Here is a 1,153,433-nt window from a genome sequence, read left to right as displayed (position 1 = left end):
AAACCACAGATAAACTGTGTGTGTGTGTGTGGGGGGGGGGGGAACCTGCTGTCCATGCCTAAGACCAGCTAAGGCTGAGAAAGATCCTTGAGCTCCTCATGTCATCAATGGGAATCGAACGTAGGACACTCCTTCCCCAGGCATATGGTTGCAAAGCGCATAGCCACTAGGCTAACCGTGTGGACAATAAAATAATAGAACAGATAAATCCTTTTAATTATCTTGGATGTGAAATAACATATGAAGGAGAAAAGGACATTACATTAAAAACTTCAAAATTTTTACAGGTTATAGGCCTGATAGAACTTTCATTCCTAATCTTGCACAAATACTCTAGCAGTATCTACATTATTATATATCAGTGAAATCTGGAAAATAAATAAACACGATAAACAAAGAATAAAAACAAGTGAAATGAGATTCATGAGAAGAAAGACAAAATACCCTTTATTAGACCAAAAAAAAATGGAATGACAATATTTTATAAGAACTTAAAATAAGATCAATAGATGAAAAACTAAACAAATATGAACAAAATTAGATAGATCATATAAACTGAATGTCCAGCACCTGATATCCTAAACAGTTAATAAATCATAAATCAACTTCGAAGAGAGGGCCAGGTGGTCCTCAACAGAGGCTATTAGATTAAAAATAAGACTGGAACAAATCATAAGGTCTATATCCATATTTAGCATTATAATAATGATGAGAAATTACTGATAAATTAGCAATATATATATATGTATATGAATTTTTTTACTGAATTACTGGATTGGAAAAGTCAGTAAGTTTTACATGGTACAGTAGGATATCATTTACTTTGGTCATCTATATAAGAGTTGGAGGAAAACAACACTGGTGCCAAGTGGTCTGCCTTATCTATATATGATGTTGCTCTGGTATCTAAGGATCTGTGAGAGAGGTGGAAACAAGGAAGGACAGAAGTTATGATGGCATCCTTAGTAAGGAACAAGAAAGTTTGATTGTTTATTGGAGCAGGCTGTTTGCATTTGTCCCTTGAGCCATTGAACATATGCGGAATTTTTATCTTGGACACCAAAGATACAATTTTTAGAGAATCATGGTGATGGTGTGGACAGAGCAAGAAATAATCCTTAATGGAATGAAAGCACTCTTTCCATCAAGAATTATTTCAATTATTTGGTTATAAGTTTTAAAAGAGGTATACCGTGAGTAGACATATCGATACAAAATTAATAACAGAAAACTCACGTACAAAGATTATTTAATAGTATAATTTTTGCCCGCATAACAGGCATCTTCAGTACATTTCAAGGGGTTAAATTAAACAATAACTGACAATTCCAAAAAGCGCCACCTAAGTAGCTGGTGTAAGATAACTAAAAAGGTCAATAAATTTCCTAACAAAAAAAAAATGTATACAATAAAAAGTTAGGAAAGATTAGCTGATTTATAAAGTACTATCTCCCATAAAGGGGATAGACGTAAGCCGTCAGATCTGTTTAAGTTAGGAGAATGAAGTAAAGTTTCACATGTTTCTTTATAAAGGTGTTCCATGAGGAATTGACTTTTGTGAAGGACTCTTGTCTTTCTCCAATGAACTCTATGTCTAGTGAAGATGGCATGTTCTGCAAGTCCAGACTTTTCAGGTTTAAAGTATTCAGTATAAGATTGGTGTTCTTCTAGCCGAATAGAAAGAACAAAGAGCGCCACCATCTACTTAGGTGGCACTTTTTGGAATTTTCAGTTATTGTTTAACTTGAGCTTAAATGTACTGAAGATGCCTGTGACATGTGGGCAAAAATTATACTATTAAATAATCTTTGTACGTGAGTTTTCCGTTATTAATTTTGTATCAATTATTTAGTTGGAGCAGGTGTTTGGATTGAGAAAGCAGAAACATTAATCAGACTATGGAAAAGAAGCATAGAAATTCCACAGCTTATCCAAAGCACCATCGTAGTGCTATAAGGCACAAGACTGTGATTAGCTGGGAGGAGGTCAATCTGTAGAAAGGGAAACATGTATAAGTTTATAGTTAGAGTTGCCAAGAGGTGATCAAACATTAGCAGTATATTTGGAAGGTGATCTAGTTAAGAAATGTTGAGAATTATGGAATTAGGAATATCTGGTATTTTGGTTGGCAAGTTAACAATTTGTTTACTATAAGTCATGATATAACACAAATTGTTAACTTGCAAACCAGAATACTGTTATTATTATTATTATCCAGACCTCCATCGAGTCAAAAGACTCATTGTGGGAGGTCGTTTTTAGGAAACACAAAGTTTATCATACCACTCCTTCAACCCATTGACCGTTCCTGCTCTAACCACTCTCTCAGGCAATGCATTCCACGGTTCAACCATCCTCCATGCAAAGAAACCACTCCTCGCCCTCTTGCTTTCGTAACTTCCTGGGGGGTGGCCCCTTATCAACACTCCTTCCTGCTGTTCGACCAAGCGAAAGAACTCCCCAATGTCTATCCTGTAACTGCTTCTCAACAGTTTAAAAGTCTCGGTCATATCACCTCTCTTTCTTCTATCCACCAAACTCTGTAGTCCACATTCTCTCAGTTGATCCTCGTAACTGACATTGTACAGTCCTGAAACCATCTTTGTTATCCGCCTCTGTACTCTTTCCACAGCTAATTTATCCCCTTCAAATCCTGGGGGACTAAACCTGAGAACAATAGTCTGAGTATGGTCTGATCAGGGTCTTATACAATGGAATGATAACTGTTTTATCTCTGTAGGTCAGCATCCTTCTCAGTATTGCAGCAATCCTCTGGGTTACCTTCACTACCTGTGCAATATGCTCCCTGAATTTCAGTTTTCTATCAGTCATCACCCCCAGATCTCTTGTCTCCCCTACTTCCTCCAGTATAACTCCTCCCATAGAGTATGCAGTGTCCCATTGATGTTTCCCTAACCTCAAGACCTTACATTTTGCTGCATTAAACCGAGACCCCCATTCATTTGCCCATCTGTCTAGTTTATTCAAATCCTCTTGCAGGGCTGCCACATCTGCACTATTACTGATAACCCTTCCCAGCTTCACATCATCCACAAACAACTGAATATCCCCTTGCAATCTTTAACTTAGTTAAAGATTTAGTTTTTTTCAAATGTTTTCAATATGCTGTTTAATTTGTTCATTAACGATATAGGGAAGGATCTGAGAGGAAGGGTTCATTTGGTCACTGATGATGCAAAGTTGGGCAGGGCAATAGTGAATGCAGAAGATGTCAAAATTTTGCAGGATGATTTGGATAGTTTTAGATGTCTGGGCTAAGGAGAATGGATGTCAATTTAATGTGGCAAAATGTAAGGTTATGCATTTTGGGGTGAAAAGATTAGCAGCAGTATATCACATTGGTGGAACTGTACTCCAGGAGATTGATAAGGCCAGGGACTTGGGAGTGTTGGTGGATAGGAAGTTGAAGTTTAGGGGGCACATTGCAAAAGTGGCTAAATCAGCTCATCAAATCACTTGGATGCTGAAGAATACTTTAACAAGCAGAGATAAGAAAGTTATTGTTCCTCTGTATCGAGCCTTGATGAAACCCCAACTCGACTACTGTGCCCAGATTTGGTCACCTAGGTTTCTTCTTTATGGGGAGGAGGTTGAGAAGATCCAGAGGCGAATGACCAAGATGATAGCAGGTCTATGGAATGAACGTTATGAAAACAGGTTGAAGATTTCTGAGTTGCAGAAATTGATTGATAGGCGGAAAAGGGGAAATATGATTGTGACATTCAAATTGCTGAAGGGTTTCTATAGGATTAATTCAGAGGATGTTTTTGAGAACAGGACTGGTGGTGGGAGGACTAGGGGACATCCACAGAAGCTGGGCAAGAGTGTGGTTAGTAAGGATGTTAGAGCTGGGTTTTTTACTTTTAGAGTAGTGAATGAGTGGAATAAGCTGCCAGAGTCTGTTGTGGGTGCTATGGTGGTGAGTGAGTTCAAGGCAGGGTATGATAGATACTGTGTGAATGTCGAATAGTTGTGATGGACAGGATGTTTAGGGCCTCCCTCGATGAGTCTAAGGATTCCTTGGAGTCACCGGTAATAATAATAATAATATGTTAGGTCCTGATATGTCTATTTCAATATGTTAGGTCCAGCATCAGGTACCTGATGCTGGACCATGCCTTACTTCATATAATATACATCTGTTATATTATCTGTAGATTTCTTTCTTTGCTTCTTTCTCCTCTTCTTGCTCCTTCCCCCTAATGCTATTAGAGTATTCGAGGGCTAGAGGTGAATCTTTCCTATCTTGCTAAGTCATTTCATCTTATGCAGCCACGAAGGAGGCAAGCTAGCCTCAATAGGTACCGGTCTAAAGCCTGATTAAATGGTGAGGGTTGACGTCAAGAAGGGCATCCGGTCGTAAAACTTCACTGCTAGCTCTAGCTATGATCTAATGAGTCAAAGAGAAAGTGATATAAGGGCTAGGGCATACCCCTTAAGCGACACGCAGCCACATCTCCCTACAGCTGCGAGGAGTGGACGATGGCTTACCATATCAAGGGCAGATGCGGTTAAAAAAGCAAGCCCAGCGGGTGGAGAGGATGTTGCGAGTGAGTAGACTGAATGTTGGAAGCATGACTGGAAGGGGGGAGAGAGGTGGCAGACATGATGAGGAAGAGAATGTTGGATATTTTATGCGTGCAGGAGACAAGGTGGAAGGAGGAAAAGGTGAAGGAACTGGGAGATGGATATAAATTGTTCTACTCTGGAGCGAATAAAGAGGGAAGAAATGGTGTCGGAATTGTGGTGTGTGGCAGAATGAAGGGTGAAGTACTGGAAGTGAGTAGAAGGAATGACAGGATCATGTGAGGAAATTGGGTCTTGGAGAAGAGCAAGTGGTCGTCTTATGTGTATATGCCCGCAAGTTGGCTGTACAGCAGAGGAGAAAGATGAGTTCTGGAACATGTTAGATGAAGAAATGAGGGAACCGGAAGAAAATGAGATGGTGATTATCGGAGGAGACTTGAACAGACATATAGGGAGACAAAATAGAGACTGGGAAAGGGTGCATGGTGGCCATGGAGTTGGAATGATGAACCAGGAAGGAAAGAAGATTGTGGACTTTGCAGTAGCATTTGATCTGGCAATTGTGAACTCATTTTTCTACAAGAGGTAAGAACATTTGATAACATTTAGAAGTGATAACAACAGTTCACATTTTGACTAGAAGAAAACATCTTAAGCTTGTTACAAATTGTAAGGTAATTCTAACAGATCAAGTGGCACAGCAACACCGACTGCTGTGCACAGACTTTAAAATAAGATCGAAGATAAGAACCTCTGGAAGCCATGGTATGAAGACAGTTAAGTGGTTTCACTTAAAAGAAGAGAGTGTGAGGAATCGTTTTAGGGAGAGGGTGTTAGAGAGGATTTCGGATGGACCAGAAAGTGTACAAGATTGGTGGAAACATAATTCAAAAGTAATCCTGAGCTGTGCAATCGAGGTGCTTGGTGAGACATCTGGAAAGATTAGAGAGCAGAGGGAGGGTTGGTAGTAGAATAATAATGTACAAGAAACAGTGACTGCTAAGAGGAAGGCTAAGCAGAAGTGGAATGAATCAAGAGTGGAAGAGGACAGAGAAATGTATAGAGAGAGAAAGCAAGAAGCCAAGAGAGTTGTGGCACAGGCGAAGGCCATGGCATATCAAGATTTGTATGATCAATTAGAAACAAAGGAAGGACAGAGAAAAATTTACCAACTAGCAAAATGTAGAAATAAAGCAGCAAAGGACATCTTACATGTGAGGCAGATCAATGACACTGAATGAAGAGTATTATGGAGGTATGTGGACATAAGAAACAGATGGAGAATATACTTTGAGGGACTTTTGAATGAGGAAAATGCGAGGACTCACAGAGAAGATGGGCAGCCTTCTGAGGGGATGGTGCAGAACATCAGTAGAGTGGAAGTGAAGGAGGCTATGAAAAGGATGAAGAATGGAAAATCGGTGGGCCCAGACAGGATTCCAGTGGAGGCATGGAAGGCACTTAGGGAAGAGAGAATTGACCTGCTGTGGGACCTGTTTATGAAAGTTTGCCAACAGGAAAATATACCCGAGGAATGGAGGGAAAGCACTATTGTCCCCATCTACAAGGGTAAAGGGAATACACAAGACTAAAAATTACAGAGGAATAAAGTTGATGTTCCACACAATGAAAATCCAAGAAAGGGTTCTTGATAGAAGATTGAGGAAGGAGGTGGAGATTTCAAAGGAAGAATTTGGCTTCGTGCCTGGTAGATCAACGACAGATGCTATCTTTGGGTTACGGCAGATGATGAAAAAGTTTCGAGAGAAACAACGAGAGCTACATCTGGTGTTTATTGATCTGGAGAAAGCATACGATAGAGTGCCAAGGCAAGAAGTCTGGAGGTGTCTGAGGGAGAAGAAGGTACCAGACAAATATGCCAGGTTGGTGCAGGAGATGTACAGAAATGTGAAGACAAGAATTCAGACCTGTCTGGAACAGACAGAAAGTTTTCAAGTAACAGTTGGCTTGCATCAGGGATCAGCATTAAGTCCGTTTCTGTTTAATATTGTGAAGGAGGTGGTGATGGAGGAGGTGAGAGAAGACATGCCTTGCACAATGATGTATGCAGATGTCATCTTGTTGTGTGTAGATTCAAGAGAAGAAGTGGCAGCTAAACTGGAAAGTTGGAGAAAAGTACTGGAAGAGAGAGGTATGAGACTGAGCAGAAGTAAGACAGAGTATATGTATTGCAAAGTGGACGGCGACCAGGAGACAGATCTGGAGCTGGAAGGAAATGTCACATCAGGAAGGTGAGGGACTTTAGATAGTTAGGTTCAACAGTGGAAGAAGATGGAGGAGCTGAGAAGGAAGTGGGATGCAGGATACAAGCGAGTTGGAGGAACTGGAGAGAGATGGCTGGAGTGCTATGCGATAAGAGGGTGCCGATCAATCTGAAAGCCAAAATCTATAGGATAGTAGTGAGGCCAGCTATGATGTATGCTATGGCCCTGAGGAAAAATAACATCAGCAGGATGGAGGTAGCAGAGATGAGAATGCTTAGATTGATGTGTGGTGTGATCAGAAAGGATCGTCTGAGAAATGACTATGTGAGGGGAACAGTGAAAGTTACGAACTTAGGAGCGAAAATACAGGAGTCAAGTTTGAGATGGTTTGGTCATGTGATGAGGAGGGAGGACGAGTATGTGGGAAGAAAGGTCATGCAGATGGATGTGCAAGGAAGGAGGAAGCGTGGGCGGCTAAAGAAGAGATGGAGGGGGGTGGGGCTGGTAGAAGAGGACTTGAGGATGAGGATCTTGAATGTGGTGACAGCCCAAGACAGGAGGATGTGGAGGAGACTCATCATTAACAGCGACTCCACTTAAGTGGGACAAGTTGGAGAAGAAGAAGAAGAAGAAGATGGCCCCATTCAAGTGTGACACCAAGATATCAAGGATTACTTTCATGGATTAAAGTCCTGTTGCAGAAGCTTATTTTAGTTTTAGTTTTCTATGTGCTTCATGAATAAATAAAATCACAAATAACATCAACCTAGGATGGTTGATGTTATTTCTGATTTTATTTATTTTTTTAATAGCAGCTTCTTCTCCTCCGAAGCATGGAGGAGTGAAATGGGAAAGAACAGGCAAACATGAGAGAAGAGTTGACTTAGGTACTAGAGATGATTCTCATTGTTATGTTGAGCTATGTGTTCACAAAGTAATGGGATGATTTTGGCTCCAAACTGGAGTACAGTACTCTGCCACTTGGAAGACTAAAGCCAGGGCTACTGTTCTAAGAGTCAAAGCATGACAATCCAAGTTGTGTCTGTGAGCTTATGACATTTCTGGCAGATATCTTTAACTTAGTTTTTTTCAAATGTTTTCAATATGTTAGGCCTCCTTCAAGTGTGACACCAAGATATCAAGGATTACTTTCATGGATTAAAGTCCTGTTGCAGAAGTTTATTTTAGTTTTAGTTTTCTATGTGCATCATGGTAATCTAGATTTCAAAGTAGTTTTTCAGTGAACTCAGATTTTTCCTCAGTGTTTTCTTAAAGCCATGAAAGGTATTGTCATGGGTAGCTGTTGGTATGTTGTCAGCATAGGTAAACTTTCGACTTACTGTTAGAGGGATGTCATGTACAGGCTGAATAGAACTGGAACAAGGATAGATCTTTGTGGCAATTCATATGTTCTGCTTAAAAAACTTCATGCACTGCTTAGGATCGTGTATGCCATAGTAGCAAATTATACCAAGGGCAGTGCAATTCCCAATGCAAGCAAGCAATATTTCTTCTCTTGATTGGATAAAAGCATGTAAAAACATGGATTAAATTACATCTTTAAAAGATTTATATGTACAATGGTATCTGCTGGTAAATTTTTAACAATCAGCAGACTAAAAACAAATAAGCCAAATAAAAATAAAAGACCAAGAATATGTGTGTACTTATATAGTTATTGTAAGTTTTACTGATTTACAATAATTTGAAAAAAAAAAAAAAAAATTGGGGCAATAATATATTATGTATATTTTTTTATTGTAATTTCCATGTAGCCAGTTGTGCCCCTGTGTCAATAGTCAGTGGTTGTGATCCAACCATGATTTGACAAATGGAATTGCATTCCAATTCATTAACTCTTTTCTCAATAAATTTATCACCAATGAGTGTAAAAATATGATCTGTTGTTAAAGTATCCTCATACATGTTACATTCATTGAACTGCAAACTCTTCCACTTTCAGCTACTGAACGAGTAAAAAGGCTTATATGTTGGCAGTACATACTAGTTTATTTAATAGTATTGATTCACAACACAGAATAATAAGAAAATAATTACTATTTATTATCTTATTAGCTGATATGTCATTGGCATTATATCTAGCATCTTCAGAGTACATGAAATGACAACAGTGGGACTCATTTTAAAAAAAAATTGTAGCAGACAACACAAGGAACTAAAGTTCTAATTGGTGCCATTATTATTGGATAAAGAGAGAGAAAACAAGTATTAATTTGATCTTAAAATGTTTCCCAGATTTTTGATAAATTGATATAACCATACCTGTTGAGGTTTGGAATATATTTTAAAGCTGCTACTGATTCCAAAAACAGTCTCTCTGACTAAGTGCCAAATGTATTATGTTCTCCAAGGCAGATGTCAGCAGTTCTTCCTCTCTGTACATAGTAAGCCAGGTCACAAAAACAGGGCACTTCATATACTCTTGGATGTTATAAAGAAGAGAGTTTATCCTTAGGTAAATGGATGAGAATTGCCAATTTGACATATGGTTTAAATGAGGTGCATAGCGGATATTTATTAAGCACTCTAGATATCTTTTTGGATGTGCCTGGAATATATGAGATGGTAAATTTTTGCTGTAGTCTTGTGTAATAGGGTCATGGAGGGAGTTTTCTGCAAGCATTTCGTGTTTTTTCTATTCTATGGGGATTGTAGTCATTGTCTAAGAAAGTGTGTGAATCAAGTGAGTTCAGAGGTAAGATTATTGTCATTGGAACAGATAGCTCTGGCTCTCTGAGTTAGTGTTTTTGGCATACCATATTATTGAGCTGGATGATGGTGTGAATATTTGTAGATATTTTCCTGTATATGTAGGTTTTCTATAAACAGAAAAAGATAATGAACCATCAGGAAGCTATGTGATTAGTGTATCTAGGAAGGGCAGACAGTCATTTGTTTCCTGTTACATTGTGAAATGGATTTTAGGGTGATAGCTATTTAACTGCATTAAAAATGTATCTAATGTGTGGACATGTGGCCAAATAGTAAACACATCATCAACAGCCAAACCACTGGTTTGAGAGTGGCTGTATTCAAAGCTGGTTTTCTAAGTGTTCTATGTAGAAATTTGCTAAAGGAGGAGAAAGGGGGGGGGACCTCATTGCTGTCCCATCTAGTTATTGGTATATCTTCCCTTTCCATGCAAAATAACCTAAATGTATTATAATTTAAATAATTTAGATATATCTGGAGAGGAAAATGTGACTTTAGCAAATCAAGGGTTTCAGTTAATGGTACATTGGTAAATAGTGAAGTAACATCAAAACTAATCATTATGTCTGAACTACTTAGCATACAGTTTTCTAATATACTTTTTAGGTGAACAGAATTTTTAACGAAGGAGGAAGAATTATTGGTGAGGGGGGGGGCAAGAAATTTAGCTAAATGTTTAGCTAGGTTGTATGTGGGACTGTTTATACTACTGACAGTTGGGTGCAGGGGGGGGGGTACTTGTTTGTGAATATTTGGTGCTCAATATATTCTGGTTGTTTTAACATGTAAAGGCTTAAGTTTAACTCTCAGTAAGGATGTAAATTCCTGCATTGAATTATATTTTCTAGTAACATATTTCTAGGAAGAACACTGAATTTGTTATTTTTATTAAATGGAATATCTTTCAACATTTATTAGACACATTTATTATTAGAATAAATAATTTTTTATCATTAATTTTTATTATTGCAAATATATTGACCAGAAACTGACAGGTCATCAGCACTGCATCAGCATAATCACAACGTGAAGCTAGAATAAAGAATGTTAATCCTGTTTGCAGAGCTGAGCTACCTGCCACCTTGGGGGAGAGGGGTTTACAAAATAAAATAGGATTTAAATTAAAGCCAAGATTAAAATTATGTGATTTGAAATAAAATTAGATATTATAAGGGGGACCAGAAAGTAATAAATTTTTTGAACTACATTTTTAACATAAATTTTATTAAAGAACAAATTAATATTATTCAATTCTGTAATCACCATCGTTAATTATAACCTTATTCCAATGATCTACTAAGTTTAGAATTCCTTTTTTTGAAAAATATTTTTTCTTTGGAGGCAAAAAATGATATCAAACTCCTTTGGACATCATCTTGCGAACGGAAGGTTTTATTTCTTATGCTGTGTTCTAAGGACCTGAATAAGTGATAGTCACTAGGACAATAATATCCAGCGAATATGGAGGATGTGGTAGAAGTTCCCATCCTAACTGCCTAATTTTTTCTTAAGTCATTCTAGCAGAATGTGGTTTTGCATTATCTTGCTGCAAAATTACCCCTTTTCGATTGACAAGCGCAGGACGTTTGATTAACAATGCTTGATGTAGTCGCTCTAATTGTTCACAGTAGATGGCTGCTGTGATAGTCTTACCTTGTTCCATGAGTTCATAATGAATAATTCCACGAATCCCACCAAACGCAAAATAGAACCTTTTGTGGATGAAGTCCATCTTTAGGTGTTGGAATTGGAGTTTGATTTGGAGAAAGCCACTGTTTTTTGTGTTTATTATTCTTATACAGCACCCATTTTTCGTCACCAGTTAAGACTCGTTTTCATTTTGTTGGCTGGTCAACAATGAATTGCAAAGCACCCGTCTCTGTGCTTTATTGTTTTCTGACAGTTCATGCGGTACCCATACACCCTGTTTATGAACCTTGCCACTCTTATGTAAGTGCTCTTGGACAGTTCACCATGATGAATTAAGTTTCTCTGCTAATTCTTGTATGGTTTGTTTTGGATCTGATTCAACGAGAGTCTTAAGAGCATTGTCATCTAGAGAAAGAGGTCTTGTCTTCCAGATCGAGGACGATCAGAGAGATCAAAATTTTTTTCTGCAAATCTCCTAAACCATCACTGACATTTTTTAACCTTCAATATGTCTCCATAAGTTGAGCAAATGATTTTGGTAGCCTCGGTAACATTCTTTCCTTAGTGAAACAGAAACAGCATACAATGACGTAAATGGTGCTCTTCAACTTTAAAGTTCGCCATATTAAAAAAAATAATCTAAAATTTAAAAAAAAAACAGATTTTTTAAATAGAAAAGTAATGCTAATATTTAAATAAAAATCAAATTTAATAATTTATGTGTTATTTAAGAAAAAACAATCGGCTAAAAATGACCTATTAAAAATAATTGATTACTTTCCGGATCCCGTGGAGTTAGAGACTCGTCTAGGAGGTCCTTTTGTTATACACACAGTTCATCACACTCAAATTCCCTGCATACACTACACTCTCAGGCAAGGCATTCCAATAATTCATAACTCTGCATACAAAAAACCTACTTCTCACTCCCTTGTTCACACCCTCCTTATACAGCTTCCAGGGATGACCTCTTTTCTCCATGATCTCCCACCATTTTATGTAAAACTTCTTCAACATTGATCCTATAACAACCCCTTACTAACTTGTAGGCCTCTCTATCATATCACCCGCTCTTCCTCCTAGACTCTGTAGATTGCATCTTCTCAACCTTTCCTCATATTTGACATTTCAGAGATCAGAAACTGCCTTAGTCAGTTGCCTCTAGAACCTTTCCAACATCTCTTCATCCTTTTGAAAACCAGGTGACCAAATCTGTGTGGCCTAATCAAAGCCCTATACAATGGAACAAGAATCTCCTTACTTTTACAAGTCAGTGTCCTCTGCATCATTCCCAGAATTCTTTGTGTTGTCCTCAATTTTTGCAATGTGTCCCCTAAATTTCAGATCCTTATCCTGTCACCCCAAGATCTTTTATTTCCTCCACCTCCAACAATATATCCCCACCAAGCGCAAATTCTACATCCCATCTTTGTTTCCCAAAATTTAAAACCTTATATTTTGCAACATTGAACTCACATCCCCACTCCAGTGCCCATCCATTCACCCAGTCTATTCAAATCTTCTCCACAAACTGCTCTATTCTTCATAGTTCGTTTCTACTTTGCATCATCTGCAAACAGCTGAATATCCCCATCCAAATCCTCACCAATATCATTAACATACATGTTAAACACCAATGGCCCTAAAACACACCCTTGAGGTACATCATGTTGGAGGCTCCTCACAGCACTTAAGCCTCTACACACGTACCCTTGAGGTACGCCACTATTGACTTTCCTCTTCCAGAATATTGACTTTCCTCTTCCAGAATATTGCTTCCTCATACACAACTTGCTGATACCTATCAAATATCCAACCTCTGATCCAATGCAATAATCTAATATCCAACTGCATCTGCTTTAGTTTAATTACAACTTATCATGCGGTAAGCTGTCAAAAGCCTTTGCAAAATCTAAGTATGCTATTGTGTATCCCTTTCCTCTGTCCAATGAAGCTGTCACCTTTTGTAATAAGTAAATAAATTACTAATGCATGATCTCACTTTATCAAATCCATGCTTTCCATCAAATATAATACCATTGTTGTCAACCAAGTTCTAGTTCTCACTAGCCTCTCCAATATTGTAACTACAAAATTAACCACAACTCACAATGATATGAATTTGATGCTTGAGGTCTATCCCTTATGAAGTGACACAATCTTGTCCTCCTTCCACTCCTTTGGAACTTGACCTACTGCAAGACCCATAATTAACAAATGTCAAGGCAGATGCCAACTCCCTGGCATATTCCTTCAAAATACATGGTGATATATTATCAAGTCCCACAGCCTTATTAACATTAAGTTTGCTCAATTCCCCATCAGTCTCCTCCTCATCAACTGCTCTTAAACTCTTCATGTTGTCACATTCACAAGAATCAAAGACCTTTATGAACTGCTCATTAAGTATATCAACTATATCCTCTGCAGCAGTTGTTCTTATACCATTTTCTCTAATCATTGTCATCGTTCCATAATCATTCTTTTTTTAGCTGGCTACATATATCGAAAGAATTCCCTAGGATTCTTTTTGGCTTCATTAGGTAACTGCTGCTTATACTTTACTTTTGCTATCCTTACCAACCAAGTCACCCTCCTTACCTGTACTTTGTAATACTCATGGAACTGATTTTTACCACTCTTCTTATGCTGCCTCCATAATGCCTTTTTCCTCTGTATCTCATACTTAATCTCTTTGTTCATCCATTTCATACCTACCTTATTTAACTTTCTGACCCTTGGAATACATTTAGACATTGCTTCTACTAGACAGTTCTTGAATATCCCCCAAGCTACATTGATCTCCTTCCCAGCTAACTCCTCATTCCATGCTACACCTGCAAACTGTCTCTTGAGCTCCTCATAATCACCAGCCTTGTAGGTCCATATATATGCTTTTGTCACAGAGGTCCTCGCACTGCTGGCAACCACCCAGGTAGTCACTTCATGGTCACTCTCACCTACTGGAGGGTGATTTGACACCTCATTTATAATTACATACTCTGATGAGATGATCAAATCCAAGACCCCTCAATCTCTGTGCATCCTCTGTTACATACTGCCTGAGGTAGTTGTCCCTCAAAAACTCAACACACTCATTTTCTTTACTTCCAGTTGCTATCTCATAATCCCATTCTATGTTGCCATAATTTAAATCTCCAATAACGATCACTCTTTTCTTATTTGCTTGGCTAATTTGATTATACATTTCATGGTCACTACCATCAGCTACAATCCATTTAAAAAAAAAAAAAAAGGGAAAGGAAATGCACTATCACTTGTAATTTGAAGATGAGACTCTCATAAATGGCAAGCAATAGTGCATCTCGCTCTCTTCTTCTTCTTCTTTTTTTTAATACAATGCTATATCATTCAATTCATTATCTAAATTTAACTTTATTTTACATCACTTAAGTTTAATTTTCGCTTCAATTGTAATTTTATTTTATTTTGTAACCACCTGCAAGGTGGCATTCCAGCACATACCTCAGCCCTGCAAATAGGATTATCATTCTTTGTTCTAGCTTCACCTTGTGGTGATTATGCTAAAGCAATGATGATAACCAGTTGTTTCTGGTCGAAATATTTACAATAATAATTTTTTTTTTCTTGTACAGTGTGTGTGTGTGTGTGTGTGTAATAAACTTTATTATGTCATAAGAGCCATTAGAAACTCATCTTTAAATGTACCTTATTTAATGAAATCTTCAAATTGAGACTCATGCTTTTTTTATTATTATCAGCTTTTAAATTTTCCACAGCTCTTATTATGAATTTGATTAATTTTTTCAGAATGTTAGTTTATCTTGACTGGAGTGCATTTGAAAGTAATGATAATTCTTTCAAATGTCTATCATTAATGGAGTGGATCGAATGCAAGTTAAGGATGAGATGGGTTTGAATGGAAATCACAGTCAGGATCAGAGAAATAGGAGTGGTCAGAATGGTCTCAAAGACAAAGGGATGGTTATGTTTGAAATTTGAAATACAAAATCTGAGTTTGTTGCATTAATTGAGTATCAGTAAGCCCAGAGATAATTGATATAAGTGAAAGTTGGTTGTATGAGGAGGATGTGATGTCAGGAATAGAAATAGTAGGATATATGAAGGTGAAAAGAGAAGATGTGGGGAATGCTATTATTCTGTGTGGTGTGAAGTTGAAATTAACTAGTTAGTATATCTGATAGGATGATGTTATAAGCCATGGAATGTAGAGAATACTGATTGTGAAATGTATAAGGATAAGAAGGTGAAAAGAGAAGGAGGGGGGGGGGATCTATTAATCTGTGTAGTGTGAAGTTGAAATTAACTAGTTAGTATATCTGATAGGATGATGTTATAGGCCATGGAATGCAGAGAATACTGATTGTGAAATGTTTAGGCAAATAGGTTTGGCATGTTAAAAGTAGGTGATCCTGATGGGAGACTTTAATTATATAGAATGGAAGGAGGAGATAGCATGTGTAAACATGGAGAGTGAGTTGTTGAATTTCTGAGAGATAAATATCTTAAGCAATATGCGACTGAAGCAACTAGGGGTTTTAATGTTTTGAATTTGGTGATAACTTCCCAAGATGTAGCTGTTAGTGAGTTATTAATACTGCCACCAGTTGGCGAGAGTGCTCATGAAGTACTTGTTTGGAAAGTGGTGAAACAAGAAAAGGTTACTGCCAAAAACGAATATATGTGGAAGTATAAAGCAAGTGATAATGGGAAGCACTGTAGTCAATTAGCATCAATAGGTTAGGTAGATAAGCTGTGCAGAAAAGATGTTGACAGCGCATGGAAATTCATAAGGAAGTATCTGACACAAATAATGTATAACTTCATACCAAGGGTTAAGCAAGTAAATAAAGTAGGAGTGAAATGTATGAACAGTGAAATCGATCAAGCTGTGTTGGAAAAGAAAAAGCTGTGCAGGAGGTACAAGAGAGTTGGTGTTGATTGGATCCATGAAGTTCAGGCTAAGAAAGTGACAAGCATGGTAAAGAAAGAAAAGGTGCAGTGTAAGAGGGGGATTGGGTGGTCAGGCCAAAGTTAAGGCAAGCAAGAGAAAGAATAATTATGGCATTTTGACACTGATGGATAGTCATGGCGGCAGAATAACAGTTGCAAGGGATATAGTGGAATTATTGAACTTGTACTTTATCAGTGTATATCATACTGGTGTAAATGATATGGTGCAATATATAGAATGAAGGCAAGTATTAGGAGAATTGAAAGTGAAAGAATCAGAGGTGTATCAGCTGTTGATTGGGTTAGCTGTTAATAAGGCTGTGGGAATTGATAACATATCACCTTCTTAAGGAATATGCACAACAGTTAGCTATACCCTTAACCTGGTTATTTAATGCAAGTCTTGTAGTGGCTAGGGTTTCTAAGGAGTGGAAAGAAGACAAAATGGTACCACTCCACAAACATGGTTCTAGTACACAAGTTTCCAATTATAGACCTCTCAATAACTGCAGTTTTAGTCAAGGTGTTTGGAGAGATTGGTTAGGAATATAATACAGGATTGGGTTGATGGACATAACATTCTTTATGATGGTCAGCATGGATTTCTAAAGGATTTCTCCTGCTTTAGCAATTTACTTGCATTTTATAATAAGGTAACAAGTGTGTTAGATAATGGAATATCATATACAGTGATATTCTTGGACTTTTGCAAAGTTGGTGTACAAGCTGCAGAGGATGGGAATAGATAGTATATTGGTTAGATGGTTTAGAGATTGGCTCTCTGCATAATACCAGCAAGTGGTGTATGATGGAGTAGTGTCTCAGAGGGTAACCAGTGGCATATCCCAGGGTTCTGTTCTTCTTACAACTTGTTTGTAAATGATATATTATGTGGATTGACTGGGATCTTCAGTTGTTTGCTGATGATGCAGAGTTGGGAGAATTATAAGTAGCACTGCTGATGTTAATTCCCTTCAGGAAGATTTGAATAGGCTTTTGACTTGGACAAAGGAATGGTACAGTAGTTTTAATATTAGTAAGTGCAAGGTGTTACATTTTGGAGTGTAGAAATATAAGCCTATGTACTATATTGATGGTGCTGTACGTGGATGAGATTTGTGATTTGTAATTATGATGGTTGATAGGACCGAAGTTTAGAGGGTACATTGCAAGTGTAGCAAAGACTGCACGTTGTAATGTTGCTACGATAAGAAGTACTGTAACATGTAGAGATAGGAGGTGGTCGTGACACTGTATAAAGCAGTGGTCAGACCACACTTGGACTATTATGGTTAGATTTGGTTACCTGTTTTTCAGTGCGATGTGGAAACATTCGAGAGGTTCCAGAGACGAGTGACTAAGACAATATCAGGACTATGGAATGTTGGCTATGGTGAAAGATCGCAGAGTTTGGTGGATAGGAGGAAAAGAGGTGGAATGATAGAGATGTTTACATTAGTGAGAGGATTTTATCAGATTATTCCAGAGGGGATTTAAAAAGAGTAAAAGATGAGAGGAGAAGAACCAGAGGCCATCCCTGGAAGTTATGTAAGAGTGTGGCAAAGAAGGGTGTGAGGAGTATATATTTTACATGGAGAATTGTCAGTGAATGGAACACATTACCAGAATATGTTGTTAATGCAAGGAGTGTTCAGGATTTTAAGGTTAGGCCTGATAAATATATTGTCAGTTGAAAGACCCTCCCACAATGAGTCTGCAACTCCTTGGAGGGTGTAATAATAATATTAAAGCAGGGTCTTGCAAAAATTTGATGTTAGCCAACCTCTTTGCCAGATCAGTGTGCTGCTTGCCCTTGTGGATTGAAGTGTGTTCTGCTGTACAGTTTATGCAATTGTCAGTTTAACAAATGGTTTTCAAAATTCTCGAAAATTTAACACTTGGCATGAAAGCCAGGTTTGTAAATTTGTAAATTTACAAATTTATAAATTTTTAATATTCGTAAATTTTTGAGTTCTTTGTAAGGTTTCTATATACATTTGGCAGTTCAAAATTTATTATTATTATTATTATTATAGAGGTATTTCCATGGAGTCAAAAAACTCATCGTGAGAATCCATTATTAACACACTAGCAGTTATTCACACTATAACTACAGTATCATAACACTCCTTAAACTCATTCACTGAGAATTTCACTGAAAGCAGTCACAACCATCTCTGACAGTCATTCCATGAAACCTCATTTTTCAGGTTTCATCCAGTTAGCCATACATATATCATACTAAACCTTAAATATAATCACATCACATTCTGGTAATGCCTCCACTCACCCACCACTCTGGATAAAAAAAAAATTTACAATCCTTCATTTACCTCCTCTTTTCTTTTATTTCATATCACTCCTACACATAAGAGGCTGCAAATCTATAGCAACTCAGTAGCATGTATGAATGGTTGTCAAGAGAAAAGTAATTTGTTGGTGTTTTTGTGAATTGCTGGTGACTGTAGTGTTTGGAAAATATTTAATGAGAAAAGTTGTTCCACATAACTGAGGTAAATTAAGATGAATTAATCCCATCATCCTTTTAAAGGTTGTTGAGCAGCTATTGTTCATGTTATTGTAAGTTTAACAGAAATAGTTGTTCCTGAGCATTCCTCATAATTGACATTAGATATAGCTGATCAGGATTTTAAGATTAGGCATGATAAATATGTTGTCAGTTGAAAGACTCTCCCACAATGAATCTGCAACTCCATGGAGGGTGTAATAATAATAAAGCTGGGTCTTGCAAAAAATTGATGTTAGCCAATCTCTTTGCCAGATCAGTGCTGCTAGCCATTGTGGATTGAAGTGTGTACTGTTGTACAGTTTATGCAATTGCCAGTTTAACAAATGGTTCTCAAAATTCTCAAAAATTTAATACTGGGCATGCAAGACAAGTGTGCCCCTATATGCATATTTGTAAATTTTTAAAATTTACAAATATGCATTAATACAAATTTAAGGTTTATATGTACATTTGGCAGTTCAAATTTTTTTATAGATAGGTTGGCTAGCTGTCACATGTGCTACTATTGTAATATTACTTACTACAATATTAGTAAGAAATTTGTAGATATTGTTCTTCCTTCCTCCTCTTTACAAAAGGTGAGGGTTGCAACTGTCACATTATAAGAACCGTGGACTTAATGGTAATTTTTTTTTTTCTCTTCATGAAGGCCGATCATTCAATAAATAAGAATAATAAAAATATGGACTACCTTGTTTGTAGACTCATCAGTTTTTTTTAGTATTTGAAGACTTAACATCTTTCATTTCTGACCTACCAAATATTTCTTTAAAAAATTTTAGTATTTATTTTAGTGAATTTAAATTTTCTGTGCTTTGTGTACTCTGTATAAAACATTTATAATACATACATTCTATGTTATAAGTAATCACTCGTGTACAAGTCCCTTAGTCATTACTCATCAGATAAAGGTCTTTTTTAGTTACTCATAATCAAAATACATATTCATATCTATCTCTCTTTAAATGCATTAATCAAGCATATATTCACAACATCTAATGGTATCACCTGCCACACCCACATGCCATGCAAAGAACTAGCCAGCACACATAAAGATAACCTTGAGTTCTACTTCCCACCCACCTGTCATAAGCAGCAAAATCTCATTTGTATCTTCTATTGCATGATGATCCCTCCCTCCTTTTACTGACTTGTATTGCTGTCACATATCTCCTGTATCTATGTTTCAAACTTTTAAGACCACATCACTCTGATCTTGTGTATACAATTCCATTGTTTATTCATATCCATAGGTCATTTATTATATTGGCCAACTGCTGGATCTTTTCAACTGTCCCCATCTTCAGACCACATCTGTGCTGTCCACAGCAGTCCAGTTATGGTGGGATTTAACAAGCCGTTTAAAGTAGGAGAATAACTTTGCTTTTCTCCTTTATTTTTCTTTCAAGTTAGGGTTCTTTTCAAGCATTACGAATGTTTTATCAGACCGCATGGATGAGGTCCCAAGACCTGTGACATAACAGTGCTATGTGTGGGTTAGTCTTAACAATGTGGCTCCAAACTTTAATTTTCTGTCCACTGTATCCCCCCCCCCTCCTTCCCAAGTGTCTAGCCTCATTCAGTATTCACTACCTACAGCAAATTCCTGTTAATACAAAGGGGTACCCAAAAATAACTGGAATTATTATTTTTATAATACCATATTTTAGTCTACTTCAAAATACTCTTCATGTCCCAATGTTTTTTCCACAGCTGGGAACAGTTCTGGAATTGTGGAATTCCAGAATTGTGAAATTTAACTGGAATACTGTTTATGGCCTGAAGTGACTTTTCTTTCACTTTTTCCACAGGAATGAATCACTGCCCTTTCTTTGTTTTCTTTATCAGTGGACATTTTTAAAAAAAAGTCACATAGAGGGTGGGGAACAACTGCCATGTTGTTTTTCGTCAAGAACTGTTACTGCACATTGTCATGGTGCAGTAACAGTCTCTGTTACTTCATATTTTTGGCCATTTTCATTGTACACTATCACACAGTCCTCTCAAGATTTTGAAAGGTTTTCATCATTTCTGCTTGTCAAAGGTTGGCCAGATCGTGGTTGGTCTTCAACTGACTTGTCCCCATTTTTGAAATGGGAAAACCACTCATAGGCCTGTGTTTTATCTAAAGCATCATCTTTAAAGGCCTGCCAAAACATAACAGTAGTTTCAGCTGTAGTTTTATCCAAAAGAAAACAAAATTTCATGCACACTCTCTATTCCTTGTGGTTAGCCATCACAAAATTGCCAAACTTGCTTGTAAACACTAACAAAAAAGCAGCCAGAACAATGAACCAGTTCACACAGGATAATGTCACTTGCAAGACCAGCACGGAAAACTGCACATTCACAATGCCTAGTAGCATCATTCACCCGTAACTAGAAAATGCACACACATGCCAAGTTCAGATTCCAGTTGTTATTTTTGGGTATCCCCCCTCTCTCTTGTATAATACTTTGCTGTCATATCCTCAATCCAGAATGCATAGCTTTGCTACTGGAAATGTGAAACTAGCATTCATTAACATTTGCCCATAGGATTAGTCTATTAAAGCGAGCTTGCAGAAATTCTTATCAGACAAATCTGGTTTGAGGCTATCTCAAATATAGATATTACAAAGTCTCCTGTAAGACTGGTGATTTTTTCATTTACTGAATGTTTTCTTAGATTAAATGGTGTATCTTTAGTATATTATTGTAGTTTTTTTTTAGTGGATTTATTGTATTTAGTAGTTTAGCAGTATGATTATAGAAATATTGCTAGTTTTAAGATAGTCGTAAAAATGGCATCAAAAACTCATAACAGTGTCCAAAGTACAATGTAACATAGCTGCCAGTGAAGAGAACCCTTGCCTTTTGATAAGAAGCTTTGTAGCATTGATGTTGAAAATATAAACAAGGATAACCTGACATTTGAGGTATTACAGTTAAAGAATATTACTACACAATCAACCAGAGAATTAGAAAAAAAAATCAAGAAACATTGGATAAGAAAAATAATCAGAAGAAGAAGAAAATGAAGGAAAGCACTAATAATAATAATAACAACAAGGTAAGTCAAGTATAATATAAGAAAAAAGAAGTCATATGGCAAGCAATTTGATTGTGAAATTCACTTCCCAGCAGAGTCACTACTTTAAGCTTCTTGTTTGTTTGTGTGTGGGGGGGGATTAATGATGTGACAAATTTAATAGTGAAACGGAACAGAAAAGAGATGGGAGTACTTGTTGAAACTAAGGAGTTAAGTAGTGATAAATATATGAGAGAGGATATGAAAAACTGTTTGAAGAAGTGAGAAAGAAAAGTTAACAAGTGAAAATTGTTGCTTTATTACTGAGATATTACAGTATTGATGTTGAAAGTTTCTACTCGGTTATACTATAAATTAAAGATGCCAAGTAATTTTCTTGGTTTAATCCTTTATCCAAGTGTAAGCAAACAAAGTTTGCCTGTCAAGTAACTTCATGACTGGGCAACTCATAAGGCTAATAGAGAGGCTAATGACTTCACATCACTTGCCTTAGTATTCCATAATGCAAAGCACATATCCTTACTGACACGTACAATGCTATGTTTTATGGGAAGGGTCACTACCCAAACAGTTTCGACCTTTGTTGAAGTCTCATTAGTGGGAGCCAGACCCAGAAGTGTTACCAAGGTTTAAGCAATGCAGAATGATCTGGATGATTCACAAATTTGTGCACTACTACTGTGCACAGATTTGGTCTCCTAGGTTTCTTCTGGAGGTGTTGGAGAGGATTCAGAGATGAGCAACCAAACTGATGACATGTTTGTGGAATTCTTTGAGGGTAGATCGAGGGTGTGTGGGTTGGATAGTTTGGTTGACAGACAAAGGAGAGGGGATATTATAGAGACTTATAAGTTACCAAATGGATTCCAAATAAATTTTTCAATACATGAGTAGTGGGTGAGCACAAGGGAAGTTGTGTAAAAGTAGTTAGTAAGGGTGTGCAGACTATGTTCCTTGGCTGAAGAATTTTGAATGAGTGGAATGGGTTGTTTGAGGTAGTTGTGAGTAACCAACAGTGAACAAGTTTAAGGAAGGGTATGATAAGTATTGTGTAAATAAATAATAGTTAGTATGGTCTCATATGATGAGTCTTTTGACTTAACGGAGATACCTGTATAATAATAATACTAATAAAGGCTTATTCATTCATTTACCTCCCATTCAATTGATTTTCTTAACTCTAAGGATGCTTTCAGAAATAACTTCTTTCAGAAATACTTTAATCACTTCCCATGCACTACTCATTCTTCTGTCATGTGGTTTTCCTCTAAGTAATTCTATAAATTTTGTTTCCCTCATCTTGCATGTTCTTTCCTCCCTCCAGTCTATATCCATAATAGTTGAAATCATCCATAATGATAGCCTTCCTTATATCTATAACATTTCTCTCTCTATGCATTTCACAGTCCTCTTTAGATGACCCCCCCCCCCTTGATCTATAGCAGTATGCAGTTATGTATTTTGTCCTATTAACCTCTATCTCACACCGAACAGCTTGTATTGTTTATGCTATCATCACCATCACCAAAATTTCTACTCTCATTGGATTTAACTCCTCTGCAATTATTAGTAATACTCTCATGCCCATCATATCTTGTCTGTCCTCCTTGATAATACTGAACCTATTCCATTGTATTCCTGTAACAATCCTTACCTGTCATCCAGGTCTCACGAATACCAGTAATCTTTTGCTTCCATTACATCTGACAGTGCTTTGAACTCTTTCTCTTTATTCCTGATGCTTCTGGGATTAGTGCATACACATTATGGCAAACCACCAGCCTGATGAATATTCTGATAACTCTTAAAACATCTCACCTGAAAGAGGCAACTCAACTCCTTGATTCCAAATTTTCACTATATTTCTAGAGTTTTCACTTCTTTCTCAACAAATTATTCTTGTCAGTTCTTGGGTCATCCCAAAATTATTATAATTTTTGGTCTCATTGTTTGTATGTCCTTACACTCATAATTACTACCTCTTAATTTAATACATATGTCCACATTTTCATGCAGTTATCAAGACATGTTTAGAAAATATGAAAATATTTTCCCATACATGAAAATATTGCACACCATTTCTTCTATACATTCTATGCAATGAATTCTATTAATTGAATATTTATTCTCATGATGCTAATATGGGTAATGAAACAAGGAAGGTATTTTAACTTGATAAATTAAAAATATGTTTTCCATTGTGTTATTACTTGGGCCACAGTTCTTATAAATATTTACTTTTATTTTTCTTAATAAAGAGCAATTAATAAGTAAAATGGCATTGAAATTTATTTCAATTTCTTGGAGGTAATTTTTTACTATTTTTTTTTTCTAGTGCCGGGCCTATTGCTAATGCTTTGGATAAAGGCGCCGATGTGGTTATTGTAGGACGATGTGTTGACAGTGCTCTTGCATTAGGACCTTTGTTGCACACTGTAAGATTTTTTTTTTTTTTTATGATAATGCTGTATTTACAATATTAGATAAAACATTGTTTACTGTGCAAAGATTTTTTGAATGATAATGATGATGTAAAAATTTTTGTTGAAATATGATAATATCATGTTCAATACTGTAATGAAAAAAAAAATTTTTTTTTCTCTTTCCTAATACGTTTCATGAAAAATATCATCTACATTTTCAGATCAAAAGTGGCGCTTACATTTAAACAAATATAATTTTACAAGTTATATGATAGACCTAAAAGGTAGCTTAGGACTATACCATGGATGGAGAACTTTTAAAAAAGAAATATCAGTAGTGCATAACAGTTGATTAAGAAATATTTGATAATAGTGGTGACAAATTATATATCTAGAATGAGACAAGAAATAGGCTTGGAATGAAATCAAGGATTAAGGAGATCAAATAGGTATTGCCATGGAAAAGGGGATGATATAAAGCAGTGGGAAAGTAAATACATTAGGAGTATAAGAAAGGTAAGAAACTGACCACTGTAGTAAGTAAGGAAGGAGAATTGGAGTACCAGAATGATGAGCACTGCAGAAAAAAAAATCCCAAGGAAATTTTTTATTATATAGCTAGTTAGAGTAAAAATGATTACTGAAGAATCATCTTTGCTGAATGGAGAAAGGTGGGCAAGTCCTATGGCATTATAGGATTGCTTAATGATCACATTATCAGCATATTTCATTCTGATGGAACTGGTTTTATTCTCAGAAGGAGGAAGTTTAGTTGCAATTACAGTCAAAGCATCTAAGGCTCATGATGGTTATTATTATTATTACGTAACACCTCCAGGGAGTCCAAAGACTCATCAAGGGAGGGCACCTACTCTACAACTCTCTGTCTCCCACTCAATCCACCAACTACAACGAACTGCAACTACCATCATCATCTACATCAGCGGCATCTACTGCCCATCATCACCACTAGTATTTTCACAGACAATCACAAACACCAATGCCCACAGCAGGATTCGAACCCACAGCCTTTTGGCTGGAGAGCTGATACACTGACCACTCAGCCAACCAGGGCTGAGTGGTCAGCATATAACACATTTTTTGTATAATGTAATTTATTGCTAGAAGTGGAGAAAATGGAAACAGTAGGAGAGAGGGAATGAGAGAGATGTATGGGAGTGCTAGAAGAGGAGAGAATGGAAACAGTAGAAGAGAGAGGTATGGGAATGAAAGAAGAAGAGAGAATGGAAACAATAGGAGCGAGGGAATGGTAAGAGGTATAATGTATAGCGACTCAATGATCCGTGGTGTTCAAGATAGGATGCATGAGGAGTGTTTGCCAGGAGGAACAATAGAAAGGGTGGCTATGGCAATTAAGAGAGGTGAAAGGGTGGATGAGATGATTGTGATGGTAGGAACGAATGACTTCAGTGGTAATGTAAGTCGGGCAGCGAGAGATATGAGATTTTTGCTTGAGACTGTACGGAAGAAGACAGAGAGAGGAAAAATAGTGTGCGTGTTGCCTAGGTATGATAATGATCAGCTGAGCAGAAGAGCGGTGATATTGAATGGCATAATAGCGAGAATGTGTGACAAGAGAGGACTGGTATATGTGGATGCTTGGAGTGTGTTTGAGGAAAGAGAGGAATTGTATGCGAGAGACCGTTTACATTTGAATGAGGAAGGACGTAGGCATCTGGAGAGATTGCTGTTCTGAACGAGTCTGTGTGTCCCAGGGAGGATGATAGCAGGGGTGGCCTCTTGTGGGAATGGATACTTGGGAGAAGGGAGACAATGTCAGGTAACACTGAGCCCAGTGGAGTCTAGAAGGGATAATGCTGGGTATAGAAACAATGGCATTTATATGCTTTATACTAATGCCAGGAGTATCCGGAATAAGGGAGAGGAATTGGTGGCGCAGATAGCATCAGCCTGGCCAAAAATTATTGGGATCACTGAGACGTGGTTGACAGAAGGGGATATAACAACAGGAATAGAAGTCGCTGGGTATAGCATTTTTCGTCAGGATAGGAGGGGAAAGCGTGGTGGTGGAGTACTGCTTATGATAAGTGATGACCTATGTACTCTAAGAGTGGAGAATTTGGAAGGAAGTTAGACAAATGATTTTGAGAGCGTATGGTGTGAGGTAGAGGTAGGCAAGACAGGATATTTAGTGGGGTGTTGCTACAGACCCAGGAGCACAGAGGATGGGGACCAGGAGATGTTTAGACAGCTAAGTTTGGCAAGTGCAAGAAGAATGATTGTTATGGGAGATTTTAACTTCAGTAGTATAAATTGGAGAGAGGAAGATGCATGTAGCAATAGGGGAATGGAATTTCTAAAATTCTTGAGGGACAAATGTCTTAGGCAACATGTAACAGAGGGAACAAGAGGTTCAAAAGTTTTGGATTTGGTTATAGCATCAGAAGAGTTGATAATAACTGAGTTGATGTCTCTCCCACCAGTTGGAGAGAGTGACCATATGGTGTTGACTTGGAAAATGAATAGACATGCAGGAGTATTAAAGAGACAGGAACTTATGTGGAATTATAAGGCAGGTGATTATAATAGTCTTAGATGTCGACTTCGGGAAGTTTCATGGAGGCAGGAATTGGAAGGCCGGGATATCACCAGTGCGTGGGAAATTGTGAAAGAATATTTGTTATCAGCAATGGTAAGTTGTATACCACGAGTGAAGAAGAGGACGCAATTTAGAGTAAAGTGGATGACAAACAATATTAAACAGGAATTGCATGCGAAAAAGAGGCTATGGAAGAGATATAAGGAGATAGGTGAAGAGATGCATGAGGAATATAAGACACAGGCCAGAAGAGTGACTAGTGTGGTAAGGAAAGCGAAACTGGAATATGAGAGGAGATTGGCCCTAAGATCCAAAGAAAATCCTAGGGAATTTTTTAGCTATGTGGCCAGTAGGAGGAGAAATGACTGTGGAAGAATGATATTGTGGGATAAAAATGGGAATAGAGTGACTGATGCAGAGGACATAGTGGAATTGTTCAATGAACACTTTATTGGAGTATTTCATCCTAGAGGAGTCAGTTTTAATGCTAGAGGGATAGGACTGGTTCGAGGTCTGGAGGTACAGGAGGAGCGTGTGTTTCAGATACTGAGTACTCTGGATGTCAGTAAAGCTGTGGGACTGGATGGTATTTCACCACGAGTTTTGAGAGAATGTGGTAGGGAACTGACAGTGCCTTTGACCCGGCTTTTCAATGAAAGTCTGGCTTTGGCAAAGGTGCCCAGGGAATGGAAGGAAGGTAAGATAGTGCCATTGCATAAGGGTGGTAACAGACTGGAAGTGTCTAATTATAGGCCAGTCTGTGTGTCATCAGTAGTTGTTAAGATCTTGGAGAAAGTAGTGAGGGACCGTATACAGCATTGGGCAGATGAGGGTAATGTTATCTGTGGGAATCAACATGGATTTGTGAAACGACGCTCTTGTTTTAGCAATATGCTAGCCTTTTATAATAAAGTTTTAAGAACATTAGATGAGGGAAAGGCATATACTGCAATTTTCTTAGACTTGGCGAAGGTATTTGACAGGGTGCCACATGATAAGCTGATATTTAAGTTGCAGCACATGGGTCTGGATGTCAGATTGGTCAACTGGATTCAGGATTGACTGTCTGATAGGTATCAGAGAGTTGTATATGGTGGAGCAGTTTCCAGGAGGCAGAGGGTTACAAGTGGGGTCCCACAGGGCTCAGTACTAGGACCTATATTGTTTAACCTTTATATCAATGACATAGCCAGTGGATTGCAGGGGGATATTCAGTTGTTTGCAGATGATGCGAAGCTGGGAAGGATTATTAGTAATAGTGCAGATATGGTAGCCCTGCAAGAGTATTTAAATAAGCTAGATAGATGGGCAAATGAATGGGGGTGTCAGTTTAATGCAGCAAAATGTAAGGTCTTGAGGTTTGGGAAACATCGATAGGATGCTGCATACTCTATGGGAGGTGTTTATACTGGAGGAAGTAGGGGAGACAAGAGATCTGGGGTTGATGATTGATAGAAACCTGAAGTTTAGGGGACATATTGCAAAGGTGGTGAAGGTAACACACAGGATTGCTGCTATTATGAGAAGGACACTGACCTTCAGAGATAAGAGGGTTATCATTCTGTTGTATAAGTCTCTGATCAGACCACACTTGGACTATTGTTCTCAGAGAGAATGTGGTAGGGAACTGACAGTGCCTTTGACCCGGCTTTTCAATGAAAGTCTGGCTTTGGCAAAGGTGCCCAGGGAATGGAAGGAAGGTAAGATAGTGCCATTGCATAAGGGTGGTAACAGACTGGAAGTGTCTAATTATAGGCCCGTCTGTGTGTCATCAGTAGTTGTTAAGATCTTGGAGAAAGTATTGAGGCACCGTATACAGCATTGGGCAGATGAGGGTAATGATGTCTGTGAGAATCAACATGGATTTGTGAAACGACGCTCTTGTTTTAGCAATATGCTAGCCTTTTATAATAAAGTTTCAAGAACATTAGATGAGAATACCCTGCAAGAGTATTTAAATAAGCTAGATAGATGGGCAAATGAATGGGGGTGTCAGTTTAATGCAGCAAAATGTAAGGTCTTGAGGTTTGGGAAACATCGATAGGATGCTGCATACTCTATGGGAGGAGTTATACTGGAGGAAGTAGGGGAGACAAGAGATCTGGGGTTGATGATTGATAGATACCTGAAGTTTAGGGGACATATTGCAAAGGTGGTGAAGGTAACACACAGGATTGCTGCTATTATGAGAAGGACACTGACCTTCAGAGATAAGAGGGTTATCATTCTGTTGTATAAGTCTCTGATCAGACCACACTTGGACTATTGTTCTCAGATTTGGTCCCCAGGATTTGAAGGGGATAAATTAACTGTGGAAAGGATACAAAGACGGATGACAAAGATGGTTTCAGGACTGTACAAGGATAGTTATGATGATCGGCTGAGAGAATATGGACTGCAGAGTTTGGTGGATAGAAGAAGGAAAGGTGATATGATTGAGACTTTTAAACTGTTGAGAGGTGTTACAGGGTTGACACCGGGGAGTTCTTTCGCTTGGTTGAACAGCGGGAAGGAGTGATGACAAGAGGCCATCCCTGGAAGTTACGAAAGGAAACTGTGAGCAAGAGGGTAAGGAGTGGTTTCTTTGTGTGGATGGTGGTTGAGCCGTGGAATGCATTGCCTGATGGAGTGGTGGGAGCGAGAACGGTCAGTGAGTTTAAGGAGTGGTATGATAGACTTTGCGTTTCTCAGGGGGGACCTCTCCTCGATGAGTCTTGACAGACTTTATGTCTTAGGAAGGACCTCCCTCGATGAGTCTTTTGACTCCTTGGAGGCCTGAATAATAATAATAATAATTATTATTATGCTAGCAATAAATTTATATCCACGTTTGGCAGTAGTCATGAAAATATTTTCATATACAGGTAAAAATGTAGTTTGTCTTTTGTATGTGCCTTCTACATTGATTTAACCTTGATATCTTCCTAGTTCTAGTACCACTGAGGAAATCTCAATAAAGGTCAAAATCAGTATGGACAGTGACCCTTCTCATAATGCATATCAATATGCATGTCCCAAAGGAAGTGTGCTTTCTATTATGGGATATTAAGGCAACTGATGAGAGGGTCAACAGCCTCTGTATACTAGTTGCATAGTTGTGAAGATACTTCTTGGAATGTCAAAACCAGTCTGGGTAGTTGCCCTTCCCAGTGGTGCACCCAGAGGGGGAACCAAGTCCCCACCCCCCAAAGAAAAAGGGAAAAAACACTAGAAAAATTTCCAAAAATCTTTTCGTAATTAATAAAGGGCGCTAGTGGGTCAAGCGCTACGGACGTGTTTTGAAGCGCTCCTGATTCAGATAAGTTTCACTAGGAATAATTAAGTATATATGCGTAATTGTTTAAGTAAGAGCGGCTGTAAACGTTGTACGCTACTGATATTATTAGTGTGGGGTTTTTTTTCTTGCTTAAACTAAATACGAAAACGTTAATATTAGACCTAGTGACCTGCAGAGAAAAAATAAAATGGCGGCGGCATTGTCATTCCATGATTTTAATTTGGATTTCAGTCGGTTCGTTAAGTGTGAGGTCTGTTATATGTATTCCTTCGATTACATAAATGATTTGTGGATGTTTAGTGCGGATGGAAGAAGGGTGTGTGCGAAATGTGACCTGAACGAGGAATTGATGAATGCGAATATGAAGTTGATGACAGAAAGTGCCAGTACCGATTGTGTCGCGAGTGCACGTTTGAAAGAGAAGGACAGTGAGAAAGACAGGCGAAAAAATGTTAAAAAATCAGGAAAAAAGAAAAAGAGCGATTTGACAACCGTAACGGATGTTAAAAGGGACGAAAGTGAGGCAGAAAGAAACGAAATTGAGAGAACGAATGAAAGTAGAAATGGCATTATGCAGAAATCGCAAGTAAAAAAAAATTGAAAGAATGAATGATAGCGAAAAAAGAATGACTGATGGCGAAAGTTGGATGCATGTTGGAACGAAAGTACTGAACCAAAGATGAATGACAGTAAAAGTGAGAAGAATGATAGCGAAAGTTGGACGCATGTTAGTCCGAAAGTACGGAAACAAAGAAAGATATGGGAGAGTGAAAGTGAGAAGAATGATAGTGAAAGTTGGACGTATGTTGGACCGAAAGTACGGAAACAAAGAAGGATGAATGAGAGGGAAAGTGAGAAGAGGGGGTCGAGAGTTAGAAAGTTAGAAAGATTTAATGATAGAGTGAATGTGTCGTGAGGTTCGGAAGGTAAATTGGATTGGATGAAGCAAGAAATGAAATGGATGCGGAATGAAATTAAGAGAATTCAGGTCAAAACTATTAAAATAAATCATGATGGCATGAAAGAGTTAACAAAAGATGAGCGAGTGGCGTTGTATGGCGACTCCATTATTAAAGGTGTGCTAGAGGATAAAATGCACAAGGTATGTTTTCCAGGCGGTAAAAGGAGTAGAGTGATTGAGGCATTGAATATGAGGCGGGAACGAGCAAAAGAGTTAATTGTATTAATTGGTACAAATGATTTGAGAGAGAACAAAGAGCATGTCAAAATGAATGTCAGGAGACTGCTTGGAAAGATAAAGGAGAATAGTGTGACAGGAAGGGTGGTCAGTGTGTTGCCTAGGTATGATTGTGGTGAAATGAGGCAGAGAGCAAGGATTATGAATGATATTCTGGCTGAAATGTGTGAGGAGATGGGAGTACAGTTTGTTAATGTGTGGAATGAGTTTGAGGGACGAAGTGAGCTGTATGGGAGCGATGGACTGCATTTGAGTGGTTATGGTGTGAGTCGCTTGGAGAGACTGCTGCTGGAAAGTGGAGAAGTGAATAGAGAGAATGAATCAGATCGAGAGGGGAGTGATGTGGAAGAGCAGGAGAGTAAGACAGGAGAGATTGAAGGAGCGGAAATGAATGGGGAAGTGAGTGGTATGAGTATAGAAAATGAGAGAATGGGTGTGCAAGAGGAGCAGGGAAACGGGGAGGCTCAGGGTGGACAGGGATACACAGCATGAGAAAGGTGGATGATCCAAGAGGAGGTGAGAGCATGTGTAGGCAGGAAAGTAATGGGATGATCAGGGATCAAAAGGAAACAGATGGAATTGCAAAGGGTTCTAAAATGAAGAAGCAGAAAGGGAAATGGCCCCAGTCCAGCATGGAGAGATCACATCGAGTGAGTGGTATCAGTGGAACTAGCTGTAGATCCAGAAATGAGTTGTTGTGTTTGTATACCAATGCTAGAAGTATAAGAAACAAGGTGGATGAAATGGTTGCACTAATTGCGTCTGTGCACCCAGAGATTGTCGGAATAAGTGAGACATGGTTAGATGAGGATGACATCCTGACAGGAATAGAGATGGAAAGGTATGATGTGTTTCGTGAGGATAGAAGGGGTAAAAAGGGAGGGTTAGTGCTATTGATGATAGAGAAAGAGTTATGTCCATACAAGGTACAGATGCAAGAGGGAAATGGGGCCAGTGGTTTTGAGGCAGTATGGTGTGAGATAGAGGTGAATAGAATCAAATACTTGGTGGGATGTTGTTATAGACCTGGTAATGTGGATGGTGGTGATAGTGAAATGTATAGTCAAATAAGCCAAGCAAATAAGAAAAGGGTGATCATTATGGGTGATTTTAATTATGGCAATATAGACTGGAATGAAGAGATAGCAACTGGAAGTAAAGAAAATGAGTTTCTTGAGTTTTTGAGGGATAACTACCTCAGACAGTATGTAACAGAGGACACAAGAGGATTAAGGGTCTTGGATTTGGTCATCTCATCGGAGGATGTAATTATCAATGAGGTATCAAATCATCCATCAATTGGTGAAAGTGACCATGAGGTGATTACTTGGGTGGTTGCCAGCAGTGCAAGGACCCCTGTGAAAAAAGGGTATATGTGGAACTACAAGGGGGGGGGGGTGATTATGAAGAGCTTAGGAGACAGCTTGCAGGTGTAGCATGGAATGAGGAGTTAGCTGGAAAAGAGATCAATGCAGCTTGGGGGATTTTCAAAAAATATTTAGCGCATGCAATGTCTAAATGTATACCACGGGTGAGAAGGTTAAATAAGGTAGGTGTGAGATGGATGAATAAAGAGATTAAGCATGCAATACAGAGAAAATGGGCATTGTGGAGGCAGCATAAGAGAAGTGGAAGTAACCAATTCCATGAGGTCTACAAAGACCAGGCAAGGAGGATGACTTGGTGGGTGAGGGTAGCTAAAGAGAGGTATGAACAGCAGTTAACTAATGAAAATGAAAAGAATCCTAAGGAGTTCTTTCGATATGTAGCCAGCAAAAGAAAGAATGATTATGGAAGGATGACATTGATTGGAGGAAATGGTATAAAGACAGCTGTTGCAGAATGTGTGGTGGAGATACTTAATGAGCAGTTCATAAAGATCTTTCAATCTTGTGAATGTGACTTCATGGAGAGATTAAGAGCAGTTGATGATGGGGAGGAGAGACTGACTGTAAGTGAGCAAGAGGTGTTTGGGGAGTTGAGTAAACTAGATGTAAATAAGGCTGTGGGACTTGATAATATATCACCGCGTATTCTGAAGGAATGTGCCAGAGAGTTGACACCTGCCTTGACATATTTTTTTAATACGAGTCTTGCACTTGGTCAAGTCCCTAACGAGTGGAAGGAGGGCAAGATTGTGCCACTTCATAAAGGAGGTGATCGAACTCAAGCATCAAACTATGGGCCTATCTGTGTGTGTCAGGTGTTGTGGTTAAGTTGTTGGAGAAGCTTGTGAGAACTAGGATCCAGAGTTGGGTTGACAACAATGGTATAATCTTTGATGGACAGCATGGATTTGCTAAAGGGAGGTCGTGTTTTAGTAATCTACTTACTTATTACAATAAAGTGACTGCTTCCTTGGACAGAGGAGAAGGATACACAGTAATATACTTGGATTTCACAAAAGCTTTTGATAGAGTACCTTATGATAAGTTGACAGTCAAACTAGAGCAGATGGGGTTGGATATTAGATTAGTGCATTGGATTGGAGACTGGCTATCTGATAGGTATCAACAAGTTGTGTATGGGGGTGCAATATCCAGGAAAAGGAAAGTCACTAGTGGAGTGCCTCAGGGATCTGTTTTAGGGCCATTACTATTTAACTTGTATATTAATGATATTGGCGAAGATTTGGATGGAGATATTCAGTTGTTTGCAGATGATGCAAAGTTGGGACGAGCCATAAAGAGTAGCGAAGATGTTGCGGCCTTGCAAGAAGACTTGAATAAATTGAGTGATTGGGCAAGCAAATGGGGATGTGAGTTCAATGTTGCAAAATGAAGGTTTTAAAATTTGGAAAACAAAGATGGGATGCAGAATTTATGCTTGGTGAGAATATATTGTTGGAAGTAGAGGAAATAAGAGATCTGGGAGTGATAGTGGGTAAGAATCTAAAATTTAGGGGACACATCGCCAAAATTGTGAAGACAACACAAAGACTTCTGGGAATGATGAGGAGGACACTGACGTGTAGAAGTAGGGAGATTCTTGTTCCATTGTATAAGGCTTTGATTAGGCCACACCTGGACTATTGTGCCCAGATTTGGTCACCTGGTTTTCAGAAGGATGAAGAGATGTTGGAAAGGGTCCAAAGGCGACTGACTAAGGTAGTTTCTGACCTCTGGAATGTCGAGTATGAGGAAAGATTGAAAAGATGTAATTTGCAGAGTCTAGTGGAGAGAAGGAAGAGGGGAGATATGATAGAGACTTACAAGTTGGTAAGGGGTTGTTATAGGATCAATGGTGGAGAAGTTCTACAGAGAATAGTGGGAGATCAGGGGAGAACCAGAGGTCATCCCTGGAAACTGTATAAAGAGGGTGTGAGTAGGGGAGTGAGAGGCAGGTTTTTTTCGTGCAGAATTGTGAATGATTGGAATGCCTTGCCTGAGAGTGTGGTGCCTGCAAGGAGTTTGAATGTGTTTAAGACCCAGTATGATGAGATGTGTGTGAGATAAAAGGACCTCCTAGATGAGTCTTTGACTCCATGAGGTCTTGTTTAATAATAATAAAATAATAATAATAATAAAATTAATTATTTTTATTTATGTGTGTTGTGTCTTCTATTTCTATACTAAACTGACTGAGCTGCAGAGGCTCTTGTTTCATTTATAGAACATTAATCACACATATGGATTATTGTGCAATATGGAGAATGATCTGAAATTAAAGAAAGTATGTCAATATATATAAATATTCCAGTCATAAAAAAAAGGACATTGGGAGAAATACTTTACCAAATTATGCTTTTGCAGGTGAAGAGGAAACAGCAAAATCAGAAATAATATTTTTTTTTTTTTGTGGAGATTTCCATGAAATCTGAAGACTTGTTGTAGGAGGCCCACACTTACTATTATTCACACAATGCCTATCACTCCTCTCCTTAACTTCATTCACAGACAGAGCACTCACAATCACCTCTGGCAGCCCATTCCACTCGTTTATAATTCTCTGAACAAAAAATCTAGTCTCTCATATCCTTGCTAATCACATTTTTGGAGGGGTGGTATTTTGTTCTCTTTCATGTATTGAAAAACATCATTATCATCTTCTTTATAAAACCCCTTTCATAACTTATATGTTTCTATCATATATCCTCTTTTCTGCCTATCATCGAAACTTTATAACTCATGAACTTTCATCTATCCTCAGAGGAAGCTTTACAGACCAGTCACCATTTTGCCAACTTACCTATACATCCTCTCCACTTTCCTCATCCTCAAAAAAGTCATCCAGCCTTTACAATTGGGTAAAGAATTAAATCATCATCATCATCATCATATCTGTCAAGAATTTAGGCCTAGAATGGCCTGTTCCAGCCTTAGAAGTCATTGTTGAATCTCTTAAGAGGACATCCTGGTTTTCTTTTTCCTAATGGTTTGTAATTTAGGGCTTGTTTTGGTAATCTTTCTGTTTTCATTCTTTCAACGTGTTCCATCCATTTATGTTTATATTTTAAAATTTTTTCTGTTACTGATTCCTGGTTTAATTCTTTCATAATTTGTTCATTTCTTTTATGATCGAATAGAGTATATGTTGCAGTTTTTCTCATAAACTTCATTTCAGCTGTTATTAATCTTTGCTTTTTTGTTTTATTGTCCAAATTTCACTTCCATGCAATAGGACAGTTAGGGTTAATGTATTGTATACTTTTAGTCTGGTTTGTTTTTGTACTAGGGTTAGTTTAAATATAAAGTTAATTACACCTGTTATTTTTAAATATTTTGCAGTTTTTAGGTTTATATTTTTTTCATTTTCATATGTAAAGAATTAAATAAGAATATAATTTCTTGGCTAGTATAATTTACTACTAGGCTACTGAATGGCCCACAGTAGTACAGATGGTTGTATCAAAGTTATATGAAGAGGAATGACTTCCATATTTCTTCTTTTTAGCATCCATAATCCTTTGAGCTATTTTTCTCACTTTTGCAATATGCTGTCTGAACTTTAAATCCTTGCTACCATCATCTTCCAAATCCCAGGCCTTATCAGTTTCTTGCAGTCACCATCAGGTTCATGCTTTGCCACATTGAAATGACAAGCATTCTTTATCTAGACTGTCAGATCACCTTTATTAACCATTACTCTCTCCAATATCATCATCAAATAACTGAATATACAGGGTGTTCGGGATAAATTTGACAGTTTCGTAAGGAAAAAGAAAATCTTCTTTGTATCTATTAAATTTAATGAATTGACAAAAAAACATTACAGGCAGAGTTAATTACAATACTATCAACAAGATTTACTCAAAATAACCACCATTAGCATCGATCACAGCTTCAATTCTGCTTCGGAACCTCGAACAAGCTGATGCTACAGTCTCCCTGGGAAGGGCCGCAAAAACTGTTTTAATTTTATCCATTAACTGGGCTTTTGTATTACTGGAAGTGCGATTGGTGTCTTTTTCAACTGCGCCCCATACAAAATAATCCATGGGGTTAAGGTCTGGGGAGTTTGGAGGCCAAACATTTGGACTGGTGAAGTCGTAGAAATTTTCAGACAACCATTTTTGACTTTTCCCAGAGGTGTGGCAAGGGGCCGAATCCTGCTGCCATACATACGGCCTACCATTGGCTACCCTTGTTATCCAGGGCTTGACTACAGTTAGCAACTCCACGAACAAAGCCCGAATTCCAATGCCAGGGTTCTTCAACACCTGTTCCTGCAGATTTGCGAGGAATTCTGCTGTACGAACGCAATCAGATCGTCTGCTAGGGATCTTTCTTCTTGCTATATCCTCGTAGTCACCATTGCAAGTCTCTAGTTCATGCCTGATTGTTTTTACTGTATTCAGGGAGCATTGGGCAGCAGTCGTAATATCCTTATTTTGATGGCGGGCACGAATCATCATGATACAAGTTATTCTCTTCCATGATTCAGGTGGGTTCCAGCTATCCATCCTTTCTGACATCTTGTATATGAATGAAGAAGGGTCCAAACTTTTAAATGAAGAGAAGTGTGTGTTAATACATGTAACTTACGGAAAAATATAATTAATTATAAATATGTCAAATTTATCCCGAACACCCTGTACTTATTTAAATCATTCCCAATATCATTAATATAGAAATTAAACAGTAGTTGTCCAAGTACATAGGCAAATACACCACTTGTCTTCTTCACCATATACTGTTCTCCAGAGTCTGTTCATCAACTATCCTCTTATCCATGTCAACTAGCCATCATGTCCATTTTCCATTAGCATCGTTTTACTTTGTTATTATTAACATCAGACTCCTGTGGAGGCAAAGACTCATTGTGGGAAGTCCATGCTGTCATGCAAAATGATCATTGACCTGTGCATTAAATCTATTCACATTGTCTGTACACTGACCACAATTTCAGGCAATGCATTTCGTTCACCTGCCACTCTCCCTGAACATGCTCCTTGCTTCCCTGATCACACCCACCTTATGCAGCTTCCAGGGATGGTCTATTGTTTTTACTTTGTGTCTTCCTCTATTCTATGAAAAATCCTCCATGTTAATCTGGTACCCCCCCCCCCCCCCACACACACACCAACGTCTACATCTCAATCATATTCTCTCTCCTTCTCCTTCTTTTTATTCACAAGGCTTTGCAAGTTGCATTCAATTAGTCTGTTCTGATATCAGACATTCCATAGACCTGACACTGACTTAGTAAACCTTCTCTGGATCCTCCACAATGCTTTCTCATCCTCTTGAAAACAGGTGACCATATCTGTACACAGTAGCACATATGTGGTGTGATCAAACCCTTACTTACAAGGAAACTATAACCTCTTTGCTTCCATATGTCAATATCCTCCTCATCATTGCCATAATCCATTGTGATGTTCTTGTGACCTATGAACTTCAAATCTCTGTCCACATCACTCCTAGATCTCTTATCTCTTCCACCTCCTTCAAAATTTCTCTATTAATTGTGTATTCTGCAACAGCTGTATACCTCCAGTTAAACCAGTCCCAATATCATTAACATACAAGTTAAACAATAATGCTGAAGACCAATCCACTGGTACTCTAGTAGTGACCTTCCTCTTTTGCGATACCACCCCACCATACACAAGCAGCTAATACCTATCTGACAGCCAATTATCTATCCAACTCATTAATCTCTTATCCAATTCTATCCATTTCAATTTAGTTACCAGCTTGTCATGTGCAGTCTATGAAATAAATATGCATTTGAAAAATCAAAGTAATAAGTTTCTGTGTAATTTCCAGTCAAATGACTTTTCATAGTCTAATATCATGATATGGCCATTTCAGCCACCATTTATTTACATTGTGAGCTAGCATATCTCCTAAACTAGGAGATATATAATGACTTTTCATAGTATAATATCATGGTATGGCCATTTCTCTTCTCCAGTTAAGCTATTATTTTATTGTAGAATGTGAGCTAGCATATTAGGGACTTCTGTAATTTTTAGGTAAGACATTGATGAGGCATGCTCTGAGCTGCTTTCAGAAGAGTTGTCTTGTGCCACTGGGCATATGTCAAAATTTTATCTTAAACTACCTTGCTTGTCAGAGGCTTAGATAGTTTTTATTTTTATTTTTGGCAGGGTGTGGGATTGAGTAAATGCCCTGAATACTCTACATAGAATTGACCGGAAAGGCACTTGGTTATTACATTGCAGCAAAACATGGTATGAGGCACAAATTTAAAGAGTTCTGAGAAATTCTAATCAACCATGCTAATCTTAACAATAAAGATGGTTTAAAACTTCCTAAGGATATGGATGGTACATATTCTACCCACATAACCTTCTAAGAGTTCATTATAAATTATAATTAGGGCTAGTACTCCAGGATCTTAGCCTTAATATGACAAACACTTATGTTAAATTATTGATTTGAAATGTAATATAGCTTGTCTCTCTGTGTATGTATGTATGTATATACTCCAGATGACGACCTTAATATGAAGGTCAAAACATTGGGAAATTTAAGTAATTATTCTTGACACTGTAGTAGTAGTCTCCAAATTTATCAAAATGAATCATTTACCTAAACATTGCCTGCTCATCACCATTTGTTTTTCCTAGTCAACAACAACAGATTCCACTGAACTTCTTGTCCTTTCTACTTCAACATCACACCATATACTTTCAAAACAATTAGCATCATTTCCCTTCTGATTCTGTATGCTGAGAAGACACAGTTCATCTCTTATCGAGATAGCACTCCACTAACCCGTTAACCTTCTATATCCTGTTGAAATATGCTATACTCTTCAATTTTTATTCCTTTTCAGAACATTCTCCTTAGTTAACCAAGATTCCCCTGATACCAATAATCTTCACAGAGGCTGAGTCAATCAATGCCCCAAATCATTCAATTTATTGTGAATGCTCTTGACATTTGCTGACGGAAAAACCAGTGCACTGTCAGTTTCACATGGCTCTTATTACTCTCTTGAAATTCCAATTGACTGCAATATAGTATACAACCCATTAATTTCTTAAATCACTACCACATGAGGCTATCCTGCATCTCTAGTTTCCCTGTTCTGACACTCATTTTCCTAAGAAAGCAACAGTCTCCAATTGCTTGTATCCTACCATGTTCACATGTAATCCATGTTTTGTATATAGCTCCCTTCTACCTTCAAATGTCCTCCCACGTATATATATTCCACACCTCTCTTCCTACACGTTCATGCAATCATCTCATTGATCATCACTGCTCCTTTCCTTCACTCTCTGCATTATCATACCAAGGCAACAAACACTCGTCTCTCTAACCCAAATCTCTCGCTATGTGATTCATGCTACCTCTCAGGTTATTCATACCAACCACCACTTTCATCTCTTGTATGTTTTCAATTCACTTTATTATCATCACAACCCTTTATTATTATTCCTCCAGGCAGGTGCCCTTACACATTACAACATACACCCCATATCATTGCATCTTGCCACATAGTCACAGCTTCATTCATTCTTCTCTCATTAGCATGTCTGACTCTTTCTGCTTCCACTCTCTCTCTCTCTCTCTCTCCCAACTTTCTCCTGCTTCTTTCTTCCCTGCCTCTCCAATACTTTTGTCCTCATCTCTATCTATATCTCATATGTCCTCATCTCTATCTATATCTCATATGTCCTTCTCTCACTCCTACTCTGTTTCTCCTCACACTAGCTAATCTCTTTAGTCTCTTAATCAGTGGTGAGCTATGGAAATTTTAACAAAGGGCTTGCATAGTCGAGCAAAAAAAAAAAAAAAAGGCCTAACTTAGCCCTTATAATACTTATATTGTGACTTTGTAGAGCTTCTGACAGATATGATAATTCCTGTAGGATATCAATCATTAATGCTAGATCTTTTAAAAATTCCAAATTGAGAAGTCGGTTTAAAAAGCCCTTATATTTATCATTCAATGTAAAATGCTTGCATAAAGCTGGGTAATTTCTCCACAAAGCAAGAGCCGCTTGTAAATTGCAAGCTGCCCATCGTGGTCCAAGCATACGGCCGATCTTTAAAATTTCGATACTAAGGTCTTTTGAAATCGTATTTAATTCTCGTTGATTTTTTGGTGATTGATGATAAAAAGCATATAATTTATCCATAAATATGTTTAAATGATGCTAAGTGTAAACGATGAGCGCAATGCCAAATCACAACGTTGTGAAATTTTTGTAGAAGTTTGATTGCAACACCTAACATTACACTAGCTTCCATCAGAACAAAATGCAATGAAATGATTTTTTATATAGTTGTCAGAAAATCCATATGAATTTAAAGTAGCATGTATATATATTCCACGGTGGTATTTTCTAGTTCTACAAGATTATTAAACAAGAAAAACAAGGAGCTCACAAATTTGAGAAAAATTTAACAAAGGGCTCGCGCAAGCCCCTTATAGCTCACCACTGCTCTTAATATTTTCATTCACTATCCTCAACTCATCTTCATGCTTTCCATCTTCTTTCTCGGCAGCTTTGTTTCTCTTTCCTCACATTCTGCTTTCACCCAAGATTTACTCACACAATCATGGGCATCATTCAAAATATCTCCCTCTGCCATACTAACCAAAGTCAAATCCATACACATCTCTTTCATTCCCTTCACCCTGTGATGTACTACTGGTATCGAAATTGGAGCTCATCTATTTCTGAAGAACTATCCCTATTGTTGGTAAAGCCTGATTGACATAACACTTAACTCGCCCCACCACTTCTTGCTGCCTGCTTTTTAGATGGCATATATCCATTCCTCACTTGCCACTTTTCACATTTTTAATCCTTGGAATCCTTACATTGTATATGTGTGTACGTTCCATATGTAGCACGTTACAAATTCCTCAAGTATGCTCTGTATAATGTAGTATTTAAATGGTGGTGGGCTGGGTGTGTGTATTAGATCTGGTGGCCACTGTGGTGAATAGAAGCATAGTTAGATATGACAGAGGCAATAAATCCATACTAAAAATTCACACCAATCATTAAAAAAAAAAAAAAAAACTCAATAGCACAAATTTAAAAACTGGTATTAGACTTAAAAACTTAAAAATTGGCATACATAAAAAAACTCCTCTCATAGTACTAATATTATCTTCTTTTATCACCTCACATTCAGATGACTTGAATCCAGTTAGAGTTGAGACCTATGATTGTAGTACTACTACTAACTGTATTTCATGTGGCAGTGAGTTTGAAGCCATCTGGTGTGAGATGGAATCTAACAAGATCAATTACATAGTGGGGTGTTGTTACAGACATGATGGATCGGTTGCTAGTGATGAAGAAATGCATCACCAAATAGAAAAGATGAGTTCAAAAAGAGTCATAATGGGAGACTTTAATTATCCAAATATTGATTGCGTAGCAGTAGCATCTCGTGAGAATTTTGAGCTGTTGCAGGACACTTCCTCAAGCAACATGCGACAGAAGGAACTCAAGGTCAAAGAATGTTAGATTTGATTATAGTGTCAGTTAAAGATGTAACTGTTCTGTCTCTGTTTTGACTAAGTTTATGAATGTTCCATTCAGAAAAGGTTACATGCTGAACTAAAAGCAGGAAATTATGACCAACTGAGTTCAGTGGAATGGGATCCGTTACTGGATGGGAAAAATATCGACAGTGAATGGGAAGCATTTAAACAATACTTAAATGATGTGATATCAGAATGTGTCCCAAGAGTTTGAAGAATAAATAGGGTAGGAATCAGATGGATGTGTAATCTTATTAAAAAAGAGATTCATAAAAAAAGGATGATGTGGAAGGAATACCATGTGCATAAGGATGATGTCCATTATGAAAATTATAAGCAGCAGGTTAGAATAGTCACAGCTATTGTATGGAAACAAAGTCTGACTATGAAAAGAAACTGACTCTGCATGCTAAAGACAACCCACAAGAATTCTATCGATATGCTGCAAGTAAAAGAAAAAATGAATATGAAAGAATAACTTTACTGAACGCAGATGATGTGAAGGTAATAGATGCAGAATAGGTTGTTCATCTAATGAGTGCCCATTTTGCCCATGTTGCATATTGAGCAATGTTGCTCAATATGCAACATTGAGCTCACTGCTACCTCTTCACTGGATGAAGAAACTCAGGTGTATGAGGACGAGGTATTAGAGCTGTTGTACAAACTGAATAAGAATTCAGCAATAGGGACTAATGGGATATCAGCATGTGTGCTAAAAGAGTGTTCAGCTGAACTGGCTATTCCTTTGACCAGGCTGTTTAATATGAGTCTGAGAACAGTGAAGATTCTGCAGGAATGGAAAGAATGTATGGTCATTCCTTTGCACAAGACTGGTGCAAAGACCGATGTATCCAACTATCGACCAATTAGTATCTCAATAGTGGTGGTGAAGATTTTGGACATATTGGTTAGTGCTTGCATTCAGAAATGAGTTGACAGTGAATCTCTACTTTGCAATGCACAACATGGGTTTACACAGGGATGTTTTAGCAACTTGTTCACATTCTATTACAATGTTGCCATTGAATTAGACAAGGGAAATGGATACACTTTTGGATTTTGTAAGGCTTTTGACAGAATACAGCATGGTAGACTGTTGCATAAATTGGGGAAAATGGGTTTGGGTTAGAGAATATCATCATCATCATCATCATCAAATTCCTGCCATGTACCCTCAAGGGGTGTACAGGATATGGTAGTACTACATGAAAAATTTACATCATTATTAACTTCCTATCTACAATTTTCCTCCAAATCAGTCTGTTACTTGTCAAGACTTCAACATTATCAGATCTTATATTTCTATCGTCTAAGGCACTTTGTACCGTATCAATCCACCTATATCTTGGTCTTCCTCTGGGTCGTTTTGCAGCCAACCTGGCAGAGAACACTTGTTTTCCTAATCTTTCTTCGCCCATTCTGTTTAAGTGACCATACCACCTGAGATTAGCTCTGCTAACGCATTCCTGGATGTTGACAATGTCAAGTTCTTTCCTAATATCCTCATTTTTAATATGATATTGCCATTGATGCCATCTGTTCATGCCTATAATCTTTCTCAGGACTCTCATATCTGCGGTCTCTAGTCTTTGGTCAAGTGTTTTATTTCTGACCCAGCTCTCAGATCCATAAGTTAAAACTGGTTTGAACACTGTCTTATATACAGCTAATTTAGTGTTCCGACTAATTTCTCTCTTATTCCATATGAATTTATTCAGTTGACTTCCCACCATACCAGCTTTGCTGATTCTATTGGCTATTTCTATATTTAATTTACCATCTTCACTAAAAATCATGCCTAAGTAGCTGAAATGTTTTACTTGTTCCACAGGTTCTCCATTCACAACATAGTTGACATTTTCAATGATTGGGCCTGTTTTCATTGTCTTTGTCTTTTTATTGCTGACCTTCATACCATATCTATTACAACAGTTATTCAATTTAGTCAGAGAATCTTGCAGACCTTGTAGCGGATTTATTTAGGAGTATAACATCATCCGCATAAAGCAAAGAGCTGACATTAACATCTCCAATTTTGATATCATGTTTAATACCACTTTCCTTCATAATGTGATCCATATAGATAATGAATAACAGAGGGGATAATGTACATCCTTGTCTCACACCAGATCTAACATTAAACCATCTTCCTGTACTTCCTTCAATTCTAACTGCTGCCTTAAAACTCAAATAAAGACTAAGTATTGCTTGATATAATGCCCCATTGACACCATATAACTGTAGCGTATTGAATAGCTTCTCTCTCTTGGCACCTTGTCATATGCCTTTTCCAAATCGACAAAACTTAAATACAGATCTTTGTTATATTCCCATGCTTTCTCGACTATTTGTCGTATAGTGAAGATCTGATTCTGACAGCCTCTATTTGGCCTGAATCCAGCTTGTTCTTCACCAAGCTTTTCTTCCACAATTCTTCTCAACCGTTTCTCAAGTATACTTGCATAGATCTTGCCAGGAACACTCAGTAGGGAAATACCTCTGTAATTCTCACATTCAGTTTTATTTCCCTTTTTATATGTGGGTACTATGAGAGCTCTACTCCAATCATCGGGAATTCATCCCTCTTTCCAGGCTTTCTGAACTATGCATTGCAGCCACTGTAAGACTCTTATACCACCATACTTCAGCATTTCTTGTCGAATATCATCTATTCCTGCTGCCTTTCCACATTTCAAGTCTTTGATTGCTTTTTCTACTTCAAGTATAAATATATATTCCTGATTGCATGCCTGATCAGTGTTTTTTACCACTATGCTGTCATCACTGCTTGTTTCATTTAGCAGTTTTTCAAAGTAATTACTCCATACTTCAAGGATATCTTTTTCTCCCGTTTTCATGTCACCTTTATCATCTCTGACTCCTTTTACAGCACTTTTTCCTCCATTCATGAGCTTCTTCAACAACCTCCAGAATATTTTGCCACCTTCTTGATATTTATTTTCTATATTCTTGCCAAAGTCTTTCTATGACTTTTGTTTAGCTAGTTTTACACAGTGTTTAGCATTCTTGCATTTGTCTCTGTATTCTCTAAGAGCACAAGCTGACTTATTTGCCAGGAACTTTTGATATGCTTTCTTCTTTTCTTTCACTGTCTCTTTAACTTCCTGTGTCCACCATGGAGTTCTAATTTTTCTATCCTTGCAGACAACTTCACCACATGCCTCTCTAGCTGAATCAATCAGGGCTTTTTTCAAGTCTTGCCACTGAATCTCCAATGCTTGATTCCTGTTCTCAAACTCTTTCATTTTTTTTTTCTTCAATAATCTTTGTGTATTTTAGTCTACAGTTCACATATGAGAGCTGCTCAACTTTTATTCAATTTAAAACTTTCTTACATGTTATTCTTTTCAATATGAAATTCAATTTTATCCTGCTCAAGACTAAATAGTGATCACTTCCAATTTCAAATCTTCTGTACACTCTGGTGTCCTGCACCAGGGAGAAAACATCAATATCAACAATAACATAGTCAATGAGACTTTTCTTATTCCTTGCCTCTTCTCTCCATGTGAATTTGTGCACATTTTTATGTTGGAACATAGTGTTAGTAATAACCAATCCATGTCCTGAGCAGAATCCAACAGATATTTGCCATTATTATTAGCTTTGCTCTTTTCTCCAAATTTTCCCAAAATATTTTCTATGTCTCACAATCATTTCCTACTCTCCTATTTAGATCCCCAACAAGGACCAACTTTTCCTTTTTCATTGTGTCAGTTGCTTTTTCTAAAGCCTCAAAAAATTCCTCCACTTCTACCTTAGTAGAACCTTCTGTGGGACCGTAGGCACAAATAAGTGTCATTGTCCAGTTCCCCATTCTCATTTTTGCCCACATTACTCTACTTGAGACTGACTGCCATTGAAGAAGATTAGCCTCGTATTTTGTGTTGTATACTATGGCTTCTCCTTCTTTTCCTTGATTGTCATTGCCTGAATATAACATTTTGTATTTATTGCTCAAGAAGATCTCACCAGTTTTTGTCTTTTTTGTTTCAGCATCCCTATTATGCCGATCTGGTACTTATCTAATTCCTCAGCTAACTCCATTTCTTTGCCATTCAGGCTTCTTATGTTGATAGTACTGATCTTTAACTCTGGTGATGTTGAGTTGGGGTGTGTTTTCAGATTTGTTTCAGTAGCTGACTTTTCGTTGTTCGCCCTGGTTCCCTGGCGAAAATAACGGGGGCCTTGTTTAACTGGGCGACGCCCAAGCCAGCATGAAATTTTGTCATGCTGTACCAATTTTTATTTTGGCTTAACCAATAAGAATACAATTTGGTTGGCTAATTCCCAAGTTGCTAGCCCATGCTCGTTCGTTCAGTATCCAAGTAAATTCCCAACAGGGTGCATCACGATTGGACATCATGAGGATTGGACATTACGTCAGAAGCATGGTCAGTTCTCCGCATTCCTTTAAAGGCTATGTGGAAGTCTCCTCTCAGTTATACAGCTTTGACCCTTAAGCATTCCATTATTGAATATTAGTATGAATAAGAGGATGGCTGACTGACAGATATCAAAATGTGGTATATGGGGGATATGAGTCTGCACGATTTAAGGTAACCAGTGATGTGCCACAAGGATAAGTGCTTGGTCCACTGTTATTCAATCTGTACATTAATGAGATTGGGAAGATTTAACAAGTGACATTCAGCTCTTTGTTGATGATGCAAAGATAGGTAGGGTAATCAGGAATGCTGCTGATATGCAGTTTACTTGCAGAATGATTTGAATAGGCTGTAATTATGGGCATGGGAAAATGGGTGTCAGTTCATTGTCAGTAAATGTAAAGTTATTCACTTCGGCGTGATTAGATATCCAATGTTGTATTATATTGGTGGGATTGTGCTAGAACAAACTGATGAGGCTAGGGATCTTGGAGTGTTAGTAGATAGGAAGTTGAAGTTCAGGGGCCGTGTGGCAAAGACTGCAAATACAACTCAAAAAATAATTGCAATGCTGAAACAAACATTTACATGTGAAGATAAGAATGTCATTTTGCCTCTTTACAAGGCCTTGATAAGACCTCACTTGGACTATTGTACACAGGTCTGGTCTCCTTGTTTCCAGTGTGATTCTGATATATTGGAGAAAGTACAAAGGGGAGTGTTAAAAATGATATCAGGATTGTGGAATACTGATTATGATGACAGATTGAGAATTTGTAGACTGCAGACACTAGCAAACAGGAGAAAGAAGGATGTATGATTGAGACTTGCAAACTTCTGAAAAGATCATACAGGATTTCAATTGATGGAAGTTTTCAGTTTATGGAGGGTGGGGAAAGGACTTGAAGGCATTCTTGGAAGCTGAGAATAAATGCTGCTAAGAAGGGAGTGAGGGCTAGATTTTTCCCTCATTGGGTGGTGCATGATTGGAATGAATTGATTGCCATTGGATGTTGTGAGTGCAAGTAGTGTGAATGAATTCAAGAATAAGTATGATAGCTGGTGTGTGTGTGTGTGTGTGTGTAGAGTTTGTGGCTAGAGAGATCTATTATTAAGAGAGATCTCCAGGGAGATGTCTCTTAATAATAATAATAATTATTATGTCGACGGAACACTTTATTTTTGTGGGCTAGCACCATTATTTGACTTATCACATTCTGTTTTTATCTATCGCACTTCATTTATATTATATAAACTCCCATTTTATATAAATCCCATATAAAAATTTTAAATGAAGACTCTGGGTTATCCTTGATAACTATACAGATATATATTGATTATCTCAGTTATCTATGCTTACATTGATATATTTTTTGGTGTTTAACTGAACAAAATGTAATGGTATTTCATTTAGGAAGGATTCTGAATATGAATTATAAATCTAAACCAAACCAGATTTTAAAATTCACTATGATTTCCATGCAGAATAATGTTGAAATAGTATCTCATCTTTGTACTCCGTTCAAGATGCATTCGTTCTGGAGTGAGACTAAATCTCTTCTTGCAGTATTGCTTGGAATGACATCTCTGTTTAAGGAACATCTCTGAAATCATCTCTGTTTACTTATAAAAAAATCTTGAATCAGTCTCATCACATCTCTTTCAGCACTGGGAAGCTTAAAACTTGATTTTTTCATTCCATCATCTTCAATCATGGAATAAAAAATCAAGATTCCATCTTGATTTTTTATTCCATCATTCTAAAACTTGATTTTGTGATTTGCTTTTATTGATATATTATCAACAATAGCCAGTTCAGAAGCAATTTGCTCTAAACTTTTTTTCACACAGTAGCTGTCAGTGGTTTTGATTTTTTAAGAAAAGTTGTCTTCTTGTATTTCTCTATTGTGCTGCAAATTAATATCATGTTTAGTTGTTAAAATGTGTTATCATCATTGAAGTGTTTCCATCTTTATTTGATACTTTTATTTTGGACTTCTGAGTTTGCTACCTTGAAAAATTCCCAAACTTTTGATTACTTTGTCATATTTAAATTTTTGATCCTTTGAACTTTATAAATTAGAAACAATTTCAGACTTAAAATAAAAATAGAAACCTGCTTCTTAATAAAATTAACATGTTCAACCATGTGACATGCTATGCTTGGTTTCTACAGTGTGTGGAATGGAAGAATAAGCATTGTAGCCAGAAACTGTTGTAACACACACACACACACACACACACACACACACACACACACACACACACACACACACACACACACACACACACACACACACACACACACACAGGAAGATCTCATTTGACATTTCCTTTATTTATGAAGATTCAAACAAACATTTCAAAATCAGCAGCAAAAAATCCATAATATAAACAACAAACCAAACAAAAGCTTAAATGCACCATGTCGGCAGCATTTGCAATTGTCTTTTGCTTTTTATTCTATAGCATTGTGGGTGAAGATTGCAAAATAGTTTGTTTATATTTCAGTACACCATTAACCACATTGTAAGGACTTGTAAAAAGTAAAAGTTTTACTAATATTAGTATTTAATTTAAATAATAAATTAAAAACATAGAGCTGATTTGATGTTTTCCTCAGCTAAAAAATAAACAGAAAATCGCTTACCATTTAAGTAAAAATGAAAGTGATTTGACATATCGAATTAGGAAAAGTCATTCTGATGTGTGTAAAGCATTAAAGTTAATGCCTTGTATAGTTTCAACAATAGTAACTAATGTAGAGAAGATAAAACATTTAAATGCAGGAATTGGTAATGCAAAAGTGTCAAGAACATCATAGTCACAGAGTGAAGTAATGAAAAATATGGAAAAATTATTAGTGCTTGTGTATTGAAGATATGAATCAAAACAACATTTCTGTAACTCAAGCAGTAATCATGTTGGTTAATGAAATAAAGAAGCTGGTGGAAGAAAAGAGTCATTTGTACAAGTCATTCATACTGAAGCAACTAATCTCATTTAAATACATTATAATTTTACCTCAATTTATGAATGATTCACTTTATGAACAGTGGGCTGGGAACTCCTTCATAAAATGAGGCTTTTCTGTATATGCATATATATATATATATATATATATATATATACATATATACACACACACACACACACATACAGGAATACCTTGTACAGCACAGTTTTGAACAACGCGAGTTTTGGTCTAACGCGTTTTTATTATTACACTTATCATTATTACACTAACATTGTCAACACTGACCAGTGACTTCTGGGTGCCGCAAATGACAGTCGAGAGTCACGTTTATGCAGTAGTTATTCGATTGGCTCTCACGTAGACATGTTCTTTCCCTGCGGCATTTTATTATTTACGCTAATATTAGTATTTCATATTTTTTTATTATTTAAGTATGAGTGAAAAGAGACAAAACAAAGAAAACACTTTTGGAGTAACAAAAAAACTCAAGTGGTTGACATTAGAGAAGAAACTTGAAATTATAAAATGTCACGAGAATGGTGCTTCGTTTGCTAAAATAGCACGTGAGAATTCAATGAATGAGTCATCTGTATGAAATTATTCAGAGCAAAGAAAAAGATTAAATAACATAAAATGAGCACCGCTTCTTATATGTCAAAAGTGATCATGAGAAATCAATCTTTTATGATGAAAAATATGGAATGCCTTCTAATGATCTGGATTGAAGATTGTAATCAGAAAAAGATTCCTTTGAGTCAAATGATAATCCAGGCAAAAGCAACAAGTCTATATGACAAAATAAAAGAAAATGAAAGCGAAAATGAGGGCGATACAGCCAGTGATAATTTTGTAGCAAGTCGCTAGTGGTTCTACAATTTCAAAAAAGCATATGGGACTCCATAACGTAAGAATCCAAGGTGAAAGCGCAAGTGCTGACACTAAAACTGCAGAATTATTTCCCAATGAATTGAAGGAGCTTATTGAGAAGGAAGGCTACACAGATGATCAAATTTTTAACGCTGACAAGACGGGCTTGTTCTGGAAAAGAATGCCATCGCGCACATTTCTAGCAAAGAAGAAAAAAACACAAGCTGGGTATAAAGTGTCAAAAGACCGATTGACACTTTGACTAGGAGGTAATGCATCATGTGATTTAAAATTGAAGCCACTGTTAGTGTACAGAGTGGAAAACCCAAGAGCTCTTAAGGGCTTTACAAAGAACAATTTACCTGTTCATTGGCGTTCGAATAAAAAAGTGTGGGTGACTCGTTCAATTTTCGAAGACTGGTTTAAAACTTGTTTTTGCCCTGAAGTTAAAAGCTATTGTAAAAAGAATGATATTCCTTTCAAAATTTTGCTTTTATTAGACAATGCGCCAGGCCATCCAACTCTATTGACTGACTTAGATGAAAATGTCAAGATTCATTTTTCCCTCCAAACACAACATCAATTCTGCAGCCGATAGATCAAGGCATTATCTCCACTTTCAAGGCTTACTATTTAAGACGAACTTTTGCCCAAGCTATTAAAGCTGCAGCAGAAGAAGATTCTTGGACTTTGAGTAAATTTTGGAAGAAATTTAACATAAAAGATGCGATTCAAAATATTTATGAATCTTGGCAAGAGGTGACTCAAAGCAACATGAGAACCGTATGGCATAATATCTTGCCGCATTGCTCAAAAGACTTTGTTTCCTTTGCAACACAGAAAGAGGAAATCTCAACAGAAATTGTGCAGATGGGCAAAGATCTTGGTTTTACAAGTTTAGATTGTAACAATGTGAACGAATGTATTGATTCTCATTCGAATGATCTGGATGATGAAACCCTTTTGGAGTTGGAACAACAACAAGCCTATGAAGCAGACGAAGATGACCCCCAACTGATGTCATGGTTGAAGAATTTTCCTTTGCTGACCTTTCAACTTTTGTGAGAAAAATCGACAAAGCTTCCGACTTTCTCATAAATGCCGATCCGAATTTGGAAAGAAGCATCAAAGTGAGACAAAGTCTCAATAATGCCATCAAATGCTACAGAGATCTAGTACTTGAAAAGACAAAGAAGACAAGGATGGGTCAACGAACACTAAAAGACTACTTTAGTAAAAAGTAAATTACTGTATGCTAAAATTGAAGCAATATTTGTTTTGTTTTCTACAACTTTTATATCAGTTTAAAAGGATTTTATTTATTATTTAATTAATAAAAATAACAATATTTTTTCATTTTTAAACATTTTTATTATCCTAAATTTTTGTAATAAACAAATGAAATTGAAAACCTTTATAAATAGACCTTGAACAATGCGGTTTTGCATAGCGCTGATGCTTCTTGGAACCAATTAACCACGCTATACAAGGTATTCCTGTATATAATATATATATATATGTGTGTGCTGATATTTACCTCCGGCCTCTCATTGCATAAACACATGAATAGCTTTCTTAGACATTAAAATAACACAATAACCATATTAATAAACTTCAATGAAAAGTAACAGATATTTCATACTTAAACTAACAGTACATTATCAGTGTGCGTGTGTGTGTGCGAGTGCGTGTATGCATGTGTGTGTAAACCAAAAGCAATTCAAAGAACAAACTAGACATTCTTTTCCATTCAAGATGCTATTTTTTATCTATCCAGCTACTAACACTGCACAAATCCCATCTCCTGCTGTCCATAGAAAACTGTTCACATGTTTGGGGTGGTGTACTTCCCTAAAATTTCTTAGTATCCAGAGAAGAGCAATTCAGTTGATAGATACGCCCTCCTTCACTGACTCACTTCAACTACTATCTTACTGATGCATTGTTTCAGCTCTGAGTCTTTTTTCGATCCATCTGCTAAGCCTCTGAACATACTTCTTCTCTTCCTCTTTTATTCTGTCTACCTGTGTCCTCTGGAACAGACTTCTTCATGACGTGTTCCCCAGCAGCTACAACCCTCAACCTTTCAAGAAATATGTCAATAATTTTCGTACAAGATTCTCAGTGGAGGGTCACAAAGCTCTGTACTCAGGATACTGCTATTTATTTTGTACATTATTGTCATAGAAATATTAATTTGTACATTATTGATCTGAGGGAAAATATTAATTTGTTTGCTGATGATGCAAAACTGGGTAGAGCAATAATTAATAAAGCAGATGTAGAGAGAACCTGCAGGAGAACATGCTTTGCATTATGGGATACTAAGGCAAGTGATGTGAAGCTTTGTCCACCTTTGCTACAAGTTGGCCCAGTCCTGAAGATACTTCAGGTGCAAACTTTGTTTGCTTACACTTGGATAAAGGATTAAACTAAATATATAATTTATAAGTAAGAGTGTGGTTGACAAGGACATAAGATCAGATTTTTCACTTGGAGTGTGGTAAATGTATGGAATGTGTTACCAGAATCAGTTGTGAGTGCTGTTTTGGTGAATGAATTCAAAGCAAAGTATGATATGTATTATACAAATGATAGTGTTTGGTGAAATGTTTAATTAGCTTCCTACAGTGATCTATATACTCCATCCATGGAGATGACTGTATAATAATGCCTAGATAATTTTCTGCCATTTGCATCTATGTAATGCAAAGCATGTCATCTCTTCATCCAAGTGCATAACTCACACCATGCCACATTGAACTGGCAACCATTATTCTTTGCCTTTTAAAATTTAAAAAGGGCAGAGAATAATGTGGAATCCTGCAGGATCTCTATATCACTTTAATTACCTATTATTACCTCCCCCCCCCTCACATACACAAAATCTGTTTACCCTCTTTAGTATCACTTTGTTTTGCTTAGAAATTTACTCACTTTTTACAATAATGTAATGCTCAAGTTGGATAACAGAGATGGTTACACCATGATACTGTTGGATTTTACAAAAGCATTTGACAGAATATTCACTAAATGGATGAAGTAGTTGGTAGATAAGAGAATGGCTATTGAAAATTTTTTCACTTGGTTACAAAGTAAACTATATTTAACAAGAAATTTTATTCTTGTTAAATATGGGAAAGATAATATGTCATACATGTATTACATTTACATGAGTCATTTCAACAACAGAAATTTGAATGTAGAAATGGCTTTAATCAATGAATTACATGTATTAACCATTATTAAATTAATTATTAATTTTGCTAAGTTCTTGTTATAGATTTACTTTTATTCAATTTCAGTGTACATTATTTTAATTTTCAGTTTAAGTGGCATACAGATGACTGGGATAGTTTAGCAATGGGAAGGTAAAGATTTTTATTTTTTTAAAATTTGTTTCTCATTTCTCATTTTTAATTCCTTCAAATTAACCTTGTATTTGAAGTTTAAATAGTTCTTTGTGTTATTAGTATTGTTTTAGGCCTCGGTAGTGTCAAGAGACTCATTGCAGGAAGTCTATGGATTCTTGAAGCTAGAATTTTTCTCTCTCCTTAATGGCTTTACTCGAGGAAGTTACAACTAGCAATATATATTAATTAGAATAACTTAAAATTAGAACTAATTAAGATTAATATTTCCAATATTTCAGCAGAGTCAAACTGCCATCTTCAGGGAACGATGAACAAATTGATATTATTATTATTATTTCCCAAGACCTCATGGAGTCAAAGACTCATCCGGGAGGTCCTTTTATCACACACACATCTCATCATACCGTGTCTTAAACACACTCAAACTCCTTGCAGACACCACACCCTCAGGCAAGGCATTCCAATCATTCACAACTCTGCACGAAAAAAACCTGCCTCTCACTCCCCTACTTTATACAGTTTCCAGGGATGACCTCTGGTTCTCCTCTGATCTCCCACTATTCTCTGTAGAACTTCTCCACCATTGATCTTATAACAACCCCTTACCAACTTGTAGGTCTCTATCATATCTCCCATCTTCCTTCTCTCCACCAGACTCTGCAAATTACATCTTCTCAATCTTTCCTCATACTCAACATTCCAGAGGTCAGAAACTACCTTAGTTAGTCACCTTTGGACCCTTTCCAACATTTCTTCATCCTTCTGAAAACCCGGTGACCAAATCTGGGCACAATAGTCCATGTGTGGCCTAATCAAAGCCTTATACAATGGAACAAGAATCTCCCTACTTCTACACGTCAGTGTCCTCCGCATCATTCCCAGAAGTCTTTGTGTTGTCTTCACAATTTTGGCGATGTGTCCCCTAAATTTTAGATCCTTATCCACTATCACCCCCAGATCTCTTATTTCCTCTACTTCCAACAATATATTCTCACCAAGCATAAATTCTGCATCCCATCTTTGTTTTCCAAATTTTAAAACCTTACATTTTGCAACATTGAACTCTATATGTGTATGCAAACACTACATCATGTAAGTATGACTGAAGAAGAACAACAAAGGCAAGTGCAAGTGTAGTTCTAAACGCTGTCCTCTAGTTGGCTGGGATGGGTATTCTTGGCTGTTGGGCTGAAGTTCTAAGGTCAAGCACTTCCCACATTTGTTAGTTTCATACAACCATATTTGTTTAGGTTTGGGAAAGCTGAGGCAGATTCTAAGAAAAGTCTTTCATATTTAAATTTGCTCCTGGGGAGTAAGATGGTCTTTATCCATCGTTTCTTATAGTGGGTGTCCAAGGCATGGTCAGGAAACCCTGAGTTGCTGTAATGGTGGAATTGGATGTAGCCTTTCTGTTTGGCAATTCCTAGGTTGGCTGTCCTGTCTGTTTGGCCACAGTGGGACCTGACATACTGCTGGCAGGTCTAGAGATTGTGGCTGGACTTTAGAAGAGTAGATAAGGGATGCCATTTATATAGTCTATAAGTGGTTACAACTTTGTATTTTTTGAGGATTTTTTTAGTTTTTCTGGATATATGAGATGGGTAATAGATTTGGTATAGTGTCTTAATATTTTTTTGGATTTGGTGGGGATTGTAGCCATTGGCTAAGAAGATATTGTGAATGTGTTCAAGTTCAGTGGCAAGGGCGTTCTTATTGGAGCTGATCAATTTTGCCCTGTTGAACAAGGTTTTAATAATTCCCTACTGTTGGGAGGGGATGGGGTGTGACAGTTGTTGAATATATCTGACTGTGTGTATGGGTTTTCTGTAAACAGAATGCCAAGAATCCATCAGTTTGATGTGTAATCAAAGTGCCTAGAAGGAGACTTTATTTTTTTATTTTATTATTATTTTCAAGATGAACTAGTTCCTAGGGTGTTAGTTATTAAGTTGTGTTAGGAAGGTGTTAAGAGCCTCGGAGCCATGTGGGCCAAATGGAAAATACATAATCTACATAATGAAGCCAAACTGTAGGTCTTTGTGGGGCAGAGATTGGAAATATTAAGAAAAAGATTTATTCTTCACAGGTCTCCATGAAGTAGTAGAGACCCCCATGGCTCTTCTCTTTATTTGTTCATAGAATTTTCCTTGCCAAACAAAATAGTTTGAGTTCAGGGCAAACTTAAACAAAGCTTAGATATCGGGAAGAAATTGTATTTGAATTGTGTATTTGAAATAAGAGTAACTTTGGTGAATAGGAAGGTGACTTCAAAACTGGTTATTATGTCAGTGTGTTGAAGCATTGAGATTTGTTATACTGGTCTTAAAGCAGACAGAGTTTTAATGTGTGAAGAGGTGTTGCCAGTATATTGGGTGAGCTCTTAGCTAGTTTATATGTGGGTGAATCAATATCAACAATTGGAATGATGATGGCAGTTTGACTCTGTTGAAATATTGGAAATATTAATTAAAAGTTATTATAATTAATATATAATGTACATTGTAACTTTCTTAAATAATATTATGAATAAGCAGTGTATAATCCTTGTTACCAGACTTAGTATAATCCATGGAGAGTCAACAGCACGCAAAGCCCATCAGTACAGTGTAAACTAAAACTGAAACTTTCTAGACAAAGGAACAGGCATGCCTTTCTAAAATGCTTCTCGGATGACAACATCATCCCTAATTGTGTTAAATTAAAACACTGTTTTAAATCACCAAAGATGCTCTACACATATAAGCACTCTAGTTTAGCCCTTTTACAGGAAGATCGGCAGCATGCACTTTCTACTCACTGACACCAACCAAGCTGTTTTTTGCACTTGAAGACGTGTGCGCAGGTAGACTGTGGATGGCCAGCACATCATTAAATTTGCAAATCTAATTAAAATGATTCTTCCAAGTCTCAACAATTACCAGAAAAAACCATAACAAACCTGTCATCCTTCCTGCTCAAGCAAAAGCTAGCTAAGTATTTAGCCAAAGAGCTCACCCAATATACTGACAACACTTCTCTACACATTAAAAACTCTATCCATTTTAAGGCCAGTATAGTTAACCTCACACTGACATAATGGCGAGTTTTAACCAACCTCTCTATTCACCAGTGTTCCTCTTAAGGATACTTTAGGTCTCATCCAAGCACAATTTCCTTCTGGTATGTCATTCTCATTTATGTTCACCCTGAACTTGGAACATTTTATTTGGCAAGAGAGCCATGGGATCTCTTCACTTTCTCCCTCCCTAGCACACTACTTCATAGAGACATTTGAAGAAAAGCTTTGATAAAAGCTTTGATCTCTCTCTGCCCTACAAGGCCTACAGTTTGGCTTCACTATGTAGAGTTCTCCATTTGACCACTTGGCTCTGAAGCTATTAACACCTTCCTAACACATCTTAATAACCTGAACATTAAGATCTAGTTCACTTTGGAAAAAGAAGAAAACTACAGTCTTCTCTAGGAAGGGGAGACTGTATAATAGTAAAACCATAGTATTGTATAAGATATAATAAAATGTACAGTAAACAAAGGAATTGAATTAGTGGGAACAATACATTGAGGAAAATAACCAGCTGCATTGGTAGAAAAACTGTACATTGAGGAGAGAACAAAAGAAATTGGCCTAGAAGCATTTGAAATTATAAAAATGAAAATCCAGAAAAATCAAGTTTAAGTATTAATTTGAAGAAAGAGTTTGAGAACAGGAATCAAACCTTGGAGATTCAGTGGCAAACTCTGAAGGAAACATTGATTGATTCTGCCAGAGAGGCATGTGGTGAGGTTGTGTGCAAAGATAAAAAAATCAGAACTCCCTGGTGGACACGGGAAGTTAAAGAGGCAGTGAAGGAAAAGAAGAAAGCATATCAAAAGTTCCTGGCAAATAAGTCAGCTTTTACTCTTACAGAATACAGAGACAAATGTAAGAAAGCTAAACAGTGTGTAAAACTAGCTAAACAAAAGTCATGGGAGGACTTTGGCAAGAATATGGAAAATAAATATCAAGAAGGTGGCAAAATATTCTGGAGGTTGTTGAAGAAGCTTAGGAATGGAGGAAAGAGTGCTGTAAAAGGAATTAGAGATGATAAAGGTGAAATGAAAACAGGAGAAAAAGATATCCTTGAAGTATGGAGTAATTACTTTGAAAAACTGCTAAATGAAACAAGTAGTGATGACAGCACAGTGATAAAAAACACTGACCAGGCATGCAGTCAGGAATACATATCCATACTTGAAGTAGAAAAAGCCATCAAAGGCTTGAAATGTGGAAAGGCAGCAGGAGTAGATGATATTCGACCAGAAATGCTGAAGTATGGTGGTATAAGAGTCTTACAGTGGCTGCACTGCATAGTTCAGAAAGCCTGGACAGAGGGACGAATTCCCGATGATTGGAGTAGAGCTCTCATAGTACCCATATATAAAAAGGGAAATAAAACTGAATGTGAGAATTACAGAGGTATTTCCCTACTGAGTGTTCCTGGCAAGATCTATGCAAGTATACTTGAGAAACGGTTGAGAAGAATTGTGGAAGAAAAGCTTGGTGAAGAACAAGCTGGATTCAGGCCAAATAGAGGCTGTCAGGATCAGATCTTCACTTTACGACAAATAGTCGAGAAAGCATGGGAATATAACAAAGATCTGTATTTAAGTTTTGTCGATTTGGAAAAGGCATATGACAAGGTGCCAAGAGAGAAGCTATTCAATACGCTGCAGTTATATGGTGTCAATGGGGCATTATATCAAGCAATACTTAGTCTTTATTTGAGTTGTGAGTCAGCAGTTAGAATTGAAGGAAGTACAGGAAGATGGTTTAATGTTAAATCTGGTGTGAGACAAGGATGTACATTATCCCCTCTGTTATTCATTATCTATATGGATCACATTATGAAGGAATGTGGTATTAAAACTGATATCAAAATTGGAGATGTTAATGTCAGCTCTTTGCTTTATGCGGATGATGTTATACTTCTAAATAAATCCGCTACAAGTCTGCAAGATTCTCTGACTAAATTGAATAGCTGTTGTAATAGATATGGTATGAAGGTCAGCAATAAAAAGACAAAGACAATGAAAATAGGCAGAATCATTGAAAATGTCAACTGTGTTGTGAATGGAGAACCTGTGGAACAAGTAAAACATTTCAGCTACTTAGGCACAATTTTTACTGAAGATGGTAAACTAAATATAGAAAAAGACAACAGAATCAGCAAAGCTGGTATCGTGGGAAGTCAATTGAATAAATTCATATGGAATAAGAAAGAAAATAGTCGGAACACTAAATTAACTGTATACAAGACTGTGTTCAAACCAATTTTAACTTATGGATCTGAGAGCTGGGTCAGAAGTAAAACACTTGACCAAAGACTAGAGACCGCAGATATGAGAGTCCTGAGAAAGATTAGAGGCGTGAACAGATGACATCAATGGCAATATCATATTAAAAATGAGGATATTAGGAAAGAACTTGACATTGTCAGCATCCAGGAATGCGTTAGCAGAGCTAATCTCAGATGGTATGGTCACTTAAATAGAATGGGAGAGGAAAGATTAGCAAAACAAGTGTTCTCTGCCAGGTTGGCAGGAAAACGACCCAGAGGAAGACCAAGATATAGGTGGATTGATACGGTACAAAGTGCCTTAGACGATAGAAATATAAGATCTGATAATGTTGGAGTCTTGACAAGTAACAGACTGATTTGGAGGAAAATTGTAGATAGGAAGTTAGTAATGATGTAATTTTTTCATGTAGTACTGTCATATCCTGTACACCCCTTGAGGGTACATGGCAGGAATTTGATGATGATGAAGTATTAATTTGTCTTTCACTTGTACACACATGATCCTGGTACAGTTTCTAGGGAGAACTTATCATCCTTCCAGCACTTTATGCAGTATTTTCCCAATATCTAACAGATAGACTCTCTCACCAACCTGTATGTCTCAATCATGTTATCTTCTCTTTGTCCCAAAGTCTTTAGAGCACATTTCCTCGATTAGTTGTCCTTTCAACATTCCAGACACTTGGGACAGTATTAGTCACTCTTCTCTGTATTTGCTAATGCTTTTTATCACCCAGATAATCACATGATGAGATCTGTGCACAGCAATACACTTTTGCTATCCTTTCCAAGCAAGTTACTTTTCTGATTGTTGTTCTCCTCAAGCAACAGATTATTACTACTTATGCTACTTATCATATTCTGCCTTCATAATGTCTTCTGCTTTCAGATTGCTTGAACATCTTCATTCATACATTTCATACCTCTAACTATTTAACTTCCTTACCATTGGAATACATTCAGACATTTGTGTTGTTAAATTGTTTTGACTAGTACCCTAACAGCGTTGAATTTCTTTGTGCCCAACTCCTCATTTTATTTTATTGACTAGTGTCTAAATACCCCCGTTGTTTTCGCCAGGGAACCAGGGCGAACAGCGAAAAGTCAGCTACTGGAACAAATCTGAAAACAAACCCCAACTCAACATCACCAGAGTTAAAGATCGGTACTATCAACGTAAGAAGCCTGAATGGCAAAGAAATGGAGCTAGCTGAGGAATTAGATAAGTACCAGATCGACATAATAGGGGTGACTGAAACAAAAAAGACCAAAACTGGTGAGATCTTTCTGAGCAATAAATACAAAATGTTATATTCAGGCAATGACAATCAAGGAAAAGAAGGAGTAGCCATAGTATTCAACACAAAATACGAGGCTAATCTTCTTGAATGGCAGTCAGTCTCAAGTAGAGTAATGTGGGCAAATATGAGAATGGGGAACTGGACAATGAGACTTATTTGTGCCTATGGTCCCACAGAAGGTTCTACTAAGGTAGAAGTGGAGGAATTTTTTGAGGCTTTAGAAAAAGCAACTGACACAATGAAAAAGGAAAAGTTGGTCCTTGTTGGGGATCTAAATAGCAGAGTAGGAAATGATTGTGAGACATACAAAAATATTTTGGGAAAATTTGGAGAAAAGAGCAAAGCTAATAATAATGGCAAATATCTGTTGGATTTCTGCTCAGGACATGGACTGGTTATTACTAACACCATGTTCCAACATAAAAATGTGCACAAATTCACATGGAGAGAAGAGGCAAGGAATAAGAAAAGTCTCATTGACTATGTTATTGTTGATAGTCATGTTTTCTCCTTGGTACAGGACACCAGAGTGTACAGAGGATTTGAAATTGGAAGTGATCACTATTTAGTCTTGAGCAGGATAAAATTGAATTTCATATTGAAAAGAATAACATGTAAGAAAGTTTTAAAGCGAATAAAAGTTGAGCAGCTCTCAGATGTGAACTGTAGACTAAAATACAGAAAGATTATTGAAAAGAAAATGAAAGAGTTTGAGAACAGGAATCAAACCTTGGAGATTCAGTGGCAAACTCTGAAGGAAACATTGATTGATTCTGCCAGAGAGGCTTGTGGTGAGGTTGTGTGCAAGGATAAAAAAAATCAGAACTCCCTGGTGGACACAGGAAGTTAAAGAGGCAGTGAAGGAAAAGAAGAAAGCATATCAAAAGTTCCTGGCAAATATGTCAGCTTTTACTCTTACAGAATACAGAGACAAATGTAAGAAAGCTAAACAGTGTGTAAAACTTGCTAAACAAAAGTCATGGGAGGACTTTGGCAAGAATATAGAAAATAAATATCAAGAAGGTGGCAAAATATTCTGGAGGTTGTTGAAGAAGCTTAGGAATGGAAGAAAGAGTGCTGTAAAAGGAATTAGAGATGATAAAGGTGAAATGAAAACAGGAGAAAAAGATATCCTTGAAGTATGGAGTAATTACTTTGAAAAACTGCTAAATGAAACAAGCAGTGATGACAGCACAGTGATAAAAAATGCTGACCAGGCATGCAGTCAGGAATACATATCCATACTTGAAGTAGAAAAAGCCATCAAAGGCTTGAAATGTGGAAAGGCAGCAGGAGTAGATGATATTCGACCAGAAATGCTGAAGTATGGTGGTATAAGAGTCTTACAGTGGCTGCACTGCATAGTTCAGAAAGCCTGGACAGAGGGACGAATTCCCAATGATTGGAGTAGAGCTCTCATAGTACTCATATATAAAAAGGGAAATAAAACTGAATGTGAGAATTACAGAGGTATTTCCCTACTGAGTGTTCCTGGCAAGATCTATGCAAGTATACTTGAGAAACGGTTGAGAAGAATTGTGGAAGAAAAGCTTGGTGAAGAACAAGCTGGATTCAGGCCAAATAGAGGCTGTCAGGATCAGATCTTCACTTTACGACAAATAGTCGAGAAAGCATGGGAATATAACAAAGATCTGTATTTAAGTTTTGTCGATTTGGAAAAGGCATATGACAAGGTGCCAAGAGAGAAGCTATTCAATACGCTGCAGTTATATGGTGTCAATGGGGCATTATATCAAGCAATACTTAGTCTTTATTTGAGTTGTAAGTCAGCAGTTAGAATTGAAGGAAGTACAGGAAGATGGTTTAATGTTAAATCTGGTGTGAGACAAGGATGTACATTATCCCCTCTGTTATTCATTATCTATATGGATCACATTATGAAAGAATGTGGTATTAAACCTGATATCAAAATTGGAGATGTTAATGTCAGCTCTTTGCTTTATGCGGATGATGTTATACTTCTAAATAAATCCGCTACAAGTCTGCAAGATTCTCTGACTAAATTGAATAGCTGTTGTAATAGATATGGTATGAAGGTCAGCAATAAAAAGACAAAGACAATGAAAATAGGCAGAATCATTGAAAATGTCAACTGTGTTGTGAATGGAGAACCTGTGGAACAAGTAAAACATTTCAGCTACTTAGGCACAATTTTTACTGAAGATGGTAAACTAAATATAGAAATAGACAACAGAATCAGCAAAGCTGGTATCGTGGGAAGTCAATTGAATAAATTCATATGGAATAAGAAAGAAATTAGTCTGAACACTAAATTAGCTCTATACAAGACAGTGTTCAAACCAATTTTAACTTATGGATCTGAGAGCTGGGTCAGAAGTAAAACACTTGACCAAAGACTAGAGACCGCAGATATGAGAGTCCTAAGAAAGATTAGAGGCGTGAACAGATGGCATCAATGGCAATATCATATTAAAAATGAGGATATTAGGAAAGAACTTGACATTGTCAGCATCCCGGAATGCGTTAGCAGAGCTAATCTCAGATGGTATGGTCACTTAAATAGAATGAGAGAGGAAAGATTAGCAAAACAAGTGTTTTCTGCCAGGTTGGCAGGAAAACGACCCAGAGGAAGACCAAGATATAGGTGGATCGATACGGTACAAAGTGCCTTAGACGATAGAAATATAAGATCTGATAATGTTGGAGTCTTGACAAGTAACAGACTGATTTGGAGGATAATTGTAGATAGGAAGTTAGTAATGATGTAATTTTTTCATGTAGTACTGTCATATCCTGTACACCCCTTGAGGGTACATGGCAGGAATTTGATGATGATGATGATGATGATGTGTCTAAATACCATTGAACTTTCTGCCCAGCTCCTCATTTTAAGGCTCAGCAGATGGATTTGCAATCTGATTCCTGAGCCTTGTAGTTTTGCATGTATCCTTTTTCTCACAGAAGTCCTAATATCATTAGAAACCATCTAGATTATAATCTCATGATCACTCTTACCTACTGGAAGGAGATTTGACACTCCATTTACAATATATATATAATTTATAACTTAACTATATATTTTATGTTGTCCACCTCACAGTATTGCCTCAAAACCACTCAAAATCGAGGATATGTGCAGGCATAACTCCCATGCTATCTTAAACAGCAGTTCCCTTCTTGTCCTTGTGAAAAACACCATCATACTTTAACTATGTTCCTGTTAGGATATCATTTAGGCACAGCTCTTTAATTCCAGCAATTTTCAGATGAATGAAATTCCTCAGAGTAACACTCTCCTCCCCCCCCTCTTATTTTCTGATATATCCCTGGCATTTCAAAAGTTCTGTCCACTCTACCTGTTACATGCAACTCCTTTTGGCTGTTTCTCTCTATCAGCACCTATCCCATAAGTTTTTCTACATTCACCCCCTTGTATTCCAGGCCATCACACTCTTGCTACATGTTTGCATTGTAGAAATTTGTGTCATGTTAGATTCTGTTCTGAGTGATGTACAGTACTGATTTCAGTTGTGTTCATGTTTTGTGAAGTTTTTTAATTGTATTTGATTTTTCATTCCTATCATGACAGCCCTCATAAGTCTATACTATCATTAATTATTTTGTGTTAACTACACAAATATCAACATTTATTAATTTCACCATAGCATATCCTGTCATTTAAAAATATAAGAAAGAGGAGTGGAAAGAATTTGTGTCCAAAATGTAGGCATTAGGAAGTGGAAGACTTCATGGTTAGTATTTCCAGCTTTAGATAATGGGAGTATGTGTGTTTGAAATGAGTAAGTACCAGCAGAGATACAGGTAGCCAAACCAAAGATATGAGTAAACTGATTAAGGATGAGGAGAATGTGCAAATGGTACATTGATGGATACTGTAACAGTGGATGAAATTGGGCAAGTGTCTTTGGCTGGATGAATGTTGGGTAAGAGCAGGATGCTTGAAGAGAGAGAGAGAAAACAACAGAGAATGGGGAAGAAAGTCTAAGGTGCTTGAGCAGTGAGTTGAGGAGGGTAAATGAAGAGATTAAGAAGCTTGAGAAAAACCTAATTGATGCAAAGAAAACAAGAATAAAGGTGACAGAAAGTTAAAAGAATAAGAGAGAGAGGGAGAAAAGGAGATAGTGTAAGTGAAAAGAAGAAGATAAGAGAATGGGAGACACCAAGGAAAATAAGAGAGAGAGAGAAAAATTCAAAAGAGTATAGGAGTAGAGGAAAGAGAGATGAGAGGAAGAGCAAAGAGTAAGGAATTTCAGTATAAGAAATGAATTTGGCTGAGGAATATGATGCATGAATATATAAGGAATATAACAATTTGATAATTGATTTTATGTGACATATGGGTATGTCACATAAAATGCTAAAGGAGTGCTTGCCTAGAGATTCAATCAAGAGTGTGAATTTTGCAAGAAATGATAGTGGTGTTTGGTATGAATTACCTGAGAGGCAGCGTAAATTTAATATTCCTCTTAAATCAAAAGATTTAAGAGGAATGTTAGAGACCATGCAACAGAAACATGCAAAGGAAGGACAGGTATGATATTGCAGAGTTGAGGAGGTGATTGGTAATAATGATTGGCATATCAGTGAAAATGTTCATGAGGAAAGGTTTAAAAAATGTGAATGTTTGGAGTGCTTTTGATAACAGAAAAGACTTGTATATAAGAGATGATTTGTATCTCTTATAAGGTGTGTTGGAATAGTTCATCTATCATTACCAGAGCAGAAGGTAGCAGGAATGGTCTCATTATAGGGATGATCATTTTACCCTCGAGGGATGATGGGGGCAGATTATGAGTATATATATAACTAGAAACCATTTGCTCTGTCATAGACCAAATAGCATCAAAAACAAAACTTATTTAGTTTTGTTTTTGATGCCTATAACATTTCACCTAAATGTTATAGGCATCTTCAGTACAGGATTATAGAATGACAATTAAACAAATAATTATTATTGTCTCGCATACTGTGACAAACTGTTTTTGTTCTCTGAAGGTACTGGATAGAATACCAGCGAAATTATCAGCATTAAGTTAATAAACAGTTATTTTCTTATCAGTCTGTGTTCTCATCTATACCGTTAAAATTAATCAACATAATCAACAAATAATTATTATTGTTTGTGTACCTCATCACTTTAGTGAGTACTGGCATGACATACCCGAGGTACCAGATGCTGGACCATGTCTTACTTCATGTAATATACATCTGTTATATTATTCTGTAGACTGGTTCCTCCCCTTCTTTCTTTGCTTCTTTCTCCTCTCCTTGCTCCTTCCCCCTGATGCTATTAGAGTATTCGAGGGCTAGGGGTGAATCTTTCCTATCTTGCTAAGTCATTTTGTCTTTTGCAGCCACCGAAGGAGGCAGGCTAGCCTCAATAGGTGCCAGTCCCAAGCCCGGATAAATGGCAAGGGTTGATGTCAAGAAGGGCATCCGGTCGTAAAACTTCACTGCCAACTCTAGCTATGATATGGGTCAAAGAGAAAATGATATAAGGGCTAGGGCGTACCCCTTAAGCGATGTGCAGCCACATCGTCCTACAGCTGCGAGAAGTGGACGAGGACTACCGCATCAAGGATGGGTGTGGTTAAAGAAACGAGCCCAGCAGATGGAGAGGATGTTGTGAGTGGGAACACTGAATGTTGGAAGCATGACTGGAAGGGGAAGAGAGAGGTGGCAGACATGATGAGGAAGAGGAAGTTGGACATTTTGTGTGTGCAGGAGACAAGGTGGAAGGGGGGTGGGAAAGGCAAGGGAACTGGGAGATGGATATAAATTGTTCCACTCTGGAGTGAATAACGAGGGAAGAAATGGTGTAGGAATTGTGGTGTGTGGCAGAATGAAGGGTGAAGTACTGGAAGTGAGTAGAAGGAACGACAGGATCATGCGAATGAAATTGGTTCTTGGAGAAGAGCGGGTGGTCATATTATGTGTATATGCCTGCAAGTTGGCTGTATAGCAGAGGAGAAAGATGAATTCTGGAACGTGGTAGATGAAGAAATGAGGGAACTGGAAGAAAACGAGATGGTGATTGTCGGAGGAGACTTGAACGGACACATAGGGAGACAAAATAGAGACTGTGAAAGGGTGCATGGTGGCCACGGAGTGGGAATGATGAACCAGGAAGAAGAGAGGGTTGTGGACTTTGCAGTAGCGTTTGATCTGGCAATTGTGAATGCGTTTTTCTACAAGAGGGAAGAACATTTGATAACATTTAGGAGTGGTAACAACAGTTCACAAATTGATTACATTTTGACTAGAAGAAAGCATCTTAAGGTTGTGACAAATTGAAAAGTAATTCCAACAGATCAAGTGGCACAGCAACACCGACTGCTGTGCACAGACTTTAAAATAAGATCGAAGATAACAGCCTCTGGAAGCCATGGGATGAAGACAATTAAGTGGTTTCGCTTAAAAGAAGAGAGTGTGAGGAATCATTTTAGGGAGAGGGTGTTAGAGAAGATTTTGGATGGACTGGAAAGTGTACAAGATTTGTGGAAACATAATTCAAAAGTAATCCTGATCTGTGCAATTGAGGTGCTTGGTGAGACATCTGGAAAGATTAGAGAGCAGAAGGAGGGTTGGTGTTGGAATAATAATGTATAAGTGGCAGTGACAGCTGAGAGGAAGTCAAAGCAGAAGTGGGATGTGTCAAGATTGGAAGAGGACAGAGAGGTGTACAGAGAGAGAAAGCAAGAAGCCAAGAGCGTTGTGGCACAGGCAAAGGCCATGGCATATCAAGAACTGTATGATCATTTAGAAACAAAGGAAGGACAGAGAAAAATTTACCAATTAGCGAAATGTAGAAATAAAGCAGCAAAGGACATCTTACATGTGAGGCAGATAAAAGATGCTGAAGGAAGACTATTATGGAGGTATGTGGACATAAGAAACAGATGGAGAATATACTTTGAGGGACTTTTGAATGAAGAAAATGCGAGGACTCACAGAGAAGATGGGCAGCCTTCTGAGGGGATGGTGCAGAACATCAGTAGAGTGGAAGTGAAGGAGGCTATGAAAAGGATGAGGAATGGAAAATCGGTGGGCCCCGACAGGATTCCAGTGGAAGCATGGAAGGCACTGGGGGGAGAGGGAATTGACCTGCTGTGGGACCTGTTTATGAAAGTTTGCCAACAGGAAAATATACCTGAGGAATGGAGGGAAAGTACTATTGTCCCCATCTACAAGGGTAAAGGGAATGCACAAGACTAAGAATTACAGAGGAATAAAGTTGATGTCCCACACAATGAAAATCCTAGAAAGGGTTCTTGATGGAAGATTGAGGAAGGAGGTGGAGATTGCAAAGGAACAATTTGGCTTCATGCCTGGTAGATCAACAACAGATGCTCTCTTTGGATTATGGCAGATGATGAAAAAGTTTTGAGAGAAACAATGGGAGCTACATCTGGCATTTATTGATCTGGAGAAAGCATACGATAGAGTGCCAAGGCAAGAAGTCTGGAGGTGTCTGAGGGAGAAGAAGGTGCCGGAGAAATATGTCAGGTTGGTGCGGGAAATGTACAGAAAAATGAAGACAAGTGTTCGTACCTGTCTGGGACAGACAGAAAGTTTTCAAGTAACAGTTGGCTTGCATCAAGGGTCAGCATTAAATCCGTTTCTGTTTAATATTGTGATGGAGGTGGTGACGGAGGAGGTGAGAGAAGATGCGCCTTAGACAATGTTGTATGCAGATGACATCTTGCTGTGTGCAGATTCAAGAGAAGAAGTGGGAACTAAACTGGAAAGATGGAGAAAAGTAATGGAAGAGAGAATTATGAGACTGAGCAGAAGTAAGACAGAGTATAATTGTTGCACAGCAGGCGGCAGCCAGGAGACAGATCTGGAGCTGGAAGGAAATGTCATCAGGAAGGTGAGGGACTTTAGATACTTAGGTTCAACAGTGGAAGAAGATGGAGGAGCTGAGAAGGAAGTGCGATGCAGGATACAAGCGGGTTGGAGTAACTGGAGGGAAATGGCTGGAGTGTTATGCGATAAGAGGGTGCCGATCAATCTGAAAGGCAAATCTATAGGACAGTAGTGAGGCCAGCTATGATGTATGCTATAGAAACTGTGGCCCTGAGGAAAAATAACATCAGCAGGATGGAAGTAGCAGAGATGAGAATGCTTAGGTGGATGTGCAGTGTGACCAGAAAGGATCGTCTGAGAAATGACTATTTGATGGGAACAGTGAAAGTTACGAACCTAGGAGTAAAGATATAGGAGGCACGGTTGAGATGGTTTGGTCATGTGATGAGGAGGGAGGACGAATATGTGGGAAGAAGGGTCATGCAGATGGATGTGCAAGGAAGGAGGAAGCTTGGGCAGCCAAAGAAGAGATGAAGGGAGCTAGTAGAAGAGGACTTGAGGATGAAGAACTTGGATGTGGTGACAGCACAAGACAGGATTATGTGGAGGAGACTCATCATCAACAGTGATCCCACTTAAGTGGGAGAAGCTGCAGAAGAAGAAGTTTGTGTTGGTGTATATATTGTTTGTATTACAGTTGGTGATTAGAGACACAATCAGCTCTGGGAAATGCTTTAACATTTTTTCATCATAGACCTCCATCTTTTTTAATAAGGATGTAATCAGTTTGGTTCGTTGTTCTGTCTCCAGGCAACCTCCATGTGTATAGTCTCCGTTTGTGTTGCTCACAGAAGGAATTAGTAACCATAAGTTCTTCTATACAAAAGTCGATCAGTCTTTCATTTTGGGTGCCCAGTCCATGAGATCAGTCTTGTTGTGGTTTTCCATCCTTTTTCAAACTTTTGCATTGGAATTACTGTTGTCCACTCCAGAGTATCTTGCTTAGTTTGGTTCCTATCGAAATTAGATCTGACTGGATCAGAGCACCAAGCCCCCTCACTATGTCAAGGTGGAGATACCTTCGGGGGGGGGGGGGGGGATTGAGCAAATAGTGTCCTTGAAATGGCTCTAATTCTAAGACTTTCAGAATTATTGACTGTTTTTCCTCCTCTTATCTTTCAAATCAAGATGAAATATGTAGAATTCCTATTCCTTATGTTAAAGGTGCTCATAATTGTCTGGCCAGGCTTCTCAAGGGGCTCCTGATGACCCCCATCTTTAAACCTGTATTTCAAATCCTGTCCCAAAAAAATCGACTACCTATTTCCATGCCTTAAAGAAAAACTCCCCCTTATTCCTACTGGGTGTTTATCGAGTTCCATGCTCTTGCCATGTATCCTACTTCAGCCAAACTCACTATTCAGCTAGGAAGCAGATCTAAACATTCAAAGCTGTATAAAATGATACAAGTGTGTGACTCAACATGAGGTTGATGCAAGCTATAGGATTCTTGGGGATAATTTCAAATTAATGCACTGAAGCATCTTCACATATGAATGTTTATTCAAAGAATCTAATTGTGACATTTCTTACTGACATTGGCGGGTATAATAGATGCATGATTAGCAGTAGCTGATTTGCTCTTACCATTCTTGATATGAGTTTCAGTTGTTGAATTAAAACCATAATTCTCCACACTAATAGTCTGTAACTAATTTTAACTACTTGGAGTGCAAATATGTGAATTATGTAAAAACTGTGGTAAGGTATGTAATACTTCTTCTTTAACGATCTTTTTCGATCCACTACTGGATAAAGGCCTCCCCATTAACTTTCCAATTCTCTCTCTCTCTCTCTCTCTCTCTCTGTCTGTCTGTCTGTCTGTCTTTAACCAGAGTCCACCACCTTATGTCAAACTTTTGTAGATCATCCCTCCATCTTGTTCTTTGGAAACCTTTCTTTCACATTCTTTCTCTTAGTATCCACTTAGTGCTTAATTTTGTCCACCTTTCATCTGGCAATCTACTAAAATGGCCAGTCCATCTCTTCACATGCTTTACAATACTTCACAATATCTTCTGTTCCAGTCATTATTATTATTATTATTATTATTATTCCTGACACCTCCAAGGAGTCCAAAGACTCATCGTGGGAGGATACCTACAACTGTCTCAACGACTACATCGAACATCATCTTTCTTATTCTAGTATGCAACAATGATCATCCCTTAATTTTTTTGTGGCATATTCTCAATATATTCTTGTATGAACGTGGTAAATATCACATAAGTTCTGTATTCACATTTGGTTTAAATGCCAAAAAATAAAATAACATTAAGTATTCTAAGTTCATTTTATTTTTCTTCAAAATATTTGGTGCTGCAAACTTTTAAAAGTAGAAAAAAAAAGTTATAAATAAATCTTAGGGTCTTAAATAAATTTGATGAAATTGCAGTTTGGCAGGTCATCTTATAGAATGTGGTGCCCAGTCAGTGGGAGGAATCTTTACAGATTGGCATCAAGTGCCTAACTGGTAGGTATATGCTTTCATTATGAACATTTTATGTTTTAATTATTTATTTTTTTATTTCTAAGTTTATTTTTCACTCTGAGTAAAATTATCATCATTAAATTCCTGATATGTACAGGATTGTGAGTAAAATTATTGTGATTATTATTATACAGGTATCTTCATGGAGTCAGAAGACTCATTGTGAGGGACCCATACTCCTTTATTGATACAATACTGATCATACTTCTCCTTCACTGTCTGGACACTCATAGCTAATTCTGTCAATCCATTCCACTCATTCACCACTCTTCAAGCAAAAATCTAGTTTGTGCATCCTTGCTAACCATGCTCTTACACAATTTTCAGGAGTGGCCCCTGGTTTTCTCTCTCTATTTGTCATATTTTGAAGAACTGCCTTTGTGTCAGTCTTATAGAACCCCTTTAATAACTTATAAGTTTCTCTCATGTCCCTCTTTTCCTATCTATCAATTAAATTTTGCAACAACCTACCGACCTTCAATCTGTCCTATAAGGAGCATTCCTATTACCAGCTTCATCACTTGACTCTGAATCCTGTCTGCCACCTATTGATCTCCAAGAAACCCAGGTGAACCAAATCTGTGTACAGTAGTCAAGATGTGGCAGAATAGCCTTATAAAGAGGGATAATAACCTCATTGCATTTACTTGTTAGTGTGTTTTTCAACATCCAAATAATCCTTTGAGTTATTTTACCAACTTTTGCAATATGCCATCTGAAATTCAACTCTCTGTCCACAATTACCCCCAAGTTCCAAGCCTCATCAATTTCCTACAATCCATTACCATCAATGTGATACACAGTATGTAACCATTTCAACCTGAAGTACCTTACATCCTAGGACAGGTTGAGTCCCCTCCTAATGAGGGGTTACTGGCGTATTAATTCAGCTGGTTCACCACTCCTCTGCTGCATCCCCTAATGGCGATATTTATAATTGTAATCGTGTGTGTGTGTTCATGGGGCCGGTTTGCCTGCTTGCAGGATGAAAAAACCCCAGATAAACTGGGGGGGGGGGACCCTGTTGTCCACTCCCAAGACCGGCTAACTTGGCTATAGCTGAGGAAGATCCTTGAGTTTCTCACGTCGTCGATGGAAATTGAACCTAGGACACTCCTTCCCCCAGGCATATGGTTGCGAACCACTAGGCTAACCACGTGGATGTACCTTACATAACCTTATATTTTGCAACATTAATTTCATAACCAATTTCCTTCACTCACAATATCATTTTATTTAAATCATATTGCAGGATATCTACATCACCTTTATCAATTATTGCCCTCCCTAGTTTTGCATCACCAGCAAACAACTGAATATTGATCAATAAATTTTTCACTTTAATATGCAAATTAAAGAGTAGTGTTCCTAGGTACAGAACCCTCAGGTACTCCACTATGTGATATACCAGGGTGATTTATTAACTTTTTTACCTTTCAGTTAATAGCATAGATTTGGATCTAGGATATTATTATAATAAGTAAACTTAAGAATTAAAGAGATTAAGTGGGAGACAAAATAAATTCAAATTTAATATCTTTAATTGCAAACTAATAATATTAGTGTAAAGTATGGTATTCCATGGGTGTAACAGTTTATGTAAATTACTTATGTTTTGCAAGCATTATACTATGTAGCATTATAGCTAAAACTTATATTCTGAAAATAAAAGGCCTACAAATAACAGCAGACAAAGAACAAACATTACACAAGATTTCTTATTTCTTCCCTTCAAGATCACAGGATTTGATGAGAACACAAAAACAAAAGCTACTAGCTTCAAACTTATCAAGCACAGTTCCTTCCTCTCCCTCAACAATGGCCATTGAAATATAATTAATAAACTCATACCTGTTTTTCTTTGGGAAAAATTGTGCACAACCTACCATGGGTAAGATAATATGTGCTCTTTATTAACATATCAATTCCTTTTCTCTTTCTTTAGAATATAAAGTTAATTAAGTTAAGGGGATAAAAAATCCTTCATTATTTCAATCAAAGCCGAATAAGAACCACGAAGATCGAAATCTAAGCGTTTCATGCCGAAGAACTTCCGGTGAATCCAAACGTAAGTCAACACCTGGTAGTACAACACTAAGGCAACTCAGAGCAAAGGTGGAGCAAGTTCTGATCACTGTCCTTAATATTTTCTCATAATGTAAAACGCAGCTCCTAGGAGATGTTTTACGTTATGAGGGAAGGTACCAAGGTACCAATAATACCAAGGTTTAAGTAAACCGAACTTACATACTTTACGAATTGCCAGAAAGGTGTACCCGTATATTATAATATATGTGTAGTAATAACATAATAATTATTATGTTATTACTACACTAAAGAGCCAAGAGGCTATTCTTTTCAGTGACGTAAATTAAGTTAAGGGGATAAAAAATCCTTCATTATTTCAATCAAAGCCGAAAAAGAACCGCGATGATCAAAATCTAAGCGTTTCATGCCTCATACTTCACGTAAAGTAAAGTATGTAAGTTCGGTTCACTTAAACCTTGGTATTATCCAGGTCTACCTACTCACTGATGAGACCTCAATAGAGGTCGAAACCAGTCTGGGTAGTGACCTTCCCTCATAACGTAAAACAGTAATACATTTCCTAGGAGCTGCATTTTACATTATGAGAAAATATTAAGGACAGTGATCAGAACTTGCTCCACCTTTGCTCTGAGTTGCCCTAGTGTTGTACTACCAGGTGTTGACATGCTTGGACTCGCTGGAAGTTCTTCGGCATGAAATGCTTAGATTTCGATCTTCGCAGTTCTTATTCGACTTTGATTGAAATAATGAAGGATTTTTTATCCCCCTTAACTTAATTTACATTGCCAAAAAAAATAGCCTCTTGGCTCTTTAGTTAGTATTAGTATATAAAGTTAATTTTAAAGTTCCCTTTTTTCCTTCTGGAAACTTCTTTCTTATCCTTGAGCCAAAAAATTCCACCACTTTCAAGTTCACAATAAGTTAATTTTCAACTTAATATATCGGAAGGAACTTAGCTGTCTTTGAAATAAATTCATCCATTAATTTTGGGAGAACTATTTGTTTCCTTCAAAGAACACTTTTTTCCATTTTTGACTTAAGAAACATCCTTTTGTTTATACTATATTTCTTCCATAAATCTCCCACTTTCAGAACCTCTTCTGTTCTAATCAACAGCTTTCCTTTTTTTTTTCTCTCTCACTATATCAACTTTCTATTTGAAAATACAAAGTACGTGTAAACACACTAATGCCTGGCTCAGAACATAACATGGCAGTAAGACAAAAACAAAATCATTGCTTGTTGTGTAAACAAGAATGCAGTTCTCTACTGACATGAAATATCATTGCTGGAAAGTTCATCAGTGAGAGCCAGACCCAGAGGTGATACTGTTAACTTCTGTGGCAGATGGAATGAGCCCTTGGCTCTTTATCTCTATTTTACTTGAGTTTGGGGTTGTTGTTGTGTGGGTATTACACCTGCTCTTTGTGAGCGTTTGTGTTGATTTTTACTTTAAGATGGCTTTTGGTCTTCTGTGTTAGAAGTGGTCTGTAGTTTGATACCCGTCTTAGTAATTGGTTCTGGTGGTTTTCTGTTATTGCGAAGAATTTTTCTGCAATGTTTTTCATGAGTGTCTTGATGCTTGGTAGTTTAGTATCGCGATGAAGTTCAGAGGTGATACTAAAGAAGTAATGCAGAAGTCATATTTACATATATGAGTAACCAAAAGGTGTTACATTACACCTTATTATTAAAATACTCTAGATTAGAGATAGTTGTTGGTAGATTTTCCACTTGGTTATACTATAAATTAAAGATACCAAGAAATTATATTCTTGGTTTAATCCTTTATTCAAGTGTAAGCAAACAAAGTTTGTGCCTGAAGTATTTTCAGGACTGGGGAAACCTGTATATATAGAAGCTAATGACCTCACAGCCTTTGCTTACACTTGGATAAAGGATTAAACCAAGAATATAATTTCTTGGTACCTTTAATTTATAGTATAACCAAGTGGGAAAAACTTCCAACAACTATCTATATCTAATCCAGAGTATTATAATAATAAGGTGTGTTACTTTTTGGCAACTCGTATATAAAAATATGACTTCTGCATTACTTCAACCTTGGTATCACCTCTTGGTCTGGCTCCCTCTGATGAGACCTCAATAACGATCAAAACCAGTCTGGGTAGTGACCCTTCCTATTATGAATAGCATTATACATGTCTGTAAGGATATATGCTTTGCATTATGAGATACCAAGGTAAGTGATGTGAAGTAATTAGCTTTTATATATGAATTACCCCAGTCCTGAAAATACTTCAGGTACAAACTTTGTTTGCTTACACTTGAATAAAGGATTAAACCAAGAATATGATTTCTTGGTATCTTTAATTTATAGTATAACCTAGTGGAAAAACTTCCAACAACTGCGAGTTCTATTGCACATTCTTGTAGCATTTGAGTTGAAATACCATCTAATCCCACTGCTGCATTTACATTGATTTTTTCAATACATTTGTATTTCAATACAAATTAAATTTTCTCTTTCCAAGTGAAGTAACCAGACATAATAACAAATTTGAATAATTCAACAATATCAGATGGAAATTTTTGAGTTAACAAAAATTTACAAGCAAGAAGAAGGAACAGTAATGGGGTCTCCCTTATCACCAAACTTAGCCAATCTGTTTCTAGAATACCTGGAGGAAAAAATTTCACATTTAAACCAAAACCAAAATTTGGCTATGATATGTTGATGACGTCTTTGCTGTCTGGGGTCATTCCAAACAAGCTGTTTCTAGATAAAATAAACCTTCTTCATCCTCGCATCAAATTCACACTAGAAAAAGAATCTCCACAGGGTATATCTCCTTTCTGGATTTACACATCCAAAGAAAAGAAGATGGTTCCATCTCCACTTCTGTCTATTGCAAGCCGACATTTTCAGGTCGCTACATTCACAATTCTTCTGCTCATCATCCATCTCAAAAATTTGGCATCATTAAATCATTAGTAACCAGAGCGCACGGATTCTGCTCCTTTGAAGAATTTCTAAACCAAGAATTGAAAATAATCAAAAATGCAGCCATTCTAAATGGATACAATTTTAAAACAACTCAAAAAATTTTCAGTCACTTCCCCACACATCAACCTAGACAAGAACAAGCCCGCAGGGTTCCCATACTTTATGTCAAAGGCATCTCCGAATGTCTTTCAAAAATTATGAAGAAATACAAACTTGCTACTACCTACAAACCAATCAACCAGATCTATAACTTGTTACCTTCTCCTAAAGACAAACTCTCACCTCTGATGCTACCTGGTATGTACGAGGTTTCATGCTCCTGTAAATTGTCTTACTATGGACAGACAGATAGATCTGTTCATAAACGCATTTCGGAACATCAAGACCATATCTGTCTAATCAAACCGCAGAAATCTGGCCTCGCACAAGTTGAAAACCCAAGCCATAGGATCCATTGGAAAAAGACCAAAGTTCTACATAGATCTTTATATAAACATGAATGTTTATATAAAGAAAGTGCTGAAGCCCTACTTCACAGACCAAATCTAAACCATAATGATGTTCTTGCTATTCCTGAAGTATGGGAAATTGTCATACAAAATTGTGTAAAATAATTTTTATATATGTTATCTTATTTTAATTATCTATTTTTTTTCCCTCCAGTTATATTTTAAATTAATTCTATAACACGCTGCTGCACGCATATTGAGATTCCATTGTAATAATGCACCCTAACTGTATGTTATTCCTGGTATTGTTTGAATTAACTGTACTGACAATGTCCTATGATACTTAGGATGTAATATTTACTTATTAAAACTTATAACGTGTGTTTGTTTAGTCATGAATTCTCCACAGGTTTCATTGCACAATAAATTCTTGATCACTTCCCATGTACTACTGATTCTAATAAATGTTGACCTAAAGACATTCTTTCTTTGTGGCTTTTTAAGTCATGCCACTGCTTCGAGCTTCCTGCTAAGTCTGTCATAATTATCAGCTTTGTAGTTCAACACGAGCTCTTTCTTGATAGGGAATTTTGCATGTGTATCAACCTCAGAGAAAAAGACTGCATGGTCACTTTTCCAATTGGAGTCTACCTTGGTTATAGGTGCCTCTTCTGATTCTGTTACCAGATCCAGCACTCTCATACCCCTGATCTTATCCATGATTTGCTGTTTCAAGTAATTATCCCTTAGCAACTGTATAAATTCCATTTCCATCTTTCCATGCCACCTTTCGTTCCTCTAATCTAGGTCCCCTATAATAATTGTGCATACTGCACTCATGTTAATCTGCCAATGCATGGCATCCATATCTTCCTTTTGGTCTGGAGCAGTGATCAAGAATATATTTTGTACTATTGGTCTCTATCTCACACCAGATAGCCTAAAATGGACATTTTCCCCAGTCCTAAAATCTTTTAACCCAAATCTTTAACTTCTAATTTTATTGGTTGTAGTTCTTCAGCTATCACAGCTATACCTGACCTTGTATGCTATTCCCTCTATCTTCCTAGAAAATACAGTACCTTCTACATTCTATCCCTGTAACAATATCATTTTCTGTCAACCAGGTCTCACTGATGCCTATAATTTTTTGGCCAAGTGGAGCAGACCAATGCTGATAACTCTTCTTTATTTCTGATACTTCTGGCATTACCTCACATTCATTTGCATCTCCAAATATCTAACTCCAAAACTACTCAAATGCAGTCCATCAGGCATATACAAGTCATTTCATTTATCATATTCACATTTTAAACCTGTGAAACTGCATTCAGCATTGCATAATCATTCATTTCTGTATACATGCTCATTTATCTCAGCAGTTGCAGAACTCACACTTGACTGCATTTCCTCACCTAATAGTGCTAGTTTTCCTGATATTGTACTTCCAGTGTCTCATTGAATGATACACTCTCTCTCTCTCTCTCCAAATATCTAATTCCAAAACCATTCAAATGCAGTCCATCAGTCATATACAAGTCATATCGTTTATCATAATCACTGGGTACATCTGTAAACTGCACACCATTCCTGCTGCATAATCTTCTCATTGACTCATTAACAATCATGGCCCTGCTTCTCTGTTCAGTCCTGTCATACTGAGGGAGCAACCACCTCTATTTACTATTTCGAAGAGAAAGCCTTAAACAATGCTTCACATAAACCCACTATTTGGCTATGTTATGTAGATAATGTGTTCTCCATTTGACCACATGGCTGATTGTTTACATACATGTAAACAATCAGCATTCAGGATCCAGTTCACCTTAGAAAAGGAAAATAACAACATTCTCCCCTTCCTAAACATTCTGATTGCACACCAGCCCAATGATCCCTGGCATTCTCCGTTAACAGAAAACCCTGCATGTGGTTGATATATTCACCAAGAGTCACTCCCCCTTCCAACAGTATGGTATTATAAAAACCATGTTCAGTATTGAACAAATTAATCCAAACACTCACATTTAAAAAAAAAATTTAATTTTGCAAGTCTCTTTTTTCAATGTGGCCCACAAATTTTCTATTGGATTAATATCAGTATAGTTACCTGGCCACTGAAGCACTTGGATGTCGTGATTTTTTACGAATGCTTTCACTTTTTTTGAAGTGTGGCATGAAGTGTGATCCTGTTGGAAGATGAATTCTTTGTCTTTCTGGATCTGTGGGACCACTTTTTTCATCAATATTTTTATGTATCGATCACTTTTCATCATACTGTCAACAGGCACAAATGATCCTGGACTGCAGTGTGTATCAGGACATCTTTTTAGCTGGGTGTTTAGGAGCTTGTTGAAGGTGGACGGGAGAAGTCTTCTCAGCTTCTTATTTGCGAACATAGGGTATTCACTCTCCTTGGACAAAGAAATGGTTCACATCTGAGAATATGACCTTCTTCCACTTCTCCATAGTATAATCTTTGTACACTTTCCCACTGGAGTCTCTTTTTCTGCATAGCCTTTGCCATTTGTTGAAGTCCTTCCTACTTCCAACAATCTTCAGTGGACTGTAATGTCAGAAATATTAATCCTGCTAGCTGCCAAGTCTCTGTTTAAGTCTACAGTAGACAATGTTGGATTCATTTTGCTTTTCCTAACTAGTAAATGATTGTAAGTAAGTGTAGTTTACCTTTTTTGCCCACATTTTCCTTTTCTGTCAGGTGAATAGATACCTGTCCCCCAAACCTCTTTAAAATTGCATTAACAGTACCCAAACTAACACCACACTCACTGGCAATTTGTCTTTGAGTCATGGATGTATGCTGAGAAAGAGTACATATTTTTGAATGTTTCTTGGAGGTGTATCCATTTGATAGTTACACAAAATGAATAAAACACTACAAATGTCAACTTCTTTACACTATTAAAAATGCATGACACTATTAATAAACATAGTAGAGAAGACAGTTAAAACATGCAGTGCTCAACCAAAATGGTAAACTAAAACCAAATTATTGTGAACTGAAACAAAAACCAGAAGCTTGACAAACATTTGGCTTGTTTCAATTAATTCACTGCTATATAATGGGGCAAAATTAATCAGTTCTGATAATAGTGCCTTAACTTGATGACATTCTTAACACTTTTTCAATCATTTGCCATAATTCCCACTAAATCCAAAAAAGTATTTAAAAAACTCCATAATCCACCTCCCCCCCCATCCTCTAAAACAGAGACTACACAAAATTTATCACCATTATATCTGGGACACATCAGAAAAATTAACAAAAATCCTAAAGAAATACAGAATACAATATTTTATGATAATTTGATATTTTAGAAGAAGAATTGTCTTAAATTTAGGAAATCTGTAGGAAATGTGCTTTTGTTATTTCTGTTCTCAGTATACAAGATATTTGTTTGGGAAGTTTCATTCTTCACTGTTTGCTTATATCAGGGTAAATTATGGGTAAACAAAGTTTGTAATTTTTTATTAACACAAATTATGTAAGGTGAGAATTTTATATTTTAACAGAATGTAAGGAACCTTTAGTGATAAAGGTTAAATAGTGGAAATCACTTGTGTAAGGAGGTTTAATTGCTATCCATTTTTTGAACTAGTATGTATGTCATTATCGAGTGAAATATACAAGGAAACTGGTTAGCTCTCCTAAAGTAAAACAGTCATCTACTGTATATACAATAGGATTACAATACTGGGTCAGAATATAGTTGCTACTAACCCATCTGCAAGTAATTTGTGTTGTTCAGTCTTTGTCAAAGTAAATTATAGTTAACTGAATGCTGAAGCAGTATAATGACAATACACAATTGGTACCAAAATGGTTGTAATGCTGGTGCCATTATCTAACTAAAGTGCCTCTCTAATGCAGTCATGAGGACCATCACAAAATTTGGCCTGTAATTAGTTGGAAATATCTGGGTTTGAATTATGCCTAGTGATACAAAGATCTTTTATAAGGAGCTTTCATCACAGCTAGAGGTGAATTAACTTGTCCTTTATAGTGATGACAAAGTTTTTCATCCCATAACACCAGCTAGAAAAAGAATAAACATGTGCACACACACACACACACACACACACACACACACACACACACACACACACACACACACACACACACACACACACACACACACACACACACACACAATAAAAACACTAGCCGTATAGCTTCAGTTGCTTGGCCACAATTCAAAACAACTTAACTCATTATTTTATCACTGTATAACATAAAGAAAAGGAATTGTTTTGAGAACACACACACACTGAATGAAATGCAACTTTTGGTAAAATCTTCCTGTTAATTTTTCTCATTTTTATTGCCTTTTCCTTTTTTTTTTTGCCATACCTTTAAGAGCAACTATTCCTTTTAATGATGCAACAAGAAGTTTCATATGTGAGATGTTACAGAAAGCTTTTATAATTTTATTGTAATATTTTGCAAGGTTCTAATTATTTTCAGATGATAGTAATTGAAAAAATAAATTGATACTCTGCTTTTTCAGGGATTATATTGGTTTTCCTATTGTTGAGTGTTCACAAGATGGAAAGTTTATTATTACTAAACCTGCCAAAACAGGTGGTCTTGTTTCATTTGGAACAGTTGCTGAACAGCTTATATATGAGATTGATGACCCTCAGAATTACAGATTGCCTGATGTCACTTGTGATTTCTCAGAAGTTAAACTTACTGAGATTGGAGGTGAGATAGATAGTTATTAAGCTGCTTTATTATTATTATTATTACAGGTATCTTCATGAACTCAGTAGACTCATCACGGGAGACCCAAACTATCAAAACAATATCTATCATATCTCTTCTTGAATTCATTTACAGACGAAGAACTCACAACTGAGTCAGGCAATGCATTCCACTCATTCACAACCCTCCAGGTGAAAAATCTAGTTCTCACACCCTTGTTAACCACACTTTTCCTTAATTTCCAGGGATGACCTCTTGTTCTTCCATCACTATCACACAGCTGAAATATTTACCCTACATCAATCTTATAAAAACCTTTTAGTAATTTAAATGTTTCTATCATATCCCCTCTTCTCCACCTATCAACCAACCTCTGCAATCCACAAGCTCTCAATCTATCAATATAGGGAGCATTTTTTACATCACTCACCAACTTAGTCACTCTCCTCTGAACCCTCTCCACAGCCTCCTCATCTCCAAGGAATCCAGGTGACCAGACTTGAGCACAGTAATTCAAATGTGGAAATATCAATGCCTTATAGAAAGGATTAATAACCTCTTTATCTCCTGATGTTAGTGTGTTCTTCAATAACCAAGTAATCCTATGTGAAATCTTGGGCACCTTAGCAATGTGTCCTCTGAACTTCATCTCCCTATCCACCAACACCCCCAAGTCCCTAGCCTCATCAATCTCTTGGAGTACCGTTCCATCAGTGTAGTACACAGCTAGTAATCTTTTAATCCCACAATGCATAACTTTACATTTTTCCAAATTGAACTGACATCCATTAACTTTTGCCTATTTTGCCAGCTTATTTAAATCATCCTGCAAACTCTCAATATCAGCTTGATTTTTTATTGCACTACCCAACTTTGCATCATCAGTAAACAACTGAATATCTCCCTTTAAGCCATTTCCTATATCATTTATGTACAAATTAAACAATAATGGCCCAAGCACAGAGCCCTGAGGCACACCACTGGTCACCTGCCTCATCCTGGAATCTGCTCCTCCATAAACCACTTTCTGGTATCTCTCCCAGAGCCATTCTCTTATCCATATCACCAGTTTAGTATCCATCCCCCATCTGCTCTAATTTGTGCAACAGTATTCCATAGGGTATTCTGTCAAAAGCCTTAGCAAAATCCAGAAGTACCACTGTGTAGCCATTTCCTTTGTCCAACTCAGATGTCATTCTATTATAAAAAGTTAATAAATTGCTAAGGCAGGATTGACCTTTAACAAAACCATGTTGGTCCCTAAAGAGTATCATATCCGGATCCACCCATTCTTGAATTATATCTTTAACCAACTTTTCCAATACTTCTATCACCACTCCCAAGATGGTGATTGGTCTGTAATTAACTACCACAGTTTTAGAGCCACCTTTATGCAAAGGCGCTACTTTGCCTTCCTTCCACTCCCTAGGGATCATACAAGAGTTCAAACTTAAGTTAAATAACCAAGTAAAAGGCATTGACAATTCCTTCGCACATTCACGCAACACCTGAGCTGATATTCCATCTAAACCTACAGCAGTGTTTGCATTTAAATTTTGCGATATTCTAAGTACCTCTGATTTATTAACTTCAATTCTCACATTAGTTATTGTAACAGGTACAGAGATATCCTCACTTGGGTGATAGACTTTTGAAAAGTGATCACTCAGTAACTCCACTATTACATCTGAATTGGTTACCTCAATACCATCAGCACCCACTAAAGTTATCCTTCCGAAGTCATTCTTCCTTTTACTTGCCACATAGCGGAAGAACTCTTTAATGCTAATATTGCTATATTTAATATTAGATTATACAATTTTTAAAGGTAATTGCATGTACCAAGTATTTAGTCATTAAAAATGATATCTTATTATTGTTGTAAGGTTTCATTATGATAGAGCTTGGTAATAATCAATAAAAGACCATTTGAGGAAACCATGAAACATTCACTAAACTGGCTTATCTACTTCTGTATTATTCATGCAGTCCTAAAGAATAATGAATACTTGAATAATGTTTGATTTACAGATGAAGTTATTCCCTATTACCTAAATGAAAAATAATTTTCTCCCTCTCTCTCTCTCTCTCTCTCCCCCTTTAATTTACTACAAAAATTCCATACAATTCCCCTGAACGGCTCACTTTAGTGAGTATGGGAGTGACGAATCCGAGGTACCTGATGCTAGACCATGCCATATTTCATTTAATATACATCTGTTATATTATCTGTAGACTGATCTCTACTCTTCTTTCTTTCTTTCATTCTTACTCCCCCCCCCCAATCTTTTCTATTTTACTTTTCTTCATCTTTTGCAGTTTGTTTAGTCTTACCTAGTAGGCTAAACAAACACAGAAGAAGGCAATGGCAAACACTTCTGTATATATTTTGCCAAGAAAATCTTATGAACAGAGGCTTAAGTTATTGTGATATAGTGCTGGAAGATGGGACACCTAGGTCATAAGGCACTGAAATGGCTATTGGGGAAGAGCAGAGAGGAACTTCCAATGTTAACAAGGTTGATGAAGCTGGATCAGAGCATTCTGGAAGTTCAGCTTTTGATAGAGTTAATCCCAGAAGATCTGCCATTTTACTGATTTACATAAAATAGGAACATGAATTGTAAGAAGCATGTATCAAGGAAAACTGGAACTGGTGAAGAAAGAACTCAAGTTGAGATGTTAGAAATCACTGAACTGAGATGGACAGGAATGGGTCACTTTGATACCGATGGTTTCATGATGTATTACTTGGACATGAAAGCCTTCAAAGAAATGGAGTAGCACATTCATAGTTAGAAGAGAATACAGAAAATACATTTTGGATTCCAACTCAGTGTCCAATAGAATAATTCTAATCAGAATAAAGACATACCCAGTGAATTTTGCACTCATACAGGTGTATGTACCTGCTACAGATTCAAGTGAAGAATGGGAAGAAGAATTTTACAGCAGCTTGCAACAAGTAGTATACAGTATTGATAAAACAGATTTTCTCTTGGTATTAGGTGATTGGAATGCAAAAGTGGATGAAAAGAACAATGAGGCATCACTGGAAAATTTGGTTAAGAACTGAGGAATTAAAAGAAGATTGTATACATGGACTTCACCTAATGGAGAATACAGAAATCAGATAGATTATATTGTTGTCAGCAGAAGTTGGATAAGTGCTAGTAGTAGACTGTGTTACAGTAGTAGACTGTGTTACAGATCATCAATTATTAATAGCTGAAGTTAAATTGAAATTAAGTGCTAAGAAGAAATAAAAGGACAGTATCAAATTTGATTTAAATCCTATAAATGAAGCATTTAAAGTAGAAGTTGGAAAGAAATTAAAAAGTTTGGAGAAGACAGGAAAAGAATTAGAAGAGCCAGAAAAAGAAACAAAATGTACAGTCATGGAAGCAGCAAAGAAGACTTTAAGTAAATCAACACGAAAGAAAGATTGTAAACGGTTGTCAGAAGAAGCTATTCAGATAGCAGAGGAAAGAAGAAAAATGAAACTTCAGAGAAACAAAGAAAGGGTTGGATAACTGAGTGCAGATTTCCAAAGATAGGATAGGAAAGATAAGGAAAAATATCTAAACAAATGGTGCAAGGAAATTGAAGAAAGCAATATTATGGGTAGAACAAGAGATCTGTTTAGAAAAATAAATGATGTTACAGGAACATTTATTCCTAGATTAGAAGTTGTGAAAAAGTAATTCAGGAAAATGTCTGATGGAAGAAGCAGCAGCAGTGAAAAAAAAGATGGAAAGAGTACGTAGAGGACTTGTACAAGAAAGATAATAATATTGAAGGAGAATTTAAATGGAGAGAATCTGTTAAGGACCCCATGATAATGAAAAGTAAAGTGATATCAGCAATGAAAGCTGCCAAAAGCTTCTTGAACTGATGGTGTGTCAGTGGAATTATTGAGAGCAGCTGGGAATGAAGTAGTGAATGTTTTGACTGAAATTTGTCAACAGGTTTGGAAGAAAATATACTGGCCTAGAGATCGGAAAACATCAGTATTCATCCCAATTAAAAAAAAAAAATTTTTTTTAAAAATCGAATCCCAGAGATTGTGAGAATTATAGAACCACCACTTTAATTTCACATGCAAGTAAAATTATGCTGAACGCGATCTAACAAAGGGTGGAGCCATATGTGAATAGAGAAATGCCACAAGAATATGCAGGCTTTAGAAGAGGTATTGGACCAAGAGACCAAATAGCAAACATGAGATGGATTATGGAAAGAACAAGAGAATTCAAAAGAAGCAGACTAAGGTAGTTGCTGACCTACCTCTGGAATGTCGTATATGAGGAAAGATTGAGAAGATGTACTTTGCAGAGTCTGGTAGACAGGAGGAAGAGGGGAACTATGATAGAGACCCACAAGGTAAGGGGTTGTTATAGGATCAGTGCTGGAGAAGTTCTACAGAAAATAGTGGGAGATCGAGGGAGAACCAGAGGTCATCCCTGGAAACTGTATAAGGAGGGGTGTGAGTAGGGGAGTGAAAGGCAGGTTTTTTTTCGTGCAGAGTTGTAAATGATTGGAATGCCTTGCCTGAGAGTGTGGTGTCTGCAACGAGTTTGAATGTGTTCAAGGCATGGTATGATGAGCTGTGTGTGTGTGATAAAAGGACCTCCCAGATGAGCCTTTGACTCCATGAGGTCTTGGGATAATAATAATAATAATAATCTGTTTTCTTGATTATAAGAAAGCTTTTGATTGTGTGGATCACAACAGACTGTGGATTGTAATGAGATCAATGGGAGTACCTGAACATCTAATTCTCTTGATAAGAGAGCTGCAGGACAATCAAGAAGCTTCAGTAAAAACAGTCTTTGGAGAAGCAGATAGTGTTCGAGTGAAAAGGGCGCAGCAGGGTTGTATACTGTTGGCCTACCTTTTTAATAATTATAGCGAATATATTATGAGAATGGCTGATTTAGATAAAAATCCAGCTGGAATTAAGATTTGGGACAGAAAAAAATAATTTAAGATATGCAGATGACACAACCCTCATAGCAGAAACTAAGGAAGATCTGGAGCAGTTGATTCTATTGGTTAAAACAGAAAGTAACAAAGCCATGAAGCTAGGCTTAATTTAAACATCAGCAAAACAAAAGTGATGGCTTCTGGCAGTATAAATGAATTTCTAATAGATGGAGATAAAATTGAAATGATTGAAAGTTATGATTTACTGAGGTCCAGAATCAGAAATGATGGTAAATGTAAAAATGAAATTAGAAGAAGGATAGTCATATATAAAAAAGTGTTGTTAAACCTGACAAAAAGTATGAAAGATAGAGGTGTGAGTAAGGCCACCAAAGTTTGAATTTCAAAGCAGTGGTATTTCCAGTAGTGATGTGTGGATGTTAAATCTGGACTATTAAGAAGACAGAAAGCAAATTGATTCATTTGAGTTATGAGTATGTGGAGGAGACTATTAAGAATCCCATGCACTACAAGAATGACAATAAGAAGGTTTTAGAGAATATAAAGACAGAATGCTCCTTGGATGTGATGATCACTAAGTAGAAGTTAATGTACTTTGGTCATATTATGTGAGATGATGAATCATTCGAAAAGCAGTTATGTTTGGAAAGATTGAAGGAATGAGAAGAGGGAAAACCACAAAAGAGTTGAATAGATAGCATAAAATAACTTATCGACTTGAACTTACTGAAAGAAAGGATGAATGGGATGGAGAGCTTTTATTCATAGGATCACCAAGAATCGAAATCAACTGGATGGCACATTACAACAACAACAGTATTAGTATTATTTCATGGTTTCCTCCATGAAGCGTCATAAGACTAATAACAGAAGGAAACACTTTCTATCATGCCTTGAGCACATTCAGCATTGGTGCATTTAACACCCATTCCATGCAAAAAAAATATATTTTTCACTTCTTTAGATGCTGGCAACTTTTTGGGAGAGAATATCTACATGGAGGGGAAGAGTGACAGATGCTATACCTAGTCTTTTGATCTAGAGCCATTGATGTTTAATTATTGCATAGATGATAATCAGGATTGGAGAGTCTAAACTGAAGAGAATAATGGTAAATATAAAAAATAAACAAAAGAGTAAGAAAGTCAAGATTATATATCTGTAATTCATTACTCCTATCATACCACAGTATAATAAGAATTGTGAATTATAGTGAACTGATCAGATGGGACATGACGTAAATGAATCAGTGTGCAAATCTGTAAGCTATGCAAATATGAGTGTTTAGCATATCTGCTCTCCAACCAGCAGGCTATCTCACCATGGACATGAAGGTTTGTGATTATCATTAGGTGGGAAAGGAATTTTATCACCTGGTGTGAGACCATCTTTCTGCTTATCGGAGGCCTGAAGTGGCTTAAAAAAATTCTGTTTGTTCTCTAGATGCAGGGCTTCCAGACAAAGTAAAAAATTGAATAAAAATACAAAACAAATTACGGAAATTAATAAAAGTACAAAACAAACTTGCCAACATTATTAATGTGCTATAGGTTTACCTTTCGTGGGCAGGAGTCACATTAAAAAATAAAATTAAACACACACACACAAATTTTTAAAAAATGATTCTTTACAATTAATAATCCTTTTACCAATTTTTATTGAAGGAGCATATTCATTCTATTTCAAGTTTAAGCAATGTTATACTAGTGCTTTGGTACTCTCTTAAGAGTCCTGTCGTTAAAATTAGTTGAAAGATTTCAGCAGGTGTATGGAATTGTAATTCTATGTAGGAGTTCTTAGAAACAAGCTTGTATGCATTAATGATACAATGGATTTTTTTTTTTTTTTTTTGTACTGAAGCCATTATGCCACATAATTCCTTGTATTGTGTGAAGTTCCAGTTTAAGGTCATAGGGGTTGGAATAGATGACCTATGCTCTATTAAGAGGCATTTTGATTATGCATATTTTTGAGATGGATGATGATGTGCAGAATATTGTTGTATATATTAGCCTGAAGTGGTTATTATGCCATTTGGAGAGTAGGAAAGTAAGATATTCAGAAACAATAATTTCTGTTCCTTTATATATATATATATATACAGGGTGTTCGGGATAAATTTGACAGTTTCGTAAGGAAAAAGAAAATCTTCTTTGTATCTATTAAATTTAATGAATTGACAAAAAAAACATTACAGGCAGAGTTAATTACAATACTATCAACAAGATTTACTAAAATAACCACCATTAGCATCGATCACAGCTTCAATTCTGCTTCGGAACCTCGAACAAGCTGATGCTACAGTCTCCCTGGGAAGGGCCGCAAAAACTGTTTTAATTTTATCCATTAACTGGGCTTTTGTATTACTGGAAGTGCGATTGGTGTCTTTTTCAACTGCGCCCCATACAAAATAATCCATGGGGTTAAGGTCTGGGGAGTTTGGAGGCCAAACATTTGGACTGGTGAAGTCGTAGAAATTTTCAGACAACCATTTTTGACTTTTCCCAGAGGTGTGGCAAGGGGCCGAATCCTGCTGCCATACATACGGCCTACCATTGGCTACCCTTGTTATCCAGGGCTTGACTACAGTTAGCAACTCCACGAACAAAGCCCGAATTCCAATGCCAGGGTTCTTCAACACCTGTTCCTGCAGATTTGCGAGGAATTCTGCTGTACGAACGCAATCAGATCGTCTGCTAGGGATCTTTCTTCTTGCTACATCCTCGTAGTCACCATTGCAAGTCTCTAGTTCATGCCTGATTGTTTTTACTGTATTCAGGGAGCATTGGGCAGCAGTCGTAATATCCTTATTTTGATGGCGGGCACGAATCATCATGATACAAGTTATTCTCTTCCATGATTCAGGTGGGTTCCAGCTATCCATCCTTTCTGACATCTTGTATATGAATGAAGAAGGGTCCAAACTTTTAAATGAAGAGAAGTGTGTGTTAATACATGTAACTTACGGAAAAATATAATTAATTATAAATATGTCAAATTTATCCCGAACACCCTGTATATATACGTGGTGAATTTGTATGAGAATATATGCTGTTGATTTTAGTAAGGAATGAAGGTAGAGTGGCTTCAGGATGTGGCCAAATAGTGAAGACGTTATCCACATAGCATACCCACCATGATGGCTGAGGTTATATGGAAGCAAATAATAAGTATTCTAGATGTTGAAGGTAATAATTTTCTTCCGCTATTCAATATATATTTGCATGTAAATTTTGTTTTTATGCAGCAGAATAGCTTCAGCCCAAATAAAAATATCATAAATATATACAAGTCTGCTCTTAAGAACTCTGGCCCTGCATTTAGAATCCCTATTTAGTGTACACTGCCAGAATCTCTGAACCTGTTTCAAATATCCTAAAAAAATATAACTTGGTAGCTGCTCCTACTCTTTCTTTCTTTCCTTTGAATAAGCTATTATCAGCTACAATATAGATGATCTGTAGTTGTAAGTTGAAATATTTGCAGGGAGATATTCATTTGTTGACAGATGATATGACACTGGGAAGAGTTATTACAAATGATGCTACTGGATGCTGATTTGTATCTAAGGCATTGAACTTTAGGAATAGGCAAGGAATTTGGAATGATGGAACATTGAAGTTTAGGGTGAAGTTAAGAATATGATTTAAACTGCATAAAGCCCTGATTAAACAAAATCTGTACGTATGTACACAGATCTGGTCACCTGGATTTAGGGGGGATTAGAAAACTTTGGAGAGGTTACAGTATAGAGGTGGGTAACCAAGATGTTACTGACATTGCAAAATGGCTATGAGAATAGATCAATAGCATGTGATTTGCAATGTTTGGTGGATAGAAGAAGTTGAGATGATGTGATCGAGACATATAAGTTGTAATGGAGTGATTAGTAAATGTTTTCCAGTTTAAGGAAATATGTGTCAGACATTTTTTATGAAGTGTGAATAGCATTACATGCATGAAATAAAATATGTAAAAATAGATTTATTGTCCTCAATATTTCATCCTTATCACAAGGACATTGTCAAGGATAAAAAGGAACAGTAAAACAACATTTGAAACTGATAACTATCACAGAGCAGACATTTATTACTTTAGTCTTGATCTCAGCTATGTAAGCAAAAAGGACATGTTATTAGAGGTCAGAGGAAACACTAGCATTCTGATGTCTGCCAGCCAAGATCTTCTTCATCTTCCTTGTCCTCCTCTTCCATTTATCTTCCCCTTTATAATCATTGAAGTATCTTATATTTTTCATTATGAAGTAAGTGACCAAGATATGCAGTTTTCTTCTTTTTATGGTATCTAAGAGTTTACATGGTTTCCCATTTGTTCCAGTCCTTCTTCTTCATCTGTATAACCACATATCAAAGGCTTCAAGTTTTTTTTTATTGATATTGTCTTCAAGATCCAATGCTATGTATGGTCTGTTCAGCAGTACAGACCATACATAGCATTGGACAACAAAATGAGTATTTCAGTTTTTTGGGAGTATTTTCTTTCTGACTGACAAATCCAACCATTAGAGAATTCAACTGGTTTGAATTCTCTACTGGTAGAATTTTTCAGATGGAAAAAAAATACTCCCAAAAAACTGAAATACTCATTTTGTTAGAACCCCCTTGTTTTCAAGAGTGTGAAAAAAATCCATAAAAATTGTGTTCCTCTTAGATCCAATAGACTGTATTGATCCTCCTACTATCTAGCAAAATTCTTATCTCAACTCATAAGCACTTTGATCCTATTTCAGTTCTACCTTTTAACCAGCATCTGAGATATTTAAATTTTGTCTCTCTTTCTATTTGTTTCCCATTTAAAGAAAGTGCTGCATTAAGAATTGGTTTCTTGCTTATAACCACAAATTTAGTTTTGGTGATATTTATTCTTAATTCCATTTGTTCTCTCTTCGTTCACTAGCTCGAGAAGATTTTGAAGATCCTGAATATTGTCTGCCAGGAGAAGTGTGTCATCAGCATATTGGATATTATTGATGATTTTACCATTTATATTAATCCCTTCCTCTCTTCCTTTTAAGATTTTTTGAAATATGGCTTTCGAGTGTATGTTAAAAAGGAGAGGTGACAGCACACATTCCTGTCTTACTCCTCTTTTAATGTTAATGGGGGGGGGGTGTCTGTAATAATGTCATCAACTTGAACAGATGCCTTTTGATTCCGATATGTTTTCAATGATCCTGATGTCTTTAACATCTAATCCAATTCTTTGTAATAATTCAATCATTTTAGTGTGTTGGACTTTGTCAAATGCTTTCTTGAAGTTGATGAAGCAAATGATAGTATCTTCATATATTCTGTATATTCTTTTTTGAATTATTTTCAGAAACATTTTAAGAACATGGCTCAGTAGCCTGATCATACTGTAGTAATTGCAAGTTTTGGCATTTGCTGTTTTAGGTAGCACGATAAAGATTGACTTTAACCAGTCTTGAGAGATTATGCTGGTATTGTAGATCTTATTAAATAGTTTTATTAATATAATAATGTTTTCACCTTCTAATTACTTTACTATTTCTGCATGTATTCTATCAGGGCCTAAGGCTTTATCATTTTTAGCTGAGTTCAGCCTAAATTCTAATCTTTGAATGCATAGATCTTCCATCTGTTCATAAGTATTTTCTGTGTTTTGTCTGTTATCAGTAGAGTTCTTCAACATATTTCATCCATTCTTGTATTTTATCATCCTTTTCAGATATTATTTCTCCCTTTTTGTTTTGAAGGATAACATAGTTATTTTTTCTTAAATATACCTGAGATTTGGAGATAGTTTTCGGTATTGAGACCACATGTTTATTAAACAGTAAAAATAAAAGAATAAAAAATATTTTATCATCCTTTTCAGATATTATTTCTCCCTTTTTGTTTTGAAGGATAACATAGTTATTTTTTCTTAAATATACCTGAGATTTGGAGATAGTTTTCGGTATTGAGACCACATGTTTATTAAACAGTAAAAATAAAAGAATAAAAAATCCCGACAAGTTTCGTTCATCGTAAGACTCGCATCATCAGGGGTAATGGTGTATAAAAGTTTAACACAACAACCAAAGATAATTGATAACTAATAGTCAGTTGGATGTTTTTCAACTTCACAAACTGTTGATTAATTGAGAACCTGAATACAAAATGAAAGATTTGTTCTTGTATGCTTATTGGAACAATGTTACTCTATCAGGACACATAATTCATTCTTGATGAGTCATTTCTTGATAAGTGCTATCTCTTGATTCAGATCTTGACTCAGTTTTTTCTTATCTCTGGGTTTTTTTAACTTTCCTAGATCAAATCTTTTTTGTTGTTGTTTCTTAAGTATAGCTTTCAGTCTAAGTTTTAACTCTGTCAACAGTGGATTATGATCAGAAGCAATATCCACACCAGGATAAGTTTTTGTGTAAAATCAAGCCCTGATTTTTATTGCATTGTGTAGGGATCCTAAGCATTTTTGCAGCTTCTTTAAATTTTCTTGTGAAACTGTTCTTATCAACATATGACATGTTTGTCTGTTTCACAAGAAAATTTAAAGAAGAGAAGCTGCAAAAATGCTTAGGATCCCTACACAATGCAATAAAAATCAAGGCTTGATTTTACATCAAGTGTGGTCTGCATTCATAAAAAAATCTAACTGCCTCAGACCTTGGATACAACACGTGTGAGCCACAGAACGTGACAACAACTAACATTGTTCCAACAAGCATACAATAACGAATGTCTCATTTTGTATTCAGGTTCTCAATTAATCAACAGTTTGTGAAGTCAAAAAACAAACTTTTATACACAATCACCCCTGATGATGTAACTCTTACGACGAACGAAACTTGTCGAGATTTTTTATTCTTTTATTTTTATTGTTTAATAAACATGTGGTCTCAATACTGAAAACTATCTCCAGAACTGCTTACCCACAGAAACCTTCGCTTACATACCTGAGATTTCTTTCAGCTTTTTGTGAAGATTAAAACTGTCATGCTTTTCCTGCTTCTGAAGGATAGAAATTCAATTTCTTTACATTTTTCATCTATCCAGATTTCTTTTGCTTCTTTGATCTTGTCTTTAATAATTTTATGAACCACTTTATATTTTGTTGGACTCTGATTTTTATATGATTTACATTGCTCCATGAGAGAAAGAATTTCATCAGTGATCCAATCTTTCTTTTTTTTACTCTATCAGGACACATAATTCATTCTTTATGAGAATGATGACTCATCAAGATAAAAATAAAAGAATAAAAAATCTTGACAAGTTTCGTTCATCGTAAGACTTGCATCATCAGAGGTGATTGTGTATAAAAGTTTGTTTTTTGACTTCACAAACTGTTGATTAATTAAGAACCCGAATACAAAATGAGACATTCGTTATTGTATGCTTGTTGGAATAATGTTAGTTCTTGTCACGTTCTGTGGCTCACGCATGTTGTATCCAAGGTCTGAGGCAGTTAGATTTTTTTCTCATCTCTGGGTTTTTTTAACTTTCCTAGATCAAATCTTTTTTGTTGATGTTTCTTAAGTATAGCTTTAAGTCTAAGTTTTAACTCTATCAAGAGTGGATTATAATCAGAAGCAATATCCACACTAGGATAGGTTTTTGTTTTCTTTATGGAACTTCAAAAATATTGAATTAGCAAGTAATCAGTTTGGTTTCTGACTGTACTTGAATTATTATCCTGTGGTAATCACTAAGTGTATAGTCTTCGGGATGGTAGCTTAAACCATGTGTTTGTGATTATTAGTTCCTCTTCTTGGCAGAACGGAATAAGATGATCTCCTTTCTCGTTTCTAGTTCCCAGTCCATGTTTGCCATCTATATCTCTATGTCTACCTTTCCTCACTTTAGCATTGAAATCACCCACAGCAATGTTAATATCATGTTTCTTTGTATTTTTCATTAGTTCTTTTAATTGATCATAAAATTCTTTGATCTCAGTATCATTCTTGTCAGCAGTAGGGACATAGACCTGTATAAGATTGATATGTAATGGTCGACCTTTCAGTTTTAATCTGAGTAGGGGATGAAGGCCAACAGTGATTTGCTGGCATCTTTGTTTAATATGATTCCAACTCCATTTTGGTGGTTGTTTTCACTGCTTCCAAAGTGATACATTGTCATGTCATCAATTTGAGTTTTGCCTGATCTTGACCACTTAAGTTTACTCATTCCTAAAATCCCCATTCAAACTCTTTTCATTTCTTAGATGGCATTTCATAGCTTACCTGCTTCATACAGGGTTCTGACATTCCAGGTTCCTAGTTTTAGTGGACACACTGTTTTGAACCATTTAAGGAATGCTGGGAACTTGGGGCTATTTGTGTAGATTTGCTCACTATGGTGGTTAGTCTGTACAGAATAGAGTAGTAGTTTCTCCATTTGCTTTCTGTTCCTCACTATTACAGGCATACACAATAAACTGTATTGCCATCTGCAATTTTCTAATTACAAGCTTTACCATCATCATGAGACTTCAATCTTGTGTCATTACTGGCAAAGCTGCTTCCCTTTGTCAGAGGATTGAATCCTTTAATTTTCCTTGTAATCCTAGCTTGGGGCCCTAACCAGGTACTGATAGTCAGAGCCAGCTGAGCCCAGGTTGTTTATACAGGTCTGCTCCTCTGAAGATTCTTCTGTGCATTTCACCATTGGAAGAGACAGTTCAACTTAAATCTACTTGCATGTAGTTTGTAATTCAGAAAATTCTCTGGCTAGTATTAGAGGCATAGAAATCAAGGCTAATTTATCAGATTCCAGTATTTGATATAATCTTGATATTCTCAGATTCTCATCTTGGCAGAACACCCATCTGTTCAAAAATAATGTAGTTAACAAGAACTATACTTGATTCACTCAGGGCAAGGAAAAGGGAGGTAATTTTCTTAATGGAAGGTGGAAAAGATTTTTTTCCAGAATACTTTGTAGTTAGTACATAGATTGAAGTTGTGAAGAACTTGTTATTCATTCTAATGTCTCTTTAAGGTAAAGTATGACACTCTTTTAATGTCTGATTGCTTTAGTATTGCAAATAGACTTAGTCATATCTAAGTCTACCTGCAGTTGAGGCATACTGAGAAACTGAATTACTGCTATTTCTAAACGAAATAAACTCCATGCACAGTTGTTAAAGTATATGATTGAATGTGGATCAAACGTCAACTTGCACGTTCTGGACTTTAATAGCTGTCGCTTGTATAATATTCATGTTATTTACTTTCTAACCAAAGATTGCCATTTTTGTTAATGTAATATTTCCTTATTTTCGTGTTCTGTTCTTCTTTTAATTTATTTATTCTAAGTTTGCTTTTACCTTGGGTTATTTTAGCTTCATTTCATCCCTAACTTCTCAATCCCTTAGTTACAGCTATCTATCAAAGTTCCTAACCTTTCTGTGGCCTCACTCTTAATCGAACTCGTGTGCAAATCTTTCAGACAAAGAGATTGCCCCAAGGTAGAGCCAAATTCTCCCTGGCTGAAAATCTGAAGTCAACTCTTTTACGGAACTAAGAAAATGTATTTGTTTAGCTGCTCCATCTTAATTCCTATACAATAGAATTAATATTGTCAGAGACTCAGCCCACAGACTATTACACGATTTTGTAATCTAATACAAACAAACTTTTATGATACTTATTTTAATATTGCAGTCTAACCATTCCTGCACTTTAACTTATACAGGTTCTATTCATAGCAAGTGGTGCAGTGGCTTGAAAGATCAGACACGTATTTTGGGTAAAGAAAACATGAAAATTTATTCATTCTAAGTAATGGTACATATTAAACAAAAAAACTAATTTGAATGAAAGGTCTCTATAAGTAATGCTATACTAACAGACAAGATCTATAATACAATCGGCATTTTACATTAAGGGACATTAGCAGAGCCAGGCTGTCTTAATCCCACTCACTTATTACAGTCACGTATATGAATATCTTACTCTCTCCTCAAATATTAAGATATAACACATCAAATTAATCTAATAACAATGCTTAAAAGAATACACTTCTAGAGCTACAAAGTTCTGTTAGAGGATTAAGTATTAGAGTCCTTAATTCTATCAACAAGTTCGATCACAAGAAATTTAACACTTTCGCTCCCCCCGGCCTTAAAATACAATACAATAGACATAAAACTCTACATTACTGACCAGTTCAATCTTTCAGGATACACTTCTCATCAGATCTTCTTGAAGGCTTCCTTCAGGTGGTTACTTTGTTCTGGGGTCTGTTGTTCCCCATCTCGACCTTCCAGTGATTTCAGTCACGAATCACTTCTTTGCCTCATACTCAAAACTCCTCTGATGGAAAGGTACGGCTGGAGCTGCACGAAATTTCAGTGTTTGCTGGTTGTCTCGTTGCATCGATGACAATGCCAGGACTCATACGCTACTTAACTGTATCATCGCCGCTTGACCATCCTCTGTTCACCCGATCGACTTCTCCTCGACTCTGACGCCTCGAGAAAAGGACCAAAAAAAGAGAGAGAGCGAGAGCTTGCGCGCCACCAAACCTTTTATGTTCCTCCACGTCTGCTCTCTCCCTACTATGTCATCGATTGCATATGCCACCCAAGCCCTTTTGCACACTGTACTTTCTCCTCTCCATTGCGTCTTCACGTGAGCATCTCGCATGTGCCTCGGACCTCATATAGCTACTGCATGGGGTCATGTTTATAATCCGATTATACAAGTCTGCACTTTGCTCTGACTTTCCTGTTACAATATTACTTTTGCAATATCTTGTTTCTTGTCTATTATTTACAGGACCATTTAAAAAAATAATACATAGTAAAATACATAAGAGAACCATTATTACTCTATTTACAACTTCAATTTTTTTTAACTTATTTACAAGTATTTCTTTTGGGAAACTTTGCATCTCAGTTAAATCACTAATGAAATGCTCAAGGACAAATTAAGCCTTTCATTCCAGATTTAACACTAATGATATATGGAAAAGATGACTTCTGTATTGATATAACTCTTAGCATTTGCCATGGATCTAGCTTTCACTGATTTAGAGCTCAATAAAAGTCAAAACTGGTCTGATTAGTTACCCTTCTTATAATGGATAGCACATACACATCTGAAAAGGGGTATACTGTGCATTATGGGATGCCGAGGCTTGATGAAAAGACAATAGCTTCTGTATATAAGTAACATATTCATGAATATACTTCATATGCAAAGTGCTGTTTCTCTCACACTTGAACAAGAATAACATTTTTTGTCAAGTATAATTTACATAGCTCGTAATCATTCATCCCAAAGTTCATAACTTTATACACTGCTAGATTAAACTGACAAAACTATTTTGCAGGATATTTACATCACTATTATTATTAACTGTTATTTCCTAAATTTTGTATCATCAACAACAGCTGTACAGTCTCCCTTAAATCCTTCCCTGTATCATTAATGCACAAATTAAATAATTTCTTTTACAGAACCCTATGGCACACTACTTGTCATATCCTTTCTTATGAATTCTACTCCATATATACTATTTAATGACTGTCCATCAGCATTCTCTTATCCATGTCACAAGCTTCATGTCCATTTCCATTTACTCTAATTTACATAACAGAGTTCTAGTTGATTGTGTGTGGCAGAAGTCTTTGCAAATTCCACAGTGTCACGCTGTAGACCACTGGTGGCGAACCTTTTTGTGTGCGCATGCCAAATTTTTACACATAATATTTATCAAGTTGCTGACATGCTGGGCAGTTTTTAATAGGGGAAAAATTAATAGAAAATTAATTGCAGAATTTTATTGAGACAAGTTTAAAAATTAACATAGAATTTCATAAAAATGAACTCATAATTTGACATACACATTGTCGTGTATAAATCAATATCAGTCTATTATCAATTTATTAATTTATCAATATCAATCTATCAATTAGATTTTTGCTGTTGTACATTAAATGCCAAATGCTTTATATCAGGTTCATATTCAACTTATTCATCAGGTGAAAGGTCTGTAGCCTGCAAATCCTTGAATTCAATTTTATAAAAATTAAGACAAATTATATGTAACACTTTCTATGCATTAGTTAACACAAGCAATATACAAACTTATACCATTCATTTATGCACATACAGACTAACACTCGGCTCTCTAACTTCTTTGCTATGCACTACAATTGATTAAACAGGGCTAGCATCGATTATCTACACAAACAATCTTGGACATTAACATAGAGCAATCTACTTACTAGGTCTCAGTATCTTGTAAAATCCTTGGATTTTTGAGTGGTATGAGTGAGTTCTGCTGGTTCCTTCCACATTCTTGAGAAACGGCTGTGATCGGGTACTATTTGACAGTTGTCATCTTGCAAGTTCCCTCCCTTGGAAAAATAATATAGTTCTTCAGTGATGTTAGGAACTGTTCCGGTTTCAGCATATCAGCATACACATGGGTCGGTAATTTCATCAAAGAACATCTCAGAAGGTTCCTTTGAATACAGCCTCTCTTCATTCTCTCCCTTGCACTGGGGTTACCTACCAGCGAACTTCCCAAGATCTCCCCAACGACTCCTCGAGGGACTGCCTACTCTTCTCCTCCCAAGACTCCAGAAAAATTTAACAAAAAAAGCCCTCTTGCCCACCAATCACAGCCTTTTATATCATTCAACGTCCCTTGTCTTACAATCCAAACTTCCCAGATTTTCCAGAAGCACCCTGACATCACCTACACTTACTTTAGGTCTTGGCAGCAAAACTCCTATACTTCAGTGACCTGAGAAATTATTATTCACCTCCAGCTCACTAATGTAATCCTGTCTAATCCTTTTTGTTATATATACTTGCAGTTCTACATTCAGTTATTTTCACAATATAATACAAAGTTTAATACATTAAAGCAGGTTATATACACTTCCAATTTTATATATTTTATGACCTATGTAAAATTGATATAGGTGGAAAAAAAAATGTATTTATTTCACCATAAGAGATTTTACAATACCTATTAAGTATAGATATGCTGAAATAAATATTTCTCCCTTTGAGTATGTGTATTGTAGTCTCTTACTAGTTAAAATAAAATGTTATGTTTCAATAACTTTGCCTGATCAATTGCCAGTGGACTATCTCTAAAAAAATTTAGCGAACCTGTGTGCCAAATTAGATAGAGAACTACCACAATTAGCTGAATAAAAATATGTAATTTAGTTGAGATCTTGTCTGTGTTCCTTCGCGAAATTCTCCGACTATAACAAATTCAATTAGAATGGCGCAGTCGTAAAATCAAATAAATTTTTCTGATTGAGAAATGTGAGAAATGAGGTGACCTGTTTTCGTAGATAGGCTGAAGGCTTAAGATCTGTTTACTTGCAGTAGGAATGGAGGATAAGAATCAGAAGGGTTAACCGAGAGACATCTGTTAAGTAGAATAAAGTTAAGTAAGGCATAAGGAGCTGGACTAGTAACACATATAAATTAACAAAGGTGCAGTTGAGTATGAATAAATGTTAATCAAAAAAATAAATATCATCATCATCAAATTCCTGATATATACCATCTAGGGGTGTACAGGATATAATAGTACTACATGAAAAATTTACATTATTACTAACTTTCTATTTACAATTTTTCTCCAAATCAGTCTATTACCTGTCAAGACTCTGTCTTCCAAGGCACTTTTTACTGCATCAATCGACCTATATCTTGGTCTTCCTCTTGCACAAGGAGAAAGAGACAGACACACACACACACACACAGAGAAAATAAAAAAATATTACATAGCACATTAAGTGGCTGTAATGTTCAAAATTGAATGCCGTGCTGTGATAAAGTTTTTCTCTAAAGAAGGGCAGGGCTTTCTCCAAGTGCTATCAAACAGCAATTGGATGGTGTTTATGGGTAAGCTTCTTCGTCATATTCCACCATGAAGGAATGGGCTAAATAGTTTTGCCTAGGAAGAGAGAGTATCAAAGATGATGATGGTGATGATTGAGGAAAATGTCTCTTTTTTCTTTCTTTTAGGCTTACACGGTGATCCGAATGCATTTTTGAAAATTATGGAGACAACTACTGTGTTTGAATAAAAACTTTAGTTTAATATAACTAAAATCTACATTCGACGTTTCAACCTTTATGTCAAGGTTATCTTCTGGAGCATACAACTATACACAGGAAACAAGCTACACCACAATCAAACTGGTTTGTTAAAGACACTGACCAACTGCTACAACAATTGTTGGCCTGACCTCTGGTGGAAAAAAAAAAAAAAATAAAATAAAAAATAAATAAAAAATAAAAAATTATACATCAACGCTAGAGTCCTATTATTATTTGTTGGTTGTAGAAATACATTGGGCACAACAAGTATCTATCTATATACATATATTAACATTATGTACACATTCCAGCCAGTTGGTATGGAATAGTTTCTAATATTAGCTGAGGATTGGCTAGAGTCCTGACTTATGCTGGATCTTACATATTAGGTAGGCTGAATGTGTGCCATCCAAATCCTTGGAATTTTCTTGCCATCTTTGTTGTTGATATTTGGGTGGTTTATCAGGATTTCGCAGGCTTCCTTAAATTTCCTTTCATACCAGGTTTTTGTGCAGTGTAAAGAGCAGGTGCTTTTCCAGTTGATTTGGTGTAAGGTGTTGAGTGCGTGGTCTGAGAGGCCTGCTTCACCATAATGGTTATATTTAATGTGTCTAATGTGTTTTTTCTTGCGTATAGGGATTGTCCGTCCTGTTTCACCAATGTACGGTAAGTTACAGGTGCAGCGGATGCAATAGACTCCAGGATGTGCTAATGGGAGGAGAGGATCCTTAGAGGAGTTGAATATGGTTTTAAGTTTAGTGGGTGGTTTAAAGGTGGCATTGAGGTTATAATGTTGTAGGATTCTGTTGATTTTTTCCGATAACCCTTTAATGTATGGGATGGCTATGGTTTTACAGTAATCTAGATTCGTTTTTGTTGTAGTTTTATGGAGTATTTTATTAACAGTATTTTTGTTATAGCCATTATTTATGAATGTGTCGCTGATGATTTTTAGTTCTTGTTTCAGGGCTTGCTGGTTAGAGCAAATTGTTGTAGCTCTGTTTTTAAGGGTGTTAACGACTCCATATTTTTGTGATGGGTGGTGGTATGAATTAGCATGTATGTATTGGCCAGTGTGTGTCAGTTTTCGGTAGACCGTGAAGGATAGACTGCCTGAAGGAAGATGTGCGACTAGTATGTCTAAGAACGGGAGCGAATTTTGGTTTTCGATTTCGATGGTAAATTGTATGCATTCGTGTTGTTTGTTCTGGTGGCTAAGGAATGTGTTTAGCGTTTGTCGCTCGTGTGGCCAGATCGCAAACACGTCGTCAACATATCTAAGCCAGACTGTCGGTCTTAGTGTGGCGGAATCAAGAGCCCTTTGCTCAAAGGTTTCCATGTAGAAGTTAGAAAATGTCTCTCTTGTTGAGGTGGAGCTGCTCAGTGACATGGCTAAAGCTCAGAAAATCTCAGCAAGGTTGGGGCTTTCTATAACAACCATCTTTCTCATAATTCACAAGAAGCTTCACATAACAGAGGTCAGTGCAAGGTGGGTGCCTCGACTTCTCTCTTTAATTAAAAGAGCATTGTGTGACCTGTTCCCACAAGTTTTTAGAGCTTTTCCAAGGGAATCAGAGAGAAGCGTTGGAATCCATTGTCACCAGGGATGAAATCATGGTCCTTTATTATGATCCTCTTTCCAAAAAGAAATCCATGGAGTGGAGCACCACTGAAAAAAGCCAAGGTCACTCAGTCCACCAAGAAGATTATGGCAGTAATCTTCTTGGTGAATGGAAGGGATGAAATCATGGTCCTTTATTATGATCCTCTTTCCAATAAGGAATCCATGGAGTGGAGCACACCAAGCAAAGCACTGCTGAAAAAGCCAAGGTCACTCAGTCCACCAAGAAGATTATGGCAATAATCTTTTGGGATTGCTGGGGAATTCTCTACATTGACTTCAAGGAAAGGAATACCACTGTGAATGTAGAACATCATGCTTCACTCCTGCACAAGCTGCACAATGCCATAAGGGAGAAGAGATGAGGAATTCTGAGTCATGGTGTTTGCCTTCTTTACAACAATGCTCCAGTCCATACGGCTATTGTTGTGACAGCTGCAGTGAAGGACTGTAGCTTCCAGGAGATTGAACACTCTACAGCCCAGATCTAGCACTCACTGACTACTACCTCTTCTTGACACTGAAATAGACTTCCTTGACCTTCAAGGAAGAAAATTTGCAGATGACAATGAGGGGAAAGATGCAGGTTTAGGCCATTTTGCAGACAAAAGTACAGACTATTTTTTCAAGGGCATAGAAATGTTAATTCAAAGATGTGAAAAGTGTGTTGAAGTAAAGGGAGATTATGCTGAAAAGTGACATGGTTGCTTTCTTTCTATCACCTATAAAAGTTAATCAGGCCAGAAACTTATGGAACTACCCTCGTATAGACAATATTTATATGTTAAAACAAATATTTTAAAAAGAGAAGAATTTAATTTAGAGATTCATATGGCATTTATAGATTATGAGAAAGCCTTTGATGAAATAGAAGATTGCAGAGAAACTATAGAATATATTGAAAAAACAAGGATATCCACTATATTTGGTACAAACTATACAAAATTTATATAAAGATACAAAAATACAGTTACAATTAGGTAATAAATTAACAGAAGAGATTGAAATAAATCAGGGTTTCAGACAGGAATGTAGCTTATCTCCAACTCTATTCAATAAATATCAGGTTATTAAAATATTGAAAACAACAATAAAACAAGGTATCCAGTTAACCAGAAGAACTGTTATCAATACAATGCTGTGTGCAGATGATCAGATTATATCACAAGACATTGAAGATGAAATCAAAAATCTGTTTATGAATTAAACAAAATAGAAGCCAACAATACAATTTACAAATTTCACAGAAGAAAACAAAAGTCATGGCATTTAAAGGTCGAAATCATATTAGATCAAAAATAGCTATACTAAATAAAATAATAGAACAGATGACACAGTTTAATTTTAACATAGAATTGGCTGCATAATACTATATCTAAAATATATGGTATTATGCAGCCACCAAATTGTTCCACAGAAAATCTGTGGAACAATTAAAAGGACACTGAATAAAAAACAAGATGAGAAACTCAACTAAAATTTTATATAGTAATAGACATTCCCACTCCATTATACGGTTCAGAAACATGGACTGTTAAAAAGAAAGATGAAATTAAAATACAAGCTGTACAGATGTGATTTTTAAGAGCAATTAAAGTACAAAATTAGACCATATAAGAAATGAAGACATCAGAAAAGAACTAGATATTTGCAATGTAAATGAACGATCAAGGAATATAGAGAGAAGTGGAAAGAACATCTATTTAGGTTGGAAAATATCGGCAACCAAAAGAGGTGGATAGATATAGACTAAAGGAGGAGAGAGAGAGAGAGAGAGAGAGAGAGTGAAGAAGAAGACCGACCAGCTGCAAGATGGAAAGACCAGTGAAGCTGAAACAGTCAAATGTCTTAAGAAAAAGAAGAAAATCTACTTCTTACTCCATTCTTTACTACACCCTTATGTAGCTTCTAGGAATGGTCTCTTCTTTTTAATAATAAAAATTAGCAGTGGAATGACACTTACATAAGGAAAAATAATATTTTTTACTTACAGAATTTTTGGGTAGATTTCCTAAGCTATTGTCAGTAGATACAGATGACAAGAGATAAACAAAACAGAACAACACTTAAAATGTAAGCATATATGACAGTATATACTATTAATTGAAGGAGAATAGATAGCTCCAGCCTGTTTCGTAATTATTAATTATTTATTCTTTGAATTCAAATAGCTGTAGATGGAACTGTCCTCCTGCAATTAATAGCATATATTGTCACAGGTGCATACTTAAATGTTGTTCTATTTTGTTTATCTGTTGTCATCTGTATGCACTGACAATGGCTAGGAAACTTAGCCAAAAATTCTGCAAGCGATAAATATTATTTTTCTTACATGCTATTTCATTGCAAATTTTTATTACGTCTTCTACTTATGTCTCTATATTTAGTTTATTCCAGGTATCTTCTTCTCCTTCCTCTCTCTCTCTCTCTTTCTCTGTATATATAATCGCCTATATATTAATCTCATAAAATCCTCTTATTATGTCAAATCTCCCTATCATATCACCTCTTTTCCTGCCTATCCACTAGATTCTGCAATTTACATTTCTTCAACCTTTCCACTTAGCCAGCAGAGCCCTGTTATTGCCATAGTTCACTCATCAATTCATTGTTTATTTATTTAAGTGAATTTGAGTAATCTCTTAAGGTCTATGCTTAGTTATTATACTTGTTAATAACCAAGAATGAATTTCAGTACTAAAATGAGCTCCTTATGTGATTACAAAAATTGCCATAAATGCTATTACAAAATGTAATCTCCAATCAATGGTTTGGAGATTACATGATCAAAAATTATTATTGTAAAATTTCATTTATTTATTTCTTTTTAGAAAATGCTGTGCTTGTGGAAGGAGCAAAAGGGAAGCAGCCATCTGACAAATACAAAGTATTATTATTTGCTTTGGATTCTTTAGAGATACCTGTAGGCCAGACATTATTTTAAATTTCTGCTTGAAACAGCTGTTACTTACTGAAAATAAGATAACTTGCTTGGTAAGAATTAGGCAACTTTTATTAGTTTGGCATAATATGCTAGAGCAGTTAATCAGAAGTGACTACTTTCACAAAAACCACGAAAACTTATGGAAGAAATGAAGAAAGCAGTTGTTGTTAAACAACTAACTAAATGGTTTGAAGAACATAATTCAATGCAAATAAAACATGATTACAATGGTACATATGAGCTGTCTGTTGATAGAGTTTGTAGGTAATTATTAGAGAAGTTATAGTCTGATATTTCAAGAGATCTGAATAGTTTTTGTGGGATAATGTTCTAGTCGGATGTAGGTAGCGTGATCTCGGTGGATAATCTCCATTTTACAATTATACGAGGGTTGTTTGAAAAGTTTGGTAAATTTCCAATAGACAGCGACACAATTCATTCATTCATTCATACCAGTGTTGGCACGTATCATCTTTTTCATGACACCTGGCAAAATTTTAGCCACATGTGATGCATAGTTCTTGTTTGGCAAACATTTAAAATGACTGTGTTTGCATTTTTCATAAAAATAGAGAAAAACAAGCTTCATTCAGTAATAAAACACTTTTATTTGAAGAAATGGACAGCCACACAGATCAAAGCCGAGTTAGATACAGTTCATGGGGACTCTGCACCAGCATTTAAAGACTGTTAGTTTTTGGATAAATGAGTTTAAACGTAGTCGTAAGTCCATTGAAGATAAAGCATGCTCTGGATGCCCAACTGAGGTCATTACAAAGGAAATGATTGATAAAATCCATAGTATCGTTATGGAAGACTGCTGAGTGAAAGTGCCTGAGATTGCTGAGATTGTAGGCATCTCAACTGAACAGGTGTATATTATCGTTCACTTGCACATGAAAAACCTGTGTGTGTGTGTGTGTGTGTGTGTGTGTGTGTGTGTGCGTGCGATGGGTGCTGCGATTATTGACTGTCAATCAAAAACGCATGTGAAAAGACATTTCAATGCAGTGTGTTTGGTGATGTTTAATCGCAATTCACAGGATTTTTTGAGTCAATTCGTGACATGGATGAAACTTGGATCCACCACTAAACGCCTGAGTCCAAGCAGCAGTCAAAACAGTGGACAATGCCCAGTGAAAGAGCATTAAAAAAGCAAAGACCATTTTGTCAGCTTGGAAGGTGATGGCCACTGTTTTTTGGAATTCCCAAGGAATTATTATCATGGACTATTTGGAAAAGGGTAAGACAATAACAGGAGTCTATTATGTGTCATTGTTGGACCGTTTAAAAGAAGAACTGAAGAAAAAATGGCCAAGATTGGTGCACAATAAAGTACTCTTTCATCAAGACAATGCACCGTCCCACACATTGGCCATCGCAATGCCAAAATTGCACAAATTGAGGTTCAAATTGTTTCCACATCCACTATATTATCTCCGGACTTGGCCCTGTGTGACTTCTTCTTGTTCCCAAACTTAAAAAGTTGGCTCGGTGGGAAAAAATTTTCTTCGAACGAGGATGTCATCAAGGCTGTCAATGACTATTTTGCACAATTTGACAAATCCCACTTTTTAGATGGGATGAAAAAATTGGAAACTCACTGGACCAAATGTGTAGACCTCAATGGATATTATGTTGAGAAATAAAGGTGATTTTTTCCAAAAAAATGTGTGTAACTTATTTTTTTAACCAGACTTTTCAAACAACCCTCGTATTCCATTTCATTAATCATAAATATTGATAATCGTAAAATGGAGATTATCCTCCGAGATCGCACCACCTACATCTCACTAGAACACGATCCCATAAAAACTCAAGTTAAAATATTAAAAAACTTACTTAAAAAATTATCATCCTGGTTGCCAGACATTACAAAAAACTCACTCTTCCGTTCTCATCCCCCCCTCCCCCCGAATATACAGTTTATCAAAAATCCACAAACCTAGTCCCCCCCCCCAAGAACTATAATAGATGCCACTGATGCACCTTGCTACAAACTGTCAAAGCAACTGGCTAACTCTCTGACCCCCTCCCCACCCTGACCTTACCACATCCTATATAAAAACTCTATCCATTTTAAAACCCTGATTGAAAATTTAACTTTAAATAATACAGACATATTGGTAAGCTTTCACATCACCTCACTGCTTACCAATATTCCCTTAAATTACACCTTAACACTCTTAAAAAACGTTTTTCCTTCTGATATCTTAGATTTCTTTTCCTTTGCATCAATTCTGGTTATTTTTCTTGGAAGAACAAAATTTACAAACAGATAGAGAGAACCACTATGGGTTCCCCTCCCCCCCCCCCCACACCCTCTTGCCAATTTTTATGTGGAAAATTTTGAAAAATGTGCCATAGACTCAGCCACTCTCAAACCTTCTATCTAGCTAAGATGTGTAGATGATGTGTTCTCTATTTGGCCCATGGCCCAGACACATTAGCCTCCTTCCTCAGTCACCCGAACAGCCTACATTCAAGAATCCAGTTTATGATGGACAAGGAAAATAACAATAGTTTACCCTTAATAGACACCTTAGTAACTTGCCTTCCTAATGGTAACCTTTCCTTCATGGTATATAGAAAACCTACTCACACAGGCAGATACATTCCCAAACTCTCCCACCACCACCCCTCACAACAATATGGCATTATTAAAACTCTAACAAAGTGAGTCCACAATCTTTGTTCCAGTGGAACCACCCTTTCAACCGAACTCAACGTATACACAACACCTTCCTCCAATGGCTACAACGATTACAGAATTAAAAAAATAATCAGTTCCTCCCCTCATTCCCTGGCCATCTCTTCAGAAGGATTTCAGATATGCCATCACCATACACTACGTCCATGGCACATCATCAAAAATAGCCAGGTCCTTAAAAAAGTACAACCTCCACACAGCATTTAAGCCCCACCGTAAACTTGCTACCCTTATCCATTCTACCAAAGATCAGCATCCTTCTCTCTCAATTCCTGGAGTTTATAAAGTACCCTGTCTTGCAAGCTGGCTTACTTTGGAACAGACAGGCAGGTCAACCATCATCTTAGAAGAACACAAATCATACATCTGCTATCACAGATATGGTCAATCTGGCCTTGCAGACCATGTTTTGGATACAACCCACAAGATCTCCTGGAAAAAAACTACCATGCTCCACCATAGTAGATTCAAAAAAAGAAAGACTATTTTTGGAATCTGTGGCAGCACTCACAAATCAATTGAATTTAAATAAATATGGTTGCATAAAACTTCCCAAAATTTGGGAAGCATCATTAGAGATCCCACCTTACATCCTAGGCCACTAACAAATGTCCATAGAAGGCACATCACCTAAATAGAACTTTAGAGTCACTCACATGTTTCACTTAGTATTGTGTTGCATTTAAGTGTGTGTGTGAAACAATAGTTTTTTGTAATCCCTGAAGATATCTCAATGACTGAGATGAAATATTGGAAGCATTAAAATCAGTTTTAATCCTTTCTGAGTGCTGTATATATTCCATTAAGCCTCCAACATGATGTCTTCACACTTAAGCCTCAACACACAAGCCATATGAGTGAATTAATTGCTCTAGATTCATTGATTTGTCTAGGGAAAAAAAAGTTTTCATTTAAATAGGGCATTGTGGCCATATTCTAGTCAGCAGTGTAATTTATAGTTAAAGTATAATGAGCTAGCCCAGATTTTTCTTTCCTTTTGTGCACTACATCTCTGACATGTTCTTTCTTTCTCACCAGAAAACTTTGGCTTGTCTGGCCTATGTAAGCAAGATCACAGGAACATGGTATCCTATAAACACATCTCTTCTGGATGTTCATAGAAGGAATGCTTTTCATTAGAGATCTGAGGAGGCTATGCATGGCTTGAAAGCTACTCAAATGTTGTATTATTTTAAAAAGTGCAGCAATCTAGATGGACAGATTGCCATTGTACTGAACATTCTGCTTTTGGAGAGGAAAATTATCCCAAAATATACCTTGTTGACTGTATTTTTGGATCATCCATTAAGAACAACAAAAAAAAAATAATGGAGTTGAAAGTTCCTCCATAAATTTGGTTTTATGATATGATAGATGTTTTCCTGGTTCTTAAAGGGTGTAGATTATTCCAAGTTTTTGAGAATGATGATGAAGGGACAAAGAATGAGATAGCATCAGTATGAGTAGGCTTGCAGAAAACATCTAAAGAACCACTATCATCTGGTTTCTTTGTGATTGTAACATCCATAAAGGGAAGTTTACCTTCTTTTTCCAATTCTGATGTGAAATTTATATTATTATTAATATTATTTCTCAACCATCTCCATGGAGTCAAAGACTCATTGTGAGAGACCCACTCTTACAGTTGTTCACACAAGATTTATCATATCTCTCCTTGAATTCATTCACCAGTGAAGCACTCACAGCCACCCACCCTGGCAATCCATTCCACCTATTCACTATCCTCCAAGCAAAATATGTAGTCATAACATCTTTGCTAACCACACTCTTATACAATTTCCAGAGTGATCCTTTGTTCTATCCCTTCCTGACATATGCTGAAAAACCTCTTCCTATAAAACTCCTTTAATAGCCAGCCTGGTTGGCCGAGTGATAAGCGTATCTGCTCTTCTGCCAAAAGGCTGCGGATTCGAATCCTGCTGTGGGCATGGATGTTTATGATTGTCTGTTTATGTTTATGAGACACCTCCAGGGAGTCTTTGGACTCTCTGGAGGTGTCAAATAATAATAAATAACAAGAAGGCACTTGCTAGAAGAACTTATATTCTTCTAGCAAGTGCCTTCTTATCCTATCTGTTAGTTTTTTGAAGCCCACAGACATTCAGTCTATTCTCATAAGGAGCATTGTTCCTTATTCTTCTTTTCTCCAAATGGAAGCCATGCCTTCTGGTCATTCACAAAAGACATTGGACATAACATCTTCTCACCTCTCTCTCATCTAGTTGACACCACTGTTACAGCACTCAAAGATAAAGTTGACCTCCTGGCATGACTCTTGTCCTCTAACTCTTGCATCAATGATGGAGGCAAATGCTTCCTGTGGTCTTTTGGCAAAAAGACATAAGAAGAATGCTAGTTAACCTGGACACTAAAAAGTCTTCTGGTCCAATGGCATCTCTCCTTTTGTATTCACTCATTGTGCTCCATAGCACACCTGTCCTCTATCATCTCTTCAATCTTCTGCTCAGCTGGCACCTATCCCATCACATGAAAGCAAGCATGTATCCAGTGAAAGGTAATATGCTTTGCAAACTGTTTTCCTTCAGTCTACCCTCTCCACCCTTTAACTGGATAGCCATTCTGTCTAATCATTCACTATGTATTATAGTAGACAGCACCCTCTCTTCAAGCTTTGCCACTAATGCAGAAGTGTCGCAGGGCTCTTTTCTATCACCTACCCTATTCTCTTATACATAAATGACCTACTTTCAATCACCATCCATTCTATCCACAGCTTTGCTGACAATAGCACACTTCATTCATTCTACTCCCGTGACAAACCATAGCTCACAGGCCTCCCAAGCATCAAGATCATGTGTAACCAGTGCCCTGAACACTAATCTTCATATGATCCTTCATTGGGACAAGGATAACTTGGTCACCTTCAATGCCATCAAAACAAAGTGCCGCCTTTCCTTTCACAAAAGAGATCTTATGTCCCTTATCCTCAGTAATACACAAATCACCAGAAAAGCACCAGATACCTCCAGCCTTTCCTCGCACAAACACATCACAACAGTAGCTTCCTCAGCCTCTAAAAAACTAATTATTATTTTCTGCTCAGAAACTGTTACAACCAACTACTAAGCCTATATAAATTCCTCATCTGACCATCCTTAAAATACTGTTCACACATTTGGGGTGGTGCACCTGAAACCTCCCAAAAAATTCTTGATGCTATCTAGAGGAAAGCAATTCAGCTCATAGGTGACCTTTCCTTCATAGTCACCTTTCAACCTCTATCTCATAGATGCAATGTTTCAGCTCTGTGTCTCTTCTACAGATTCTTCAATGATTATATTCCAGTGAATTGGCAGACATCATTTCTTCACTTACTGTTGGGCCTGTAAAGCAAGAGTAGCAGCTGCTCAACATCCCTTTTCAGTACAACTGGAAATACATCACACTTCCTCTTCCTCATTTATTCCATCTACTTCTGCCACCTGAAACGGCCTTCCCCATAGTATGTTTCCTAACAACATTTACCTCCAGCTGTTTAAAAAAATGTCAATAGATTTCTTCTATCACATTCCTCACCAGCTACCCACACATGGCACTGATGTGCTATATGTTCTTGTACCTCTAGTGTGTGTGATAAAATGTATATATATATATATATATATTCCCCCCTCCCTTTTTTTTTTTGCAAGTTCTGTATATATTATTATTATATAGGCACCTCCATGGAGTCCAAAGACTCATTGTAGGAAACCCAACCTATCCACACAATCTATCATACCTCTCCTTGAACCCATTAACAGATAAAGCACTCACAACTGACTCTGGCAACTCATTCCACTCATTCACAATTCTCCAAGCAAAATATCTAGTCCTCACACCCTTACTAACTGCACATTTATTCAACTTCCAGGAATGACTCCTTGTTCTGGTTCCTCTAGACAAGTGCTGAAACATTTCCCCTGCATCTATCCTATAAAACTCTTTAAGCAACTTAAAATGTTTATGTCGTATCCCATCTTTTTTCTCCTATCAACCAACTTCTGCAATCCACACATCCTCAATCTATCCTCATAGGAACATTCCACAGGCCACTCACCTCTGAATCCTCTCCACTGCTTTCTCATCCCCAAGAAACCAAGGGGACCAGACTTGAGCACAATAATCCAGATGTAGACATATCGATACACCTCAACTCAACATCACCAGAGTTCGTGATTGGTACTATCAACATAAGAAGCCTGAATGACAAAGAAATGGAGTTAGTTGAGGAATTGGATAAGTACCAGATCGACATAACAGGGGTGACTGAAACAAAAAAAAAACAAAAACTGGTGAGATCTTTCTGAGCAATAAATACAAAATGTTATATTCAGGCAATGACAATCAAGGAAAAGGAGGAGTAACCATAGTATTCAACACTAAATACAAGGCTAATCTTCTTGAATGGTAGGCAGTCTCAAGTAGAGTGATGTGGGCAAATATCAGAATGTAGAACTTGACAATGAGACTTATTTGTGCCTATGGTCTCACAGAAGGTTCTACTAAGATAGAAGTGGAGGAATTTTTTGAGGCTTTTAGAGAAAGTAACTGACACAATGAAAAAGGAAAAGTTGGTCTTTGTTGGGGATTTAAATTTCAGAGTAGGAAATGATTGCAGACATACAAAAATGTTTTGGGAAAATTTGGCGAAAAGAGCAAAGCTAATAATATGGCAAATACCTGTTGGATTTCTGCTCAGGACATGGACTGGTTATTACTAATACAATGTTCCAACATAAAAATGTGCACAAATTCACATGGAGAGAAGAGGCAAGGAATAAGAAAAGTCTCATTGACTGTTATTGATAGTGATGTTTTCTCCCTGGTGCAGGACACCAGAGTGTACAGAGGATTTGAAATTGGAAGTGATCACTATTTAGTCTTGAGCAGGATAAAATTGAATTTCATATTGAAAAGAAGAAGATGTAAGAAAGTTTTGAAGCGAATAAAAGTTGAGCAGCTCTCAGATGTGAACTGTAGACTAAAATACACAAAGATTATTGAAGAAAAAATGAAAGAGTTTGAGAACAGGAATCAAACCTTGGAGATTCAGTGGCAAGCCTTGAAGAAAGCCCTAATTGATTCAGCTAGAGAGGCATGTGGTGAAGTTGTCTGCAAGGACAAAAAATTAGAACTCCATGGTGGACACAGGAAGTTAAAGAGGCAGTGAAAGAAAAGAAGAAAGCATATCAAAAGTTCCTGGCAAATAAGTCAGCTTGTGCTCTTAGAGAATACAGAGACAAATGCAAGAATGCTAAACACTGCGTAAAACTAGCTAAACAAAAGTCATGGGAGTACTTTGGTAAGATATCAAGAAGTGTAAAAAATAAATATCAAGAAGGTGGCAAGATATTCTGGATGTTATCGATGAAGCTCAGAAATGGAGGAAAGAGTGCTGTGAAAGGAATTAGAGATGATAAAGGTGACATGAAAAGTGGAGAAAAAGATATCCTTGAAATATGGAGTAATTAGAAAAATTGTTAAATGAAACAATCATTGACAGCAGAGTGATAAAAAAAACATTGACCAGGCATGCAGTCAGGAATTCATATCCATACTTGAAGTAGAAAAAGCCATAAAAAGACTGATATCAGGAAAGGCAGCTTGAGTAGATGATATTCGGAGGTATAAAAGTCTTACAGGATAGAAAATGCACAGTTCAGAGGGATGAATTCCAGATGATTGGAGTAGAACTCTCATAGTACTCATATATAAAAAAGGGAAATAAAACTGAATGTGAGAATTACAGAGGCATTTCTCTACTGAGTGTTCCTGGTAAGATTTACGCAAGTATACTTGAAAAACGGTTGTGAAGGATTGTGGAAGAAAAGCTTGGTGAAGAACAAACTGGATTCAGGCCAATTAGAGGCTGTCAGGATCAGATTTTCACTTTATGACAAATAGTTGAGAAATCATGGAAATATAACAAAGATCTTTATTTAAGTATTGTAGATCTGTAAAAGGCATATGACAAGGTGCCAAGAGAGAGAGAGATAGAGAGAGAAGCTATTCAAAACACTACAGTTATATGGTGTCAATGGGGCATTATATCAAGCAATACTTAGTCTTTATTTGAGTTGTAAGTCAGCAGTTAGAACTGAAGGAAGTACAGGACGATGGTTTAATGTTAAATCTGGTGTGAGATAAGGATGTACATTATCCCCTCTGTTATTCATTATCTATATGGATCACATTATGAAGGAAAGTGGTATTAGATCTGATGTCAAAACTGGAGATGTTAATGTCACTCTTTGCTTTATGCAGATGATGTTATACTTCTAAATAAATCTGCTAGAAGTCTGCAATTTTCCCTGACTAAATTGAATAATAGTTGTAATAAATATGGTATGAAGGTCAGCCATAACAAGACCAATGAAAATAGGCAGAAGCATTGAAAATATCAACTGCATTGTGAATGGAGAACCTGTGGAACAAGTAAAACATTTCAGCTACTTAAGTACGATTTTTAGGAAAATTGTAAATTAAATATGGAAATAGATAACAGAATCAACAAAACTGATATGGTAGGAAGTCAATTGGATAAATTTGTATGGAATAAGAGAGAAATTAGTCAAAATACTAAATTAGTTGTATACAAGACAGTGTTCAAACCAATTTTAATTTATTGATCTGAGAGCTATGTCAGAAATAAAACACTTGACCAAAGACTAGAGACCGCAGATATGAGTGTGCTGAGAAAGATTAGGGGCATGAAATTCAGCTTTCAACAGTGCTATGGCATGAGAATTTGAAGGGGAGAGATGTTGATGGTGTGTGGGAGATTGTCAAGGATTATTTAAAGAATGCTGTATCAGATTGTATTCCCAGAGTCAGAAGGAGAAATCAAGTAGGAGTAAGATGGATGAATAATATTATTAAGCAGGAGTTGCAGATAAAGAAAAGGTTGTGGAGGAAGTATAAAGAAAAAGGTGAATACCGTTCCCATGAGCAGTACAAGGTACAGGCAAAGAGCTCTATGGTAAGGAATGCCAAAGCTAATTATGAGAGGAAGCTAGCTGATGAATCCAAAAGAAACCCTAAGGAGTTCTTTTGTTATGTGGCAAGTAAAAGGAAGAATAACCATGGAAAGATTACTTTAAAAAGTGTTGATGGTAGGGAAATTACAGAAGCAAATCAAATAGTTTCTTAGTGATCATTTTGCAAAAGTGTACCATCTTGGTTGTGATAGTGCTGTGTGAAATTTGTCATTGACTGATGAGAGTCGAGAGTCTAGAGATAGATGAAATAGAGGTGCTTAATATATTACAGAACCTTAATGCTAACCATTGGGTTAGATGGCATATCGGCCCATGTGTTACGAGAATGTGCAAGAGAATTAGCACCTCTTCTAAACAGGCTGTTTAATTTAAGCTTCAGTTTTGGTAAAGTACCAATAGAGTGGAAAGAGGGGGAAAATAATTCCACTGCACAAGAGAGGCTCCAAGACTGAGGTTGCAAATTATAGACCAATCAGTATATCTGGAATGGTGGTTAAGGTTTTGGAGAAATTGGTAAAAATTAGAATTCAGGTCTGGGTGGACAGCAAAATGATACTTTATAAGGGGCAACATGGTTTTGTGAAAGGTAGGTCTTGCCTCAGTAATTTGCTTACTTTCTATATTGAAGTAACAATGGAGTTGGATAAAGGAAATCCTTTTTTCCGTGATCCTGTTGGACTTTGCAAAGGCATTTGACAAGATTCCGCATGGAACTCTGTTGCATAAATTGGAGCAAATGGATATGGATCTGAGGCTAGTGATTTGGATCAGAGGGTAGCTAGTGGATAGATATCAAAGAGTGGTTTATGGTGGAGTGAAGTCCAGTAGATGGCAGATGACTAATGGTGTACCTCAGAGCTCAGTGCTTGGTCCTCTCTTATTTAATTTGTACGGCAATGATATTGGGAATACTTTGAAAGGAAATATCCACTTGTTTGCTGATGATGCAAAATTAGGAAGAGCGATAGTCAATTCAGATGATGATGTAGATATCTTGCAGGATGACTTAAATAGGCTGCCGGTATGGACTAAGGTAAATGGCTGTCAGTTTAACGTGGCTAAGTGTAAGGTGATGCACTGCAAGAAGTTGACGAGGCAAGGGACTTGGGAGTTATTGTAGATAGAGAACTTAAGTTTAAAGGGCATATTGCAAAGATTGCCAAAACATCACATCAAATTAATGGTTGTTGAAGAACACACTAACAAGCAGGGATAAAGAAGTTATTGTTCCACTTTATAAGGCATTAATAAGACTGTATTTGGACTATTGTGCACAGATCTGGTCCTGGATTTCTTGGTGATGAAGAAATGGTTGAGAGGATTCAAAGGCGAGTTACAAAGATTGTTGCAGATCTGTGGGATGTTCCCTACGAGGATAAATTGAAGATCTGTGGGCTCCAGAAACTAGCTGATAGATGTAGGAGAAAAGATATGATAGAAGCATATAAATTATTAAAGGGATTTTACAGGATTGTTACTGATGACATTTTTAAGACCAGTGCAGGAAGGGAGAGAATGAGGGGACATCCCTGGAGATTATGTAAGAGTGTGGTTAACAAAGGTGTTAGGACTAAATTTTTTACTTGCAGGGTTGTGATGGGGTGGAATGCATTGCCAGAGGTGGTTGTGAATGCTTCGTCTGTGAATGAATTTAAGGACAAGTATGATAGGTATTGTGTAAATAATGGTTAGTGTGTCAATGTGGGGTCTCCTGCGATGAGTCTTTTGACTCCATGGAGACACTGTTATAATAATAATAATAATGAACAGATGGCATCAATGGCAATATCATATAAGATATTAGGAAAGAACTTGACATTGTCAGCATCCAGAAATGCATTAGCAGAGCTAATTTCAGGTGGTATGGTCACTTAAACAGAATGGCAGAGGAAAGATTAGCAAAACAAGTATTCTCTACTAGGTTGGCAGGAAAAAGATCCAGAGGATGACCAAAATATAGGTGGATTGATACAGTAAAAAGTGCCTTAGAAGACAGAAATATAAGATGTGATAATATTGGAGTCTTGACAGGTAACAGACTGATCTGGAGGAAAATTGTAGATAGGAAGTTAGTCATCATCATCATCATCATCATGCATATCAAGGATTTTAGGCCTAGCATGGCCTGTTCCGGCCTTAGAAGTCATCATTGAATCGTTTAAGAGGACGTCCTGGTTTTCTTTTTCCTAATGGCTTGTACTTTAAGGCTTGTTTTGGTAATCTTTCTGTTTTCATTCTTTGAATGTGTTCCATCCATTTATGTTTATATTTTTTAATTTTTTCTATTACTGGTTCTTGGTTTAATTCTTTCATAATTTCTTCATTTCTTTTGTGATCAAATAGAGTATACTTTGCAGTTTTTCTCATAAACTTCATTTCTGCTGTTATTAATCTTTGTTTGTCTTTTTGTTTTATTGTCCAGATTTCGCTTCCATACATTAAGACTGGTAGGGCTAATGTATTGTATACTTTTACTCTGATTTGTTTTTGAACTAGGTTTGGTTTAAATATAGAGTTAATTACACCTGTTATTTTTAAATATTTTGCAATTTTTATGTTTATATCTTTTTCATTTTCATATGTGATCATACATCCTAGGTAGTTAAATGAATTCACCTGTTCTAAGATCTTGTTATCTATTACTATTTTAGTTCTTGCTTGATCTTGTTCTTTAAAGGCCATAGTTTTTGATTTTTCTGTTGATATTATCATACCAAAATCTTTGGCTATCTCATTTTCTCTCTTCAGAAAGCAAATATAAATAATAATACAAAATATAGGAAGTTAGGAAGAAAATTTAGGATATATAGGAAGCTATAAATGTAGGAAAATATAGGAAGAAAATAGGAAATTAGTAATGATGTACATTTTTCATGTAGTACTATCATATCCTGTACACTCCTTGGGGATACATGGCAGGAATTTGATGATGATGATGAAGCAACTTAAATGTTTCTATCATATTCTGTCTTTTTTCTCCTATCAACCAACTTCTGCAATCCACACATCCTCAATCTCTCCTCATAGGGAACAATCCACAGGCCACTCACCTCTGAATCATTTCCACTGCTTTCTCATCCCCAAGAAATCAAGGGGACCAGACTTGAGTACAGTAATCCAGATGTGGGCATATCAAGGCCTTATAAAGAGGAATAACAACTTTCTTATCTCTAAATTAAAGCTACCAAAAATTATATACTTAGTTTAATCCTTCATCCAAGTGTAAGCAAACAAGTTTGCACCTGAACTTTTTTTCTTGTCTTCTTATCTCTACTTGTTAATGTGTTCTTCAATAGCCAAATAATCTTATGCACTACCTTAGCAATATGTCCTCTAAACTTTACCTATCTACCATCACCACCCCTAAATCTCTAGCTTCATCTATTTCCTGGAGTACAGTGCCATAAATGTGATACACAGCTTGTAATCTGTTTATCCCAAAATGCATAACTTTACATTTCTCAACATTAAACTGAAATCATTATCTTTTACCCACACTGACAGCCTATTTAAATCATCCTGCAAGCTAGCTATTCACATCGCCTTGATTAACTACTACTTTATCTAATTTCGCATTATCAGCAAACAACTGAATATTTTTTTCAGGTTATTTCCTATATCATTTATGTACAAATTAAACAACAACAACAAGTTCAAAGACACTTGCCCCCAATCGTGCATATACGTGTTCGACCAGACCTAACATTTGCTCAGAAGGAACAAAGATGCCATCTTCAAAGAGAACTTGAAGAAAAACGTCAAAATGGCGACACCAGTTGGATCATTGACTATAAGCAAGTTAATTTGGTGCAAAATTCAAGTGACGCCACTAGTAGCCTCCATGGAAACCAGTATGCAGGCACTGCATAGGAAATATGCAAGACCCTTGCAGTCAAATATATGCATCAGAGAACCTTGCTTATCCACTTCACCAACATCCGTGGCCTAAACTCAAACCTTAATAGTACCTTCTACCACCTTCAGTCTATCAAACCCCACCTACTCTTCCTGGCAAAAACTCAGATCTCACCTCCCCACAACACTACACAACACTATTTATCTCAACTTTCCAAACTACACACTCTTTAACTCCTTTTGACCCAAGTGTGGTGTCTGCACATACATCCACTCTGACATACCTTGCCAAAGAGCACCCAACCTAGAATCGCCCAACTCTGACCTTTGGTTGAAAATATCCCTTCCTCCACTCATTCAAATTCATTTGACTCTTTCAGAGTCAAATTCATTTGACATTTGTCTCTATCGCTTCCCCAATGCAACCAATCACTCTGAGCTCTTTAATTTCCTCTCCTTAAAAATTGATTTTCTCCAGTCCCACTTTCCCCACAGCGAAATTATCCTCCTAGGAGATTTTAATGTCCACAACACAAGCTGGCTTTCCTACTCCAGTTGAACAGATCTTGCAAGCAGAGATGCCGAAACATTTGCTATCACTAGTGACCTTACACAACTTGTTCAGATGCCAACAAGAATTTCAGATAACCCGAACCACTCCCCAAACACCCTAGATCTCTTCCTCACAATGACCCTTCCAAATACACAGTGAAAGTAGGCGGGCCCCCTAGGTAATTCTGACCACAATCTAGTGCTCATCTCCTCTCCCATGCAACAACGCTTACACAGCCACTCCCATACAAGAGTAGTTTGGCATTATAACAGTGCCAAGAACAGCCTCTACAACTTCTATACCACATTCCCATGACACAAAGGCTTACTAAGCAAACTATCATTTTGGTCTGTCTCAGGACTTCTTTTGGACTATTGCTTCCAACCTTCCAACCCAAACATATGCACCGAACTTATCACCAAAGTAATCCTCACCCACATGGAAACATACATTCTCCACACTACTCTGAACTGCCATTTCCTAACTAAACCCTGGTTCTTCAAAAGATGTGCCAAGGCTGTACAAATGAAAAAACCAAACATACCGTAACTAGCTCAAATCAAAAACCCCATCCTCCTTTAGAGGATAGGGTTCTTGATTTGAATTATACTGAAGCCTAAAACAGATGTAAAAAAACAATCAATGCTTCCAAAACAGATTTCGAAAGAGCAAAAGCAGGAAACTAGCAGCCTGTCCAAACGGCAGCTGAGCCTTTTGGTCTCTCTCCAAAGCAATTGACTGTAACTTCACAGTGCACCTTGAAACAAACAGTTTCAAGATGCTTTCTTTTCCTCTTCTTTCATCCCTGCAACTGCTGTATTGTGGAACAATCTTCCCTTTGTTATGTTTACCAAGGAATACAATATACAGACTTTCAAATCAAATGTAAACAAGTTCCTCCTTTCCCAACACACCACCCAGATATGGTACTAATGTACTATAGGTGATCAACCAACCTCTCATGTATGGGCTCAACATTAAAAAAATAAAAAAATAAATAAATAAAAAAACACCACTAGTCACCTGTTTTTGCCTTAATTTTGACCCTCCATATACCACTCTTTGATATCTGTCCAGCACCCACGATCTTATCCACTTAACCGATGACATATCCATCCCCAATTTGTTCTAATTTGCATACCAGAGTTCCATGTGGTATTCTGTCAAATCATCATGTAGCCATTTCCTTTATCCAACTCATCTGTTACTCTTTTATAAAAAGTTAGTAAATTACTAATGCATGACCGACCCTTCATGAAGCCATGTTGACCCACATACAGTATTATGTTTTTATCTACCCATTCTTGAATTCTCTCTTTTACCAATTTTTCTAGTACTTTTTCCGCCACACTTGAAATACTGATTGGTCTATAATTTGCTACTGCAGTCTTAGAACCTCCCTTATGCATGAGAATTATTTTGTCCTCTTTCCACTCCCTTGGAACTCTACCAGAGCTGAGGCTTAAATTAAAGAGCCTGGTCCCACAGCTGTATTTGCATTGAGATTCTACAATATCATAAGGACCTTCAATTCATCCACTCTGTTCCCATATTAGTGTCTTCCTCATATTAAAGCACTAATCTCACTAGGAAGATAGGAAGATATATGCTTGCGAAGTGGTCACTCAGTAACTCAACTATTTTATCCACTTCCGTCAACTCATGACCATCATCACTCATTAAGGTTAATCTTCCATAGTCATTCTTCTTCTTACTTGCCACATAGCAAAAGAACTCTGGGATTTCCTTTGGCCTGCTCAGCTAAATTCTTCTCATAATCTGATTTTGCCTTCCTTGCCATGCTGGTTACCTTTCTTGCCTGAGCCTTGTGCTGTTCATGAGTTTGCAGGTCACTTTTCTCTTTATATACATTCCACATCATTTTCTTCTTCTTCAGTTCGTGCTTAATTGTATTACTCATCCATCTAACTCCTACCCGATTATCTCTCTTTACCCTAAGTATACAATTTTATACAAGAGGATCCTTTACTATAGCCCATGCACTACTATCATCCTTATCCAAAAGTGTTTTATGCCATTACACAGATTTAAGATTCTTCCTCAGCTTGTCATAATCACCTGCATTGTAGTTCCCCATATACTCCCTTCTTGACAGAATATTCCTCATGTTGTACAATCTCCCAGGTCACTTTCACCAATTGAAGACAATGTGGGCACCTTGGTTATGGATAGCTCTTCTGATTCTGTGACCAGGTCCAGTATGCTCCCACCCCTAGTTCCTGCCATCACAATAAGAGATAATTGCTGCCTTAAGCAATTATCTCTTATTAGGTGTATAAATTCTTTTTCCTTCCTGCCATGTGATGTTTCTTCTTTCCAGTCTATATTTCCATAGTTGAAGTACACCATAATAATCACTCGACCTGTACACATTGTGCTAATTTGGTGATGTATGTCTTCCAGATCATCTGTGGAACTCCCTGGCCTATAACAACACTCAACTGTATATTTGTCTTACTGGCCTTAATCTCACACCATATTGCTTCAAATTAACAGCCACCTTCCCACCTGACTGCTATTCTTTTTGGCTTCAATTCAGCTGCTATCATCAGCAGTACTCTTCTCCCCATCCTATCTTTCCTGAAAATACTAAACCCCTTCATATTCAATTCCTGTAACTATATCATCTGCTGTTAGCTAAATCTCACTAATTCCTATAACTTTTGATGGGGATGCACTAACCAATGCTGAAAACTCCTCCCTCTTGTTCCTGATACTTCTGGCATTAGTATATATAGAAACTGCAGCATTCCTTTAGTCCCCCATCCACCTTTATTTCCCGAATTCAATATTTTTGCTTGCGAGACTAGGTTCCACTCTTGGTCATTCTCACACGCCCTTGCCTCATAGGTGCCTTCACACAAACTTACATGCTTCCTCTGTAATTTCTTAAGTTTTCCTGAATTTGCACTTCAGCATGCTCGGTGAAGAACTCTCTCTCCAGACACCTAACACCAAAACCATTTAGATGCAGTCTATCAGTGTACAAATCCTTTCTGTCAAACACAGACCACAGATCAAGAAATCCTACATCATTCCTTCTGCACAATCTACATATTGGCTCATTGGCTATCAGTGCCCTCCTCCTCAGTTCGCCTATATCACAGCATGATAGGAAATCTCTTCTAACAACTCCTTTATATCCTCCGTCATAGAATCCTTCTTACCTCTCAAATAATTTGTACCAACGAAGGCAATAATTTCCTTCGACTTACCTTTTTGCATCCAGATGACGTTGCTAATATTGTGAATTTTTTCACCCAGGAAACAGGAGATTGTCACACTGTTGTTAAGTACTCCCCTGATCATTGAGTCTCTATACATAATTTTCTCCTTAACTTGTTTTTCCTTGTTTGTTCGGTTGGTCTTTATTATTCCATTGTACCACCTGCTTCTTTTTCTTTTCAGCCCTGCTAATCTCTTGCTGCTTGTGCAGTTTTTCAATTTCACACTTTGTCCTATGAAGGATAATATTTAAGTGCGCTCTTTCTTTATTAATGTCCATTTCATTCTCCTCTGTTTCTATGGCTACACATTCAACATTAATAACATCATTTTCCATCTTACTGTTGGTATTTGCTGCATTCTTTTCAACTAACAGATGGACGCTTTTGAAACACTTAATACACACACTCTCTCCCTCTCTTTCAATTTCTTTTCACATATTCTTTAATTTTCTCAATGAATACATTTCATACATAATGCACTGAATAAAATCCTGAAATTCAAATCGCCAGGCAGCATGTTATTTTCTGTCATTGTTCATTGCATTGGTGCCATGTCTCTAAAAACATGAAAATTTAACTAATACACTATAATACACTAATTTTCTAATTTAAAAAAATAATAAAACAGATAAAAATCATCAATATTACATGAGTGCTAAGTCACACAAATATGTTAATATATATGTATATATACAGAACTGACACAATCATAGTTATTCACCTCTGGATCCTCTCTCCCACTACTTCTTCATCCCCATGGATTCCATATGACCAGATCTTCATGCAATAGTCCAGATATGGCCTTATAAGGAAATAATAACTTCTTTATCCTTGCTTGTTAGCATGTTCTTCAATAGTCACAATATTCGATGTGATGAATATTCAATATAATATTCATATAATATTCACAATGACCCCAACATCCCTATCCTCATCAATTTCCTGCAGTTTGATTCTATTGATTTAGTACACATCTTGTATCTTTTCATCTGAAAGTGTACAACTTTACATTTAGCCACATTAAGCTGCAGGAATTTACCTTTATGTTAAGCTTCAGCCATTTACTTTTGCCCATACTGCCAGTCTCTTTGAGTCATCCTACAAGATCATTATATCATCTTTGTTGACCTACACTCTTTTGTATGGAAATGAAGGGTGCTGATGAAGAAATATATAAGCAACCTAGTTAGTGAAGAAAGGAAGGTGATTATGGCTGATTTTAATTGTGGCAGTATAGACTGGACCAGCATTTGGGAATAAGGGAAATGAATTTCTTGAGGGACAACTGTCTCAGCAGGATGTAATTGTGAGTGGGATTTCACTCTTTTCTCCAGTTGGTGAGTGTGATCATGAAGTGATCACCTGGGTAGTGACTAGCCACATGAAGACTTCTGTACGGAAAAGAAAATATAGGTTGAAGTATGAGGCTGGTGATCATGACAAACTTAGAAGACAGCTTGGAGCTATAAAATGGAATGAGGAGTTGAGCAGGAAGGAAATAAATGCAGCTTGGGCATAACAGCATTAATGTGTGAATATAATCTGAAGGTCAAAAGGCTGAATAAGGTAAGTGTAAAATGGATGAGGGGATTAAGCATGAAATCTGGAAGAAGAAGGCACTATGGAAGCAATATGAGCAGAAATTAGCAAATCAAGAGTTTTTTCAATATGTGACAAATAGAAAGAAAAACAATAATCATAAGATGATGTTAATAGATGAAAGTTGTAGATTTTTAACTGCTGCAGAGTACATAGTCAAGGCATTCAGTAAGCATTTCATCAGGGTGTTTCATCCTCAGTGTGTAATCTGAAGCTCAAGTATAGAGAATGAAATGAGAGATGATTTAATGGTAAGTGTGCAAGATGTATATAAGGAGTTAAGTAAGCTGGATATCAATAAGGCTTGATGGCATATCACCATATGTCCTAAGGGAATGTTCCAAGAGGTTAGCATTTGCCTTCTGGAAGGAAGGCAAAATTGTTCCACTTCACAAAGGTGGTGATAAATCTACGGCAACAAATTATATGCTGATCTGTATATCTGGCATTGTAGTTAAGGTATTGGAGAGGTTGGTGAGGCATTGGATGCAAAAGTTGGTTGAAAACAGTAGTATTCTGTGTGCTTTAACACGAGTTTGTTAAAGGGAGGTCGTGTTTTACCAGCTTGCTTATATACTATAACAAGGTGACGAGTGCATTAGACAAGGGAGATGCATATACTTCGATTTTGCAAAGGCAATTGACAGGTTGCATACCACAAGTTAGTTGCTAACCACAGCTGATGGATTGGGTAACAGATTAGTGAGATAGATAGGCGACTGACTAATCAGATAGGCAGCAAGTTGTGTATGGGGGCACTGACTTGAAAGTGGAAGTCACTGTGATGTGCCACAGGTCCTGTTTTTGGACCATTGTTATTTAATTTGTATACTAATGATATTGGGATAGGTTTAAATGGTGATATACAACTGTTTGCAGATAATGCAAAACTGGGGAGAGTGATGAAGATTCAAACAGATGTAGCTTTACTGAAGGACTTCAGTAGATTATATGAGTGGGCAACAGTATGGAAGTGTCAGTTCAATGTTGCAAAGTGTAAGGGGCTGAGATTTGGTAGGCAACAAACAGATGCAAAGTATACACTTGGCAGGGAAATTTTGACAGAAGTTGAGGAGATCAGAGACCTTAGAGTGGTGGTGTACAAGAATCTGAAGTTCAGAGGTAACGTTACTTGGTTTCATTGTATAAGGCCTTGTATGGATTACTATGCACAGATTTGGTCCCCTGGTTTTTGTGCTGATGAGGATATATTGTAAAGGGTCCAGAGATGACTGACTAAGGTCAAAACTGGTCTTTGGGATATGAGGACAGATTGAGAGAATGCAATTTGCAAAGCTTTATGAATAGGAGGATAAGAGAGGATATGATTGAGACATTTAAGTTGGTGTAAAGGGCTGGTAACAGCCCTTTACCAACTTAAATTTTTTTTAACTTGGAAGAAATTTACATGGAAGAAATTTTTCATAGAATGGGAGAAAGGGGGGTAAAACAAGGGGCCATACCTGAATGCTATATAAGGAGAGTGTAAGCAGGGGCATAAGGAGCAGGTTCTTGCATGGATAGTAGTCGGTCATTGGACTGCATTGCCTGACATTGTAGTGAATGTAGATACATCGAATGAGTTTAAAGCACAGTTTGATGGGTTTTTTGTGTAACCGTGTTTGCTGTTTGTTGTTTGTAACTGTCCAATTTTTATGGATACAACACCACTGAAAACATACTCTACGATGAGGTGTGGATAAAGGGACATGGACTACAAACCACCATCAGGCCTACTTGTCGCAGACGTCTTGCCACAGTTTGTTGAGATATCCATGTACCTGTGCTTCAGTGGAGCCAACTTACAAGCTGACTTGCTGTGGTGCATCGATTACATTTTGCTGTTATAACCAAAAATCTGTCTTCATGCTCCATGGTAGAGCTAGGGCTTAGCAAACATCTGGAACAGATTCCATTGGTTTGAAATGCCCAGAGCCTGGATACAATGCTGTGTAAAATTCCAAATTGTCTGGTAATATCAGTAATTCTGCAGCCTTCAAGCTTTCCAATAATTTTTTCATCAAGATGATTTCACATGGGGTGAGACATTACAAGACATCCAAGTTTGCAACTTTATTCCTTCATAAAAGAGCTTCCTTCAAGCACAACTTTTTGCCTTTTATCATGTTGAGTGCTACCACATGATCCCTTTGTGTGCAATTTGATTATGTACTTGCTTTTTTAACTGAAATCATCAGTTATACAAATTGCTACAAGCTGATTTGTCTAAATTTTTGGGTGTAATCTTCAGAAATAGTGTTCGTCTGGACACCACTCTATGTGGAATTACCAGACTGGTAATTATGAAAACTTTGGAAACTGGGAGCTATAGTATGGAAAGAGAAGTTGAGTGGAAAGGAAACAGATTGATCAAGAGCTATTGAAGAGCAGCAGTATGAGAATGTATTCCAAAGGTGTGAAGGCTGAATAAGGTAGGAATACGAATGGTGTTCAAAAAAAGACCAAATGTTTTAAATAGCGTGTCAACTGGCACAGAGAGCATGCTGTGGCTACTGAGCACACCTAGGCAGGTTTTGACAACAAACTGCCATTTGCCTTGTTCTGATATGAGCATTAGTTGTCGAGTTACATATGCTGAAGTGAGCATGTGCACAAGCTGTTCATCGGATTAGTGACAAAGTGACAATGAAAGAACTTGAAGAACAATGTGTGTGTGTGTGTGTGTGTGCGTGCGCGTGTGTGTGTGTGTGTGTGAAATTTTGCTGCAAACTTGGTAAAAATTTTACAGAGACATTCGATTGCTTAACCAAGCATATGGAGAGGACTGTACGAGTCGAACACAGTGCTTATGAGTGGTTTAAGCATCGATGGATGAGTCGGTTAAAGATCAAGGTGATGTTGGTTGTGTTTTTTGATTGGAAATGCATTGTCCATTATGAATTTGTATCACATGGTCAGATGATAAACAAAGAGTTGTACCAGGAAGTTTTATCACATTTGAGGGATGCTGTGCACTGGAAGAGGCCTGAATTGTGGGAAAAACCAGACTTGGATGTTGCATCACAGCAATGTGTTGCTCCTCATCCACAGTTATATGGCAAAACATCAGACATCTGTTGTCCCATCCACCTTATTCTTCAGACTAAGCCATAGGCTTTTCCTGTTTTCCAAATTAAAACCACTTTGAAAGGATGTTGTTTTGTTTTCAAACCATAGAGGAGATTCAGGAAAATACAATAAGAGAACTGCACACCATCACAGAAAGTGCATTCCAACAATGGAAGAAATGTTGGGAACTATGTATCACCAGTAGAAGGGGACAGTGCTTAAAATGTTGTAAAATGAGCAATAAAGTCTTTATAGCAAAAGTTCGGTCTTTTTTTGAACACACCTTGTAAAATGGATTAATGGAGAGATAAAGCATGAAATCTGTAAGAAGGCACTGTGAAGGCAACTCAAGATGAATGTCGGTAATAATCAGTTGCATAAAGAGTACAAAAGAGCAGAGCAGGAAGGTGGCTCAGCTGGTGAAGGCAGCAACAGTGCAGTATAAGAAGAAATTAGCTAATCCAGCTAAGAAAAATTCTAGTGAGTGTTTTCGATATGTCGCAAGTAGAAGAAAAAGTGACTATAGGAGAATGATTCTAGTCGATAACACTGACAGATTGGTAACCAATTCAGAGGATATAGCTGAAGTATTCAAAGAGCAGTTTATCAGTGTATTCATCTTCATCAAGGCAATTTTATGAAAGCTGGAGTATTTAGGATATGGTAGAAGAGGGACTGATGGCAAATGAATAGGAGGAATATGAGGAATTAAGTATGATCTTGATGTTAATAAGGCATTAAAACTTGACATTATATCATTGTGTCTTGAAGGGAATACTCTAGGAAATTAATTCCAGCTGTGGAACACTTGTTTAACACGAGTCTTGCAACAGGGTGAGTCCCAAAGGAATAGAAGGGACTTGCCCTGTTTGATTTTGCAAAGGTATCTGACAGAATACCACATGGAACTCTGTTATGTAAATTAGTTCAAATAAAGATGGATATGACACTGGTTGCATAGTAACTAAGAGGTTGGCTGCTGTACAGATATGAAAAAGTGGTATATGGACCAGCAGAATCCAAGAGAAAGCAGGTGACTAGTGGTGTGATGCAAGGTTTGTGCTAGGACCATTACTGTTTAATTTATAAATAAATGATGTAAGAAATACCTTGAAAGCAAATATTCAGTTGTTTGCTGCTGATGATGATGCAAAATTAGGTAGAGTAATAATTAATCAAGATGATGCGGAGAGCTTGCAGGATGATTTAAATAGGCTGTCAGTATGGGTAAAAGATACTAGGTGTCAGTTTAATATGGAGAAATGTAAGGTTATGCATTTTGGGATTCATTTATTTCCTGAAGTACATTTCCATCAATAGATTACAAGCTGTGTATCACATTGATGCAACTGTACTCCAGGAAATAAATGATGCTAGGAATTTGGGATGGTGGCAGACAGAGAGTTGAAATTTAGAGGGCATATTGCTAAGGCATCTCATAAGATTACTTGGCTATTGAAGAACATACTAACAAGTTAAGACAAAGAAGTTATTCCTCTTTATAAGGCTTTGATACATCCACATCTGTACTGATGGTGCTCAGGTCTAGTCTCCTCGGTTTCTTGGAGGATGAAGAAATGGTGGAGAGGATTCAGGAGCAAGCAACCAAAATCTTGAGTGGTCTGTGGAATGTTCTCTATATAAGGATAGATTGAGGGTGTGTGAATTGCAGAAGTTGGTTGATGTACAAAAAAAGAGCAGATATGATAGAAATATTTAAGTTACTTGAAAGATTTTATAGGATGGATGCAAGGGAAATGTTTCAGCACTTGACTAGAGGGTGCAGAACAAGAGAACATCCTCTGAAGTTGAGTAAAGGAGTGGTTAGTAGGGGTGTGAGGACTAGATTTTTCACTTGGAGTGTGGTGAATAAATGGAATGGGTTGCCAATTTCAGTTGTGAGTCTTTATCTGTTAATGGATTCATGGAGAGATATGATAAATTGTTGGATAGTTTGTTTGTAGTGTGATGAGTTTTTGGGCTCCATTGAGATGCCTATACAATAATAATAATAAATTAGTAATAAAAGACTACTTAAAAGAAAAATGATCTATGCAAAACCTGCATCAGATTTATTCTAAATGAAATTCAACATAAAGTCCTTCACTATAACAACATTTTCCTTTTATCCTGAGAGTTTACATAATTACTGTTATCAGAATGAAAGTTAAAAGAATTTTGGAAGTTTATTTTGCACTTGGTTAGACTATAATAAATTTAGTTTAATCCTTTATCCAAGTGTAAGCAAACAAAGTTTGCACCTGAAACCTTACCTCAGTCCTGAAGATATTTTCAGGCGCAAACTTTGTTTGCTTATACTTAGATAAAGGATTAAACTAAATTTATTATAGTCTAACCAAGTGCAGAATAAACTTCCAACATCTTTCTCTAAATCCAGAGTAATTCAATAATAAGGTGGTACACTTGTTGGCAACTCCTATAGGTAAATATGACCTCTCCTATTGCTTCTGCCCTAGTATCTCCACGTCTCGGTCTGCCTCCCACTGACAAGACCTCAATAAAGGTTGAAACTGGTCTGGGTAGTGGCCCTTCCCTTAATGAATAGCAGTATACATGTCCACAAGGAGATGTGCTTTGCATTATGGGAGATACTGAGACAAGGAGTGATGAGAGCTTGGGCCACCTTTGCTCGGAGTTACCTGGTGTTGCACTACCTTACCTCAGTCCTGAAGATATTTTCAGGTGCAAACTTTGTTTGCTTACACTTGGATAAAGGATTAAACTAAATTTATTTAAGTTAAACGAATGATATGTATTGCTTTATTTTTTTATATGTTTTGAAATAATTCTAAGTTGTTTTTTTTCTTAAAAATCTGCATTGATTGAAGTTGTTTATCTGCTATAAACAAAATCTGAATCAAATATTTTAAAATTCTCAGGTGTGTGCTACATATGCTGATGGATTTCGGGCAACTACTGTATGCCCAGTTTTAGGACCCAGAGCAGTGGAAAAAGCTCAAAAAAGTGCTCAAGCAGTTTTGAAAAGGTAAATAAACCATTCTTTTGGATTTAAGGTTTGGGCTTTGGTTTTTTAGTAAAAGAATAAATAGTATCTGCTATACACACATACACACACACATAGTGAGATACCAAAAAGAAACAGAAACTAACAGAACTACTATCAGTAGGAACATGAAATGTATGAATACTTTGGATGTCAGGAAAACTAGAATGACTTCGCGAGGAAATGAAGAGACATCGGTGTGATATAAGGACTGGCAGAGAGCAATGGTCATCAGGGGAGATAAATGGATGTGAAGTCATATGGTCAGGGCATGACACGAAGCAGGAGTTGGCTTCCTTCTTAACAAAACAGCTAGAGAGGCACTGTTAGGATACAAACTAGTCAATGAATGAATCATAGCAGCAAGATTTCAAGCAAAACCATTTAATATATCAATAGTCCAGATATATGCACCCACCTCTGACAGTATAGATGAGGATATTGACTTCTTTTACAAAGATCTGACAGAGACAATAGAAACAATACCAAATCATGATGTACTAATTATTGAAGGAGATTGGAATGCCAAAGTCAGAATAGATAATGATGGTTCGGAAAGCATCATGGAAAAATATGGTTTCAGAGAAAGAAATGAACGAGGTGGAAAAATGTTAGAATTTGCTGTGGACCACAAGATGATTATCTGTAATGCATTGTTCCACCAAAAGGACTGTAGAAAATGGGCATGGTGATCAAAAGATGGGAAAACCAAGAACATGATCGATATGATTACGATTAAAAGAAGATGGATAACATCAGAACAGCAGTGTTGAACTTTTTAAGGAGCAGATATAGACTCGGATCATAGTTTAGTGTTTGCAAACATTAAGTTGAAATTAAAAAGAAAATATAAACCTCATCATCAAAAACAAACAGATACAGTAAGAATAAGTGAAGCAGAAATAGGAAGAAGGTTCAGAACAGTGTTAGAAGAGAAACTTAAAAGTGTGGACAAAGAAAAAAATTTGAATCTAAGAGTGAAAGGAGTAATGAAGAAAATAGACGATGCAGTTGAAGAAACAGTACCAGAAGAACAGAAAATCAAGAAGTGGATTAGACAAGAAACACTGAAGTTAGTACAGGAGAAAAGAATGTTGAAGATAAGAAGGGATACATCAGAACAAATAGAGGAACAACACAGAAAAAAGTGTAATGAGGTGAAAAAATAAATCAGAATGGATAAGATGAAATGCAATAATATAGAACAGCACTATGGAGAGCATAAAACTAGGGAGGTGTACAAAATTATTAGAACCATTGATAGAAGGTGGCAACCAAAACAGACCAAAATTAAAGATAAGAAAGGCAAAATATTGATGAGTAAAGATAAAATTGTACAGCAGTGGACAAGATACTGTAGTGAGTTATATGAAGAAAAACTAGATTTAGATAGCCTTGGGAAACTGACTGAAGAATTGAAGCAGATATTACCACCATGTAATGAGTATGATATGGACATTTTAAGAGGAGAGGTAGAAAACGCAATAGGACGGCTAAAACACAACAAGAGTCCTGGTAATGATAAATTCACTGGAGATTCACTATAAATGATTAAATATGGTGGCAAAAGTATGGTTACAGAAATGCACCAACTATTTAATATGGTATGGAAAGAAGGGAAAATGCCAGAGGAGTGAGTGAAATCAATATTAGTGACATTATACAAGAACAGAAATAAGCTAGAATGTAAAAATTATAGAACAATTGCCTTGACAAGTCATCTTGGTAAGGTGATGATGATATTGACAGAAAGATTGAGAACACAATTGGAAGCATACCTTGCAGAGGAGCAAGCAGGATTTAGGAAAGATAGAACTACAATTCAACAGATTTTGACAATGAGGTTAATAGCAGAGAAAGCTAGGAGAGAAAACAAAAACATATATACTTGCTTTGTTGATTTTCAGAAGGCATTTGACAATATCGACCAGAAAGTGACATTAGCAGTGCTAGAATCCTATGGAATTGACAGAAAACTAATAGCTATATTAAAAGATGTTTATATGAAACAAAAAAGACCAAAACTGGTGAGATCTTTCTGAGCAATAAATACAAAATGTTATATTCAGGCAATGACAATCAAGGAAAAGAAGGAGTAGCCATAGTATTCAACACAAAATACGAGGCTAATCTTCTTGAATGGCAGTCAGTCTCAAGTAGAGTAATGTGGGCAAATATGAGAATGGGGAACTGGACAATGAGACTTATTTGTGCCTATGGTCCCACAGAAGGTTCTACTAAGGTAGAAGTGGAGGAATTTTTTGAGGCTTTAGAAAAAGCAACTGACACAATGAAAAAGGAAAAGTTGGTCCTTGTTGGGGATCTAAATAGCAGAGTAGGAAATGATTGTGAGACATACAAAAATATTTTGGGAAAATTTGGAGAAAAGAGCAAAGCTAATAATAATGGCAAATATCTGTTGGATTTCTGCTCAGGACATGGACTGGTTATTACTAACACCATGTTCCAACTTAAAAATGTGCACAAATTCACATGGAGAGAAGAGGCTAGGAATAAGAAAAGTCTCATTGACTATGTTATTGTTGATAGTGATGTTTTCTCCCTGGTGCAGGACACCAGAGTGTACAGAGGATTTGAAATTGGAAGTGATCACTATTTAGTCTTGAGCAGGATAAAATTGAATTTCATATTGAAAAGAATAACATGTAAGAAAGTTTTAAAGCGAATAAAAGTTGAGCAGCTCTCAGATGTGAACTGTAGACTAAAATACAGAAAGATTATTGAAGAAAAAATGAAAGAGTTTGAGAACAGGGATCAAACCTTGGAGATTCAGTGGCAAACTCTGAAGAAAACATTGATTGATTCTGCCAGAGAGGCATGTGGTGAGGTTGTGAGCAAGGATAAAAAAATCAGAACTCCCTGGTGGGCACAGGAAGTTAAAGAGGCAGTGAAGGAAAAGAAGAAAGCATATCAAAAGTTCCTGGCAAATAAGTCAGCTTTTACTCTTACAGAATACAGAGACAAATGTAAGAAAGCTAAACAGTGTGTAAAACTAGCTAAACAAAAGTCATGGGAGGACTTTGGCAAGAATATAGAAAATAAATATCAAGAAGGTGGCAAAATATTCTGGAGGTTGTTGAAGAAGCTTAGGAATGGAGGAAAGAGTGCTGTAAAAGGAGTTAGAGATGATAAAGGTGACATGAAAACAGGAGAAAAAGATATCTTTGAAGTATGGAGTAATTACTTTGAAAAACTGCTAAATGAAACAAGCAGTGATGACAGCACAGTGATAAAAAACACTGACCAGGCATGCAGTCAGGAATACATATCCATACTTGAAGTAGAAAAAGCCATCAAAGGCTTGAAATGTGGAAAGGCAGCAGGAGTAGATGATATTCGACCAGAAATGCTGAAGTATGGTGGTATAAAAATCTTACAGTGGCTGCACTGCATAGTTCAGAAAGCCTGGACAGAGGGACGAATTCCCGATGATTGGAGTAGAGCTCTCATAGTACCCATATATAAAAAGGGAAATAAAACTGAATGTGAGAATTACAGAGGTATTTCTCTACTGAGTGTTCCTGGCAAGATCTATGCAAGTATACTTGAGAAACGGTTGAGAAGAATTGTGGAAGAAAAGCTTGGTGAAGAACAAGCTGGATTCAGGCCAAATAGAGGCTGTCAGGATCAGATCTTCACTTTACGACAAATAGTCGAGAAAGCATGGGATTACAACAAAGATCTGTATTTAAGTTCTGTCGATTTGGAAAAGGCATATGACAAGGTGCCAAGAGAGAAGCTATTCAATACGCTGCAGTTATATGGCGTCAATGGGGCATTATATCAAGCAATACTTAGTCTTTATTTGAGTTGTAAGTCAGCAGTTAGAATTAAAGGAAGTACAGGAAGATGGTTTAATGTTAAATCTGGTGTGAGACAAGGATGTACATTATCCCCTCTGTTATTCATTACCTATATGGATCACATTATGAAGGAATGTGGTATTAAACCTGATATCAAAATTGGAGATGTTAATGTCAGCTCTTTGCTTTATGCGGATGATGTTATACTTCTAAATAAATCCACTACAAGTCTGCAAGATTCTCTGACTAAATTGAATAGCTGTTGTAATAGATATGGTATGAAGGTCAGCAATAAAAAGACAAAGACAATGAAAATAGGCAGAATCATTGAAAATGTCAACTGTGTTGTGAATGGAGAACCTGCGGAACAAGTAAAACATTTCAGCTATTTAGGCACGATTTTTACTGAAGATGGTAAATTAAATATAGAAATAGACAACAGAATCAGCAAAGCTGGTATGGTGGGAAGTCAATTGAATAAATTCATATGGAATAAGAAAGAAATTAGTCGGAACACTAAATTAGCTGTATACAAGTGTTCAAACCAGTTTTAACTTATGGATCTGAGAGCTGTGTCAGAAGTAAAACACTTGACCAACGACTAGAGACCGCAGATATGAGAGTCCTGAGAAAGATTAGAGGTGTGAACAGATGGCATCAATGGCAATATCATATTAAAAATGAGGATATTAGGAAAGAACTTGACATTGTCAGCATCCAGGAATGCGTTAGCAGAGCTAATCTCAGGTGGTATGGTCACTTAAATAGAATGGGAGAGGAAAGATTAGCAAAACAAGTGTTCTCTGCCAGGTTGGCAGGAAAACGACCCAGAGGAAGACCAAGATATAGGTGGATTGATACGGTACAATGTGCCTTAGACGATAGAAATATAAGATCTGATAATGTTGGAGTCTTGACAAGTAACAGACTTATTTGGAGGAAAATTGTAGATAGGAAGTTAGTAATGATGTAATTTTTTCATGTAGTACTGTCATATCCTGTACACCCCTTGAGGGTACATGGCAGGAATTTGATGATGATGATGATGAAAGATGTTTATAAGAATGCATTTGCAGCAGTAGAATAGGTGATGATTTGAGGAAATGGTTTAAAACAAGCAGAGGTACTAGACAAGGGACCAATATCACCAAGCATTTTTATCGCACATTTAGAAAGAGCAATGGATAAAATAAAGGGAGATGCAAAAGGAACATCAGTACATGGGATGAGAATTAACAATCTGAGATTTGTAGATGACATTGTTATTATTGAAGAAGATGAAAGAGAACTACAAAAATCATTGAAACTGTTAAATGATGAAGGGAAAAGATTTAGACTTGTTATGTACTTTGAAAAAACAAAGACAGTGGTATTTGGCGAGAACATGAAACAAAAGATACACGTGGATGGAATTGATATAGAAAATGTAGAATAATTCACATATTTGGGAAGTTAAATGACATATGATTTGGACTATGAAAAAAGATATAAAGATCAGGATTGAAAAGGGAAGAAGAAATCTGAAAGCCATGGATAACATCTGGAAAAGTAAAGTGATCAGCCTGCAAACAAAACTAAGAGTACTGGAAACATGCATCTTTAACAGTGTACTGTATGGATCTGAAATGTGGGTAATAAATAATGAATCAAGGAAAAAGAATTTTGGCATTTGAAAGAACTTGTTACAGGAAGATTTTAAGAATAGGATGGATACAGAAACTCACAAATGAAGAGCTCTATCGGAAGATACAACCAAAGGAGAATCTAATACAGAAGATTATAAAATGGAAGCTGCAATTATTTGGACACATCTGCAGAATGAGTGAGGACCAGAAGATTAAGACATTCATGTTTGATATTATGGATGGTGTAAACAGAAGAGGTAGACCATACAGAGAATGAATAGGCGACATAAAGGAGTGGTGTGGAATGGGTGTACAGAAACTGTGCACTGGACAAAGAAAGGTGAAAGAAGATGTGAAGGAAGCATCGGACACCAACGGGCAGTGAGCCCATGGTTCGTGATGATGATATATATATATATATATTTAATGTGATTCTCTGTTATGAAAGGTGTAAAGCTATTATATATGTACTGTTATGAGCATGAGCTGTGAGTTAGATAATCTTGAAATCTGTTCCAGAGACCAGACAGTGGACGTTTTCAAGCCATTTCGGTCTTCAAATAAGCAGAATTGCAGTTGCACACCACTAGCTCATGAAAGTTATCTACCACAGTGCACAGAATGAATCTGATCAAGTGAGAAGCAATGTGGAAGAACAGGAGAGTAAGACAGGAGAGATTGAAGAGGTGGTTATGAATGAAGAAGTGAGTAGCATATGGCTCAAGTTAAGCATAGAGAAGTCACATCAAATAATTGGTATCAGTGGACTAGCTATAGATCCAGGAATAAGTTGTTGTGTTTGTATACAAATGCTAGAGGTGTAAGAAACAAGGCAAATGAAATGGTTGCATTAATTGAGTCTATTCACCCAAAAATTGATGGAATAAGTGAGACATGGTTGGATGAGGATGACATCCTAATAGGAATGGAAGGGTATAATGTGTTTCATGAGGATAGAAAGGGTAAAAAGGAAGGGGGGGATAATATTGATGATAGAGAAAGAGTTATGTCCATACAAAGTAGAGATGCAAGAGGGAAATAGTGCCAGTGGTTTTGAGGCAGTATGGTGTGAGATAGAGGTGAATAGAATGAAATACTTAGTTGGATGCTGTTATAGAGCTGGTAATGTGGATGGTAGTGACTATGAAATGTATAATCAAATTAGCCAAGCAAATAAGAAAAGGGTGATCATTATGGGTGATTTTAATTACGGCAATATAGGCTGGATGATGAGATAGCAACTGGAAGTAAAGAAAATGAAGTAAGTATAATTTCTGGGAAATTCCCATGCTACTCCTCTAAAACACTATTAATATAATTAACGGCTATTTTAGCCTGTTTTTGTTTAGGAGTGTCCCTTATATTTAATACATTGGCTAACATTACTCAAAAGGGGTATATATATATAATTTAAGACATTACGGGCGAGTGTAGAAGGCAATTATGGCAGAATAAAAAATGTTGAAAAATTATGTACATACCTTGATTTTGGTTTAAAGATGCCTTCTAAATCCAAGCTCTTGTGGAAGGGGGGGGGGGAAGAGAGGGAAAGAACATGGGGATGTACTTGGGACACGGGAAATAGCAGCCCGGGTTCCCAAACTTATTTCCCGTGTCCCAAGTACATCCCCATGTTCTTTCCCTCTCTTCCCCCCCCCCCTTCCACAAGAGCTTGGATTTAGAAGGCATCTTTAAACCAAAATCAAGGTATGTACATAATTTTTCAACATTTTTTATTCTGCCATAATTGCCTTCTACACTCGCCTGTAATGTCCTAAATTATATATATATATACCCCTTTTGAGTTATGTTAGCCAATGTATTAAATATAAGGGACATTCCTAAACAAAAACAGGCTAAAATAGCCGTTAATTATATTAATTAGTAAAGAAAATGAGTTTCTTGAGTTTTTGAGGGACAATTACCTCAGACAATATGTAACAGAGGGCACACAAGGATTGAGGGGTCTTGAATTTGATTCATTTCATCAGAGGATGTAATTATAAATGAGGTATCAAATCACCCTCCAGTTGGTGAGAGTGACCATGAAGTGATTACCTGGGTGGTTGCCAGCAGTGTGAGGACCTCTGTGAGACAAGGGTATATATGGAACTACAAGGCTGGTGATTATGAGGAGCATGAGACAGATTGCAGGTGTATCATGGAATGAGGAGTTAGCTGGAAAAAATCGATCAATGCAGCTTGGGAAATATTCAAGAACTATCTAGTAGAAGCAATGTCTATATGTATTCCATGGGTCAGAAATTTAAATAAGGTAGGTGTGAAATGGATGAAAAAGGATTTCCAATTCCATAAGGATTACAAAGACCAAGCAAGGAGGGTGACTTGGTTGTTAAGGGTAGCAAAAGTGAGGTATGAGCAGCAGTTAGCTAATGAAGCCGAAAAAATCCTAGGAAGTTCTTTCAATATGTTGCCAGCAAAAAAAAGAAAAGAAAAAAAAGAATGATTATGGAAGGATGACATTGATTTGAGAAAATGGTATAATGATAACTGCTCTGGAAGATATAGTGGAGATACTTAATGAGCAGTTCATAAAGGTCTTTTATTCTTGTGAATGTGACATCATGGAGAGATTGAGAGTAGTTGATGATAGGGAGGAGAGACTGACTGTAAGTGAGCAAAAGGTGTATGGGGAATTAAGCAAACTTTATGTTAATATGGCTGCAGGACTTGATAATATATCACCAGGTATTCTAAAGGAATGTGTCAGGGAGTGACATCTTCCTCAACGTATTTTTTTAATATGAGTCTTGAACTGGGTTGAGTTTCAAAGGAGTGGAAGGAAGGCAAGATTGTGCCACTTCATAAGGGAGGTGATAGAACTCAAGCATCAAATGTGTTAAGTGTTGTGGTTAAGTTGTTGGAGAAGCTGGTGAGAACTATGATTCAGAATTGTGTTGCAACAATGGTGTTATCTTAGATGGACAGCATGGATTTGCTAAAGGGAGGTCATGTTTTAGTAATCTACTTACTCATTACAATAAGGTGATGGCTTCCTCAGATAGAGGATAGGGATCCACAGTAGTATACTTAGATTTTGCAAAGGCTTTTGATGGATTGCAGCATGATAAGTTGATATTCAAACTAGAGCAGTTGGGTTGAATATTAGATTAGTGCATTGGATCGGAGACTGGCTATCTGCTAGGTATCAGCAAGTTGTGTATGGGTGAGCAATATCCCGGAAGAGGAAAATCACTAGTGGTGTGCCTCAGGGGACTCTTTTAGGGCCATTGTTGTTTAACCTGTATGTTAATGACATTGGCAAAGATTTGGATGGGGGGATATTCAGTTTTTTGCAGATGATGCAAAGTAGGGACGAAAGAAGATGTTGTGGCCTTACAAGAAGACTTGAATAAATTGAGTGAATGGAAATGGGACTGCGAGTTCAATGTTGCAAAATGTAAGGTTTTAAAATTTGGGAAACAAAGATGGGATGTAGAATTTATGCTTGTTGGGGTATATTGTTGGAAGTGGAGGAAATAAGATATCTTGGGGTGACAGTGGATAAGGATCTGAAATTTAGGGGGCACATTGCAAAAATTGAGGACAACACAAAGAATTCTGGGATTGATGCAGAGGACACTGACTTGTAAAAGTAAGGAGATTCTTGTTCTATTGTATAGGGCTTTGATTAGGCCACACAGATTTAGTCACCTGGTTTTCAAAAGAATGACAAGATGTTGGAAAGGTTCTAGAGGCAACTGACTAAGGCAGTTTCTGATCTCCAAAATGTGGAATATGAGGAAAGGTTGAGAAGGTGGAATCTATAGTCTAGGAAGATAGGAGGAAGAGGGGGTGATATGATAGAGACCTACAAGTTAGGTAAAGGGTTGTTATAGGATCAGTGTTGGAGAGGTTTTACAGAAAACATAGGAGATCAGGGTAGAAAGGTCATCCCTGGAAGCTGTATAAGGAGGGTATGAGCAGGGGAGTGAGAAGCAGGTTTTTTGCATGCAGAGTTGTGAATGATTGGAATGCCTTGCCTGAGAGTGGTGTCTACAGAGAATTTGAGTGTGTTTAAGGCATGGTATGATGAGCTGTTTGCATGACAAAAGGACCTCCTAGATGAGTCTTTGACTCTATGGGCTCTTGAGATAATAATAATAATATTCACACCAGTAATGGCGTGAGTTGTTGTTGTACTTAATCATAACACCTGTGGTCCTTTTTCTCTAATTTGCTATCTCCCCTGAATTAAACTTGAATTACTTCAGTTAAACTAAACATTATTTGAATTTAAATTAAATTTGGACCATTAATTGGTTGGCAATTTGTAATATATGGCCTGGTTTCACAAACTGGAGCTCTGACACGGTGATTGTTGACACCTTACAAGCATATCTTCCCTAGAAGGAGGAAGTGACAACTAGACCTCTAGGTGATAGTCGACGTTTATTGCCTGGTGAAACATGACTTCACCAGAAACTGAGGGATGTGTGAGTTGGTCCTTAGTGTAGCTTAGTTTCAAGTAGAGCTCGAAAGCCATGCAGAGGCTGTATTTCTTTACATTGGCTATATTTTTCCTGATGTCCCTCAGACATTAGGAATGGCGATACCATTGCTAAAATGCTTCTGAAGATTGAGGATTGGGGAAAGGATTGACTTTTTTTTTTCTTTCTTTTTTTTGATATTTGTGCAAACTGTAGCTATTAGATAAGGTGTGGTGTGTACATAGGTGTGTGCGTGCGTGTGTGCGTGCGTGTGTGCGTGCGCACGCGCGTGTGTGTGTGTGTGTGTGTGTGTGTGTGTGTGTGTGTGTGTGTGTTAGGGGATGATGGGAAAATTTGTGAATTGATCTGCTTGTGTGAGGGTTTTCTATATACTAAAAAAAGACAGGTTACCATTAGGTAACCTTATTACCAAGGTGTCTAGAAAGAAAGGCCAAACTATTATTAGTTTCTGTTTACATTGTAGATTAGATTCTAGAATGAAGACTGTTGAGATAAGAGAGTAAAGAATCTAATGTGCATGTGCCATGAGGCCGAATAGAGAACACATTGTCCACATATCTGAATCAGATAGAAGGTTTTAGATGGGCAGAGTCAAGATCTTGCTTTTCAATGTTCCATGAAAAAATTGGCAAGGAAGGTGAGAGGGGAGACTCATAGAGGTACTCTCTCTCTATATATATATATAAATTTTGTTCTTCCAAGAGAAATATCCAGAATGGATAGCAGTGGAACAATGGAAAAAAAGATCTGTTATATCAGGAGGGAAATTTTTTTTATAAGTGATAATCTGACAATGACCTCAAAAAAACCAATTAGGTTAATAAACAGCAGTTTGTATTGTTTTAGTGCAGTAAATTCAGCACAACTCTTAATATTAATTCACACCCCCAAAAACTCTAGAGGTAAGTTAGTTATACCATTCTTATAGGATTTGTTGGAAAGAGTTCTCCTTCAATATTCTTAAAAAAGATGTAGATTTTTTTTTATGTAAATCCTGCCTATGAAAAGTTGTCTGTAGTACATTAACATGGGTGGGCTGTTTATTTTTTAAGTTCTTTGTTATTATTATTATTATTATTGTTTTATTTATTACTTTCTTTATTATTATTTTATTGACATCTGACTTCAAGAATATAAGAACTTTAATAAGTTTAGTTTAATCCTTTATCCAAGTGTAGGCAAACAAAGTTTGCACCTGAAAATATCTTCAGGACTGAGGCAAGGTGGTACATCTGTTGGCAACTCATAGCAAAGGTGGACCAACACTTTGCCTACACTTGGATAAAGGATTAAACTAAACTTATTATAGTCTAACCAAGTGCAAAATAAACTTCCAATATAAGAACTTTCTTTTACAGTTTTTGCAGTGAGGAAATATGATATAACAGATAATGCCATTTAAACCAACAATAGGATTTTAAAAAAATAATTATCACATACATGAGAGGCAGGCAAATTTGAGGTTTGTACAGTCTAAACAGTGTGTGAAAATTAGCATTTTGAGCAGAAGTGAATACCTAGTTTCTTAGAGACATAGGAAACTATGTCTCTAAGATGTGATGCTTTTATGCCAGAAGAAAAAGATTGATTCTATTGGGATATTTGTGTATTATTGAGGATAAGGAAATGTAAGCTGAGGTCCCTTTTTCAAGAAATAAAGGCAAGACTGCATTTTGGATGACATTGAAGTTTGCCAGGTTATCCTTGCCCCTTGGAGGATGGTATGGAGAACAGTGTTTAAAGCATTAGTGATCTTAAAACTTGGGATTTCTGAGCCTTGTGAAATACCACCACCTGGCTTATTGGAGGCCTGAAGTGGCAAATGGCATGTTTAGTCTTGATTCCAATTTCTGTTCCCCTCCCTCTTCACTGTTCACTGTGAGTGATATGCTTCAAGGTCATGCCAAACATACCTAAAGACCCACAACCTCCTCCATTTCTAGGATACATCAGTTAAAACGGTGGTGCCATTTATTTGTGTATTATTATTGAGGATAAGGAAATGTAAGCTGAGGTCCCTTTTGCAAGAAATAAAGGCAAGACTGCATTTTGGATGGCATTGAAGTTTGCCAGGTTATCCTTGCCCCTTGGAGGATGGTATGGAGAACAGTGTTTAAAGCATTAGTGATCTTAAAACTTGGGATTTCTGAGCCTTGTGAAATACCACCACCTGGCTTATTGGAGGCCTGAAGTAGCAAATGGCATGTTTGGTCTTGATTCCAGTTTCTGTTCCCCTCCCCCCTTTCACTGTTTACTGTTAGTGATATGCTTCAAGGTCATGCCAAACATACCTAAAGACCCACAACCTCCTCCATTTCTAGGATACATCAGTTAAAACGGTGGTGCCATATGCTGGCAACCAGTTAATGTATGTGTCCTGAACCTGTCAGTAATGAGTCAGGTGGCTTCCCAGTCAACTAGCACATAATCACATTGCCACATACTTTTCCCTGGTCATGCCTGGAGAAAGAGTCTGAGTGGTGAATATGTGTGTGGAATACTGAATAAACGATGTCATAGCATCGTCAAAACCATAATTATCCTTTGTATCACAATTTAATTTTCAAAGTATCTCTTTCATTATGGTCCACAAATTTTCTATTGAGTAAATAACCGGAGAGGCCATTGAAGCAATTGGATGTTGTGATTTTTGAAGAACTCTTTCACTTTTTTGAAGTGTGACATGGAGATCCTGTTGGAAGATAAGTTCTTTGTCCTTGTGGATCTGTGGCACCACTCTTTTCTCCAATATTTTTATGTATTGGTCACTTTTCATCATACCTCAACAGGCACAAGTGTCCTGGACTGTAATGTGTAAACCAACTCCAGGACATCTTTTCAGGTAAATGTTTAGGAGCTTTGTTGAAAGTGGCAGGAGAAGTTTTCAACTGCTTTATAATAAATTTAGTTTAATCCTTTATCCAAGTGTGAGCAAACAAAGTTTGCACCTGAAAGTATCTTCAGGACTGGGGTAAGGTGGTACACCAGGGCACTCCTTGCAAAGGTGGAGCAAGCCACCAACACTCATATCTCAGTATCTCCCATAATGCAAAACACATCTCCTTGCGGATATGTCTAATGTTATGCATTAAGGGAAGGGCCACAACCCAGACTAGTTTCGACCTTTATTGAGGTCTCTTCAGTGGGAGCCAGGCCCAAGTGGGGATACCAGGCAGAAGCATTAGCAGGTCATCTCTACCTATAGAAGTTGCCAAATGGTGTGCCACCCTTTTTTAATAAATTACTCTGGATTTAGAGAAAGATGTTGAAAATTTATTTTTCACTTGGTTAGAGTATAATAAATTTAGTTTAATCCTTTATCCAAGTGTGAGCAAACAAAGTTTGCACCTGAAAGTATCTTCAGGACTGGGGTAAGGTGGTACAACACCAGGGCACTCCTTGCAAAGGTGGAGCAAGCTACCAACAGTCCTATCTCAGTATCTCCCATAATGCAAAACACATCTCCTTGTAGATATGTCTAATGTTATGCATTAAGGGAAGGGCCACAACCCAGACTAGTTTCGACCTTTAGCTTGTTGGTAGCTTGATCCACCTTTGCAAGGAGTGCCCTGGTGTTGTACCACCTTACCCCAGTCCTGAAGATACTTTCAGGCGCAAACTTTGTTTGCTCACACTTGGATAAAGGATTAAACTAAATTTATTATACTTTAACCAAGTGAAAAATAAACTTTCAACATCTTTCTCTAAATCCAGAGTAATTTATTAAAAAAAGGGTGGCACATCATTTGGCAACTTCTATAGGTAGAGATGACCTGCTAATGCTTCTGCCTGGTATCTCCACTTGGGCCTGGCTCCCACTGAAGAGACCTCAATAAAGGTCGAAACTAGTCTGGGTTGTGGCCCTTCCCTTAATGCATAACATTAGACATATCCGCAAGGAGATGTGTTTTGCATTATGGGAGATACTGAGATAGGAGTGTTGGTAGCTTGCTCCACCTTTGCAAGGAGTTTCCTGGTGTTGTACTACCTTACCCCAGTCCTGAAGATACTTTCAGGCGCAAACTTTGTTTGCTTATGCTTGGATAAAGGATTAAACTAAATTTATTATACTCTAACCAAGTGAAAAATAAACTTTCAATATTTTCAACTTCTTATTTGTGAACATAGGGCACTCACTCTCCTTGGACAAAGAAATGGCTCACATCTGAGAACATGGCCTTCTTCCACTTCTCCATAGTATCTTTGTACACTTTTGCCACAATGGAACCTCATTTTTTTGCAAAGCTTTCATCAACAGTTGTTTTGGCCTGTAAGCAGTCCTTCCTGCTTCCAGCAATCTTCAACTGACTGTCACTTCAGAAGCATTAATCCCACTAGTTGCCAAGTGTCTATTTAAGTGTACAGCAGACAATGTTGGATTCATTTTGCTTTTTCTAACTAGAAAACGATCTTGATTAAGTGTAGTTTTCCTTTTTTGCCCACATTTGCGTTTTCTTTCAAGAAAAGAGGTATCTCTCTCTCTCTCTCTCTCTCTGCCTAAACCTCTTTAAAATTGCATTAACAATACTGAAATCAACACCATTCTCATTGACAATTTGTCTTTGAGTCATGGATGTGTGCTGAGAAAGAGTACATATTTCTGAATGCTTTCTTGGAGATGCATCCGTTTGATAGCTACACAAAATTAATAAAACATTACGAATGTCAACTTGTTTTCACTATTAAAGATGCACAACAGTATTAATAAGCATCATAAGACAATTGAAACATGCAGCACTCAGTCAAAATAGTGAACTAACGAAAACTGAAAATAGTAAACTGAAACCAAAACTAAAATTATTGTGAACAAAAAAAAAACCAAAACCAAAAACATGATGAAAATTCAGCTTGTTCAGATTAATTTGTTCGCTACTTTACAAAGACTCTTACAAACAGTGACACTGCAACAAAAATTAATCTCTTCATAAACTAATCCCAACAAAAAAAACATGTCACAACCACTCACAACGTACAAACCAAGCCAGAATCTCCACACTAAAAATTCACTCTCACATCCTTTACTGATATCTGTGGCATTAAAGCAAACATAAATGACATTCACCATCACTTGCAGTCTTCCAGACCAGACATCTTACTCCTGACAGAAACCCAGATTGTATATGCATCTGTCCACCTCCAATGCACAAACTACACACTTCCCAATTCTTTTCACCATAAGGATAGCACCTATGCCTTTATGAGATCTGACAGCCAGAGAATATCTAATTTAGAATTGTTTGTTTTCACTTTCTCTGGCTCGATGTTTCCTTGCCCTGTTTAGCAGCTCGATGTTTCCTTGCCGTAACGAGGGCGTGGTGAAAGAGGTGCCCACCACGGGCACATCTGGGTTTGGGACAAAAAACGTATAACATTTTTGTCATTTTTGGGTTGGGGGGGGGGTGTACAAGTTAGACACTTGCCACAGGCGCTTCATACCCTCGTTACGTCGCTGCTATTTAGTAACATTCATTTGCTGGATTTACTGGTCTCCAAATGCTGATAACTATTCCGACCTCTTCACATTCCTTTGCATGAAACTCACCCACTTGCATTCTTGCTATCCAAATAGTGAGGTCATCTTCCTGTGCAACCTCAATGTTCACAATTCCAAATGGCCTCCTTATTACAACGCTGCTGACCAAGTTGGATGAGAAGCAGAAGTCTTTGCTAAGACTTCTGTTTCTCAGCATCTAAGTACTATATGCCTGCAGTAATTTTTTGATAAAAAGACATTAAAATAACTTGGACAAAAATAAGTCTTCTGGTCCTGATGACATCTCTCCAATTATTCTCAGACATTGTTTTCCAGAGCTAACACCATCCTGTGTCATCTATACAATCTTTTATACATAACTGGTACTTATCCCAATGTGTGGAAACAATTTCATATCCATCCTGTTCCCAAAAAGGGAGATAAAAGTCTACTAACCAGTTGTCATTATTCTCCGTCATCTTCAGAATAATGCAGAAAGTCATCAGTTGCCAACCTCCACTGCTTAAAGGCCCACCAATTAATCATTGATGACCAGTGTGGATTCCGACATTCAAGATTCACAGCTGACTTTGTAGCCTACATCACCCACCACTGGACATGTGCCATGGAAAGGCTTGGAGAAACTTGTGCTGTTGCTCTTGATAATTCCAGAGCTTCAGATCATGTCTGGCATCAAGGCCTGCTAAACAAATTGCCATCCTTTGGTTTTGTTGCCACCCTTTGGATAGCCAGCTTTCTCCCTGGTAGTTTTCTGCAGTCATGGTAGATGACTTCCTCTCTTTCAGCTTCACCACCAATGCTGGAGTGCCTCCAGACTATGTCCTACCACCTACTCTCTTTCTTTTGTACATAAACAACTCCTCACAATTACCAATTACCAATAATCTACCAATAATTACCAATAACCAATAAACCTACTCACACCAATAATCCAATCTACAGCTTTACAGATGACAGTATTCTTTATATATCCTGTTCATTTGACAAACCATGCAGTACTCTAATATCCCAGGCTACAAGATCAACTAGTGACAAACATTGATCTACATACTATCCTTCAATGGAGTGAGGACAGTCATCACATTCAATGCTACCATTTCCTTGCAAATGAGATCTCATCTCCCCTATCCCTTACCGTTAGTAATACATAAATCATCAGACAATGTCAGGTCTCTCTGCTTGGACTAACATTTACACATTCTCTACTGGCATAAACACTTCACATGAATATCTTCCTCAGAATCCAAAAAAACTAGATGTTCTCTTTTGTTCAAGATGCTATTGTATTTACACCCCACCAAATTTTAATTATATACAAATCTGCCTACACTTAGAATACTGCTCATATGTTTAGTGTGGTGTACCTAAAACATCATTAAAAATCCTTGATGCTGTCCAGAGGATAACAATTCAGCTCATAGATGATCCCTGTCTTACAGATTCACTTCACCCTCTATCTCACAGATGCAGTGTTCCAGCACTGTGTCTATTCTGCTGCTACTTCTATGGTCATTGCTCTGCTGAAAGGCAACCATCATTCCTCCAATTTCTGTTTCACCTGTAAATACAAAAGCAGCAGCTACTCAGCATTCCTTTGCTGTGCAGCTGCAAACACACAAACCTTCTTCCTCTTTTATTCCATTCTCTGGAATAGACATTCTCGTGAAGTATTCCCAAACAACTACAATCTGCACCCCACACATGGCATTGCTGTACTTTTAGTTCCTTTGATCTCTTCTGTATTAACAAAATAAAAAAAAAATAAAAACTACATGGTTTATTGAAAGAGCAGGATAAATGCACTGTACTATTATCTGCAGAACTATGGATAGGATTAGTAGTGATTGAGATTATATCATTTTATGAATAGGAGAAGGAGGGTATGCATTAGAATAGAGCTTTTGAGGTACTTCTGCATCGGTGGCAGAACTAGGGGAGAGAGAGAGAGAGAGAGTGTGCCTTCCATCATGACACGTAGCGAACAACCACAGAGAGAAAGCTGGCTACCCAGTTATAGAGGGTAGTAGGTAGACCAAAGGAAGGCAATTTGTTTAACTTTACTCATGCCCAACATGATCACAAGCCCTGGAAATGTCAAGAACAACATATTTTTCTACCAACCTTTCAACACCAGTATAGATCCACAGCTGTCCTCTGATGTAGACTAAGAGGTCAGCTGTGGATCTATACTGGTAGTAGCATAATTCCACTGATATAACATGACATTGGATATCTCAATTACGCCACAGTGTATGATTCAGTACTTGCAGAATGAATATCAGCCACATTCCTGATTACCCAATGTGTCTTTTCATCATCAGCAAACGGCTATATGCCACCTGCAAATCCTTCCCAATGTCATTAATGTAAAGATCGAATAACAGTGGACCAGATTAAATTTTTCTGACTCACATTCCCCATATACCACATTTTTGATATCTCTCAGTCAGCTCCTGTTCTCCATGCTAATATTTTATAATACAATCTCATATTCTCCAATTTATACAACAGTCTTCCATGCTGTATCCTGTCAAACGCCTTAGCAAAGTCCAAAAGTATCATTTCGTGTCCATTCCCTTGTATAGCTCAATGGTAACATTATTATAAAATGTGAGAAAGTTGCGCAACAAAATTCATGCTGTTCTTCATTGCAAATTATAGATTCTCTGTCCATTCTTTTCTATATTTGAGCTGATACTAACTTTTTCATAATCTTAACCTCATGCCTTGAGATACCGATATGTTGATAGACACATTAACATTTGCACCATCCTTATGCATTGGTATTGAAATTATTGTACATTTTTTCCACTCCTGTGGAATCTTCCCTATTCTGAGGCTCAAATTATATAACCTGATCAGAGGAACAGCCATTTCAGCTGAGCACTCTTTTAGCATTCATTCTGATATCCCATCAGTTCCATTGCCGAATTCTCTTCAGTTTGTTCAACAGCTCTGGTACCTTCCCCTCATATACCTGAGTTTTTATCCAATGAAAAGGTAGCAGTGAGTTCAATGTTGCCAACTTTGGTTGGTAGCATTTATCAAAATGAGCACTCATTAATTGAACAATCTCATCTGACACATCTACAATCTGCATTCAGTAGTGTTATTCTTTCATGCTCATTCTTCTTTTACTTACATTGTAATGAAAGAATTCTTTTGGGTTGCCTTTAGCTTGCAAGGCCAGTTTCTTTTCATACGCAGACTTAGTTTTCTGTATGATAGTTGTAACTTTTCTGGCCTGCTCCTTATAATTTTTATAATTGATATAACTAATTTTCATAATCCTTATGCACACCAGATTTCTTTTACATCATCTTTTTCTTAAGAATCTCTTAATAAGGTTCCACATCCATTTTACTCCGATCCTATTTATTCTCTGAACTCTCATGACACATTATGACATTGCATTATTTAAGTACTTATTAAATGCTATGCTGATATCCTTCCATCTAGCAAATAATGCTATGCGATAGAACCTAGCACACACCTCAGTTGGTCATAATTTCCTACTTTGTAGTTCAACGTGTAACCTTCTGAATGGAACATCCAAAACTTAGCCACTTCTCAAGTCAGTGCAGCATGATATCTGATACTATAATTGGATCTAACAATCTTTTACCTTAAGTTCCTTCTGCCACATGCTGCTTGAGAAAGTGTTCTCATAACAGCTCAATATGTTTGGTTTCATTCCTCTCATGAGATTTCACTGCTGCCCAATGAATGTTCAGATAATTACAGTCACCCATGATAGAACTTGAAAAATGTACTCATCTGCTCATGATGTGTGAAAAGCTCAGAAGAGGAGGAGTTTGTTTAATCATCAGTTTTTATGATGCTACATCTTTTCAATATTTGTTTATAATGGTAGAGAAGAAAATGTTTGATTTTTTTTCCCTAAGTATTAGAAGCAAAAATATGGCATCATTAATAAAAACATAATAAATGGTCTTATATCACTTATCCAAATGGATGAATCTTTCTTCGAATGATAAACACATTAATATATATGTAGTTAACATATATATATGCTGCAACACTGTTAGTTATATAGAGTTAAAATTAACCATAGCATTAACTTCTCTTCTCCTAGAGTATTAGACATTTGCCTGTTTTGGCTGCCCCAGTCTTTCTATCTTTTAGCTTGTCTTCCTCTCTTTCCCTTTGGTTTATTTTATATGCTTCTTTTGCTAGGCAGTATCTTTCAATCCTAAATAAATGCTCCTTCCCTTTCTCTTCTTATTCCTTGATCTTTTCATTTACATTGTAAATATCTAGATCTCTTTTGATGTCTTTATTTCTTATATCATCCAATTTTGTGCATCCTCACTCTTAAAAACCTCATTTCTGCAGCTTGTATTTCATGACATTTTACATTTTAACAGTTCATATTTCTGAACCATAAAATAGAGTGTGAGTTGCCATTACTTTATAAAATTTAAGTTGAGTTTCCTGTCTTTTATTATTATTATTTAGTGTCCTTTTAATTGTTCCACAGATTTTATGAAATTTCTTTATTTTTTCATCTATGTCTTTATCTTTTAGATATGTTATTATATAGCCTAAATAATTAAACTGTGTCACTTGCTCTATTATTTTATTTTCTATGAATATTTTTGATCTAACATGATCTTTACCTTTAAATACCATAACTGCTGTTTTCATTCATCAAATCTTCAAATTGTATTGTTTGCTTATTTTTGTTTAATTCATAAACTGATTTTGAAGCTCATTTGCATACAGTATTGTATTAATAAAAAATTTTCTGGTTAATTGGATAGCTTGTTTTATTATTGTTTTCCATATTTTAATAATTTATTCAATATATATATTGAATAGAGTTGGAGAGAAGCTATATCCCTGTCTAAGAGCATGATTAATTTCAGTCTCTTCTGTTAATTTATTACCTAACTATAACTGTATTTTTATATCTTTATATAAATTTGTATAGGTTGTACCAGATGTAATGGATATCCTTGTTTTTTCATTATACTCCATAATTTTTCTCTGTATATTTTATCAAAAGCTTTCTCATAATCTATAAAGGCCAAATGAGTTTCCAAAATAATTTTTTTTTTTTCTATAATTTATTTTAAAATAGAAATATGGTCTCTAACACCATCTTTCATGTCTGAATCCATTTTGTAATTCAGAGGATGGATTGTTTACAATATTTCTGTCTTTTATTATAATTTTATTGTACATTTTGTAACCTGTATTTAATAAACTTATTCCTTTATAATTTCCCCAACATCTTTGTTAAGTATAGATATAACCTTAGCTTCCAACCAATCTGATGGAACCTCATATTTGCTCCAACATTATTTATTAACTTTAAGAATCTTTGATATAAATATTCTCTGCCAGATTTCCAAAGCTCTGCATTTATGCTTCCTAATCCAGTTGATTTTCTATTTTTTGATTAGACTACTTTATTGCTTCTTTTAGTTCTTCTAGTTTCATTGGTTCTATATCAGTGCTGAGTTCTTCATTGTTATTTTCATTGTTATTTAATAAATTTGGATCATGCTATAAATTCTTATAATGTTCTATCCGTTGCTTCATTTATACTGTATATCTTTCTTCATTGTTTAATTTCCTTAATGTGTTGTAGGCTATGTCTTGTCCTCCAGGTATATCTTCAATTTTATTGATAAATCTATCCCAGGAATCACGATGAGCTTTCTGTACTATGGTTTTAATTATGTTTTGAAGGAATGATTTGTATACTGCTTGTTTTTATTTTATTGCATTTTCTACATATTGTGTTCCAAATTTTTGATATTTTTCTTTTAATATTTTATTTTTCTTTCCAAGTACTTAATCTTCATAGGCTGCTTTATGAATTATCTTCATTAAAGTTTTCCATTCTTCTTCTATATCTTTGTTAATTTTGACTTCTTTTAGATAATCTGTTAATCATGATTGATATAGAATTCAGATGTTATCTTCTTTTAATAAATATACTTGCATACTTGTTCTATTTCTTGTTTTTTCTTATTTACTTATTTTCCCCAAAATCGTTAGTATCTCTATTTTAAAAACTACTAAATAATGATCTGAAACATTTCATCTACTCTGTAAAAATATATAACTCACATATACGGTGTTAGTCTGATTAGTAATGATATATTCAATTATAGATCTTGTTTCTCTACCATTCCAAGTATATTTATATATATTAGTTTTTTAAAATTATCAAAAATACAGAAGTCTGAATAGTTCTTGACCATTATTATTTATGCAGATTTCTCTATATTTGTCTATCACATATGGAATTGAATTATTTCCAACTCTATCATTACGATCTCCTGCTATTAATATATAGTCATTTTTATTACATTTATGTAAATGTTTTTGTAGTTCCTCATAAAACTGTTCAGCATCCCTTTTTCTGCATTCTTCAGGAGCATATGCTCCTATAATATGTAAGTAGCTTCTATTTGTTTTTAAACTGTTATAATTCAATCATTTACAAAATTATACTTTTGTATTCTATTTTTTCCATTTATTAATGATTAAAATGGTCACTCCACTAGAAGCTGTGATATGTTGGTCCATTCCACTAGATAACATATTAAAACCATCTTTTGTTCCCTTTAATTCTTTTTTTTTTTTTTTGTTATCACGGCTATATTAATATCTTTAGTTTTTGGTTGTTTTATTAATTCCATTTCTTTTGTTGATATACTTCTTACATTCCATGTGGCCTTTAAAAAGGTCCAAGATTCCTAATTTTTTACCTTTATCCTTTCTTGGTCATAATCCATTGTTTTTGTCCAATGAATTTTCCACTTGAAGCATCTGAGTTATAGAGATTTTTTCCTTGGTAAGGTAACCAGCCTTACACAAAATCCTAACCTAGAGAATCAGGGTGTCTCTCTTAACCTGGTACCTGGCTCTCGACATGTCCTGCTAGGGAGGCCATACCAGTAGCTTAGCTACTCAAAGGGGAGATACCATTTAGGAGGCATAATCATTAACTAACTCTTATAAATTAACTAGGTGGGGGATTAAACATGGGACTATGATATATTAGGCAATCATGGTAGAGTATATCCATGCTGATATCTGACTAGTGAGATATTGCCTGACTGGTGAGCCAGTACAAAATTTTTCAAGCCTTGCCCATGATGATTAATCATTTTGCACCCACTATGTTTTTTGGTAATAGACAGCAAAAATCCTGATTTATAAATTTTGGTTGACTATTTCTTGTAGTTGCAGTAATGTGATTCCTTCCCAAAATATAATGGGAAGGAATCACATGTAACTATTCTACTAGCATCCTTTTACCATCTTGTGGTTTCTGAATCTGGAGTCATAGTAGGACAGTTTGGACTTGGGATAAGAAATTATAGAGGTGATTGCTTAATACAATTTTGTCAAGAAGAAAACCTAATAATTACAAATATGTGGCTTGAGCTACCAAACAGAAGACTACATGTGGAAATTTCCACAAGACAATAGCAACAGTATAGTCAGAAACCAAATTGATCACATGTTAGTCAATCGACATTTTAGAAGTAGTGTAAGGAGTGTAAAGACCTGTCCTAGTGCTGATATTGGTTCAGACCATAATCCACTAGTAGCAGAACTCAGATTGAGACTAAAGAAAATTCAGCAAACAAAACAGATGAAAAAACTAAATTTAAAAAATGTGAAAATAGAAAAAGAACTTAAATTAGAACTTAATATCAAAGTTACTTGGAACTCCAATGATGACGAACTAGAAGTGGATGAATTATGGAAGAAACTAAAAGAAGAATTATTAAAAATAAGTACAGAAATACTGGATTATAGTACATCTCACAAGCAGAAGGATTAGATGACTGCTGAGATTTGTCCCTTATGGACCAAAACAGACTGCATAAAGATACTATAAAATATAAAAATATACAGGTCAAGATAAAATCTAAAATAAAAGAAGCCAAAGATAACTGGATGAAAAAAATGTAATGAAATTGAGGATCTAAAAAAAAAAAAAAAAACACGATGACTTCAATCTTCACAAAAAAATTAAAGAATTCTCAGGATCGATGATAAACGACATCCTATGATACTTAGGATTAATGAGGGAGAGATTATCCTAGAAACATCTAAAAAAAGAACAAGTTTGGACAATACATTAAAGCACTATTTTCTGATAATAGACAAGACTTAACAATTCAGGGAATATAGTCACAGGCCCACCTATCTTGAAGTCTGAAGTAGTAAAGATGATCAGCTTATCAAGAAATGGTAAAGCATGAGGACCCAATGAATTCTGTTGGTAGTTCTGATGAACTACCTACAGAAATTATTAAACTAGTCAATGACAGTAATATTGATACAATTGTAAAATTATGCAACAGAATTTATGACACTGGTAAACTACCTATGCAAGTATAAGTCATGTGAAGACTTTCACAAGAACATAGAAAATAAATATCAGGAAGGTGGCAAAATATACTGGAGGCTGTTGAAAAAGCTCAGAAATGGAGGAAACAGTGCTGTAAAAGGAATTAGAGATGGTAAAGGTCCCATGAAAACCAGAGAAAAAGATATCCTTGATACATTGAGCAATCACTTCGAAAAATTGCTAAATGTCAGAAATTTGATGGTGATGATGGTAAACTACCCTCTGACTGAATGAACTCAATTTTCATTACATTGCCTAAAAAACTTAATACAAACACTTGTGATGATTTTAATGATCCAGACCCAAAATATTCCTAAAAATTATTCATAACAGAATATATTAAAAACGTGATGATCTCATTAGTGAAACTCAGTTTGGTTTCAGAAATGGCCTAGGAGCAAGAGAAGCACTTTTCTGCTCATGTTTCTTGTCTCAAAGATGAAGAGACAACAAACTGACCTTTATATTTGTTTTATTGATTTTGAAAAGGCTTTTGATATGGCCAGCATAATTACTATTATTATTATTACTATTATTACGGGCAACTCCAGGGAGTCATTAGACTCATCGAGGGAGGCCCCAAATCATATTCATCACAACTATTTGACATTCATACAGTATCTATCATACCTCGCCTTAAACTCATTCACTGTCACAGCATCCACCACAGACTCAGGGAGCGCATTCCACTCATTCACTACTCTAAAAGTAAAGAACCCAGCTCTAACACCTTTACTAACCACACTTTTGCCCAGTTTCCATGGATGTCCCCTAGTCCTCCCACAACCAGCCCTGTTCTCAAAAATATCTTCTGAATTAATTTTATAGAAACCCTTCAGTAATTTGAATGTCTCAATCATATCTCCCCTCCTCCGCCTATCAACCAATTTTTGCAACCCACAAATCCTCAACCTGTTCTCATACGGTTCATTCCACAGACCTGCTATCATCTTGGTCACTCGCCTCTGGATCCTCTCCACCTCCTCCCCATCAAGAAGAAACCTAGGTGACCAAATCTGAGCACAGTAGTCTAGATGGGGTCTTATCAAGGCTCGATACAGAGGAACAATAACCTGCTTGTCTCTGCTTGTCAACATATTCTTCAGCAACCAAGTGATTTGATGAGCTGTTTTGGTCACTTTTGCAATGTGTCCCCTAAATTTCAATTCCTTATCTACCAACACTCCTAAATCTCGTGCCTCATCAATTTCCTGGAGCAGGGTTCCACCAATGCAGTAAACTGCCGCCAATCTTTTCACCCCAAAATGCATAACCTTACATTTTGCTACATTAAACTGACATCCATTCTCCTTAGCCCAGACCTCCAATCTATCCAAATCATCCTGCAAAATTTTGACGTCATCTGCATTCACTATTGCCCTACCCAACTTCGCATCATCCGCAAACAAATGAACTGTTCCTCTCAGATCATTTCCTATATCATTTATGAACAAATTAAACAGCAGTGGTCCAAGAACAGATCCTTGTGGCACACCACTAGTCACAGGCCGTCTTGTGGACTCTACTCCCGAGTAAACCACTCTCTGATATCTCTCCGTCAACCACCCTCCTATCCATCTCACCAACCCTATGTCCATTCCCATATGCTGCAATTTACTGATTAGAATTCCATGTGGAATCCTGTCAAAGGCCTTGGCAAGGTCCAGTAGAATCACCGTAAACCCATTACCCTTATCCAGTTCAGTCGTCAGTGTGTTATAATACGTGAGCAAGTTACTGAGGCATGACCTACCCTTCACAAAACCATGCTGTCCCCGATACAGTATCCCATTTTCTTCTATCCAATCTTGTATTTTCCTCTTGACTATTTTCTCTAAGACCTTGACAATGATTCCTGATATGCTAATCGGTCGGTAATTTACAACAGCAGTCTTGGAACCACCTTTATGCAGTGGAACTATTTTCAATTTATTAATTATTAATAAATTAATAAATATCTTAGAACAACTAGGCCTATTTGATAAGGATGCTAGAATCATTAAAAACCTCTATTGGGGCCAGACTGTTCCTAACAGACAACATCGGGACAAGCAATATCAAAATTGAAAGAGATGTGAGACAAGGATATATACTATCTCCATTTCCGTTTAACATCTACTCAGAAATCTTATTTTTCAAGGTGTTAGAAGGAAGAAAGGAAGAAGTAATCATAAATGGCCAACTAATAAATAAATGATGCTATACAGATGATACTGCTTTAATTACACCAAATTAAAGCAGTATCATCTTCAACTACTCCTAGAATGTGTCAACAAAGAAAGTACAGAGGACCTAAAAATTAATACCAAAAAAACAAAACTTATGATAATAAGCAACAACCCTTCAATAACAACTGACTTAATTCTAAATGGAAATAAAATAAATAAGTGAATAAATTCAAATACCTGGGATCCTGGCTAAATGAAAATGTGAACTGTGAAATGGAGATATGATCAAGAATTGAAATTGCATGACAGTCCTTTATTAACATGAAACCCATTTTATGTAATGAAGACTTAAACATTGAAATTTGAGTATGAATGATGAAGTACTATGCATGGTTAAGGTTACTATATGGAGTTGAAGCATGGATATTAAAGACAAATACAATAAAAAAAACTGGAAGCCTTTGAAATGTGGATATTTAGAAGGATGCTCAAGATTCCATGGACAGAAAAGGTAAAGAATGAAGAGGTACTGGAATGAATAAATAAAAATCAAGAATTAATCAAGATTGTGAAAAGAAGAAAAACTACCTGCTTAGGACATCTAATGAGAAACCATAAATATGACCTTCTCCAGGTAATACTAGAAGGTAAAAGCAATGGAAAAAGAAAACCTGGAAGAAGAAAAATATCATGGCTAGACAACATAAAAAACTGGACTAAATACAGAGCTCTTAATCAGAGCACTAAAGACAGAAGTAAATTTGTAAAGATTGCTGAACTCCATTAGGAAATAGCACTTAAAGAAGAAGTTTCTGAACAGGAATGTTTTTTACTGTACTCCTACACTGCCTCAGTCATTCAGTGAACTATAAGAACGGTTCAGGTTAATGAATAATATTCAACTGTTTATTTTTCTATATGAATATCTGGTCACCCAAATTTTGAGAGGATGAAGAAACTTTAGTGAAGAATAACAAAGTAGATAAATATTGTATTGGAAGATGAAAAGCCAAACGGCTATTTTTTTCTGGCGAGGTTGATAAGTTAAGGAGATAAAAATCCCTTATTGTTTTTCAGCCAGTAAGCAAAACTAAGATCGAAAACTACGATCTTAGTTTCACTTACTGGCTGAAAAACAATAAGGGATTTTTATCCCCTTAACTTATTGTATTGGAACTTAGAATGTTGGTTATGAAAGCACATTAAGGGAATATAATCTACAATCAACTAGAAAGAAATCAGAATGGACTTACCAAATAGATACTGTAGAGAACTTCTGAAATGTAGAATAAAGGGAAGGGACAATGACAAGCAGTCTTCTCTTTAGTTTGCATCAAAGAGAGAGAGAGAGAGAGAGGGGGGGGGGGTCAGCAAGGGAGTAAGAAGTACATTATTATTTATATGGTAGGTGCATGAAATGAATGATTTTAAACTGTGGTATGTTAGTTTTTGTGATGCCTAGTGCAGACTTTCTCTGATGACTCACTTTAGTCCGTGAAGGTCCCATAATAATTATAATATTCTTCTAGTCACCAATTCATAATAGTTTTGTCTGTGCTTTTTACAGCTGATTTGTTTCAGGATTTTTCCAAATGAAACTTGGGCTTTTAATACTACAACTCATCAAAACTGACTGAAGAACACATCTGAGTCCATTTGCTAGTTAATATTAGGAATAGTGCTTTTGATCTTGCAGACCACAGAAATACTCCTGAAATTAGCTGGCCTGGCAGACTAAGTGGTTAGCGTATCCACTCTCCAGCTAAAAGGCTGTGGGTTAGAATCCCGCTGTAGGCATGGGTGTTTGTGAGTGTCTGTGGAAATATTAGTGGTGGTGGTTGGCAGTAGATGCCGTTGGTGTAGTTGCAGTCAGTTGGTGGATTGAGTAATGGAGACAGAGTTGTAGAGCAGGTGCCCTCCCCTGATGAGTCCTTGGACTCCCTGGAGGTGTCAAATAATAATAATAATAATAATAATAAAATGTAGTAGTGATGAAAGGAGGGGCATAGGATTTTCAAAACGTTTGGCAGAAACTACTACAATGAAAATGAGTAGATTTATTCACTTATTTGTGCAATAATTTATGGTTTAATTTCTTGGAAAATCTTATATGATTAATGCTCAACATGTCAATATGTTGCGGTACTACAACATATTTAGATATCTCATTATGCTGTCATATATTAAAATTTCAGATGCAGCCGTCTTCTGAATGAGTTGGGAATGGAAGACTTCATCAGAGTTAACATTGAAGTACTTGGTTCAGAGCAGTGCTATGGAGAAAATTGTAAAATTAAAGATATGGTATAATTTTTTCTTGTCTTATATTTAACTTAATACACCTTAGCAGATGTATTTTAGTAATAATACATCTAACAATTCAGAAAGTGTCTAGAAGTGATAGTGAGGAAAATAATTCAATTAAGGATAAAACGTGATAATGCTGTTGAAAAACACAGTTCATTTAATCGTAAGATGGTCAGTGGAGTTGACGGCAAACAAGCTTGTGTAACTAATGATAAAGTAGTGAGAGTGAATGATAGTGATGGAATGATGCAAGATTTGAAAGTTGAATTGATGAAGATGAGGCAGGAGATGAAGTGAATGCAGAGTGAAATAAAGAGATTTGTAGATGCGTATGGAAGAGTGAAGAAGACAGGGACAAATGAAGTTGGTATGAAAGAGATAACAAAAGACTCACCAGTGGCATTGTTTGGGAATTTGATTATTAGAGGTGTGGTAAACAAGAAGATACACAAGGTTTGTTTTCTGTGAGGGAAATTAATAGAGTGAATGAGGCAATTGATAGGAAGTGTAAGCGAGCAAAAGAGTTATAGCGATAGTAGGAAAAAATGACTTTGCTGGTAACAAGGAGAATGTAAGATGTTGTTGAGAAGGACATAAGGTAATAGTATGATAGGAAAGGTAGATAGAGAGCAAGTATTATGAATGATATGTTAGCAAATATGTGTGAAGAGAAAGGAGTGCACTTTGTTAATGTGTGGAATGAGATTGAAGGACAAATTGAACTTACAAGTGGCAGACTGCATTTGAATGGTTTTGGTGTGAGTCATTTGGAGAGACTTCTGCTGGAAGAGAGAGAGAGAGTAAAGAAGGAGAGATTTAAGTGGTGCTTATGAATGGAGATGTGGGTAGCATGAGGGTGGAGAATGAGAGAACAAGTGTGTAATACAAAGAGAAAAGCTGGTAGACTCAGGATGGACAGGAGAACATAGCATGAAAAAGGTTGATGCTCAAAGTGGAAGTGAATATGTAGACAAGAAGGGAATGGGATGGCCTGGGGTGTATGGAGAATTTGGATTTCAATTTAAAGAAAGTTCTGGGATTACTAAGGAGAGAAAGAAAATGCTCAAGGGAGGTATGGATAAATCATATCTAATGAGTGGTAGCAGTGAAACTTGTTGTAGATCTAGGAATGTGCTATTATGTTTATATACAAATGCTAGAAGTATCAGAAAAAAGAGGAAATAAAATAGTTACATTGATTGAATTCATTTATCCAAAAATTGTTTAAATAAGAAAAAGTGAGACATGATTGGATAACGATAACATCCTGACAGGAATAGAAATGGAAGAGTATGATGTTTTTCCTGAAAATAGAAAGGGGACAGGGTGGAGTACTATTGAGGATAGAGTTATGTCCATATAAAGTAGACATGCAAGGGAAAAATAGTGCCAGTGGTTTTGAGGCAATACGTTATGACATAGAGGTGAATAGAATGAAATATTTAGTATTGCTATAGAGCTGTTAATGTGGAGAGTAGCAACCATGAAATGTATAAGCAAATGGGAGGTTTGATTATTATGGGTGATTTTCATTATGGCAATATATATATTGGGATGACTAGATAGCAACCAGAAGTAAAGAAAATTAATTTCTAAAGTTTTTGAAGGATAATTACCTTGGGTACTATGTAACAGAGAGCATGTGAGGATTGAGGATATTGGATTTGATTCTCATCCAGTTTGTGAGAATGATCATGAAGGGATTACATGGGTGGTTGCCAGCCATGTGAGCACTTCTGTGAGGAAAGGGTATATGTCAGTATTTCTTAACGTGGGGCGTACGTCCCACAGGGCGGCAATTAGCAAATATGTTTCATTCATCACCTTATCACTGATATACTCAACTCAGTGTTCAGATGGGGCATCAAAATCTTTAAGGCGTTGAGATGGGGCATGATCCAAAAAACGTTGGGAAACACTGGTATATGTGGAACTACAAGGCTGGTGATTATGAAAAGTTCAGGAGACAGTTTGGAGCTGTAGCACGGAATGAGGAGTTGGGTGGAAAGGAAATCTGTGCTGCTTGGGTGATATTCAAGAATTGTCTAGTAGAAGCAATGTCTAAATGCATTTCAAAGGTCAGAAGGTTAAATAAGATGGGTGTGAAATAGATGAAGAGATTAAGCATACAATACTGATAAAAATGCATCATTAAACTGTTCAAATTAAACATATTTGGTTGTTTGAAAGTTAAGCATAAAAAACTTATTGTTTAATACTGACCATATACAAATATTTTAACATTCTTTGCCTACCAGTTTTGCTAGCAAGCTGTCTAGCCTTTTCAAGGCAGCATTGACAGAAAAATAAAAAAAAATAGTAAATGCAAATTGAAAGGAACATTAAAAATGTTGTAAACACTCTAGTAGCTAAGGTTGCACGTTCGCGGGACAGAGACTGAGTGGACTTATTGTTCTTAATCATTATCACGCATGCGTGTTTGTTGTAAACGCATAATGTGAATACTAGCTAGCTGTAGTTCAGATGGATTTAGAGAGAGAGAGGATGAGGTTTTTCCACGAACTGTTAAGAATAGTATCCTGGTTTCTGTTGAGGTTTCCGCCAGTTTTTAACACTACTACGGCTTCCTTGAATAAACGATGTCTATAATCGTCATCTAAATATGGCATGGGGCTATTTTGCCACGCTATCGTGTGGTTAGACATACATGTGCTAAGCCAGAAGAAATACTTCTGTTGTGGTTCACATCACCAACGTACTCTCTCTGTCTGATCTCCAAACTCCGTGAAGTTTGTCCGATGTAGGTGAGACCACACGAGCAAGAAATGTAATATACACCTGGATATTTGGTAGTATACAGGGTGTTCGGGATAAATTTGACATATTTATAATTAATTATATTTTTCCGTAAGTTACATGTATTAACACACACTTCTCTTCATTTAAAAGTTTGGACCCTTCTTCATTCATATACAAGATGTCAGAAAGGATGGATAGCTGGAACCCACCTGAATCATGGAAGAGAATAACTTGTATCATGATGATTCGTGCCCGCCATCAAAATAAGGATATTACGACTGCTGCCCAATGCTCCCTGAATACAGTAAAAACAATCAGGCATGAACTAGAGACTTGCAATGGTGACTACGAGGATGTAGCAAGAAGAAAGATCCCTAGCAGACGATCTCATTGCATTCGTACAGCAGAATTCCTCGCAAATCTGCAGGAACAGGTGTTGAAGAACCCTGGCATTGGAATTCGGGCTTTGTTCGTGGAGTTGCTAACTGTTGTCAAGCCCTGGATAACAAGGGTAGCCAATGGTAGGCCATATGTATGGCAGCAGGATTCGGCCCCTTGCCACACCTCTGGGAAAAGTCAAAAATGGTTGTCTGAAAATTTCTACGACTTCACCAGTCCAAATGTTTGGCCTCCAAACTCCCCAGACCTTAACCCCATGGATTATTTTGTATGGGGCGCAGTTGAAAAAGACACCAATCGCACTTCCAGTAATACAAAAGCCCAGTTAATGGATAAAATTAAAACAGTTTTTGCGGCCCTTCCCAGGGAGACTGTAGCATCAGCTTGTTCGAGGTTCCGAAGCAGAATTGAAGCTGTGATCGATGCTAATGGTGGTTATTTTGAGTAAATCTTGTTGATAGTATTGTAATTAACTCTGCCTGTAATGTTTTTTTGTCAATTCATTAAATTTAATAGATACAAAGAAGATTTTCTTTTTCCTTACGAAACTGTCAAATTTATCCCGAACACCCTGTGTACTCTTTGGCAAAGGATATACTCTTTGGCAGTGTTTAAACATCACACAGATGTTTAAACACTGCCTTCAGTCTAATTTCTTGAAGGTTAATAACACCATATACCAACAATTAGAAAGCCTAGCAATGAGAAGTCCGCTATCACCATCTTGTGCAGACCTTTTCATAGAAAAATTTGAAAAAGAAATTCTCTCAACAATCTCCCCTAGACCATCTATATGGTGGAGATATGTTGACGATATTTTCATTATATGGCAAGATAGCTTAGAAAACCTAAAATCGTTTGTGAATAAAATCAACTCCATACATAACAAGATAAAATTTACTCTGGAAGTTGAAAACAACAACCATCTGCATTTTCTAGACATTTTGATAAAAAGACAATCAAATAGTGTCAATTTATCTATTTACAGAAAGCCGACAGACACTGGAAGATACCTTCATTATACTTCTAACCATCACAAGACACACAAACTAAGCATTATCCATATGTTGAAAAATAGAGCACGTAAGTTTATATCAGAAGAGGTGGATACACAGACTGAAATCTCACTAATAGCCAAAACATTATCACAAAATGGATACCCTCCGAATATCATCAAAAAATATCTATACGGTGACAGCCCCAGACAAGAAGAACCAAACTCCCAGCACATTTCTACTGTAGTGATTTCCTTCATCAAGTCAATTTCTTATCAAATAGCCAGAATACTAAAAGCCTACAACATCAGAGTGATCTTCAAACCAACCACCAGCATCAGACATGTTTTAGGATCACCAAAAGACAAGGTGCCATTCTACAAATATCCAGGAGTATATTCTGTGGTCTCACCTACATCGGACAAACTTCACGGAGTTTGGCGATCAGACAGAGAGAGCACGGTGGTGATGTAAACCACAACAGAAGTATTTCTTCCGGCTTAGCACATCATTTCTGTACATCTAACGACACGATAGAGTGGCAAAATAACTCCATGCCATATTTAGACGACGATTATAGACATCGTTTATTCAAGGAAGCCGCAGTAGTGTTAAAAACTGGCAGAAACCTCAACAGAAACCAGGGTACTATTCTTAACAGTTTGTGGAAAAACCTCATCCTCTCTCTCTCTCTCTCTAAATCCATCTGAACTACAGCTAGCTAGTAATCACGTTATGCGTTTACAACAAACATGCATGCATGATAATGATTAAGCACAATAAGTCCACTCAGTCTCTGTCATGCGAACGTGCAACCTTACTACTAGAGTGTTTACAACGTTTTTAATGTTCCTTTCAATTTGCATTTACTAGTATTTTTTATACTTTTCCATCAATGCCTTGAAAAAGCTAGACAGTTTGCTAGCGAAACTGGTAGGCAAAGAATGTTAAAATATTTGTATATGGTCGGTATTAAACAATAAGTTTATTATGCTTAAAATGCATCATTGATATATTTGTTTAATATGAGCCTTACATTGGGTCAAGTTCCAAAGCAGTGGAAGAAAGGAAAGATTGTACTGCTTCATAAAGGAGGTGAAAGAACTGAAGCATCAAATTATAGGCCAATCTGTGTGTCATGTGTTGTAGTTAAAGTGTTGGAGGCTAGTGAGAATCATGGATCCAGAATTGGATTGACAACAGTGGTATTATCTGTATTATCTTTGGTGAACAGCACGGATTTGTTAAAGGGAGGTCATGTTTTAGTAATCTGCTTACTTATTACAGTAAGATGACAGCTGCATTTCATGAGGGGGAGATGGATACACAGTGGTATACTTTTGCAAAAGATTTTGATAGATTACCACATGATAAGATCGCACTGATTAGATCGTCGGCTTGTCGGGAGCTCCTGAAAAGATTAGTAGTATTTTGTGTTAACATTAGATATTTTACTAGAATTTTAAGTAGTATTGTTTGCTTTTTGTTTCTTGCTGTGTCTGTGCAATTTTTGCGTGTTTTCTGTTATTTTAATTATTATTTTTAAGAAAAGATAGCGTACTCATGGCACCGATAAAGAAAAAAATGGCGGCCAGGTCGCCATGTTTGTTTAAGAGTTTTGATGTAAACGAATTTATGCAACGTGCTGTCTGTGAGATGTATGCCTTGCGAAGAGCAGTAGGAGTCTGGTTAGAAAGTGATAGTGGAGTTAATATGTGTAGAAAGTGTAAAGAGAATGAGGACTTCAAGCGTGTTTCGAGTGTCGAGAGCGATATCGTTAACGATAGTCAGAATGTAGAAAATGGCGGTGTGCTAGAGAATTGCGTGGTAGTGCCAGATAGGTGTGAGAGCGTCGCTGAAAGTGTAAATGAAGGTAGAAACACAGAAAGAATGGATGATTTGATCGATAATGAAAATTGTGAGATAAATGCGAGTAGAGAAATTGCCCGTTTGAATGGTTCGATACACAGAGCTAAAAGACAGCTGGAGCGTATGGAAAAATGTGTGTTGAACGTACTGACAAATAACCGGCGGAAGTCTGTGACGGCAAATAATAGAATGTTCGTAAACATCAATAAAATGAAGGAGCGAGTGCTGTATGGGGATTCGCTATTAAGAGGCGTAATAATTGAGAGTTTAACGAAGTCGTACCAGCTGGGTGCGAACATAAAGGACGTCAGCGAATCTATTCGACTGCAAAAACAGAAGGTGAAAGAGATGATAATCGTGGCAGGAATGAATGATTTGAAAGAGGACAAAATGGAAATGATAGAGGATGTGAGGGAGTTGTTTGAGGTAGCAAAAGAGAAGTGAGAGAGTTAGGATAGTGAGTATCTTACCGCGGTATGACAGCGAAGTGTTTAGAAGGAGGGCCATAATTGCCAATGACTTTATGCGTGGGTTATGCATGGAGAGTGGTGTGGAATTTGTGGATGTGTGGAATGAGTTCGATGGGCGAAAGGACTTATATAAGATGGATGGGTTACATTTGAATGGAGTTGGTGTATGGAGACTTGAAAGAGTGTTGATGAATGATGTGGAAGTGGATGTACAGACTCAGGGAAACTAGATTTATTAAGAGGGGGGGAGTAGATATGCAGACTTTAGGGGGGCAGTTAAGTGTATGAATGAGTATATTATGCCCGAGCGAGTACGACGGACAACAAATCAGAATAGGATAGTTAGTATAAGGCATCAAAGTAGGGATGGGACAAATGGGCTTCTGCAATTCATGTACACTAATGCCAGGAGTATTAGGAACAAGAAGGAAGAGTTTTTGGCCATGGTTGGCACTTCCAGGCCACAGGTTGTCGGTATTAGTGAAACATGGCTGACAGAGGATGATAAAGCTAGTGGGATTGAATGCGACGGGTATAGCATGTTCAGGAGTGACAGGGTGAATAAAAAGGGGGGAGGAGTGTTATTGATGATAGCTGATGAGCTTCAGCCAAGGAGTATAGAAGTTGAACTGCAGGATGAGGAAAAAAGCACATTTGAGGCTGTTTGGTGTGAGATAGAATCTAGCAGAACAAAATATACAATTGGGTGCTGCTATAGACCGGGTGATGGAGTGGATGGTGGGGATAGTATGCATAAGCAAATAGAAGAAATGAGTGGAAGGAGGGTAATTATTATGGGTGATTTCAATTATGGTAACATTGACTGGAAAGAGGAGAGGGCACATGGGAGGAAGGAATTGGATTTTATGCGGTTATTAAGGGACAACTATCTACAGCAACATGTATTGGAAAATACCAGGGGGCAGAGAGTGCTGGACCTAGTAATTGCAACTGAGAATGTGGCTGTAACGAACATGACCATGTTGCCACCAATTGGTGAGAGTGACCATAAGGTCATGACTTGGGAGGTGGCTAAAGGAGTCGAATTTACAATTAAGACAGGGTACATGTGGAATTACCGGGCTGGTAAGTATGACAAGCTTAGGTGTGTGCTTGGCTCAATGCCATGGCATGTAAAACTGCAAGGGCTGGATGTTGATAGTGCATGGGAGGTGGTTAAGAACTGTTTGCAGGAGGCAATGGTTGACTGTATACCAAGAGTCCGAATAATAAATCAAGTAGGGGTTAAATGGATGAATAACACTATTAAGCTTGAGCTGCAAAAAAAGAAACAATTGTGGAGGGAATTTAAGGAGAAGGGTGACCATCAGGCGCAGGAACAGTATAAAGCTCAGTCCAGGATGGTAACAAGGGTGGTAAGAAAAGCAAAAGCAGATTACGAAAGGAAATTGGCCACGCAGGCTAAAGAAAATCCCAAACAGTTTTTTCAATATGTTGCAAGTAAAAGAAAAAATGCTCATGGTAGAATGATCTTAAAAAATGCTGAGGGTAGGGAGGTAACCGAATCAGTCGATATTGTGGAATTACTGAGCGAGCACTTTGCAAGAGTGTATCATCCAGGTGGTGACTTTGCAGGAATGGAAGAACCAACAGCTTATACTGGAATTGTGATGAATGAAGTAGAGGTAACTAGTCTATTACAGAACCTCAATGTCAATACATCTGTGGGATTGGATGGTATACCAGCTCGTGTCGTATGTGAACCAGCCAAAGAATTGTCAGTGCCCTTGACCATTTTGTTTAATTTGAGCCTCAGGACTGGGTCAGTCCCAAGGGGGTGGAAAGAGGGGAAAATAGTTCCACTGCACAAAGGTGGTTCCAAGGCTGATGTTGAAAATTACCGGCCAATCAGCATAACAGGAATCATTATCAAGGTTTTAGAGAAAATAGTCAAGAGGAAAATACAAGATTGGATAGAAGAAAATGGGATACTGTATCGGGGACAGCATGGTTTTGTGAAGGGTAGGTCATGCCTCAGTAACTTGCTCACGTATTATAACACACTGACGACTGAACTGGATAAGGGTAATGGGTTTACAGTGATTCTACTGGACCTTGCTAAGGCCTTTGACAGGATACCACATGGAATTCTAATCAGTAAATTGCAGCATATGGGAATGGACATAGGGTTGGTGAGATGGATAGGAGGGTGGTTGACGGAGAGAAATCAGAGAGTGGTTTACTCAGGAGTAGAGTCCACAAGACGGCCTGTGACTAGTGGTGTGCCACAAGGATCTGTTCTTGGACCACTGCTGTTTAATTTGTTCATAAATGATATAGGAAAGGATCTGAGAGGAACAGTTCATTTGTTTGCGGATGATGCGAAGTTGGGTAGGGCAATAGTGAATGCAGATGACGTCAAAATTTTGCAGGATGATTTGGATAGATTGGAGGTCTGGGATAAGGAGAATGGATGTCAATTTAATGTGGCAAAATGTAAGGTTATGCATTTTGGGGTGAAAAGATTTGCAGCAGTTTACTGCATTGGTGGAACCGTGCTCCAGGAAATTGATGAGGCACGAGATTTAGGAGTGTTAGTGGATAAGGAATTGAAATTTAGGGGACACATTGCAAAAGTGGCCAAATCAGCTCAACAAATTACTTGGTTGCTGAAGAATACGTTGACAAGCAGGTTATTGTTCCTCTGTATCGAGCCTTGATAAGACCCCCATCTCGACTACTGTGCTCAGATTTGGTCACCTAGGTTTCTTCTTGATGGGGAGGAGGTGGAGAGGATCCAGAGGCGAGTGACCAAGATGATAGCAGGTCTGTGGAATGAACCTTATGAGAACAGGTTGAGGATTTGTTGGTTGCAAAAATTGGTTGATAGGCAGAGGAGGGAGATATGATTGAGACATTAAAATTACTGAAGGGTTTCTATAAAATTAATTCAGAAGATATTTTTGAGAACAGGGCTGGTTGTGGGAGGACTAGGGGACATCCATGGAAACTGGGCAAAAGTGTGGTTAGTAAAGGTGTTAGAGCTGGGTTCTTTACTTTTAGAGTAGTGAATGAGTGGAATGCGCTCCCTGAGTCTGTGGTGGATTCTGTGACAGTGAATGAGTTTAAGGCGAGGTATGATAGATACTGTATGAATGTCGAATAGTTGTGATGAATATGATTTGGGGCCTCCCTCGATGAGTCTAATGACTCCCTGGAGTTGCCCGTAATAATAGTAATAGTAATAATACGTTTGTAGTGAAACTAGAGCAGATGTGGTTGGATATTGAGTAGTGTGCATTGGATTGGAGATGGGCTATCTCTTAGTTATCAGCAAGTTGTGTATGGGGAAGCATCCCAGAAGAGAGGAGTCACTAGTGGTGCCTGACGGGTATGCTTTTAGGGCCATTCCTGTTTTACCTATATTTTAATGATATTGGAGAGGATTTGAATGGGGATATTTAATTGTTTATAGATGATTCAAAGTTGGGAAGAACTGAGGATTAGAGCAGATGTTGTGGCCTTACAATAAGACTTCAGTAATCTGAATGAATGGGTACAGAAGTAGGGATGCAAGTGCAATGTTGCAAAATGTGCGGTTATAAAATTTGGAAAACAAACATTGGATGTAGAATTTGCGCTTGGTGGGGATAGATTGTTGGAAGTGGAGATAATCAGAGATCTGGAGTGATGAATAGGATCTAAAATTTAGAACACACATTACTAAAATTGTGAAGATAACATAGCGAATTCTGGCAAAGATGCAAAGGGCAGTGACTTGTAGAAGTAAAGAGATTCTGGTTCCATTGCTTAAAGACTCGATTAGCCCACATATGGACTACCATGCTCAGATTTGTTCACCTGGTTTTCAAAAGAATGAAGAGCTATTGAAAAAGGGTCCAGAGACAATTGACTCTGGTCTCTGGAATGCTGGGTATGAAGAAAGATTGAAGAAATGAAAATTACAGAGTCTAGTGGATAAGAGGAATAGAGATGGTATGATAGAGACATACAAGTTAGTAAGGATTTGTTATAGGATTACCATTGAAGTGGTTTTTCATAAAATAGTGAGAGATGGGATGAGAACAAGAGGTCATCCCTGTAAGCTGTATAAGGAGGGAGTGAGAAGCAGGTTTTTTGCATGCAGAGTTGCGAATGATTTGAATAAATTGCCTGAGAGTGTGGTGTCTGCAGAGAATTAGAATGTGTTTAAGACATAGTATAATGAGCTGTGTGTATGACAAAGGGACCTCCTGCAATGAGTCTTTGACTTCATGGGGATCCTGTGTTAATAATAATAAAAATAATCCAGCAACATTTTCAACTTTACAAATGTGTAATGTAGTGTGTTCAAGTAACTACTAGATAAAGCGTATAACTTTTAATTAACCCTTATCTTTCTCATTGTACTATTGTATGATAGATTTCCAAACTTTTTGCAGTGTATGCACTGCATAATTCAGAGGGCTTGTTTAGAAGGTTAAATTCCCAATGATTGGAGTAGGGCTCATAGTACCCATCTATAGAAAAGGGAATAGGGAATAAAACTGAATGTGATAATTACAGAAGAATTTCTCTACTAAGTGTCCCAGGCAAGCATATTTGAAAAGAAGTTGAGAAAGATTGTGGAAGAGAAACTTGGAGAAGAACAAGCTGGGTTCAGGCCAAATAGAAGTTGTCAAGATCAGAATTTCCCTTTAAGACAAATAGTTGATATATCCAGGGGATATGACATGGATCTGTACTTAAGTTTTATAGATCTGGAAAAGGCATATGACATGGTGTTGGTGCTCAGACAAAAGTTTTTTAAAACACTACAATTATATGGGGTGAATGGAACATTATACAGAGCAATACATAGACTATATTTAAGTTGTCAATTAGCAGTTAGAATTGAAGGAAATGCAGGAAGATAGTTTGATGTGTAATCAGAGGTAAGACAAGAATGCATATTATCTCCACTCTTATTCATCATCTGTATGGATCATATTATGAAAGAAAGTGGCATCAATCCTGATATTAGAATTGGAGATGTTCAAACTTAGTTCTTTGCTTTATGCAGATGATGTTGTACATCTTCTGCATCTAGTGCAAGTCTCCAGGATTTGCTAACTAAATTGAATAACAGCTGTAACAAATTTGGTATGAAAATCAGCAATAAAAAGACCAAAACTATGAAAATAGGCAGGATTATAAGAAATTTCATCTGCATTCTGAATGGAGAGCCTATAGAACAAATAAAATATTTCAGCTATTTAAGTACAGTTTTTAGTGAAGATGGCAGGTTTAATCTTGAAATAGACAACAGAATAAGCAAAGATAGTATGGTCGGTAGGCAGCTGAATAAATTTATATGGAATAAGAAAGACATTACCGTATTTGCTGACATATAACACGCACCCCCTTTTTTTGTACACATTTTTTAGGAAAAAACTTTATCGCTGAATATTATAATGAATTTACAATATTTCAAATATAAAGTAATAAGTAGGTCTACTTTCAACAAATACCTAATCTAACTAGGAAAGAGTACCCACCTGTTAATCTTCTTTGTCAAAAAACCCAGAAATTCATCTCCAGAGCTAAATGAAGAGACACTTGAAACCTCTTCTAAATCAGAATCTGAGTCCTCATACAACAAATTGTCCTCTGTACCATCCAGTGCCTTACTGATGCCACACTTCTTAAACGATTTAACCACTGTCTCACTTTTCACAGCATCCCATGAAGCTTTGACCCACTCACAAATTTGCGAAATGCTAGGCCTCTTCCTTCTTCGTGATGACATAACCTCAAAATCTGAAGACTGCATCCAGCTGTTCCATTTCTTCTTCATAAATCATACAGACATCTAAAAGTTGAAGCTGACTAGTTAGACCTCCTGGAATTAGAATTACAGCTAACTGAGTTTTCAATTCCTTGAGTTTATTTTTTTAACATCTTCTGTTCTGTGAGAACGAAACTGATCCAATACTAGCAGGGCAGGCTTTTTCAACAATTCGCCAGGGTGCTTAGACCACAGTTTAGCTATCTATAACTTCAGTCCTCCTCCATCCATCCAGCCTTTTGTGTGAACATGTATAAACACTCCTTTAAGCAGTTTTAAGCGCATCCACTGAACTCTACGTAACTGGAATGCTCTCACACACCGCAAGGAAGCAAGAAAGAAATCGCATAACTTGGAACAGAGAAATTTCCAGAAATGAAAGTAATAAAAAACTGAGTATCGGCGTATAAGATGCACCCTGTTTTTCAGACCTATTTTCAAAGAAAAAAGTGCGTCTTATATGCCGGCAAATACGGTAGCCAAAACACCAAACTAGTATGCAAGACAGTGTTTAAACCAGTTTTAAATTATGAATCTGAGAGTTGGATTAGAAATAAAAGCCCTTGATCAAAGACTAGAGACCACAGATGTGAGGGTTCTGAGAAAAATTAGGGGAGTGAACCAATGGCATCAGTGACAGAATCATATTAAAAATGAAGATATTAAAAGAACTTAACATTATTAGCATTCAAAAATATGTAAACAGAACTAATCTAAGGTGGTATTGCCACTTAAATAGAATGGATGAAGAAAGGTTACCAAAACAGGCGTTTGATGCCAAGATGGTATGAAAGAGACCCAGAGGAAGACCAAGGGCTAGGTGGATTGATTCAGTTAGAAGTGCCTTAGAAGCATGAAATGTTAGATATGACGATATTGGAGTGCTCATAAGTAATAGATTGATTTAGAGGAAAATTGTTGATAGGAGATTAATAATAATGTAAACTAATATTGCAATATAATAATGTAAACTAATAATGTAAAATAATAATGTAATCATGTAGTGCTGTCATAGTAATCTGGACACCCCTTGAGGGTACATGTCAGGAAATTGATGATGATAGTGATTTCCAATTTTTCTTGGTGGGAACTATATATATATATATATATAAAAATATTACAATTTGTTTTGTCACATGTAGTACCACAGCAGTCTCTTTGGAGAACTTGAACACAATTTCACAATATAATGACTAATTGAATTTGTTTCCACTCATTGAATCATTATATTTGTATTTTACCCTGCTTTTAATATGTGTGATGTTTGTGCTGATATTTCTCATGTGGATATTTTTCTGTTTTATGTGCTGTTGATTCTTATGAATCTTGAGTGGAACCTGGATTGGCTTTAAAAAAGTACTGTGCTTTCTCTATAGAGAATCACTTCCTGATTATCAAATCCTTAGTACAGATGCACTTTATAAAAAGAAGTATCTTTTCATCCAGTCCAAGTCATATTGCTACAATTTTTTTTTTGTGTTGTGTGTGAAATGTTTGCATTCTTTTAATCTTTAGTTCATATACCGGTCGGAAAACTTCAGTGCCAACTCAAACTATGATTTTGAGTCGAAGAGAAAATGATATAAGGGCTAGGGCGTACCCCTTAAGCGACGCGCAGCCACATCGCCCTACAGCTGTGAGAAGTGGACGAGGGCTACCGCATCAAGGGCGGGTGCGGTTAAAGAAGCGAGCCCAGCAGGTGGAGAGGATGTTGCGAGTGGGAACACTGAATGTTGGAAGCATGACTGGAAGGGGAAGAGAGGTGGCAGACATGATGAGGAAGAGGAAGTTGGACATTTTATGTGTGCAGGAGACAAGGTGGAAAGGGGGAAAGGCAAAGGAACTGGGAGATGGATATAAATTGTTCTACTCTGGAGCGAATAACGAGGGAAGAAATGGTGTAAGAATTGTGGCGGGTGGCAGAATGAAGGGTAAAGTACTGGACGTGGGTAGAAGGAATGACAGGATCATGCGAATGAAATTGAGTCTTGGAGAAGAGCGGGTGATCGTATTATGTGTAAATGCCCCGCAAGTTGGTTGTACAGCAGAGGAAAAAGATGAGTTCTGGAACATGGTAGATGAAGAAATGAGGGAATTGGAAGAAAATGAGATGGTGATTGTAGGAGGAGACTTGAACGGGCACATAGGAAGACAGAATAGAGACTGTGAAAGGGTGCATGGTGGCCACGGAGTGGGAATGATGAACCAGGAAGGAGAGAGGGTTGTGGACTTTGCAGTAGCGTTTGATCTGGCAATTGTGAACTCGTTTTTCTTCAAGAGGGAAGAACATTTGATAACATTTAGAAGTGGTAACAACAGCTCACAAATTGACTACATTTTGACTAGAAGAAAACATCTTAAGGTTGTGACAAATTGTAAAGTAATTCCAACAGATCAAGTAGCACAACAACACCGACTGCTGTGCGCAGACTTTAAAATAAGATCAAAAATAAGAACTTCTGGTTGCCATGGGATGAAGACAATTAAGTGGTTTTGCTTAAAAGAGGAGAGCGTGAGGAATCGTTTTAGGGAGAGAGTGTTAAAGAGGATTTCGGATGGACTGGAAAGTGTACAAGATTGGTGGAAACATAATTCAAAAGTAATCCTGAGCTGTGCAATCGAGGTGCTTGGTGAGACATCTGGAAAGAATGGAGAGCAGAAGGAGGGTTGGTGGTGGAATAATGATGTACAAGTGGCAGTGACAGCTAAGAGGAAGGCAAAGCAGAAGTGGGATGAGTCAAGAGTGGAAGAGGACAGAGAGGTGTACAAAGAGAGAAAGCAAAAAGCCAAGAGAGTTGTGGCACAGGCGAAGGCCATGGCATATCAAGATCTGTATGATCAATTAGAAACAAAGGAAGGACAGAGAAAAATTTACCAACTAGCGAAATGTAGAAATAAAGCAGCTAAGGACATCTTACATGTGAGGCAGATCAAAGACACTGAAGGAAGAGTATTATGGAGAGATGTGGACATAAGAAACAGATGGAAAATATACTTTGAGGGACTTTTGAATGAGGAAAATGCAAGGACTCACAGAGGAGATGGGCAGCCTTCTGAGGGGATGGTGCAGAACATCAGTAGAATGGAAGTGACGGAGGCCATGAAGAGGATGAGGAATGGAAAAGCAGTGGGCCCCGACAGAATTCCAGTGGAGGCATGGAAGGTACTGGGGGAAGAGGGAATTGACCTGCTGTGGGACCTGTTCATGAAAGTTGGCCAACAGGAAAATATACCCGAGGAATGGAGGGAGAGTACTCTTGTTCCCATCTACAAAGGTAAAGGGGATGCACAAGACTAAGAATTACAGAGGAATAAAGTTGATGTCCCACACAATGAAAATCCTAGAAAGGGTTCTTGATGGAAGATTGAGGAAGGAGGTGGAGATTGCAAAGGAACAATTTGGCTTCATGCCTGGTAGATCAACAACAGATGCTCTCTTTGGATTATGGCGGATGATGAAAAAGTTTCGAGAGAAACTATGGGAGCTACATCTGGTATTTATTGATCTGGAGAAAGCATACGATAGAGTGCCAAGGCAAGAAGTCTGGAGGTGTCTGAGGGAGAAGAAGGTGCCGGAGAAATATGTCAGGTTGGTGTGGGAAATGTACAGAAATGTGAAGACAAGTGTTCGGACCTGTTTGGGACAGACAGAAAGTCTTCAAGTAACAGTTGGTTTGCATCAAGAGTCAGCATTAAGTCCATTTCTGTTTAATATTGTGATGGAGGTGGTAACAGAGGAGGTGAGAGAAGATGCACCTTGGACAATGTTGTATGCAGATGACATCTTGCTGTGTGTAGATTCAAGAGAAGAAGCGGAAACTAAACTGGAAAGATGGAGAAAAGTACTGGAAGAGGGAGGTATGAGACTGAGCAGAAGTAAGACAGAGTATATGTGTTGCGCAGTGGGCGGTGGCCAGGAGACAGATCTGGAGCTGGAAGGAAATGTCATCAGGAAGGTGAGAGACTTTAGATACTTAGGTTCAACAGTGGAAGAAGATGGAGGAGCTGAGAAGGAAGTGGGATGCAGGATACAAGCGGGTTGGAGGAACTGGAGGGAGATGGCTGGAGTGTTATGCGATAAGATAGTGCCAATCAATCTGAAAGGCAAAATTTATAGGACAGTAGTGAGGCCAGCTATGACATATGCTATAGAAACTGTGGCCCTGAGGAAAAATAACATCAGCAGGATGGAAGTAGCAGAGATGAGAATGCTTAGGTGGATGTGCGGTGTGACCAGAAGGGATCATCTGAGAAATAACTATGTCAGGGGAACAGTGAAAGTTACGAACTTAGGAGCGAAAATACAGGAGGCAAGGTTGAGATGGTTTGGTCATGTGATGAGGAGGGAGGACGAATATGTGGGAAGAAGGGTCATGCAGATGGATGTGCAAGGAAGGCGGAAGCGTGGGCAGCCAAAGAAGAGATGGAGGGAGCTGGTAGAAGAGGACTTGAAGATGAAGAACTTGGATGTGGTGACAGCCCAAGACAGGAAGGTGTGGAGGAGACTCATACCAAACAGTGACTCCACTTAAGTGGGAGAAGTTGTAGAAGAAGAAGAAGAAGAAGACTGAGTGATGAAGCATGACATGATGACTTCAGTTGGCATCTTAAAAAGTTTCTCATATCGATTGTTTATACATGATCTGGTGTTTTTTCTTTCATTATCTGGGATGAATGAATCCCTCATTCACTTAGCTTTTATTTCTGTCTCTGTGCTCTTCCTTTCTAATCTCATTTGAACTTTCTTTTTCTTTTTTTTTTTTTATGCATATTCCACTCATTAAAGGTTGTAAACCTATAGTGCATTGGATTGTGAGTGGCTTAGGATTTTTTCTATTTTTTAAATTAATTTTATAATTAAAAAATATATATATTTTTGAATTTTTATATAGTCCAGAAACCCTGCTCTAGAAATCAAACATGAACTTTTTTAAGCCACTTCAAGCCTCCAATAATCAGGGCAGTGGTCTCACATCAGGCAATTAAATTTATCTCCCACCTAAAGACAATCATGACAATCACCCATACATGCCCAATGCAGGATTTGAACCCACAGCTTGTAAGCGTGATGTGCTAACCAGAGTGGCTAGCCAGTGTACTGTTTCTGACACTATATCATAATTATAAATGCTTGAGAACTGTTGAAAATCCTTCATAAGAGATAAGAAGAAGAAACAGATCCTCCACTAATCCTACCTGTATTTCATCATGGTATGGAGGTTATAGGATTTTCTACAAAAATTACTAAATACATTCGGTAATGCAACAGAAAAATAAAAATATGAAGATATCAACAGAAAAAACTAAAACCATGAAGTTGCTAGAGAACCCATAAGATGTAAATTAGAAATAAAAAGGAAAATAATTGAACAAGTTAGTAAGATAAAATATTTAGGAATAGAAATAAATAATGAAGGTACTACATAAAATGAAGTATGAGAACATGCAATGAAAGATAGTAGAATATCTAGATGTCTCAATACCCTCATCTGTAGAATAAGAACATACGTAAAGGGGGGGGGGGGGAATCTACAAAGGTTTTGTCACACAAGGACATGTGCTGGTTCTACAATGATTCCACAAATTGATGAAACCATTGAGATGAAACATTAAGAAAAATTGAAGGTGTAACAAGTAAACAAAATCAGGAATTCAGAAATCACAGAAATAAGAGAAAATTGGAAAATGCAGCCAATAAATGAGTAAATCCAAAAATAGAAAGAAGAATGGAAAAATCTTATAAAATGAACTCAGAATGACAGATAAACAAAGAAAGTAAAGAACTGAATACCAAAGGGGAGAGAAAAAAGCAGAGAAAGACAGAGAAGATGGTCTTATAAATAGCAGGAATATAAGCAATTAGGCTAGACAGTAAAAGAAGAAGAAAGAAAGTTCAGATTTGGATTAAGTGAAAAGAAATGTTTATGATGATCAGCAAGGGTTCAGGGAGAAGGAACTTTGATATTTTTCTGTTAAAAAGCTGGAAGCTTTATTTGGTATTAAATACTTCACAAGAAAGGCTATTCCAGATAATAGATATAAATGCAATGAAAGATGTGTATGCATTTATAGCTTTGCTGTATTTACTGATTTATTGTATTTATAACTAGACTATAAATGGATGTTGGCCATCTGGTGCTCATGTTTTTAATAAGCCTAGTGGAAATCACATGGATGATAAATGCCAGTTCATCAGATCAGCACCCATGGAAGGACTAGTTGAAATCATTCAGTGAAAGAGAGAGAGAGAGAGCGGGGGGGATCATTAATTATCCAAATTTCCCTCCTCTGAACATCATGAGAGATTTTTAGCGAGTTTTTTGGCTTACATTCCAAAACATAAGAACAATATTCTAGGATAGGATATGGTGGGTTTGAGATTTCTACATTAGGGCCTGGATGGGTGAAAAGTACCATCATGAGGGTGTCTTGGGATATATATATTTAACAAGGAAAGCAGAGCCAAAAATGGCTCTGCTTTCCTTGTTAAATATCTAATCAGAAGGGAAATGTGGCTTAATAACATCAAGGGTTTCTGTCATATTTGAATTACTCAGATTCACCATTTATTCTGGTTATTTTTCTTGGAAAGGAAAAATATTACAAACAGCTGGATGGTATTGCAATGAATTTCCCTCCCCCTCCCCCAGTCATTTTCTTATGGAATATTTTGAAAACCAGACACACTGAACCTAGTCATACATTAACTTGTATGTAGATTATGTGTTTGCTATTTGGCCTCATGTCCTAGACACATTCAATACATTTAGTCATTTAGCTACTCTCCATGCCAATTTCAAGACTCATTCAGCTAGCTACTTTCATCCATTCTCTTAAGGATCAGCTTCATCCTCTTGCACATCCCAGAGCATATGAAGTTCCCTGTGCCTACAGACTGGTAGATTGGTTAGCATCTGCCTTGAGGAAAACAAAAATTACATCTACAATCATCCATATGTCAAGTCAGGTCCAGCAGACCACGCTGTGGATATTCCCTCACACAGCATCAAATGGAAGACAAGTTGAATAGAACATTTCAGAAGGTAGGCTTCTGGAGGTTTCCTGATCAACTGTCAAATAATCCTGCTATTGCTGCTGCTTACTCTGCCAGATTGTGCCTGGAGGGTGTCCAAGAATCCAAGTATAGCAGGTGTAGAGGACACTGTCCAAGGCCATTCTTGGAATTGGAATGTCCCTGTGGGAGTTTTGACCCTGAGTCCTTCATTTCTGCTCCATACCTCTACTTTATAAATTTTTTTAATGTTCTATTCATAAACAGCAGAAATCTAACAAAATAACAAAATTCCATGTAAAAAAAAAAACCCTTTCTGATACTTGATCACCTTCCAGGCATTCAGTTCTAACATAAATAACATGCACCAACTTACTGGCATACTATGCAATTATATCCCATCTAAACTTTCCACATTACATCATGCATAATGCCTTTTGCAAAAGATGGGCAGGAGCTGTGCATTTGTTATATCTGATATATATATATATCCCATGCCAAAGGTTACTAGACTTGAAATCTCCTTTATATGATTTGCTTTGACTCAAGATTTCCTTGCGTCACTTTAGTGCCTTTTGTTTTCTGCCTTTACTGCTCTCCTAACTCTGATGAATTAACTGACCTGACTATTTATCAATGACCGTTGATCACATACAGTCTAATTACCCTTAAAGGAAGATAATTCTCCTTGGCAACTTTAACATCCATAATTCAGACTGGATTCTTTTCTGCTTCACAGATCTGGCTGGAAGAGAAGCTGAATTGATTGCTGTCAGTACAACCCTTCTGGATAAAATACTGCATGCAACTCCACATCTCTCCTGCAACCTGTCCATAATGTTTAATTTATATTATTTTTACTGTCCGTAATGATTTAACACAAGAGCCTGCGTAGCTCAGTCAGTGTAGACAAGTGCTTCCCACACTGTGGGCCATGGCCCCCTTGGGGCCGTAGGTTTTGTTGAGGGGGGGGGGGGCGTGAAATAATGAAAACAAATTTAAAATGTTTTAAGACTAAGTAATTTTTTTTATCTTAAAAGAAACGTATTTAATTTTTATTATTTATAATTTTTTTTTGTTATTTTTTATATTTTAATGGAAAAAATCACACATTGGTGTTGGTTCACAAATTTTGCTTCCTGCATATTTCGACATTTAATGAATATTAGTAAATATATGCTTATTTATCTAAGTTTCATTTCAAAGCAGAAATCTAAGAATTGAAGTTTCAAATATTTCACCTGATATTGACCTTTTGTGTAGCAGTCTTGAATCACAATCACATTAAATTGTTATTAAACTTCTTTTATGTTTTTCATTCTTTCTTTATTACTAATCATTTTATGTGCTTGTACTGCAAATGTACAATAACAATATATCTATCTATATAAAAATATGAGATAATGTGCCATGTCAAATGTGTATGTAAGATGCTAAAATACTGGATAAAATACTGCATGCAACCCCACATCTCTCTCTCTCCTGCAACCTATCGATAATGTTTAATTTATATTATTTTTACTGTCCATAATGATTTAACACAAGAGCCTGCGTAGCGCAGTCGGTATAGACCAACGCTTACCAAACTTGTAATATTTGCATTTGATTTTTGCAATATTTGCTGTGTATATTTTGTATTGAATATAAATACAATAAATGTTATAATAATATGTCTATATTACGATTTTTTTTCGAGGGGGGGGCCGTGAAATATTTTAATTTTTCCAAAGGGTGGGGCCCTGACATCCAGAAGGTTGGGAAGCACTGGTATAGACGAAGCCCATTGGCCAGAAAGTCCTGGGTTTGATTCCCGTTCATGATGTGAGGAACCTTTATCTGGTCTCTTTTGACTAAAGGTGAGTTAGCCAGTCTCATATGGAGTTAGAGGGTTTTTTTCTCCCGGAAACTTGGGTTTTTCATCCCTCAGAACAGGCAAACCGGCCAGTAGAATACATGCAAATTACAGACAAGAATACTTAGAGGTATGGGGGGTAACCGCCTTATCCTCATATTATGGTTAGGAAATTCAAGGATGCTTTGAAGGTTATGGGTGCTTAAGTGCCTATTAGTGCCACTGAAAGAAGAATGATTTAACACAAATTGTTCACCAGAATTCCAGATAATCCTCATCATTCTTCAACATCCTGAACCTTTTCTTAACCAACTCTTCCTCCATACACATTGCTGATGTTGGTCCTCCTCTTGGAAACTCTGATGATAACCTTGTCCACGTTTAGTTGTCTACAGATCATCCTTTTCCTAGCCAATCTCAGTCATGTATCTTATGGCATTAAATGATGCTAGTTGGGATAACTTTTGTGATTTTTGTGCCTCTTTTCCATGATATTACAAAGAACAATTCAGCTATATACTTATTGAACCAACTTCTCATCCTCCTCCTTCTTCATTCCATATGCCTCTGCTGTTTCAAACAGTCTTCTGCATAATGTTTTCCCCCAAAGATTACAACCCTTAGTTTTTCAACACACACACACACACACACACACACACACACACATCAACGAATTCCTTCCTTCCCTTTAACCACTTGTCCACAGACACTATTGCATCATGAGACTTGGGTACTCTTGTGTATGTGCTTATATATATATATATATAAATAATCAGAAAGGTGCAATAACAACAATGGATTTCACAAGTGAGATACAAGATGTTGGCTAGATATTAATTTGGCATATAACAACACACACACACACACACACACAAAAGAAATCCTTATTAATTTATCCTTATTAATTGTTGTTTACAATTAATAAGAATAAAACTTTCACAAATTTCTGGTTAGGAAGCATAGTCATTGCATTTCAAGTTTGAATGAGGTAGTAATGCTTTGGTACTTTTTGGTAAGTTCTGTTGTTGTTGTTGTTATTATATGATATCTTTATGTAGCCCAGGGGCTCATTGCTGAAATGTACTCTACACCACACAACTGTTTACACTACTTAATCTACTATCTCATCATCTTGTGTTGTCTCCATCTAGGAGGTTGACTACCATGGTTGACTATGGGCATAAAGAGAATGTGGCAAGGACCCTATCTCTTCCACATTGTTGTAAGTATTCTTGGCTGTAGATCTGTATGTGTTCACGGGGTCGGTTTGCCTGTTCTGAGGGACAAAAAAACCCAAGTTTCCAGGTGAAAAAAACTCCCTATCTTGTTATGAGACCAGCTAACTCACCTTTAGTCAAAAGGGACCAGAATATCATGGACAAGAATCGAACCCAGGTCTTTCCAACCAAAGGGTTTCATTTATATCGACTTAGCTATGGAGGCTCAATCTACACATATGTAATCTACCAGGCATCTCTGTGCTATGTAATGTCACTAACAGTATTTTTTTCTGTTAATTGCATGTGTTCTCTGGCTTATTTACCTGTCTGCAGGATGAAACCCAAGTTTATTGGAGAAAATGCCCTGCTATCTCTGTACACTGTACAAGATAAGCCAACTTAATCCTCGTTTACAAAAGTCCATATAAAGACTTTTCTCATCATGAGGAGATTTAAATTCAAGTCTTTTCCAATTGAAGGACTAATTGCTTTTTTCATTCTTCCAACTACACTACAGAGGTGATCTATGTAAAAGACAGGTCTTTGATAACATTAGATTCTGTGGTCTGTGTTAACTCCATTCTGAGCTAGGCCAGACTTATGGGTGTTTCTTCTCAGCTGACCATTCTGTTTGTTAAACATATGAGAGAAGGCAATTATAAGGAACCTAGTAACTTGGTTTTTATTAAAGGGACTCTGGCAGCAAGTATTCCTGCTTCAAAGAAAATACCTTCCTAGTTGGAAGGTATTTGTAAATGCCAACTAGACCTAGGTGGTGGAAAACTTCCATCGCCCAATGAAATACCAACACCTCGCTTGTTGGGGGTTAGAAACATGGGACCTCCAACCTTCAACATGTAGTGTTAGTAATACCCATCGAGGGCATGCTAAAACTGCAGTAATTCAGTACCATCCCCATCTTTGAGGGCACAGCAAGCTGGTCTACCGCTCTTAAGTTCGCATTTTTTTTAGGAACAGTGCATTGTAAAATAAACAATCAGGCAGCACTCTATGGACATATAATTAAAACACATTTTATTTACAATAAAAAAAATTAAGTACGTTAAATAAGTGATAGGGAGGTTACTCTCCCTCTCTCTCTCTCTCTCTCTCTCTACCTATCCTTATACTTTTGGTATAAAGAAACAAACTTTCCCTTTTCAATATTAAATGACTATACAATATAATTACTCTGTTACTTCTCTGCTAAAAAAAATCAAATTGCCGAGACGAATTTACTCATGAAGAGATTAGCTAGCTATGGCAAGTTATCTTACAATTTATATTCCAGTTAACAACAAATCAGAGGATTCTCTTATAGATATTTCTTATTACTATTTCTTATCGGTTCATCTATGACATATCTCCTAGATTACAAAAGAATGTACATTAAAGGATGTAATACATTTACAGAGGCTCTTTGTCACGACACCTTCCAAAGGACCTGCATCAAAGTCTCTATGGTTTTTCTTTCATCTCAGACCTTATGTTTCCGCCTGGAGAGTCTTGATTCAGGGGGCTTTTCATCAGAATATCAGCGGGTCTTTGACTGCAATCTTCCCGGTACTCAAAAGCTCAGGCAAGAAGTTTCAGCATACAGGTTTGAAGATCACTCTGCGGCTTTTGGTTTTGGTTGACTTCCCGCAACACTAGTACATCTGACCTGCACTTGGCATCGGCTGTTCTTCCAATTTTTCCTATGGCATGGGTTCGGCGTAAGGTCTGTTCCTCTGGGTTGGACTGCTTCTGGTTCTCTGCTGACTGCCTCTGGCTCTCTTCGGTAACAGTGCTTCGCCTCTGCTCTCTCAGCAACTGGACCTCGACTCTTCTCTCTCGGCAACTGGACCTGGAATCTCCTTACGATATTCGGCTCAGTCCCCTTTTATTTTTGCATTCTTGGGACCTTGCACAGAGGGTTGTAAACCCCGAAGAAATTGGCAGTTCTCCTTGATCTTTTTCTTAAGGCTGCCCCATTCTTTCTTTTCCTCCGTGTACTCTCTTTTTTTTGTCTTGTCGGGCAGTGGAAACTTCTCTGAAACTAGCGGATCTCTTTGATACTAACTTAGAAGGTGTTCATGTGCAGAGCCCACAAACAATTTTCTCACACACTTAATTTAAACAACTTTCTTGTGCTCTATTATACAAAGCTCCAATGGCAAAGCATTTCCTTTGTTTTTGTGAAACATTCTAGAAACTTTAGTTAAAAACAGTAAATACAATCAATTCCCATAAGGTTATTTACATTAATCTTTAACATAAATACATAGAGACAAACAAGGTTATTTTTGTAACAGTTCTCATGAGACTTGACCTCTGTAAAAATCTATGTAAAGCGTTTTAATATTTTTAAGCTACATCGAGTTTTACACCTCCATTGCTTAGAACATTGCATCTTATGCCTCCTGAGATCTTCTGCCAGAAGGACATCAGAAGATTCTTGGATAACTTGGATACTACTGAGGCAGCTGGTCCTAATGGAATCACACCCCTTGTGTTCAGATGAGCTAATGAACTAACTGTTCAAGAGCACATCTGAACTGCTCCTGAACTGAACTGTTCTTTGCCATCTGTTCAATAAACTGCACTATACTGCATCCACCATACAGCATGGAACAAAAAAACCCATATACAACCAGTTCCCAAAAAGGGTTATAAATGTCTACCATCAACCTATTGCTCTCACCACAGTTTTATCTAAAGTTGGATAAGATTGGAGAACTGCCATCTAATTAGTGACCACCAGTATGGATTTCTCCAGTCTAGATCCATAATCATGGCCTACATCACACACCTCTCGACCCATTCCATGGAAAGGTTTGGAGAAATCTGTGCCATTGCTTTTGACATCTCCAAGGCTTTTGATGGTCTGGCATCAACCGCTTCTCAACAAGTTACCATCATTTGAACTGCCTTCATACTTGTGTAATTGGATTTTCAGTTTTCTCTTAGAATGATCTTTACATGTAATGGTGGATGGCGTTCTCTCTTCAGACATTCCTGTTAATACCATTGTCCTCAGGTCGCTGTCATTTGACATATCCTCTTCCTGATTTATATAAACAACCTGCTTCATTTACTGCAACTTTATAAATTGTTTTGTTGATTATAGCATACTCAGTTCGTCCTACTCATATGACAAGCCTTGGAGAACTCAAACATCTCATGCTTCAAGATCATCTGTAATAAGTGTCCTGTATACTGATCTCAGCATACAGGACACTTATGTCCCTCAGGTTGCTGTATTTGACATATCCTCTTCCTGATTTATATAAACAACCTGCTTCATTTACTGCAAACCTTATCAATTGTTTTGTTGATTATAGCAAACTCAGTTCCTCCAACTCATATGACAGAATCCTTGATTGAAGCAAAAACAACCTAGTCAACTTCAATGCTTCCCAAAGGCAGTTTTGCTTGTTTTTTCTTGCAAAAGAAAAAAAAAACATCGATTTTCTCCACTTATTTTTGATAATGCTCAGCTCAACAGCCTAGACCAAATCTCTTCTCAGACTAACTCTTATGCCAAACCTTTCATAGCAGAATCAAATGACTTCTATAGCAATGTCAGCTTCCATAGAACTTGGCATCCTTTTCCGTTCAAGATGGTACTTCTTTGCTGAACAGATTCTTATTCTGTATAAGTCCCAAATCTGACCGATCTTGGAATACTGTTTTTATGTTTGGGGTTGTGTACCTACAACCTCCCTAAAAATTCACACAGATTCCCTAAAGATTAAACACAATAATAAACAATAGAGGACTTATATGAGGAATTTTCTATTTTATAGAAGTTTTGCTCAAGTATCAAGCTCATCATCAGTATAAAATTTAAATTATATATTTTTTTTTGCATTTTATTTTTACATGGTTTGGAACCCCCACTCTAGAGACCAAACATGGAACTTTTCAAACCACTTCAGGTTTCCAATAAGTGGGGTGGGGTCTCACACTGGGTGATGAAATTCATCTTCCATCTAAAGACAATCACAAACATCCATACTCACAGCAGGAGGCAGGAGTTGAATCCATGACCTGTTGATTGGAGAGCAGGTACGCTAACCATTCGGCCATCCAGGCTGGCAAAATAGCAAAAAAAAAATCCTTAGCTCACCTACAGTGCATAATGTATCATACTATAGGTTTACAATAACCTTTCATGGGTGAGAACCACACATAAAAAAAAATAAATAAATAAATTTAAATTAAAGAAGCATAAGTAACAAGACAAATATTCAACAATGAGAATATGAGCCACTACACATAAATGACATAAACACCATCTCAGTTACTTTTTATTAGGTCTGAATTCCAGTTGTTTAAGCAAATTATATAATACATATAAAACTTGTCTAAGGGCAGTATGTATGTATGAAAAAGAACAGTTTCCTATAAGTGAACAACTTTATTTCATTGTTTCTTTTCAAATTGGAAGTTTGGAATAAGGCTTTCTTTATAATATAAATATAAAACTATTGTCTAAGGACAGTATGTATCAAAAAGAACAAAGGGAACTAACTTTATTATGGATGGAGCAATGAAGTAAGGCTACACAGCATTATTTATATAATTCTAAAAGAAAGTGGCTTGCATGAAAGACCTTAATCTTCTTCCAGAGGATCTGATGTTTAACATTGTTCAGTAAGTCTAGATTGTTCTGGCTTATGGAATTTAATGCAAATTACTTGAAACAGCACGTAACTGAAGGGACACGTGGTGTGAGAGTGTTGGACCTGGTTATTGGTTCAGAGGTTATATGCATAAGTAAGGTGTCCTCGTTACCTCCAGTTGGTGAAAGCGATCATGTGGTATTGACATGGGAGGTTGCAAAATCTGTGGATTTTTCTATTAAGAAGGGGTATGTACGGAACTACAGGTTAGGCAATTATAACAAGCTTCGGAGTGAGCTTGCAGCCATCCCATGGCAGAACATATTGCAAGGGAAAGATGTTAGCAGTGCTTGGGATAAAATCAGCTGGTATCTGAGGAAAGCAATATCAGATTGTGTCCCCATGGTCAGAAGGTCAAACAAGGCAGGCATTAGATGGATGAGCAGTAGTATCAAGCTTGAACTGCAAAAAAAGAAAATGTTATGGAGAATTTACAAGGAGAAAGGCGATCAGGACAACCATGAGCAGTACAAGGCTCAAGCTAGGAAGGTTACCAGCATAGTAAGAAAAGCTAAATCAGATTATGAGAAGACCTTAGCCAAAGAGATCAAGGGTAATCCCAAAGAGTTCTTCCGCTATGTGGCAAGTAAGAGGAAGAATGACTTCGGAAGGATAACCTTAGTGGGTGCTGATGGTATTGAGGTGACAAAATCAGAGGTAATAGTCGAGTTACTGAGTGATCACTTTTCAAAAGTCTATCACCCAAGTGAGGATATCTCTATACCTATAGCAATACCTAATGTGAGAATTGAAGCTAAAAAATCAGAGGTATTAAATATATTGCAAAACTTAAATGCAAACACTGCGGTAGGCTTAGATGGAATATCAGCTCGGGTGTTGCGTGAATGTGCAAATGAATTGTCAACCCCTCTTACCTGGATATTTAATTTAAGTTTGAACTCTGGTATGGTCCCTAGGGAGTGGAAGTTAGGCAAAGTGGTTCCTTTGCATAAGGGTGGCTCTAAAACAGCGGTATTGAATTACAGACCAATCACCATCTCAGGAGTAGTGGTAAAAGTATTGGAAAATTTGGTTAAAGACAAAATTCAAGAATGGGTGGATCAGGATATGATACTCTATAGAGGCCAACATGGTTTTGTTAAAGGTAGATCCTGCCTTAGCAATCTATTAACTATTCATAATAGAATAACATCTGAGTTGGACAAAGGAACTGGCTACACAGTGGTACTTCTGGATTTTGCTAAGGCTTTTGACAGGATACCCCATAGAACACTGTTACGCAAATTGGAGCAGATGGGAATGGATATTAAATTGGTGATATGGATAGGAGAATGGCTCAGGGAGAGATACCATAAGGTGGTGTATGGAGGAGCCGAGTCCAGAATGAGGCAGGTGACCAGTGGTGTGCCTCAGGGCTCTGTGCTTGGGCCAATGTTGTTTAATTTGTATATAAATGATATAGGAAACTGCTTAAAGGGAGATATTCAGTTGTTTGCTGATGATGCAAAGTTGTGTAGTGCAATAAAAAATCAAGCTGATGTTGAAAGTTTGCAGGAGGATTTAAATAAGCTGGTAAAATGGGCAAAAGAAAATGGATGTCAGTTCAATGTGGAAAAGTGTAAAGTCATGCATTTTGGAATTAAAAGATTAGCAGCTGTGTACTACATCGATGGAAAGGTACTCCAAGAGATTGATGAGGCTAGGGACTTAGGGGTATTGGTAGATAGGGAGATGAAGTTCAGAGGACACATTGCTAAGGTGTCCAAGATTGCACATAGGATTACTTGGTTGTTGAAGAACACACTGACATCCAGAGATAAAGAGGTTATTATTCCCCTTTATAAAGCATTGATACTTCCACATTTGGATTACTGTGCTCAGGTCTGGTCACCTGGATTCCTTGGAGATGAGGAGGCTGTGGAGAGGGTTCAGAGAAGAGTGACCAAGTTGGTGAGTGATATAAAAAAATGCTCCCTACATTGATAGATTGAGAGCTTGTGGATTGCAGAGATTGGTTGATAGGCGAAGAAGAGGGGATATGATAGAAACATTCAAATTACTAAAAGGTTTTTATAGGATTGATGCAGGGGAAATGTTTCAGCTGTGTGATAGTGATGGAAGAACAAGAGGTCATCTCTGGAAATTAAAGAAGAGTGTGGTTAACAAAGGTGTCAGAACAAGGTTTTTTGCCTGGAGGGTGGTGAATGAGTGGAATTCATTGCCTGACTTAGTTATGAGCTCTTCGTCTGTAAATGAATTCAAGAAGAGATATGACAGATATTGTTTTGCTAGTTTGGGTCTCCCGCGATGAGTCTACTGACTCCATGGAGATACCCGTAATAATAATAATAATAATAATAATAAAATTGGAAGTTTGGAATAAGGCTTTCTTTATAATATAAATATAAAACTATTGTCTAAGGACAGTATGTATCAAAAAGAACAAAGGGAACTAACTTTATTATGGATGGAGCAATGAAGTAAGGCTACACAGCATTATTTATATAATTGTTCTAAAAGAAAGTGGCTTGCATGAAAGACCTTAATCTTCTTCCATAGGATCTGATGTTTAACATTGTTCAGTAAGTCTAGATTGTTCTGGCTTATGGAATTTAATGCAGTCAAAATGTTCTTCATGGCAAACAGCCAAAGATCTTCTAGTAAAAAAAATTACAATTATTATTTCAATAAAAAAAATAACAGTAAGTATTTAAATTGGAATTTACTTAGGAGTAAAATTAGCTCAGGATATGCAATTTACGTTAAATCATGAATGAAGTATTAATAATCATAAAATTCTTCATTCACAATTTAACATGTGTTTGAGTTTTGTAGATCTGGAAAAGGCATATGACAAGGTGCCAAGAGAGAGAAGCTATTCAAAATGCTACAGTTATATGGTGTCAATGGGGCATTATATCAAGCAATACTTAGTCTTTATTTGAGTTGTAGGTCGGCAGTTAGAATTGAAGGAAGTACAGGAAGGTGGTTTAATGTTAAATCTGGTGTCAGACAAGGATGTACATTATCCCATCTGTTATTCATTATCTCTATGGATCACATTATGAAGGAAAGTGGTATTAAACCTGATATCAAAATTGGAGATTAATCTCAGCTCTTTGCTTTATGCAGATGATGTTATACTTCTAAATAAATCTGCTACAAGTCTGCAAGATCCCCTGACTAAATTGAATAACTGTCGTAATATTTATGGTATGATGGTCAGCATTGAAAAGACAAAGACAATGAAAATATGCAGAAACATTGAAAATATCAACTACACTGTGAATGCAGAACCTATAGAACAAGTAAAACATTTCAGCTACTTAGGCAAATTTTTAGTGAAGATTGTAAATTAAATATGGAAATAGATAACAGAATCAACAAAGCTGGTATTGTAGGAAGTCAGCTGAATAAATTCATATGGAATAAGAGAAATTAGTCAAAACACTAAATTAGCTGTATACAAGACAGTGTTCAAACCAATTTTAATTTATGGATCTGAGAGTTGGGTCAGAAGTAAAACACTTGACTAAAGACTAGAGACTGCAGTTATGAGAGTCCTGAGAAAGATTAGGGGCATGAACAGATGGCATCAATGGCAATATCATATTAAAAACGACGATATTAGAAAAGAACTTGACATTGTAGCATCCAGGAATGCATTAGCAGAGCTAATCTCAGCTGGTATGGTCACTTAAACAGAATGGCAGAGGAAAGATTAGCAAAACAAGTCTTGTCTATAGGTTGGCAGGAAAAAGACCCAGAAGAAGACAGAAATATAAGATATGATAATATTGGAGTCTTGACAGGTAACAGACTGATTTGGAGGAAAATTGTAGATAGAAAGTTAGTAATGATGTAAATTCCTCATGTAGTACTATCATATCCTGTACAACCCCTTGAGAGTATATACCAGGAATTTGATGATGATGAAGGATAAGCTCCACCTCTTGCCTATCTTGGTGTTTACTGTAAATTGTTCATCATGGCAAACAGCCAAAGTTCTTATTTCAGCCGTACTAGAAGATCTTTGGCTGTTTGCCATGAAGAACATTTTGACTGCATTAAATTCCATAAGCCAGAGCAATCTAGACTTATTGAACAATGCTAAACATCAGCTCCTCTGGAAGAAGATTAAGGTCCTTCATACAAGCCACTTTCTTTTAGAACAATTATATAAATAATGTTGTGTAGCCTTACTTCATTGCTCCATCCATAATAAAGTTAGTTCCCTTTGTTCTTTTTCATACATACTGTCCTTACACAATAGTTTTATATTTATATTATAAAGAAAGCCTTATTTCAACCTTCCAATTTGAAAAGAAACAATGAAATAAAGTTGTTCACTTATAGGCAACTGTTCTTTTTCATACATACTGCCTTTAGACAATAGTTTTATATGTATTATATAATTTGCTTAAACAACTGGCATTTAGACCTAAAAAGTAACCGAGATGATGTTTATGTCATTTATGTGTTGTAGCTCATATTCTCATTGTTGAATATTTGTCTTGTTACTTATGCCTCTTTAATTTAAATTTATTTATTTATTTATTTTTATGTGTGGTTCTCACCCATGAAAGGTTATTGTAAACCTATAGTGTGATACATTATGCACTGTAGGTGAGCTGAGGATTTTTTTTTTTTGCTATTTTGCCAGCCTGGATGGCCGAATGGTTAGCTTACCTGCTCTCCAACCAACAGGTCATGATTCAACTCCTGCCTCCTGATGTGAGTATGGATGTTTGTGATTGTCTTTAGATGGGAGATGAATGTCATCAACCGGTGTGAGACCCCACCCCACTTATTGGAAGCCTGAAGTGGTTTGAAAAGTTCCATGTTTTGTCTCTAGAGTAGGGTTCCGAACCATGTAAAATTAAAATGCAAAAAAATGTATATACAGGAATACGTCGATTATCGCAGTTATTGTAGCCATGAAAAATACCGCAATAATCGAATCCGTGATTATCGGGATAAATAATGTGTGTAAAATGGGTGATCATTGCCAAGGATTTTCAAATTTATTAATTAAATTTTATGTATGAAGTAAAAAAGAAATGTGTTAAGTAAAAAATGAAGGTTCATTTAGAAAAACAAGATCTTTATTTATATGTATAAGGAGTACATACAGTACATACAATTATTCTTTCTTAGATAAAAATTGGTGTAGAGTTGTCTGGTTGAATTTTTTCTTTCTTTTTTCTTCGTATAAAACTCGGTAGCAAAGGATGGAATTTTCAATTTCCTGATGAACTTTCATTGATCGCTCGAGATTAGGATCACCATTCAAGATTTTTTTTTCTTTTAAATTTTCAGCAATTCTAAACATTTTGTCCATTTCTTTGAGGGTAAATTCCATCTGTGCCATGTCAGTCGATTTTGAGCATCATAAGCACATTCTCTCTCGAGATTAATTAGGATTTCGTCATCCAGCCCCTTATCATGTGATTGAAGCAGGTCCTGAACATCTCCTTTTTCAATTTCTTTTAGTCCTAGATCAAAGCGAAACTTAGTTATGTCATTGATAACACGGTTACTTCATTTTCAAATCTTTTAAAATCATTTGCACAATGAGGAATAATATTTTGCCATGCCGCTCTCAGGTTGCTAGACGTTACTTCACTCCATGCTTCCGTGACATTCTCAATGTATGTTTTGACATTGAATGCCTTCCAGAATTCTGTCAAAGTGATAGCTTCATCTCCTGTAGTCTTTTCTATTGCTTGTGAAAAAGTTCTTCGTTGGTAATATGCCTTAAAGGATGCGATTACACCTTGATCCATTGGCTGGATGATGGAAGTGGTATTAGTTGGTAAATAAATAACTTTTACATTTTTGCACAAATCATTCAGTGCTGTTGGATGATTAGGTGCATTATCTAATATCAACAAGATTTTCAAATCAAGACTTAATGACTTGCAGTACCTTTCAGCTTCAGGACAAAAACAGTTTTTAAACCAATCATCAAAAATAATTTTTGTCATCCAAGCTTTTCTATTGAATCTCCAATGAACAGGGAGAAAATTTTTATCTAAACTTCTAAGTGGGCAAAGATTTTGTGAATGATAAATAAAGACAGGCTTCATCTTGTAATCTCCAGAAGCATTGCCACATTGTAAAAGTGTTACACACTCCTTCAAAACCTTGTAGCCAGGCTGTGATTTTTCAATTTTTGCTAAAAATGTTTTAGTGGGCATTTTTTTCCATAATAAGCCTGTTTCATCTTCATTAAATATCTGATCATCCTTCTTCTCTGAATTTCCTTCTTCAATGTTCTGTTGCAATTCACCAGGAAAACTAGCTGCTGGTTTTTCATCGGCACTTGGAATTTCACCTTGTACACAAACACTATGAATGCTTGATCGCTTTTTGAACCGATCAAACCACCCTGAACTTGCAGAGAAAGTTTCTTCCACTACTGATGCCGAATCATTTTCGCCTTCTAATTGTTTTCTTTTTAAAGTTTCAAACAAATTCAATGCTTTTGTTTTTATAATCATTTGACTAAGAGGAATTCTCTTTTGGTTACAATCTTCTATCCACACTGACAATAGCATTTCCATTTCAATCATAAGATGGCTTCTGTTTCTCATAGTTTGGGACCCAGACGAGGTCGATGCACTTTGTCCTAGTTGCTTATAGTTTGCAGCGTGGTCTAAAATATGACGAACAGTTGATTCATTTAGACCATACTCTCTTGCAATTTTGGCTTGGTTATGCCTGCTTCATGCTTATTTATCATATGCAACCTATCTTCTAAGCTGATCACTCTACGTTTCTTCTTGATAGCTGTAGACTTGATATCATCCCTGTTTCTTTTAGCATTCATTGTAAGGTTAAATAAGAAGAGGAATAAATATCCACATGTACTTCAGGCAAAGGTGGACAGTTACTGGTGAGTGGTGAGCAGGTGCTCTCAGATAAAAACGAAGTGCTACAAGAAAGCGATACCTGGAGAGTGGCAACTCGAACTGGTTGCATATGTAGTGGGCTAAATCTCGAATTTGGAGTGCAATAATTGGAATTTTGGTATCAAATTATAAACTGCGATAAATCGAGAATCGCGATAATCGAAACCTGGATAATTGAGGTATTCCTGTAATTCAAATTTTATACTGATGATGATGACCTTGATACTTGAGCAAAACTTCTATGAAATAGAAAATTCCTCATATAAGTCCTCTATTGTTTATTATTGTCTTTAGGGAATTTGTTTGAATTTTTAGGGAGGTTGTAGGTGCACAACCCCAAACATAAGGACAGTATTCTAAGATCGGTCAGATTTGGGACTTATACAGAATAAGAATCTGTTCAGCAAAGAAGTACCATCTTGAACGGAAAAGGATGCCAAGTTTTATGGAAGCTGACGTTGCTATAGGAGTCATTTGATTATGCCATGAAAGGTTTGGCATAAGAGTCAGTCTGAGAAGAGAGATTTGGTCTAGACTGTTGAGCTGAGCATTATCAAAAATAAGTGGAGAAAACCTGAGGTTTTTTTTTCTTTTGCAAGAAAACAAGCAAAACTGCCTTTGGGAAGCATTGAAGTTGACTAGGTTCCTTTTGTTCAAATCAAGGATTCTGTCATATGAGTTGGACGAACTGAGTTTGCTATAATCAACAAAACAATTGATAAGGTTTGCAGTAAATGAAGCAGGTTGTTTATATAAATCAGGAAGAGGATATGTCAAATACAGCAACCTGAGGGACAAAGGTATTAGCAGGAATGTCTGAAGAGAGAACACCATCCACCATTACATGTAAAGATCATTCTAAGAGAAAACTGAAAATCCAATTACACAAGTATGAAGGCAGTTCAAATGATGGTAACTTGTTGAGAAGCGGTTGATGCCAGACCATCAAAAGCCTTGGAGATGTCAAAAGCAATGGCACAGATTTCTCCAAACCTTTCCATGGAAATGGGTCGAGAGCTGTGTGATGTAGGCCAGTATTATGGATCTAGATTGCAGAAATCCACACTGGAGGTCACTAATTAGATGGCAGTCTCCAATCTTCTCCAACTTTAGATAAAACTGAGGTGAGAGCAATAGGTTGATGATAGACATTTATAACCTTTTTGAGAACTGGTTGTATATGGGTTTTTTTTGTTCCATGCTGTATGGTGGATGCAGCATAGTACAGTTTATTGAACAGATGGCAAAGAACAGGTGTTAGTTCAGGAGCATATCTGTACACAATGGGTGTGATTCCATCAGGACTTGCTGCCTCAGTAGTATCCAAGTTATTCAACATTTTTTTCTGATATCGTTCTGGCAGAAGGTCACAGGAAGCATAAGATGCAATGTTCTAGGCAGTGGAGGTGTAAAACTCGTTGTAGCTTAAGTCTCATGATAACTGTTACAAAATTAACCTTGTTTGTCTCTATGTATTTTATGTTAAAGATTAATGTAAATAACCTGATGGGAATTGATTGTGTTTACTGTTTTTAACTAAAGTTTCTAGAATGTCAAAAACAAAGTCAGTGCTTTGCCATCGGAACTTTGTATAATGGCTATGTATAAGAGCGCAAGAAAGTTGTTTACGATTAAGTGTGTGAGAAAATTGTTTGTGGGCTCTGTGCATGAACACCTTCTAAGTTAGTATCAAAGAGATCAGCTAGTTTCAGAGAAGTTTCCACTGCCCGACAAGACAAAAAAAGAGAGTATACGGAGGAAAAGAAAGAATGAGGCAGCCTTAAGAAAAAGATCAAGGAGAACTGCTGATTTCTTCTGGATTTACAATCCTCGGTGCAAGGTCCCGAGAAGGCGAAAATAAAAGGGGACTGAGCCGAACATCGTAAGGTGAGTCCAGGTTTAGTTGCCAAGAGAGAAGAGGCGAAGTCCAGTTGCTGATAGAGGGGAGGCGAGATCCAGTTGCCGAGAGATCAGAGGTGAGGTCCAGTTACTGAAGCAAGAGAGGTGAAGCGCTGTTACCGAAGAGAGCCACAGGCATTCGGCAGAGAATCAAAAGTAGTCAGACCCAGAGGAACAGACTTTACGGTGAACCCATGTCAGAGGAAAAATTGGAAGAACAACCGATGCCTAGTGCTGCGGGAAGTCAACTGAAACCAGAAGCTTCAGAGTGATCTTCAAGCCAGTATGCTGAAACTTCTTGCCTGAGCTTTTGAGTACTGGGACGATTGCAGTCCAAGACCCTCTGATATTCTGATGAAAAGCCCCCTGAAGCAAGACTCTCCAGACAGAAACATAAGGCCTTAGATGAAAGAAAAACCACAGAGACTTTGATGCAGGTCCTTTGGAAGGTGTCGTGACAAAGAGCCTCTGTAAGTGTATTACATCCTTTAATGTACATTCTTTTGTAATCTAGGAGATATGTCATAGATGAACTGATAAGAAATAGTAATAAGAAATATCTATAAGAGAATCCTCTGATTTGTTGTTAACTGGAATATAAATTGTAAGATAACTTGCCATAGCTAGCTAATCTCTTCATCAGTAAATTTGTCTCGTCAATTTGATTTTTTTTAGCAGAGAAGTAACAGAGTAATTATATTGTATAGTCATTTAATATTGAAAAGGGAAAGTTTGTTTCTTTATACCAAAAGTATAAGGATAGGTAGAGAGACAGAGTAACCTCCCTATCACTTATTTAATGTACTTCATTTTTTTTTTATTCTAAATAAAACATGTTTTAATTATATGTCCATAGAGTGCCGCCTGATTGTTTATTTTACAATGCACTTTTCCTAAAAAAAAAGGCGAACTTAAGAGTAGGAGACCAAGTAATATAGTTAAGTGCAAAATAGACCACGACTGTTTGTGTAAAGTTTTACTGAAGGAATTTGTGTTAGAGAGAGAGAGAAATCAACTGGCTATATTACTGAGTTTTATGCCAGTTAAAAGATACTGGTGGCGTAGTCTTATCAAATAAATTTTCTAGTATCCATAGGCATGAAACTTGTAGTGCGAAAGGTAGATAAGTTAAGTACGCAGTAGTTAGGTGGAATAGTGAGAATAAGAAAGATATAAATAACAAGTAATAGCACACCATATTACATGTTTGACATTTTGTTGGAATCTTCAGCTATGACCAAGAGTTATGTCATACAACATTGGTTAAATCTCCTTATGTGATTTATCAAGATGGTGAAGAGCCAATTACTGTTTAAATACTAATGACTTTTGACATTTTTGGTGCTGTTTCAAGTGTCTTCTGACTGCTGATGCAGCAATGAGTATCTTTCAGCTGAAGAAGCATGGATCTGGGCTAGTATCCATTTATATCTGATGAATGAAATTTGTTCTGAGGTGATCATAATATTACTTCAGAAGAACTGCCATTCTTACAAGATAACAGACCTTGAATAGTGAGTGACTGTTTTAGCTTGATTAATTGATTCTATTATACTGGAAATTAAAAGTCAAAGTACAGTTCTTGTTCCTTTTCCAGCTTTTACCACGGGTTGTTTTTATTTTGGTGAAACTATCACTACTTCTGCTTCTTAATGTTATCTAAAATGCTTCCTTGGTAGTAATGTTTTGCTATCTGTCTCTATAGGAATCTTTCTTCAATCAAGTAAGTGCCTGAAGCATAAGAAAATTTTATTTTGTAATTTTAAATTACATAATCGATAGAAATGTATGTTTAGCAGGAACTTTCCATAGAAGAATGGTAAAGTTTTACCTAGAATTTAGATGGTATTATTATTTGTTCCCTAGAAGTTTTGAAATATTTATGTTGATTTAGCATTAGTTCATCAGTGGAAGTCTGCAAGTTTGCTTTCCATACAAGAATAGTGAAGAATTTGTATTTTAGAATGAACCACCAGAGGAAGCCTCTCTGGTATATATAGGAGTTTATAAGAACCTTCTGAGAAGCAGCTTAGTTTGAAGTATATCTGAGATAAATGTTTAAATTTCATTTTTAACTGAAGGCGATTTTGGGTTCTTATTAAATTCATTTTTGTGTTCTAAGATTCCCTTGTTCACTGTTCCCTTCTAGATGATGAAATGTCCAGAATTTTTTTTTGGTATTTTCATATATTTTTTCTCATTATTCTACTTTTTTTTGTTGTTGTTGTTGTTGACAGCAACATACTTATTATTGGAATTTTGAAGTGTATATAGGAAATCACATATTTAGATGGTTAATAAATCTGCACTCTCATAAACAACCATTGAGAGGATAGGATCACTGCTGAAAGAATATATAATTTTCTTCTGCATCCAAAAATAATGAAAAAGATAAAAGAAGAGGATAGCATAGACAGAAATAAAATGTGATAACTACAGAATATTTCAGAGATCAGTAAGAACAAAAGTGAATAGCCAAGTGGAGAAAGAAAATCGTAATAATATTTAAAGAAAAGGGACTGTCAAGGATGACCAGCAGGGCGATTTTTTTTTTATTTATGTGAATCCCATCGATCAATGGGTGTAAACCTATTGGATTAATGGTTATATAATCCAGAAACCCTGAACTAAAAACTAAACAGAAATTTTTAAATTTACTTCAGGTCTCCTCTAATATTTATTAGGATCCAATTATAGGACTAATAATGTTGAGATAAATGAGAAAATTATTATTATTATTATTATTGCCTGACACTTTCAAGAAGTCCAAGGACTCATCACAGCAGGGAACTCCACTATACACATCTCTCTGTTTTGGAAAATTGACTTTAAAGTATAAATGAGGTGGTCATTAAATCTGATTCCTGTATACATCATAAATCACAGAAAAATGCCTATCGATGTAAGCTATAGTGGAATTAGTAAAAAAATAAAAAAAACTGAATTGTGCATTATTATGTTATTGATAAACTGTTAATATCATTATTAACATTCGACCTCCACGGAGTCAGAGACTCATCATGGGAGGTACATACTACTGCACACAATGCTCATCCAACCGTGCTTTAAACTGATTCAATGTGTCTACACCCACAACACACTCAGCGTTCCACTCACCAACCACTCTCCATGCATAAAACGTACACCTCACTCCTCTGCTAACACCCTCCTTAAACAGTTTCCAGCAATGGCCTCTTGTTATATCCCCCTTCTCCCATTCTATGAAAAATCTCGTCCATATCGACCTGATAACAACCACTGACTAGCTTATATGTCTCAATCATTTCCCCTCCCCTCCTCTTCCCTTCATGGAGCTCTGCAACTTACATTCTCTCAATTTGTCCTCATACGCCACATTCCAAAGACCACTGACCAACTTTGTGAATCTTCTCTGGACCCTTTCCAACATATCCGTGTCACCACAAAAACCTGGCGACCAAATCTGTGCACAATAATTCATATGAGGCCTGATCAAGGCATTATACAATGGCATCATAACTTCTCTATTTCTGCATGTCAGGTACCTCTGCATCATTGCCATTATCTAATGTGACATCTTCACAGCTTCTGCATTGTGTGCCCCTGAATTTCAGGTCCTTGTCCACCATCACTCCTAGATTTCTCATCTCCTCTACTTTCGTTAAAGTTTCCCCACCAAATGTATACTTTTGCATCCCATTGTTGCTTACCAAATCTCAAAACCTTACACTTTGCAACATTGAACTGATAGTTCCACTTCCCTGCCTATTCATGCAAACTATTCAAGTCCTCTTGTAAGGCCATAACATCTGCTTTACTTTGTATTACTCTCCCCAGTTTTGCATCATCTGCAAACAGCTGCATATCACTAGTTAAATCCATCCCAATATCATTAACATACAAAATGAACAACAATGGCCCCAAAACTGACCCTTGTGACACACAACTAGTACCCTTTCTCTTTCAGAATACCTCATCCCCCATATACAACTTTCTGATACCTATCCGACAGCCAGTCACTGATCCAACCCAGAAGTCTGTTATCCAATCCCATCTGTTTCAATTTATTTAAGAGTTTGTTGTGTGGCAGTCCATCAAAAGCACCTTTGCAAAATCTAAGTACACCACTGTATATGCATCTCCCCTGTCCAAGATATTTGTCACCTTCTTATAATACATAAGTAAGTTAGTGAAACACGATCTCCCCTTAACAAATCTATACCACAGAGAATACTGCTGTAATCAATCCATTTCTGTATCCTACTTCTCACCAATCTCTCCAGTAGTACCTTCACCATAACTCCCAAAATACAGCTTATCACCACCTTTATGCAGTGGAAAAATTTTACCCTCCTTCCACTCCCTTGGAACCTGTGCTGTTGCAAGACTTTTATTAAACAGGCATGCAATGCTACTGCCCATTCCCTGGAACATTTCCTTAAGATGCTTGGTGATATGTCATCCAATCCTATCGTCTTATTGACATCAAGGTTATTTATTTCTTCAAATACCTCCTGCTCGTTCACAATTAAACTAACCTCTCTTATGTCCTCTACACTTGATTTCCTCATTATTCACCAGGATCAGGATGAAACATCCTTATAAATTGATCACTGAATACCACAACAATGTCTTTTGCAGCAATTACCATTCTACCACTTTCATCCATTAACTTCATCTTACCATGATCATTCATCCTTCTACTTGCCACATATCTAAAAAAAAAAACTCTCTAGGGTTTTTCTTTGCCTGATTTACCAATTTCTGCTCATACTCTACTTTTGTTTTTCTTACTAACTGAGTCACTCTCCTGGCTTGTTCTTTATACTCTTCATGTGACTGATTATTGCCACTATTCATCTTGTACTTTCTCCAAAGTACTTTCTTTTTTCCAGATGTCATGCTTAAGCTTCACATTCATCTATTTTACACTTACCTTATTCAACCTTTTGACCTTTGGAATACATTCACACATTGATGCTGTTATGTGTTTCTTTGTCAGTTCCCATGCAGCATTTATATCTTACTGCTCAACTCCTCATTCCATGTTATAGTTCCAAGCTGTCTTCTAAGAGACAGCTTGGAACTATAACATTATGTTCAAAATTTGATTGTATTCAATTTACACAGTGATGCGTGACTCTAACCTGTCTGTAGCCATATTTTCTATTCTGGCTACAGACAGGTTAGAGTTAAGCATCAGCAAAAATGTATTAGACTGAGCACTGTCAGTATTGACAGTGCTCAGTCTTATACATTTTGAAACTTCATCTCCCTGTGAACGTTGTACAACATCTAACTTCAGCACAAAGGCTAGTCCTTCTCTGTTACAGTGCATTTGTCTTCCTTCTGTTTGGCTAACTCTTATTTCCCTGTTCATTTCACAGTCACTCTAATTTATTAACATTGCCCACAAATGCCTAGTATTTAAACAATTTGGATGAAGGCTATCAGCTAGGTTGTAACCAAAACTGTGATCATTAATCATTGTGAATATTTCACTTTAGTTTCCTGAAAAATAGAAAAAGAATACTTTTCATTAATTGTCTAGATCATTGTGAAATCCCTGATGATAATTACTTTTATGTCATTCTTACTAGGAACCTAGCGAAGTTGTATTGTGGTTGGCAGTTCATCATAACAAGAAGCAAGCAATTGAAATTTTTTCCAGAGAAATTGCTGCTTCTGCAACTGGTGCTGGTATGTATTTGTTATTTAATGAATAATTAATAACTAAAGATTAATATACATAGATCCTACATAAATAAGTGAAAGCATCTAGTTGATTTAAAATTCCATAAATTTATCATATGCAATTATTTAAGTTGCACTTTGTCAGTGTATATCATACTGGCATCAATGATGCTGTGTGCCACCTAGAAGGAAGGGACTAGAAAGTGAAAGAACCAGAGGAACTACTGCTACTATAGAAAGTGAAAGAAAACCAGATGTTTATGAAGGGTTGAATGAGCTACAGGTTAATAAAGCTATGGGAATGGATGACATATCACCATGTATTTGTAGTAACATGCAGAAAACTTGGCTGTGCATTTGACTTGGTTATTGAGAGTCTTGCAATAAGGAAAATCTCCAAGAAGTGGAGAGAGAAGGCAGACTCATGCCTTCTCTCTTATGACATGGTACCCAGAGAAAAGCTTTTCAAAACACTATATTTAAGTTGTCAGTCAGCAGTTAGAATTGAAGGAAATACAGGAAGATGGTTTGATGTATAATTAGGGGCAGTGGCACACCCAGAGGGGGGGGGGGGGCAAGGGGCCCGGGCACCCCCCAAAGAAAAGGAAAAAACACTAGAAAAATTTCCAAAAATCTTTTCCTAATTAAAATTCATTTTTTTTATTTATGTTGTGTGCTACTTATGAATTAGCGATCACTGCAGATGCTCAGTTATAGGTCGTATGCGATGTGTAGTGTGTATTCGCAAAACGTCTACTCAACTCGCCCCCCCCCCAAAGGTTAAATCCTGAGCGCTCGGCCCCCTCCAAGATTAAATCCTGAGTGTGCCACTGATTAGGGATAAGACAAGGATGCACATAATGTCCACTCTTATCTTGTATGGATCACATTATAAAAGATCACTTGTGATCTTGTATGGATTGCATTAGGCCTGATATTAAAATAAGAGATATGAAATTTAGCTCTTTGCTTTATGCAGTTGACGTAGTACTCCTAAACACATCCAGTATAAGTCTCCATGATTCTCTAACTAACTTTCATTACAGCTATAACAAATTTGGCTTGAAAATCAGTGATAATAAGACCAAGACTATGAAAACAGGCAGAAACAGAAAACTTCAGCTGTGTTCTCAATGGAGAATATATAGAACAAGTAAAATATATCAGCTATTTAGGCACAGTTTTTAGTGAAAATGATAAATTAAATTGGGAAATAAACAACCAAATAAGCAAAGCTAGTGTGGTGGGGAGCCGATTAAATAAATTTATATGGAATAAGAGAGAAATTAGCCAATATACCAAACCAACAGTATACAAGGAAGTGTTAAAACCAGTTTTAAGTTATGGATTTGACAGTTGGATTAGAAATAAAGCACTCGATCAAAGATTAGAGACCACATATATAAGTCTGAGAAAACTTAGGACAGAACAGATGGCATCAATGGAAGAATCATATTAGAAATGAAGATATTAGAAAGAAACTTGACACTGTTAGCATTCAAGTATGTTTAAAGCAGATTAGAATGGGTGAGGAAGAGTTAGCAAAACAGGTGTTTGATGCCAAGATGCCATGAAAGAGACCCAGAGGAAGACCAAGTGTAGGTTGATTCATTCAGAAGTGCCTTGGAAGAATGAAATGTTAGATATGACAATATTGGCATGCTCACAAGTAATAGATTAATGTGGAGGAAAATTGTGGATATGAGATTAATAATAATGTTAATTTAATCATGTAGTGCTGTCTTAGTAACCTGAACACCCCTTGGGGGTCCATATCAAGAAATTGATGATGAACTTGAAACTATTATTTTTTGCCAACATTGTCAGTATCAAGAATGTGTAAGCAGATTAGAATGAATGAGGAAATGTCAGAAAATCCTGTGTTTGATGCCAAGATGCCATGTAAGAGACCCAGAGGAAGACCAAGGTCTAGGTAGATTGATTCAGTCAGAAGTGCCTTAGAAGAATGAAATGACTATATTGGCATGCCCATCTATGCATCATGTTTATTAACTATCGTCCTTTACAGTTTTACATTATCAGCAAGCAACTGTATATTTCCCTCAGATCATTCTCTATTACCCTTCAGATATAAATTAAATACTAGTAGTCCGTTTGCTTTCTAATGGGTTCTGCTTCACCATTACTCTTTGACATCTGTCATCCACCATCTTATCCACATAACCAGCTTCATCCCTGTTTTTAGCTAGTTTGCATGAAAAGTTCCATTTCATGTACTGTCAAATGTCTCCACAAAGTCCAGCAACATCAGGGTGCTGCTAGATTTACTTATCACAAAAACTGCTACCCCCCCCCAGCAGAGTAAGTATTATATTGTTATACACCCATTTTCCTGAATTTTGCATTTACCAACTTTTCTTATACCTTAATTAGCACTTTGAATTACTGATTAGTCTGTAATTTGCTGCCTATGTCTTGGAGCCTCCTTTATATGATAGAACTTTTTTGTCTTCTTTCTACTCCCTTGGGATTCTGCCACAGCTGGGACTTATAGCAAACAGCCTCATCAGAGTTATGCCAGTTCTTTTACACTATCTAATGGATTGATATTCTGAGTCCCATTGCAGCAGTATTCACACTGAGTTTCATATACTTCTATTCTCACATCATTTTGCATGTTGGTGTTAATACAGTGTCTCTTTTACTTTCTGAAGGCGTATTATCCACCTGATTCACCTTCACAACTATTCCTGCTTTTGTGTCACCTCCCTATATTAGCATTGATTAGTTATCCTACTATAATAATTTTTCTTTTTATTTCACACATAGTGGAAGAATTCTTTAGAATTTCTTATTCTGCCTTCCTTGCTATGCTTGTTTCCTTTCTTGTTTGTGTTTTTCACTGATTACCTTTCTTTTCATAATCTCTAGACATAATGTTTTTTTTTTTTTTGTTTTTTTTGCAGTTTCTATGTAATGATGCTACCCATTCCTTTATCTCCCATCATATTTATCCTTCTAACCCCAGATATACATTCTGATATTACTTTTTTTCAACATCTCGTCACATTCTCTATTCCCTACTGATCCTTGCACATTATATCTCTTCTTAACTGAAAATTTCTCATGTTTAGCCACCTCCCAGGCCATACTGTATTATCACCAGTGGTGCGCTATGGAAATTTTAACAAAGAGCTCGCATCGTCGAGCAAAAAAAAAAAAAAAAAAAAAGCGGTATTTCACACAAAACTTTTATTAATACAGCTTGTGTACAAATTCCAATCAAAAATTATGAGAGGACAATCAATCTCTAAAGGCTATAATTTTTAAACAAATATTTCATGATTTAAACATGAAATATTTGCACACAATCAACTGTGTTAATTTATCTTACATAAGAAAAACATTTTTTTGCTCTCAAATTATAATAATGAAATATTTTATAATCTTTTATAAAACATTTGATTGGCTATCAGAAGGTAGAAGGGTAAAGATAGCGCATGTGCTTATTTGATTTTCAAACTTGGGTGTATTCGTTATAGAGGAGTTGAAACAATAATTCCAAATAATTTATACACTGACAAATAGACTACCGTATATTATCGCGTATAATGTGAACTAGAAATTTTGTTTGAAAACTAGTCCTAAAATGCCATGTCCACATATAATGCGATCTGTTAATCTTGTTCCATAACATTATAAATAATACAATACGAATTAACAAAAGAAATATTTATTTAAAAACAAAATGTCAAAATACAAGACGAATTAACGAAAGAAATATTTATTTTAAAACAAAATGTCAAAATCCTTTAAATTCTTCATCTTTTGAGTCGTCAAACATTTTTTATAAATTCATCTGTAGGGATTGCGCCATCAGTGTAGCAGTTGTCATCATCGTCTTCATGCTCTCCAATTTGTTGTGCATCATCCTCGCTTTCGTATATGACATGATCTTCGGATCCATCCATTGAATTACTTATTCCACATTTAAGAAATTAGCATTGAATCATTTCAGATGGTATCGAATCCCATGCTTCTTTAACCCAGCTGGTGACTCGGGTGATCTCAGGCTTCTGAAAATTCCCATCCTTTGTCATCTTCACCAAACCAGATGACATCCATTCTCTCCATTTTTCATGTAAGTGATCTTTAAATGGCTTATTCAAGCTGACATCAAGCGGCTACAAAACGGAAGTTAGACCACCTGGTATGACTGCTAGGTCTGTACGTAGCTCACGTGCTTTCTCTTTGCTTGCCTCTGTTAAATCTGCCCAGAACATATCCCAGACTAGCATGCTTTGTTGATGTAACAAGCTACCTGGACGTATGTTCCATACTTGATCCAGCCACAATTGTACACCTTCTTCATCCATCCAACCTTTCTGATTGGCGTGAACAATTACACATAGTGGAAATTTCATATGCTTCGGAATTTTCTTCCTTTTAAATATCACTGTTGGCTTTAATTTGGTTCCGTCTGCCATGCATGCTAGAACAACGGCAAAATGCATTTTTTCATGTCTTGTTGTTTTTATGAAGACACCCTTTTCACCAACTGAGTTTACTGTTTGATTCCCAGGCATATCAAAGTACATGGGCGTCTCATCCATATTGCCAATTTGGGAAAGTTCATATCCGCGATACTTCCATAATTTTATGATAAATTTATGGAAGGACTGCACTTTTTCTTCAAGCTGCTTTGGTAACTTCTGCGCAATTTTTGTTTGATGTCGTAATGCTATTGCTTTGTGTTCCATAAATCTGTTGCACCATCCAGGTGAAGCAAGAAAAGATGAAATACCTGGTGTGTCCTTGAATTTACCATTCTTGAGTTGTAGAGCTCGAAAACGAATTGCATTTCTTGTTACTATAATGCCATCTTGTCGTTGTGTCAAAATCCATTCATTTAGCTCTTCTTCGAGTTCTGGAAAGGATGCTACATCTCCACGATGGGTACGTTTCGTTTTGGGGATTTTTTCAAGACTGTCTTTTTGCTTACGCCAAAGTCTAATATTACTCTCTGATACACCAAATTCTCTCATAGCAACACTGTTATTATGTTCTTCTGCAAACTGCACGACATGCAATTTAAATCCTGCTTCAAAAGATGAACGTTTATGTTTCTGTTGGCTCATTTTCAGGCTAGGTTTGTTTAACGAATAATATTTAAAATGAACTGTGGTTAAACCGATATACTTAACTGTGCTCTATCTATCTCACTGTGCTCTATCATTCGTTGATGGAGAGTGCATGCGCAGATACGATGCGCGCTCGGTTGCCGAATGCGAGTGGGTCAAGTAGATTTGGTTGCATAGGCATTAGGTAGTATATATTGTGTGTGCAAGTCTAATAAGATGTTATATTTTTTTAGGATCACATATAATGCGAACCACTAACTTTAAGTAGTATTTTTTACCATAAATTTTTTGCATTATACACGATAATATATGGTAATTTTTGTTAGGTTACCGTATGAGTTTGTCGCTTAATATATTTCAAAAAAAAATTTTTTTTTGAAAAAAAAAAAAAAAGTAAACAAGAAAAACAAGGGGCTCACAAATTTGAGAAAAATTTAACAAAAGGCTCACGCGAGCCCCTTATAGCTTACCACTGATTATCACCCTTGCTAACTGGAGGAAAAGTGATTCCAAACTTTGGTTTCAGTCAGTTCATTGATGCTATTACTAGATCCAGCACACTCAAATCCCAGCTCTGAGATGTTGTTTCAGATAATTATCCTTTATTAACTGCATAAGTTCCATTTTCTTTCTGTCATATGCTCATTCTCCTCTTCTCATTCATTCATTCATTCACCCACTACAATCGTATCCTCTCATTCTACTATTTTACATATTGTTAAAGACATCATATCTTTGTGCTTCAGAATCATACTTTCTTTGCTTGCTCATCCAGTATATACCTTGTCATGGAATCACCATATTTTGCATACTCAGTCATATCTTTCACACTTTTCACAGTTTGCACTCTAACACCTACATTTCTTGCCCACATCTCACCTAGTACATGTCACTATTTGCCACAGCATCTCATTTGTTCCCTCATTTGAGAGTTTACTCTTATTCAACATACATTGCACTATTCCACTTTTCTAATTTATTCCACCCTTCTAAGTGTGTGTGTGTATACATGTGCTGAATTAGCATGCATGCACGCACGCTCACGCGCGCGCACACACACACACACACACACACACACTTGGCATGTTATTTTCACCATCATCATTACCATTTGCCAATACTTGCATGCATGCTACATTATATAAAATTTTTCATATCAGATTCCAACGAAGCACTTGTGCGAAAATGAAGGACTTAGTATATATATAAAGTATAAAACAGCAATCAGTTATGCATATAATTAACTAAAATATGCACTTATATTAATTAGTAATTTAAAATAATTGCTTATAAAAAAGACAACTTATTAAAAATATTAAAACAATATTTAAAGAAATACCACTTATCTTTAAAGCAGCTACTATGAATGTGACTTTTAATGAACAATGCTAACAGTGCCCTTCATTTATCAATTATCATACAGTAGTCTAAAAAATAGAACAAATCTGAAAACAAACCCCAACTCAACATCACCAGAGTTAAAGATCGGTACTATCAATGTAAGAAGCCTGAATGGCAAAGAAATGGAGCTAGCTGAGGAATTAGATAAGTACCAGATCGACATAATAGGGGTGACTGAAACAAAAAAGACCAAAACTGGTGAGATCTTTCTGAGCAATAAATACAAAATGTTATATTCAGGCAATGACAATCAAGGAAAAGAAGGAGTAGCCATAGTATTCAACACAAAATACGAGGCTAATCTTCTTGAATGGCAGTCAGTCTCAAGTAGAGTAATGTGGGCAAATATGAGAATGGGGAACTGGACAATGAGACTTATTTGTGCCTATGGTCCCACAGAAGGTTCTACTAAGGTAGAAGTGGAGGAATTTTTTGAGGCTTTAGAAAAAGCAACTGACACAATGAAAAAGGAAAAGTTGGTCCTTGTTGGGGATCTAAATAGTAGAGTAGGAAATGATTGTGAGACATACAAAAATATTTTGGGAAAATTTGGAGAAAAGAGCAAAGCTAATAATAATGGCAAATATCTGTTGGATTTCTGCTCAGGACATGGACTGGTTATTACTAACACCATGTTCCAACATAAAAATGTGCACAAATTCACATGGAGAGAAGAGGCTAGGAATAAGAAAAGTCTCATTGACTATGTTATTGTTGATAGTGATGTTTTCTCCCTGGTGCAGGACACCAGAGTGTACAGAGGATTTGAAATTGGAAGTGATCACTATTTAGTCTTGAGCAGGATAAAATTGAATTTCATATTGAAAAGAATAACATGTAAGAAAGTTTTAAAGCGAATAAAAGTTGAGCAGCTCTCAGATGTGAACTGTAGACTAAAATACAGAAAGATTATTGAAAAGAAAATGAAAGACTTTGAGAACAGGAATCAAGCCTTGGAGATTCAGTGGCAAACTCTGAAGGAAACATTGATTGATTCTGCCAGAGAGGCATGTGGTGAGGTTGTGTGCAAGGATAAAAAAATCAGAACTCCCTGGTGGACACAGGAAGTTAAAGAGGCAGTGAAGGAAAAGAAGAAAGCATATCAAAAGTTCCTGGCAAATAAGTCAGCTTTTACTCTTACAGAATACAGAGACAAATGCAAGAATGCTAAACACTGTGTAAAACTAGCTAAACAAAAGTCATGGGAGGACTTTGGCAAGAATATAGAAAATAAATATCAAGAAGGTGGCAAAATATTCTGGAGGTTGTTGAAGAAGCTTAGGAATGGAGGAAAGAGTGCTGTAAAAGGAATTAGAGATGATAAAGGTGAAATGAAAACAGGAGAAAAAGATATCCTTGAAGTATGGAGTAATTACTTTGAAAAACTGCTAAATGAAACAAGTAGTGATGACAGCACAGTGATAAAAAACACTGACCAGGCATGCAGTCAGGAATACATATCCATACTTGAAGTAGAAAAAGCCATCAAAGGCTTGAAATGTGGAAAGGCAGCAGGAGTAGATGATATTCGACCAGAAATGCTGAAGTATGGTGGTATAAGAGTCTTACAGTGGCTGCACTGCATAGTTCAGAAAGCCTGGACAGAGGGACGAATTCCCGATGATTGGAGTAGAGCTCTCATAGTACCCATATATAAAAAGGGAAATAAAACTGAATGTGAGAATTACAGAGGTATTTCCCTACTGAGTGTTCCTGGCAAGATCTATGCAAGTATACTTGAGAAACGGTTGAGAAGAATTGTGGAAGAAAAGCTTGGTGAAGAACAAGCTGGATTCAGGCCAAATAGAGGCTGTCAGGATCAGATCTTCACTTTACGACAAATAGTCGAGAAAGCATGGGAATATAACAAAGATCTGTATTTAAGTTTTGTCGATTTGGAAAAGGCATATGACAAGGTGCCAAGAGAGAAGCTATTCAATACGCTGCAGTTATATGGTGTCAATGGGGCATTATATCAAGCAATACTTAGTCTTTATTTGAGTTGTGAGTCAGCAGTTAGAATTGAAGGAAGTACAGGAAGATGGTTTAATGTTAAATCTGGTGTGAGACAAGGATGTACATTATCCCCTCTGTTATTCATTATCTATATGGATCACATTATGAAGGAATGTGGTATTAAACCTGATATCAAAATTGGAGATGTTAATGTCAGCTCTTTGCTTTATGCGGATGATGTTATACTTCTAAATAAATCCGCTACAAGTCTGCAAGATTCTCTGACTAAATTGAATAGCTGTTGTAATAGATATGGTATGAAGGTCAGCAATAAAAAGACATAAACAATGAAAATAGGCAGAATCATTGAAAATGTCAACTGTGTTGTGAATGGAGAACCGGTGGAACAAGTAAAACATTTCAGCTACTTAGGCACAATTTTTACTGAAGATGGTAAACTAAATATAGAAATAGACAACAGAATCAGCAAAGCTGGTATCATGGGAAGTCAATTGAATAAATTCATATGGAATAAGAAAGAAATTAGTCGGAACACTAAATTAGCTGTATACAAGACTGTGTTCAAACCAATTTTAACTTATGGATCTGAGAGCTGGGTCAGAAGTAAAACACTTGACCAAAGACTAGAGACCGCAGATATGAGAGTCCTGAGAAAGATTAGAGGCGTGAACAGATGGCATCAATGGCAATATCATATTAAAAATGAGGATATTAGGAAAGAACTTGACATTGTCAGCATCCAGGAATGCGTTAGCAGAGCTAATCTCAGATGGTATGGTCACTTAAATAGAATGGGAGAGGAAAGATTAGCAAAACAAGTGTTCTCTGCCAGGTTGGCTGGAAAACGACCCAGAGGAAGACCACGATATAGGTGGATTGATACGGTACAAAGTGCCTTAGACGATAGAAATATAAGATCTGATAATGTTGGAGTCTTGACAAGTAACAGACTGATTTGGAGGAAAATTGTAGATAGGAAGTTAGTGATGATGTAATTTTTTCATGTAGTACTGTCATATCCTGTACACCCCTTGAGGGTACATGACAGGAATTTGATGATGATGATGATACAATATTTTTTTTTTTTTAATAAAATGGGCATAGTTTTTGGAGCACTTGTAGCAACTATTCTCTTCCATGTCACCTGACAGCCAAACTTACTTTCTTCTCCATCAGCCAATACATGTAGTTTTGGCCATGAATCAAGCTAACCCATGCTTGAAACTCTCTAACCCTCGTTCCTAATCTTTCTGGCATTAGTATACATGAATTGCAGCAGTACCACATTGCAGTATTACTTGGCTGTTCTTGCCTCATGTTTTAAAACATTACTATTCTCACACTCACTTGCATTAGGCAATCCTGCACACAGGTTCATTTGATTGCTTATTTTTAAAGTTGTTTAAAAATAAACATGAAATAAACATGCAAAAGGTGTCACCACTAGGCTATTTTAGGTGCTGTACTCAAATGAGTACTTTAATTAATAAAGAAACACGTAAAAAACTACAGTAATATCTTTAATTAGTAAAAGGACAAATATTTCGTACTAAAATTAATAGTACATCTTCAGTGTCTGTTACAGTAATAGGAATGGAATACAAGCAAAACGTTCAGTGAATCACCTATTAAAATATAATTGTTACCGCATGCTAGGAAATAATAGAAAAATAAAAAATTTAACCTATTAAGATAAATTGTTTTTTACATAAGATAAAAGTCTCCCACATCTTTGAGAGAGACAGACAGTCATTTCTATTTAAATTCGGTCGGTGTAAGTTAGTTTCACAACTTTCTTTGAATAAGCGTTCATATTTGAATCTGCATCTATGGAGGAGAACTGCTTTATCCCACTGGACACTATGAGTAGAGTCAGTAATGTGCTGCCTTCAGAGTTTTGTTATAATCAATATAATGTTGATGTTCTTTTATTCATTTTTTCCAAAGAACGGCCAGTTTGTCCAAAATAAGAGACATCTCATTCGCAAGCTATTTGGTAAATGCCAGCCAAAGATAGAGAAGACAGTTTATCCTTTGTAGAAGGTAATAAAGAAGAAATTTTGTTGATAGGAATATATGTTGGAATCAATTGATACTTTTTCAGAATTCTACCTATAGGTTCTGAGATTCCTGGAATGTACGGAATAGGAACTCTGTGGACTGTTGAAGATGCTCTAGGTATTGGAACATAAGAGTCAAGTATCTGTTGGATTCGATTGCAGTTGTAATCATTTGCTTCCATTAACTTTTTAATGATGGAAAGTTCTTGTTGTAAGATTATTGGGGAAGAGCAAACTTTATGTGCTCTATGAATTAGAGATTTAAGAATGCCAAATTTTTGAGACATAGTCTTTTGAGAGTATCCAGCCTATCAGAAGACACCACAACCTACCAAGAGATCACACGTAATCCTACTAATTCACAAATTAAACAACTAAATAAGTTACTTGATGAGGTCATCTGTTGGGATCCTAACTATGTGGATAAAATACGCACCTACTTTGGAAGAATTCCTCATTTATATGGACTCTCTAAAATCCATAAAGAAGGCTGTCCTGTACGACCTATCATGAATTGCATTGATTCTCCAACTTATCGGACTGTAAAAGTATTATCACGTTCCTTAAGTGCTCTCACTGGTCATTCCAGATCCTATATAAAAAACTCAACAGATTTTCTTGAAAAAATCAAGGATATTAAAATTACAGATTCTGAATTGTTAGTCAGTTTTGACATCATTTCTCTGTTCACCAATATCCCTTTAACTGACACAGTCAATTCTTTATATGAAGATTACCCTCCAGATATCGCAAGGATATTCGAATATATATCATCCACTCAGGTTATTTCAGTTGGAAAAACAAATCTACAAACAAATTGAAGGTACTGCCATGGGTAGCCCTCTTTCTCCACCTTTGGCAAACTACTATTTGAAACAATTTGAAGATACTATGTTCTCATCCATTCATCCTCAACCATCTCTTTGGTACCGTTACGTCGATGATGTTTTTTACTGTTTGGCCACACACTGAAGATGAACTTTCCACTTTTCTACAATGGATAAATAACCTTCACTCACACATCCAATTCACTATGGAAAAAGAAAACTGGTACTTTACCATTTTTGGACATCCTCCTTACTAGAATGTCTTCTGGTACCTTATCTACAAGCGTCTTTCGAAAACCCACATTTACTGGCAGATACATTCACAAAATGTCTGCGCAAGACACGTCTCAAAAATTTGGCATTCTTAAATCTCTAATTCATAGAGCACAAAGTTTGCTCTTCCCCAATAATCTTACAACAAGAACTTTCCATCATTAAAAAGTTAATGGAAGCAATGATTACAACTGCAATCGAATCCAACAGATACTTGACTCTTATGTTCCAATCCCTACAGCATCTTCAACAGTTCGCAGAGTTTCTATTCTGTACATTCCAGGAATCTCAGAACCTATAGGTAGAATTCTGAATAAGTATCAATTGATTCCAATATATATTCCTATCAACAAAATTTCTTTTTTATTACCTTCTACAAAGGATAAACTGTCTTCTCTATCTTTGGCTGGCATTTACCAAATACCTTGCGAATGCGATGTCTCTTATTTTGGACAAACTGGCTGTTCTTTGGAAAAAAAGAATAAAAGAACATCAATATTATATTGATTATAACAAACCCCTGAAGTCTGGTCTGGCTCAGCACAGTATTGACTCTACTCATAGTGTCCAGTGGGATAAAGCAGTTCTCCTCCATAGATGCAGATTCAAATATGAACGCTTATTTAAAGAAAGTTGTGAAACTATCTTACACCGACCGAATTTAAATAGAATGACTAACTCTCTCTCTCAAAGATGTGGGAGACTTTTATCTTATGTAAAAAACCATTTATCTTAATAGATTAAATTTGTTATTTTTCTATTATTTCCTAGCACGCGGTAATAATTGTATTTTAATAGGTGATCCACTGAATGTTTTGCTTGTATTCCATTCCTATTACTGTAACAGACACTGAAGATGTACTATTAATTTTAGTATGAAATATTTGTCGTTTTACTAATTAAAGATGTTACTGTGGTTTTTTACGTGTTTCTTTATTAATTAATTTACTATGCTACAGGTTCCTCTTAAAATCAAATGAGTATGCTGGGATAAAATGGGTTAATAGCCTAAACAAGTAAAACAGAATTATTTATTCAGGTTTAACGTCACATGAGATTAGCATAAATTCTACATTTAAACTTTATTGCTCTTAAAAGTTATTTTATCTTTTATAAGTTATTAAAATCAAACTTACCATGAAATTATGTTCTTGTTTAATTCTTTATCCAAGATTACATAGACAAAGTGGATTCTAGATCCAACATTATTTCAAATGTTGGATCTAGTATGAAAGTTTCGTAAGTTGAACTGAGAACTTACGAGAATACAATCTTCAGCATCCCTCCTCACTCTTCACCTTTCTGGCATCACCTGCCACCTGACTATGCCTTTTAGTCACCATGATGCTACAGGATGGATACACTGTTCTAGATATATCTTCCATAACATCCTCTTTCTTAGAAGCTCCTGTATATTTCTGTGATTCAATCATTTCACTCCTACTTTATTTATCCCCACCCACGATCTGACATTGCCATAAGTAACTGATTTTGGACCAAGTCACAACTGACACCACCGACTTCTCTTCCCCTTCGATTGATCAAGCCATGATATGTTGGCAGTCTGTTTCCTTAATTTATTATCCCTTCTCTGTAATTCCATACATCTTTTTGTTCTTGAAGCTTGCACCTGCTGAGCCATGTGATTACTTTCCCCAGTTGGTGAAATCGTGGTAACATCTTCTCTTATCATTATATGTGATGATCACATTAAATCCAACATTCATGTACCACATGTTGCTTTAGATATATGCTGTATATATGCTATATACTGATTATTACTTCTGCTCATCCAATCCTAGCACCTGCTCTGAACTATTCACAGAAATTATCCTCACTGGTATGAAGGCCTTCATCCCTCATTCAACTCAAAATTCTTGTCGGCTTTCCAAGCCCTGGTTCAACAGAAAGTATATCAAAGCAGTCAAAGGAAAAAAAAAATCAGCTTGACACTGGGGGCTCACATCAAGAACTCCAGCTTCATACTTCACCAATATCAAGGCATGCAATATATGCAAAACAATCATTAGCAGATCCAAATCAAACTTTATAAAGACTAATAGCAGAAAATTTGCCTGACCAAATGGACAGGAGGCAAATTTTGGAAGCAAAAACGAAGCAAGTTTGCTTTCTGGTCCCTTGCTAAGGCCATTGGATGCAACTTCTACTTCCCTACCCTTCTGCCCCCCCCCCCCCCTCTCTCTCTCTTAAATCCTGATGGTACCACTGTTACTTCACCCAATGATAAAGCTAACTTCCTGGCATCACTCCTTTCCTTGGACTCCTGCATAGATGACCATGAGAAATCGCCTCCTACCATACCAGAATCCAAGCCTGTATACCTCCACTAGTTTTTCAACAAAACAACTAAATAAAAAAACTACTACATAATTTAGATACTAAAAGTCTTCTGGTCCTGATAGAATCTCTCCAATTGTTCTCAAACATTGTGCTCCAGAGCTAACACCTGTCCTGTATTCTCTCTACATAGCTCAAGTACCAGCTATGTATAACAGATACTTATCCCAATGTGTATAAGCAATCTCATGTCCATTCTATTCCAGCATAAGGGAGATAGAAGTCTACATTGAAACTGCTGACCAATTGCCATTACCTCTGTCCTCTCCAAAATAATGGAGAAAGTCACCAATAGCCAACTTCTCCACTATGTAGTGGTGGACCTCTAAGTAGAGGCCAACCAATTAATCATTGATTACCAGTATTGATTTCGCCATCTAAGATCCACAGCTGACCTCGTAGCTTATATCACCTCGAGCTTTTGGTCTGACATTGCAGCCTGCTAAACAAATTGCCATCCTTGGTCTCCCTGCCACCCTTTGTAATTGGGTAGCCAGCTTCTCTCTTGCCATTCCTTCCATACTCTCTCCAAGCTTCACCACCAATGCTGGAGGATCTCAAGGCTCTGTCCACTCACTTACTCTCCTTCTTTTGCACATAAATTACCCAACAGTTGCCACTAATTGTATTTACAGCTTTGCAGATGATAGTAATTTCCATTTATCCTACTCATTTGACAAACCATGAGTATTTTGCACTCCAGGCTATAAGATAATCTACAACTAGTGCCTTAAACATTGATCTTTGGGGCAAGGACAATCTTTTCACATTCAATGCTACCAAAACACAGTCTTGTCTTTTCTCTCACAAAAGAGTGTCATATTATCCAGCCTTATCCTCAGTAATACACAAATCACCAGACAAGATAATAATGCAAACACTGTTTGCATTCAAGAATGTGTGAGCAGAGCTAATCTAAGGTGGTATGGCCACTTAAATAGAATGGGTAAGGAAAGGTTAACAAAACAGGTCTTTGATGCCAAGATGGCAGGAAAGAGTCCCAGAGGAAGACCAAGGGCTAGGTGGATTGATTTAGTTAGAAGTGATTTAGCGTTACGAAATTTTAGATATGACAATATTGGAGTGCTGACAATTAACAGACTAATTTGGAGGAAAATTGAAAACTGAAAACCCCCTCAAGAATGCATATCAGGAAATTAATGATGATAATGATGGCAAGAGAAGAGCTCTCTTCTTGGACTAATGTTTACCTCCAGTCTCCCCTGGCATATATGCATCACATCAGTAACTTCCTCAGGATTTAAAAACCTAGACATTCTCTTTTGTTCAAGATGCTATTTGACACCCAACTAACTCTTAACTATATACAAATCACAGAGCCATCCATGCTTAGAATGCTGCTCACATGTTTGGGATGGCGCACCTAAAAATTTCCCTAAAAATCCTTCATGCTGTCCAGAGGAGAGCAATTAGACTCATAGATGATCCCTCTCCTACAGATTCACTTCGACCTCTATCTGACAGATGCAGTGTTTCAGCACTGTGTCCATTCTATAAGTACTTCAATGGTCATTTCATCATTCAATTCAATGGTCAATCATCATTCCTGCACTTTCTGTTGCATGTGTTATTACAAGAGCAGCAGCTGTCCATCATGATTTTTCTGTGCAGCTACAAACATACATGTAGAAAGGCTTATGTGTTCATTGTACATGTTGTTTAATTTTGACGGTATATATCAGAACACAGAATTATAAGTAAATAATTATTTATTGACTAATTGCTGATATTTCACTGGTGTTATAACCAGCATCTTCAGAGCACAAAAACACAGTTTGTCACAGTATGCGAGACTACAACAACATAAAGACTAAAGTCCTAATTAGGTGCCCTCTATCTAAAAAACAACACAAAGACTAAAGTCCTAAAAAAAAAAAAAACAGAGAGAGAAAGCAGGTACTAGTTCTTATAATAAATTTAGTTTAATCCTTTATCCAAGTGTGAGCAAACAAAGTTTGCGCCTGAAAGTATCTTCAGGACTGGGTTAAGGTGGTACAGCACCAGGGCAACTCATTGCAAAGGTGGTGCTGTACCACCTTAACCCAGTCCTGAAGATACTTTCAGGCGCAAACTTTGTTTGCTCACACTTGGATAAAGGATTAAACTAAATTTATTATACTCTAACCAAGTGGAAAATAAACTTTCAACAGGTACTAGTTCTGTCTTAAGATGACTGTCTCCCAAATCTTAGTCAAAATTATAGAGCCATATTTGTTGAGATTCAGAGTATGTTTCAAGGCTTCTTTTGCTTCTAAGAACAATCTCTCTCTCTGACTTTTAAAGGCTTCTGTGCCATACTTTTGTTTTCTTCCAGTTGATCCTGTGTGCAGGGGTATCCAAAGCATGGTCTGCTAGGCCTGACTTGCCATAGTGATAGTGCTGGATGTATCTTTTATGTTCACTGATGTGGATGTCCACAGTTCATCCTATTTGACCGTAGTAAGCTTGATCACACAAGCAGGGTACTTCATAGACTCCTGGATGTGATAAAGGAGGGATGCTGTCCTTGGGTGAATGGATGATAGTTTCTAATTTGACATACACGATCTGAATATAGTGCGTAGTTGATGTTTATTAAGAATTCTAGATATCTTTTCCGATGTGCCTTTAATGTATAGGATAGTGACTGTTTTGTTGTAGTTCTCCGTGGTTGATAGTGGTAGGGGTTTCTTAGGAGCATTTAGTATTTTGTTTATCTTATGGAGATTATAGCCATTGACCAAGAAGATGTGGTGTAAGTAAGCCAGTTCAGCAGCAAGAGCATTGTCATCGGAACAGATTGCTCTCGCTCTGTGGGTTGGCATTTTTAAGATGCCATACTGTTGAGAAGAGGATTTGTTTGTGTAAATATCTCCCTCTATGTGTGGATTTTCTAAAAAACTGAGAATGATAAGGGAACCATCTGGAAGATGTGTGATTAGTGTATCCAGGAAAGTGGATTTTTGGATGTTAGCTATTCAAATGTGCTAAGAATGTATCCAATGTGCCTAGGCCGTGTGGCCAAATAGCAAGCACGTCGTCAACATAGCATAGCCAAAGTGTTGGTTTGAGAGTGATTGTGTTGATAGCTAGTTTTTCCAGGTGTTCTATATAGAAGTTGGCTAAGGGAGTGAGAAAGTGGGGGAGCCCATAGCTGTCCCATCTAATTGTTTGTTTATTTTCTCTTTCCATGTGAAATATCCTGCATGTATTGTGAATTTAAATAGTTCAAATATATCAGGGGGAAGTGTGACTTTAGCAGATTAAGGGTTTCAATTAGTGATACATTTGTGAATAGTGAGGTGATATCAAAGCTCACCATTAAGTCTGATCTTTTTAAGGTATGGTGTTCTAAAATACTTTTTAGGTGGGCAGAATTTTTGACAAAGGAGGGAAAATTGTTTGTGAGAGCAGCTAGTAGCTTGGCTAAATGTCTAGCCAGTTTGTATGTGGAACTATTTTACTTTCTATAATAGGGCATAAGGGTGTACCTTGTTGTGAATTTTTGGTGCTCCATATATCCTGGGTGTTTTAACATGGAAGGGCTTGAGTTTGGTTACTGTTTCTTTGAACCAGGAAGTGACTTTTTTCAGTAATTTACGTACCTTATTCTTTTGTGTGTTGGTGGGATTGCAATCTATAATTTTGTATGTTGACTGATCTTGTAAAAGTGTGTGCATTTTGTTTTCATATTCTGTTAGGTTCATCACCACGGTTGCATTCCCTTTGTTTGCTTTTGTTATGATAATATGATATTATTATTATGTAACTCTTTTAGTGCAGTGATTTCCTTATGAGGGATATTATTTCTGGAAGGCTTAGGCTTGATTAGGATGTTGGCCACATCTAAATGTATTATTGGCAGAAGGTGGTATATTCCCCATTCAACGGACACCATTATTTCGGCTTTTGGAACGTTTGGGAGTAATGTTGCCCCCGACTTAAAGCACTAATAGCTTCTTTGGTTCTCAAAAACATCATGTTTCACACGGGGAAGAATTATTGGAAAGTTTGAAGAAGGCTGCAGAATTACTGATATAGCCACAAACTTTTGAATCTCACACAGCCTTGTATCCAGACTCTCTGCAGTGTTTCAAACCAATGTGTTCCAGACATATACTTAGAGGCTGCCCTCGCCCTGCCGCATGCCGCAGAACATGAAGACAAATTTTTAGTTATAACAGCAAAACATAATTGACACACCACAGCAAGTCAACTTGTAAGTCTGTTCCATTTAAGGACGGTACACAGATATCTTTAAAAACTCTGGAAGACATCTGCGGCAAGTAGGCATATATACCCAAAGGCCTGTAATCTATGTTCCTTTATCCACAGCTCATTGTAGAGCATGTTTGTAGCAGTGTTGTATCCATAAATATTGGACAAGACACCAATGAGCTAATGTACTCTTTATAGATGAGAGTCATTTAGTCTTTCCTATGATTCTAGATGACACTCGATTTGGCATGAAAGTGGTACTGCTTACCATCGTGAGAATGTTTTTGAAAGGGATAGATATGGTGTGCTGGTGTCATGGTGTAGGGAGGCATTATGCTTAATGGATGCACCAAGCTGCAGTTTCTGGAAAAAGGGACTATCACTGGTGAACGATATTGCAACAAAGTTCTTCAACATCATGTTCAATTGTTCTATGGTGCTGTAGGGGAAGTCATTTTTATGGATGACACATGCCACACCACATCATACACAAGTAGTGGAGATACTCTTGGAGACCAAGGGTATTAATCAAATCAAGTGGCCAGCACTCTTCCCAGATCTCAACCCCATAGAACATGTTTGGGGCACAACAGGGAGATTCTTTGCTGCTTGAAATTCTCCTACCGAAAACAAACAAGACTTTATCTTTGGTCTGAAGGAGGAGCAGGCCAGTTTGCCTCAAGAACTCCTGAATTGCATGGTATGACATTGTGCAACCTGCATCGCAGTTCAGGGTGGACATATTCCAGACTGAAATGTTTCTACACATAGTTTTCTGTAAGAAATGTACATTAATTGCTCAACTACGTCCTTAGGAAATTTTAGCTTTTGTCAATAATGTATTGCAATTTATTGTATGAAATTCATAAAATATTTTTTTGTGTAATATAATTTATTGGTATACTGGCAGTAAATTTATGTCCACATTTTGCTGTAGTCATCAAATTTTTTTTATATACAGGTAAAAATGTAGTTCGCCCTTAGCTCTTTTGGACACTAGTGTATATCCCTTCTTCACAGATGTTCCAATATAATTGGCCAACCCAAGTGATCACTTCATGGTAACTCTGAAACACCAAGGGAAGATTAGACACGCCATTGAAAACTCTTAACTCTCTTGTGCCTTCCATTATATACTGTCTAAGGTTTTTGCACTTAACAACTCAAAGGACTTATTAAGGGAAATAAATTTATGCCCACATTTGGCTGCAATCATGAAACTTTTTTCATATACAAGTAAAAATGCAGTTCATCCTTAGCTTTTGGACAACAGTGTATATTATCCAAAAAAAAAAAAAAAATCCTGGGGAATTCTTTTGATATGTAGCCAGCAAAAAAACAGAATGATTATGGAAGTATGACATTAATTGAAGAAAATGGTATAAGAACAAATGCTGCAGAGGATATAGTTAAGATATTTATTGAGCAGTTCATAAAGATCTTGCATTCTTGTGAGTATAATATCATGGAGAGTTTGAGAGGAGGACATGTTGAGAAGAAAAGACTGACTGTAAGCAAGCAGAAAGTGTATGGGAAATTGAGCAAACTTGATGATAATAAGGCTGTGGGACTTGATAATATATCACATGTATTTTAAAGGAATGTGCCATGGAATTGATATCGCCTTGACATATTTGTTTAATACAAGTCTTTCATTGAGAAAGTTCCAAAGCAGTGGAAAGAAGGCAAGATCGTGCTACTTTACACTTCATAAGAGAGGTGACAGAGCTTGATCATCAAATTATAATCCTATCTCAGGGGGTGAATTCTCCATGCTTGCTATGCAAGCTCATTACTTGAGAAAGAAGTAATATTTATTTGTTAATAAATGCATGCATTTATAAGCATTCCATTTAGGCTTTTATTTTTGTAGACAGAAAACGTCTTAAGCTTGCACGGCAATAATTGAGCTTTGTGTTGTGTGTTGAAGGCTGATGCTTGCTTGTCTAGTCAAAGCTAACTTGGCTTGCTCAGTTGTGGGAGCTTCCAGGTCCTTGCTGCGGCACTGTGATTTCATGTGCGCACATAGCCATTTCCGCTCCCTTCACGTCGTCTTAAACCCAGGCCATATGCAGTCAAAGTAGCTCTAGCCAGTGAGCTTCAGCCAGCCTTTAAAAGTGTGCATGTTGCTTGGGAAAATTAAGTTACAACCTACTTTTTATGATGATGTTATTGACCAGTTCATAAAGAAGAACTGTAGGGGTAGAATTTGTATTTCAATTTAGCTACTTTTTCAAGTAGCTAAATTGAAAAAGATAGAATATCATTTGTAAAATAAATGTTGTATTTGTATGATTAAATGTACATAAATTTCTAAATATATAGTTGTAAATGGTCAGTAATTCATTATTCCGCTAATCAGACTTCAATCACACCTCTCACTCCCTGAATGATAACAAGAGCAAGCTTAAATTTCAAGACCAGCATTCGCCCCTGGTGTGTTAGTTGTGGTTAAAGTGTTAGAGAGGCTGGTGAGAACCAGCATCCAGAAGTGGGTTTACAACAGTGGTATTATCTTTGATTGACAACATGGATTTGCTAAAGGGAAATCATGTTTCAGTAATCAATTTACTTATTATGATAAATGACAGCTTTATTGGACAAAGGAGATGGATACACAGTAGTATACTTAGATTTAGCAAAGGCTTTTGATAATTACCACATGATAAGTTGATAGTCAAACTAGAGCAGATGGGGGGGGTTGGATATTAGACTAGTGCATTGGATTGGAGATTGGCTATCTGATAGCTATCAGCAAGCTGTGTATAGGAGAGCAATATCCCAGAACAGGAAAATCACATCTGTATGTTAATGATAATGGAGAAGATCTGTATGTGGGATATTCAGTTGTTTGCATATGATGCAAAGTTGGGACGAATTATGAGGAGCAGAGTAGATGTTCTGGCATTACAAGAAGACTTGAATAGATTGAGTGAAATGGGCATGAGAGTGGGGATGCTAGTTCAGTGTTACGAAATGTAAAGTTTTAAAATTTTGGAAAAAAGATGGAATGTAGGATTTACACTTTGTGGGGATATATTATTTGGGGTGGAGGAAATAAGAGATCTTGGGATGATTGTGGATAAAGATCTAAAATTTAGAGGACACATTGCCAAAATTGTGAGGACAACACAAAGAATTCTGGGAATGATGCGAAGGACACTGACTTGTAGAAGTAAGGAGATTCTTGTTCCTCTGTATAAGGCCACATATGAGCTACTGTGCACAGATTTGGTTATGTTATATCCCCGTTTTTTTTGTGTTTTTTATCTTTCCTCTTTAATTTACTTTCTTTAACTTTACCCTTTGCAGTTAACATTAAACTTTTTGTTTCTCTTATTCTCAGACTTCGGTTGCTGACAAATTTGTATAGATTAAAGACTGCACCAGCCAGCAACTAAATTCTGATACACTATCTAAAATACTTAAAGAAAATTGTAGGGATCAAGATATATGCAGTCGTGGTTCCTATTCTCACATCACTATTGGTTTCCCCTTTAAATGCACGGTACGAAATTTTCCAAACGGTAATTCAAATCCGCAGAAGGTATAACAAACTCAATTGATTATGTAAAAGAAAACACATTATTATTTCACAAAGGCAAGTATACATGTTATTTAAATTCTGAATCTTAAGAGAGTCTGGGTCCCCTTTACTTAATTAAACACATTTAAACTTCTGCACTATGATCTCTTACTGGGCATAAATTCCTCACTTCTGTACATATATCTATCCACAGACTCTCACAATTAAGTTACCTGATAATATCATACATGAAACATTACATATAAACACTAGACAATTCAATAAATCTGACATATAATTCTCTAGGACAATAGTACTTATTTCTACTTAATTCTCTCCCCCAAAATATCTGTTAACACTTAACTACTTTCTGATCATATGACATTACTTTTCTTAAATCACTTAAACAGTCCGGAGCTCGGCCTCCTGTTCGGCTGGAGCCTAATATGTTTTCTTCTTAACAGTAGACACAAGTGTCCAAATTGCAGACTGTTCTTATGGCACAACACGTAAATAGCATGTGTTCGTAACTTCTGTTTCTTTACTCCATGGATACTTTAATCCTACATTAATATAAGAAAATCTTCACTTACCGTTCTTGTTTTGACAAGGTATTCTGATCTGTTCACTGTACCTCCTCTGATGGCGGGCTTTGTTCTACACGAACCGAAAACACTCATGCACAGATCTGTACGCTGACGTGGATTTCATCAGCGGCTCTTTCTCCTTATGTGTTGAACACATTGTAGTTGCAGCTTTGACCGATGTAACATGCATAGCAAGGGGAGATCCTTGCTGCACGTGGCAGCAAGCTCTACATAGCTCTCCTATAGGAAACTTGGTGCCGATGAACCTCGGAGACGAGACACCAGAAATCGGAGATAAGAGACAAGAGATAAGAGAGCGATTCGAACTCTCGCCGAAACTTTTATACTTCAGAACAGCTCCCTCACTGGGCGGTGTCGTCACGCATACGGCGGCAGCTGATTGGACGCCGTGGCTACGAACTGTCTTCACATGTCTTAAAACTTGTACTTAGCTTATACATATTTACTTGTTAATATTACATAACTTTCTACTTTAATTCATTTACAATTACTATCTCAATAAACATATGGGCTATCTTGACACTGTTTAGAATTTACACATCTGGTTATTTACATTTTCTTGGGACATTATTCGGTGCATTTCCCATCAGGAGGCATAAGCATGTCCTTATCCCTTCCTTCTGAGGTAACATAACATTGGGTGGGAAAAAGGGATGACTCATCGCTTTTTCCGACACAACAGTTACCTGGTTTTCAAAAGGATGTAGAAATGTTGGAACGGGTCCAGAGATGATTGACTAAAGTAGATTCTGATCTTTGGAATATTGAATATGAGGAAAGATTGAAAAGATGCAATTTACAGAGTCTAGTGAACAGCAGGAAGAGGGGTGATAAGATAGAGATGTACAAATGGGTAAGGAGTTGTTATAAAATCAAGCTTGAAGAACTTGCACATAGAAAAATTTTAAACAATTAAAATAAAACAAAAAAATAGTAAAGATTTTTATTGTTCATAACTGAACACAAGTTTTTATTTGGAAAAACTAATTTAAACAATGCAGTTTGTACAGGTTTTTTCTCTGTTTTTCTCTACATGCTGACCTTTAATGGTTCATTCAGTGTTAGGATTGGCAGCAATAAACAAATCAGAAGCAGTCAGAACAAAAACAAAAACTCATTTAATGAGAATTCTTTTATACGCCAGGTGCTACAGTTTCATTTAATTTATCATCCTTTTCTTCATATTTTGTTCAGTTTTTGTACTAGTATTAACCATTTATGTTTGTTAGATTCACAAGCTTCATTACATTTCCTCTTTCCTCATAATTGTACAAAAGGTTATTGATATAGCCGGGGGAGCAATATCCCCGAAGAGGAAAGTCACTAGTGGTGCACCTCAGGGATCTATTTTAGGGCCATTACTGTTTAACTTGTATGTTAATGATATTGGCAAAGATTTGAATGGATTTATTCAGTTGTTTGCAGATGATGCAAAGTTGTGATGAACTATGAAGAATAGAGAATATGTTGTGGCCTTACAAGAAGACTTAAATAAATTGAATGAATGAACATGAGAATGGGGATGCGAGTTCATGTTTGCAAAATGTAAGGTTTTAAAATTTGGCAGAGGGTGGAGGAATGGAATGATAGTCGATAAGGATCTGAAATTTAGGGGACACATTGCCAAAATTGTGAGGACAACACAAAGACTTCTGTGAATGATGCAAAGGACACTGACTTGTAGAAGTAGAGCGATTCTTGTTCAGTTGTATAAGGCTTTGATTAGGCCACACACACACACACACACATGGACTACTTTGCACAGATTTGGTTTTCAAAAGGACAAAGAGATGTTGGAAAGGGTCCAGAAGTGACTGACTAAGGTAGTTTCTGACCTGGAATGTTGAATATGAGGTAAGGTCGAGAAGATGCAATTTACAGAGTCTAGTGGATAGGAGGAGATATGATAGAGATCTACAAGTTAGTTAGGGGTTGTTATAGGATCAGTGTTGGAGAGGTTTTACAGCAAATGATGGGAGATCAGTGGAGAACCAGAGGTCATCCCTGGAAGCTGTGTAAGGAGGGTATGAGCAGGGAGTAAGAAGCAGGTGTTTTGCATGCTGATTTGTGAATGCTTGGAATGCCTTGCCCTAGAGTGTGGTGTCTTCAGAGAGTTTGAGTGTGTTAAAGGCATGATGAGCTGTGTGTATGACAAAAGGACCTCCTAGATGAGTCTTTAACTCCACGTAGTCTTGGTTAATAATAATAACATGCAATAAAAATTAAAAAATTTTGTAAAGTGACTACGACTTTGCACCAAAGTTGATCTAATATTAAAGGGTTTATTGATAGTGTCATCACTGCAATATGCTAAATCACTATGGTATTGTTTTAGTAGAGTCAGAATGTTAATGCAGTACAGTACTGTATTACTCTTAAATTTTTTTCAAATTTAACAAATAAATTATAAAATTATAAACAAAACCCATTGCTGTAATTGTTCTTCACTGTCTGTTAAAATTTAAATGTCCTTTACTATTCGATGGGTACAAAACATGCACTAATTGTGGTTCAATAACAGTGTTGCTATTTAAACAATTTGAGTAATGAGATTTGTCTAATATGTGCTTCATGTAAAACAGTAATCGTTGAAATTAAACACGTTTTAAAGAGTATTAAGGTATAATTTAATGGCATTTACAAATCAAAGTAAATCTCACTGATTTACATTTTTAGCGGAATGTTAAAGATTACATTGTAATTATATGTTCTTTTTCAAATGTGTTAATTAATTCACTTATTTGAGGGAAGAAGTTAGATGTTATAAATATAGTTATGGTTTATTTTTATTAATGTTTGCACTCTATTAAAAAAGTAAAAACAGAAAAATAAAGATGATACTTGGTTGAAATTTAATGACCCAACACATGAATTATAGTAATAAATTTAGTTGATCTGTTCGTCGAAATAAAAAAAAAAGTGTATGTAGAAATACTTGCAAGATTAAATCTAAATATTGAAAACTAAATGAGTATAATTATAATTATTTTACGCTGGAATTGGATATTTTGTATTTTTACGTGTGGCTAGCTTCCACAGAATAAATTATTTGAACATCAGAATCATCAGTTTGTTCTTATCATTTACAGAAGGCAGGGGGTCAACATATCATGGAACAGGATACAGTAAATTATCTCATACACTGGATTTCCAAACATCAGACACACACACACAGAGCATGACACAAATTGTAGCATATGCTTTCCTTTGAAATCAGAGCTCTGTATGGGGGGGGGGGGGAATTTGTTAATTTCAGAATATCCAAATAAACAACTTTCTATAGTTTTATTGTATTAAATAACTGAAAGCTATTTTCTGTAGAACTTCTCCAGCATTAATCCCATAACAACCCCTTACCAACTTATAGGTCTCTATCATATCTCCCCTCTTCCTCCTGTCCACCAGACTCTGCAAATTACATCTTCTCAATCTTTTTTCATACTCGTCATTCCAGAGGGCAGAAACTACCTTAGTCAGTCACCTTTGGACCCTTTCCAACATATCTTCATTCTTCTGAAAACCAGGTGACCAAATCTGGGCACAATAGTCCATATGTGGCCTAATCAAAGTCTTATATAATGGAACAAGAATCTCCCTACTTCTACACGTCAGTGACCGCATCATTCCCAGTAGCCTTTGTGTTGTTTTCACAATTTTGGCTATGTGTCCCCTAAATTTCAGATCCTTATCCACTATCACCCCCAGATCTCTTATTTCTTCCACCTCCAACAATATATCCTCACGAAGCATAAATTCTGCATCCCATCTTTGTTTTCCAAATTTTAAAACCTTACATTTTGCAACATTGAACTCACATCTCCATTTCCGTGCCCAATCACACAATTTATTTAAGTCTTCTTGTAAGGCCACAACATCTTCTCTACTCTTCATGGTTTGTCCCAACTTTGCATCATCTGCAAACAACTGAATATCTCCATCCAAATCTTCACATGTATTGTTAATATACAAGTTAAATAGTAATGACCCCTGAGGCACTCCACTAGTGACTTTCCTTTTCCTGGATATCGCTCCCCCCATACACAACTTGTTGATACCTATCAGATAGCCAGTCTCCAATCCAGTGCACTAATCTAATATCCAACTCCATCTGCTCTAGTTTGACTATCAATTCATGAGGTACTCTATCAAAAGCCTTTGCAAAATCTAAGTATATTACTGTGTCCAAGGAAGCAGTCACTTTATTGTAATCAGTAAGTAGATTACTAAAACATGATCTCCTTTTAGCAAATCCATGCTGTCCATCAAAGATAATACCATTGTTGTCAGCCCAACTTTGGATCCTAGTTCTCACAAACTTCTCCAACAACTTAACCACAACACCTGACACACAGATAGGCCTATAGTTTGATGCTTGAGTTCGATCACCTCCTTTATGAAGTGACACAATCTTGTCCTCCTTCCACTCCTTAGGGACTTGACCGAGTCCAAGACTCATATTAAAAAATATGTCAAGACAGGTGTCAACTCCCTGGCACATTCCTTCAGAATACATGGTGATATATTATCAAGTCCCACAGCCTTATTAACATCTAGTTTACTTAACTCCCCATACCCCCTCTTGCTCACTTACAGTCAGTCTCTCCTCCCAATCATCTCCTGCTCTCAATCTCTCCATCAAGTCACATTCACAAGATTGAAAGACCTTTATCAATTGCTCATTAAGTATCTCCACCACACATTCTGCAACAGCTGTCTTTATACCATTTTCTCCTATTAGTATCATCCATCCATAATCATTCTTTCTTTTGCTGGCTACATATTGAAAGAACTCCTTAGGATTATTTTTGGCTTCATTAGCTAACTGCTTTCATACCTCTCTTTAGCTACCCTCCTTGCCTGTCTTTGTAGAACTGAAGAAATTGGTTATTTCCACTTCTCTTATGCTGCCTCCACAATGCCCTCTTTCTCTTTATCACATGCTTAATCTCTTTATTCATTCATCTCACACCTACCTTATTTAACCTCCTTTCCCCTTGGAATACTTAGACATTGCATCTACCAGATAGTTTTTGAAAATCCCTTATTAACAGAAAGTAGTGGGAGACCAGAGGTCATCCCTGGAAGCTGTATAAAGAGGGAGTGAGGAGCAGGTTTTTTTCATGCAGAGTTGTGAATGATTGGAATGCCTTGCCTGAGAGTGTGGTGTCTGCAAGGAGTTTGAATGTGTTCGAGGCACGGTATGATGAGCTGTGTGTGTGTGTGTGTGTGTGTGTGTGTGTGTGTGTGTGTGTGTGTGTGTGTGTGTGTGTGTGTGTGTGATAAAAGGACCTCCCAGATTAGTCTTTGACATCATGAGGTCTTGGGGTAATAATAATAATAATAATAACCGAAAGCTGAGAATATGGCCTGTAGCAGATGAATAATGTGTATTTGTGGCCAGTAAGAAGTTAAAAAGGAATTTCTTGAACTATCAAAGAAGTATAGAGGCTTATGATTTCTAGTAGTAAAATTCTGCTGTTACAGTCTCAAACATTCATAAAATATTACAAACCAATCACACATGTGCAGACCTCTGGTATACTGTCTAGGTTTTTCATCTCTCACTATTTGGAATAAACTGTAAAACTCGATGTAGCTTGGAAGTACCAAAGCACTTTACATCGATTTTTACAGAAGTCAAGTGTCATGAGATTGTTACAAAAATAACCTTATATGTCTTTATGTATTTTATGCTAAATATTAATGTAAATAACTGTATGGGAAGGAATTGACTGTACTTACTGCGTTAACAAAAATTTCTAGACTGTAAAAAACAAAGGCAATGCTTTGCCACCGGAACTTTGTATAATAGCTATGTATAAGAGCACAAAAAAGTTGTTTACGATTTAAGTGTATGAGAAAGTTGTTTGCGAGCTCTGTGTATAAACACCTTCTAGGTCAGTGTCAAAGAGATCGGCAAGGTTCAGACAAGTTTCCGCTGCCCGAAAAGATAGGATTAAAAGAGTGCACGGAGGAGAAGAAAGAATGGGTCGGTCTTAACAGAAGATCAAGGAGTCATGATGAATTCTTTGGGGGTTACAACCCTTCGTGCACGGTCCCGGAGAATATGAAATAAAGAGGGACTGAGCCGAACATCGAGAGTTATCGGAGTTGGCAGTTAAAGGCAGAAATATCGGCAGTAGGATCCAGAGGACCAGACATTATGGCAAACCCACGCCAGAGGAGAAGAATGGGAATGACGAGAGAACAGCCGATGTAAATACCTGAGACATTGTCTGTCGGAAGTCTTTTGCCACAGGAGGGCCACCGAAACCAAAAACCGCAGAGCGATCTTCAAGCCCATATACTGAAACTTCTTGCTTGAGCATTTCAAGTACCGGAAAATTGCAGTCCAAAGCCCGCCAATATCCCGACAAAATGTCCCCTGAAGCAAGACTCTCCAAACAGAAGCCTAAGGCCCGAGATGAAAGGAAAAGCATAGGGACTTTAGTGCAAGACCTTTGGATGAGTGTGCGACGCAGAGCGTTATAGATGGACTGATAAGAAATAGTAATATGAAGTGTCTATAAAGAGAGTCCTCTAATTTGTTATTAATTGAAATATAATTTGTGAGATAACTTTACATAGCTAGCTAACCTCTTTGTGAGTAAATTAGAGTTTCAATAATTTAATTTAATAAGCGGAGAAGTAATTGAGTAATTATATTGTATAGTTATTTAGTATTGAAAACGGAAAGTTTGTTTCTTTATGCTAAAAAATCTAACGGATAGGTAGAGAGAGTAACCTCCCTATCATTTAATTAATGTATTTTGTTATTAATGTAAATAAATGTGTTTTAATTATATGTTAATAGAGTGCCACCTGATCTTTTATTTTATCCTAAATAAACTCGGATCTGTGAGCGGAAAACAACTAAGGCATTAAAAGTGTAGTTTAAGTACTTCGAACCACAACTGTTTATGTAAACTTTATTGAACAAATTTATGCTAGTAAGAGAGAGAGAGAGAGAGAGAGAGAGATCTACCGGACGTATTACCGAGTCTTATGCTGATATAGAAATACTGGTGGTGCAGTCTTAACAAATAAATTTTCCAGTGTTCATAGGCATACGACTAGTAAATGTGAAAGGTGGATAAACATAGCACACAATAAATAAGTGAGAAAGGTTATGAAAGCAAAAGGGCACTGCTAATTAGAATAAAGATATTACAATAGTGTGGTAACCAAAGAGGCTTACAATATAGGCAAATGGCCTTCTTTACAATAATGCATTAAACAGCATATTATTACAAAACAATTACAATCGCCCAAGACCTGAGAATTGTTCTCAGGTCTTGGGTGATTGCTGTAGTATTCAGACCTGAATACTATAGCATTCTGTACTTAACCCTCCAGCTGCTATATGATTCTGGCATCAAATTTTTATCCATTAATAACAGCTAACCCTCACAAGGAAAAGGTTAATATTTAACTTTTCCACCATGAAGTTCTACAGTTGGGTATTTCTAGTGACATTCTATTTAATAACTTAATGAAGTTTCAAGTATAATCCTAACAGTAGAAATCTTGCTTGGAGAAATGCATATGGTAGCTTTCCAGTAAATGCCATCAAGTACTTTGACATCAGAGATCCAGTCTGTTACATGTGGTTCTGATGGATATGCATCTGTGTGGGTGGGTGGGGGGAATAACTGAAAATAAATAACTTGTTCTTCTATGAGTAATAATGGAATGCCCAACAGTTAGCATTGGAAAAATAATTTTGATATTTATGGAAATATCATTGTTCAGTTTGTCAATTTTTATATCGAGAAAGAAGTATTCTAGGGGATACCAAATTTTTGCTAGGTTGTACTGAAAACACACACATTATGCAGTATCAGTGGGAATAAAATTCTGTCTATTCTTATTGTGAGAGGTTTTTCAGATTGTTCCATTCTCTTAGCTCCTTCTTGGTCTAGTTGGTCTTTTGGTTGTTCAGCTGCATAAAACTGGTGAAAAGATAGCCTTTGACTATCTCTGATATAAAGGAGCTGAGACCTTTTCTATATCTCTCCCTCAACCTGTCTTTTCTTTCTCTTAATACTATCAGGCTCTTTCTTTCTCTCTCTCTCTCTTGTGCCCCTGTACTACTCCAGGCCCACGAAAAACACTCTTAACTTTTTTTTCACCTCAATAAACATGGTAATAATTCTTCTTATAATGCAGAACAATGTATACATCTGAAAGTAAGCGCATTTTTCATTATAGAATACCGAGGCATTAGATGTGAAGTCAAACAGCGTCTCTATACAAGTAAACCAGTTGTGATAGTATACAAGTGCATTTTTCATTATAGGATACCGAGGCATTAGATGTGAAGTCAAACAGTGTCTCTATACAAGTAAACCAGCTGTGAAGTATCTTCAAGCTTGTGCTTGAGGATACTAAAAGCACAAGCTTTGTTTTGCATGCTTGGGTAAAAGATTAATTTATTATAATAAAGGTCTGTACATTCAACAGACTTATCATGGAAACTCTCATTCAGAGCGCAACATATCTCTTGTAATGAACTTTAAACTTATTCACACTTCTAGTATTCACAACATGTTCCAGCAATACATTCTACTTATCTACCTCTCCATGTAAAAAACATACTTCTCACTCTCACCTTTACACCTCTTCCAAGTATGACCTCTAGTTCTTCCTTTCTCACTTTCTACTCTGTATATAATCCCTTCTGTATTAATTCTGGAAAGATCTTCTCACTGGCTTCAATATCCCTATCACATCCCCCCTCTTTTCTTCTTGTCTTCTAAAATCTGCAGTTTATATTCTCTCAACTTCTCCCCATCAGTACTCCAGAACCTTAGTCACTTGAATCTAAATCCTCTGAATTCCCATATCATAATGGAACCTGATTAACCAAATTTGAGCACAATAATCCATTTTTGATGTGACCAATACTTTATACAGTAGCGCAACCACCTCTTTATCACTAGTTGTCAGTGTGCTTCTGGTCATAGAAGCAACGTATTGTGCAGTCTTTGCAACACTGTATCAAATTAATTCAGAACAGATTTTTCCATAGAATGTTGGATGAGATGAACATAACAAGAGACCGATCCTGAAAGGCGTATTATTACATGAAACCTCCAAGGATTCGTCACAGAATGACATTTCACCCACTGCACACACACACACACACTACCATCTCTACTATTTGATCCTCCATCTGCACACACTGTCACCTGCCACTCAATAGTACTTTTTGTATGTAAATTGCATTTGTTCTCTGGCCAATTGGCCTTGTATACCGGATGAAAAATTTGAGTTTTCAGAAGAAAAAATACTGCTGTCTCCATATATGATTTGCTAACTCATCTTCAGTTGAAAAGGTCCATATAAAGATTTCTTTTGTCACATGAGAATTGAACTAATTTCCTTTCCATCTTAAGGATACAATTTCCCATTGTTCTTCCAGTTGCACTCTAGAGGGGGTTGTATTTGGTGGGAATGAGAAATAAATTTTTGCTTTGAGAGTGCTGGGTGAGTAGAATTTTATTGCATAGTTTGATGAACATTATATATAATGGTGAAGGCATTCTATGATAAATGTTTTGATTCTGATCTAATGATGAGGATAATAATAAAATATTATTCTTTGAGATAGTGATTTTTTATTTATTTTCATTGAAAGACAAACAAGTGTTAAATATTTACATTGGGTTATATAATGGGTTAATTTTTTTTTTTTTCATGGCTGATTTAAGCTCCAGGATTAACTACGATGGTAGGAGGAAGACCAAAACCGTGAGTAATATATGCTATCTAAGTTAAATGAAAATAAATCTTAAAATATCATTTGAAACATACTTGTTTGACAAATAAATTTTGAAGAATAGTTCATGTTAGTATTCAGAAAGAGTTTACCAGAAGTATGGGTCATGTATAGGCATTAGTAAGACTTACCTAATAGCAGATGACATAGTTACAGGGATAGAATGTAATGGATTTAGCATTTTCAGGGAGAATAGAGTACAGGAAGTGGGGTACTGCTGATGATAGTAGATGAATTGCAGTTAACAAGATAAGGAGTAAGTAGGGCAGATTTCTTTTTGAGTCAATCAGGTGTGAGATCTAAGCTAATATGGCAAAATATAGAATTGGTTGCTGCTATAGGCCAGGGGTGCCAAGGATGATGTGGAAAATATGCATGAGCAGATTAGTTCAATGAATGCAGATATTCAGAGACATAGATTGGAAGAAGGAAGATGACATGGCAGAAAGGAAGGAGGGAAATGGAATTATACACATCTTCTTAGGTGGCATCTTCATATTGAAGGTTTGCAATTATGGATCCATCCATAATACTACACTGGAGCTAATACTGCACAGGAACCCCAAGATCCATGTGCAGGGGAAAGGTTCCCTATATATTTTTGACTGTTGCTCCGTGCGTGTGTGTACAGGGCCAGTTTGCTGTTCTGAGGGATAAAAAATCCAAGTTTCTGGGTGAAAAAAACTTCTACCTCTGTGTGAGACCAGCTTTCCCACCTTTAGCTGAAAGAGACCAGATAAAAGTTCCTCATGTCATGGATGGGAATCGAATCCAGGTATTTCTGACCTTTGTCTATTGAGCTACGGATACTCTATTATACACATACTGAGCGATAATTACCTGAAGAAGAATATGATGCAGGGAACTCGCGATAAGAGAGTATTGGATCTTATTATAGAGTCAGAAGATATATCCATAACTAAGGTGGCTGCATTGCCTCCAAATAAAGAAAGTGATCACGTGGTCTTGACTCGGGAGATAGCAAAGCATGTGGAAATTCCGGTTAAGAAGGGGTATATGTGGAACTATAAGGCAGGTGATTATGATACATTTAGGAGGCAGCTTGAAGCAATACTATGACTTAAAGATCTTCAAGGGAAGGCTGTTCACAGTGCATGGGGGATAGTCAAGGGATATCTGGAGAAAGCAATACCACACTGTATACCCAAGGTTAGGAGGATAAATCAGATAGGAATTAGAGAGACAGAGATGAGTAGTATCATTAATAACGAGTTGCAAAAAAAGAAAATGTTGTGGAGGGTGTATAAGGAGAATAGTAACCACCTAACTTATGAACAGTACAAGGATCAAACAAAAAAGGTGACCAGCATGGTAAGGAAGGCAAAATCAGATTATGAGAAGAAATTAGCCAAAGAGGTGAAAGGAAATTCCAAAGAGTTTTTTTCATTATGTGGCAAGTAGGAGGAAGAATAACTTTAATGAGTGTAGATGGTAGACAGGTAAGAGAGGCAGACGAAATTGTTGAGCTATTGAATGACTATTTTGCAAGAGTATATCATCCAAGTGAAGATATTGTTATTGCAGAGGTGACAGGGACTGGTGTGAGAACAGAAGTTAATGAATTAGAGGTACTTAGGATATTTGCAGTATCTGAATGCAAATACAGCTGGGGGATTAGACAGGATATTGGCTTACATTTTAAGAGGATGTGCAGGGATGATGCCTTTGACTAGGCTGTTTCATTTAAGTCTCAGCTCTGGCAAAGTTCCAAGAGGGTAGAAGGAGGGCAAAATAATTCCTCTGCATAAAGGATGATCTAAGTCTGTGATAGCAAATTATAGATCAATCAGTATTTCAGGAGTGGTGATAAAAATATTGGAAAAGTTGGTCAAAAAGAGAATTCAGGAATGGGTGGATATAAGAATATGATACTCTATGAGGGGCAGCATGGCTTTCTGAAGTGTAGGCATGCCTTAGTAATCTATTAACTTTTTATAATAGGGTGACAGCTGAGTTGGATAAAGGGAATGGCTACACGATGATGCTGCTAGATTTTGGAAAGCCATTTGACAGGATTCCATGGAACTCTATTACTCAAACTGCGACAAATGATAATGGATATGAAACTGGTGATATGGATAAAAGCATGGTTCCTGGACAGATACCAAAAAGTAGTATATGGAGGAGTAGAATCCAGGAGGAGACAGGTGTCTAGTAGTGTGTTGGGACAACTGCTTTTTAATTTGTACATAAATGATATAGGAAATAATATGAAGGCAGATATTCAGCTGTTTGCTGATTGATAGTTCAAAGTTGGATACAGTAATAGGTAATGAAGGTGATGAAGAGAGCCAGCAGGATGATTCGAATTGGCTGACAGTATGGGCAAAACAGAATGGAAGTTAATTTAATGTGAAAAAGTTATGCATTTTGGGATTCAAAGATTACAAGCTGTGTAGCACATTGAGGGAACTGTACTCCAGGAAACTGATGAAACCAGCGATTTGGGGGTAGTAGTAAATAGAGTTGAAGTTTAGAGGACACATTGCTAAAGTAGCCAGGGTAGCTCATGGGATTATTTGGTTATTGAAGAACACACTAACAAACAAAGATAAGGGAGTTATCATCCCTTGTTATAAAGTCTCGATACAACCACATCTGAATTAATGTGCTCAAATCTAGTCACTGGGTTTCTTGGGGGATGAGGAAGTGGTGGATAGGATCCATTTGCAGCGACCAAGATGGTGAGTGATCTGTGGAATCCTCATAGAGAGCATTCCACAGATCACCCATCTTGGTCACTGCAAATGGATCCTATCCACCACTTCCTCATCATTTGAGGTTAGTGAACTGCAAAAGTTGGTTGGTAGGGGGAAAAATAGGGGGCTATGATAGAAACATTTAAGTTAATGTATTTTATAGGATTGATGCAGTGGAAATGTTTCAACACTTGGCTAGAGGGAGAAGAACATGAAGTCATCCCTGGAGGTTGGGTAAGAGTGTGGTTAGTAAGGGTATCAGGACTAGATTTTTTGCTTGGAGAGTGGTGAATGAATGCAATGGGTTGCCTGAATCATTTGTAACTGCTTTGTCTGCTAATGGTTTCAAGAAGAGTTAGATATTGTGTTGATAGGTTAGGTCTCCCATGAAAAGTCTTAGGAATCATTTAGGTGCTGTGCAATAATAATAATGTTGAAAGCACGATAGCCAAGTGGCGAATAATATTGACAAAAGGTGTGAAAATCCAATGTCAAAAGCATCCAGGAAGAATGCAAGAGTCACTGAAGAAAACAAAATGCAAATGATAGTAAACCAAGTTGAAAGAAAATTAACATGAAAGAAGTGATGCATGAATAGGAGAATGATAAGTTGATAGTAACAAAATTATTGCATAATTGTATGACAGTGTTATTCAAAGTGTGGTATGCATATCCCCAGGGGTACGTGAAAGGTCTTCAGGGGGGGATACATGGCAATTTTCAGCTGTTCATCATTAATGCATGGGATCATTATTAAGAAAAAAAGAATTATTTTAACCTCCCCTACTGGCCAAGTGGATGAAATAGTGAGACTAAATTGCACTTCTTATCCATATTATTCAATCGATGTTACAGAATCATATCCACATTTAGCTGGCCATCTATAGACATCATGGTCGGTTGGCGGGGGGGGGGGGGGGGTTAAACGTATATATATTTCTCGATAAATTATAGATTATTTATGAATTCTCCTACTCAAATTGAGGAGAGATCCTCAAAGTAGGATGGAGGAAATTAGGACTTTTGTCTCGTTGATGGAGCGAGCCAACGACAGACACTACCACACGCATGGCCAAGGCAGCGATGAGCCTTTTGCCAGCCAAAAGGCTGTGGGTTCGAATCCCACCATTAGCATGGATGTTTGTGATTATCTGTGGAAATACTAGTGGTGGTGGGCGGTAGATGCTGTTGATGTGGTTGTTCTAGTTGATTGAGAGTTGTAGAGTAGGTGCCCATCCTCGTTGTTATGTAATAATAATAATAAAATTGTGATAACTGCTTCATTTGAATTGTTTGCAAATTCACAGGTGATCACTTGTGAATCTTCATTCAGCTTTGTATATGAACGTACATTGTGAGCCTACAACAACTCAAAGAGCATATGATAGTGACTGATAAAAAAAGTAATTATATGAATCATTAGTGGATGTAATTAAGAGAGTTAAGCAGATATTAATCAATGTGCTTCATTATTTGATCATATTACAAATTTGTTATTGGCTAAAATAATGATTAATAGGTTTGTACTACTTTTATAGTGATATAATTGCTTTAATAATGTATGGAAGTTATAATACCTAAAATAAATATAATTCTTTTAGCTTTCAAATTCTTAAGTATGGATCATTTAAAGACTAAATTTATAAAACGCATAAAAGAGAGCAATATAGCAGATACATGTTGCTGTAAGCAACAAGAAAATGTTGATATTGTCTCTGGATCAAATGAATTGATAAGGGTGTCGTCTGACATCTCTAAAGAACCAACCAGGAAGAAGATGAAAAAACTTTGTAAGTACGATATGAATTACTTGAAATGTGGATTTTCATGTAGGGGAAATGAAGAGAAACCTATTCCATTATGTGTCATTTGTGGTGAAACTTTAAAAAATGAAAGCTTGAAATCATCTAATTTAAATCGCCATTTTAAATCAAAACATAATGAATACAAGGACAAACCTGCAGAATTTATAAACTAAAAAATTTAAAAGAATCTCAAAAAATGATGTTGATCATGTCAGGAGGTGAAAATCAGAAGGAAGCTTCATATCATGTGTTGCTATCAATAGCAAAATGGGTGCAACAGAAACAATTGGTGAAACTTTGGTCAAGTCTGCAGCAAAAATAATAGCAGAAATTATGATCAGAGATAATGCAGAATAATGCTTTTGATAGGATTTGCCTTTCAGATAGTACTGTTCATCAAAGAATCACTGAAATGGCTGAAAACATAAAACAAACATTGTTATGCAATATATGTAAGAGTTATTATTATGCTTTGCAGGTCGATGAATCCACCGACAATACAAATTTTACAAATCTTCGGTGTTTATTAGGTATGAAAAAAATGAAAAATTTCATGACGACCTTTTATTTTGCCAACCCTTGCCAGAACATACTACGAGAGAAGAAATATTCAACAATATAAATACATTTATTAATCAAAACAAGCTTGATTGGAAAAGTTGTGTTGGAATAAGTACAGATGAAGTGAAATCGATGGTCGGATCTAAAAAAAGGCTTTTCAAGGATTCAAGCTGTTGCACCAGATGCAAAGTCGACACACTGCTGCATACACAGGGAGGCTTTTGCTACACATATGATATCTACAGACCTAAGAAAAGTTCTGGATGAAGCTGTAAAAATCATAAATTATATTAAAGGCCATCCTCTAAATATCAGACTTTTCTCTCAACTTTGCATACACAACTTCTTTTTCATACTGTTCGTTGGCTTTCTCATGGAAAAGTCCTTACTTGTTTATTTAAACTTTGGAATGAACTACAAGTTTTTCTTGATGAAAATTTTGAATTGAAAAAACATTTACATAATTGGAAATGGCTTTGTCAATTAGCGTACCCAGCAGATATATTTACTGTATTAAATAATCTTAATTTCTCTTTACAAGGCAAGGAAATTTCTATATTTAATGTCCAAGATAAAGTGAACGCCACATTGGCAAAGATGAAGTTATGATAAAAGTAGGTTGGTAATGGAGAATCTGACATGTTTCCATCTCTTTTATTATTATTATGACATCTCCAGGGAGTCCCAACACTCATCGAGGTAGGGTACCTACAATGAACCACAACTACACCTATGCCATCTACTGTCCATCACTACTAGATGCCTCTTCATGAATTACTCGCAAGTTTAAATGAACAAATTTGATGATGATAATGATGTAAAAATTACTATCATGCAGCATTTACAAAGCTTACAAATGAATCTAGAATAGTATTTCCCTAAATTGGACATCAATATTGAGTGGATAAGATACCCTTTTCAATATCAACAAATCTATGCAAAAGGATATATTGCCAATAGAAGAAGAAGAACCAACTTTTAGATCTAGCTTTCAGTTTCCTAAAAAATAAATACAATGAGAATACGTTATCATCATTTTGGCTACAAATACAGAATGAATTTCCTGAATTAACAGATAAAGCTCTAAGGTTCGTTTTTCCATTTTCCAAGTTCATTATTATTATTCCTGATACCTCCAAGGAGTCCGAAGACTCATCGCGGGAGGACATCTTCAACTATCTCTACACCTTACCTCTACTACGAATCAACGCCATCTACCGCCCACCTCCAACACCACCACAACTAGTAATTTTTGTCTGTAAATTGCGTGTGTTCTGAAGGGCCGATTTGTATGTATGCGGGATGAAAAACCCGAGTTTCCGGGAGAAAAAACCCTGCTACCTCCGTATGAGATCGGCTAACTCACCATCGATTGAAATCGACCAGATAAAGATTCCTCCCATCGCGACGAGAATCGAACTTAGGCCTATTCCAATCGAAGGGCGCAATGTACCGTCGTTCTTCCAATTGCGCTACGGAGGCGCTTAAAAAATTTCCTCTAGTCGCCGACTAGACTCGAAACTAAGTCTTCCTTCCTGCGGCCAAGCGCGGTGGTGTGCAAACGCCACATCCGCTGAGCTACACAGGCTCCTCTATCTGTGCAAAGTTGGATTTTGGGCTCTTGTAGATATTAAGACAAAGAAGAACTGCACACAAGCCTTGAACAGTTTAAGGCTTGTGTGCAAACTTTGTTTGCTTACACTTAGATATAGGATTAAACCACAAATATAATTTCTTGGCATCTGTAATTTGTAGTATGACCAAGTGAAAAAAATTTCAACATCTTTCTCTAATCCAGAGTAATTTAGTAACGAGTTGTGACACCTTTTGACTACTTGTATATGGAAATATGACTTCTGTATTACTTAAACTTTGGTATCACTGCTGGATCTGGCTCCTACTGATGAGACCTCAGTAAAGGTCAAAATCGATCTGGCTAGTAGCTCTTCCCGTAATGCATAGCATTATACATGAATGTAAGGATATGTTTGTTGTATTATGGGATGGATACTAAGGCAACTGATATGAATTCGTTAGACTCTATATACAAATAGCCCAGTCATGAAGTGACTTCATGTGCAAATTTTGTTTGCTCACACTTGGATAAAAGATTAAACCAAGAATACAATTTTTTGGCATCTGTACTTTATCGTATAACCAAATGAAAAAATTTTCAAAAAAAGATATAGAAAGTTTTTTTTGCTTGGTCTTTCCAAGAGTAAGCAAACAGAATTTGCATGTGAAGTATCTTCATGACTAGGCTACTTATATATAGAAGCTGATGATTTCACATCAATTGTTTTAGTATCCTATAATGCAAAGCACATTCCCTTTTGGGTATGCATAATGCATAGCATTATGGAAAGATCATTACCCCCGACTGACTTCAACCTTTATTGAGATCTCATCAGTGTGGATTAGATGCAGGAAGGTACCAAGGTTAACTTCTCTGGCACAGTGGATTGATTAGACCTGTTGGCCTTTATCCCTTTGTCAGATATGTAAAGAAATTTCTGGATTGGGGATGGTTATTGAACACTTGCCTTATCCGTTTTAGGCTGTTGACTACTGGTAAGTTTCTTTTTCTTTTTTTTTTTCAAAAAAATAATAAAACCTTGACCTGTTCAGTATGATTTTTTTTTTGTTGTTGATGTTTATCCAGGTTGTTTTAGTCTACTGCTAGGTGATAAACTGTAATGGAGTTTATTCCAGATCTTAGATTGCATTTTGAAGTTTTTGTTACTAATCTGGATCACAGGAAGTGTGCTTATTGCAGTATCATTTGTGTATAGGACCATTGTAGTAGAAACTGTGCATGTAATGTCACATAGTAGCTACATTGATGGCAAAGAGCAGAGGTGATAGCAGCAATCCCTGGGGGGGGGGGATTTCACGTGCTGTGATTCCCTGCAACTTCACTTGGAGTTTGCTATTGCTGATATATGATTCAGTAAGTTTGGCCATTCCTAGTGGGAATTTGGCCTACAGGAGTTTGAAAATAGGCCCATTGTGCCATATTTTTTGAATTCTTTGGTAACATCCAAGAAGACTGCCTCTGTATTCTGCTTCCATTTGAATCCTACACTGATGTTTTCCATGACTCTCAGAACTTGTTGATTTGGTGGAGTGGTTCTCCCAGAATCGAAATTTCTCGTCAGGAATAAAATTCCTGACAAGAAATTTCAATTTATAGTTCTGCTGTTCTGTGTTAGTACTGTATGCATAGTGTTCAATCTCCTGCTTGGTTTGTGTCTAGAATTTCAGTTAAGTCTACTTCCAGTAACTTTGTTTGGAGAGTTAGATACAGAGTACATTTTCAAGGAACACATTTGCGATTTGGACCTCCACTCCCATGACTTCTATGTTGGTAGCAGTGGGATACAGTTTTATATGTTCTGTATTGAGCGTTATAAGATTGCCGTGGCCCCCCCCCGCTTCCTGGCATTGTGCCTGTCATGTAGCATGGATCATAGTTGCTAAGCCTTGGATTGTTGGTTGGTGGGAGGTGCATTTCATTTACAAGGATTACCTCAACACTGTGACATGTCATAGATGCTTGTAGTTTACTCATTTTGTTTCTCAGCACATTGACATTCCAGAATATGGTCTGTAAAGAGTTTGGCCTTTTATGTTTGTTAAGCAGCATCGGCTAATGCAGTAAAGACTGTTTGTGTATATCTCGCAAACTTGTTTCTGAAGTTCTGGCTGTGGTTTGCTTTGCTGAACTTGATTAACATTTCACCCAGAGTGACCACAATTGCATCTTTGCTCTATTTGGTTGGGTGCTGTGGTTTGGGTTTTTCTGGCTGTTTTCCACATACTTAGGTGGTTTATTAAGCTACTGGGAGTGATCATCATTTGCTATGGGTGCCCATGCAGTTGTTGGTGGGATTATCTGATGCCAATTTTTGGGTTGAAGCATTTTTGCTTTGCGCTCACTGTAGTTGGCAAGATGTATTCTGCTGCATTTATTTGTATCTAACTGGCTCTATTTTTATTTTTATTATTATTATTTTTTTTTTTTTTTGCAGGAAGCCATTGCATGGTTTTCTCTGCATTTACACAGTGGAAGTCAGCCTTGCAGCAGTGTTGCAACTGAATTTTTGACAGCATTGACATTGTCCAGTTGAAGCCTTCCATCATTATGCTCTAGTTTTATAGCCAGTCACAGACAGTTTTCAGGCCATAGTTCTCTTAGTATTATTTATTGGTTTTCAGTAGGACAAGAGCCAGTGGCCATTTATCTGCTCAGAGCATATAGTTAACTTTAACACAGTTTAGTCTGTGATTCTGCTTTCTTGGTGGTTACAGATTTTGTTATACTGCACAGTATGGCTTTGAAATTTTTTTCGCTTTTTAAAGCAAATGTGTGCCACTGAGCGTTTTGATTGTCTAAACCCTAGGTGGGCAAACTGCAGCTCGCGAGCCACATGCAGCTCCCTAGACAACATTGGCTTTGACATCCTACCAGCCAGATTTTAAACTATTAACTGTATAAATGAAGACTCAATCAAAGCCTTCAATGAGTAGCAGGGGCGCGCCTGTGTGCAAAACTTTAGTTGGCGCCCCTATACCCAGTAGCATGCCGGTAGTGTCTGGCGTCTCTGTGCAAAACTTTAGTTGGCGCTCCTATCCCCCCCCCCAAATAAAAAAATCACTTTAAAAAAACGTTTTTTTTTTTAACTATTTCCTCCTCTTTGGCGCCTTTACTATCCTGGCGCTTGTGTGTGTCTCGCACATTGCACATATGGCCGGCGCGCCCCTGACGAGTAGAGATTAAACATGTTCTTCTTTGGTGAGTAGAACTACTATATAGTAGTCTACTCACTAAATAAAATATAGTTGTATTTTTTATTATTTATAAAAACTTTTAAAATAATATTTTCTGCAGCTCTTGAACATTCAAAAATGTATGAAAAGTATTATATGTGGCTCTTATTACTGAAAAACTTGCCCAATCCAGCATAAACGTTTAGTGAGTGCACAGTTGTCAGCTGCCATCTCTGTTTATATTCAGAATCACTTGTCCATGTTCCTGAATTTTGTAAAATTTAGTTTACTGTTTTTGAGAGTCATGACGACTGCAGTCCATTATTCCTTGGCTCACAGAATAATTGGTGAAGCTCTTATTATTATTATCTCAAGACTACATGGAGTCAAAGACTCATCTAAGAGGTCCTTTTGTCATACACACAGCTGATCATACGACGCCTTGAACACACTCAAATTCTCTGCATGCAAAAAAAACCTACTTCTCACTCGTCTGCTTACACCATCCTTATACAGCTTCCAGGGATGATCTCTGGTTCTCCCCTGATCTCCTATCATTTTCTGTAAAACCTCTTCAACATTGATCCTTTAACAACCCCCTTACTAACTTGTAAGTCTCTATCATCATCACTCTTCCTCCTATCCACTAGACTGTAAATTGCATCTTCTCAACCTTTCCTCATATTCGCAATTCCAGAGATCAGAAACTACCTTAGTCAGTCGCCTCTGGACCCTTTCCAACATCTTTTCGTATAATAAATCTAGTTTAACCCTTTATCCAAGTGTGAGCAAACAAAGTTTGCGCCTGAAAGTATCTTCAGGACTGGGTTAAGGTGGTACAACACCAGGGCAACTCGTTGCAAAGGTGGAGCAAGCTACCAATCCTTTATCCAAGCTCACACTTGGATAAAGGATTAAACTAAATTTATTATACTCTAACCAAGTGAAAAATAAACTTTCAACATCTTTCTCTAAATCCAGAGTAAATTATTAAAAAAGGGTGGCACACCAACTGGCAATTCCTATAGGTAGAGATGACCTGCTAATGCTTCTGCCTGATATCTCCACTTGGGCCTGGCTCCCACTGAAGAGACCTCAATAAAGGTCGAAACTAGTCTGGGTTGTGGCCCTTCCCTTAATGCATAACATTAGACATATCCGCAAGGAGATGTGTTTTGCATTATAGGAGATACTGAGATAGGGGTGTTGGTAGCTTGCTCCACCTTTGCAAAGAGTTGCCCTGGTGTTGTACCACCTTAACCCAGTCCTGAAGATACTTTCAGGCGCAAACTTTGTTTGCTCACACTTGGATAAAGGATTAAACTAAATTTATTATACTCTAACCAAGTGAAAAATAAACTTTCATTATCATGCTGTAATCTATCAAAAGCCTTTACAAAACCTAAGTGCTACTTTGTATTCCTCTCCTCTGTTCAAGGAATCCCTCACCCTATTGTAGTAAGTAAGTAGATTACTAAAACATGACCACCCTTTAGCAGATCGATGCTGTCCATCAAAGATAATACCATACAACCTTCTCCAACAACTTAACCACAAAGATAGGCCTATAATATGATGCTTGAGTTCTATCAACTTCCTTATGATGTGGCACAGCCTTGTCCTCCATCCACTCCTTTGGAACTCGACTGAGTGCGAGACTCATATTAAACAAATATGTCAAGGCAAATGCCAACTCCTTGTCACAATCCTTCAGAATACATGGTGATATATTATAAAGTCCCACAGGCTTATTAACATCAAGTTTAATTCCCCCATATACCTCTTGCTCGCTTATAGTCAGTCTCCCCCCCCCCATCATCAGCTGCTCTCAAACTCTTCATGATGTCCCATTCCAAGAATGAAAGACCTTTATGAACTGCTCATTAAGCATCTCCGCTATATATTCTGCAGCAGTTGTCCTTATACTATTTTCTTCAATCATTGTCATCCTTCCATAATCTTTCTTTTTTTTTTTTTTTTTTTTGCTTGCTACATATTGAAAGAACTCCCTAGGATTCTTTTTGGCTTCATTAGCTAACTGCTTCTCATATTTTTCTTTTGCTACCCTTACCAACCAAATCACCCTCCTTGCCTGGTCTTTGTAATCTTCATGAAATTGGTTATTATCACTTCTCTTATGCTGCCTCCATAATGCTTTTTTCTCTATATTGCTGGAGGGCGATTTGATATTTCATTTCTAATCACATCCTCTGATGAGATGATCAAATCCAAGACCCTCAATCCTCGTTTGCCCTCTGTTACATACTGTCTGAGATAGCTGTCCCTCAAAAACTCATTTTCTTTACTTCCAGTTGCTATCTCATCATCCCAGTCTATATTGCAATAATTAAAATTGCCCATAATGATCACCTTTTCTGATTTGCTTGGCTAATTTGATTATACATTTCATAGTCACTACCATCCGTATTACCAGGTCTATAACAGCATCCAACTAAGTATTTCATTCTATTCACCTCTATGTCACACCATACTGCCTCAAAACCTCTGGCATATTTCCCTCTTGCATCTCTACTTTGTATGGACATAACTCTTTCTCTATCATCAATATCACTCTCCCTCTCTTTAACCCTTTCTATCCTCATGAAACACATCATACCCTTCCATCTCTGTTCCTGTCAGGATGTTGTCCTCATCCAACTATGTCTCACTTATTCCAACAATTTTTGGGTGAACAGACTCAATTAATGCAACCATTTCATTTGCCTTGTTTCTTACACTTCTAGCATTTGTATGCAAACACAACAGCTTATTCCTGGATCTATAGCTAGTTCCACTGATATCACTTATTTGATGTGACTTCTCCATGATTAACTCGAGCCATTTCTTTTTCTCCTTATTCATCTTAGAACCTTCTTCAAATCCAACTGTTTTCCCTTGATCCCAGGTTATCCTCTTCCCTTTTTTGTGCACACATGCATTCATTTCACAGAACCCATCCTGTTCCTCAGCTGTTTCCTGGGATAAATGTGAGCCAGATTGTGAGTACAGAGTGTAGGGCTCTAGCCTATTTCAATGACTAGAGTGGTTGTTAGTCTCTCAAGCTCAACCTGCAACTGGTTGGGATAGTTGAACTCAAATCTTTCTGACTGGGGATCACCCATTCAAAGTTTTTAAAGCAGTTTTAAATTCTGAGTTAAGAAAAGAAAATGAACTTAAGAAAAAGAAATTAAGAAAAAAGAAAAGAAAAACAAGAAGAAAAGAGAAATACAGTAAATCTAGTAACTAGCAAGTACTTACCTCAGGAGCAGTTTCAAACCCAATATCACTCAAGATACAATGAGTCGCAATCTCAATGAGTCATGATTAGATCACAGATATCCAGATCAAGAACCAAACCAAAGGTTAAACTCAATTCAGATCTGAAAAAGACATCAAAGTTGATTTAATGCAGAAGTCATAAACTATACTTGCTAAAATTATATTCGTGTTAGTTCTTTATCCAAGAGTAAGCAGACAAACTTTGCTCATGAAGTATCATCAAACTCGACTGCTTGTATATAGAGGCTGATGACTTTACATCATTTGCTTTAGTATCCCATTCTTGGGATCTGATTCCATACCTCAGTAATAATTCAGTACACTTCTTGGTTAGCTGGCACATAATCCTGCTCTCACATATTCTACCTATCATGTCTGGAGAAGAAATGCAAGTAGTAGTATCTGAAAGGCACTGTCAAGGCCATGTTCTAGCATGTAAAATGGTCAATCTGCATGGGTATTATTATTGCATAAGCACCTCCATGGAGTTTTAAGACCCATCGTGGGATACCTAAACTATCAACGCAAAATTTATCATACTATTCCATGAAACCATTAACAGACAAAGTACTCACAGTTGATTCAGGCAACCTGTTCCATTCATTCACCATCCTCCAAGTGAAAAATCTGGTTCTCATACCCTTGCTAACCAATCTTGCCCAACTTCCAGGGATGAACTCTTGTTCTGTTACTAACCAAGTACTGAAATATTTCCTTTATATTAATCCTACAAAATCCTTTAAAGTAACTTAAATGTTTCTATCATATCCTCCCTTTTTTGCCTATCAGCCAACTTTTGCAACCCACAAACTCTCAGTCTATTCTCATAGCAAGCATTCCCCAGACCACTTACCATCTTGTCACTCACCTCTGGCTCCTCTGCACCACTTCCTCATTCCCAAGAAACCCAGTTCACCAGACCTGTGCACAGTAATCTAGATATGGTCGTGTCAAGGCTTATATTATAAAAAGGAATGATAAATCCCTTATCTTTGTTGTTAGTGTTTTTAAAAATAACCAAGTAATCCAGAAGCCACCCTGGCTTCTTTAGAAAGATGCCCACTAAACTTCAACTGTCTGTCTACTACTACTCATAAATCCATTGCTTCATCAATTTCCTGGACTACATTCTCCTCAATGTGGTACACAGCTTGTATTCCAACATAATTTTACACTTTTCCATGTTAAATTGAAATCCATTGTGTTTTCTCATACTGTCAGACTATTTAAATAATCCTGCAATCCTACATCACCTTGATTAATTATTACCTTACCCAGTTTTGCTCTATCATCAGCAAATAACTAAATATCTGTCTTCAAATTATTTTCTATATCATTTATATACAAATTAAATAGCAGTGGTCCAAGCAAAAGCCCTGCAGCACCCCACCAGTCACCTGCTTTCTCCTGGATTATTCTGCACTTCCATATACTACTTTTTTGGCATCTGTCCATCAGTCACCCTCCTTTCCATAGCACCATTTTCCTATCCATCTATCCATGTGGTATCCTGGCAAATGCATTGTATAGCTGTTCCCTATATCCAACTCTATTATAAAAAGTTAATCAATTATTAAGGCATGACCAACCCTTCACAAAGCCGTGCTGTCCCTCATCGAGTATCGTATTCTTATCTACCCATTCCTGAATTCACTTTTTGACTAATTTTTCCAGTACTTTTTTCCACCACTCCTGAGATGTTAATTGCTCTGTAATTTGATATCACTCACTGAGATCCTCCTTTATGGAAAGGAATTATTTTGCCCTCCTTCTCTCTTGGGACTTTGCCAGAGCTGAAACTTAAATTAAACAGCCTAATCAAAAGCATCACCAGTTCTCCTGAGCATTCTCTTAAAAGGTAAGCTGATATCCCATCTCATGTCTGTATTTGCATTCAGATTCTGCATTATCTGCAAAGTACCTCCTATTCATCAGCCTCTGTTCTCACATCAGTATCAGTCACCTCTGCAGCAACAGTATCTTAACTTGGATGATATACCCATTCAAAGTGGTCACTCAGTAGCTAAAACAGTTTCATCTACCTCTGTAACCTCTCTACCATCTGCGCTCATTAAAGTTATCCTTCCATAGTCATTCTTCCTCCTACTGCTAAATAATGAAAATACTCTTTAGGATTTCCTTTCATCTGCTTGGTTGATTTCTTCTCATAATCTTATTTTGCCTTCCTTACCATGCTTGTTACCTTTTTTTCCTGATCCTTGTACTATTCATGAGTTACCTGGTTACCATTCTCCTTATATACCCTCCACAACATTTTCTTTTTTTGCAACTCATTATTAATGATACTACTGATCTCTCTCTAATTCCTATCTGATTTACCCTCCTAACCTTGGGTATACAGTGTGATATTGCTTTCTCCAGATATCCCTTGATCATGCACTGTGAATATCCTTCCCTTGTAGATCTTTATGCCATTGTATTGCTCAAGCTGCCTCCTAAGTCTATCATAATCACCTGCCTTATAGTTCCACATATACCCCTTCTTAACTGGAGTTTCCACGTTTTGCTACCTCCCAAATCAAGATCACATGCTCACTTTTCTCCCAAACCTTAGCTTTGGATAGGTCTTCTTACCCTATAACAAGATTCAGCACTCTTTTACCCTGAGTCCCTTCCATCACATTCTGTTTCAAGTAATTATTTCTCATAAATGTATAAATTCCATTTCCTTCCTGTCATGTGATCTTTCCTCCTCCCAATCTATGTCTTTGAAGTTGAAGTCCTGCATAATAATTACTCGACTCATACTAATCTACTCGTGCATGGCTTCCACATAATCCCTGCCACTACTTGGCTTAATTTTATATATCTTGTCCTATTGGCCTCAATCTCACACCATATTGACTCAAAAGAATTGCCATCTGCCTGATTGATCCTACTCTTGTTGGCTGCAATTCATTTTCTATCATCAACAGTAGTCCTGTGTATTCTATCCTTCCTGAAAATACTAAATCCATCATATTCTATCTCTGTAACTAAGGCTGCTGTTAGCCTTGTCTCATTAATGCCCCTATATTTTGGGGAGATTGCACTAACGAATACCAAAAACTTCTCCTTATTCTTGGTGCATCTAGCATTAGTATATAGAAACTGTAGCATCCACTTAGGACCCGCTTTATATCTTGAATTGACTACCCATTCAATACCATTTCCAGAGAGAGAGAGAGAGACTTGATTCCACAATTTTCATTAATTCACACACTCATTCGCTTCATGGATGCCTTCACTCTCTCTCTCTCTCTCACCCACACACACACACCCACACCCACACATGCATCTGCTCTAATTTCTTGAGGTTTTCCTGACTTTTCACTTCCACACTCTCTCAGTAAACAAAGCTCTACGTCCAAACACCTAACTCCAAATCCATTTAAGTGCAGTCCATCAGCATTGTACAAATCTTTCTGTCCATCAAACTCAGGCCATAGGTCCACAAACCCTACATCTTTCCTTCTGCACAACGTGTATATTGATTCATTTGCTACCCTTGCCCTCCTAAATTTGTCTCTATCTTAGCATAGCAGCATGCTTACAAACTTCATCCTTTCATTCTTCTTTTTCATTTCTTCCAATAACTCTTTCACATCCTCTATCAATACAATACTTCTCACCTTTCAGGTGATTGGTTTCAGCCAAAGCAATCAATTCTTTGACTTTCCCTTTCTGTATTCTTATAGCATTACTAATATTATTAATTTTCGTAGCAGAGAAACAAGATTTTGTAGCACTGTTGTGAAGTACTCTCCATATCATATAATCACCGTAAAAAATTATCTGCTTTCACTCTTTTTGTTGTTTATTCTTATAATTTTCATTTTTACTTTGGTTTCTTGCTTTTTTATTTTTGCAGTTCAACTAATCTCTTACTATTTCTTTAGCATTTAAATCTCGCACTTTGTTCTGTGAAAGACTATGTGCAGGCATGATATTTCTTTATTCAGGTCTTTTATGTTTTCCTGAACTTCTGCCACCATACTTTCAGTATTATTACTGATATTTACAATTTAATCCTTTGTCAATACTCTCTACTCGACTGTCACATAATTTGTTCTCTTCACATTCCCTCTCAAAGCATTTATTACACACTCGGAATCCTTTCCTTTAGTGTTACGGTAATCAGCATTCATTTTACACAAATTATGGGCTTTACAACCATGTTATAAATAATTATTTTAATTTCCTAACATTTCGACCTTTATATTAAGGTTATCATCTGGAGTATACACATATATAGACAGAGACAAGCTAAATTACATTACATGTTTTTGCACAATCTTAAAGCCACTTTTAAACCTCCTGCAAAATTCAAGAACTTACTCAACTCATCCAAGGATCTGCTCCCTTCCCTGGCCCACCCTGGAGTATACTGTATTCATTGAACCTGTAATTTATTCTATATAGGGGAAACAGGATGCACAATTCCTATCAGAAAAAACACTTGACATAGAATTGACTGGAAAAGCACCTCTTGTTTAGATCACACGAAACCATGTTATGAATATAAATTTAAGGAGGCCAGTGAGATTCTTATCATCCATCCTTATCTAAAAATAATGATGGTCTAAAAATACCAAGAATATGGAAGGCACATATTCTACCCACTTACCTTTCTTCCTTAGAATTAATTATAAATAGGACCATAGGTAATCTAGGATCTTAAATCTAATAACAATTGTCATTATTATGTCCTAATTTAACAATTGTTAAATTAGGACATAATTTTTACTGCAACAAAACTATCTATACGAAAGAATGTTTCTCTGATATTGTCTTAAATAGAATATAGCTTTGATATAGTTATTTCATTTATTTATTGTAATTTTATTTTATTTTCACTAGAGGTCAGGCCATTAAAATAACTGTTGATCAATTCATTGTCTCTTCAGCATACTGTGTGAAATGTAATTTAGCTTGTCTCTGTGTGTGTATATATATATATATATATATGTGTGTGTGTGTGTGTGTGTGTGTGTGTGTGTGTGTGTGTGTGTGTGTGTACTCCAGATGATGACCTTAATATGAAGGTCGAAACATTGGGAAATTAAAATAATTATTTATAACATAGTTGTAGAGTTCACAATTTGTGTAAAATGATTACACACTCAATCACTCACTCACCAGTTTCTCTCTCCTTCCACAAATCATTCAGCTTTCACACCAAATACATGCTACAAGTTTTACAGTGGACAAAATCATACAAATTTAACTTGCCCAACAGTGGTGTCTTGGCCACCATTGTTTTATTTTACTATGCATAGGTGCCATCCTGATAGTATACAGTTTAAGGAAATATATACATTTTATTTTATCTTGCATGCTTATAAAACAGATAAATGCAATAATTTAACTCAGTGTTATTAGCAAAAATTTAAAAATATTACTTATCTTTCCACAGCATTGCGAATCAACGACATTCACCAAATATTAGAACCCCAAGTCTGTCTCCACTCTCCTTTCATCCAACAATGAACCAAAAATGAAACACTAAACAGTGACAGTGACCCTGCTATCAAAATAAATCTCCCATGAAAACTAATCCCATCAAACAAATCAAACCAAGAACAATTTTCAAAACACACTATTATCCCTATAAAAAATAATCACTTTCACACATTCACTTTAGAACCATCCATGGCATAAATGACACACATCACTGGGGTCTTGAATAAGCCCAAAGGTGCAATGAAAGTGAAGGTTGGCTTTCGCGTCAGCTTTGTTGGAATCTTGTGTCACAACCACAGCACTTGACCAACAACCCATCCTCCTCACATCGTGAGATCATACACACTGGGACCTGAAAGATGGTGAACTATGCTGGGAAGGATAAAGCCAGAGGAAATGCTAGTGGCGGTCTGCAGCAGTTCTGACATGCAAATCAATCATCAGATTAGGGGCAAAAGGTAGATCATCAGGTGTAAAGGGGTGAAAGACTAATCGAACCATCTAGTAGCTGGTTCTCTCTGAAGTTTCCCTCAGGATAGCTGGCACTTGAGGGAATCAGTCATTTGTTCTGTTTTACTTGCATCAGGTGTGCAGTCTAAAATTATGGAATAATATTTAGATTTTCGAATTGATAATAAAATTGTATCCCTGATTGCGTTACTTAAAGTTTCCAATATTTCATTTTGACTGTCTTTTCTCAAATAGTGTACTCTATTGTTTCCTTGTAGGGACCTTTCAACATGATTTTCCATAACAGGATCAAACTTTGCAAACAGTTTTAGTAATCTTAAAAAATTGCTGTTATTCCTTTCATATAATTTACCAGATGATCCACGAAAAGCTAAATTTTGGCTACCAAGGAATTTTATAATTTCAATCAAGCATTCTAAAACACTCGTCCAATGTTTCTTTTCCATTTCATACATGCTTTGAGTCTGACAATCATTAATAGTTTTGTTTTTTAAATTTTTATCAAGTTCCTGCCATTTTAAGAAATTTTTCATGTGAGTTAAACTAGTATCATTGATTCAGTATGTGCGAAAAGTTTGCAACAAAATTAAAAAACAGAATTTAAAGTTTCGGAATAAATGAGCCATGTTCTTGGCACGAACTCCCCTTTTCCATTTTTCTATTATAATACGTGTCGCCAAATTTACGACCATATGTATCTCTGGGATATATTATATTTTTCTTTTGAACTGGTCCCATTTCAATTAAAATAACTCGTAATTTTTCATCAAATTTCCCCATTTACCTGGATCTTCTAAATTTACAGAGATTAACAATGTGTTAGTTTCATGGTCAACTACAACTAAATCTTCTCCTAACTGTTTTTCACTGAAATCATGCATCTTGTTATCTTGTTCAATAGTTGCAATAGTACTTTCATGCAAACTGGATGATGTGCGCGGTTCTTCCACTCGGATTTCTGATGTATCCAGTTGGTTACAATCTGCATCAGAATATTTTAACAAATTTATTAAGAGCCTCAGTTTGTGTCTTAATATCTGCTTCTTTTGCAGCATGACGTGCACAGGATAACTTTTTTTAAATTTTTGATTTCATTTCTATTTTATACCCACAAGAAATTATTACACAACACACAGAGACGAAATAATAGTCCGCACTGTCAGTAGCCTACTGAGATGCGTACCATATCACTGGTTAACTAGCAACAAATGTTTTTGTATGAAAATTCGTTTCCGCGCATAAAAACCGTTCACTGTTTCACTTTAGATAAACTGCAGTAGACAATATTCTGCAGGCAAGCATTTAGCCTTCTCGCTGCAAAATTGTAAACAGCCATCTGATCAAAGAGGTGGCAATATACAATTTTTTTTCCATTTTTATTGGGTGTATCCAGCCTTATTTATTTTAATATTGATCATTCTAAGAATTCTTTGTTTTTATGATAAAAATTTTGTTTCTTAAAAATGAACTTATGAACCGTGCCCTGGAGGTGGCACCCCCTTCGTAGCAGCACCCGCATGCTCTGCATGTCTGCTTCTGCCGGCTCTGATTATTATTATTATTATTACCACCCCAAGACCTCATGGAGTCAAAGACTCATCTGGGAGGTCCTTTTATCACACACAGCTCATCATACCATGTTTTAAACACATTCAAACTCTTTGCAGACACCACATTCTCAGGCAAGGCATTCCAATCATTCACAACTCTGCACGAAAAAACCTACCTCTCACTCCCCTACTCACACCCTCTTTATACAGTTCCCAGGGATGACCTCTGGTTCTCCTCTGATCTCCCACTATTTTCTGTAGAACCTCTTCAGCATTGATCCTATAACAATCCCTTACCAACTTGTAGGTCTCTATCATATCTCCCCCTCTTCCTCCTGTCCACCAGACTCTGCAAATTACATCTTCTCAATCTTTCCTCATACTCAACATTCCAGAGGTCAGAAACTACCTTAGTCAGTCGCCTTTGGACCCTTTCCAACATCTCTTCATCCTTCTGAAAACCCGGTGACCAAATCTGGGCACAATAGTCCATGTGTGGCCTAATCAAAGCCTTATACAACGGAACAAGAATCTCCCTACTTCTACACGTCAGTGTCCTCTGCATCATCTCCACGTCTTCACAATTTTGGCGATATGTCCCCTAAATTTTAGATCCTTATCCATTATCACCCCCAGATCTCTTATTTCCTCTAATTACAACAATATATTCTCACCAAGCATAAATTCTGCATCCCATCTTTGTTTTTCAAATTTTAAAACCTTACATATTGCATCATTGAATTCACATCCCCATTTCCATGCCCAATCACGCAATCTATATAAGTCTTCCTGTAAGGCCACAACATCTTCACTACACTTCATGGATCGTCCCAACTTTGTATCATCTGCAAACAACTGAATGTCTCCATCCAAATCTTCACCTATATCGTTAATATACAAGTTAAACAGTAATGGACCAAAAGCAGACCCCTGAGGCACTCTGTTAAACTGTGAATGAAAATGTTTTTGTATGTTTTTATTCTTCATTCACAATTAACATTATCTACCATATACTAAGCAAGACTTGTTTAAATATTGTTTGTTAGTCCCTTGTTTAAGATTTATTATTCATGTATTATCCTTGAATTTTATCAATTATTTAATTATACAATTTCAATGTATATTATACTATTGAAAGGACTCTGTAGTAAATAACATTTATCTATTTACTTTATTCCTTCAATAATATTATGAGGAATTCTATGTATGTAACTTTATGTGCCTTATATAAACTGTAACATATATTTTATTATTATTATTTGTAAATGAAATGAAAGAGAAAATTAAGTAACTATAATATTTTTATTATTATTTTACATTACTCAGTGTAAAGGTATAACCTTATGTAAAGCTAATGCTTATGTTTACGTTCTGTTTTGATTGTTGCCATGGAGAGAGAAATAAAATAGAAAGCGCGAGCGTGAGCTTCGATAATGGGGAGAAGAGAAATTAATGAGTTGGATGGAGTGAACAAGTTTTAGGCGGGAATAAGGAAGGCATATAAGCGAGAGGTAAAAAGTAAACAAGAAGACTAAAGGGCAGGGAATTCAAGGGAGTAGCATTCAGAAGTGTACGAAGATGAGGAGAAAAGTTATAGATAGCTGAGAGTAAAGTCAACGGTGGCAGTAATAGAAATTTAGTGCCGTATTAGGATAACTAAAGGACCAGAAGATTAATAGAAGATTCAGAATAAATCCACTAAGCTTTATAATTACTACGTATTCCTATATTGCTTTAAAGAAGGATTGTACAAAGCTCAACTTGTTATACAGTAATATACAGTTATACATGGAATAATTATTCTGCCCTATAGTAAGCCGTCAAGAATTGTGTAGAGCGATAGATAATAATTCAGTTATCTCCTTGAAGAATTCTTTTAAATAGTGTTCAATTGGAGTGATAAGTGAATATAAGTTAAAAATGTGCTCACATTGAATCTGATGTGCTGAAGATTAATCCCGGTAAGAACAGTCCTATTTTATTTTATTTCAGTGTGAAGGTTTAAGTGATAATTCCATCTCGAATATCCTAACATTTACTGTGGCGTTTCACTGAATTTAACCGAAGTTAGAAATTGAAAATATTTCCCCTTGAAGCAATAACTGCCGCGATTAATAATGTTATAAGTGCTTGCTAAGTGTTAAATATAGAGTGTAACTGAGTGATACCAGCAAATTTATTTAGCAAGAAATTCTGTAGTATTGATCAGTGTGAACAATCTTTGAGATTGAGAGAACTGCAAATTTTGTATCTGAAGATTTGAAGTCTGATTTAATATGAACGTTTTGACCTGATGAACTAAGTTAATTGTATTGTCTTATTTTTGGAGTTAAATTTATGTATTTGTCATATAACCTTATATTAAATGTTTTGTTTTATATTGATTTCACATTGTGTGTGCCTGATTCTTTTTCATTGCACCGTTCATAAATAATTCGGGGGCGCTAGTGTCCTTGGTAAATGTGGCGGTCGAGTTTAGCTAGTCTAGAAAACGTGTTTTTAAAGTTAAATATAGTGTGGCTTTTTGTCACAAATTATGCTGCAATTGTGCATCGGTTAGAAACAAGTGTCCTTCAGTGGTATTATTGTTTAGAACTGTGTTGTATATATTGTGTTTTCACTGCCGTTTGTTTCACTATAACATCGTGTAAAGATGGCGTCCAACAAGAAACGTACGTCATCAGCGGCGCGCAGGACTTCTACTACTACACGAAAGGCTGGCTCAGCGTTAGATTTTTCGCAATGGATGCGTTGCGGAAACTGCTACATGTATGCACCGAAAAATGTGAAGGATCTGTGGTCGGTCTGGCAAAATGAGAAGAAAGAAAATGTCGACGTATGTGAGAAGTGTCGGGATAGGCTGGAGCGTTTAGGAATGGAAGCTGACATCGGGACCGTAGCGGAAGAACTTCGGCGGGAGTTTATGAAAATGAAAAATGACCTTCATCTTCTTCATGAGGAAGTGGAAGTGATCGGTAAGGAGATTCTGGAAGTTAAAGCTGAGTTTAATGTGTTAAACAGAGAAATTAGGACTATAGAGATTACTTTAGCCGAGGTAACTAGAACAGGATTACATATGGGTGAGTTTTTGGTGAATGATTCAGAAATAAATAGTATGGGAGTGATTGCGAGTCAACATAATAAAACCACAAGTGGCCTAGAAGAAATGAGATGTAGTGAGAGTGGGGGGGTAAGTAATAGAGAGTTGAGTAATGAAGCTGGGAGAGTCATGCTGAATAGTGTAGAGAATGAGTCCATGAGTGTGGACTTGAATGAAGTTAAGAGTGGTAAAATATATGGTGATTCTATGATTAAGGGTATGGAGAGTGGTATGCATGAGGAGTGCTGGGCTGATGGGACAATAGAAAGAGTGGCTTTAGCGATAAAGAGAGGGCATGAAATAGACAAGATGATAGTTATGGTGGGTACGAATGACCTGAGAGGTAGTATAAATCGTGTAGGAAAAGATTTAAGAACATTATTAGTTATTGTGAAGAGGAAAAGTGTCAATGGGAGAATAGTGTGCGTGCTGCCTCGTTTTGACAATTACGAGTTAAGTAGACGAGCAATGATAATGAATGATATGATTGCAAGAATGTGCAGAAAAAGAGGTCTGGAGTTTGTTGATGTTTGGAGTGTGTTTGAAGGAAAAAGGCAGTTGTATGCTAGAGATGGACTGCATCTTAACATGGAAGGACATAAGCGATTGAAGGAGTTATTGTTTTCTGAACAGGTTGAAGTTATTGGGCAGGGAAACTAATATTGAAAAGGTTGAGTGTAAGAGAGAGAAACTTTAGCACTGATTGTGTATTTATTGATCCTTATAGGCAGAATAAATTGCAGAAGAGAGGGGATAAAAATCGGCATAGGACTACGGTAGTTAGTGACTTATATATCAGTTCTAAAGCCGGTACAAGATCTAGAGGGAATCTGCAATTTTTGTATACCAATGCTAGAAGCATTCGAAATAAGAGAGAAGAATTTTTGGCATTAGTCAGTGAAATCTCACCAAAAGTTGTAGGCATTAGTGAAACTTGGCTGTCAGCAGAAGATGTGGTCACTGGAATTGAATGTGATGGGTACAGTATTTTCAGGGAGGATAGAGAAGATAGAACAGGAGGAGGAGTACTGTTGATGATAGCTGATGTGTTGCAGCCAAAGAAAGTAGTATATCATGATGATAGACACGTGAATGAGAGTTCATTTGAGGCAGTCTGGTGCGAAATAGTGACCAATGCAACCAAATATACAGTTGGATGCTGCTATAGGCCAGGGAGTACGGGGGAAGATATTGAATTCATGCATCAGCAACTTAGTGCAATGAATGAAGGCTTAGTGATTATTATGGGGGATTTTAATTATGGTGATATCAATTGGAAGGAGGAAATATCACGTAGCAAAAAGGAAATGGAGTTCATACATCTTCTACGAGATAATTACTTGAAACAGCACATAACTGAAGGGACACGTGGTGTGAGAGTGTTGGACCTGGTTATTGGTTCAGAGGTTATATGCATAAGTAAGGTGTCCTCGTTACCTCCAGTTGGTGAAAGCGATCATGTGGTATTGACTTGGGAGGTTGCAAAATCTGTGGACTTTTCTATTAAGAAGGGGTATGTACGGAACTACAGGTTAGGCAATTATAACAAGCTTCGGAGTGAGCTTGCAGCCATCCCATGGCAAAACATATTGCAAGGGAAAGATGTTAGCAGTGCTTGGGATAAAATCAGCGGGTATCTGAGGAAAGCAATATCAGATTGTGTCCCTATGGTCAGGAGGTCAAACAAGGCAGGCATTAGATGGATGAGCAGTAGTATCAAGCTTAAACTGCAAAAAAAGAAAATGTTATGGAGAATTTACAAGGAGAAGGGCGATCAGGACACCCATGAGCAGTACAAGGCTCAAGCTAGGAAGGTTACCAGCATAGTAAGAAAAGCTAAATCAGATTATGAGAAGACCTTAGCCAAAGAGATCAAGGGTAATCCCAAAGAGTTCTTCCGCTATGTGGCAAGTAAGAGGAAGAATGACTTCGGAAGGATAACCTTAGTGGGTGCTGATGGTATTGAGGTGACAAAATCAGATGTAATAGTCGAGTTACTGAGTGATCACTTCTCAAAAGTCTATCACCCAAGTGAGGATATCTCTATACCTATAGCAATACCTAATGTGAGAATTGAAGCTAAAGAATCAGAGGTATTAAATATATTGCAAAACTTAAATGCAAACACTGCAGTAGGCTTAGATGGAATATCAGCTCGGGTGTTGCGTGAATGTGCAAATGAATTGTCAACCCCTCTTACCTGGATATTTAATTTAAGTTTGAACTCTGGTATGGTCCCTAGGGAGTGGAAGTTAGGCAAAGTGGTTCCTTTGCATAAGGGTGGCTCTAAAACTGCGGTATTGAATTACAGACCAATCACCATCTCAGGAGTAGTGGTAAAAGTATTGGAAAAGTTGGTTAAAGACAAAATTCAAGAATGGGTGGATCAGGATATGATACTCTATAGAGGCCAACATGGTTTTGTTAAAGGTAGATCCTGCCTTAGCAATCTATTAACTATTCATAATAGAATAACATCCGAGTTGGACAAAGGAACTGGCTACACAGTGGTACTTCTGGATTTTGCTAAGGCTTTTGACAGGATACCCCATAGAACACTGTTACGCAAATTGGAGCAGATGGGAATGGATATTAAATTGGTGATATGAATAGGAGAATGGCTCAGGGAGAGATACCATAAGGTGGTGTATGGAGGAGCCGAGTCCAGAATGAGGCAGGTGACCAGTGGTGTACCTCAGGGCTCTGTGCTTGGGCCAATGTTGTTTAATTTGTATATAAATGATATAGGAAACGGCTTAAAGGGAGATATTCAGTTGTTTGCTGATGATGCAAAGTTGTGTAGTGCAATAAATAATCAAGCTGATGTTGAAAGTTTGCAGGAGGATTTAAATAAGCTGGTAAAATGGGCAAAAGAAAATGGATGTCAGTTCAATGTGGAAAAGTGTAAAGTCATGCATTTTGGGATTAAAAGATTACCAGCTGTGTACTACATCGATGGAAAGGTACTCCAAGAGATTGATGAGGCTAGGGACTTAGGGGTATTGGTAGATAGGGAGATGAAGTTCAGAGGACACATTGCTAAGGTGTCCAAGATTGCACATAGGATTACTTGGTTGTTGAGGAACACACTGACATCCAGAGATAAAGAGGTTATTATTCCCCTTTATAAAGCATTGATACTTCCACATTTGGATTACTGTGCTCAGGTCTGGTCACCTGGATTCCTTGGAGATGAGGAGGCTGTGGAGAGGGTTCAGAGAAGAGTGACCAAGTTGGTGAGTGATATAAAAAATGCTCCCTACATTGATAGATTGAGAGCTTGTGGATTGCAGAGATTGGTTGATAGGCGAAGAAGAGGGGACATGATAGAAACATTCAAATTACTAAAAGGTTTTTATAGGATTGATGCAGGGGAAATGTTTCAGCTGTGTGATAGTGATGGAAGAACAAGAGGTCATCTCTGGAAATTAAAGAAGAGTGTGGTTAACAAAGGTGTCAGAACAAGGTTTTTTGCCTGGAGGGTGGTGAATGAGTGGAATTCATTGCCTGACTTAGTTGTGAGCTCTTCGTCTGTAAATGAATTCAAGAAGAGATATGACAGATATTGTTTTGCTAGTTTGGGTCTCCCGCGATGAGTCTACTGACTCCATGGAGATACCCGTAATAATAATAATAATAATAATAATAATAATAATTCAAATCTTGCGGGAGCCCTAAGTGAAAAATATTAAATTCAGCCAGTATGAATAAGGAGACTGCTAAGTTAATTGAAGATTGATTCTAATATTTTACATAGACTAATCTAAATATAGGGTGGCGCAGTATGAATATAAATTTCCCTACATTTTGATTAGTAATCAGCCAGCAATTAATTGATTTTATTAAGAACAACATTACAACAAGATGGCGAACCATAGAGTTAAAGAAGGACGTTCCAACAACTCCACTAGTGACTTTCCTTTTCCTGGATATCGCTCCCCCCATACACAACTTGTTGATACCTATCAGATAGCCAGTCTCCAATCCAATGCACCAATCTAATATCCAACCCCATCTGCTCTAGTTTGACTGTCAACCTATCATGAGGTACTCTATCAAAAGCCTTTGCGAAATCCAAGTATATTACTGTGTGTCCTTTTCCTCTGTCCAAGGAAGCAGTCAGCTTTTTATTATTATTATTATTATGCAGGCCTCCATGGAGTCAAAAGACTCATCGTGGGAGGTCCTCCCTAAGAACATAAAGTCTGTCAAGACTCATCGAGGTGAGTGCCCCACTAAGAAACACAAAGTCTATCATACCACTCCGTAAACTCATTAACCGTTCTCGCTCTCACCACTCCAACAGGCAATGCATTCTACAGTTCAACCACCCTCCATGCAAAAGAAACCACTCCTCACCCTCTTGCTCACAGTTTCCTTTTGTAACTTCCAGGGATGGCCTCTTGTCATCACACCTTCCCACTGTTCAACCAAGCGAAAGAACTCCCCAGTGTCAACCCTGTAACCAACTCTCAACAGTTTAAAAGTCTCAATCATATCACCTCTCCTTCTTCTATCCACCAACCTCTATAGTCCACATTCCCTCAGCTGATCCTCATGACCAAAATTGTACAGTCCTGAAACCATCTTTGTATCCTTTCCACAGTTAATTTATCCCCTTCAAATCCTGGGACAAAATCTGAGAACAATAGTCTAAGTGTGGTCTGATCAGAGACTTATACAACGGAATAATAACCCTTTTATCTCTGCAGGGCAGTGTCCTTCTCATAATTGCAGCAATCCTCTGTGTTACCTTCACTACCTTTGCAATATGTCCCCTAAATTTCAGGTTTCTATCAATCATCAACCCCAGATCTCTTGTCTCCCCTACTTCCTCCAGTATAACTCCTCTCATAGAGTATGCAGCATTCCATCGATGTTTCCCAAACCTCAAGACCTTTTATTCTGCTGCATTAAACTGACACCCCCATTCATTTCCCATCTATCTAGCTTATTCAAATCCTCTTGCACGGCTACCACATCTGCACTATTACTAATAATCCTTCTCAGCTTCATATCATCCGCAAAGAACTGAATATCCCCCTTGCAATCCACTGGCAATGTCATTGATATAAAGGTTAAACAATATAGGTCCTAGTACCGAGCCCTGTGGGACCCCACTTGTAACCCTCTGCCTCCTTGAAACTGCTCCACCATACACAACTCTCTGATACCTATCAGACAGCCAATCCTGAATCCAGTTGACCAATCTGACATTCAGACCCATGTGCTGCAACTTAAATATCAGCTTATCATGTGGCACGCTGTCAAGCCTTCGCTAAGTCTAAGAAAATTGCAGTATATGCCTTTCCCTCATCTAATGTTCTTGTAACTTTATTATAAAAGGCTAGCATATTGCTAAAACAAGGGTGCCCTTTCACAAATCCATGTTGACTCTCACAGATAACATTACCCTCATCTGCCCAATGCTGTATATGGTCCCTCACTACTTTCTCCAAGATCTTAACAACTACTGATGACACATAGACTGGCCTATAATTAGACACTTCCAGTCTGTTACCACCCTTATGCAATGGCACTATCTTACCTTCCTTCCATTCCCTGGGCACCTTTCCCGCAGCCAGACTTTCATTGAAAAGCCAGGTTAAAGGCACTGTCAGTTCCCTAGCACATTCTCTCAAAACTCATGGTGAAATACCATCCAGTCCCAAAGCTTTACTGACATCCAGAGTACTCAGTATCTGAAACACACTCTCCTCCTGTACCTCTAAACCTCGAACCTGCCTTATCCCTCTAGAATTAAAACTGACTCCTCTAGGATGAAATACTCCAATAAAGTGTTCATTGAACAATTCCACTATGTCCTCTGCATCAGTCACTCTATTCCCATTTTTATCCCACAATATCATTCTTCCACAGTCATTTCTCTTCCCATTGCCCACATAGCTAATAAATTCCCTAGGATTTTCTTAGAATCTTAGGGCCAATTTCCTCTCATATTCCAGTTTCGCTTTCCTTACCACACTGGAATATGAGAGGAATATTGTTTGTCGTCCACTTTACTCCAAATTGTGTCTTCTTCTTCACTCGTAGTATACAACTTACCATTGCTGCTAACAAATATTCTTTCACAATTTCCCATGCAACATGACCTCCCTTTAGCAAATCCATGCTGTTCATCAAAGATAATATATTGTTATCAACCCAACTCTGGATCCTAGTTCTCACAAGCTTCTCCAACAACTTAACCACAACACCTGACACACAGATAGTCCTATAGTTTGATGCTTGAGTTCGATCACCTCCTTTATGAAGTGAAGTCATCTACCTTGGTAACCTTAACATCCACAATCCCAACTGGCTCTCCTTTTCTAACACTACCAATAAAGCTGGACGTGATGCTGAAGTTTTTGCTATATGCAGTGACTTAATGCATATCATACATCTACTTATTCATATTCCTGATAACTCTCTCTCTCTACTTTCCCATACCCTCTTTGAGCTTTACCACCAAGCCAGGAGTGCATCATCTCCATTCTGTTATCTTTCCTGTTTTGCCTGAACACAAATGACCTACTCTCTTTCACCACTAATCCTATTCACAGCTTTTGCTGATGGTAGCATTCTCCATTCATCCTATAATGACAATACTTATTCCAAGCTTCAAAATGATCTGCAACCAATGCCACAAAACACAGTTTTGCCTTTTCTATTACAAAAGAGATCTCAGCTTACTTTTCCTTACCCTCATTACTACACAAACTACCATGCAGGATTAGATTGCTCTCCCTGGTCTGACATTTAACTCCAGCCTCTCCTGGAATAAACATATTATTATTATTATTACATGACACCTCCAGGGAGTTCAAAGACTCATCAAGGGAAGGCACCTGCTCTACAACTCTCCATCTCCACTACTCCACTAACTGCAACTACCTTCATCATCTACACTGGTGCCATCTACCACTAATCACCACCACTATTTTCACAGACAATCGCAAACATCCATGCCCATGGCGGGATTCAAACCCTCAGCCTTTTGGCTGGAGAGCGGATACGCCAACCACTCGGCCAACCAGGCCAGATTCTTTAGCCTTTAAAAAACTAGGCATTCTTTTCCACTCAAGATGCTATTTTACATTCACTCAGCTGCTAATCCTATACAAACTTTAAATCCACCCATTCTTAGAGTACGGTTCTCATATCGGAATAGTGCACCTAAATCTCCCTAATAATTCTTGATACTCTTACAAGGAGAGCAATTCAGCTCATAAATGACCCTTCCCTCACAGACTCACTTCTACCTCACTCTCTCAGACAGATGCACTGTGTCAGCTCTGTGTCTCTTCCACAGGTACTTAGGTATTTTAATGACCACTGCTCCAGTGAACTAATAAACATCATTCTCCACTTCCTGTTCCACCTCTTAAAACAAGATCAACAGCTGCCTAACATCCCTTTTCAGTATAACTGCACACACATTGATCTGGTTCTCATCTTCCTCATTTATTCCATCTGCCTTTGTCCTCTGGAACAGCCTTCCTCATAATGTGTTTCCCACATATAAGAATAAGAATATATACAAGAACCTATAACACAGCAGTTCCAAAACTTTTTGCCATCATACCTCTTTTTTAATGTAATCTTAATGTACACACCTCTCCTAAAAATCGAAAAGCTAAAATGAACACAAATGAAGAATGAAAATAATACAACGAACTTTATTTTTGATAAAGTATGAAAAATAAAAATGTTCATATTAAGCAAAAATAACTAGTTATCCTAAACCATTATAAAATAATTATATAATTCTTCATAACCGCTTTAATGAGATGGATGTTGCTGCTCTCTCAACTAGTTAGTCCAGAAAATCAAGGAATAGTCTTACAGTGCTAGGCAAATATGTCGATTTCTAAACTTGTCTTCATACTGACTTATGTTGAAAATCCAGATTCACATGGATAAGTTGTTGCAAATAGGATTAAGACTAAAAGAACATTACTTGCCAAAACTGGGTATGCATCCATTTGGGAACACCAGAAATCATCAAGATTTTGATTAACAGAATCTTGCCTTAGCAGAGATTTGCTATGTACTTCGATGAGACTGGATTTATTGTAACAATGTACAACTAAAGGGTTCTTCACACTTCAGTTTGGGAAACCCTGCTATAAACACATCAGTGCTATAGGTTCTTGTACATCCCATGTGAGAATAAAAAACAAAAAAAAACTATATCTTGTAAAAGTGTGGAAGTTGTTAATTTGATATCTTTTTCATCTTCACATGATGATGTTTAAGGTAATTAAAAGGTTGTTTATCCTGTATTTTGTTTTGATTTTTGTATTTTTTTTTACCCTATTGTCAGTTTACATTTTTTTTTATTAATTTTATATTCATATGCACATTTTCATACAAAAATTATTAATAATATTAACTATAATTTCAAATTAATTTTCTGATTTTATTTTATTAGGTCTCCAGTTTTAAGGTTGTTTTCCTTTCTGTATCCTAAGAATAAAGTTAAGGTAATTTCATTTCATTTACAGTTTGAATTTATTGATAATTTTCATAATGCTATTTTATTTTTTTTAGAGTGAGAGAGAAAAAGAAACAAAAACAATATCAATTTGTTATATGGAATTCCTTCAAGTGTCTTTAACTTCATAAATGTTATGGCCTGTGCATTTCATTGATCTGGTGATGTAGCAATAGATTATGAAAATTTGTCATCATGACAAAAAAAATTATTGTTCATGTTGGTTAAAAGATTAAGTTGATTTAAGTTTTTAGAATTTTGGATTTAGTGGCAGTCTCAGGGGATGTAATTATGAATGAGATATCATGCTACTTACAAAACATGCACTTTTGCCCCTGACATAACCAGGGCTTTTGATTGTATTAGTAATGAGATTTATCACAAGCTACTCACTTGGGAGGGGAACCCCCTCCCTTTTGAGTCATCAGAATTCAAGGAGAACCAGCCTACCAGTCTGGGGGGGAGCATAGGTTCCAGGGGGGAATAGCCCCCCCTAGTATATTAGGTATATATATATATATAGAACTATAAGGTAGGCAGTGGAATTATTTATTATGACAAAATTATTAGAATAAATACCATGTGGGAATGGTAACTTTAATTTAAAATAAAATAATTACACTTATTACAATTTTAAACATTAAAATTTTAAATAAAATAATTACACTTATTAAAATAAAAACATGCACTTTTTCCCCTGACATATCCAGGGATTTTGATTGTATTAGTAATGAGATTTATCACAAGCTACTCACTTGGGAGGTAGCTTTTGCAAGGAAGGGTTGTAGTCAAAATGGGATATATATATAGAACTATAATGTAAGCAATTATGGAAAACTCAGAAGTCAGCTTATATCAATATCATGGAATTATTATTATTATTATTTGACACCTCCAGGGAGTCCAAAGACTCATCGAGGGAGGGCATCTGCTCTACAACTCTCTCTCTCCACCACTCAAATCCACTGAATGACCGCAAATACACCAATGCCATCCATCACCGACCACCACTACTATTTCCACTGACAATCACAAACATTCATGCCCACGTGGGATTCGAACCTACAGCCTTTTGGGTGGAGAAGAACCAATATGCTAACCACTCGGCCAACAAGGCTGGCAAAAGTATTAGAATAAATAACACGCTGGAGTGATAACTTTAATTTGAAATAAATTAATTATTCAGTGTTTTGACTTTTATATTAAGATCATCACCAGGAGTGGGCAAGTGGTTAGTGTATCTGCTCTCCATTCAAAAGGCTGCGGATTTAAATCCCGCTGTAGGCGTCAAATGGATGTTTGTGAAAATACTAGTGGTGGTGGTGGTGGGTGGTAGATGGTACTGATGTAGAAGATGGTAGTTGCAGTTCATTGTTGCTGGTGGATTGAGTGGTGGAGAAGACAGTTGGAAAGTAGGTATCCTCCCTTGATGAGTCTGGATTCCTTGCAGGTGTCACATAATAATAATTCACATATAGCATTAGGGTTAGGTATCACAAGATGGCAGCAATTATTTGCCATACTTTCTTCCTTGGATGCCTATTAAAATCATTAATGGCCTTGGACCAACTGTCTGTGATTCGCTAAGGGTAGAGATTGGCTGCCCTCCAGTCTTAAATTAAGTTAAATGAGAGCTAAACAACCTTGCCTACTCCCTTGAATAATAAAAGGTTTTAGTGGAAAAAGCAAAACAAGTTGCATTATGATTCACTACAATATGCTGAAGAAGAGGTGTTAATGCGATGTTCAGAATTTTCGCATTTCTGAAACACTAATCAGGGTTTGAGACACTGATTAGCAACATGTCCAATCTCCATGCAGTTGAAACATTTAAATTTTTGGCAGTTTATCACCCAAGTGATTGTATGAACAACAATACAGGAACTACCTTTGTACTCCAGGATAGTTGACCATAACTCGGGTTCTGTTGTTAACAAAATTTGTTACGGGCATCTTCATATCTATTGTAAAAGTGACATCACCAAATAACCAGTTTGGATCTTCACCTGATAAGCCCTTTTTTTATGCTACTAATCTTACCCCATTTCGAGAATGTCTGTATAAGAATTTCATTACTGTTCTTATATATTCCATTTGAATTTTTCGATTTTTACTGTTTTTACCTGACTCTCAACTGTTACAGGAATAACTACGCTACCTTCGAAAGGTCTCATCAGTGGGAGCCAGACCCAGAAGAGTTACCAAGGTTGAAGTAATGCAGAAGTCATATTTATTATTATTACTACCCCAAGACCTCATGGAGTCAAAGACTTATCTGGGAGGTCCTTTTATCACACACACACAGCTCATCATACCGTGCCTTGAACACATTCAAACTCCTTGCAGACACCACACTCTCAGGCAAGGCATTCCAATCATTTACAACTCTGCACAAAAAAAAAACCTACCTCTCACTCCCCTACTCACACCCTCTTTATCCAGTTTCGAGAGATGACCTCTGGTTCTTCCCCGATCTCCCATTATTTCTGTAGAACTTCTCCAGCATTGATCCTATAACAACCCCTTACCAACTTGTGGGTCTCTATCATATCTCCCCTCTTTCTCCTGTCCACCAGACTCTGCAAATTACATCTTCTCAATCTTTTTTCATACTCGTCATTCCAGAGGTCAGAAACTACCTTAATCAGTCACCTTTGGACCCTTTCCAACATATCTTCATTCTTCTGAAAACCAGGTGACCAAATCTGGGCACAATAGTCCATGTGTGGCCTAATCAAAGCCTTATATAATGGAACAAGAATCTCCCTACTTCTACATGTCAGTGTCCACCACATCATTTCCAGAAGCCTTTGTGTTGTCTTCACAATTTTGGCTATGTGTCCCCTAAATTTCAGATCCTTATCCACTATCACCCCCCCCCCCAGATCTCTTATTTCTTCCACCTCCAACAGTATATCCTCACGAAGCATAAATTCTGCATCCCATCTTTGTTTTCCAAATTTTAAAACCTTCCATTTTGCAACATTGAACTCGCATCCCCATTTCCGTGCCCAATCACTCAATTTATTCAAGTCTTCTTGTAAGGCCACAACATCTTCACTACTCTTCATGGTTCGTCCCAACTTTGCATCATCTGCAAACAACTGAATATCCCCATCCAAATCTTCATTAATATACAAGTTAAACAGTAATGGCTCTAAAACAGACCCCTGAGGCACTCCACTAGTGACAAGTAGTCAAAAGGTGTCACAACGTGTTACTAAATTACTCTGGATTAGAGATGTTGAAATTTTTTTCACTTGCTTATACTATAAATTAAAGATGCCAAGAAATTATATTCTTGGTTTCATCTTTTATCCAAGTATAAGCAAACAATGTTTGTGCATGAAGTAAAAAAAAATACATTGCCACCTGTTGGCTGTAGTTCTCTAAAGTCCTGTTATCTTGCTTGAAGAGCACTAGTTAAGCTAGCACATAGTGCCATTCTTTCTGGTTTTTATATTCAATATATTGGCTGGGATTATAATACATTGTGTTTCATGTCCTGGCATTAGAGATTGCTCATCTGCAGTTAATGTTATGTGTATCCTTTGCTGCTGAAATGGATGTTATGTGGATCTTATGGATCTTATGAACCATTCATAACCTCAAGATCTTTAGGCTATCATTCTTGTTATGATAAGGGTGATTAATTAACATCCCACAGGCTCCTTTGAATTTGAATTCATACCTGATTTTTGTATAATGTAAGGATTCATGCCAAAATATTGCTCTTCGAGCAAGATAATTGAACTCCAAAAACGTTTATGTGACTCCTATCCATGAAAAGTTGTTAACTTATACTACATTGGTACCATGGATGGGCCAAGGGATTTTTTAAATTAATTTTATATTTTGTTCGTTTTTTAAATTAATCTCTAAATCCTGCTCTAGAGACTAATTATTGAACTTTTTTTCAATCCACTTAAGGAGACCTTCCACCTAAAAATTTATAAACATATATCTGTGTTCAAGTGCAATTTGAATCTGTATTATGTTGCTTGTATCTCTTTGTGAACATACAAGGGGGGGTACTCAAAAATAACTGGAATCTGAACTTGGTGCGTGTGCATTTTTTAGCTATGGATGCTGCCACTAGACATTATGAGTGTTCAGTTTTCCGTGCCAGTCTGGCAAGTGGCATCATCCTGTGTGAACCGGTTCGTTGTTCTAGCTGCTTCATTGTTACTGCTTACAAGCAAGCTTGGTGATTTTGTGATGGCTGACCACAAGAAACAGTGTGTGCATGAAATTTTGTTTTCTTTTGGGTAAAACTGCAGAATAAACTATTGTTATGCTTTGTCAAGTCTTTAAAGATGATGCCTTTCAAAAATGGGGACATGTCAGTTGAAGACCAACCACGATCTGGCCAACCTTTGATGAGCAGAAATGATGAAAACATCTCAACATTTTGAGAAGACTGTGTGATAGTGTGCAATGAAAATAGCCACAAATGTGAAGTAGCAGAGATTGGTTGCTGTACCACAACAATATCCCAGCCTGCACGTCTGTCCAACAGTTCTCGATGAAAAACAACATTGCAGTTATTGCCACCCTCTCTACTTGCTTGATCTCTCTCTCTCTCTGTGGGACTTTTTTTTTTTTAAATTTCAGTAAAATGCTGTAGGTAAAACACAGGTCTACAAGTGGTTTTCCCATTTCAAAAATGGGAGCATGTCAGTTGAAGACCAACTTTTCTGAAGACACGAGTTTGTCATGGAGTTCATGCCAGTGAATTTTAACAGGAGATTTGCAAATGAAATATGTCTGCTAAACTTGTGCCTCATTTGATGCAATATGAGAGAGCAAGTTCTTAATAACCAGAACTTTCTTACAAAAGTTGTGACCAAGGATTAGTCTTGGTGCTATGTTATGATCCAGTAACAAAACAAGCATCAAGCAACAGTTCTTGATAAAAAAAAAAACAACATGGTGGTTTTCCCCTACCCATCCTACTTGCCCAATCTCTCTCTCCATGTGACTTTTTTTTTTTATTCTCACGGATATAGAAAACCATGAAAGGGTAGTGATTCGTTGATGTGGATGAAGTGAAAGAAAAATTGTGGATGAAGTGAAAGAGGCCAAAAACAGTACTTCAGTTGAACAGTTCCAGAACTCTTTTCCAGCAGTGGAAAAAACTTTGGAACAAGTGCATTGACTCAGATGGAGAGTACTTTGAAGGAGACTAGATTTTAAACTTGAATAAAATTAAAAAAATAATAATTCCTGTTGTTTTGGGATACCCCCTCATATATGTATGCCCCTAATGATGATCATATGGGGGGGGGGGGTGGGGGGGGGGGGGGGTGGGGGGGGGGGGGGGTGGGGGGGGGGGGGGGTGGGGGGGGGGGGGGGTGGGGGGGGGGGGGGGTGGGGGGGGGGGGGGGTGGGGGGGGGGGGGGGTGGGGGGGGGGGGGGGTGGGGGGGGGGGGGGGTGGGGGGGGGGGGGGGTGGGGGGGGGGGGGGGTGGGGGGGGGGGGGGGTGGGGGGGGGGGGGGGTGGGGGGGGGGGGGGGTGGGGGGGGGGGGGGGTGGGGGGGGGGGGGGGTGGGGGGGGGGGGGGGTGGGGGGGGGGGGGGGTGGGGGGGGGGGGGGGTGGGGGGGGGGGGGGGTGGGGGGGGGGGGGGGTGGGGGGGGGGGGGGGTGGGGGGGGGGGGGGGTGGGGGGGGGGGGGGGTGGGGGGGGGGGGGGGTGGGGGGGGGGGGGGGTGGGGGGGGGGGGGGGTGGGGGGGGGGGGGGGTGGGGGGGGGGGGGGGTGGGGGGGGGGGGGGGTGGGGGGATTTTCCTCTGTCCAAGGAAGCAGTCAGCTTTTTATTATTATTATTATTATGCAGGCCTCCATGGAGTCAAAAGACTCATCGTGGGAGGTCCTCCCTAAGAACATAAAGTCTGTCAAGACTCATCGAGGTGAGTGCCCCACTAAGAAACACAAAGTCTATCATACCACTCCGTAAACTCATTAACCGTTCTCGCTCTCACCACTCCAACAGGCAATGCATTCTACAGTTCAACCACCCTCCATGCAAAAGAAACCACTCCTCACCCTCTTGCTCACAGTTTCCTTTTGTAACTTCCAGGGATGGCCTCTTGTCATCACACCTTCCCACTGTTCAACCAAGCGAAAGATCTCCCCAGTGTCAACCCTGTAACCAACTCTCAACAGTTTAAAAGTCTCAATCATATCACCTCTCCTTCTTCTATCCACCAACCTCTATAGTCCACATTCCCTCAGCTGATCCTCATGACCAAAATTGTACAGTCCTGAAACCATCTTTGTATCCTTTCCACAGTTAATTTATCCCCTTCAAATCCTGGGACAAAATCTGAGAACAATAGTCTAAGTGTGGTCTGATCAGAGACTTATACAACGGAATAATAACCCTTTTATCTCTGCAGGGCAGTGTCCTTCTCATAATTGCAGCAATCCTCTGTGTTACCTTCACTACCTTTGCAATATGTCCCCTAAATTTCAGGTTTCTATCAATCATCAACCCCAGATCTCTTGTCTCCCCTACTTCCTCCAGTATAACTCCTCCCATAGAGTATGCAGCATTCCATCGATGTTTCCCAAACCTCAAGACCTTTTATTCTGCTGCATTAAACTGACACCCCCATTCATTTCCCATCTATCTAGCTTATTCAAATCCTCTTGCACGGCTACCACATCTGCACTATTACTAATAATCCTTCTCAGCTTCATATCATCCGCAAAGAACTGAATATCCCCCTTGCAATCCACTGGCAATGTCATTGATATAAAGGTTAAACAATATAGGTCCTAGTACCGAGCCCTGTGGGACCCCACTTGTAACCCTCTGCCTCCTTGAAACTGCTCCACCATACACAACTCTCTGATACCTATCAGACAGCCAATCCTGAATCCAGTTGACCAATCTGACATTCAGACCCATGTGCTGCAACTTAAATATCAGCTTATCATGTGGCACGCTGTCAAGCCTTCGCTAAGTCTAAGAAAATTGCAGTATATGCCTTTCCCTCATCTAATGTTCTTGTAACTTTATTATAAAAGGCTAGCATATTGCTAAAACAAGGGCGCCCTTTCACAAATCCATGTTGACTCTCACAGATAACATTACCCTCATCTGCCCAATGCTGTATATGGTCCCTCACTACTTTCTCCAAGATCTTAACAACTACTGATGACACATAGACTGGCCTATAATTAGACACTTCCAGTCTGTTACCACCCTTATGCAATGGCACTATCTTACCTTCCTTCCATTCCCTGGGCACCTTTCCCGCAGCCAGACTTTCATTGAAAAGCCAGGTTAAAGGCACTGTCAGTTCCCTAGCACATTCTCTCAAACCTCATGGTGAAATACCATCCAGTCCCAAAGCTTTACTGACATCCAGAGTACTCAGTATCTGAAACACACTCTCCTCCTGTACCTCTAAACCTCGAACCTGCCTTATCCCTCTAGAATTAAAACTGACTCCTCTAGGATGAAATACTCCAATAAAGTGTTCATTGAACAATTCCACTATGTCCTCTGCATCAGTCACTCTATTCCCATTTTTATCCCACAATATCATTCTTCCACAGTCATTTCTCTTCCCATTGGCCACATAGCTAATAAATTCCCTAGGATTTTCTTAGAATCTTAAGGCCAATTTCCTCTCATATTCCAGTTTCGCTTTCCTTACCACACTGGAATATGAGAGGAATATTGTTTGTCGTCCACTTTACTCCAAATTGTGTCTTCTTCTTCACTCGTAGTATACAACTTACCATTGCTGCTAACAAATATTCTTTCACAATTTCCCATGCAACGTGACCTCCCTTTAGCAAATCCATGCTGTTCATCAAAGATAATATATTGTTATCAACCCAACTCTGGATCCTAGTTCTCACAAGCTTCTCCAACAACTTAACCACAACACCTGACACACAGATAGTCCTATAGTTTGATGCTTGAGTTCGATCACCTCCTTTATGAAGTGAAGTCATCTACCTTGGTAACCTTAACATCCACAATCCCAACTGGCTCTCCTTTTCTAACACTACCAATAAAGCTGGACGTGATGCTGAAGTTTTTGCTATATGCAGTGACTTAATGCATATCATACATCTACTTATTCATATTCCTGATAACTCTCTCTCTCTACTTTCCCATACCCTCTTTGAGCTTTACCACCAAGCCAGGAGTGCATCATCTCCATTCTGTTATCTTTCCTGTTTTGCCTGAACACAAATGACCTAGTCTCTTTCACCACTAATCCTATTCACAGCTTTTGCCGATGGTAGCATTCTCCATTCATCCTATAATGACAATACTTATTCCAAGCTTCAAAATGATCTGCAACCAATGCCACAAAACACAGTTTTGCCTTTTCTATTACAAAAGAGATCTCAGCTTACTTTTCCTTACCCTCATTACTACACAAACTACCATGCAGGATTAGATTGCTCTCCCTGGTCTGACATTTAACTCCAGCCTCTCCTGGAATAAACATATTATTATTATTATTACATGACACCTCCAGGGAGTTCAAAGACTCATCAAGGGAAGGCACCTGCTCTACAACTCTCCATCTCCACTACTCCACTAACTGCAACTACCTTCATCATCTACACTGGTGCCATCTACCACTAATCACCACCACTATTTTCACAGACAATCGCAAACATCCATGCCCATGGCGGGATTCAAACCCTCAGCCTTTTGGCTGGAGAGCGGATACGCCAACCACTCGGCCAACCAGGCCAGATTCTTTAGCCTTTAAAAAACTAGGCATTCTTTTCCACTCAAGATGCTATTTTACATTCACTCAGCTGCTAATCCTATACAAACTTTAAATCCACCCATTCTTAGAGTACGGTTCTCATATCGGAATAGTGCACCTAAATCTCCCTAATAATTCTTGATACTCTTACAAGGAGAGCAATTCAGCTCATAAATGACCCTTCCCTCACAGACTCACTTCTACCTCACTCTCTCAGACAGATGCACTGTGTCAGCTCTGTGTCTCTTCCACAGGTACTTAGGTATTTTAATGACCACTGCTCCAGTGAACTAATAAACATCATTCTCCACTTCCTGTTCCACCTCTTAAAACAAGATCAACAGCTGCCTAACATCCCTTTTCAGTATAACTGCACACACATTGATCTGGTTCTCATCTTCCTCATTTATTCCATCTGCCTTTGTCCTCTGGAACAGCCTTCCTCATAATGTGTTTCCCACATATAAGAATAAGAATATATACAAGAACCTATAACACAGCAGTTCCAAAACTTTTTGCCATCATACCTCTTTTTTAATGTAATCTTAATGTACACACCTCTCCTAAAAATCGAAAAGCTAAAATGAACACAAATGAAGAATGAAAATAATACAACGAACTTTATTTTTGATAAAGTATGAAAAATAAAAATGTTCATATTAAGCAAAAATAACTAGTTATCCTAAACCATTATAAAATAATTATATGATTCTTCATAACCGCTTTAATGAGATGGATGTTGCTGCTCTCTCAACTAGTTAGTCCAGAAAATCAAGGAATAGTCTTGCAGTGCTAGGCAAATATGTCGATTTCTAAACTTGTCTTCATACTGACTTATGTTGAAAATCCAGATTCACATGGATAAGTTGTTGCAAATAGGATTAAGACTAAAAGAACATTACTTGCCAAAACTGGGTATGCATCCATTTGGGAACACCAGAAATCATCAAGATTTTGATTAACAGAATCTTGCCTTAGCAGAGATTTGCTATGTACTTCGATGAGACTGGATTTATTGTAACAATGTACAACTAAAGGGTTCTTCACACTTCAGTTTGGGAAACCCTGCTATAAACACATCAGTGCTATAGGTTCTTGTACATCCCATGTGAGAATAAAAAACAAAAAAAAACTATATCTTGTAAAAGTGTGGAAGTTGTTAATTTGATATCTTTTTCATCTTCACATGATGATGTTTAAGGTAATTAAAAGGTTGTTTATCCTGTATTTTGTTTTGATTTTTGTATTTTTTTTTACCCTATTGTCAGTTTACATTTTTTTTTATTAATTTTATATTCATATGCACATTTTCATACAAAAATTATTAATAATATTAACTATAATTTCAAATTAATTTTCTGATTTTATTTTATTAGGTCTCCAGTTTTAAGGTTGTTTTCCTTTCTGTATCCTAAGAATAAAGTTAAGGTAATTTCATTTCATTTACAGTTTGAATTTATTGATAATTTTCATAATGCTATTTTATTTTTTTTAGAGTGAGAGAGAAAAAGAAACAAAAACAATATCAATTTGTTATATGGAATTCCTTCAAGTGTCTTTAACTTCATAAATGTTATGGCCTGTGCATTTCATTGATCCGGTGATGTAGCAATAGATTATGAAAATTTGTCATCATGACAAAAAAAATTATTGTTCATGTTGGTTAAAAGATTAAGTTGATTTAAGTTTTTAGAATTTTGGATTTAGTGGCAGTCTCAGGGGATGTAATTATGAATGAGATATCATGCTACTTACAAAACATGCACTTTTGCCCCTGACATAACCAGGGCTTTTGATTGTATTAGTAATGAGATTTATCACAAGCTACTCACTTGGGAGGGGAACCCCCTCCCTTTTGAGTCATCAGAATTCAAGGAGAACCAGCCTACCAGTCTGGGGGGGAGCATAGGTTCCAGGGGGGAATAGCCCCCCCCTAGTATATTAGGTATATATATATATATATAGAACTATAAGGTAGGTAGTGGAATTATTTATTATGACAAAATTATTAGAATAAATACCATGTGGGAATGGTAACTTTAATTTAAAATAAAATAATTACACTTATTACAATTTTAAACATTAAAATTTTAAATAAAATAATTACACTTATTAAAATAAAAACATGCACTTTTTCCCCTGACATATCCAGGGATTTTGATTGTATTAGTAATGAGATTTATCACAAGCTACTCACTTGGGAGGTAGCTTTTGCAAGGAAGGGTTGTAGTCAAAATGGGATATATATATAGAACTATAATGTAAGCAATTATGGAAAACTCAGAAGTCAGCTTATATCAATATCATGGAATTATTATTATTATTATTTGACACCTCCAGGGAGTCCAAAGACTCATCGAGGGAGGGCATCTGCTCTACAACTCTCTCTCTCCACCACTCAAATCCACTGAATGACCGCAAATACACCAATGCCATCCATCACCGACCACCACTACTATTTCCACTGACAATCACAAACATTCATGCCCACGTGGGATTCGAACCTACAGCCTTTTGGGTGGAGAAGAACCAATATGCTAACCACTCGGCCAACAAGGCTGGCAAAAGTATTAGAATAAATAACACGCTGGAGTGATAACTTTAATTTGAAATAAATTAATTATTCAGTGTTTTGACTTTTATATTAAGATCATCACCAGGAGTGGGCAAGTGGTTAGTGTATCTGCTCTCCATTCAAAAGGCTGTGGATTTAAATCCCGCTGTAGGCGTCAAATGGATGTTTGTGAAAATACTAGTGGTGGTGGTGGTGGGTGGTAGATGGTACTGATGTAGAAGATGGTAGTTGCAGTTCATTGTTGCTGGTGGATTGAGTGGTGGAGAAGACAGTTGGAAAGTAGGTATCCTCCCTTGATGAGTCTGGATTCCTTGCAGGTGTCACATAATAATAATTCACATATAGCATTAGGGTTAGGTATCACAAGATGGCAGCAATTATCTGTCATACTTTCTTCCTTGGATGCCTATTAAAATCATTAATGGCCTTGGACCAACTGTCTGTGATTTGCTAAGGGTAGAGATTGGCTGCCCTCCAGTCTTAAATTAAGTTAAATGAGAGCTAAACAACCTTGCCTACTCCCTTGAATAATAAAAGGTTTTAGTGGAAAAAGCAAAACAAGTTGCATTATGATTCACTACAATATGCTGAAGAAGAGGTGTTAATGCGATGTTCAGAATTTTCGCATTTCTGAAACACTAATCAGGGTTTGAGACACTGATTAGCAACATGTCCAATCTCCATGCAGTTGAAACATTTAAATTTTTGGCAGTTTATCACCCAAGTGATTGTATGAACAACAATACAGGAACTACCTTTGTACTCCAGGATAGTTGACCATAACTCGGGTTCTGTTGTTAACAAAATTTGTTACGGGCATCTTCATATCTATTGTAAAAGTGACATCACCAAATAACCAGTTTGGATCTTCACCTGATAAGCCCTTTTTTTATGCTACTAATCTTACCCCATTTCGAGAATGTCTGTATAAGAATTTCATTACTATTCTTATATATTCCATTTGAATTTTTCGATTTTTACTGTTTTTACCTGACTCTCAACTGTTACAGGAATAACTACGCTACCTTCGAAAGGTCTCATCAGTGGGAGCCAGACCCAGAAGAGTTACCAAGGTTGAAGTAATGCAGAAGTCATATTTATTATTATTACTACCCCAAGACCTCATGGAGTCAAAGACTTATCTGGGAGGTCCTTTTATCACACACACACACAGCTCATCATACCGTGCCTTGAACACATTCAAACTCCTTGCAGACACCACACTCTCAGGCAAGGCATTCCAATCATTTACAACTCTGCACAAAAAAAAAACCTACCTCTCACTCCCCTACTCACACCCTCTTTATCCAGTTTCGAGAGATAACCTCTGGTTCTTCCCCGATCTCCCATTATTTCTGTAGAACTTCTCCAGCATTGATCCTATAACAACCCCTTACCAACTTGTGGGTCTCTATCATATCTCCCCTCTTTCTCCTGTCCACCAGACTCTGCAAATTACATCTTCTCAATCTTTTTTCATACTCGTCATTCCAGAGGTCAGAAACTACCTTAATCAGTCACCTTTGGACCCTTTCCAACATATCTTCATTCTTCTGAAAACCAGGTGACCAAATCTGGGCACAATAGTCCATGTGTGGCCTAATCAAAGCCTTATATAATGGAACAAGAATCTCCCTACTTCTACATGTCAGTGTCCACCACATCATTTCCAGAAGCCTTTGTGTTGTCTTCACAATTTTGGCTATGTGTCCCCTAAATTTCAGATCCTTATCCACTATCACCCCCCCCCCCAGATCTCTTATTTCTTCCACCTCCAACAGTATATCCTCACGAAGCATAAATTCTGCATCCCATCTTTGTTTTCCAAATTTTAAAACCTTACATTTTGCAACATTGAACTCGCATCCCCATTTCCGTGCCCAATCACTCAATTTATTCAAGTCTTCTTGTAAGGCCACAACATCTTCACTACTCTTCATGGTTCGTCTCAACTTTGCATCATCTGCAAACAACTGAATATCCCCATCCAAATCTTCATTAATATACAAGTTAAACAGTAATGGCTCTAAAACAGACCCCTGAGGCACTCCACTAGTGACAAGTAGTCAAAAGGTGTCACAACGTGTTACTAAATTACTCTGGATTAGAGATGTTGAAATTTTTTTCACTTGCTTATACTATAAATTAAAGATGCCAAGAAATTATATTCTTGGTTTCATCTTTTATCCAAGTATAAGCAAACAATGTTTGTGCATGAAGTAAAAAAAAATACATTGCCACCTGTTGGCTGTAGTTCTCTAAAGTCCTGTTATCTTGCTTGAAGAGCACTAGTTAAGCTAGCACATAGTGCCATTCTTTCTGGTTTTTATATTCAATATATTGGCTGGGATTATAATACATTGTGTTTCATGTCCTGGCATTAGAGATTGCTCATCTGCAGTTAATGTTATGTGTATCCTTTGCTGCTGAAATGGATGTTATGTGGATCTTATGGATCTTATGAACCATTCATAACCTCAAGATCTTTAGGCTATCATTCTTGTTATGATAAGGGTGATTAATTAACATCCCACAGGCTCCTTTGAATTTGAATTCATACCTGATTTTTGTATAATGTAAGGATTCATGCCAAAATATTGCTCTTCGAGCAAGATAATTGAACTCCAAAAACGTTTATGTGACTCCTATCCATGAAAAGTTGTTAACTTATACTACATTGGTACCATGGATGGGCCAAGGGATTTTTTAAATTAATTTTATATTTTGTTCGTTTTTTAAATTAATCTCTAAATCCTGCTCTAGAGACTAATTATTGAACTTTTTTTCAATCCACTTAAGGAGACCTTCCACCTAAAAATTTATAAACATATATCTGTGTTCAAGTGCAATTTGAATCTGTATTATGTTGCTTGTATCTCTTTGTGAACATACAAGGGGGGTACTCAAAAATAACTGGAATCTGAACTTGGTGCGTGTGCATTTTTTAGCTATGGATGCTGCCACTAGACATTATGAGTGTTCAGTTTTCCGTGCCAGTCTGGCAAGTGGCATCATCCTGTGTGAACCGGTTCGTTGTTCTAGCTGCTTCATTGTTACTGCTTACAAGCAAGCTTGGTGATTTTGTGATGGCTGACCACAAGAAACAGTGTGTGCATGAAATTTTGTTTTCTTTTGGGTAAAACTGCAGAATAAACTATTGTTATGCTTTGTCAAGTCTTTAAAGATGATGCCTTTCAAAAATGGGGACATGTCAGTTGAAGACCAACCACGATCTGGCCAACCTTTGATGAGCAGAAATGATGAAAACATCTCAACATTTTGAGAAGACTGTGTGATAGTGTGCAATGAAAATAGCCACAAATGTGAAGTAGCAGAGATTGGTTGCTGTACCACAACAATATCCCAGCCTGCACGTCTGTCCAACAGTTCTCGATGAAAAACAACATTGCAGTTATTGCCACCCTCTCTACTTGCTTGATCTCTCTCTCTCTCTGTGGGACTTTTTTTTTTTTAAATTTCAGTAAAATGCTGTAGGTAAAACACAGGTCTACAAGTGGTTTTCCCATTTCAAAAATGGGAGCATGTCAGTTGAAGACCAACTTTTCTGAAGACACGAGTTTGTCATGGAGTTCATGCCAGTGAATTTTAACAGGAGATTTGCAAATGAAATATGTCTGCTAAACTTGTGCCTCATTTGATGCAATATGAGAGAGCAAGTTCTTAATAACCAGAACTTTCTTACAAAAGTTGTGACCAAGGATTAGTCTTGGTGCTATGTTATGATCCAGTAACAAAACAAGCATCAAGCAACAGTTCTTGATAAAAAAAAAAAACAACATGGTGGTTTTCCCCTACCCATCCTACTTGCCCAATCTCTCTCTCCATGTGACTTTTTTTTTTTATTCTCACGGATATAGAAAACCATGAAAGGGTAGTGATTCGTTGATGTGGATGAAGTGAAAGAAAAATTGTGGATGAAGTGAAAGAGGCCAAAAACAGTACTTCAGTTGAACAGTTCCAGAACTCTTTTCCAGCAGTGGAAAAAACTTTGGAACAAGTGCATTGACTCAGATGGAGAGTACTTTGAAGGAGACTAGATTTTAAACTTGAATAAAATTAAAAAAATAATAATTCCTGTTGTTTTGGGATACCCCCTCATATATGTATGCCCCTAATGATGATCATAATATGATGGCTGAAATTATTATTATTATATGACACCTCCTTGTCATATAATTCCTGCACAGAATCCCAAGAATTCTATGCAGGAGGGCATTTATTAAATTAACATTACATATCCCACCATCTACACACACACCACATCATCTATTTCCCACATGCAATTAAGAGACAAAAATGGTATTTTTGTTTGTTAATTGCATGTGTCTTTGGCTAGTTTTCCCGAATGTGGAATGAAAAATCCAAGTTTCCCTGAGGAAAAAATCCTGCTGTCTCCAAATGTGTTTGGCTAACTCAGGTCTTTTCCAGTTAAAAGACTCATCTCTCATTGTTCTTCCAGCTGCACTACAGAAACACTAAAATATGAAGTAATTATTTTATTTTAAATTAAAACGATTACTTCAACATGGTAATTGTCTTCATAATTTTGCCCTAATGAACTGATCACCATGCAATATTGAAGGAAAGGAATATTATAGGATGCTTAACCACAAGAATAGAGACAGAACATGGAGATAGCTTAACCACGTTGCCATCAATATGGATCAAATACATCACTCCTCTACACTTTGTATCCATCACATATTTCAATGTAATATCAATGGTACAGATAACCCTCATATAACACGGTACTTTTACAACATGGTTTCGCTATACAGCAGTCCACAAATTGTTCAACGTAATTTGATAAAAACACGGTCTATACATTGTAATAACCCTTTATCTTTTCATATTTTTCACCGTGCAACTTATAAATCAAATTTTATCTTCGTTAAATTTGCATCTGCCCATATCATGATATAGATATAAGTAGCAAATTTATATTAGGGAAATGCCCTTTAGCACGCATTTATGTCAATTGTTAACCGTATAAAGTGTTTATTGTTGAAAATTGTCTTCGTTTTCTGCCAGGAAAGTGCATTAAAAATCATAAGTGTGCTAATGCTGAGCACTTTATTTTCTGGTGAGTTACATATATAATTAATATGTAATGCTTTTTTTTATGTAAAAAAAATTTTTATGGTAATGGCCACAAACTGCAATGAAAGGGAAAAACCAACAGTGAAGAGAAAATTTATTTCTCTCGAAGAAAAAATTAAAACCTTGGATTGGTTGAAAAATGGAGAAAAACCAGGAGCTGTTGCAAGTACTTTGAATTTAAACAAATCAACAATTCGAACAAACAAAATGAACGTAAAATCCGAGAAAGTGTTTATTGCTGGGTCAATGGTAAGTGCAAAGCACGTTGCTCGTGTACGTGATATTCTAATGATGAAAATGGAGAAATCTCTAATGATTTGGATAGAAGATTGCACTCGAAAGAAAATTCCTTTAGATGGAAATCTTATTAAACAAAAAGCTCTCACAGTTTATAAACATTTATGATGCAGACCAGGTGTTCAATGCGGATGAATAGTGCTTATATTGGAAAAAAATGCAAAAACGCACCTATATTTCGGTTGTTATGATACATTTTAATAAAAAGATTTAATGACTAAAACCGAGAATAATAGCATGCCTTTATTGAAATAAAAACACAACTAGTTTTGCTTTTGACAGCCTTCTTCAGGTATCTTCTCTAAGAATAGGAAACAGTAATAAAAACACTGAAGTTTAAAACTGTGAAGCACAGGAAAATTGCACTACATAATTAACATGAAAAAACATTGTATTTACATTTAAGTTGTTCTAACAAACGTGGCATTGTTTGTTTAGTGCATGCTTGCAGACTCAGGATTAATGTGGTCTTTATTAAAATCAAGTGGATTCTGCATTCTCTTAACATTCTCAAATTTTTTAATAAGGTTAATTTTGTTATTATATTGTATATGTGATGCCTGAGCCTCACTATTCATAAAAATCTCATGCAAACTACCATTATCCAGAACTTCTTCAAGCTTTTGAGCTAAACATCTTTCATCATTGAATAAAAAAAAGGTAGAGTATGTTTCTTATCAAAAATTCTTTCGCTGAGTAAATCTATCGGAAGACTTTGTCTTCCGATAGATTTTTTTGGCACATACAATTGTTATATTCTCCTTAAAACAGATGAAATTGGGAAAGATTGCATGAAATTTACATTTTAAGAATACTAACCTGTTCACATTCAGTCCTATCTTCTTCAGTGTTTTTTTAAAGCTTCTTTTTATATCATTAGAGATGCTTCGTCATGTAGGCTATAAATGCATTCAGGAACATTGATGTTGTTATGATACATTTTAATAAAAAGATTTAATGACTAAAACCGAGAATAATAGTAAGGCTTTATTGAAATAAATAAACAACTAGTTTCGGTTTTTGACGGCCTTCTTCAGGTGTCTTCTAAGAATAGGAAACAGTAATAAAAACACCGAAGTTTAAAACTGTGAAGCACAGGAAAATTGCACTACATAATTGACATCAAAAAACATTGTATTTACATTTAAGTTCTAACAAACGTGGCATTGTTTGTTGAGTGCGTGCTTGCATACTCTCATGAACGCCAGTACCGAACAACAGCAGAGTGGTTATCAGGGATATTGTAGCTGAAATTGTTATTTAAATTTTCACAATTAAGGATGATTTCTCTGGACTCCACAATTTTTCTTTCAAACTCATCATGGCAACGAAAGATGTTTTCGGATCTATCCCAGCAGACTGAATGACCCTGGTGTTCATCATCAGGATTGTTCGAGAAAAGAACATGACTAGACAAGGCACCTGGTGTGTTCTTTTGTAAGAGATGTCTCTCTTGTGTTCCTCCATACGTAATTCAATAGATTTATTTGTTTGACCAAAATAAGGGATATTATAATCACACCATATCTTATATACGCCAGGATACTTCAGATTATGATGACGAGGCTTTGGATGGCATACTAGCGAGTGGAGAATTTTTGGAAGTGTAGTGAATAAGGTCCTGATTTTATACTTTTTAAGAACTTTAGCTAATTTTTTGGAAACTGAACTGATGTATGGGATTGAGATGCTACCCTTAAAGTTAGTTATTTCTTCAGTGCGGTGGCTAGGAGGATTTAGAAGAAATTCTTTAATGGTTTTATCAGAATATCCATTTTGTCTAAAGACATGAGAGAGGTAATTAATTTCTTTTTGAAGTTTATCTGGGTCATTCAGAAGAGAGCGTGCTCTATGTCCCAAGGTAGAAATAGTTCCAAGTTTTTGTGGAGGAAAATGATGGGACTGACTGTGAAAATATCTATTAGTTTGCATAGGTTTTCTATACATGGAGATTCTAAATTTTCCATAGCAGCATGAAAGTTTTATATCCAGTAATGGTAGGGTATTGTCAAATTCAAGTTCGACTGTGAATTTTATATTAGGATGTTGATTACTGAGATGATTAAGAAAATCCATGAGAGAGTTAAGGCCATGACTCCAATTAATAAAAATGTCATCTACATAGCGTTTCGAAAGTTTAGGTTTAAATGAGAAGGATGATATAGCTTTAGTTTCAAAATTCTCCAAGTAAATGTTAGCAAGAATAGGAGATAAAGGGTTGCTCATCGCTAGACCTTGGTTCTGTTTGTAGATGGTGTCTTGATATCGGAAGTAACCAGACTTAACGCAGTGGGTAAGTAAAGCAAACATTTTTTTTGAAGAATTTTTTCTTTAGTAATATTAGCACTTCTTCTGTAGGGACATTTGTAAATAAGGAAACTATGTCAACATATGTTAGAATGACATAATAGCAATATTTTACATAGTTTCCTTATTTCCAAGTGAGCATCAAGTGAGGTCAAAGGACATCTGTCCCACAAAAGTTCAGTATCTCATTACATGCATAAAGGAAGAATGGTCCAGAATGCCCATTGATTGCTATTGCATACTTATGGAAAGGAGGTCCTATATCTTATAAAGGTGGGTGCCATACACTACCAATTAGTGTATATATTTTATATATTGTCAGTTGGCAACTATGTGTTGCAGAATAACGGCAGCCATGATGTCTTTGTTGGGTGAACTCAATTTGCATGGTTTGTGCCGGTGTTAATTTTGTGAGATGTATTCATTACGAAAGTTGAAAGATTTGTGAAAGGATATTGAAACTGATGAGTGAGTGTGTAGTAAATGTTTTGAGAGCAAATGCAGAAAGAACAAATTATATGATAATAGAATAGAGATATTGATAGAAGACAAAAAAAATGTAAATATCAGTGATAATACTGAAAGGCAGTGGTGGAAGTTTAGGAGAGCATAGAAGACCTGAATAAAAAAATAGTATTCTTGCATGTAATCCTTCACAGGACAAAATGTGAGATTGAAAGGCTGCAGAAACCACAAGAGATTAGTCGAACTGAGGACATAAAAAAGGCTAGAAACCAAAGTCAAAAAGAAAATTGTAAGAATAAATAAGAGAAAGAGCATAAGCAGATAATTTTTTATGGTGATTCTATGGAGAATACTTTATGAATGCGCTATAAAATCTTGTTTCCCTGGTGTAAAAATTAATATTAGTAATGCTGTAAGACTGCAGGAAGAGAAGGTGAAATAATTGATTGTTTTAGCTAAAACCAATAACCTGAAAGGTGAGTGGTATTGAATGAGTGAGGGTGTGAAAGGGTTATTAGAAGAAGCAAAAAAGAAGAGTGAGAGGGTGCAGTTTGTAACTCTGCTGCCACTCTATGATATATGCAAACTGAGAACGAGGGTGATGATAGCTAATGAATCGATATGCAAATTTTACAGAAGGAATAATGTCAAGTTTGTAGACCATATGCTTGAGTTTGATGGACAGAAAGATTTATATAATGCTGATGGACTGCACTTAAATGGATTCAGAGTAAGTAAGGAAAGAAATTAGTGCAGATGCAGGCGAGTATGTAGGCACCCATGAAGCAGATGAGTGTGTGAATGGACAAAAAATGCAGAATCTAGTCTCTCAGGGAACAATATCGAATGGGATAGTTCAAGATGTAAAGATAGATGGGGGGCATAAGGTGATGTTAGTTTCTATATCCTAATGCTAGAAGCATCAGGAATAACAGGGAGGGTTTGAAGAACCTAACCAAAACTTATAGGCATCAATGAGACTTGGCTAACAGCAGATAACATAGTTACACAGATAGAATGTGATGGATTTAGTATTTTCAGGGAGGATTGAGTAGACACAAGAAGGGTTGGAGTTCTGCTGATGATAGGAGATGAATTGCAGCAAAAAACAGTAGGAGTCAGTTGGTCAGATGGCAGTTCTTTCGAGTCAATTCGCTGTGATATTGAGGCAAATTGGACAAAATATAAAATTGGTTGCTGCTATAGGCCAGAGATGTTGTGGAAGCCATGCATTAGCAGAGCAGTACAATGAATGCAAATCAAGTAATTATTATGGGGGGGGGGGGACTTCAACTTTGGAGACATAGATTGGAAAGATGAAAGATTGCAGATCTCGTGGCAGAAAGGAAATAAAAGTTATACACTTAATGAGATTTAATTACCTGAAGCAAAATGTAATGGAGGGGACTCTAGATACACGAATGCTGGATCTGCTTACAGGATTAGAAGAGCTGTCCATAATAAAACTAAGGTGGCTACATTTCTTCCAGTCGGGGAAAGTAATCATGTGGTCTTAATTTGATCTGGATAAGCAGCAAAACATATGGAATTTCCAGTTAAGAAGGGATATATGGGGGAGTACAAAGCAGATAATTATGATATACTTAGGAGTCAGCTTGAAATAGTACCCTGACATAAAGATTTGCACAGAAAGGATGTTCATAGTACATGGAGGATAGTCAAGAAATATCTGGAAGAAGCAATATCACACTGTATTCATGAGGTTAGGAGGGTAAATCAGGTAGGAGTTAGATGCATGAGTAGTATCATTAAGGGTGAGCTGCAAAAAAAGAATATGTTGTGGAGGATATATGAGGGTTGTTTGAAAAGTTTGTTAAATTTCCAATAGACAACAACACAGTTCATTCATTCATACCAGTGTTGGCACATATCATCTTTTTCATGACCCCTGACAAAATTTTAGCCACGTGCAACATGTAGTTCTCATTTAGCAAACATTTAAAATGACTGTGTTCGCATTTTTCATATAAATGGAGAAAAACAAGTTTCGTACAGTGATAAAACACTTTCATTTGAAGCCGTGCAGATCAAAGCCAAGTTATATGCAGTTCATGGGGACTCTGCACCAGCATTAAAGACTATTTATTTTTGGATGAATGAGTTTAAACGTGGTAGTAAGTCCATCAAAGATGAAGCTCACTCTGGATGCCTGACTGAGGTCCCTACGAAGGAAATGATTGACAAAATCCATGGTATTGTTATGGAAGACTGCCAAGTGAGATTGTTGATATTGTAGGCATCGCAACTGAACAGGTGTATAATATCCTGCACGAAAAATTGCACATGAAAAAGCTGTGTGCACAAAGGGTGCCATGATTGTTGACTGTCGATCAAAAATGCATGTGAAAAAACATTTCAATGCAGTGTTTGGCAAGGTTTAATCGCAATTCGCAGGATTTTTTGTGTCGATTCATGACTGTAGACAAAACTTGGAGCCACCACTACACACTTGAGTCCAAGCAGCAGTCAAAACAGTGGACAATGCCCGGTGAATGAGCTCTGAAAAAAAGCAAAGACCGTTTTGTCAGCTGGGAAGGTGATGGCCACTGTTTTTTGGAATTCCCAAAGAATTATCAATATTGACTATTTGGAAAAGGGTAAGACAATAACAGGAGTCTATTATGCATCATTGTTGGGCTGTTTAAAAGAAGAACTGAAGAAAAAACGGCAAAGATTAGCTCAAAAAAGTGCTCTTTCATCAAGATGCACCATCCCACACAAAATTTCACGAATTTAGGTTCGAATTGGTTCCACATCCACTGTATTCTCTGGACTTGGTCCCGTTTGACTTCTTCTTGTTCCTAAACTTAAAAATTTGGCTCGTTGGGAAAAACTTTTCTTCGAACAAGGATGTCATCAAGGCTGCCAATGACTATTTTGCACAATTTGACAAATCCTACTTTTTAGATGTGATGAAATATTGGAAACTCACTGGACCAAATGTGTAGACCTCGATGGAGACTATGTTGAGAAATAAAGGTGATTTTTTCAAAAAAAAATGTGTTTAACTTATTTTTTTTTTACCAAACTTTTCAAATAACCCTCGTATAAGGAGAAAGGTAATCAGCAAGCTCATGAATAGTACAAGGATTGAACAAGAAAGGTGACCAGCATGGTAAGGAAGGAAAAATCAAATTACGAGAAAAAATTAACCAAGCAGGCCAAAGGAAATCCTGAAGAGTTCATTCCTCACATGGCAAACAAGAGGAAGATGTAACATAAGCAGACAAAATATTTGTGATAGCATGTGATCACTTTTCAAGGGTGTATTGAGCCTCCCTAGCTCAGTCATTATAGACAAAGCACTTTGGTCAGAAAGACCTGGGTTCGATTTCCATCTATGATGTGAGGAACCTTTATCTGGTCTCTTTTGACTAAAGATGAGTTAGCTGGTCCCATACAGAGGTAGAGGGTTTTTTCACCCTGAAACTCAGGTTTTTTTGTCCCTCAAAACAGTCAAACTATCCTTGTGAACACACACAGATTTTGGCTCATAAAATATATGTACCTAATTCCTCATTAGAAGGGCTCAACCTGCTCCCCCCAAAGGGATGGGGGAGAAAGGGAGGGAAACTCCATACGAATAAACAGTTGACATCCAAGTGGCAGAGGTGACAGGGACTGATGTTGAGAGTATTGGTTGATGAATTGGAGGTACTTAAGATATTGCAGAATCTGAATGCAAATACAGCTGTGGAATTGGATGTGATAGTAGCTTGCATTTTAAGAGAATGTGCAGAGGAACTGGTGATGCCTTTGACTAAGCTGTTTAATTTAAGGCTCAGCTCTGGCAAGTCCCAAGAGAGTGGAAGGAGGGCAAAATAATTCTTTTGTATAAAGGAGGATTTAAGTCTGTGGTAGCAAATTATACACTTAATCAGTATCTCAGGAGTGATGGTAAAAGTACTGGAAAAGTTAGTCAAAAAGAGAATTCAGAAATGGGTATATAAGAATATGATACTCTCTGAGAGGTGACAAGGCTTTGTGCAGGATCAATCATTCATTAATAATCTACTAACTTTTTATAATAGAGTGAGAACTCAGTTGGATAACAGGAATGGTTACACGGTGAGACTATGAATTTTTCAAAGGTGTTGGACAGGATATACACACGAACCTCTGTTATGCACCAAATGGGGATCGATATGAAACTGGTGATTCAGATAAAAGGGTGGCTGATGGTCATATACCAACAAGTAGTATATGGAGGAGCAGAATCCAGGGGAGACAGGTGACTAATGATGTACTGTTAAATTGTGAATGAAACTATGTTGTGTAATTTATTTTTTTTCATTCACATTTAACATTGCTTATTATGTATTAATCATGATTTGTATAAAAATTAATTATTATTCCTTAATTTAGGATTACTATTTAAATATTTATTCTAAACTTAACCTACTATTAATTTGTTAAGTAATAATATGTGCAGAATTTATAATAACTAAAATATATATATGATGTAACGAAAAGTATTATTATAATTAATTCTATACGTAATGAAAAAGCTGATTAAGTAGCTTAAATATTCTGTTTATTCTTATTTGTGAAAATTTAACGTTATGTAATCACTCATGTAGTAGTAGAGCATTGTATTACATTAGCGAAATGTTTGCGTTCATTTGTTGTCATGGAGACGCATGAAATAAACAAGCACGAGTCGAAGAGAGCGTGACCTTCGGACTGAAAGGAGAAGAAAAATAATAGAAGATTTTTAATTAGAGAGAAGAGAGGAAGTTTTTGCGGAGCGGGAAGGAAGGTAGGATACAAGCAAAGGAAGTGGAAGAAAATTATAAGTTCTCTAGGGCAGAAATTCATGAGAATAGTGTTTAGAAGTGAGCCAAAACATAGTGAATCATATACTTAGCTGCAAGAGAAATCAGCTGTGTTGTAAAGGAAAATTAATGCCGTAACCAGATAAATATAGAACTGGACATTCAATGGAAAATTCTGATTAGTTCCAGTTAGTCTAGGATTACGTCTTAATTCTATGTTGCCCTGAGAAGAATTATATTGAAATTAACTAGTTTGAGAAAAGTAAACAAGGAGAATTATCAGTGCCTTATTGATGTGTTTTTTTTTTTTTTTTGAGTAGTGAAGCGCGATTAACAGTAGTTCAGTTAAATCGTTGGAGAATCTTTATTAATGTGTTCCGCTAACGTAAATAAGTTAATTCATAAATGTGCTCACAATTAATTGATGTATTGAAGATTGTATCTGGTAAGAGTAGTCATACTTGTTTGTTTATTCTAACATTAACATATCTTCGAAGTTCAAAGTCCGAAATATGATTGCTTGGGATATTGTCTACCTTGATTAGTGCTTCCTGTGAATTTTAAACATTAAATACAGCTGATAGATATTTGGAGACTGTTTAAATAAGAAGTTTCGTTTTACTAACTTGAGTTAAGAAAGCTTGTGATTTTGAAACTGTGAATTGTATGTGAAAGTTTAGAACATTGAATTGGCATGAGTGACTTAGCAAGATGTATTAAGTTGATTGTATTGTTTCATTTTAAAGCAGAATTCTTGTATTTGTTATATATATCATATATTAAATGTTTTATTTTGTTAATCTAAATATTGTGTTTGCCTGAATTCCTTTTTATTGCACCGTTCATAAATATTCGAATCTTGCAGGAACCCCAAGTGGAATAGTAAATAATTCGGCCTAAATAAATGAGGAGACTGCTAACTTAATTAAAAATTGATCCTACTATTTTATATAGACTAATCTAAAAATAGGGTGGCGCAGTATAATTATAAATTTCCCTACTTTTGGATCGGTGATCAATTTGCAATTAGTTGTTATATTGATAAAAGTGACTTGAACCAAATGGCGGATTTAGAACATAACATGAAAATAGAACGTCACGACAGTATCCCAGGGCTATTACAAACAGTACTTAGACCAGTGCTGTTTAATTTGTATATAAATAATATAGGAAATAATTTGAAGGGAGATATTCATTTGTTTGCTGATGATGATGAAAAGTTGGGTAGGATAATAGTCAATCAAGGTGATGTAGAGAGCTTGCAGGATGATTTAAATAGACTGACAGTATGGGAAAGCATAACGGCTGTCAATTTAATGATGAAAAGTGTCAAGTTATGCATTTTGAACTGTACTCCAGGAAATTGATGAAGCAGTAGATTTGGGAGTAGCAGTAGAAAGAGAGCTAAAGAGTTTAGAGAGCATACTAAAGTAGCCAAGGTAGCTTACTGGATTTCCTGGTTATTGAAGAACACACTAGCAAGCAAAGATAAGGGAGTTATTTTCCTCTTTATAAAGCCTTGAGGTGACCACATCTGGTTTAATTTGCTCAGGTCTGGTCACCTAGGTTTCTTGGAGATAAGAAAGTGGTGGAGATAGGCAAGTAATGAAGATGGTGAGTGTTCTGTGGAATGCTCTCTATGAGGATTTGTGGGTTTCAAAATTTGGTTGATTGGCAAAACTGGGGGGAGGAATATTGATAGACACATTTAAGTTACTTAAAGGATTCTGTAGAATTAATTATTATTATTATTATTACGAGCAACTCCAAGGAGTCCTTAGACTCATTGAGGGAGGCCCTAACATCATGTCAAGAACAACTATTCAACATTCACACAGCATCTATCATACTTTGCCTTGAACTCATTCACAGTCATGGCACCCACAACAGACTCTGACAGCTTATTCCACTCATTTACCACTCTCCAAGTAAAAAACCTAGCTCTAACACCCTTGCTAATCACACTCTTGCCCACTTTCCATGGATGACCCCTAGTCCTCCCACCAAAAGTCCTGTTCTCAAAAATATCCTCTGAATTAATCTCATAGAAACCCTTCAGTAATTTGAATGTCTCAATCATATCACCCCTTTTCTGCCTATCAACCAATTTCTGCAACCCACATATCTTCAAACTGTTCTCATAAGGTTCATTCCATAGACCTGCTATCATCTTGGTCACTCGCCTCTGGATCTTCTCAACCTCCTCCCCATCAAGAAGAAACTCTGAGCCCAAATCTGGGCACAATAATGGGGTTTTATCACGGCTCGATACAGAGGAACAATAACTTGCTTGTCTCTGCTCATCAACATATTCTTCAGTAACCAAGTGATTTGATGAGCTGATTTAGCCACTTTTGCAATGTGCCCCTAAATTTAAACTCCCTATCCACTAACACTCCCAAATCCCTGGCTCGTCAATCTCCTGGAGTACAGTTCCACCAATGTGGTATAGTGCTGCTAATCTTTTCACCCCAAAATGCATAACCTTATGCTTTGTCACATTAAATTGACATCCATTCTCCTTAGCCTAGTCCTCCAATCTATCCAAATCATCCTGCAAAATTTTGACATCATGGGCATTCACTATTGCCCTACCCAACTTTGCATCATCAGTAAACAAATGAACAGTTCCTCTCAGATCCTTTTCTATATCGTTAATGAACAAATTAAATAGTAGTGGTCCAAGAACAGAACCCTGCTGCACACCACCAGTCACAGGCCATCTTTTGGACTCTACTCCTGAATAAACTACTCTCTGATATCTCTCCATCAACCACCCTCCTATCCATCTCACCAACCCTATATCCATCCCCATATGCTGCAGTTTACTGATTAGAATTCCATGTGGTATCCTGTCAAAGACCTTAGCAAGGGCCAGCAGTATCACTGTGAACCCATTACCCTTATCTAGTTCAGCCTTCACTGTGTTACAAAACGTGAGCAAGTTACTGAGGCATGATCTACCCTTCACAAAACCATGCTGTCCCCAATACAGTATCCCATTTTCATCTATCCATTCCTGTATTTTTCCCTTCACTACTTTCTCCAAGACCTTGACAATGACTCCTGATATGCTGATCGGTCGGTAATTTGCAACAGCAGTCTTGGAATCTCCTTTATACAGTGGAACTGTTTTCCCTTCTTTCCACCCTCTCGGGTCTAACCCCGACCCGAGACTCAAATTAAACAAAATGGTCAAGGGCACTGACAATTCTTTATCCACTTCACATATGACCCGAGCTGGTATACCATCCAATCCCACAGATGTATTCATATTGAGGTTTTGTAATAGACTATTCACCTCCACATCATTCACCACAATTCCTGTATAAACTATTGGTTCCTTCATTCCTGCAATATCACCACTTGGATGATATACTCCTGCAAAGTGCTCACTCAGTAATTCCACTATATCAACTGATTCAGTTACCTCCCTACCAGGGCTGGATTAACCATTAAGCAAAATACGCACGTGCTTAGGGCATCATGGAAAGGGAGGCACCACAGAATATCTGCTTTAGTTAGATGAGAAATTTAATTTAAATTAACTTTTAATTAGTTTTTCATTGTTTTTATCTTTTCTTACTGTTACCTACTTTGTTTCAATAAATAATAATGTGTAGAAGGCCTAATAAAACTCTAACCACGTGTATGACAGTTCGTTTACACCATATTATCACTCACGATGCTTTCTGGCACTACCATTACATCAAATGAGGTAATTTTTTATAATTAACATAACCATTTTATTTTTTATTTTCCTGTCTGTTTTAGGTCTTGTTTTAATAAATTATTTCTTATAAAAGGCTCCAGAAGCAAATATAAAACAAATCACGTGGTTGTCTCAGAAACGTACCTTCGGTAAAAGGCCTGGCTGTCGCAGAAATGCGACTCTGGTAAAATAAGAGTTAATTAAAGCACAAAAGCACAGGATTCAGCTGTAAGTCGAAAATGAAATTGTTCGTATGATTTTGCCTGTGATATGTGTAACTGTGTTGATTGCCACCTAATATTCAACAAAATAATATTTTTATTTCTGTATTTAACTGATCCCAAGAACCAAGATGAAACGTGTTCAGTTAAGTGGTGCACAAAAGTGAAAAATATCAAAAAAGAAACAAGAGGAGACTTTGGAATCAGATTCCAAGACTGCAAAGCTGACTGATTTCTTCACACAAGTTCCACAACATTATATACCAATTCCTGATCAGAGCTAATCTCCGTCATCAGAAGTGGACACAAATACCACTTTGATCATTTCAAAATCAAAATATGAGGATGTTGGAATCATCAAGGTGTCACAAGCAGGTTCATCTAGCACATGTGTCACTACTGACCTCACTTTGTCTGTAAATTCTCTTGATATCTCTACTGCAAATGTTGATGCAAGTTGCTTTACAAAACATTCTGAGGTTGAAATAATTATTATTATTATTATTATTATTATTCAGGCCTCCAAGGAGTCAAAAGACTCATCGAGGGAGGTCCTTCCTAAGACATAAAGTTTGTCAAGACTCATCGAGGGGAGGTCCCCCCTGAGAACACAAAGTCTATCATACCACTCTTTAAACTCACTGACCGTTCTCGCTCCCACCACTCCATCAGGCAATCCATTCCACGGCTCAACCACCCTCCACACAAAGAAACCACTCCTTACCCTCTTGCTCACAGTTTCCTTTCGTAACTTCCAGGGATGGCCTCTTGTCATCACTCCTTCCCGCTGTTCAACCAAGCGAAAGAACTCCCCAGTGTCAACCCTGTAACCACCTCTCAACAGTTTAAAAGTCTCAATCATATCACCTCTCCTTCTTCTATCCACCAAACTCTGCAGTCCACATTCTCTCAGCCGATCCTCATAACTATCCTTGTACAGTCCTGAAACCATCTTTGTCATCCGTCTTTGTATCCTTTCCACAGTTAATTTATCCCCTTCAAATCCTGGGGACCAAATCTGAGAACAATAGTCCAAGTGTGGTCTGATCAGAGACTTATACAACAGAATGATAATCCTCTTATCTCTGCAGTTCAGTGTCCTTCTCATAATAGCAGCAATCCTCTGTGTTACCTTCACCACCTTTGCAATATGTCCCCTAAACTTCAGGTTTCTATCAATCATCAACCCCAGATCTCTTGTCTCCCCTACTTCCTCCAGTATAACTCCTCCCATAGAGTATGCAGCATCCCATCGATGTTTCCCAAACCTCAAGACCTTACATTTTGCTGCATTAAACTGACACCCCCATTCATTTGCCCATCTATCTAGCTTATTTAAATCCTCTTGCAGGGCTACCACATCTGCACTATTACTAATAATCCTTCCCAGCTTCGCATCATCTGCAAACAACTGAATATCCCCCTGCAATCCACTGGCTATGTCATTGTTATAAAGGTTAAACAATATAGGTCCTAGTACTGAGCCCTGTGGTACCCCACTTGTAACCCTCTGCCTCTTGGAAACTGCTCCACCATACACAACTCTCTGATACCTATCAGACAGCCAATCCTGAATCCAGTTGACCAATCTGACATTCAGACCCATGTGCTGCAACTTAAATATGAGCTTATCATGTGGCACCCTGTCAAATGCCTTCGCCAAGTCTAAGAAAATTGCAGTATATGCCTTTCCCTCATCTAATGTTCTTGAAACTTTATTATAAAAGGCTAGCATATTGCTAAAACAAGAGCGTCCTTTCACAAATCCATGTTGATTCTCACAGATAACATTACCCTCATCTGCCCAATGCTGTATACGGTCCCTCACTACTTTCTCCAAGATCTTAACAACTACTGATGACACACAGACTGGCCTATAATTAGACACTTCCAGTCTGTTACCACCCTTATGCAATGGCACTATCTTACCTTCCTTCCATTCCCTGGGCACCTTTGCCAAAGCCAGACTTTCATTGAAAAGCCAGGTCAAAAGCCTGTCAATTCCCTAGCACATTCTCTCAAAACTCGTGGTGAAATACCATCCAGTCCCACAGCTTTACTGACATCCAGAGTACTCAGTATCTGAAACACACTCTCCTCCTGTACCTCCAGACCTCGAACCAGTCCTATCCCTCTAGCATTAAAACTGACTCCTCTAGGATGAAATACTCCAATATGAAAGTTTAGTGGGCCATGGTGGTGAAATGATTCAGTCTAGCAAAAGATCCAGGTTGTGGCTTGATTTCTCTGCTGATGATGTGGCTTATTGGACTGCTTGTGGACCCAGTGACTGTCAACACCACAATGGGCCATTTGACAAGGCTTACCAACATTCCAGTAGTGGCAAACCAGTAAGATACTGTTCGTAGAAACTTTATGTTGGGACAAAAGCCAATGGTGAGGAATACAAGAGAGAGTTATTATAATTACGGCTATTTTGCCTGCTTCAGTTTAGGAGTGCCCCTGTTTAAATGTCATTGGCTATTTACTCATGGATTCTTAGGGCATTGTGAGTGTAAATGTACCAAAAAGTATATGTAGCATAAGGAATAGAAATTTACACATACCTTTTTCTGGGTGTTACGGCTTTTCCTCTTTCTGCGATGCCGAAAAACTACTGTGGGGGGGTAGGCAGTTTGGTAGAATTAAGTTAGAAAAACCCGGGGTTTTTTTTTTCCGTAATATATATAAACATATATATTATATAGGGTGGGGAAAAGGTGAAAGGGTTGATTTTTTAAAATAGGGAGGGGGAAGGGGAAAGGTGGTTGACGGGGTGCGGTCCGTCAACCACCGTTAAACAGGGGCACTCCTAAACTGAAGCAGGCAAAATTGCCCTAATTATAATAGTTTATTAAGAGGAGTAACATGGGAGTTTTCCCAGAAATAATATACACAAGAGAGAGTGGTTAGTATTCACCATCAACGGGATCAGTTTATTGTTTTGTTTGTAAACTGTTTGCTCCTAAAAATTTCTCACATTTTGTTACAAGAGAAGGGTTCAGTGACTGGCAAAATACTATTGTAATTGATCAGCATGAAAAAAGCACTACTCACCGAGATTCTATGCTAACATACTTAACTCGCAGACAAGGTGCAGAGTTGGGACAACAGTTGGATAAACAAATTCAGGAAGAGTGTGATTACTGGGAACATGTCCTGAGGCGTGTCATAGCTGTTATTGGTATGTTAGCTGAACATGGCTTGGCTTTTCGAGGACCAGAAGAAAGATTTGGATCATTGCAAAATGGGAACTTTTTAGGGCTGCTTGAGCTCATAAGTCAGTTTGATCCATTTTTAGCAGGTCACATTGTGAAATATGGAAATTGTGGCAAAGGAAATCCTTCTTATCTGTCCAAAGCCACCTATGAGGAACTCGTTCAACTGATGGCTCTAAAGGTCCACGTTCTTATTATTGATGAAGTAAAATCTTCTGGTTATTTTAGTTTGTCAGTTGATTCAACACCAGATCTGTCACATATCGACCAGTTAAGTGTTGTGCTTAGGTACTTAAAAGATGGACAGCCTATTGAATGCTTTTTAACCTTTCTGGAAATGAAAAGCCATGCCAGTGAGGAAATGGCAAATCAAGTTTGCAGTGCTAACATAATGTTTGTCAGCTAAACTTTTCAGAATGTTGGGGTTAGTCTTATGACAATGCTGCTAACATGTCTGGGCATTATAAGGGGATTTTTTTCAGCCTCAACCAGCCGGTAGACATTTCTTAAAGGTTGCATTGGAAATGAAAATGTCTTAAAATCCCTCTTTGATACCAGATGGGAGGCACATGCTATGCCAACAGTAGCAATTTTGAAACCTTTCCTTCAAATTTTAGAAGTGTTAGACTGTATAGCCGAAGACCAGTCACAAAAGGTAGACACTAGAAGAAAAGCAGATAATATTACAAATAAGATGCAAGAGCTAGAATTCGTTTTTATGTTGAATTTTTGGGATGAGATTTTGCAAACTTTTCATAGAGTTAATTCTACAGAATGAGGATGTCAACTTAAAAACATGTGCAGATCTGTATGGATCATTAGCTGACCATTTGTGCACTTCACGAAATGAATTTAAAAGATATGAAGCAGCTACAAAGGAAGTGCTACTACCAGATGTTGATTACAAGGCAGCTCAAACTCGCAAACATATCAGAAAGAGGGTACCCAATGATGGAGATGCTCCAGAAGTATATCTGAATGCCAGAGATAAATTTCGTATCACCCCCTTTTACACAATTGTTGACAAACTTGAAACTGAAATGAGAAGAAGAAGAAGAGGAGAGATATACAAAGAAATATCAGAGAGATTTTCTTTTCTAAGTGATGTGCCACATAATGCTACTTCAGTGACTTCATCATCTACTGAAATTGAAAGGTATTCTCAGTGTTGTCAAAAGCTGATTGATGCTTACTGAGAGGACTTGAACACTAATTTCTCAGCTGAGCTTCACAGCAGTTTCACTCATATGTGCACCATACGTTCAGTGCAACAAAAAATGTAAAAACAAGATTCAGTCATGCTGAACTTTATAATATAATTGTAGAAGACAATATTGAGTGTGCCTTTCCAAATGTAGACATTGCCTTTCATATATTTTTAACATTAATGGCCACAAATTAATCATATCACTCAGTCTCAATCATATCACCTCCTTCCTCATAAGGAGAGGTGATATGATTGAGACTTTTAAACTGTTGAGAGGTGGTTACAGGGTTGACACTGGGGAGTTCTTTCACTTGGTTGAACAGCGGGAAGGAGTGATGACAAGAGGCCATCCCTGGAAGTTACGAAAGGAAACTGTGAGCAAGAGGGTAAGGAGTGGTTTCTTTGTGTGGAGGGTGGTTGAGCCGTGGAATACATTGCCTGATGGAGTGGTGGGAGCGAGAACGGTCAGTGAGTTTAAAGAGTGGTATGATAATATACAGGGTGTTCGGGATAAATTTGACAGTTTCGTAAGGAAAAAGAAAATCTTCTTTGTATCTATTAAATTTAATGAATTGACAAAAAAACATTACAGGCAGAGTTAATTACAATACTATCAACAAGATTTACTCAAAATAACCACCATTAGCATCGATTACAGCTTCAATTCTGCTTCGGAACCTCGAACAAGCTGATGCTACAGTCTCCCTGGGAAGGGCCGCAAAAACTGTTTTAATTTTATCCATTAACTGGGCTTTTGTATTACTGGAAGTGCGATTGGTGTCTTTTTCAACTGCGCCCCATACAAAATAATCCATGGGGTTAAGGTCTGGGGAGTTTGGAGGCCAAACATTTGGACTGGTGAAGTCGTAGAAATTTTCAGACAACCATTTTTGACTTTTCCCAGAGGTGTGGCAAGGGGCCGAATCCTGCTCCCATACATACGGCCTACCATTGGCTACCCTTGTTATCCAGGGCTTGACTACAGTTAGCAACTCCACGAACAAAGCCCGAATTCCAATGCCAGGGTTCTTCAACACCTGTTCCTGCAGATTTGCGAGGAATTCTGCTGTACGAACGCAATCAGATCGTCTGCTAGGGATCTTTCTTCTTGCTACATCCTCGTAGTCACCATTGCAAGTCTCTAGTTCATGCCTGATTGTTTTTACTGTATTCAGGGAGCATTGGGCAGCAGTCATAATATCCTTATTTTGATGGCGGGCACGAATCATCATGATACAAGTTATTCTCTTCCATGATTCAGGTGGGTTCCAGCTATCCATCCTTTCTGACATCTTGTATATGAATGAAGAAGGGTCCAAACTTTTAAATGAAGAGAAGTGTGTGTTAATACATGTAACTTACGGAAAAATATAATTAATTATAAATATGTCAAATTTATCCCGAACACCCTGTAAATGTCTTAGCTTAACTGGTCACAACACCTTACAGATTCAGTCTATGGGCTTTCTGCTATCAGACTTTTATTATTATTATTATTATTATTAAACAAGACCTCATGGAGTCAAAGACTCATCTAGGAGGTCCTTTTATCTCACACACATCTCATCATACCGAGTCTTAAACACATTCAAACTCCTTGCAGACACCACACTCTCAGGCAAGGCATTCCAATCATTCACAACTCTGCACGAAAAAAACCTGCCTCTCACTCCCCTACTCACACCCTCTTTATACAGTTTCCAGGGATGACCTCTGGTTCTCCCCTGATCTCCCACTATTCGCTGCAGAACTTCTCCACCATTGATCCTATAGCAACCCCTTACCAACTTGTAGGTCTCTATCATATCTCCCCTCTTCCTTCTCTCCACTAGTCTCTGCAAATTACATCTTTTCAATCTTTCCTCATACTCAAGACTTATAGCTTTCACAATATTAAAATAACTTATAATAGAGTTCATGTATAGACCCTGCCTTTTGCCTAAAATTAATAATAGAGAAAAGAAGAGAATACAATTTAGAAACACATATTGCATTTATTGACTTTGAAACAGAATTTGACAAAGTTAAAAGAAACATATTATTTAACATAATAAAAGAAAAACAAATACCAAATAATATCCTAAAAGCTACAAGTCATCACAAGTATATATGAAAATAATCAAATACAAATAAGATTAAATCACGAGCTATCATATACGAGAGAGATAAACCAAGGGGTCTGACAGGGATGTCCCCTCTCAGCAACTCTTTTTAATATCTACTTAAATGAAATAATAATAAAATGGAATAAAAATTTACATCAAGGAATTAAACTTTCTCCTACAGTAAACTTAAACACTCTCCTTTTTGCCGACGACCAAATAATAATTACAAATTCTGAAGATACAGAAAGCTATTTTAGATCTAAATGAGATATCCAAAGATTATGGTATGATAATATCAACAGAAAAATCAAAAACTATGGCCTTTAAAGGACAAGATCCAGCAAGAACTAAAATAGTATTAGATAACAAGATCTTAGAACAGGTGAATTCATCAACCTAGGATATATGATCACTTATGAAAATAAAAAGGTATAAACATAAAAACTGCAAAATATTTAAAAATAACAGGAGTAATTAACTCTATATTTAAACCAAACCTAGTTCAAAAACAAACCAGACTAAAAGTATACAATACATTAGCCCTACCAGTCTTAATGTATGGAAGCGAAATCTGGACAATAAAACAAAATGACAAACAAAGATTAACAACAGCAGAAATGAAGTTTATGAGAAAAACTGCAAAGTATACCCTATTTGATCACAAAAGAAATGAAGAAATTATGAAAGAATTAAACCAAGAACCAGTAATAGAAAAAATTAAAAAATATAAACATAAATGGATGGAACACGTTCAAAGAATGAAAACAGAAAGATTACCAAAACAAGCCTTAAAATACAAGCCATTAGGAAAAAGAAAACTAGGATGTCCTCTTAAACTATTCAACGATAACTTCTAAGGGAACAGGCCATGCTAGGCCTAAATCCTTGATATGCATGATGATGAACGATGATAATAGAGTTCAATATCACAAAATCTCTTAGTAACAAATTTTACTATTATCACTCAGTCAGTAAAGTCTCAATACATGGCAACAACTGCTTCATGATTATACACTTTCACACTTCATACTCCAGCTGATTTCAGCAAAAAATGTTATAGTTAATGTGGGGAATAACAGGAGGAATTACACATATATCTTTGCACTGAAGTAACATAAAATTGGACAGTTCTTATTGGATAAATCCTTTGCTCATCAATTTCACTATGGGCACACTTTATAACTATATTTACTTAGCACACTATGGCAACACTATTTAGAATAAATCTTCTCAATGATAACTGAACTATTAATGGTCGCACTTCACGTGTATAAACATACTTGGATAAAGGAAAATGCTCATTCCTTCTTTAACACTATTCGACTAATTCAGCTCTCTGTTAAAGTTCCATGAAACTAATGGAACACGTAGTAATTCTTTAACTTCAAGAATTATTTTCAGTTGCCTATTACTTTCCTGGTCCTCAAATAGTCCAACCACAGCACTAAAGTTCTAGACACAGCAATCCTTTGCATTCACTTTGCTGCCTCTAGTATTCTCCTCGTCTGTCTGTGCTATACTCTATGCTCTCATGTCCCAGCATGGTCAGTCCTGAAAAAGAGAAGAGCCACTGTTTTCTCTGCTCTCAGCTTATATACCTCCCCTCTTTTTCTTGCCCAAATTTGTTTCTCATGCTCTCTTATGTCAGTTCCTTCTCTGCAGTTGAATACTATATCTCACGATCCATGCATGCACTATCTATTTCTAGCCCGTCTCCATAGTAACAAACAAAATAAAATAAAAACGGAAATATTGCATAACATTATACCTTTACATACTGGTAGTGATAAATAAAAAATTAAAATATTATAATTCACATAAGGCATATTAAACTTATATATACAATTCCTCATAATATTAATTTAGGAATAATCAAAATAAACAGAATAATATTTCAATACGAGGTTCTATCATTGCTAACACATATTTTAGATTAATTAATAAAATTTAATAAATAAACTCAAGGCAATTACATGAATAATAATTTACAATCATGGGATTAATATCAAATAATTTTTACAAGTATAGCCTTTGGTATGGTGGATTAAGTTGGATTCTGTAAGGAATATTAATAACTTAAATTTCTCCTTATTCAGAATCCAACAATGTTACCATAGCTGAAATCTCCCATAATAATTACTCTCCTTCCACTCATTGCGTCTATTTGCTTATGCATACTATCTCCACCATCTATTCTATCACCTGGTCTATAGCAGCACCCAACTGTATATTTTGTTCTGCTGGTCTCAATCTCACACCAAATAGCCTAAAATGTGCTCTTTTCTCTATCCTGCAGTTCAATTTCTATTCTCCTTGGCTGCAGTTCATCAGTAACACTCCTCCCCCCCATTTTATTCTCTCTGTCCCTCCTGAACACACTATACTCTTCACATTCTGTGCCACTAACTATATCATCTTCTGTCAGCCATGTTTCACTAATGCCAATAACCTGTGTCCAGGAAGAGCCAACCACGGCCAAAAATTCTTCCTTCTTGTTCCTGATACTCCTGGCATTAGTATACATGAAATGCAGAAGCCCGTTCCACCCCTATCTTGATGCCTTATACTAACTATCCGACTCTGATTTGTTGTCCTTCGTACTAGCTCGAGCATATTATACACATTCTTACACTCAACTGCCTCCCTGATGTCTGCATATCCACTCCCCCCCCCTTAATAACTCTAGTTTCCCTGATTTTGCACATCCACTTTCACTTCATTCAACAACACTTTTTCCAGTCTCCGCACACCAAATCCATTCAGATGCAAACCATCCATCTTGTATAAATCCTTTCGCCCATCAAACTCACTCCACACATCCACAATCTCCATACCACTCCTCCTGCATAACCTCTGCATAGAGTCATTTGCAATTATGGCCCTCCTTCTCAACTCTTCTCTGTCATACCAGGCAGCATACTCACTATCTTAACTCTCTCACTCTTTTCTTTTGTTACCTCTAGTAATTCCTTCAAGTCCTCTCTCATGACAATTTTTTCTCCTTTAAAATCATTCATTCCCGCAATTACTATTATTTCTTTCACCCTCTGCTTTTGCGCTCTAATAGACTCATTTACATCCTTAATTTTCGCACCCTGTAAGTATGATTTTGTCAAACTCTCATCTATTACACCTTTCACTAATGTCGTACAACACTTGCTCTTTCATTTTTCTTACACTCTCGATCATACTCTTATTTTTCTTATCACACATTTGCTTTTTTTCCATTAGCTGATGCACTCGGTAAACAATTTTGCAATTGCTCTAGCTGCCGCTTCACCCTATGTATCACTCTGCGCAACTGTGTGATCTCCCTCATTACAACTAACTCTTCATTTTTTTAATCCATTAAACCATTCTCTAGCTCTGTATTTTTACTTTCACTCTCACTTTCAACACTGCTCTCAATGCTATCTGGTACTACATCGCAAATTCCTATCATATCACCATTATCTATCACATTCTGGCTTTCATCAATGACATCAATCTCACCACCTGAGACACACTTCAAGTCCTCATTTTCCTTACACTTTCGGCACACTTTCCCACCACTATCATTATCGAACCAAACTCCAGCTGCTCTTGGAAAAGCATACATCCTGCAAACGTTACACTGAACATACTCCCTTAAGTTAAAATTTTTAAACAAAAACGCCGATGATTTGGGTGCCATTGTCTTTCTTCTCATTGGTGCCATGTGCTTACGCTATCTATTGTATCTTATCAAAATACTAATTTAAATAATGCAGAAATCACACCAGTAATCACACAGACACACTAAGTTACCAAAAGTAAACAATACTATGTTAAGATTCAAGCAATATTGCCAGTTGTACTGAAAGTTGTTATTTGGTCCTTTTCATTAAAATTGAAACAAACTATTTCATTTTTAAGACCATGGATTTAATAAACATTTATACAGATCGTCTACTAGTTTCGCTAGCTGTAGCTGTCTAGCTTTGTCAAGACTAGGAAGGTAATGCTAGTATTAAATGCAAAAAAACAAAAGAATGAAGTAACGGTTTAAAAACAGTTAGACATATTGGAGTGCACGCGTGACATCACACGTATTAGGCTTGAAGACTTAGTTATTGTTATTAAGTCGCACTTTATAATTTTTTGCATAATTTAGTTCCGTTAAACTTAATGAATTTAACAGACTGCAGCTTCTTTAAAGGTTCTACATCTAAAATCTTCTTCGATATATGGCATGGAACTGTTATCCCAATCTATTGAATGGTTTGAAGTTGAGAAATGATGTGCTAACCCTGAAGTGTCTGTTCTATTATGATTGATATCTCTGACATGTTCCTTCTTTCGAATTTCTAGGCTTCTTGAAGTTTAGCCTATGTAGGTAAGTCCGCACGTATATGGTATGCTATAAACACCTGCATATTTGTAGAAAGCAACGCTATCCTTAGTGGATCTTAATAACTGTCTTATAGTTGTGGTAGGTTTAAAAACAACTCTGATGTTAAAAGGTTAAACTCTCATGATTCTTGCTATTTTGGTGGAGACAAGTTAAGATTCAAATAGTTTGTTTCATTACTCAAAATAACACTTATCTTTTCTGGAGTTCTCTACAAACACTAAGGAAATATTTCAATACTTGTGCAGAAAGGAAGAACAAGAGGTTGTCCCTGGAAGTTGGGATATTTTAAAAACTTGGAGGGTGGGGAATGAATGGAATGAGCTGTCTGAGTCAGTTTTGAGTGTTTGTCTGTTAATGGTTTCAAGGAGAGGTATGGTAGATACTGTGATGATAGAAACCCACAATGAGTCTTAGGACTTCATGGAGGTTTCCATGCAGTAATAATAATAGTTTATTTAAGGTAATCATGAAAGAAGTAATAACAGAAATTAAATGAAATAAAAGTTAAGAAGGAAAATTTTAATTTGGTCATGCATGCAGATGATGTAGCATTACTTGTAGAAAACGAAGATGATCTCTAAAAGCAACTTGTCAAACTTCGAGTATGCTGCAGTTTTAAAATGCAAATGTCAGTAGAGATATCAAAATCATCGGTAAGTGGGAAAGAACCAATCAAATGTAAATTAGAACTGAATGGAAATATACTGGAATAATCAATGGAATTAAATATCTTGGAAACTATGAATAGTGCAAATATCATATAGATGAAGCAAAAGAACAGTCATGAATCCTAATAGAATATCAGGATCCTTAAATTCAGCTATATGATAAAATAAAAGTCTAACAAAAGAGACAAAAGTAAGAATATAAATCAGCAGTCCGACCAATTTCAACACATGCATGTGAAACAAGAATAGAAACATCGAAAATACAACAAAATAAATGCAACGTGTGAAATGAAAACATTAAAAAAAGGTTAAAAAAACAAAATTTGATAAAGTAAAAAATGCAAAGATTTAAGAAGAATGTCAACTACAACCTATAAATGCATGGATAAAAAGAGATGATCGAAATCTAATCAGCATGTTGATAAAATGGACTCAGAAATAATAGTTAAACTAGCAGGAGACTGGAAACCAAATACAAAAAGACCAGTTTGTAGACCAAAAACATAATGGACAGACTGCCTGCATTGAAGTATTGGCACGGCAACAAACTGAACCTGAAAGCAAGAAAAAGAGGATTTTAAGGCAGATAACTATAATAATCTTAGGAATTAACTTGGGGCAATTCCATGGATGGAGGAATTGTGAAAGAGAAATATTTATCTGCAGCCATGGCAAATTGTATTCCTCAAATGAAAAAGATTTGGTGTAAAGTGGATGACCAGTGATATCAAACAGGGACTTCAGATGAAAAAGAGATCATGAAAAAAAGTATAAAGAGAAAGGCAGAGAGCAGTTACATGAGGAATATAAAACTCTGCCCAGGAAAGTGATTAGTGTCATAAGCAGGACCAAAATGGGATACAGGGAGAGATTAGTGCTCTAGTCCAAGGAAAATCCTAAGGAACTCTTTCATTGTGTGGCCAGTATGATGAGAATTATTGTGGTCGAATGACCTGTCAGCTATTTAATGATCATTTATTTAGGCATTTCATCCTGGAAAAGTAGTAATCCTCCTTATACAGTTTCTAGTTGAAGTGGCCCCTCGTTCTACTTCCTTCTCCCATTCTCAGAAAAATTTCTTCCATGTTGACCCGATAATAACCCCCTGACTTTCTTGTGTATCAATCATATCCCCCTCCCCTCTTCCTCCTATTCACGAGGCTCTGCAATTTACATTCTCTTAATCTGTTGCCGTATTCCACATTCCAAAGACCACTGACTATTATCTTTGTGAATCTTCTCTGGACTCTTTCCAACATATCCTCGTCACCATGAAAACCTGGCAACTAAATTGAGCACAATAATCCATATGAGGCCTGATCAAGGCTTATACAATGGAATCATAACCTCTCTATTTCTGCATGTTGTCAGGGTCCTCTGCATTATTGCCATTATCCGATGCGATGTCTTCACAACTTGCACAATGTGGCCCCTGAATTTCTGGTCCTCGTCCACCATCACTCCTAGATTTCTCATCTCCTCTACTTTCGTTAAAGTTTCTCCACCAAATGTATACTTTTGCATCCCGTTGTTGCTTACCAAATCTCAAACCTTATACTTTGCAACATTGAACTGATAGTTCCACTTGCCTGCCCAATTATGCAATCTATTCAAGTCCTCTTGTAAGGCAATAACATCCGCTTAACTCTGCATTGCTCTCCCCAGTTTTGCATCATCTGCAAACAGCTGGATATCACTAGTTAAACCCAACCCAATATCAGTAACGTATAAATTGAACAATAATGGCCTTCAAACTGACCTTCCCCCCCCCCACCTGCAGCACACTGCTATTTATCTTTCTTGTTCGGGATATTGCACCCCATATGCAACTTTCTGATACCTATCTGACAGCCAGTCACAGATCCAACTCAGAAGTCTTTTATCCAATCCCATCCGTTTCAATTTATTTAAGAGCTTATCTTGTGGCAGTCTATCAAAAGCCTTTGCAAAATCAAAGTACACCACTGTATATGCATTTCCCAAACAAGAAAGATGCGATGTATATAGTACATAAGTAAGTTAATGAAACATGATCTCATCTTTAAAAACCCATGCTGATAATCACAGAGATTACTGCTATTACCAACCCATTTCTGTATCCTACCTCTCACAAATATCTCCAGGACTTTCACCAGAACTCCAGATATACAGACTGGCCTATAATTTGAAGCTACATCCTTATCACCACCTTTATGCAGTGGAATAATTTTACCCTTCTTCCACTCCCTTGGAACTTATGGTGTTGTAAGACTCTTATTAAACAAGCATGCCAATGCCATTGCCAATTCCTTGAAACATTCCCTCAAGATGCATGGTGATAGGTCATCAAATCCTATTGTCTTATTGACATCAAGTTTATTTATTTCCTCAAATACCTCTTGCGCACTCATAATTAAGCCATCCTCTCCAGTGTCCTCTAGACTTAAATTCTTCATGATTCCACCCTGATCAGGATGAAATACCCTTATAAATTGATCACTGAATACCTCAACAATGCCTTTGCAGCAGTTACCATTCTACCACTTTCATCCTTTAACTTCATCTTACCATGATCATTCTTCCTTCTACTTGCCACATATCTAAAAAAACTCTCTAGGGTTTTTCTTTGCCTGAGTTGCCAATTTCTGCTCATACTCTACTTTTATTTTCCTTACTAACTGAGTCACTCTCCTGGCTTGTTCTTTATATTCTTCATGTGACTGATTACCATTATTCATCTTGTACTTCCTCCAAAGTACCTTCTTTTTCTAGATTTCATGTTTAATCTCAACATTCATTCATTTTACACCTACGTTATTCAGCCTTTTGGCCTTCAAAATACATTCACATATTGATGCTGTTATGTATTTCATTGTCAGTTCCCATGCAGCATTTATTTCCTTACTACTCAACTCCTCATTCCATGTTATAGCTCCAAGCTGTCTCCTAAGCTTGTCATAATCACAGCCTTATAATTCCTCATATATCTTTTCCTCACAAATGACTGCATATGACTAGCCACAACACACGTGATTACTTCATGATCATTTCCACCAACTGGAGGAAAATGTGAAACCCCCCTCTAACAATTACATCCTCTGATGAAATGATGAGATCTAGAATTCTTGATCCTCGCTGCCCTTCTTTACGAGATAGTTATCTCTCAAGAACTCGAGAAATTCATTTTCCTTATTCCCAGATGCTATCTCTTCATTCCAATCTGCACCACTATAATTAAAATCACCCATAATAATTACCTTTCCTTTGTTCACTAATCCAAGTTGTTTATACATTTCATCACCACATTCCCAAGCCTATAGCAACATCCAACTAAATAAATCTTCCTCTCAACCTCCATGTTACACCACACTGCCTCATAACCATTTCCACTATTTCCCCCTTTCATATCTACCTTATGTGGACTTAATTCCCCTTCTATTATCAGCAGCATTCTCCTCCCTCCCTCCCTTCCTGCCCGTTCTCTCCTCACGAAAAATACTGTACCCTTCCATTTCTATTCCTGTTACAATATCATTCTTCATTCAACTATGTTTCACATATTCCAATGATTTGAGGGCTAATAAACTCAATCACTGAAACCATTTCATCCCCTTTATTCCTGATACTTCTGACTTTTGTAAACAGACACAGTAGTTCATTCTTAGGTCTATAGCCAGTCCTGCCCAAGCCATGTGTTGGTTGTGATTTCCCCACTACATCTGCCCAATCACCTTTATCACCGCTTACCACATTACATCTGCTCAGTCTCAACTTCTCCACCCACATTGCAATATATTCCATCTTCATGCACACATTCACTCTCACTTACAACATTCACTCTCTCTCTCTCTCTCTCTCTCTCTATGCCATGACTCCCTGTCCACCCAAGCTCCCCCCGTTTCCCTCTTGTATTCCCATTCTCTCTTCCTCTCTCACACTACTGCTCTTTCCACTGCTGAGCACTTCTGTCTCTTCAGTACTATTCTCCTGATTTTTCCTTTCATCTCTTTCTTCTGATCTCTGGCATGCAATCACACACTGTACTTCCACACACACTATACTTCCATCCAGCAACACTTTCTCCAGCACACTCACTCCATAGCCATTTAAATGCAGCCTGCCATGCCTGTATAATTTCATTCTACCCTCAAACACATGCCATACATCCACAAACTCTATTCCCCTCTCCTCACAGCTCCACTAGCATACCATTCATTATTTTGGCTCTCCGTTGCAACTCATTATCATCATAATCTAGGTAACACACTGACAACCTTTCCTACTACACTGTTATCTTTCACTCTTCTCAATAGTCTCTTGATATTCATCCTCACATCCTTCTTATGTCCACTCAGATCATTCGTCTCTACAATCACAACTAACTCTCTTGCACATTTCTTCCTCACATCCAGTGCCTTAATTATCGTACTCATTCTCCCATCCAGATAGCAGACTTTATGGACTCTGTCAGTAACTGGCCCTCTAATTATGGAGTCTCCATATACTGCTATCCTGGAATCACACGTCACTTCTTTTACTCTCTTTTCGTTCATGGAAAGAAAAGAGAGTAAAAGTTCACTGTTCTCTTGCACACCTTCATTAGCTTCCACTAGACGTCTAACATCACTCCACATATCATTCATTTCATTTTTCATTTCCAATAATTGAGAATGTGGACAGCTCCATTAATTTGGAGTTCAGCGAAATTGTAGTTACTGGGAAAGTATCCAATGAGTGGAAGGAGGATAAGATATTGCTGTTACATAAGGGGGAGGGGGGGTAGACTGAGGCATCAAACTATAGACCAACATCAATATTTCTGTGGTTTAGCAAATCTTCATTTAATTTCTGGTATTGAGTCCACATGTTTCCAAACATAAAGCATATTTATTAAAATAAACAATATAACCAGAAGATTTTATAGGTCATTGTACTTACAAAGTTACTAGAAAACAGTATTGCATTTAATGTTTTTTTTTTTCTGGTCACTTTGTTTATATGGACTAGTTTTGAAGTTCTTATAACATCTGCTGTGTGTAATTTTTTTCTAGTCTTTTTATACAAGCCTTATACTTCTGATGATGTAACCCGATGACTTATGAAACCTGTCTGGTTACGTTGTTTACTTTAATGGACCTGTTTTATGTTTAGAAACATGTGGTCTAAGTACCAGAAATTCACTGAAAAATTGTAGACCAGTTTGTATTTCTTCTGTAGTTGTTAAGATTATGGGAAAATTAGTCAGAGGTCATATACAAAATCAGGTAGATGAGGGTAATATCTATGAAGGTCAGCATGGATTTGTTAAACGGCACTCTTGTTTCAATAATTTACCTTTTTTTTTTAAAAATAAAGTGACAATGCAGTTGAGTGAAAGGCATATACTGCTATTTTTGGGGATTTTTGCATCATTAAGGCATTTGATAGGGTGCCATATGATAAGTTAATATTTAAGTTACAACATATAGAGATCAGTGTATTGGATTGGAAATTGGCTATCTGATAGATATCAGAGTTGTGTATGAGGGAGAAGTGTCAAGAAAGAGGAAGATCACAAGTGGGGTTCTGTAGGAACAGTACTGTAACCTTTACTTTTTAACCTGTCAATAATATTATCGCGGGATTTACATGGGGATATTGGGAGAGGCAGGGGGATGTGAAGCCATTTCATCCTGGTAAAGCGGCTTTTGTTCTTGGAGGGAGGGAGCAAATAAATGGGATCCACCAATGGGAGGCTGCATACTCAGTGGGTAGATCTATACTAGAGGAAGTGGATGATCTTAGGGTGATAATAGATAAAAATTTAAAGTTTAGGACACCTATTGAAAGGTGGTGAAGTTAAAGGGAATTTCTGCAATACTAAGAAGACTGACTAATAGAGATAAGAATATTGATTCTATTGTATAAATCTCTGATCTAGTCTTGGAGAAGAAGATAACAATAATAATATCAGGGACTTCACAATATTAGCTTTGAGGAGATACTGATATGAGGGATTGCAAACTGCAGCTTGTTAATAGGAGATTGGGGGAGCATGATTGAGACATTTAATCTAGTGAGAGGTATTTACTGGAACTGGATTAGTAGAACAAGAGGAAGAACAAGGATAAGAGACCATATCTGGAAGTTGCTGAAGGAGGTGGTGGTGAATAGGAGAGGGTGAGAAGTGGCTTTTGTTGCATGGGTCATAGTTGGACCATGGATTCCATTGTCTGATGTAAATTGGAGTTATGATAGACTTTCTATTGTCCAAGATGGACTCCCATGATTAGTTGTATGACACCATGGGGATCCCGAAGCGTTAGCTAATGTTTTCTGGCAAGCTGTCAGGTGCATATGATCCACCTTTGTGCAAACTTTAAAAAGGTGGATCATATGCACCCAGCAGCATGCATATGATCCTTTTTTTTTTTAATTACTCCCCTTGAAAGTCAGTGTAAGTAATTAAAAAAACGAAACATTTTTATAATTATAATATATATTTATTACAGTAATAAGTACAAAAGTAATCACACAAAACAAGGAAATCACATATGAAAAGTAAAGTATGTAATTATATGTATAACAAAATAATTTTGAATCATATATACATAAGAAATACATAGACTTATAAATACATTCACATCATGAATGACATCGTGTAACTTATAAAATCACAAAATGTGTACCCTTCATGCTTTTAATGCCACAAAATTCTTAATTAATTTGCCTAAGTCTATCCATCATATTGTTTTCTACAGATATTACATACAAATCTGCTAAACATTCTTAGGTTATGGTTGATCATAAATAATGATTATGATCATTATTTATTTTAATTATTTTGAGTTTCGAGAAACTTCTTTCCCCTGAAGCCACTGCTACTGGTAGTATTAATAAATTCTTAAAACAACTGAAATATTCGGAAACGTGTCATGTAAATTGTTCTCATATATGAAGTTCAACAAATGAGGGGATATATCTTTTTTATGAAACATTGTAAAATTTTGAGTTCCTTGAAAAGGACATTGCCATCAATATCACGATCATTTGGATTTTTATCATTGCTTAATTTCAAGTATAAATCTTTGCAATGTTTTAAGATATCTTCCTCCTTCCATTGTTTCAATGCATTGACATTATGGATGATTTTAAATATTTCATCATTCTCCTTTAACAACACAAACCTTTCAGTTAGAGATTGATAGAGTACTATCTAATATCACAAAAAAAAAGTGTATTTTAAAATTCTCTTTTGCAATAGTTAGAGGTTAATTATTCACTTCATAACCAAACATTCTTTTCTTTTTTTCGAATATCTGGAAACACTGGCTCTACATTCAAAATATCTGCCATCTTCTTTCCTGAATTAATAACACTTTTAAAATTTTGATGTGTCCTATAATCTGTTAATTCTTTTATAATTTGTTCAACACATTGAATAACTGTTTGTATATTAAAAGGTTTTGCATAATTTTGTTGACGACATTAATTTTAGTTAAAATATCATACCATATAATAATTGAACAAAGAAATTTAAATGACATAATTTTTAAAGCAAGATTATTAGCTTGCACTCTTGATTCAATATCTTTAGTTTTGTCTTCAATTATTTCCAAGAGGGCTTGATAAATTTCATGTATGTTAATTTTAAGAGGCTTTATCGCTTCTATACAGCGTTCCCATCTCGTATTTGACAACGGTTTTCAAGTTAAATTTTGAATATGAGAATTCAGTATAGCCCATCACTTAGTAGAAGTGTTGAAAAATAATTGTACAATTCTTGGACAATACAAAAAAAAAAAAATCAACTCTTTTGGAAGATATTTTTGCCGCATCACGAACTACCAAATGTAATGAGTGTGTAGAACATGGAACAAAGAAAGCTCTACAATTTGTTTCAATAATTTTTTGTTGAAGCCTGTTAGGTTTACCACTCATATTCGTGCCATTGTCATCCTTGACCATGTAAATTAGAAATATTGAGATTCAGCGATTGTAAATGATTTAAACTAAATTCATATAATCCCTAACCAGTGGTGTCCTCAACAACACAGAATCCTAAAAAAGTTCGTGAATTTCTGCTATGTTTTTATTTGTGTTATGATATAGAAATCTAATAACAAGAGTTAATTGTTCCATAAGAATTATGTGTGGAGTTGTATTAAGAATTATCAAGTAATATTTTGCATTTTGAACCATGTCTAAAATTTGTTTCTGTATACCTTCAGAAATCATATGAATTATTTCATTCAGTATGTCATCTCCTAAATAATGCACAATATTCTTTTTCTCTGATGTTTGAATGGGACGTAAATGTTCAGGCATTATTGTATCAATTTTGCAATTGTTTCTACTAATTTTAAAAACTTCCCATTATCGTGGTCATATAATTTTTTAGATGATCCTCTAAAAGCTATATGCTGCCATGATAAATACTGGATTATGTATGTTAAGTATTTAGTAATGGATTTCAAATATTTTATTTCAGTATCATACAATTTCTTCTATTACGTCAATCTTACTTTTGTTACTTAAAGACATTTTAAGTGTGCTGTGTTTTGTACTATTTTTAATATGTATTGCACTTGTTTTTGAAACCGGCTTGTTCTTCTCTAAGTTTCTCTTCCTTTTTTCAAGTAGGCTTGCATAAGTTGGAAGAAAATTGTATAAGGAGGGTGTGAGCAAAGGAGCTAGGAAAAATTGTTTGCATTGGATGGTGGTTGGTGAGTAGAATGCATTGCCTGAGTGTGTTGTGAATGCAGATGCATTGAATCAATTTAAGGCAGGTTGCATGAGCTTTATGTGTGATTGTGTGTACTTCCCATAATGAGTCTCTGACTTCATGGAAGTCAGATGTTATTATTAATAATAATAAATCTTACCCTGGAAAACACTTAGTAGAGAAATTCCTCTATAATTCTCAAATTCTTTATTTCATTTTTTATACCTGGAAGCTTGACTTCAATCTTCTGGTATTTGACATTCTGAGCAGTCCCAAATTTCTGCTGGAAAATTCTCCAACCAGTTAATCCATTGGCAAACCATGAATTGCATTTTAAACAGAGATGTTAAAGAATTTATTTTTTTTTAATTTATAAAAAGAGAAATAAAAAGAGAAAAAAACTGCTACTGTGAGACCATCTTAGAAGATTCAGTAGTTTGTTATACTGTGCAAAATTTTTGCAAAGGTGTTTTCTGTAGTGAGAGGAGTTGGCTGTACAATAAATATTTTTGAGTTTTCAAAGAATTCCTGCATTTTCATCTGTATATGCATATTTTACTAATTTTTTATATGGGACATTTAAAAATATATATACTGAAATTATTTGTATAATAATAATAACAGTAATTTTTTTTAGGTTAGCATTAATAATGAGGAAGGATCAGAAAATTATATTTTACCAACATATCCACAGATCACAAATAATGAAAATGATGAAATAAGGAGTAAATATGATAACGATTATAAGCTTTTAACAGGATCTCACTGTTATCGTTTAGAAGAATTTGCTTATACTCGAAGTGGAGACAAAGGAAATGTTGCAAATATTGGTAAGCTTAGTATTATATTGTATTAGTGAAAAAAATTACAGCATAATTTTCAGTTACTTAAAATTAATAAACAGTTTTTGGTATTAGCAGTGGTATTGATATTGTGAGTGGTAGTTTCAGTAATTATATCAATGATATATTGAGAGCGTTTATTAAAATGTAGCCTCTCCTACTCGAATGCCAACCTCAACTTCTCATAGTCCACTCTGTTCTAAAAGTAGAGACAAGGCATTAGGAACTGAGCATGGGCAGTATAACCCCTAACCTCTCTAACAGAGTAGTGCCTGAAGAATATAAATAGTAGCCACACCACTGGACTTACCCAGTGACAGGCTATTAACCTATCCTGGAGCAATTGGAATTACTTTCACCTGTCAGTTCAAAAGCAAAGCCAGGCTAGTTGTCAGGAGAAATACCATGATTCTGGAAAAAGTAAACAAAACAATAAAGAGGAGCATATCATGAAAATTGCAACATGAAATGTAAGAACTATTGCACATAAAGAAGATGAACAAATGAACCAAGCCAGCATAAAGATATGTGTAATAACAGAAATAAAGAAAAGCAAGCAAAAAGGTATACTCAGGGCTGGCGGGTGCCACTACGATGGGGGCGCCGCCGCCAGGGAACGGTTTATAAGTTAATTTTTAAGAAACAAAATTTTTATCATAAAAACAAAAAATTCTTAGAATGGTCAATATTAAAATAAATAAGGCCGGATACACCAAATAAAAATTTTTAAAAAAATGTATATCGCTGCCTCTTTGATCAGCCGACTGTTTACAATTTTGCAGCGAGAGCAGACTAAATGCTAGCCTGCAGAATGTTGTGTCTACTGCAATCTATCTAAAGTGAAATGGTGAAAGGTTTTTATGCACAGAAACGAATTTTCGTACAAAACATTTGTTGCTAGTTAACCAGTCATATGGCACGCATCTGATTAGGCCACTGACAGTAGCGTAGAGCCGACTATTATTTCGTCTCTGTGTCGTGTTGTGTAATAATTTCTTGTGGGTATAAAATAGAAATGGAATCAAAAATTTATAAAAAAGTTATTTGGTGCACAAAATCGTAAGCGTCATGCTGCGAAAGAAGCAGATATTAAGAAACAAACTGGGGCTCTTAATAAATTTGTTAAAATATTAAAATATTCTGATGCAGATTTTAACCAACTCAATACATCAGAAATCAGAGTTGAAGAACCATGCACATCATCCAGTTTACATGAAAGTACTATTGCAACTATTGAACAAGATAATTGAACAATTTTAAGTGAAAAATAGTTAGGATTTAGTCAACTACAACAAGATTTAGTTATAGTTGACCACGAAACTAACACATTGTTAGTCTCTGTAAATTTAGAAGATCCAGGTGAATGGGGAAATATTCATGAAAAATTACGAGTTGTTTTAATTGAAATGGGGCCTGTTCAGAAGAAAAATATAATATATCCCAGAGATACATATGGTCGTAAATTTGCCAACACGTATTATAATAGAAAAATGGAAAATGGAGCTTGTTCCAAGAACACGGTTCATTTATTCCAAAACTTTAAATTCTGTTTTTTGTTTTTGTTGCAAACTTGTTACACCTACTGAATCAACTGAATCACCTACTGAGTCTTGTAGAAGGTTATAACGATTGGAGAAATGTAATTACAACTTTACATAGATATGAGACTAGTTTAACTCACATGAAAAATTTCTTTAAATGGAAGGAACTTGATAAAAATTTAAGAAAAGAAAACTACTATTTATTTCCAGACTTAAGGCATGTATGAAATTGAAAGGAAACATTGGACGAGTGCTTTAGAACGCTTGATTGAAATTATAAAATTCCTTGGTAGTCGAAATTTAGCTTTTCGTGAATCATCTGATAAATTATATGAAAGGAATAACAGCAATTTTTTAAGATTACTAAAACTGTTTGCGAAGTTTGATCCCGTTATGGAAAATCATGTTGAAAGGGCCCTACAAAGGAAACAATAGAGTACACTATTTGAGTAAAGACAGTCAAAATGAAATATTGGAAACTTTAAGTAACGCAATCAGGGATACAAGTTTATTATAAATTCGAAAATCTAAATATTATTCCATAATTTTAGACTGCACAACTGTTGCAAGTAAAACAGAACAAATGACCATTATTATTCACTTTGTTTCCTGTGACAATGGAATTGTCAAGATCAGAGAAAACCTTTTAGGTTTTGCAGATATATCAGATTCCACAGGACATGGTTTATGTGCAACAATAATGGAACAACTGGAAAAATGGAACATTCCCATTGAAGACATGCAAGGTCAAGGGTATGACAATGGGGCAAATACGAAAGGGAAAAAATATGGGCTCCAAAATTTGCTTTTGAACAAAAATCCTCGAGCGTTTTACGTGCCATATGCTGCTCATAGTCTAAATTTAATCATTAACGATGCAGCCAAAGTGAATGCAGATACAATGGAGGGTGATTGAACCGTGGAATGCATTGCCTGATGGAGTGGTGGGAGCGAGAACGGTCAGTGAGTTTAAAGAGTGGTATGATAGACTTTGTGTTTCTTAGGGGGGACCTCCCCTCGATGAGTCTTGACAGACTTTATGTTCTTAGGAAGGACCTCCTACGATGAGTCTTTTGACTCCATGGAGACCTGAATAATAATAATAATAATTAGTTTCTTTGCAATTATTCAAGAAATATAAAATTTCTTTTCATTCTTACAAACGTTGGGCAATCCTTTTAAAGTTCGTAAAAAAATAACATTGAAACAGCCATCAGAAACGTGATGGGAAAGTAAAATTAATGCAATTTGCCCTCTACGATATCAGTTAGGAGAAATTTATTATGCACTTTTTGAAATTTTAAATAATGCAAATTTTAATAAAGAAATTCAGCATGAAGCACAAACATTATGTGCTAAAATAAAGGACTACAAATTTATTTGCTCTTATAACTTGGCATGATTTACTTAAGACAATAAACCCTGTGAGTAAAATGCTTCAAGACAAAAATATGAACATTACACTTGCTTTAGAATCTATTGAAAGCTTAAAAATATTCTTACAAGAGTATCGATCAGATACAAATTTTAAAGAAGTTCTAAAAACGGCAAAAGAACTGAGTGAAGAGGTGAATGGAGACAAGAATTTAAAACTGGTATGGAAGTTCGACGACAAAAGAAGACACGATAATTTGACTATGAGCATCATGACGAAATGCCACAATCGCCAGAAGATGAATTTAGAATGAATGTGTTTTATACACTTCTAGACTTTGCAATGTGTTAATTAATAGAACGTTTTGAACAACTAAAAATATATTAGGATAATTTCAATTTCTTGTATAGATTACTACAAATTAATAACGAAGTTTTACAAAAAAAATTGTGACGATTTAGAGATTCTCTTGAAGGATTGCGACAATAAAGACGTAAATGCAATAGAACTATATGATGAGTTATGTGCTTTCCGGGATATTTTTCGGAAGGATAATTTAAATATTCAAAAGCCCTTTCAATATTCTTAATTTTATTGTGTCCAATAATTTATCTTTCCCTAACTTTTCAATTGCTTTAAGAATACTAATAAACTTAACTGTAGTGTAGCGAGCGGTGTACGTTCCTTTCCAAGTTGATTAAAACCTACTTAAGAACAAGTATGTCACAAAAAATGCTTGTTAGTTTGGCGTTAATAGCTATTTAAAATGATATGTGTGCGGAATTAGACGTTAAGACCATTATTTCTAATTTTGTGAATATGAAATCATAAACCCTAAAATTTAAATTAAAAAAATTTCAAGTATATTTATGTAATTTAATTTATTTTCTGTTATTCTCTAAAGATGTTATTTTTTGAATACTTATATTAAATGTTCTAATTATTTCTTGAATTCTTTTCTTATTTTCTCATCTATCTTGAGTTTCTTTTATTTTTCTAAAAGATAGTTCCACTTGTAAAATTTTTTAAATAATTTTTATAAGTTACAAAGAATTTAGTAACTTTTAAAATGCAAGAATTTTTTAAACTTTAGTTCAAATAAATTTTAACTTCAATTAAAATTCATTTTAATTTTGTTAGCGATTCGGGTCAGTGAGAAGGCTATAATCCCTGTATCGTTATATTCAACGATTAAAGTGAAGTGGCTTTATCAAAATTTGCTTTAACGTTTGAGAATTTTTTGAATATTCGTTTTTAACAATTATCCTGCCTAGTCAACACCCCCAGTTCATTACATTTTGCGAACCAACGTGTGGCTGTTCTGTCAAAATTTATTTAAGAAATTTCAAATAATTTAAATTTATATTATTGTAAAAGAACCACACACTCCCGGATCGTTACAGGGGCGCTTAAATAGAAATTGCATGCGAGCGACAAAGACCCTAGCACCGGCTCTGGGTATACTAAACAAAAACAAATCATTAAATACAAATCTAATGAACTTGATGAACAACTGAACCAAACCTGCATAAAGATATGTGTAATATCAGAAATAAAGAAAAGCAAGCAAAAAGGTATACTAAACAAAAACAAATCATTATATACAAATCTTTATTAAAACACTTAAAGAATTGAACAACGTAGTTAAGGATATAAATTAAACTATACTTTAATGAATATTTTCCGATATTTCGGCAACGTCATGTTGCCATCTTCTAAAGGAACTTACAAAAAAAGGCACGTGCACGTAAGCACTACAAACACAGTAACTGGGAATGAAGAGATGAAGCTATTGTTCTCCTAAAATTCCTGATGGTGCCCTCTAGCAGGCTAAGTAGGTGTTCTTGGCCATTGGGCTGAAGGTCTGCTGATGTAAGCCTCCCAAATTTGGGGCAGTTGCATACAACCAAATTTGTTGAGGTTTGGAGAATTTCTTATGGCTGAGGTTGATTCCATAAATAGTCTTTCGAATTTGTATTTGCTACGGTGTATTACTGTAGCTTTCTTCCACCATATTCTGTGGCGTGTATCCAGAGCATGGTCTGCAAGACCAGAATGGCTGTACTTGTGAAACCGGATATAGTCCTTGTGTTCAGAAATTCTGATATTCGCTGTCCTGCCTGTTTGGCCAAAGTAAGACAGTTTACAACTGCAAGGGACCTGGTATACACCAGGTAGGTCTAGGGGAAGTGGTTGGTCTTTAGTGGAGCGGATAAGGGATGACAATTTTCTGTAAGGTTTGTAACAGGAGGTCAGGTCATGCTTTTTTAAGATTTTGGTAATCTTTTCCGAGGTGCCTCGGATGTAGGGAATGGAGATGATTTAGAGTAATCCTTGTTGGGGAGGGGGGGGGGGGAATGGATCTGTGGTTTGTAGGTTCTAATATTTTTTGGACTTTTTTGGGGGGGGGTAGCCATTGGCTGAGAAAGTGTTGAGGATGTGATTTAGTTCAGTGTTTAGGGCCAAGTCGTTTGAACAGATTAGTTTAGCCCTGTTGTATAGTGTTTTCACTACTCCATATTGTTGTGAGGGGGGGACTGTTAGTGAATGTATCTGCCTGTATGGGTGGGTTTTCTGTAAACTGAGAAAACCAAGGTTCCATTAGGCTGGCGGGTGACTAGTGTGTCTAGGAAATGGAGGCTGTTTTTTTCCTCTTTTTCCAGGGTGAATTTGATTCTGGGGTGTTGGTTGTTTAAGTGTGTTAAGAAGGAGAGAAGTGTTTCAGAGCCATATGGCCAAATAGCGAACACATCATCAATGTAGTGAAGCCATATGGTTGGTTTTTGTGGGGAAAAGGCTAACGATTTTTCTTCAAAGGTCTCCATAAAGAAATTGGCCAAGGGTGGGGAGAGTGGTGAACCCATGGCAGTCCCCTCTATTTGTTTGTAGAATTTTCCCTGCCAAACGAAATAGCCTGAGTTCATTGTGAACTGAAATAAGGCTGAGATATTGGGAGAAAATTTAGCTGGGATTAGCTCTAAAGTTTCCTTGAGTGGGACATTTGTGAATAAAGAGGAGACGTCAAAGCTGACCATTATGTCAGTATGTTGGAGTGTAAGGTTTTCTATGCTAGCTTTGAAGTGGGCTGAGTTTTTTATGTGTTATGGTGTGTGCCAGTATAGTGTGTGAGCTCTTTTGCCAAATGTTTAGGTAATTTGTATGTGGGAGAATCAATGCCATCCACTATGGGACGTAATGGCACATTTTCTTTATGTATTTTTAGGAGTCCGTAAATATGGGGGGGGGGGGTATAGAATTAAACGGCTTTAATCTGTTGGTAACTCCTACAGGCCAAGAAGTGACTTTCTTAAGGAGCCTGTGAAGTTTTCTAATTTGTGAGTTGGTGGGATTGTATTCGATAGGGAGGTAAGTAGCCCGATCTAATAGAAGAACATTAAGCTTACCTTTGCAGTCCTTTTGGTTAAGTACTACAGTTGCATTTCCCTTATCCGTTTTGGTGATAACTAATTCTTTATTATTCCTCATTTCCTACAGAGCTTTATATTCCTTGTTGGATATGTTGGTTTTTGGTGGTCTTGCTTTGGAGAGGACACAAGCTACATCCAGTCTTACACTGTTGGCGATTTGATTTTGTAAATATTTTACCAAAACATATTTATTTAATAAGGTCAAAACACCTTATGGTAACTTGTTTTGGTAAAATATTTATAAGCTCTGTATTACTTAAAAACTTAGTATTTCTTAGCCTGCTTCCCACTGACGAGACCTCAATAAAGGTCGAAACCAGTCTGGGTAGTGGCCCCTTGCCTTTAATACATAGCATCATACATCTCCTCCAGGTGATGTGCTTTGCATTAAGGGTAAATATTAAGAATAGTGATCAGAGCTTATTCTACTTTACCACGAGTTGCTTTAACTTGCACTACCTGCAGGGTCAGCTAGACTTGCAACACTTGCAGGCGCAAACGTGACTGACTTGTCTGTTTGCTTACTTGGGAAATGGAGTAAAAAAACAGGTCTATATTTAAAATAGCTTGGTATCTTTAACATATGTTATACCCAAGGTAAAAAACTCCCTACATATATACACACACACATATATATATATATATATATATATTATCTACATTAAATAGGATATTGATATATTTCAACTAAATATTTTCTTTTAAAATAATTAATATGTACTTTTAGGTGTGATTGCTAGGCATCCAGCTTACTATCCCTACTTGAAGAATATATTGACAGCTGAGTCAGTATTTAGTTATTTCAGACATCTCTTTGATGCAGGTTCCACATTTAATCAAGTGAAGAGGTAAATGATGTACTTGATATTGTTAACATTCAAAGAATGCCTTTTTATAGCAGTTAAGCAGTATTCATTCTGCAGTCATCTGTGGACTAGTGATATATCTAGATTACAGTGCCATTTGTTTGAGTGCAGATGAGTTCAGTTTCATTACTTGTCATTTAATCATTGTTGTGTGTGTGTATATGCATGCGCACATGCTCGTTCTTATGCTGATATTAACATAGTCTACTCACAAAAGGCATATATCTTTCTTTTCGACTGTATTTTTTATGAGGAAGAAATTTCTTAATAAAACAGCATGAAACAGCATGGCTATCTTGCCATGCAACAATGTATAACAAGATAGTCATCTTAATTAATATATTATCTTAATTAATAATTAAGAGTTGTATTAATTAATAATCCAACCAATAATAATACTAATATTGATTTGGTTTATTGAAGTAAAAGTCCTGCATCACATGTTAATAATAATAATAATAATATTAATAATAATAACAACAGTTGCATGGTATATAGGAAACATTATTAAAATCTCTTCCTACCAAAACTTTTAACCTATTCATATGGACATCCATGCACACTGAGATATGCAACAGCTGATGCTTCATTCATTATAATTATTGTTACTTTTTCAGGCATCTCCATGGAATCAGAGAGACTGTGAAAGACCCATACTAACCATTCGTCACACAATTGTCATATTTCTCCTTGAACTTGTGAAGTATCCGCAACTACCTCTTGCAACCCTTTTCACACATTCACATCTCCCCAAGCAAAAATTCTAGTTCTTTCAACCTTGCTAACCCTTTAGACAATTTCCAGGAGTGACCCCTTGTTTTCTCTCTCTCTCTCTCTTCTTACCAGGTATTTAAAAAAAGTCTTCTGTGTTATTCCTATAAAAATTCTTTTAATAACTTATATGAGCCATTCACAAGCCAATTCGATTAACTCCACTTTTTGAATTTTTTTAAATTTTAGTGTCAAAGCACTTGATTGACTCCTAACTTTTTATATTCATAATAAATTTCCCTAATAATAAGGATTAACACCACTCTCTCTTCTTACCAGGTATTTAAAAAAAGTCTTCTGTGTTATTCCTATAAAAACTCTTTTAATAACTTATATGAGCCATTCACAAGCCAATTCGATTAACTCCACTTTTTGAATTTTTTTAAATTTTAGTGTCAAAGCACTTGATTGACTCCTAACTTTTTATATTCATAATAAATTTCCCTAATAATAAGGATTAACACCACTAAATGACAAAATTTTTGTTGGCCATTGAATAATAAATAATTTATTTCAGAAGCCAATCTAATTAACTCTACTCTAAATGTAAATCATTGCAATAATGCAATTCAAACGCAGAAGCAAGTCCTTGATAACGGTAAATTGTTTAGTGCTGTCTCATCACAAAAAAAGTAAAATAATTAATCAGTTACAGTCTAACTGCCACAGAAGTAAGTACTTGTGAATTTTAGTGTTAGTTGCTTTTAGAAAAAAGAAAAATTATACCGTTATAATATCAAGATGGATGAGACTAATAATTATTTGGATGTGGAAAATGATGAATCTGATGGTTCTTCAATACGATTTATTAGCAGAAAGCTCGGCTCAAGAAAACGTTTATGTATTTCTTCGGATTTGTCATCTGATTGTAGCACTGAAAACATTACAACAAATAATTCGATTGGGTGGAAAAGAAGTTGTAATCCTGATAAATGGGCTCGAAATGTCCAAAAGCATAGAAAAATAAAAGGTTTGGAATACAGAAATAGAAGGGGAAAGCAAAAACATTTGTAGATGCAGAACAAAGGAAAAGTAATTATTATGGGTGATTTTAATTATGGCAGTATAGATTACAATGAAGAGACAGCATTTGGGAATAAGGAAAATGAATTTCTCAAGTTCTTGAGAGATAACTATCTCAGGCAGCACGTAAAGAATGGCACGCGAGGATCAAGAGTTCTAGATCTCAACATTTCATCAGAGGATGTAATTGTTAGATAGGTTTCACACTTTCTTCCAGTTAGTGAAAGTGATCATGAAGTAATCACCTGTATTGTGGCTAGTCATATGCAGACTTTTGTGAGAAAAGGATATATGTGGAATTATAAGGCTAGCGATTATGACAAGCTTAGGAGACAGCTTGGAGCTATAACATGGAACAAGGAGTTGAGCAGTAAGGAAATAAATGCTGCATGGGAACTGACAAAGAAATACATAACAGCATCAGTATGTGCATGTATTCTGAAGGCCAAAAGGTTGAATAAGGTAGGTGTAAAATGGATCAATGTGGATCTTAAGCAGGAAATCTGGAAAAAGAAAGTACTTTGGAGGAAGTACAAGATGAATAACAGTAATAATCAGTCCCATGAAGATAATAAAGAACAAGCCAGAGGAGTGACTCAGTTAGTAAGGAAAACAAAGGTAGAATGTGAGCAGAAATTGGCAAATCAGGCAAAGAAAAATCCTAGAGAGCTTTTTAGATTTGTCACAAGTAGAAGGAAGAATAATCAAGGTAAGATGAAGTTAAGGGATGAAAGTGGTAGAATGGTAACTGCTGCTGAAGACATTGAGGTATTCAGTGATCAGTTTATAAAGGTGTTTCATCCTGATCTGGGTGAAATTGTGAGGAAATCAAGTGTAGTGGACATAGGAGGAGATGGCTTAATTGTGAGTGAGCAGGAGGTATTTCAGGAAATAAATAACCTTAATGCCAATAAGGCGATAGGATTTGATGACATATCACCATGCATCTTAAGGAAATGTTCCAGGGAATGGGCCGCAGCATTGGCATTCCTGTTTAATAAAAATCTTGCAACAACAACACAGGTTCCAAGGGAGTGGAAGGAGGGTAAAATTATTCCACTGCATAAAGGTGGTGATAAGGCTGTCTTCAAATTATTGGCCAGTCTGTATATCTGGAGTTGTCGTGAAGGTATTGGAGATATTTGTGAGAGGTAGGATACAGAAATGGGTTGGTAACAGCAGTATTCTCTGTGGTTATCAGCATAGGTTTGTTAAGGGGGAGATCATGTTTCACTAACTTACTTATATACTATAACTAGGTGAGAAATACCTTGGACAGGGAGATGCATATACAGTGGTGTACTTTGATTTTGCAAAGGCTTTTGATAGACTGCCACACAACAAGCTCTTAAATAAATTGAAACAGATGAATAACAGACTTCTGAGTTGCATCAGTGACTAGCTGTCGGATCGGATAGGTATCAGAAAGCTGTATATGGGGGGGGGGGTGCAGTATCCCGAAAGAGAAAGGTCACTAGTGTTAAGCTGTTGGGGTCAGTTTTGAGGCCATTGTTGTTCAATTTGTATGTTAGTGATATTTTGATGGGTTTAACTAGTGATATGCAGCTGTTTGCAGATGATGCAAAACGGAATCAAGCAGGTGTTATGGCCTTACAGGAGGAGTACTTGAATAGATTGCATGAATGGGCAGGTAAGTGGAACTCTCAGTTCAATGTTGCAAAGTGTAATGTTTTGAAATTTGGTAAGCGACAATGGGATGCAAATTACACACATGGTGGGGAAACTTTAAAGGAAGTAAAGGAGATGAGAGATCTAGGAGTGATGGTGGACAAGGACCTGAAATTCAGGGACCACATTCCACAAGTTGCAAAGATGTCACATTGTGTAAGACATATAAGCTGGTCAGGAGTTGTTATCGGGTTGACATGGAAGAGATTTTTAGTAGAATGGGAGAGAGGGGAGTAGGACAAGAGGCCATTGCTAGAAACTGTTTAATTAGGGCATGAGCAGAGGAGTAAGGATTAGGTTTTTTCCATGGAGAGTGGTTGGTGAGTGGAATGCATTGCCTGAATGTGCTGTGAATGTAGACACATTGAATCAGTTTAAAGCACTGTTGAATGAGCATTGTGCATAATAGTGTGAACCTCCCACAATGAGTCGACAACTGCATGGAGGTCAGATGTTAATAATAATAATAATAATGTTATAGTTGTGAAGTTATCTGGTTTATCAATTATATATATAACCAGAATCTGGTTTATTAATGATATGTTATGAAGTTGTCAAAAACATCTAATATGTGTAATTAATTGTTATTAGGCTTTTGTTGTGTAAACCTTTTATGTACCAGCACCACTGATGATGGAAGTCTTACAACTTATGAAACTTGTCAGGTTTTAATTGCTTATTTTCATTAAACTCTTTATTTGCATAATAATGTGGTCTCAATACCAAAAACTTCCCACAGAATTACGGTATCTATTCAAAATTTAGAATAAGCTTCATTTGTTAGATTGTAATTGGCTGTGAATATTTTGTTTTCAGGTTTTTGTTGTATAAAGTATATTTTTAGTGTATCTTGTCAGTGTCTTTGTATTGTGTTATGATAATGACAGCTGCCATTAATCTGTTTGCCATTACATTATTGCCTGGTCTGCGGCCTTTCAAGGACTGCATTTTACACCACATTGTACAGGGTTTTGTGGCATGTGGCGATTGTAGAATATTTCCATCTTGGCAGTTAGAAATGTGGTAGGTAAGAGACAGGGGGAGTGCATATCTGCATAAAATGTAGATCAGCAGAGATGGGTGAGATATCAGCTTAGATTTATGTGGCTTCAGTAATGATGTGTCAGAAATGAGGGAATACCGACAGAGAGAGAGAGAGAGTGGAAATGAATGAATTAGATTTAGTGAATTATAACAATTGGGTATGTGAACGTTGAGTAAGAGTGGGTTGCTTGGAGAGAGAGACAGACTGAGAGAAAAAGTAGATCATATGAAAAATGAGTTTAGAAGTGTGAAAGAAGAGGCTAACAAGGCTAACTGATGTGAAGCGAACAACAAGAGGAAGTTAAGAGAGTAGGTGTACCAGGGGATGAGAAGGATTGAGAGAAAGGAAAGATGATGCAGGAGCTAGGGATGGAGAGATGGCAGGAAGGCAGATAAGTGGAAATGCAAGGAGAGTGAACGAGGAACACAGATAAGCAAGAAATGAATGCAGCAGTGAGAGGTGTGATGTATGGACATTTAATGATTCATGGAGTGCAAAATAGAATGCTAGAAGAGTGCTTGCCTTCAGAAATGATAACGTGATCATGGTAATTAAGCAAAGTGAAAGAGTGCATGAGATGATTGTTATGTGAGTATTAATGACCTGAGAAGCAGTGTCAATTGGGTAGCTAGAGATTTGAGGCTGTACAGAAAAAGAAGAGTGTGAAAGAAAAGATAGTGTGTTACCTAGCTGAGCTGAGAAGAAGAGCATCAGTAATGAATGGCATGATAGCAAGAATGTGTTGAAAGAGAGGCTTGGATTATGTGGATGCATGGAGAATAGAATAGAGCTGTATTGAGAGATGCACTGTATTTGAATGAAGAAGGATATAGGCATTGACTACCCTGTCAGTGTGAGGCACTGACTCATTTGCAACCATAACCTGTCTTCTCAACTCATCTCTATCATACATGACAACAAACTCAAAATTTTCTCTCTCTCTCACTTTTCTTTTCCACTTTTTCCAGAAATTCTTTCATATCTTCTCTCATAGCATGTGCTTCCAAATCATTCATATCTTGAAATGTAGTCACCTCTTTTTTACTTTTGATCTGTGCATCCTAATAGCTGTACAATTTCTTACCTTTTGTCATTAATATTCTTCACTCTGATATCACACTTGTTACTCATCTCACATTTCTGGCACTCACTTTCAAAACATTTCTAACCAGTCGTTCGTTAGTTTTGCTTTCCTTTCACAGATCTTTCTTTCATTCTACACAAAGAATGCATATTAAATTAACTTGGTGTATTCTTAAATATTAATAATGTCAAGTTTTTTTGTGATGTTTTTGATTTTTTTAAAAAACTGTTCTGTCTTTGATGCCACCTGTTCATTCTGCCTTTCTTCCTCAGAACTCTGGTCTGTAGTCTTTTGTTGAAAGTGTTTTTTTGCTTGGTTATACTATAAATTAAAGATGCCAAGAAAAATTATATTCCTGGTTTCATCCTTTATCTGTAAGCAAACAAAGTTTGCACATGAAGTTGCTTCGTGACTAGGCTACTTGTGTATAGAGTCTAATGACTTCATTTCAGTTGCCTTAGTATTCCATAATGTAATGCACATATCCTTACCTTATATACTTATGGACATGTATAATGCTGTGCATTATGGGAAAGGAAGGCCACCATCCAGACCAATTTCGACCTTTGTTGAGGTGAAGAAGTAAAGGGGAGTGGTGTTCAACCGTTTTTACTACACGAGCTACTTTTCTATAAAAAGTTATTCTGCGATCTACTCTCTTATATATAAGTTATTCTGCGATCTACTCTCTTATATATAAGTTATTTGGCAATCTACTCTCTTATATAGATCACGTTCCCCCAACCTGATATCTGATTACGCACAAATAAACAACTAAAAAAAAATACACAACTAAAAACTTTATTTGTGTATTTAAAAATTTATTTATCACTTTTAATTATTTTAATACAACAAAAAAAAAAAAAACCAAATATATTGGAATAAAATATTTATTTCTCTATTTTGGAAAACCAAAGTTAGAAAAAACAACAGATTGATTACAAACTTGCAAGTTACAGGAAATGCTGGTTGATTAAAAAAAAAAAAAAGTTAATGTGAAATTTGGCATTGTTTGGACCTCGCAATATTTTCATAGTCAAGTTGATATGAAGAAGTGGCCAATCGCAGACAATCATCCAAATGATCATTTGTAATTTGGTTTCTTAATCGATTTCTTGTGACAGTCATATTTGAAAAAGCGGATTCTGACAAGTATGTCGATCCGAAACATGACAGAATTTTTCGCGCAATATCAGTTAATATTGGTAATTTTTCGTGTGCATACTTCCAAATGACTTCATTGTTTATTGATTTTTAAATGTAAAATCTTGAATTTATTTCTTCCTCAACTAATTCTATTTCATGAATAAATTCTTTTAAATCATAGCGAAGCATTTCTTGATTTTGTTCAAAAAATTTTAATAAATATGGGAGATGTCTAAATTTGTGGTCATTTATATTTTTCATTAATGAAAGTAAGTATTGTTGGAAAGTTTTTATTGAACTTAACATGTCAATTAAATTTTTATCTCTACCTTGTAACTCTAAATTTAAATTGCTTAATTTTGTATAGAAATCTACTAAAAATAATAAGTGTAATATTTTATCACTCATTTGTGGATAAATATCTCCTTTTTCATCAAGAAAAATTTTTATATCATTAATTAATACAAGAAATCTTTCTAAAAATTGACTTTTGCTGAGCCAGCGAACAGTATTGTACAATAGAAGTTCCCTATCATCATCTGCCTGTAATTTAAATAACCGCCATTGCAGGGCTTTTCCTCAAACAGAATTTACAATTTTAAATGTAATATCCAAAACATCTTTTATGTTTAATCTTTTACCACACAGTACTTGTTGGTGAATAATACAGTGGTACGTTAAAAAATCTGGATATTCGTCATCGTTTTTACATAATGAAATGAAGCCTGATTTATTAGCTATCATTGCAGGAGCACCATCAGTAGTAATAGACACAAGTTTAAAAAGCAGAAGTTTGTGTTGTTTCATAAATTCATCAAATGCCAAAAAAATGTCTTCTTCCCTAATCTAGTCCTTCCCAATAATGGTATAATTTTCAAAAGTTCTTCTTTACTTGAATAATCTTGAAATACCATACGAATGAATACCATTAACTGAGCAATATCAGTCAAGTCGTTTGATTCATAAAACTGTAATGAAAATGCAATACACTGGTGAATGTTTGACACTAACCTGGCCTGGAAACTTTTCTCTGGCAATTGAAACTCTTCCTTTTGGCAATTTGAAACTTGTCTGCAGCCTAGAAGTAGTCTCTCTCTAGCGACGTCTCGAACTGAGAAGCTTCTTTCTGGAAGCAGGAAACTCCTCTCTCAGGCAACGTGGATCTGGGCAGTCTCTCTGTCGGTGAATCTGGACCGGGCGGCCTCCTCTCTGACAGCAATTCTGGAACTGGGACCCCTTCTATTTGCTTCAGTCCTTTTTTATTAGGCCTCCTCTGAGACCTTGCATGAAGTTTGACAACCCCCAAAGAATCGGTATGAGTCTTTCATCTTAAGTTTCAAGTTCGGCATGCCTTTTGTTCTCCTCTGCTTTCTTTTGATTGTAAGTTGCCGGCCATCGGAAAGTTGTTTGAACTCTTTCTGACTGACTTTGAAGATGCTTACACTTAGAGCCTGCAAGCCTTTCTCATACATACAAGTTTCAATAACAATCTTTCTAATGCCGCCATGTACAGCTTCAGCGACAAAAACATTGCCTTTGTTTTTAACACTCTAACATATTCTTATTAAAGCAGTGTATACAGTTAGCTTCAAAAAAGTTATTTACAAAAACATCTAATACAAACTATACCGAGACAAACAAAGTTTATTTTTTTACAATATTCTCACGGGACTTAACCTAAGTAAAAAATCGATGTAATGTGCTTTGGAATATTTAATATTTAAGCTCCAATCTAGTTTTTACACTTTGCTTATAATCGTATTCACTCGGCTTGCTGTTTGACTTCCACTGATCCAAATTAATTCATTTACCCGGACTTATAAGAAAATTACTGATTTGACAATTTTAACAAAAAATAAACAAACAGTAGCAATACACTTAAAGTGAATTAAAAATAATACAAAATAATGATAAATAAAATATTATTTTTTTTTAGTTTTAATTAAATTTGTAAGTAAGGAGGAATACACAAGAGATCAACCAAAAATCGCTCCGCGATCGACGGGTTGAACACCCCTGGTATAGGGGGGGTGCAAGAGAGCCTGATAGACTAATGGTATTAGGAGAAAGAAAAGACAGATAGATAGTATAAGAGATAGAGAAACAGCATGTGTTGCAAATGCAAACTTAACGTATCTGAGTTAAGTACCTTGAGTTGGCCTTCTCTGCATGGGATTTCTCTTCAGTCATTCCTGCAATTGACCATAAAACCACATTGAACTAAGAAGATTGGACCATTTAAAAAACTCTCATAGTAAAAATAGACAGAATTTTACTACCTCTGGTGAATATTGCATAATGTGGGTGGTCTACATCACCTGGGGCCAAAAATTTGATATCTCCTAGAATGCTTCTTTCTAAATACAAAAATCATCTGACTGAACAATGCATGTCATATTGCTGGTTTTCAAATCCATGTTTTTTCTAACCTTCCATAAATGGTATTTTAATTCATTTATTATAAAAGTCAAAATTCTCTTCCCATTGCTGACAGGTGGTGGAAATTGCAAAAAAAGGAACCTGTTCTGTTGTAAGCAATGGAATGTCCAACACATTACATGATCTATTCCAAATACGTAGTGCAATATGTTAGATGTAGAATGCATGTTCTGCTGTTTCCAATTGGTAACTGATGTCACAGATTGGATTTCCGATGTTAAAATATCTCCATTTAATGGTATTAACTGGAAGGTGGCCATATGCAATTCTCTCAGTAAGATCTATCCTGTTAGGGTATCCTTGGAACTTCAGTAAGGTATGAAACAAAGTGTTGCTGCTAGTACCTAAATATGGAAGTTTGCGGAGGAAGAAATTAAAGATTACTTTATACTAATTTTTAATTTTTTTTTAATGGAAAGAATGTCAATGCCAGAATGTTGTAGCAATATTAGATTTAAGCACAGAGTGTTGTAGTATTCAGGAACAATCTCAGCTTTTGGATCTTTATAATCATTTACTCCATTCCAAACAGGGAAAGATGAAAACCCAGGTAGTAACAGAGAAGGTCTATACATGTATGATTTGGTCTTCAACATTTTATGGATTTTTGAAGCTGTATTGCTTAAACAGTAGAATTTTAAGACTGGAATCCCAAAGCCTCCATGCTTTTTTGATAGTTGAAGAAATTCCTTTCAACTTATTGGTATCAGCTGGATTTGCACAGGCTTAATATATAATTGCTTTTCTTCAGCTTCTGTGATGTCTGTAATATTTATTATGTATAACTGAGCAAGGAAGATTACATTTTAGTACTATTTCTTTAGAAGAAAGGAAAATGGCCCAATTTTCAAGTCTTTTAAGGTTTCAATGTTCTTGTACATAAGTTCTTGAACTAGTAATATTGGGTATGTAGGGAAAGGAATTACAAGTATAATGAGGGATTCTCTCTTAGTCCAAAAGGAATGCCTCCAAGATCACACTTTTGAAAAAGTTTTAATTTTTCTTTTAATTTTAATTTTTGTTTTGTTTTTAATCTATATTAGCAGTTAATCCACTGTTATCGCTTAATTTTTCCAAAATACCAAAAAAGATGTATATGGAATCATTATCCTTCAATGCTAATACCTTATTTTCTTTTATAATTGAAGGAACTGTTATTCCTTGCCCAGCACTTGTATTGTCAACTTCTTGTAAGAAAGGTCCAAGAACCAATGCAGAAAGCAATGGACTAAGAGAAAAACCTTGCTTGATACCTTTTTGAATTTTGACTGGGTCTGATAGGAACCTATTAACTAGCAGGCAGGTAATTGAATTGGCATAGGCTCCTTTAATAACAGATAGCAGCTTTTCACCCACATCAGTTTGCTGGAGGATGTAGAACAGAAAGGGATGCCAGACATCAAATGCATGAGTAAGGTCTACTGATAGCTCTGTCATTGACTCCTTTTTTCATATTAACTATGTGGAGTTTTTCATGTAGTAGAAACAGCGTGCTTTTAATTATATATCTCATTCCTACTTTTGAGCTGTTATTGATAATGCACAAAAATATCTTGTAGTCAGTATTAGATACAGAAATAGTTCTCCAGCTGCTGATTAAACTGTGATCTCTATCAGGTTTTTTGGAATGAGGATGGTATGGCTTGCTACAAATTCACTTGGAATGTGTCATGATGAGAGAAAAGAATTAAACAGCATAATTGGAATGGGAAGAATAAAATTCCAGGCCTCACTATACAGTTCTATCCTATGATCATCAGGTCCTAGAGATTTTCTTGTTTGGCAATCTTTATAGGCTGTGGTACACTTTATATGCTGTAATGAGTCTGTCAAGCCTATTGTGAATATGGACAAGAAAGCCATTAATGTTCCAAAAGTTATAATTTCCCACAGTACTATTATTGTCTTCAAACAGATTTTTGTACTGTTTTTGAAAGGAATCAAGGATGTCTTGAGTGGTGGACATGTCTTCGCCATCAATGAAGCTTTGAATGATAGTCCTTTCTTTGCTGAATTTAGTGAATTTTCTATTGAAGAATGCAGCTGAAGGGCAAACTGCTAAGTGCTGTTGTATTCTTATTTTAAAATTTCTTTCTTCTACTTGTTTCTGTCTTTCCACTTCTGTCTCTATGTTAATGTTTCTAATGATGTGCTACATTCTATACCATCGTGTTGTGATACAAACTAGCTTCTCTCTTTATTCCTACTTTCAACTTTTTTTCTTTAGACGAAAGCCTGTTCTTTTCCCCATTCAATCTTATTTCATTTTACTGCTTGTTTCAATTTTAGCCACATATCCTAGTTCCAGGTAACATTGTTGCAATTTGAACAAAGGATCTGTAATTTAGTTGAAAAGATCAGCAAAAATTTGATGGAAGTCTCATGGTCCAGAACTGATCTCTGCTTGTTTCCATGCAGCGGAATTTAATTAGAACTGGATTATGATCTGATATGTTGATGCCAATATGTTTTATCTTAATTATCCTATTTATAAGAGAAGAAGAGATATAAATTTGATCAAGATTTTTACCAATACCTTGATTAATGTATATGTAAGCCTGGTGATTAGGATTGTCAATCCTCCATATATCTACTAGTTGAGCATTGTTGAGACATGTTTTAACTGTGCACATCCCACTTTTCTACTCCTAGTGTGTCTTCCTATTTTGTTTAATCGGGGGGGGGGGGGGATAATACAATTCCAGTCTCCAGCTGCTATGATGTTGTGGGCACGATATAAATACACCTGCAATTCCTGGAAGAATTTTCATCCAACTGTTCAAATGGATGGATCTTAACATTTATAAACCTTATTACACATCCACAGTATTTTCAGTCTATTGTCAAGATTCTCCCTCCTTCATCCCTTTGGATTTTACAGAATGCCCAAGGAGGGGGGGGGGGGGGGGCAGGAATAAGAACTCCTACTCCAGCCCAGTTAAAATCTTCCACAGCTCCAATAAGAAAGAAGTGGATATCTATCTGTTAAAGTTTTTATACCTTTATATCTGCAGATGTTTGTTTCCTCAAGAAACAAAAATGTGAAATCCTCATACAATTAATGAGGCAATGCAGAAAGGAGAAAGGAGATGCTAAGATTAGTGAAGTGTCACTGGTGTCTTTAACTTCTAGATTTTGGATGAACCTGATGAGGTCTTCAGTCTGTGAAGGAGCAATTGTATAGCCTGCTTCTTGTAAACTGTTCTCCAGTTTTTTACAGTTGCTTTCTATTATTTGAATTTTATGCGTATTGTTCTTGATATGGAAGCTAGTTATTTTCTTTTCATGTAGATGATAATCGTACTGAGCAAAAGAAAACTTTGAATTAGTAAAGTTTATTATTTTTTTCTTTAATTGTATCTCTTGCTTCCCTTTATTAGCATGAGATGGTTCTTTATAGTTCATAAACTCTTCTGAGCCTGAAGAGTCTTCATTTGATGATCAGCAACCTTCTCCATCTTTACAGTTTTTTATTATTTCTTCTTCTTTTAGATTTAGTTCCTTTTTTTAATACATCTTTTAATTTTTTTTTTGCTTATTTTCAAATTTTTTTATTAATTCATCTTTTCTTTTGGATGATCTTTTCTACATATTAAGTTCTTTTAGTTGTCTTACTTGTTTTTCTGTTTCTTTTCCAGTTTCTCCTCATAGAACAGTTTCATTCATTCATTCATTCTTTCTTTCTTTCTTAATCCTGCTCTTCTACCTTTTACAATGTTGAGATTTCTTATTCTTGCAACCACAACCATCTCAAGGATAAGGTGATTGACCCTATGCTTCCCAGTATGTCCCATTTCTGTAGATGCGTGTGTTCACGGGGTCAGTTTGCCTGTTCTGAGGGACGAAAAACCCTAGTTTTCAGTTGAAAGAATCCTCTACTTCCGTATGAGACCAGCTAACTTACCTTTCATTGAAAGAGACAGTCCAGATAAAGGTTTCTCACATCACTGACTATAACTAGTAATTAGATTACGGAATTAACAATACATATAAAGTATGACTATTACACTTTTTTATAAAATCTTTATCAAGTAGCTTTATTTTTATCCTCCTACATGTTTCGCCAATCTGTTTCTATTGGCATCCTCAGGGAATACAAATCAGTAAGCACAAAATGAAGGTTACAGACTAGGTTATAACCGATGGTTCTAAATCATACAAAAATTGGTATTGTGCATGACAATGTGCGTGTCTCGTTAACGTGATTTATTCGTGATGACTCATGACGTAATTGTTATGAAAGTTCATTTCTTTGATATTTAATGATCTGATAAAAGTTTTCCAAATTTCTGGTAAAATTAGACCTTGATTCTTGTTTAGGTTTTCAGTTTTACGGACAACTGTAGCTGCTTCTTTAAAGGTTCTTGAATGGTAGTTATCTTCTATGTATGGCATAAGGCTCTTATCCCACTCAATGTGATGGTTAGTAGAGACAAAGTGGCATGAAAGGCCTGAAATGTCTTGTCTGTTATTTCTGACATATCCTATGTGTTCTTTCTTTCTCGTTTCAAAGCTTCTAGATGTCTGACCTACGTAACTAATACCACATGAGCAAGGAATATTATATACTCCAGAGTATTTGTAGAATGGGTGAGGATCTTTCGGTGATCTTAAAAATTTCCGAATAGTATTGATTGGTTTGAATGCCACTCTGATCTTGTATGGTTTTAAAAGGTTAGCTAATTTTTTGGAAAGGTTGTTGACAAAAGGAATTGTAATTGTACTGATGTATTGGACGTCATCACGTTGTCAATGTGGTATATCAGTAAATAGAATCTTGTTATAGAGTCTTTTAGGGTAACCATTTAAAGAAAGTTCTCTGGATATTGTGGTTAATTCCGTTAGTAGGTCATCCTTGTCTGTCGTATACTGTATAGCTCTTTTCTTGAGACTCTGGATAATGCTAAGTTTCTGAGCTATGTGATGAGCTGAGTTGAAATGGAGGTAACATCCAGTATTTGTAGGTTTTCTGTATATTGATACTATTATTGGATTGTTTCTTTATTAAAATGTCAAGGAATGGCAGTTTTTTTATCTTTTTCCATTTCTAATGTGAATTTGATGGTATTGTGGAAACTATTGATTTGGTTGAGGTAATTCATTAGTTCTTCTTTTGTATGATCCCAAATGATAAAGATGTCATCTACTTATCTGTACCAAATTTTCTGTTTTGGAAAGATCTGGGTTAAGATTTTTTTCTCTAGATCTTCCATGAATAAGTCAGCACAAGGAGGTGAGAGGGCGCTACCCATAGCTAATCCAGTGAGTTGTTTGTAGATCGTTTCTTGCCAAATGAAATAGTTAGAAGTTAAACAGTGATTGAACAAAGTAGTGATGTTTCTTGGGAACAATTTGTCTAAGATGTTGATGACTTCAACCACTGGAATGTTAGTAAACAGAGATGTGATGTCCAGGCTTGCTAGTATATCCTCTTCAAAAATAGGGATGTTTTTTATTTTATCTATAAAATGTTTTGAGTTTTTAATATAAGTATCCGAGACGTGAATGTGTTGTAAAATCGTCGCAAGATACTTGGATAGTTGGTAAGTGGGAGAATAGAATAGATATATCTATTCTCCCACTTACCAACTATCCAAGTATCTTGCGAAGATTTTACAACGTCTCGGATACTTATATTAAAAACTCAAAACATTTTATAGATAAAATAAAAAACATCCCTATTTTTGAAGAGGATATACTAGCAAGCCTAGACATCACATCTCTGTTTACTAACATTCCAGTGGTTGAAGTCATCAACATCTTAGACAAATTGTTCCCAAGAAACATCACTACTTTGTTCAATCACTGTTTAACTTCTATTTCATTTGGCAAGAAACGATCTACAAACAACTCACTGGATTAGCTATGGGTAGTGCCCTCTCACCTCCTTGTGCTGACTTATTCATGGAAGATCTAGAGAAAAAAATCTTAACCCAGATCTTTCCAAAACAGAAAATTTGGTACAGATAAGTAGATGACATCTTTATCATTTGGGATCATACAAAAGAAGAACTAATGAATTACCTCAACCAAATCAATAGTTTCCACAATACCATCAAATTCACATTAGAAATGGAAAAAGATAAAAAAACTGCCATTCCTTGACATTTTAATAAAGAAACAATCCAATAATAGTATCAATATACAGAAAACCTACAAATACTGGATGTTACCTCCATTTCAACTCAGCTCATCACATAGCTCAGAAACTTAGCATTATCCATAGTCTCAAGAAAAGAGCTATACAGTATACGACAGACAAGGATGACCTACTAACGGAATTAACCACAATATCCAGAGAACTTTCTTTAAATGGTTACCCTAAAAGACTCTATAACAAGATTCTATTTACTGATATACCACATCGACAACGTGATGACGTCCAATACATCAGTACAATTACAATTCCTTTTGTCAACAACCTTTCCAAAAAATTAGCTAACCTTTTAAAACCATACAAGATCAGAGTGGCATTCAAACCAATCAATACTATTCGGAAATTTTTAAGATCACCGAAAGATCCTCACCCATTCTACAAATACTCTGGAGTATATAATATTCCTTGCTCATGTGGTATTAGTTACGTAGGTCAGACATCTAGAAGCTTTGAAACGAGAAAGAAAGAACACATAGGGTATGTCAGAAATAACAGACAAGACATTTCAGGCCTTTCATGCCACTTTGCCTCTACTAACCATCACATTGAGTGGGATAAGAGCCTTATGCCATACATAGAAGATAACTACCATTCAAGAACCTTTAAAGAAGCAGCTACAGTCGTCCGTAAAACTGAAAACCTAAACAAGAATCAAGGTCTAATTTTACCAGAAATTTGGAAAACTTTTATCAGATCATTAAATATCAAAGAAATGAACTTTCATAACAATTACGTCATGAGTCATCACGAATAAATCACGTTAACGAGACACGCACATTGTCACGCACAATACCAATTTTTGTATGATTTAGAACCATCGGTTATAACCTAGTCTGTAACCTTCATTTTGTGCTTACTGATTTGTATTCCCTGAGGATCCCAATAGAAACAGATTGGCGAAACATGTAGGAGGATAAAAATAAAGCTACTTGATAAAGATTTTATAAAAAAGTGTAATAGTCTTATGAATAATTGTCAAGAAAAAATTCAACATAACATATAAAGTATATTAATTAAAGGTAACTTTAATAAATAACTTCTATATTTCGGCAACATCACGTTGCCATCTTCAGGAACATAAAGATATGGTATGTGCATGCAGGCACTAACAAAAGCAAATGAGGAAGAAAGCAAGAAACTAATATTGTTCCTAAAGTCCTAATGGTGCCCTCTGGTGGACTAATTTGGTTGACTTGGCAGTTGGGCTGAAGTTCTCAAAATGTAAGTCTCCCAAATTTGGGGTAGTTTCATGCACCCAAATTTGTTGAGGTTAGAAACGTTTTTTAGAGCTGCTGAAGATTCCTTGAATAATTTTTCGTATTTAAACTGGCTGCAGTGTATTATTTTTGTTTTCTTCCAACGAATTCTATGGTGGGTATCTAAGGCATGGTGTGCCAGCCCAGAGTGGCTGTACTGGTGAAACCGGATGTAGTCTTTGTGTTCTGAAATCCTGATATTTGTTGTTCTGCCTGTTTGGCCAAAGTAGGACAGTTTGCAGCTGCAAAGGACCTGGTATACACCAGGTAGGTCTAGGGGAAGTGGTTGGTCTTTGGTAGAGCGGATAAGGGATGCCAACTTTTTATATGGTCTGTAACAAGAAGTAAGGTCATATTTTCTGAGGATATTGGTTATTTTCACAGAGGTGCCCTGGATGTAGGGGATGGTGATAGATTTGGTGTAATCTTTATTGTGGAGGGGGGGGAGGATTTACTGGTTTGAGTATTTTTTGGATTTTTTGGGGGGTTATAGCCATTGGCTGAGAAAGTGTTGTGGATGTGGTTTAGTTCAGTAGTTGGGCCTTGTCATCTGAGCAGATTAATTTTGCCCTGTTATATAGTGTTTTTTATCACACCATATTGTTGTGAGGGGGGGTGGTGGGATTGCTGGTGAATGTATCTGCCAGTGTGGGTGGGTTTTCTGTAAACAGAGAAAACCAAAGATCCATCAAGCTTGCGGGTGTTTAAAGTATCTAGGAAGGGGAGGGTGTTGTTTTCCTCTTTTTCTAAGGTGAACTGGACTCTGGGGTGTTGGTTGTTTAAATGTGTTAGGAAGGAGTGGAGTGAGTCTGAGCCATGTGGCCAAATAGCGAACATATCATCCAGGTAATGAAGCCAAATAGTGGGTTTTTGTGGAGCGAAGTTTAAGGCTTTCTCTTCAAAGGTCTCCATAAAGAAATTGGCCAAGGGTGGGGAAAGTGGTGAACCCATGGCTGTCCCCTCTATCTGTTTGTAGAACTTTCCTTGCCAAACAAAATAGCCTGAGTTCATTGTGAACTGAAATAGGGCTGAGATATCGCGAAGAAACTTGGCTTGGATGAGCTCTAGGGTTTCTTTGAGTGGGACATTAGTGAATAGGGAGGAGACGTCAAAACTGACCATTATATCAGTGTGTTGGAGTGAGAGGTTTTCTACACTGGCTTTAAAGTGGGCTGAGTTTTTTATGTGTGATGGTGTGTTGCCAGTATAGTGTGTGAGCATTTTGGCTAAATGTTTGGCTAATTTATATGTGGGGGAATCAATGCCATCCACTATGGGACGTAATGGCACATTTTGTTTATGTATTTTTGGGAGTCCATATAATCGGGGGTGGGGGGTAGAGTTATAAGGTTTTAGTTTGTTAGTGACTTCCACAGGCCAAGAAGTGACTTTCTTAAGGAGTCTGTGGAGAGTTCTAATCTGAGAGCTGGTAGGATTATATTCAGTAGGGAGGTAAGTAGTACGGTCTAGTACTAAAGCATTAAGCTTACCTTTGTAGTCCTTTTGATTTAGCACCACAGTGGCGTTTACCTTATCTGCTTTGGTGATTACTATTTTTTTGTTATTCTTCATTTCTTGTAGGGCTGCATATTCATCTTTGGATAAGTTGGTTTTTGGAGGTTTGGCTTTAGTGAGAACACCGACTACATCCAGTCTGACGTTATTGGCGATATGGTTAGGCAGGTTGTGAATCCCACGTTCTATTTGGATCATGATTTCTTCAGCAGGTATTCTTTTAGGAGCTAGGGCGAAATTGTGACCACGTGCAAGTGCGGTGAGTGCCTCAGGCTTTAAAACTACAGACGACAGGTTGACTACTGTGTTGAGTAGCGGCTGTGGTAAGGAAGTAGAATTCTTTGTCAGGTTTTCGTATTTTTTCGAACTCTTTTCTTGCCGATGCGCATGAGACGTCATAAAGTATCGTCAAAAGATCATGGCCGAGTGTATTCGAAAGCTCTTCCTCTAGCGCCCGTACGGTTTTGTTTACGTCGGCAAGGAGAACACGCCCTATTTCAGTTCACAATGAACTCAGGCTATTTCGTTTGGCAAGGAAAGTTCTACAAACAGATAGAGGGGACAGCCATGGGTTCACCACCTTCCCCACCCTTGGCCAATTTCTTTATGGAGACCTTTGAAAAGAAAGCCTTAAACTCCGCCCCACAAAAACCCACTATTTGGCTTCATTACGTGGATGATGTGTTCGCTATTTGGCGACATGGCTCAGACTCACTCCACTCCTTCCTTTCTTAACACACTTAAACAACCAACACCCCAGAGTCCAGTTCACCTTAGAAAAAGAGGAAAACAACGCCCTCCCCTTCCTAGACACTTTAATCACCCGCCAGCTTGATGGATCTTTGGTTTTCTCTGTTTACAGAAAACCCACCCATACTGACAGATACATTCACCAGCAATCCCCCCCCTCACAACAATATGGGGTTATAAAAACACTATATAACAGGGCAAAATTAATCTGCTCAGATGACAAGGCCCTGACTACTGAACTAAACCTCATCCACAACACTTTCTTAGCCAATTGCTATAACCCCAAAAAAATCCAAAAAATACTCAAACCAGTAAACCACAACTCCCCCCTCCACAATAAAGATTACACGAAATCTATCACCATCCCCTACATCCAGGGCACCTCTGAGAAAATAACCAATATCCTCAGAAAATATGACCTTCTTGTTACAGACCATATAAAAAGTTGGCATCCCTTATCCGCTCTACCAAAGACCAACCACTTCCCCTAGACCTACCTGGTGTATACCAGGTCCCTTGCAGCTGCAGATTGTCCTACTTTGGCCAAACAGGCAGAACAACAAATATCACGATTTCAGAACACAAATACTACATCTGGTTTCACCAGTACAGCTGCTCTGGGCTGGCAGACCATGCCTTAGATACCCACCATAGAATTCGTTGGAAGAAAACAAAAATAATACACCACAGCAAGTTTAAATACGAACGATTATTCAAGGAATCTTCAGCAGCTCTAAAAAACGTTCCTAACCTCAACAAATTTGGGTGCATGAAACTACCCCAAATTTGGGAGACTTACATTTTGAGAACTTCAGCCCAACTGCCAAGTCAACCAAATTAGCCAAACAGAGGGCACCATTAGGACTTTAGGAACAATATTAGTTTCTTGCTTTTGTTAGTGCCTGCGTGCACATACCATATCTTTATGTTCCTGAAGATGGCAACGTGACGTTGCCAAAATATAGAAGTTATTTATTAAAGTTACCTGTAATTAATATACTTTATATGCGTTGTTAATTCCGTAAACTAATTACCAGTTATGTATGACCAATGTATAAGCCTTGCTACTAGAACATCACTGACTGGAATTGAACCCAGGTCTTTCCGACCAAAGGGGTTTGTCAGTGACTACTGATCTATGGAGGCTCTAGAACATTTTGTCTTATATCTGTTCAGTTGTTATACTAGATTCATTATTGGTAATTCTAACTGATGTTGTTCCATTCGTATTTGACTGGGAAAGTGGCTCCTGCAGTTCTGAAATTTCAGGGCTAATTTCTGGCTGATTTGGTCGGGCACTTTTTGTGATTTTACAATGTATCGTTTGTTTAAAAGTGCTGTCTTTAATAGACTGAATTGGAAGATCCAGGAACTCTTCTTTATGCCTGTATGATATATACACTGTTCTAATTGACTCTTATGGTGCTTCCACTCTTTCAGCGAGAGTTCTGCAAGGGCAAGTGTTAATGCAATGTTCAGAACTTTTGCATTTCTGACAGAGTTTGAGACACTGATTAGCGATATATCCGATCTCTGTGCAATTAAAACATTTACATTTGGGGCAATTGCTAACCAAGTGATGGTATGAACCGCAATGCAGCCATTGCTGCTGTACTCTGAAATAGTTCACCATAGTACAAATACAATTATTAACTGTATTTGTACCAATGTTGACAGAATTTGGTATGGGCATCATCATTGTGATTGTGATCTCACCAGAAAACCAGTTTGGATCTTCACCTGATTAAATCCTTTTGTATGTTACTGATTTTACTCCATTTTGCAAATATCTGTATAAGAATTTCATTACTGTTCACTATATATTGCATTGGAAATCTTTCGATTTTCACTGTTTTAACCTGGCTTCCCACCATTACAGGAATTACTGTGCTACCTTTGATTATAAAACCCTGTAATAGTTTGTCCCTTGTTTCCACATGTTTAACTACAATTAGACAATTAACTACAATTTCCGTCTGCCGTACGGTTGAAAGAATAAATCTTACTATTACCAACTATCTCTTTTAAAACCTTAGTCACCTGTCTTGCTTCTTCTCATCCTGAAATTTCAATTTCTAGCGTTTGCACCCTTGGAGGAATTGATATTATTATTTCAGGTGGGAGAAAGACTAAAACTTCTGTATTTGATTGTAAGAGAAAAAACCTTTCAGTCATAAGACTGAGAATTAAATAATTCCATGATATAGAAACAGTTGTACACCACCAATAAAATGCTATATTTGAGCTACTCTAAAATGGCAGCCATGATATGGTCAAAAGTAATCCTTTGACTGCAATTATTAACTGCATTACCAGCAATCTTAATATTTACTTAAAAAAAGCCAGTGGTAGTGGGGGCAAAACCACCAGTAGCACCAGTAAAATAAAATCAAAGTGAAAAACAAATAAAAGAAAACCTAAGTACCTATCTTGCTGAAATACAAGATGTCATTAGTGGGAGCCCAACCAGGGTGACCATCCAGCAAAAATATTTAGTACTAACTTATGCAAGGAAAAAGGTACTAAATCTGAAAAAAAAAAATTAAATTTTTATTTGCTGTCATGTTACTCTATTTAGGGCTTTTTACGATATTACTATCATATTTTACTAAATTAATTAATCAGAATTAGTAAAATCTGTAGCTGATGAATGTTTCAATTTTTCTTTTGTCAAAAGGAGTCCATTCATCAAGGGAAGTTGTAGTTGATTTTATTCGTATATTTATTGTCACTGCTGAAAATATTATTTCAGTTCTTTTTTTTTCCCTGAGATTTAAAATCAAATTTAAATTTAGAAAGTTTTTCTTGCCACCTGTCCATGTTTAAAAAGAAAATCTAAATAATAATATTTTTGATGAAGAACTGAACAGACACCTAATTCAAATCAAACTCGGACTGCGACCAATGAATTGAAATTTGTACAACATCAATTATATCTCATTTTGGAAGTTTGAAATTTTTTAAACATTTGACTGTTAAAATATCCTGACAATTCCATTATTGTGTGCTAAGTTAAATGTGGAGCAAAATTTTTACATAATGGGGTCCAAATTACACTGTGCATCAATAAAAGATGGTTACTCATATTAAAATATTTCATTTTTCCACATGTTTTCATTGTTGTAATGATCATATAACGTGCAAGAAGTGTTTGAATAGCGATGAATATATTTTCATTGGCTAACGCCAGTCGGATTGCGTGAGCATGGGATCAATGGGGAAGAGAAGGTTAGCAAACAGCGAGAGGGGAGGGGAAAAAAATCATGCTTGTGTCACTGACTGTGACATATGGGGAGGCAGGAGAAGAGAAAAATATTAAACGCATATGTCTTACTCTCATGTTGTTATTATTATTATTATTTGGAAGGAAGAAAGTACTAGATCTGTTGGTGAAAGTACTAGAACACTAAAAATTTATAAAAAGTACTAGTGGTGGTCACACTGAGTCAACCCAGAACTTATAGGTTGAATTAATGTAGAAGTCATATATCCATATACAAGTAGTCAAAAGGTGTCATAACTTATTACTAAAATACTCTGGATTAGAGATAGATGTTGAAAGTTTTTTCACTTGGTTATACTATAAATTAAACATGCCAAGAAATTATATTCTTGGTTTCATCCTTTATATATTATTATTATTATTATTATTATTATTATTATTATTTGTGACACCTCCAAGGAGTCCAAAGACTCATTGCAGGAGGACACTCACTGTACAACTCTGCGTCTCCACTACTACCAATCACCACATCAACACCATCTACTGCCCACAACCACCACAGCTAGTATTTTTTGTCTGTAAATTGCGTGTGTTCTGAAGGGCCGATTTGTCTGTATGCGGGATGAACAACCCGAGTTTCCGGGAGAAAAAACCCTGCTACCTCCGTATGAGATCGGCTAACTCACCTTCAAATGAAAAAGTCCACATAAAGATTCCTCCCGTCATGACGAGAATCGAACTTAGGCCTTTTCTAATCAAAGGGCGCAACGAACCATCGTTCTTCCAATTGAGCTACGGAGGCGCTATGCAAACAAACTTTGAGAGTGAAGTCACTTCATGACTGGGCAACTCATATATAGAGGCTAATGACTTAATATCATTTGCCTTAGTATCCTATAATGTAATGCAATCCTTTTGGACATGTATAATGCTATCATTATGGGAAGGGCCATCACCCAGACTGGTTTTTCGACCGTTATTGATGTCTTAATTTATTGATGTGAAGTCATTAGCCTCTATATAGAAGTAGCCCTATCATGAAGTGACTTCACACGTAAACATTGTTTGCTTACACTTGGATTAAGGATGAAACCAAGAATATCACTTCTTGGCATCTTTAATTTATAGTCTGTAGTCTTTGATCAACTGTTTTTAATATTAACTGTTTTAATATCAGATCTCCGTGGAGTCAAAGAATAATCGTGGGCGGTCCCTGCTTTCCCTCAAAAAAGATCATCAGATCATGTCTTTACCCTTTCACAGTAATCATGCCCTCCACATCACCATACTTACCAGCAATGCATTTCAGTAACCCGTTAGCAGTTACTCTCCATGAAAAAAATCTACTTTTCAATCCTCTGCTCACACCCTCCTTATACAGCTTCTAGGGATTAGCTCTTGTTCTACCCTTGCCTCGTCCTACTCTATTAAAAATCTCCTCCACATTAATCTGTTAACAATCCTCCACCAACTTGTATATGTCTCAATAATATCTCCTCTTCTATTCACAAGACTCTTTAAGTTTCATTACCTCAACATTTTATCATATCTGACATTCCACAGTACTCTTAGTAAATCTTTTCTGGACTCTCTACAATACATCCTCTTCCAACTTCTAAAATCCATGCAACCATATTTGCACACAATAGTCCATATTTGACCTGATCAAACCCTTATACAAAGAAATCATAACCTTTTGGCTTCTGTGTGTCATTGTCCTCCTCATTATTGCCATAATCCATTGTGATGATCTTACAGCTTTTGCAAGGTGATTTCTCAACCTCATTGCACTCCCATATCTTTTATTTCCTCCATTAATTGTATATTCTGCATTCCAGTTTTGCCTACCAAATTTCAAGACCTTGCACTTTGGTATTAAACTGATAGCTGCACTCATTTGCCCACTCACAGAGTCTATTGAAATCCTCCTGTAAATCTGTTGCCTGCTCTACTTCTCATAACTCTTTCCAACTTTGCATCATTGGCAAACAGCTGCACATATCTAGTTAAGCCAGTCCCAATGTCATTAACATAAAAGTTAAACAGTAAAGATCCCAAAACAGATCCCTGTGGCTCCACTGTGACCTTCCTCTTTTTGTATACCGCTCCTCTAAACACAGCCTGCAGATACTTATCCGAACAGCTAATCCCAAACTGAAACAGATGGGATTAGATAAAAAGACTAATCCCAACTGTTTCAGTTTGGCTACCAGCTCTTGTCATGTGGCAGTCTATCAAGGGCCTTTGAAAAATACAGGTACACCACCATATATGTATCTTTATTGAATGAATTATCATCATGTTGTAATATGTATACAGCTATCTAATGCATGACTTCTCCCTAAAAACCCATACTGGCCATCATAAAGGATACTGCTATTATTCACTAATTTCTGAATCCTAATCCTCACCAACTTCTCTAACACCTTAAAAGCACTCCCAACACACTGAACAGCCTATAATTTGTAATTTCAGTCTTATCTCCTCCTCTTTGTGAAGTGAAACAAGTTTTTCATACCTATTATTTTGGGACTTGCCCTTTTGCAAGATTCATGTCAAAGAGATGTGTCATGACTGAATCCTAGTCCTCACCAACTTTTCTAACACCATAATAACAACTACAGATGCTTGGATAGGCCTATGGTTTGTTGCTGATGTCTTATCACCCCCCCCCATCCTCTATAAAGTTTAACAATTTTCCCCATCATCTATTCCTTTGGAATGCACTCTGTTCCAAAACTTAAGATAAACAGGTGTGCCAAAGGTGCCATTAATCCCATAGAGCATTCCTTCAAGACACACATCAATATATTTTGAATTCCTACTGCCAGATTAACATCAAGTTTCCTTAATTCCTCATATACCTTTTGCTCATTCACCATCAGTCCCTCCTCCACTATTCCTTCTACACTCCAACTTCTAATGATATCACCTTCACAAGGATGAAATACACTAATAAACTAATCATTGAATATCCTTTCCTTTAGTGTTACATGCTGATCAGTATTCATTTCAGTAAAATTATGTCAAGTACAACATAGAACAGAGACTTATATAGAATTGACTGGAAAGGCACCTTTCTGCAGACCTTCATCCTCTCACTTGTTTTGTTTAACCTCTCAACAGACACATCTGCCATATTCTCTCTGCATGCATATTACACTCACAACAATGAACCATCTGAGTAAAATCAACACTGCTCAACACGCTCAATTTACATGGCATGTATACATGGTTGTTCTTACTACCATTTTTACCTTTGTTAACTGTTATACACAAAATTCTCTACAAAACCTACAAACAATCTCGATCATTAATACACATTGTCTCATTATTGTTAATTAAATAAATTTTTGGTGAAATGTATATAATTCTTGAAAAGTATTCCAAAATATATCTTTTCTTTATCTTTTCTCCAGTGATACTACTGAATCTCATTGTTAAGGAACAGAGCACCCAACTTGATAATTTTTCTTTAAATTTATGATGAACAGCTGATGGAGAAAGAGAGAATTTTGGAACTTGATAACAGATAATTTTCTTTGAAGTATTTCATATAGAAAGAAATACTTTTAAAAGTTATCAACTGTTGAGTTACCAACTAACTAGAATAAAGCTGAGAAGAGACAGTAAATTGAATTTCCAATGATTGTTAGTTTTTTTGTAGTAATTTTCATAGAGAGAGACCAATAATCTAGTTGTGAACTTGAATAGAGATAAAAGGCAGGAAGTGAAAATGATTGTTTTGTTATGACTCTTAGAGAAAACTGGCAACTAGAATTGTTTTTTCCTTCTCCTTTAAAAACGAATGTGCCAGAATTTTGAATTTAGGATTTCTAATCCAGGGTTAAACTTTTCATCATCTTGATGAATCTTGCAAGTTCCTTCCCTTCCCCCTGGAGTTTTATAGAAGATGCCTTTCTTCAGCAGGAAGCTTCTGAACCATTGAACTGGTTATCAGAAAACTTTGTGATTATTCAAACTGTGAAGTTAGTTTTATTGTTTTGAAGGTTGCGACATAAATGAAGGATGAATTTAATAAGAAAAAATAGATCAGGTATGAGAACTTGCTGCTTTCACTGACAGCTTTTAGAGAATTTACTATAAAAACAATAAGAACAAGAGGCCTTTTATGAGCAGCATGAAGATGATTTTATTTCTAAAGAAAAATGTTTTCTTAAAGATTTATTAAAAGTACTGATGCAGTCAGATAAACTACATTTGTTTTTTATGATAAGAACATTATTATTATTATTCTTATTATTCAGGCCTCCATGGAGTCAAAAGACTCACTGTGGTAGTCCCATTGTAGAAAATACAGTCTATCATTCCACTCCTTGAACTTATTGACCATTCGTTCTCCCTGTCCTCGCTCCTTCCTCCCTTTTCCACCAATCAAAAGAACTCTTCAGTGTCAACCCTGTAACTACCTCTCAACCCAAGACCTCATGGAGTCAAAGACTCATCTGAGAGGTCCTTTTATCACACACACTCATCATACTATGTTTTAAACACATTCAAACTCTTTGCAGACACCACATTCTCAGGCAAGGCATTCCAATCATTCCCAACTCTGCACGTAAAAACCTACCTCTCACTCCCCTACTCACACCCTCTTTATACAGTTCCCAGGGATGACCTCTGGTTCTCCTCTGATCTCCCACTATTTTCTGTAGAACCTCTTCAGCATTGATCCTATAACAATCCCTTACCAACTTGTAGGTCTCTATCATATCTCCCCCTCTTCCTCCTGTCCACCAGACTCTGCAAATTACATCTTCTCAATCTTTCCTCATACTTGACATTCCAGAGGTCAGAAACTACCTTAGTCAGTCTCCTTTGGATCCTTTCCAACATCTCTTCATCCTTCTGAAAACCCGGTGACCAAATCTGGGCACAATAGTCCATGTTTGGCCTAATCAAAGCCTTATACAATGGAACAAGAATCTCCCTACTTCTACACGTCAGTGTCCTCTGCAGCATTCCCAGAAGCCTTTGTGTTGTCTTCACAATTTTGGCGATGTGTCCCCTAAGTTTTAGATCCTTATCCACTATCACCCCCCCAGATCTCTTATTTCTTCTACTCCCAACAATATATTCTCACTAAATATAAATTCTGCATCCCAGCTTTCAATCTATTCAAGTCTTCCTGTAAGGCCACAACATCTTGACTACACTTCATAGTTCGTCCCAACTTTGCATCATCTGCAAACAACTGAATATCTCCATCCAAATCTTCACCAATATCATTAATATACAAGTTAAACAGTAATGGACCTAAAACAGACCCCCGAGGCACTCCACTAGTGACTTTCCTTTTCCTGGATATCGCTTCCCCATATACAACTTGTTGATACCTATCAGATAGCCAGTCTCCAATCCAATGCACCAATCTAATATCCAACCCCATCTGCTCTAGTTTGACTGTCAACCTATCATGAGGTACTCTATCAAAAGCCTTTGTGAAATCCAAGTATATTACTGTGTGTCCTTTTCCTCTGTCCAAGGAAGCAGTCACTTTATTGTAATAAGTAAGTAGATTACTAAAATTCAACCCAACTCTGGATCCTAGTTCTCACAAGCTTCTCCAACAACTTAACCACAACACCTGACACAGAGATAGGCCTATAGTTTGATGCTTGAGTTTGATCACCTCCTTTATGAAGTGGCACAATCTTGCCCTCCTTCTACTCCTTAGGAACTTGACGAGTGCAAGACTCATATTAAAAAAAAAATATGTCAAGGCAGGTGTCAACTCCCTGGCACATTCTTTCAGAATATGTGGTGATATATTATCAAGTCCCACAGCCTTATCTAGTTTACTCAACTCCCCATACACCTCTTGCTCACCTACAGTCAGTCTCTCTTCCCCATCATCAACTGCCCTCAATCCCTCCATGAAGTCACATTCACAAGATTGAAAGATCTTTATGAACTGTTCATTAAGTATCTCGACCACACATTCTGCATCAGCTGTGTTTTTACCATTTTCTCCAATCAATGTCATCATTCCATAATTATTCTTTCTACATATCGAAAGAATTCCTTTGGATTTTTTTGGTTTCATTAGCCAACTGCTGTTCATACCTCTCTTTAGCTACCCTCACCAACCAAGAATTCCTTTGGATTTTTTTGGTTTCATTAGCCAACTGCTGTTCATACCTCTCTTTAGCTACCCTCACCAACCAAGTCACCCTCCTTGCTCGTCTTTGTAGACCTCATGGAATTGGTTATTTCCACTTCTCTTATGCTGCCTCCACAATGCCCATTTTCTCTTTATTGCATGCTTAATCTCTTTATTCATCCATCTCACACCCACCTTATTTAACCTTCTCACCCTTGGAATTCATTTAGACATTGCTTCTACTAGATAGTTCTTGAATATTCCCCAAGCTGCATCAATCAATTTTTTCCAGCTATCTCCTCATTCCATGATACACCTGCAATCTGTCTCATGAGCTCCTCATAATCACCAGCCTTGTAGTTCCATATATACTCTTGTCTCACAGAGGTCCTCACACTGCTGGCAACCACCCAAGTAATCACTTCATGGTCACTCTCACTAACTGGAGGATGATTTGATACCTCATTTATAATTACATCCTCTGATGAGATGAATCAAATTCAAGACCACTCAATCCTCGTGTGCCCTCTGTTACATACTGTCTGAGGTAATTGTCCCTCAAAAACTCAAGAAATTCATTTTCTTTACTTCCAGTTGCTATCTCATCATTCCTGTCTATATTGCCATAATTAAAATCACCCATAATGATCACCCTTTTCTTATTTACTTGGCTAATTTGATTGTACATTTCATTATCACCGCCATCCCCATTACCTGGTCTATAACAACATCCCACCAAGTATTTGATTCCATTCATCTCTATCTCACACCATACTGCCTCAAAATCACTGACCCTATTTCCTTCTTGCATCTCTACCTTGTATGGACATAACTCTTTCTCTATTATCAATAGCACTCTCCCTCCCTTTTTACCCCTTCTGCCCTCACGAAACACATCATACCCTTCCATCTCTATTCCTGTCAGGATGTCATCCTCTTCCAACCATGTCTCACTTATTCTGACAATTTTTGGGTGAACAGACGCAACTGGTGCAACCATTTCATCTGCCTTGTTTCTTATATTTCTAGCATTTGTATACAAGCACAACAGCTCATTTCTGGATCTACAGCTAGTTCCACTGATACCACTCACTCGATGTGATCTCTCCATGCTCAACTGGGGCCATTTCCCTTTCTGCTTCTTCATTTTAAAACCCTTTTCAATTCCAACTGTTTCCTCTTGATCCCTGGTCATCCCATTCCTTTCCTGCCTAAACATGCTCACCTCCTCTTGGAGCATCCACCTTTCTCATGCTGTGTATCCCTGTCCACCTTGAGCCTCCCCGTTTCCCTGCTCCTCTTGCACACGCATTCTCTCATTTTCTATACTCATACCACTCACTTCCCCCATTCATAACCACCTCTTCAATCTCTCCTTTCTTACTGTCCCGGACTTCTACATCACTTCCCACTCGATCTGATTCATTCTCTCTGTTCACTTCTCTACCTTCCACCGGCAGTCTCTCCAAGCGACTCACACCATAACCACTCAAATGCAGTCCATCACTCCCATACAGCTCACTTCGTCCCTCAAACTCATGCCACACATTAACAAACTGTACTGCCGTCTCCTCACACATTTCAGCCAGCATATCATTCATAATCCTTGCTCTCCGCCTCATTTCACGACAGTCATACCTAGGCAACACGCTAACTCCCCTTCCTGTCACACTATTCTCTTTTATCCTTCTAAGCAGCCTCCTGATATCCATTCTGATACACTCTTTGTCCTCTCTCAAATCATTCGTACCTATTAATACTTAACTCTTTTGTTTGCTCCTGCCTCATATCCAATGCCTCAATCACTCTACTCATTTTAGCACCTGGAAAACATACCTTGTGCATTTTATCCTCCAGCACACCTTAAATAATGGAGTCGCCATACAACGCCACTCGCTCATCTTTCGTTAACTCTTTCATGCCATCATTATTTATTTTAATAGTTTTTACCCGAATTTTCTTAATTTCATTCCACATCCATTTCATTTGTTGCCTCATCCAATCCATTTCAACTTCCGAATCTCGCGACACATTCTCTCTATCATTCAATCTTTCTAACTCTCGACCCCCCCCCCTTCTCACTTTCACTCTCATTCATCCTTCTTTGTTTCCGTACTTTCGGTCCAACATGCGTCCAACTTTCGCTATCATTCTTCCCATTTTCACACTCATTCATCTTTCTTTGTTTCTGTACTTTCAGTCCAACATGCATCGAACTTTCGCTATCATCCATTCTTTCGATTTCTGCATCATGCTATTTCTAGTTTCATTCGTTCTCTCAATTTCATTTCCTTCTGCCACTCTCACCTCACTTTCGTCCCTTTTAACATCCGTTATGGTTTTCAAATTGCTCTTTTTCTTTTTTACTGATTTTTTAACATTTTTTCACCTCTCTTTCAAACGTGCACTCATTTTCCCCATGACAATTTCGCTACTAACACTTCTTGTCATCAATTTCATATTTGCATTCATCAATTCCTCGTTCAGGTCACACTTCGCACACACCCTCCTTCCATCCTCACCATTTAAATCATTTATGTAATCGAAAGAATACATATAACAGACCTCACACTTAACGAAACAACTGAAATCTAAATTAAAGTCATGGAATGATAATGCCGGCGCCATTTTTTGCAGGTTACTAAGTCTAATAATAACGATTTCGTAATTAATTTTTGGCAAAAAAAATCCCCCACACTAATAAAACCAGTAGCGCACAAGGTTTACTGCCTCTCTTACTCAAACAATTACGCATATATATTTAATTATTCCTAGAAAACTTATCCCAATCAAGAGCTCTTCTTATACATGTTACTGCGCTTGACTCACGAGTGCCCTCTTATATCACCTCTCCTTCTATCTACCAAACTCTGCAGTCCACATTTCCTCAGCCTATCTCCATAACTAAGATTGTACAATCCTTATAACTATCTTTGTTATCTGCCTCTGCAACCTTTCCACAGTTAATTTATCCCCTTTAAATCTTGGGGACCAAATTTAAGAACGATAGCCCAAGTGGTCTGATCAGGGCTTTATACAATGAAATGGCAACTCTTTTATCTCTGCAGGTCAGTATCCTTCTCAGTATTGCAGCAATCCTCTGGGTTACCTTCACCACTTTTGCAATATGTTCCCTGAGGTTTCTATCAATCATCAACCTCAGATCCGTTGCCTCCCCTACTTTCTCCAGTACAGTTCCTCCAAGAGAGTATGCGGCCTCCCATCAGTATATCCCAAACTTCAAGACTTTACATTTTGCTGCATTAAACTGACACCCCCACAAGTTGCCCAAGTCCTGAAGATACTTGAGGTACAAACTTTGTTTGCTTACACTTGGATAAAGGATTAAACTAAATATATATTTTATAATGATACCCCCATTCATTTGTCCATCTGTCCAGTTTATTCAAATCCTCCTGAAGGGCTACCACATCTACACTATTACTAAAACCCTAATTAGTAATTACTAATAGTCACTCTCCTGACCTGAGTCTTATATTCTTCATGCATCTGCTCTCCATTCCTATCCACTCCATTCCATAACCTATTTTTTGCCTGCAGTTCTTGTTTGATATTGTTTGTCATCCACTTTACACCAAATTCTGTTCTTGTCTTCATTCGTGGAATACAGCTTACTATTGCTGCTAACAAATATTCCTTCACAATTTCCCAAGCACTTATGATATCTTGGCCTTCCAATTCTGTCCTCCATGGAACTGACCCTAGTTGATACCTAAGACTATTATAATCGCCTGCCTTATAATTCCACATACGTTCTCTTTTCTTTGATACACCTGCATGTCTATTCATCTTCCAAGTCAAAACCACATGGTCACTCTCTCTCCAACTGGTGGTAGAGATGTCATCTCAGTTATTATCAACTCTTCTGATGCTAGGACCAAATCCAAATCCAAAACTCTTGAATCTCGTGTTCCTTCTATTACATGTTGCCTAAGACATTTGTCCCTCAAGAATTCTAGAAATTCCATTCCCTTATTGCTACATGCGTCTTCCTCTTCCTCTTCCCAATTTATACTGCTGTAGTTAAAATCTCCCATAACAATCATTCTTCTTGCAAAGCTCAACTACCTAAACATCTCCTGCTCCTCACCCGTTATGCTCTGAGAGAACATAACTCATCAATTATCATAAGCAGTACTGCACCACCACGTTTTCCCTTCCTTCCCTGTCGAAAAATGCTGTTCTCTGCTACTTCTATTCCTGTTAGTGTAGCATCTTCTGTCAATCATGTCTCAAAGATCCCAATAATCTTTGGATAGGCTGATGCTATCACTGCCACCAATTCACCTCCTTTATTCCCAATACTTCTGGCATTAGTATTAAAGAATAAAAATGTCACTGTTTCTATACCTATCATTATCCCCCCCTCTCTTCCTCCAGACTCCACTGGATTTAGCATTTCCCAATGTATTCCCCCTTCTCCCAAGCACCTGTTCCAAAAGAGGCCACCCCTGCTACTATTCACCCCGATAATTCTATTTTCCTGCATTGACACACTGACTCATTCAGAGAACAGCATTCTCTCCAAATGCCTACTTCCTCATTCAAATACAAACTATCTCTCGTTACAGTTCCTTTCTGTCCTCAAATGCCCTCCAAGCATCCATGTATTCCAAGCCCTCTCTTTTGACACATTCTGGCTCTCATACTATTCATTACTAATGATCTTCTCCTCACCTCTGCATTATCATACCTGGGCAAACACACACACACACACACACACACACACACACACACACACACACACACACACACACACTATCTTCCCTCTCTGACTCTTCTTCCATAAAACCTCAAGTATGAACCTCAGATCTCTTGCTACCCAATTCACACTGCCTCTGAAGTTATTCAAGGTGGATGAGATGATTTTGATGGTTGGCACGAATAATTTCAGAGGCAGTGTGAATTGGGTAGCAAGAGATCTGCTACCCTCCAGGCAAACACTCCTTGGGCATTCTATCTTGCACACCGTGGATCATCAAGTACATCACACCTCTTACCACTCTGTTTCTTCTTTACTCACCTGCAGCCTGCACGCTCTCTCTCTTCACACTTTCTTTCTTTGTTTCCCTACTTAGCCTGTTGTCCTGGCATTTCTCCATCTCTGGTTTCAGCACTCCCTCACATTTTCCTCATTTTCTCTCTTCTATTGTTTCTATTCTCTCCTCTTCTATCATTCCCATAACTCTCTCTCTCTCTCTCTCTCACACTCCTAATCTGATTCACTTTGTATGCATCGTTTTCAGTCACATAATCTCTTCTTTCATGCTTCTCAACTCATTCCCGAGAGACATTCCTCCTCCTCTTTTAGCACATCTATCCCTCTCTGCAAGCTACCCACTCTTGCTCATCATTCATCCTCCCAACTAAGACCATCTTTGAAAATTTCACAATGATTTAAACTTACCACACTCCTCACTTTTGTTTTTTTTCATTTACATTTTGCTCATTATCATCACCCTCTATCACGCTACTTGTTTCTCTGGGTCAGTATGCAATGCTGCCGAAGTCTGTTATACTAATCTCCAACTCACAAAGTTCTTCCCATTTCCTACATTTTCTGCATATATGCACTCTCCGATCTCTCACTTGCCACATATCCAACTTCTGGGATGCCATAAGCACTGCATACCACAAAATCCTCTAGTATACTATGCAAAATGTATTCCTTAAATTTGAATTTGAATAATAGAAACAGTAAAGCACATGCATTACATTAGAATCTGTATGTATACACACACAGTCAAGTATTCATTGGTTAAAAACTGTTGGGCTGAAAGAAAAAAAAATTATAATTTGAGAATGAACTGAGAATACAAATTTATTTAATATATATATATATATATATATATAAAATAAAATGTACACACACACAGTCATGTTCGTTGGTTTAAAACTGTTGGACTGAAAATAAAATTAAACTTAGATAATTTGAGTTTTAAAAAAAATTGAGAATACCATTTCATTTAATACTGTTTCAGGAGTGGAAAATTGTCATCCTTAACTGTAATAAATAAATTTATATTCTCAATTTTTTTTTTAATTCAAATGATCTAATTTCTAATTTTATTTTTCAGCTCATAGTTTTTAACTAATTAATATGTGACTGCATATATTGAGGGATTCCAATGTAATGCATATGCTCTACTGTTTCTTTTATTCAAATTCCTTATTGCTGTTGTTCTCTACTCAGCTTATCATAATCATATGCCTTGTAGGTCCATATGTACTCCTTCTTAAAGCTCTCACGTGATTATTATTATTATTGCCTCCTCCATGGAGTCGGCAGACTCATCATGGGAGGTTCATTCAACTGAATGAACTCGCCAACTTAAATGTCTCTATCATATCACCTCTTTTCCTCCTATCCACCAAACTCTGCAATCCACATTTCTTCAACTTCTCTCATAACAAGCATTCCAAAGACCTGCTATTGTCTTAGTCACTTGACTCTGGACCCTTTCCAATGTTTCCACATCACACTGAAAACCAGGTGACCAAATTGGAGCACAATAGTCCGAGTGTGGTCTGACCAGTGCTTTATACAGTGGCACAATCACTTCTTTATCCCTACATATTAGAGTACTTCTTATCATAGCAGCACTGCAATTTGCAGTCTTTGCAACAACACTTGCAATATGTCCTCTAAACTTCAGTCTACTGTCAATATAGTACACAGCTTTATATTTCTGCACTTGAAAGTCTATTCAAATCTTCTTGAAGGGAATTAACACCAGCAATGTTACTTATAATTCTCTCCAACTTTGCCATCAGCAAACAACTGAAGAATTCCTACTTGGTCCACATGATATATCATTTACAAACAAGTTAAACTGCAGGGACCCAAGAACAGTATCCTGGGGCATGCCACTGGTTACCCTCCTTTTTTGAGACACATGATCATGAATCACATCTTTATGAATTTTTACCTCCCCAGTCTAATCTGCATAATCACCCTCACCAGTTATAGGCATTTCAAAGCATTTGTATAGATTCTCAAAAACTATTGCTAGATCTGGCATTCTTGCACCACCTAGAGTCCATTCCACATGCAGCTTCAGGCAGTTATCTCTCACTAACTCTAAATTCTCTTTCTCTTGCATACTTCCTCCTCCATCTAGTCTATATTCCCATTGTTAAAATCACCTATAATGCTGAGTATCTATATCCACAAAGTTTATCTGTTTGTGCAGTTTAGTCCTCTTCAGATGACCCAGTTCTGTTGCAGCCCCTATGTATTTTGTCATGTTAACCTCTATCTCTCTCTCACACACACACACACATACCAAGCAGCTTCAAACCCATTGCTTATTATTACTCTTCTCTCACCATCTGAGATTTCTACAATATTTGAATTTCTACACTGCTTGGATTTAATTCATCTGAATTCATTAACAATACTGTCCTATCTTTTCTATGCTGTCTATCCTCCCTGAATACTCTACACCAATCACATTTAATTCCTCTAATGATTTTTCTTGTCATCCAGATTTCACTAATGCCAATCACTTTTGTTTCCTTTACACTTATCAATGTAAACTTATCGTCATTATTCTTGATGCGTCGAGCATTAGTAAATATGCATGATCCACCAGGCTGATAGGTATTCAAGCACAGCTTTAACCTGACCAGTTCAAATAGGCAGAAAGTTGATTCCTCAACTTTTTCTTCTTTTTTTTCCACCACTAATCCTTCAATTCTTGGGAGTGATTCCTATCATTCTTATTCTCTCTCTCTCTCTCACACACACACAAATTTGTCATTAAGTCACAATTTAGATTACTTAACTTAATATGCATATTCAGTTTCTCCTGACTATTTATATTGATTCTTACACTAAACAGTGATCTGTCTATGTGCCTAACTCCTAATCCATGTAATTGCAGTCATCCTGCAAATACAAATACTTTCAATTATCAGAATCATTCTGAACATCAATACACAACATTTGTCTTGACCCGTCTGTGCATTGAATCACACCTTACCATCTCAGCTTACTTCTGTCATACCTCAACAGCAAACTCACATTCTTGATTCGTTTTGTTCCTTTTCATCTGATTTGCTTTCATATCTTCCCTCATACCATACTTATCCTCTCCTTACCACTCATTCATTCCAACCATTTCTTCCACTTGATCTACCTGCTCATTTTGCTTATAGCCTTGGTGACATAGTGAAATCTTTGCATCTGGAAAACATCCTTTCATTGTTTATTCTTCTCTTACACTTCTAATCATGGAATTCCCACATCCTTATTTGCTTATTTATGCATCTTTGCACCTATTTCTGCTTCCTTCCCCCCCCCCCCCTGCTACTTATCAAGTGTTTTTTAGTCTCTTCAATTCCTGTTCAGTTGTGAAGTACTTATCACAGCCTCAAAATTTCTACTATTGTGATGAACTCAGTACTTTTTTTTTTTTGCCTTTATTATTTGTTTACCTGCATTCTCGCATTTGCTCATTCTTCTCTCAGATTGCCATCACCACCACAAAGCATGTTTTCCAGACTAAAACTCTAGGCCTGAACATCAGTCAAGACTATGTTAATTTTTTAAGAATAATATTATAATATTAAACTCAGTTTTCTTCTTTTGTTTATTATGGATTTTTTCTCCTCCATTAAGAAGCAGGCTATGACTAGTGAACAGAATTACCACAATTAATTGGTTTCTTTGTTATATATTTGTGTTTTTGTATATACCATATATATACAAAATAAAAAATACTCTTGAACACAAAGTCATCTTCTAGCTGAACCAGGGGCACGCCGACCATATGTGCAATGTGTGTGATGCACACATAGGCGCCAGGATAGTAAAGGCACCAAAGAGGAGGAAATACTTAAAAAAAAAAAACGTTTTTTTAAAGTGATTTTTTTTTTATTGGAGGAGGGGGGGGATAAGGGCGCTAACTTAAGTTTTGCACACAGGCACCGGACACTACTGGCATGCTACTGGGTATAGGGGCGCCAACTAAAGTTTTGCACACAGGTGCTGGACACTACTGGCGTGCCCCTGAGCTGAACCACTGAGTATAATAATTTATTTTTAATTATGTTAATAAATTTTTACTCTCTCTAATTTATTCTATAAATAAATGAAGGGGAACAGCCATGGCTGTCCCCCTCTATTTATTTATAGAATTTTCCTTGCCAAACAAAAGAATCAGAGTTCATGGTAAATTTAAACAGGGGTGAAATATGAGGTCCAACACAAAAAAAAAAAAAGAAAAAATAAGGAGACTAACCCTATAGTTGGGAATGGAGAGTGGGAGGAGAAAGACAAAAAGATGGTTATAGAGCATGTTCTAACCTGTCACTTTGAGACAAGGCTTAACTCCATCGCTGTACTCAGTATGAGTGGGTGCATGTTCAAATATAGATGTTTTCTTACCCTCAGTTGGAAAATGTTGGAGTGCAGGAGTGAACAGCAAGTTAACATCAAGTTTCTTGTGAAACTGAAGAAATTTGTGAGAGAAACTTTTCAATTATTGACTGAGGCTTACGGTGAAGAGTGCATATCTCGTGCATGCATTTTTGAATGGCACAAACGATTTTTGGAAGGCAGAGAAAGCGTGAAAGATGATTGCCCATGCCACCCACGCACAGCAGTTACCGATGACAACATTAAAAAAAGTGCGAGATGTGATTCGAAAAGACAGAAGGTTGGATGTTTCAGCTGTAGCTGAGAAAGTTCATTTAGACAGGGAAAATGTTCGACGCATTTTAATGGAAGAATTGAACATGAAAAAAGTTTGTGCAAAAATGGTTCCAAAAATGTTGTCAGATGAACAAAAAGAATGTCACAAGGAACTGTGTTTGGTCCTTTTGCAATGCATTAAGGATGAACCAGATTTGTTGAATCCATTAATTACTTATGATGAAACTTGGATATTTACATATGAAACCAAGCGACAATCAATGCAGTGGAAGTCAGCAACATCTCCAAGACCAAAAAAAAAGCATGCATGAGTTGTTCGAAGTTCAAAACCATGTTGATTGTTTTCTTTGATATCCAGGGGTGTCGTAATGGCAGAGTGGGTTCCCAGCAGCCAGACAGTAAATCAGCAGTATTACCTTGAAGGCTTGATGAAATTGCACAAATGCGTGAGAAGGAAACGACCAGAATTGTGGAGAAATGGTTGGATTTTGCACCAAGACAATGCACCAGCCCATAATGCTTTGTCTGTGAAGCAGTTTTTAGCTAATCACAACATCACTCTGCTTGAGCACCCACACTATTCACCAGACCTGGCTTCCTGTGACTTCTACTTCTTCCCAAAGATCAAGTTGGTGCTCAAAGGAATCCATTTTTTTGTCGATAGAACATGTGAAAGCAAAAACCACAGAGATCTTCAACAGCCTTTCAGAAAATGATCTGCAGAATTGCTTTGAACGTTGGCAGCATTGTATGCAGCTGTGTGTCAACTCAGAAGGGAACCATTTTGAAGGAGATCTTAGTTGATTTTCTCAGTTTGTTAAATAAATAGAGATACAGGCATAGTCTCATTTTTTTTTCTGTGTCAGACCTCGCATTAAGAGGAAATTCAGTTTGGATGAGGTCTAAAGTGTCTTTAAGTGGAATATTGGTGAGCAAGGAGAAGACATGAAAATTGACTATCATGTCAGCATGTTGGAGTGCTAGGTTTTCTGTTATAATTATAGTTACTTTATGTTACAGATAATTATTCAGTTCATAAATTGATTGTGATCAGGAATAAATTCTTCATTTAGATACGAATTGCCAGGAATACGAGCATTAAACTTTGTAATGAATGAAGCACTAGGAGGTGGTGGTGTTGCATCTCTGAGAAGTGATCCTCAGGTATGTAAAATATAATAGACTTCACATGTACATATACACTGTACTATCTGTTGAGGATAACTATATTTTTCCCTTTAAGTATTAATGTTTTAGAGGAAGATAATTCACATAGTTCATACACACAGCAAACACAGATAAATACACACAATTCAAATACACAAGCATATTATAAACAATATAAAATCTTTTTATTTGTAACTATGACAATGTTTAAAAATATTTTTAACAAATGGCATTAATAAATGGCTTACTGTATAACACAAATTAATAATTTAAAAAAAAAAAAAAAAAAAGGAGTGAATCTGTTGCATTATTACATGCCAGGGCCGCATTTACCATAAGGCATATTAGGTGCAAGCTGGGGCCTCACTCACTTTATGGGGCCACATTTTAAAACCTCACATTTGAATAAACATTTAAAAATTCGCAAAAAAAAATTCTTCTATGTTGTCAGTAAAATGAAAGAACATAAAGTTGTCTTGTTTCGTTGCACTGATTTAAAGAATAAAAGACAGCAAATCTACTATTACTAAATAGATTCATTGCAAAGGCTGTCTCTATTCATTTCAGGTTGATTATTTTCGCACATGTGAAATTCGTTTTTATTTTGGGAAAGACACAATAAATAAATTGTGCAGCAAAAAAGGGTCAAATATCATAGGGCAGTAAAGGAAATTCCAAGTAACACAGTACACGTAAAGACAAGTGACACAAAGGTCCGTCCATCACAGTTAATCCCTTAAGGGTTCTAAAATCCATTCAGGGATTAGCGGCAGAGGGAGGTAATTGCATGATTAACAGTAGAATGCTGGTGAAGTTTTGATCCATGAAATATGCTGGGTGGTCTGGCTATGTCATCCATCTCAGCCGGTAGGGAGGTAGGTTAAGTGTCGTTTGTACGCATGCATAACAATTGATAGCTTAGTTACTGTTATTTGGGTAGTATTTGTAAAGCAGTATAAAGTGTATATACCTAATCATATGGTTAAAGTAGTTGTCGCAGTGTAAAATATTCTTATTTTACTGTTATTCGTTTATTTTAACAAAACCAAGATGCTACTGTTTTTATTTTTGTATTTTTTATTTTTTTTTTGCTTTTAATGTAATCATTTATTTTATTTATTTATGTGTTTATTTCGGATTTAATAAATATTTATTTCGTTTTTGATAGTATAATACACATTATGATGCCAAGAAAGTTTGAATCCAGAGCTAGTAAAATAAAATGACTCAGAGAAAAGAAAAAACAGCTAAATAAATAGTCAAAAGGGGACAATTTTGTCTTTCTTACGTTCTTCTGAATATGAAGGAAGTGAAGAATTTCATAGAACTGAAGTTATACCTCAAACTTCTCGGAATGAAAGTGAAACATTGGTATCAGTATCAGGAGAAGATGAAAGTGAAATGAAGAACATCAAAATAATGTGGAAAACATAGAAGGGGAGAAAGAAGTAAATGAAACAAATCAAGAGGGTTTTGAAGAAAATTTGAAATCGGAGTCTGTACTTATCATCAAGCAAGCTATCTCTTATCCTACTGATATAGCAGTGTGGTCAATTAGTATTAATGAACATATTTTTTCGAGCATATTTTAATAATTATGCCTCAGAATGTTGGAAAATTTAAAATAAAAAAAAAATACACAGAATGCAATAGAATATATGTCAGAAATGTAAATGAATCACATTTTTACTGTAAAAAGGGGAATAGAACAAAGGAGAAATGAGAGTGGTAATTTTTTCAGAAACCAGCAAAGCAATTTACTGCTTTGTTTGTAAATTGTTTTCTAAGTCAGATAATAGTTTAATGACTGGGAAAATATAACACAAACCTAATGTCTCATGAGCATTCTAGTGAGCATATAAGAGCGATGTGCACATATCGCAAAATAAAATCAAGTACTGTAAATCATCGAATTGATGAAACAAATACAGTCTGAAGAAAATTATTGGAGAGAGAGGTTTTAAAAAGAATAATAGTCACCATTAAGTTACTGAATAAACTATGGCTAGCATTTAGAGGAAATACAAATGATATTTTTTCTGACTCTTGTGGAAATTATTTATCGTGTTTACATTATTCAAGTGAATTTGATGATTTTTTAAAACATCAGATGAAAATGTAAGCCAACTGTGGTTATGGCAGATCAAATTATCTTTCTTACCATGCTTGTGATTTCATAGCGTTAATAGCTAATAAAACGAGAAATATTAATATCAGAAATTAAGGAATCTGCTTATTTTGCAATAATACTCGATTCAACGTCAGACGTTGCCCATAATGACTAATATTATTATTATTATACGGGTACCCATGGAGTCCAAAGACTCATTGAGGAAGACCCAATCTATCCACACAATTTATCATACCTCTCCTTTAACCCATTAACAGGAAAAGCACTCACAACTGACTCTGGCAACCCATTCCACTCATTCACCACTCTCCAAGCAAAAAATCTGGGCCTCGCATCCATACTTACCATGCCTTTATTCAACTTCCAGGGATGACCCCTTGTTCTGGTCCTTCTAGCCAAATGCTAAAACATTTTCTCTGCATGAATCCTATAAAATCCTTTAAGCAACTTAAATGTTACTATCATATCCCCTCTTTTTCTCCTATCAACCAACTTCTGCAATCCACACACCTTCAATCTGTCCTCATGGGAACATTCCACAGGCCAATCACCATCTTGGTTACTAGCCAATGAATCCTCTTCACTGCTTCCACATCCTCAAGAAACCCAGGGGACCAGACTTGAGCACAGTGATCCAGATGCGGGCGTATCAAGGCCTTATAAAGAGGAATTACAACTTCCCTATCTCTACTAGTTAATATGTTCTTCACTAGCCAAGTAATCTTATGTGGTACCTTAGCAATATGTCCTCTAAACTTTCACTCTTTGTCCACTACCACCCCTAAATCTGTAGTTTCATCTATTTCCCTGGAGTACAGTGCCGTCAATGTGATAAACAGCTTGTAATCTATTTATCCCAAAGTGCATAACTTTACTTTTCTTGACATTAAACTGACACCCATTAACTTTTACCCATATCCACAACCTATTTAAATCCTCCTGCAAGCTCTCCACATCACTTTGATTAACTATTACTCTATCTTATTTGACATCAGCATACAACTGAATATTTCCTTTCAGGTTATTTCCTATATTATTCACGTATAAATTAAACACCAATGGTCCTACCACTGAACTTTGTGGCATGCCACCAGTCACCTGCTTTTGCCTTGATTCTGCCCCCTCCATATACCACTTTTTGATATCTGTCCAACAGCCACCCTCTTATCCACCAAACCAGTCACATCCATTCCCATTTGTTCTAATTTGCATAACAGAGTTCCATGTGGTATTCCCTGGGTTGTGGCTGCTGGTAATTGTACTCCATATAATGGCAAAATCAAAGAACCACACAAATCATAATCAGAGTAAGTATATTTTTTATGGTGTGTGTGTGTGTGTGTGTGTGTGTGTGTGTGTGTATGTGTGTGTGTGTGTGTGTGTGTGTGTGTGTATCTTTTCCATAATCTATACTTGAGCAGAAACATTGCTTTCTCTTCAAATGCCTTCATATAATGTTAGCCAGAAATTTCATGTGAATCCTGCCCATGAAAGTGCTGTATAAAAGAAAAAATAAAGTACTATAGAAAAACATATAGTTACAATGGGTAGATTCATTTTGTTAACCCACCCATTAAAAAATATTTTGTACATGATCCAAAAATTGCTGAAACAAGACCTTTCCTTAACACTTCAAATAAAATATATAACAATGGTAAGTAAACATTAGTCATTGAGTTACATTACAGAATATACTGATTGGTTTCACAAAACTATTCAGAACTATAATAGGAGAAATGAAGAAAGCAACTGTCATTAAAATGCATCATTGTAACAATGAAAATGACTATAGTGATGTGTGCCACTTATTAGACTCTGGTTTTTGATTTTCTCACTACATCAGAATTTAACTTCAACAATCATGTTTTAACTAAAAAGAGGCTGCTAATAGCTTCCTAAGCTCCACATTAATAAACTGTTTATAATCACTACAGTTTTTACTATATAAAAGAATGACTTATCTCCTCTCTCCAGGTCTAGTTCCCTGCAGTTGTGAAGTCTTTGTAAATGTTGAACTTTTGTATGGAAGGTGCATTAATGTGTCTTTATTTTGCCAACAGTATTTCTGCACCAAGCAAGATATTTTGAAATCTCTGAACTATCATAGCAAGATATTTTGAAATCTCTGAATTATCATGTTATCAAGCATGAATTTAAGCATAATGGACTTTAATTCCATTCTGTGGGCTTGGACACTGAGGGAAGCAATCAAACTTTGGATTGTTCACTTGTTTCACTACCCAAAGCAAATCAGAATTCCTTCTTGAAAATTAACGCATTTAAAATTGGTAATGTAATATTTTTTTAACACGAGTCTTGCACTGGGTAAAGTTCCTAAGGAGTGGAAGGAGGGCAAGATTGTGCCACTTCATAAAGGAGGTGATAGAACTCAAGCATCAAACTATAGGCTTATCTGTGTGTCAGGTGTTGTGGTTATGTTGCTGGAGAAGCTTGTGAGAACTAGGATCAAGAATTGGGTTGACAACAATGGTATTATCTTTGATGGACAGCATGGATTTGCTAAAGGGAGGTCATGTTTTAGTAATCTATTTACTTATTACAATAAGGTGACTGCTTCCTTGGACAGAGAAGAAGGATACACAGTAATATACTTAGATTTCACAAAGGCTTTTGATAGATTACCACATGATAAGTTGATAGTCAAACTAGAGCAGGTAGGGTTGGATATTAGATTAGTGCATTGGATTGGAGACTGGCTATCTGATAGGTATCACCAAGTTGTGTATGGGAGAGTGATATCCAGGAAAAGGAAAGTCACTAGTGGTGTGCCTCAGGGGTCTGTTTTAGGGCCATTACTGTTTAACTTGTATATTAACAATACATGTGAAGATTTGGATGAAGATATTCAGTTGTTTGCAGATGATGCAAAGTTGGGACGAACCATGAAGAGCAGAGAAGAAGACTTGAATAAATTGAGTGATTGGGCACGGGAATGGGGATGTGAGTTCAATGTTGCAAAATGTAAGGTTTTAAAATTTGGAAAGCAAAGATGTGATGCAGAATTTATGCTTGGTGAGGATGTATTGTTGGAGATGGAGGAAATAATAGATCTCGTGGTGATAGTGGATAAGGATCTGAAATTTAGGGGACACATAGCCAAAATTGTGAAGACTACACAAAGGCTTCTGGGAATGATGCGGAAGACACTGACTTGTAGAAGTAGGGAGATTCTTGTTCCATTGTATAAGGCTTTGATTAGGCCACACATCAAATCTGGGGACTATTGTGCCCACAGATTTGGCCACCTGGTTTTCAGAAGGATGAAGAGATGCTGGAAAGGATCCAGAGGTAACTGACTGAGGTAGTTTCTAACCTGGAATGTCGAGTATGGGGAAAGATTGAGAAGATGCAGAATCTGGTGGACAGGAGGAAGATGGGAGATATGATATAGACCTACAAGTCAGTAAGAGGTTGTTATAGGATCAATGCTGAAGAGGTTCTACAGAAAATAGTGGGAGATCAGAGGAGAACCAGAGGTCATCCCTGGGAACTGCATAAAGAGGGTGTGAGAAGCAGGTTTTTTTCATGCAGAGTTGTGAATGATTGGAATGCCTTGCCTGAGAGTGTGGTGTCTGCAGAGAATTTGAGTGTGTTTAAAGCATGGTATGATGAGCTGTGTGTGTGTGTGTGTGTGTGTGTGTGTGTGTGATAAAAGGACCTGCCAGATGAGTCTTTGACTCCATGGGATCTTGGGTAATAATAATAATAATAATAAAAATGAAATCCAGCAAAATCATGGTGTGCCATTTCCTTTATCCAACTCAGCTGTTACTCTGTTATAAAAAGTTAATAAATTACTAAGGTGACCGACCTTTTACAAAGCCTGTTGACCCTCATACAGTATCATATTTTTATCTACCCATTCTTGAATTCTCTTTTTTTACTAATTTTTCTAGTACTTTTACCACCACACCTGAGATACTGATTGGTCTATAATTTCCAAATGTAGTCTTAGAACCTTCCTTATGCAAAGGAATAATTTTACCCTCTTTCCACTCCCTTGGAACTCTACCAGAGCTGAGACTTAAACAGCTTAGTCAAAGGCATTGCCAGTTCTCTTGCACATTCTCACAAAACCCTAGGTGATATCCCTTCTAATCCCACAGCTGTATTTACAGTGAGATTCTGCAATATCATAAGGACCTTCAATTCATCCACCTCTGTTCCCACATTAGTATCTGTCACATATGTTAAACCAATGACCTCACTAGGAAGATATATACCCTTGCAAAGTGGTCACTCAGTAACTCAACTATTTCATCTGCTTCTGTCACCTAGTGACCATCATCACTCATTAAGGTTAATCATCAATAGTCATTCTTCCTCTTACTTGCCACATAATGAAAGAACTATTTGGGATTTCCTTTGGCCTGTTCATCTAAATTCTTTTCATAATCTGACTTTGCCTTCCTTGCCATGCTGGTCACTGTTCTTGCCTGAGCCTTGTACTGTTCATTAGTTTCATGGTCACCTCTCTCTTTATATACCTTCTACAGCTTTTTTTTTCTGAAGCTTGTGCTTAATGATATTACTCATCCATCTAACTCCTACCTGATTAACCCTCCTTACCAGAGGTATACAATTTAATACTACTTCCTCTAGATGATCCTTAACTATATCCCATGCACTACTAACATCCTTACCCTGCAGTGTTTTATGCCATGATACAGATTTAAGCTTCTTCCTAAGCATGTCATAATCACCTGCCTTGTAGTTCCATAAATACCCCTTCTTGATAGAATATTCCTCATGTTTTACAATTTCCCAAGTCAAGACCACATGGTCACTTTCACCAGTTGGAGGCAATGTTGTCAACTTGGTTATGGATAGCTCTTCTGATCCTATGACCAGGTCCAATACTCTCCCATCCCTAGTCTCCTCCATCACATGCTACCTTAAGTAATTATCTCTTAGCAGGTATATAAATTGTATTTCCTTCCTGCCATGTGATCTTTTTTCCTTCCAGTCTATATTTCCATAGTTGAAGTCCCTCATAATAATCACTCGACCTGTACTCATACTAATTTGGCGATGCATGTCTTCCAGATCATCTGTGGAACTCCCTAACCTATAGCACTAACCAATTGTATATTTTGTCTTACTGGTCTTAATCTCACACCAGATTGCTTCAAATGAACAGCCACCCTCCTGCCTAACTCCTATTTTTTTTTGGTTGCATTTCATCTACTATCATCACCAATACTCCTCTCTACCCCTCCCCATCCTATCTTCCCTGAAAATACTAAACCCTTCACATTCAATCCCTGTAACTACATCATCTGCTGTTAGCCAAGTCTCACTAATGAGTAACTTTTGGTGAGTTGCACTAATCGATTCCAAAACTTGTCCCTCTTGTTCCTGATACTGCTGGCATTAGTATATAAAAACAGCTTCACCTCTTTATCCCCCCCCCCCACCTTTACTTTCTGAATTGACTACCCTATTCAATATTTTTGCTTGAGAGACTATATTCCTCACTTGGTCATTCTCACACTCACTCGCTTCATGGGTGCCTCCACACAAACTAACTTGCTTCCACCCTAATTGCTTAAGTTTTTCCTGAATTTGCATGTTAGCATGCTCATGAACAAAGTTCTCTCCAGACATCTAACAGCAAACCGTTCAGATGTAGTCCATCCGCATTGTACAAATCCTTCTTTCAGTCAAACAGAGACCACAGATCCAAAAATTTTAAATCATTTCTTTTGCACAATCTGTGTATACACTCATTGGCTATCAATGCCCTCTTCCTCAGTTCACCTATATCATAGCTTGGTAGGAGACTTACAATCTTCACCTTCTCGCTCTTCAGTTTTGCCTCCTCTAACAACTCCTTTACATCCTCCCTCATAGAGTATTTCTTGCCTCTCAAATCATTGGTACCAACCAAGACAATCATTTTCTTTGACTTACCTTTTTACATCCGGATGGCATGGCTAATATCGTGAATTTTTACACCCGAGAAACAGTTGCGTGGGACAAAATTTTACAACAAGTAAATGCAACTAGTAAATCTTTACAAGATCCTGATATGGATTTGTTGTTATCTAATAATTTTTTACAGTCTTTAGTTTGTTTTATTTTAGATATAAGAAATAGTTTTGCTGCTTTGAATGAAGAAGCGAATTTATTAACTGATGAGATAAAATTTAAAGATGAGAAGGAAAAAGAGTGAAAAAAAAAGTGTAACAAAGTTTCACAATCTAACGATGAGATTATATTACACGTGAAAGAAAATTTCAATGTTAATACTTTTAATGTCATTTGCGATAAGCTAATTTTGGAAATAAATTAATTTCCTGATTTAAATTAAGGGGATATTAAATCCCAAATTGTTTTAAAACCGAATAAGAAACTCAAAGATTGGAATCAGAGAGTTTCATGCTGAATATAGTAAACTATAAAAGTATCGACGATTACTAGCATGAGCAAGTAGTCCTAGTACGTAGTACAATCTCGGGCAACTCGCAGCAAAGGTGGTAAAGTTCTGATCACTATTCTTGGTATTTTAATTTCTTGAGCTCTTGAAGTGACTGCTATTTCAGGCAGTATGTAAAGGAAAGCTCATGAGGATTGAGAGTTTTAGATCTGATCATTTCATCATAGGATGTGATTATCATTGGGGTTTTATACTTCCCTCCAGTTGGTGAGAGTGTTTCAGGAAGTGATCACCTCAGTTCTGCCTAGACTAATTTACAAAGACTAATGTGATGAAAGGATTAATGTCAAATTACAATGCTGGTGATTATGAAAAGCTTTGGAGACCCCTTGAAGCTATACATCAGAATAAAATGTTAAGCTGGAAGGAGATAAATGCTACATCGGAGCTGACCAAAAGATATTTAACAACATCGATGTGGAAATGTATTCTTAAGATCAAAACACTGAATAAAGCAGATGTCAAATTAATGAATAAAGTGACTAAGCATGAAATTTTGAAGAAGAGGATACTATTCAGAGAGCACAAGATGAATAAAGGTAGTAATCAATTGCATGAAGCATATAAAGACAAGCCAGAGAGAGAGAGGTGACTCTGTTGGTAAGAACTGCAAAACTGATCTGCAAGTATGAGTAGCAATTAGCAAATCAGGCCAAAAACAGCCCTAGAGGTTTTTCAGATATGTGCCAACTGGAAGGAAGAATGATTATGGTAAGATGCTATTAATGGATGAAAATGGTAGAATGGTAATTGCTGCAGAAAACATCGTTTGGGTAGTCAGTGAACAGTAGCTCAGTTGGTATAGACGAAGCCCTTTGATTGAAAAGACCTGGGTTCGATTCCCATCCAAGACATGAGGAACCTTTATCTGTTAAAGATACCAAGAAATTTTATACTTGGTTTTAATACTTTTCCCAAGTAAGCAAAACAAAGTTTTGCATGTGAAATATATTCATATCTAAGCTACTTGAATATAGAGGCTAATGACTTCATATCACTTGCCTTAGTGTATATATATATATATATATATTCAATAATGCAAAGCACATCCCCTTTCAGGCATGTATAATGCAATGCATAATGGGAAGGATCACTACCCAGACTAGTTTTGACCTTTATTAAGGTTTCATCAGTGGGAGCCAGACACAGGAGAGATACCAAGGTTGAAGTAATGCAGAAGTAGCTCAGACGTGAATATATTTCACACGCAAAACTTTGTTTTGCTTACTTTGGAAAAAGATTAAAACCAAGTCTAAAATTTCTTGGTATCTTTAATGTATAATAAACCCAAGGTAAAAATTTTTCTACATCTTTCTCTCATCCAGAGATTTTTATTAATAAGGTCAAACACCTTTTGTATATGAGATATATATGACTTCTGCATTACTTCAACCTTGGTATCTCTCCTGGGTCTGGCTCCCACTGATGAGACCTCAATAAAGGTCAAAACCGGTCTGGGTTGTGATCATTCCCATCATGCATTGCATTATGAAATACATACTAAACTAAAGTAAGTGATATGAAGTCATTAGCCTCTATATATCTCTCCCGGGTCTGGCTCCCACTGATGAGACCTCAATAAAGGTTGAAACCAGTCTGAGTAGTGACCCTTCCCATTATGCATTGCATTATACACATCCAAAAGGGGGGGGGGGGTGCTTTGCATTATGTGATACATACTAAGGCAAGTGATATGAAGTCATTAGCCTCTATATACAAGTAGCTCAGATGTCAATATATTTCACGTGCAAAATTTTATTTTGCTTACTTGGGAAAAGGATTAAAACCAAATATAAAATTTCTTGGTATCTTTAACGTGTAATAAACCCAAGGTAAAAGACTTTCTGAACCTTTATCTGGTCTCTTTCAATTAAAGGTGAGTTAGCTGGTCTCACACAGAAGTAGAGTTTTTTTCACCCCCCTCATAAAATACATACTTAATTTCTCATTAGGAAGGCTCAACCTATCCTAAGGGATTGGGGAGGAAAGGGATAAACCTCATACAAAATAAATAAATAAGTGTCTTCCATCCTCATCAGGGTGAAATTATGAAAAACTCAAGTTTAGAGTACATAGGAGAGGATAGCTTAATTTTGATTAAGCAGGAGGTATATGAATAAATAAGCTTGATGTCAGTATTGTGATAGGATTTGATAACATATCACCATGTGTCTTAAGGAAATGTTCCAGGGAATTGGCATGCCTGTTTAATAAGAGTGTTGGAATAGCAGAGGTTCCAAGAGAGTACAAAGAATGTAAAATTGTTCTGCTGCATTAAAGGTGGTATTATGACTATAGCTACAAATTATAGTCCAATCTGTATATATGGAGTTCTGGTTGAGGTATACAGATTGGACTAAAATTTGTAGCCAAATTATAGTCCAATCTGTATATATGGAGTTCTGGTTGAGGTATACAGATTGGACTAAAATTTGTAGCCACAGCCTTATCACCACCTTTGTCCTGAGAACTAGACAGAAATGGGTAGATAGCAGTATTCTCTGTGCTTATCAGCATGAGATTGCTAAAGGGAGATCATGTTTTGCTAACTTATTTATTATTATTATTATTATTATTATTATTATTCCTGAATCCCATGAAGTCACAGACTCGTCTAGGAATCTGTAATCTTACTTATGTATTATGCCAAGGTTACAAATATCTTGGACAGGGAGATGCATATGGAGTGGTATAGTTAGATTTTGCAAATGTTTGGGTAGATTGTCACACTACAAGCTGTTAATTAAACTGAAATGGATGAGATTGGATAACAGACTAGTGAGTTGGTTTGTGACTAGCTGTCAGATAGATATCAGAAAGTTGTATATGGGGTACAGTATCTTGAAAGAGGAAAATCACTAGAATGTGCCTCATGGATCTGTATTGGAGGCCATTGTTGTGAAATTTGTATATCACTGATATTGAGATGGATTTAATTGGTGATATGCAGCTATTTGATGCAAAATTCTGGAGAGTCAAGCAGATGTTATGGTCTTACAAAAGAACTTGAATTGATTGTATGAATGGACAGGCAAGTGGATCTGTTAGTTCAGTGTTTCAAAGTGTGATGTTTTGAAATTTGGTAACAATGGGATGCAAAGTATACACTTGTTGGAGAACCTTTAAAGGAGGTAAAAAGAAATGAGGATTATGGGGGGGGGAGGGGAACGACTTGAAATTCAGGGACCACATTGCACAAGTTGTGAAGTCTTCACATCAGATGATGGCAATGATGCAGAGGACCATGATGTGCAGAAATAAAGATGTTATGATTCCATTGTATAAAACCTTGATCAGGCCTCATATAGATTATTGTGCACAGGTTTGATCACCAGGGTTTCATGGTGACAAGGATATGTTAGAAAGGGTCATGAGAAGTTTCACAAAAGTGATCAGTGGTTTTTTAGAATGTGGAGTATGAAGACAGATTGAAAGAATGTAAATTGCAAAGCCTCGTGAATATGATGAGGATGGTATGATTGAGGTAATAACTTAGTCAGGGGTTGTTATCAGGTTGACATGAAAGAAATTTTTCATAGAATGGGATAAGGATTAGAACAAGAGGCCATCCCTGGTAGTAGAGGAGTGACATCCAGATTCTTTACATGGAGTGTGGGTTTGTTAGCAGAATGCATTGCCTGAGTGTGCTGTGAATGTAGAAACATTAAATCAGTTTAAGGGATAGTTGGATGAGGTTTGTGTGTGATAGTATGTTGTATCTCCCACGATGAGTCTCTGACTCCATAGATATCACATCTTCTAATTCATCCAGGAGAGTATAACATGCACCTATGCTTTGTCTGTTATGCAACAGATAGGAAGATCTGTGATACTGAGATTGAATGTGTATTAATTATGAAGGTTATTAGTATTTTTTGTAGCGAAGTTTGTGTATAACAATTAGCCAAGGTAAAAATGGCAGTATAACTATATCAATCAGGCACATGCTGCAAAAATTGAGTGTGTTGAGTGGTGTAGATTTTACTAAGATGTTTCATTGTCAGGAGCAGATATATTATTATTATTACGTGACACCTCCAGGGAGTCCAAAGACTCATCGAAGGAGGGCATCTACTCTACAACTCTCTGTCTCCACCACTCAAACCACCAACTACAACGAACTGCATCTACGATCATGATCTACACTAATGCCATCTACTGCCCACTACCACCACTAGTATTATCGCAGACAATCACAATATATATGATGATGATGATGATTTATCCCTTCAGACTTTTCCGACTCTAGATGACTTTGTAGGCTTGCCCACAAAATGTTCCTGGTGAGATTTTTACAGGGCAGTTTGGCATTGCTTCCCCCCCCCCCCACATTTTATCCAGGCTCGGGACTGGCACATGGCTGGGACGTGTTCATGACTATAATCCATGTGTGTTCATAGGGCTGGTTTGCCCATTCTGGGGGACAAAAAACTTGAGTTTCTGGGTGAAAAAACTCCCTACCTCTGTATGAGACTGGTTAATCACCTTTCATCGAAAGAGACCACATAAAGGTTCCTCACTTCACTGACAGGAATCGAACCCAGGTCTTTCCGACAAAGGGCTTCATCTAAACTGACTGAGCTACAGAGGTGCCAGTGATATATATGTATGGGTGAATGTGGCAGATGTGTTTGTTTAGAGATTAAGCAAGAGAAGTAAGAGAGTGATCATCTGTAGAAATTGTGATATGTTAATGGATTGCAGTGATTTGAATGAAAGCCAGGAAGTGGAAGTGAAGAATGCAGACAAAATTTAAAAGTCAGTGACAGATGTAAGACTAAGGATGATAGCCAGAAGAGTAACGATGAGAATATGAGTGTGGAGAATGTGATTGTAAATATGAAAATGATTAAAAGGGAAAACTGGGTGTAATTACAGAAGTGGAAGTATGCCTAACTGATGAAGCATGAGCTGCATGACTGGGAATAGCAGAAAGTTTGACTGATGAAGCAATTGAAAGAACTATTGTTAGAATGCAAGAATTGAAGAATGAAATGATTAAGATGAGGAATGAGATGAGACACATACAGAATGAAATTAGATGTATGGTGGATACAAATGGAAGAATGTGAAAGAATAAAATGAACGATAGCAGAGAGAAAGAAGTGGCAAATGACTCAAGAATACTACATGGAGAGCTATATGGAAATAGCTTTTTAAGATTATTAAGTTGGTAGGATCTTTAATTCTAAGATTAATAAAGATCCTACCAAAGCCAACTTAATAAGTATAACAAGCTATTGGACAAAACAACATCCATAGACCAAGAAATTGTTATGAAACTCAGAACTTACTTGCCATGTAAGACTCCCAGAATATATGGAGCACCAAAGCTACATAAAAGTAATTGGCTATTGTTGATTGCATAGGCAGTCCAAACTACAAGGTCTCCACATTGTTTTCAATCCTTCTCCATCTAGTCATTGTCCACTCAACTTCTGCAATAAAAAATTCAACAGAATTTTGCATAAGAATACAAGACATTAAACTGACATCTTCAGATATGATGGTTAGTTTTGACATCACGTTCCTCATCATGAACAAAACAACAGACGTTCTAGTCCAAGAATTTCCAGAAGACATAGTAGATCTATTTAAATTCACAATCATATCAGGATACTTCACATGGAAAGAACAGCTATACCAACAAGAGGAGGTAACTACTATGGGTTCACCACTATTACCTAACCTAGCAACTTTTTATCTGGAACATTTAGAAATAAGAATCTTGCTCTTGACCCAAAACCATCTGTTCGGTTATTGTACATACATGGATGACATATTTGCAATATGGAATCACACAGAGCAAGAACCTCAATTTATTTTTACAAAAAAAAATCAACAATCTACATCCTAGAATTAAATTCACATTAGAATAAAGGAACATAAAGTGAAATTTCCTTTCTTGACATTCACATCCAAAGAAACCCTTGTGGATCTCTTTCTTCTACCATCTACAGAAAACCAACCTTTACAGGATGCTATATTCACAATACATCAGAACATCACCTATCTCAGAAATATTGCATCATATTTCGTGATGTCAAAAATACCAGTTTAGTGACTAGAGCACATAGAATTTGTTTTTGTAAAGGACTACTCAAACAGAAATTGGGGACCATTAAACCAATAGCACTACTAAATGTTTTCAACCAAAGAACAACACAAAAAATAATTAACACCACCCCAAGAGAAGAAGTAGAACTATGCAAGACTCCCATACCTTCCGTCGAAGGCACCTCTGAACAAGTTGCAAATATTGTAAAAAAAAATACCAACTCATTGGTTCCTTCAAACCTATTAACTAAATTCATAATCTGTTACCCTCTCCAAAAGACAAACTTTCAACAATGATGCTAACTGGAGTATATCAAGTCCTGTGTTCATGCAATCTGTCATACTACAGACAAACAGGAAGATTAGTGTACAACTGAACACCAAGACCACATCTGGCTCATCAAACCACAGAAATTGGGCTTGGCTCAACATGGAATTAAAAATGCTTAACCATAGGATCCAATGGGAAAACGCAAAACTTTTGTACAGATCTATGTACACATATGAAAGGTTATTCAAAGAAGGCACTGAAGCTCAACTTCATAAATCAAACCTTGTAACAATTGTCTTATAATCCCAAAAGTTTGGAAAATTGTTATACTCAATTGTGTAACATAGATTGGATCATAATAATTAATTTAATTTATCCTTTCAACCCAATAGTTTAACAAAAGCATAACTACTTGTATGAAATTTGGCACATGCACTGTACTGTTTTATTGTTCAGACTCCTTATCTTCTTTGCTCTCACTGATGATGTCTTACAATATGTAAGATGAAATATTTGTAAAATAAATACTATGTTTTACTGTAATAAATTTAGTTTAATCCTTTATCCAAGTGTGAGCAAACAAAGTTTGCGCCTGAAAGTATCTCCAGGACTGAGGTAAGGTAGTACAACACCGGGCAACTCATTGCAAAGGTGGAGCAAGAAAACATCACTCCTATCTCAGTATCTCCCATAATGCAAAACACATCTCCTTGCAGATATGTATAATGTTATGCATTAAGGGAAGGGCCGGCCACTACCCAGACTAGTTTCGACCTTTATTGAGGTCTCTTCAGTAGGAGCCAGGCCCAAGTGGAGATACCAGCCAGAAGCATTAGCAAGGTCATCTCTACCTATAGGAGTTGCCAAACGGTGTGCCACCTTTTTATTAAATTATTCTGGATTTAGAGAAAGATGTTGAAAGTTTATTTTTCACTTGGTTAGACTATAATAAATTTAGTTTAATCCTTTATCAGGATCTATAGTAGTTTGGCAAGTCCTATAGGTAGAGATGACCTTGCTAATGCTTCTGCCTGGTATCTCCACTTGGGCCTGGCTCCCACTGAAGAGACCTCGATAAAGGTCGAAACTAGTCTGGATAGTGGCTCTTCTCTTAATGCATATCTCATTATACATATCTGCAAGGAGATGTGTTTTGCATTATGGGAGATACTGAGATAGGAGTGATGTTAGCTTGCTCCACCTTTGCAACGAGTTGACCGGTGTTGTACTACTGGACCCCCCAGTCCTGAAGATACCTTCAGGTGCAAACTTTGTTTGCTCACACTTTGATAAAGGATTAAACTAAATTTATTATAGTCTAACCAAGTGAAAAATAAACTTTCAGTATGTTTTACTGTAACACACACACACATGTGAATGTTTAATTATTTCGAAAGGGTGCTGGAAGGTAGGTGTAATGAGCCATGCAAAAAAGGTATCGATGGAGGTCAGAGATGTGAAGGAGAAGAAGAGTGGACCAGGTGAGAGTAATGTGGTTGTGAATGGAGAGAAGAATGTGAAAACAGGAATGCAAGTTGGACAGGGAAACACAGTGGACCAGAGTGACACAGAGTAAAGACAGTGGATTCTGAAAGTAGTAATGAATGCATATATGTGGATGGTCGGCATAATAAGAACAGCCTGGAATATATGGGGTGTGGAAGGTTTATATGGGACAGAATATGAGCAGACAGGATTAAATGAGAAGTCATAGCTTGTTGGCAGCATGAGTAGAACTTGATTATACACCAAGAATATTTATGAATGTGAGGAGTATCAGAAAAAAAGTGAGATGGAATTTTTGCATTGATTGAGGTTATATGACTAGTCTATAATTTGTAACATTTATATGTTACAAATTATAGACTAGTCTGTGTGTCTGGGGTTGTTAAGGTGTTAGAGAAGTTGGTGAGGACTAGGATTCAGTAATGGGTTGATAATAGGAGTATTCTTTATGATGGTTAGTATGGGTTTGTTAGAACAAGTTTTGCTTTAGCAATCTGTTTACCTAAGTATTACAACAAGATGACAAATTCACTTAATAAAGGAAATGCATATACAGTGGTGTGTTCTTGGATTGTTCAAAAGTCTTTGATAGTCTCTGCTACATGACAAGCTAGCAGCTAAATTGAACCAGATTGGATTCGACAACAAACTAGTGAGATGAATAGCTGATTGGCTGTCAGACAGATATCAGCAGGTTGTGTATGGAGGAATGTATCTCAAAAATGAAAGGTTACCATTGAGTGCCACAGGAATCTGATTTGGGATCTTAACTGTTTTAACTTTTCTGTTAATGACATTGGGACTAGATTAACTAGAGATGTGCAACTGTTTGCTCATGATGCAAAGTTGGGAAGTGCTTTCAGAAGTACAGAGAATGTTGTAGTCTTACAGGAGGAGCCGACTAGACTATGTGAGTGGGGAAATGAGTGGAGATATCAGTTTAATGTTGCAAAATGCAAGGTCTTGAAATTTAGTAGGCAAAGTTGAGATGCAGAGTATGCAATTAATGGAAAAATTTTGAAGGAGGTGGAGTAGATAAGAGATATGCAAGTGATGGTGGACAGAGACTTGAAGTTTTGGGATCACATTACTAAAATTATATATCACAACAGCTATGGCAATAAATTAGAAGATATCGACATGCAGATGGAAAGAGGTTATGAAGAGGTCTTGTTGAAGATTATGCATTTTATAACATTATCTTTTTATCTGCTTCAGTTATAACAATGTCAGTGTTCTTGTTGCTGTATATAGCTCTTTTAAGGCTGTATTTTTTTATATGGAATATTGCTTTTGGGAAGCTTGGATTTGGTCAGAATATTTAGAGGGTGGTCTGAAAAGTTCTTAGCCTAACAATGAAAAAACGAATTTATAATTTCAAAATTAGTTTTATTTTTCAACATAATCTCCCTTAAGACTAATACATTTATTCCAGCGATGCACCAGAGAATTCAAATATAAAATGATATTTGAAATCTCCAATTATAATATTAGAATTAATACCACTTTCTTTCATGATATAGTCCATATAAATGACAAATAAGATTTGTAATAGTGTTCACCCTTGTCTTATACCTGGTATAATTTATATTTTACATTAAACCATCTTTCTGTATTTCCTTCAAATCTAACTGCTGACTAACAACTTAAATAAGACTAAATAAATATTTAAATATATATTACGTATTGCTCTGTATGATGTTTCATTTACCTCATATTTGAGATGTGATCAAAAAGTATGGTGAATGTTAGAATTTAAGAAAGTTCATTAATCTAAATATAAATTAATCGCCTTCAAAGGGCTCTCCCTGGCTTGCCACACACACACACACACACTTTCAATAAGTGGCTAGAACATGACCCAACTTTCCAGCTACTTTTTAAAACAATTCTAGAAGTCACCCCTTCTTTAGTTCTTTTAGGTACATTGTCATGGCCACTTCAATTTCTTGCATTAATGCAAAACGCTTTCCCTTTATCATTGATTTCAACTTTGAAAAGTGATACAGGGTGTTAAATCAAATGAATATAGCAGATGCAGGCACACAATTAATTTTTGTCCAACAAGAACTGTCAAATAGGAAGAGGTGTGTGGCACAGTTCATTGTCATGATGTAACATGAAACCATTTGCCCACCTCTGCACTCTTTTTCAATGCACATCGATCACAAACATTCCACTACTCCTTTATAATATTCAGAGTTGACTAGTGCTTCTAGGAATGAATTTTGAATGCACAATTCCCTCCAGTTCAAAAAAGACAATGAACAGGACTTTGACATTGAATAATTGACTATATCTTTGGCTGAAGGGAGTTGTGTGCAGGGGCGAATTCTCCATGCTTGCTATGCTTGCTGCACAAGCTCATTACTTCAGAAAGAAGTAATATTTATTTGTTAATAAATGCATGCATTTATAAGCATTCCATTTAGGCTTTTATTTTTGTAGACAGAAGACGTTTTAAGCTTGTGTGCAACAATAATTGAGCTTTGCGTTGTGTAGCGAAGGCCGATGCATGCTCGTCTAGTCAAAGCTACCTTGGCTTGCTCGGTTGTGGGAGCTTCCAGGTCCTTGCTGCAGCACCGTGATTTCATGCACGCACATAGCCATTTCCGCTCCCTTCACAACGTCTTAAACACAGGCCATAGACAAAGTAGCTCTAGCCAGCGAGCTTCAGCCAGCCTTTACAAGTGTGTGTGTTGCTTAGGAAAATTAAGTTACAACCAACTTTTTATGACGATGTTATTGACCAGTTCATAAAGAAGAACGGTAGGGTAGAATTTGCATTCAAGTAGCTAAATTGAAAAAGATAGAATATCATTTGTAAAATAAATGTTGTATTTGTATGATTAAATGTACATAAATTTCTAAATATATAGTTTTAAATGGTTAGTAAGTCATTATTCTGCTAATCAGACTTCAATCATACCTCTCACTGCCTGAATGATAACAAGAGCAAGCGTGAATTTCAAGACCAGCATTCGCCCCTGGTTGTGTGTTTTCCATTGTGAACTTTGAATCTTGGTCTTAGGATCATACACCCAAGATTTCTCTCTTACTATGACAATTTGGAAAAAGTTCAAATCTGAACTTATACAATTACACAATCCAATCATTGCTTTCCATTTTCGCAGTAATGATACAAAAGGCAGGTACACAAAAACTATATTTACAGCTTAGTGAGAAAACTGATAATCTTGAAACTCATGATGTGAATTACAGGCGGATATGAGATCGCAAGATTGCTCTCAGCTTCTTTCTCCCTTCGATAGATCAAGTGATGTGGCTACATTCATCATACTTTTTGATCACTCTTTGTCATTGTAGTGTTTTGAAAATCTTTTTAGTCTCCTTGCCATATGCTCCTTTCAGATCTCCAAAACTGAAGTGTAGATCCTCGTTATATTCCCATGATTTCTCAACTATCTATTGTAATGTGAAAATCTGATCTTGACAACCTCTATTTGACTTGAACCCAGCTTGTTCTTCTCCAAGTTTCTCTTCCACAATTTTTCTCAGCCTCTTCTCAAGTATGCTTACATAAATCTTACCTGGGACGCTTAATAGTGAAATTCCTCTGTAATTTTCACTTTTGACTTTATTCCCCTTTTTATAGATGGTAACTATGAGAGCTCTACTCCAGTTATCTGGAATTTCACCTTCTGACCAGGCCCTCTGAATGATGCAGTATAGCCACTTTAAAACCATTATATTATTATTATTATTATGGGCTACTCCATGGAGTTCTTAGACTCATCGAGGGAGGTTCTAAACATCATGCCAAGTGCAATCCAACATTTGTGCAGTATCTATCATACTTTGCTTTTGAACTTATTCAGTCACGGCACACCCACAATAGACTCTGGTAACCTATTCCACTCATTCACCACTCTTCAAGCCAAAAACCTATTTCTAACACCCTTGCTAACTACACTCTTGTTCAGTTTCCAAGGGTAGTCCCTACTTCTAACACTAGCAGACCTGTTCTGAAAAATTTCCTCTGAATTAATCTTGTAAAAACCCTTAAGTGACCAAGATGGTATCAGGACTATGGAATGAACCTTACGATAACAGGTTGAAGATTTGTGGGTTAAAGAAACTGGTTGACAGGCAGAAAAGGGGTGTTATAATTGAGACATACAAATTAATGAAGGGTTTTACAAGATTAATGGATCCTCTCCACCTGCTCCTCATCACCAAGAAACCCAAATGACCACATCTGCATGCAGTAGTCAAGATGGGGGTGTTATCAATGCTTGATAAAGAGAAATAAAACTTGCTTATCTCTGCTCATCAAAATATTCTTCAGTAACCAAGTAATCTGATGAGCTACTTTAGCCGTGTTTGCTTGTGCCTTCTAATTTTTAACTGATAATTTACTAACACTCCCAAATCTTGGGCTTTGTCAAGTTCCTGGAGTATAGTTCCATCAGTGTGGTATACAGAAGTTCAGAGGAAATTTTTCAGAACAGATCTGGTGGTTAGAGAACTAGGGCCCATTGTTGGAAACTGATCAAGAGTGTAGTGTCTGCTGGTCACCTTTCTCCCTGAATTCTCTCCACAATTTTTTCTTGTTTTGAAGTTCCAGCTTAATGATAATATTCATCCATTTAACTCCGACATTTATTTTTCTGACTCTAGGCATGCAGTCTGTTAGAGATATTACAGATGAGCAGAGATATTAGAACATATCAGGTGTTAGAACTAGGTTTTTTGCTTGTACGTTACACTTTACCACATTAAACAGATATCCATTCTCCTTCGCCCAGACTGCCCGTGTATCCAAATTATCCTGCAAAATTTTAACATCATCTGTATTAACTATTGCTCTATCCAACTATGCATCACTGGCAAACAACTGACCAGTTCCTCTCAGATCCTTTTCTATATCATTAATGTACAAATTAAATATTAGCAGCCCAAGAACAGAGTCCTGTGACATGCCATTAGTCACAGGCCTTCTTCTGGACTCTACTGTTGAATAAACTACTTTGTGATATCTCTCCATCAGCTACCTTCTTATTCACCCCACCAACCCTGTATCCATCCCCATGTGCTGCTGTTTATTGATTAGAATTCCATGTGGTATCCTGTCACAGGCTTTCGCAAAGTCTAGCATTATCACTATAAATCCATTACCTTTATCCAACTCAGCTGTCACTGTATTATAAAACATGAGCAAGTTACTGGGGGAATGACCTACCTTCACAAAACCATGTTGCCCCCATACAGTATCCCATTTCCATCTATCCATTCCTGTATTTTGCTTTGCCCAACTTCTCCAGTACCATGACAACAACTCCTGATATGCTGATCAGTCGGTAATTTGCTTTTGCTACATCAGTGTTGGAGCCTCCTTTATACAATGGAACCATTTTTCTTTCTTTTCACTGCCCCTTCACATAAAATTTCAGCTGGTTACCATCTAATCCCATAGCTGTATTCGCATTAAGGTTCTTTAATATGCCATGCACCTCCACTTCATTTATGTCAGTTCCCATATAAATCTTTGCCTCTATCGTTACTGTAATATCTCCATCTAGATGATATATTCTTGCAAACTGTTCACTTAGTAATTCTACTATTTCGGTTGATTCAGTTACCTCCCTGCCATTGGCATTCATTAAAATCAGTCTCCCATAAAACGTTTTTCCTTTTACTTGCAGCGTATCAAAAGAACTGTTTGGGATTATCTTTGGCCTGCACTGTTAACTTCCTTTCATACTTGGCTTTTGCCATTCTTACCACACTGGTTACCCTTCTGGACTGTTCTATGTACTGCTCATGTGCCTGCTGGTCACCTTTCTGCCTGAATTCCCTCCACAATTTTCTTTTTTTGAAGTTCCAGCTTAATGATGATATTCATCCATTTAACTCCCACTTTATTTACTTTCCTGACTCTAGGCATGCAGTCTGCCATTACTTTCTTCAAAAATTCCTTTACCACTTCCCATGCACTATCAACATCCAGCCCTTGCAGTTTCATGGTGACATCTTCTATCATCACTTTATGAGATGATGTTATTAGACACAATCCTCGTATCCTATATGTTTCTTCAACTGCATGCTACATATGGTAGCTCAAGGAATTCAATCTTCTTACCAACACATTATTTCCTGCTTCCATAGTTAGACCCCTAATTATTATAATTATTGCCCTCCTGTCACTCATTAGTTTCATCAGTCTAAACATTTCAGAATCATCTTCCTCTGCATTTCCTGACCTTTATCCAAAACCCCACCAAATATCTAAAATTAGCACTTATCTCAGTCTCACACTAAATGGTCCCAACGTATCACTACTGAATATTTTGCATTTCATCCATGAAATAAGCATGAAAAATCCTTTGAAATGATAACTTGAATGTTGCACATCTAAAGAAATTTTTGCTTCCTTTCCATTGTCTTCATAGAGTTCAGGTTTCATTCAGTCCATACATCTGTGTTGAGCAGTTCTCTAAGACTGATAACATAGAGTAAAAATTGTATCATAATATAATTCATTTATAATATTAATTATAAATTATAATTATGGTCAGACTGTTTTTTTGCCCCACACATCAAAGGTTAAAAACTGATCTTGTAGTAAATAGATCTCGTTGCTAATTGTAGCAAAATAGCTATATGGATTTGTGTTTTGGGGTAGTGTTTTTTATTTTTCAGAGATTAAAGTAATTGATTGATTGTGGAGATTTGTGTGTGTTTGAAACACTTTTATTTTTATTTTTAAAGTTTGCAGTGAATGATGACAAAAATGGTGATATGAACAAGGTTAGCTCATCACGCACATGAAAATCAAACATAATTAATGCCTTGGACTTTTCGAGAATGGTACGTTGTCACAAATGTAACATGTATATGTGGAGAGTGTGTTTGTGGAGAAACTGAACAGGAGACAAGAGAGGATACAGATATGTCAAAAGTCTGATTTTATGTTAGACTATAAGTTATCGGTAATGCAAAACTGGCAGATGGAATGAAAGAATATGTGATTGTGGGTCAAATGACCATATGAATCATGAAACTGAAGCAATGGCAGGAGCAAACAATCCTATAAATCATGGAACAAAAGTGAGTCATACTGTAGAAACTAAGCAAAGTTTGGAATGAGGAAACAAAAGAAATGAATGATAGACTGACAGATAATCAGTCTATCATTCATAGTCCTGCAATTGCCAAGATGCAACACTTGAAAAATAAGTTTGATCAAAATGAGAAGCAAAATGAAAAATATGTGTGGGAGAAAAGAAGTTTGGTGAATAAGAATGAACAAGTATAAAAAGGTTAGGATGAAGAAAAGCAGAGAAAAGAGATGATGAATGAGTCTAGAATAGCAATGTATGGAGATTCTATTATTAGAATATTGGTAAATGAGAAATTCTATAAGGTGTGTTTTCCAGTAGGGAGAATTAGCAGGAAAATTGAAATGCATTAGATAAGAGAAGCAGACATGAAAGCGAGCCGGTGGGGGGTTGTTGGAACAAATGATTTATTTGGACATAAAGAGCATGTAAAAATGGATATCAGAAAATCGTTGAGGAGAGTGAAAGATAACAGTTTAGTTGGAAAGGTGGTCAGTGTGTTATCTAGGTATGATAATAGTAAGTTGAGACGAGGGGTATGGATCATGAATGTTATGTTGCAGAGCTGCGTGAGGAGAAGGGAGTGGAGTTTGTGAATGTGTGGGATGCATTTGAAGGAAAGATGGAAATGTACAAAAGTGATGGATTACATATGAAGGAATGATGAAAATGTACAAAAGTAATGGGCTACATTTGAACGGATATGGTGTTAGTCAGTTAGAGAAACTATTGCTGCAAGTAGGAATGAGCACTTTGAGAAAGAGAGCAGAGGAAGTAAGAGGTTAGCAGAATATCAAGAGAAAGAAACAGGTGAAACTGAAGTGATTGTAAATGAGAATAGTAGTACTTTGAGTGATAATGATAGAATGAGAGTGCAAGATGGACAAGCTGACATGGTATAAGGATAGTGGATATTGGAAGTAGGTAATGAACGTGTGAATAGAGATGGTCAGTATGAGAATGAGATGTACAGTATGTACTTGAGTCTGAAGAGATTGGGTGAGTGGTGATAAAGACAATTTGAAATGGTTAGTTATGGGTAAATAACAACCTACATGTGGCATGGGCAGAACTGGTTATATACTTAAAAGTAAATTGCAGTGTTTATTTGCAAATATCAGAAACATCAAGAAGAAGAGAGATGAAATAGATTCGTTGATTGAGTTTACTTTTACTTACCCAAAAATTGTTTGAATAAGGGAAACATGGTTGTATAAGAATGATATCCTAACAAGAATAGAAATGTAATATGTCGTGGAGGGAGGAATTGGAAGGCCGGAATATCATTCATTAGTGCTTGGGAAATTGTGAAGGAATAATTGTTAGCAGCAATGGTAAGCTGTATTCCACGAGTGAAGAAGAGGACACAATTTGGAGTAAAGTGGATGACAAACAATATTAAACAGGAGCTACATGCGAAAAAGAGGCTATGGAAGAGATATAAGGAGACAGGTGAAGAGAAGATGCATGAAGAATATAAGACACAGGCCAGCAGAGTGACTAGTATGGTAAGGAAGACGAAACTGGATTCAGAAAAGAGAAAAGATTGGCCCTTAGATCAAAGGAAAATCCTAGGGAATTTTTTAGCTATGTGGCCAGTAGGAGGAGAAATGACTGTTTAAGATTGTGGGATAAAAATGGGAATAGAGTGACTGATGCAGAGGACATAGTGGAATTGTTCAATGAACACTTTATTGAAGTATTTCATCCTGGAGGAGTCAATTTGAATACTAGAGGGATAGAGTAGGTTCGAGGTTTAGAGGTGCAGGAGGAGAGTGTGTTTCAAATACTGAGTACTCTGGATGTCAATAAAGCTGTGAGACTGGATTGTATTTCACCATGAGTTTTGAGAGAATGTGCTAGGGAACTGACAGAGCCTTTGACCTGACTTTTCAGTGAAAGTCTGGCTGCAGGAAAGTTGCCGATGGAATGGAAGGAAGGTAAGATAGTGCCATTGCATAAGGGCGGTAGCAGACTGGAAGTGTCTAATTATAGGCCAGTTTGTGTGTCATCAGCAGTTAGTAAGATCTTGGAGAAAGTAGTGAGGGACCATATACAGCATTGGGCAGATGAGGGTAATGTTATCAGTGAGAGTCAACATGGATTTGTGAAGGGGCGCTCTTGTTTTAGCAATATGCTAGTCTTTTATGATAAAGTTACAAGAGCATTAGATGAGGGAAAGGCATATACTGCCATTTTCCTAGACTTAGCAAAGGCATTTGACAGGGTGTCACATGATAAGCTGTTATTCATGTTGCAGCACATGGGTCTGGATGTCAGATTGGTCAACTGGATTCAGGATTGGCTGTCCGATAGGTATCAGAGAGTTGTGTATGGTGGAACAATATCAAAGAGGCAGAAGATTACAAGTGGGGGTTCCACAGGGCTCAGTACTGGGACCTATATTGTTTAACCTTTATATCAATGACATTGTCCATGGATTTCAAGGGGATATTCGGTTGTTTGTGAATGATGCGAAGCTGGGAAGGGTTATTAGTAATAGTGCAGATGTGGTAGCCCTGCAAGAGGATTTGAATAAGCTAGATAGATGGGCAAATGAATGGGAGTGTCAGTTTAATGCAGCAAAATGTAAGGTCTTGAGATATGGGACACATCGATGGGACACTGTATACTCTATGGGAGGAGTTAAACTGGAGGAAGTAGGAGAGACAAGAGATCTGGGTTTGATGATTGATAGAAACCTGAAATTTAGGGAACATATTGCAAAAGTAGTGAAGGTAACGCAGAGGATTGCTGCAATAATGAGAAGGACACTGACCTGCAGAGATAAAAATGGTTATCATTCTGTTGTAGAAGACTCTGATCAGACCACACTTAGACTATTGTTCTCAGATCTGATCCCCAGGATTTGAAGGGGATAAATTAACTGTGGAAAGGGTACAAAGGCGGATAACAAAGATGGTGTCAGGACTGTACAATGTTAGTTATGAGGATCGGCTGAGGGAGTGTGGACTGCAGAGTTTGGTGGATAGAAGAAGGAGGGATGATATGATTGAGACTTTTAAACTGTTTGGAGGTGGTTACAGGGTTGACACTGGGGAGTTCTTTCGCTTGGTTGAACAGCAGGAAGGAGTCATGACAAGGGCCATCCCTGGAAGTTATGAAAGGAAACTATGAGAAAGAGGGTGAGGAGTGGTTACTTTGCATGGAGGGTGGTTGAACCATGAATGCATGCCTGATGGAGTGGTGAGAGCAAGAACGGTCAATGCATTTAAGGAGTGATATGATAGACTTTGTGTTTCCTAGGAGGGGACCTCCCTCGATGAGTCTTGATAGACTTGTGTTTCTTAGAAAGGACCTCCTACAATGAGTCTTTTGACTCCATGGAGGCCTGAATAATAATAATAATAATGATGATTTCCATGAGAATAGAAAGAAAATGAAAGGGGGGGGGGGGGGTTGCTGTTGATGATAGCAGGTGAAATTATGTCCACACAAAGTAAAGTTGTAAGATGTAAATAGTGGCAATGGTTAGTTAGGGGGGAAATAACAACATACATGTGGCATGGGCAGAACTGGTTATAGACCTAAATGTAAATTGCTGTGTTTTGCAAATGTCAGAAACATCAGAAAGAAGGAAGATGAAATGGTTTTGTTGATTGAGTTTACTCATCCAAAAATTGTTTGCATAAGTGAAACATGGTTGTATAAGAATGATATCCTGACAAGAATAGAAATGTAATGGCATGATGATTTCCATGAGAATAGAAGAAAAAAAAGAGGGGGGCTGTTGATGATAGCAGGCAAATTATGTCCCACAAAGTGGAGTTGTGAGATGTAAACAGTGACAATGGTTTTGAGTCATTATGGTATGAGGTGGAGGTTGACAGAAAGAGATATTTAGTCAGATTCCTCTATAGGCCAGGAAATATGGAGGGTGGTAATGAAGAAATGTATAAGCAACTTTGGTTAGTGAAGAAGCGAATGGGGGGGGGATTATTATGGTTGATTTTAATTATGGCAGTATAGGTTGGAATGAAGACATAGCATTTGGGATAAGGAAAATTAACTTCTAATTTCTTTAGTTCTTGAGAGAGGCATCTATTTTGGGAAGTATTTAAAGGAGGACACATGAGGATCGAGAGTTTTTTGATCTGATCATTTCATCAGAGGATGTGATTGTGAGTCAGGTTTTGGTCTTATCTCTAGTTGGTGAGAGTGATCATGAAGTGATCACCTTGATTGTGGCTAGACATGTGAAGACTTCTCTGAAGAAAGGATATATGTAGAATTACAAAGCCAGTGAGTATCAAAAGCTAAGGAGACAGTTTGGAGCTATATCCTGGAATGAGGTGTAAGCAGGAGGGAAATAAATGCTGCATGAGAACTGACCAAAAGATATTTAACAACATTGATGTGGGAATGTATTCCAAAGATCAAAAGACTGAATAAAGTGATTAAGAATAAAATTTGGAAGACGAGGATACTATGCAGACAGCACAAGATGAATAAAGGTAGTAATCAATTACATGACGCATATAAAGACCAAGCTAGAAAGGTGACTCAGTTGGTAAGAACTGCAAAACTGATCTACAAGTATGAGTAGCAGTACTTTGGCCAAGAACAACCCTAGAGATTTTTCAGATATGTGTCAACTGGAAGGAAGAATGATTACACAGTCCAACACAATTTTTGCTGACTTTTATATGAGACTTGTTTTTTACTAATTTGGGTGCGCTGATTTCAAATATCAAACCCATTTTTCTCTATCACGTCAGGTTTTTCCTCTATGGCATTTTCTTTTTGCTAATTTTGTAAGTTTTTGATAGTTTTAAGGAGGCAGTACTATTTAGAGGATCAAAAAAATCGATTTTTTAATATCATTTTCTGAAAGTATGTACTTTTAAAAATCTGTTCCTAACTTTTTATCAAGAAATTCGAAAAATTCCCAAAGGTATAGCCTATTATTCAAAGCGGTGCGCAGATCAGAATTGGAGTGCTCACCGCTCTCGCTTGTTAGTAAACGAATAAATGCATAAGAACCTGCAACGGCACGTACTGAGACTTTGAATGCGAGAGAGGCCGATAATTAGATACATAACTACTTAACAATATTCATTAAAAATTACAAGAATATTTATAAAAAAATAACAATTTTACTTACACATGAGTTTCAGAGAATAAATTTTTGTTTGTAGCAATTTCTGCTGTGTGTTCTGTTTTGGCAATCCTTTTGAATACTCCAACAGTAGTCGGCCATCATGTGAGAGTCCCATCTTCCTTGGTACCGATCTTCCATAGTTTTTAAGTCTTGACGAAATCTTTCACCTTGTTCATTGCTTACAGCACCTAAATTCTCGGGAAATCTATCAAGATGACTGTATAGGAAATAAAGCTTTATGTTCATGTTGCAACCTAGGCGCTGGAAATTTTCAAGCATTGTTTCCACTAGATCTTTGTAATTGCACGCTTTTTTGTTTCCAAGAAAATTATTCGCAACCATCGTAAGTCCAGGCCTCTTTCTCAATTTCGTTCATAGAGTTGATGAAATTTGAGTCTCTCATTAAAGTTCTAATTTGCAGTCCATCAAATACACTGGCTTTAATTTTTTCATAATTAAGTCGTGGAAATTTTTCACATATGTATTGGAAACAGTCACCTTGTAAATCTAAAGCTTTAACATACTGCTTCATAAGACCTAGTTTGATGTGTAGAGTGGAAAAATGATTTTTTTCTCTGTCGATTAAAGGTTGATTTATAACATTCTGTTCTCCAACATTTAAGGATATTCTAAAGAGGCCAATGTTTCTGACTCCAGTATTGGTTTCTAGCTTGACTATCCCAGAAGCATAGAAAACACGGAAACTTTGTATATTCTCTTTGAAAGCCAAGTAAAAAGTTCACCATTTTAAGATCTACACAGATGATCCAGTTATGGTCTGTATATTTTAATAACTTCAGAACCTTTTTAATGTCCTCATATGTTTCCTTTAAGTGGACTGAATAGCCAATAGGAATTGAGCCATATACATTCCCATTGTGTAGTAAGACACACTTGAGACTTCTGCTTGAACTGTCGATAAATAAACGCCACTCATTTGGATGATATTGTACAACACTCATTTCAGTTAGTAAACCTGACACATTGTTGCAGTAAACAAACCCACACTCGTGTTTAAAATCTTGTACAAGATTACTTTCCCTGCTACGATAAAAAGTTATCTTCATATCTTGCTCCAGTAAGTTTTTTTCATTTAATCTTGAAGCTAACAATTCCGATGATTCCTTTGATAGGAATCATCGGAATTGTAATCGGAATCACCGCTTGAGTAAAACGTTGCGGTCCAGAACTAGAAATTAAATTTTCATTGTCTAAATCAACATCCGGGTCTTGCTCCTCAAGAACATCTGGCATATCCCGATCATGCTCGTTCTCAAGTAAAGAAAGTCCTTTATAAATTGGCACGGCTATTTCATTGGAATGAGCAACTGGCCGAATTGCTGAGTCGAGATTTGGATACACAATTTTTTTCTTATTCTTCTTATTATAACCAGAAGTCTGAACTAAACAAAAATAGCAATCATCTACGTGATTTTTCGGTTCACGCCAAATCATTGGAATGCCAAAAGCTAATTTTTTGGCGTTTTCCCTTGCTCCACTGTCGTAAATTTTCTACACATGACTTACACACTTTATTTGGAGCCCATGAATTGTCCTGATCTGCAAGTTTTACGTCAAAGTATGCAAAGTACACTTTCTTAACGAAATCAGTGATATTTGTCCTTTGACTGGGAACAGTAAAGCTGCCACAAATGTAGCAGAAGGAATCTACACTATTGACACAATTTCGAGTAGTAGACATGATGTATTTTCTTCACTGCCGACTAACATGCAATTAACAAGACAAAAAAACCCAGAGACTTTATTGAAACGTTATAAGCGCTCATCATACTTTCACGATCGATTAACGATTGACTGATTTCGATCGTTCTTTGTCCGCTATGATGCATATAGCATTCATTTGTTTTAGGCAGTTGTAATCGCCTACTTTTCATCACCTAAATGTATTAGGTCGGTTATCGGCCTCTCTCGCATTCAAAGCGCCAGTACGTGCCGTTGCAGGTTCTTACGCATTTATTCGTTTACTAACAAGCGAGAGTGGTGAGCGCTCCGATTCTGATCTGCACACCCCTTTGAATAACAGGCCAGGCTATATCTTCGGGAATTTTTCGAATTTCTTGATAAAAAGTTAGGAACAGATTTCTAAAAGTACATACTTTCAGAAAATAATATTAAAAAATCGATTTTTTTGATCCTCTAAATAGTATTGCCTCCTTAAAACTATCAAAAACTTACAAATTAGCAAAAAGAAAATGCCACAGAGGAAAAACCTGACGTGATAGAGAAAAATGGGTTTGATATTTGAAATCAGTGCACCCAAAATAGTAAAAAGCAAGTGTCAGATCATAATCAGCAGAAAAAAATTTTTTTTTTTGTTGACCAGTGTAATCGCATAGAATTTTCGAGGTTTTCATCCGTTATTCTTGTCCAAATTTTTGATTTATTGTATTTCATCCTCGAAAAAAACTGTTCACACACATATATGTGCTTCCGAAAAGACAAATGATTTTTCTTGAAAAGGCGCATAAATTTGTATATTTTTCTGCACCAAATAAAATTTATTAAAATCCGTCAAAGCAATGTTGTTAAATTGTGCTTTTAGCACTAAATCTGCCTGAAACTCAATAAGTTCCATCTGTAAGTTTTCTGGCACATTATTTACATCAGCATCCATCGGACGAGCAAATATAGCGAATGTGGAGTCTTTGTTTTTGAAGTCGGCAAACCTTGTATCAAATTGCGCTATTAGTGCCTTCAGTTCATCTCCATAACAATTATAAGGGATATTTTTATGAGTTGCTAGAGTAGGAAAATGATAACAATTTTTAGCTCTGATCTGACTTACCAACAATCTTAGTTTATTACAAAAAAAGCTTTGACATGTCCATGCAGTTCATGAACCAATTGTCCTTGTTTTTGCAATTTAAGATTCAGTTCGTTTAGGTATCCGGTGACATCTACAAAAAATGTTAAATGACACACCCACTCATCATCTTTTACTTGGTTAATAGTGTTTCTTTTTATGTCCATAAAATCTGCAATGTCTTGTCTCAGATCATAAAATCGTTTTAACATTTTACCTTTACTCAACCACCTCACTTCACAATAATAAGACACATCTTCATAATCCAAAAATAGGTCTGCCAAATACTCCTTAAATTGGTGGTGATTAAGTGCACGTGACTTAATAAAGTTAATACTGGCTACTACAACTTCCATAACATTTGTGAATTTAATCGATTTTGCACACAGATTTTGTTGGTGGATAATGCAGTGAAAATTTGTTAAATTTTCCGGATGGATCTGTAGTTCTATTGCTCTTTCATGAATTATTCCAGTAAATCCCTTCTGTGCACCAACCATTGCAGGGACTCCATCAGTGCATATGCCAGATAGTGAGTTCCATTTAAGCCCAAATCTCTCAAAGACTGTGTTGACTGTTTCAAATATATCTTCACCGGTAGTTGTTCCTTTTAACGGCTGAAGCGCAAATAATTCTGTAATGTTGAAATCCGCATCAACTCCTCGAATAAATATTGCTAGTTGTGCTGTATCGGAGGCATCGGTGCTGTCATCCAAAGCAATTGAAAATGCTTTCCAATCTAGCAATCTTCTCTTTTAAACTTTTTTTGATATCATCAGCCATAATTTCTATCCGTCAGACAACAGTACGTCTCGACAAACGAATATTCTCGAAGTCTTTTTTCTTTTCACAACATATTATACTTGCAATATCCAGCAGACATTCTTTGATAAATTCTCCTTCACCAAATGACTTAGAATGCTTAGAGATTTTTTTGCTTACCACAAAGCTGGCTTTGACAATGCTGTGGTGCTGCGTTCTTTGCTTGTTGAACATTTGCTGCTGGGTATCCAAGTTCTACTTCAACTTCTGTATTTCATCTTTTTGTAGTTGTCCATCAATTTTTGGGTGATCCGCATGTCTCGAAGTAAAGTGTCTCTTCAAGTTGTATTCTTTGTTGACGGATATGGATTCGTTGCAGAGCAAACATGCAGGCAAACCCTTATTCAGAATAAAATAATAATCCTCCGTCCAGTTGTCTTGAAATTGATGATTCTCTGCATCTACTTTTCTTTTTTTGAAATAACCCCTGACATTGTCCCAAATTTATAAGTGATATTCAGAACTGTCAAACAAAACTGTTTTCTACACCTCAGGCATTGAACAGAACACAACATCAATGCAGGCACCGAACAGAACATAACATCAATGCAGGCACTGAACAAAGCACAACACCAACGCAAGTACTGAACGGACACGTTCACACACGCCGCCTAGTCAAAGTGAGAAAGAGACCTTGGTTGGAAAAAACATAGTGTGTTTTGTGCAAGTCATATGACGTCAGCTTAATGTGAGTTAGTAGAACACACCATGTTTTCTCCCACAATGAATCAGACAAACTTCACTGAAATAGATTAGGGCTGGATCAAAAGAAGTAGAGGACTGGATCCGGCCCGTGGGCTGGGGGTTGCCCATATGTGGTATAGAGCATAGTAGTTTTCCCCATTTGACTCTGCATGTAGTATCCAAAGCATGGTCTCCTAGACCTGACTTGCAGATTACAGATGTATATTTTATGTTCTTTTTGAAATTTACTATGAAAGAATTGGCAAGGGATAAAAAGAGGGAACCCTCAAAACTAAAGTGCATTAAATATAAAAAATATATATCTGGGAAACCATTCTTATGATGCTGGAAATTTGTGGATTGCAGATTTGGATTGAACTGTTCAAAATATAAAATATAGTGTGTGGTTTTTTTGTAATTAATTTGTTACAAAAAAAAAAAGGTTTCAATTTATTGACTAGTGTAACATGAAATAAATAAATTCTAAATTTTCTCCAGTTCATTTGTTCATAAATAAAAAAATATTTTCCTATGGCCATTTTTTTTTAGCTTATATAGTTTTCTTATTCTCTTTATTTCTGCTATACTAAACTTTTATGTTTTCAGGGAAAAGCTTTGGGTCAGATATTGCTGGATTTTCCCATGACACATATGCCTATGAAAGAAGACATAATTAAACCCCATGGTTAATAATCACTACTTTTATAAAATACATAATTTTGAAAAGTGATAAATATATGAAATAAAACTTCAACTTTAATACTGTATTGTTATTTTTAAAATTTTGTGCACTGAATCTATCAATTTATATACTATTATATACTGTATGTATATATATATATATATATTATTATTATTATCCAAGACCTCATGGAGTCAAAGACTCATCTGGGAGGTCCTTTTATCACACACACACACAGCTCATCATACCGTCTTTTGAACACATTCAGACTCCCTGCAGACACCACACTCTCAGACAGGGCATTCCAATCATTTACAACTCTGCATGAAAAAACCTGCCTCTCACTCCCTTACTCACACCTTCTTTATACAGTTTCCAGGGATGACCTCTGGTTCTCCCCCGATCTCCCACTATTTTCTGTAGAACTTCTCCAGCATTGATCCTATAACAACCCCTTACCAACATGTAGGTCTCTATCATATCTCTCCTCTTCCTCCTGTTCGCCAGACTCTGCAAATTGCATCTCCTCACTATTTTCTCATACTCGACATTCCAGAGGTCAGAAACTACCTTAGTCAGTCACCTTTGGACCCTTTCCAACATCTCTTCATCCTTCTGAAAACCAGGTGACCAAATCTGAGCACAGTAGTGAATCTCCCTACTTCTACATGTCAGTGTCCTCTGCATCATTCCCAGAAGCCTTTGTGTTGTCTTCACACTTTTGGCGATGTGTCCCCTAAATTTCAGATCCTTATCCACTATCACCCCTAGATCTTTTATTTCTTCCACCTCCAACAATGTATCCTCACCAAGCATAAATTCTGCATCCCACCTTTGTTTTCCAAATTTTAAAACTTTACATTTTGCAACATTGAACTCACATCACTCAATTTATTCAAGTCTTCCTGCAAGGTCACAACATCCTCACTACTCTTCATGGTTCGTCCCAACTTTGCATCATCTGCAAACAACTGAATATCTCAATCCAAATCTTCACCTATATCATTAATATACAAGTTAAACAGTAATGGCCCTAAAACAGATCCCTGAGGCACTTCGCTAGTGACTTTCCTTTTCCTCGACATCGCTCCTCCCCATACACAACTTGTTGATACCTCTCAGACAGCCAATCTCCAATCCAATGCACCAATCTAATATCCAACCCCATCCGCTCCAGTTTGACTATCAATTTATCATGAGGTAATTTTTAAAAGCCTTTGCGAAATCCAAGTATATCACTGTGTATCCTTCTCTCTGTCCAAGGAAGCAGTCACTTTATTGTAATAACTAAGTAGATTACTAAAACATGACCTCCCTTTAGAAAATTCATGCTGTCCATTAAAGATGATACCATTGTTGTCAACCCAACTCTGAATCATAGTTCTCACAAGCTTCTCCAACAACTTAACCACAACACTTGACACACAGATAGGCCTATAGTTTAATGCTTGAGTTCGATCACCTCCTTTATGAAGTGGCATAATCTTTCCCTCCTTTCACTCCTTAGGGACATGACCGAGTGCAAGACTCGTATTAAAAAAAATATGTCAAGACAGGTGTCAACTCCCTGGCACATTCCTTCAGAATACGTGGCGATATATTATCAAGTCCCACAACCTTATTAACATCTAGTTTACTCAATTACACCTCTTGCTCACTTACAGTCAGTATCTCTTCCCCATATCTACTGCTCTCAATCTCTCCATCAAGTCACATTCACAAAATTGAAAGACCTGTATGAACTGCTCATTAAGTATCTCCACCACACACTCTATAACAGCTGTCTTTATACCATTTTCTCCAATCAATGTCATCCTTCCATAATCATTCTTTCTTTTGCTGGCTACACATCGAAAGAACTCCTTAGGATTCTTTTCATTTTCATTAGTTAACTGCTGTTCATACCTCTCTTTAGCTACCCTCACCCACCAAGTCATCCTCCTTGCCTGGTCTTTGTAGACCTCATGGAATTGGTTATTTCCACTTTGCTTATGCTGCCTTTACAATGCCCTATTTCTCTGTATTGCATGCTTAATCTCTTTATTCATCCATCTCACACCTACTTTATTTAACCTTCTCACCCTTGGAATATATATAAACATTGCATCTACTAGATAGTTTTTGAAAATCCCCCAAGCTGCATTGATCTCTTTTCCAGCTAACTCCTCATTCCATGCTACACCTGCAAGCCATCTCCCCTTGTAGTTCCACGTATACACTTTACTCACACAGGTCCTCACACTGCTGGCAACCACCAGGTAATCACCTCATGGTCACTCTCACCAATTGGTGGATGATTTGACACCTCATTTATAATTACATCCTCTGATGAGATGACCAAATCCAAGACCCTCAATCCTCACGTGCCCTCTGTTACATACTGTCTGAGGTAGTTATCCCTCAAAAACTCAAGAAACTCATTTTCTTTATTTCCAGTTTCTACCTCATCATTCCAGTCTATATTGCCATAATTAAAATCACCTATAATGATCACCCTCTTCTTATTTGCTTGGCTAATTTGATTATACATTTCATTATCACCACCACCCACATTTCCTTGTCTATAACAACATCCCACCAAGTATTTGATTCCATTCACCTCTCTCTCACACCATTCTGCCTCAAAAACCACTGGCACTGTTTCCCTCTTGCATCTCTACTTTGTATGGACATAACTCTTTCTCTATCATGAATAGCACTCTCCCCTCCCTTTTTACCCTTTCTATCCTCACGAAACACATCATACCCTTCCATCTGTATTCCTGTCAGGATGTCGTCCTCTTCCAACCATGTCTCACTTATTCTGACAATCTTTGGGTGAACAGATGCAATTAATGCAACCATTTCATCTGCCTTGTTTCTTATACTTCTTGCATCTGTATACAAACACAACAGCTCATTTCTGGATCTACAGATAGTTCCACTGATACCACCCACTTGATGTGATCTCTTGATGCTCGACTGGGGCCATTTTCCTTTCTGCTTATTCATTTTAAAACCCTTTTCAATTCCAACTGTTTCCACTTGATCCCAGGTCATCCCATTCCTTTCTACACATGCTCTCATCTCCTCTCGGAGCATCCACTTTTCTCATGCTGTGTACCCCTGTCCACCCTGATCCTCCTCGTTTTCCTGTTCCTCTTCCACACCCATTCTCTCATTTTCTATACTCATACCACTCACTTTCTTATTCATATCCACCTCTTCAATCTCTCCTATCGTACTCTCCTGCTCTTCCACATCGCTTCCCACTGGATCTGATTTATTCTCTATCACTCTACTCACTTTTCTACCTTCCAGCAGCAGTCTCTCCAAGCGACTCACACCATAACCACTCAAATGCAGCCCATCGCTCCCATACAGCTCACTTCATCCCTCAAACTCATTCCACACATTAACAAACTGCACTCCCGTCTCCTCACACATTTCAGCCAGCATATCATTCATAATCCTTGCTCTCCGCCTCATCTCACCACAGTCGTACCTAGGCTACACGCTGTCCACCCTTCCTGCCACACTCTTCTCTTTTATCCTTCTAAGCAGCCTCCTGATATCCATTCTGACGCTCTCTTTATCCTCTGTCAAATCATTCATACTGATTAAAACCATTAACTCCTTTGCTTGCTCCCTTCTTGTATCCAATGCCTCAATCACTCTACTCATTTTACCACCTGGAAAACATACCTTATGCATCTTATCATCCAGCACACCTTTAATAATGGAGTCGCCATACAACGCCACTCGCTTTCGTTAACTCTTTCGTGCCATCATGATTTGTTTTAATATTTTTTACTCGAATTTTCTTAATTTCATTTCGCATCCATTTCATCTCTTTCATCATCCATTCAAATTCAACTTCCGAATCTTGCGTCACATTCTCTCTATCATTCAGTCTTCATAATTTTCTAACTCTCGATCCCCTCTTCTCACTTTCACTCTCATTCATTCCGTACTTTCGGTCCAACTTTTGCTGTCATTCATTCTTTTGATTTTTTCCACTTTCGATTCCTTCATCTTGCCATTTCCAGTTTCATTCGTTCTCTCAATATTGTTTCCTTCCGCCACTCCCGCCTCTTTCGATTCCTGCATTACGCCATTTCCAGTTTCATTCGTTCTATCAATTTCGTTTCCTTCCACCACTCTCGCCATTTTTAACATCCTTTTTAACATCCGTTACTGATTTTATATTACTCATTTTCTTTTGCACTGATTTTTTAACATTCTTTCGCCTCTCTTTCACACCATCCTCTTTCGATGCACTCATTTTTTCCCCGCGACATTCTCGCTACTAACACTTTCTGTCATCAAATTCATATTTGCATTCATCAATTCCTCATTCAGGTCGCACTTCGCACACACCCTCCTTCCATCTGTCCTAAACATCCACAAATCATTTATGTAATCGAAAGAATACATATAGCACACCTCACACTTAACGAAACGACTGAAGTCTAAATTAAAATCATGGAATGACAAAGCCACCACCCTGTTTTCTGCTGGTACTGCTCTAAGGTCCAATAATAACGAATTCGTATTTAATTCGTAATTATTTCTGTAATTATGCTATAAAACTCTGTAGTACAACAATCACACCAAAAACACAATAATGCACCATCAAATCAAAGAAAACAATCAACAAAAATCACAGATCTATCAGAATCTTTCTAACAGCACGTTATTTTACCAGATAGCCTCGAACCCAAATATCCAATATATATCCAATAAATATCCAATATATATATGTCATCACCATCAAATTCCTGACATGTACCCTCAAGTGGTATACAGGATATTATTTTTAACATCCTTTTTAACATCTGTTACTGATTTTATATTACTCATTTTCTTTTGTACTGATTTTTTAACATTCTTTCGCCTCTCTTTCACACCATCCTCTTTCAAACATGCACTCATTTTCCCCGCGACATGATAGTACTACATGAAGAACTTATATCATTACTAACTTTATATTAACAATTTTCCTGCAAATTAATCTGTTATCTGTCAAGACTCTAATATTGTCAGATCTTATATTTCTGTCTTCTAGGGCAATTTTTACCATATCGATCCACCTATATCTTGGTCTTCATCTGGGTCTTTTTCCTGCCAACCTGGCACAGAATACTGTTTTGCTAATCTTTCCTCGTCCATTCTGTTTAAGTGACCATAACACCTGAGATTAGCTCTGCTAACACTTCCTGGAACCTTACAATATGAAGTTCTTTCCTAATATCCTCATTTTTAATATGATATTGCCATCAATACCATCTGTTCATGCCCCTAATCATTCTCAGGACTCTCATTTCTGTGGTCTCTAGTCTTTGGTCAAGTGTTTTATTTCAAACCCAGCTTTCAGATCTATAAGTTAAAATTAGTTTGAACACTGTGTTGTATACAGCTAATTTAGTGTTTTGACTAATTTCTCTCCTATTCCATATAAATTTATTCAGTTGACTTCCTACTATACCACTTTGTTGATTCTGTTGTCTATTTACATATTTAATTTACCATCTTGCCGGCCTGGATGGCCGAGTGGTTAGCATATCCACTCTCCAGCAAAAGGCTGTGGGCATGAATGTTTGTGATTGTCTGTGAAAACACGAGTAGCGGTGGTGGTGGTAGTGGGCGGTAGATGGTGATGGTATAGTTGCAGTTTGTTGGTGGATTGAGTGGTGGAGAGTTGTAGAGTAGGTGCCCTCCCTCGATGAGTCTTTGGACTCCCTGGAGGTGTCAGGTAATAATAATAATAATAATAATAATCTTCACTAAAAAATTGTGCCAAAGTAGCTGAAATGTTTTACTTGTTCTATAGGTGCTCCATTCACGATGCAGTTGATATTTTCAATGTTTCTGCCTATTTGCATTGTCTTTGTCTTTGTCTTTTTATTGCTGCTTTTCATACCAAATCTATTACAAGAGTTATTTAATTTAGTCAGGGAATCTTGCAGACTTGTAGCAGATTTATTTAGAAGTATAACATCATCTGCACAGAGAAAAGAGCTGAGATTAACATCTCCAGTTTTGATATCAGGTTTAATACCACTTTCCTTCATAATGTGAAGGAAAGTGGTATTATTAGTACCTTATCCCCTGTGTTATTTATTATCCATATAGATAATAAATAACAGAGGGGATAATGTACATCCTTGTCTGACACCAGATTTAACATAAAACCGTCTTCCTCTACTTCCTTCAATTCTAACTGCTGACTTAAAACTCAGATAAAGAGTAGGTATTACTTGATATAAAGTTATATGGTCTCCATTGAATGCCATATAACTGTAGCATTTTGAATAGCTTTTCTCTTGGCACCTTCTCATATGCCTTTTCCAGATCTACAAAACTTAAATACAGATATTTATATTCCTACGATTTCTCAACTATTTGTTGCAAAGTGAAAATCTGATCCTGACAGCCTCCATTTGGCCTGAATCCAGCTTGTCCTTCACCAAGCTTTTCTTCCACAATCCTTCTCAACTGTTTCTCAAGTATACTTGCATAAATCTTACCAGGAACACTCAGTAGGAAAAAATATATGTATTTCTCACATTCTGTTTTATTTTACTTTTTGTATATGGGTACTATGAAAGCTCTACTCCAATCATCTGGAATTCGTCCCTCTGTCCAGGCCTTCCGAACTATGCAGTGCAGCCACTGTAAGACTTTTATACCTCCATACTTGAGCATTTCTGGTCGAATATTTGAGCGGAGCGATACACAGAGCAAAAAGGCACCTGGAGCGTATGGAAAAATGTGTGCTGAACGTACCGACTAATAAACGACGAAAGTCTATTACGAAAAATAATAGAATGTTCATAAACGTCAATAAAATGAAGGAGCGAGTGCTGTATGGGGATTCACTATTAAGAGGTGTGATCGTTGAGAGTTTGATGAAATCGTACCAGCCAGGCGTGAACATAAAGGACGTCAGCGATTCTATTCGAGTGCAAAAACAGAGATTGAAAGAGATGATAATTGTGGCAGGAACAAATGATTTGAAAGAAGACAAAATAGAAATGATAGAGGATGTGAGGGAATTACTTGAGGTAGCAAAAGAGAAGAGTGAGAGAGTTAGGATGGTGAGTATTTTACCGCGGTATGACAGTGAAGTGTTTAGAAGGAGAGCCATAATTGCCAATGACTTTATGCGTGGGTTATGCATGGTGAGTAGAGTGGAATTTGTGGATGTGTGGAGTGAGTTCGATGGGTGAAAGGACTTATATAACATGGATGGGTTACATTTGAATGGAGTTGGTGTACGGAGGCTTGAAAAAGTGTTGATGAATGATGTGGAAGTGGATGTACAGACTCAGGGAAACTAGATTTATTAAAGGGGGGTGAGTTGATATGCAGACTTTAGGGAAGCAGTTGAGTGTATCAATGAGTATAATATGCCCAAGCGAGTACGAAGGACAACAAATCAGAATGGGATAGTTAGTATAAGGCATCAAAATAGGGATGGGACTAATGGACTTCTGCAATTCATGTACACTAATGCCAGGAGTATTAGGAACAAGAAGGAACAGTTTTTGGTCTTGGTTGGCACTTCCAGGCCACAGGTTGTTGGTATTAGTGAAACATGGCTGACAGAAGATGATAAAGCTAGTGGGATTGAATGTGACAGGTATAGCATGTTCAGGAGTGACAGGGAGAATAAAAAGGGGAGGGGGAGTGTTATTGATGATAGCTGATGAGTTGCAGCCAAGGAGTATAGAAGTTGAACTGCAGGATAGAGAAAAGAGTACATTTGAGGCTGTTTGGTGTAAGATAGAATCTAGCAGAACGAAATATACAATTGGGTGCTGCTATAGACCAGGTGATGGAATAGATGGTGGGGATAGTATGCATAGGCAAATAGAAGAAATGAGTGGAAGGAAGGTAATTATTATGGGTGATTTCAATTATGGTAACATTGACTGGAAAGGAGAGAGGGCACATGGGAGGAAGGAATTGGATTTTATGCGGTTATTAAGGGACAACTATCTGCAACAGCATGTAGTATGAAAATACCGGGGAGGGCAGAGAGTGCTTGACCTAGTAATTGCAACTGAGAATGTGACTGTAACGAACATGGCCATGTTGCCACCAATTGGTGAGAGTGACCATAAGGTCATGACTTGGGAGGTGGCTAAAGGAGTGGAATTTACAATTAAGACAGGGTACATGTGGAATTACTGGGCTGGTAAGTATGACAAGCTTAGGAGTGTGCTTGGCTCAGTGCCATGGCATGTAAAACTGCAAGGGCTGGATGTTGATAGTGCATGGGAGGTGGTTAAGAAGTGTTTGCAGGAGGCACTATGTATCAAGAGTCCGAATAATAAATCAAGTAGGGGTTAAATGGATGAATAACACTATTAAGCTTGAGCTGCAAAAAAAGAAACAATTGTGGAAGGAAAATAAGGAGAAAGGTGACCAGCAGGAGCAGGAACAGTATAGAGCTCAGGCCAGGATGGTAACAAGGGTGGTAAGAAAAGCAAAAGCGGATTACGAAAGAAAATTGGCCTTGCAGGCTAAGGAGAATCCCAAACAGTTTTTTCAAAATGTTGCAAGTAAAAGGAAAAATACTCATGGCAGAATGATTTTTAAAAAAAATGCTGAGGGTAGGGAGGTAACCAAATCAGTCAATATAGTGGAATTACTGAGCGATCACTTTGCAAGAGTATATCATCCAGGTGGTGACATTGCAGGAATGGAAGAACCAACAACTTATACTGGAATTGTGATGAATGAAGTAGAGGTAACTAGTCTATTACAGAACCTCAATGTCAATACATCTGTGGGATTGGATGGTATACCAGCTCGTGTCGTATGTGGAGCGGCTAAAGAATTGTCAGTGCCCTTGACCATTTTGTTTAATTTGAGCCTCGCGTCTGGGTCAGTCCCAAAGGGGTGGGAAGAGGGGAAAATAGTTCCGCTGCATAAAGGTGGTTCCAAGGCTGCTGTTGAAAATTACACCGACCAATCAGCATAACAGGAATCATTATCAAGGTCTTGTAGAAAATAGTCAAGAGGAAAATACAAGATTGGATAGATGAAAATGGGATACTGTGTCAGGGACAGCATGATTTTGTGAAAGGTAGGTCATGCCTCAGTAACTTGCTCACATATTATAACAGTGACAGCTGAACTGGATAAGGGTAATGGGTTTACAGTGATTCTACTGGACCTTGCTAAGGCCTTTGACAGGATACCACATGGAATTCTAATCAGTAAATTGCAGCATATGGGAATGGATATAGGGTTGATGAGATGGATAGGAGGGTGGTTGACGGAGAGATATCAGAGAGTGGTTTATTCAGGAGTAGAGTCAACAAGACAGCCTGTGACTAGTGGTGTGCCACAAGGAACTGTTCTTGGACCACTGCTGTTTAATTTGTTCATTAATGATATAGGAAAGGATCTGAGAAGAACAGTTCATTTGAATACAGATGATGTTAATATTTTGCAAGATGATTTGAATAGATTGGAGGTCTGGGCTAAGGAAAATGGATGTCAATTTAATGTGGCAAAATGTAAGGTTATGCATTTTGGGGTGAAAAGATTAGCAGCAGTTTACTACATTGGTGGAACTCTACTCCAGGAAATTGATGAGGCCCGAGATTTAGGTATGTTGGTGGATAAGGAGTTGAAGTTTAGGTGCACATTGCAAAAGTGGTCAAATCAGCTCATCAAATCACTTGGTTGCTGAAGAATACGTTGACAAGCAGGTTATTGTTCCTCTGTATCGAGCCTTGATAAGACCCCATCTCGACTACTGTGCCCAGATTTGGTCACCTAGGTTTCTTCTTGATGGGGAGGAGGTTGAGAGGATCCAAAGGCGGGTGACCAAGATGATAACAAGTCTGTGGAATGAACTTTATGAGAACAGGTTGAGGATTTGTGGGTTGCAAAAATTGGTTGATAGGCGGAGGAGGGGAGATATGATTGAGACATTCAAATTACTGAAGGGTTTCTATAAAATTAATTCAGAAGATATTTTTGAGAACAGGGCTGGTTGTGGGAGGACTAGGGGACATCCATGGAAACTGCAAAAGTGTGGTTAGTAAGGGTGTTAGAACTGGGTTCTTTACTTTTAGAGTGGTGAATAAGTGGAATGGGCTGCCAGAGTCTGTGGTGGATGCTGTGACAGTGAATGAGTTTAAGGCAAGGTATGATAGATACTGTATGAATGTCGAATAGTTGTGATGAATATGATTTGGGGCCTCCCTCGATGAGTCTAAGGACTCCCTGGAGTTGCCTGTAATAATAATAATAATATTATCATCTACTCCTGCTGCCTTTCCACTTTTCGGGCTTGTGAGGGCTTTTTTTCTACTTCAAGTATGGATATGTATTCCTGATTGCCTGTTTGTTGAGTGTTTTTTACCACTGTGCTGTCCCTGCTTGTTTCATTTAGCAACTTTTTGAATAATTGCCCCATACGTCAATGATATTATTATTATTATTCAGGCCTCCATGGAGTCAAATGACTCATCGTGGGAGGACCTTCCTAGGAAACACAAAGTCTATCATACCACTCCTTGAAGTCATTGACCGTTCTTACTCTCACCACTCTATCAGGCAATGCATTCCACGGTTCAAACACCCTCCACACCAAGAAACTACTCCTCGCCCTCTTGCTCACAGCTTCCTTTTGTAACTTAAAGGGATGGCCCCTTGTCATCGCTGTTTCGCCAAGTGAAAGAACTCCCCAGTGTCAACCCTGTGACTGCCTCTCAACAGTTTAAAGTCTCAATCATATCACTTCTCCTTTTTATATCTACCAAACTCTGCAGTCCATATTCCTTCAGCTGATCCTCATAACTAGCATTGTACAGTCCTGAAACCATTTTTGTTATCCACCTCTGTACCCTTTCCATAGTTAATTTAACCCCTTCAAATCCTGGGGACCAAATTTGAGAACAATAGTCTAAGTGTGGTCTGATCAGAGTCTTATACAACAGAATGATAACTCTTTTATCTTCTGCAGGTCAGCATCCTTCTCACTATTGCAGCAATCCTCTGGGTTACCTTCACCACCTTTGCAATATGCTCCTTGAATTTCAGTTTTCTATCAGTCATCACCCCCTCAGAACGCTTGTCTCTCCCTACTTCTCCAGTACAGCTCCTCATATTGAGTATGCAGCTTCTCATCGATGCGTCCCAAACCTCAAGACCTTACATTTTGCTGCATTAAACTGATATCCCCCATTCATTTGCCCATCTGTCTAGTTTATTCAAATCCTCTTGTAGGGTTGCTACATCTGTACTATTACTAATAACCCTGTCCAGCTTCACATCATCTGCAAACAACTGAATATCCCCTTGCAATCCATTGACAATGTCATTGATGTAAAGATTAAACAATACAGGTCCCTGTGCTGAGTGCTGTGGAACATCCACTTGTAACCTTTTGCTTCCTTGATATTGCCCAACCATGCACAACTCTCTGATACCTATCGGACAGCCAATCCTGAATCCAGTTGATTAACCTGACATCTAAACCCATGTGCCGCAACTTAAGTATCAGCTTATCATGTGGTATCCTATCAAATGCCTTTGCAAAATCCAAAAAAGTGGCAGTATATGTCTTTCCCTCATCAACTGCTCTTGTCACTTTATTATAAAAGGCAATGATATTACTAAAGCAAGAGCGCCCCTTAACAAATCCATGTTGATTCTCACAGATAACATTACCTTCATCTGCCCAACGCTGTATATGGTCCCTCACTAATTTCTCCAAGACATACAACTACTGATGACACACAAACTGGCCTATAATTAGGCACTTCCAGTCTGCTACTGTCCTTATGCAATGGCACTATCTTACCTTCCTTCCATTCCCTGGGTACCTTTCCTGTAGCCAGACTTTCATTGAAAAGTCATGTCAACAGAGCGGTCAGTTCTTTAGCACATTCTATCAAAACCTGTAGTGAAAGACCATCCAGTTCCACAACTTTGACATCCGGAGCAATCAGTATTTGGAACACTCTCCTCTTGCACCTCTAAACTTCAAACCTGCCCTATCCCTCTAGTATTAAAACCTCTTTCTCCAGGATGAATACTCCAATAAAATGTCCATTGAACAACTCCGCTATGTCCTCTGCATCATTCACTCTATTCCCATTTTTATCCCACAATGTCATTCTTCCACAATCATTTTTCCTCCTACTGGCCACATAGGTAAAAAATTCCCTATAATTTTCTTTGGATCTTAATGCCAATCCCTTCTCGTATTCCAGTTTGCCTTCCTAACCATACTAATCACTCTCCTGGCCCTTATAATTATTCATGCATCTGCTCTCCACCCCCTCATGTCTCTTCCATAATCTCTTTTTCACCTGCAGTTTCTGTTTGATATTGTTTGTCATCCACTTTACACCAAATTGTATTCTCTTCTTCTTCACTCATGGAATACAGCTTACTATTGCTGCTAACAAATAAAAAAAAGTGTAGTTTATTAGCATCTTCGCTTGAAAGTCCTTATGGACTGTGTTCAATGGTATGCAAAAAATCAAGATATGGGATGCATTTAGGTACCAAAGCAAAATCAAGCCAATACACTGGTTTCAGAAATAAAAGAGTTGATTGTTTGTAATTGGTTTGAAAGACAAAAATCAGGATATTCACTAGGTTATTTCATCTTAGTGCAAAGTCATGAAAAGCTGAAGTGAATGCTAATTTTGTAAATGAGTGCCAAGGCTGCATTGACACTGTGAAATAGGTAACCTAAGGCTCATTTACAAAATGAGCCTTAGGTTACCTATTTCACAAGAGTCTTGCAACAGCACAAGTCGAAAAGGAGTGAAATGAAGGTAAAAATTGTTCCACTTCACAATAGTCATGATAGGAAAATTCAATGGTGTGCTGGAGCCAGCTTACACTAGCATGCATGGGCTGATTGTTAAATTTTAAACAATTGTTTGAGTCAGTTGTTAAACCAACAATAGCTATAAACTGTATAGGTATGCAGCTCAATCCACAATGACCAGTGGTCATTGATCTGGTAAAGATGTTGGCTAAATTTATTTTTTTTTAGAAGAATCTGCTTTAATGATAGATATTCTTGAAGGATTTTCAATACTTTCAACTGCACTTCAGTCAAGAACAGTTGACATTCAGAAATTGCAAAAATTATTCAAAGTCTGGTACTAGAAATCATGAATCTCAAGTTGAAGATTTGATTAAATTGGATTTAAAGTTATTCCATTTAATAAAAATTGCAAATTCATTGCTTTCATAGGAATATGTTAGTAAAGTATATAATCCACCATATGAATTTACATTTTTTATCAGATGAAGCATTTTAGAACTATCCACTTTGCCATGGATAGCTGGTAAATAAATAAAATTGTATCATTTCACCATCCAAATGGCCACATGAATAAAATATATCAAAAATATAGCTTCATATCCATATTATTTCTATAATATCCAAAGGCTGTATTGACTTCAGTGGACACTTCACATCCATGTCATTATGGATGTATATGTCCAGGCCAGTATGGTGGTTAAGGGAAATTTAAAATATGAAATTGATTTCAGTTATATGTGGGATTTTGTCATAATAATGTAGAATCAAAAAATGTTTCAATTCCTGCAAGTATTCAAAAAGAGAAAAAAAAAAGATAGCACTACTGCAATGAATAGTGCTGAAGCTAAATAATAAATATAGTTTAATCCTTTATCCAAGTGTGAGCAAACAAAGTTTGCGCCTGAAAGTATCTTCAAGATTGGGATAAGGTGGTACAACACCAGGAAACTTGTTGCAAAGGTGGAGCAAGCTAACATCACTCCTATCTCAGTATCTCCCATAATGCAAAACACATCTCCTTGCAGATATGTATAATGTTATGCATTATGGGGAGGGCCATTACCCAGACTACTTTTGACCTTTATTGAGGTCTCTTCTGTGGGAGCCTGGCCCAAGTGGAGTTACCAGGCAGAAGCATTAGCAAGGTCATCTCTACCTATAGGAGTTGCCAAACGGTGTGCTTGGATAAAGGATGTGAAAAACCAAGTGAAAAATAAACTTTCAACATCTTTCTCTAAATCCAGAGTAATTTAATAAAAAGGTGGCACACCGTTTGGCAACTCCTATACGTAGAGATGACCTTGCTAATGCTTCTGCCTGGTATCTCCACTTGGGCCTGGCTCCCACTGAAGAGACCTCAATAAAGGTCGAAACTAGTCTGGGTAGTGGCCCTTCCCTTAATAACATTATACATATCCGCAAGGAGATGTGTTTTGCATTATGGGAGATACTGAGATAGGAGTGATGTTACTTGCTCCACCTTTGCAACGAGTTTCCCAGTGTTGTACCACCTTACCCCAGTCCTGAAGATACTTTCAGGCGCAAACTTTGTTTGCTCACACTTGGATAAAGGATTAAACTAAATTTATTATAGTCTAACCAAGTGAAAAATAAACTTTCAAGTGCTGAAGCTGATAGTGGTTTCAGTTTAATGAACACACTTTGTAGGAGAGTGAGAAATAGTTTAACAATAGATCACATATTGGATTAAATGGTAAATTTATTGGGGAAAGAGCTAGACGATTGGGTTGCAACTCCATTTGTTAAATCATAGTTGAATCACAACCATAAATTGGCTACAAATAAAAGAGCTCAGTTAACTATATGGAATATGGAAATTACAATAAAGAAATGAATATTTTATTATGGTTTGAAATTTTTGTATTCTAAATGTCGTAAAGCAGTGAAACGTACAACACACACACACACTTTTGAGACACTAGTTAAAAATTTACCAGCTAATTCACTGGCTAATAAGGCTATAAATGATAGGGTAATCTCTATATCTGAAGTTATGGTTGGTTAAGGTGTTGGAAAGTTTGGCAAAAGCTAGGATACAGAATTAGGTTAATAGCAGTATTCTTGTTAGCATGGGTTTGTTCAAGTTACTTATGTACCATAACAAAGTGATGAATGCATATATAATGGTATACTTAAAGTTTACAAAGGCTTTTGATAAATTGCCACATAACAAACTGGTAACTAAATTAAAGCAGATAGTATTGGCTGCTAGACTTGTGAGTTGGGTAGGACTGACTGTCAGATAAGTATAAGCAAGTTGTGTGTTCAGGTGTAGTATCCTGAAAGAGGAAAATCAATAGTGGTGTGTCGCAAGGGTTTTGAGACCACTGTGGTGTTACTTGTATATTAATGATATATTGGGTGGGTTTAACTGGAGATATACAACTGTTAGCAGACAACGCAAAATTTGGGAGAACAGTGAGAAATCAAGCTGATATTGTAGCCTTACAGGAAGTCTTGAATAGATTGCATTAGTGGGCAAGTGAGTGGAACTATCAGTTCTGTGTTGCAAAATGTAAAGTTCTGAAATTTGGTAGAAAAAGATGGAATTCAAAGTACACACATTGTGGTGAATTTTAAATTTGGTAGAGGAGATTAGAGATCTGGCAGTGGTGGTAGACAAGGACCTGAAGCTCAGGATTCACATTGGACAAGTTGTGAAGTCATCACATCATTGTATGGCACTGATGCAGAGACCCTAGACGTAGAAATAAAGACGTTATTGTGACATTGTGTAAGGCCTTAATTGGACCTCATGGATTATTGGGCACAGATTTAGTTACCTGATTTTTCATGGTGATGAGGAAGGGAAGATTGACTAAGGTGGTAACAGGTCTTTAGAATGTGGGGAATGAACAGACTGAGGAAATGCAGTTTGTAAAGCCTCATGAACAGGAAGAGAAGAGGGGATATGATTGAGGTGTTTAAGCTGGTAAAGGATTGTTACTGTGTTAATGTAGTAGAAATTTTTCATAGAATGGTAGAGGAGGTTAGAACAAAGGCAATCTCTAGAAACCATATAAGGAGAACTAAACAAGTAGCAAATTCTTTGAATGGAGAGTGGTTGGCGAGTGGAATGCATTGCCTGGCAACATGATCAATGTATTTAGTTAATGCAACATTGAATGCATTTCGAACACAGTTCGATGAGGTTTGTGTGTGTTAAGTACATGCTCTTAACTCATTACTTATGGTAATGAGTCTTTTGACTATGTGGAAGTCTGGTTTTAAAATATGAAATGAGCGGTGATATGAAAAGTTTCTGAAGTCTTTATCTCTCTGTAGTATGATACAAGTGAATGGGAAGAAGGGCTAAGATTGCAAAGAGTTCAGTGGCAAATTCTCCATGCTTGCTGCGCAAGCTCATTAATTGAGAAAGAAGTACTATTTATTTGTTAATAAATGCATGCATTTATAAGCATTCCATTTAGGCTTTTATTTTTGTAGACAGAAGACGTCTTAAGCTTGAGCGGCAATAATTGAGCTTTGTGTTGTGTATCGAAGGGCGATGCTTGCTCATCTAGTCAAAGCTGCCCTTGGCTTGCTCGGTTGTAGGAGCTTACAGGTCCTCGCAGCAGCACTGTGATTTCATGCATGCGCATAGCCATTTCATGTCATCTCACTCTGTTGCTTAAACCACAGGCCATACACAGTCAACGTAGCTCTAGCCAGTGAGCTTCAGCAACCTTTACAAGTGTGCATGTTGCTTGGGAAAATTAAGTTACAACGAACTTTTTATGACGATGTTATTGACCAGTTCATAAAGAAGAACGGTAGGGTAGAATTTGTATTCAAGTAGCTAAATTAAAAAATATAGAATATCATTTGTAAATTAAATGTTGTATTTGTACGATTAAATGTACATAAATTTCTAAATATATAGTTTTAAATGGTCAGTACAGGTAACTCTCGTATAACGCGGTACTTATACAACGCGGTATACAAATTGTAGTAACCCTTTTGCAACACGGTACTTATACAACGCAGTTTTGACGAAAACACAGTCTAGAAATTGTAGTAACCTTTTATCTTTTCATATATTTTTCACCGCGCGACTTAAAAATCAAATTTTATCTTCGTTAAATTTGTGTCTGCCCGTATCGCACAGTTATAAGTAGCGAATTTATATTAGGGAAAACACCCTTTACCATACATGTACGTCAATTGTATACCGTATAAAGTGTTTATTGTAAAATTGTCTTTGTTTTCTGCGAAAGCATATTAAAAATCATAAGTGTGTTATCTCAAGCTGAGCACTTTATTTTCTGGTGAGTTACATAATTAATATGTAATGCTTTTTTATATAAAAAAATTATTTTTATAGTAATGGCTAGAAATTGCATTGAAAGGGGAAAAAATGAATATTGAAAAGAAAATTCGTTTCGAAGAAAAAAAATTAAAATCATGGATCGGTTGAAAAATGGAAAAAAACCAGTTGTTGTAATGTCATGTCATCTTCCTTATACCCTCTTTTACCTTGCGGTGTCGAGGGTTCATTGATCATCGGATCTCACTCCGTTTACAGGATAAGGTGGTCAGCCTTATACCCCTGTGTATCCTATGGCCTGTAGTGTTGAGTTCTCGAGGCCAGTTTGCCTGCTTTGCGGGATGAAAAACCCCAGAATAAACTGGGGAAAAACCCTGCTGTCCACACCCAAGACTGGCTAACTTGGCTGTGGCTGATCCTTCAAGCTCCTCAAGTCACCGACGGGAATCGAACCTAGGATACTCCTTCCCCAGGCATATGGTTGCGAAGCGCATAGCCACTAGGCTAACCGCGCGGATCCAGTTGTTGTAATGACTTTGAATTTAAATGAATCAACAATTCAAACAATAAAACACAATGAACATAAAATCCGAGAAAGTGTTTATTGCTGGGTCAACGGTAAATGTAAAGCTTGTTGCTCGTGTATGCAATTTTCTAAGAGAAAAATGAAGAAATCTCTAATGATTTGGAAAGAAGATGCACTCAAAAGAAAATTCCTTTGGATGGAAATCTTATTACACAAAAACTCTCAAAGTTTATAAACATTTATAATGCTGATGAATCCGGGTGATATTGGAAAAAATGCCAAAACACACCTATATTTCGAAAAATGAAAGATCAGTTCCTGGATTCAAAGTTTGCAACAACAGAATTACTCTATTGTTTTGTAGTAATGCATCAGGTGATGCATTAATTAGTTAATAAACTAATCGGTTATCATTTATGGAGTGAGAGGTGTGATTGAAATCTGATTATTGGAATAATGAATTACAGGTAACTCTCGTATAACGCAAATGTTAGGTTCCATAGAAATGCCGGTTTAAGCCTTATCTAACATTTGGAGACAGGTTGAAGTTCAATCTCCACCAAAGCCAATTGGAACTAGCTGGCCCAAAATTATCACTATTTATAAACTACATCCAGTGAAGAGCGATAGACAAGTTCTGACATTTTCTTTCAGACCTTAACATTCTGCCAAGATGGTGGAATTTTGGTCTGAAATAATGTATGTTATGCTGTCAGAGGCATAGCTAGAGAGGGGCGGCACTTTGAATCTTTTTGAACTTTTGCAGTTAATTCTAAAATACAGTCTCGAGAACTCAGTTCCAACTATTATAATACTACTGCGAATTTTCCTCACAATTGCTGTAGGTGCTGCTAGTTGTGAGAGGAGTTTTTCTAAATAAAATAGATTAAGAATTACCTACATTATGAAATAGACTTCGCCAATATCATCGACGATTTGCTAACAGAAAAGCAAGAAAAATAACATTTTAGAATGTTGAAATTAAAGTTTTGCTTCAAAAATAACATAGTGTTTTAATTTATTTCCTCTACGTCGTTTTGACTTTTTGTAGTATTTTTTGTTTTGTATTGAGAGGGGCGGCAAAAGTTCTAGCTACACCGCTGAATACGGTCGATTTTCTTGAGTTTGCAGGATGAAAAATTCAAGTTTCCTGAAGAAAATTCTGTTGTCCATGAAACCGAACCTTGGGAAACAGTTCATGAACAGCTTAGAAAGCTTTTTGTGAACTGGTTCTAGTCGGCAACTAGAATTGATCTTAGAACAATCCTTCTTTGGGTTGTACTATGAATTCAGACATCATTTCCAAAGTGCTGCACAGACCTCCAAAAAAGTATAATATCGCTAAAAAATTACTATTCAGATTCTAACTCTAGCAACAAGTGACAATGTTTCTCTAACAACAGCTAGCTCTGCTTAGGCTGACCATACGTTCCGTTTTAACGGTACAGTACTGTTTGTTTTTTCATATTTCCCGGCCGTCCCGTCGTTTTAATAAAAATTTCAATTTTGTCCTGTTTTTAATAAAAAATGTCAAATTTTTTATTAAATTCCGTTTTTAATAAAAACTATAAATATACCTTAATATTGGTCAATCATAAATTATTATTCATAACCTATAATCGTATATCAATATCATGGATATCAGTAATTTGTATAACGATGGAATCGCATTGTACGATACTAAATATCGATATCTGCAGTGATTTATTCAGAGAAAATAAAAAATACATGTTGGCAACACTTACCCGTCTCAGACGCGGCGTCTGTTCTGCCTGTATGTTAATCGGGGGACTTTGTTATTCAGTGCTCGTGGTTTAAATTTCATAAAGTCAGAGCCTGTGTAGCTCAGTAGAAGTGGCGTTTGCACTCTACGGCTTCTTGACTGTGCGAAGAAAGGATTTGGTGGTTCAAATCTAGTCGCCGACTAGAGGAAATTTTTCTAAGCCTTCTTTCGACCGGTTCCCGAGTTAGTTGATCTCTAGCACTGGCTAGCTGGTTTTTTCTCCTGGAAATTCTGATTTTTCGTCCAGTAAACTCAAGAAAATCGACGGTCGAACCCACACTATTTTCAGACATTAAAAATATTGTGTTAGGGACTACGATATGACGGCACTAGCTTGCCGCCTTCTTCACTGCGTACCGATGAATCAGTGATAGCCTTGGGCCAGCTATCTCTCTGATTGACTACCAGTGGAGATTGAACTGCCCACTCAGTCACCAAAAGTTAGATAGGGTAAACGGCCCCGCCTACTCCCTATACGGGAACAAATAGGCATTAGCTGATTTTTTTTATTTTTAATATTTTAAAGTTTTAAGTCTTTTTTAAACCTTTATGTCTATCCTTCCAATGTCAAAGAGGCGAACTACAGTTTAACTTTCCTACTGGCCGATGTGGATGAAATAGTGAGGCCAAATTGTACTTCTTATCCATGTTATTCAATAGGTGTTACAGAATCGTTTCCAGATTTAGACGTCCTGGCCGGTTGGGCTGTGACGATCTCCAGAAAGAATTCAAATTTATTAAAATGGACAAGCTGTGTAGTGATGGAACAAAAGTGGTATGCCAACATTGTAATGTCCATTTTTCCATTGCTCATGGAGGCAGAAGCGACATCAATCAACATCTACTCAGCCAGAAACATAAGGATGCTGAAAAGACTTTGGCTTCAATTAAAAACATCAGCTCGTTTATGACGTGGTGATAGTGAAAGCGATAAAATTGCAGCTAGTGAAGCTCTTGTTGATTATTATACTGTGCGTCACGGACAAAATTTTCACGCAAATGACTGCTTCTCGACATTGATAAATAAAATTTATGAACCAAAATTTTCTTCAGCACGTACCAAATCAGAAGCAGGAATTACCAACGTGTTATCACAACACATATTGGGAGGAGTAATAGAAGATTTGAACAGTCAGTTTAGATGTATCAAACAAAAAAGACATCAAACTTTTTCCAATCGTTGTGCGGTACTTTTTTTTTTTTTTTTTTTTGCCAAATTGTGGTGTTCAAGACAAAATTATAGACTTTATTTTCTTACCTGGTGAAACATCCGACGTGTGCTACGTTGAGTGACAAATTTGCCTTACAAAACAAAATTGTTGCTTTGTGTGCAGATAACACGAACACCAATTTTGGTGGTTCCAAAAACTTGGCAAAAATAACTGTTTATGTACTAAAACTTTTTTTTATCATCTTACTCTTTCATGAATACAGAATATTACGTAACCACCGTTCCGTTTTTGTCTCAAGGATTTATGGTTAGCCTAGTTATAGGTCTCTTAAAGCTCATCGGAATTATTTAAACGCAGGTAGGTCACTTTTAAATTATGATCTCTACACAGCTAAAAAATCTCTAGCACTCATAAATGGAGAAATCTTTCATATCAAGAACTCTTTAGAATCTGTATTAGTAGCTGAAATTTTTAACATTATTTTACGCATTTCATCAAATTCATACCTACATGTTTTTTAATGCTTCTCTTGATAGTTTAAAACTTAATGTGGCTTTGTAAGTCATCTGGAATTAGTAATCATAATCTCTGCGATATGGATAAACTAGTCATCAATGTTTTTGGCATCCACTAACAGAGAATGAACTTAAAATACAATTTTATTTAATGCTGACCATAAAAACAAACATATTATAGCCTACCAGTTTCGCCAGCAGACTGTCTGGCTTTTTCAAGGCGTTTATGAAAAGACATAAAAACTAGTAAATGAAAATTGAAAGGAACATAAAAAACGTAAACCAACTAGTAACTAAGGTTACACGTTCTCGTGACAGAGGACTTATTGTTCTTATTCATTATCACGCATGCGTGTTTGTTGTAAACGTGTAATGTGATTACTGGCTAACTGTAGTTCAGCTTGATTAAGAGAGAGGATAAGGTTTTTCCACGAACTGTTTAGAATTACACCCTTCTGTTGAGGTTTCCGCCGGTTATTGACACTATTGTGGCTTCCTTGAATAAACGATGTCTGTAGTCGTCATCGAGATATGGCATGGAGCTGTTTTGCCACTATCGTGTGGTTAGACGTACAGAAATGATGTGCTAAGCCAGAAGAGATACTTCTGTTGTGGTTTACATCACCAACATGTTCTTTTTGTCTGATTTCTAAACTCCGTGAAGTTTGTCCTATGTAGGCAAGACCAACAGGAGCAGTGAATGTAATATACTCCTGGATATTTGTAGAAAGGTACTTTATCTTTTGGAGATCCTAAAACTTGTCTGATGCTGGTAGTTGGTTTGAAGACCTCTCTGATGCAATAGGCTCATAGTATTCTTGCTATTTGGTAAGAAATTGACTTGATGAAAGGGATCACTACAGTAGAAATGTGCTGGGAGTGTGATTCTTCTTGTCTGGGGTTGTCACTGTATAGATATTTTTTTATGATGTTTTGAGGATATCCATTTTGTGATAATGTGTTGGCTATTAGTGAGAGTTCAGTCTGAGTATCATTCTCTTCTGATATAAACTTTCTGGCCCTATATTTCAACATGTGGATTATGCTCAGTTTGTGTGTCTTGTGATGGTTTGAAGTATAATGAAGATATCTTCCAGAATACGTGGGCTTTCTGTAAATAGATAATTTGACACTGTTTGATTGTTTCTTTATCAAGATGTCTAAAAAAATGCAGTTGGCTGTTGTTTTTTTTCTAAGCTGTCTTGCCATATAATGAAGATATCGTCAACATATCTCCACCATGTAGATGGTCTGGGGGAGAGATTGTGGAGAGAATTTCTTTTTCAAGTTTTTCCATGAAAAGGTTGCACAAGATGGTGATAGTTGTTGGTATATGGTATTGTTAACCTTGAAGAAATTAGATTGAAGGCAGTGTCTAAACATCTGTGTGATGTCTGGAGGAAAAAGATCTTGGATGATGTTTATTACTTCTTCTACTGGTACATCATTGGTGAAAAGGGATACAACATCTAGACTGTCTAGCATGTCTGTTGGTGCAATCTTAATGGCTTGGAGTTTATTTACAAAATGTTGACTTCTTGATATAGGATTCTGTTAATCTTATTTTATTATTTAATAAATTGGCGAGATGCTTTGTCAAAAGGTAGGTTGGTGATGATCTTCCATCAACGATTGGACGGAAAGGTATATCATGTTTATGTATTTTAGGTATCCCATATAGTCTTGGAGTGATAGGATGTGAGGATTTTAGTGTTCTCTTCACTTCTTCTGTCAAAAAGTTTTTATGGTCAGCATTAAATAAATTTGTATTTTAATTATGAACGACCAAATATGTTTAGTTTAAAGAGAATGAACATTTTTGCTTTATCATAAGCAGTGGAGTACCCGGGGGGGGCGGTCCGCCCCATGCACCAAGCTGAATGGGGCAAGAGCATGGAATATCATTACTGTTCACCATATATTTGTATAAAAATCTTTGTATCATTTTCAGTTCTTAAAAATTATTTAATATTATTGATATTCGTAAATGGCGGCACTTGTTGAGCCGTCTGTCTCTCTTCACTGTGTGCTGCTTAATTAGTGAGAGACTTGGGCAAGCTATCTCTGATTGGGTACCGGTGGAGATTGAGCTGCCCACTCCGTCTCCAAAAGTTAGATAGGGCTAAAATGGCCTCATCTACTCCCTATATACGGAAATATAAAGGCGTTAGCTTATTTGTTTTTTTTTTTAGCTGATATTCGTAAATAATTTTAGTTTTGATTTAAGTTTAGTTACTTTTGTACTATTGCAACGTCAAAGCTAGAGAAATTTGTTCCAGCTTATCCTGCTGGAACAAATAGTCCAGCAGGATAAGAAAAATATTGATGATGAAAAGAATATTGAACTCAATACGACAGAAGCAATAGAACAAGTAAAGAACGTCAATAGTAAGGAAATGGAATGGACAAATACAAATGAAATATTCTGCGATGTTGCTGCTTGGTCAATCCCAGTACCAGATGAAATTAAAATTGATATTAAGCAAGGAAGTGAAGTATTTCAAAATAAAGATGGAACTTTTGATGCAATAGACAGATCTGGAATAGGAATTAAAGGAGATCATTGCCAACTTACAATATCATGGTTTTATAAAGAACTACCAAATGGAGAAAATATTCGTAGAAGTTGAGTGGTTTATTCTCAGACAGCAAAAAAATTATACTGTTTTTGTTGCCGTTTATTTGCCTACAGCGATACAACTAGAGTATCGAGTTTTGTGAATGGTTTTAATAAATGGTGGAAATTAAATCCAAAGATTTCTCAACATGAAACTTTGGAACAACATCTTAATTGCTTAGAAATGTGGAAAACTTTAGCAACAAGGTTAAAATTGAATAAGACTATAGATCAAGTTACTCGAGATCAAATTATTAAGGAAAATATAAGAATGAAGGATGTTTTGAAGAGAGTTTTGGATGGAATTCTCTTTTTAGCTCTTCAAAATCTTCCTCTTCGAGGTCACAGAGAAGATTCGTCATCGACAAATAAAGGAAATTTTTTGGAGTTAATTCAGTTTCTATCTCATTATGACCCTGTTCTAAAAGAACATTTATTAAGAACTGAATTATTATGTAAAGCAGAATAGGAGATACAGCTCGTACTTATTTCCCAGAATCCAAAAGGAATTCATAAATTTACTAGGAAACCATGTAAAAGACAAAATATTGGTGGACTTAAAAAAGGCTAAATATTACGGGATCCTTTTCGATAGTACTCCTGATGTATCTCACATGGATAAAATGTGTAATGTTATCAGATACTTGCACATCTAAAATTGAAAAGTTGAAGTAAGGGAGTCATTCTTAGGGTTTTTTTTTTATCTCAGGAAAAAATGCAAAATATTACTTCTGACATTCTAAAGAAACTAGAAGAGAACACACTTGGCATCAACCTATTCCGTAGCCAGGGATATGATAATGCTGCAACTATGTCTGGAATTCATGGTGGAGTTCAATGTAAAATAAAAAGTATCAATTCTAAAGCGTTATTTATGTCATGTGCAAATCACTTACTTAATCTTTGTGGAGTTCATGCTTTTGGAAGTATTTCTACTTGTGTAACATTTTTTGCAGTTTTGGAAAAATTATGTTAATTTTTTTCAAGTTCAACTCACCGTTGGGAAGTATTGAAGGAAAATGTAGGACTAACATTAAAAAGATTATCAGACACAAGATGGATGGCTATGAAGCAGTTCATACTACAAGATATAACATCGAAAAGTTAATTTTAAGTTTAGAAGCACTATGTTGATAAAAGAAAATATTGACACACGTAGATCAGCTCAAAATACTTGGTGTAATGACATTCCTATAGAAAAAACAGGCAGAAAAAGCCTAAAGAGAAAAATGCTGGGAGAATTGTTGGGCGATGTTGGTCTTACACTTTAAGAGGAGGTGAGAAGATCAATGTTTGTGTGCCTCGATCGTTTTTTTTTTTCCTCTAGAATTATGTAGCCATAACAAAGCAATGGATTAAATAATGACGATTTTTAGGATTCTACAAACCAATATTTTAATACATGGCACAGAAAAATATTTCGAAAATTGCATTCGCAATTTGACAAATGTTTATGATGAATTTCAAAATGAAGATATAATTTCTGAAATAAAGACTTCAGCGACATCTAACAGCTGTTAATATCAGCAAAAAAAGAAGCCGAAAAATGGATAGCTCTTCAATTATTACAGTTCATCGTCGATTGGGATTTTGTGGAATCTCTTGCAAATATTTCACTGTGTTTAAGATTTTTTTTTTTAACTATTTGTGTATCAGTGGCTTCTTGTGAAAGAAATGTTTCTAAATTAAAATTAATAAAAAGTTACCTGAGGTCCTATATGACAGAAGAGAGACTAAGTAATTTATCCATGCTTTCTATAGAAAATAATTATGACAGCAAGATAAACTTTGACAAAGTTATTGAACATTATATAAATGTTAAGTGCCGCGGAATGTAAAATAAAATGTGTGTTGAAAGAACAGATGTGTTGTTTTTTTGGAGGGGGGGGAGAGGGGGACAAAAAATGTCGCCCCAGGTACCAAAGATTCTGGGTACCCCACAGATCATAAGGTCATGATTTCGCTGTCTTTCCCAATAAGGTACAGCATATAAGTTTAGGAAGAAGACGGAAGCTGTGCCATTCCATCAAACCCACAATGGAAGAATGTGAGCAGCGCACGTTAGTTCAAGGATTATCTGGCGGAAGCAGTATCATTATGCATATACAAGGTCAGGAGGATTAATCAGGTAGGAGTTGGGTGAGTGGTATCATTAAGCAGCAGCTACCAAAAAAGAACACCTTTCTCCTATGCTGTTCACCTTTCTCCTATAAGGAGAAAGGTGAACAGCATAGTCAGTGGCAGATTACCCATTAAGGCAATGAGGTACGTGCCTAGGGGCCTCAAGCTTTTTTTTTTTATGGGGGGGGGGCCCAAGCCAAGACATTTTCCTATAGTGTTTTAAAATAGATTAATGTTTTCAGTAAACATAATAAAAACCTTGATTATTTGAAGCGAAAATTTTTTCAAAACAATTATTACGTTTTAATACGTATTTTGAACAGCGTGCGCTATCTACGCTTTAAATTAAACCGCCTTACCAATATCGGCGCACGGCGCTGTTGACAGCTTCGAGGTCACGAAAACTGATTGCATTGCGAGATAGGAAGTTTCGCCTGGTTGCTCATTTGTTATTGAATCGTGTAAGAGTGAGGTGTTTGTTTCAAAAATAACTTTATAGTGTGACTTTTCGTGTTTTCATTATTTGAGTGTAGTGCAAGTAAAAGAAACTGTAAAATTGTAAAAAAACTGATAAAATAATAATAATAAATAAATAAAAAGTTTTATTATTTATCATCCTTTAACAGGCAGAAAAATCCAGAAGTTCAAAAAATTCAAAAGCACAAAATTTCACTTATTTGCCACCTAACTTTTATTCTTTTATTATTATTTTTTTGTGGGGCCCCAACTGTCCTTAATCCGCCACTGAGCATGGTAAGAAAAGCGATCCGATTACGAGAAGAAATTAGCCAAGTAGGTCAAAGGAAATTCCAAAGATTTTTTGTTATGTGGCAAGTAAGAGAAAGAATGACTATGGAAGGATAATTTTAACACGCGCTGACGGTAATGAGGTGACAAAAGCAGACAAAATAATTGAGTTACTGAGTGAGTGACCACTTTATAAGAATATATCATCCAAGTGAGGTTACTGCTACTGCTATGACGGGGACTAATGTGAGATCAGAACTTGATGAATTAAAGGTTCTTAGGATATTGGTATAGATATTATTTAGACCACCTTACTCCACTCTGTCAAATGTAAAAGAAAGAGCCTATCCCTGGAATCTGCTCTAGTGAAAGAAGAAGAAAAATAAGATAAAAAATAAACCCGATAATTTAATTTTTCAAATTGGTTTTACCTTATTTTTCATCATCATTAAACTCCTGATATATACCGTCATCGATTGTACAATCAAAAATACATGCAGAAAGATATAATAGCACTACATGAAAAAGTTACACCATTTCTAACTCCATTTTCTAACTGTTTTCTTTCAAATTAATCTGTCATCTTTCACGGCTGATCTTATATTTCTGTCTTCTAAGGCATTTTTTACTGTATCAATCCATCTACATCTTGATTTATCTCTGGGTATTTTTTCCTGTAATCCTGGCAAAGAACACTTGTTTGCTAACATTACTCTCCCATTCTGTTGACGTGCGCCTCTGTAGCTCAGTCAGTATAGACCAGAGGTCGGTAAAGTGGTCGATATCGATCCCTGGGAGGGTCTATGTGGCTATCCATGGGGGGGTCGATAAATGTCTAGGGTGAAAAGGGGGTTTAAATTTTTAATGTTCTTTATAAATTTTTTAATTATTTTATTTAAATTTCTTTAAATATTTCTTATCGAGAAGCAGTAATGAAGTAAAAGGGTGAAGGAATTATTTTTAAACTGAGAAATTTATTATCGATAACATTTATTCATTTGTTTAACATGATGGGGGTTGACGAGGGATCAAGGATTCCATAAAGGGGTCAGTGGTCTAAAAAGTTTGCGACACCTAGTATAGACGAGGCCCTTTGGTCGGAAAGACCTGGGTTCAAGTCTCGACGTCAGGAACCTTTATCTGCTCTCTTTCGTCGAAAGGTGAGTTAGCCGGTCTCATACGCAGATTGGGGGTTTTTTCACTCGGAAACTCGGGTTTTTCGTCTCCCAGAACACGCAAACAGGCTCCCTGAACACACGCAATTTACAGACAAGAACACTTGGAGGCATAGGGTCCGCCTTATCTTCCTATTACGGTCAGGAAATCCAGGATACTTGGAAGACTATGGGTGGTTAAGTGTCTGTTAAAGCCACTGATTGATGGATTCTGTTCAAGTGACCAACAACTTGAGGTTTTAATATTCTCATTTTAAATATGATACTGCATTTGGTGCCATCTGTTCTCCCTCTTACTCTTTCCTTGAACTCTCATATCTGTAGCCTTCCAGTCTTTGATCAAATGTTTTATTTCTGACCTATCATTATGATCTGTAAGTTAAAATTGGTTTGAACGCTGTGTTATATACAGTTAATTTAGTATTTTGACTAATTGGTTTCTTATTCCATATATATAAATTTTTTCAGGTGACTTCCTACTATATCAGCTTTGATAATTCTGTAGTATATTTCCATATTGTACTTCATGTAATATACATCTGTTATATTATCTGTAGACTGGTCCCTCCTCTTCCTCCCTTGATTCTTTCTTTCTTCTCTTCTTGCTCCTTCCCCCGAATGCTATTAGAGTATTCGAGGGGAATCTTTCCTATTTTTCTGTGTCATTTCGTCTTGTGCTAACAAGACATTATCAAACACTGTAACATGATCAGGCCATCAAAAAATGTTCATACCGCATCGTCCGTCGCGCAGGTTACCAAGGGACGCGTTCGGGTTTTAGGCAGAGGGACCCATTCGAAAAATATGTTACAGTCTCCCTTAGACACCACTCCTCAGCACTCTGCTAGAGGAAACTTCATCAATTGGCCCGCTACCCGTTTGGGGAGGTGTTTAGGGGCAGCGCAAAGAAATGGTTCTGCAAAAGGACGGAAATGGCAACGACAACGGCACCAGACTATGGCTTTAGGCAACTGGAACATCTCTCTGACAGGGAAGGAGTTGGAACTGGTTGAGAAAGCCAAGCGCTACCAGCTAGACTTAGTCGGGCTTTCTTCAACCAAGAGGAGAGGCTCTGGAACTGTCGACCTGGATAAGGGGTGGAAGCTATACTACTCTGGTGTGAGCCCAACAATGTCTGCTCAGGCTGGTGTGGGGATACTCACAAGCCCCCAGCTGTCAGACTGTGTTGCTGAGTGGATCCCATTGGGGGGACGGGTATGTGTGTTAAGGCTTCAGATGAAAAACCATGATTTGGCTCTGGAGTCAGAATACTCTGCCTTCCTAGAGGAAGTGGATGCTGCTTTTGACAGGGTGGCAGACATGGAATCAGTCCTGCTAATGGGTGACTTCAATGCACATGTTGGAACAGATGACCAGACATGGAGGGAGTGTGGTTGGGAGGAACGGTGCCCCTGACCTTAACGCGAATGGGTTGAAATTATTGGACTTCTGCTGTACTAACAGCTTGTCCATAATGAATACCTTCTTCCAGCACCGAGAAGTCCATAAGTATACCTGGTACAGGGATACACTAGAACAAAGGTCTCAGCAGACCTATTTTCCTCAGTGTTGGACGTTCGTGTGAGAAGAGGGGCAGAATTGTCAACTGACCACCACCTTGTTGTGTGCACTCTATGGCTTCAGAAACCAGATGCTACCATCAACGCTGGTAGGCCTGAGCAGCTATACCACGTGAAATGGGAGACATTGGAAAATGAGGCTGTGAGGAAGAATTTTGCAGATGACATTTCCTCCAGGTTCAAAGAGATTCCGAAGCATACTGCAGATGTTGAGGAGGAATGGAAGCTGTTCAGAACAGCTGTCACTGCCTCTGCACTCTCATGGTGTGGCAGAAAGCGGCTCGGCGTGGCAACGGGGAGTGAGAAAAGGACACCTTGGTGGAACCAAGAAGTCCGAAAAACTGTCCAAGCAAAAAAAGGGTCCTGCCTAACATGGCTTAGAGTCAGGTCACCTGAGATGCATTTGCGGTGTGCTGAGGCACAAAAAGCTGCTGCTAAGGCAGTAAAGACAGCAAAGCAGAAGGCTTGGGAATCCTTTGGAGAAAGATTAGACTCATCCTATGGAAATGCAAACAAAATATTCTGGCAGACCATCCGCTCCTTCGAGGGAGGAAATCGTGCACAGCAAGGGCAATTAAGGCCTCTGATGGTGCACTTTTAACAACCGAGAAGGATATCCTCCACAGATGGAGGGAATACTTTGAGAGCCTTCTTAACCCGGGTGGCCCAGCAGTTGTGGACATCCAAGAGGTGCAGATCGGGGCAATGACTAGTCTCACAGCAGAAGAGGTCCATTTAGCAATAAAATCGCTAAAATCGGGCAAGGCTGCTGGCGATGATGAAATTCGGCACGAAATGCTAAAAGCCTTAAATCGAGACGGTGTTCTCTGGCTGACTCGGGTGTGTCAGGCTGCTTGGATATCTGGGCGAGCACCAAAGCAATGGCAGACAGGCATAATAATACCAGTCTTTAAGAAGGGAGATCAGAAGGATTGCAGTAACTATCATGGCATCTCTCTGCTCAGCCTGCCTGGGAAAGTGTATGCTAAGTGAGTGCTTGGAAAGACGGTGCAGGAGCATAGTTGAGTCAAAGTTCCAGGAAGAACAATGTGGCTTTCGTCCTGGTAGAAGCACAACTGACCAAATCTTCACTTTAAGGCAAGTCTTTGAGAAATCTTGGGAATATGCCAAGAATATCTACACATGTTTTGTGGAACTTGGAGAAGGCATATGACAGGGTTACTCGGGATAAGCTTTGGCAAGTAGTACAGGAGTATGGAGTGGATGGTCGACTATTAGTTGCCATCAAGTCCCTGTATGAATGCCCAGAGTTTTGTGTCCGGGTAAATAGCACAAAGTCTGAACCTTTCACAGTTTCCATTGGCCTCTGCCAAGGGTGTGTTCTGTCACCCTTCCTTTTCATAATATTTATGGACTGGATTGATAGGCACAGCCGAGGCAGTGAGTGTGTGTCAGAATTCGAAAATGTAGCATTGGACATCTGCTTTTTGCAGATGACGTAGTTCTGCTTAGCTTTTCCACAGATGACCTCCAGCGGACCCTGGATAGGTTTGTAGCTGTTTGTGCAGACGCCGGAATGAAGATCAGTGTGGCCAAAACTGAAACATTTGTGGTCTGAAGACAACCATCCCAGTGCACTCTAAATGTAGGTGGAGTCCCAATGAGGCAGATGGAGAAGTTTAAATACCTTGGGTCCATATTCACGGATGATGGAAAATGGGACATAGAGCTAGATACTCGAATTGGCTTAGCAAGTTCAATATTGCGGGAGCTTGGCCATTCGGTAGTATTGAAGCGGGAGTTAAGCCAGAAGGCAAAGTTGGCTGTCTTCAATACAGTCTATGTCCCCATCCTCACCTATGGTCACGAGAGTTGGTTAATGACCGAAAGATTGCGGACACGAATCCAAGCGGCTGAAATGAGGTTCCTTCGAGGGGTTGCGGGGCTGACAAAACTCGACAGAGTTAGAAGCTCTGCAATTCGAGAAACCCTCAATACTCAACCGCTGCTTCTCCGTGTTGAGAGATCACAGTTACGCTGGTACGGGCACCTGGTCAGAATGCCACAAGAGAGGCTCCCTCAGCAGGCCCTCTTTGCCAAGCCAGAGGGTGGGAGGCCACGTGGAAGGCCAAGGACTCGCTGGATAGATTATATCCAAAACCTTGGGTGGACACGTTTGGGAATCCCACCAGAATACCTGAGCTTGGTGGCAGAGGATCGTGACCATTGGAAGTTCCTCTTGCAGCTGTTTCCCCCACAATCCAATTAGGAAGAGTGGGCCTTGAAGATGTATGTATGTATTTCCATATTGTATTCCAACTATCTGATGTGCCAACTCTTGCTGGGCCACTGATTCAGTGTCTTGCAGCTTTTTTTTTCTTCGAAACGGAGTACTTGAAAAGCTTTTTAATTTGAGTCTTCCAATAAACTTATTCTCAGCAATGAAGACACATCTTTCAAATAGGAAGATCCGTCATTATGAAATTCTTCGTATGGCTGAGTTAAAGCGTAATAATACTAAGAATTCCATAATAAAATTATTAAATTTATCAAGGGGAACATGTTTTATATTATTATTATTTGTCCTGTTAAATTTCAATAATTGCCTTCCTATTGCTGCGCAGTGCAAAGTTTATCATTTGCACGACTGTCCGATTAACATAGAAAGCAAAATTAATTTATAATACCTTTTTTTGGTGAGCAAACCTGTAATGCAGTAACATGCAAATCATTACAGAAGAATACTACACTGTTGCAATCTATTACCAACAAACCAGCATATTGTTTCGATAAAGATCTATTTCCTTTTAATTAATCATATTAGAAAATTTATTGCAGTATACAGAACAGTAAAAACGAAGAGTCCAAACATGAGGCTTGGAAAGTATTTTCCACTGAATTTTCTGATCAAGTCGAGATACTTAATGCTGTCCGCAGATAATTTTCGTCATCCAGTGTGACACGGCTCTCTTTAAGTACTTAAAATGTACTAATTAACTGGCTTGAAAAAATTATATTTGTTCTATATAATTTTTAGAACAAATATGAAAAATTATATTTGTTCTAAAAATTATATGTTTAAGTGTTCCAGATTATAACACTTAAACTTGCCCAACTAAAATGTTTAAAACTTTCGTGAAAGGGATTCACTTAAAAAAAAAAAAAGAAGAAAAAAAAAAAAGGATGATTAGGGCGAGTTCTAAAGGACTCAGTGCTTTAATCTTTTGACACGATTGTGTCAACAAATCTGTAAGCAAGAATGTTTATTGATGTAATCAGAAATTAAATCTAGCTTGATGTATTTTATTTTATTTTATTTTATTTTTTTTCACTAGAAATCATGCCAGTGAGTAGCATGTGATCAAATCTTTGTTTATCTAGCTTGCGGTTTGAAATGTACCACAGCTTGTCTTGTATATTTATGTATGCTCCAGATGATGATCTTGATATGAAGATCGAAACGTCGGGATAATAAAAAGAGTTACTTTAACACGGTTGTAGAATCCATAATTTCAAAAATGAATTCTGATCACCGTGTAACACTAAAAGAAAGGACAAAAATGAGAGTGAGAGAGAGAGTTAAGTTATTTACACAGTTCTAGGGAGAAGTGGTGCTGATGTAGTAGATCTTTAAGAGGATTTGAATAGGCTAACAGGATGGTTGAATGAATGGTGATACAGGTTTAATTCGATTAAATGTAAAGTCTTATACTTTTGGATTCAAAGCTGTTTATTCTATTGATGATTTTATACCAGAGGAGGTGGAGGAAGCATACGATGATAAGGTGATAATGGACGGATAAGCAGACACAGAGAGCGAGAGATGAGGTTTCGAGAATGCATTGCAATTTAGGATAACTGATCCAGTGATAAAGACATTGATCAGAAGAGATAAGGAAATGACAGTTATGTTACATGAACAGGACCATACTTACAGTTTTCCCGAGGTGTTAATGCTCCGATCCCTCCCTCATTGTTTGGGGCCCTTAAATTGGCCATATTTCCTAGCTAGAGCTTCGTGCGCCTGTACATAAGTATGGCCCTGTATATGAGGTCCTCATAAGACAATATCTCATCTACTGTGCACAGGTTTGCTTTATTGGAACTTGAATAGCAGGATGAGGAAATGCTTCATGAAATTAGCTATGAAGACTGATTGAAAGCATGGAAGCAGGAGATTTATAGATTGAAGGAGTGATGATGCAATTAAGTTCGTGAGGTTGCTGATTGAATTTACCATGTTGGGAGAATTAATTTTCAAAATGAAGGGACAAGGGCTTTTTTTTTTTTTTTTTTTGAGAAAGAGAGAGTTGCATGGAATGTATTGCCTGAAAAAGAGTTGTGAAAAGTATAGATGGTAAATAAATTTAAAGCAATAGTACAATACATTTTGTGCCACTCAGAGCAGACCGCCAACGATGAGTCTCATATTGTAGCGTTAAATTTTAACGCTGGTCTGGTTTGTTAACGAAAGTGAACACTGTGTGCAATTTTCATAATTTCAAAGGTGAAAAAATGCTTTTTGGCTTTCTAGCAAACAGGTGCATGCATTCCAAAATTTATCATGGTGATTAAAATGAACTGATATTTTATATGAATTCAAAAGCAACAGAGATAGGCTGACCATATATTTCCTTGAGACAAAAACTGGACATTAAAATTGGAAAAACGGGATGGGTGTTATGTAATATTCTGTATTCATGAAAAAGTAAGACGATATAAAAAGGGTTTTATGATATAAACATATTGAGCTTACCATTCTTCATCAGTGACAGAAAAAAATCACCTAATGCCTTTTATTCCCTAATAGGGAGTGGCCGAGGCCTTTATACCCTATCTAGCTTTTGGAGACTGAGTGGACAGTTCAATCTCTATCGGTAGTCAATCAGATATAGCTTCCCCATGTCTCTCACTAATTATAGCAGCCACCGATGAAGAGGCTGACAAACAAATGATGCCATCTCGTGGTACCTAACCCTAACAAGATATGTTACCATCTGAAATAATGTGGGTATTACGGTCGATTTTATTGAGTTTATGGGACGAAAAACCCGAGTTTCCAGGAGGAAAAACCCGCTTGCCCGTGCCAGAGATCGACTAACTCGGAAATCGGTTGAATATAGGCTTAGAAAAAGTTCCTCCAGTCAGCGACTAGACTAGAACCTAGGTCTAACTTCGAGCGGTCAAGCGCAGAGGATGCAAGCGCCACTTTCACTGAGTTACACAGGCCTTCTTCAGTGACAGAACCCATATAAAAATTTAGGTAGACGTGGATGGGGATTATATTTCACCACGATCGTACCATGAATATTTATCCGATAAAGTGATCTTATGCAGCAAATTTCGGTCTTTCAACACCTTATGACACAATATTGTCTTACAACTAACATATACTCCTCATTGTCTTAACACTTAATCTAGATTTCTCCTTTGACCACATACTGTTCATAACAGAAAATATTCTCTCAACAGGTGCTGAATTTCCTGGAAGACAAAGAATAAACTCAGAATATTATATTACAAAAATAGAATATTACAAGTCTTGAAAGTCTAGGCGTTTTTCGCTCATTTCAGAAAAAATCTGTACCCATCTATAAGATAAAGGAATGATTTCTTTATTCCATGTATCTAACTACTTCACAATTATAGATTTTATGATGGTCCACTGATCGATTACACGAGTTTCATCTGTTTCTGTGCATGTGATGAGTTCCTCAATCAGGCTGTCCTATATTTCATTTCATTTCATTTCATTCAGGTGTCTTCCTTAGTAGCACCCACTTGAACTTCTCATTGCTTCCTAAACGTTCACACATTCTAAGCTGGTTTCATAGAAATTCTCAACTAAAAATCTTAGCCTCATTCATTTCTCCTGAATCTACTAACATTTTCAGTTGTTTTTTGACATCGCTAGTTACAAACACTTCACTTTTATGGACTCAAAATTGTTTACAAGGGTTTCAATGTCCATGGTTACTTCTGTAGTTGAAATATTATCTTTTTCAATTAAGCTAATATATGTTTGGAACGTAGACACTTGATCTCTTGCAAATACCACAATTTCAAACGGGGATCTTCAAACAATTTTCGCAACATAACGGCATTTTTCTTGAGAAAAAAAATAACGAAGCCCATCAAACATGCTTAAAATTCTGTCAGTTGATGGATCCAAGGACAAAAATCTTGTATTTCAATGCTGTAACAATTTAGCGCAATTGTTTCCTGCAAAGTCACAAAAGTTTTTCAGTTCTTCAACTCTGACTGTGCATATATTTAAATATTTGTATACTTTCACTGCAAAACTTTCAATATCAATTGGTAAACAGTCCACAGCACACTGGAGACAATTGTGTATATTATGTGCACACAAAACAACAATTCTGTTTTGTAAGGCAAATTTTTCACTTCCTGCAACATACACTGTGGGTCGAATGTTTCATCAGGTAAGGAAATAAAGTTTATGATTTTGTCTTGAACACCACAATTTGACAAAAAGTACCGCGCAATGATTGGAAAAAGTTTGATATCTTTTTTGTTTGATGTATCTAAACTGACTAATGTTTTTTGTTTTATTCAATTCCTCTATTACTTCGCCCAATATGTATGGTGATAAAACGATGGTAATTATTGCTTCTGATGTGGTAGGGGCTGAAGAAAATTTTGGTTCATAAATTTTATTTATTGCTCGAAAACTTTGGCCTTGATGTACAGTATAATAGGAAACAAGAACTTCACTTGCTCCAATTTTATCGCTTTCACTATCACCATCACATCTCACCATAAACGAACTGATGTTTTTAACTGGAGCCAGAGTCTTTACAGCATCTTTAAGTTTTGGGCTACGTAGGTTTGGTTGATGCCGCTTCTGCATCCATGAGCAATGGAAAATGGACATTACAATAGTGGCATACCACTTTTCTTCCACAGCTTGTCCAGTTTAATAAATTTGAATTCTTTCTGGAGATCGTCATTAAAAGTGCAGTTTCGCCTCTTCGACATTGCAAAGATCTACTTAAAGCTTTAAAAAATATGAAATTTAAACCACCGGCATTGAATAACAAAGCCACCAGTTAGCCTGCAGGCAAAACAAAAACTAATGATATAGCAGAACAGACGCTCAAGTGTTACCAACATGTATTTTTTATTTTCTCTGAATAAATCACTGCAGATATTGATATTTAGTATTGAACAATGCGACTCCATGGTTATACAAATGATTGGCATCCATGATATTGATAGATTATAGCTTACGAATAATAATTTATGATTGACCAATATTAAGGTATATTTATAGTTCTTATTAAAAACGGGACAAAATTGACATTTTTATTAAAACAACAGGGCTGCCGGAAAATATGAAAAAACGGTACTGCCCCGTTCAAAACGGTACGTATGGTCACCCTAATAATGACTCTCCTTGAACCCAAAGTGCTCAAAAATGATTCTGATAACTCATTATGTTCTTTCATTACTTTCCAAGCATTAAAAGTAATCGTCACATCCCTATTAACACCCCTTACTCATCTGTCAAGGATGGCTTTTGTTCTTCCCCATTTTGCCAAAAGCAAAAACATTTCCCTTCCGTCATTCTTAAAAATCTATAAGTAATCTTAAGCGTTTCGATCATATTCACCCTTTTTCGCACATCAACCAACTTATGCATCCCAAACACTTCTAATCTATTCTCATAGGGAACTACGATCAACTCCATATCACTCGCCTCTGAATCTTCAGCTTTGTCCCAAAAAAACCCAGGTGATTAAACGTGAGTAGGGCAATCCTGAAGTGCTCAAATCAAGGTTTTATAACGAGAAATGATAACTTCTTTATCTCTGCTTATTCGTGTATTCTCGAATAACCAAGTAAGCTACATTGTCATGCTTAGCAATATGCCTTCTAAGCATCACCTTTCGGTCTAGTATCAGCTTCAAATATCCCACATCATCTATTTTCTGGGATACAGAACCATCAATGTGGTACACAGCTTGTAATCTATTTATTCCAAAATGTATAACTTAACATTTCCGCACATTAAACCGGGACTGTTTACAAATACTGGCAGCCTACAGTAGCGAATAAATGAATCCGAACACTCACAATCTAAAGAAAAATTTTAATTTCGCAAGAAAATAACTGTCCGCGCGGTTAGCCTAGTGGCTTTGCGCTTCGCAACCTAGGTTCGACTTCCGTCGCCGACATGAGGAGCTAAAGGATCTTCTTTGGCCATAGCCAAGTTGGCCGGTCTTGGGCATGGACAGCAGGGTTTTTACATCCAGTTTATCTGGGGTTTTTCATCCCGCAAGCAGGCAAACCGGCCCCATGAACATACAGGGATACAGTCAGGAATACTTAGAGGCATAGGAGTGACCTTCCTATCCTCGCTTGGGTTACGGGCTAAGGTTGTGGGCCTTAAAGGCCGGTTAAAGCCATAGGGATAGGATAAGAAAATAAGTGAAAATCTAAACTCAAGCTTTATCTGATAATTTATACTTACTCTTCTGTTCCTAATAAGTCCATTAATTCATGGACTCAACCAACATAGAACACATTTCTGTATCTCGAAACCTTACTTTTATAATAGCTTGTATTAAGTTATCCATCATATCACAATTTAATTTTCCAAGTCTCTTCTTCACTATGGCTCACAATTTTCTATAGGGTTAATGTCAGACATCCACTGAAATAATTGGATGTGATTTTTGAGGAAATCTTTCACTTTTTTGCTAGCAAAAGTTGGTCGATTGGTAGAGCCTCTGCTACGAATGGCTCAACAAAAAGTTAAGCAAGTTTGAGCGCGGTTAGTAGTTGGAGGGGAACATCGTTCGATACTGTTGGCATACTCTCCCTCGATGAGTCTTTGGACTCCCTGGAGGTGTCACATAATAATTTTAAGCGTGGCACGCAGCAAGATTCTGTTGAAAGATGAATTCTTTGTCTTTCTGGATCTGTGGGACCACTCTTTTCTCCAATATTTTCATGTATCGATCACTTTTCATTATACCGTCAACAGGTGTAAGTGGTCCTGGACTGTGGTGTAAAACAACCCCAGAATATCTTTTTAGCTGGGTGTTTAGTAGCTTGTTGAAGGTGGGTTGGAGGGAGTCTCCTTGGGTTTCTTTTTTGATCTTTGGGCAATTCTTTCCTGCTTCCAACAATCTTTGACGGTCATAGCAGAAAAAATTAATCCCACTAGCTGCCAAATCTCTATTTAAGTCTATAGCAGACAATCTTGGATTCATTTTGCTTTTCTTAACTAGTGAACGATCTTGGGTAAGTGTACTTTTCCTTTTGTCAGGAGAAAAGGCACCTGTCTCCTTAAATGTCTTTAATTTAAACTTGGAGATGTGTCCATTTTATAGCTACACAAAATGAATAAAACATAACGAACATCAACTTGTTTACACTATTAAGAAATATTGTACAAAGTTAAAACCGCAGCACGGAACCAAAACTGAAACAATTAATCCGAACAAGCCCAAAATTCGTCTTGTTCGAATTAATTTGTTTGCTACCACATTTAATTTACCCTGCAAGCTATTGACATCCTGTTGATGATCTATTACTCTATCGAATTTTGCATAATCAATAAACAACTGAATATTTCCCTTCAGATTTTTTCCCTTTGCATCATTTTATGTAAACAGTAGTGGTCCTAGGACAGAACCTTCCATCATATCACCTTTCTCCTGGATTCTGCTCCTCCATATAGGCAGTGTGGTATTCATCTCAATTTGTTCTAATCTGTATGGTAATCTGTATGCACAAAGGTATGTTACCCCTCATAGAGTATTATATTCTTATCCACCCATTTTTGAATTCTCTTTTTAGCAACTTTTCCAGCATTTAACAACACTTCTAAGATACTGATTATCTATAACTGGCTGCCAATGAATTCTTAGAACCTCTCTCATGCAAAGAATTATTTTCCCTCTTTTCACTTTCTTGGAACTCTACCAGAGCTGAAACTTAAAAAGGAGCCTAGTCAGAGGCATTACTATTTCCTTTGCTCATTTTCGTAAAATAAGAGCTATCCCATCTAAGCGCACTGCCGTATATACATCAAGATTCTGCAATATCCTAAGAACTCCAATTCATCCAATGGTTAAGCAATAACGTCACTTGGTAGTGACGTTATTGCTTAAAGTATTCTGTAACTTGAATATTTTATCTGCTTGTCCCGCCGTTTTCGTCTTACTTGCCATGTGTCGAAAGAACCCTTTGGCCTGCTTGGAAAAATTTCTGCTTGTAATCTGATTTTGCCTTCTTTGCTATGCTGGTTACCTTTGTTGCCTGATCCTTGTACTCTTTGTGAGACTGCTGGTCATCTTCTCCTTATATACCCTCCACGTTTTATTTTTGCAGCTCATACTTAATGTATTGCGCCATCTAATCCTACCTGATTAACCCTCCTGTGCACAATTTGATATCGTTTCCTTCAGATTCCCCTTAGCTCCTATGCACTGTTATCATCATTCCCTTGCCTTATAGTTCCGCATAATCAGGGGCACGCCGCCCATATGTGCAATGTGTGCGATGCACACTGGCGACAGGATACTAAAGGCACCAAAGAGGAGAAAATAGTTAAAAAAAAAAAAAAACGTTTTTTTAAATTGAGAAGGGGGGGCGGTATAGGGGCACCAACTAAAGTTTTGCACACAGGCGCCGGACATTACTGGCGTGTTACTGGGTATAGGGGCGCCAACTAGTTTTGCACACAGATGCCGGACACTACTGGCGCACCCCTGCACATAATACCCCTTTCGGATAGCTCTTCTGCTCCTATTATGAGGTGATGCTGAAGCTGACAATGCTATTTTCGGAGCAGCAAAATCTACCAAGAAAACACACGCAATTTACAGACAAAAAAATATTGCTATAGGCAGGGCCGACCTTCTCTATAAAGGGTGCAAGAAACCTTTGGGGCCCTAAAATATTTTTCAAAGATAAAAATTAAAAGGATTCGAAATAAACGTATTGTAAAACCTCTTACTTGCAAATGATTTTGACACAGGAAAACAAAACAAAAAAAAAAAACACATTCGAAATGTAACAGGTTAACATAACGTTTAATGAACACAAAACAAAAGTACTAAATAATTAAAATAAATAAATATTTAACACAAACAAAAGTAACCTGGCTCACCAACTAGCACACAAAAACTATTTACAATTAATTATTGTTTAAAGTAATAAAAAAAAAATAATTTAAGCACATAAAAAAATAAAGGTTTACTATTTAGGGGCTTAGTTTTACTAACACGTATATTGCTTAATATGTATTTATTTAAATATGCGATTTTTTTTGCTATGTCATTAATCATTTCCGAAATGTTACAATTTTTGGCAATTTCCTTTTCGATGCTTAATATAGCAAGAGCAAGTGCATTTAAGCGTTCTTTGCACATACTTGACCGAAGATAATTCTTTATCAATTTAATTTGCTAAAAGTACGCTCTGCACTTGCTATAGTAATTGGTAACGTAAAGAAAATTTTCAATACTGTTAGCACATTTGGAAATACTTCATTATAACTATTATTTAATATATATTGCAATATGTCTTGCGCGTTATTTACATTTTTTTGATCCAAGATCAATTCTCGTAACAAATCAATTTCCTGGATTGTCTTCATTTACATCTTTACTATAATATTTTACAAAATCCCTTGGGCGGTTTTCTAGTTTATTTTTTTCTAATGTTTTTATATCAGTGATTAATTTAAAATAAGAAATAACATTGGGTATATTTTTAAATCTCTCATCTATTTGTACAATAACAGTATCAATCACAATATTGAAAAAGTGACATCTAAATTCCTCTACCGGGTTTAGTAAAACTTCATCTTCTGCTAGTTCGGAAAATAATCATTTTCTTTTTCGAATTCTTTTTTCAGGGAAGTCTTCGGAAATATTCAAGTTTCGTGCTATCATTTTTGCATCGTTTAAAAATGTGTTAAATTTTGGATTTCATTTTTTATTTTATCCACTAAATTAAAAGCAGAGTCGAGAACAATTATTTCTTGAAATAGTTTGTTGATGCTATTAATATTTGACAATATTGTAAACCACACCGATAAGCTTAAAATAAATGGCATTTCTTGTAATGAACCTAGTAGACTTTTAGCTTCAGACTGCTGTTATCGTTAATTGCACCAATAAATTCTTCCATTGCATTATAAGTTTGTTCAAACTGTGTATACACTGCTTTGCTGCATCTATTTTGGCTTCCCATCGAGTATCACAATGGTTTAAGCGTAATATTTAAATGCTTTTGTATAATTTCCCATCTTTTTGTTAAAAAAAATCAGCTAACGCCTATGTTGTTCCCATATATGGAGTACGCAGGACTGTTTACCCTATCTAACTTTTGGAGACTGAGTGGGCAGTTCAATCTCCACTGGTAGCCAATCAGAGATAGCTGGGCCCAGGGCTATCAGATTCATCGGTACGCAGTGAAGGCGGCGGAAAGCTAGTGCCGCCATCTCGTGGTCTCTAACCCTAACACAATATTTTTAATGTCTGAAAATAGTGTGGGTTCGACGGTCGATTTTCTTGAGTTTACGGGACGAATACGGGCAATATTTACTCGCTTCCCGTGGCAAACCACGCACCCTCCATACTAGCCAATACGTCTGCAGATGCAAGTAAGAGCAGGTCGCTTTATTGTATCACTGAATAAGGTACAAACATTTGCAGTCTGTGTAATAAATTTCTCAACAAATAGTGCAATTAGAGACAGCTGGGATAAAAATAACACTAACTAATGAATCTCATGTCCCTTCCACCAAAAACTATGTTATTTAACCACAAACAAAACCATATGCTGCACTGGCAAACACTTAAACACTAGATGTGTGGGAGTCTGTCCCCCCAGCTCAAATGCAGAGCAACAATAAAAATCAACAGAATGTTAAAATTCGTAAACGTGTTAAGGCTAGGAAATATATATAGTGAATATTGTTATGGCACTTTCAGATATTGAATTTGGTTAAAGAGAATTAGGATTTCAATTCAAAAATGGTCTGCTGACTTTTATCTTTGACTCGCGCGATCTTTTGTTAATACCGCCAATCATAAGCACATATGTTTACTGGCCTAGTGCCATGGCTGTCTGTTCATTAGTCATTCGTGAAGGATTGTTCATTAAGTATCTCAAGTCTTGTAAATTACTACTAATTTTTGCTTGAAATAATGGGAAAGCAGATGGTGCTATTTGGGTAGGATGTACACAAGGAAACTGTTCTCTAGGCAGGAAATAGCAATTGCAATATATGCGGGATTTTACGAAAAAAACTGAAAACTTTAGTTTCCGAAAGTCGATGTATAGGAAATTTGCTTTTATATCTAATAAGTTAAACATATTAATTGACAACAAATACTTACAATCCTTATTTTAATGACTTACGATTTAATAAAATCCAAATACACTTTAGAAAACGGATACGCTCTTTACGAAACATGAAAAGATATATCAAATGACGGTAAAGGAGTCACGCTATGTCTGACGAATAATGCAACAACTGAACTGGACAAAACTTGTAGATCAGTATATCGCGGAGATATATCGATGGCTTGGAAATAGGATGTTTGTTTCTAATTTATAAAGAATATAATAAATATTTTTTTCAACGGTTTCGATAACGAGCCAAATGATATAAATGTGTAACAGATTAGGAAAAAACTAATGATGTATCAGGCATTTTAGGGTAAAAATGAAATCATGTTTGTTATTTTTTATACACTGCATAAACGCATCAAAAGGGTTAAGCAAAAATCCTAATATAATAAACACATATTATTACCGGGGACCTAAAATCCTGTCCTGCCCTTTAGTTATAAGCAAAATTAGAAGAAAAAAATAAAATAAAATAAAAAAATTCGTTTCCGCAAATGTGTACCGACTGTGCCCACTCAATCGTGGGCCCAGGTGCATTGCACCCTCGAGATGGCCGGCGCCCTGGTTATAGGTGATAGCAGAAAGTTGGTAGCTTTGTGTGTTGAGGATAGCATTGTTGAATTAAGCAGGGAAGATGGTAAGTTCTTTGTGTGGAGCACTGCTCCACACACGTGCCTTCCCACAATAAGTTCTTTTAGTAATTGGTGTCACAATAATAAATTGAACAAACATAATTTACAATTGTACAGAGTGGCCATAAATTAACTTTCCCTCTTTGGAGGTATCTGTAGCTAAAACTAATACACGGAATGAGACCACATTTTATATTGACTTTCGAAGGCATGGGGAGATGAATTCCGCGAAAAAGATTTAGTTCCAAAACTCGCCGATAAGGGAAATTTTGGTGCTGGCGGAGCCAAAAGCAGTCAAATATTTGCAGTAAACAGGTAAAAAGGATTATGCAAATTTTACTGTGCGTACTTTGTCAAGTACGCACAGTAAAATTTGGTGCCACTGCTTGACAGCAGCGGCACCAATTTCACTTAAAAGGGATTGGGAATGTTCAGGCAGTTATTCGAATGACTGACGAATTGTGCTCAGTATGCATCCTACCCTGCCTCAGCATGCTTTACTTGTTAAGTTACTTTACCTTAAACAGTGCAATGCCGTAGCGGCCCTTCGGGAATTTAGAAGGCTTCATAACCTGCGTACAGGTCCTATGTCAGCTGTAGCACCGAGAGCTCTGATTAAGAAGTTTGAAGAAACTGGATCACTAGTAGTTAGACCTGGCAGAGGACGGAAAGCAGTGCAAGATGCTTACACCGTGGAAATGTTATTCATTTTATCTGCCTTTAATGCAATTATCTGCCTGTTTTCGGCTCTGCTAGCGCCAAAATTTCCCCTATCGGCGACTTTGGTATTAAATCTATTTTTGCAGAAATCATCTCCCCCATGCCTTCAAAATTCTCAATATAAAATTTGGTCTCATTTCGTTTATTGGTTTTAGCTACAGATGCCTCCAAAGAGGGAAACTTATTTGATGGCCACCCTGTATATTGTTTGTTCCGTTTTGAATATTTTGCAGATGACTTAAATGCAAAGGCAAAATTTCTACAATTGAAATTAATTTGTTCATATAAATAAAAAAAAAATTTGACTTGAGGGGCAGCGTTAATCGGGTAGCAAAGGATTTGAAAGCAATGTTAGAGACTGTGTAGCAGACAAGTGCGAGAGGAGTAGGGTAGTGAGTGTGCTTTCTCGGTTTAACAATGCAGTTAGAAGAGCAGCGATAATGAATGATTGCAAGAATATGTAGGAAAAGACGTTTAAGATATATTAATATTTGGAGTGCATTTGAGTAGCAGAATGCTGTATGCAAGAGATGCATCTGAATAAGGAGGGACACCAGTTTTAGGAGAGATTGCTGTTCTCTGAGTAAGTGGAAGTGTTTGCACAGGGAGAATAGAATTGATAGGGCTGAGAGCAGAAAGTGCAGCCTCATATAGGGAAGATGTTTTAGGAGATAAGGTAACTTTGAGTGCATTGGAGATTATGGATAATAAAATGGAGCCAAGAAAATAACTTAGCTGGCATATACAACAGAGAAAGAGAGAGAGAAATGAGAAGTACCTTTTTCAATATACTAATGCCAGGAGCATTAAGAATAAAGGGAATGAGTTAGTAGCAATGATTGATTCAATCTCTCCTAAAATTATTGGTATTAGTGAAACATGGTTAACAGAGGATGATAAGAGATGTAGAATGATATACTATTTTGATATTACGATAGCTGAGATGCACCCTCTATGGATAGAGAGCTAAGAGGGATATAATGCACATGGCTTCGAGGGTGTATGGTGTGAATTAGAGGTTGACAGGACCATGCATATATATATATATATCGATTGAGGAATGTAGAGGGGAGGGAATGAATAGGAAATGTTCAGACAAATTGGCTTGGTAAGTGGAAAGCATGAAAAAAAAAATATATATATATATATATACACACACACACACACACACACACACACACACACACACACACACACACACACACACACACACACACACACACACTGTGGTATTAAGAAACTCAATTTTTGGAATTCTTGAGGTACATATCTTAAACAGCATGTCATGGAAGGAACCCGAGGATCAAGAGGTCTGGATTTGATTACACCATAGCATAAGAGAATTTGATAGTGACTGAAATGTCATATTTGCCTCTGCTTGGTGAAAGTGACCATGTGGTATTCATCTGGGGTGGGGGTGGGGCAGCACAGCCATGCAAAAGCCTTAGAGAAAGGGAATGATGTGGAATTATAAGGCAGGTGATTGTAATGGCCTTAGAAATCACCTTATGGGCAGTGCCATGGATGGAATTAGAGGGCAAAGAGATTAGTGGTGCATGGAAACTAGTTAAGGACCATTTGTTAAACAGCAGTAGCAAGTGTATATCACTCGTGAAAAAAAGTTTTTAAATTCTGGGTAAGATGGATGACCACCAAGATTAAGAAAGAATTGCTGATAAAAAAAGAAAAGTAAAATAAAAACGTTATGGAGAAAATATAGGATGAGAGTTAGTGAACAGTTGCATGCACAAACTTCAAGCAAAAGGTGATGACTAGTATAGCCAGAAAGGGAAAATTAGAATATAAGTGGGTGCTAGCACTACATTGAAGGAGTAACTCCAACGAATTTTTTTGTTATGTGATTAGCAAAAGAAGGAATGATTGTGGATGAGTGGAAGATGGAAAACGTAGTCAAATGATATTAGAGCTGTTTAATGATTACTTTATAGTGTTTCATTCTGGGGATGCGAGTCTTATGCCAAAGGGGATGGAGAGAGAGTTGACATGGATGTACTTACAATAATAAGTACTGTGGATGTCAGCAAGGACTGGATGAAATTTTGCCATAAGGTGTAAGCAAATGCACTAAAGAACTAACAGCTCCCTCGACTTAGTACTTAATGAAAACCTTGCAACTAGAAAAGTCCCTTGGGAGTGGAAGGAGGGTAAGATAGTGCCCACAGTATAAGGGTTGTGAGAGAATGGAGGCATCAAATTATAGACCAGTTTGTGTTACTTCTGTAGTAGTTAAGGTATTAGAAAAATATGTACGTGCTCGTATGCAAAACTGGGCAGATGAAAATATTATTGAAAGTCAGTACAGATTTGTTAAGGGGCATTCTTGTTTCCATAATTTCGTTAACTTTTATGATAAAGGAACAAGAATGATTGATGAGGGAAATGCATACACTAATTTTTCTAGATTTTGCAAAGGCATTTGATAGGGTACCACATGATAAACTGATAGTTAAGCTGCAATGTATATATTTACATTTTAAGTTGGAATAGACTGACAATAGTTTCCTGACAGATATCAAAGGGCTATGTGGGGAGGGGCAATATTGGGGAAAATGAAAGTTACTAGTGGAGTTCTACAGGGCTCTGAGCTGGGACCACTACTTTTCAACCTTTATATCAATGATGAAATGATATATTATTATTACGGGCAACTCCAGGGAGTCATTAGACTCATCAAGGGAGGCCCCAAATCATATTCATCACAACTATTCGACATTCATACTACCTATCATACCTCGCCTTAAACTCATTCACTGTCACAGCATCCACCACAGACTCTGGCAGCCCATTCCACTCATTCACCACTCTAAAAGTAAAGAACCCAGCTCTAACACCCTTACTAACCACACTTTTGCACAGTTTCCATGGATGTCCCTTAGTCTTCCCACAACCAGCCCTGTTCTCAAAATTATCTTCTGAATTAATTTTATAGAAACTCTTCAGTAATTTGAATGTTTCAATCATATCTCCCCTCCTCCGCCTATCAACCAATTTTTGCAACCCACAAATCCTCAACCTGTTCTCATAAGGTTCATTCCACAGACCTGCTATCATCTTGGTCACCCGCCTTTGGATCCTCTCAACCTCCTCCCCATCAAGAAGAAACCTAGGTGACCAAATCTGGGCACAGTAGTCGAGATGGGGTCTAATCAAGGCTCGATACAGAGGAACAATAACCTGCTTGTCAACGTATTCTTCAGCAACCAAGTGATTTGATGAGCTGATTTGGCCACTTTTGCCATGTGCCCCCTAAACTTCAGCTCCTTATCCACTGCTATCCAACTATCCTCTGTATGTAATCAGTAAACATTTGCCAGTAATGTGGAAACATGCCAAAGTAAGCCAATTTGACTGTGGGCAGATAGAGTTGGGGCCTGGAGGGCAGGTGCCAGTATTTCAGAAACAACCACACTTGTTGATCACTCCCATACTATTGTATCAAGCATGTACCAGGACTTGATTAACACTGAACAGACATACAGTAGGAAGGCTTACATTGGTCAGCTATGTGTGGTTGATCCTAGAGGTAAGCATCAGGTGTCACAACTGGTTCTCAGCAATGACATGCAAGTCACACAGTTCATCTACCAGTACAACAGCAGGGCATTTCAACCCATTTCCACATGCCTTGCTGTTGTACTGGAGTGATGAGTCCTGTTTCCTGCTGGCGGTTGAGTTTGCATTTGGCATTAACACCATGAATCCCCTATCCCCTGATTGCACAGCTGCAGTTGAACAGGCTGATGGAGGTGGTGTTATGGTCGGGGGGGGGATTTTTACTGGCATGCCCTAGGTCTGTTGGTTATCATCCCACAAATACTGAATGGTGAACTCTACAGGGACCTATTAGCTGACCATCTCCATCCATATCTGTAGGAGGTCCATCCCGCCCACAATGCCATTTTTCAACAGGACAACGCCTCTTGTCATCGAACTTGTACAACTATTGAGTGGTTGGAGGAGTACAACCAATTCGTCCCATTGACTTGACCTCCAAACTGTCCTGATTGTAACCTATGTTTATGTGTGGGATATGATAGAATGGTATGCGAGAACTGCTGATCCTCCTCCATGGAATGAGTGTGAGCAGACAAATTTTCTGCAGAGGACACTGGTCGAGTTACACATGGAGGACGTTCAACACCTTGTGGAATCTGTTCGTAGACATCTATGAGCCATGTTTGCAGAGGTGGACAAACGTGTTATAAGGTGGGTGTTCCTAATGCAAAGCTAACTTGGTGTATGTATACTTATTTCACATTGTAATGTAAGATAATGTATATTTTTTATATAATGCATGTAATTGTTAAAGGTATAATCTCTCTCTCCTCCCTCCCCCAATGAGTCTGACTCCAGGAGAGTTGATGCATTAATTTGTTAAATATAAAATAATAAATATATTACTTAAAGCAGTGCATCTAGCCTTCTAGCCTAGAGGATTTAGTGAATAGCATACCTTCACTTCAACCGACAGCTATGAGTTCGAATCCCACTGTGGGTATGGATCCCCCTAAATAATCTATTTAGTTAGAAGATGAAATTTATTGCCTTGTCTGAGATCATTTGTTTATTGGAGGCTGAAATTGGGTTTAAAAAGTATTTTTTATGTTTGATTTCTCTCTTTCTATATATATATATATATATATAAGGAGAGATATTTTTAGATTCAGATAACAACGTAGATGGTATAGTAACTAAAATAATTCATTGCTATAACGTCAAATTGAACTGGTTAAGTTCTGGTTAAGGGGTATATGTTGAACTATAAGGCAGGTGATTACTATACAGTTAAGCAGCAGCACCATTGCATAAAGATCTGCAAGAGGATGTTCACAGTGCCTGGGGGGGGATTGGCAAGTGATATCTGATGAAGATATCACATTGTATATACAAGGTCAGGAGGGTAAATTGGAGTAGGAGTTAGATGGATGAGTAATATCATTAAGAACGAGCTGTAAAAAAAATAAAATTTTGTGGAGGTATATAAGGAGACCGGTAACCAGCTAATTCATGCACAGTACAAGCACCAGACAAGAAAGGTGATCAGCATGGTGAGGAATGCAAAATCATATTATGATAAGAAATTAGCTGAAGAGGCGAAAGGAAATCCCAAAGCGTTTTTCATTATGTAGCAAGTAGGAGGAAGTATGGCTATAGAAAGATAACTTTAATGAGTGTAGATGGTAGACGGGTAACAGAGACAGATGAAACTGCTAAACCACTGAGTGAGAACAGAAGTCAGAATCTGAAAGCAAATACAGCTGTGGAATTTGATGGGATATTGACTCGTATTTTAAGAGAATGTGCAGGGGAACTGGTGATGCTTTTGACCGAGCAGTTTAAGTCTCAGCTGTAGCAAAATTCCAAGAGGAGGGCAAAAGAATTCCTTTACATAGAGGAGGATCTGTCTATGGTAGCAAATTATAGACAAATTAGTCTTGCAGACATGGTGGTAAAAGTACAGGAAAACTTGGTCAAAAATAGAATTCAGGAATGGGTGGATAAGAACATGATATGCTATGAGGGGCAGCAGGCTTTGATGAGATCTCAACAAAGGTCGAAACGGGTCTGGGTGGTGACCCTTCCTATAATGCATAATATTTTACATGTTTGCAAGGATAAGTGCATTGCATTACGGGATACTAAGACAACTGATGTGAAGTCACTTCACATCAAACTCTGCTTGGATAAAGGAAGATGAAACCTAGAATATAATTTCTTGGCATCTTTATATTATAACCAAGTGAAAACACTTTCAAAATACTAATAACACTAACCATAAATAGAATTTCAAAAAATAACAGGACTATAGGAAACTATAGTCCTCAACAAGTAGCCACTGATATACAATATACTTGTATATCAGTGGCTACTACAATATACAATATACCAATCTCATACACCCTCTGCCCAAAAAGAAACCAAACATTTGATAGAAAATAAAAAACAGGCCAATTATAATTATTCTAATAATTTATCTCAATCAATATACTCTCCCTCAGCTTCGATACAGCGTTTGGCACTGTCAATTAATTCGTTAAATGAGTTTTTTATATCGGTTTTTGGGATACTGTTGAGGTTCGTTGTTACTGCTGCTTGAACATTTTCAATGGTGTCGTATCGCATTCCTTTCATCGGTAAATGAAGTCGGGGGAAGAGAAAGAAGTCACAGGATGCTAAATCAGGTGAATATGGCGAGTGATCCAACACACAAACTTGGTTTTTGCTCAAAAACTGTCTCACAATATTCGAATGATGAGATGGTGCATTATTGTGCAAAGGTGACCAGCTGCCTGCATCATGATATTCATGCTGTATGGGATGAATTCTCGCTATCAATCACTTCAAAATTTCTAGATAAAACTCACCATTGACCGTTTGGCCAGGCAGAACGAATTCTTTGTGGATAATGCCCTTGGAATCGTAGAAACAAATCAGCATTGTCTTTACTTTTGTCTTCTCCAAGCGACTTTATTTTCCAGATGCCCCTCTTCTGGTGGTCTCCACTCAGTAATCTGGTGCTTTGTTTTGGGCTCATACTCAAAACACCGTTTCACCACCAATAACGATCATTTCAAGGAAGTCTGAGTCCTTACGAGCGGTTTTAATGAGGTGCTTGCAGTGTTCAATTCGATACATTTTTTGGTCGTCGGTCAACTTGAGGGAAACAAATCGTGAATTTAATTTACGAAGGCCAAAACTATCGGTCTCATGACCACTTGGAAATCAATTAAACCACTCATAAACTTAAGTACGGGATAAGCATTCATCACCGCATGCTTTTTTTTAAGCATTTGATGTGTAGTAAAACTTTTACTAAGTTTAACACAAAAGTCGCAGCTCTCTGTTTGAAACTCATTTTCCGACCGTTTGTCAAAACACACACTGTCACTCTTGGCACTATAACTCGGCTTCTAATGAAACAAATGTCATAAACAGTTGACACAACACTAATGAAGGTTGCCGCTTTCGACAACAAAAAAATACAACAGGTGGCACCACTAGTTTCTTTGGTTTTCGAAAAGTTTGGTTTCTTTTTGGACAGAGGATGTAGATGAACAACCAAAAGACTAATTGAAACTAAAGCGCAAGGATGACTGATACCCAGGTAGTCAGCCCCCCCATCAGAGTTAACTGACTTGAGTTGGCCTTCTCTACCTGGGATTTCTCTCTAGTCATCCTTGCAACTGCATATAAGACCACATTGAATAGAGAAGATGGAACTATTTAAAATCCTGAAAAAAGTTCAGGCGCAAACTTGTTTGCTTACACTTAGGTAAAGGATTAAACCAAGAATATAATTTCTTGGTATCTTTAACTTACTGTGGAAATGAGATCTGCAGCGAGATTCAAAAACACATTCATTCAGATGTTTCCACAGATTTAGGAAACACCTAGTCACATTTGATTTCAAGGAAAAATAAACAGAAAGAATACTTGTGTCATTAAACACTAAGACATGAGTCTTATCAGACAAATAAAAGATCACCAAGTTTAATAAATTTGTTCTAAGATGCATTTCTAGAGCATCTAAGAGCAGGAGAATAGTGTGTCAAGGAAAAAACAGAACCATGAACTATACAGAATATTTAATGAGCCTGACAGCATCAAGTGCATTAAGATCAACAAATTAGGTTCAGCTGGATGTATTATAAGTATTGTTAACAAGTGGATAACAGGGCAATTAAGATAATCATCAGAAACCAGACGAGTAAAAGGAAAATTGAAATGCCGAAACCGAGATTGTGAGAATGGAGTGATCCAAAGCATTAAGCACCGGGAGTGAAAAATTTGGAGGAACTTGGCAATAAACAAAGAAGAGCAGCAAAAGCTTTTGTAGACCATAGCCTATACATGGCTGGTTGAGCTAGCGATGATGAGTCATATTTTTCCTGAAAAAGTGTATAACGAGGTACATGAACTTCATAGTCAAAAAAATATAAACATTAATTTTTTTTTAGGCTTTACTATTTTTGTGTAGCTAATACAGGAAGTTCTAAACAGATCAATTTAGAAGTCAAGAACAGGAAATTAGTAATGCAAACTTGATCATGTTACATGATCATAGTACCTCAATACCCTGTGAGGGAGCATATCAGGAATTTGATAGATTATGTAAATATCAGAAATAATTAATATTTAAAAACTGAGTAATTGATTTTTTAAATTAAAGTATTTGTAAACATGATATAAGGGCTAGGGCGTACCCCTTAAGCAACGTGCAGCCACATCGCCCTACAGCTGCGAGAAGTGGACGAGGGCTACCGCATCAAGGGCGGGTATGGTTAAAGAAGCGAGTGTTGAATGTTGGAAGCATGATTGGAAGGGGAAGAGAGGTGGCAGACATGATGAGGAAGAGGAAGTTGGACATTTTATGTGTGCAGGAGACAAGGTGGAAGGGGGAAAGGCAAAGGAACTGGGAGATGGATATAAATTGTTCTACTCTGGAGCGAATAACGAGGGAAGAAATGGTATTGGAATTGTGGTGTGTGGCAGAATGAAGGGTGAAGTACTGGAAGTAGATAGAAGGAACAACAGGATCATGCAAATGAAATTGGGTCTTGGAGAAGAGCGGGTGGTCGTATTATGTGTATATGCCCGCAAGTGGTTGTACAGCAGAGGAGAAAGATGAGTTCTGGAACATGTTAGATGAAGAAATGAGGGAACTGGAAGAAAATGAGATGGTGATTGTCGGAGGAGACTTGAACGGACACATAGGGAGACAGAATAGAGACTGTGAAAGGGCGAATGGTGACCACGGAGTGGGAATGATGAACTAGGAAGGAGAGAGGGTTGTGGACTTTGCAGTAGCGTTTGATCTGGCAATTGTGAACTCGTTTTTCTAAAAGAGGGAAGAACATTTGATAACATTTAGGAGTGGTAACAACAGTTCACAAATTGACTACATTTTGACTAGAAGAAAATATCTTAAGGTTGTGACAAATTGTAAAGTAATTCCAACAGATCAAGTGGCACAGCAACACCGACTGCTGTGCGCAGACTTTAAAATAAGATCGAAGATAAGAACCTCTGGATGCCATGGGACGAAGACAATTAAGTGGTTTCACTTAAAAGAGGAGAGTGTGAGGAATTGTTTTAGGGAGAGGGTGTTAGAGAGGATTTTGGATGGACTGGAAAGTTTACAAGATTGGTGGAAACATAATTCAAAAGTAATCCTGAGCTGTGCAATTGAGGTGCTTGGTGAGACATCTGGAAAGATTAGAGAGAGCAGGAGGAGGGTTGGTGGTGGAATAATAATGTACAAGTGGCAGTGACAGCTAAGAAGAAGGCAAAGCAGAAATGGGAGGAGTCAAGAGTGAAAGAGGACAGAGAGAGAAAGCAAGAAGCCAAGAGAGTTGTGGCACAGGCGAAGGCCATGGCATATCAAGATCTGTATGATCAATTAGAAACAAAGGAAGGACAGAGAAAATTTTACCAACTAGCGAAATGTAGAAATAAAGCCGCAAAGGACATCTTACATGTGAGGCAGATCAAAAACGCTGAAGGAAGAGTATTATGGAGGGATGTGGATATAAGAAACAGATGGAAAATATACTTTGAGGGACTTTTGAATGAGGAAAATGCAAGGAGTCACAGAGAAGATGGGCAGCCTTCAGAGGAGATGGTGCAGAACATCAGTAGAGTGGAAGTGATGGAGGCCATGAAGAGGAAGAGGAATGGAAAATCTGTGGGCCCCGACAGTATTCCAGTGGAGGCATGGAATGCACTGGGGGAAGAGGGAATTGACCTGCTGTGGGACCTGTTCATGAAAGTTTGCCAACAGGAAAATATACCCGAGGAATGGAGGGAGAGTACTCTTGCCCCCATCTACAATGGTAAAGGAGATGCACAAGACTAAAAATTACAGAGGAATAAAGTTGATGTCCCACACAATGAAAATCCTAGAAAGGGTTCTTGAAGGAAGATTGAGGAAGGAGGTGGAGATTGCAAAGGAACAATTTGGCTTCATGCCTGGTAGATCAACAACAGATGCTATCTTTGGGTCATGGCAATTGATGGAAAAGTATTGAGAGAAACAAAGGGAGCTACATCTGGCATTTATTGATCTGGAGAAAGCATATGATAGAGTGCCAAGGCAAGAAGTCTGGAGGTGTCTGAGGGAGAAGAAGGTTCCGGAGAAATATGTCAGGTTGGTGTGGGAAATGTACAGAAATGTGAAGACAAGTGTTCGGACCTGTCTGGGACAGACAGAAAGTTTTCAAGTAACAGTTGGCTTGCATCAAGGGTCAGCATTGTCCGTTTCTGTTTAATATTGTGATGGAGGTGGTAATAGAGGAGGTGAGAGAAGATGCACCTTGGACAATGTTGTATGCAGATGACATCTTGCTGTGTGCAGATTCAAGAGAAGAAGCGGGAACTAAACTGGAAAGATGGAGAAAAGTAATGGAAGAGAGCGGTATGAGACTGAGCAGAAGTAAGACAGAGTATATGTGTTGCACAGTGGGCGGCACACAGGAGACAGATCTGGAGCTTGAAGGAAATGTCATCAGGAAGGTGAGAGACTTTAGATACTTAGGTTCAACAGTGGAAGAAGATGGAGGAGCTGAGAAGGAAGTGGGATGCAGGATACAAGCAGGTTGGAGGAACTGGAAGGAGATGGCTGGAGTGTTATGTGATAAGAGGGTGCCGATCAATCTGAAAGGCAAAATCTATAGGACAGTAGTGAGGTATGACATATGCTATAGACCCTGTGGCCCTGAGGAAAAATAACATCAGCAGGATGGAAGTAGCAGAGATGAGAATGCTTAGGTGGATGTGCGGTGTGACCAGAAAGGATCGTCTGAGAAATGACTGTGTCAGGGGAACAGTGAAAGTTACGAACTTAGGAGCGAAAATACAGGAGGCAAGGTTGAGATGGTTTGGTCATGTGATGAGGAGGGAGGACGAATATGTGGGAAGAAAGGTCATGCAGATGGATGTGCAAGGAAGGCGGAAGTGTGGGCGGCCGAAGAAGAGATGGAGGTAGCTGGTAGAAGAGGACTTGAGAATGAAGAACTTGGATGTGGTGACAGCCCAAGACAGGAAGGTGTGGAGGAGACTCATTATCAACAGTGATCCCACTTAAGTGGGAGAAGCTGCAGAAAAAAAGAAGAAAGTATTTGTAAAAAATCACTAACAAAAATGAATGCCGAGGTGCCTTATAAAAAAGGTGAAGCAAGCGCTATATATTATTTTTTTCAAAAACAAGAATTTGCTTATCCTAGCCTTATAACTTGCTAAAACAAACATACACACAAATACATAATTTTTTTTTAAAGTATTGTAAATAAATTTAAATACTTTTTAATTTTAAATACTTAAAATATTTTTAAATGGTGTTAAAATCAACATTTTCCTAAAAATTTCAAGCTAAAAGTTGAATATGAAATTTCAAATATTGGGAGACATACAAGACACCAACCATAGTATATAATGCAGCCACATCCTCAACTTTATCAGTTGCCTACATGCCATGATGGCAACTTATAAAGAGCAAACGATGAAGGAAAATTTATGATATATGGCATTTCGGCTTCAGATGATATGACACTCGTACAAAATTTCATTAGTTCAGATATTAAAAAGTAACTGGAGAGAAGGAAGATGTACCATGCACCTGATCATATGATAAAAATGCATTTTAGCTGCAAAATGGTATGTATTTTTCCCCCCATTAATTCATGTACATCAATTATTAAAATGTCACTTTGTGAATGCTGAATCATATACATAAGCAAAAGAACACATTATAATGCATTTCTTTATGCAATCTTTAACCTATATGGAATGTGAACATGATGGATTCATCTCATCTAAATAATAGTAAATGTAGTTAGAAATGGATGTATCATTACTCATGTAAAACTACTTTATTGACAGTGTAAATCAAGATTACCCAAGTGACAAAATACAAGATGTGCAAATCCTCCATTCCGTATAGAATAATGTAATGTTTGGCAAACCCACAAAAAATTTACAACTGCATTTATAAATAATAACATTTGTTAAGTAAAGAACATTAATGTTATGGAGGAAGTTCTTAGATAGTATTGCAAATATATATACACACACACACACACAACTTCACGGAAGGAGAACAAAGCCTTCCTGCAAACAAAATGTTTCATATTTTATACCAGTGGTTCCAATGATAAAATAAATAATGCAATATTTATTTATTTATTTAGTTATTATTATTTTAATTTATTTAATTAATTTATTTTTTGTCACAACCAAGTTTAAATTCACATTTCTGTTTTGTAAGAAATTTTTAACTTATAAACTTGGTAATATATGTTGAAACTGGCAAAACTAATAAAAATTAATGCAATAATAAAACTAAGGGACAGGGGAACTAACATCAAAATGGGTTGAGACTGTTTATTGAAAACTTTATTAACATGATGCAAGAGAGTACAATAAAATGCACACATTAAAAATATCTTCTTCTTTGTGACAGATAGTAAAAAAATGAAATGAAATAAAATAAATAAAATAAATAGTGAAAATGACAACCGCCCCTTGACCTTCCCCACCCAAATAATATTTTCTGCCATTATTCATTTTCGTTACCTTAATGATTACAAACAAGTGATTTGAATAAAACCAAACATATCTTAATCATACAGAACAGCCAATTTTGCCATAAGATAGAAAAGAAATAGCCTGTACTAAAAGCTAGAATATTCTAGCTGTACTAGAATAATGGAAAATACCTTATATAAGAGGAATATTCTTTATATTAATTTTCATAGTGGTCACTGCATTAACCACCTTACCGGCCATTAAAGATCAAATACGCACCCTAAAAAGCTTTGTATCCATAATAAATTTCAATGTAATATCAATGGTATTACAATTTTAATATGCACTTCGCATCCATGGAAATGTGGACGTATATATACGTCCTGGCCAGTAGCGTGGTTAAGCTCCAAGTTTATTTATGAATATTTTTAGATCAACATCAAGGATTGTGGAATTAATACATAAAAACCCAGAAATATCTTACACCAGATGAGGATGCTGAAAATGAAACTAAAAATGAAACGAGTAGCTGGGTTATATCCCCCCCCCACCTTTTTTTTTTGGTGATATGTGAAAAATTATCTTTTTATTAACTTTTCATTTCACCAATGATAAGACTTAATGTAACTATTTATATACAAAAATTAACATCTTGTACAAGTAGTTTCTTTAATAATAATGGTATTGCATCACTACATTTGTACTTTCAAAATAGTATTGTGAATAAAACTGACATTTTTAATAAAAAACTAATTTTTTCAAATTTTATTAATATGTGAAACACATGCACAAAAACTTGTTAATCTTAATTATATGCATTAAAAACAAAAGTCAAATAATTAAGTCTTAAAACACTAATATATAGTGATTCTATTTAGATTTTTAGAATTCTCACAGAAAAAAAAAAAAAAATTAAATATTTTAGATTCTTTAAACAAATGCATTATATATAAATTAAAAGTATAATGGAACCATAATTATTTATGTATATAAAAACAATTCTCAGTAATTTACAACTATGAGAAGGTAAAATATATTTGCTAAAACATGCCTATACCTGGTAGCAAATCTTAGTTTTTTGGACACATTTTCAGTTTTTTTTTCCCCACTTGCTTTCTTCTCAAAATATACAATTAATAATGTGAATAAAAGCTTAAATATTTCTTCTTGTGTTACTAGAAGCAGAGAAAAGTTGCTGCATTTCATTTGAATTTTTTATATATGTCATTAAATAACTTGACATAACAAGGAAAAATTCTTTTATGATAAACAGACTGATGTTATTAAGTGAAGTTTTATATGCCATTGTTGTGAATGTTGGATATTTCTAGAAGGAAAGATGAAGTAAGAATACTAATAAGTAAAACAGTTTTTAGGAAAATTTTTTTAATTATTACCCATGTTTAAAAAAATGAAGGTAGCATATACACAGATGCCTATATGTACAATGATGACTCTCTCTCATTACACTGACTTTTTTGTTGTTTGTTTGTTTTTTTAAGTCTAGTACAAATCTTTATATAATTTACTAAACAAGTCAATATACAAAAGTTATTATTTAACCATTTATAATTTTAATTAAATATTAAGAGATCATTTTCACTCTGAAACATTAAAACGAAGTGGCTTTATATCAGGGAGATTCCAGATAATCAATAATGAATTATTTCAAACACCTATTATAAATCAACTACTAAAAATGTCACTATAACAACTGCCTATGTAAAATCAATACTTGAATACAGTCTCAGAAATTTAACAAAAATATAAATCACATACCTATACAGTACATACATATATGTATATTTTTTTCTTCTCCAAGTCAAAAAATTAAAATTTGATGCAATAATGATAAAATTTCACTTAATTATTTTTTTATAATTTTTTCAGTATTGATTCATGACCTTTAAAAAAATCATAAATTTTTATTTATGCATTATAGATTGAATGTATCGTTTACATTCATGGATATTTTTTTCAATGAAAGTATGATTAACTTCTAAAACTTTTACATTCATGCCTAAAATTAATGCACAAATGATGAATATATATAAGACAACAGAGTATTTTTTGTACACACAATTATATTAAAATAGTGGCAAAGAATAAAAGCATGATTTCATAAGTATCAAACATACTCTTGCATCTTAAAATACCTTCATTGCTTTAGATATTTTTAAAGAATTATTGCAATTATTTTATTACCTACTTTACTGCTTGCAAAGAGTTAAGTAATTTTTTTTTTACGTTCAGTCAACTTTAACAGCTAAAAATTGCTAAAAAGTTCTTGAAATTCAAGAAACTTAATTTGAGTGAAGAAAGAATATTTTTATACTCTGCACATAAACAAATAAAAGTGCTTTATTTATTTATTTTTTGTAAAATGCAGTTTATAAAACATATTGCAAAACACACATTAATACTGTACACCATTTTGCTAGGTCTAAGAACTCCCTTAAAAAACAAAAGTCCTGCTATAGTTACATGCAAAAGATGTGTTTGGTGCAAAAATATATATATAAAAAATGAACAGACACTATATTCAAATGCTAAGAGAAAGAAAAATTATAATCTACATTGGAGAATTTGCCACCTGACTTACGTACTAACCAAATGGCTACAGCAACATATGCTGCCATCGTCAAAAGGCACGCATACTGCCTTTAGACCATATCTTTAGAAACCTATAGGTTAAAACAAAAACAATTTTCAAATAACACCACAGGCACTATCTTCATCAAGAATAGATGTTAGGTATCATTCAATATGATGATACGATAACTCATATACAGTAATGATAGCTGGAACAACTAAGTCCAGCAGTATAAAGTCGAAATGGTTTACAAATGAGTGGTCAATAAACCATGAAACATTTCATAGACTTTGTACATGTATAAGTTTATAGTTTGATCTTCATTTCTTATCCTGTACAAGTGTCCAGTAAAAAACTTTTGTCTTCTGGAAACTAGACAATTATAAATCTAGTTTGCAATTTAATAAAAATATTACTTCTCACTGGCTTTTCTTTTCTGCACAAAAGATGCCTGCATACCATTCAAAGTCGATTGAACTGGTCATAACCAATGATAACAAAAGTTTGCTATGAAAACTTCATGGTTTACTGGTGAATTAACTTGATTCTATCCTAGAGTTTATGTCTTCTTTATCTCTTCCTCGATCTTCTACCCTATATTTGGAATTAAAAATATGAATAAACTGATATTTTTCAGAAGGATGTATAATGATAACAAACATTAAATGAATAGTGTGGTAGTTTCTTTACTAATTAATCTAGATTAATAAGCAAGATCATCTGAGATTTACTGACATTTAATATCCAAACTGAATTCCCAAAATGTTTATTCTTTATTATTAGGTGATATTGTTTGTAACAGCTAAGATCTGAGTACTGCGAGGTATGATTAGAAATTTTCAGCAGAACTTAGCCCCTCAACTGATTCTTTGAAATAATGAAGCAAGAAATTTCTAAATAAGGCATCACAGCTATAAACTACATTTCTCTGTTAAGTCACATTACTATAGTTCTTCCTCGCGGATTTCATAATGTTAGCCAGTCAATGTGAGGCTTGCCCCATGTACAAGCTGTATTGGTACAGAACAAGAGTTGATTCTTTGAGTTTGAAGTTGAGTGAATGGCATGTTGATCAGCAACTAATTGTGTTTTTATAGGTTTAAAGGGAAGTGGAGGAACAATGATAGAGAGTTTAATGGTACCCATGAAAATACATGTAGAAAAAACATAAGACAAAAACAGAACATCTATAAGAAATTGGATGTCTGTGAAATAGAGGTCAATCTATTAATCCTATTGCCTTTTTCTGGATAGCTTCAAGCATGCTTAGGAAGATTTTCTATGTACCACCCCAAAGGGGAAGAACATTATTCTAAGATGAGATGGTCTTCTCCTTTGGAGTGGCACAGAGTATACTATAATCAGCAAAACTATGGATAGGATTTAAGGTAAGTGAGAAAGTTATGTATTTACAGATCACCTATTCATGCATGGCTGTAGAAAGTTTTTTCATTTGTTTAGAAAGTAAATTATACTTGCCATGAAAGTATATTCTTGTTTCAACCTTATCCAAATGTAAGAAAAACAAAGTTTGTGTGTAAAGTATCATCACAACTGATGACTTCACATCATTTGCCTTAATATCTTCTATAATCAAAGCAAACTTCCTTCTGGAAGTACATAATACTATGCATTAACAGAGGGCCACTACCCACACCAGTTTCAACCGTTATTGAGGGCTCACCAGTGGAAGTCAAACCCAGGAAGATACCAAGGTTAAACACAGCATAATTTACTTTCTGATCAAGTGAGAAAAAAAAAAACTTTCTACAGCAATCACCGATCTAGATTATTTCAATAAAAAGTTGATACATCTTTTTCTTACTTGTATATGAGAAATATTCCTCGTGTTGAGGGGGCCAGTAGAATACCCCAACTGCACTCCTACGTATCGTAACAGGCGATAAATGGAGACATAGCCGGGTGCACTTCGAGGGTTGGGCTAATCACCCCCTCCATGTAAAAGTTATCTGATTACGGAAACTGCAAATCTGGATGAACAAATGCTCCTGGCGATAGACGTGACTTGCAAGACCCCAGAAGACGGTTATCTAGCCTGGTCTGATGTGGATAACATATATGTGACACATCAAGGGGAAAGCCATTCAGAACCCTTGTTGTTGAAAGAGCCACTTATGAGGCCACAAAAAATTTTCAAGATTGGATCATAGAATGTCAGAACACTGTACCAGGTAAGAAAAACTAGGCAGGTAACAAATGAAGTGGACAATTACAAGTTAGATATTTTAGGCATCAGCAAACTCAGATGGACTGGTTTTGGTAGACTTATAACTAAAGACAACAAGACAATACTGTACTCCAAATCAGAGGAGAAACATGAAAAAGGAGGTGTGCTAATATTGCACCCAAAAGCCTGATGGAATGGGAACCAGTAAATGAGAGAATTATAAAAGCCAGGCTCTATTCTAAATGTATTAAACTTTCTGTTGCGCAGGTTTACTCACCTACTAATGATGCAGATGAAGAAATAAAAAAATGCTTTTATGAACAAATCCAAAAGGTAATAAATTCTATTCCAAAACACGATATGATAATACTCACTGGCGATCTTGACACAAAAGTGAATAAAAGGTCATGTGTAGAAGAAAAATCCTTAGGTTTTGAGGCTTGTAGAGACCAAAATGAAAATGGCATGATGCTTGTATCCTTTTGTGAAATGAACAGCTTTGTTATTGGAGGAAGTAAATCCAAGCATAGAGAAATACATAAATTGACTTGGATTGCACCGGATGGCAATACAAGAAACCAAATCGATCATGTTGCTATCAATAGTAAATTCGTAAGATCCAGGCTTGATACAAGAGTCAAACGTGGTACAGATGTTGGTTCTGACCACTTCTTGTTAGTGATGAAGTTGAAATTAAAACTTTAAAGTGCATTAACACGTTTGCTGCCATGCTCATTGGGCATAGTTTGTCACCCCATGCCAAGCACTTCAAGGTCATTACGAGTAACTCGTGCTTGGCATAGGAGGTCGGTAATCAACATATGAATATATTCGTAGTTGGCTTGTGAGGCTCATATACCAACTACGAGTATACTCGTAGTTGGCAGCGAACGTGTTAAGAAAGAAAAGAAGTTCAAGGACTGCATTTGATATTGAAAAATTAAAAAAACAAGAAAAGTTTGCTTTGGAGATAAAGAACAAATTCAATATATTAGAAATAGGGGAAAATCAAGATGTAACAGTAGAAAACAACAAAGTAGAAGAATATTGGAAAAACTTCAGCAATACATACAATGAAGTTGCTGAAGATGTAATTGGTAAATGAAGAAAAAAAGAAAAATAAAGAATGGTTAACTGCAGAAACTTGGAAGATCATTGAAGAGAGAAAAGAGATTAAATCATTAATGAACAATACAAATTCAGAATGATTATATAAGATACATAGCAATCACTATGATGAACAAAATAAAAGTGTCAAGAGAGCTGCGAGAGCCGACAAGAGAAAATTAGCAAAAGCGCAATATGCTGCAGAAGATGGACAAATTAGAAAACTTTATCAGATTATAAAACAAATCAATGATAACAAAAAAGCAATTCCTTCCTCCATTAGAGACAAACAAGGAAAGTTATTAATGATAGACTACAAAATCGAAGCAAGATGGAGAGACTATTTTGAAGAAACTTTGAATGTAAAGGTAGATACAGGGTCTCAACAGGCGCAAAATATTACAACTAGTGTAATACCCACTTTGACCATTTCCGAAGATGAGATTTCGTTGAGCGAAGTCAAAGATGCCTTGAAGGCACTAAAATCTAACAAAGCATGCAGAAATGATAATATCAATGTCGAAATGTTAAAAGCTGATCTTAACACAACTATTGCCAAATTACAAAGGTTATACAATGAAATAATGAAGACAGAAAAAAAAAAAAAAAAAAAAAATCCTGAACAATGGAAAGAAGCAGTAATTATAAAACTTGGACAAAAGGAGATTTGACCAAGAGTGAAAAATTGAAGAGGAATAAGTTTGCTTTCAATTCCAGCAAAAGTTTTTACCAAAATTTTAATTGATAAATTAAAAAAGGAAATCAAGACTTTACTAAGAGAAGAACAGGCAGATTTTTGAACTGGTTATGGAACCATCCAATAAATACTCACTCTTAGAAATATAATCAAACAATGTATAGAATTTCACTTTACCTAAACTTCATCAATTTAAGTAATGCATTCCTCAGTAAATAGAGAGAAACTTCGATAAATATTAGAAGAATACGGAATACCTTATAAATTTCTCAACATTATTAAGAATATGTATAATGGCAGCAAGTCTTGCGTGGAAGTAGATGGAAAACTTACAGACTTCGTTATCATTGAAATTGGAGTTAGGCAGGGTTGTGTGCTATCTGGTCTATTATTTATAATTTTAATCGATTGGATTATGAAAAACTCAAAATTAATCATCAAAAGAGAGGAATACATTGAGACTTTACATCCACACTGGAAGACCTTGATTTTGCTGATGACATAGTGCTCCTGTCCTCCAAGTTAAATGACTTATGCTAAAAACTGATGACTTTGCTCGATGTGCAGAAACTGTGGGTCTATATATAAACAAGAAGAAAACCAAGGTCACGAGAATAGATAAAAATCAAATAAAGAAATTAATTTAAAAAATGAAACAACTGAAGATGTTGATACTTTTATTAATAAATACACAAGGCGGCGCTGACAAAGACATTTTACAAAGACTTGCTGAAGCACAAAATTGTTTCAGGTCATTAAACAAATTATGGAAAGCATCAAATATTACAGTTAAAGTGAAAATTAATGTATATAAATCTATTGTGTGAGCAGTACTGCTATATGGCTCTGAAACAAGGAAACTTACCAAGGCACAAAGTAATAAATTGGACATTTTCCAAAAAAGAGATTAAGAAGAATTTTAAAAATCTTTTGGCCAAATACAATTACTAATGAGGAACTTTCTCCAAGTTAATAGATGAAGAGATTTGCCTAAGAAGATGGAAATGGACCAGACTTGTTCTTCACATGGGGATAAACAGAATTTTCAACATTCTGTTGAAAATTCTGTTTATTCCCATGTGAAGAACTGAGTTCGACTCCAGAAGTAAGAAGCTCTAGAGGTCGTCAAAAATTAACTTGGAGAAGAATGATTGAATCCAAAATGAAGGAGGTGAGATGGGCAAGTTGGGCAGAAGAAAGAGCAGCTGCAAGGGACAGGGGCAGATGGAAAACCAGCATTGCAGCCTTATGTGCCATTAGGCACAGAAAGACTTGATGACATGAGAAATATATCACTTCTGAATTAACTCAACCTTGGTATCTTCCTGAGTCTGGGTAGTGGCCTTCCCTTATGGGATACTAAAACAATTGATATGAGGTCATCATCCTCTATACAGAAGTAGCATAAGTTGTGAAGATACTTCACACACAAACTTTGTTTTCTTTACACTTGAATAAGGGGGAAAAAAGTATATCATTTCTTGCTAAGTATAATTTAATTGAACATGCATAACAGAAATTACAAATCTCTTGGGCTACTCCCACATTAGTGGAGGAATCCGAGGACAGGAAACTATTGTCAACCATGACATATAATGAACGACCAGGTAAGAAATTTTAACAGACAAGAAATTATATTTTTGTTTTAATCCTATACCCAAGCATAAGCAAACAGAATTTGCATGTGAGATATCTTCATGACTAGAATACTTGTATATAGAAGCTAACAACTTCGTATTAATTGCCTTATGAGAGAGAGAGAGGGGAAAAAATGAATAGTCTTTTTGAACCTTTCCATAGCATGTTCACAAACAAGACAGGCAATGTTGGCTAAGAAATCTACGGATTGAGAACAGCAGAACCCATACTGTCAGGTCACTGATTAATCAGTATCTTCAGGCAGTGAAGAATATGACTATTGATGAATTTCTATTATTTTTGAAAGGAATGAGAAGAAGGCAATGGGGTGAATATATGCATCTTGTTCAGTATGAAATGGGCAGCAGAACAGATGGGAATCAGGACAAACGAGCAACAGCCAATTACATGACAACCTGGTTAGGCCGAAGGTAAAAAAATACTTTCTTACACATGAAATATCATAAAAAAGATAAAATAACTATCAACTGTCCATGTTTCAATGATTTTATTTTCTGACTATATTGAAATATACTTCAATTTATTACACATAAAATAAAATTCTGAGAAAAAGAAGATTAAGCTTGGATCTGAAGCCCAGCTTCTTGAAATTTCCAGTACACTCACTGTATAAAATGACAGAGGCACAGACAATATCTAAGCATGTGGAAACACATAACAAGCATTTATAATGGCTTTTTCCAAATCCATCATAAATGATAGTCAGTGTTGTATGTTTAGAATTTGCATTTCTCTTGCTGTTTCTTGAAGCTTTTTAAAATTTGTAAAATGACCGAGTACCGTATTTGCCGGCGTATAAGATGCACCCAATTTTTTGTACACATTTTTTAGGAAAAAAACTGAATATAATAATGAATTTACTGTATTTCAAATATAAAGTAATAAGTAGGTCTACTTGCAACAAATACCTAATCTAACTAGGAAAGAGTATCTACCTTTTAATTTTTTTCGTCAAAACCCAGAAATTCATCACCAGAGCTAAATGAAGAGACACTTGAAACTTCTTCTAAATCAGAATCTGAATCCTCATACAACAATTTAGAGAAAATTTAACGGCAGATCCGTTAAATTTTCTCTAAATTGATCTTCTGTGATCTTCATGACAGCACATGCGCATCCACTGAACTCTACGTAACTGGAATGGTCTCCCACACCGCAAGGTAGCAAGAAAGAAATCGCGTAACTCGGGGAAGAGAAAACTTTCCAGAAATGAAAGTAATAAAAAAAACTGAGTATCGGCGTATAAGATGCACCCTGTTTTTCAGACCTATTTTCAAAGAAAAAATGTGCATCTTATACGCCGGCAAATATGGTAATTCTCTTCTCATTTATTCTGAATGAGGACATATACAAGATACATCCTCATGTATTGTCCATGATATCCTGAGGACATAAGCTAGTTTTGATATTACGAATTGGTGACATCACTGTCAGCCTAAGGCATTATGGATATTTTAAGTGACTTTTTTTTTTTAAGGATGGTATTCTGGTAAGCACAGTGAAGCAGTGTAGATGATGAGGAGCCTATGAGAAAGGGGAGGGGGGAAACAAGCTTGGATAGGCACTAAGTGTTCCTTTGATTTTGATCCAGCAGTTCAATTTGTTGGTTGTCAAACCTTAAAAGCATGTCAGCAGATGAACTGGAATGGGTACATGTAGTTGGCTGTTACCCAGTTGTCCGTGAAATCTAGTATCCACCTTGCAAAATAAAGGCAAGCATATAATCAACCTATCATAAAAAAGGGAGTAAAAGTCAGCAACAAACAATTATCCCATTGATTTTGCAGACAATTAGAGACTGGGATGTAGAAACACTATCAAGCAGAAGATCTGTTGATATCTAAACTGTCAAACTGGTCAAGATTCTTCTTCTACTCTCTCTCTTTCTGTGAAAGCTTGTTTGTTTTATAATGGCACAAGGACATCCAGGGTCATCTGCATCAGTACACAAGATAATAAATAAAAAGCATAAATAGTTATAAAAAAATCAGTATATAAAAACTGATGTAAAAGGTGTGTAAAAACAAAAGGAGTATAAAAATAAATGTAGAAAAATTCATAAAGTCATAAAAAACAAGGTAATAAAAGCATATATATATATATATATATATATATACACACACACACACACACACACACACACTAAACACTACTAATAAACTAATACGACATAATTTACTTAAGATGGTATACATTGACACGGTAAAATTTAAAAACAAAGGCTCAGACAGATAGTGACTGCATTTTGATTAAAATACGACTGATAGTCTGGTATTAAAGAACTCACACACAGTCATGTAATCATCTCTCAAATAAGGAGGAGCATGTGAGATGACTTGACCTATGCAGAGCTAAGCAAGAACTACTTCCTCTTTATAAATCCTGCACAGATTACACTGCCACAATTTAAAAATCACAAATCAGCTAATGCCTTTTATTCCCTTATAGGGAATAGGTAAGGCCATTTTAGCCCTATCTAACTTTTGGAGACCAAGTGAACAGTTTGATCTTCACTGGTAGCTAATCAGAGATAGCTGACCCAAGATTATCTCCATTTATAAGTGGCATCCGATGAAGAGATAACTAACGTGTCACCATAATTAAATTTATGGCTTAATTCAATTAAGCTTATTACTGATCTCTCTATTCCATGTCTGCCACTGGGATAAAAGTTTAAAAGGTATGGGACAGGCAAATGATGGAGACTTGAGAAACCAGATGACCTAGCTGCAGCAACTGCAGCTTCGTCTCCTTAATCCCAATATGGCTTGGAATCCAACAGAAGCAAACATCCAAGTGCAGCTTCCTTAACTGGGAAAAGAGATGTTGGAATCAGGAGAGTTGTGGATGTTTCTGTAGCTCTAGACATCTTAATGCCTGTGGAGAACTTCATGAATCTGAGTACATTATGCACTTTTCATAGTGATACAGTCTAGTGTATTTTACAAGCTGGATACCCTACAGCTCAGTTGCAAAGTTGTTACATTCTAGTTGGATTTGGGAAGATGATATGCTGTCTGGGAAGATAGCAGATCTCACTAGGGTCTCTGATTTTCAACCATAACTGTACACAGGCAAAAAAAAAAAAAAAAAAAATCAGAGTATTTGATTCTATGGGCTTGAAACAGCTGCTGAAAACTATCTTATTGCAGTCTAATATGTATATTGTACAAATTCTCCCACCATGAACAAAAAAACAGTTGGCCATGTGAGATGGTTTGGCAGGGCTTTTATTTTTGTGATATATATATATATATATATATATATATATATCACAAAATTATGCTGCGGGTTCAAATCCCACTATGAGCAGGGATGTTTTTGATTGCCTGTGAAAATAATAGTGTTGGTGGTTTGCAGTAGATGGCATTGGTATAGACTATGGTAGCTGCAGTTGGTGCATTGGTGGAGATGGAGAGTTGTAGAGTAGGTGCCTCTTTCGATGAGTCGCTGGACTCCGTGGAGGTGTTATGTAATAATAATAATCTCACAACTGATGTATGTAACGAAGAAGGTGAGTTTATTGTCAAATATGAGCCCCAAGAATTTGGCTTATGATGCAACTGGAATTCAAGCTTGTCCTAGTCTGAATTAGGATGAAAACCAAAATGCAGCAAAAATGCACACAAACTATCTTCTGCTGTGAAAACTGGAATCCATTTTGAAAGATGCTCAATAGCTTGCTGCATGTCTTTCAATGATTCTCATATTGTATGAATGACAGCAGATGGTAAAGGCTTTACCTCACAGAAGGCATTAGTTTCAGTTGGAGGAAGTTGTTTGGTTACTGAGTTAACCATGATTGCAAAAATGTGACATTAAAAACTAAGCCTTGTAAGACTCCCTTCTCATAGGCATGTGGTAGGGAGAGAACAGTTCCCATTCAAACTTGAAAGATTTGGTTGGATAAAAAAGAGGAAGATTCCCCTCTGAAATCAAAATTGTGTATGTCTTTCAGCATTTGAAATCTCCAAGCAGTGTTGTACACCTATTCCATATAAAAAAAAAAAACAATACTAAATGCTCACATTTCAGGAATGCATATCTAATGGATGCTTCCAACTGGACTAGATAATCGGTTTATAGAACAATATTTGCAGAATAACTGAGAGGAGACCTCCACATAGCCTTTAAAGGAATGCGGAGAACCGACCAGGGCTTCTGACCTAATGTCCAATCCTCACCTTCTCGTGGTGCACCCTGTTGGGTATCTACTTTGATACTAAACGAACGAGGATGGGCTGGCAATTTGGGATTTAGCCAACCAAATTGTATTCTTATTGGTTAAACAAAAATAAAAAATGATGGTACACAACATGACAAAATTTCATGCCAGCTGGGGCATCGCCCAGTTAAACAAGGCCCCCGTTGTTTTTGCCAGAGAACCAGGGCGAACAGCGAAAAGTCAGCTACTGGAACAAATCTGAAAACACACCCCAAATCAACATCACCAGAGTTAAAGATCGGTACTATCAATGTAAGAAGCCTGAATGGCAAAGAAATGGAGCTAGCTGAGGAATTAGATAAGTACCAGATCGACATAATAGGGGTGACTGAAACAAAAAAGACCAAAACTGGTGATATCTTTCTGAGCAATAAATACAAAATGTTATATTCAGGCAATGACAATCAAGGAAAAGAAGGAGTAGCCATAGTATTCAACACAAAATACGAGGCTAATCTTCTTGAATGGCAGTCAGTCTCAAGTAGAGTAATGTGGGCAAATATGAGAATGGGGAACTGGACAATGAGACTTATTTGTGCCTATGGTCCCACAGAAGGCTCTACTAAGGTAGAAGTGGAGGAATTTTTTGACGCTCTAGAAAAAGCAACTGACACAATGAAAAAGGAAAAGTTGGTCCTTGTTGGGGATCTAAATAACAGAGTAGGAAATGATTGTGAGACATACAAAAATATTTTGGGAAAATTTGGAGAAAAGAGCAAAGCTAATAACAATGGCAAATTTCTGTTGGATTTCTGCTCAGGACATGGACTGGTTATTACTAACACCATGTTCCAACATAAAAATGTGCACAAATTCACATGGAGAGAAGAGGCTAGGAATAAGAAAAGTCTCATTGACTATGTTATTGTTGATAGTGATGTTTTCTCCCTGGTGCAGGACACCAGAGTGTACAGAGGATTTGAAATTGGAAGTGATCACTATTTAGTCTTGAGCAGGATAAAAGTGAATTTCATATTGAAAAGAATAACATGTAAGAAAGTTTTAAAGCGAATAAAAGTTGAGCAGCTCTCAGATGTGAACTGTAGACTAAAATACAGAAAGATTATTGAAAAGAAAATGAAAGACTTTGAGAACAGGAATCAAACCTTGGAGATTCAGTGGCAAACTCTGAAGAAAACATTGATTGATTCTGCCAGAGAGGAATGTGGTGAGGTTGTGTGCAAGGATAAAAAAATCAGAACTCCCTGGTGGACACAGGAAGTTAAAGAGGCAGTGAAGGAAAAGAAGAAAGCATATCAAAAGTTCCTGGCAAATAAGTCAGCTTTTACTCTTACAGAACACAGAGACAAATGTAAGAAAGCTAAACAGTGTGTAAAACTAGCTAAACAAAAGTCATGGGAGGACTTTGGCAAGAATATAGAAAATAAATATCAAGAAGGTGGCAAAATATTCTGGAGGTTGTTGAAGAAGCTTAGGAATGGAGGAAAGAGTGCTGTAAAAAGAGTTAGAGATGATAAAGGTGACATGAAAACAGGAGAAAAAGATATCCTTGAAGTATAGAGTAATTACTTTGAAAAACTGCTAAATGAAACAAGCAGTGATGACAGCACAGTGATAAAAAACACTGACCAGGCATGCAGTCAGGAATACATATCCATACTTGAAGTAGAAAAAGCCATCAAAGGCTTGAAATGTGGAAAGGCAGCAGGAGTAGATGATCGACCAGAAATGCTGAAGTATGGTGGTATAAAAGTCTTACAGTGGCTGCACTGCATAGTTCAGAAAGCCTGGACAGAGGGACGAATTCCCAATGATTGGAGTAGAGCTCTCATAGTACCCATATATAAAAAGGGAAATAAAACTGAATGTGAGAATTACAGAGGTATTTCCCTACTGAGTGTTCCTGGCAAGATCTATGCAAGTATACTTGAGAAACGGTTGAGAAGAATTGTGGAAGAAAAGCTTGGTGAAGAACAAGCTGGATTCAGGCCAAATAGAGGCTGCCAGGATCAGATCTTCACTTTACGACAAATAGTTGAGAAAGCATGGGAATATAACAAATATCTGTATTTAAGTTTTGTCGATTTGGAAAAGGGATATGACAAGGTGCCAAGAGAGAAGCTATTCAATATGCTGCAGTTATATGGTGTCAATGGGGCATTATATCAAGCAATACTTAGTCTTTATTTGAGTTGTAAGTCAGCAGTTAGAATTGAAGGAAGTACAGGAAGATGGTTTAATGTTAAATCTGGTGTGAGACAAGGATGTACATTATCCCCTCTGTTATTCATTGAATAAATTCATATGGATTTATTCAATAATAAGAAAGAAATTAGTCGGAACACTAAATTAGCTGTATACAAGACAGTGTTCAAACCAGTTTTAACTTATGGATCTGAGAGCTGGGTCAGAAGTAAAACACTTGATCAAAGACTAGAGACCGCAGATATGAGAGTCCTGAGAAAGATTAGAGGCGTGAGCAGATGGCATCAATGGCAATATCATATTAAAAATGAGGATATTAGGAAAGAACTTGACATTGTCAGCATCCAGAATGCGTTAGCAGAGCTAATCTCAGGTGGTATGGTCACTTAAATAGAATGGGAGAGGAAAGATTAGCAAAACAAGTGTTCTCTGCCAGGTTGGCAGGAAAACGACCCAGAGGAAGACCAAGATATAGGTGGATTGATACGGTACAAAGTGCCTTAGACGATAGAAATATAAGATCTGATAATGTTGGAGTCTTGACAAGTAACAGACTGATTTGGAGGAAAATTGTAGATAGGAAGTTAGTAATGATGTAATTTTTTCATGTAGTACTGTCATATCCTGTACACCCCTTGAGGGTACATGGCGCAGGAATTTGATGATGATGATGATATTTGCAGAAGCCAGATTGTATTCTGGAAGAAAAACTGTTTCTCTTCAGAAACCATGAACTATGAGAACTGGCCATTTTTATAGTCTTCCACAAGCAGCTTGTTAGAGTGAATAGTCAATAGCTTGTTGGTGATTTTGGATCTTCTGATGCTGTCTGGTTCAACAACAGTTGGGTGATATTTAAGCAAAGCAGCTTTCATTTCTTCTTTAGTGAACTGCTCATTGTATTCTTCAGCAATGCTCAAAAAAAAAAAAAAAAAAAAAAAAAAAAACTGAATTTGTTGTTTATGTGCTTTACATTTCTGAGCAAGACATTCATGTGAATACTGCTGATGTTTTAGTGGGAAAGTCCTTGAGTGTGTCAGCAACTATGCATTTATTATATTCAAGTAAGGAGAGCTGGCAGATTGCATCTGCTTTTCATTATCCGGATTTTGTCCCGGACTTCTTTATCATTGGTCATTCTTGTTATGGATGACATATATTGAATCCAGGTTTCCTTCCAACTCTGATGATGGATGTGTCTTGCTTGGGCACAAGCATATTTGAAAGCAATGAAGTCTGATGTTGTTGTGGGTATCTCCAGAAACATCAAATCCAAGGAAGCTCAGAAGAACGCATGCGATACTGTGCAATGTTCATTCCACCATGACTTAGGGAAATGTGGAAACCAACTATTATAGGCTTTATAGTTTGCAGTTGTCGAAGTTTGCATAATATGCTTTGTCACATGGTTCACTGCTCACTAATGGCAGATGAGCTGACTGTTGCAGAATTGAATTCTACTAAAGCAGAGAAGGTGGGCCAGTCAACCTGCTCAATTTTCTATTGTGGTATCTGTGATGCAGTGCATGGTTGCCCATGTAGGAAAATGGATATCACAGAGAAATGATCACTCCCAAATCGGTTGTTTTCAGTTTCCCACTTGAACAATAGGAAGGGAGGGTGAGCAGGCATTTAAGTTGATGGCAATGAATGTTTGGGTAGGCATATGAAAGGTGTTGTTTCCTGTGTTCAAGAGGAAGAGGTTCAACACCTTTTCATCCAATGTTTGTTCATGCACTACCTCACAGGGTGTTGTGCCTACTTAAATGGAGGTGGTAACAGCAATATGACAAGATAAAGGTAACCCTGAGGGATATCTACAGGAGGAAGGTAGATGTAGAATACTACAACATCTATAAACTTCTGATTGGGTGTTATAGGATATCATCTGATGAAAATTTCATTATATGGAAGACGGGGACAGAACACGAGGCATCCATAGAAGTTAAGTTTGATTAAGAAAGAGATAAGAGCTAGATTTTTCTCTCATAGAGCAGTGAGTGAGTGAAATAGTTTGTTTCTTAAAGTGGTGAGTGCATCTTGTGTGAATGAGTTTCATATGGTATGAATGATATACAGCCTCCCCATGATGATCAGCCTGTCTTTTCTACCCACTGCAGAGTGAAGGCCTCTCCCATTGTGGGAGGGCTGGGTCTACTTCCCCCATGGTGACCCGGTTCATCTTGGGAGAGTCTGTATATATATACTTGGATGAGTGAATGTATGAAGGTGAGAAACAATCACAAACATTCATGCCCTTTGCAGGATTCAAATCTGCAGCCTCTTGCTAGAGAGTGGATATGCTAACCAAACTGGCCTCCCCTATACATCATCCCTATTATTATTATTATCTCTCAGATAATAACAGTAACAACAATAACACTATTATTAGTCTGTGAGTCGGATAGCAATTATTTTTATACTGGTATTAAGTAGGACTTACTGCAAGGGAGTATATAGTGCCCACAAGGATGGCGACTCCTCCATAGGTCCATCACTGTCCTGTCCTTACAAGTGATGGCTACTCAACATCAACTCATCAGTGGGCTTCAGGTATGATTCCTGAAGGCAGAAACATGTTGGTTTATACTTCTGCAAGATAGCTTTGATGTAACTGATGTTTTGATGGAATCAGCGACAATTCCACTGTAGAAATATATGTGGTGTTATCATTAACCATGCTACTGGCCAGGACGTATATATATGTCCAAGTTACTATGGGTGCAAAGTGCATATTAAAATTGTAATACCATTCATATTACATTGAAATATATGATGGATACGAAGCGTACGAGGATGCATATTTGATCCATAATGGCCGGTTTGGAGAATTGGATAGCCAGTGTTCATTATCTCTTTTTCATCAAGAAAATATATTTGATCCTTTGAAGTGCAAACCTTTTTTTTTTTTTTAATTAGTGGATTCTCAGCTCAGGTAGTGGGACTATTTTTGCCATATCTGCAGGGATGACTCCAATATTGCTTTTTTTTTTTCTCTTCTTTTGAGCACTTGAGAGAAAGATAGCAAAGAAATCATACTGTTTCAGGGATGCTGTAGTTATGAGAAACCAGGATTGACACACTTCAAAGTCCTCACTGACGGTTTCTTTAAAGTTGCCTTCTCAGCCAAAGAGGGTTTATCACCAGATATTAAAACTTTTGTGGTATACTGCCTTGTCACCTCTAGGTATGGAATGCACTGCTGTTTTTAAATTTTAGATTTCCCTTTCATCCTTCTACCTTTGACATGCTTGAGAGTATGTAGGGTATATTCCCTATATTTCTCACAATTAGGATATTTTGGTATTTTTGTTCTTACAGTTCTTATTCTTGTGAGCTTTATTACCATGGACAAATTTTATTTGTAAACTGACAGTACATTCATACCATGGGTGAGCTAAGAATTTTTTCTACTTTTATTGATTTTCTATATTTTGTATTATTTATTTATTTATTTATTTTTTTACATAGACTGGAAACCCTATCTAGAGACCAATCATGGTACTTTTTCAAGCCACTTCAGGCATTCAATAAGCAGGGTAGTGATCTCATACCAGATGATGAAATTCATCTCCTACCTGAAGACAACCCCAAACACTCATGACCATGGTAGGATTGGAATTTACAGCCAGTTGGTCGGAGAGCAGGTACACTAACCACTTGGCCAACCAGGCCAGCAAATATTTTGCTTTCACAGATGGTGGTGGTGGTGGTGTGTAGATGTGCTTAAAAGATGATACTCCTGGTAGGTACCAGGTGACCATCCCTACACATAAGTATTCTCCTCATGACTGTCACTCCTTGATATTTAATTTCAGAGCAGATTTCTTCATCTGGGACATCAAGGAGATCCCAATCTGATATTATCCCTGGGAAAAAAAAAAATCAAAGTTTTGTGGATAAAATGTGATTGGCATTCCTCTGATGGATGTTTTGTGAAGGAGATGCTTCTACAAGTATGTCCTCTGAACTGAGATTTGTAACTGATTTCTGCCAACCCTTCCAGATGAAGAAGGATAATGCTTTCCTGACTGGACATTCTTCAACCAAGTACAGTATTAAAAATGTTGGTATGTTTGTAGCTCCCTCTGATGTTTTTTTGCTTATTTGCCTTCAGCCATTGTTTCAATGGTTTCTGAACATAGTTGGATGACCCAATAGCTTACTGAGAGCCCTGATAAACTTGAGGATGTGCACTGAGGCAGTGGCCAAAGTAGTGCCAGAGCTTCCCAGCAAACAATAACTGTGCTCGGGATTGGAATGACAAAGCTAACCTGGACCATGGTGAAGGAGACTTATTGCAACACTGTTGACCCTTGCAGGCAAGCCTGGCAGCCAAATGATCCTGGTTAGGCCATCCAGGACTGACTGTTTTGCAAAAGCAGTGGCCAAAGTGGTGCAAAGCCACTGGGATCCTCCTTTTAGGATGCCCACAGTTTGCATTGCACAGCAGTAAGGTGTTGGATCCCAATGATGGCCTGAAAGGCGTCATCGTCATCCAGTAGCATCCTCTAACGAGGGGGTTGCTGCAGATGAGCAGCTCTTCTCCATTTCTCTCTGTCTGTAACTTCCATCATTCTTAAACAAGCCCATTCCACGGTCTTCTCTTCCACCTCAACTTTCCCTTGTAATACAGTTCTTGTCAGGTGTCCTGAAGAACCTCTCAGAAGATGTCCTGCAAATCTGGTCTTTCTTTGCATAATATTCTTGAGCAGTGTTCTTTCCATTCCAACTCGTCTTAAAACTTCTTGATTTGATATTCTCTCTGTATAGTTAATCTTTTCCATCTTTCTATAACACCATATTTCCAATGCATTAATTCTTTCAATATTGCTCTTTCTGAGTGTCCACGACTCACTTCCATAACTTGCAATACTCCAAACTGTTGCTTTAACTATTCCAATTCTAACATCTCTTTTAGTATTCTTGTTTATTGAAATTCTCTTCATTTCCATAAATGCCGATTTAGCTTTGCATATTCTATTTCTAATGTCCAACTCTGAAGTTCCTTTCTCTGAGATCCAGCTACCTAAATACTGAAAGGCAGGATAGTAAAAAAAATACTAACAACGTATATAGGAAGAAAAGCATAGAAAAGAATAAGGACAAGAAAGGGGCTAGTACTGTCAATAAGAGGTTCCCTCCACCTCAAACAGGTAACTACAGCCCCTCACATGGTGGGCTGTAGAAAGCTCATAAGAGGCATATAGTGAGCTGTTCTGGAAGGAAGGGATGTGATTTTCTGAGGCCAATCACTCCCGCTGCCTTCCAAAAACAACACAAGGATGAATTAAAAACCAGTTTAAATTTTTGCAATATTCTGTTTCTGTCACAGAATATTGTAAAATTGTCATCTTTGGCGATTCAATATTAATTGTAACCCACAAAAAACGCAAAGTAAAGTGAAACTTAAAGTAATCTGGGATGCGTAAAAATTGCTGTTTCCCATATTTTAGGTTGTTTAATACATCCATACTTATTATTTATTCTGTTGGATTTTAAGGGGATATACAGATTCTAAAAAATGTCTTATATGAGAACTTGCCACAAAGAAGCAGCCCCCCCCATTTGTTTCTTTGTACTTGTTGTCCAAGGCATAATCTGCTAGACCAGTATTTCCTGTTTTTTGGACCATGCCCCACCTCAATGCCTCAAAGATTTCAGTGCCCCCCCCCTCTTGCCGACAATGGTGGGGGGGGACTGTTTTGAGTATATCAGTGATGAAGTGACGAATGAAACATCATTTTCTATTTCCCCCTGTGGGGCATATGCCCCACATTGAGAAACACTGTGCTAGATGCTACCATCCACAGTCATGCTTACAGATTTTTTTTTTTTTTTTTTTAAAGCAGATACTAACTTATATTCTAGTCTATCCATAATGACAACTACAGACACTTTGCACATACTAGGAATGGAGAGAAGGAGTTAGTTCTTAGGGAAAATGGATAAAGGTAGCTAGTTTCAAATGGGCTTGAAGGTGGCATAGAAATATTTTCAAAGATCTGCTATTTTTTTCAGATGAATCCTGGATATAGGGCGTGATCACACTTATAATCTGTATGTAAAGAAGGTCGAGCATTGGAAGGAGGTTTAAGTAATTTGTTGAAATAGTAGCCATCAGATAAGAAGGTGTGTGGCATATATACTGTTCAGCTGTGAGATTCCTCATTGGAACATAGAGTGATGACTCTATAAGAGTTTTAACGATACCAACAAAACTTGCCAACTTGACAATAGAGGGGTTAGTTTATTCATTTTTTAATAAGCTGCAGGTTCAAATCGCAAATATCTGTGCTATAGTCACAGATTCTTTTGCGATACCTGAAGATGTTGATCAATTTAACGAAACTAGTAAACTAGTAGTATCTTTTCAAATATACCATGTCATCTTTTTTTCTCTCGGTATTAGTCATTAAAGCTTTTTCATAATATTCCAACCAAGTAAAAATGAATTTTGAAAAAAAAAAAAAAAAAAAAAAAAAAAAAAAAAAAATATATATATATATATATTGTTCCCTTATTCTTATATTTATATGTGGTAAAGTTTTCATGTTTATCTAAGTACTGCATACTTAGATGTTAATCAGTTATTCAATTTAATTAGAGAATCCTGGAGACTTACATTGCATGAAGCAAAGGGCTAAGTTTGACATCTCCAATTCTAATATCAGGCCTAATGCCACTTTCTTTCATAATGTGATCCATATCAGGAATGCCAGGAGTGTCAGAAATAAGATAGATAAAATAGCTGGAATAAGTGAAACATGGTTGGATAAGAATGACATCTTGATGGGTTTGAAATGAAGGGATATGTTGTTTTTTGTGAAGATAGGAAAGGTAAGAAGGAAGGGAGAGTGCTTGATGCCATATAGCAGAGGAATTATGTCTATGGAAGGTTGAGATACAACAGGAAAAAAAAGAGGCAGTTTTTTCCTGGACTGGAGGTTTATGGAATGAGATACTTGGTGGGATGTTGCTACAGGTCAAGGAATGTACAAGTTAGAGAAAAAGAAATGTATAGGCAACTTTGGCTTAGTGAGCAAGGTAATCATTATGGGTGATTTAAACTGGGGCATTTTAGTTGGAATGAAGAGATAACATCAGGGAATAAGGAGAATGAATTACTTGAGGGTTAAGGGACAACAATGTCAAGTAGTATGTACTGGAGGGCACATGAAGGTTAAGAGTCATAGGATGTGATTGTGAATGGAGTGTATAATCTTTCCCCAACTGAGGAGGGAGAGAGAGAGAGAGAGAGAAAGACCATGAGTTGCAGCGAATCACACAAGAAGTTCCATAAAGAAGGTACACTAGTGGCCAAAATTGTGGAAACATTTTGGAAAAAGTGTATTTTTGAGGTTTGATGGCGCATAACACCACGTTTGTTTGGTGTAATACCATAAAAGTATATATCAATGGAAAAATAATTTAATCAAGAATGTAATGCAACAAAGTTTGTTCAATTATCTGTAATCTATGAAAAGTTATAGCCAAATATCCAGAAAAAAGAAGCACAACTTGCTTAGGTTGATATGAAGTAGTTTTCCTTTCATTTGAATGTAGCCAATGAGCATGAGTGTTTAGAGAGTCAATCAGGTGTCATCTTGTTTTGGCAATGAGCCAATAAGGTCATAGTAGGAGTCAGCTATTGATGTCATATTGGAGCTGAGAGGAGGACATTTGTCAGTGTGTTATGCGATTGCTATCAAGTTGGTTGGGTTTTTCTGTGTTCTTTCATTTAGTGAGCTTGTAAAACGTAATAAAATTAAAGAAATGGCACAAAGAGTTGACTGGTCACCCAGAAAGTGATGTAAAATAGTTCTATTAAGTGAATAAGGCTACAGTTATGAAGAAATTAGAAGAAAAATTGGTGGAAACTTAACCAAAGGAAGCATTTCTAAATTTTTGAAGAGGTATAAGGAGACTCAGTCACTACAAAACCAGACTGGTAAAGCAATCGCATAACACACTGACAAATGGCTTTTTTCGAAGAATTGAGAGACTGTGACTACGTGACAGAAGAAAATCATCTGGGTGTATACAAGATGAAATGGTGCAATACAATGTGAAGTTGAGTGCAAGGACTGTTCAGCGCAGACTGCAGGAATTTGGTCTAAATGCTAGAATTCCACGAAAAAAGCCATTTTTATCTCTCAAACAAAGGTTGAGAAGATTAAACTGGGCTAAAACCTATGTTAACAGCAGAACAATGGGACAGTGTTATTTGGAATGATGAGACCAAAATCTCCCTGTTTGGTAGTGACATCATAAAATAAGTAAGGAGAAGATTTGCATCCTGACTGCATTAACCTACCGTGAAACACCCACTTAGTGTTATGATCTGGGGTTTATGACATCAAAAGGTGTGGGCAGAATTTGCATGATTAATGGGAATATAAATGAAATACTTGAGCCCAAACTGAAGCCTTCCGCACGTGATCTTTTCCAAGATAATGAAGCATTTATATTTCAATAGGATTCAGCTCCATGTCATGTTGCTGCTGTGTGCAAAAAGTGGTTTCAAGATAATCATATTCCACTGCTGGAATGGCCTGGGAAAAGCCCAGACCTTAACCCAATCGAAAATCTATGGAGCTGACTAAAGAAACTTGTTAGTCAGAAGCAACCCACCAATAAAACCCAATTAATAGAAGCAATAATTCAATCTTGGTTTCACATATGGCAAAGTAAAATCAAAAGAGAAGGCCAATGTTATTTAATTTGTATGGTGGTAATATATGGAATGGTTTGATGGGAAATATCTAGATGTTTGCTGACAATATAAACTAGAAAGGAAAATAGTTAGGAACAACAATGTAGAAGTCCAGCAGGATGATTTAAATTAAAGATACCAAGAAATTATATACTTGGTTTAATCCTTTATCCATGTATAAGTAAACAAAGTTTGCACCTGAACTATTTTCAGGACTAAGGCAACTCATATATTGAAGCTAATGACATGACTTCATATCACTTGCCTTAGTATCCCATAATGCAAAGCACAAATCCTTACGGGTATGTATAATGCTATGCATTATGGGATATTGTAAGCAAGCTTTGTTTGCTTACACTTGGATAAAGGATTAAACCAAGTATATAATTTCTTGGCATCTTCAAATTTATGGTATAACCAAGTGGAAAAACTTCCAACAACTATCTCTAATCCAGAGTATTTTAATAATAAGGTGTGACACCTTTTGGCTACTTGTATATGAAAATATGCAAGTAGCCATCTTCTGCATTACTTCAACTTTAGTATCACAGAGCTGGAAGAAATCGTCCATGAGATATGGTGATTAATACCCTTGGAGGGTAATGTATGGCAATGTTGTAGCCAATGAAGTTCTAGCTGAGGCTCGGCTATTGCTGTCACCCTCCTGCCGTGATCAGAGCTTTAATAGCTCAATAACAGCTTATTGAGCTATTAAAGAAAATATATAGAGAACAGTAATGAAATTCTTATATAGACATTTTCGAAATAGGGTAAGATTAGTAATATATGAAAGGGCTTATCAGATGAAGATCCAAATTGGTTTACTGGTGATGTCACCCTCACAATAGATATGAAGACATCCGTACCAAATTTTGTCAACATCGGTACAATCCAAGTTATGGTATGTATGATCACTTAGGTGGTAACTGCCCCAAATCTAAATGCTTCAAATGCATGGAGATCGGAGATATTGCTAATCAACTCAAACCATGTCAGAAATGCGAAAGTTCTGAACACCGCGTTAATACCTGTCCCCTTAGAACTTTTGCTGAAAGAGTGGGAACACCATATATATCAGAGAGACATAATGAAGAGTTCCTGGATCTTCCAATTCAGTCTAGTAAAGATGATGCATTTAAACAACTACACTTGGTAAAATCACAAAAAGTGCACAACCAAATCAGCTAGAAATCAGCCCGAAAATTCCAGAACTGCAGGAGCCCCTTTCCCAGTCAAATGCTGTTGGAACATCAGTGGAAATTACCAATAATGAACCTAGTATAACAACTGGACAGGTACAAAAGGAAATGCAAACACATGAAACTGTTCTACAAGGAGAAACTTTAGAAGAAACAGACAAGCAAGCAAGCAAGATAATAATTGAAAGAACTTAATATGCAGACAAGATCACCAAAAAGGAAACATGAATTAATAAAAAAAAATTGAGGATAAACAAAAAAAATTAAAAAAAAAAAGAACTACATATAAAAGAAAAAGAAGTAATAAAAAATGTAAAGATGGAGAAGGCTGTGGATCATCAAATGAAAACTCTTCAAGCTCAGAAGAGTGTATAGATTATGAAGAACCAACTCATGATAATAAAGGGAAAACAAGAGATACAATTAAAGAAAATATAATAAAGTTTACTGATTCAAAGTTTTCTCAGTGCAATTATTATCTACATGAAAAGAAAATAACTGGCTTCCAAATCAAGAATGATAGGCATGAAATATTGAATGAAATTTACATTCTGATAAGTTTCATTTTTGAATTACCTGGAAGTGAATGGTTAACATGATTGTATTTTATATGCAAATAAAGTAAACATATTGTGGAAAAAATGAAATGAGAACAAAAAAAAAAAAAATATATATATATATATATATATATATACACATACATATATAAATAAAAAAGTAAGAAAGATATGAAAAAAAAAACATCAAAAAATATATAAAGATTCTGGCAATTAAGTCTTCAAAAAGTTTTAATTTTAGAGAAAGAGAGAGAAATATCTTATATAGCATTTGTGAAGAAAAATAATAATTTTAGAAAGGTAAATAAGATCTCTGTTAAATTATTATTATTTCATGGATCTCAACATTTTTTTAAAAAATTACAGAATGAAAAGACATCACATAGAAAACCGAAACTTACCTCTGGACTGGATGCTGTCAGTGTGGAGGAACTAATAGCTTTTGCTAAAGCTGCTGCTGATGCAGAAGATTGCCTCCTACAAAGTAAGAAGAGAAAACCATTTTGATTAATAATGGGAACGTCAATACTTTTTTGAATTGTGACACACACACTACATATATAATTAATTTTTTAACTTGGGGATACTGTATATTAGGATTACCAAGTAATTTTATAAGCTTGGTTATTTAACTCCTAATCCCAAGTAAGCAAACAGTTAAGTTTGCACCTGAAACATAGTTCAAGTCTAAAGATGGTACAACAACAGGGCAACTCATTGTAAAGGTGGGTAAAGCTGTGATCACTATTCTTAATATTTCCCATAATGTAAAGCACATCTCACTAGAAGATGTATACTGCAATACATTATGGGTGGGATCACTACCCAGACCGGTTTCAAACCTTTTTTGAGGTCTCCTCAGTGAGTAGCTAGACCCTAAATACCAAGGTTTTAGTAATACAGAGCCTTATCAACTTTACCTATACAAGTTGCTACAAGGTGTTTTTATTTTTAATAAGAATCTCTGGAGGAGATATAGATGTAATTAATTTTTTAACTTGGGGATACTGTATATTAGGGTTACCAAGTAATTTTATAAGCTTGGTTATTTAACTCCTAATCCCAAGTAAGCAAACAGTTAAGTTTGTGCCTTAACAGAAGTCTACAGGAAGAAGACACCAAAGGAATTTGTGTGTCTGTGTGAATCTCACCCATGAAAAGCTGTAAATGGTTATATAATCAGTAATCAAAAAATCCTTGTTCTAGAGACTAAATATTGTACTTTTTCATGACACTTCAGGCCTCTAATAAATGTGGTCTCACAAAGGGTGATGAAAGTTGTCTGCCACCTAATCCACATCTTATATCACACCACTATCCATTTCAAAAATGGGGTATCATAAGAACTCTTAGTGCAGGGTTCTCTTCTTAGTATTGGAGAAAGGAGGAAATGGGAATTTCTTACTCAGAAAGCCTCTACATAACATTACATCTTTACACAGGACAAAAACCACCGCATGCTTGGGGGGGGGGTACAAAATATACTTAATTGCAGCATTAGTTATTTAGGCCAGACAGACTCGGCGGGAGAAATGACTGCGAGGAGGAGGTACTAGAGCTGTTAAAATGAGTATGAATTCAGTTTATGCAACAACAGGGACTGACAGGATATATATGTATGGATGCTAAAAGAAGATTCCACAGAAGTGGAAAAAATGTATGACAATTCTATTACATAAGGATGGTGCAAAGACTGATGCATCTATCTATTGACCTATCAGTATCTGTATCTTTGGAGAGGTGGTGAAGATTTTGTAAAAGTTGATAACAGACTGCGAACAAATGGGTTGACAGAGAAAACTATATTTAGCAATAAACTGCATTGGGTTTCCTAGGGAAAAGTTCATGTCTGAGTAACTTGCTCATATTTTATAATAATGTGATGGTCGAGTTCATCAATGGGAATGGATAAACAATACTCTTGGACTTTGCGGAAGTTTTTGATGATATGAGATTGGATTATAAACTATTAGTTTGGACTAGCAGACAAAAAAAAGTGGTGTAAGGAGGATGCAAATCTGCAAGATTTAATGTGACCAATGGTATACCCCAGAGATCAGCCCTTGGTCCACAATGGGAAGGATTTAACAGGCGACATGCAACTATTTGCTGCTGCTGCTGATGATGATGCAAAGATAGGCAGGTTAATCAGGGAATTCTGCAACTAACATGCAGAATGACTTAAATAAGCAGGATCTGTGGGCATGTAAAAATTGTGTCAGTTCCATGCTAATAAAGTAAGGCACCTTGGTGTAATGGGATATCAATAGCATATTATACTGGTGGAATTACTATCAGAAACTGACCAGGCTAGGAATTCTGGAGTTTTACGAGACTGGAAGTTGAAGTTCAGGAGGCCATACAACATCAACAGCAAATACAACTCAGAGGATAATTGCAATGCTGAAACGAATGTTGACAAACAAGCAAGTCATTTTGTCACTTTACTTTTTGATACAACCTCATCTGGACTAATGTGCACAGATCTGGACTCCTGATTTCTGAGATGGCATTGGGACTGTGGAATGTAGATTATAAGGAGAAACCGAGAATTTGTTGACTACAGACACTAGCAAACAGGAGAAAGGAGAGTGATATCATTGAAACTTACAAACTTCTGAAAAGGTCATACAGGATACCAGTAGATAGAAGTTTTTATTTTATGCAGGGCAGGGAAAGGACGAGAAGGTATTTATGGAAGGATGACAATATATGCAGTTAAGAAAAGAGTGAGAGATAGATTTTTTTCTCATATAGAGCAGTGCATGACTGAAATGGCTTGTCTTTGGAGGTTGTGAGCGTAAACTGTTCTGATAAAAGGGACTGAAAAAAACCCTTCAGGAATGATTTCTTTTTAAAGTTTTCCAATATTTTACTATGAATTCCTATATATTTTATTATTATACTCAGAGAAATCCTTTAATTCAAAGGGTTAATTAATATAATATTATTAACAACAGATGTATTATTATTATTATTATGAGTAGTAGTATTAGTAGTAATAATGATTAATGCTATTCTCCTCATCCTAATGATTTTTGAGATAGCAATGCTACTTTAATAGGGAATAATTATAGAACAAAATGGTTTCTTATTGTCTTTCGTGTCCGATAACTGATGTCCGTATTATTTTTGTGTTCATGGAATGTATTAGGCCTGCTAACTCACCCTCAGTTGAAAAGGATTGATAAAAATTATGCTCGTCGTATATGGGATTCCAACCCAGGTCTTTCTAATTAAAGGGCTTCATTTGTACCGACTGAACTACACAAGCCCTATTCGGAGCTACAAAGAAACAACTTGTCGAAATCATGTATTACAATAACTCTCTGTCATAGCGTAATTCGCAGAAGTCAACAGTACAAGAAGCTGCAAAGAAGTTTCGAAATTATATTAGTAATTCTGCTCTGGCTGGATGAAATTTTACAGTTAAGATATATATGTAAGTTTTAATTTCAGTCTAACTAGTGTTATTATGACAAAATTTGGTAGAATCGCTATCTGCACAATGAAACAGTATGCACACTTACATAAAATGTTATAAATAAAATGCAAACAAATAATTATTACATTTCATTGATCACTTCCATATGTTGTCTGTAACTTGAGTAACGTTCAGTATTGTTACCAAACTCTTTTAAACAGTAGTTTGCAAGAAAAATGACTTTTCAATGAATTATGAAAGAATTCATCGAAAAATTTTCGATGAATCATTCATTCGAGGAATTGCCATTCGATGAATTGTTTTTCAGTGAACTTTCATGTAACCATGTGAGGGACCATTGGTGGTTGGTATATTTTTTCTGTGTTGCTTTTGTTCTACCATTCCTTGAGAGCACATATTTGTATTAATCATTGTTTTAATAATCTCCCATTTTTGACACCAGATGTGATGTTTTCATTCACTGCTGGTATTAAGGAAACAAGGTTTTGGGGGCAGTTACCCTACTGTGATTTCATTTAACTGTAGAGAAGATGTGAACAACACAAATTACTAATAACTTTTGGTAAGTTAATATTTCTAGTCCCATCTTGATAAGCATAATCAAACTCAATGGTATATCATCATTAGAAAATCAACTAAAAACTAATTAAGATGAAAGACTAGTGGTTCTAATATGCTACTTAAAGCAGAAAGTGGTGAAAGGATCTTTTATATTATATTATAAATTAAAGATACCAAGAAATTATATACTTGGTTTAATCCTTTATCCAAGTGTAAGCAAACAAGTTTGTGCCTGAACTATTTCCAGGACTGGGGCAACTCGTATAAAGAAGCTAATGACTTCACATCACTTGCCTTAGTATCCCATAATGCAAAGCATATCTCCTTGGCATTTTGCCAAGAATAGTCGATTCATGCTGAAGGGGAGAAAGAAATGAAGGATGCACGAATTGGTCATCAACATGCAAAATCACGTGCTTTCTTGTCTGTCGCTGTACTAGCACTAGCTTGATTTTTGTTATTGCTTTTTTTGTATTTTTTTTTTATTATTAATTTGTATGATGGATCCAGTACAGTCAACAAGTTCTGTTGTTAAACGTTTCAGTAGCTCTTGCAAAAGAATATTGAATAATGTGCTGACATTCTGCAAAAAAGAATCGTCTCCTTGTTCCCCTTTCTCAAGTCATAAAACGTGCAAGTGCAATTGCAGGCATATCAGGGTCGACTGTTAAAAGAATTCATAGGGAATCAAAAGGTGAAGGTAAGCCAAAATTTAAATCTCCTAAAAAAAAGCACCAGAGTAAAGAAAACCATCGAAACCATAGCTTTGAATGATTTTGATGTAGACGTTATAAGAAGAACTATTCACGAATTTTACGTGGTCGAGAAAAGAGTGCCAACTGTTCCGAAATTAATTTTCCTTGGAAAAGAGAAACTTTAAGGAAAATACTTCATGAAATCGGATTTTGTTTTAAAAAGTCCCAGAATAAAAGGAAACTTATCATGGAGCGAAGTGACATTGTTTTATCTAGAACGCAGTATTTGAGAGCAATAAGACGTTTCAGGGAGGATAAAAGACCGATTGTGTATCTAGATGAAACTTGGATTGATAGTAATTTATTCTTGTTGAGAGGCTTATATGCTGGTTAAACATGATAACTAATATTTAAGGAATTGACAGCGTATACTAGAAATATAGATTAAATAAACTTTAATATATACTTTCCGATATTTCGGCGAACGTCACGTTGCCATCTTCTTGGGAACTTTTTTTTTTTTTTTTTTGCTTTTATTAGTACTTGTATGCAGGTGTCTTTGTAGTAAGTTCCCAAGAAGATGGCAACGTGACGTTCGCCGAAATATTGGAAAGTATATATTAAAGTTTATTTAATCTATATTTCTAGTATACACTGTCAATTCCTTAAATATTAGTTATTAGATAGTAATTTAACTTATGGAAAATGTTGGCAGTCTAAAGAAGAATGTGGAGTACTACAAACCGGAAATGCGTGCAGCGCATAATTTTGTGAGCGGGTGGAGAAATGGGTTTTTTACCGAATTCAAACTTACTATATAAAGCCAATTACCATAGGCAAATGAATTCTACAATCTTCGAAAAGTGGGCAGAAGAAAAACTGATTCCAAATCTTCCTAAAAATGCTGTTGTTATAATTGATAATACTTCATATCACTCTATTCGATCAAACAAAGTTCCAAATTGGTCTAATAAGAAGCAAGTTCTTATGGATTGGCTCTCTGCAAATTACATTTCTCATTCCCCAGATAAGCGAATAATTGAATTGCTTAATTTGGTCAAAAGAAATTCGCCCATAACTAAACTATTTAAATTCGACACGATGCTCAAAGAGCATGGATTTCTAGCTTTGAGGCTACCACCACATCATTGCGATATTAATACTATTGAGTATGTTTGGGCAGAAGTGAAAAGTTTCATTCACCATCGCAACGTAACTGGAGATATTGACATGTCGAAACTTTTTAAGCTTTCTGAACTATGTATTGGGACAGAGACGGAATTATTGAAGAATTATGTGAACCTTTGTTGATCAGTTTAAGTGAAAGTGATGGCGATTCGGACACCGATTCAGATGACTATGAAGATTAAAAGGATTTGATAATAGTATTTTTTCCCAACCTTTTTTTTTGCATGGGTCTGTTAAAAGAGTCACAACAAGTCATAAATAATTAATCGGTTTAGGACATTAAAGTGTCTCAGTTCTCTCAACTGTAAGTTTAGAATATCTAAATTCATTTGAAAAAATTTCTGTTTTTCTGTATAATTATTTTTATTTTATAGAAAACTTTCTTAAAAATAAACTTAGTTAAATTTTTGTTTTATGCTATACCTTTTTTAATTTTGTTAATACTCTACGTACATTTTTCCAATTGTTATACAAGCAAAATAGTTACACTTTAAAAACTACAGTGTTCGTAAAAGAAAAGCTAAATTTTCCGACCTGTAATAATAAACAAACACATCCCAGAAGACAGATTGATTACCCTATTATCGGAATGGATTCTCCTTTTTCTGACATGGCAGAAGTGTCGAGGGACCTCTAATCGGTGGGCAAACTATACTAAGATTGAAGTAATGCAGAAGTCATATTGTCTTATACGAATAGCCAAAAGGTGTCACACCTTATTATTAAAATACTCTGGATTAGAGAAAGTTGCTGGAAGTTTTTCACTTCCAACAAAAAACTTTTATATTAGTAACATTTTGGGGGGTACGTCTCTTTGTGTATATTATTATTAGACCTCTAGGAAGTCAAGTACTCATTGAGGAAGGCCATACATTGCCTACACCAACTATCATACCTTCTTTTAAACTCATTCACATTAGATGCACTCACTACTTCAACAGGTAAACTGTTCCACTCACTCACTCACAAATCAATGAGAGAACAATCTAGCTCTAAACCTTTCTTAACTGCAAACCAACTTCCATGATCCTTGTCCTCTCCCTGCCTTTCATATAATGAAAAATATCAGTCCGTATCCTAAAACACTCTTTCAAAATTTTATAGACCTCTTTCATCTGTCTACACACTCTCAATCTATCCTCATGATCTATATTCCATAATCCCGATATCATCTTTGTAGCCTTTACACAACTTCTTTATCTTGTCCAAACACAGGAGACCAAATCTGAACACAGTAGTCCAAGTATTGTTGTATCAAGGTCTTGTAAAGAGGCAAAATGATTTCCATATCCTTAAATGTCAATGTTCGTTTCAACATCAACTTGTTTCTAGGCTCCATACAAATGTTATTCTCAGCTTTTGACATTGCTTATTATTGTTCTGCAGAGTTTTTGGTGCTATTTTTAAAACTATCTTAATTTAACAATATGTCTGAAAATATGTTAGCAAATAGAATGTATGGATGCTTGAGTGGCGGCTGTGTCTTCTGTGTGGTTTGCGATGGGACAACTCGTGGGTCCTGGTGGGTTTGTTCCTGTGGGCTCTCTGGTCGGATTCTTTGCAGGACTTTTGTGGTTTTTCATTCAGCCTTGAAGTGGTGCTGGATTTGGTATCCACTTGATTTATTTAATTGTGCATCACCAAAATGAAGCCTTTTGGCTCTTTATTTCAGTAAATACTGTTGTTGTTGTGGGTGATGATGGAGTGTAGATAGCGTTGTGTGTAGTTGGAGAATTAAGTAGTAGGGATGATGATGAGATGTATGTAGCATAGTAGAATACATTGTTCTCCCACGATGAGTCTTTGGACTCCTTGGATGTGTCACGTAATAATAATAATATATTGAATGCAATAAAAACCATGATAACATAGTAAAAATACACAAACTAACCTAAAGAAAATACTTGATAAATCAATAAAATAACCTATTTTACAGGAGCTTCAAATTATGTCTGGACATGGAATAGCCTTGAACCAGACTTTTTTTTTTTTTTATGTTTTTGACTACCACTTCCTAATCTAAAAGGGGTGTAAAGTTATCAGTTTATTTATTTTGACCTTTGGTTGAATTTTTATTGTTTTCTGTATTACGTTTTGTGGGAGGTCTCTTGCTCCACAGAAATAATGTCGCCGTTAATGATACCCTTCATGGCTGGTGACAGAGTACATGCATGCAACATGGAGTTGAAAGATAGACAAAGGTACCTTCCACATAGCATACACACACCATACACCTCTGGATAAAGACCGCTATCATTATATTCTGTTAGGAACAATTTCCTTCACTGCTATACACGTGAATGAGGAGAGGATTCTGGGTAGGTTCTGCATGGCATGCTCTCGAAGGCTTTCACTCATCCCACATGGAAAAAAAAATGGGTAGGAGGGTGGAGAGGGGAAGAGAGGTCCTAATGATGGGGACCAAACATGATCAGAGATACCCTAATGATGTTTCATGATGCAACAAAAGAAACTTCTTCTTCACCCATAGTCTCTGTAGTCTCTCTATGTGTACTGGGATCTCCTTAACAAGGTGGAGAATGAAGAATTACCTCATTTTGTAATATTATCTATCCAGGTGATTCTAGGCTGTCTCCTACTGTTTTTACCGAAATCAAGCCCTCTAGTGCTATTTTAGATAACTATCAGATCCACTGGAGCTGTTTTCAATGTATTTAGTCATATTTTGTTGTATTTTAGCGATGGAGTGGCTTTTCCTACTAAATTTGTCACATGTGCAGCATATGGTATCTTCAAATGTTTTCTTTAACTTCATCTTGAAGGTCAATAGCCTTTTCTCATCTTCTTTAAGTAACGTCCAATTCTTACATTTGTATCATAAGACAGAGTTAACAATGTGCAATGAGGCAGACAAATAAATAACTAAATATAAACAGCTGAATGCAAGACATATTTAGCTTATTTTGTTAAAGTTACAAAATATTAACTGACATTTTCATGCTTTTTTCCCAAAGATATCGTTTTTGATTTGCAAATGCTGCCTTAGAAATTCTGATGTTCATCTGCTATTAGGTCAATGTCATCAGTGAATCTAACAGTATTGATTTCTTTTATTATCACCAATTCTAATTCTAGTACCACTGTTTTCCAAGCCTATTTATTATATATTCCAAATCCAGGTTAAACGAACATCGGTGAAAGCATCAATGCACATCTCTTTCCATTTTGAAAGGCTTGCTATAATTGCCATTGATTTCTATTAACTTTCCTGGTTGAGGAATGGTAAAGAGAAAGAAAGAAACTTACGCCTTCAAAAAGACTAAGTCTTAGATGGAATAACATCTAAGTTGTTTGTTAACATCTAAGGTGCTACATTGTTTTTCTGTAATACAAGTGTCCTTCAGTCATTGTTTTTGGAGTTAGTTGTTGTCTCTATATCATGTATTTTTGGTTACCGAGAAGGCGGGGTCAGCATCGGATGCATAGCGGTGGACGAGAAGAAGATAACATAAGTTTTAATTATTTAGATATTTAGTATACTTAAATATGTTTTATACTTATATAATTATACCTATAGCTATACTCAAATATACTTATTTAGCATTTAGTTGTAATAGTTCCTCGACACTATTTTGAATTGAGACCATCTCCGAAGACTATTTTGAATAATGGCTTCAGAGGCAGCTAAAATTGCAAATGGCATATCACCAAGTCCTCCCGCATTTAAGGACTGCATTTTGCGTGATATAATGAGGGATTTTGTGGCATGCGGGACTTGTGGAATGTATGCATTCTGGCAGTTATACATGTGGCAGGTGAAAGAAGGGAAAATATGTATATGTGCAAAATGCACGCAATAGGAGGAACTTGGTGAGTTAGAGATGACTATAACTGACCTCGTTGAGACTATGACGGACATTGGTGATTCAGAGGCAGGAGATGAGTGGCATGATAGAGGGCAAGAATAGCGAGAAAAATATGAATGAAAAAATGAGAGTGGGGAGTGTGGAAAGGTTGAATGATTGTGAAGATTTCGGAGATGGCTTCAACTGGGAGGATGAATGGCAAACAAAAGTGGCTGACTTGCAGAGAGAGAGAGAGAGAGACAGAGAAAGATGAGCTGAAAGAGCAGGTGGAATGTCTAGGGAATGAGATGAAAAGTGTGGAAGATGAGATTAGGTGAATGGAAGGGATGAATGCAAGGCGAATCAGAGTAGGAGTGAGAGAGTTATGGGAATGATAGAAGAGGAGAGAATAGGAACAGTAGAAGAGAGGGAATGACAGAGTTATGGGAATTATAGAAGAGAAGAGAATGGAAACAGTAGGAGAAAGGGAATGAGAAGAATGCGAGGGAGTGCTGGAATCAGGGATAGAGTGATGTCAGGAAGGCAGATAAGTAGGGGAACACAGAGAGAAAGTGTCAGAGGAGAGAGAGAGAGGGATGCAGGTGAGCAATCAAGGAACAGGGTGGTAAGAGGTGTAATGTACGGGGACTCAATGATGATAGGAACGAATGACTTGAGAGGCAATGTAAATTGGGCAGCGAGAGATATGAGATTCTTGCTTGAAGTGGTACAAAAGAAAACGCAGAAAGGAAAGATAGTATGTGTGTTGCCTAGGTAAGATAGCGACGAGCTGAGCATAAGAGCAGTAATATTGAATAACATAATAGCTAGAATGTGTCAGAAGAGAGGATCAGAATATTTGGATGCTTGGAGGTCATTTGAGGACAGAAATGAATTGTATGCAAGAGACCACTTGCATTTGAATGAGGAAGGACGTAGGCATCTGGAGAGATTGCTGTTCTGAAGAAGTCGGTGTGTCAATGCAGGGAAACTAGAATGCCCAGGGTGGATGGTAGCAGGGGTGGCCGCTCGTGGGAATTGGGGCGACATCAGGTAATGCTGAGACCAGTGGAGTTAAAAAAAAATCAGCTAACACCTTTTTATTCCTGTAAATAGGGAGTAGGCAAGGCCATTTAGCCCTATCTAACTTTGGAGACTGAGTGGGCAGTTCAATCTCCACTGGTACTCAATCAGAAATAGCTGGCCCAAGGCTATCACTAATTATCAGGCACGCAGCAAAGAGAGATGGCTCAACAAGTGCCGACAGTGGAGTTTACAGGGGATAATACTAGGTATAGAAACAGTAGCATTTTTATGCTTTATACTAATGCCAGGAGTATCCAGAATAAAGGAGAGGAATTGGTGGTGCTGATAGCAACAGCCTGGCCAAAGATTATTGGGATCACTGAGACATGGTTGACAGAAGAGGATATAATAACAGGAATACAAGTAGCAGGGTACAGCATTTTTCAGCAAAATAGGAAGGGAAAGCATGATGGTGGAGTACTGCTTATGATAAGTGACGACATATAACCTCTAAGAGTGGGGCTTTGGAAGGCAGTGACACTAATGATTTTGAAAGCATATGGTGTGAGGTAGAGGTGGGCAAGACAGGCTATTTAGTGGGATGTTGCTACAAACCAAGAAGCACAGAGGGTGGGGACCATGAGATACTTAGACAGTCGAGCTTGGCAAGTGCAAGAAAAATGATTGTTATGGGAGATTTTAACTACAGCAGTATAAATTGGGGAGAGAAAGATGCATGTAATAGAGGGAACAAGAGGTTCAAGAATTTTGGATTTGGTCATAGCAACAGAAGAGTTGATAATAACTGAGATGACATATGTACCACCAGTTGGAGAGAGTGATCATGAGGTTTTGACTTGGAAGATGACAGACATGCAGGAATATCAAAGAGATGAGAACGTATGTGAAATTATAAGGTAGGTGATTATAATAGTTTTAGATATCCACTTGGGGAAGTTTCATGGAGGAAGGAATTGTCCTCTTCTTCATTTGTATTCCACAAGTGAAGAAGAGGACACAATTTGGTGTAAGTGGATGACAAACAATATTAAACAGGAACTGCATGTGAAAAAGAAGCTATGGAAGAGATATAATAGAAAAGTGAAGAACAGATGCATGAAGAATATAAGACACAGGCCATGAGAGTGACTAGTATGGTAAGAAAGGCAAAACTGGAATATGAGAAGAGACTGGCCCAAATATCAAAAGAAAATCCTATGGAATTTTTTGGCTATGTGGCCAGTAGGAGGAGAAATGATTGTGGAAGAATGACATTGTGAGATAGAAATAGGAATAGAGTGACTGATGCAAAAGACATAGTGGAATTGTTCAATGAACACTTTATTGGAGTATTTCATTCTGGAGGAGTAAATTTTAATACTAGAGGGATAGAGCAGGTTCGAGGTTTAAAGGTAAAGGAGGAGAGTGTGTTCCAAATACTGAGTACTCTGAATGTTAGTAAATCTGTGGGACTGGATGGTATTTCACCACGAGTTTTGAAAGAATGTGCTAAAGAACTGACAGCTCCTTTGACCTGGCTTTTCAATGAATGTTGGACTACGAGAAAGGTGCCCAGGGAATGGAAGGAAGGTGTGATAGTGCCATTGCATAAGGGCTACTACCCTTATGCAATGGCACTATAGCTGGAAGTGTCTAATTATAGGCTTGTTTGTGTGTCATCAGTAGTTGTTAAGATCTTGGAGAAATTAGTGAGGGACCGTATACAGCATTGGGCAGATGAGGATAATGTTATCTGTGAGAGTCAACATGGATTTATTAAGGGGGAGCGCCTGTTTTAGTAACATGCTAGCCTTTTATAATAAAGTTACAAAAGCAATAGATGAGTGAAAGGCATATACTGCCATTTTCTTGGATTTAGCGAGGGCATTCGACAGGGTGCCACATGATAAGCTGATATTTAAGTTGCAGCACATGGGTTTGGATGTCGGGTTGGTCAACTGGATTCGGGATTGGCTGTACAATAGGTATCAGAGAGTCGTGTATGGTGGGACAGTTTCAAGGAGGAAGAAGGTTACGAGTGGGGTCACACAGGGCTCAGTACTTGGAGCTATATTGTTTAACTTTATATCAATGACATTGTCAGTGGATTGCAGGGGTATATTCAGTTGTTTGTGGATGATGTGAAGCTGGGAAAGGTTATTAGTAATAGTGCAGATGCGATAGCCCTGCAAGAGGATTTGAATAAGCTAGACAGATGGGCAAATGAATGGGGGTTTAATGCAGCAAAATGTAAGGTCTTGAGGTTTGAGACACTTCATACTCTATTGGAGAAGTTGTACTGGAGGAAGTAGGGAAGGAAGGAGTGATAACAAGGGGCCATCCCTGAAAGTTACGAAAGGAAGCTGTAAGCAAGATTACGAGGAGTTATTTCTTTGCATGGAGGGTGGTTGAACAGTGTAATGAATTGCCTGATAAGGTGGTGAGAGCGAGAATGGTCAATGAGTTTAAGGAGTGGAATGATAGACTTTATGTTTCCTAAGAAGGACCTTCTGCACGATGAGTCTTTTGACTCCATGGAGGCCTGAATAATAATAATAACATTTCATTTATAGAACACTGTATAAAAATTCTTTTTTTATCCAGTGTCCAATACAAAAAAAAAAAAAAAATGTTAGTAAGTGTTGTTGTGATACTTGATCTGTTAATGATAAAATCATTAGTAAGACAAAAGAAGCCTGCTCAAAAAACACACCCAATTTCATCATGATTAAAATTAGCCTTTCACCAGGAAACTAAAATCTAGCTGCAATGGCATGAACTCAATGAATTATAACAATTTCTACTCTATACATAATTTTATGTAACACCACTACTATAAAATATGTTTGCAGTCTTTCTATCTGTGAGGGAAAAGCAGGAAAAACTAACTGTAAACAGGAAAAAATAACTGCACCATGAAAGTGTTTATTCATACACACAAGTTTATCTTCTCTCTTTCCTCTATTTGCTGATCCCCACCTCCAAAATATATTTCTTTATTAAAAATTTCCTTATACAAACACATAACACAACATTAACATGCCCAACAGCACTAAAGTACTTATAATGGGTCACTTAAAGGATAAAAAGCTCTAGATAACTGTAAGAAACATTCAGAAATAACCAGAACTTTTGACCAACGTTGAATCCTCACCTTAGCACAGTACACTCTTATCTTATTAAGTATTTACCTGGATAATAAATAGATGAGGATGGGTGCCAGCAAGTTTGGACTCAAACAACAGATATTATGTATTCGCTTAATATAATAGGGAACCGGGACCAGTTAATAGAACAAATTCAGCATTAGAAGAATTGGCACCAGCAATGTAATAAGTAACAATGGATGAAGTGGAACTTTAGAATTAACCAAAGAATTAGAAAAGTACCAAAATACAAGGGTTAAAAATGAGAGAAGTTTCAATTGATATTACTGTAGATGAGGTAATGCTAAATAATGCCTATAAGGTGTTATATGTTCAGGGGAAAAGGATGGGGAAGCTATAGTATTCAACATTAAACATGAAGATGAACTCTGTGTGATTCTAACATGGAGCGAGAACTCCATTTATTTCTACAAAAAACCAACAATTTACATCCTTGAATTAAATTTACAATAGAAAAAGAATTATCAAGAGGAATTTCCTTTTTTTGGACATGCATATCAAATGGGAACTGATGGATCACTTTCGACTTCTCTCCACCAAAAACTGACTTCTATAGGTTGTTATATTCATAATGCATCTGCTCATTATTAATCTGAAAAGTAGAGTATTATAAAATCCTCAGTGCCTAGAGCACACAAAATTTGTTTCTTTAAATGATTTCTGCAACAAGAACTGGAAATTATCAAACAAATGGGTTTTACTAAATGGATACAACCCTAAAATAACACAGAAAATAATTACCCCCCACACACACACACGGCATCCAAGGTAAGTAGTACCCACAGAACTCATTAAGGGCATTTCTGAACATGTAGCAATTATAAGGAATGACTTCAAGCCCATCAACCAAATTCATAATCTTCTTAATCCTAATGATCGTCCTTTCTATCCCTAAAGTTTGGGAAATTGTCATCTCAATTGTCTTAAGTAGTTTTATTTATTTTTATTTTTTTTAAAGCCCAATAATGCTTTTATCCCAACTAACATGTAATTGCACATATAGAGGGATCCTAATGTAATTAATGTACACTACTATTTCTATTCAAATTTCACTACTGTTGTTCCATACATACATTGATGATGCCTTACAATATGCAAGATGAAATATTTGTACAATAAACAATTTTTATGCACTATATGTGTGATTATATAATCATCTATATAAATCACATTATGAAGGAATGCAGCAGAATCTGATATCAAAATCAGCCTTTACTCAGAACATCTACTTCTAAATAAATCTAATACCAAGTGATTAAGACTAATCAAACTGAATAACTTAAACAAATCTGGTATGAAAATCAGTAATAAAAAAGAAAATCTAGGAAAAATAGACAGAAATATTGAGAACATCAGCTGCATTCTCCGTAGAGAATCTACTTATAGAAGAAATAAAATATTTTTGCTATTTCTTCATAAAATTATAACTCTAGACCCCCCCCCGATTATATGGACTCCCAAAAATACATAAACAAAATGTGCCATTGCGTCCCATAGTGGATGGCATTGATTCCCCCACATATAAATTAGCCAAACATTTAGCCAAAACGCTCACACACTACACTGGCAACACACCATCACACATAAAAAACTCAGCCCACTTTAAAGCCAGTATAGAAAACCTCACACTCCAACACACTGACATAATGGTCAGTTTTGACGTCTCCTCCCTATTCACTAATGTCCCACTTAAAGAAACCCTTGAGCTCATCCAAGCCAAGTTTCCTCCCGATATCTCAGCCCTATTTCAGTTCACAATGAACTCAGGCTATTTCGTTTGGCAAGGAAAGTTCTACAAACAGATAGAGGGGACAGCCATGGGTTCACCACTTTCCCCACCCTTGGCCAATTTCTTTATGGAGACATTTGAAGAGAAAGCCTTAAACTCCGCCCCACAAAAACCCACTATTTTTCGTTATGTGGATGATGTGTTTGCCATTTGGCCACATGGCTCAGACACACTCCACTCCTTCCTAACACACTTAAACAACCAACATCCCAGAATCCAGTTCACCTTAGAAAAAGAGGAAAACAACACCCTCCCCCTTCCTAGACACTTTAATCACCCGCCAGCTTGATGGATCTTTGGTTTTCTCTGTTTACAGAAAACCCACCCACACTGGCAGATACATTCACCAGCAATCCCCCCCCCCCACAACAATATGGTGTGATAAAAACACTATATAACAGGGCAAAATTAATCTGCTCAGATGACAAGGCCCTGACTATGGAACTAAACCACATCCTCAACACTTTCTTAGCCAATGGCTATAACCCCAAAAAAATCCAAAAAATACTAAAACCTATAAACCACAACCCCCCCCCCCCTCCACAATAAAGACTACACCAAGTCTATCACTATCCCCTACATCCAAGGCATCTCTGAAAAAATAACTAATATCCTCAAAAAATATGACCTTACTTCCTGTTACAGACCATATAAAAAGTTGGCATCCCTTATCCGCTCTACCAAAGACCAACCACTTCCCCTAGACCTACCTGGTGTATACCAGGTCCCTTGCAGCTGCAAATTGTCCTACTTTGGCCAAACAGGCAGAACAACAAATATCAGGATTTCAGAACACCAAGACTACATCCGTTTTCACCAGTACAGCCGCTCTGGGTTGGCAGACCATGCCTTAGATACCCATCATAAAATTCGTTGGAAGAAAACAAAAATAATCCATCGCGCAAGTTTAAATACGAAAGATTATTCAAAGAATCTTCAGCAGCTCTAAAAAACGTTCCTAACCTCAACAAATTTGGGTGCATGAAACTGCCCCAAATTTGGGAGACTTTCATTATGAGAACTTCAGCCCAACTGCCAAGACTACCAAATTAGCCCGTAAGAGGGCACCATTAGGACTTTAGGAACAAAAGTAGTTTCTTACTTTCTTCCTCATTTGCTTTGTTAAGTTCCTTAGTGCACATACCATATCTTTATGTTCCTGAAGATGGCAATGTGACATTGCCGAAATATAGAAATGATTCATTAAAGTTATCTTTAATTAAAATACTTCATATGCGTTGTTAATTCCGTAAATTAATTACCAGTTAAAGACTTCCTTCAGTCACTTTATCATAAGTGCTCTATTTCAGTGCCTTTTTTTTATAGGTACTTTCATGGGCACTGCTCTTCTGAATTGGTCTGCTACAATTCCGAAACTTTCTTCTGACCACAGAACTAGAAAACAGCCACTGGCAAACACCCATACCCTATCCAACTTCGAATACACCAAATTAACTTCTCACCAGCTTCATTCATTCCATTCATCTCTATTCTTTGGAGCAAACTCCCCCCATACTGCTTTTCCCATTGAGTATAACATCCCACTCTTTAAGAAACACATCGACAGGCTACATTTTCCTCCTTAATCATTTGCCCACACATGGCATTGTAATGTTATAGGTCTTGTGACCTTTCTTGCATGGGGTCAAAATCAGTCATTTTTTGTTAAAGTGAAAAATTAATATTGATATAGATAATAGAATGAGGAAAGCTAGTGTACTGGGGAGTTGTGGTAGATTAAACTTCGGATAATGACTTCTTCAAAATACTAAACTAGGAATACATAACACAGTGTTCAAATAGTTCAGAATTTGCTTTTCAGCTGTTTCCAATTCTTCATGTTAAAAGAATTGGGAAATTCTAATTGATATATTTAATACATTTTCTGCATGTTGTGAGAAAGTGTCCTTCCAGTAATGTGTAAAAATGTACCACACTTATAGAAATAAATTTATCTGTCAAGTTGCAAGCTTATCGCTGTATGGATACTGCATAATATACTGTATTTTATTAGACAAAATGAAATGGTTTCATTGCTGCCGTTTTCAGTACACAGAGTATGAGCACATTTCAGCTCTCTTCTTTTCTTCCGTAGTCCTAAATGGACCATTGGGTCACTCATGGCTGGTAGGTGATATTCTTTGTTAGCCTCCTCCAATTATCTCAGTCTCTTGTTCTTGATGTCAGTTAAGAAAGGGAAGAATTTGCCCATTTTTTGATGTTATCAGTGCATTTTAATCGAGGTCGGCCCCTAACCCTTGATCCAAGAACGATTCCTTCTAGTGCTTGTTTTGGAATGGCATTAGCCCTCTCCACGTGTCCAAAACATTTCATCTGTCTTCTTCTTCTGATGACTGTCAGAATATTTTTTCCTTTTTTCCCCAGTCTATTGAATCAACCAGTTTTCAGACATTTTCATTGGTTTCATGAGTGGTATAGGGAATTCTCAAAAGTCTTCTGTAAGTTTTCATTTCAAAAGAATGGAGTCTCCTCTCTTTTTCCCTCCATCAAGTCCAGGTCTCACAACCACACTATAGGATAGAATTCACTAAAGTGTCAATTAATCTTAGCCTGGTTGTGATTGCTATTCTGTTATCTCTCCATAATGGTTTTAACTTCTGTAGGGCCACGGTTGCCTTAGCAATTCAGTATTTAATGTCGGTTTTTGAGAGACCATCTTGACTCAACGTACTTCCTAGATAAGTGAACTTGTTTACATTCTCAATTTGTTTATTGTCAATTTGTATCTTTGAGAGTTCAATGTCTGATTTTGAGGTTATCGCTGTTTTTGTTTTTTGTAGGTTTATGTACAATCCATATTTTTTTAATGTTCCGAAAACGCGGCTGGTTATCTCTTGTAATTTTTCTTCACTTTCTGCTAGAAGATTAATATCATCTGCAAAACGTAAGATGTTTATTTTCAGTTCGCCAACTACTATTCCAGTGTCATATTCATGAAGAGCTTCATCTATGACATATTCCAGAAAACAATTAAAAAGAAGAGGGGGACAAGATACATCCCTGTCTTACACCCCATTCTGCCCAGAACGATTCACTACTGTAATTTTTAATTTCAGTTCTTATATCAGATGAGGAATAAAGAGATTTAATAATCCTAATGATTTTATTGTCTATACCATAATATTCTAAAATTTTCCATAATGCCTCGTGCCATATTGAGTCAAAAGCTTTTTGAAGATCTAAAAAGTTGTGACAGATTATTTTGTTATGTTCTATGTATTTTTCACCTACTATGTGTATTGTAAAAATATGGTCGATTGTACTTCTGGACTTCCGGAAACCTGCTTGTTCATCTGATAGTCTGCTTTCTATTTTCTTTTCGATTCTTGACAATAACATTTTTAACAGTATTTTACTTGGATGGCTAATAAGGCTTATTGTTCTATAGTTGCTACATTTATTGCTATTTCCCTTTTTAGGAATAGGTACAAGGACAGAAGTCCGTCAATCAGAAGGCCAAGTCTCTGTGTTCCATACATCCTGAAATAAATTTAGCAAGGTGTCTATGATGATGTCGCCTCCTTTGCATATCAGTTCCATTGTAACACCATCAATTCCAGGTGATTTTTCTATTTTTCAGGAGATAACTGCTGCAATGACTTCTTCTTTTAATATTGGGTAATCTCCTTCCTCTGAACCTCCTGGCAAAATTCCGTCCAAAATATCATCAGTCAGTTGGGGGTCTTTTTGAAAAAGCTTGGTTGCGTAACATTTCTACCTATCAACTATTTTCTGGTTATCCGTGATAAGAGTTCCATCTTCATCTTCTATACTTTTTAATTATTTATTTACGTCCTCTTCTATATTTTTGCATTCATCTAGTATCCATAAGTTTCTAGCGTGTTTGACTTCTTTTTTTATAATCTTGGTAATATTTTTATACTGTTCTCTATTGCTATCACTATTAATATGAGATTTAAAATTTCTTCTTTCGTCACACAGGTCCAAAATATTTTTGGTTATCCACAGTTTATTGACTTTCCTTTCGTATCCAAAAATTTCTTCAGCTGTTTCAGTTATCTTTTGAGAGAAGTATTTGGTTTTAGATTCAATATTATTATATTTTTTGAAACTTGTGTCAAAAATTTGTTTTAATTTGTGTTTATATAATGTATTTATTTGGGGATCTTTTAATTTTTTTATATTATATCTTTTATTGTGGTCACTGCCAATGTCGGCTCCAGGAAATGATCTGGTTCTTGTGAAGTTGGAGTTTTTAAATTTTGTGCTCACAAGGATAAAGTCGATTTGGTTGTATGTTTTACCATCAGGAGAAGTCCATGTCCATCTTCAGGAAGGTTTATGGGGAAATAAGTGTTAGTAATGGTCAGTTTATTTTTTGAAGCAAAATTGATCAATTCAAAACCTATTTGTCTTCCCATAGCCATATGGTCTGACAAATTGGAGAAAATCCTTACTGATGTCTGTTCCAATTTTGGCATTCCAATCGCCCTGTAGAATCAAAAGGTCTTTTCTATTCGCTCTACCTTTTATTTTTCTTCCATCCTAGCATATGCAATTATTCAACAATCGTACTAATCTGAAAGGGCATCTGAGTCTCAATCGTTTAAACAATTATAAGCACAGAACTAATGGAATTATGATAATCACTGAGCTTATGGTGAGCTAATGTTAACCTGAAGAGTAGATAACTGAAATACCTACTTACAAATTAATCAGCAATTTCAATCAACCAAATTTTTATACTGGATACTATGTAATTACTATATTAATATAATCTCTTAGCTTCAAAGTCATTTCATTAAGATCCATTGAATTTCCCTGCTCATGAAGATGCCACAGAACACAAAACATATTCAATGAGTCAAGTAAAACAAAAATCTTTAAGGATAAATGCCAAAAATGAATTTGAAACACAGAAATTAATTTAGCAATTTGTTACTCAGTATTCTGCTGTGTTTAATGAATTAGCATTAAAGTTTTAAAACATTTAAATTAAAAAAAATAAAAATTAGAAAGTTTTCTTGATATGATACTGATATCTAACATTGATCTTTTCTGGTTGATTAGATTAAACACTGATTCACTTACGTTTCAATAATACTCTCTGGATTTAAATCAGAACAATTATTGAACTTATCAGTTTTGTATTCACCACTCTTTCTCCCTTTGTTATGCTAAATATTTAAAAAAATTGTTTCTTGTAAGAGAAAATATGTGGAGAGTGGCATTTTGAAATAAATTTTACTCACCTGAATGATGAACACCAAAGGTTATTTCACAGATATAATTTTCGACTCCATCATACTGATCCTTTATTGTCAGCAAATTTTTAGTCTGTAGAAGAGCTTTTATAGTTGACTATTCATAGTAAACCCTACAAAGTGTAATCTTGCTCTTTCATCCAAGAAATGTATTCGTACAACAGAGGCAAGATACTTCATTCATCCAAGGAATCAGCATGAAGCAGTGATGAAAATTGCATCTTACAACTGCATTTATTGTCTATTGTCATTGTGAGATGATAACAGCCATGTAGCAAGGTTTAGATGTTGGCTATTATTCATATTATACTTTATTTCATGATATTAACTAACAACATTACATAAGAACAAAATAAATTGAGTATTTTATTACCTAATTAGATTATTACCTAAGCAATATCTAGATGCACATTAATTAATACAAAGTATAAACAAAACCCTGTCTAGTTTATTTTGTTTTTATATGATTTGTTATGTAATACCATAAAGTAAGTAATAACATCAGATGATTACAGATTCGATGAAGTACAAAATTTATTTTCCTTATACAATATACAATACTGGAACAAGTTTGGAAAGGATATTATAAACAGTGAGTTACACAATATCCATTTTGGAACTGTGGCAGAGAAGATGCTAGAAGACTGGGAAATGCAATTTTTTTTCTCTACTTATCATAAAGAGCAACTAGTGTGGTTAATAAATGGTATGGATCTGTTGATTTCAGACTGTTGTAAATAAGACAATCATTGATACTGTCACTTAAGATTATTTAATTATATATATATTCTAGTTTCTTATGATGAATGTATACTGTAAAGTGGTGAAAAAAAACCATTTTCACTTTTCTGTTATGAAAATAGAAATTATTCATTAAGATCATTATATTAAAAAAATTATTGTATTCTTTAATTGCCTGTTACTTGCACAGGCGATTTTCTTGTTAACGTTTCACCATTCACATGCTATCAGTGGGAGAGAATTTTAAAAAAAGTCTGAATTGGAATTACAGTAAATATAATTAAATCACAATGAAAATCATAAACATTTTATATTAATTCAATGAATTTGACTAACAGAATACAATCCATCTGTCAGAAAGCAAAAATTCATCAGTGAAGCTAAACCCAACTAACAGAGATGTATTTGCAATAAAGAGACATTAGAAGTGTCTTAAGTGGAGGAATTATTGCAATCAGCAATACCAGAAGATGAAAATAAAAAAAAAGTGAGAATATGCATTAGAAGAATATTCTAGATCAGAAATGTGATCAGACACCAGAAATGACAGAAAAATTGTCTCAAATATTTCAACATAGATTTGAAATATTTGAGAAGACATCTTCTTGAGGGATACCACAAACAGTACTAACATTTTTCAAATGAGATGCAAGTCTATCACTGAACTAGAATCTTAGTGTCAATCCTAAGAATGGAAATAAAAGATATAATCTGTTTCATGGCAAACAAGCCAAGTCAGCAAAACTCTTAGCAACCTTCTTTTGGGACTATTATTGTGAGTTTTCCCATGTAATAATCAAGAATAGAAGTTCTCTATATTTATTCAAAGGATATAGGGAATAGGGAAAGTCTGGGCTCTCTAACCTGAAATCATAGCCCTTGACCCACCCATCATGATTTGATGTTAGACCATATACTATTTTCTATAGAACTTTTTTTTTAAACATTAGACCATTCATGAAATTTCCAACTCTGTGGAAAGGCTTATGTGTTCATCGCACATGCTGATTGTATTTTAACGGTATAGATGCGAACACAGATTGATAAGAAAATAACTATTTATTAACTTAAATGCTAATATTTTGCTGATATTATATCCAGCATCTTCAGAGCACACAAACAAAGTTTGCTACAGTAGCGAGACAACCACAATCTGGTGTAAAAGTGGGACTAGTATGAGTAATTGTAGCTTGCAACACAAAGACTAAAGTCCTAATTAGGCACCATGTAAGTTAAAATAAAAAAAAAAAAAAAGTCCAAAGTTTTGAAAAAACAAACAAACAGATATTAATTTGGTTTTAGGATGACTGTCTTCCAAATCTTTGGTAGATTTATACAGTCATACTTGTTGAGGTTTTATGTTTCAAGGCTTCTGTTGATTCTAGGAACAACCTCTCTGACTTGTAAAAGCTTCTGTGCAGTCCTTTTGTTTTTTTCCAATTGATCCTGTGTGCAGGGGTATCCAAAGCATGGTCTGCCAGAACCGACTTGCCATAGCGAAAGTGCCGGATATATTTTCCATTAAGATTGGTTCATTGAGCCAGATGTCCACAGTCTGCTAGACCATGCTTTGGATACCGCTGAACACAGGATCAATTGGAAAAAAACAAAAGTACTGCACAGAAGCTTTTACAAGTCAGAGAAGGTTGTTCCTGGAACAACAGATGCCGTGAAACATACTCCAAACCTCAACAAGTATGGCTGTATAAATCTAACAAAGATTTGGAAGACAGTCATCCTAAGACCAAATTAATATCTGTTTTTTTTTTCCCCAAAAAAAACTTTGGACTACTGTTTTTTTTTTTTTTTTTTTAACACTTAGATGGCGCCTAATTAGGACTTTAGTCTTTGTGTTGCAAGCTACAATTACTCATACTAGTCCCACTGTTACACCGAATTGCAGTTGTCTCACTACTGTAACAAACTTTGTTTGTGTGCTGTGAAGATACTGGATATGATACCAGCGAAATATTAGCATTTAAGTTAATAAATAGTTATTTTCTTATCAATCTGTGTTTGCATCTTTACCGTTAAAATTTGATCAATATGAAATTTCCAAGTTTGTGTAGACAATCATGTTAATTCTAGACATAGGTCCAAGTGACTCAAAACTAAAAACCATACATTTTTTTCCAAAATTCTTTTTGCATCTGGGTTCAATGTTGGAAAATTATTTAGAATCAAGGTAGAGACAGAGAATAATGAGTTTAGGTAACTAACATCTGCATAAAAACTAATTTTACTTAAGTATTTCCAGTTTCATGAAGGTCAGCAATAACAAGACAAAGACAATGAAAATAGGCAGAAGCATTGAAAATATCAACTGCACTGGGAATGGAGAACCTATAGAACAAGTAAAACATTTCAACTACATAGGCATAATTTTAAGTGAAGATTGTAAACTCATCACTCCTTGTCTCAGCATCTCCCATAATGCAAAGCACATCTCCTTGCAGACATGTATAATGCTATGCATTAAGGGAAAGGCCACTACCCAGACTGGTTTAGACATTTATTGAGATCTCATCAGTGGGAGCCAGACCCCGAGGTGGTGATACTTAGGTGGAAGCAATGGTAGTGACCCTTCCCTTAATGCATAGCATTATACATGTCTGCAAGGAGATGTGCTTTGCATTATGGGAGATACTAAGACAAGGAGTGATGAGAGCTTGGTCCACCTTTACCACGAGTTGTCTCAGTCCTGAAGATACTTCAGGCGCAAACTTTGTTTGCTTACACTTGGATAAAGGATTAAACTAAATTTATTATAGTCTAACCAAGGGGGAAAAAACTTCCAAGGTGGCATCAGTGGCAATATCATATTAAAAACAATATATTAGGAAAGAACTTAACATTGCTAGCATTCAGGAATGTATTAACAGAGCTAATCTCAGGTGGTATGGTCACTTAAACAGAATAGAAGAGGGAAAGATTAGCAAAACAAGTGTTCTCTGCCAGGTTGGCAGGAAAAAGATCCAGAAGAAGACCAAGATATAGGTGGATTGATACAGTAAAAAAGTGCATTAGAAGATAGAAATATAAGATCTGATAATGTTGGAGTCTTGACAGGTAATAGATTGATTTGGAGGAAAATTGTGGATAGGAATTTTTTTTTAAAATTTAATTTAATTTTTTTTTTAATGTTGGGCACATATACAATCGGAAGGAGAAACTTGTTTACATTTGATTTAAAAGCCTGTATGTTGTATTCCTGGGAAATACGTCAGGGAGGAGGACTGTTCCAGTACAGCAGTAGCAATGATGAAGGAGGAGGAAAAGAAACTTGTTCTATGGGTTTCAAGGTGTACTGTGAAAGGATGTTGGGCATCAGCTGTATGTGTTCCGATGGGCTTAGTACAGAGTAGGGGGAATTATTGAGTCTATTTCAGATGAACATTTCCCATGGAAATATTTATAGAATACAAAAATTGCAGAGACCAAACATCTATGTGAGAGTGAGGGGAGCAAGTTGGTAAGAGGTGGGTCATTTATTAGTCTAATTGATCTCCTTTGTATTGAGTCAAGCATTTTGAGGGAGGTTTTAGGAGCCCCACTCCAAATGTGAGAGCACTATTTGATAGCTGGGCGGATTTGCGATTTGTATAAGATTAAAAGCCGTTTAGAGGTGAAGTAACATCTTGAGTGAAAGAGAAAAACCTAGTTTTTTGGAAGCTGAGGATGCAATGGTTGTGATGTGTTTATGCCAGGAGAGGCTTGAGTTCAGGGTAATTCCAAGTGTTATCAAAAATAATGCTGGGGGAAAATGGTTCTTTTTTTGTGAGAAATAAGACAGAACTGGTTTTTACTAGCGTTGAAGTTGACGAGGTTATCTGAGCCCCACTGGAGGATGGCTTGGAGGTCAAAATTAACAGCAGTGGTGGTTAATGCTCTGTGGGTTGAAGTGAGTTGTGTAGAGTAGGGTTTGTTAAATGAAAGGGAGGAGCGCAATGTGCTGTCGTCTGCAAAACATACGTTTTCAAGGACTACATACGTTTTCACCAATACAGCCACTCTGGTCTTGCTGACCATGCGCTGGATACCTGCCATTGAATACGGTGGAAGAAAGCCAGGATAATACACCATAGCAAATACAAATATGAAAGGCTTTTCATGGAATCAGCTTCAACCCTAAGAAACGATCCAAACCTCAACAAATTTGGCTGCATGAGACTGCCTCAAATTTGGGAAACCTACATCAGAAGACCTTCAGCCCAATCGCCCAAGAATACCAACACTGCCCGCTAGAGGGCACCATCAGGACTTTAGGAGAAATAATAGCTTCCTACTTCTTCCTCGCTTACTGTTTTGTTGTGCCTGCGTGCATGTGTCTTGTACTTAAGTTCTTGAAAATGGCAACGTGACGTTGCCGAAATATTAAAGTATATTAAAATTTATTTTAATGTATATCCTAGTACGTTGTAATTTCCTTAAATTATATAGTGAAAATATAATCCATCGTGTTAACCTCATAATTCTTAATAATGTATTCTTTTAATTTTAGCTTTTTCATATTTCTAACAGAATACACAACATTCTACTATCTTTGGCTTCCAAACAGTAACACCATACACTTATCAACACAAAAACTGGTAGTACTATTCTTCTGCCAATCCATACATAATTTTTTTTTTCATCACTTGTTCCTGGAGAGGTACATACCAGTGTTTCAAAACTCTTTTCAATTTTGCAGTATCTACAAACAATATCTCTTCTAATTAAGCCTCTACCATTAAAATTTATATATATGTTAAATATTATTAACATACAAGTTTGCCAACCTGGCTGACAGAGGTTATTGTACTCATGTCTACTCTCCAGGTTTAAATCATAATGTAGCATGGATATGTTATTATTGTTATTACATGGACAATTTATTACATTTCCTGGTGAGAGATCACAACTGCCTTTACAGGAAGCATGAAGTGGCTTGAAAAATTTACATGTTTGGTTCTCAAGGGCAGGATTTCTGAATTATGTAAAAATAAATAAAAAATATTAAAAAAATCACCTTACCCCACCCAGAGTATTAATGTACTATAGGTTCACAACCTTCTGTGGGAATGAGCCACAAAAAAATTAAAAATAAAATAAAATAATAATAAAAATAGTGGCCTTAAAACAGATCTCTGTGACACTGCTAGTACCTTCATCATTTCTAACACTGCTTCTCCATACACCACTTACTGATACCCACTGGACAGTCAATCTCCTAATACATTAATCTGTTATTCATTCCCTTTTGACCCAACTTAAACACCATCTAATATGTGGTAATCTGTTAAGCACCTTTAAAAAATTTAAATATATTACTGTATATAAATCTCCTTTGTCCAACGCACTGTCAACCTCAAAGTAAATTGATTAAGGGGAGCATGTGTATTCGCACTCTCTTCTCTTCTCCTACATATAATCCTGTTGAACCCAAATGTCGCAAGATTCTCCAAAAGCCTAACCTCAAGATACAAAAAATCAGTATACAATTTGAATCCTCAATTTTGCCATCATGCTTGTATATTTTATCCACATTTTTTTTTTTTTTAAACCTTCTTTGTCACTGTTTGCACTAGAGATGGATAATAGTATCACATTAAAACTCTCATCAAAACTGTCTTTGAAAAATAGTAGAGTTCTATTTAGCAGTAGGATTGTTGGAAACTTTGAGAGTTGTTTTTCTTAAATATCCAAGTTCTCTCTTTCAGTAATTTGTAATAAAGGTTTTCAAAGTGTAAGAATTATTTGAAAATAAAGCATGCAGCCTGCTATAATAATAATGAGTAACTGACTACAAGACCCATTCTTAAATCCTCATCCTCCTGATTTTTCATCAGGATGAGAACATATGCAAGTCCCCCCCCCCCCTTCTAAAACTACTCATTTATCTAAGGCATTAACTTGTAATAATAAACAAATTTATGACACATTATTTAATAGTGAATAATTGTTTCAAATGTAATCTTAGTAAATTCCATTAATATGAATTACCCATTTCTTGGTCTAACAGGAGATAATGGAACATGTGAGGACGTGGACCTTCCATTTGGCTTGACAACCACTGCAACTTCTTCTTCTTGTGCTCTATAGAATGGGGATATAACCACGTGAATTTTAGAGCCATAATCAGTATAAGTTAATACAAAATGAAAATCTGGTATATACTGCTTGGAAAAAAGTCAATGGGCATTCCCATGAGCAAGATCTATTGTGCCATGTAAGTTACGTGTTTATAGCCAATATAAATTGGAGGAGTATGATGCTCTCAAGTCAGTGCAACTGTGTCCAGGTGAAATAGCTGCGAGAAGGGAACTGACAGAGTTTGAAAGAGGCATTGTGATAGGATGCCATGTTGCAGGCCTATAAGTTCAGCAAATTGTCAACAAATTAGGCCATCCCAGGTCAACAATCAGTGATACCATACCGAAATGGAAGCACAAGGAGTCAATTGCAAGTGCTACCCACAGTGGAAGACACTGTATAGTCACGTGTTCGGTGAGTCTGGAGGACCCACCAGACTCATTGAACACGTGACTATACAGTGCTACAGAGGATAATATGTAAAAATCACCATTCGCTGACTGACACATTTAATGTGAAGTTCTTGGCAACTGGAATATGAATCTGCACAAAAAAAAATCAGAACTGATGCTCACAACATGGGTTTCTATGATTGGACCACAATATGCAAGCCCACATTACCTGAAAACCAACATGCAACATCATCTTCAGCAGTGCAAAGAGTATGTATAAGCTTGGAAAGTTGTGCTATGGAGTGACGAATCACACTACATCCTCTACTGAGCAGATAGACAGGTGTGGGCATGAATGTCTCTTAGTAGAGTGCATAACACCAGCTATGAAATTCAGGTGGCAGTGTGATGGTATATGGTCCTGTCTCTCCTCGTTTGGTCTCGGACCTTTGTGGTGCCACGGACATCGAACTACAAGAGGTATATGAACATTCTAGACAATGCACTGCTTCCTACTTTGTGGTATTCCTATGGAACTGACCACTGTCTCTTTCACCAAGACAATGCACCGTGTTACAAGGGCTGCTGCTCTAACTGCATAGTTTGTGGGCAAGACTGTCACCACACTTGAATGCCTTCCACAGAGCCCCAATTTCAACCCTACTGAACATCTGTGGGATGAACTAGAGTGTCAGGTGAGGTAAAGGGAATCCACCCCACAACCGAGGACCTCATTACATGCCTACAGGAAGAATTGTTCAACATTCCCATTGATCACTATTGTATGCTTGTGGAAAGTATGCCCAACAGGATTGCTGCAGTCATTGCAGCAATCCTGTTGGGTCCTATATCTTATTAAGGTGGACACAATGGCTGTTTATTCTTCACACTATGGTGTCTGTTGACTTCTTTCCAAGCAACAATGTAGCTTGCAATGAAGTATACTAAGATCATTGATTTTTGTGAAGTTATGATATCTCTCTATAAATGTAATTTGTAATTATCTAACAGAATTAAGGATTTACTTTTTTTTTTTTTTCCATTTTTCATCAATAAATCTATTTTAAAATTACTGCATTTTAGACTTAAATGTATATGAAATAAAATTAAATACTTCAAACTAATCTTTGAAGTGGTTGAACATTTCAAATCATATGGATTAAAGAAGCAGAATCAGAATATACTATTCTTACTACTGTCTAAATAAAAATACTAAATGAAGACATTACAATAGAGGTGAAGGAGTAATAGTCTTTTCTCAGTAGTCTTTAACAGAATTAATTAACTGTATTAATAATGGTACAATTATGAAAATAGTAGGGATGATGCTGGATCATGCCTTATTTCATGTAATATACATTCATTATATTGTGTATAGACTGTCCTTAGTCTTTCTTTTCTTCAAGCTCCTTCCCCAAATGCTATTAGAGTATTCAAGGGATATCTTTTATTTTACTATATTTTCATCTGATGCAGTTGGCTGAATTTCTAAGTTGCTTTGTTAGTATGAGAGAACTGACCAAATATCCCCTCCCAATAAAGAAATTATTATTATTAAGAGAGACCTCCAGGGAGTCAGGGACTCATCGGGGAAGGCCACATACTATACACACACCAGCTATCATACGTATTCTTGAATTCATTCACACTGCTTGCGCTCACAACATCCAATAGCAATCATTACAATCATGCACTACCCTATGAGAGAAAAAAGCTAGTCCTCACCCCCATTCTCAGTGGCATTCATTCTCAGCTTCCAAGGATACCCTCTTGTCCTTTCCCCACCCTCCATAAATTGAAAAATTCCATCAACTGAAATCATGTATGATCCTTTCAGAAGTTTGAAAGTCTCGATCATATCATCCCCTCTTTCTCCTGTTTGCTAGTATCTGCAGTCTACAAATTCTCAATCTGTCATCATAATCAGTATTCCATACATGGCCCCTGAACTTAAACTTCCTATCTACTTACACTCCAAGATCCCTAGCCTCATCAGTTTCTTCTAGCATAATCCCACCAATATAATACCACACTGGATATCTAATCATGCCAAAGTCAATGACTTTACATTTACTGACATTGAACTGACATCCATTTTCCCATGCCCACAATTCTAGCCTATTCAAATCATTCTGTAAGTACTACATACCAGGAGCATTCCTGATTACCCCTACCTATCTTTGCATCATCAACAAATAGCTGTATGTTGCTTGTCAAATCCTTTCCAATCTCATTAATGTACAGACTGAATAATAGTGAACCAAGCACTGATCCTTGTGGTACACTACTTTGTGTGTGAACCTGCACAGTGTACCACTGTGCAGGCTCACATACCCAATATACCACTTTTTGATATCTGTCAGTCAGCCATCCTCTTATACATTATAATATTCTATAACCCATACCCATTTTCCCCAATTTATGCAACAGACTAACATGCTGTATTCTGTCCAAAGCCTTAGCAAAATCCAAAAGTATCATTGTGTATCCATTCCCCTTGTCTAGTTCAATGGTAACATTGTTACAGAATGTGAACAAGTTGCTAAAACATGACCTTCCCTTAGTAAACCCATGTTGCTCATTGCAAAGAAGAGATTACTGTCAACCCATTTCTGAATGTGAGCCTTAACCAATTTTTCCAAAATCTTCAACACCACTCCTGAGATACTTATTGGTCGATAGTTGGATACATCAGTCTTTGCATCACCCTTGTGCAATGGAATTACCATACATTCTTTCCATTCCTGTGGAATCTTCCCTATTCTAAGACTCATATTAAACAGCCTGATCAAAGGAATAGCCAGTTCGGCTGAACACTCTTTTAGCACACGTGCTGATATCCCATCAGACCCTATTGCTGAATTCTTATTCAGTTTGTGCAACAGCTCTAATACTTCGTCCTCATACACCTGAGTTTCTTCATCCAGTGAAGAGGTAGCAGTGAGCTCAATGTTGTATACACCAGGTTGATAGCTTTTAACAAAATGGGCACTCATTAGATGAACAACCTGTTCTGCATCTATTAACCTTCATATCATCCGCATTCAGTCAAGTTATTCTTTCATATTCATTCTTTCTTTTACTTGCAGCATATCGATAGAATTCTTGTGGGTTGTCTTTAGCATGCAGAGCCAGTTTCTTTTCATACTCAGACTTTGCTTTCTGTACAATAGTTGTGACTATTCTAGCCCTGCTTGTAATTTTCGTAATAGACATCATCCTTATGCACACTGTATTTGTTCCACATCATCCTTTTCTTATGAATCTATTGCTTAATAAAATTACACATCCATTTGACCCCTACCCTATTTATTCTCTGAACTTTCAGAACACATTCTGATATCGCATCATTTAAGTATTGTTCAAATGCTTCCTATACAATGTCGATATTCTTCCCATTCAGCAACCGATCCCATTCCACTGAACTCAGCACATTCCTCAGTTGGTCATAATTTTGTAGTTCAGCATGTAACCTTTTCAGAATTATTCATAAGCTTAGTCACTTCCCAAGTGAGTACCACATGATCACTGTCACCAACTGAAGGCAGAACTGAAATGCCCACTGATACTAATCAAATCTAACACTCGTTGACCTTGAGTTCCTTCTGTCATATGCTGCTTGAGGAAGTTGTCCTACAACAGCTCAATAAATGCATTTTGAGATTCTAATGCTACCCAATCAATATTTGGATAATTAATGTCTCCTATTATGATTACTCTTTTTGCACTCCTCTTTTCTATTTGGTGATGCATTTCTTCATCACTAGCAACCGATCCACCAGGTCTGTAACAACACCCAACTATGTAATTGATCTTATTAGATTCCACCTCACACCAGATGGCTTCAAACTCAGTGCCACACAAAATACTGTTAGTAGTAGTACTACTACAATCATAGGTTTCAAGTCATCCGATATCATTAACAGCATGTCCCCTCCTCTCTATCTTTTCTAAATATACTGTACCGCTTTACACTCAATACCAGTTAGTATGCTTGATTCTGATAGCCAAGTCTCACTAATGCCTAGTATCTGAGGTCCAGTGGTGCACCCAGAGAGAGAGGGGGGGGACAAGGGGCCTGTCCCCCTCCCCAAAGAAAAAGGATAAAACACTTGAAAAATTTCCAAAAATCTTTTCCGAATTAATAAAATTAATTTTTTAAAATTCATGTTGTGTCATGTCTTCTATTTCTATACTACTTATGAATTAGTGATCATTGCAGATGCTCAGTCATAGGTCGTATGCAATGCATAGTATGTATTAAATAGTCTACTCACCAAGCTCCCCCCCCCCCCAAGATTAAACCCTGAGTGTGCTACTGCTGAGGTGCAAACATATTGACTGAGGCAACAAACTCTACCCCTTTGTTTCTGATACTCTTAGCATTCGTGTACAGACATAATAATTTACCTGCATGTTCCATGTTGTTGTAAATGGAGTTGACAAGAACAGAGTATTAATACTGATCTGGGCTATTATTCAAACAAACAAGTTTTGTTCAGTTCACAAACTTTTTAATATTTTCAAAATGCCATATTGTTTGTGAGGGATGGTAGTATGATGCACCTCCCTGTGTGTCTGTGCATTTGGTATACTTGTAACAGTGAAAGCCAAATAAGGCTGGCATGTGACTAAGCTGCCTAAAGAGGGGGCAGTTATATTTTCTTTATGTAAAGTGAAGAGGATTCTATGATGATGATTGTTTAGATGTACAATGTATTCATGTAGCCAAATGGAGAACCTATTGTTAATGTAGTGTGTATAATGGGAATAAATGATGAATCCATATAGAGCACTCTTTTTAAGATTCTTTTGAAAATTTTTTGAAGAAGCTACTAAGGGAAGGAAAGCAAGAGCTATATCCTCTGCTCTCCTAAGACTGAGATACCAGCAAGAACTTGAGCTTGAAATAGTTCTAATAGCATTAGGTAAACTGTTAATGAATAAGAAGATGACAAAGATGACCATGAGGTTGGTGCTGCTAAAAGTTTTTTAAACACAATTTACAGCTGGCTGAGTTCTTGATGTGTGAGAAGGATAGTGTGTTCTTGATGTGTGAGAAGGATAGTGTCATAATAAGAGAGGATGCTTTGGCAGGATCAATGCCCTGGAGTGAGAATTTGGTTTGTGGATTTTAGCCAATCCATATAGAGGGTGAATATGGTAATGGTAGTGCTGGGGGGGGAGAGGATTTGGAATCATACGGGTTTAGTTTGTCTGTAATCTCCGCAAATCTGAAAATTTATGAATGAAAATAAGACATACAATTAGCTGAGGGATAAAGATCCCCCCCCACACACACACAACTCCCACAGTCGGGATTTTTCTACATGGAAAAACATCAAATATCGTTATCGTAGTGCAATTAACCATCATGCAACTTATCTGGCTGAAATTTTTTTTGATGGTATTTTTGTTTTCTTGGTCATCCTCCAACACAAAATGACATGTCTTTTTTTCAGAAGATCAATATTTTTTTAGGGTATCATTTTCTTCAGGATACACTTTATCCTGAAGCTGAAAGTAATAATGACCTTTATTTTCTGGACTTCCTAATCCTAGATAACCAGATGATGGCCTACAGTTCTCTATATACAGGAAGAAAATGTATACATTGTTATACACCAACTGCCAAAAGTCTGATAATTAAAGCTCTTGTCCACTGAACTAATGTCCTTTTTTGCATCAAGAATTGTTTTAATACTGCAGTTATAGTATTAGGAGTTGTAGAAGAGCAGCAGGATCAGATTAAAAGCTGAAGTCCTAGCAAGATTCAGCAAAAGGTATGCACCCACTCACACATAAAAGGCTAATAACGAGCAATCAGGGAGCGAGATTATTAATAGTGGAGTACTGCTTAAAAAAATGCAGTGATGATTCACAACTTTTCTTCAATACAGTTCTCCAGTGAAGAAACTGCTCTTACATAGGATTTAGTCTTTTCCAGTCAACTGTGTGTTTATGGGGAGTGGAGTAAAAGGATGCTCTAGACTCCCAGATTATTCTAGTTTTATATATATATATATCCCCAACACACAAGAGGTACAAGAACTATAGTACTTCATTAGCATGTGTGAAATGTAGATAAGGAATGAGAAAGAAGAAATCTATTGCCATAAATGAAGAAGAGGAGAAGCAGGTTTGGTGTGTTTACAGTTGTACTGAAAAGGGATGCTGAGTAGCTCTTGTTTTAACAGGCCCAACAACAAGTGAAGGAATGATGTCTGCCAATTCAATGGGGATTGATCATGGAAGTACCCATAGAAGAAACACAAAGCTAAAACAGTGTATCCATGAGGTAAAGGTTGAAGTGAGCTTGTGAGGGATGGGTCATCTACGAGCTGAAATGCTCTCCTCTGGACAGTATTGAGAATTTTTAAGGATGTTCAGATTAGGGATTTGTACAACAGCTTCTTGAGCAGAAAATCATGCCTAGTTTTTTAGAAGCTGAGGAAGCCACTGATGTGATGCATTTGTGCCAGGAGAGGCTGGAAGGAAATATAAGTCCAAAGAGAGATGGTTTGTCCTTGGGACTGTGTTTTGGCAGTGAAGGTGACTGCATTATCCTTGCCCACTGAAGAATGGTATGGAGAAGATCAGTGTTTAAGGTACTGGTTGCAAATGATCATGATATACGGGATGTCATGGTCAAAGGAATAGGATGAATGAAGAGTGCTATTGTCAGCAAAGTTATGAATAGGATTTGCAGTGATTGAGAGTAGGTCATTTATGTATAGAATGGAGGTGGCAAAGCTTGAAGAGAGGGTGCCGTTCACCATGACTCACAGTGAACAACCAGAAAGAAAGCTGGCTATCTAGTTACAGAAGGTGGCAGGTACACCAAAGGAAGGCAGCCTGCAAAGCAGGCCTTGATGTCAAATGCAACTGAAAGCTCTGGAAATGTTAAGGGTGACAACACATCTTTTTCCAAACCTTTCTATATCATGTGTCCAGTGGTGGATGAAGCAGGCTAAGAAATCAGCCATGGATTTGATGACAGAATTTATACTAGTGGTCACTGATTAACCAGTTGACTTCTAGGTAGCAAAGAAGTTGACTATTGATAACTTTCTCCCTTATTTTAGAGAGGATTGAGGCGATAGTAATTGGTCGGTAGGTGAATAGTAAGCTTTTGTCTCCTTTTTTTGGAATGGGTTAGATATGTAATTACTTCCATGAGATGGGATAGGTGCCAACTTAGTATAGAATCTTGAAGAGACAATACAGGACAGGTGTTAGCTCAGGAGCACAACATTTGGATGTTGAAAGTTTTTCACACTTGGTTATAAATTAAATTAAAGATGTCAAAAATTATATTCTTATTTAATCCTTTATCCAAGTGTAAGCAAACAAAGTTTGCATGAGAGGTATCTTCATGACTAGGCTGCTTATAATGTAATGGCTAATGACTTCATATTAATGCAGTATCCAATAATGCAAAGTACACTTCCTTTCATGCGTGTATAATGCTATGCATTATAGGGAGGACCACTATCCAGACTGGCTTTGACCTTTATTAAGGTCTTATCAGCAAGATCAAGACACAGAAGAGATACAAAGGTTGAAGTAATGCAGAAGTCATATAGTGCTAAACATACCTGACTTCAACTTTCAGCTAATCACCTCCAAACAATTCTAGAAATCACATGATGGCTGCCACATTTCACTGCTCATATGCTTCAACTGATAATATTATAACAGTTTCTCTCATTTTTTTTACAATAATTTGTATCGCCCTGGAAGCGAATAGTTCTTGTTTATCCTGTTTATTCACCGCAAGAGATGCCATTCATACCTTGTAGTGAAACAATGGTGTTTTATTTTTTTCTTTCTATTTTTTTTTAAACCGCCAATAAAAACCCACCTCTGTTCACCACTGTATATGTTACTATAAATGACAACAATCCAGTCTTGTAGATCACACTATCCATACATAGCATTAATATGTTATAATTCTGAAACCTCTTATATATAGGAGTGATATGTCAAAATCTTAACTTATTATTGCATTTGTTGTGAAAAAATTACAGCCAACTAAAAATGCTTTTTAATAATGGCCTTCATCTCTCCCAAGACATTATTATAACTTAAGCAGCTGTTAATAATATGCATTCAGGCAATAGTGAATCAATGTAAAGACATGAATATGAATGTCTCAAATCAAATCTGATGGATTTTTTCTAGAATATAGAAAATTTGGAATCTTATATTCAAACAAAGCATTGCATCTACACTTACTTTGCAGCAGCAAGTCGAGCAGACTGTCTTGTGGGCTGTACAGATATGGATTGTTCGCTCCTTGGCAAACTTATCCTAGAATCATTTTGTCTATTAAAAAAAATAAATAAACAATTAAAACAAACCCAAAAGTATATATGAAAATCCTTATAAAGCTACTGCCTTAACAATGCTGTTGAAACTCAAAAAATGATACTAATTATGAGGCCTGAAGTAGCTTATGTACTGGGTCCATAAAGCACTAGCCCATTGAAGACTCCCACTTCCAGACCTATCCATTCGCAGCAAATGAAATTACTAAGATACAGATAAAAACAAGAAGTGTCAATATTTTAAATTTATTGTTAATGTTAAAAATAGAGAAAAGGATAGAAAATATGTTATGGATAAAACAGGCTAATATATATATATATATATATAAATGAGAAATGTAAATAATATAGATGACATTTTCTGGAAGCTGGTAGTAACAACAGCTTAGAAATAGAAGACAGAGCATGACAAGGAATCCAAGAAATATGGTGTAAATGGATATAAACTGTATGGACACCAACAAGTCCCCTGGTCAAGATGGCAGCCCACCCCCCTCCAAAGTCTCAAAATTGGCACTCTGGAATTAACACATGGTAACATGGTAAGAAAGACACTATTCAAGACACAAATGTTCCAAAATGTCAAAGTAATCATACAAATATCTTGATTGGATAGTCTGGGCATTCTCTGTGTGGGAGTGGTAACCATGAGTCTTTCAACAATGCTGCATGCCCCTGCTCTATAAATTTTCCCATTATACTCACTACCATAATAGGCAGCATAAAAAGTTCTAGCCACTAAAGTTAAAAGAATACAACAAAATATTAGAATTCCATGTAATAAAAAAAATCCAGTTTGACTTGATCAACACCACCTACAGTCATCCAAACTTCATATGTTGTTTACCACTGAAACATAACTGGCATCATCTGCAACATTACCTCAACTTTCCTCATTACATCTTCCATAATGCCATTAGTAAGAAGGGCAGGAGTTGCACACTTGTCAGGTTTGATATCCTGTGCCAAATGTTATCAGATCTGGAATCCCCTTTATACGATCTACTTTGGTTCAAGATTTTGTACTGGGTATATGTTTTTGCCTTTATTTGCTGTCACAACTATTCTCCTAACTATGATGACTTTACCAAACTATTTATCTCTGCAAGTCAATCAGATAGTCTATTTATCCTAACAGTGAGATAATTCTCCTTGGTGACTTCAGTATCTATAATTAAGATTAACTTTCCTTTTCCAACTTCACAGAACAAGCTGGAAGAGATGTCGAACTATGCTTTCAGTAATGATTTAACACAAATCGTTCATCAACCCACCAGAATTCCAAATAACTTTCATAATTTTTCAACATCCAAGACCTTTTCTTAATCACTTCTCCTCTAGGCAAGTCAGATGATAGCCTTGTCAATGTTTCCTTTTCTGCAGATCATTCTTCCCTCCAGTGATTCTTGTATTCTGTTGCACCACAATGGTACCAACTGGGATGACCATCGAGATTTCCATGCCTCGTTTCCTTAGTCTCATTACTGCTTCCATTCTTCTGATCTTGGCATCTGCTCTGATCTAATACCTGAAATTTTTCATGCTGGGATGTGCATTTTTATTCCCCACTCCACTTAAAATCTGCACTCAACCCTATTCCAAACCCGGGTTCTCCAACAATTATGCCAAATCTGTTTGTTTGATTTTGGTTTAATAGTGCAAGGAGAGCTATGGTCATGCTGCACCAGTACACAATAAAGAGCATAAATAGGAATAATAATCAGTGTATAAAAACAAATGTAACAAGGAGTATAAAAATAAATGTAGAAAAATTCATAAAAACAGTCATACACAATGAGGTGATAACAACATATAAAACACTAAACAATAATAAAACCAATATGTACATCATTTATATAAGAGACAGTATGCAATGATACTCTAAAAATTTTGAAACAGGGGTGACACTTGGTGAATCTGATAAAACAGTGACTATGCTGATTGATGAAACAATGGCAATTGATTAAATCAGGAATGATGGTTTAGTGTCACACAACTTGCACGTTGGTATTTCATCACCCCCCCCCCCCAACAAAAAGGAGTGTGTAAGACATAAGATCTATGTGAACAACTTCCTCTTTACAGTCCCTGCAAAGCCTATTATTTCAGGCTTCATTTGATAGAGCTTATTATTGGCCTCTCTATTTCATGACGACTGCCAATGGGATAAAAGTTTGTGTCTGACAGTCTGCTGGTAATCACTGTATGGAACAGGCAGGTGAAAACTTGAGAAACAAGCTGACCACTTCAGTATCTGCAGCCTCGTTTCCTTTAATCCCAATGTGGGGGAATCCAAGCATAGCTTCCATACCGAGAAAAGGCATGTTAAATACAAGAGAGCCTTCGATATTTCTGCAGCTCTAGACATCTGATTGCCTGTAGAACTTTGTGAATCTGTATATATAATACACATTTGGTGGCACTGCAGTCTTAAGTAGTTTAAAGCAAGTTCTATTGCATGGCATGCAGCAGTAAAGTTATTGCATTCCATTGGGATCTGCTCAGATCCCAATGCTGTTCGCTAAGATAGAAGAAGAAGATTCCATTAAATCCTCAGATTTTGAACCATCTGTGTAGATAGAAGGGAATACTCAACTTCTGTGCAGATGTGTTTGAAAGAGCTGCTAGCAGACAATAGAAGAGATGAAACGTAGCTTTCAGAAAGAAAAATTGCATGGTGGTATGTATGAATGCCATAGCAGTAGCATATTTGATGGCATCTGTGCTATGTTGTCTACCCCAATATCTAAACCATGTAAGAGAGCTTTTGTCTGCAAACCAAAGGGTTATGGCAGTAATCTGCTGGATGTTGTACAAATTCTCCTGCCATAGAGAAAAAAATAGTTGGCCACATGATATAGTCTGGCAGAGATTTTATAATTATAGCATATAATAAAGACAGCTGTGATGTTGAAGTGACAAAGTTTGTTCATTTGCCTCAACACACAGGCTAAGGGGATTAGTGATGTTTGAAATACTACAGTTGCAGTTCTTATGGCTTGATGATGGATAACCACTGTAGGGTACTGTCTCTGGCAGAGGCACAGACTTAGGATCCATAATCAAGTTTGGTTTAATTAGTGCTCAGTATAATCAAATAATCAAAGCAAAGAACATATGTCAGCACTGCAAGAGGTAGAAGATGGGTACAAAGAATGTTCATTTTTTAAGGCACTTATCTCGTAACTGGCATGTGTTAGGGAGGAAATTGAGTTTCTTGTCAAATATGAGTCCTCAGAACTTGGCTTTCAGTGCAACCAGAATAAAAGTTTATCCTAGTCCTGGATTGGACTACATCCCCAGCAAAAATTCATATGAACTATCTTCTACTGTGAAAATTTGAACCCATTTTGAAAGATGGTCAATGGCTTGCTGCAGCTGTATTTCTATGGCCCTGATATTACACGAATGACAGAAGATAGTAAAGTGATTGACATCGAGGGCATCACTCACAGTTGGAGAAAGTTGTTCGGTTATCGAGTTCACCTTGAATGGAAAAAAATGTGACACTTAAAACTGAACCTTGTGGGACTCCCTCCTCTTGGGTATATGGCTGGGAGAGTGATTCCAACACTTGGACTTAGTTGGAGGTCATTGCAGGTCCATCTTCATCCTGTCCTTATGAATGATGGCTACATTCCACAATGCCAGATCATCACCTAGTTTAAGAATGTTTTCTGCAAGCAAAAGTAGATCGGTTTTACACTTCTGCAAGAGAGCCTTAATGTCACTGATGCCTTGATAGAATCCAAGACAATCCCATTGTAGATATATTTTCATCATTTCTTTTTTGTTAGTATATCTGGCTTCTGATTTTGCAATGTTTTGTTTTTATTGGCCTTAGATTTTTTTTTTTTATTTTAAAAAGTGTGCCCATCATTCCTTTATCATCAGGAAAAATATAAGGTGTTGTCAAACTAGGCTCCCTGAAAGATACACTAAGTATACTAACTTTTGTTCTTCTTATGGGGGAACAGAGGTATTCATGCCACCTGTTAATAGTTCTGGAGGTATGTCTTCTGTGGTGCAAGTCACATTATTTTTTAAATTAGTGGATTCTCATGTAGTGGGATCATTTTTGGCAGGTGTGAGTCCATATCAAATTTTTCTCTTTTATGCACCCTAAAAAAAAGACAGCATGCAAATCATACCATTCTAGTATGTTGCAATTATGAGAAGGCAGGATTGACATGAATGTCAACATAGCTATTGATGCTTTTTTCATAGCTCAGCATAAGAGGATTTACAAGATGTCACTGCTACTTTTGTAGTATACTGTCTCTTTGCCTCCTGTTCAATTTTTATTTTGGGGGTTTCCTTTTTATCCTTTCACCTTTGGCATGGTCCCAAGCATGCCAAAGGGTGATCTCGATGTTTTGAACTTACAGTCTTTGTCTTCATGATCTTTAATTCCAAATTAGGAACAGATGGGAAAGCAATAACACTCAGTTTGGGAATAATCATACTTTTGATGCTTAAAGCAACTTGAAGGGTTTGGGATGGGGTGGGAAACTTTTAGGCATTGGAAGGCCACATATCACTTCAAGGATTCTTCTTAAGGCTGCACACTTTATATATAATAAATTTTGCTAAAATTATAAAGAGGTGACCTTTATATCTTATACCTTATATATTATCAATAACAATTATATATGCATACAATATGAATATATCACAGTATTAAAAATCTATTAAAACTCCTGAAAGTGTTTTATATATTTACAGAAAAATTAATAATGCAAGAATGAGGTTCTACAAACTAAACAGCTCAAGTTAATAAAATTCTTCTTACATTCTAGGAATATAAGCTTTATGTTAATTTATTTAACTAACTAGTACATAACTTATTTGAGGTTGCATATTGATGGATAAGAAGCAAATATTTGGTTTCAGCTTTGTTGCCTTTAGCTCCAGTTGGTCTTCCAGGTGAGTGTTCATCATCTCTGATCTCAAGCACATCTTAATTTGAACTATGTGTGAAAATGTTGATTTAAAACAGTAGGTTGTGCTGAAACAATACAGCATACGTTGAGCATGTTGATGCATTTTTGGATACTTGACAATATTCTTCCATATTTCAATGGGATCTTTCTTGCTGTCAAATAGAGAATTCAGAATAATGTCTTCTTAGAGCTCGATCAGCTCCATTTGTTAATTTTCAGGTGCATTAGCGACATTAACCAGCTGTGGTTGGAAAGCTAGTTTTAGTACAAGATCCTGTTTCTCAAAATCTTGAAAATTGACATTATATTCTTTGATCAATGAGTCTAAGAGGCCACTGTATTTATTAATATATCATAGTTTCCTTCAGGTTTCATTAGTGCACCATTCTTGAACTACTTTCGCCAGTGATCAGAAAAATGTTCAGCCAAAATTACAAGCTTGAAAAGAAGTTTTGAAAAAACCAACTTCTTCCTAAATGCTTGAATATTCTGCTACATTTCATATACAGTAATACCTTGCATGCGGTCAATAGGCGCTAAAAATTCTGATATGCAAAATCATTTTTGCATTTTATAACATTATAGCATGTTACAGTTTAATGTGTCCCAAACAGACAATTGCAGTACTGTTGGGGAAAAAAACAAAATAATAACAATAATAACAATTACACATCATTTGTTTACTGCAAGCTCATCAGAAATACTAATTATAATACATACAGAAACATTAAAAAGGATTAAAATAAAACAAAAAAAATAGTAAAGATTTCTGTTACTGATAATTCATAGTTGTAGCTTAATTTTTTCAATTGCTTCTTTTAACTCATTGGGAAATTTGGCATTAGTATCATTATCAACACTAGTAGTTTCACCTATAATTTGAATGTTAAGGAGTTCCATACACTTTTCAAAGTTCTAAAACCAGCCATGACTTGCTGAAAAAAGTTTCACCATTTTTCTCAAATCTGAAGTTTCTTTTACTGCCTTTCTCTTGAATTATCATCTGACTTAATGGAAATTTTTTTTCTGATTGTAGTCTACAATCTTTATGATTAAAAGATGTTCTATATTATCGATTGAAGAACTCTTCTATGTTTAATGATAACTTTTGTTATATGAGATGCTGTGGTAATTCCACATCTTTTTATTTGATCATTCTTCTTAATTAGCCTTTGTATTTATGACTCATTCATTCTTTTGCCATGTGCAATTTCATACAATAATGCTTCAGAATTTCAAGACCTTCATTGCATTTCCTCTTCCCACTCATAATTGTGCATAAAAGGATACTCATATGTATTAAAAAAATTAGAGAGAATGCAACTTTGATGCACCAAAGCTGAAATAATTGAAGTGGGCATCCGTGCAATTATTACTGCGGTCTACTAAATTGCTACAGTACTCTTTCAGCAGAGTTGAAATATCAGTAATGGAATATAGTAATGTTCAAATGTTAAAATTTCTTAAAATGTTAAAAATTTTAAACTGTGCTATAGTGAAACCCATGCTGTTCAAAACTGCACTATGCAAGGCATTGCTGTATTGATTTAATTTTATCTTGCAGATAAACATTTGGCTGGTTTTGTTTTGACAATAAATCACATAAGATTTTTTTTTAAAAAATCTTTTTAAAGGAGATTTCTCTTTAGAAATCATAAGGCTAATTTCCATGTAAAAACTTGCAATTTATTTACATAGTGCCAAAACTTTATCTAGAACTTTTCTGTGTGACAACCAGTTTACTTTTAGAGTGCTAAGGAAGACCCACACTTAATGTTGCCTCATTAATTTGAAGCACATTTTGCAACTGGTATGCTTTGAAGCATTTGCTCGAATATAGTTAACAATATCAATAACTTTCCTTAATGTGTCTTTTAAAAATTATAAAGTAATATACATTGATGTAATATACAATGAAATGAAATCAAGTTATCAAAATTTTGTATTTCATTTTGTAGCAATACAACAAATTCATGTTTTCCACTCATAAAAGGAGCACCATCTGTGCATACACTTGCCAAATTACACAAATTAAGCTTTGCTTCCCAACATTTATCTTTAAAAATATAAGAACATCAATTCCACGTGTTCGCTTCACAAGAGTAGCCAAAGTTAGCAGCTTCCCACAACATTGAAATCTGCAGAACAAAAATATAAAATAACATTTGTGCTGAGACAGTAATATCAGTGGACTCATCTAGAGCAATCAAAAATAAGTATCTTCATTTTGGAAAATTTTTTTGAGGTTGTTCAGTAACTTTGACAGCTAATTCATGTTGTCATTTGGTTATATTTCTTTGTGAAAGAGGTGTTTGCAGTTCTTAACTTTGTCTGAATCTAGGCATGCTAATTTATAAGTTGCATCAGAAATTTCATTACTTCATCCTATCATCACTTGAAATAAATGCTGTTGTTTTTTTGAAGCTTCATATTTATAAGTATAGATTTTCCTTGGTTCTCCTTCCAATTTCGTATATTTGTGGTCCTTATGTATACCAAAATGCTGATGAGCATTATATCTTTTCACTGTTGAAAACACAGTATCACAAAGTAAACACCATTTTATCTTTGGCTACAAGCATATAGTACTACAGCTCCCATTCTTCATTAAATATTATATTTTCCTCCCTAAGCGTTTTCTTCACATTTGGGATATCAAATATTTTTTTTTTTTTAAATTAATAAAATGAATTAAACAAAACCTTCTCCTTGTTCAGCTTGTTATACAACAACAACAAATATAACCACATACATGCAAACTAAACAATTTTTTTCAAATCAAGCCAATATTGCAGTAAGCATTTGTTGTAGCTTCTAGTGACAAATGACTCCTTCTCAATTGGAGTTGCCCTGACACTGAACCATGGGAAAAGAGACTTACTGTAACACCACTGATCCTTGCAGGCAGGTCCACTAGCCAATGATCCTGGCCAGGCCACCCAGAACTGCCTGTCTTGCCAAAGTAGTGTAAGACTAGCAGGATTCCCCTTTCTAGATATCCACGATTTGTAAAGCATGACAAACAGTTTGTCGATGGACTCAGGAGAAGTAAAGTAAAGGATATGGGAAGAAAAGCATATAAAAATAATAAAGACAAAAAGGATTGGAAGGTCTGCATCACAAACAGGTGCCTCACATGGAGGGGCAAAATCAGTCCTAGCCAAAAATTCACATGCTCAATGGCTCCAGTCAAAATCTCCACCAATCACTAAGCTTACACTACAGCTTAAAAAAAACATTTACAAATCCAAAGCAGACTATGTATGGATCAAATGTACCTTGTCTCCTTTCATGTTTTCCTCACTCACTCACACACACTACTGGTACAATGGTTATATATCTTAAAGATCAGGCAACCGCTTGGCATCTGCTTTTAGCTCCAATTCTTGTATAGATGATCAAAGCAGATCTCCTTCCACCATTCAGCAAACTACCCAGAGAATGCCTCCTCTGAAATTTTGCCAGAAGGACATCATAAAATTACTCAATAGCCTTGATATCAATAAGTCTTCTGGTCCTGATGGTATTTCTAACAAACTCACACTCATCTTATATTGTCTCAATACTCATCTAGCATCTATGCGACAGTTGGGAAGCAAGCTTTAATCAAGCCTGTTCTCAAAAGAGTGAGATAAAAGTCAACCATCCATTGTGTTCTGTTTAAAGTAGGTAAGATTCAAATTTTCAATTAATAAAGTCAGTAACAATTCCCCAAGACCAGAAATCATGCAGACACACTAAGCTATCAAAAATAAACTATACTAAAACTCAAGCAATATTGCCAATTATTACTCAAAATAGCAGTTATCTTTTCCTGAACTCTTTTCGAACATTACACATTGCCGTTTAAAAAGATAGTCTATGTGGATAGAATGAATCTGTAATGTATATAATCATAGGAGTTTTGTGTAAAATATACCCTGTCTGTGTTGGAGAAACTATGTCCAAGTGTATATGGCTCAGTAAGAGTAGAAAACTGATAAATGCTGTTTCTATTCCACTACAACCTACAATCCTTATGATGTGCTGTGGCCTACAGTTAGAAGTGTTAAATGTTCAAACACAGGAGGATCATATGTTCTAATCTCTCTAAACCTTTATATATATATATATATATATATTTAACTTTTTACACTTTTTCTATTGGTTTTATATTGAATTTTAGCCATTTGTGTGAAATGATGACTACCATTGTTATATAAGTAATGTTTCTTTTATTGGCTATTTGTAGTGTCCAAAAGGGACTGACAAACAGTAATTGGAGAAGATTCAAGCTGACTTAGCAAACCATACATGTAATCTCATTTTCTCTGATGCCAAGTGGCTTGGAATTCACCATAAGCAAACATCCAGATAAAGCCTTATCTGACAGAATAACAATTGTTGTGTTTGATAAAGAGGTACTGGATGTTCAATTTAAACTAGAGAACATTCAGCCAATAAACAGCTTAATATAATTTTTCTTTTATGTGTTCCAGTACAAGCTGGATGAGATATAGCTAGACAACATAGTTACTGAATATAAATAGATACAACAGTCAGGGGTAAAAAACAGACCCAACACATTATTCTGATCTCTTACCATCTGTTTAGACTAGTATGAAATTAGGCTATACTGTTCTATGTATGCTAAAGAACTGGTGGAGGACTAAGAATGGAGAAATCAATTTTTTTAGGTGGCACAGAGAGAGAGAGAACAGAAGCAGAATGGTGCAGTATAAGCTTGCCAAGGTGGAAAGTTAATATATTGTGCATAGGCATTGTTGTCTATAATGTCTAGAGTTTATAAAATTTCTTTGCCATGCATACCAATGAGGCAAATGGCTGTGTGTGTGTGTGTGTGTGTGTTGTATTGAACTTCTCAACATGGAAAAAATATGTTAGTACATACAGGGTGCTAAGGCAGGACAGAAATGATCAATGCTCTCTTCCATCTATCCATCTTCAAGGCCCACCTTTCCTAATTGGGTTGTGAGGGCAGCAGATGCAAGAGGGACTTCCAATGGTCACAATCCTCCGCCACCAAGCTCAGGTGTTCTGGTAGGACTCCCAGACATGTCCACCCAAGGTCTTGGATATAATCTATCCAGCGAGTCCTTGGCCTTCTGCATGGCCTCCCACCCTCTGGCTAATGCTCTCTTAATTAACAAATATATATACAAGGAATCCAAGCTTCTTATCATAAATGAATCTCCCAGTAACCTGGTTTTTTGTTGCAACTCAGATATTAATTGGTTCCAGTGTCAATTTGGGAGGCAGTTTATGGCAAATTAGCATGCATACATACATACATACTGCCTGCCACTTTTTCCTGATGAAAACATGAACAAGTGAGTGAGTGCTCATGAAGGGAGATCATTAAGAGCTTATTTTAAAACTGGAATACTATGAATAGGCATACTAATAACAGTAACACAAGATGGGAAACTAACATGAAAAATCTTGCTATTTAATTGTAAAATTTTTGCCTATGCTCCACAGACATCTTTAGTATATAAGTGAAACAGCAATTAAACAATAAGAAATTTCTAAAACAAAAAATGCTCAACATTTTCCTAATTTAAAAAATAAATAAAAACTGTAAATATATATACAGGGTGTTCGGGATAAATTTGACAGTTTCGTAAGGAAAAAGAAAATCTTCTTTGTATCTATTAAATTTAATGAATTGACAAAAAAACATTACAGGCAGAGTTAATTACAATACTATCAACAAGATTTACTCAAAATAACCACCATTAGCATCGATCACAGCTTCAATTCTGCTTCGGAACCTCGAACAAGCTGATGCTACAGTCTCCCTGGGAAGGGCTGCAAAAACTGTTTTAATTTTATCCATTAACTGGGCTTTTGTATTACTGGAAGTGCGATTGGTGTCTTTTTCAACTGCGCCCCATACAAAATAATCCATGGGGTTAAGGTCTGGGGAGTTTGGAGGCCAAACATTTGGACTGGTGAAGTCGTAGAAATTTTCAGACAACCATTTTTGACTTTTCCCAGAGGTGTGGCAAGGGGCCGAATCCTGCTGCCATACATACGGCCTACCATTGGCTACCCTTGTTATCCAGGGCTTGACTACAGTTAGCAACTCCACGAACAAAGCCCGAATTCCAATGCCAGGGTTCTTCAACACCTGTTCCTGCAGATTTGCGAGGAATTCTGCTGTACGAACGCAATCAGATCGTCTGCTAGGGATCTTTCTTCTTGCTACATCCTCGTAGTCACCATTGCAAGTCTCTAGTTCATGCCTGATTGTTTTTACTGTATTCAGGGAGCATTGGGCAGCAGTCGTAATATCCTTATTTTGATGGCGGGCACGAATCATCATGATACAAGTTATTCTCTTCCATGATTCAGGTGGGTTCCAGCTATCCATCCTTTCTGACATCTTGTATATGAATGAAGAAGGGTCCAAACTTTTAAATGAAGAGAAGTGTGTGTTAATACATGTAACTTACGGAAAAATATAATTAATTATAAATATGTCAAATTTATCCCGAACACCCTGTATGTGTGTGTATATATATATATATATATATATATATATATATATATATAAAATTAAAAGTTAGGAAAGATTAATAGCTTGAAAAAGTACTATCTTTCATAAAGGAGACAAACACAGACTATTGGATCTATTTAAGTTTGAGCAACGGAGCAACATTTCACAAGTTTCTTTATAAAGACATTACATAAAAAATCAGCTTTTATGAAGGATTCTTATCTTATTCTAAAGAACTCTGTGCCTGGTGGTGATGGCATGTTCAGCAAGTCCCAACTATTCAGACTCATGGTACTTGATATAAGACCTACATTCTTCATGACGAATAAAAGATCTTCCAAATTGCCTATAATAAGATAAACCAAAAGAGCATGGAATCTCGCAAACACCTAGAACACCAATAAAAGGATGGACAACCTTAGGGGATGTGAGAAACTAGAGATTTTAAAACATTTGCAGTATGTTCAGAAATTTCTAGTGCATAATGGAGAGAAATACGAGTGATTTCTTCTTGTGCAAAAGAGGCAGGAAATTTTATAACTGCTAATTTTTTTTTTTTTTTTTTTTGATGAAGACTTCATCAAAACTTTTAATATAAAAGTTGACTTAACGTGTTGCAATTCTGAAAAACATAAAGAACAAGCATGATGAATTAAGGTTTTGACAGTCCCAGTTTTTTTACTAGGATGATGGTATGATTTTGCATGTATATAACAACTTGTATGATTCTTCTGAAATACTGAAAATTGTAGGCTGACATCCAATTGACAAAAAATTAGTACATCCAAAAATGCTATTTGATTATCTTCTTTTCCTAAAGTGGACTGGATCCCAGGATGAACTGCGTTTATTTTGGAGAGAAATTACTATAAGTAATTTTTCATCAAGAAGAACTGTTCCAAATTGCAAAGATATCATTGGCACATCTATACCAATGATGTCTTGGTAAAATATTGTTGAGGAGATGACTTTCATAGTGCTCCATTTAAAAGTTGACAATAGTTGGAGAAATATGACTTTCCATAGCTGTCCCTTCCATCTGGTGGTCAAATCTATGAAAGGTGAAATATCCAGAATGATTAACAACGTCAAAAAATTTTAAAATATGAGATGGAAATTCTTCCTGGAGTAATTTGATGGTGTCTGAACTGATCCTAACATCAGAAGAGCCAAGATGAGGATTACAAATCTTGTTTTAAAGACCAAAGCATTTTTAATATAAGTTGAAGCTCTTCTTGCAGAAGTAGCTAGTAAAGTGAACAAATATTTTGATAGCTTATAAGTGGGACATTTGATGTAATCATCAACTGGCCTTAATGGAATACCAGATTTGTGAATTTTAGGTAAACCATATAATCTTGGAAGATGCAAACAGAAGTTCTCAAGTTTTTTGTTCCTGTTTTTCATCCCAACCAGAAACATTATCAATGAGAATATTAATCCTATTGATTTGACTACCAGGGTTCAGAAGAGAGAGGCCTATAAGCAGAATAGTAATGGAGCATTAACAAAATCTTTCTATAGTATTCTCGTTTATTTTGAACAATAGCCTTTCTTTAAAGCACTTCTGTAATAAACAAATTGCTATTAGTTCTCAATCAATTAAAAGCTTTAAATTTTGAAAACTGAAGATTGGGAAGAGGTACTTAAGAGTTGAATAGGATATTTGTGCTCTCAAAACAAATTCTGTTTGCCATCTTAGAAGAGAAGAAACAGAGTGAAGGCCTCAATCTATGCAGAGAGAAAAAAGTCTAATAACGATAACTTTTTAAGAGAAACAGCAAAATCATATCTTTTGATAATATCACAAGCATTTCTGAGGTAAGAGAATGACCTGATATAATTCTTACTGGGAATGAGACCTAATGCAGAGAATCAGGGAAACTAGATCATCATGGGAAAAATGTCTGTGAAAGTTCAGCTATGGTATGCAAATGTGATAAAGATATGAATGGTTTTGAACATAGTTGTGCATCAGGCAAAAGTGTGGAAACGTACACCTTGGTTTTGATCCTTTTGAGTATGTCTAGGGAAGGAAAAGTTCTACAATGCCAAACAGATTACATATCTAATTATAAGAAAAGGTCAAGAGGTATTTGTTATGGCTATATATAAATACTAGGAGTAGCAAAAACAAAGGGATTGAGTTTGTAGCTTTATTGAATATGTTGTAGCCTAAGATTGTTGGCATTAGTGAAACTCAGCTATGTTGTAAAACTGGGATCAAGTGTAAAGGGTATAGTATTTTTAGGAATGTCAGAAGAGACAGGAGAATAGGGGGGGGGAGTACTACTAATGATATCACACAACTCGAGTCCAGTTAGAGTAGAAACTCATGAAAACAACAATGCTAATAATGTCTATGCAGCAGTGAGTTTGGGGCAATCTGGTGCGAAATGCTAACAGGATGAAATATATAGTGGGGCGTTGCTACAGACCTGATGGTTCAGTTGCCAGGGAAGATGAAATGCATTGCCAATTTACTCTGCCAGATACTAAATGAGTTGTCATTATGGGTGACTTTAATTATCCAAACATCAATGGGTATAAGAGAACTCATGTTTAAGAATGAAACAGAATTTTTTTTTGAGTTGCGAAACAACTTTCTTAAGCAGCATGTGAAAGAAGGAATGCTAGGTCAAATAGTGTTAGATTTCTCCATAGTGTCAGAAGGGATCTCTGTTAAGAATATGACTATTTTACCACCAGTTGGTGAGAGTGATCGTACCATGCTTTTCTGGGAAGTAGCTAATTATATCAATGTTCTAATTATGGCAGGTTACATGCTGAATTACAAGCTGGAAACTGTCATCAACTCAGGAGAATATTATCTTTAGTCCAATAGTATCAATTACTGAATAAGAAAGATATCAGCAATGCATGGGAAACTTAGAAAAGGTGTTAAATGAGGCAAAATCTGAATGTGTCCCTAGAGTTCAAAGAACAAATGTGGGAGTAAAATGGATGTGCAACCTTATTAAGCAAGAGATCCATAAAGAAGAAGATGCGGAAGGAATATCATGAGAATAAGAGTGAAAACAGTTATGAAATATATAAAGTGCAAAAAAATAATGAGTATTGTGCAGGAAGCTAAACCAGAGTATGAAAAGAAATTGGCTATGCATTCTAAAGGCAATCCAAAAGAATTTTATTATTATGCCACAAGTAAAAGAAAGAATGAATGTGGAAGAATAACTTTACAGAATGTAGATGGTATTCTAGTGTCAGAAGTTAATGAGAATGTTCAATTAATGAACAGTCTCATTAACTTCTCATTCTTAATTAATGAAGCGAACCTTGACATGTGTAAAAATAAAGAAGTCATTTTTCCTCTTTATAAGCCCATGATAAGACTGCATCTGGACTACTGTGTGCAGATTTGGTCTCCTGGGTTCCAAGGAGATAAAGAAGTTGTGGAAAAGGTGCAAAGAAGTGCTACAAAGATTACTAAATTACAAAGTTTATATCAGGAGAAAGAAGGGTGATATGATAGAGGCTTACAAACTTCTGAATGGGTGTTATAAGAATCTGATTTTTATATATATATATATATATATATATATATATATATATATATGGAAGTCATGTGCATGAGATCTGCTGATGACATAGCTCTTGTAGCACAAAACAAAAGAACTTAAAAACAATATTAGATTATCCCCTTAACTTAATTTACATCGCCGAAAAAAATAGCCTCTTGGCTCTTTATTGTAGTAATACTAGAATTACTAAATAATAACCTCGAAAAATATAAAATGAAAATCAACACAGATAAGACTAAAATCCTTGTTACAGGCAAAACCCCTATTGATATAGAGCATATAGACATCGATGAGAAACAAATAAAACAAGTAAAAAGCTTTAAATACTTAGGAAGCCTAATAACAGAAGCTGGCAGAACAAGAGAAGACATAAGATCAAGAATAAATAACAACACAAGAGCCCAATTCTCAAGGATGAAAAACATTTAAACAGGAAATCTCAACCTACAATTAAAAAATAATAATAATAAAGACATTGATATGGAGCATTGTACTGTATGGATGTGAAACCTGAATTCTAGGCAGAGAAGACATAAGAAGATTGGAGGCTTTTGAAATGTGGTGCTGGCGTCGCATGAACGGAATAAAATGAACAGAAAAAAATCACATGAACAAGTTCTGAGAGAGATAAGCGAAACAAACAGTCTAATTATATCAATCAAAATTAGAAGGGATAGGTGGTATTGACATATACTTTGGCATGATGGACTTGTGAAAAGAATAATTGAAGGCAAAATGGCAGACCAAGAAAAAGCTTTGTTGACGAAGTCAAAGAAATCACGGGCCTGAGGAGCTACCAGGAGATTAAGAAGAAAGCCAATGACAGGATGAAAAGATCAAAAAATTCGTGAGAAAAGACCTGGTTCGCAAAAGAAAAAAAATTATCTTTCATCAGGACAATGCACCTGCCCACAAAGGTGTTTTGACAATGGGAAAATTAAGGGATCTGCACTATGAATTGTTGGAATCCATCATATTCCCCCAGATTTGGCTCACTCTGACTTCTATCTCTTCCCAAAACTAAAACTCTTCCTCGCTGGTCAGCGCTTTTCTTTGAATCAAGAGGTGATTGCTGTAGATGGGTATTTTGCAGATCTTACTGAGAATCACTACAGGGACAGGATAATGGTGCTGGAGCATCGCTGGAATAAACGTATTAGTCTTAAGGGAGATTATGTTGAAAAATAAAAAGAATTTTGAAATTATAAATTCATTGTTAGGTCGAGAACTTTTCAGACCACCCTCGTATATGTGATCAAAATGGGTACAAACTGAATATTTTTCCATTTATAATAATATAAGAATAATGAACTCCATTATTGTATTTGAACATAAAAAAATACATAAATATATATGGCCAGCCAGAGGATATAGTCAGTTACTGACTACATTATTACAAATTTTAAATTAGCTGAGTTAATTCTAGAAGTAAGAGCACATTACGGCTCTGAATTAAACACTGATCATTATATGGTATTGGGGGGGGGGGGGGGGAATTGATTTAAACCAAAATGGCTAAAAATAAGTAAAGTGGAAAATAACTATCAGCCATATCCACTCTCCAGTCAAACTTTCTTCATTACAAGATCCCAATACCAGGCAACAATATCAGAAATGCATTGATTTAAAAACAGAAACCATACATGAATCAAATGACATAGAGGAGGAATGGAAAAATCTGAAACAAATCCTGCTTAGGAAAAAGAGTTCCAGAAATGGCTAAATTCCAATACAACAAAAACAAATATAAAAAAGAAACAGTGCAATTGCAAAAAGAGAAGTAAGGAAAAAACAGAGAGCGAGAGAGAGAGAAAGATGGAGCCATTTTCTAACAGAACTAGAAAAGGATATATCTAAGTTACAACCCAAAACCCATAAAATAATAAAATACATGGGTAACATCATCATCATTAACATTTATGCTGGCCTGGTTGCTGAGTTGTTAGTGTATCTACTCTCCAGCCAAAAGGCTGCAGGTCCGAATCCTGCCGTGGGCATGGATATTTGTGATTGTCTGTGAAAAATAAATTAGTGGTGGTGGTGGTGTGTGTGTGTGTGGGGGGGGGGGTAGATGGTGGAAGTGTAGAATAGGTGCCTGCCTTCAATGAGTCATTGGACTCCCTCGAGGTGTTAAGTAACAGTAATAATTTTCCTCCAAATCATCAAGATTTGGAGGAAAATACCTGTCAAGACTCCAAATTAAACATTATCAGCTCAACATTATCAGATCTTATATTTCTATCTTCTAAGACACTTTTTTACTTTATCAATCCACCTTTATCTTGGTCTTCCTCTGGGTCTTTTTCCTGCCAACCTGGCAGAGAACACTTGCTTTGCTAATCTTTACTCTCCCATTCTGTTTAAGTGACCATACCATCTGAGATTAGTTCTGTTAACACATTCCAGGATGCTAACAATGTCAAGTTCTTTCCTAATATCCTCATTTATAGTATGATATTGATACCATCTGTTCACGCCCCTAATCTTTCTCAGGACTCTCATATCTATGGTCTCTATTTTTAGTCAAGTGTTTTATTTCTAGCCCTCTCAGATCCATAAGTTAAAATTGGTTTGAAACACTGTATTGTATACAGCTAATTTAGTGTTTTAAGCAGTGGTGAGCTATGGAAATTTTAACAAAGGGTTTGCATCATCGAGCATAAGCCCTTATATTTATATTGCAACTTTGTAAAGTTTCTGACAGATATGATAATTCCTGTAGGATATCAATCGTTAATGCTAAATCTTTTAAAAATTCCAAATTGAGAAGTTGGTTTAAAAAGCCCTTATATTTATCGTTCGATGCAAAATGCTTGCATAAAGCTGGGCAATTTCTCCACAAAGCAAGAGCCATTTGTAAACTGCCCATCATGGTCCAAACACGCGGCCAATCTTTAAAATTTCAATACCAAGGTCTTTTGCAATCGTATTTAATTCTCGTTCATTTTTTGGTGATTGATGATAAAAAGCATATAATTTATCCATAAATATTTCAAAATGATTTATTTCTTTAAAGTTTTTTTATTGAATCATATAATGCTAATTATAAACGATGAGCGCAATCCCAAATCATAATGTTGGGAAATGTTTGTAGAAGTTTGATTGCAACACCTGATTTGTTTCCTAACATTACACTAGCTCCATGAGAAAAAAATGCAATGAAATGATTTTTTATATAGTTATCAGAAAATCCATATGAATTTAAAGTAGCAATTATAGTAGCATGTATACATTCCACAGTGGTATTTTCTAGTTCTACAAGATTATTAAACAAGAAGAACAAGGGACTCCCAAATTTGAGAAAAATTTAACAAAGGGCTCGCGTGAGCCCCTTATAGCTCACCACTGGTTTTAACTAATTTCTCTCTTATTTCATATAAATTTATTCATTTGACTTCCTACCATACCAGCTTTGTTGATTCTGTTGTCTATTTCCATATTTATTTAACATCTTCATTAAAAATCGTACCTAAATAGCTGAAATGATTAACTTGTTCTATAGGTTCTCCATTCACAATGCAGTTGATATTTTCATTATCTTTGCCTTGTTATTGCTAACCTTCATACCAAATCTATTACAACAGTTATTCAATTGAGTCATGGGAATCTTGCAAATTTGTACTGGATTTATTTAGAAGTATAACATCATCTGCATAAAGTAAAGAGCCGAGATTAACATCACCAATTTTGGTATCAGGTTTAGTACCACTTTCCTTCATAATGTGATCGATATAGATAATAAATAACAGAGGGGATACGTACATCCCTGTCTGATACCAGATTTAACATTAAACCATCTTCCTGTACTTCCTTCAATTCTAACTGCTGACTTACAACTCAAATAAAGACTAAGTATTGCTTGATATAATGTCCCATTGACACCATACAACTGAAGCATTTTGAATAGCTTTTCTCTTGGCACCTTGTCATATGCCTTTTCCAGATCTACAAAACTTAAATACAGATCTTTGCTATATTCCCATGATTTCTCAACCATCTCTCATAAGGTGAAAATCTGATCCTGACAGTCTCTATTTGGCCTGAATCCAGCTTGCACTTCACCAAGCTTCTCTTCCACAATCCTTCTCAACCATTTCTCAAGTATACTTGCATAGATCTTGCCAGGAACACTCAGTAGGGAAATACCTCTGTAATTCTCAAATTCAGTTTTATTTCCCTTTTTACATATGGGTACTATGAGAGCCCTACTCCAATCATCTGGAATTCGTCCCTCTGTCCAGGCCTTCTGAACTATGCAGTGCAGCCACTGTAAGACTTTTATACCTCCATACTTCAGCATTTCTGGTCGAATATCAACTCCAGCTGTCTTTCCACATTTCAGGCTTTTGATGGTTTTTTGTATTTCAAATATGGATATGTATTATGATTGGATGTCTGGTCAGTGTTTTTTTTACCACTGTGCTGTCACTGATTGTTTCATTTAGCAATTTTTCGAAGTAATTACATCAAGGATATCTTGTTTTCATGTCTCCTTTGCCATCTTAATTCCTTTTTCAGCACTCTTTCCTCCATTTCTGAGCTTTTCTACAACCTCCAGAATATCTTGCCATCTTCTTGATTTTCTATGTTCTTATCAATGACTTTTGTTTAACTAGTTTTACACAGTTAAACACTGTTTAACTGTGTAAAAGAGCACAAGCTGACTTAATCACCAGGAACATTCGATATGCTTTCTTCTTTTCCTTCACTATCTCTTTAACTTCCTGTGTTCACCATGGAGTTCTGATTTTTTTATCATTGCAGACAACCTCATCACATGCCACAATAAGAAGTGATGGTATAGCATGATAGAATTAGATGGATAACTTATTTTTAAAATCTCTAGACTGATGATAATAAAGTTAAATTTAATACAACAAAGAATGATCTAACAGAAAATATTATGATGCCAGAACTAAAAAATACAATAATTAAGATGAAAATTAAGAAAACACCAGAAGAAGGCAATATAAACATGGAACTGTACAAAAATGTAGGTGAAAAATTTAATGAAATTCTTAAACATGGTCTGGATTTCTGGAAAAAATCCAAACTCTTGGGAAAAAAAAACACTGGTTATCCCAGTTTATGAAGATAACTATAGGGAAATTAGTTTGCTAAAAGCAGGATACAAAATATATGCAAGAATATTAAAAGAGAAACTAAATAGTATTGTAAAGGATAAACTACTAGATGAAGAGAATGGATTTTGAAAAGACTGATCTTGCATATATTAAATTTTTACTTTAAAATTATTAATCGAAAAAAGAGAAATATTTCAAAAAGAATTACCCATAGCCATCATTGATTATAAAAACAGCTTTGATAAAATTAATAGATGAAAATATTATCTGATCTAAATATATCAAACCAGCTCTTATAGTCTATTCAAGAAATAATATGTAAAGGAACTAAAAATGGCAAGGATGTAACCCATCATCTTATATATATATATATATATATATATATGAAAGAATGATCATTAATTCGGTTAACATAATATTTTTTAAAAAGAATTGAATGACTAGAACCAAGATTTAAGTAAAAAGGTTTTAATATAAAATCACGACTAGTTTCGGCTTGAAACATCCTTCATCAGGTGACATTATAAAAGAAAGAAAAAAAGAAAAAACACAAAAACACTGAAGCTTAAATAAACTATGAACATCATAGAGAGTCTCTATACATAATTGACATTAAATCGTTGTGATTGTATTTAAAGCTGTTCTTTCGTTTGTTGTATTGTTGGGAAAATTCATGAGATGCTACTAGCACGTAGCATCTCGTGAATGCTAGTACATGATTACAGTTGAATGACTATCTGGGAGGTTGTAGCTCAAGTTATTATTTAGATGAACAGGATTGAAGATGATTTCCCTAGATTCCACGATTTTTCTCTCTAGTTCATCATTGCAATGGACATAACTTCTGTGTTATGTCCATGGAGATTTTTGTTACATATATCAAGGATATAAGGTTAATGAAGATAAAATCATGGCTAGCTTGAACATAACTTCTCCGTTCACTAATGTCCCAACAGATGAAGTCCTAACATTACTCAAGGACAAGTTATCCAAAAAAATGTTAGCCTTGCTTACACATTGCATCAAGTCCGGTTACTTCAGATTTCAAGATACTATATACAAGCAAAATCATGGACTGGCTATGGGTAATCCTTTATCCCCTGTACTCGCATATATTTACTTAGAGGATTTTGAAACCAAGGCTATCTCTTCCTTTATTTTAACACCTAAAGTTTGGAAATGCTATGTAGATGATGTCTTCATTATTTGGAGCCATGGACATGATTCCCTTATGGTTTTCCTCAAACATCTCAATAGCCGACATCATAGTATTAAGTTTACTGCCGAGCTTGAAACGGATAATTCCCTGCCTTTTCTTGATGTCAAACTGACCCGCTCTTTTGGTAAACTCAAAATATCAATATAGAAAGTCCACACATACCAACAGATATCTGCATAGTCAGTCCCATCACTTCCCTCCTCATAAGCTTGGAATAATTTCCACCGTGGGACAAAGAGCCCATTCTCTTCTGGATGACCCAAATGAACTTCTTACAGAAATAAACCATCACAAAACTTCTTTCAAAGTTAATGGATATTCCAAGAGAATCATTGAAAGATTCCTTCTTAATCCTCCTAGACATCGTTCAGAAGAAACAAATAGATTCAAAGGCAATATATCTATTCCTTACATAAGTACAGTTTCACATAAATTAGCAAAAGTTCTAAGAAAATACAATATCAGAACCTTGTTCACTCTACTTCCAAAGATCCGTTTCTTAATAAGCCACCCAAAACCTTGTCATCATCATCTCAAATACCCTGGTGTATATAAAATATTGTGTGATTGTGATATTCCTTATTTTGGGCAGACAGATAAATCTGTTGAATTACGTATGGAAGAACACATGAGGGACATTACTTACAAGAGACAGCGAGCCAGTGCATTATCTAGTCATATCCTTTTCTCGGCTAATCCTAATGATGAAAACCAAAGTCTCAAAGTCTGCTGGGAAAAACATCTTCCATTGCAATGATGAACTAGAGACAAAAATCGTTGAATCTAGGGAAATCATCTTCAATCCTGTTCATCTAAATAATAACTTGAACTACAACCTCCCAGATAGTCATTCAGCTGTAATCATGTACTGGCGTTCACGAGATGCTACTAGCATGTAGTTTCCCAACAATACAACAAACGAAAGAACAGCTTTAAATACAACCACAACGATTTAATGTCAATTATGTATAGAGACTCTCTATGATGTTCATAGTTTATTTAAGCTTCAGTGTTTTAGTGTTTTTTCTTTCTTTTATAATGTCACCTGATGAAGGATGTTTCAAGCCGAAACTAGTCGTGATTTTATATTAAAACCTTTTTACTTAAATCTTGGTTCTAGTCATTCAATTCTTAAAAAAAAATATATATATATATATATATATATATATATAGACAGACAGGGAGACAGATAAAACTATAACAATCTGGAAACAGCATAACCCATTTGGTATACAAATAAGTCCATAAATAAAGATAGATACACTATTATTTGAAGATGATCAAATTGTATTAGCTACATTAGAAGATAATCTGCAGAGATCAGTAAAATCATTTAATGAAAGTTCAGAACAATATAATATAAGAATATCATGTTGTTGTGGTTATAGCCTTTCGGCTGTTTAGGGGCAGATATATGTATGCCACTATCTAGGGAAAATGATCACGAGCAAGGTGATTTGCCGTTGCCTTCCTTGCTGTACTATATCCAATGACTGTACCCTTTGTATTCACGGGGCCGGTTTGCCTGCTTGTGGGATGAAACCCCCAAGATAAACTGGCAGAAAAAATTCTGTTATCCACGCAAGACTGGCTAACTTGGCCACGGCTGAGAAAGATCCTTAAGCTCCTCACATCGTCGACGAGAATTGAACCTAGGACACTCCTTCTCCAGGCATATGCTTGCGAAGTGCAAACCTACTAGGCTAATCGCGTGGACAAGAATATCATTAAAGAAAAATTATTGGCTTTGAAAGGAGAAAACACTGATAGATAACCTGGAATGTGACTTATCATATGAAGGTGAAAAAGATATAGACATTAAAATATCAAACTTTGTTAAAGTAAATGACATAATAAACAATATATTTAAGCAATCCCTGGTACAGATTATATGATGTCCTATTTAAACCAATTTTATTAAATGGAAGTGAAACATGGACCATAACAAAGGAGAATGAAAAACGGATTCAAACAGTAGAGATGAAATTTCTCAGAAAAACAGCTGGATATATCAAGTGGGAGAATAAAACAAATGAGGAAATTTTACAATCCCTGAATGGTTAGAGCATCTAAATCAAATGGACAATAGCAGACTGCTAAAAATATGGATATAAAATAAATGGAAAAAGAAGAATTGAAATACTGAGAAAGCTATGGAATGAGATAGGAACAAGCCACTTGGCCTAAAACCCATGATAAGATATTTTTTAAACTTGGACCTAACTGGATTCATATATTATTTATAGTTATATATTTATTTAGTTATTTTATCTTTATTATTATTGTTTTTATCAAATTTTATGTGTAAGAAATTTTTTTTTGAATTTTGACTTAATTGAGTTGTCTCTCAGTAAACCTGCTGCCCAATTGTCACCAAACTATTTCAATCATGAAAATATTAGACCAGTTTTATAGTATATTCACAGTTCACAATTTTCTTGAATCATCTGTCCAACTAATCCAAAAAGTTTTACAATGGAAAGGGGTTATACACCCCCCAGTTTGTTAATATAAGGGATCACAACAAATCATGGTATTCTTAGAATGACAGTTTGTTAAGCTTGATACTGTTCCTGGATGTATCAAATTACTTAGTGACTTGTTAAATTAAATATTTTGGCAAACTACTGATGATACCATCAACATGGATAACAAAATGTCAAGCGTAATGTAATTAATAAAATTATATTTATCCTCTGTAAGTAAAGGTAACACAAAAAAAATCAAGAATCATGCTTGAATTAGCTTAACTATATAACATACACAAAACCAAAAGGGAATAAATCAAAATTTTGAGAACACATTGCTAGAATCATGAAGCTAGCACTGGTTTCTCAAGGATGAGGAGATATTGGAAAAGGTCTAGAGACTATTGACAAAGAGTTAATGAGCATGAAGACAGACTGAGGAAATGCAAATTGCAGAGACTAGTTAATAGAAAGGGGGAGGGGATATGATTGAGGCATATAAAGGGGTTGTTACCAGATTAATGTGGATGATGTTTTACTTAAAATGGGGAAAATCAAAGGGAAAACAAGAAGTCGCTCATTGATGCTGTATAGGAGGGTGCGAGCAAGGGGATGGGAGGAGCAGATATTTTGCATGGAGAGTGGCGGATGATTGGAATGCATTGCCCGAGAGGGTTGTTAATGTGGAGACAGGGAATATATTTAAGGCAAGATATGATGAACTGTGGACATAACAGTGAAACCTCCTGCGATGAGTCACTTGACTCTGTGGGGGTCTGATAATAATAACTATTATTATTCACCAGCTCATTTAGTCACAAAGATGATACATGATATACTAAGAAAGTTGGAGGGTCAAAACCAATGGCAGTATACCCACAGAGATGCGAGATAAGTGCACACAGACACAAAAAGTAAGAAGGAAAACACAGATTGAGTTCAAAATGGCATGACTCTGGTTCTGCTGACAGTTTCCAAGATTTTTGGCAGAGTTTGACAGCTGTACTTATGCAGTTAGGAGAATGCTATAGAGATGTGGCAGATGCTAAAAACACCCTCTCAGATTTATATTTACATCTGTATAACAGTGGTTTGTCCCTCTGGATTCCATGGTCTGCAATGCCAGTGTGGATATTATTCCAGATGTTACATATTATTCCAAAGCTGAAAATTGCTTAAAGTCCTAAAGTATGCTAGATATTAAATAAGCTGAATATGCGTCATCCAAATTATTGAAATTTTTATGCCACCATTATTGTTGAGATTAGGGTGGTTAATTAGAATTTCATGGGCTTCTTTAAATTTTCTTTCATACCAGGTTTTTTTATGATGTAAAGAGCAGGTACTTTTCCAATCAATTTGGTGTAAGGTGTTGAGAGCGTGATCTGAGAGGCCTGCTTCTACAAAATTGTTATATTTAACACATTCGCTGCCAACTTTGAGTATACTCGTAGTTGGTATATGAGCCTCACAAGCCAACTATGAATATACTCATATATCGATTACTGACCTCCTATGCAAAGCACAAGTTAACCCGTAGTATAAGCACATTAATTTGGACCGTTGGCTTGTGAATAAAGTGGAGAGCACATCTGGGGACTTGGTAGAAGGAAAATTTTAGCAAAAGTATAGTATATTATAAGATGTATTGTTGCATAAACTGTGTATTTATTAATGCAAATAAAACAATTTTTTGAAGTTTTTTCATCATCATCATCAAATTCCTGCCATTTACCCTCAAGGGGTGTACAGGATATGATAGTACTACATGAAAAAAATTACATCATTACTAACTTCCTATCTACAATTTTCCTCCAAATCGGTCTGTTACTTGTCAAGGCTTCAACATTATCAGATCTTATATTTCTATCATCTAAGGCACTTTGCACCGCATTAATCTACCTATATCTTGGTCTTCCTCTGGGTTGTTTTCCTGCCAACCTGGCAGAGAACACTTGTTTTGCTAATCTTTCTTCGCCCATTCTCTTTAAGTGACCATACCACCTGTTAGCTCTGCTAACGCATTCTTGGATGTTGACAATGTCAAGTTCTTTCCTAATATCCTCATTTTTAATATGATATTGCCATTGAGGCCATCTGTTCATGCCTATAATCTTTCTCAGGACTCTCATATCTGCGGTCTCTAGTCTTTGATCAAATGTTTTACTTCTGACCCAGCTCTCAGATCCATAAGTTAAAACTGGTTTGAACATTGTCTTGTATACAGCTAATTTAGTGTTCAGACTAATTTCTCTCTTATTCCATATGAATTTATTCAATTGACTTCCTACCATACCAGCTTTGCTGATTCTGTTGTCTATTTCTATATTTAATTTACCATCTTCAGTAAAAATCATGATGCCTAAGTAGCTGAAATGTTTCACTTGTTCCACAGGTTCTCCATTCACAACACAGTTGACATTTTCAATGATTCTGCCTATTTTCATTGTCTTTGTCTTTTTATTGCTGACCTTCATACCATATCTATTACAACAGCTATTCAATTTAGTCAGAGAATCTTGCAGACTTGTAGTGGATTTATTTAGAAGTATAACATCATCCGCATAAAGCAAAGAGCTGACATTAACATCTCCAATTTTGATATCATGTTTAATACCACTTTCCTTCATAATGTGATCCATATAGATAATGAATAACAGAGGGGATAATGTACATCCTTGTCTAACACCAGATTTAACATTAAACCATCTTCCTGTACTTCCTTCAATTTAACTGCTGACTTACAACTCAAATAAAGACTACATATTGCTTGATATAATGCCCCATTGACACCATATAACTGTAGCGTATTGAATAGCTTCTCTCTTGGCACCTTGTCATATGCCTTTTCCAAATCGACAAAACTTAAATACAGATCTCTGTTATATTCCCATGCTTTCTAGACTATTTGCCGTAAAGTGAAAATCTGATCCTGACAGCCTCTATTTGGCCTGAATCCAGCTTGTTCTTCACCAAGCTTTTCTTCCACAATTCTTCTCAACCGTTTCTCAAGTATACTTGCATAGATCTTGCCAGGAACACTCAGTAGGGAAATACCTTTATAATTCTCACATTCAGATTTATTTCTCTTTTTATATATGGGTACTATGAGAGCTCTACTCCAATCATCGTGAATTCGTCCCTCTGTCCAGGCTTTCTGAACTACGCAGTGCAGCCACTGTAAGACTTTTATACCACCATACTTCAGCATTTCTGGTCGAATATCATCTACTCCTGCTGTCTTTCCACATTTCAAGCCTTTGATGGCTTTTTCTACTTCAAGTATGGATATGTATTCTGACTGCATGCCTGGTCAGTGTTTTTTACCACTGCGCTGTCATCACTGCTTGTTTCATTTAGCAGTTTTTCAAAGTAATTACTCCATATTTCAAGGATATCTTTTTCTCCGGTTTTCATGTCACCTTTATCATCTCTAACTCCTTTTACAGCACTCTTTCCTCCATTCCTAAGCTTCTTCAAGAACCTCCAGAATATTTTTCCACCTTCTTGATATTTATTTTCTATATTCTTGCCAAAGTCCTCCCATGACTTTTGTTTAGCTAGTTTTACACAGTGTTTAGCATTTTTGCATTTGTCTCTGTATTCTCTAAGAGAACAAGCTGACTTATTTGACAGGAACTTTTGATATGCTTTCTTCTTTTCCTTCACTGCCTCTTTAACTTCCTGTGTCCACCATGGAGTTCTGATTTTTTTATCCTTGCAAACAACCTCACCACATGCCTCTCTAGCAGAATCAATCAATGTTTCTGAAGTTTTTTCAATATATACATATATTTATATATGATATATCATCATCTGAGTCATCTGTAGGATTATAATCATCTTCGGAATCGGAACGAAATAATTCATTCCATTCATCATCACTCATATTAGCGTAAGCTTCTAATTCTAGATCAGTAAGCTTTCTTTTGCTGGCAATGGTGTAGCTGAAGGTTTTTATTTAGATAATTTTAAATAATTGTAAGATTAGATGCAATAAACCTTACTGCACTGAATGCTGAACGTCGCTGACTCTGAACTCAAGTTACAAAGTTGTCAGCGCATGTAAGACATAGGTGGGGGGGGGGGGGTGATACGAGATTACTCATAGTTGGAACATGAAACACAATTCTGTCTGATAAGCTAGCTACGAGATAACTTGTATACTAACCTTGTAGAAGTGAAAGTGCTTGGCGTGCAGTTACAAACTATGCCCAAGGAGCATGGCAGCGAACGTGTTAATGTGTCTTTGGTGTTCTTTTTTTTTTTTTTTTTTTTTTTAAAACGTATAGGGATTATACGCCCAGTTTCACCAATATAAGGTAAGTTACAGGTGCAGTAAATGCCAATGGGAGGAGAGGATCCTTAGAGGAGTTGAATATGTTTTATAATTTTATAGGTCGTTTAAAAGTGGCATTGAGATTATAATGGTATAAGATTCTATTGATTTTTTCTGATAACCCTTTTTGTTTAGCTAGTTTTACACAGTGTTTAGCATTTTTGCATTTGTCTCTGTATTCTCTAAGAGAACAAGCTGACTTATTTGACAGGAATGTATGGGATGGTTTACTGTAATCTATATTCTTTTTTGATGAAGTTTTATGAAGAACTTTTTTAATAGTATTTTTGTTATAGCAATTATTTATAAATGTGTTGCTAATGATCTTAAATTCTTGTTTAAGAGCTTGTTGATTAGAGCAAATTGTTATAGCTCTGTTTTTAAGGGTGTTAATGACTCCAAATTTTTGCGATGGGTGGTGATATGAGTTAGCATGTATATATTGGTCAGTATGTGTTGGTTTGCAGTAAACTATGAAGGATAGACTGCCTGAGGGAAGACGTGTGACCAGTGTATCCAGGAACGGGAGCGAGTTCTGATTTTCAATTTCGATAGTAAATTGTACACATTCATGTTGTTTGTTTAGGTGGCTAAGGAATATGCTTATCATTTGTTGACCATGTGGCCAGATAATGAAAACATCATCAACGCATCTAAGCCACACTGTAGGTTTTAGAGTAAAGGAATCAAGAGCACTTTGCTCAAAAGCTTCAATATAAAAGTTAGCAATTGGGGGGGGAATAGTGGCGAGCCCATGGCCGTACCTTCTTTTTGTAGATAAAATTTATTTTGCCACACAAAGTCACCGGAACGTAGTACGTGGACAAAGAGGGCCATAATGTCATGCGGAAATTTGTTCTGTAGGAGAAGAATTGTGTCACTGATTGGGACATTTGTGAAAAAGGCAAAAACATCAAAAATGACTAATAAATCATCTTTGCCAAGTGTTGTGTTTTTAATTTTGTTTATAAAGTGTTCTGTGTTCTTTATATAGGAGGGGGAATGACCTACCAACTCCTTGAGTGTTGACGCTAATTTCTTGGCTAGGTGATAATTAGAACTGTTTATTCCTTCAACTATTGGCTGAAGCAGAGTTTTGTTTGTGTACTTTAGGAACACCATATATTCTGGGAGAACGGGCTTAATGGGGTATAAGTTTTTTAAACAGCATCTGAATGCCAAGAAGTGACGGACTTAAGTAATTTCTCAGTTTTTTCTTTATTCTGTTACTTGGATTATAGTTTACAAGCTGATAGGTGCTGTTATCGGAGACTAGTTGATTCATCTGATGGATGTAAGTTGATCTTTCAATGATGACAGTGGCATTACCTTTGTCCGATTTTGTTATAATTATATCTTGATTAGCTTTTGATGAATTGATTGCTGCTAGTTCTGTTTTTGTAAGATTGCTATATAAGATTTTCTTTTTATTCAGAACATTGCTGGTTTCTAACCAAATTTTATCAGTTATATTAATGCCTCTTTCTATGTGGTATATAAAATCCAGTTTATTAACAGTTCTAGGTGCTACTGCGAAGTTAAGGCCTTTATCAAGTAATGCAAGTTGACCGTTATTTAAGGTGTGGCTTCATAAGTTGATCACATGACTATTGCTTGCAGGTGGTTGGTTTCTCCTTGTTTGTTGTTCACTGTTAAAGATGCTTACCAGAGAAGAAATATCCTGATTGGTTGGATTCGTATGATTGGCATTCAAATTTCGGCATTGTTTTAAAATATGAAATTTGTCCTTAAGTTTTTCTTATTGTTTTCTAGAATATATTTAGCAAGATTGTCAGTGATTCTTTCAAGCACATTCAAAATATCTGGATTCATATAACTAGATAATTCGGACTGTAAATTTAATACTTGATTTTGAGTTATTGCTAGATTTTTGCGGGCTGTTTGGATTTTCTCTCTAAGTATTGTTTTCTCTGTGCGTGTATAGATACGAAGTGCTTTAGCGGAAGTAAATTTCTTTTTCAGATTGATGCAGTTAGGAATAAAATTACTGTCTCTGCATCTCTTTAAAAAGGCCAGCCGATTGATCAAAAGGAAAATATGTATCTTTAGTTTTACCATACTGATTGCAATGCTTGTGAGTACCGTCTCCATGGATGATGAGAATCCTTTCTTTTATGCTTACACGGTGATCAGAATACATCATGGAGAAAACTACCGTGTTAGAGCAAAACTTTAGTTTAATATAAACCAAAATGAACACTCGACATTTCGACCTTCATATCAAGGTCACCATCTGCATACACATATATACAGAGAAACAAGCTGCACTACACAATCTACATGGTTTGCTAAAGTTACTGACCAACCGCTACAATTATTAACCTGACCTCTGGTGAAAAAAAAAAAACATTTACTACATCAAAGCTAGAGTCCTATTATTATCTATTAGGTTACAAAATTAAATTGGGCTGGAGAGCAACATGTTTGTATACACACACTAGGGGGTCTACCCCCCCCCCCCTCGAGTTCCGGGCTGGTAAGCTGGTTCTCCTTCAATTCTGATGACTCGAGACATGAGACAACAATGTGTTTGTCTCATGAAGGCAAACATATTGTTGGACGTTTCAAAACAATGAAGAGACAAAAAACGTGACATAAAAATGTTTCAAATTTTGGCTTATCTTTTTATATACAAAGAATAGATTATACATATAAATTTCAATCAATTAGAATGGAATAGTTTTCAATAAAAGCTGAAAATTGCTTAAAGTCCTAAAGTATGCTAGATATTAAGTAGGCTGAATATGTGCTATCCAAATTCTTGGAATTTTTATGCCACCATTATTGTTCAGATTAGGGTTGTTAATCAGAATTTCACAGGCTTCTTTAAATTTTCTTTCATACCAGGTTTTTGTATGATGTAAAGAGCAGGTACTTTTCCAATCAATTTGGTGTGGGGTGTTGAGAGTGTGATTAGAGAGGCCTGCTTCACCACAATTGTTAATGTATTTTGATCACCGTGAAAGCATAAAAGATAGGAAAGATGTATAAATGAAAATCAGGAGAAAAGACGGATGTCTATATATCACAAAATGATGAAGCAGATAAGGTCTGCTTCATCATTTAAGTATACAGTAAAACCCCAAAGTTACGCGGTAGGTGGGACCAACAAAAAGCGTGTAAGTCGAATTTGCGTAACTCGGGGTATAATTTTGCATAATTTATATATACAAACATACAATTGGGACCAAAGGTTTACAAAAACACCTATATTTTTTAAAGAAATATAATCATAATTGTAGTTTTTCGTACATGAAAATAATAAAGTTATTTTGATGTCAATGGTTTCATAAAATCTAATAGATTCGTCTGACGGCATAATGTCTTTTTCTTGTCATGCAAAATTTCTTCATAGCAAGCTAATGATTTTTTTATTCCTTGCCTTGTGGCTACAATTCGTTCCTCGTTTGAATCTATGTCCTCCAAAATCTGTAAACCTTTCTTTTATGATTGTTCTTACTGTGGATTCCTGTAGATTGAACTTCTTTGCTAGCTCACAAACTTTCATTCCGCCTTCAAAATCCTTAATAATGTTGAGTTTTGTTTCCAAAGTCAATGTTTTTCTTTTCTTGCTAGCTGTAGAAGAATTGGACTTGCTTCTTTTGGATGGCATTTTTATTTTTTATGTGATAAAATTTTTATCAAGAACATAACATTAAACAATCGCAAGGTTTGTAGACTATAAAAATCATGTATGAATGGAGACCACGCAAAACACATCAGTGCTTGTTCACAGCATGTACGACACTGGCGAATGCGGCCGGCGCCTGAAAGATATGACTAGTGGTGAGCGTGAAGCGGGACGGGAATACATACATATAAGAAACCGCATAACTCCGGATTTGTGTAAGTCGGGGTACGACTGTATTTAAATAAACAAAGTTTACTATGCTATGAATCAAATAGTAATTTCTTATGATGAAGGAAGTAATATATTTCTGATTGTAAAACTGCCATGAAATATGGTTGTTTTAAACACAACAAAGCACAGTTATTTCAATATCAGATAATTTAACATATCTGATAATAATCCATAATGGATTTCTTTTTTTAACCAATTGAAAAGAATGCTGCATGTTTAGTGTTTATTTAAAAATACAGATAATTTTTAATAGGACAAAATAAAATGCATTCCCAAAGACTATTTTCAATTCAACTGAAAGTAATAATGTACAAGCCACACAGAATATATACTATTTGGCAATTTTTTTCCTTTTTTTGGTCTATAACTTAACACTGCGCAACAAAATCAACAGAACAAAATGTTTTTCATAAATAATTCATTTTAACAGTGTTTATAAGGTAAATATCTGGTATAATAGGCATTCTGGCATGCAAATTCCAAGTATCCAGTAAAAACTGATTATCACTCAACAGGTCCAAACACAATGCAAATTACTCGTGTTATAAAAACATGGGCTGTGATAGCATCACAACCCATGGCAAATCATAAGTTACATGAATCTTTCAGATGGAAGGTTCGATGATTTGAAGCTGGGCAGTTGCAGGCAAAGGTGGCACACAGGCTTAATTCATCATAAAGTGCTATCTTGGCATTAAGGATGCAGTTTTAAGAGACAGAAACCATTACAAGAAGAAGGTAGCCAAGGTCACTCAAGGGCTATGCCACTAGATAACACTGCTATCTGGCTCTGACAGCATGAGGCTTACAACGTCCTGTTACCAATTGCTCCTTGAGGATGCTATGGCCACAGGTGAAAACATTTCTAATCACACTTTGCTAAGAAGGGTCAATTCAAGTTGTCACTATGCAATAAATCCAGCAGTTTGTAACCCATTAACCCCAAATCATCATAGAGCATGTTGAAACTAATGCCAGCAACACATCACTTGGAGCCCTGGAAGTAGGGTAGCTTTATTCTCTAAAGAGTCCTGTTTTAGCATATAATTTAATTCTAGTAGTTGTTTCATCTGTAGAGAATGAAGGATATTTTACCATCCCTCTAACGTCAAAGAAGCAGCACTCTCAAATGGGGAAGAATAATGATCAATGACTGCACCTCTCTTCATATTTTTGATAGGAATACTCTAACTGCATAGAGATATTGAGAAAAGATTCTCAAATCCTATGTGTGATTTTGTAGGGTTAGGGTTTGCCAGATTTTCTTTTCATGCATGATAAAATGACCATCCTTCTAACATCAAAGAAAGGGACACATATGAAGCAGCGTTCTCATATGGGGAAGAATAATGATCAATGACTGCACCCTCTCTTCATATTTTTGATAGGGTTACTATAACTGCATAGAGATATTAAGAAAAGATTCTCCAACCCTATTTCTAATTTTGTAGGGTTAGGGTTTGCCAGATTTTCTTTTCATGCATGATAATGCCCACTGCACATTGAACTAAAGTGGTGGAGAAGATATCCAACGACTGATGTAGCCAGCATGATCACCAGACCTAAATCAGATAACTATGTGTTGAATGCCTTCAGGTGTTGCACTGCACATTGACAGCCACTGCCTTAATCACTTGGTGGACTAAAGTCTGCTCTGGTAGGAGACTGGGATTTGTTGCCATACAGAATCTTACTGACACCCATATAGAAAGCATGGTACAATGCTGTCAGGTCTACTTAGCTGTTAGAGGGGGGGGGGGAAATCGCATGCCATACTGATATTACTGACCATATTTTTGAGTATATCTTGTTGACTAATGTGATCCTTTTTTTAATTGTTATTTTATTATTATTTTTAATAATTTTTATACACACCTATGTAACATCCATTATATCTGTTTGACATTTCTTGCTTTCTCTTCATTTCAGTGTTATTCTATTATATCCCACCATACCAAATTTTGTTCTGCTTCATCACAAATCATGAGTTACGTTACATTTTCTAAGTGTTCTAAGCAGACTGAACAACTTGGGGTGGAAGCCATTATGTTGAGTCTGCATACGTGTATAAAGATAATATTCTTGTCATTTCTCAGGATGAAGCTTACTTTGACTAGTAAGCCAATAAATCAAACTGAATAATAATGCAATCACAAATAAACATTTGTGTGCAAATATATAGTGAAAATTCCAACTATTTACAACAAGCAACATCAAATTTTATGAACTTCTTGCAAAATCTATCATAATAGGAGGAGTCTATTTTCTAAATATCATATATTATCTGAATTTAATCAAAACGATAGCAATAAGCTTACTCTGAAAAAGGGACTAAATCATTACTCTGACTTTCCTCGTTCACACAGGATGGTTCATCTAAATTAGAGGTATCATTTGGCGGTAATGATGATACACCATTATCTGAATCTTTACTAGTACAGTATCTTTCCCAATACCTCTGATACTGATTTTTAACATTTTCACTGTCCTGAGATCTTCTGCGTTTTGGTGCTAACTTCTGCTCATTTTGATCTTCGTGAAAATTCCTATCTTTCCGTTTTTTTGTAACAGGTGGTGAAGGAATTAAGTCAACATGAAGAGGAGGATGGGAAGGCAATATGTCTGTACATTCTTGTTTGGATTTAACAGTGGCAGGATTCTCTTGATTTTCTGGAAGTGGAGTTTTCCTTGGCCTCCCACGTGGCCGTTTCACTACAGGACTAGTAGGAGCTTGATTTTGTGTAACAAGTTTTGTTTTCTCTTCTAAATTCTTCTGGTTGTCTGCTTTGTTTATAGCCTTCTCTAATTTCTTGGATTTTGACTCTTCATGAATGCTGAAAATATAAAACATCTACTAAATTTTCTACTTTTTATTTTTTTAGAAAGGTAACTTACAGGAATAAACAACAAATTACAGTACATCATCAGTGAGTAGAAACAAGCAAATCAGGGAAATGGGAATACAAGATACATACATCTGGTTTCCCAATTAAAAATGATTGCTGCATGTGCTAGAAATTAATATATTAATATATAATATTAAAACTATTTTTGATGTTAAAATGAGAATCTCTCAAACTTTTGGGAGAGAAAGACAATCATTCTGATTTAGGTTTGGCCAATGTAAAAGGGCTTCACAACTTTCTTTGAAAAGGCGTTCATATTTAAATCTACTTCTATGGAGAAGATGAGCTTCATCCCACTGGATACTGTGTTTAGTGTCAATAATATGTTGTGCCAGCCCAGACTTTTGAGTTTCACGTATTCAAAGTAATACTGATGTTCATTAATTCTTTTTTTTTCCCCACAGAATGATCTGTCTGCCCAAGTATGCAATTACACAAGGTATCTGGTAAACACCAGCTAAAAGAAATATCTGTACTTTCATTTCATATAGTCGTTATCGTGTAATTTGTTATTTACAGTTATGCCACAGGTAAAGATTAAACTTACAGGAATCATATTTCCAATTATAAATATAAATTACAGTATCATAACATTAAGAAAAAATCTGGATTCATAGAACTTTATTCATATTTATATAATAATATGAACAGTACATCATCTTATCCTCCCTTTCATGTTAGACTAATGGCCAAGTGACTTGGCTTTTTAGAAAGCTGATTATTGCTATGATAAAGAGGTTAATCCTATCTGCATTATCCGCTATATTTTTAGATTGCATGTGTTCTTCTGGCTGGTCTGCTGTTTTGTGCTCCAAATGAAAAACCTGAATTTCTGAGAGGAAAACCTTGTCACCTCATTATGAGACTGGCCAACTCGTCTTAACTTGAAGATACCTGATAAAAGTTCTTCACATCTTAAGTGGGATCTAAACCCAGATCTTTATAAATAAAGGACATCATCAATACTGACTAAGTCACAGAGTATCGCATCATATCATATCAATGATGCTGACGGAATGGTGCTGGCAACATATACATTCATGGAAAAGATTAAATATAATTTTTATTTCCACTGTTTCTTGTTTATTAAAAACATGGTGTAAATAGATCTACAGTCTGTGTAGATAGTTACTATACTTTTGACATAAGTCATACTACAACTTTTTTCATATCCATACCTTATATATCTATTCTTATTCAAATTCATTTGTAGGTGGTGGTCTGCTTAAGTTCTTCAAACAAATTTACATCCATTTGTTCTGTATGTCTTATACGAGTCTGGAAGAAAAGATATATCTACCCCCCCCCCTCCTCTTTATTTAGGCACACTGTTTAATGCAACTTCTAAAAATTCTGCATAAGTAAAGAACTATTAGTTGCAATTATTTCTGTATGTATATACTCCATGCATTTAAACTAGCATATACTCCAAACATCGCTTCCTAAAAGATTTTTTTTTGTTATTCAATCAAAACTAGCCTTAAAGTCCTAATATTTCCTAGGTTCAAAGAAAAAATAAAATTAGTCCAGTTAAAGTGTTTTTTTTTTTTTTTTGTGTGTGTGTGTGTGTGTGTGTGTGTGTGTGTGTGTGTGTGTGTGTGTGTGTGTGTGTGTGTGTGTGTCCATGCTCATTATTATGCTTTATATTCCAGTCTTGCACAACAAACAATTTTCAGAGCAATGACAATTTGTGTGCTTTTACTACTACTGCAGTCATCTTTCAAGACTATGCTGTCATCAGCAACCTTCCATTTATTCACTTCCAGGTTCAATAACAATAGATTGTAACACAAATGATTTACCTCTACAAAAAATAATGGTGAATAATTTCTTATCAGGTAAGGTGCGCCACTCCAACAACTGCTGCCTTGTTGTAGTGGACAGATGTACATGTTCCCTTAATCCTCAGATGCCTTTGGATCATACATGCTGGTATCCTCAATTATCATGACTGGAATTAGATTGTGAACAGTGGCGAGAGGAACAGGCCCATTAACCTGGAAGTTCTCAGTTACAAATTGGCATGTATGCGAACGAATGTTTAATACACCTGTCAAGTTTGAGGATTAAGGGAGTTAAATATTTTGGCAACTGTACCCTTGAGGAGGGGGGGATAGCAAAGGTGTTTGAAAAATAGGCTGTCTCAATCATTTCTAACTGGAAAACTTCAGTGGAATCACTATTAAGCAAATTCTTATGATTAATCATATCAGATGCCAACTTGAAAGGCAGGCAGCTTTTATTGCTTGTGAACTGAGGAGACTTAATACCAATATATCTGCTCATCCAGAAACTCACTGTGGTGGAGATGAACAGCGAAGAGAGCAGAAAAGAGGATAAACCTCCTTTTGGAAAAGGAGATTGGAAGAAGAAATACAGATTCATATGGTTGGTTTTTTCTATTAAAAATAAACTTGTCAGCTATTTATCTGAATTTGTTGGAATCAGCAAAGCTACATGATGTGACCTAGTGTCAAGTGCATAAGCAGTGATAACTGTAGCCTGCAGACCAAGAATTACAAGGCTACAGTTATCAGTGACCTATCTCCCCACTCCCCCTCCACCTCCACTGGATGCCAATGATGACTCAAAATAATTAGCTCAGCAATTAAGTCTACTACTCTTGTTACCTGCAAAAAAATCTGCCTGCCAGTTTAAGGAACATCAAGATGCCTTTTCTCCCCCCCCCCCAACCTTTGATTTAAAATGACGCAAAAATCAAGTTTCGGATCAACAGAAATGCAAAGCAGAAGCCCATGCTTGATAGAACGATCTCAACTGCTCTTCACAAGAAAAGGCTTAGAAATAAAAGCTTGGGTAAAAGAGCATAACCTCAGAAAAATTGGTTTCATCAAAGCAGTCTATGGACCTTCTACTCATTAGTCCTTGTTGAAACTTTTAAGGATTTTATTCAATCGTAAGTCATTAAAATATGGATTGGAAGTATTTATTGTCAATTAATATGTTTAACTTATTAGATATAAAAGGAAAAAAGGAAGAGCATGGAACCCAAAAACATCAGTTACGGAGTATCTTTGCTCAGATTTAGAACAAGAAGTTATATATCTGTTGCAGTGGAGTAGCTGGGGAGGGGTCCGCCCCAGGGCGGCACTTTTTTTTTGGGTATCACGTGAGACAATTTTATTTGTCGACGATTCTTTTATTTATGTTAAATTAGTCATTTTTATTACTTAATTAATATTTACTTTTTAACAACTATACTTACAACTAAAATAAACAAAATATAAATATAACAAAAAAAACATTATATTTCCCTATTATACTATAATTCAAATTCTTAAAAATAAAACAATACAATGCATGGTAAGGCAATTGCTTTATTGGTTATTACTTATAGCTGCAGTAGGCACCACAGTCAGTACATATTTATGAGAACGTACTTTTATTTTTTTTCCCCCTTCTAATTTTGCATATAACTAAGGCCATCGACAGGGTTTTAGGCTCCCAGTAAAAATATTTCTGCGGTTCCCTATTATATTAGGTTTTTTTGCTTAACACTTTTGATGCGTGTATAAAAATTAACAAGCATGATTCCAAAATGCTAAAATGCCTGATTCATCATTAGTTTTTTTTAATCTGTTACACATTTATATCATTTGGTCGTTATCAAGACCGTTGAAAACATATTTATTGTATTCTTTATCTATAGTTAGTCTAGAGCAGGGGTGGGCAACCCTTGGCATGCGTGTCAAACGTGGCACTCCACGACTTTTTTCAGGCACACAACCCAGGGCTCACCTTAATAATTAAATAAATAAATAAATACATTTCAAACATCTTTGCTGACTTGTATATTTTAATTTAATATAATACAATTTTATTAAGTACAGCTATACCAAATAAAAATGCAATAAAGAAGCAAACCCTACCAACTGTTTTAGTAATAATAAGTAATAAGAAAATAAGAAACAAAGATCCTATTTAAAAGTCTATGTACAAGTTTCGTCCAGTTCAGTTGTTGCATGATTTGCCAGGTAGCCAGACGTAGCGTGACTCCTTTACCATCATTTGATATATCTTTTCGTGTTTTGTACAGAACGTATCCGTTTTCTAAAGCGTGTATATATATATATATGGGGATTTGGATTTTATTAAATTGTAAGTCATTAAAATATGGATTGAAAGTATTTATTGTCAATTAATATGTTTAACTTATTAGATATAAAAGCAAATTTCCTTTACATTGCCATAAACATACAGTATTTATTCGAATATAACTCACACTTTTTCTCCCCAAAATTAAAGCTAAAATTCGTGGTGCGAGATATATGTGGGGATTTTCGGAAACTAAAATTTTCAGTTTTTTTTCATAAAATTCCGGCATATATCTCGCACCATGATTTCTATTGCTATTTCCTGCCTATAGAGCAGTTCCCTTGTGTGCATCCTACCCAAATAGCACCATCTTCTTTCCCATTATTTCAAGCAAAAATTACCAGTAATTTACAAGACTTGAGATACTTAATGAACAATCCTTCATGAATGACTAATGAACAGATGCTACGGTACTAGGCCAGTAAAGATAGAGCAGCTATGTGCATATAATTGGTGCAGTATTAACAAAAGATCTCACGAGTCAAACATAAAAGCAAGCCGACAATTTCTGAATTGAAATGCTAATTCCCTTCAACCAAATTCAATATCTGAAACTGCAATAAAAATATTCACTATATATTCCTTAGTTTCAACACGTTTACGAATTTTAACACTCTCCGTTTATTTTTTATTGCTGCCTTGGTTTGAGCTGGGAGGACAGACTCCTGCACATCTAGCTTTCAGTTAGAACCGTGCTTGCTGGTGCAACATATGGTTTTAATTGAGTCTAAATAGCATAGTTTCTGTGGGAAGGGAACATGTGATTCATTAGTTAGTGCCATTTTTATCCCAGTTGTCTCTAATTGCACTATTTGTTGAGAAATATACTACACAGACTGCAAATATCTCTGTACTTGATTCAGCGAGATAGAATAAAACGACCTATTTTTACTTCTGTCTGCAGTCACTATTGGCTACTGGGGAGGGCGTGTGGTTTACCATGGGAAATGAGTTACTATTGCCCTGAAACATGTTTAAGCGTCTTGTTTTTTTTTCTGTGCGAGGTATATGCGAAACCTTTCAATTTCTTTTTTCGTAAAGTGAAATCAGGAGTGTGAGTTATATTCGAATAAATACGGCAAGTTATTTTTAAAGCTATGTGAAACACATTATTAATATTCAGGATTATGAAGTGTTATCTGCACGTGATTAGATTGCATGTGTCCCCTTCTCTTTCATTTGCATGTGTGTGTAGGTCAGCTTATAATTGTACTAATTTTTGGTTTGCTTAAACTTGGTTGGTATATGCAGAGAGTGATTATGATGAGATTTTTTGAATCCAAATTATAATTTTTGTCAGTGTCTATGTCTCTGTCCACATTTTTACACCCCATAATCTGATTTTCATTAAAGTTAAAAGCTGTATGAAGAAAGCAATTATTTAATAATTATTCAATTATATTATGTTGGAGGTTTAATGGATTTTTTACAACACTCAAAAAGAATTAAAATAGAATTTAATACTTCCTATATTTCGTCCTAGTCAATAGGACATCTACGGGGATTACAAAGACAATTAATGTAACATGCACACAAAAACTTACAATACTAAGCCCAACCATGTGGGTGACAATAAAGTCCTATCTAGGTGGAGTGCCCTCTAAGGGCAGTAGTAGGTGGCCTGGAATGTAAGGTGGGACCTCTGGTGATGGCTGTTTCCCAAATCTTCGGAAGCTTAATGCAACCGTATTTGTTAAGATTTGGTTGGTTTCTGAGGGCTGCTGCTGCTTCTAAGAAAAGTCTCTCTTTCTTGAATTTGCTGTGGTGGAGCATGGTGGTTTTCTTCCATGATACTCTGTGGGTGGTGTCCAAAACATGGTCAGCCAAGCCTGAATGGCCATAGTTGTGTTTAACGATGTACGACTTGTGTTCCTCCAGGCGGATGGATGCTGATCTGCCTGTCTGTCCAAAGTACGCAAGCTTACAGGAACAGGGTACTTTGTAAACTCCAGGCAGAGAGAGAGGAGGGAGCTGATCTTTCGTAGAACGGATAAGGGTAGCCAGTTTGCGGTAGGGCTTATATGCTGTGTGTAGGTTATACTTTTTTAGTATCTTGGCTATTTTTTTCCGAAGTGCCACGGATGTAGGGTATGGTGATGGCATTTTTAAATTCTTGTTGACGAGAGGGATGGGGAATGGGGGAGGAATTGATTATTTTTTTGATGCTGTGTTCGCTGTAGCCATTGGAGAGGAAAGTTCTGTGTATGTGGTTAAGCTTAGTAGTGAGGGCGGTTCCACTGGAACAAAGATTGTGGGCTCTCTTGGTAAGGGTTTTAATGATGCCATATTGTTGTGAGGGGTGGTGGTGGGAGAGTTTGTGAATGTATCTGCCTGTGTGTGTGGGTTTTCTGTATACAGTGAAGGCAAGCGTATCATTAGGCAGGCGCGTGACTAAGGTGTCTAGGAAGGGTAAACAATTGTTCTTTTCCTTTTCCATAGTAAACTGGATTCTTGGATGTAGGCTATTGAGATGACCGAGGAAGGAGTCTAACGTGTCTGGGCCATGAGGCCAAATAGAGAACACATCATCTACATATCTTAGCCAGATAGAAGGTTTGAGTGGGGCTGAGTCTATGGCTTGTTTTTCGAAATCTTCCATATAGAAATTGGCAAGGGGAGGTGAGAGGGGGGAAGCCCATGGCGGTTCCCTATATCTGCTTGTAGATTTTGTTATTCCAAGCGAAATACCCAGAGTTGATGGCGAAGGAAAAGAGATCTAAGATGTCAGAGGGAAAAACGTTTTCTAAGAGAGATAAAGTGATATAAAGTATTCAATTATATATATATATTTATATTTATTTGCTACCTGCTCTTTACAGATTGAGTAGAATGTCACAACTGCACCGGCAAAGAAAGACATTCAAATGAAAATAATATTAGACAATTTAAAGAATACTGGACTGAAAAATTTTGCATGATTAAGAAAGATAATAAAGCATTATGCATTTTATGTTCTGAATCAGTTGGTTGTAAGACTTCATCTGTAAAGAGACATTTGAAACTGTTCATAAGAAATTAAGTAATAAAAGTGAGCAAGAACAGAGAGAATTAATTTCTCGTGAACTGAGCAAGAAAAAAAAAAAAAAAAAAAAAAGCCCGATATGTTGATGAAATTTATTTCAGGTAGACCTAGTTCCAACTTAGTTGCTGCTAGTTTTGAGGTTTCAAAAGTTGTTGCTGAATATGGAAAACCACTCAGTGATGGGGAGTATATTAAAGAAGCATGGCTAGAATGTGCTCCTTTCCTTTTTGACAATCTTTCAGAAAAGGTAAAAATTATTCAGCACATTAAAGAATTGTCTGTGAGTAGAAAAACAATTAAGGATAGGATACTCAAGTTGGAAACGAATACAGCAGAATAATTAACAAAAGTGTGGTTTCATGTAAATTCTTTTCTATTTGTGTTGATGAGAGCAGACATTACATCAGCTAGGCTGGCAATCTTTGCTCGATTTTGTAGAGATGACAAAGTATGCAAAGAGAGAATTAACCTTGTAACACTACCTGAGTGTATCATTGGGGTTGAAATATGTAAAGCAGTTATGAAGGAATTATCTATTCGGCAAATTGATATTTCAAAAGTGGTATCCATCACAACAGATGGTGCGCCCAGCATGATTGGTAAGAATATTTGATTTTAAACAGATTTGTAAATCTGTTTGCAAAATATGGTCATCCACTGATAGGTTTTCATTGCATCCTACATGAGGAGAATTTATGTGCAAACGCTGGCCTAAAGGAACTTCAAGAAGTGATGCAAACAGTAACCAAGGTTGTTAATTACTGCACCTGCTTTTAATAAAAGACAATTTCAGAATCTATCGAATGAGGTGGATTCGGTGTACAAAGGACTAATAACGTACAACAATGTTCGTTGGCTTAGTTGAGGTCTTGTTCAAAAACAATTTGTTGAATGCCTGGATGAGATAAATCTCGTTTTGACTAATCAACAAATGTGTTATAAAGAAATGTATAACATCGCGTGGGTTTGTAAACTGATATTTTTTTTGCAGATTTTTGCGAACATTTAAATAACTTGAATCTCAAACTACAGGACACGAAAATATCTTCAAATAAACTTGCAGATGTTTTCGTGGATAAATATGGATGATTTTGAAGTGCAGTTGATTGATTTTCAAAGTAGCTCAATTTGGATGCAGAAATTTGTTGATCTCAGAATTGACTTGGAAAATATTGAAAAGGAGTGATTAGAGATGGGAGTCAGTGGTGCACCCAGAGGGGAGGCCAAGGGGCCCGGGCAACCCCCAAATTCATTTTTTTTTATTTATGTTGTGTGCTACTTATGAATTAGCAATCACTGCAGATGCTCAGTTATAGGTCGTATGCGATGTATAGTGTGTATTCGCAAAACGTCTACTCAACTCCCCCCCCCCAAGGTTAAATTCTGAGCGCTAGGCCCCCTCCAAGATTAAATCCTGAGTGCGCCACTGATGGGAGTAACAGAGAGAAGTGCGGAAAAAGAGGTATTAAGAACTTAGAATGCTATTCCCGAAACTTTTGTATGTTTAAAAACCCTTGCAACAGCATTATTATCCATTTTTGCATCTACATATTCTTGTGAATCATTGTTCTAGTGATGAATTTTGTTAAGTCTCGTAAGAGGAGTAGCCTTACAGATGAAATTAGTAGCGCATGCATATCTCTACAGGTTACAAAATATAAACCTGATATAAATTATCTTTCATCAGTGATGTAGTAACAGCAGAAGTCTCATTGATACTAAATAAATAAAATGTCCACTATTTTTATTTCTCTAGTTTTGATTTGATGTTTTCTGCAAAAAATGGTAAAGATTAATTTCTTTTAATATATTATGTAGGTAAAATAACAATTTATCTGTAATTTTTATGTATTACTCGTAAAGGATTAAGAAGTAATAAGATTATATGCTTAATTTTATTTTATTGTGCTTTAGTCAACTAAAACGATTATGAGATCGTGCACTGCAATATATTGGAAAAACTTGAAAAAACTTATGTCTGACTGATCTCTATAAAAACAATTCAGAATTATTGTTTACTCTTGCTGATGTTAAAATTGCATCTTTAAATTGTGCGGCTTTATATGGCAGCTAGAATTACACTTAAATGCAAATAAAAAATATTCCCGCTATCAACAGGGTAGAAGGACTTGAGTAAAAATTCCGTCATTAGTTTTTACATTCATTCAATCTTACATGACTTACAATAATCACTCTTACAATATTCTTTGATTTTACCATTCTAGTGTGATTATTTGAAAAGGTCTTCCCAATACTCAAAAGACGCCAAATAATAATATGTTCCCCAAAATTTCAGTTGGCACATGAGAAAATTTTGCATCAAAGATTTGGTGAGTTTGGCATGTCCATTAAAATAAGTTGCTCACCCCTGGTCTAGAGTCCAGATTTAAACAAATCTATCATACTGCTGAGCGTTTGGGAGTTTACAACGATCAAGGAGCTGCAGCGAAAACGCCTGTCAGTCTGACCAGTGGTGACGGTGACTAAGATTGCAGGAAATGTTATATCTTTTTGACTATTTTGTAGTATTTTTGATGTGTATTGAGAAGGGCAGCAAAAGCTCTAGCTACGCCACTGATCTGCTGATCAAAAATGCTTTCATTGCAACTAACTTAAAAAAAACAGGATAAGCCAGAATAGATAATTATCATTATCAGGGCATCTCTCTCTCTCTCTACTATTTATTGTTGTAAAGATCACTGCTAGCACTTTGCTAATCAACTTTTTGCTCTTACTGAAAAATTTCTTCAAGAGTCTCAGTGCAGTTTCAGGCCATCAGAACAACTCACATGCTTTTTATTACACATCTATTTCAAGAGAAATGTCTTGAACAAAATCATCTATTTTTCATGGTTTTTATTGATCTAATCTTAAAAGCATTTTTATCTCTGTTAAATGGGAAGCTATCTGTAAAATTAATAACTATTTTTTTAAGGAAGGAGGTTAACATTAATCGTTATTACATCCATGCTGAATCACATCACCATCCTAGTAAAAAGGCTAGAACTATTAAAACTTTAGTAGACTGTGCTCATTCTTTATGTTCTTCAGCTGAATTTTTACAAAAAGAATTATCAGGTCATCTCAAAAGTAATGTCGTTTTTAGCATTAAGTTTGGAAAGGATATAAAATATAAATATCACTTGCTAATTTAATCAAGTATATATTCTCCATTTGAATCAATAATGCTCTTCTAATGTTGTGAAAGCTTCATAATGATATTTCTCTTGAATTCTATAGAAATATCATTATGATATTTCTACAGAAATATCATAATGATATTTCTATAGAATTCAAGAGGTTTGGAGGCAAAGAAGGCACATAGGCTCAATTTCAGTGCCATTAATGTATCATATTGTTTTCTTCTTCTTGGCTTCACGTGTTAGGCAATTGTTTGCCTGTAACATTTTCAAGGGTTTAAAAAGTCTTCTGCCCTCCTGGGTCTTCCTCTTGATCAGTGTCCCTTTGATTTATATTTCTAGGCAATATTTGGCCATCTGTCCTCATTCATTCTTTCTATGTGGTTTTTCCAGTTCTATCTATAGTTTGTGATGTCTTCTGTTATGTTAATTATGGATAACTGTTTTCTTATTTCTTATCTTGTCTATTCTTTTATAGCCTGCGAGTGGTCTTAGGAGCTTCATTTCTGCAGCTTCCACTTGTCTTTTATCTCGTTCTCCCCAAGTCCATGTTTCACTGCCATATTTCAGAATTGGTTTGGCTATTATTTTATATAGTTTTATTTGGGCTGTTCTACACATCTCTTTATTGAAGTGTCTGTACAAAGTTCCAATGACTGCTAGGCATTTTTGCTTTTTATATGCAATGTTTATTTCTCCATTGGGGCTTATATAAATTTCCTAGATATTTATTTGTTCACCTGTTCTATTACTTTGTAATAGAAGTGGATGACTAGTTAGCATCTTATAATTTCTTTATCTTGAAATGCTATTGATTTTGTTTTATTTATTGAGATTTTCATGTCATACTATTCTATTGTAAACTACAAAGATAAGCCAAAAGGCTATTTTACTGATGAATTTGTTAATTAAGAGGGAGATGTTAAATCCCGTTTTATTTTATAGCCGGGTACGAAACTCGGGTCGAAATCCATCGACATCTGTAAAGTTTCAATGCCGAAAAAACTATCGGTGGAACCAAGTGTAAATGATCACTCGGATAGTACAACACCAGGGCAACTCCATGCAAAGGTGGAGCAAGCTCCCTCACTAACTTTAATATTCTTTCATAATGTAAAACCCAGCTCCTAAGAGATGTAAATATATTGTTTTACATTATGAGAAATAGATCACTACCCAGACCACTTTCAACCTTTTTTGAGGTCTCATCGGTGAGTAGGTAGACCTGGAATATCAAAGTTTTACGTGAACAGAAACTTGCATACCTCTACTATCGAACTATCGTACCTATTATTGCACCCAGCTATAAAATAAAACGGGATTTAACATCTCCCTCTTAATTAACAAATTCGCCGGTAAAATAGCCTTTCAGCTTATTATCTTTGTAGTTTACAATATTTAACAATATATAGTACACCACTTTGGCAATTCGATAGTAGAGGTATGTAAGTTTCTGTTCACTTAAAACTTTGATATTCCAGGTCTACCTACTCACTGATGAGACACCTCAAAAAAGGTTGAAACCGGTCTGGGTAGTGACCTATTTCTCATAATGTAAAACAATATATATATTTACATCTCTTAGGAGCTGGGTTTTACATTATGAAAGAATATTAAAGTTAGTGAGGGAGCTTGCTCCACCTTTGCATGGAGTTGCCATGGTGTTGTACTATTCGAGTGATCATTTACACTTGGTTCCACCGATAGTTTTTTCGGCATTGAAACTTTACAGATGTCGATGGATTTCGACCCGAGTTTCGTACCTGGCTATAAAATAAAACAGGATTTAACATCTCCCTCTTAATTATACTGTTCTGTTGTTTTGTTCAATACATGTAGATTTTTTCTGTAACTGGTCTTCATTTTCAGCAAAAATAACTTGATTATCAACATACAAAAGGCTGGTTAATTCTTTATTTCCTATTTTAATTCCTATGATTTTGTTTTTCCTCAACTCTCTTGAAATTTTTTCCATATATAATTTGAAGAGTATTGGTGATAATCCACTTCCTTGAATGAGACCTCTATTGGTTTTAATTTTTTCGGTTGTTTCATTATTAATTTTAATATAGCTTTCTTCCATTATATTTGCTATTGCTTTTGTGGTTTGAGGTGGAGCTTTCAATTCATACAGTATATTGATTAATTTTGCTCTGTTGATTTGATTGTATGCTTTCTCATAATCCAGGAAGGCTATATATGTTGGCAGGTTAAATTATATTATTTTTCCTATAATTTGTTTGAGTGTAAATGTGGGATCTGTGCAGGATCATCCTTTCCTAAAGCGGCATTGTTCTTCTCCAATAATTTCCTCGGACCATGGTGCTAATTTACTTTTAATTATATCTAGATATATTTTATAGCATGTATTTAATAAGGATACTCCTCTGTAGTTTCTGCAATCCTTTCTGTTTCCTTTTTTGAATAAGTGACTATTGCTGTCTTCCATTCTTGTGGGATGTTTCCTTCTTCCCATATTCTGTTTAGAAATGTAATTAATCGTAATTGAAATGGTTTAGAGCTATATTTGTATAGTTCTGAATTTATTCCATCTTCTCCTGTAGCTTTTCTATTTTTTAGTTTTTCCAATATTTTCTTTAGATCATTTACCTGTATTGGTTCTTCATTTGTTTCTCGACTTATTACTTTCTTTTTTTTTTTTTTCAATTTGATTATTATTGTTTAGAAGCTAGTGATTGGTCCATTCTTTTGTGGAGGGACCTTCTATGTTTCTTGAGTCATTATTTTTATGATTTTATAGCACTTTAGTTGAGGTCCATTTATGTCATGCTCTAATCTTGATACAAATTTTTCCCACTCTTGCCTTCCAATTTTCCTGGTTTCTCTTCTTGTTATTGCTCTGATTCTTTTATATTCTATTTCATTTCCTCTGGTTCTGTCGTTTAACCATTTAAAGTACATTTCTTTTTTTCTTTCTTATCATCATCATCATCATCAAATTCCTGCCATGTACCCTCAAGGGGTGTACAGGATATGACAGTACTACATGAAAAAATTACATCATTACTAACTTCCTATCTACAATTTTCCTCCAAATCAGTCTGTTACTTGTCAAGACTCCAACATTATCAGATCTTATATTTCTATCGTCTAAGGCACTTTGTACCGTATCAATCCACCTATATCTTGGTCTTCCTCTGGGTTGTTTTGCTGCCAACCTGGCAGAGAACCCTTGTTTTGCTAATCTTTCTTCGCCCATTCTGTTTAAGTGACCATACCATCTGAGATTAGCTCTGCTAACGCATTCTTGGATGCTGACAATGTCAAGTTCTTTCCTAATATCCTCATTTTTAATATGATATTGCCATTGATGCCATCTGTTCACGCCTCTAATCTTTCTCAGGACTCTCATATCTGCGGTCTCTAGTCTTTGGTCAAGTGTTTTACTTCTGACCCAGCTCTCAGATCCATAAGTTAAAATTGGTTTGAACACTGTCTTGTATACAGCTAATTTAGTGTTCCGACTAATTTCTTTCTTATTCCATATGAATTTATTCAATTGACTTCCCACGATACCAGCTTTGCTGATTCTGTTGTCTATTTCTATATTTAGTTTACCATCTTCAGTAAAAATTGTGCCTAAGTAGCTGAAATGTTTTACTTGTTCCACAGGTTCTCCATTCACAACACAGTTGACATTTTCAATGATTCTGCCTATTTTCATTGTCTTTGTCTTTTTATTGCTGACCTTCATACCATATCTATTACAACAGCTATTCAATTTAGTCAGAGAATCTTGCAGACTTGTAGCGGATTTATTTAGAAGTATAACATCATCCGCATAAAGCAAAGAGCTGACATTAACATCTCCAATTTTGATATCAGGTTTAATACCACATTCCTTCATAATGTGATCCATATAGATAATGAATAACAGAGGGGATAATGTACATCCTTGTCTCACACCAGATTTAACATTAAACCATCTTCCTGTACTTCCTTCAATTCTAACTGCTGACTCACAACTCAAATAAAGACTAAGTATTGCTTGATATAATGCCCCATTGACACCATATAACTGCAGCGTATTGAATAGCTTCTCTCTTGGCACCTTGTCATATGCCTTTTCCAAATCGACAAAACTTAAATACAGATCTTTGTTATATTCCCATGCTTTCTCGACTATTTGTCGTAAAGTGAAGATCTGATCCTGACAGCCTCTATTTGGCCTGAATCCAGCTTGTTCTTCACCAAGCTTTTCTTCCACAATTCTTCTCAACCGTTTCTCAAGTATACTTGCATAGATCTTGCCAGGAACACTCAGTAGGGAAATACCTCTGTAATTCTCACATTCAGTTTTATTTCCCTTTTTATATATGGGTACTATGAGAGCTCTACTCCAATCATCGGGAATTCGTCCCTCTGTCCAGGCTTTCTGAACTATGCTGTGCAGCCACTGTAAGACTCTTATAAAACCATACTTCAGCATTTCTGGTCGAATATCATCTGCTCCTGCTGCCTTTCCACATTTCAAGCCTTTGATGGCTTTTTCGACTTCAAGTATGGATATGTATTCCTGACTGCATGCCTGGTCAGTGTTTTTTATCACTGTGCTGTCATCACTGCTTGTTTCATTTAGCAGTTTTTCAAAGTAATTACTCCATACTTCAAGGATATCTTTTTCTCCTGTTTTCATTTCACCTTTATCATCTCTAATTCCTTTTACAGCACTCTTTCCTCCATTCCTAAGCTTCTTCAACAACCTCCAGAATATTTTGCCACCTTCTTGATATTTATTTTCTATATTCTTGCCAAAGTCCTCCCATGACTTTTGTTTAGCTAGTTTTACACACTGTTTAGCTTTCTTACATTTGTCTCTGTATTCTGTAAGAGTAAAAGCTGACTTATTTGCCAGGAACTTTTGATATGCTTTCTTCTTTTCCTTCACTGCCTTTTTAACTTCCTGTGTCCACCAGGGAGTTCTGATTTTTTTATCCTTGCACACAACCTCACCACATTCCTCTCTGGCAGAATCAATCAATGTTTTCTTCAGAGTTTGTCACTGAATCTCCAAGGTTTGATTCCTGTTCTCAAAGTCTTTCATTTTCTTTTCAATAATCTTTCTGTATTTTAGTCTACAGTTCACATCTGAGAGCTGCTCCACTTTTATCCACTTTAAAACTTTCTTAAATGTTATTCTTTTCAATATGAAATTCAATTTTATCCTGCTCAAGACTAAATAGTGATCACTTCCAATTTCAAATCCTCTGTACACTCTGGTGTCCTGCACCAGGGAGAAAACATCACTATCAACAATAACATAGTCAATGAGACTTTTCTTATTCCTTGCCTCTTCTCTCCATGTGAATTTGTGCACATTTTTGTGTTGGAACATGGTGTTAGTAATAACCAGTCCATGTCCTGAGCAGAAATCCAACAGATATTTGCCATTGTTATTAGCTTTGCTCTTTTCTCCAAATTTTCCCAAAATATTTTTGTATGTCTCACAATCATTTCCTACTCTGCTATTTAGATCCCCAACAAGGACCAACTTTTCCTTTTTCATTGTGTCAGTTGCTTTTTCTAAAGCCTCAAAAAATTCCTCCACTTCTACCTTAGTAGAACTTTCTGTGGGACCATAGGCACAAATAAGTCTCATTGTCCAGTTCCCCATTTTCTTTCTTATTAAAGATTATATTTCAGGGTTCCAGGTTCTGAGTCCTTTACTTTTTTCTTCACAGTTTTGTTCCTGCAGCTTCATATGCTGCTTGTTTCAGTATTTACTTAACGTTTTGCCATTCATTTTCTATATCTGTATCTTCATTTATTTTCTTTGTATGATTTGTAAGTCTTTTTTGATATAGTTCTCTGATACTATCTTGTTGTAATAGTTACATCTTAAATTGCTCATGCTTTTGTTTTTGTGTTCTTGTATTGTTTCTATTTCTCTGGTTTGGGATCTTAATAGTACCGATTAATAAATAATGGTTTGAGTCAATATTGTGTCCTCTGTATATTCTGCAATTTCTTACCATCTTCTTTAGTTTTTCACCCACTATTATATAGTCAATGATGCTTTTATATCCTCTTGCTTCCCATTTATATTTATGTATATCTTTATGTTTAAAGAAGCTGTTGGTGATTTTTCAACTATTATAGGCCACGAATTCCCTGAGTTCTCTTCCATACTTATTTATGGTGTTTTCTCCTTGATTGCCTATTAAATCTTTAAATGTATTTGATCCAATTCTAGTACTGAAATCGCCTGCAATGATTAAGTAAAGTAATCTTGTTTATTTGTGTTCTGAATTACATTTTGGAAGTTTTTATAGAATTCTTCTGTTTCAGATTTTTTTCCTTCTTCGGGTGCATATATTCCTATGATTGTAATAAATTTCTTATTTAAGTCTAGCCATTATTATTCTTTCAGAGATCCAGTTATATGATTCAATTTTGTTTTTCCATTTATTGCTGAACATGATGGCTATACCTGCAGCTGCTCGTTTTTCATTGTGTACTCCACTGTATATTAAACTGTAGTTCTGAAGTTCTGTAGAGCCTATCGATTTTTTATTTTTTTCTGAAATTACTACTATTTCTATTTTCATTTCTGTTAGGGTTTTTTGTATTTTTTCGATCTTGTGATTGATGCCACTTATGTTTACTGCTCTGATCCATATCCAGTTCATAGCCCTTTTTTCCAATTCTGTTTCATTATCCGTTTGAGCTGTCCAGTTTTTATTCCTTGCAATTTACGAGTAATATATTGTTTTTCATTAATGAAATGTTGCAAACTTTGAAATAAGTAGTAATCTGAAAGTGCAAGATCAAGAGAATATGGAGGATGCAGAAGTTTTTCTCAGCTGGGCGATTCTTACACTATGAGAGCGTGCGTTATTGTGGTGAAAAATAACACCCTTTTGATTAACCAGAGAACATCTCTTTTCTTTCAATTTTTCATTCAATCAATCAACTTGTTCATAGTATACTTCAACTATGACTGTTCAGTTTTGTGGCAAGAGTTCAAAGTGTATAAACTTTGAACTCTTGAAATGTATAAACAAACCTTCGAAGGGTTTGTTTAAACTGGAGTTTAGCCTGAGGTTTTTGCCTGTTCTTTGAATGAACTCACTGAATTCAGCACTTAACATTCTTGTAAAGTATCATGCACTTTTCATCACTGGTGACCACACGACTCAAAATTGGAGACTGATCCTCTTGAGAATGAAGAGCACTGCAGATGTTGATGCGCTCTCTTCGATCGTTGTTCGTCAGTTTGCAAGGAACCCACTTTCTGAGCTTAGACAGTATTCTCCAAGTTCTTGCAAATGGCGATGGATGGTTGATAAAGATGAATTATCAACAGTTTGCATTAAATCTTCAACAACTGCATTGGCATTTCTTGAAATAGCAGCTTCTAGCATATTCAAGCTAAAGTCCCCTTGTTGAAATTTTTGGAACCATAGCTGGCACTACCGCACATTCAAAACATTATCGCCATACATTTCTTGCACTTTTTTTTTATTTTATTTTTTTACAGTGTTAGCAGCATTGTTGCTTTTTTGAACTCAAAGCATGATGTGCATAATGTGTACTTCAGTGACCTTGATAGTAATAAAGGGTTATTTAAACAATAACTTATGCATGATCGTCTTACAAGATGGAATTCCTTAGAATGAGGTCGCCTTAATATAGGGTACTTATAAAGTGTTAAAAATTCGTGTTTAGACAAGCTGAGAAACGTTTGGACAAGTATAGTATAAAAAAAGACATTAGGTTTGGGATGACCTGATAGAACATATTAATTCCACCTTTTTATCTAATGGTTTGAAGGATTCTTTCATCCAAAAAGCTTTTAACAATTATGATATCTCTACTTCTTCCAGTACAGAAGAAATAACTAGCATTCCTATCCTTTATGTGCATGGCACTACTGAGTGAAGAGCAAAAGTTACAAACTAGAAGATCTGCTTGAATTCAACTAGAAGAATGCAACTTATATATTAAATACCATGAGCCTGAAGAGTCTGGACTTCTGGAGCATGCATAATATTGATACTGAACATAGTTTACTGAACAAGAAAAAAAGTCTTTCATAAAAAGTAATTGCTCATATTTTTTTACCCCATCATCTATTTCTTGATGTGTACCCTGAAGATGTGTTCAGGTTACTATGACAGAAATACATGATTATGTTTACATTATCATTAATCTCCTATCAGCAATTTTCCTCCAAATCAATCTATGACTGGTGACACTCCAATAATGTCATATCTAACATTTTGTGTTTCCAAAACACTCCTGGCTGAATCAATCCACCTAGACCTTAGTCTTCCTCTAGGTCTCTTTCCTGCCATCTTGGCATCAAACACCTATTTTGCTAACCTTTCCTTGCTCACTCTATTTAAGTGGCCATACCACCACAGGTTAACTCTGCTGACACATTCTTGAATGCTAATAATGTCATATTCCTTTCTAATATCGTCATGATTTAATATGCTATTGATGCCATCTGTTCAGTGCCCTAATTTTTCTCAGAATCCTCCTATCTGTGGTCTCTAATCTTTAAAAAGTATTTTATTTCTAACCCAACTCTCAGATACACAACTTAAATCTGGTTTGAACACTACCTTGTATATTTCTAGTTTGGTGTTTTAGTTATTTTCTCTCTTATTGCATATGATTTTTATTCAGCTGGCTACCCACCATACCAGCCTTACCTATTCTGTTGTCTATTTCCAGATTTATACCTGACATCTTCACTAAAAACTGCACCTAAATAGCTGAAATATTTTACTTGTTCTATAGGATCTCCATTCAGAATACAGCTGAAGTTTTCTATGCTGCTGTCTATTTTCATAGTTTTGGTCTTTTTATTGCTGATTTTCATGCCAAATTTGTTATAGTTGTTATTCAATTTAGTTAGAAAATCCTGGAAACCTGCACTAAATATGTTTAGGAGTACAACATCATCTGCTGAAAACAAAGAGCTAAGTCTGACATCTCCAAATCTAATATCAGGCTTGATGCCACTTTTCTTCATAATGTGATCCATATAGATGATGAATAAAAGCAGATAAAATGTACGTCCTTAAACGCATGGAAAGGCTTATGTTTCGTGAGCGATCTTACCATCACTGTGTTTGCTGTTCTTGCTTCATTCTGTTTCTAAAGTAATAAAATACATCAGTAGGAATAAATAAAAGTTGCCAAGAATTATATTCTTAGTTTAACCCTTTATCTAAGTATAAGAAAATAACTGCATGGAAAGGCTTATGTGTTCGCAGTACATGTTATTTATTTTCACAGTATTGATGACAACACAGAATGATAAGAAAATAATATTTATTAACTTATTTGCTGATATTATATCCAGCATTTTCAAAGTACAAAAGCAGTTTGGACAACAACAATTTGGTATAACAGTGGGACTAGTTTAAAAAAATTGTAACAGACAACACAAGAACTAAAGTCCTAATTAGGTATGGGAAAAGAGAGAAAACAAATATTGATTAGATCTTAAAATGACTGTCTCTCAGATTTGGTAAGTTTATACAACCATTCTAGTTGAAGTTTGGAGTATATTTTAAAGCTTTTGTTGATTCTAAAAACAATCTCTCGGACATAAGCAGATATCAACAGTTCTTGGGACTGGGCTTACTATGGACAGACAGGAAGAACTGTCGACATCCACCTTGGAGAACATAAAAAATACATCCTGCACAATTATTATGGCAAGTCAGGTCAAGTCAGACCATGCCTTCAATACCAGATCACAGAAGATCAATTGGAAGAAAACAAAAGTGCTATACAGATGACATAAGTTAGAGAGAGAGAGATATTGCCTTTGGAATCAACAGAAGCTTTAAAACATACTCCAAACCTCAACAAGAATTGTTGTATAAATTTACCAAAAATCTGGGAGACAGTCATTTTAGGATCTAATTAATATTTTTTTTCTTTCTTTTCCCAACATAGATGGTGCCTAATTAGGACTTTAGTTCTTGTTTTGTCTGTTACAATTTTTTTAAACTAGTCCCACTGTTATACCAAATTGTTGTTGTTTAGCATACTGTCACAAATTGTTTTTGTGCTCTGAAAATGATGGACATAATATCAGTGAAATATCAGCAAATAGTTAATAAATATTATATATCATTCTGCATTATCATCAAAACTGTGAAAATAAATAAAATGTGCATCCTTGTCTTATCCCTGATTTTACATCAACCATCTTCCTGTATTTCCTTTTAACTGCTGACTGACAACTTAAATATAGACTGCGTACTGCTCTGTATAATGTTCCATTCACCCCATACAATTGTAGTGTTTTGAAAAGCTTTCCTCTGGGCATCATATTGTATGCCAATTATATATTTGGTTTAATTCTTTATCCAAGTAAGCAAACAAAGTTTGAGCCTGAAGTATTTTCAGGACTAGGGCAACTCATGGCAAAGGTGGTATAAGTTCTCATCACTTGTCTTAGTATCCCATAATGCAAAGCACATCTCCTTGCTGACATGTATAATGCTATGCATTAAGGGAAGGGTCATCACTACCCAGACCAGTTTCGACCTTTACTGAGGTCTCATCAGTGGGAGCCACACCCAGAGGTGGTGACACTAAGGTGGAGGTAATGGAGAAGTCATATTTCCATATGCCAGTTGCCAAAAGGTGTCACACCTTATTAAAATTCCCTGGATTAGAGATAAGTTGATGATAAGATACCATCAACCTATCTATACTAAGGCAAGTGATGAGAACTTATACCACCTTTACCATGACTTGCCTTAGGCCTGAAAATACTTCAGGCGCAAACTTTATTTGCTTACAGTTGGATCAAGGATTAAACCAAATATATAATTGGTAGCATAGCCAAGTGAAAAAACTTCCATCAACTTATCTCTAATCCAGAGAATTTTAATAATAAGGTGTGACACCTTTTGGCAACTGGCATACGGAAATACGACTTCTCCATTATTTCCACCTTAGTATCACCACCTCTGGGTCTGGCTCCCACTGATGAAACCTCAATAAAGGTCGAAACCGGGCTGGATAGTGACCCTTACCTTAATGCATAGCATTATACATGTCAAGACTCCAACATTATCAGATCTTATATTTCTATCGTCTAAGGCACTTTGTACCATATCGATCCACCTATATCTTGGTCTTCCTCTGGGTCGTTTTCCTGCCAACCTGGCAGAGAACACTTGTTTTGATAATCTTTCCTCTCCCATTCTATTTAAGTGACCATACCACTTGAAATTAGCTCTGCTAATGCATTCCTGGATGCTGACAATGTCAAGTACTTTCCTAATATCCTCATTTTTAATATGACATTGCCATTGATGCCATCTGATAATGCCTCTAATCTTTCTCAGGACTCTCATATCTGCGGTCTCTAGTCTTTGATCAAGTGTTTTACTTCTGACCCAGCTCTCAGATCCATAAGTTAAAACTGGTTTGAACACTGTCTTGTATACAGCTAATTTAGTGTTTCGACTAATTTCTCTCTTATTCCATATGAATTTATTCAATTCACTTCCCACCATACCAGCTTTGCTGATTCTGTTGTCTATTTCTATATTTAATTTACCATCTTCAGTAAAAATTGTGCCTAAGTAGCTGAAATGTTTTACTTGTTCCACAGGTTCTCCATTCACAACACAGTTGACATTTTCAATGATTCTGCCTATTTTCATTGTTTTTGTCTTTTTATTGCTGACCTTCATACCATATCTCTTACAACAGCTATTCAATTTAGTCAGAGAATCTTGCAGATGTGTAGCGGATTTATTTAGAAGTATAACATCATTCGTATAAAGCAAAGAGCTGACATTAACATCTCCAATTTTGATATCAGGTTTAATACCACTTTCCTTCATAATGTGATCCATATAGATAATGAATAACAGAGGGGATAATGTGCATCCTTGTCTCACACCAGATTTAACATTAAACCATCTTCCTGTACTTCCTTCAATTCTAACTGCTGACTTACAACTCAAATGAAGACCAAATATTACTTGATATAATGTCCCATTGACACCATATAACTGCAGCTTATTGAATAGTTTCTCTCTTGGCACCTTGTCATATGTCTTTTCCAAATCGACAAAACTTAAATACAGATCTTTGTTATATTCCCATGCTTTCTCGACTATTTGTCGTAAAGTGAAGATCTGATCCTGACAGCCTCTGTTTGGCCTGAATCCAGCTTGTTCTTCAAGCTTTTCTTCCACAATTCTTCTCAACCGTTTCTCAAGTATACTTGCATAGATCTTGCCAGGAACACTCAGTAGGGAAATACCTCTGTAATTCTCACATTCAGTTTTATTTCCCTTTTTATATATGGGTACTATGAGAGCTCTACTCCAATCATCGGGATTTCTTCCTCTGTCCAGGCTTTCTGAACTATGCAGTGCAGCCACTGTAAGACTTTTATACCACCATACTTCAGCATTTCTGGTCAAATTTCATCTACTCCTGCTGCCTTTCCACATTTCAAGCCTTTGATGGCTTTTTCTACTTCAAGTATGGATATGTATTCCTGACTGCATGCCTGGTCAGTGTTTTTTATCATTGTGCTGTCATCACTGTTTGTTTCATTTAGAAGTTTTTCAAAGTAATTACTCCATACTTCAAGGATATCCTTTTCTCCTGTTTTCATGTCACCTTTATCATCACTAACTCCTTTTACAGCACTCTTTCCTCCATTCCTAAGCTTCTTCAACAACCTCCAGAATATTTTGCCACCTTCATGATATTTATTTTCTATATTCTTGCCAAAGTCCTCCCATGACTTTTGTTTAGCTAGTTTTACACACTGTTTAGCTTTCTTACATTTGTCTCTGTATTCTGTAAGAGTAAAAGCTGACTTATTTGCCAGGAACTTTTGATATGCTTTCTTCTTTTCCTTCACTGCCTCTTTAACTTCCTGTGTCCACCAGGGAGTTCTGATTTTTTTATCCTTGCACACAACCTCACCACATGCCTCTCTGGCAGAATCAATCAATGTTTTCTTCAGAGTTTGCCACTGAATCTCCAAGGTTTGATTCCTGTTCTCAAACTCTTTCATTTTTTCTTCAATAATGTACATGTATTTTAGTCTACAGTTTACATCTGAGAGCTGCTCAACTTTTATTCGCTTTAAAACTTTCTTACGTGTTATTCTTTTCAATATGAAATTCAATTTTATCCTGCTCAAGACTAAATAGTGATCACTTCCAATTTCAAATGCTCTGTACACTCTGGTGTCCTGCACCAGGGAGAAAACATCACTATCAACAATAACATAGTCAATGAGACTTTTCTTATTCCTAGCCTCTTCTCTCCATGTGAATTTGTGCACATTTTTATGTTGGAACATGGTGTTAGTAATAACCAGTCCATGTCCTGAGCAGAAATCCAACAGATATTTGCCATTGTTATTAGCTTTGCTCTTTTCTCCAAATTTTCCCAAAATATTTTTGTATGTCTCACAATCATTTCCTACTCTGCTATTTAGATCCCCAACAAGGACCAACTTTTCATTTTTCATTGTGTCAGTTGCTTTTTCTAGAGCGTCAAAAAATTCCTCCACTTCTACCTTAGTAGAACCTTCTGTGGGACCATAGGCACAAATAAGTCTCATTGTCCAGTTCCCCATTCTCATATTTTCCCACATTACTCTACTTGAGACTGACTGCCATTCAAGAAGATTAGCCTCGTATTTTGTGTTGAATACTAAGGCTACTCCTTCTTTTCCTTGATTGTCATTGCCTGAATATAACATTTTGTATTTATTGCTCAGAAAGATCTCACCCATTTTTGTCTTTTTGTTTCAGTCACCCCTATTATGTTGATCTGGTACTTATCTAATTCCTCAGCTAGCTCCATTTCTTTGCCATTCAGGCTTCTTACGTTGATAGTACCGATCTTTAACTCTGGTGATGTTGAGTTGGGGTTTGTTTTCAGATTTGTTTCAGTAGCTGACTTTTCGCTGTTCGCCCTGGTTCCCTGGCAAAAACAACGGGGGCCTTGTTTAACCTGGCGACGCCCCAGCTGGCATGAAATTTTGTCATGTTGTACCATCATTTTTTATTTTGGTTTAACCAATAAGAATACAATTTGGTCGGCTAAATCCAAAATTGCCAGCCCATTCTCGTTCGTTCAGTATCAAAGTAGATACCCAACAGGGTGCACCATGAGAAGGTGAGGATTGGACATTAGGTCAGAAGCCCTGGTCGGTTCTCCGCATTCCTTTAAAGGCTATGTGGAGGTCTCCTCTCAGTTATACAGCTTTGACCCTTAAGCAGCAGGATGATAGGCACAAATAAGTTTCACCGTCCATTTTCCCATTTTTAAGTCTGCCCACATAATTCTCTTGGAAACTGCTTTCCAATCAAGAAGTTTATCTTCATGTTTGGTGTTGAATGCTATTGCTGCTACTCCTTTTCCTTGATCATTATGGCCTGAAAATAACATCCTGTACTTATTATTTATTAAGATCTCACTTGTTTTTGTCTCTGTCTCAGTAATGCCAATTATGTCATTTCTTATAGAACATCTTTATAAAGAAATGTGAACCTTTACTTCTTTGTAATAAAAACAAATCAGATGGTCTATGTCTATCCCCTTTGTGGGAGATTAGCAGATTTTGAAAAGTACTAGTTTGATTTTGTTTATGTATGTACGTATGTGTGTGTGTGTGTGTGTGTGTGTGTGTGTGTGTGTGTGTGTGTGTGTACACACTTTACCTTTCGGTAAAGGTACACTGTGTGTGTGTGTGTGGCCGAAAGGTACACTGTACCTTTCGGACACACACACACACACACACACACAAATATATATATATATATATATATTTTTTTTTTTTAATATGTTAGGAAATTATATTGGAGGTTTAATGGAGTATTGACAGTACTAAGAAAGTATTAAAAACTAATTTCAATGCTTCCAATATTTTGTCTCAGTCACTGAGACATCTTAAGGGAGTAGAAATAACACTTGTAACACACACACAAATGCAACACAATATTCAATGAAACGTGGCTATGATGACTTAAAGTTTTATCTAGGTGATGCACTCTGAATGAACATTTAAGTGGTCTAGGATATAAATTGGGACCTCTGACAATTAATGTTCCAAATTTTGGGAAGGTTTCTGCACCTGTATATGTTTAAATTTGGTTGATTTTTGATGCTGCTGCAGATACTAAAATAGTCTTTTTTAAATTAACTGTGATGGAACATGATGCTTTTCTTTCAGAAGATCCTATGAGTGGTATCCAATACATGGTCTGCAAAACCAGACTGACCATAGTTGTGATTGCAGATGTAAATTTTGTGTTAATCTAAATGGATCATAGCTGATCTAGATGTCTGTCTGAAGTATGCTAACTTGCAAGAACAGGGTACTTTATATCCTGGCACTTAGAGAGGAGGGGAGCTGATCTTTGGTAGAATGAATAAGGGCAGCAAGTTTCTGGTGGGTCTTAAAAGCTGTGTAGAGGTTGTACTTTTTCAAAGATCTGACTTTTTTTTCTCTAATTACTCCCCCCCCCCCCCCAGTCAAAAGGGATGGTGATGGCATTTCTGAAATAATCCTGCTGAAGGGATTGATTATTATTATTTTTTTAAATTCTTTTAACTATAGCTCTTGGATAGAAAGGTGTTATGCATATGGTTGAGTTCCATTAAAAGAGAGGGTCCACAGGAACAAACATTGTAGGTTCTATTAGTCAGAGTTTGAATGATGCCATATTGTTGGGAGGTGTGGTGGTGGTGGGAAAGTTTGTGAATGTATCTGTCAGGTATTGAAATTAAATTATGAAAGAGTTTCATCTACTTGTGTGAGTGGGTTTTCTGTATACAGTGAAAGAGAGATTATCATTCAAAAAGGTAAACTATTGTTATTTTCCTTTTTCATCTTAAACTAGATTTTAGGATGTAGTCTACTGAGGTGACAGAGACAGAAGCGTAATGTGTCTGGGCCAAATAGAAAACACATTATCTACATATCTTAGCAAGACAGAAGGTTTTTTTTTGGGGGGGGGGATGAGTCTATGGCTCATTTCTCAGAGTTTTCCATGTAAATATTGACAAGTGGGGATGAGAGGGGGAAAACCCATAGCAGTTCCCTCTATCTGTTTGGAAATTTTATTCCTCCAAGAAAGTAATCAGAGTTGATGGCAAAAGAAAAGAGATAAGATATCAGAAGGAAGTTTTTTAAGTGTTAAAGTGTCATTGAAAGTGAACATTGGTGAACAGTGAGGTGATGTCAAAGCTTACCAATATATCTGTATTATTTAATGTTAGATCTTCAATTGAGGTTTTAAAATTGGTAGAATTTTAAATGAATTTTGTCTTATTTAATGGGGACACTGAGTATTACTGTCTCACACAGTCCCTCCCCCCCTCCTCTTTTCTTGTCCTAGATTATAGAGAAATTATTAACAACTAATTTAAATTACTGCCAATTGTAGTTTCTTGAGAAAAGTGATAGAGTAAAACTTATTCAACTCAACTGAGATAGTGAGGAGGATTGACATTTATACCTAATCATTTAATCAGCTCAAAGAAAAACTGACAAGTGAAATGTGATTGATTCTTGATTAAAAGAATTTGAGGATGGCAGGATTATAAATGCACATTAGGAGGTTCTATCTGCTATGACAGAAGAGGAGCAGAACATTTTGAGCTTCTGTGTAATAGAGAAGTAGTGAGACATCATGAGAGCAGTCAATATAATTAACTCAATTAATTAATTGCAGGATTACTGAATAACACAGAAACAGCAGCACAATTCATTGTTTAAAATTAAAAGTAGGATGAAAATCGCATGAGTCATTAACATGTTGAAATATTTGTAGAGAAATATGAGACTTAATCAAGGATAGAATTTCAAGCTGGAGAAACAACTCATGCTTTTTTTTTTAAAAAAACTTTTTCATAATTTAATTTCAATACCTGACAGGAACTAGGCTATCTTTGTTTACTTCACTGCCATTTTTCTGTAACTCTGTCTTTCTTAGCTCTTCTTCTGCCTCTTCCTCTAGCAGCTGTTCATCATTAGTTAAACTTTGTTCTGTTGAACTCTTCTGACTGCTCACATCTATGTCCATCTGGTCATCAGTTCCTTTCTCACTTGTGGCATGATTGTTATTTGTAAATGTTTTTTTATTTGGTGCATTTTTAGCCACAGCAAAAGACATCTCCATCTCTATCCCAGATTTCTATAACAAAAGAAAAGAGAATAAATAAGGAAAATCAAAAATTCACATACTGAATAAAGTCACCATCTGAAACACACACACACAGAGGCAAACTACATTGCATTTCAAACAGTATGCCAAAAAGACAATAATTTGAGCAGCTATTATTCTACTGATCTGACATCTAGTAGGAGGGAAAAAAAAACTACACCAAAGCTATATCCTATTTATAATATGGTCAGAGAATAAATTCATATCAATACTTTTAATACATCAATAGGGATGGCCTAATCCATAATTGTCAGTGTGGTTAGCCTAGTGGCTTTGCGCTTCGCAACCATATGCCTAGGGAAGGAGTGTCCTAGGTTCGATTCCCATCAACGACGTGAGGAGCTCAAGGATCTTCCTCAGCTACAGCTAAGTTAGCCGGTCTTGGGCATGGACAGCAGGGTTTTTTCCCACCAGTTTATCTGGTGTTTTTCATCCCACAAGCAGGCAAACCGGTCCAAGGACACACACACAGATTACAGTCAGGAATACTGACCCAGTCATAGGTCTGATCTGTCAGCCTATGCCATTTCCGGAGCCTGGATAATTTTTTTTTTTTTTTTTTTTTTTTTGGGGGGGGGGGTGACTAGATGGTACTGTGAACTCCCATAAAAAGGGGGAACACTGTATCATCACACGGAATTTATTTATTTAATCCATAATTTAACATAAGAGTTTGTTATATACTAATATCCTGGAGTACTATGGTCCTAATTATAATTTATGATGAACTCTTAGAACAAAAGGCTAAGTGGGTAGAATATGTGCCATCCATATTCTTGGGGTTTCTTAACTATCATTATTGTTAAGATTAGGTAGCCGATTACAATTTCACATGCCTCTTTAAATTTACGCTCATATCATGTTTTGGTATATTGTAATGAACAGGTGCCTTTTCAGTCAATTCTATGTAGAATATTTAGGGTATGATCAGAAAGGTCAGAGTTCCTTTTTTTCAGGAATATTAATATTATTAATATTATTTTATTAATTAATAAAGAAAGTTACAAGCGCAATGAATACGGCATACTCCAGGATGGGTCAAAGTAGGAAGGGGGATTCTCCGAGGAGTTGAATATGTTCTTTAATTTTGAAGAAGGTTTAAAGGTGGGTATTAAGGTTAAATTTCTGTAGTATTCTGTTTATTTTATCTAATATCCCTTTAATGTATGGATTGGCTACAGCTTTATTGTAATCTAGTTTTTTTATTATCAGGTTCAGTCTTGTGAAGAGTTTTGTTATTTTTGCTGTAGTCATTTTTTTAGGAAAGTACTGCTGATAATTTTTAATTCATGTGCAAGTGCTTTCTCATTGGAGCAAATCTTCAAAGCTCTGTTTTTTTTAGTGTGTTAATGATGCTTAGTTTTTGTGCTGGGTGGTGGTGAGTTTATGTGTATATATTGGTCAGTATATGTGCGCTTATGGTAACAGTGAAGGCAAGACTGCCAGAAGGAAGATGTGTGACAAGTGTATCTAGAAATGGAAGTGTGTTTTGACTTCAATTTCAATTGTATGTATTTGTGTTGTTTGTTTAGGTGGCTGAGGAAAGTGTCTAAAGCCTGGCCATGGGACCATATAATAAAAACATTGTCAACATACTAAAAGCCAGACTTTGGGTTTTAAAGTAAAGAAATCTAGAGCACATTGCTCAAAATAACCAAAACACAGTACACGGGTTAAAGAGACACATGATATTGAACTGGAAATTGTCCTGCAAAAGAAGAATGTATCATTTCAAAACCCATTTTGTGAAAAGGGTAGATATGTTAAAAATAACTAATAAATTACAGGTAACCTTTGTATAATGCGGATGTTAGGTTCCACAGAAATGCTGCGTTATATAAATCGTGTTATGCGAGTCTCAGATCACATTGAAAAAGTAGGGTTATGTTCTGAAATCATTTTTTTTTTAAATTATATAAACAACAATGACATATCCAACAAAAAATATATTTTTATTTAATTCAGGTAAGGTAAGGTAAAAAAACATATAACTATGAAACAAATACATAGTATAAAAGTATAAAAATTACAAATCTTACTTAAACTTCATTGCACATAATGCATAAATGTTTTAGGCAAATAAAATAGTGCATATTTTAATCTTTCATAGCACGAGAATTTGAGGATTGGTTAATAAACACTGGTTTTGTCATGTAATCACCTGATGCATTACTACAAAACAGTAGAGTAATTCTATGGAAATGACTTCTATTTGGATTTATTGATCAAGTATTTTTTAGACCAACTATGTTATACCAACTAGTTTCACCAACTGAGACTTTTGGCATCTTCAGGGTACATAACTGATATAAAAAAGCTAAAAATTGTTACAGACTATAAATCAACTGATTCCAATTATATTTGACAAAACATAACGCGTGTATGATCTCACTTGTTGTTATTTAGGAACGTTCTATAATTGGTACTATAATTTAGTTCTTGTATGTTTAGAGATCTAATGACGGTCTTCCAGATCTCGGGCAAGATAAATCCTTGATTCCTGTTAAGATTTTGTACAGAACGGGCAACTGTAGCGGCTTCTTTAATTATTCGGGAGCGGAAATCCTCTTCAATGTAAGGAACGGAGCTTTTATCCCACTCTATGATATGGTTAGTTCTTGAGAAATGAAAGGATAAACCTGATTTTTCTTCTCTATTGTTATTAACGTCTCCAATGTGCTCCCTTTGTCTAATCTCAAGGCTTCTTGAAGTTTGGCTGATGTAATTTAAACCGCACGAGCAGAGTATGCTGTAAAGATCTGGAAGACCCTCATTAGATCTCTAAACATACAAGAACTGAATTATAGTGCCAATTATAGAACGTTCCTAAATAACAACAAGTGAGATCATACATGCGCTATGCATGTATTGTACGCATTATGTTTTGTCAAATATAATTGGAATCGGTTGATTTATAATCTGTAACAGTTTTTAGCTTTAAGTGCCTTATATCAGTTATGTACCCCTGAAGATGCCAACAGCCTCAGTTGGTGAAACTAGTTGGTATAACATAGTTGTTCTAAAAAATACTTGATCAATAAATCCAAACAGAAGTCATTTCCATAGTTTTCCTGGTCAAGAAAATAACGTTTTAACAAGAGTAATTTTTGTCTGTAAATTGCGTTGAATCCAGGAGCTGATCTTTCATTTTTCGAAATATAGGTGTGTTTTTGCACTTTTTTCCAATATAACCTAGATTCATCTGCATTGAACACCTGGTCTGCACTATAAATGTTTATAAACTTTGAGAATTTTTTGTTTAATAAGATTTCCATCCATAGGAATTTTCTTTTGAGGTGCAATCTTCTATCGAAATCATTAGAGATTTCTCCATTTTTCCATTAGAATATCACGTACATGAGCAACTCGCTTTGCACTTATCGTTGACCCAGCAATACACTTTCTCGGATTTTATGTTCATTTTGTTTGATTGTTCGAATTGTTGATTCATTTAAAATCAAAGTCCCTGCAAAAACTCCTGGTTCTTCTCCATTTTTCAACTGATCCAAGATTTTGAATATTTTTCTTCGAGAGAAATTAATTTTCAAAGATAAAAGCCGAAAGGCTATTTTACCGGTGAATTTGTTAATGGATTTCGACCCTAGTTTTGTACCCGGCTATAAACTAAAGCGGGATTTAACATCTCCCTCTTAATTAGAAATTAATTTTGTTTTCAATGTTGGTTTTTCCCTTTCGTTGCAGTTTATGGCCATTACTATAAAAATAATTTTTTACACAAAAAAGCAAGCATTACATATCGTATGTAACTCACCAGAAAATAAAGTGCTCAGCTTGAGATGAACACACTTATGATTTCTAATGCACTTTCCTTGCAGAAACGAGGACAATTTTCAACAATAAACGTTTTATACGGTAAAACATTGAGGTACATGCATGCTAAAGGGTATTTCCCCTAACATAAATTCGCTACTTATAATTACATGCAGGATACAGGCAGACACAAATTTAACGAAGATAAAATTTGATTTTAAGTCGTGTGGTGAAAAACATATGAAAAGATAAAGGGTTACTACAATTTGTAGACCGTGTTGTATAAGCACCATGTTCAACAAGGGTTACTGCAATTTTAGACCGCGTTATATCGAAACCGCGTTGTATAAGTACCGCATTATACGAGGATTACCTGTACTTTTATCAAGTAATCACTGTAATTTAAGACCACATATTTAAAGAGAAATAAAATTTTTCTTTAAATATGTACTGAATGTAGTGGGATGTATAATATACATCCAACTACTGAATGTAGTTCATTCAGTAGTGGGAAAATTAATTGAAATTCTACAAAACGGAATAATAAAACTGTCAACAGGTGAAGGAAAACAAAATGAAACCTACAATAATTTTTATTGTTGAAATTTAAGATTAAATATATTCATTTTCAGCTTTCATAGCTCAGTTGGTATAGCGAGTCATTTGGTTGGAAAGACCCAGGTTTGAATCCCAAGTATGATGAGAGGAACCTATATCAGGTGTTTTCAATCAATGGTGAGTTAGTGGTCTCATAGGTGTAGGGTTCCCCCTCCGGAACTTGAGTTTTTCATCCTTCAAAATAGGAACTTGCCAGTGAACACCCACACATATCTACAGAGATACGAGAGATTAGAGCCCCACCATGATACCTTTCTACTACAGATTATGGATACAGGCAGACACAAATACTTAACTTCCTGGATGGAGATGACCCTTGACAAGAGAGGATATTTATTTTAATCACTCTTTTAAACAATTTTTTTCTAAAAAAAAAGTTTATAAGAGGGCTGCATTTCAAAAAAAAAAAAAAGATAGGTATTGTTATTTGATAATAAATAAATATTCAATTCCAATCAAGTGAATAATGGTGGAAATTATCTATTTTCTGCACTTTTAATAAAAAATAAAATAAAATAAACAATATAGCAAATTATACATTCCAAGTAATCATATGCTTGTTTAATTCTTTACCCCAGTGTAAGCAATCAAAGTTTGTCCATTAAGTATCTTCACAACTAGTGAAAAACCTTCTATATGAATAATATAGTGACCATTTCTGGATAAAAACAAGTAGTGGGGAACCTATAGAACAAGTAAACATTTCAGCTATGTAGGCACAATTTTTAGTAAAGATAGTATAAATAGAGAGACAGACAGCAAAATTAGCAAAGCTGGTATGGTAAGAAGGCAACTGAATAAATTTATAAATGGAATAAGAGAAAAATTAGTTAAAAACAGTAAACTAGCTATATACAAGAGTGTTCAAACCAATTTTAATTATGGATCTGAGAGCTGGGAAATAAAACACTTGATCAAAGCCAGGAGACCACAGGTATGAGAGTGCTGAGAGAGAGATCGGGAGGGAGTGAACAAATAGCATTAATGGCAGTATTATATCACTACAGTGTACAGAAGATTTGAAATTGGAAGTGATCACCATTTAGTCTTGAGTAGGATAAAACTGAATTTCATATTGAAAAGAATATGCAAAAAATATTTTAAAGTATAAAAGTTGAGCAGCTCTCAGATGTGAAATGTAGACTAAAATACACAAATTTTATTCAAGAAAAAAATGAGAGTTTGAGAACAGGAAGCAAACCATGGGGGATTCAGTGGCAAATCCTGAAGAAAACATCGATTGAGTCAGCCCGAGAGGCATGTTGTGAGGTTGTTTGCAAGGACAGAAAAATCAGAACTCCATGGTGGAAACAGGAACTTAAAGAGGCAGTGAAGGAAAAGAAGAAAGCATATCAAAAGTTTCTGGCAAATAAGTCAGCTTGTGTTCTTAGAGAATACAGGGACAAATGTAAGAAAGCTAAACAAAAGTCATGGGAAGACTTTGTTAAGAACATAAAAAATAAATATCAAGGTGGCGGCAAAATATTCTGCAGGTTGTAAAAAAAGCTCAAAAATGGAGGAAAGAGTGCTGTAATAGGAATTAGAGATGATAAAGGTGACATGAAAAACTGGTGAAAAAAGATATCCTTGAAGTATGGAGTAATTACTTCAAAAAATTGCTAAATGAAACAAGCAGTGATAGCACAGTGGTAAAAAAACCCTCAACAGACATGTAGTCAGGATTACATATCCATACTTGAAGTAGAAAAAGCCATCAAAGGCCTAAATGTGGAAAGGCAGCAGGAGTAGATGATATTTGACTAGAAATGCTGAAGTATGGACTATAACAGGTATAAATGTGTTATAGTGGCTGCACTGCATAGTTCAGAAGGCATTCCCGATGATTGGGGTAGCGCTCTCGTAATACCCATATATAAAAAGGGAAATAAAACTGAATGTGAGAATTACAGAGGTATTTCCCTACTTAGTGTTCCTGGTAATATTTATGCAAGTATACTTGAAAAATGGTTGAAAAGGATTGTGGAAGGGAAGCTGGAATCAGGAGAAATAGAGGCTGTCAGGATCCGATTTTCATTTTACGACAAATAGTTGAGAAATCACAGGAATATAACAAAGATCTGTATTTAAGTTTTGTTGATCTGGAAAAGGCATATGACAAGGTGCCAAGAGAAAAGCTATTCAAAATGCTTTAGTTGTACGGTGTCAATGGAGCATTATATTAAGAAATACAAGGTCTTTATTTATTCTGTTTAAGTGACCACATGAGATTAGCTCTGCTAATGCATTCCTGAATACTGACAATGTCAAGTTCTTTCCTAATATCCTTGCATTTAAGACGAAATTGCCATTGATGCCATGTTCACACCCCTAATCTGTCTCAGGACTCTCATATCAGCAGTCTATAGTCTTTGGTCCAGCGTTTTACTTCTAACCCAGCTCTCAGATCCATAAGTTAAAACTGGTTTGAACATGGTCTTGTATACAGCTAATTTAGTGTTTTAGCTAATTTCTCTCTTATTCCATATGAATTTATTCAGTTGACTTCATACCATACCAGCTTTCTTGATTCTGTTGTCTTTTTCCATCTTCACCAAAAATTGTGCCTAAGTAGCTGAAATGTTTTACTTGTTCTACAGGTTCTTCATTCACAATGCACTTGACATTTTAATGTTTCTGTCTATTTTCATTATCTTCGTCTTTTTTAATGCTGACCTTCATAACATATCTATTACAACAGTTATTCAATTTAGTCAAGGAATCTTGCAGAGTTGTAGCAGATTTATTTAGGAGTATAACATCATCCGCATAAAGCAAAAGAGCTGACATTAACATCTCCAATTTTGATATCAGGTTTAATACCACTTTCCTTCATAATGTGATCCATATAAATAATGAATAACAGAGGAGATAATGTACATCCTTGTCTCACACCATATTTAACATTAAACAACCTCCAGTACTTCCTTCAATTCTAACTGCTGACTTACAACTTAAATAAAGACTATAAGTATTGCTGGATATAATGTCCCATTGACACCATTTAACTGTAGCATATTGAATAGCTTCTCTCTTGGCACCTTGTCATATGTGTTTTCCAGATCTACAAAACTTAAATACAGATCTTTGTTATATTCCTATGATTTCTCAATTATCTGTCGTAAGGTGAAAATCTGATCCTGACAGTCTCTATTTGGCCTGAATCCAGCTTGTTCTTCACTAAGCTTCTCTTCCACAATCCTTCTCAACTGCTTTTCAAGTATACTTGCATATATCTTACCAGGAACACTCAGTAATGAAATACCTCTGTAATTCTCACAATTCAGTTTTATTTCCCTTTTTATATATGGGTACTATGAGAGCTCAACTCCAGTCATCGGGAATTCGTCCCTCTGTCTAGGCCTGCTGAACTATGCAGTGCAGTCACTGTAAGACTTTTATATCTCCATACTTCAGCATTTCTGGTCAAATATCATCTACTCTTGCTGCTTTTCCACATTTCAGGCTTTTGATGGCTTTTTCTACTTCAAGTATGGATATGTATTCCTGACTGCATTGTTTTTTTATTGATCATAAAATTCGTGATACCTCAAGGGGGAGGGTATATTATAATATACTACAAAATGGATAACTCAGGAAACCCTAAAACTGGTACAAAAGAAAAGAGAACTTAAACTTAAAAGAGATAATTCAGAGGCAGCAGATGAGTTATACTCAAAAAATACAATGAAGTATGGAAAGCAGCAAGATCTGATAAAGCCAAATGGTTGGAGGACCAGTACGAAGACATTGAACAGTACTATGGAGAACACAAAACTAGAGAGGTCTACAAACTTATAAGAAATGTTAACAGGAAGTGGCAAACAAGATCAGTAGCAGTCAAAGATGAAAATGGTAAAGAAATGATAGACAAGACATTGCAGCAAACTATATAAAAATCAACTAAACGATACTGCAACAGAAGTAATCACAGAACTAAAAGCAATCTCTCCACCAGCAGAAATCTTTGAAAATGTCATCTTGGAAGAGGAGGTGAATAAGGCTATAAAACATATCAAGAACAACAACAGTCCTGGAAATGACAACATAATAGGCGAGATGCTAAAATATGGGGGAGAATCAGTTGCAAAAGAAATACATAAGCTGTGTAATGAAATATGGAGATCAGGGTATGCCCCCAAAGAGTGAAAAAAATCGGTCTTGGTTGTTCTTCATAAGAAAGGCAGTGCTTTAGAATGCACCAATTACAGAACTATTGCATTGATGAGTCATCTTGGCAAAGTGCTGATGAAAATACTAACAGAATGCCTAAAGGGTCATGTGGAGGCACATCTTCCTGATGAGCAAGCTGGATTTCGAAAAATCGAAGTACAGTGCAACAGATACTCGCAACTAAGACTAATAGCAGAAACATCTCGAAGAAAGAACAAAAAGATATATTGCTGTTTTCGTGGACTTCCAAAAAAGCACTTGATAATATTGACCAAAATATAACATGGGCTGTCTTGGAATCCTATGGTGTGGACAATAAATTGATCTGCCTGCTGAAAGATATAAACAGCCAAGCACAAGCAAAAATCAGAATAGCCAGTAAGACTGGAGATTGGTTTGCCCCTAGTCAAGGAGACCCAATATCACCAATCATCTTTATCACACATCTGGGAAAAACACTAGATAAGATTAAAGAAGAAGGTGGAGGCATTTCAATAAATGGCATGAGAATAAACTACCTCTGCTTTGCAGATGACATCGTCGTGATTGAAGAAGACGCAGCAAGGCTGGAACAGACATTGCAAACACCATACACAGAAGGAAAAGATATGGACACTGAATGTCAACTTTGAAAAAGCTAAAACAATGATATTCGGATAACAGGAGTTACTGAACAGAGTTACGATAGATTTCAACTGGAAAATGTGGAACACACATATCTCGGATGCCACATGACCTGGAGCCCAAAAAAGAGATAAAAATTAGAATAGCCAGAGCAACAACTATTTTAAAAGCCATGGACAAAATATGGAAGAGCCGAGCTATAAAGATGCAAACCAAACTGCGCATTGCAGAAGCCTGTATCTTCAGCAGCATGCTCTATGGATGCAAGGCCTGAGAGAATCTGAAAGGAGGATATTGGCATTTGAGAGGAAGTGCTATAGAAAGATCTTGAGAATAAGCTGGATACAGAAAGTGAACAATGAGGAAATCTTCAGACAAATTCAACCAAAAGAAAACCTGATCCAGAAAATAATCAAAAGGAACTGCATCTATTTGGCCATATATGTAGAATGAATGATGAGAGAAAATTAAAAACGTTGCTGTTTGGAATGATTGAAGGAAAGAACAAAAGAGGAAGACCAAACAGAGAATGGGGTGATGACATTGTCAAATGGTGCGGAAACTCTATACACAAATTGAGTCATCTTGCACAAAACAGAATGCAATGGAAGAATCATATCAAGATGGCAGCAGACACCTACAGGCATTGAACCCATGGTTGTTGATGATGATGATGATGACATGAAAAAGTTACATCATTACTAACTGCTTATCAACAATTTTCCTATAAATTAATCTGTTATCTGTCAGCACTTTAATATTATCAGAACCTATATTTATCTCTACTAAAGCACTTTTTACTGTTCTCAGTACACCTAGATCTTGGTCTTCCTCTGGATCTTTTTCTTGTCATCCTGGCAAAGAACACTTGTTTTGCTAGCCTTTCCTCTTCATTCTGTTTAAGTGGCTGTACCACATGAGATTACCTCTGCTAACATCTTTCTGAGATAACATACTGGCAGAAATAATTAAAAACTTGTGAAAAGATGGAAGGGATTGTTTAAGAGACATTATATAGAATATATACAACACAGGGAAGATACTGGAGGATTTCAAATGATCAGTCTGTATCCCAATCCCAAAAAAGCAACAACACATATAGATATGAAGAGTATAGAACTTTGTCCAATCTCACACACCTCTACGATTATACTAAAGATAATAAATAATTGAATACATGCAAAAATATCAAACCAAATTAGTGAAACATGGAATAGTTTTGGAAGGAAAAGGCACAATAAATGCCATCTGGAACCTATCTTGTATAATTGAAAGAACAATTCATTTAGGCAGATTGGTGCATCTACGCTTTATAGACTTCCAGAAGGCATTTGAGAGTTAAACACGATAAATTATTACAAATTCTTAAAGAGTATGATAGTGCCAAAAAAAGACCTGAAAATAATTGCACAACTATAATTGGGACAAAAAACTGGCTTGCAAGTAGATGAGAAGAGCATGGAGCATGGACATTAAAAAGAGATGTAAGACATAGATGCATAATTTCCCCAATATTATTTAACATCTATAATGAACATCTAATAAAGAACATAGAGGAAATGGAAATAGGAATTGAGATCAATGGAAAAATTACATAAATAATATAAGATATGCCAATGATACTGTGTTCATAGCTGATTCAAATACTGAATTGGAAGAAATGCTAACCAAGATAATCCAAAATGGAAAAGAGTATTGAATAGAATTAAACCTTAAAAAGATCAAACACAGGATACCACATAAAGGAAGTACAATAAAAAGCAAACTAGAAGTGTTATTTCATAACATACAACAAGTGGAAACATACAATTACCTCGGATGTATATTCACAGAGACTGGGAAAAGGAAAGAAGAAATACAAACCAGAATCTGAAAGGCAAAAGCAGCCGCCTTCTGGAATAATGGATACATCCTTAGAAACAATACTGAAAGCAAAACAAAACTAAGAATAATCAAAACATATGTGTGTGGTCAGTCTTAAATTACGAATGCGAAAACTGGATATTGGATAAATGGATAATGAAAAGAATACAAGCATTCGAGTTGTGGTGCTATAGAAGAGCCCGCAAGGAAAGAACCTCAAGGAGAGATAAAATGATAAATGTAGAGGTGCTACGAATGATGAAAATGAAAAACCAACTAGTCAGAGACATCAGGAATAGGAAGATGAGAATGGCCCGACATACAATGAGAGGGTCAGCCAGATTCAGTAAAGTAATTTTAGAAGGAAAGATAGAGGGAACAAGAGAGAAGGAGGAGGACATGGATAGACGATGTTCCTGAATGGATGAAATCTAAATTATATGGCAACATCAAAAGAATGGCAGAAAATAGAGGAATGTGAAAATCCATAATTGCGAACCTTCAGTACGAAGATGCCACATAAGAAGAAGAACACCTTCCTGAATGCTAACAATGCCAAGTTCTTTGCTAATATCCTCATTTTTAATGATACTGCCATTAATGCTATTTGTTCACTCCCCTGATCTCTCTCTCTCTCTCTCTCTCTCTCTGGGCACTCTGATACCTGTGGTCTCCTATCTTTGATCAAGTGTTTTATTTCAAAGCTCTCAGATCCATAATTAAAATTTGTTTGAACACTCTTGTATATAGCTAGTTTAGTGTTTTGACTAATTTTTCTCTTATTCCATTTAAATTTATTCAGTTGACTTCCTACCATACCAGCTTTGTTGATTCTGCTGTCTATTTCCATATTTATATTTATACCGGTAATCTTCACTAAAAATTGTGCCTACATAGCTGAAATGTTTTACTTGTTCTATAGGTTCTCCATTCACAATGCAATTGATATTTTCCGTGTTTCTGCCTATTTTCATTGTCTTTGTCTTGTTACTGATGGTTTTCATATTTATCTCTACTAAAGCACTTTTTACTGTTCTCAGTATACCAAATTAATTACAGCATCAGAGAAGAATACAAATGCTATTGAGGCATTGCACAATCGGGTGTGGTTCATAATTTGTTGTCATGCAATGTCAATTATTTCAACACATTAACTTATGGCTGAGATAAGGAAACTACACTACAAAATAATCACTATCAGATTCTGCTTGATGATGAGCACCAAATTAATTTGCTGTGGAACCTAACAATGAAGTATGATCCTGTTCTCTTCAACCAGTGAAAGGCAACTTCACTGCAACTTTATTTGAATGTATCTGTACCCAGAAGACAATCACATTATGACATTCTATATCAGATTTATATGGACAGGTCCATGTTTATCATCAAAATCACCACTGCATTGTTATAAATATTCTGCCCCCCCCAAATAATAATAAAAATAATTTCTACCATTTACACCTCATTTTAAAGATAAAACACACAGACCACTGTAGTCCTGATGGACTTTTGTTGCACAGGCTTATTACTAGGCACTTGAAATTCTCATTTATAAAGGATGCAAGAAAGATACCACTTGACATAGTGAGATCTTGCAGCACCATTTAGGCATATCAGTAGATCACTGATACATGCCAGAAAGCAAAAGGAGAAAGCAAGGGATGGAGAGTAATGATCCACAAGTGCGATTAAAAAAAAAAAAAAAAAACAAGTGCGATTAGCATATAGTAAATAACCAGAAAAAAAAAATTAGGAGATTGGGTGACTGCTTTCCACAACACCAATTCCACTTACATCTACTGGATCATTAATCAAACTATTTTATCTTTTTATGTAAATTATAGGTGATTTTAGAGAATACCTATTTTACATTACAATGGGGAGTGTAAGTTCTAAAAATCTGTGATTAAATACACTTCCTGATAAAAGCAACATAGCTGTTCATAACAAAATATATAGTATGGCACATAAAAATTAGTACTGAACTTCAACACACATTTACTCCATAAGATATATCGTTTTATAAAAGAAAGAACAACTCAGCATTTCAGAAGCCTGCAGGAAAATTATGCCTTTTCTACACATGCTTTCATCATATTGCAAAACCTTATAATAACATAAAATTACCAATGTAGTACTTCTGTAGCCAGAAAGTAAATGAAGGAGAAGAAGTAACTCATGCTACAAGAGTAATTTGAAATATTGCCAGTTCAGCCATATTTTTAAGATTTTAATAACACTTTTTATAACTGCAGAGAAAAAAATTGATCTTTCCCTACCATATAGGCTGGGTAGGAGTGTCAACTGTAAAAGGCAGTCAATCATCACTATTGCTTTCATTAGTTCACAGTTTATCTATGGAAATAGCTTACACAATTTAATATCTAAATATTTTGCAAAACTAAACTGTCATATTAACAATAAGCTTGCCATAATATTGATAACTGTTCTGATCTCCTGATATCTCTGTTGAAACACTAGAACTTTATGATATCAAGGTAAATAAGTTTTAGAAAACATTTTATATTATCTAAATGAAGAATATGCTACCCAAATCAAGTCCAACTTAAGAGAGAATAGTAAGGATCTAACGTACCTTTGGTGGTGTGACAATCAATTCAGGAGGAAGGTAAGTTTTCATATTGCTATATGTCTGGAAGAAAGTAATTGTAGTAAATAATAAACACAATTAATAAATAAAAGTAAGCAGTTTTATAATGTATGCTTTGTGAAAAGTATAGTAAAACTAAATGCAATTTTTTATTTTTATTATTATTATTTTTAATGTCACTCCTATCCAGGCAAGGTTTTTGTAAATCTACAGTATACACATATGATGGGTGGGTTAAGGATTTTTTACTCTATTAATTTTATTTTTTGCATTTTCATTTTGTTTTGTAAACAGTTCAAAAATTCTACTTTAGACCCCAAACATGGAATTTTCAAGCTGCTGCAAGATGCCAATAAGCACGGTGGTGGTCTCACACCAGAATATGAAATTAATCTTTCACCTAAAAACAATCAAGCAAAAGCATCCATGCCCATAGTAGGATTTGAACTCATAGCAAGTTGGCTGAAGGGCAGATATTCATTCATTCCTCGCTAAAATCTATGTCCTCCAAAATCTGTAAACTTTTCTTTTATGATTGTTCTTACTGTGGATTCCTGTAGATCGAACTTCTTTGCTAGCTCACAAATTTTCATTCCGCCTTCAAAATCCTTAATAATGTTGAGTTTTGTTTCCAAAGTCAATGTTTTTCTTTTCTTGCTAGCAGTAGAAGAATCAGACTTGCTTCTTTTGGATGACATTATTATTTTTTATGTGATAAAATTTTTATCAAGAACATAACATTACACAATCGCAAGGTTTGTAGACTATAAAAATCGTGTATGAATGGAGACCGCGCGAAACACGTCAGTGCTTGTTCACAGCATGTGCGACACTGGCGAATGCGGCCAGTGCCTGAAAGACTAGTGGTGAGGCGTGAAGCGGGACGGGAATACATACATATAAGAAACCGCACAACTCCGGATTTGCGTAAGTCAGGGTATGACTGTATATAACCTCATATAAATCCCATTCTCCACTAACCAAAGAATATTGTAGAAACAGCTTCTTATGAATAAATGCTGTATACATGAAATAATCTTCATTTTAAAATATTATGGAGACAACTACTGTGTTATAGTAATAACTTCAGTTTAATATAAACCAAAATAATCACCCAATGTTTATATTAAACTGAAATAATTACTATAACATGATAGCAGTCCCAATAATTTATTAAAATCAATGAATGATCATCATGTAACTATGAAATAAATAATATTCTTGTTTGCATACAATCATACCAAAACTTAAGAGTAACCAAAAAGTTGTATATGAAATTATGTTCATGATAATTATTTTTATAAGGATGACTACATTATCTATAAACTATTTTAAATATATCCGATTTAAGGAGAATGAATGAGTAAGAAAGGTATCCTTTCTTTTAAGCTTACACGGTGATACGAATGCATTTTTGAAAATTATGGAGACAACTACTGTGTTTGAATAAATGCTCAGAGAAAAGATCCAAACAGCCCACCGAAACCTAGCAACAACACAAAACCTGGTTTTGAAATTGCAATCTGAAATATCGAACTATATTAATCCAGACATACTACAAATACTTGAAAGAATTACTGACAATTCGGCAAAATATACCCTGGAAAAGAATAAAGAAAAACTCAAGACCAAATTCCACAGTCTGAAACAATGGAAAAATACGCGGCCAATTACAGGAATCCAGCCAATCAGAAGACCTCCTCCCCAATAAACACCAACAATGAACAAGAGACAAGGAGCGACCAACCACCGGCAAGCAAGAACCATGTGATCAACCTATCAAGCCACACCCTAAACAACAGCGAACTTACGCTACTGAATAAAGTACTTAACTATGCAATAGCACCAAAAAAGGTAAACAAATTGGATTTTATCTACCATATAGAAAGAGGCATCAGGTCTCTACCTTACAATATAGCAGATAAAATACGACTAGAAACTAGTAATGTCCTGAACACTAAGAAAACCATACATTACAATCTCACTAAAACAGAACTAACAGCAATTAAGTCATTAAAAGCCAAACAAAACATAATAATAACGAAATCGGATAAAGGCAATGCCACTGTCGTCCTTGACAGGTCAACACACGTACTTCAAATGAATCAACTAGTAGCTGATAACAACACATATAAGCTGGTAAATTATAACCCAACAAAAAGGATAAAGGATAAAACAGAGAAACTACTCAAGTCCGTCACTTCTTGGCCACCAGGCACGGTTAAAAAACTGAAACTCCACTACACCTACCCCCCAGAATATATGGGGTCCTGAAAATAACACAAACAAAATGTCTCCCTTTGACCAATCGTGAAAGGAATAGACAGTCCCAATTACCACTTAGCCAAGAAATTAGCGGCAACACTCAAGGAGTTGGTAGGTCATTCCCCCTCCTACATAAAAAACACACAACACTTTATAAACAAAATTAAAAACATAACACTCGACAAAGATGACTTATTAGTCAGTTTCGACGTTTCTGCTCTTTTCACTAATGTCCCCATCAATGACACAATTCTCCTACCACAGAACAAATTCCTGCCCGACATTACGGCCCTCTTTGCCCACGTACTACAGTCCGGTTACTTTGTGTGGCAAAACAAATTTTACCTACAGAAAGAAGGTACAGCCATGGGCTCACCACTATCCCCCCCAATTGCTAACTTCAACATGGAAACCTTTGAGCAAAAGGCTCTTGATTCCGCCACGCTAAGACCGACAGTCTGGCTTAGATACGTCGACGACGTGTTTGCGATCTGGCCGCACGGGCGACAAACGCTAAACACATTCCTTAGCCACCTGAACAAACAACACAAATGCATACAATTTACTATCAAAATCAAAAATCAAAATTCACTCCAATTTCTAGTCACATGTCTTCCTTCAGGGTCTACCGAAAACCGACACACATTGGCCAATACATACATGCTAATTCATACCACCACCATCACCCATCACAAAAATACGGTGTCATTAACACCCTTAAAAACAGAGCTACAACAATCTGCTCTAACCAGCAAGCCCTGAAACAAGAACTAAAAATCATCAGCAACACATTCATAAATAATGGCTATAACAAAAATACTATTAATAAAATACTCCATAAAACAACAACAAAAATGATAGCCATCCCATACATTAAAGGGTTATCAAAAAAAATCAACAGAATCCTACAACATTATAACCTCAATGCCACCTTTAAACCACCCACTAAACTTAAAACCATATTCAACTCCTCTAAGGATCCTCTCCTCCCATTAACTCATCCTGGAGTCTATTGCATCCACTGCACCTGTAACTTACCGTACATTGGTGAAACAGGACGGACAATCCCTATATGCAAGAAAGAACACATTACACAGATTAAATATGATCATTATGGTGAAGCAGGCCTCTCAGACCACGCGCTCAACACCTTACACCAAATCAACTGGAAAAGCACCCACTCTTTACACCACACAAAAACCTGGTTTGAAAGGAAATTTAAGGAAGCCTGTGAAATCCTGATAAACCACCCAAATATCAACAACAAAGATGGCATGAAAATTCCAAGGATCTGGATGGCACACATTCAGCCTACCTAATATATAAGATCCAGCATAAGTCAGGACTCTAGCCAATCTTCAGCTAGTATTAGAAACCATTCCATACCATCTGGGCGGAATGTACAAGTATAATCATGATGTTAATATATGTATATAGATAGATACTTGGTGTTGCGCCCAATGTATTTCTACAACCAACAGATAACACTAATAATAGGACTCTAGCGTCGATATATAATTTTTTTTTTTTCTCACCAGAGGTCAGCCCAACAATTGTTGTAGCAGTTGGTCAGTATCTTTAACAAACCAGTTTGATTGTAGTGTAGCTTGTTTCCTGTGTATGGTTTTATGCTCCAGAAGATGACCTTGACATAAAGGTCGAAACGTCGAATGCAGATTTTAGTTATATTAAACTAAAGTTTTTATTCAAACACAGTAGTTGTCTCCAAAATTTTCAAAAATGCAAAATGAAAGAAAAGTAGAATGCATGTTGTCTAAGCATAATGATCAGCAGAGAGAATAATAAAAAGCATCAATGGTATAAGCTGGTGGAACTGTGAGGAGAAAAAAGCATAGATCGTTAATCTATGGGATGAAAAAGGGAGCTTTTGATGGGACTTATGCCAGGACTTTTCTGTAGTTTGTTATAGTGGTTTTTGCTCCAGTGTTCATCTACTATAGCAGAGTTTCCCAAACTGTGTTCTGCGGAAAGTGAATAAGTGTTCCGTGAAAAATTATCGAAATTGATATGAGCCTGGAATGGTTTTAAATGCTGCGATAAGTTCAAACATGTTTGAAAATCAGGTGCGAAAACTCCTCATTTTGCATGTGGATTGGGCTATTAAGGTGAGTGTGCACTGGCCTTGACTCAGCCAACCGCGGTTGTTGACACCTCTGAGCACAAGTGAAATACAGAGGTATCTTTTCTAGGAAACGTGCGGTCACAAGCAAGGTCAATGCAATGTGCTACGGCCCGGCCTGGAACGTGCCATCTGTAGTGTATGCTATCGCATTTTTGCAATGCGATACAGCCTGCTTCGGAGATAGTGTGTGCTTAGCTTTACATTGAATACGAGACCTATGATACTCAACTCTAACCAAGGTGTTCCGTTAAAATTTCAGGATTTGTTAAGTGTTCAGTCATACGAAAAATTTGGGAAATGCTGTACTATAGCATGCTGTAAGTTAAGAGTTAGATAATTTGGTTCAATTCCATCATCAATTTCCTGATATGTACCCCCAAGAGGTGTTCAGGTTACTACGACAGCACTACATCATTAGTTTGTATTATTATTAATCTCCAATCAACCTATTACTTATGAGCACTCCAAATTTTATTGTCATTTTAACATCTTGTGTTTCTAAGGCACATCTCAACGAATCAATCCACCTAGACCTTGGTCTTCCTTTAGATCTCTTTCCTGCCACCTTGGCAACAAACACCTATTTTGCTTACCATTCCTAGCCCATTCTATTTAAGCGGACATACCACTTTAGATAAGCTCGGCTGACAGATTCTTGAATACTAGCAATGTCAAGTTCCTTTCTAATATCTCCATTTTTAACAAGATTCTGCCACTGATGACATCAGTTCAGTCCCTTAATTTTTCTCAGAATCCTCATATCTATAGTCTAGTCATTGATCACGTACTTATTTTATAACACAACCCTCAGATCCATAACTTAAAACTGGTTTGTCTTGTTACTGCTAGTTTGGTTCAGATGGCTACCAACCATCCCAGCTTTGTTTATTATGTTGTCTCTTTCCAGATTTAACCTGAAACCTTTACTAAAAACTGTATCTAAATAGCAGAAATATTTTACTTGTTCTATAGGATCTCCATTCAGAATGCAGCTAAAGTTTTCTGTGCTCATGTCTATTTTCATAGTTTTGGTCTTTTTATTGCTGATTTTCATGCCAAATTTGTTACAGTTGTTATTCAGTTTAGTTAGAGAACTTGGAGACTTGTAATGTTTAGGAGTACAACATCATCTGCATAAAACAATGAGTTCAGTTTGACATCACCAATTCTAATATCAGGCCTAATGCCACTTTCTTTCATAATGTGATCTATATAGATGATGAATAAGAGTGGAGATAATGTTCATCCTTGTCATACCCCCGATTTTACATCAAACCATCTTCCTGTATTTCCTTTAATTCTAACTGCTGACTGACAACTTAAATATAGAACCTATGTATTGTTCTGTATAATGTTACATTCAGCTCATATAATTGTAATGTTTTGAAAAGTTTTTCCTCTGGACACCTTATCACATGCCTTTTCCAGATCTACAAAATTTAAGTACAGATACTTATCATATACCTATGATTTCTCAACTATTTGTCTTAAAGTGAAAATCTGATCTTGACAACTTCTATTTTGCCTGAACACAGCTTGTTCTTCTCCAAGTTTCTCTTCCACAATATTCCTCAACTCATTTCAAGCATTCTTGCAGAAATCTTACTTGGAACACTAAGTAGAGAAATTCCTCTGCAATTTTCTCACATTCAGCTTTATTCCTTTTTTCACAGATGGGTTCTATGAGAGCTCTATGCCAATCATCAGGAATTTCAACAGTGGATTAATTCTTGTAGAAAGGCTTATAAGTTGGTAACACATGACTATTAAATTATTTAAGGAATTCACAACGTATATTGGAATATTAATTAAAAGAAACTTTAATAAATACTTCCTATATTTCAGCAATGTCACATTGCCATCTTCAATGGTAACATACAAATATGATACGTGCATGCAGGCATTACAAAAAGCAAATGGGGCAGAAGAGAGAAACTACTGTTGTTCCTAGAGTCCTAACGGTGTCCCCTAGCAGACTATATTTGGTTTTCTTGGCTGTTGCGCTGCTGTTCTCATGATGCAAGCTTCGCAAATTTGGGGGAGTCTCATGCACCCAAATTTGTTGAGGTTTAGAAAGTTTTTTTTAGAGCTGAGGCTAATGCTATGAATAATCTTTCATACTTAAACTTGTTGTGGTGTATTAACGTGGCTTTCTTCCAACGTATTCTGTGGTGGGTATCTAGAGCATGGTCTGCAAGACCAGAGTGGCTGTACTGGTGAAACCGGATGTAGTCTTCATGTTCAGAAATCTGGACATTTGCTGTCCTGCCTGTTTGGCCAAAGTAGGACAAATAATAAAGAAAACACGTAAAAACCACAGTGATAGCTTTAATTAGTAAAAGGACAGATATTTCTTACTAAAATTAATAGTACATCTTCAGTGCCTGTAACAGTAATAGGAATGGAATACAGACTAAACGTTCGGTGGATCACCTATTAAAATACAATTACCACGTGCTAGGAAATAATAGAAATAACAAATTTAATCTATTAAGATAAATGGTTTTTTACATAAGATAAAAGTCTCCCAGATCTTTGAGAGAGACATACAGTCATTTCTATTTAAATCCAGTCAGTGTAAGATAGTTTCACAACTATCTTTGAATAAGCGTTCAGAGGTTTGTTATAATCAAAATAATATTGATGTTCTTTTATACTTTTTTCCAAAGAATGGCCAGTTTGTCCAAAATAAGAGCCATCGCATTCGCAAGGTATTTGGTAAATGCCAGCCAAAGATAGAGAAGGCAGTTTAGAAGAAAGTAATAAAGAAGAAATTTTGTTGATAGGAATATATGTTGGAATCAATTGACACTTTTTTAGAATTCAACCTATAGGTTCTGAGATTCCTGGAATGTATGGAATAGGAACTCTGTGGACTGTTGGAGAAACTGTAGGAGTTGGAACATAAGAATCAAGTATCTGTTGGATTTAATTGGAGTTGTAATCATTTGATTCCATTAACTTTTTAATGATGGAAAGTTCTTGTTGTAAGATTATTGGGGAAGAGCAAACTTTGTGCTCTATGAATTAGAATTTAAGAATGCCAAATTTTTGAGACATGTGGTGCACAGACTTTTTGTGAATGTATCTGCCAGTAAATGTGGGTTTTCGAAAGATGCTTGTAGATAAGGTACCAGAAGACGTTCTAGTAAGGAGGATGTCTAAAAATGGTAAAGTATCAGAGTTTTCTTTTTTCATAGTGAATTGGATGCATGGGTGAAGGTTATTTATCCATTATAGAAAGATGGAAAGTTCATCTTCAGTGTGTGGCCAAACAGCAAAAACGTTATCAACGTAACGGTACCAAATTCTGGCACCTGGGAGATGGGCACCCCAGGTGCCGGAAACCCCCTTTCGAGTCATCAGAATTCAAGGAGAACCGGCCTACCAGTCCGAAACTTGGGGGGGGGGGGGGGGGGGATTGGGTGCTGTATGCACCGGTGTGTGTGTAGGGGGGGGGCAGAACCTGCCTCATAGCTACTCATAAAAACTACTTATAGCTCTTTTGATGAAGGAATTCTTATATCCATTAGATAGAAAGGAGTATGATATGAGTAGTTTGTCTTCCTCTTCAAATACAGAAGAAATAATGCGCATTCCTATCCCTTATGTACAAGGCATTAGTGAACGTACAGCAAAAGTTTTAAAACCGCTGAATATTTTTTGTTGCCTTTCGACCATTCAGAAAAATCTCCACCTTTCTCACTTCTCCTAAGGACAAGCTTCCACATCTTAATTATCCAGGTGTTTACCAGATTCCTTGCTCTTGTGGATTATCTTATTTCAGACAAACAGGAAGATCTGCCTCTATTCGGCCAGAAGAACACCAGTCTTATATTCAATACCTTGAACCTGAACAGTTTGGACTTACAGAACATTCCATCATCACTAGACATAGAGTTCATTGGAAAAAGACAAGAGTCCTTCACAAAAGTCGGTTCCTCATGGAATGGCTTCATAAAGAAACATGAAACTTTACTTCACTCACCTAACTTAAACAGATCTGATGGTTTACATCTATCCCCTTTATGGGAGATAGTACTTTATAATTCAGCTAATCTTTCCTAACTTTTTATTGTATATATATTATTTTTTTTTTTGTTAGGATATTTATTGACCTTTTTAGTTATCTTACACTAGCTACTTAGATGGTGCTTTTTGGAATTGTCAGTTATTGTTTAATTTGAGCTTAAAATGTAAAGAAGATGCCTGTGACACACAGGCGAAAATTATACTATTAAATAATCTTTTTATGCGAGTTTTTCCATTATTAATTTTGTACTTATATGTCTTCTCACAGTTTGCTATTATTAAAACTGATTAAGGTATATACTCCAGCGATCTAATCACATGATGCACAGAACCTTCACCCGAGATTATAACTCCAAAAATGCATAATAAAGAAAGCAAAATGAAAGCTTATACACGGTGTTCTCTATTACAATTTCAACCACTGAAACACAAGACCTATAATTATGATTCTCAGCTTGTGATTGTAAATACAATGGTTTAGAAGACAAGTGAAAACTTAACCTATCTGCTAACTTTTTCTATGCTTAATGTTTTTTCTAGTATTTAATTGTTTGTAGATGTTCTCTGAACATGCAGAAAAATTTGACTGGTGAAATATATTGACAAGTATTTAATTCAGTTAGCATCTAATGATTGAAGTTTTGTTCACACTGTAATGGAATTATCTTTAAATAAACTGTTGAAAGTTTATTTTCCACTTGGTTAGAGTATAATAAATTTAGTTTTTATAAAATATAATAAATATTATAAATTATTATAAATATAATAAATTAATATAATAAATTTACTTTAAATAAACTGCATACTTCATTAGCAGTTTATTTAAAGATAAGCTAGCAGTAAATTTAGAGATTCAATTTTCATATGATGCATATTAGAAATGCCAGCAAAAACACATTATTAGCATATGATATTGTATATTATAAATATGGATATGCTAAAATAACACAGCCTATACAAAATAAAACAATCTATATAAAACTCACTTTATCTAATTCAGTAAACAGTTTAGCAGGAAGAGTTGGTTCAACAGGGAAATCTTTTAATACAAAATTGGTAGTTTTTGAAATTAAAAGGCCAAGAGCAAGATCACAGACAGCATAGAGTTTCTGAAAATAAAATAATAATAAATAAAATAAATAATATATTAAAGAATACAATATTAAATTTCGTGAAGAAGTACTACTATTAGTGCATCCCGAAAGGATGTAGATTACTAGTCCAACTAAAAATTTTATTACTAATTCTCAAAGTGCTATTTTTTCTTGCACACTGATCTTTTAATTGTGGTTATATATGTAAAAACAAACTATTCGTTTTTCCCCAGAAAGGACATTCACAAGCGATGACCTTTAGAGATTTGTTTTAGGACCATTATTATTTAATCTGCAAATTAATAATATTGGTTTAAATGGGAATGTACAGTTCTTTGCAAATGAACAGTGGCAGCTAGTGGCTTGAAATCATGGGGGTGCTGCAACTTTCGAAATATATATACACGCACTGCAAGTACAGTGTATACGTGTTTGGATAAAATATCAAAATTATGTAAAAAGTTTAAAAAAAAATTAATTATACAAGTTTGGTATAATTCAAAATTACTTAAAAATAAAATATGTTCTTAAATTGTACATATTTGGTCTGATGTATTAAAATAAATAACTTTTATTATTAAAAGACCAGAAGATAAATGATAAAACAGAAGGAACAAAATGTAACGGCCTAACAGTTTCTAAAGCGTATGTTTGAAATGTAACTCAATGCATTTGTTTTCACACCAGTTCAGCCTTGAAAATGCTAGACAGTGGCCAGTGAAACTTGTTGGCTCTTTGTATATTTTATCATTTATCTTCTGGTCTTTTAATAATAAAAGTTATTTATTTTAAAATATGTTCTTGTTTTGTTTCGAGCGAAAAGGTCAATAACCTTTTCCTTGATGTTTTTCTTGTTGAGAGGCTTATACGCTGGTTATACATGATAACTAATAATTAAGGAATTGACAGCGTTCACTAGAAATATAAATTAAATAAACTTTAATATATACTTTCCGATATTTCGGCAAACGTCACATCGCCATCTTCTTGGGAAATTAATACAAAGACAAGTGCACACATGTACTACATAACAGCAAATGAGAACAGAAGCTAGGAAGTTAACATTTTCCTAAAGTCCTGATGGTGCCCCCTGGCGGGCTATATTGGTAGTTCTTGGCGTTTGGGGTGAAGTTCTTTTGATAAATGTTTCCCAAATTTGGGGCAGTCTGATGCATCCAAATTTGTTGAGGTTTGGCATGTTCCTAAGCGCTGAGGCTGATTCCATGAACAGTCTTTCATATTTGAACTCGCTGCTGTGTATTACTGTGGCTTTCTTCCGTCTTATTCTGTGGTGAGTATCCAGAGCGTGGTCTGCAAGCCCAGAGTGGCTGTACTTGTAAAATCGGATGTAATCCTTGTGTTCTGAGATTCTGATATTTGCTGTTTGGCCAAAGTAGGACAGTTTACAGCTGCAAGGGACCTGGTATACACCAGGTAGGTCTAGGGGAAGTGGTTGGTCTTTAATGGAGCAGATAAGGGATGCCAATTTTCTATGTGGTCTGTAACAGGTGGTCAAGTCATGTTTTTTTAAGATTTTGTTGATTTTTTCCGAGGTGCCCCGGATGTACATCCGAGTCAGAAGAACATTTATCAGAAGAACTTCAGCCGAAAGGCCAAGAACTACCAATATAGCCTGCCAGGGGGGGCACCATCAGGACTTTAGGAAAACATTAACTTCCTAGCTTCTGTTCTCATTTGCTGTTATGTAGTACTTGTGTGCACTTGTCTTTGTAATAAGTTCCCAAGAAGATGACGAGACGTTTGCCGAAATATCGGAAAGTACATAATAAAATTGATTTAATTTATATTTCTAGTGTATGCTGTCAATTCCTTAATTATTAGTTATCATGCATAACCAGCGTATAAGCCTCTCAACAAGAATAATGATCATTCACGGAGATTCCTTCGCACGCAAGGCCAGGCATTATGGCAAACTGAGGCTAAAGTTATCCAGACAACTTAACCGTCTAGCATTCCTAAAACGCTGCCAGGATAATCAAGTCATCCTTAACTGTGTTAAATTTAAACACCGCTTTGTCTCACAGAAAGCTCTCCATATCTACAACCGGGCGAGCCAGTCTTTACTTCGACAGCAAATTACCGCTACACACAGTTCCCTAGCCGACATAAACAGAGCTATATCAGCGCTAGAAAATGAGCTTTCACATACACTATACTATACTGGCAACACACCATCACACATAAAAAACTCAACCCACTTCAAAGCCAGTATAGAAAACCTCACACTCCGACATAATGACAATGGTCAGTTTTGACGTCTCCTGCTTATTCACCACTCAATGAAACCTTAGATATAATCCAAGCTAAATTTCCTTCCGATATCTCAGCCCTATTTCAGTTTACAATGAACTCAGGCTATTTCGTTTGGCAGGAAAAATTCTACAAACAAATAGAGGGGGACAGCCATGGGTTCACCACTTTCTCCACCCTTGGCTAACTTCTTTATGGAGACTTTTGAAGAGAAAGCCTTAAACTCAGCCCCACAAAAACCTACCACATGGCTTCGCTATTGATGATATGTTCGCTATTTGGCCACATGGTCCAGATTCACTCCTCTCCTTCCTAACACACTTAAACAACCAACACCCTAGAATCAAGTTCACCCTGGAAAAAGAGGCAAACAATAACCTCCCCTTCCTAGACACACTAGTCACCCGCCAACCTGATGGAACCTTGGTTTTCTCAGTTTATAGAAAATCCACCCATACAGGTAGATACATTCACCAACAATCCCATCACCCCCCCCTCCCCTCACAACAATATAGAGTTATTAAGACACCATTCAACAGAGCAAAAATAATCTGTTCAAATGATCAAGCCCTAACTACTGAACTAAATCACATTCGTGACACTTTCTCAGCCAATGGCTACCCCCCCCCCCCAAAAAAAAAGAATCCAAAAAATACTTAACCCAGTTATCCACAACCCACCACCCCCTCCTCTTCACAAAAAAGATTACTCCAGATCCATCACCATTCCCTACATCCGAGGCACCTCGGAAAAAATCAACAAAATCTTAAAAAAAAACATGACTTGACCACCTGTTACAAACCACATAGAAAATTGGCATTCCTTATCCGCCCCACTAAAGACCAACCACTTCCCCTAGACCTACCTGGTGTATACAGGTCCCTTGCAGCTGTAAACTGTCCTACTTTGGCCAAACAGCAGGACAGCAAATATCAGAATCTCAGAACACAAGGATTACATCCGATTTCACAAGTACAGCCACTCTGGGCTTGCACACCATGCTCTGGATACTCGCCACAGAATAAGATAGAAGAAAGCCACAGTAATACACAGCAGCGAGTTCAAATATGAAAGACTGTTCATGGAATCAGCCTCAGCACTTAGGAACATGCCAAACCTCAACAAATTTGGATGCATCAGACTGCCCCAAATTTGGGAAACATTTATCAGAAGAACTTCAGCCCAAAGGCCAAGAACTACCAATATAGCCCGCCAGGGGGCACCATCAGGACTTTAGGAAAATGTTAACTTCCTAGCTTCTGTTCTCATTTGCTGTTATGTAGTACTTGTGTGCACTTGTCTTTGTAATAAGTTCCCAAGAAGATGGCAACGTGACGTTTGCCAAAATATCGGAAAGTATATATTAAAGTTTATTTAATTTATATTTCTAGTCTACGCTGTCAATTCCTTAATTATTAGTTATCCTTGATGTTTGTGTGACTGTTGAAGAATTTGTAGTTCACTTACAGTCACTACTGTCACAGAACTTATTTCTTGAGGTTGCATTTCTGAGGTCATAATTGTCAATAACCCCAATAATGTTCTAAAATAAAAACTATAACAAATGTTATGTCTTTAATTGTAATGTCCAAATATTTAAAGAGACGGAGTAAACACGATAAGCACTACGAACACTCTACTACTGGCGCAAACTGCATATAATCAACAGAGGAACTGCATGACGGACAGTGCGCATTACACTAATAGCTTGCATCTCACTAAGACGTGCATATGCTTGCACACGTAGCAATATGACATTGTGGTAAACAGTGCTGCTAGCATCCTTTACCCTCCTAGGTGCTACAAGATGGATTTTTATTATTTTTTTTATACAAAATAAGAGAATTGTATAGGGTTGTTGATGATAAAATTAAATATTACAAGCAAATATAAATAAATTAATAAATATATTTATATATCGAGAAAAATTGAGGGCACTGCAGTTGTTATGCATGAGCTGCTGCTGCAAATGAATCAATCACGAGATTAGAACAATGTGATATCTGTTCATGAAAGGTTTGCTTACACTTCGATCCGCCGAAAATTTTATAATTTCTATATTCGGTACGTAACTCTTATAGTTTCTCTATTCGGTTTTGAAATAATGTTTGATTCAATATCCACAAATTTGAATAATTTTGCATCGCCGAAGTGAAGCCTTTTGGCTCTCTTTTTTTCCGTAATTCTTGGTTCCTTTTGTGATGTGACACCTTTTTTGGCAACTCGTATGGTAAAGTATAAGTTCTGCATCACTTCAACCTCAGTATTTATATCTGGGTAGTGACACCCCCCCCCCCTCCCTAAAATGTATAACAACATACATGTCTGCTAGGAGATGTGTTTTACATTGTGGAAATACTAAGGATAGTGATCAGAGCTTACTCCACTTTTACTACAAAATGCCCATCATGAAAGATTTGATTACGCTTGGATCTGCCGAAATTTTTATACTTTCTATATTCGGCACAAAAATCTTGTAGTTTCTCTATTCGACTTTGAAATAATGTTGGATTCAATATCCACTTAATTTGAATCATTTTGCATTGCCAAAGGGAAGCCCTTTGTCTCTCTTTTTTTTCAATCATATCTGTTTTGTTCTTCAAAGCAAAATGGATTTAGCTCTTAAAAATTATCAGAATAAACTGTTCTTATGGGCATATGAGCGAGGATGTTATATTCAGGCAATGACAATCTAGGAAAAGAAGGAGTAGCCATAGTATTCAACACAAAATACGAGGCTAATCTTCTTGAATGGAAGTCAGTCTCAAGTAATGTGGGCAAATATGAGAATGGGGAATTGGAGAATGAGACTTATTTGTGCCCATGTTCCCACAGAAGGTTCTACTAAGGTAGAAGTGGAGGAATTTTTTGAAGCTTTAGAAAAAGCAACTGACACAATGAAAAATGAAAAGTTGGTCCTTGTTGGGGATCTAAATAGCAGAGTAGGAAATGATTGTGAGACATACAAAAATATTTTGGGAAAATTTGGAGAAAAGAGCAAAGCTAATAATGGCAAATATCTGTTGGATTTCTGCTCAGGACATGGACTGGTTATTACTAACACCATGTTCCAACATAAAAATGTTGGAACATGGTGTTAGTAATTCACATGGAGTTACTATGTGAATTACTAACATTACATTACTATAATTACTATGTGGCACAAATTCACATGGAGAGAAGAGGCAAGCAATAAGAAGACTGAGTGGTTAGCATATCTGTCCTGCAGCCTCTTTGCTGGAGGACAGATATGCTAACCACTCAGCCAACCAGGCTGGTGAAATTTTCTGTCTTATGCCTTATACGCTGCATGCTGCTGAAGAGAACCTGTTCTTTATGCCTCTGCATATCATCCTCTTTCTCAAGAAGAGGCTAGGAATAAGAAAAGTCTCATTTATGTTATTGTTGATAGTGATGTTTTCTCCCTGGTGCAGGACACCAGAGTGTACAGAGGATTTGAAATTGGAAGTGATCACTATTTAGTCTTGAGCAGGATAAAACTGAATTCAATATTGAAAAGAATAACATGTAAGAAAGTTTTAAAGTGAATAAAAGTTGAGCAGCTCTCAGATGTGAACTGTAGACTAAAATACACAAAGATTATTGAAGAAAAAATGAAGGAGTTTGAGAACAGGAATCAAACCTTGGAGATTCAGTGGCAAACTCTGAAGAAAACATTGATTGATTCTGCCAGAGAGGCATGTGGTGAGGTTGTCTGCAAGGATAAAAACATCAGAACTCCCTGGTGGACACAGGAAGTTAAAGAAGCAGTGAAGGAAAAGAAAAAAGCATATCAAAAGTTCCTGTCAAATAAGTCAGCTTGTGCTCTTAGATAATACAGAGACAAATGCAAGAATGCTAAACACTGTAAAACTAGCTAAACAAAAGTTATGGGAGGACTTTGGCAAGAATATAGAAAATAAATATCAAGAAGGTGGCAAAATATTCTGGAGGTTGATGAAGAAGCTTAGGAATGGAGGAAAGAGTGCTGTAAAAGGAATTAGAGATGATAAAGGTGACATGAAAACGGGAGAAAAAGATATCCTTGAAGACATTTGAAGTTTTTCAAAGTAATTACTTTGAAAAACTTCAAATGAAACAAGCAGTGACGACAGCATAGTGGTATAAAACACTGACCAGGCATGCAGTTCAGTATCCATACTTGAAGTAGAAAAAGCCATCAAAGGCTTGAAATGTGGAAAGGCAGCAGGAGTTGATGATATTCGACCAGAAATGCTGAAGTATGGTGGTGTGAGAGTCGTACAGTGGCTGCACTGCATAGTTCAAAAGGCCTGGACAGAGGGATGAATTCCCGATGATTGGAGTAGAGCTCTCATAGTACCCATATATAACAAAGGAAAATAAAACTGCATGTGAGAATTAGAGGTATTTCCCTAATGAGTGTTCCTGGCAAGATCTATGCAAGTATACTTGAGAAACGGTTGAGAAGAATTGTGGAAGAAAAGCTTGGTGAAGAACAAGCTGGATTCAGGCCAAATAGAGGCTGTTAGGATCAGATCTTCACTTTATGACAAATAGTCGAGAAAGCATGGGAATATAACAAAGATCTGTATTTAAGTTTTGTCGATTTGGAAAAGGCATATGACAAGGTGCCAAGAGAGAAGCTATTCAATACGCTGCAGTTATATGGTGTCAATGGGGCATTATATCAAGCAATACTTAGTCTTCATTTGAGTTGTAAGTCAGCAGTTAGAATTGAAGTACAGGAAGATGGTTTAATGTTAAATCTGATGTGAGACAAGGATGTACATTATCCCCTCTGTTATTCATTATCTATATGGATCACATTATGAAGGAAAGTGGTATTAAACATGATATCAAAATTGGAGATGTTAATGTCAGCTCTTTGCTTTATGCTGATGATGTTATACTTCTAAATAAATCCGCTACAAGTCTGCAAGATTCTCTGACTAAATTGAATAGCTGTCGTAATAGATATGGTATGAAGGTCAGCAATAAAAAGACAAAGACAATGAAAATAGGCAGAATCACTGAAAATGTCAACTGTGTTGTGAATGTAGAACCTGTGGAACAAGTAAAATATTTCAGCTATTTAGGCACGATTTTTACTGAAGATGGTAAATTAAATATAGAAATAGACAACAGAATCAGCAAAGCTGGTATGGTGGGAAGTCAATTGAATAAACTCATATAGAATAAGAGAGAAATTAGTAGTAACACTAAATTAGCTGAATACAAGACAGTGTTCAAACCAGTTTTAACTTATGGATCTGAGAGTTGGGTCAGAAGTAAAACACTTGACCAAAGACTAGAGACCACAGATATGAGAGTCCTGAGAAAGATTATAGGTGTGAACAGATGGCATCAATGGCAATATCATATTAAAAACGAGGATATTAGGAAAGAACTTGGCATTGTCAGCATCCAGGAATGCGTTAGCATAGCTAATCTCAGGTGGTATGGTCACTTAAACAGAATGTGCGAGAAAAGATTAGCAAAACAAGTGTTCTCTGCCAGGTTGGCAGCAAAACGACCCAGAGGAAGACTAAGATGTAGGTGGATTGATACGGTACAAAGTGCCTTAGACGATAGAAATATAAGATCTGATAATGTTGGAGTCTTGACAAGTAACAGACTGATTTGGAGGAAAATTGTAGATAGGAAATTAATAATGATGTAATTTTTTTCATGTAGTACTATCATATCCTGTACACCCCTTGAGGGTATATGGCAGGAATTTGATGATGATGATGATGAGAGAGGTTGTCAATAAAATGCTGCAAAGTGTAAGATATGAAATTTGGAAAACAGGCATGAGAATTTGCATATTCAATTGTTGGAGAAGGCACTGCAGGAAGTGGATGAGATATGAAATCGGGGGGACTGGATTGTTTGTTTTGGGGTTTACTGGCTAAGGACAGCTATGGTCATGCTGTAATACTTTTTTAGTTTGTGCCAATTATAATAATTATGATGTTATTAATTACAATTATTATTTCGAACTGTCGAACTGCGTCGCTAATTATATTCAATTATTTAATTTTCTTATCTTATTCTCTTTCCTATGTCTACCTTACTTCTGCTCGTTTAAATTTTTCTGTTAAGTTCTCTTTATGTTTTTCTAACTTAAGCCGATTAATTTAGTCCCCGCTTGTAATCCTTTATACTATCTACAAGTGTTAGCACTGTTAGCAAAAGACCTCTAGAATAGGCAATTCACGGATACAGAGTTAACTATTTCCCACACGATATAATTCAGGGAAAATTTGTTTGTTTTCTTGCTACTGCGCCACCCTAATTTAAAGTTATGGCACAGGAAGAATAGTTATAATACTTATAGAATAGATCACTTTCAAAAATAATACGTTAAATAGTGAGTAGTGGCAATTTCTCTAATTTAAGCACAGAGGTTCGGTTATTTTTGTGAGACAGTGCATTGGTCAAAAATCAGGCGATAGTTTTTAAACAAACAAAACATGTTTATTTTACTTTAAGCACAATACAATATTATACAAATTCTCTCTAATTCCTACTTGAAACTTAAAATCGTTAACCTTACAATATAGACCTGCAATTCACAATGCATGAATAACTTGCTTTACATACTCTAGGCAATTACTGGCTGTCACAATCAATATCATTGACTAACATTCTTCTCAAATGTAAAACTAGCTAACTTTTAGCCTCAATTACTTCTTATAGCGACTTAAACAACTATTTTTAACAAAGCTACATTCAACAGACATACAATTCTTGTTCACAATCTCAGCGTTAACATATAAAAATCTACTCACAAACTCGTTGAAATAAATATAGTCCTACCAGTCTGGATGACTTTTGGCGGTTCTACTGACTGCTTTCCTCAGTCTTATATCCTAGCCTTTGCTGAATGGTTATCCTGGTGTAGTCCTCGTCCAGAATCTGTAGTATAGCTCACCGTCGGTTATTGGATCTATTCGGACGCTGCATATCTGGTCGCACGTTCCGCTACTGGAAATACATCTCCGTAGAATGACCTTCCTCTCCTGGGCTTTCTACTTCCGCAAGATGAACAAACTCCTCTTACTCCTAGAACAGCCTCCAATCCCAAACTTCTGAATAGTCAGCCCCTCTCTAGGTTCTCAAGGCCTCTTTTATGATTCAGAAGCTCCTTGTTTTTAGTATTGGAGAACCCCGAATCTTCTGTAAATAACTTACGTCACTTTTGTTTTGACTTTCAGAGTTGGCGGCAACAATCTACATCTGAACGACCTTCAATACTTTTGTTTACTTTTAAGTCACCAACATAATCCGGTCTAATCCCCTTAACTTAAAGAATTACTTCTAACATTCTGTTACACCAAACCAACATTATGCACAATTTTAACCTTTAGAATATTTTTTTATAATTTGTGAACAATTTCCATATCATTCCTTTTGACAGTTAGCTTTAACAGTTTACAATCAGCACTTCTTTAAAATATAGTAATTTACAATTTTTTTCTTTTTCCTCATGGTTTGTGATCTCAGTAAAATCGATGCTGAAAAATCGTTATATAAAATTTCACCGCATCGAATTTTACAATGCTGCACCAAAACACATGTAACAAATAAGTAGTTTAATATATACTCCTGTTCAGAGAAACTGCATCACCTTACATAAATATAGTTTTTAGTAGTCAGTGGTAATTTTTATTGGTTTTTGGTTAATTCGTTGCATAGATGATGCAATACAATGAAATATCTAATTGCATTACATCATCATCTATCATTCCCACAGGTTTCTGTATAATGTAATATTTGCTCTATTGCATCAGAATTTTTATGCTATAAATAGAGAACAAGAGTTAGTTATGTGCAGTTAACATCTCCCAGAAAAAATGTGATTTAAGCTTTGAAAAGAGAAGGCTATTCCTCTCGTGAAATAGCTAAAAGGGTGACCTGCAATCAATCCACTGTGATATGGCTGGTGTTGAAAGTGAAGGAAACCGGATCTGCTGAAATGAAGTGGGCAGGAAGAAAGCCAATGTTACACCATGCCAAGATCGAGATCTCAAGGGTTCTGCCTCAAAAATCACCATGCATTGTCCAGACAACTGAAAGGGGACTGGGAAGACTCATTCGACAGGGAATGATAGCTAGGTGTCCTAAAAAGAAGGTTAAATTGGTGCAAAGAAAATGTCAAATTGACCCCTGACAGTGGAAAAGAGTAATTTTTTCTGACGAGAAAAAGTTTAACCTGAAGGGTGCCAATGGCAGACAGACAGTTCAAAGACAATCAGGGGAAAAATCCAATCCTGACTGTCTGATGTCAACCGTCAAATTCTGCCAGTCAGATGACATGGGGGACTGCATGTCATATCATGTTGTTGGCTGCTTGCATTTCAGAAAAGGTTCAGTGAATGCATAAATGTACCAGAAAATTTTAGAATTGCTGTCTACTATCAGAGGCCACTTTACCATAACGACAAACTGCATCTTATAATCCTAAAATGTACCATACGAATTGAGTTTCGTACTTAAAAGAGTTTCAGTTTTTTGTTGCATAAGCTCAATGAACACTCGATTCAGCAACTACTGTGGCTGTTTCCTTGCCACAGTTACCTTGCCCAGTTCTCAACCCCATTGAGAATTTGTGCTACCAAATGGAGAATGAAATACACAAGAAGAAGAAGCTGAAAACACTTTGGGAGCTCCAAGAAGCCATTATACGGATATGGAACCATGAATTGCATCCATCAGGAAATTGATTTTGTCAATGTTTCAGCCAAGCTCTAATAAAGGCAAGAGGAGGAGAACCCATGAAGTACTAAACAGCAAAAACGAATTATTAGCTTTGAGTGTTAGTAAAACTGTGTAGTTGAACAAAATTCTGATACTAGTATTTGTTTTTTCAGTGAAAATATCACTGTCCATTCTATTTTGAAATATTTGCCAATTTGTTGTCATTTCTTAATTATGTCACATTTTGTGCTAAAAAGAGCCAAATATTAATCAAAAATAAAAATATATTTTCTTCTTCATTATTTGTGAAAATTATTGTGTTATTATCCCTTTTAAATAGGCATCAAATTTAATTACCAAAAAAAACATGGTTACAGCAGGTGATTCAGTTTCTATGAACTTGACTCTAGGTCTAAAAACTATACATAAAAGTCGAAATAATAACAATAATCATAAATGAAACATATCTTAAAAGTATACTATTCAATAAATAAGTAGGACAGCACAAAATAAATGTAGAAAAACAAATGTAAAAGGCACGTATAAAACAGATGTAAAAATATAAAAAATATTAAAATTCAAAAAAAGTACATAAAACTGAGTTTTTCCAAAAAAACATATTTACAATAATTTTGACCAATAAGTACATAATTTATATACTTATGCTGTAAAAACTTAAAAACCAGATTGACAGTTGATGAGTCTGATAAAATCTGTCAAGTGTGTACAGATCAGAAAGATTATAAAAGGGGCTAAAATAATCTGCACTTGTTAGCGAAATAAAGGCAGACGATTAAAATATGGGTGATGGATAGTCCAGAATCACAAAACTCACACAAAGGCGTCATAACTCTGAATTAGAAGGAGTGCATAAGATGACTATGACCTACATGGATCAGAGTAAGAACAACTTCCTCTGTTGCCAGAATTTAATTTCTAGCAGACATGATTAATCTCTCTGTACCAAGACAGCTGCCACTGGGATAAGAGTTTTTGTCTGATAATCAGTATATGGTACTGGAAGAAACAAGCTTTCATAACTGAAAGAGGAGGTGTTGATTCAAGAGAGCACAAAATGTTGCTGCAGCTCTAGATTTCTTTGCCTGAAGAAAACTTTGCAAGTATCGATGTATTATGCAACTTCGGTAGTGATGAATCTCATGTATTTTAGTGCAGGCTATAATGCATATAGCTGGTCAGAGCAATTAGACATTAGTTATCTGAAAATTTTAGATCTTTCCCTTGCTTAGGAAAGGCAAAGTTAATTGCCTTTTGGCAGGTATCGGGAAATATACTCTCACAGAAAATTCTGTTGTAAAGGTGTAGCAGTTGATCCAAGGCTGATGATTTGCTACCTCGTAATGGATATTATCTAGTCCAATAGCAGTTGGACAACATTTAATCAAAGCAGCTTTTGTTTTTTCTTTGGAAAATAACTTGTTGTATTCTTCTGTTATTTGAAGAAAATTGGATTTCTTGTTTTTTTGTTATGCATTTTTTTGGGCAAGGAACTCAGGGAGATAAAATGTTGACGATGTTTTTGCAGGTCTCTCTGACTGTATCGACAATCACTGTTGCACCAAACAACTATGAAACCATTGTACTCAAGGATAGAACGCCACTGGGTGGTATTTTCTGGATTTTTTTCCCATACTTCTTTGCTGTTGGTGGATCTTGATATAGACGTAAATTGGATCCAGGATTCCTTTTGGTTCTAATGCCTGATGTGTTTTGCTTGGGTGCTCAAGTTCGTTTGAAAGCAATTAGGTTGGTTGCTGTGCGATACTTCTGTAAAATACCCCATGGCTTAGGAAAACATAGAAAATGCCTAATGTTTTAGTAATTGCAGTTGTGGTTGCTGCTAAAAAAACTCTTGTACATGCTTCACTGCATTATGAACTGACTGTTACAGAATCAAATTCTGCTAATGAGGAAAACGTAGACCAGTCAGGTTATTCAGTTTTTACACAGTGATAGATATCCATGATGTAGTACGTCGTTGCCCATGTAGAAAAGTGGAATATTACAAGAAAGTGATTGCTACCAAATAGGTTGTTATCAGTTTCCCACTTAAACAGTAGGAAAAGGGAGGGGCGACAGATATTTAAGTTGATGGCAATGAATGTTTGGGTAGGCATATGGAAAGTATTGCTTCCTATGTTTAAGACTTTAACTTCCATGATACTAATTTTTTTTCCGTCTTCACAGGCCACTGCGCTGTGAAAACAATTTTTTGTTTTCGTTGAGACATTTATTCAGTGTGACACGCATGCGTTTCATGTGGCCTGCTGAGCAAAGTAAGAATGTGCCAACAATAAAACACCACGTGGCCATGTGAGGCATGCCTGTTTCACATATAAACTATCTACCAAGTTTGGATTTCTTAGTATATTTGTTTACCGAGTTGTTGTGACTTTGTTTTATCGCTAGCTAAGCGATATATAGTGAAACAAAAAACAGGTACTTCTTTTCATTAGGTAATTCTGATGTATAATATTGAATGTTTTGAAACGTTTTCAGAATGTTATTATTTTAGTAATATGGGTGACTATGAGAGACAACAGCAAAGATTGCAAAAACTTTTGGACGAATTGATGTCCGAAGAAGAAGACCACCCTTTTGAGGGCTCATCTGATGATGATGCAGAGTACGAGCCAAGTGAAGCGGGCGGCTCATAATCTTCAGATAATGAAAGACCGCTCTTGAAAAAAAAAAAAAAAAAAAAAAAAAAAAAAAAAAAAAAAAAAAAAAAACCTGCCAGACTTTCCTCCTGTTTTTCCATCTTGTTCCTTATCCACAAACGTGCCTACCGAAAACTATTTTACAGATGACCACATCACAGACGTTATTGAGAATGTTGTGAGTAATTTCTACCTAAATGATTCCTCAGAAAAAGAAAATGAAGATGAAATACCTTCTCTACCGTGGGGCGAAGTAATGGTAAGGTATTTGAAGGAATTTTCATTTGAAGGTGAAAATGCAAGAATACTCATTGAACGTTTTGAAAATATGTTTGAAAAGTCGCCCATCAATTTTTACAGACTGTTCTTAGATGAACATTTGTTGGAACTCGTGATCAACTAAACTAATCATTATGCTTCTCAGAAAATAAACACAAGTTGTTTGCTCAGTGTGACAATCAACAAATGGAAAGATACCAACATACAGGAAATGAAGATTTTCATTGGATTGCAGCTTTGGATGGGTCTTTTCCATTTGCCTCACCTGTCTGACTATTGGTCGAAAAAAGGAATGTAATCAAATAAAATTAGTAATGTCATGTCACAAAATCATTCCGAGCTGCTGCTATCAAACTGGCATTTTTCAGATAATGCAAAATGCAGATGTTTCCAATAGACTGTATAAGCTCACGCCACTAATTGAATCTTTGAGAGCTAATTTCAAATGTTGTTTCACACCCAGAGAATGAGTCTGTATAGAAGAGACATTGGTCCCTTTTTGAGACAGGATAACATTCCTGCAATATATAAAAAAAAAAAAAAAAAATGACATCAATTCAGAGTCAAACTATTCAAGATATGTGTTGAAGGTGGCTATACCTATGACTTCAGAATTTATTGTGGGAAAGAGAAAAATTTGGCAAATGCCAATGAAAATGTCCCAACTACTGTTGTTATGAAATTATGCGACCCACTGCTGGACTGTGGCAGAAGAGTTTACGTAGATAATTATTACACGAGTGTGTAAATCTCACCCATAAATTACTTGAAAGAAAAAGACACCTCGTCGGTATCTTGAGGAAAAACAGGAAAAGTAATTTAAAAAAAACTAGGAAAAGGTAAATGTATCTCTATGGAGAGCGATACAGGAATTGTGGTCATGAAATGGCAGGACAAATGTGATGTCCTAACTTTTTCTAGAAAGCATGTTGGTCAGATGATGATGATGGTCAGCTCCGGTCAAAATTTTAGAGTAAATAAGCCTGATGCCGTTGTAGATTATAACAAATGTAAGACTTTCATAGATTTATCTAACCAGATCAAATCTTACTCAACAAGTTTAGAAAGGGTATCAAATGGTACAGAAAAATTGCCGTCGACATGATTCTAGGGTCGTCTGTTGTAAACTCTTATTTCCTCTATAAAGGTGTGACAGGTAGAAACATATCAATAATTGCTTTAACAGAGCAAGTTGCAGAATCTTTATTAGGTCTGTCTAAAAATAATCAAGAATGTCAATCCCAGAAGATGTCGGCAGATATGGGTACATCCAACAGGCGAAGATGTGTTGTTTGCTATAACAAAATATCAACAGAAAGTGACAGAAATGTTGCAGCTAAGAAAGCATCAACTTCTCGATGGAAATGTGACTAGTGCGAAAAATATTACTGTGTGACATGCTTTTGCGAAGCCATGATTGCACCCTTTAGCAATTAGCAATTTTTTTTTCATTTATTGATTAAAATAATAAAATAATTAAATTAACGTTTCATTTATTGTCTTCAAGCTGAAATCAAAATAGCTTTTGTTTCTTCCCTTTTTGAAATAAATACTTCAATTTGTCTCTTTTGCAAGTGTTTCAATAAATGAAACACTTGCAAAAAAAATAGCAAAATTATACACATCATCATCATCAAATTCCTGTCATGTACCCTCAAGGGGTGTACAGGATATGATAGTACAACATGACAAAAATTACATCATTACTAACTTCCTATCTACAATTTTCCTCCAAATCAGTCTGTTACTTGTCAAGACTTCAACATTATCCGATCTTATATTTCTATCGTCTAAGGCACCTTGTACTGTATCAATCCACCTATATCTTGGTCTTCCTCTGGGGTGCTTTGCTGCCAACCTGGCAGAGAACACTTGTTTTGCTAATCTTTCTTCGCCCATTCTGTTTCAGTGACTATATCACCTGAGATTAGCTCTGCTAACACATTCCTGGATGTTGACAATGTCAAGTTCTTTCCTAATATCCTCGTTTTTAATATGATATTGCCATTGATGCTTGTCTCACACCAGATTTAACATTAAAACATCTTCCTGTACTTCCTTCAATTCTAACTGCTGACTTACAACTCAAATAAAGACTAAGTATTGCTTGATATAATGCCCCATTGACACCATATAACTGTAGCGTAATGAATAGCTTCTCTCTTGGCACCTTGTAATATGCCTTTTCCAAATCGACAAAACTTAAATACAGATCTTTGTTATATTCCCATGCTTTCTCGACTATTTGTCGTAAAGTGAAGATCTGATCCTGACAGCCTCTGTTTTGCCTGAATCCAGCTTGTTCTTCACCAAGCTTTTCTTCCACAATTCTTATCAACCGTTTCTCAAGTATACTTGCATAGATCTTGCCAGGAACACTCAGTAGGGAAATACCTCTGTAATTCTCACATGCAGTTTTATTTCCCTTTTTATATATGGGTACTATGAGAGCTCTACTCCAATCGGGAATTCGTCCCTCTGTCCAGGCTTTCTGAAATATGCAGTGCAGCCACTGTAAGACTCTTATACCACCATACTTCAGCATTTCTGGTCGAATATCATCTACTCCTGCTGCCTTTCCACATTTAGGCCTTTGATGGCTTTTTCTACTTCAAGTATGTATATGTATTCCTGACAGCATGCTTGGTCAGTGTTTTTTTACCACTGTGCTGTCATCACTGCTTGTTTCATTTAGCAGTTTTTCAAAGTAATTACTCCATACTTCAATGATATCTTTTTCTCCCGTTTTCATGTCACCTTTATCATCTCTGACTCCTTTTACAGCACTCTTTCCTCCATTGCTAAGTTTCTTCAACAACTTCCAGAATATTTTGCCACCTTCTTGATATTTATTTTCTATATTCTTGCCAAAGCCCTCCCATGACTTTTGTTTAGCTAGTTTTACACAGTGTTTAGTATTCTTGCATATGTCTCTGTATTCTCTAAGGGCACAAGCTGACTTATTTGACAAGAACTTTTGATATGCTTTCTTCTTTTCCTTCACTGCTTCTTTAACTTCCTGTGTCCACCAGGGAGTTCTGATTTTTTTATCCTTGCAGACAACCTCACCACATGCCTCTCTGGCAGAATCAATCAATGTTTTCTTCAGAGTTTGCCACTGAATATCCAAGGTTTGATTCCTGTTCTCAAGCTCGTTCATTTTTTCTTCAATAATGTACGTGTATTTTAGTCTACAGTTCACATCTGAGAGCTGCTCCACTTTTATCCACTTTAAAACTTTCTTAAATGTTATTCTTTTCAATATGAAATTCAATTTTATCCTGCTCAAGACTAAATAGTGATCACTTCCAATTTCAAATCCTCTGTACACTCTGGTGTTCTGCACCAGGGAAATAACATCACTATCAACATTAACACAGTCAATGAGACTTTTCTTATTCCTTGCTTCTTCTCTCCATGTGAATTTGTGCACATTTTTATGTTGGAACATGGTGTTAGTAATAACCAGTCCATGTCCTGAGCAGAAATCCAACAAATATTTGCCATTATTATTAGCTTTGCTCTTTTCTCCAAATTTTCCCAAAATATTTTTGTATGTCTGACAATCATTTCCTACTCTGCTATTTAGATCCCCAACAAGGACCAACTTTTCCTTTTTCATTTTGTCAGTTGCTTTTTCTAAAGCCTCAAAAAATTCTTCCACTTCTGCCTTAGTAGAACCTTCTGTGGGACCATAGGCACAAATAAGTCTCATTGTCCAGTTCCCCATTCTCAAATTTGCCCACATTACTCTACTTGAGACTGACTGACATTCAAGAAGATTAGCCTCGTATTTTGTATTGAATACTATGGCTACTCCTTCTTTTCCTTGATTGTCATTGCCTGAATATAACATTTTGTATTTATTGCTCAGAAAGATCTCACCCATTCTTGTCTTTTTTGTTTCAGTCACCCCTATTATGTCGATCTGGTACTTATCTAATTCCTCAGCTAGCTCCATTTCTTTGCCATTCAGGCTTCTTATGTTGATAGTACTGATCTTTAACTCTGGTGATGTTGAGTTGGGGTTTGTTTTCAGATTTGTTCCAGTAGCTGACTTTTCGCTGTTCACCCTGGTTCTCTGGCAAAAACAACGGGGGCCTTTTTTAACTGGGCGATGCCCCAGCTGGCATGAAATTATGTCATGTTATACCATCATTTTTTTTTATTTTGGTTTAACCAATAAGAATACAATTTTGTCGGCTAAATCTCAAATTGCCAGCCTATTCTCGTTTGTTCAGTATCCAAGTAGATACCCAACAGGGTGCACCACGAGAAGGTGAGGATTGAACATTAGCTCAGAAGCCATGTTCGGTTCTCTGCATTCCTTTAAAGGCTATGTGGAGGTCTCCTCTCAGTTATACAGCTTTGACCCTTACGCACCTCAAAAGGATACACATGTATTTTCTTATTTTGATACATAAAAAATTTTAAGTATTTTGATGGGCTAAGCTCAGTTTCTAATACACCAGGCCATCCTTATATACAGCCCATGCATTAAAAATAGCTGCTGCGAGACACAGCTGTTTCACTAAGGAATAATGACAAGTTAACCTGTGAAACAGATATGCATCACATGGCACTAGTGCAAAGTGTATGTGTGAGGCACACTTGTTGTATATACGGCAGTCAAAGTGTTGAGAGAGAGAGAGAGATTGTTGTTGTTGTCAATTATAAACTCAACAACTCTTCCTGTGATGTTTGTTTGGGCACTCACCCACGGAGTGCTAATTACATTTAAATTGCTTATTAAAAAGGTTAATGGTAATTGCAATATTACATCATAAATGTCATTTTGAGAAATATTTGTAGCAGGAGAGAGGTTGAATGATTGAATTGGATTTTTATAGCACAAGAACAGCAAAGATCATACTGTGCCAGGAAACAGGTCACTGAAGTACGAAGGTTTTGATAGGTAAATAAACAGTTACAAGAAGATAAATTAGTGAATGACAATAAAATATATGTAGAAACTTATAAAAGAAGATCAATGAGTAAATAAAATATACGTACAAAGTTTAGTATAATCAAATCTTTGATTAAATGAATGTTTCATAAAAACCCTAAAAATGTCAGGCAATCTGTCCAAGTCATATAGCATCTAGTTGAGTGTATAGGGCTCGACTAGATAAGCAAAAATGTCATTTCTCTCTCGTGTGAAGTGCTTGCATTCCACCAGAATATGACTAATGGTAAGATGAGTGTTGCATTTCCCCACACACAGGTGGGTAATAAGCCCTCAGTAAATAAGAATGCACAAGATGACTATCACCTATGCGGAGCCTAGTTAGCAAGAACAACTTCCTCTCTTCTGTTCCTAAGTTGACTAGCCTGCCAATGCTTAATTTCAGGCTTAACCTCATGCAATTTGTTTGTCAGTGCTTCCTGCCAGGAGTAGTGTCATGGGGCAATAAATGTGATTTTATAACCTGGGTGTAGTCAGTATAAGAGACTGTCAAACAGTATGTCAAAAAGTATAAGCTGATCAAGCAGCTGCAGTTGCAATATCATTTCCCTTAATTCGAAAGTGGCTGGAACTGAACATCAAGATTAAAAGATTTTTTTTTTTGTACAAAAGGTGGAGCACCTCACCAAGCACTGAGTGTGGATTACATACTGAGGAGGAGATAGCCTGTAAAGAACTCGGGATCTGTATAAATTAGAGCTTTTGGTAGGAGTTTTCTTTGATATGCGCAAGTGCGAACTGAGTGGCATGCAACTCTCCTGTATAATTACTGCAATTGAGTGGAATCTGGTTAACTATGCTGCTGTGTTAGGAAACACAGCAGCATAGTCAACAGAGATCTTTGATCTAGAACCATCAGTATAGATGGGCAAGAAATCAGAGTTGGCTGCCTTATGTGCATTGAACAATTGAAGGTGTAGACAGATGAGGGTATTCGAGACTTCTGTAGTTGACAAAGTGAGAGGTTGCGGGATGGAGTGCAAGCCTGCCATGGAGGAATGCAGTTTTGTTTGGTGCAGGTAATGTTTGCACCACTCATGCTAATAGCTTCCATAGCTTCTTTAATGTGCACACCAAAAGGAAGGATGGCAGTTTGATGTATTAAAATTAAAATTTAATTATGCCACAGGTACCTTTAAAGATTAGTTTGATGCATGTGATACAGGACCACCCAATGTAGAGAAAAGAGACCAGTCCAGGTATGATGATCTGGAAGGGACTTTATTTTAGGGCATAATTAAGAGACATGTTTTCATCTAAGTGATAGAGGGGGAGGTCATTTGATTCAACATAAAGGCTTTGAATGGGTGATGTGTGAAAAGCACTGGTAGCTAATTGAATAGCCTGATGATGGACTGGATCCAACCACAGGAGGTGCTCTCCCTTTCACAATTGTAAACCTGGGATCCATAATCAAGCTTTGAACATAGAAGTGCACAATAAATGCAGAGCAAGGAACATCAACGAGCACCCCATTCAGTAAAGGATAGAGTGCAGAAGATATTTAACGCTCTTTTGCACTTATCCCAAACATGATGAATGACAGTAAAGAAAGTTAGTTTTACTGTCAAAGATGAGTCCCAAAAACTTGGTCTCTGGAACTATGGGGATAATATAGGGTGTCCACATTGAACCTCACTAGCTTCAACATGTTACTACTACTTAAATGTATGGACCATGGTGTCGAAATTGTGCAAATGAGAAGGAGCACTCACCAGGTTTTTGTAAAAAAAAATTCTGGATGAAACTTGTAGAGTCTCAGGAATGTTTCAACAACCCAAACCTTACATATTTCTGCATTTCGAATTTTTACTGTTTTTTGAAACTAGGTCAACAAGGTCCAATGTGGAGACCCTGTAGTTTGTCCAATTTTAAAATCAGGATCTAGGTGGGGAATGCATTTCTGGAAAAAGTGTATACAGGCAGTTTTTTCTGCAGATAATATGAACTCATGAAGGGACATGGACACAATCAATAGCTTGTTGAAGTTGTCATCCAATGACTCATGTTATAGGAGTGGCAGTAAATCGTGAAGTCAACCACATTAAGGCAATTTTGACTATTGTGGGAGGAAGCTGTTCAGTAATAGTTTACTTTAATAGTGCAGGGGTTGCACTTAAGCAGAGCCTTGAGGAACTCCCCCCCCTCTTCTTGATGATATGGCCATGATAATGTGCTTCCCACTCAGACTTGGAAGACAAGGCTGAATAGAAGTTCTTAATAAAATCAGGAAGGTATCCCCTCAGACCAAGATTACACAAATCTTTTAATAATCCATATCTCCAGGCTGTGACATAGGATTTTTCCATGTCAAAGAACTCTGAAACCACATGTTCTCCCTTCAGGAAAGCGTCTCTTATACATGTTTCTAAATGGACCAAATGGCCCAAAGTTGATCATTGTTTATGAAAACCACACTGTGTGTTGGAAAGAAGTTTGTTGCTTTATAAGTACCATTTTTTCCAAGTCATTACAAAGACAGCTAGACAGGAACAATGGGGCGATAATTGTTAGCCTGGGCTGGATCCTTACCTGGCTGTGTGATAGCAATGAAATTGACTTTTGTCAAGAGTCCGGAAACTCTTCCTCTGTAAATATTCTGTTGCATGGTATGAGAAGAGGACCCATAGAAGATGATGGGTGGTGTTTTATCATCTCATAATGGTGTAATCAAGGCCAACTACACAAGAGTGAGAAGGGGGAAGTGCTCTATTTAGTATACCTCCTTAACAAATGGCTGATTATAAGGCACAATCCACTTGGTACAAAAACTTAGCTGCTATTTCTCATGTTTTTTTTTTTTTTTTAATTAAAAAATCAGGAGGATAGGAAACTGTTGCTGAGATACTGGCAAAGTTTTCTCCCAAAGTTGCAATAGTTTTGGGATCAGCAACAATACATCATGTTCCAAGGTAGAAAAATGGTTTGTTCTGTATCTACCTTTCATCTGGATTTTATTCCAGACAATTTATGCACTGGTTGTGCATTTTCCTTGATCGTTATTGCCTGAAAATAATATCCTATACTTATTATTTAGTAAAATCTCACCTGTAATTTTTTTTCTTTGTCTCAACAATGTTAATTATGTCCACATGTACTTTTCCAATTCCTCTGCAAGTTTGATTTACTTTCCATTAATACTTCTTATGTTGATGGTTCCTATCTTCAGTTCTGATGTTGAGTTGGAACTTGTTCCAATAGTTGACTCTTCACTGTTCACCCTTGTTGCCTGAAGAAAATAGCAGAGGCCTTTTTTAACCAGGTGACGACTCAGCCATCATGAAATATCCTCATGTTGTGCCATTGTATGCATTTGTGGTTTAAGTGAATACAGAGTACAATTTAGTTGGCTAAGTCCCAAATTGCAAGCCCATCCCCATTTGTTCAATACTTGGTAGATATCTACTAACGGGGTGAACCACGTGAAGGTGACAAATGGACATTAGGTCAGAAGCCTTATCGGTTCTCTGCATTCCTGATGTGGAGGTCTCTGCCCAGTTATTTGGCTTGACCAATAAGCTCCATAATCCCCCTATTAATCTGCATTAATAGATATCCAAAACACATTAGATAAAAATAATTTAGTTAACAAATTATTTGATTGTTTTTGTTCAGATTTGGGTTGAGAATGTGCTTCACAGCTTTCATTGTACAGTTATTTTCCAGAAGAAAATACGATTTGTAACACTTTGGTTTTGATGGTAATGCACAGCTTGCTAAACTGTATTTGTTGGGTTCTTTAAGTGAAATGTATTCCTGTTGTTCATCAAAACGAATTTGTTTAGAATGACTAGTCTGACCATAATAATATAAGATGCAAGAGCACAGGATTCTGTAAACTCCAGGATAAGAAAGTGGAAGATTTTTGTATTTTTGAGAGATAAGGAAGTTATCAAGTTTGCAAACTGGATGGAAAAAGACTTGTAAGTCAATCTGCCAAAGTAGTCTTGCTAATTTTCTGAAAGTCATTTAAATGGAATATAAATTCTGGTGATTCTAACTCACATCATCACCTGTGTCAGAAATATGATGTAATCAAATCATTAGTCAGAGCTCACTTTATCTTTGTTTATAACAGAAAAACTATCAATAAAATAATCAATAATTGTGGCACACAAAGAGACTCACCACAGAAAACTCATATTCAGACTCCAGGAATAACTGAGTAGAATCAAGTTATACCCAAAAGTAATGTTTTTAGCATTAAGTTTTGAAAGAATATAAAGATAAATCACTTGCAAATTTAATAAGTATATACAGTCATCCCTCGACTTACATCCGGGTTCCGTTCAATCCGGCAGGAAGTAAGTCGATAATTAAATCGACAGAGTTATAGGGGTTAGGGACTTAACCGTAATAAGTATACCGTCATTTTGATTTTAAAATCTTATTATAAAACTGTACTGCGTGTTACTGCCACTATAAAACAGGAGAGTAATCACCCAAATCTTCCTCCACAATCACATCATCATTACCTTCCCTTTTTCCTTCAACATGTCGAAGAGACTTGGTGCCTTAGCAGTTATGGTCACAGTGTTAAGGGGTATGCGCTTTTGGTTAGGTGCTCTATCCATGATGCAAGTAGCTTTTCCATATCACTGATAGGACACTGTCATTGCTCACTATCATCGATTTAATGGAAGTAGATCCTTTCGCAGCCTCTACGATTTTATCCTTATTTTTCAAAATGGTCGTCACTATAGAATGAGACCATCCAAAGTCATGTGCGATCACATTGACGGGCTTACCAGCTTCCTGTTGGTTTATAACTTGTAACTTTGTTTCAAGATCAATTGCTCGTCTCTTTTTCTGTGATTCTTCACTAGGTTTTTTGATTGAGTGTGTAGGGGTCATGTTGCACAAAACATCACAAAATATTTAACGATAAATACACAAATAACTCATTTCTCAAACACAAAATCAACAGAGAAACTGCTGAAGACACGTGCCAACTGCCAAGGGAGGTTGCCACCGTGCATGATTTACCTTACGCTAGCTTGCGTCTTGTTCGAAAGTATAGCCGAAAATGGGATCATGGATGTATCTTCGAGAGGACACAAGTCGAGCAATGACTATTCTAAATTTGAATCAATAACGCTCGTGCACTGTGAAATCTTCATAATGCCATTTCTATAAAATTCAAGAGGATTGAAGGCAAAGAAGTCGCATAGGCTCAATTTCAGTGCCTCTAATGTATTGTATTATTTTTCATTAATGAAATGTTGCAAACTTTGAAATAAGTGTTAATCTGAAGGTGCAAGATCAGAAGAATACATAGGATGGGGAAGCGTTTCCCAGCTAAGTTCCTCAATCTTGGCACAGATGATTTGTGCACTATAAGAATTTGCATTATCATGGTGAAAAACAACATCCTTTTGAATGATCAGAGAACACCTCTTTTCTTTCACTTCTTCATTCAATCGATCTAGTTGTTCACAGTATACTTCATCTGTGATTGTTTGATTTTGTGGCAAGAGTTCAAAGCAAAATAAAATACCAGTCATATCCCACCAAATGCTTCACAAAACATTGAGGGTGAAGGTCTTGTTTTGACTGAGGTTTAGCCTGTTCCCCCTGAATAAACCCCACTGCCATCAGTGCTTAACATTCCTGTAAAGTATTCAGTTTTCATCACCGGTGACTGCACGACTCAAAAATGGAGATTGAACATCTTGAGAATGAAGGACAGTGCAGATATTGACATGCTCGCTTTGATTTCTGTTCGTCAGTTCAAGAGGAACCACTTGCAGAACTTAGACACTATTCCAAGTTGTTGCAAATGGCAATGAATGGTCAATAAAGATGAATTAAGATCTTTTGCTAAATCTTCAAGTTGCATTGCCACTTCTTGCAATAGCAGCTTCCAAAATATCATTATCGAGAGAGAGAGAGAGAGAGAGAGAGACAGAAAACCCAGAGTGGAGGTAGTCTTTCAAGATAAAGTCCTATTGTCGAAATTTTTGGAACCATCGCTGACACTTTTGAACATCATCAAATTCTTGCCATGTATCCTCAAGGTGTGTACAGGATATGATAGTACAACATGAAAAATTTAGATCATTACTAACTTCCTATCTACAATTTTCCTCCAAATCAGTCTGACACTAGTCAAGACTCCAGCATTACCAGAACTTATATTTATATAATCCAAGGCCCTTTGTACCTTATCAATCCACCTATATCTTGGTCTTCCTCTGGGTTGTTTTCCTGCCAATCTGGCAGAGAACACTTGTTTTGCTAATCTTTCCGTTCACGACACAGTTGATATTTTCAACGATTCTGCCTATTTTCACTGTCATTGTCTTTTTATTGTTTACATTCATACCATATCTATTACAACAGTTATTCAATTTAGTCAGTGAATTTTGCAGTCTTGTAGCGAATTTATTTAGAAGTATAACATCGTCCACGTAAAACAAAGAGCTGACATTAACATCTCCAATTTTGATATCATGTTTAATACCACTTTCCTTCATAATGAGATCCATATAGATAAAGAATAACAGAGGAGATAATGTACATCCTTGTATGACACCAGATTTTGTATTTCCTTCAATTCTAACTGCTGATTAACAACTCAAATAAAGACTAAGTATTGCTTGATATGATGCCCATTGACACCATATAACTGTAGTGTATTGAATAGCTTCTCTCTCTTGGCACCTTGTCATATGCCTTTTCCAAATCGACAAAACTTAAATACAGATCTTTGTTATATTCCCATGATTTCTCAACTATTTGCTGTAAAGCGAAGATCTGATCCTGACAGCCTCTATTTGGCCTGAATCCAACTTGTTCTTCACCAAGCTTTTCTTTCACAATTCTTCTCAACCGTTTCTCAAGTATACTAGCATATCTTGCCAGGAACATTCAGTAGGGAAATACCTCGTAATTCTCACATTCAGTTTTATTTCCCTTTTTATATATGGGTATTATGAGAGCTCTACTCCAATCATCGGAAATTCGTCCCTCTGCCCAGGCTTTCTGAACTATGCAGTGCAGCACTGTAAGACTTCTATACCATACTTCAGCATTTCTGGTCAAATATCATCTACTCCTGCTACCTTTCCACATTTCAAGCCTTCGATGGCTTTTTCTACTTCAAGTATGGATATGTATTCCTGACTGTATGCCTGTTGAGTGTTTTTTTACCACTGTGCAATCACTACTTGTTTCATTTAGCAATATTTCGAAGTAATTACTCCATACTCCAAGGATATCTTTTTTCTCCTGTTTTCATGTCACCTTTGCCATCTCTAACTCCTTCTACAGCACTCTTTCCTACATTTCTAAGCTTTTTCAACAGTCTCCAATATATTTTGCCACCTTCCTGATATTTATTTTCTATGTTCTTTCCAAAGTCCTCCTATAACTTTTGTTTAGCTAGTTTTACACAGTGTTTAGCTTTCTTACATTTGTCTCTAAGAGCACAAGATGACTTATTTGCCAGAAGCTTTTCATATGCTTCCTTCTTTTCCTTCACTGCCTCTTTAACTTCCTGTGTCCACCATAGAGTTCTGATTTTTTTCTATCCATGCAGACAACCTCTCCACATGCCTCTTTGGCTGAATCAATCAGGGTTTTCTTCAAAGCTTTCCACTGAATCTCCAAGATTTGGTTCCTGTTCTCAAACTCTTTTTTTTAACTTCAATAATCTTTGTGTATTTGTCTACAGGTCACATCTTAGAGCTGCTCAACTTTTATTCGCTTTAAAACTTTTTTACTTGTTCTTCTTTTCAATATTCAATTTTATCCTACTCAAGACTAAATAGTGATCACGTCCAATTTCAAATCCTCTGTACACTCTGGTGTCCTGCACCAGGGAGAAAACATCACTATCAACAATAACACAGTCAATGAGACTTTTCTTATTCCTTGCCTCTTCTCTCCACGTGAATTTGTGCACATTTTTATGTTGGAACATGGTGTTAGTAATAACCAGTCCATGTCCTGAGCAGAAATCCAACAGATTTGCCATTATTATTAGCTTTGCTCTTTTCTCCAAATTTTCCCAAAATATTTTTGTATGTCTGACAATCATTTCCTACTCTGATATTTAGATCCCATTCAAGGACCAACTTTTCCTTTTTTATTGTGTCAGTTGCTTTCTCTAAAGCCTCAAAAAATTCCTCCACTTCTACCTTAGTAGAACCTTCTATGGGACAATAGGCACAAATAAGTCTTGTTGTCCAGTTCCCCATTCTGATATTTGCCCACATCTTGAGTGATGTGGGCAAATATTTGTCCACATCACTACTTGAGTGATGTGGACAAATTCTGTTGGCAAACTGAGTGACTGGCTGCCATTCAAGAAGATTAGCCTCTATTGGGAGCCAAAGCCAGCGATATCTTTGATATCGCTGGCTTTGGCTCCAAATGAGCCCTCAATAAAGATCAAAACTAGTCTGGGTAATGACCCTTACCTTAATGCATAGCAATACACACACATTCGAAAGAAAGTGTGCTTCGCATTATGGTATACTAAGACAAATGATGCGAAGTCATCCATTTACAAGTAACTTAGTTGTGAAGATACTTCATGTGCAACCTTTGCTTCTTGAATAAAGGGTTAAGTGAGAATATAATTTCTAGTCAAGTATAAGTTATTTTACATTTAAGATATTAATTGAATCTAATGACATGGTAAAGGCATTAAATTAGAATGGCATTTCTACATAATACAACTGATTTTTATTATAACTTATAATGACCTCAGAAATATTTGGTTGTGGTGTTTGCTACATTCAACTGCACTGAGGCAGCACAAAAAGTGTGTGTGTGTGTGTGTGTGTGTGGATATATTCGATTTTTTCAAATATTTTAAAGCATATTTAAAAATATTTCAATAATTCAATTCAAAAATTAGAAAATATTAAGCTTCATAATACATAAAAGAAACTGTTCTCTAAAGTGTGCAAAAACTGTTCTCTATCTAATTCTTAAAAAAAGAAAAAATATATATATATATGTTCAATAAGAGATGAAACATAACATGATTACTTACAAGATTAGCAATATCATCATTTGGAGCCTGTTTATCTTTAGTTTGTTTGATGTTCTCAATTAATCTTTTAAAGAAGCTAAAGCTATAATTCTCATTTTTAATTATCAATGGCTCCATTATAAACCACAGACAGCTGAAAGTAATATGCAAACAGGTATGATTAAATAAATAATTTGAAGATATACTAAATAAATATAACGAATCAAAGTAGTTTCATTGTCTGATCTGCTTTATATAGAAAACAGAGGATAAATATTTTCCAAACATTCAGTACAATTTTTTTATGTGATTATCTCCCCCCCCCCAACGAAAGGTTGTAATACTAGTATATTAATACCATGGGCGGGCTAAAGAGTTTTGTTAATTATGTTTATTATTTTTAGAATTTTCTAAAGTATTATCACTTTATTATTATTATTTTTCAGGCCTCCATGGAGTCAAAAGACTCATCGTGGGAGGCCCTTCCCAAGAACATAGTCTGTCAAGACTCATCGAGGGGAGGCCCCCCCCCCCCCCAAGAAACACAAAGTCTATCATACCACTCCTTAAACTCATTGACCATTCTCGTTCTCACCACTCCATCAGGCAATGCATTCCACCGTTCAACCACCCTCCATGCAAAGAAACCACTCCTCACCCTCTTGCGCACAGTTTCCTTTCGTAACTTCCAGGGATGGCTTCTTGTCATCGCTCCTTCCCACTGTTCATACAAGCGAAAGAACTCCCCAGTGTCAACCCTGTAACCACCTCTCAACAGTTTAAAAGTCTCAATCATATCACCTCTCCTCCTATCTACTGAACTCTGCAGTCCACATTCCCTCAGCCGATCCTCATAACCAAAATTGTACACTCCTGAAACCATCTTTGTACCCTTTCCACAGTTAATTTATCTCCTTCAAATCCTGGGGACCAAATCTGAGAACAATAGTCTAAGTGTGGTCTGATCAGAGACTTATACAATGGAATACTTTTTACCTAATCTGGAAACTCAGCTCTAAAGACCCAAACACTGAACTTTTTCAAGCCACTTTAAAAAGTTCAGTGTTTGGGTCTTTAGACATTCAAACTTATCTCTTGTAACAGATACGATCATCTAAAGCATGTTTCGGGTGGCGAGAGTGATATCGTTAAAGAAAGTTAGAATACAGAAAATAGTGATGTGATAAGAAATTGCGAGGTAGTACCAGACAGGTGTGAGAGCAACGTTGAAAGCGTAATTGAAGATAAAAATACAGAACGAATGGATGATTTAAATAATAATGAAAATGGTGAGATAGAGGTGAGTAGTGAGATCGCACGGTCGAGAGGAGCGATACATATAGCAAAGCAGCAGCTGGAGCATATGCAAAAATGTGTCCCAAACGTACGAACTAATAAACGGCGAAAGTCTGATATGAAAAATAAGAGAATGTCCGTAAATGTAAACAAAATGAAGGAGCGAGTGCTGTACAGAGATTCGTTATTAAGAGGTGTGATAGTTGAGAGCTTGACGAAATCGTACCAACCGGGTGCGAACATTAAGGATGTCAGCGAGTCTATTAGAGTGCAAAAACAGAGGGTGAAAGAAAGGATAGTCGTGGCAGGAACAAAAGTGATTTGAAAGAAGACAAAATGGAAATGATAGAGGATGTGAGGGAATTACTAGAGGTAGCAAAAGAGAAGAGTGAGAGAGTTAGGATGGTGAGTATTTTGCCGTGGTTTGACAGTGAAATGTTTAGAAGGAGGGCCATAATTGCCAATGACTTTATGCACGGGTTATGCATGGAGAGTGTAGTGAGTTTGATGGGCAAAAGGATTTATATAAGATGGATGGTTTACATTTGAATGGATTTGGTGTACGGAGTCTTGAAAAAGTTTTGATGAATGAAGTGGATGTACAGACTCAGGGAAACTAGATTTATTAGGGGGGGAGGGTAGATATGCAGACTTTAGGGAGGCAGTTGAGGGTATGAATGAGTATAATATGCCCGAGCAAGTATGAAGGGCAACAAATCAGAATGGGATAGTTAGTATAAGGCATCAAAGTAGGGATGGGACTAACGGGCTTCTGCAATTCATGTACACTAATTTCAGGAGTATTAGGAACAAGGAGGAAGAATTTTTGGCCTTGGTTGGCACTTCCAGGCCACAGGTTGTTGGTATTAGTGAAACATGGCTGACGGAAGATGATAAAGCTAGTGGGATTGAATGTGACGGGTACTGCGTGTTCAGGAGTGACAGGGAGAATAAAAAAGAGGGAGGAGTGTTATTGATGATAGCTGATGAGTTGCGGCCAAGGAATATAGAAGTTGAACTGCAGGATAGAGAAAAGAGCACATTTGAGGCTATTTGGTGTGAGATAGAGGCTAGCAGAACAAAATATACAATTGGGTGCTGCTATAGACCAGGTGATGGAATAGATGGTGAGAATAGTATGCATAGACAAATAGAAGAAATGAGTGGAAGGAGAGTAATTATTATGGGGGATTTCAATTATGGTAACATTGACTGGAAGGAGGAGAGGGCACACGGGAGGAAGGAATTGGATTTTATGCAGTTATTAAGGGACAACTATCTGCAACAGCATGTAAGGAAAAATACTAGAGGGGGGGGGGGCAGAGAGTGCTTGACCTAGTAATCGCATCTGACAATGTAGCTGTAACGAACATGACCATGTTGCCACCAATTAGTGAGAGTGATCATAATGGATCATGACTTCAGAGGTGGTTAAAGTGGAATTTACAATTAAGACAGGGTACATGTGGAATTACCGGGCTGGTAAGTATGACAAGCTTAGGAGCGTGCTTGGCTCAGTGCCATGGCATGTAAAACTGCAAGGACTGGATGTTGATAGTGCATGGGAGGTGGTTAAGAAGTGTTTGCAGGAGGCAATGGTTGACTGTATACCAAGAGTCCGAATAAATCAAGTAGGGATTAAATGGATGAATAACACCACTAAGCGTGAGCTGCAAAAGACGAAACAACTGTGGATGGAATTTAAGGAGAAAGGTGACCTGCAGGTGCAGGAACAGTATAAAGCTCAGGCCAGAAAGGTAACAAGGGTGGTAAGAAAAGCAAAAACTGATTATGAAAGAATATTGGCCATGCAGGCTAAAGAGAATCCCAAACAGTTTTTTCAATATGTTGCAAGTAAAAGGAAAAATGTTCATGGCAGAATGATTTTAAAAAATGCTGAGGGTAGGGAGGTAACTGAATCAGTCGATATAGTGGAATTACTGAGCGAGCACTTTGCAAGAGTATATCATCCAGGTGGTGACATCGCAGGAATGGAAGAACCAACACCTTATACTGGAATTGTGATGAATGAAGTAGAGGTAAATAGTCTCTTACAGAATCTCAATGTCAATACATATGTGGGATTGGATAGTATACCAGCTCGTGTCGTACGTGAAGCGGCTAAGGAATTGTCAGCGCCCTTAACCAGTTTGTTTAATTTGAGCCTTGGGTCTGGGTCAGTCCCAAGGGGGGTAAAAAGAGGGGGAAAATAGTTCCGCTGCATAAAGGTGGTTCCAAGGCTGCTGTTGAAAATTACCGGCCAATCAGCATAACAGGAATCGTTATCAAGGTCTTGGAGAAAATACTCAAGAGGAAAATACAAAATTGGATAGATGAAAATGGGATACTGTATCGGGGACAGCAAGGTTTTGTGAAGGGCAGGTCATGCCTCAGTAACTTGTTCACGTTCTATAACACAGTGACAGCTGAACTGGATAAGGGTAACGGGTTTACAGTGATTCTACTGGACCTTGCTAAGGCCTTTGACAGGATACCACATGGAATTCTAATCAGTAAAATGCAGAATATGGGGATGGATATAGGATTGGTGAGATGGATAGGAGGGTGGTTGACGGAGAGATATCAGAGAGTGGTTTATTCAGGAGTAGAGTCCAAAAGATGGCCTGTGACTAGTGGTGTGCCACAAGGATCTGTTCTTGGACCACTGCTGTTTAATTTGTTCATTAATGATATAGGAAAGGATCTGAGAGGAACAGTTCATTTGTTTGCAGATGATGCAAAGTTGGGTATGGCAATAGTGAATGCAGATGATGTCAAAATTTTGCAGGATGATTTGGATAGATTGGAAGTCTGGGCTAAGGAGAATGGATGTCAATTTAATGTGGCAAAATGTAAGGTTATACATTTTGGGGTGAAAAGATTAGCAGCAGTTTACCACATTGGTGTAACTGTACTCCAGGAAATTGATGAGGTGAGAGATTTAGGAGTGTTGGTGGATAAGGAATTGAAATTTAGGGGACACATTGCAAAAGTGGCCAAATCAGCTCATCAAATCACTTGGTTGCTGAAGAATACTTTGACGAGCAGAGACAAGCATGTTATTGTTCCTCTGTATCGAGCCCCTTGATAAGACCCCATCTCGACTACTGTGCCCAGATTTGGTCACCTAGGTTTCTTCTTGATGGGGAGAAGGTTGAGAGGATCCAGAGGCGAGTGACCAAGATGATAGCAGGTCTGTGGAATGAACCTTATGAGAACAGGCTGAGGATTTGTAGGTTGCAGAAATTGGTTGATAGGCGGAGGAGGGGAGATATGGTTGAGACATTCAAATTACTGAAGGGTTTCTATAAGATTAATTCAGAAGATATTTTTGAGAACAGGGCTGATGGTGGGAGGACTATGGGGCATCCGTGGAAGCTGGGCAAGAGTGTGGTTAGTAAGGGTATTAGAGCTGGGTTCTTTACTTTTAGAGTGGTAAATGAGTGGAATAAGCTGCCAGAGTCTGTAGTGGGTGCTGTGACAGTGAATAAGTTTAAGGCAAGGTATGATAGATACTGTGTGAATGTCGAATAGTTGTGATGAACATGATTTGGGGCCTCCCTCGATGAGTCTAAGGACTCCCTGGACTTGCCCGTAATAATAATAATAATAATAAACAATAATCATGCCCATGACAGGGGTTAAACTGCAGCCCGTTGGTTGGAGAGTGGATATGTTAATCCACTTGGTCATAGACACATGCAAATTATATGGAAATTGAGTTTTCATCTTTATTTTTGCTGTCTTGAATAACACAATTAGCTTGCCTTTGGCTGTAATTATAGATGCTATTGTCTTTAGTAGGCTATCCACCAAATGTAAATAAATGGGCATAGGTATTTTGGCCAACTGAAGTCATTATTACATGCACAGAACATGTTCTTTATTTAGTTTTAATATTCTGCAGGATGAAAAATCTTTTTCCAGATTTTTGGCACTCAAAACATGCTTGAAATTTCTTAAAAAAACAATAGGATATACCAATTGGGACCATAAAACAAATGAATAAATTTTACAATCTCTGAATATAAAATCAATTAACTAGTATAAGTATATATATATATAAGTTTATATGAGTAAATATAAACAAAAATGGTTAGAACATCTAAATCGAATGGACAATAGCAGAGTGCCAAAAATACTATATGGATATAAAATAAATAGAAAAAGAAGAATTGGAAGACCAAGAAAGGGTTGGCATGAGACCATAACAGGACACTTGGCCTAAATTCCATGAGGTATATGATGGGGAGGGGGGGGATAAGAAATTCTGATAATCACCATGAAGGAATTGAGGAAGAAATCAGCATTGTAACAAGAAGTGTTATACACTTTTTACTACACTGGTGCATCATTTGCAATCCTCTGAGAAAAAAAGTCTTATCAGAAAATATCATAATTGTTCTAAGCATTTATCAATCAGAACTTCTCAGCACGCCCCCCCCCCAAATGTATGTATATGTGTGTGTGTGTGTGCGCGCGCACGCACGCAAAATTTTCAAGTTATTTAAGTTATTTTATTCAAAACAGGAGAGGATTCCATAAATTTGTTATAAGGAGTGCTGATAACTATTCAATCACACTGAAAGAAAAGATATGTTCAGTGTTTTTTTTTGCATTTATTTATACCATCACATTTTTATTTTTTTAATGGCACCACCTACAGCCAATTTAGAATGCTCTAATCATTTTACACAAATTGTAACATGAATAGAGATTAGATTATCCCATGATATCATTGTGTAGGCTTCTGTGGAGATAGGACATTCTAGAAATATATTCAAAGAGGTCAAGGAATAAGAATGTGATGGATTAATGAAAACCAGACTTGATGTAAAATCATCCTTTTGTTGTTGTTGCTGCACAGTAAAGGATGTTCCACCATTTCAACTGATTCTTTGAACACTCTTGAGTGAAAAATGGTAATTATCTGGAGCATTTTAGTTTGTTGCCATTCTACTTGATGTAGTGCCAGCCCTTATTTGTGCTTTTTTTTTTTCCTCATTCCAAATGTCCTTTAAGTGTTCTGATCAGCAGCATATCTCTTGACGATTGGAACACTTTCAGTCTGCACTTTGCAGAACATGTTCATTATGCAGAAATAAGAAAGAGTAGGTTTCTATTTTCATTCTAAGTTTAATTTTTTTTTAAATTTATAAAGTTCAAAAATATATATGCATATAAAAATTAAATATGCAAAAGAAATGAAAAGTTGGAGAATTTTCAAGGCAGTATGCAAACTCAGAAGCTCAATGCATTAAATGTTCCAGAATGGTAAACGATATAAAGATGGAAACACTTCAGCGATGATCAAAACAACTAAGCATAGCATTATTTTACAGAAAGATACTGAAACAAAAGACGGCAGCATGTCTAAAAAATTAAACTATTAATGGTTATTTTACGAAAAAAAAAAAATGTTTCTGTACTATCTGCTGCTCATAATAAATCGATGAGTAAGCAGAAAATCAAGTTTCAGTTAAGAAAGCATAAGATGTCAGTTTATAAACTTACAAACCTGAAAGGTTTTGCTGAGAATGGTGGTGTCATTCCAAGTAAGACTGTGGGAAGGTGAGAGATTTAACCTCATCCTTGATAAATGGACTAGTACAAAAATTAGATGTTATTTAAGCATTAATCTGGATACCTATCGTCATGCTAGTCACTTGACATAGGGAATCACATATTACTTTCAAGTCTAAACGAAATCCAAACTGGACAGAAAACATGTGAATCCGCAAACTGGAAAAGGTTAATATATCCTAAACAAATACTAAAAATATACGCTAATTGGAAAGAGAAGGCAGGGTAGACTTCAAAAATGGATATTGAATGGATAATGAGACTGGAACAGACCAATATGGTCTATACCCGTAATTAGTGTTATGATGATGATGTTAGTTAAATATTTATTTATTTTTCCACGTCGTGACCAAAATGTTTCAAAATGCGAATTTTGACCACTGAAATCTATCTTAGGTATAAATGAAATTAGTGTTGTATGCTGTTACTTACGAGAAAAGCCAACATCATGAACTCATCTCAAAGTTAAAACATTGTGAAACGAAGAATTATAACTTCCACTGCATTCAATTGCAAAGTTAAAATGAATAAACCTACCTGGACTGTGAAATTGAACTAATATCACTGTTTCAAGCACACTGATAGAAACAGTAATAGTGGCACACAATGATGGACTGGAACAGAAGTTCTCTTTTGTATTCCTGAGTGTGAGCAGAGTGGAAAAGAATATTAATTGAAAGTGCTAAGTTCAGCTGTTCAGGAGAAAGGAGAACTGTGTAGTTAATAGTAGTCATTAATACATATAGGATTTATTCAGTTAAAGCTATAAGGAACATTATTGCTTTCCAGATCATACTGAAAGGGGCCCAGTAAAATTCTTTTAGTTTATTTGGGATTCTCAATCTTAAAGGCAAGCTGAAGCTACTAATATGGTTTTAATTATTTCTTCAGTGAAGAATGCTGAGGTTTCATATTGGAAGTAAATTCATTCAAAAGAGGTGAAATTGTTGATGAGTTTTTTGTAGTTTATTCAGCAGAGCTTGCTGTGGCATTCATACAGAAAGTGAATCAGATTAGTCTAAGTGTTTTGGATTAAGTCGATATATTTATTCAGCTCAGTATTCTATTATTTAAGATGTAATGAAATGTGGAAAGGCAGCAGGAGTAGATGATATTCGACCAGAAATGCTGAAGTATGGTGGTATAAGAGTCTTACAGAGGCTGCACTGCATAGTTCAGAAAGCCTGGGAAGAGGGACGAATTCCCGATGATTGGAGTAGAGCTCTCATAATACCCATATATACGGGAGTAGGCGAGGCCATTTAGCCCTATCTAACTTTTGGAGACTGAGTGGGCAGTTCAATCTCCACTGGTACCCAATCAGAGACAGATGGCCCAAGGCTATCACTAATTAAGCGGTACGCAGTGAAGAGAGACGGCTCAAATGTGCCGCCATCTCGTGGTCTCTAACCCTGACACAATATATTTAATGTCAGCTCTTTGCTTTATGCGAATGATGTTATACTTCTAAATAAATCCGCTACAAGTCTGCAAGATTCTCTGACTAAATTGAATAGCTGTTGTAATAGATATGGTATGAAGGTCAGCAATAAAAAGACAAAGACAATGAAAATAGGCAGAATCATTGAAAATGTCAACTGTGTTGTGAATGGATAACCTGTGGAACAAGTAAAACATTTCAGCTATTTAGGCACGATTTTTACTGAAGATGGTAAATTAAATATAGAAATAGACAACAGAATCAACAAAGCTGGTATGGTAGGAAGTCAATTGAATAAATTCATATGGAATAAGAGAGAAATTAGTCGGAACACTAAATTAGCTGGCTACAAGACAGTGTTCAAACCAGTTTTAACTTATGGATCTGAGAGCTGGGTCAGAAGTAAAACACTTGACCAAAGACTAGAGACCACAGATATGAGAGTCCTGAGAAAGATCAGAGGCATGAACAGATGGCATCAATGGCAATATCATATTAAAAACGAGGATATTAGGAAAGAACTTGACATTTTCAGCATCCAGGAATACATTAGCAGAGCTAATCTCAGGTGGTATGGTCACTTAAACAGAATGGGAGAGGAAAGATTAGCAAAACAAGTGTTCTCCGCCAGGTTGGCAGCAAAACGACCCAGAGGAAGACCAAGATATAGGTGGATTGATACAGTACAAAGTACCTTAGACCAGTGCTTCCCAAACTTCTGGATGTCCGGGCCCCCTTTGCAAAAATTAAAATATTTCACGGCCCCCCCTTGAAACAAAATCGTAATAGAGAGAGATATATTATTATAATATTTATTGTATTTATATTCAATACAAAGCGTACACAGCGAATATTGAAAAATCAAATGCTTATATTAAATTTTTTGCCTCTTACCGTTTGGTTCTGAAGACGATGCGGGCTGTTCTGGTAAAATATGAAATACTATCCTTTTTTTTTTTTTTTTGGAGTATGTTTCTGCTTCTTCTGATTGTTCGCGGGATTTTTTTTTTATTTTTTTTTTATCAGCCACTTATCCAACTCAGGGTTAAATTTTTTAACGTAGAATAGATCAAATAATATCACCACTTACCGATACTGGCACTCCACAGACTGATAACATGAAATTAATGAATATTACTTGAATAAGGGAATCCCCGGACCAGGAACATTTTTCTCTTTTGTGACTTTTCTCTTTTTAAGGTAATTAAGCCTAATGCGAAACAGACAGCAAAGGCAGGTTATTAAAACGTGCATATGATTGGTGCGGTATTAACAAAAGATCGCATAACCGAAAGATAAAAACATAGTAGCTGACAATTGAGTTGAAATGCTAACTCTCTTCACAGGAATTCCATATGTGACGCTGCCATAACATTCATTATATATATATATATACACACACATATATATATGTGTGTGTGTTTGCCCATGCAACATATGGTTTTGTTTCAGTCTATACAGCATAGTTTCTCTATGAGGGGACATGTGATTCATTAATTAGTGTGTTTTTATCCCAGTTGTCTCTAATTGCACTATTTGTTGAGAAATATATTACACAGACTCCTCATACCTTATTCACTGGCATAATAAAAGTACTTGTTTTTATTGCCTCTGCAGTATAATGGCTGTTAGGGAGGGCGTGTTGTTTACCACTGCAAGCGAATTACTATCTCCCCACATGAACTTGTTTAAGCTTTTTTCATGTGTGAAGTATATGCGAAACTTTTATTGGTAACAGAAAACTAGCTCAGATGACAGTGATAATATAAAACGAGTTTTGAAATGTATTAAAGTCAATATCAACAGTTCTTGATATTAAAATATAAAAAATAACAAAAATGAAATAATATATAATAAAAGTTAAATAAGTTTCTTTTAAAATAAAAAAATTGACTCAATCTTAAAACATTTTAAATTTGTTTTCATTATTTCACGGACCCCCTCAACAAAACCTACGGCCCACAGTTTTTTGAAGCGCTGCCTTAGACGATAGAAATACAAGATCTGATAATGTTGGAGTCTTGACAAGTAACAGACTGATTTGGAGGAAAATTGTAGATAGGAAATTAATAATGATGTAATTTTTTTCATGTAGTGCTATCATATCCTGTACACCCCCTTGAGGGTACATGGCAGGAATTTGATGATGATGAAGTATTTGACTTTGTTTTGTTGCTGTTAAACAGGGAGGAACTTTTGTGTTAGTTTGCCTCTTCTATATTAAGAAAGGAAAATAACTGTTAACTTATATCACTGAAAGGAAGCAGAGTAGTTTTCTTCTTTTCTTTCTTTTGCCCCAGTCCTGAAGATACTTTCAGGTGCAAACTTTGTTTGCTCACACTTGGATAAAGGATTAAACTAAATTTATTATACTCTAACCAAGTGAAAAATAAACTTTCAACATCTTTCTCTAAATCCAGAGTAATTTATTAAAAAAGGGTGGCACACCATTTGGCAACTCCTATAGGTAGAGATGACATACTAAAGCTTCTGCCTGGTATCTCAACTTGGGCCTGGCTCCCACTGAAGAGACCTCAATAAAGGTCAAAACTAGTCTGGGTAGTGGCCCTTCCCTTAATGCATAACATTAGACATATCTGCAAGGAGATGTGTTTTGCATTATAGGAGATACTGAGACAGGAGTGTTGGTAGCTTGCTCCACCTTTGCAACGAGTTTTCTGGTGTTGTACCACCTTACCCCAGTCCTGAAGATACTTTCAGGCGTAAACTTTGTTTGCTCACACTTGGATAAAGGATTAAACTAAATTTATTATATTCTTTTTGTAGATTAAAAATTTTTGTTTTTGGTTATAAAGGTGTTAGAAGATGTAATCTCTTAATGAGATAAATAGTTATTAAGAATAATTAAGAGGTTAATTTATATTATGTGATATCATGGGATGAAAATGTGTGTACAAAGTTAATTTGTAGTTTAGTTTCAGGTGTTTTATTTTATTTTAAAGTTACAAGTTAAACCACTTAGAAGGGAGGGAGTAATTTATTAATGGTGCAACTGACAGGATTACATGAACAAGAAAGAAAGTAAAAAAATACCCCCCCCCCAAAAAAAAAACCCAGTTGTATCAACTAGCTACAGTGCTACCATTATGGTCAATACAGTCATAAAATGACAATTTGTATCATTTAGCTATTTGTGATGTTTGCCATTAGAAAAAGAAACTTTTAAGAAAATAAAGCTGTGAGAATAGCTTTGGTGATTTAGATGATTTCTCAGACAAAGATGAAGAGAATTTACAGTTAATAAATTTTAATTAGCAAAGTCTCAGGATTTAAACATAAAAATATTCAAAACATTAAATAAATAATTAAAATATTCAATAATATTCATGATGTGGTTAAGTATTTTCAGACATCAGATGGAATTAGGATTTAAAAACACAGAACGTTCTGCCTGATGTTGTTTCAACATTTTTACGACCATTTAAATTTACTGAAGAGATTCTTAAAGATACTGGTAGTACAAATTTAATCACGTACCTTCATTCAAATACCAACATTCAATTGTTCCACAATTGAAATAATTTTCATAAGATTATTAAATTAAATCACTCTGTGGACCAATTCAACTCTTTATTCAGCAGATTTGACAGTTAATTTCATTGCAGGCGTAAACTTCTGTGGCTAATTGGTTCAAAAGACATATTTCGGTGATTACACCACATTTTTTTATTATTCAGTTATATAAAACACTGAAATAATAGTTCCCGACAAGTTTCGTAAATCGTAGGATTTACATCTTCAGGGGGAAAATAGTATAACTTAAAGTTTAAACAAGAGAATTAATAAATACAAATCATAACCGTCTGGCTATTCATAAAACTCAAATAACAGAATGCAGATATATAACATTATTGAACGTTGAACAATACTGGACGATGTCATGTGTGCTTGTTCTCGTTCATACAGTCCGAGCTCAGATTGAGGTAGATTTTTTTATTAGAGCTGACCACACTTGATGGAGAATTAAACCTTGATTTTTATTGCATTGGGTTGGGTTTTTTAGCATATTAGCAGCTTCTTTAAATTTTCTTATATAACTGTTGTTTTCTATGTATGACATCGTCGTTTTTTGCCAGAGTACATCGTGTCCAGTAGAAGTGGTATGGAAAGCAAGACCCGTTTTTTGTTCTCTTTTGTATTGTATGTCTTTTTGGTGTATACTTTTTTCACCTATAAAGATAGAATCTGGGAACAAAAAGAAGGGCTGGCCATGGGTTCATCATTATCACCGGTATTAGCAAACCTATTTATGGAAAAATTTGAAAACAATGCTCTTAAGAATTACCATAAAAAAACAAAAATATGGCTACGCTATGTGGACGATATTTTCATCATATTCAATGGAACAACAGATGAACTTATCAATTTCAAAGATTATCTCAACAATTTGCACAACACCATAAAATTCACTTTAGAACAAGAAAAAAATAAAAAACTTCCTTTTCTGGATATTCTATTAGGAGTTAATGAAGAAAGTAAACTCTCCTTCTCAGTATATAGGAAGCCGACAAACACTGGAAGATTTCTAAATGCAACCTCACACCACCATCCTTCACAAAAAATAAGCTTAATTAAAACTCTTCAAGACAGAGCATACAATATCTCCAGCACACAAGAAAGATGTAATGAAGAACTAAAATACTTAACACAAATCCTCCAACAGAATGGATATGAAACAAAAACCATCAAGAGAATCCTTGAAATGCCTCCAGCTAACAACACAATAAAACAGGATTACAAAAACGCAATCTCGCTTCCTTATATCAAAAATGTTACAGACAAGCTAGCCAAATTAATGAACAAACACAACATAAAAGTAGCCTTCCTTCCTATGGAAAAAATCTCAAGATTCCTACATCCACCAAAACCACCTCATCATCCTCTTAAAAAACCAGGAGTCTACAAAATCCATTGCTCTTGCGGGATTTGCTACGTAGGACAGACAGGAAGATCTGGAGAAATACGCATGGCTGAACACCAAAAAGATGTACAATACAAAAGAGAACAAAAAATGGGTCTTGCTTTCCATACCACTTCCACTGGACATGATGTACTCTGGCAAAAAAACGACAATGTCATACATAGAAAACAACAGTTATATAAGAAAATTTAAAGAAGCTGCTAATATGCTAAAAAACCCAACCCAATGCAATAAAAATCAAGATTTAATTCTCCATCAAGTGTGGTCAGCTCTAATAAATAATCTACCTCAATCTGAGCTCGGACTGTATGAACGAGAACAAGCACACGTGACATCGTCCAGTATTGTTCAATGTCAATAACGTTATATATCTGCATTCTGTTGAGTTTTATGAATAGCCAGACGGTTATGATTTGTATTTATTAATTCTCTTGTTTAAACTTTAAGTTACACTATTTACCCATGAAGATGTAAATCCTACGATTTACGAAACTTGTCGGGAACTATTATTTCAGTGTTTTATATAACTGAATAATAAAAAAATGTGGTGTAATCACCAAAATATGTCTTTTGAGTTAATTTCATGTTAACAAAGTTGAGGGATACTCAAAAGTGTTAAGCTTCATGGATTTAAAATAACCATCTATTTTAAGAAACAATTCTCAGCTTAAGCCAAAGTGTATGCTGAGAATTGTTACTTAAAAATGGAAACTCGCATATAAAATGCTGATGTAGGTAAAATAGTACAGAAATGTGGACTAAGATTTTTTTTGATGTTTTACAAATGCTGATGTATACCAACAAAACAGATCATAGATTCTAAAACAGAAACAATAAAGACTTTTTTTTTTTTATGATGGAAGTAGTTAATGTAATGAAAACTAGGAATATTCTAATGAAACTATTGCTAAGACTAATAAAGAAAAAAATATTAATGATAGAAGAAAAAAAGAAGTGAAGAAGAAAAAAAAAATTCTTTAGTGTTGACATTCTTAGAGAAAGATAATCTTAAGGTTAATACAAGAATTTGTCTTATTTAAAAACACAAAGAAAAGAAGAGAAAACTTGGAAAAACTATATCAGACTTTTCTAACTGTTCAGCCAACATCAAGAAATTCGAAAAGAACACAGCAACAAATTTTTGCACAAAAAGCTCATTCAAATTGTGTGACTTATCTCTGAATGCATTGTTTTTGTTTTCTGAATAAAAATAAAATGTGATTATTAATAAACAGAATTAAAAATGTAATTTAAATGGTTAACTCTTTTTTACACTCCTTTTTCTTGAATGAAATATGAAACCACATTTCATTCTACTCAAACTCAAATAAAATTTATCAATGTAAACATAGACAATCTAGATATCTGTATAATCATCAAGGATAAGGATAACCCAAGGTTTTTAAATAAATAAATAAAAAATAAATGGGGTTATATAAATAGTGCAAATTATTTTCAAAAAAAGATTTTTTTTGAAAATAATTTGAATTGCCAAGGTTTGGTTCTTATTTCAAGTTCATTCATTTTATTCCAATAATATTTCCATTTTTGAGTCTACTATTTGCCTCTGCAAGCTGCTTGACTGATTCTGTATAAAACTTTCATATTTTTTTTTACAATAAATTAGTCATTTATCTTATGCTTAAAACTAAATGATTCCATACCATTCAATACCATACTCCTGTATCTCAGATCAGTTTGGATGAAATTTCTATCAACAATAACATGGTGAACAGATTTTTTTTATTTTTTTTTATTTTCAGTGTGCCTCTTTGCTTGATTCATAGAGAAGCTCTTGCTGCAAAGGAAATGAGTCCTGGTCTAAACATTGTGCTAACAACAGTTATAACCATGGTGAATTATATAAAAATGAGACCCTTAAAATCAAGACTGTTTTCTGAACTTTGCAAAGACATGGCTGGAGCAGAACATTCAGCATTACTATTTTATGGTGAGACAAGATGGTTAGCACAGGCAAAATGTTTATAACATGTTTATGAATTAAGAGACGAAATAGCAATCTTCTTGGAAGAGGAAAATCATGAAGAAGCAGAGAAGTTTAGAGACCACTCATTTGTGATGAAATTGACCTACTTGGTGGACATATTTGAGAAACTAAATATATTAAACCTGCAACTCCAAGACAAAAATATGCATATCTTAGAGATGAGTAACAAAGTTAATGCTTTTTGTAAAATACTAGAGTTAGAAGGAAAAAGGTAAAGCAACAAAAATTAGAAATGTTTGCAAATGTGGATGAATTTATCAAAACCTACAAGGCAGAAGAGCAACACATCAAAGTTTTATTTGATGTGTTGCTGGACATATCTGAGAAATGTCCAGAACTATTGAAAATCATTTAACAATGCTGACGAAGAATTTTAGAAACTATTTTATAACCAACGACAGCATAATGACAATGACTGAGTGGGTTAAAACCCCATTTCAAATTACCCCTGAAGGTTTCTCAATTGAAGAGGCACAATTTATAGACTTACAATCAAGTGGCGAAATCAAAAGACAATTCGCATCTAAATTACTGTTTGAATTTTGGGCCAGTGTTGATGATGAATTTTCTGCAATAAAGTCAAGAGCTTTTTGCACACTTATGCCATTTTCAACATCTTATCTTTGTGAAATCTGGTTTCCTGCAGTGGTTGCCTTAAAAACAAAATATAGATCTCAGTTAAATATAGAAAGAGAACTAAGAGTGTTAATTTCCAATGTATCACCATTGTATGAAAAGCTTTGCTCCACAACACAGGCCCCAAGGAAGCCATTAATTTTTAGATTCATTGTTATTGTTTAGTTTTAATTAGTTGCTCGGTATATTTTGCAATATTGATATGTTCCCATAAGCGTAACTACTTTATTCAATAGTTTATTTTATACATTTTATTTTCAGAGTGCATTTTATGTTTTTGTGTCAATAAATAGTTTCATGAAATGCTTTTGTTTCAATAAAGTAGTTTTTCAGTTTTTCCTTTGATTTCCACTTTCTTTGCATCCCCTTTGGGAGGCATGCCCCACAGATTGAGAATCACGGGTAAAAATGGTATACCTATTTTTATTTATTAATTTCTATTATTATTTGTTCGTGATTGCTTCGAACATGAGCATGATGGACAAGGAAACAGCATACAAAATGAGGAAGATACTAACATTTTAGAATGTGCCAAAGCTCCGGAATTTGCAGTTGCAAATACCTTTTTTTCCAAAAGAGAACATTGCACCTAATTACACATAGCAGTGGACAAACTGATTATTGGCTGATTCGTTGGCATGATCTAAATTGCATCTCTGATGTAAAATTCATCCCATCAGACAATATAACCACCCAACACTGCTTATTAGCACTAGATACATGGATCCATCTACACCAGCATTGTATAAGACCAACCATAAAGACAAAGCATATAAAATGGTAGAAATTAAAGGAACATGAAACCCAGCTGAAGACTTCACTAGAAGAAGCACTGACTACAGATTCCAACCAAACATCAAATGACATCTGGAACACATAAGCCAAGTGTGTTAAGACCAGCATTGAAGCAACACTAGGAATCACAAAACTCGGTCAACATTTCATTGACAAGCACACCTGGTGGTGGAACCCTGAAGTGCAATTATGAAAATGAAAAAGAAAGCCTATAAGACTTGGCTAAAGACAAGAAACTCATGATTGTGAAAGATACCAAAACCTAAAATCTGTAACAAAAGCAAAGGTTGCCTCTGCCAAAGCCAAGCACTACCAACAGATATATATATTTGCTTCTCACCTTCACATCAGAAGGTGAGAAGCAAATATATCACCTTGCCTGGGCATGTCAACGTTTTACACAAGACCTAGGGCACATTGTAAATATCAAAGATGAAAACAGAAAGATGCTGCAGACACTGAACAATATATTACATCGTTGGCAAAATACTTGGATAAGATCAGTAGTGAAGAGTCCTAACACCTACCATTGCAGACAGCTACAGCAGTCCTTGGACTTGTGCCCCTTATCAGCACTGATGAAGTACATACTACAGTTCATCAAATGAAAAACAACAAAGCCATTGGCCCAGATGATATAAGCTGAAATCTGGAAGCTACTTGGACTATAAGGAGCACAATGGCTGACAATGCTGTTTAACGAGATCATAAATGAAATACCATCAATCTGGCTAACCAGTATAACAATTCCCAACTGGAAAGGAAAGGGGGACAATGCTGACCTCAAACTACAGACCAATTTGGCTACTTTGCCATACAATGAAGATTTTCGAATGGATACTTGATGTGTGTCTTAGAGCTATTGTTGAAATTTCACCAAATCAGTGTGGATTTATTAAAAATTGCAGAACAACAGATGCAATCCATGACATTCGGTTCTTAATGGAGAAACATCTAGAAAAGAAGAAAAACATGCATGCATGCAGCTTTCTTAGACTAGAAAAAGCGTTTCGACTGTATATCACACAATCTCATCTGGAAGGCATTGAGAACACATAATGTACCTAAAGACTATGTGCAATGTCAAAATGTCATGAGCATGGTATATTGTGTAGCAGGAAACTCTGATATCCTCCCAATAAAAGTAGGCATCACCATGGATCTGCCTTCTCACCCCTATTCTTCATCTTTTGTATGAACACTGTAACCAAGGATATTCAGAAGCCACATCCCTGGACACTATTATATGCTGATGATGTAATACTTCACAAAATGAACTCCAACATCTCGTGCAGAAATGGAAAACTCGCTTATATGAGTTTTGGAATGAGACAACACTAAGAAGACAGAATATGTGCAAGGAGGTGACCAAACCGATGACTAGCTTACAACAGATGGTGTGGAGCTGAACAAATGTACCCCAGTTCAAATATCTAGGGTCCAGCATTAGCCCCAATAGCAATACAACAGAATGCTGGCCAACAACAAAGAAACATGAGCAAATTCTCCATACCATGGAAATGAGAATGCTGAGATGGACACTTGGTGTCACCAAATTCAACCAAATACCAAACACCAACATGTAAGATCTTCGGCATCACACCAATAACAGAGACAATGCAGGAGGCACACCTAAGATGGTATAGCCATGTGCTGTATAGCAATGAAGACACTGTGGCAAAATCAGAATTAGGCTTAATGTCGACGGCCAATGACCAAGAGGCCGACCAAACACACTCTGGCTCGATCGCCTAACTAAAGACATGCGCACAGCAAATGTCAACAGTAGAATTGCCCAAGACCATGCAAGATGGAGGAAGAAGTGCACATGAGCTGACCCTGCCTTAAAGAGGGACAAATGCTAGGAAGAAGGAATTACTGTTATTTCTTTTTTTATATATTAGGGTAAGTCAGATATCAGGTGCAACATATTTGTCAAAATTAGCATAAAAAATAAAGAACATTATGCACAATTTCTCAGCAGTGACTTTTTTTTTTTTAATAGAGTGTACATGATTCTTTCTTTTATCTCTGGACTTTAAGTATCTGCAGAGTGAGAAAAAATTTGCTGGTTTGCCTCATGACAAAATTATAAGCTCGTCTAAATCTTTTCTAAATGGTCTAAACAGGTAATAACCTGACAGAGCTAGGTATGGACTGTATTAAGAACAGTATAGAACTTTGAATAATAATATCTAAAATACATCCAGGAAAATATTAGCAACTCAATAAAACCTTATTTCATTCTTGTGGCAAACCAGCTACAAATTAGACAGTTTATGCCCTAGAGTTAACCAAAAACAAATGTCACTTTCATAAAGTTTGGGCAAGATGAGTTTTTCCATGCCACATATCAGTAACTACTATTAGAATCATTACTGTCAAGGGACCATCTTTCTGAGGAACATTTCAAGCTAACAAAATATGGACCCATGAATGGATGCAATCTTTCCATGAAGTAAAAAGTTCAAATTCTATCATCAGCAAAGAAAAAAACTGATGCATACACTTTCCTGGAATTCACATGGACAAATTCCTGAACATTACCAAAGGAAGAGGTGGAGGATACAATGGTAAATACTGGGTAATTACAGTACATTATAATGCAATGTAATGATTTCGAGTAAAGGACAAAGGATTGCTGTCATAATAAGGTGATTTTGTCAATGCCGAATCATGTGAAATATACTGTACCATGGAGAGAGAGAGATCACCTGATTTAATACCCCCCCCCAAAAAAAGGACACATCTTAATTTCAAATTTCCAACACACAAATTACTGCACATGGAAAGGAAAGGGATGTGAACAACTAACAGAGCTGCAATGGGGCCACCAGCCATGTCAAATTTACACTGAAATAAGCAGAGATAATCATCAGATAGCTCAGTGGCCTAAGTATACTACATTTATTTTAGTGCAAAATAAACAATCGACATCCTAAAATACATTTTATAATATTATTTTTATGGCTATTTTGCCTGCTTCTGTTTAGGAGTGTCCTTTTTTTTTTAATGTCATTGGCTTTTTACTCAAGAATTCTTAGGGCATTGCAGATGTATTTTTAGAGACAAATATATGTAGCATAATAGAAGAAAATTCGCACATACCTTTTCTTGGATGTTGTTGCCTGTCTTCTTCCTGCGGTGTGCATACTTCTGCTGTTATGGTGTTGAAAGGGGATGGGGGGGGGGGATTGCAATGTGGGAGAATTAATTTGAAAAAACCTGGGTTTTTTTACATATAATATATACATATATTATATCTAAGGGTAGGTGGAGCGCTTTTTTGTAGGGTGGGAAAAGATGAAAAAGGGGGCTGAAATTAGAAACTGTTTTTTAGAGGAAGGGGGCTATGGGAAAAGGGGGCCGGGGATAGGGTTGACGGGGTGCAAGCCTTTTCGAAAGAGTGGGTCGTCGTCTGAACTCATGGAGGAAGACGAGTTTTCCTTTTTAGGAATTTTCCCAGAAAAAATATCTATATTTTATAATATTCATTTTACTTTAAGTTATAGGCTATTAGGCCTGCTGCAGCTCCTTAATTTTTCAGCTCATTATTTAGTCTGGGTGGCCAACATCTCTCTCTCTCTCTCTCTCTCCTTCCTTTCTTCCACGATAAGTTTGGTAATAAATTCTAAGCCATTGAATGTGCATGGTCTTGCTAATTGGTTCAGTATTCACTGACAGTATCAAGGAGATTCCAAAACTGTTCCTAATTATTTCATTTCTAATATAATTAATGTCATCACTCCAGCTACTACACTTATAAATAAATTCTGCCATTTCTCATAAGTGTAGTAAACTGCTCTCTCTCTCTCTCTCTCTGTGCAAATGTTGGTGTCTAACTTGAAAAGATCTGTTGATATTACTTTGTATACTTTAATTTGTGTCTTCAAGTTTTATTTTGGAGTAGTTTTCCAATTCCACATGTATTATTAAATTTTGCTGTTTTCTGATGAATATCTATCTCTCCATGATATCCTAAAAATTAAATTGTTTGCCTTCCCACTAATTTGATTTTTATAGTATGAGATCTTACACTCCTCATTTATCTTTAAATATAATAAATTTCATTTTATGTTAGGGGATTGTAAGATTCAATTTCTTTCTTTCTTCTTTCACTCAAATATACCTCTTCATAATGTAGAGGTATATTATCTGCAAGCATAAGAATTTTTAAAATTTTCTTATATTAAAAGTTTACATGACTGTTTATCCAATTTACAAAAGCTACTGCCCAGATAACAGTTAATCACTGGTGACAAACTGCAGCTCAGCAAGGATGGGCTGGCAGCTTCAGACTTATCCAACTAAATAGCACTCTCTATTGACTTAAACCACAAATGCATATGACCGCATGATGAGATGACAGCTAGGGCATCACCTGGTTAAACAAGAACAAGGCCTCCACTGTTTTCTTCAGGAAACCAGGGCAAACAGTGAAGAGTAAGTTAGTGCAACAAGATCCAACTCAACATTAAGAAGAATAAATCCAACATCAGAAGAACTGAAGATAGGAATTATCAATATAAGGAGTATTAATGGAAAGGAAATCGAACTTGCAGAAGAATTGGAAAAGTATACTATGTGGACATAACTGGTATTACTAAGACAAAAACAGGTGAAATATACTAAATAAGTATAGGATGTTATTTTCTGGAAATAATGAATGATTAAGGAAAGGAAGGAGTAGTGATAGCATTCAACATGAAACATGAAGACAAACTTCTTGATTAGAAGGCAGTTTCAAATAGAGTTATGTGGGCAAACTTCAAAATGGGGAAATGGACAATGAAACTGATTTGTGCCTATGGTCTCACGTAAGGTTCTTCTAAGGAAGAAGTGGAGGAATGTTTGAAGTCATTAGAAAATGAAAATGAAAAAAGTTGTCCTTGTTGGAGAACTAAACAGCAGAGTAGGAAATGAATCCCACAAGGCATATAGAAACATTTTGGGAAATTTTGGAGAAAAGAGCAAAGCTATCATAATAATAAAAGTGTTTATTGTATTTCTGCACAAGACACGGACTAATCATTACTGACACTATATATCAGTGTGCACAAGTTCACATGGAGAGAAGACACAAGAAATAAGAAAAGCCTCATTGACTATGTCACTGTTGATAGTGATATCACAATGCTGGTTCAGGATACAAGAGTGTACAGAGGATTTGAAATTGGAAGTGACCATTAGTACTAAACAGGATAAAAATAGATATCACTTTGAAAATAACAGTATGTAAGAAAATTTTAAAAAGAATTAAAGTTGAGAATCTTTTATAATAACATTATTGAAGAAAAAAATGAAACACACTGGAAACAAGAAACCAAATTTTAGAGTCTCAGTGGCAAACCCTGAAAAAGACATTGATTCAGATAGGAAGGTATGTGGTGAAGTTGTCTGCAAAGATAGAAAAATAAGAACTCCATGGTGGTCACAAGAAGTTAAAGAAACTGTCCTGGAAAAGAAGAAAGCATATCATGTTCCTAGCAAATAAGTCAACATACCCTAAAAGAATACAAACAAAAATGTAAGAGATGAGCTATATGCAAAAGTAGCTAAACAAGTCATGGAAAGACTTTCATAAGAATACAGTAGTTCTCTCCCCCCCCCCCCCCAATTATCCACAGGTTTGCTTTTTTGCAGTTTCACTTACCCATGGTCAACCCCGATACAAAAATATTAAAAGGAAAATTTATCTCAGAAATAAACAATTCATAAGTTTTAAATTGTGCTTCGTTCTGAGTAGTATAATGAAATCCCACACCATCCAGCTCGGGATGGGGAATCATCATTTTATTCTGCATATCCACACTGTACTGCATACGCTACTGGCCTCTTAGTCTCTGTTATCAGCCCACTGTCGTGATATCTCAGTGCTTGTATTCAAGTAATCCTTATTTTACTTAATAATGGCCCTAAAGGGTAAGAGTAGTGATGCCAGCAGGTTGGATATGGAAAAGAGAAGCCATAAAGTGCTTCCTTTAAGTGTAAAGGTGAAAGTTCTTGACTTCATAAGGAAAGAAAAAAAATCACATGCTGGGGTTGCTAAGATTCCATTTGCATTCACATAACTTTTATTACAGTATATTGTTATAAATGTTTGATTTTATTATTAGTTATTGTTGTTAATCTCTTACTGTGCCTAATTTATAAATTAAACTTTATCATCGATATGTATAGGGGAAAAACATAGTATATATAAATAGGATTTGGTACTATCTGCAATTTCAGGAATCCACAGGGGGTCTTGGAACGTATCCCTGGTGGATGGGGGGGGGGGGGGGGGAGAACTACTGTATAGAAAATAAATATTGAGAAGGTGGTAAAATGTTCTGGAGGCTATTGAAAAGCTCAGAAATGGAAGAAAGAATACTGTAAAAAAAAAATCAGAAATGATAAAAGTGACATGAAAACTGAAAATAAGGATATCCTAGATGTCTTTTTTTTTTTTTTTTAAACACTATGAAACAAAACAAACGATGACAGAGGCATACTAGAAAAGTTTCACGAGGAGTACATATCAATACTTGAGGTAGAAAAAGCTAGCAAAAACTTGAAATGTGGAAAGGCAGTCACAGTAGATACACATTATTAGGTACACTTTTAGTGCATCTTAATAGCAAACATTCTACAATAAACTTCACGATAGAAAAAAGGAAGTAAATATCGTTGCCCTTTTCTAGATACACTAGTGATACAATGGCCTAATGGCTCATTATCCTTTTCCATTTACACAAATCCACAAATACAGAAAGGTATTCATATAAGTAATCACATCACTACCATCCCAACAGTATGGTATCATGAAAACACTTTCTCACCCAGCCAGAGCTGTTTATTAAAATGACACAGCCCTTGAAACAGAGCTCAGGTACCTTTGCAACATCTTTTTTAGCCAATGGCTATATACAGCCTGTATAAAATAGTTAAAATACTGCATGCACCCCCCCCCCCCCCTCATCCCTCCTGCAACCAACATGCAAGATCATGCATAGCAAAACCATTCCCATCCCACATGTTAAGAGTCCATCAGAAAAAATAGCCAAATTCTCTGCAAATATGATCTCCATGCCACTTTTAAACCATTCTATTTGCATTCACCTCAGAAATTAGTAGACAGCCAAAATCATTTGGCTATCTACTTTCATCTGCTCTTCAACTACATCCACCTGCACATTCTGGATGTATAAAGTTCCTTTGTTTATAAGTTTAGCCTACTTTGGATAGACTGGTAAATCAGTTAATATCCACTTTGAAGAACGAAAAAATCATATCCATGATCATCTGTATAGCACAATACAAGGTTGACAGACCATGCTCTGGATACGCCTTCACATAGGCTTAGACAGAGGAAAACATCAATACTGCAGAGTATTCATTACAAGACTGAGAAACTATTTTTAGAATCAGTAATGAAGCACACTCCCAACTAGGTATGGTTCTATTAACTGGCCAAAGATCTGGGAGACGGTCAATGTAAGACCAGATAGCCTGATTATCCATTATGATTATCCAGCCCACTGAGGGTACCATGTTAGGACAATAAATTAAAGATGCCAAGAAATTATATTCTTGATTCAATCCTTTATCCAAGCATAAGCAGACCAAGTATTCATGTGATGTATCTTCACATCAATTTGCATTAGTATCCCATTGTGCTTTGCATTTATGTGTGTGTGTAATGCTATACATTATAGGAAGGGCAACTACTCAGACCATTTTCAACCTCTGATGTAGAGTAATTTAATAATAATATGATACACTTTTTCACTACTTCATCATCATCATCATCATCATCAAATTCCTGTTATGTACCCTCAAGGGGTGTACAGGATGTGATAGTACTACATGAAAAAATTACATCATTATTAATTTCCTATCTACAATTTTCCTCCAAATCAGTCTGTTACTTGTCAAGACTCCAACATTATCAGATCTTATATTTCTATCGTCTAAAGCACTTTGTACAGTATCAATCCACCTATATCTTGGTCTTCCTCTAGGTCGTTTTGCTGCCAACCTGGCAGAAAACACTTGTTTTGCTAATCTTTCCTCGCCCATTCTGTTTAAGTGACCATACCACCTGAGATTAGCTCTGCTAACACATTCCTGGATGCTGACAATTTTAAGTTCTTTCCTAATATCCTCGTTTTTAATATGATATTGCCATTGATGCCATCTGTTCACACCTATAACCTTTCTCAGGACTCTCATATCTGTGGTCTCTAGTCTTTGGTCAAGTGTTTTACTTCTGACCCAGCTCTCAGATCCATAAGTTAAAACTGGTTTGAACACTGTCTTGTACACAGCTAATTTAGTGTTCTGACTAATTTCTTTCTTATTCCATATGAATTTATTCAATTGACTTCCCACCATACCAGCTTTGCTTATTCTGTTGTCTATTTCTATATTTAATTTACCATCTTCAGTAAAAATCGTGCCTAAATAGCTGAAATGTTTTACTTGTTCCACAGGTTCTCCATTCACAACACAGTTGACATTTTCAATGATTCTGCCTATTTTCATTGTCTTTGTCTTTTTATTGCTGACCTTCATACCATATCTATTACAACAGCTATTCAATTTAGTCAGCGAATCTTGCAGACTTGTAGCAGATTTATTTAGAAGTATAACATCATCTGCATAAAGCAAAGAGCTGACATTAACATCTCCAATTTTGATATCATGTTTAATACCACTTTCCTTCATAATGTGATCCATATAGATAATGAATAACAGAGGGGATAATGTACATCCTTGTCTCACACCAGATTTAACATTAAACCATCTTCCTGTACTTCCTTCAATTCTAACTGCTGACTTACAATTCAAATAAAGACTAAGTATTGCTTGATATAATGCCCCATTGACACCATATGGGAAATATATGAGTCCTGCATTACTTCAACCTTGGATCCCTTCTGGATCTAATTCCTACTAATAACACCTCAATAAAAGACTGAGTAGTCTGAGTAGTGGCCCTTCCCATAATGCATAGCATTTTACACACACAAACATCTAAAAGGATGTGTGCTTTGTATGAGATACTAAGGCATTATATATGTAACATTATTAGCTCCTATATACAAGTAGCCCAGTCATGAAGATACTTCACATGCAAATTTTGTTTGCTTATACTTGGATGCAGGATTAAACAAAGAATATAATTTCCTAAGACAAAAACTGGTGAGATCTTTCTGAGCAATAGACACAAAATGTTATATTCAGGCAATAACAATCAAGGAAAAGAAGGAGTAGCCACAGTATTCAACAATAAATACGAGGCTAATCTTCTTGAATGGCAGGCAGTCTCAAGTAGAGTGATGTGGGCAAATATCAGAATGGGGAAGAAAATTAAATTTATTTGTGCTTATGATCCCACAGAAGGTTCTGCTAAAGTAGAAGTGGAGGAATTTTTTAATGCTTTAGAGAAAGCAACTGACACAATGAAAAAGGAAAAGTTGGTCCTTGTTGGGGATCTAAATAGCAGGGTAGGAAATGATTGTCAGACAGACATCCAAAAATATTTTGGGAAAATTTGGAGAAAAGAGCAAAGCTAATAATAATGACAAATATCTGTTGGATTTCTGCTCAGGACATGGACTGGTTATTACTAACACCATGTTCCAACATAAAAAAATGTGCACAAATTCACATGGAGAGAAGAAGCAAGGAATAAGAGAAGTCTCATTGACTATGTTATTGTTGATAGTGATGTTTTCTCCCTGGTGCAGAGCACCAGAGTGTACAGAGGATTTGAAATTGGACGTGATCACTATTTAGTCTTGAGCAGGATAAAATTGAATTTCAAATTGAAAAGAATAACATGTAAGAAAGTTTTAAAGCGAATAAAATTTGAGCAGCTCTCAGATGTGAACTACAGACTAAAATACACAATGATTATTGAAGTAAAAATGAAAGAGTTTGAGAACAGCAACCAAACTTTGGAGGTTCAGTGGCAGGCCTTGAAGAAAACACTGATTGATTCAGCCAGAGAGGCATGTGGTGAGGTTGTCTGCAAGGATAGAAAAATCAGAACTCCATGGTGGACACAGGAAGTTAAAGAGGCAGTGAAGGAAAAGAAGAAAGCATATCAAAAGTTCCTGGCAAATAAGTCAGCTTGTGCTCTTAGAAAATACAGAGACAAATGTAAGAAAGCTAAACACTGTGTAAAACTAGCTAAACGAAAGTCATGGGAGGACTTTGGCAAGAACACAGAAAATAAATATCAAGAAGGTGGTAAGATATTGTGGAGGTTGTTGAAGCTTAAAAATGGAGGAAAGAGTACTGTAAAAGGAGTTAGATATGATAAAGGTGACATGAAAATGGGGGAAAAAGATATCCTTGAGTATGGAGTAATTACTGCAAAAAATTGCTAAATGAAACAAGCAGTGATAGCACAGTGGCAAAAACATATGTATTCCTGAGAACAGGCATACAGTCAGGAATACATATCCCTACTTGAAGTAGAAAAAGCCATCAAAGGCTTGAAATGTGGAAAGGCAGCAGGAGTAGATGCTATTCGACCAGAAATGTTGAAGTATGGTGGTATAAAAGTCTTACAGTGGCTGCACTGCATAGTTCAGAAAGCCTGGACAGAGGGACGAATTCCCGATGATTGGAGTAGAACTCTCATAGTACCCATATATAAAAAGGGAAATAAAACTGAACGTGAGAATTACAGAGGTATTTCACAACTGAGAATTACAGAGGTATTTCATAAAGCAAGATTTATGCAAGTATACTTGAGAAACGGTTGAGAAGAATTGTGGAAGAAAAGCTTGGCGAATAACAAGCTGGATTCAGGCCAAATAGAGGCTGTCAGGATCAGATCTTCACTTTACGACAAATAGTTGAGAAAGCATGGGAATGTAACAAAGATCTGTATTTAAGTTTTGTCGATCTGGAAAAGGCATATGGCAAGGTGCCAAGAGAAAAGCTATTCAATAAGCTATGGTTATATGGTATGAATCGGGCATTATATCAAGAAATACTTAGTCTTTATTTGAGTTGTAAGTCAGCAGTTTGAATTGAAGGAAGTACAGGAAGATGGTTTAATGTTAAATCTGGTGTGAGACAAGGATGTACATTATCCCCTCTGTTATTCATTATCTATATGGATCACATTATGAAGGAAAGTGGAATTAAACATGATATCAAAATTGGAGATGTTAATGTTAATGTCAGCTCTTTGCTTTATGCGGACGATATTATACTTCTAAATAAATCCGCTACAAGTCTGCAAGATTCCCCGATTAAATTGAATAACTGTTGTAATAGATATGGTATGAATGTCAGTAATAAAAAGGCAAAGACAATAAAAATAGGCAGAATCGTTGAAAATGTCAACTGCATTTTGAACGGAGAACCTGTGGAACAAGTAAAACATTTCAGCTACTTAGGCACGATTTTTAGTAAAGATGGTAAATTAAATATGGAAATAGACAACAGAATCAACAAAGCTGGTATGGTAGGAAGTCAAGTGAATAAATTCATATGGAATAAGAGAGAAATTAGTAGTAACACTAAATTAGCTGTATACAAGACAGTGTTCAAACCAGTTTTAACTTATGGATCTGAGAGCTGGGTCAGAAGTAAAACACTTGACCAAAGACTAGAGACCACAGATATGAGAGTCCTGAGAAAGATTAGGAACATGAACAGATGGTGTCAATAAAAATGAGGATGTTAGGAAAGAACTTAATATTGTCAGCATCCAAGAATGCATTAGCAGAGCTAATCTCAGGTGGTATGGTCACTTAAATAGAATGGGTGAGGAAAGATTAGCAAAACAAGTATTCTCTGCGAGGTTTGCAGGAAATCGACCCAGAGGAAGACCAAGATATAGGTGGATTGATATGGTACAAATGCCTTAAATGATAGAAATATAAGATCTGATAATGTTGGAGTCTTGACAAGGAACAGACTGATTTGAAGGAAAATTGTAGGTAGGAAGTTAGTAATGATGTAAATTTTTCATGTAGTACTATCATATCCTGTACACCCCTTGAGGATACATGGCAGATTTTGATGATGACGATATAATTTCTTAGCATCTTTAATTTATAATTTAACCAAGTAAAAAAAACTTTCAACTTGTTTGGACATTAGTTTTTTTTTTTTGGTTACAATTTGAATTGTTTCTAATTCTAGTGATTTAGATGAGTGTTCTATGCTTATGACTGCTATAATGTGTGTTATGAAGATGCTAGGTAGAAAACAGTGAAGTATTAGTAAATTCAATGAATAAATTAATGTTTTTTTCCTCTTTTAGTGTTTTTTATACTGTGAAGCACTATTATGAATGAACTTTTCAATGCTCTCAGAGCTAGTTCCTCATCCCTGACTCTCTTCCCCCCTCCCTGTCAGATGATATTTTATCATCTACAGCCATTTTGTTGCACAATTGTCCTTTTGCATATAATGAATGATTCATTCTAAAGAAACATGATAGTATAAATTGTAACAATATAACAACTGATTCGCCGAGATATCTATTCATGCAACTGACCCATTTTAAACAAATACAGTATGATAAATAAATTTCCTACTTATGCAACAATGTAGTATTTCTATGTATTTATGTCCCATTGTGAATAAATAGCATATATACTATCAATTTTTCATCCCATTCTTCTATCCTCCTGTTTTCAACTTTTGAATTAGAGTAAAAACACAAGAAAGCAATAATGGTAATAATGTCCCATGTAGCAGTGAGTTTGAGAGTATGTGGTGTGGAGTGTAGGCTAACAGGACATTACGACAAATCTTGATATCTAAGGATAAGCAAGTCATTCTGTCTCTTTACAAGGCCTTGATAAGACCACATCTGGACTGCTGTGTGCAGACTTGGTCTCCTGAGTATGGAGGGAATAAAATAGCTGTAAAAATGGTGCAAAGAAGAGTTACAAAGATTATCTCGGGATTATGAAATGTAGATTATGCAGACAGACTGAGAGTATGTGAACTACAGACTCTGATTAATAGGAGAAAGAGGGGGTGATATGATAGAGGTCGACAAACTTCTGAATGGGCATTATAGGATAATGAAATTTTCATTATATGGAAGGTTGGAAGAGAACAAGGGGGGGTCATCCATGGAAGTTAAGCTTGTATGCAGTTAAGAAAGGGATAAGACAGATTTTTTTCTCACAAAGCAATGAGCAAGCTGAACAGTTTGCCTCCTGAAGTAGTGAGTGCATTTAGTGTAAATGAGCAAAAGAAGGTATGACAGTTAGTTTGGATGATGTAAATCTCTCTCAATGAGTCCTTGATTCCCTGGAGGTCTTCAATAATAATAATTTACTACATTTACTCATAAAAGCTACATTTTGCAATCCTTAACTTCCTGCATTGTATTTTCTCTTAACTATAAATGTTATGATTGTGCAGCAACAAGCGATGATAGTCGTTTATGAAAATTTCAGTAACCACTTTTTAGATGCATTCTGCACAGTGCATCTAACAAAGCATACTGCCTCTCCATGAGTTATTCCTCAACTCTGGCTGGATGCATTTACTGAAATTCAGAACTCGGATCTTATGAAAACTGTTCAGTCAGCTTGATTTTTGGTTCAACTGAACCACCTGCAGAGACAAAAGTTTTCAATAAAACCAAAAAGAAAGCAAAGAAAGTGATAACTTCAATGAAGTTCTGAGAAAAGTGAGTTACTTTAGGAAGTGTTTAATAAATTCTGAAGTTTTTCAAAAATGAACTTATTTATCCATCTTTCACAAATTACAGATGGATAAATAAGGTGAAGAAATAAGATAGTAATGCTAGGAACCTTGTCAAAGAACAGGCTGTGTCCCAACAATTTTTCCCTGTAATGAGAACACATCTCTATGTTTGTCCCCCCCCCCCCCAGCCAGTCAACTACCAAAGTGGTAGTCGACAAAGCTTAAATCATGGTCTTTTTGAGTAAAAAGATCCTGAAGTTATGCCATTCTACCCACTCACTTATCACAAATTCCTGATATAACCTGAATGGGTGTGCAATATATTACAATATTAAAATAGTACTATGTAATTTAGTTTACATTATTACGTATCTGATCGAGTGTTTTCTTCAAAATTAATTGGTTCCTAATATTGATGAATAAAACTTTAGTAGGGCCATCAGAATGAACATATTGAAGTTATCAGTAAAATAAACATCAATGCTGCTATTTAGAAATAAATAGCAGCATTGATAATTTCATTTAGGTTAAAAACAATCCATTTGTGGATGGCTCGTTTGAATTCCTGAACATTTACTAATGATCAGCAATGAAATACTTACTCTTTTAACTTTATAAGGGTAGGAACATCATCATATTTCTTATATGCAGGATCATGAGCAAGCAGATGAATAGCATAGGGTAAAACATAATCAGGTAGAAAGGAGAGTAATTTTGCTGAAAGTAAATAGAAAATTTTAAATAAAAAGAAATGTAAACCTTTACATATGAATACATTATCTTTTTTTCCTGCAACATAATTATACACAAAATAGTAAGCATTATCTTTTTTTTCCTTTGATATAATGAATTTAACAAAGTTATATATTTATTATCAGAGAAAGGGAAAGCAGTTCATAATTAAAAATCGACGTGAATTGCATTCAGAAGTATTCACTTATCATAATTCATAGTCAGAATTAGACAAAAAAAGTTCTCCACCTGAAAGAGAAGATTGAGTATAATAAAGACAAAACAATAACCTACAGTAAAAAACTTGTAGGTAAGTAATACTGGAATAGTTTGTTATAGTGAACTATTTGGTATAATGAATTTTCTTCAGAAGAGCAAGTTGCCTATTAAAAAAGAACCTGTCACTATATATGGATTAACAGATGGAAAACATTTAAAATTTTTTATTCTTTTTGCATGACAAAAATGCATACAAGGCATTTGTCACACTTCTTTTCCTTTCTCTGAGGTTTTATCATTCTGTTTCACTAATTCAGTATGATGGAATGATTATATTTGTTATATACAGCATTTCATAAAGAAAACATTCCATATTTTTTTTTAATGTGTGTGTATGTGTCAGGCAATAACAATCAAGGAAAAGAAGGAGTAGCTATAGTATTCAACGCTAAATAAGAGTTAATCTTCTTGAATGGCAGGCAATATCAAGTAGTGATGTGGGAAATTATCAGAATGGGGAACTAGACAATGAGGCTTATTTGTGCCTATGGTCGCACAGAAGGTTCTACTAAGGTAGAAGTGGAGGAATTTTTTGAGGCTTTAGAGAAAGCAACTGACATAATGAAAAAAGAAAAGTTGGTCATTGTTGGGGATCTAAATAGCAGATTAGGAAACGATTGTCAGACATACGAAAATATTTTGGGAAAATTTGGAGAAAAGCTAATAATAATGGTAAATACCTGTTGGATTTCTGCTCAGGACATGGACTGATTATTACTAACACAATGTTTCAACATAAAAATGTGCATAAAATTCACATGGAGAGAAGAGGCAAGGAACAAGAAAAGTCTCATTGACTATGTTATTGTTGATAATGATGATTTCTCACTGGTGCAAGACACTAGGGTGCACAAAGGATTTGATATTGGAAGTGATCACCATGATTCATTTCCAACTCTCATTCCTCTTCTTTTTTTGCTACATCTATTAACTCTTTCATATCTTCCTTCATACCAGAACTTCATCCTAATTATTATTATTATTATTATTATTATTCAGGCCTCCAAGGAGTCAAAAGACTCATCGAGGGAGGTTCTTCCTAAGACATAAAGTCTGTCAAGACTCACTGAGGGGAGGTCCCCCCCCTGAGAAACACAAAGTCTATCATACCACTCTTTAAACTCACTGACCGTTCTCGCTCCCACCACTCCATCAGGCAATGCATTCCACGGCTCAACCACCCTCCACACAAAGAAACCACTCCTTACCCTCTTGCTCACAGTTTCCTTTCGTAACTTCCAGGGATGGCCTCTTGTCATCACTCCTTCCCGCTGATCAACCAAGCGAAAGAACTCCCCAGTTTCAACCCTGTAACCACCTCTCAACAGTTTAAAAGTCTCAATCATATCACCTCTCCTTCTTCTATCCACCAAACTCTGCAGTCCACATTCTCTCAGCTGATCCTCATAACTATCCTTGTACAGTCCTGAAACCATCTTTGTCATCCGTCTTTGTATCCTTTCCACAGTTAATTTATCCCCTTCAAATCCTGGGGACCAAATCTGAGAACAATAGTCCAAGTGTGGTCTGATCAGAGACTTATACAATGGAATGATAACCCTCTTATCTCTGCAGGTCAGTGTCCTTCTCATAATAGCAGCAATCCTCTGTGTTACCTTCACCACCTTTGCAATATGTTCCCTAAACTTCAGGTTTCTATCAATCATCAACCCCAGATCTCTTGTCTCCCCTACTTCCTCCAGTATAACTCCTCTCATAGAGTATGCAGCATCCCATCGATGTTTCCCAAACCTCAAGACCTTACATTTTGCTGCATTCAACTGACACCCCCATTCATTTGCCCATCTATCTAGCTTATTTAAATCCTCTTGCAGGGCTACCACATCTGCACTATTACTAATAATCCTTCCCAGCTTCGCATCATCTGCAAACAACTGAATATCCCCCTGCAATCCACTGGCTATGTCATTGATATAAAGGTTAAACAATATAGGTCCTAGTACTGAGCCCTGTGGGACCCCACTTGTAACCCTCTGCCTCCTGGAAACTGCTCCACCATACACAACTCTCTGATACCTATCAGACAGCCAATCCTGAATCCAGTTGACCAATCTGACATCTAGACCCATGTGCTGCAACTTAAATATCAGCTTATCATGTGGCACCCTGTCAAATGCCTTCGCCAAGTCTAAGAAAATTGCAGTATATGCCTTTCCCTCATCTAACGTTCTTGTAACTTTATTATAAAAGGCTAGCATATTGCTAAAACAAGAGCGTCCTTTCACAAATCCATGTTAATTCTCACAGATAACATTACCCTCATCTGCCCAATGCTGCACACGGTCCCTCACTACTTTCTCGAAGATCTTAACAACTACTGATGACACACAGACTGGCCTATAATTAGACACTTCCAGTCTGTTACCACCCTTATGCAATGGCACTATCTTACCTTCCTTCCATTCCCTGGGCACCTTTGCCAAAGCCAGACTTTCGTTGAAAAGCCACGTTAAAGGTACTGTCAATTCCCTAGCACATTCTCTCAAAACTCGTGGCGAAATATCATCCAGTCCCACAGCTTTACTGACATCCAGAGTACTCAGTATCTGAAACACACTCTCCTCCTGTACCTCCAGACCTCGTACCAGTCCTATCCCTCTAGCATTAAAACTGACTCCTCTAGGATGAAATACTCCAATAAAGTGTTCATTGAACAATTCCACTATGTCCTCTGCATCAGTCACTCTATTCCCATTTTTATCCCACAATATCATTCTTCCACAGTCATTTCTCCTCCTACTGGCCACATAGCTAAAAAATTCCCTAGGATTTTCTTTGGATCTTAGGGCCAATCTCCTCTCATATTCCAGTTTCGCTTTCCTTACCACACTAGTCACTCTTCTGGCCTGTGTCTTATATTCCTCATGCATCTCTTCACCTATCTCCTTATATCTCTTCCATAGCCTCTTTTTCGCATGCAATTCCTGTTTAATATTGTTTGTCATCCACTTTACTCCAAATTGCGTCCTCTTCTTCACTCGTGGTATACAACTTACTATTGCTGATAACAAATATTCTTTCACAATTTCCCACGCACTGGTGATATCCCGGCCTTCCAATTCCTCCCTCCATGAAACTTCCCGAAGTTGACGTCTAAGACTATTATAATCACCTGCCTTATAAGTTCCCGTCTCTTTGATACTCCTGCATGTCTATTCATTTTCCAAGTCAACACCATATGGTCACTCTCTCCAACTGGTGGGAGAGACGTCAACTCAGTTATTATCAACTCTTCTGATGCTATAACCAAATCCAAAATTTTTGAACCTCTTGTTCCCTCTGTTACATGTTGCCTAAGACATTTGCCCCTCAAGAATTCTAGAAATTCCATTCCCCTATTGCTACATGCATCTTCCTCTCTCCAATTTATACTACTGAAGTTAAAATCTCCCATAACAATCATTCTTCTTGCACTTGCCAAACTTAGCTGTCTAAACATCTCCTGGTCCCCATCCTCTGTGCTCCTGGGTCTGTAGCAACACCCCACTAAATATCCTGTCTTGCCTACCTCTACCTCACACCATACGCTCTCAAAATCATTTGTCTCACTTCCTTCCAAATTCTCCACTCTTAGAGGACATAGGTCATCACTTATCATAAGCAGTACCCCACCACCACGCTTTCCCCTCCTGTCCTGACGAAAAATGCTATACCCAGCGACTTCTATTCCTGTTGTTATATCCCCTTCTGTCAACCACGTCTCAGTGATCGCAATAATTTTTGGCCAGGCTGATGCTATCTGCGCCACCAATTCCTCTCCCTTATTCCGGATACTCCTGGCATTAGTATACAGCATATAAATGCCATTGTTTCTATACCCAACTTTTTAATATCCCCACTTTCATCAATCTTCATATCTTGAAAGCACAAATTCATCAAGATCTCATCAAATACTCCTCTTATCATGTAATCTCCCCAGAAAATTTCCTAATTAATCTCCCTTTTTCACTTAGTTAAGCACTCCTTTATCTTCCCTTGTTCCCACTTCTTTCTTGTTCTTCTCAGCAGTACTACTCAGCACATGTCTGTGCAATTATTTGAGATCATTTCACCTTGTGAAGAAATGTAAGCTCCCATTTGCTGATCACTCACATTTGTGAGTGATCAGCAATTTGTGCAACTATTCTCCATTATGTCTACCACTTTACTCTTTACATATCACCCACACTTCTGGACTTGTTTTCAATGGACTTCCTGCACACATGACACTTGCTTTCAAAACTACAATCCATCCACCCTTGTTAGTGAGTACATTATGCAGATACATCATACAAAATCCCTAAGTTAAACATTTTGAAAAAAGATGACTTGGACAGCACTGTTCTAGTATGCACTTGTGCCATGCTGCACTACAAAATGTACAATACAATAAGAAGTATTTAAATCCATAACTAACTAAATCTAACTGAATTTACATCTAATATAAGTTATAACTAATATTGCTTATTTGATTAAAAATATATATATGTATTTGCAGAGCACTCTAATTAAGAGCTTTTCTTAATAACAATAAACATAATTTTCTTATGTTTTGCAAAATGCAAAATATAAGAATAAGAAACCAACTGAATAACTTATATATATATATATATATATATATATATACGAAACTGTGCATCAAAAAGCATATTTTTAAACCAAAAAAACATCAAGAACACTCAGTAAGCAATGGAAAGTGACGATCAATGAGATACATGATTTGTGTTTGCATTTATCATTGAAAAATATCTATTAAAAACAGAAATTATAAAACTTTTTTTTAAATAAAAATCTTTTATTCTGGGGGGAAAAGGCACTATTTATATAAAATATTAGGGTGATATGTGAAGTCTATAACAGGTACTGCCCACAAACAAAAAAATAAATGTAGTATTTCCAATGTTATGTGCAAAATGTTCTTCCAAAATTAAAATGTTATGTACAGACTGTAATAGGTAAATGAGGTGTTATTTTGTTTTGTTTTAAGAAGCTATTTAATCTTCTTTATTCCCCCACCCCAATAGTTTGTAAATGTGATAGTTAAAAATACTCACCTGTGCTAACTGGATGCTGCTTCAAATATTCTCTTCTTTTGTTTATGTTAGCAAGTAAAAACTGTTTAAACAGATTCTTCAGCTCACGAGTTTTTTCAAGACCTCCCAGTGAAAATATTGCCACAAAATCCAAAGGAAGACGCAGAGACATCAGACCTTTGTGCAGCTTTTGAGAAAACCTTTCTCTTACATGATAACATTCATCCTTTATTGGTAAAGAAAAGCCTGATGAGCAACAGACAATAACTACATGGTAGAATCAATAATGTTTTTAATAATAATATTAAAGAAAGAATAATAAAACTCTAGAAATAATTTCAAGTCAATCATGTTTGATACACACTGCTCTAACAGATAATTAGAAAATGCAAGTAATATTTTATTTTGAGAATTTTAACACCTTCCCAGTCCTCAATCTATATATATTATACCGTAAAACTATTTGAATATTCCTTTGAAAACAGTTAAAAATTCAAAAGTGAGTTTTTTTTTTTTTTACTCTCTGACACACAGACAAAGGGGAAAGGACTTGCCAAATCAAATAATACTCTCACATCTCTTTTCTTCAAGGAGTGCAACAGTAATCATTGTAACAAATTGCAGTTGTTTGAAATACAAAACTAACTAGTAATTGGTTTTTATCATGATAAATTATATAACTTCAACTTAATAAATCAAAATTAATCACCCGATGTTTCAACTATTGTCATCATCTGGAGTATACAAAGAACCAAGTTACATTACAATACACATAGTAAGTTAAAGTCACATGTAGTCAATTGATGGCCTGACCTATGGTGGAAAAAGAAAAAAACCTCTACTAAATCAAGAGAGTCCTATTATTCTAGAGTCTTCTTATCTGTTAATTACTAATATAAAATAACAAAAGTTAGGCTAAAGATTACTCAAGGATTAAATTAAAAAACAGCATTAATTGTGGCCATTATATGAAATAAAAACTGAAATTACTTCCTGAAGTGAGGTCACCTGGAGAGTTTCTAGTTAATAAATCCTTTATTAACTAGAATGCTAAGTATTCTAGTTAATAAAGTGGATGTTATATACTAGATTGAAATTGAGGATAAATTTCTTCCAATTAATATAGCTGATAAAATCTGTTCAGAAACTCTTAATATTTTGAATAATAAAAGCATCATCATCAAATTCCTGACAGGTATCTTCAAGGGATGTACAGGATTTTATGATAGTACTACCTAATGAACTAACATCATTACTAACTTCTTATCAACAATTTTACTTCAAATCAATCTGTTATCTGTCAAGATTCCAACATTATCAGATCTCATATTTCAGTCTTCTTCTGGGTCATTTTCCTACCAACCTGGCAAAGAACACTTATTTTGCTAATCTTTCCTCTCCTATTCTGTTTAAGTGACCATATCCCTCTGGAATTACCTCAACTAACACATTCTTGAATGCTAACAATATCAAGGTCTTTCCTAATATCCTCATTTTTAATATGATATTGCCATTCATGTCATCTGTTCATGCCCTAATCTTTTTCAGGATTATCATATCACAGGTCTCCAGTCTTTGATCAAATGTTTTATTTCTAATCCAGCTCTCAAGTCCATAAGTTAAAATTGGTTTGAACACTATCTTGTAAGTTTTGTTTTGACTAATTTCTCTCTTCTTCCATATAAATTTATTCAGCTGACTTCCTACCATACTGGCATTGTTGATTCAATTGTCTATTTCTATATTTAAATTCCCATCTTCACTAAAATTTGTGCCTAAGTAGCTGAAATGTTTTACTTGTTCTATAGGTTCTCCATTCATGACGCAATTGATATTTTCAATATTTCTGCCTATTTGCATTGTCTTTGTCCTTTTATTGCTGATTTTCATACCAAATTTATTACAACAGTTATTCAATTTAGTCAGAGAATTTTGCAGCTTGTAAATAAATCCAAGCTTGCAGCTTGGATTTATTTAAAAGTATATCATCATCTGCATAAAGTAAAGACCTGAGATTAGCATCTCGAATTTTGATATCAGGTTTAATACCACTTTCCTTCATAATGTGATCCATATAGATAATGAATAACAAAGGGGGATAATGTACATCCATGTCTGACAACAGATTTAATATCAAACCACTTTCCTGTACTTCCTTCAATTCTAACTGTTGACTTACAACTCAAATCAAGACTAAGTATTGCTAGATATAATGCTCCATTGACACCATACAACTGCAGCCCTTTGAACAGCTTCTCTCTTGGCACCCTGTTATACACATCTTTCAGATCTGCAAAACGTAAATACAGATCTTTGTTATATTCCCACAATTATTCAACTATTTGTCATAAACTGAAAATTGGATCCTAAGAGCCTCTATTTGGCCTGAATCCAGCTTGTTCTTCACCAAGCTTTTCTTCCACAATTCTTCTCAACTGTTTCTCAAAGTATACTTGCATATTTAGTGTTGAATACTATAGCTACTTCTTTTCTATGATTGTTATTGCCTGAATGGAGTGCTTAAAGGTCAAAGTTGTATAACTGAGAGGAGACTTCCACATAGCCTTTTAAAGGAATGCAGAGAACCTACCAAGGCTTCTGACCTAATGTCCAATCCTCATCTTCTCATGGTGCGCCCTGTTAGGTATCTACCAGGATACTGAACAAATGAGGATTGACTGGTAATTTTGGATTTAGTCGACCAAATTGTGTTCTTATTGGCTTAAATCACAAATAAAACGATGGTAATACCAAAGAAATATGTAGCAATATCACAAAAACTGAACTAGCAGTGGTCAAGTAATTATAAGCTAATATAGATATTGTTATTATAAAGGCTGAAAAATGTAATGCTGTAGTTATTCTATAGAAATCAACTTAAAAAAATAATAAATAAATAAATCAGTTAACGCCTTTTATTCTCTAATAAGGAATAGGCGAGGCCTTTATACCCTATCTAGCTTTTGGAGACTGAGTGGACAGTTCAATCTCCACCAGTAGCCAATCAGAGATGGCTGGCACAAACAAGTGCTGCCATCTCTTGGTACCTAACCCTAACAGGATATGTTATTGTCTGAAATGTGAGTACTATGGTCGATTTTCTTGAGTTTACGGGATGAAAAATCCGAGTTTCTGGGAGGAAAAACCCGCTTGCCTGTGCCAGAGATCGACTAACTCTGGAACCGCTCGAAGATAGGCTTAGAAAAAGTTCCTCCAGTCGGCAACTAGACTTGAACCTAGGTCTAACGTCAAGCGGCAATTCCACTGAGACCTTTAGAAATCAACTTACCTTCATTAAATCAATCAATTAGTTTTTGACAACAATATTTATCAACTTATAATCCAAATAACAGGATTAAAAAGAAAACTATTATGTTACTTAAGATGTCACTTCCAGGGCTTTCAGACATTGTTAAAAAGCCATTACCACATTACACACACTCCTAGAATTTATGATGTTCCTGAAGTACACAAACATAATGTTCCACTCTGGCTAATAGTTGAAGGTATAGGCAGCCCTAATTATTACCTAACCAAGAAACTAGCATCAGCACTCAAGGAGTTTGCAAGTTACTCTCTTTGAATATACAAAACACACAACGCTTCAGAAATAAAATTAAAACCACAATGTTAGAAAAGATAATTAGTCAGTTTTGATGTTTTCTGCATTTCCACAAATGTCCCAATAATGACACAATTCTTCTCTTACAGAACAAATTTCAGACCCCACATTATGGATCTCTTTGCCCACATACTACATCTTGGTTATTTCATGTGGTAAAATAACTTTTACCTACAAAATGAGAGTATATCCATGGGATCACCACTATATTCTCCTATTGATAACTTTTATATGAACACTTCTGAGAAACATGCTCTAGATTCCTTTATTTTAAAACTTACATCTTGACAATGTTTTCGTTATCTGGTCACACAGCAGCCAAACTTTAAACTCCATCAGCCACATGAAACAAGAAACACAAAAGTACACAGCTTACCACTGAAACTGAAAGCTCAAACTCACTTCCTTTTCTGGAAACACCTGTCATGAATCTTTCCTCAGGTTGATCTTCCACTGTTTACCAAAAGTTCATATATACCAGCCAATACATAAAGGTAAACTATTACCATTACCCTTCCCAAAAACTTGAAGTCATTAATATCTTCAAAAACAGAGCTGCAACAATTTGTTATAATGAACAAGCTCTTAAGCAAGAATTAACAATCATTAGCAATATGTTCATAAACAATTGCTATACCAAAAATACCATCAATAAAATTCTTTGGAAAACTACAGCTATTCCATACATTAAAGGGATATCGAATAAAATAAATAGAATATTACATCATTAAAACCTTAATGCTAATTTTATAGTACCTATAAAATTAACTCCTCCAAGGATCTCCTGCCCCCCCCCCCCAGTCCACCCTGGGATATATCGAATCTAGTGCACCCATAACTTACTTTATACTAGTGAAACTGGAAGGGCAATTCCTATTCATCAAAAAGAACACAAACAGCACATCAAATGTAACAATTTTGGTAAATCAACCCCCACCCATGATGTTCTTGACATTCTACACCACCAAATTAAATGGAACAGAAATTGTTCCTCACATCTGACAAAAACTTGGTATGAATGAAAATTTAAGGAAGCCTGGAAATCAGGAAGTTTTTGAAAGGATCCAGAGGTGAGTGGTCTGTGAAATGCTCAATAAGAGAAAAGATTGAGGGAATATGGATTGCCAAAGTTGGTTGATAGGCCAAAAAAAAAAAAAAAAAAAAAAAAAAAAAGGAGGATATGATAGAAACATTGCAGCAGGGAAAATGCTTCAGTACTTGGCTAGCAGGAGCAGAACAAGAGGAGTCATCCCTGTAAGTTGGGTAAGAGTGTGGTTAGCAAGGGTGTGAGGACCTTATTTTTCACTTGGAGAGTGATGAACGAATGAATAGGTTGCCTGAGTCAATTGTAATTGCTTTGCCTGTTAATGGTTTCAAAGAGAAGTACGGCAGATACTGTGTTGATAGTTTGGGTCTCCCACAATGAGTCTTAAGACTTCATGGAGGTGCCCATGCAGTAATAATAATTATCTGATTTTGCCTTCCTCACTAGTCACTTATTCTGTGCTGTGCCTTGTATTGCTCATGAACATGTGACCAATTTTCTCCTTATATACCTACCATTACATTTTGTGGCCCATCAGTATATCCAATACAGAATTTTGTTTGTGTAAATTAGTATAAACTTAAATATTCTGTTTCAGATTATCAGTTTTCATGTTAATGTGTGTGTGTGTGTGTGTGTGTATCACGTGATTACCAACATATCCAATAAGGAATATAAAGCTCTGCAGGAAATAAGGAAGAACAAAGAAATAATAATCAAAGTCGCTAAAGGAAATGGCACCGTAGTACTCAACCAAACGGACTACACAGGTAAGCTTAAGGCTCTATTATTAGATCAGGCTACTTACCTCCCCATTGAATACAATCCCACCAACTCGCAAATTAGAAAACTCCACAGGCTCCTTAAGAAGGTCACTTCTTAGCCTGTAGAAGTTACTAACAAATTAAAACCATATAACTCTATACCCCCCCCCTGTATATATGAACTCCCAAAAATACATAAAGAAAATTTGCCATTACATCCCATGGTGCAGCGCTTCCCAAACTGTGGGCCGCGGCCCCCTTGGGGGCCGTGAAATAATGAAAACAAATTTAAAATGTTTTAAGACTAAGTAGATTTTTTTTTTATTTTAAAAGAAACGTATTTAACTTTTATTATTTATTATTTCTATTTTGTTATTTTTTATATTTTAATGGAAAAATTCACACATTGGTGTTGGTTCACAAACTTTGCTTTCTGCGTATTTCGGCGCTTAATGAATATTAGTAAATATTGCTTATTCATATGTTTCATTTCAAAGCAGTGGTTAATTGTATTTACTTCGAATACTCTACAAGGAAGCTCCAAATCTTCCTGTCCCTTTCATCACGCATTCGTAATCAGGCACTATTGATATTGACTTTATATACATATCAAAACTCGTTTTATATTATCACTGTCATCCGAGCTAGTTTTCTGTTACCAATAAAAGTTTCGCATATACTTCACACATGAAAAAAGCTTAAACAAGTTCATGTGGGGAGATAGTAACTCGCTTGCAGTGGTAAACAACACCCCTCCCTAACAGCCACTATACTGCAGAGGCAATAAAAACAAGTACTTTTATTATGCCAGTGAATAAGGTATCAGCAGTCTGTGTAATATATTTCTCAACAAATAGTGCAATTAGAGACAACTGGGATAAAAACACACTCATTAATGAATCACATGTCCCCTCATACAGAAACTATGCTGTATATATAGACTGAAACAAAACCATATGTTGCATGGGCAAACACAGTATCTAACTAAAAACTATTGTTATTAGATGTGTGCGAGTTCGATTTCCCAAGGCAGCAATAAAATTCAACCGAACGTGTTAAAATTGTAAACATGTTAAAATTCGTAAAAGTGTTAAAACTAAGTAATATATACATAATGAATGTTATGGCAGTTTCACATATGGAATTCGGTTGAAGAGAGTTAGCATTTCAACTCAATTGTCAGCTATGCTTTTATCTTTCGGTTGTGCGATCTTTTGTTAATACAGCACCAATCATATGCACGTTTTAATAACCTGCCTTTGCTGTCTGTTTCGCGTTAGGCTTTATTACCCTAAAGGGAGAAAAATCACAAAAAATAAAAATATTCCTGGTTTGGGGATTCCCTTATTCAGGTAATATTCACTAATTTCATGTTATCAGTCTGTGGTGTACCAGTATCGGTAAGTGGTGATATTATTTGATCTATTCTACATTAAAAAATTTAACCCTGAGATGGATAAGTGGCTGATAAAAAATTAAAAAAAAATCCTGCGAACATTCAGAAGAAGCAGAAACAGACTCAAAAAAAAGACAGTATTTCATATTTTACCAGAACAGCCTGCATCGTCCTCAGAACCAAACAGTAAGAGGCAAAAAATGTAATATATGCATTTGATTTTTGCAATATTCGCTGTGTATGTTTTGTATTGAACATAAATACAATAAATATTATAATAATATATCTCTCTATTATGATTTTTTTTTCGAGGGGGGGGGGGGCGTGAAATATTTTAATTTTTGCAAAGGGGGCCCTGACATCCAGAAGTTTGGGAAGCACTGCCATAGTGGATGGCATTGCTTCCCCCACATACAAATTAGCTAAACATTTGGGCAAAGCGCTCGCACACTATACTGGCAACACACCATCACACATAAAAAAACTCAGCCCACTTCAAAGCCAGTATAGAAAACCTTATATTCCAACATACTGACATAATGGTGAGTTTTGACATCTCCTCCTTATTCACAAATGTCCCACTCAAAGAAACCTTAGAGTTAACCCAAGCTAAATTTGCTCCCGATATCTCAGCGCTATTTCAGTTCACAATGAACTCGGGCTATTTCGTTTGGCAGGGAAAATTCTACAAACAAATAGAGGGGACAGCCATGGGTTCACCACTTTCTCCACCCTTGGCCAACTTCTTTATGGAGACCTTTGAAGAGAAAGCCTTAAACTCTGTCCCACAAAAACCAACCATATGGCTTTGCTACGTAGATGTGTTCGCTATTTGGCCACATGACTCTGATACACTCCTCTCCTTCTTAACACACTTAAACAACCAACACTCTAGAATGAAGTTCACCCTGGAAAAAGAGGAAAACAACAACCTCCCTTTCCTAGACACACTAGTCACCTGCCAGCCTGATGGAACCTTGGTTTTCTCAGTTTATAGAAAATCCACCCATATAGGCAGATACATTCCCCAACAATCCCACCATCCCCCTCACAACAATATGGAGTTGTAAAACACTATACAACAGGGCTAAACTAATCTCTTCAAATGACTATGCCCTAACCAATGGAAATATATTAAAAGTTTATTTTAATGTATATTCTATTGTATGTCGTAATTTCCTTAAGTTACTTATTAAGCATGTATAACCAACGTCTAAGCCTTTCTATGAGAATTAGTTACTATGCAATAAATATTTGAAAATGCTTAGTTCATTCTGAAACAAGCTACACTATCTACCAATAATTGTCCAGACATGTTAGCAAATCTTGATAGTCACATGGGTCTGTTCCATAAAAACTCCAGTGTAGGCGGCACCGGATTATCCTGAATATCAAGGTGCTGAACTGCATTCATGGAACCATGGACTACGACCAGTGGTCCCACTTCATGCCAACTGAATGCACCCTAAAACCATTAATCCACCATGAAACGTTAATGTGGGAACAACACATTGTGGTAACAAGCGTGCACCGGGTTGCCTCCACACCCTGCCAAGGAAACAGGAGAAACCTGGATTCATTGCTCCAGAGTACTGTTTTCCACTGGCCAATTGTTCAGTTCACGTGCTCCTTGCACCAGGCCAGATGAGCCGTCTTGTTCATTGTTGTAATGTTTGGCTTGTGTGTGCCACTGCTCTTCTGTGGAAATTCAGTAAAGAGAGTTCTTTACATACAGTATTAATGCTCACTGGCACTCTGGAACTCATCACAGATGGTCTGTGCTGATTGTAGCTGGTTTTTGCATGCCACCCGTTTAACACCCTCCTGGTCCCTGTCAGTCACTTTCAGCAGCCATCCTGGTTGTTTTCCTGTACTAGTGATGTTAGAATGTCTCCATTTGTTGATCACATTGCCAACCGTTGATTTTGGATGCTCCAGTTGAGTCGCAATGACGTGTGGACATGCCACCAATGTGATAGCCCACGACACGTCATGTTGCCATACAACTGTATTCAACTGCTATGATGAAATACTGCTTCCTACTCTCTGTACACTGGTTTTTATGTTATTAACAAACCTGGAATGTCCCATAATTTCAAATAATGGGGGGTGTCCAGACAATTATTGGTATATAGTATATATTCCAAAGCATTACTTTTGTTGTGGTGAGGGTTATCTATGAAAGATGTCCCAACTTTTAAGTGTTCCTGCCTAGATTCAGAATTGCACCCCCACCCTATAAGAAAGGAAAGAAACCTTTGGAATTTCTGAACTACAACTGTGGTATCATGTAATATACACTATATACTTTGATTCACTGCTTAGAATAAAGATTACTGTTGTAGAATTAAATCTGGATAGGAAAGAGAGAATATGTTCCAGTTAGTACAGTTTATTTTACTAACAATTCCTACATGAGAACTAGTTCAACCTGTAGTATATTATTACTGTGGATGGGCAAAAAATTGAGTTAAAAGTAGAAATTTACAAATAAATCTAAAAACATGCAGGTTGTACTCTTCTGGAAATATATAAGAGGAAAGACTGTTTCAAAAGACAGCAATAGAAGGAATGAATGACTGAAGAAAGGGGAAAAGAGATATTCTGTGAGGCTAGAATTGAAAAGTGAAGGAGTTTTGAAAAGATGCCGCATATTTTAATGGATTTAGAGGAGAGTGCGAGAATTATCAATGACAATTCTGACACTGGCTGTGGGAATATTTGTAGAAGCTGAATGCCTGCATGAAAGAGAATGAACAGGTGAGTGATAGATCACTGATCAATCTAATTGCTTTCTTCTGAACTAAGTCAAGTATTTTTAGGGAACTCTCCTAAGTGTAAGAAGTAGTCAACGATTGAATGGATTTGTGATTTGTAATGTTAACAGCTGATCAGAGGTTATTGTAATGCTTTGAATGAAAGAGAAAACCTAATTTCCTGAATGCTGATAAAGCAATATATATGTTAAGAAAGATTATAGGAAAGCATTACCTCAAGAAATTCACCTACTTTGTAGATATTGGAATTAAATAGTTAGTTTTTGTGAAAAATAAAACAGGACTGAATTTGGTTAATACTGAGATTAACAAAGTTATCAGAATCAGAATTTAGTACTGTTGATATTTAGAAAGTTGTGCTAATTTGTGTAATGCAATGTTTGTCATGACAATGAGGAATGCTGTGCATCAGTTATCACAAAAACTATGGACTGGATTTGTAGTGAGCTGCAGAACGTCACTGATATACAGAAGGAAGCAGTTAGGTGAAAGAACTGGGAACTTGTGGAAACCCCAGCATTAGCAGCAAAATGCAAAGATAAAAATCTATTAACTATCACATACAATGTGCAACCAAAGGAGAGAAAGCTAAAGTGTAGAGTCAGAAGACAGACCATATGAAGGGAGCTTACGTGATATGCCTCAGTAATACAGTAGAAAAAATGTCAAGCATAACCACTTAAGACTTCCCAAACGTCTGTAGCATCCATCCAAATTTGGGTGACAGAATTAATACAGGTCATTCTTTATTAGTTTATACAGCAGAAGGTAAAGAATAATTTTTTTCTACTCTATTATTGAAGGAACAGACATGTGAGAAACTGGACAGTAATTTAACAGTCAAGATCTGTTATGTTTCTTAGAAATTGAGTGAATCTGACTAATTTCCAAGTTACAAAATATATTCCAATAGAAAAGAAGAGAATAATAAGGCAAAACAGAACATAAGTCAACTCTGCAGCACTAACTTTCAGATTAATTGGAGAAATGTTCCAATCAGAAGCATTTCTCCAATTAATCAGGACCACAGAACATTCTAGTATTCAGATTCTCGTAGACAGGCTTATACGTTGGTTATGCATTTCTAAATAACTTAGGGAATTGAAACAACGTAGTTCCGAATATAAATTAAATTATATTTTAATAGATATTTCCGATATTTCGGCAATGTCACATTGCCATTTTCTAAAGGAACTTACAAAAAGGCAGGTGCACTCAGGCAATAACAATACAGTAACTGAGAATGAAGATTTGAAGCTATCGTTCTCCTAGAAGTCCTGATGGTGCCCTCTGGAGGGCTAAGTAGGCGTTCTTGGCTGTTGGGCTGAAGGTCTGCTGATGTATGCCTCCCAAATTTGGGGGGAGTCGCATACAACCAAATTTGTTGAGGTTTGGAGAGTTTCTTAGGGCAGAGGCTGATTCCATAAATAATCTTTCGAATTTATATTTGCTCCGGTGTATTATTGTTGCTTTCTTCCACCATATTCTGTGGCGAGTATCCAGAGCATGGTCTGCAAGACCAGAATGGCTATACTTGTAAAACCGGATGTAGTCCTTGTGTTCAGAAATTCTGATATTCGCTGTCCTGCCTGTTTGCCATCTACCAAAGACCAACCACTTCCCCTAGACCTACCTGGTGTATACCAGGTCCCTTGCAGTTGTAAACTGTCGTACTTTGGCCAAACAGGCAGGACAGCAAATATCAGAATTTCTGAACACAAGGACTACATCCGGTTTTACAAGTATAGCCATTCTGGTCTTGCAGACCATGCTCTGGATACTCGCCACAGAATACGGTGGAAGAAAGCAACAATAATACACCGGAGCAAATATAAATTCGAAAGATTATTTATGGAATCAGCCTCTGCCCTAAGAAACTCTCCAAACCTCAACAAATTCGGTTGTATGCGACTGCCCCAAATTTGGGAGGCATACATCAGCAGACCTTCAGCCTGACGGCCAAGAACGCCTACTTAGCCCTCCAGAGGGCACCATCAGGACTTCTAGGAGAAGTCCTGATGGATAGCTTCGGATATTCATTCGGATAGCTTCAAATCTTCATTCTCAGTTACTGTATTGTTATTGCCTGAGTGCACCTGCCTTTTTGTAAGTTCCTTTAGAAAATGGCAATGTGACATTGCGAAATATCGGAAATATCTATTAAAATATAATTTAATTTATATTCGGATCTACGTTGTTTCAATTCCCTAAGTTATTTAGAAAAGTATTCAGATTGGATAAAATTCTCCCAGTCTCTCTCTGATATAAAATGAAACGAGAAATTGAATTTGGAATGTTTGAAAGGGTTAAATGATCATGTCCGGAGAGTTCATCGTGGGAAAATTGATGGCTGGCAACTAATCACGAGGAAAATTCATAGCGGAGAAAATTAATCGCACAAAAATTCATCACGGATATATATGAAAAAAAAAAATTATTTTAAAAATATTTTTTAAAAAAATTAATTTAAAGAATTAAGAAATATTTTATATTATTTAATATTTCGATTATATTTAGCTTTTTAAAAACTTTTATTCAATATAAAGTTATTCATCGCAGATATATGTAAAAAAAAAAAATTAAATATTTCCCATATAAGAAATGTTTTAAAAAAATTAAGAAATAACTAGTCTGGTTGGCTGAGTGGATAGCGTATACGGTCTCCAACCAAAAGACCACAGGTTGGAATCCTACCGTTGGCATGGAGGTTGCGATTGCCTGTAAAAATACTAGTGGTGGTGGCCGGTAGATGGAGTTTGTGTAGTTGCGATTAGTTGTAGTTGATGGATTGAATAGTGGAGACAGAGTTGTGGAGTAGGTATCCTCCCTTGGTGAGTCTTTGGACTCCCTGGATGTATTACGTAATAATAATAATAATGTATCATTCTGGCTGGATGTCTGAGTGCGCAGAAATATAATATAAGCGGTTTGCAGAATAAATATGATGCCCTTTTTCCCTATATCCATTTCAGTTTTATAAATATTAATATTCCATCAGCAGAACCTGTAGTATTTAAGAAAAAATATTTACAATTTTTTAAGATGAAACAGAAATTAGGAAACTCAATAATCAATAAAATATTACTTTCATTGCATAAGAATTAAAATATGAAAATCTAATTAAAATCTAAACAAATAATACATAAATACATAAAAAAACTATATTTTGTGAAATTTATCTTGCACTGCATGTACTTTTCATATATTGGTATCAATGTAATATCATTTCAATTTTCTAGTGAATAACGCTTTCAGCAAATTTTCCCTGCGATAATTTGTCCTCTCGATGAATTTTCTCATTGAGAATTGTCGAAAATGAAGGTGAAGCATTCCCATAAATTTTTTATGAACTTCGAATGAATTTCTTTTGGCATTAAACCTTCTTTTACAAAGAATTTTATAACCACACGATACTAAATTTTATTCATTTCAAGGGATACAGACAACACTTTTGCTTCAGACAGCTGTAAAACAAACTACTTGATAGAATAACTTGCAATTTCACATGGATGCTTATGACAGATATACCAACTTAGAAAAAAAAAATCTTGCCGATAGTGTTGCCATCTATGGTCGAGGCCAAGAACCTTTCATACCATCCACGTAAATTCTGATTCCTGTCCTCGATTCTCCTAGAAGTGTGGTGTGAGTTGTACAAATCTTTGATAATACTTCATTCTTCTTGTACAACCATGGCACACTTCTTGGAGATTCAAGAAAGATCAGAATCTAACATAACATGGTTAATGAATGTTGCTATACCACTAAGGGTTGTAATGATGATGTATTTAGCGCAAATGTTTGGAATGAAAAAACTGCAAACAGTAATCCAATTAAAAAAATGAAGCAGAAATGAAGTGAAGCACAGAAATCATAAAAATAATCTCTGGTTGGCATTCTTATAATGTCAGTAATTATATGAGTTCTGCTCCATGGGAAAAGAAATCTGTACACTGGTCTGAATTGCCAGGAGAGCAAACAACATTCATAGTGTATATCTAGAATAGTCACTGGAGATGGAGAGTAGGTAGGATATCTGGTAGGCATATAAACATTTTTGATATCAGTTACATCATAACTGATCCCAAAACAGATTTTGGGATCAGTTATGATGGTGAATGCCTTGGAATCTCTACCTGTTGGATCAATACAGTTGGAAAGATAACTATTGGATTTAAAACATGAAAATTTGAAAGACAGCTGACTTCATTATTAGGAAAATTGTGCTGCTGAATATCAACATTTAAAGAAAGGAAATCAAAAATTTCAGAATGGCCAATGGCATTATGTGAGTGACAGAGATAGCAAATGAATTTGATAGAATGAGGCTGAGAGATTTTTAGTCAAAGAAGATTCTAATTTGGAAATTCTTTTGATATGGTATATATTACAGCTAATATACAGATGCATTCTGATATTGTGTATCAGAATGAACATATGTATCTATGAACGTTGTTGAATTTCTTCATATAACTTTTTCTTCATGTAGTCTATTTTTTTTATTTTATTTTGCTTGACTTCTTCATGTTTGTTTAAGTTTAATTTAAATTCGAAAGAACATGGAATATAAAGTAAGAGATTGTATGCTATGCCTTAAACATGCAGAACTTCAATTAGCAATTGACCTCAGCAATGCTCTCCTCCTCCAACATATCACTATTTGACCATCTTTTATTCTGCTGGGCACACCTGGTAGAATAAGGGCAGCAAGATTATTTGACAGCTGACTTCGAATCATTCTAGGGAACTACCGCAGTATACTCGACCAAGCCTATTTAGCAGCCACTCTGCAGAACTGCCATTTTAAAGTCATGCACAAGGAAAGAAGCATTTTACATGGTTCACTTTTGTAAAAGTATATACATCACTGATAAATCTTTGCTCATGTATATGTTATTGTCTACTTATATCAGAAGAATAAAGAACAGAAAGTTAGATTAATAATATACATATTCTAGTAAATGCATATGAAAGAAGGCATTGCTTCCAGTGATTAAGAGGGAGAGGTTATTTTTGTTAAGCAAGTGCTCCTGATGACCACATTCATGACAGTGTTATCCCCTCCGTGTCATCAGTGTGAAATGTGGCCATTTAAATCTCCCAGGGTGACCTTGAGTTCATCCTGAGAGATGTGTGTTGCAGAGTAGCTAACATGGTATTATAAGAAGCACTTGTTGGAATAGCATAGCTGTCATTTAGATGGGGATTCCTTCCATAGACAGGAGGGAAACCTCCATCCTTACAAATGATGGTGAAATGATGTGAGAGCAGGTTATATAAGACTTGGGACTTACATGATCTAATGAAGGCTGAAAATAATAAGAAAAAAAGAAAAACAACTGCAGACAATCATCAATATCATACTAGCATTCCTGGATACTGATACTATTCATTATTACAACTAAACCTAGAAGAAATGCTTTTGGAATATGTACTAGCATTTTTTATTTTGCCTAATTTGGCATTGTTTAAAAAAGAATGAACAGATAACCTAGGTAAGTAGAAAAAAAAATGCAATTTTTTTGCTCAGGTAGTTTAGGTATCCTCAATATGATGAGCTTAATTGGAATTCAAGCAGAAGCAAACATAACAGAAAATTTTAAAAATGCCAATAGGAAATCATGCTCTTGTATAGTAGCAATCTGATTAAGTTCTAAAGTTGTGTAAAAAAAAAAAAAAAACCTCAACGAGTAGCAGTAAGAGACCTAATTTCCTACAAATGAGGATAAAGGTAAACCCATCAGAGATTAGGATCATGTAGGAATGCTTCACTGTCAGTTCTCATGATATTAAACTCTTATAGGGATCACATGAATAGTTTCTCACAGTGGAAAATTTTTTAAAAAATTTATCCCCACTCCCCATATATACACGAAATGTACATGAACCTATGAGCACATCAGTACTGTGTGAGGTTTAGGCAAGGACTGAGAAAGAAGAAATCTTTTAATATTTTTCTTAAAGATCTGGAGATTGAAGTTGTTGGAAAACACATTATGAGAAAGGCTGTTCCAGAGGAGAGAGAGAGATGGAATAAAACAGAAAGGAGAAGCAGGTTTGATGTGTTTGCAGTTGTCACAATAAGGGATGTTGGGCAGCTTCTGCTCTTGTTTTAACATTCACATAATATATTTTCAGCAAAAACTAAAAAATAACTAAAAAGAAAACTTTTTAATATATGCATTATTCCAGTATTTATCTACGGAAGTGAGACATGGGAAACAACTAAAAAAAATAAATAAAAAAAAATACGAAGACAGGTTGCATATGGTCCAAAGTGCCTTGGAGAGAGAGAGAGGAATGCTGCACATAGCAAAAACATGCTGTAAAGCATGAGCTGGTCATATTAGTAGACTCCCAGACAAAAGGTGGACAAAATTAAGCAATGAGTGAATACCAAGAGATGGAAAGGTCACCAAAGAACAAGATAAAGGGATGATCTACAAAAGTTCGACATGAGATGGTGGGCATGAGCTAAAGACAGACAGAACTAGAAAGAGGAGGGGAGACCTGTATCCAACACTGGATGGAAAGAGGCTCAAGTAGTAGTAGTAGCTGGGTGGGTATAAAATAGCTTCTCATCACATTAATGGGCACTACTTGGTTCATCAGCGGAGCAGGATCAATGGAGAGTGCTGTTGTTGGCAAAGTTATGAATAGGATTTGCAGTGATTGAAAGTAGGATTTTTATGGTCAAGCTTCACAGTCAGGAAGATGAAGTGAAGAGATCTGAGTGGTTTTCAGAGTTTGGAGACCAGTAAATGCAGCAGATGAATGCTATTAAATGGGGCAAGGAAATCTTCAGCTATAGGTCAAAAGGAGGGGATTCTAAATTTGGCATTCTCTAGCAGCAATGTCAGAGTGGATAAAGGCACAGATACCATCCTTGTGGCAAAATGAATCATGAAGTGTATAATTTGGGCATTGCAGGTGAACTATGGATGATGTAGCTACAATTTGGGTTTCTGTTAAGAGAGGTCTGGTTTGGATGTCTTCAAGTGGTGATGAAGATGTTTGGAATATTGTGTTTAGTTTAATTTGTTTGGGTGAAATGTTAGTCAAGGGAGATTTATTTCAATTACAGTGTTGCCATCATTATTTTCTGTTTCATTTTTTGGTTTATTGTTAGAGGGAAGGAAAGAGAGAGGACATGCAGTGGAAGATAGACTCATGAACATGACACTCATAGTGACCAGTATCCTTGCTATTCCATGGACTCAACAGTACTTCCCACATATCATGACTCAAACTTCCTCATCAGGTATTACCTGGCAGAGTATGTGGCAGCAAGATTATGTGCCAGTTGACCAGGAAGCCTGCTGACTCATTTACTGACAGGTCTGTTCCATGTTCTATCTGGCAGCTGCCCTGCACACCACTGTTTTGATGTGCAGGGGTTTGGATCTCATCTAAATATATTACGCATGCCCTTGAAGGGTATCATGACTGCATGGAAAAGAGAGGGAGGAAGGGAGGGATGGAGGCTGAAACCCCCAATCATAGATAGAGGCCAATCATAGCTTTCACCATTTCAGGCTCCCAATAAGCAGGGTGGTGGTGTTTCACCAGACAATGAAGGCCATCTGCCACTTGGTGGTCTATATGGCAATTCCCCCTAAGAAGGAAGATATCCTTTTGCAATGAGAATACTCTAGTAAAGATCTTTTAGCATAGCATTGTGCCTATAGGGCTTTGGTGAGAACCCTTCAGTAACTAAACTAAATCAAAATTTGTGAAACAAATTTTTTAATGATCTGAATAAAAGATGCATTATACTCACTCATAGTGCATCTTTTATTCAGATCATTAAAAAATTTGTTTCACAAATTTTGATTTAGTTTAGTTACTGAAGGGTTCTCACCAAAGCCCTATAGGCACAACGCTATGCTAAAAGATCTTTACTAGAGTATTCTCATTGCAAAAGGATATCTTCCTTCTTAGGGGGAATTGCCATATAGACCACCAAGTGGCAGATGGCCTTCATTGTCTGGTGAAACACCACCACCCTGCTTATTGGGAGCCTGAAATGGTGAAAGCTATGATTGAAGTAAGTTTCCATGATTTTAATTATTCAGTATAATGTATCCAATATAGGAAATATAATAAAAATGTTTATTCAACCAGTTTCCTATATTCTTAACATAATATGTGTCATGCATTGGTGTTGTATGGCACATATTGTAATGTCTTCAACATATGCTGACCAAAGCTGGTTCGCAATAAAACCTTAGTTTTTTTATGGCACTGAGTGGGATATGCAATGCAATTTAGCATAAAACAGGGGCATGTGATATGATAAACAGCAGAAAAAGCCAACAGAGGAAGTCCTTCCGGCTTTCTCGTATCCTTCCAAATCTAAAACTGAAAAAAATCTCATGGAGTGGGCAGAATGCTAGTTGAAGACCAAACGACTTAGTATCACTGGAATAATTATCTTCAGATATGGCTATAACATAAGGAAGGGCTACATAAGTTGGCACATTTAGCTGAGTAGACAACTTACCCAGCTTCAAATAACTACCGGTTGCGAGCTCAAATCTTGCCATAGGTATGAACATTTGCAAATGTCTTTGGGTGGTAGATGAATCATTGAGGCCTGAAGTGGTTTGAAAAAGTTTGGTGCTTGATCTGAAGCACAGTGCTTCTAGATTATCCATCTCATCCATGGTACTAATACTAAGATGCCATAGCCTTTCTCCCTTATTTCATGTAAAATGTATGTTTATTTCTTCTTGAGAGGCTGTATAAGGAGGAGCCCTCAAACCTTTACTATAATCAGACTGTACAGTGCTATTGAAATTCATGATTTGACATCACTACTGTTTATTTTTATGTTATATTTTCATGCACATGCATTTCCATTAAGTTCATGCTTAATATGGCTATGTGACTAAGGTAAAATTTATATTTTTTTCCTGAGCTTTTCCACAAATTATACATTGAGTATAATTTGTGGAAAAAAAATGTTTCTATTATTAAGAAAACAATTTGACTAGTTTAGTCAAATACAAATGACTTGGCAAAAGTTAACAGCGACCTTAAATATCAAATTCTGTTAATTTGGTATTTAAGGTATGAAGTGAGGGAGGAATTATTACCATTATATCAAATTGTTTTGCCAGCAAAGGTTGGTCAATTCGTAGAGCCTCTGCTAATAATGGCTCACGCAAAAAGTCAAGCAAGTTTGAGCGTGGTTAGTAGTTGGAAGGAGATCAATTGTTCGATGCTGTTGGCACACTCTCCCTCGATGAGTGTTTGGACTCCCTGGAGGTGTCACAATAATAATAATAATAATAATAATAATAATAATAACAACAATAAAAAAAAAGGAGGGGGGGATTATTATCATCATTTCAAATCATTTGGCCAACAAAAATGGAATTATAAAGGGGAAGGGGAAACTAAATAAAAATAAAAAATCTTTCAGGAACCAGTCTTTAATCTAAGACTGGTTGCAGAATGAAAATTACTGTATTAAAATATATTCATACAATAAACTAACCATAAGCTTAGCAAGCTCTTATAACTGCTTATATACAAATAGGATGAAGTTTGGAGATAGCAGTATAACAATGTGATGTGGTGTTGCAATGGATGTTAGTAGTGGAACTGATTTCTAAATAGTTACGTGTCTGTAAAACAGACATTTTATAGAAATAGCCCTTACACTTCACAATGCACTACATCACAAAGCAATGATTGTAAACAAATGATTTGAAGGAAATAGCAGCAGCATGTCCTAGTACCTGTGAGCACATCTGAAGGTTGAAATGGAATGAAGACTACCATGATCAAGTGGTTCTCATCATCAGCAGAATATCAGTAAAGCTTTACAGAGAGGGGGATGTAGCTTTATATTGCCATGTTTCTACTAGAAATTAGTAAAAAGTGTTTCACTACTTTTGGAAGTCAAAGGAGTAGTATATACGGTCTCGAGGGAATATATCTTGCTGACAGATATATACTAATATGAACTCAGGGAAATGCCATTTATTCCTACCAAGTCCAATGCATGCATATCCTCGTTGTGGTGGCTCCTGGGCAAGGTTTTCCAACTGATTTATCAATGCTTTCAAACTGGGACCAGTCAGCTAAGGGAAACAATAACTGCTGAACAGATTAAATGACAACAAAATGGCAAATATTTTAATGATTTGAGAACTGGATCATGGCATGTACTTTCTCTTTATCAGTCTGAGCCCTAAGAATGCTGCTGGAACAGTTAGATAAATATAACTTACATTTCGGCTATACAAAATATGAGATTGATAGGAGACGGAATCACAGAAAAGAAGAATGATATATTTTATAACTGCCAAAAGAAACTGTAAACAAGATAATAAAACATCTTATCATGAACTTCAAAGCAAAATCACCTAGAATGTATAGATAAAGAATCAAAGGGAATTTTTTATATATGCACATGCTCCAAATGAAAAAAAGATGCTGAAAAAAAAAATGATGCTGAGAAAGATCTCTTTTATGATGATTTACATAAAATCTATTAGGCTAGGAGAATACATACAGGCACATATAGCACATATACAGTGGGACATATAGCTTAGATAATGGGTACAATGATAATGGGAATAGATTGATCAATTTTGCTTCTTCAAGAAACATGGCTGTTGGGAGTATAAAGTATAATCACAAAAACATTCATAAAATGACCTGGACATCTCCTGATGGAAACACTTTCAACCAAACTGATCATATATTAATGATGCAAGACACTTGTCTAACTTGATGGATGTCAGATCCCACAGAGTTGGATGTGGGATCTGACATCCATGGTGGTCAGAGTCAAGTGGTTGACTCTGACCAGTATAGTTATCTCAAAGATTAGAAGCAGAATCTCAAATGCAAGAAAGATGTATGGATCCCATACCAGAAAGTTTAATAATACAAGACTGAAGGAATCAAAAGTCAAAGCCAGATATAGTGAAAAAAATTAATGAAAGCCTATCTATCCTAACTGATAGTGAGAGTGTTAATGATGCCTGGGTAACTCTTAAGAATGTCATACTGTCAACAGCAGATATGGTAGTAGAGCTGAATATAACCACTGTTTGACATGGAATGCAAATGTATGACTCTAGCAAAAAAAATGAGACATACAGACAAATGCAGCAAAGGAATCACATCTGTAAAGCTGTAGAGGAATGTTGTATGGCCAGAAAGGAAGAAAAAAGAGTGCATAAGAATTGAAAGAAGAAACTATGGGAACAAACTTAAAGAAATAGAACATCTCTGATCTATAAATGACAGAAGGACCTACTATCAAAAGTTAAATAGAATCTGGAAAGACTTCCAGCCTAGAACAACATTATGTAGGGATAAGGAAAGCATAATCCTGAGTGGGAATAAAAGGATATAAGAAAGATGGGTAGAGCATTTTGATTAACTATTGAATACTAATATATCTGATCAACTGTATGACATGGATAAAATAGAGTCAAACAGAAAATCTAGAAACAGCTGAACCAATACCAACAATTGTGAAGTGGAAGTAGCTATTACAACACTTAAGAACAATAAGTCACCAGAAATGTATATTAATGGACATATACAGACACGGACAAAGAAATTAGCACACCAAGAAGGAAGCATAGGATTCAACTGAAATTTTATTGGTGTAATGATACAGGTGGGTGATGCAAATGATAACAAAAACAGAGCTGAAGGACAATTATAAAGGGATCTGTGGTATGCAATCCGGTCATCATCAACAGCATGTTGCACCGCCTCGTGCAGCGTTACATGCTGCAATACGGTCTGGCATGGTGGCGAAAAGATGCCTGATGTTGTCCTGCGGCAGACTGGCCCACAGGTGTTGGACACTGTGCTCCAAATCCCGGATATTGCGGCACAGTGGGAGCTGGCATTTCAGCTGCTCCCAAACATGCTCGATAAGGGGACAAGTCCGGGGAGCAGGCAGGCCATGGAAGTGTCTGTACACGACGTAGGCAGGCCTGGGCAACCCGAGCCGTGTGCGGATGGCCATTATCCTGCTGGTATAGCGCTCCTAGTATCCTGACCAGGAATGAAAGAACATGGGGCCATAGGATGTCGTCCACATACTGCTGCCCCATCAATGCGCCACATACCACAATGAGGGGGTGATCGGCAATCGTAAGCTATGGCTTCCCAGACCATAATGTCTGCAGTGTGGCGCTCGATAGCGAGGTTGGGTTTGTGTCCTTTGCTAGGGGTCCTCCACACCCAGACAAGATGATCATCTGTCCCCAAGACGAAGTGGCACTCATCGCTGAAGACCACATGTCGCCAGTCTGTGGCGTTCCACATCGCTCTCACCTGGCACCACAGCAAATGGAGTCGGCGATGTTGCGGTGTTAATGGGAGCACAAGTAAGGGCCACTGGGATCGTAGATTCGCCTCCGCGAGGCATTGGGAAATGGTTCGTGGGCACACAGGAGCCCCTACATCTGCCTGTATAGTGGACCGGGTCACAGTGGGATCCCTCCGTGCTTGCCGCACGATCCATCGATGCTCTCTAGCATTGGTCCTCCTGATCCGACTGGTGCCGCTCTATCGTGTGGCAGTGCCAGATAGTGTCCACAGCTCCCAACACTGTCGGACGGCATGATCAGAATGGTTCATGTGCATGCCTATACGATGTCCTCTGGTTTTCAGGCCGATGATCATGCCTCTGTCAAAGTCCGTAAGTTGCTTAAATCGACATCTCCGGCATTATTGTAACTCTGTACTCTAGCTTGCGTCAGCTGGTGCTTTTCGCTTTAATCGGCTATCGACTACACGCTGGCATTATAAGGCTGCCGGTTCATGCTTGCAGCGACAACATACCCTGCTCGTGCGGCTTGAATCACATCGCCCAAACTTCAAGGAGCCTTGAAATTAGGCAAAAAAGAACACATAGGTGACATCAATAATAACAGAGAAGAAAAATCGGGGTTAGCTTTTCATTTCTCAAGAACGAACCATACCATAGAGTGGGATAGAAGCACAATTCCTTACATGGAGGAGGACTTCCGCTCCCGAATTTCTAAGGAGGCCACAACAGTTGCCCGCTGTATACAAAACCTTAACAGGAACCAAGGACTAATCTTGCCCATGATCTGGAAGACCCTTATCATCCTTCAATTTGCCAGAACTGAATTATAGTGCCAACTATAGAACGTTCCTAAATAACAACAAGTGATATCATGCACGCTCTATGCATGTATTATATGCACTCTGTTCTTTGTTTAATATAATTGGAATCGGTTGATTATAGTTTGTAACAGTTTTTTACTTTTTAATGCCTTACATCAGTTATGTACCCTGAAGATGCCAACAGCCTTAGTTGGTGAAACTAGTTGGTATAACATAGTTGTTTATTATATGTACTTGATCAATATAATCCCATTAAAAGTCTTTCCAGAGATTTTTGGTCAAGAAAATTAAACGTTTTTTAATAATTTATTTATTGCAATGAAGAAACTACAAGAACTTATTGGCTTAATTAAAACTAAGTTACAATGAGAAACACTCAATATCAATGTCAGATTAAAATTCAGAACATGTTGTGTGATCCAATGAATGCAGAAAATGGTGTTTGACAAGGGGATGCTTCAGCTTGCTTACTGTTTAATATTGTGCTTGAAAAGGTTTTCAGAGATGCTAGTATTAATACAAGAGAAACTATCTTCTACAAGTCAATGCATATTCTGGTTTATGCAGATGATATTGATATTATAGGAAGGACACAAAAAGCAATGAAAGAAACTTATCTGTTTAGAAAAATCAACAAAGAAGATGCATCTGTAGATTAACTAAGAAAAAATAAAATAAATGCCAGTAACCAGAAAAACTTGTAATGATAATCCTTCTCAAATTCAAATTGGTTCCTATAAATTTGAAACTGTACACAGTTTTATATAACTGGAATCAGAAGTTAATTATGAAAATTACATCAGTGTTAAAATTTAAAAATGCATTCTTTCTGCAAATAGATGCCTCTATGGACTTAGGAAACACTTAAAGTCACATCTGGTCTCAAGAAAAACAAAGTGCTTATAAGACCAATATTAACTTATTCCTCTGAGAAATGAGTATTACCAATGGCAGATGAAGGACTTGAAAGATCTATTTGAAAGAAGGGTTATCAGACATTTTGGAGCAATACAAGAGAATGGGATGTGGAGAAAAAGATACGATTATGAATCATATAGATTATTTAATGAGCCAGACATAAGATCAGGGCCCACACAGGGCTATCAAGTCAATGATGATGTTTCACTATTTTTATAGGCCTTAATGCAATTTACAGAGTAACTGCTTCAATTCAAAGGCCCAAGGGAACAACATACAAATTACATCACAAATTTTCTAAATTTTAAACTTCAAATTAAATGATTTTGACAATAAACAGACTGTACCTTACTGATCTCATTATCACTTTTCTTAAATGACCTAAACATTTTAGAGAAAATTTCTATAATGTAAACTTAAGTTCTACTAAGCTCAATAACTAAGTATAGAGAATTATGCAATATTTCAGATTGCAGATAAGGATAACTTTATAGATACACTATATACTACACTATATACAATAAGATACACTATATACTACACAATATACAAATAACTAATGTAATACTTGCATTAATAACCAGGGCAAGAACCTGAAACTGTTCTAGAGAAATAACATCAGAATAATTAGGTTCTTGACACAATTTCAGCATACAACAGGCAGCAGTCAATCGAAGCCAGGATTTTTCTGCAGCTCTAAAGAAATGAATATACAAAAAAAAAACAGAAAAATCACATTTCTTCAATTTTATCTTTATTTATTTAACTTATTTCAAAGCAGGAATAACTATGTAGTATGACTGCATTCAAATTATATATACATATAATAAGTAAAATTAATATTCTTTAATATTTATTATATTAATAAAATATAATAAATATTAAATTATATAATAAAATAGTTATTATATAATTTAATATTAATTCTAAAGCATAACTATTAAAGGTTTAACATGAACAGAAAAGCTTAACTTAACCTCCCTACTGGCCGATGTGGATGAAACAATGACAGCAAATTGCACTTTTTATCCATGTTATTCAATGGGTGTTAGTGCTTCGTATCCAGATTTAGCTGAACGTCTATAGATGCCGTGGCCGGTTGGGGGGGGGGGGGTTAATCAGCAATAAAAATACCTCATATGTCATTCTGAAAAATAGTACAGTAATCTCCACTACTTCAAACACCATTCAAAATCCTAAAGAAAATTCCCATAGGCACAATGCTTCTCTAAATGAACTTTACTGTAGCAAATCTACAACAAACTCTTCATATAATTCTTAATCAGTCTGCTAGAGTGAGATGTACAGTTGTTGGCATAATAAGTTAATATAATCATTTACAAATATAACCAAAGAAATAATATCATAATTTTCAGGAATATACTCTCTTAATGGATAGACATGATATGATGATGATTTTTGAACACAATTATGTTTTCATTATTCATCATGATAATCAGTATCCTTATCCGTCCAATGCTGGATGATGATCTCCTTCATATTTTTCAACATTTCTCTGTTCTCTGGCCCAAAAGGTCCATTCGTTTCCCACTGAATTGTGTACTTTACCTTGTTGATGGCCTTCCAGGTCTTCTTGAACTCTCATACTTGCCATTCTGTAGAAATTTTTGTCCAGTAGTTGTCTCCCTGTCTTGCAATATGCCCTTCCCATTTTTTTTTTTAATTCTTTAATGATGACTTTTAATCTGTTTTTTTCCCCTGATATCTGTTTTTTTTTTATTTTATTTATTCTTTTTATACCTAATATTGATCTTCCCATGTTTATCTGTGCAGCTCCTAATTTATTTTCCAGTTTTCTTGTGAAGAAAAGCATATGAACAATCCATCATAACTGGTATGATGCATTGTTCATATGTTTTCTTTTTAGACAGAGGTGTGTTTCCTTTAAAAATTTTAGTGTATTTTCCAAATTTTCTCCATCCTTGGTTTATTCTTAGTTTTATTCACATTCTGAATTTCTATCTATGTGAATTATTCCATCTAGATATTTGAATTTAGTTACACTTTCTCTGTCATTTATTTCTACCTTTTAGTTGTAGTTTGTATTTTTGTTGTACATTATGTTAGTTTTATCAATAATTATGTTGAGACCAGACTTGTTGTTTTCGTACTTAATTCTTTAATAATTTCTTTTAGCTCTTCAGGTGTTTTAGAAAATAGTATAGTGTAATCTGCAAATCTTAAATTGCTTAGATAGTGACCATTTATTCTGATACCTTTTTTCCCCAATTTAGATTTTAAATATTTCTTGTTGGCAAACATTGATCATTATTGGCAACACAGTATCTCCTTCTCTTATTCCTCTGTCTATTTTAATTTTTTGCTTTTAGATGATTCAATTGTATATTACTTGTTGCATTCTGATATTTTAATACTGATATTCCTGTGTGTGTGTGTTGTATTAGTTGTATATATAGTTTTTCAATATCTTGGTTATTTAGTGCCTCTATTATTGCTGTTCTTTCTATTATATCAAATGCTTTTTCATAATTTATAAATGTCATACAAAGTGGTATATTGTATTCAGTTGTGTTTTTCTATTATCTGGTTAACACTTTGGAGGTGGTCATTAGTGGAATATCCACTACTGAATCCTGTTTGGTCTTTTGTTTGTGAGGATGAAAAATCTAGTTTATTTTTCATCCAATTCGCTAGTATTTTGGTGAATAATTTATACATACATGAAAGCAAGCTGATTGGTCTGTAGTTTTTTCTGTAGATCTGGCCCGGCTTTTATTATTTGGCATTTCTTTAAAGGATTTTTCTATTTCTTTGATCTGTATTGCTGGTACTTTCACTTCATTGTGGATTTCAATGTCCTGAATGGGCTGTTTAGAGCTATAAAAATTACTGTAGAATTCTTCGATTCTATTATTTTTTGTCTTTCCTGGATCAACTTACCATTCTTGTCTTTAATATTTATTATTTGTACTTTTCCTTCACGTAGAATTCTAATGGGAGTTTCTATGCTTTTAATTTTTACAATAGTTACTTTGTGTTATATTCTCTTATTTTTTTTCCTATTCTCTTTTTGATAGTTTTGTTTAGTTCTGCCTTTTCTATTTGATTTAAGTTTTGCTTCATGTTTTTTTCTTTCTTTGATTAAGTTTAGTTTCTTTCATTAGTTTCTGTAGTTTTTCTTTAATTCTATTTATCTTAATTAAGCAGTTCATAATTATATCTATAACATCTTGGTTTAGAGTATTTAAATCTTTTTCTTCTTTCGTTTCCAATATCGTGTTATTTATTTCTGTTTGGTATATATTTTTTATTTTGTTTAAGAATTTCATTTGTTAAGGAGTCATCTGTTTTCTTCTTTCTACTCTTGTATTTATAGTTATTCTTCCTCTTCATTATTACTAGCTTGCATTTAATTTTTTTTTCCCCTTAATCAATCAATTTGTTTATAAGGTCTCTCCTTTACATTTAGGTATGGGAATGACTCTTTCACAAAGATTTTATCTCCAATTTTAAGTGAAAATACTTTTTCTTACCTTGCACTTGCTTTTCTTTCTTCCCATTGAGATTATACACTGAAAATTCTTTATACAAGAAAGCAAAAGTTGTTCTGTTCAGATGATCAGATGTTAACTTTATTTCTCAACATGATCTCCATTGAGGTCTACACATTTGGTCCGAGTTTCCAATTTTTTTCATCCCATCTAAAAAGTAGGATTTGTCAAATTGTGAAAAATAGTCATTGACAGCCTTGATGACATCCTCATTCGAAGAAATTTTTTCCCACCGAGCCAAATTTTTAAGTTTGGGAACAAGAAGTTACACAGGACCAAGTTCAGAGATATGGTGGATGTGGAACCAATTTGAAGTGAAAATACTTTTCACTTCAAATTGGTTCCACAAATGGCCAATCAATGACGCATAATACTCCTGTTATTGTCTTACTCTTTTCCAAATAGTCTATCATGATAATTCATTGGGAATCCCAAAAAAGAGTGGCCATCACCTTCCCAGCTGACAAAACTTCTTCGCTTTTTTCGGTGCTCTTTCACCAGGCACTGTCTACTGTTCTGACTGCTGCTTGGACTCAGGCGTGTAGTGGTGAATCCAAGTTTCGTCTACAGTCATGAAACGATTATATATTTGGTTTAATCCTTTATCCAAGTGTAAGCAAACAAAGTTTGCACCTGAAGTATTTTCAGGACTGGGGCAACTCATGGTAAAGGTGGAGTAAGTTTTGATCACTTGTTTTAGTATCTCCCATATTGCAAAGCACATCTCCTTGCAGACATGTATAATGCTATGCATTAAGGGAAGGGCCACTACCCAGACTGGTTTCAACCTTTATTGAGGTCTCATCAGTGGGAGCCAGACTGGTAGTGGCCCTTCCCTTAATGCATAGCATTATACATGTCTGCAAGGAGATATGCTTTGCATTATGGGAGATACTAAGACAAGTGATCAGAACTTACTCCACCTTTACCACGAGCTACCCCAATCCTGAAAATGCTTCAGGCACAAACTTTGTTTGCTTACACTTGGATAAAAGATTAAATTAAATATATAATTGGTAACATAGCCAAGCGAAAAAACTTCCATCAGTCACAAATTGACGCAAAAATCCTGCGAATTACGATTAAACATTGCCAAACACTGCATTGAAATGTCTTTTCACATGCGTTTTTGATTGACAGTCAACAATCGTGGCACCCATTGTGCACACAGCTTTTTCATGTGCAATTTTTTGTGCAGGATATTATACACCCATTCAGTTGAGATGCCTACAATATCAGCAAGCTCGCACTTTCACTTGGCAGTCTTCCATAACGATACCATGGATTTTGTCAATAATTTCCTTCATAGTGACCTCAGTCTGGCATTTGGAGCGTGCTTCATCTCCGATGGACTTACGACCACATTTAAACTCATTTATCCAAAAATAAATAGTCTTTAATGCTGGTACAGAGTCCCCATGAATTGCATCTAACTTGGCTTTGATCTGCACGGCTGTTCACTTCTTCAAATAAAAGTATTTTATCACTGCACAAAACTCGTTTTTCTCTATTTTTATGAAAAATGCGAACATGCATTTTAAATGTTTGCAAACAAGAACTATGTGTTGCACGTAGCTAAAATTTTGCAAGAAGTCATTAAGAAGATGATACGTGCAGACACTGGTATGAATGAATAAATTGTGTCACCGTCTATTGGAAATTTATTAAACTTTTCAAACAACCCTCTTGCAAGCTGTCATGCTTATGTCACATATCCATCCAACAGCATGGAAGTAACCCTATACTGTACCTATCTGCCCCAATCTCAAAAGTTGGCTATTCAACTCACTGCAAATACAATAGGGAAATTATCAACAATCAACTTCTTCACAACCTGGAGCTCCACCAATTAATTATAAATCACCAATATGGTTTCTTCCATTCTTGCTCTACAGCAGATCTACAAACTAATCTTGCCTTTCAAGCTATAGTAAAGACTGGAGTAAATGGAGTAATCACTTCCAACATTTCCAATACATCTGATTGGGTCTAGCATAGAGGCTTACTTACCAAGTTTCCATCCTGTGCAATTGGGCCACATTTTACCTCTCTTCAGATTTCCCAACAAACGCTTGAAAGAAGTCTAGGGCTTGGTAACTTCACTCTGCTTCTTATACATAAATGATCTCTCATTAACCACAAATCCTATCTACAGCTTTGCTACTGATAATAATGACTATTTATCTGACAAACCTTGTAGTGCTTGCAGCTTCCAAATCTTCTATAATCAATGCTTAAACTGTGATCTCCTTGTCATTCTTCACTGAAACCAAGACTAACTTGCAAACTTCACTTGTGATAATTCTAATAAGAAAGATTTTACTTCACTTACAATTAAACCTTTGACAATACTCAGATCTCCAATCAATATCAGATTTCTCTTTTTGGCCTGACTTACACTTCCAGCTGTTTCTAAAGTAAATGCACCACACACATGCAGCCTTCTAAGACTGTAGAAAAAAAAGAGAAAAAAAAGAAGAAAATTTATCTCCTTTCCTATCTAAGATATTATTACTCACTTGTACAACTCCCAATGCTATATATGCAATGAAAAATAGACAATGTAAGCAGAAAACCTTATGGTAATAATTAAAAAAAAAAAAAAAAAAAAAAAAAAAAAAAAAAAAGTATATTTTTATTGTAACTGAAGAGATGGTTTGAAAGAACAGAATAATAAAAAAAAAAAAAAAAAAAAGGGGGGGGGGGGGGAGTAAAAAAAAGTTATCCAAAATTATATCCTTCAAATGTCAGTGAGATTTGTTCGTAAAATCACCTTACAGAGGTTTGAGGTAATCATTCTTATTCAAATTCAGCTAATGCATCAGTACTTCATACCTGCCTGCATACAATATTTCTATTAAGAAATGATTTCTAGTACTTTCTCAAGGACTCTGTGACGTGACGTGTTCTCTTGACGTTCGAATCCGCCATCTTGCTAAAAGTCACTTTCATAAAATAAAGGAAAACTAATTGCAAATTAATCACTAATCTAAGGGTAAAGAAATTTCTATTATACTGCGCCACTCTATCCTTAGTCTATATGAATTAGTAGGATCAATTCAAAATTAGTTAGCAGTCTTTTCATTCATTCTGGCCGAGGTATTTTATTTTCCACTTGGGATTCCCGCAAGATTCGAATTTTTGTGAACGGTGCAGTAAAAAGAAATTAGGCAAACACAATAATTAGATTAACAAAATAAAACATTTAATGTAAGCTATATGACACATACATAAATTCTACTTCTAATTTTAAACAATAGAATAAAGTTAAATATTAGGTCAAGTCAATCACATTAGTTCAATCTTCCAAACATTACATACACTTTCTCAGTTTCTGAGTCACAAAATTCCTACACTTAATTACAATAGAACTTCCCATCTGAATGGTTTCCACACAGTTCTCAGCTATGCTATACGCTTAAAGGACACCGCAGGCACTAATTGCTGTAAATATCTCTCAACAATTCTTATTTTCAAATTCTCATTCGCAAAGAATTTCCACAGTTAAAGTTAGGTTAAACGTAGCGTAACTAACATTCAATTCTTCATACATTGAAAATGATCAATATGTCAGTGCTTACCAGAAACAGTTCCTAGTACATCAATTACGTTGCGAATAACTTTCAAAATATATTTGTTGCACTTAAGAACACATTTATAAGACTTCTCCGCAGTTATAACTAAAACACTATTAATCACGCTTCACGACTATGGATATCAACTGTAAGGTACTTTGATTATCCTTGTCACCACTCATTAAATAATTAAACACTGTGCAGTTCTCCTTAGGGCAATTTAGAATTAAGTCGCAATTCTAGACTAACTGGATTTAATCAGAATTCTTCACTGAACGTCCAGTTTCTTTATATTATCCGATTGCGGCATTAAATTCCTTTTATTATTACTGCTGACTTCACCTTCAGCTAACTATAAGATTCACTTCGTCTTTGCTCGCTTATAAATATTATCCCTTTTAACTTCTGCCCTTGAGAACTGTTCATATACTTCCACCTCTCTAGTTTATACCCTTGCTTCCTTTCACTTCAAAATTTCCGTTCCGACTCTCCTACTACGTATATATATTCTCTTCTTATTTTGCCCACACTCCCTTCACTCGTGCTCGTTTATTTCACGCGTCTCTATGACAACCGATAAACGTAAACATTCTCGCGAATGTTACATTAGGCTATACAACTACATTCAGTTATTACATAACGTTAAACTTTCACAAAAAAGAATAAATAGAATATTTGCATTTCAATAAGTGTGTAGTTAAATTACAAACACAAGTTCTTATAATATTGACATAACAATAAATAAAGTAACTTATTAATACTTAATACAGTCTTTACATTATTCATACATATATCTTTGATTAAATAATTAAATATTAGACAAAATTAAGGTAGTTATATGAATATTAAATTTTAAAATAAGTTATATACATTAAATAATATTTACAAGTCTAGCCTTTGTGATGGAAAATCATGTTGGATTCTGAATCAAATAACATTTATTCTATTTCTACATAATTAGAATCCAACATCTGTATCTGTAAAAATACATGCGCTGCAAGAATGCTGCAAGCGGTGGCAACATTCCTGTTGGATGCTGTGCATGCTACATTGGTACGTGGCATCAGACTTCAGGTATGAGTGAAGGCAAAAGAGGGACATTTCGAACATTGAGTGCTACTACATGCACATCATACATGAGGTTTGTATATGCTGCAAGTTGCAAATGGTTTACTGACACATTTAAGGTTTATGTGCTTTTCAAGTTGTGGCAGTATTTATGGCTAGACTAGGTATGCATTGTAATTCTAGTAGCAAGGCTTATATGTTGGTCATACATAACTGGTAATTAGCTTACGGAATTAGCAATGCATATAAAGGATATTAATTAAAGGCAACTTTAATGAATAACTTCAATATTTCGGCAACGTCACGTTGTCATCTTCAGGAACATAAAAATATGGTATGTGCATGCAGGAACTAATAAAAGCAAATGAGGAAGAAAGCAAGAAACTAATATTGTTTCTAAAGTCCTAATGGTGCCCTCAGGCAGGCTAATTTGGTTGTCTTGGCTGTTGGGCTGAAGTTCTCATAATGTAAGTCTCCCAAATTTGGGATAGTTTCATGCACCCAAATTGGTTGAGGTTTGGAACGTTTTTTAGAGCTGCTGCTGATTCCTTGAATAATCTTTCGTACTTAAACTTGCTGCGGTGTATTATTTTAGTTTTCTTCCAACGAATTCTATGGTGGGTATCTAAGGTATGGTCTGCCAGCACAGAGTGGCTGTACTGGTGAAACCGGATGAAGTTTTTGTGTTCTGAAATCCTGATATTTGTTGCCTGCCTGTTTGGCCAAAGTAGGACAATTTGCAGCTGCAAGGGACCTGGTATACACCAGGTAGGTCTAGGGGAAGTGGTTGGTCTTTGGTAGAGCGGATAAGGAATGCCAACTTTTTATATGGTCTATAACAAGAAGTCAGGTCATATTTTTTGAGGATATTGGTTATTTTCTCAGAGGTGCCCTGAATGTAGGGGATGATGATAGATTTGGTGTAATCTTTATTGTGGAGGGGGGGGGGCAAGGGTTGTGGTTTACTGGTTTTAGTATTTTGGGATTTTTTGGGGGTTATAGCCATTGGCTAAGAAAGTGTTGAGGATGTGGTTTAGTTCAGTGGTTAGGGCATCGTCATCTGAGCAGATTAATTTTGCCCTGTTATATAGTGTTTTTATAACCCCATATTGTTGTGGGGTGGGGGGGATTGCTGGTGAATGTATCTGCCAGTATGGGTGGGTCTGTAAACAGAGAAAACCAAAGATCCATCAAGCTGGCGAGTGATTAAAGTGTCTAGGAAGGGGAGGGTGTTGTTTTCCTCTTTTTCTAAGGTGAACTGGACTCTGGGGTGTTGGTTGTTTAAGTGTGTTAGGAAGGAGTGGAGTGTATCTGAGCCATGTAGCCACATAGCGAACACATCATCCACGTAATGAAGCCAAATAGTGGGTTTTTGTGGGGCGGAGTTTAAGGCTTTCTCTTCAAAGGTCTCCATAAAGAAATTGGCCAACGGTGGGGAAAGTGGTGAACCCATGGATGTTCCCCTCTATCTGTTTGTAGAATTTTCCTTGCCTAACAAAATAGCCTGAGTTCATTGTGAATTGAAATAGGGTCGAGATATCGGGAGGAAACTTGGCTTGGATAAGCTCTTGGGTTTCTTTGAGTGAGACATTAGTGAATAAGGAGGAGATGTCAAAACTGACAATTATGTCAGTGTGTTGGAGTGAGAGGTTTTCTATACTGGCTTTATAGTGGGCTGAGTTTTTTTGTGTGATGGTGTGTTGCCAGTATAGCGTGCGAGTGTTTTGGCTAATTTATATGTGGGGGAATCAATGCCATTCACTATGGGACGTAATGGCACATTTTGTTTATGTATTTTTGGGAGTCCATATAATCGGGGGGGTCCTAGAGTTATAAGGTTTTAATTTGTTAGTGACTTCCACAGGCCAAGAAGTGACTTTCTTAAGGAGTCTGTGGAGAGTTTTAATCTGAGAGCTGGTAGGATTATATTCAATAGGGAGGGAGGTAGTACGGTCTAGTACTAAAGCATTAAGCTTACCATTGTAGTCCTTTTGATTGAGCACCACAGTGGCGTTTCCCTTATCCACTTTGGTGACTATTTTTTTTGTTTTTCTTCATTTCTAGTAGAGCTGCATATTCGTCTTTGGATAAGTTGGTTTTGGAGGTTTTGCTTTGGTGAGAACACCGCCTACATCCAGTCTGACACTGTTGGCAATATGGTTAGGAAGGTTGCGAATCCCACGTTCTATTTGGATCATGATTTCCTCAGCAGGTATTCTTTTAGGAGCTAGGGCGAAATTGTAGACACGTGAAAGTGTGGTGAGTGCTTCAGGCTTTAAAACTATGGACGAGAGGTTGACTACAGTGTTGAGTGGTGGCTGTAGTAAGGAAGTAGAATTCTTTATCAGGTTTCGTATTTTTTCAAGTGCCGAGTGTGTATTTTTTTGAATTCTTTTCTTGCCGAAGTGCATGAGACGTCATAAAGAATCGTCCAAAGATCATGGCCAAGCGAATCTGAAAGGTCTTCCTCTAGTGCACGTAAGGTTTTGTTTTCATCGGCAAGGAGAACATGCGTTGCGGTAATTTGTTCTCTTAATAGGGCGAAGCTAGTGCGATTATAAATACAGAGAGCTTTCTGTGAGGTGAAACGGTGCTTCAATATAACACAATTAGGGATTACCTTGTTATCCCCGCAGTGTTTTAGGAACGTCAGATGATTTAGTTGTCTCGATATCTTCAACCTCATTTTACCGTATTGACGGGCCTTTCGTGCGATGGAATCTCTGGATGATCGTAATTCTAGTAGCAAAGCTTACACATTGGTCATACATAACTGGTAATTAGCTTACGGAATTAACAACGCATATAAAGGATATTAATTAAAGGCAACTTTAAGGAATAACTTCAATATTTTGCAACGTCACGTTGCTATCTTCAGGAACATAAAAATACGGTATGTGCACGCAGGCACTAACAAAAGCAAATGAGGAAGAAGGCAAGAAACTAATATTGTTCCTAAAGTCCTAATGGTGTCCTCTGGAAGGCTAATTTGGTTGTCTTGGCCGTTGGACTGAAGTTCTCATAATGTAAGTCTCCCAAATTTGAGGTAGTTTCATGCACCCAAATTTGTTGAGGTTTGGAATGTTTTTTAGAGCTGCTGATGATTCCTTGAATAATCTTTCATACTTAAACTTGCTGTAGTGTATTATTTTAGTTTTCTTCCAATGAATGATATGGTGGGTATATAAGGCATGGTCTGCCAGCCCAGAGTGGCTGTACTGGTGAAACCGGATGTAGTCTTTGTGTTCTGAAATCCTGATATTTGCTGTCCTGCCTGTTTGGCCAAAGTAGGACAATTTGCAGCTGCAAGGGACCTGGTATACACCAGGTAGGTCTAGGGAAAGTGGCAGATAAGGTATACATTGATTTGAATACAAATATTCTACTATGTTATTCTGCTTCAAAATTATTAACAGTTTACTTCTGAATTTAAATTTTTGTAAACATAAATGGGACATTAGTGGGACCAAATTACTTGAATGATGACACAAGGAATTGTAGAAAAGAAAGGGAAAACAAGAGGGGGACCTATGGTACTTACGTAACAATGCAAGGAGTAGTACAAATAGGAGTGCAGTGTTTGTTACAGTTACTTTACCCACAAATCATCAGTATCAGTGAGACATGATTAACACGTGATAACGTACTCAAGGGAATAGAGTGTAATGGTTATAGCATTTTTTGAAAAGACAGAAAAGATAAAAGAAGAGGTGGGATATTACTGATGATTTTGAAATAGTTGTGTTCTCTCCTATGGTATAGCCCTTTAACAAGACCTTGTTTCACGATAGGCAGTGGACCTTTCTAAAGGACTCAGCTCATGCACACAAGGTGAGGACTACACAACAGGTTGGAGATTGAGAATAGCCTGCAAGAAACAACATTCCAGCATCGACAAACTGAAGGTGAAAATGAAGCACGCAGTGGCAGCATTTCTGTTGAATGTCGTGCGTGCCATCATCAATATGTGGCCTCACAGCCATTTGTGAAAGCAAAAATGGGACATTTGAAGTCTTCTACTTTAAAGCTGCAGAGACTTCATAAAAATCTTTTGAAACCTTGTTCTAATAGGAAGCTATATTATCTTATTCATAAATTAATGCAGAGGAATATACTGTATGCCCTTTATATATATGGAGATGTGTGCGTGTGAATTTTAGTATGGACAATGAGATGTGGAGGGGGGGGGGGAATAAGGAATGCACTTGACCAAAATATTGAACAAACAGGGAAGATGATGTGTATAAAAAAAAAACAGCATTCAGATAAATAATGACTGCTAAGTTAAAAATTAATCATAAATAATATGTTTGCACTAACTTCGTGTTTGTCAGAAACAGAAGTGTACATTAAGAAATAGGATTTATTTATTTTTTTGTTTATGATTTATTGTACACAAATGTCTTAAATAATACATGCAAATACATATACAGTGGTGCCTCGTAGTTATTTAATTCGTTCCAGAAACCCGATCGAATTATGAATTGTTTGAAGTCCAAATCAAGATTTTACATAAGAAATAATGGAATGCAAAGTAATCCGTTCCCATATCCAAAAAATTTCAATAATTTTTTATTTTATCTATTTTAGGTTTTTTTAATGTTAATAACTTAGAAAAAATTAAACAAAATAATCTTATATTTATTTTATTAATTTTAATTATTACAACATAAAAATAACAGTGAAGAATATTTTTTTAATATAAAAATCGCAAAGACGAAAATAATGCTCCCGTTGTTAAGCGCCTTCTTTCTGCTTCTTAGCTGGAGTTGAGAATGCGATTAACCTTCTCTTTTTTCTGCAAAGAAGAATCTATCTAATGTTGTTTGGCGTTGACGATTTTCTTTGATTTTTTAAAATAACTCATGCAGTTGTCATTGAATAAGTTAATATTCCTGGTCACCACTGTCTTATTAGGGTGCCATTTTTCCACAATAGCTTGTGTTCTAACCCAAACAGAGAACAATTCTTGAAGATCGGCATTGGAAATGCATCCTTTGGCATCCTTCTCTTCCATAAAAATTTCTTTTTCCACTTCTTTTTGTTGTTGATCGTGAAGATGTTGAAGTTCTTCTGTGCTGAGTTCAGTTTTATGATCATCTATTAACTCCTCTACATCCTCATCACTCACCTCTAATCCCATAGCTTTACCCAAAGACACAATTTCATTTACAACAGACTCTTCTTCACAGCTTACTACTTCATTGAATAAAATACAATCTTGCAAGATTTTTTTTCCAAGCAGAAATCATTGTTTTAATAGAAACTTCTTTCCATGCCTTATCGACGATCCTTAAGCAATGAAAAATGTTGTAATGCTCTTTCCAAAATTCTTTAAGAGTCAGTTCTGTGGCATTGGTTATTTCAAAGCACTTTTGAAACATAGCCTTAATATACAGTTTTTTGAAGTTTGAAATCACTTGCTGGTGTCCATGGGTTGTATGATAGAAGTGGTGTTGGGTGGCAAAAACTTTATCTTGATGAAACTGAATTCACCAACTAAATCCTCCTCTAAATTTGGGGGATGAGCAGGAGCACTGTCCATCACTAGAAGAGCTTTTAATGGTAGATTTTTTTCAGTAAGATAGCTTTTACAGTGGGAGCAAATTCTTGATAAATCCACCCAGTGGAAAACTCTCTGGTAACCCATGCTTTCATGTTGTCCCTCCACATAACACTGAATTTGTTCCTTATGACATTGTTCTTTTTGAAAACGCGTGGATTTTCAGAATAGTAAACGAGCAAAGGCTTTATCTTACAGTCTCCAATAGCATTGCCACAAAGCAGCAAAGTAATTCCATCTTTCATAGGTTTATATCCCGATGCAGTGTTTTCTTCTTTTGTGATATAGGTCCTTTTGGGTATTTTTTTCCAAAAAAGACCTGTTGTTAAGTTGTGAATGAAGATATTTTATATGTTTTAATACTTCATTCACATTTAACATAATCCACCATGTCATAAGCAAGACTCGTAAATATTATTTGTTGTTAGTCTCTTACTTATATATTATTCATATAAATGCTTTGAGTTTTGTTTGTTATTAATTAATTATTTAATCTTAGAATATGTAATAATAATGAAAAGGCTCTATATAAATATGTCATTCATTTTATTTAGTTTATTCTATAAAATTTATTATAAGAAATTGTGTGTAAGTAAATTTAAATGTTACAATATGAATTGTGATATATCTTTTTTTTATTTCTGTATGTAAGAGTGATTTTATGTAATTCTTCTGAATGCATTTGATTGGCTGCTGAAGGAGAAACGGAGTTTGTTTTTAGTCAGCACGTGTTTAGAACGTAAACAGCTGTGATATGAAGTGAAGCCAGTAGATGTAAGCTGAACTGGCTAGAACTGGATTTTGGCGGGAAGAATAAACGATTTTTATCGGAAAACGAAAGTAAAGAGAGGAGAAGCTTTAGAGAGAGCATGGAGACTGGTTGTGTGTAACAGAAGGGGGAGTTGATCTAGGGAAATGCTGTAAATCGATTAAGAAAGGACTGGGAATTAATAGGCAATTCGGAATATTTCTATGGAATTCTAAAATTACGACAAATTCCAATTGTTTTGAGGAAGAATAGTGCAAAGCTGAATTTAATGCATAGAAGAAAATAAGGAATAAATAGATTACCTAAAATGAGTGCATCAAGACTTGTGAAACACTATGTTTAATATTTCAGTTATTATAGTGGAGATTTCTTTTGAATAGTGTTACTTCAAAGTGATAGTTAACTACAGTTTTAAGTGTGCCTATAGTAAATCCAGTGTGTAAAAGGTGTAACCCAGTAAGAGCAGTCCTGTGTGTATTTCAGTGTGAAGAAATAAGAGTTAGCTCCGCCTGATATATCTTAACATTAACTGTGGCATTCTACTAAAAATAGCCGAAGTATGTAGCTTTAAAGTACTTCACCCTTGAAATGATAACTGCCTCATAATTAAATTAAGTGTTTGTTGACTAAGAGAGAATTAGAAAATTCTACCTTAAGAATAATTACTGTAAAATTCTGGAACATTGAACTGTGTGAACCATTTTCAATTATTCGTAAGAATATAGAATTGACAGCAGAATGTTTAATGCCTAATGTTTTATGTTTGTTATGAGTATTTGAACTAAGTAGATGTATAAAAGAATTGAATTATCTCATTGAATAGAGACAAGTTGTAATAATAGTATTTAAGCGTTGGAGAATAAGATCTGTAAATTTAACTTCAATCTTTAAACCAAACCGAGAGGCTACTAGTGTCTCAGAGATATTTTGAATATTGTTCAATCAGATTATCTTGCTTAGAAAATTATGCTTAAATGTACATGTTCTATAACCCTGTATTAAATGTTTATTTTATTGAATTCAATTTGTTGTTTGCCTGATTTTTCTTCATCTGCACCGCTCACCTTGCAGAAGCCTTAAATGATAATATTAACCTCGGCCTGTATAAAGTGAGATTGCAAAAGTTAGTTGATGATTGATTCCTCTGTATTATATAGACTAATCTGAATATAGGGGCACAGTATAATATAAATTTCCTTGTATTCGGATCAGTATCAATCAGCATCTAACAAAATAAAAATGGAATTTAAAGAAATAAGAATAGATCCAACTACCCAACATAAATGGATCAATTAGCAAGATGGATGACACAACACTGTTTCATCGCAATTAAAAACCTGTTGAGATACAAATCCCTCACTATCCACATACTCCTTAAAGATTTTTTACAAATTTGTCCACTTCTTCTTCTACATCGCCGTGCATGACAACACTATGGATCCCAGTTCGTTTTTTGAATTTATTGAACTAGCCTCTACTTCCTTTAAACTCCCCATTTTCAGTACTGGTCTCAGGTGTGTGTTTCTTAAGTTCACTATGTAGATGTTTGGCTTTCTCACAAATAATTCTTTAAGTAATAACTTCATCACGTAATCGCTTCTCGTTTATCCACACTAAAAGGAGTTTTTCCATCTCTTCAATAACATGTGATCTCATGGAGGTCAATGTTTCACACCTTTAGCCACATTTGCTGTTTTTATTACTTCCTTATTCTTAAGAATGCTACTTATCGTTTTGACATTTTAAACATTGTCACCAGATCTGTCAAACGTGTACCGCTTTCGTGTGTCATGATAATTTCTTTTTTCATCTCTGTCGATACTACAACTTTTCTTTTAGGTTTTCTTCTTTCTACATTCTTGGATGCCATTGGCAATAAAAAAAAAAGCCAAAATCAGTTAAAAATTCTCTACACAAATGTATCACGCAATTACTAGGCTGTGAAGGGACAATGCACAGCAGACTGAGACAGACACACACACACTGCACAGGCACAGGGAAGTGAGCGAGGGAAATTAGTGGGGTAGAAGCATGCTCAATGGCATACCAAATCTAATGCTATATGACTCTGAGTTCCTGGACTATAGTTCGAACTTAGAAACGCCGTTCGAACTGAGAATCAAATTTCTTGTGTTCTCAAATGTTTGAAATCTGGAATGTTCAAAGTTAGAAGCGTTCGAAGTACGAGATGAATTCGCTGCCCCCCTTGTTTATGGAAGGCCATAAACAAGACCTGAAAAGTTCCCGTGTTTGTTCTCCAGAGTGGAGATTCTAGACTATTGTAAAAAACAGAGAGGATAAAAAGAAAAAAATCCTTACCTCTTCCATGGTACAAAGGTACTATATAATTTCCCAACATTTCATTGGTGGTAGTCATATAAATAAAAAAAGGTGGAATTTTTTTTTGCCTGTTTTCCCAATAACAGGATGCAGATTCTAATCCAGCCATAGGAACGAATGTTTGCGATTGTCTTTAGACAAGAGATGAATTTCACTGCCTCGTGTGAGACAAGAAAACAGCCTAACTTACTGGAAGTCTGAAGTAGCTTAAAAAAGTTTCAGAAGCAGGGTTTTTAGAATATGCAAAACATAAATTCAAAAACTTAGCCACTCCAAGGTACTAATGTACTATAGGTTTGTAGGTGTCACATTTAAAAAAAAAAAATTCAAACAGAAGACCAAACAGCCAAATTTTTATCACTTATCATTTCTTCCATTTACAATATATGAACAGTAAAAACAGTAGATCTGCACAAATTAACCAAATACTATACTTTAGAAAGGTAAAATACAGATCACCTTTTTTTTTTTACCAACTTAAAAGGCAAATGGAAGTGTCTGTGGTGCAAAAACAGATGATAAACTGATGAAAGGAAGCATAAATATTTCTCAACAAAGAGTTAAGTAAATGCAAATATATGAAAGTGTCATTTTTTTCCCTGTTAAATTGTAGTTTAGCTTATCTTTCTATATATAACGAAATGTAAACCAATGTTAACGAAAATGGGAAGGGATAGCCTGGCACATAAGCTGGATAACTGGTAGATTGTATGTGAAGGTTTCTGTGGTTTAGCAGTTCATAAGAAAGATTCTGGTATTTAGACCACATGTTTATTAAGCTCAATGACAATAAAAAAACAAACCCAACAAGTTTCATAAGTCATTTGACTTACATCTTCAGGGGTCAAAGGTAACTAAAAGTTTAAACACAAGAAACGAGAAATTACTCAAAATAATTCATCATATACAGTTGTGGCTGTCTAACTGTTATTAAATTGAATATCCGAATGCAGATTCAGTGCAATGCTAAGTTTGAACAATGCGGAATGCTGTCACGTTCTGTTGTTATACCCAAGTCAGACCTCGGACAATGTGAACGTGAACAACAGAAAGTGACCGCATCCAGCATTGTTCAAACTTAGAATTGCACTGAATCTATATTCGGATATTCAATTTAATAACAGTTAGATGGCCACAACTGTATATAATGAATTATTTTGAGTAATTTCTCATTTCTTGTGTTTAAACTTTTAGTTACCTTTGACCCCTGAAGATGCAAGTCAAACGACTTACGAAACTTGTTGGGTTTGTTTTTTATTGTCATTTAGCTTAATAAACATGTGGTCCAATTACCGGAATCTTTCTTATGAACTGGTACATTATTCTATTTATAAATATACAAAATGTTAAGTACATTATTCTTGGCAGATTTTTCCTGGTCTGCATGTCTGGCTACCACAAACAGAAATCTGCCATGGAACTGATAAATTCTGTACTGCCCAGCTTCTCCAAGATTTAAGCTTCAGTGATCACAGGTAAGACATGCAATAAACTTATGTCACTACTTTTTTTTAGAATGGAAATCCAGTTTGTGGTGTTTCTTCTATACAGAAGTAGCAGTACACCTGCTTACTTGTAGTAGTTTTTACATGGAAATAAAATAAATATCCCAAGATTGAATCCTTTTGATCCTTGGACAATTATTCAAGAGTGAAAACGGTATTTTTTTTGGAAATATATTTCTATCCTACTGAAACAATTGATATTTGGTTTCTGGAATATCTATCATTGAGAATTTAATACAGAAGAGCAAATTTTTATTTTCACTCTGGTATAGCCTTCAGATTTGGAGCAAAAAATATCATTCTCAGAAAATAGTGCTCCATCTGAAAAAAACACTTGCGGGGTTTTTCATCCTGCAAGCAGGCAAACCGGCCTTGAGACCTCAACACCTCTACAGACATAGGAAACACTGGAAGGCATAGGGCTAACCACCTTTTATCCTTGTGTACGGAAGCAGTTTAATGAATAGAAAACCCCTGACTATTTATATATATATATTGTACTATCAATAATTTACTGTCTGCGAGGTTAGCCGAGTGGCTATGCACTTTGCAATCATATGCTTGGGAAAGGAGTGTCCTGGGTTCGATTCCCGTTGCTGATGTGAGGAGCTTAGGATCTTTCAGACATATAGCCAAGTTACCCGGTCCTGGGCATGGACTGCAAGGTTTTCTCCCCAATTTATCTGGGGTTTTTCATCCTGCAAGCAGGCAAACTGGACTTGATAACTCAACACCTCTACAGACATAGGAAACATTGGGAGGCATAGGGCTAACCACCATTTATCCTTGTGTATGGTTGCAGTTTAATGAATAGAAAATCCTTGACACTGCAAGGAAAAAGTGGGAAAAAGGAAGAAGAATAATTTATTATATACCCTCCTCCCCTCCAAATGGAGTCTTATTTTCTGAGAGTGAAATTTTTTGCTCTGACTCAGAAATCTTCAGAGGATATCCAGATATATAAAAAATTCAATAACAAAACAATTTATATCCAGAATTATCAATTGGTGCAGTTTTTTTTTTTTTTGGGGGGGGGGGGGTTCCTTTTTAGACTGTTCTTAGAAGAACATTTTATTTTACTTCAAAACCATTTTAACCACAGTTTTTTTCTGAATGATATTGTAATCACTCCCAACCCCATGAAGTACTAGTGAAGTACTAGTACTAGTGATCACTAGAGCTTTATTCTTAAGTCTTGATGATTCCCTCTATTGTGATAGAAACTTGGCATACAGTTTGCACTTAACACATTAACTGGATTCAGAGGTGAACCTGTTTCTTTATTTTCTGACTGTACTACTTTCCGTTTATGACCAATATGACTAACATTTTCAGCTTACTGATAGAAGACATGTAGGCTTGCTACTCAGTAATAAGTGTAGCCCAAGGGATGCCAAATTAAATATTTGAAGGAATAGTTTAAAGAAATTTCACAAACAGGATTGCTACCATTCGAAAAAAGCAATGACTTAAATGTTCATTTTGCAGTAATTACTACATTTTTATCATGACCATGATTGCTCAAGCCAATCATACATTCACACATTTATCTGTATACTTTAAACAGCTATATAAGATATGCAAGTCAACTGAAATGATTAGCATCTTCATCTCCCCCACCCCCGTTCATTCTTAAGTCTTGATTCCTCTCTATTGTGATAGAAACTTGGCATACAGTTTGCACTTAGCACATTAACTGGATTCAGAGGTGAACCTGTTTCTTTATTTTCTGACTGTACTACTTTCCGTTTATGACCAATATGACTAACATTTTCAGCTTACTGATAGAAGACATGTAGGCTTGCTACTCAGTAATAAGTGTAGCCCAAGGGATGCCAAATTAAATATTTGAAGGAATAGTTTAAAGAAATTTCACAAACAGGATTGCTACCATTCGAAAAAAGCAATGACTTAAATGTTCATTTTGCAGTAATTACTACATTTTTATCATGACCATGATTGCTCAAGCCAATCATACATTCACACATTTATCTGTATACTTTAAACAGCTATATAAGATATGCAAGTCAACTGAAATGATTAGCATCTTCATCTCCCCCACCCCCGTTCATTCTTAAGTCTTGATTCCTCTCTATTGTGATAGAAACTTGGCATACAGTTTGCACTTAGCACATTAACTGGATTCAGAGGTGAACCTATTTCTTTATTTTCTGACTGTACTACTTTCAGTTTATGACCAACATGACTAACATTTTCAGCTCACTGATAGAAGACACACAGGCTTACTACTGAGTGCTTGCTACTCAGTAGTAAGTGACGCCCAAGGGATGGTAAATTAAATTTTTGAAGGAATACTTAAAAGAAATTTCACAAACAGGGTTGCTACTAATGTTCATTTTGCAGTAATTACTACATTTTTGTCATGACCATGATTGCTCAAGCCAATCATACATTTACTGTGCCTGTGACATAAACTTCATTCACCAAACTGGCAGATCAGAAGAAATCTGCCAAGAAGAGCATAAAAAGTATGGAATATAAAAGAATGAAATCTAATTGATTTGCTATACAATATTTCTTAAATGCACTATTCAGTTTAGCAAGAAATGAAGATCTGTATACTTTAAACAGCTATATAAGATATGCAAGTCAACTGAAATGATTAGCATCTTCACCCTCCCCCAAATCCCCATTCACTAGAAATTCAAGTTTTCATGTAATTTGCTATAATTATCTTATAGATGCATACTAAGTGACTATGCAGAATTAGTTCAAAATTCAACAGTACATCTGCGGAAACAATGGAAGAACATATTGATCGATTTTTAAATAATCATGGCTTATACTGAGAAAATCTGATATAAACAACCGCATCCATGCACACAAACGTACATCAAGAAAAAGAACAAAAATTTTTTAAAACTTACGAAACAATGCCTTTTTCCATTAAATCTCCCCTGTGTAAAATAACTGTTGTAAGCAACCTGAGAGTAGACATTGTAGACTGAGCAGCATTTTTCAGTCCCAATAGCCAACGAACAATCATTTTCATACCTTCTGCCTGCAAACAAATAATAGTGATGTTTCATTTAACAATTTAAGACCAATTCTCATCTTGAATCACAATCATGAAAATTTATTTTAAGTTATGAAATGTCATTATCCGTGTGTTGAGGCTTAAGTGCTGTGATGAATTAATGTTGGAGGTTTAATGGAATATCATCAGCACTGAGAAAGGATTAAAACAAATTTTAATGCTTCCAATATTTCGTCTCAGTCAAAGAGACAACTTCAGGGATTACAAATAACTTTTTGTAACAACACACACACACACAAATACAATGCAATGATAAGTAAAACAAGTGAGGGAAACTAAAGTCCTATCTAGATGGTGTACCCTCTATGGGCATTTTGCAAGTGGCCTAGAATGTAAAGAGGGATCTCTGATAATTAATGTTTCCCAAATTTTGGGAAGTTTTATGCAACCATATTTGTTTAAATTAGGTTGATTCCTGAGTGCAGATGCAGAATCAAAAAACAGTCTTTCTTTTTTGAATTTACTATGGTGGAGCATGGTGGTTTTTTTCCAGGAGATTGACCATAATCGTGATTGCAGATGTATGACTTGTGTTTTTCTAACCGGATGGTTGCTGATCTGCCTGTCTGTCCCAAGTAAGTCAGCTTACAGGAACAAGGTACTCTATATACTCCAGGCACTGAGAGAGAGAGAGGAGAGAGCTGATCTTTAGCGGAACAGATAAGAGTAGAAGTTTACGATGGAAAAGGAAAATAACAGTAGCTTACCCTTCCTAGACACCTTAGTAACATGCCTTCCTAATGGTAACCTTTCTTTCTCTGTATATAGAAAACCTACTCATACAGGCAGATACATTCACAAACTCTCCCACCACGATCCCTCTCAACAATATGGCATTATTAAAACTAACCAATAGAGCCCACAATCTTTGTTCCAGTGAAACTGCCCTTTCAACCGAACTCAAACACATACACAACGCCTTCCTTTCCAATGGCTAGTGATTACAGAATTAAAAAAATAATCAATTCCTTCCCCATTCCCTGACCATCTCTTCAGAAATACCATCACCATACCTTACATCCGTGGCACTTCAGAAAAAATAGCCAGGTCGTTAAAAAAAGTACAACCTCCATACAGCGTTTAAGCCCCACCATAAACTTACTACCCCTTATCAGTTTCGTCAAAGATCAGCTACCTCCTCTCTCAGTGCCTGGAGTATATAGAGTACCTTGTTCCTGTAAGCTGGCTTACTTTGGACAGACAAGCAGATCAGCAACCATCCGGTTAGAGGAACACAAGTCATACATCACGATTATGGTCAATCTGTCCTTGCAGACCATGTTTTGGATACAACCCACAGGATCTCCTGAAAAAAACCACCATGCTCCACCATAGTAAATTCAAAAAAGAAAGACTGTTTTTTGATTCTGCACTCAGGAATCAACCAAATTTAAACAAATATGGTTGCATAAAACTTCCCAAAATTTGGAAAACATTAATTATCAGAGATCCCTCTTTACATCCTAGGCCACCTGCAAACACCCATAGAGAGGGCACCACCTAAATAAGAGTTTTCCTCACTTGTTTTACTTATCATTGTATTATATTTGTGTGTGTTGTTACAAAAAGTTATTTGTAATCCCTGAAGATGTCTCTGTGACTGAGAGGAAATATTGGAAGCATTAAAATTTATTTTAATCCTTTCTCAGTGCTGATGATATTCCATTAAACCTCCAACACGAATGCGAATCATTACTCTATAATGCAGATGCTCTTTAGTAGCAAAGATCTGGATTCAAATGTCATCTGCCAGCTAAGACTACTTATAAGATTTTATGATCAAGATTTAACAAGTTACTCTCATATGGAGGCAGCAAGGTATCATCCCAAATCAGAAACTAGATTTTCCTTCCATCCTGCATACAACAGACAAAGACAACTATAAATAAAATTAATTGCCCTACAATTACCAAAAATTAGGTATATAATAAGCAAAGTTAAGTGATAATAGGTCAATGGACCTGATATGGTAAACAAAAGACTAAACTTGTAGAATTCATTTATCATGTGATGTGAAAAAAAGAAACAAATAAATTAAACTCAAGCAGAAAATTTAGCCATATGAACACAAGATATGATATCAAACATTCTGTAACACACTGCAGTTACAAAAACTGCAGTAATACCCTCACAGAATTGGCTGTTAACAGTTTGGTTCTGATATGGCATCACTGAATGTTCAAATCGGGTGGTTACAATTTTTTTTATTTATTTAATTAATAATTATCAGTATTCTGATTTAAAGTATTATTTGATTTTTCTGCTAGACTATTTTAATAACAACTTTGCAATTGGCATAATTAATGCAGTTAAAATGTATTAAATAATTACGATCTACTACTGATTTATTTATTTTTTTATTACAATATATTCTGCTCCAGTATAATATGTTATATATTACAATACATGTGTGTAGACTATCACTGTCCTAGATAATAATGGAAACAATGACTATAATCCCGTAATAACCATCTCATATAACAGTCACTAAGGAAGACACTGGTACAGAGTAGTACAGAAATACAATTTTAGAGTGATCTCTGCTTCTGGTGAAACTTAAAACTTCATCAGTTCTAAAGACCCATTTCTACTGTATACCCACCTGAGAAGTGAAGTTATGCAAAATCTACTGCATTTGTTGTATTCCATATGGTAGCAAAGAAGGAAGAACACTAAAGAAATATCAGATATCTACACTGTGAAAAACTGGATGTCTGATCAAAATGAACCTACATAATCTCATCAGTGAACAATTCCTTGTTCACTGATGAGATATATAAATGATGGAGGTCTTTCCAACTAAAGAGCTCGGTCATAGACAAAGCCCTTTGGTCGGAAAGACCTGAGTTCGATTCCAATCAGAGACATGAGGAACCTTTTTTGGTCTCTTTTGACTAAAGGTGAGTTAGCTGGTCTCATATGGAGGTAGAGAGGGTTTTCACCTGGAAACTCGGGGTTTTCGTCCCCCAGAACAGGCAAACTGGCCCGTGAACACACATGTACAGACATAGGGCTAACCACCTTATCCTTGATACGGTAGACATTAAATGTTGAAAATCCTCGACACCGCAAGGTAAAAGAGAAGGGAAGGATAAATAATAATAAGATATATATATACATACCACTATTATAATTATAATGCTTATTTGTAGATCTATAGACAAAATTTAAGCATTTAGATTTGCAATAGTGTTTATTATCAAGTTTCTCAACATGTTACCTAGGGAAAGGATAGGATAGAGTAGGGTATTTGCGAAAGAGGGGAGGAATCTACACCAGGCCAGTTCAATTTAGTCCAGCAGTCCAGATGAACAAACATGACCTACAAAATTTCCAAAATCAGGATTCTAGGTTCCACCAGCCACCAACCAAGAATACATTTATGACGTCAATACTGAAATTCTCAGAAACTCTTCAAATTGATACCCTGCTACCTAAACTATCTTAATATGCCGTGTTTTCACATTTTATTTTTTTTTACATTAATTACTACCACTGTTTTTGTAAGGGAACTAAGGTGACAAGTGAAAAGTCACCTACTGGAACAAGCTCCAACTGAACATCTAGAAGAAGAATAAACCCAATATCAGAAGAACTGAAGATAGAAACCATAAATATAAGGAGAGGAAATCGAGCTTGCAGAAGAATTGGAAAAGTACCCGGTGGTCATAATTGGCATTCCTCAGACAAAGAAGACAAAAACAGGTGACATATACTAATTAATAAGTATAAGATGTTATTTCCAGTCAATAATGATCAAGGAAAGGAAGGAGCAGCAATTGCATTCAACATCAAACATGAAGATAAACTTCTTGGTGGAAACAAAGTTTCAAGTAGAGTTATGTGGGCAAACTTCAAAGTTGGGACATGGGCAATGAAACTTATTTGTGCCTATGGGCCCACAGAAAGTTCTTCTGAGGAAGAAGTGAAGGAATTTTTTTGAGTCAGTAGAAAATGTAGCTGACAAAGAAAATGGAAAAAGTGGTCCTCATGAAAGATCCGAACAGCAGAGTAGGAAATGAATCCGACAAGGCATATAGAAACATTTTGTGAAAATTTGGAGAAAAGGGCAAAACTATCATAATAATAAGTGTTTACAGTATTTCTGCACAGAACAAGTACTAGTTATCACTAACACCATGTTTCAAAATAATGATGTGCACAAGTTCACATGGAGAGAAGACACAGGAAACAAGAAAAGCCTCATTGATTACATTATTGTTAATAGTGATATCACAATGCTGATTCAGGATACAAGAAGTTATACGGATTCGAAATTGGAAGTGACCATTACTTAGTACTAAGAAAGAAGTTAGAGTTGAGCAGCTTTCACAAGTAAATTGCAGACTTGACTATACAAACATCATTGAAGAAAAAATTAAACACATTGAAAACAAGAACCAAACCTTGGAGTCTCAGTGGCAAACTCTGAAGAAAACACTGACTGATTCAACTAGGAAAGTATGTCGTGAAGTTGTCTGCAAGGATAAAAAAATGAGACCATGTTGGACAAGAAGTTAAAGAAGTAGTCCTGGAAAAGAAAGCATAGCAAAAGTTCCTAGCAAATAAATCAGCAAATGCTCTAAAAGAATTCAGAGAAATATGTAAGAGAGCTAAGCTGTGTTTATAAGTAGCTAAACAAAAGTCATGGGAAGACATTGGTAAGAATATAGAAAATAAATATCAGGAAGGTGGCAAAATGCTGTTTTAGAAGCTACTGAGGAAGCTTAGAAATGGAGGAAAGAGTTCTGTAAGAGGAATCAAAGGTGACATGACGACATGAAATCTGAAGATTAGGATATCCTAGCTGTCTGCAGCAATTACTTTGAAAGACTGTTAAACGAACGAAGCAGTGACAGAACTGTACCAGAAATTTTTCAAGAGGAATGCAAAGAGAAGTATATGTCAATACTTGAGGTAGAAAAAGCCTCCAAAAAACTTGAAATTTGAAAAGGAAGATGGAGTAGATGAATAAGTATGGAAGTATAAAATTTTGCAGTGACTAAATTGCTTAATTCAGAGAGTTTTTTCAGAAAGTCAAATTCCCAATGATTGGAGTAGAGCTCTCATAGTACCCATCTATAAAAAAAGAGAAGTTTAATGTGAGAATTACGGAGGAATTTTTTTACAAGTATTGCTCCAGGTAAGATTTATGCAAGCATACTTGAAAAGAAGTTCAGGAAGATTGTGAAAGAGAAAATTAGAGAAAGGCAAGCTGGATTCAGGACAAATAGAGGTTGTCAAGATCAGATTTTCACTTTAAAACAAATAGTTGAGAAATTGTGGGAATGTGATAAGGCGCCCAGAGAAGAGCTCTTCAAAACACTACAATTTTATGCAGTGAATGGAATATTATACAGAGCAATACCTAGTCTACATTTAAGTTGTCAGTCAGCAGTTAGAACTGGAGAAAATACAGGAGGATGGTTTGATGTAAAATCAGGGGTAAGACTAGGATACAGATAACCTCCACTATTATCCATCATCTATATGGACCACATTATGAAAGAAAGTGGCATTGGGCCTGATATTAGAATTGAAGATGTCAAACTTAGCTCTTTGCTTTATGCAGATGATGGTGTACTCCTAAACACATAAGTGAAGTCTCCAGGTTCTCTAACTAAATTGAATAACAACTGTAACAAATTTGGCACGAAAATCAGCAATAAAAAGACAAAAACTACAAAAAGAAGCAGGAGCATAGAAAACTTTAGTTGCATTCTGAATGGAGATTCTATCGAACAAGTAAAATATTTCAGCTAGCAGGAACAGTTTTAGTGGAGATAAAAGGTTAAATCTGGAAATAGACAACAGAATAAACAAAGTTGATATGGTAGGTAGCCAACTGAATAAATTTATATATAATAAGAGAGAAATTAGTCAAAATACCAAACTAGTAGTATACAAGACAGTGTTCAAACCAGTTTTAAGTTATGGATCTAAGAGTTGGGTTAAAAATAAAGCATGTGATCAAAGACTACAGACCACAGATATGAGGGTTCTGAGAAAAATTGAGGAGTAAATTAATGGCATCAATGGCTGAATAATATTAAAAATGAAGATATTAGAAAGGAACTTGAATTTGTTAGCATTGAAAAATGTGTCAGCAGAGCTAATCTAAGGTGGTATGGCCACTTAAATAGAATGGGTGAAGAAAGGTTAGCAAAACAGGTGTTTGATGCCAGAATGGCAGGAAAGCACCCCATAAGAAAACCAAGGTTTAGGTCTATTGATTTGGTCAGAAGTGTCTTAGAAGCACAAAATGTTAGATATCACAATATTGGAGTGCTCACAAGTAATAGATTGATTTAGAGGGAAAGTGTTGATAGGAGATTAATAATAATATAATTTTTACATTATGGGAAATACTAAGTGATCAGAACTTTTCCCACCTTTGCAACAAGTTGCTCTGGTGTTGGACTATGTGCTTTGGCTTACGCTAGTATTCGCCAATACTTTTATAGTTTACTATATTCAGCATGAAACTCTTTGATTCCGATCTTTGAGTTTCTTATTCGGTTTTGAAACAATGTGGGATTTAATATCCCCTTAATTTAAATAATGTTACATCGCCGAAGTGAAACCTATTTCATTTAAATAGGTTTCACTTCGCTCTTTATATTTAAATAATGTAAACTTAATTTATAGTGCTGTCATAGTAACCTGAACACCCCCTTGGGGATACATATCAGGAAATCGATGATGATGATGATGACCATTTTACCTGCGTTTTTCTTATTGAGCCTACTATTATAGCAGCCAAAGCAACTATAGATGTGTATCTGCCAATTAATTACATGTGTATTCCAGCCAGTTTGTCTGTTATTATACTATATGAGAATAGCTAATTAACTTTAGTTTAGATCTTATAACAAAGTTTCTCTTATCCTAGGTGGGATTCATAATCAAGTCTTTCTGAGCAATAGCAATGAAAGAATTTGCAATATCCTCACACTAGTGAGTATACTGTGTACTGTTTCATTAAACAAAGGACAATTCTGATAACCAGAAAACCTGAGATTACATTACTATTTTGTATTATTTTGTTTATTTTCCATGTTTATTTCTAATAACCATTTCATCCATCCAAGAGGGATTGAGTCCTCTAATAATAGTAATTATAGAATCCTTTAGAATTAGGTGTTTTATATATAAAGAAAACTATCAATTATGGCCAAAATGTCATTAACAGAAATTTCAGAATTTCCTGTTTACAATTGTACAGTTTCCTTTTAACATCTTGAAAGAAATTTATTGGAAATTAATATTTAAATATTAATTTGCTTTTAAATCACAGCTTTTAAGCTGCAGTTCTGGAAGCAAGCAAGCAATCTGATTTCCTGATTACTGTAAAAGAGGATTACTTCTTGCCTAATTAACCAGTACTGAGGTTCGACTGTAGAATTCAGGAATGAATCAATTATATATAACAAACAATTTTATAACAGCATATTTAATGGTCAACTCCCTGTGATATTTGAATTAATTATGAAGACTATTCAAATAAACCATAAATTTCCAAATCTGACAAGCAGATAAACAGCTCATATACTTAATGTGCTTAATTTTTAGTTTAGATCAGTGTTTCCCAACGTGGGGCATATGCCCCACAGGGGAGCAATTTGAATATTTTGGGGGGCAATTAGAAAATGATGTTGCATTCGTCACCTCATCACTGATATACTCAAAAAACTCACCATTCAAATTAAACATATTTGGTCGTTTGAAAGTTAAGCATAAAAAACAAACTTATTGTTTAATACTGACCATATACAAATATTTTAACATTCTTTGCCTACCAGTTTCACTAGGAAACTGTCTAGCTTTTTCAAGGTGTTGACGGAAAAGTATAAAAAATACTAGTAAATGCAAATTGAAAGGAACATTAAAAACGTTGTAAACACTCTAGTAGCTAAGGTTGCACATTCGCGTGACAGAGACTGAGTGGACTTATTGTTCTTAAACATTATCACGCATGTGTGTTTGTTGTAAACGCATAATGTGATTACTAGCTAGCTGTAAAATTCCACCAAGAAGACTGTACACTTGGAAATCGCCTCAAGATAACCAACATAATATTGTCAGAAATCAAATTGATTATATACTGATAAATAAAAGATTCCACAGTAGTATAAAGAGTGCAAAGACTTATCCTGGAGCAGATATCTCATCAGACCACAATCCCATAGTTGCAGAAGTACGTCTTAGATTAAAATCAGCTAAAAAATCACAAAAGAAGAAAAAGAAAATTGATGTAGAAAAACTGAAAGACCCGAACATAAATAAAAGTGCCAAGACACAGCTTAACCTGCGATTACAACAGATTAACATAGAAGAAAATAAAAGTGTGGAATCTCTTTGGAATAGCTTAAAGAATGCCATCGTAACAACAAGTATTGAAGAAGTAGGTTATGTGAATAATATAAAACAACAGGAATGGATGACAGATGATATTCTTTCTCTTATTGATACAAGAAGAATGTATAAAAACAAAGACCTAGCCAGGTATACAGAAACACATAACATCATCAAGAAAAAAATAAAAGAAGCCAAGGAAAATTGGATGAAAAATTTATGTACTGAAATTGAACTGCTTCAGAAACAACATGATAACTTCAATCTGTATAAGAAAATCAACGAAATTTCCGGAAAACTGAGGAAAAAGCAAATAGTGTCTCTAAGAGACGAAAATGGAAAAATAGTTCTAGAAGAAGAGAATAAAGCACAGATTTGGATAAAATATGTAACAGAACTTTTCAATGATACTAGACAGAAGCCTATAAATATAAAAGATAACATTCAAGGACCAGCAATCATGAAATGCAAAATAGAGAATGCTATACAAACAAGTAAAACAGGAAAAGCCAGTGGACCAGATGGTGTGCAAACAGAATTTTTAAAATTAATCGAACCAGATAACATCAAACTTCTTGAAAAACTATTTAATAAAATATATGAAAGTGATGAATTTCCATCAGATTGGCTCAAATCTACATTTATCACTATCCCAAAGAAACCCAAAGCGAATTCCTGTGGTGACTTCAGATTTATTAGTCTAATGAGCCAAACATTAAAAATATTTTTGAAAGTAATTCAGAATCGCATTTATAGAAAAAGTGAAGAAACTCTAAGTGAAACACAATTCGGCTTTCGGAATGGTTTTGGTACTAGAGAGGCCCTTTTCTGTACCCAAATATTGATACAAAAATGCATAGAAAAACAGAAATCTGTCTTTATGTGTTTCATAGATTTTGAAAAAGCATTCGACAAAGTCAGACACACCAACTTAATAGAAATCCTTCAACAAATAAGGCTAGACGAACAAGACATAAGACTAATAACAAATCTGTATTGGAATCAGTCAGCTACCGTTCAATTAGACAACATTACCACCAGTGATATTAACATCAAAAGAGGAGTGAGACAAGGATGTGTGCTCTCACCACTCCTGTTCAACATATATGCAGAGGTAATCTTTAAAAAAGCATTGGAAGAATGTCCAGAGGGAATCACAATAAATGGAAAGATTGTTAACAACCTACGATATGCAGATGACACCGTGCTAATTGCAGATAACATTATGGATCTCCAAAAACTCGTTGACAGAGTATACATAGAAAGCCAAAGAATGGGAATAAATATAAACATCAACAAGACAAAATACATGATCATCAACAAACATCCAGCCTCATCAATGAAACTGACACTTAATGGGAAAAATATTGATCAAGTGTCAAGATATAAATATCTTGGTTGCTGGCTTAATGAACGGTGGGATCCAGAAAGAGATATAAAGACAAGGATTGAAGTTGCACGGCAGTCCTTCATGAAAATGAGAACACTATTCTGCAATAAAGACCTAAACATGGAAGTCAGATGCCGAATGCTGAAATGTTACGTGTGGTCTATTCTGCTCTATGGAGTTGAAACATGGACATTGAAGGCGACAACCATCAAGAAAATCGAAGCCTTTGAGATGTGGCTATACAGAAGAATGCTAAAGATATCATGGACAGAAAAAATTACCAATGAAGAGGTCTTAAAATCCATTGGCAAAGCTAAACATCTTGTACAAATAATCAAGAAATGAAAAACATCATATCTTGGACACATCATGAGAAACAGCAAATACCAACTTCTACAAACTATTTTGGTAGGAAGAATTGATGGCAAAGGAACTAGAGGAAGAAAAAGAATATCATGGTTTGACAACATCAAGACGTGGACAGGAAAGAGCAGTGCACAACTGCTCAGATTAGCACAAGAGCGCAGTTTGTTCGCCAAGATGGTCGCTGACCTTCGATAGAAGATAGCACAATAAGAAGAGGAAGCTAGCTGTAGTTCAGATAGAGTTAGAGGATGAGGTTTTTCCATGAACTGTTAGCTCCATGCCATATTTAGATGACGATTATAGACATCGTTTATTCAAGGAAGTCGCAGTAGTGTTAAAAACTGGCGGAAACCTCAACAGAAACCAGGGTACTATTCTTAACAGTTCATGGAAAAACCTCATCCTCTCTCTCTCTAAATCCATCTGAACTACAGCTAGCTGGTAATCACATTATGCGTTTACAACAAACACGCATGCGTGATAATGATTAAGAACAATAAGTCCACTCAGTCTCTGTCATGCTAACGTGCAACCTCAGCTACTAGAGTGTTTACAATGTTTTTAATGTTCTTTTCAATTTGCATTTACTAGTATTTTTTATACTTTTCTGTCAACGCCTTGAAAAAGCTACAGTGCTAGCGAAACTGGTAGGCAAAGAATGTTAAAATATTTGTATATGGTCAGTATTAAACAATAAGTTTTTTATGCTCAAACTCACCATTGTCGATGTTGTAACCTTGACTTTCCAAGAAAAAAGCTGACATTACTAGTACAGCAGTCAACATAAATACAGTATCAAGAAGAACTCTCAGAAAAGCAAAATTATGATTCTTTTAGAACTTTATTCAACATAAAATGAACAATGGCATGGCTTTCTGAGAAAGAAACGAAATACTGAAATTCAACTAGTTTTGCAAAAAAAAAAATACTGTTGCCTTTCCTGTTGTATATTCATCATATTTAGTTGAATGTGGCTTTAGTGCTGTAAATGACTTGCTACTGAAAAAAAGAAATCATCTGGATATCACAAACTATGGGGATTTGAGATTGAAAATGACTAAATTAGTATCTCAAATAAAAACTCTTTGCAGTAGACATAAAGCTCAAGGATCGCATTAACTTGGATTTTATTTTCCTGAGTTCAGTTCGATTTATGTTTTATAATATACAAAGTGTAATATAAAATTTATATTCATTGAAGAAAGTCAAATTAAAAACAGTCAAATTATAAATATGTACTTGTATTTAAAGTACATATTTATATTATACTTTTTCAGAACTTGGCTGGCTATTATGCTAGAGGAGGGACATCAAAATCTTTGAGGTGCTGAGGTGGGGAATGATCCAAAAAATATTGGGAAACACTGGTTTAGATACATGGTCTGAACACTATGTTAAACTTTGAATAGCTTACTTCTGTTTCAGTATAAGTAGCAATATCTAAAGTACTAAATAATAATATTTTTTGGTTTACCGATCAAGTGTTGATCAATTTTATTAACTGAACCAACTAGTTTCGCCACACTTATCTGTTGGCATCTTCAGGGCTTACATAGAGGTTTAAACAATCTCACAATTATGCATAACTGCAAACTGACAAGAATAACTGTAAAAAACTGACTAGAATAATTACAAATAAAATAGTATCGAACGTGAGTGAAACACGTATCGCATGTACAAGATCAGCTAGCTGTTGCTGAGGAACTTTCTGTAGTTTGTATTAAAGTTCATTTCTTCCGTTTTTAAGGTTCTGATTAGGGTTTTCCATATCTCTGGGAGTATTAGGCCTTGATTTCTGTTAAGGTTGACAGTAGAACGGGCGACTGTGGCTGCCTCTTTGAAAATTCTTGAATGGTAATCTTCCTCTATGTAAGGGGAACAGCTTTTGTTCCACTCGATGACATGGTTAGTTGTAGAGAAATGAGACGATAGGCCAGAAATGTCCTGTCTGTTGTTTTTGACATAGCCAATGTGCTCCTTTTTCCTGATTTCGAGGCTTCTCGAAGTCTGTCTGATGTGGCTCATTCAAGAATTTTCAAAGAGGCAGCCACAGTCGCCCGTTCTACTGTCAACCTTAACAGAAATCAAGGCCTAATACTTTCAGAGATATGGAAAACCCTAATCAGAACCTTAAAAACGGAAGAAATGAACTTTAATACAAACTACAGAAAGTTCCTCAGCAACAGCTAGCTGATCTTGTACACGCGATACGTGTTTCGCTCACGTTCGATACTATTTTATTTGTAATTATTCTAGTCAGTTTTTTACAGTTATTCTTGTCAGTTTGCAGTTACGCATAATTGTGAGATTGTTTAAACCTCTATGTAAGCCCTGAAGATGCCAACAGATAAGTGTGGCGAAACTAGTTGGTTCAGTTAATAAAATTGATCAACACTTGATCGGTAAACCAAAAATATTATTATTTACTAATTTATGATCAAGAAAATAACCTTCATGATCTAAAGTACTACTTGAAAAATTAGTATAGAGCAATTTATATGTTAAGTTACAAATACTCACATGCACTGAAGTGCTGTTCATATGAAGCTGTGCCAATTCCAATGTGTGAGTATAAATTCACTAACACAGACAAAATTAGCTAAGTTGCCCTGTGGCATTGAGCAGGTTACCATATTCTTTGAAAGTTCCAAGAATTAGTTCTGCAGCACAGTTAACAGACATCACTTTTTCTGTTCTTTTGTAAAAGAACTATTTGGAGCAACATACTCTAACTGGTTTGAGAATACGTACAACAAATTTACTAGGATTTTATTCCTTGTAGGAGATTATTGGAGTGAACCTTTTGAGGAGTAGAGTATTAGAATCAGACATCTGATTCTTCTAGACATGCTCTTCAACAAACTTTTCCCAAATAATTATAAGCTAATCCTGAATTGTGCTCACACATAGACCCACACTTTCACCTTGCAGGCATTCGAAACTGAAAATCCCACGGAACATGTTGGTCAATCCTTATTCCAGGAGTGTCCTGTGTCTGTAGATGTGTATGTTCATGGGTCCAGTTTGCCTGTTCTGAGAGACAAAAAACCCTCTACATCCATATGAGACCACACTTTTAGTCGAAAGAGACTGGATCAAGGTTGCTCAGGACTTGGACAGGAATTGAACCCCCAGGGCTTCCTGATCTCAGTCTATACCGACTGAGCTACGGACGCTCTGTAATGCATTCAGTTGGCAGGATTACTATGCATTCAGTTCTAAGTTACTTTCCATCCTCCTTGAAAATTTGACATAAGAATTTGTACATAATGCTTATGACTTCATACTGGCTACTTGTATATGTATGTATGTATGTGTGTGTGTGTGTGTGTGTGTATATAAAAAAAAAATTTTTTTTAAATCAGATAATGCCTTTTTTTTTTTTTTTTTTTTTTTTTGTTCCCATATAGGGAGTAGGTGAGGCTGTTTAAGCCCTAACTTTTGGAGACTGAGTGGGCAGTTCAATTTTTTTTTAACTGCCATTATCTCCACTGGTAGCCAATCAGAGACAGTTGGCCCAAGGCTATCACTAATTAATCAGCACGCAGTGAAGAAGATGGCTAATAAGTGCCGCCATCTTGTGGTCCCTCCTAATACAATATTTTTAATGTCTGAAAATAGTGCGGTTTCAATGACCGATTTTCTTGAGTTTAAGGGACGAAAAACATGAGTTTCCAGGAGAAAAAACCCATTTGCCCATGCCAGAGATCGACTAACTTGGGAACCGGTCAAAAAAAGGCTTAAAAAATGTTCATCCAGTGGCGACTAGACTCAAATTTATAGGTCTTTCTTCGTGCGGTTAAGCGCCATAGAGTGCAAATGCCATCTACTGAGCTACACAGGTAGTGCAGAATGTGTTCACTTGTCAACATATAAGTTCATTTTCAGATTCCCCATTTTATCTCCTTCATATCTTTCTGTGTTAATGCTTCTTTCCTTTGTTTCCTTCTCCTTCCTCTAAAGACACTGCTTTTTTTATATCTTAAAAATCCCTTATATTATGTGACATTAGAATTTTGCAGCACACTATTCACAGAAAAGATTAAGCTATAGGAATTCTAACAAAGGATCATATGATTTTTAATCATCTGATGAAACTGGCATCCAAATTAATAACAGAAGTAGCTTGAAAAAGTTCTACAGGTTCCTGAGATCGGCAAGCTCTAGAGGAGTGTTTCCTAAACTTTCAGTGCCTACATATCCCTTTTAAAATTTAAGTAATACAGGCATAACTCACCACCTCTTTTGGGCAAAAGCAATTTGGGAGAAAGTTATAATAATACAGGGTATTCACAATGGACATCCCTAGTTAAGTTTAAAAGAATGGTAAAAAATCTAAATGCAGAAATATGTAAGGTTTAGGTTGTTCAAATGTTCCAGAGACTACAAGTTTCATCCAGAATTTTTTCTGCATCACAATGTGGTGGTGCTGCTGGACAGAACTGTCATAGTCTTAAACATGGCATCAGGAGCAGAGAAAGCACATTGTGTGGTGGATAGCTGAGCTGAAATCAATCAAAGCAGTGCAGTGTAAGTTCTGTCAGAAGTACAAAGATGCAGCACCCAACCCCAAGAGTATTTGTTTGTGGAAAGAAAATTTCCCAATGACAGGAAGCATTTCAAAACAACATGGAGGAGGGAAGCATCCAATATTGAAAAAGGTAGAGAGGATTTGCAAAACCTTTGCACGAAGCCTGACAAAATCCGTTAGGAGAGTGTCACGTAAACTGCAAATATCCTGCTCCACCATTCACGAGGTACTCCATCATACTCTGCAATGTACAAAGTATGATGGAGTATCATACTTTGTATGTGCATCAACGCACATACAAAGTGCAGGTGTTCTTGCAGGAAATCAAGCAAAATGATAAGCCACAACGGGTAATGTTTGCAGCTGAAATTCTGGAATGTGTCAACGAGAATCCAGATTTTCTTTTTGGATGAAGTCACTTTTCATGTCAGTGGAAAAGTGAACAGACACAATGTCAGGATATGGGGAAATGAAAATCCTCACGGTGTCATGGAACACAGTGAGGATTTTTAGTGTGGTGTAATGTGAAACACTATCATTGGCCCATTTTTTTTTTTTTTTTCATGGAAGCAATATCTACGGAAAAATTTCATCTTTCCACAACTCGAAGACTTGCAATCGCACATTCTCTTTCAATAGGATGGTGCCCTGCCACACTGGCAAAGGATCTGTATTTGTTATTTTTAGTTGTCAAATTGTTTGCACCAAACCTTCAATCTAAAGAATTCAAACCATGTGGTTGAAATGTGATGATCTTGCCAATCAAACATAAGATACACACTAGGATCTTCCCTCAGCAGTGGATCAGACGTAGTAGACTGATTACCCGGTCACCATGATTACAGGATCTTACTCCTACTTGATTTTTTCTTGTGGGAGGAAAACTATGTGAAGGACACAGTCTATGCAACCAAAGAGGGCAGCCTAGAAAACCTGAAACATCACATTTCTGTTACTGTCCTCCATCACCGATGATGCTTCAGAGATCCTCGTCAGAGATAAACTATTGACTTGATATTGTGCATGCTACTAAAGGAAGTGTAATGATTTTTTTTACAAAAACTTGGTAAGTGTTCCTTCTCATTTGTGCAATTTCGATACCATGGTCCATACACTTAACATGTTGAAACTAGAGAGGTCCAATGTGGACACCCTGTATTTCATTCAAACATGAATAATTACAAAGGTATTTGTTTTTTAACATCTGCATTATAATAAATTAAAAAGATTTTTTTTAATTATTAAATACATTTTTTATACCAATCCAATATACATACAGTATAAACAAAAGTTATGAAATTTAAATTGCATAATAAAAAAAAATTATTAAGGCAAATGAAATTGTTTCTGCTATGAAGAAGCAAGTTTGATGAACAAAGGATCTGTATTTGCTATTTTTAGTTGTCAAATTGTTTGCATTAAACTTTTAATGTAAAGATTTCAAACCATGCGGTTAAAATATGATGACTGTGCCAAACAGACATAGAATAGATACCAAGAGACATTCTGTTTAAAACTTCAGATTTTTTAGTTATTGAAAAATAGAATAGTAGACCTATTGTAGAATAGGTCTATGCTTATCTGTAACAGTACAGCAACATTAAAACATTAAAAAAAGGGTCAAAATTTAAATCAAGTGCCTGTTCCCCATAGAGACCTTTCATGTATCCCTGGAGGTATACATACTACACTTTGGGAAATACAAGTTTGTAACCCTTTGTAAACAAGAGAAGAACAAATAAACAAGAACATGATTATAGATTTAATTAAAATAATACAGTATTATTACTATTACTCTAAATCATACAGTATATGTTTCTGGTTGATCTAGCATGAATTAAGGACCAACTTTTATCTCAGTTACCCCAAGAAGGTACAAAATTCTAAATACTTTTGTTGAAAGATGCCACATTACCAAGTAAGAAATATTCTCCCCACCCTTTCTCAATTAACTAGGATTAACTTCTCTTCATTATCAAAAGTATGTTTATCAAAGGCAACTAATTAGGCTGTAAAATAGCATATAAATATATATCAGATAATTATCATGCAGTTCTCTAATGCTAGAAAAACAGCTTCAGTTATGCAGACAATTTTTAAAAGGAATTTCACACAATATTTCGATAAGCTCATATAAAAACAAGAAACCACAAAACTAAATAGAAAATGCATTGTTGATATATATGTGGTGAGTTCTGAATTCTGACTTCCAATTGAACATCTACTGTTGGAAGTAATGAAATGAACTGCATGCTATGCTATTAGAATTTATATATTTCTTCGTCATGTATTGATCAGTGAAAGCATGTTCTTCATTTTGTAATATGCAGAACGTTGAATGATCAGCTAACATTGAAGCCATTGTAGTTAAGTGGTCTGTAGCTTTGTTTCACCATAAATGCTTTAAAGAACATTCACATTTTATACTAATCAATGTAAAAGGGCAAGATGGCAGATACAGATTGTGAAAAAAATAGAACTGATGACTAATAAGATAGTTCATGATAAAACCTCACTAGAAATCGTAATTCCAAACACCATGATCCCATTTCTAGCAATATAACCATAATCATATGCATTCAATTCAATTCATGCAATCATACATTAAATGCCACATAATTTGTCACTAATGCACAGTATTCATGACAAATATAGATATCATAAAATTTTTGCAACAGTGTATATCATAATGCTGGAACACATTGTCGACTCATGGTGTCATACACACCTAGCATCTATCTGAAAAATTAACATCACCACTTCACCTTCCTCTTCATGAAGCCAAACCATCTGCAATCCAGTTATGCAAATAGTGAGGTCATCTTCCTATGAGAACTTAATGTCCATAACTCCAACTGGCTTCCAGTTGGAGAATACCCAAGCTGGACGAGATGTGGAAACATTTGCTATAAGCAATAACCTAATGCAAATCATACATCTACCTACTCAAACACCTGATAACCTCTTTTCACTCTAACAAATAGTCTTGATTTTTTTTTAAAAAAAATTTTTTTTTTTAATAGTTCTGTTTCCAAATTCACCACAGAGGTCACCTCTGTGGTGAATTTGGAAACTCTCAGTAACTCAGATCAATATGATGCAAGTCTCCTCTGCCAGAATGCTCTTGTATGGATGAAGGTATGGTAGACCTAAGTGAAAGAAGAGTGAACTACTCTGAAAGAAGAGATCAGCAGCACAGAGGAGTTGCAATTATAATCAGAAATCATCTCATAAAACACCATCACTAATATAAGACTCATCTCTTCAAGAATCATATTCATCAGATTTAAAGCAAAAGAAAAGAATCTTTGCATTAAAATAGTTCATGTTTATGCATAGCCTGATCTCATGAAGAAAATAGCAAGAAGAAATAGATGAATTTGGAAATAGAATTATTCAAAAAATCAAGACTATTTGTTAGAGTGAAAAGAGGTATTAGGTGTTTGATTAGGTAGATGTATGATTTGAATTAGGTTATTGCTTATAGCAAATGTTTCCAAATCTCATCCAGGAAAACCAAGAATTAAATGGATAACATCAATAAAGGTCAACTCTGGATTACAAACCTATAGACAGCTCACCAGCCATGCAAGAAACAAAGAGACTCCTGGAGGTTGTTGTGGAAACACGGAAGACAAAAATATTAGACACAGCAGTGAGGATCCTGGATTACTCCAAAAAGAGTAACAATGACAACATTATTATTATTATTATTATTATTATTATTATTATTGTTCCGGGCAACTCCAAGGAGTCGACAGACTCATCGAGGGAGCCCCTAACATCATGTCAAGAACAACTATTCAACATTCACAAAGTATCTATCATGCCATGCCTTAAACTCATTCGGGGTTGTAGCACCCACAACAGACTCTGGAAGCTTATTCCACTCATTCACTACTCTCCAAGTAAAAAACCTAGCTCTAACACCCTTGTCAACCACGCTCTTGCCCAGCTTCCATTCATGGCCCCTAGTCCTCCCACCACCAGTCATATTTTCAAAAATATCTTCTGGATCAATCTTATAGAAACCCTTCAGTAATTTGAATGTCTCAATCATATCACCCCTCCTTCGCCTATCGACCAATTTCTGCAACCCACAAATCTTCAACCTATTCTCATAAGGTTCATTCCACAGACCTGCTATCAGCTTGGTCACTCGTCTCTGGATCCTCTCCACTTCCTCCCCATCACGAAGAAACCCTGGTGCCCATAACTGGGCACAGTAGTCCAGATGGGGTCTTATCAAGGCTCAATACAGAGGAACAACAACTTGTTTGTCTCTGCATGTTAAAGTATTTTTCAGAAGCCAAGTGATTTGGTGAGCTGTTTTAGTCACTTTTGCAATGTGCCGCCTAAACTTCAATTCCCTATCCACCAACACTCCCAAATCCCTGGCCTCATCAATCTCCTGGAGTACGGTTCCACCAATGCGATATACTGCTGCTATTCTTTTCACCCCAAAGTGCATAACCTTACACTTTGGCACATTAAATTGACATCCATTTTTCCTAACCCAGTCCTCCAAACTATCCAAATCATCCTGTAAAATTTTGACATCCTGTACACTCATAACTGCTCTACCCAACTTTGCATCATCAGCAAACAAGTGAACACTTCCTCTCAAATCCTTTCCTATATCATTGATGAACAAACTGATGTTGACAAGATGAGATCACTTAAAAAACACCCCTGAAAACAGAAAATGCAGAGAAAGAAACATCCAGCAGCTGAATGCAAAGATGTATTTGGGAAAAAAAAATGAAACCAGAACTTTCTTTAAAAAAAAAAAAAGATTCCTCTTACACCATAATTATGTTTAATAAAGATAGGGCTACAGGAAATTCTACAGAAATAGGGATAATCTGGACAAGACACTTTCCACAATTGCTCAAAAATAAGAGTATCTACCACCAGACCCATTACATTGGAAGGAAGAAACTATACAATCCTTGAAATATTTAAACATCCTAATACACAAAAAAGAGGAAATTCCTGATGACTGGAGATTCAGTAAAATTGTCCCAATACATAAAAAAGGAGATGAAAGAAAATGCAACAACTATAGATCCATATCCTTGCTGAGCCACTGCTTACATCCTTTCAAGATATGGGTCTTGTAAGGATGGCTCATCTTACAAGACCCACATCCATTTGACAGAATAAAGAAAGAGTATAAAGTAACAGAAGAAGAACAAATGGAATTAAGAGATGGAAGAGGACCCAGTGATGCAATCTTTGTTCTAAAGAGACTAACAGATATGACTCAAAAAAATATTTTTGTATGCTACAAGAAACACTACATAAAAAAGGACAAGAGCCATACTTAATTAGTATGGTACTAATACTAAGTACGGATTATACTTAATTAGTATAATCTGAAAGTGCTATGAAGACACAGAAGAAGTAGTAAATTTCAGAAATATTGAAACAAGGAAGGATAGAAGAGGCAATCTTTATAAGGCCATAAGTAGAAAAGAGCACTTTGGAATTAGTGCTAGGAGCTATTGTTGGAAAGTTTTAGCTGCATGACAATGGTGGTTACATCTATAACCACCACATGGTTACAGATGGTTCAAGATAGTTATAGCTGTTCAAACAGTTTTGTCTATGCTTGCAACCTGGATGAATTTAAATCCAAGTATTCCCATCTCTGGGCATGATTTTCTTCCAAACATGGAACGGAGCCAGTACTATACAATGCTTAAGTACTTCAGCACGAGATTTTTAACCTTAAAGGGAAATAATTAATATATTCAATGCAATCATCTGTATTTTAATTAAAATGTAAAACCATGATGATACAGTTACCTTCACTTTAGTTTCTTCTGGAAGCATATCATGTTCACACCAAACTGCATCATCATCATCCACACTCCTTCCAGGCTCCTAAAATGAACAACTAAATTAATATATAAGAGGAAATTTAATCTAATGAGCATATTTAATAATAGTTAATTATATACAGACCTTTCTTTCTTTAACCTATTAATATACAACAAAGATACATTGAAATATTTATCCACTTAAGGTAAAAGAGACAAATCATTAAGTTGATAAGCAAGCAAAGCGCTGTAATCAATGTAATTGCAAAGAAACAATATCAGCAAGCACTTTTCACTGAAATAAAACTGAAAAACTTTTATGGGTACAAATTCCTGAATCTATCTGGAATTCTCCATACTATCTAGCATCCAAAGGTTCGAAAATAAAAATGTTTCAGACACGTGGGCAACAGAATCATTTTGATAAAATATTAATATATATATATATATATATATATAAAATTAATATTTAACTGACTAGAACCTGAGAAAGTATAATACAAAAAACTTGAATAAATCACAACTACTTTCATTGGTGTTCCGACTTCTTCAGGTGAGTAAGAAATAACACAAACCTTATAAAACTAACAAGGTAAAAAACATGGACTTTCCAGCTTAATAAAAAGAAGAAGAATAGTAACAGTCATATTTTAATTGGTGACTGCGTGCTATTGTTAGCATGAGTTGAATGTGTGTGACAGCTAATTTTAAAGCCTCAGTACTGGATTACTGCGCTATGGACAACATAGCTTACTGCGCTATGGATAACTATGGACAACAATCAGGCAAATTGTAGCTCAGGTTGTTGTTCATGTGTGAAGGGTCCAGAACTATTTCTTGGGATTCTATAATTCGTCTTTCAAATTCATCCTTGCATACATTTAAATTGGTTGTGCAGTCCCAATCACCTTGGTGTTGACGTTCCTCAAAGTTAGAGTTGGCAGAGAAAAGAACATGACTGGAAAGGGCATGAGTTAACCAAAACCAAAACACAACCAACTGCATTTTCCTGGTGTTTATAAAGTTATGTGCGACTGTGGTCGACCTTATTTTGGCCAGACAAATAAATCTATTTCATTATGTCTTGAGGAACATAGACGTGACATCTCCTACAGTAGAACACAAACGAGCACCTTTTCCAGTCATGTTCTTTTCTCCGTCAACTCTAACCTCGAAGAACGTCAACTCCAAGTTGATTGGGACTACACAACCAATTTATATGTATGCAAGGATGAATTTGAAAGACGAATTATAGAATCCAAAGAAATAGTTCTGGACCCTTCACACATGAACAACAATCTGAGCTACAATTTGCCTGATTCCAATAGCGCAGTAATCGTACTGGCGCTCTAAAATTAGCTGTAACACACATTCAACTCACGCTAACAATAGCACGTGGTCATCTATTTAAATATGACTGTTACTATTCTTCTTCTTTTTATTAAGCTGGAAAGTCCATGTTTTTTACCTTGTTAGTTTTATAAGTTTTGTGTTATTTCTTACTCACCTGAAGAAGTCAGGACACCGATGAAACTAGTGGTGATCTATTAAAGTATACATCCCAAGTCAATATATATATATATATATATATATATATATATATATTCAATGAACTTACAAAACAATAATATTAATAATAATAATAAAAAACATAAAATGAATTATAAATACAGCAGTCCGTTAATTATCCAACCTAAGCAGGAAAGGTTGGATAACTGAGAGCACAACAGTTAAATGATGCTATACCAGAAGTCGGTGGACATACTAACCTATTCAGGCATCAAATAAATGAGAGGTCACTGTATTTTAAGATCTCTATGAGAGTGTATTAAAGTTAATCATCTTGCCAATCATACTGTAGCCAAGTGTACTGTATCAGTGGTGAGCAAAGTAATTTGCATTTGAATTGATACTGATTATTAAGTGATTAAATTATTCTTTTCACAAGTCTTGCACAGTGAAGTAAAAGAAAATTATTTAAAACAGTAATTACCGTATATGTCGGCGTATAGGCCGACTGGTATTTACGATTTAGAATTTACGCGAATTACTCTAATTAAAAGTGATTAGCCCTCATTTTAATTAATTATTAATTTTGCCCTTTTTTTTAATTTTAGGATTATTAAAATTGTTATTTAAAATCCTGGAACTGGCAACAAAACGAAGAAAGTATGAAGCTCGATTTAAAATAAGGGTAATTGAAATGGCAAAGCAAACTAATAACTGTGCTGCTGCAAGAAAGTTTGACATAACCGAGAAGATGGTAAAAGAATGCAGGAAGAAATAAGATATTTTTAAAAAATTGCCAAAGAAAAAACGTGCAATGAGAACGGAGATCACCCAATGGCAGCAACTGGAAAATCACATTGCAGAATGGGTATACAAGAAATATGATTAGAGCATATGCACTAAAATGGTCAAGATTGAATCCGGATGAAAGTATAGAATTTCAAGCTACTTCAAGATGGTGTAATCGTTTAATGAATAGACAAAATCTGGTAATACGACAAAAAACGAAAATTGCTCAAAAACTATCAGAAGATCTTGACTACAAACTTAGCAGTTTCCATAACTTTATTATTCAGTTGAGACAAGAACATAAATTTCTATTGTCAAATATTGGAAATATTGATGAAACTCCTATGAGCTTTGATGCTAGCTCAAAGTACAGGTCATGAAAAAACAAGGTTTATGGTTGTGTTGTCATGTTTGGCTGATGGAACCAAGTTAAAATTCATCTTCATCTTCAAACGTAAAACTAAACCTAAGATAAAATTTCCTTTAGGTGTTTTTCTACATTTTCACGAAAAAGGATGGATGGACGAAAATGGTGTGAACTTATGGATAAATAATGTGTGGAACAAGCGATCCGGCAGTATAATGAAGAAACGCAGTTTATTAGTATGGAATATGTTTCGTAGTCATTTAACCGAGAATACTAAAAGTCTTCTAAAAAAAATAACAAAAACTGCTGATATACCAGGTGGTTTAACTTCTATATTGCAACCACTAGACGTCTGCTTGAACAAACCATTTAAAGATCACATGCGAGAAGAGTGGAATAATTGGATGTTGACTGGTGAAAAATCATTTACAAACAGCGGATCTATGCACGCTGCATCACTTGATATGTTGTGCAATTTTGAGATCAAAGCATGGAATAAGGTAAAAGTAGAGACTAATAAAATCATTTAAAAAGAGTGGTATCTCTAATCTTATGGATGGTACAGAAGATGATCTCTTGTGGGACACTGATGACGAAAACGAAATCAATTTACTGGATTCAAACTGGATCCATAACAATGAATCTGAAGAACTATTTTCAACAGGTGATGAAGAAAATTAACATGAAAATTGAGGTTAATAATTATTATTTGTTTTTTAAGACTTACATCTATTGTAATATTTTAAATAAATTTATGTAACAAAAAATTAATTTGATTTGTTTATAAACTATGCCTATTTTCTTATATAACGATGTATTGTAACTACCTAAATGTTCATCCAATAAATTAAGCTTCCTTTTATACTTGCCGTATAAGACGACCCATGATTTCTAGGGGGTTTTCTATGGTATTTGAGAGTCGTCTTATACGCTGACATATACGGTATATTTGAACATAAAAATGAAATCCAATATACAGAGTGATTCAAAAAGATAGACTGAATTTTGTACAGCTATATTTCCTGAACTATACATCGTATTATGACCTCCTCTTTCAAATGTTATATAGATCATTAACATACGATGTATAGTTCAGGAAATATAGCCATACGAAATTATTATTATTATCTGAGACCTCCAGGGAGTCAAGGACACTCATCGAGGGAGGCTGTGAATTACCCAAGCAAGCTATCATACCTTCCTATGAATTCATTTACACTAGATGCACTCACTACCCGTAAGGGCAAATTATTCCACTCACTCACTGCTCTCTGAGAAAAACCTATCTCTTAACCCTTTCTTGACTGAGAACAACCTTAACTTCCATGGATGCCCCTGTGTTCTCTCCCCACCTTCCATATAATGAAAAATTTCATCATTTGAAATGCTATACATTCAAAAGTTTATAGAACTCTATCATATCACCTCTCTTTCTCCTGTTCACCAGTCTGTAATCCACATACACTCACAATCTGTCCTCATAATCTAAATCCCATAATCCGAATATAATCTTTGTAACTCTTCTTTGCACCCCTTTCCACAGCTTCTTTAACCCCTTGAAACCCGGGAGTTCAAATCTGCGCACAGTAATCCAAGTGTGGTCTTATCAAAGCCTTATAAGAGGTAAAATTACTTCCTTATCCGAACATGTCAAGGTTCGCTTCAACATAGCAATTATCCTATTTGCAACTTTTGCTATGTGACCTCTGAACTTTAAATTCTTATCCACCAATACACCAAAGATCCCTTGCCTCTTCAGTTTCTTCTAGCATAATCCCACTAATATAATATGCCGCTGGACTCTAATCTCACCAAAATGCATAACTTTACACTTACTAACATTAAAGTGACAGTCATTTTCGTTTGCCCAGATTTCCAGTCTATTCAAATCATTTTGTAATTGCTGAATATCAGTAGCATCCCTGATTGCCCTGCCTATCTTTGCATCATCAGCAAACAATTGGAAATCTGATGATAGACCCTGCTTGATGTCATTAATGTATAGATTGAACAATAATGGCCCAAGGACTGAACCTTGGGGTACACCACTGGTTACCTTTAATCCGGCAGATTCACACCCACTGTATACCACTTTTTGATATCCATCTGTCAGCCATTCCCTGATCCAAGTCAATAGATTATGATCCAATCCCATATTCTCCAGTTTACACAACAATCTATCGTGTGGTATCTTATCAAATGCCTTAGAAAAATCCCACATTATTATAGCGTATCCATTCCCTTTATCCAACTCAGCCGTAACATTGTTATAAAATATGAGCAAATTGCTAAAATATGACCTTCCTATAGTAAACCCAAGCTGTTCCTTGCAGAGTATAGAATGCTTGTCTACCCATTTCTATATACGAGTTCTTACCAATTTCTCTAAAATCTTCACTACCACACCAGAGATACTAATAGGTTGGTAGTTAGACACATCAGTTTATGCACCACCCTTGTGCAATGGAACTATCATACATTCCTTCCATTCCTGTGGTATCATTCCTGAGCTGAGACTCAAGTTATACAAATGTGTGAAAAGCCTAGCCAATTCAGCTGAACGTTCCTTTAACAAATGGGCAGATATTCCATCTGTCCCTATTGACAAATTCTTATCCAGGTTATGTAAGAACTCTTCAACCTCATTTTCATGAATCTCTAACTCTTCATTCAACATAGCAGTAGCTCTATGCACCATACTACATGTATCCAGTTGATATATCTTAGCAAAGTGAGCACTCATTAACTGAACAGTCTCCTTAGCTTCCGACACTTGTGTACCATCTGCATTCAATAAAGTTATTCTTCCACATTCATTCTTTCTTTTGCTTGCGGCATAACGATAAAATTCTTTTTCTTTTGGATTGCCTTTGACTTGCATGGCCAATTTCTTTTCATACTCCGTTTTAGCTTTTCTCACAATACTCGTTACTTTTCTGGCATGAGCTTTATATATTTCATAACTCCTGTCACTCTTATTCTTATATTCTTTTCCGACGATATTCTTTCCACATCATTTTCTTCTTGTGGATCTCTAGCTTAATAAGGCTGCAAATTCATTTCACCTGCAAATGATGGTACAACATGACAAAATTTCATGCCAGCTGGGGTGTCGCCCGGTTAAACAAGGCCCCCCGCTGTTTTCACCAGAGAACCAGGGTGAACAGCGAAAAGTCAGCTACTAGAACAAATCCGAAAAAACACCCCAACTCAACATCACCAGAGTTAAAGTTCAGTACTATCAACATAAGAAGCCTGAATGGCAAAGAAATGGAGCTAGGTGAGGAATTAGATAAGTGCCAGATTTTTCATTTAAGTACCTAATATACCTAAATAGATAAGTACCTTCTATTTTTCATTAGTCCATATAACATTTTTTATTCTCATTAACATCTTCTTCAAATTTATGTGTCAATTCAGCCCAGTTTTTTATCTTATCATCTTTAATTAATTTGTTATGCATGGCTCTTTCTCTAATTATAAACAAGTCTATCATGATTTGATCTAGTCTTTATAAACTCCTAAAAAGCTGTATTTTTTTAACTTGAGTGCTTCTTTAACTATCTCATTCTACCAGTGTTTCTTTCCTTTTCTACTTCCACTTGTTCTTTCACATACCTCTTCTGCTCTTCCTACTATTACATCTCAAATTTTTTTCCATTTGTTATCTACCTTATGTATAGTTAACTCATGGGCTTTGGACCTAATTCATGATTCAAATTCTTGCTTTACTTTGGAATGTTTCAACATCTATAGCTTCAACTTAGTGCTTTTTTTTTTTGGTCACATCTATCTTCCTCTACATGCACCTTAAAAGTGGCTATAAGAAGGCTATGATATCCATCTAAAACAATTGAAGACAAAACTTCGATGTCCACGACTACCTTGTTCTATTTTTTTATCACAGATTTATTACTGATAATTTATTACTGATTTTTGCTTATCATTCCAATTATATCTTGTAATTCTGGGGCTTTGTCTTTTCTGAAACAAGTTGTTACCAATTTTGGAAACAGTTCCAGTTTTCTGATTCAGAAATTGAATAACATTTGTCCTTCCTCATTTCTTTGATGAAAACCAAATGGGCCCAAAATTTTTTCTACTCCTGTTTTTTCCCCCTCCAACTTGTGCATGAAGATCTTCTAAAATGATTACACTCATATTCTGAATAATATCCTCTAAATATTCCTCAAATGTCTTTTTCTATATCCTTGTTGTGGTGCACCCACCTGGATAAGTGAAATTCATTTTCCATTACATTCAAATACAAACCTAGCCATTCTATTTATATTCTTTTCCTGAATCATGAATGACAGTCCTTATATTTGGAGCTAAACAGTGAATTGTGACATCAAGCAGTCATAGACTAAGGCTGGCAAAAATTGCTTTTATTTATACAACAACAACAAAAAAAATTTTTTTTAATATTTTTTATTTCCTTTGTAGAATGCACATGTACTGCTAGCAAATGAATAATTTGCCATAACCCAATCTACAGGAAAATCACTTCCAGTAGAATGGATAATTTCTAATCTTGAAATCTGTCCATCTCATTCTCTCTCTCTGTTGAACATATATATATTCATGAAATGTAATAAAAGAAAATAACCCAACCCTGTTTAAATTATTCTGAATTGAATTTTTTATGAATAGATGTTTCTTGTGTTGAAAAGGAATTCAGGTTAAAAATGAGACTTGTTTTATACATAGGACATTACCTGATAATGTTTATTCAGATACTGGTGAAGTATTTGTGGCATTATTATTATTAAGAGAGACCTCCAGGTAGTCAGGAACTCATCGAGGGAGGCCACATACTACATGAATCAGCTATCATACTTGTTCTTGAATTCATTCACTGCTTGCACACACAACATCCAATGGCAATCCATTTCAATCCTGCACCACTCTATGATAGAAAAATCTAGCCCTCATCCCTTTCTTAGCAGCATTCATTCCAACGATATCCTCTTCTCCTTTTCCCACCTTCCACAAAATGAAAAATTCCATAACTGAAATCCTGTATGACTCTTTCAGAAGTTTGTATGCCTCAATCATGTTACCTCCTCTTTCTCCTGTTTGCTAGTGTTTGCAGTCTACAAATTGTCTCATAATCAGTATTCCACAATCCTGATATCATTTTTACCACTCTTCTTTGCACTATCCGCTGTATCAGAATCACAACAGAAACCAGGAGACTGCACACAATAGTCCAAGTGAGGACTTATCAAAGCCTTGTAAAGAGGCAAAATGACATCTTTATCTTTATACATGAAAGTTCGTTTCAGCATTGCAATTATCTTTGGAATTGTATTTGCAATTTTTGCTAAATGTTCCCTAAACTTCAACTTCCTATCTACTAACACCCTAAGATTCCTAAATCTGATCAGTTTATTCTGGCATAATCCCAACAATATAATATGACACTGGATATCTAATTATGTCAAAGTATATGACTTTACATTTACTGACATCCATTTTCCAGCCTATTCAAATCACATTCTGCAAGTACTGCACATTAGTAGCATTCCTGATTACCCTACCTATCTTTGCATAATCAGCAAAAAGCTGTATGTCACCTATGAAATCCTTCCCAATATCATTAATGTACAGACTGAATAACAGTGGAAGAACTGATCCTTGTGGTACACCACTGGTTACCATATATTTTGCAGACTCACATGTCCCGTATACCACGTTTTGATATCTGTCAGTCAGCCATCCTCTTACCACGCTAATATTTTATAATCCAAACCCATATCCTCCGATTTATGCAACAGTTTTCCATGCTGTATTCTGTCAAAAGCCTTAGCAAAATCTAAAAGTATCATGGTGTATCTATTTCCCTTGTCTAGCTCAATAGTAACACTATTAGAGAATGTGAGCAAGTTGCTAAAACATGACCTTCCTTTAGTAATTGTTATCAAATGCTGTTCATTGCAAAGTAGAGATTCTGTGTCAATCCATTTCTGTATGTGATCCCAAATTTTTCCAAAAGCTTTACTGCCACTCCTGAGATACTGATTGGTCGATAGATCATCATGGATACATCAGTCTTTGCACCACCCTTCTACAAGGATTACCATACATTCTTTCCAATCCTGTGGAATCTTTCCTGTTCTGGGACTCAAATTATATAATTTGGTAAAAGGAATAGCTAGTTAAGCTGAACACTCTTTTAGGACACACGTTGGTATCCCATCAGTCCTTCTTGCTGAATTCTTATTCAGTTTGTCACTAAAAAACAAACGTACTAACCACAGTGATAAGTTTTATCACTGTGGTTAGTACGTGTGTTTTTTAGTGATGAATTCACCACAGGTTTCATTATATAAAAACGTCTTATTCAGTTTGTGTAAAAGGTCAAATATCTACTCTTCAATACACCTGAGTTTCTTCATCCAGTGAAGAGTGAGTTCAATGTTGCATACACTAGGTTGACAGCCTTTAACAAAATGGGCACTCATTAGTTGAACAACCTCTTCTGCATCTGTCACCCTCACACCATCTGCATTCAGTAAGTTATTCTTTCATATTCATTCTTTCTTTTACTTGCAGCATATTGATAGAATTCTTGTGGGTTCACTTTAGCTTGCAGAGCCAGTGTCTTTTCATACTCAGACTTAGCTTTCTGTATAACAGTTATGACTCTTCTGGCCTGCCGCTTACAATTTTCATAATGGACATCATCCTTATGCACATGGTATTCCTTCCACATCATCCTTTTCTTATGAATCTCTTGCTTAGTAAAATTACACATCCATTTGACTCCTACCTTATTTATTCTTTGAAGTCTCAGGACACATTCTTATCTCATCATTTAAGCATTTTTTAAATGCTTCCCAAGCACTGTCAATATCCTTTCCATCCAGCAAGCAATACCACTGCACTGAGTATTATGACCAACTCAGTATACTCCTGAGTTGGTCATAATTTCCTGCTTTGTAGTTCAGCATGTAACCTTTTCTGAATGGAACATTCATAAACTTAGCCACTTCCCAAGTGAGTACTGCATGATCACTGTCACCAACTGAAGGCAGAATAGATATGTATTTAACTTAAATGGCCTCTGATGCTATAATCAAATCTAATACTCTTTGACCTCAAGTTCCTTCTGTCACATGCTGCCTGAGGAAGTTGTCTTGCAACAGCTCAATAAATTCAGTTTCGTTCTCCTCATGAGATTTTAGTGATACCCAATCAATGTTTGGATAAAGTACCCCATTATGATTACTCTTTTTATGATGCATTTCTTCATCCCTAAGAACCATTCCACCAGGTCTGTAACAATACTCCACTATGTATTTGATCTTGTTAAATTCCACCTCACACCAGGTGGCTTCAAACTTACTGCCACATAAAATACTGTTACTAGTATCATAATCATAGTTCTCAACACTAATTGGATTTAAGTCATCCGACTTAATTTACGTCAGCAAAAATTGAACAGGGATACAACAAAAATTGTATCAGAAAAGAAAAAAAAAAATATACATATATATATATATATATATATATATTTAAAAAAAGGATAGTTATATATATATATATATATATATATATATATATATATATATATATATACACACACACACAGACACTTATAACACTAGAGTGCCATGTGTGGGCAAGTCATTAAGGAGTAATTCAAACTATCGATATGTTTCTTAAAGAGTGGGAAGTTATACCCAGTGGGAAAAACATACATAAGGGAGATTGCTCCAAAGACTAGAGGCAGAGAGAATGAAGGAAGATGAGAAGTTTGTTAGGTATGTTTATAGCTGGACAGTATAAGAGAGTTGGCCAGTAGCTTGTCTAGTTTTTAAACAGAAGAAAGTGGAGGAATGGTAGCAATGCCCATGACAATACATATACAAAAGACATAGTGCTGAAACACAAAGTACCTGGAAAGTGACTGAAGGGAGTCTGCAGACTGCCCTCTTCTGAATATCATCAAGAATTCTTAGGAAAGTCTTAGGTGCTCCACCCTAAATATGAGAACAATACTCCAAGGTTGGTTGGATCTGAGATTTATAAAGCGTTAGGAGTTGAGAGGAAGAAAAGTTTTGAATGGAAATGAACAACAAACATTTTAGAGGATGAGCAGACTACATATATGTTTGTGCCAGAACAAACTGCATGTGACAGTCAAATCAAGAAGAGAAAGCTGATATTGAAAGGAAATTGAAACATTATCAAAAATAAGAGGGAGTAGGGTAAGATCTTTCTTACATGCACAATTTACAGACAAAAGACAATGTGGATATGATAACTATCCTCTCATAAGCAGTAATGGTCATTCATTAAATAAGAAGTTATTTAGCCACGACAGGCCACTGCACCTAACATATATATATATTATAAAATATATACACTACTAAATCACTTAAGGAATTGAACAATGTAGATACGAATATAAATTAAATTACACTTTAATAAATATTTCCGATATTTCGGCAATGTCGCGTTGCCATCTTCAAAAGGAACTTACAAAAAAAAAGCACGTGCACGTAGGCACTACAACACAGTAACTGAGAATGAAGAGATGAAGCTATTGTTCTCCTAAAAGTCACTAGAGGGCAACATCAGGACTTTTAGGAGAACAATAGCTTCATCTCTTCATTCTCAGTTACTGTGTTGTGTTGCCTACCTGCACGTGCCTTTTTTTTGTAAGTTCCTTTTGAAGATGGCAACGTGACGTTGCCGAAATATCGGAAATATTTATTAAAGTGTAATTTTATTTATATTCGTATCTACGTTGTTCAATTCCTTAAGTGATTTAGTAATGCATAACCAATGTATAAGCCTGTCTATGAGAAAAAATATATACACATTTACACAAGAATATTATTTAATTACCAAATATTTCAGTCTGAATATTACAGACCATCTTCAGTGGCTACATAGGAATAGTTTTAAAAAACAAGGTAGAATATGAACAATTGATCATTCACAAATAGAACGAGCCGCATGATGTCATATCGCTAAGTATTAAAAGAGTAAAAATTTTTTTTTATCAGAGTCATGATTAAATTAAAGAAATTAATTCAAAAATTCATGTAATAATCTTAAATAACATTAGACTAATATAAAAAAAAAAAATTAATGTGTTATCCTGATTAAACTTTCCCAAATTTTTGATACAGATAAGTAGTCATTACGATTCGAGTTAGGACGTTGAAGTAAGGCCTTCACACTTTCTTTAAATAAACGTTCAAATTTATAGTGACATCTGTGTAGGAGGCAAGTCTTGGACCAAAGGATGTTGTGGCTTGTTTCTATTCCATGCTGAGCTAATCCAGATTTCTCGGGTTTGTTGTGTTGAATGGATGATTGATGCTCTTGAATTCTTTTTTCTATAAAGCATCCAGTTTGTCCAAAGTAGGAAAGATTACAGTTACACGGAATTTGATACACACCAGGTAGAGACATAGTGTTGAGCATTTATCTTTAGAAGACGGAAAATGGGTGGATAATTTGTTAATAGGTGTATAAGTGGCTGTTAAATCATATTTCTTCAGAATTCTCGAAATAGGTTCTGAAATCCCGGAAATGTAAGGAATTAGAACTCGATGTATTGAATCTTTGCTGTTTTGTGTTGGATTGTAAGAATCGAAAAGATGTTGTGTACTCTTTTCGGAGAAGCCATTTAGTTTCATGTGATGTTTGATAATCGAAAGTTCTTTCTGTAATAAATGAGAAGTTGAACGATTAGTTTTGGCTTGTCGGATTAAACATTTTATGATTCCTGTTTTTTTGACAAGGATGATGGGCAGATTCCTTCGAGAATATAACGAACTGTGAAAGTTGGTTTTCTGTAAACTGTTGTAAGAATACCTGAAGGTGAATGGATGAGAAGGATGTCTAAAATTGATAACTCTTGTCTTTTTCAATCTCCATGGTAAACTTTATACGAGGATGTAAGGAATTGATACTGCTTAAAAAGGAAGGTAAGGAGTCTCTGTTATGAGACTCCTTAACTTCCTTCTTCTAACCCAAAATGATGGTTGAGGGAATATAGATAAGAACAGACTTCTTCTAGATGTTCCAAATAAAAGTTGGCTAGAGCAGGAGAGAGTGGACTTCCCATGGCTGTTCCTTCCACTTGGTTGTAAAATTTGTTTTGACATAAGAAATATCCAGAGTGCATTACGAAATCAAATAACTTTATAATGTCTTGTAGGAAGATGTCAGCAAGTAATTCTAAAGTCTCTTTGAGAGGTACATTCATATATAAAGATTCTATATCAAAGCTAGCCATAAGATCTGTAGGTTGTAATACGATATTTTTCAATTTATTTAAGAAATCCGAAGAGTTTTTCAAAAATGAGTGCGAGTTGCCTATGTGTGATTTCAATAATTTAGCTAGATATTTAGCTATGTGATAAGTAGGAGAATCAATACAATCCACTATAGGGCGAAGAGGAATATCTGTCTTATGTATTTTAGGTAGATCATAAAACCTAGGAGGCCTAGCAAAATGAGTTTTTTGCCTTTCAATCGTGTCTATATCCAAACTTATGACCTCATCTAGCAGGGAGTTTAATTTCTTCAGTTGTCTGTTGGTTGGATCGTGATTGAGTTCTTGGTATGTTGAGTGATCTCGAATTAAAAGGGAAAGTTTTCTTCTGTAGTTTGAAGCGTCCATAATTACTCGCTTTCACCTTGTCAGCTTTAGTAATGATGAGGTGACTGTTGTTTTTTAAGGAATGTAGCGCTTTCTTTTCAGAAGGAGATATGTTTGAAGGAGGAAGCTTGGCTTTAAGTAGAGAAGAAGCAACTTCTAGGCAGAGAGCATTAGCTTTTTCACTTGAAAGATGAATGAGGTTCTGTTCGATGTTAACTAGGAAATCTAGGTGTGGAATCTTTTTAAAGACTATAGAGAATTCATGTCCTTTTGAGAGGATGAGTATTTCACTATTAGTTAAAGAGCGACTTCTGGAGGAGCTTGTATAGCTCCTTGAGTTTATGATTCTTGTCTCTTTAAAAAAATAAACAATAAAATTTCATTAAGCAAACAATTGTTTGTTTTACATATTGTACTCATAATCATTTTTTGCTTAATGAAATTTTATTGTTTATTTTTTTAAACAGACAAGAATCATAAACTCAAGGAGCTATACAAGCTCATCCAGAACAGGCTTTTGCAAACATCCATGGCAAGAGTGGAATTTCAACCCATGACCTGGTGATTGGAGAGCAAGTATGGTAACCACTCGACCAACCAGGTTGGCAATTTTTTGTTTAATAATTTTTTTTTTGATCTCATCCAGAATGCAGAGAACATTTAAAAAGGCTTTTCATGTAAATGTGAGTTAGTTGGTCTCTTTCAGATCTGCCATGGTTTGAACTCCTCAAACTGGTATCTTTCCATGAAAAACAGACAAAACAATCAGAAAATAATCTGGCTTACAAACGCAGACCATGAGGACAGGATTAACCACCCTATCCCAGAAAAACTTAGGATTATAAAAGACAATTACCTATCCTTAAACAGCTTAATAAGCTAAATAAGTTAATTAATAGAAGGGACATGTACAAACTATATCACAGAGGAACTGTGGCATTTAGGTAACAGATGAATTACATCTATCATGTGAAACCATTAGCCTGCTAAATGGAAGACTGAAGTGATTTGAAAAATTAACGTTTGGTTTGTAAAGCAGAGTTTTTGGATTGTATAAGCCAACCATAATACAAGCTGTCATGTATGATAAACTTACATTTAATGGATTCGGATCACACACAAAAAAAAGGGGGGGGGGGGAGATAACTAAGAAACCTAAGGTGTAAGTCTTATAAAGTAATCATGCATCCTACAATTTGTTACTAGATGTGGAGTATGAAGTATTATTCACAGATAACCATTATGCATAGTTCTTTCACTAATACCATTTTTATATAATGAAACCTGTAGTGAATTCATCACTAAAAACACACTAAAAACAACCAGTGATTAGTTTTAATTATAACACGTTACTGCACGCATATTGAGATTCCATTGTAATCATGCACCCTAACTGTATGTTATTCCTAGTATTGTTTGAATTACTGTACTGAAGATGTCCCAAGATACGTGGGATAAAATATTTACGTATTAAAACTAATCACTGTGGTTTTAGTCACTAATACCATACTTTGTACCGTACTTAAAAAACAGAGATGTGAATTATTGTTGCCCTGTTTCATTAAGGCAATGTGCATATCCTCAAGTCAGCTGTAACAGTTGATATCAGATATGGAGATTTAAACTACTATAACGCTCTGCTTACTGACCCCCCCCCCTCCCCAAGTAATTTCTCATTGTTTCTAAATGAAGGGGAGCAATTTTAGGTGAATGATGCCACAAAATCTGTAAGATTAACTAATTCCAAGATTACACCACATTTTTTTTTTTACTCCTCCAAATAAGACTGAGTTTTATAGTATTACATTTATATCTTTCAGTTTAAGGAAAACATCAACAAAAATAAATTCGGCTATGTACGGTTATTCACTTCCAAAAGAAATGAAATTTAATATCTGCTCTATAAACAGGATTATCATACCTGGTCTACCATTAGCAAGTCCTTAACAATTACTTTAGAAACAATACTCTTGATCTGCATTCCAAAAAGGTCTGGACAACAATATGCAATATGGCCAATGGACACAAGAGAAGTGCGAAAATACTCTGACTGAAGAGTAAGATTCTGTTTTAGATGCTATAAAAATAAGATGAAATTTACAAAGAAATATTCTCACAAACACATAATATAAAACATTTAAATTAACATTTAATAATGTGTAAATATATATATACTGATTCAATCAATACACAAGTACACTATGTTCAATAAGCTCTGACAATGTCCTCCCCATTTCAGAATGAAATAAAATGATATACATATTCATAGTGACAAACAGATATATCTTTAGAGTTGACTTATATGTTTATACTTCCAATGATATGGAGAAGAACGTATGAACTTTGAAACAGTTGTTATCATACAATGCTACATCAATGGCCTATCTGTCAGTGACAAGAATGTATTACCAAAATCTGCTGGAGGTATCATTATCAGCTGATGAAAATAAGAGATTCTTATCTCAGCAGTGTAAGCTCAGAGTGGTAATGGAAATCTCAGCAAATCCAATATGAAAAAAAAATCAACCTGGAGTTCAATGTATAATGAATTCAGGTTAGCAGTATAGCACTCTGTAAGGAGCTGCACAATCTTAGTTTCTATGGAAGCAGAATTGCACATAAGTGAAACTTCAACGATGACAATCAACAGCACAGTAAACACTGATGTAAACATGACTGGTCCATAGACAAAGTCTGTGATAAGAATTACCAAACCATGCTATATCCTTCAAAGAATGGATGGATGGGCAAATGTGGATATGGGAAATGTCTGGAGAATGTCTTATACCTAAGTATACATCATCCTAGCCTTGAAGTCATTTCCAAGATCTCTGGTAGTTCGTGTTGACAATGATGATCCACAGTGGATATTAACTTCTGAATAATGCAATGCACCTTCAGTATTTCATACTGAACGTGCCTTACATACTAGAAAATACAACTACCTTTAGTATTAAAGAAGAAAGCAAACAAATTGTAATACGATTAAAATAAATAAATAAACTATGGATCTTTTAACAACACGATGAATATATATCATCACTACTATTAAATTCATGATAAATAGATGATAAGTGAGGAGTGTACAGGATATTATGATAATACTACATGAAAACGTTACAGCTTTGATAACATTCCTGAATGCAAATGATGGCAATTTCTTTCCAAATATCCTCATTTTTAATATGATACCATTGATGCCACCTGCTCACTCCACTAATCTTTCTCAGAACACTCATATCTGTGGTCTCCAGTTTTTGATCAAGTTGTTTTATTTCTAACCCAGCTCCCAGATCCATAAGCTAAAATTGGTTTGAACAGCATTTTGTATACAGCTACTTAATGTTTTGATATTTTTTTTTCCTTATTCCATATTAAGTTTATTCAGTTGACTTCCCACCACACCAAAATTACTAACTCTGTCTATTTCCATATTTAATATGTGATCTTCACTAGAAATTGTGCTTAAATAGCTGAAATGTTTTACTTGTTCTATAAGTTCCCCATTCAGGATCGACGTTTTCAATCTGATGCTATTGTGTGCTATCATCAGCAAAGCTATTGATAGGATTTGTAGTGATTGAGAGTAGATCATTTATTTATAAGAGAAAGAGAGTAAGTGAGAGAACGGAGTCCTAAAATGATGACAAAGCTCAAAGTGGGGGTGCCGTCCACCATGACATGCAGTGAACAACCAGAAAAAAAGCTGGCTATCCAGTTACAGAGGGTCGCAGGTAGACTGAAAGAAAGAAGTTTGCAAAACAGGCTTTGATGTCAAACAATGGAAAGCCTTGGAAATGTTAAGGGCAACAGCACACGTTTCTCCGAACTTTTCTATGGCATGTGTCCAGTGATGAGTGATGTAGACAAAGATATGAAGCGTGGATCTGGATTGGTGGCATCCATTATAGTGGTCACTGATTAACCGGTGAGCTGCTAGGTAGTATATATAAGAAAATGGCCACTGATAACTTTCTCCATTATATAACTTTCTCATATACAGGCAAACCTCTACTTAGAAACCTTCAAGAAATGCATAATTTATAATTATGAACATTGCATAAACTATAATAAAATTAGTTTAATCCTAACTAATGAATTGCAACTCCCAATTTATTTAATGAACCTCTTTTATTTTCACAATGCTAAATGTTTAATTTATCAATTTCTTGTTCTGCAGTGTACTGTGTATTTTTTAGATGCTGAACATGATCCACAAGTTCATGGTTTGCACATTTACATATTACAATACTAGTTTTTATTACTCTTATTAAAGAGAAAGAAAAGAAAAAAAATCTAAATATAGTGAATGCAAAAGTGATAAAAATGGCAAAAAATTTAAACTAAACAGAAAATCACCCATGATGTTGTAGAATGAGTTAAATGATTCTCATTGAGCTGAAATAATAAATGATGAGCTAACTAAAATGCAAAAGGAAAATTCAGAGAAGAGACAGGTGAAGACAACGAAAACAGTATGAACTCTCCTCCAAAGATTTTGAGTCACACTTTTTTGCAGATTCTTCAAATCAAACTGAGATGGCTCTGAAGGTACTTAACATGATAATGACCGAAATAATGAAAGAAGTGGTACAGTTTGCAAAGGTGTTAATGGAGAGTTGGACTGCTGCAAACAAGTGTACAAAGAAATTTAAAAAAAAAAAAGTTCTGTGCACACTTCTCTTGAAACTTTCCTCAAGAAAGTAGAGAGGAACCCCAGCCTTATTGGAATGATAATCCAAGTCTCTATAGTATGTATTTTATGTATTAAAAAATGCTGGACTCTTTTTTAGAATAAATATATTCTGAAATTATGCATTTTTACAATAAACTAATTCTATTTAAATTAATCTTTTTTGCGATCTTCATACGAAGTTGATTTATTTCAGAAACACAATAAAAAATTTAACACATATCTTATGAAAAGTAAATAATTTCATCTTGTGAACATTCAACTTATAAGCATATTTCAGGGAACACATTATGTTCATAAGTCGAGGTTTGCCAATACATTAATGACCTTTTCTTAATAACCAACAATCCTTTCAAACTGTTGCTGATGATAATATGTTCTATTCCTCCTACTGATTCAAAAAACAAGGCAATGTTCAAACATCCCTAGCTTCAAGATATTCTATAGTAAGTGCCTTAAACACTGATCTACAAACTATTCTTCAAATGTAAACATAACCTGGTTATAGTCAATGCAGCCCAAACACAGTCATGCCTTTTTTCTTGGATAAAGAACCTCAAATACTTCAAAAACGCATAAAATCAATATACAAAATAAGATCCCCCCCACCACCACACACACACACACACACACACATGGACTGACATTTACCTTAGCCATTGCCAGAAGAAACACATCCCATGAATAAATTTCCCAGCATACTAATCCATCTATCAATCAAGTCTTTATCCCACTGGATATTATGAAATCATAATATCCAGTGGGATAAAGCTTGTCTTCTTCACAGATGTAGGTTTAAATATGACTGCCTTTTTTAAAGAAAGTTGCGAAGCCCTCCTACATCGGCCGAATTTAAATCGAAATGACTGTCTCTCTCTCCCAAAAGTTTGGGAGACTCTTATTTTATATAACCATCAATGAAATAATTATCTTTAAAGAATTATTTAATAATATATTAGTAATTAATCTTCTGGCACACGGCAACAATTTAATTGGTGATCCCCCGACTGTTCTTTACTTTGTATTCCATTCCTTTAACTGTTTGTTCTACACTGAGGATGTACTGTTACTTTCAGTATGAAATATTTGTACCTTTATTTAATTAAAGTTATTACTGTGGTCTATATGTGTTCCATTATGAATTACTATGCCACAGGTACCTCTAAAGATTCGAATTAATAATATTTTACTAATATTAATCTTCTGGCATGCGGCAACAATTTAATTGGTAATCCACCAACTGTTCTGTACTTTGTATTCCATTCCTTTAACAGTTTGTTCTACACTGATGATGTACTGCTACTTTCAATATGAAATATTTCTACCTTTAATTCATCAAAATTATTACTGTTGGTTTTATACATTTTAAGTTATTAATTTTAATTATGTCACAGGTACCTCTAAAGATTATATATTTATACACCCATTCACACCTAAATATATACTTGCTTGTCATTAATATATCTCTAAAGTTGAAACAACCACAGAAATAACAAACTGAGTTAAAGAAAATAACCTTTGTTAATGTAGAAAATACCTGGAAACAGAGCAGAGTAGTTATGGTAAATGCTACAAGAAAAAACACTTGGTATAACTATTAGAGGAAATATCAAGTGGATAACCAAAGAAATTCTGGGAATCTTAAAAGAAAAAAAGGGCTGCAAAAATACTATGAACAGGGAAATTAAGCAACATAAAAGACTGAAAAATAAAATAGATAGAATGTGCAGATCTGCCAAAAAGGATTGGCTGGAAAGAAAAGCAAAAATGTGTGAGGAAGCCAAAAAAAAGAATGATAGCAAGACTGAAAATTATAAAAAAAATTAATGAAAATATACCAAATCACATCACTAAAAATTAAAGATAAAAATAATATTGAAACAAACAATTTAAGAGATGAAAAAAATTGGCAAGAATATTACCAGACCCTTTTCCAGAGGAAAGAAGATTGGAAAAACAAATGAAGAAAACAGAAAGAGAAAAACCACTATCTATAATAAAATACAAAATTTTGAATGCAATAAACCAAATTAACTTGTCTAAGTCACCTGTTTATAACGAATGCCCTGTTGAATTGTGGAAATATTGTGGCATAGCAACCATCAATTTCATGCTTGAACTTTTTAACCATATACTAGTAAAATTCTAGACAACTGGAAGACAGGTATCATAATAACAATTTTCAAAAAAAGGAGATAAACAAAGGTGTGAAAAGTATAGACCGTAACACTGCTAAGTCATTCATATCTACAAAATCTTCACATGCATTATACAAAATAGAATCCAGACTTTAATGAAGGAGACAATGGTAGAGGATCAAGCAGGCTTCAGACCTAGGAAATCTACCATAGACCTTATTTTTACAGTTAATTGCCTGGCTGAGAAGTACTGGGCATACAACTTACCTATATACTGCAGTTTTATTGACTTCAAACAAGCATTTGATTCCAGTGAAAGGAACAAAATGATCATAAAATCTATGATGTGATTCAGAAATACAAACCTTTTTTATTATGAATTATTATAAAGATGTCAAAGCAACTATCAAATTTAATCAAATCAAAACACACAAATTAAAAGTAGAAAAGGTAGTCATGCAGGATAGCCCATACACACCTCACCAAATTATTATTAATATGTGACAGCTTACTATCTAATTTGTTTATTTACTTTATGTTTATTCATTTACTAACTTGAAGAAATACGCAAAACAATAGCTGAAGAACAAGGTCTATAAATAAATGGCACAAATATCAAAAACATCAAATCTGCAGACGATATTATTGTTCTTGCAGAATCTAGAGCACGATTGGAAAATACAATAAAAACTTGAAATGAAGAATGCAAAAGTTTTAGAATGAAAATCAATCTAAGCAAAAGTAAAACAATTTACATATCTTGGCAATTTCATTACTCACAACCTTGACAGTACAAACAGTAAAATACAGACTCATCATAAGATGATCTAATATCAATAAATCAAATAAAATATCAAAAAATAACAGATTTTCAAAAAGTCTCCAACTTGAAAAAAAAACATTATTAAACCTACCACAACATATGGAGCACTGAGACATGGAAACGTAATCAGAAATAAATACAGAAAATCAGAGCATTCGAAATGAAATGCTTAAGAAAAATAAAAGAGACTCACTGATCAGAACACAAAACATATGAGCAAGTCAAAGATGAATTAAACCATAGAGAAAATATCATAATGGTTTGGACACCTCCAGAGAACGTCCCCCGAGAGATTGACAAATATAGACTTTAATGGAATCAATGGAAGAAAACGATCGAGAGGCAAACCAAAAGAATTTGGTTACAGTCCTTTGAAAGAAAGGTCACAATTATCGAGCTTCAGGGAGATGACAGAAATGGCCAGAGATAGAACCAGATGGCAAAGATTTTTTATTCATAGGGGACTCAATCTGTCAGGGTTCAGGAAGAAGAAACTTGAAATTCATATAATGGAGAAATCAATACGTTTTTTTCCCAAATGATATTATATACTAGTGAATTCATTCCATCTGTATATTTAATAGTATATATATATATATGACAGTGGTTTTCCATACGTTTCCGGCCTGACTAACTTTTAGAAGTGATAGAAAGAAAATAAATGTGTCATTTTTCAGCATAATCTCCCTTTACTTCAACACACTTTTCCACATCTTTGAATTAACATTTATATGCCAGTGAAAAAATAGTCTGTACTTTTGTCTGCAAAATGGCCTAAACCTGCATCTTTCACCTCATTGTCATCTGCAAATTTTCTTCCTCAAAGGTCTTTCTTCAATTTCGAGAAGAGGTAGTAATCACTTGGTGCTAGATTTGGGATGTAGGGTGTGTTTGTTCAATCTCCTAGAAGCCACAGTCATCACAACAATAGCCGTCTGGACTGGAGCATTTGTCGTGAAGTATACGAACACCATGACTTAGCGTCCCTTGTCTCTTCTCTTTTATGATGTCGTGCAGTTTGGCAGGAGTGAAACATGATATTCTGCATTCATGGTGGTATTCCTTTCCTTGAAGTCAATCAAGAGAATTTCCCAGCAATCCCAAAAGATTGTTGCCACGATCTTCTTGGTGGACAGAGTGAACTTGGCTATTCTCAGCAGTGCTTTGCACCACTCCATGGATTCCCTTTGGAAAGAGGATCATAATAAAGGATCACAGTTTCATCCCCAACGACAATGGAGCACTTCTCTCTGATTCCCTTGGCAAAGCTCTAAAAGCTTGCAGGAAGAGGTCACATGATGCTCACTTTTGAATTTCCCCCAACAAAAAAGTAGGACCCACCTTGCACTGACCATCATTGTGAAGCTTCTTGTAAATGATATGAAAGGCAATTGTCATAGAAAGCACCAACCTTGCTGAGATTTTTTTGAGCTTCAGCCGTCTGTCATTGAGCAGTTCGTCCTCAACAAGAAACATTTTCCTCAGTCATCACTTCCACAGGCTAACCACACAAGGATCATCTCCAATGTTCTCTCTTCCTAGGTGAAACTGTTTAGCAGATTCCTTCACAGTGGAATATGAAGTAGAAGCCTCCCCATAAATACCATCCAATTTCTGTTTGATAGCACTTGGAGAAAGCCTTTCTTTGGTGAAAAACTTTATCACACTGCAGTACTCACTTTTTAACATTACAGCCACTTAGTGTGCTGCATGTTAGTCAAATGAGTGCCTCCAACTGAATGATACAAGAGAGATGAAACTGGTACACTATGTTCCCCATAGATGGCGCTATCTGTCATGTATGGCAATGTAAGATTGGCATGAATATTCTGTCAGGCAGGAAAACTTTTGGAACCTACCTCATATATTCAGATCTTTAAACACCTTAGCACAGATGTAATACTTGTACAGATGACAATGGTTTGATTTTTATTGTTATTTTCCATGTAATTAAATCAGATAGTGATTACATTATATCTTTGTGTTTTCCAATAATGCAAATAAATACATAATTTCTGCTTGTACTAAATGTGACAGCAGCTTTTTAAAGTGTAGATAAAATTTGCACAAAGGAAAAATATAGTAATATTTGCAGATGATGCAGTGAAGCTAATGAATAAGAAAAATAAATAATGTATATGTATATATATTCCATTATTAAAACATATCAGTATAATATTTGTCACAGTTGTGGAAAAATTTAATCTTTTTTTTTCTCCTTTTAATTTATTTTTGTCAACTTGGCTAGAATTCAAAAGAGAACAATTATTGAAAATGATTGAAAAGGCTTCAATAATTCTGTGAATTATTTTATAATTAGTTATTAATCATTTCTACTAAACGAAACGATGAAAAAAAAAAAAAAATGAAAGTCAATACTCACATCAAGAATTTGACCAAATACCCGTTCTTTATTAGATGCAATGATCATGAGGCAGGCTACAGCATGCTTCGCTTGTTTTACAGTACCATATTCAATGAAATTTTGCAGAAGTGGAAGTAATCGTCTATAAAAAAAAAATAAATAATATATATATATATATGAATAATAAGAAATGCTGTTTACAGATAACCATGCATGCTCATGCACACACATCTTCAAAGTGTATTGGGAAACTGAGCGAATCAGATGGCATATCTGAAGAGAGTAAAATTAGTACTCTGCGCAGCCACCACAGGCCTTGTGTATAATTTTGAATCATTCCAACTAAAATAAAAACACAGTACAATTAAACAAAAATTGAGATGACTTAAGTCATCTCAATGGATGAAAAGATCATATAAATGTAAAAGGTGAATATGAATTTTGCAAAAACATCTTAAATAGAAGACCTGGTTTTTTGCTATCAGATTTTTTTTGATGCATTGTTTTACTTCACACAAACACAAAGGATAATAGAATATCAATTTCTCATTCAGTAGGAGGCCAACTGATGTTAGCACTACGATTACACCTCCCTTTGGAATGTATTACCTTGTTTTTGAAGTCCATATATTTGCCTTTTATTAGAAGAAATAAATAATGGGTAGCAATGATCTGTATTTTGTTATGTTGGGCATCAAGTCACTTGCATGTGCATCATGGAAGTGACTTCTTGCATTTTTTTTTTTTTTTCCTGCAAGAAGCTACTTGTAAAATCAGTATTTGTGAACTATATAATGGTATAGAAAATCTGAAATGAAACAATATTTTATTTCATGTCACTAAAACATGTTCACAAGTAAAAAAACATCATTTACTTCTGAAAATTTGCCTTATATAAATTGGTTGGTTGCTGTAGCTAGTGAAGTATATTGATATAGACTTAAAAAAATAATGAAAAGTTGCTTTGAGAAATAGAAAGAGGATGCAAATGCTTGGAAAGGGAAATCTACAAGGGGATACCCAAAAATAGCCAGAATCATAATTTTTATTTTATTATAGAGTTTATAATGCCATATTCAGCCAACCTGGTTGGCCGAGTGGTTAGCGAACCTGCTCTCCAGCCAAAACGCTGCAGGTTTGAATCCTGCCATGGGTGAGGATGCTTGTGCTTGTCTGTGAAAATAGTGGTAGTGGTCAGCAGAAGATGGCACTGGTGTAGATGATGAAGGTAGTTACAGTAGGTGGAGTGATGAAGACAGAGAGTTGTAGAGCAGGTGCCTTCCCTCAATGAGTCTATCTGGGGTGTTATGTAATAAGAATAATAATATTCTAGCCCCTTCCAAGTACACTCCATGTGAGTCAATGCAATTACCCAATGTTTTTTTCACTGCTGGAACTCTTCAACTGGAATACCGTTTATGGCCTCCAACGACTTTTCTTTCACTTTGTCCACATCAACGAATTGCGGCCTTTCGTGGTTTTCTTTATCCATGGGAATAGAAAAAGAGTTACATGGAGAGAGATCAGGTGTGTAAGGAGGGTGAGAAACAACTGCCAAGTTGTTTTTCATCAAGAACTATTGGATAGACACGGCTGTGTGGGTTGGGGCATTATCGTGGTGCAGCAACCAATCTATGCTACTCCACATTTCTGGCTATTTTTATTGCAAATGCTATCCCACAATCTTCTTCAACTGGTAAAATGTTTTAATCATTTCTGTTTGTCAAAGGGCAGCAAGATTGTGGTTGGTTCTCAAATGACAAGTCCCCATTTTTGAAACTGGGAAACCCACTCAGAGATTTGCATTTTACCTAAAGCATCTTCCTTGAAGGCTTGCTGAAGCATAACAATAGTTTCATATGCAGTTTTACTCAAAAGAAAACAAAATTTCACAGACATGAAATTTTGTTCCTTCTGGTTAGCCATCACAAAGTCGCCAAACTTGCTTGTAAGCACTAGCAAAAAAGCAGCCAGAACAATGAACCAGTTCACACTGGATGATGCCACAAGACTGGCACATAAAACTGTACATTCACGATGCCTACTAGCAGAAGCATCTGTAACTATAAAATGCACGTGCATCAAGTTCAGATTCCAGTTATTTTTGGGTACTCTCTTGTATATACAATTTTCTAACTATTTTGGTTTCATGATTATATCATCCCATAATATCTACAAATGTAAGAAAAGAAAACACAGAGCCATTAAAATTATTACCTCCCCAGAACTTGAAAAAATGTCAAAATTAAATTGCATATACCAGCCGTATGGATAGGTTAACAACATATTTTATACAACTCCAAATATTTAAATAAATAAAATAATAACCAAAACTTGTTTTGAGAAAGAGGTGCTTGGAAAAAAAAATGTGCATACATATTTCTATCAATCACTGAACTTGCAATGATTTCATATATCAGTGGTGAATGCAAATATTCAACTGCACAATACAGTTTTATGATCATATTTCCCAAACATTCATCATATATATATATATATGAGAGAGAGAGAGAGAGAGTAAAACCAGGTTTAAAATAGCTTGGCATCCTTAACACACATATATATATATATATATATATATATATATATATATATATGATGAATATACATGAACAGGTAATTCCATTTTATGATGTGGGGAATGCATTCCAAGTAATCTATGAATATGAAAAGCATATTTTCGTATTAAATGGTGGAGGGTACAATTTTTTCTTTTTCACATCTTTTGTCTGTTTCTATTGATTTAATGATTTTTTCTATTTTTCATAATTTTAATTTTTATAGACCAAGATCTTTATTTATTATTTGCAAGTTGATGGGAACCGATTTTTTTTTAAATTTAAATCTACAATCCATGCAATTAACGATTTTTCCAACTCTCAGATGGTTTCACTCTGAGAATAGGTGAATTTATTTGTTGAGAAGAGAGTAACATTTTCACATCATCATCAAATTCCTGGCATGTACCCTCAAGGGGTGTACAGGATATGATAGTACCACATAACAAATTTACATCATTACTAACTTCCTATCTACAATTTTCCTTCAAATCAGTCTGTTACTTGTCAAGACTCCAACATTACCAGATCTTATATTTCTATCGTCTAAGGCACTTTGTACCATATCAATCCACCTATATCTTGGTCTTCCTCTGGGTCATTTTCTGCCAACCTGGCTGAGAACACTTGTTTTGCTAATCTTTCCTCGCCCATTCTGTTTAAGTGACCATGCCACCTGAGATTAGCTCTGCTAACGCATTCCTGGATGCTGACAATGTCAAGTTCTTTCCTAATATCCTCGTTTTTAATATGATATTGCCATTGATGCCATCTGTTCACGTCCATAATCTTTCTCAGGACTCTCATATCTGTGGTCTCTAGTCTTTGGTCAAGTGTTTTACTTCTGACCCAGCTCTCAGATCCATAAGTTAAAACTGGTTTGAACACTGTCTTGTGTACAGTAATTTAGTGTTCTGAGTAATTTCTGTCTTATTCCATATAAATTTAGTCAGTTGACTTTCTACCATATCAGATTTGTTGATTCTGTTGTCCATTTCTATATTTAATTTAACATCTTCACTAAAAATTGTGCCTAAGTAGCTGAAATGATTTACTTGTTCCACAGGTTCTCCATTCACAAAACAGTTGATATTTTCAATGATTCTGCCTATTTTCATTGTCTTTGTCTTTATATTGCTGACCTTCATACCATATCTATTACCACAGTTATTCGATTTAGTCAGTGAATCTCGCAGACCAGTAGCAGATTTATTTAGAAGTATAACATCGTCCGCATAAAACAAAGAGCTGACATTCACATCTCCAATTCTGATATCATGTTTAATACCACTTTCCTTCATAATGTGATCCATATAGATAACGAATAGCAGAGGAGATAATGTACATCCTTGTCTCACACCAGATTTAACATTAAACCATCTTCCTGTACTTCCTTCAATTCTAACTGCTGACTTACAACTCAAATGAAGACTAAGTATTGCTTGATATAATGCCCCATTGACACCATATAACTGCAGCGTATTGAATAGCTTCTCTGTTGGCACCTTGTCATATGCCTTTTCCAGATCAACAAAACTTAAATACAGATCTTTGTTATATTCCCATGATTTCTCAACTATTTGTCGTAAAGTGAAGATCTGATCCTGACAGCCTCTATTTGGCCTGAATTCAGCTTGTTCTTCACCAAGCTTTTCTTCCACAATTCTTCTCAACTGTTTCTCAAGTATACTTGCATAGATCTTGCCAGGAACACTCATTAAGGAAATACCTCTGTAATTTTCACATTCAGTTTTATTTCCCTTTTTATATATGTGTACTATTAGAGCTCTACTCCAATCATCGGGAATTCGTCCCTCTGTCCAGGCCTTCTGAACTATGCAGTGCAGTCACTGTAAGACTTTTATACCACCACAGCATTTCTGGTCAAATATCATCTCTACTCCTGCTGCTTTCCACATTTCAAGCCTTTGATGGCTTTTTCTACTTCCAGTATGGATATGTGTTGCTGACTGCATGCACAGTCAGTGTTCTTTACCACTGTGTTATCATCACTGCTTTTTCACTCACTTCTTTAATTTTATCCTTATTTTTAAGGATTGTTCTTGTTGGCTTGCTTAATTTAAATTCATGTCCAGCGGCAAGGCAACAATTGTAGAACTGGAGTTGAGTTTTTGTATGATTTTTAGACTTTGTATCCAAATTGATAACAGCATGCTTCTTTTTATGTGATGGCATATATATCCTCATTGTTTTGACTTTCCTTTGCTAGTCTTACAAACATGAAAATTAAGCCTATAATAAATTTCTATGCATGGAAACAATAACAATGAAAATGTACCGAATTGATATTACATACCTTTGTTTTTAAAGTTCGTCTTCAAATTAGCAATGAAATATGCACTTGCAAATATGAGGTAATGTATTGTGCATACGTCACATGTGCACAAGTGCATACAACATATGGACAGTGGCATAACAAATATGTATTAAATGATGGAAAAAAGAAAAACTGTGTACAAGCAAATCTGTATAAATCAAGGGTTACTTGTATTTTGTAAAGAACTCACAATACGACAGCCACTGTCACTTTTATAAAAAATAATCATAATACTGTCTTTGATGTGCTTTAGTTATTTATGAAAGAAAGGTCAAAATCCTATAATATGACATTTCAAATATATTTCAGCATCAAAACAGAGCCACTGGCATATACTGGTAGGTTTTGACACATATTTTACATAAAGCTTCACAATTTCTTAGTTGCTTCCATTTCCATGGAGATTAAAGGCTCTGGTGGGTATGGATAAAATGTTTAAGAGTATATCCTGCAAATGAATCTCCTCTCCCACAATTTTTTATCTTCACCACTGAAATACCAACATGAGAATAAACTCAAATATAGTGTCACAAGAGTTAACATATACATATATGTTAACTCTTATATATGTATATGTGTGTATGTTAACATATATATATATGTTAACACACACACACACACACACACACACACACACACACACCTCCAAATAAATTTTTAAATTAAAAAACTCTTCCACATTCACATTACCACCATTCAAGCCATAAACACCAACTTAATCAACAATGTGCATCATCATTTACAGACATCAAAATCTGATAACATGTTTTTAACAAAATCTCAAATTACTGCCAGAACAACTATCTTATCTATCCAGACTACACTCTGAATGATTCCTTCCTTAATGTTCCTTGCTAGACGAAATCTTTAATCTTTTCTTTTTTGACATTCTGTGGGTTAAGATTTCTTTCCTCATTATGTACAATACTCACCTGCTGTCTTTACAACTCCCTTATTTCTGAAAATCATTCTGACCTCTAACCAACAATCCGAATAGTGTAGTCACGTCCACATCTCCATCTGGTTCCCTTTTTCTAATTCCATTGACTAAGGAGGAAAAGAAGCTGAGCTATTAGCTATAAGCAATAACTTAAAACAAACTGTTCATTTACCAAAATGAATACAATACCCAGCAATCACCCTCCAACACACACACTCACCCAACACTGGCTCTTTTCTTAACCAGTTGCAACAAAGTACACTGATGAATTGGCATCTCCTTTTGGTAATTAAGATCATAAACAAGTTTCAACTCTACTGGAACACCTTCCATTAAGCAGTCATAACCTCATATCCATTGGATATGAGGTTATGACTACATGATCATGATCAGACTACAGAAACAGAACTCTGATTTCTGTTCTCCAAACCCAATCAGCAAGAATACTTCTTGAATTTTGAAAAAGCTCTTTCCACAAGATGAACTTCAAAAAAAATTTAAAAAAAGTTATAATTACATCATCAAATTCCTGCCATGTACCCTCAAGGGGGGTGTACAGGATATGATAGCACTACATGAAAAACTTACCTCATTACTAACTTCCTGCCTACAATTTTCCTCCAAATCAGTCTGTTACTTGTCAAGATTCCAACATTATCAGATTATATATTTCTATCGTCTAAGGCACTTTGTACCGTATCAATCCACCTATATTTTGGTCTTCCTCTGTGTCATTTTCATGCCAACCTGGCAGAGAACACTTGTTTTGCTAAACTTTCCTCGCCCATTCTGTTTAAGTGACCATACCACCTGAGATTAGATTTGTTAACGCATTCCTGGATACTGACAACATCAAGTTCTTTCCTAATATCCTTGTTTTTAATATGATATTGCCATTGATGTGATCTGTCCCCCCTTCTAATCTTTCTCAGGACTCTCATATCTGTGGTCTCTACTCTTTGGTCAAATGTTTTACTTCTGACCCAGCTCTCAGATCCATAAGTTAAAACTGGTTTGAACACTGTCTTGTATACAGCTAATTTAGTGTTCTGAGTAATTTCTGTCTTATTCCATGTAAATTTAGTCAGTTGACTCTCTACCATATCAGATTTCTTGATTCCATTTCCATATCTATTTCTTGTCTATTTCCATATTTAATTTACCATCTTAACTAAAAATCATGCCTAAGTAGCTGAAATGTTTTACTTGTTTCACAGGTTCTCCGTTCACAACACAGTTGACATTTTCAGCGATTCTACTTATTTTCGTTATCTTTGTCGTTTTATTGCTGACCATCCTACCATATCTATTACAACAGTTATTCAATTTAGTCAGTGAATTTTGCAGAATTGTAACGGATTTATTTAAAAGCATAACATCATCCGCATATAGCAAAGAGCAGACATTAACATCTCCAATTCTGATATCATGTTTAATACCATTTTCCTTCATAATGTGATACATACAGATAATGAATAACAGAGGGGATAATGTACATCCTTGTCTCACACCAGATTTAACATTAAACCATCTTCCTGTACTTCCTTCAATTCTAACTGCTGACTCACAACTCAAATAAAGACTAAGTATTGCTTGATATAATGCCCCATTGACACCATATAACTGCAGCGTATTGAATAGCTTCTCTCTCTTGGCACCTTGTCATATGCCTTTTCCAAATCGACAAAACTTAAATACAGATCTTTGTTATATTCCCATGATTTCTCAACTATTTGTCGTAAAGTGAAGATCTGATCCTGACAGCCTCTATTTCACCTGAATCCAGCTTGTTGTTAACCAAGCTTTTCTTCCACAATTCTTCTCAACCGTTTCTCAAGTATACTTGCATATATCTTACCAGGAACACTCGGTAGGGAAATACCTCTGCAATTCTCACATTCAGTTTTATTTCCCTTTTTATATATGGCTACTATTAGAGCTCTACTCTAATCATTGGGAATTCGTCCCTCTGTCCAGGCATTCTGAACTATGCAGTGCAGCCACTGTAAGACTTTTATACCACCATACTTCAGCATTTCTGGTCGAATATCATCTACTCCTGCTGCCTTTACACATTTCAAGCATTTGATGGCTTTTTTTGTACTTCAAGTATGGATATGTATTCCTGACTGCATGTCTGGACAGTGTTTTTTTACCACTGTGCTGTAATCACTTCTTGTTTCATTTAGCAGTTTTTCAAAGTAATTACTCCATACTTCATGAATATCTTTTTCACCTTTAGCATCTCTAACTCCTTTTACAGCACTCTTTCCTCCATTCCTAAACTTCTTCAACAACCTCCAGAATATATTGTCACCCTCTTGATATTTATTTTCTATGTTGTCAAAGTCCTCCCGTGACTTTTGTTTAGCTAGTTTTACACAGTGTTTACCTTTCTTACATTTGTCTGTGTATTCTCTAAGAGCACAAGCTGACTTATTTCTCTTTTTATATATGGCATTTATTTGCCAGGAACTTTTGATATGCTTTCTTCTTTTCCTTCACTGCCTCTTTAACTTCCTGTGTCCACCATGGAGTTCTGATTTTTCTATCCTTGCAGACAACCTCACCATATGCCTCTCTGGCTGAATCAATCAGTGTTTTCTTCAAGGCCTGCCACTGAATCTCCAAGGTTTGGTTGCTGTTCTCAAACTCTTTCATTTTTACTTCAATAATCATTGTGTATTTTAGTCTATAATTCACATCTGAGAGCTGCTCAACTTTTATTCGCTTTAAAACTTTCTTACATGTTATTCTTTTCAATATGAAATTCAATTTTATCCTGCTCAAGACTAAATAGTGATCACTTCCAATTTCAAATCCTCTGTACACTCTGGTGTCCTGCACCAGGGAGAAAACATCACTATCAACGATAACATAGTCAATGAGACTTTTCTTATTCCTTGCCTCTTATCTCCATGTGAATTTGTGCACATTTTTATGTTTGAACATGATGTTAGTAATAACCAGTCCATGTCCTGAGCAGAAATCCAACAGATATTTGCTATTATTATTAGCTTTGCTCTTTTCGCCAAATTTTCCCAAAATATTTTGTATCTCTGACAATCATTTCCTACTCTGCTATTTAGATCCCCAACAAGGACCAACTTTTCCTTTTTCATTGTGTCAGTTGCTTTCTCTAAAGCCTCAAAAAATTCCTCCACTTCTCTTCTACCTTAGTAGAACCTTCTGTGTGACCATAGGCACAAATAAGTCTCATTGTCCAGTTCCCCATTCTCATATTTGCCCACATTACTCTACTTGAGACTGCCTGCCATTCAAGAAGATTAGCCTCGTATTTTGTGTTGAATACTATCGCTTCTCCTTCTATTCCTTGATTGTCATTGCCTGAATATAGCATTTTGTATTTATTGCTCAGAAAGATCTCACCAGTTTTTGTCTTTTTTGTTTCAGTCACCCCTATTATGTCAATCTGGTACTTATCTAATTCCTTATCTAGCTCCATTTCTTTGCCATTCAGGCTTCTTATGTTGATAGTACCAATCTTTAACTCTGGTGATGTTGATTTTTTTTTTTCTGCATTAGTTACATGCTATGCAGTGGGTTAGTAATACTTGACAATTTTCATCATTAATGAGAAATTATGTGTGGGGAGGTGCGCCTCAAAGTATTGCCGGCAGCTCCTTTAGAATTAGAAATTTATTTGAAGTTGCCAAGGTTTGTGGTTTCTTATGAAGAAAAACTACAAGCGTAGAAAGTGTAAACTTGCAAAATGATTCTTAAACTAGAGTTATTATAAACAATGATCAAAATTTTATTTAGGACAAAGAACAAAATTTATAAGACCAGTACTTGTATAATCATATGTAATCATGACTGTGTGATGAAAGCAATCTTAAACAAAGTTTATTTTAAATGAAAAGCATCGTCACTTAAGTGTAATTAGGTAAATTCACAAATTTGTTAATTTGTAAGAAATTGGCCCTCAAATTGCATTCCCAAGCTAAGTACAATGTGCAGTAAATGATTATAGTTTTTCACAACCATTTTCCTCACAGAGTGAAGGAAGAAGTCTATGCTAGCATTCTTCAAAAATTAAAGTATTGAGAATATGATATAGCATACGAAAGACTGAATTCACGTTATCCTAAAACTAGTGATAACGTCAATAAAGAAAGAGTAGCAATGTTCCATTGCTGGGAATCATAAGTAAACATGGCATTCCACTTGCCTATGTTTTTCACTACACCTGAGAGGGATTAATCCACTTTAAATTAGGTGAGTAAATCCAGTTTTTGTTTTTGCACAGATATTCATCAATTTTAGTTTATCTTAATAAATTATATAAACTAGTCATACCCAACGAAATCAGAGGGGTATCTTCTAAAATAGGTTAGGCTTAAACGTGTGGGAAGGTTTATGTGTTCGTCTACATGTTGATTAATTTTAACGGTATACATGAGAACACAGACTGCTAAGAAAATAACTATTTACTAACTTATTGCTGATATTTTGCTGGTATTCTATCTAGCATCTTCAGAGCACAAAACCAGTTTGTCACAGTACATGAGACAACAACAATCCAGTATAACAATGGGACTACTTTGAATAATTGTAACATACAACACAAAGACTAAAGTTCTAATTAGGCACCATCTATGTTGAGGAAAAAAAAAATCAGAAAGAGAAAGCAGGTATTAAATTGGTCTTAAGATGACTGTCACCCAAATCTTTGGCAAATTTTTACAGCCATAATTGTTTAGGTTTGGAGTATGTTTCAACACTTCTGTAGATTTCAGGAACAACATCTCTGACTTATAAAAGCTTTTGTGCAGCATTTTTGTTTTTTTTTCAATTGATCCTGTGTGCAGGGGTATCTAAAGCATGGTCTGCTAGATCTAACTTGCCATAGTGATGGTGCTGGATGTATTTTTTATGTTCACTGAGGAGGATGTCCACAGTTCTTCCTGTCTGTCCAAGCTCAATCACATGAACAGGGCACTTCGTAGACTCCTGTATGTGATAAATGAGAGATTCTGTCCTTGAGTGAATGACCCAAGGAGAAAATCTTTTATTTATCACATCCAGGAGTCTATGAAGTGCCCTGATCATGTGATCTAGCTTACTATGGGCAGAAAGGAAGAACTGTGGACATCTGCCTCAGTGAACATAAAAAAATACATCTGCCACTATCGCTATGGCAAGTCAGGTCTAACAGACCATGCTTTAGATACCCTTGCACACAGGATCAATTGGGGAAAAAAAAAAAAAAAAAAGTGCTACACAGAAGCTTTTCTAAGTAAGAGAGGTTGTTCCTGGAATCTACAGAAGCTTTAAAACACACTCCAAACTAAACAAATATGGCTGTATAAATTTGCCAAAGATTTGGGCGACTCATCTTAAGACTAAATTAATACCTGCTTTCTCTTTCTGTTTTCCTCCCCCCTCTTTCCCTCAACATAGATATTACCTAATTAGGACTTTAGTCTTTGTGTTGCACGTTACAATTGTTTTTCTGTATTTCTGATTCCTTTACAATATGTTTATCTATTTTAAAAGTTTAGGAAAACGGAAAACCTAGTTTTCCCAAACTTTTAAAAGCTTGTATAGCACAGGTATCCCTCTATTAACACGGCTAATTAATCCCTCGATGTTACCGCGTATATCAAAATCGTGTTAATCAAATCTAATAATCAATGGTAAAAATTACAATTCGTCCATGATCGATTACTGTATTAATAATTTGTTTTATATGGTACTTTTTTAGGAAAGATAAAAAATGAATGCAAAGTAAATGTTTAATAAATACTTGTACCTACATTATTTACTGCAATGTTTTTATCAAAAGGAGTTATCAAGAGTCGTTTGAAGATTTTTAGTTTTTTTCTTATCGGCATAAATTCTACGACAACAAGCAAAATGACAGACCTCGGCAAAAAAGCAATAAAACACAAAGAAAAACACTGCAAATATAATACATTATGGTACAAATTAAGTGGATATTGAATCCAACATTATTTCATAGCCAAATATAGAAACTACAAGAGTTTCGTGCCGAACATATAGAAACTAAAAGTTTCAGCGGATGCAAGCATAAGCAACCTTATGGGCAACTCGTAGTAAAGGTGGAGTAAGCTCCAGATCACTTTCCTTAGTATTTTCCATAATGTAAAGCACATCTCCTAGAGGACATGTATGATAAATAAGCCTTTGGCTCTCTATTTCAGTAATACATGATGGTTTATTTATTTTCAGTTACAATCTAGAAATTATTATTGAATAAAAAAAAAAAAAAAAACCTAAACCATACTATACTGACATCGGAGGTCGCGGTATCTCTCAGATACAATTTACTGTCAAATATTTTGCCAGCATGGGTGGCCAAGTGGTTAGCGTGTCCACTCTCCAGTCAAGAGGCTGCAGGTTCGAATCCCGCCGTGAGCATGGATGTTTGTGATTGTCTGTGGAAATACCAGTGGTGGTGGTGGTGGTGAATTGTGAGTGGTTGAAGCAGAGTTGTACAGTGGATGCCCTCCCTTGATGAGTCTTTGGACTCCCTGGAGGTGACAAATAATAATAATAATAATAATAATATCACAAACCTTTACATGTGTTAAACCAAACTGACAGCAAAAAAACAGTGCGGAATATCACTCGCAACATATGAATGCACAGCTACTCATGACCTCCAAGCTATACACTGAATTGAGTACGAATATTTATATTAAACATTTAGCATGTATCTGTCAGATCGGCTGCAAGCTCCACATGGTTAAAGGCGCATTAATCAAAACTCTTGCTGTGCACATCAAGGGATTCCCGCAATTAATTTCACCGCGTTAGTCAAATCCCGCATTAAGCAAAACCGCGTTAAGCAAGGGATACCTGTACTTTCTAGTCTTAAATATTAATATCATATCATATACATCCTAAAATCTTATATATTAACCTTCTAGTCAAATATGTATGTACTCCAGATATCGCTATATAAAAGTTTTATATGTTCATATGCAGTGTAGCCACTGCATATGGACACTGCATAATTCAGAAGGCCTGGTCGGAGGATCAAATTCCAGAGCTCTAATATTACACATCTGTAAAAGGGAAATAAAACAATGTGAGAATTACAGAGGTATTTCCCTAGTGTGTTCCCGGTAACATTTATACAAGTATACTTGAGAAATGGCTAAGAAAGATTGTGGAAGGGAAGTGTGGTGAAGAACAAGTTGGATTGAGGCCAAAGCCAAATAGAGCTTTTCAAGATCAGATTTCTACTTTAAGACAAATAGTTGAGATATCATGGCAATATAACAAGGACCTGTAAGTTCTGTAGATCTGGAAAAGTAATATGAGAAGATCCCCAAAAGAAAGCTCTTTAAAACACTACAGTTATATGATGAAAATGGGACATTATATCATGCAATACATAGTCTATTTAAGCTAAAAGTCAGCAGTTAGAATTGAAGAAGGTACGGGAAGATGGTTCGATGTTACAAACTTCAACTACTTGTTATTATTTTAAAATAAGAACATTAGAGGCCTTTTTTCCTAGATTTTTATCTTCTAGTGGTTGTACACCCTTTGAAAGAATAAATACTTTCAGAGAAATCAATAGTCTCCATATACATTCCAGTAACACATTCTCCTCTCTATACAGGAACCTGCACTTTCCTTCTCATCTCCAAAACATAAATAAATTGCTGTTACTTAGCTTCATTGATGTTTCAATGTGTGCATATTCACTAACTTCAAACTCCTGTTTAATTCACTAGTGCTCTTCTTGAACAGCAGGATGAAACAACATAAAATAAATTCATATAAGGAAGAAAGTTTTATTATACAGTTTCACTTTATTAAAGTATAATAATAAGAGTTTCTTGCTATTACATTATGCTACATGGTAGGGGAGAAATATATATTTAATTGCCCAATTTCTTTCTCATGTTTTATGTCTGCTCAATACATGAGAAAGAAATTGGGCGAGAGGTGCCGTAAGTCCGTCCGCCTCAGGCGGACAGACTTACGACACCTCTCCTCCTCGACTTCTCGTAGGTAGATCAGGCAAGATGAAAATAGGAAGTCCCTCTTAACAAAGAGGGGCTTCCTATTTTTGCATTAAAACTCCGAGCCTTATATCTCTCATTGCCCCTACACTTTTTTTTTCCAAGGCTATTGGACCCAAATGTCCCCGTACGTGTCTTGCGCGTAGTTACGAGAACCTCGGACAACATCACGAGATTGGCAGTTCTGAACATTCACTGACAAATCTATTCTTCTCCTTAGATGTCCTTAATCCAGCTTTGGCCTACGAGACTTTCCGATTGATGCACACCGTGCCCTTTCAATACTGACCTTGAAGGTCACCTGCTACAGGACTAGTAAATACTTTTCAAAAGAAACTGCCAACTCATACATATTACTTTTAGTTTCAACATCATACTTTTGCCTTTAAACAATGAGCGAGTTAATTCCCTTTGGGCTTATTTTAGTGTTTATACAAAATTTGAACATAAGAAACATAGATACACTTTATACAAGGTTTTTAAGGTGTGTTCCTACTGTAAAAATCGATGCACTAGAGTTTTTATTATTTTTCGTGACATCGAGTTTTTTTCAGAACTTTATCAGTGAAATAATTTACATACCCTTATTTCGGACACTTCTGATATTCATAAGAAAACATAATAGCTCATTTCTGTTTCTATATTAGGTAACACCAAAATCACTTCTTGAATGCTACTCAACCATCTCTTTCTCTCTCACTCTGCCAGTTCCTCTGATCACTCTCAATCCTATATCCCTCTCCAGACCAAAACATCATCCCAACCCCACTGTCCTAGCCAGCTAAATCCTTTGTCTACTCACACATTCACTTCTGCATCCAGTCCATATTTCTTATGCAGTGCCTTCCTGTCCACACAAACTAATTCCCTATAGTTTTGTATTCCTACTCACTTGCATTCTCTTCACTCCTGCCATTCAATTCTCCATTCACAAGCTTTCACAATCCTTTCCTACCCTACTGCTCTTCCACATCACCTCTTACTTCTGTGTATCTCTTATTCCTGTTACCTCCATTTCTAAGCTATTTTAATAACGTCAAGAATATTTTGATGCCTTCTTGATATTTATTTTTTTATGTTCTTGTTAAGTCTTCCAACAACTGGTTTAGCTAGTTTTACATGGTGCTTCTTACATTTTTCTCTGTATTCTCTAAGAGCAGAAACTGACTTACATGCCAGCAAATTCTGATATCTTTTTTTCTGTTCACGGACTGCCTCTTTAACTTCCTGAGTTCACCATGGAGTTCTGATTTTCTATGTTTGCAGATAACCTCACTACATGCTCTGACTGAATCTATCAATGTTTTCTTCAGGGATCAGCATTTACTATGGTTAAATTATGAAGACTATAGCATATTAGGTGTAATAAATTTAATTTCCTAGCATTTGAACTTTCGTATTAATTTCATCAACTAGAGCAGCGGTTCCCAAACTTTTCCTATGATGGAACACTTCACAAATCCTGAATTTTTCACGGAACACCTTGGTTATTTTGTAATGTATTAACTGTTAATTTAGCTGATTTTTTATTATTAATAATTAATTACCCATCAATTAAACATAAACATCATTAAATTAATTTGTGCTGATTTTCATTGACATATTCCATTCTGATCACCAAAAATTTATAATATTATTATAAGTACTAACGAGTGAATGCAGACTTTTTCACCTGTGTGCTGGTTAGTTTTCCCCCTTCTTTTGTACATCCTGGAGATCACTTTGTACGCAGGTGGTGGTGGATGACTCACTATCTGTTGCATCACAACCATGTTAAATAAGAGATTTCTTAATACCAAAATTAAACAAAGTCCCTTGTCTCTTATTCATATTAAAATTTAAATCTGCAGGCCCATTACTTTTAAAAAATCATGGCACTACGGTTTCAAAACTTTCACCCTACAACACGAACTTGCGAAGAAAGTATTCAGTATTACTAGATTTGAGAACCAGATGCAGACTACCTTGATCTTCAATTTTAGTGGAAAAATTTTCTTCATACTTCCTTGCTGATTGGTCACTAACATTTGCAACACAGATGTTATTTCTTTCAGTTTTGAGATCAGAGGACACACCGCCCATTATTGTAATCGGCTTGCAGGCAATATTTATGATCGGTCATAAACAGCGGTATTCTCTTTCCTAATTGTTGAAAGATTTTGATGTGTGAAAATTAACAATAATTCATGAATATTTCCATGTTTATAAATATGCTGCTTGGTCACCGACATTTGCTACACAGATGCCATTTCCTTCAGTTTTTGAGAACAGAGGATACACCGCCCATTGTTATAATTCGCTTGCAGGCAATTTTTATGACCAGTCAAACAGTGGTGTTCCCTTTCCCAATTTAAAAATACACGGCTTGGTAACTAACATTCGCTACACAGATGTATATTAGGCGTTCTGGGTCTGAGCTTTTTGACATATTCACAAATATTATTCTCATCAGAATATTTCCATTATAAAATATTTATTCATGCAAAATGCTTAAAAAACCAAAATGACAAATTCCAGGAGAACTTCTCGCGGAACACAGTTTGGTAAACCCTGAACTAGAGTATACACATATAAACAAAACAATTTATTACAATTCAGGTGGTATGCCAAACACTCACTAATTTGGTCTATTACTCTACTAGCCTGACCTCTGATCAAAAAAAAGACACTACATCACAGCTAAAGTCCTATTTTAAAAGTATTCTAAAGCATTCATGTATTCTGGATGAACATGTATTCATGTATTTCTGTATTCATTAAAGATTTTATTAATCTTTAATGAATACAGCATTAATTATGGCTTACAAGTATTTAAAGTTAGGTCTATGGTTTGTTATTACCAAATTATGACTAGGGTCATGGAGTTTTACATTCTTAATTATGAAGACCTTTTAAAACAAAAGTTATGTGGATCGAATATGTGTGCATGCTATATTCTTGCGATTTTTGGGACATATTTGTTGAGATTACGGTGAGAATGATTAGTATTTAACAGAATCCTTTAAATTTATACTCACACCACATTTTGTTGTGATGCACGGAACAGGTACTTTTCTAGTCAGCCGTGTGCAGAGTATACAGCAAATAAAAATTTTTTTAAAAAATTAAAAAATATTTTTTTTAAATAAGAATCATGCAAATATCCAATTCCACCTATGCATATGGCAAGTTACGAATGAAATGAATTTGGTATACCCCAAAGTGGATCAAGGGAGGAAAGAAATCCTTGGGGGAATTGAATAAGTCTTTAATTCTGCAAAAGATTTAAAGATGATTGAGGTTTTATTTGTGTAGTATTCTGTTTATTTTTTTTTTGATAGCCCTTTAATGTATGCGATGTTTAAGGTTTTCTATAATCTACACTGGTTTTCTTAAATTAAGGAAAAAAGAGAAAAATCACAATGACTCAAAAACTGCATGATGAATTTGTATGCAATTCAGTGAAAATGTTTATTTTAGTAACAAATAGGTACATGAAGAGAATGGTCAAAAACAAGAGGTCAAAATGTGATTATCAAAGTGCTTCAATAAGAAACGTGGTCACCACTCACAGCAATACAGTGTTCACAATAATGTTTCGTACTGTTTATAATGGTGTATAGGATCTCAGTTGGTAATAAAAACCACTGCCTCTGAAAGCTCTCCTAAGTTTCTCAAGATTTTGCAGAGGATTTTTTTAAAAAATTAAAAAATATTTTTTTAAAATAAGAATCATGCAAATATCCAATTCCACCTATGCATATGGCAAGTTACAAATGAAATGAATATGGTATACCCCAAAGTGGATCAAGGGAGGAAAGAAATCCTTGGAGGAATTGAATAAGTCTTTAATTCTGCAAAAGATTTAAAGATGATTGAGGTTTTATTTGTGTAGTATTCTGTTTATTTTTTTTTTTGATAGCCCTTTAATGTATGCGATGTTTAAGGTTTTCTATAATCTACACTGGTTTTCTTAAATTAAGGAAAAAAGAGAAAAATCACAATGACTCAAAAACTGCATGATGAATTTGTATGCAATTCAGTGAAAATGTTTATTTTAGTAACAAATAGGTACATGAAGAGAATGGTCAAAAACAAGAGGTCAAAATGTGATTATCAAAGTGCTTCAATAAGAAATGTGGTCACCACTCACAGAAATACAGTGTTCACAATAATGTTTCGTACTGTTTATAATGGTGTATAGGATCTCAGTTGGTAATAAAAACCACTGCCTCTGAAAGCTCTCCTAAGTTTCTCAAGATTTTGCAGAGGATAGACAAGCTGTGCACCTGCATGCCATTTCTCCAGTTAGTCAGGTGTCAGTCTAACTAACAAGAGAGACACCGACAGCTGACAGCACAAGGCTAGAACAGTTAGCTGATTATTATTATTATTACGGGCAACTTCAAGGAGTCCATAGACTCATCGAGGGAGGCCCTAACATCATGTCAAGAATAACTATTCGACATTCACACAGTATCTATCATACTTCGCCTTGAACTCATTTATAGTCATGGCACCCACAACAGATACTGGCAGCTTATTCCACTCATTTACTACTCTTCAAGTAAAAAACATAGCTCTAACACCCTTGCTAACCATACTCTTTCCCAGCTTCCATGTATGGCCCCCCCTAGTCTTCCCACAAGCAGTCCTATTCTCAAAAATATCTTCTGAATTAATCTTATAGAAACCCTTCAGTAATTTGAATGTCTCAATCATATCACCCCTTTTCCAAATATCAACCAATTTCTGCAACCCACAAATTTTCAACCTGTTCTCATAAGGTTCATTCCATAGACCTGCTATCATCTTGGTCACTTGTCTCTGGATCCTCTCCACCTCTTTCCCATCAAGAAGAAACGCTGGCACCCAAATCTGGGCACAGTAGTCTAGATGGAGTCTTATCAAGGCTCGATAGAGAGGAACAATAACCTGTTTGTCTCTGCTTGTTAAAGTATTTTTCAGCAACCAAGTGATTTGATGAGCTGATTTAGCCATTTTGCAATGTGCCTAATAAACTTCAACTCTCTATCCGCCAACACTCCCAAATCCCTGGCTTCATCAATCTCCTGGAGTACAGTTCCACCAATGTGATATACTGCTGCTAATCTTTTCACCAAAAAATGCATAACCTCACATTTTGCCACATTAAATTGACATCCATTCTCCTTACCCCAGTCCTCCAAACTATTCAAAATCATCCTGCAAAATTTTGTCATCCTGTGCACTCACTATTCTCTACCCAACTTTGCATCATCAGAAAACAAATGAACAGTTACTCTCAGATCCTTTCCTATATTGTTAATGAACAAATTAAACAGTAGTGGTCCAAGAACAGAACCCTGCGCCACACCACTAGTCACAGGCCCCTACCAACAGAAACTGCTGTACAGATTCAAGGAAAACCATGGTTTTGCTCGAGTCTATACAGCAACACCGTAGTGAACATATTAAAACTAAGAAATATATAGTGAATGTGGTTCAGATATTATGGAATTCAGTTGAAGAGAATTAGCATTTCAACTCAACTGTTCCACACTCTCTTCTTGCATATCATGCTGGTGAGAATCCAAGTGAGTGCCAAACACATTCAGTAAGAACTAACCCACCACAAAATTCGAGGTTAAAGCAGTAAAGATATTCCTCATGTCGGCCATTAAACAATACACAGGTCAAACCTGAGAATCACGAATCTTAACATTTCCCGGACATTTTGTTCAGATCCAGCATGACCATCAACTGAGCACTCTCTGATATCTCTCCATCAACCACCCTCCTATCCATCTCACCAACCCTATATCCATCCCCATATGTTGCAGTTTACTGATTAGAATTCCATGTGGTATCCTGTCAAAGGCTTTAGCAAGGTCCAGTAGAATCACTGTAAACCCATTACCCTTATCCAGTTCAGCCGTCACTGTGTTATAGAACTTCAGCAAGTTAATGAGGCATGATCTACCCTTCACAAAACCATGCTGTCCCTCATATAGTATCCCATTTTCATCTATCCAATCCTGTATTTTCCTCTTAACTATTTTCTCCAAGACCTTGACAACGATTCCTGATATGCTGATCGGTTGGTAATTTACAACAGTCTTAGAACCTCCTTTATTGCATTGGAACTATTTTTCCCTCTTTCCACTCAATAGGGACTAACCAGACCCGAGACTCAAATTAAAATAAATGGTCAAGGGCACTGACAATTGTTTAGCTGCTTCACGTACGACACGAGCTGGTATACCATCCAATCCCACAGATGTACTGACATTCAGGTTTTGTAATAGACTATTCACCTTCACTTCATTCACCACAATTCCTGTATAAGCTGTTGGTTCTTTCATTCCTGCAATATCACCACCTGGATGATATACTCTTCCAAATTGCTCACTCAGTAATTCCACTATATCAGGGGTTCCCAACCTTTTTGTTTCCTAGAGCACATTCTAAAATGCTGGTAGTGCGACGGGCACCATCCATTTTTTCAAGCAAATTTTTGGAAGTATTTTGTTAAGTGAATACATAAGTTTACATTATAATCAAATGTTTTATTACTTAAAAGTTTACATTATATCATCATCAAATTCCTGCTATGTACCCTCAAGGGGTGTACAGGATATGACACTACTACATGATAAATTTACATAATTACTAACTCCTATCTACAATTTTCCTCCAAATCAGTCTGTTACTTGTCAAGACTCCAACATTATCACATCTCATATTTCTATCGTCTAAGGCACTTTGTACCATATCAATCCATCTATATCTTGGTCTTCCTCTGGGTCGTTTTCCTGCCAACCTGGCAGAGAACACTTGTTTTGCTAATCTTTCATCGCCAATTCTGTTTAAGTGACCATACCACCTGAGATTAGCTCTGCTAACACATTCCTGGATGCTGACAGTGTCAAGTTCTTTCCTAATATCTTCATTTTTAATATGATATTGCCATTGATGCCATCTGTTCATGCCGCTAATCTTTCTCAGGACTCTCATGACTGTGGACTCTAGTCTTTGGTCAAGTGTTTTACTTCTGACCCAGCACTCAGATCCTTAAGTTAAAACTGGTTTGAACACTGTCTTGTATAGTGCTAATTTAGTGTTCTGACTAATTTCTATCTTATTCCATATGAATTTATCCAATTGACTTCCTACCATACCAGCTTTGTTAATTCTGTTGTCTATTTCCATATTTAATTTACCATCTTCACTAAAAATCGTGCCTAAATAGCCGAAATATTTTACTTGTTCCACAAGTTCTCCGTTCACAACGCAGTTGACATTTTCAACGATTCTGCCTATTTTCATTGTATTTGTCTTTTTATTGCTGACCTTCATACCATATCTATTACAATAGTTATTCAATTTATTCAGGGAATCTTGCAGACTTGTAACAGATTTATTTAGAAGTATCATATAACATCATTTGCATAAAGCAAACAGCTGACATTAACATCTCCAATTTTGATATCAGGTTCAATAGCACTTTCTTTCATAATATGATCCATACAGATAATGAATAAAAGAGGGCATAATGTACACCCTTGTCTCACACCAGATTTAACATTAAACCATCTTCCTGTACTTCTTTCAATCCTAACTGATGATTTACAACTCAAATAAAGACTCAAGTATTGCTTGATAAAATGTGCCATTGACACCTTATAACTGTAGCGTATTGAATAGCTTCTCTCTTGGCACCTTGTCATATGCCTTTTCCAGATCGACAAAACTTAAATACAGATCTTTGTTATATTCCCATGCTTTCTCAACTATTTGTCGTAAAGTGAAGATCTGATCCTGACAGCCTCTATTTGGCCTGAATCCAGCTTGTTCTTTACTAAGCTTTTCTTCCACAATTCTTCTCAACCGTTTCTCAAGTATGCTTGCATAAATCTTGCCAGGAACACTCAGTAGGAAATACCTTTGTAATTCTCACATTCAGTTTTATTTCCCTTTTTATATATAGGTACTATTAGAGTTCTACTCCAATCATCGGGAATTAGTCCCTCTGTCCAGGCTTTCTGAACTATGCAGTGCAGCCACTGTAAGACTTTTATACCACCACACTTCAGCATTTTTGGTCGAATATCATCTATTCCTGCTGCCTTTCCACATTTCAAGCCTTTGATGGCATTTTCTACTTCAAGTATGGATATGTATTCCTGACTGTATGCCTGTTGAGTGTTTTTTACCAATGTGCTATCACTGCTTGTTTCATTTAGCAATTTTTCGAAGTAATTACTCCATACTGCTATGTCGTTGTTGTTCTTTTTTTCTATATTTCAGTTCTATTATGTTTGCTTTACTATACTATAATTAACTCTCTTCTAATTCTCGATTATCTTTAACACTCAATTCAATTTGCATCTATCACTCTCTATATTCTACTCAATCTATAATTTGGGCCATTTCTTAGACAAGCCACGTGTATTCTTTAATTATTAGAGGCTTTATCTTAGTTAGGAACAAATCCCCTTACTCTACTTTCTGAGACTGTATCCTGATCAAATATTGACGAATTTATTTGATACGCTGCGCAGGCCAATATCCACGGTAGATGAGACTCTTATCTAAGGAGACCTTCTCAGAATAATATACAGAGGTGAAAGTTCTAGCAGTTATACACATTTACAATCTACTTCAATTCATCTATATCTAACTTCGTTTGCAGTTGTGGCTTATAAATACCTATTATACATCTATTCCCCCCCCTGCTTAGGTTCAGTTTAATGGATGGTAATTTGAATTCATATCTCAGGCCAATATCAGGTATAAAATACAAAGCATGTTTATTGAGGTCTAAAATTCATATACAATAAAAGCATCAAACACATAGTTAATTCAATTTCATTCTAAGTAAAAAAATTAGGTAACACAGCTAAACACCCTTGAACACTAACTCACTGTACAAAATACTAATTAATATACACAAAAATGCTAGTTTAGAATTAATCCATTCAGTTATTTCTAAGTTATGTAAATTTCTCACATTAATCATTGTTATATCACATACAATTTCCTTCTCAGACATTTCTTTCCAGTTGGGACAGGTCACTGCCAAATATGGTAATCACTTAAAAGTTCACTATCAAATGCCCACACTCTAAATTACATACAGTGTCCATTCATTTCTTTAACTGTAAACAAAATAAATTCTGTACTTTACCATTCCCCTGGTATAATTATCTGGTCTGTCCAGAGCTTTGTCTAGACATCTTGAGCCTTTCACTGGCTTTCGTCCACGTGGTCACTTACGATGGTCGCACGATATGACCTTTCCGAACGACTTGGCGATATGTCACCCTGGTCTTGTTCCGTTGCCGCCATCCGCATTGCCAGTCCTTGGTCGTGCTCTGGTATTCTGTTATAAAGAGATAGCTAGCCAGGACTCTGGAATACAGGTACCAACTCATAACTTCTACAGGGATCCGGAATCACTCAGGAGGTGGGAGAGGGAGGGAGGGAGGGAGGGAGGGAGGGAGGGGGAGAGAGAGAGAGAGAGAGAGAGAGAGAGACAACGTCCAAGAAACAGAAACCAGGAACAAAAAAAAGCCTCTCGAGAGGGGAGGCAATCCTCTTTCATATCACCTCTTTTGGCGCCCTCTTTCGCTATGTTTTTCCGCACGAAACTCTTCTTCGGCATTTAGAGTCTTCTGAGGAGCACGATTCAGCTTCGCTTTCCATATAATTCTCTTTGCCTTAGGCCATAAATTACACTGGACTGCTAATATGTGACCTTTAGACTTTTGCTTACATTCAAATAATTCACATACATTACATAGGATATTCTCTTTTTTAACAACATTTATATACACAATTCCTTTCATGACTGGGTAAACAAGATTAATATCACATCTCTAATTCAACGTTTTTACAGCCTTACTTAAGGTTAATATATGTGTATTTTCTCTCTTGCCCAAGTACAAGTTTTCTACTTTTTTACATTTTAGACTTGTTAGATCCTGAATGAATAATTTCTTTTAATAAATGTTTAATTCAGGATGTAACAATACTTCAAGGATATCTTTTTCTCCTATTTTCATGTCACCTTTATCATCTCTAATTCCTTTTACAGCACTCTTTTCTCCATTTCTGAGCTTCTTCAACAGCCTCCAGAATACTTTGCCATCTTCTTGATATTTATTTTCTATATTCTTGCCAAAGTCCTCCCATGACTTTTGTTTAGCTAGTTTTACACAGTGTTTAGTTTTCTTACATATGTCCCTGTATTCTCTAAGAGCACAAGCTGACTTATTTGCCAGGAACTTTTGATATGCTTTCTTCTTTTCTTTCACTACGTCTTTAACTTCCTGTGTCCACCATGGAGTTCTGATTTTTCTATCCTTACAGACAACCTCACCACATTCCTCTCTGGCTGAGTCAATAAATGTTTTCTTCAAGACTTGCCACTGAATCTCCAAGGTTTGGTTGCTGTTCTCAAGCTCTTTCATTTTTCTTCAATCATGTTTGTGTATTTTAGTCTACAGTTCACATCTGAGAGATGCTCAACTTTTATTCACTTTAAAACTTTCTTACATGTTATTCTTTTCAATATGAAATTCAATTTTATCCTACTCAAGACCAAATAGTGATCGCTTCCACTTTCAAATCCTCTGTACACTATGGCATCCTGCACCAGGGAGAAAACATCACTATCAACAATAACATAATCAATGAGACTTTTCTTATTTCTTGCCTCTTCTGTCCAAGTGAATTTGTGCACAATTTTATGTTGGAACATGGTGTTAATAATAACCAGTTCATGTCCTGAGCAGAAATCCAATAGGTATTTGCCATTATTATTTGCTCTGCTCTTTTCTCCAAATTTTCCCAAAATATTTCTGCATGTCTCATAATCACTTCCTACTCTGCTATTTAGATCCCCAACAAGGACCAACCTTTCCCTTTTCATTGTGTCAGTAACTTTCTCTAGAGCCTCAAAAATTTCCTCTACTTCTACCTTAGTAGAGCCTTCTGTGGGACCATACACACAAATAAGTCTCACTGTCCAGTTCCCTATTCTGATATTTGCCCACATCACTATACTTGAGACTGCCTGCCATTCAAGAAGATTAGCCTCATATTTAGTGTTTAATACTATGGCTATTCGTTCTTTTCCTTGATTGTCATTCCTTGAATATAACATTTTGTATTTATTACTCAGAAAGATCTCACCAGTTTTTGTTTTTCTTTGTTTAGTCACCACTATTATGTCGATCTGGTACTTATCTAATTTCTCAGCTAGCTCCGTTTCTTTGCCATTCAGGCTTCTTATGTTGATAATACTGATCTTCAACTTTGGTGATATTGAGTTGGGGTGTGTTTTAGGGTTTGTTCCAGTAGCTGCCTTTTCGCTGTTTGCCCTGGTTCCCTGGCAAAAACAACAGGGGGGGGGGAGGCTTGTTTAACCGGGCAACGCCCAAGCCAGCATGAAATTTTGTCATATTGTACCATCATTTTGTATTTTGGTTTAACCAATAAGAATACAATTTGGTCGGCTAAATCCTAAATTGCCAGCCAATCCTCGTTCGTTCAGTATCCAGGTAGATACCCAACAGGATGCTCCACGAGAAAGTGAGGTTTGGACATTAGGTCAGAAGCCCTGGTAGATTCTCCGCATTCCTTTCAGGGCTATGTGGAGTTCTCCTCTCAGTTATACAGCTTTGACCCTTAAGCACCCCGTTTACATTATATAAAAATGTAAATATATATATGTAAGATAGTGTGATCTTTGACATTGCATTTCATTGGCCAGTGCTTCATAATTAGGAGAATATGATGATATTCCAGTTCTTAAACAATCATCAAGATGCTCATCAGTCAGTCGTGATCTATATTTTGAATTTATGATATTAATGGTTAAAAACAATGATTCGCAAAGGTATGTGGAACCAAAAAAAGTTTTATCCTCTATGCTGCTCTTTTTAAGAATGGAAACATTTTTCTATCCACTAGATTTCAAAAGTTTTCATCTGATATATGGGATTTTAGCATAATGTCATTCTGAAGATCCAAAATTTCTAGCTCCAGTTCTTCAGCATTTACTTGAACAAGCTTTGCAATGCATGCAGTTATTTCCATTATATTTAATGGGAATAGCTGGATGAAGTGTTGCATGATGTGCACGTAATTACATCAAACTATACGGCACACAGTTGAACAGTGGCAGGCACACACACAAATTGGTTAACGGGTGCCATGGTGCCCACGGGCATAGAGTTGGTAACACCTGCACTATATCAAATGATTTGATTACCACCCTACCTTCGTCATTCTTTAAAATCATTCTGCCGTATACGTTTTTTCTTTTACTTGCAACAAATCAAAAAAACTGTTTGGGATTCTCTTTAGCCTGCATGGCTAATGTACTTTCATAATCTGCTTTTGCTTTTCTTACCACACTCCTTTTTCTTACCCCTTCTGGCCTGCGCTTTATACCGTTCATGTGCCTTCCGGTAACCTTCCTCCTTAAATTCCCTCCACATTTGTTTCTTTTTCTGCAGCTCAAGCTTGATAGTGCTATTCAACCATTTAACCCCTACTTGATTTAATATTCGGACTCTAGGTATACAGTCAGCCATTGCCTCCTGCAAACACTTCTTAACCACCTCCCATGCACTATCAACATCCAGCCCTTGCAGTTTTACACGCCATGGCATTGAACAAATCAAACTCCTAAGCATGTCATACTTATCAGCCCGATAATTCCACATGTACCGTGTCTTAATTGTAAATTCCGCACCTTTAGCCACCTCCAAAGTCAAGACCCTATGATCACTCTCACCAATTATTGATGGCAATGTGGTCATATTCGTTACAGTCAAATCCTCAGATGCAATTACTAGGTCAAGCACTCTCTGACTCCTACTATTTTCCATTACATGCTGTTGCAGATAGTTATCCCTTAGTAACTGAATAAAATCCAATTCCTTCCTCCCATGTGTCCTCTACTCCTTCCAATCCATGTTACCATAGTTGAAACCTCCCATAATAATTACCCTCCTTCCACTCATTTCTTCTATTTGCTTAGGCATACTATCTCCACCATCTATTCCATAACCTGGTCTATAGCAGCACCCAATTCTATATTTTGTTCTGCTAGCCTCAATCTCACACCAAATAGCCTCAAATGTGCTCTTTTCTCTATCCTGCAGTTCAACTTCTATTCTCCTTGGCTGCAGCTCATCAGCTATCATCAATAACACTCCTCCCCCCATTTTATTCTCCCTGTCACTCCTGAACACATCATACCCCTCACATTGAATCCCACTAGCTATATCATCTTCTGTCAGCCATGTTTCACTAATGCCAATAACCTGTGGCCTGGAAGTGCCAATCAAGGCCAAAAATTCTTTCTTCTTGTTCCTAATACTTCTGGAATTAGTATACATGAATTCCAGAAGCTCATCTGTCCAATCCCTATTTTGATGCCTTATACTAACTATCTCATTCTGATTTGTTGTCCTTCATACTTGCTAGGGCATATGATACACATTCATACACTCAACTGTCTCCCTAAAGTCTGCATATCTACTCTCCCCCCCATTAATAACTCTAGTTTCCCTGATTCTACACATCCACTTCCACTTCATTCAACAACATCTTTTCAAGTCTCTGTACGCCAAATCCATTCAAATGCAAACCATCCATCTTATATTAATCCTTTTGCCCATCGAACTCACTCCAGAAGTCCACAAATTTCACTCCGCTCCTCCTGCATAATCCGCACATAAAGTCATTAGCAATTTTGGCCCTACTTCTATACTCTTCACTGCCATACAACGGCAACACACTGACCATCCTAACTCTCTCACTCTTCTCTTTTGCTACCTGAAGTAATTCCTTCAAATCCTCTCTCATAGCCATTTTGTCCCCTTTCAAATCATTTGTTCCTACTACTACAATCAATTCATTCACCCTCTGCTTTTGCACTCTAATAGACTCGCTTACATCCTTAATGTTCGCACCAGGTTGGTACGATTTTGTCAAACTCTCATCTATCATATCTCTTACTAAAGAATCTCTGTAGAACACTCGCTCTTTCATTTTGTTTACACTCACAATCATACTCTTATTTTTCTTATCATACTTTTGCCATTTATTAGTTGGTACGCTCAGTAAACATTTTGGCAAATGCTCCAGCTGCCAATTCGCCCTATGTATCGCTCTGCACAACCGGGCGATCTCACTCATTGCATCTGTCTCTTCATTTTTATTATCCGTTAATCAATTCATTCGTTCTGTATTTTTACCTTCATTCTCACCTTCAACTTGGAAGTCATTTTCAAAGGATTTCAAATTGGAAGTGATCACTATTTAGTCATGCGCAGGATAAAACTGAATTTCATATTGAAAAGAATAACATGTAAGAAAGTTTTAAAGCGAATAAAAGTTGAGCAGCACTCAGATGTGAACTGTACACTAAAATACACAAACATTATTCAAGAAAAACTGAAAGAGTTTAAGAGCAGGAACCAAACCTTCGAGATTCGGTGGCAAGCTCTGAAGAAAACACTGATTGATTCAGCCAGAGAGGCATGTGGTGAGGTTGTCCGCATCAACATCATCAAATTCCTGCCACGTACCCTCAAGGGGTGTACAGGATATGATAGTACTACATTAAAAATTTACATCATTACTAATTTCCTATCTACAATTTTCCTCCAAATCAGTCTGCAACTTGTCAAGACTCCAACATTATCTGATATCATATTTCTATCGTCCAAGGCACATTGCACTGTATCAATCCACCTATATCTTCATCTTCCTCTGGGTTGTTTTCCTGCCAACCTGCAGAGAACACTTGTTTTGCTAATCTTTCCTCGCTCATTCTGTTTAAGTGACCATACCACCTGAGATTAGCTCTGCTAACACATTCCTGGATGCTGATAGTGTCAAGTTCTTTCCTAATATCCTCGTTTTTAATATGATATTGCCATTGATGCCATCTGTTCATGCCTCTAATCTTTCTCAGGACTCTCATATCTGCAGTCTCTAGTCTTTGGTCAAGTGTTTTACTTCTGACCCAGCTCTCATAAGTTAAAATTAGATTGAATACTATCTTGTATACAGCTAATTTAGTGTTCCGACTAATTTCTCTCTTATTCCATATGAATTTATCCAATTCACTTCCTACCATGCCAGCTTTGTTGATTCTGTTGTCTATTTCCATATTAATTTACCATCTTCACTGAAAATCGTGACTAAGTAGCTGAAATGTTTTACTTGTTCCACAAGTTCTCTGTTCACAACGCAGTTGACATTTTCAACGATTCTGTCTATTTTCATTGTCTTTTTATTGCTGACCTTCATACCATATCTATTACATAACCTGCAACACAGAATTGAACCCCCCCCAATTTTGTTTGTTCCTGTATTCTCACCGTGTGCTTCGAGTGGTCATTGTGATTCGGTTCTTATTTTTCTTTAAGAGCTGATCTCCGAGAAATCCCAGTATGGCACCGCCATAGAACAAGGCAAATCTTGAATGCAGGCCATCAGTAAGGAATAACATCGATGTAAATCCTTAGTAAAGAAACCAAGCACCCGATCCAGGGAGGGCACGTGATTCCCACGTGGTAACAGAACCAAGGCAGCCAGAACTTCGTAAGAAGGAAGAACGGAGAAAATCCCGAAAGAACCCAAGATAGTGTAGATAAGTACTTTTACATATTCTAGCCCTTTAGAGACTAAAAGAAACGGAAGAAAGTGTAACTCGAATTTATGATAAGGATAAACATGAAGAATTATCATATGTGTGAATGACTCTATACCATTAGACTGAATTTTGAGAACCATTAATTTACTGGAGATCCTGTCGTGACCTACTTGAGGGAGATTAATAACGTGCCAAATACCTAGCTGGATCCTATCAAGTTGTAAACTAAATATTTGATAAGTTAAAGGAATATTATTGTAGAGATTAAGAAATCCATGTTTATCTCAGAATGAGAAAGTGAAAGAAACGTAAGAGTTTTAATCTAGCATAAATATCAATTTTGTCTTTGTATTGTAATTAATTATGGATTCATTAAATTTGTTTGTTACCTTCCATGCTTGCTTTTCTGACCATGCAGACTGACCTAGGCCCTTCATAAAAAATAAGATCCTGGTGATCATATGCATGTGCAGGGATATCCTAAGTAAGAAAGGAAAGGGGAGCACGACTGTAAACAGACAAAATGAAAACCTACAGCTTCTGATTTCAAGCGAATTATATTAGTAGCATCTGATGCTCTATAACAATCCTCAGGCTGAGTTTGACTTTGTCCTTAAAGCCCAGGCTGGCACAGGAAATAAATTTGTTTGAGCAAATGTGGATGACTTATAGAGATCAGAGAATAGGTATTTTCTGTGGGGGGGTCCCAAAGTTTAGAAATTGTCAGATAAGTAATAAGATCATATACTCATTGTTAGGCAGACGATTTAGGGATATATAATGGTTAAAGATAGCAGACAGAGGTCAACATATATAATATCGTAGGAAGGAAGGGGTAGTGATCGTTAAATCAAGATAGCATTATACAAATGAGAAATAAAAACAAGACATAACAATTAGTAATAACCAGTCTTCAAAAATAATAATGGCAAATCCAACAGGTATTTGCCATTATTATTAGCTTTGCTCTTTTCTCCAAATTTTCTCAAAATATTTTCCTATGTCTGACAATCATTTCCTACTCTGCTATTTAGATCCCCAACAAGGACCAACTTTAAATTTTTCATAGTCTCAGTTGCTTTCTCTAAAGACTCAAAAAATTCCACCACTTCAACCTTAGTAGAACCTTCTGTGGGACCACAGGCACAAATAAGTCTCATTGTCCAGTGTCCCATTCTGATATTTACCCACATCATCCTACTTGAGACTGCTTGCCATTCAAGAAGTTTAGCCTCGTATTTAGTGTCGAATACTATGGATACTCCTTCTGTTCCTTGATTGTTATTGCCTGAATATAACATTTTGTATTTATTGCTCAGAAAGATCTCACCAGTTTTTGTCTTTTTTGTTTCAGTCACCCCTATAATGTCGATCTGGTACTTATCTAATTCCTCAGTTAGCTCCATTTCTTTGTCATTCAGGCTTCTTATGTTGATAGTACCGTTCTTTAACTCTGGTGATGTTGAGCTGGGGTGTATTTTCAGATTTGTTCCTGTAGCTGACTTTTTGCTGTTTGCCCTGGTTCCCTGGCAAAAACAACGGGGGGGGGGGGCTGTTTAACCGGGCAATGCCGAAGCCAGCATGAAATTTTGTCATATTGTACCATCATTTTTTATTTTGGTTTAACCAATAAGAATACGATTTTGTCGGCTAAATCCCAAATTGCCAGCCCATCCTTGTTCGTTCAGTATCCAAGTAGATACCCAACAGGGTGCACCGCGAGAAGGTGAGGATTGGACATTAGGTCAGAAGCCCTGGTCGGTTCTCCGCATTCATTTAAAGGCTATGTGCAGGTCTCGTCTCAGTTATAGAGCTTTCAAGGATAGAAAAATTGGAACTCAATGGTGGACACCGGATGTTAAAGAAGCAGTGAAAGAAAAGAAGAAAGCATATCAAAGTTCCTGGCAAATAAGTCAGCTTGTGTTCTTAGAGAATACAGAGACAGACGTAAGAAAGCTAAACACTGTGTAAAACTAGCTAAACAAAAGTCATGGGAGGACTTTGGTAAAAACATAGAAAATAAATATCAAGAAGGTGGCAAAATATTCTGGAGTTGTTGAAGAAGCTTACAAATGGAGGAAAGAGTGTTGTAAAAGGAGTTAGAGATGATAAAGGTGACATCAAAATGGTAGAAAAAGATATCCTTGAAGTAGGGAGTAATTACTTTGAAAAATTGTAAATGAATCAAGCAGTGATAGCATAGTGGTAAAAAACACTCAACATGCATACAGTCTGGAATACATATCCATACTTGAAGTAGAAAAAGCCATCAAAGGCTTGAAATGTGGAAAGGCAGCAGGAATAGATGATATTCGACCAGAAATGCTGAGGCATGGTGGTATAAAAGTCTTATAGTGGTTGCACTGCATAGTTCAGAAAGCCTGGACAGAGGGATGAATTCCCAATGATTGGAGTAGAGCTCTCATAGTAATCATATATAAAAAGGGAAATAAAACTGAATGTGAGAATTACAGAGGTATTTCCCTACTGAGTGTTCCTGGCAAGATTTATGCAAGCATACTTGAGAAACGGTTGAGAAGAATTGTGGAAGAAAAGCTTAGTAAAGAACAAGCTGGATTCAGGCCAAATAGAGGCTGTCAGGATCAGATCTTCACTTTACGACAAATAGTTGAGAAAGCATGGGAATATAACAAAGATCTGTATTTAAGTTTTGTCGATCTGGAAAAGGCATATGACAAGGTGCCAAGAGAGAAGCTATTCAATACGCTACAGTTATATGGTGTCGATGGGGCATTATATTCAGCAATACTTAGTCTTTTTTTGAGTTGTAAGTCAGTAGTTAGAATTGAAAGAAGAAAAGGAAGATGTTTCATGTTAAATCTGGTGTGTGAGACAAGGATGTACATTATCCCCCTCTGTTATTCATTATCTATATGGATCACATTATGAAGGAAAGTGGTATTAAACATGATATCAGAATTCAAGATGTTAATGTCAGCTCCTTGCTTTATGCGAACGATGTTATACTTCTAAATAAATCTGCTACAAATTTGCAGGATTCCCTGACTAAATTGAATAACTGTTGTAATAGATATGGTAGGATGGTCAGCAATAAAACGACAAAGATAATGAAAATAAGTAGAATCGCTGAAAATGTCAACTGTGTTGTGAACGGAGAACCTGTGAAACAAGTAAAACATTTCAGCTACTTAGGCATGATTTTTAGTGAAGATGGTAAATTAAATATGGAAATAGACAACAGAATCAACAAATCTGATATGATAGAAAGTCAACTGACTAAATTTACATGGAATAAGACAGAAATTACTCAGAACACTAAATTAGCTGTATACAAGACAGTGTTCAAATCAGTTTTAACTTATGGATCTGAGAGCTGGGTCAGAAGTAAAATACTTGACCCAAAGACTAGATACCACAGATATGAGAGTGCTCAGAAAGATTAGAGGCATGAATAGATGCCATCAATGGCAATGTCATATTAAAGATGAGGATATTAGGAAAGAACTTGACCTTGTCGGCATCCATTCCTTAGATGATAGTAATATAAGATGTGATAATGTTGGAGTCTTGACAAGTAATAGACTGATTTGGAGGAAAATTGTAGATAGGAAGTTAGTTAGTGATGATGTAAATTTTGCATGTGGTACTATCATATCCTGTACACTCCTTGAGGGTACATGTCAGGAATTTGATGATGATGATGGTGAATAAATATTTTATTGTTTGCATGTTTCTCTAACATTTCTAATACATAGTTACTTTGGACATTTCCCGATTGGTGCTGCCCATATCTTGTAGTTATTATTTATAAGAAGCTTGGGTTTCTAATTATTGTAGTAGCATCAATTAAGTGAACATGAAAGTTCAATAACTACAATAATCATGGCCCAGACACATTAGACTCCTTCCTCGGTCATCTCAAAAGCCTACATCCAAGAATCCAGTTTACTATGGAAAAGGAAAAGAACAATTGTTTACCCTTCCTAGACACCTTAGTCACGCGCCTGCCTAATGATACACTTGCCTTCACTGTATACAGAAAACCCGCACACACAGGCAGATACATTTACAAACTCTCCCACCACCACCACCCCTCACAACAATATGGCATCATTAAAACCCTTACCAAGAGAGCCCACAATCTTTGTTCCAGTGGAATCGCCCTCACTAATGAGCTTAACCACATACACAGAACTTTCCTCTCCAATGGCTACAGCGAACACAGTATCAAAAAAATAATCAATTCCTCCCCCATTCCCCGTCCCTCTCGTCAACAAGATTTTAAAAATGCCATCACCATACCCTACATCCGTGGCACTTCGGAAAAAATAGCCAAGATACTAAAAAAGTATAACCTACACACAGCATATAAGCCCTAATGCAAACTTGCTACCCTTATCCGTTCTACGAAAGATCAGCTCCCTCCTCTCTCTCTGCCTGGAGTTTACCAAGTACCCTGTTCCTGTAAGCTTGCGTACTTTGGACAGACAGGCAGATCAGCATCCATCTGCCTGGAGGAACACAAGTCGTATATCGTTAAACACAACTATTGGCCATTCAGGCTTGGCTGACCATGTTTTGGACACCACCCACAGAGTATCTTGGAAGAAAACCACCATGCTCCACCACAGCAAATTCAAGAAAGAGACTTTTCTTAGAAGCAGCAGCAGCTCTCAGAAACCAACCAAATCTTAACAAATACGGTTGCATTAAGCTTCCGAAGATTTGGAAACACTCATCACCAGAGGTCCCACCTTACATTCCAGGCCACCTACTAGATAGGACTTTAGTGTCACCCACGTGGTTGGGCTTAGTATTGTAAGTTTTTGTGTGCATGTTACATTAATTGTTTTTGTAATCCCCGTAGATGTCCTAGTGACTAGGACGAAATATAGAAAGTATTAAATTCTATTTTAATTCTTTTTGAGTGTTGTAAAAAATCCATTAAACCTCCAACATAATGTCCTCACAGCACTTAAGCCTCTACACAACAATTAATCATTAGCCCACTCATGCTGTAAACATACAACAAGTTAACATCCTTTTGTGGTTGGGACATTCATAAAAAAGTAATGTGACCCCCCCCCCACCTGAAAACTACTTTACCCTGTTACTACTCAACTCATATACAAAAATTTTTTTGGAAGTAAACATCATCATCAAATTCCTTTCATGTACCCTCAAAGGGTGTACAGGATATGATAGTACTACATGAAAAATTTACATCATTACTAACTTCCTATCTACAATTTTCCTCCAAATCAATCTGTTACTTGTCAAGACTCCAAGATTATCAGATCTTATATTTCTATCGTCTAAGGAACTTTGTATCTTATCAATCCAACTATATCTTGGTCATCCTCTGGGTATGTTCCTGCTAGTAGAGAACACTTGTTTGGCTAATCTTTCCTCGCCCATTCTGTTTAAGTGACCATACCACCTGAGATTAGCTCTGCTAACACATTCCTGGTTGCTGACAATGTCAAGTTCTTTCCTAATATCCTCGTTTTTAATATGATATTGCCATTGATACCATCTGTTCACGGCTCTAATCTTTCTCAAGACTCTTATATCTGCAGTCTCTAGTCTTTGGTCAAGTGTTTTATTTCTGACCCAGCTCTCAGATTCATAAGTTAAAACTGGTTTGAACACTGTGTTGAACAGCTAATTTAGTGTCCGACTAATTTCACTGTTATTCCATATGAATTTATTCAATTGACTTCCTACCATACCATCTTTGTTGATTCTGTTGTCTATTTCCATATTTAATTTACCATCTTCACGAAAATTCGTGCCTGAGTAGCTGAAATGTTTTACTTGTTCCACAGGTTCTCCATTCACAACACAGTTGACATTTTCAACGATTCTGCCTATTTTCATTGTCTTTCTCTTTTTATTGTTGACCTTCATACCATATCTATTACAACAGTTATTCAATTTAGTCAGGGAATCTTGCAGATTTATTTAGAAGTATAACATCGTCTGCATAAAGCAAACATATTTGTAGATTTAGGGACTCAAAAACACATGTGTTGAACAGATTATTTTATTAATTACAAATAAAATAAAACTTGACGTTTCGACCTCTATATCGAGGTCATCATCGGAAGAATACAACTGTATACAGAACCAAGCTACATGCTCATGCTTTCTATATCAGTAAACTAAATCTACGTAGTTAATAAGTCTTTTTAATAAAAGATTTATTAATAAATCTTTTTAATCTTTAAGCACCCCCTTAAAGAAGTAAACATTTACAAGCAAATTGAAGCTGCTATGGAGAGGCCACTTCGATGATTTATGACTATGATATTTCTCACAACTGTAGTTTTTATAATTCAGAAACTGTCTAGTTTCTTGCTTCTCAATCAGGCTGCTCTATGAAAAACAGATCCCAAATTGTAAGCATATCTTCACTTACACAGTGCCTAACCAGATATGTGTGTATCACTCTTGAAAGTGTGAGAATTAGGCTGTCACTCTTGAAAGTGTGAGGAAGGGTCACGGACTCAGTTGGTTCTCCACATTATATTATTTCAACCATTAAGCTACAATACTGCTATATGAAGCATTATTTTTAAATTAAATCATATATTATATTTTTTAATAACACAATATGAATACATATTAAATGCTTTACACAAGAAATTTTGTGACTTACCCACATATATTTGGATGATGGTTTTCCATTTCATTTCCAATATTTGTTAGTGTCTGTAATGTGAGATCAACTGCATGTTCATCTTCAGCTCTCAAGAATCCAATAAGATCTTCATAAACTTGTTGAGCATTGAATGCACCAGAGAATATATAAGACAATGTCTACAACAGAAACATTGCAATATTAAAAGTTTATTGTTAAAATGTTATTCTTTAGTATATCAGCTGGCCAAAGTTTTTAAAGATACAGTGATATTACAATTTAACTCCATTAAATAAAAAAATACAAAAGAACATATTAACACTAATATAGACTACAGTATGTAAATAATAAGTCAACTATTACAAGTTTGCAATTTTATGCACTATCAGAATTTTTATGGCCTTGTACAGAAAAGATAGCTGGTTTACAATACTCTATTATTATGAATAGATTGAAGGAAAGATATAAACGTGAAAATTGCAAAATATTTAAAAATAACAGGTGTAATTAACTCTATATTTAAACCAAACTTAGTTCAAAAACAAACCAGACTAAAACTATACAATACATCAGCCCTACCAGTCTTAATGTATGGAAGCGAAATCTGGACAATAAAACAAAAAGACAAACAAAGATTAATAACAGCTGAAATGAAGTTTATGAGAAAAACTGCAAAGTATACCCTATTTGATCACAAAAGAAACAAAGAAATTATGAAAGAATTAAACCAAGAACCAGTAATAGAAAAAATTAAAAAATATAAACATAAATGGATGGAACACGTTCAAAGAATGAAAATCGAAAGATTACCAAAACAAGCCTTATTGCCAAATTATCAAAAAAAGTACAAGTCATTAGAAAAAAAAAAAACCAGGACGTCCTCGTAAACGATTCAACGATGACTTCCAAGGCCGGATCAGGCCATGCTAGGCCTAAATCCTTGATATGCATGATGATGATGATGATTGAAGGATTAGATGAAATAAATTAATAAGACTGTATATGGATATCGATTCGTTGAATTTTTTGGAAAACCTATAGTGTTAAAGCTTTATCTAAACAAATATCAATCAGGATTCTCCTTTTTAAATTTGTCCCAATTTTTAATGTTGAAAAAATTAATAAAAAATAATATATAATATAAAGCACATTCATATTATTCATGGATCAGATTCACACACACAGTATTTATTCTTTGCATGTAAATATTTATTTTAAAAAAAAGTGATATTTATTTTTGTTGTTGACATAAATTTGTCCTATGTTCTATTCACAGAACATAGGACAAATTGCTATTGTCTGTGAAGACAATAGCAATTTTACTGAGCTTTAATGTCACCATATAAAGCATAAGACTGGTTTCTTGTTTAGCTACCTGGAAGAAATAACAGAGTAATTCATTAATTAATGGATCACACTGGGAAAGCAATTTGCTGGTCAGATAACTGGGGATTTGGTGAAGGTGGTTTCTTTGTGTGTTTAGTTACAATGAAGAGGTATTTGGTATGCTGATCAATTCGATATTTGGTTAATTGAAGGTTAGGTTGTTGAGGATCAGGTAACTGAGGAATCATTGCATTTGCTAACATGCAGTCTGAATGCAAAAGATATGACGATAAACTAAAAAACTATAATAACATTTGTGTATCTGATAACTGCAAATTTTGTAAAGATGGTAACAGCCTTCACAAGACCACATGTACCATGAAACACATTTGACTCTCTACACAAACTAGAAGTTAACTAAAGATACTCAGTGTTTAACATGATAAGAGAGGATAGAAGAGAATTGGGAATACCTTGGACCAGGTTGTTTAATGAAATTATGAATTGCAATATAATAAAGTTAATGTCATTTTAATGAAGTCATGATACTCTATGGTTAAAACAACTGGAATAAATGGATTAGATAATAAGAAAAATCAGAAATCGCAAATAAGTATTTTATAACATATTGCACATTATTAAAAAAAAAGATTAAAAAAAAAAAAAAATCAGGACCAGCACACTGATATGAATGAACTGTCAGCCAGTGAAGACAAACCTTGGGGTGGTGGTGGTGGTGGTGGTGGTGGGGGGGGGGATAGTGTGAGACTTTAGCTAAATTAATGAATTCACTGTTTCCGTTCATTTCCATCATTACTAACAGAACTTGCTGACCACGCTTTGGATAATTAAGAATTAAGAAGCTGCCTTAACCTCAACAGATTTGGTTGAATAAAACTGCCTCAAATTTGGGAAGCTCTCACCCTCCACACTTCAGCCCAACAGCCAAGCCCCCCCCCCAAGAAGTAAAATAGCGATAGAAAAGGAAGATATAAGGCAGTAAATTATAGAGAAAGCAACAACTTAACACTAGAGCAGCTGGTAGGATTTTAATTGAATAAGAAAGGTTTTGAATAAGAAAGGATTTAAATAACCAAGTAAACAAAATAAATAAGTATAAAATATATATAAATATTTAACAGTGCTCACACGTCCAAGTGTGCTTCATTTTAGACAGCAAGCACTTTGCTTCCATCTATTCATTGGATATCCACAGATGCCATATGGTCACTCAGGTGCTAGTGATGTGCCACACGTCTTCCTAGGTGGTCATGTTGTATGCTTTCTGGAAGTTTCAACTCTCTGAAGGTCAGTCAATACAGACATACCATCCATCCATCTCATTGAAAGTCTACCCCTTTCTCTTTTCCTAGGAACTATACCTTCTGTTACTGTTTTGAGAAGTCCATTTTTCAGATAGCCCCCAACAGCCTTCTGTAATACAACATCTCAAAAGCAGCCATCATTTCTTATCAGATTCTTTAGGTTCCAAATATCACATCCATAAAATGTTGTTGGGAAAATAGCTGCATCCAGAATCCAAAATTTTGTTCCTGTGCAGATAGAGATGTCTAAATTATGAATGGATGGATCTAAGTGTTATTTTAGTCATTCCTAATCTTCTAAACAGCAATTCTTCCCATTAATAATGGATACCAGGTACTCAAGCTTGCTGACTTTCTCAATTTTTTCTCCATTAAGATGCATTTGTCTTTCAGAACTTCCCTGTCCATATTTCCTTCCAGAACCATAATCTTTAACTTGCTGGGATTGAGCCAAAGTATACCTTACAGATCACATTAACTTTGTCAAGAATTTTTCCTAGTTCTTCCTTCTTGTTACAAAAGAGTACTGAATCATCAACGTACCTCAGATTACTGATCAATCTACCACCTAATCTAATTAATGTCTTAAGTTCATCCAATACTACATGCATAATGTCCTCAGAATAGACACTAAACATGAGGAGAAAGTCGGCATCCCTGTATAACTCCCTTTCCAACCTGAAGCCAATCTGTTAATCCAACATCTGTTTTTACCATGGCTTCTTCCTCACTAGACAAGTTAGCTATCAACCTGACAACGTGTTGAAGAAAACTCATTCTTTTCATTACTTTCCACAATTTCACATGCTGAACACAGTGAAAAGTTGAAACAAAATACCATAGGGAGTCTGAATTCTTTATACTTTTCTATGATCTGTCTAAGGCAAAGGATCTGATCTCTGGTATACTTACTTTTCCTAAAACGTGCATGTTCCTCAGGCATATCTGCCACAACTTTGGCCTCAATCCAATTTAGAATGATTTTTAATAAAATCTTGTTTGCATGAGAGATTAAACTAATAGTTCTACAGTTCTTGCAATCTTTCGTATTTCCCTTATGTAGTATGAAAACTGACTTCTTCCAGTCTTCAGGCCATGATTAGGTCTCTCATATCCTTCTTATCCCCCATCCCCTGTGGCCTTAATTAACTCAGATTGGATTCCATCTGAACCCAGGGCCTTTTTGCTATCTTTCCATCTGTTTTTGATTTCCAGTTCTTCTGCTCCATTCCTATCTTTTATGACATTCAATTTGGGATTAAACTTGTGCTTCAGGTCACAAATTAAACATCCTTTTATAATTGTGCCTCCTCATCTGGAACTCTATCTCTTCACATTTATTAGTATAAACATCTTCCTTGTCTTGCCTGATGGCTCTTCTTACTTCTCTCTGTAATCTCTTATATTCTTCAGTCCCTGTGTCTCTTTGTTTCTCCAACACCACCTTCTTTTGATTAGATCCCATGTTGATCTGATATCCATGGGGTCTCTTGGTCTTCTAATTGGGCTAAGATATTTATTGGTTGTATCCTGTATTATAAATCAAAGAAATGACAGCATGTAATGGAAAATACTAGAGGTCAGAGAGTGCTCGACCTAATAATTGCATCTGAGGATTTGACTGTAAAGAATATGACCACATTGCCACCAATTGGTGAGAGTGATCACAGGGTCTTGACTTGGAAGGTGGCTAAAGGTATGGAATTTACAATTAAGACAGGGTACATGTGGAATTATCGGGCTGGTAAGTATAAGTATGACAAGCTTAGGAGTTTGATTGGTTCAGTGCCATGGCATGTAAAACTGCAAGGGCTGGACATTGATAGTGCATGGGAGGCGGTTAAGAAGTGTTTGCAGGAGGCAATAGCTGACTGTATACCTAGAGTCCGAATAATAAATCAAGTAGGGATTAAATGGATGAATAACACCATTAAGCTTGAGCTGCAAAAAAAAGAAACAACTGTGGAGGGAATTTAAAGAGAAAGGTGACCTGCAGGCACATGAACGGTATAAAGCCCAGGCCAGAAGGGTAACAAGTGTGGTAAGAAAAGCAAAAGTGGATTATGAAAGAACATTAGCCATGCAGGCTAAAGAGAATCCCAAACAGTTTTTTCGATATGTTGCAAGTAAAAGAAAAAATGTATATGGCAGATTGATTTTAAAGAATGCCGATGGTAGGGAGGTAACCGAATCAGTTGATATAGTAGAATTACTGAATGAGCACTTTGCAAGAGTATATCATCCAGGTGGTGACATTGCAGAAATGGAAGAACCAACAGCTTATACGGGAATTGTGGTGAATGAAGTGGAGGTGAATAATCTATGACAAAACCTCAATGGCAATTCATCTGCAGGATTGGATGGTATACCAGCTCGTGTCATACGTGAAGCAACTAAAGAATTGTCAGTGCCTTTGACCATTTTGTTTAATTTGAGTCTAGTGTCTGGGTTAGTTCCAAGGGGGTGGAAAGAGGGGAAAATAGTTCCACTGCATAAAGGAGGTTCCAAGACTGCTGTTGAAAATTACCGGCTGATCAGCATATCAGGAAATTGTTGTCAAGGTCTTGGAGAAAATAGTCAAGAGGAAAATACAAGACTGGATAGATGAAAATTAGATACTGTATGGTGGAACAGCATGGTTTTGTGAAGGGTAGATCATGCCTCAGTAACTTGCTCACGTTCTATAACAGTGACAGCTGAACTGGATAAGGGTAACAGGTTTACAGTGATTCTACTGGACCTTGCTAAAGCCTTTGATAGGATACCACATGGAATTCTAATCAGTAAACTGCAGCATATGAGAATGGATATAGGGTTGGCGAGATGGATAGGAGGGTGGTTGATGGAGAGATATCAGAGAGTGGTTTATTCAGGAGTAGAGTCCAAAAGATGGCCTGTGACTAGTGGTGTGCCACAGGGTTCTGTTCTTAGAACACTACTGTTTAATTTGTTCGTTAACGATATAGGAAAGGATCTGAGAGGAACTGTGCATCTGTTTGCAGATGATGCAAAGTTAGGTAGAGCAATAGTGAATGCTCAGGATGTCAAAATTTTGCAGGATGATTTGGATAGTTTGGAGGACTGGCCTAAGGTGATTGGATGTCAATTTAATGTGAAAAAATGTAAAGTTTTGCATTTTGGGGTGAAAAGATTAGCAGCAGTATATCACACTGGTGGAACTGTACTACAGGAGATTGACGAGGTCAGGGATTTGAGAGCATTGGTGGATAGGGAGTTGAAGTTTAGGGGACACATCGCAAAAGTGGCAAAATCAGCTTATCAAATCACTTGGTTGCTGAAAAACACTTTAATGAGCAGAGACAAACAGGTTATTGTTCCTCTGTATCGAGACTTGATAAGACCCCATCTAGACTACTGTGCCCAGATATGGGAGCCAGGGTTTCTTCTCGATGGGGAGGAGGTGGAGAGGATCCAGAGACGAGTGACAAAGATAATAGCAGGACTATGGAATGAACCTTATGAGAACAGGTTGAAGATTTGTGGGCTGCAGAAATTGGTTGATAGGTGGAAAAGGGGTGATATGATTGAGACATTCAAATTACTGAAGTGTTTCTATAAGATTAATTCAGAAGATATTTTTGAGAATAGGACTGGTAGTGGGAGGACTAGGGGGCCATCCATGGAAGCTTGGTAAGGGTGTGGTTAGCAAGGGTGTTAGAGCTATGTTTTTTACTTGGAGAGTAGTAAATGAGTGGAATAAGCTGCCAGTCTGTTGTGGGTGCCATGACTGTAAATGAGTTGAAGGTGAAGTATGATAGATACTGTGTGAATGATGAATAGTTGTTCTTGACATGGTGTTGGGCCTCCTTCGATGAGTCTAAGGACTCCTTGGAGCTGCCCGTAATTAATAATAATAATAATAACCTTGACTCCTTCCCAAAGCATTTCAGGTGTGTTCTCCTCACTAGTCTTCAAAAAAGTCATCCAACCAAGTTTATGTTTTTTTCTGTGAACCCACTAGGAATTATCTGATATCCAATCTAGTGGGATGTGCCTGACTTTAAAGGTTTTGCAATCTTAGTTTTACTCTGGCTCTTACTAGCTGATGGTCTACCATAGTCTGCTCCAGCAGTGGTAAACATCAGACATGATGTTTACCACTGCTGGCGAGCCAAGATATAGTAATCAATCTGGTGCCTTGACCTATCAATGTTAGATGTCCAAGTATAGTTGAGTTGTGGGTCTTTCTGGAAGCAGGTATTGGTAATAACTAATCTGTTAGCATGGACAAATTCCAACAGACTATAGGTGTTACGTTCACTCAGACATATGCCACAATCAGGCCAGACCCTTATACTTTTCCCACTTTTGCATTCAATTCCCCTAAGATGTAAAGTGCATCTCTCCTTCCTCACTTTCTTCATCAGGCATATCTGTTGGGGTGCACAAACTACCATGATTGACACATTAGTAGGATGAACCTTAAGTTTAATACAAAGTATCCTGTCATTAATGGCCTTATAACCAAGAAGGGCTCTTGCCTGAACTGTCTTTAGTATCATAGCTACTCCATTATACTTTGTACACTGTTAGATATGCCAAAATGGGATAAGGTATGAAAAAGAATACAACATTAAAAAATAAATAAAGGAGGATAAATGTTAAATTCTAAGGGACAACAAGCATAAACCAGGATAGTCCTAGCCAAACTAGGACATATGGTCACCGTGTATATATATATATATATATATATATATACACACACACACGACTGAAGCAATATGAAACCTGTGTATTACGCCTGTCATTGTGTTATTCTGACTTGTTTGCCTATTTAGTGGGACGATAATCCCAAGTTTTCAAGAGGGGTAATTCTTTTAACTCCATAATGAGACAAGGATAAAGACTTTTTATCAAGTGATCTAAGTAGAGAATAAAGACTAAAAAAATTTTCCCCCTAGGCATTTTAAATGACTGCACAGTGAAAATTCTTGTGCTTTGATTTCCTTTGATTTTATGAAATGAAATCAAAGAAATTATTATATCCGATTTACTACAAAAATTTATTAAAACATTTTTTTTTCCCACAAAGTATCATTTTTATATAGTTAATTATCACAATAATACTCACGTGTAGGAGTTGTAGGCCTCTATGAGCAGAATTAAACAAGCCAAGTAAGATATCAATATCTCCCTCTCCAAATAAAGAATCTTTCACATAATGTAAAAGCTGTTTAACACCTGCAAGATCAACCATTACAGGAGCAACCCTCTCCAGCATCTGCTTTACTATCATGTAAAAGCTATTTGTTTGAACTGGTAGTCCAACAGATTTCAACACCTCTTTCTAAGTAATAATAATAAAAAATAAGGAAAGTTGTACTGAATGTCTTACATCAAAAGATCATTTGCATTAAATCTTTTTATTCTTTTTTTTTTAAAGAAAATAATTCATTAATGCATGCAATATTGAAATTTTAAACAATTTTTTAAGATTAGCCTAATTAAATATATCTAAAAAATTTTGGGCAGATTATCCAAGGACATGTTTCAGAATGTATGACAAAAGTGTGATATAAAAGTAAAACATCAATGATGAAGAGTACCGGTAACCCTCATATAACGAGGTACTTATACAATGTATTTTTGATATAATTCAGTATACAAATTGTAGTAACCTTTTATCATTTCATATATTTTTCACTGCGTGACTTAAAAATCAAATTTTATCTTCATTAAATTTGTGTCTGCCCATGTTGTGCATGTAGTTATAATTATCGAATTTATATTAGGGGAAATACCTTTTAGCATGCACGTACATATTTTTTTTGTGTAGTGTCAATTGTTTCGTATAAAGTGCTTATTGTTGCGCATGTAGTTATAAGTAGCGAATTTATATTAGAGGAAATACCCTTTCGCATGCATGTACATCAATTGTTTACCGTGTAAAGTGTTTATTGTTGAAAATTGTCTTTGTTTTCTGCCAGAAAGCACATTAAAAATCATAAGTGTGTTAATCTCAAGCTGAGAACTTTATTTTCTGATGAGTTACATACATAATTAATATGTAATGGGTTTTATGGGGGGGGGGGGTATGTAAAAAATTTATTTCGATAGTAATGGCCACTGAAACTGCAATGAAAGAGAAAAAACCAACATGGAAAAGAAAATTAATTTCTTTGAGAGAAATTAAATCTTGCATGAGTTGAAAAATAGAGAAAAACCAGGAGTCATTGCAAGGATTTTGATTTAAATGAATCAACAATTTGAACAATCAAACAAAATTAACATAAAATCTGAGAAAGTGTTATTGCTGAGTCAACTGTAAGTGCAAAGCATGTTGCTTCAGTGCAAAAGTGCACATTTTGCACTGAATCAAGTACAGTGCAAAATGTGCAGCATATCCCGCCTATGCGATATTCTAATAGAAAAATGGAGAAATCTCTAATGATTTGGATAGAAGATTGCACTCAAAAGAAAATTTCTTTGGATGGAAATCTTATTAAACAAAAAGCTCTTAAAGTTTATAAACATTTAAAAGAATTTGATCAAGATTCTTCAGAAGAAAGCTCTCGACATGGATTTTTCGAACCAACCAGTAAGGGTTGGTTCGGAAATTTAAAAAATGGGTTTTCTTTGAATAATCTTAAAATCCAGGAAAAATCAGCATCAGCAACTGTAGAAGCTGCCTGGAAATACCCAGGAGAACATTTAAAAATCATTGAAGGTGGTTATAGTGTAGACCAAGTGTGCAATACAGATGAATCCAGGTTATATTGAAAGAATTAACTTTACAACTGGGCTATTGGTATATAGAGGGAAGTTACTTCACATTTGTTGCCTTAGTATCCCATAATACAAAACACACATCCTTTTGGGCCTCCCATGTCATTTTCCTGCTGTGGTAGCACCAGCAACTTTCCATCTATGAATGACATTACCAACAGTGGATTTCAGTATACTGAGACAGGTAGCAATGTCACAGACAGAAAGACCACTGATGTGAAACCCAACTTCCATCCCACACTGGAAGTCTGTTAGTCATCTGAACGTGGCATCTTGACATCAAGTACAGTGCAAAATGTGGAGCATGTCCCACCTTTCATTACCAAGCTTATGAAAACACTCCCTGAACATCTACATGTTTGAATGGCATATAAGGTGCCCAAATACTTTTCTCAACATGTGTATGATCCAGGATTCCTTTTGATTCTGACAATGGATGTGTCTTGATCAAAGCTCAAGCCCATTAGAATGCAATGAGGTTTGTTGTTGTGGGGTATTTTCAAAAAATACTCCAAGCCAAGCTTTCTTCTGAGCATCTCCGGCTACTGTGTAATTGTCATTCCATCACATGGCTTAGGGAAAAGTGCAACTGGCTGGATATTTTAGGGATTGCATATGTAATAGCTTGTATAATACACTTTATCACATGATGCACTGCATGATTGATGGAAGAAGAGTTGACTATTCCAGAATCAAATTCTGCTAATGGTGAGAAGGTGAGCCAGTCAGGTTGCTCAATTTTATATAGTGATATCCTTGATGAAGTGCATGATTGCACACTTAACAGTGGAAAAAAAGGGAGAGTGAGCAGATAAGTCTATGGCAGTGAATGTTGGGTAGGCATATACAAGATGTTGCTTCCTGTATTTAGGAGGGAAAGATTATTGCTGTTGAGCATATGCTCAACAACTCTTTGTCTAAAGCTTGTTCAAGCACTACCACACAGTCTTGTGTCCATTTAGGTCCTACAATAAAAGTAGGTAGGATGGTAACTGCTGACACCATCAAGGTCATCTTGAGAGAGAGATCTGCAGCATACTGTTAAGAGCGTTCTGACTAAGAGTCAGACTGCAACTGCTTCTACATTCATACTGAGTGAGACTTTCTGGAAGGAAGTATGGGCCCAGGAGGATGGCACTCCAACATGGGCAGGTCAATCCCCTATCCTCTTTCTTATGGATTATGGTAATATTTTATGATATTGGATTGTCTCTCAGCTTTAGAGTTTTCCTGTAGGCAGAAGTCTACCAGTTCATACTTCTGCAAGAGGGCTTTGATGTCACTGACGATGTAATGGAATCCATAACAATCCCATTGTAGGATTGTTTTTATTATGTCTTTTTAATGGCATCATCTGGCTTCCTATGTTGAGTAGATTTGCTTTCATTAGAATTGGATTTTTTTTTTTTTTTTTAGAGAATTGAGGACAGCTAGCATCCAACATTTTCTCTTCATCAGGAAAATTAACCAAGACATGGTCATACTGTACTCCTTCTAGGGCACTAGGTACATGAATTATTTTATCTTCTTCAGGGGGAAAAAGATGTATCTGTCATCTGAAGGCAATCCATCTATTAGAGGATTGTGAGGCATACCTTTGATCTAATATGGTGCACGTTCCATTATATTTTTTTTTAGTATATTTTTGTTTAGTGGGACCATCTTTGGCATGTCCTCAGGAGCGAGTCCATACCGATTCATCTCCTCCATTCACTCAAAGGAGATGGCAAGTAAGTCATATTGTTCAGAAATGTTATAACTGTGAGAAGGCGGGATCGACAATGGATCTCTACTGATACTTTTTACAGCTGCCTTCTTGGTGTAAGAGAACTTACCAAATGTTGTTGCTGCTTTTGTGATATGTTACCTCTTTGCCTCGTGATAAGTGATGCATTGCTCTGTTTTTATTTTTTGTATCTCCTTCACATCCTTCTTTTCACCTTTATCATTTTAGTGTTTTGCTTTTGCAATATTTGTTTCATGGTCTTTACTGCCACATTGGGTGCAGAATGCAGAGCCATAACATGGAGTTCAAAAATGACCATATCTCTGACATTTAAAGCAGAGCAATGGGTTTGATATGTAGAGCCTTACTGGGTAGCTGAGATAACCTGCTTTGACAGATGTTGGTAGTTTTGATGTGTTAAATGTAAGGACGATGTTCCTAGTGGGAACCAGGTGGCTATCCTACTGTTAAATCTTGAATGAAAGGTTTAAATTGTCATAAAACATTTCATTTGGGATTTAACTAGGATACAAATAAATTTTCCTAATGAAGTACTTATATATAGGTATAAATGAAATTGTAAATAACGTATTAGTCCTTTGTTTTGTAAATTCCTCTGTTTTACTATATTGTTAACTGTTCTATGTATAACCAAAAGGAATAATCGGATTTTTGTGAGAATTATATTAGAACAGGAAAGGCTAGATCGAAGTTCACATTGAAATAATCAGCTTAAAGACATAACCCGAGGCAGTTGTGAGGTCTGAGGTGTACGCGAGACATCCACGTGGAGAAGATAGTACCAAGTGCAAGGGGCTCAAGGCTCTTTTTTCTCTTCATTTCCCTTCGGCTTTCGGATACCAGTAGAAATGGCACGAGCAGTTGGGAAGGACGATGGTCAGGACGGCTAAGCAACCAGGCATATCTACAGTACAGCTAGACAGTCAGCGAGAACCGAAGTTTCATGCAAATCACGAGGACTTGTCCAGGCAGAGCAGTCTTGCCCACATCAGCAAGAGGGTGATTCATGAACGTAGTCACTAGAGGGTCATATCCGAAGACAACAGGCCGTAGAATGAGGTAACAAGCCACGTTCTCACAAAGGACTGATCAGGAGAAGATACCAGTACGAACCAGATGGTCAGTAATGTAAAATCTTTCCAGTTTCGTTGTATTCTGAACTAAGCTGAAATACAGAAAAGAGCTGATATATTATGTGATAGGACTTGATAATTAGTAACAGGACTCTAGTGCTTAACCTATCGATAAATTACAGTAACTCTGAAAGTGCATAGTAGTAAAGTTTGGCATTGAATCGTTGAGGTATGCCATTGTCTGTTAGCCGTAGATGAATGAGATAATCGCTAGCTTAATTGTGTTACATGAGTAGAAGCAGGAAAACTTAAATTTGATATTGTCTCAATGTGATGTATTAATTCTATTTTGTCTAATAATTGTTAATTGCAAGTGCAATTCAGTTTAGTTAAGTGAACCTTTCATAAATGTACATCGAGCTAAAGAATGAATAAACATTCATGTTTTCTTTACCTTATAAAGTTGTCTGATCTCTAAAATCAATGCATCACTCACTAACATCAGAACCTATATGAATTCAAGCTTGGGGATTGATTCCGACTGCATGTAGAACAAGTTTGTCAAGGATTTGTAATTGGGATTGCTGTTTGCTAGATTCTAGAATCATAAAATAGTCTGTGTGTTAACTCCATGACAATGAGATTTCTCTTCTTTGGAAATAAGATGGCGCAGCATTATCAAACAAATTTTTCTTAATTCTGAAAGGGAGTTAATTCCAGATTTTGCATTCAAAGAGGCTTGACTCTAGCCCAAGACAGACTCTTTGTCTGCTGAGCTTTGCACTCATAACCAAAGCGGCCGCCGAAGGGATAGGATTTAGCTAAAGCAGATTATAGTAGCAGAGGGGTCAAGGATAGATAAATTACTATATTTGCAGGTACATCTAACAATTTTCAAATGGAGTTGAGTAAGGATAAGAGAGAGGAATTCTAGCATACCATGAAACACTAAAATGTAAGAAAACAAACAATAATAGCGAAAACAAACAATCGCGCAGCCGACAGGATTCTGATTGACTCGATTAAACAAAAAAAAAATTATTTTTGGAAGGGGAAAAAGAATATAAATTTTTGTAAATCAAGGTGAGTTGGTTTTGGTTTGAGATCGGGCAATTTTAGTGCAAGGGTTTAGATAACAGAAATTTTTGTGGGAAAAAAAAAAAAAAAAAAAAAAAAACGGGACAATATAGTGTGAACCTACATACAAGTATGAATCAACCATCGAGTTCTGGGCTGGATGATTGCAAGTTTTTCAGGACCATTAACCCCCAACAAGTCTTTCCACAGTTCTCTGGGGAGGAATACTGACGACGTCTTAGTTTTCTTTAGCTATGTCAAAGATTTGAGGAAAATAATAGGCAGGCGGACTGACTTCCAGCTCATCCTTCTGTGCAGTAAACTTGTATGGAAGGCAAAGAACTTCCTCTACTCCTCCCCCATCTTGAAAGAGACCTTAGACTATGTGAAATTTACGGAAGTCCTCATTTCCGAGTTTTCAAAGTTAAGCATATGCCCAAATTTGTGGAAACTACAGAGAGTTATACAAAAGGACAGAGAGAGCATAACAGATTTCTACATTAGGTTGTTAACCCTTGCTAACACACTGAATGTATCAAACCAGGATAAATCAAACCTGGATTGGGTGGTTTTTCACCAATTCAGGCTGGGAGTGAAACAAGAGCTCAGGGAGATGGCCTACAAAAGGAAAGTAACCAATATCGAAGAACGCTTTAATGCCGTGAGAGAAAGGGAGCAGATGCTCGGAGACATTAGTCCCGCATGGCTATGTTAATGTCGTCAAGAAGGAATATGATTTGGTTAGTAACCCTAAGGCACAGAAGGAATCTCATGAGAGGAAGGAAAGAATTAAGAACCTTGACAAGTGTGAACGAAATGAAGTTGGATGGCCAACGCTAATCGGATAATAGATGGTATGACTGACTTGAAGGAGGTTCAATTAATGATTAAACAAGAAGTCAAGCATTTACAACAGACCGTCATGGACCGCTCTGATGCTGTTCTTAACCAACTGGCAGCAGTGTCCATGAAGGCTTGTGAGCTCCCTACTCCTCAAGCCAATAAGACAGTGGAAATAGTACGATTTGAAGTTGAAAGGCTGCAACAACCCTTGTTGGGCCGATAATGTAGGAAGGCGATAATTTATGAAGGTGATACATATATTTTAAATTAATGTTAGTGGTTAATTTAAACTTAGTAATTTTATCGTTAAACTTGTTCAATGCCATACACCTTACATCTTGGAAGTAGCTGTGCTCTCCTTTACCTTTTAGCTTTATTTGCTTACATGTGACAAGCAAGAGAGTGGCAGAACAGAAGCACTTTGTAATCTTTGTTTGGTTCTTTCTTGCTTCATATAGCTTCAGCAATTCATTAAATATTTCACTTCACTAATGTGATAAAATGCTCGTCATGAATTACTACCAAATTATATTGTATTCTTTATTTCATTATGTAATTAACATGTATAATCAGTTAATAAGGAATAATTAATATGCTAAGGAACAGAGCACCCATCTTTTGTAACACAGAAAAGAGGAAAATTCTCCCAAAATGGATAAAAATACAAGATGATCACTAAGATCTTAGAAACTCTTGCAGACAGTGGCAAATAAGCACGTATACAAAACTGTGCAGTCACTCTTACATCCAACACACAATGGACTGGTTGGTGGAATTCTGCAAGCAACAGAGGCAGTAACAGAATTGGTCCAGTTTAGAATCTCTTCGAAAAGAGATTATAAGTTGGAAATGCTATAATGTTATATCAGAGCAAACATAAACACAAATTTCACCTCTGAACTGAAAGAAGTCAAAAAGCATGCAATAAGTATATTCCAAGAAGCTGAAATTTGAATTGCAAGTTAGGAAGAGTAAATGTGATGTTGCAGGAGTGGGGATGGAAATGAACATTAGTGAGGCTGGAAGTATGACCATGTAAATTTGTAGAGAAAATTCAGAAAGTTTTAAGAGGTTTGTCCTTTTTCAACATGTAATGTGCAGAATATCACTTTCCTGAAATAGCTCCACTTCAAGCCCTACATTAAAGCTTTAACACAAGGTTAAAATGTAGTGAAAATTGCAGAGGAGAAAGGAATTCAGCAGTTTAATGCTTCTGTAAAAATAATCATAATTTAAAATTATGAATATTTTTACAAATTGTTTATGTTAATATATTATTAGTTTTGATTTCCTAACACATATATTGGCACTTGTGATGTACAATTAATGATATGATTATTATTGTCCAAACGAAATGTAACCATTTGAAATTGATATACTTACTAGATTCTGATAATTGTGTTACTTTCAATGCTGTTATTGTAATTTAAAATTATCAAGTGTCGTGTTTTGAAAAGACATTCTTGTTATGCTAACAGTGACAACGTGCTAGCCATCTGTCTTAAGAACACCGGATCTATTTATTATTTCTACCAGAAAAGGCGACGGAATTAGCTCAACTTAGATATGTTGTTTATGAAGTAGTAGAAGAAACTTTTTTTTATCTCTGATACAGTAAATTGTGCAACAAATAGAACTGCAAAAGGTAAGAAATATTTATACTTTTTTGTTGCAAAAGTGGCATCATATGATAGTGTCACGTCGAAAGTCACAGAGCTCTTCAGTAACATCTATTTTACTGTTAATGTTTGTCTATGATAATTGCAAGATTGTTGCTTCCTTTTATAATGAGCCATGGTTGTGATGTATATAACCATATCCACTACAGTGAAGGATGTCTTGATATTTTTGATCAGATAATGTATTTGCTTTATAAGAATAAGTAAACAAGTCTAAGTTTTCTTATAATTATTTTCTTAAAATAACTTTTCTCCAAATTATTAAATTATGATATCTTCAGACTGATACTGTTAAATAATGTAATGCTGAACTTACCACACTATGCTCAATATCAATACAAGATGCTGTTCCTTTCAGGATGGTATCCATATGGGCTTTTAATCTATTATTATTTTCCAGCACACCATAGAATTTCTTTAAGTATTCCTGTGATTTTACTTGCTCAGGAAGATTTTCTGCAATTTTTTAAAGAGCAATTTGAATATGTGAGTTGGTGACAATAATGAAAACAATTCTTGAATTCTGACATAATGCTGTGTGTGTGTGTGTGTGTGGGTGGGTGGGTGGGCAGATATTGGGGAGATGAAATATTCTTCAAATCTCCAAAGAAATAAACTCACTATAGTAAATTGAATGTACTTGATGCATTCTGCTTGGTAATATAGTAAATATACTGTGAAATAAGAACTGGATAAAGCAAAAGTAAAGCAATTAACTAAATAAATAATAATTAAGAGTACAGATTTATTACTTATGTAAGACTTAAGTTAAACATAATTTTCACATTAGGGTGAAAATTAAACATAATTTTCACTCTAATGTCTAGATTCCCTAATTCAGTATGACTTTCAAAATAAGCAAGAAGATGAGGAAGAGAGAGCCTGGAGAGTATTAGTACTTTGATATATCCCTGTGGATTCAAGACAGAAGTAACATGCATCACTGCAAGAGATACTTGAACTTACAAGATACAATACTTAGTATAACCTACTCTGAATGTGTGTGACACTCCACCTATTCAGGCAACATTCCACTTACCACATCTCATGAAAAAATCTACTCCTTATCCCCCATATACAGCTCACAGGGGTGACTGTTTATTCTCTCATTACCTATTGTTTATCCTATGCAATACATCACCTTACATCAGGATAGACTTCTTTCACTAACTTATAAGTCTCCATACCTATTTCCAAGCTCTTCAAATTCTCTGATTCATTACTCGAACCTTAAACCTACTTCTACTTCTTTTTCATTCTATGTATCTATATTCTTTACAACTGCCTTTCCCAGTCACATTCAAAAAGAACACCTAACATGTTACTTCTGTCTTAAATCTTCACCTTATGTGGCACTTTACATACTATAGTAGGTTCTGGAAACCTCTAGCATGTGTGTGTGGGATACCTCGATTATCGCGGTTTGTAATTTGATACCAAAATTCCAATTATTGTGCTCCAAATTCGAATTATCGCGGCAGCAAGATGTAGCCCACTACATATGCAACCAGTTCAAGTCGCCACTCTCCAGGTATCACTCTCTTGTAGCGCTTTGTTTTTATCTCACGGAGCCTGCTCACCACTCACCAGTAACTGTACACCATTGCTTGAAGTACATGTGGATATTTATTTATCTTCTTATTTACCCCTACAATGAATGCTAAAAGAAACAATGATGATATCAAGTCTACAGCTATCAAGAAGAAACATAGAGTGATCAGCTTAGAAGATAAGTTGCATATGATAAATAAGTACGAAGCAGGCACAACCAAAGCCAAAATTGCAAGAGAGTACGGTTTAAATGAATCAACTGTTCGCCATATTTTAGACCACGCTGCAAACTATAAGCAACTAAGACAAAGTGCATCGACCTCGTCTGGGTCCCAAACTACGAGAAACAGAAGCCATCTTATGATTGAAATGGAAACGCTATTGTCATTGTGGATAGAAGATTGTAACCAAAAGAGAATTCCTCTTAGTTTGGTTACAATCTTCTATCCACACTGACAATAGCGTTTCCATTTCAATCATTAGACGGCTTCTGTTTCTCGTAGTTTCAAAATTCAAATTCAAACAAATTCAAAAGGATTGAATTTGTTTGAAACTTTAAAAAGAAAACAATTAGAAAGCGAAAATGATTCGTCATCAGTAGTGGAAGAAACTTTCTCTGCAAGTTCAGTGTGGTTTGATCGGTTCAAAAAGCAATCGAGCATTCATAGTGTTCGTGTACAAGGTGAAATAGTAAGTGCTGATGAAAAAGCAGCAGCTAGTTTTCCTGGTGAATTGCAACAGATCATTGAAGAAGGAAATTATACCGATGATCAGGTATTTAATGCTGACAAAACAGGCTTATTATAAAAAAAAATGCCCACTAAAACATTTTTAGCAAAAAATGAAAAATCACAGCCTGGCTACAAGGTTTCGAAGGAGCGTGTAACACTTTTACTATGTGGCAATGCTTCTGGAGATTACAAGATGAAGCCTCTCTTTATTTATCGTTCCCAAAATCCTCGCCTGCTTAGAAGTTTAGATAAAAATTTTCTCCCTGTTCATTGGAGATTCAACAGAAAAGCTTGGATAACAAAAACTATTTTTGAGAATTGGTTTAAAAATTGTTTTTGTCCTGAAGCTGAAAGGTACTGCAAGTCATTAAATCTTGATTTTAAAATCTTGTTGATATTAGATAATGCACCTAGTCATCCAACAGCACTGAATGATTTGTGCAAAAATGTAAAAGTTATTTATTTACCACCTAAAACCACTTCCATCATCCAGCCAATGGATCAAGGTGTAATCGCATCCTTTAAGGCATATTACCTACGAAGAACTTTTTCACAAGCAATAGAAAAGACTACAGGAGATGAAGCTATGACTTTGACAGAATTCTGGAAGGCATTCAATATCAAAAATTGCATTGAGAATGCCAAGGAAGCATGGAGTGAAGTAACGTCTAGCAACCTGAGAGTGGCGTGGCAAAAGATTATTCCTCGTTGTGCAAATGATTTTAAAGGATTTGAAAATGAAGTAACCCATGTTATCAATGACATAACTAAGCTTGGCTTCAATCTAGGACCAAATGAAATTGAAAAAGGTCATGTTCAGAACCTGTTTCAGTCACATGATAAGGAGCTGGATGATGAAGACCTAATTAACCTCAAGAGAGAACGTGCTTACGATGCTCAAATCGATGATACTGACGAACAAATTGACGTGGCACTGAAGGAATTTACCCTCATAGAAATGGACGAAATGTTTAGAATTACTGAACATTTTAAAGAAAAAATCTTGAACGATGATCCTAATCTCGAGCGATCAATGAAAGAAAGTTCGTCAGGAAATTGAAAATTCCATCCGTTGCTACCGAGTTTTATATGAAGAAAAAAAGAAAGAAAAATTCCACCAGAGAACTCTACACCAATTTTTATCCAAGAAATAATAATTATATGTAATGTATGTACTCCTTATATATAAATAAAGATTAAAGAATAATCTTGTTTTTCTGAATGAATCTTCATTTTTTACTTAACACGTTTAATACATTTCTTTTTTACTTTATATATAAAATTTAATTAATAGATTTGAAAAATCCTTGCCAATGATCACCCATTTTACACACATTATTTATCCCGCTCATCGCAGATTCGATTATTGCGGTATTTTTCATGACAACAATAACCGCGATAATCGAGGTATTCCTGTATATACAATGCCATTTACAGCAACCAATCAGAATCCTTCCGCTACCTTCATAGTCAACTTTCCAAAGTTTCAAGACCATGTTGGTCTTCAGCCAACTGATTTTTGGGTGTTTCCTTATTTCCAGATAGTTAAGTGATCAGATCTGTGTACAGTAATCCAGTTATGACCTGATTAATGCTTTAAGCAAAAGCAGTTACTTTCCTATTATCATTTACTGCTGTCCTCATTATAGTGGCAATTCTTGAGTAACTATTATAACTTTGCATTGTGCCTGTAAATTTCTACTCCTATTTCACTAAGATTCCCATATTTAGCTTTGCCAAATATTTTAATATCTTACCTTTAATATCTCACCAGTTTTTGTCTTTTTTTGTTTCAGTAACCACTATTATGTCGATCTAGAATTTAATGTAATTCCTCAAATAGCTCCATTTCTTTGCCATTCAGGCTTCTTATGTGGATAGTACCAATCTTGAACTCTAGTGATGCTGAGTTGGACTTCGTTTCAGAATTTGTTCCAGTAGCTGACTTTTTGCTGTTTGCCCTGGTTCCCTGGCAAAAACAATGACTGCCTTGTTTAACCGGTCACGACCCAGACAGCATGCAATTCTGTCATGAGGTAAATCCTAAACTGGGATTTACCTCACTGAATTATATTCTTATTGGCTTAAACCACAAATAAAATGATGGTACAACATGACAGAATTTCATGCTGTCTGGGGCATCACAGTTAAACAAGGCACTCGTTGTTGTTGCATCACCACAAACAGTATCCAATTCACCATTGAAATCGAAAACACACGTACCAAGTGAGGATTTACCTCACTTGGTACATGTTGTGGTCAGATACCAATTGGTTCATTTTTTCCAAGTATGCTGTCCGATCAAGGACAATGGTATCATTACCTTTATCTGCTTTTGTAATCATGATGTCCGAGTTATTTTTTAAGGATTTAAGGGTCAAATTTTCTGTTCTGGTTAAGTTGCAACCTAACCATCAAAAAGCAACAACCAAAGCATCAAAAAGAAAACAACAGAATTAATTAAATCAGTGATCACATGGCCAGAGGAAACAACCAAAAAACTTATACTGCATTATGCCTGCGCTCTCAAAACAAACATGCCACTACGACCGATAATTGAAGGAATTGACAGCCTAATTATCGCTTAACCAAGAAATTAGCAGCCGTACTCAAGGAGTTGGTACACCATTTCACCTCCTACATAAAAAATTCACAACACTTAACAAAATTAGAAACATCACACTCAACAACGAAGATTTATTAGTCAGCTTCGACATAACTGTCCTTTTCACTAATATCCCAATCAATGATACTATTCTTCTCTTATAAAACTTATTTCTGCCCGGTATCATGGCACTCTTTGCCCACATACAACGCCCTAGGTATTTCGTGTGGCAAAAAAATTTTTACCAACAAAAAGTGGTACAATCATGGGCTCACCACTTCCTCCCATCCAATAGCTAACTTTTACATGGAAGACTTCGAGCAATGAGCTCTAGATTCGGCAAGCCTAAAGCCCAAAGTCTGGTTCAGATATGTTGATGGTATTTTCACCATTTGGCCCCACAGCCGTGAAACGTTAAATACATTCCTAAGCCACCTGCACAAACAAAACAAAATGTATTCAATTCACCAATGAAATCGAAAACAACAACTCTCTTCTTTTCTAGACATACTTGTCACAGGTCATCCCTCAGGCTGCTAACCTTAAAAGAAAGCAAGGACAGCACTACATGATTAAGTTTACAATTATTATTAATCGCTCCACAATTTTCCTCCAAACTAGTCTATTACTTGTGAAGACTCCATATGTTGTCATATCTATTATTTCATGCATCTAATGCACTTCTGACTGAATCAATCCACCAAGACCTTGGTCTTCCTCTGGATCACCTTCCTGCCATTTTGGCATCAACCAACTTCTTTTCCAACCTTTCCTCACCTGTTCTATTCAATAAAATGATCTATACCTCTGCGTACACATTTTTGAATGCTAACAATGTCAGATTGCTTTCTAATATCTTCATTTTTTTAGTATGATTCAGCCACTGATGCCATCTGTTCATTGCCCTAATTTTTCTCAGAACACTCATATTTGTGGTCTCCAGTCTTTGATCAAGTATTTTATTTCTAATCCAACTCTCAGATCTATAACTCAAAATTTGTTGAAACACTGTCTTGTATATTGCTAGTTTGCTGTTTTGGCTAATTTCACTCTTATTCCATACATATTTATGCAGCTCACTACCTCCATATCAGCTTAGCTTATTCTATTATCTATTTCCAGATTTAACTTGCCATCTTTACTAAAAACTGTGCCTAAATAGCTGAAATATTTAATTGGTTTATAGGATCTCTATTCAGAATATTGTCAATGTCTTCAATGGCTATTTTCATAATTTTGGTCTTTCTATTGCTGATTTTCATACCAAATTTGTTACGGTTGCTATTCAATTTAATTAGAGAACCATGAAGACTTGCACTAGATTTGTTTAGGAGTGCAACATCATCTACATAAAACAAAACGCAAAGCTTCACATCTCCAATTCTAATATCAGGAATAATGCCAATTTCATTCATAATGTCATCCATACAGACGATGAATAAAAGTGGAGTTTAATGTGCATTCTTGTCTTACCCCTAATTTTACAACAAGCCACCTTCCTGTATTTCCTTCAATTCTAACTGCTTACAACTAAAATATAGAATAGGCATTGTTCTATATAATGTTCCATTAACTCCATATAATTGTAGTGTTTTGAAAGATTTTTGCTGGGCACCTTGTCATATGCCTTTTCCAGATCTACAAAATTTAATACAGATCCTTGTCATATCCCATGACTTGGCTTGAACAAACATATCTTCTCCGAGTTCCTCTGCCACAATTTTTCTCAACCTCGTTTCAAGTATGCTTGCATAAATCTTACCTTAGTAGAGAAATTCCTTTGTAATTGTCACATTCAGCTTTATTTCCCCCCTCCCTTTTTTCTTTTATAGATTGGGACTATTAGAGCTCTACTCCAATCATCTGAAATTTGAGCATCTGCCCATGTCCTCAGAATTATACAGCATGGCCACTGTAAAATTTCTACACCTCCATACTTAAGCATTTCTGGTCGAATATCATCTACTCCAGCTGCCTTTCCACATTTCAAGTTTTTGATGGTCTTTTCTAGTGCAAGTACTGATATGTACTGCCTTTCTTTTAGGCTTGCACGGTGATCCGAATGCATTTTTGGAAATTATGGAGACAACTACCGTGTTTGAATAAAAACTTTTTAATATTACTAGTTTAATATTACTAAAATTTTACAATTAGACGTTTCGACCTTTATGTCAAGGTCATCTTCTGGAGCGTACAAATATACACAAGAAACAAGCTATACTACAATCATACTGGTTCGTTAAAGACACTGACTAACCGCTACCACAATTGTTGGCCTGACCTCTGGTAAAAAAAAGACCTTGACATAAAAGTCGAAACGTCGAATTGTAAAAAAAAAAATAAAATAAAAATAAAAAATAAAAAAAAATATAAAAAAAATTTAGTAATATTAAACTAAAGTTTTTATTCAAACACGGTAGTTGTCTCCATAATTTCCAAAAATGCATTCGGATCACCGTGCAAGCCTAAAAGAAAGGATTCAGATCATCCATGGAAATGATACCCACAAGCGCTGCAATTGCTATGGTAAGCTAAAGATTCGTATTTCTCTCCTGATCAATCGCTGGCCTTTTTAAAAAGATGCAGAGACAATAATCTCATTCCGATCTGCATCAGGCTAAAAAAGAAATTTACGTCCGCTAAGGCACTCCGTATCTATGACCGCACAGAAAAAGCAATGCTTAGAGAACAGATCCAAACAGCCTGCCGAAACATAGCTACAACACAAAATCTAGTTTCTAAATTACAATCAGAACTATCGAACTATGTTAATCCAGACATTCTACAAACATTTGAAAGAATTACTGACAATTCGGCCAAGCATACCCTGGAAAAGAACAAAGAAAAACTCAAGAAAAAATTCCACAGGTTGAAACAATGGCAAAATATGGCAGCCAATCAGAGGACTTCCTCCCCGAGAAACAACAATGAACAACAAACAAGGGAGACAAGGAGCGACCAACCACCGACAAGCAAGAACCATGTGATCAACATATCAAGCCACATGCTGAACAACGGCGAACTCACGCTACTGAATAAAGGACTGAACTACGCAACAGCGCCTAAAAAGGTAAACAAACTGGATTTTATCTACCACACTGAAAGAGGCATCAGATCCCTACCTAACAACATAGCAGACAAAATACGACTAGAAACCAGTAATGTCCTAAATACCAAGAAAACCATACAGAACAGCCTGACTAAAACAGAATTAGCAGCAATTAAATCATTAAAAGCCAAACAAAACATAATAATAACAAAAGCTGATAAAGGCAGTGCCACTGTTGTCCTTGACAGGTCAACATACATACTGCAAATGAACCAACTAGTAGCCTATAACAACACATATAAAATGGTAAATTATAACCCAACAAAAAGGATAAAGGACAAAACAGAAAAACTACTAAAGTCTGTCACTTCTTGGCCACCAGACACAGTTAAAAAACTCAAACCCCACTATGCCCCCTCCCAGAATATATGGGGTTCCGAAAATACACAAACAAAATGTGCCCCTTCGACCAATAGTGGAAGGAATAGACAGTCCCAATTACCACCTAGCCAAGAAATTAGTGGCAACACTCAAGGAGTTGGTAGGTCATTCCCCCTCCTACATAAAAAACACACAACACTTTGTAAACAAAATCAAAAACATAACACTCGACAAAGACGACTTATTAGTCAGTTTTGACGTTTCTGCCCTTTTCACTAATGTCCCCATCAATGACACAATTCTCCTACTACAGAACAAATTTCCGCCAGACATTACGGCCCTCTTTGCCCATGTACTAAAGTCCGGTTACTTCGTGTGGCAAAACAAATTCTACCTACAAAAGGAAGGGACAGCCATGGGCTCGCCATTATCCCCCCTAATCGCAAACTTCTACATGGAAACCTTTGAGCAAAGGGCTCTTGATTCCGCCACGCTTCGACCGACAATCTGGCTCAGATACGTTGACGTGTTCGCGATCTGGCCGCACGGGCGACAAACGCTAAACACATTCCTCAGCCACCTAAACAAACAACACGAATGCATACAATTTACCATCGAAATCGAAAACCAAAATTCGCTCCCGTTCCTAGACACACTAGTTACATGTCTTCCTTCAGGCAGTCTATCCTTCACGGTCTACCGAAAACCGACACACACGGGCCAATACATACATGCGAATTCATACCACCACCCAGCACAAAAATATGGAGTCATAAACACCCTTAAAAACAGAGCCACAACTATTTGCTCTAACCAGCAAGCCCTGAAACAAGAACTAAAAATCATTAGTGACACATTCATAAACAATGGCTATAACAAAAATACTGTCAATAAAATACTCTATAAAACCACAACAAAAACGAATCTAGATTACAGTAAAACCATAGCCATCCCATACATTAAAGGGTTATCAGAAAAAATCAACAGAATCCTACAACATTATAACCTCAATGCCACATTTAAACCACCCACTAAACTTAAAACCATATTCAACTCCTCTAAGGATCCTCTCCTCCCATTAGCACATCCTGGAGTCTATTGCATCCGCTGCACCTGTAACTTACCGTACATTGGTGAAACAGGACGGACAATCCCTATACGCAAGAAAGAACACATTACACACATTAAATATAACCATTATGGTGAAGCAGGCCTCTCAGACCATGCACTTAACACCTTACACCAAATCAACTGGAAAAGCACCTGCTCCTTACACCGCACAAAAACATGGTACGAAAGAAAATTTAAAGAATCCTGCGAAATCCTGATAAACCACCCAAATATCAACAATAAAGATGGTATGAAAATTCCAAGGATCTGGATGGCACACATTCAGCCAACCTAATATGAAAGATTCAACATAAGTCAGGACTCTAGCCAATCTGCTAGTATTAGAAACCATTCCACTCCAACTGGATGGAATGATGTTAATATATGCATATAGTAGACAACACAAATAATAGGACTCTAGCGTTGATGTCTAATTTTTTTATTTTTTTTATTTTATTTTTTTTTTCACCAGAGGTCAGGCCAACAATTCTGGTAGCGGTTAGTCAGTGTCTTTAACGAACCAGTATGATTGTAGTATAGCTTGTTTCTTGTGTATATTTGTACGCTCCAGAAGATGACCTTGACATAAAGGTCGAAACGTCGAATTGTAAAATTTTAGTAATATTAAACTAAAGTTTTTATTCAAACACGGTAGTTGTCTCCATAATTTCCAAAAATGATATGTACTTCCTTTGCACTCCTCTTGAAAATGTTATAGTATGGTTCTGTCACCACTTGTTTCGTTTAACAGTCTTCATCATCTAATCCTGATATGTACCCTCAGCAGGTGTACATGATAATGATGATAGCACCACATGAAAAAGTTACACCATTACTAACTTCTGATCAACAATTTTCCTCCAAATTAATCTATTATCTGACAAGATCCCATATTATCAGATCTTATATTTCTGTTTTTAAGGTACTTTTTACTATATCGATTCTTCTACATATTGATCTTCCTCTGGGTCTTTTTCTGCCAACCTAGCAAAGAACACTTGTTTTGCTAATCTTTTCTCTCCCATTCTAGTTAAGTGACCATACCACCTGAGGGAGATTAGTTCTACTAATACATTCCTGAATGCCAACAATGGCTAGTTCTTTCCTAATATCCTCATTTTTTAATGTGATGCTATCTGTTGACTCCCCTAATCTTTCTCAGAACTCTCATATCAGATCAGAGGTCTCCAGTCTTTGATGAAGTGTTTGACTTCTAACCCAGCTCTCAAATCCCATTAGTTAAAACTGGTTTGCACATTGTCTTATATACAGCTAATTTAGTCTTTTGACTAATTTTTTCTTATTCCATATAAATGTATTCAGCTGACTATCATACCGGCTTTACTAATTCAATATGTTCACATTCAGGATACAGCTGATGTTTTCAATGTTTTGCCATTTTCATTGTCTTTGTATTGCTAATTTTCATACCAAATTTATAACAACAATTATTCAATTTAGTCAGAGAATCTTGTAGACTTGTGCTGGATTTATTCAGAAGTATAACATCATCTGCAATAAAGTAAAGAGCTGATATTAACATCTGTAATTTTTATATCAGATTTTATTACTGCTTTCCTTCATAATGTGATCCATATACATAACGAATGAATAACAGTGGAGGTAACGTGCATCATACACCTGATTTAACATAAAACGATCTTCCTATAAATCCTTCAATTCTAACTGCTGACCAGCTTAAATAGATGCTATTGCTCTATATAATGTTCCATTTACACCATACAACTGTAGCATTTTGAAGAGCTTTCCTCTTGTCACCATGTCATGTGTCTTTTCCTGATTTAAAAAAACAAACAAAACAAAAAAACACAAATACTTGTTATATTCCCAAGATTTCTCACCTATTTGTCTAAAAGTGAAAATCTGATCCTGACAACCTGTGTTTGGCCTGAATCCAGCTTGTTCTTCACCAAGCACCAGAATTTTTCTTAGCCATTTCTTAAGTATCCTTGTACAAATTTTACCAGGAAAACTCAACAGGGAAATACTTATGTAATTCTCACATTGAGTTTTATTTCTCTTTTTATATATGGGCTATGAGAACTCTGCACCAATCATCTGAGCTATAATGTTTTCTAAAGTATCACTTTACAAATATTACTTACTAGACAAGATTAAAATCTTGTTTGCAAGGTTTTTATCCCTCTCTTCACCTTTTGGCTGCTGTAACATTTCCAGTGCTCCTTTAACAAGATTATGAACTCTAAAGGTGGAGTAGTAAACAGACAAAAATATAGTAAGGAAATTAGCGTTTAAAAAAATGCTGAAACAGAGTTCAAACTAATGATCAAAAGATTGTTTCTAAATTTGACCCTCTAACCAGGCCTTCTGTAGTTTCGTTCTTGTCTTTGAAACTAATTATTCCAAACATCTAGAATATATTCATCTTCTGTTTTCATGTCACCTTTGTCATCTCCGATTCCTTTAACAGCACTTTTTTCCTCCATTTCTAAGCTTTTTCAATACCTCCATAATATATTGCCACCTTCCTGATATTTATTTTCCATGTTCTTATCAAAGTCTTCCCATGACTTTGGTTTAGCGAGTTTTACACAGTGCTTTGCTTTCTTACATTTTTTTCTGTATTATCAAAGAGCACAAGCTGACTTACTTGCCATGAACTTTCCATATGCTTTCCTCTTTTCCTTGACTGTCTTTTTAACTTCCTGAGTGCACCGTGGAGGTCTGATTTTTCTTTCACAACAGACAACCTCACCACATGGCTCTCTGGCTCAATGTTTTCTTCAGGGTTTAGAACTGAAACTCCAAATGTTGGTTCTTGTTTTCAAACTTTTTCATTTTTTTCTTCAATGATGTTTGTGTATTTGAGTCTGCAGTTCACCTCTGAAAGTTTCTCAACTTTGATTCGTTTTAAAACTTTCTTACACACTCTTCTTTTCAATATGAAATTCAATTTTATCCTGATGTACACTAAAAGCGATCACTTCCTATTTTAAATCCTCTATATACTCTTGTGTCCTGAATCAATGGGAAAACATCGCTATCAACTATAACATAGTCAATGAGACTTTGCTTATTTCAAGAAATAAATAAATGAAGCACAAAACTACTATCCAAATTGAGTACTAGAAAAAATATTTCATCATGAGAGTTTTGCTTTTAAGTTCTTCCGTTTTTGTACATTAGTGCTAAATGTAACTCGTAAGACAAATAACAACATGACTATTGCCCATCCATGGTACTTTCAAACTATATGTTGTCCAATTTCTCATGTGTGGGATCCATATAAAAAATAATGTATTTACTATTAAAAGTCTAAATAATAATGCCATATAACTTTCAAATGTGTGATATACAGAGATTAAAATTCCAAACACAACATAGGACATATCACTTATCTTAGAATGAAAGTAAATATCTGTGGAAATTTATTTAAAGTTAACTGTCTTCATCCTATAAATGAACAGATTTTTTTTTTAAATGAAAGATTACAATTTGCTACCTTCACAAGCTTAACAGGAATCAAAAAAAAAAAAAAAGAAGAAAATAATAATAATAATGCAAAGCAACAATAAAGGAAGTACATTATATTTCATCATTATGTCAATAAACTGCTTTCTCAATCCTCACCTTCCCCCCTCATACATGACAATGATGTGTGCATATAAAATCGACCACTAGTGTATAGGATCAATATAAATATTGTACCTGGAAAATGATAATTTTTTTATTATCGTTAAGCCATAATGTTTTCTAAAGTATCACTTTATAAATATTACTTACTAGACAAGATTAAAATCTTGTTTGCAAGGTTTTTATCCCTCTCTTCACCTTTTGGCTGCTGTAACATTTCCAGTGCTCCTTTAACAAGATTACGAACTCTAAAGGTGGAGTAGTAAATAGACAGAAAAATATAGTAAGGAAGGCAGGATTTAAAAAACTGCTGAAACAGACAGTTCAAACTAATGATCAAAAGGCTGTTTCTAGTATAATTTTACTGCTAGAAGTACTCAAAAACCAACATTTTATTCATCAGTTGAATTTACATTTGTTTTCAAAAGAAATCAAAAATTATACGTAATTTTTAAGTTATCGATTTCAGCAATTTTTTTGAATATGACAAAGTGAAATAAAAAGAGCAAAGAATATAACTGAAAAATATAAAAACAAAATATCATTTCATTTCAAAAAACATTATCAGAATAAAATGAAGAACATGATAACACATCCATATATAAACTGATTTGTATACAATTATTCTACCATGTTATTTTGCTTCAAAATCATTAACAGCTAACTTCTGAATTTAAAGTGTGGTAAACATAAATGGGACCAAATTACTTGACTCATGGCATAAGGAATTATGTAAAGGAAAGCGGACACAAGAGGAAATATGTTCCTCCTACTACTCCAATGCAAGGAGTAGTAGGAACAGAGGTGCAGTGCTTATGTATTTGATACAGTTACTTAACCTACAAATCATTAGTGTCAGAGAGAGATGATTAACAGATGATAAAATACTCATGGGAAGAGAGTGTAATGTTATAGCATTTTTTGAAAAGACAGAAAAGATAAAAGAAGAGGTGGGGTATTACTAATGATTTTGGAATAGGTGTGTCCTCTTAGTGTGAACATGAAGAGAGCAATAATGATAATGGCTTCAAGGCCATTTGGTGCAAGGTTGAAGTTTACCACAAATTTTAGATATTTAGTGGGAATGTTGGTACACGCAAGATATGCAGAATGATTATTCTGAAATGATCAGACAGATGATACTGGTGAACCACAGGAGGATGATAATAATGGGTGACTAACTATAGAAGAATTGACAGGAAGCAGGAAATATCATGTGAGTAAGGAGATTGAATTATTTGAGCCACCTAAGGACAATTATCTTATATGTGGGACTTGAATGTTATAATATTGTCTCATACAGTGATAATAGAAGATGCCACCAGTTAGAGAGAGCGTATGGTTTGATGTAGGGCGTGACTAGTCAGGTGAAAGTTTCACAGAACATGAGAGATATGGAAAATTACAGATCAGAGGACTATGGAAAATTAAGGAAAGAGATTGGTGATGTGCAGTGGCTTGATCAGTTTAGGGGAGAGAGAGAGAAATCAGTAGTGTCTGGGACTTGGCCCAGGATCAATTTCTTATGGCAATGTCAGATTGTATTCCTAAGAGATTTGGAGGATACACAAAGTATGAATGAAATGGATCATTCATGGAATTATGCAGCTGCTTCTAAGAAAAAGGATTTATGGAGGAGATATAAAGAACAGGAAGGTGATAACTGTAGTAAGGAAAAAGAGAAATTGGTATATGAAAAGAGAATGGCTAAAGCAAAATTGTAGAGAATTCTATACTTATGATGCTAGCAAAAGAAAGAGTGAATATCGAAGAATATTAAAGTTGCTGGAGATGAAACATGAGTCACATCTGCTGAAGATGTAGCAAAAATGTTCGATGAGCATTTGGTTAGCATATTTCATGCATGTGGGGGGGGGGAAATCATGTTGAATAACAACTGGATGGAGGACAGAAGATTGACAGTTCAAAAATGGGAAATTTTTAGAATATTACATAATCTTAATGTTAATAAGGCTGTAAGATTCGATGGGATATCACCATATATGTTAAGGGAATGTACAAAAAGAGCTGCAGTGTCCTTGACTTAGTTATCCAACCAAGTCTGGCAGTAAGAACAGTTCTAGAAGTGTAGAAAGAAGGAAAAACAGTGCCAGTGACAAGGGTGAAGTCAGGTCTCTAGTGTCAACCTACAAGCAAGTGTATATCAGGTGTAGTGGTGGTAAAGAGAGGCTGGTTAGAGACAATACAATCCTGGACTGATGAGAACACACAAACAAAACGCACAACTCCGGCTGATAGACAGCCCCAATTATCACCTAGCCAAGAAACGTAAGTCAACACTCAAGGAGTTGGTAGGTCATTTCCCCTCCTATATTAAAAACACACAACACTTTGTAAATAAAATCAAAGATATTATACTGGAAAAAGGGGATTTATTAGTCAGTTTTGATGTTTCTGACCTCTTCACAAATGTCCCATCCAATGACACAATCCTTCTATTACAGAATAAATTCCCTCCCGATATCACAGCACTCTTTGCGCATGTACTATAACTTGGCTATCTTGTGTGGCAAAACACGTTCTACCTTCAAAAAGAAGGCACAGTCATGGGCTCACCATTATTCCCCTATTCCTAACTTTTACATGGAACATTTTGAGCAACGTGCTCAAGATTCCTCTCCTTTAAAACCCAGTCTGGATTAGATACGTTGACGATGTTTTCGCTATCTGGCCCCATGGCCGCCAGACATTAGACACTTTACTCAGCCACCTAAACAAACAACACAAATGCATACAATTCACAATTGAGACTGAAACTCAGAACACACTTCCGTTTCTAGATACATCTTCCGTCAGGAAGTCTTTCCTTCACTGTTTACCGGAAACCAACACATACTGGCTAATATTACACAAACTCCTACTACCACCCAATACAAAAACTAGGTGTCATTAACACACTAAAAACCAGAGCTTTGAAGAATTGCTCCAATGAGCAAGCACTTGAAGATGAATTAAAAGTTATCAGCAATACCTTTTTAAAAAATGGTTACAGCCAAAATACTATCCACAAAATTCTACAAGACCCCACTTAAAAAAAAAAATAAACTAGACTATAATAAAACTGTAACCATTCCATACATTAAAGGGATTTCAGACAAAATAAACAGAATACTACAGAAATACAACTTTAAAGTCACCTTTAAACCTCCTGCAAAATTAAAAAAAATTACTCAACTCATCCAAGGATTCATTTCCTCCAGTGGTCCACCCTGGAGTATACCATATTCACTGCACCTGTAATATGCCCTATATCGGAGAAACAGGATGCACGATTCCCATTAGAGACAAAAAGAACATAAATGGCACATTAAATTCAATAACTATGGTGGAAGCAGGGCTTGTCTGATCATGCCCTGAACACTTTACATAAAATTGACTGAAAAAGCATCTGTTGTTTACACCAGACCAAAACATGGTACGTAAATTTAAAGAGGCCTGCGAGATTATTATCAACCACCCAAATCTTAATAATAATGATGGCCTAAAAATCGCAGGAATATGTAAGCCACATATTCGACCCAATTAACCTTTCCCTAAGAGTCAAGTATAAATAGGACATAGATAATCCAGGATCTTAAATCTAATTTTTTTTTTTTTTTCATGTGTGAACTACAGTAAATATAAGAGCATACATATAATTAAAATCATACATTTAAAGAAATAGCCATTAAAAAGAATAGGGATTAAGAGAATACATCATCATCAAATTCCTGAGATGTACCCTCAATTTAGTCAGGGAATCTTGCAAACTTGTAGCGGATTTATTCAGAAGTATAACATCTTCTGCATAAAGCAAACAGCTGACATTAACATCTCCATTCTGATATCATATTTAATACCACTTTTCTTCATAATGTGATCCATATAGATAATGAATAACAGAGGGGATAATGTACATCCTTGTCTCACACCAGATTAAACATTAAACCATCTTCCTGTACATCCTTCAATTCTAACTGCTGACTTACAACTCAAATACAGACTAAGTATTGCTTGATATAATGCCCCATTGACACCATATAACTGTAGCATATTGAATAGCTTCTCTCTTGGCACCTTGTCATATGCCTTTTCCAGATCGACAAAACTTAAATACAGATCTTTGTTATATTCCCATGCTTTCTCAACTATTTGTCGTAAAAAGAAGATCTGATCCTGACAGCCTCTATTTGGGCTGAATGCAGCTTGTTCTTCACCAAGCTTTTCTTCCACAATTCTTCTCAACCGTTTCTCAAGTATACTTGCATAGATCTAGCCAGGAACACTCAGTAGGGAAATACCTCTGTAATTCTCACAATTCAGTCTTATTTCCCTTTTTATATATGTTCACTATTAGAGCTCTACTCCAATCATCGGGAATTCGTCCCTCTGTCCAGGCTTTCTGAACTATGCAGTGCAGCCACTGTAAGACTTTTATACCACCATAGTTCAGCATTTCTGGTCGCATATCATCTACTCCTGCTGCCTTTCCACATTTCAAGCCTTTGATGGCTTTTTCTACTTCAAGTATGGATATGTATTCCTGACTGTATGCCTGTTGTGTGTTTTTTACCACTCTGCTATCACTGCTTGTTTCATTTAGCAATTTTTCAAAGTAATTACTCCATACTTCATGAATATCTTTTTCTCCCGTTTTCATATCACCTTTAGCATCTCTAACTCCTTTTACAGCACTCTTTCCTCCATTCCTAAGCTTCTTCAACAACCTCCAGAATATCTTACCACTTCTTGATATTTATTTTCTATGTTCTTGCCAAAGTCCTCCCATGACTTTTGTTTAGCTCGTTTTACACAGTGTTTAGCTTTCTTGCATTTGTCTCTGTATTCTCTAAGAGCAAAAGCTGACTTATTTGCCAGGAACTAGGTCCACCATAGAGTCCTGATTTTTCTATCCTTGCAGACAACCTCACCACATGCCTCTCTGACTGAATCAATCAGGGTTTTCTTCAAGGTTTGATTCCTGTTCTCAAACTCTTTCATTTTTTCTTCAATAATCTTGTATATATTAGTCTACAGTTCACATCTGAGAGCTGCTCAACCTTTATTAGCTTTAAAACTTTCTTACATGTTATTCTTTTCAATATGAAATTAAATTTTATCCTGCTCAAGACTAAATAGTGATCACTTCCAATTTCAAATCCTCTGTACACTCTGGTGTCCTGCACCAGGGAGAAAACATCACTATCAACAATAACATAGTTAATGAGACTTTTCTTATTCCTTGCCTCTTCTCTCCATATGAATTTGTGCACATTTTTATGTTGGAACATGGTGTTAGTAATAACCAGTCCATGTCCTGAGCAGAAATCCAACAGTTATTTGCCATTATTATTAGCTTTGCTATTTTCTTCAAATTTTCCCAAAATATTTTTCATTTCTGATAATCACTTCCTACTCTGCTATTTAGATCCCCAACAAGGACCACTTTTTCCTTTTTCAATGTGTCAGTTGCTTTTTCTAAAGCATCAAAAAATTCCTCCACTTTTACCTTAGCAGAACCTTCTGTGGGACCATAGGCACAAATAAGTCTCATTGTCCAGTTCCCCATTCTCATATTTGCCCACATCACTCTACTTGAAACTGCCCGCCATTCAAGAAGATTAGCTTTGTATTTATTGTTGAATACTATTGCTACTCCTCCTTTTCCTTGATTGTCATTGCCAAAGTATAACATTTTGTATTTATTGCTCAGAAAGATCTCAATAGTTTTTGTCTTTTTTGTTTCAGTCACCCCTATTATGTCGATCTGGTACTTATCCAATTCTTTAGCTAGCTCCATTTCTTCACCATTCAGGCTTCTTATGTTGATAGTACCGATCCTGATCTCTGGTGATACTGAATTGGGATGTGTTTTAGGATTTGTTTCCAGTACCTGACTTTTTGCTGTTTACTTTGGTTCCCCTCAAAAATAACGGGGGCCTTGTATAACTGGGCAATGCCCTAGCCGGCATGAAATTCTGTCATGTGGTACTATCATTTTATTTATGGTTTAAGCCAATAAGTATACAATTTGGTCAAGTAAATCCCAAATTGCCAGCTCATCCTCGTTCGTTCAGTATCCAGGTAGATACTTAACAGGGTACACCATGAGAAGGTGAAATTTATTAGGTCAGAAGCCTTGGTCAGTTCTCCACATTTATTTAAAGGTTATGTGGAGGTCTTCTCTCAGTTATACAGTTTTAACCCTTAAGCACTTCTTCTATCTTTTATTAAGGCAATTACAGAAATGCATCAACAAATAATTCAACTTACAAAAGTTGAATGATTGTAAGTTGAATTTCTTGCTTTGATTTTTTTATTATGTATTTATTTTTATTATTTTGAATAAGTTGGTGTTTGTCTGTACTCTTTCTATTTTATAATGAAAATGGTTAAGGTTGCTACCAAAAAAGATCTGACAACATTTATGCAAAGAAAGTGTTCTGAAGTGCTTATCCCATCCAATCCTAGCTGCTCATGTTGCACAACAGTGTTGAATATGTCAGCAAGTACTGCTGATTATTTTACTGGTAAGTATACCAAACTTAGTTATTTTACTCAATGAATGCAAATAATAATAACATTAATTCTTTTTGACCTATGTTTTTTTTTTATAAGTTACTGAGTTGTAGACAGTCTTCATAATACACAGCTATCCTTTATTCTTAATGGAGCTTTATAATTTATGCTTAAAAAAAAAGTTATATCTAAATACTAGTCTACTATCTCAATATTTGGTTGAGTAGGCCTTGATTTAAATATAATCAATACAATATGATCTCTAAGTGTCTACAGATTAATTTAGATAATCACTTTTTGATTATTTTTTAACTTTAACCCTTCCACAAGTCAATCTCTCACTCATTATGTTAGCCCCAAAACATTTGTATAACCACATACAAAGTTACAACTGAGCAGTGATAATAAAGAAAGTTATTTACAATATATTTTAATAGTATCACAACACCAAACTAAGTTATTAAAATATTATTAACTGGCTTATATTTTGCTGGTTTTCAAACCAGAATTATTAGAACACAACATGTTACAATTTACAAGTGACAACGAGTAAGTGAAATGATTCAAACTGTAATGGACAAAAGATCTCAAGTCCTAATTTGGTATCCTCTAATGTTATATAAAATAAGTTATTACAGTTATGTAGAAGTTGACCTTCACAAAACTGTCTCCCAAATTTTTGGCAGATTAATACAGCCACATTTGTTAAGATTACGAAAATGCTTTCATTCCCATTGCTGACTCTAAAATTAGTCTCTCTCTCTCTCTCTCTCTGTCCGGTATACCAACTTCTGTATTGCACACTGGTTTTCTTCCATCTAATCCTGTATGAATGGGTACCCAAAGTTTGGTCTGCTAGTCCTGACATGCCATAATAACGGTAGCAAACATATCTTATAATTTAAACTTAAATTAAGGGGATATTAAATCCCACATAGTTTTAAAACCGAATAAGGTTTTAAAACCGAAACTCAAAGATTGGAATCAGAGAGTTTCTTGCCGAATATAGTAAACTATAAAGTATCGGCGAACACTTAGCGTGAGCTAATGCAAGTGACCCTTGTACGTAGTACAATACCGGACGACTCGTTGCAAAGGTGGGGAAAGTTCAGATCGCTATTCTTAGGTATTTTCCATAATGTAAAAACACATTTCCTAGGAAATGTATGCTGTTATTACATTATGGAGGGAGGTCACTACCCAGACTGGTTTCAGCCTTTTTGAGGCTTCATCAGTGAGTAGCTAGACCTAATACAAGCTTATTAGCTCTTTATATTGAAGCTTATTAGCTCTTTATACTTAAATATCTTATAATGTTCTCTAAGGTGAATATTAATAATCAAGGCCAAGTAACAGTCAAGGCACTTCATACACTCCAGAATGTATTAGAGGATGAAATTGTCCTTAGGCGAGTGGATCCAAGTTGCTAATTTGACATGTAGTTTCAATGTGGTGTGAAGGTTATATTTTATTAGTACTTGGCTATCTTTTCAGATGTATCTGGAATAGGAATAGTGATGTTTTGCTCATGTGTTTGGATGGGAGCATGTAGTATATTATCTGTTTTATAGGAAATGGAGCTACTGGCCAAAAAACTGTGATAAAGATAGTTGAGTCCTGTGACAGGCTGAATTACTAATCACAAATAGACCTGGCTCTGTGAGATAGTGCTTTGAGAGTTTCATACTATTTTGATTGTTTATGTAGATATATTAGTCTGTTAAGAAGAATAAAAAGAACAAAAGGGAAACTGGATCAGACATATTCTGAGAGGGAATGGAATCATCAGAGATGCCGTTGAAGGAAAAATAGACAGAAAAAGACCCAGAGGAAGAGTAAGGACAACAATGCTAGGTGACATGCTAAATGGAGACAGGTACACAACCTTGAAAGAGAAGGCTCAGAACAGAGGAGAGTGGAAGAAAAGTTTTTGCTAAGAGAAGAACCTGCTCAACTGCAGAATACTCAAGAAGATAAGTAGATATATTATAATGTGTGTTGGTTTTCTATAAATAGAAAGAGATAGTGAACCATCTGAAGGGTGAGTGACTAATGTGTTAAGAAAAGGCAAACAGTTTTTCATTATTTTTCTAATGTGAAGTGAATTTTGGGGGTGTTGACTAGTCTGAGAATCCAAAGCATCCAGCCCATTAGGCCAAATGGAAAAATCATCATCAATATAGCATAACCAAACTAAAGGTTAGAGTGAAGAGTGTAGCTGTAGTAAGTAATTTGTTCTCAAAATGCTCCATTTGTGAAGTGAAATTGGAAAAAGGAGGCATAGGTGTATGTGTGTGAGGACTCATTACAGTACCATTAATATGTTTGTAGATTTCTCCTTGCCAAGTAAAGTGACCTGCATATACAGTAGATGAATATAATTCAAAGATACTGAAACGGGGGGGGGGGGATTTAGACTTCATTAAATTGAGATCTGTTAGTGGTACATTAATTAAATATTGTGTATGAATTTTTACTAGTGATATGAAATAGATTTTTCATAAATGAAGTAGGGAGTTAGCTGTGAGGTCAAAATAAAGGTTTGAATGATTTATGGTTTTACGGCAGAAGAAAAGCAAAGGTCTTACAGTGCCAGAAATACTAAGAGGGGACATAAATTAGTGAATAAAAAAGTGTGAATTATTTGCATATTAAAGACAGTAAAGAATAGTTATTTACATGAAGTATTAATAAATAGTTGTATATAAGGTGTTAATAAATAGAAGATAAATGTAAATAATATGTATGCACAGGATTTAATATCTACAATGCAGTATCTACATATAAACACATTTATAATCAAATGTGTTTAAATAAATTAATTCTTTATAAAAATTTAAAAACGTAATGCAATTTATCTGAGTCTGATAACATCTGCCTGAGTGTATAGAGTTCAGCCAGATATTTAAAAATGTCATTCCTCTCTCATTTGAAGTGCTGACACTCCACCAGAATATGACTAATGATAAAAGAGCTGTTGCATTTCTCAAACATAGGTGGGTCATCAGCCCTCAGTAAATAAGAATATGTAAGATGACTATGATCTATGTGGAGTCTACCTAGCAAGAACAACTTCCTTTCGTGTTTGTATGTTGACTAGACTGCCAGTTTAATTTCAGGCTTAATCTCATGCAACTTTTTTGTCAGTGCTTCCATCAGAATTATTGCAGTTGAGAAATTAACTTTGATTTTATAACTTGGGTGTAGTCAGTATAAGGGACTGTCAAACAGTATGTCAAAAAAGTATGAGCTGATCTAGCAGCTGAATCTGCAGTGTCATTTCCCCTAATTCGAAAGTGACTGGAACTGAAACACAACTAAACATTGAGATTAAAACACTTTATTTTGTACAAGAGGTGGAGCACCTCACCAAGCACTGAGGAGGCGATAGCCTGGAAAGATCTCAAAGAGTCTATATAAATTACACAGTTTTGGTAGGAGTTTTCTTTGATATGCATGAGTGCAAGCTGAATGATATGCAAATCTGCTGTATAATTACTGCAATGGAATGAAATCTGGAACACAGCACAACCAACAGAGATCTCTGATCAGGAACCATCAGTGTAGATGCACAAGAAATCAGAGAGGGCTGTCTTGTGTGCATTGAACAACTGAACAATAGATAGATGAGGATATGTGAGACTTCTGTAGTTGACAAAGTTAGAGGTTGCAGGATGGAGTGCAAGCCTGCCATAGAGGAATGCTGTTTGGTGTAGATAACATCAATATTCATGTCAACAGCTTCCATAGCCTCTTTAATGCACATATCAAAAGGACAAATGGCAGTCTGATTGTGGGTGATATTTGACCTCCCGATGAAGACAAAAGAGGGCTTGTCCATGTTGGATGATCAGAAAAGGACTTTATTTCAAGGACATAATTAAGAGATAAAGTTTTTTTGTCTGAGTGATAAAAGAGGGTTCAATTGATTCGACATAAAAACTTTGAATGGGTGATGTGCAAAAAGCACCGGTAGCTATTCAGATACCATGATGATGGAAAAGGTCCAACCACTAAAGCATGCTCTCCCTTGCAGAACTGTTAACCTGAAATCCATAATCAAGTTTTGAACATACAAGAGCACAATAAATGCAGAGCACGGAAGACTGATCAGTACCCCATTCTGTGGAGGATCGAGTGAGAAGGATATTCAAAGATTTTCTGAACTTTTGCAGATGACAAATGTGTGTAAAGAATGTTAGCTTGCTGTCAAAGATAAGGCCCAAAGACTTTGTCTCTGGTAGTACCAATAGGATAATAAATTGTTGCATTCTTAAATCAGAATTAGGATGGAGAGTACATTTCCTGCAGAAGTGCACACAGACAGTTTTTTTCTGCATATAACCTTAACCCATGACAAAGAGCACAGGAGTTCTTTTTAAATGTGAAGTCATCCACATAAAGGCAATTGCCTACTGTGGGAGGAAGCTTTCAGCAAATGAGTTCACTTTAATAGCAAAGCTGATCACACTTACGACAACGCTTTGAGGAACTTCCATGTTGAAGAACACCAAAACTACATGTTCTCGTTTCAAGAGAGCGTGTCTTATACATGTTTCTAAACAGACCAAATGGTCCAAGGTTGATCAGTGTCTATGAAAGTCACATTGTGTGCTAGAAAGAAGTTTGTTATTTTCTGAGTACCAGTGAAGTCTTGCGTTTCCACTTTTTCCAAGGCCTTACAAGGACAGCTAGTCAGAGCAACTGAACAATAATTGTTAGCCTGTGCTGGATCATGCCCTGGTTACGATATAGCAATGATAATTGATATCCCAAGAGTCTAGAGACTCTTCCTCTGTAAATATTCTGCTATACAGTATGAGAAGGAGATCCATAAAAAATGATAGGAGATATGTATATTATTTCTGGGAAAACTCCCATGTTACTCCTCTTAATAAACTATTATAATTACAGCTATTTTGCCTGCTTCAGTTTAGGAGTGCCCCTGTTTAAATGTCATTGGCTATTTACTCATGGATTCTTAGGGCATTGTGAGTGTAAATGTACCAAAAAGTATATGTAGCATAAGGAATAGAAATTTACACATACCTTTTTCTGGGTGTTGCGGCTTTTCCTCTTTCTGCGATGTCGAAAAAATACTGAGTGTGTGTGTTTGGGGGGGTAGGCAATTTGGTAGAATTAAGTTAGAAAAACCCAGGTTTTTTTCTGTAATATATATAAACATATATATTATATTATATATGGTTGGGGAAAAGGTGAAAGGGTTGATTTTTTAAAATAGGGAGGGGGGGAAGGGGAAAGGTGGTTGAAGGGGTGCGGTCCGTTTTGACTATTCGTGGTCGTCATCTGAACACATTGGGAAAGTGGATGCTATGTCAGGGCGGGTAGGTGCTTCTGCTTTTGAAGTGTTTGTGTTGTCGCCTATTGGTCGAGGTTGTGACCTCAATTTTATGTTGTGAGGCTTCCAAACCTCGGAGATCATGAAGGGCCTGTGTACATTGATAGAGTTCGCGTCACACTTTATAGCTATTGTTTCCGATATTCTGAGCATTGTTTCATTGTCTTGTCTGTCTACTATGATGGCCTTGTCTATCTGCGGGGTGTGTTTTTGTTCATGGGCGTGAACAGCAATTTCCGTTTTTCCTGTGCTTTGTATTCGATTTTTCTTTTTGATGTTACATTTTTTAGTGTTTAAATGTTCTGGAATAGGGATGTTACAGTCACGGAAGTGTTCTTGTAGTCTTGCCCATAAAGACCTGATGGTGGAACCTGTGTAGGTAATGTCACAGTCTTTTTGGCAGGGAAATTTATAGACTACATTGTGCTGTTCAAATATTTCTTTCTGTGTGTGAGGTTTGCTGGATTTTAGGAGGTTTGCCAGTTTTTGGTTTGTGGTGAATAACAGTTTGTAGTCAGTATGTTTGAAGATGAATTCTTCAAGTTCAACAACAACATGTGCATACATGGACCAAAACATCAGTGGACAACTAGCGGAATTATTCCTGGCACATAGAATCACTCTTACTCCACCCAGCATCACCTTTTATGGCAGATACGTAGACGATATTCTGTGCATTGGTAATCCCACACACATCACCACCTTAAAAACATCCTAAACAGTTACAGCAACAGATTAAAATTCACCACAGAAACCGAACAGAACAAATCCATCAATTTCTTAAACTTGACATTAACCAGAACACACAACAAAATAGCCATGAAAATATACCAGAAACCCTCACACATCAGAACTACCTCCATTTTCACTCATACCATCCATATTCTGTTAAAAAATCTGTCATCTTATCACAATTCATAAATGCTTACAAATTTTCAACCAATCAAAATAGTCTAAACACAGAAATAAAAAAACTAACACAGATCTTCTTAAATCGCAACTATCCTACACAACTGATTAACTATGCAAACAAGATGGCAAAAAAACGCCAAAACAACCCAAGTACCAAAACGAACTTCCCCTACACAAAAAATTATCAAACTACCATACACCCAAAACACATACAAAGCCTATAAATACATCTTCAAATATACTGACTACAAACTGGTATTCACCACAAACCAAAAACTGGCAAACCTCCTAAAATCCACCAAACCTCACACACAGAAAGAAATATTTGAACAGCACAATGTAGTCTATAAATTTCCCTGCGAAAAAGACTGTGACATCACCTACACAGGTTCCACCATCAGGTCTTTATGGGCAAGACTACAAGAACACTTCCGTGTCTGTAACATCCCTATTCCAGAACATTTAAACACTAAAAAACGTAACATCAAAAAGAAAAATCGAATACAAAGCACAGGAAAAACGGAAATAGCTGTTCACGCCCTTGAACAAAAAACACACTCCACAGATAGACAAGGCCATCATAGTACACAGACAAGACAATGAAACAATGCTCAGAATATCGGAAACAATAGCTATAAAGTGTGACGCGAACTCTATCAACGTACACAGGCCCTACATAATCTCCGAGGTTTGGAAGCTTCACAACATAAAATTGAGGTCACAACCTCGACAATAGGCAACAACACAAACACTTCAAAAGCAGAAGCACCTACCCGACCTGACATAGCATCCACTTTCCCAATGTATTCAAATGACGACCACAAATAGTCGAAACGAACCGCACCCCGTCAACCACCTTTCCCCTTCCCCCTCCCTATTTTAAAAAATCAACCCTTTCACCTTTTCCCCCACCCTATATAATATAATATGTATGTTTATATATATTACGGGAAAAAAAAATGGGTTTTTCTAACTTAATTCTACCAAATTGCCTCCCCCCCCCCCCCCCCCACACACACACTCAGTTTTTTCGACATCGCAGAAAGAGGAAAAGCCGCAACACCCAGAAAAAGGTATGTGTAAATTTCTATTCCTTATGCCAAATATACTTTTTGGTACATTTACACTCACAATGCCCTAAGATTCCATGAGGAAACAGCCAATGACATTTAAACAGGGGCACTCCTAAACTGAAGCAGGCAAAATAGCTGTAATTATAATAATGATAGGAGATATTTTATCTTTTCATAGTGGATGTCATCAGGGTCTATTGTCACAATTAAAAAAAATCAGGAAATCAGGAAAATAGGAAACTGCTGGTAAATCACCAAAAAATTTGCAAAAAATAACAAAAAAAATTTAAATAATAATAATAATAAATAAATAACAAAAATAAATTCTGTCTGCAACAGCTTTGGGGTCAACAAAAATTCATCCATTATTTCCAAGGTAGACAATCCTGTGTTCTGTCTCTACCTTTCATCTTCCAATTTTTATCCCATACAATTTTTGCAATGGTTATTTGATTAATCGATGATGTAAATTTGATCCAGGATTGTTTTTTGCTCTAACATCTCCCATAACGTGCTTTGGCCAGAGCATGTTTAAATTCTATTAAGTTTCTTGTGGTAGGGTATATCTACAAAATATACCCATGCTCTATCTTGATCTTTTTTCCACTGTTTGGCATTCTGGGTTTCACCAAGTCTTTTGTTAGAGTGGAAATGGGATATTATTTTTGGAATTGCTATCGTTGCTGCATGGACAACACAATCTGTAAGATACTTCACTGCTTCAGTATTAAATTTTACAAGATTGGGAAATATATTCCAGTCAGCCTGCTCAATTTTCAACATGGGCATCCATGTAGAAGGACATGGTTCCTGTGAAGACACTGTGCTAATAACGAGAAAATTATTGTTTCCATATTTGTTTTCTTCAACATCACATGTGAGCAGGGAAAAAATGGCAGGAGGAGCAGATTGTATGATCAACTGCAGAATAAGAATAGGTAGGCATATGGAAGAAGGTATTTACCCTGTCATTAATAAAGGAGATGTCATGGTTGTCAAGCATTCAGTCAATGATACAACCTTGCAGTCAAGCATTCAGTCAATGATAAATCTTTTCATTTTGGCACCTACAAAACAGTGTTGTGTCCAATAAAGTCACCCATTAAGAGTATGGGCTGAGGCAGTTGAATTATGAGATTATCAAGTTCAGTTTCATTTAATTCAGAATCCGTGGCATACTGAGCATACTGCGATAAGAAACCCCACAGATAGACAAACTGCTAGTGCTTCCAGAGAAGTATTAAGCTTGAGATGATGGAAAGGAGTATTACTATCCACAACACTAGCTAATACACCATGAGCAGGACCATCTCTAGTTCTGGTCTTGCATACAAGAGTGATATTCCTGAAGGTAAGGTCTTCATTGGATTTTAAATAAGACTCCTGCAGACAGAAACAAAAAGGTTTGTGTTTCTATAGCAGGGGCTTCATATATCATCGACATTCTGGTGAACTCCACAACAGTTTCATTGTAAAAATTTTCCTGTTGTTTAGGCTTTGTAGACTTGTCTGATTTTCAGAAGGTTGAGGACTGACTCCTGTCGGATTTATATTTCTCATTAGATTTTGAGAAGTATGGACTGCCAGTGTCCATCTCTTCCTTTGGGAAAATATCCAGTATGACATCAGATGTGTCAGGGTTTCTGTGTAAGTTCAGTTTACTTTCAGTGAATACTGAAGTATTAATTTTTTCTGTGGGAGAGTCTGGTGGTTTGTCTTTAAGTGATAACCTTGCCATAATTTTTTTTCACAAGTGGGTCATCATAGAATGGAACCATTTTTGGAGTGGGACGATACATTGCACGATTGATGCACTCAACAGAGAAACGGTCACAATCGTAAAGTTCAAGTATGGTGAAATTATCAAATGTTAGAATAGACGTATGAGTTAGTAGTTGTTGACATTTTCTTTACTGCTATCCTCTCAGCATAAGAGGATCTCTGAACAGGTTTGCTAGTGGCTAACTTCTTTTTTGCATCCTGATATGATATATTTTGTTCTGTTTTTATCTTTTGTATTACTTTTCATCATTTCACTTCTGACATACACAGGAGTATGCTGGATAATCTCCCTGACAGTTTAGACATTTAGCAAAGCGATCATGCTATTTATCATGGTATCACACTCTTTACCACCACATCAGGCCCAGGTGGCAGAGTCACAACAGACAGTTTGGGCATGTCCATATTTCTGAAATTTGAAGTATTTCAGTGGATTAGGTATGTACAGTTTGACAGAATAATTCAGATACCCAGCTTTAACAGATTGGAAGTTTAGGAGTATGAAAAGCAAGGATTATGTTTCTGCTTGTGATTAAGTGACCATCCCTAGGGATCAGGATGCCCCTCAGACCTTTCAACTCTGACCATAAGAGGGTGGTCTGAAAAGTTCTCAGCTTTGACCATAGATGGCAAGACTATCGGCACGATTTTTTTTCTAAGTTGGTACATCTGTCATAAGCATCCATATGAAATTGCAAATCATTCTATCATGTAGTTTGTTTTATACAGCTGTCAGAAGCAAAACTGTTGTCTGTATCCCTTGAAATGGATAAAATTGAGCATCGTGCGGTTAAAAAATTCTTTGTAAAAGAAGGTTTAACAGCAAAAGAAATTCATTCGAAGTTCATAAAAGTTTATGGGCACTCTTCTACTTCGTTTTCGACAATTAAGAAATGGGCTGCCGAGTTTAAACATGGCCGTACCAGCCTTGAAGATGATCCAAGTGAAGGACATCCAAAAAGTGTAACAGCACCAGAAATTATTGATCAAATGCATGCTATGGTATTGGATGACCGGCGAGTCAAAGTGAGTGAAATTGCTGAGACTACATTTCAAAAGAACATGTAGGATATATTTTGCATGAAGAATTGCAAATGAAAAAAGCTTTGTGCAAGATGGGTGCTGCGCTTGCTCACAGCAGATCAAACACACACTTGCATGAAAATCTCTGAACAATGCTTGGAGCATGTGAATTAACTATGTGGGAAATGTTGATCAAGTATCTGAAAAAAAAACTATTTTAATAACAACTAGTTTCACTAACTAAAGCTGTTGGCATCTTCAGGGTACAAGACTGATGATAGGAACTAAAGCTAACAAAACATGTTACAGACTAGAGATTAACAGAATTCTAATTATAAATTACAAAACAACACTGAAAGTGTGCAATACACGTGTGGTGCATACATGATTTCACTTGTTGTTGTTTAGGAATGTTTTAACAAGAATAAAACTGATTTTGTGCAGCGATTTATTACTATGGATGAGACTTGGATTCACCATTACACACTACAATCCAAACAGCAGTCAAAATAGTGAACAGAAGCCGGTTGTTCAGTGCCAAAGAAGACAAAGTCAGTTCCATCAATGGGAAAGGTCATGGCATCCGTGTTTTGGGATACTAAAGGCATTTTGTTTACTAATTATCTTGAAAAGGGTCAAACAAAAACCGGGGAATATTTTTCCGATCTTTTAACCAGACTAGATAAAAAAATTCGTGAGAAAAGACCTGGTTTGAAGAAGTTAAAATCATCTTTCATCAGGACAATGCACCTGCCCATAAAGGTGTTTTGGCAATGGTAAAATTAAGGGATCTGCACTATGAATTGTTGGAACATCCACCCCTATTTCCCAGATTTTGCTCCCTCTGACTTCTATTTCTTTCCAAAACTAAAAGTCTTCTTCGAATCAAGAGGTGATTGCAGCTGTAGAGGGGTATTTTGCAGATCGTACTGACAACCACTACAGAGACGGGATAATGGCGCTGGAGCATCGGTGGAATAAATGTATTAGTCTTATGGGAGATTATGTTGAAAAATAAAACTAATTTTGAAATTATAAATTCATTTTTTCCATTGTTAGGCCGTGAACTTTTCAGACCACCCTCGTATCTCATTAGGAACATCAAGTAGATCCCATTCTGAGATCACTCCTCTACAAGAATTGAGCGTTTTATGAGTTGTAAATGTTACTGGTATTCCACCCAATGATTTACTCGGCACAGTTTTTCGGAATGTTGTTGGCACAATTAAGACATCGCTAGAAAACGTAGTTTCTTAAATGATTTCGAAGAACTTGCCTATCCTTCTAAACCATTTTGAATGAAAAAGGGTGACATTTTCCCTATTGGCTTTTCACCTGTTGTGTGGATGATGAGAAAAACTGGTACATTTATACTGGTATCACATGCCTTTTATTTCTTACTTCTGTTATCGAAAGGTATCAATAATAACTTACTTGGATGGACTTTGGTAGGACCCCTGAAACAAATGAGGAGGAACAATTCATGCTTCCTCCAACCCATTCAGGACCGCCCATCTTGCCGAAACAGAGGCCAGAGTAGTGCAAGACTACCATGATCCCCCTGATCGTGGGTATGCACCATACGGCAAACATGCCAATCCCAGTGACAGTAGTCTATTTATGGGCACTCTTCTCCTTCGGGAAGCAAAAGTAAAAAATGAGGAAGAATAAAAAGGGCCACTACCATTACTGGGAAGACCCTCCATCACGGTCAGGTGCTTCACATGAAAAGGGTATAGGAGTATTGGATTTATGGATTTTAGGTGACCAATAAATATCATCATCATCATCATCAAATTCCTGCCATGTACCCTCAAGGGGTGTACAGGATATGATAGCACTACATGAAAAAAACAAAATTTACATCATTATTAATTTCCTGTCTACAATTATCCTCCAAATCAGCCTGTTACTTGTCATCACTCCAACATTATCAGATCTTATATTTCTATCGTCTAAGGCACTTTGTACCGTATCAATCCACCTATATCTTGGTCTTCCTCTGGGTCGTTTTGCTGCCAATCTGGCAGAGAACACTTGTTTTGCTAATCTTTCCTCGCCCATTCTGTTTAAGTGACCATACCACCTGAGATTAGCTCTGCTAACGCATTCCTGGATGCTGACAATGCCAAGTTCTTTCCTAATATCCTCGTTTTTAATATGATACTGCCATTGATGCCATCTGTTCACGCCTATAATCTTTCTCAGGACTCTCATATCTGTGGTCTCTAGTCTTTGGTCAAGTGTTTTACTTCTGACCCAGCTCTCGGATCCATAAGTTAAAACTGGTTTGAACACTGTCTTGTATACAGCTAATTTAGTGTTCCGACTAATTTCTCTCTTATTCCATATGAATTTATTCAATTGACTTCCCACCATACCAACTTTGCTGATTCTGTTGTCTATTTCTATATTTAATTTACCATCTTCACTAAAAATCGTGCCTAAATAGCTGAAATGTTTTACTTGTTCCACAGGTTCTCCATTCACAACACAGTTGACATTTTCAACTGTGTTGAAAATGTTTCTGTTGTCATGATTCTGCCTATTTTCATTGTCTTTGTCTTTTTATTGCTGACCTTCATACCATATCTATTACAACAGCTGTTTAATTTAGTCAGAGAATCTTGCAGACTTGTAGCGGATTTATTTAGAAGTATAACATCATCTGCATAAAGCAAAGAGCTGACGTTAACATCTCCCACTTTCCTTCATAATGTGATCCATATAGATAATGAATAACAGAGGGGATAATGTACATCCTTGTCTCACACCAGATTTAACATTAAACCATCTTCCTGTACTTCCTTCAATTCTAACTGCTGACTTACAACTCAAATAAAGACTAAGTATTGCTTGATATAATGCCCCATTGACACCATATAACTGCAGCGTATTGAATAGCTTCTCTCTTGGCACCTTGTCATATGCCTTTTCCAAATCGACAAAACTTAAATACAGATCTTTGTTATATTCCCATGCTTTCTCGACTATTTGTCGTAAAGTGAAGATCTGATCCTGACAGCCTCTATTTGGCCTGAATCCAGCTTGTTCTTCACCAAGCTTTTCTTCCACAATTCTTCTCAACCGTTTCTCAAGTATGCTTGAATAAATCTTGCAGGAACACTCAGTAGGGAAATACCTCTGTAATTCTCACATTCAGTTTTATTTCCCTTTTCATATATGGGTACTATGAGAGCTCTACTCCAATCATCGGGAATTCGTCCCTCTGTCCAGGCTTTCTGAACTATGCAGTGCAGCCACTGTAAGACTCTTATACCACCATACTTCAGCATTTCTGGTCGAATATCATCTACTCCTGCTGCCTTTCCACATTTCAAGCCTTTGATGGCTTTTTCTACTTCAAGTATGGATATGTATTCCTGACTGCATGCCTGGTCAATGTCTTTTACCACTGTGCTGACATCACTGCTTGTTTCATTTAGCAGTTTTTCAAAGTAATTACTCCATACTTCAAGGATATCTTTTTCTCCCGTTTTCATGTCACCTTTATCATCTCTAATTCCTTTTATAGCACTCTTTCCTCCATTCTTAAGCTTCTTCAACAACCTCCAGAATATTTTGCCACCTTCTTGATATTTATTTTCTATATTCTTGCCAAAGTCCTCCCATGACTTTTGTTTAGCTAGTTTTACCCAGTGTTTAGCATTCTTGCATTTGTCTCTATATTCTCTAAGAGCACAAGCTGACTTATTTGACAGGAACTTTTGGTATGCTTTCTTCTTTTCCTTCACTTCCTCTTTAACTTCCTGTGTCCACCAGGGAGTTCTGATTTTTTAATCCTTACAGACAACTTCACCACATGCCTCTCTGGCTGAATCAATCAATGTTTTCTTCAGAGTTTGCCACTGAATCTCCAAGGTTTGATTCTGAAGGCTTTTTCTACTTCAAGTATGGATATGTATTCCTGACTGCATGCCTGGTCAATGTCTTTTACCACTGTGCTGACATCGCTGCTTGTTCCATTTAGCAATTTTTTGAAGTAATTACTCCATACTTCAAGGATATCTTTTTCTCCTGTTTTCATGTCACCTTTATCATCAATAACTCCTTTTACAGCACTCTTTCCTCCATTTCTAAGCTTCTTCAATAACCTCCAGAATATCTTGCTACTTCTTCTTGCCAAAGTCCTCCCATGACTTTTGTTTAGCTAGTTTTACACAGTGTTTAGCTTTCTTACGTTTGTCTCTGTATTCTCTAAGAGCAAAAGGTGAGTTATTTGCCAGGAACTTTTGATAAACTTTCTTCTTTTCCTTCACTGCCTCTTTAACTTCCCATGTCCACCATGGAGTTGTGATTTTTCTATCCTTGCAGACAACCTCACCACATGCCTCTCTGGCTGAATCAATCAGGAATTTTTTCAAGATTTGCCACTGAATCTCCAAGGTTTGGTTCTTATTCTCAAACTCTTTCATTTTTTTTTTAATAATCTTTGTGTATTTTAGTCTACAGTTCACATCTGAGAGCTGCTCAACTTTTATTCATTTTAAAACTTTCTTACATGTTATTCTTTTCAGTATGAAATTCAATTTTATCCTGCTCAAGACTAAATGATGATCACTTCCAATTTCAAATCCTCTCTACATTCTGGTGTCCTGCACCAGGGAGAAAACATCACTATCAACAATAACATAGTCAATGAGACTTATCTTATTCCTTCCCTCTTCTCTCCATGTGAATTTGTGCACATTTTTATGTTAAAACATGGCGTTAGTAATAACCAGTTCATGTCCTGAGCAGAAATCCAACAGGTATTTGCCATTATTATTAGCTTTGCTCTTTTCTCCAAATTTTCCCAAAATATATTTGTATGTCTGACAATCATTTCCTACTCTGCTATTTAGATCCCCAACAAGGACCAACTTTTCCTTTTCATTGTGTCAGTTGCTTTTTCTAAAGCATCAAAAAATTCCTCCACTTCTACCTTAGTAGAACCTTCTGTGTGACCATAGGCACAAATAAGTCTCATTGTCCAGTTCCCCATTCTCATATTTGCCTATATCACTCTACTTGAGACTGCCTGCCATTCAAGAAGTTGAGCCTCATATTTAGTGTTGAATACTATGGTTACTCCTTCTTTTCCTTGATTGTCATTGCCTGAATATAACATTTTGTATTTATTGCTCAGAAAAATCTCACGATTTTTTTCCTGTTTCAGTCATCCCTATTATGTCGATATGGTACTTTTCCAATTCCTCAGCTAGCTCCATTTCTTTGCCATTCAGGCTTCTTATGTTGATAATACTGATCTTTAACTCTGGTGATGTTGAGTTGGGGTGTGTTTTCAGATTTGTTCCAGTAGCTGACTTTTCGCTGTTCGCCCTGGTTCCCTGGCGAAAACAACAGGGGCCTTGTTTAACCAGGCGACGCCCCAGCCAGCATGAAATTTTGTCATGCTGTACCATCATTTTTGATTTTCGTTTAACCAATAAGAATACAATTTGGTCGGCTAAATCCAAAATTGCCAGCCCATTCTCGTTCGTTCAGTATCAAAGTAGATACCCAACAGGGTGCACCACGAGAAGGTGAGGATTAGACATTAGGTCAGAAGCCCTGGTCGGTTCTCTGAATTCCTTTAAAGGCTATGTGGAGGTCTTCTCTCAGTTATAGCGCTTTGACCCTTAAGCACCCCCAACAAGATTAATAAATTATTTAATAATAATGAATATCAAATGTGACTTTTTTCAATATGCTATATAACATTCTATAAATAGTGTTCATTATTTATAAATGTATTAACAAAATGAATGTAATAATATGAATTGCATTAACAAACAACATTTATTCATTATTAAATACTTACGTATTTTGGCACTTCAAAAGTTCATTGAATGCTCTAGGAGAAATAAAAAAATAAACTATATATATACATTTTTTAAAAAACACTAATTGAATATTATTTAATAATGTGTGTGTGTGGAAGGGGGGGGGGGGGGTTACAGTTATTTTAAAGAGTTTCTTTCAAAGGATATCTAGCATAAATGCAAATTACTAAAAGGAAGTTGTTAGAACAAAGACAGAATGGCTATCTATACAGGAGATGTGCACTGATAATAAATTATTCTGGAGGAAATGGCAGACAAGGACTAAAAATTTAGGGGAGAAACCTGCCAAAACCGCAAGGTTGTCGCCATTGATTATGGCAATGGATGCAGAGGACTGATTAATTTTTGGTTTATTGGTACACAGTTAGTAAAGGACATACTTCACCACATCTAAGGTTACAGCATACTGTACACAAGGTATTAGTGAATAGTCAGAGAGATAAATTAGCAAATATATCATGCCTTGAAAAAAAAAAAAAAAGTTAAGCAATGCAGTATTACATTAAATAGAATTATATAATTTATAATCAAATATGTTTGCCTAAATCAATTCTTGTAAAAAGTTAAAAATGTCAAGCAATTTTTCCCAAGTCTGATAACATCTGCTTGAGCGTATATGGCTCATCCAGATAAGTAAAAATTTCATTCCTCTCTTCTCACGCGTTAAGTGCAGGCAGCACCCTACTAGAATACTTAAAACGGCGAGTTGCATGTTGCATTTTTCATAAATAGATTGGTCATCAGACCTCAGAATGATTACTGAATGAAGATGAAGAGGAATAATGTATACTACCATCAACAAAAGTGTGGATTGGATTTGAGATCAGGATTAGAAGATCTGTAATATATTTGCTGGCCTGGTTGGCTGAGATGGTTTGAGTACTCACTCTCCAACCAAATAGGCTGGGGATTCAAATAATGTCATGAGCACATATGTTTACAATTGTCTTCAAAAGGGAGATAAAATTCATCCTACATGGTGAAACTACTGCTTTGCTTATTGAAGGCATCTAGCGGCTTGAAAAAGTTCCATCTTTGATCTCTAGAACAAAGCTATCAGAGTATGTTTAAAAAAATAATAATAATAACACACGTATATACACAGCTATAAATAATAATAACACAGCATATACACAGATCAAAATAAAAGCATCCCAGTTTAAGGCCTTGTGGAGCACCACCCAGTGATCCAAATTCTATCAAACTATGAAGATATACATTGTGCATCATGCAGAAGCGATATCTGCATAGTTTCACAGATCAGATGCATGGCTGATCATTCTGGCTTCTGTGAAATGTTCTTAAAGAACCTTCTGCACAGATCAAACAATGTGTGGAGGATCCCAGTCCTGCATGAAAATGGCTGAATCCATGCACAGCTGCTGCTGTAGCTGTGGCACAATAAAATTGTTTATCATATCGAGAAACCTGTCAGCAGTAACTGAGCAGGTCACAAGACTCAACTGGATAATGTCCTCAGAGAAGAATGTTCCAATAATAAATGAAGCTGTAAACCCACACCAGACAGTAACTTTCGGTGGATGCAACGGGATTTGTCAGATTGCATATGGATTTTGTGTAGCCCATACTCAGCAAATGTGGGTATTCACATCTCTGTTCAGATGACAGTGAGTGTCATCTTGCCACAATGTCACAATCCACTCGAGCAAGGAATTTTAAAGTGAATGTCAGTCGACTTTCGAGGTCCTGCATGTGCAAATCCTCCGTAAGATTTATCTAGAATGGGCAAAAATGCAAAATTTTCTGTAGAGTTTTCCAGATGGTTGTGTAAGATACGTTCACATACCTTGATACAGCAGGTGAACTGCAGAAACCAATACTGTTTTTCTTGACATACTCTACAACAGCAGTAGCAACTTCATTCACTTGTGAACTGAATGGTTTGCAACCTCTGCCAGGTCTAACTCCCAAATGATCATGTTTCTACAAGAAGTTTAATCATTTGGATTTTTTTTCGATTTTTTTTTTCTTCAGGCAACGAAATTACAGCAACAGGATTACAATTGTTTACGTAGTACAAAAACCATGTTAGGCAAAGTTAGTGCCATCACTGTGGATGGTATTAACCAGAATGAAAGGAAAAATTCCCTGAGTCCATCTTTTTAACCCTCCTGGCACCTGCAGAGTTGCATGATGTGCAAATTCCATGCATCTGGTGGTGAATTTTGGAACTACTTTTATGCACGACTTTTTAAGAAAATGAATTCATTAAATTTGAATTTAAAAAATTGAAAAATAGCAGTAAAGGCCATCATTTTAATTATTGGTGAACAAATGATTTTTTTTTTGCTGTTTTGAACAATGAGAAAGAACTTTGATATGCCACTGAAAGTATCATTTTAAATTCATACCTATATATCTCATCATTAAGAGTACTTGTTGTTTAAATGAGATGTATAAGCGAACACATGTAATTCACTTAGGAAATCTATATGCCATCAGCAAATTATTTTAAAAACACATCATGAAAGAAAACTTGTCTGCTGTCCATGCAAGTTACCACGTGGCTAGATGCATTTGTGAGAATGGGAGACTGTTCACTGATAGCAAGTTTGTAGACATTTGAATGTTGAAAGTAAATGGAAGAAATGTGACCTGACAAATTATATTGTGTTCAGAATGTCAGTTTATCCTCATCAACCATTACAAGGTGTTTGAAAGAGATGGGAGATAATCTTCATAATACATTGACTGAAAGGGCAAAAGAACTTCTCTTTGGCTCTTGATGAGAGCAACACCATAACAGATACAACTCAGCTACAAAGTATAAAAGACATACAACTGCAGTAAGCATACTCCTGAAATCATTAGAATCCATAAGAAATCTTAATCTTAGTTCAGGTAAATTAAAAACTGTGAACATAGTTGGCACGAGAAATATGACAGGGAAAAATTCTGGAGTGGTTGCATGATTTATGGAAGAAGTGGTGAAAGATAATGTTGAAATTCCAAAGTATTTTCACTGCATCTTTGAAGGTATTGTGAGTTTGCTGTATTGAGTGTTAACTAAATCAGGTGCTTTGGTTAGGCTCACTGGCAGTTTAAAAATTTCCACTCCGAGTTTAATGCAGGATATAAGGATGTGCTTTATTTTTCAAAGCTAGATGGCTTAGCAGAGGAAAAGTCATGAAGAGATATTTTTCCCACCGAAAAGGGAAGTTATCAAGAACTGTCTGAGGCAAACTGGGTTTGGGCTTTGGCATTCTTAACTGATATTACATATCATTTGAATAACCTAAATTAAAGACTACAGGTTAAAAGAAAACTAGTGTCAGATATGCATTCCGAGGTTAAAGGTTTTAAAGATTTGAATATTTTGGTGAAACAGTTCAATCAAGATATTTTTTCATACTTCTCTTGCTGTAAGGGATGTGAATCTAACAAAATAATGGCTTCTCATTCAACTTCAAAAAGAAGTTCTAAAGCACTAACACTCTTGCAAGAATTCAACAACAGGTTTGGAGATTTCCACAAATATACCATGGAAATAAGAACATTCCAAAATGCATTTGAATTCAGCATCACCAAAAGACTCTTCTGAAAAATTTAAGATGGAATTAATTGATCTGCAGGCCACTAATGCTTTAAAAGATGCTTACAACAAAAACAGTTTTCATCATCAAATTCCTGCCATGTACCCACAAGTGATGTACAAAACATCACAGTACTACATGAAAAATTTACCTCATCTAACTTCCTATCTACAATTTAACTCCAAATCAGTCTGTTACCTGTCAAGACTCCAATATTATCAGATCTTATATTTCTATCTTCTAAGGCACTTTTTACTGTATAAATCCACCTATATCTTGGTCTCCCTCTGGACTTTTTCCTGCCAACCTGGCAGAGAACACTTGTTTTGCTAATCATTCTTCTCCCATTCTGTTTAAGTGACCACACCACCTGAGATTAGCTCTGCTAACTCATTCCTGGATGCTGACAATGTCAAGTTCTATTCTAATATCCTTGTTTTTAACATGATATTGTCATCATGGGTTACAGGCAAATTCATCAAAAAACAGTTAATCGAAAGACAATTCATCGAACAGCAATTCATCGAAAAAACAATTCGCCGAATAAATAATTTAACGAATGGCAATTCGTCGAAAAGGCAATTCATCGAATGACCAATTCCTCAAATGACAATTCGTCGAAAAAGCAATTCATCGAAAAGTCATTTTTCTTGCAAAGTATTGTTTAAAAATCTTCAGTAACAATGCGGAACGTTACTCATGATACAGACAACATATTTAAGTGGTCATTGAAACATAATAATTATTTTCTTGAATTTTAGAGCATTTAATGTAAGTGTGCATCCTGCTTCATTGTACAGTTAGTGATTTATCTGTAGAGAAGACAGGAGTACCACATGCACTTATCTCCCGAATAACCTCGAAAACGTGTAATTGCAGTTAATAAGGGAAGGAATAGGCTAAGAAATTCGTTCTACTAAATTTTGTCACAATAAGTCTAGTCGATTGAAATTAAAAATTTAATTAAATTTCATCCAGCCAGAGCGAAATTGCTAATATCATTTAGGAACTTCTTGATGGAAATGTCATGATACAAGTGATCCATTACGAACTAAAACTGAACCGTGCATTCAGCTTCTTGTTCTGAAAACTTCTGCAAATTCTGCTAAGTCTGCAAGTTATTGTATACATAATTTCGACACTATTCTTTGTAGCCCTGAATATAGCTGAACTGAAAACTGGAAGGGTTTGACATTTTTTTTTAAATGTTTCAAATACGGAATCCAAATAAAATTTTTTCATTAATAAATGTAATAAATAAATAAGTTTACTGAACGTAAGTTAGTAGGCCTAATACTGAGATGACTAGGCTTTTCCTCCTGGAAATAGGCAAATTGGAAAAGAAAAACAATAAGAATCGATATTGTTCTGTAATTATTCCTTAGTAAAGCAGCATTGCTATACCAACAATCATAATATTGAGGAGGATGAGGGAAAATAGTATTAATCATTAATATTACAACTACTACTAATAATAATAGTAAATTGATTCTTTGATGTAAATATTTTTCACAATATAATAATAAAATATACAGGAATTCAGAGTAAAAATATTGGAAAACTTGAAAAAAATTCATTCCTGAAGATTTTTCAATCATGTTTCACTATTTAGTCCTGTTTCTGTTATTCCTCAACGACAGGAGTGCCACATGCACTTATCTCCCGAATAACCTCGAAAGCAAGTAATTGCAGTTAATAAGGGGAGAAATAGGCTAAGAATACTGAAGGGATATGTGTGGGTATATTTCTGGGTTTTGAGGAGGTGATCAGTGCAGTTTGTTAAAAAATAAATAAAAGGTTAAAATATTCTCTAGGGAAGAAAATAATAAAATAAGGAATGATGAATAAAGAGTCTTAAAAAACAAACCTGTAAACCTTTTAGAAGCATACCCATTCGGTGTTATATTTAGATGAGCAGCGGTTGGAAGTCTTATTCGACTTTTGAAGGATGCCAGTGGTCGGCAGATCACAGTTAGAAAACACAGTGCTAAAGGAAATTGGAATTGGATTGAGTTGTTTTGAATTAAGGAAGAAGCAACTGGCCTTAAATCCCTGCATGTTTTTCCAATTCGGTTCGCTTGTTTTTTGGCAAGAAAAAAACCAAGTTTCAGAGAGGAAAAACCTTCCATCCTCGTATGAGACAGGCTAACTCACCTTCAGGTTAAACGCCCTGATAAAGGTGCTTGACATCCTTGATAAACGTAGATGCTGAAGTCCTTTTCAGCAGTTTCATTAAATGAGCTGTAGAATTTTTCTCTTCTCGGTTTCTGTAGTTTTGTAGAAAATAAGTTTAGGATGGAGGACTTTTTTATATACATTCACGCCAAGTTTTTTTGTAGTCTTCCATTTTCCAGAGATGAGATGTTTCTTAAAGTTGATTTTTCTGTTTTGGAATTTTCAAGTTGGTTCGAAAATATGGCTCAACAATGCGATCATGCATGATCGCATTGTTCAGCCATTTTTTTCATGAGGAGACGATTACGAGAGTGGCATACCTAAATATGCTAGAGAAATTTGTGTTTCCCCAGATTGAGAATGTGTAGGGCCTCATTTTCTAACATGATGGAGCAACTCCACATTATGGCGACTGCGCGTATCCCACTGCTTGTGGCCACCGCGCAGTCCTTATTTGATTCCGATGGATTTCTTCTTTTGCGTATATTTATATTTGTGTATAAATAATTAAAAGAGTTTTTTTTTTAAGGGGAAGGGGCGGAAAAATATGCTACTACACCTGGTGACAAAATTTCTAGGATTGGCCCTGGGGCAAGTCCTGGTGAATATGGTGTTTGAGGTAGATATTGAAATCCCAAGTCGTATATTGTCTGTTGGATTTTATAAGCAGGTGCATTGTCCTGCAAAAGCAACACGCCTCTGCTTAGTTTCTCGAACCGATTTTCCTCCTTCAATTCCTTCAGAGCTGATGTAACAGTTTCACCTTTCTTGAGGTAATGTAAGAATTACACCATCCATATCCTAAAAGACAATGGTAAGAACTTTCCCTGCTGACTGTTTGGTTCGAAACTTCTTTGGCCATGGAGAACCTTTGTGTCTCCACTCCACTGACTGTTGTTTGTTCTCTGGGTCATAGTGAGGAAGCCATGTTTCATCAACGGTTAGAACATGAGCTAAAAAATTTCATGAGGATGAAATCCCTTTATGAAATGTTCTTTTAACATCTCAACTATACCCGCCTCAGTGGATATCATTCACTGCAACCAGTATGCCCTGCCAAAAAATCGCTTTCCGAACGAAGTAGGATAAATAGTAGGATAATAAAAAGATATATACCTCTCAAAATAATCCAAAACAAACCAAAAAAAAAAAAAAAATTGCGCACACATCTTCGCCCCCACACGCCTTATAATTCATTTTTCGGTGAACTGTATTTTCGATGAATTGCTGTTTTTCGATCAATTGCGTTTCGATGAATTGTTTTTTCGATTAACTGCTCATCGGTGAATTGCTTTTTCGGGGAATTGTCTTTCGATGAATTGCTTTTTCAATTAATTGTTGTTCGATAAACTGATTTTCGATGAATAGTTTATTCGGTGAATTGCTTTTTCGATGAATTTGTCTTTCGGTAAACTGTTTTTCGATGAACTCTCCGGATACCGTCATCATGTCCCTAATCTTTCTCAGGACTCTTATATCTGCGGTCTCCAGTCTTTGGTCAAGTGTTTTAATTCTAACCAGATCTCACATCCATCAGTTAAAATTGTTTTGAACACTGTCTTGTATACACTTAATTTATGGTTTTGATTAATTTCTCTCTTATTTCACATATTCAGTTGACTTCCGACCATACCAGCTTTGTTGATTCTGTTGTCTATTTTGACATTTAATTTACCTTCTTCACTAAAAATCGTGCCTAAGTAACTGAAATGTTTTACTTGTTTGACAGGTTCTCCATTCACAATGATGCAGTTGATATTTTTAAGACTTCTGCCTATTATCATTGTCTTTGTCTTGTTATTGCTGACCTTCGTACCATATCTGTTGCCATAGTTATTCAATTTAGTCAGGGAATCTTGCAGACTTGTAGCAGATTTATTTAGAAGTATAACATTGTCTGCATAAAGCAAAGAGCTGAGATTAACATCTCCAATTTTGATATCACGTTTAATACCATTTTCCTTCATAATGTGATCCATATAGATAATGAATAACAGCGGGGATAATTTACATCCTTCTCTGACACCAGATTTTACATCTTCCTTCAATTCTAATTGCTGACTTACAACTCAAATAAAAACTAAGTATTGCTTGATATAATGCCCCGTTGACACCATATAACTGAAGAGTTTTGAATAACTTTTGTCTTGGCACTTTGCCATATGCCTTTTCCAGATCTACAAAACTTAAAAACAAATTTAAGTTAAGGAATATTACATCCCATATTGTTTCTTAGCCGAATATAGAAACTATATAAAGTTCGCCGATTCCTAGCATAAGCAAATACCTGGATAGTGCACCTGATCCATTTGGTAGTGCAAACTGAGGCAACTCATAGTAAGGGTGGAGCAAGCTCCGATCACTATTCTTGGTATTTACCCATAATGTGAACTTAGCTACTAGGAACTAAGCTCACATTATGGGTAAATACCAAGAATAGTGATCGGAGTTTACCCGACCCTTACTATGAGTTGCCTCAGTTTGCACTACCAAATGGGTCAGGTGCACTATCCAGGTATTTGCTTATGCTTGGAATCGCCGAACTTTACATAGTTTCTATATTCGGCATGAAACAATATGGGATGTAATATCCCTTAACTTATATAAGTTCATGTCACTGAATTGAAGCCTTTGTCTTTTCATATAATTAATTAAATACAAATCTTGGTTATATTCCCATTATTTCTCAACTACCAGTCGTAAAGTGAAAATCTGATCCTGACAGCCTCTATTTGGCCTGAATCTAGTTTGTTCTTCACAATCCTTCTCAACCGTTAATCAAGTATACTTGCATAAATCTTACTAGGAACTCTCAGTAGAGAAATACCTCTGTAATTTTCACATTCAGTTTTATTTCCCTTTTTATACATGGGTACTATGAGAGCTCTACGTCAATCATCTGGAATTCGTCCCTTTGTTCCAGGCCTTCTGAACTATGCAGTGCAGACACTGTAAGACTTTCATACCTCCATACTTGAGCATTTCTGGTTGAATATCATCTACTCCTGCTGTCTTTACACATTTCAGGCCTTTCATGGCTTTTTTTTTCTACTTCAAGTATGGAGTATTCCTGACTGCATGCCTGTTGAGTGTTTTTTACCACTGTGCTATCAATGCTTGTTTCATTTAGCAATTTTCCGAAGTAATTACTCCATACTTCAAGGATATCTTTTTCTAAAGTTTTCATGTAATCTTTATCATCTCTAATTTCTTTTACAGTATTCTTCGCTCCTTCAACAATCTCCAGAATATCTTGGCAAATTCTTGATATTTATTTTCTATGTTCTTACCAAAGTTTTCCCATGACTTTTGTTTAGCTAGTTTTTCCTGCCAACCTGGCAGAGAACTTGTTTTGTTAATCTTTCTTATCCCATTCTGTTTAAGTGACCATAATACCTGATATTAGCTCTGCTAACACATTCCTAGCTGACTTATTTGCCAAGAACTTTTGATATGCTTTCTACTTTTCCTTCATTTCCTCTTTAACTTCCTGTATCCACCATGAAATTCTGATTTTTCTATCCTTGCAGACAATCTCACCACATGCCTCTCTGGCTGAATCAATCAGTATTTTCTTCAGGGCTTTCCACTGAATCTCTAATGTTTGGTTCCTGTTCTCAAACTCTCATTTTTTCTTCAATAATGTTTGTGTATTTTAGTCTACAGTTCACATATGAGAGCTGCTCAACTTTTATTCGCTTTAAACCTTTGTTAAGTGTTCTTCTTTTCAATATGAAATTCAATATTAAACCTGCTCAACACTAGAATTGTGATCACTTCCAATTTCAAATCCTTAGTACACTCTAGTGAGAAACATCAGGGAGAAAACATCCCTATCAACAATAACACAGGCAATGAGACTTTTCTTATTCCTTGCCTCTTCTCTCCATGTGCATTTGTGCACATTTTTATGTTGGGACATTGTGTTAGTAATAAGTAGTCCATGTCCTAAGCAGAAATCTAGCAGGCACTTACCATTATTATTAGCCTTGTTCTTTTCTCCAAGAAAATTTGGTCCAACAAGGAAAAAATTTTCATTTTTTATTGTGTCAGTTGATTTCTCTAAATCCTCAAAAAATTCCTCCACTTCTACTTAGGAACCTTCTGTGGTACCATAGGCACAAATAAGTCTCATTGTCCAGTTCCCCATTCTGATATTTGGCCACATCAATCTACTTAAAACTGCCTGCCATTCAAGAAGTTTAGCCTCGTATTTATTGTTGAATACTATGGCTACTCCTTCTTTTCCTTGTCATTGTTATTGCCTGAATATAACATTTTGTATTTATTGCTCAAAAAGATCTCACCAGTTTTTGTCTTTTAAATTTTACTCACCCCTATTATGTCGATTTGTTCCAGTAGCTGACTTTTTGCTCTTTTGTCCCTGGTTCCCTGGGGAAAATAACGGGGGCCTTGTTTAACTGGGCGACACCCCAGCCGGTATGAAATTTTCTCATGTTGTACCATTGTATTTTGGTTTAAGCCAATAAGAATATAATTTGATTGTCTAAATCCAAAATTGCCAGCCCATCTTCGTTTGTTCAGCATCCAGGTAGATACCTAACAGGGTGCACCATGAGAAGGTGAGGATTTAACATCAGGTCAGAATCCCTGGTTTGTTCTCCACATTCCTGTAAAGACTATATGGAGGTCTCCTCTCGGTTATACAGCTTTGACCCTTAAACAACCCGAAAAAGTTTTTTAAATTTCTATTCAGCAATTCTATTCACCAGTCTGATACATTTTTGAACTTGAAGAGATTTGCAGTGGCGATGATCTCCATATCTGTTAATTAACATTTTCAAAAATGAAACCATGAAAAAACAAGACTTGCAAACAATCATTTGCATAATATTTTAAGACTGCATGTCACAAAGCTTAACTAAATATTAATAAACTTTCTGATAATTTGCAGCCTCAAATATCACATTGAATGTATATATCTTCTGATAACTAAATGTAATTAATTTCATATGTTTAATTTTATCTTTTCACTAGAACAGATATTTTGTTTTGTATATGTATTGACCATTGAAATCTTTCTCTAAATTTGATTACTACATTTTCAAGTACTTTTGTCCTACCCTCATCCCTGATACTGAGGGTGTAATTTGACTCACTCTTAAAAAAAAGTCAACAGATTCTGTCTGTGGCCCCCAAATCTTTCCAGGTGCAAGCATGCCCCCCCCCCCCCATCCCCAGGAATAAATCTGCTAACACCTTTTTGTCCCCAAAGGAAGTAGGCAGAGCCATTTAGCTCTAACTTTTTGAAGAGTAGTAGGCAACTACTACTACTCTTCAACTAGTCTGCCTCCTAAGACAATTACAGAATAGTTGGCTCAAGACTCCCAGTAATATTAATTGGCATCTGGGAAGGAGAGTATAGCAAACAACTGCTGTTTGCTATACTCCCTAACACAATACATTACTGTGTTAGAAATACGAGTTCTGTAACTGAGGATGAAAAACCTAATTTTCTAGGAAAAAAAACCTGCTCACCTGTATCAGAGATGGACTAACTCAAGAATGGATCAAAAGACTCACAAAAAATTTCCATTAGACAGCAACTAAATTCAAACGTAGAATAGTCTTGATTTGGATAGCCTAGTGCTGTGGATGCAAATGCAAATTTCCACAAGACTGCACAGGCCTACTCAATACTCAAAATAATGGAAAATTTCATCATCAACTAACTGTCTTCAATAATTAGAGGTTCACCAATTACTTAATGACCACCAATATGGATTCTGCTATTCTTGTTCCACAGCAGATCTCCATGTCAACCTTGCCTATCTCTGGATACAGGCCATGGAAAAGTTCAGAGAGAGAGAGACTCAACCAGTCGCTCTTGATATTTTTAAGGCATTCTTCTGGTCAGGCATCATGGTGTTCTTAACAAGATAGTATTTACAGTATTCCCTTTCCCTTTATGAGTGAACTGCATTCATTCATTGCAGGCTATGATGGGTGGTTTTCTTTCATCATATTTTTCAATCAATGTTGATGTACCCCAGGTCTCAGTACTGTCACCTACATTCATTCTTCCTCCTATACATCAATGATCTTCTTTTCCTGACATCTGATTTTATTTACAGCTTTGCGGGTGACAGTACTCTTCACTGTGCTTTGTCAATTACAAAACTTTATAATGCTCAGGTAACTCATGCTTCAAGATTTTTAACCAGTGCCTTAAACATTGATCTCCTTGCCATTTTCAAATGGGGCGACAACAACAACTAAGTGAATGTTAATGCAAGCAAAATGAAGTCCTGTCTCATTTTGAGAAAGAAAGACTATGGCTCTCACTCACTGACTTTTGACAATATTCTTCTCTTCGACTAGGACCAGTTTTTCTCTTCTTTTAAGTTTCACATCTAATCTATCCTGGCACAAGTACATCTGGTCCATAGCCCCTTCAGCCTCAAAAAAAAAAAAGCTTGGTATTCCTTCTCATTCTAAGTAATGTTTCTTTCCAGCTCAATTCCTGACATTCAAAAACAGCAAGTGCATGATGCTCAAAAACATCCTCTAGAGAATCTGTAGAACAAGTAGAACATTTCAGGTATTTGGACAAAATGTTTAGTGAAAATGGCAAATTAAATATGGAAACAGACAACCGAATTAACAAAGCTAGTATGACAGGAAAGCAATGAATAAATTTATATGGAATAAGGAAGAATTAAGTCAAAACACTAAACCAGCTGTATACAAGGCAGTGTTCAAACCAATTTTAACTTTTCAAACCAATTTTTAAAGGATCTGAAAGCTTGAGGAGAAATAAAACACTAAATCAAAGACTGGAAACCACAAATATGAAAATTCTGAGAAAGATTAGCAGAGTGAACAGATGGCATCAATGGCAAAATCATTAAAAATGAGGATATTAGGCAGTAACTTGACATTATTGGTATTTAGTAATGTGTGAACAAGCTAATCTCAGGTAATATAGCCACTTAAATATAATGGATAGAAAAGATTAGCAAAAACAAGATTTCATGATAGGTTGGCAAGAAAAAGACCAAGATCTAGGTGGAACTCCAACATTCTCAGATGCTTTCAGTCTTTAAAGCATTTACTGTATCAATTCACCTAGATCTTGGTTTTTCTCAGGGTTTTCTTGTCATGTATTATGATAGTATCCTGTATACCAGGGTATATAGGATACTATCATAATATCCTGTATACCCTGCAAAGCTATATATAAGGAATTTGATTATGATAATTTTTTGTTTTATTTATTTTTCAAGAAAAATGACTGAATTTTTAGTATATTACAGTTTATCTTTTTATTTAATATCTATGTCTACACATTAATTTTAGATAATGATGTTATTCTAAAATATTTATATTTGTATTTTATTTTAGATAATGATGTTATTCTAAAATATTTATATTTGTATTTTATTTTAGATAATGATGTTATTCTAAAATATTTATATTTGTATTTTATAGTGTAAATGGTGTAAATGCAAGATTATATCCATAAAATCCAAAGATTATGGTATGATAATATCAATGGAAAAATCAAAAACTATGGCCTTTAAAGGACAAGATCCAGCAAGAACTAAAATAGTATTAGATAACAAGATCTTAGAACAGGTGAATTCATCAACCTAGGATATATGATCACTTATGAAAATAAAAAGGTATAAACATAAAAACTGCAAAATATTTAAAAATAACAGGAGTAATTAACTCTATATTTAAACCAAACCTAGTTCAAAAACAAACCAGGCTAAAAGTATACAATACATTAGCCCTACCAGTCTTAATGCATGGAAGCGAAATCTGGACAATAAAACAAAAAGACAAACAAAGATTAACAACAGCAGAAATGAAGTTTATGAGAAAAACTGCAAAGTATACCCTATTTGATCACAAAAGAAACGAAGATGTTATGAAAGAATTAAACCAAGAACCAGTAATTGAAAAAATTAAAAAATATAAACATAGATGGATGGAACACGTTCAAAGAATGAAAACAGAAAGATTACCAAAACAAGCCTTAAAGTACAAGCCATTAGGAAAAAGAAAACCAAGACGTCCTCTTAAACGATTCAACGATGACTTCTAAGACCGGAACAGGCCATACTAGGCCTAAATCCTTGATACGTATGATGATGATGATATCCATAAAAGAAAAACTGCCATTATCATAATATAATTGTGATAATTAGCATAATTCGATTCTACTACAGTGATAATATTACTTCAAACTATATTTAAATATATTTCATTCAAAATAGTATAAAGTAGTCTGATGGAACAGATAAGGATTATTTGCAGCCCAAATGCTGCAAATATGTGAGTTAACATTACAGTTCAGATAAAAATGTGCCTCGTCACTCCACAAGATCTCCCATGGCCATGCATCATCCACCTCCATTCGAGCTAAGAATGTCAGGGCAAACTGCAGTCAAGTTTCTGCATCACCATGAAGCAAAGCCTGAGTATTGGATATCTTGTAGGGAAAACCTCAGAATTTGACGCAGGATTTTCCACACAGTTGAGTATGGCATGTCCAGTTGCCTTGATATTGTCCAAGCACTGCTGGACCCTTCACAATTATTCATTCTGTGTTACACAACAGCAGTTGCAACTTCATCAACTTGTTGAGGAATAACCATTTGCATCCTCATCCTGGCCTCACTGCTAAAGATCTGCTATTTTCAAATTGCAAAATAATTTTTCTAAGATTTGTTATTGTCACTGGACCTTTTCTCCTATCCTTCAAACACCAGAATTCTCAAAGTGTGTGGCATTACTGTTACCGTGTTGTTGATACTAAGGCTTGACTAGCAATGCACATTTCTGTAAGGCAAGATCTTATCAGAATGACGCAAATCCGTTTCAGTATTCCTTATATCCACCAACTCACCATTAGAAACAGTGAAATGATGCAAATATCACATGATTCTAGCGCCAACTGTCTGCTGTTTTTGTACTTTTTTTTCTGTAAATCAAAACTATGTTCCGGAGTTTAATTATGGCCACCTTGTATTTCAGAATAAACACTGCACCTCACCAAAATTTGCCTCTAAAACTGTATTCTTGTGAGATGTATAGCATCAGCAAAGCTACAGACTTAGTAAGCTTTTGACTCTCTCAGACTAATTTCAGGATACTTTCTTTGCTTGCCTCGCAGGACACACTGGTGGTATGGCTAACTCATCAAAAAAGAAGTTCTCAATTTGCAAGGTCTGGAGGTGGACAGAATAATGCAAGATATTACTTGGACCGCTCAGGTATTCAATTTAATTCCAAGATTGGAGTTAAACTGAATATCTGGAACTGATTTCAGTGCAAAAAGTAAAAAAAAAAAAAAAAAAAATTTACTACTATTTACAAGTAGAATTCACATAAAAAAGATGCAAATGCAATATAATCGTGCGAGAAGACTTGTATTTCAATTACTTGTATTGCAACATTTTGCAATATAAGTAATTGAAAAATTTTCTTGGGAAACTTTTTTTTTTCAATTATTAACTTCTAAAGAGCTCTCATATGTTAACTCAGTTGTAAGTGGAATTTGTCTCCATAATTTCTATACAATCAAAACTGAAAACCGATTTAGATTTAATACCTGTAGGGACAAAACGTATACTTGAAAATTCATCAGTATAACATATACTCTTTTCTCTATGATAGCATTCCTTTCTCCAGGTATATTGCATTATATAAGAAAATTTGCAAGGAGTACACGGGAGAAAAATTACTAAAAATGTATTCCTACAAATCAAATGTAAAAATGCCATTGAAAACCACAAATGATAAAAGAAAAAAAGAGAGTATTCAAAATTTAGGAATCAAATATTTCATTCTTTGCACTGAATAACTTGTTCACTTCTGAATAAATGACTTCAATTTGCTTTACTTTTAATGACCACTGATAATATTTTTTATGTCTTAGTATTTTTTGTTGTACAATATACATATCGAAGAATTGCATTTTTAAAATTTTTATAAAACAAAAAAAAATCTGCCAGAGGTGGAAGTAGAAGAATGCCAATAAAGTTGAAGTACCAATAGATGTATGCAAATGTTTTAAGTTTGGAAAACATTGCTTTCTGGGTTCTTCTGAAAGAATTCATTATCGTCTTAATAACCTGATACTTACTTTACAGCATGGTCATCAACTGTGGAATAAAGCTGATATAGTTTTTTCATCCTATCTTCTAAAGAGCTCTGGTATGGTACCAAACATGTATGAAGGATTCTCTCAACAAGAAGCCTAAAAATAAAATTATGATGACAAGAAATATGGTGATAGATAGAAAACTATATTAAAATACTGAAATTAAAACAGAAAGTTATTTTAACACACGTTAACTCTCCTATAGCAAACATTATAACAAACTCACTCACTGTTCTGAAAAGTCCTAACTGAAGTCCTGCAAACAATATAATGATATTCTAAGGAAAACTGTCTATAGCAAATCATCTATTATCACAAACTATTCCACTGTCCTTATAAGTTTGCTGTAGTGAGAGTTAACTATATGTGAGAAATACTGAACAATGAAAATGTGGGTTGGCATTACAAATTGTTAAAATGTTCATGAAGAATTTAAATGTCTCTTTACAAAGAATCATGTTCATTAAATGCATTTTTTAAGCATAAAGAAAAATCATGGGATAAAAACCTTATATATTTATTCCTTTTATCCTTGTCTGATCCATTATTTTATACACCATGACCTTATTCATATAAAGTACTCTTAGGGAAATATTAGTATATTCATCTTAATCACATTTTCCTTTCTTAGTTGGTAGCATGGATGCCATCTCTGCTCTCTAATCAACAGGTCATAAATTCAAATATCATTATCAGTATGGATGTGTGATCTCAAGCATGTTTATAACTGCATAAAGAATATGCCATGTAAGTTTATTTTCCATATAAATTCTTTTCTTTCCACTCTATTTCCTGCAACACTGGTATGATATGCTTGACTAAAGAATCAATCCTCCTAGTCAATCTCTTTTAGTTGGTAAATGAATTTCTGCATCAAGTCTGAGACTATCACCATATTTTTTAGAGGCCTGATTATTTAACCCTTAGTTATTCATTCCTACCTACTGACAGTAGCGATAAATGAATGATAGGTTAACAATGCTTTGGACAGGATTCATGTGCGTTTGTGTGTGTGTTTTTATGTGTATGTACATATGTGTATAATTAAACAAAGCAAAACCACTAAAAGATGATACCCTCTAGATGGCATCTTTTGGTGGTTTTGCAGATAAGTGAAATGCCACTTCTTTCAGAAGATAAAGCAAAACCAAAAGATGCTATCCCTGGATATCACCTTCTTCTGCTGTCTATTAACATTCACATAAACTAATGTTTAACAGTTGGCAATGCTGTAGTTGTAAACTTGCAGTTGATCTTACACATTAATGAATAAAGAGTTTATTGAATCAGAAAATGACCCATAACATTTTATCACAAAGGAGATGACACTTGGATTCCATGAAAGTGCATCTGTAATGGCATGATTTAAGATGGATCCCAATGTTACATGGGTCTTGACATTCTGAAGAGGGGGGGTGGGGGTGGAAGATGTGTTATCCTATTATCAAGCCAAGCAAATTTAGAAGAGAAAAAAAAAGTTCGTTAGAAAGATCAAGCCATTGCAACAACTATCTACACTGAAAGTCTTCCACCAACTCAGCTGCTGATGTTGACTCTGATGATGACTAATAAATAGGTAATTAAATTACTTTTTCCTTTATTTTATAATAAATTCATTTTTTCAATGGTTCTGATTTCTGGAAAGCCAACTAGTTGATTGACCCTGGCTGGACCATCCAGGACTGCCCATTTTGTCGAAACAGAGGCCAAAATAGTGCAAGACTAACAGGATCTTCCTTTCTGTATTTCCACGGGATGTAATGCATGGTAAACACAGTGGCAAGGCATTAGGATCCCAGTGATAGTGGCCTAGAAGACAGGATACTAAAAAAGACTCAGAAGTATAGAGAAGAATACAGGAAGTATAGAAAAAAAAAGAATAAAAAGTGCTAGTACCATCACTTGGAAATCCCCTACACCAAAGTGCTTCACATGGAGGAGATAAATGCCAAAATCATATATAAAATGAATATATGAAAAAAAAAAAAGGAATATGACAGTTAGCATTAAGAATGTGTGAACAGAGGAGGTGGGCACTTAAAAAGAATGGAAGAGGTGAGTTTAAGAAATGTTGTCTGGTGGTAGGATGGTATAAAAATGACTTAGTTAGGAGTGCCTTTGAAGACCAAAATACAAAATCTGACAAAACTGGAATCCTAACAAATAGCAGAGTAATTTGGAGACAAACTGCTAATAAAATCATGTATTAACCATTCTCTTCATGCCCAGTGTCAAATATGTCTGCCATCTTATCCACATAATCCTGTTTTTTTGTTTTTGTTTCTTTTTTTGAAACTCTTCTGCTGATAGAGAAGCCAGGTGGCTTGTACTGTAATTATTTGAGTATAACATCATCTTTTGCATATCACATTTCTTTACCATGAAATCTACATGGATGACAAATAATTATGGAGACAGTATGCACCATCCTTGCCTTCACATGAATTTACAAACAATCATTCTATACCTCCTTTAATTCTAACTACTAATATACATATCTCACAAATAGACTATATAAGGTTGCATATGTCTTTTCCAGATCTGCAAATTTAAACAGAAATCATGATTGTATTCCTATGATTTCTCAAATGTCTGTCCTGAAGAGAAAATCTGATCCTGATAACTCCTATTTAGCCTGAATTCAGCATCTTTAGAAGTCTGTTTTCCATAATTTTTCTTAACCTCTTCTCAAGTTAACTCTCATAACTGGATCACTCAGTAGGGAAATCCCTCAGAAATCTCACATTCTCCCCATCCTTTTTTTATAGATAAGCATTATAATGAATTCTCTATTTTAATCAATTGGAATTCCACCTTCTAACCACACTTTCTGAATAATGAAACAATTCAGAAGGCCTGTCTGCTATAAAACTTGTATAATCTCCACATTTAAGTATTATGTATGAATAATCTAATATGAATATTAAGACACTAAATATCACTGTTTTGGAGTAATGGAAGAAACATACAGCTAGGATAATAATCAACATTTTATTAAGTTCTTATTAACTGATCTTTCACTTTGGCAAAATATCAGCACCTTAGTGCATTTATTGTCCTTATCTATTTTCCAAAGAGCTAGCTACCTTCGTCCATTCTCCAAATGATCATCTAGTCTTATTCTTTCTCTAAAAGATTTCCTTTTGTTAACAGCATTCCTTCCTCCTGCAAAGTGAAATATTTTGGTCAAAATGGAAGAACAATTAATATTAATTGGACGAACATAGAAAATGTCCAATATTAAAGTGGAGACAATGTAAAGTTGCAGACCATGCCACATAAACCATCAGATTAGGTGAAAAAAACTTGACAGATGTAAACATAAATCTGAGAGATGTTTGTAGAATATGCTACAATTCTACGACATTCTCCTAACCTAAATAAATATGGCTACCTCACTGTATCCAAAATCTGGAAGACTCTTGTTGCGAGATCATCAGCTGAACAATCAAGACTATTTTGCCATTAGGTCTAACATCATGCCATTTTGAACTGTGTTTGCTTTTAGCTTTGCCTGCATGCAATTGAATATTCTCATATCGACATGCTTATTAAAATTTGTTCATTGAGGTAAAATACTGGTTAATCATAACTTAATAAAACTGTATATCTTTAACATAACTATATACCCAAGTTAAAAATACTTTCTACATCTATATCTCCTCCTGAGATTTTTATTTAATAAGGTTATAACACCTTATGGTAACTCGCTTTGGTAAAATACTTACAAGCTCTGCATTACTAAATCTTGGTATTTCTAGCCTGGCTCCCACTGATGAGACCTCAATAAAGGTCGAAACCAGTCTGAGTAGTGGCCCCTTGCCTTTAATACAAAACATCATACATCCCCTTCTTGGAGATGTGTTTTGGCATTAAGGGTAAATATTAAGATTAGTGATCAGAGCTTGCTCCACTTCTACCACGAGTTGCCTTGGTCTTGCACTACCTGTGGGATCAGCTAGTCTTGCATATATTGCAGGCGCAAACTTGACATTTTGTCTGTTTGCTTACTTGGAAAAAATGGAGTAAAACCAGGTTTAAAATTACTTGGTATCTTTAACATAACTATATACCCAAGTTAAAAATACTTTCTACATTAATAAAACTGGTAATTATTATTCCTAGACATATAATTTTTACACTAAACAGGAACATCATTTTCTAGTAGAATATTATCCAATTCTCCTGCATTTCTTAATTTTAGATTCCTGAGGATTTTTCTACTCCGAGTTTTGATATGTCCTTGAAACTGCAATCTTTTTGAATATTTTCATACATTATTCCATATCTACCTATCTTATCTCATACTTTTTTAAAAAAATAAGATGATCAGTGGAAAAAAAAATATATATGTATATATATTAGGGTGACCAAGTAATTTTATAAACTTGGTTTTTTACTCCTAATCTCAAGTAAGCAAACAGTTAAGTTTGCGCCTGAAACGTAGTTCAAGTCTAAAGGTGGTGCAACACCAGGGCAACTCATTGTAAAGGTGGGTAAAGCTCTGACCACTATTCTTAGTATTTTCCATAATGTAAAGCACATCTCACTTAGAGATGTATACTGCAATACATTATGGGTGGGGTCACTACCCAGACCGGTTTCAACTTTTTTGAGGTCTCCTCAGTGAGTAGCTAGACCCTAAATACCAAGGTGTTTTTATTTTGAATAATCTCTGGAGAAGATATAGATGTAAATGAGTTTTTTTTTAACCTTGGGAATAATGTATATTAGGGTTACCAAGTAATTTTATAAACTTGGTTATTTTACTCCTAATCCCAAGTAAGCAAACAGTTAAGTTTGTGCCTGAAACATAGTTCAAGTCTAAAGGTGGTGCAACAACATTCTACTAGAAAATGGTATAAAAAAAATAAATAAATAAAAAAAACTCATTTACAACTATATCTCCTCCAGAGATTATTCAAAATAAAAACACCTTTTAGCAACTTGCATAAGTAAAGTTGATAAGGCTCTATATTACTAAAACCTTGGTATTTAGGGTCTAGCTACTCACTGAGGAGACCTCAAAAAAGATTGAAACCGGTCTGGGTAGTGACCTCCACCCATAATGTATTGCAGTATACATCTCTTAGTGAGATGTGCTTTACATTATGGAAAATACTAAGAATAGTGATCAGAGCTTTATACCCACCTTTACAATGAGTTGCCCTGTTGTTGTTGTACCATCTTTAGACTTGAACTATGTTTCAGGTGCAAACTTAACTGTTTGCTTACTTGGGATTAGGAGTAAAATAACCAAGTTTATAAAATTACTTGGTAACCCTAATATACATTATTCCCAAGGTAAAAAAAAACTCATTTACACACACACACACACACACATTTATATATATATTTTTTTTACTGAGATAAAGTAATTACTTCCAAAATCTAGAATATCTTTATTTCGAGGTTGTTATATCACCTTTATCATCTACAATTCCTTTCATACTACTCTTCTTCAATATCCATGCCTTTTCAATAGCCTCCAGCACATTTTGTCACATTTGTAATAATTCACTCATGTTCTCAAGGTTTTTCCCAGAACTAGTGTTTAGCTTTCATCTTTTTTTCTTCTCCCCTACCCATTTGGCAAATACCACATGAAACTTTAATTGTTATTTAATTATTAATTTCATACACTAATTTCATGTAATTCCTCATATCAAAAAGCAAACAGAAAAAAAAAAAAAAACTATATGCAGACAAAGATTTCTGAATGAACAACTGTTATTATTATTCATATTAAACTTGAATTACATGTTGAAATCATACTGAGATGTCCAAACTAGGGTCATTGTTACAGTGCTACATAAGTTTTCTCATATAGGTCTTTTATACAGGGTGTCCCAAAATTCACGCAAGAAGTAATTTTGATAGAAAACAGGTTTTTAATTAAAATTTGTAATTTCTTATTGATTCATAAAGTATATAGTATAGGGTTATGCATGGAATAGCATATCGGGTAAATGGCCTCCACGGCTTTGCTGGCACATACGCATTCTTTTGTCAAAATTTTCCATGACTGTTTTGCATAAATGTGGCTGAATTTCGTTGATATAGCGCTCAATTTCCTCCTTCAAGGCGTGGGTGGTCGTGGGCTTGTTGGCATAAACCTTAGACTTCAAAAAACCCCAAAGAAAAAAGTCCAAGGGCGTTAAGTCACATGATCTGGGCAGCCAATTCTGATCACCAAAATGGGAAATTACACGACTAGGAAATGACTCATGCAGTAATTGAATTGTTTCTCGGGCTGTATGGCATGTGGCACCGTCTCGTTGAAACCACCACATGTCGTCCACATCCATATCTTGCAATTTAGGCACAAAAAACTGGATTATCATGTCGCAATAGCGAGCACCATTAACTGTTATTGCCTTACCAGCTGCATTTTCAAAGAAGAATGGACCGATGATGCCTCCAGCCCAAAATCCGCACCAAACAGTGACACATTGTGGATGCATTTGTTTCTCAACAATCACTCGTGGATTTTCTGAACCCCAAATGCGACAATTTTGTCGATTAACGAAGCCATCAAGATGAAAATGAGCCTCATTGCTGAAGATGATTTTGTTCGAAAAATAAGCATCCACTTGTTGTTGTTCCATAATCCATTCAACGAACTCTCTTCGCTGTGTGTGGTCAGCAGGCTTCAGTTCTTGAGTCAATTGAACTTTGTAAGCATAAAGATGCAAATCTTTCATGAGAATACGCTGTAGAGAGCTTCTCGAAATGCTCAATTCAAGACCACGGTGCCGAATTGATGTTCCTGGACTCTCAGCAACACTCTCACGAACTGCTTCGATGTTTTCTGTTGAACGACTTGTTGAAGGATGGCCAGAGTGTATAAGATCGCTAATTGATCCAGTTTCCTTGAATTTTTTAATTAATCTTTTCACAGTTGATGAAGTTAAATCACTATTCCGACCATATTTTGTATGAAAATTGCGAGCTGTAGCTGCCAAACCTTCATTATTTTTAAAATATTGCTCAACAATGAAAAGCGCTGTTCTTTCATGTAGCACTCCATTTTTAATAACCCTGAACTGTCAGCTGTCACGCTGTCTTTTTTTTCTCGTTGGCAACACTTTACCGCACAAATGGCGCTAAATTTAAATCTTGCGTGAATTTTGGGACACCCTTTATATATGCTGCAAATAGTTAATTTAAGTGAGACCTTGGATTTTATTACACTGAGTAGGACATTGTATCATTTGCTTCTTTAAATCGACAAATTGTCGAATTCTACATATGGCAGCACAGTCAGCTGCCAGTTTACTTGGTATTTTTCTTTGGTTATGTGAAATGACAGTACTGAACTGCCAGTCCATCCTCAACTGTTCATTATCCAGGTGGATATCTAATAATAGGATGGACTATGAAAAGGTGAAAACTGAACATGAAACAGGAGTACTGGGCAGATATCTTCATTCCTTAATCATGTAGGGCTTTCTCTCACTTACCTAGCTTTGATCATTATGCATCTCCTCACAAATAACAAATATTTTAATGCCAAGTTTCATACTTCTCTCTCTCTGTGTTTCATTCTTTTCTGAATTACAATTTTTTTTTTTAAATTTTTTTTTTTACAAGTGTTAACATAAAATTTCAAGATATTAATTACAAACATGTATAAAAACACACATTTAATGACAAATATCAGACAGTACTAAAGAAATAAAATTTATTTCTTTAGTACTGAAATGATTTTATGAGACTTATCAAAAGTCTCATAAAATCATTTATGAGACTTTTGATATTATTATTATTTATTCAGATATGAATACATTTATTCAGATAACAAAAGACTACAGGGAGGATTTCTAAAATTTCTATTTTTATAATTAATGAAGTTCTACTAAGTATTATATAATACCCACCTATCTTCTAATGCAGTCTGATAGTAAACGTGGAGAACTTTGTTCTTAATCCATGAAATGCAGTCACGGGTTGATTCTGGTAGCTCAGGATTGCTCATATGTTGTTTATAAAGGACAGCGAGTCCAAGCAATGCTTCTTTCCGAATTTTGAACTAAAAAAATATGTAACTGATTTAGTACATAAGAAAAAATCCAACAAAAATAATAATCCTAACTGAATAAACTTTGTTAATATGCAACGCAAAAGGAATGCAACTGTTTTTTAAAATATGGTATCAGATGGTCTCTACATTCAATATATCTTTCTTCTGACCATTCAACTGTTGGATCATCCATTTTATTTATCAACACTACCAAGTGCTTAATACCTGCAGTTTTAGCCAGCATAGCATGTTCCCTTGTCTGACCTCCTCTTTCAACTCCTGTTTCAAATTCACCCTTGCGAGCAGAAATAACCAAAGCTGCCAAATCAGCCTGACAAGTTCCTCCAATCATGTTTGGTATACAAAGCTGCGATGTCCAGGAGCATCCAGCAGAGTGAAGTGTTTATTTTCTGTTTCAAAATAAGCCCTTCCAACTTCTACTGTTTTACCTTTATCTCGTTCCTCCTTGCATTTGTCCACTGAATTTGCATATCTATTGGTGTTTAAACTTAAATGTCTTTGAAACATATTGTATTAAGTGTAATAAAACACACATGGCAAAATTAGTTTAATAATAAACTTAGAGCCAATATTTCTGTAGTGTTTCACTATTACTATTTCAGCCATACTGGCAGGACTAGAAGAGGAATTTCTCTTTGATACTTCCATTTATGCATATAGAATAAAGCACATTCTATGATATGCTTTATGTCATGAATGAATAGCTTTTTATTTTATTTCCTGCATACTTCAGTATACTGGTCATTACAAAACACACATTTTGTCAAGGATAGTTATATGCATTATTTTATTTTTACAGAGTATCATGAAGTTTCTAATTACAAACAGGAAAGAAACTAAAATAAGTACCCAGCAAACAGCCACAATTAGAATTATTATAGAATTCTTTCTAATCCTTTTCTTTGTGATTACACGGTGATCAGCATTCATCATAAAAAATACATGAAAGAACTGTTGTATTAAAGTATAAAACTTCAGTTTAATATAAACCAAAATAACCACCGATGTTTAGACCTTCACATTAAGGTCATCATCTGGAGCATATGCATATACAGGAATACCTTGTATAGGGCGGTTTTGAAGCACGCGGGTTTTGGTCTAACACAATTTTTATTATTACACTAACATTGTCAACAATGATCGGCAACTCCCGGGCGCCGCAAGTGACAGTCGAGAGCCACATTTATGCAGTAGTTATTCGATCGGCTCTCACGTAGATACATTCTTTCCCTGTGGCATATTATTTACGTTAATATTAGTATTTAATATTTTTTTATTATTTAAGTATGAGTGAAAAGAGACAAAACAAAGAAGACACTGTTGGAGTAACAAAAAAACGCAAGTGGTCAACATTAGAAAAGAAACTTGAAATTATAAAATATCACAAGAATGGCGCTTCGTTTGCTAAAATAGCACGTGAGAATTCAATGAATGAATCATCTGTATGAACAATTATTCAGAGCAAAGAAAAGATTAAACAACATGGAATGAGCATTGCTTCTTATATGTCAAAAGTGATCACGAGAAATCGATCTTCTCCAACGGAAAATATGGAACCCCTTCTAGTGATCTGGATTGAAGATTGTAATCAGAAAAAGATTCCTTTGAGTTAAATGATAATCCAGGCAAAAGCAATAAGTCTATATGACAAAATAAAAGAAAATGAAAGCGAAAATGAAGGCGGTACAACCAATGACTCTTTTATAGCAAGTCGGGAGTGGTTCTACAATTTCAAAAAGCGTATGGGACTCTATAACATAAGAATCCAAGGTGAAAGCGCAAGTGCTGAACACTAAAACTGCAGAATTATTTCCCAATAAATTGAAGGAGCTTATTGAGAAGGAAGGCTACACACATGATCAAATTTTTAACACTGACGAGACTGGCTTGTTCTGGAAAAGAATGCCATCGCACACATTTCTAGCAGAGAAGAAAAAAAAACACAAGCTGGGTATAAAGTGTCAAAAGACCGATTGACACTTTTACTAGGAGGTAATGCATCAGGTGATTTAAAATTGAAGCCACTGTTAGTGTACAGAGCAGAAAACCCAAGAGCTCTTAAGGGCTTTACAAAGAACAATTCACCTGTTCATTGGCGTTCGAATAAAAAAAAAAAGTGTGGGCGACTCGTTCAATTTTCGAAGACTGGTTTAAAACTTGTTTTTGTCCTGAAGTTAAAAGCTATTGTAAAAAAGAATGATATTCCTTTCAAAATTTTGCTTTTATTAGACAATGCGCCAGGCCATCCAACTCTATTGACTGACGTAGATGAAAATGTCAAGATTCATTTTTTCCCTCCAAACAACATCAATTCTGCAGCCAATGGATCAAGGCATTACTCCACTTTCAAGGCTTACTATTTAAGACGAACTTTTGCTCAAGCTATTAAAGCTGCAGCAGAAGATTCTTGGACTTTGAGTGAATTTTGGAAGAAATTTAACATAAAAGATGCAATTCAAAATATTTAGGAATCTTGGCAAGAGGTGACTCAAAGCAACATGAGAGCAGTATGGCATAATATCTTACTGCATCGTTCAAGGGGCTTTGTTGCCTTTGCAACACAGAAAGAGGAAATCTCAACAGAAATTGTGCAGATGAGCAAAGATCTTGGTTTTACAAGTTTAGATTGTAACAATGTGAATGAATGTATTGATTCTCATTCAAATGATCTGGATGATGAAACCCTTTTGGAGTTGGAACAACAACAACAAGCCTATGAAGCAGAAGAAGACGACCCCACTGATGTCATGGTTGAAGAATTTTCCTTTGCTGACCTTTCAACTTTTGTGAGAAAAATCAACGAAGCTTCCGACTTTCTTATAAATGCTGACCCGAATTTGGAAAGAAGCATCAAAGTGAGACAAAATCTCAATAATGCCATCAAATGCTACAGAGATCTAGTACTTGAAGAGACAAAGAAGACAAGGATGGTTCATCAAACACTAAAAGACTACTTTAGTCAAAAGTAAATTACTGTATGCTAAAATTCAAGCAACATTTGTTTTGTTTTCTACAACTTTTATATCAGTTTAAAAGGATTTTATTTGTTATTTAGTTAATAAAAATTTTTTTTCATTTTTAAACATTTTTATTATCCTAAATTTTTGTAATAAACAAATTAAATTGAAAACCTTTATAAATAGATCTCGAACAATGCAGTTTTGCATAGTGCAGACGCTTCTTGGAGACGCTTCTTGGAAGCAGTTATACAAGACGCTTCTTGTATAACTGCGCTATACAAGGTATAGCACAGTTAATTGGTTCTGTATATAAACTGTATATACAAAGAAACAAGCTGCAATACAATCTACACGGTATACTCAAGTTACATTGATTTAGTCAACCATCAAAACTACTGGCTTGACCTCTGGTGAAAAAAAAAAAAAAAACTTACTACATCAATGCTAGAGTCTTGTTGTTATTATTATCCATTTGGTTAAAAAAATAATTAATTAAGCTAGAGAGCAACATGTTCAAACTCAGTGGTAACATTATTACAGAATGTGAGCAAGTTGCTAAAATATGACCTTCCCTCAGTAAACCCATGCTATTCATTGCAAAGTAGAGATTCTCTGTCAACCCATTTCTGAATGCGAGCCCTAACCAACTTTTCCTAAATATTCACCACCATTCCTGAGATAGTTAATAGAGATTGGTCGATAGTTAGATACATTGGTCTTTGCATCACCCTTGTGCAATGGGATTACCATACATTCTTTCCACTCCTGTAGAACCTTCCCTGTTCTGAGATTCAAATTATATAGCCTGGTCAAGGGAATAACCAGTTCAGGTGAAGTGAACACTCTTTTAGCATCCGTGATAATATGCCATCAGTTTCTATTGAAGAATTCTTATTTGGTTTGTGCAACAGCTCTAGTACCTCCTCTCATCCACAAGTTTCCTTATATGGTGAAAAGGTAGCAGTGAGTTCAATGTTGCATATACCAGGTTGATAGCGTTTAGAAAAATGGCTGCTCATTACTTGAATAATCACTTCTGCATCAGTCACCCACATACCATCTGCATTCAGTAGTTATACTTTCAAATTCATTCTTTCTTTTACTTTCAGCATTACAACAGAATTGTTTTGAGTTTTCTTTAACTTGCAGAGGCAGTTTCTTTTCATACTTAGACTTAACTTTCCGTACAACAGTTGCAACTCTTCTGGCCTGCTGCTTATAATTATCGTAACTGACATCATCCTTATGCAAGTGATATCTTGTGATTGTCTGTGAAAATAGTGGTGGTGGTCGGCAGTAGATGCCGTTGGTGTAGATGATGAAGGTAGTTGCAGTTAGTGGAGTGGTGGAGATGGAAAGTTGTAGAGTAGGTGCCCTTCGATGAGACTTTGGACTCCCTGGAGGTGTTATGTAATCATAATAATAATATTCCTTCCACATCATCTTTATCTTATGAATCTCTTGTTTAATTAGATTACACATCCATTTCACTCCTACTCTATTTATTCTTCAAACTATAGGGACACATTCTGATATTGCATCATTTAAGTATTTTTAAACACTTCCCAAGCACAGTCGATATCCCTCCCATCCAATAACTGATACTATGGCACAGAACCCAGAATATCCCTCAGTGTCATTCTTCTCATGCGATTTCATAGCTACCCAATCACATTTGGATAATTAAAATCCCCCATTATGATTACTGTTTTCACACCTATCATATTAATTGATGCATTTCTTCGTCACTAGCAACCGATCCATGAGATCTGTAATAACACCCTACTGTGTATTTAATTTTGTTAAGACTCCACCTCACACCAGATGGATTCAAACCAACTGCAACATGAAAAACTGTTACTAGTATTGCAGTCAAAGGTCTCAACTCTAACTGGATTTAAGATATTTGATATTATTAGCAGCACACCTCTCATCCCCTATCCTGTCTGTCCTTGTCTGGGGGCAAAGAATACAGTAAAAATACTGTACTCTTTGCACCCAATACCAGTTAGTACTTCTGTTTCTGATGTCCAAGCCTAACTAATGCCTATAACATGAGGTCCCAATATGTTAACCAAGGCAACAAAACTCTACTCCTTTGTTTCTGATACTCCTAGCATTTGTGTAAGGACATAATAAATCACCTGCATTATCTGTAGCATACACTTCTGTGGTCTGCATGAAACAGTTGACAACTTGCAGATCTCTGTTCTTATTTAGTTCCTTACTTATACAGAAATCGTTACATGTGCTTGAGAGATCCGAACCAGACGAACACAGAACTGTTCTCTCTTCATAATCATTTCCATAATAATAACCATGTCCATCATTAACACAGTTACCTAATATTGTTGCAATAATACACATACTCTCACAATCCCTCTTATCAGAATTCAGTTTCCCTGAATCTCTCTGTTAGGTCTTATATCAATTAATAATTATTCAAGATTCCTGATGCCAAAAGGCATTCAAGTGTAGGCCATCCCTCAAACTCACTCCACACATCCTAAAACTCGCATCCATTCCTTCTACACAGACTACAAATCGAATCATTTTCCATCATAGCCCTTCTTCTTAATTCATTTTTATCATATAAAGATAATATACTTACTATTTGCACTTTCTCACTCTTCACTCTCGTCTCTTCCAACAACCTTTTCTTGACCTCTCTCATACTGAATTTATCGCTAGTTAAATGGTTAGTACCTACTAGAAGTACGATCACTTACTTTTTTCTATTTTTGAATTGCTTCCGTTATATGTGATTTTTATAAATGAAGATTTGATTGCTGTGTAAACCATTTTTAATATTACTAATAAATCATCCCAAGAATCTTGATGAGATTTTAATATATTTTTCACAATATTTCTTTTAGTTCTGTAACCTTCTAGTGATTCTGGCATTGGTTTCTCCAAATTGAAAGCTTTTTGTTTTCTTCTATAGCTATTGCTATAGAAGAAATGAAATCACTAAAACGCGTAAACAACTTTATACAGCTAAATCAACCACCAGCCACACGTCACAGCGCCACCACTTAATTTGCCCAGTGGCGACATGTGGTGCTTGAGGCCAAAAGTCCCCCCGGACTGATAGCACCTGGCTAATGTAATGTAATGTAAATTTTCAATCCTTTTTAATCTTTTATTATTATTATTATATGGGAACCTCCATGGAGTCTGAAGACTCATCATGGGAGACCCAATCTATCGACATAATCTATCATACCTATTCTTGAATCCTTGAACCCATTAACAGACAAAGCACTCACAAATGACTCTGGCAACCCTTTGTGAGGACTGGCAAAAAATCCAGTCCTCACACCCCCATACTTTATTCAACTTCCAAGGATGACCCTCTTGTTCTGGATCCTCTAGTCAAGTAATGAAACATTTACTCTGCATCTATCCTATAAAACCCTTTAAGCAACTTAAATGTTTCTATCATATCCCCTCTTTTTCTCGTATCAACCAACTTTTGCAATCCACACACCTTTAATCTATCCTCATTGGGAACATTCCACAGGCCACTCACCTCTGAATCCTCTCCATTGCTCACTCATCCCCAAGAAACCAAGGGGACTAGATTTGAGCACAGTAATCCATATGTGGGCATATCAAGGCATTATAAAGAGGAATAATAACTTCCTCATCTCTACTTGTTAATGTGTTCTTCACTTGCAAAGTAATATTATGTACTATCTTAGCAACCTTAGCAATATGTCCTCTAAACTTTAACTCTCTGTCTACCACCACCCCTAAATCGCTAGCTTCATCTATTACCTGGAGTAAAGTGACGTCAGTGTGATGCACGGCTTGTTATCTCTTTATTCCAAAATGCATAACTTTACATTTCTCGATGTTAAACTGACACCCATTAACCTTTACCCATACTGACAGCCTATTTAAATTGTCCTGCAAGCTCTCCACATCACCTTGATTAACTATTACTCTACCTAATTTCAATCATCAGCAAAAAACTTAATATTTCCTTCCAGATTATTTCCTATATCATTTATGTACAAATCAAACAGCAATGAACTTTGCAGCACACCACTAGTCACCTGTTTTTGCCTCGATTCAGTCCCTCCATAAACCACTTTTGGATATCTGTCCAGCAGCCACCCTCTTATCCACTTAACCAGTGTCATATCCATTCCCATTTGTTCTAATTTGTTAACAGAGTTCCGTGTAGTATTCTGTCAAATGCCTTTGCAAAATTCAGCAAAATCATCATGTAACAATTTCCTTTATCCAACTCAGCTGTTACTCTATTATAAAAAATTAGTAAATTATTAAAGGCATGATCAACCCTTCACAAAGCCATGTTGACCCTCATACGGTATCATATTTTTATCTACCCATTCTAGAATTCTCTTTTTCACTAACTTTTCTAGTACTTTTACCACCATGCCCGAGATGCTGATTAGTCTATAATTTGCTACTGCAGTCTTAGAACCTCTCTTATGCAAAGAAATTATTTTGCCCTCTTTCCACTCCCTTGGAACTCTACCAGAGCTGAGACTTGCCAGTTCCCTTGCACATTCTCACAAAACCCTAACTGATATCTCAACTAATCCCATAGCTGTATTTACATTAAGATTCTGCAATATCCTAAGAATCTCCAATTCATACACCTCTGCTCCCATGTTAGTGTCTGTCACATAGGTTAAAGCAGTAATCTCATATACCCTTGCAATGGTCACTCAGTAATTATTTTATCCACTCAGTATATCACAATTATTTTATCCACTTCTGTTTCCTCATGACCATCATCATCATTCATTAAAGTTAATTTTCCATAGTCATTCTTCCTCTTACTTATCATGTAAAGAAAGAACTATTTGGGTTTCCTTTGGCCTGCTCAGCTAGATTCTTCTCATAATCTGATTTTGCCTTCCTTGCCATGCTGGTCACCTTTCTTGCCCGAGCCTTGTAATGTTCATGAGTTTAATAGTATAGTCACCTTTCTCTTTATATAAGCTACACAGCATTTTCTTCTTCTGAAGCTTGTGCGTAATAATATTGCTCATCCATCTAACTCTTGCCAGATTAACTCTCCTTACCCCTAGGTATACAATTTAATACTGCTTCCTCTAGATGACTCTTAATTATATCCCATGCACTATTAGCATCCTTACACTGCAGTGTTTTATTCCATGGTACAGATTTAAGCTTCTTCCTAAGCATTTTTTTTTATTCTTTTGGTCTTTTGTTTTTGTCCCAAAGACCTTGGCTGCTGTTTGTATTATGAATTTGCATATGTTTATCCATTTTTCATTAGTCAGGAGAAACAGGAATTTGAGATGAGTGATTCTGATACAGATTTCTAATACTATCCCATCTTGGAGTAGGTAAGTTTGTAGTTTCTTCCTACATTTTTCATTTCATTAGATTCTCATGGATTTTGTGATTTCCATCTTGCTTGTATTACCATTTTTGAGATTACCAGAAAATGGTCTGAATATATATCATTACCTCTATAGAATGTTGTGTATTACTTGAGATGGCTTTTGTTAATTATATAGTCTATTAATGACTGTAGTCCTCTGACACCCCATATGTATTTATGGATATCCTTTTATATTTTTCATAAAACTGAAAAATATTTTTTTTTTCTTTGTCAGTTTTCAAATAAAATGCCATTTTTACAGTTCCCTTTAATTTTTTTTTCTTAATTTCAGTTAAGACTGCTATAATTATTCATTTCTATTTTAACTACTTATTGAGTCTGTTTCTTTACTAGCTAAGCGCTAACATTCCAAGTGACCGGTACTATACATTTGTACGATTGTACTATAGGTTTTCAAATAAACATTTCATGAGTCAAAGGCACATAAATATATTATTATTATTATTATTTTCGGGCTACTCCAGGGAGTCCTTAGACTCATCGAGGGAGGCCCTAAACATCATGTCCACACAACTATGCGATTACATTCTCACAGTATCTATCATACCTTACCTTGAACTCGCTCACTGTCATAGCACCCACAACAGACTCTGGCAGCTTATTCCACTCATTTACCACTCTAAAAGTAAAGAACCCAGCTCTAACACCACTGCTAACCACACTCTTGCCCAGCTTCCATAGGTGTCCCCTAGTTCTCCCACCACCAGTTCTGATCTCAAAAATATCCTCTGAATTAATCTTATAGAATCCTTTTAGCAATTTGAATGTCTCAATCATATCTCCCCTTTTCCGCCTATCAACCAGTTTCTGCAACCCACAAATCTTCAACCTGTTTTCATATGATTCATTCCATAGACCTGCTATCATCTTAGTCACTCGCCTCTGGATCCTCTCCACCTCCTCCCCATCAAGAAGGAACCGAGGTGACCAAATCTGGGCACAGTAGTCAAGATGAGGTCTTATCAAGGCTCGGTACAGAGGTACAATAACTTGCTTGTCTCTGCTCGTTAAGGTATTTTTCAACAACCAAGTGAGTTGATGAGCTGATTTAGCTACTTTTGCAATATGCCCCCTAAACTTCATCTCCCTATCCACCAACACTCCCAAGTCCCTGGCCTCATCAATCTCTTGGAGTACAGTTCCACCCATGTGGTATACTGCTGCTAATCTTTTCACCCCAAAATGCATAACCTTACATTTTGTCACATTAAATTGACATCAATTCTCCTTAGCCCAGAACTACAATCTATCCAAGTCATCCTGCAAGACTTTGACATCTTCTGCATTCACTATCGCCCTCCTCAACTTTGCATCATCAGCGAACAAATGAACTGTTCCACTTAGATCCTTCCCTATATCGTTAATGAACAGATTAAACAGTAGTGGTCCAAGAACAGAACCCTGCGGCACCCCACTAGTCACAGGCCGTCTTTTGGACTCCACTCCTGAATAAACCACTTTTTGATATCTCTCCATCAACCACCCACCTATCCATCTCACCAACCCTATATCCATTCCCATATGTTGTAGTTTACGGATTAGAATTCCATGTGGTATCCTGTGAAACGCCTTTGCCAGGTCCAGCAGTATCACTGTAAACCCATTTCCCTTATCCAGTTCAGCCGTCACCTTGTTACAAAACTTGAGCAAGTTACTCAGGCATGATCTACCCTTTACAAAGCCATGCTGTCCCCTGTACAGTATCTCATTTTCATCAATCCATTCCTGTATTTTTCTCTCAACTACTTTCTCCAAGACCTTGACAACAACTCCAGATATGCTGATCAGTCGGTAATTTGCAACCATAGTCTTGGATCCTCCTTTATGCAGTGAAACTATTTTCCCCTCTTTCCACGCCTTCGGGACTAAACCACACCCGAGACTCAGATTAAACAACATGGTCAAGGGCACTGATAATTCCTTAGCCACTTCACGCAAGACCCGTGCCGGTATACCATCCAATCCCACAGATGTATTCACATTAAGGTTCTGTAATAGACTATTCACCTCCACTTCATTCATCACAATTCCCGTATAAACTAATTGCTCCTTCGTTTTTTCAATGTCACCACCTGGATGATATACTTTTGCAAAGTGCGCACTCAGTAACTCCACTATATCGACTGGTTCAGTGACCTCCTTACCATCGTCATTCTTTAAAATCATTTTGCCATGTACAGTTTTTTCTTGCTTGCAGCATATTGAAAGAACTGTTTGGGATTCTCTTTTGCTTGCATAGCTAGTTTCCTTTCATAATCGGCTTTTGCTGTTTTTACCACATTCGTTACCCTTCTGGCCTGCACTTTATACTGTTCATGTGCCTGCAGGTCACCCCTTTCTTTAAATTCCCTCCACAGTTGTTTCTTTTTTTGCAGCTCAAGCTTAATGGTGTTATTCATCCATTTAACCCCTACTTGTTTTACTATTCGGACCCTAGGTATACAATCAGCCATAACCTCCTGTAAATGCTCCTTGACCACTTCCCATGCTCTATCGACGTCCAGCCCTTGCAGTTGTACATGCCCTGGCACTGATCCAAGCAATCTCCTAAGCTTGTCATACTTTCCAGCACAGTAATTCCACATATACCCTGTCTTAATCAAAAATTCCACACTTTTAGCCACCTCCCAGGTCAAGACCTTATGATCACTCTCACCAATAAGTGGCAACATGGTCATATTCATTACAGTCAAATTGTGAGATGCTATTACCAAGTCAAGCACTCTCACACCCCTAGTATTTTCAATTACATGCTGTCTCAGATAGTTATCCCTTAGTAATTGAATAAAATCCTTTTCCTTCCTCACATGTGTCCTCTCCTCCTTCCAATCAATGTTACCATAATTAAAATCCCCCATAATAATTACCCTCCTTCCACTCATTTCATCAATTTGTTTATGCATACTATCCCCACCATCTATTCCATCACCTGGTCTATAGCAGCACCCAACTGTATATTTTATTCTGCCAGTCTCAATCTCACACCAAATAGCCTCAAATGAGCTCCTTTCACTATCCTGCAATACAACTTCAATTCTCCTTGGCTGCAGTTCATCAGCTATCATCAATAACACCCCTCCCTCCATTTTATTCTCTCTGTCCCTCCTAAACACACTATAACCTACACATTCTATCCCACTAACTATATCATCTTTCGTCAGCCATGTTTCACTAATGCCAATAACCTGTGGCCAGGAAGAGCCAATCAAGGCCAAAAATTCTTCCTTCTTGTTCCTAATACTCCTGGCATTAGTATACATGAAATGCAGTGATCCCTTTGTCCCACCCCTATCTTGATGCATTATTCTAAATGTCCCATTCCCATTTTTTGTCCTTAGTGCTGGCTCCGGTACATTATATACATTTTTACACTCAAATGTCTCCCTGATGTCTGCATATCCACTCCCCCCCCCCATCCTTGGTAGTTCTAGTTTCCCTGGTTCTGCACATCCATTTTCACTTCATTCAGCAACACTTTTTCCAGTCTTCGCACACCAAGTCTATTCAAATGCAGGCCATCCATCTTGTATAAATCCTTTCACCCATCAAACTCATTCCACACGTCCACGAATTCCACACTACACCGTCTGCATAACCTGCGCATAATGTCATTTGCGATTATGGCCCTCCTTCTAAACTCCTCTCTGTCATACCGTAGCAACAGACTCACCATTCTAACTCTGTCACTCTTTTCTTTCGCTACCTTTAACAACACTTTCAAGTCCTCTCTCACTATATATAGCAGTTAGGTTGGATTGAGTTGCTTTGGAATTACAGCCAACTGAACTTAATCTATGAAGACAGTGCAATGCATTTGTTAATCACATGTGTTCTACTGGCAGGTTCCTCTGTTTACAGGATTGAAATCTAAGGTGTCCAGGAGAATAACTTTGCCACCTAACAATGACACTGCTAACTCACGTTCAATAGAAAAAGCCATCATAAAGGTTCTTAACATCTTAGGTGAGATTTGAACTAGCCTTCCAACCCAAGTTGACAGATGGCATTTCTGAAATGGTAATTCTCGTAGACAGGCTTATACGTTGGTTATGCATTACTAAATCACTTAAGGAATTGACAACGTAGATACGAATATAAATTAAATTGCACTTTAATAAATATTTCTGATATTTCGGCAACGTCACGTTGCCATCTTCAAAAGGAACTTATAAAAAAAGGCACATGCATGTAGGCACTACAACACAGTAACCAAGAATGAAGTGATGAAGCTATTGTTCTCCTAAAAGTCCTGATGGTGCCCTCTAGTGCGCTAAGTAGGTGTTCTTGGCAGTTGGGCTGAAGGTCTGCTGATGTAAGCCTCCCAAATTTGGGGCAGTCTCATACAACCAAATTTGTTGAGGTTTTTGGGGAGTTTCTTAGGGCTGAGGCTGATTTCATAAATAGTCTTTCGAGTTTGTATTTGCTACGGTGTATTACTGTAGCTTTCTTCCACCGTATTCTGTGGCGTGTATCCAGAGCATGGTCTGCAAGACCAGAATGGCTGTACTTGTGAAAACGGATGTAGTCCTTGTGTTCTGAAATTCTGATATTCGCTGTCCTGCCTGTTTGGCCAAAGTAAGACAATTTACAGCTGCAAGGGACCTGGTATACACTAGGTAGGTCTAGGGGAAGTGGTTGATCTTTAGTGGAGCGGATAAGGGATGCCAATTTTCTGTATGGTCTGTAACAGGAGGTCAAGTCATGTTTTTTTTTTAAGATTCTGGTAATCTTTTCCGAGGTGCCTCGGATGTAGGGAATGGTGATGGATTTAGAGTAATCCTTGTTGTGGGGGGTTTGCAGGTTTCAATATTTTTTGGATTTTTTTTTTTTTTTTTTTTGGGAGGGGGGGGGGGGGAGCCACTGGCTGAGAAAGTGTTGAGGATGTGATTTAGTTCAGTGTTTAGGGGCCATGTCATTAGAACAGATTAGTTTAGCCCTGTTGTATAGTGTTTTCACCATTCCATATTGTTGTGTGTGTGTGGGGGGGGGGGATTGTTGGTGAATGTACCTGCCTGTATGGGTGGGTTTTCTATAAAATGAGATAACCAAGGTTCCATCAGGCTGGTGGGTGACTAATGTGTCTAGAAAAGGGAGGCTGTTGTTTTCCTCTTTTTCAAGGGTGAACTTCATTCTGGGGTGTTGGTTGTTTAAGTGTGTTAAGAAGGAGAGGAGTGTATCAGAACCATGTGGCCAAATAGCGAACACATCATCACCGTAGCGAAGCTATATGGTTGGATTTTGTGGGGCAGAAGCTAAGGCTTTTTCTTCAAAGGTCTCCATAAAGAAATTGGCCAAGGGTGGGGAGAGTGGTGAACCCATGGTTGTCCCCTCTATTTGTTTGAAGAATTTCCCCTACCACACGAAATAGCTCAAGTTCATTGTGAACTGAAATAGGGCTGAGATATCGGGAGAAAATTTAGCTTGGATTAGCTCTAAACTTTCCTTGAGTGGGACATTTGTGAATAAGGAGGAGACATCAAAGCTGACCATTATATCAGTATGTTGAAGTGTAAGGTTTTCTATGCTGGCTTTGAAGTGGGCTGAGTTTTTTTTTATGTGTGATGGTGTGTGAGCTCTTTGGCCAAATGTTTAGCTAATTTGCACTCCACTAAAGACCAACCACTTCCCCTAGACCTACGTAGTGTATACCAGGTCCCTTGCAGCTGTAAACTGTCTTACTTTGGCCAAACAGGCAGGACAGCAAATATCAGATTTTCGGAACACAAGGACTACATCCGTTTCACAAGTACAGCCATTCTGGTCTTGCAGACCATGCTCTGGATACACGCCACAGCATACGGTGGAAGAAAGCTACAGTAATACACCGTAGCAAATACAAATTTGAAAGACTATTTATGAAATCAGCCTCAGCCCTAAGAAACTCTCCAAACCTCAACAAATTTGGTTGTATGAGACTGTCCCAAATTTGGGAGGCTTACATCAGCAGACTTCAGCCCAACCGCCAAGAACACCTACTTAGCCTGTAGAGGACACCATCAGGACTTTAGGAGAACAATAGCTTCATCACTTCATTCTCAGTTACTGTGTTGTAGTGCCTACGTGCACGTGCCTTTTTTTATAAGTTCCTTTTGAAGATGGCAACGTGACGTTGCCGAAATATCAGAAATATTTATTAAAGTGAAATTTAATTTATATTCGTATCTACATTGTCAATTCCTTAAGTGATTTAGTAAAGTACGTTCTGAAATGGTGGTGTTTGATGTATGATCTCTCTCTCAAATGGATCACCACTCATATGGAAAGTAAGCTATAATAACAGTCTTCATAAAAAATTTGTCAGCTTTCTTATATGTTTTCTAATTTATTCTAAACAAAAGACTAAACCTATACAGAATAGAGTGAGCTTCACAAGGTCTGGTGGTGGAACTTATACATTGGCTATTCATAATTGTATTTTTTGAGGAAATTACAATGTACACTAATATTAACTAAAATAAATTTAATTAATAATTTTAATATTTTGGCAAAGTCAAATTGCCATCATCAGGGAACAAAATATAATAAGATATATGCACGAAGGCATTACACTAAGTAATGAAGATGAAGCATGTCAACTGAAAATAGGCCTAAAGTCTTTAATAGTGTCCTCAAGTGGGCTAAATTGGGAATTCTTGGCTTTTGGGCTGAAGTATGGAGAATGAGAGAGCTTCCCAAACTTGGGGCAGTTTCATGAAACCAAATTTGTTGCAGTAATGGTAGTTTCTTAAGGCAGAAGCAGATTCAATGAAAAGTCTTTCATATTTATATTTGCTGTGATGGAGTAAAATGATTTACTTCCGGCATATTCTATGGCAAATGTCCAACACATGGTCAGCAAGTGCTGAATGGCTGTAGTGATGGAAACGGAAAGAGCTCTCATGTTCAGCAATTCTGATGTACTGTCCTGTCTATTTGGCCATAGTAGGATAGTTTACAACGAAAAGGGACGTAAAAAATGGCTAGGGAATGTGGGTGGTCTTTGGTGGAGTAGATACGGGATGCTGATTTTTATTGTGGTTTGAAAGTGGTTGAAAGGTTTATTTTTAAAGATTTTTGTTAGTTTTTCAGATGTGCCTTGGATATATGGAATAGTGATAGCATTGGTGTAGTCTTTATTCTGGTGAGGGGGTTGATGAGGGTGTGTGGATTTGGGATTTTAATGTTTTTTTTTTTGGATATGGGAGGAATTGTAGTCATTGGCTAAGAAGGTTTCGTGGAAAGGGCACTGTTATTTGAACTAATTAATTTAGTCTTGTCGTATAAAGTTTTAAAAATTCCATACCGGTGGGAGGGGGGAGGTAATTTTACTGTTTTTGAATGTATTTACTGGTGTCAGTGTGGGTTTTCTGCAAGCAGAGAATGCCACAGATCCATCAGGCTGGCATGTAATTAAAGTATCTAGAAACAGGAGACTGTTGTCATTTTCTTTTTCTAATGTGAACTGAGTCCTGGGATGCTGATTTTTTAGGTGTTAAAAATATATTGAGAGGCATCCAAATGGAGTACACATTATCAGCAATGTTTAACCAAATAGTGGGTCTACATGGGACAGAGTTTAGAGCTTTCTTTTCAAATTTGTTCATGAAGAAATTTGCTTTGGGACAGAGAGCCCATGGCTGTCCCCACCATTTGTTTGCAGAATTTTCCTTGCCAAACAAAATGGGCAGAGTTCATAGTGAACTTAAACAAGGTTGAAATATTGGGGGAAATTCAGTTTGAATAAGGTCTAAAAAGTGTCTTTAAGTGGGACTGCTGAATAGAGAAGAGACCTCGAAATTGACAATAACTTCACTGTGTTAGAGAGTGAGGTTTTCTATACTGGCCTTAAAGTGGGCTGAAGGAGTGTTGCCAGTATATTGTGAGCATACTTTGGCTAAATGTTTGCTAATTTGTATGTGAGTGAATCAGGAGCATCTGCAATTGGATGTAATAGTATATTCTGTACTATTACATCCAATTACATGGTTTTAGTTTATTAGTAACTTCAACAGGCTAGGAGATGACCTTTTTAAGTTCTTTATAGGAGAGGTTACTTTTTGTATGTTTTGCCTTGAATTAGCACATTGACAACATCCAGTCTGATGTTGTTGGCAATATGGTATGGAGGTGCTGAGAATCCCATATTCAATTTGAATCATGATTTCTTTCATAGGAATTTTTATAGGTGCAAGAGCGTAGTTGTGACCAAGAGATAGTGCACAAATTGCTTCCAGTTTGAGGGTGAAGGAAAGTAAATTTATTGCAGTGTCTACTTGATGTTGTTCAGGGTTGGCAGCAGAGTTTTTTTTTTTTAGAAGTTTAGCAAATTTGTTGATGTGCCAACTTTTTATATTTAAAAATCCATTGGCAGCTGATGTGTCAGAGATGTCTGAAAAAATCATCCACAGGTCAGCATTCAGCATTGTGAGGGAGTCCTTCTAGCACACAATTAGCTTCATTAGTGCCTGCAAGCAGAATGTGAGTAATGATAATCTGTTCACATAAAAGGGCAAAACTAGTGTGTCTGTATATGCGGAGAGCCTTCTGTGAATTAGACTAGCGTTTCAATTTAGCACAATCAAAGATGACGTTATGCTTGCAGCATTTTAGAAAGGCTAATCTATTCAGTTACCTAGAAAGCTTCAAATTCAGCTTATTGTAATGAATTTCTTTCATAATATAGCTTACTTTCCACATGAATGATCCATTTGAAAGATCACACACCAAGTCAGCATTTCAGAATGGCAGATTAACTTTACCAAAATATTGGAAGTATTAATTAAATTTATTTTAGTTAATATTATTCTACATTGCAATTTCCTTAAAAACACAGCTATTAATAATGGTACTGAAAACTGTTTGTAAAAAGGTAGTAGGAAATTTTGTTATTTTATATTTAAAGAAAACATGAAAAGCTTCTTTTGGCCAGTATCATCAGCCAGATTAGGTGAACTTATAAGGATATCTGTAGATAATTTTTAGATAAAGTTTTCAAATAATTTGAAAATAATATTTGAATTCCATTATTTAGAATTCAAATAGCCTTTGTCCATTGTAGATTCTAAGAATGTTGCAAAGAAACATCCTACTATGGCATGAGTGTCTGAATGTCTCCCTGTGGTAGGTATTTTCATTACAAGTTTGAGACTACCAAGTCTGCTTACTGAACAATTGAAGTGGTATGAAAGAGTGCCATGTTTAGTCTTTAGAGCAGAGTTTCTAGATTATGTAACTCTTTGTCCTTGAAGAGTAAATCTATGACAGGAATGAAATTAAACCCCCCACACACACACACAAATGGCAAATCTGAAATGTGTCACTTATGTATATGATGTATGTATAACATGAAAGCAGCAATCTCCATGCTTGCATTCATGTTGCAGTAACTTTTACAAGAAAGGTTGAGTAGTATTTAACCTTTCATGCACACATAACCCTTAAAATTTTCTGGAAGATATTTTTTTCTCTTCTAGGAGAGAAAATTAGTTATATCCTATTTAGGAAACCATAATATGGAAAAAAAAAGTTAAGCCATTTTCATATACAGCAGTCCATCTGTCATAACCAGGTTAAAAATGTTAAGTTTAAATTAAGTCATTAATTAAGGCATGATACTGATAACTGGGTGTCAAATTAGCATAAATCAATCATTCAATTAGCATAATAAAATCATTCAGATAAATCAAAAACATACAAATGAATAACTAAAAAATACCAAAAAGTGAATTACACAAATTTTGGATTTTGAAAGAACAAAGGATAAACAAAAGGGATAAAAAAATACACACACACACACACATATATATATATATATATATATATATACACACACAGTAAGCCAACAACATACATGATGGGTGTGCTTGTTGTTTCATTAAAGCATCATCAAATGTGGAAAATGGAGAACTAACTGTGAGCTAGCCACATCGTTTTTTGGTGAATATGCGTAATAGGAGAAGTTTGGTTAGTTCGAGGATATTTGGGAGTTAAGATGGTTTAAGAATAAAGGAGAGTAATTAATTTTGTTTATTTGCCATAAGTGAGTCAAAGTAAATAGGATTGTCACTGCGTCATGGCACATTGAGTGGTTCTTATTGCTAGGGATTCAGAACAATGTCATTTGATTTAATTTTCTTGGAAATTGATGATGGTGATCTTTTCAATTTCAGGAGCATGTTTAGATTATATTGCATTCAAAGTTATCTCAGTAGTGGGATTTTTGTTATTGTTGGTATGCTGTTTTTTTATTTGTGTTTTTTCTTTGTGGTAGAAAGTGAGTTATCTGGTGTGGAAATATTACAATCTCAATAACATGCTCAATTAAGCAAGATAGAAGTGAGATATTTCTTAATAGAAGCAATGGATATAATATTAAAAGAGCTATTATAAGAGGTACTGCATTCTGACTGGCAGTTATACTTAAAAACAATGTTATGGCATTGTAGCAATTTGTATGAGTTTTAGAAATGAAAACAATTCTCTAATTTAAATATTTGAAGATTTGTTTGGGGTGCTTAAGGATCAAACCTGTATAACTAGGAGGAAACCTCAACATAGCCTTTTAAGGAATGCAGAGAAATGACTAGAGACTTCTAACAATGTCCAATTCTCATCATCTTGTGTTGCACCCTGTTACATATCTATCTATCTGGCTACTGAATGGACGAGGATGGGCTGACAATTTTGAATTTAGCATAAATTGTATTCCTATTAGCTTAAACAACAATGTAAAATTATGGTACGTCATGACAGAATTTGATGCAAGCTAGGGCATGGCATTGCCCAGTAAACAAGGACCACATTGTTTTCATCAAGGAGCCAAGTCAAGCAGCAAAAAGTCAGCTAAACAAATCCCAGAACACAGCCAAACTCAATATCAACGGAGTTCAAGATTGGTACTATCAACATAAGAAGCATCAACGAAAAAGAAAGAGAACTAGCAGAGAATTAAATAAGTACCAGATTGACATATTAGGAATGATTGACACAAAGAAGATAAAAACAGGAAAGAGATCTTTCTAAGTAACAAATAAAAAACGTTATATTCAGACAATAACAATAAGGTAAAAGAGGAAGCAGCTATAGTATTCAACACTAAATATGAGGATGAACTCCTTGAATGGCAGGCAATATCGAGGGAAGTGATGTGGGAAAATATCAGAATGGAAAACTGGACAATGAGACTTATTTGTGCTTTATCCCACAGAGGGTTCTACAAAGGAACAAATGGAAGAATTCTGGGGGGCATTAGAGAAGGCAGCTGGTTCAATGAAAAAGGAAAAGTTGGTCATTGTTGAAGATCTAAACAGCAGAGTAAGAAACTATTACCAGAGATATACAAATGTTTTGGGAAAATTTGAAGAAAAGTGAAAAGTTAATAATAACAGTAAATGCCTGCTGGAATTCTGTTCAGAACATGGATTATTTATTACTAACACCATGATCCAACATAAAAATGTGCACAAATTCACATGGAGAGAAGATAAAGATTCACTATGTTATAGCTGATAGTGATGTTTTCTGAATGGTTAAGGACAAGAGTATACAGAGGATATGAAATAGGAAGTGATCACTGTTTAGTGTTATTATTATTATGAGACACCTCCAGGGAGTCCAAAGACTCATCGAGGGAGAGTGTGCCAACAGCATCGAACGATTGATTCCCTTCCAACTACTAACCACGCTCAAACTTGCTTAACTTTTTGCTGAGCCATTAGTAGCAGAGGCTCTACCAATCGACCAACCTTTGCTGGCCATTCTGTGTGTTGAGCAAGATAAAATTGAATTACATAATGAAAAGAAGAGTAAAAAATGCACATCCATTCTTGAAGTAGAAAAAGTCATCAAAAAAATCTGAAATGTGAAAACAGCCGAAGTAAATGAAATTGGGCCAGAAATGGTCAAATACAGAGGTATAAAAGTTTCACAGTGGCTGCACTGCATAATTCACAAAGCCTGGTTATATGGTTGAATTCCAGATGACTGGAGCAGAGCTCTCATAGTACCCATATATAAAAAGGGAAATAAAACAATGTGAGAATTACAGAGGTATTTCCCTACTGAGTGTTAATGGTAAGATTTAAGCAAGGATACTTGAGAAACAGCTAAAAAATTGTGGAAGGAAAGCTTGGTGAAAAAGAACCTTGATTCAGACCAAATATAGGTTGTCAGGATTAGATTTCCACTTTAAGACAAATGTTGCAAAATCTTGGGAATATTACAAGGATTTGTAGTTAAGTTTTGTTGATCTGAAAAAGGCATATGACAAGGTGCCAAGAGGAAAGCTCTTGTTGTTGTGTGGGATTCCCCAATTTTCCTCATCCGTCCCTTAAGACAGGTTGAGCCCTCCAATGAGGGATTTTTATGTATTTCTGACTGTAGATCCATGTGTGTTCACAGGCCGGTTTGCCTGTCCTGAGGGACAAAAAACACAAGTTTCTGGGTGAAAAAACTCTCTAACTCCATATGAGACCGGATAACTCACCTTTAGTTGAAAGAGACCAGATAAAGGTTCCTCACATCATGGATGGGAATTGAACCCATGTTCCGACCAAAGGGCTTTGTCTATACTGACTGAGCTATGGAGACATTTAGGAATAGTCTTCAAAATGCTATCATATGGAGTCAATGGGACATTATATCAAGCAATACTTAATCTTTATTTGAGCTCTAAGTTAGCAGTTAGAATTAAAGGAAGTACAGATAGATGTTTGACGTTAAATCTGGTGTCAGACAAGGATGTACATTATCCCCTCCATTACTCATCAGTATGGATCAGATTATGAAGAACAATAGTATTAAACCTGATATCAAAATTGGAGATGTTAATCTGAGAACTTTCCTGTTGTAATAGATTCGGTATGAAAATCACCAATAAGAAGAAAGACAAAGAAAATAGACAGAAACATTGAAAATATCAACTACATAGTGAATGGCAAAGCTGGTATGGTACGAAGTCAAATGCATAAATTTATATGGAATAAGAGAGTAATTAGTCAAAATACTAAATTAGCTTTATACAAGACAGTGTTCAAACCAATTATATCTTATGGATCTGAAAGTTGGGTTTGAAATGAAACACTTGACCAAGGATTAGAGACCACAGATGGCATCAATGGCAATATCATATTAAAAATGAGGATATTAGGAAAGAAGATGACATTATTAGCATCTGGGAATGTGTCAGCAAAGCTAATCTCAGGTGGTATGGTCACTTAAATAGAATGGGAGTGGAAAGATTAGCAAAATAAGTGTTCTTTTTCCAGGTTGGAAGGGAAAAACCCAGAGGAAGACAAAGATGTAGGCAGATTTATACAATAAAAAGTGCTTTAGAAGACAGAAATATAAGATCTGATAATGTTGGAGTCTTGACAGATAAAAGATTAATCATCATCAATTTCCAAATATGTATCCCTAAGGGATGTTCAGGTTACTATGACAGCACTACATAATTAAGTTTATATAATAATTAATCTCCTATCAAGAATTTTCCTCCAAATCAGTCTATTACTTGTGAAAACTCCAATATTGTCATATCTAACATTTCGTACTTCTAAGGCACTTCTTACTGAATCGATCCACTAGACCTTTGTCTTCCTCAGGGTCTCTTTCCTTGAAATCAAACACCTGTTTCGCAAATCTTTATTCACCCATTCTATTTAAGTGGCCATATCACCTTATATTAGCTCTGCTGAAAGTTCCTTTCTAATTTCATCATTTTTAATATTTAATTAATATATAATTATTCCACTGATGCCATCGGTTCACTCCCCCAAATTTTTCTCAAAACCCTCATATCTGAGCTCTCTAGTCTTTGATCAAGTGCTTTATTTCTAGCTCAACTCTGAGATTCATAACTTAAAACTGGTTTGAACACTGTCTTGTATACTGCAACTTTAGTGTTTTGGCTAATTTCTAATCTTTGACTAATTAGTTGGCTACACACCATACCAGCTTTGCTTATTCTGTTGTCTATTTCCAGATTTAACCTGCCATCTTCACTAAAAACTGTGCCTAAATAGCTGAAATATTTTACTTGTTCTATAGTCTCCATTCAGAATGCAACTGAAGTTTTCTATACTCTCGTCTATTTCCATTGTTTCAGTCTTTTTATTGCCTATTTTCATGACAAATTTGTTACATCTGTTATTCAATTTAATTTGAAAATCTGGATACTTGCACTAGATGTGTTCAGGAGTTCAACATCATCTGCATAAAGCAGAGGGCTAAGTTTGATATCTCCAATTATCAGGCCTAATGCCACTTTCTTTCATAATATAATTCATACTGATGATGAATAAGAGTGGAGATAATGTGCATCCTTGTGTTATCCCTGATTTTACATTAAACCATCTTCCTGTATTTCCTTCAATTCTAAAAGCTGACTGATAACTTAAATATAGACTATGTACTGCTCTGTATAATATTTCATACATCCCATATAATTGAAGTACAGTGGTATCTTGAGTTATGAACTTAATTCGTTCCTGACCACGGTTCGTATCTCGAAAAGTATGTATCTCGAAATCCAATTTTCCATTATATCTTATGGGAAATCAATTAATCCATTCCCAGATTCAGAAATTTAAAAAAAAAAAAAAACTTTAAAAAATAAAAAAAACCATTCTTAACTAAATAAAGAAAATGCAAAGAAATGGAGGAGTGAGAAGGAGCATTTTTACACTATAAATATGCATTTTGTATACCATTACATATTAATTTTTATTTATGAAATCTTTGGTTTTACATGATTAGTAAGAAAATTATCTTCCATTAAATTGTAAAAAAAAAAAAATCAATTTTCTTGTGGTGGCTGGTTCTGTGGTTCAGGAGTTTTCGATTTGTTGTCATCAGTTGCTTGTTTTTGTCTCTTAGGTGAGGGAGGGTTAAAAAACCTATCCAACATTGACTGAATCTGTTGTTTCCTTAACACCCTTCTAAAGTGATTAATGACATTGCCATTGAAGATATTGGTGGCTCAAGAAACAACACCTTGATTTGGATGCCACTTGTTAACCAATTCTTGCAATTTGCCCCAGTGCTGCAAGATTTTTTTTACGTCACTTGTTGGAATTGCTCCCTTTCTGTTGCTGTCTTCTTCGTCCTCTGAAGACATTTGCTTTTCCTCCTCATTCCTTTCTTTTTCCTGCTCTCTTCTTAACTCCTGTAGCTTTTCAGTGGTCAGCTTAACGCTGTGCTCCTCTACATCTACTTCATCAACTTCCAAATGCATGGTCTTGCCCAGGGAGACAACTGTATCTACAATGTCCATTTCGCTTTTAGGTCCTCGGACACAGTCGGGCCATAACTTTTTCAAGGCTGATTTTAAAATTCTCACAGAAACATCTTCCCATGCCTGACTAATAAGATGCAAACAATGAAGAATATTGAAGTGATTCTTCCAGAATTCCTTGAGGGTTAAGTTATCACCATGTGTCGGTGATAACTTCGAAACATCTTTGGAAAAGAGCTTTGGTATAAAAGTTTTTGAAGTTGGAAATAACAATGATCCATTGGTTGTAGGAGTGGTGTCGTATTAGGAGGTAAAAACTTCATTTTGATGAAATTAAACTCTTCATCCAAATCTTCTTCAAACTGTGGTGGATGTACTGGAGCATTGTCCATTATAATAACTTTCTCAGGCAGACCTTTTTTTTATAGATACAGTTTCACTGTGGGAGCAAAGACCTCTGTCATCCACTCACAGAAGAATTTCCTGGTTACCCAGGCTCTGCTGTTACCTCTCCACATAACGCTGAGTTTGTGCCTGTTAATTTTCTGCTTTTTAAAGACACTAGGATTTTCAGAGTGGTAAACCAACAGAGGTTTTATCTTCAGGTCACTACTGGCATTGGCACAAAAGAGCAAAGTTAGTCTGTCTTTCATTGGCTTGTGTCCTGGCAATGCCATTTCCTTCTTAGTGATGAACGTTCTCTTAGCCATTTTCTTCCAGAAAAGCCCAGTTTCATCGCAGTTGAAAACTTGTTCTGGTCTGTAATCTTCTGACTCCATCAGTGTCTGAAATTTCTTCACGAACCTTTCAGCGGCTTCTTTGTCAGCACTAGACCTTCTCCGTGTCTAACAACACTATGGATACCGGTTCTATTTTTAAATTTCTTGAACCATCCTTTGTTAGCTTTAAACTCTTCTCCAATGTTTTTGCCACTGCTAGTGGATGGCAAGTTCTGCAAAAGATCTTTGTAAATAGTTTGACCTTGTAAAACAGATAATGTTTTGAGATACGCTATCTCCTTTCAGTTGCATGTCATCAATCCAGACGAGTAGTAAAGTTTCCATTTCTTCCATAACTTTATTTCTTCGAGATGACACGATAGATACTCCTTTGGCAACATCCAGTTCCTTATAAAAATCTACTTTATTGACAATTGTAGCTATGGTGGATTTGAACAAGTCATACTGCTTGCACAGATCACTTTGCCTGACTCTGTTCTCAGATTTTTCCACAATCTCATTCTTAATTTCTATTATGATTTTCTTCTTTTCTTCTTTCTTAGTTTTCTTTGGTCCCATGTTGAAAATAATATGCTGATCCGTGAAATGTGCTTATCTGGTAGATTATTCAGAAAATAAATGAAGCTGCAATAAAACACGTCACTTATAAAAAGAAATACATACAGTATACATAATAAATACAAACCTAAAAAAATCTTCAAAGTGTATTGTTTGTTTAAAAATACCAAAACAGATACACAAATATGCAAATATGTGCAGCGTTCGTATTTCAGATAAATAAGCTTAGTAACAACAATTGTTACACCAGAGATGGTTCAGCACGTGCTCAGCTAAACATGCATAAAAAAGTTTTAAAAAAAAGTATAATGTAAAACAGGCTTTAGTTCATTTGAAAAGAAAAGCATCACGGTTCGTATCTCGCGTCTAGGTTCATATATAGAGGTCAAAATGGGATGTGAAAAAAGTTTGTATGTCGAGGTACCACTATATTTTGAAAAGCTTTTCTCTGGGCACCTTGTTGTATGCCTTTTCCATTTCTACAAAACTTAGTACAGATCCTTGTCATATCCCCATGATTTCTTAACTATTTGTCTTAAAGTGAAAATCTGATTTTGACAACCTCTATTTGGCAGGAATCAAGTTCAGGCATATATTTGACCTGAATCCAGCTTGTTCTTCTCCAAGTTTCTCTTAAACAATTTTTCTCAATCACTTAAATATGATTGCATAAATCTTACATGTAACAATTAGTAGAGAAATTCCTCTATAATTCCCACTTTCACTTTATTCCCTTTTTTTTTGAAGATGAGTGCTATGACAGCTCTGATCCAATCATCAGGAATTTGACCTTCTGATTCATAATTCAGGCCCTCTGAATTATGCAGAGTAGTCATTGCAAAACTTTTATACCTCCATAATTAAGCACTTCTGGTCGAATATTATCTACTCACGCTGCCTTTTCCACATTTGAAGATTTAACAGCTATTTATACCAGAAGTATTGATTTGTATGCCTCTTTGCATTCCTCATGACAATTTTCTGGTATGGTTCTGTCACTGCTTATTATCATTTTCATGTCACCTTTATCATTTCTTAATTCCTTTTTACAGTACTCTTTCATTCATTTCTAAACTTTTTTCAGTAGCCTCTAGAACATTTTGCTACCTTCCTGATATTTATTTTCCATATTCTTACCAAAGCCTTCATGACTTTTCTTTAACTACTTTTGCACAGTACTTAACTCTCTTACATTTTTCTCTGTATTCTTTTAGAACCAACTGCTGACATATTTGTTAGAAACTTATCTGGTTCCTTATATGCAGGTCACAGAATCATTTCGAAAATGATTCTATGACCTGCATCTAAAGCATGGTCTTCAAGGCTCGATTGACCATAATCATTTAATTTGTACATAAATGTACATTCATTTGTTTAACTTGTACATAAATGTACATTCATTTGTTTAACTTGTACATAAATATACATTATTCTGTACATAATGATATACGAAATTATCTGAAGGGAGATATTCAGTTGGTTGTTTATGATGCAAAGTTGGGTTAATAGTTAATCAAGATGATATAGACAGCTTGCATCATCATCATCAAATGGATGCCATGTACCCTCAAGGGGTGTACAAGATATGATAGTACTACATGAAAAAAAATTTACATCATTACTAACTTCCTATCTACAATTTTCCTCCAAATCAGTCTGTTACTTGTCAAGACTCCAACATTATCAGATCTTATATTTCTATCGTCTAAGGCACTTTGTACCGTATTAATTCACCTATATCTTGGTCTACTTCTGGGTCGTTTTCTTGCCAACGTGCCAGAGAACACTTGTTTTGCTAATCTTTCTTCGCCCATTCTGTTTAAGTGACCATACCACCTGAGATTAGCTCTGCTAATGCATTCCTGGATGCTGACAATGTCAAGTTCTTTCCTAATATCCTAGTTTTTAATATGATATTGTCATTGATGCCATCTGTTCATGCCTCTAATCTTTCTCAGGACTCTCATATCTGCGGTCTCTAGTCTTTGGTCAAGTGTTTTACTTCTGACCCAGCTCTCAGATCTATAAGTTAAAACTGGTTTGAACACTGTCTTGTATACAGCTAATTTAGTGTTCTGAGTAATTTCTGTCTTCCATGTAAATTTAGTCAGTTGACTTTCTACCATATCAGCTTTGCTGATTCTGTTATCTATTTCTATATTTAATTTACCATCTTCACTAAAAATTGTGCCTAAGTAGCTGAAATGTTTTACTTGTTCCACAGGTTCTCCATTCACAACACAGTTGACATTTTCAACGATTCTGCCTATTTTCATTGTCTTTGTTTTTTTATTGCGGATCTTCATACCATATCTATTATGACAGGTATTCAATTTAGTCAGAGAATCATGTAGCGGATTTATTTAGAAATATAACATCATCCGCATAAAGCAAAGAGCTGACATTAACATCTCCAATTTTGATATCATGTTTAATACCACTTTCCTTCATAATGTGATCCATATAGATAATGAATAACAGAGGGGATAATGTACATCCTTGTCTCACACCAGTTTTAACATTAAACCATCTTCCTGTACTTCCTTCAATTCTAACTGCTGACGTACAACTCAAATAAAGACCAAGTACTGCTTGATATAATGCCCCATTGACACCATATAACTGCAGCGTATTGAATAGCTTCTCTCTTGGCACCTTGTCATATGCCTTTTCCAAATCGACAAAACTTAAATACGGATCTTTGTTATATTCCCAGGCTTTCTCGACTATTTGTCGTAAAGTGAAGATCTGATCCTGACAGCCTCTATTTGGGCTGAATGCAGCTTGTTCTTCACCAAGCTTTTCTTCCACAATTCTTCTCAACCGTTTCTCAAGTATACTTGCACAGATCTTGCCAGGAACACTCAGTAGGGAAATACCTCTGTAATTCTCACATTCAATTTTATTTCCCTTTTTACATATGGGAACTATGAGAGCTCTACTCCAATCATCTGGAATTCGTCCCTATGTCCAGGCTTTCTGAACTATGCAGTGCAGTCACTGTAAGACTTTTATACCACCATACTTCAGCATTTCTGGTCGAATATCATCTACTCCTGCTACCTTTCCACATTTCAAGCCTTTCATGGCTTTTTCTACTTTAAGTATGGATATGTATTCCTGACTGCATACCTGATCAGTGCTTTTTACCACTGTGCTGTCATCACTGCTTGTTTCATTTAGTAGTTTTTCAAAGTAATTACTCCATACTTCAAGGATATCTTTTTCTCCCATTTTCATGTCACCTTTATCATCTCTAACTCCTTTTACAGCACTCTTTCCTCCATTCCTAAGCTTCTTCAACAACCTCCGGAATATTTTGCCACCTTCTTGATATTTATTTTCTATATTCTTGCCAAAGTCTTCCCATGACTTTTACTTAGCTAGTTTTACAGTGTTTAGCTTTCTTGCATTTGTCTCTGTATTCTCTAAGAGCACAAGCTGACTTATTTGCCAGGAACTTTTGATATGTTTGTTTCTTTTCCTTTACTGCCTCTTTAACTTCCTGTGTCCACCATGGCGTTCTAATTTTTCTATCCTTGCAGACAACTTCACCACATGTCTCTCTAGCTGAATCATTCAGGGCTTTTTTCAAGGCTTGCCACTGAATCTCCAAGGTTTGATTCCTGTTCTCAAACTCTTTCATTTTTTCTTCAATAATCTTCGTGTATTTTAGTCTACAGTTCACATCTGAGTGCTGCTCAACTTTTATTCGCTTTAAAACTTTCTTACATGTTATTCTTTTCAATATGAAATTCAATTTTATCCTGCTCAAGACTAAATAGTGATCACTTCCAATTTCTAATCCTCTGTACACTCTGGTGTCCTGCACCAGGGAGAAAACATCACTATCAACAATAACATAGTCAATGAGACTTTTCTTATTCCTTGCCTCTTCTCTCCATGTGAATTTGTGCACATTTTTATGTTGGAACATGGTGTTAGTAATAACCAGTCCATGTCCTGAGCAGAAATCCTACAGATATTTGCCATTATTATTAGCTTTGCTCTTTTCTCCAAATTTTCCCAAAATATTTATGTATGTCTCACAATCATTTCCTACTCTGCTATTTAGATCTCCAACAAGGACCAACTTTTCCTTCTTCATTGTGTCAGTTGCTTTTTCTAAAGCCTCAAAAAATTCCTCCACTTCTACCTTAGTAGAACCTTCTGTGGGACCATAGGCACAAATAAGTCTCATTGTCCAGTTCCCCATTCTCATATTTGCCCACATTACTCTACTTGAGACTGCCTGCCATTCAAGAAGATTAGCCTCGTGTTTTGTGTTGAATACTATGGCTACTCCTTTTCCTTGATTGTCATTGCCTGAATATAACATTTTGTATTTATTGCTCAGAAAGATCTCACCAGTTTTTATCTTTTTTGTTTCAGTCACCCCTATTATGTTGATCTGGTACTTATCTAATTCCTCAGCTAGCTCCATTTCTTTGCCATTCAGGCTTCTTATGTTGATAGTACTGATCTTTAACTCTGGTGATGTTGAGTTGGGGTGCGTTTTCAGATTTGTTCCAGTAGCTGACTTTTCACTGTTCGCCCTGGTTCCCTGGCGAAAACAACAGGGGCCTTGTTTAACCGGGCAGCGCCCCAGCCAGCATGAAATTTTGTCATGCTGTACCATCATTTTTGATTTTCGTTTAACCAATAAGAATACAATTTAGTCGGCTAAATCCCAAATTGCCAGACCATCCTCGTTCGTTCAGTATCCAAGAAGATACCCAACAGGGTGCACCACGAGAAGGTGAGGATTGGACATTAGGTCAGAAGCCCTGGTCAGTTCTCCGCATTCCTTGAAAGGCTATGTGGAGGTCTCCTCTCAGTTATACAGCTTTGACCCTTAAGCACCCCCTAGACAGCTTGTAAGATAATTTAAATAGGTTAACAGTATGGTAAAACATAATGAATGTCAATTTAATGTAGAAAAGTGTGAAGTTATCCATTTTGGAATACAAAGATTACAAGCTATGTACTACATTGAGGGAAATGTAGTCCAGGAAATTGATGAAGCCAGGGATCTGGGGCCAGTTACAGTAGATAGAGAGCTGAAGTTTAGAAGGTATACATTACTAAAGTGGCTAAGGTAGCTCAGATGAATACGTGGTCATTGAAGAATACTAACAAACAGAAATAAGGGAGTTAGTATTCCACTTCATAAAACCTTGATAGAACTACAACTGGATTACTGTACTCAGGTCTGGTCACTTGGGTTTCTTGAGGATGAGGAAGTGGTGGACAGTGTTGGATCCTACTTGTTCTTAATCTATACTTTGGATCCGACATGATTACAATTACGATGTTCTTAACTAATTGATAAGTTGTGAGTTGATTTCTAATTCAGATATAGAGAAAATTTATATTTAAAGACTGCGCCACTTTATATCTGAATTAGTTCAAGAATTGAAGATAAATCAACCCTCAACTATTTCTCCTTAATATATATACTGGCCGAGTATATTTAACTTATTTATCTCTCCAGCTTTGGTTCGAATATTTTATGAATGGTGCAGTAAAAGAGATTCAGGCAAAATACAACTTTTCATTAACAAAAACAAACATTTAATTTTAAAATCACAAATTTTACAGTTAACTTCAATTCAGTAATTAAGATATCACACACATTTTAACTCCTTAGATAAATTCAATCATTCAACTCATACAATGGTAAATCTGTTGTCTCTATAATACAGTCTTCTCACAGTTCCTTTTAGCTTTTTAATAAAGTTCCTTAATGATCATTCACATCAATATCTCATAGTTCTTTAAGTATTAAATACAATAAAAATTTCAATAACACCTCTTTACAAACAAACACTTTTAATTTTACACTTCAGTTAATTCTCCACAACAGTTACTGTTAGTATACGGAATTTCTAGGATGAAACTCACACACTTCTCTGTATAGAATTATTAAAGGTTGGAATAATCTTACCGATAATCTTTTTTCTTCTTTAACTTACGCACAAACACTTTTTATAACTGTAAACACTTAAACAGTATACGGCACTCATTAAAATAAATCTTCTAAGTAATAACTGAATTAATCGTTGGTCACTACACACATAAACAAACGTTGTTGCATAAAGTACTACTGATCAGTCATGAAATAAGGCAACATACAATAATTCCTTAACTTGAGGTTTTATATACACAGTTGTTCATTCCTCCGGCATTCAATTTAATCCTTTAGGTACTATAATTCTTGACACCGCTATCATTAAACACAACTCTGTTGCCTCTAATTATTCTCTAGTTACTTCGTGCTATGCTTCAAGTTTCCGTGTGTCCTTGAAAGGTCGGCCCTGAAATTAAATCTCAACTCAAGTAATCGCTAGTCTATCCGTATCACTTAGCTATCTTCCGTAGCTTTATTTGTTATTTTACAACTTATTAGCTAACCGCCTCTCAACTAGTAGACTTTATTTAGCTGCTTGAGTGACTTGCCGACTCGCTATTATCGCACTGTGATTTTCGAATGCCGAATGCTCCGATTCCAACCTAATGCCAATCCCTCTCTAATAAATCTCTAATGCTCTCTCTTTTCCAGCATTCCTCACTTTTTATATCAGTTTTTCCCACCTAAATTCTTCTCGTGATCTCTTTAACTAATTCCTTTTTAGTAAACTTTCAGCTTTCTCCCCACGTTGTTCCAAAAACGTGCTCGTTCACTTACATACGTTTCCATGACAACCAAACAAAATATAATAAAATTGAGGTATTGCATAACGCTAAACTTCTACAAATAGGAATAAATAAGGAATATTTACATTTCAATTAATGCGCAGTTAAATTATCAAATACAAACTTTTATAATATTAACATAGTAATAAATAAAATAGCTTAATAATATTTAATACAGTCTTTTCATTATTAATACATATATCTTTGATTAATTAATTAAATATTAGACAAAATTAAGCAGTTATGTGAATATTAGTTTGTAAAATAAGTTGTTTACATTAAATAATATTTACAAGTCTAGCCTTTGTGATGGAAGATCATGTTGGATTCTGAACCAAATAATAATTACTCTAATCTCTACATAATCAGAATCCAACAACAGGTACAGGTGAGTGATGAAAATGGTGACAATCACCATCTGTGGACTGCTCCCTATGAGGATAGACTGAGTGTTTGTGGATTGCAAAAGTTGGTTAATATGCAGAAGGGAGAGAGATATGATAGTTATGATAGATATTGTGGTGATAGTTTGGGTCTCCCACAATGAGTTTTAGGACTCCATACAGGTGCCTGTCAATAATAATAATAATAATAACAACATCAACAACAACAATAATAATAATTTGGTATCACTTCCAAAGGATCTTGTGGTTAGTATTAGAATCACATGTTCTGCGAGAACTTGAAAATTTGAAACAAATCTATTCTCATGTCATTGGAATGATGCCAAATTACTACATAGATGTTTCCATGTATGTGAGCTTCTCTTTAAAGAAAGTTCCAAAGCTTTAGAAAATACTTTGGCATTTCCCAAAGTACAACCTTAACTATGGAATATTTATGGCAAAAATCTGGGAAATTATTGTTAAGAACTATACTATTTAAGTAAAAGTTTTTGTAATCTTCCAGACACACATGCACAATTCAACTGATCCTAATCACTACATATAAAGGGAGATTCCATTTTTCATATACCTTCATTGTTGTTGTTTTTTTTTTATGTCAAATTGTTTTACACTGACAATCATTTATGATGTGTGAATCAAAACGTTTGTAAATAATCCATTTTAAATATTTTCAAATGTGTCTACGTGTTACTTATTAAGAATGCATAACACGCAGTTATCTGTTAATAATTAAAATATTAGTGTTTCCCATATTTTAGGAAGTTTAATGCATCCATATTTATTCAAATTAGGCTGATATCTGAGAGCAGCTTCAGATTCTTAAAACAGTCTTTCTCTTCTAATAGAGCATGTGAACTTTTTCCAAATGATTCTATGACCTGCAAACAAAGCATGGTCTGCAAGGCCAGATTGACCATAGTCATGACTGCAGATTTTTTTTTTTTTTTTATGTTCATCCATGCAGATATTGGCTGATCTTCCTGTCTGTCCATAGCAGGCTAACTTGTAGGAAATTCTATTACACTCCAGGAACTGAGAGAGGAGGGATTTGGTCTTTATTGGGTGAAATACCAGTCAATACAACAGAAAAACAGATGTCATTTTCAGAAACTGCTCCACCTACAGATGTTTAGATTACAATCCTACCAAATCCCAGATCAAAAAATTGAAAAGTCTCTTCGGAAAAAAAAAAAAAAATTCTTCCTTGTCTCCTGAAATCAAAAAAATAAAATAAAATAAATAATAACAAATAAATAAAAAACTTTAGTTCTTATCCATCACCCCCCCCCCCCCGGATAAGATCCATTATCCATCACCCCGCAACAATGACCGCACTAATCGAGATATTCCTGTATATAAATAATTCTTCCTTCCTTCTTAAATAACAAAGCAACATATAAAAATTTACTGTTACTATTACTGTTACAGACACGTGTCTGCAACAGTAATAGGACTGGAATACAAGCAAAACGTTCGGTGGGTCACCTATTAAAATACAATTGTTACCACATTGCTAGGAAATAATAGAAATAACAAATGTAATCTATTAAGATAAATGGTTTCTTACATAACATAAAGGTCTCCCAGATCTTTGAGAGAGACATACAGTCATTTCTATTTAAATTTGGTTGGTGTAAGATAGTTTCACAACTTTCTTTGAATAAGTGTTCATATTTGAATCTGCATCTATGGAGGAGAACTGCTTTATCCCACTATAAGTAGAGTCAATACTGTGCTGCGCCAGACCAGACTTCAGAGGTTTGTTATAATCAATATAATATTGATGTTCTTTTATTCTTTTTTCCAAAGAACGGCCAGTTTGTCCAAAATAAGAGACATCGCATTCGCAAGGTATTTAGTAAACGCCAGCCAAAGATAGAGAAGACAGTTTATCCTTTGTAGAAGATAATAAAGAAGTAATTTTGCTGATAGGAATATATGTTAGAATCAATTGATACTTTTTCAGAATTCTACCTATAGGTTCTGAGATTCCTGGAATGTACGGAATAGGAACTCTGTGGACTGTTGAAGAAACTATAGGTGTTGGAACATAAGAGTCGAGTATTGTTGGATTTGATTGGAGTTGTAATCATTTGATTCCATTAACTTTTTATTGATGGAAAGTTCTTGTTGTAAGATTATTGGCAAAGAGCAAACTTTATGTGCTCTATGAATTAGAGATTTAAGAATGCCAAATTTTTGAGACATGTGGTGCGCAGACATTTTGTGAATGTATCTGCCAGTAAATGTGGGTTTTCAAAAGACGCTTGTAGATAAGGCACCAGAAGACGTTCTAGTAAGGAGGATGTCCAAAAATGGAAAGTACCACAGTTTTCTTTTTCCATGGTGAATTGGATGCGTGGGTGAAGGTTATTTATCCGTTGCAGAAAGGTGGAAAGTTCATCTTCAGTGTGTGGCCAAACAACAAAAGCATCATCGACATAACGGTACCAAAGAGATGGTTGAGAATGAATGGATGAGAACATAGCATCTTCAAATAGTTTCAAATAGTAGTTTGCCAAAGGTGGAGACAGAGGGCTACCCATGGCAGTACCTTCAATTTGTTTGTAGATTTTGTTTTTCCAACTGAAATAACCTGAGTGGATGACATATTCGAATATCCTTGCGATATCTGGAGGGTAATCTTCATATAAAGAACTGATTGTGTCGGTTAATGGGATATTGGTGAGCAGAGAAATGATGTCAAAACTGACTAATATTTCAGGATCTGTAATTTTAATATCCTTGATTTTTTCAAGAAAATCTGTTGAGTTTTTTTTTTATATAGGATCTGGAATGACCAGTGAGAGCACTTAAGGAATGTGATAATACTTTTGCAATCCGACAAGTTGGAGAATCAATGCAATTTAAGATAGGTCATACAGGACAGCCTTCTTTATGGATTTTTGGGAATCCATAAAGACGAGGAATTCTTCCAAATTAGGTGCGTATTTTATCCACGTAGTTAGGATCCCAACTTATAACCCCATCAAGTAATTTATTTAGTTGTTTAACTTGTGAATTAGTAGGATTATGTGTGATCTCTTGGTAGGTCGCAGTGTCCTAATAGGCTGGATACTTTTGTCTCATAGTCAGTCTTATTCATGATTACAATAGCTTTTCCTTTATCGGCCTTAGAAATGGATATTGTATTATCTTTTCTTAAAGAAGTTAGACCTTTAATTTCAGCATTTGATAAATTGCATGAAGGTAATTTGCTTTTGAATAACGAAGTCACAACTTCAAACCGTAGTTTGTTGGCATCTTTGCTAGGAAGTCCTGATAGATTGCATTCTATATTATGTAAGAAATCAAGATAAGGAATGCGTGAAGGAATAACAGCAAAATCAAGGTCCTTTGCTAAAGCACTGGTTTCAGCGGTGGATAATGGGCGATCGGAAATGTTTATTCCTTTTCATTTATTTGTAGACGTACTGTCAGAAGTAAAGTTTTTCTTTTGCTTGTTATATAAAGAGTTGTATTTTTGCATAAGATTTTGAAAATTTTTGAAAATTTTGAAAAAGGAAGGGATTCCTTCCTTCTTGATTTACACTCTCACATAGACCCACACTTCACCATGCAGGTATTCAAAACTAATGTGAGGGAACATGCCAGTTCATTCTTATTCCCGAAGTGTCCTATGTCTGTATGTTATGTGTGTGTTCTTCCAGTCGGTTTGCATGTTTTGAGGAATGAAAAATCCAAATGTCAAAAAAAACCTTCTACCATTGTAAGAGACTGGCTAACTAACCATTTGACTGAAAAGACCTGATAAAGGCTCCTCACATTAAGACAGGACTCAAACACAGGTTTTTCCAAAGGGCTCATCTAAAACAACTGCGCTATTTCTCTTACTAACCTCACATCCTATTTATAATTTAAAAGTTTAACTGATAAAAGAAGAGAGGCTATGTTTTGGTAGCAATGAATTCAGATGACTAAGTGTTATCCTCCTAAGCCCACTAAAGAATGTTTAGTGGGCTTAGTGCCTAGTGCCTTAAATGCAAATTTCAGTTCACCTCTCTTCTTAGTCTGATATTTACTTCTAGCTTTTCCTAGTATAAACACATTGCATCCATAGCTTCTTGAGCCATTAAAATCCAATGCTTAATTCTGCTCACAATTACTTTACCTGATTGCCTTTTCCTCTTTCATTTTATTTACCCTCAGTAACAGCCATCCTCATGAAGCAGTCCCAAGGATAACCCACACACAATTTACAAAGCATTCCTTTTCTCTTAATCCCCATGAGAAGTGGCATTAACAGAGAATAAATTATACTAGATAAAAAATTATATTCTTCTTTTCATCCTTTGCTCAAGTATAAGCAAACTAACATTTTCTCAAAAAGCATCATCATGATTATAATTTATTCTCCAACCCAGTAAAATAATTTGCTCTAACCATCTTTTATCCAGAGTACTGTAATATAGTGAAACACCATTTTGTCACTTGTATATGAAAACATGACCTCAAGCACTGATTTTGCTCTTTTTCTAATATATCCTGAAACAAACATTCCTTCTTCCCTCATGCAGATTTGATTATAATCAAAGAACCAGTTATAATATGTGATATCGGTGATGATACACAAACAGGAAGTCCTCTCAAGATGAAGAAACTTCTAAGACTGTCAGGGACAGTCGAATACTGAGAAGTTTTTTGTGTCTCAATTTAAATGTGTTAAAAATGAAATAGGGGAGGATGAAAACTTTTAGGGCTAGTAATGTGTGTGTGTGTGCGTGCGTGCGTGTAACACACAATACACTTCTTTTTAAAAATGTACATTGTCATTCATTATTTAAAGAGTCCCTTGTCCTGGACTAGTTTTGATCTTTGAGGTCTCATCAGTGAAAGTTACACCCATGATGAGCTAGACACATGCACAAAAGTAAAGGATGAAAACAATACAACTGCTTGTTAATAATTTAGACAAGGAAATAATGTAGTACAGATTATGTAACCTACCATGTGCAATATGTAAAAAATAATTTTTTCGTTCATAATATGTATTATTGAATCAATATATTACAGTGTAATTTTATGCATACAATATATAAAAATAGAAATTACCAGAGATGTACATACAGAGAAAACAGAACCATAACCATATTTAACTTGGTATATTAATATTCTGATATCTCAACCTGCATTACTGGCCCAAAAGTTTCATTCCACCCCCATTTCATTTTTAACACATTCAAATAGAAACACAAAAAACTTCTCAGTATTCAACTATCCCTGACAGTCTTAGAAATTACTTCATCTTGAGAGGACCTCCTATTCGTGTATCATCACCCACATTGTAACAGGTTCTTTGATTATAAACAAATCTGCATGAGGAAAGAAGTAATGTTTGTTTCAGGATATATTAGAAACCAATAATTAAGGATAATCCTATATTTAGTTGGTATATTTAAATTACTAATGAACCAACATTAATGAGACATGAGCCATGTGAGAATGATTGACAAATATAAGGGAGAGGGGAAAAAAATGGTGTGAATAGAAATAAAATAGAAAAAAAAATACTGTCATTAGAGGCAAATGAATTAAATATAATTTACAGTTTAGTATAGGTGTGTCTCCAATAAGATGCTAGGTTGCAGCAAATTACATAAGACCCTATTACCTCTAGACATGCATGTTTGCATTGATGATGCCATAAAAAAATAAATAAATAAATAAATAAAAATAAAATAAAAAATTCAGCTGACTTCCTACCAAAAATGGTAGGAGGTCGAATAAATTTATATGGAATAAGAGAGAAATTAGTCAAAACGCTAAATTAGCTGTATACAAGACAGTGTTTAAAACTGGTTTAAACTATGGATCTGAGAGCTGGGTTAGAAATAAAACACTTGAGCAAAGACTAGAGACCACAGATATGAGAGTCCCAAGACAAATTAGAGGCATGAACAGATGGCATTAGTGGCAACAGGGATATTAGGAAAGAACTTAACATTGTTAGCATCCAGGAATGTGTTACCAGAGCTAATCTCAGGTGATATGGTCACTTAAACAGAATGGGAAAGGAAAGATCAGCAAAACAAGTGTTCTCTGCCAGGTTGGCAGAAAAAAGACCCAGAGGAAGACCAATATATAGGTGGATTGATACAGTAAAAAAGTGCTTTAGAAGATAGAAATATAAGATCTGATAATGTTGGAGTCTTGACAAGTAACAGATTAATTTGGAGGAAAATTGTAGACAAGAAGTTAGTAATGATGTAAGTTTTTCATGTAGTGCTATCATATCTTGCACATCCCTTGATGGTACATATCAGGAATTTGATGATGATTAAAAAAAAAAAAAACATTTATGAGGAGAGAGAAAGAGATTTGTTTGTGAAATATAAATAACTTAGCAATAATAAACAGCAGCTGCATACATTGTTAGCTTACCAATGATCTGATAATGTTGATCGGGTGATTTCATCTAGGTATGGCAAGAATATATGTAGGTTGATGTAGAAACAAAACATCTCGTAAAATTTGTTGCACCTGTTACATGTGCATATTTCTATTTTTATTTATATTTTAACCTGTTTTCTAAGAATTTCTTTTATTCTTTAATGATTAGTGTACACTTTTCTACATAGTAATACATCTAGCTCTTCTACATGGTTAATAACTCTCCCTTAAGTGCTTATAACCTTTCGATGTATCCTTGAAAGGTTATGGATATCCTGCATTTTGTAACCATGATACTGCAACCTCCATATGAGAACGGATAACCAGGACTAGCCAGACAACAGATAGTGACACCGATTATCACTGATTTTAATGTTTAAAGGCAGAAATAGATGTCCATGGATAATAATCAACTAACTTTCATTTAGTTATCACTAATCAATATTTTGTCTTGATCACTATGGCATTTTCTTAGGCACAAGAATACTATATATGCTTGATTATGTTAGAAATATTTTTGGCACACCTTAAGATGTTTCAACATTGAAAAACTGATTGCCTTTCTTGACAGTAGTCAACTCTCCTAGGAGATCCTGATTTTTTTGTGTCTATAGGAAATCTACCCATAATGGTAGGTTTTCTACCATTCCCTATCATTATAGGTAGGAAACCTACCCATAATTTTCCATAATTATTACTCCCAACAGTAACGTGAAATTTTAGCAAACAGAGCCAAAATCATCTGCTCAGATTTATGTTTCCACTGAAAGCAATCCCATCTGTAATACTTCAACCAATAGCTTTCTTCCTTTACAAAATCCACAAAACTCTACATTGTTCGCCCAAATGTAACATTCCACAAAACCCATGCATCACCATCTCATATATCTGTGCAAACAGAAAAAATTTCACATTCTTAAAAGATATAATATTCAAACTTCCTTCATTCCTTACCAAAATTAACTACCATCATTCATTTACCAAAATATCCTCTAAATCGCCAAGGTTATCCTGGTGTCTACAGTATTCACTATTCTAACAAACTGGCATATTTTGGTTAAACTGGAAGAATGGCTAATATTCAACTGGATGAAAATAGAAAACACACCCAATATCTATGCTACAGTTGCTCTGGGCAGGGGTTTGCTGACCATGAAAATGGTTTAAATCATAGGTGGCCAGCAGCAGGCCCACGAGCCGCATGCGGCCCATAACGTGATTTTATATGGCCTGCTGCAGGATAAAAAATATATTAAATTATATGTTATCAATTTAGCTATTAGTTTCCACCGCAGATTTTCTGATTGATATACTAGTTATATTCATTATTTCTGATAACGGAAACAATTTAAATTCTCACGGAATCAAAATTGCTTTATATATATATATATATATATATATATATATATAGCATTGAGGAACATTGACTCGGTTGTTATGATACATTTTAATATAAAGATTTAATGACTAAAACTGAGAATAATAGTAAGGCTTTATTGAAATAAAAACACAACTAGTTTCGGCTTTTGACAGCCTTCTTCAGGTGTCTTCTAAGAATAGGAAACAGTAATAAAAACACTGAAGTTTAAAACTGTGAAGCACAGGAAAATTGCACTACATAATTGACATCAAAAAAAGGTTGTATTTACATTTAAGTTGTTCTTACAAACGTGGCATTGTTTGTTGAGTGTGTTTGCAGACTCGCGAACACCAGTACCGAACAACAGAGAGTGGCTATCAGGGATGTTGAAGCTCAAATTGTTATTTAAATGTTCACAATTAAGGATGATTTCTCAGGACTCCATAATTTTTCTTTCAAACTCCTCATGGCAACGAAAGATGTTTTCGGATCTATCCCAGTAGACTGAATGACCCTGGTGTTTATCATCAGGATTGTTCGAGAAAAGAACATGACTAGACAAGGCACTGGCATGTGTTCTTTTGTAAGAGATGTCTCACTTGTGTTCCTCCATACATAATTCAATACATTTATTTGTTTGACCAAAATAAGGGATATTACAATCACACCATATCTTATATACGCCAGATTATGATGACGAGGCTTTGGATGGCTAACTAGCGAGAGGATTTTTGGAAGTGTAGTGAATAAGGTCCTGATGTTATACTTTTTAAGAACTTTAGCTAATTTTTTGGAAACTGAACTGATGTATGGGATGGAGATGTTATCCTTAAAGTTAGTTATTTCTTCAGTGGCAGTGACTAGGAGGATTTAGAAGAAATTTTTTAATGGTTTATCAGAATATCCATTTTGTCTAAAGACATGAGAGATGTAATTAATTTCTTTCTGAAGTTCATCTGGGTCATTCAGAAGAGAGTGTGCTCTATGTCCCAAGGTAGAAATAGTTCCAAGTTTTTGTGGAGAAAAAATGATGGGACTGACTGTGAAGATATCTATTAGTTTTTGCGTAGGTTTTCTATACATTCTAAATTTTCCAGAGCAGCGTGAAAGTTTTATAACCAGGAATGGTAGGGAATTGACATATTCAAGTTCGACTGTGAATTTTATATTAGGATGCTGATTACTGAGATGAATAAGAAAATCCATGAGACAGTTATGGCCGTGACTCCAAATAATAAAAATGTCATCTCTATAGCGTTTCCAAAGTTTTGGTTTAAATAAGAAGGATGATATAGCTTAGTTTCAAAATCCTCCAAGTAAATGTTAGCAAGAATAGGAGATAAAAGGTTGCCAATCACTAGCCCTTGGTTCTGTTTGTAGTGGTGTCTTGATATCGGAAGTAACCAGACTTAACACAATGGGTTAGTAAAGCAAACTTTTTTTTGGATGATTTGTTCTTTAGTAATATTAGCATTTCTTCTGTAGGGACATTTGTAAATAAGGAAACTATGTCAAAACCTTGCTATTATGTCATTCTCGTTGATAGTTATATTTTTAATTTGTGATATAAAGCCCATGGTATTGTTAACGAAGGATGAAGACTTATTAGAAAAACACTTGAGGTATTTAGCAAGATGTTTGGAAAGCTTGTAAGTAGGAGAATCAATACCGTCTACGATTGGATGAAGAGGGAAGTTTTTCTTGTGGATTTTTGGAACTCCATAAATACATGGGATGAGTGGATGCAGAGAGCATAGAGAAAGCCGAATGTTGTGAGATAGTTCAGTTGTAGTCTTCAATAAATTGTTTGTGCAGTTTTGAAGTTCCCGTGTTGGATCTTCCTGTAGTATTGAATATGTATTATTTTCAAGTAATTGAAGCATCTTATTATGATATTCTTCAGAATCGAGGACTACGGCAGCATTGCCTTTATCTGCCGGTAATATTATTATATTTCTGTTGTTTTTAAGTTTTTTAAGGCCTGTCGTTCAGCTGAGGAAATGTTATCTGTACGTTTTACATTATTAATAATGCAAATGGATTTCATATGTAGAAGGTAGCCATTTGAGTAGGTAGGAGTGAAGTAGCTTTTTTTTATTTTAGAAAGACGAGATTCCTTAGGAAAATCTTGGTGAAGGAATGAAATTAAGATCTTTGCAGAGAATGCATTTTTCGGCTGCTGTAAGAATGTGAGGGGACTTTTTACTACAACTTTGTCAGGATTAATGTGGTCTTTATTAAAATCAAGCAGATTCTGCATTCTCTTAAGATTCTCAAATTTTCTAATACGGTTAAATCTTGTTATCATATTGTATCTGTGATGCCCGAGCTTCACTATTCATAAAAAACTCATGCAAACTACCGTTATCCAGAACTTCTTCAAGCTTTTGAGATAAAGATCTTTTATCGTTGAATAAAAACGCTAGATACGTTTCGTATCAAAAATTCTTTCGCTGAGTAGATCTAACTTTGCCTTCCGATAAATTTTTTTGGCACGTACAGTTGTTATATTCTCCTTAAAACAGATGAAATTGGGAAAGACTGTATGAAATGTACAACGTTTTAAGAACACTAACCTGCTGACATTCCAACCTATCTTCTTCAGTGTTTTTTTAAAGCTTCTTTTTATATCATTTAGAGGTGCCTCGTCATGTAGGTTATAAATGCGTTCAAGAACATTGACTCGGTTGTTATGATACATTTTAATAAAAAGATTTAATGACTAAAACTGAGAATAATAGTAAGGCTTTAGTGAAATAAAAACACAACTAGTTTCGGCTTTTGACAGCCTTCTTCAGGTGTCTTCTAAGAATAGGAAACAGTAATAAAAACACTGAAGTTTAAAACTGTGAAGCACAGGAAAATTGCACTACATAATTAAGATCAAAAAACTTTGTATCTACATTTAAGTTATTCTTACAAACATGGCATTGTTTGTTGAGTGCGTGCTTGCAGACTCTAGCGAACACAAGTACCGAACAACAGTAGAGTTACGTTTCATATTTTTCATACGAAACGTACTCTAGCTTTTTTATTCAATGATAAAAGATCTTTAGCTCAAAAGCTTGAAGAAATTCTGTATAATGGTAGTTTGCATGAGTTTTTTATGAATAGTGAAGCTCATGCATCACAGATACAATATAATAACAAGATTAACCTTAATAGAAAATTTTAAAATCTTAAGAGAATGCAGAATCCACTTGATTTTAATAAAGACCACATTAATCCTGACAAAGTTGTAGTAAACAAGTCCACTCACGTTCTTACAGCAGCCAAAAAAAGCATTATCTGCAAAGATCTTAATTTCATTCCTTCACCAAGATTTATTCCTAAGGAATCTCTCCTTGCTAAAATAGAAAAAGCTACTTCACTCCTACCTACTCAAATGGCTAACCTTCTATGTATGGAATCCATTTTCATTATTAACAATGCGAAACCTCGTACCGATAACATTTCCTCAGCTGAACGACAGGCCTTAAAAAAACTTAAAAACAACAGAAATATAATAATATTACAGGCAGATAAAGGCAATGCTACTGCAGTCCTCAATTCTGAAGAATACCATAATAAGATGCTTCAATTACTTGAAAATAATACATATTCAATACTACAGGAAGATCCAACACGGGAACTTTAAAACTGCACAAACAATTTATTGAAGACTACAACTGAACTATCTCGCAACATTCGGCTTTCTCTATGCTCTCTGCATCCACTCATCCCACGTATTTATGGAGTTCCAAAAATCCACAAGGGAAACCTATCTTCGTCCAATCGTGGAAGGTATCGATTCCCCTACTTACAAGCTTTCCAAACATCTTGCTAAATACCTCAAGTGTTTTTCTAATAAGTCTTCATCCTTCGTTAACAATACCATGGGCTTTATATCACAAATTAAAGATATAACTATCAACGAGAATGACATAATAGCAAGTTTTGACATAGTTTCCTTATTTACAAATGTCCCTACAGAGGAAGTGCTAATATTACTAAAGAACAAATTATCCAAAAAAATGTTTGCTTTACTAACCAATTGCATTAAGTCTGGTTACTTCCGATATCAAAACACCATCTACAAACAGAACCAAGGTCAAGCGATGGGCAACCCTTTATCTCCTATTCTTGCTAACATTTACTTGGAGGATTTTGAAACCAAAGCTATATCATCCTTCTCATTTAAACCAAAACTTTGGAAACGCTATGTAGATGACATTTTCATTATTTGGAGTCACGGCCATAACTGTCTCATGGATTTTCTTATTCATCTCAATAATCAGCATCCTAATATAAAATTCACAGTCGAACTTGAATATGACAATTCCCTACAATTCCTGGATATAAAACTTTCACGCTGCTCTGGAAAATTTAGAATCTCCATGTATAGAAAACCTACGCAAAAACTAATAGATATCTTCACAGTCAGTCCCATCATTTTCCACAAAAACTTGGAACTATTTCTACCTTGGAACATAGAGCATGCTCTCTTCTGAATGACCCAGATGAACTTGAAAAAGAAATTAATTACCTCTCTCATGTCTTTAGACAAAATGGATATTCTGATAAAACCATTAAAAAATTTCTTCTAAATCCTCCTAGCCACTGCCACTGAAGAAATAACTAACTTTAAGGATAACATCTCCATCCCATACATCAGTTCAGTTTCCAAAAAATTAACTAAAGTTCTTAAAAGGCATAACATCAGGACCTTATTCACTACATTTCCAAAAATCCGCTCGCTAGTAAGCCATCCAAAGCCTAATCATCATAATCTGGCGTATATAAGATATGGTGTGATTGTAATATCCCTTATTTTGGTCAAACAAATAAATCTATTGAATTACATATGGAGGAACACAAGAGAGATATCTCTTACAAAAGAACACATGCCAGTGCCTTGTCTAGTCATGTTCTTTTCTCGAACAATCCTGATGATGAACACCAGGGTCATTCAGTCTACTGGGATAGATCCGAAAACATCTTTCGTTGCCACGATGAGTTTGAAAGAAAAATTGTGGAGTCCAGAGAAATCATCCTTAATTGTGAACATTTAAATAACAATTTGAGCTTCAACATCCCTGATAGCCACTCTGCTGTTGTTCGGCACTGGCGTTCGCGAGAGTCTGCAAGCACGCACTCAACAAACAATGCCACGTTTGTAAGAACAACTTAAATGTAAATACAACCTTTTTTTGATATCAATTATGTAGTGCAATTTTCCTGTGCTTCACAGTTTTAAACTTCAGTGTTTTTATTACTGTTTCCTATTCTTAGAAGACACCTGAAGAAGGCTGTCAAAAGCCGAAACTAGTTTTGTTTTTATTTCAATAAAGCCTTACTATTATTCTCAGTTTTAGTCATTAAATCTTTTTATTAAAATATATATAATAGATATATACAGAAATATGTAATTAAATTTAATTTAACAATTTATATTTAAATAAATCAAGTATTTTATATTGTTCTGCCAGTAGTAAAACGATTTAACAAATATAGTAATTCAATACAAAAATGCAGAGTTTATTTTTATTTAAGTTCTGTCTTAAAGTGTGCAGCCCATGACGCTACTACTCATCATATATTGGCCCTCGTATAGAATGAAGTTGGCCATGCCTGGTTTAGATCATTGAATTCAATGGGAAAAATCACTCTGTTATGCAGATTTAAACCTGAAAGACGGTTTTTGGAATGCACCACCATTTTAAAAGATTCCCCTAATATTGTTAATTATGCTGCTTCATTCTACCAAAAATATGGACAACTATTATCATGAGACCATCAGTGGAATGATTAAACCCATTCATTCCAAACACAGTGGGAACCAGGACTGTTCGGTTATATCATTTTAAACTCAGACTGTGTCTACTTTCCATGTTATGCCTGCATGTACACACAGCAGACTCCACACACACATCATCTTGAAATTAATTTAAAATAATAATAATCTATAAGCTGAAAATACATACCGCCAAGAATTTAGTACTAATATAGTGCTAAAAAGTTTAGAAGAAATGAAATCAGTCTTACTTTTTTGTCTAAGGTTCTTTCCTTTACAAAATTGAGAAGCTCATCCGTAACACTATTAAAGTCTTTCTTAGCAGCACTTATAATTGCCATTACTACTTCATATCGAACAGTTTCGTCTGGGTCATGCTGTCTTTGCCTAAGTTGTTCTGGAAAAAAAAAAATATTATTAATAATAATAATACATAAATATGTTCTTTGTAACAGCCTACTTCACTTGTTTTCCCAAAGACTACACCTTCCAGCTGAATCAATAAATTTATCAATAGGTTTTTACTCATAAACACAGCACTGATATCCTACAGGTTTTTACAACCTCTCAAAAAATGTTCAAGTTTCAGATTTATATTTTTACCTTTCAGTGTCAATGCTCCATGAAAAAATATCTCGTAAACAAAGATATAAATAAGTTAATTTAACTAAGGAAGATGTATTTTTTGAAATGTAATTTTAATCCAATAAATATATAGCAATAATGAAAGCAAAGATAGAAGTTGCACTGCTCTCCTCCCCATAACAAAAGCCAAGGGCAAAATAACAAACCACATCACATTTCAGTGACTACGACATGGAAAGTATAAACAGATGGATAAACAGAAAGAATATGCAAGTCAACATTCCCTATAGAGAAATATTGTTACAGGTAAAGTGATTCATAACAGACAACTACTGAAAAGTCGGTATCCAAAAAATTCACTGAAAACAATTCATTGAAAAACTATCTATTGAACAACAATTTACCGAAAGGCAATTTATCGAAAACAATTAATCTAAAGACAGTTCTCCGAACAGTAGTTAAGCGAAAAAGCAATTCATCAAAAGGCATTTCCTTGAAAAAAACAATTCCATCAGACGGCAATTAACTGAAACAGCAATTTAAAAGACAATTCATCGAAAAATCACAGTTTACTTAAAATACAAATCATTGAATGAATAGTTCACCAAAAAATGAATTATAAGGCATGAGAAGTGAACTGTATTTATGAAAAATAAATACAGTGTACTGTATTTATGAAAAATAAATATTTATGAAAAATGTAGTTTTTAATAATTAACTTGTGATGTAACTGAAGCTTAGCATATTTCCTTTACATATATGTTACGCGGATGGGCTGAAATGTTCTCGGCATCGACCATAGATGGCAACACCAATAGCAAGAGTTTTTTTTCTAAGTTGGTAGTCATAAGCATCCATGTGAAATTGCAAGTCATTCTATCAAGTAGTTTGTTTTATACAGCTGTCTGAAGCAAAAGTATTGTCTGTATCCCTTGAAATGGATAAAATTGAGTATCGTGTGGTTATAAAATTCTTTGCAAAAGAAGGTTTAATGCCAAAAGAAATTAATTCAAAGTTCATGGGCAGTCTTCTCCTTCATTTTCGACAATTGAGAAATGGGCTGCCGAGTTTAAACATGGCCGTACCAGCCTTGAAAATGATCCACATGAAGGATGTGCCCTCAATAATCAAAAATTGGGACAAAAGATTAATTCTATTCAGGAACAACTATCTTTGATTGTAGGCAGAGAATGTTATGCTTTCGCAAGGAAATAAAATTGTACATTATAACTTTAAGGCAAAACTGAAGAAATATTAGTATAAGAAATGTGAGATTTAACCTGTTTGTACAGAGTCAAATAAAGAAATTTATATAAGATTATAATTTAATTAGAGTATCCCATTTTATGTATTGTATGAATGCAAGTTGAACATAAGCCAAAGTCCAAGGGTCACACTTTAGCCACCTAGAATAGCATATGACCTAAGGAAAGAGAAATTATAAGGAAAACGAAGCGAGAACGCATTCTCGGAAGAGTGCCAGCGCACGTGGGCGAGTGCCGTGTGGTAAAAAAAAGTAGCTAAGCACGAGAAAAAAAAAAAAAAGGGAAGAATATAAGGGTCAAGCTCCCCCCACAAGAGGCTTTTTTGGTTCCTATTTCCTGCACTCGTGGATGTTGGCCAGCGCTCTCCGCCAACATGAAGATTCCGAGTCGGCCGTAGAAGTCGTGTGAGGCATATCGATGTTTGCGAGGAAAGGTTAGCTATCTCTTCATAACAGAGTAGCTATGCCATATTGAGTGACCGGTAATCCAGATGTGTGCCCACGGTACCAGAGAAAGTCCAGAGCGGCACATCGCCTTATCGACTCGGGGAACCAAGCCGTGATGTTATCGTAAGTGACCCGGAGAATCGCAGAACAAAGGTGCCTTGATGTCCAGACAAGGCTGAAAGAACAGAAAGTCATTCCATGGGATGGTAACATAAAAATGTTAAATTATCTGAATTCCTATTAAAGATTTGTGTGAACTCTATAGGCTAATTTGTGTATGGACATGCTGTAGAGAACTTTAGAGATTATCCCAATTTGGCAGTGCACTGTCCCTGTTTTGAAGAATGTCTCCCAGAAGGGATCTGTGTTTGAGATAACTGAGACATATTGTGAGATATGAGTAGTGATCAGAGAGTGATCGAAGTAATAATGTAAAGTTAAACCTGAAGTTTGTATGTTTATAGAAAAACTCTGGGGATCTAGTTATTATGCATACATTCTTGGGTTAGTAATGATATCAGAATTTTACTAGGAAAGTGATTATGTTAACCATGTACTTTAATTTTCTCATGTACGTGAGCTGTTCAATAAGTAATAAGACTAATTTTACTGTGGCGAAATCACTCATCACAATATTAATTTCTGTGGAATAAAGAAATGTTGCTGTCTGTATTAACAAAAGAGGTTGATAGATGGCATATACGGGCTGATGTGCCAGAGTGTCACGTGACTAAACGCAAGCTTGTTTCGGCACACCTACGAGCCGCGACCAGTCGTCAAAATGGAAGCGTCCTTGGAACAGGGTTATGCGATTAAATTTTGTGTGCGTTTGCAAAAATCGGCATCAGACTCTTTTAACATGATACGCGAAGCTTTCCCACAATGAAGCAATGTCGAGGGCAAGTGTTTTTCACTGGCATAAAACTTGTAAGGAAGGAAGGCAAAATGTGGAAGATCTTGAACGTGAGTAAAGACCTTCAACATCCATCACAGAGACAATAATCAACACAGCAGCAATTATCATCAAGCACGTCAAAGGAAGAGTCCATTGCTGAAGAATGTCTTCTTATTGCACCACGATAATGCAAGGCCACATATTGCTGGTTGTGTAGTGGACGTTTTGCAGAAGAACAACACAGATATCCTACCACACCCTCCATACAGTCTTGATCTCGCACAGTGCGATTTCTGGCTGTTTCCTCAGCTCAATAAACCACTAAGAGGCCGCCATTTCGAAAGCAACAAAGCATGTGTAAAAGCTGCAGAGGCAGTTTTGAAAGAACTCTCAAAAAACGGACTTTCACATGTGTTTAAGAAGTGGACGCAATGTTGGGACAAATGCATCGCGTCTCATGGTAGTTACTTCGAAAAAGACCATGTAAATTATGACGATTAAAGGTAATCTGTTTTCTGTATAAATATAGTCTTATTACTTATTGAACAGCCTACGTATATCTTTTAAACCTAAATAAATATGTTTTATAGCATTCGCCTGAATCTAGCCTGTCTTATGAATTCAAATAGCCACTCATAAAATTATTATCGAACCTAGCGGGAGAGATATATGAATATAAGTTGATTTTTTAGACCACGACTGCATGCAAAGACAAAGCGAATTGAAATTAGTTGAATTAGTGTTAGAAAGTTTATTACTGTATATTACTCTGAGCGAGCCACCTTAGATAAGAGTCTCATCTATCCTATATATTGGCTGGCGCAGCAAAATATAAATTCGTCAATATTTAACAGGCAGACTGTCTCAGAGGGTAGATTTTAAGGCCTTGTCCCATACTTAGACAAAGCCCTTATGAGTGAAAGAATTACACGTGACTAAACTTAAGAGCAGCCTAAATTTTAGTTTAAGGATAGAAGGGCGATAGCTGATTTGCTAGACTTATGGGAAACTTATTACAAAAGGATAGAAGGGAAATAACTGTGTATAAGTGAGTAGTGGAACATACAAATATATATAAATAATAAAGAGGAAGTAAAGGCATTATAACAGGACGTCCAAAAAGTGTAACTGTGCCAGAAATCATTGATCAAGTGCACGATATGGTATTCGATGATCGGCGGAGTCAAAGTGCATGAAATTGCTGAGACTATAGGCATTTCAAAAGAATGTGTAGGATATATTTTGCATGAAGAATTGCAAAGGTAAAAGCTTTGCACAAGATGAGTGCCACACTTGCTCATAGCAGATCAAAAACACACTCGAGTGAAAATCCCTGAACAGTGATTTTCACTTCTTGTGTAGAGGCTTAAGCTGTGAGGACATTATGTTGGAGGTTTAATGGATTTTTTACAACACTCAAAAAGAATTAAAAGAGAATTTAATACTTCCTATATTTCGTCCTAGTCACTAGGACATCTACGGGGATTACAAAAACAATTAATGTAACATGCACACAAAAACTTTCAATACTAAGCCCAACCACGTGGGTGACACTAAAGTCCTATCTAGGTGGAGCGCCCTCTAAGGGCGGTAGTAGGTAGCCTGGAATGTAAGGTGGGACCACTGGTGATGAGTGTCCCAAATCTTCGGAAGCTTAATGCAACCATATTCGTTAAGATTTGGTTGGTTTCTGAGAGCTGCTGCTGCTTCTAAGAAAAGTCTCTCTTTCTTGAATTTGCTGTGGTGGAGCATGGTGGTTTTCTTCCATGATACTCTGTGGGTGGTGTCCAAAACATGGTCAGCCAAGCCTGAATGGCCATAATTGTGTTTAACGATGTACGACTTGTGTTCATCCAGGCGGATGGATGCTGATCTGCCTGTCAGTCCAAAGTACGCAAGTTCACAGGAACAGGGTACTTTGTAAACTCCAGGCAGAGAGAGAGGAGGGAGCTGATCTTTCGTAGAACGCATAAGGGTAGCAAGTTTGCAGTAGGGCTTATATGCTGTGTGTAGGTTATACTTTCTTAGTATCTTGGCTATTTTTTCCGAAGTGCCACGGATGTAGGGTATGGTGATGGCATTTTTAAAATCTTGTTGACGAGAGGGACGGGGAATGGGGGAGGAATTGATTATTTTTTTGATACTGTGTTCGCTGTAGCCATTGGAGAGGAAAGTTCTGTGTATGTGGTTAAGCTCATTAGTGAGGGCGATTCCACTGGAACAAAGATTGTGGGCTCTCTTGGTAAGGGTTTTAATGATGCCATATTGTTGTGAGGGGTGGTGGTGGTGGGAGAGTTTGTGAATGTATCTGCCTGTGTGTGCGGGTTTTCTGTATACAGTGAAGGCAAGTGTATCATTAGGCAGGTGTGTGACTAAGGTGTCTAGGAAGGGTAAACAATTGTTCTTTTCCTTTTCCCTAGTAAACTGGATTCTTGGATGTAGGCTATTGAGATGACCGAGGAAGGAGTCTAACGTGTCTGGGCCATGAGGCCAAATAGAGAACACATCATCTACATATCTTAGCCAGATAGAAGGTTTGAGTGGGGCTGAGTCTATGGCTCGTTTTTCTAAATCTTCCATATAGAAATTGGCAAGGGGGGATGAGAGGGAGGAACCCATGGCGGTTCCCTCTATCTGCTTGTAGATTTTTTTATTTCAAGAGAAATACCCAGAGTTGATGGCAAAGGAAAAGAGATCTAAGATGTCAGAGGGGGAAAACGTTTTCTAAGAGAGATAAAGTGTCAGTTAAGGGAATATTGGTAAACAATTTTTGCATTAAGCTTCTGAAGATTTGGGAAACACTCATCACCAGAGGTCCCACCTTACATTCCAGGCTACCTACTACCGCCCTTAGAGGGCGCTCCACCTAGATAGCACTTTAGTGTCACCCACGTGGTTGGGCTTAGTATTGTAAGTTTTTGTGTGCATGTTACATTAATTGTTTTCGTAATCCCCGTAGATGTCCTAGTGACTAGGACGAAATATAGGAAGTATTAAATTCTATTTTAATTCTTTTTGAGTGTTGTAAAAAATCCATTAAACCTCCAACATAAAGTGATTTTCACTCGATTTCAGTGATTTTGTGTGTCGATTTATTACTATGGATGAGACTTAGATTCACCATTACACACCAGAATCCAAACAGCAGTCAAAACAGCGGACAGAAGCCAGTTGTTCAGTGACAAAGACAAAGTCGGTTCCATCAACAGGAAAGGTCATGGCATCGGTGTTTTGGGATGCTAAAGGCATTTTTTGTTTATTATCTTGAAAAGGGTAAAACAATAACCAGGGAATATTATTCCAATCTTTTAACCAGACTAGACAAAAAATTTCAGGAGAAAAGATCTGGTTTACAAAAGAAAAAAATCATCTTTCATCAGGACAATGCACCTGCCCACAAAGGTTTTTCTGGCAATGGGAAAATGAAGGGATCTGCACTATAAATTGTTGGAACATCCACCATATTTCCCCATATTTGGCTCTCTCTGACTTCTATCTCTTCCAAAAACTAAAAACTCTTCCTCGCTGGTCAGCATTTTTCTTTGAATCAAGAGGTGATTACTGCTGCAGAGGGGTATTTTGCAGATCTTATTGAGAACCACTACAGGGACAGGATAATGGTGTTGGAGCATCTCTGGAAAAATGTATTAATCTTAAGGGAGATTATGTTGAAAAATAAAAATAATTTGAAATTATAAATTTGTTTTTTCATTGATAGGCCAAGAACTTTTCAGACCACCCTCGTATATAGATGTGGCTTTTTTTTTCTCCTTTTTTTTTTTTTTTTTGAGAAATATTCCTTTCATAGTCAGTACATATATGTGTTTCATGTAATTTCTTTATGTTTTACACAGTCTGGAAGAGATTATGTAAAAAATCTTAATTATTATTATTATTCCCTCTTATCCACCCCCCCTCTCCTAAACCGAATGGTTGGTAGGGTAGCAATGCTATTTTACTAAGGAATAATTAGATATCAAAATGGTTTCCCATTGTCTTCCTTAATCCAGTAAGTAGTCTGTAGATATGCATGTTCAGGGGTAAAAGTTTGTAGGAAGAGATGTCTGAGTTTCCAGGAGTCAAAACCCTGCTATCTGTATCAAAAAAAAATCACTCTTTCATTCTAACCTGGACTTCTTTTTGGAAAACCTTGGTACAATGAAACCGGATAATTCACCTTCAGTTAAAGGATAAAAATTCTCCAGCACAGGATTCAAATGCAGGTCTTCCTAACTAAAAGGTTTCTTTTATACTGAACAGAAGCCCTTTAGACTGAACTACAGAGGCTCCATTATTATTATTATTCGTAATACTAGTATTAGTATGTGCCATCAATGCTTGCACGCACGCACACACGTGGCAGTTATATGGGATAAATTTTACTCCAATTTAGTATTTGAACCTTTCACAAAAGCCTTTCGTCGAACCATTCCAGTTTTCAGCTCAACTAAATTCGTGACAACAAAAGGACAACATGTTAACATATTATATTACAATAACTCTCTAACTCCAGCACAGGATTCGTAATACTAATACTAGTATTACGAATAATAATAATGGAGCCTCTGTAGTTCAGTCTAAAGGGCTTCTGTTCAGTATAAATGAAGCCCTTTAGTTAGGAAGACCTGCATTTGAATCCTGTGCAGTAGAATGTGTGCACATGTCGGAATTTGTAAAACACAGTTTGAGTGACTCAGTTTTAGTTTCAACAGGATAACTTTTATTAGAAAATTTTGGTAAAGAATTTTTGAAATGATATCAATAATTTCACTCTAGCTGGAAGAAATGTAATAACATTTAAAAGTTAAGATTTATATCAAAATTTGTCAGTTTTGATTTCAATCTGATCATTTTTGTTGAGAAATAATTAGGTACAACAAACTTTTTTGTCTAGAAATAAATCACTATCTACACAATGATGTTACAAAAAAAAAGTTTACACAATAATGTTGCAAAAAAACAACAAAATAATTATAATGACTCAATGCCTGCCTGCATATGTTGTCTACATCCTGTGTGACATTAGGTATTCTAATCGAACATTTCACAACAAGTTCTGAAGAAAATTCATCTTTCGATGAATTATGAAAGAATTGATTGGAAAATAATTGGTGAATTGTTTTTTCAATCAACTGCATTTGCAATGAATCGGCATGCGATGAACGTTGTTTGACAAATTATTATTCGATAAATTGATTTTTTCAATGAATTGCCATTTGTTAAATTAATTGTTTCATCAAATTGATTTTTCAATGAATTGTTGTTCGATGAATTGCCATTTGGTAAACTATCTTTCAATGAATTTTAATGGAACCTGAAAAGTCCCGATGAAAGCTCAATAACAACAAAGAAATACACTGGTGTCCAAAACCTAACAACGAACACTATTTCTGAATATCATAACTGCAAATTCAGACGAATCAGCACGTGGCAAGAATTACTGGAAAGCTTGAAAAAGGGTGCAGAATTGCTGATAATGGCAGAGTTTTGGAATCTCACATAGCATTGTATCCAGGCTCTGTGCAGTGTTTCAAACCAATAGAATGTTTGCTAATTGGTTGCCTTCTCTCTCTACAATGGAATTTGAAATCTCACATAGCATTATATATAGGTTCTGGGCTGTGTTTCAAACCAATCAAACGTGTTCCAGACATCTGCTAAGAGGTCACCCTCACTCTACCATGTAGCATGAAGATTTTTGGTTATAAAAGCAAAACATAATTGATGAACCCTATCCCTGATTTTAAATCAATTTCCCAGCAAATCAACAACATTTAAATTAAACATCAATTCAAGCTACAACTTGATACAAATATACACAACCACATCTTAGTATTCAAATTAAGAAAGTGAATATTTCTATGAGGACCAATTGAATACTCTAACGTGTTTAATACAACAAAATAGTGAGAATTGTAATTCAAAAATTGAGAGAAAATAAAAGGAAAAAAAGTAGCATTAAATTACAAAGCAGCTGTCAAAGAAGAAAGGGAGTACAAAAAATGGTTGAATCTGTAGACAGTCAAGGACTATACAATAATAACAATTATTATTATTACTTTTACCTTCCACGATGCGGCTTAACTCCATCAAGGCCAGTTAAGACATTCACAATTACTATAAAACAGTGTGCTAGACCATATTCATCTTTTTGAAAGGGGGACCAGAGTATACATCACAAAATCAACCCATCCCCATCTGCTCTTACACATTGCAAGAGACTCACTCTACCCATTAATACAATACTTACCATACATCTCTTTAAACCTATTCACTGTTGGGGCATCATAACTATCTCTGGCAACCCATTCCACTCATTCACCACTCTCCAAGAACAGAACTTAGTCTGCACACCCTTACTAACCATACTCTTAGACAATTACAAAGTGTGACTCCTTGTTTTATCCGTACTCCCCATGTATTGAAAATTTCTTTTGTGTCAATCTTATAGTATCCCTTTAGTAACTTATAAGTTTCTATCACATTCCCTCTCCTCCACCTGTCAGCTAAACCCTGCAAGCTACACACCCCCCAATCTATCCTCATAGGAAACATTACACAGGCCTGTCACGAGCCTGGTCACTCATCTCTGAATCCTCTTCACCACCTCCCAATCCCCAAGAAATGCAGGTGACCAAATCTGTGCACAGCAGTCAACATGTGGCTGAATCATAGCCTTGTAAAGAGAGACAACCTTCCTATCTTTACTTGTTAATGTGTTCTTCAGCATCGAAGAAATCCTCTGGGTTTTTTGCCAACTCTTGCAATATGTTCTCTGAATTTCAAATCTCTATCCACCATCACCCCCGAAGATCCCCAGCCTCATCAATTTCTTGTAAACTAGTATCAACAATATGATTGGAAGAGTGTAATCTTTTCATCCCAAAGTGCATTATCTTTACATTTTATAACACTGAAGTGACAACCATTGACCTTTGGCCATACTATCAATTTATTTAAATCATCCTATAAGATATCTATATCATCTTTAACTATTGTACTCCTTAGTTTTGCATCATCAGCAAACTAATGAATCCCCCCCCCAGCTCAAATCTTCTGCTATGTCATTAATGTACAAATTAAAGAGTCATGGTCATAGTACAGTAGCCCCTGAGGCACTCCACTAGTCACCCTTATTCACCTTGATTCCACTCCACCATACACTACCCTCTGATGTCTGTCTGTCTATCAGCCACTATCCTCATATCTATTCCCATTTGCTCCAACTTATGTAATAGTTTTCCATGTGGTATTCTGTCAAATGCCTTTACAAAGTCGAGCAGTCATGGTGTAGCCATTTCCTTTATCCAATTCTGCTGTCACCTTATATTTTAAAATAGGAATAAATTACTTAGGTAGGACCTAACATTCAGAAATCCATGTTGTCCTCTAGAGAGTATCATATTCCTATCCACCAATTCCTGAATTTTACTTTTAACCAACTTTTCCAATACTCTAACCACCAGCCCAGAGATACTAATTGGTCTGTAATTGCTGCTTCTGTCTTGGAGCGACCTTTATGTAATGAAACTATTTTACCCACCTTTCACTCCCTTGGAACCTTGCAGAGCTTAGACTTAAACAACTTCATCAGAGGCACCTGCCAGTTCACTTCTTCATTCTCACAGTACATTCTCATAACGTCCAGACACACTGCTGTACTGACATTGATATTTTTCAATATACTGAGTATCTCCAGTTCATCTACCTCAATGCTCAAATCAGTCTGTCACCTCAGTAACTACAAAGTCACCTTGGATGATATACCCTTGCAAAGTGAACACTTAATAACAGAACTATTTCTTCTGCGTCTGTCCTTTCCTAGGGTCAGCACTAAGTAAAGTTATCTTTCCATGATCATTCTTTTTCTTACTTGCTACTTCCGCATGTTGAGCCTCCTCCAAATACATGACTGCATGGTCACTTTTGTATATCAGAGGTAGAGTTGCTTCTGTAGTTATAGATTTTCTGATACTATTATCAGATCCCCACACTCTCAAACCCCTGGTCACCATCATCATGTGCCATTTCAGGTAATTATCCCTTAGTTACTGTATAATCTGCATTTCTATTTTGCCATGTGTTCTTTCCTCCTTCCAATCTATATCACTATAGTTCAAGTCTCCCATGATAATTGCTCAGGCTACTCTCATTGTGCTAATCTACTGATGCATGTTGTCCACATTTTCTTCTGGACCCCCAGGTCTACAGCAGCAACCAACAATATAGTTTGTCCTATTGGCCTCTATCTCACACCAGACAGCCTCAAATGAACCATTTCCACCAGATCTCCAAACTTCCTTAACTTCTATTTTGGTTGGCTGAAGTTCTTCAACTATCATTAATAATACCTCTCCTCCTGCCCTATTTCTTCTATCTTCTCCGAAATACAACATCCATTACATTCTCTAATAACCAGGTCTTGCTGATGCCAATAATTTTTGGCCAGGTTGAGATGACCAATGTTTAAAACTCCTCTCCTTTATTTCTGATACTTTGGACATTCATGTACATGCTTTTCACCACCTTCTTTAGGAACCACAGTTACACTTACATAACATCATTACCTGCCCATTCAGATTAGAAACCTGGGAAACTGCACCCAGCTCTTCGTAATCATTCCTGAACTCATACCTATCTATCCAATGATGGCTAGACACATGTTGATTGCTTCACCTGTAATATCTCTAGTTTTCCTGGATTTGCACTTCCAACCTCTCACTGAACAACACTTTCTCGAAGCACCTAACTCCAAAACCATTTAAGTGCAGTTCATAAGGCATATACAGGTCCTCATCCAACAAATTCACTCCACACATCTATAAATCGCACACCATTCCTCCTGCACAATCTTCTCACCCTTTCAAATCATTTGTGCCTGCCAAAATAATTAATTCATTCGCTTTTTTCTTCTGCAAACTTAAAGCTTCACTAACATTCTTTATTTTCAGCCTAGAAAACATGATTCATCACTTTCTCATTAAGCATACCTTTTATCATTCGATCTCCTTCAATATTATCTTTTTTCTCTCAGTCTCTTGCATTTTTATGCTTCTCCCATTCTCTCTTTCTTTCATTCTCTGTCCTTCTGTACCAAACGGAATCATTTCTCCAGTCACTCAAGCTGGCGTTTCGTCCTGTGAAGGAATATGTGTAAGCATGTAATTTCTTTCTGTGCTGGAATCTCATCATCCACATTATTACTTTCAACAACTTCCTTCAAACTTAATTCGTATTTCATGCACTATCATTGACTTCTGCCACATTCCCCAAAAAAATTTACTTGTTTACTTTACAGACCAAAGATGAAACATTTTTAAGCCACCACCTTCAATAAGTCAGGAATCTTTAAACACTGAAAGAAATGAAATTCAGTTGAGCCATATACTTGCAAATAACCCTGTAGCAATAACCAAAACACATTATCATCTTCGTAAGTTCTCATTCTTGAATAGGATACAGCGTACATCCTTACATTCATGTCATCCTTCCCTATGATCGATTTATTTTTATTGCTTTTTTTTTTTTTTTTGTACACATAACAAAGAACAACATTAACATATTCAACAATGATAATTTCGTATTATCATCAATGTCTTATCGAATCACTTCTTCCTAGGTTTCAGCTAGATTCCCATTCAAGTGGAGTTGCTGAAGCGGATCAACTTCCTCCATTCGGTTCTGACTAAGGCCAAATTCTCCTTCAGTCCAAGGTCTTTGGAGGTCCAGTATTTAGACTTATGTGTTGGTTTAAACTCATAAGATTTAATGGATAGAATACAGGACAGAGGAACAATAAAATATAGGTTTATTAGATTCTATATGTTGTCTTTTGATAGAACACATAAGCCGAATGGACAACACCCGATATCCTAAACAAATACTAAAATATAAGCCAATTGGAAAAAGAAGGCAGGGTAGACCTCAAAAAAAGGATATTGGATGGATAATGAGACCGGAACAGACCAATATGGTCTATACCCATAATTAGCATTGTGATGATGATGATATTTTGTCTCTACCACAGAAATATCATCAGGGATACAATATCAAAATTGCACAAGCATACACAAAAGAACTAAAAATAATAAATGGAAGAAAACAGACTATAAGCCTAAACTCCTATGAGGGTGCCCTCTATGGGTGCTGTTGGCCATGGAGAGTTACCTTTCTTCTTGTTTCAACTTTCCAAAAGTTGAAACAAGAAGAAGAAGAAAGGTAGGATACTTAGGAGAGCAGATAAGAGGCCACCTTCAGATGAGGTTTGAAAGCCAACAGCATCCAGAGGGGGAAACCCTCATTAGGCTGGTTTAACAAATTGGCTGCTAATTCTAAGGAAAGTCTTTCATGTTTATATTTCTTATAACATAATAGTTTTTTTTTCCCCATTTGATTCTGTGCAAGGTAATCAAAGCATGGTCAGTTAGACCAGATTGTCCATAGTTATGGCAGCAGATGTATTGCTTGTGTTCTTCCAGGCAGATCTTCCAGTTTGACCATAACATAATTTGCAAGGACAAGGAACCTTGTAAACACCTGGTACAGAGAAGAAAGGTAGGATACCTTAGGAGAGCAGATAAGAGGCCAGCTTCAGATGAGGTTTGAAAACAGTACAGAGATTATAATTTTTTTTTTTAGAGTTTTGGCTATATTTTCTAAGATCTCACTGCCAGGTCTGCCCATCATATGTCAGGTCTGACTGCTATATATCAGTTGCTGGTCTTACCACCATTTTATAGATCTTTACTTTTAACTTGCTAAACAATTTTATCATACAAGATACCTGAAACTTTTTTTTCCCAGTTCATCTAACCTGACTGGATCCTCCTACTGAGTTCTGAGCCCAGGTATCCATCAGTTTGAACACATGATCATAGGTAGGTGAACCAAGAAACTTTTGGCATGTCTGTACTATGTGATATCCCCTACTGTTTATATGGATTATGTACACAGATTTTAGTCACCTGGTTTTTATGATAATGAAGATATATTAGAATGGGTCCATAGAAGATTGACAAAGGTGGCAGCTGGTCTTTGGAATGTGGAATATGAAGACAGATTGAAAAAATGCAATTTGCAAAGCCTCATGAAAAGGAGAGCAGATGTGATTGAGAAATTTAAGTGGATAAGATTTGTTACCAGGTTAATATGGAAGAAATTTTTCATAGAATGGAAGAAAGGGATAGAACAAGAAGTGATCCTTGGAGACTATATAAAGTGGGAGTGAGTAAGGGAATGAAGAGCAGGTTCTTCGTGAGGAAAATGACCGGCAAGTGGAATGCATTGCCTCACAGTGTGGTGAATGCCGACATGTTGAATGAGTTTAGAGCACAGCTTGATAAGCTTTGCAAGTGATATCATTGTGCCTTCCGCAAGTCTTTGACTTCATGGAGATGAGGTGTTAATAATGTGCGCGTGCACACAAACACACACACACACACGTGCACACACACCATTAACCCGCACTTTTCTGAATACCATAATAAAAGTCTGAAAGAGGGCTATCAGAGTTACAAAGAATTTTTTTTATGTGGCTTCTATCCAGGAGAGGTTATAAACTTATAGTACTTCAATACTCTATGCGGGCTAAGGTTTTATTTAATTGTGTTTATTTTTCATAATATTTTATTTCTTTTTTTACATAATCAGCTCTAGAAACCACGCGTGAAACTTTCTCAATCTACTTCAGGAGCTTGAATATATGAACATAACACACACAAGGTTAATAATAACCATTAATTAATTAGTTAATTATGTGGTGATTTCAAAATAATGACTTCTCAGAAATGGGAGAGATTAAGATAATCAATACAATTTATATTTCATTTATGAACTAACCTTTGAAATAAAGAGACTGTGTGAGCTAATAAATTTCTCTTGTAAATAATTGACATAAATCTGGAATGGATATAATCTTGGCAAATGTGCAGGTTGGAAATTGTCTCCACATTGCTACATCTGTAGAAATTACTCACAGCATGTCTTCTCTGATCATTTGTCAAAAGATAAAAGAAATATCCCAAATAGTCTTGATGGTTAATGTCTCCTGGTTCAGATCCGATTGTGCTAAAAATTTCTGTTCCAGAATCAGCACCCATTTCACATTGTCTCTATACAAGCAGTGATAAAGACATTTGGCAGAATACCACATGGAAAACTAAAACTATTACAAAAGTTGGAACAAATGAGAATGGATATGAAGCTAGTGGTGTGGATGAGGGGGAACAACTTATTCAGTTATTTGCTGAATAATGCAAAAGATAATGATTGTCAATTTAATGTTCCAAAATGTTATAATGTTGAAGGCTTAATGGAATGTATACAGCACTCAGAAAGGATTAACATAGGTTTAATATTTCCTATATTTCGTCCTAGTCACTAGAACATCTTCGGGGATTATAAAAACAACTAATGTAACATGAACACAAATATTATACAATACTAAGCCCAACCATGTGGGTGACACTAAAGTACTATCTAGGTGGAGCGCCCTCTAAGGGCAGTTTTGTAGGTGGCCTGAAATGTAAGGTGGGACCTCTGGTGATGAGTGTTTCCCAAATCTTCGGAAGCTTAATGCAACCGTATTTATTGAGATTTGGTTGATTTCTGAGAGCTGCTGCTGCTTCTAAGAATAGTCTCTCTCTCTTGAATTTGCTGTGGTGGAGCATGGGGGTTTTCTTCCAAGAGACCCTGTGGGTGGTGTCCAAGACATGGTCAGCCAAGCCTGACTGACCATAGTTGTGTTTACAGATGTAAGACTTCTGTTCCTCCAGGTGGATGGATGCTGATCTGCCTGTCTGTCCAAAATAAGCCAGCTTACAGGAACAGGGTACTTTGTAAACTCCAGGCAGAGAGAGAGAGAGAGAGAGAGAGGAGGGAGCTGATCTTTAGTAGAACGGATAAGAGTGGCAAGTTTGTGGTGGGGCTTATATGCTGTGTGTAGGTTACTTTTTTTAGAATCTTGGCTATTTTTTTGGTTGTGCCACGGTTGCAGGGTATGGTGATGGCATTTTTAAACTCTTGTTGACGAGAAGGATGGGGAATGGGGAGGAACTGATTTTTTTTGATACTGTGATCGCTGTAGCCATTGGAGAGGAAAGTTCTGTGTATGTGGTTAAGCTCAGTAGTGAGGGCGGTTCCACTGGAACAAAGATTGTGGGCTCTCTTGGTAAGAGTTTTAATAATGCCATATTGTTGAGAAGGGTGGTGGTGGTGGTGGTGGTGGTGGGAGAGTTTGTGAATGTATGCTTGTGTGTGTGGGGGGGGGGGGGGTTTCTGTGTACAGTGAAGGCAAGTGTACCATTAGGCAGGTGTATAACTAAGGTGTCTAGGAATGGTAAACAATTGTTCTTTTCCTTTTCCATAGTAAACTGGATTCTTGGATGTAGGCTGTTGAGATGACTGAGGAAGGAGTCTAATGTGTCTAGGCCATGAGGCCAAATAGAGAACAATCATCTACATATCTGAGCCGGATAGAAGGTTTGAGTGGGGCTGAATCTATGGCTCGTTTTTTGAAATCTTCCATATAAAAATTGGCAAGAGGGGGGAACCCATGACGGTTCCCTCTATCCGCTTGTAGATTTTGTTCTTCCAAGAAAAATACCCAGAGCTAATAGCAAAGAAAAAGAGATCTAAGATGTCAGACAGAAAAACGTTTTCTAAGAGAGATAAGGTGTCAGTTAGAGGAATATTGGTAAACAAAGAGGAGATATCAAAGCTTACCAATATGTCTGCATTATTCGAGGTTAAATTTTCTATGAGGACTTTAAAGTGGGTAGAGTTTTTTTATATAGGATGTGGACCTACCAGTGAGGGGTGTCAGAGAGTTGGCCAGCTGTTTGGACAGTCTGTAGCAAGGTGCGTTGGTGGCATCTACTATAGGTATAAGTGAGGAATTGGGTTTGTGGATTTTTGGTAAACCGTATATTCGGGGGGGACGGGAACGGAAAGGTTTAAATTTTTTTGTGATGTCAGGGGGCCAGGAAGGTACTTTTTTAAGTAAGATTTTTAATTTCTTAACTTGTGTTTTTGTGGGATCGTGTTCTAGTGGGATGTAAGTAGTGCGATCTCGGAGGATAATATCTATTTTATGATTGTATTCACTGGTATTAAGAACGACTGTGGCATTACCCTTATCCGCTCTGATGATGACGATACTTTTTTCTTTGCGTAATTTCAGGAGAGCCATGCATTGGGCATACGATAAATTACTTTTTGGAGGCGAAGAATGAGCGAGGATGTTGGCTACGTCAAGTCTGATGTTGTTGGCTATCTCTGACAGTAAGCGACCGATCCCACATTCGATGTTAAACATTACATCAAGCACCGGCACGTCCTTCGGAGCAATGGCGAATGCTATCCTTATCCGTTCTACTAAAGATCAGCTCCCTCCTCTCTCTCTCTGCCTGGAGTTTAGAAAGTACCCTGTTCCTGTAAGCTGACGTACTTTGGACAGACAAGCGCATTCATCCACCTGGAAGAACAGAAGTCTTACATCTGTAAACACAACTATGGTCAGTCAGGCTTGGCTGACCATGTCTTGGACACCACCCACAGGGTCTCTTGGAAGAAAACCACCATGCTCCACCACAGTAAATTCAAGAGAGAGAGACTATTCTTAGAAGCAGCAGCAGCTCTCAGAAATCAGAAAGCAACAGTTGCATTAAGCTTCCGAAGATTTGGGAAACACTCATCACCAGAGGTCCCACCTTACATTCCAGGCCACCTACAACTGCCCTTAGAGGGCACTTCACCTAAATAGGACTTGAGTGTCACCCACATGATTGGGCTTAGTATTGTATAATATTTGTGTTCATGTTACATTAGTTGTTTTTGTAATCCCTGAAGATGTCCTAGTGACTAGGACGAAATATAGGAAGTATTAAACCTATGTTAATCCTTTCTGAGTGCTGTATACATTCCATAAAGCCTCCAACATGATGTCCTCACAGCACTTAAGGCTCTACACGAGTTCCAAAATGTTATGCACTTCGGGTTGAAAAGGTTGCATATTGTGTATCATATTGATGGGTTGCATATCATACTGGGTTGCAGGAAATTGGCAAGGCCAGGGACTTAGGGATAATGGTGGGCAGAGAGTTGAACATCAGAGGGCATATTACAAAAGTTGGTAAAATAGCTCAAAGGATTACTCAGATGTTGGAAAGTGTGCTAACAAGAAAAGATAGGGAAGTCATTATCATTCTTTATAAAGCTATGATTTGGTCACATCATGACTACTGTGCACAGATTTGGTCACCTGTGTTCCTTGGGGACCAGGAGGTGGTAGAGAAGATATTCAGAGATAAGTGACCAACATGGTGATAGGTCTGTGGAATGCACCCTATGAAAAAGGTTGAAGGTTTGTAAGTTAAAAGTTTAGTCGATAGGCAGAAAAGAGGGGACATGATAGAAACTAAAGATATTAAAGTGGATTTATAAAATTGATGCAAAGGAAATTTTTCAATTTATTACAAATAATTAGAGAACTAAGAGTGCAGTTAGTAACAGTGTGCAGAGTAAGTTAATAAGGACTAAGAGTGCAGTTAGTAAGGGTGTGCGCATTCCATTCACCACTCTCCATGCAAAAAATGGAGAGTGGTGAATGGAATGCGAGTTCCTTGACAGTGAATGAGTTTAAGGAGGTGTGTGTGTGTGTGTGTGTGTGTGTGTGTGTTGTGTGTGGTAGTAAGTTTTGGTTACCTATGATGAGTCTATGGACACCATGGAGATACCATATAATAATACTCATCTGACATCTATACAACAACATGGAAGAAAGCCTTTATCTAAAAGAGCCTGTCTCTAAAAAAGGGACATAAAAGCCAGTCATTAAACTACCATCCCACTGATCCCACCTTATTACTTTCAAAACTGATGAAGCCATTAACAGCAAACTTATTCACTATCTGGAGACCTATCAGTTAATTCTGCCACTGCTGTTTGACAGTAGACCTCTTTGATAACCTTACCCACTTTGGCACAAAAAGATTTGGTAAAACTTAAGTAATGTTTCTTGATATTTCAAAAGCATCTGATTAAGTCTGGCATTGAGACTTTCCATCTTAAGAAGTGTCAGCAATCCTCTCTGGTTCATTCACTATGGCTCAGCAAATGGCTTTCTTTTGTCAGATTTTTTTTTTTATTTTTTTTATCAGTGCTGAAGTATCCCAGGGTTCTTCTGACCTTCCTATGCTTTTCCTTGATACACTAGATCACATTCTTCTCTTTAACATGAAATCCTCTTCATTGTTTTGTTGATGCTAGTATTCACTGCCAAACCTTGTAGTTCTCAAATGATTCAAGCTCCAAGATATTCCATAACCATTGTCTTAAACATTGATCTCACCATTCTCAAGTAGGTTGAAGATCTAGTGAATTTTATTGCTATCAAAACAGAGGAGTGTCTTATTTCCTGGAAGAAATATCTTACTTCACTATCTCTTACTTTGGATAATGTTCTCATCTTCAATAGAAATTAGTTTTCTTTTTTTAGATCAACTTTTACTCCTGACATAAACACATCACATCCATAGGACTTCTAGGCCTCCAAAAAACTTAATGTTTTATGATGCACTACTTCTTTCCTGCTCAACTCCTAACACAATAAATCCCAAATCTGTCCAACTTCTAATTTTGTTCTCATATTTGGGGTGATGCATTCAAAATTCACTGAGAATTCTCAACTATGTGCAAAAAAAAAGAAAAAAAAAAGAAAAAATTCATTTAACATAATGACTCCCTCTAGTCACTTTCTCATAAATCTCTTTTTGCATAATGCCCATCGCTATTTTTTTTTTTTTAATTGGTATTTCCATGGGCACTGCTCCATTAAATGAGACCACTATGATTCCTCCATTATTACATTATTATTACGGGCTACTCCAAAGAGTCAGACTTATCGAAGGAGGCACTAAACATCATGTCAAGAACTATTCAACATGTATGCAGTATCTATCATACTTCGTTTTGAACTCATTCACAGTCACTCACCCACAACAGATTCTGGCAACCTATTCCACTCATTTACTACTCACCAAAGAAAAAACCTAGTTCTAACACCCTTGGTAAGTACACTCTTACTCAGTTTCCATGGTTGGCCTGGCCTCTAGTTCTCCTACTGCCAGACCTGTTCTGAAAAATTTCCTCTGAATTAATCTTATAAAAAACCTTCAGTAATTTGTATGTCTCAATCACATCACATCACTCCTTTCTGCCTATCAACCAGTTTCCATAACTCACAAAGCATCATGTCCTCATAAGGTTCATTCCATAGACCTGATACCATCTTGGTCACTCACCTCTGGATCCACTCCACCTCCTCATCACCAAGAAGCCCTGGTGTCCAGATCTGCACGCAGAAGTCATAATGGGGTCTTATCAAGGCTCAATAAATAGGAACAATAATTTGCTTGTCTCTACTCATCCAAGTATTCTTCAGTAACCAAGTAATCGGATGAGCTGCATTAGCCACTTTTGCTATGTGTTCCCTAAACTTTAACTCCCTATCCACTAACACTCCCAAGTCTCTGGCTTCATCAATTTCCTGGAGTACAATTCCAACAATGTGCTATACATCTGGTAATCTTTTCACCGCAAAATGCATAACCTTACACTTTGCCACATTAAACTGGCATCCATTCACCTTTGCCCAATCTGCCAATCTATCCAAATCATCCTGCAAAAATTTGATATCCGTATTAACTATTGCTCTACCAAACTTTGCATCATCAGCAAACAACTGAATAGTTCCTCTCAGATCCTTTGCTATATTGTTAATGTACAAATTAAGCAGAGAGAGATCCAAGAACAAAATCCTGAGGCATACCACTCGTCACAGGCCTTCCTTATGACTCTACTCCAGAATAAACTAGTCTCTGATATCTCTCCATCAACCACCCTCCTATCCACCTCACCAACTCTATATCCATTCCCATGTGCTGCAGTTTACTGATTAGAATTCCATGTAGTATCCTGTCAGTCTTTTTCAAAGTCCAGTAGTATCACTGTAAACCCATTAGATTCATCCAACTCAGCTGTCACTGTATTAAAAAAAGTGAGCAAGTTACTGAAACATGACCTACCCTTCACAAAGCCATGTTGCCCCCCCCATACAGTATCCTATTTCCATATAACCATTCCTGTATTTTGTTCTTGACCAAATACAACTTCTCCAATACTTTGACAACATCTGATATGCTGATTGGTCAGAAATTTGCTATATCGGTTTTGGAGCCTCCTTTATGCAATGGGGCTATTTTCTCCCTCCTTCCACCCTCTTGGGACTAACCCAGAGTTGAGACTTAGATCAAACAATATGGTCAAGGGCACTGACAATTTCCACACAGCTTCATATAAAACTTGAGCTGGTATACCAACGAATCCCACAGCTGTATTCATATTAAGGTTCTGTCTTCTTCTTCTTCCTAACATGGAATTTAGGCCAAGTGGCCTGTTCTGGTCTCATGCTATCTCTTTCTTGGTCTTCCGATTCTTCTTTTTCCACTTATTTTGTATCTGTATAATATTTTTAGTAGTCTGCTGTTGTCCATTCGATTTAAGGGTTCTAGCCATTTTTGTTTATACTGTCTTATGTAGTAATTAATTGGTTTTATTTTCAGGGATTGTAAGATTTCTTCATTTGTTTTGTGGTCCCACTTGGTATATCCAGCTGTTTTTCTGAGGAACTTTTTCTGCTGATTGAATTCATTTTTCATCTTTCCTTTTCATGGTCCATGTTTCACTTTGTATAGTAGAGTTGGTTTTGACAAGACATTATATAGTCTGATTCAAGTGTGTTTTTGTACTAGGGATGGCTTGAATATATTATTTATTATGCCATTTACTTCGATAAAGTTTGATATTTTAGTGTCTATGTCTTTTTCATATGATAGATCACATCCCAAGTAATCTGAAAGTGTTTACTTGTTCTAGTATTTTATTATCTATAACTATTTTACTTCTTATTGGGTTTTCTCCTTTGAATGCGGTTACTTTTGTTTTTTCTTCAGATATTGTCATATTATATTGTTTTGAGAAAACATTTAATGATTTTAATGATCTTTGTAAATCATCTTCTGATGTAGCTAATACTATTTGATCATCTACAAATAGCAGTGTATCTATCTTCATTTGCAGGGTCATTTGTATACCAAATGGGTTATACTGTTTCCAGATTGTTATAATTTTATTTATATATATATTGAAAAGCAGAGGTGAGAGGGTACATCCTTGTCATACTCCTCTTGATATATCTTTCCATTCTGAGATGTGTTCTAATTTAACTGCTATTTTATTTCCTGTATATATTTCTTGAATAGACTGTAAAAGTTAGTTTGGTATGTTCAAATCGGTTAATATTTTAAAAAATTTTTGTCTACTAATTTTGTCAAAGGTTTTTTCATAATCAATAAAGGCCACATGTGTTTCTTTTTGAAATTGTCTTCTCTTTTCTATTAATAATTTTAAAGTAAAAATTGGATCTATGCAGGATTGGCATTTTCAGAAACCATTTTGTTCTTCTAGTAGTTTGTCCTCAACAATGCTGCTTAGTTTCTCTTTTAATATTCCTGCATATATTTTATATCCTGTATTCAATAGGCTAATTCCCCTTATAATTATTGCAATCATCTTTCTTTCCTTTTTTATAGATTGGGATAACCAGTGCTTTTTATCCCAAGAGTTAGGAGATTTTCCGGACATCCAAACCATATTAAAAATTTTCAGAAGTCTTTCATCAAATTTTTCACCTGCATTTTTGTATAGTTATATATTTATATTGTCTTCTCCTGTCTGCGCAGTTAGCCTAGTGGCTATGCGCTTTGCAACCATATGCCTGGGGAAGGAGTGTCCTATGTTTGATTCCTGTCGCTGACGTGAGGAGCTTAAGGATCTTCCTCAGCCATAGCCAAGTTAGCCGGTCTTGGGCGTGAACAGCAGGGTTTTTTCTCCCAATTTATCTGGGGTTTTTCATCCCTCAAGCAGGCAAACTGGCCCCATGAACACACGGATCTACAGCCATAAATACTTAACTCCCCATGAGGGGGCTCAACTTGCCCCAATAAGGATGGGAGAGAAAAGGGAGAAAAATCCCTATGAATAAATAAATAAATTGTCTTCTCCTGCTGTTTTCCTATTTTTCATCTTCTTTATTATATTTTTCAGTTCTAACATTGTGATATTTTCTATTAGGTCATTCTTTGTCTTATAAAATTTTATTTCATTGTTCTCATCTGTCCAGAGATTTTGGAAATAGGTCACCCATTTTTCTAAATCTATTGTTTGTATTTTTATCTTTTCTTTTATTTCTTTATTCATATATTTTATTACTTTATAGGTTTTAGGTTGTGCCTTAAATAAATCCTTTTCTAGTTCTGTTACGAAATTGTTCCATCTTTCTCTATGTTTTTTTCCTTACTTCTCGTTTTGCAATTGCATTATTTCTTTTATACTCTATTTCTGCTTCTATTGTTTTGGAATTTAGCCATTTCTGGCAATTTTTTTTGTTTTTATGTACTTTTTTTTTATTATATTTTCTATTTCTTTGTTCCAGTCTCGTAGTCCTCTTTTTCTAATCCATTTGTGCTTTATTCCTAAAGTTTCTGTTGCTGCTTTGTGAGAATTTGTTTCATAATTTTCCCATTCATCTTCTATGTCACTTGATTCATGTGTGGGTTCTGTTTTTAAGTTTGTTTATTTTTGATATTGTTGTCTAACTTGAGGATCCTGTAATGAAGAAATTTTTTTAAACCTTTTTAAAAAAATTTAAATATTTAAAAAAATTTTAAATATTTTTAAAAAATATTATTAAGGTTCTATAATAATTCTTTTCTCTCTATACTCCCTGAACACATTATATACCCTTCTCATTCAATCCCACTAACTATATTAGCTTCTGTCAACCATATCTCACTAATGCCAATAACCTTTGGCCAGAATGAACTAACCAATGCCAAAAATTCCTCCTGCCTTTTCCAAATGCTCCTGACATCAGTGTATATTAAGTGCAAAAGCCTCTTAGGCCCACTGCTATCCCGACGCTTTATACTAACTGCCCTATTCTGGTTTGTTACCAGAATAGGGCAGTTAGTATAAAGTGTTACTTAGGCATATTATATGCATTCTTATATTAAACTGCTTCAATGATATCTGCATATCCACTCAAAACCCCCCCCCCAAAAAAAGAAATCTCTAGTTTCCCTGATTTTGGACATCCGTTTTGTCTCCGAACAACAAATCATCTTTCTTGTATAGGTCCTTTTGCCCATCAAACTCACTCCACACCCTCCTCCTCTTGCATAACCTACACATCAAGTCATTTGCTATTATGGCCCTCCTCCTCAGCTCTACTCTATCATACCATGATAACAGACCCACTACTTTTCTCCTTTTAAATCATTTTTTCCAGCCAATACAATCATCTCTTTCACCTTACCCTTTTGTGCTCCAATAGCCTCACTAACATCATTAATTTTTGCACCCGGAAAGCATCATTTTGTCAATCTCTCATCGATCACACTTCTTATGATTGAATTGCTGCACAAGACTTAATCAATGAATTTTCCTTCTCTCTTGGGCAAGCCCTCATTTCTCTTATCTCACACTTATTTCTTTCTGTTATCAGCTGACCCACTCGCCAATGTTTCTGCATTTGTTCCAGCTCCCGCTTTGCCCTGTGTATCACTCCGTGTAACCAAGCTAATTTTCCTCTAATCATTCACACAGTTACACAGTCCAATTTGAAACATATCGAACCAACTTCTCATCTTCCATCTTTTCTCTGTCTCTACTTTTTGAAACAGCCCTGCCCATACCATTTTCTCAATTAATACAATCCCTGGCTTTTCAATAAACATACTGACTTATTTCTTCTTTCTCCTTAATGACGTATCCATACATGGTACTGCTGTTTACAGGTTTTGTAACCGCTCATAGGCAAGGTTAAGATAAAAAATAAATAAATAAATAAACTAAGGTTAATAGGATATACATAAAATATGCCATTATGGAACGAAATTAATGACATGTGAACTGCTTCAATGCACTATGAAATGCTTTCTACCAATTTCTGTAAGAAAGTTAGTGGTCCTGTATTTCATTCTGGCTTTGAAGTATTACTAAAGTCATGGTGAAGAAGGATATCTTTACTCTATCCTAACTCTGCATTTTAATTCATCCCATGGGTATTCATAGTCATATATTGGGCATCTGTCCTGGTCCCCATACTGTTTCAATGCTATAGTCTACAAACCATGCATTTACAATCCATGATGGAAGGAACGGCTGATAATCATAAAACTGCCACAGTGTAGGATGTCAATGATCACAATTCCATGATGCCCTACATTGTATCTTATCCATACCAAGAGAAACAAACATTTCCTACTAAATGACATTTGACTATCATTCCTTCTGAAATTGTTATATCCTTTCCACAAATTCATCATTTCAGTATACAAGATGAAAATTACTTCCAAGCTGATGATCTCCTTTTATGACAGAAGTACATACTGAATAGCTGTCTATATTTCTTTCTGCAATCAGAAGGATGCCCTATAACTTTTGATAGGATAATCAAAAGTTATAGGGCACATAACTTTTGATTATCAATGGAAAGACTAATGAATACAGTGACCAGAACCCCCCACCACACACACACACACACTTCCCCAAACTGTATATATATATATATATATATTGAGAACTAAGGTAATCCTTATTTCCATGATATCTTTATTCAATATCTTTGAATACGGGTACCAAAGAAAGGAAGGCAATGACCCTATCTTTATATATAGGAGCAATTAATTAACTCTATAGGTTTTGCATACTAAATAGTACTCATTTCTATATAATTTCTATAATACATTACCACAAAACATGTAGTTATGATCTTTTTCATTTTCTAGTGTCAACTGGATACTGATACGAATGCAGTTTCTTTTCTAGAAATGTAGTTAATTTTCAGTCTGGCTGGATGGAAAAATCACAAATTTGTTATTCCTTGATACCAAATAAGGACTGGGCAAAAATGATATTCAGCAAGTTCACTTCAAATTAGAGAACACAAGTAGACAAGATTAACTATTTAAAAACTTTCTGACAGGAGAAGCAGAACCTACTGTCTGCTGCTTTTGCAATGCAGCAGACAATAATGCCATCATCTCCTAAGCAGATAAAGGAAAGAATTTAGTTATTCTTTAAAAATAGGAGTATAAAAGACTAGGAACTTTTTAGCCCTTCAAGATGGAAAAACCTGAATTTAAATTCCATCTAGAAAAACCTTGATAAGGTATTTTCAGCAGAAAATGAGTTACAATCTCATACACAACTGAGTGAAACCGAGAAACTCTTAGGGAACACAGGAATGAATAATACTGTCTTCTAGCAGATACTTTGCAGCACTGAATTTTCTTGAGAACAACATAGGAAAGTCATCATAAAAATCCTGATCAACCATCCTAATCATAACAATAATGGTGGCATAAAAATTCCAAGAATTTGGATGGGGCATATTCACCCCACTTAGTTCAAGTTTTCCAGCAAACCCTGACAGGACTCTAAGCAATAATTTCAGCTCTTAGTGGCCACCATCTATACTGTTTTGTTCTAATTTATGTGTGTACTTACATGAGCAGTACCGTCGACAGGATGTAGCATAGAGGCAACCTGCCTCGTGGCGAGGCTTAATAAAGGTGCTCGTTCAGCCATATCGGGGTAGGCGCAGTGAATTGTTAGCGTAGCAAGTGCGGAAAGAAGTTTTTCCAAGCTTAAACTGGTTAAAAATTATCTGCGAACAGCAATGACTGAAGAAAGATTGGTTGGTCTAGCAACTATCGATAGAGGTCGACATAGCTTATCATTTAAATTTAGAAGAGCTTATAAACAGTTTTATTGCACGATATCCCCGTAGAGCAAACATTTAATTAATATTATTATGTAATCATTTTACTTTAATGTTTCTCTTGTAATAAAAACAAAATAGCAAATGGAGATTTTTCTTATATTTTTGTCTTATAATCCATCAGGGACAATATTTAATTGTTTGCCACAGGACGTGATCTAATCTGGATACGGCCCTGTACATGAGCAATTATGTGACAGCATGTTGCTCTCTAGCTTAATTTATTTTGTAATCAAATAGATAACAATAATAATAACAGGATTCTAGTATTGATGTAGTAAGTTTTTTTTCCTCACCAGAGGTCAGGCCAGTATTTTTATTGTTGACAAAATGAATGTAACTTTAGTATACCATGTAGATTGTAGTGTACTTTGTTTATTTGTATATATGTGTATACTCCAGATGATGACCTTAATGTGAAGGTCAAAACATCAAGTGATTATTTTGGTTTATATTAAATTGAAGTTTTATATTTTAACACAGTAGTTGTTTCCTTAATTTACCTGTGGAATTAAATAAATTAAATTAAATTACTAAAGAATTAAATTTAGTAGTCACTCAGCTGTCTTCCGTAGCTATAATTATTATTCTACAACTTATTATTATTATTAAGAAAGAGATCACGAGAACAATTTAGGCAGGAAGGATGGATATAAAAAGGGAAGAACGCAGAAAATAAGAATAAACAGAAAACAGAGAGAGAGAGGGGATTGGCATTAGGTTGGAATCGGTGCATTCAGGAATCACAGTGCGATAATAGCGAGTCAGCAAGTCACTCAAGCAGCTAAATAAGGTCTACTAGTCGAGAGGCGGTTAGCTAATAAGTTGTAGAATAACAGTTATAGCTACGGAAGACAGCTGAGTGACTACTAAATAGACTAGCAATACTTGAGTTGAGATTTAATTTCAGGGCTGACCTGTCAAGGACACACAGAATCTTGAAATAAAGCACGTAGTTACTAAAATTGAAGTTTACTGTAAAATTGAAGTTTACCGTTAGCTGTGCTTAGAAATATATTGCCTAAAGAATTAAATGAATGCAGGAAGAATGAACAGCTGTGCATATAAAACTTCAAGTTAAGGAATTATTGTGTATTGCCTTAATTCATAAGTGATCAGTAGTGTTTCATGCAAGAACGTTTGTTTATGTGTATAGTGACCGACGATTAATTCAGTTATTGCTTAGAAGATTTAATTAATGAGTGCTGTATACTGTTTAAGTGTTTACAGTTATAAAAAGTGTTTGCGTGTAAGTTAAAGAAGAAAAAAGATTATCGGTAAGATTATTCCAACCTTTAATAATTCTATACAGAGAAGAGTGCGAGTTTCATCCTAGAATTTCCTTATACTAACAGTAACTATTGCGGAAATTAGCTAAAGTGTAAATTTATAAGTGTTTGCTTGTGAAGAGGTATTACTGCAATTTTTATTGTATTTAAAACTTAAAGAACTATGAGATATTGATGTGAATGATCATTAAGGAACTTTATTAAATAGCTAAAAGGAACTGTGAGAAGACTGTATTACAGATAACAGAATTACCATTGTCTGAGTTTGCATGACTTTATTATCAGAAAGGCTGAAGTGTTTATAATAACTTGTTTAGTATTTTGATCTTAAGTGTATAATTTGTGATTATAAAATTAAACGTTTGTTTTTGTTAATCTAATGTTGTATTTTGCCTGAATCTCTTTTACTGCACCATTCATAAAATATTCGAACCAAAGCGGGAGGGATAAAAAGGTTAAATATACTCGGCCAGTATTTATAATAACAACATATAAAGGAAAGGTAGTAGAGAGTTGGTTTATCTTCAATTCTTGAACTAATTCAGATATAGTGGGGCAGTCTTTAAATATAAATTTTCTTTATATTTGAATTAGAAATCAACTTACAACGTATCAATTAGTTAAGAACATCGTAATAGTAATCATGTCGGATCCGAAGTAAGGTTGACAAGAAGTAGGATCCAACAAAATGGCGCAGTCGACAAGATATAAATTTTCTCTATATTTGAATTAGAAATCAACTCACAACTTATCAATTAGTTAAGAACATCGTAATTGTAATCATGTCGGATCCAAAGTATAGATTAAGAACAAGTAGGATCCAACAAAATGGCGCAGTCGACAGGATAAGATTATTCCAACCATTGATATTTCTATACAGAGAAGTGTGTGAGTTTCATCCTAGAATTTCCTAAAAAACAACAAAGAAAAATGCAAAGAGAGCTGAGGCAAGGGCAAAAGCGAGGGCAGGTGATGAGGTTTATGAAGAACTGGAGAGAAATGGTGGCAAAGCTCAGTTGTTGAGAATAGCGAAAGCCAGAGATAAGGCCTCGAAAGACACAACATCAGTCAAGCAGATTAAGGATGCCTCAGGAGTAGTATTACAAGACAAGGACAAAATCAGAGGAAGATGGAAAGAATATTTCCGAAAACTACTAAATGAGGAGAATCCAAAAGAGAGGTGCGAGGATGGAGAGATAAATGAGAGACCGGTGCAAGACATAAGTAGAGAGGAAGTGGTTTGGGTACTGAGAAAAATGAAGAATGGAAAGGCTGTGGGAGCAGACCAGATACCTGGGGAAGTGTGGAAAAGTTTGGACAGTGAGGGCGTGGATATGTTATGGGACCTGATGTGTAAAATAGCCCAACAGGAAAAGATACCAGAGGAATGGAGGAAAAGTATTCTCGTCCCAATCTACAAAGGAAGAGATGTTCAAGACTGTGGCAACTATAGAGGAATCAAGCTGATGTCATACACATTAAAAATATGGGAAAGAGTAATTGAAGCAAGGTTATGCCAGGAAACGAAAATTGGTGAGGAGCAGTTTGGATTTATGCCAGGAAGAGGGACAATGGATGCAGTATTTGTGCTAAGACGATTGATGGAGAAATATAGAGAGATGCAAGTGGATCTGCACATGGTGTTTATAGATCTGGAAAAGGCATACGACAGAGTGGCCAGGCAGATAGTATGGAGGTGTATGAGGAAGAAGGGGGTGTTGGAGAAGTACGTGAGGTTGGTGAAGGAGATGTATGAGGGAATAGAAACTCAGGTCAGGTCTAGTGTCGACATGACAGAAGGGTTCCCCATTGTCGTAGGGCTCCACCAAGGGTCAGCCCTGAGCCGCTACCTCTTTGACCTGGTCATGGATGTACTAGTGGAGGATGTCAAGAAGGAGACACCATGGAGCATGCTGTTTGCCGATGACATTGTTCTATGCGAATCATCCCGAGAGAAGCTTGAAAATACTCTGGAAGAGTGGAGAAAGGCATTGGAGGAGAGCGGCATGAGAATTAACCGGGTGAAGACTGAATATATGTCAATGGGGAGTGACGAGGATATCGTCATACGACTCCAGGGTGAAAGGCTAATTTCAGGGAAGAAATTCAAGTACCTTGGGTCGATTGTTGAGAGGAATGGTGACCTGGATGAGGAAATACAGCACCAAATAACATGCGGTTGGATGAATTGCAGGAAGATGAGCGGGGGTCCTGTGCGATAGAGTGAGTTGTAAGAGGAAAGCTCTATAAGATGGTGGTGAGGCCGGCGATGCTCCATGGTGCGGAGACATGGCCTATAACCAAGGCACAGGAGAGGAAGATGGAGGTAGCGGAGATGTGGATGTTGAGATGGATGAGTGGTGTGACAAAGAAGGACAGGATAAGGAATGACTACATCAGAGGGACGGTTAAGGTGGGACCAATTGGTAAGAAGATACAAGAAGGCTGAGGTGGTTTGGACATGTTGAGAGGAAGGGTGAGGAGTATGTTGGAGTTGGAGTATAAACGAGTGGAGTATATGGAGTTGGAGGGAAGGAGGAAAAGAGGCAGGCCCAAGCTCTGGTGGAGGGATAAGATGACAGAGGATCTTAGGGAGAAAGGATGGAGTCCAAAGGATGCTCTGGACTGGAGAACTTGGAAGAGGAAGGTTAAAGATTGGTGCGCCAACCCCGTTTAACATGGGATAAGGCAGAGTGAAATAAGAAGAAGTTGTTTCCTTAATATTTATAATGAATGCTGATCACCATGTAACCATGAAGGAAAGAATTAGAAAGAATTCTATAAAATTATGGCCAAACCAAATTAGCCTACATGTCTATTAGAAAAATATCTGCTCTTCCAAATAAACCAGCCACATCTTACCTCCTAACAAACATCTACATAACTATAAAATTCAATGCCGCTGCAAGCTATCCTACATAATCAGGATATTGGCAATATCACTGGATGAATAGTAAAACATCAAAAAAAAAAAAGGATGATCTTTAATAGCTATAACAAATGAAGTAGCAGAAAAACCTTCACTGGGTAATAAGGAAAAAAAACCATACTAAGAAAAAACAGATTTGAGTCATGGTCTATTCACTGAATCAGCCACAGATAAAACTGAATACATATTTTTTTTACCATATGAATGTTGTTACTTGTTACAATATGAATACATATGGTTGCCAGAAGCTGACAAAAATTTCAGATATAGTACTATTCAAGTAAAAAACATAACCCAACAACTAAGACCAATAAACAAAACACACAGAGGGCACTTTAAGATGCAAGTCACATGAAAGCCACAACTTTAGTAAAACAATGTATGCAATGTTCTATTTAAGATAAGAGAATCACTCCAATCACTAAGGATATCCATTGTCATCCTAACTGCCCAAGTGAATAGTGCTTTTGCTTTCCAACCAACAGGTCATAAATTCAAATCCCATAGCAAGCATGAATGATTTTGAATATCCTTAGGTAGAAGATGAAACTCACCAACTTGCTTAATGAACAGTTTTATATTTTTTTCATTTTTCTAACTTTGCACAGAAAATAGTGCTACATATGGTCCCACATGTAGGACCAGAAAAGGTTTAAGCTTCTGGCAACATTTCCTGTGATCGCCAGACTTGGGAATCTCAGAAGTCATTCTCAGATAAGTCCTTCATGCCATTTCATGCAAAGGGACACAAAGAGAGCATCCTGAAATCAACCAAGAGTCCAAAGCTTAGTAAGTCCATATAATTATGCTGACACCACACACCTTTAAAGGCTATAGTTGCAGAGGAAAATTTTGATACAATGTGGTGTTCTTGAAATAGCAGTACCAAGTCTTGGTTTTCAGCATAGCAGGCAGCTCTCTCATGTAGTGAGTGGTCTCCCAGTACCCACAACTTGTATACCGATAATGATGTACAAGTTGTTCTTCAACCTATTCTCTATAACCTCCATTATTGCATTTTTCTTCTGACACATACTCCATATGTGTGACAACATTGAACAACATGAGCCAAAGTTTTTATAGGGTACAGCCTGATCTGCAGTTCCTGTCACCACTTGTTACCCAAGTTATATGAGCTCGAGTTGGCAGAGCAGTAATTCTTGTCCTAATTAAATCTATATATTCAAAAACCAGGCAGAAAGCAGGTTCCATCCTTGATCCATTGATGCTGAAAGGGAATATGTTTAGATTTTTGTAATGCGGCTATGTCAACTGAGTGGTGCAGCATTAAAGCATGTCCTTTGTTCAGCTGAGGGAGTTGTAATCGATATCCTTCCACCAAGCACCCATCTAGAGGTACGTCAATAATTATCCTTAATACATGAAGTCCTAGAAGCAGTAAGACATAATTCTGATGTGGAAAGAGAAATGTTCTGTAATATGAACAAATGCAATCCAGACACCATCACAAAAAGGAATCCCAAGACCTCCATGGTTTATAGTGGCAAGGAAAAATGACAATGGCACATTGCGAGGAAGAGCAGACTGCTGAACAAACTGCTACATCTGGATCGATTCTGAGAGAGAGAGCGAGAGAGAGACTTTACCTAGGGGTAATCTATGATAGAGTCTAAGAAGGAAATAATTCGGAATGAACAGCCTCTGTTGAAATTTAAGTGGGGCTTTACAGAGAGAGAAAAAGATCCTAGAGTGGATGGGAAAGAGGAACAGTCTATTGAAAAGAAGAGAACATCAAGGTATCTCCACTCCTCCAGAACCAAGATGGAATGCAATTAGTGCCATGCAGGGAAAACTCAAAGGTCTCAAAGATTTCTCATCTCTACCTGAGGGGTAGAGATAAGAAATTGAAAGCAAACTCAACTTTGTCACAATGTTTAGGCCTCCAACTAGTAAGAAGATGACTGCTTGGCTGAGAAGTTCCTGCAAGCCTTCTCCAGTAAAGTATAAAATCATCAGCAAATGCTATGGTATTAACCAGTTGTGTCAAGAGAGTAGTTAATATGGCTTGAAACAGAGTGAAGAAACTCATCAATGACACAACTGAAGAAAATAGGAGAGAGGGGATAGTAAGGAAATTTGCAGAATAAATCTCTGATACATAGATGAGGATATCTTCTGGACATCCTGCAATAAACAATACTCAAAGTATAGCTTGAAGGGAGACTGTCAAATGCCTTCTGGAGGTCCAGTTATGCATAAAGAGAGGCTGAAGTCGGCATCAGGATTCAGAGAGAAAAAGGGAAAAGAATAATGATATTCTCAGCAGAGCCATTTGCAGAGATGAAGGCTCTCTGCCTAAAATCATGTTGGACGTATGACTGAAGACACTTAGTCAACAGTTTTTTCTGGTCTCTAGAATGGAATCAGATCATCCAAACCTTATCTCAGGGACTATTTCTAACATTGGAGAGTGGGCTTGCATTTAAAAAAATCATGGACAAAACATTGGTTATAAAACAATAGTATTATTTTCTATGAAAATGACACTGTGTGATGTACAAGTAGCTCTCACATGCGAATGGATTTCAGAAATAATAAAATACTCAAAAAATATCAGTTATAAACTACCTATGAACCATTAATTTCAAATTAGCTTCCCTTATCCACTCTTCTAAAGATGAAATACATGCCTTATCAGTAAATGGAGTATAGAGGTTACACTAATAGTGTAAATTTGACTATTATTGGACAGGAAAAAGTAGCTGCTGTAACAGACCAAGAGTTCATCTTTTCATACAGTGAGATAAAGAAAATGCAAGAGAGGAGACACTGATCCTCTCCTTTAAATAACAATAAAGCCAGCTCTCAATGGCATTACTCAAAGGACTCACAGTATATTAGAATATTAGATTTATTTTGGGTGCCGGTGTGATCCCACTGTTTCTGAATCTCTGTCTTGAGGAAGCCACAGAATCTAGAGGCAAAATTTTGTGAAAATTGTTAAATCCTCATAGCAGTTATCAAAATATAACAGTGATTTCATATCTTTAAATTTTCTCCTTTCTATTCACTGTTGTTAATTACAATTTGCAAAACTGAAAAAACACAACATAGTATGTAACATACCTGTGATATCTTGCCTCAGTTCAGGATGGTTGAGAAGAAAATGCATTGCATACTGTACACAACGGATCCTCACCAGAACATAAATATCATTGAATCTGTAAAAAGGTAATTAAAGTCATCTGTTTTAAAACAGCCGCATGAATAAATGATGAGTATGACTTTAGCATGTGCCAGTGCTTCATATTATATTTAAATTACAAGATGGAAAATGAGTGCATGCTTGTTTTTGTAGCACCAAAAACAAGTATAATCCTTCGACATGGAAGGTTTTGTGTAACGCATAAGTTAACTGCATCATAACTGAAGATACATTTCTATTTGTCGTGGAGGGAAAGAAAATCATTCCAACATGAAATCAAATGAGACCAACTTCTTAAGCACATTTCTCAAGGGAAAGCATGAAAAAGCCATGAAAGATTATATGGTAACAAAGCATAACAGTCTGTAGAATGGTGGTAAGCTGTGATATGTAAATCGACTTCTATCATAATGGTATTTTAACAAAATTACAATGTACACTAAATATTAATATTTAGTCCATGGTGTCAATTCGTTAAAAAATGCCATTATGAACAGCAACGTATAAGCCTTACCACCAAGCTTACTTCTACCCTTAATGTAGTAAAATAATCACTAGTTAGAACCTAATCCGCAAATGTATACAATATCCAAAAGGGTAAAAATGTGCTGAATCACGTAAAATATGAAACAGTAGAAACAGTTTATGCAGTGTAACAATAAGAGGTTTTTTCTTCATTAAAATTTACTAGACAAAATATATTCAGAGTAACAAAATGTCTCACTACAAACTTCCACTTATTTGGCTGTATGTAAAAAAAAAAAAATTTTCCTGGAAAATTCCTCTAAATAGATTTCAGAAATAAAGCAGAAGCAAGTCAATCTAACCCTAACTGACTGAAGTAGATGACATATTTAACCTTACTAAACAGCTTTAATTTTTTGAAAAAGTAATTACTGATTAATATACTGATTTAATGTGAGAAATAAATTTCAACCAGCACCATATCATTTACGGAACACTTGATGAGCAACTATTCACAGGATGTAATTAGCATATTTGATATTTTCTTCATAAACTTATAGCATCTCACAATAAGATGAACCAACAGGTACAACAAAATTCGTGAATGTCTCATCTTCATAGATTATGGAAGTAACGAAAATAATGATCAAAAAATAAAAAATACTAATCAGGTATGTTTTTTTTTTTTATTTCTTTGCCCCTGATGTGAAGAGAGAATTGAAAGGTGCTATGATAAAAAAAAAAAAAAATGAATTACATTCTCTGAAGATCATCTTTGACTGAGCATATTTATGCATCTGCTTAATAATAAAATCAAATTTAAAAAAAAAAAAAGCCAGATTTGATAGAGAGAGCGAGAATAACTGACATAAAGAGGAAAAGAATGCTGAAAAAAGGCTGCACATTTTGGCAGTTAGATATCAGTGAATTATTTCAACCAGCCAATTAGGAAATATAGAGATGTAATGGTTTGTGCCAGAATACCAGGCACTGAAACTGCTATGAGGAATATTTTTAACCATGAGTTCTAATTTTTTATCCATAAATTTTTCTTTCATCCTATCTTTAAATTAGATATACCATAATAGCTATGATTTGCAGAAGAGTTTAGTGAAATTCTTCATGTCTATGGATTAGTAAGGAATCATTATTTTATATTCCATGTCACTCTTTATGCACACAAAAAAGGCAAAAACCTACCAAAACCTTCAACTTCACTATCAAACACAGGGGCTGATACGAAAGTAATGCTTCGCATTCCCCCCCCACCTAAGAAATTAATGAATGGCTTTTACATGAATTAACCCTTCATCTTTCACAGGCACTCATTTTTCAATAGTTTCCATCTGCTCTACACATTTTTGACAATGCTGAGTGAGACATATGCTAACCCCATAAGTATTTACTATGAGATGAGAGCTCTCCATGAACAACCTTTTTCAGTTCCTTGTCAGCAAAATGGCATCTTCAGAGTGAATCCTTCAATGGGTCAAACAGGTGGTAGTCAGAGGGTGCAAATATGGAAATATAGGCAGGAATGAGAAGATCATCTGCATTTCTTGTGTACAAACTGCTGTGAGGTGGGGTGTTGTCATGGAGGACCTCAGCATCTGACTCAGTCTAACTGTGCTTAGTCAACAGTCTTCATACAAATTTTTTTAAAAATGGTATCAATTTCCACTGGACTCATGTCTTCTGTAGTGAGAAATTCAATCACCACTCTGCTTTTGTATGTGCATTTATAACAGCCACCATTTTAAACCATATGCGCTGTGCTCATGTAAATGATTGCAGTGGCACTCAATTATATATAAAGCTTTCTGCTATGCCCAAAGGAAAGAAGAAAAAAAACAAGTATTACTTTCATACTTCCCTTTGTATATGCATCTTGGTAGCAACCTTACAGATATTCATTTCATCCGATCTCCAAAACCACTTATTTTCCTAACAGAAACTGAAATTTTTAGGCTATATTAATTCTACTCATATAACATAATATAACAAGAGTTTGAAATACCATCTCTGAAACGAAAGTTTCCAATTTAGAATTTTCATTTTTGAATCATCTTTGGTGAAAAATGTCTACTTCATTCTATCAAATTCACTCTCCTAATGCCATGAACAATCCGAAGTTTTTTGATTTCTTTTCTTTAAATGTTTTTCTCTGGTAAACTTTCTTAATAGGAAAGTTGGGCCCCTTTCTTCTCTCCTCTCTCTCTCTCTCTGCTAAGTAATTCCAACCTCAACAGTGTTGAGTTCTTTTCTTTTAATGTTACAGTGTGATCAGCATTCATTTTGATACAATTACGGACACTACAATGTTAAGAATCATAACTTTAATTTCCTGATATTTTGACCTTCATATTAAGGTCATCATTTGGAGCACATACACACACACACACGGTATGCCAGAGTAACACTAATTTTTTCAACCATTTTTCTACTGGTCTGACATCTACTGTGAGGGGGGAAAAAAAAAAAAAACCCTCAAAGCTATATCTATTTTTATATAGTCAGAGAACAAATTCATATTAGCCTTTAATACAGCAAGAGTGGTGGCCTAATCAGGTATTTAAAATAAGTGCTGTTGATTGTTAATAATATATTACGGCTAAGATCTAGTAGTAGTAGTAGTAGTAGTAAGATCTAGTAGTCCTAATTATAAATGCCCCATTAGAACAAAAAATTAAGTGCGTCGAATATGTACCATCCATATTCTTGAGATTTTTTGACCATCATCATAGTTGAGATGGGTGGCTAATTAGAATTTCACAAGATTCTTTAAATTTGCATTCATACCAGGTTTTAGAGTGATGTAATTACCAAGTGTAGGGAAAACGGATATACTGGCTTTATACGATAATGATGACTCCAGATAATGACCTTAATGTGAAGATCAAAATTTCAGGAAATTAAGATTGTAAGAAAGTTTTAAAGCGAATAAAAGTTAAGAAGCTCCCAGATGTGAACAGTAGACTAAAATACACAAAGATTATTGAAGAAAAAATGAAAGAGTTTGAGCACAGGAACCAAACCTTGGAGATTCAGTGGCAAATATTGAAGAAAACCCTGATTGATTCAGTCAGAGAGGCATGTGGTGAGGTTGTCTGCAAGGATAGAAAAATCAGAACTTCATGGTGGACATAGGAAGTTAAAGAGGCGGTGAAGGAAAAGAAGAAAGCAGATCAAACGTTCCTGGTAAATAAGTCAGCTTTTGTTCTTAAAGAAAGAATACAGAGACAAATGTAAGAAAGTGAAACACTGTGTAAAACTAGTTAAACAAAAGTCATGGGAGGACTTTGGCAAAAACATAGAAAATAAATATCAAGAAGGTGACAAAATATTCTGAAGGTTGTTGAAGAAGCTTAGAAATGGAGGAAAGAGTGCTGTAAAAGCAGTTAGAGATGATAAAGGTGACATGCAAACGGGAGAAAAAGATATCCTTGAAGTATGGAGTAATTACTTCGAAAAATTGCTACATGAAACAAGCAGAGATAGCACAGTGGTAAAAAACACTCAACAGGCATTCAGTCAGGAATACATACTTGAAAGGCAGCAGGAGTAGATGATATTCGACCAGAAATACTGAAGTATTTATACTGAAGTATAAAAGTCTTACAGTGGCTGCACTGCATACTTCAGAAAGCCTGGACAGAGGGACGAATTCCCAATGATTGGAGTAGAGCTCTAATACTGAACATATATAAAAAGGGAAATAAAACTGAATGTGAGAATTACAGAGGTATTTCCCTACTGAATGTTCCTGGCAAGATCTATGCAAGTATACTTGAGAAACAGTTGACAAGAATTGTGGAAGAATAAGCTGGATTCAGGCCAAACAGAGGCTGTCAGGAATAGATTTTCACTTTATGACAAACAGTTGAGAAAGCATGGGAATATAACAAAGATCTATATTTCAGTTTTGTCAATCTGGAAAAGGCATATGACAAGGCGCCAAGAGAGAAGCTATTCAATACACTACAGTTATATGGTGTCAATGGGGCATTATATCAAGCAATACTTAGTCTGTATTTGAGTTGTAAGTCGGCAGTTAGAATTGAAGGATGTACAGGAAGATGGTTTAATGTTAAATCTGGTGTTGATATTTTCAACATTATCCCCCCTGTTATTCATTATCTATATAGATCACATTATGAAGGAAAGTGGTATTAAACATGATATCAAAATTGGAGATGTTAATGTCAGCTCTTTGCTTTATATGGACGATGTTAAGCTTCTAAATAAATCCGCAACAAGTCTGCAAGATTCCCTGACTAAATTGAATAACTGTTGTAATAGATATGGTATGAAGGTCAGCATTTAAAAGACAAAGATAATGAAAATAGGTAGAATTGATGAAAATATCAACTGTGTTGTGAATGGAGAACCTATCAAACAAGTAAAACATTTCAGCTACTTAGGCATGATTTTTATTGAAGATGGTAAATTAAATATGAAAATAGACAAAGAATCAACAACGCTGGTATGGTAGGAAGTCAACTGAATAAATTTATATGGAATAAGAGAGAAATTAGTCAAAACAATAAATTAGCTGTATACAAGACAGTGTTAAAAATTTTAATTTATGGATCTGAGAACTGGGTCAGAAGTAAAACATTTGACCAAAGACTAGAGACTGCAGATATGAGAGTCCTGAGAAAGATCAGAGGCATGAACAGATGGCATCAATGGCAATATCATATTAAAAAGGAGGATATTAGGAAAGAACTTGACATTGTCAGCATCCAGGAATGTGTTAACAGAGCTAATCTCAGGTGGTATGGTCACTTGAACAGAATGGGAGAGGAAAGATTAGCAAACCAAGTGTTCTCTGCCAGGTTGGCAGGAAAACGACCCAGAGGAAGACCAAGATATAGGTGGATTGATACGGTACAAAGTGCCTTAGACAATAGAAATATAAAACCTGATAATGTTGGAGTCTTGACAAGTAACAGACTGATTTGGAGGAAAATTGTAGATAGGAAGTTAGTAATGATATAAATTTTTCGTGTAGTACTATCATGTCCTGTATACCCCTTGAGGATACATGTCAGGAATTTGATGATGATGGTAGTAGTCTCCATAATTTTATCAAAATGAGTGTTGAGTTCTCCCGTTTTAGCACTGCTCCCATAGCCACTCTGATCTATGTATTGGCTTTTATTATAAGATGGCTAAATGGAATAATCTTTGTGATTTCTCACCTCATCCTAACTATGAAATGATAAAGAACATATTTCACACATAATACTATGGGTGAATTAAGGATCAGGTATTCGACAAACTTTCGCTAGAGAACAAATATGGAACTTTTCCAATCCCTACAGGATTCCAATAAAAAAGGCAGTGGTCTTGCAGTGGGAGATGAAATTTGTCTACTACTACAGATATCCATACCATCATAGTGAGTGAGAGAGGAAGAGAGATGAATCTAGAGCCTGTTAGCTGGAAAATGAAAGGCCCTATCCAATTGGCCAATGATTGCTAAGATCACCTACCTTTGGTCCAAATGCAACAGAAAAGTTTTGGTGAACCTCAAGTGGTTGCTTTTGATATCTCTAAGGAATCTGGTCAAATGTGGCACAAGAGTCAATGGTGTGTCACATGATCAATCTCATGACATATAATAGAGTTCCTAGCATTCTCTTGCTGCACATTATGTGAGAGCAGACAGATATTTATCCTCAAAAATTTGCAACTAATTGCTAAGGTTCCATAAGTCCCAGTTCATTCACCTACTCTCTCCTTTCTATATATCAATAACATTCTCCAGATAATGCAAATTGCAGCGACAGTTCTGCTGATGGTAATTCACTATACTCCTCTGTCATCAAACTTGCACTACACAAATCAACAAAGCTTTCAGAATATTAACTTCTACAACTCTAAAATATGATCTCCAAATTATTCTTTAATGAGAATCTGATATGAGGAGTGTGAGAAGGATATTAATTTCTTTTTAACTTAACTGCTAGCAAAATCATCAGGTCAAATTTCTAACAAAAAACTTTTCTAGGTTTACTTTTGACAATACCCAAATCTCTCGAAAAAATGACATTCCACTTGGAATAACTAACTTCAAACTGTTTCTTGGCATAAACATATCACATATATACTTTCTCAACATCCAAAAAATAGTTTTGCCAACATTTTTTTTTCCAGAGGCAAAGTAATAAAAGTAATAATGTTACTTTGGGTGAGAGCATAATAGCACCCTAAAAATCTTCAATTGAGTAAAGAAAGCAATCTGGTTGACCCCATATCTCACCAAATGACTACCACAGTATTTCATTTCACACACAGACATTGTTTCTACTGCTCATATTTCCAACATATATTTCCACTTAACACTCAATAACACTTGAACAACACCTGTTCTAAAGTTTTCACATGTCAACTCAACTCACCGAACTTTTTTTTTTTTTTTTTTTTTTTTTTTTTTTTTTACACTGTTCATTACTTCTGTGTTTTAGAACAGACATTATTATTACCCCAAGACCTGATGGAGTCAAAGACTCATCTAGGAGGTCCTTTTATCACACACACACATCTCATCATACCATGTCTTAAACACACTCAAACTCCTTGCAGACACCACACTCTCAGATAAGGCATTCCAGATATTCAAATCCAATGTTTACAAGTATCTCATTTGGAAAGTGTGCTGAAATAAACCATATAAAATAAAACTACATTTTTTATTATTACCTAACTAGTGGTTATGCTCCATATGGAAAGCTTTTCCAGAAGAGGGGAGAAAAAAGGACAAGACAGTGTTAAAAAAAAACTGAACTTTTGCTATAAAGACTTTATTGCTCATTTTACAACATTTTAAGCACTTGAAAGCAGTATCCTCTAGTTACGATACACTGCTCCCAATGCTTCTTCCATGGTTGGAATGCTGCTTCCTGGAATACACTTTCTGTGATGCTGTGCATTTTCCAGAATCTCCATGGTTTGGTTTCAACATCATAGCCATAAACCCATGTCTCACATCCTGTTATGATGTTCTTAAGAAAGTTTTCATTACCATTTGCACTGGCAAACAGTTCCTGGCTGATTCCAACATGGTTCTCTTTCTGATCGTCAATCAAAAAACGTGACACAAATTTTATATCTGAAGTTTTTTGACGACTAATGTTCATTTGCCCTATTCTGCAGGTTTTGACAACAAACCTGCCACTAGGTGCACTCAGTAGCCACAGAGCACTCTCTGTGCTGGTTGGCGTGCTATTTTAAAAAGTTCGGTCTTTTTTTTGAACACCCCTAGTATAATATCTGATATTATAATCAGAGAAAATTGACAACATTAACAGAACTGGTGTAGACTATATCATTGGCTTGTAGTATGAACAAGTTTGTTCTGTTAGTTTTTTAATACTGTTTTCTCTAATATAAATTTTGCACTTTTGCTCTCTAAGGAGCATCATATAAGTAATGTAAAACTAGTAGAATTATAAAAAAACATTTTATTCTGGACCACCATCCAGATGAATATATGAGGTGGGCTGAAAATTTCTGATAAACACCCTAGAATAAAAATGATAATGGTTTGTGCAACAAGGGAAAGACTTTTATCTCAAAAGATTGCAAATGATGCAGCAGCATTGCAACAAGCATATAACACTTCGTGGAGAATATTTGGAATGTGTAAGTTACATGGTTCTACCTCAATATCTTCAAGGTGATTATCAGAACTTTCCAGACCCCCCCCCCCCCACCTTGTATAATACAGAAATGCATGTTAACAAATCTTCTTTCTCCTGAAATTTTTGCATTCCATAGTACTAATGTGTACGAGGGTGATCTGAAAAGTTCTCAGCCTGGCCATTGATGACGACACTATAGCAAGATTTTTTTTTCTTAGTTGGTCTGTCATAAGCATCCATGTGAAATTGCAAGTCATTCTATCAAGTAGTTTGTTTTATACAGCTGTCTGAAGCAAAAGTGTTGTATCCCCTAAATTGGATAAAATTGAATATAAAAATTCTTTGTTATAAAAGTGCAGTTATAAAAATTCTTTGTAAAATAAGGTTTAACGCCAAAATAAATCCATTTGAAGTTCATAAAAGTTTATGGACAGTCTTCTCCTTTGTTTTCGACAATTAAGAAATGGGCTGCCAAGTTTAAACATGGCTGTACCAGCCTTGAAGATGATCCACGTGAAGGACGTCCAAAAAGTGTAACAGCGCCAGAAATCATTGATCAAGTGCACAATATAGTGTAAAATCTCACGAGAAATTATTTTTTAAGAGAATTTTCGCTAAGGATTTTTCCAATTTTTTTGTCTAAAATTATAAGAAAAAAATGTGCTTAGTAAGATGTTGAAATATAAAAGAATACTGTTAGAATGCACCTGCACTTTAGACTTGTTTGTAGAAGTTTAATAGGAGTTAAGCCAGATTAGCACAGAATACCACCAAAATTGTAACGCCAAACGACCAGCGATGATGTCAATTCTTTCATTACTTCTGGCTAATCCACGAATACTCTTACTTAAGAACAAAGGAAGGAAAATGGAATAAAAGGCAATGCAGCACGTTATTCTGGTTTTTTAGTCCTTGGTCTCTTGCTTGGCTCTTCACCTACGACTTCTATGGGGGTTCCTTCCTGAATCCAGGAGAATCACTTTTCCTGATGCCAGTTGTTTCTCTGCCGCCAGCTCACTCTAGGCTCCTGGTAGCTAAGACAGAACCCCAGTGCGTCCGCTGAAGGAAAACTCTTGAGGATTGACCGGACGGAAGTCTCTATGTGTGATACTGAATAAATCGGAGTTTCCTCTCGAGTTTGTTAGCAAGTAAACCATTATTTTGTTTGTAGTATGTTATATGATTGTAACTCAAAATCGTAAAGGATTGAGAGAGGTTACTTGTTAACTGGCAGTTATATTGAATTTTGAATAAGGGAAGAACTTGTATTGTTAAGTATGTCTAATTCATAAGTTGCTTGTGATAATGTCTGAATTAGTATCAATTAAGTATTGGTGTTGGAAGAAAGTTAATGTAATCCCTCCTGGAATATTTACATGTTTGTAAGCCACCAAGTTGTGTCATAGAAGACACCTTTATATCAAGGCACAATAGGTTTTTCTGATAGTGAAAGCACTATAGTTTCTATTGCTCAGATAACAAGTAATATTATGTGTTAAAGAGCCTTTGATTAAGTTAATCTTTAATCAACTTTTATATACTCTGTATCATATCTTTTAGTTTGATAATAAACATGTTTTTGTTTTCTAATTACCTGGTTCTCATTCCTTAGCCAATGCACTATCCCGAAAATATTAACGAGCCTGCGGAAATAGAGAAAAGTTACGAGCCATGACTTGCATATAAAGATATTGTATAGAAGTATAGAAATATTAACTTTTTATGTTATCTTCTCACCCTGACTTTCAAACTTAAAAGGATCAATTAAGTGGTGCAGTCGTTAAGATCAAATAAATTTCTTAACTGATATTGTGCAATTGCTCAGGGACTGTTACGTTAGATAGACATAACACGAGCTCTAACTGCAGAAAGGGGGGGGGCAAGAACAAATTTAAGTAAGGAAGTAGTTAGATAGAATAGATAAAAGGAAAAGTAAAGAAAGTAAATATTTTACAAAGGAGAAACTGACAGGGATTAAATAAAACTAATATAATAATAAGATAATAAAGAGGAAGAGATAAAATTTACAATGGCTCAGTTGACAGGATAAAATCCACATAATAAATTCAAGTGAAGTGGATTGGAATAGTTTTGGCTTAAGGAACAGGTAAAGTTTAGCAAGTAGCATTTTTTTGCAATTTGAAATTGAATGAATTGTGATACTACTGATTGTAAGCTAACTAGCACTGACATAAGAATGGATGACAAGGAGTTTTTTAGAACTGTAAATCCTCACCTTTTTATTCCATCGTTCTCTGGGGATGATAATGATGACATTCATTCCTATTTGGGTTTTGTACAGGAATTAAGAAAAATTGGGAAGTGGACAGACTTCCAGTTACTAATTCTCCTAAGAAACAAACTGGTTGGTATAGCAAAGATCTGTTTAAATTCTTCCCCTATTCTTAGAGAAACGTTAGAGTATTCAAAGTTTAAAGATACTTTGGCATCCTAATATTCCAAAGTGAGGAACATAAGCCCCAATCTTTGGGAGTTACAGAAATGTGGGCAAGGAAACAAAGAAAGTGTTACAGACTTCTATATAAATGACTTATAAATGGGAAATATAGGACTGCATTACTTCAAATCTCTTCTGGGTCTAGCTCCCACTGATGGCATTTAATAATATTCATCTTTGAGCTTAATTCCAAGGAGCAGAGCGGTTCTGCTTGGTAGTATGTTTTGCCTGGTTACCAAGTAAGTATAACTTACTTGGTAACTAGGTGAAAACTTTTATTACAAGAGCATCTTAGAGGCCTACCTTGATAGCCACATACAAGATCTCAAGCATATAAAGAATGGCAATTACCAGGATTTTTTTTTTTTTTTGCACTATTCACCATCTGATGATGATTTCCTATGAAACAGTCAGCACACTGTTATGGTGCTGGTCTTGTAGATATTGTACTATTTCTTTTTTCTTTTTGTTGTTTTGTAATCTATTTTATAGTTTTCCAAAAATTTAGTTTTCATAATTTCATAATCAAGGAGGCCGTTCCTCCCTGATGTAGACATAAAAATACTCTCTTCTCCAATCAATTTCCAACCTGAGATGGAATTTTCAAAGAGCCGATTGGGAAAAATATGCCACTGACCTTGACAAGTGTGTTCGCTTCATATCTCCTGTACCCAATAACTACAACCGATTTGTAGGAGCTGTCATCTCTATAGCTAAAAAACATATCCCTAGGGGCTATAGATTCATAGATTCACTCAATTCGTTCCTGGATGGAACGAATTGAGTGAACAACTTTATGAAAATTTTTTGGAGAGTAGTGATTTGAAAATTGCAAATGATCTCCTTCATGAATTGGATGCAGCAAGACAACAAAGCTGGACTGAGACAATTGAAAGACTGGACTTTAGGCAGTAGGAAGTCTTGGAGTGTGTTACGGAAGCTAGGAAGCGCCACAATGTGACTATTAAAAAGAGATGTTACACCAAACCCAAATTGCTAATCATATTAAAATCTTGAGATGCTAACGTGACAGAAATCATACCATCGAAGTTAAAAGAGAAGCGAGAGAATTAAAGGGTAAACTACAAGATGAATTAAAATGTGCAAGACCCTTCAACAACGAGGAAATCAACAATGCACTAGCTGATACAAATACAGGAAAGACCCCAGGGGTTCAACACAGTTCACCCAGAATTTCTTATTCATGCTCACAAAAACACCAAAAAATGGCTCACCCATTTCTTTTTGGAAATAATGAACACTGCCGTGTTACTGAAAGAATTTAAGAAAGCTACGATAATAGCCCTTTCCAAACCAAGAAAATCAACTGACAACCCACAAATTATTGACCAATTGCATTACTAAGCTGCGCATATAAGCTACTGGAAAGATTTTTGTATAACCGCATAAGCAACACCATCTTTGAACACATTCTGATTGAACAGGCGGGCTTTAGGCCTTTGTTGTGACCAGGTTCTGACACTGACATCATACATAGAAGGGGGATTTCAACGAAATCTAAAAACTTCTGCAGTTTTTCTTGATCTAACTGCTGCATACAGCACTGTCCAGAGAGAGAGAGAGAGAGCATGCTGTATAAATTAATGAAAGTACTACCATGTCGAAAAACAATACAACTTGTTAATAACATGTTCAAGCAATAGATATTTCCGTGTTGTCCTTGGAGAAAATATTAGTAACCAGAAGAAACTTAACAATGGCTTACCACAAGGCTCAGTATTGGCACCCCTCTCTTATTTAGCTTATATATAGCCGATATGCCAGATACAATATATAGAAAATTCTGTTATGCGGATGACATAGCGCTAGCCACCAGAAATAGAGAACTAAGATGGATGGAGGAAACTCTCACAAACAACCTTGCCTCTATGCATATTTACTTTAAGCAATGGAGACTACAACCGAGCCAAAGTAAAACTGAAGTGTCAACTTTCCATCTCAGTAATAAATTGGCATAAGACGAGTTGAACATCCCATTTGGAAATTCAGTCCTATGCCCTAACAAATACCCTAAGAGTTACACCCAACTAGAAACACGCTGAAAACGCAGCTGGTAAAATAAGAACTAGAAATAACATCATTCAGAAATTATGTGGCACTTCCTGGGGTGTAGCAACAAACACATTATGAACATCTGCACTCAGTCTGGTTTTTTTGGTGGAGAAGTACTGTGCTCCAGTCTGGCTCAACAGCTGCCATACTAAACTAAATGACCGCCAGCTTAACACCACAATGCAATTTATATCTGGAAACATAAAAACAACTCCCGTTTATTGGCTTCCAATGCTGAGTAACATCAAATCTATGAAGATGTGACATTCTATTACAAGAATATGACAAAATGCTCAGAAATACTGAACTGCCTATACATAATGACATATCAGAATTACAGCTTAACAAATTGAAATCAAGAAAGCACCCTCTTTGTGAAGCTAAACATCTGAGATGTTTAGTTGACTAACTATAATATTAATTCAATGGAAACGAATGTGGAGCATAAATACTAATGCCCAACTTGAAATTTGGTTTGATAGGCGCTGCCTCAACATCCTGGGTATGGAAGTGAGCTGAAAGACATGGATAACATTGAACAGGATTTGTACCAGCCATGGAAGATATGCAAGTTTTCTGTACAAGTAGAGGAAAATTCCCTCACCGGAGTGTGACTGTGGATACCCAAACCAATCATTCTATCATATTTCCACTGAGTGCAATCTTCGCACATATGCAGGTCAAAGAAGCGATTTCCTGGAGGTGACACCGCCTGTTACAGACTGGATCAGAGAACTAGATCTTATTATGTACAGGCAGTGCTTTGTCCACCAAAAGTGATACTGCCTATGTTTTACCCTAATTGTTTGTCATTTACATTTTTTTATTTACCTTTTATATATTTGTACCGATATATATACATGCACTTTTATAACTGTATGTAGATTGCCATAGGATAAATAAATAATTGCCATAGGATAAATAAATAATTGCCATAAATAAATAAATAATTCAAATTGTTGCAAATCTCCAAAACATTTTCGAATATATTTATTCAAAAAAATCCGTGTGTAAGTGGATCCACGCAGTTCAAACCCGTGTTCTTCAAGGGTCAATTGTATATTTAGAAACTAAAACAATATAAATATTAATAATACTATTCATATAATTATCTTCAATGTGCTAGCAAAAATACTGATAAAATAACCTGTGTACTTTAAAAAAAAAAATGAAAGAACATTGTGAAAAAAATTTGTTTCTGGAAAGATAGGTGTCAAAAAATTGGTATGATTTCATATTATGATTCTATATTTTGAATGAAGTACTTTTGAAGGAATGAAATTAAAGAAATATTTGGATTATACTTTTCCTAAGATTATTTTTCTACATTTTGTCAATGAATCTGGTCATTTGCAGAATAATTCCATGGGGAACAAATGCTGATTTAATCAGCTTAATTCATTTATTCCCATGAGTTACAAAATAAACAATAATAAGGTTGGGAAAAAAAAAAAAAGAATGAGAGACTAAGAGAACAGTCAGTTCAAAAATGAAAACAACAAAAAAATACTTTAATCTACAAATGCAACAACAGGCTCATTAAATAAAGTACAAAATTTTATCATAGTTGTTTTTAACCATAGAACACTCAACTCAAAAAGAGTTGACTATGACAAGCAGCATTCTTCTGTTGATTGGTGCCTTTCAAGTGTTTCCAAAACACTGATTTCATCAAATTCTCTAGTGATTGTGATTGGAGTATTCCAGTTTTATCTATTTTTACCCTTCAACATCAGGATGTCAGCTCTTTGAAATTTGTTTAAATATATTAACATTACAATAAAGAGCCAAGAGGCTATTTTTTTCGTCGATGTAAATTAAGTTAAGGGGATAATAAATCCTTCATTAATTTAAGCTCATTATTTTATTGTAGTAATAATATATGGGTACACCTTTCTGGCAATTCGTATAGTAAAGTATGTAAGTTCTGTTCACGTAAACTTTGGTATTATCCAGGTCTACCTACTCAACTGATGAGACCTTAATAAAGGTCGAAACAGGTCTGGGTAGTGACCTTCCCTCATAATGTAAAACAGTAATACATCTCCTAGGAGCTGCATTTTACATTATGAGAAAATATTAAGGACAGGATCGAAACTTGCTCCACCTTTGCTCCAAGTTGCCCTAGTGTTGTACTACCAGGTGTTGACTTACGCTGGGACGCGCCGATTGTTCTTTGGCATGAAACTCTTAGATTTCGATCTTCGAGTTTTTTATTCGGCTTTAAAATAATGAGGGATTTATTATCCCCTTAACTTAATTTATATTAACATTAATCCATCCAGAAAGTTCACTGGCAAATGGTAACCAGGCAACCTCTCATGGCATGGAATCCTTATAATTTCGATCAAACTCAACAACAATGATAATTTATTTATTTATTAGCACATTTTGCAAATGTATAAGCTCCTTTAAGATTCATTTTGTCCATTTAGCAAAGTTATTATAGGATTTCACTCAGATTTGTACTTAGAACGCTTATAAAATTTGCCTTTTTTTGCCTGAATCACCATATACCATAAAAGTAGTGTGTACACATTGTAAAATAATGTTGTAGAATACAATTAAATTACTATTTCAATTTTTTAAGATACAAATTTTTAATCTGTATCTTATGTAATGTGACTGAAAACTTTAAAACAAAAATTAGCAAGGAATATCTGTTTTGATGAATTATGAAAGGAATATTTGAAAATTATCAGTGAATTGTAGTTCAGTGAACTGCTGTTTGATGAATTGCTTTTATGAATTCTGATTTATTAAATTGTTTGATGAATAGTCATTTGATAAATTACAATTTTATGAATATTCATGTAGCCACAATCTCCAAATACAGTTCAAAAATTCCTTTTATCATAAATTTTAATTTATGAGGTTTCTGTGCACATGCCCAGAAGTCCAAACTGGGCAACAAGAGCTACTATCTCTAAATTTGGTATAAAATAAAGTTTTATGCCAAAATATTCCTGTAAAATAAAGGTTTCTCTGAGAGGCAGACATTTCCAACAAACACGAGTCTTACCTTCCACAGAGTAGTCAATAGTATATATTCAAAACATCCTGAAAAGTAATTTTGAAGTCATGGAAAACAGATAGACATAATATATAACTGAAAGACTGCAAATTGTACGTAAAAATGAAAAACTAAAAATTGGCAGACAGACTCCGATTTACACAGATCCAATTTATGCTGATCCAGAGTTATGAACATCAGGAAAGATTCCAGTGAAACAGCATTATGCCAATCAGCAATTACAAGTAATCTAAGTGAAGTTTCCAATGAAACCACATTTTGAAGAGTGTGTTCAGCAGCATATACGAGAGAGATGTTCAAAAAAAAGACCAAACTTTTTAAATAGTACACCAACTGGCACAGAGAGCAAGCAATGGTTACTGAGCACACCTAGTAGCAGGTTTTGACAACAAACTGCCATTTGCCCCATTCTGCTATGAGCATTAGTCGTTGAGTTACATTCACTGAAATGAGCACATGCACAAGCTGTTCATCAGATTAGTGACAAAGTGACAATGAAAGAGCTTGAAGAATGCGCATGTGTGTGTGAGTGTGCATGCATGCGTGCGTGTGCACGTGACATTTTGCTGCAAACTTAGTAAAAATTTTATAGAGACATTTCAATTGCTTAACCAAGTATACAGGGAGGACTGTATGAGCCGAATGCAATGCCGTGAGTGGTTTAAGCATTTTAAAAAGGGCAGAACGTCAATCAGTGAAGATCCCAGACCTGGACAACCTCCCAGATCAACAGACGATGACAATGTCAAGAGAGTTCGTGCTGTGATTCATGGAAATCGTCATTTAATTGTCCAAGAAGTTGCTGACAGAGTGGGCATCAGCATCTTGCCATCAAATTTTGACTGAAACACTTCAGTCAAAATTGAATCAGTGCATTAGTGCAAAATTCGTGCCGTGTTTGTTGACTGATGATCAGAAAGAGAACTGTGTTGAAATGGGTCAGGAACTGCTTGCCAATGCAAATAGTCTCTGGACTTAGCTCCAGGAGACTTCTTCCTGTTTCCCAAACTTAAAACTACTTTGAAAGGTTGTCGTTTCCCAACCATAGAGGAGATTCGGGAAAATAAAATAAGAGAATGGCGACCCATCACAGAAAGTGCGTTACAGGAAGCATTCCAACAATAGAAGAAACGCTGAGAACAGTGTATCACCAGGAAAGGGGGGGGGGGGGGACAACTTTGAAGGAGACAGTGCTTAAAATGTTGTAAAATGAGCAATAGTCTTTATAACAAAAGTTCGGTCTTTTTTTGAACATGCCTTGTATTCCAACCTATAATATACTCATTCATTTGTTGTAGTCTCTTCTCATATCATATTTATTTTACTTTGATTTACAGGGTTAACTGCTTTTAATAAATTTTCATGGGACTACCATGTGCAAATTTGGTTCAAAGAGGCCTCTTATCAAAACCAAGTGATATTGTAAACGTATGCTGTCCGCTGCGTTATTGTAATATCTTCTTTTATTCTTTATGACTAATTAGCAATGCGCTCCTTTTCTCTCGTAAACTTATTCTACTGCGTACTATGTTTATCCGCCTTCTGTATTTACTAGTCATATGCCTATGAACACTGGAAAATTTATTTGTAAGACTGAGCCATCCAATATATCAATATTCGGCACAAGACTCAATAAAATGTCCGGTAGATCTCTCTCTTACTAGCGTAAATTCCTTCAACAAAGTTACATAAACAGTCATGGTTCTTAAGTAATTAAACTGCACTTTTAATGCCTCAGTTGTTTCCCGCTCACAAGTCCGATTATTTTTAGAAATAGTGCATTGTAAAATAAAGAATCGGGCAGCACTCTTTTCTTAATATACATGAATCAAACGACAGGGGGGATTGCTTTCTCTACCCATCTATAAAATCTTTAGCATAAAATTAGAACCCCATTACTTCAACACTAAATAATCTCTAACTCAAAAACTTATTTACTCTCTGCTTACAAATTCAACTTATTAAACTTCTAGTTTACTCGCAAAGAGGTCAGCTAACTCTCTGCCAAGTTATTTTTACAAATTTGATATCAACTTCTAACATGCCAATTGACTTTCTTATGGACACTTCTTATTACTATTAAACTAATTCTTCTTATTACTATTAAACTAATTCTTAACAGTCCATATATAATATATCTCCTAGATTATAAGAGAACTTGTACAAAAGGATGGAACTTACAGAGGCTCTGTATTGCACATTCAGTCGAGTCTTGTACTAAAGTTCTTATGGCATTTCTTTCATCTGGAGTTTTAGGCTTCCGTCAGGAGTGTCTTGCTTCAGCAGTATCACGTCGGGATATTGGAGGAGTTTTGGTCTGCAATCTGCGGTATTTGAATAACACAGGTTATTCAAAGAGGTTTCAGCATATGGGCAAATTCTCCTCTGGATCCTACTTTGGGAACTTCCGTTTCTAACTGCCTCCACTTCTGCTACTAATTGCCGATGATTGTGTATCTCTAATTGCCACCGACTAGCTCTGGTGCTTCGCCTTGCTCTCTCGGCAACTGGATCTCGGCTTTCCTCTGTCGGTAACTGGACCTGGACTGTCCTGCTTAATAACTGGGGCCTTGCCTCTCCTCTTTCTCTTCTGCCACTGCTCTGGTTCCAACTGACCTCTGCTATGGTTCTGACTACCTCTCCTCTCCCGACAACTGGAAGCCCCTCATGCTCGGCTCGGTCCTCTTATTTTGCGATCTCAGGACCTTTCACTAAGGGTAGTAAACCCCAAAGAATTCGGCATGACTCTTTCATCTTCTTTTAAGTTTGACCCACTCTTTGTTCTCCTCCGTGCATGCTTTTGATCGTATTTTGTTGGGCAGCAGAAACTTGTCTCTAAAAGTAGTGGGCCTCTGTGATACTTTTCTTATCCTTTCAGGTCGCAGAAACTTCTCTAAACCTAGCGGCACTCTTAGATACTATACTAACTTTAAAGGTATTATGCGCAAAGCTTGTAAGCTACACAAAAATAGTAAACAACTTTCTTGTGCTCTTACACATAGCTATATAGAAAGTTCTGATGGCAAAGCATTGCCTTTGTTTTTGACGTTAAAACAGTAAATACAGTGACTTCCCATAGGGTTAACTACATTAATATTTAGCAAAATATACATAGAAACAAACAAGGTTATTTACAGTTCTCATGAGACTTAACCTCTCTAAAATCAATGTAAAGGGCTTTGATATTTTTAAGCTACATCGAATTTTACAATATGAGCAGTTCATCCATTTGTCAGCATAGGATTAATCTTCAGATGAAAAATTAAATATCATTAAGAAGTACAAAGGTAATCAAGCAATGTAAGCATATCACATGATTTTAAACTGGCTAAACTGACTGTGAATACATATTCATAAAATAGAAAAGTATTTACTAAAATAAAGAACCAAAAGGCTTCATTTTGGCAAAGCAAAATTATATAAATTAAGTGGATATTAAATCCAACATCATTTCACAGCCGAATACAGAAACTATAAAAGTTAGGTGTGAAAATTGACCAGAGAGCTTGCAGGAATACACCGTACCCATACTATCAGTTGCCCTAGCCGAACCTTATAGAAAGTGATGAATGCTCAAAGTGCCCTTATCAAAACCTTATCAAAATGTACCAATAAGGAGGCAAATATACTGACGCTTTGAACGTTCACAACTTCCTATAAGGTTCGGCTAGAATGAGGGTAACTCATAGTATGGCGGCAGTGTATTCCTGCAAACTCTCGCACGAAACTTTTATAGTTTCTGTATTCGGCTTTGAAATGAAGCTGGATTTAATATCCACTTAATTTATATAATTTTGCAATGCCAAAATGAAGCCTTTTGGCTCTTTATTTTAGTAAATACTTTACGCACCAACCGAGAGTTTGCTTACGGAAAATACACCTCTCTGACACTTCAAGTTCATTAGTACTGAGAGTATTTGCTCTCTTAGGTTTCTGCCTAGTCTCTAATGAAAACCAATGAGTTTGAAACAGCTGTCAGACTAGTGAAACCTTATCAAAATGAACCAATAGGAGGCAAATATATGGGCACTTTATGTGTTCATCACTTCCTATAAGGTTCGGCTAGGGCAACTTGTGGTATAGCGGTGGTGTATTCACGTAAGCTCTCTGGTCAATTTTCACATGAAACTTTTATAGTTTCTGCATTCGGCTTTGAAATGATGTTGGATTTAATATCTACTTAATTTATATAAGAAATGCATTTGATTATATGGATGGAAGCTGATATAGAAAAGCATATTCCTTTAAGCCTATACAACAATGTGAAAGAAAAGCAACCTGAGAGAGAGAGAGAGAGCTGAAAATTTTTTTGACAACTGGCTGATCAAACACATTAAGAATCATGTGGGATTTCTGGTGAAGACAGATAATAATGTGCAATCAGCTGATGAGTTTACAAATTTGATCAAAGAAGCTGTTGAGAGAGAGGGGGGGGGGACAACAATGCACAACAGAGGATCTTCAAGATCTTCTTAAAATGTCCAAGAACTTCTTATTCATCAATAAAAACTATTGCTAAATTAACAAGACATCTATGCCTCAATTATATCATGATAAGGTATATATGTATAATAAAGGGTTTTCATTTAATAAGCTGTACTTTCCATGTTTGATATCAAGATTTTCTTTATTATGCAATCTATTATGTACATGTATTTTAAACTCCTTTCTTTTTTTAAGAAGTTAACATTTTAAACATTTACAATTTGTAAAGTAAATTTCTATCAAAAACATCACAGCTGCAGATGCCAATTGGGACTCCCCAAGTGGGGAGTATTCTTTCCCCAACCAAAATACAAAAGTGTAACCATCAAATGCTTACCTTCCTAAAAAACTTGTCCACAATGCTTTATTCTGTGTTGCTAAATCTGAATTCCGGTCAGAAAACATTCTAGCTAATAGTTTGGTTACATCTAACCTTTCTTTTTCTTCATTGCTCTGGAGGGGAAAAAAAACAAAAAAAACTGAGAATATAAGTAATAAAAGTCCTGTAATCTGCAATACACAATATAGCATGTTTGCACTGATTTATTGTTTTCATTTTCTTAAAAACCCAAAATACTATAACACTAAAAAAATTAATCCTGTAGTTAAAAATCAAAGTAATATTACTATTAAACTGCCTTTAGTTATCAGAAGAATGACAAGTTCAGAGACAGGCATAATAGCTTATTTTCCAAAAGAAAACACCTGGTCATTACAACTTCCATTTGATAAATTTCAGTAATTACAAAATTCAATGGTTATCATGCTCTTGAAGACATTTTAAAAAAGAGGAAACATTAAGGCATATCACCTCTCATCACCAAATCACTGGAGACTAAAATTACAACAGGCGAGAAGAAATAAATTATATGTCAATCCTTTGTGCTTCACTCAAACACGAATTGTTATGAACTACAGAGATCAAATATCCTTATTTGCATTCTGTAGCAAGAGGATTTTAGTGAGGCTATATATAATTCCAGAAACCTTTTTGCTTCAACAAGTAGCAATGAGAATGAAAGAACTATAACTTACCAGAGACCCAGTGATGATGAAAGTGGAATGTTGAGCATATTTTTCCACTAAACAATTACATTTAGCTGTAATTTCAGTCCTGTTGATCTCAGTTGTCAAGCGAATAAAAGGCACAGATTTGCTATACATCAAGTGGAGACTGATCCCTTTGAAAAATTAAAGATGAAAACTTAAATTTAAGTGAAATAAATTGATTAGATGTAAAATTTTTGCCTTACATATCATAGGCATCCTCAGTACATTAATAATGGAACACAATATAAAATTACAATTAAAGAATCATTTTCAAAAAGCACCACTATAGTGTTTATAGGACAAAACACAGTCAGTAAATTCACAATTATTAAAAAATAAATAAATAAAATACAATAATATAATCAGGAATTTGCATAAAAATGATGTAATAATATTTCCCATAAATGGGATAACCAAAGACCATCAGATCTGCTTAAGTTTGGTCAGTGCAGAAAGGTCTCACAACTCTATATAAGTGCTCTATATAAGGAAACTACTTCTATGTAAAAGCTTAGTTTTCTACCAAAAAACTGCTTGGTTGAGATAGCATGTTATGCTAGGCCAGAATGTGTTCTGGTTCATGGTGCTGAATGTAAGGACACCACAACATTAAAAGGTCTTAGAACTTAAACTATATGTTCCAAAATCCCTTTAACATAAGGGAGTGGAATCCAAATAATATCTTCAGGAAAACTAGAGACTGGTTATCTAAAACTGTTAAAAGCTTTCTTTTATATATATATATATATATAAAAGAAAGGCATCTTTAACATATATATATATATATATATGTTAAAGATGCCAAGCAATGTTATAAGCTAGGTTTTTTAATAGCTTTCATATATATATATGTTAAAGATACCAAGCAATTTTATAAGTTAGGTTTTTTAAAAAACTTTATATATATATATATATATATATATATATATATATATATATATATATATATATACAGAAAGCCTTTAAAAGCTTTAAAGCCAATTTTCATAAAAGCAAATTCCTGATTATTATATTATTGTAATTTTTTTAATACTGACATCTCTTGTTCTATTTACACTATAGTGGTACTTTTTTTTAGAAATGATTCTTTAATTGTAATTTTATATTGTGTTTCGTTTTCAATGTACTGAGGATGACTATGATAAGAAGGCAAAAATTTTACAGCTAATAAATTTATTTCATATAAGTTTAAGTTTCTGTTTTTAATTTTCTCAACTTGCATACCCATATTAAAGCAGATTGATTCCCAATGTAGCATGGGTATGTATAAAATTTCTGTAAGATGATCAGAGAATTTTCAGAATTAGGGTTTTTCCAAAAAAAAGTGACAGATTATTTCATCATCTTGTGTAATGGCTACTACATTAATAATAAATATGATCAATCAAATTTGCCAAAAAGAAAATGGTGATAATTGAATCATCCATGAACTAGAAGGTAAGTTCTCCTTTACAGGATATATTAAAAACCAAAAATTCAAAAAGATACTCTAGTCAGGGCTCCAAAAATACCACTTAAATCTATTGGTAACAAAAAAATTTTGCTTGCCCATTTGTGTTTGTGTACACACCAAGTCTAGCCATAAACTAACATAACTGTTACAACTTGAACAGTGCATAAATAAACCTTTAATCTATCAGTAAATCATTTACAGCTTTCAGCACATACAAACCATAGTATACAAGCATATAGCAGCACTCAATGATCAAATTGTCCTGTTTTGCCTACACACATGCCCAAAGACTGTGAGGCCACATATCAATGGCGGCATACACAACATCCAACGGAAATGCTGCCACTGCTCGCTTCAAATCCACCTTCAGGCTGGTGATACTGTGGTGTCATTTCTTGTAGGCTACTCTCTCTCAAGCTCTGACCATAATCTGAAATGCAACTGATTCAGATCAGGCCTTCCATATGGCCAATCAAATGGCTATATGTGATCGTGCGCATTCACCTCCAACTGCTGTTATGTGGTCTTCACCCTGTGTGCAGGGACTGAGTCCTGTTGGAAGGTCAACTGACTACTATAAAGCAAGGTGTTGTTCAGGAACCATAGCACAGGTTCTGGCATGGTGTCTTGATACACTTTTGCAGAGGTTTTAAAAAGTTGCAGAAATGCAACTTGGATACTCCCTAATATATCACTTCTCCCTCCCTTTCCTCACCCATCAAACCATCACTGACACGAGGTGATGACCTCTCTGAATCCTGGGGTGCTATGGCGTGTACCATGCGACCATGGGGGCTTATATCCGATAGTTCTGGGGGTTAAATGAAATAATCAAAAATCTTCTCATCCATGAAGAGGATATCTTTGTGTCCATTGTTTGCATGCTGCCAGAGAAATATCTTTGATTTTATCACCCTCTGCTGCATAAGTTGTACAAGAGCATAGTTAGTACATGCAACATCATTCTCTGCGAAACATTCATCTCATGATATCACTTTGTGTACTTGTAGGAGTACAGCGGAGGTGTGCATTCACAGCCCTCACAAACTGTTGTGTCCTAATGCAATGTAGTTGACCTGTTCTTTGGCAGTCAGATATATGTCTTCTGTATTATTATAACAGTTAATAGTCTGATATATAAACATCCTACTGATCACATTCATCCCTCATGACATCACTTTGTGTTCGCGTAGGATTACGGTAGAGGTGTGCCTTCACAGCGTAGTCCACCTGTTCTTTGGCAGTCAGATACGCCTTCTGTATCATTATAACAGTTAATAGTCCGATATATAAACATCCTACTGATCATATTCATCTCTCATGACATTGCTTTCTGTGTTCTTGCAGGATTACAATGTAGGTGTGCCTTCAGAGTCCTTGCAAGCTGTTATGTTCCTAACGCAACATGATCAACCTGTTCTTTGGTGGTCAGATACGTCTTCTGTATCATTGCAATGGTTAATAGTGTCTGATACACAAACATCTTACTGATCCCAAGTGTTTTTAGCATGTTGAAAATAACAGGTGGCTTCATTCCAACCTTATGAAGTGCTATTACAGCTACATGGTTCTCATAATCTCCTCACTGCATGTTAACCCATACAGCTAGATAACTCTCTCTGGTGATAAACACACAAATGCTGGCTGCACAGCACCACTAACAGAACTGTGCTCACACAATTGTGTGGGCAGCGCATAGGTGTGTGCAGGAGTTGTACGGTATTTATGGCAAGACTGTCTGTGTGTGTGTATCAGGTGTACACTGTAACCCCTGCATGTCATTTCAATTTTGTCATAAGTCTCTCTCTCTCTCTCTCTCTCTCTCTTCCCCCCCCCCCTGCAAGCATGTTACATGCTAATTTGTTCCACTTGCCTGCTAACCAATTACTAGCCTTCCATGACAAGATATGAAGTTATTAATTTCAATCTTGCATCTCTCAAAGTACAAATACTTCTTCCAATTTTTGTGTATGCATTTCATATAATATATGTGTTTCCTCTTCATTTGAAATATGTGAAGAAACATCTAGAAAAAGGCTCACTAAAAGAGACTTTGATCTTCTTAACTAATTTTTGTTTATTGACATCATCAACACAAATTCTTTACATTTCATGTCATTTTGATGCTATTCTACTACTGGGTGTATAGTTTTTTTTTTTTTTTCTTTTTTTTCGGTACCTGGTTTACTGAATTTAGCTTTATAATAGGTTGTATTAATAAGGCACTTCATGTGTTTAAGCATTTTAGATTACATTTTTGTTTGAAAAGCTACTCATGTGACTTCTGACCAAGAAAATTTTTTGAAGTCTCATGAAACCTAAATGTCTCAACTTCAAAAAGGCCTCAAAAACCTTGTAGTAATCTCAGGTTTCTGTCAGAAGTCCCAAGTTATTTTTTATACATTACAGAATGAAACTTTGTCCTCGTAACACAACAATTTGAATTTCTTGAGCTATTTGTCTTGACAGCACATCTTCATTGTTTTTAGTTCATGACACAACATAACTTTATCTCCAGTATTTTAGTATATTCTGGCCACTTAACTCTGCCTTCAGTTTCGCACTGCATAAAACTAAAGGTGTAGTCTGCATTTCCTTTCATTTAATGCCCATAATGAAAGGGTAATTTATATAAATTATTCATAAAATAATTGAACAGAAACAGAAACATAGAAATACTTTAGCAGTGGAGAAGTTGCCAAGGGCACTGGTGTCAGAAGGGGCAACAGTTGCAGGATACTGTATCAATTGAAATTATCGCACTACAAAAGATGCTTAGCTATGAATTTGCCAAGGGATCTAAAAGCCTAGCTCTACAGCTATACAGAAAAGACAAATAAGTGCACTGGAACTATAGAAAATGGTCAACACCTACAATGGAGCTAGACTAACTTTTCATGATGTCAATAACGTGATTCAGTCTACAACTCTTTTTGCAAGATGACTGTGTTTTTTAAATAACACTATTAAACCTAATGTTCAAGTATATAATTGCACTAAGCTATTTCATGTTGTGAACTGTTAAAATAAACTTACTGCAGTACAACAATACAACTGCATACCAACTTAAGGATTAAAGAGGTTGTCTGAGAGAATTACAGCTGGCAGTGAAAAAGATGGACATTGGTCTTCTTAAATTACTATTTTTGTTTAATGGACTTACAAGTTATGCAAAATAAAATGTTTGAAAATACTTGTCTATTTATTTCAAAATTAAACTGTAGATGCAACTTAAGTTTGTTTATAACAGGGTGAGAGATAAATAGTGTCAAATGTTGTCATAAATAGGAATTACTTCACATTTCGGAAACAGCAGCATGGTATCTTTGAAAGTAACTCCATTTAAACCAACTTTTGGTAGGTATAAACAGTCTAAAAAGGTAATTCAATTAATTACATAAATACTACCTCCTGGTTGTAAATAAAACTTCTTTATTACATTCACTGCCCATGATCAAATAACTTGACAGTGAATGAGATAATATTTCAAAATGAAAAAAATGCATAAATTATGCAAAGAAAATAAGATAATGCATTTTGAATGCAACGAAGCTGAAAATTCCCTCGTCTCTGATAACTCACCCATGACGAGTGGATTTCAGGAGCCCTGCTTCCACTTCCAGTTATGTATCCAGAAAGTGTGGAGTTGTTTAAACTATCATATTACTTACTCAAGATTTAATAATTACATTTAAGACTATCATCAGGAGTATAACCTTCCCAAACACCCACACTAAAAAAATAAAAACAACTGTACTTTGGTAAAATACAATAAGAGAAATAATGAAGGTCGACTAGCCTGATCACTCAAGCTTAAAAAAGGTAGATCAAAGTAAACTGAAAAGTTTAATACTTACTGCACTTTTCAATAATGGTCTGAAGTCCTGCTGATAATATTGCAACTTGATATTCATCATATTATGGATATAATCATTAAAAAATGTCATTTTCATTAGGTATCAGTATATATATTCATTTCTGAAAGATCAGAACATAACTGGCGTTCAAAAACGAGAATTCTATTATTATAAGAAAAGTAAGCTATTCTCTGCATGAACACGTACCAGATATGTTTATACCTTACAGATAAGCTTAGGTGTTGATGGTTATTCATGACTTAATTTTAATGGCATTAACAACACCAAACGATGTTATCAAAAGATGTTTTATTAACTGCATATATTTTGCTGAATTTCAAATCAGCATCATCAGAGCACAACATAACTTGTATACGTGACAGTGACTAAGTGAAACAATACCGTAACGGACAAAAGATCTAAAGTCCTATTTTGGCACCACTCTAATGTAAAAAAAAAAAAAAAAAAAAAATTAAATATTTATCACAGCTATGTGAGAGTTGCTCTTAAGATAACAGTCTTCCAAATTTTTGGCAAATTAATGTATATTTGTTCAGGTTAGGAGAATTCTTCAAAGCCATGGCTTACTCAAAAAATAATCTTTCAAAAATAACAATAAATAAATAACAATAAAATAAAATAATGATAATAATAATAATTAATAACAATTAAAAAAAACCTTAAAATTCAGACATAATGGTTAGTTTTGATGTCACCTCTTTATTTACCAATGTACCATACGTGTGTAGAGGCTTAAGTGCTGTGAGGACATCATGTTGGAGGCTTAATGGATTTTTTACAACACTCAAAAAGAATTAAAATAGAATTTAATACTTCCTATATTTCGTCCTAGTCACTAGGACATCTACGGGGATTACAAAAACAATTAATGTAACATATGCACAAATAACAAACAATACTAAGCCCAACCACGTGGGTGATACTAAAGTCCTATCTAGGTAGAGCGCCCTCTAAGGGCAGTAGTAGGTGGCCTGGAATGTAAGGTGGGAACTCTGGTGATGAGTGTTTCCCAAATCTTCGGAAGCTTAATGCAACCATATTTATTGAGATTTGGTTGGTTTTTGAGAGCTGCAGCAGCAGCTTTCTTAGAAGCAGCAGCAGCTCTCAAAAACCAACCAAATCTCAATAAATATGGTTGCATTAAGCTTCCGAAGATTTGGGAAACACTCATCACCAGAGTTCCCACCTTACATTCCAGGCCACCTACTACTGCCCTTAGAGGGCGCTCTACCTAGATAGGACTTTAGTGTCACCCACGTGGTTGGGCTTAGTATTGTTTGTTATTTGTGCATATGTTACATTAATTGCTTTTGTAATCCCCGTAGATGTCCTAGTGACTAGGACGAAATATAGGAAGTATTAAATTCTATTTTAATTCTTTTTGAGTGTTGTAAAAAATCCATTAAGCCTCCAACATGATACCAATGTACCACTTATAGGCACTCGATTTGATCAAGTCTAAATTTTTCCCTGATATCTTTCAATTATTCAAATTTACTATGTATGCAGGTTACTTTACATGGGGAGGAAAAATCTACATTAATGGTACTGCTATGGGTTCCCCCCTCTCACCTCTTTAGCAAACTTTTACATGGAGCACTTTGAAAACAAAGTACTTACCACAACTACATACAAGCCACTAGTGTGGTTACACTATGTAGATGATGTGTTTGCCATTTGGCCCCCAGGGACAAGACACTGAAGATGAGTTCGTAATCTAGCTAAACAGCCAACACTTCAAAATCCACTTCACAGTAGAAAAAGAATCAAATAACTATTTACCATTTCTTGACACATTAGTCACTTGTCTTTCAGGTGACTAATCTGAAAGAAAGCAACACACACACACACGAAGATACCTACATAATGACATCATCATCCAGTCCAATAGTATGGCATTTTAAAAACACTTATGCACAGAGCCATTTATTCTAACAATACAGCTCTGTCCACAGAACTCAAATATCTGAGCCATACATTCTTGGTCAATGGCTACAATTCCTACAAAATAGATAAAATACTACATAGCTCCATTCTTCCTACCCTAATACACAGGAACACAGCATTACCATTTCTATTCATTATGTCAGAGGTACAGCAGAAAAGATAGCCAAAGTACTGATGAAACATGGCCTTCGCACTACATTCAAACCTCATGTTAAACTAGCAACTCTGATCCGATTGCTTAAGGATAAATTTCATCCTCTAGCACACCCTGGAGTGCATGAAGTTCCCTGTGACTTGGCCTACTATGGGCAAACAGGAAGATCAGTTAACATCAACCTGCAAGAACATAAAAAATACATTCGCTGCTATTACTATGGCAAGTCAGAACTGGCAGACCACGCTTTGGACACCCCTTCACACAGGATTACATGGATGAAAACAAATGTGCGATTTAGAAGTCATTACAAATCTGAAAGATTATTTTCTGAGTCAGCCATGGCTTTGAAGAATTCTCCTAACCTGAACAAATATGGCTGCATTAATTTGCCAAAAATTTGGGAGACTGTTATCTTAAGAGCAACTCTCACATAGCTGTAATGGTTTTTTTTTTTGGTTTTTTTTAACAACATTAGACAGCACCAAAATAGGACTTTAGATCTTTTGTTCATTACGATTGTATTGTTTCACTTACTGTCGTGTAAATACAGACTGTGCTGTGCTCTGATGATGCTGATTTGAAATTCAGCCAAATATAAGCAATTAATAAAACATCTTTTGAGAAAATTGTTTAGTGTTGTTAATACCGTTAAAAATAAGTTATGTTTCGACTTATGAAACAAGAATTTCAAAGATTTAATAGGGTATGCTTAGTCATATTAAAAACATGATTCACAATAATGGTTTTGGATTGAGCTGCTTAAATGACCTAGAGTACTCTTATTAATTGTAATTGCCTACTTCTATTATAATTGGAGTAAATGCTTATGGTAAAGAATTGATAGTCTACAGTCCTGTTAACACTACAAATCATAGACAAGAAGAAACTCAGAGCAATTATTAAGGATCTAGAATCCTGCTGTTGGCAACAACAGGATAACTATTGTTGCCAACAACATGTGGAACTATTAATGATTGAGGATCAGATTTATGAAATCCCGAGACCAACGTTTCCTATTTAGATTTGATAACTGATGATGGTCTCTCGTGTCTTAAAATTCCTACCATAACAAAATTTTGCATGGTATAGGAGTTTTACACTATGCTAGTTAATTCCATGGCCAGTCTCAGTGGTCAGAGAGAGAGAGATTGCACTTGACATTGTGTAGACAGCTGATTGTCTTGAGTGTTTATCTTGTCTAATTAAAAGTTCTTTCTATTTCACTTACAAAGGGAATATTGATAATGACAACTGATATGGACTTAGATGGATGAAATTGAGGGAGGGGATCCTTGAAACAGATCTCAGTCAATATCATCAGTGCACTGTTAGCAAAATTGGCTGGACTATAGTTCTGTGAAAATTAACAGAAAGTAACACTATGCATTGTTGAAACATTTATGAGATTTCCTGTGGCTGCTCACATCTACAGATTCTCTAGGGGTTGATGGCAAAGCGGGTAACCAGCATCAACTCTGTCAGTGAAAATATTTTGGATTTAATTGATCTTGAACTCAGCCTTGCCTCTAGACTTCGATTTCTTCAGCATGATGCTAACTGTTGTACAATGGCAAGTTCTGACATTTTCTCCAATTAATGAAACCTAACTATTATCCCCCCTCTCTTCTAAAATATTGCAAAATTTCTAAGCAAATTACTGATCTCATTTTTTAGGTCAAAAAAAATTTAAATACAGCACAGTCACATCCATTTTCCTGTATCCAAGGTCCAATGACTTTCATATAGAAATTATAATAAATATTTCCTTTTATAGCCGGTTAGCAGATATGAGATGAAAAAAGGTGGGTCAATGTTTTAAGAACTTATGAAAAATCTGATTTTCAAATATATAAAAATGGTATACATATTCTTGCATTTGCCGTGGAGTCATAACATTTATGAGGAATCCTGAATAACAGTAAAAATACAGTATCATCATCATCAAATTCCTGCCATGTACCCTCAAGGGGCATACAGGATATGATAGTACTACATGAAAAAAATTACATCATTACTAACTTTTTAAATTTTCCTCCAAATCAGTCTGTTACTTATCAAGACTCCAACATTATCAGATCTTATATTTCTATCTTCCAGGGCACTTTTTACCATATCAATCCACCTTTATCTTGGTCTTCCTGTAGGTCATTTTCCTGCCAACTTAGTGGAGAACGCTTGTTATGCTAATCTTTCCTCACCCATTCTGTTTAAGTGACCACATTAAGTGACCATACCACCTGAGATTAGTTCTGCTAACGCATTCCTGGATGATGACAATGTCAAGTTCTTTTCTAATATCCTTGTTTTTAACATGATATTGCCATTGATGCCATCTGTTTGTGCCCCTAATCTTTCTCAGGACTATCATATCTGAGGTCTCTAGTCTTTGGTCAAGTGTTTTACTTCTGACCCAGCTCTCAGATCCATAAGTTAAAACTGGTTTGAACACTGTCTTGTATACAGCTAATTTATTGTTCCGACTAATTTCTCTCTTATTCCACATAAATTTATTCAATTGACTTCCTACCATACCAGCTTTATTGATTCTGTTGTCTATTTCCATATTTAATTTACCATCTTCACTAAAAATTGTGCCTAAGTAGGTGAAATGTTTTACTTGTTCCACAGGTTCTCTGTTCACAACACAGTTGACATTTTCAACGATTCTACCTATTTTCATTGTCTTTGTCTTTTTATTGCTGACTTTCATACCATATCTATTACAACAGTTATTCAATTTAGTCAGGGAATCTTTCAGACTTGTAGCGGATTTATTGATAAGTATAACATCGTCTGCATAAAGTAAAGAGCTGACATTAACATCTCCAATTTTGATATCATGTTCATAATGTGGTCCATATAGATTATGAATAACAGAGGGGATAATGTACATCCTTGTCTCACACCAGATTTAACATTAAACCATCTTCCTGTACTTCCTTCAATTCTAACTGCTGACTTACAACTCAAATAATGACTAAGTATTGCTTGATATAATGCCCCATTGACACCATATAACTGTAGCGTATTGAATAGCTTCTCTCGTCTGACCAAGAACTCAAACAATGAGAGAACCAAATTTGGTATGCAAGCACCACTTAACATATTTTAAAACAGCTTAAGAATTTGGGTTGGACAACTGGTACATGAGGCTCCTAACCAACTCTTGCATATTTTCCTGAATGATGAGAGCTAAGCTTACCAAATTGGTTATCAGCATCTTCTTATAAAAATTTTCCCTTTTTTATGTTTGTTTGTTATGTTCTCCCTTTCAATCGTATCACTTTTTATTAATCTTTCCACAAAATCCGTTGTTGATCTTGTCCTTCACTAGCTGTACTAACATGTATATGTTAATTAAAAGCAGGCATTATTAAGTACATAGTTTCTTGGTTACCCATCCCATTCAAGTGCCATCTGCTATCTAGGAGGTTGACTACCATGATTTGACTCATGGTTAACTACGAGTGTTATGACACGTGGTGAGGACCCTATCTCCTCCACATATTTTCGTAAGTATTCATGCCTGTAAATTGGTGCGTGTTCGAGGGACTGGTTTTCCTGTTCTGGAGGACAAAAAAAAATAAGTTTCTGGGTGAAAGAAACCCCTACCTTCTGTAAGAGACTGGCTAACTCACCTTTAGTCAAAAGAGACCAGAAAAAAGTTCCCCAAATCATGGACAGGAATAGAACCAAGGTCTTTCCAACCTGGGTTCTATTCCTGGCCTTCAGAAAGGCCTTCATCTATATTAACTGAGCTACAGAGGCTCTTCTGTAAAGACTACAGAAAGCATTGCTGCTATGATTTCTTTTTTTCCAGAAGCACACTGATTTATAATTGCAGTACAGTTGTACCACTGTCTCTAGACCCTCTAGAGCAAGTTCATAGACAGAAATAAGCAACATTGGGACTCAGACTAGGGGGGGGGGCTTGAGGAAATGTAAACTACAGCATTTAGTAAACATACAGAAAAGAGGTGATATGACATATATGTCTCTGATTCCCTAGAGAAATTCCTGTTTCAGGTTTCTAATTATGGTTCCTAATCCATGTTCCTGATTTTTTTTTTACTTCCTGTATATTAAGTTCTACCTAGGAAAACCCCCAGCACAAATCTAAATTCCTATCCATTAGACCAGATCTTATCTCAGTTCAGATCACATCTCAGATGTGAACTGTACACTAAAATACACAAACATTATTCAAGAAAAAGTGAAAAAGTTTGTGAACAGGAACCAAACCTTGGAGATTCAGTGGCAAGCCCTGAAGAAAATATTGATTAATTCAGAGAGAGGCTGATGAGGTTGTCTGCAAGGATAGAAAAATCAGAAATACATGGTGGACATAGGAAGTTAAAGAGGCGGTGAAGGAAAAGAAGAAAGCATATTGAAAGTTCCTGGCGAATAAGTCAGCTTGTGCTCTTAGAGAATACAGAGACAAATGTAAGAAAGCTAAACATATGTTTAGCTAGTTTTTACACAAAGTCATGAGAAAACTTTGGTAAGAACAAAGAAAATAAACATCTGGAGGCTGTTGAAAAAGCTCAGAAATGGAGGAAAGAGTGCTGTAAAAGGAATTAGAGATGATAAAGGTGATATGAAAATTGGAGGAAAAGATAACCTTGATGGATGGAGTAATTACTTAGAAAAATTGCTAAATGAAACAACCAGTGGCAGCATAGTGTAAAATAACACTCAACAGGCATGCAATCAGGAATACGTATTTATATACTTGAAGTAGAAAACACCATCAAAAACCTAAAATGTGGCAAGGCAGCTGAACAACAACAAGTAGATAATATTCAACCGGAAATGCTCAGGTATGGAGGTATAAAAGTCTTACAGAGGCTACACTGCATAGTTCAGAAGGAACTGGACAGGTGTACGAATTCCAGATGATTGGAGGAGAGCTTTCATAGTGCCCATATATAAAAAAAGGAAATAAAACAATGTAAGAATTACAGAGGTATTTACCTACTCAGAGTTCCTGGTAAGATTTATGCATTTATGCAAGTATACTTGAGAAATGGTTGAAAAGGATTGCAGAAGAGAAACTTGGTGAAGAACAAGCTAGATTCAGGCTAAATAGAGGCTGTCAGAATCAGATTTTCACTTATAACAAATAGATGAAAAATCATGTAAATATAACAAAAATCTGCATTTAAGTTTTGTAGATCTGGAAAAGGCATATGACAAGCTGCCAAGAGGAAAGCTATTCAAAATGCTACAATTATAGGTGTCAATGGGGCATTATATCAAGCAATACTTAGTCTTTATTTGAGTTGCAAGTCAAGAATTGAAGGAAGTACAGGAAGGTGATTTGATGTTAAATCTGGTGTCAGACAAGGTACTCTCACACTCAAATAAAGCTGCACTTCTTTTTACCATATATGGGAGAACAGGGATGGTTGGGTGGATTCCATTCATCCCTATGTGAGACAGGTTGAGTCCTTTAATTAGGGGGTTAAACAATTAATGCAGATAGTTTATCACTCCTCTGCTACATATCACAGATATATTCACAATACCCTAGAGGATGCAGCAAGGCCAGTTTGCCTGTTTCTGATTAAATAATTATCTAATTCCATCCCCCCCATGTGATTTGCATTTTCATCCTTCTCAGTACAATCAATCACTGCCTATCCTTCTGATCACTTTCATCTAAGTCCTAGGCCAATCTGAAAATATCGAAACCCCAATAACTTTTCAGAATTTTTCAGAAAGCATTTCAATAAGCTTCAAAATTAATTCACTGCTCTGCTGTTTAGGTCTCTAATAAGAACCAAATTTAGTTTACAGTAAGTATTCAAGTCCTTGCGAATGGCTCCAAAATTTCTAGTACCTTAGTTTTATATTTTTATTATTCAACCATCCCTGTTCTCCCATTATTGGGCTAGCAGAAATTCTCCCAATAATAAAATGATATATATACTGTAAACTAACCTGATAGAATCATGAGGTTTTCAATCAGAGATGTAGAAACTCAAAAAATGCAGTATTCAACAGAGCTTATGATTGCACTTGCTGTACCTATATACCGCTGACTGTCAAAACAACATTCTCAAGTGCAGTAGAAGAGCAATGTTGTTTCTGGATAGCTAAATGCACTTTTCTAGTTACCATGTAATGGAAAGTCAACAGAAATACATATAGAACCCAAGTGAAAAAAACATAGCACAAATGCATGGCACAGTTGTTGGAAAGGGGTTCTGTTGGCTAAGAATGGAAGTGCTAATTTGGCTATGGATGCAAATCAACTTGAAGTAATATATTTTCTTGTATAATGAAACCTGTGGAGTATCCATAACTACAGAATAACATGAATGCCACAGTAAAAATATATTTATATAAATATTTTGTCTTATGTATTGTAAGACATCATCAGTACAAACTGCAAACAACAATAAGGAACTAAATAAGAAAATAGTAGATATTACATACGTAAAATTGAAATCCCTCTAGGTATACAGTTGTGTGTTTGTGGATTAAAACTATTGGGCTGAAAATAATTAAAATTAGTCAAAAATAAAATATATATAAGAGATGCAATTTATTTAATAAAATTCAGGATAACAATTTCCCACATTTTTGGAATAGCAAGGCAGTTGTTACAATTGAGAAAACGTCCGTGAAGTAGAGGCTTCAGCACTTTCTTTGTATAAACGTTCATATTTATATATGCAACAGCTTAGTGTTTTGCCATTGGATTAGTGGTTAGTGTTTTCCATTCCATGTTGTGCCAGGGGCCAGATTTTTAAGGTTTGATAAGACGGATGTAGTCTTGATGTTCAGAGTTTATTTACAAATCTTCCTGTTTGTCCATAGTAAGACAAGTTGCATGAACATGGTACTTGGTACATCAGGTAACATCAGTGGTGAGAGTTTAACTTTTGGAGAAGGTAACAGTTATAAACTCATCAACCAAATTCATAACCAATTTTTATGAATTTGTGTTTAAGGCACTATTGCAGATGATCTCGATGCTTGGGAAGTCTTAGAACTAAATGGTTTTTTGAAAGAATAGGACAAATGGAATGTGCTGTTGTTGGCAAAGCTTTGGATAGGTTTGGTGATGAGTCAGAATAGGTTTTTTATGTTTGAGAGGGTTGGTGATGGAATGGCGCCCTGAAGAAAGTTCCATTCTATCCCTTATCCTCCACCTCACACTGCACTCATGGCAGATAGCCATGATATGCAGTTAATGACCAAAGAGAAAGCTGGCTATCCAATTACAGAGTGGCAGATAGACTGAAGGCAGTCTGCTCAACAGGTCCCTAATGCCACACACCAATCAAAAGTGCTGGAGATGTCCAGGAGAAAAGCATGTTTCTCCAAACCTTTCCATGGCACATGTCCAATAGTGGAAGATGTACACTAAGAGATCAGCCATGGATCCAGATTGGTAGAATCGATACTGATAGTCACTGATTAATGGTGGGGGGTTCTAAGTAGTAGAGGTGCTGGCGATTGGTCGGTAGCTGGACAGCAGACTTCTATTGTTCTTTTTTTGGAATAGGTTGGAATATGTGTTTCCTTGCTTCCGTGATTTGGGATAAGTGCCAGCTAGAAAATTGGATTGAAGATTCTATCCTGAATTCTATTTCTGAGAGAGGATAAGTGTTCACTCTAGAGCATAATGGTTATGTACAACTGGAGAGGTGACATTGGGGCCAGGAGTTTTTTAGCATCCAAATCGTTCAGTATGCCAATATAATGGTCATATAAGGTGAAGTGCAAATCCACATTTTGTAATGAAACAAGAATATGACTGCCCCAAAGTAAATGTGTGTGTTATGCCTTAACTACAGATTCCATAATGATACATACCAAATAGGTTAAGAAAATGACTCAGCTGTATAGGCAAATCATTACAACACATAGAACATTCCTCAGTGAGAAAACTAGCCTTGATATTTGTCATAGGAATTGCTTGCATGCACGCACCGAACACACACACACACACACACTGGAGATTTACTGAAAGTTACTAAAATATTGGTAGTTTCTGCATGTGGAGTGAAAATCCCATAATTCTATTTCTGTGCACTCAAATTATATTATTTTGTAATCAATAGTACACACTTGGCAGTATTGCAATATCTTAAATTTCACTCTTGTGCATGGAGCTTGAAAATACTTTTTTTTTTCCTTTAAGCATATATTTTAAAATTGGTTTATAAACTATTGCTTTTGCAATTAAAAATTCCCAATGCTGGCAAGATAAATTCCTTTCATAATATATTATTTTTTTACAAAAAACTTTGATTTTTATATTAAGACCAAAATTAATGTTCCACTTAATTCAAGAATTAATAAACTTTAATAGCTCTGACTATCCAGAAGAATCTAAAAACATTGAGCTTATGAGATAATCAACAACTTCTTTAATATCTCAAACCTTCGGAGCCTAGATCTCAAAAATAAAATTATGAAATAAGATACATTTTAATTTTTAAAAAAAATTCTATGCAACTCCACCCATGAAAGGTTGTAAACCTACAGTATTAATATCATACATGGACTAAAGTTTTTAATTTTTTGTTGTAATATTTTATATTATTTATTTATTTATTTTGTACAGTCCAAAAACTCTCCCCACCTAGAGAGAGAGTCTGACTTCTCACTTCAAACAAGTGAGAAGTGAGAAGACAGTTTTGCACCAGGCAATGAAATTCATCTTCCACCTAATATCATCCCCAAACATACAAGCCAAAGCAGGATTCAAACCCACAGTCATTAGACAGCAGGTACACTAGACACTTTGCAAACCAAACCACCAAGTTATCTCAGATCTAAAGTAGCAAATTTCCACTTGATGTTGACCTTGGCAATGTGATATTAGATTTTTATTCAAGCTGTTCAGAAAAATAGATATTAGGTTGGTGAATGAATAAAAGGTTAGTTAATACATAAAAAGAACACTGATTTTCCTTATAACAGAAATTACACAAAGATGTGAAGTTTCTTCCTGGAAACATGAAGTAAAAAGAATTAAAAATGGCAAATATACAGAAATTTTAAAGTATCATTATTGGTCTATACTTTGATCTGCATCTGATATGAAAATATCACTGCTTCTGTAAGTGGCAATTCAATAAGATAAAGTATGGCAGTGAAAACTATCCACAAGAATCATAAAACAGTGTTTCACACCTGAGTGTGAACTCACAGAAGAGCTCCTATCTGAATACACATCTGTCTGAAGAAAGTAACCACTTTATTATCATCAAGATCTAAAGGGCACTGCACCACTTTCAGAAATGCTAAACTTGTTACATAGTGCTATTTGTAACAGTTAATTTTGTAGCATTTCAAATAGCTACATTCACGGTTAGGACTAAAATTAGTGTTGTTTAAACCAAAACTAAGATGAAACAACAAATTTTAGGAAAGGATTAAAATCCCCCCCCCCCCCAATCCAAAAAGAACTGCTATATGAATACCAATAGTAAACAAAATTAATAAGTGCTCATGAACTATTGTAAAACATGCACCTAAAAACATAGGTCTCTTTAGTACAATTTATGTACTAAATCAAGCAATGGTTTATGTAGTTTTCAAACACCCTGGATGTTGCATTGCTCTAAAATTATTTTGTAAGCAGGAATTTAAAAGAAATTTTAAAATGTGAATATAATAACTCACCTTCAGTTTAAATTCCAGCTGAGGTAACACAGCCACTAACATACTTGGACAGATAGCATTTAATTCATATATGAGATCATAAAGATGCCGCACCATGTCACTCTGGGTTTTACCAAGAATAAGAGCACTGTTGAAAAACTGAAAAGATAAATAAATTATTGAATTTCTTTTAAATTCATTTTTAAAAACTAATTTAGAAAAAAAAAACACTGTTAATATACCTAAATTAAACTATTTCATTCATTCAAGAAGTTTTTAAAACAACAGTGAGAAATCAAAATTTTGTTTACTTGTAATAAACAAAAAGTTGATATCACATTTCAAATAATATTAATTTTTTGCATGGAAAATCAAGGAATTTTTTTTTCGAAAATACTCATTCACAAATTTCCAAAAAAAAAAAAAAAAGAGAAATTAAGCAACATAAGGTTAAAAGAAATACAATTAAAAAAGACATGTGGATGTTAGCACTTGACAGAGTAATGTCTAGCTGCAGATGTTCTTTGGTACTCTATGAAGACTCATCAATTTTTTTATATGAGACTCTCACAAACAAATTGTAAACCTATTACAACCACAGAGATAAGCTAAGGATATTTTTTATCAATTTTACATATATTTCTATTTACTTTTTATATAAATCAGAAATCTCGTTCTAGAGACCAAACATGGAACTTTTTCAAGCCAAGCCATTTTATCTCGATTTGATACAGTGGGGTGGAGAGCGAAATATCATTATCTAGCAAGGGATTGATTTTAATGTGTTTTCCCAATTCAAGTTTTTTAATTTTTTTTTAAATCAAATCCACCTCACTTTTCGTGTGGATTCAAGTTTTCCAGAATTCTATATTTTGTTTTTTTATCATCAACATCAATTTCCTGATATGAACCCTCAAGGAGGCGTTCAGGCAACAATGACAGGATTACACAATAAACTTTACATTACTAATCAAGTAATGTCAACATTTTTTTTTTCCAAATTAATCTATTACTTGTTAGCATTCCAATATTCTCATATCTAAAATTTCGTTCTTCTAAAGTACTTCTGACTAAATGAATAACACCACCTAGACCTTCGAGTTACTCAGGGTCCTTTTCGTGTCCACTTGGCATCAAACACCTGTTTTGCTGACCTTTTTTCATCATCATCAAATTCCTGACATGTATCCTCAAGAGGTGTACAGGATATTATGATAGTACTTGAAGAAGTTGATCCTCTGTAGCTCAGTCGGCATAGATTAAGCCTGAAAAGGTCAGAAAGACGTGGGTTTCATTCCATCCATGATGAGGGGGAACCCTTATCTGGTCTCGTTCGGTGAAAGATGAGTTAGCCAGTCTCATATGGAGATAGAGGTTTTTTTTTTTTTTTTTACCAAGAAACACTGGTTTTTCGTCCCACAGAACAGACAAACCGGTCCTGTGAACATGCGCACACACATCTACAGACAAAGGAAACTCTGAGAGGCATAGGGTTAACTACCTTATCCTCCAATTACAGTTGAGAAGTCCGAGAATAGTTGCAAGGTCATGGCGCCTGTTAGAACCACTGATCGATGGATGAATGAACATGAAAAATTTACATCATTACTAACTTCCTATCTAAAATTTTCCTCCAAATCAATCTGTTACATGTCAAGACTCCAACATTACCTAACCTTATATTTCTGTCTTCTATGGCACTTTTTACTGTATCAATCCACCTATATCTTGGTCTTCCTCTGGGTCTTTTTCCTGCCAACCCGGAGAACACTTGTTTTGCTAACCTTTCCTCTTCCATTCTGTTTAAGTGACTATACCACCTGAGATTAGCTCTGCTAATATATTTTTGGATGCTAACGATGTCAAGTTCATTCCTAATCTCCTCGTTTTTAATATGATACTGCCATTGATGCTATCTGTTCACACTCCCTAATCTTTCTCAGGACTCCATCTGTGGCCTCTAGTCTTTGGTTGAGTGTTTTATTTCTAACCTAGCGCTCAGATCCATAAGATAAAATTAGTTTGAACACTGTCTTGTATACAGCTAATGTAGTGTTTTGACTAATTTCTCTCTTATTCTATATAAATTTATTCAGCTGACTTCCTACCATACTGAATTTGTTGATTCTGTTGTCTATTTCCAATTCCATATTTAATTTACTGTCTTCACTAAAAATCATGCCTAAGTAGCTGAAATGTTTTACTTGTTCTATAGGTTCTCTATTCACAATGAAGTTGATATTTTCACCGTCTTTGTTTTATTATTGCTGATTTTCATACCAAAGTTATTACAACAGCTATTCAATCTAGTCAGGGAATCTTGCAGACTTGCACTGGATTTATTTAAAAGTATAACATCATCTGCATAAAGTAAAGAGCTGAGATTAACATCTCCAATTTTGATATCAGGTTTAATACCACTTTCCTTCAAATTGGTATTATCATTATCTACATGGGGGGAAAGAGTTCCCCATGTAGATAATGAATAATAGAGGGGATAATGTACATCCTTGTCTGACACCAGATTTAACATCAAACCATCTATATGTACTTTCTTTCGAAGGTCTACAAAACTTAAATACAGATCTTTGTTATATTCCCACGATTTCTCAACTATTTGTCGTAAAGTGAAAATCTGATCCTGAGAGCCTCTATCTGGCTTGAATCGACCTTGCTCTTTACCAAACGTCCCTTCTACAATACATCTCAACCATTTCTTAAGTATATTTGCATAAACCTTACCAGGAACACTCAGTAGAGAAATCCCTCTGTAATGGTCACATTCAGTTTTATTTCCATTTTTGTATATGGGTACTATGAGGAATCTATTCCAATCAAATGAAATTCATCTGTCTGTTCAGGCCTTCTGAACTATGCAGTGCAGCCACTCCAAGATTTTATTCCTTCATACTTGAGCATTTCTAGTCAAATATCACCTACTCCTGCTGCCTTTCCACATTTCAGGCTTTTGATGGGTTTTTTCTAGTTCGTATGGAGATATGTATTCCTAATTGCATGCCTGTTGAGTGTTTGTAACCACTGTAATGTCACTGCTTACTTTATTCTGCAATATTTCGAAGTAATTGCTCCATACATCAAGGATTACATTTTCTCCAGTTTTCATGTCATCTATATCATCTCTAATTCCTTTTAAAGAACTCTTCCCCCCATTTCCAAGTATTTCAATAGCCTCCAGAATATTTTCTCACCTTCCTGATATTTATTTTCTATGTTCTTGCCAAAGACTTCATCATGACTTTTGTTTAGCAGTTTTACACAGTGTTTAGCTTTCTTACATTTGTCTCTGTATTCTCTAAGAGCTCAAGAACTTTTGATATGCTTTCTTCTTTTCCTTCAATGTCTCTTTAACTTCCAGTGTCCACCATGCAGTTCTGATTTTTCTATTTTTGCAGACAACCTCACCACATACCTCTCTGGCCGAATCAATCAATGTTTTCTTCAGGGCTTGCCACTGGTTCCTGTTCTGAAACTCTTTCATTTTTTCTTGAATAATATTGGTGTATTTTTAGTCTACAGATTACATCTGAGAGCTTTTATTTGCTTTAAAACTTTCTTACATGTTCTTCTTTTCAATATGAAATTCTATTTAATCCTGCTCAAGACTAAATGGTGATCACTTTCAACTTAAAATCCTCAGTACACTCTAGTGTCCTGCACCAGTGAGAAAACAACCCTATCAACAATAACATAGTCAATGAGACTTTTCTTATTCCTTGCCTCTTCTCTCCATGTGAATTTATGCACATTTTTATGCTGGAACCTTGTTAGTAATAACCAGTCCATGTCTTGAGCAGAAATCCAAGGTATTTGCCATTATTATTAGGTTTGCTCTTTGCTCCAAATTTTCCCAAAATATTTTTGTATGTCTGACAATCATTTCCTCTACTCTACTATTTAGATCCCCAACAAGGACCAACTTTTCTTTTTTCAATGTATCAGTTGCTTTCTCCAAAGCCAGTCAGTTGCTTTCTTAAAAAATTCCTCCACTTCCACCTTAACAGAACCTTCTGTGGTACCATAGACATAAATAAGTCTCATTGTACAGTTTCCCATTCTGATATTTGTCCACATCACTCTATTTGATATTGCCTGCCATTCAAGAAGATCAGCTTCATATTTTGTGTTGAATACTATAGCTACTCCTTTTCCCTGACTGTTATTGCCTGAATATAACATTTTGTATTTATTGCTTAGAAAGATCTTACCAGTTTTTGTCCTATTTTCATCCTTTATCCAAGTGTAAGCAAACAAAGTTTGTGCGTGAAGTAACTTCATGACTAAGCTACTTGTATATAGAATAGACTTGTATAAAAAACTTTCAACAACCTTAGACCAGCTCTGCTCACACATTCTTGAATGCTAACAATATCAAGTTCCTTTCTAATATCTTCATGTTAAATATAATTCTGCCAGTGATGCCATCTGTTCAGGCCCCCTGATTTTCTAAGAACTCTCATATCTGTTGTTTCTAATCTTTGATCAAGTGTTGGATTGATGGAATTTCCCTTAATGCATAGAATTAAGGGAAATTTCCTATTCTATAAACAAAAGGACTAAGTTTGATATCCCAATTATAATATCATGTCTAATATCACTTTGTTTCATAATCTGATCCATATAGATCCACATGTATAATTTCCTATTATACATGTGTTGGATTCTAATTATGTAGAAAATAAAATAAATGTTGTTTGATTCAGAATCCAACATGAATTTCCATCACAAAGGCTGCGTTTGTAAATATTATTTAATGTAAATAACGTAAATTATAATTTGATATCATATAACTACCTTGATAATATCAAATATTTAATTATTTAATCAAAGAAATGTGTTAATGGTAATAAGATTCTGTATTAAATATTATTAAGCTATTCTATTTATTGTTATATCAATATTATAAAAACTTGTATTTGCAACATTAACTACGCATTTATTGTAAAGCAAATATTCTAATTATTCCTATTTGTGTATAAAGCTTAACGGTATGTAATGACTCAATGTAGTAGTATAACCTTACCTAACATTGGCGAGAATGTTTATGTTTGTCTGTTGTCATGGAGACGCGTGAAATAAACGAGCGCGAGTGGAACAGAGTGTGGGCTAAGGAGAGAATAAAAAGAAAAATATAAGAAGTAGGGGAGTGGGGACAGAAACTTGGAAGTGAAAGGAAGCAAAGGGTAATAAACTACAGAAGTAGAAGTAAATAAAAGGTTCTTAAGGCTAAGAGTTAAGTGGATAATTTTTATAAGTGAGCAAGGACGAAATGAATTTTCTAGTTAGCTGAAAGTGAAATCAGCAGTAATAATAGAAGGAAAATTAATGCTACAATCGGATAAAATAAAAAGCTGGTCGTTTAAGGAAGAATTCTGAATAAACCCAGCTGGTCTAGAATTGCGGCTTATTTCCGATTTGCCTTAAAAAGAACCTCACAGTGTTTTAATTAGTTTATGAGTGGTAACAAGGATAGTTGAAGTACCCTGTAATTGATGTCCAGAATTCTGAAGTGCGATTGATAGTGCTTTAAGTATAACTGTGGATAAGTCTTGTAGATTTGTTTTGTTTTTTTTTAAGTAAGATAAATAAATTCCAAAGGTTTGCTCACAAGATAATTGATGTACTAGGAACTATTTCCGGTAAGGTCTTTCATAGTGTTTTATTTCGTTGCTTGAAGAATTGTGTGTTAATTATGCTATGTTAATGATTATTATGTTAATTAACGTAACTTTAACTGTGGAAACTCTTCGTGATTGAGAGTTGGAGATAAGAATTGTTTGAAAGATATTCTTCAGCTATTAGTGCCTGTGATACTTTGAACTTATAGCATGACTGAGAAATGTGTGAAAACTGATTAGATTGGATGTTCTATTATTTTAATTTAAGTGTAGAAACTTTGCAATCCAGAAGCTGAGAAAGTGCATGTGAAGACTTGGAAGATCGTGCTAATGTGATTAACTTGACTTAATGTTTGACTTGTTACTACTATTAAGAATTAGAAGTAAAATTTATGTATGTGTTATATGACCTATATTAAATGCTTCATTTGTTAATCTAACTATTGTATTTGCCTGAATTTCTTTTTACTGCACCGTTCACAAAAATTCGAATCTAGCGGGAATCCCAGAAAGAAGATAAATACTTCGGCCTGAATGAATGAAAAGACTGCTAACTAACTTTAAATTAATCCTACTATTTCATATAGACTTATCTAAGGATAGAGTGGTGCAGTATAATAGAAATTTCTCTACCCTTGGATTAGTGATCAATTTACAATTAGTTGTGTTTTATTTTATGAAAGTGACTTGTAACAAGATGGCGGATTCGAACACAACATGAAGAAAACAACGTCACGACACATGTCCACAAGGAGATGTGGTTTGCATTATGGGATACTAAGGCAAGTGATGTGAAGTCGTACCACCTTTACCACGAGTTGCCCCAGTCCTGAAAATACTTCAGGCACAAACTTTGTTTGCTTACACTTTGATAGTGGATTAAACCAAGTATATAATTTCTTGGTATCTTTAATTTATACTTTGATCAAGTGCTTTATTTCTAACCTAACTCTCCAATCCATAATTGAAAACTGGTTTGAACAATGTCTTGTATGCTAATTAGTGTTTTGGGTAATTTCCTTCTTAATGAGTAACACCACCTATTATTCAACTGGCACCATATCAGCTTTGCTTTTTCCAAATTTAACATGTCATCCTCACTAAAATAACCATCACACAAATAACCAAAATATTTTACTTGTTCTATAGGGTCTACATAGAAAACTTCTGCTGCATTTCAGAATACAGCTGAAGTTTTCTATGTTCTTGCCTATTTTCATAATTTTGATCTTTTTCTTGCTTTTCATGCCAAATTTGTTACAGCTGTTATTCAATTTAGTTAGATAATCCTGGAGACTTGCACAGTATGTGTTTAGGAATATAACATCATCTGCATAAACAAAAGGGCTAAGTTTGATATCCTAATTCTAATATCATGTCTAATATCACTTTGTTTCATAATGTGAGCCTATAGATGATGAATACAAGTGGAGATAATGTGTATTGTCTTACCCATGATTTTACATTAAACCAAGAAGGAAATACTTCCTGTATTTCCTTCAATTCTAACTGCTGACAGATAACTTAAATATAGACAATGTATTTCTCTGTGTAACATTCCATTCAGAAAAGATCTCTTTCTGCTTTTTAATTATTTTATTCAAAAAAAAAAAAGAAAAAACATAGGATTAATAAAAACTAGATTACTTACATAATAGTAAGAATAACAGTTATACATTCACAATTCTAATCTAAAATAAATTAAAAAAAAAACATTTATATACATATATATTTATAATTATTAAGTGATTAATTTTATAATATATATATAATTAATTTATATATATTATATACAGTAAAACCCCTTTTTTTTACACTTCTCAGGGGACTGATGGAAAAAAATGTAAATAGCAGGAAAGTATAAATAGCAGGAAATGTAAAAAAAAAACATTTTTAAAAAAGGCTAAAAGATGACTTACTGCTAGTATGTGAGTCTACATACTCAATTACAAAATTTAATAACTGAAAATAAATGAATTTAGAATTACATTTATCTATTTAAAAAAAATCATTAATTGTTGATTGTTTTTGCTTTTCGTTTTTTTTTTTTTTTTTTTTTTGACATAGCACCAGATTGCTTTGCATTGAGTTCAATGCTTGACCTGTTTTCTACTATCGTGTTCAAAGTGGACACGGAGAGTCCAAGATCTTTTGCTAAATGCACACGTCTTCCGGCATGCCAATCTACACGTCGCAGAATTGCCATCCTTTCTTCTACCGAAATACATTTTCTGTCTTTTTTCTCCATGTTACTAACATGGATAATCCACCACCGCAAAGCAACTTTCACTTGCTAAATTACGTAGCAGAAATTCTGCAATATCAATTCGTACTGTGATTGAAATATCATGGTATCGCTCATCACTACTTCACGCGTGCAGGTCACCGTGATGGCGGAAACGAAACTTACAGCCAAAACCAACGCCATCTGGGAACAGAAATGCGCATATTTCCGCAGAAATCGATTCGAAAATCAGTATTGCCACCCGAGAAAAAAAAACGCAAATCACGGGAAATAACGTCCACATCAAGTTATTAATGGCAGGAAAACAATATATCATAAGAATAGGCCTTACGACAGGACCAACGGAAAATGACATACATGGCAGGAAAATGTAAATTGCGGGAACGTAAAAACAAGGTTTTACTGTATATATAATTAATTAATTATATATTATATATATATATATTAATTATAATTATTGTATATAATTACACACACACATATATATAAAACCTAGATAAATCAACAATCCTTTTGTGAAAATCAGAGGTAGCAGTAACATTTCTGTGAAAAAGTTTCCCCAGGACTGTTTCTTATTAAGTGAAATAAGCAGTATCAGAACAGCATCAGTAAATAACCAGGGGAAAAAAAAAAAAAAAAAAAAGCAGTCATGAACATATTCCAGTAAGGAATGCAAGCAAAAAAAGTTTTCAAAAAAGTAAGGCTACTGGAGTAAATGATATGCAAATAATAATATGAAAGTAAGGTATAAATGGACTGCATAGTTAAGAAAGTGTGATCGGAAGGTTGAATTCTGATCACACTTTCTTAATGAGAGAAATCAAGCTGAATATGAAAACCAAAGAGAAATTTTCCTTGTGAGTGTTTACCAGGTTTACCAAATACGCTCGCATAAAGTTTACCTTGTAAACTTTATGCAAGCATATTTGAGAAGACACTAAGAAAAATTTGAAGAAAAATCTCAGAAGAACAAGTGGGTCATCATATCTGCTCGCCAATCCTATCCTACGACGGGTTGAGTCCCCCCCCCCCCATCAAGGAAGTTTACAGCTAATTAATACAACTGGATCACCACTCCTTGCTGCATCCCCCTAATGGCAGGATTTCTGAGGTGTGTGTCCACAGGGCTGGTTTGCCTGTTCTGGGGGATGAAAAACGAGAAAATTTGGAAGAAAAATCTCAGAACAAGTGGGTCATCATATCTGCTCGCCAATCCTATCCTACGACAGGTTGAGTCCCTCCCTCCCCCCTCCGCCATCAAGGAAACTTATAGCTAATTAATGCAACTGGATCACCACTCCTTGCTGCATCCCCCTAATGGCAGGATTTCTGAGGTGTGTGTCCACAGGGCTAGTTTACCTGTTCTGGGGGGACGAAAAACGAGAAAATTTGGAAGAAAAATCTCAGAAGAACAAGTGGGTCATCATATCTGCTTGCCAATCCTATCCTACGACAGGTTGAGTCCCCCCCCTCCCCCATCAAGGAAGCTTACAGCTAATTAATGCAACTGGATCACCATTCCTTGCTGCATCCCCCTAATGGCAGGATTTCTGACGTGTATGCACAGGGCTAGTTTGTCTGTTCTGGGGGACAAAAAACCTGAAAAACCCCCTACCTCCGTATGACACCAGCTAACTCACCTTTAGGCGAAAGAGACCAGATAAAGATTCCTCACGTCACTGAGGGGAATCAAACAAAGGTCTTTCTGCCCAAAGGGATTCGTCTATACTGACTGAGCTCTACAGAGGCTCTTTAACAAGTGGGTTTGGGCCAAAATTGAGTTGTCAGAATCAGATATTCACTTTAAAAATGGTTGAGAAATCATGGGAATTTAATAAGGATACATTATTTAAGTTTGATAGATTATATGGGATAAATGGTATATGGCAATACGAGGTCTATATTTAAAGTTCTAAGCCAGCAGTTAGAATTTAAGGAGGTATAGGAACATGGTCTTATGTATAATCAGGTTTTGCACACTATCTCCACTTTCCATCATAATGCAAACCATGTAATGAAGGAATGTCACATTAAACTCAATATCAAAACTAGAAAGCAGCTGGCCATAATTCTGACCAACACTGAACTATAATTTGGTTCTTCACTTCATGCAGATAATGGTATACTTCTAAAAAATCCAGAACAGGTCTTCAGGACTTTATACTGAATAAATACTGTAATAAATTTGGCATGAAATTCAGCAAAAGACAAAAACTATAAAAACAGTCAGGAAGAAACATGGAAAATATCAAGGACTATTTAGGATAATAAGCAAAACTGGCACTATTATAGTATCCTGTGGGGGAAACCAGGTGAACAAATTTATATGTACTGAGAGAGAAATTAGCCAACATATTAAACTAGACATACAAGAAACACTGAATAAGGACTATAGGCCACATAGGAGAGCTTGAGAAAAATGGGGAGATTGAACGGATGGTATCAATGGCAGAAGAATGATAAAAGAGATATTAGGAAGAAATCTGACATTACTAACATTCAAGATATGTGACTGCAGTTAATCTAAAGTTGTACTGTCATTTAAACAAAATGAAAGTGAAATGAATATTAAAACAGTGGAAAATCAATATCTAAGCGGATTGATGTTGTAATTGCTTTAGAAGACTACACAACATAAGATGTGAAAATATTGGAGAAAAACAACAAACTAATCTGAAGGAAAGCTGTTAATAAGAAGTTAGTCCTAAGACAAATGTGATTATGTGGAACTATTATAGTAACCTGTAGAGTGGACGTCCACTTATCTTGATAAAATGGGACCATGAAACCATCACAGTAAGACAATTCACCAGTTTTTTTTTATTATTTTTATTTATTTTTTTAGGTCTATATTTAAAATTATTTAAAGCAGTATTTAGATAATTTTAATCTAAATATGGCTTGATGTTGTCATTATGGTGTTCAAAAAATACATTCATTTTTACTTCAGAAAATGGTATAATAACAAACAACTGTAAGTTCCACTTTGATTTTTAAAAAAAAACTGAAAAAATTTAGCAAAAAAACTTGAATGGAGAATATTTAAGTTAAGGGATATTACATCCCATATTGTTTCTTAGCTGAATAAGAAACTCAAAGAGTTTCATGCTGAATATAGAACCTATATAAAGTTCGGTGATTCCAAGCGTAAGCAAATACCTGGATAGTGCAGCACCTGACCCATTTGGTAGTGCAAACTGAGGCAACTCATAGTAAGGGTGGAGCAAGCTCCGATCACTATTCTTAGTATTTACCCATAATGTGAACTTAGCTCCTAGGAGCTGTATCATTGTTCTACATTATGAGAGAAGGTAACTACCCAGACCGGTTTCGACCTTTATTGAGGTCTCATCAGTGAGTAGGTAGACCTAGTTAATACCAAGTTTGTAGCGAACAGAACTTGCATCCCTTCTATGAGAATTGCCAAGAAGGTGTCCTAATAAATTACTAATTATATGAAGAGCCAAAGGCTTCAATTCGGCGGCACAGGTCTGGCACAAGGACATTAAGTAATAATAATAATTAATAAATAATAATAAATAATAAAATAATAATAATAATAATAATAATAATTAAGTAACCTTCCATCATTTGGTCTATCCCGTGACTTCTGCAACTGGGTCGCCAGTTTTCTCACTGGATGCACACTGCATGTGATGGTTGATGGTTCCCTACCTTCTAACTATGCCACTAATGCTGGGGTCCCACAAGATTCTGTCCTTTCACCCTCCCTATTTTTTCCATACATCAATCACTTGCTTCTAGTTGACCACCAATCTAATACCCACTTTTGGCGACGATGCCGATGGTACATTCCTCCTTCTCACCCAACAAACCACACAACTCATACAGCAACATACTCTGTAAGCCTAAATTCTGATCTCCAAACCATTCTTCAACGGGGCTTGGATAACCTTGCAATTTCAATGCCGGCAAAACACAGTTTTGCCTTATTCCCCCACAAAAAAGAACCACATTATCCCAGCCTTATCTTTGATAATACCTAAATCTCTAAGCAAGATGAGATATCTCTCCTTGGGATTACCCTGACATCAAGACTCTCTTGGCATAAACACATTACAACCATTGCCTCCCTGGCATCCAAAAAATTAGGATTCCTCTTTTGTTCAAGGCATGACTTTACCTTGGACAAATCACAAATTAGCCCATCCATCGAGTACTGCTTGTCCATCTGGAGAGGCACCCATAACAGCTCACTAAGAATACTTGACACAATGCAGAAGACAGCAATAAAATTGTCATTACCAACTCACCAATCCATCTCTTACCAACTCACATCAACTCTTGCACTAATGTTTGCTACACACATCTTCTATAAATATTTCCGTGGTGAATGTTCTTCAGAACTATCCTCAATAATTTCCCCCACTCTCTACCAAATCCACTGAAACACATGCAGCTATCATCCAACGTCCATTCACAGTCAAACTCCATACTTATAGAACAAGTTTTGCTTCCTCCTTCATTCTTACTGTTGCTGTATTATGGTACAGTCTCCCCCCTATATGTTTCCCAAAAAATATAATGCACACACCTTCAAATCCAATGTGAACCTTCCTCCTCCATCATTCCTACTGCTGCTGTTATATTGTGGTACAGCCTTCTTTCCTGCGTTTCCCCATGGAAGACACTGCACAGGCTTCAAATCCAATGTGAACAAGTTCCCTGTTTCCCAATTCTCTTACCATACATGTACTAATGTACTACAGGCTGACCAACCAACCTCTTTATGTATTGGCCCAACATTAAAAAATAAATAAATTAAAAAAATAAAATTAACTACAAACAAAAAAAAAAAAGTAAAAACTCATTAAAAAAAAAAAAAACTACCCAATCTATGGAATCCCAGTTTATTAACTCAATTAACAGAGTTATTATATGAATATAATAAATTTAGCTTAATCCTTTAAAAAAAAAATATATATATATATATATATATATTATATGAAGTTATTCAGTCATTTTCATAGTTGCTTGACAGAGTTGCACTGCTTATTTATGGAGAAAAGAAGAGATCTTTCCAGCTATACTGATGTCTGTGTGACAAAAAAAAAAAAAAAAAAAAAAAAAACATTTATCATATCATCAGGTATCCAAAAAATTGGATACCTGATGATATGATAAATTCCTGACATTCTCTTAAAGGTGAGGAGGGGTGATCATGTTCTTAAAGAATCAATTTTCATGTTTTAAGTTTTGACAATCATTTTACATAAGGCTCAATATGAGAATGAATTCCTAAATACAAGCTTGAATATTCTGTCAATGATCAGACAATTGTGAACGTATTATGACTTTAGTTCATGTCCTTGTAGATTGTTATGACTTCATCAATAATTTCCTTCAGATTTTACATTATGAGTTTTTCTGCAATCTCTATATAACGGTTCAGGTTACGATACAACTTCATTGATGTCAAGGATTTCAACATGAAGTTGAAATCTTTGACATCAATGAAGTATGTAACCTCAAAGCCAAGATTTGCTCTAGGCAGTGCAAATTTTGCAGTTTTGTTTTGTTGGTTGGAGCAACATTTTCACATTCTCCTGAACTTCTGCAAAAGTTATCTTTGAAAACTCTTCCAAGTTCTTTCAATATCAGCTTACCTTTTCCACTGGTAGTTGTGAAACATGATGTTATGGTATTTTGTCTTGATGTTGACCCACTGATTTAATCAATGAGACAGTGTTAGAGGATCAAAAATTACAGGTTTATAAATAATCTTAGATTGTGTTCAAGGTCTAAGCTATGATTTTGTTAAAATCATAATGTGGAGTAAAAATCCAGTGTTGGTGATAACATTATTAATGGTTAATGTTGTGGTAAATACGACCAACAACAACAAATTGTTTCATTCGTGGAAAATACGAAAGCTAAATAAAGAATTCTGTACTTTGAATACTGTTGTTTAATTTGTATATTAATAATAATGGGGATGGTCAATAAGGAATATCAAGTTGTTTGCTAATGATTCTAAGTTAGGACAAGTAATAAGAGACATATCTGATATGGAATCCCTACAGCTGACTTGGACCAACTAAGTGTGAAGGTAAATGTTAACGAATGTCAGTTTAATGTTTCTAACTTTATACATTCTCAAATGAATATTCTTCTAACTGGAAGAATATGCATTTGGGCCTGAAGATACTGCAAGCAAAATAATATATTAATGGGAATTTACTGTAGGTGGTCGATGAAGCTGGTGTAAGGATGATGACGGACTGACAATGAAAATTTAGTCACACTACAAAGGTGGCTGAGGCATGGTATCAGAAAATGCAATAACTATAAAGGAGACAGGAAGACTGTTGAAAAAATCCAGTGGCTAGATAATAACTGGCATAAGGAACTGCATACATGAGAACACATTAAGATGTGGACTTCAGAGTCTGAGGAATAGACGAAAAAAAGAGAGATGATATGAGTGAATCATACAAGTTAGTATGGGTATCATAAAGTATAGTGAAGATAAAGATTTTTCAGCTTGTGGTAGGTAGAACTTGGAACTACCTATGGAATCTGATGTAAAGTGGGTTAGGAATTGTGAGGTCCGGGTTCTTCTCATGGTGTGTTGTGAGTGTGTGAAATGGACTACTGCTAGATATTCTGAGTGAGAGAGAGAGAGAGAGAGAGAGAGAGATAGGTATTGAAGCATAAATGATCAAAAAGGATGGACCCATTTTTGACGAGTTCTTGGACTCCCTGAATGTGATATAAATAATGATAACACATTTCTTAGACATATCATGGAAATGGGAAGGCTCTAATTAATAGAGCCATGCAAAGAAAAAAAAATTAATAAATCTGTTATACTTACTGCTTGAATATAAGGCTCTATTGTACTCGTAGTTCTTTTTAAGATATCCTTTGCTAAATTATATGCATTCTTGTTCTGGGTCTAATGGGAATAAAATATTAATATATTCAATAAAATGTCAGTATTAAAGAGAGAGAGAGATAAATAAGTAAAAACTCTTCTATAACAATCACCACTACAGCTAGTTCACTCACTCTAACAAATTACTGTGAAGTTCCAGCCAAACACAGAGATCACATTCTAAAAGAACTTGTAACAGCAAACTTTATTACACTATTCCTTTAAAGCAACAGGTATGCAATAAACCAAAATGTTGCACACAGATTACATTTTATTCTCAATAGCATTCAAGGAATCAACTGAAATGGTCAAACATCCTCAACAGAGTAACAAAAAAACAAGGGATAATTTTACATCGTCTGGTCTTCTATAATTCAAAATTGCCAAAATTTTCAGCACAAACCAGCAAACAATTCTAGCAAATGTGCGCTTTCCATGGTTATTCCTGTTTTCAAATATTTCATTATGTACATTACCTGTTACAACCTGTTTTAATTTCTTGTGAAACACAAGAATTTTCGCAAAACTAGTAGGGTATTCAAATTATTCTATCCCATCTGGTTCTTTCATGTGGAATAATATTGGAAAAGCATTTCTAATATGTTCTCTCTCTACAGAAATCTACACACCGATATACATCATTAGACATTATTATAATAATGAAATGCACATAAGGAAATGAAGAAATATGACTGATTCTAAAATGAAGTAAGTAAATTATCTTAGAAGTTAATTCAAAAACCAATGAAAATTAAATATATTACAATCTTATGGTCAGTCAGTCACCCATTTAGTAGAACATCTTATTTGTTATGCCTTGAGATTCGAGGTTTTATTTTCAATTATTTTTAAAATAAATAATGAAATAATTAAAATAATGAAATGCAGCATATAAGGAAATGAAGAAATATGACTGATTCTAAAATGAAGTAAATAAATTATCCTAGAAGTTAATTTAAAAACTAATGAAAATTAAATTTACAATCTTATGGGCAGTCACCCATCTAGTAGAACACTTTATTTGTTATGCCTTGAGATTAGAGTTTTCATTTTCAATTATTTTTAAAATAAAAAAAATAAAAAAAATCAGCTAACGCCTTTTTATTCCCGTATACGGGAGTAGGCGAGGCCATTTAGTCCTATCTAACTTTTGGAGACTGAGTGGGCAGTTCAATCTCCACTGGTACCAATCAGAGATAGATGGCCCAAGGCTATCACTAATTAAGCGGTACACAGTGAAGAGAGACGGCTCAAATGTGCCGCCATCTTGTGGTCCCTAACCCTAACACAATATATTTAATGTCTGAAATAATGTGGGTTCTACGGTTGATTTTCTTGAGTTTACAGGAAGAAAAACCCAAGTTTCTGGGATGAAAAACCCGCTTGCCCGTGCCAGAGATCGACTAACTCGGGAACCGGTCGAAAAAAGGCTTAGAAAAATTTCCTCTAGTCATCCATTTCAATATATAAATGCAGAGAAAATAGCATGAAAAATCACAATTAAAACAAAAAAAGTTTTGTATCGTATTTTTTTAAATGAATTTTAAATAGAAGTAGAAATCTTATTTTTGAAAATTGTGATATAGAAAATTTCGGTAAAATCATAAAGATTCATTATAACAGTCCCAAAGATTCATTAAACCAAATAATAGCAAACACTATGTATAAGCAATGTGTCAGAACAGACTACCTGAAATAGGCTATTTACAAACTATCGATTACTGGAAAACTTTGAGACTACAGCTGCCTCAATAATAACAATCCAATAGGCTATCTGAATAAAAGGAACCATTATCAAACAAGGTTCAATATAGCAAATTTTGAGAAAGTATCCTCTCCAAAAACCCATTGATCAGTTTATAAGGAATAACTAACCTCAAAAGTAGAAGCATTCATTAGGATAACAATGACTTTTCAGCCCTCCCTGTCAGAATATGTCTTAACAACTTGATTCTCCTCCTCCTCCAAGATTTAATTTGCCAAATAAGCTCTCACAGGTCTTGCAATGCAATGCTTTTTCCGAATGCATTAGTGTACATAAATTGCAAAAGCCCCTTAGGTCCACTACTATCCTGATGCTTTACTCCTATGGTGATTATTGTAAATCTCTGGTTTACTGGATTAATTCAGTGCAGTCAATGGCATGCTTTTAAGTGGCATACCTAAAAATCAGCAAGTTTTAACTTGAATTTTATTTTTCGTTAGTTTACCAATATATAAAGAGATTATACAAATTAAGATATTTTAAGAAGTACATAGCTAGGTTACTGGTACCCTTGTCAAATCTGTAGCTATGTGCCTTCTTTCAGTGTGACAATTTTGTTAAAATATGTCAATGGAACCCTTCTGACACCTGTGCAAACCATAGAACTCCAACTTCTGCACAAGATATATCTTAGCCTTGATGGAAAAATGTCTGTTATGGCATTTGAAGTTTTTCATCATAGTATGTGTGATATAACACAAGTTAACAAAATAATTTAGTAAAGAAGGATAAACATGAATGTTTGCCTATGTAACTTTCATTTGCAGCTATTTGGCTGAACAGGTATACACAGTTAAACTATGCACCACATATTAATAACATTATTATTGTTAAACTAGCACTTTGTTTATAAAATAGAAATCTTCAAAAAAGATGTCAATAAACTTCTGTTAGAGTCCTCACATACACCCTAAACATGACAATGATGTGCTCATAGTTCCTTTGACTCTAGTGTACAAAAAAAAAAAAAAGATAACTATCTTTTAAGATGGATGATGATCTTTCTATATGTAGAGGCCTGCAAAGATAGGTTTATGGTGAACAGATGTTTAAGTAATCCAGATGGGATACAGGAAAGGAGGAGGCAGGCTAATTTTCCATCCTTTTGTTTTTCCATAGTGAAAGTGGTGTGTGTGTGTGCACGCGCGCACGCTCAAGCTGTAGATTTTGGTTAAGAAAGTCAGTAAAGATGCTTCTGAGTCTGGCCAGATAGCATACCCAAAAGGAAGGTTGAGGTTGTATTCAAGAGAATAGGAAGTCTTAAGGATGCTCTAAGCAGGTTCTAGGTCTATTCTCTAGTGTAGGTGATTATTGGACCAGAGGATATTGTGATCAATGTTCTCCAACCCCCCCCCCCCCTCCATGCTGTGCAAGACTAGATTGTTCAGGATTATTGCTGTTGATGTAAGATTGATGTAAGACTGTCTGTCCAAGGTATGAGCAGAGGTAATCACAGTGAACTAGATAAAACACCACAGAGGAAACAAGGGGGCACTGTTTATCTTTTGTGGATACCAGGAAGAGATTCCGTTCATAGGGAAGAATGTAGGAACCGAACTGTATCTTTTCAGAATCTTTGCAAATACCTCAGAGATGCCAGCAATGCATAGGATAGGTTTGTAAGGAGAGGACATGTTTAAACCATTCTGCAGTATGATGCATTGGAATTATACTCAATTCATGTTGGAATCTTTGAAATTGGAGCAGATAATATGCGCTCTACTGAGCAAAGATTTGAAAGTGCCTATTTTTTGAGATGGATGATTGGCTGAATTTGGTTGTATGCAGCAGCCTTTGAAGGTAGATTTATGGTGAACAGACATAAGTATTCCAGATGGGTTATATGGAAGAAGGATGTCCACGAAGGCTAATTTTCTGTCCTTTTCCTCTTCCATGGTGAAGTTGATGCATGAGTGTAGGCTGTTGATTTACTCAACTTTTACATTGTGCCATTTTAAGTTTGAGCAGTTATTTAAAGAGAGTGCTGTAACATTTCTACACCACCTAAACTTAAATCATAATGGCTGTCTAATGATTGTCAAGATTTGAGAAAAATCTCATCCTCATAAACAGCAAGCAACAGCTTGCTTCCCTTTAAACCCCCCCCCCCACACACACACACATTTTTTTAATATATAATGCTGTGTCATTCAATCATTTTATCTTAATTTTTGTTATTTTATTGTATTTCAAAGTTACTTATTTTAATTTTAAGCTTAACTGCATTATTTTATTTTGTAATCACCTGCATGGTGGCACTCTAACACATTGTTCAGGTCTGTAAATAAGATTAATGTTCTTTGTTCTAGTTTCACTGCATGATTATGCTGGCACACTAGTGGTGTTGAAACTGAAGATGGCCTGTTAGTTTTTGGCTGAAATATTTGCAATAATATTTTTTTTTGTATTCTTGTGAATACACGTTTGTCTAATAATTGCCACACTTTTGTCTAATAATCATTAGTATGTCAAATGAAAAATTATGAAAATAGTCCAAAACTATGAAAATAGCCAGGAGCATAGAAAAACTATACTCTGAATGTAGTACAGAGTTCAAACTGCATTCTAATTGGAGAATCTATAGAATAAATAGCTGAAATAACACATTTCAGCTATTTAAGTACAATTTTTAGTGAAGATGGAAAATTAAATATGGAAAAGACAAGAGTTAGAAATATTGGTATGATCAGAAGTCAGCTGAATAAATTTATATAGAATAAATAAGAAATTAATAGGAAATGAAATTAAAAAATGGTAGTGTGCATGCTTAAATTGAAATCCTTCTACACAGGGCCAGCGGAAGCGGGCATGCGGGTGCCACTACGAAGGGGGGCGCCACGCCAGGACACTGTTCGTAAGTTCATTTTTAAGAAACAAAATTTTTATCATAAAAACAAAAAATTCTTAGAATGATCAATATTAAAATAAATAATGCCGGAAATAATAGTAGCACAGTGCGAACTATTATTTCGTCTCTGTGTTGTGTAATAATTTCTTGTGGGTATGAAATAGAAATAGAAATCAAAAATTAAAAAAAAAAGTTATCCGGTGCACAAAATTGTAAGCGTCATGCTGCGAAAGAAGCAGCTATTAAGAAACAAACTGGGGATCTTAATAAATTTGTTAAAATATTAAAATATTCTGATGCAGATTGTAACCAACTCGATACATCAGAAATCCGAGTTGAAGAACCGTGCACATCATCCAGTTTGTATGAAACTACTATTGCAACTATTGAACAAGATAACAAGATGCATGATTTAAGTGAAAAACAGTTAGGAGAAGATTTAATTGTAGTTGACCACGAAACTAACACATTGTTAGTCTCTGTAAATTTAGAAGATCCAGGTGAATGGGGAAATATTGATGAAAAATTACGAGTTGTTTTATTTGAAATAGGGCCTGTTCAAAAGAAAAATATAATATATCCCTTTTGCTGTTTTTTTGCTTTTGTTGCAAACTTTTTGCACCTACTGAATCAAGTAGTCTTGTAGAAGGTTATAACAAGTGGAAAAATGTAAGTACAACTTTGCATAGACATGAGACTAGTTTAACTCACATGAAAAATTTCTTAAACTGGAAGGAACTTGATAAAAATTTAAAAAACAAAACTACTATTGATTGCCACTCAAAGCGTGTATGAAATGGAAAAGAAGCATTGGACGAGTGTTTTAGAACGCTTGATTGAAATTATAAAATTCCTTGGTAGCCAAAATTTAGCTTTTCGCAAATTATCTGATAAATTATATGAAAGGAATAATGGTAATTTTTTAAAATTAGTCAAATTGTTTGTGATATTTGATCCCATTATGGAAAATCATGTTGAAAGAGCCCTACAAAAACAATAGAGTACACTATTTGAGTAAAGACAGTCAAAATGAAATATTGGAAACTTTAAGTAACGCAATCAGGGATACAATTTTATTATCAATTCGAAAATCTAAATATTATTCCATAATTTTAGACTGCACACCATATGCAAGTAAAACAGAACAAATGACCATTATTATTCTTTTTTTTCCTGTGACAATGGAATTGTCAAGATCAGGGAAAAGTTTTTAGGTTTTGCAGATATATCAGATTCCACAGGACGTGGTTTATGTGCAACAATAATGGAACAACTGGAAAAATGAAACATTGAAGACATGCGAGGTCAAGGGTATGATAATAGGGCAAATATGAAAGGGAATGGGCTCCAAAATTTGTTTTTGAACAAAACTCCTCGAGCTTTTTACACGCCATGCCATGTGCTGCTCATACTCTAAATTTAATCATTAACGATGCAGCCAAAGGGAATGCAGATACAATTAGTTTCATTACAATTATTCAAGAAATATACAATTTCTTTTCATTCTCTTACAAACGTTGGGCAATCCTTTTAAAGTTCGTAAAAAAATTAACATTGAAACAGCCAACAGAAACGCGATGAGAAAGTAAAATTAATGCAATCCGCCCTCTATGATATCAATTAGGAGAAATTTACAATGCACTTTTTGAAATTTTAAATAATGAAAATTTTAATAAAGAAACTCAACATGAAGCACAAACATTATGTGCTAAAATAAAGGACTACACATTTATTTGCTCTCTTATAACTTGGCATGATTTACTTAACAGAATAAACCCTGAGAGTAAAATGCTTCAAGACAAAAATATGAACATTACACTTGCTTTACAATCGATCGAAAATTTAAAAATATTCTTACAAGAATATCGATCAGATACAATTTTAAAGAAGTTCTAAAAACGGCAAAAGAACTGAGTGAAGAGGTGGATGGAGAACAAGAATTTAAAACTCGTACGAAAGTTCGACGACGAAAGAAGACATGACAATTTGACGAAGAGCATCATGACGAAACGCCACAATCACCAGAAGATAAATTTAGAGTGAATGTGTTTTATACACTTCTAGACGTTGCAATGTGTTCGTTAATAGAACATTTTGAACAACTAAAAACATATTATGATAATTTCAATTTCTGGTATAGATTACTACAAATTAATAACGAAGATTTACGAAAAAATTGTGACGATTTAAAGATTCTCTTGAAGGACGGTGACAATAAAGACGTAAATGCAATAGAACTATATGACGAGTTATGTGCTTTCTGGGATATTTTTTGGAAGGATAATTTAAATATTCAAAACCCTTTCGATATTCTTAATTTTATTGTGTCCAATAATTTATCTTTCCCTAACTTTTCAATTGCTTTAAGAATACTATTAACCTTACCTGTTAGTGTAGCGAGCGGTGAACGTTCCTTTTCCAAGTTGAAATTGATTAAAACCTACTTAAGAACAAGTATGCCAAAAAAAGCTTGTTAGTTTGTATTGAAAATGATATATGTGCGGAATTAGATGTTAAGACCATTATTTCTAATTTTGTAAATATGAAATCAAAAACCCTAAAATTTAAATAAAAAAATTTCAAGTATATTTATGTAATTTAATTTTATTTTCTGTTATTCTGTAAAGATGTTATTTTTTGAATACTTATATTAAATGTTCTAATTATTTCTGAATTCTTTTCTTATTTTCTCATCTATCTTGAGTTTCTTTTATTTTCCTAAAAGATAGTTCCACTTATAAAAATTATTAAAAATTTTTTATAAGTTACTAAGAATTTAGTAACTTGTAAAATGCAAGAATTTTTTAAACTTTAGTTCAAATAAATTTTAACTTTAATTACAGTTAAAAGTTTGTTAGCGATTCGGGTCGGTGAGAAGGTTATAATCCCTGTATCATTATATTCAATGATTAAAGTGAAGTGGCTTTATCAAAATTTGCTTTAACTTTTGAGAATTTTTTGAATATTCGGGTTTTTAACGATTATCCTGCCTAGTCAACACCATCAGTTCGTTACATTTAGCGAACCAACGTATGGCTGTTATGTCAAAATTTATTTACGAAATTTCAAATAATTTAAATTTTTATTATCGTAAAAGAACCACACACGCCCAGATCATTACAGGCGTGCTTAGATAGAAATTGCATGTGGGCGGCAAAGACCCTAGCGCCGGCTCTGCTTCTACATATAAAGTTGCATGTTAATGGATTAAAATTAATGGGCTGAAATTAAAACTAAATTAAATTAAAATATAACAGATAAATTTATTTAATACAAATGAGGATAACAATATCCCAAATTTTTCGAATAGTGAGACAGTCATTTCGATGAATATTAGGTCTATGAAGGAAGGCTTCATCACTTTCTTTATATAAATATTCATGTTTATATATGGCTCTATGTAGTAGCTTATCATTTTCAATGCTATGTTGCGCAAGGGCAGATTTGTGAAGTTTGATGAGATATATCTCTGAACATGAAGACTACATTCATCTCAGTTTTTCTTAAATAATGTGTGTGTATTTGGTTCTACAGTTCACCTTTGAAAGCTGCTCAACATTTATTCCTTTAAAAACTCTTATCCACTCTTCTTTTTAATATGAAATTCGTTTTTATCCTGCTCAACACTATACTCTTATATTCTGAAACATCCTTCTCTTTATATGAAATTGTGCACATATTTATGTTGGAACATGCTGTTAGTAATAACTAGTCCGTGTCAAGAACAGAAATCCAGCAGATACCTATCATTACTATTAGCTTTTGCTATTTTTTTCAAATGTTTCCCCAACATTTCTATATGTCTGGTAATAATTTCTTACTCTGCTGTTTAGATCTCCAACAAGGACCAACTTTTCCTTTTTCATTGTGTCAGCTGCCTTGAAAAATTTCTCCACTTCTTCATTAGTAGAACCTTCTGGAAGACCACGGGTACAAATAAATCTCCATTCGGATATATTTGCCACATCACTGCTTGATATTGGTTGCAATTCAAGATTATTCTCATATTTAGTGTCGAATACTTCCCTGACTATTAATGCCTGAATTTGTTGCTTAGAAAGATTGCACCTGTTTGTTTTTTTTTGTCTTTGTTTCAGTGACGCCTATTATGCTGATCTAGTACTTATCCAGTTCTTCTGCTAGTTCCATCTCTTTTCCATTGATGCTTCTTATACTGATGGTGTCAATCTTGAACTCTTCCGATATGAGTTGCATGTTCCAGTAGCTGACTTATTGCTGTTTCCCTTAGTTCCCTGACAAAAATAACGAGGGCCTTGGTTAACCGGGCAACATTCCAACTGGCATGAAATTCTGTCGTGTTTCACCATCATTTTGCATTATGATTTATGCCAATAAAAATACACTTTGGTTGGCTAAATGCCAAATTGCCATTCCATCCTCTTTTGTTCATTATCCAAGTAGATACCAAACAGGATTTACCATGAGAAGGTCAGGACATTAGGTTAGAAGCTGTCGATGGTTCTCCACATTCCCTAAAAGCTATGTGGAGGTCTCCTCCCAGTTATCTAGTTTTGACATAGAAGCAACCCTTCTACATATAAGAGTATTTCAAAAAATCAAAGTAATGAAATAAAAAAAAATTTAATTCAGGAACAACAAACAAGAAAAAGTAAATAATAGTTAAATTATCATTATTGTATGGTATCTCCATGGAGTCTGGAGACCCATTGTAGGAAACCCAAACTAGCTATTATAAACACAAAACCTATCATATCTCTCCTTAAACTCATTCAATGTCAGGGAACTCACAATTCATTCTGGCAATCCAATCCACTTATCTACCACTCTCTGTGCAAAAAATGTGTCCGCACTCCTACTAACCACACTCATACACAACTTCTTCCATGGATGGCCCCTAGTTCTCTGACTATTTATCATATATTGAAAAATTTCCTTTGCATCAATTTTATAAATTCACTTTAATATCTTAAAAGTTTCTATCATGTCCCCTCTTTTCTAAACTTTGTAGCCTACAAACCTTCAACTTATCCTCATAGAGTGCATTCCACAGACCTGTCACCAGCTAGTCACTCGTCTCTGAATCTTCTCCTACCACCTCCTGGTCCCAAAGAAACCCAGGTGACCAAATCTGTGAGCAGAAGTCAAAAGTCAGGATATAGCCATTGTTAGCAGTGTTTTCAACATCCAAGTAATCATTTGAGCCATTTTTACCAACTTCTGCAATGTGCCCTCTGAATATTCTCAAGTTCCTAGCCTCATTAATTTCCTGCAATCCAGTACTATCAATATGATGGTATTGGATTGCAGGAAATTGCATAACCTAACATTTTGCAACATTAAATTGAATCAATAAATTGAAATTAATGAATAAACATGCACTTGTTTTCTTTAAGTCACTAAAAATGTTCAAAATACAAAGAAAATAATGGTTAAAGCAATGATATTATGGCACAATGCAAGCATTTATGTATAAAACATGGACCACTTACCTTCCTTGGTTCTATAATCTGTGCAAGAATTATGTCTAACAGCGGCTGTGAAACTGTGTCAGCTTCCACAATCAAAGGACAAAGCATATCCAACATAAAATTTTTTACTTTATGGGAATGATTATCACTGTAATTACAAAAATAGATGAAAATATTGCTGCTTTGTAATGTGGAATTTTAGAATTAAAATGACTAAAATTAAAAAATAAATCATTAAAATTAAAAACATATATTCTTTCATATTTTACATGACATGGCCATGTATAACAATTAAAGAAAATATTTAAAAAAATAAATCAGTTAACATTTTTAAAATACGAGGAACAATAAGATGAATTAAATTATATTTAATCTCATGATCATTTTACTTGCAATGATATGGACTATATGTGAAATGTACAGCTTTTCCATATATAAATATATAAAATATATAGTAAATACATAATAAAATAAAGTCTAATATTTACAATATTTTGCTTCTTCCAAATACAGCAATTATGCAAGTCATTAGTGTTATGCAAAAGAATAGTTCAACACCAACACAAGAGATTCATATAAATTTTACTTTGTTTGCATATAAGCCTTAAAATAATATCAATGCAATTATCTTCAAAGTATCAAGCTAAATTCAAATAATCAAAATTAGCTGAGCGGCACAAATTATTGCAGAAAATTCCCTGGCATTTTTTAATTAATATCATACTGTAAAATTACAGATACAGTCATACTCCAGTCATATGACATGTTAGGTTCCAAACCCCCATTGTACAGCAAAACATTTCCCCCCACACACACACTTGTAGATGCCTGAAATGGTTTAATAAAGATTTTAAGTCATATGTGCATAAATGATGTAAATAAAGAATTTATTTACATCATATAGGCAAAAGAAAAAATTGAATAATTTTTTGCAAATGAAAAAAGTTATTCTGAATACTTTGGTTAAGGTAACACACCAACCAGTTTGGCTATAAGTCTACACCATTAAAAGATTTTCCATTTTATAATAAGACTGTCATGGTCACAGATACCTGTAGTATTAACTAGTGTAGCACTTTTCACTTCTCTGTCTCTTTGTCAATATAATATAGCAAATGCTTATATTCTTAAGCACTGTCACCAATCAATGTAATAGATATACTACATTCATTGTATTTTAGAGGAGCAACATGAAAAAAAAAAAGTTCAGAAAGATAGTGTCTAACTTTATCTTTGTTTAAAACAACTGTAAAAACAGTACTGCTAGGTAAGTTTAACCTGCATCCTATCTCAGTACTCAATACACTGCCATCACTAAATTTTATAATTTTAATCTTATCATGTAATGTAAGAGTTGTAGCAAGCAATGACAACGTAAACAAACACTTCATGAATATTGCACATCTGTTGATTGGGGTGTAATCTGGCTCGCCTCCTCGTGGTGCACCCTGGGTAACGCTAATTGAGCTAGAGCGATTTGGCAGCCAGTCTAACACTTAGTTCTCCTGGCTAAAGCATGCAGTCAAACAATACTGATTTTTCTAATTTTATTGATGATGCTGACAAAAAAACTGGGATTTAGCCTTAAGATGTGTCAACTGAATATCAAGGGAATTAACAGAGCAAAATGCGACTATCTCTGCAAAATACTACAAGAAAATAACATTGACGTGTGCTTCTTCAAGAAACACATGCTGAAAACGAAGACAACCTTAATAGAAGAGGAAAATTAACTGGTTACACTCTGATTGGTGCTACATACCACCAGAATTATGGCATTGCAACATATATCAAAGATAATATAGAAAATGCTTCTATCCTGACAACAAGATGTGATAACGATACCCATCTTGTGAGTGTGAAAATTCACAACATAACAATAGTCAATGTCTATAAACCTCCTTTAACATCATGGTCTATAGATGTGATACCTACTTATCAACATCCAACAGTATGGATTGGTGATTTTAATAGCCATCATGAAGAATGGAAGTACCGTGATAATGACTGGGGGACCACCCTCGTTCAATGGGCAGAAATAAATAATATACACCTTGTATTTGATGCCAAAGATAGAAACACCTTTAGATCATCAGCATGGCAAACAGAGACTAATCCAGACTTATGTTTTGTTTCAATAAACACAGAGGGGCAAACATTATCAGCAAAATGATATGTACTTTCTAACTTCCCACACAGTCAACATCGACCGGTGTTACTGGAAATTGGTATGACACTACCTATAGCAAGATCCTTTCCACGACCACGTTGGAATTTTAAAAAAGCAAATTGGAGAAATTTTGCGAATGAATTGGATAAATGTGTTCGGTGGATACCTGCTAGAGTTGCAGAGTACAAGAGATTTGTAGGAGCAATCATATCAACTGCGAAAAAATATATCCCTAGAGGTTACAGAAAAGATTATGTCCCCGGATGGAATGAAGAGAGTGAACATCTCTACAGAGAGTTCCTGAAAAGTGAAGATCCTGAAATAGCAGATGAATTACTACATAGCCTGAACTCATCTCGAAAAACAAAATGGATTGATACGGTTGAAAACCTTGACTTCAAACGATCAAGTAGAAAAGCTTGGAATCTTCTCCAACAACTATCCACAACTAATCTACCTAAAAGAAAAAGCACAATCATCTCCCCTGAGAAAATAGCTAATCAAATCGTTAATATATCAAGGGCACCTAGGGACCGTGAACATACCAAGAAAGTTAAGAAAGAACTTAGAGCTTTAAAAATAAATGCCCCTGCTTTCTCACAATATGCCTCAATCTTCACTATAGATGAAGTAAAAGCCGTAATAAAAGATATCAAAGCAGGCAAGGCCCCAGGCTTCAACGGTGTCCATCCTGAATTTCTGATTGATAGCGGGCCAAATACTATAAAATGGCTTTGTGAATTCTTTTCTGATATATTATTGACTGGCCGACTACCTAGCCAGTTTAAGAAGTCAAAAATAGTTGCTATTCTTAAACCTGGAAAACCACCCCAGGAGGCAAAAAGTTACAGACCTATTGCTTTGTTGAGTTGCACCTATAAAATGTTAGAGCGCCTTCTGTACAACAGATTGTCCACACCAATTATGTAGCATGTCCCGATTGAGCAAGCTGGTTTTAGAGAAAAACGTGGTTGTGTGATCAATTGCTCACTTCTTGGACCTAACAGCAGCCTATGATACAGTATGGCATGAAGGTCTTATGTACAAATTTCTTAGCATTGTCCCATGTAAATGGACTGCACTTAATTTCCTCCATGCTCACTGAACGTTTCTTTCAAGTTATATTAGGAAATAAAATGTCCTGACAACGAAAACTTAATAATGGTCTTCCACAAGGGTCAGTATTGGCACCCGTACTTTATAACCTATAAACATATGACTTGCCTGCTACCATCTCACGCAAGTTCTGTTATGCTGATGACACTGTAATTGCCATTCGACACAAAAACATGAGTCAGGTTGAAGACGTACTTACAAGAGATCTGAAAACTATAGGTGAATATTATAAAAAATGGAGGCTCCAGCTCAATCCAGACAAAACAGAAGTATCAAGCTTTCACCTTAATAATCACATGGTAGATGTCACTTTACATATCTTCTTTGAAGGATGTTTACTACGACACAATAAGTTTCCAAAGTACTTGGGTGTTACCCTGGACCGCACGCTCTCTTACAAGCAACACCTAACAAATGTTTCTGCTAAGTTAAGAACCCGTAACAACATAATACAAAACCTAATAGGCACGACATGGGGAGCAACAGCCGATAATCTGTGGATTACTGCTCTTGGTCTAGTTATCTCTGTTGCCGAATATTGCTCACCAGTGTGGCTAAATAGCACACATGTTAAACTTGTTGATAGCCAACTAAATAATACAATGAGACTGATTTCTGGCACAATTAAATCAACGCCCACACACTGGCTTCCAGCTCTTAGTAACATTGTTCCACCAAATCTGCGCAGGACTAAGGCTCTCTTACAGGAGTATAAGAAAATCTTGGAGAACACAGCCCTACCAATACATTTAGATCTCCCAGACTTAAATGTACGACGATTGAGATCAAGACATCCACCACTACAATTAATCCAACTACTACTACATTCTAACTTTGACTTGAAGCAAAAGTGGCAAGAACAGTGGGAGAGCCATACAGATGACATCACAAAATTTTCTCTCAATGAATTACAAGAAAGTTTTGATGCTTGCTCACACCTCCCATGAAAATCCTCGACTCAGCTGAATAGAATACGAACTGGTCATGGTGTATGCGCGGACATGCTTTTTAAATGGGGTAAATGACCATCCCCGCATTGTGATTGTGGAGCTCAGAGACAAACTGTGAACCATATTGTGGCTCAGTGTTACCTCAGAGCATATTCAGGAAACAAATTGGACTTTTTAAGTGCTACACCCGAAGCTATGAACTATCTGACCAATATGGATGTAACCTTTTAATTTTATTGGTTTTTAAAATGACTTTTGACTTTTAATTTTATATGTTATTAAAGTGTATTGTACTGCATGTTTTGATATTCATGCCATACGAATAAATAAATAAATCTGTTAATTCATGACAGTCATGTCTAAAACTGTCATATGAGCAAATGAATTGTTGTAACTGGAAATTGGTCATAACTGAAAAGCACTGTAAAGCAGGGTATTACTGTATTTTGGTTTGCATATCACAAACCATCTTCAGTGTAGAATAAACTATATAAAAATTAAATAATAACAATCTGTTAACTCTCTTCACTCTCCTAATACTGTGGAACTCTTTTCAACCAGTCCTACCAGATGTAGAAAATGTACCAAAGCAGTTGAAGAAAAAACCCAGCTTACTACATGTGGCTTCCATAAAGAACCCCAGCTTCATACTTAGCCTATGCTGAAGCATGCAATAAATGCAAAGCAGTCTTCAACAGATCTAAATATGACTTCATAAAGAAAACTTGCCTCCTATCCAAATAGAAACTATGCCTTGTATGAGAAGGCATATACACACTATTACTCACCAGTGCTTCCACCTCTCTCTCTCTCTCTCTCATCCAACACCCGAAGATAAAGCTGACCTCCTGACATAGCTCTTTTTCTCCAACTACTGCACAGGTGATCGAGGTACATCACCTTCTACCACACCAGAATCTGAGCACCATATGCAACCAATGGTTTTCTGACAAAAAGACAGAAAAATACTATATAACTTGGACACCAAAGTCTTCTGGTACTGATGGCATTGCTCCAACTGTACTCAAACATTGTGCTGGAGAGTTAATACCTGTCTTGATCATCCCTACAATCTTTTATACTAAGCAGGTACTTATCCCAATGTGTGGAAGCAATCATATATTCAGCCTATTCCAAAAAGGGAGACGGACGTCAACCATCAAACTATCAGCCAATATTCATCTGCTCAGTCCTCCCCAAAATAATAATAGATAACATCATCAACAGCTGACTTCCCCACTATCCAGAGACCCACCAATTAATCAGCAGCTAACAGTATGAATTTTTACCATTCAAGGTCAATGGCATACATCACCCACCACTGGGCATGTCTCATGGAAAGGTTCAAAGAAATCTGTACTGTAGCTACTGACATTAAACAACCATTGTTGTTTAATCTATGCATTAATTACATTAATGATATTGGAAAGGGACTAAGTAGGCAAGGCAATCAGAGATGATACTAATGCTACTTGATGCCAGATCTTTTGGCCATGTCTGCCATCAAGGCCTGCAAAACAAAATGCCATCCTTTGGTCAACCTACCAACATCTGTAACTGGGTAGCTGCCTTTACTCTGGTTGTTCACTGCATGTCCTGGTGAATGGCTCCCTCTCTTCAAACTTTACCAACAATGCAGGAGTGGGGACTGGCCTACTCTCAATCACCACCAATCCCATTCACAGCTTTGCTGATCACAGCATTGTCCATTCATCCTATTCATTTGACAAACCATGTAGTGCTCAGACATCCCAAGCTTCAAGATCATCTTCAATTAGCCTTAAACACTGACATCCACACCATCCTTCAATGGGATGAGGATAATCTGATCACCTTCAATGCCACCAAATGCAGTCTTGCCTTTTACTCTTGCAAAAGTGATCTCAAATCATCTACCTTCACCTCAGTAACACACAAATCAACAGGATCAGATCACTCTCTCTCTCTCTGCTTACATTAACATTTACTTCCAGCCTCTCCTGGCATAAAAACATCACATCAATCACTTCCTCAGCACCTTAAAATTAGGCACTCTTCTGCATAAAATGCTATTTTTCACCCAGCTCATATTTCAGCTTGGTCAATGGAATTAGAAAAAGGAAATTAGTTGGAGATGTAGGTATTAACGCACCAAGGAATATAACTGCACCATTAGGGTAGTTGAATCGGGAAAAAAAAAAAAAAAAATCAAGCTTCAAAGATAAGAAGTTACAGAGATCGGAATGATTTTCAGAAATGATAAAAGTGCTTAAAGCAGTAGAGGAATGGTACATAATGAAGCAGTAAACAAAATCTTGAGCCACAGAATGTGAAAAAGAGAAGATTCAAGATCAGAGATCCTCTGGCAAGAATATCAAGGACGGAGTCATTCAGAGTGTAATTTGGACAGGTAAAATGGACTGGTTGTTGTGGCAGTAATCTGAGGTTCAGTAAAAAAAAACAAGGGATCAGGTTTTGATGTCTGAGGGATGGAACACATCATTTATGTTAGTGTTTACACCACAAATGTTAGTGAAATAAATGTGGAAGAAATTTTTGTGTTTTTTTTTTTTAACTTTTTAATTTTTAGAGTTTTTTTGAAGAAGGTTTGTTTCTTATTTTAACCACCACTACACATACCAGCCAATGAAGCAGAAACCTTTATGGAGATGTATGCAAACATCCCTTATGCAGCATATATGCAAAATAATTGGTAACATGCATCACCATGTGTTCTAGGCAACTATTTAAGAATGTTGCCAGTCAGTAATCATCAATGGTGCTGATCGTAATGGGATAAAACAAAGGATCTTTTGGAGTTCAAAAATAAGGGTTTATTGTGGGTGCCCATTTGATTGGAGCCAAGATTTTGAAAACAGCAGAGCTCACGGGTTTATCAAAAGATGAGATATTCTGAGTCTTTAATCAGTGGAAAAATAACCTATATTACTTGTCTAAGACAGTCTGTTAAGAACGAGATCACAGTTGCCTGAGAAGGCTTGTACCGACAAACAGACCTTCATGTGTGCAGCAATTGACTGAAGCATTTAATGAAGACTGTTCCCAACCCATATCTCACCAAACTATGCACAGGGAATTGAAGAGGATTGGTACTGGCAGTTTCAACATGGTATTAAATAAAAGTTTCTAATTCAGTAGCTAGTACGTGTATATTTAGCTAGGTTTACTTTCATGCTAGTATTTCAGAGATGATTGCATTCTGTGTAATCTGAAATCTGTGTAAAAAAAAAAAAACTGTTTAAAAGATTATATCAAGCTCAGAAAAAAAATTTTGGGCATTTTTTTTTGGTAAATCTTGCTGTTTTTCCTTGTATCGCATGTCATAAAACACACAGAATGTCACATCTAGCTGAGTGTGCTTCTGCCTATTACTGCTTAGCAAAACAGGAATGAAAAGGGCATATAGAAATGGATGGACAAAAAATTTAAACTTTGCAAGGAATGGCACAGGTTGACTAAAGGGAGGTCATATCTAAGCAATTTGCTCATATTTTATAATAGTGTTATGGCAGAGTTGGATAAAGGGAATGGATTGTACGATACTGCTGGAATTTGCTAAGGCATTTGATAAGATACCAAATGAAAAGCTATTGCATAAGCTAGAGACTATGGGAATGGAATATAAATTATTAGCTTGGATAAGTGGGTAGCTGATGGACAGGTATCAGAAAGTGGTATATGAGGGATATGAACCTGGGGGACTGATCCCAGGGATTAGTCCTTGGACCATTGGTGTTTAATCTATACATTAATAATAATAAAGGGACTGATAAGAGATCTTTGGTTGTTTGCTGATGATGTAAAGATAGGCAGGGCAATCAGAGATGCTACTATTTTCAATAGGCTGGAAGTGTGGGCAAATAATTATGGCTGTCAACTCAATGTTAGTAAATATAAAATTACACTCTGGCATGATGCAATATCCACCATATTTTATTGGTGAGATTATGCATGGAGTGACTGAGATTTTGGAGTTATGGGTGATAGAAAGTTGAAGTTCTAAAGTCAAATAACGAAAATTGCAAATTCAACTCAGAGGATATGAAAGTCATTTTGTCTCTTTACAAATGCTTTGATATGACCACACCTGGACTACTCTGTGCAGACTTGGTCCTGTGGGATCCAAAAGGATAAAGCTGTGGAAAGACTGTAATGAAGAGTTACAAAAATGATATCAGGATTATGGAATGTAGATTACGAGGATAGATTGAGAGTATGTGGATTGCAGACATGGATAGACAGAGGAAAGATGGGTAATAATGGTAGAGGCCTATAAACTTTGAGATGGCATTATCGGTTGATAGCATTTTTCATTATATGGAAGGTGGAGAGAGGACAAGGAGGGCATCTGTAGAAGTTTGCATGCTGTTACAAAAGGAGTGAGAGCCAGATTTTTCTCTCAATTAATTAAAATTAAAGTTATTATAATTTTAATTAATGTCTATTCATGGTACTTCCTTACTGAAGCATTTTTCTCTCAGAACCATGAGTGAGTGCAGCAGTTTATCTAGTGTGAATGAGTTTAAAAGAAGGTATGAAGCTGGTGTGGATGATGTATGGCCTCCCATGATACATCCTTAACTCCCTGGAGGTCTAATAATAATTTCCATGTGCAAAGCTCAATGTTGGTTATAAATAGGAACTGGGTTTGAGAGAGTGCACAGTTTATAAGTCATGCATTTGTTGATATGGAGATGTGTTCTTTATATTAAGGCTTATATTTAAGCTTTATATTTTGTTTATATTTAGAGTGAGTATTTTAATTAAATATGAGCATAGATGAGAGAGTATTTTTATATATATATATACACATATATATATATACACAAGTAACCCTCGTATAACGCAGTACTTATACAACATGGTTTTGATATAAGACGGTCTACAAACTGTAGTAACCCTTTATCTTTTCATATACCGTATTTTCCGGTGTATAAGACGCACTTTTTTACCTTAAAAATTCATCTTAAAAATGGGGTGCGTCTTATATAATGAAGGTAAAGATTGTTTCCTCTTTTCAAAGTCATGCGCACTCCCTTTTGTGTTCCAAGATCTTTGTAGGCGGTTAATGGTACAATCAAATTGATGCGTGACCTACACGTGACTTCTAGCGCGTCACTGGCTAAGAACGGGGAGTCCCTATTCAAGTTTCATAATATCTTATCCGAGTAATCAGTTACCAATGTTTATCAGTATTGAGTTGACGTGTTTGAGATATTTTGTGTTCAGTTTGATATTTCCCCGTAGATTTTAGTGATGGAAAAAAACAGGCGACATTCATATACTTCAAGTAACAAATTGCAGGTTGTAAAATATGCAGAAGAACACTGGAATAGGGAAGCTGAAAGACATTTTGGACCTCCGCCTACATAAAAAATGATTAGAACTTGGTGTGGTCAGAAGGAGATTTTGTACAATTTGCGTAATTAAAAACATGCGGAACTTAGAAAAATTGCGAAGTGGCCAGAACTAGAGACCAAAGTTTTGAAATTGGTGCAAGAAAATCGGCAAAATGGCATTGCCATTTCAACAAAAATGATTCGTACACATGCAGTCAAAGTAGCCTGTGAGCATTGTTTTGGTTTAGGTAAAGTTTAGGTTTTTTCCAGAAAATTGTATTAAATTTCTTGGGTGCGTCTTATACATAAGAGCATCTTATACACCGGAAAATACGGTATTTTTCAACATGCGACTTAAAAATCAAATTTTATCTTTGTTAAATTTGCATCTGCTGTATCGCGCATGTAGTTATAAGTAGCAAATTTATATTAGGGGAAATACCCTTTAGCATGCATGTACGTCAATTGTTTACCGTATAAAGTATTTATTGTTGAAAATTGTCTTCGTTTTCTGCCAGGAATGCGCATTAAAAATCATAAGTGTGTTAATCTCAAAGCTGAGCACTTTATTTTTTGGTGAGTTACATACAATATGTAATGCTTTTTTTTTATGTAAAAAAAATTATTTTTATAGTAATGACCACTTAGATCACTTTTGCAATATATGCGTTTGTTAATAGGGATAAACCAACCCACTGAAAACTGCCAAGATAACAATTGAACAAGACTGAAGATACATTCGGTTTCAATCAGCACGACTCAACCTTTGCGAACTTCTTCATAAGTGCTCCAATCTCTTCAATAGTGAATTAATTGATGGAGAAATAGATTTAAATGAGGGGGAACTGGTACAATTAATAGATGACGTCGAACCAAATGGCGGGGAAAGTTCTGCCAAAGATTCTGATTGTGATGAATCCGTTAAAGAATTCAGTTTAAAGAAATTAGCAGAAGGATTGAACTTGGCAAGAAAGTTATTTTATGGATAATGATCTCTCAATGGAGCAATGCAGAAAATTCACGAGACAATTGGATATTTGTTTAGCTCTGTATTATGAACTTAAAAAAAAAAAAAATTGCAGCGTAGTGGTAAGCAAGGCCTTATTACTGACTTCTTAATAACTAAACCAGCCGAAGTATGCAATGAGAATTATACAAATGATGTCCAAGAGATTTCAAGTGGCGATGTCTGGCCACTCTTAAATAAAGAACATCTATGGAATGACTTTTAATCGGATTATATTGATCAAGTGCATATAATAAACAACTATGTCATACCAACTAGTTTCACCAACTAAGGCTGTTGGCATCATCAGGGTACATAACTGATGTAAGGCACTAAAAAGTAAAAAACTGTTACAAACTATAATCAACCGATTCCAATTATATTAAACAAAGAACAGAGCGCGTACAATACATGCATAGAGCGTGCATGATATCACTTGTTTTATTTAGAAACGTTCTATAGTTGGTACTATAATTCAGTTCTGGTGAGTTGAGGGATCTAATAAGGGTCTTCCAGATCACAGGCAAGATTAGTCCTTGGTTCCTGTTAAGGTTTTGTATACAGCAGGCAACTATTGTGGCCTCCTTAAAAATTCGGGAGCGGAAGTCCTACTCCATGTAAGGAATTGTGCTTCTATCCCATTCTATGGTATGGTTCATTCTTGAGAAATGAAAAGCTAACCCTGATTTTTCTTCTCTGTTATTAGTGACGTCACCTATGTGTTCTTTTTGCCTAATTTCAAGGCTCTTGAAGTTTGGCCGATGTAATTCAAGCAGCACAAGCAGGGTATGTTATAAACTCCAGCATATTTGGAGAAAGGATGGCTATCTTTTGGAGATCTTAAGAATTGTCTAATCGTTTCTGTAGGTTTAAAGGTCACTCTTATTTTATGTGGTCTAAGGAGTCTAGCAATCTTATTGGAAACTGTCTCTAAGTATGGAATGATGATGGTAGAAATATAATGTATATCATCTTGTTGTCTTTGTCAGGTTTAAGAGAAAAGTATCTTGTGGACGAGTCTTCATGGTTCTTCGACATGTGTACAATACTAAGTTTCTGAGAAATGTGGTGGCAGGAAGCGAAATGTAAATAACGTCCTGTATTGGTAGGTTTGCAGTAAACTGAGAGGTTGATACCACCATTCGGAAGCTTCTTAATTAAAGCTTCTTCTTAATCAGCACAAATTAATTGTGCTGATCTCTTTATGGAGGATTTTGAAAATAAAATCTTACCTCAAACAGATCCTAAATCCACAGTATGGTGGAGATATGTGGATGATATCTTTATCGTTTGGAACCACACAAAAAAGGACCTGTTCGACTTTCTTAACAAAATCAACTCTCTACACCACACAATCAAATTCACTCTAGAACTTGAAAAAGATAACCAATTATAATTTCTGGACACTTTAATTAAGAAGCTTCCGAATGGTGGTATCAACCTCTCAGTTTACTGCAAATCTACGATTACAGGACGTTATTTACATTTCACTTCCTGCCACCACATTTCTCAGAAACTTAGTATTGTAGACATGTTGAAGAACCGTGCCTCTCTCCTTACAACAGATCAACAACACCTCCAGGAAGAACTATCCCTGATATCCACCAACCTTACCATGAATGGATTTCCTCGAAGACTCGTCCACAAGATACTTTTCTCTGAACCCCGACAAAGACAACAAGATGATATACATTATATTTCTACCATCGTCATTCCATACTTAGGGACAGTTTCTAATAAGATTGCTAGACTCCTTAGACCACATAAAATAAGAGTGACCTTTAAACCCACAGAAACAATTAGACAATTCTTAATATCTCCAAAAGATAGCCATCCTTTATCGAAATATGCTGGAGTTTGTAACATACCCTGCTCATGCAGCTTGAATTACATCGGCCAAACATCAAGGAGCCTTGAAATTAGGCAAAAAGAACACATAGGTGACGTCAATAATAACAGAGAAGAAAAATAGAGGTTAGCTTTTCATATCTCAAGAACGAACCATACCATAGAGTGGAATAGAAGCACAATTCCTTACATGGAGTAGGACTTCCGCTCCCGAATTTTTAAGGAGGCCACAACAGTTGCCTGCTGTATACAAAACCTTAACAGGAACCAAGGACCCTAATCTTTGCAATTATAAAATTGTTATGGCATACCGCTAAAGCAACTGTCTGTTTAAATTTAATAAATACATAGGGAGAAGTTAGGTGGGAGAATTTATGCCATGTGCTATGGATGAGGAGTATCAGCTTTATGTATCATTGGCACACTACATAATCTAGGAGTGATAGGCTGATGTGATTATTATTATTATTATTTTTTAATGTGAAATAAAATCATTAGTCTTAATATGTGAAAACCAACAGCATAGATGAGATTTTTGCGGATGTTTATCTTGAATATTAAGCAAACTTTTAAAGGTTTCCATTTCCAATGCATTAATAATGCTTCTTAGAAGACAAGCTTGCAATAAAGAGACACAGGAATTAGTCTAGTTTTGAAGCATCTTCTTGTGATAAATATTTAGTGGCTCTTTTTTATGTCTACTTTTGGAAGATAATACAGAAAGGAGGAGGAAGATGCTAATCGAAAACCTTTGCTTAAAATAGAAGACCCCATATGAGTAATTTTGTAACTGGAAAGATTTATATACTTTGTATATATTTTATATACAAATATATACAAAATCTTTGTATATATTGTAAATATTTATATATTTATACTTTGTTCTATATCAGAGCTGATATAAGCAGTTACATATTTTTAATAAACAGTCCTCACAATACTAGTCTAAGTACTAGAACTTTTTCAAAATGCTTGTTATCAATGGAGTTTCCTTCAACTACTTGAAGAGAACTCATAAGACTGCAAAAATAGATTACAAAGGTACCAGATAATACAGAGACCTCTAAGTATTATCTCTGGAGTGGACAATATGGTGTTGGTGAAGAAGCTAATGAGGATCTACATACATAATACAAATGTGAGTAGATAGCACCACAATTCTCTAGAAAGAAAACAGCATGGTTTTATTAAAGATACCTCTTGCTTTAGCAATTTACTCATGTTTTATAATACTGACTGCAGAGGTGGATAAGGGGAAATGAATATACTGTATAATGCATCTGAAAGGATTCCACACACATGGAGAGAGAGAGTTTATGGAGGTGCCAAGTCTAAGAAAAGGAAGGGGACTAGTGGAGTACTACAGGGTTCTGTACTTGAGTCATTTGTTGTTTAGCTTGTCTGTTAATGATAACTGGGTTTGTTCTGGATACTAACATGCAATTATTAGCTAATGATGCAGGGTGAGAGAGAGAAAGATGAGAAATATATCTGATACAGAATCCTTGCAAAGTTATATGAAAATTGATTACGGTCAGATGACATCTTTAATGCTCCTTCAAAGTTCTAGTTCTCCATTTTGAATGGAGAACTTTGCAGGAAGAGTTATTATATTGATGGTTTAATGGTAATTTGTTACATGGGCAATCAAGCAGACCTGAAGGGGATGGGCAATGGTAGAGACTTCAAGTTTAGAGAAAGGTGTGCAATGTTGAGGAGAACACTAATGTACTCTGAATACATTAATTATTCTTTCTTGTACAAGGCTTTGATAAAATTGCATATGGACTGCTGCCCTCAGCTATCATTATCTGAGTTCAAAGGAGATGGAGACAACCAAAAAAATTCATCTAAGGCTAACTAAGATAATCTAGCATATCAATGATGATTTGAAAAGCCAGTGGGCAAGGTAAGCAACAGTTAACTTGTTGTTCTCCATGTATTCTGCAAATGGAAAAATGGAACTGTAATGACAACCCAGTAAGCTTGACAACCATCAGCACATCATTCCAGTAGTGGAAAATATGGCAGTTTCTGTGGTGGGACCATTTTTTTGGTATGGCTCAATCCACTCATTCCATTAAAAGTAAGTTTAAGATAGGATTTTCTTTTTCTGCACTGTTTAAATGATGGTCTAACAAAATGAAAATGATCACATCAAGAAATGTGCACATTTCAAACTGGTGAGAAATGACAATCTTTGAGCAGTGGACACTGAGAACAGAATTGTAATAAGTAAAATTATCCAGTTTTCAATACTTAGATACATGAAAGGACCAAAGTTTGACTCTGAACATATGTTTTAACTTGCACACAGATTAGAATCAGTCATGAGATAGCAGCATAAAGTCATAGAAATGACTCACAGTTTTGTGTAACAGATTTACTCTTATAATTATTACATGGGGGGGGTCAAAGCTGTACAACTGAGAGGAGACCTCCACATAGTGTTTAAAGGAATGCAGAGAACCGACCAGGGCTTCTGACCTAATGTCCAATCCTCACCTTCTCGTGGTGCACCCTGTTGGGAATCTATCTGGATACTGAACGAACAAGGATAGGCTGGCAATTTGGGATTTAGCCGACCAAATTGTATTCTTATTGACTTAAACCAATATACAAAATGATGGTACAATATGGCAAAATTTCAGGCCGGCCAGGGCATTGCCCAGTTAAACAAGGCCCCAGTTGTTTTCGCCAGAGAACCAGGGCAAACAGCGAAAAGTCAGCTACTGGAACAAATCCTGAAACACACCCCCAACTCAACATCACAAGAGTTAAAAGATCAGTACTATCAATATAAGAAGCCTGAATGGCAAAGAAATGGAGCTAGCTGAAGAATTAGATAAGTTCCATATTGACATAATAGGGGTGACTGAAACTAAAAAAACAAAGACTGGTAGGATCTTTCTGAGCAATAAATACAAAATGTTGTATTCAGGAAATGACAATCAAGGAAAAGAAGGAGTAGCCATAGTATTCAACACAAAATACGAGGCTAATCTTCTTGCATGGCACGCAGTCTCAAGTAGAGTGATGTGGGCTAATATCAGAATGGGGAATTGGACAATATGACTTATTTGTGCCTATGGTCCCACAGAAGGTTCTACTAAGGTAGAAGAGGAGGAATTTTTTGATGCTTTAGAAAAAGCAACTGACACAACGAAAAAGAAAAAGTTGGTCCTTGTTGGGGATCTAAATAGCAGAGTAGGAAATGATATTAAGACATACAAAAATATTTTGGGAAAATTTAGAGAAAACAGCAAAGCTAATAATAATGGCAAATACGTGTTGGATTTCTGCTCACGACATGGACTGGTTATTATTAACACCATGTTCCAACATAAAAATGTGCACAAATTCACATGGAGAGAAGAGGCAAGGAATAAGAAAAGCCTTATTGACAATGTTATTGTTGATAGTGATGGTTTCTCCCTGGTGCAGGATACCAGAGTGTACAGAGGATTTGAAATTGGAAGTGATCACTATTTAGTCTTGAGCAGGATAAAATTGAATTTCATATTGAAAAGAATAACATGTAAGAAAGTTTTAAAGCGAATAAAAGTTGAGCAGCTCTCAGATGTGAACTGTAGACTAAAATACACAAAGATTATTGAAGAAAAAATGAAAGAGTTTGAAAACAGAAACCAAACCTTGGAGATTCAGTGGCAGCCTTGAATAAAACACTGACTGATTCAGCCAGAGAGGCATGTGGTGAGGTCGTCTGCAATGATAGAAAAAATCAGAACTTCATAGTGGACACAGGAAGTTAAAGAGGCAGTGAAGGAAAAGAAGAAAACATATCAAACGTTCCTGGTAAAATAAGTCAACATGTGCTCTTAGAGAATACAGAGACAAATGTAAGAAAGCGAAACACTGTGTAAAACTAGCTAAACAAAAGTCATGGGAGGACTTTGGCAAGAACATAGAAAATAAATATCAAGAAGGTGGCAAAATATTCTGGAGGTTGTTGAAGAAGCTTAGAAATGGAGGAAAGAGTGCTGCTGTAAGAGGAGTTAGAGATGATAAAGATGACATGAAAACGGGAGCAAAAGATACCCTTGAAGCATGGAGTAATTACTGGTAGAATAAAAGTCTTACAGTGGCTGCACTGCACAGTTCAGAAGGCCTGGACAGAGGGACGAATCCTGATGATTGGAGTAGAGTTCTCATAATACCCATATATAAAAAGGAAAATAAAACTGAATGTGAAAATTACAGAAGTATTTCCCTACTGAGTGTTCCTGGTAAGATTTATGCAAGTATACTTGATAAATGGTTGAAAAGAATTGTGGAAGAAAAGCATGGTGAAGAACAAGCTGGATTCAGACCAAATAGAGGCTGTCAGGATCAGATCTGCACTTTACGACAAATAGCTGAGAAATCATGGAAATATAACAAAGATCTGTATTTAAGTTTTGTCGGTCCGGAAAAGGCATATGACAAGGTGCCAAGAGAGAAGTTGTTCAATACGCTACAGTTATATGATGTCAATGGGACATTATATCAAGCAATACTTAATCTTTATTTGAGTTGTAAGTTATCAGTTAGAATGGAAGGAAGTACAGGAATATGGTTTAATGTTAAATCTGGTGTGAGACAAGGATGTACATTATCCCCTCTGTTATTCATTATCTATATGGATCACATTATGAAGGAAAGTGGTATTAAACATGATATCAAAATTGGAGATGTTAATGTCAGCTCTTTGCTTTATGCAGACAATGTTATACTTCTAAATAAATCTGCTAGAAGTCTGCAATATTCCCTGACTAAATTGAATAACTGTTGTAATAGATGTGGTATGAAGGTCAGCAATAAAAAGATAAAGACAATGAAAATAGGCAGAATTGTTGAAAATGTCAACTGCGTTCTTAACGGAGAACCTGTGGAACATGTAAAAGATTTCAGCTACTTGGGCACGATTTTTAGTGAAGATGGTACATTACATATGGAAATAGATAACAGAATCAACAAAGCTGGTATGGTAGCAAGTCAATTGAATAAATTCATATGGAATAAGAGAGAAATTAGTCGGAACACTACATTAGCTGTATACAAGACAGTGTTCAAACCAGTTTTAACTTATGGATCTGAGAGCGGGGTCAGAAGTAAAACACTTGACGAAAGACTAGAGACTGCAGATATGAGAGTCCTGAGAAAGATTAGAGGTGTGAACAGATGGCATCAATGGCAATATCATATTAAAAATAAAGATATTAGGAAAGAACTTGACATTGGTCACTTAAACAGAATGGGCAAGGAAAGATTAGCAAAACAAGTGATCTCTGCCAGGTTGGCAGGAAAACGACCCAGAGGAAGACCAAGATATAGGTGGATTGATAGGGTACAAAGTTCATCAGATGACAGAAATATATGATCTGATAATATTGGAGTCTTGACAAGTAACAGACCGATTTGGAGGATAATTGTAGATAGGAAGTTAGTATTGATGTAAATTTTTCATGTAGTACTATCATATCCTGTACACTCTTCGAGGGTACATATCAGGAATTTGAAGATGTCTAATTATAATAAGACTGCTCTATCTTAGATAGTGAGAAGCAGTCATTACAACTGAAGTTCAGACAGTGAAGCAAGGCTTCAGAGCTTTCTTTAACTAAACATTCAAATTAATAGTGACAAAGGATGAGTAAGCACATTTCAGACAATAGGATATTGTGGTCTGCATCAATTCCATGTTATGCAAGGCAGATTTCTTCAATTTCCCGTTGATGTTGTATTCTCTTTTTCATGTTTTTGTGATCTGGCTCCATAATGAAGAAACATCTACATCCATGAAATAGGAAAAAAAAAAAAAAATTATCCTTCTCAAATATTCTATTCCTTCACTCCTCATTATCATCAGGTGAACTAATTATTTCCATTTAATGAAATCCTACTTTCACTGGATGTATATTCAACAGCCTTCTCAGAAGATTGGAATTATCAAAACTTTATTAAGACATGCTGACATTATATGTTTTATGCCACAAGAACTATGGCAAGAACTTTTAAACATCAAGCAATATATGAAACTTGATGGCTTCTCAGAGTGGACCACACATCTATTTAATTCCTATAATTCTAGCTCAAATAACAAGGAAATAGTACACAGAGACCTTAATCCCTAAATTTCTGGCATCTCAGAACCAATTTCTAGAATTCTTAAGAAGTATAATCTAGTGGCTACATTTATTCCTGTCAATAAACTATTATCATGGTTTCCATCTAAAGATGTAAACCATTATGTTTCCTCTCTTGTTCTTACTGGCATCTACTGAGCTCCTTGTGACTGTCACCTTTCTGACTTCGGACAAATTGGACTTTCAGTGGAAAAGAGAATACAAGTAAACAAGTCTTACATGATCAACAGGAAACGTGAGAAATCTGGCCTTGCACAACAGGGAATAGATGCAGAATACAATATCCTATGGTCTGAAATGCACTTACTCCACCTTTGTCACTATAAATTTTAATGTTTAGTAAGAGAGCTCTGAAGCCTTACTTCACTGTCCGAACTTCAATTGAAATGACTGCTTCTCACTATCTAAGATAGAGCAGAGTCTTATTATAATTAGATATTAATTTTTTAATTAATATTACAGTATTTCTTCAGTTACACCTTTGCAATGTTTTATCTATAGCATCACACTGCTCTCACTGTTTCAAATCAATTCATAGTTTGTGTTCTACTTTGTAATCAATTAACATTGCCACTGATGATGACATGTAATTTTCAGGCTGAAATATATAGCCTTTGAATAAATATTATTCACTCCTTTCCTTGTATTATCATGAACCAAATAATGTGAATTAAAGAAACCATAGGTTAGTATGTAACTCACTCTATTTCTTTCATTTTTTATGTATATATATGTACAGAATAATAAATGTTATTTTACAATCAGGATATCTGCAGTAGTTATTACAGGCACTTAAGACATAGATAGAATTTCATAGATAGACATAGATAGATAGTATATATATGTACAGAATAATAACTGTTATTTTACAATCAGGATATCTGCAGTAGTTATTACAGGCACTTAAGACATAGATAGAATTTCGTAAAAGAATTTTAGGATAAAGTGGTTAGACTGGGATCACTTAAGGGTCAAAGCTAAATAACTGGGAAGTGATCTCCACATTGCCTTGCAGGAATGTGGAGAACCGACTGGGGCTTCAGAAATAATGTCCGATCCTCACCTTCATGTGGTGAACCCGGTTAGCTGGCATCATCTGGTACTGAATGAACGAGGATGGATAGGCTGGCAATTTGGGACTTAGCTGACCAAATTGTCTTCTTGTACCAAATTGTATTGGCTTAAACCATAAATGCATATGATAATACAACATGATGAGATTTCATGCTGGCTGGGGGCAATGCCCGGTTAAACAATTCCTCCCGCTGTTTTCGTAAGAGAACCAGGGCAACCAGTGAAAAGTGAGCTACTGGAGCAGGTTCCAACTCAAGATCTAGGAGGAGGAAGAAGAATAAACCCAACATCAGAAGAACTGAAGACAGGAACCATCAATATGATTGATGGTTCCTGTCTTCAGGAAAAGAAACTGAATTTGCAGAAAAGTACCACATGGACATAATTGGCATTACTGAGAAAAAGAAGACAAAAACAAATGAGATCTTACTAATATACCTATACTTATTACTAAATAATAAGTTTAGGATGTTATTTACAGACAATGATGATCAAGGAGAGGAAGGTGTAGTGATATTAACACTAAACATGAAGTTAAACTTCTTGATTGGAAGGCAGTTTCAAGTAGAGTTAAGTGGTCAAACTTCAAAATGGAGACATGGACAATGAAACTTATTTGTGCCTATGATTCCCCCCATAATGTTCTTCCAAGGAAGAAGTGGAGGAATTATTTGAATCATTAGAACAGCTAGCTGACATAAAAAAACATGGAAAGTGGTCCTTGTTGGAGACCTGAACAGCAGAGTAGGAAATGAATTCCACCAGGCATATAGGAACATTTTGGGAAAAATTGGTGAAAGGGGCAAAGGTAATAATAATAGTAACTATTTACTGGACTTCTGCTCAGGACATGGACTAGTAATTACTAACACCATGTTTAAACTTAAATATGTGCAATTTATGAAAGAAAGTAGCATCAAGCCTGTCATCTAGAATTGGGGATGTCAAACTTAGCTCTTTGCTTTATGCAGATGATGTTGTACTCTTAAACACATCTAGTGCAAATCTCCAGGATTTACTAACTAAATCGAATAACAGCCGTAACAAATTTGGCATGAAAATCAGCAATAAAAAGACCAAAACTATGAAAATAGGCAGGAACATAGAAAACTTCAGCTTCATTCTGAATGGAGATGCTATAGAACAAATAAAATATTTCAGCTATTCAGGCATGGTTTTAGTGAAGATGGCAGGTTAAATCTGGAAATAGAAAACTGAATAAGTAAAGCTGGTATGGCGAGTGGCCAGCTGAATAACTTTATGTTTTAAATTCTGAATGAGAAGAGTTGTAGAATAATAATATCTCATTCAGAGTTTAACATAATCTGCCATTCCCAAGGCCAATTTTGTTAATCAGAAATAAATACTGAAAATTTACCTACTGTTGTATGCCACTAATTTGTAACATATATGTAAATATAGAAAAACTTGTAATTGTGAGCTATACTGTTCATGCTAATTCCTAGTAATTTGTATGTACGCCATGTAAACTATGCACGGGAACTTGGAACTTAATCCGCTTGCAAAACAAAAATAGAAACTGCTAAGGGCAAGACACATGTATCAGAGAATGAGTAATGCACGTAAAAATCAAAATATCCGCTAGAATCCTATTTGGCGCGGATCATCACACGATGTGGCAAAGATGATTGCCGGTACTTAATTTTAGCACTAGTTGTTGAGGAACCATGTGCTATTGACGAAAGGGAAGAATCAATGGGATAGCAAGTGGCAAAGTACAAAAACGGAGGGTATAACCTAAAACGCTCTCTTGTTCCTGCTCCTACCTTCGGGTATTCCTGTAGACGTCGAAGCTCGCGGAGGCTTCCAAGGCAACCTGTAGCATGATGTTCTTATAGCTAAGAGGTATGCGCTCCACAGCCAGTCAGAATAGATGCGACATAGCAGAGCTATGCTGTGTCGCATCTACAGTGACGAGGAATCGGTATCCACCTGCGTTATGCTGTAAAGAATTGCCCTCTCATGAACAGAATCCAGCCTTATGAATGACTCCAGGAGAAAATCCTATGGAAAAAGAAAGAGGAACCGCTATCCCAAACACTAAGTTAATAGGCAAAGTATATCTTCAGTCCCGGTAAGGAACTCTTTTCTTCTTATTATGGAAATGTATAGAAGGAACGTGTATTATCTCAATGAGTGTTCATATTGAATGTGCATGAGTATCAATGGTTGTTCCAAGGAAATGTGTCATAGTAATTTGTTTGTTTCTTGAGAACGTGTTAGGATCATTGTCAGGTCCTAGAAATGTGTGAAATGATTTAATGTTTGTTCCCAGAGAACGTGTTAAGAGTTAGACAAGGACTTGTTTAGAATAATGATTTTAAATTGAAGGACTTCAGGAAAATAAGTAATAGAGTAGGGAAAGTGCTGCATGTTAAATTGAATGTCTAAGCTGAGTAGCAGCTGCAAGTGTATAATTTTAATATCTGATATCAATAGATTGAATTATGTAGCTTATTACTATGAATAGAGTATGGTCTTTAAGTAAATTACCTAATTGAGTCAGATATTTTAGTGAAATTTGAGTTGCATTGCTTTAGAGTAAAATGCTTGAACTTTGGTCAATTGATATAATTTTGTGCTTTCGTAACTTGTGTAAATTTCATGCTTGAACGTAATAAATGTTTTGTTGTAAATTTAACCATGTGCTTGCCTGACTTAGTTTCACTGCACTGCTCATAAAAATGTTCGAATCTAAGCGGGAACCCAATCTAATGGAATAGGACCACGATTGTGATGTGTTTAAGGGCAGAATAATTATTCTTGTAAAACCTTGAAGAAGTAGTGATATTGTACTCACTGATTGATGATTCCTGGATGTTATGCTTGCAAATATCTAGATGCGGAGTGGCGCAGTTAAAAAATAAATTTATCCGTATCAAAAAGGGAATCATCCATCAGAAGGAATAGAGGAGCGGGTTCATTCTTAAGACTACCTCCTTTATTCTAGTTCATGTATACTATCACCAAATTTAAGAGTAGGCCTAAGATCTATTAGAGATTTAATATAAAAGGGTAGACTGAGTTAGTTAACAATTGAGTAAATGATAAATGAAAGATATCTAATTGATAAAGGGAAGATAAGACACATATATAACATATACATTCGTAGAGAATAATATAAAAATATAACATATGGAATAAGAGAGAAATTAGCCAAAACACAAAACTGGCGGTATACAAGACAGATTTAAGTTAGGGAATCTGAGAATTGGGTTAGAATACGGTTCTGAGAAAAATTAAAGGGGTGAACTGATGGCATCAATGGCCATATTCAAAATGAGGATATGAGAAAGGAACTTGATATTATTAGCGTTCAAGAATGTGTCAGCAGAGCAACTTAAATAGAATGGGTGAAGAAAAGATTAGCAAAACAGGCGTTTAATGCCAAGATGGCAGGAAAAAGACAAGGAGGAAGACCAAGGCCTGGTTGGATTGATTTGGTCAGAAGTGCTTTAGAAGCACAAAATGTTAGATAAGACAATATTGGAGTGCTCACATGTAATAGATTAATTTAGAGGAAATTTGTTGATAGGAGATTAATAATAATGTAAACATAATCATGTAGTGCTGTCATAATAACCTGACCACCCATTGGAGGTAATATCAGGAAACTGTTGATGATGATAGTGCTGGCGGTTAGACTTATGCTTAAATATATATTTCTGTGTAAATTGCATGTGTTCTTCTAGCTGATTGTCTGGTTGCATAATGAAAAATCCAGCTTCAAGACAAAAAATTCATTCATCCCCAAATAAGAACAGATAACTTACCTACAGATGAAAGTCTATAAATGTTATTTGCATCTTAGCATGGATTTGAACTCAGATCTTTTCAACCTCCCAACTGAATGAGCTACAGAGACAGACTTACTTAAAATACAAGGGTGGTCTGAAAAGGTTCTTGACCTACCAATGAAAAAACGAATTTATAATTTCAAAATTATTTTTATTTATCAACATAATCCCCCTTAAGACTAATACATTTATTCCACCGATGCTCCAGCACCATTATCCCGTCTCTGTAGTAGTTCTCAGTAAGATTTGCAAAATACCCTCTACAGCTGCAATCACCTCTTGATTCGAAGAAAAACGCTGACCAGCAAGGAAGAGTTTTAGTTTTGGGAACAGATAGAAGTCAGAGGGAGCCAAATCTGGGGAATAGGGTGGATGTTCCAACAATTCATAGTGCAGATCCCTTCATTTTCCCATTGCCAAAGCATCTTTGTGGGCAGGTGCATTGTCCTGACGAAAGATGATTTTTTTCTAATGCAAACCAGGTCTTTTCTCATGAATTTTTTTGTCTAGCCTGGTTAAAAGATTGGAATAATATTCTCTGGTTATTATTTTACCCTTTTCAAGATAATTAATAAACAAAATGCTTTTAGCATATCAAAACACCGATGCCATGACCTTTTCTGCTGATATAACCAACTTTGTCTTCTTTGGTGCTGAACAAATGGCTTTTGTCCACTGCTGTTTTGACTGCTATTTGGATTCTGGTGAGTAATGGTGAATCAAAGTCTCATCCATAGTAATACATTGATGCACAAAATCAGTTTTATTCTTGTTAAAATGCTACAAGCACTGTTTCATGCAAGTGCATTTTAGATCTGCTGTGAGCAAGCGCAGCACCCATCTTGTGCAAAGCTTTTTCATTTGCAATTCTTCATGCAAAACATACACTACGCATTCTTTTGAAATGCCTCAGCAATTTCACACACTCTGACTCGCCAGTCATCCAATACCATATCGTGCACTTGATCAATGATTTCTGGTGTTGTTACACTTTTTGGACATTCTTCACGTGTATCATCTTCAAGGCTGGTACAGCCACATTTAAACTCAGCAGCCCATTTCTTAATTGTCGAAAATGAAGGGGAAGAGTCCCCATAAACTTTTATGAACTTAAATGAATTTCTTCCTTGTGTAGAGGCTTAAGTGCTGTGAGGACATTATGTTGGAGGTTTAATGGATTTTTTACAACACTCAAAAAGAATTAAAAGAGAATTTAATACTTCCTATATTTCGTCCTAGTCACTAGGACATCTACAGGGATTACAAAAACAATTAATGTAACATGCACACAAACACTTACAATACTAAGCCCAACCACGTGTGTGACGCTAAAGTCCTATCTAGGTGGAGCACCCTCTAGGGGCGGTAGTAGGTGGCTTGGAATGTAAGGTGGGACCTCTGGTGATGAGTGTTTCCCAAATCTTCGGAAGCTTAATGCAACCGTATTTGTTAAGATTTGGTTGGTTTCTGAGAGCTGCTGCTGCTTCTAAGAAAAGTCTCTCTTTCTTGAATTTGCTATGGTGGAGCATGGTGGTTTTCTTCCATGATACTCTGTGGGTGGTGTCCAAAACATGGTCAGCCAAGCCTGAATGGCCATAGTTGTGTTTAACGATGTACGACTGGTGTTCCTCCAGGCGGATGGATGCTGTCTGCCTGTATTGGACAGACAGGCAGAACAGCATCCATCCGCCTGGAGGAACACCAGTCGTACATCGTTAAACACAACTATGGCCATTCAGGCTTGGCTGACCATGTTTTGGACACCACCCACAGAGTATCATGGAAGAAAACCACCATGCTCCACCATAGCAAATTCAAGAAAGAGAGACTTTTCTTAGAAGCAGCAGCAGCTCTCAGAAACCAACCAAATCTTAACAAATACGGTTGCATTAAGCTTCCGAAGATTTGGGAAACACTCATCACCAGAGGTCCCACCTTACATTCCAAGCCACCTACTACCGCCCCTAGAGGGCGCTCCACCTAGATAGGACTTTAGTGTCACCCACGTGGTTGGGCTTAGTATTGTAAGTTTTTGTGTGCATGTTACATTAATTGTTTTTGTAATCCCCGTAGATGTCCTAGTGACTAGGACGAAATATAGGAAGTATTAAATTCTATTTTAATTCTTTGTGAGTGTTGTAAAAAATCCATTAAACCTCCAACATAAATGAATTTCTTTTGGCATTAAACCTTCTTTTACAAAGAATTTTATAATCGCACATTACTCAATTTTATCCATTTCAATGAATACAAGGGATAGAGATAACACTTTTGCTTCAGACAGCTGTATAAAACAAACTACTTGATAGAATGACTTGCGATTTCACATGGATACTTAAGACAGATGTCCCAACTTAGAAAAAAAAAAAACTTGCCAATAGTGTTGACATCTATGGTCAAGGCCGAGAACTTTTCAGAGCACCCTCGTAATGCTTATAAGTAAATTAAAAAGGGAAGTTTGAATTGCTCTTCTGTTTGGCAATGCATATGACATCTATCTTAAAAAACAGGGTAAAGTTTTAATATGATGATGCTACGTATGCACACGATATATTTACAATATTCCTACATAAAAAAACTTTTAAAATAAATTATATACTTACTTTACAATATTAAATATTAATGCAAATAATTTGCAGAAAATTGCTTGATTTTCTTCTAATTCAATGCAAATATTAAATGTTTTCACCCAAGCTAAATTCTAAAAAATAAAGAATGATAAAAAGAGATCAATTAAAAGATCATTTAAACAGATCAATAAAAAACAAAACTTTTACAATTTTATAATTTATAATTATAAAATATAATTACTCATATAATTCATAAATGAACAGTAATTAAATGCATGTTTTATTTATATATTGATTTTTTTTTTAACTTAGAGAGGAGAGAAAATTCAATATGTAAGAAAACAATGCAAAAGAGAAGATTAATTAAAATAACAGAACAATGTCAGCAAGCAATTCTTCATTATTTAGTAAGTGAAACTTTTTTTTGTAAAGGTAAACAGCTAACCATATGAATCAAACAATTACATTTAATGTTAAGATAAGAGCAATCTCCTTCAGAGTTCAATCGACTAGTATAAGGAAACCTGGGCTAAACCTTTTAGAATATTGTTGTGTAAAATTTTTATTCATGCAGCCTTTACTAATGTCCTTATTCATTATTACTAACTTCCTGTCAACAATTTTTCTCCAAATAAATCTGTTATCTCTCAAGACTCCAACATGATTAGATCTATTTCTGTCTTCTAAATCACTTTTTACTGGATCAATCGAACTATATCTTGGTTTTCCTCTGAGTCTTTTTCCTGGCAAACTGGCAGAAAAATACTTCGTTTGCTAATCTTTACTCTCCCATTCGCTGAGATTAGCTCTACTAACACATTCCTGGATGCTAACAATGTCAAGTTCTTTCCTAATATCAACTGGCTAATCCTTGCTTTTCCCTACATGGAGCTGGGCAGGAATAAGAGTCATAGGGACCTCTTGACCCAGACCCTAAAGTGGAAAACATTCATATTCCTACCACTCAAAAACCCAAAAACTGAAAAGCAATATCAACAGATCTGATATCTATAGTCTCTAGTCATTGGTCAAGAGTTTTATTTCTAACCTAGCTCTCAGATCCATAAATTAAAACTGGTTTGAACACTGTCTTGTATACAGCTAATGGAGTGTGTTTGGACTAATTTCTCTCTTATTCCATATAAATTTATTCAGTTTTACTGATTCTGTTGTCTATTTCTATATTTAATTTACCATCTTCACTAAAAATTGTACCTAAGTAGCTGAAATGTTTTACTTCTTCTATAGGTTCTCCATTCACAATGCAGGTACTTTCACTGTTTCTGATTTTTACATTGTTTTTGTCTTTTTATTGCTGATCTTCATACCATATCTATTACAACAGTTATTCAATTTAGTCAGGGAATCTTGCAGACTTGTACTGGATTGATTTAAAAGTATAACATTATCTGCATAAAGATATGAGATTAACATCTTCAATTTTGATATCACGTTTAATACCACTTTCCTTCATTATGTGATCCATATAGATAAAAAATAACAGAGTATAATGTACATCCTTGTCTGACACCAGATTTAACATAAAACCATCTTCCTGCACTTCCTTCAATTCTAACTGCTGACTTACAACTCAAATAAGACTAAGTATTGTTTGATATAATGCACCATTGACACCATATAACTGTAATGTTTTGAATAGCTTTTCTCTTGGCACCTTGTCATATGACTTTCGAAGGTCTACACAATGTAAATACAGATCTTTATTATATTCCCATGATTTCTCAACTATTTGTCGTAAAGTGAAAATCTGATCCTGACAGCCTCTATTAGGCCTGAATCCAGCTTGTTCTTCACCAAGTGTCCTTTCCACAATCCGTCTAAACAGTTTCTCAAGTATACTTGCATAAATTTTAGCAGGAACATTCAGTAGGGAAATACCTCTGTAATTCTCACATTCAGTTTTATTTCTCTTTTTGTATATGGGTACTATGAGAGCAACTCCAATCATCTGGAATTCATCCCTCTGTCCAGGCCTTCTGAATTATGCAGTGCACCACTGTAACTTTTATATCTCTATACTTGAGAATTTCTGGTCGAATGTCATCTTCTCCAGATGCCTTTCCACATTTTAGACTTTTGATGGCTTTTTCTACTTCAAGTATGGATATGTATTCCTGACTGCATGCCTGTTGAGTGTATTTTACCACTGTGCAGTCACCGATTGTTTCATTTAGCAATTTTTCAAAGTAATTACTCCATACATCAAGGATATCTTTTTCTCCAGTTTTCATGTCACCTGTATCATCTCTAATTCCTTTTACACCATTCCTTCCTCCATTTCTGAAGTTTTTCATCAACCTCCAGAATATCTTGCCACCTTCTTGATATTTATTTTCTATGTTCTTGCCAAAGTCTTTGAATTGCCAAAGAGCTCGAATTGCAACATGGGCAAGGGTGTTTGTTTCTGAAAATGCTAGTGGTGGTGATGGCGTTGGTATAGATGATGAAGGTAGTTGCAGCTGGTGGAGTGGTAAAGACATATAGTTGTAAAGTGGGTACCCTCCCTCAATGAGTCCTTGGACTCCCTGGAGGTGTTATATAATAAGTCTTCCCATGACTTCTGTTTAGCTAGTTTTACATAGTGTTTAGCTTTCTTATATTTGTCTCTGCATTCTCTAAGAGCACAAGCTGACTTATTTGCTAGGAACTTTCGATACGCTTTCTTTTTTTCCTTCACTACTGCTTTAACTTCCTGTGTCCACCATGCAGTTCTGATTTTTCTATCCTTGCAGACAACCTCAACACATGCCTCTCTGGCTGAATCAATCAATGTTTTCTTCAGGGCTTGCCACTGAATCCTCAAGGTTTGGTTCCTGTTCTCAAACTCTTCTTTTTTTTTTTTTTTTTTTTGAATAATGTTTGTGTATTTTAAATCTCCACTTCACATCTGAGAATGGCTCAACTTTTATTCACTTTAAAACTTTCTAACATGTTCTTCTTTTCAATATGAAATTCAATTTTGTCCTGCTCAAGATTAAATGGTGATCACTTCCAATTTCAAATCCTCTGCATACTCTTGTGTTCAAAACCAGTGGGAAAACATCACTATCAACTATAACATAGTCGATGAGACTTTTCTTATTCCTTGAATCATCTTTCCATTTGAATTTATGCACACTTTTTATGTTGAAAAGTGGTGTTAGTAATAACTAGTCCATGTCCTGAACAGAAACCCAGCAGACATTTACCATTATTATTAGGCTTGTTATTTTCTCCAAATGTTATCAAAATATTTCTGTATGTCTGCTAATCATTTCTAACACTGCTGTTTACATCACCAAGAAGGATCAAATTTTCATTTGTTACTATGTTAAATGCTTTCTCTAAAAGCCTCAAAAAATTACTCTACTTCTGCCTTAGTAGAACCTTCTGTGGGACCATAGGCACAAATAAGTCTCATTGTCCAGTTTCTCCATTCTGGTATTTGCCCACATCACTCTACTTGATATTGCCTGCCATTCAAAAAGATTAACTTCGTATTTAGCGTTGAATACTATAGCTTCTCTTTCTTTTCCCTGATTGTTATTGCCTGAATATAACATTTTGTATTTACTGCTTAGAAGATCTCACCAGTTTTTGTCTTTTTTGGTTTCAGTCAATCCTATTATGTCATTTTGGAATTTATCCAATTCTTCTGCTAGTTCCATTTCTTTGCCAATCAGGCTTCTTATGTTGATAGTACCGATCCGGAACTATGGTGATGTCCAGTTGGGGTGCGTTTCAGGATTTGTTCCAGTAGCTGACTTTTTGCTGTTTGCCCTGGTTTCTGGCAAAAACAACAACGGCCTTGTTTAACCAGTCGACGCCACAGTTGGCGTGAAATTCTGTCATATTGTACCATCATTTTATTTATTGTTTAAGCGATAAGAAAACAATTTGGTCGACTAAATCCCAAATTGCAGCCCATCCTCGTTCATTCAGTATCTAGGTAGATACCTAAAAGGGTGCACCACAAGAAGGTGACGATTGAACATTAAGTCAGGAGCCCTGGTTCGGTTCTCCACATTTCTTTAAAGGCTATGTAGAGGTCTCCTCTCGTTTATACAGCTTTAACCCTTAAGGCACACTTCTTTTCAATATGAAGTTCAATTTTATCCTGCTCAACACGAAATGGTGATCACTTATTATTTCTAATACTCTGTATACTTTGTGTCCTGAACCAGTTGGAAAACATCACTATCAACAATTACATAGTGAATGAAACTTTTCTTATTCCTTTCCTGTTCTCTCCATGTGAATTTATGTAGAACATTGTGCTAGTAATAACCAGTCCATGTCCTGAGCAGTAATCCAACATGTATTTGCCATTATTATTTGCTTTCCTCTTTTCTCCAAATGCATCAATAGCTATTTGTATACCCTCAAAATGGACAGGATCCAACAATTGCAAGAGACACTCCTTTGCAGAACCACAGACTTAAGACAAATAATCAAGCTTTGATCAAAGAATTACATGATAATCATTTTATAGATGACCGAGTTCAAAGAATATTCATTGCTGTTTTGTATCTTGGGGTGCTTAAGGATCAAAGCTGTATAACTGAGTGGAGACCTCCACATAGCCTTTAAAGGAATGCGGAGAACCGACCAAGGCTTCTGACCTAATGTCAAATCCTCACCTTCTCGTGGTGCACCCTGTTGGGTATCTACTTGGATACTGAATGAACAAGGATGGGCTGGCAATTTGGGATTTAGCCGACCAAATTGTATTCTTATTGGTTAAACCAAAATAAAAAAAAATGATGGTACAACATGACAAAATTTTATGCCGGCTGGGGCCGTCGCTCGGTTAAAAAAGGCCCCTGTTGTTTTCGCCAGGGAACCAGGGCGAACAGCGAAAAGTCAGCTACTGGAACAAATCTGAAAACAAACCCCAACTCAGCATCACCAGAGTTAAAGATCGGTACTATCAACGTAAGAAGCCTGAATGGCAAAGAAATGGAGCTAGCTGAGGAATTAGATAAGTACCAGATCGACATAATAGGGGTGACTGAAACAAAAAAGACCAAAACTGGTGAGATCTTTCTGAGCAATAAATACAAAATGTTATATTCAGGCAACGACAATCAAGGAAAAGAAGGAGTAGCCATAGTATTCAACACAAAATACGAGGCTAATCTTCTTGAATGGCAAGCAGTCTCAAGTAGAATAATGTGGGCAAATATGAGAATGGGGAACTGGACAATGAGACTTATTTGTGCCTATGGTCCCACAGAAGGTTCTACTAAGGTAGAAGTGGAGGAATTTTCTGATGCTTTAGAAAAAGCAACTGACACAATGAAAAATGAAAAGTTGATCCTTGTCGGGGATCTAAATAGCAGAGTAGGAAATGATTGTGAGACATACAAAAATATTTTGGGAAAATTTGGAGAAAAGAGCAAAGCTAATAATAATGGCAAATATCTGTTGGATTTTTGCTCAGGACATGGACTGGTTATTACTAACACCATGTTCCAACATAAAAATGTGCACAAATTCACATGGAGAGAAGAGGCTAGGAATAAGAAAAGTCTCATTGACTATGTTATTGTTGATAGTGATGTTTTCTCCCTGGTGCAGGACACCAGAGTGTACAGAGGATTTGAAATTGGAAGTGATCACTATTTAGTCTTGAGCAGGATAAAAGTGAATTTCATATTGAAAAGAATAACATGTAAGAAAGTTTTAAAGCGAATAAAAGTTGAGCAGCTCTCAGATGTGAACTGTAGACTAAAATACAGAAAGATTATTGAAAAGAAAATGAAAGACTTTGAGAACAGGAATCAAACCTTGGAGATTCAGTGGCAAACTCTGAAGAAAACATTGATTGATTCTGCCAGAGAGGAATGTGGTGAGGTTGTGTGCAAGGATAAAAAAATCAGAACTCCCTGGTGGACACAGGAAGTTAAAGAGGCAGTGAAGGAAAAGAAGAAAGCATATCAAAAGTTCCTGGCAAATAAGTCAGCTTTTACTCTTACAGAACACAGAGACAAATGTAAGAAAGCTAAACAGTGTGTAAAACTAGCTAAACAAAAGTCATGGGAGGACTTTGGCAAGAATATAGAAAATAAATATCAAGAAGGTGGCAAATATTCTGGAGGTTGTTGAAGAAGCTTAGGAATGGAGGAAAGAGTGCTGTAAAAGGAGTTAGAGATGATAAAGGTGACATGAAAACTGGAATAAAAGATATCCTTGAAGTATGGAGTAATTACTTTGAAAAACTGCTAAATGAAGCAAGCAGTGATGACAGCACAGTGGTAAAAAACACTGACCAGGCATGTAGCCAGGAATACATATCCATATTTGAAGTAGAAAAAGCCATCAAAGGCTTGAAATGTGGAAAGGCAGCTGGAGTAAATGATATTCGACCAGAAATGCTGAAGTATGGTGGTATAAGAGTCTTACAGTGGCTGCACTGCATAGTTCAGAAAGCCTGGATAGAGAGACGAATTCCCGAGGATTGGAGTAGAGCTCTAATAGTACCCATATATAAAAAGGGAAATAAAACTGAATGTGAGAATTACAGAGGTATTTCCCTACTGAGTGTTCCTGGCAAAATCTATGCAAGTATACATGAGAAACGGTTGAGAAGAATTGTGGAAGAAAAGCTTGGTGAAGAACAAACTGGATTCAGGCCAAACAGAGGCTGTCAGGATCAGATCTTCACTTTACGATAAACAGTCGAGAAAGCATGGGAATATAACAAAGATCTGTATTTAAGTTTTGTCGATTTGGAAAAGGCATATGACAAGGTGCCAAGCTATTCAATACGCTGCAGTTATATGGTGTCAATGGGGCATTATATCAAGCAATACTTAGTCTTTATTTGAATTGTAAGTCAGCAGTTAGAATTGAAGGAATTACAGGAAGATGGTTTAATGTTAAATCTGGTGTGAGACAAGGATGTACATTATCCCCTCTGTTATTCATTATCTATATGGATCACATTATGAAGGAAAGTGGTATTAAACATGATATCAAAATTGGAGATGTTAATATCAGCTCTTTGCTTTATGCGGATGATGTTATACTTCTAAATAAATCCGCTACAAGTCTGCAAGATTCTCTGACTAAATTGAATAGCTGTTGTAATAGATATGGTATGAAGGTCAGCAATAAAAAGACAAAGACAGTGAAAATAGGCAGAATCATTGAAAATGTCAACTGTGTTGTGAATGGAGAACCTGTGGAACAAGTAAAACATTTCAGCTACTTAGGCACGATTTTTACTGAAGATGGTAAATTAAATATGGAAATAGACAACAGAATCAGCAAAGCTGGTATGGTGGGAAGTCAGTTGAATAAATTCATATGGAATAAGAGAGAAATTAGTCGGAACACTAAATTAGCTGTATACAAGACAGTGTTCAAACCAGTTTTAACTTATGGATCTGAGAGCTGGGTCAGAAGTAAAACACTTGACCAAAGACTAGAGACCCCAGATATGAGAGTCCTGAGAAAGATTATAGGCGTGAACAGATGGCATCAATGGCAATATCATATTAAAAACGAGGATATTAGGAAAGAACTTGACATTGTCAGCATCCAGGAATGCGTTAGCAGAGCTAATCTCAGGTGGTATGGTCACTTAAACAGAATGGGCGAGAAAAGATAAGCAAAACAAGTGTTCTCTGCCAGGTTGGCAGCAAAACGACCCAGAGGAAGACCAAGATATAGGTGGATTGATACAGTACAAAGTGCCTTAGATGATAGAAATATAAGATCTGATAATGTTGGAGTCTTGACAAGTAGCAGACTGATTTGGAGGAAAATTGTAGATAAGAAATTAATAATTATGTAATTTTTTTCATGTAGTACTATCATATCCTGTACACCCCTTGAGGGTACATAGCAGGAATTTGATGATGATGTTTTGTATCTTTCTCTTTGTTAACCAATGTGTGCAAGGAATGGGTACATTCGGTTAAAAATGAGTCCTAAGCAATGCTTTTTTTCTGACGGCACGCAGTACCAGCACCTTTTTCTTAAGTTTTTAAAAATTTGCGATTTATTGACAGAAAATGTATTGTAAATATTATAAATATTCCGGTAGATGGTACTGTGTTCACGAATTGAATTTTCAGTTTTCATTACTCATAAGTTGGTACCCTGCTTTCCTGTTTCATAGGTTGGTATGCAACCGGAAACAGGAAGTTGTGTTCACTTCCGATTGCTTCCAATATCAGTTTATCAGTTCTATATTCACTCTGCAACAGGCAGGCGTTCATATGAGTTTTGAAATAATCTAAGTTCAATCGGTGTTCAAAATGAGTAAAATAAGTAGTTACTTTATGCCAATGAGTAAAAAAAGGAAGGCTGAAGAAGCAGAAATTGTTGAATCCACTTGTGATACTGTAAAACAGAAAATTGGCACCAAAAATACACTTGGTGAAGTATAATAAATTTAGTTTAATCCTTTATCCAAGTGTGAGCAAACAAAGTTTGCGCCTGAAAGTATCTTCAGGACTGGGTTAAGGTGGTACAACACCAGGGCAACTCATTGAAAAGGTGGTGCAATCTACCAACACTCCTATCTCAGTATCTCCTATAATGCAAAACACATCTCCTTGCGGATATGTCTAATGTTATGCATTAAGGGAAGGGCCACTACCCAGACTAGTTTCGACCTTTATTGAGGTCTCTTCAGTGGGAGCCAGGCCCAAGTGAAGATATCAGGCAGAAGTATTAGCAGGTCATCTCTACCTAATGCTTCTGCCTGATATCTCCACTTGGGCCTGGCTCCCACTGAAGAGACCTCAATAAAGGTCGAAACTAGTCTGGGTAGTGGCCCTTCCCTTAATGCATAACATTAGACATATCCGCAAGGAGATGTGTTTTGCATTATAGGAGATACTGAGATAGGAGTGTTGGTATCTTGCTCCACCTTTGCAATGAGTTGCCCTGGTGTTGTACCACCTTAACCCAGTCCTGAAGATACTTAACCCAGTCCTGAAGATAATTTCAGGCGCAAACTTTGTTTGCTCACACTTGGATAAAGGATTAAACTAAATTTATTATACTCTAAGTGAAAAATAAACTTTCAACTTTCAACACTTGGTGAAGAGAATCACGAAACCAAGATCAAAGATCCACGTGGTCAAAAGGAAGCAGATTCTGATAATGATTGTCCCAAATGTTGGACACTTTTGCAGAAAAATGGCTTCTGTGAGAGAAAGAAGTGGCTGTATGTCAAGAATAAAATGTTGGGCTGTAAAGTGTGTCGTGATGGTGGAAATCTTGCCGTCGATAAACACATGGGAACAAAAATTTCAGCAGAGTGGGCAAATGGTAAAATCAGTCATTTTGGAGAATCTCGCAAACAACAGTTAATATCATTAAGAAAAAAGATTTACGACCATAAGGAGAGTGCAACGCACAAAGTGTGCCAAAAAATAAAATCTGAAGCAAAAAATGAAACAATAGAGAAAATTTTCCTAAATACTTTGTCTCATAATAAAGACGTAACAGGAAAAGTGTTTTGAACCGTTTACAAAGTTGCGAGGAGAAAGCAATCATTTAACAACTTTGAAGACGAAATAAATTTACAAGAATTTATGGCCTAGACATGGGATATATTCTTCATTCTGCAAATGTTTGCATTAACGTGAGCCACATCGCAAATGAAATGAGAAAAACATTAACAGACAACATAGTGAACTCCAAGAACAAAATATCGTTACTTATTGATGAATCGACAAACTGTGTGTAACACAACAACATTGATTGTTATTGTTTGTGTAGTTCTTTCTGAACTTTCGGCTCCTGTGAGTCCTTTCCTAGATTTGATCAAATTATCGGATGTAACTGCTAGAGGAATTCTAAACTCTTTAATTAGTCATCTTGAGTGTTTAGGATTATCTGAAGATTACTTAAAGGCATATTTATTGTCTGTAACTTGTGATGGTGCAGCTCTGTTGTTTGGTGTGCGTAATGACATAAGGAGGCTAATGCAAGAGAAGTTTCCTAGTGTTATTTTCTGGCATTTGTGCTAGCCATCGCCTTGAATTGTCTGTTAGTGACACAATGTGGCAGGAGTGAATCGCTTTAAGAGTTTCATGGACAAACTTTATGTAACTTATCATGCTTCACCTAAGAATGCTAGGGAACAGAAATGTGCAGCGACTCTAGAACTTCAACTTCTTAAAATTGGCAGAATTTTAAGCGCTCACTGGGTTGCATCTAGCATTCACACTGTTTCTGCAGTGTGGCAAGATTTTGAAGCACTCAACCATCACTTTCTGGAGGCAAAAGAAGACAGCAGAAGAAGCAAAACAGATCGCTTTCTTTATGAGGGCCTTTTAAGAAAAATAACGTCATGCAAGTTTGTTTTTGATTTGGGCCTTATGTGTGATGCTCTCCAAGAATTTAGTGAACTAAGTCTAGATTTACAAGAGAGAAATATTGACTTGCACAAAGCAGACAGGAAGATAAAGAATACAGTTCAACTTTTTAAAGAAAGAATTGAAAATCCTGGTCCGTACTACAGTATTTCTCTTCAAAGTCAGAAGAACGTGAAGTTCAAAGGGATTGAGCATCACAAAAATGAAAGACACAGTCATGCAATAAGTTCATCTGCTTTCTATAAAAGTCTGAAAGAAGCTGTTAGAAAGCATCTGCTTGAAGGAGATGATGCAGATTTGCCAGAATGTGCTAAGATTTTAGATTCCAAGTATTGGCCAGAAAATACTGGGAAGGATCTGATATTTGGTGAAGATGAAATTAAAAAGTTAGCACGCAAATTTCACTTAAATGAAAGAGAAGCAGTTTGTGGGTCCCGTGAATATCTTCAAGAAAATAAAGTCCCGGATATATCTAAAGCACACCTTGGGCACAATTGCAATATCTTCCAGTGAATGTGAAAGGGGTTTCTCTCAGATGAATCTTATAGTAACTTCATCTAAGTCATCTCTTCTTGTATGGACAACTTCTGCACTGATGTTCTTCAGGACAGTAGGACCTCCTCTCATTCAGTTTAACCCTAGCAAATATGTGGACTCATGGCTACTCCAAGGACGTCATTCTGCAGTTGATACCAAAAGCAAGAAGCGATCTAGAGACGACGAGGGTATATCGGAGGATATGTTAAAAATGTAGAAGTTGCTGTAATAACATCTTCATGGTGAGTGCCGGCACCTTTTATTTCCAGAAAAAAAGCACTGGTCCTAAGTATTTGGGTTCAGTAGCTAGTAGTATTATAGTTTATCCCATGGGATACCTATCCAAAAACTCTGTGATCTATAAGATTATTCTAAATCTTACTAAGTGACCTGAAAGAATTGCTAAACTCATCCTGACCTGAATCACTCCAGGTCAGGATACTTGATAGTGGCTCCACTCATTGATAAGCAAAAACCTACTCAAGCAGAAACACTCTAACTGAAGGAAGCAAGCAAACCCAAAGACAAACGTTATTAAAATGTCATCAAGAAGAAGCTAAATTTGAATTTTTTGTTTAATATATTACTCCCACATACACATACAAAAAGCAAATATATCTGCAAGGATCAGGAGAGGAATCATCTGTTGATATTCTTCCTGAACTGCTTGAGGTTGTGGTTCTTTGAAAATGGTTTGCAGAGGGGTAGGAGGGGAACTATTCCACACAATTGTCTAGATGGAATGAAAGATAACTGGGAGTACCTTTGCCCTCTTTCCACTTCCTTGGAACTCTGCCAGAGCTGAGACTTAAATTAAAGAGCCTAGGCAAAGGCATCAGCAGTTCATTTGCACATTCTTGCAAAGCTCTAGCTGATATTTCATCTAATCCCACAGCTATATTTGCATTGAGCTTCTGAATATCCTAAGAAACTTGAATTCATCCACCTCTGTTTGTTCTTCTTTGATCTCAAAGCAGTAACTTGCTAGGATGATATATCCTTGCAATGGTCACTCAGTAACAATTATTTTATCCGCTTCTGTCTCCTCGTGACCATCATCATTCATTAAAATTAATCTTCCACAGTCATTCTTCCTCTTACTTGCCACATAACAAAAGAACTCTTTCGGATTTCTTTTGGCCTGCTCGGCTAAATTCTTCTCATAATCTGATTTTGCCTTTCTTGAAATACTAGTCACCTTTCTCTTTATATACCCTCCACAGCAATTTTTTCTTCTGCAGCTCGTGCTTAATGATATTATTCAACCATCTAACTCCTACCCAATTAACCCTCCTTAACCTAGGTATACAATTTAATACTGCTTCCTCTAGATGAACATATCCCATGCACTAACAACATCCTTACCCTGCAGCGGTACAGATTTAAGCTTTTTCCTAAGCATGTCATAATCACCTGCCTTGTAGTAACACAAATATCCTTTCTTGATAAAATATTCCTCATGTTTTACAATCTCTCAAGTCAAGACTGCACGGTAACTTTCACCAATTGGAGGCAATGTTGTCTGAGCATGTATTTCAGTCTACAGTTCACCTCTGAAAGCAGGTCAACCTTGATTCGTTTTAAAATTTTCTTACACACTCTTCTTTTCTATATGAAATTCAATTTTATTCTGCTCGCAACTAAATAGTGATCACTTCTTATTTCAAATCCTCTGTATACTTGTGTTCAGAACCAGTGGGGAAAACATCACTATCAACTACAACATAGTTAATGAGACTTTTCTTATTTCTTGTAAACATCCAATGGCAATCCATTCCAATCGCACACTAGCCTATGAGAGAAAAATCTAGCCCTCATCCCCTTCTTAGAGGTATTCATTCTCACACACATCCATTCAACCAGCAGAATCCCAGAGGAGATAACAAACTTAATCAGGACAAAAAATATACCCAGGAAGAGGTATCATGATACTAGGGCCCCACAAGACAAAATGATCCTAAACAACCTAAACAGAAAAGTAAGAGACACACACTACAAAAACATAGAAACCAGGAGTGGGAAAACAAGCTAACATCCCTAAACCCAGCTGATCATACTATATGGAAATTCTCGAAGATCCTCCATAGAAAAAATCAGCCCTTACCCCCCCCCCCCCATGCAGACCAAGCACGGAAATCTCAGTGTGAATTTGTTCACATTTTTATGTTGAAAAGTGGTGTTAGTAATAACTAGCCCGTGTCCTGAACAGAAATCCAGTAGACATTTACCATTATTATTAGCTTTGCTCTTTTCTCCAAATGTTCTCAAAATATTTCTGTATGTCTGACAATCATTTCCTACTCTGCTATTTAAATCTCCAATAAGGACCAACTTTTCTTTTTTCATTGTGTCAGCTGCTTTCTCTAAAACCTCAAAAAATTCCTCCACTTCTACCTTAGTACCAGTTCCCCATTCTGATATTGCTCATATTTAGTGTTGAATACCATAACTACTCCCTCTTTTCCCAGATTTTTATTGCTTGAATTTTGTATTTGTTGCTTAGAAAGATCTTGTCTGTTTTGTGTTCTTTGTTTCAGTCACACCTATTATTTTTGATCTGGTACTTATCCAATTCTTCTGCTAGTCTGCTATGTCCATTCTTAGTTATGTATACAGGATCACATAAGGGAAAGTAGTAGCGTCATTAATGATATCAAAATTGTGTGTGTTAATCTCAACTTCTTAATATATACAAATATTAAACACAAATAAATTCAGTAGAATTAAATAAATCCAGAATAAAAGATCTGGAATTATAGGGTTTTAGTTTGTTGGCAATCTCCACTAAGGTGACAATTTTCAGATGTTTCTGGATAATTCTGATCTGCATATTGGTCGGGTCATATTGTAGTTGGTGTAGATAGATGTTTATGTTCTCTAAGTCTGATGTTAAGTTTGTGGGCCCTTTTCCCTTCAGGAGAAAAGTTTTATTTATTATGCAAATTTGTATATAGCACTCGCAAGACAAACAAGTGATCACCATGATGTTATTGACACTCTGGAACTCATCACGGATGGTCTGTGCTGATTCTAGCTGGTTTTTGTGTGCCACCCACTTTAACACCCTCCTGTCCCTGTCAATCATTTTCAGAGCCACCCTGGGTGTTTTTCTGCACTAATGATGCCAAAACATCTCTATTTGTTAATCACATTACCAACCATTGATTTTGAATGCTACAGTTAGCAGCAATGGCACAAATGGATGTGCCACCAATGTGACAGTCCACAATAACACCTCTCTTGAAATCACCGAGTTCATGTCATGTTGTTATACCACCTGTATTTAACTGCTACGATGAAATACTGCTTCCTACTATCTGTACACCATATGTTATTAACAAACTGGACTGTTCTATAACTTCAAACAACAGGGGTGTCCAGACAATTATTGGTAGATAGTGTATAATGACTACCAGAGAGAAGACTGCAGTCAATAGGATTGGACATAATCCTTTACATCCTTAGCTATACACCTATCCAGCAATATCAATCTACTATTCTTTGCAAAGCTTTTGTATAACCTATATGACCTGTTAATGATAATGACTGGTACTGGTTTAGTATCCACTTTATCATTACAAATGTAAGAATCAGTTATGAACTGACTCTGGAATCTTCCACCTTAATAAATATAACATCCCAAGAGTCAAGAAAAAAAAAAAAAAAGAGAGGGATTAAAAGGCACCTTGTCATTGACAAGGTGCCTTTGTCAATGACAAGGTGTCCTTGTGTTTGACTTTGAAATAAACTTTCCCAAAATGGATCTTGTTGTCAAGCTTCCCGTATTCTTCTTTCCATGCTTCCTCCTCAATTTTGTTTTTTTTCAGCAGAGGAAATTCATGTCTTCTCTCTGGTTGTCATGATATGTCAAGCATTAGTAAAGAAATTTTTGATTACAAGAAATAATGCATTTTCATTATACATTTAAGAAATGTTTACATATAAAATAAAACTAAAAGTTATCATTTTCTTTTTATTTATTTATTCATTCACAATCGGCCATCGCAAAATAATAATAATAATAATAATGTAAGATCTGATACTGCCAAACAGCAGATATCCTACAGGCAGCTGGTTTAATTACTGACAGTAATTGAGTCCAGGTCTACAAATGCTACCATCTTGTATTAGTTAACCCTACTGGTAACATTATTGTCTGAAGTAGTGCAAGTTCTAGAGCCAATTTTTCTGAACTGCAGTGCGAGTTTCCTGGAGGAAGAAACCTTACATGCGAGCACAGATCAACTAACTTGAAAACTAGCTAAAAAAAGGCCTCAGAAAAGTTCCCTAGTCAACAACTAGAATCAAACTTAAAATAGTCTTTCTTCTGATATTCTAGTGCTATGAAAGCAGAATCATTACTACAGGGCTATAATGGGCCCCTGTTATACCCTGATAAGTTAAGAATGTTAAATTTCCGCTTATCATGGTATAACGAGCAAAGAAGTAAAAACTCTGGAAAATAATTAAGTAAACATGCTTGTTTCTAAGTAGGCATCGTTACGAAATTTAGAAAATATTGAATACATTAATTTAAGAAGAAAGAGATAATTAATCAGCTCAAGGAGGATTTTATAATAAAAAAAAAGGGAAGTTAGATAAATATGTATAAAGCAAAGTTGCCAGAGATAAAGTGTAAATTAAGAGAGTTATGGTTTTGTGTTGATATTAAATTCAATGTAAGAATAACTTGTAAAAGAAAAGAAAAATGAACTCGAAGTTTGGGGGGGGGAAGCAGTCTGTTGCCCCAAGTGGTCGCATGCTTGGCACGTGGGGTAAACAAGCAGGAGAGAACAGACGTCGTGAGGTCATGTGACAAGAAATTGAGATGCCAGATGAACGGTGAAGTTTTGTTTTTTTTTCCGATAGGGTGAACATATAAAAGGGTTAGGAACCCTTAAAATTTTCTTGGTGGGAGGACTCCACATTTTCTTTATCCACTCTGCTGTACAGTTCCTCACAGTATTCTTTCCATCTGTTTTTGATTTCCAACTCTTCTGTTAGTAATGATCCATTCCTGTCTTTGATGACATTCAATTTAGGCTTGAACTTGTACTTTAAGTCACGAACTAAATAAAACATCCTTTTATAATTATGCCTTCTCATCTGGAACTCTATTTCTTCACATTTATTAATATAGAACTTTTCCTTATCCTGCTTGATGGCTCTTCTGATTTCTCTATGTAATCTCTTGTATTCTTCGGTCCCTGTGTCTCTTTGTTTTTCCGACCGCCTTCTTTTGATTAGTTCCCATGTTGAATCTGATATCCATGGGTCTCTTGGTTTTCTTATTGGGCCGAGATACATCTTCGCTGTATCCTGTATTATCATCTTGACTCCTTCCCAAAGCATTTCTAGTGAGATTTCCTCATTGGTCTCCAAAAAATCATCCAGCCGAGTTGATGTTTCTTCTGTGAATCCACTAGGAATTACTCTAACATCCAATCTAGTGGAATGTGCCTGACCTGGAAGTCTTCGGAGTCTTAGTCTTACTTTGGCTCTTACCAGCTGATGGTCTGTATCACAATCTGCTCCAGGACAAGTGTGCACATCAGAGTTTGAAATCCTGTAATTAGACTGGAATTATTAGTCTAATAGAGTGCACATTAAACATTTATGTAAATTTGGTAATAATAAATAGCTAAGAATATATACAAAGGACAAGTTCATCTAATTCTAATGGGCAAAATAATTTCATTTATAAAATACAAAAATGGAGACAGTTTATCCATAAAAGAATTCAACAAACAAATTTTATAGGACATTTAAAAACACTGCTATTAAGAAAAATATCTCATACATACCTCTAAAAGATAAAAATAACGTTTAAAAATAGTATCTTTTGGATCTTCCAATCCTTGCAACTGCTTGATAAAAAATTCAAATATAGTCTGCAAATATTTAAAAAAAGATACATAAATAATAAAAATGATTAATACATAAGTAAAAAATAAGCAGCATACAGTGCAACTTATGGGAATTAGTACATGCATAACAGACCTTTTTCTGCAGGTTTCTATATTCAAGTTATCAGTCCTGTTGTTAGCCAAACTTTCACAAACACACACACACACACACACACACACACACACACACGAAGAATTTTTTTAATACTGAGGCATGATTATCTGACATGCTAGTATGTATGATGAAAGTAAACTATTACATACACCATTTCTGTGGAGAACTATGTAATGCCTACAAAGTGTGTGTGTGTGTGTGTGTGTGTGTGTGTGTGTGTGTGTGTGTGTGTGTGTGTGTGTGTGTGTGTGTGTGTGTGTATATATAATTATACTAGGTCACTCCATTTGACCTAAAAAGACCTAACCCACTTTTTTACTGCTTCACAATGGAATTCATTCATCTTCAAGGCCCACCTTTCCTAACTGGGAAGTTCCTCTTGCAGCTGCTGCTGCAAGAGGAACTTCCAATGGCCATGATCCTCCACCGCCAAGCTCATTTGTTCTGGTGAGACTCCCAAATGTGTCCACCCAAGGTTTTGGATATAATCTATCCAGTGAGTCCTTGGCTTTCCATGTGGCCTCCCACCCACTGGCTTGGCAAAGAGGGCCTGCGGGTGGAGCCTCTCTTGTGGCATTCTGACCAGGTGCCCGTAACTGTGATCTCTCAACATGAAGAAGCAATGGTTGAGTATTGAGGGTTTCCCGAATTGCAGAGCTTCTGACTCTGCCGAGTCTTGTCAGCCCCGCAACCCTCTCGAAGGAATCTCATAATGGAATACTATACATAATCTGATGTAGGCAAGGAGGATCAGTAACCTTTTTTCACTTGTAGTGCTTCCAGTGACTCAAGATGTACCACATAAAATGTTATAATCGTTCTACTATACCACATAAAATGTTATAATCCTGTTGCTATGTGTGCCATAGCAACAAAGATAAAAACAATAATTATGATTTTCAAACATTTCATGTATCTCCTGTTTTTTTTATATGCTACTATCGAATAGCAAAGCTTGTTCAAATGTTCTAATATTATTACCTGCAAGGCTATATAAATCTAATTATGTTAAAGAAATATTATTTTTGACAGGTACCACAAAGAAAACATGCCTGAATATAACTGATATTTTTACTAAAACATACATGTATATCTTAAAAGGAATGTCATAGCCATTTGTAGAATCTTCAAATTTAAGTATGTAAAGTACAGGGTGTCCACATTGGACCTCCCTAGTTTCAAAGAACAGTAAAAAATCAAAATGTGAAAATATGTAAAGTTTGGGTTATTCAAATGTTCCAGAGACTAAGTTTCATCCAATTGCAAGTTGTGTGGTTGTTAGCTGAGCTGAAATCAATCAAAGCAGTGCAGCATAAGTACTGCCAGGTGTACAAAAAGGTAGCACTCGACCCCAAGAGTATCCATTTATGAAAAGAAAATTTCCTATTGACAGAAAGTGTTTCGAAACAACATTGAGAAGGGAAGTAGCCAATATCAGAAGAGGAGGTAGAGAGGATTGACAAGATCTTTGCATGAAGCCCGACAAAATCTGTTAGGAGAGCATCAAGTGAACTGCAAATACCCTGGCTCCACGTTTAGGCAATATCAATGGAATGATTTTACCTCGACATGGTGGAAAATTTCATCTTTCCATAACTCGATGACTTGCAACCACACATCCTCTTTCAACAGGATGGTGCCCCATCACACTAGCATTTGAAGGTCCATGCAACTCTTGACAGGATCTTCCCTCAGCAGTGGATTGAATGTGGAAGACCAATCCCTGGCCACAACGATTGCCAGATCTTACCCTACTTGATTGTTTCTTGTGGGTGTCTGTGAAGAACATAGTCTACACAACTGAAGTGGACAGTCTAGAGAACCTGAAATCTTGCATTTCTGTTGCCATGGCCTTCATCACCTTTGATGCTTCAGAGAATTTTGTCAGAGACAGACTATCGACTTGACATTGTGCATGCTACTAAAGGAGCACACATGAAAGTGTACTGATCTTTTTTTTTTTTTTTAAATAAAAACTTGGTGAGTGTTCCTTCTCATTTGTACAATTTTGACACCATGGTCCATAGACTTAAGTAACAGTAACACATTGAAACTATAAAACTAGGAAGGTCCAATGTACATTTTTAGGAGGAAACTTATAAAAGGGCTAAAAATACTTATTTCACTTATTTAATAACTGGCCGCAAACTACAATCAATTTTTGATTATAAGAAAGTAAAACTGGTCAACTTGTAAATTTAGCATTAACAAGAAAGATCTGACCATTTCATCAGTAGAAAAGTAAATCATAAGTCCACAAATACTGGAAAACACTTGCACTTCTCACAAAATAAAAAAGTGTCATACTAACATACTGACCAATGCTTACAAATACTCAACTATTGCTTTAAACAGAAAGTACATTAAACACATGCATACTGAGCACTGGACAAATTATATCGTACCATATACCTGTGGGGGAAAGCGGATGCAACAAATCATTTCATGCTTCTAGTTTGTATGCTAAGCAGGTACACAACAAATTGCTATTATTACTTGTCATGTATATTTCTTTCCATTTTTTTAAATTATTTTCTGAAAATGATATTCCTAGTAAAAAAAAAAAGATTACACTACCTCCACACACACACACACAAGCGCAACACCAGTACCACCATACTGCAAGGCAAAAAAGTATAAGTTTTATTGTAACAATAAGTACCATATTCTGTCCTAAAAACCTATTTCAACAGGAACACCATCAATTTTCCAGCAATAGGTGGTCTGATACCGCCTTTAGTCTATACAAATATGAGAATATATTTGAAATTCCTGCAACCCCAAATACAGTTCAATGAGCTGCCACAGATGATGCTGCTTGCAGCATGCACTTCATTGTTAACACCTGTAGTTATTTGTGGTGATCCCTTGATTTTGAATGACTCTTAACTTATTTTGATTACATTTAAGTGAGATCTAATTCAGTGGTGGTGTCAAGCATAAGTACACGTCTGTACTGATACAAGATAAGGCAACAGTGTTGATACAAGTCGACCATGGTATTTTTGGCATGGCAAATGTTTGATATGTATAATATTGATTCATCAACTATTTATGATTATAAAGAAGCAAAGACCCAAAATGCTGAACTTCTTTGCAAAAAGTGGTTCCAAGAAGCAAATGAGTGTTAGAAAAACTATGATAAAAGGTATGAGTACTGATCAAGTGATGATGGAATAGTTCAACAACACTGGAGTGATGGGGGTAGACTTATCAAACCAGCATGTTAATGGAACATGCTTAAGTTATTCCATACAGAATTTAATTAGAACGTGTGTGATCATAATGAAGGATAGCTTCAAAGGTTTAAGAAATGTCATAGAATTTCCATCCATAGTGTGGTGAAAAGCAGTCCACAAACCACAAAGGAACTATTGAGTACATGGATAAATTTGATAAACTTGTAGTTAACGATAATAAATTTAGTTTAATCCTTTATCCAATTGTAAGCAAACAAAGTTTGTGCCTGAAGTATCTTCAGGACTGAGGCAATTCGTGGTAAAGGTGATATAAGTTCTCATCACTTGCCTTTAGTATCTCATAATGCAAAACACATCTCCTTGCAGACATGTATAATGCTATGCATTAAGGGAAGGGCCACTACCTAGACCGGTTTCGACCTTTATCGAGGTCTCGTCAGTGAGAGCCAGAGGTGGTGAAAATCTGTGAAGATTTTGAAGATTTAGAGAAAATCCAGAGTAATTAAATAATAAGGTGAGACACCTTTTGGCAACTAATATAGGTAAAGATGACTTTTCCATTGCTTCCACCTCGGTGTCACCACCTCTGAGTCTGGCTCCCACTGACGAGATCTCAATAAAGGTGGAAAAACCAGTCTTGGTAGTGGCCCTACTCTTAATGCATAGCATTATACATGTCTGCAAGGATATGTGCTTTGCATTATGGGAGATATTAAGACAAGGAGTGATGAGAACTTGGTCCACCTTTACGAGTCCTCAGTCCTGAAGATACTTCAGGCACAAACTTTGTTTGCTTACACTTGGATAAAGGATTAAACTAAATTTATTATAGTCTAACCAAGTGGAAAAAAAACAAAAAAACTTGTAGCTAACAAGCACATCAAATGCAATCAAGTGTATAATGCTGATAAAATTGCATTATATTGGCAATGCATGCCACAAATGACATTAACAAAAGAGAACAAAGGAGGGTCCAGAGGATTCAGATGATCTAAGAATCGAGTTACTATCCTAGGGTACTCAAATGCAGATGAAAGCCACTAGTGACAGAAAAAAAACTAGATGCCCTAGACCAGTGCTTCCTAAACGTATAGATGCCAAGGCCCCCTTTGGAAAAATTAAAATATTTCATAGCAACCATCGAAAAAAAAATCTTAATACAGACACATATTATAATATTTATTGTATTTATATTCAATACGATTTATATTCAAGATTTTGTGTTTGTGTTTCTTATCAATACCTTTGAAATGAAACATATGAATAAGCATATATTTACAAATATTCATTAAGTGCAGAAATATGCAAGAAGCAAAATTTGTGAACCAACACAAATGTGTGATTTTTTCCATTAAAATATAAGAAAAAAAAGAAATAATAAATAATAAAATTAAATACGTTTCTTTTAAGATTAAAAAAAAATCTACTTAGTCTTAAAACATTTTAAATTTGTTTTCTTTATTTCACGGTTCCTCCCCCTCAACAAAACTTACGGCCCCCAGTTTGGGAAGCGTTGCTCTAGACCACTGAAGGTATTAACCACGCTACTGGCCAAGACGTCTATAGACGTCAAGGTTATCATGGATGCCAGGTGCATATTAAAATTGTAATACAATTGATATTACATTGAAATATATGATGGACACGAAGCGTATGATGATACATATTTGATCCACAATGGCTGGTAAGGTGGTTAAAATTTACCCACGGATATATCATCATCATCAAATTCCTGCCATGTACCCTCAAGGGGTGTACAGGATATGACAGCACTACATGAAAAAATTACATCATTACTAACTTCCTATCGACAATTTTCCTCCAAATCAGTCTGTTACTTGTCGAGACTCCAACATTATCAGATCTTATATTTCTATCGTCTAAGGCACTTTGTACCGTATCAATCCACCTATATCTTGGTCTTCCTCTGGATCGTTTTCCTGCCAACCTGGCAGAGAACACTTGTTTTGCTAATCTTTCCTCTCCCATTCTATTTAAGTGACCATACCACCTGAGATTAGCTCTGCTAACACATTCCTGGATGCTGACAATGTCAAGTTCTTTCCTAATATCCTCATTTTTAATATGATATTGCCATTGATGCTATCTGTTCACGCCTCTAATCTTTCTCAGGACTCTCATATCTGCGGTCTCTAGTCTTTGGTCAAGTGTTTTACTTCTGACCCAGCTCTCAGATCCATAAGTTAAAACTGGTTTGAACACTGTCTTGTATACAACTAATTTAGTGTTCTGACTAATTTCTTTTTTATTCCATATGAATTTATTCAATTGACTTCCCACCATACCAGCTTTGCTGATTCTGTTGTCTATTTCTATATTTAATTTACCATCTTCAGTAAAAATCGTGCCTAAGTAGCTGAAATGTTTTACTTGTTCCACAGGTTCTCCATTCACAACACAGTTGACATTTTCAATGATTCTGCCTATTTTCATTGCCTTTGTCTTTTTATTGCTGACCTTCATACCATATCTATTACAACAGTTATTCAATTTAGTCAGAGAATCTTGCAGACTTGTAGTGGATTTATTTAGAAGTATAACATCATCCGCATAAAGCAAAGAGCTGACATTAACATCTCCAATTTTCATATATCATGTTTAATACCACATTCCTTCATAATGTGATCCATATAGATAATGAATAACAGAAGGGATAATGTACATCCTTGTCTCACACCAGATTTAACATTAAACCATCTTCCTGTACTTCCTTCAATTCTAACTGCTGACTTACAACTCAAATAAAGACTAAGTATTGTTTGATATAATGCCCCATTGACACCATATAACTGCAGCGTATTGAATAGCTTCTCTCTTGGCACCTTGTCATATGCCTTTTCCAAATCGACAAAACTTAAATACAGATCTTTGTTATATTCCCATGCTTTCTCGACTATTTGTCGTAAAGTGAAGATCTGATCCTGACAGCCTTTATTTGGCCTGAATCCAGCTTGTTCTTCACCAAGCTTTTCTTCCACAATTCTTCTCAACAGTTTCTCAAGTATACTTGCATATATCTTACCAGGAACACTCAGTAGGGAAATACCTCTGTAATTCTCACATTCAGTTTTATTTCCCTTTTTATATATGGGTACTATGAGAGCTCTACTCCAATCATCAGGAATTCGTCCCTCTGTCCAGGCTTTCTGAACTATGCAGTGCAGCCACTGTAAGACTCTTATACCACCATACTTCAGCATTTCTGGTTGAATATCATCTACTCCTGCTGCCTTTCCACATTTCAAGCCTTTGATGGCTTTTTCTACTTCAAGTATGGATATGTAATCCTGACTGCATGCCTGGTCAGTGTTTTTTATCACTGTGCTGTCATCACTGCTTGTTTCATTTAGCAGTTTTTCAAAGTAATTACTCCATACTTCAAGGATATCTTTTTCTCCTGTTTTCATGTCACCTTTATCATCTCTAATTCCTTTTACAGCACTCTTTCCTCCATTCCTAAGCTTCTTCAACAACCTCCAGAATATTTTGCCACCTTCTTGATATTTATTTTCTATATTCTTGCCAAAGTCCTCCCATGACTTTTGTTTAGCTAGTTTTACACACTGTTTAGCTTTCTTACATTTGTCTCTGTATTCTGTAAGAGTAAAAGCTGACTTATTTGCCAGGAACTTTTGATATGCTTTCTTCTTTTCCTTCACTGCCTCTTTAACTTCCTGTGTCCACCAGGGAGTTCTGATTTTTTTATCCTTGCACACAACCTCAACCACATGCCTCTCTGGCAGAATCAATCAATGTTTTCTTCAGAGTTTGCCACTGAATCTCCAAGGTTTGATTCCTGTTCTCAAACTCTTTCATTTTTTCTTCAATAATCTTTGTGTATTTTAGTCTACAGTTCACATCTGAGAGCTGCTCAACTTTTATTCGCTTTAAAATTTTCTTACATGTTTTTCTTTTCGATATGAAATTCAATTTTGTCCTGCTCAAGACTAAATAGTGATCACTTCCAATTTCAAATCCTCTGTACACTCTGGTGTCCTGCACCAGGGAGAAAACATCACTATCAACAATAACATAGTCAATGAGACTTTTCTTATTCCTAGCCTCTTCTCTCCATGTGAATTTGTGCACATTTTTATGTTGGAACATGGTGTTAGTAATAACAAGTCCATGTCCTGAGCAGAAATCCAACAGATATTTGCCATTATTATTAGCTTTGCTCTTTTCTCCAAATTTTCCCAAAATATTTTTGTATGTCTCACAATCATTTCCTACTCTGCTATTTAGATCCCCAACAAGGACCAACTTTTCCTTTTTCATTGTGTCAGTTGCTTTTTCTAAAGCATCAAAAAATTCCTCCACTTCTACCTTAGTAGAACCTTCTGTGGGACCATAGGCACAAATAAGTCTCATTGTCCAGTTCCGCAGTCTCATATTTGCCCACATTACTCTACTTGAGACTGACTGCCATTCAAGAAGATTAGCCTCGTATTTTGTGTTGAATACTATGGCTACTCCTCCTTTTCCTTGATTGTCATTGCCTGAATATAACATTTTGTATTTATTGCTCAGAAAGATCTCACCAGTTTTGGTCTTTTTTGTTTCAGTCACCCCTATTATGTCGATCTGGTACTTATCTAATTCCTCAGCTAGCTCCATTTCTTTGCCATTCAGGCTTCTTAAATTGATAGTACCGATCTTTAACTCTGGTGATGTTGAGTTGGGGTTTGTTTTCAGATTTGTTCCAGTAGCTGACTTTTCGCTGTTCGCCCTGGTTCCCTGGCGAAAACAATGGGGGCCTTGTTTAACCGGGCGACGCCCCAGCCGGCATGAAATTTTGTCATGTTTTACCATCATTTTCTATTTTGGTTTAACCAATAAGAATACAATTTGGTCGGCTAAATCCCAAATTGCCAGCCCATCCTCGTTCGTTCAGTATCAAAGTAGATACCCAACAGGGTGCACCACGAGAAGGTGAGGATTGGACATTAGGTCAGAAGCCCTGGTCGGTTCTCCGCATTCCTTTAAAGGCTATGTGGAGGTCTCCTCTCAGTTATACAGCTTTGACCCTTAAGCACCCCCCCCCCACGGATATATTGTGCACATAAAACTGTCTGGATTACCACCAAGATTAATCACTTTAGAATGGTTTGAAAAGTTGTGCCTGAAGCCTGAGCACAATGCACAAGATTGCAAAATTCTTCTTATTCTGGACAACTGTTCAGCCCATCTAAGAAGTAAAATCCTGTATAAGAAAAATGTTTACACAATGTAAAGTATTACAGGTAAATACTACCACCCAGCTATACACCTCTCATCCAAGCCCAAAACTAAGGAATATTATGCTCTATGAAGGAAGGCTAGGTATCACTGTGAAAATATTGTGTGAAATGTTTGTCAGATGTTGAAATGCTGGAAAGCATGCAGACATTTATTAAAGAATTTATTATGGAAAAAAAAGTGCTCTGGTTCGTTGCTAGTACCTAGGAGAGGTATGCAACCTTCAATACTGAAGAAATTATTTAATAATTCTTCTGATGTACATGTTGGCAATGATTTTACAGGATTTAATGTATCAGAGGAGAAAGAAGCTTACGAGTTATCTGGCATGCAAGAAGTGCTATGGTACCTGATGCCAAGCAAGCAGGGCTTAATGAAGAAAATCTGGCCAAGATGATGAACATTGACAAAGTAACACCTGTTGCTCATCACTATACTGACTCTGAAATTATAAATATTGCTCTGAATCCTAATAAAAACAATGAAAGTGATGAAGAATAGATGTATGAAAGACACTATTGACACATTAACTGAGTTGATGATTAATAGATTTAGATCAACATACCTTCATGACAGAACAGTTAATAAATTTTCATTTGATGTATGAAAAATTATGTGGGAGAGATCAAAGCATATTAAACAACTTCGCTTAGATAGCATGTTTAAAAACATAGCCAGTGTCGGGGTAGTAGGCTTTCATCCAGTAATAAGCTTTCAACTTCAAGTACTATGAATGCTTCTCTCGAAACATCACAGATCCATAATGAATCAGTTTAACTATGAAACAGACGATAATCCTTACAGCCCTCAGCTACCAGAGCTTTGTAATTAGTTCTACAATCCAGAAAAATTCTGAATTTTGCCACTTTGGGAATAGCATGATTGCAACACTCTTTGTAATTAATTAATAAGACAGCAGAAAAACGCTGCAAATTCTCCAAAATATATAAAAAATTATTCTGGGACCTATTTACAATCTCTAAATTGAGAGATGCCTTGGAGAGACTAGATATAAATAAATCATGTGGACCAGATAACATACAAGGAATTATGATCAAGCAGATTTTGATCATTTTAAAACTACTCAAAAATAATGATTCTCCAGGACATGATTCACCAATGGTATTCAGCAGCAAAAACAGGAGCTACCATTAACTCCAAGTTTAATCACTGTGCCACTACCATGATCTCTTGCCTCAAGACTGGCCACACAAGACCAATCAAGTTTAGCAATGGCAAAAATGTCTTCCCCATCTGCAAAATCTGTAACATCAAGGAACATCACCACTGCATTTACTAACTTGTATAAATATTTCTAAATGTGAATTTTATAACAACCCAGAAAAGGTGCTGTATAAAATACATGAATTTGACCTCTATGATCTGGTGTAATAATACCATGAGATAATAAAAGAAATAAAAATAAAAAATAGATAAAATAAAAGTAATTAATAAACCTGTTTTCACAGCTCTATATCATAGTACAGTCACACCTTGGTTAATGTTACCTCTGGTAACAAAGCCTTGATATAACGAAGTCCACAATTTCAATCCCCGTTTTACTTAATAATATTAAAATTTTAAGGTCAATGCTCGGCAATTATCCGAATGGCGATTTTTTTCACATTGAATACCAAATTTGGTGTTTAATGTTGACGAAAGCAGTTTTTTCTGGAAACAGCTACCATCAAAAAGCTACATTTCGATTGAAAAAAAATTAGCAGCTGGGTTCAAAGCAGCCAAAGACCGTTTAACGTTACTCTTTGGATCAAATGTTACTCTTTGGATCAAATGGCGATTTTAAATTAAAATTGTTATTAGTTTACCATTCAGAAAATCCAAGGGTGTTAAAATGTAACATAAATTTATGTGATATTTATGTAAATATTTAATTTATTACGTAATAAATTAACATAAAAATGAATTTACCTGTAATATGGAAAGCTAATAGAAACACATGGATTACCACGGAGTTATTTACTGATTTGTTAACCATTTTTGTCCAGAAGTGAAACAGTATTGCCAAAGAAATAATTTTGAAGAAAAAGCTCTTTTGTTGGACAACGCTCCAGGACATCCTACTGATCTTAATAGTGTGTTAGACACATGCATTCCTGTCAAAGTTGTCTTTCTTCCAGCAAACACAACTTCCCTGATTCAGCCAATGGATCAGGAAGTAATAGAAACATTTAAAGCTTATTATCGGTGTGGTACATAAAGCAATTTAATTGAACTAGAAGATAAAGAGCAGATGTCAATTAAAACCTTTTGGAAAAACTATGCCATTAAAGAAACAACTAAAAACATTATTAGCTCTTGGAAAGAGCTATTAATGTTTTTAGTTTTTTAGTGTTTTTAGGCTTATTCCATGACAATTTTCAGTCTTTCCAGTTGCTTTTTTTTTTTTTTTAAACTATAGCCTTCTGTGAGGATTCTGGAGATTCTTACCCATCTCACTGACTATTCAGGAAATCTCCAAGTTTTGATTTAGTTCCATGTTTATGCTATCTTCTCCAACAGATTCAGTGTTTATGAAGTTCCTTAATATATCATTCAGGTTCATGTATAAGAAACAGCAGATTATTTTTTAATTGTAGTTATTTGTATTTCTTTCATAGTATGTGACCATAAATCCTGAAAATACTGTAGCCACATAATTTTATCAACCTTACATTCTTTAATTGTTACATTTTCTCTTATTTCATAATTTAATAATTTACTGGATTTAATTCTTATTCTTGTTGTTCCATGTTTGTAATTTATATAAATTTGTTCCTTCATATATTTCTTAGTTCATAATGTTCTACATTACTTTCAAAGTAGAAAGGTTTCTCTATAGAAGGTATAGGGAAATTTTAACCCTACCATAAATTCTCACTAAAAATCCTTTAACTAATTAAATTTCAAGATTCTACAAATTGCTATCATCTTTCTTACAAGAATATACAGGTGTGTTTAGTCAAACTATCAAGACTATTATTATTATTACATAGCACCTTCAGGGAGTCCAAGGACTCATCGAGGGAGGGCACCTACTATACAACTCTCCATCTTCACCACTCAACTACGTTCATCATCTACACCAACGGTATCTACCGCCGACCACCACCACCATTAGTATTTTTCACAGACAATGCATCCATGCCCACTGCGGGATTCGAACCCGCAGCCTTTTGGCTGGAGAGCGGATACGCTAACCACTCGGCCAACCAGGCTCGCATATGTTTTCTTCTTATTACCTTTCAAAAATAAACTTTAGTTTATAATTTTAAAATAATAAGATTTTATGTCTATTTGTAATTTTAAAATAATCAGGTTTTAAATTTATTTGTTATATTAAAATAATTAGATTTATTGGGGTAGGCGTAATGTTACCAGCCTTGCAGGCTGGTAACACTGAGACATCTCCATTCCTCATAACTTATTTTTAATGATATTACAATAATACCAAACCAATTAAATTAATTATAAAAAATATGTTCATTAACTGGCTTATATTTTGTTGAATTTCAAACTAGAATATTCAGAGCACATTACATGTTGCAGTTAACATGCAACAATGAGTAAGTGAAAGAATTCAAACCGTAATGGACATAAAAATCTGAAGTCCTAATTTAGTGCCCTCTAATGTTGCAAAAAAGAAGTATCACAGATATGTAGGAGTTGATCTCAAGATAACTGTCAAGAGAAATTTTGGCAAATTAATGCAACCATACTTGTTCAGGTTGAAAAATGATTCATAGCCATGACTGCTCTAAAAATAATCTTTCTGACCTGTAATGACTTCTATAAAGCACGTTGGTTTTCTCTCCATCTAATCCTGTGTGAAGGGGTGTCCAAAGTGTGACCTGCCATTCCAGACTCACCATAACAATAGGTAGTGAACATATTTTTTAGGTTCTCCAAGGCAGATGTTAACAGATCTGCCTGTCTGTCCATAGTAGGTCAAGTCACAGTCACATGGAACTTCATATACTCTAGGATAGGGTTTCTCAAACTGTGTTCCACAGAAGGTGAATAGGTGTTCCGCAAGAAGTTCTGGAATTTGTCGTTTTAGTTTTCTAAGCATTTTTCATGAATAAATATTTTACAGTGGAAATATTCTGAGGAGAATAACATTTGTGAATATGATGAAAGGCTCACCCAGAACGCCTAATAACATCTGTGTATATTCAGATATACAGGGTGTTCGGGATAAATTTGACAGTTTCGTAAGGAAAAAGAAAATCTTCTTTGTATCTATTAAATTTAATGAATTGACAAAAAAACATTACAGGCAGAGTTAATTACAATACTATCAACAAGATTTACTCAAAATAACCACCATTAGCATCGATCACAGCTTCAATTCTGCTTCGGAACCTCGAACAAGCTGATGCTACAGTCTCCCTGGGAAGGGCCGCAAAAACTGTTTTAATTTTATCCATTAACTGGGCTTTTGTATTACTGGAAGTGCGATTGGTGTCTTTTTCAACTGCGCCCCATACAAAATAATCCATGGGGTTAAGGTCTGGGGAGTTTGGAGGCCAAACATTTGGACTGGTGAAGTCGTAGAAATTTTCAGACAACCATTTTTGACTTTTCCCAGAGGTGTGGCAAGGGGCCGAATCCTGCTGCCATACATACGGCCTACCATTGGCTACCCTTGTTATCCAGGGCTTGACTACAGTTAGCAACTCCACGAACAAAGCCCGAATTCCAATGCCAGGGTTCTTCAACACCTGTTCCTGCAGATTTGCGAGGAATTCTGCTGTACGAACGCAATCAGATCGTCTGCTAGGGATCTTTCTTCTTGCTACATCCTCGTAGTCACCATTGCAAGTCTCTAGTTCATGCCTGATTGTTTTTACTGTATTCAGGGAGCATTGGGCAGCAGTCGTAATATCCTTATTTTGATGGCGGGCACGAATCATCATGATACAAGTTATTCTCTTCCATGATTCAGGTGGGTTCCAGCTATCCATCCTTTCTGACATCTTGTATATGAATGAAGAAGGGTCCAAACTTTTAAATGAAGAGAAGTGTGTGTTAATACATGTAACTTACGGAAAAATATAATTAATTATAAATATGTCAAATTTATCCCGAACACCCTGTACACAGATGTTATTAGGCTAATTTTCACACATTGAAACCTTTCAACATTTGGGAAAGGGAATACCGCTGTTTATGACGGATCATAAAAATTGCCTGCAAGTGGATTATAACAATGTGTGGCATATCCTCTGTTCTCAAAACTGAAGGAAATGACATCTGTGTAGCAAATGTCAGTGACCAAGCAGCATATTTTTAAACATGAAAATATTCATGAATTATCATGAATATTCGTTAATTTTCACACATCGAAATCTTTCAACAATCGGAAAAGAGAATACCGCCGTTTATGACCAATCATAAAAATTGCCTGCAAGCCGATTACAACAATGGGCGCCATGTTCTCAAAACTTAACGAAATAACATCTGTGTTGCAAATGTCAGTGACCAATCAGCAAGGAAGTATAAAGAAAATTTTTCCACTAAAATTGAAGATCAAGGTAGTCTGTACCCGGTTCTCAAATCTAGTAATACTGACTACTTTCGTCGCAAGTTCGTATTGTAGGGTGAAAATTTCGAAACCGTAGTGCCGTGATTTTTTAAAAGTAATAGGCCTGCAGATTTAAATTTTAATATGAATAAGAGACAAGGGACTTTGATTAATTTTGATATTAAGAAATCTCTTATTGAGGTGTTTATGACACAACAGATAGTGAGGCATCCACTACCAGCCTACAAAGCGATCTCCAGGATGCACAAAAGGAGGGGAAAACTATCAGCGCACAGGAGAAAAAGTCTGCATTCACTCGTAAGTACTTATAGTATAAATGTTTGGTGATCAGAATAGGATATGTCAATGAAAATCAGCACAAATTAATTTAATGATTTAATAAATTATTAATTAAATAATTATCAATTTACAATTAATAGGTAATTATTACTTAATTAATCATAAAAATCGACTAAATTACCAATTAATTATTAATTAATACATTACAAAATAACCAAGGTGTTCCATGAAAATTTCAGGATTTGTGAAGTGTTCCGTCGTAGAAAAAGTTTGAGAAACCCTGCTCTAGAATATGCCGGGGGGATGGAGTTTATCCTTAGGAGAGTAGATCAGAGTTGCTAATTTAACATGTGGTTTGAACGTGGTGAGAAGGTTATATTTTATTAGTACTTTGGCTATCTTTTCAGGTGTACCTCAGACATAATGAATAGGAATAGTGGTGTTTTGTTCTTGTTGTGTGTTTGAGGAGAGAGAACGTAAGAGGGTCACATAGCATTTATTGGTTTTATAGGAGATGTGGCCATTGGCCAGGAAAGTATGGTGAAGATCTTTAAAAGTTCAGTAGAGAGCGCATCATTAGAACAAACAGCCCTAGCCCCGTGTGTAAGTGTTTTTAGAATACCATATCCATTGGGCTAGATGATGATGATATGAGTGTTTACGTAGATTTTTTTTCCATTTATAGAAAGCCAACACACACACACACACACACACACAGGAAGAAATATGACCCATTGAAGTAAAACAACTAAAGAAGTATTCCATATCATATTAATTCAACAATTTATGTTAAACAAGAATTCAACAGGAATTCTGTACAAAAACTCAACTCATTTGTAATTAGGAAGAGTATCTCTGATCAACCTGTTTATTACTAAAAGTTCCAATGACATATACAGTTTTATTTGTCAGTATTCCTTGAAACAATAGATACTAATATATAGCAAAACGTTTTAAAAAAAGAAAACATGATAATTTAGTCTTTGTAGTGAGATATTTTATGATCATGTATTTATTTTTTTAGAATGAACTCTATGCTGAAGTCTCATCATAGGAAAAAGTTCAAAACAATCTTATCAGCAATACTGCTAACTGCTAATAATTATTACATTTTTTTTTATCTATCATATCTGTCAAATGCATATTTTTCAAAGCAGTTTGTCTGCTTTTTGTAAGAATAGAAGAAAATCAACCACATCTTAACATCATTGCTTTATCATTTAGACTATTTATCTCAGCATTCTTGCTTGAAAAATGCTTATAAATTTCCTCACTGCAGACTAGATTTGAATCTAAGTTTTTCAAACCTAGTGGTGTGTGACAAAATCTACTCACGAAGAGAACAACAGCAAGATTTAAACTGAATACAATTAAGCAGCTCATCAAACATAAATAAATAAAAATGATTCCTATATTTAAATATATATATAATACATACCTTCAACTGCTCAGGATCTTTGTAGGGTGCTTCCGGTGCAAATACTCTAAAGACATCTGCAATACAACAGGCAATTAACAACCTAACATCCTTACTAGGATGGGATAGGAAACTATCACATGCTAAGTGCATGGCCAATGGAATGTACGTAGTATTATCATCATCTTGGCTCATATTCTGAAAGGCCTGGGCACATTCCTAAAATTAATTTAATCAAATGAAAGCACAGCCCAATTTTATATATCAGTTGTGTGTGTGTGTGTGTGTGTGTGTGTGTGTGTGTGTGTGTGTGTGTGTGTGTGTGTGTGTGTAAATATATATATATATATATATATATATATATATATATATATTTTTTTTTTTTTTTTTTTTTTTTTTTTTTTTTTCAAAATATACATTTGATTAGCTCCAACATGATAAACTATTTACATGTTCAAAAAATACATATTGAAATACATATTACATATAAAATAAAAGTAAACATAAGATGTGAGACAAAATGAAGGAAAGGATAAGTTCTTTTTGTATTATAACAGAGAAGATAGAACTTTAACAATTGAGAGGACACTCGTTCTTGTAATGCCTTCAAGCCACATAGTTTATATGTAAGTACATAATGCACTGCAGTTTTGGATACTTTTGAACTGCATAAGGAAAGTTATGTTATTTTCTCTAGACTTCCTTGTTCTCTTGTATTGATATTTGAGCAGCAGTTGGCTGTTTAGCTTCCTGCATTGACTGCACATGATATTTTTCTCAAATTCAGTGACAGAAATTCTAGCATTCTTCTGTGTTCCTTAAGCAAAAACTGAAGAGAAAGTTGCATATGCTCTGTCTTCTCTGCTCTGTGTAGTTACAGATGCTAGAGGCAAGGAACCACTGTTCTACTTCTCTACTATTTCTACCAGTGAAATTAAGAAAATGTATTGCAACCCTCACATTAGTACATCCACACTCACCCTTTGCATCTGCATCAACCCTCAATCTGCATACTTTTACATGCTACTCAGCTTTCAGTGGGATCTTTCCTACAAGACAAAGTGTACCAGGCCAGATGTATACACAGAATATAGATCATGGCACAATATCTTACCCACTCCAGTTAAGCTCTACAAATTCTGAGTTAGAGAATTTGATCTATCTCTTCTTCAACACTTCAGGAACTTGGAGCACACCTATCCGATCTGTGCTGCCAAAAGGGATTTTCGCATATGTATCCAGTACATATTTATCATACTGAATCTTAAAATCCTTAACACTCCCAGCATTAACAACATATTCCAGTAATGTATTCAATTTACCTACAATTTTCTATCTAAAAAATTTACTTCTCACTTCCCTCTGGCCTTCTACTTTTTTCATAATACCTTTTCCAAGACATTAATTGCATGTCTTGTTCTTACTCTAGACATGAAAAAGAAAACCACTCCAAAAGGCCTGGCGTTAAACAATATATGCAAATGACTCATTTGCATATATTGCTGACAGCACTACCCATTAGTATACAATGATCAGACTAAGTACCACATTTTAGATAATGTACCTGGCTTTCAGATGCTTTTTGCTTTTTACCCCCCCCCCCCCCAAAGTTATCACAGTTTATCTCTTTGTTCCTTAACTTATGGAAATGAAACCAGTGTGTTGACAACATGTCATGGTTTCATTTGCCTGCAGTCACTATTATTAACACAAAGGCACAACAATATTAATATTAAAAAGCAAAATAACACAGTATTTCACTTTGAAATAGCCATGAACAAAAACTTGAACACTGAGTGATTAGAAACAAAAATTGCAATAACTTCACACTGCAGTGGCTCCTTGCAGAAGGCTGGGTGAAATCAAACTGACCCCCCCCATGTCCTCACCATACCCCCATGCTAAACAGACAACAGTACAACAGACAATGTAGCATCAAGCTCATGGTGCAAGTTTGGATAACTGACAGTTCACATAATCGATCTTCTACTGTATTACCATAATCATCTTGTGCTGCTTTCATACTGGTTTATTCTTCCAGACTGAATGCTTAATCTCTTCACTAATACATCCATTTCACAACTACCTTATTTAGCCTTTTGACCTCTCAAATACTATTATTATTCAGGCCTCCATGGAGTCAAAAGACTCATCGTGGGAGGTCCTTCCTAAGAAACATTCCAACATTTCTGCTATTAAATAGCCCAAGTCAGTGTGCCCAAGCAGATTTATCTCCCTTCTGTTTAACTTCTCAATTCACACAAAATGAACCAATAGCATGTTTTTCAGGTTAAAAAAAAATATAAATGCAAGGGTAGCAATTGTAAACTAAAAGTTAACAAAAGCTTACATCAACATAAGTATCAATGGAAAAGAAATGGAACCAACAAAAGAATTGAATAAGCAGCAGATCAACATAATTACTGAAACAAAGAAGACAAAAACTGGCAAGATCTTTTGGAAACAACAAAGAAAGATGTTATATTCCAAAAATAATGATCACAGAAAAGGAATAGCTATAGTTCTTCTTCTTTTCAGCCATTTTCTGTCCACTGCTGAATGAAGGCCTCCTCCAGTTCTTTCCACCTTTCTCTGTTCTTGACAATGGCTGACCAATTTTTCCCAACAAAATTTGACAATTCATCACTCCATCTTCTTTTAGGGTGTTCTTGGCCTCATTTCTCTTCTTTAGGAATCCAGTTTGTTAGTATGGTGGTCCATCGCTCATCTTCTCTTCTGGATAGATGTCCGGCCGATTTCCATTTTAGTCACTTGTGGTGAAGAATGATGTCAGTGATGCGAGTCTGGCTTCTTATCCAGGTGTTTCGCTTCTTATCTTTTAATGTGATGCCTAGCATCAACCTCTCCATTTTTCTTTGAGTTGTTGTTAATTTATTTGCCAGTGCTTTTGTTAGCAACCAAGTTTCACAACCATATGAGATGACGATGTATACACTGGTTAAATGTCTTCCTTTTTAAACAGAGTGGGACATCATTGTTTTGAAAAATGCTTTTAAATTTTCTGAATGCGCTCCAGGCAAGTTGAACTCTCCTATTTATTTCCTTTTGGAGTCCACAGTTTAGACCAATGAGATGGCCTAAGTATGTATATGAAGAGACTCTTTCCAAGAAATTGTTTTCTATTATTATGTTTTTTGGTGTTACAAAATGATTAAACATGATTTTAGATTTTTTCTCTGTTTATCTTTAGACTGACTTTTCTGCTTTCACGATATAGGTCTTCTATCATTATATTAAGGTCTTCTGGAGTGTTTGCAAAAATTATGATATCATCTGCATATCTTAGGTGTTAAGTTTCTGTTTAATACCTTTTTATATTTTTATATGTTGAATAGCTATAGTATTCAACATTAAATATGAGGAAAACATTCTTCAAAGGCAGGCAATATCAGCAAATTTTAGAATGAGGAACTGAACAACAAGACTTATTTGTGCCTGTGATCTCCCAAAAAGGTTCTAAGGAAGGAGTGGAGGAATTTTTCAAGGTATTAGAGAAGACAGCTGACACAATGGAAAAAAAAAAGTTGGTCATTGTTAGAGATCTAAACAGTAAAGTAGTAAATGATTACCAGACATATAGAAATGTTTTGGAAAAATTTGGAGAAAAGTGCAAAGCTAATAATAATGATATATGCCTGCACATTCATGAAATGGCAAGAAAAATTATGGAAGGGAATCTTGGAGAAGAGCAAAGCAGGAGTCAAATGCAGACTATCAAGATCATATTTTCACTTTAACACAGACAGATGAGAAATTATAAGAATATAACAAAAAATCTATATTTAAGAACATTGTAGGAACATCTGTATTTAGTAGCTTTGCACTTTTCTCCAAATTTTTCCAAAACATTTCTATGTGGTAATCATTTACTACTTTATGGGAAGCATCACTACCCAGACCAGTTTAGACCTTTTTTAAGGTCCCATAATGCAAAGATGACAAGGCATAGCGATGAGAAAAGATGCCTTTAATAGAAAATGGAATTTATTCAGAAGTAAAATGGATAGAAACCTAAAGAAAACACTAATAAAATGTTATGCGTGGAGTGTTGCCATCTATGCAGCTGAAACTTGGGCATTGAAGAAAGAAGAAATTAAGATTTTGGAAAGCTCTGAGATGTGGATTTGGAGAAGGATGGAAAAAATCAGATGGACAGATAAAATAACTACTGAAGAGGTCTTAAAATGAGTATAAGAAGAAAGAAGTCTGTTAAAGAGGATAAAAAGAAGAAAGGGAAACTGGATTGGACATATTCTGAGAGGGAATGGAAACATCAGAGATGCCATCGAAGGAAAAATAGTCAGAAAAAGACCCAGAGGAAGAGTAAAGAAAACAATGCTAGATGACATGCTGAATGGAGACAGGTACACAACCTTAAAAGAGAAGGCTCAGAAGAACAGAAGAGAGTGGAAGGAAAGTTTCTGCTAAACTAAAAGAACCTGCTCAATTGCAGAATATTCAAGAAGAAGAAGAAGAACGCAAAGCATTATACATGTCCGTAAGGATATGTGCATTGCATTATGAGATACTAAGGCAATTGATGTGAAGTCATTAGCCTCTATATACAAGTAGCCCAGTTGTGAAGTGACTTTACACACAAACCTTGTTTGCTTACATTTGGATAAAGGATGAAACCAAGAATATAATTTCTTGGTATCTTTAATTTATAGTATAACCAAGCGACAAAAACTTTTAACATACTGGGTATATAAGTTAAGGGGATAAAAATCCCTTCTTGTTTTTCAGCCAGTAAGCGAAACTAAGATCGAACACTACGATCTGTAACGTTTCATGCCGACGAACTGTCAGCGTATCCAAGCGTAAGTGACCACTTGGTAGTGACACACCACGGCAACTCGTTGCAAAGGTGAAGCAAGCTTCCTCACTGTTCTTGATATTTTTTCTCATAATGTAAAACACAGCTCTTAAGAGATGTAGTACTGTTTTACATTATGAGGAGAGGTCACTACCCAGACCGGTTTCAACCTTTTTTGAGGTCTCATCAGTGAGTAGCTAGACCTAGTTAATATCAGAGTTTAAGTGAAGAAAACTTACATACTTTTGCTATACGATTGACCGAAAGGTGTGTCACTATATTACATTATAACATAGTATAACTAAGATGAAAAGCCAAAGGCTATTTTTTTCTGGCGAGGTTGATATAAGTTAAGGGGATATAAACTTATATCAACCTCGCCAGAAAAAAATAGCCTTTGGCTTTTCATCTTAGTTATACTATGTTATAATGTAATATAGTGACACACCTTTCGGTCAATCGTATAGCAAAAGTATGTAAGTTTTCTTCACTTAAACTCTGATATTAACTAGGTCTAGCTACTCACTGATGAGACCTCAAAAAAGGTTGAAACCGGTCTGGGTAGTGACCTCTCCTCATAATGTAAAACAGTACTACATCTCTTAAGAGCTGTGTTTTACATTATGAGAAAAAATATCAAGAACAGTGAGGAAGCTTGCTTCACCTTTGCAACGAGTTGCCGTGGTGTGTCACTACCAAGTGGTCACTTACGCTTGGATACGCTGACAGTTCGTCGGCATGAAACGTTACAGATCGTAGTGTTCGATCTTAGTTTCGCTTACTGGCTGAAAAACAAGAAGGGATTTTTATCCCCTTAACTTACATCAACCTCGCCAGAAAAAAAAAAAAAAAAAAAAAAAAAAAAAAAAAAAAAAAAAAATAGCCTTTGGCTTTTCATCTTAGTTATACTGGGTATATATTTGAGTTGTGAGCAGTTAGGAATAAAGGAAGTACAGGAAGATGATTTAATGGTAAATCAGATGCGAGACAAAGGTACACATTATTTCCACTGTTATTCATCATCTTACAAATCACAATATGAAGTGGCATTAAACCTAATATCAAAATTGTAGATATTATTCTGGACTCTACTTTATGCAGTTAGTGTTATACTCTCAAAATAAATCCAGTACAATCTGCTGGATTCCTTAACTAAAGTGAATAACAGTCCTAATAATGATAAGAAAATCACAAATAAAAAGATGAAGACAAGATAAGAAAATAGGCAGAAATATAAAACATCTGCATCCTGAATGGACAATTTATAGAACAAGTAAAACATTTCATCTATTTAAGCACAATTTTAGTGAATAATATTGGAGCCATGACAGATAAAATATTAATTTGGAGGAAAAATATTGAAATAGACAACATAATTAGCAGACTGTAAATTATGATAGGAGGCCAACTGAATAAATTCATATGGAATAACAAAGAAACTAGTGGAACACTAAACCAGCTGCACAGAAGACAGTGTTTAAACTAATTTTAAGATTGGATCTAAGAGCTGAGTTTGAAATAAAACATTAATCAATGATTGGAGTCTGCAGGTATGAAAGTTCAGAGAAAGATTAGGGAATAACAGATGGCATAATGGTAGTATCATCATATTTAAAATAGGGATATTAGAAAAGAACTAGACATTGTTAGCATTAATTGAATGTGTGAGCAGAGCAAATCTCATGTGGTGTGGTCAGTTAAATTGAATGGAAATGCAAGGTTCACAAAATAAGTTTTGTTTTTTTTATCAGCAAGAATAAGACCCAGAGGAAGAACAAGATTTATGGAGACTGATACGATAAAAAGAACCTTAAAAGACGGAAATATAAGATCTAATAATATTGGAGCCTTGACAGATAAAAGATTAATTTGGAGAAAAAATTGTTGATAGAAAGTTAGCAATGATGGAACTTTTTCCTTGTAGTACTGTTACAGTATAACATCCTGTACCCTGAGGTACAGGATGTTATATTCTCTTTTTACATGGCTTTTTTTTTTTTTTTACACAATTTTGAAATAACACAGTTTAGAAAACAAAAGCAATTCTATTTTTACACTGCATATTTTGATTTAACATGGTTCAAATTGTGCTTATTTTTAAAATTTCTGTTTGAATTCAGTTCTGTTAAAAAAGGGTATTTCCATTATAATTATCATTTCCTAGTACAGTACATATGTACTTAACCCTGCGGAGGTCGTGGCTGATCTGACAGATACAAACAAATTGTTTAATATAAATATTCTTACACATATCCAGCATATAGCTTGGGTCATGACTAGCTGAGCATGCATATATTACGAGTGATATTCCACACTGTTTATGCGGAGAGTTTTGGTTAAATAAGTGTTATGTAAAAATGTGTGATATTTGATAATAAATTGTATCTGATAGATACTGCAAACTCCAATGTCAGTATAGTATTAGTTTAGGTTTTTTTTTTTTTTTTTTTTTTTTTATCATTGAAAATGGCTGGAAAAATATATCTATTGGATAATCCATTAGATGTTGAAGAGATTCAGCAAATATTACTCGAGTCCAATGATGAGAATGTGAAGATGAAAGTGATTTAGAAGATGATGATTACGTGAAAGTTCATTCATAAGATTCAGATACCGAGTGAGATATTTCTAGTGAAGAAAGTGAAGATGAATTAGACATGAATGAAGAGAATTTTCTTGGAAAGGATAAAGAATCAAAATGGAGTGAAAATCCAATAAGAAGACAAATTAAAAGACAGCCGCAGAATATTTTGTGTCAACTTCTCCTTAGTTCAGCCAAATGCAAAAAATGCCAAGACAGAACTTGAAACTTGGAGTTGCTTTATCACAGATGATATTTTAGATCTAATCTTATTATATACAAATAAATACATAGATTCTATTTCAAACCAGTATTCAAGAGAAAGAGATGCTAAACGAATAGACAAAATAGAATTGAAAGCATTTTTAGGCCTCTTATATCCAGTGGTTTACATCGCAACAATCGGCTAAATTTTTATTCTTTATATTTCTTTGTTCAATAATTTCTAAATTGTAACTGAAAATAAATAAACCATCATGTATTACATTTGCAGTGTTTTTTTTTTTTTTTTTTAAGTTTTATTGCATTTTAGCACATACTAGTAATGAATGTATCTCTCAGGTACACGCAAACTAAGCTGCAATTTTTTCAACCGCGATGTCCACAGGGTTAAACTTGAATTTTGGGGAACCCCCTAGATGTTTTAAATATCAGGGATTACTCTACACCAGTGCTTCCCAAACTTCTGGATGTCAGGGCCCCCTTCGCAAAAATTAAAATATTTCACAGTCACCCCTCGAAAAAAAATCGTAACAGAGAGATATATTATTATAATATTTATTGTATTTATATTCAATACAAAACATACACAGCGAATATTGCAAAAATCAAATGCATATATTAGAGTTTTTGCCTCTTACCGTTTGGTTCTGAAGACAATGTGGGCTGTTCTGGTAAAATAAGAAATACTGTCCTTTTTTTTGAGTCTGTTTCTGCTTCTTCTGATTGTTCGCGGGAATTTTTTTTATTTTTTATCAGCCACTTATCCATCTCAGGGTTAAATTTTTAACGTAGAATAGATCAAATAATAGCACCACTTACCGATACTGGCACACCACAGACTAACAACATGAAATTAGTGAATATTACCATATTACCTGAATAAGGGAATCCAGGACCAGGAACATTTTTATCTTTTGTGACTTTTCTCCCTTTACGGTAATTAAGTCTAACGCGAAACAGACAGCAAAGGCAGGTTATTAAAACGTGCATATGATTGGTGCGGTATTAACAAAAGATCGCGCAACCGAAAGATAAAAGCATAGCTGACAATTGAGTTGAAATGCTAACTCTCTTCATCCGAATTCCATATGTGAAACTGCCATAACATTCATTATATATATGTGTGTGTGTGTGTGTGTATATATATATATATATATATATATATATATATTACTTAGTTTTAACACTTTTACGAATTTTAACATGTTCGGTTGAATTTTATTGTTGCCTTGGGAAATCGAGCTCACACACATCTATTTAATAACAATAGTTTTTAGTTAGATACTATGTTTGCCCATGCAACATATGGTTTTGTTTCAGTCTATACAGCATAGTTTCTGTATGAGGGGACATGTGATTCATTAATTAGTGTGTTTTTATCCCAGTTGTGTTTAATTGCACTATTTGTTGAGAAATATATTACACAGACTCCTCATACCTTATTCACTGGCATAATAAAAGTACTTGTTTTTATTGCCTCTTCAGTATAGCGGCTGATAGGGAGGGCATGTTGTTTACCATTGCAAGCGAGTTACTATCTCCCCACATGAACTTGTTTAAGCTTTTTTTTCATGTGTGAAGCATATGGGAAACTTTTATTGGTAACAGAAAACTAGCTCGGATGACACTGATAATATAAAAAGAGTTTTTATATGTATATAAAGTCAATATCAACAGTCCCTGATTACGAACGTGTGATGAAAGGCACAGGAAGATTTGGAGCTTCCCTGGAGAGCAATCAAAGAATACAATTAACCACTGCTTTGAAATGAAACATATAAATAAGCAATATTTACTAATATTCATTAAGCGCCGAAATATGCAGGAAGCAAAGCTTGTGAACCAACAGCAATGTGCGATTTTTTCCATTAAAATATAAAAAATAACAAAAAAGAAATAATAAATAATAAAAGTAAAATACGTTTTTCTTTTAAAATAAAAAAATCTACTTAGTCTTAAAACATTTTAAATTTGTTTTCATTATTTCATGGCCCCCCCCTCAACAAAACCTATGGCTTCCCAAAGCGCTTCCCAAACTGTGGGCCACGGCCCACAGTTTGGGAAGCGCTGCTCTACAGTATGGAATGTAGACAAATGCCAAGTACAACTTATATAGCAAAATCACAAAAAAGTGTTGGTGGCTTTAAAGCTAAGGATTGTGTGAATATTCTTTTGCAGCAATGCTTCAGGAGATCATATATTAAAACCATTACTCATTAATCGATCCCTAAGACTGCAGGCAATGAAATGTGTGGATTGTAGCACTGGAAGGCAAACAAAAAAGGTTGGGTTACAAAAGAAATTTTTAATTCATGGTTCCATCAATGTTCATCATCATCCTCATCAAATTTCTGCCATGTAACCACAAGGGGTGTACAGGATATGATAGTACTACATGAAAAAATTATATCATTACTAACTTCCTATCTACAATTTTCCTCCAAATCAGCCAGTTACTTGTCAAGACTTCAACATTATCAGATCATATATTTCTATCGTCTAAGGCACTTTGTACCATATCAATTGACCTATATCTTGGTCTTCCTCTGGGTCGTTTTGCTGCCAACCTGGCAGAGAACACTTGTTCTGCTAATATTTCTTCGCCCATTCTGTTTAGGTGACCATACCACCTGAGATTAGCTCTGCTAACGCATTCCTGGATGCTGACAATGTCAAGTTCTTTCCTAATATCCTCGTTTTTAATATGATATTGTCATTGATGCTATCTGTTCACACCTATAATCTTTCTCAGGCCTCTCATATCTGTGGTCTCTAGTCACTGGTCAAGTGTTTTACTTCTGACCCAGCCTCAGATCCATAAGTTAAAACTGGTTTGAACACTGTCTTGTATACAGCTAATTTAGTGTTCCGACTAATTTCTCTCTTATTCCATATGAATTTATTCAATCGACTTCCCAACATACCAACTTTGCTGATTCTGTTGTCTATTTCTATATTTAATTTACCATCTTCACTAACAATCGTGCCTAAGTAGCTGAAATGTTTTACTTGTTCCATAGGTTCTCCATTCACAACACAGTTGACATTTTCAATGATTCTGCCTATTTTCATTGTCTTTGTCTTTTTATTGCTGACTTTCATACCATATCTATTACAACAGCTATTCAATTTAGTCAGAGAATCTTGCAGACTTGTAGCAGAGTTATTTAAAAGTATAACATCATCCGCATAAAGCAAAGAGCTGACATTAACATCTCCAATTTTGATATCATGTTTAATACCACTTTCCTTCATAATGTGATCCATATAGATAATGAATAACAGAAGGGATAATGTACATCCTTGTCTCACACCAGATTTAACATTAAACCATCTTCCTGTACTTCCTTCAATTCTAACTGCTGACATACAACTGAAATAAAGACTAAGTATTGCTTGATATAATGCCCCATTGACACCATATACTGCAGCGTATTGAATAGCTTCTCTCTTGGCACCTTATCATATGCCTTTTCCAAACTGACAAAACTTAAATACGGATCTTTGTTATATTCCCATGCTTTCTCGACTATTTGTCGTAAAGTGAAGATCTGATCCTGACAGCCTCCATTTGGCCTGAATCCAGCTTGTTCTTCACCAAGCTTTTCTCATTTTTCTCTTCTCAACCATTTCTCAAGTATATTTACATAGATTTTGCCAGGAACACTCAGTAAGGAAATACCTCTGTAATTCACACATTCAGTTTTATTTCCCTTTTTATATATGGGTACTATGAGAGCTCTACTCCAATCATTGGGAATTCGTCCCTCTGTCCAGGCTTTCTGAACTATGCAGTGCAGCCACTGTACGACTCTTATACCACCATACTTCAGCATTTCTGGTCGAATATCATCTACTCCAGCTGCCTTTCCACATTTCAAGCCTTTCATGGCTTTTTCTACTTCAAGTATGGATATGTATTCCTGCATGCATGCCTGTTAAGTGTTTTTTACCACTGTGCTGTCATCACTGCTTGTTTCATTTAGCAGTTTTTCAAAGTAATTACTCCATACTTCAAGGATATCTTTTATTCCAGTTTTCATGTCACCTTTATCATCTCTAACTCCTTTTACAGCACTCTTTCCTCCATTCCTAAGCTTCTTCAACAACCTCCAGAATATTTTGCCACCTTCTTGATATTTATTTTCTATATTCTTGCCAAAGTCCTCCCATGACTTTTGTTTAGCTAGTTTTACACAGTGTTTAGCATTCTTGCATTTGTCTCTATATTTTCTAAGAGCACAAGCTGACTTATTTGACAGGAACTTTTGATAATCATTCTTCTTTTTCTTCACTGCCTCTTTAACTTCCTGTGTCCACCAGGGAGTTCTGATTTTTCTATCCTTGCAGACAACCTCACCACATTCCTCTCTGGCTGAGTCAATAAATGTTTTCTTCAGGGCTTGCCACTGAATCTCCAAGGTTTGGTTGCTGTTCCCAAGCTCTTTCATTTTTTCTTCAATCATGTTTGTGTATTTTAGTCTATAGCTCACATCTGAGAGCTGCTCAACTTTTATTCACTTTAAAACTTTCTTACATCTTCTTCTTTCAATATGAAATTCAATTGTATCCTGCTCAAGACTAAATGGTGATCACTTCCAATTTCAAATCCTCTGTACACTCTGGTGTCCAGCACCATGAAGAAAACATCACTATCAACAATAACATAGTCAATGAGACTTTTCTTATTCCTTGCCTCTTCTCTCCATGTGAATTTGTGCACATTTATATGTTGGAACATTGTGCTAGTAATAACCAGTCCATGTCCTGAGCAGAAATCCAACAGGTATTTGCCATTATTATTAGCTTTACTCTTTTCTCCAAATTTTCCCAATATATTTTTGTATATCTGACAATCATTTCCTACTCTGCTATTTAGATCCCGAACAAGGACCAACTTTTCATTGTGTCAGTTGCTTTTTCTAAAGCATCAAAAAATTCCTCCACTTCTACCTTAGTAGAACCTTCTGTGGGACCATAGGCACAAATAAGTCTCATTGTCCAGTTCCCTATTCTCATATTTGCCCACATTACTCTACTTGAGACTGACTGCCATTCAAGAAGATTAGCCTCGTATTTTGTGTTGAATACTATGGCTACTCCTCCTTTTCCTTGATTGTCATTGCCTGAATATAACATTTTGTATTTATTGCTCAGAAAGATCTCACCAGTTTTGGTCTTTTTTTGTTTCAGTCACCCCTATTATGTCGATCTGGTACTTATCTAATTCCTCAGCTAGCTCCATTTCTTTGCAATTCAGGCTTCTTACGTTGATAGTACCTATCTTTAACTCTGGTGATGTTGAGATGAGGTTTGTTTTCAGATTTGTTCCAGTAGCTGACCTTTCGCTGTTCGCCCTGGTTCTCTGGCGAAAACAACGGGGGCCTTCTTTAACCGGGCGACACCCCAGCTGGCATGAAATTTTGTCATGTTGTACCATCATTTTTTATTTTGGTTTAACCAATAAGAATACAATTTGGTCGGCTAAATCCCAAATTGCCAGCCCATCCTTGTTCATTCAGTATCCAAGTAGATATCCAACAGGGTGCACCACGAGAAGGTGAGGATTGGACATTAGGTCAGAAGTCCTGGTCGGTTCTCTGCATTCCTTTAAAGGCTATGTTGAGGTCTCCTCTCAGTTATACAGCTTTGACCCTCAAACACCCCCCCAATGTTTTGTTCCAGAAATTAAATGCTATTTGATGGGGAAAAAATCTGGACTTAAAAGTTTTATTGAATATAGACATGGGCCTAATCATCCTGTTTTAGAACTCCCAAATGTGGAATTTTGTTTTCTGCCTCCTAATACAACATCCTGATTACAACCACTTGACCAGGGTGTGAACGCTACCTTCAAAACGTACTACATAAGAAGAACATTCCAGTACATTTTGGATAAACTAGATAAGGATAACTTACTGACAGTTATTGATGTGAGGAAGAAATTGTCTATTTTGGATTACATCAAACTTGCTAAGTTGGCATTATCAGAATTGAAACCATCATCATCATCATCGTCAAATTCCTGCCATGTACCCTCAAGGGGTGTACAGGATATGACAGTACTACATGAAAAAAATTACATCATTACTAACTTCCTATCTACAATTTTCCTCCAAATCAGTCTGTTACTTGTCAAGACCCCAACATTATCAGATCTTATATTTCTATCATCTAAGGCACTTTGTACCATATCAATCCACCTATATCTTGGTCTTCCTCTGGGTCGTTTTCCTGCCAACCTGGCAGAGAACACTTGTTTTGCTAATCTTTCCTCTCCCATTCTATTTAAGTGACCATACCACCTGAGATTAGCTCTGCTAATGCATTCCTGGATGCTGACAATGTCAAGTTCTTTCCTAATATCCTTATTTTTAATATGATATTGCCATTGATGCCATCTGTTCACACCTCTAATCTTTCTCAGGACTCTCATATCTGCGGTCTCTAGTCTTTGGTCAAGTGTTTTACTTCTGACCCAGCTCTCAGGTCCATAAGTTAAAACTGGTTTGAACACTGTCTTGTATATAGCTAATTTAGTGTTCCGACTAAACCATCGACTTTAAATTCATGCTGGAAAGCTAGTTGACCAGAATGTGTGAAAAAGAAAAATCCTGTACCTTTGCATACAACTGAATATACCAATATCATCAGATTAGCACATGCAGTTGGAGGAGAAGGATTTGATGATTTTTCAACTGCAGATATTAAAGAGTTGATGTTAGATAAGTCTGTAGTGATGACAAAATAATAGAAGCTGTCCTTGAGAATCTCGATGAAAAAGAAAAAAGCGCCGATGAAGAGATTCTACTCACTGCAGGATTAATTAAAGAAGGGTTTCAAACGGTAGTAAAATTGCAAAGTCATTTTCTTACACATGATCCAAATACTGAAATCATGTATTGTGAGATATGAAGAATTATACAAAGATCTAGTCAAAACAACTATTAATTACAGAGTTCGTGATTTTTTAAAAAAAAAAAAAAATCAACCTTCAGAATTGTTGGAAATTAGTGCTAATTTAGTTCCTTTTACTGAAGAAAATGTTTTGCCATTGCAGTATGAACAGGTCGGCAAGTTTTCAAGTGATGGAAGCGATTTAATTCCAGTCTCACACAAAAGAATGCGACTACTGTCAGAAAGTGAAGGCAAATAAAATTTAACTAATAACCATAGGTGTGGGTGTATTTGGACCTTTTTGAATTTCTGTTTTATTAGTGACACACTATTTTATTTAAGACATGAATATATATATATACATGTTTTGTTTGAAGATAACTTATTGTTCGTATCAGGTTTTCAGATCTGGAACCATTCCTCTATTTTTTTTCATATGCACTGTATTCTTTTTTACACACTTTTCATTTACACAATTTTTTCTGGAAAACAAATTTACTGTGTAAATGGAGAATTGTGTATGTGTGTGTGTGTGTGTGTGTGTGTGTGTATACACACACACACACACACACACACACACACAGTCGCCCCTCGACTTACTTATGTCCGTTCGAGTTACGTCCGTGATCCCATAAGAGAATAAATAACATTTTCGGCTATACTTTCGAACAAGAAACAAGCGAGCATAAGGTAAAGCATGCACAGCGACAACAGTGTTTTCAGCAGCAACGTCTCTCGGCAATAGACACGTGTCTTCAACAGTTCCTCTTGATTATGTGTTTGAGAAATGGGTTATTTGTGTATTTATCATTAAATATTTCAAGATATTTTGTGCAACATGGCCACTACACACCCAATCAAAAAACCTAGTGAAGAATCACAGAAAAAAATTGGTGAGCAATTGATCTTGAAACGAAGTTGCAAGTTATAAAGCAACATGAAGCTGGTAAGTCATCAATGTGATCGCACATGACTTCTGATGGTCTCATTCTACAGCGATGACCATTTTGAAAAATAAGGATAAAATCGCAGAGGCTGTGAAAGGATCTGCTTCCATTAAATCGACGAGAGTGACGAAGCAAAGACAAGGTCCTATAGGTGATATGGAAAAGCATAATACTTGCATCATGCATAGAGGACCTGAACCAAAAGCGCATGTCCCTTAGCACTGTGACCATAACTGCTAAGGCACTAAGTCCCTTCAACATAGCGAAGGAGAAAGCAGAACCCAATTATGACTACGAATTCAACGCTTCTTCTGGTTGGTTCATGAGATGCAAGCAGCATTTTGCGCTGCATAATATGAAAATATATTGGAATCTGCAAGTGCTTAGAAGGCTGCCAAGGAGTTTGTGGAGAAATTGGATAAAATTATTATGGAGGAAAATTTTTAATATGGATGAGACGTCCTTGTTTCAGAAAAAAAATGCACGAGCGGACATTCAGCCACAAAAAAGCTAAAATCTATACCTAATTTAAAGTTCTTAATGCCCGTATTACAATTCTGTTATGGGTAATGTGGCTGGATATAAACTGAAACCATTTGTGATATGCCACAGTGAGAATCCATGAATCTTCAAAAACATTAGGAAGCATACTTCCAGTTCATTATCAGAGAAATAACAAGTCGTGGATGACTCAAAAATTATTTGAGGATGCCTTAATCAACTTTTTGTGAGCGAAATAAATATCTATTGCGTGAAAGAAGATGTAAAATTTTATTAATTCTAGATAATGCTCCGGGTCATCCATTTTTTATGTCTTATAGCACCACCAAGTTCAAGGTCATGTTTCTCCCTCCAAACACTACTTCACTGATCCACCTGATGGATCAGGGAGTTCTTGAAGTGTTTAAGGCTCATTATCTACAGAGGTCTTTTTCACAAGCCAATTCTGCTACTGAAGGAAATGACCACTCTCATGAAATTCTGGAAAACATTCGCTATTTATCACGCTGTTAAAAATATTACTGTAGCTTGGGTCAAAGTGACCTCTCAATGTATGAGTGGCATATGGAAAAAGACATTAAAAATGTTTGTGCATGATTGTGGAAGTTTGTAACAGTGAGCCTAATAGTGAATGATGACATAATTCAAGTCAATCGACCTAATTTTTCCTCTTCTGGAACAATTGTTCCAGAAGAGGAAAAATGAGAAAAGGAAGAGGGAAAAGAGAAACAGGAAGAGATAGTTAAACAATTCACAGTGAAGGGTCTCACAGAAATGTTTTTTGCAGCTAGCGGTATTCTCAAAATGGCTGAAGACATGGATCCCAATAATGAACGCTACTTAATAATAAAAACGAAAGTACATGATACATTTACTTGCTATGAACAAATTTATGATGAAAGGAAGAAGAGGAATAAGCAAAGCATATTGGACATTTTCATCATAAAAACAAAGGCAACAGAAGAGCCACAGCCTGATCTTTCACACAGGGAAGGTAATGAAGATGTGTTGTGGAGGAAGATTTGGGTGATTATTCTCCTGTTTTATAGTGGCAGTAACACACAGTGCAGTTTTATAATAAGGTTTAAAAATTAAAATGACAGTATACTTATTACAGTTAAGTCCCTAACCCCCTATAACTCTGTTAATTTAATGTATCAACTTGTCCGATTCGATTATGATGGAACAGAACTCAACTTACATCCGGGTTCTGTTCCATCCGGACACAAGTTGATACATTCAATCAACAGAGTTATAGGGGTTAGGGACTTAACCGTAACATGTAACATAACCGTAACATAAAATAAATTGATGTTGACTAGCCATCTTCTCATTAACGAAGTGTAGCAGCTATTTGGGCGCTAGTAGTGGCATTTAGCGGTCGTCATATCAAACTCTGGGCCAAGGCCGTTCACATGGTACAAATCGCATTCATTTGTGATTCGTGGTTGCAGAGATATACAATTATTTTCAAATCGGGACATTCTTTTTGAAACACCCTGTGTGTGTGTGTGTGTGTGTGTGTGTGTGTGTGTGTGTGTGTGTGTGTGTGTGTGTGTGTGTGTGTGTGTGTGTGTGTGTGTGTGTGTGTGTGTGTGTGTGTGTGTGAAATTTGATGATAATTTAATTTCTTTTAAACTTCCATATTAGATATGGAAGTTAAAACTGCTACTTTTTTAATCTACTTTTTAAACATATCCTTTTCACTCTCAATGCATTATTCCTATTTTTTTATTTCACAAATTTCATAGAAACTATTGCAAAAATAATTCGCATGGAATGAATTTTTAAATACATGGGAAGAAAAAATTAAAAAAAAAAAAAGATTAATTAATTTGGTTTGTTTGTAATTTTCTTTGTCATATCTTCACTTTTTTTCAGACAAAACTGCATTGTATTACCAATACGGTGCTCTTTCTCTATTTTTATTACCTTCTTTGAATACTAATTTCATAAAAACCGAGAGGGAAAAAATCTTTTCCATTTCAGTAAGCAGTTAAGATTTTAATAAGTTGGGCAAATTTTGCTGTGTTGATGGTTTGCATATATCAAACAAAAACAGCTAAGAATGTTTTTTTGTTTGTTTGTTTTTAAGTGTGCAAAGAATTAATAGCATGTATACATATTCTGTGGTATTCAGGCAGTTTAATAACAGGATATTTTACCAATTACTGAAATATTCAGATTAAATAAGGCACATAACTGCATATTTGCAGGGACACCAAAAAACCTAGCTATGCTAGTGCATAAAATTAAAATAAAAGAATGTTTAATTGCATGTTTTGGAAATGTGCTTTTTAATCTTAGTAAACAGTGTACATCATATGGTATTTGCTTAGAGATTAGTCAGGCCCATTTTATGTTTTCTTAACACTGCAATATCTCTAATTATATAGTGGGTTTTATCCTTTATCCAAATGTAAGCAAACAAAGTTTGCACCTGAAGTACTTTCAGGACCGAGGCTACTCGTGGTAAAGATGGTATAAGTTCTCATCACTTGCCCTATCTCATAATGCAAAGCACATCTCCGCAAGGAGATGTATAATGCTATGCATTAAGGGAAGGGCCACTACCTAGACTGGTTTCGACCTTTATTGAGGTCTCATCAGTGGGAGCCAGACCCAGAGGTGGTGATACTAAGGTGGAAGTAATGGAGAAGTCACATTTACCTATACTAGTTGCCAAAGGGTGTCAACACCCTATTATTAAATTCCCTGGATTAGAGATAGGTTTATGGAGTTTATGGAAGTTTTTTCACTTGGCTGTGTAACTAATTAACTTGTGGGTTTTATCCTTTTGTAACTGTGTAACTATGTAACTGTGCAGCATTCTATTTATTTTAACTGAGATCCCTTTAATGTATGGAATAGCTATGGATTTACTATAATCTATATTATTTCCATTTTTAGGTGTAGTGTTATAAAGAATTTTATCGATGATATTTTTGCTATAACCATTGTTTATAAATGCATTGTAATATGATTTGTAATTCTTGCTTAAGAGCTTTGCATTAGAGGTGTTAACTAAATTTTTGTTTTTGTGAAGTCTGGTGGTAAGGGTTAATATGTAATGGCCAGTATGTGTGAGCTTGCAGCAGATAGTGAAGGATAGACATATGACAACTGTATCCAGGAAAGAACTTATTATAACTGAATTATTACTATAACATGGTAGTTGTCTCCATAGTTTATTAAAATGAATGCTGATCACTGTGTAACTATGAAAGAAAAGATGAATTATTCTAATTACAATAGCCTAATTAGAATTACAATTCTAATTAATAAAACTGATGAAAGTAATAGTGATTAATGACCCTTACCTTTAATCGTCGAACTAGGTCATCTGTACTAAGATCTACTAATATTTCCTTTACACCAGCAGGATATACAATCTTTGGTTGTGTTTTTGAGGCAGTTACTTTTGGCATCTCTGATACTATAGTATTCTAAATTATATGTAAAAATGGGAGAATGAATAATTAAATTATAAATGCCCAAAAATAATATTCTGAAATTTTGCTATGTGGAAGCATATTATAAAAATAAATTCATTTAATTTAAAAAAGAATCATTTAATTTTACATAAAAAAAAAGTAATATTAATATACACACACAGCATGCAGAATACCTGTCTTGGCTCACTTACTTTTTTTTTTTTTTTAATAATTCACTTTTCAAGTCTCACAGTTTTTGAATAATTGATTTTTTTTTAATCCCTTCTTTTTTTTTTTTTATTCAAACAAAATGCCCAAACCAAATACATTTCTCATAAAATAGTATCTACATGGTTGTTTTGTATTTTGAAAGATGATTCCATGTTAGGGAGAATTTTTGTCACTTTTAATGGTGAAGCAAAACCATCTTCATAGGAGAGTCCATCTCATCATGAATTTATGTGATATAAAACCTATTAGTTCCCGTAGACAGGCTTATACGTTGGTTATGCATTTCTAAATCACTTAGGGAATTGAAACAACGTAGATCCGAATATAAATTAAATAATACTTTAATAGATATTTCCGATATTTCGGCAATGTCACATTGCCATTTTCTAAAGGAACTTACAAAAAGGCAGGTGCACACAGGCACTAACAATACAGTAACTGAGAATGAAGATATGAAGCAATCGTTCTCCTAGAAGTCCTGATGGTGCCCTCTGGCGGGCTAAGTAGGCGTTCTTGGCCGTTGGGCTGAAGGTCTGCTGATGTATGCCTCCCAAATTTGGGGCAGTCGCATACAACCAAATTTGTTGAGGTTTGGAGAGTTTCTTAGGGCAGAGGCTGATTCCATAAATAATCTTTTGAATTTATATTTGCTCCAGTGTATTATTGTTGCTTTCTTCCACCGTATTCTGTGGCGAGTATCCAGAGCATGGTCTGCAAGACCAGAATGGCTATACTTGTAAAACCGGATGTAGTTCTTGTGTTCAGAAATTCTAATATTCGCTGTCCTGCCTGTTTGGCCAAAGTACGACAGTTTACAACTGCAAGGGACCTGGTATACACCAGGTAGGTCTAGGGGAAGTGGTTGGTCTTTGGTAGAGCAGATAAGGGATGCCAATTTTCTGTAAGGCCTGTAACAGGAGGTGAGGTCATGTTTTTTTAGAATTTTGGTAATTTTTTCTGAGGTGCCTCGGATGTAGGGCATGATGATGGATTTAGAGTAATCTTTTTTGTGGAGGGGGGGGAAGGGGGATGTGGTTTGTAGGTTTTAATATTTTTTGGATTTTTTTTTGGGGGGGTGGGTAGCCATTGGCTGAGAAAGTGTTGAGGATGTGATTTAGTTCAGTGTTAAGGGCTATGTCGTTAGAACAGATTAGTTTAGCCCTGTTGTATAGTGTTTTTACCACTCCATATTGTTGTGAGGGGGGGGGGATTGTTGGTGGATGTATCTGCTTGTATGGGTGGGTTTTCTGTAAACTGAGAAAACCAAAGTTCCATCAGGCTGGCGGGTGACTCGTGTGTCTAGGAAAGGGAGGCAGTTGTTTTCCTCTTTTTCCAGGGTGAACTTGATTCTGGCGTGTTGGTTGTTTAAGTGTGTAAGGAAGGAGAGGAGTGTTTCAGAGCCATGTGGCCAAATAGCGAACACATCATCAACGTAGCGAAGCCATATGGTTGGTTTTTGTGGGGCAGAGGCTAAGGCTTTTTCCTCAAAGGTCTCCATAAAGAAATTGGCCAAGGGTGGGGAGAGTGGTGAGCCCATGGCTGTCCCCTCTATTTGTTTGTAGAATTTTCCCTGCCAAACGAAATAGCCTGAGTTCATTGTGAACTGAAATAGGGCTGAGATATCGGGGGAAAATTGTCCTCGCTTCCTTATATTTCTTCTTACTTGGCTTATATTATGTACTTCATGTCTATATAGTTATTAATTCCTTAATTTAACACTTTCTGTTAGAACCTTAATTATACTTCACTTTAATTTATGCAGCCTCTACATTTTACTTTGGGCCGTTAACAACTTTAAGATATTGAACATGGGTAAAAGACAAAGAGTTCCCAATAGACAACGGCAATTCCTTTGTTTCAGTGCTGGTGCTGGTTCTCTCTTCGGATTCAGGGAAAATTTATATTATTCTAGGAGAACGATAGCTTCATATCTTCATTCTCAGTTACTGTATTGTTAGTGCCTGTGTGCACCTGCCTTTTTGTAAGTTTCTTTAGAAAATGGCAATGTGACATTGCCGAAATATCAGAAATATCTATTAAAGTATTATTTAATTTATATTCGGATCTACGTTGTTTCAATTCCCTAAGTGATTTAGAAAAGAAAAAAAACCTATTAGTATTTTTTTTAGAAACTGATTTTGAACATTACTTTGGTTTGAATGGAATTACAGGTAAACCAAATCTGAATCAGAACAACTGTCTCTCTCCCCCAAAAGTTTGAAAGATTATTTTATGTAACCATCAAAAATAGTTTTTAATAATAAATTTAGTTTAATCCTTTATCAAGTGTGAGCAAACAAAGTTTGTGCCTGAAAGTATCTTCAGGACTGGGGTAAGGTGGTACAACACCCTAGGGAACTCGTTGCAAAGGCGGAGCAAGCTAACATCACTCCTATCTCAGTATCTCCCATAATGCAAAACACATCTCCTTGCGGATATGTATAATGTTATGCATTAAGGGAAGGGCCACTACTCAGACTAGTCTCGACCTTTATTGAGGTCTCTTCAGTGGGAGCCAGGCAGAAGAATTAGCCAGGTCATCTCTACCTATAGGAGTTGCCAAACGGTGTGCCACCTTTTTATTAAATTACTCTGGATTTAGAGAAAGATGTTGAAAGTTTATTTTTCAATTGGTTAGACTATAATAAATTTAGTTTAATCCTTTATCCAAGTGTGAGCAAACAAAGTTTGCACCTGAAAGTATCTTCAGGACTGGGGTAAGGTGGTACAACACCGGGAAACTCGTTGCAAAGGTGGAGCAAGTTAACATCACTAAAAAGTTTTTAATAATATTATTTATTAATATTAATTTCTAGCACACGGCAAGTTTTTAATTGGTAAACCACCGAATGCTGCATGTACCTTGTATTCCCGTTTCTTTGATTTGCTTGTTTCTACACACTGATGATGTACTATAATTTTCAGTACAAAATATCTGTACTTTCATTTCATTAAAGTTAATTACTTTGGTTATCATGTAATTTATTGTTTACAGGCAAAGCATTTAAGGATATGAGGCTAGAAGGCACATGGAATTAATTATCTGTTAACTGCATGTGTTTGTTTCTTGTTTTGCATTTTGTGTAATGAAAATTTTCAGAAGAGAAAATTCAGCCACCTCCATATGAAAAACACTATTAAGGTTCATCACATAACAGAATTCTAACCAGTCTTTCAAACCAAAGAGCATAAATGTTGTACTGACCTTACAACTCATTGGAAACACACCTTTTTTTTTTTTTTTGAAGAACAAAAATATTACTACAGTAAAACTCCGAAGTTACGCGGTAGGTGGGACCAACAAAAAGTGTGCAAGTCGAATTCGCGTAACTCGGGATATAATTTTGCATGAAATTTATATATACAAACATACAATTGGGACCAAAGGTTTACAAAAACACCTATATTTTTTAAGAAATATGATCATAATTGTAGTTTTTCATACATAAAAAAAAAGAAAGTTATTTCGATGTCGATGGGTTCATAAAATCTAATAGATTCATCTGACAGTATAATATCTTTTTCTTATCACGCAAAATTTCTTCATAGCAAGCTAATGATTTTTTTATTCCTTGCCTTGTTCCTACAATTCATTCCTCGTTAGAATCTATGTCTTCCAAAATCTGTAAACCTTTCTTTTATGATTGTTCTTACTGTGGATTCCTGTAGATCGAACTTCTTTGCTAGCTCACAAATTTTCATTCTGCCTTCAAAATCCTTAATAATGTTGAGTTTTGTTTCCAAAGTCAATGCTTTTCTTTTCTTGCTAGCAGTAGAAGAATCAGACTTGCTTCTTTTGGATGACATTATTACTTTTTATGTGATAAAATTTTTATCAAGAACATAACATTAAACAATCGCAAGGTTTGTAGACTATAAAAATCATGTATGAATGGAGACCGTGCGAAACACGTCAGTGCTTGTTCACAGCATGTGCGACACTGGCAAATGCAGCAGGCACCTGAAAGATACGACTAGTAGTGAGGCGTGAAGCGGGACAGGAATACGTACAGATAAGAAACCACGTAACTCCGGATTCGCGTAAGTCGGGGTATGATTGTATATGGTATGCAACTTTATTTTTCCATTTTCATATAGAATAATCTCATTAAGTGATTAATTAATCTCACCGCCTCTATAGCTCAAATGGAAGAATGCCAGAACATGCACTTTTCAAATGTAAAAGACTAAGTTTGATTCTCACTGTGAAGAGAGGAATCATTATAGACTTTTTCAACTGCAAGTGAGTTAGCCAATCCATAGCAGGATTTTTTCCTCCTGGAAACTGAGGTTTTCATCCTGCATCCAGGCAAATTGGCCAGAAAACACAAGCAATTTAAGAAAAAATAATACTATTATTGGGAAAGTAGATGCCACTGTGCAGATGATTGGCAGTGGTGTTGTGTGCAGATAGCTGATAGTAGCATTCGGTGTAGATGATAGTATTTGTAGATGGAGAATTAAGTAGTGTGCAGAATTAAGAAATGTCTTCCAGCAAGGAGTCCTCAGAAGAATCTGAGGACTTCTTTATGCAAAATTCTCATTATTACAAAGCAAATATCAGGATAGGGTTTTTCTAGACAAACATTTATTACAAAGTTTGATCAATATGAATTACAAAGTGTTTTATGCCATGAGAAATACATTATTTTATACTGTTTGATATAAAGCTTGACAATTCTTAATGTTCCACCATCAAATATGCATTCATCAAGAGAATGCACAAGACAGAACTGTGTAATAAGTAAACCTTGCAAAGACTGCTAAGGAAACATTCTCAAAAAACATGATCCAGCAGGGGAAAAAAATGACAGGAACATTGAAGAATGGGAAACTCTGAAGACTGGTGACTGGAAGAAGAAGAATGGAAAAGACCCAAGTTCAATTCTCGTCATGATGAGATTCATTACAGACTTTTTCAACTGATGGTGAGCTAGCCAATTTGTTTGTTAGTTGGTTTGTGATTTACTGATGCAAGGACAGTAAAGATCATACTGTGCCATTCCAAATGTTATAGCAGTGCACAAGTAATAATAAAAGATAAATTAGACCATGGAAAGATTTGAAGAAACCTCTAGATATTTAGGTATCTAGGTATTGAGACCTCCTGAACAAGCTACCATCTTATGGCCTCCCTTCTACATCCTATGATTGGATTGCCAGCTTCCTCACTGGTCATTCAATGTGTGTCATGGTGGATGGCATCCTCTCATCAGATTTCTCCATCAATACTGGAGCGCCTCAGGGTTAAGAAGGAAGAGTGTGGGTGTGCTCTCACCCACACTCTTCCTCCTTAACATCAATGACCTCCTTTCTCTGTCTTCAAATCATATTCACAGCTTCAGTGATGACAGTATAGAGTACTCTTCATTCCTCTTCCTCATTCAATAAACCCTGCAGTACCCTAATGTTAGATGCCTCAAGATCTTCCATAACCAGTGACTTGAACACTGACCTCCTTAACATCCTGAAATGGGGTGAAGACAACTCAGTAAATTTCAATGCTAAAAAAACTTAAGCCTGTTCTATTACCCGCAAGAAAAATCCTACCTCATCCCCACTCATTTTTGATAATGTTCCAGTTTCCTTTCAAGATCAACTTTCTCTTCTTGGACTGACTGTCACATCCAGTTTATCCTGGCACAAACATGTTACTTACATAGCCTCCTTAGGCTCTAAAATGCTTGGTGTTCTTTTCCATTATAAACATTATTGCATTTCTTCTCAACTCCTAACACTTTATGTCTCAGATCCATCCAACCTTGGAGTACTGTTCCACATTTGGGGTGGAGCACCCAAGACCTCTTGATGATATTTAGAAGAGGGCAATCTGCTTAATAGATGACATTTCCCTCACAGACCCCCCCCACCTTCAGTCACTTTATCATAGCCGCTCTGTTTCAGCGCTGAACCTGTTCTATAGGTACTTTCATTGGCATTGCTCCACTGAATTACTTATGGCCTTTCACAACAAACGTGAAAGGTCACAAGTAATACTACAGTGCTATATGTGGGGAGGTGATTAAGGAGAAAATTGTAGCCTGTTGATATGTTTCTTAAAGAGTGTGAGGTTGTACTCAGTGGAAAAAACAGTATGGGAAAGATTGTTCCAAAAGATAGAGTTGAATGGAATAAAGGAAGCTGATAAGTTAGTCTGCTGTATTCAAAGCTGGACAGTGTAGAGCTGCTATCATTCCTCTACTTTCTTCAAATCACAGAAGAACTAGAGCAGCCACTGGCCAACACCCATACACTGTCCAGCTTTGAATAAAGCAGACTAACTTATTAGCTTCCTTCATTCCATTCAACTCTATTCTTTGAAACCATCTTCCCCATACTGTTTTTCTCACTGAGTACAACCTCACACTCTTTAAGAAACATATCAACAGGCTACAATTTTCTCTACAATTTTCTACATTTTGCGGGGCCCTGTGTGAAATCGAAAAGCGGGGCCCCTGAAAGCTAGTAACATTTGTGTTACTAACTTGTATATGGAAATTTTAAATGGAAGAATATCTTGTTAATTAATTAAATCAAATATGAAAAATATTTATGTACATAAATAAACAAGTATGCTCTTCAACATCAATTTAAGTAATGGGAAAAAATTAGTTAAAAAATAAATGTGTTTGTATGTACATGATATATTCTTTTATTATGTAAGTACACATTATCATATGCCAGAACAATGATTTATTTAATAATATAAATAATAATATAAAAATATGAAAAAAATATCCATTTTTACTATAAAGAATAAAATATATGTATAACAACTTATAAGATTTAAAAGAAATCTTAATATATTAAATTTTATTTAACCTAATGTGCTTATCAATAAAATTATTTATAACACTATCAAAATTCAAATTTTTTGCAATTTCATGCTCTATAGATATTATTGCCAGGGACGACAAACGTTCTTGAGACATAGAAGATCGCAAATAGGTTTTTATTAATTTTAATTTGGAAAATGACCTTTCTGCTGATGCGACCATAAATGGACTGGTCAATAATATTTTAAATGTCGTAGTAATATTTGGATAAATATCTGACAAATTATTTGCAATTATGAATTTTAAAATATTAATGGGTGCATCTTCTGGAACAATATTTCTAAAAATAATTAATTCGTAAAATTTAGATTCATTTTCTGTAATTTTTCTTATTAATTTCATATCATAAAGAAATCCAAATGATTTTTGGTGAATTTCATACAATTTAAATCTTTTTTTGACAGATTGTAGAGCAGTATCTAAAATTACAAAAAAGAAATTTATCCTAAAATTATCTTTGTTATCACCTATGTGTGATTCATCAGGCGTTTCATAATCAAAAAATACTTTTCTTAGCCATACTCGACTTTCTTTAAATTTAATTTCTATTTCTAATAGATTTGACAGTTCTTTAGCAATCTCAAATCAGCTATCAAATCCTGATATTCTATGCTCTTCAAAGTACTGTACTAACGCTTTAATATGCTTAGTTGCTACGTCTATGGGAATTTTTGCATTTTGTAAAAATTTACTTACTAAATTAACTTTTGACAAAAGCTCATACCAAATTACAAGGCTTAGTATAAACTCAAATGAATCTATTTGTTCATATATATTGAAACCACTTCTACTTTGATAGTATTATCTGATGCAGATAATACTATAGTACAGATAATAACAGATAATTTTAGTGCATTTAAAAATTCTGGAATTTGAAAACGTACAGCTCTAACTGATTCTATTCTACATTCCCATCTTGTATCACATAACAATTTTGGAGTTAACAAAAAATATATACATTATTTTCTGCCTCAACTTCACGTTGTGACATATTAAAGAAATTTGTTAATTGCTTAACAAATTTCTTTAATATGTCACAACGTGAAGTTGAGGCAGAAAATAATGTATATATTTTTTTGTATAACATTAAAAAAAAAATGTATTGCTATAATTGATGATTTTGCGACATTCCCTAAAATCAAATTTAAATTATGACAGGCACGAGGAATATAAAATGCCTTTTCGTTTTCATTTAAAATGTAAGCGCAGACTCCCTTATATACTCCTTTCATATTCACTTCGTTATCATACCTTTGCCCTCAACAATCTGACAATTTAAGATTTAATTTATTCAAACGTGATTTTATATTTTCATATATACCTTTACCAGTAGTGTCATTAGTTGTTAAAAACGTCAAAAAGTGTTCATGAATTTCAATATCTGCTTCAAATATATGTAAAAATCTAAAATTTACTGAAATTTGCTCCTCATGACTAACATCAGGAGTACAATCGAGAATTATTGAATAGTACTTTGCCTGTCGTATCATATTTACAATATTTTGTTGAATTTTGGTTCCCATATCAACAATTAATTCATTTTGCACAATGGTGATAGATACGAATTTTGTTTCTTACCTATAATTTTTTTTTCTGAACAGCGCATTAAATGATCTTTTAAAAGTGGATCAAATTCTGCAATTAATTCTATGATTCCAAAAATATTACCATTATGGGTTGTGTACAAAGTATCAAAATTACCTCTAAAAGCTAAATTATGTTCGGATAAATAAAGAATTGCTGCTACTATTTGTCTTAAAACATTTCTTAACCATTCTGCTTTAAATTTGATGACATTTTGATTTGTCTGATCAATTGTATTGTGATTTTTTAAATTACATTCCATTTGGGTCCATGAATACATGCATTTCATGTGCACTGGATTTTGTTCATGCGACTTTAATCTTTTACTTACATGTCGACAGTCAGAAAAGCCATCACTAGATAAAAAATTATTATCAGAAGAAAATAATTTGCAACAAAAACAAAAAATATAGTTGGAAGAGTTTGAATATACGAGCCATCTTCTGTTTTGCTTCTCTCCGTTTGCAATTATCCTAACATAGTGAGCTGTGGAAACACACCTCTTGTTGTCATCTTTTGGAAAATCATTTTTAGTCGGAGGAGACGGTGGACCACGTTGTACAATTTGTGTTAGTGTTGCGTTGTTCAAAATTTTGGGCCATGTTGCTGGATCATCAATAGTAAATAGTTCACCTTCCTCTGGTGTCTCAGTTTTAGGATGTTCAATACTCATTGTTTGACCAAATGCATCATGTTCTCCGCTTCCTTTGAGTATTTCAGAACTCTTGTTATTAATTAATGTTGAAGCCAAGGAACTGTTTGTAGTTATTTCAGAACTCCCATTATCAACTGATATATCTGAACAAATATATGAGTTCAACTTCATAAATTTAAAGTGAATTTCTTTGACGTTCCTCAGCCACTTCTTTTTCTTGTTTTCGCTTTCATTTTTCATGCCCACTTGGGTATTTTCTTCCATAATAATCTCTCTCACGACTACTCATACTCTAGAATTAAATACGATAGATTTAATTCTTCTTCTTCTCTCTTCCATCATCTATGTGGATGATGATGCCGAATGAACTCTTTTCACTCCTGTCTGTCCTGGGAGAGTCCGAACAATTCTGTCCAGTTTGGCGTCACTTGTTGTGATTTGGTTTTCAGGTCCTCTTTTATTATGTCAATTATATTGTTTTATTGTTTATCGATATTTTGTTTATTTTGTTAATTATAAAAATAAGTTAATAAATTAAAACAAAATTACTTACCTGATAAAAGAAATATCTAAAATAGATAACATTAGAAAATAAATAAATGTAATATAGATTGAAAACTGCTATTGAAGAAAAATTCTGATGTCGAAGAACCTAACGCCAGTTTACAAAATATATTTTTAAAGATGTTTTGCAAGTAATGTTACATAAAAAAATTGCCATGACAGTACGTGTATATACTTACTTGTTCATAAAATCATAAACTAAAATCAAAAAAACACCTTAAAATTATTTTAAAAAGTACCTGTTTTAAAATGTACTTTTCCCTATTTAACACTATGTTGTACGATATTGTTATATATCTTAGAGTAGTTTCAAATACTACCGCTTTTGCGGTACGATCTTATTTCGCTTACTATAACAACAATAGTTGGTTGTAAAATTATATACATATTTTTCTATATAATAATAGTTTTTATATAATAATTACAATATTAATTTATTAAACTATTTAAATTATACATATTTGGTCGTTTTATAATAGAAATACAATTTTATTAATACAGACCAGTTTACAATAAAACTTACATTAAAACCTACCAGTTTCGCCAGCAAATTGTCTGGCTTTTTCAAGGCGTTTACGGAGATATGAAAACTAGTAAATGCAAATTGAAAGGAACATAAAAAACGTTGTAAACCAACTAGTAGCTATGGTTACACGTTTCGCATGACAGAGAGGACTTATTGTTCTTATTCATTATCACGCATGCATTGTAGACGTGTAATGTGATTACTGGCTAGCTGTAGTTCAGATTGATTGAGAGAGAGGATCAAGTTTTTCCACGAACTGTTTAGAATTACACCCTGATTTCTGTTGAGGTTTCCGCCGGTTATTGACACTATTGTGGCTTCCTTAAATAAACGATGCCTGTAGTCGTCATCGAGATATGGCATGGAGCTGTTTTGCCAATCTATCGTGTGGTTAGATGTACAGAAATGATGTGCTAAGCCGGAAGAGATGCTTCTGTTGTGGTTTACATCACCAACATGTTCTTTTTGTCTAATTTCTAAACTTCGTGAAGTTTGTCCGATGTAGGCAAGACCACGGAAACAGGGAATGTAATATATTCCTGGATATTTGTAGAACAGCACTTTATCTTTTGGGGATCCTAAAACTTGTCTGATGTTGGTGGTTGGTTTGAGGACCACTCTGATGTTATGGGTTCTTAGTATTCTTGCTATTTGATAAGAAAATGACTTGATGAAAGGTATCACTACAGTAGAAATGTGCTGACAGTGGGATTCTTCTTGTCTGGGGTTGTCATTGTATAGATATTTTTTGATGATGTTTTAAGGATATCCATTTTGTGATAATGTGTTGGCTATTAGTGAGAGTTCATTCTGTGTATCCTCCTCTTCTGATATAAACTTTTTGGCTCTATGTTTCAACATGTGGATAATGCTCAGTTTGTGTGTCTTGTGATGGTTTGAAGTATAATGAGGATATCTTCCAGTATCTGTGGGCTTTCTGTAAATGGAAAATTTGACACTGTTAGGTTGTTTTTTTATCAAGATATCTAAAAAATGCAGTTGGTTGTTGTTTTCCACTTCCAGAGTGAATTTTATCTTGCTATGTATTGAGTTGATTTTATCCACAAACAATTTTAGGTTATCTAAGCTGTCTTGCCATATGATGAAGATATCGTCAACATATCTCCACCATGTAGATGGTCTCGGAGAGATTGCAGAGAGAATTTCTTTTTCGAGTTTTTTCCATGAAAAGGTCTGCACAAGATGGCGATAGTGTGCTTCCCATTCCTAGGCCTTCTAATTGTTGGTATATGGTATTGTTAACCTTGAAGAAATTAGATTGAAGGCAGTGTCTAAACATCTGTGTGATGTCTAGAGGAAAGAGATCTTGGATGATGTTTATTACCTCTTCTACTGGTACACTGGTGAAAAGGGATACAACATCTAGACTGGCTAGTATGTCTGTTGGTGCAATCTTAATGGCTTGGAGTTTATTTACGAAATGTTGACTATTCTTGATATAGGATTCTGTTCATCTTATTTTATTATTTAATAAGTTTGCAAGATGCTTTGCCAAAAGGTAAGCTGGTGATGATCTTCCATCAACTATTGGAAGGAGAGGTATATCCTGTTTATGTATTTTAGGTGTCCCAATATAGTGTTGGAGTGATAGGAAGTGAGGATTTTAGTGTTCTCTTCACTTCTTCTGGCCAAATGTTACAATTTCTGATTAGTTGGTTTGTTTCATTATGATTTTTTATTGTAGGGTCTCTGTCTAGGATCTTATAAGTGGAGTTGTCTGATAGCAATACGTTTAACTTATCATAATAATCTTTAGAGTTGAGGAAAACTGTAGAATTTCCCTTATCAGCTTTTGTAATAATGATATCTTTGTTTTTCTTCAAGTTGAGAATTGCCTTTCTATCATAAGGAGACGTGTTGAGAACAGGTTGTTTGGCTTTGGCTAGGATTATTGTACTTTTGAATCTAATAGTGTCGGCCACGTTTTGTGGTAGTGGATATAGGCCTTTTTCTTCACACATAAAATCCATTTTAGGAATGTGTTTGGGCGTAATTGCGAAATTAAAACCTTTTTTGAGAATGTCAGATTCATTTTTTGTGAAGCTATGATTTGACAAATTGAAAATCACTTTGTCATCCGGGAGGTTGTTTTGTGTCCGATATTTTTTCTTGTACAGTTCATTGAATTTCCTAATTTGTTTGTCCTTATAAAGTTTGAAAGTTTTTTCGTAACTGAATTGTATCATTTGATCTAATTGATTCCATATAGTGTATTCTAAATTGTTGGAAATTTCATCAAAGAACTTGCGGCAATTAATATCACTTTTATTAAGTTCGTATCTCGTGTGTTGAATCCTTTCTCTTACAAGCGCCAATGAAGTGCATAGATAAATTTTTTTAGCTGATATTGAGTTGATATGACCTCTGACTATGAGGAACTTTGGAATGATGGAGAATTCCCTGCAACGTTTAAGGAACGTTAGGTGGTTCAAAAGTTTGGCCTTTCTGCATTTTTCTCTTTCCATGCACCGAACTTTGCGTTTCATTAAACTATTTAAATTATACATATTTGGTCATTTTATAATAGAAATACAATTTTATTAATTTATAAGTTTTATTGTAAACTGGTCTGTATTGTATACTGGACTGAGACAAAGAAACAAAAACAAGTGAGATCTTACTAAATAATAAGTACAGCACATTATACTCAGGCGACATTGATCAAGGAAAAGGGGTAGCAATAACATCCAACATTCAAATATGAAAATAAACTTCTAGAACGAAAGGCAGTTCCAAGTAGAGCTATATGGCCAAACTTCAAAATGGGGAAATGCACAATGAAACTTATTTGTGCCTATGGCCCAGAGAATGTTCTTCTAAGAAAGAAGTGGAAGAATTTTTTGATTCATTAGAGACAGGCAGCTGACATAAAGAAAATTGAAGAAGTGGTCCTTATTGGAGATCTAAACAGGAGAGTAGGAAATGATTCCCACCAGGCATAGAGAAATGTTGCAGGAACATTTGGAGAAAAGAGCAAGGCTAATAATAATGGTATCTGCTGGATTTCTACTCTCCTGTTTAGATTTCCAACAAGGCCCATTTTTTCCATTTTTTTTAATGTCAGTTGCCTATTCTAATGAATCAAAAAATTCCTCAACTAATCATTAATAACACTATGCTTCAACATAAAGATGCTTATGCTGGTTCAGGATACAAGAGCATACAGAGGATTTGAAATTGGAAGTGACCAATACTTAGTGCTAAGTAGGATAAGAATGGATACCACATCGAAAAGCACAATATGTCAGAAAGTTTTAAAAAAAATTAAAGTTGAACAGCTTTTACAGGTAAACTGTAGACTCAACTATACAAACATTATTGAAGAAAAATGAAACAGTTTGTAAACAAGAACCAAACTTCAGAGTGTCACTGGCTAAGTATGAAGAAAACATTGACTGATTGATTCAGCTCAGGAAATATGTGGTGAAGTTGTATGCAAGGATAGAAAAATAAGAACACCATAGTGGACTCAAGATGTTAAAGAAGCGGTAGTCCTGGACAAGAAAGCATACTGAAAGTTCCTAGCAAATAATTAGCAGATGCCCTAAAAGAATACACAGAAAAATATAAGAGAACTAAGCTATGTGTAAAAGTAGCTAAACAAAAGTCATGGGAGAACTTTGGTATGAATATAAGGTGGTAAAATGTTTGGAAAGCTACTGAAAAGCTTAGAAATGGAGGAAACAGTACTGTAAAAGGAATCAAAGATGTCATGAAAACGACAGATAAATGTCTTCAGTTTACATGTCATCTTTAGTTCTTTAGGCACAGATTTTAGTGAAGACAGAAAAGTAAATTTGGAAACAGAAAACAGAATAAGCAAAGCTAGTATGGTGAGGAGCAAGTTGAATAAATATCTGGAGTAATAAATGTCTAGATGTCTGGAGTATTTACTTTGAAAGGCTGTTAAACAAAACAAGCATTGACAGAACAGTAGAAGTAGAAAATTTTCAAGAGGATTGCAAAAAGGAGTACATATCAATACATGAGGTAGAAAATGCCATCAAAAAAAAAAAAAGGGTAGCTATAGTAGATGATATCTAGAAATGCTTATATATGTAAAAGTTCTGCAATGGCTACATTGCATAATTCAGAGAGTCTAGTCAGAAGGTCAAATTCCAGACGATTGGAGTAGAGCCCTTATAGTTCCCATCCATGAAAACGGGAATAAAGCTGAATGTGAGAATTACAGAGGAATTTCTCTAATAAGTGTCCCACATAAGATTTATGCAAGCATGCTTGAAAAGTGGTTGAGAAAGATTGCAGAAGAGAAACTTGGAGAAGAACAAGGCTGGGTTCAGGCCAAATAAGTTGTCAAGATAAAGTGTTCACATTATGACAAATAGCTCAGAAATTATGGGAATATGATAAGAATTTACACTTAAGTTTTGTAGATCTGGAAATGGCATACGACAAGGTGTGCTCAGAAAAAAGTTTTTCAAAACATTACAATTATATGGGGTAAATGGAACACTATACAGGACAAGACACAGTTCATATTTAGGCTGTAAGGCAGTAGTTAAAATTGAAAGAAATACAAGTTGATGGTTTGATGTAAAATCAGAGGTAAGACAAGGATGCACATTATCTCCACACTTATTCATCATCTATATGGATTACATTATGAAAGAAAGTGGCATTAAACCTGATATCAGAATTAGAGATATCAAACTTAGCTCTTTGCTTTAAAAAGATGATGATGAACTCCTAAACACATCCAGTACAAGTCTCCAGACTTCTCTAACTAAATTGAATAACAGTTGTAACAAATTTGGCATGAAAATCAGCAACAAAAAAGAAGCAAAACTATGAAAATATGCAGGAACATAGATTTCAGCTATTTAAGCACAGTTTTTAGTGAAGATGGCAAATTAAATTTAGAAACAGACAACAGAATAAGCAAAGTTGGTATAGTGGGGAGCCAGTTGAATAAATTCATATGGAATAAATCAATTCATATGGAATAAGAAAGAAATTAGCCAAAACACCAAACTAGCAGTACACAAGACACTGTTCAAACCACTTAAGTTATGGATCTAAGAGTTTGGTTAGAAATAAAGCACTTGATCAAAGACTGAGACCATGGATATGATAGTTCTGAGAAATATTAAGTGCCCAAACAAACAGATGGCATCAATAGCAGAAGCATATTAAATGAAGATATTAGAACTTGACATTGCTAACATTCAAGAATATGCGAGCAGAGTTAATCTCAGGTGGTATGGCCACTTACACAGGATGGGAGATGAAAGGTTGGCAAAACAAGTGTTTGGTGCAAAGGTCTAGGTGGAATGAATTAGTTAGAATAGCCTTAGAAGACTGAAATGCTAAGTATGCCAATATTGGATTGTTGACAAGTAATAAACTAATTTAAGGGAAATTGTTGACAGGAGATTAATAATAATATAAACTTAATCATATAGTGCTGTCATAGTAGCCTGAAGACCCCTTGAGGGTACACAAATTTGTTCTTTGTAAAAAGTTAAAAACTTCATGCAATTTGTTTGAGCATGACAAGATGTGCCTGAGTATATATGGTTCAGCCAGATTAGTAAAAATTATATTCCTTTCTCAAGTGAAGTGCTGGCACTCCACCAGGATATGGCAAATAGTAAGTTGAGTGCTGCATTGCTCACACATAGGTGGATATATATATCATTACTCCTCAGTAGATAAGAATGTGTACTATGACTGACCTATGAGGAGCCTAGCAAGAACAACAGCCATTCTGTTTCTATACTGACAAGACTGCTAATGATTACCAGAGTGCTTGCTCTGTGTACATTAAACAATTGCAGATAGTGATAGAGTATTGATTTCCTTAGCTGGCATAAAAAAAAGGCTGTATGATGGAGTGCAAACTAGCCACTGGAGAATGCTGTTATGTTCAGTCAAGTTAATGTGGTCAACATTCATGCAAATAACTTACATAATTGCAAGCTATATGCTAATTGCCTGAGGCAAGAAGTGTTCTATGAGGGAGGATGTAAAAGAGTTGCTAGAAGAGGCAAAACTGAAGAGCAAGAAGGTAAAGATTGTAAGTCTGCTATCACACCATGATAGAGGAAAACTGAGGAGGAGGGCATTGTTAGCTAATGAGTCTGTATCTAGGCTGTGCAGAAGGAATGATATAGGATTTGTGGATCTGTGGTCTATGTTTGACAGAAAGAAGGATTTGTGCAATGCTGATGAACTGCATCTAAATGGTTTTGGTGTTAGGTGTCTGGTGAGAGCTTTGTTCATCAAGCAGACTAAGTGCAAATTCAGGAAAACTTAAGCAATTACAGTGGAAGCAGGTGAAGGCACCCATGAGGGGTGAGTAAGTGTAAAACTGACCAAGTGCAGAAGATAGTTTCTCAAGAAAACATATTGAATAGGGTAGTCAATTCAGGAAGTAAAGATGGCTGGAGCATAAAGAGATGCTGCAGTTTCTATATACTAATGCCAGAAATATCAGGAACAAGAGAGAGGAGGTTTTGGCATTGTTTAGTGCAACCTTGCCAAAAGTTGTAGGTATTAGTGAGACTTAGCTAACAGCAGATGATGTAGCTACAGGGATAGAATGTAAAGTGTTTAATATTATCAGGGAAGATAGGATTGGGGAAAGGGATACTGCTGTTGATGATAGTGGATAAATTGCAGCCAAAAAATGTTTGTTCATTTGAAGCAGTCTGGTGAGAGGTTAAGTCCAGTAAGACAAAATATACAACTGATTGTTGCTATAGGCCAGAGAGTCCCACAGATGATCTGAAGGCATCATCGCCAAATTAATACAGGTCGAGTGATTAGTATGGGGGGGGGGCTTCAACTATGGCGATACAGACTGGAACGAAGAAAGATCACATGGCAGGAAGGAAATAGAATTTACACACCTGCTGAGAGAGATAATTACTTAAGGCAGCATATGATGGAGAGAACTAGACATGGGAGAGTATTGGACCTGGTCACAGGATCAGAAGAGATATCCATAACCAAGGTGACAACATTGCCTCCAACTGGTGAAAGTGATCATGTGGTCTTGACTTGGGAAATTGTAAAACATGAGGAATATTCTATTAAGAAGGGGTATTTGTGGAACTATAAGGCAGGTGATTCTGACATGCTTAGGAAGAAGCTTAAACCTCTACCATGGCATAAAAGACTGGAGGGTAAGGATGTTAGTAGTGAATGGGATGAGTTAAGGATCATCTAGAGGAAGCAGTATTAAATTGTATACCTAGGTTAAGGAGGGTTAATCGGGTAAGAGTTAGATGGATGAGTGATATCATTAAGCAGAAGCTGCAGAAAAAGAAAATACTGTGGAGGGTATATAAAGAGAAAGGCGATCAGCAAACTCATGAACATTACAAGGTTCAGGCAAGAAAGGTGACTAGCATGGCAAGGAAAGCAAAATCAGATTATGAGAAGAATCTAGCTGAGTAAGCCAAAGGAAATCCCAAAGAGTTCTTTCATTGTGTGGAAGTAAAAGGAAGAATGACTAGAAAGATTAACCTTAATGAGTGATGATGGATCACGAGAAGGCAGAAGTGGATAAAATAGTTGAGTTAATGAGTGACCACTTTGCAAGGATATATCATCCTAGTAAGGTTGTAAAATCTCTTGTGGTGAAAAATAGAAATATTTTTCACCTATATCGATTTTACATGGGCCCTAACATAAGCGTGAATGACGTAAGGGAGCCTCCAGTAAATCCAGGAATTTTGGAAGGAAGGCCAAGGGACAGCAAATGATATAAAAGATGGAGATTGAGGGGCAAAAGCTCTCTCTCTCTATTTTTGTTCCTGTGGCAAGCTTTTCAAGGAGAGGATGAGTCAGAGTCCCAGAAATCATGGAGAATTCGCTGGCAGCAGAGACCGTATTTCAAGATTTCCTTCCGTAAAATTCTTCGATGAATGTACCGATCCACGTGTGTCCTGATTTGTCGCAGCCGAAAAAGTTCCTGACATCACCAAAGAAATGCAGTACTGTTACAAGGGAGGAAATTGCCAGACAACTACCGACGGATAGTGCACGATCGTAAGTTTAAGAAAGGAACCAGCAGAATTCACCCTTAAGAATCCAGGCCTGTGCAATGATATAGTGAGTTTGTAAGTAGATTGCTTTATGTTAATAGCCTAGATTGTGTGTGTGTACAGATGGTAGATTCTGTTTAATTAATGGCATAATGTGTTGAAGAGGTCAGGGCGTTAGTGGGCCAAGCGCTGCAGACGCGATTTGAAGAGCTCCTGATTCAGATAAGTTTTACTAGGAATAATTAAGTATATATGCGTAATTGTTTAAGTAAGAGTGGCTGTAAACGTTGTACGCTACCGATATTATTAGTGTGGGGTTTTTTTTCTTGCCTAAACTAAATTACGAAATCGTTATCATTAGACCTAGTAACCTGCAGAGAAAAAAAAAAAAAAAATGGCGATGGCATTGTCATTCCATGATTTTAATTTAGATTTCAGTCGTTTCGTTAAATGTGAGGTCTGCTATATGTATTCCTTCGATTACATAAATGATTTGTGGATGTTTAGTGCAGATGGAAGAAGGGTGTGTGCGAAATGTGACCAGAACGAGGAACTGATGAATGCGAATATGAAATTGATGACAGAAAGTGCTAGTACCGATTGTGTCACGAGTGCATGTTTGAAAGAGAAGCATGGTGAGAAAGAGAGGTGAAAAAATGTTAAAAAATCAGGAAAAAAGAAAAAGAGCGATTTGGCAACCGTAACGGATGTTAAAAGGGACGAAACTGAGGCGGAAAGAAACGAAATTGAGAGAACGAATGAAAGTAGAAATGGCGTGATGCAGAAATCACAAGTAAAAAAAATCGAAAGAATAAATGATAGCGAAAAAAGAATGAATGATGGCGAAAGTTGGACGCATGTTGGAACGAAAGTACTGAACCAAAGAAAGATAAATGCGAGTGAAAGTGAGAAGAATGATAGTGAAAGTTAGACGTATGTTGGACCGAAACAAAGAAGGATGAATGAGAGGGAAAGTGAAAAGAGGGGGTCGAGAGTTAGAAAGTTAGAAAGATTTAATGATAGAGAGAATGTGTCGTGAGGTTAGGAAGGTGAATTGGATTGCATGAAGCAAGAAATGAAATGGATGCGGAATGAAATTAAGAGAATTCAGGTCAAAACTATTAAAATAAATCATGATTGCATGAAAGAGTTAACGAAAGATGAGCGAGTGGCGTTGTATGGCGACTCCATTATTAAAGGTGTGCTAGAGGATAAAATGCACAAGGTATGTTTTCCAGGCAGTAAAATGAGTCGAGTGATTGAGGCATTGAATATGATGCGGGAGCGAGCAAAAGAGTTAATTGTATTAATTGGTACAAATGATTTGAGAGAGAACAAAGAGCGTGTCAAAATGAATGTCAGGAGACTGCTTGGAAAGATAAAAGAGAATAGTGTGACAGGAAGGGTAATCAGTGTGTTGCCTAGGTATGATTGTGGTGAAATGAGGCAGAGAGCAAGAATTATGAATGATATTCTGGCTGAAATGTGTGAGGAGATGGGAGTACAGTTTGTTAATGTGTGGAATGAGTTTGAGGGACGAAGTGAGCTGTATGGGAGCGATAGACTGCATTTGAGTGGTTATGGTGTGAGTCGCTTGGAGAGACTGCTGCTGGAAAGTAGAGAAGTGAATAGAGAGAGAATGAATCAGATCGAGAGAGGAGTGATTTGGAAGAGCAGGAGAGTAAGACAGGAGAGATTGAAGAAGTGGAAATGAATGGGGAAGTGAGTGGTATGAGTATAGAAAATGACAGAATGGGTGTGCAAGAGGAGCAGGGAAATGGGGAGGCTCAGGGTGGACAGGGGTACACAGCGTGAGAAAGGTGGATGCTCCAAGAGGAGGTGAGAGCATGTGTAGGCAGGAAAGTAATGGGATGACCAGGGATCAAGATGAAACAGATGGAATTGCAAAGGGTTCTAAAATGAAGAAGCAGAAAGGGAAATGGCCCCAGTCCAGCATGGAGAGATCACATCGAGTGAGTGGTATCAGTGGAACTAGCTGTAGATCCAGAAATGAATTGTTGTGTTTGTTTACCAATGCTAGAAGTATAAGAAACAAGGCGGATGAAATGGTTACACTAATTGCGTCTGTGCACCCAGAGATTGTCGGAATAAGTGAGACATGGTTAGATGAGGACGACATCCTGACAGGAATAGAGATGGAAAGGTATGATGTGTTTCGTGAGGATAGAAGGGGTAAAAAGGGAGGGGGAGTGCTATTGATGATAGAGAAAGAGTTATGTCCATACAAGATAGAGATGCAAGAGGGAAATAGGGCCAGTGGTTTTGAGGCAGTATGCTGTGAGATAGAGGTGAACAGAATCAAATACTTGGTGGGATGTTGTTATAGACCTGGTAATGTGGATGGTGGTGATAGTGAAATGTATAGTCAAATAAGCCAAGCAAATAAGGAAAGGATGATCATTATGAGTGATTTTAATTATGGCAATATAGACTGGAATGAAGAGATAGCAACTGGAAGTAAACAAAATGAGTTTCTTGAGTTTTTGAGGGATAACTACCTCAGACAGTATGTAACAGAGGGCACACGAGGATTAAGGGTCTTGGATTTGGTCATCTCATCGGAGGATTGAATTATCAATGAGGTGTCAAATCATCCACCAATTGGTGAAAGTGACCATGAGGTGATTACCTGGGTGGTTGCCAGCAGTGCAAGGACCCCTGTGAAAAAAGGGTATATGTGGAACTATAAGGGGGTGATTATGAAGAGCTCAGGAAACAGCTTGCAGGTGTAGCATGGAATGAGGAGTTAGCTGGAAAAGAGATCAATGCAGCTTGGGGGATTTTCAAAAACTATTTAGTAGATGCAATGTCTAAATGACATTGCATCTACTAAATATTTAACTCTCTCATGGGTGAGAAGGTTAAATAAGGTAGGTGTGAGATGGATGAATAAAGAGATTAAGCATGCAATACAGAGAAAAAGGGCATTGTGGAGGCAGCATAAGAGAAGTGGAAGTAACCAATTTCATGAGGTCTACAAAGACCAGGCAAGGAGGGTGACTTGGTTGGTGAGAGTAGCTAAAGAGAGATATGAACAGCAGTTAGCTAATGAAGCCAAAAAGAATCCTAGGGAGTTCTATCGATATGTAAGCAGCAAAAGAAAGAATGATTATGGAAGGATGACATCGATTGGAGGAAATGGTATAAAGACAGCTGTTGCAGAATGTGTGGTGGAGATACTTAATGAGCAGTTCATAAAGATCTTTCAATCTTGTGAATGTGACTTCATGGAGAGATTAAGAGCAGTTGATGATGGGGAGGAGAGACTGACTGTAAGTGAGCAAGAGGTGTTTGGGGAGTTGAGTAAACTAGATGTAAATAAGGCTGTGGGACTTGATAATATATCACCGCGTATTCTGAAGGAATGTGCCAGAGAGTTGACACCTGCCTTGCCATATTTTTTTAATACGAGTCTTGCACTTAGTCAAGTTCCTAAAGAGTGGAAGGAGGGCAAGATTGTGCCACTTCTTAAAGGAGGTGATCGAACTCAAGCATCAAACTATAGGCCTATCTGTGTGTCAGGTGTTGTGGTTAAGTTGTTGGAGAAGCTTGTGAGAACCAGGATCCAGAGTTGGGTTGACAACAATGGTATAATCTTTGATGGACAGCATGGATTTGCTAAAGGGAGGTCATGTTTTAGTAATCTACTTACTTATTACAATAAAGTGACTGCTTCCTTGTACAGAGGAGAAGGATACACAGTAATATACTTGGATTTCGCAAAAGCTTTTGATAGAGTACCTCATGATAAGTTGACAGTCAAACTAGAGCAGATGGGGTTGGATATTAGATTAGTGCATTGGATTGGAGACTGGCTATCTGATAGGTATCAACAAGTTGTGTATGGGGGTGCAATATCCAGGAAAAGGAAAGTCACTAGTGGAGTGCCTCAGGAGTCTGTTTTAGGGCCATTACTATTTAACTTGTATATTATTGATATTGGCGAAGATTTGGATTTAGATATTCAGTTGTTTGCAGATGATGCAAAGTTGGGACGAACCATAAAGAGTAGTGAAGATGTTGTGGCCTTGCAAGTAGACTTGAATAAATTGAGTGATTGGGCACGGAAATGGGGATGCGAGGTCAATGTTGCAAAATGGAAGGTGTTAAAATTTGGAAAAGAAAGATGAGATGCAGAATTTATACTTGGTAAGGATATATTGTTGTAGGTGGAGGAAATAAGGGAGTGATAGTGGATATGGATCTGAAATTAAGGAGATACATAGCCAAAATTGTGAAGACAACACAAAGACTTCTGGGAATGATGCGGAAGACACTGACGTGTAGAAGTAGGGAGATTCTTGTTCCATTGTAGAAGGCTTTGATTAGGCCACACATGGACTATAGTGCCCAGATTTGGTCACCTAGTTTTCAGAAGGATGAAGAGATGTTGGAAAGGGTCCAAAGGCGACTGACTAAGGTAATTTCTGACCTCTGGAATGTCGAGTATGAGGAAAGATTGAAAAGATGTAATTTGCAGAGTCTAGTGAAGAGAAGGAAGAGGGGAGATATGATAGAGACCTACAAGTTGGTAAGGGTCAATGGTGGAGAAGTTCTACAGAGAATAGTGGGAGATCAGGGGAGAACCAGAGGTCATCCCTGGAAACTGTATAAAGAGGGTGTGAGAGGCAGGTTTTTTTCGTGCAGAGTTGTGAGTGATTGGAATACCTTGCCTGAGAGTGTAGTGTCTGCAAGGAGTTTGAATGTGTTTAAGACACGGTATGATGAGATGTGTGTGAGATAAAAGGACCTCCTAGATGAGTCTTTGACTCCATGAGGTCTTGTTTAATAATAATAATAATAATAATAATAATAAAAGCCGAATGCAAGTTTGAATGTGCTTAAAAGAATACTGTAGACTTGAATAATGCTTGTGTTACATAATGCTTGGAATGCGTATAGTATAATTTTGCCTTATATTATTTGTAATGAGAGTAAGGTTATGTGTGCTAAAATCCATCCATGTGTCTAATAAGTTGAGTGTAAACAATTTCTTTGTCTAAAGCTTTAAGTGAATTGTTTTAATGAATATGTGGAGAATCAGACATGTGATATGTCCTATTTACTTTTGTATATAAACTGTAAGTAAAAATAAACATGTTCGGTTTTGTTAATAGCTTGCCTGATCTTTGTTAGCCAATGCACTGTCTCATAAAAACAAATCGAACCTGTGTGACCTAGTAAAGTAACAGCAATGACTGAGTAATTCAGAGTTGTTTGAGATAAAATTGATTCAAGGGCTATTATACATGCTTAGCTAAATTATTCTCTTGTATGAAAAGGAAAGATAGAAAATTCTTTTACACAATCCTTAATGGCACAGTCGTTAACAAAAAATACATTTTTAAGGATTAATACATTTGATTTATAGCAACCACCCTCCACACAAAGAAACTACTCCTTACCCTCTTGCTCACAGTTTCCTTTCGTAACTTCCAGGGATGGCCTCTTGTCATCACTCCTTCCCGCTGTTCAACCAAGTGAAAGAACTCCCCAGTGTCAACCCTGTAACCACCTCTCAACAGTTTAAAAGTCTCAATCATATCACCTCTCCTTCTTCTATCCACCAAACTCTGCAGTCCACATTCTCTCAGCCGATCCTCATAACTATCCTTCTACAGTCCTGAAACCATCTTTGTCATCCGTCTTTGTATCCTTTCCACAGTTAATTTATCCCCTTCAAATCCTGGGGACCAAATCTGAGAACAATAGTCCAAGTGTGGTCTGATCAGAGACTTATACAACGGAATGATAACCCTCTTATCTCTGCAGGTCAGTGTCCTTCTCATAATAGCAGCAATCCTCTGTGTTACCTTCACCACCTTTGCAATATGTCCCCTAAACTTCAAGTTTCTATCAATCATCAACCCCAGATCTCTTGTCTCCCCTACTTCCTCCAGTATAACTCCTCCCATAGAGTATGCAGCATCGCATCGATGTTTCCCAAACCTCAAGACCTTACATTTTGCTGCATTAAACTGACACCCCCATTCATTTGCCCATCTATCTAGCTTATTTAAATCCTCTTGCAGGGCTACCTTATGTTAAGATGTGGGTAGTGACGATAAGATATATAAGATATAGAAGAGAGATATAAGAGATATAGACATGAAATAAAAAAGATATATAAATAAATAAAGATATAAGATAAAGTAAAATATAGAAAAACCCTAAGATATTACAATGGTGCAGTAATGACAGGATATATATAAAATCAAAATAATAAGGATAATAAGAAAGAGTAAAATAAAGGATAAAACAAAAGAGTTAATAAAAACAATTACATTTACAAGAATATTTTGACTGCAGATGTTCTCTTCATTTTGCTAGGAACCAATGATTGATTTGCCAGTTTTTTGCCACATACAACACACGTGGGAAATGGTGGATTATCTTCACATGAAATAAAACCAAATGACAAATAATCTCCATTGTACTGGTGGACAATGATTTTAGATGTACTAACATCACCCAATACTTCATTAATTTTTGTTTTTTAATTCGAAACTTTCCATGTTGAATGGATCCTTATAAAAAAAATAAAAAATCAACCAAAGGCGAAAAAAAAATTTAAGAATTAACACTTGCCAGTTAAAAGAAAATATGGGTATCACTTGAAATTACTGGTCTCGTACCGTTTTAAAAGTGCAACACTCATAGTTTCACTAAAATTCAACACCGTTGAAACACAACAAAACAGATCTTATAGAACTGAAACCGATTCAGGTGTGTTGGTGAGAAAAATGCTCAAAGATATCAGTTATTCACTAATTAAACCTGTCTAAAGTTGTTGATCTTAGAATAACAGACTCGCAAATTTTTGGCAAATTAATGCAGCCATACGTGTTAAGGTAGGAGAATGCTTCGTAGCCAAGGCAGACTAAAAATAATCTTTCTGATCTGTAACAACTTCTGTAAAGCACACTGGTTTTCTTCCATCTAATCCTGTGAGAAGGGATGTCCAAAGTGTGGTCTGCCAATTCAGACTTGCCATGATAATGGTAGAAAATATGTTTCTTATGTTCTTCAAAGCAGATGAGATTTTTCTGTCTGTCCATAGTAGGTAAGCTAAGTCACAGTGACAGGGAACTTCATATGAAGTTTGTCCTTAGGAGAGCAATCAGAGTTGCTAATTTGACATGTTTGAAGGTGATGCAAGAATTATATTTCATTAGTACTTGGTAATTTGCTGTCTTACATATGTACCTCATATACAGTGTTTGTAGGGGAAATAGATGGACCTATCCCTAGCTCTGTTAAGTGTTTTTAGGATACCACACTGTTGGACCGGATGAAGGTGATGTGATCATTTACATAGGTATCTTCATGTGTATGTGATGTTAGCTTTCTATAAACAAAAAAAGACAGCGAATCATCTTAAAGGCAATTTTGGGATGTTGACTGTTTAGGGAAATTACAAATGAATCTAAAGTGTCTTACCCATGGGGCCAACATTGAGAAAGATAATGTTCTTGAAATGTTGCATATAAAAGTTAGCTAAAAAAAAAAAAAAAAGGGGGGGAGGGATAGAAAACAGTGAAATGCATTGCAATACCATTAATCTGTAGATAATTTTTCCATGCTATGCAAAGTAACCTGCAAAGACAGTAAATTTGAATAACTCAAATATGTAAAGATGGGAGGGGGGGGGGGGGAATAGACTTGATGAAATCAAGGGTGTCTTTTAGTGACATCAAAACTAACCATTATGTCTGAATTTTTAAGAACGCGATTTTTAACCAATGATTTGAAATGGTCAGAATTTTTTTTTTTTTTTATATCAAAGAATTACAAGTGGCAGGGAACGGGGAGGGGGGGGGGGGATAGCAGGTGACTTACTAATTGTTGAGCAAGTTTATAAGTCATTACAGGTCAGAAACATTATTTTTAGAGTAAGCAATGGCTATGAACCATTCTCCTAACCTTAACAAGTATGGCTGCATTAATTGCCAAAAATTTGGGAGACTGTTATCGTAAGATCAACTCCTTTGTCTGTTAAAATTTGAACTATTTCACTTATTCATTGTCACGTGAAACCTGTAATTGTTTCTGCTCCGAAGATTCCAGTGTGAAACTGAGTGAAATATAGGCCAGTTAATAAACATCTTTTTATAAATTTCAAAACTTTTACTTCAAATCCTTTCTTTTAGTGTTGCACGGTGATCAGCATTCATTTTAGAAATTATGGACTTTACAACCGTGTTATAAATCACTATTTTAATTTCCCGACATTTTGACCTTCATATTAAGGTTATCATCTGGAGTATATACAAATATACAAGGACAAGTTGAGTTACATTTCACACAGTAAGCTAAAGAAACAATAATTTGATCACCAGTTATTCTACTGGCATGACCTCTAGTGAAAAAAAAAAAAAAAACTACCGATAAAATTACAAATTAATTAATTATTTAGAAACTACATCAAAGCTAAATTCTGTTTAAGATAACACGAGAGAAACATTCTTTCTTATATTTAGTTTTCTTACAGTAACAATGATGTCATATTTTTAACATTACAATTGTTATATTAGATTTAGAATTCTGGATTATCTACACTCCTGTTTATAGTTAACTCTTAGGGAGAAAGGTTCCATGGGTAGAATATGTGCCTTCCATATGCTTGGGATTTTTAGACATTATTATTGTTCAGATTGGGGTGGTTGATAAGAATCTCACAGGCTTCCTTAAATTTTTTCATACCATGTTTTGGTGTAATGTAAACAACTGGTGCTTTTCCAGTCAATTCTATGTAAAGTGTTCAGGGCATGATCAGAAAGGCCAGCTTCACCATAGTTATTATATTTAATGTGTCGTTTAAGTTCCTTTTGTCTGATAGGAATTGTGCATCCTGTTTCCCCTATGTATGGCATATTACAGGTGCAATAAATATGGCATACTCCAGGGTGGGCCAGCGGTGGGAGTGGGTCTTTGGATGAGTTGAGTAAGCTTTTTAATTTTGCATGACGTTTAAAGGTGGCTTATTTTATCTGATCTCCCTTTAATGTAAGGAATGGTTATAGTTTTATTGTAGTCTGGTTTATCTTTAATTCTTATTGAGGTCTTATAGAGAATTTTGTTAATAGTGTTTTGGCTGTAACCATTTTTTAGAAAAGTATTGCTGATAACTTTAAATTCGTCTTTCAGCGCTTGTTCATTAGAGCAGATCTTCAAAGCCCTGGTTTTTAGAGTATTAATGACACCTAGCATATAAAAGTATAACACCTAATATATAAGAATATAACAATTCTAATGTTAAAAATAGGACATCATTGTTACTGTAAGAAAACTATCTATAAGAAAGAATGTTTCTCTCATGTTCTCTCATGTTTCTCTCATCTTAAATAGAATTTAGCTTTGATGTAGTTTCTAAATAATTAATTTGTAATTTTATCTGTGTTTTTTGTCACTAGAGGTCATGGCAGTAGAATAACCGGTGATCAAATCATTGTTTCTTTAGCTTACTCTGTGAAATGTAACTCAGCTTGTCCTTGTATATATTCCAGATGATGAACCTAATATGAAGGTCAAAACGTCGGGAAATTAAAATAGTTATTTATAACACGGTTGTAAAGTCCATAATTTCTAAAATGAATTTTGTTTCAAATCATTCTCTACATCTGTTTGTGTTTCACAAAAGTTATATTCAAATTGTTTAGAATAACCTTCCCACTATTTTTGCTTTATAAGCATACAAGGCTGCAAAAACAATATAGGAGGGTTATTAATTGTGGACCACTCTGGGCACAGCCTTAACTTGCTTAGCTCATAATTACTCATGTAGGGTCAAAATTTGCAAAAATTCAAAGAACAACTCTAAAAATGCATCAATCAGAAATATGCTGAAATGTAATAAGCAGAAGCAAGAACAGTCAGGTAGGAGAACACCCTGCTTGTTTCATTTAGCAATTTTTTGAAGTAATTAATCCATACATCAAGGATATCTTTTTCTCCAGTTTGCATGTCAGCACTCTTTCCTCCATTTCTGAGCTTTTTTTCAACAGCCTCCAGAATATTTTGCCACCTTCTTGATATTTATTTTCTATGTTCTTACCAAAGTCTTCCCATGACTTTTGTTTAGCTAGCTTTACACAGTGTGTTTAGCTTTCTCACATTTGTCTCTGTATTATCTAAGAGAACAAGCTGACTTATTTGCCAGGAACTTTTGAAATGCTTTTTTTTCTTTTCCTTCACTGCCTCTTTAACTTCCTCTGTCAACCATGGAGTTCTGATTTTTCTATCCTTCCACAAAACCTCACCACATGTCTCTCTGGTTGAATCAATCAATGTTTTCTTCAGAATTTGCCACTGAATCTCCAAGGTTTGGTTCCTATTCTCAAACTTTCATTTTTTCTTGCATAATGTTTGGTAGTTTAGTCTACAGTTCACATCTAAGAGCTGCTCAATTTTTATTAGAGGTTACTGAAAAAGTATGAAGAACAAGAGAGCTGGAGAGAATTTCACAAGGAACATAAGACTCAAGCAGGAAAGTGACTAGCATATTAAGGAAGACAAATATGAAATACAAGGAGAAACCAGCAGTACAATCCAAAAAAAAAAAATCCTAAGGCCAATAGGAGGAGAAATCATTGTGGATGAATGACCCCATTAGATAAAAAATGGGGTCAAGGTGAATAATACAGATGACATTGCAGAGATGTTTAATGGTCACTCTACTCAAGTATTTCATCAAAGAAAAGCAAGTTTTTATTCCTGGAGAGGAGTGGAGGAGATTAAAGGTTTAGAAAGAGAAGAACATGCTTCAAATACTAAGTACTTTGGAAGTCAACAATGCAGTGAGACTGGATGGGATTTCCCACATGTTTTAAGATAACGCACTATGAAACGGACAGCTCCATTGACATGATTACTTCCTGAAAGTCAAGTTACTGGGAAAGTGCCCAAACAGTGGAAAGAAGGTAACACAGTGCAACTGCATACGGGTGGTGGTGGTGGTGGTAGAACGGAGGAATCAAATTACAGAGCAGTGATTCCATTCAGATTTTAGAGAAATTAGTGAAAGATGGTATACAAAATTGGGCAGATCAAAATAATATTATCTGTGAAGACTTGAATTTGTTAAGGGGGCAATCTTGTGTCAGTAACTGTGTCAGACATTCAGACTGGCTTTTATAATAAAGTGACAAGGGAAAGGAATAGAATACTAAATAAGTTAATATTTAAGATGCATCACACAGGGTTGGATATCTATGTGAATTGAATTAGAAATTGGCTGTCTTCTGATAGATATCAGGGAGTTGCATATAGGTGAGCAGTATCAAGGAAAAGAAAGATCACAAGTGGGGATTCCACAGGGATCAGTAGTGGGATCTTTGGGAAGCTGCATACCTTACTGGTGAAACTATACTAGAGGAGTTGGAGAAAGCAAGGAATCGTGAGGTGATAGTTAATAAAAACTTAAAGTTTTAGGAGACATATTGTAAAAGTGGTGAGGGTAATCCAGCGATTGATGCAATCAGTGCTTTTCTTTTTTTTCTGGAAAACAATAGGTGCAAGTATGCATTCTTTGCTAGCCATGTCATGTGTGTCTGTTAATAAAAATGCTGGTATGCCATACCATTGTGTACTGTACAAAAACGCACTGGATGCAACATTGAGAAAGGTAATGATTAGTATGAATAAAAGGGTGGTGATTCCATTGTATAAAGCCCTGATGAGACCACATGGATTAGTGTGCTCATATCTGGTCACCAGAATTTGAAAGAGATAAATCAACCTTGGGGAGGATACAGAGGCAGATAACAAAAATGATATCAGGTCTTTGCTTATGAGGATAGTGAGGGAATGCAAACTACAAAGTTTGGTTTTGGTAGATAGAAGATGAATGAGAGACATGATTGAGACATTTAAACTGCTGAGAGGTATTTACAGGACTGAAACTGTGGAGATTTTTTATATAGCAGAATAAGGGGAACAAACAGGACAAGGGGCCATCTCTGGAAGTTGCAAAAGGAGATGGTGAGTAGGAGGGGTCAGAAGTGGCCTTTTTTTTTTTTTTTTGCATGGAGAGTGGTTGGATTCATGAAATTCATTGCCTAATAGGATGGTGTGAACATGCAGACAGTGAACAGGAAAGAATAGTGTGATAGACTGTGTTGTCTATGTGGTGCTCCTGCAATGAGACCTGTGACAGTATGGAATAATAATAATAAAATATACATATACAGAAAGAAATGGACTGAACATGCTGAAAGAATGGACAATTCAAGACTATCCAAAAGATACTTCGACGGCACTCAATTGGAGGACATAGAAACCAGGGACAATCACGGAAAAGATGAAATAAGATTGACACAAGCTACAAGGTCTAAATCTCTGAAAAGATGATGATACTGATCATGCTTCTTATATTTGTTCCTCCTTTTGGAGTTACATGCAATCAAACAGAAGACAACAAACATGATACAATGATCAAAACTTTTGTTAAAATAAAAATTCTTTTAACATAAACACATATTTTCACATATATAGACTTGTATATAGAGGCTAATGACTTCATATCACTTGCCTTAGTATGTATCCTATTATGCAAAGCACAATCCCCTTTTAGACATGCATAATGGTCACTACCCTTACACATAATGCTATGCGTAAGGGTCACTACCCAGACCGGTTTTGACCTTTATTGAGGTCTCACTGGTAGGAGCCAGACCTGGGAGAGATACCTAGGTTGAAGTAATGCAGAAGTCATATATATATCTCATATATAAGTAGCAAAAAAGGTGCTTGACCTTATTAATAAAAATCACTGGATGAGAGAAAGATATAGAAAATTTTTTTACTTATGTTTATTATACATTAAAGATACCAAGAAATTATATACTTGGTTTAATCCTTTTCCCAAGGAAGCAAAGCAATGTTTGTTTTCCGTGTGAAATATATTCACGTGCAATATATATATATAGTGGGCTACTATATATAGAAATATATAGTGGCCCTTCCCATTATGCATAGCATTATACACATCCAAAAAGGGGGTGTGCTTTGCATTATGGGATACATACTAATGCAAGCGATATGAAGTTATTAGCCTCTATATACAAGCAGTTCAGACATGAATATATTTCACACACAAAACATTGTTTTGCTTCCTTGAGAAAAGGATTAAAATCAAGTATATAATTTCTTGGTATCTTTAGCGTATAATAAATTCAAGGTAAAAAACTTTCTACAATTAAAGGATACACAAAATTGGACCATGTAAGAAATAAAGACATCAGAAAAGAACTAGATATTTATAACATAAATGAAAAGATCAAGGAATATAGAGAAATGGAAAGAACATCTAAGATGGAAAGATATCAGCTACCAAAAGAGGTGGATAGATATTAAAGGATACACAAAATTGGACCATGTAAGAAATAAAGACATCAGAAAAGAACTAGATATTTATAACATAAATGAAAAGATCAAGGAATATAGAGAAATGGAAAGAACATCTAAGATGGAAAGATATCAGCTACCAAAAGAGGTGGATAGATATAGACCAAAGGGGGGGGGGGAGACCAGCGACAAGATGGAAAGACCAGCGAAGCCAAAACAGACAAATGCCTAATCCTTGAAGAGATGTTTCTTGAACCTGTCAGTGGAATGCAGTCTTAAAGAAAAACTGTGTGAGCAGGGCTGTTCAGAAGCATAGAGGAACAGAAGGAAAAAGAAGAATAAAAATTTGGTTCAGAAAGAATAAACAGCATTGACAAGGGAGCTGCTTATTTCTCATATGCGATAACAGATGTGCAAGAATGATGCTAATCATGAGAACATTTCCAATGTGAGAAAAAAAAAAGGATACTAAATGTTTTAAAGCAGGGGTCTTCAACCTGTGGGCTGCATTAAAAATTTCAATGAAGCCCGGGGGCCACTAAGCCATACTGCTGTATTTAGAATTGTAAGATGCTTTCCAGATTCACAAGGAATGCTGTGCATTTGATACGTTACATAAAATCCTATAAAAATAAACAAACTCAGCTTTTAAGAGCGTAGATAGGAGTCAGGTTCATGATAAGTAAATACAATCAATACTTGAAAAAAAGATAATTTAATGAAGAAAACATTCATTTTTTACAATGTCAATGGGCAACTCGGCAATGTTTTTTTCCTTGACCAGCTTGTCGATGTTAGCATCAATGTTGGAAATCGCTATGAGCAGAGTATTCTCAAGATGTTGGTCCATAATCTGAGTTCTTGTCTTGGACTTCACATGCTTCATTCTGGATTAGAACTGCTCACATAAGTATGTGCTTCCTAACAAAAGCACACATCTTCAAAGCATGCAGGCGAAGATTAGGGAATGCGTCCTCAGAAATGTAGTCTTTGTAAAATGTAAGCAAGGACACAATGAATAATTTTACTCTCAAAGAAGAGTTGTTTTGGAGTTCAAGCAGCTCCATTTGTACTGAGCCTGGCATTTTGGCAGCATTGACACTGAATGCTGCCAAAATACTACAACATGGCTAACTTTGTAGTGTATTCATCAAGAGATGAACAGTTGGACTCAGTGAGAAGCTGAAAATGCGTTAAGTCTTCTTTTGCTAGTTGTGCCTCCCAAAGTTTGAGCTTGGCCACAAAACCAGTTGATCTTTGGATTGTAGCTGCGTATTTAGATCATTCATATGCAACAAGATGTCGGTCACAAAGGCAAAGTCTGTCATCCATTTCGGATCATTGAATTCCGCAATTGGCTTCCCCTTGGTTTGCATGAGCTGCTGTATTTCGCTCCTTAAGTCAAAGACTCTTTTTAGAACCTTCCTTTTGCTCAACCAATGCACATCACTATAATAAACCACATCACCATGATCCACTTTGCACTCGAGTCAAAAACTCTTGGAATTGATGATGATTCAATCCTCCTGCCCTAATAACGTTGATGACAGTCACAATAACTTTCGTGACATTCTCAAATCCGATAGTTTTCGCAATTTGACATTCTCAAATCCATGATAATGGACGAAATCTTTTTCCTTCTAGTTCTGGTTCTTTCCGTAGCAGTGCAACAAACCCTTCATTCTTTCCCGCCACAGCAGGGGCACCATCAGTTATCACACCCTCGAGGTTGGTTAAGCTGAAGTTGAAAGGTGAAGCGTTTTCTTAGCGGCTTCAAGAATATCAGTGCCTTTCGTCATTCCCTTCATAGGTACAGAGCTAGCAGTTCTTCTCAACAAATTCGACTCACGACAAATTAAACACACTGGCTTATCATCGATTGGCACAAAAAAAAGTACAAATTGGTCCACTTTTCATTAAAAACCTGACAAGAATCGCTTGTTTAAGCTTTTTATTCGTAGATGCCATAGTGATGGAAGGCAAACCCAAAAAATGATCCAAAATGGCCGTGTAACAGTTATTATCCACTGAATATATCTCACACTAATGAAAAAAATCTGGCAATATAAACCCACAATAGGCTATGGCTGACATGACGAACCTGCATGCACTTATACACAAATATCACACTGTTCACGACTGACTGACTGTGGATGAGATCCTCTTGTATTTATATGAAAATAACGAAGTATCCAGAACCATCGAGATGTATCTGGAAGGCACTAGACAGCGCACTTGAACAAACTACTGCTTCAGCCATCTACCTACGACGTTACTACTAGTACTTAAGTACCGCTTAGCACTAGTAGATGGCTGAAGAAGCATGTCTATTTAATATTTATTTTAATAGGATTTTATGTAAAGTATCAAATGCACAGCATTCCTTGTGAATCTGGAAAGCATCTTACAATTCTAAATATAGCAGTATAGCTTAGTGGCCAGTGGGCTTCATTGAAAGTATTTTAATGTTAAGTAGTTATTTTTTCGAAATTGCTGGCGGGCCACGGCAAAGAGCTCCATGGGCCACAGGTGGCCTGCAGGCCATGTTTTGAAGCCCCTGTTTTAAAGGGTGACGAGGGTATTTGTTGTAGGAAAGAACAGAAGAATAAGCCAGCAGAAGAGAAATTGGATTCACATTTTAATAGAGATTGTAATATCAATAAAGAGGTATTACTATGATCATTTTGAAATATCCTACCATGCCAATGATCCAATTTAAGCAAAAATTAAGATCTCAAAAAATTTTTATAAGGATCCCAAATCAAAGTAAAGTTACTATATATGCCAGCCTAGCTGGCTGAGTGGCTAACATACCACTCCAGTCAACAGGATGCAGGTTAATTCCACCATGGGCATGGATTCTTGAGTCTTTGGATGGCAGATTAATTTCGCTGCCCAGTGCAATCCTGAAGTGGCTTGAAAAAGTTCCATATTTCCATATTATATACAAAACTAAGGACAAATATTTTAAAATGAATAAAAATAATGAAAAAATCCTTAACTCACCCATAGTACTAATTCACTATAGGTTTACAACCTTTCTTATGGTGAGAGTCATATGAATGTTTTATTTTATTTTATTTATTTTTTATATTGACCTGTACCTTTTCCCCACTGCTGGGATAAAGGTCTCTCCCATTGTGGGAGGGTTGGGTCTACTTCTCCCATGGTGACCCATTCCATCTTGGGAGAGTGTTTATTCACTTGTATGAATGAATGTATAATGGTGGAAAACAATCACAAACATCCATGCCTAGGCGAGATTCAAACCCATAGTCTCTTTGCTGGAGAGTGGATATGCTCACCACTTGGCCAAACAGGCTGGCACATATATATATATATATTACATATATATGGATGGATGGACAGATAGAAGATCAAATGAGTCTATATATATATATGGATAGACAGACCAAATGAGTCTATATATGCTTATGCATTTTGCAAAATTCACCTAAAAATGTTATTGTTTATATCTCAATTACAAGTGTATTCATTAAAAATGTTAATAACATTCAGATTTAAATCCAATTCAGTAGCCTGAAATATAGACTGAGCTCCAGTTTTAAAATCTACATTCCAGTCCACTTTTAAATGGAATTAGACTTCAAAACAGCTGGAGTTCCAGTTTAGAGTAAAAATTTCAGTATATACTTAGGGAGCCTATGCATCCCATTTTCACCCCAGCATTCACAGATATGCTTTTGGGATACCAATGTGTTTGTTTTTTCAATATCTGAATTCCAAGATGAAACATTTTCATGTAATATTCATAGAACAAACAACTGTTTCAGAAATAAAGGGCATTATTATATTCTAATAACTACTTCTTCCTTTTTCCTTCTTTTACCTTGAAGTGTCGAGGGTTTTCTATTCATTTAACTGCAACCATATACAAGGATAAGGTGGTAAGCCCTATGCCTGATGTATCCTATGTCTGTAGAAGCATTGAATTCTCAAGGCTGTTTGCCTACTTGTGGGATGAAAAACTCTAGATAAACTGGGGAGAAAAAGCCTGCATTCCATGCCCAAAACCGGTTAACTTGGCTAAGTCTGAGAAAGATCCTAAGCTCCTCACGTCAGCGACACGAATCGAACCTAGGACAATCCTTTCCCAGCCATATTGCAAAGCGCAGAGTCACTCGGCTAACTGACCAGACTCTATTCTAATAACTTGTAAGTCATATATGTATTTATTTCTATTAACAAGTTGTTAGGGTTTTTTCTTTTCTTTTTAATTTGTCAACACTTTCATAATGGAAACAATCCTTTGAACAATATGAAAACTACTATCAAAGACATTTTTGACAGTGCATAATTCCATCACTGGAAAAAAATGTTCTCTTTAGTAAATTTATTAAGAAGCAAGGAAAAATTTGAGTGCATATTGACACAGTAATATCAGTGATAATTATAAAAACCTACTTCCAAATGAATAGAGTGAAATGATTTTTCAAGCGTTTATGCATAAAGCAAAACAATATTAAACAGAAAATGCTAGTACTTCAAACGAGTAAATTTTGAGGTGCTATGTATTTTACTTTAAACTTCACTTTCTTATTATTAAAAAATTAATGCCAACACTTGGAGGAAGAATTAAACCAAGAATATAATTTCTTGGCATTTATTTATTTATTATTTACCTTTTTACTATTTATCAAATTTTATTCATTATTACTTAATTAGCTGCCACAAACACTCAATACTTTATCTTAAAATGCATCTTACTGGTGAACAAAGATACCTTTGCATTAATAATTTTCATAGTCAAAATTGTAAATTTCAGGTTGTTGAAAATAACTTTTCTTTAATTTTATAAGGAAACCTCAAACTCCCCTACCATTTGATGTCCCATTCTTTTAATTATGGGTAGCTTACATAAAAAGGAGCTCTACTCCAGACATTGAAAATATCATCTTTGATTTAACACAGTCATATGAAATTGTGCCTCTGTAGCACAATTAGAAAAACAACAGTACACTACATCCTTCAGCTGAAAAAGAACTGAATTTGATTCTCTCTTCATGATGAGAGGAATCTTTATATGGGCTTTTTCAATCAAGGTGAGTTAGCCAATCTCATATGGTGGTAGCAGGGTGTTTCTCTCCCAGAAACTTAGGTTTTTCATCCTGCATACAGGGAATTCAGCCATTAGAACACACATTTTACAGACAACATAATACTAGAGGTGGGCAGTAGATGGCGCTGTGTGTTTATGGCAGTACTGTCATGTAGTTCAAGGATTAAGTATGGGAGATAGTTGTAAAATTAGTCCCTTCTTACGATGAGTCCTTGGAGATGCCACATAATAATGACAACACAGAAATGAGGGAGAGGATAATTCGTTTTGTCATTTCTATGCTGTTTTAATAACCTCAAAAACAACATTTGTAGGATTCGCCTTCATCCTTCTCTTCCATATTCTTCTCATAATCTCTCTAAAACTTTTCTTGCTACCTCTACACATAGCTTTTCTACTTTTTTTTTTTTTTCTTTTTCTTATTCCATAAAAGCACATGCTGCTTTACTGGCCAAGAACTTTATACATTTCATTGTTAACTGCTTCTTTAACTTCTTGTGCCCACCTGAAAATTCTTTTTATCCTTGCAGATAACTTCACATTTTAGCAGTGTATCTCTGCATCTTCCACTATTTTCTTCAGATTCTACTACTCGGTCTCTATGAGTTTGTGATTATTTTCACGTTTGCTCAATAATATTTATATTTGAATCTAGTCAACATGTAACAGTTATTCAACTTTGATTATTTTCAAAACCTCATATCCAGTTTTAATTTTTAATGATACATTCATTTTTTATTTGAATAAACCAGATGGTTGTCACTTCCTATTTCAGATCCTTATTCTCTTCTATAAAACTGTATAACAATAATATCATCAATATGGTTTTTTTTGGTCTTCCTATCAAGAAGTTTAGCTTAACGTTGACATTAAATACTATAGTAACTCCTTCCTTTTCATGCTCTTATTTATCACTTGTAAAGAACTCACCTCTTCTAGCATTCTTTATCTCAGCAATATCAATTGTGAACATGGTATTTGAAGTTCCTCTATTAGCTACATGGTATTTGTAATTCCTCTATTAGCTCTACTTTTCTTTCCCTACAGATGTTTATACTGGCTGAAGATATATACAAGAATTCTGACAGTACAACTTAATGGAATATCGCTGATAATTCCACTACCTTTAAATTTTCAATTGAGATTCCTACATGCCGTTAGTAAAATAAATCTAGGAAATGCCATATTCGTTTTTTGTATAACACAGAGAAACTGGTGCTGCTGGATTATTAGGTAACGGTTCAGTCACAATTTTAATCAATTTTAATTAATCTTAAAGAATATACCATGTCCAGAGAGAGACAACACTTAATTTTCTCCATTCTGGAAAGAATGTAATACAATAAAAGATAAAAATAAAAAAAGAATGAATGAAAGGGAAAAAGCGACAACGCTTAAATCTACACAAAAATAAAACCCAATTAAATCAATATAAACGAATAACTATAACCTGGGCTTCTGCAATACGTCAATATAATGCACAATTCACTAATCATAACACTAATTTGCTATTAAAACAGTCCTATTGGACTGATATATACAAAAACTTCCTAAAAGTGAAGAAAGAACGATGTGTTTACTTGGATCATTAATAAAATCAAAAAACATTAAAACAAATAAATATTTAACCCCATTTTTCACTAAATTTTTAAAGAAACTATCAAGTTCGGTAATGGATCGTAGTCAACGTGTATAGAATTAACATTAACCCCCCTCCCCCCAACAACAACAAAAAAAAAAAAAATGTTGTAATTCCACCAATACAAACTAACAAGCGCAAGTTACCCGCGATTATTGTCACTTTTGCTGTGTTCGTAACTTACCTCTAAAACATAAAACTTCACAATTCAACAGTCTCAACAGAATCAAACTGTTCTCTTAATTACGTTCCTAACATTTGTACATTTACACATCTCGCAGGTGATGTGATGACACAGACACCCAAATAATCATGTTGCTTCAATTTTTGTGTGAAAAACACTACTTTAAAAGAACTAAAACCAAATATGCACAACATTAGCTCTACAAAACTCCTAAAGAGAAAACAGTTCTCCCTAGATGGCGGTAGCGAAGTAAAGCCGTTTGTGTATAGATCATCTAAGATCTCCAGTTTATCGAGTATTCTATTTTGTTTATTATATAAATAACGTGTGTGTGTGTGTGTGTGTGTATATATATATATATATATATATATATATATATACAGTCTATGTTGTTTATTATAAATAGCATGTTTATATATATGTATGTAAATATATATATATATATATATATATATATATATATGAAGAACAAAATGCAAAGAACAAAAAATATAAAATGTTGGGGTTGATATCGCGTAATAAACAGGATCATGTTAGAACATTCCAGATCAGATATTTAATAATTCAGATAAAGCTTCTCGCAAAAAAATATGTTACTTTAATCCCTGATAATAGTATATTTACTTGTAACCTTTAAAATCTATATATGAATTTTTAATTAGTATTATTGCTTTTAATCACTATCATCTAAATTCGGCGGAATCGAAAACAATAGCATAATATTAATTTCTATTTTCAGAAAAATTATGTGCTGTTCACTTATTTAATCCCTTTCCAATAAAGCAAACTTTTTTCCTCAGATAAACGATGATGCTGAAACAAAACAAATAAAATAGTTTAAAAAATCACTAAGATCGGGGAGTATGTAGATTTTTCGACCTACAAAGGAACATGACAAAAGATAACTGACACTCAGTTTAATAGGTCATGATAATATAAATAGTTAAACCGACTAGTTTTGCCACATATTCTAGTGGCTCCTTCTGGTTTAGAAAGAAGAAACGTTCGTGTTTACCACTTGCATATTTTTGTTCTACCCAATCCAGAAGAAGCCATTAGCATATGTGACGAAACTAGTCGGTTTAAGTCAATGGCGTAGCTAGGGAAGTGCGGAGGGGGGGGGGGGGGGGGGGGACCGCCCCGTGCGGCATTTTGAACCTTACTCTATATGTCGTTTTGACATTTTGTAGCATTTTTGATGTGTATTGAGAGAAGAAGCAAATTCAGAACCTCCCCTGGTGGCAAAACCTCTAGCAACACCACTGGTTTAAGTATCTATCAATATATTATCACGACCTATAAAACCCACTATCAGTTATTTTTTGTCACAAACGACAAAGATTATTATTGAACCATCATTCATTCATTTATTGAGTAATTAATTACTCAATAAATGAATACTCGAGAAAGGCCTGTGTAGCCCATTGGACATGGTGCTTGCATCCTCTGTAATTGGTTGCTCAAAGTCAGACTTAAGTTCAAGTCTAGTCGCCGACTGCAAGAACTTTTTCTAAGCCTATCTTCGACCGGTTCCCGAGTTAGTCGATCTCTGGCACCGGCAAGCGAGTCCTTTCTTATTGATTCATTTATTGAGTTATTAATTACTCATTAAATCAATACTCGAGAAAGGCCTGTGTAGCCCAGTGGACGTGGTGCGAGGTGGCGTGAACTCTGTCCAGAGCAGACGTGTTTTTGTGTGCTCCTTAGTGTTCGAGCATAAGAGGATTAGTGCTGCTAAGCCTTACCAGTGCGGGCATGCTGCCCTTAACGTACCGTCTGCTTTCATACAGCATGTCGTCGATCGCGGAAAAATCTTCACTTGCTAATACAAGCTCACCTATTAAGGCTACTAGCTTTCAACAACTACCGGAAGGAAATGTTTCATCTGGCAATACCTCTTCAAGTACCAAGGCTACTGGATCTCTGAAGGATACATCCCCAGTCTCTACAGTAACAAATCTACATAACACAATGGAACAGGCATCAGCGACCGTCTTTCAGTCACCTGCTGCCAGTACACTGAAGGATTTCAATTCAGATGTTCTCTCATCGTTGAATCTCCCAGATGAACCAGATTGGAGCAAGGCCTGCATCCTAAAGTGTGATCCTTCTGGCGCCCCATATACAGAACTGGATATCATCGAAAGTTTGAAAGGCAAGGTAAGAGGCTGCGATGTATGGCACCTTGGCTCCTTAAAGTTCAGTTATGTCTTCATAATTTCATTTAAACATGTTTCTTTGAAAGAAAAATTTGCTAAATTAAAATCGCTTAATGTTAATAACCATACATGTGAAATTATCCCCATTGTGAGATCTAGAAAATTAGATATTTTAATTCATTGGTTGCCCCCCCCCCCAATATCTAATAGATTAGTTGGCATGCACTTTGAATCATTTGGTAAAATAGAATGTATTGAAAATGTATCCAATATAAAAGATAAAGAATGGGCGCATGTATTATCCAACAAAAAAAGATTGACTATTACATTGAATGACGATGCCAGAATAGAAAATATCCCGTACATTATAAAAGTTTCTAAAATGCCAGGCTTAGTAATCATTCCAGGAAGACCTCCTGTATGCTTCAGATGCAGGCAGGTAGGTCATCTAAGAAGAGAATGTACAGCATCTAAATGTGAGCGATGCAAGAGAATCGGACACGATATTAAACAATGTCCAGGGCAGACATATGCCTCCATGTTGGCCGCGCGCCCTTCGGGCAGTCAACCGAACACATGCGATGAGCTTGAAAAAGCAGAAGACTTCCAGGAAATAACCTCAAGTATTGCATTTGAGGCAGATAATCGGGTCAATGAGAGCAGTACCCCAGGGCTTAACACCCACGGCCACGCGTAATGTAATGAGAATAACTCTCCGCTAAAGGCAAAGGAAGGGATTATCCGGGCGGGCGAGGAGACTAATAGCCAAAGGTCAGTTTCAAATTCAGAAAAAGTAACAAAACCTGAAACTACAGAGAAAAAAAAATCAATCCGAATAACACAAATGAAGAATTAAATAATAATTGCCCGGTTGAAGATGAAGAACTTCCAAACAGTGAAATAATTCAAACCATCTCGGTAACACAAATTACAGAAAAAAGTAAAACGGATTTAGAAAACGAAGTAGAGAAATCAGAATGGAATACTAAACAGACCCCAGTAAAGAGAGCAAAAATGAATTTTACGCCTAACATCACCGAAAGCCGGAAGTCAAAACCCAAAGAAAAAAAAAATAGCTAAGTGTCCGGAAAGAAAAGGCTCTAGAAAACTTTCAACTTTCTAACTATGACTCACAATCTAAAAATCATCACACTAAATGTAAACGGGCTAAATAATAAAACATCGATTCAACTAACAGTTAATTTAATCTTTCAACACAGACCCGATATACTTATGATACAAGACACTAGACTAAACAACAACACTGACCCATCAAACAGCTTCAAATACAAGTTACAAACAATGTACCATATCGTTGCCGAAGAGGCTCAGACCAATGGAATAGGTGGAGTTACTATACTAATAAAAAAATCGGGTAACCTCCAAATATTATCCCATAATGTCGTAATCAGGCATAGAGTTCTGGAGGTCGAGCTCCTTTGGCAGAAAAAAATACACAACATAATTAACATATATGGACCAGCCACACATAATCATAAGACCACCTTCTGGGAGGAAGTGCGACACTATATTCAACAAAAAAATAACCCAATAATAGCAGGAGATATGAACTTTACAGAACAACCACAAAAGGATCAAGAACACCCAAACTTAATTCCGCAGAAAAATTTCACAAGAGTTTTCACCCACTGTGGCCTATCAGATGCCTTCGGAATCTTGCATCCCCAAAAGAAAGAATTCACATATTTTGCACCCGGAAACGCCTCTAGAATAGACCGCATATACATCCAAACATTCAGAAATATAAAGGTCAAAACTGTACAACACACACCTGTCATGTTCAGCGATCACCATATGGTGATGGCTGAACTACAATATCAACAAACAGAAACAGCTGATAAGTTTACAAACAGAAATTTCCCCCTATGGAAATTTAATAAACACCTTAAAGATGACGATGAATTCAACAATAACATAGAGAAAATAGTTGAGGAAATAGAATCCATAGAAAATGCTGTAACAGCCTGGGAGAAATTTAAACACATGACAAAACAAACAGCAATCAAAATTAGTAGAATAAAAAAGCAGCAACAAAGGAACAAACAGAACGCTGACACGAAGAAATAATCAAAATTGTATCACCACCATGACAGAAATAATGAAAACATCAGAACAGAAATAGAAGAAATTAAAAACCGCATAACAGCGAAACAGTTTCAGGAAATAGAAGGAGCGTGGCTACGTGCTGGTCTCAAAATAATTGAAAATGATGAAGGGAAGACCTCGACAGCATGGCTGTTTGAGAAACAATGGAACGCAAAACAGAGAATAAAAACCATAACATACGAAGGCCAAACCCTAAATAAAGACTCCGAAATAATTCGTGGTGTTCAAAAATACTTTTCTTCACTATTTCAAGAAAAAGCCAGCAGTCAGGAAGAAAGAGAAAGATTCCTTTCACTCCTCCCCAAAATCACCCAGCAGGAGGCTGAGGAGATCGACGCACCAGTCACCGTAGCAGAATGCCATCTTATAGTGAAACAGCTCCCGGATAACAAATCACCATGTGAAGACGGACTAACAGGCGAATTCTATAAAGAATACTTCCCAAAATTTGAACATATTTTTATTAAAATGATCAACACGATGATTACAACACAGACAACGCCAGCAAAATTCAACACAGGACACATTGTACTACTACCAAAGGTCAGGGATCAACAGAAGTTACAAGACATAAAAAACTGGAGAGGCATAACCCTACTGAATACTGATTACAAAATAATATCTAAAATACTTACAAAACGAATACAAAAGCACCTCCATAATCTTATCTCACCAGCACAATCATGTGCAGTGAAAGGAAGAAATATTCTTGACACAATAATGCACCTCCAATGTATTTGTGATTATTACGGCCTCACAGAAAATCCATGTATTATAATGGGTCTAGATATTCAAAAGGCATTTGACACAGTTAGCCACCAATACCTGTTTGATACACTAGACCGAATAGGAGTTGGAGTAAACTGGAAAGAAACGATTAAGCTTTTGTACAGAAATGCGGAAAGTAGGCTGATCATCAATAAAAATCTCTCAGCCTCTTTCCCAATAAAATGTTCCATCCGGCAAGGAGACCCACTATCCATGGCTCTATTTGTTCTAGCCCTAGAACCACTCATTATAGCCATTAACACAAACAACAATATCAAAGGAACACATATACACGGAGAAAGTGACGCCAAAATTTTGGCATATGCTGATGACGTCACTTTAACACTAGGAACACAAAAATCCTTGGACACAACACTCAAAATAATAAAAGACTTCAGCAAAGCCTCAGCACTGAATGTGAATCTGGCAAAATCCCACTGCAAAATAATTGGCAAGTGGGAAAACCAACCAAGGATTCCTTCAGGAATACAGGTGAATAATTACATACCAGTTCTGGGCATCAACATCGGAAGCTCAGAATCACACGAAGAACAGTGGAAAGAACTCCATGACGGCATAAAGAAGAAAATTAATGCAATGCGCCCTAGACAGCTGTCCGTCAGAGGAAGAGCCCGGGTTTGCAACATCTACCTAACATCTCGCCTGTGGTACAAGATACACAACACCCCGTATCACGGAAGGTGGGCCGAAAAAATACAGGCTATGCGCTACATACATCTGGGGCTCTCAGTATGAACCCATGCGCAGATCAACACTCTTCCATGAAGTTGAAGCTGGAGGTTTAGCATTGCTAAACATCCATCTGAAAACTCTCATCGGCAGGGCATTAACAGCAGCCCGAGCACACACAAAAACCTATCATGCCTATGCGGCAACATTCTTACAAAAGTGTTTGCCGCATAGGTTTATAAGCTCACTTCCAGATATAAAAAAACCAAGCCCGAGAATGTTCAAAGAAATAGCCGAAGGGTACACATATATAATGAAACACTCAGATACCGAAACCTTACTGACAATTAAACCGAGAAAACTATATAAAACATTAAGTCAAGTGACATTCCCACCTCCCCAACACAGGGAAATAAGAAAAGGAGAAATTAGGCTAAGTCCAGTGCTTAGCAAAGTTTTCCGACTTCCAGTATCACCAAAATACAAAACATTCTTCTATAAAGTACACCATGCCTGTCTCCCCACAAAAATGTGGTGTGTAGCAAAAAAAATCCCACTACAAGGCCCAGCGAAGTGTAATTTCTGTCCCGACCCAGAAACAATATATCATATTATGATGTTCTGTAGCAAAACGTCCACAGTATGGAACACCATACAGAAATTCCTACATAAGACACAACCATTCTCTGAAAACACATTATTTTGGTTGGAAGACCAAAAAATGAAAAAACAGAACTAATAATCATAATAAAAACAATGTATGCAATATGGTCCCACAGATGTGACAAAATACACGGAAGAGACACCAGACCAGACATACTAGCAAAAATTAACAATTATTTAAAGGATATTATCATAAACACTACACAAACCAAAAGCATAACAACACAGCAATGGAGGAAACTCGGACTAATTTAAGAAGGAGAAGAAGAAGGAAAAATAAAACTTATACCGATAATGGAACCCCCATAGTTAGTGGTAGACAATAATGATAACCCACTATCTGAACAAAAAGCATAATCCCAGACAAAGGTGCTGTTAACGTAGGCTCATTCGCCACAACGAGAGGAATAATGACAACAAGATATCAAATCTAATAAAAGCCTATATATAAGGGATAAGAATGTTATATACTGTATACATATATATATATAATTGTGTAAATAAAAAAAAAAAAAAAAAAAGTAAATAGCAAATTACTCCTTAAGATAAGTCAGTACTACTCTAGTAATAAATATGTAGATTAAGATATACTACCAGACATATGTATATGTTCTTGTATATACAGACATAAGGACGGTAGAAATGTCAATTGTAAGAAATGCAGATAACATAAGTTCATAACATGATAATAACCCAAAATGTTAATAGGATATATTATCCATTTATAGACCTGTAACTAATTCTGCAATTCAGAAAACTTTGTATATAAGAAACTACAGATTTACCTCTTAAGTTAAGCAAACAATATAATGTTAAAGCAAGATGGAATTCTTTTTGTAAAAATAAGAGTGCTTACAAAAAAAATAAAATCTGCATGAGATATAGAGATACTACCAAAATATATGCATATATAAATGTAAATAAAAACATAAGCAATGTATGTATTTTAAGAATAAGATGTGCATTTAAATTAAGTTAATAAAATAGTCTTCCAAAATATGTGAACAAAGATATAAAATGAAGATATATGTAAAACGAATTGTACATATGGAAAATGTCAATGCTAACATATATATGTATGTATATGTATATGTGTGTGTGGGTGTATATGTATGTATATATATATATGTATGTATGTGTGTATGTATGTATGTATATATATATATATAAACGAAAATAGACTGATCTGATAATGGAACTTATAGACTGAAATCACTATGTAACATATACCAACAAAAATAACAGCTCAAGCAATTCAATAGGACAATAAGGAAAACAGAAATTGAGCATGTGATGTTGTATCTTATTTAAACAGTGATTGTAAAACAGGTGTCATAAGTATATTGTAACGAGTAAATGAAAATGCCTAATAGAATTAGCAGCCTATGTACAAATTGTAAATAGCTGTATATATATTTATTTTTAAATGTACACAGCTGCTGTTGTTGATACAAATAACCTCAGTAGAAGTAGCCTTAAGAAATGTAAATCAAAATGTCAATTAGAATAAGCATTCTATGTACAAATGTATATATTGTAAATAGTTGTATATATATATTTATTTTGATTGTACATAGATGCTTTAGTGTTAATAAAAATATACCCAGTGGACGTGGTGCTTGTGTCCTCTGTAATTGGTTGCTCAAAGTCAGACTTAAGTTCAAGTCTAGTCGCCGACTGCAGGAACTTTTTCTAAGCCTATCTTCGACCGGTTCTCGAGTTAGTCGATCTCTGGCACCAGCAAGCGAGTTCTTTCTTCGTGGAAACTCGGGGTTTTCGTCCCATAAACTCAAGAAAATCGACCTTAGTACTCACATTATTTCAGATAATAACATATCATGTTAGGTTAGGCACCAACAGATGGCAGCACTTGTTTGCTGGTCTCCTCATCAGTAGCTACCTATAATTAGTGATAGACATGGGCCAGCTATGTCTGATTGGCTACTGGTGAAGATTAAACTGCCCACTCAGTCTCCAAAAGCTAGATAGGGTATAAAGGCCTCGCCCACTCCCTATTACGAAATAAAAGGTGTTAGCTGATTTTTTTTTGATGGAAACTCGACAACACTTAAGGTGAATATCGCGATGTCTGCCAGATTAATTTTGAAAAAATGATAAATAAATAAAATCATATAGAAATAGAATTGGTGTGGCCCAAAAACTCTACTTTCTGAGAATATTGTTGGGATTCGTTTTCTGAATGTTACTTCAATGCAGGTTTAGGACTTCAGCAGATTTTGATCAAGAACATTTAATGGATTTTAAATTATACAAAAAAATATTAAAATTAATACCTCAAATATCTCATCATGCCTTAATGGGAGTAGATGGCATTCTATTTATAATGACATTTTGCACACCAATAGGACGGTAGTGTGCGCAACCCAAAATATCGAGATTCGGCGATCCCATTGCCTTCTAGAAAAGTGATAATATTCATGATATTACACAGTATATATTTTTACAGATATCTATGTAAAGGTTGAAGGATGTTGAAATAAAAATTCGAAAATTATTTTACTATAAAATATCCCATTTCTTTATGCCACAAATCTACTATAAATTTTTATTTATTTTAAATGTTTGTCCAAATTGGATCTCCCTGTATTAACAAGTCGAAAAATAAAAATAAAAAATTAGCTAATGCCTTTTAACCCGTATAGGGAGTAGCACGCCGTTATAGTATTATCTCACTTTTGGAGACTGGGTGGCCAGTTCAGTTTCCACTGGTACCCAATCAGAGATAGCAGGCCCAAAGTTATCACTAATTAACCGGCACGCAGTGAAGAAACGGCTCAACAAGTGCCGCCATCGTATGGTCTCTTATATTTTAATGTCTGAAATAGTGTAGGTTCTACGGTCGATTTTCTTAAGTTTACGTGATGAAACACCTCAGTTTGCTCCTCCCAGAGATCGACTAACTCGGGAACCGGTCAAAAAAAAAAAAAGGCTTAGAAAAACTTCCTGTAGTAGCCGACTAGATTTGAAACCAAGTCTTCCTTCATGCGATCAAGCGTCGTGGTGTGCAAACGCCACATCCACTGAGCTAGTGCAGAAAGAGTTTCTTCTGGATAACAGAAAATACTTCATAGATTCTATGGAATATATTTTCTGTAAATCATGGAGCTTAAGAAGTATTTCTTCAGTCAGTGAAACAAATTTTAAATGAATTTTTCTGTTCAAAAACATTAAGAATTTGCAGGCCCCGAGTAGCCATGATGAAATAACTTTAGACTACTCAAAGAAAATCTGTAATAGATTTGACTGTAGTTTTCAATTGGTCTGGCAAATATGAAAAAGGTCTTCGTTACTGGTGATTTTAAATATGATAATATAGATTGGAATAAAAAGATAACAACAGGGAATAACGTGAATGAATTTCTTGAGTTACTGAGAAACAACTGCCCAATGAAACGTTTTCTAGCTTCTTCTTTGGCTTTCCATAGATAGGCCTAGCAATATCTGTAACTTGCCTTTTAACTTCGCTGATCAAACAGATCGATTGTAGAACTAATACAGTTGAGATATGATATACCTGTCATAAATTAAGGCAACAAGATGATGTAACTTATCTGACAAAATCTCTCTCCCTCCCTCTCGCCCTCCTGAAAGCATTAAATCATGGTAAATTCCAGCTCACTCTCAAATGATGACTGAAGGGTAAATTTTGATTGCTCACTAATTTTGGAAAGTTAATTAGGACTAAAGGAGCTACGCTGAGGAGTAGGCAATGATGATCTAGAAAGTGAGGCCGTTTTTGCGCCATCCAACTTTTGGAGATTTGAGGGACCATTCTATCTCCAGTCATACGGTATCTCTATTGACTCCAGAGATTAATCTTGGAAGAACCACGTTTTAATATATACAAAACCTATTATACATCTCCTTAAATTCATTCACTGTCAAGGCACTCACGACTAATTCTGATTATTTATTCCACTCATTCACCACTCTCAACAGAAAAAAATCTACTTCGTGCATACTTATTAACCATAGAATTCCACAACTTCCATGGATGACATTTAGTAAGCTGACCATTTGTAATACATTGAAAACTTTTTTCTATGCATTAATCTTATAAATCTCCTTTAATATCTTATATGTTTTCATCATGTTCCCATTTTTGCGCCTATCAACAAAACGTTTTAACCCCACATACTTTCAACCTATCCTCATAGAGAGCATTCCATAGACCTGTCACCAGCTCGGTTTCTAGTCTTAGAATCTTTTCCACCACCACAAGAAACCAAGGTGACCACATCTGTCCACAACACTGAATAATCATAGTCGATCTAAAGAGGGATAATAACTTTCTCAAATTTTATATCTTAGCATCTTTTTCAACGTTAAATAATCCTATGAGGTATTTTACCAAATTTTGTAATATACGCTCTGAAGTTCAACTTGCTGTCCCCAATATTCCACATATGGGGAACCTAATACCTGGGTGCATGTGGAATTTACTCATATTTTCTTATTTAATCTTCATCGTTTGGAAATTATGTATTCTCAAAAATTGTGTATTTTAATTAATTATATTTAAAATATAATGATTATTATTGCACTATATTAAAAAATCAATCGCTATTAACGATGTGCCCATTCCTCTATAATTCATGTTTCATAATTATTCATTTGTTCAATGGTTAGCACAATGAAAAAATATAAAAAATCAAATGATGCCTTTTATTCCCTTTTAGAGAGTAGGTGAGGCCTTTAAACTCTCATCTAGCTTTTTGGAGTCCAAGTGTCAGTTCGTTCTCCACGAATAGCAAATTAGATATAGCTTTCCCGTGTCCATCACTAATTATAGGTTCATCATAGGTTCGTTAAGATTCGTGAGAAGTGGTGCTACCATTTCTTGTTACCTAACCCGAAGAGAATATGTTACTCTCTGAAATAATGTGGGTTATACTATTGATTTCTTGTGGTTAAGAGGCGAAAAACTAGAATTTCCGGGAGAAATAAACTTTTGCCAGTCCCGGAGATCGACAAACTCCGGAACTGTCAAAGATATGCTTAGGGAAAATACCTTCAGCCAGCAAATAGATTTGAACTTAGTCTGCCTTCATGTTGCCTAGAACAGAGCATGCAAGCTCCAATTCCACTGAGCTAGCATACAGTTAAATATTATTTTTTCTCTAGATACCCAACGAGCGCTCTATGCAAATTCAACTTGATTCGAAAAAAAGCATGTACAGTTTTGCAGACATGTATCTATATTTCTGCTCTGGTATGTATTGTTGTTTTATAACAATCTGAGTGAGGAAACGTTTTTTTTTTATTTCCTTTATTAACTGGGGGAACTTTTTCTAAGCCTATCGTCTGCTGGATCTCGAGTTAGTCGATCTCTGGCAAGGGCAAGAGGATTTTTTCCCTTGAAACCTGGGTTTTTCTTCCCATAAATTCAAGAAAATCGACAGTAGCACCCACCTTATTTCAGACAGTAACATATTCTGTTAGTGTTAGGTACCAACAGATGGCAGCACTTGTTTACCTATCCCTTCGTCAGTGGCCTCCTATAATTAGTAATAGGCATGGGCAGGGCTGGCGCTACCATTTAGGCAAATAGGCAACATCCTAGGGCGAACAACCATGAAGGAGCACAAAACTTCAAGCTATGTTCTATTCATACCTTACTAAAATACTTTATTCATACTTTACAAAAATATCAAAATTAAATAGTGATATATGATTTACGTATCGATTATTTTTCCTTATCCCTCACACATCACACTATTTTGCTATTTTACTCTTGGTTCTTTTTTGTTCCTTACCTAAATGATTTGAACTTACGCTACTTAAAATTCAGTTAAGATAAATATTTTAAAATGTTAACATTTTAAAATATTAAATTTCGGTATTTTATAACTTTTTTGTAAATGAATTATAACAGAAAATTTTCAAATTAATTAAATAAGAAAATAAAAAAGCCCTATTAAAAGACAATATTATTTTGTTTAATGTCAATTAGAAACATTTTAGTTTATGAAATAAGGGGTGCACTTGTGAAATAAGGGGTGCACTTGTAAACTTTGCTTATGGCGCAAATTAACCTGGCACCTACAGTGGACATGGGCCATCTATCTCGGATAGACTACCGGTGGAGATCAAACTGCCCGCTCAGTCTCCATGAGCTTGATAGTGTATAAAGGCCCCGCCTACTTCCTATGAAGAGAGTAAAAGGCATTAGCTAATTTTTTTTGCATTGGTTATTAATTTTTTAATTTAAAAAACATCAGTTAATGCATTTTATTCCCTAATAGGGAGTAGGCCAGGCCTTTTCACCCTATCTAGCTTTGGAAACTGAGTGGGCAGTTCAATTTGTACCAATAACCAGTCAGAGATGACTGGCTCAAGACTATCGCTGTTTACAAGCTACAACCGATGAAGAGACTGGCTACCAAGTGATGCCCTCTCTTGGTACCTAATATTTTAAGGATATGTTGTTGTCTGAAATACCGTGGGTTATACGGTCGATTTTCTTGAGTGCACAGGACGAAAAAACCTACTTTCTTTCGAGTAATTCGGGAGCAGATTGAAGAAAAGCTTAGAAAAAAAAATCATTCATTCGTCGATTACACCAGAACTTAAGTCTATTTTCGCACGGCCTAGCACAGAGGATGCAAGTGCCACTTCCACTGAGCTACAGATCTTTTAAAATGTATTTCATAAATGTACGAAATATGCCTAATATCTAGAAAATAACAATTAATGTGGGGGAATACAGTATTTACTAAAGAATAGGAGCTGCCATACTGCATGCTTGCAGTGAAAGATAAAATGGCAGTTTTATTTCAGACATCGCGGTTTCAAGAGTGAAATATACAATGCTCATCAGCATTATGGTAGACATAAGGGCCGTATATATATATGCAAAATTTAAGATACCAACCACAACAATTATTTCAAATAATGATAGGACGAAGTAATAAAGTAAATGAAACATCTTATAAAGTAGAATACGTATCCATATTTGAACTGCTTCAAACAATTTTCCAAACTTAAAAATATTTATTTTTTTATTCCTCTATATGAGCCTACAGATATTAATGTCCCTGAGCAAGTTAGTTTCACGTTCGCATTATAACTTCAGGGCTATTAACTTTGACTACACTCATGGATAGAACATGTGAAATTGAAGTTCTTAATGTTTTTAAAGATAAACGTCAAGAATCAAAGTTTCATTTGTGTAATTTAGTAGCCTATGGAGAGACGGTGCTTCTTCTATGATAGGAAAACATGAATGATTTAGCGTATTGCTACAAAAGTAAATTAAATTATTTCAATAACTTGATTTCATTTCATTGCATATTACATCAGTTCTACTCCTTTAAAAGTCATTCAGGAACATTATTGATATTGTTAACTATATTCAAGAAAATGCTTCAAAACAGGTCCAGTTTCACATGCGCTTCAAATTCATGAGGACTCATTAAGAGTTGAACTTCGTTAGTACTCTAAAATGCTCTTCTTGTCGCAAGGCAAAACTTTTAGCATTACAAAAACAAATTTCAAATTTTTACTAGGAACAAAATTAACTTTGGGGATTTTCTAAAGGTATTTCTGCAGAAATACTGCATTTTAATGTTACATAATGACAAATCAAAATTTACAAAATGTTTGTCTAAAAGGCAAATCTATATCGATACAAGAAATGTACCAGAATATTCAAGCACTTTTGATTTTTTTCAAACCTCTTCTTTCCAGGCCTGTAATTTCAGTCGAATCTTTTCTTAAAATGTCAAATGTAGTTGAAGAAAGGAGCACTAATAAAAAAATCGGCGATACTATGCTATAATCAATACAGCAGAGTCTTAGTCTCATTGACTGAAGAACACTTAAATAGGTTTATAGATTTTGAGAAACACGATCTCACGCTAAAACCGGCTTTCCAACCACGATCTGGTTGATGTCTCTGAAACCTACATTTACAAGAACAATTCATTCAGCTCTCAGAAACAATATTCTGAAATCGTTAATTGACAGTAAGAAATGTTCCATTGAAATATGAAATATGGATGCTGTAGAGAATCAAGAAATGCGTCAACGTACAAGAAATGCGCCAACGTCCCTTCTTTCGCTACGATCTACTGTTGTGAATCAACGTTTGCACACATGGTCCAAATTAAGACTTGCTTGAGATCATTAATCACGACCAATCACCTGGTTGACCAAGTGAAGCTTAAGACAACAACGCATCTGTTTTTTATCCAGCAATAAGAAATCTGAAATAAATCATTAAGTTATGTACCACTTAGTAAAATATATTAAAGTAAAGCTTGAATTCCTAGAATATAATAAAAAAAAGTATTTTATGAACTGTTGATATTTAGTTTGTAGAACTTTATTCTTGAATTATTAAGAGTTTTCAGTTAATCATTCGAATATCTTCTATTTACTTCAGGATACTGAAAACAATGATTACAAAACGAGTCAAATTAAAAATTAAATGAATAATTAATAAAACCTTCATTAAAATCATTCCCTCAAAAAATACTCGCAGGAAAAAAATAAATCTGAAATAAGACTCAGTCTGTTTGTCGCAGTGATATATAACATTGGCTTAAGAATTAATCGGTGACTGCAGCTCTCTCTCTCTCTCTCTCTCTGTCTGTTGCTTTTAAATTCATTAATATTCATTAGGTTAAATACTAGTGATGATAATGGGTGAAGTTGACTAGTTAGATGTTCTTAAAATTTCCTTAACACTGAAGGCATTTTATCTAATTTTTTTATGATTTCAAAAAGGCTAAAGGAGCTGGTTTTAAAATTCAAAATTTATATCTGCTAACTTCTTTTATTCACTTATGGGAAGTAGGAGAGACCATTTTTGTTATTTCTAACGTTTGAAGATTAAAAAGAAGTTCAATCTTCTTTCAGTAGCCAATCAAAGACTGCTGGCCCAAGGATATTACTAATTATAAGTGGCAACCGATGAAACCACGACTGACATGTGTAGCTATATCTTGGACCCAAACCTTTTCTGCGATCGTGTGTATTGCATGGTCGATTACAGTCGACAGGACGAAAGTACAGTTTCAGGGGGAAAAAAGCCCCTCTTTTCCTTTGCAGGAGATCTATTAACTCGTGACCAGAAACGCTTAGAATAAGCCCCTCTAGTTAGCGATTAGAATCGAACATAAGTCTTTCTTTTTGCGGACTAGCGTGAGTGTGCTAATTTTATTATTTAATATAACTACTATATAACATGATTACAAGGAAATGGCATTTACAATCTTCTACAATGTCTTTCTGGAAAGTTTTCAAAGCCATTACTATTAACATAAACTAGCATTCATGAGTTCATCATTATCGTTTCTCTAAAATGAAAATTGTTGGAAATGTGGAATTCTTATCCAAAATTATGACCAGAAAACAGCTATTCAGATCAAACTTTTTATAAATATAAATAAAAATAAATCAGCTAACGCCTTTTGTTCCCTTATAGGAAGCAGGCAATGCCTTTATACCCTATCTAGCTTTTGGAGACTGATTGGGCAGTTCAAACTCCACCGGTAGCCAATCAGAGATAGCTGGCCCATGTCTATTACTAATTATAACAGCCACCGATGTAGAGGCCGGCAAACAAGTGCTCTCATCTCTTGGTACGTAACCCTAACAAGATATGTTACTGTCTGAAATAATGTGGGTACTACGGTCGATTTTCTTGAGTTTACGGGATAAAAAAAAGCCCGAGTTTCCAGGAGAAAAAAATCTGCTTCCCATGCTAGAGATCGACTAATTTCGGAATCGGTCGAAGAAATTCTTAGAAAAAGTTCCTTCAGTCGGCGACTAGACTTGAACTTAAGTTTGACTTTGAACAACCAACTACAGAAGATGCAAGCACCACTTCCATTGAGCTACACAAGCCTTTTCAAGCTTTTTAATATTATTTTATTAAAAATAATAAAGCAGCAGGACAAACCTTGTCCTAATATTTAGCGATTTAGCGGCGGTTTTAACTACCTACTTTAAACAGATAAACCTTCTTTCCTAAAAAATACTCTATTTGTACTGTATTTTTCCAAAAATCAAATTAACTTTTATTCCCTTTATAGGGAGCAGGCAAGCGCTTTTAACCCTATCTAGCTTTTGTAGCTAAGTGGGCAGTTTAACCTCCACCGGTATCCGATCAGAGATAGCTACAAGAGTATGACTAATTATTAGGGGGAAACTAATGAAAAGACTAGCAAAAAAGTGCTGCATCTCTTAGTTGTCAACTTTAACAGTATATTCTACTGTCTGAAATAATGTGGGTTATACAGTCGATTTTCTTGAGTTTACGTAACGAAAATCCTAATTTCCGAGAGAAAAAAACCGATTTCCAGAACCAGTGGCGCACCAAGAAGGGTGGGGGAAAAGGGCCCTGGCACCCCTAAAGAAAAAGGGAAAAAAAATCACTAGAAAATTTTTCAAAAATCTTTTCCTAATTAAAATTCATTTTTTTTATTTATGTTGTGTCGTATCTTCTATTTCTATACTACTTATGAATTAACAATCATTGCAGATGCTCGGTCATAGGTAGTATGCAATGCGTAGTGTTTATTCTCAAAGTCTACTCAACTCTCCCCATCCCAAGATTAAATCTTGAGTGCTCCACTGACCCGAACGCTCAAAGAAAGGCTTAGAAAAAGTTTCTCGAGATGAAGACTGGACTTGTACTTAAGTCTATCTTCGGACGGCCTAATGCAGAGGATTAAGCAGCACTTCCGCTGAGCTCCAGTGTAATATTTCAATACATTATCAAAGGGAGCATTCGAAAATTTTAGCCATAACAATAAAAACTGACAAGTTGTTTCTTAGCATCCTCTTTTCCTTGTGAATGGGTGAGTTCGTTTATTTCTGACCCAGTGTGATGACAAATGTATAGAGAGCTGCAGTAATTTTTTTCCTCCCTATATTTTATATTGTTGTATAAAGTAGAATGAATTCCATAGACCAGTATTCTGAATTAGTCTCCACGAAATGTCATGTTAAAAAAAAAGCACCTCTAGCAAAAAGTGTTGACCCCTGTGAACAGGACTCGTCATCTATAGCTGAAGAAAGACCAATCTAAGGGGAAAAATTGGTTAGAAGAGCATTTTTCAAAGCCTTTCTTCGATCGTACTAGTGATTCAATCTCTAGGCACAGGCAGGTAGAATTTTTTAGCTGGAAACACGGATTTCTAACCTGCAATTCAATACCGGAGGTAGATCTTATATTTTTCGCAATTGTATACCTACAGTCATCGAACGCTACATGGTAACAGTTGAGTGCATACCCACTTTTAAAAATGTGTAGTAAACATTAATATTCAGGCAAGTTGGGTAAGGGTGGAGTTTTTCTTCCACTTTAGTTCCAAAAGTTAGTGACTGCTAAACGGCTTCAACTACTCCCGTTTTTTGATCCCTTGTCTGGTGCCACATGGAGCGAACCCCACTACACTGCTGTGTCTACCACTGGACATTTTGTACATTGATTTCTTGCCTAGTTTTTATGACTTATTGGCAGAGGGGAAACTGCAGGATCCTAGTGATAGTGTGTGTTATGTAAGTTTTTTTTTCATGTGTTCTAATAGCCGGTTTGCCTGTTCTGAGAGATAAAAAACCGAGTTTTCAGGTGGAAAAAATCCTCTACCTCCGTATGAGACCTCCGGCTCCATCTTTCGGCTGAAAAACCTTGATAAAAGTTCTTCTCTTCTAGACGGGATTCGAATCCAGGTCTTTCTCAACCAAAGAGCTTCGTCTATACCGAAAGTCTAGTGAGGCTCTATTACTCCTTTTTGCTGAACATAAGGGATCAATGGACTTTTAACTCATCCAACACCTTTTTATTTCCTAAGGTAGTACGAAATTCTTTTGTGTTAACTAAATTTCTGATGAACACTAGCTGCGAGTTTCAACCCTTTGGCCGTTTATATCGCTGTCTGATTGACTTAGAATATTATGAATAAGGATATTCACTCATAGTAGGAATTAGTGAAATTGAGGCCAAAAAAGGTGTGCCATCTCATGGTGCTAAAATCTAAAAATACACACTGCAGGGAAAGAACTCAATGCACCATGGTCAAGGTGCACCATGCCATGTAACAAGTCACTTGGTCGTAGCCGTTATAAATTGAAGGAATATGATGCTCCCAAGTCATTGCAACTGTATCCTGCTGGAATGACTGCAAGAGGGGGGAACTGAAGGGAGTTTGAAAGAGGAGTTTTTATAAGATGCCATGTTGTGAGCCTATCTGTTTGGCAAATTATTGACAAATTGGGCCATCGCAGGTCAACAATAAGTGACACCATACAGAGATAGAAGTATGGGGAGTAAACTGTAAGTGCTTCCCACAGTGGAAGGCCCGCCACACTCATCGAACATGACCGTAGGTTTTTACAAAGGTTAATATGTAAAATGGCCATTCGTCGATGACTCGGTGAATGTTGTCTTCTGGCAATCCACACGAATCCATACTAAACATTCATGGTAGGACAGCAAAATGCATACCCCACAATACCAGAACCAACATGCAGCGTCGTCTTCGGTGATAAAAAGATCTTGTACAGTAGGACAGGGAAGCTAAGAAATCTATATACCGTGAATGGCCGAATCACGCTACGGCTTCTGCCTATTGGATTAACGGGTGTGGGAGTGACAGATGCCCACTGAACATCTCTTACCAAAGTGTGAAACCCCATTCGGAGGTGGCGTTGCGATTGGTATGGTCCTGTTTTTTCCTGGTTTTTCCTCGTACCTCTGTTTGCGGTTCCACACACAATAAACTATGAGAGGTATCTGAACATTCTGGACAATGCAATGGTTGCTACTTTGTGGCATTTCTACTGAACTGACCATTGTCTTTGTCATAATGCTGCAACAATAACTGCGTGCTTTGCAGGCATGTACATCACCACAATTGTTTGGCTTCCATAGGACCGTGATCTCAACCCTATTAAACACCTATAGCATGGACCAGAACGATGAGGTCCAGGGTCATCCTCCCCACAACAGTATAGAACCATATTACATGCTTACAGGAAAATTGAGCAAAATTCTCATTAATCGCTATTGTACACTTGTGGGAAGCTCACAGGATTGCTGTAGTCAAAGTCCTAGATCTTAAGGTGGGCGCCATGTCTGTTTGTTCCTCACATTATGGTGCCCATTGACTTCTTTCTAAGCAGTATATATTATATATTGTGTAAAATATGTGAGATTTTGTTGCAGTTTTTGAGAGGCGAAAGTCGCCTTTCCAAGGTAGTATAAATCCTTGTATGCACTAAACATTCACAAAATTATTACCTGACGTCATATAAATAAATATATTTGTTTTTTATATATTTAAATGATGGAAATGCGTCCATGGATAGAAAATCACTAGAGTTCGACTCTTCTTGAAAAATAGAGGATTATTTCATCAGCAATTTCAAGTGAAGGTGAATTAGCCAACTAATGTCACGAGACAACTGGATTCTCTCTCTCTCTCTCTCTCTCTCTCTCTCTCTCTCTCTCTCTCTCTCTCTCTCTCTCTCTCTCTCTCTCTCTCTCTCTCTCTCTCCTGAACTCTCAGGATTCTCTTTCTGGAGTTTATGGGAATTAGCTGAAAACACATGTACCTAACAGACTTGAATAGTTTGTAGTGTGTAGAAGATAGTGCAGTGAAGAGCATATGGAAGTTTTTGCATTATAAAATAAGTGGATTGGATATTGCTCGGTAGTACAGAATGGCCTTCCTGTTATCGTTGTTTAAATGGCATGTGCATCTATGCGCTAGTCCAGCCAAAAGCAGACCAAGTAAGTTGAATTCTATTTGCTGAATAATTGAAGTTTTTCTAAGCATTTCTTCAATCACTGCCCGAGTTAATCGAATTCTGACAAGGATAATTACAGCTTTTCCTGCAGGAAACTTGGAGTGGATACTTCATCCCAATAAAAGTTGAGCATAGACCACACTGTATTAGAGCCAATAACACCCGTGATAGAGTTGTTGGCCACGAAATGGGAAAGTGGTCATATTTATAACATGCATTTTTTTCAGAGTAATGTTAACTTTTTGTTTAAATTGCACACACAATTAATTAATAGTTAGAAAAGTCATTCTGAATAGGTGCTGAGCTATATCGGCCAGCGTATCCCTTTACTTATTATAGCTTTATTATTAATATTATAGTGTGGCCTTCTACAATGATCACGTAAATGTGGAAATTATCTCACCAAAGAGAATATCTTAGTAATCGAGGAGAGTGTGGATCGGCTAACCAATAAACTGATAGTATTAGTAGTAATATTAGTATTATTAAAATGTCCTATGCTAGATATCGTGGTATTCAGAGCGTCAACATCAGAATACAAACAGTGGAAAAATATATATTAACCACACTACCGGCCAAGACGTCTATAGACGTCAAGGTTATCATGGATGCGAAGTGCATATTAAAATTGCAATACCATTGATATTACATTGAAATATATGATGGATACAAAGCGCATGAGGATGCGTATTTGACAGTAATGGCCCGTAAGGTGGTTAAAGTAACAAAATATCTCTTCAGAAAAGCTGTTACTGTAGAGTAACCAATTTCCAATAAATGTAATGTAACTACCGTAAGTACATAGTATAAGGAAAATCAGTTCTAAACGAATATTACTCCATGTATGTATATAGGGTCTGTTTAAATTTATCTGAAATATCTGAAACTACAATACTTTCGAGAAGTTTAATTCAGAGGTTGACTACTCTTTCACTAAAACAGCATCATTAAGTGAATGGTTTACGAACCGTTTATTTTTTTAATATATGTCCCATCGTTGCATAAACTCCTTTTCATTTCAAAGCCTTAGTGTAGATGTTCAACGGACGGTTAGAGAAGAGGACAATGTCCTGAGGATTAATATGAAAAATTGAGTGGTAAATTTTTTTTTTAATCTGAGTTAAATACCCGTAGTTGTTTTTGGTGGTTAATTAAATGTGATGGAAGAGGATTTTAATCTCTTCATGGACTTTGTACTGTACTGTCCGTTCTAAGAGAAAGTCCTAAAATTAGTTGCGAATATGTTCTAAAAAGATCGCCTGGTTTATTTAGTTTACACCGAGAAAGTTACTGGTATGTTTTCCTAGCGTTGTTGTAAGTGGTCTAACCAAAGGAATCTATAGAAAAATGACATGGATTCTGCAATATTAAAGTTGGTTAGTACGGATGATTTTAAAGTGGGGTTGCTTAAATTACTGAAAAATGATCCTGTAATGATAAGTTAATATGGGACAAACGAGATTGGATCGTTTAGATTGCGAATATGGTGGGAAATGATTGTACATGACCATGGTCATATTAATATATGGGATCTGTTCAGAATATTAAGAACTGCATGCGGTTTGTTGACAATGGTTGCCATCAATGTTCTATTGAATCCATTGAGTTCAAAGGCTCTAAAACCGTAATGTTATAAATTACACCAAAAGAAATTTCTGATAATTGACTGCAGGTAATATGCTGAGAGAATTCTAGAGTATTCTATTACTGTAAGTAATGCTAATTATTTACGGGAAAACTTTCGCATCAATGGAAAGGAAAAGTCGACATAAAAGTGTAATTTTAATAATATAAAATACATAATTCATACAACTTTAAAAATAAGTCTATGTAGTTCACATTGTTAACAGAAGAAATTGAGCAGCACATTTGGAGATTTTGAAGTTTATTATTAGTGTGTTGTTGATCTGGAAATAATGAGACTATGATTTCAGTATTCATTAACTTCCTATGCAGAACAGTAGTTAAAGGAAAATATAGTGCTTTGCAAGCATGGAATCAACACAAATGGGATTCAAGTGTGTTACTATAGTAGAGCGTTTGACGTTTGCATCCTCCAAAGCAGTAAGCCGAATTCACTTAAGTGCCGTTAACTTAGACTTCCGTCACCGATAAGAGGAAATATTTCACAGCTTTTCTTCGACCTATTTCTTAGATAGTCGACCTCTGGCAAGCCAAAGTAGCGATTTTTCTCTTAGAAAGTAGGGATATTATTAGTGAAACTAGAGAAAATCGCAGTAGTACTCACATCATTTCATACAATGATATATTTAAGAAAAGTTAGTATCCACGAGATGGCAATACGTGTCTGCAGTACTTTCCTACGAGGTGCTGTTGCAATTGCTGAAAGCCTTAGACTAGCTGTGAGAGTAGAGTGTATTTAAGATACCATCGGTCTTTAAAAGTTAGATATGACCGCACTCATTCACTTACTCCTATTGAAGAATAAATAGCATTAGCAGATTGCTCACTGAGAGCAGAGTTTGCTTCCTCTGCACGATGCCGTCGAAAGGAGGAACTTTTTGTAACTCTTTCTGTATTAGTTCCCGATTTAGTCGTTATCTTTCACGTGTGCGTTTTTTGTCCCTAACTCTGGGTTTTTCGTTTCGTAAACTCAAAAATACCGTCTGTAGAACCAACATTATTTCAGACAATAACATATTGTTTTAGGGTTAACTATCTGCAGTTTTTTACACGCCTGCTTTGAAAAAACTTACTACACCGAGAAAATGTATTGTATGAAAGGGAGATTATGTTTATGTCGAGAACCAGTGAACGAATGTAAAGTTCATATGCAAAAATATTTTTTAAATAATTTTATTTCACTGACATATCTTTTTTGGATAGTTATCACATTCGCGACATTACTTACGGAATGGCTATCGCATTTCTCTTGAGTTATTTTAATACACTTGTGTCGCTTATAACTATACTCAGTTTTCTATCTCTGATATTTTTAATGTATGGCAAATCGAATGAAGTTGTTTTTTAAATAAATTAATCTGCTAGTGCCTTTTATTGCCCAAAAGGAATGGCTGTGGACATTTAGCCATAACGTTTGGAAACTGGAGTGCAAACATTTTCTACCCTTAGCCAATTACAGATAGCTAGCCCCAGATTATCAGTAATTTTAACTGGCATCCAAGATCGTATGGCAGACAACTGCTGCTATCTTACGAACCCTAACGCTAATACTACATATTATATATAACTATTCTCAGTATTTTCTTTCTGATATTTTGAATGTATGGCAATCGATTGAAGTGGTTTTTTAAATAAATTAATCTGCTAATGCCTTTCATTGCCCAAAGGGAATAACTGTGGACATTTAGTCATAACGTTTGGAAACTGGAGTACAAACATTCTCTACTCTTAGCCAATTACAGATTGCTAGCCCCAGATTATCAGTAATTTTAAATGGCATCCAAGATAGCATGGCAGATAACTGCTGCTATCTTACAGTCCCTAATGATAATATTACATATTATATAATTAGCTAATATTAAAATATTATAATATATAATATAACGTGATATTATAATATCGTGAAACGTATTAGTATAATATCACGGAAACTCGAGGGAAAACCCTGAGTTTCCATGAGAAAAATCCTTACTTGCCTGAAGGAATCGATTAACCGCTAAAAGAACAGGTACGCTAAAGGCTTAGGAAAAGTTTCTCTAGTCAACTACTAGATTAAAATCAACTACTAGATGAGAATCGAACTCACTGCAGTTCCATAGTGCATAGGCACTATGGAACTGCAGCACCCCATTTTTTCTTGATATATAATATATTAATTTATTTATATTTGCTGGTAATGTAATATTTAATTTTATCATCAATCCAATACAATTCTCTTATTTTGTATAAAAAATAACAATAATCCATCTGGTAGCACTTAGGAGGGCGAAGGTCGCTAGCAGCACTGTGTTTATCACAGTGTCATATTGCTACAAGCGCGCAAGCATAGTGAGATGCGAGCTATTAGCGTAAAATGCGACACTGTCCGTCGCGCAGTTCCACTGTTGTTTATATGCAGTTTGCACCAGTAGTAGAGTACTCATAGTGCTTATCATGTTCACTCCGTCTCCTTAAATATTTGGACATTACAATCAAAGGATTTAATTGTAATGTCCAAAAATTGTAAATCCATTCCTTTAATTACAATTAAAGGAATGGATTTTATTTTTAAGCAATTTTGAATTATACTAAACTGGACAATTTTATCGATAATAAACAATATTTTTTCATGTTTTAATAATTTTTTCATAATTTTTTTAAAAACTTTTTACCATAATTTTGATATCTTATCCAAACACGTATACACTGTACTTACAGTGTGTATGTATATTTCGAAAGTTGCAGCACCCGCCACTGCTCATAAGTCTTATTTCGTGAGGTCTAGCACTATAGTAGCAAAAGACAATTCCATGGAGGACACACAGGTCTCGAAGTTGTTTTGGGTTTTAATTATTTAATAATGTATCCTCTGAAAATGCAAATTAATCATAAATTGTGACTAATATTTTGTTTTGTAGTATGTTTTGTTTATTTTTCAGAAATAGTTCCTTTTATAAATGATTTTGTATTTTTGCATTTTTTAAATTCTCCGTTAGTGAGCTATCGAGAATTGTCATTATTATTATTATTCCTGACACCTCCAAGGAGTCCGAAGACTCATCGCGGGAGGACCTACAACTGATACAACTGTCTCAACCACTACACCGAACCTCTACTACGAATCAACGCCATCTACCCCTCACCTCCACCACAACTGGTATTCTATGTCTGTAAATTGCGTGTGTTCTGAAGGGCCGATTTGTCTGTATGGATGAAAACCCGAGTTTCCGGGAGAAAAACCCTGCTAACTCCGTATGAGATCGGCTAACTCACCTTCGATTGAAAATCGTCCAGATAAAGATTCCTCCCGTCACGACGAGAATCGAACTTAGGCCTATTCCAATCGAAGGGCGCAGTGTTCCGTCGTTCTTCCAATTGCGGTAAGGAAGCCCTTATTATTATGTATAAAAAATTTCAGAACCTTTGATAACTTTGGAAGACTGGATCTATAATTTGCTGAGCTCTGTGCAAGGTACAAATGCACGATCCCAAATTTCTTGGGGGGGGGGAGCAGAATTAAAAATTAAATGCAATGGATTTTATGAATTTTTCACGTTTATATGCTATACCTTAAGAAGCAAGCACTCTTCAAAGTCTGGCTGGCCTAGAGGAGAATGAAATGGGGTTAGGTGATTTTATCAATTTTTTTTTTTTTAAATTTATTCTGTAGCAGACACAGTGTAAAATTCGATGTAGCTTAAAAATACTAAAGTGCTTTACATCGATTTTTACATAGGTCAATTCTCATGAGAACTGTAAATAATCTTGTTTGTTTCTATGTATATTTTGCTAAATATTAATGTAGTTAACACTATGGGAAGTGACTGTATTTACTGTTTTAACTTCAAAAAGAAAGGCAATGCTTTGCCACCGGAACTTTGTATAATAGCGCTATATTCTCAGTTACAACTGAGAAAGTTGTTTGCGAGCTCTGCGCATAACATCTTTAAAATTAGCAAGCCTGTGTAGCTCAGTGGAAGTGGCGCTTGCGTCCTCTGCGCTTGTCTGCTTGAAGGTAGACCTAGGTTCTAGTCTAGTCGCTGACTGGAGGAACTTTTTCTAAGTTTATCTTCGACCGGTTCCCGACTTAGTCGATCTCTGGCAGAGGCAAGCGGGTTTTTCCTCCAGGAAACTCGGGTTTTTCGTCCCGTAAATTCAAGAAAATCGACCGTAGTACCCACATTATTTCAGACAGTGACATATCTTGTTAGGGTTAGGTACCAAGAGATGGCAGCACTTGTTTGCCAGCCTCTTCATCGGTGGCTGCTATAATTAGTGATAGACAGGGGCCAGCTCTCTCTGATTGGCTACCGGTGGAGATTGAACTGCCCACTCAGTCTCCAAAAGCTAGATAGGGTATAAAGGCCTCGCCTACTCCCTATTAGGGAATAAAAGGCGTTTAGTTGATTTTTTTTTTATCCAAGAGTGTCGCTAGGTTCAGACAAGTTTCTGCTGACTGGCAAGATAAGAAAAAAGGTAATGCTTGGAGGAGAACAAAGAGCGAGTCGAACGTAAACGAAGATGAAAGAGTCATGCCGAATTCTGCAGAGTTTACTATCCTGCGTGCAAGATCCCGAGATCGCAAAATAAAAGAGGACTGAGCCGATCATCGAGAGGAGAGGCAGTCTGAACCACAACAGAGGATAGTCGGAACCAGAGCAGTGGCGGCAGAGAGGCAAGGCCCTAGTTACGAGAGAGGAGTGTCCAGGTCCAGTTGCTAACAGAGGAGAGAGCAAGGCAAAGCGCTGTTACCGAAGAGAGCCACTGCCAGTTAGAGGCAGTCATTGACAATTAGTAGCAGAAGTTCCCGAAGTAGGATCAAGAGGAGAATTTTCCTCTTGCTGAAATCTCTTGCATGAAACCTCTATGCTGAAACCTCTTGCATGTGCTATTCGAGTACCACAGATTGCAGTCCAAAAACCTGCCAATATCCCAACGTGATACTGCTGAAGCAAGACACTCCTGAAGGAAGCTAAAGATCTCAGATGAAAGAAATGCCAGAAAGACTTTAGTGTAAGACTCTTGACTGAATGGGCGACATAACCTCTGTAAGTTCCATCCTTTTGTGCATTTTCTTATAATCTAGGGCAGTGTTTCTCAAAGTGTGGTACACGTACCCCCGGGGGTACGCGAAAGGTCGTTAGGGGGATACGTGACAATTTTCGGCTATGCATAATGAAAGGAGTTATATTTTTCAACATTTTTCAACAAACAGTGCAATTAGAGATAACAGGGATAAAAACGGCACTAACTAACGAATCCCCCCCCCCCCAACAGTAGCTGCTGTATAGACCAAGAAAACCATAAATTGCTTGACACCACCCCCGTGAACGAGTTAAAACTAAGAAATACATAGTGAATGTGTTTCAGATATTATGGAATTCGGTTGAAGGGAATTAGCATTTCAACTCAACTGTTGAAATGCTAATTTGTCTTTGATTCGCGCGATCTTTTGTTAATACCGCACAAATCATATACAGTTCTTAGCTACTCTACGTATCTCAAGTCTTGTAAATTACTGGTAATTTTTGGTTGAAATAATGGGAAAGAAGATGACGCTATTTGGGTAGATGACTTTGACGATGCACACAAAGAAATTGTTCTCGATGCCAAAAGTATTGATAGCGAGTAGAAGCTTCTTGGTAAGTCGCACCATTTTCAGTTTTTTTCTAAAAACTTTAGTTTCCGAAAATCCCCGCACATATCTCGCAACACAATTTTTTAGCTTTAATTTCGGGAAAAAAAGTTAGTTATATTCGGGTAAATACGGTATTTTTTTAGCTTTCAAATTCTTACATATGGGTCATTGGTTACAAATTGAATTTATATAATCCCCAAAAGAGAGCAATATAGCAAATACAAGTAGCTGTAAGCAACAAGAAAACGTTGATCAAATGAAATTGATAAGAGTGTGTCATCTGACATCTCTAGAGAACCAACTAGGAAGAGGATGAAAATTCTTTGTAAGTATGATATGAATTACTTGAAATGTGGATTTTCATGGATGGGAAATGAAGAGGAACCTATTCAAAATTTTGTTTTATTAAAAATAAATTATATTTTTTTGTTTAGATGAACATATAAATTCAAATAAAATTGATAAAAAAAATCAAAAAACCGACTAACGCCTAGATATTTAATTTTTAATTAATTAGGGGGTACTTGGTACTAATGAAAATTTAAGAAGGGGTACGCAGATATCTGAAGTTTGAGAAACACTGATCTAGGAGATATGGACTGTTAAGAATTAGTTTAATAATAAAGAAGTATCCATAAGAAAGTCAATTGGCATGCTAGAAGTTTATATCAAATTTGTAAAAATAACTTAGCAGAGAGTTAGCTAACCTCTTTGCAAGTAAATTAAAGTTTAATAAATTGAATTTGTAAGCAGAGAGTAAATAAGTTCTGAAGTTAGAGATTAGTTTAGTGTTGAAGTAAAAGGGTTCTAATTTTATGCTAAAGATTTTATAGATGGGTAGAGAAAGCAATCTCCCTGTCGTTTGATTCATGTATATTTCATATTAATGTAAATAAATGTGTTTTAATTATTTGTTAAAAGAGTGCTGCCTGATCCTTTATCTTACAATGCACTGTTTCTCAAAATAATAAGACTTGTGAGCGGGAAACAACTAAGGCATTAAAAGCGCAGTTTAATTACTTAAGAACCACGACTGTTTATGTAAACTTTGTTGAAGGAATTTATGCTAGTAAGAGAGAGAAACAGATCTACTGGACGTTTTCTTGAGTCTTATGCCGAATATTGATATATTAGATTGGATATCGCAGTCTAACAAATAAATTTTCCAGTGTTCATAGGCATACGACTAGTAAATACGGAAGGTGGATAAACATAATATGCAGTAGAGTAAGTGAGAAAGGTTAGGAGAGGAAAAGTGCGCACTGCTGAGTAGTATAGTATAAAGAATAGAATAAAAATATTACAATAACGCAGCAAACAGATATCATTACAACAGGGTCCAGTGTGGCTGAACAGGTCACGAGCCATGATGTCTGCCTTGTACTTTTTAAACGTCTTTATATTGTAATGCACATCCATAACTCTTTTCAACTGCGAGATTTGAAACTAGATTGGAATGACTTTGTTTTGACTCTCTGCTAGAGACGCAAAGATCCTTTATAAAGTATTCACCTGAAGACATATCAGCCGGTTTCATGGAAATAATAATGAACTAGGTTATTTAAATTCCTCCAGAAGCAGTTAAATCGTCCATAGAATACACGAATGATACATTTCATCATAGCTTTACTCGTTCTGACTGTAATTCCAACCAAACCAAACAATTTTTCAGTTTATGTCATTAAAATTTATTACTATTTGCAGAAGTATATTTTACTATCAGTCTGGTTTATCTGTTTGTAGATGACATTTTTTTTAAAATGTTGCTATTCTGAAATTATTAAAATGCTTTTCATGCAGAATGCGTTACTCTTTAATGTCCACCTCTACATATATATACGGATTTTTCATCGCTTTCGTCTTTAGCATATTTATCTACATATTTGAAGGCCTGTGTAGCTCCATGGAAGTGGTGCTTAGTCGCTCGAAGTCAGACTCAAGTTCAAGTCGAGTCGCCGACTGGAGGAACTTTTTCTAAGCCTTTGTTTGGCCGATTCCCGAGTTAGTCGAACTCTGGCACGGGCAAGAGGGTTTTTCATCCCATAAACTCAAGAAAATCGACCGCATCACTCACATTATTTCAGACAGTAACATATCTTGTTAGGGTTAGGTACCAAGAGATGGCAGCACTTGTCTGCCAGCCTCTTCCTCGATGGCTGCTGTAATTAGTGATAGACACGGGTTAGCTATCTCTCATTGGCTACCGGTGTGGATTGAACTGCCAATTCAGTCTCCAAAAACTAGATAGTTAAAGGTCTTGCCTACAGGGAATAAAACGCATTAGCTGATTTTTGATTGAGGTTTTGACGTTCTTCTTTTAATTTTCTGCATTAACTATTCATTTTTCATTGATTTATTAAGAGCTTTTTGTAAACTTATTGCAAACGGTTTGCTCTTGCATTAAACAAACAATCTGGTTTGTTTAATGCAAGAGCAGTAAAAGATAAGCAGTTATAGGTTCGATTTAAGTTAGCGACTAGAATCGAGCCAGTAACTGCTAATTTTTAGGGATGTTTCTAGGCTGCTTTTATTTATTCATTTCTTTATTTTAGACAGCAACATTCAATCCAGAAAATTATATTTTGTCTGGAAGGATTTTTGATCCTCACAACTCAGAAAAATCGACTAGCCTTCAACATTATTTCAGAAAATAACATTCAAGTGGGATTAAAAATCAACAGATGGCAGCACTTATCCTTTATGGTTTGAGGTGTACTACTGGTTGCTTATCAATGCCCAAAACAGGGACTAAAATAGTTGGATCCACTCTAGTGCGAAATATAAATTCGCTAGATATCCTTTATTCATTTAAAATAATAATGATGACAATACTGCTGGTACTAATTATATTAAATTTCTAACCTTTTGTTTCTTAAAGGGATTATCATCATTATGTGACACCTTAAGGGAATCCAGACGAATTGAGGGAGTGTGCCAACAGCATCGAACGATTGAACCTCTTCGAACTTAACTGCGCTCAAACTTGCTTAACTTTTTGCTGAGCCATTAGTAGCAGAGACTCTACCAATCGACCAACTTATCGCTAACTTTTTTCCAAAGAACAGAGGATTGCTAGTTCTATCCTTCAAGCTACTGATAAAGTGCTAGAATTATGAATAAATCAAAGCTTTTCAGCAAAAGCGAGAGTATATGACAAACACTGGCCCACAATCCTAACACACATATTATTGCTTGTAATAGTGAGAGTTCAAACTGGCTATCACCATTTCTCCTTAAAATTGTAAGCATGTTAACACAACTAGTCAACGTCTACCTTTTTCATAAGGACAACCTTCAGTTGTTCATAAAAAGTGTCAATGGGCTCCTGCTTTCTTTTCCACACACACTGCACTAGGTTTAGCAGCTTCTCATATACAGGGTATATTCATTTAATCATATGGGGTTTCCTCTTTTCCTCCCATCCCTTTAAAGGTGGGCGGGTTGAGCCTTCCTAATGAGGGAGGGATTAAGTGTGTGTATACACACACATATATATACTGGGGGGGGCTCTTCCCCCCTGGTGCACCCCCCCCCCGAGTTCCAGGCTGGTGAGACAAAAAACGTTTCAAATTTTGGCTTATCTTTATATATATATATATTATGACTGTAGATCCTAGATCTGTGTGTTCATGGGGCCGGTTTGCCTTTCTGAGGGAACGAAGAACCTGAGTTTCCGGGTGAAAAATCCTCTTCCTCCATATGAGATCGTCTAACTCACCTTTAGTCGAAAGAGACCAGATAAAGTTCTTCACGTCATATACAGGAATCAAACCCAGATCTTTCCTACAAAAGGGCTTCGTCTATACCGACTGAGCTAAGGCGGCTCTATCGTCGTCGTTCGGTAGCATCCTCTAAAAAGAGGTGTGCAGCAGATGAGCAGCTTTTTTCCATTTCTCTTGGTCTGTTGCCTCCATCATTCTTAAACCAGTCCATTCCATGATGTCATTAAACCACTCTATAGTTGATAAAAATAAATCATGAAAAAAAAAAAAAATATATATATATATATATATTACTAATATTCTTATATTAAGTAGTTATTTACTTAATATCTTTAATTTCTGATATCTTATTGATGTTTCCATAGAATGTTTAAATGATCATCCAGTGAATTAAAATTCACGAAACTTATGAATACAATAAACTGTGGTTAGAAAGAGTGTGAAGACTGGACAATTTTTCGCTTGCAGGTGACTGCGCAGAATGGATTGACAGTCAATACTTCGTCAATGAGAATTATGATAGATATTATGTGGATAGTTTTGGTCTCATGTCTTCAGACTCCATGGCAGCGACCATGTATAAACTATTAAATTTTCATACTGAACAATAATTTCCGTACTTTTTTTTTTCTTGCAGCTATACTTGTGGACTTGTATGTACATATACATCTTCCCTCCCTTCTCAATCGCTTGTAACACTCAAGAAACTTGACCTAAAGGTCAAGTGAAGCTACTGTATTTAAGACGCACTTTATCCTGGGATAAAGTTCTCATGCTAGCGAGGAAAGATATACTTGGAAATTTGCTATGGCGCATAGTTATTTAAATCATTCAACATCCTTATCCAGTCTTGTTTCATTACCATACTTTTATATGAAGCACTTAGTAGAGACTTTTATGTACATTAAACATTTATGGAACGTAATTACTGAATGTGAAATGTTTTTCCCATTGAAACTTAATTATTCATTCTAGTCTTTATTCTGAAATTTGTTGACCATTCTCAAAGAGAACATGGAATGTTTTTTTATCTGGATTACTTCTCATAATCACTTAACCTTTGTATTCTGTTTCATTCACTCCAGAAATGAAATATTTTCATTTTTTAAGTAATAAAATGAATGAATGAAAGGAAATGAATATATCAGTTTTGCTAGACCATCTTTCAAGCTTTTTTTTTTTAGATAACTTCCTTGAATACCCTCATGCAGTCCCTTGCCTTAACC

General features: G+C 36.0%; 3 protein-coding genes across 4 annotated transcripts in view; 2 read left to right on the top strand and 1 right to left on the bottom strand.

The window, feature by feature from the left end:
- The window catches only part of LOC150106701 (uncharacterized), a 568,467-nt gene extending 175,462 nt beyond the window's left edge, over positions 1 to 393,005 (top strand). Inside the window, exons 5-18 of one of the 2 annotated variants that reach the window (XM_090393288.1) lie at positions 24,009 to 24,108; positions 53,659 to 53,702; positions 70,613 to 70,690; positions 80,701 to 80,897; positions 104,362 to 104,417; positions 129,428 to 129,534; positions 157,735 to 157,843; positions 199,232 to 199,331; positions 231,389 to 231,428; positions 273,796 to 273,847; positions 312,804 to 312,996; positions 320,080 to 320,200; positions 359,193 to 359,283; positions 392,852 to 393,005. In XM_090393288.1, coding sequence (XP_090249414.1) covers positions 24,009 to 24,108; positions 53,659 to 53,702; positions 70,613 to 70,690; positions 80,701 to 80,897; positions 104,362 to 104,417; positions 129,428 to 129,534; positions 157,735 to 157,843; positions 199,232 to 199,331; positions 231,389 to 231,428; positions 273,796 to 273,847; positions 312,804 to 312,996; positions 320,080 to 320,200; positions 359,193 to 359,283; positions 392,852 to 392,935 — 1,372 coding nt within the window. In that variant the 3' untranslated portion in view covers positions 392,936 to 393,005. Of the gene's footprint in view, positions 1 to 24,008; positions 24,109 to 53,658; positions 53,703 to 70,612; positions 70,691 to 80,700; positions 80,898 to 104,361; positions 104,418 to 129,427; positions 129,535 to 157,734; positions 157,844 to 199,231; positions 199,332 to 231,388; positions 231,429 to 273,795; positions 273,848 to 312,803; positions 312,997 to 320,079; positions 320,201 to 359,192; positions 359,284 to 360,454; positions 360,514 to 392,851 lie in introns of those variants that run through there. The other variant, XM_090393289.1, reaches the window with a different exon arrangement.
- A 23,395-nt stretch (positions 393,006 to 416,400) lies between these two features.
- LOC150106700 (zinc finger MYM-type protein 1-like) lies at positions 416,401 to 417,090 on the top strand. Its single transcript, XM_090393456.1, has 2 exons — positions 416,401 to 416,588; positions 416,697 to 417,090. Exons 1-2 carry the CDS (start codon positions 416,401 to 416,403, stop codon positions 417,088 to 417,090), a joined length of 582 nt encoding a protein of 193 aa, XP_090249582.1.
- Positions 417,091 to 450,464: 33,374 nt separating this feature from the next.
- Positions 450,465 to 1,121,250, bottom strand: LOC150106699 (sister chromatid cohesion protein PDS5 homolog A-like). Its single transcript, XM_090393290.1, has 34 exons — positions 1,121,036 to 1,121,250; positions 1,082,225 to 1,082,350; positions 1,062,941 to 1,063,138; positions 1,047,003 to 1,047,089; positions 1,030,355 to 1,030,452; positions 1,004,306 to 1,004,432; positions 994,162 to 994,242; positions 979,464 to 979,601; positions 961,671 to 961,786; positions 941,091 to 941,185; positions 906,944 to 907,089; positions 861,003 to 861,154; positions 853,105 to 853,218; positions 837,237 to 837,269; positions 814,895 to 814,992; positions 802,019 to 802,158; positions 793,629 to 793,844; positions 785,904 to 786,064; positions 749,779 to 749,902; positions 741,663 to 741,818; positions 726,436 to 726,513; positions 705,813 to 705,946; positions 685,144 to 685,267; positions 660,937 to 661,141; positions 655,474 to 655,588; positions 624,512 to 624,644; positions 596,518 to 596,640; positions 587,077 to 587,133; positions 573,139 to 573,404; positions 545,359 to 545,874; positions 510,969 to 511,058; positions 502,249 to 502,341; positions 475,004 to 475,079; positions 450,465 to 452,682 (listed from the first exon to the last, which is right to left on the bottom strand). Exons 2-34 carry the CDS (start codon positions 1,082,330 to 1,082,332, stop codon positions 452,659 to 452,661), a joined length of 4,422 nt encoding a protein of 1,473 aa, XP_090249416.1. The 5' UTR covers positions 1,082,333 to 1,082,350; positions 1,121,036 to 1,121,250; the 3' UTR covers positions 450,465 to 452,658.
- Positions 1,121,251 to 1,153,433: the final 32,183 nt, after the last annotated feature.

Source organism: Typopeltis vanoorti, chromosome 5, assembly GCF_054136105.1.
Source record: "Typopeltis vanoorti isolate ZY-2024b chromosome 5, IOZ_Tvanoo_1.0, whole genome shotgun sequence".
Lineage (NCBI taxonomy): Eukaryota > Metazoa > Arthropoda > Arachnida > Uropygi > Thelyphonidae > Typopeltis > Typopeltis vanoorti.
Note: the sequence above shows the minus strand (reverse complement) of the source record. Positions and strands in the feature narration are given on the sequence as shown.

Coding starts and splice junctions, on each gene's coding strand:
- LOC150106699 (XM_090393290.1), bottom strand. CDS start 1,082,332: ATGCCAAAAGTAACTGCCTCAAAAACACAACCAAAGATTGTATATCCT. Junction 802,159..814,894: donor CAAGATTTTAATCTTGTCTA/GTAAGTAATATT, acceptor AAAAAATTGCAG/AAAATCTTCCTGAGCAAGTA. Junction 573,405..587,076: donor TGATTGTCACACCACCAAAG/GTACGTTAGATC, acceptor CTTTTGTTATAG/AAATCTGGGATAGAGATGGA.
- LOC150106700 (XM_090393456.1), top strand. CDS start 416,401: ATGGAATGGACAAATACAAATGAAATATTCTGCGATGTTGCTGCTTGG. Junction 416,589..416,696: donor TGCCAACTTACAATATCATG/GTTTTATAAAGA, acceptor ATTTGCCTACAG/CGATACAACTAGAGTATCGA.